Source organism: Pleurodeles waltl, chromosome 4_1, assembly GCF_031143425.1.
Source record: "Pleurodeles waltl isolate 20211129_DDA chromosome 4_1, aPleWal1.hap1.20221129, whole genome shotgun sequence".
NCBI classification, from domain to species: Eukaryota; Metazoa; Chordata; class Amphibia; order Caudata; family Salamandridae; genus Pleurodeles; species Pleurodeles waltl.
In genome coordinates, this window is record NC_090442.1 from 49,731,105 (window position 1) to 50,884,537 (window position 1,153,433).

Sequence of the window (1,153,433 nt, forward strand, 5' to 3'; positions counted from 1 at the left end):
CCCAGAAATATAGTACTTAGGAGAATCAGATCCAGAAAGTACAGATATTGTAGAAACAAATATGCTGTATACCTACTATCCAAGAAGAAGTCCACACCTCGAAAATATGTGTCTTTACGAAATTCTGTAACACTATAGGTACAGAAATAATGTGTCGGAAAACAGTGATCAAGGCAAATATGGTATAGCTGGTTGTGATAGTTGTTTAGTTTAGCATGCAAAAGGTAACTTAATCAACCATAGAAAATGTACTTGTCAAACTACTGAGAAAAAGAATGTTTTTACTTGGCACTTCTCCAGCTATTTAAACTTTGCTGATCTGAATTAGTGTTACTTGGAGAATTTGATTGGAATGAAGCCTCAATGCTTTAAAAGACAATATTCGGTGTGCAACATTTCCTAACTACTTGATAATGTTAAGTGAAGAAATTGAACAAGTAGAAACAATTTCTACTGAGATAACAAAGGATAGCTCTCAAAGCACCTTTGAGTCCAGAACCCCTTGGTCAGCCAATAATCGAGAATGAAGCTGCCTTAGTGATGAATGAAGTGGAGACAGCAATGCAACAAGCAAGTGAAGGAATAGGAAATGTTAACTTGGAACAGTAAGTAGAGCAGCTCAATAATGACTAGAAAGAAATGTACATGGAAGTCAAAGAGAAAATAGAGCATAGATTCCTTCATGAAAACCATAAATGTAAATGTTCAAGTGTTAAACCAATTCTTTTGTTTATCAGTGGACAAGCTGAAACTGGAAAAAACTTTTGAATACAAATGTTGATCACCTATCGACAGAAGACTACAGATTCTATTTTATCGTGTGTAGTAGCAGCACCTACAGGATTAGCTGCACACAACATCAAAGGAATTACCTTACATCTTTTACTTATGCTCCCTGTTAAATACAACAATAAACTGGACTACCAACAAAAGTTATCTGGAGACGATTGTTACGAAGTTTCCAAAGTTTTTAAGAAATTGAAACTCTTTATCATTGATATAGTGAGCATGGTCTCAAACTTAATGCTTGCCTTTGTACATTATAGAATGCAACAGATATTGAAGACAGAGTATGATGTCCTTTTTGGAGGGAAACATGCAGGTGTTTTTGCTGATTTATTGCAACTTACCCCTGTGAAAGGACGGCCTGTCTTTAAGACACTCTTACATGAAGAACTTGCTTAGTGTGTGTCAGGCTACCCCTCAAATCTGGTCTAAAACCAAACAAACAAACCCAATGATAAAAATATATTAACACACCCGAGATTCCTTGTTCTTTGTATCCATTGCACTGATGCACCACCCATCTAGTAATACCGCATCTGTGTGGCATCCTGGACTGGATATGCTGTTTTTAGGTGAAGCGCGCAAGCGCTCTGATGTGTTGTAATCTATGTGTGGACTTTTAAAGACGCCCACCGCCTGCCCATCACTATTGCCCGTTCATGGGCTTGCCTTTAAAAAATCCTTTATCATTGGTAAATGCTTTACGTTTGTCCCTCCTTTGGGCAGTTTTGTTACCGCCTTGGCCATCGACCTTGTTACATGGTTAATTGCACGTTTGCCAATCTGTCTGACTGTGGGCAAACCTCTTTTTCCTTTTGTGTTTCTCCTTCGCGCTCATGCTTATGTCGGCCGTGGCTCTTTGAATCGGCTCGCTTATGTCAACTGTTTTACTTTTCATTTTCAATTTATGTGGCAAGAAAAGTCCAGTTAGGAATTTGCAACTAACAAGTCCAACTCGAGCAAACGCGAGACCCATTGCATTAGAAATGCTTGTTCTGTGTATCTTAAGAAAATCCATGTCTGCAGCTAGTGTTGCCATCTCAGCTGGTTTTAGGAGGAACCCCATCTGTGACATCTAAATACCCAGATAACGGCCCCCAGATGTCGCTCCTCCTCTGCTGATGTAATTGACTGAGCACGGTGTCTGAAAGGGAGGAGGGTTTCCTTTTCCGGGTCACTGGCGGTGTCCGAGTGGACGGTGACGCCACTTCCGGCTTCTCCTGTGTGCTCAAGCAGAGGCGGAAGTGTCTGAGCAGTTGTCACCAGACTCCAACTCCGCCCCCCAGGAGGAGAGAGCCCGGAGATGGCTGCACGGGTTTCCGCTCAGGTAGGAGATTGCTGTGTGTGATATTTTCATAATTTCAGTGTAAATATGAATGACATTTGAACGACTTCGAGTGACATTTTATCGCACGTGAAATACAGCGACGAAGACAAGGGAAACGTATCACCTAAAGTCATAATAGTGGATTGTACTTTATGTGAGAGGAGCGGTCACAGGTTTGTATTTTCTTCCACGTTTCGTGATATCAAACATCTAAATAACACCGGGCTGACTGCTCCCACCGTGTTGCTGTCCGTTTGAAACGAACCGGGCCGAGCCAGGCGGGGCTGCCTCCGGAGGACGGGGCTGAGCTTCCTGCAGGCTGTGGCCCCTGCCGGGAGCGGGACTGGCCTCGGGGCCGAGGGATGCTGTGTACTGTGCAGCTGCCCCTCTGCAGCGTAAGGCGCTCACAGAGACCCTCCGCCTGCTGCCGCATCAGTGTGCATGTTAGTCTTCTTACAAAACCCGATTGGTAGCGAATCCAGTGAAGGGGCCACCATTTACCTTAACCTGTAGTCACATCTTACAGGAAGCAGCCTTCTGCACTGTGGTTTTCTTCCAGTCGTGAGGCAAAAATGCTGTCCTCCTGAAAGAAAGTGGAGACGTGATTATAGCGAAGAGGGTAGCGATAACGACAGACATGTCATTAGCGAATATAAAAAAAATATCATAGCAGAAAAGACCAAATTCTTAACAAATGGAATCGAATCTGCCCTGAACTCCTCAAAGGAACTTTTTAAGGTACAACACTTTCTCTCTTAAATCCAGCCCCTCCTTTCTAATCATCCCTTAAATGAAGGGTTCTGGTATAAACTGGCCGAGTTTTAAACAAAATAAATTGGAAATAATATTCAGGGAATTTGGCTCCACTGGCTTTGCATCTGATCCAAGCCCAACGCCCTTGCCTCCAGACCCTGGAAAATTGGAGTTTCGTCTTCCCCCCCCCCGCCTCATTACTGAGTACTGACCAGACGGTCAAGCTGATTGGCCAAGAGAAATCCGGAGCTCCCTCCGATCCGTGTCCAGCTAAGACAATGCAATCTTCGGTCGATTGTCTTGTGTCAGTTTTGACGACCCTATTGAATGTCATCATCGCTACAGATGTATTTCCGGCCGCTCAGGGGGAAAACGTCTCGATTCTCCCCTTGTTAATTTAAAAAATAAAAAAAAATAGTTGTACCCCGAGGAGAAAAACTTTGATCCAATTTCACGGCTTATCTGCCCTGCCAAACTACTTTAAAAACTTTTCAATAATACTTTACCCAGATATTTAGATGAGAATAACCTGTTGGAAGAGGTTCAATATGGCTTTAAATCAGGTTGTAGCACCGACACAGCCCTCACTGCTGTCTCAGAAGAGATCAGAGATAATAGCGACAGCGCAGCATTGATCCTCTGGGATTTCTGCCGCTTTCGATATGGTTAGTCATGCCGTCTTGTTAAAAAGATAGTCTGATATCAGCATCACTGGGTCGGCTTACGATCTCATCTTCTCCTTAAGAGACAGCAGGGGGTTCCAGTCGAAATCATTTTTCTCTGTGGGGTTACACAAGGATCGCCACTGGATCCCACACTCTTTAACATTTACGTGGCACAACTGGCCAAGCTGACCATCCCCATGGCTTTGCCACTGGGACCTATGCTAATGACCTGCACATTTTTGTACCTACCCCAAGTAATGTTGAGGATGTTGCATACAGATTCGGTAGCTGAATGCAGGATACCGCCAATTGGATGACTTCCAATTGTTTGAAATTAAATTCTGAAAAAAAAGAGGTCATTGTTTTTAGGGTCAGTCCTTAGGCCCACCTCAAAACCCTGCTCCCAAAGTAAAAAATCTTGGGCTAATTTTTGATACCGATCTATCTTTTACAGAGCAATTTAGCAGACTGACATCATCTTGCTTCTTATTGCTCAGATCTCTTCCTAAGGTACTTAAGTTCATCCCGTTTTACCTTCAGAAATCGGTAGCCATTGCTCTTGTCATATCACAAATGAACTATTGTAATGCTCTTTATATGGACATTGGACAATCCGCACTCAGTAAACTCCAGATGCTGCACAACGCAGCAGCCCACCTTCTGAACACTCTCCCCAAATTTGTGTCTGTATCAAAAGTTTTGACTTAACTTCACTGGGTTCCAGTGGAAAAAGGTGGCCTTTAAAGCACTTTTAGTCCACAAGACATTGTTTAGCATCCGACCTAACCCTCTTGCTAACCAACTCAGGTGTTACAATCCTACCAGAAATCTGAGATCTGCAACATACTTTCTTTTTTGTGTCCCCAGGAGAAAAAAGCCTCCTGTGGTGGTCGCAGTTCTGTTTGCACCACCAGTCAGTTGTGGAACAAACTGCCTTTTCACCTGAGAAGCACAGACTCCTAGTGCCAAGACACCCTCACGTACTCGAGCACTTTAGAAATATAACTTAAAAGCCTATCAGATCCATTTTTCTAAGTCCACCAGAAACACTGATTCTTTTTTTACATTTATTTCTTATTACATTGGACTTCCGCCATTTATTGGTCCTCACTGATTACTCCACTCCAACTAGATTCCTGGCTCACCAGCATCCGATCAATAGCCTCATTCTCCCCTTTGGTGGTCTGCATAAACATTTTTCAGACCAGTTACGCACTTAATCCTAAAGTTGCATTTAGCGAACCCTGGTAACGCTCTTCTTGTTGCTTTTGGTGAAAAACTTTCTACTAAGGGTTCATAATCTGTGTAGAGTTCACAATCTATGCCACTTAGATAAGTGTGGAAATGCTGTGCCACCCACTAACGCTAATGCTTCTTTTTGCACTACACTTTTAACTTGCCTCTGCTCCTTTCAGTGTTCTGGACACAAAGACAACTGTTCTTTCTACCCTGAATCAGTACCATTCCTATCTTGTATGTACTCACATCTATCATCACATCGCTCTTATCTCTGGAAGCACACATTTTTCATGCTATAGCATTTAAATGTTGTCCTCTTGAAGTCATCAGAAGTTTTACTGGGCTTTTTCTGCCCTCTCAAAAGCACCCCCTTGTTCAGTGGCTGTGTCCTATGAGAAGAAAATGGCTACTATTTTTAATAATGTTTGCCGTGACCCAGACTCAGTTGTTCTAACTCTTGGAGGCAAGGACTTTCAGAATTGCATCTAACAGTGTAAAGTCAGGTTTCACACCATCAGAACATACACTGTGCCTGAGGTAGTCAACCCCTTCAACAGCAAACACAGCACATAATCAATCATGCTTCCCTTCCTAACCCCAGTACCATCCTCGGGGTGTTGTCATGTTCTGTTTTTTTCCTTACCATAAATCAATATGTTGTCTTGAAAACTCACCCTAAGATCATTCCAGATTCTAACGTTAACCAGTGAGCATCTTTAAAAATGAATATTCCCCTTCTGGTGTAATAAACAAGATTAGTTGTCTTGTCATTGCAAGCATATTTTTATATGTGAGAATGGGTGCCAGTACACCAAATGTAGTTCGGGTGCCTGAGGTTTATGCACATATAAGTTTTGCTATTCTATTTTGCACTGTTAGCACTGGATGTTACCAATCTAAAGTATTGATGCGTTCAGTGAAACCTGCATCACATAATCCTTTCAACTCCTCTCTCAAAATGTGTCCCTTAAATCGGTGGCCCTTTATCTGTCTTCATTTTATTTTCCTTATTGGCTAAAAGAATGTCTTGAGCCAAGTGTAGTTTACCGTAAAAGCTTCTTACATCAAGTGGACGGTGAGCAGTGTTGTGTTTTCTCAAATGCTATGAGCAGCTACTTTTCAGGTGGTGAACCAGCAGACAGAGGGGCACATGCTGATTGCTATCTTCCAGAACATGCTGCTCTCAGATTAGGTAAGGAGAGATTCCAGCTTTGAGGCAGGTGAGGTATCATGCTTGAGGCTGCTCGTGTGTAAGGTCCTTCTTGTGGAGGCACAGCAAGTGTGCAGATGAAGGTCTTTCGATGATGCAGAACAGAAGTAGGGCACAGTCTGAGAGTTTCAACGCAGTGCTATAGTGCTTGCAAGCATAGGTCCAAGGAATTACAAAGTCTGCAGTTTGTTAAAACTGCTGTTTGCTCCTTGCTCTGTGGCTGGATCTTGATTTGTGACTTGCTGAGGTGGTTTTACTCATCACTGTTATAAAGAAGTCCCTAGAGCTAGCAATAGTTAGAAGAGGGAAATACTTTGTTTCAGTCAGGGAACAACATTCGGGAAAATCCTTAAAGCAAGACCATGGCAGGCTAGCTGCTCTGCTTAGAATGTCTACAGATGGATCCTAGCTCCCTTCTACTTCCTTTCTGAGCAACATTCCACATAACCTTCCAATAACTACTCTTTAAATGAGAAATGCAACATGAAGGATGTATAAACCTTAAACAAACACATCCTTGTAGCAAGGGTGACTGATTCTGAATGCAACTGTAGCCTATATCGGACAGTGTGACAACATCTGTAGGTGTAGAGTGATAACAGAATTAGCCCAACCTTTTAAAAATTATTATCCGTCTAGCCTGAAGTCATGGAAATTTCTCCTTTGTTTGTGTGCTCCGAACTTAAAACTGGTAACCTATCCATAGTAACTAAGACCAGGGCATTAGTTCTTCAGTGCAGCATTGTCTGCTTGTTTTTTGTCCTGATCACATGGACAGTGTCAATTGCTGAAGAGCAATGAAGAAGGAAGGTGTCTACTTTATCTCTATGGCCACACCATCCTTCAGAGCCCAGTGTAAAGAAAGAAGTAAGCCTCAGGCTGGTGCGTATGTGAATATTGTTTGTTGCCTATCAGTCAGGATTTATAAAGTGCAGCTAATCACCTGATAGGGTATCCAGGCGCTTGCAGATCCTGGGGGCTCATTCAGACAGCCAAATCTTGAGGGCCATTCAAATATCCAGAGGTGAGGTGATGGTCCGGAGGTGATGGGGAGGCTCTTTCAGGTTTTTGCTGCGATGTGAGAGAAGGAGCATCCTCCACTTCTGCTTCGGTAGATGTGGGAAGTATGGGCAGGTGAAAGGGAAGCAGAACATAGTCTTCTCAATGGCTGGTGGAAGTTCAGGTGGTGGCTTATGTACGTGGGTCCTCAGGTGTGTAGATTAGCAGCTTGAATTGGCATCTCCTATGTACGGGAAGCCAGTTTAGTTACCTAAGGGTGTTATGTGGGTTCGTCAGGGAAGGCAGAGGATGAGTCTGGCTGCGGCGTTCTGTATGGTTTGAAGTCTCTGTAGGAGATGTGCAGCGATTCCTACACAGAGGGCTTTGCTGCAGTCCAGTCGGCTGGTGATGAGGGCCTCTGTCATGGTGCATCTCATGTGTAGAGGTAGCCACTTTCAGATCTTATGTAGCAGGTGCAAAGTAAGGAAGCAGGCAGGGAAGACGGCACTGATCTGTGATTTCATGGTGAGCATGTTGTCATTGATTATTCAGAGGTTTCTGGCATGGTCGGAGGGAGTGGGTGTGGGTCCTAGGTCGGATGGCCACCAGGAGTCATCCATGTGTTGCTGCTATTGCCAAAGATCAGTTCTTCCGTCTTGTCTGTGTTCAACTGCGCGCAGTTGTTCTTCATCCAGTCAGTGACACTTTTCATGCATCTGTGGAAGCTGGTTCTGGTGGTGGAGGGGTCGTTGGTGAGCGAGAGGATGAATTGGGTGTCATTTGCATAGGAAATTATGTTGAGGCTGTGGGATCTGACGATGTTGGCCAGTGGCGTCATATATGCAGTGAGGGTGGGGCTGAGGGATGAACCCTGGGGGAGACACAGGTGATCTCCTTGGGTTCAGAGTCGTAAGATGGGAGGTGGATCCTCTGGGTTCTTCCGGTGAGGAAGGAGGGGATCTATCTGAGCGCGTCCCCTTGGATTCTGATGTGGTGGAGTCTTTCGATCAGCATGTGGTGGGATATGGTGTCAAAGGTTGCTGATTAGTCGAAGAGGATCAAAGCTGCTGTTTCTCCTTGGCCGAGGAGGGTTCAGATGACGTTGGTGGCTGCGATCAGGGCAATTTTACTGCTGTGATTGCTGCAAAAGCCGGATTTGGAGGTGTCAAGTAGCTGGTTCTGCTCCAGGTATGTCATGATTTACTTGTTGATGATGTTTTTCAGTCCCTTCGCTGGGAATGGGGGCAGGGAGATTGGCCAGTAGTTCTGGGTTTGCTGGGGTCGGTGGAAGGTTTCTGAGTAGTAGTCTGACTTAGGCGTGTTACCAGGAGTCAGGAAATGTTGTTGTAGTGATAGGTGTTGAGCAGGGTGGTGAGTTGGGTGGTGAGTTCCTGGCCAATCCTTTGGTTTCCAAGGTTGAAGATGAGGTGCGGGCATAGGTCTGTGGGAGCTCCCAAGTGGATAGATTTCGTGGTGGAGGTGATGTCCTTGGGGGAGAGGAAGTTCCAGGTTGTGTCAGTTATGGTGGTGGCGTATCTGTTGAGGAAGTCTGTAGGTGGGGGTTCAAAGTTTCTGTATATGATTGCATTCTTGTCTTGGAAGAAGTGGGTGAGGTTGTTGCACAACTCTTGTGAGGGTGTGATATTCTTTTTGCTGGCAGCCAGGGTGGAGAATTCCTTAATGATGTTAAAAAGTTCTGCGTTGGTGTTGGTTTTGATGTGTGTGGCTAGGGCTGTCTTCTTTGTTGCTTTCCGCAGGTGGTGGTAGAGGTTGAGGGATGTCTTGAAGGCTGCTCTGCCGGATGCATCTATAGCAGTGGTTCCTAACCTGTGATCCGGGACCCCTGGGGGTATGCAAAGCCTCCTCGCGGGTCCACAACTGCGTAGAAAATGAAATAATATCAAAGATTAATTAAGTGTTTATAAATAAAGTGACTCAATCAATCATGTATTTGAAAAGCGCAACTTGTCACCCACAACGGTATCCGGGCTCTGTGATTGGCATTTTCAAGGTTTCCGTACCTCAAAATCTCACTCTTCTCCTCTTCTTATGGTGTCTTTTGCGTATACAGGTACTTCCTCTTTGTGTCTATGGCCTGCTCTCCCCTTCTTTCTCTTTCTCATACACGCTTTCTGCTCCTGTCTCTGGTTCATTCATCACTTCCTGCACAAACTACCTTTCCCCATTTTATTCTATCTATTCTGTGCAGCTCTCACCCTCATCTAGTCACCATGCCACATAATTATACTACACACATACACTCCACACCACACAATTCCACAACTGATAATTCCAATACAGCCCACATAATTCCACTCCACTCCACACCACATACATCCACTCCACTCCAAACCAAAATACATAGGTAAAAGACATTGTCATTTACAACACCAATAGCTCTAACTCTAGCAAATGCAAGACTGATTGCACTGTGTATTGTTTTGCATTTCAAATCATTGACCGTGTTTAGGGCCAGGTCCCCGGCTTCCAGCAGTGACTGTCGGGGCTCCCCAGAATCCAGCAATTATTCTGTGGGTGTCCCTGGGTTCCAGTAATGATAACGTGGGGGTCCACATAAGTCAAAAGGTTGGTAACCATGGGCCTATAGCTTCCAGCCCTTATAAACGTGTAGTGTTATTGACTTTGAGGAATACAGCTGCTGAAAATCAGGTGCGTTTTATTTGTCTACACCTCACCAGGTTAATGTGGGGTTATTAAATAATATGTAGGGATTGCTCCATTCTAGCTTGTTGCATTTTGTATTAGTTAACATCGACCAGTGGACACTGCCTTTGACTCTCCTCATTCTCTATCCACCATTAGTTTAAGTTAAGTAAGGATACCAGATTAGGTACTCACAGTTCAAGTCCTGAGCATTTCTGTGAAAAATCTGTGATTTCAGACAGGTTAGTACAGTTTGGTAGGGAGGGAAGTTGGGGGCATACTGGATCCTGGTAAATGCAGTTCACAGTTAGCTCTTACTTGAAAATTATGTGTAGTTTTTCACCAAAGTTGGTGCAGACATTGGTGTATACCTCTAGACACGTGCTTCTGGGTTTAGCCCTCCATCAGTAGAGTAGAGAACAAAGAAATTTTATCTGGGTTTGCTGGAAATGATGCCAAAATCCTCTTGGGTCAAGTACCACTCGCAGGCACACAGGTGCATCTCCAAAGCTCATCAGCTCACTGGCTGAAGGGAGCCTTTTAAACAGGAAGGGGGGTTGGGAGCACACTGCCTCACATCCCAGCACAGTTCGCCCCTTTGCATCCTGGCAAATGCAGTTCGCAGTTAGTTCTTACTTGAAAATTATCTGTAGTTTTTCACCAACGTTGGTGCACACATTGCTGCATATCTCTAGACACATGTTTCTAGGTTTAGCCCTTCATCAGTAGAGAGTAGAGAACAAAGAAAATTCATCTGGGGTTGCTGGAAATGGCAGCAAGATAATTAACTTGTTAGTTTGGAAGCAAAAACTGTGACCACATCACACCTTTTCTGTCAAAACTCCAGCTGTTCCTCACTGAAAGTAGAACATAGTTAAAGATAGCTTCTATCACCCAAAAAGCATAACCAAGACTGCACATACTTATTTAGCAGGAAAGTTGAACATGTTTGCTGGCAAACAACTCCTGCGTAGCAGAGAGTATTTCAGGGGAAGAGCTTCAGCCTTCAAAAAAGAGCTTTTAGCCGAGTTGAAGACTCAAGAGAATACCACAGACCTATTCAGTTGTTTCATGAGACACGGCAAGGTACTGGAGTTCACTTTAACCAGCTCTGTTACCACATCCGGAACTGTAACATTTAAAAAAGGAATCCGAACCGCTTCTGTTCCAAAAGCATTGTGAATATGAGCCGAATACTTTCCTATCTTCAAATTTCAGCTTCCAAGATCTCCAGTGCTTCTTCACTGTATGTTTTTAGGTCGACTGTGCAAGCACTTTCCAACCTGTCTATTTGTGGGCTTTAACCACGCTCATCGCTTTCGCTCGTTCGTGGGCTTGCCTTTAAAAAATCTCTTGATGCCATTGGTAAATGCTTTTTGTCCAGCCTTAGGGCGATTTTGTTACCTCCTTGCAGACTGACCCTGTTACATGGATATTTGCACGATTGCCGATATGTTTTACTGTGAACTAACTACTTTTTTCTTTTGTGTCTCTCCTTTGCGCTAATTTTCATGGTGGCCAGCGGGGGACTGTGCTGCATGCTTGGCTGCCATGGCCACCCTTAGCTTCCTGGCCTGCATCCCCCAGTTTTTATGGACATTGGCCCCTACCCCCAGTCTTTGGCCCCTGCCTTCGCTGACTCGTGCCTCGAGAACAGGGAGAGCAATGCTCTAGAGCAGCTGCACGAGGTTGAGCCCCGCGCCTGCGGAAGCAGCCCGGTTAGGTTCAGGTGCGGCTTGCGGGCTGTGTCAGCTCCCGCTCCCTGCCACGTGCTTTGAAACACTTTAGGAATACCTGGTATCTGCGCCTACCTGCCTCTGTTCAGCATTCCGCTCAGTACCAGCCTAAGTCAAGAAGGAACGAAACACAGAGTGCGAGACTTAATAGCGTCCAATCATCCTCTGCCAAAGCGTCCACTCCAGGTGGTGGTGCTTTCAGCCTAATTACCTCCAGGGCCACTATTAGCCACTATCTGCCTTAATAGTTGCTAACATGTAATTTCTAATCAGCACTGGCCCAAATTACCAGCCGTTTTTCTGCAAAATGACTGTGAAAAAAACTGAGATCTGGTTGTTTGCTTCAGGGAAGATCCAGTGCAAAAACAAAATCTAATCATTTTCGGAATAAGGACTCCTCAACCTTGCAGTTGAAAAGGAAAAATCCGATCTTTACTCTTTGGGAAAAGGAGAAACTCCAGCAGGAGAGTCCGATTTCTAATATGAGTCACAATGGGTGGGGTTAGTCAAAGCTATGCAAGGGGAAGGTACGGTGACATCTGTAGGGACCAGGGCACGCTTGAACTCAAAGTTTGTGGTGTCCGCCTCACACAAGGATGTTTCGGAGTCCTGTGAGGCCGTCTTCAGTCCGCTTGCATCTGGGCCCCCCCCCACGTCCTACCTCTTATTCTGCCCTTTATCATCAGCAGTTCTAGAGGCGATGACTCGCTCTCAGTCAACCCATCGAGAGGGGCCATCACAGCAAATAGCTTCAGAGGTTTGAGATGATGACTTCTGTTATGTTTTACGATATTGTGTAGTGTTATGTATAGCAGTGCACCTTTATGGAAGGTTGCCTGCAGTGAATTCTGGCGTGCTCAGCGGCATTCCAGAGGAGACAGTTGACAAATCTTTATCTTTCTCTGGAGGGCTGCTGAGGACGTTGGTGTGGATATTGGAATAAAGTTTGCAATTTAAGAACATTCCGATCTGCTGGTCTTCTTCTCACTACTGGATACAACAACTTCACACTACCAAACCTGGATGTAGAGTTATGTAAGAGATATGGTAATCGAATTGAGGGGGAGGTGGTCCTTGCAGTCGGTAGGGATTTCCCCTCCCCCTTCAGGTCTGCAACTTTTCAATTTCATCCTTCGTTGATTTCTAACTTGTCAGTTACTCCAGACCTGGAAGTAAGCGAAATACAGTTTTGTCAACCCACCGATCAAGAAATAAAAATGTCAAATACCTTACAGTGTCTGGAGAGAGTTTTAACTTCAGTTTTACAGTTATTAGAAAAATTCATTGGAGGGTCTGACTGTATCTTCGAAACGGTGACGGCAATATTTTTTTTTATTTTTTTTATTGATTTTATCATATTAAACATACAAAAACACAAACAGTCCCCTACAGCATCACAACGAAAGAAGAGTAGCCATCATCCACAATATCAGCATACATTTCGTAAGGGAAAAATCAGATAGATACACATTGATCATTACGATCTGAAATTCACTTTTAAATTTTCCCATCCATTATCGGTGACAAAATCCGTACCAAAGTACCTCATGGCATCTCTCTGACAGTGATGTATTGACAATAACGTACAACATAAGAAGGGAACATCAGCAGATACAAAAAAAAAAAAAAAGGCAGCCAGACATCAGCAGCCAGCCACAGTTCCTGACGTAAATCCCAACGGGCAGAGGGGGGTAACACCGCAGTCTGGGCTTCTTCAGTTATATCGCTCGCTCGTTTCGGGCCGCTAAGAATTTATTCAACGGGGCCCAAATATCTTTGGGTCTAGACCCTTCAGGCATCAAGCTCCAGAAAACCATGAGCTGATCATGGCAAAAAGCTGCATCACTTAACCATTCAGAGCAGCGCGGCACTCTCGTCCCACCCCAGCACATGGCAACTCTACGCTTAGCCAGCAGCAAAAGCAGACCTACCAAACGCCTATGCGTTGCCCGGATATCCTCCACGCACCCAAGCAGCGCAGTTCTAGGAGAGGCAGGTATCTCTAGTTCAATCATTTCGGAGATTGCATCAAAAACTGCCACCCAGAAAGCATAGACATCTGCACACTCCCATGCCAAATGCAAAAATCCCGCCGCCGGCGCCCGACAACGAACACAGCACGCATCTTCACGTAACCCCAAAGAGTGCAGCCACGCTGGGGTATAGTATAGTCTGTGCAAAAATTTAAAATGTAACAGTCTGAACCTGTAATTTGGTGTCAACGCTCTCATATGCGCACAGCAGTCACGCCACAAGACCTCCGAGATGGGCTCTCCCAGGTCCGCTTCCCATGCGAGCCTAGACAATTCCCGGAGATCATTCCTCTGCTCTTGCATACAGTTATATAATTTGGTGACCAGCCTATTAGGCGACTGCGCACAGCAGAGAACCTCCAGTGCACGGAACACCACAGGAGCCTCAGCCGAACCATGCAGGCGGTTCCGCAAAAAAGAACGGACTCGGATAACATACATACGCTGTAGCGCCGTGCCCTCGCTACCAGCCAGCACCTCAGAAACATCAAGCAAGCGGCCATCTACCATCCAATCTCTCAACTCAGTCAGGCCAGCCTCTCGGAGAAACCCATGTACCCCACCATCGCGATACAACTGTCCATCGGCTATCGCCATGACTGGTAAAGAAGGAGCATAAGGGACAGTGACCCCAGATCGCTGCATCAACACACCCCACGCCCACATGGTGCATGCCACTGCATCAATCCCCTGCACCCGGGACGGAGCGCGTCTGCCAAATGACCGCGCCAGGTCATCTGGCCACACAGAGTCACTCTCAGGCGCCAAGTGAGGCAGATAACGGATAGGATTCAGCCAGTAATACGCAAAATGCACCTGAGCACAAAGATAGTATAGCTCCATGTCCGGCGCAGCGAGCCCGCCTAATTCGAACGGCAGCGTCAACCTCTCCCAAGAAATACGCGCACGTCGACCCGCCCATGCCAAACAAATCAGCGCTGAGCGCAGACGTTTTAAGTAGCCCCTCGAGAGCGGAAGAGGAAGATTCACAAACAAGTACAAAAACTTCGGAAGGACCACCATCTTTGCAATAGCGATACGCCCTATCAATGATAACGGGAGGGCTCGCCAGGTCTCAACCTTCCTCTCCAGCCACGCCAAAGCAGCACCATAGTTAGCCAGCCACAGCTCCTCCACATCACAACTCAGCTGTATACCCAAGTACCGCACCGGCCCCTCCGCCCACTCCAGGGGGTATCGGGAATCAAACCGCGACGCCTTAGGGGTCAAAGGCAGCACCACAGATTTAGACCAATTAATAGTGATACCTGAAAAGGTTCCAAAGCGTACGATCTCATCTAATAGCGTGTCCAGATTCTCTTCAGGATTCCGTACATATAATGCAATATCATCAGCATACAGAGATATCAAAATAGGGCGCTGCCGGAATTGCAATCCTCTATCGTTGTATTTCTGTCGAAGCCGAGCCGCCAAGGGCTCCATCGCCGCAGCGAAAAGAAGAGGGGACAACGGGCATCCCTGGCGTGTGCCTCGCGCAACCGGAAATGGAGCGGACACGCTTCCATTAAGGTGCAGTCTAGCAGTGGGCAATGTATACAACAGTTTGATCCAGCGTAGGGAGCGCGCGCTAAGTCCCACCCAACCCAACAGAGCGAACATATAGTCCGAGGTCAAGGAATCAAACGCCTTAGCCGCGTCCAGGAAAACAGCTGCTGCATTATCATCCTCCACCAGTGTACCCGCCACCGCGAAAAAGGTGCGCAAGTTATGACTTGTAGACCTTCCCGGGACAAAACCCGACTGATCAGGTAGCACTAATCTGGGGAGGAGAGGCTGCAATCATTTTTGCTAAGATTTTGTTGTCAATATTTATCATGGAGAGCGGACGATACGAATCGCATCGAGTCGGGTCCTTTCCAGGTTTAAGGATCGTCACTATCAAAGCCTCCCGAAGCGAGGCCGGCAGCAACCCAGTCTCCAAGGCTTCTGTATAGACCTCCAGTAGCCGAGGAGCTAAAATATCCACATATTCTTTATAAAACGCTGGGGACAGGCCGTCCACACCAGGAGACTTCTCTCCAGGAAGACCACGTATGGCCGCAGCCACCTCTTCTACCGAGAACGGTTTGTCTAAGTATTTCCTGTGCACCTCATCAAACCATACCAGCGTAATGTCCTCAAAGAGCACCTGTGCATCAGCCGCGCCAAAGCCCGCCGGAGCCGCATAAAGCCTCGTGTAAAATTCCGTAAACACCTGCATAACTCCACCCGATCCCGACACACTCCCGCCCTCATCATCTATGACCTCAGAGACATAGTCACTGGCCCAAGGTTTGTGAAGCAAAGCTGCTAGTGTACGTCCAGCCCTTTTGCCCTCCCCATACTGGCGGGCACGAGCCTCCCTCCCAATAAAGCAAATTTCCCTAAGGGAGGCCTCCTCATACAGCGATACCTCACGATGGATCTCCGCAAGAACATCACTGGACCAATGGGAAGCCAGCCGCCTCTCTAACTCAGCAAGCTGACCCTCAATTTCAGCGATCTCTCGCCTCAGAGCTTTAACTATACCATGCTGTTTCGAAAGACAGACTCCTCTGATAACAACTTTAAATGCCTCCTAGAGAGTGCCTGGGGACCTCACCGACCCCTGATTCTCAGCAAAATACAATCTAATCGCCTCGCGCAGTTCCTCTCGGAAGGCCACATCCCGAAGCGCCCCCCTAGGTAGCCGCCACATACCGGACCGACCCAATTCAGTCGGTATCTCCAATTCCAGACATCCCGGCGAATGATCTGACAACGTACGGGGGAGATGATCAACCGCTCTAGTCCAGACCAACATATCCCTGGTCCCCTGCCAGCGATCAATTCGAGACCAGCTGCCATGCACATAATTCAAACATGTACCCTCCCTCGCCTCTCTGTGCTGCTGCCGCCATAAATCCACCAGCGCACCATCTCGCATCACAGCCTCCAAAGATTTAGCCGCCGCAACATGCTGCATCCTGGCCAAGCTCTCCCTATCCATCTTGGGATCTAGTACGACATTAAAATCTCCCCCCCAGAGCACCGCACCCGGCCCCAGCGACTCCACCAGGCGCCACAACTCCAGGAAGAAACCTGGATCATCAACATTCGGCCTATACACAGCAACTAGGCGACACGCTTTGTCTAGTAACACACCACTCATTAGTACGTATCTACCATTTGGATCTACCAGGACCTCTTTCGTGCGCCACTGCAGACCCTTACGAAGTAGGATTGCAACTCCACAGGAGTAACCCGAGTACGTGGAGCAGTGCATCTCACCTATCCACCCAGTTTCTAGTCTGCATACTGTGGACCTCACCAATTGCGTCTCCTGGAGCATACAGACATCAATTGCATGTCGCTTAACATATGCAGCCACAAGTCGAGCTTTCCTCCTATCATTGAGCCCTCGTACGTTCCAAGTCAAATACCTAACCACAGACACTTCCTCACCCCTCAGTCCCATCAGCAGTCATCCAGTATTGCACGCAAAGACATACCACCACCTGCCAAAAATATAACAAAAGATCAAACAAAACATCCATAGAAAGGAAGAGAAACAATACCCCACAAACATGTAAGATCTCCCCCGCCCCCCACCCACTCAGGCCCCCCAAACGGACCCAACCAGAAGCCCACCCATCTAGGCCCCAAACCCCTCCTCGAAAACAAGAACAGTGTATGTTAGGACTCATCCCAGGGGCTGTAACCAGCCTAGTACCTCTCCGCCCCGCTAACACCGGGGAAGAGGGGCCCATGGGCCAACTACAGGTCACTAAACAGACGGGTCCAGGCAAGAAGCAACCCCAACGCACCCAAGGAGCTCCAACAATGATCACCGGGCCGATCGGAGCCTATTAGTCATTGTCACTCAGGGCGACGTCATCAGCGCCACGGCACCGGTGCCCCGCGGTCTCCCGCACCTTATGCAACTGCCGAGCAAATTTGGTCGCCTGTTTCAGATCCGTGAAGTAGAGCATCTTACCCTCATGACGTACCCTCAGCTTAGCATGGTATAGTAGGGCAAAACGTACCCCGCTTGATTCAACAGTCGTTTGACCGGCAGAAAAGCACGCCTCTGAGACTGCACACCAAGGGTATAATCTGGGAAAAAATGTATTTCCGAGTTCTTATATAGTAGCGGACGTCTCTCCCTTGCCAAACGGAGTACAGTGTCTCGATCACGGTAATTCAGTAGCTGCGCAATAATTGGACGTGGGGGAGTCCCCGGCGGGGGTCGGGCCCCAAGTACCTGTGAGCTCTCTCAACCACTAACATCCGAGAGAGCTCACCAGTAAACAGGTCAGATAACATCCGCTCTACAAAGTCTTCCATTCGACCCATATCGGTCGCCTCCGGCAGCCCCACGATGCGAATGTTATTACGGCGGGACCTTGCCTCCAAGTCCTCGTTCTTATTGCGTATGACTTCAAGGATTCGCTCCATTCGTGCAATCTGGTCCCTGTCACCCTGGCGTGCGTCCTCTATCTCAGAGGTGCGTGACTCCAGGACCTCAAACCTGGAATCGTGTTCGTCCACTCGGGCCCTGATGCGATCGAGCTGTTCAGTTACATGGTCCAGCTTGGCGTCAATACCAGCCAGGCTGGTCTTAAGGTCCAAGAACATGGACTTCACCGACACCTCAGAGCTATCCTCTCCATTCGACTCCTCACGGGGCTGAGGGCCGCAGCAGCGTTCTTTTTTTCCCCCCCCCTCAAAGGTAAGTTTGGCCTGGCGCTGATCAGCTTTGCCCATCGTTCCGCTCCGCACCAACACTTCTAACCGTGCCCAAGTAATCGGAACAGGCCAAGGGGGAGCCCAGAATCCAGTATCACTTCCACTCAGCGCAGATCTCACCGTAGGACCCCGCACCAGCAACAGAGGTCAACAAATAGCAGGGCCCCAGAGCACCAGCCAGTCTTCGCAGGCCCGCGCGGCCCAAATCGACAAGCAGGATAATCTCCTCTCTTTCACCCTCCTCGGGCCACCACGACCACAGCCGACACCGCCATCGACCGGGCACTGCCATGTGTCCTCAACAAGCAGCCCGGGGGCCCTCCTAGGTATTCCGGGCGGCTCCCCCCCGAAAGCCAGGGAGAGCAACGACGAACCTCCAAGGCTCCCAGAGAAGGCCTCACCACGCCAGCTCGTCTCCGTCCGGGCCTCCCCCTCGCCCGTCCAAACCGCCAGGCCCCAGATGAGCCGCAGGGCCCAGCAGTGCCTCCTCCGTAGTGGGGCCACAAAAACCAAGTGCGTCACGGGCCGCGGCCCGATTAAGCCGCCGAGCAGCCCCAAGACGCAGTACCGCACCTCCGGGAGCCGCCGCGGGCCTCCACGTCCGCCCGCCCGGCACACTGCGCACGCGGACAATGCCGTCAGCAGGCCCGCCCGCGCCTCACCGCGTCCGCTTCTGCCGCTCCTGCGCTCCCGAGACGCCAGCAACAGCCCAGGAGTTCTTCTGAAGGAGCGCGCCAGGCTCGCACCCGCCAGCACCGTCAAATAGGGCAATAAAACGGATAAACGGCCCCGGGCCAGGCAGAGCCTCACATAGTGACGGCCATCTTGCCCGGCGGTCAGGCCACGCCCCCCGGTGACGGCAATATTAAAAGAACTGACTATCAATAAGAAGGATATCTTCTCTGGCCCAAGCGAACCTGTTGGCTTGGAAGGATCATCGCTGATGGGTAGAAAGATCCATCATTAAGAAATTTGTTGTCAAAAAGACTTTGGCTCCCAGGCAGGAAAATATAAGAAATGCACCAAAAAAGCCCTCTGTACAATAGTCCAATCTACTTTATTCGATTTGTCTTCAATAATGCCTCTACTGAAAAGAATTTGAAAACCCTCAAGCAGCCGGGCAGGGTGTTGAGCAGGACCTGTTTGCGATTTTTTTTAATCTCACCCCAAACAGGTGGCCAGGCATTGGTGATTACCAAAGCAAGTAAAACCTGGGAAGAGGGAAATATCACATAAAGGAAAGAAAAAAATCTTGACATAGACTTTCGAAGGAAGTTAGGTTTTGGAGAAATCATAGATACTTTACTAAACATTGAGGGCTTAGAGCAAATTGCCTCTTTAGCACAGGCTGAAGCTGATCCTAAAAAAAATTCCTTAAAGTCATTGGTCGAAATAACCCCTGCAGTAAAGGAAGATGCTTATATGCTGCAAGCATCTTTTATGCCATTTTCCTTAAACCGTATGGCTGCTCCTTTTCTAGATTCTGGCTCTAGGAGAAGTCAATTGGTGCTAAAAGAGACAGAGGCGGCAGAGAGTTATGTGGACTCCTGTAGGTTCGACTTCATCTCTCTTTTTGATAGAGATTTAATTTTCTCCACTTAAATGTTTCTCTGAAATTATGAATTTGACTAATTGAACGTAATGACATCAAGCTGGTTTCCATATTGCCCATAGGGCCAGGTTTTATATCTAGAGTAACCTTTCTCTCTAAATTCACAGCAATTAAAATAATTCAGAATGTTTGCAATATAAGAGGATTGATGTTATTCCATTCCTGAGGGGAGGCAGACCTCTGTTACGGCACCCTTTGGGTTTAATGCAATGGGCAGCCCCTCTCGTAGAAAATGGTCCCATCAGATCATAAGGGGCTGAAAGTTCATCTAGGTAATCATGGTAGACGGGTATCCCTTAGAGATTCCTCTAGTTCCTCTCCCCCAGTAGTACGCGAAGATGAATTGCCTAGATGGGCTTGGTTACCGGATGCCCTGTCCAGTGCTTCCCAGAGTGAGCGCTTGCAAGGTTCTTATTACTAGCAATAAGTTAAGCCTTCTCTTGGAACATAGCCGGAGTAAAGAACAGCCGGGAGAAGCTGCAACTTTTGGCATCATCAAATGCAGATGTATTATGTCGCAAGGAGACATGGAGTGTAGGGGGTCTAGCCTTTGATGATTTCTTTACCCTGGAGTGTGAAGCAAATCCCTCAAGAAAGGGGCACGCAAAGGGAGGGATGGCGTGTTTGTTGTCTAACAAGCTTAATTGGAGGTATGAGTGCTATAAAGATCCTAGTAATCTGTTTTTGGCAGTAACTTTGTTTAATTCTTGAAATAAACAAGGGACTTTACCCCTATTGCTGATAAATGCATATACCCCCTCCTCAAGATCATTTATGATGAGCTTCTGTGTAAGGTTTTTTCTTATATTAGAAAAGTTTCTGGAAAAGATGAACCTCCACATATTACTCTGGTAGGCGATTTAAACTGTAAGGCATCAAATTCTACCCTAGATAAGGCATCTAATTCAACCCTAGCTCAATCTCGGAATGCTGAAAAAGAGGAAGCCTTGCGGATCCCTTCAGCTATCTCTCTTTTTAACTGTTTAATTTTTTTTCTTAAAATGTATATTAATGATGTCTGAGTTGAAGTTTGTTATGATCTTTAGGGACGTGTATTTGCTTTAAGTATATTTATTTTAGAAAATCAAATAAGTCTTATGATGCTTCTTATCCCAGATTAATGATATGACAATTATTTTCTTTTTTATTGTGTATGTGCAATAATGTTTATTCTTCGGGTATGTTTCAGATTTTTTATGTGGACCTCATTGAAGTTCCACAGCATAAATAAATAACATTGAATGGGTGCTTATGGGGTTCTATAGACATGTCTTTTGCTGTAGAGGCAAAACACAGATCGATTTATTGACAATATAGAAACCTCAAGGGAATCCATGTCCCTCAGTTTCCTGTTCGTGTTTGCCCATCCCCACTACCCTCCCACATTGTTTTGCAAATCAGTCCTCCTTGACTTAGCTTTGACGTTTCTATATTGGTTTTACATTAATGACATACTTATCATGTCATGAAAAGTTAGCACCTTGAAATGTTTATATCCGAGTTTCTTTGAAGAAGAGACTGCAGGCTGACCTCACCAACCAGTAAGAGCCCTAGAACCTAGTACATGGAAGTGCAGACAAGAATGAGTCTTCTCCTTCTCCTGACGCATGGCCTCAACCACGGGGCAGGGTCTAGCTTACTTCCTGACTGACAGTCTGGACAACACGGGAACAGATCTGTATTCAGACGGGGATTTACTGCATTTCTGAAATGTTTCCCCCAGTGACATCACAAGTAAAAGACACAAGCACTGAGAAAAAGCAGGGGGGAGAATTTACTGCAAATGGTAGTCAACAGATTGTATTTAAGTCTAGATCTAACACTCCCCTGGTTCTTTCCTCTGGCTCTGATTTAGCTCAGTCATGCTTAATGAAGCAGCGCAAGCAGTTCTCTGGTCTGGTCAGGTTTTCAGCAAGATGTATTTGATATCTTTGCAGGCCTATTTGCAGGCAGTGCATAATTTGTAAATAAATAAGTGTGGGAGCCTAAAGTTTAAATAGGAGTTTTTCACTAGCTTGGTTTCTTTTCATTCGCCGTCTTCTCTCTTTCCACTGTTTTACTATCTCACACCCTCCTCCTCCTTTCTCTGTTTACTGCCTTTCTTTTGCACTGGCTCAATTTCTAATGATGGAAAAAAACGTCCCCACAATGAGGACTGCTGCCACCATCAGCAACCAAGAGCACAAATTAAACATGACTGGCAGGATTTATGGCACACTACATGATATACAGAACATGAGGTCCTCCCCGATCAAACACTTTTTAGTTTACATAAACAGGCATGGTTTTATCACATTGTTTATCTGATAACAATTATCATGTGTTGAAAGATTTTGTGTTTTCTATTTAGGTTGCAGGTAAGGCTAAATCAAAATGATTAATGCCTGTGAGGTCCTAGCAGTATAGTCGAGAAATGAGCATGTTCCACTCATCGTACACCCCACAGCTCATGACATCGGCTGGAATACATTTATCAGGTTGTACCACACTGGCACTTTGAGGAGAACTGTCAGTTAATATAATGAGCTCTGCCAGTTCATAGACCATCAGATAAGAAACTGTGTGTCAAATAAGATAGTACAAAGCCAGGCAGTAAAGACTGATCCATTTCTCTTCAGCAAAGCTTCAATACTGAATATGATACTCTATGAATGTCAGTTCACCAAAAAAGCCGGTGGTGGGAGAGGTAACATTAGTCCCTCATTGACTCTAGGTGAAATGCCACTTGTAGGAAAGTACCCTCATTTTGGCATGGTTACCCCCCATTATTTGACAGCTGTCAGTATGTTTTGACTGTTTTCACTGGGATCCTGCTAACCAGGACCCGAGTGATTGTGCTTTCTCCCTCTAAATTTGGTTCCCTAGGACTTTGCACACCCCACAATTAGCATACTGGTGTTCCCATCTTAAGTCCTTAGTATATTGGTCTTGGGTACCAAGGGCATTGGAGCACCAGGGGTTCCCCATGGGCTGCAGCATTTATTGTGCGACCCATGGGAGCCCATGCAGAATGTGTTTGCAGGCCTGCCTGCATGCACCCTTTCACTACAGGTCACTGCACCAAGTCACCCCTATGGTAGACCCTCATAGTCCTGAGGGCAGGGTGCAGGTGCCTGTGTGTGAGGGCACCCTTGCCTGAGCATAGGTGCTTCTACAAACTCCAGCTCCATGCACTGGACTTCGTAAGTGCGGGAAAGCCATTTTACTGGTGTACTGTCTCCAGCTACATAATGTTAACTCCCAACCTAGGCATGTTTGGTATCAAACATGTTAGAATCAGACCCCAATACTGTTGCCATTATTGGTTGTGTGACTCCATGCACTCTGGGGGCTCCTTAGAGGACCCCCCAGTGTTGCCCCTACCAGTCTTTCAGGGTTTTGCGAGCAGCCCACGCTGCTGCCACCCTCCAGGTGGGTTTCTGCCCTCCTGCTTCTTGACAGCTCAAGCAGAGAAAGGCAGAACAAAGGATTTCCTGTGGGGGGGGGGGGGGCAACACCCTCTCCCTTTGGAAATAGGTGTGACATGGCTTGGGAGGTGTAGCCTCCCCAAGCCACCGGAATGCTTTGAAGGGTGCATTTGGTGCCCCCCCGCATAAACTGGTTTGCACCAGTCCAGGGGCCCCCGGTGCCTACTCTGGCACGAATCTGGACAAAGGAAAGGGGAGTGACTACTCCCCTGTCCATCACTAACCCAGTGGTGGTACCCAGAGCTCCTCCAGGTGGGCACTTGATTCTGCCGTCTTGAATCCAAGATGTGCAGGGGCCCCTGGGAGCATCTGAGTGGCCAGATCAGGCAGTTGACGTCACAACCCCTTCCTGATAGGTGGTCACCAAACCCCCTTTTTAGGGCTATTTAGGATCTCCCTCTTGGGTGGGTCCTCAGATTCAACGTGCAAGATTCCAGCAGGACTCCTCAGCATCACTTACTTCATCTTCTGGCCACTGGAACTGCAACTGCAACTGGACCCTCCAAGAACTGATAATCTGCAACTTCAGCGACAACTCCACTCCGCAACATTGTTTCTCCAGCTCGTTCCAGGAACTGCAACATTTCCCCAGCTGTACATCCTCCAATGGTGGCGAGTCTTCAGCCTGCACAAGAAGCAAGAAGGGATCTCCCTTGGACTGAAGGAGTCACACCCCTGCATTAGCAGACACCAACTACAGCGACGACCGGCTGCATGGATCTGCTCTCCTTCAGAACTGTGTGGATCGTGCATCACAGGTGGTGCTCTGGAGTGGTCTCCTTGGTCCTCTCTACCAGCTATCCAACTTGGGAGATGGTAAGCCCTTGCGTCTCCTTGTAGGGCAGTACCCCTGTGCACCATGACTCTTGCAGTTACCAAGGCTTGTTTGCTCCTCTTCCAAAGGATCTTCAGGCTCTGTGTAGACCCGGCCCCCAGCACTCCTTTCTGCAAAGAACAGTCTCCTGCCTGCTGCTCCAGCGACGTGGGACTCCTCTTCAGGTGTGCTGAGTGGATCTCACTGCGACTCCTGTACCTGCTGCTAGAGATTTGCCTGTGGGGGATGCCTCCTCTTCTTGTGACTCCCACCTGCTGAGGGTCACCTCGGACTTCCCTCCTTGGGTCGAGCCCCCTGGACCTTACTAGTCCTCCTCAGCCTTGCAAACCCTCTTCTCCATCTCTTGCATTTGCCAAGGCTTGTTAGTGGTCTGACCAACTGCATCTCAACCGACAGCGTGGGACATCCCTTGCATCGCTCCTAGGACTCCTCTTCATCTCTGGTGCTGCACTCCTGACCTTCTTCGTCCACTGTTGACCTGGTCCTGCATCCACAGAAGTGTGGGTAGGGGCTCCTGCCACAACCATACACTCCATCTCGAACTGGACTTTGTCCCCTTCCTTTGCAGGGCCTCTTCTGTCAGGATTCACCTTTGGGTTCTTCCAGTCTTGGTTGGGTCTTGCACAATCCTTTTCCAAAGTCTTCTTGTTGGGTTTGGGGAAAACCAGGTACTTACCTCTCCTGTTCGCTGGGAGGCACCCTGGTTCTTACCTTTTGGAGTTTCTAGTTCCTTCAGCCCCCTTCTTCTGATTCCACATCCTTAGGTGGGGGACTGACTTTCACATTCCACTTTTAGTATATGGTTTGGGCCTCATTATTTGCTATTGGTTTTACTAATGCCTATTGCTTTCTATGCTATTTACTGATAGCTAATGTGTATATAATAGTATGTTTACTTGCCTCCAGTTGGGGTATTGCCTATTCAGTATTCTAGTATTTTGTTATTAAAATAAAGTACCTTTATTTTTGTAACACTCTGTGGTTCTTTCATGTGTGTAAATGCTGTGTGAATATAGTGGTATTGCAGAAGCTTCGCATGTCTGCTAAATAACTCTTGGCAGCTCATCCACAGCTACCTCACCAACCAATATGGCAGTAAACAACAGATTATTTTTTTCCTCAACATTTTCTGCAAGTATTGTATGTATAAACCTGGCACATTAAGAACTCATATTCGTCTAATACGCTCTTCTATGGGGCATTCTTGGAAACAACACAAAAGGATGATGAACAGAGTGCCGAAATGTTTCAAACATTCACCCCCAGTCACAGATCTGGGTTAAATTCATCGTGCTCTTGCTCACCATGCCACCCCAGTTTGGACCCATCTATATGCAAATAGGTCTTTACACTGCTCACCATAGGAACACTCCAGTCCGAACTGCCAGGCTAGGTTCTTCTCACCAGGCTAGCTTGAATCCAGTGTCACAGCGAGCAAGGGACCTACATCTGGTCCCACCCTGGCTACTTAGGGCAACTTTAGCAACGCAAACTGGGGTTGAGTGTTTGAAAAGTTTCAACACTCCATCCATCATCCTTTTGTGTATCTAAAGTCTCTCTAAGTGTTGTAAGTGTTCTGTGGGCTTTTAACCATGCCTATCACTTTCACTTGTTCGCGAGCTTGCCTTTCAAAAATCCCTTGATGCCATTGGTAAATGCTTTGTTTGTCCCACCTCTGGGCAGTTTTGATACCACCTTGCAGACTGATCCTGTTACATAGATTATTGTATGTTTATACTTCAGCGTGGGCAAATAATTTTTTACTTTTGTCTCTCCCCTTTGTGTTCCGTGATGGCCATGGCGCTCACAGTGCAGAACAACAGCGCAAACTCCATTGAAGCGCTAGTCACATTGTTCACATACTGTAATTTCTTTTGGCTCTCCTCTTCATGCTCCATAGCTTTCCCGAAAACAATTGTAATTAATAAATGCTTTATGTAAAAAACACAAATCTTGAACGCTCTTGGCACAGCAGGAGGGCGAATATTACAATATTCGCTGCACTCAGGAAACTCGCCCCATAATGCTTTGCAGGCATTCCTTTTAGAAAACATTTTTGCTCCTAGCCTGTGGTGATCCTAGGACAATGGGACCACCAAAACGTTCAGCACGATGCACTCTTTCTGTCTAGGTCATCTCTGGGTCCTCACACTAGGTTAGGGGGGACCACAAAATAATAATCCCTCCCACCATTCAGTGTCTATTTAAGCTCTCTCATGGCTGGAACTTTAGTTTTTACAGCTGGGAGTAGTTTGTATTTTAAGGGCCTAATTTGTAATATTGTTGCAGTAGGCCTGCCAGCCATAAAATAGTGTAATGCACTACGCCATCTAGGGGCTGATATATATGGTGGCACTGCATTATTTTCTGCCATTCTGTTTTCATATGGTTATGCCCTCTGTTTCTTAGAAATGCTATTTTTATTGTGGTGTCCTCTAGGGGCTCTTCTGAGCATTAGTCAACATATTACAATATTCACAGCACTCGGAAACTCTCCCCACGATGGTTTGCTAGGCATTCCTTTTAAAAACATGTTTTTGTTCTTAACTCCTAGGACGATTGGACCACCTTGAAAACGTGTTCACCACAACATGCTCTTTCTGTCTATATCATCTCTTGGTCCCCACACTATGTTAGTGGGGACCCCAAAATAGTAACCCATCCCACCATTTAGTAGATTTGTAAGCTCTCTTATGGCTGGAACTTTTGAATTTAACTTAGGAGTAGTTTGTGTTTTAAGGGCCTTGTTTGAAAAAATATTCAAGTTGGCCTAGTAGCCTTTTAGTTATATGCAGGGCCACTGGAATTATGTGACAAATAAGGACCAAAATATGCAGCAGGGTTGACCAATTAATGTGACAAAAGAAGTCCAGTTATAAATTTACATTGGCAATAGCTCCAACTCAAATAAATGTGAGACCTATTACATTGCAAATGCTTGTTAATTCTCATTCCACAGCTGTTCCCTGCTTCCTTATCTGTCTTATACATTTTTGGGTTTTTCTTTTACATTTCTGGCTTATTTTTAATCCCTCCCCTAATTTCCCTCTAGATTGCTTCTCTTAATCACTGTTTTATTTTTACTACTTGTTATCTCTAATGCCTAGTTTCCTACCTCTGGTCCTTTAACCTTGATTTAACAGATTTTTTCCCCAGTAAACCATGTTTATCTGACAATCACCTGGCCGGTCCTCTCCCCTCCGAGGCTTCCACAGCGAGTCAGATTTGGCATGGACGGGAAGGTCTTCTCACAGCCTTGGTCACTGTGTCCGCAGCAGCAGGAGTTTCTTTGAGCAGACTGCACTCCCATGTGGTTTTTCCTAGGGATCGATTCCGGTGTTGTCGGCCCATGCCTATCCACCTCTTGTAGCCTGGATCTCTGTGGTCATAGCAGCAGTGTTGGCGGTTTTACCACCACCATCTGGGTCCGCCCTGGGGTCTCTGTGGGTATTCTCAGCACCTGCCTCTTCTCTGCGAGGAGGTGGGGGGAGGGGACGCAGCCTGGTATGTGGAGGGAGAGAGGGACGACCTCAATCCCCTTGTCCCCAGCCGCCACAGCTGGAGTCCCCATGGGCTGAGTGCTCCACCTCTCGGTCCGCTTAAGAGCTGCTGGCAGTTTTGGAAGCTCTTCTAACTTGTGGGAAGCCCACAGTAGGATGGAGGGATGGGGGCAGTTAGTCCATTACCAGAACGGGCTGATTTGGCTTCAGAGGAGCTGGATGCAGGAGGATATTTGGGATTGGTGCAGAGCCCATTTAGATTGCGGCTGCCATCTTGGGCTGCCATGCCAAACCCACAGAAAAAGAACTTCAGTCTGTGTAGTATATAGACCACTAATTACTTTCCTCTATTTGCCCCATTTGTCCTAGTAGGAGTTAGCAGCAGAGTCTGAGATGATATTTGATTAAATATGGCGGTCTACTGGGCACAGTTGAAATGCTGGGGATTGGGAGAGGTTGACTTTCAAAGGATTTGAAGGCCCCCTCGGAAATGACCTAACAGCTACATGTGGATGACCTGGGGTGTGATGATCTAAACCTCCTCATCCAAAAGTGGCAGTAGCAGAGTAGTCACCCTGGATCACCTATATGGAGACAATCTTGGAGAATAAAGTCTCATGTCTGTGCGTGGGCCGGACTTCACAGCCCCTTCTGTGCTTTAGCTTTTAGTATTGTTCCCTTGTACGTGACCCATTTGAGTTGTTCATTTCCATACCCTTGGAGTGTGAGTCCCCTGGGGGATTGGCAAAACAGGGTTATCTGGCATTGTGCAAGGGCCAGGGATAAATTTGCAAATCTTGCCAGGGATCTGACTGTTACTTCCTTTAGTGGCATTTATGTAAATCATCACAGTTTCCCAATGAGGGGCAAGGGTCACACAAGGGTCACACACCCCCACACTACAGGATAGAAATCTGTCTCAGTCTCTTGCAATAGAGGGCATGTCACCTGTGTCCTTGGCAACATCAGGTTAATGCACTTGGGGTTAAATATGTCTTGTGGAGGTAAAATATCTGTCACTGGGCATTTTGAGATGTGCAGGTGCAGGGCAATTATCTTAGAATGTTTTTCCAGTCCTCATCTGAGAGTGCCTGGGTTACATCATCGGTCTCGTAGCTTCTGCAATGCGTTTTGTCTCGTGTTAGCAGCACTCTATAAATAAGAGTAATAGCATTTACTTGACAAATGATGGTGCAAATGGTTCCTAGGCGTCTGTGTTCTGGGTCTTCTTGCCTATCCCCGCATGTCCGCCTCACGTTTGCAGCGACTGCCCCATTCAGTGAAAATGGTGAGGAGGGTAAAGCATATTACTCTACGAGAGCCTCAAAGTCCTGTATTTTCCATCGACATACTAGTTCCCTAACACTTTCATACCCTTCTGTTCCACTCACTTAAACCAGACCAATTTCCCTCCTACAGGAGTTGTAGTAATGCCAACAGGGGGAGGGCCTTTGCATTGGGAACCACCTCCTGTATTCGCTGCAAGGCCCAGGCCCTTACAAATTGCAGGGTGTCCAGTAGGACGGCAGATTTGTCTATGCCTATTAGGTATAATCAGTGTGGCCAATAGCATGGTAAGGGCAGGGATAGAGCATACACCAGTCACTGTCTCATTCTTCTACTCCTCCCTTCCACACCACTCTCTCCCTCCAATCAAAAAGTCTCCAGAAAGCCACGTATTTCAGTTGTCGCCAGGTAGTAAAGACCACCAACATCCGTGAGGAGCCGCATTTTGGTTAATGACTGTGTACGAGATACCATGCCCCATATGAAGTATATCAGTATGCTGTCCTTTGTCAGAAAGATGGATTTCGGTTGCTGAATTGGTGGAGCTGCAAAGTAATACAAGAGACTGGGAAGCAAAACCATCTTCAACATCGCACTCCTTCCCGCAATGGATAGAGGGAGTGTCAGTGACACATTTGTGGAAGTCCGCAGGGACATCAGTGATTGTCATAGATTCCCCTCAAGGAGATCGGCTTAGGTGTGGTAAATAGGTACAGAAATGTGAACGGTTCCCAGTGGAGATCCTGCCCCACCTCTGCCGGTATAGCACCTCTTGTCTGAACATGTATCTGGTATGCATTAGACTTTCCACAATTCCCGGAAAGTCCCAACAGTTGGCTAAAATCCTCCAAAGCACTAAACGCGACCTCTACCTCTGAGTGTTCTTCTCAGAGGTACACATACAGATCATCCACATACATGGAGATAGATATATATGGAGATTGTCCAAAGAATGTTGAGTTTATTTCCTTCTTCTCCTTTGTCCCTATTGCCATTTCTAATGTCCATCTATCTTCTCCTAACTCTCTTTTTGAATTAGCTTTTTCCGGTAAAGTTTCATTGTTTTGCTCACCTCCATACCGGTCTCATTCCCCATCGATCTCTCTCCAGCTGCCTGGTCCTTCCACATGTGCACGACGGAAGTATGTTTGCATCTCATAAATACTTGCATCAGGTGAAAGGTTAATGGTCCCCATTTAACGTACCTTCCTGTTGGCTCCACTCTCCAAACAAACTGTAACGATTGGCTGAAGTGGGGTACTCTGTGCTCTGTCTCAAAATACTACTGGGCTATAACTGTGTTATTACTGTCTGATCTGTGCCTGAATTAAGACATGTGCTATTACTTACAGGCTTTTCGGTCACAATGTAGTAACAATTCACTGTTCTGCTGTCTCACCTATCACTTGTTGACTTTGTGCCTGCCTTTGACGGGATAGGGAGCACACTACTATTTGGGTGTTTTGTGATATATATACCACATGCATAGCACCTTTTTAAGGAAGAACACTTTGTTGACAGCAAACTGCGCTGCTGTATGAAGCAGCTGAGATAGTAAAGAACCTTGGTAGCTTGCGGCACACTTTGGATTATTTGCAGGTGCATTTCACACTGTGAATTAATTTTATTTTACATTGTTGAGCTGTGCCTATTGGGTTTTGTGTGTATTTGAAAAGCAGTGCTAAGCATGTGGGCCTTTGCAAAAGCTGTGCAGGGACTGCGTACTTGCCGGACATTTGTGAGCTTCTCAGAAGGCAGTTAATCTTTGTGTTATGCGCAGCGTGCATTGTTCTGATGCATTTTCCATCTTGTGGAAATAATGAGCATATTTCCATTAAATGTGACCACAGAGGTTTGTACAGTTGATGTTGCAAATTGTGAGTGGGAAGAGAAACCTATAAAAAGTCATAGGAATTACATGGTTGGAAAACCTTGTTCACAGGCTTTGGGCTGGAAAAGGAATATTGACAGCAGGAATATTGACAGCAGGACTATGCAGGTGGATAAATGTAAGAACAGCTTCTACATTGATGGTTGAAAGCATGGAGGGCAGCAGAGGTGTGGGAAATACAGAACGAGCCATTTGACTTAAGAGATGATTTCAAGAGAGTGTTTCAGGTGATGGGTATGGTCCAGGAGTGAAATGGTGCTAAGAGGCTTGGCTCACCATCCACATGTTCGCTACACAGATGCACCATAACTTTCAACTAGTAGGCCAGCATACTAGTGTGCTTAAAGATGGAGCAACTAAACAACAGACTGTGGGCTAGCTGAGCCTCCTGGTCCAACCAGGGAGCTCCCACCTCCGTGGACAATACTGACAAACTGAAAATAGCAAAAAATATTTGAGAAAAGTAAAACCACAAAGTAAATAAAACTGCTGCTTTATGGCATATTGTGGTAATGAATGAAGCCAGGCACCTATGTGAACAATAATATTTGATGTATGGCACTACACTGTGATGTCCACCCTGCTGTCTTGAGTCTTTCTGATCATCTTTTAATTCAGGAACTGTTCTTGTTTTAACAAAATATTGACTAGGTGTATCTGCCTGAAGCTGTAACTAGTATGAGTTATATGTGGGTGCCTTTTTTCCATTAAGTTGCTCTGTGAACATTGGTAAATTACCACCTTTGCTGATATAAGATGTGGCATGTTCAACAGAACTTTTATTTAAATATCTGTGTATGGCTAAATGTGCCTTCATAGTTCAGAGATGATAATGAAGGGAATGTTTTTACAATCTATTAAAATTTGGGTATGCACATTCCATTATGTTTCCATTTGAGTAATTTAAATCTCTTTACATCCGACAGAAAACAATCCATGAATGTCGAAAATGTTTAAGAATAATGAAGATAATACTGTAAATCTGCAAAAACAGTCTGAAATATTGAGTTCCAGTGTCCAGGAGAACACAAGTGTTGTCAGAGACAGACCAACCAGAGAATAAGCTGACAGATCTTGGAAGAAGTGTCAAGGGCAATTCAGTGATTCAACGAGTCTGAGCTGTGCACCTCAATGCCAAAAAAGACGAAGAAATGACCTCTAGAAAATTAAGACAACACTGATAAACCACCTCTGTCTAAATATGTCCAATACCAGCTTTGATTGTGTGATTCGTAGGATGTGATTACAGCCTGCTTCCCTTTCTAAAGTGATATCAGCCCACTATTCAGTGCTAGAGGTGTATGGTAAACTCTTTCAGACCATTCCACAGCAACCAGAGACAACCACATGGAGTGGGGCCAGACAACGGAAAGTTAAAGTAAAGAGGAGTTCTTCTATATAAAATACAAAGTACTGTCCCAGTTTGCACCAACCAGAAGGAGGATGGATCTTTACCCGCAAGTGTGTAGAACCATTATCTAATCTAGAGACACAATCCCCCACAAAGAAGCCTTACACACATCGAGTGTGGCAAGTAGTTGGTGACCATTGCACTTTGTTGTTAAATCGGAAGGCAAACATGCAAAATACCACCCACATACAGGGAATTTTAGAATAGCACAAGTGCTTTATCAGCCATGTTGACCCTTCAGAAAGCACAGTCATGGGATGTAAGCAAATATATACCTGACTCAGAGACACTAAACAAGAGAGAGGTATCAGGCACATGCAGTAAGAGCTTTAGTTTGTCATCAGAACTAAGGCATCCTCAGCAAATGCACACAGAAGAAAAACAATTTAAATGCACTGAATGTTTAAAGAGCTTTATTAAATTATCTTTCTTACAAAGACATCAGCGAACACACACAGGGGAAAACCCATACCATTGCACTGAATGTTTGAAGAGCTTTAATCAGTTATCAAGTCTCCAAACACATCAGCGAACACACACAGGAGAAAAACCATATGATTGCAGTGAATGTGGAAGTAGTTTTATAGATTCCTCGAAACTCAGGAGACATCAGCGAACACACACAGGGGAAAAACCATACCATTGCACTGAATGTGTGAAGAGCTTTAGTCAGTTATCAAGTCTCCAAAAACATCAGCGAACACACACAGGAGAAAAACCATATGATTGCAGTGAATGTGGAAGTAGTTTTATAGATTCCTCAAAACTCAGGAATCATCAGCGAACACACACAGGGGAAAAGCCATTCAAATGCACTGAATGTGTGAAACGGTTTAGTCGATCTGCACACCTAAAACGGCATCAGGGAACACACACTGGAGAAAAACCATATCATTGCAGTGAATGTGGAAATAGTTTTAGGGATTCATCAACATTAAGGAATCATCAGCGATTACACACAGGGGAAAAACCATTCAAGTGTAGTGAATGCGTGAAGAGCTTTACTCGATTATTAGACCTAAAGCACCATCAGACAACACACACAGGGGAAAGACCATTCAAGTGTGGTGAATGTGTGAAGAGCTTTAGTCAGTTACCACTCCTTATAAAGCATCAGAAAGCACACACCATGGAAAAACCATTCAAATGCAGTGAATGCTGGATGTGCTTTATATTTTTATCAAACCTAAAACGGCATCAGAAAACACACACTGGTGAAAAACCATTTAATTGCAGTGAATGTGGGAAGAGCTTTAGTCAATTAGCACACCTAAAAGAGCATCAGAGAACACACACTGGAGAAAAACCATATCATTGCAATGAATGTGTGAAGAGGTTTAATCGATTAGCACACCTAAAACAGCATCAGAAAACACACACCCAGGCAAAAAACATTCAAGTGCAGTGAATGTGGGAAGAGCTTCATATGTCTATCACACCTAAAACACCATCAGCGAACACATACACACAGGAAAAGCCATACCAAAAACCATACCATTGCAGTGAATCTGGAAGTTGTTTCAGTTTTTCTTCAGTATTAAGTTATTGTTAGAGATTTGGTTTCTGGTTTGCAGAGCGATGCATCCTGTCTAAGCAGGAGCCACAGACCTGGTCAGGGTAAGTCACTCCACAACCTAAATTCTTTGGCTTGACTTGCGAGCCAATGTGTAAAGTATTTGTGCAGCACTTAACCAGTAAAATAGTGAAAACACTACACAAAAAGGACTCACACCAGTTTAGAAAAATAGAACGTAACTTAAACAAAACAAGACCAAAACAACAAAAAAACAATTTGTAGAAGTCAAAGTATGAATTTTTAAAGATTAAATGCAAAAATAGTGCTTAAAAGCAAGAAGCGCCTAAAGAGTTAATTGGTCGTGCTAGACAAAGTCAAGAGTTCAGGCTGAACTCAATGGAGTGCGGGCCAGATACAGGGGACTCACTTAGGCCAGTTGAACAAAAGTACCTTGTTCCTGCGGTTGCGTTGGCAGAGATGTGGGGTGCAGCTGAGCAATGTGTTGGTGAGCCCCACGCAGTTCTTATGTGCCAGGTTTCTCCATGTGGTGATGTGACGGTTTTGTGAGCGATGCACCAGGTCTGAGTTGTGGAGATTATGAATGCAATGTGCCGGGTTGCTGCAGAGGCGATGCGTTGATCTTCTCCACGAGGTGGTGGCAAAGCGTTGGTTCTAAAGCCGTGCGATGCAGCGATCCCGTTCCCGCAACATCGGTGCTGCATTGATTGGTAAAATATACAAACCCAGCACACTCAAACAGATTTAACGAACTCTCATTGGAGAATATTCATAGCTACTTGTGGTGTTTACTCATTTTCTGCAACAATGATGGTTCTCTGACTGCGGCCAGAGAACAGTGTAGAAAATCAGAAATGAAAGTAGGAAAATGTGAGCTGTAGCTCTCAGGGTCAATCCTTGCAGTGCACAACATTTACCTCTGAAGCTCTGATGTGTGAGAAACAATGCTCATTCCTATCATCATTCAATCAAATCCTAGGAGACAGAGCAATTGAAACATAAGTTATTATCGGGTTCCTGGTTATCCGATTTCTTGACGATTAGGTAAAGATTGGATCTTGAACAGTGAAGAATTCTAGCGCTTAGAAGTATTATTGACTGTGCTTTACATTTCTTGACCCTTGGGCTGGAAAAGAAATCCAAATTCAGAAGAAAAAGAACATGAATGATAGTCATTCCTGACACAGATGATATTCTGGTTTAGTGTTACAAGCAAAAAGGAACCTTCATTATATTTTGTATGGAAAGTTTTGTAAACCAATGATATTCAGAAAGACAACTTCCCATCTACAAGGCTACCTGTCCCGCACGAGAACTGACTTCTCAATTTAGGCTTAGGGCTCTGGGGATGTTACAACTAATTTAAAAGGTAGTTTGGTTGATCAAAAAGACAACTGTCCCTAGCTTTCACTACAGTGTACGGAATAAGCAGGTCGTCCATTGCTATGATGCCTAGTTGCAAACACAGAGGAAACTAAACAGATAAAAGGATAACAGATCAGCAGGTTGCCAACAGTTAGGTGTTGAGCTACATTTTCAATGTATTAGGGCTCTTAAAATAGAAATATATATTTTTTTTTAAAGAAAGAGAGAGATTCTAACTTTCTCGTAACCTCAGATGATCGGGGCGTTCTGTAGTAATCAACCAAAAGTAGGAAACAAACTGAAACCAAAGATTTAGGTCAAAAAGTGACTTAATTAGCCTAAGGATTCCTATTAACCGTTGGTTGGCGGCTGATGCTTGTTCATATTTCTGCAGGTTTAATTTAACTGTTGGTGTGATATACTATGGAATATTTTCAATTAACCTCTTTATCTTTGAATGTTTAATCAAACATATAATTGTTTTTCGATGTAGGATGTATCTTATACCAGTTCCTTGTTTCCATTGTTTAGGAATTGATTATTTAATGTTAAAATGTATTTTAGTCACTGACTTATTCTTCTGTACTATTGATGTATCAATTTCATAGTATATTAATTCATTCCAAAATAAATCTTGATTGATTCGTTCACACACGTTCTGTCAGCTCTTCTGTGATTTTATATGGTTGAAGAGAGGATGCTTGAAATTCATGTCTAGGGTCTTCCTCATCTTGGAGGTGTGAGGGACCTGAAGTAACACTGTTGGTTAGTCAAATCTCAAAGGGGCGGGCACAGGGACTCGTAGCTGGAGAATTTCACTGTTGATCCTGTTTATCGACACTTAATCATCATCACTGATTGCAATAAATGACTGGATGAGGTCCCCCTCCTACCTTGTCCAGATGGGCTGCTAGCTGGGTATAGTGAGCACAGGTTTGTAAATCAAGGTTTTGTGATGTATTGGAAGCATTAAAATGGAAGCCTGTTGAGACGCTGTTGGTACGGCTAACAAGAGTGCACACGTTTATCTGTCAACAGTGCCCCTTCATAGAAAAGGTCATGCATACTTTGACTCTCTGTCAGACCTAACCTATTCTACACCCTCTCCAGCAGCACCTGTGGATGCCCGACGAGTAAACACCGAACAGTCTCGAACAAACCCAACCTGTTTTACACCGTCCAGCAGCACCTGTAGACAGCTGGCGAGTGAACACCAAACAGTCTCACAAACTCGACCTCTTCAACGAACCAGACAAGGCCAGACACAACTTCCATGAGTGCATGAAAGCGGTCACCAACTGGATGAGAGATAGCTGCCTTCAACTCAACACACACAAGACCGAGGTACTCATCCTGGGCCCTCAACCCAATCCATGGAGCAACTCATGGTGGCCACTAACCCACCCCTGCCAGCCACGCCCGCAACCTCAGAATCATCCTGAACGCCGACCTCAGCATGAACCATCAGATCAACTCAGTCACCTCCACCTGCTTCCGCACCCGCCGCCTCCTATGAAAGACCTTCAATGGATCTCCCTCGAGCATAGAAAGACCGTCGCATATGCCCTCATCACCAGCAAACTGGACTACGGCAACGCACTCTATGCCGGAATCAACAAAAAACTCACCCGAAAATTGCAAAAATATCCAGAACGCCTCTGCCAGATTGATCCTCGACCTACCCCGACACTGCCACATCTCAAAACACCTACGCACACTTCCCTGGCTCCCCATTGAGAAAAGAATCACTTTCAAAATCCTCACCTACGTACACAAAGCCTTCCACAACACCGGACCTACATACCTTAACCAGCAACTCAACTTCCACGTACCCCACGGGACCCTACACTCAGCCCAGCTCTCCCTCGCAGAAGTACCCCACATCAGGAAAACCAGAACAGGAGGACGCTACTTCTCCTACCTCGCCGCCACCACCAGGAACGCCCTGCCCATCCGCATCAGACAAAACCACCTCCCGTCCCAGCTTCACAAAGGCGCTGAAGACATGACTTTTTTAATCCACCTCCTGTACACACTACAACCCCTCCACCCCCTAGCGCCTTGAGACCCTAACAAGTGAGTAGCTGCACTTTATAAAATCTGATTGATTGATTGATTATTCTGCATCCTCCTCAGTAACACCTGTAGATGTCTGGCGAGTAAACACTGACACTCTCTCACAAACCCAACATATTTTACACTTTCCAGCAGCACCTGTAGACAGTTGGTGAGTGAAAAATAAACATGCTCTTATAAATGCAACCTATTCTAGGTCTTTCCCGAAATTCAGGCAAAGTGCTAAGCCCAAAATCCAGAGAATCATGAACTCAGGAGAGTTCAGAGAGGAAACTGACAGAGATTTGCCTTCTAAGTGCGCCGAAAGGACTCCTAACATCGTAAAATCATACACATTCATCAGATTTTAAACAAGGGTCCATATATTCACGACCTTAGTATATGATTCTCAATAGGAATCGAGCCAAGAGAAACAATTAAAAAAAAATACATTTAAGGACTTTCTTACTATATGTCATAGCGCAAGTGGTTCCTCAGGACCAGTACCCTCCAGATGCCCACCTTCCGGCAACACTGATTCTGTACTATACAAACAGAAGTTCGAAGTGGCCAGATGAGGGGAACGGTTTTGGGGAGGCAGACCTGGAACGAGGTGATATCCTGGTTGGACAGTTCAGCTTGCGAACAGCTCTCCTTGACTATATTCATATGAATAAGACTTACTCTGATACTTACCTCTGAATGATATTAAAAGATGCACACTGCACTGTTCTGATCACAAGTGCAGAGGTAGCTATGACTCATGTAATGCACAGCACTGTTCCAGTCTCACATGCAGGTACAGCCCAATAGCATATCCTGTTCAAGGACTCTACTTTGCAGGGGAAAAAAACAAACTTGTGTTTTGGACCAAACACGCCTTTTGCAATCAGTACTAGTCCAGATATGGAGAACAAACTCAGTCTTTGATTCGTTCCAGTAAACTTGATGCACTCTCTAGTGCAGTAATCAAACATTCAAAATGTGCCAACAATATGATAACACCCAAGTCTCTGTTTTGGTAGCACGATGATTTCCTAGTACTGTATGTACACCCGCCTTTGGTATTTGCCCAGGATGAGTAGTTACCAAACTGCTCACTCGCATCATAGGAGAGGGCTGAAGCACACACAGTACACGAAATAACTGCAGCCAAGAGTACAAACGGACTTGGGGCTCACTGTGGTTCAGTAAGTCTCCACGATGCAATTGCTTAAGTCAGGTCGGGAAGGCCAGCCGGCCCACTGGATCTGCTCAGGCGCCCAATGCTGCTTCAGGAAAATCGGCCATTATAAGCAAAGAGCCTCGGGTGGGGCTGCTTTTTATAGGATCGGCCATGCCCAAGATGGCGACCAAGATTCTCCCTCAAGGTCTCATTCTTTGTGGCACATACCTAGAATGATAACGCGCAGTGAACAGTGTGCTGTATAACGCCTTTAGCATTCATTCTTGTGCATATTCTGCAGTCTATATATGTAATACAACATGTACAATGTCTTATAAGGAATAAAGCATTTATGGACCTCTTGGTTTTAATAATGCACAGTATCATCTATGGTGTCTAAGACATCATTGGTTTCAGCAATGTACAATATTACCTATGGCATTTTACGGCATCATAATGTCTGTGGCTTTAGAAAGGCGCAGTATTGCCCATAGCGTCTTATGGCATCATAATGTCTGTGGCATCTATAGCATCATTGGTTGCAGCAAGGTGCAATACCATCACATATCACAGAAAGCATGTTCACTATTTTACCATACCCCAGTGAACTAGACCAGAGAGGCATAATCCTGACAGTCCCCCTCCCATCCCACCCCAAATATCAAAAGTCCTTGCGATATTTCAAAAGTGGTACTGGATGAGTAACATGAAACTGACATATGAGGGGGGCATGAATAGAGGCCAAGGGCTCCCAAGAGTCCTCATGGCCATACCCTTTCCAAGGCACCAGACACCACAGAACCCCCTTGTGGCGTTTCACATCCTTAATAGCACAAACTTGCTACTCCATGTTGATGTCCACCATGATGCGAGGTGGCGTACTGGAGGCCTGTGAGTTCCATTTTGGAAGCCCCTGACCTGGCCACTTGCAAAAGATGGAAGTGTATTGCTGATGTTCTGAAGCTGGAGAGAGGAGGCATAGACACTGAAGAGAGGAAAGAGCAGACGGGAGTCCCTTTAGAAATGTCATTAGCACCCTTTGCTGTGAGCGTTTGGTAGTTTGTCTTCTTGAGCACTGCCATTTGGTAGATGGTGGGGGTGAAAAGTGGGACTGCAGTCTCCGTTGTACAAAGTGTAAAGGATCCTTTAGGTGAGGCCAGCCTTTTGCCTGTTTCCTGATCCACTGTTCAGTGTGGCTGTTGATAGCTTGGTTAGAGAAAGCTCTTTGAAGCACCAACAGCAGAGCTACAAACTCAAGAAAACGCTGCTGTGAGGAGCATAACTTTGAAAAGGCTGTATCTGTAAGATAGCCTGGAAAGGGCATTTGAAAGGAGAACTACTCCAATCGGTATTTACAGTTGAAGATAGTAGACACTGATCTTATGTTTGATATATAAAAGTAGGACCCTGCTACCCAACTTGTATTTCCAGTTCCAAGTCTTCTGTGGCCAAGGAAGAGTGTGTTCCATGAAGTACTGAGATCCCTGTTGGGCAACCAGGGCTGAGTCCTGTCTCCAGTCTCCCAGGTGTGAGGGGCTGTGCACCTGACCTGTCCTGAAACACCCAGTAGCCAGCTTGCCTACTGACAAGACATGAACCAGTCACCCCTGCCTAAGGAGCGTCTGACCAGGAGGACTGAAGTGCAGCTACTGAAGGTACTGATAGGTGGCGGACAGAACTATTTACAAAACCCACCAATAGGAACAACCGGTTACATTACAAATCATTTGACCCATGTGATGGATAATCATCCATACTCTTAAGAATTAAGAGAATCATGGCTCATGCTTAAAAATCTGAACAAGAAAATTTTGAAATAATCGAAAAAAAGTGAATCCATATCGAAAAAAATGCAAAACTCTTGTTAAATTGCCATGAATTTTCCATTTAAAGAAAAATTGAAAACATTGAAAAAAAACTGACTAGTTCTCATAGCGAATTTTCACAGCAAAGCAATAAAAAAAAATCAAACCACAATTTGTACATTTTGGAAAAATCTTGGAAACTGTTGCAAACTTAATAACCATATGGCTCTCTGCTGCCATGATAGCTGACAGAGGGAGTATTAATATCAAGAAATGTGTATCACAATGAAAAATTCAAAGCAAGCAAACACAGCTAAAGGAAAACCTGTGACAATTGCAGCAGCATTATTAATGGTCCTCCGGTACATCACCCTTCGCAGTTGAAAGGTTAAACTTTAATCCGTCTCAACATGTGATACATGCGGGGTATCCAAAAGGTTGATCGCAACCTACCAGTAGCTTGTAGTTTTCAACTGAGTAGCTTGCAAATAATTCCCTGTCAGCTGGCTTGACAGTACACAGCTTCACAGCTGATAAGGCAGCTACTTAAACCACTTTGAGCCTTGTATCTGAACACATCCATGTGAAATCCCCCAAGATCAAGACAATTATGTCCTTGTTTATGTTGACCTCAGAGTAGATCTATGCACCATTCAGCTGGGGAATCAAGCACTGGATCTTGGAGCCCGAGGATCGCTCCCTTTGAATTGCCTTGTTTGGCTGGTGCATATTCCACACAAAAACACATCAACCCCCCCTTCAATGAAACGGAAGGATTCACATTGCGCTATGAGCTCTTCAGAGCTGTGTTTGTCAAGTTCACAGTCCTTCACAGGCACCTTTATTCTGATGTGGAAGGTATTAATTGATTCTCAAGAGCTTTCGGGATGACAATATTTAATCAGACACCCTTTTAGTTTTCTGAATTTCCTTCAGCTGACTGAGACATGCAAAGGCAATCGCTTGTGTGTTGGACCCAGCGCAGAGAAGCAAGAACTCTTCATATCTCATCATTGACATCGATGGTGCCAATTTCAAAGGTGCCTCTCAGTAAAACCATCTCACTCCATCCTTCATGACTCACTTTAGCTAAATCCATGCGTCGTACCCACTGCAGCAGAATCATCAGAAACATGGACAGTGTTAGTGATATGTCTCACAGAAGGCTTGTAACCACTTCCTGTGAATAACATATGTTTGTGTTTTCGGAGGCAAAAGTTAGTCTTCTTTACTGAGGAAAAGGTCATTGAGCAATCCCCAACTCTAGTGGTAACCAAACTGAACATTTTCATATGGACATACATCTGATGAACTGCTCTGTGAACAACTCTGACACAAAGTGCAGTTATACAGAGAGACACGTTTTCTATATCTTTTTCACAAAGACCACCACTCTCTTCATCTGAATGCTGATAGTATCTTGGTAAGGGTGCGGCTGTGCAGTGTCTAGTGTCCACTGCCTCTTTTTCATCTCTGAGTCAGAGAAGATCATTCTGTAGCCTTTGCTTGTGCTCTGAACACAGTTGTATGCAACAAACCTCTCACTTTTTGAGAATGTTGGAAGTAAAAATTAATTAACACACCGATGACCTCAGAGGAAGTGAAGCCACTTAACATTTGACTTGACAATGTGAAAGAAAGAGACCCTATTGAATTTATAGACATGATCAGAGCGCATGTAAAGTGATAAAATTAACACCTAGGCTCATGGAAATAAGCATTCAAATGAATATTACACTGAATTTATAGTATGTGCAGTCCTCAAGGTTAAATATGGGAAAGGTTTTGCCCACAAAATGTGAAATAGAGGGTCTGCCATGTGCAGAATAGTCGGGTGCTACTCAGCAGACATCTGAGCAGACGTGTGAAGGTCTAGTTCTTCCCCCTAGTTTGTAATAATTAGCCAGGTTTGAGTGAGACTTTAGCACAACCTCTAAATGTGTCACTCGTGATGATTGAGGATTGAGGGCTCTGATGTGTGCCTGTCTGAACTGAGGCACCCTAGGGTACTTGCATAACAAGGTACAAAGGGTTATTGCACTCTCAAGTGTGCGCTAATGAGGAGTGTAATATGATACAGGAGCCCATTGCAGGAGTCCAACATTTTTTAATAGTGAAACGCCTCTCCCTCATTCTTCAGACCAGACACACACATTTTCATGATACCATGCACACTGTGTGACACATTTCTGGATCAAACCTGATGCTCTAGCTTGAGAATTAATTGTTTCAATTATATATTTCTATTTTTTTCTGTAAGTGAATCTTTGAGAGGGAGATGGTCAACAAAGCAACAACAAAGAGGCAGTCCACACTATCTGCCAGGAAGAAAAGCAGGATGCTGTAGGAGGGACTCCACTCTGACAGGTGTGGTTCCTCCGCTAGGGTGGAGGAGCGTCCCTTTCCCCCCCACCACCACCACCACCACACCAGCAGCAGCAGCCAATCTTCTACAGTAAAACGATAATTAACTATATTATCATTTTATTGTAGAAGGGGCGGGGCCACTGGCTGTGACGGGCACAGAGGGGGAGTGCCCAGCGCTCCCTCACTCCCTCTCAGTGCGCATGTATGTTTGGCTGACCTTCTTGGGCCAGCCAAACATACATGTGCACTAAGCTCTGTCCAACCTGGCACTGCGCTGCCGGGTTGGAGAGAGCAGACAGACACTCCCAGTCTGCATGGGAGCGCTCTGGCTGGGCACTCTGACCAATCTCAATGCTTCTGTCATGCTGCCAGCAGCGTTCAGATTGGCTACAGGGCAGGCTGGGAGCCTGTGTCTGCGGCGAAGGAAAGAGGAGCAGTGGTGGCGGCGGCGGCTCAGGTAAGTTTTGGTTTTTTTATTATTCATTTTTCTCCGCCTCGCCACACGACGCGAGCCACTCCTGCACTCTGACTGTTGCTCTGCTGTTCTGGCCTGCTGCTTCTTGGAATGAAAGGACTGGACTTTGCTTTCTACATCCTGGTTCCAAGGGTTCTCCAATGACTTGGACTGAGCTTGCCTCTTGTTAAGATGTTTCAGGGACATCAATGACTGCTTGTGCCAAGCTACCAAGAGGGTGAGCAGGGGTTATGCTAGCTGTGTGACTCCCTTACCCTGACTAGAGTGAGGGTCCCTACTTGGACAGGGTACAAACCACTGCCAACGAGAGACCCCATTTCTAACATTTCCAAAGAAAGCACTTTGCTCAGCCACGCTCAACTTGGTGGCCGTTCCACGGTTTCAAAGGAAAGGGGCTGGTAGCCGCTCCTTTTGAATTTAGCTCCAGCCCTCTGGAACAGTCTGACCCTTGAGCTAAGGAATATCCAGAGCCATCTTGATTTTAGGAAAAAGCTCAAAACCGGACTTTTACCAGAGATTTGATATCCTGTCTCTTAGATAGTTCTACTTGTTTCGGTGGGTAGCGCTGTGAAGCACCATTGTTGGGGTAGTATGCGCTTTATACAGTCTATTAACTACACATATATATATACACATATATACGCACTGTCCAGTTTAATTGCACCACTTTTACTAAGACTGTACGTCTGCAGAAGGGTGTGTATCCATAGGTTGGATGTGTGCATAAAATTGTATTGTATGTTTCTCTGTTTACTTTACTATGTACCACCCTGTGCATTTCAAAACCCGAAAGAAGTGCATGTGTGTTGTCCGGTTTAATTGCATCACTAACCAATATTCTCATATAGTTCAAGAAATACAAACTGTCACAGTTGTCAGCTTTCTGTAAATAGTGTTTAGTCGTCTACCTCAGTATTTAGAAGATGCACAGCTAAAGTGAAACTATAAATACATTTCTACAGCGGCAATCAGGGGTGATACCATGTACTTCGAATGTGTGTATCTTAAAAACATGCATCTCTGTGTCTGTGACTTATAAAAACTCAGGCCTTCCCTGCCACAAAATGGTCTTTATTTGGTATGTATTTACTCCTTGACACTGGAAGTGCAGGTTCTGTCAGCGGTCACCAGAGGGCGCTCCTTGCCCGCTGATGAAATCCACTGACCACATTTTACGAAAGGGAGAAGGGTGGGTTAACGGCAGGAGACCGCACCAGCAGCGGATGCTGACATCACTTCCGGTCTCCTTGTGTTTCCAGCCTGCTGCAGAGGAAAAAGGACCCCCCTGTCTGTGCAGTTATCGTTATCCTCAGACACTCACAGCCCCCGTCAAACCCCAAATCTGCATATGCCCCACCCTCAGGTGGTGTTTGTGCTCATCATTTGTGTTAGAGTGGATATGTGCACACTGACCTCCATCTTAGGGCACCATGAGGAATTTGTGCTACTACACTGCATCTTACTGCAATATGAGAAATATGTGCACGCTGCACTGCTCATTACTGCACAAGCATGGATCTGTGCCACTGCACAGCATTTCACTGCATTATGAGAAATCTATGCACACCCTTTGTTTGGCTCTCCCTATTAATTTGTTGACTTGCCCACTTCTACTCCTATGTCAGAAGACCCCCTCCGTTCCCCCCGCCCCAAGGCAGTTAAGCATGAGGGTTGCCCCATGCCCCGTTTCTCCCTTCGCCCCTGTTTTCATCTCTGTCTAGGTAAAAGCTTGTCATTGCAGTAGTTTACTGTGGCATGAGAGAGAGAGTGAGAGAGAGAGAGATCACAGCTCACCGTGATGTTTATGCATAAATTTACATTGTATGTTTCTCAGTTTGCTATGTACCACCCTGTGCATTTCAAAACCGGAAAAGGGTGCATATGTGTTGTCCAGTTTCACGGAATACAAACTGTCACTTCCAGTTGTCAGCTTTATGTAAATTCTCTTTAGTCCCTTACATCTGTGTTTGGAAGATGTTCATCTGAACTTAAGCTATAAATACATTTCTGCAGCACAGACCCTGTACTGGGAATGTGGGTATGGCTGTATATGCAGGCTGTGTGTCTGCAGTGTGCCCAACTCTTTGAGGGGGTCTGTCTTAGCAGATGTTGGGGGCTGTCAGTCACTCTACTTGGCCTCTCGTGTCTGTACAGAGATCTTTAGGGTCTGCTCTGTGCAGAATAATCAGGTACTCAGCACACAGCAGACGTCTGAGCAAGGTCACTTGAGAAGTTCCAGTTCTTCACCCTTGTTTGGAAGAATTAGCCAGGTTTGAGTGAGACTTCATCATGACCTTCAACTGTGTGAGTGCACCAAAGGCCCTTACAAGATGCCACAAGGGTTGCTGCACTCTCTCATCTAAGGTCTGTTGATGAGGAGTGAACTCCGATATAGGAGCCTGCGTGAAGGAGTCCAAGAGACTCTTAAAGTCATTCTGCTCTGCTTGTCTCTTCAGCAGGAAGGGAGAACAATATGAGCGAGCAGGAAAGGCAAAAAGAGTCCGGAGAAGACAAATAAGAGTGATAAAGAGAGAAAAACGCAACAGATAGAATAAAGTAAATAAAAGATATCGACCAAAATAAGAAAGAAATAGGTCTGTAGGAAAAGGAACTATAGTTTGAAAAGAAGGTCAGTGAAAGGAAAAGAATGAACATTAGTTAGAACTGCATGTTGACTGGTAAAAATGTGATTTAAGTGCCACGAGAATGTGACTCTTCAACAGTTATAGGTGTAAGTTGCTACTGAGTGGCACCAATACTTGAACCAACTTTAGAGCCACGGATCTGGGGTTTAATCCCAGTCATCAAACTATGTAAATGCACCTACTGGAGAGATCCATGTATTTTCCTGTGGGTGGCCAATTTCAGCTCCATTGAGATACTTAAGGGGCTCCAGGTTCCAACCGAACTCCTGTATGAGTGGGGTAATGCACCAACTGCACACATCTGTGTTACCTCTGTATCACAAGTACCAATACTAATAAATTCCTAAAAATAGATAAATTGAAAAGTACTCCTAAATTGCATAGAATTTTTGTACCCAAGACCACCTCAAGCTATCCCATCTCTAGACATGTTTTTGCTATTAAAATAGCCATGACTGTTTCTGTCATGGGCTTTCTAATAGTTAGGTAGTACGTGGATTACTCTAAAGGGAAAGTTGATTCCTGTCTCAATCTGCCCTTGTACGAAGCAGATGATACAATAATAATTACACACCTGTGTAAGGGTTATTTACACATCTGCAAGGTGCACTGATTATCACTCAAAGTAAGGGGGTGTTTAGAGTTTAAGAACTGTATGCTTTGCTCTGCTTTTTGATCACACTACGAGGGGTATTTACTTTCTGTGGAAACTGTCACACACTTTAACCCTTATTACTGACAAAGTGAGTGGTTTTAAATAAATGAGGGACTCCGTGGCCATTGCACTGCGTTTTACTCCCACGGTATGCAGTCTTAAGAGAAGATGAAATCTCTACACTGCACTACTTTTTACTTCATTCCGAGGAGGAATTTATTGAAGACTTGATCTGTGCACCTGGCACTGCTTTTCACCGTGACAGGAGAACAGAAGTTAGCACCTGGATAATGTTATGTTATCGTAAGTGTATTTGTAGAGCCCACTATCACCCGTAGGGAGGGTATCCTGGTGCTGTGCAGGCATGGAAGTCTTGCCACAAGGGCAGAGTCATAAGACAAATCAGGTCTTCAGCTTCTTGGTTAACTCAAGAAGTGAGGAGTAGGTTCTGATGTGTAGAGAAAAGTCGTCCAATGCTTTAGGAGTGATGTATGAGAACATTCTGTGTATGCATGGGATGTGTCCGTGTATGAATCTATCTGAGCGGCGGTGCCTAGGGGTTTGATGGAAGGAAATGCGGTTGTTAATGGAGGCAGGGCATGTGTTGTGTAGTTCCTTAAATGTGTGGGTGAGGAGTTTGAACTTTGGACGCTTATGTATCTGAGTCAGTGGAGATTTCTCATGTGTGGTGTAATATGTGTACTGTGTGAGAGGTTGAGGATGAGTCCGGCTGCTGCGTTTTGGGTGGTTTGTAGCCTTCTGGTGAGCACATAGAGCCATTTGAGGATTTTCTTCAGTCTGTGGAAGCAGAAACAACATTGAACAGGCCGGACATGTCCAGTTTTTTGTTGCTGATGATCCCTACGTTACTTGGTGTGATCTGGGGGTGGGAGTACTTCCTAGGTTGGCTGTCCATCAGGTGGAGTCCCATGGACTGGTATTGTTTCCAAAAATCAACACTTCTGTCGTGTCAGTGTTTGAGTTTGAGACAGTTGGACTTCATCCAGGTGACTACTTCTGTCATTCAGGTGGTGAACTTTTTCCTTGTGTTGTAGGTTTTATCCGAGAGGGACAGTGTTAGTTGGGTGCTGGTATAGGAGAGGATGTTGATGTGGTGGGCATGGATAATGTTGGCCAGTGGGGTTATGTAAGTGTTGAAGAAGGTCTGGTTGAGGGTTGAACCTTGAGGTTCTCTGAAGATGAGATTTCTGGTTTCCAAGGAGTATGACGTCAGGTTGACTGAGCAGATCTATCACAGGCAGATTCTTGAATCCCGACCATGTGAAGGCATCTAATGAGAATGGGGTGTGGTACCATGTGAAACGCTTCCAAGCGGTCTCCAGTAGGATGAACCGCACTCTCTCCTCTGTCCACAGTCATGCAGATGGCATAGGTGTGTGCGATGAGTGCTGTGGTTGGGGCTGAATCTGGACTGCGTGGCCTTTAGGAGCTGGTGGTTAACAAGGTAGTTGGTCAGACGTCTGCTGGTGGTTTTCTTCAGGGTTTGGCTTGGTATGGTAAGAGGGAGAGTGGTCAATGTTTGGAGAGTATTGGGGGGCTCTGCGAAGGGCTTCCTCAGCAGTTCTGTGACAGCTGCTTGTTTCCAGGCTTTCAGAAATATGGCTACATTGATAGTCATTCAGGATTGGAGTGAAGACTTCACCAATGTGGGTATGAATGTATGGGTCTAATGGGGCCCTGATGTGGATGGTATTCATGTCTGTGGCAATCTTGTGTGTGGTGATGGCGTCCACATGGTTAATGTTCATTCTTTGACTGAGATTGGAAGAGTGGATATGAGGTTGATGGGGTCAGGTTAGGGTCAGAGTTGTATATGAATGTAATCTTGTTCCAAAAGAACTCGGAGAGATTGTTGCAGAGGTTTTGTGAGGGGAGGAGGGAGGTGTTTCGGGTGGTCGATTTGGGCACCCTGAATTCTCTGATGATGGAGAAGATTTCTGTGCGGCTTTTGTCACTGGCTTCAATACGGTTGGCGTGAACTGTTTGCTTGACATTTCATACTTGCTGTTGGAAGCCTCTCAGGGTGGATTTGAAAACGTCCTTGTCTGTGGTGTCTTGGCTTGATCACCACTTACTTTTCAGTTGCTCGCCGTGCTGTATCGCCATCCTGAGTTCTTCTATGTACCAGCTGGCTTCTGTTCATGATCTTGATTATTTTAGTTTTTTGTTTTTTGTTTTGCTGTGCTTGAGGGGGCCAGAATGTCAGTGCAGGTGGTGATCCATTCATTGAAGTTCTCAATGTCTTCCTTTAGGTTGCTGGTATGCTTAGGGTGGCGTGTGGAGAGGGCGGAAGCCCAGTCCTTCTATGAGATGTTCTTACAGCAGTGATGTTGAAGCTCACAAAGATGTGATTAGTTCAGGTGATCAGCAATGTTTTGTTGACGTGATTTTACTTAGTGCGGAGAAGATTGGGTCCAGGAGGTATGCGGTGGTGTGGGTGGGTCCAGTGAAGTGCTAAGTAAGGTCAAGGTTCCCATGACGTTTGAGGAAGGCTTTTGAGTTGGACTCATTCTGGTCCTCTAGGTGAAAGTTTAGATCTCCAAGGAGGATGAAAGTGCTGTCGTCAATGATAAGCTCAGTTAGACCTAGATTCATTCCGATTTTCAGTCTTTGAGTTACAAAGACCTATATCTCTATATTACCAAACTAGAGAGAAGCATTTTCCCATCATTCTTCTGCATTTTACTTTGGGACTGCTGCTCACTCTGTCTTTAACCTAAACACTTAAGTAGGCTAGTTCACTATAATCCTACTGAACATTTGTGAGGATACCCTGCATGTTCCAATCTCAGACCCAATGAGAACCTCATTTAGTTTGTGCACATCTAGGGTTAGAGGAATTGGGTTTTCCTGTACGTGAGGTTTGGTCCCTCTGGGGTCACCTGCTTCAGATAGCAACCTAGTGTATCTTCTCTGAGATACTCCTCTGGTTGTTTACTTGATATCTGGCATAACATGTCCAGTGCGCATCCAGCCTCCTATGGTCCATTCCATCTGCCTCCACCTCATAGGGTATAATGTGGTCATTAGATGGTTTTACAAGGTAACTAAGGTTGTTGACTGTTGAGCATTGACAAATCTCAAGGACAGGTACTTACAGTGATGGGAACCTAGAAGGTTGAAAGTTATGAGTCTGGATTGTTCCAGCAAGTTCTTGTAGATGGATTTGTTATCGCTGGATAGTGTGTAGTGGGTCAGTATGCTATCAAGGCTGCCCAGTGGGTGCAAGCAACTGTCAGCTATTTGTAGGGGGCTCTGTGTTGTCTGAGAACCACTCATCTTCATGGATGGAGTTGAGGGTGTGTTCCTGGGCAGGATGAACAAGATTCTGGTGGCAAAATTGAGTACCATGTCCAAAGGGGATAGCAGTTACCAACTGCAGTAATAACTGATAGAGGGCCTCATTGTACCTCAAGATTGTGGAACCTTTCTGCACTGTGCTGGTACAGGCAGGGCATGCTTTAGTTGGCATTTGCCATGGGATGTTCAGATAGTGATCAAATTAAACATTTTGGCCCTATTCCTCTTGATTGATGCAGCAAAAATAGCACAGCTGTTGTAGGAAAGTAGCCTCTTTCTAGCATGGTTACCACCACTTTTGGCCTGTTTCTGAGGGTGTGTCAGTGTGTTTTTACTGTGTCACTGGGATCCTGCTAGCCAGGACCCCAGTGCTCATAGATAAAAACCTATATGTCAGTATGTTGTGCTCATAGTTTGGCCTAATATGTATGCCTGTGTAGTGCCTAACTGTGTCACTGAGGCTCTGCTAACCAGAACCTCAGTGCTTATGCTCTCTCTGCTTTTAAATTTGTCACTGTAGGTCAGTGACTACATTTACCAATTTCAGTTGGCATACTGGACTCCCCTTATAAGTCCCTTGTATATGGTACCTAGGTACCCAGGGCGTTGGGGTTCCAGGAGATCCATATGGGCTGCAGCAGTTCTTTTGCCACCCATAGGGAGCTCAGACAAACCCTTGCACAGGCCTGCCATTGCAGCCTGCGTGAAATAACGCACACGTTATTTCACAGCCATTTTCACTGCACTTGAGTAACTTATAAGTCACCTATATGTCTAACCTTCACTTGCTGAAGGTTAGGTGCAAAGTTACTAAGTGTGAGGGCACCCCTGCACTGGCAAAGGTGCCCGCACATAGTTCAGGGCCATTTCCCCGGACTTTGTGAGTACGGGGACGCCATTACACGCGTGCACTACATATACCTTTATGTAGCTTCACAATGGTAACTCCGAATATGGTAATGTAACATGTCTAGGATCATGGAATTGTCCCCCCATTCCAAATCTGGATTTGGGGAGCCAATTCCATGCATCCTGGGGGCTTCACCATGGACCCCCAGTACTGCCAAACTAGCTCTCTGAGGCTTGCACTGCAGCTACAGCTGCTGCCACCTCACAGACAGGGTTCTGCCCTCCTGGGGTCTGGGCAGCCCAGGAAGGCAGAACAAAGCATTTCCCCTGAGAGCAGGGTGTTACACCCTCTCCCTTTGGAAATAGGTGTTACAGGCTGGGAAGGGGTAGCCTCCCCCTGCCTCTGGAATTGCTTTGAAGGGCACAGATGGTGCCCTGCTTGCATTAAACCAGTCTACACTGGTTCAGGGACCCCTTCTCCCCTGCTCTGACTGGAAACTGGACAAAGGAAATGGGAGTGGCCACTCCCCTGTCCATCACCACCCCAGGGGTGGTGCCCAGAGCTCCTCCAGTGTGTCCCAGACTTCAGCCATCTTGCTTTGCAAGATGTGGGGGCACTCTGGAGGGCTCTGAGTGGCCAGTGCCAGCAGGTGACGTCAGAGACCCCTTCTGATAGGTCCATACCTGATAAGGTAGCCATTCCCCCCTCTCAGGGCTATTTAGGGTCTCTCATGTGGGTTCTCTTCAGATTCTGCTTGCAAGCTTCCTTCAGGAAACCTCTGCAACAACTTCAGACTCTTCTGATCTTGGATCAACCGCAGTCTGCTTCAAGAAACGCTGTAACTGCAACAAAGTGTCTACAAGAGACACTTCTCTTCAACAACTTCAGCTCCAAGTCAGCAACTGCAACTGTTTCCATGGTGTGCATGCTCTGGGGACTCTCTGTCTTCATCCTGCACCAGAAGGACCAAAGAAATCTCCTGTGGAGTGACAGAGTCACTCCCCTGCTCCAAACAGGGACCTTCCAAGACGACGACCGGTACCCTGGGACTCCTCTCACAGCGACGCGCGTACTCCTAAGGACACAGAGGGCGGACATCATCGACATAGACTGTCCTGAGGTCCTGCTGTCGCAATTTGGAGGAGGTAAGACCTTGCCTTCCCCGAGAATGACGGTACCCCTGTGTACTGCGTCTTCTTCGCCTCCTGAGGCCTCTGTGCACTCTTTGCAAAATTCCTTCGTGCACAACCGGTGCCCAGATCGCCAGCACTGCATACTGTGACGCAGAACTTGCTGAGTTTTTCTCCAGTGGCGTAGAACCTTCTTTTGTCGTGCTGCATCAACTGTGTTTTGCACCTCCTTTGAACCCGGATCCTGCGACTCCTGGGGGTGCTGGCTGGTGTCCTGAGGGCTCCCTAAAGTGCTGAGAGCCCCCTCTTCCTCCTCACACAGGGTTGAGACCCCCAGGTCACTCCTGGGTCCATCCAGTGCCATTTTGATGCAAAACGCACTTTTGGCGTAGCCAAGGCTTGTTGGTGACTTCCAACACAAAATCTGGTCTGCAACAATCTTCACGCCGTGGGACATCTTTTACATCACGCAGAAACGCGCTGGCATCTTCCTAGGGTGCAATTCTGCAATCTTCGACTAAACGTGGACTCTTCTTTTGCACCCTCTTCTGGCAGGGGCTCCTGTCCTTCCTGGAACTTCTTTTGACTTCTGGACTTGGTCCTCTTCCTTTGCAGGTCTTCAGGTACAATAATCCAGCAGTTGTTATTTGCAGACCTGGTTGGCTGCTGCAAAATCCCAATTCCTTTAATAGGATTTGTTGGAAACAGGTCATTTTGTAATTCACTGTTTATATATTTTCATGATTGGGGTATGAAGTAAGGCCATTTATTAACATTTACTCTTCTACCTATGGTGGCTTTTTCGATTGGTTACTTTTCTGAGGGTTCCTGCTTTGGAACTACAACTTCAGGATGCCTGGGATGTTTTGTCCGTTTTCTATTTTTTGATGGACAGTCCGTCATTTATGTTGTTTTCACCGTTTGGATTTAGAGCTATCCGACTCGCATGCCACAGCCAGCGTACTCGCTGTATCCATGGCGGTCTCACACTTTGTTTTTTCTAATCGGAGCGATGGAATACTAGCAGGTGAGATTGCATGATTGAGAATTAATGGGACAATAATTTGGCTTCTTATGTTTGTTTTTACTAATTCACTTTAAAGTATTTAATCTTGCACGCCGTAATTAACGGACGTGCTGTGGCTGCGACGGACGGTCACTTTGTTTCTTCTTACCGGAGCATTAGAATATTAACAAGCAATACTGCATGACTGGTTATGGATTGGCCGACATGTGGTTTCAAATATAATTTTCACTAATTTATCTTAAAACATTTCGGTTTGCACGTGTCTCATGATGTTTGTACTTATTTAACCTACAGTGTTCTGACTCGCATGTCAAAGCTATTATTCTTGCTGTGGTAATGACGGTCGGACAGACTGGGGAACTACTTGGATCGATATTTTGGTTTATTATAATCTTGCGACTTGCAACGACATCTATGTCAACTGTCTTTGTGCTTAGTCACTTACGAACTTCGGTATTTCATTTACAGAGGAAAGAACTATACTCACTTGTTTTTTGTGGACATATGAACTGCAGGAGTTATACACTGGATCGTGGATCATAGGTATTGTAGACCGTGTCTTATGCATGCAGGGTGGAGGACACGTTTTACTATGATATTATATGTTCCTTTATAGATTAATAACGAGAGATTCATCAACACTTTTTTTTAATTTTTAGCCACTTGTGGGTTTTTGTTACTTTAACCACGGTGAGGATACATTTGACATTGGGTGAGATCAATCCGGAATATATGTGTTTGCTCCGAAACAAGGTACTGGTGGAATGTTTTGATATTTGACAATTTAATTATGGACACGTTGGTGTTGTGTTAGGCACACAATTTGGTTTTTTCTTGATTTATATTTCTGCATGACTATGGATTTCTTAGTGGAGACCTTTGATATTTCACATTGGGGGATACATTTAGTTGTAATTTTGTGGATTATTTTTGTCTGTGAGTGATTTATCACATTGGATAATTATGTAATGGGTTTGTCCCTTATGCATTATTTGTCTTTCAACTTGGACGTCCAGGGTGCACCGGTTTACTTTCAATTTTTTCTACTTTCTTTTTTTCTTTTTTATACTCACCCGTTTTAAGGGATTTATAGTATTTATAATTTTTGAATCTAGCATTCTGTTTCCCAGCTCAAGTGTTGTATTTGGTAAAATTTCAGTCCAGAAGTTGTCGCTGGGGTAAATCTCCCCTAGACGAAACACGTGTTGGCGTATGTTCGGAATATCATACGCAAGATTTGACTGGCATTTGTTCAGGATAATATGCTCAAGAATTGAATGATCACCTGGGAATTCAGATCTACAGCACATCAGAATTTGTTCAACAATAAAACACAAGACTGTTTAATGTAACTCAAGCACTGATTTGTTTTGGACTTTGCAACTTCCTATTGGAGATATTACAAGTTCATAGTAATTATATATTTGGTTTGAGTGCCTCACGTTAGTTTTAGTTTTATTTTGTTTATTTGTAAACATGTTAGGGGATTGGGTGTTGTCCCCTTTGAAGGCACCTTGTGTTCACTTTGTGCCTTTTATTATCTTAGAGCGCCTTTCTATTCTTACCCTCTAAATTACCCCCGATATTTGGGGTAATTTACTTACCTTTACTGTATTCTTACTCTCCCAGCGATTCTGCACACACTACACTTGTCTAGAGGGGAATTCGTGATTCACATTCCACTTTCTTAATATACGGTTTGTGTTGCCCCTAGGCCCATTTTCTCCCATTGCATTCTATAGCATATCCTATTGTTTGCATTGTTCTAGGACTATTTACTTGTCTAATTTTGGTGTCTAGTGTATATATTGTGTATAATACTTACCTTCAGAAGGAGTATTGCCTCCAAGATATTTTTGGTTCTGTGTCACCCAAATAAATACCTTTATTTTTGGTAACACTGAGTATTGTGTTTACTTGTACTGTGTAACTATAAGTGGTATTGCATGAGCTTTGCATGTCTCCTAGTTCAGCCTAAGTTGCTGTGCTATAGCTACCTCTATCAGCCTAAGCTGCTAGAACACTACTACATTTCACTAATAAGGGATAACTGAACCTGGTATAAGGTGTAAGTACCCAAGGTACCCACTACAAACCATACCAGCCTCCTACAGCTGCCTTTGTACTTGTGCTTCATTGGCTACAGGTCAGCTTCTGATCATGTTTATAGGAGCAAACAATGGGGTAAACTGGTGATTTGGAACATTCAATTGGCCCTGTTGAACTTATTCATACTCCTGCACACGGATATGTGGGTGCAGATCAAGCTGGGCACTGAAACACACCTTCCAGACAAATTACAACAGCCAAAGGCTTGAAACAGGGGTATGTGCTTGCTCCCACCCTGTTTAATCTCTTACTGGCAGATTCGACACCAAAGCTAAACATCAGTAATACCCATGTGTCGAAACTAGGAGACATGGTTCTCTCCAGTCTCTTATATGCTGACGACTTGGTCTTAATAAGCTGCATCTAGGTGATGCTATAGTGCTTGCTTAACATCATGCAGGAATACACAAAAGAAAATAGCCTGGCTGTCAATTTAGTAAAAATAAAACCATGTAAATTACTAACGCAAGGAGAAGATCACTGAGCTGGTACTTGGCCAGAGAGTGACTTGATGCAGTAGATGAATACAAATATTTAGGATTAATCATTGACAAAAATGGCTCATTTGCTCCCCAGAGAGAGAGAAAGAGAAGGAAAGCCAACACACTGGCCATTACCATCAAAAACCTAAAGAGGAAACTATCCAGCCCAACGATGACATAATTTCTTCGAATAGTCCAATCAAAGTTGTTACCTACTACAGTGTATGGGATTAAACCTCTGAGAGGTAGGGATCCGACTAGTCTGGACAGTATCATGATTAGAACTTAGTGAGTGATTTTTAATCTCCCCAGATACACCTCCCCAGCACAGATCAGGCTGGAATTTGGTCTCCGGAAACACAAAACAGGGTGCCTACATAACCTGTTGGAACAAAAGTAGGAAGCCATTGCCCAACACTCTGAATTCCCACCTGTGGAAGAAGCTGCAGAACATTGACACTTTGGCTGCTTGAGAATGCCTCATTGAATCACTCATGATAACTGAGTTAACCCACCTTTGGAAACCCCTACTAGTCATCTATGCTTTAATAAAATTGCTCAGCAAAACCATTAAATCCCCCTCGGTGAAAAGGCGGTCTCAGCAGGTAGAGCTCATGCTTGGTTTGTTCTGAGCAGAACAACTATAGAACAGCGGCTCCCCAACCATACTTTCACACTGGGTACACAAATACTATCAAAGAGAAGTTTCTGAAATATTGCCTAGGCCTGCATCCATCGCTGTTACACCTTCCTCCTTGGCTGCGAAACCCAGGCTTGAGTAGCTGCCGCCTGTGATAAGGCAAAGAAGACATGCCACACCTGATATGTTCCTGTAAGGAGCTAATGGTTGAACGTAGACAACTGCTAAAATCTTCTTTCAACGAAGAGGAATCTGCATGCAAAGGCAGGCCGTGCTGGCTTGCTTTGCCCCAGGAGATCCACAGTTGAACTGTCGCCTAGGGAAGTTCCGCAAAAAGGTGGAATGGAAAATTTCATCACTGGACGTATCACTGGGACCTGCTGAATTCCCCATACACTTTTTCACTCTGTTTGAGGACCATATAGAACATTCTTGTAACCTGTTTACTTCCAACCCGTGTGACTAACTACATATAAAGCAAACAAGCACTGAATGAATGGGCATGGGCTCTCTTCCAAATTAGAAGCTGTGTATTATTGAGTTTATATACATTCCCCTTCCCGTTCGCCCCTGCAGACTTTGCACATTTTTGACAAACAAGTTACTGTGTGGGTCTCACCTTCCATATACCCTTGTAGTCCTGTGTATACCAACGAGGTTATGAAAAGGGAGGGAAAGTCCAAACACCAACCGTGCCTGCTAACCCTTGCACTGTCCCTAGCCCCTCTCCTGCTCATCTGCAGATTTGCGTCTTATTGTGCCCCCTGAATCTTTGCACATTCTCTTTCCTTATTACAGCAGAGGACAGTTATCGCTTGAAGATACGATCTTACATGCACTTTATTTTTTTTAACAAGTAAATTTCCACGAGGTAGGCAGCAATACTTCATTATGTGATCCAGCAGGCTCCCCACCTCTGAATAAAGCCCACAGGGTGGCATCTCAAGCGTACTGTGTCTGCTGTGAAGTTGCATCTTATCGTGAGCCGAGGGTTTACTCTAGTATAGTATAGTTTAAGCTGTTTAACTAACCAGCTGTTGTATAGGGGTAGCCAAGCACTGCTGAGGTGCTTGTATGCACTTTAAGGTTTTATAGGCATTTTTAACTGTTTGTCGTCTTTATTTTACTTTAGTTGTACTTGTTGCTGTTGATATTATAAACTGACGCATAGGGTTGTTGATATTGAATTTGTCTTTTTATTCACTTTTTCTTATAATATTTAATGTTGCAATGGTTTTAATTAACCGAGCAATGACAATAAACTTGAAACTATGGTAAAATAAAGATTGAAGTAAAAAAGTTATTAAGATAATTTTTACTTTATTTATTTTAAATGAACAAAAAATGCTGCAGCACTGTTAATTTAAATTTAAAACGTAATTACCTTGAATATATAAAATTAAACAAATTATTTTTCTGAAGTTTAAATAAAAATAAAATCAATTCCTAGCCAAAGTAAAACAAGTATTTATATTATATATTAACAATTATCAAAAATAATGTAGAGAATTAATTAGAAGTAACACAAAAAAGTTAAACATTTTAAAATAAAAAAGGTTATTGAAATATCTTAAACCAAACCAATGTGTGTTATTTTTATATATTTTTAAAAATTAAATTACATTTGCTTATTTTACATTAATTCCTTTTGTGGTATATTTTAAGTCTCTTGCTTCATCCTTTTCTATGGGAGGGTGTTGCAGTAGTAGTTGTAGGCCATGTATGGCGCTGGATTTATTCTAGCTGCAAGCTAGAGTTCACTTACTACTGTTTTGGGTTGTGTTTGGCTGTTGTTAATTTAGAGGTGCGGTTTGTGAAGAAGTATGGGCTTTATACTTTGTGGGCGGGTGCACATTTCTCCCTCAACCCCACTCTAACCCTTCCTAAACCCATCCCTCCTTTGTCTTCCCTAAACCGCTCTCATTTAGTAGTAACTATGCCCCCTTTTCCAGCCACTCCGCCGGTCTCGCTCACATTCACTACTAAATAGTAGACATACATGTGTGAGGATCTCCCAATAGAAAAGATAGCAGAGGTGGAGACTTACATTCACAGATTTGTGAATTACATTTTGTAGTAAGTAGGAAAGAGTACTGCAGCAATACTTTATGTACTAAAACATGCAGTTTGTGATTTAGGCCTGACGTTTCTCATTTAGAAAATACAAATTGTTGTCCCTAAATTTAGCTAGATGGGGCATTCAAAGAACATATGCATCCAGTCCCCTACAAAATCAGTAGCGCATCTCAGTCAAGCTGAAGAAAGTCTGGAAGAGAATTTATTAAAGTTCTGAGAAGTGTAATGCTGCATCTATTTGTTAAAAATGTCTATACAATAGAAACATGAACTGTGTAGTGCAAAATACGTGTTGATTTTAGACCAGTCAGTCTTGTGGAGAACTATTCCCAATGAATTTAACCATTTCATCAGAATGTTCATAGTTTCGGGAGTGACATCCACATACAGTAACGTATACTACTATCTCAGTCTGAAATTTACATGTTCTATTTCATTAGTTTGTATAATTAGTTTGTATAGTCTCTTATTTCGCCCGCCTTCCAATTTTGCTCTGTTAGTGCAGAGGTAGTTTCGGTAGCTTGTTGTGCCCATGCTCTAGTTAGCTTTTTTAGTACTTTTGTACTTATGGTCTATCTTACCTATCACCTGTTGGTGTGCGTCCTTCCGAGGTTTCCTGGATGTTCCTGCCCAGCAGACATCTTTCTTAAATTATTTTTCTATTTTGGGTTGCATTTGAAGTCTGGTCCACTCATTTAGGATTAAGAACTCTTTATTAATTGAATTTGAGAAATACAACTGATGATTGTGTCAGTAGAGACTGCTAATGGGAAACCCCAGCAGGGGCAAACCAATGGCACCCAAGTGGTGTCTACTGTTCTATTCATGTATGCATTTGGAGTAGCCAAGCGCAATAGGCGTGAATAACTGGGACATGTCAGCTCCCTAAATTTGTCAGAAAGATAAGTAATACAAGGGCCCTATGTCTTGTCAAATAATTGCAGCGATCTTGTAGCCATCGCCATCAGTTCCTCCATTTCTAATATGTCCAAAAGCTTATGTAACCAATCTGTGTGGATAGGGATTATGTCCAATCCCCATCTGGCTAATAGGAGTTGTTAAGCGGCCCCAGTCGCCAACGTGATAGCCGGGCCTTTTGGAGTCCTGAGGGGGTATGTCTGCGGTTTCGTGAGCCCTAATAAGACATAACTGGGGAAGCGTGGGATTGTTGTATCGTACATCTCGTCACTGGTTTGCAAAATTGTGTCCCAGAAGGGGGCTAATTTAGGGCAGTCCCCAAAATATGTGTTAATGTTCCAGGTTGGCCACATTTGTGCCAGCACCGGTCGGTAGCACCTTTCTGCCATCCGACAACCCTCGCTGGCGTGTAGTACCAATAGTGTGCTATTTTTAAAAATAGCTCATTGGTGTTCACATTGCAGGCCCATGACCCATGCACAATGTAGAACGTCTTGCCATTCCCTGCCTGTAAAGGAACAACCACATTCCATCACCCAACCACGTCTCGCCAGTGCCTGTATAAGAAGCGCAATGTGACCTAAGTGTTAATAGCCACGTCTCAAAGGGGAAGATGGGTCTGCTTGCATGTGGGTGAATTGCCGATGTGGACACCCAGTACCGGACTGCCAAATAGTACCAGTGCACTGCCTGTGGGATGCCATAGTCATTCTGGAGCTGAGAGAAATCCATAATGCCATTGGAATCAAAAAAATCTCCAATTCCTTTACAGTTGAAGTCCTGCCATACCTGGAAGGAGGACCACGTGAGTACCGGCAGGAAGTCTGGATTGTCGATAATCGGTGTTTGTGGAGAAATGGGGGAAGACAGGCCCTTACGCGTTTGCACCTCGTCCCAGACATCCATCGTGGCACGCAGAATGGGGGAGATATACACCGCCAGGGCCGGTGGACACATGGGAGCAATGGTATTTCCCAAATATGCTGCCTGGCCACCGCCTGGTCAATAAAGCATCAGTGTTTCTCTGTGCTCATACAAGACTATTTCACCAGGTATCACAATTGGGCAGTCTGGTAGTAGCTGAGCATATGAGGGACTCCCGGCCCCCTCTCCGATTGTGACAAATAAGCCTGTGCCTTCACCATTCTCACCTTTTTCCCTGCCAAAATAAACTCCCAGATAAGCTTCTGGACTTTATTGAGTACTTTAGGTGAGGGCTGCAATGACAGAGTTTGCATAACAGTGCCTTGGGCAAGAGTATCATCTTTATAGCCGCCCTCAGCCTAGCCAAGAGAGGCCATAGCCTTTCCATTTGACCAGGGCAATGCAGGCCTCACTCAACAGGGAAGCATAATTACATTCGGCTGTAGAGGCAGACTTGGTTGTAGACCTAGATATTTCACCTCCTGTTTAGCCCATGTGAATGTCAGGATGGGCTTCAGCTCCTCCACCTCTGTGCCCGGTACTGTTAGATTGAGAATAGAGGATTTAGATAAATTTGATTTAAAGCTGGCTATCTTTCTGAATGTCTGCAAGTTGTCCAGGACCACCGACAGTAATTTGTGTGGTCGAGTCAAGTAAAGCAGAACATCATCTGCATAAAGAGTTATTTTGTGGGCTTGGTCACCCATCTGAATACCACCTTTACTCTGGTTTTGTTCTATGTGCTCGGTAAATGGCTCCATATACAGTGCGAATAGTAATGGCGACAAGGGACAAACCTGTCTTGTCCCACTGGAAATAGGAAGTGGCTCGGATAAGGAGCCATTAACACTCACACTAGATTGAGGGAAGGTGTAGTTGCAATGTACCCATTTACAAAATTTCGGGCCCAGACCACAGCAGGGTAATACCGCAAATAAAAAATCCCAGTGTACCTGGTCAAAAGCTTTCTCCACGTCAGTGAAGCGTAGCAGCAAAGATATTTGGGCAGACTGGGCCTAATCTAAGAGAAGACAAGGTCTCCTAGTATTGATCACAAGTCCGCTCTGGAATAAAACCAGTTTGGTCTGCATCCACCAAACCCTGCATGTAAGGGGCCAGCCTGCTCGCCAAAATGCCTGGAAAGAGTTTAGCATCAACATTCAACAACGTAAGAGGTCGATAAGACGAGGCTTTGGGATAACCACTATCATGCCTAGCTGCATCGTGGGGTGAGAGATCCCATAGCAGCGAATCCATTGTATATCCTCGCCAACACCGGGGCCAAGAGGTCCCAGAAATCCTTGTAGAATTCTGCCGAGTCCATACTGGCGCTTTGCCCATTTGAATAGCCGGGCATAGGCAACAAAACTTCAGTGGGGGTTATATCTTTATCTAATGCCGTAGTTGTCGGCTGGGAAGTCCAGACAGGGAAATCAACCCCAGATATGTTGTTATTGCATCGGACTGCATCTGCTCCGCAGTGTAGAGAGATGCACAGAACAGCTCAAATCCCTTTGCTAGATATGGTGCCATTCGGTGTTTTAACCTCTTTCACCCGTCGTTGCGCTGCTTGAGTGCGAAGGCGGAGTCGTGAGCCAGGAGTCAACCTGCCCTGTTTACCCTCACATAGTACTGTTGTTTGGTACGGAGTAGGGCGTGTTGCGCTCTGTCCGTGTCCAATGCCTTTAATTGTTTACGGGTCACCGTGAGTTGCCGTATCGTCACCATAGAGTCTGTTTTCCTATGTCTCTCCTCGAGTTCTTTTACTTTGGCTTCTAATTGCAGAAGGTTCTGCATTTGCACGCCCCGCAGGGCTATGAACTGGCCTCTTCCCACTGCTTTCAGAGTATCCCACGCCACTGCAACAGAGGTCACCGGCGTATTATTTATATCCAGGTATGACCTGATCGTGTCTCTTACTTCTGTACATACATTGCCATATGTGAGGAGCTTAGTATTAGGATGCCATAACTTGAGTCCCCATCTGGGGGCAGGTGTTGTAAAGTGTAGGGTAATCGGGCATGATTGGAAAGGGCCGCCACCCCAATCTCGGTGTGAGTTACTGCATTAAGGATGCAAATGTGGCAAGGAAGAGGTCGAGGTGCGCATAAGTCTGGTGTGCAGCAGAGAAGAAGGTGTAGTCTCTGACTGCTGGGTTGTTCGCTTGTCATACGTCTGTCAACCCCTCTCCTCCCTTGATATCCATTGGGGCCATAGATACAGGCCACTGTAAACCTATAGCCGTGTATGTCTTTATGTTAGGAGAGAAGCTTCCCACTCATCTCAGCTTGTATACCCGGGAAATGTGTGGCTAACAGCAGCGCTGTCCCTGCCCGCCTTCCCGGTCCTGCGGAGTGCTACTGTCTGTCCATCCAACGAGACCTCAGGCGCTTCCGGTCCGCTCTCACCAGGTGTGATTCTATTATAAGCCATATGTTGCTCTTGGAGTCTCTCAGGAAGGAGATAAGGGCCCACCTCTTCACTGGAGCATTGAGGCGAAGAACGGTAGTCGACATAAATGTAAATTATGAAAGTGTGGGACTGCCATCGTTGTAGACGAGAAGGGGCGAGCTCATCTCCTAATGGCCCTACTGGTGTCACATGTATAGAAAGTGCGGCAGAGAGGCATCATGCAAAGGTATTGGACAGAGAAATAACAATTAACCAAACTAGTCCCCCGCCGAGGAACAACACAGTCTGTCAGGGGGTACGTTTATACCTACCCTCTAACGGCCGGTTGCTAAAGTCTTGACCCAGCTGGGTGACAGGTCAGGTCCATCACGAAGGGGTGGACCCAACATAGGCACATTCCAAGCATGTCCGTCCCAACTGGGCACTAGGAATCTACTTCCTCTTCTGACACACTTTCTTGTTGCTGTAACCGGGGGAGCAGTTCCACCCTCTCCTTTCTGCTCTCCCTCTGAAGGTTTGTGGGTTCGCTTCTTTCTCTGTCTGGTAGTACGTCAACAGTCCTCAGTGTGCAGCGCGAGGCCCGGTTGTGATCCTCTGGTGGAGACTCAGTCTGTCCGAACTTCATGTCTGGGAGGGACTCCGCTTCCTCCAACATGCAGATAGTGTGAGTCTCATTATGCTAGACGAACTGCAGCTGAAAGGGGTGGACCCATCTATATCGAATTCCTTTCTCCTGGAGCATGGCTGTTAACAGCTGCAGTGTGCAGCAGCACTACAATATCAATGAAGAAAGGTCTAGGTAGAGATGTATCTTATGCCCCTCAAAATGGACTGCCTGCAAGTCACATACCGCTGCCAATATCGGTTCTCTCTGTTTGTAATAGTGGAGGCATGTAAGTATGCCCTGCGTTTGACCTGGGGCCTGAGAACAGCGATCAGCCCTATGGGTGCGTTCCAATATTATCTCTTGATATTTAAGCGTTGGGGTGACATGCCAAAACAGGCAGGTCACAAAGTCCTCAAGAGGCCCAGTCATCGCCTGCAACGGCACCCCTCTGATGCAAATATTGGAGCACCATGATCTGTTTTCCAGATCCTCAAGACGGTATTGCACATCTCAATTGCTGTCTCTTAGGGTAAGGATTTTTTGCCTATAGTGGTCCAGCTCTTCCTCCTTGGCATCATGCGTACGCTTTACCCTGTCAATTCGCTGTCCCAGCTCGGTAACATCTCTCTTTAGATCCTTGACTTCAGTGGCGATTTCCTGCCTGAGGGTGGCAAAGTCCTCCCTAAGTACCTCAAACAACTGCTCCAGAAAGGATCTCGTAATCGGGGCAGTGTCCTCCTCCATATGCTCACCACTTCCTGTGCCACTACCTTTGGCAACTTTACCCTGGGGAGACTCCAGTTTCTTTGATGGTCTTTTTGCGAAACGTTCTTTCAGAGTTCCCTCCTTCTTATTGTGGCGTTGCAAGGCCATACCGTCATGAACCCCGGATGTAGCAGGAGACAAGCCCGCCCTCAATAGTTCAGCCCTATGTGATGTCACGGTGTCTTGGTGCTCCACAGGGGCTCTCCCCGCCTTCTATGCTGATCTAGGGTCCCTTGCCGTCAGAGAGGGGGGCACTTACTCAAGTGGGCCGCTACTCACAAGAATCACTCCTTCACTCCGCTCTCTGTCGTCACCCGGATTCCCCTCTGCGCACCGCTGGTGGGGCCTTGTCAGTCTCCACTGTCCTCAAGCACAGGCCACTGCCCCCCAAATCCATGGGCATGCTCAGGCCTGTATTCACTGCGCTGCAGGTGGGGAGCACTCACTCATGAGCACTTAATGGCAATCAATCATACTCAGGGGGATAAAAGGGCTGCACCAAGTGTGCCAGACACACCAGCTAGGTGGCTGCAGCAGGGAAGCTGCTGTGCACTGCCAGTCCTCCTGTGCGCCTCGCAGTCCAAAGCGCCTCCAAAAGGTGAGGTCCCACTGCTGCCAACACCCAAAATAGACTTTTCGCTGCGGTGCCCCGGTTGTGTTTCAGGCCTCAGCAGCCACTGGCCCCAACAACCATCACATATGTCAGGCCCGCTCTGCAGCCTGCCGGGTCCAGGTCTACCCAAGCAGGTCCTCTGAACCTTGATTCGTCCACTTCTGTGGGGGCACGACATCTCACCTTCCTGCCTTCAGCACAGCTCCTCTCGGATGAAGGGCCACTGCGTACTACGCAGGCCCGGTCGCCGGATCAGGTGTGATTTAGCACCAGGTAAGGTCATAGAATGAAAAATTTCCTAGCTACCGTGAAGGAAACTTTCAATTCTATTAAGGACACGGAGGCGAGGATTATGCAGTCCTTTCTTCACTTTTATTAACAACAGCAGGTTCAAAGTTCAACATGTTCAAAATCAAAACTTCAAACCCCATGACGCCCACAAGTATCCATGACAACCCATAACCAATCCACTGTCCATAACGAGGAGTATATATATATAACTGACGGGCACATTCCTTCCTCTTCTTCACCGAAGGAAGTTAAGGAACTTGCGACTTCAATCTCCTTTAGAATCACCTCCTACAAGACAAGAAAGAGATCAGACACAGGAATAGACATACTTCATACACAATGCTCAAGCCAGAGTGTCCAATCATGTAGTAAACAATGAAATACATAAAGGAACATAATGCATAGCAAAAGCAGCCAAAATGAGACATCAAAAAAATGCATAAATAACCAAACATCGCAGATGGAAAATACTATAGACCTGTAAAGAGGATCCCACAGGAACAACTGGCAGCTCAATCTTGGGTGGGTAATACTGTTATAGTATATGGGCGGGATAATCCTCGCCTCTGTGTCCTTAATAGAATTGAAAGTTTCCTTCACGGTAGCTAGGAAATTTTTCATTCTATAGCAGGACCAGAGGCGAGGATTATGCAGGTTCAAAGCTTACTTACCACCAACGAAGCACCTTCATGGAGTAGTTTAAAATAAAACTTCTTAAAAACTGACTCCGAGGACCAATCTGCTGAATTCATGATGTCCTCCAATCTCCCACAGACCATAATGGCCTTGAAAGCCATCACACCTCTAGTGGAATGAGCCCCAAAATGTCTAATGTCAATGCCAGATACTGACATAACCCAACAAACCCACCTAGCAATGGTGGGCGAAGACACAGCCTTAAACGGTTTCTTGACAGCAATCAAAAGCTGCCTCTCCCTGGGAGGCCTAACCTCCTCCGTGACCGCTTCATAAGTCTATAAATTGGGGTGAGAATCAAAACTGGGATACAATACAAACCTGGTACCTGTTTTGGTCCGTCTGTAAACAGTGAAAGTAACCCCTTCCCGGGTGAAGACCCTGACGGACACATCCAAAGCCTGCACGTTGGAAACACGTTTGCAAGAAACAAGGCACAAAAGCATCGCCAATTTAGCAGAAAGCTGTTTTCTGGATAGATAATGAATATCTGGCCAAGAGGAGAGAAAAATGAGAACCTTGTAAACATCCCATAACCCCGAGGATCGAGGTTCAGGAGGTCGGGACAAACGAGACCCTTTCAAGAGCTTACTTACCCAGGGGTGTCCCCCCACAGGGACATCATTGATAGTATTATGTCCCGCCAAAATCGCAGAAGGGAAGGAGTTAATAGTACAGTAACTCAGACCAGATGTAAAAAGTTCTGCCAAAAAATTTACTACTAACTCACTGGCGGCCCCAACGGGATCCACTTCCCTCTCCAGACACCAACGGGCCCATCTGTTCCAAGCCGATCTATATCGCTTGATAGTACTTGGGGCCCACGCCTGTCTGATAAAGGCTGTAGCTTCCCGTGAAAGGCAGATGTTTTCCCAACGTCCCCTGAAATCCTCCAAGCCATGAGATTGAGGTGACCTTGAAGCACCAGAGGATGATGGCGACCCCCGCGGGTCCTGGAGGACTCTCGGTACACATGGAAGTCTGAGGGGAGCCATCCAAGACAACTCCAGAAGAGTGGGAAACCACGGCTGAGCCTTCCAGATCAGAGATATCAGGGACGCCCGCTGGCGACGAACCTGAGCCACCACTCTGGGGATTAACAGAAACGGGGGAAAGCATAGCACTGATCGTTCGACCAATCCTGTAAGAATGCATCCACTGCGCTCGCCCCCGGATCGGGCTTCCAACTGAAATAAGTCGGAAGCTGGGCATTCCACCAGGATGCAAACAGGTCCACAGAACAAGGACCCCAACGGTCCATCAGAGACCAAAAGATCCCCGAATCGAGACGCCAATCGCTGGAATCCGTGAGGTACCGGGAATTCCAATCCGCCACCTGATTCTGGGTCCCCGGAAGATATTCCGCTGTGACCGAAATCTGTCTCTGAAGACAGTAATTCCAGAAATCCTTTGCCAGGTCCGCTAAGACCTTGGACCGAGTGCTCCCCAGTCTGTTGATATACTGAACAGCTGAGATACTGTCCATCCAAAGAAGGACACAACAGGTGATCTTGTCTCGTGTCAAAGATCGAATTGCAAACGACCCCCCAAGAAGCTCCAGGCAGTTGATGTGTAGGTTCAGCTCCTCCGAAGTCCACTGACCTCCCATAGAGATCTGACCACAGCTGGCTCCTCATCCCAGTCTGCTGGCATCAGATTCTATCGCCAGGTCGGGGAGGGAACCAAAAATGGCCTTGCCATTCCATGCATCCATGTGGTTCAACCACCACTGCATCTCTAAGCGAGCCTCTGAAGAGAGCTCCATCAGAGCTGAATAAGTATGCCCTTTCCGGAGATGGGAAGCTTTCAGACGTTGCAGGGCTCTGTAATGGAGGGGTCCCGGAAATACTGCCTAGATAGACGACGACAGAAGCCCCACAATCCTGGTAATCTGCCAGAGGGAGGTCCTGTCTCTGTGGAGCACCTGGGCAATCTCCTTCTTGATCTTGGAGACATTGTGCTCCGGAAGTCGCAGCGTTGCTGACGTATTGTCCCCCACAAACCCCAAAAACGTTGTGGATTGAGATGGGCATAGAGAGGACTTCTCTGAATTGATCACGAAACCCAGGTCCGGCAGTAATGCAATAGTCAGGTTCGCGTAAGACAACAGTTGCAACTTGGACTGGTCCATCAACAGGATGTCGTCCAAGTAAATAATCAGTCTTACACCCTGAGTCCGCAAAAACTCGACCACCGGCTTCAGCAGTTTCGTGAAGCACCAAGGTGCTGACGAAAGGCCGAATGGGAGACATGTGAACTTGTAGACATGACTCCTCCATTGAAACTGTAGAAACCTGCGGTGAGGATGGTAAATGGGGACCGTAAGATACGCATCCTTGAGATCCAAACGGATCATCCAGTCCCCTTGACACAAAAGGTCCCTGAGAAGATGGATTCCCTCCATCTTGAAATGACGATAAACCACCCATTCTTTGAACGCCCTGAGGTTTATCACCAAACGGAACCCTTTGTCCTTCTTCTCGACCAGGAAAATGTTGCTCAGAAACCCCCTCGGATGGAGAAGAGTCGGGACAACGGCTCCTTTGCCTAGAAGAAGTTGGACTTCCGAATCGATCAAATGTGAGTCCTGTGCGCTGAACCGCATGGGAGGAGGGCGAACCAGTTGAACAGGTGTCCCATAGAACTCTATGCAAAACCATCTCCAAAACCCAAGGGTCAGACGTAAGCCGTGCCCAATTGCTTGCGAAGAGAGCAATCCTGCCTCCTAGCTCTTGGGGGGGAAGAAAGGGGGGTGCTCACCTGTACTTCCTCCCTGGGAATTGGAGTTTCCTCGATGGAGACGCGAGGAGCGTCCTCGCCCAGAACCTCTGTTGGGAAAGAAGGTTCCCTGACGGCTATCATTCCAGCCGTTGTTGCGCTTGCCTTGGGCTCTGGAGGGGCCTGACTGCTGAGAGCGGCCGGAGGAGCGACCCCTCCCTCTTCCGGCCCGCCAAAAACCTTTCCGGGAAATATCTTGCGCATAGAAGACTGCGCTTTATCCAAGGCGGAGAAAGTGGATACAAATCTCCCAAGCTCCTTCACAAAGGGACCGCCAAAGAGATTGCCCTGGGCTATCACGCCAGCCGCAGATGTTGCCAGTTCCCCCAACTTAGGGTCGATCTTAATTAAGGAAGAACGCCGTCTCTCCGTAGAGATGGCACAATTGGTGTTGCCCAAGAGAAAAACCACCCGTTGTGCCCATCCAGTCACCAGATCCGCCTGCAAGGGTTCCCAGCAGCCTTGGCAGAATCCGCCAACTCAATAATCTTAGTTAAAGGACCCAACACATCCAAAAGTTTATCTTGGCAAGACCACCAAGAACGATCGATCCCTTTCTTGGGGTCACGCATGTACTTTGAAAAGAAAGTACATAGCTTAGGGTCCAACACGGGTGTTGCTGCCACCTTGTCCCCCAGCGCCGGCCGGGGACATTCCGCCCGCAAGCGGGCCCGAACCTCTTGCTCCAAAGGATGGCGGAGAGTTTTAGCCACATAGGCCGCCACCTTGGGATTGGGGACCCATTCGGAGGACCGAGGGTGATAGATGCCCTCAGGGTCAAACATGTCCGAATCCCAACCTTCTTCCTCAACACTAGAGGTGTGCGCAGATGGGCGCCAAGGTCTACCCACAATGCAACCCTCATCCAATGAGCCCTCATCATCAGAGTCACCCCCCCCCGAATGGGGTGATCCCACGAAGGGATCCAGTGCCAGGGCAGCAGAGCTGCCATGCTCTCCAGGTGATACATCCTCCCGGCAGGGTACAGGATCCAGCGTTCGTGCACTCTTGGAGAAGGCCTCCCTTAACCGGGCGAACCCTTCCAGGTGCCCCGCGTCACGCTTCCTGGAGGAAGAAGGAGCCTTAGATGTACTGGCCCCCGAGGGTCCATATACCCCAAAACACTCGCTCAGTCGGACACTTTATGCATCAGTTTGTCCACCCTATCTTACAGGGGTGTCTAGGCTTTTGCCACCGCCTGTGAAACTAGCTTGTCCATACCCTCAGGAAGATGGCGCTGAGGAGGCCAAACTTCCTCTGACCCCAAGGATGGGGCCTAGGCATGGTCAAGAAAAGAATCCACTTAAGGGGTATATGAAGACATCGCACCGGAAAAAAACACAACTCAGCACTAATAATAATACAGGGGAAGGACCCAAGGTCAACCAGAAGAAAAAGCATCAATTACCCCACCAAGGGGCGTCAAGAAAAAGGGGTGAGAGCACCAAACTGATAACGCCCAACCTAGTTTAACTGGGCAGCCCCCTTGCCGTGCTCCAGAATGAAATGTCAGCACAAATTTATAAGTGCAGGAACATACACCCTTAAGAGGGTCCCCAAATGGAAATTATAAATACAGGAGACCTGCTCTTACCGCCACGCGGTGTTGGCAAGGGTTGGGAGCCTAAAACGGCAAGAAACCCCAAGGGCGGGTGCTAGCCAGGATTAAACGATCGGAAAAACCCCAGCGTGCGAAGCGCTGCCTTTCCTGATCATGTGCGCGATATGCGCTTGGACGAAAGCCTGCCGCGCGGAATACAGAGAACGGAATGCGAGGAATGTGAAGGCGTTCCTCGCGCTAAACACACACAGAGAGCTATGCGAGTAAAGCGAGGAGCGTTCCTCAAACAAGCCAAAGCAACCGAAGCCTTACTACACAATAGCACAAGGCAATCCCCGATCCCCCAAAGAACGAGAAGGAGCGAGGACTTAACTGACGGGCAGCAGTGAAGAAAGAGGAAGGACTGCGCCTGTCAGTTATGGACAGTGGATTGGTTACGGGTTGTCATGGTTACCTGTGGGCATCATGGGGTTTGAAGTTTTGATTTTGAACATGTTGAACTTTGAACCTGCTGTTGTTAATAAAAGTGAAGAAAGGACTGCATAATCCTCGTCTCCGGTCCTGCTATAGAATTCTCCAGCCAAGCGCCGCCGGTGCTCCTTCCAGTTTCTTACATCCGCTCGGTACCTCTCTCGGGCAGGCCGCACCTCGTCCTCCGCTCCTCTGTCAGCTCCGGCTCGCTGACTCACACGGCCGCCATGTTGTCCGTGATCTGATGGCCGTCGGCAGTCCCCCCAGCAGCAGCTCCCCTGCTCTATCTGGCACACCAAGTGGGCGTCTCGTTGTCCTCAGGACTGTCCGTGGCTTAGAGCCGGTAAAGATGCTGATTTATGCCTCTGTAATCGCTCCCAGGAAATGTCTGATGGTGGAGCCCCTTGTCGGAGCTCCTACTCGTGTGCCATGCCCCCCCGGCCCACTCATTTAGAGTTTGGCCGGTGGCCTGCCATGTGCCAGTGGAGCAGAGGTAATCACCATCCGCCACATTCAGAGATCTCCATAACCTGACAATATCTATGCGCTCAGATGAGCTACTGCAGCTCCTCTGAAAGTTTGCTCAATAGCCACTATGTTTCATACGGCCACTCAGCAACCTTTTTTGTGTTTTAAAAAAATAAAACAAATAGTGAATTTAACTCCCTCTAAGGTTCTTTTTTTATTACCACTAGCCAAGACCATGAGATTTCACAAAACGCATACCTAAAGGGGCTTCATGCCAGCTCTCTTTATTCTTTGGTCTGCTGTTTTTTCATTCACAGTTTGCCTCCTCCCACTACATCATACAGCATGAAGCAGGGAGTCAGACTACCTCAGTCACGTGTTAACGTTCCTTTGAGTGACTGCATTTAGCTGTTTCACAAAGGAGCGCAGCCACACACAAGGAAGTGCCATTCAATCCCAGTGTTTTTGTTTTTCCTTTTCCTTTATTATTTAGTTTTTCCGGTGTTAGGAGCCTGATGTGATTGCAGGATGCTGTCCACCATTCCTTCATATTTTTCCTCCATTGCTCCGCCGAGATCCTGCGCTGCCATATTTGCTTCTTCCAGACCCTGCTCTGCTCGTCTCCTGGACAAGCTGTTAGCTGCTTGTATTCATTTCTGTCTATATATAGCGCTGAGTTTCCTCTTGTAAACACAGTAATTATAATGGGAAGAAATTAATTGTAATTCTTCTGGGTGCTTGTTTCTGTTTCCCATTAGCAGCGCATGTATGGAAGTGTTTCTTCTGGCACAGTTGCTTGTGTTTTTAAAGGGCTTTGCACCCCAACAAGGCCGGCTCATGGTTTGTTTGACTTTTGTGAAGGAGATTAACAGTATACAGAAACAGCGCAGATTTACCGTCACACCAGCCTGCGGAGCCCAGACCTATTGTCTTTGCCAGTGCTTGTTTTCCTTCGTTTTATTTGCTTGGGATTACCAGGCTTTTCCTCCTAATTGTGAATAAAGGGAGGAATAAGTTTATATTAATTGCTCTAACAAATTGTTCGGTTTTTCTAACTTTGACATTCTTACATAGAAAAGAACAGCGCTCGGAGCTTAAATATTGTTGTGAGTCACGCTAGAGCAATATATTCCATAATTGGTCATTGAATAGAATTAGCCACATAGTGTTTCTTTGATGGGATTGACTAATTATTTCCTGTTTCTTCGCTTCAGGCAATTAAGACAGGGACTGGCTCAGATGGCTTTTAGTTTGGAATCCATATTTGCACTAAATCTACCACTTTTGAGAGCCACTGGTCAGCAGCTTTATTGGTATCTTTGATATTTTTATGTTGGAAAGCTTGTGTCTAATTTCTTGAATTGATTGCAGTCTCTGCAAAATGGTGTTGGCCAAGTCAAATGTTGACTCCACCTGTGTTCTAGGGAGAGCATGGTCAGGAACAAACACAGTTATGCCAAACAAAAGTTTACAGGCCTACTATTAGTGCTCACTGAACCCCCATAAAGTCTATGAAACCACAGCAATCCTCACTCCGGAACCCTAGCTATAGAGGATTGCTACCATTGGCTCACTCAACCACATTCCATATACGGACCAGGTGCAAGATTAGCAGTAATCTCAAATTAGACAGAACATCTATAAATACATTAGCAGTGAAAGCAAGGCCATCATCTAAATGAAAGATATGAACTGCTTCCATTGCTACGAGTCACCGCAATTCTTTGACTGCTCAAGCAATGGCACTTTTTTGCAACCACACCCCCAGAAATCAACAGCAAGAATCAACCACAACCAATAGTAGTTATTCTAATTGGATGCTGGCAGCAGGCCAACATGGTTTAGGAAACAACAACTGCTTAACTATAACCTGTTTTCATTAGGTGTGTACTTATCCCCCACTCCTGGTATGGCTTACATGGGCACAGTATCTTTGGTGAAAGTATATGTATACATAGAAAGGAAACCATCAGAGGGCTTTTGCCTTTTAATGTTGCCTCTGTCGCCATTATGATGTCTGCATCAATGATCGTTTGCGATCCAGTTTAATTAGCAACTGTCCAGGTTTGATCCACTCTCTCTGCAGCTAAGTCAGCCACACTTTTCCATTTAGCATGAATTCCTTCACTTTTATCATGCTTTTGTCTCTGCACCTCCGGCTTTAAAGGATATAAAACTTGAACCAGTGGTTCACTCTTAGAGCACGTGTGGTCCAGTCTTTATCCCACCCACTTGGTTTCTGTATAAAGCAGGAACTTGTTTTGAAGCCCACTCATGCATATTATACCCTGAGATTCTCAGGCGCTAAGGAGGAAAATGCTTCCATTATTACCTCCTCCCCTCGAGGTGCATTCAGTCATCCTCAGCTGGGCTAATGTCATAAGTGTTTGATAAATGGGACCAGAAAATAGTATTATAGATTATAATATATTCCCTTCAATCTTGTTTTCTACATTATAAACCCTGTCTCGAGAGGTTACATGTCCATCAAGTGTTTCTAATTAAATATATTCTTAAGTCGGAGACGTGTCCAGATACTCTTTGAGAGTCTAGTGAACTATAATAAACTCTTCTGCACTGTCCAGTGCAGTGATGGAGGTATACTTTTTCTTTGTCCAACCTGCTACTTTTTTCTTTTTAAAATGAGCTTTTGTAATTTAACCTTTCTCTCCCATTGTTATGCTTCTTTCAGTATCATTTTTATTGTTCTTTTTTCCCCTTCGTTGGATGTATTTGTCCTTCCTACGATAGTCAGTTCATCCACTCCTTTCTTTCCTTCCACTTTCCCCAGAATCCTGTGATGAACCTGAGATACAGCTATCAGCATACTGTTGCAATCCAGGTTTTTGATTTTTTTTCACTGTACCTCAAATTGTATCCACTCCTACCTGACTCCTGCTGTTGAAGAGTTCCAGTCCTTATTTTCAATTTAGGATTTATTCTTAGCTTCCGGAGCTTTTTCCTTAACAGACATCATGTGTCTGAAGTTCTTCTAGGTAGCGCACATTTTCGATCCTGTGTCGGAGCAGCAAATAAGCACTGGCACACAGCCAGTATTGCCACTACTGTTCCCTATGCAGCACAGTCCTCTATCAGCAGTAACATACCAGGAGGAACACACATAGTTAATATCCTATGCCTGTCTTGAGTGTTGTGTAATGATAAACCACCTCCAATTAGTTTGCACCAGGCCCAGTTATCCCTTATTAGTGTATAGGGTGTCTAGCAGCTTAGGCTGATAGATAATGGTAGCTTAGCAGAGCAGCTTAGGCTGAACTAGGAGACGTGTGAAGCTACTACAGTACCACTTAGTGTCATATGCACAATATCATAAGAAAACACAATACACAGTTATACTAAAAATAAAGGTTCTTTCTTTTTATGACAATATGCCAAAGTATCTTAGAGTGTACCCTCAGTGAGAGGATAGGAAATATACACAAGATATATATACACAATAGCAAAAATATGCAGTATAGTCTTAGAAAACAGTGCAAACAATGTATAGTTACAATAGGATGCAATGGGGAAACATAGGGATAGGGGCAACACAAACCATATACTCCAAAAGTGGAATGCGAACCACGAATGGACCCCAAACCTATGTGACCTTGTAGAGGGTCGCTGGGACTATTAGAAAATAGTGAGAGTTAGAAAAATAACCCTCCCCAAGACCCTGAAAAGTGAGTGCAAAGTGCACTAAAGTTCCCCTAAGGACAAAGAAGTCATATTAGAGGAATAATGCAGGAAAGACACAAACCAGCAATGCAACAACTGTGGATTTCCAATCTAGGGTACCTGTGGAACAAGGGGACCAAGTCCAAAAGTCACAAGCAAGTCGGAGATGGGCAGATGCCCAGGAAATGCCAGCTGCGGGTGCAAAGAAGCTTCTACTGGACAGAAGAAGCTGAGGTTTCTGCAGGAACGAAAAGGGCTAGAGACTTCCCCTTTGGTGGACGGATCCCTCTCGCCGTGGAGAGTCGTGCAGAAGTATTTTCCCGCCGAAAGGACGCCAACAAGCCTTGCTAGGCGCAAATTGTGCGTTTGGCGTTTTTGGACGCTGCTGGGGCCCAGGAGGGACCAGAAGGTCGCAAATTGGACCTGAAGAGAGAGGGGACGTCGAGCAAGACAAAGAGCCCTCACTGAAGCAGGTAGCACCCGGAGAAGTGCCAGAAACAGGCACTACAAGGATGCGTGAAACGGTGCTCGCCGAAGTTGCACAAAGGAGTCCCACGTCGCCGGAGACCAACTTAGAAAGTCGTGCAATGCAGGTTAGAGTGCCATGGACCCAGGCTTGGCTGTGCACAAAGGATTTCCGCCGGAAGTGCACAGGGGCCGGAGTAGCTGCAAAGTCGCGGTTCCCAGCAATGCAGCCCAGCGAGGTGAGGCAAGGACTTACCTCCACCAAACTTGGACTGAAGAGTCACTGGACTGTGGGGGTCACTTGGACAGAGTCGCTGGATTCGAGGGACCCCGCTCGTCGTGCTGAGAGGAGACCCAAGGGACCGGTAATGCAGCTTTTTGGTGCCTGCGGTTGCAGGGGGAAGATTCCGTCGACCCACGGGAGATTTCTTCGGAGCTTCTGGTGCAGAGAGGAGGCAGGCTACCCCCACAGCATGCACAAGCAGGAAAACAGTCGAGAAGGCGGCAGGATCAGCGTTACAGAGTTGCAGTAGTCGTCTTTGCTACTATGTTGCAGGTTTGCAGGCTTCCAGCGCGGTCAGCAGTCGTTTCCTTATCAGAAGGTGAAGAGGGAGATGCAGAGGAACTCGGATGAGCTCTTGCATTCGTTATCTAAAGTTTCCCCAGAGACAGAGACCCTAAATAGCCAGAAAAGAGGGTTTGGCTACCTAGGAGAGAGGATAGGCTACTAACACCTGAAGGAGCCTATCAGCAGGAGTCTCTGACGTCACCTGGTGGCACTGGCCACTCAGAGCAGTCCAGTGTGCCAGCAGCACCTCTGTTTCCAAGATGGCAGAGGTCTGGAGCACACTGGAGGAGCTCTGGACACCTCCCAGGGGAGGTGCAGGTCAGGGGAGTGGTCACTCCCCTTTCCTTTGTCCAGTTTCGCGCCAGAGCAGGGGCTAAGGGGTCCCTGAACCGGTGTAGACTGGCTTATGCAGAATTGGGCACATCTGTGCCCAAGAAAGCATTTCCAGAGGCTGGGGGAGGCTACTCCTCCCCTGCCTTCACACCATTTTCCAAAGGGAGAGGGTGTCACACCCTCTCTCAGAGGAAGTTCTTTGTTCTGCCATCCTGGGCCAGGCCTGGCTGGACCCCAGGAGGGCAGATGCCTGTCTGAGGGGTTGGCAGCAGCAGCAGCTGCAGTGAAACCCCAGGAAGGGCAGTTTGGCAGTACCAGGGTCTGTGCTACAGACCACTGGGATCATGGGATTGTGCCAACTATGCCAGGATGGCATAGAGGGGTCAATTCCATGATCATAGACATGTTACATGGCCATATTCGGAGTTACCATTGTGAAGCTACATATAGGTAGTGACCTATATGTAGTGCACGCGTGTAATGGTGTCCCCGCACTCACAAAGTTCAGGGAATTGGCTCTGAACAATGTGGGGGCACCTTGGCTAGTTCCAGGGTGCCCTCACACTAAGTAACTTTGCACCTAACCTTTACCAGGTAAAGGTTAGACATATAGGTGACTTATAAGTTACTTAAGTGCAGTGTAAAATGGCTGTGAAATAACATGGACGTTATTTCACTCAGGCTGCAGTGGCAGGCCTGTGTAAGAATTGTCAGAGCTCCCTATGGGTGGCAAAAGAAATGCTGCAGCCCATAGGGATCTCCTGGAACCCCAATACCCTGGGTACCTCAGTACCATATACTAGGGAATTATAAGGGTGTTCCAGTAAGCCAATGTAAATTGGTAAAAATGGTCACTAGCCTGTTAGTGACAATTTGGAAAGCAATGAGAGAGCATAACCACTGAGGTTCTGATTAGCAGAGCCTCAGTGAGACAGTTAGTCATCACACAGGGAACACATTCAGGCACACTTATGAGCACTGGGGCCCTGGGTTACCAGGGTCCCAGTGACACATACAACTAAAACAACATATATACAGTGAAAAATGGGGGTAACATGCCAGGCAAGATGGTACTTTCCTACACAACCCCCCCCCAAACGAAGGACAATAAGACTAGCCATGACCTGATGAGTCTTCATTGTCTAAGTGGAAATATCTGGAGAGTCCATCTGCATTGGAGTGGCTACTCCCAGGTCTATGTTCCACTGTATAGTCCATTCCCTGTAGGGATATGGACCACCTCAACAATTTAGGATTTTCACCTTTCATTTGTTTTAGCCAAAGTAGAGGTTTGTGGTCTGTCTGAACAATGAAGTGAGTGCCAAACAGGTATGGCCTCAACTTCTTCAGAGCCCAGACCACAGCAAAGGCCTCCCTCTCAATGGCAGACCAACGCTTTTCTCTAGGGGTCAACCTTCTACTAATAAAAGCAACAGGTTGATCCTGGCCCTCAGAATTAAGTTGTGATAGGACTGCCCCTACTCCTAATTCAGATGCATCAGTTTGGACATAGAATTGTTTAGAGTAACAAGGGCTTTTCAGGACAGGTGCAGAGCACATGGCCTGCTTCAGCTCCTCAAAAGCTTTCTGACAGTTTGCTGTCCATAATACCTTTTTAGGCATTTTTTTTGGATGTGAGGTCATTAAGAGGGGCTGCAATGGAGCCATAGTTCTTAATGAACCTCCTGTAATACCCAGTGAGGCCTAGGAAGGCTCTCACCTGAGTCTGAGTGGTAGGGGGAACCCAATCAATAATAGTTTGGATTTTCCCCTGAAGTGGTGCAATCTGTTCCCCACCAACAAGGTGTCCCAGATAAACCACCTTACCCTGCCCTATCTGGCACTTTGAAGCCTTGATAGTGAGGCCTGCCTTTTGCAGGGCCTCCAAAACTTTCCATAGGTGGACCAGGTGATCATCCCAGCTGGAGCTAAAGACAGCTATATCGTCCAAATATGCTGCACTGAAAGCTTCCAGCCCTTGCAGGACTGTGTTCACCAACCTCTGAAAAGTGGCAGGTGCATTTTTCAAACCAAAAGGCATTACAGTAAACTGGTAATGTCCTCCAATGGTAGAAAATGCAGTCTTAGGTTTAGCATCTTCTGATAATTTGATCTGCCAATACCCTGCAGTCAAATCAAAAGTGCTTAGATACTTGGCAGATGCCAGTGTATCTATAAGCTCATCTGCCCTGGGTATAGGGTGAGCATCAGTTTTGGTTACCAAGTTGAGACCTCTATAGTCTACACAAAACAACATTTCTTTCTTTCCATCTTTAGAATTGGGTTTTGGTACCAGTACCACAGGAGAAGCCCATGGACTGTCAGAGTGCTCAACCACTCCTAGTTCCAACATTTTCTGGACCTCTTGCTTTATGCAGTCCCTGACATGGTCAGGCTGCCTATAGATCTTACTTTTGACAGGTAAACTGTCTCCAGTATCTATAGTGTGCTCACACCAAGAAGTGGTACCTGGCACAGTAGAGAAGAGTTCAGAGAATTGATCTAGGAGATTTATGCAATTATCTTTCTGCTCAGCAGTAAGACAGTCAGCCAAAACTACACCTTCCACAAGAGCATCTTGTTCTGTGGAAGAGAAGAGATCAGGTAGAGGATCACTGTCTTCTTCCTGTCCCTCATCAGTTGCCATGAGCAGGGTGAGATCAGCCCTGTCATAGTAGGGTTTCAGGCGGTTGACATGGAGCACCCTAAGGGGACTCCTGGCAGTGCCTAAGTCAACTAAATAGGTGACTTCTCCCTTCTTTTCAACAATTGTGTGGGGACCACTCCATTTATCTTGGCGTGCTCTTGGGGCCACAGGCTCCAAGATCCACACTTTCTGCCCTGGTTGGTACTGAACCAAAACAGCCTTCTGATCATGCCATTGCTTCTGGAGCTCTTGGCTGGCCTGAAGGTTTTTACTGGCCCTTTTCATGTACTCAGCCATCCTTGATCTGAGGCCAAGTACATAATCCACAATATCCTGCTTAGGAGCTTTTAAAGGTTGTTCCCAACCCTCCTTTACAAGTGTGAGTGGACCCCTAACAGGGTGTCCAAAAAGAAGTTCAAAGGGGCTGAAGCCCACTCCTTTCTGGGGTACCTCCCTGTAGGCAAAAAGGAGGCATGGTAGAAGGATATCCCATCTCCTGCGGAGTTTTTCAGGGAGACCCATAATCATGCCTTTGAGAGTTTTATTAAATCTCTCCACCAGTCCATTTGTTTGTGGATGATAGGGTGTTGTGAACTTGTACGTTACACCACACTCCTTCCACATGGCCTTTAAGTATGCAGACATGAAATTGCTTCCCCTGTCTGATACTACTTCCTTTGGGAAGCCCACCCTGGAAAATATTCCCAGGAGGACCTTTGCCACTGCAGGAGCTGTAGTGGTCCTTAAAGGAATAGCTTCAGGATATCTTGTGGCATGGTCCACTACCACTAAGATAAACCTATTGCCTGAAGCAGTAGGAGGGTCAAGGGGGCCAACTACGTCAACCCCTACCCTTTCAAAGGGAACCCCAACCACAGGCAGTGGGATAAGGGGTGCCTTTGGGGTGCCACCTGTCTTGCCACTGGCTTGACAGGTTTCACAGGACTTACAAAATTCCTTTGTGTCCTCAGACATTCTAGGCCAATGAAACAGGGGAACAAGCCTGTCCCAAGTTTTCATTTGTCCTAGATGCCCAGCTAAGGGAATGTAATGTGCCAGTGTTAGGAGGAACTTTCTGTACTCCTGAGGAATCACTAATCTCCTGGCAGCTCCAGGTTTAGGATCCCTATGCTCAGTGTACAAGAGGTTGTCCTCCCAGTAAACTCTGTGAGAGTCACTGACATCCCCATTAGCCTGTTTGACAGCTTGCTGTCTGAGACCCTCTAATGTGGGACAGGTTTGCTGTGCCACACTCAGCTCCTCTCTGGCAGGCCCCCCTTCACCCAAAAGCTCAGCAGTGTCTGCTTCCAGCTCCTCTGGTGTAGGTTCTGCACAGGGAGGGAATTCTTCTTCCTCAAAAGTAGAATCCACTGTAGAGGGAGGGATAGTAGGAAGTGGTTTGCTTCTACTAGCCCTTACAGAGGGCACCCTAACAGCTTGGCTACCAGTATAATGTGAGAGCACACCATTAGTACTTTCTGTACTCCTGAGGAATCACTAATCTCCTGGCAGCTCCAGGTTTAGGATCCCTATGCTCAGTGTACAAGAGGTTGTCCTCCCAGTAAACTCTGTGAGAGTCACTGACATCCCCATTAGCCTGTTTGACAGCTTGCTGTCTGAGACCCTCTAATGTGGGACAGGTTTGCTGTGCCACACTCAGCTCCTCCCTGGCAGGCCCACCTTCACCCAAAAGCTCAGCAGTGTCTGCTTCCAGCTCCTCTGGTGTAGGTTCTGCACAGGGAGGGAATTCTTCTTCCTCAGAATTAGAATCCACTGTAAAGGGAGGGATAGTAGGAAGTGGTTTGCTTCTACTAGCCCTAGCTTTAGGGAGCACTTGGTCCATTGTTCCAGGATCCAAGCTTCCCTGTCCTTTTTGCTTTTTGGCCTGAGCCCTTGTCAAAGCAAAAATATGCCCTGGGATGCCCAGCATTGCTGCATGGGCCTCCAACTCCACATCTGACCAAGCTGATGTCTCCAAATCATTCCCTAATAGACAGTCTACAGGTAAATCTGAAGCTACCACAACTTTCTTTGGACCAGATACCCCCCCCCAGTTGAGATTTACAACAGCCATGGGGTGGCTTTGTGTTATGTTGTGAGCATCGGTTACTTGGTACTGGTGTCCAAGTATGTGTTGTTCAGGGTGCACCAGTTTCTCAATCACCATTGTGACACTGGCACCTGTGTCCCTGTAGGCCTGGACCTCAACACCATTTATTAGGGTTAGTTGCTTGTACTTCTCCAAGTTATGGGGGCAAGCAACCAAAGTGGCTAAGTCAATAGCCCCTTCAGAGACTAAAGTAGCCTCTGTGGTCTCCCTAATTAGACCAACCCCAACTAAATTACCAAAAGTGAGCCCAGCTACTCCCTTGGATTGGCTGTTAGTAGGTTTGCTCCCACCACCACTGCTATTAGTAGGGACACTAGGTGTAGCAGTAGGGGTTGTAGTGGTAGGAGCTGTGGTGCCTTTCTTTGGACAACTGGGATCTGTTGTCCAATGGCCTTTTATTTTACATAAATAGCACCATGGTTTCTTTTCCTTGTTCTGATTAAAGGAGGATTTGGACCCACCACCCCCACCAGAGTGTTTTTGTGGGCCTGATGAAGACTCATTTTTAGATTTGTCCCCACCCTTGTCAGAAGACTTACCATCCTTCTTTTTGTTGCCATCTTTGTCACCCCCTGTATGAACTTTTCTGTTCACTCTTGTTCTGACCCATTTGTCTGCCTTCTTTCCCAATTCTTGGGGAGAGGTCAGATCAGAGTCCACCAAGTACTGGTGCAACAAATCAGACACACAATTATTAAGAATATGCTCTCTCAGGATTAAGTTATACAGGCTGTCATAATCAGTAACTTTACTGCCATGTAACCACCCCTCCAAGGCCTTCACTGAATGGTCAATGAAATCAACCCAGTCTTGTGAAGACTCCTTTTTGGTCTCTCTGAACTTTATCCTGTACTGTTCAGTGGTTAAGCCATAACCATCCAGGAGTGCATTCTTAAGAACTTGGAAATTATTTGCATCATTTTCTTTCACAGTAAGGAGCCTATCCCTACCTTTTCCACTAAATGATAGCCATAGGATAGCAGCCCACTGCCTTTGAGGGACATCCTGTACAACACAGGCCCTCTCAAGTGCAGCAAACCACTTGTTAATGTCATCCCCTCCTTGTAAGGGGGAACTATCTTGTGCAGATTCCTGGAATCATGCTCTTTTGCAGGATGACTATGGGGAATACTGCTGCTGCCACCATGGGTATCTAAACCCAACTTCTGTCTTTCCTTGTCTAATTCAAAAGACTGTCTATCCAAATCCAGCTGTTGCTTTTTAAGCTTCAGTCTGGTTTGTTCCACCCTCAACTTATTGAGTTCCCTCTCTAACATTCTGTCATCAGGGTTGGTGGGAGGGACATTCCTAGAAACAGAGCTATGATGGGAATGAACAGAAGGAGACCTGTCCCTTACAGAAGCCACCCTAACAGCTTGGTTAACAGAAACATTACTACCAGTATGGTGAGAATAAATGCTTTTGCTATGATGTGAGACAACACTATTTATATGGTGTGGCTCATCATCATTACCAACTATGCTAGACTGTCTAGTAATGGGCAGGCTAGGAAGTTTCTTTACTGAATCTTTTCCTGGGGGAGTCCCTGAATCAGATTGAGAACTATTAGGTACTTTTTCAACAGATGAGGCACCTATGGCCTTATCCTGTTCTTTAAGCATGTTAAGTAACAGTTCCAAGGAAGGATTCTTCCCTACACTCAAACCTCTCTCTATACAGAGACTCCTTGCTCTTTTCCAGCTAAGGTTGTCATATGCAAGTTTGGACAGATCAACATTTTGGCCTGTGCCAGACATTTTTTTGAGAGAGTTAAAGTGATAGAAAAAGAGAAAAAAGTTTTCAGAACTTTTTGGAAAGACAGAAAAAAACTTTTTAAACTTTTAAGAACTTTTTGAAAGTTTAGGAGTACTTTTCAGCACTTAGAAAAGAGTGAAAAGAGGAAATGCAAAACTTTTTGGCTATGTGTATATACACTGACCTTGTTTTGTATATTTTTCTCTTATGAAAAGTACAATGACAAGAGTGGTAAGTAGTCTCAAGCACTTATCCCACCACTGCACAACCAATGTAGGAGGCTGGACTGGCTTGTAGTGAGTACCAAGGGGTACTTGCACCTTGCACCAGGCCCAGTTATCCCTTATTAGTGTATAGGGTGTCTAGCAGCTTAGGCTGATAGATAATGGTAGCTTAGCAGAGCAGCTTAGGCTGAACTAGGAGACGTGTGAAGCTACTACAGTACCACTTAGTGTCATATGCACAATATCATAAGAAAACACAATACACAGTTATACTAAAAATAAAGGTTCTTTATTTTTATGACAATATGCCAAAGTATCTTAGAGTGTACCCTCAGTGAGAGGATAGGAAATATACACAAGATATATATACACAATAGCAAAAATATGCAGTATAGTCTTAGAAAACAGTGCAAACAATGTATAGTTACAATAGGATGCAATGGGGAAACATAGGGATAGGGGCAACACAAACCATATACTCCAAAAGTGGAATGCGAACCACGAATGGACCCCAAACCTATGTGACCTTGTAGAGGGTCGCTGGGACTATTAGAAAATAGTGAGAGTTAGAAAAATAACCCTCCCCAAGACCCTGAAAAGTGAGTGCAAAGTGCACTAAAGTTCCCCTAAGGACAAATAAGTCGTATTAGAGGAATAATGCAGGAAAGACACAAACCAGCAATGCAACAACTGTGGATTTCCAATCTAGGGTACCTGTGGAACAAGGGGACCAAGTCCAAAAGTCACAAGCAAGTCGGAGATGGGCAGATGCCCAGGAAATGCCAGCTGCGGGTGCAAAGAAGCTTCTACTGGACAGAAGAAGCTGAGGTTTCTGCAGGAACAAAAAGGGCTAGAGACTTCCCCTTTGGTGGACGGATCCCTCTCGCCGTGGAGAGTCGTGCAGAAGTGTTTTCCCGCCGAAAGGACGCCAACAAGCCTTGCTAGGCGCAAATCGTGCGTTTGGCGTTTTTGGACGCTGCTGGGGCCCAGGAGGGACCAGAAGGTCGCAAATTGGACCTGAAGAGAGAGGGAACGTCGAGCAAGACAAAGAGCCCTCACTGAAGCAGGTAGCACCCGGAGAAGTGCCAGAAACAGGCACTACGAGGATGCGTGAAACGGTGCTCGCCGAAGTTGCACAAAGGAGTCCCACGTCGCCGGAGACCAACTAAGAAAGTCGTGCAATGCAGGTTAGAGTGCCGTGGACCCAGGCTTGGCTGTGCACAAAGGATTTCCGCCGGAAGTGCACAGGGGCCGAGTAGCTGCAAAGTCGCGGTTCCCAGCAATGCAGCCCAGCGAGGTGAGGCAAGGACTTACCTCCACCAAACTTGGACTGAAGAGTCACTGGACTGTGGGGGTCACTTGGACAGAGTCGCTGGATTCGAGGGACCCCGCTCGTCGTGCTGAGAGGGGACCCAAGGGACCGGTAATGCAGCTTTTTGGTGCCTGCGGTTGCAGGGGGAAGATTCCGTCGACCCACGGGAGATTTCTTCGGAGCTTCTGGTGCAGAGAGGAGGCAGGCTACCCCCACAGCATGCACAAGCAGGAAAACAGTTGAGAAGGCGGCAGGATCAGCGTTACAGAGTTGCAGTAGTCGTCTTTGCTACTATGTTGCAGGTTTGCAGGCTTCCAGCGCGGTCAGCAGTCGTTTCCTTATCAGAAGGTGAAGAGGGAGATGCAGAGGAACTCGGATGAGCTCTTGCATTCGTTATCTAAAGTTTCCCCAGAGACAGAGACCCTAAATAGCCAGAAAAGAGGGTTTGGCTACCTAGGAGAGAGGATAGGCTACTAACACCTGAAGGAGCCTATCAGCAGGAGTCTCTGACGTCACCTGGTGGCACTGGCCACTCAGAGCAGTCCAGTGTGCCAGCAGCACCTCTGTTTCCAAGATGGCAGAGGTCTGGAGCACACTGGAGGAGCTCTGGACACCTCCCAGGGGAGGTGCAGGTCAAGGGAGTGGTCACTCCCCTTTCCTTTGTCCAGTTTCGCGCCAGAGCAGGGGCTAAGGGGTCCCTGAACCGGTGTAGACTGGCTTATGCAGAATTGGGCACATCTGTGCCCAAGAAAGCATTTCCAGAGGCTGGGGGAGGCTACTCCTCCCCTGCCTTCACACCATTTTCCAAAGGGAGAGGGTGTCACACCCTCTCTCAGAGGAAGTTCTTTGTTCTGCCATCCTGGGCCAGGCCTGGCTGGACCCCAGGAGGGCAGATGCCTGTCTGAGGGGTTGGCAGCAGCAGCAGCTGCAGTGAAACCCCAGGAAGGGCAGTTTGGCAGTACCAGGGTCGGTGCTACAGACCACTGGGATCATGGGATTGTGCCAACTATGCCAGGATGGCATAGAGGGGGCAATTCCATGATCATAGACATGTTACATGGCCATATTCGGAGTTACCATTGTGAAGCTACATATAGGTAGTGACCTATATGTAGTGCACGCGTGTAATGGTGTCCCCGCACTCACAAAGTTCAGGGAATTGGCTCTGAACAATGTGGGGGCACCTTGGCTAGTGCCAGGGTGCCCTCACACTAAGTAACTTTGCACCTAACCTTTACCAGGTAAAGGTTAGACATATAGGTGACTTATAAGTTACTTAAGTGCAGTGTAAAAAGGCTGTGAAATAACGTGGACGTTATTTCACTCAGGCTGCAGTGGCAGGCCTGTGTAAGAATTGTCAGAGCTCCCTATGGGTGGCAAAAGAAATGCTGCAGCCCATAGGGATCTCCTGGAACCCCAATACCCTGGGTACCTCAGTACCATATACTAGGGAATTATAAGGGTGTTCCAGTAAGCCAATGTAAATTGGTAAAAATGGTCACTAGCCTGTTAGTGACAATTTGGAAAGCAATGAGAGAGCATAACCACTGAGGTTCTGATTAGCAGAGCCTCAGTGAGACAGTTAGTCACTACACAGGTAACACATTCAGGCACACTTATGAGCACTGGGGCCCTGGGTTACCAGGGTCCCAGTGACACACAACTAAAACAACATATATACAGTGAAAAATGGGGGTAACATGCCAGGCAAGATGGTACTTTCCTACAGTGTTGGCCAAGTCAAATGTTGACTCCACCTGTGTTCTAGGGAGAGCATGGTCAGGAACAAACACAGTTATGCCAAACAAAAGTTTACAGGCCTACTATTAGTGCTCACTGAACCCCCATAAAGTCTATGAAACCACAGCAATCCTCACTCCGGAACCCTAGCTATAGAGGATTGCTACCATTGGCTCACTCAACCACATTCCATATACGGACCAGGTGCAAGATTAGCAGTAATCTCAAATTAGACAGAACATCTATAAATACATTAGCAGTGAAAGCAAGGCCATCATCTAAATGAAAGATATGAACTGCTTCCATTGCTACGAGTCACCGCAATTCTTTGACTGCTCAAGCAATGGCACTTTTTTGCAACCACACCCCCAGAAATCAACAGCAAGAATCAACCACAACCAATAGTAGTTATTCTAATTGGATGCTGGCAGCAGGCCAAAATGGTTTAGGAAACAACAACTGCTTAACTATAACCTGTTTTCATTAGGTGTGTACTTATCCCCCACTCCTGGTATGGCTTACATGGGCACAGTATCTTTGGTGAAAGTATATGTATACATAGAAAGGAAACCATCAGAGGGCTTTTGCCTTTTAATGTTGCCTCTGTCGCCATTATGATGTCTGCATCAATGATCGTTTGCGATCCAGTTTAATTAGCAACTGTCCAGGTTTGATCCACTCTCTCTGCAGCTAAGTCAGCCACACTTTTCCATTTAGCATGAATTCCTTCACTTTTATCATGCTTTTGTCTCTGCACCTCTGGCTTTAAAGGATATAAAACTTGAACCAGTGGTTCACTCTTAGAGCATGTGTGGTCCAGTCTTTATCCCACCCACTTGGTTTCTGTATAAAGCAGGAACTTGTTTTGAAGCCCACTCATGCATATTATACCCTGAGATTCTCAGGCACTAAGGAGGAAAATGCTTCCATTATTACCTCCTCCCCTCGAGGTGCATTCAGTCATCCTCAGCTGGGCTAATGTCATAAGTGTTTGATAAATGGGACCAGAAAATAGTATTATAGATTATAATATATTCCCTTCAATCTTGTTTTCTACATTATAAACCCTGTCTCGAGAGGTTACATGTCCATCAAGTGTTTCTAATTAAATATATTCTTAAGTCGGAGACGTGTCCAGATACTCTTTGAGAGTCTAGTGAACTATAATAAACTCTTCTGCACTGTCCAGTGCAGTGATGGAGGTATACTTTTTCTTTGTCCAACCTGCTACTTTTTTCTTTTTAAAATGAGCTTTTGTAATTTAACCTTTCTCTCCCATTGTTATGCTTCTTTCAGTATCATTTTTATTGTTCTTTTTTCCCCTTCGTTGGATGTATTTGTCCTTCCTACGATAGTCAGTTCATCCACTCCTTTCTTTCCTTCCACTTTCCCCAGAATCCTGTGATGAACCTGAGATACAGCTATCAGCATACTGTTGCAATCCAGGTTTTTGATTTTTTTTCACTGTACCTCAAATTGTATCCACTCCTACCTGACTCCTGCTGTTGAAGAGTTCCAGTCCTTATTTTCAATTTAGGATTTATTCTTAGCTTCCGGAGCTTTTTCCTTAACAGACATCATGTGTCTGAAGTTCTTCTAGGTAGCGCACATTTTCGATCCTGTGTCGGAGCAGCAAATAAGCACTGGCACACAGCCAGTATTGCCACTACTGTTCCCTATGCAGCACAGTCCTCTATCAGCAGTAACATACCAGGAGGAACACACATAGTTAATATCCTATGCCTGTCTTGAGTGTTGTGTAATGATAAACCACCTCCAATTAGTTTGTTTTGTGAGCAATCCAAAATGGAACTTCTTTGTACTTGGGGAGGGGCACTTTGCCCATTATTAAATACATTGAGTGTTCTCTGCATTGGTGCCGGAGTCTGTACACAGCAGCAGGAGCTCACATACCAGTTCCTATTGTCTGTGGTATGGATTGTGTTAGTCGTCTATAGATGGCCACTAATTCTGTTAACAAACATCTTAATTCTGGAGCAGATGCTCGGATGAAGGGTATACCGAGCTAATACTGTCCCAGTGGCACCTGGAAGGCCTAAAGACTCACTGACGCATTTTAATTTGTTTTGCTTTATACTTTAACCATGATTGATGGCCTTGGAAATGTACAGGGATTTCTAATGTTACACATGGTTCATAATTTGCAGGAATAGCAGGAGATCTGAATGTTGTTGAATGTCTATTGGCAGTGCCCACAGGTTAAAAATCTCTTGCAAATAAAATATTTCAAAGGAGTTTGCTACATGTACTGAGACTTAAAGAGTTACTATGCCCCCAGCCTCGGGGTATTCTTGTCCTGTGAAATACTGTGTCGACAAACCCCTAAAACTTGTCCTTGTTTGTCCAGCCTTTTCAGGGCCTTTTCAGAACGTGATTCAGACTGCTAAAATAAAAGTATGGGAATATTTTATGAATTAAACATAGATGTTTACCATATCCTACAGCTACTAGGGAGCTCCTAAGCTGAGAAGGATGTTATCAATGTTACAATGGACGCCTCTCTGTTAGTCATAATAGGTAGGGTCTTGTGTGTGTCCTCAGGAGGTACTCAAGCTCTAACCCTAGTTTGATGCCATGGTGCGATTTGGCACATATAAAACCTAATATGGCCCAGATTAAAAAAAATCCTAATTATCTGAGGATCGGAGGCTTCACCAACCCCAAAGTTATGAGGAAAGAAATCAGGCAGACTGCAAGTCACACACCTCCCACCGCTTCCTCAGAGATAGTTTGTATTGGGCAACAATCAGTCCTGTGAGAGAGACAGGATTAGTTTACACATGATTTCCAGAGCCCCTTCCCCACACGGATGACCACACAGATGAAATCCACATTGTACATTTTAGAATGCTTTAATGAAAACTAATGCTCTATCCAAGTAGATATAATAGAAGGGGTGTGGAATTTAATAAAATATCTACTTGTCCATGGGAAGGGTTGCCTCTTAAATCTACTTGTCCTGTAAAAAAATCTACTAGTCCCTTTGCTACTGTGTAATGTGGGGACAAATTATGGCAGCAATCGAGTTATGTAAGAGCTCTAATATCAGCCTCTTTGATTATGCCAAGGCTGATACTATTGTAGGGCTTGAATTCTAGCAATTTCAAGCCCTACTGTAGCAATTTCCTTATTTTGCCACCTTTCAGCTGATCTACATACTGGGGCTGGAGGAAGCAATAAGCAATTGTTTCAGGGCTGGAATGCCTTTGAATCTTTGCAAACACACTAACTTGCACAAGCTCTTCCCTAATCTTTTCCCATACCGGAAAAGGTTGGTAATTTACTCCTGACAAGGGCAGAAGCAGAAGTTCTTCCAGGGTTGGGAACAAAGTGGTTGGAGGGAAAGTGAACTTGTAAACACTCAATAGATTTTCACATGGGCAAATCTAGACATGCATATTTGCTTGTGCTAAAATACAGCTCACAAATATTTTCTAGGAGTACAATTTCCTGGTCTACTTCTGTAAATTCTTGTGAATTAATGAAAGCCACTAATGCAAAGACATATACCATGGGTGCATTTTTTAAAACTTTCTTTAACAATTGGGCCCCCAGTTAGGTCTGGCGTTAACCAATGCATTTGTTTTTATCAAAATTCTCTTTCCCTGTCTCTATCCGTATATCAGCTGACTTTACTGTGAGTGACAGCATTTTGCTCTTCTACAAGGACCATATTGGCACACAAAGTACTTTTGTTCAGTGCTAATTTGTGCTTTTTGAGACCAAAAAAGTTTTTGCTTTTTGCCAATGTTTTTTACAATGGCGAGGGCCTGGCAGCTCCCACAACAACAAAGTGTTATAAAAGGCATGTCAAAACCAGACTCACAGTAACAAAACCAAATGACTGACAGCCAATGTTGGATCGGTTGGCTTTGCCAGTGCTTGTTTATTTTCGTGTTTCCCATATTCTTCCTGAAAATAGTTACACTGATTTTCCATTATGAATATTTTTGGATGCATCAGCACATATTACTAAATGATGCTTCAGAGCAATAGTACCTAAACTTTCAGGAATTTAGTAAAATCTTTTTTTCCTATTTGCATTTTGTTTCTGAACATTTCATTTTGAAAGCAACGAATCATCATCTTGCTTACAGGCTTTTGCAAATATTCTAGCACAAACCCAACCAATTCTACATGCTCTCCAGCAGCACCTGTAGAAGACTGATGAGTGAACAGCAGACACTATTACAAACTCAACCTATTCTACACCCTCTTCAGCAGCACCTGCAGACGGATGGTGTGTGAGCAGCAGACATCACAAACCCAGCCCATTCCACACCCTCTCTAGCACCACCTGTAGAAGACTGGTATGTACCAAATACAACAAAACTAGGATTTCTGATAGACCCCCACACCCTTGCCTGGAGTGGCTTGTCCTAGAGATCCAACAGGGATAGTTTGGTCCCAGATGTGGGCAGAAACTATGCCAGTTCCTGTCCAGAAATGCTTAGTGTTCACAGGTGACAGGCAAGCTTGTCTTTATGACCAGGGGTGACTAGGCTCCAACAAAGTAATTTATTGATAGACTAGAGATCACTAGAACACCGACTGGTTTCAGACTCTTCAAGGTGGAAGAATAACCTTTCCTAGATCACTACAGTTAGAACTGACCCTAGAAAACCACCCAAGCTTCAAGAAACATGGTTTCCTTTGGTTGTTCTGGGAGGTCATTACCTGGCAGTTCTTTGGTGGGATCGGAAATCCGTTTTCCAATATGAAAGATCTTCCAGCAGAAATATTTATGTCGCTTATCTGAGCAATCAAGGCTTATTTCAGGAGGTAGGCTTGGTTCATTTTTAATTGAGCTAACTGCACCAACACACCTGATAACAATGATATCGCAAAGGAAAGGGCAGGAGTGGGAAAGAGGTATCCAAGTGACATGGAACCATCTTGTCACCCTTATTATGGCAGTAATTTTATACAACATACTTAGAGGCTGGACAGTTTACAACTAGCTAGCCCCAACCAAATAGATACCTGGCCACACTATATACTACTGGTAAACACTTGTGCTGATACTTAGAGGAGTGAGACTCTTAATGAGGTTGGAAAGAAGTCCTTTACCGAACATGGTACCTTTGGTGTTGATAGAGCGTTCCGTATTAACAATTTACCTGTGTTTTGGACGCTCTTTAGGTCGATGAATCTTTTGACCAAGTGGGACTCTCCTTACTCGGGAGAAGATCAATCTTGTCAACTCAATAATCGATAATCATTAATCAATAACGAACATAAGCAACATCACGAACAACATAACACCTCACAATCAATCCAGACATTTTCGGCGAAACCGTGACCTTTCGGCCGCAAATAACCACACCAGTTTTATGCAAAGTTAGTCAATTTATTTCCCTATATTAACAAAGCTAGCACAATGTAAATGTGTCTCAACACCAAATGATAAATGTAAATGAACATTAATATCTGTCCATGTCTACGGAAGAGATGTAATCTATGCAGCATTTGAACAACAATGCCTTCTATAATGGCAACGCAAGCTACTAAAACAATAATCTGTAATGAGCTAATTGCATACATTGATCAGCATAACAAAGTCTCAGAATTGCATCGTGCGACAATGAATCCTCACCTAACCTCAGATTAGCATCAGCATGTGGGACTTCATGCAAAACAATTTAGAAACATCAATTTGGAAAACTTCTAACTAGGGCACTAATCAAAATCAGCAGTTGGTTACCTAAAAAGTAAACACAATGCAACTGTACATTTATATCTTTTCATATTTACCAAATTCAATCAGCATTCAAGGAAGTCTTCGTCTCGCAGGTACCAGATTCGGTCGGCATGGGACGGGGTAATGGGGTAGGGTGGACGGGGCAATTGCCTCACGGCGGCAAGACTAAGGACAAATACTTCATGCAAGGGACGAATCAAAGTTAAAGTCTCTAGGGCAAGAATCTCTTTCTCTCGATTCGAGAAAGCATCAGGGTCTCCGAAAAAAAATGGCGTCGATGGCGATAATGGCATCAAGGGCTTCAGTGGCATCAATAGCGCAATGGGCTATAATGGCTGCAAATGGCTACTTTCTCCTCGTGCACCTGATTTTTATAGACAACAGTTCAAATCCAGTAGGGTCTTCCATTGGAGGGTTCATAGGTTAGCTCCAAATTGACCAATCAAAAACAACAGTTTACAAGCTTTTACTTAAGCATACATTATCCTTGGAGTCGGGTACGTAAGTTGCAACATTTTATGCCAATTAACTCACTCTCAGAGCTTCCATTGTCCGCACCTGCAGATTGACCTTGGAGAGAAAAAGAAGATGCCTTGCTGGCATGGAACCTTAAGATAAGCATGTGAACCGAGCCCACTGGAAAAATACAGCTTCAAGCAAGAATACACGTTTATTCAGCACAGTGGAAAAATACGAGCATTGAAACCGTGAGACAAAGCAACTAGGCCGAAGCCTCTACTAAAGTTATGCTAAGCTAATACATTTTAAACAAGCAAATCATGGCACACGTTTACGATTATGTCGGATTAGTGCATTTCTAATACATCACGTTATATAAAGCACGCTTATAAATGATGGCAAACTACTCTGGGGGCACATTTTGTCCCCGTACAATCTTCATTAGTTCGGTTAGAGTCACACATGATTATTGCAATACTACGTTTATGCGCTAATAAATGTAAAGCCTTCATTCCCGCGTCACCAATCCCTCCTCTGATGACTACTTGTCATCACACAAAACATGCCCACAAATTTTATTCCATTAAAATTCTGTCAGTTCTCTTTGCCTTTTTGTTCCCCTTGTTCTCGCTTTGTATTCTTCTGCCATTCTTTTCATTACTTTCTCTTCTTTCCTTCTCCTTATTCTTTCCATTATCATTATTATTCCCCTTTTTATTCCCCAGATTCCAAAGATGCAAATTAGTACTATTAGTATTCCCTGTATTATTTTCAGCAAAATCCCATTCCAAATTCCACCTAACCAATGTCCCACTGACGCAATCCCTTTTCCAATTTTCTCCCAAACTCCTGGTTCTTTCAGTTCCTTCAAATCTGCACTTTCTTTTGTTAGATTAGCAAGCATTGTTTTAATCTTCACGCTATTATCAGGTATGTAAGTACAGCAATGTCGTACACCAAGCATTTTGCAAACGCCGCCATCCTTTGCTAAAAGAATGTCTAAGGCAAGCCGGTTTTGAAGAGTCATAGCTCTTTCCGCTGCAAGTTCAGCATCCATCAGGATTATAGCACCTGAAAACTTTGTCAACATGTTATCCACTATAGTAGACAACTTTCGTATTTTGATGGAATTCAACACAACTCCCAATGAAGGAATCATGGCTCCAAATATATCTCCTACCACAGCAGCTGCGGTCTCTCTTTTCTGGATATGATGGGATCCAGACTTCTTTGGAATCACCGATAGGTCATCCAGTTGATAAACCTTTGGGAACACTATACCCAAATAACATCTCCCCCACCATCCCTTAGGAAGACGATAATAGGTGTTATGCCCACAAATGTAATATACACCCGGTATGACAGGGTCAAGTCCGTTCAGCATGAATGTCCATTTGGCCTTAAAGATAAACGTGTGTTTACATTCACTCGCACCCACAAAAATGTTATCATAATAAGACTCACCATGATATATACAAAATTTCCCTCCATGCCAAGCATCTAAAGCTATTCTCCCTTGTGTTTTTATTGCAGCAAAAGCATAATTATCTACTGAGGTCCTTTCGTGTAGTTCCTTTTCTAATTTTGCATTCATTTGGGCCCTTCTATCATCTGTGCGATCTAAGAAGCTTATTTCTACTGCAGTAAGTGAGCAGGTAAGGTTTTCCCTATGAGCGTGAGCCGTTTCAAAAGGTTGCATTGGCTCGAAAAATTCCCTCATAATTTTAGCATCCCAATCTTTAGCAGTCTGGCTTAGCTGTGTTATTATAGGTACGTATGCAAAAGTAACATCATAATTTGAATAAAAATACTGTATGTTAGTCAGACCATAAAATCTAGAAGTTACTATACTATATGTAATCCCATACGTAAGAGGCATGTGATGATAAGTCACCCCTTCCGTTACCGATGTCGGTATCTGTGTACATACGTAACAATCTTTCGCATCCATAGTCTCCACATACTCTGTTAGTAAGCGATAGAAAACGTTATATGAAAGTTCCTTCTTCTCATGCAATTGTCTCTCATCTAATTCTAGTCTTTTCAAGGCAGATAGTTCAGTGACAGGAACAGGAGCAATAGTAGAAGCGTCAATTTTCTCACTCTCCCCCTTTCCATGCATTCCAAGCACTATTGCCATTATTATTATTATACATGCAACTACTAAGCCGATACACACATATTTACAATATTTCATTCTACCGTTTTGTGTAGCGTATCTAGACATGATCTGTATAGAATCAGAGAGCTGAAAACACCTATAAAAGAAAACGAGGTAGCAATTTGTTACAAAGCTGAACGAGCACAGTTTTCTTCAGGAGGCCAGTCACTTATCGGTTAGCAGCAAAGTCTCAATTCGGGTTTTAAAGTCAATCAGGTTATCAAAGTCTCATCCGGTTAACAAATGTCTCATCCGATTTAGCAATGTCTCTTTAGCCAGTTCTCAGCTGGTTGTATCACGTTAGGTTATAGCAAGCAATGTCATTTATCAGCTTTTCAATCAACAGCGTCTAGAAAACTTTTCTTTTCTATTGGTATCTCTTCTTCTTCGTTCTCGAGGCTAAGAGATACAAATTCGTCAGCCCAATCGTCATTGACTGCGTATGCCCATTCTGGACCGGAATACCTCCTGTTTGGTATTCTTTTCCTTTTCAATTTTGCCTCTCTCTTTGATTCTGCCTCACTGGTACTTTCCTCTTTGGTCAAGTCTTTTCCTTCACTTGATGTCGGTATCACGACAGACACTTCCTTTCTCTTCTCTTTCACCTTCGGCCCTTCACAGTCTATCGACTTTCTCCTCGTTCTCAGTTTTTCCGGTGATATGCTCGGTCTTTTCCTTGCACTGTGACCATTTGATGGACCTGCACTTTCTTCTGAAGAAGACTGGACACTTTCGCTCTGCTTTTCTTTGTCCCCTTCTTCTTGGGAATCAGTCACGTTTTCCTTTTCTTTTTCGGTACCGCCTGCTTCTGGGAGAGCCCTCCTCTGATCAGGCTCTCCTGCTTTCTCACCTCCTTCGGTATCGTCTGTTTCTGGGAAAGCCCTCCTCTGATCAGGCTCTCCTTCTTTTCCACCTCTTTCGAGTCCGTTATTTTCGTCAGGCTCTTTGTCACTTTCGGCTGCTTCAGGCTCTTTGCTACCCTCAGCTTCTTGGTCGCTGTCTGAGGTTTCTCCTTGGTCTTCCCCAAGTGAGTTGGCTGCTTCGTCCTCAGAGAATGTTTCTCTCTCTTCTGTGGCTGCCTGTTCGCTGTTAGTTCTGGTTTGCTCTGCAACAGCGCTCGGCACTTTATCAGGTATTGGCAGTTTCAGCGCTTCAACTTCCTCTTCTGTGGGACACAAGACTTTCTTTGTGTGACTGGCGTGAATCCAGTTGGGAACTCCCGCACACTTCACAGCAGTAGTTGTTGTCAGGATCACTTGGAAAGGGCCTTTCCAACGGGGTTCCAGACACGACTTCCTGACGTGCTTCTTTATCACGACCCAGTCACCTGCTTTCAGTGTGTGTCCTGGACCTTGGATCGGTGGCAAGGTGGTCGCTTCCACCTGGTGAGAGAAAGAGCGAACCACGTCAGCCAGACCTTTGCAGTAGTCTAACACCATATCATCTGTAATATTCAAAAGCATGTTTGCGGGAACTGCAGGAAGTCTCATAGCCCTGCCCATGAGAATCTCGTGCGGAGACAGTCCAGTCTTCCTGTCAGGGGTGTTTCTCATTGACATTAACACCAAAGGCAACGCGTCAGGCCATTTCAAATTTGTTGATGCACATATTTTCGCCATTCTTGATTTCAGGGTACCATTCATTTGTTCCACCAGTCCTGATGCTTCGGGACGATAGCTACAGTGCAGCTTTTGCTCAATGTTCAGCGCTTCGCAAAGTAACTTTATCACCTCATTATTGAAGTGACTTCCCCTATCTGATTCTAAAGAGATCGGGAATCCGAAACGTGGTATTAACTCCCTCAACAATAGCTTAGCAACTGTCAGGCTGTCATTTCTGCGTGTGGGGTATGCTTCAATCCAGTGACTAAAAATGCACACAATCACCAACACATACTTCAGACCACCATGCACAGGCATCTCAATGAAGTCCATTTGCATTCGGCTAAATGGTCCCGCTGCTCTGCCTATGTGTCCCATGTTCACGACTGTTCCCTTTCCTGGGTTCATCTGCTGGCAAGTGACACATCGGTGGCAGACTGCTTCTGCAACTTGACGAAATCTGGGGTTAAACCAATCTGTTTTAAACAATCTTATCATGGCATCTCTCCCTAGGTGAGCTTGCCCATGATAGAACCGCGCTAGCTGCGATAAGAGACTATTCGGCAAGACAAATTTTCCCTCATTTGAAACCCATAGCTCATCTGGTCTCTGTACACATTGTGATTTAATCCAGGAAGCTTTTTCATCCTCCCTGACACTATTCTGCAATGCCTTCAGTTCATCCATTGTGTCTATGACCTTTAAAGCAAATGCTTCGGCTGGTTCAAGCTCTGGCTCAGTGATCGAGTTCCATTCATCTTTGAGTAATATACAGTTCAAGGCACAAAATCTTGCGACTTGATCCGCATATGCATTCCCCAGGGAAACATAGTCCTGTCCTTTTGTATGCGCACTACACTTTACCACTGCAATCTCGGCTGGCATTTGAATGGCATGTAACAATTCCCTTATCCTTTCCCCGTTTTTCACTGGGGACCCTGAAGAAGTCAGGAAACCTCTCTGTGACCACAGTTGCCCAAAGTCATGTACAATCCCGAACCCGTACTGACTATCAGTGTAGATAGTAACCTTCATTAACGTTGACAGTTGACATGCTCTTGTAAGGGCTACAAGCTCTGCTACTTGTGCAGAATAGACTCCTTGAAGCCAGGACGCTTCCAGGACACCTGCTACAGTACATACAGCATATCCTGCTTTCAATACTCCCATTGCATCTCTTAAACAGGACCCATCAACAAAAACAATTTGATCATTTTCATCAAGCTTAGTATCTCTGATGTCAGGTCGTGGTTTTGTGCAAAATTCAGTCACCTGAAGACAGTCGTGCTCGACATCTTCAGCGTTCTCAATTTCAGCATTTTCACCAGGAAGCAAGGTTGCTGGATTCAGCGTAGTGCACCTTTTCAGCTGCACATTCGGTGAGCCCAGAATTATCGTTTCATACCTTGTGAGCCTTGCTCCAGTCATGTGCTGCGTTCGGGAGCGGGTCAAAAGAATTTTAACTGAGTGAGGGACCATGACTGTTACTGGATGTCCCATCACTATTCCTTCACTTTGAGTGAGGCTGATACCAACTGCTGCTACGGCACGCAAGCACCCTGGCAGTGCTGCTGCGACCGGATCCAGAGTAGCTGAAAAATATGCTACTGGTCTGTTTATGCCACCATGGGCTTGTGTCAAGACAGACAAAGAACATGCATCACGTTCATGACAAAACAATGTGAAAGGCTTTGTGTAATCAGGCATACCTAAAGCTGGAGCCCTGCACATGCATTCCTTCAATTCAATAAAAGCATCCATCTCATCTCCTTTCAGCTCGATTGCATCCAACGCATCCTTCTGGGTCAGATTCAGTAGAGGCTTTGCTAGAGCCGAGAAGTTGGGAATCCACTGGCGACAGTAACTCACCATCCCCAAAAACTTCCTCACCTCCCTTCTCGTCTTTGGTGGACTCATTTGAAGTATACTCGTTATTCTCTCCTTCATTATTCTCCGTGACCCTTTCTCTATTTGGTGACCCAAGTATTTCACTTTCTTCTGACAGAACTGTAATTTCGAAGGAGACACCTTGTGTCCATTCCCTCCCAAATGGTTCAGTAGAACAATGGTGTCAGCTGTGCAGTCGCTTTCCGTCTTGGATGCGATCAGCAAGTCATCAATGTACTGTACGAGGGTTGACTCGAACGGCAATTTTAATGCTTCCAAGTCTTTCTTCAGGATCTGATTGAAAATCGATGGTGACTCAGAAAACCCTTGAGGAATCCTGCACCAACTGTAAACCCTGTCTAGGAATTTGAAACAGAAGAGAAATTGTCTGTCCTCATGAAGAGGCACCGAGAAGAATGCTTGTGACAAGTCGATGACTGAGAACCACTCAGCATCACAAGGAATTTGGAACATTATCACAGCTGGATTCGGTACTACGGGGCAGCATTTAACCACAATGTCATTTATCTTTCTCAAGTCCTGCACGAGTCGGACCTTTCCACTCGGCTTTATCAGTCCCATGATTGGTGAATTACATGGACTGCTCAATACTTCTTTCAGTACTCCCTGTTTCACAAACTCGTCAATTAGTTGGGCAACTTTCATAAGGGTGTCTTGTGCCATGTGGTATTGTGGGGTCTGGGGAAATACTGCATTGGGTTTTACTGTCACTTTCACTGGTTCCACTCCTTTCACCAATCCCACCTCCTTTCCTGTCATATCCCACACTTCTTTTCCCACCGTTTCCCTTAATTCAGCTGGGATATCCTCTTCAGTTATCATTGGGAAAAGGCTAATCAAAGGATATGCTTCATCGACAGTCTCTACGCTGTCCACACGTGATCGAGCATCCCAATCTGCACAATAGGTCTCTCCCTAACAGCGCTACTGGGCTTGAGTCACAGACCACAAAATTGTGTGTCCCTTGGTAGTTACCAATGCTGACTGGTACTGGATCTGTGATTGGGTTCGTCAGGTGCCTGTTCGCTACTCCCACTACTTTAACCGTTTTCCCTGAGAGGGGCAAACCTGGCACTTCAATGCTCCTAACAGTTGAGCGTGTGGCTCCTGTGTCAACCAAGAATGAAACACGATAACCCATCACTCTTCCCTCCACATACGGACCCTTCTGATCAACTTCCAAAGATGCTGCAAGCACACAATTTCCCTCCTCTTCTGAGCTTTCACTCTCCCATGCATCGTTTATTCCATTCTCACTGTGTAACGGGAACTGTTGCACTGCACTATTTGTGTTAATCACCTTACCCGATGCCTGTGGAGGAACCATCGCTTGCTGCTGATTCATTGGTGCTAAGGGTATTTGCATTGGTTGATTAGGTACCATAGGAAACTGCTGTTGCATTGGCTGCATTTGCGTTATCTGCATGCGGGGCATCTGCATCTGCTGCGGCTGCATGGGCTGTAATCCCTGCAGCTGGTTTATGGTTTGAAAATTTGGGTTCGGACCTCTCATTTTTGGTCCTCTCATTGTCTGCAATGCATTGACATCATTGTTCTGCTGACCAATACCTGCACCTTCCTGCACCAACATCGGGCACTCGCGTTTCCAATGTCCGACAATTCCGCACACGTGACACGGCATCACCTTCTTCATCGCCTGTACACCAGTCACGACCGTGTTCAAATCCGGACCATTATTCACAAAACCTCCCCTGCCTCTGCCTCTCGCCTGTGGCTGAAACGCCATGTTTCCCTGTAACTGCGGCTGCGGTTGCGGTACCTGCTGTGGGAACCCCTGCAACCCTTGCAAACCCATCTGAGCTGCCTTAAGTTGCATCACCATCACTTTCTCCTTCAACCTTTTCTGCTTCACTTCAATTTCGTCGCTACAGTATTTCGCATACGTCAACACCTCATCAATCGGTTTCGACTGCCAACAAATCAAATGCGACTTTATCCTTCGCCTCTATTGATTCTGTACCACTGTAGTTCTTGAACGCCTTCAACAACCTCTCATAATAACTGTGAATCGACTCCTTAGCCTCTTGGGCTGTCCGATCGATCTTCTGCCAATCCACATTTTTCGCCGGAACCTTTGTCTTCAAGTGCTCAATCACCTTATAGTACAAACTCATTACCATAGGTGATGGTGCACCTGTATTCCTGTCTCTTTCTGGTTCACTCGTTGGCCAACCTACGGCCCTTTTGCAGTCTTCCCACAAATCTGCCGGAACCACAATCTCAAAGAGGGTGTTCAGATCTTCCCAAAGACATTTTGCCAACTTCACAAACCTATCAGTCTGCTGATACCATTCAATCGGCTTCTCTCTCAGCTTGGGAAAATCGTCCGTAAAGGACTGAATGTCGCTTCTGTGCCACGGTACATGTATCAACTTTCCCCCTGCCGTCTCTCTCATTGGTAACATAGTTACTGCATCACTGCTCTGTCGTCTTTTCTCGTTGTTCTCTGGAACACTGTCCTTTTTCTTTTCCTTTCTCTTTACCCATTTGCTCTCCCATTTGTCTAGACACCTCCACACTTGTGCACTCTGCAGCAATTCTCTAAGGTGCGTTTTCATACCTGCCGACCTCATGTGTTCAAAGTCTGTGGTCTCAAAATCCAATCTATAGCTCCTGCTCAAATGTTTCATCTTGTCTATCTCAACCCCGTTCTTGTCGGCTATTTCCTGCAACCTTCTATGTATCTTATTCACCTCCCTTGTAATCCTGGGACACAGGTACCTTAGCTCTTCTTCTGTGTAGGATTCCAACCTATTCACACCCATGGTCCCTTCCACCAATTCTCCTGCTTCCATGTTCAACCTGACCCTATTCAGGGGGTCCTCTCCCTTTCCACTGACTGGGCTTTGTGTAGAGTTCAGACTGTTGAACCACTGCGTCAGCTGTTGCGCATTCAACCCCATCAGTGTAGCATTCACATCGACTGCCATTGATGGTTGCGGCAACTTCTCAGTTTGTGATGACAGCGGTATCACCAGCGGGGGACTCGACCTTACCACTGTTGACTGAGCGCACATTGGGCTAAACTCCATCAATGATCCTGATCCAGTTGACTGAGCCGCTATCGGAGTTATCCCTGGAGTGTTTTCTATGCACCTCCTATCCATCCCACTCTGCATCAATGATCCCTGACCGCTCATACCTGAGTTAGCAGGCTGGACGTACAAAGGTACCGGTGGACCTACAGTAATGGGTAGTGATATCGCATCTGGGTTCTGTCCATTCCCCATGCTCTGAGGCATATTCATCCCCACACCATGGGTCATCATTGCCGGCATGCCCATTTGACTCCCTGTCATCTGAGCATGTGCAATTCCTCCCTGCATCTGCTTTTGGGGCATCAAAAGCTGGGTTGATTCAGCTTGTGTTAACGTCGGGTTGTGACCATTCTGCATTCCCATTACGGTGGGGTCTAGAACCATTCCCGCACCGAGGTCACTGCTGTAGTGCCTTGGGACCTGAGGCTGATAACTCTCTGCTGGTTTCAACACGGGCACATCTGGGTATATTCTCCTAACCTGCGGTATCTGCGGGGTGAACAGTAGACTCGGGTCCTTAGATCCCGATGTCGTTTCTGAACTCGGGGTTTCATTTCTCTGTACTGGTGCCGGAGGGGCAGAACTGGCACTTGGACCTTGTTCATTCTCTGCGTAAGGTGGTGGACGATCGTTCAGCAACTGCGTGATGAACTCCTCATCCTCTGACTCATCGTCCCTATCTTTGGGACACCTTTTGTCGGTCTTACAGGTAGCTTTCTTGCCTGTCGCCTCTTCCTCCTTGGCAATTGCGGGAAACAACTTTATCCCCTGCAATACATCTGACCTCCACACTTTCTGCGCATTGTCCCACCTAGCATCCGCTAGTGTCTTTTCTACCTTTCTTATCCTGGTCTCGAACTTCTTTTGCTGTTGCTGTCTAGCCATTAGCTCCCAAATCGCTAGAGCCTCAAACTGTGCTGGCCTTGGAGGTACCTTCATGTCATACATCGCGAATCTCAAATTCTCTAGAATCCTTATATTGAATGTCCCATGGATCGGGAATGCTACGCTCCCATGTTTCTCTGTCAACTTGTGCCATTGCTGTAGCCAAAGGCACGGAGCTACTCCCCTTTCCTCCATTACAATGTAAGCTGGTGTACCTTCGGGCGGCGTCTCCTCTCCTACGCTCGCTTTAATGTAAGACTCTCCCTTCATCGCACTCTTGAATGCTTTTAAGAACTTCATTTTCTCGTCTTTAAAAATTTGTAATCAATGGGTGACTTTATTCCCGGAATACTCTTCACCTGCCTTTCCCCTTCCAATCGAGCCCCACAGACTGCGTCCAGTCCGTGCGCGACCCGTCTCTACAACCAACCTATCCCAGCGCGGCTCCTAGTGACGTCACACTCACACACACTGCGGCTGACAAAGCCTCGCGGCTTGTCCTCCTTCACTCAGCTCCTCTCGTAACAACTTAGCATGTATTGCGAGCAACCAAAATAATACGAAAACAGATCTGTCGGTTTACTACAGGAAGGGTGACACAATCGCTTCAGGACCTTAGGGACTTTTCACTAGCCTCGGCCGCTATTCCGTCTTTCTCGGTCCCCACTTTCGCAAGCAAATCTGACCTGCAGACCTACTCTCAACTTGTCAATGATCTATTCTAGTGCACTTAGAATTTTGTCAAAGCCCGAAGTCGAAGTTTCTTTCACTCCCTAACACGCGTACCGACTCGTTGACCACGCCCGATCAACCTATTAAACCGACCAGACCACAACATATAACAAGTGTCCCATGCACTTTTCAACATACTCCGGAGTCTCTTGACCTCGCAGGGCCCGTCTCAACAACAACAACCACGTGGACCTTTTTCCTGCACAAAGCGCCAGACGCACATGAAGTTCGACGACTTCCCTACTCTCACACTCGGAGTCGCACCTCCGCTATCCTCTATGAAGTTCGACGACTTCCCTACTTCTACACTCGGAGTCGCACCTCCGCTATCCCCTAAAAAGAAAAAAATTCCTCGCAACCTTTTCACACAATCTGCGGCAATAAGCTGTGCAAGCGCAAAACCCTAACTTCACTCATACCATCACTAGTACCGCCAACGCTGATCTCACACCTCCATTCTTTCCATTCGCAAGCTCCGAGATCCCGGGAAAGTCGCGGTGGACTTAGCCCATCATCATTCTGTCAATCTGTTTTACCAAAGAAAAATCCAATTTAACCTCTCGAACCGGTCCCAAAGGGCAAAACCGCTAATCTAACACCATGTACTTTTTCGAGTAGGGGTCCCAAAGGGCGTAAACCGTCCTCTGCTACCATCTACTGATAGAGCGTTCCGTATTAACAATTTACCTGTGTTTTGGACGCTCTTTAGGTCGATGAATCTTTTGACCAAGTGGGACTCTCCTTACTCGGGAGAAGATCAATCTTGTCAACTCAATAATCGATAATCATTAATCAATAACGAACATAAGCAACATCACGAACAACATAACACCTCACAATCAATCCAGACATTTTCGGCGAAACCGTGACCTTTCGGCCGCGAATAACCACACCAGTTTTATGCAAAGTTAGTCAATTTATTTCCCTATATTAACAAAGCTAGCACAATGTAAATGTGTCTCAACACCAAATGATAAATGTAAATGAACATTAATATCTGTCCATGTCTACGGAAGAGATGTAATCTATGCAGCATTTGAACAACAATGCCTTCTATAATGGCAACGCAAGCTACTAAAACAATAATCTGTAATGAGCTAATTGCATACATTGATCAGCATAACAAAGTCTCAGAATTGCATCGTGCGACAATGAATCCTCACCTAACCTCAGATTAGCATCAGCATGTGGGACTTCATGCAAAACAATTTAGAAACATCAATTTGGAAAACTTCTAACTAGGGCACTAATCAAAATCAGCAGTTGGTTACCTAAAAAGTAAACACAATGCAACTGTACATTTATATCTTTTCATATTTACCAAATTCAATCAGCATTCAAGGAAGTCTTCGTCTCGCAGGTACCAGATTCGGTCGGCATGGGACGGGGTAATGGGGTAGGGTGGACGGGGCAATTGCCTCTCGGCGGCAAGACTAAGGACAAATACTTCATGCAAGGGTCGAATCAAAGTTAAAGTCTCTAGGGCAAGAATCTCTTTCCCTCGATTCGAGAAAGCATCAGGGTCTCCGAAAAAAAATGGCGTCGATGGCGATAATGGCATCAAGGGCTTCAGTGGCATCAATAGCGCAATGGGCTATAATGGCTGCAAATGGCTACTTTCTCCTCGTGCACCTGATTTTTATAGACAACAGTTCAAATCCAGTAGGGTCTTCCATTGGAGGGTTCATAGGTTAGCTCCAAATTGACCAATCAAAAACAACAGTTTACAAGCTTTTACTTAAGCATGCATTATCCTTGGAGTCGGGTACGTAAGTTGCAACATTTTATGCCAATTAACTCACTCTCAGAGCTTCCATTGTCCGCACCTGCAGATTGACCTTGGAGAGAAAAAGAAGATGCCTTGCTGGCATGGAACCTTAAGATAAGCATGTGAACCGAGCCCACTGGAAAAATACAGCTTCAAGCAAGAATACACGTTTATTCAGCACAGTGGAAAAATACGAGCATTGAAACCGTGAGACAAAGCAACTAGGCCGAAGCCTCTACTAAAGTTATGCTAAGCTAATACATTTTAAACAAGCAAATCATGGCACACGTTTACCATTATGTCGGATTAGTGCATTTCTAATACATCACGTTATATAAAGCACGCTTATAAATGATGGCAAACTACTCTGGGGGCACATTTTGTCCCCGTACAATCTTCATTAGTTCGGTTAGAGTCACACATGATTATTGCAATACTACGTTTATGCGCTAATAAATGTAAAGCCTTCATTCCCGCGTCACCAGTGTCAATCTACAGAAGCGACTGAAAGGCCAAGAAAGCAGATACGCTGAATAGTGGCTACTATTTATCCATGGCAGGAGGAGGAGCATAAGCGCATGAACAAATCCAATGTCCGCAGTAAGATAAACATATATGTAACAATTTTCTAAAAGAGAAAAAAAATCAATTTACATAATTAGTATTCAATAAAATAATTGACTATCAATTAATAAATGTTAGTCACTTATTAAATAATTAGCCCCAACCCTATGCCCATAAACACCTAGCAGCCGACACCTAAAATATAACTTCAAAAATAAGTATTCCTTAATTTACATAATTAAAATCAATTAAATAATGAACAATTAATTGTTAATTATTACTTAATTAATTTCCAGGCCTAGACCCCTAGAAACCTAGCAGCCCACAATTACAATATAATAAAACCAAATAGGTATTCCATAATTTAAATATTTAAAATGTAATTGAATAATTGAATAATTAATTTACAAATACCAATTTATATTTAATTAACTTTCTACCCTATACCCCTACAGACCTAGCATCCTGTAACTAAAATACCAGTAAAATAAATCAGTATTCCAAATTTTACATAATTAAAAATTGATTAAATAATTAATTAAAAATAATTATTAAATTAGTAATTGATTACTATTTAATTAACTTCCCACCTTAGACACCTACAAACCTAGCAGTCCGCAACTAAATCATAAGTAAGCTAAATAAGTATCCCAAAAATTACTTAATTAGAATCAAATAAATCATCGTTAATTAGCTTCCCAATTGTACACCTAGAAAACTAAATGCATCTAACATGTAATGAAAATAAATCAATATTACATAATTTACATAAAAAGTATCAATCATATTAATAAATAAAATGTATTGAATACATAATAATTGTTAACTACTTAACTTCCCACTCCATCCACTTATAAACCCAACAACCTGCTATGACACTATAAATTACTATAAAAAAAAATAATAAAATTTCCAAATCACTTAAAATTATAAACTATATTTTGTGTAAAAAAACAAACTGGAATGGCATGACAAGCAAAAAACGCATGGATTAAACTCAGATCTATGACTGGGTGTGAGTGCTTGATCTATTCGCATTCTGTGGTGGAAATGTTTCTGCCTAATTCAGCCTCCCATCAAAGTTTCTCTTTGGATTTGATTGGCTTCTCCTCTCTTCCCAGGAAGGCATAGAGCTCGGAAATAAGACGTTTGTCATCAGATTTAAGGAAGATCCATTTCTCGAAAGGGGTTGTTGGTCTTCCCTCCCCAGCTAAGCCCTGGAGCTAGACACCAAAAGGCAAAGTTGGAGATAATGTACACGGTCCGAGTCAGTCAAAGAATAGTCAGCTTTTAGTTGGTCAAAGGGGATAATCCCCTGAGTGTCAAAAAAACATCCCACCCGTTTGCAGCCTCCCTCTCTCCATTGTTGGAACAGCTCCAGCTGCATCCCAGGGGCTAAGTCGGGATTAGCAAATATTGGAGTCATGGGGAGTTTGGGACTGCTACAGAGTCCCAAACTTTAAGCGTAGCGCTTGTCACTGGGGAAGAGCACAGGCCCCAAACCCTATGATTACGAGAAAGCCATACTTCCTACCATATATGGAAACCTGCTATGGATTGGTCCATAAGGGAACCAATGCTTCTCCGATAATGGGCAATTCCATTCTATTATAAATCTAAGCTGTGCAGCTGGTAGTAGCAGAGCAGCTGGGGTACTGCTAAACCGCCATCAGTCTTTGGATGATACCTTAAGTGTCTGTGGAGGTGGGGTTTCATGCCATCCCACTCAAATTTATCAATGTTCAGCTGGAGAGAGTGGATCAGATTTGGAGGTGGGGTCAATGGCAAGGTCTGAAATAGAAATAAAATGCGAGGGAAGATGGTCATCTTAACTGCCGTAATTTTACTCATCCAGGAGAGGCGGAGGCAGCCCCACACCGACAAATCCTTTTGAATTTGTGAGGCAAGAGTTGCTTAATTAGCAGCTGTTGTTTTAGTAAGGGTCCAGGCCACTGAGATGCCCAGGTATGGAATGGTGTCCATCACCCATTTGAATGGAAACAGAGATCCCAAGGTGGTTTCATGAATGGGGCTGACAGAGAGATTTAAAATCTGGGACTTTTGCATATTTACTTTAAATCCCAAGACCATTCCAAAGATTTAGAGCCCTTCGACTGATGCAGAGAGCCCGGTCAAGGGTTCTTTAAAAGATAGGATAATAATGTCAGCGTACAAGCTAAGCAAATGCTGATCGTCTCCAAAAGGAATCCCGGCTATATCTGAGTCATCTCTCAGCCGCTGTACTAAGGGCTCCGTGTACAGAGCAAAAAGAAGAGGGGCAAAGGGAGATCCCTGTTGCGTACCCCGTTGGATAGGAAGTAAGGAGGAAAAAACGTCATTGACCCACTTACAGAACCATTCTCCAATCTCAAATCTTCACAACGTTTCGAAGTGGTCAGGCCAGTGAACACTGTCAAGAGTCTTATCTGTGTCAATGGATAAAAGCAGAGCTTGTTTGCGTGACCGATGCGTCTTGTCTATAAAGTATAAGAAACATTTGGTGTTATGACTGCATTGATGCATAGGGATAAATTCCACCTGGTCCGGTTTGATCATGCCTGGCATCAGTGGATTAAGACAGTGCACCAAAATGCTGGTAAATAGTTTTGTGGCTATATTTAGGAAGGAGATGGATCTATATGACCCACAGAGAGCGAGGTCCTTGCCTGGCTTCAGGATCATCGAGATAACAGCATCAAGCATGGAGTCTGTAAGCGAACCCGTTTTAGCAAAGCAGTTATATAGAAGAATGAGCGGGCGAGCCAAGTCCTGACAGAATTTTTTTTTAAATTGTGGGTGAAGTTGTCAGACCCTGGAGATTTCATTGGTTTCAGACGTGCAATCAGCAAAATCACCTCTTCTATGCGAATAGGCTGCTTTAGAGTTTAAGCTTCCATACCAGGCAAAGAGGTAAGGGCAATATGTTGAAGATATCTTGAGGAGTCACATCCTGGTTCATGAACAACAACATAGGGTGATTCATAGAAGACCAGAAAAGCTGATGCTATGCCACAGTCTAAACTGGTCTCCGCAGAGGAGCTGGTACGGATTTTATCCGTGACCCTGATTTTGCTGCATCAGTGATGCACCAGCATGCGCCTGCACTGGTTGCTTCCCAGGTAAAACTTACGCTTGAGGAGGATCATAGCATATTCCACCTTATCTAAGTCAAGTCATGTAAGAAAGAGCAAGGCTTTCTCAAGATCCCTCCAAATTCTATGGGCCCCTGTTCATTTGTAAATTGCTTCCAGTTCAGAGTCAGCTTTCTCAAGACTTTGCTGTTTATCATGGCGGTATTTATTCTCCACCACCGAAACTGCTATAAACTCCCCTGCCCCACCAGTCAGTTTTAAGGCTTCCGAGACAGATGCCAAGGAGATATCCCCAGTATCATTGGTTTGAAGGTAGGACGCGATCGCCTTCTGTATGGAGGTGACCGATGCTTGGGCCTGCAGCAGGGAATCCCGCAAATGCCAGTGGGAGCGTCTGCGCCGGGTGCGGCCCAGGCGGTTGAGGCCAGAACTAGGAATGAGCCACGGAGAGGAGAGTCATCCCATTGGGGAAAAGATGACAGAACGAGATCAAGTCCACAGGACACCCACTGTCCATCCCCGCCTCTTCGCCCCATCTGCCAGAGGGAGAACACATTGGAGCTAAGGTCCCCTTTCTTCAAAGTGCATCTGTCTTGTTGGTGTCTCCAGACAGAGTGTCCAGCACAGACTTCCTTACCAAGGCCATAGTCTCTGGGTCAGCGTTTCCAGTGGCTTGTCTCGAACGCCACCAGCGTGGTCGTCGTTGTGTTGTCTGATCTTGTGGGCTGGTTGAACACCCCCTTAGAGAGGGATCCTCGATGCCCACCAGTCAGCAGGCTTCTTGGAGGGATTGAAGTTGGTGGAGTTTACCTTCAAAGCAGAAGATGATCACCAACGCATGGCCCCAGGAATATGAGATACTGGTGTTCTGCAGGTGGGCACTTCTGAAGCGTTATGGTCACAAGGTCCTTGAATAGTAAGGGGGCATGGCCCATAAAGTAGAGTGGATGAATGCCACAACCCTTGTGCTGGATGGTTTCTCTCACTGGAAAATCATGAACACACACTAAGATGTTTGCAGGAGGGCCCTTCGCAGGTCTTGGCGGCCCCACCCAGGACATGGCAGAAAACGGTTCTAATATATGCCCCCAAGTTAGGTCCTTCAGGATTGGTCAGTTACCTAAGATGCAGATATTATTCCACCTTGAGCAGTTTTTCTAAGTCCTCGGCGTGTGCCTGTAGGTCCAGTTGCTGCTCTTGAAGCCGGAGAACCTCCTGTTGCAGTCATGCAATCTCTTTGATGTGACCCGTGCCCTTGTCTTCCAGTGCGGAGACCCTCACTCCAACTCCGTCCAGGTCACAACGTATTTCCTGTATGTCATAGAAGTCCTTCTTCACCGCCTGCAGGTTGTTGCTCAGAGAGGCGAACAAGGCCTCCAGAAAAGAGCGTGTCACCGCCCTTTCAGCATCATCGTGCTCAGGGGGGTGCTCGGTGCCAGTCACGGATGCTTTGTCTTTCGCTGGCCCCCCCACAGGCCTACTCAGTATGTCCCAAAGAGAGCGGTATTTTTTGGCTCAGGCAGCAGACATGGTAGCACCACCTCTGTTAAGCTGCCGCGGCTGCCGCTCACCAGAGGCTATTTGTGTCCAGGAGGAAAAAATGGGGCACCTCACGCTGAAAGGTCCCACCCAAGACTTCCTCTGTAAGTTAGTACTGGGATTCTGCTACAGTGCTGTCCCCTCAATAGGCAGTAGTAATAGGAAGAAGAGGCAGCACAGGTGATAATGGAGGAATGAGTGAGAGATCACCCACACCAGAGAAGGCCTTCCTCAGTAGCCTTCCACACCGCGCAGCTCCCAGTCCCTGGGTATGGCCTGCTCATTGGGCATGATCGTCACAGGAGGGGAGCCGGTATGATGTGCAATCCCCTGCAATCAGCAGTAATAAAACATAGGCTAGTAGGTCAGGGAGCACGCCACAGGCCAACCAGACTCTGCTCCGATACCCTAGGTCGGACTAGTCACACCTGCTATGCACACTCACCAGCATTGTAGGGAGGAAGAGCCAGGGTCCAAACCAGGCAATGGCCAGCGCTTGATGGAGGATCCGAGCTTGGCCCCAGGGAGCGCAAATGTCCAGTGAAGCCTCCTGCTCCGGAATCTACTCTCTTCTGTGGGTTGTATGTGGCAGGTCCTGGCGTAGAAGGTCTCCTTGTTGGCCCAGGTTGAGCCAGGTGTGCTGCACCCTCAGTTAAGTTTGACTTAAGTCTTTTAAAAGTGCTCATGGGCACCACAGGACTCGGATGGTGCCGCTGGGCAGCTCAACCACCCCAGATGTGAGGCACAAAGTGCTGCATAGCTCAGTCTGCATCCGGGGAGGAGGCCCAATCGGAGGTGTTAATCTCCACCCCGGAGTCCACCACAAAAGTCCCTCATGAGGCGATTCTGGTAGAGGGCAGCCTGAATCCTCGCTCACCTGTCTGGGCCCGTTCGGGCTGTTGGACCCGATCAATGGGGCCTTGCCACTTGCCTGCAACAGCCAGCTCCTGCCATCTTGCACCTCATCAGATGCCTTGCTCTTCAGAAGCCCTGTCTGCAAAGGGCTTGCATTGAGCCGGGTAAAGAACCACAGGACTGAGGTGGCTACAAAGTCACTTCCACCATCTAGTGAAATCTTTGGGGGTCGGCGAGTCTGGCAGACAGGGAGCTATATGTACCATTCAGTGGCTGTGGGACGGAGAGATGGGGAAACATTTCTTAGCTGCCCGCCATCTTGGCCACGCCTCCTTAAAATGTTTTAAAAAAAATAAAACTTTGAGCTTTCATTTCTTAACAGTAGGCAGTTGTCCATGGGTCCTCTGCCTGCTCTTAAAAATATTTTGTTGAACATTCTCAAAGAGGAACAGGTCCCATGGTGACCCCTTCCTATTTGCGAATGTTTAGCAGCTCCTTTAAGTGTCAGTAAAAAATGATTTTTTTGTGACCATAATTTGGTCACAAAACATCCATACACAGCATTGTGATTAGGTACGTGGAAAAGACACCCTAGACGCATCCCTTTCCCTACTGAATCACAAACACAAATTGTGATTTGTGCTTTGTACATATGAAAAAGCATTTATTCCAGTCGGAAACAGCCTGGTCACCCGTTTCCACTGGCAAAAATGCTTTGTACTTATGGCCCTAAATCATTTTCATTGTTGCTTCTCAGTGACTGCAAAGCCTATGATGGTTATGGAGGATTTTGTGCTGTTGGGGGATAAAACCAAGGATGTATTATTAAAACATAATATAAAACTGATCTGTATATTAAAACCTGCCACAACCTTAATTCCTGGTTCAAGCCTGCATGTTTCATTGCCAATAAAAGATTGCAACAGGTCTAAAAAACTGAACCCAGAGGCAGGGCATGGAAAACTGAGTGCAGGTAGGTTTATAAGCAATCTCTTCTAAAAAAAAAAAAAGGATAAGAAGAATTGGAGTCTGAAGCCCGGGAAGATTTGGCGCTTTCCTGCAAATCCAGAGACCCTGGTGAATTTTGGAAACTGATTAACTCTCTCAGACACCAAAAAACACATGTAACGAGCAGAACTATATTTCTCCTCGTTGTTTCCTTTCTCTACTTATCACGTAGAAAGAGGGAAAAGCCTCAGAGGATAGTTTGTGTGCAGGAATGTGCTCCTTCCTGCACAAAAACAATCCTGCCTAAAACGCAGGCGCCCTTGCACCACGGCACATGGGGGCCTGCGTTAGTGCAAGGCAGTACGTTGTACTCCAAGGACAGGACAGGAAAGCACCATATACTGTTAAATATGGCACATTTCTGCCCCTCCCCTTCACGCAGCGCAGCACAGCAAGGTGTCTTGCTGCATTGCATTGCATGAAAGTTCACAAACATCTTCCTCACCCATTTCAGGAAAAAATTCTTCCATGTAGACTGAAACATGCACTTTCAACACCAGCAACAGCCTGCCAGTTAACTCCCTGGTGATCAACTGCAGCTTTACCACAGTGTTCTAATGAGCAACTAGAGTGTTAACATTCAGTATTTATGACAAAAGTGGTTCTTAAAGAGACAGGTGCATGGGAGGGAGTTAGTTTAGTGTTTGGTGTAATTGGGAAAGGGGGTCTCAAACATTGGTGCGTGCTCTGACCAGATAGGAGGAAGCGTTCTTAGCATAATACTAATCCCCATAATAATTGTTTTAATCAGCGTAGTGAGTGCTAGGAGGGTCACAATATGGTTAGGTGAAAAAGCTACACCACAAAATAAAATGATGGGCGGAATGTTGAAACTTTTCAAACACTCACCCCCAGTCTCAGATCTAGGTTTAATCCATTGTTATTTTGCTCGTCATGTCACCTCAGTTTAGACCCAGCCATATGCAAATCAATCTTGACCCCGCTCCCCATGTAAACAGTCCAGCCCAAACTGCCAGGCCAGGTCCTCCCTGGACTGGAAACAAGCATCCTTGGACCCATTTTGGGGTATCACCCCCTCATTAGCCAGGCTAGCTTGAATCCGGTGGCACAGCGAGCAAGGGTCCCATGTCTGGGATACCCTGGCAACTTAAGGCGAACATAGCAATACCACAAAATAAAATGATGGACAGACTGTTGAAACTTTTCAATCACCCCAGGCACAGAGCTAGGTTTAATCCATTGCTATTTTGTTTGCCACGTCACCCCAGTTTGGACCCAGCCATATGCAAATCAGTCTTGGCCCTGCTCCCCATGGGAACTGCCCTGCCCGAAGTGGCAGAAAAAGCTGTCAGCACTGTGCAGAAGAAAAAGAAAATAGCAAGATTGTGAGCTAGATTACATCTTATCCAAAATGTTTGATCGAATGAAGGAGTTGGAAGAAGCCAGAACCAAAAAGTTGAAATCAGTGAAAACTGTTGTGTAACAGAACATAGCGAAATGAAGTGAGAATTATGATGAATTCAAATATCTTAGGGGGGGGGTTGTTGAAGGTATTTTTTGTACAATAGTATTAACACAACAATAATAACGTATGTGAAGGTGAGTGCATTTATTTTAACATTAGCTAAAGTAGGCTTCAATTCCAAACTGCAAATTAGGATATTGAAATAGCATGTTTTGCTGCTCACAAGCAGATTGATATTGGCAAAACGAATCTGATGGAACAATGTATTCATAATAATCATAGGTCATAGTTCACAATGGACCATGGAGGTCAGGAAGGAGGTGGCAGGGACCTGCATATGGACAACGGAGGGCAGGTGGGGGATGGGGGGGCAGGAGCAGCAAGATGACCATGCAGGGCAAGTGGGAGGGGCAGTGGCAGCCCGACAGACAACACAAGGCTGGAATGGGGGAAAAGGCATTTATTTTGTATTTCATAAAGTGGTAATATGGCCCGTTCATATCAGAGCACTTGCAGAGAGAAAACTGTTTCGTAACATAAAATACCATCATGACAAAATAACATAGTGCCTGATTTACACTTTAGTGGAGAGGGTGCTCTGCCACAATTGCCTCGAGTAACCTCTTTGCCAAAGAGAAGCTTCTCCCGCCTCATTTACAGTAGAGTTGTGCAGAACTCCAGTATGTAGATGGCAGAGACTACTCCGTTTCTGCGTCTACATACATCTACTCACATGTTATATGTGAAGTCATAAGCAGTACATGGCACGTTACAAGTGACTCACTAAATTATAACTGGTGAATTTCTTTGTTTTTTTTTATTCTTAAGGGTTAACTTTTGACTCATTTCAACATCTAACTATAACTTTACTTAAACCTTTGTTTTTCCAATGGTGATGGCCTTGAAGCACAATTTTGGTGCTGAATTTGTTCAGGTTGTGACATATGTAGCATCTACCAAACATTTCCTCCATCACCTGGTCAAAAATGGAACGACATTTTCTGGTAAATCAGTCTCATAGTTTCCACAATCCCTTATAACCCTGCTGTGAGTGCTGAGCAAGCTTGCTATAAACCTGAGCGTTTTTAAGTTTGTGGGGGGTCACAAACCCCTTCATTTCAGTATTTTTAGTTTTTCAAGGTCCTGCCACCATTGTGAAACAATAAGTTCAGCAACAATAGGTAAAATTGGGTCATCAGCAATTGCACAAATTATGCCCTTCTCGACCTGAGGTACTGGGCATGTGTAGTAAGTACTCTGCCAGAAAACCAATGAATGAATAATCCAAGCAGTAGAAAATAGAAGAAAGATAATCCACTTTTATTTCTCTTACATGGTAATATGAGCCCACAACCCGTGCGACCGTCGTCTCCAAGAGCCAAGCCTTAACTGACTTAACCAGAGACACGGCCACACGAATAGCAGCAAAGAATCGCACTTGAACAAAAACAAACCACGACACAGAGTTTAAAACGAAACAACAATCTACAAGCATCTGAATTAGAATGCAGCCTCGAGCATACAAGTTTCCGGAGTGCACGATAAAAGTACAAGTTACGTGCATATGATAATAATTCAGACACAAAACACACAGTAAAACACATTCCCATTTAAAAAAAAAAAAAAAAAAAAAAGAAATAATTTTTAAAAATATAGTGTAAAACAACAAAAGAAAAATACAGTCAAGAAATATAATAATCTTTGAACTTGATAGGCATACCCACATTTTGTTTCTCGCCAACAGACGTCGGAAAAACTCCTGCAGTACATGCTGGAACTTGTGCTAGATCACCATTTGCAGAAGGTGATAACACAACACAACTTCACTCTCTGAAACATCAAATAAATCAGACATATATGTATCAGCACTGAAACTATCATTGCTTGTTTGTTGATCCTCAATAAATGCATAACCTGACAATGAATCAGAATCATTGGCAGCTAAAACTTTACTTGCTTGAACAGGTGTGATTTCGATAAGATCTCTTTTACTCCACCACCCTTTATTTCTCAAAAATACTGAACTCTTAGAAACTTTGTCAACTTCTACCGGTGACATGAATTTAGAATGACCTTTCTTTACTCTTGTAAGAATTTTCACCAATACCTTATCTTTAGTCATGAAATTAACATCCTTAATAATGTATTTCCTATTAAATAGTTCCTGTGGTCGAGTCTGATTTCTTAGCACTGTAGTTTCAAGTTCAGAAATATCTTCTAATCTGTCCCTGTTAAACTTCCTCATCCAGTCTGGACAAATGGCACACCTGGGAAATCCTTTACGTAAAAGAACAAATGGACAAGTGGTACTCTTGGGAGTAATTAAGTATGATCAAATTTTCTGTTGTGAGAAGAAGGTTTTAACCTCAACACCACCTGCCAACGCTGTTTGTACCCCTTCCTTAAACCTGTTCATGCGTTCCTGAAATACCTTCAGGACTAATGCTATGCCCCAAATAATCAAAGTTTTGTACATTAAATTTACATTTGTCAGAGTGAAGTGTAGTACCATATTCCCTAATTATGTCAAACACTTGAGCAAGAATTTTGCTATGTTGAGACAGATTGTTTGCAAACAGAAGAATATCATCCTGAAAAGGTTGTACCCACAAAATGCCATCTAACACTGTGTCCATCAACCTCTGAAAAACAATAGCCGCTGAAGCTAACCCAAATGGTGACCTAGTAAATTTAAAAGACCCAAAAGGGGTGATCAATGTGATAAACTTCTGTGAAATATCAAGAGGAATTTAATGGTAAGCGGAGTTAAGATCTAACAACGAAAAATACTTCATGTTCATGTATTTTAGGTAAAGGTTGAGATTCACTAATAATATTTTTGTTAAGACTGCAGAGGTCAGCACAGAGCCTAATAATATTATCCTTTTTACAGACAATAACAATGGGACTCACCCACTCAGATGGACCAGCCTCTTTAATCACACTGTCCTTCAACATTTTCTCTAATAAAGTTTTTAATTTTGCCCTGATACTTAGTGGAACTGGCTGGAGTTTATGCGCAGCTGGAATAGCTTTGCTTTTAAGCTTAACAGAATAAACATATTTCTTAATGCAACCAATGTTATCATTGAATAAATCTGGAAACTCTTTAAGTATAGTTCCCCAGAAATTAAATCTGCAGTTTATACTGAAGAAATATTAACATCAAACACTTGGACAGGAGAATCTGACCCTGGAACTAACATAAAACCCACTGTTGGCAGCTATCTCCAGCCAACGATGTGCCGACTTTTGACAGCTACATAAATTTTAGTTAATGCCTGCTGCCCCAAATGTGCAGTTTGTTGTACAGAATATCCAACCATCACCATACGCCTTATGATGCACATCTGATTGTTTCAACTCTACTGTATCTCTCCAGTGTATCATAAATAATAGCGAATAGCTCCAGAATCACACATCATTAGAATAGTAATAGTATCACCCAAATTCAGGATCTTTGACTTTACAATCGAATTCAGCATTAATATCTAACGTTAATACTAAATTGGAGAAATCACAAGCCACATCTTCAACTGACATTTCAACACCATGAATCTTCATTACCCCTTTGGCCATTCTACACACACCATGGAAAATGCCCTATTTTTTTGCACTTTGTGCAACGTTTACCCGTAGCTGGACAAAGCTGAAAATTTCCCAAATATCACTTTGAACTGCACCTGAAACAAAGAGTTATTTTTCATAGTGCAATTTCTGATATTACTGTTCTGCTTGAGCCTAACTAAATCAACCTGTTCATAATTATTATGAACATTAACAGCAAAGGAAGACATCGAGGAACTATCCATAGACATTGCATGTGTAGATACAATCGAACATTCTATACTTTTTGCTAAATTTAGAACTTCATTTAAAGTAGGATCTCTACAGGTAAGTAATCTTTCTTGCACCTTTTTTTAATAACATTTAAAAACAAATTGGTCATGTAAGGAAATGTCTAAAGATGACCCAAAATTGCATGTGGAAGCCAAATGTCTCAAAGCAGAAATAAAGTCTTCAGTGGATTCATCATCAGCTTGCTTTCTTTTAAACATTTAAAGAAGTTGAATCTTTCTAAAAGGACACTTAGTTCCTCAGAAAACGTTTTTCAAGATGTGCAATAGCTTGTGCAAACTCATCCCAATCACCAGAAGCATCAGGACAATTAGGAACTACAGGCAAATTATCAAATACTTGTTGCCCTTCCTGCCCCAACTTATTGTACAAAATGGCAACTTTTCATTTAGCTTCAAAGTCATTGTGACAGATCGAACAATATACAAACGATGACGAGGTATGCGTTTAGTTTTATGGCGGGATTTATTCTAAGATTAAGGTGGAATAAAGGAAAAACATGAAGTTTATAACCAAGCGGGCGGGGTTTCCTTAGGGTTTTCGGTGTTGTTGTTCAGTTTCCTGTATTGTTGATTTAGTCTCAAAGTCTCTTGGTTCTTTTCCAGGGTGACTTCTGGCGGGTCCCCTCAGGTGGATTCCAGGATACCGGAAAACAAAGGAAAACAACACCCGGGTAAGTATGGGGTTTAACCAAGGCTATCTCACTCTTTCTCTGGAGTCTTGTCTGGGTATGGGCAGGAACGATAAGGAGGGGTGGGTGCCTGTGCGGAGTTGGGGAACAAGTGCTCTCAATCTCTAGTTATAGATTTGTGGGGTGCTCATACGTGCTCGTTATCGTGCCCCTTTCTTTTCCCTCCCTTTCCTCCTTTATATTCCCTCCCCAGTCCCTAGTATGATATGGCCTTTGTTTTGGTCCACAAGGACCGTACCTTGGTGAGCCACGACCCTCCTGGGTCGTGGCTGGCGTTGTGGCGTTCCTCGGCTGCGGTTTCTTCTCCTGTGGACCTTTCTGAGGTCTCCCTCTCCTGGGCTCTCCTCGCCTGCACCTCCGGTCTCCACTCCTGGGCTCTCCTCTCCTGCTCCTTCTCCTGGGCTCTCCTCTCCAGCTCCTCCGGTCTCCTCTCCTGCTCCTCCGTACTCCTCTCCTCGGCTCTCCTCTCCTGCTCCTCCGTTCTCCTCTCCTCGGCTCTCCTCTCCTGCTCCTCCGTTCTCCTCTCCTCGGCTCTCCTCTCCTGCTCCTCGGTTCTCCTCTCCTCGGCTCTCCTCTCCTGCTCCTCCGTCCTTGGTCCGGGGCCGTCCTCTCTTTTGGCTACGCCGCGCCGGGAAACCCATCCGGTTTCCCAGGCAACGGCCCTCCCACTGCCTCGCTCGTATCGCGTCGCCCCGGCAATGGGGAGACGCGGACATGACGTATCGGCCTGGTCCGATACGTCATGTCGAGCCGCGGTTGCCAGGGACACCCGGTCACACACCCCTTCCCAAGAACGGTCCTGATCGAGGACCGAGGTAGAGTCTGGGTATCTGGAGAGATAATCAGCCGGGGCCTGCTGGGGACCAGGGATGTGACGGACCTGAAATGAAAATGGTTGGAGTTCAAGGAACCACCTTAAGATCCGTGAATTCGTATCTTTATGAGCCGACAACCAAGTGAGGGGAGCATGATCTGTATAGAGAATAAAAGGGCAACCCAAAAGGTAATATTGCAGGGTGTCTACAGCCCATTTGATGGCCAAACATTCCTTTTCGATCGTGGGATAGTGGCGCTCCCGAGGAAACAGTTTCCTGCTAATATATACTTTCGGGTGATCCCTACCGTCCCCATCGGGCTGGGTTAGTACCCCTCCTAGCCCGACATCAGAAGCATCTGTATAGAGGTGGAACGGTTTCGAGAAATCTGGGCACCGTAGGATGGGCTCCCTAGTCAGAAAGGATTTTAGCTGTTCAAAACTAGTCTTCTGTTGATCCGAAAAAGGGGCTAATTGATTAGGACGAGATTTAGCCAGAAGATCCGTAATGGGGGCGGCTAGGGTGGAATAATTGGGAATGAATCTTCGATAGTAGCCGACCAACCCTAGGAAGGAACGCAAATCTTTCTTCGTTGCAGGGCTAGGTGCATTGAGAATAGCTTCTACCTTTTTAGATTGTGGTTGGAGGTTCCCTTGACTGATTTTGTATCCTAAATATGATATGTCAGGTTGTCCGATAACGCATTTTTTTGGATTGGCAGTTAACCCTGCCTGTCTCAGAGTATGGAATATCTGTTGCAAATGCAGTAGATGATCATTCCATGTTTCACTGAAAATAACTACGTCATCTAAGTAAGCAGCTGTAAAATGTCGAAAGGGGTTTAGGAGGCCGCCCATTAACCGTTGAAATGTCGCTGGGGCTCCATGCAGTCCGAACGGCAACACTGTGAAGTGGTACAGACCGGACTGCGTGGCAAAGGCCGTTTTCTCTTTATCTTCTGCGGCTAGTGGAATCTGCCAATATCCTTTAGTTAAATCTAGGGTGGACATGTATTTTGCTTTTCCTAGTTTTTCTAATACATCATCCACCCTGGGTATCGGATACGTATCGAACATGGAATGTTCGTTGAGTTTCCTGAAGTCGATGCAGAACCTAATAGTACCATCAGGTTTTGGTACCAGGACAACTGGGGAGCACCAGGGACTAGTAGAAGGCTCTATTACTCCTAATTCTAGCATCTTTTGGATCTCGTCCTCCATAATCTGTTTCCTGGCTTCTGGGATACGATATTGTCGTAACCGGACAATTGTACCTGGTGCAGTCCGTATTTTATGGGCAATCAAAGAGGTTTTGCCTGGCACTGTGGAAAAAAATGATCTGAAATGTTCCAGTAAACTGAATACCTGTTCCCTCTCTAATTTTGTTAAGGAGGCGTTCACTGTGGGCAGACTCTCCTCAATAGTGGTCTCGGTCGGGCAAAATTCAATTTGAACCCTCCCATTGGGACATAGGAACCGGCCCATGGCTTCGGTCGAGTTAGAGCTCTCGGGTTCTTCCCATTTCTTTAAGAGATTTATGTGATAAATCTGGGTTTTCTGCGGCGTGGTCGAGATTTCAATTAGGTAAGTGACCGGGGAAACGGCTCGTAGTACTTTATGTGGACCCTGCCATTTTGCAACCAATTTATGTTCAGACGTGGGGCGCATTATAAGTACCTGATCCCCTGGTAGTAGAACCCTTAATTTACTCCCTCAATCGTAATACTGTTTTTGGTTCTGTTGGGCATGTTCCATATTTACTCGGACTGTGTCCCATAACCCTTGTAACTGAGACCGTAAGTCGTGGGCATATTCTAACAAAGGTTTTCCCCCTTCCTCCGCCTCCTCTTCCCACGCTTCTATGGCCATGTCTAGCATGGATCGGGGCTGTCTTCCGAACACGAGTTCAAAAGGACTGTGTCCGGTGGATGCTTGTTCATGTGTACGTATAGCATACAGTACCAGGGGCAACTTTTGATCCCAGTCTTTACCTGACTCTTCTACTACTTTCCTTAGCAGGGTTTTTATGGTACGGTTGAACCGTTCCACCAGTCCATCGGTCTGGGGATGGTACACCGAGGTGCGAATTTGGGAAATGCCTAACGTTTTACACACCTGCTTCATGAGTGTAGACATGAAAGGAGTTCCCTGGTCAGTGAGTATTTCATGTGGAAATCCTACTCGAGAAAATACATTAATCATTGCTTGGGCTACTGTTTTGGTTGTTATGCTTTTTAAAGGAATGGCCTCTGGGTATCGGGTGGCATAATCTACCATGACTAGGATATATGTGTGTCCTTTCGTGGAGGGTACTATGGGACCTATCAAGTCCATTCCCATCCTACTAAATGGAACCTCTATGATGGGTAATGGCATGAGAGGCGCTTTTCTAGGTCTACCGGGTTCGGTAAGTTGGCACCTGGAACATTGGGAGCAAAATTTTCGTATGTGGGCGAAAACCCCCGGCCAATAAAACCGCCGGAGGAGATACTCCTCTGTTTTTTCCCTTCCGAAATGGCCTCCTCCGGGTTGGCAGTGGGCTAAGGTTAGAACATGTTCTCTATAGTGCTCGGGCACTAACAACTGTTGCTTACGGTCCCCGGAGCGATTAGTGGTTATGCGATATAAAAGGTTTTTTCTAATTAAGAAGTAGGGACCCACCTCTTCGGTTTCTTCGGATTTGGCCGGCTTCCAAGCTTGGGCGAGAGAAGGATCTTCCCTCTGTCTTTGGGGAAACCCGACAGGCACCTCATGAGTCTTGGCAATCAGACCTGAGGGTGTGCCATGTGCCTCTTTCTTCCGGTGGTTTGCTTTTTCTACACGCTTCTCCCTACGTGACAGTTTCCTACGGGTAGAGGGGGGCTCTAGGTCGCTGTCAGAAAAAGGGGCACCCCTCCACCAATCCTGGGTCAGGGTTGGTTGTCGAACGTGGTCCAGGATCTCCTGAAAATGTTCGTAATCCGTCCCAATAATACATTCCTCTATCAGATCTGACATTATACCCATAGGAAGGATGTCCCTGTAATTCCTCCACTCTACTGTCAGGGCCTGTAAGGGGTATCTCTCCTTATCCCCGTGAATGCAGCAAATAGTCACCCAATGTTCGACTTCCTGGTCTGCTAGGGCTAGGAGATCCTTCCTTATCACGGATTGACTGCACCCGGAATGTATAAGGGCCCAAACCATTCGACCATTGACGGTTAAGGACTGTTTAAATTTGGGGTTGCCCCGGCCTGTACACAGCACCCGCCGTCGGGTAACTCCAACCTCCATGGGTTCACTAGTGTCTTGTTTTCTTGGACACATACGGGCAATGTGCCCCCATTCCCCACAGTTATAACACTGAGGACCCGATACTGGTGGATGCTCGTAGGTTCTGCGAGGTATGGGTTCTTCGGGAAGGACTCTGGGAGTGCTTTTCGGGTTGGGGAGCCCCGGTTTTAGGCTGGGGCGGGTTGGCATATTTCGTACATCCACCGAACGATGATAGGCACATGCTAAGTCTATTGCCATCTCCGTGTTCACCTTGGGATGTTGACGGATCCAGTGTTTTGTAGCCGTAGGCAAGGCATCTAAATATTGTTCGAGGACAATTGTTTGGATTACGTCTTCCCGGCTATTCCCTGACGGACCCAACCATTTTAAAGCCAAATCGTTTACCCGATAGTAGAAGGTTCGGGGATCCTCGTTCGGTCCCCATTTGATTTTCCTGAATTTGATTCTATAATATTCCGTGTCGTGCCCCACCCGCTCTAATATACTGCTCTTTATGGGGTTGTTCCCCCGGGGTTCGCTGCTTGATATGCGGCTTGTAGGATTCCTGTAAGTAGGGGGGCGACATACTGGCCCCATCTATCTTCCGGCCATTGTGCGGTTGAGGCCACCCTTTCAAAATTAGTAAAAAAAGATTCGGGATCTTCCCCTTCTTGATATTTTTGCAAGACGGAACTTGGGACATTGGGGTGTACCTTAGTGGTAGCAATAGTCTCCGTCAGTTTCTTCATGGCCGTCTCGTGGACCAGTTGATTATTGGCCAGTATGGTTGCCTGACTTTTCAAAGCCGACTGTAAGGCTTCACGGTCCTCCTTAGCCTCCCTCTGGTGGGCCTCCCACACCAGTTGTAGGTGTCGTTGGCCTTCGGCCAACTGTTTTATCATGTCCTCCAGCAAGGGGGCGTCACTCATTGTGTATACTGTTCGATTGTCGAGGAGGATCTAGAATCACATCCCACTTCTGACACCACTGTGACAGATCGAACAATATACAAACGATGACGAGGTATGCGTTTAGTTTTATGGCGGGATTTATTCTAAGATTAAGGTGGAATAAAGGAAAAACATGAAGTTTATAACCAAGCGGGCGGGGTTTCCTTAGGGTTTTCGGTGTTGTTGTTCAGTTTCCTGTATTGTTGATTTAGTCTCAAAGTCTCTTGGTTCTTTTCCAGGGTGACTTCTGGCGGGTCCCCTCAGGTGGATTCCAGGATACCGGAAAACAAAGGAAAACAACACCCGGGTAAGTATGGGGTTTAACCAAGGCTATCTCACTCTTTCTCTGGAGTCTTGTCTGGGTATGGGCAGGAACGATAAGGAGGGGTGGGTGCCTGTGCGGAGTTGGGGAACAAGTGCTCTCAATCTCTAGTTATAGATTTGTGGGGTGCTCATACGTGCTCGTTATCGTGCCCCTTTCTTTTCCCTCCCTTTCCTCCTTTATATTCCCTCCCCAGTCCCTAGTATGATATGGCCTTTGTTTTGGTCCACAAGGACCGTACCTTGGTGAGCCACGACCCTCCTGGGTCGTGGCTGGCGTTGTGGCGTTCCTCGGCTGCGGTTTCTTCTCCTGTGGACCTTTCTGAGGTCTCCCTCTCCTGGGCTCTCCTCTCCTGCTCCTCCGGTCTCCATTCCTGGGCTCTCCTCTCCTGCTCCTTCTCCTGGGCTCTCCTCTCCTGCTCCTCCGGTCTCCTCTCCTGCTCCTCCGTACTCCTCTCCTCGGCTCTCCTCTCCTGCTCCTCCGTTCTCCTCTCCTCGGCTCTCCTCTCCTGCTCCTCCGTACTCCTCTCCTCGGCTCTCCTCTCCTGCTCCTCGGTTCTCCTCTCCTCGGCTCTCCTCTCCTGCTCCTCCGTCCTTGGTCCGGGGCCGTCCTCTCTTTTGGCTACGCCGCGCCGGGAAACCTATCCGGTTTCCCAGGCAACGGCCCTCCCACTGCCTCGCTCGTATCGCGTCGCCCCGGCAACGGGGAGACGCGGACATGACGTATCGGCCTGGTCCAATACGTCATGTCGAGCCGCGGTTGCCGGGGACACCCGGTCACAGTCATCTACACCAACAGCAATTAAATATTTCCTGAATGAGTGTAATATTCGAACCATCAGATAGCCCAAGATAACTTTAAATCATCAGTATACACAAATATTAATAGCAAGTTCACAAGTCCGTACACTGTCCCATTAAATGTCCATGGACCACTGGTCCCAAAAAGCATGGGCGAAGCCCACACATGACACCTGCTTCAAAACGGAGAGAACACTGCAGGGGCATCAGGTCGAAAAAAACAGGCACCTCAGGGGGAAGGGGAGGGGGCTTGGTGCCCAGAGTGCTTCATCCTGCTAAGGACTGGGTTAGTGGATGCCTTTCTCCACTGGTTCTGTAGGGGGCTTGGTGCCCAGAGTGCTTCATCCTGCTAAGGACTGGGTTAGTGGATACTTTTCTCCACTGATTCTGGAGGGGGCTTGGTGGCTAGTGATGCTGCACCAGGGGTGTGGCAGTTCCCATTCCCTCACCTGGGTGTCTGAGCCGCGAGATTTTCCGGTAACAGGTAGCATGATACTCCATGGAGGCAGAGCCGCACTCCACCTTGCGACGACTTAGGCTGCAAACTGCTGGTAGTGCCAGTGCTGGTGGTGGTGCCTGATGTAGTGCGTGCAGGGACCAGGACGTCTCCTGCAGGCTCAGATGGCTGCCCACTGTGGATGGTGCTGATGTCCGCTGTAGTGGCACTGCCTGTGCACGACGCGGGGCAGGTGGCGGTGGCGGAGATGCTGCCAGTGGTGCCCGTGGTGCAGGTGTCTGCGGTAGTTGAGGGAAACACCAGGCCGTCTCCTGCAGCCTCGGAAGACTGCCCACTGGGGATGATGCTGGTGACTGTAGTTGCGGCAGCTGCCGTGCAGGTGGTGGTCGTTGCGGCGCTGCTCACCTCTGTACAGGTTGCTGGGCTGTCTTGAGAAATGGGGGTCACCAGTCCCTCACCCGGAGGCTTAGTGCCCTGAGGTGACTCTTGTGTCCGTTCCCCATCTTGGAAGTCGCTGCTGGGACCTTGGCACTGTCCTCTTTGGTTCTGGATGAGGCCTTGCTGGGTGGGTGGTGCGGCTCTTCTCTTCTGCATGCTGGCCCCTTCTTTACCTTGGCAGGTGGCGGAATTGGGTGGTCCTTGGCTTCAGTAGGTGGCACACTGGCAGCCCTGATGGGTGCCCCCTTCGATCCTCCCGGCCTTGCAGGGACCACAGTGGACGACGATTTGGTGGCTGAGGTGCTGGTCTGGGCTCCAGACAACCTGGCCCTAGGGGAAGGACGGGGGGATGTAGGGAAGAGGTCAATGGAAGCCAGGAAAAGCTTTTTAGACACACTGGGATGGGAAGATAGAGGGGGTTTGGGAGTGGAGGAAGAGGTAGTGGTTGTAGGAGGTGTACGTCTGCTGAGTTTGGGTGAAGGTGCATGGGTAGGAGGCTGTTGTGAGGTGGAGGGCTGTTGAGTGGGTGTGTGCCGGTGTTTGTGTACTTTGGGAGGAGGGCTCACAGACACACTGGGAGAGGACACAGGGACGTGTGAATGGTAGTGGGGGTGGTGATTGCACGTGAGCGGTGTGTAGTGATGGGCGTGCTGGTGATGGAGGTAGTAGCTGAGGATGTAGTGCATGCAGGTGTGAGTGGAGACGAGACTGGGAGGGAGGTGGAGGAGCGGGGCACAGTGGAGGCAATGGATGTTGGTGTGTCTGCATGGGGATGGTGCTTGTGTGGTGCTTATGTTTGCCTGAGCCACTTTTATGTGTTGATGTGTGTGCATGCTGGTCTGATGGTGTGCTTGGGATAGGCTGAGGTAGAGGGGATTGGGTCTGGTTTGTGGATGTTGGAGGGGGGAGGCTGGACACAGGGACAATGGCTGCCATCAGTGCTGAGGCCAGAGCCTGAAATGCTCTCTGTTGGGCTGCCAAGCCAGAATGAATGCCCTCCAGTTATGCATTTGTTTGCTGCAAATGCCTCTCAACACCCTGGATGGCATTCAAAATGGTTGACTGCCCAACAGTGAGGGATCTCAGGAGGTCAATAGCCTCCTCACTGAGGGCACGGGGCTGACTGGGGCAGGGCCTGAGGTGCCTGGGGCGAAGGAGATGCCCACCCTCTTGGGTGAGCGGACACGGGAAACACGCTGAGGGGCTGCTGGGAGGGCCGTGCTGGTAGGGGGGGTGGTGGCTGTACCTGTTGTTGCGGTGGGCACAGAGGTGCCCGCCACCGCAAGGGAGCTCCCATCAGAGGAGGAGTCGCTGTCGCTGGTGTCCCCTCTTGTCCCCGTCGTGGAGCTCCCCTCGCCCTCCATCCCACTTGTGCCTTCAGACTCTGTACATTCGCCCTCCTGGGCCATGTGGGTTGCAACACCCTCCTGCTTCGGTGCCACTGCTCCTCCGGCAGATGATGTTAATGCACACAAGGACAGGGTGACAAAACAAAAAGGGGGGGAAAGACAGAGGAGACACATGGTCAATGCCAGCAACACCACTACCGGACACAACACACAGGGAGCAGCCCTATGCACTAGGCCATGCACTAACTGTTCGTAGGGAAATCACCTGCCCATGGGGGACTATGCCTAACCCCATTTGCTGCACACCTGGAACCCACAGGAGCCTGACTGGTTGTAGATGGCCACTACCACTATTGGGGTTGGAGGGCCACAGAGCCTGCCTAACAAGGGACCTACCCTACCAAGTTTGCCCTGGCCTACGGGAACCCACAGCCCACATCCCCACCCAGACACCTCATAAAGCGCGCAGAGTCAGCTGAATGAGACTGCACTCACCCCTTGTGGCTGCTGTGAGGCCCTCAAGCACACATCCAACTCCGGATAGTCCACCGCCAGGATCCTGAACATCAGGGGGGTCAAGGTGCGACGGGCACCCCTTCCACGTCGGGAGGCCATCCCCCATCTGGGCCTCCGCCGTCTTCTTGCTCCATCGGCACAGATCCTCCCATCTCTTCCGGCAGTGGGTGCTCCGTCTATGATAGACCCCCAGAGTCCGTACTTCCTTGGCGATGGCACACCAAATACCCTTCTTCTGGTGGGCGCTGACCTAGAGGAAAGGTAAAGTAAGAAAGGAACTTGCTCACCCGTCCGGCTCATCATACTCATTGGCCACCAGTTCCCACCCATGCCCTGACACGCATACACTCACCATCCTCACATGCAGGCCTCAGCCCCCCCCCCCCACACCCAACATGTATCTTCCATCCACACCACTCCATAAATTCATGTCCCACGCATCATGCTCACAGTTTACTCACCTGTTTGTCTGGAGGACCGTAGAGTAGCGTGAACTGGGGGAGGACCCCATCCACTAGCCTCTCCAACTCCTCCACACTGAAGGCAGGGGCCCTTTCCCCAGACACTCGAGCCATTGTCGCTTCCAGACTGAGGTCACAGCAGCACCTGCAGTGTAGGTCCTCTCCTGTTGGGTTTTGCCATCGCCAGTTTATCACTGACCTTTGGTGTGGCGGACTTCTGTGGGTGTCTGTATTGTGGTGGATTTCTAAGTGTGGGTCATAATACCCGTAGCGGATTTCCGCCGCAGACACGGTATGTTGGCGGCCGTCTGCACGGCGGTCAGCAGAATTTACCGCCAGGGTTGTAATGAGGGCCAATGTGTTTCAAAGTATAACACGTCTGAGTAGTTATGAGAAGCGATTCGCAGACAGGGCATGCACGATGTCAAAAAAACTTGCACATGCACTGGAAACAAATCAGAAGCCGTAAGTACTCTGCAGCTCCACACAGTTAAGAAATGCCTCATATCAAAATGGCTAGGCAGCTCTGAAGCAGCGAGAAATGCCTCAGTGAAAAGCCGCTTGATGAGTCCGTGCCTCACAGAAGGACCTCCACACGTCGGAAACGGCACAACCTGTACAAACGGTTCTTCTTGAATTGTGAGTGAAATTTAAAGATCACCTTCAGAATTGGTACCTCCGTGAAAGTTAAAAATCCAAAAATGGGTGCAGGCTTATTTTTCTCCTTGTCGCAAAATATTTAGTAAGTGCTCTGCCAGAAACACAATGAATGAATAATCCAACCGGTAGAAAATAGATGACAGATAATCCACTTTTATTTTTCCTACTTGGTAATATTAGCCCACAACCCGTGCGACCGTCGTCTCCAAGAGCCAAGCCTTAACTGACTTAACCAGAGACACAGCCACACGAATAGCAGTAAAAAAATCACACTTGAACATAAACAAACCACAAGACAGAGTTTTAAAAGAAACAGCAACCTACAAGCATCTGAATTAGAATGTAGCCTTGAGCATACAAGTTACCTGAGTGCACACAATCAAAGTACAAGTTACGTGAATATAATAATAATTCAGACACAAAACACACAGTACAGTAGCAAGTCGGCTGGAATGCACAGCGCACATACTGTTCTGCAATAAACGGCTCTATGGTGAAGCTACACTCGGGGAAACAAACAAGTGATGAGTGGAATACTTGAGGTAATCTCGGCCACTCGAAGCAACATCACAGTCCATCATTGTTTACCCCACCGAATAAGACAGTCCAGTCTGTATGCCAAGCCAGGCCTCATATGAACACACGTACCACAACCTCACATCGGTTTCAGGCTATTTGGGCTTCAACAGTAAGGTACAAAGTAAGTAATATGGCACAGTGAGCACGGGACCCATGTATGGGCATACACTTCACTCTTACGGTGCCACACTGAGGAAAACAAAAAAGTGATGGGTAGAATACTTGAATTCATCTCAGCCACTGGTAATTACTCAAGCTGCATCCTAGCCCCTCACTCCACCCCAGACAGGAACCAGCTATATTGAACTAGGAGCCCTTCTTTACCCCACTGACATGACAGGTGCTCAAACCTACAAAACTAGAGTCTACAACCATTTCACTATGAAAGGGGCAAAGTAGGGCATGCCACTGTTAGAAATGGGGTCTTTGGTTGGCGGTCAGGTTACCCCCTGTCCAAGCAAGGATCCTCACTCTAGTCTGGGTAAAGGAGAATCACCCTCAGCTAACCCTACCTCACCCCCTTGGTAGCTTGGCATAAGCAGGCAGGCTTAACTTCAAAGTGCTAGGTGTAAAGTATTTGTACCAACACACACAGTAATTTAATGAAAACACTACAAAATGACACAACACAGGTTTAGAAAAATAGAAAATATTTATCTAAGCAACAGAAGACCAAAACGACAAAAATCCAACATACACAAGTCAAGTTATTGGATTTTCAGTCTTGGTCTGCAGCTTCACCTTCCAAGGCCCCAGGAACTAGATAGGGCACCACTTGGCAGGGCAGGAGTTCAGCAGAGAGTCCAGGTGCTGGCAGGAGAAGTCTTTGATGGCCCTGAGACTTCAACAACAGGAGACAAGCCCTTGGAGATTTCTTCACAAGCAGGAAGGCACACAAAGTCAAGTCTTTGTCCCCTTGCCCAGGCAGAAGCAGCAACTGCAGGATAGCTCCACAAAGCACAGTCTCAGGCAGGGCAGCACTTCAACTCAGCTCTTCTCCAGGCAGAGCTTCCTCTTGATGTCCAGAAGTGATCTAAAGTCCGTGTTTTTGGGTGCTCTTCTTATACCCATTTTGGCCTTTGAAGTAGGCTTACTTCAAAGGAAAGAAATCAGAATGAGGCACCCCACAATAATTTCAATTTCAACAATCCAAGTGTGTAATAATTTGAGTGAGTAATGTTGTCGAAAGTCAGTTCATTCACAGTTTAACACAGTTCCGTAGCATCCGATCCAATCCAATGATTTATTAAATCAAATCAACCAATAACTCAGTACTTCATCCATGGAAAAACATTTCAAGCCAACATGTGTTTCGTCATGGGAAGTTCTTTCATCCCAAACAACTTCTTCAGGGCTAGAAATTGTTTAGAGTTAAGAACAAAAATGCTCAAACAACAAATTTAAGTGTTATGCAAAAAAATCCCAAATAGACCCCAAAATTTCTAAACACCCAAAACAAGTGAGAGGAAAGAAATTTCATGTATTTTAAACCGATATTAAATATCAACCAGAAGAAATTCAATCATAGTTGGGACTAAACACTCGTCAAATATCAATTAGTTATCCAAATAATCTAAAAAAAACGTATTCTGCCTCAAAATCACCCTTAAGCACATTACTCAAGTTAGTAGTAAGAATCAAAATAGGTGTCCCACGAACACAATATATTATATACAAATGTACATGCACCAAAATCTGTGGATTAGTAATGCTGAACTCATGATTATATTTAGCAAATTCCTAACAACTCCTGACAATACCTTCAATCAAAAAAGGAATCTAGTGTCAACAGTAAACCTTGTCCATCTATTCAATGTTGCCAACACATACCAACAACAAATCAAAATAGTCCAAATCTATTCCAAAAGAAAACAAAAATAGATATATACTTGGGTTACTAGAAAATACAAATAATACAAATGTATGACCAATCTACATTCCAATACGTAGCCACTAAATGATAACCTCCAAGATACGTGATGTTTAAAGCCCAATAGTGGAAAAGTAATAGATAATTCCTATAGTGGTCCACTGCCCGTCTTAATCCACAGACTGTAAAAAAGAAAAACAAGTATTAAATAATGAAAAAAAACCTTGACAACCCAACTTGTTTGATTCATATCTTAACCAAAGGAAACGACTACAGAACGCTCTTTACCCTCAGCCACTCATCCTTATTAATCGGAGAAAACGGCGTCCTTCCATTACAACGCCGAGGTCGCGAGTACACTCATCGCGCTCGTACATCCCGAAAATTATAAAGAGAGCTGCTGGTACTGCCAACATCGAAAAGGGACTAACATCCATTGTCATAGAAATAGGACAACGGATTTCATATAGATTATAGGAAACACCATGTAAATGCCAACAGTCCAGTTCGATTCAGAAACAAATAGGTGCAGGCCTTCCATTGCAACGCCGAGGTCGCGAGTACGCTCATCGCGCTCGTACATCTCGGAAATTATAAAGAGAGCTGCTAGTATCGGCAACACCGAAAATGGAAATAACATCCATTGTCATAGAAATAGGACAAAGGATTTCATATAAAAAATAGGAAACAACGTATAAATGCCAACAGTCCGATTCGACTCAGAGACAAATAGGTGCCGGCCTTCCATAGTCAAGTATAAGGCCTAACTAATTTTGATAGCAACTGTAACAGATTCTTAGTAAACGGTGCAATACCAATAATACAATTGTTCAAATCTGCAAACCGAAGATATCAAAATACTCATCCTCATTATTCAAATTAAGAACCTACAAATTCAATTGACAATTGTAACACATAGATAATCACAATTCACTAACTCCAACATCTCATGTAGCTATAAAGTAATGGCCTTCTCCATATTAAACACCAAATTTTGGAAGTATAAATCCAAAATTTATTGCATGAATGCTCCGTGTATCACATGCCCATAGTCTCATTAGGCAAATGTCAGAAATCACAAATAAAACCACACCCCCAAATAAATTAATATAGATATATCATCATCCCACTGTCAAGGTTGCATTAATTTGTGTTTGAGAATTTTAGTTGGTAACTCCAAAGATTCAAAACATTTCTAAATCAACAAAGTGATGGTCACTAGACATGAAAACAACAACACATCAATACAGTATGAAATGAATCTAATACATCGAAATGTAATTTGTGCAAAATAAAATAACACATTTCAATCTCCCAAAAAGAACTTCAATTCCCTATCAGAGTTGAGACCTGATTCCACAGCCCTCAGTCTCATGATCCATAGTGCCTCTTTCCTACGTAAAGACAATTCCCTACTGCCTCCCCTCGGATCTCTAGGAACATGTTCAAGTCCGTAAAATTCAAAACTTTTGTGAGCTGATTGTGAATCACAAGTTACAATGTGTGCCACTATCGGATATCTTACATCATAGTTTTTATGCACTCTGACATGTTCCCCAATTCTGACCTTAAGTGGGCGTATGGTACTCCCCACATATATTTGAGTACATTTACAATGTATTATGTATATGACATAAGTGGTGTTACAGTCAATTACCAAATTAATTGTAAAAGTTCTCCCATCAATAGAAAATTCTTTAATTTTATGGCATGCCCAGCGACATACTCCACAGCAACCACACTTGAAAAAACCTGTTCCTCGGGAAGATAGCCAGGTGTTCTTGGAAAAAGTAGTAGTAAAACTAGGACTCAAAATATTCTTCAAAGTCCTACCTTTCTGATACGTTGTAAGCACTCTCTCTGATATTAAATTTTTCAATGATTCATCTTGCAATAATACATTCCAGTGTTTATTCATTAATCTTTTTAAAATCAGAGAGGCACCATTGTGTTTTTGGTTTTGGGATTTTTTTGCATAACACTTAAATTTGTTGTTTGAGCATTTTTGTTCTTAACTCTAAATAATGTGTTTACAATTTCTAGCCCTGAAGAAGTCGTTTGGGATGAAAGAGCTTCCCATGACGAAACACGTGTTGGCTTGAAATGTTTTTCCATGGATGAAGTACTGAGTTATTGGTTGATTTGATTTAATAAATCATTGGATTGGATCGGATGCTACGGAACTGTGTTAAACTGTGAATGAACTGACTTTCTACAACATTACTCACTCGAATTATTACACACTTGGATTGTTGAAATTGAAATTTTTGTGGGGTGCCTCATTCTGATTTCTTTATTGTGCTGGGTTTATTTATAAACCTTTAAGGGATTTGTGTTTTCCCTTGTGAGGGTGCCTCATAGGTCAATTAATTCTGGCTAACTTGTATCCAAAGCGCCTCTTTTTTCTTTCCCTCATTAATACACCCTATTAGCTAAACTACTTCAAAGGAAAGTTTCTCTTGTTTGTGAAATCCTGCCTTGCCCAGGCCAGGCCCTGGACACACACCAAGGGGATGGAGACTACATTGTGTGAGGGCAGGCACAGCCCTTTCAGGTGTGAGTGACCACTCTTCCCCTCCCTCCTAGCACAGATGGCTCATCAGTATATGCAGGCTATACCCCAGCTCCCTTTTTGTCACTGTCTAGAGAGATGTGCAAACAGCCCAACTGTCAAACTGACCCAGACAGGGAGTCCACAAACAGGCATAGTCACAGAATGGTTTAAGCAAGAAAATGCACACTTTCTAAAAGTGGCATTTTCAAACACACAATCTTAAAACCAACTTTATTAAACGATGTATTTTTAAATTGTGAGCTCAGAAACCCCAAACTCCACATGTCCATCTGGTTCCAAAGGGAATCTACACTTTAATCATATTTAAAGATAGCCCCCATGTTAACCTATGAGAGAGATAGGCCTTGCAACACTGAAAAACACATTTGGCAGTATTTCATTGTCAGGACATATAAAATACATTAGTATATGTCCTACCTTAAACATACACTGCACCCTGCCCATGGGGCTACCTAGGGCCTAGCTTAGGGGTGTCTTACATGTAAGAAAAGGGAAGGTTTGGGTCTGGCAAGTGGGTACACTTGTCAAGTCGAATTGGCAGTTTAAAACTGCACACACAGACACTGCAGTGGCAGGTCTGAGACATGATTACAGGACTACTAATGTGGGTGGCACAACCAGTGCTGCAGGCCCACTAGTAGCATTTGATTTACAGGCCCTGGGCACCTCTAGTGCACTTTACTAGGGACTTACTAGTAAATCAAATATGCCAATCATGGATAAACCAATCATCAGTACAATTTACACAGAGAGCATATGCACTTTAGCACTGGTTAGCAGTGGTAAAGTGCTCAGAGTTCTAAAGCCAACAAAAATAGGTCAGAAAAAATGGGAGGCAGGAAACAAAAAGTTGGGGATGACCCTGCATAAGGAAAAAGGTCCAATAGTCACTAGCATCAGTAGAGCAGCACTGATTGCATAAACACGGTTCTGGAATTCACTGGACCAGTAAAAACCATCTCTCTTCCTGGCCACATCCCTCAAAGGAACTGCAATTGGAGCAAAACTCCATATATAGCTGATACAGTACCTGCCCATGTTTTGGAAAGGAAGAAGTGAAAAGACAGTGGAAGGTGTCAGAGCAGGATTGAGGGCCTTTAACATTTTCCATATTAGGGCTCTGGGGTAAGTGGGATTTAAGCACAATCCCAGATGCTAATCCATCAGTCTTCCACACTACAGGATCTACATAATCCAGGAAAGGGCACCACTGGTCTGTGTAATTCCCATGGGGGAAAATGAAGGAGGGGGAAAGGGAGAGTGACAAAGCACCAGAATCATATCACCCTGAGAGCCTTTGGTGATGGTGACTCCCAGGAACCACTTCAGTTATTGCATTCAGGGCATTAGGTGTGGCAGGCCGGAAACTACTAGTTCATCAGCATGAGTGATGGCAGTAGCAGTAGTTGTAAGAAGGAGCCTTTTATACACATTAACAACATGAATAGGTGAGATGGCATGTGTAGAGACAAACAGGATTTCAGAATAAATCAAGATAACTTTCAAGCAGTGTCATCTAATACTACACATTTGCATAGCTAGCAAATCTAAAAACGTACCAGGAACCCTACTTCGGGACTGGGAAATATTGATGAAACACACAGGGTCTCACCACCAACAGCTGAACCAGCTCATAGGCAAAGAACATAGGCCCTCATTACAACATTGGCGGTAAATGCCACCTACCGCCGTGCTGACGGTCGCCAACATACCGTGACCGCGACGGTATACCGCTACGGGTATTATGACCCACACAGAGAAATCTGCCACTATACAGACACCCACACAAGTCCACCAGCCCAAAGGTCAGTGATAAACTGGCGGTACTAAAACCCACACTGTTACGGCAACAGAAATACGCCCACAGCATCATGACTCACGAATCACTGCGGCGGTCATTCAACCGCGGTAGACCATTGGCGGTACACACCGCCGCGCTCAAAATACACAACACTAACAAAACTGCACCACATTGGACAACTCAAACTACACACTCCTGACACACATACACACACCACACCCACACACCCAATCCAATATAAAACACACACCCACAATACCCACAACCCCTTACAACTAAAACAAATATTGCCAACTGAGAGAGAGACAAGCCAGGAGCACCCACTGAATCTGAGCCACATAACACCATCACCCATACACCATCCACGCACCTCACAGCACACACCCCAACACATCACCCACACACCCTCACACACACCACTCACACTACACCCATGGCACCACAAAGACACCCCAGGTTCTCTGAGGAGGAGCTAAGGGTCATGGTGGAGGAAATCATCCGGGTAGAGCCACAGCTATTCGGATCACAGGTGCAGCAGACGTCTATTGCTAGGAAGATGGAGCTATGGCGGAGAGTCGTGGACAGGGTCAACGCCGTGGGACAGCACCCCAGAACAAGGGATGACATCAGGAAGAGGTGGAACGACCTACAGGGGAAGGTGCGTTCCGTGGTTGCAAGACACCAGGTAGCTGTACAGAGGACTGGTGGTGGACCTCCACCCCCTCCCCCACAACTAACAACATGGGAGGGGCAAGTCTTGCCGATCATGCATCCTGAGGGTCTCACAGGAGTAGCAGGAGGACTGGACTCTGATAAGTCAAATCTTTTCTTCTATATCCCCCACCCTACCTGCATGCCATCACAAACTCCTACCCCTACCTTCACCCCCATCACTCCACCACCTCACATATACCCCACTATCATAACCCACCCATCCCAATACCAAGCCCTTCATGCAACACCAATGCATGGACACCCATCACAGACCTGCATGGACACCCATCACCACAGCATGCAGACTAGTGACAATCACTTAGCCAAACCAAGCACAACTCACACAAGCCAAAGCTGCCTTGCTAATAACAGCCATAGAGGGAAACATATCCATGCACAAGATGGCATACACAGATACAATAACACTGTATTTACATCCCCACAGGACCCCCAACCAACGTCACCGGAGAGGAGGTGCCACCAACATCCAGCCCCCCCCCCCCAGAAGAGGCCCACACTGATGACAGCAGCTTTGCACGCCTGGATCACAATGACCAACCTGGCCCATCAGAGACCTCTGGACAGTCGGTTACGCTGCCACAGTCCCAACCCACCACAGAGCCTCCCCCCTCAGGAAACACCAGCACAGCACCCACCCAGCGGGCCCATACCTCTGTCCCCAGGACACGTCAATCAGCAGTGTGTCCACCAATACAGGGACCCCAGGCAACCCCACAAACCCAAGACAATCAGAGACCTGGGGTCAGTGGCAGTGGGCACACGGTTCAGGGGACAGAAGCACAGGACAACAGGGAAGCTGGGAGGACTGCTGTGCGATGGGGGAGGACAGGCCCAGGGAACCCACTCTCCACGAGGCACTTGCAGAGGTCCTGGGAGCATACCACCATTCCTAGGAGACCATGGGCCAGATACTGTACAAGTTGCAGGAGACCCAGCGGCTGCAGGAGGGACAGTACCTGGGGATCAGGAAGGACCTGAAAGACATCCACACCACCCTGGTCACCATTGCAAAGGTGCTGGCCAACACCATGAGGGAGGCAGTGGCACACCAAGGGGCGCCTGACACTAGCCACACTGAAGAACAGCCCTCCACCTCCGCCAGCGCTAGTGGACAGGAGGCCCCGCCATAGGACCAACAGGCCACCAGCACCCCACCCCCTGCAGAAAGAGAACCACCCCGCAAGAGGTCCCGGCGATCCAGGCACAAGCCAGAGAACATTGCCAAGACCCCCGCCAGGAAATAAGACTCTCCTGATTGTCACCTTTCTGTCCCACTCTGTCACCCTGTCCAACTTGAACTGCCATTGCTCCACTACCTATTCCCCCTTGGACAATGCACCTGTGAAACAAATAGACTGGACGCTACCCTGGACTTTCCTCCATCAGCAACCCAGCCCATGGCAATACCCACTCCACTTATTAGCACATAAATAAACACCCTTTGAACAAATTCAAGTATGGAGTCTGTGGATTATGTGACATATGTATTAGTTTCACAAACTGTGAACATTGCATTTCTAATCTACTGTAATATTAACATAGGTATAACCTGTAGTGGGCAGCAGCAAACACACCAGGAGCCAGAGTGGGGCACAGAGATCTGAAAATAGAGATGCCAAAGGGTACAGTAAGTGGCCATAGACGTAGTGAAATCAGGCTGCCATGTTCAATGTCAAACACAAAACTGCAATGGAAGGTGAAGTTACAGTGTCTTACCTGTGTGTCACTGGAAGTACTGTTGAATGAGTGTACTTCTGTTGTCCACATCTTCTTCCTCTGCCTCCTCTTCGTCACTGTCCACAGGCTCCACCGCTGCCACAAGATCATCTCCAGGCTCATCCTCCTGCAGAAAAGGCACCTGGCGTCTCAAGGCCAGGTTGTGCAACATGCAACGATGATCTGGCACACCTTCCTGGGTGAGTAGTACTGGGATCCACCTGTCGGATGGAGGCACCGGAAATGGCCTTCATGAGGCCAAACATTCTCTCAATTATCCTCCTTGTTCGCTCATGTTCGCCCATGTGCCTCATTGTAACGTTCCTCTGCCCTTGTCCTGGCATTCCGCACTGGGGTCAGTAGCCATGAGAGGTTGGGGTAACCAGAGTCACCTGTAAATATTGAGGGATACCTGTTAGCCACACACTCACCCTTAGGGCCAAACCCACACCCATATACCTACATCAACTGGATGGGGATCATGGGCTCACCTATTAGCCACACCTGGTGCCTCTGGAGTTGAGACATCACATATGGAATGCTGCTATTCCTCAAGATAAAGGCATCATGCACAGAGCCAGGATACTTGGCATTCACATGGGAGATGTACTGGTCCGCCAAACACACCATCTGCACATTCAGAGAGTGAACGTTTTTTCTATTCCTGAACACTTGTTCATTTCTCGGGGGGGGGGGCAAATGCTATATGTGTACCATCAATAGCACCAATGATGTTGGGGATATGTCCCAGGGCTTAAAAGTCAGCCTTCACTGTGGCCAAATCCTCCACCTGGGGCAATGCGATGTAGCTGTGCATGTGTTTCAGCAGGGCAGACAACACTCTGGTCAGCACGTTGGAGAACATTGACTGAGACATCCGTGATGCCATGGCCACTGTTGCTTGGAAGGAACCACTTGTCAGGAAATGGAGCACTGACAGGACATGCACTAGAGGGGGGGATACCTGTGGGCTGGCGGATAGCTAAAATCAGGTCTGGCTCCAATTGGCCACACAGTTCTTGGATTGTGGCCCTATCAAGTCTGTAGGTCAGGATAATGTGCCTGTCCTCCATTGTCGCCAGGTCCACCAGGGGTCTGTACACGGGGATGTCTCCATCTCCTATTCATCCTCAGCGGTTGAACTCTAGGGTGAAAAACGGAGAGCAGAGGGTCATATTCACGCATATGTGAAAATAAAAATGCATTTCTTCCTTCACAGAAAGAGTATGTGAATTCGAGAGTCAGTTGATGTGCCAATGTCTGCTGTGACACAGTTAGGTGCCATGGCCTGTGCCCCCCCCGAAATGGTGGCTGCCTGACCTGCGAGGAGAGACAAGTGGAAATGAGGTAATTCTGCTGGCGTTGTGCTCTGTTGATGACCGTTGCGCAACTTTGCATTGGTTATCATTGGGCCTTATGGGTTCCAGGAGCCAATGGAGATGTACGCCACTGTTCACTCACTTGCTACCTGACCTTCAACAGGAGAGGACCTACACTGCAAGTGCTGCTGTGACCTGTGTCTGGAAGCGACAATGGCTCAAGTGTCTGGGGAAAGGGCCCCGCCTTCACTTCGGAAGAATTGGAGAGACTGGTGAATGGGGTCCTACCCCAGTACACTTTACTTTATGGTCCTCCAAACAAACAGGTGAGTACACTGTGAGCATGATGCGTGGGCCATGAATGTATGAATTGCTGTGTGTGTAAGCCTTGTGTGGGGGGGGAGGGGCTGAGGGGTCCTGGGCAGAGTGCTGCATGTCTGGTGGTCAATGTCTGTGCGTAAGGTGATGGTAGGGATATTGTGGGCCAAGAGTGTAACAGTCTGGACTGTGCGACTAATCCCTTTTTTCTATGCATATTTTCCTGCAGGTCATCGCCCATCAGAAAAAGGGTATTTGGTGTGCCATCGCCAAGGAGGTGCGGACCCTGGGGGTCTTTGACAGGCAGAGCATCCACTGCCGCAAACGGTGGGAGGACCTGCGCCACTGGGCAAGGAAGACGGCGGAGGCCCAGCTGGGGCTGGCCTCCCAACGAGGAAGGGGTGTCTGTCATATCCTGACCCCCCTGATGTTCCGCATCCTGGCGGTAGCCTATCCGGAGTTGGATGGGCGCTTGAAGGCATTAGAGCAGCCACAAGGGTGTGTGTACAGATTCAGAATCATGACTTTGCATGCGTTAAGGTTTTACCTGGGTGGGGGATGTTGGCTGTGGGTGTCCCTAGGCCAGGGTGAACTGGCAGGGTAGGTCCCTTGTTGGGCAGGCTCTGAAGCACTCCAACCCCAATAGTGTTAGCAGGAATCTACTACTGGGCAGGGTCCTGTTGGTTTCAGGTGTGCAGCTAATGGCGTTAGGCAATGTACCCCATGGGCTGGTGATTAGCTTTGTAACTGGTAGTGCATGGCCTAGTGCATAGGGCTGATCCTTGTGTTTTGCGTACGCCAACGGTAGTGTTGTTGCTGGCATTGACCAAGTGTATCCTCTGTCTCTCCCGCCCCTTTTTGTTTTGTCACCCTGTCATTGTGTGTATTAGCATCATCTGGCGGAGGAGCAAAGGCACAGGTGATGGAGGGAGCTGCATCCGACATGGGCCTGGCCAGCGAATCCACCGATGATGAGGGCACCAGTGGGACGGAGGGCGAGGGGAGCACCACGACGGAGACAGGAGGGGACACTACAGACAGCGACTCCTCCGATGGAAGCTCCTTGGCGATGGCGGACACCTCTGTGCCCACCCCAACAACAGGTACAGCCGCCACCCCGTACCAGCACCACCCTCCCAGCAGCCCCTCAGCGTGTTTCCCGTGCCCGCTCACCCAGGAGGGTGGGCATCTCCTTCGCCCCAGGCACCTCAGGCCCTGCCCCAGTCAGCCCTGATGCCCTTAGTGAGGAACCTATTGACCTCCTGAGATCCCTCACTGTTTGGCAGTCAACCATATTGAATGCCATCCAGGGTGTCGAAAGGCACTTGCAACAAAGAAATGCATACCTGGAGGGCATTCACTCTGGCGTGTCAGCTCAACAGAGAGCATTCCAGGCTCTGGTCTCAGGCACTGATGGCAGCCATTGTCCCTGTCTCCAGCCTCCCACCTCCAACTTCCTCTACCCAGTCCCAATCCCCTCAACCCCAACCTATCCCAAGCACACCTTCAGACCAGCATGCACCCAAATCAACACACAGAAGTGGCTCAGGCAAACACAAGCACCACACTTCATCTCACAGGCACTCACACAAGCACCATCCCCATGCAGACACACCAACATCCACTGCCTCCACTGTGTCCCCCCCCTCATCATCCACCTCCCTCCCAGTAGCATCTCCACTCACACCTGCATGCACTACATCCTCATCCACTACCTCCATCACCAGCACGCCTATCACTGCACGCCCCTCACTGGCAGTCACCACCCCCACATCCATGCACACGTCCCCTGTGTCCTCTCCCACTATGTAGGTGACCCCTCCTCCCAAAGTACACAAACGCAAGCACACACCCACAACAGCCATCCACCTCACAACAGCATCCAGGTCATGCACCTGCACCCAAACACAGCTGACTGACACCTCCTACAACCACTCCCTCTTCCTCCACTCCCAAACTTTCACCCTCTTCCCACCCCAGTGTCCCTAAGAAGCTTTTCCTCGCCAACATTGATCTCTTCCCTACTCCCCATCCCTCCCCGTCCTTCACCTCGGGCCAGGATAGCCAGAACCCAGCCCAGCACTTCATCCACCCAGTCCATGGCTGCTGTGGTTTCTGCAGCATCCAGCAAGGGGAAGGAGGCACAACCAGCCAGCAAGGCCAAGTCAAAGACTCCAGCTGGCAGAAGCAAGGAGGCACCACCATCTGCCAAGGGCAAGAAAGGGCACAGAACACCAGCCATGGCACTTCCGCCGTCCAAGGCTGCAGGTGAAGGCCTGGAGGCTACCACCACAACCGCCAGTATCGCCACCTGCAGCGCTGCAAGCAGCACCACTGCCAGCAGCCCCAGTGGGCAGCGGTCCGAGGCTGCAGGTGAAGGCCTGGAGGCTACCACCACCACTGCCAGCACCGCCACCTGCAGCGCAACTGCGATTCACTGAGCAGCCGTCACCGCCGGAGAGCAGTGTTTAGTGGTGACTACATGGGCTGCAGTGCGTCCTGGCCCCTGCAAAAGCTGTTGTTGTGACATTCAGGTGAAAGACTGTGACCTTACACTCCAAAACATCTGCATCACAGGGCGCAATGCCCCCTCCAGAACCAGTGGAAGAAGGCATCCACTCAGCCCCTCCTTGCCAGGATGAAGCACACTGGGCACAATGCCTCCTCCAGAACCAGTGGAAGAAGGCATCCACTCAGCCCCTCCTTGCCAGGATGAAGCACACTGGGCACAAGGCTCCCTCCAGAACCAGTAGAAGAAGGCATCCACTCAGCCCCTCCTTGCCAGGATGAAGCACACTGGGCGCAATGCCCCCTCCAGAACCAGTGGAAGAAGGCATCCACTAGAGAGACTGTGGCTTTGCACTCCCAGGACAAAGCAGTGGGCAAACCACCCACTTGAGAGACTGTGGCCTTGCACTCCCCAGGACCAAGCAGTGGGCATGGAGTCCCCTCCAGGAGCAGTGGCGTTGTACCATCTTCCGGCTGAGGTGCCCCCCCATTCCCCATCCCCCTGAGGTGCCTGTGTGTTTTCGACCTGATGCCCCTGCAGTGTTCTCTCCGTATTGAGGCAGGAGTCAAGTGTGGGCTTGGCCTATGTGTTTTGGCCCAGTGGGCCACGGACAATTTTTGAGTGGGCATTGTCCTGCCTTTTGTATGTAGTGTATATATTGTACATACTGTTTTTGCTTTATGAACGTATTTCTCAGTATTACTAATATTACACTCATTTGACTCCATTCCTTTTGTCCTTGCGTTATTTCTGAGGGTTACTGGGTGTATATGTAATGTTGTTGCATGTGTTTGTGTGTATGGTGTTGTGAGTGAGGGCGGGGGTGTTGCGTGTGTGTGTCACTCTCTTTTTCCTTCCCCCCTCCCTTGTGTGCTAGGTGCAGTACTCACCGTGGTCGTCGCCGGCGTTCTTGCTCCTAGTGTATGAGAAGATACACCAGCATGAAGAAAACCTGCAGCTCGGGCTCCATGGCGCCCTGGTTCTTCCTTGACTGTCGAGAGGTGAGTTGTTTCCCTTCAGAGTACTGTTTCCGCCGTGCTTTTGATGGCGTTGGTACCGCCCCGGAAAAGATGGCAGATGGGTGGGTTGTAATAGAGTGGGCGGTACATTGTCTTCCGCCTGGCTGTTGGCGGTTCCCGCCGCATTGTTTGTTGCTACAGCTGTGGCAGTTGGAGTGTTAAAGTGGCTGTATGTGTGGCGGTTTCTGGTGTGGTCATGATTCAATTTTTTTTACCGCCGGCCTGTTGGCGGTGTAACCGCCACTTTAACACCGACCGCCAGGGTTGTAATGAGGGCCACAGACTCCAAGAGGCAATGTCATGGAACCGCAAGGTGAATGATGACAAGTGTGCAAGGGGAGAATATAACAAAGTGCAAGTACTAGAAATGGAGAATAAAAACTCTTGATTGTCCCTTCTTGAGTCGTTATGGGTACGACAGAGAGTTCCATGTGTGCCTATCCAAGAGGGGTTGCGATACTCCTACATACAAACTGCCCCCTCGTAGTGACATCCGCGTCTTTAGATCCAATGGGCAGGTATGTGGGACTGGAGGAAACAGTCAAGGGCACCCAATATAATATTTTCAGCATATATGTCCCACCACAGATGGACCTAGATGCCTACAGACAGTGTTTCCTGGCCTTCCCAAACACCCCCCAGGATCATCATTTTAGGAGGGGATTTAAACGCTATTGCAAACCCTTTGATTCCTCTGCCCCTCTACAACTCACTGTAGCAGAATTTGAAGTCCTTAACTAATCTAATGGCCTCCTCGGTCTCTGTGACATATGGAGAGACTGGCATCCTTGAGAATGGGAATTCACACACACTTTTGCTGTGCATAAAACCCTCTCCCAGATTGACCTCTTGCTCTTTTCTGGGACTGATGCACTGCATACTGCGACTGTAGACATCCTACCACAGGGCATTTTGGACCACTCCCTGGTTCTATTACAACTTGGGTTTCCTGCGAGCCCCCTGCAGCCAACCGGGCATCTTAACAGCTGGCACCTGTCTGACCCCCAATGCTATGAGACTCTAGAAATGGAGATTCAGGCTTACTTCACATTTAATCACAGCTCGGTCGCCTTAGCTGGTACCCTCTGAGTGGCAGGCAAAGCCACGATCACACGTGTCTCTAATTCTCTTGTTCATCTTGCAGTCACACAGGAACAGTCCCATATGGCCTAACTGGAGACATTCATTCTCCAAGTTGAACAATATGCACTCAATCCCCGTCCCCACCTCCGGCAACAACTTGATCTCGACAAGTCCTCTCTTGGGCAGCTGGTATTGGAGGAGGATAGGCTGGCTTGGCCAGCCCCCACACAATGTGTCACTGAACATAGCAATAAATCAATCAAACTGCTGTACTGGCTGGCCACCAGAAACCTGCCGCCGAGGGTAGACCCCGAAATCCTGGATCACACTGGTGAACAGCACCAGACAGGCTCGGCAATTTGCTTTGCTGATTACTACCGAACCTTGTCCACTCTCCGTTCTCGAACACTTAGGGCCAGATGTAGCAAAGGGTTTTTCCCATTCTGTGTCAATGGGAAAATGTGTTCGTACATATGGCCCTTAGGGACTTGTTCAATGAGATATTTCCAGAGATCCCTGTCTCTCCTTCTCCCAAAGAGGTGACCTGGTGGCCCTCATGCTCGAAGAGACAGGAGATGCCTTGACCAAGTTAAACGCAGGCAAAATGCCCAGCCAGGACTGGTACCCAATGGAATAATATTGAAATTTCCGAGAACTGCTTGCACCCTGTTTTTTTTTCAATCTGTATCTGGAGGAGGAATCCAGAGGTGCCTTTCCCAAGGGGCTAGACCTAGCAACCATAGCAGTCATTCACAAACCGGGCAGCCTCCCTGATCGCTGTAGATCATACCGACCAATCTCACTAATCAACGCTGTTTTGCCAAAACATTAGCCCAGCGCCTTATTCGAGTACTCACAAATATAATTCTATGTCAGGACCCAGAGGCAAGGATTAGGTTTAAACTTCCTTCACTTTTAATTCCAGCAGCTGTACCATTACAAGATCAACAACTACATTTCCCATGAGAACTTGGGAAAAGAAAAAAAAAACAGTTTGGCCAATTAGAGCAGCACAGCATCCCATATTACCCACCGTGGACCATCTATCTCCTTCTTTCTCTAACAGTCCAAAATAAGGGATTCTGATTTTCTTTGCTTTTCCATGTTTGCCAGTTTGTTGCTTGTTACGGCGGCACCAAGAGCTAGGCTGAATCGCCCGCTACGGTGCTCATTGCTGTTGTGTGTGTCTTTTCAATCCTGCACGGTCACAGGAATGTTTTCATTCCTACGTGGCCACTTTGTTTCCCTGCCCGGCTCTCATGCGCCGTGTGGTCTCCGATCGCTAGAGGGCCCGCGCACCCCTTAGCACTCGCGCTGGGTGCGTCTTGACCTCTTGTCGGTCAGCGTGCCTCTATCACTCATTGGTTGAAGAGGAAGGCATGCATCCGTTCTTCAAACATGGAGGCTGTAATAGTCAATATTTGGGCATATATTTTTCTCCCTGAGAGCCACCGCCTGGAGATATTACACCTGCGATGTGGGTAAGACTATCCTTCATACAGGATTTCCTGGGACACTTTCCAAGTGTCTCATTAACCACAACAAAGAGGGTAGTAGTCCCAGGCCCTGTACAACACCCTACCCGGGGGCCTATACTTAATCAAATCAATCAATCAGTGATTTCTAAAGCGCGGCTAATTACCTTAGAGTCTCAAGGTGGTGTTTGCAGGCGTGCTGCTCAGTCGAAGAGCCAAGTCTTAAGGTCCTTCCTGAACTGCTTCAGTGATGCGGTCTGCCAGAGTTTGAGAGAGAGCATGTTCAATGTCCGGGCTGTGAGGTAGGAGAAGGATCTTCCTCCTGCTGTGCTTTTCTGTATCTTGGGAACTGCTGCGAGGGCGAGCTGGGAAGAACGGAGATGCCCGTTGGGTACATAGAAGGCGAGGCTGTGGTTGAGGTATGCCGGCCCTATGTTGTGTAGTACCTTGTAGATGTGGATCAGGAGTTTGTATGTGATGCACTTGTTGACTGGGAGTAATGTAGGTCTCTGAGGTGGGAGTTGATGTAGCTGTTTTGGGGGATGTCCAGGATGAGTCTGGATGCTGCATTCTGGATTCTTTGTAGTCTTGATGTTAGTTTCTTGGTGATGCTGGCATAGAGTGCGTTGTTGTAGTCCAGTTTGCTAGTGATGAGTGTGTGGGTGACTGTCCTCCTTGTGTCGGAAGGGATCCACTTGAAGATCTTACAAAGGAGTTGATGGGTGTGGAAGCATGACGATAAGACAGCGTTGACTTGGCGGGTCCTGAACAGAAAGGAGTCCAGGATGATGCCCAGATTGCGTACGTGGTCCGTGGGGGCATTTCCCAGTGCGGTGGGCCACCAAGAGTCAATCCAGGCAGAAGGGGTGGAGCCGATTACAAGGAGCTCAGTGTTGTCAGTGTTGAATTTGAGGCAGCTGGCTTCCATCCAGGCAGCGACTGCTCTCATCCCATTGTGAACATTTCTCGTAGCCTTTATTGGGACAGGGAGAGTATCAGTTGGGTATCGTCGGCATAGGAGACTATGTTTAGCCTATGTTATTTGATGACCTTGGCTAGCGGGCCATGTAGATGCGTTGGGCTGAGTGATGATCCTTGGGGCACTCCGCAGCATGTATCTTTGGGTTCTGAAGTGAATGGTGGTAGTCTGACATTCTGTGTTCTTCCTGTGAGGAAGGACCTGATCCATTTCAGTGCTTCATCTCAGATACCGGCGTTGTGGAGTCTGGCGCAGAGGGTGGAGTGGGAGGGGGTGTCCAATGCGGCGGAGAGGTAGAGGAGGATGAGCGCGGCTGTGTCTCTGTGGTCAAGTATGGCATGTATGTCATCGGTGGCTGCTAGGAGTGCTGTTTCGGTGCTGTGGATGCTCCTGAATCTGGATTGGGATGGGTCTAGGATTTGGTGTGTCTCAAGGAATTCAGTGAGTAGCTGGTTGTCGACCTTTTCCATTACTGCAGCTGGGAAAGGGAACAGAGAAGTGGGTCTGTAGTTTTTCAGCTCTCTTGGGACGGCGGTGGGTTTCTTGAATAGCAGGTTGATCTCGGCTTGCTTCCAGTCTGATGAGACTGATATTTGTCTGGGTGCCTCTCATAGTTTGGGCAAACCCTTCATTATTGATTCCTTACTGTCTGGCGCTGCCACTCCTGATACTCTGTGTCCCGTGTACAGTAATCAAAATATTATGGAGGTCTTTGATGAGTCAGAGACCTATATGGAGGAGGAGAGCATTACTTACCTGCCAACTGATGATCAAGTCTGCGGCGTGATACATTCATCTTTCTTATAGTGTCTCAGCTGGTGGCACCCCTGTAGAAGAGAATAGGGCAGCTACAGGTGCAATACCAAACACCCCTTGGTCAAAGGGAAGACAATACCAGACCTTTGACTCCTAAATCTCCAGGGCAGCTGACCACCTCTAACTCAGGCCAAAACACAAGCACTTAGATGAGTCAGGGGTGCTTTTGCACGCCTTCATAAGGCCTTTATGGACTCACAATCGCCCTTGTTGGATGCTCGCCATCCTAGCACTTTCAGAGTCCACCCTCTCCTCCTCCTCTTTGTGGATAGGGAGGACTACCCTAATGCCTCAGATGGTGATGTGGACCCTAGCAGGCCTTGGCACCCGTCCTCCAATACCTCGATACCAGATGATGGTTCTTATGGAACCCTAAGTCAGATGCCTCCATCTCTGACATACTGGACCTGGATGAACTGCTGCATCCGCGTTCTATGGAGTGGTGCCTGGTTCCCAAGGTAGCCTCCTATGTCGCAGCTAGACTGCTGAAACCCCTTAATGAGGAGGTACAACACTGTCTTAAAACCAAATGCCCTAGAACTTCTCTGGAGGGTAAAGTGGCCCATACCTCTGAGATGGATACCAAGATGGCTGTGTTCTTGGCAAAGTTTATGCAGGATCGCAAGAAAGGAATAGATTGCTCCTGCCAGGATAAACATGGACGTGGTGTCGAAGCCAAGTTGTTGAAGCCAAGTCAGAGTATTTCAGATCCAGACAATTCAGGAAACAAACCGAGACCAGCCGCTCTTCATTAGATTACTTTTAATAGGAACTAATAAGACACAATAAGAAATACGTGTACACGGAGACTGAGCGAGCCAAAATCCAGCTTGAACAGTCTGCCCAAGGAAGTAATGCATGATCTTTTATAGCATTAAACCGCAGACACATTAATACATTTAATTGGTTCTTGATAATGTCGTATGATTAAACTTTTTCTATATAGCACACGTGATGCTCCATATAAGGGTTAGAATCATGGACAGGAAGCTTGCACAATGTCCTCTGAATCAAATGTCTTGTGATACATCTATATGTGGAGAAAGAGGAACCATAAGTGCATACGTTAGTACTTTTAGCAGTGAGGATTTCGCAAGCTAGCATGCGGTGGTGTCTTGTGATGGCCGTCAGTTTAGCAAGCCTTGCAACATAATGCGTTTCAAGCACAATAGACATTTCTTCAAGGCCTAGTTAATTCAACATTGTAATGTGTTCAACAGAAACAGGCTTGTATTTTCATTGTGTATCACAGGGTCTACTAGGTCCAAATGGATCCAGGAGAACGTGATTCCACAGTGGAAGGGCCTTTAACAAAGATTCTGGATGGGGCAGAAGATGCCAAGGCGCCTGGTTCCCTAATAGCGCCTGAAGCATTGTCCAATTGGGCTTAAAGAGCTTTCATCTTTTTAGTGCATGCCAATTGTGCAATCTCAAGGGAACGCCGGAGGTCTCTCCTAATAAAAATTGACCCGAAACTGGGTGAACTAGCTACCTCTGAGGCGGGTTCTATTGCCCAATAAATCTCATTGGTGACCCTTTTGTTTGAGAATTGGGCAAATTTGTGAACACATTCACTTCATTAGATAAAGCCCAGTCTTCAATTAAATGAATATTTGCACCCCATGTTTTTGCCCCAGCCGGTCATGGTAGGGGGTGCTCGACCGGCTGTGGGTTTCACCAAGACCAGCTTGAGGTGCAGATTCCTGTCATGAGCAGTGGCAAGACCCATCCAGATTCGGGCATTTCTACCTGATGAGAAGTTAGCCCCGTTGTCAGGGTGCCAGAGGTAGTTCCAGAAGTGGTGGCACCTACAAAACTTCCCATGATAACGGTACGGAACTCAGAGGGGATGAAAGTTGGGAGAAGATTGGCGCAATTTCTGCATGTTTGGGAGTGCCTTTCGTCAGACAGTTGGATCCTTCAGACAGAAAAAAGTTTCCAAATAGAATTCTATGAAGCTCCTTATCAACATCGAAGGTCAACCCCCTTGACATTCCCTTGGGAACAGTTGGAGTTGGTGGAGCATGAGATTGCACATCTCCTAGAGAAGGGTGCGATTATCCATACCACCTTACATCCATCAGGTTTCCGCAGCAAGCTACTCCTAATGGAAAAGAGAGAGGGCGGTCAGTGCACAGTCATCAATTTAAGGAAATTCAATAAGTGGCTTGTTTACCACCACTTCAAGATGGAGGGAATTCACCTTCTCAGGGACCTCCTGCAGGAAAACAATTGGATGGTCTGCCTAGATCTGAGGGACGCTTACCTGACGATTCCCATCTTTCCTCCTCACTGGCATTTTTTAGAGTTCCAGTGGGGATCACAGATATTCAAATTCACATCCCTTCCTTTCGGGCTATCTTCCGTTCCATAGTGCTTCCCCAAGGTGCTAAAACCAGTGGTCGAACACCTAAGAGCCTGGAGCATGCGTATTATCATCTATCTAGACGATTTCCTCCTTATAAACCAATGCCTGTTGGGTTTGACTCACATCTGCAGTCGACTATCCACCTGCTGGAATCTCTCGGATTTCTGATCAACAAGAAGAAGTCTTCTCTTTACCCAACCCAGTCTCTACACTTCCTGGGTTTCATGGTGGACTCAGTTCAGGCTACCCTCAGTCTCCCATCATGCAAATTTACCAAGATACGTCACGAGCTGAGACAGACTCTGTCCAAATCACAAATTTCATTGCGTCATCTAGCACGAATTGTGGGTCTTCTTTCATCCTCTATCCAAGCCATTTTTCCAGGGCCGCTCCATTATCGGGCATTGCAATGCCTCAAGATTTCCCATCTACAACAGGGCCTTACCTATTCCCAGTACATTCCCCTTTCAATGGAAGCAAGAAAAGAATTGCAATGGTGGATTGCACATAGGGAGGCTTGCAAAAGCCGAGCGATTTTTGGCTAACAACCCAATATAGCTATAAAGTCGGATGCCAGTGGCTCAGGTTGGGGAGCTCGCTACGAAGAATATTCCACAGGCGGAAAGTGGTTGTCCGCAGAACAGCCTCTGCACATAAATTGTGTGGAACTCATGGCAGGGTCCTTCACGGTGTGGTGCTGGACCAAAGGGGAAGTGCAATGCTGTGTCCTCCTCTAGATGGACAATGTGGCGGCGGTTTGCTACGTCAACCACTTAGGAGGAACTCAGTCAAAGACCTTGTCGGACTTGGCTCAGACATTCTGCGATTATTGTTTATCCAACCAGATCTTGGTGTCAGCGTAACACCTCCCGGGGGAACCAATCAGGTGGTGGATTGGTAATCCCGTCACTGGAGGGACACCAGTCTCTAGAAACTTCATTCAGGAGTGTTTCACCAGATCCCGGACCGTTGGGGTCCTTTCTCAATAGACCTGTTTGCCTTACAGTTGGCATCCGGATACAGATGCATTTCTCCTGGATTGGAGCAATGAGGGTCTCCATGCAGGTCCAAAGACAGCAGGCGAACCTGGTAGTGATCACCCCGATTTGGAGATCTCAAGTTTGGATTCCAGTTCTGATAGAAATTTCTTGGGATTTTCCAATCCCTCTACCCATATTTACGACTCTTCTCCTGGATCCCGAGGGCAACTCCCATCACCTAGTCCTGAAAGGCTCCCTGTGCCTCATGGCATGGCGGATTACCGGGAACATTGGAAAGTCCCAGGAATTTCACAAGACACTGCCGCGTTACTCGCAAAAGCATCGGTGGATAGCACGAATAAAAGATACCACCTGGTCCCACTGGTTGGGTTGGGGTCTCCAATGCCAAGTGGATCCCATGAAGGTAGATGTTGGCCACATCCTAAACTTCTTGGCAGCTCTAACTTCCAATGGTATGGCATACAGGTCAATTAATACTTTCCGTTTGGCCATTTCTGCTGGACATCTTCCGGTCGATGGTCATCCAGTGGAGGAGCATCCCTTGGTCTGCAAACTCTTGCGGGGTATACAGTTGTCAATTCTGCTGGAGGCCAGATATTCCACCTTGTGGGACGCAAATAAGTTCTCAATCTATTTAAGTCATGGGCATCCAATAGATATTAATCAAGGATGTGATAGCCCTGGATACAACAGGTAGGGTATTCACCCCAGAAGGGCTTATCTTTCATATTACTCATAGAACATGGAGTAGTTAAAAGATTGTCTCTTATCCAACATTTCTGGATGTTCCAAAGTTGTGTGGTTAAAGCAATTAAGCCGTATGAGGCTATGACAGAGGATCTTCGTCCTCCAGGTGAAAAGCAGTTGTTGATTGCACTTACCAAGCCTCACAAGGCGGTTTCTTCCCCAACTGTTGCCAGATGGTTCAGATGGACTAAGTAAGAGGCTGGTATTGATGATTCTCAATTTGGAGCCCATTCGGTGATTGGTGCCATAGCATCTAAGGCCTTTTCTTTAGAAGCCAGACTGGAAGATATCCTCAATTCAGCAGATTGGTCTTCTGGCTCCACCTTCAAAAGGTTCATATTAAACCCTTCACCAATCTGGCAACTCTAGTGGTGAATAAGCTTTAACCTAACTAGCCTGTTCCTCACCTTTGGGTCCTGACACAGAATGAAAAATTACCTAGCTATCATGACGATAAGTTTAATTTCTATTAAGGACACGAAGGCAAAGATTAGCCCACCCTCTGTTCCCTCATACAGTTCTCAGGCCCACCCAACGGCATAAGAGGTTTGTAACATTCACATTGGATGTATATGCTTATGTGACAATTTTGTTATGATGATATATGACTAATGTTTGGGCGTTCCTAGTATAGTGATCTGTTGTGAATTCTCATTTAAGGAACCCATTGGTTTATGCTTGCAATTCTTTTCTCAGAGGCATATTCCAGCAAACAAGAGTGACCCCAAAGAAGGTGGCACTGTTTGCACGAAGAAAGAAGGGGATAGACGGTCCACGGTGGTTATTATTGAATGCTGTGCTGCTCTGATTGGACAAAGTGTTTTTTCTTTTCCCAAGCTCTCATGGGAAATGAAGTTGTTGATCTTGTAATGTTATGGCTGCTGGAATTAAAAGTGAAGGAAGGTTAACCATAATCCTCAGCTCTGTGTCCTTAAAAGAATTTAAACTTTCCATTACGATAACTAGGACATTTTTAATTCACCCTGATCAGTGCAGCTTTATGCCTCGCTGCAGTACCAGACACTGTATTAGGCTACTCTACCTTGCACTCACACACAGGTTGGACATTACAGGCGCCCACACGTTACTCCTCATTGACTTTGAAAAGGCATTTGACTCCATTGAGTGGCCCTTCATAAAGTTTGTACTGGAATGTATGGGCTTCCAGCCTAAATTCCACAGATACACTGGCCATTTGTACTCTCTCCCAGAAGCACAAGTTTACATTAACTGAACACTATCAAAACCCTTCCCAATCTGTTACGGAACCAGGCATAGTTGCTCCTGCTTTTCACATTGGCGAGTGAACCGCTGGCTCGCCTTATTCATTTTGACGCCCAATGACAGGCTTGATGCAGGTCCACAAACAAAGAGAATTGCATCTCCTTATATGCGGACAACGCCCTCCTTTATGTCGGAATCCTACTGTATCAGGGCCTAGAATAATGAGGTTCCCCCCTCTATACAAAGAGGCTATGGGTCTTCCACCCAAATGGGACAATCCCTTTTGGTGCCGTTGGCAGGGGACTTAAACACCAGCACTTGGCAACACCAAACCCCAATCTGACGGCTTAGGTTCAAGTACCTGAGTGTACATATTTCAATACTACCAGAGCTTACTTGGTCCCTCAATATGTCACCCCTGGAGGCTTGCATGAGACATGACTTTCAAATATTGTCCTCACTTCCACTTTATATCTTGGGAAGTGTGGCTCAGGAGCAATACACTTGCCTGGTTTCATGGCTGGAGAGTTTTGCCAAATGGGATAGAATAGGAATTACATTGTTGGGTGATGTCTGGTGGGGTTCTCTCTAAGAAAACATTCCAAGAGCTCGAATCAACAACAGGACCAGATTGGACAAGGGCGAGACCGTCGCCCTCATCCTCCTAGACCTCTCTGCAGCTTTTGACACCGTATGCCACCAAACCCTCCGCACGCGCCTCTTCGGCGCCAGAATTCACCACAAATCCCTGGACTGGCTCACCTCCTTCCTCTCCGAAAGAACCCAAAGAGTTTGCCTCCCTCCTTTCTGGTCTACAGTCACCAAGACCATCTGTGGGGTCCCCCAAGGATCCTCCCTCAGCCCCACCCTTTTCAATATCTACATGGCTCCTCTCACCAACATCATCCGCCCCCACGGCCTCACCATCATTTCATATGCTGACGACACCCAGCTCATCATCTCCCTCACGAGGAACCCATCTACCGCCAAGAATAACCTGCACGCCGGACTCCTCGCCATCGCTAACTGGATGACAGCAAGCCACCTCAAATTGAACTCAGAAAAAAACGAGATCATCATCTTTGGCCCCAAAAAGACAGCATGGAATGACTCTTGGTGGCCCACCACCCTTGGACCACCCCCAACACCCACCACCCACGCATGCAATCTTGGCATCATACTTGACTCATCTCTCTCCATGACTCAGCAAATCAACGCCATATCATCCTTCTGCTTCAACACCCTTTGCATGCTACGCAAGACTTTCAAATGGATTCCTTTAGACACAAGAAGAACGGTCACTCACGCCCTCATAAGCAGCAGACCGGACTACAGCAACGCCCTCTATGCAGGGACCACAGCCAAGCTTCAGAGAATCCAGAACGCAGCTGCACGTCTCATCCTCAACCTCCCCCGCCACAAAAACATCTCCGCCCACCTCAGATCCCTACACTGGCTGCCCATCAACAAAAGGATCATCTTCAAAATCCTTGTCCATGCTCACAAAGCCCTGCACGACACCGGACCAGCCTACCTCAACGAACGAATCAAATTCCACAAACCAACTCGACAGCTCCACTCCGCCGAACTCACCCTCGATACAGTCCCCCACATCCAACGCACCACCTCCGGCAGCAGATCCTTCTCCCACCTCGCCACCAAGACCTGGAACTCCCTCCCCATCAACCTATGCAAGATCCAGGACCTCCTAACCTTCAGAAAGCACCTCAAAACATGGTTTTTCGAGCAGTAACCCCCCCCCCAGCACCTTGAGACCCTACCAGGTGAGTAGTACACTTAAGAAATTTGTTTGATTGATTGATTGAATCGATATTCTCTCGCACACACACAGTTTCACAAATACCTGCAGTCTAGACATGCACTTTTCACTTTCCACAATGACACCTTAGATTTACTGGAATTTAACCCTCTTGAGGCCAGGCTCCTCCAGGGTCCACTGGGAAAAGGAGGAATTTTAAAGATCTATAAAACACAATTCCCCTACTACGTTCGACTCGCTTAAACAAAAATCTAAGCTGTGGGTTGGCAACCTGGAGGAGGCGAATTGGAGGGATGCATGGATGGCCCCAGTGCTATAGCCATTCCAGCACGCCTTATGCTCATTCAAACAAATTATTTACATATAACACACCTTACACCCAGGTGGCTATGGAAAGCTTGCATACACACTTCCCCTAGCTGCCCCTGTATCCTCTCACTTGACACAGATTTCTTTCCTATGGTATGGTCCTGGCCTGTAATTTCGACATCCTGGAATACCACTGAATCAACGATGACAACCATCTTGGAGAGGCCCGTGGAGAAGACTCGATAAGGGTGGCCTTTCTAGGCATACTGGAGAACCTGGGTCTGTCTCAATATGAAAAAAACTCTTGGCAGCGGGAACCATACAAAAGCTGCAAGGAGTCTTACTCTTCCCTCAGCCGCTAATTAAACCACGTTATCCTGTCTCTCAATTGATTGTTGCTTATCCAGTCTGTAATGGCTGTCTGTCTGTCTGTCTGTCAGTATGTGGACATTACACCTCTTCCTATGATGGCTTAGCTGAAGAAGGCCTTTTTTTTTTGCACACCTTCTATCATGGCACTAATGCTCTTGCAAGTGAAGATGTGTCCATTGAACCTGAGTGATACTTATTGAAAACTGCATTTCTGCTGGTTAAATGTGAGGCTAGTGCACATAACAGTTTTACGGGCATTCACAAGACTTCACTATGCTCCAACTGTGATTTAACTGCTGTAGTTAAGACTATTGGGAATTCCACCTGAAAAATCCAAGTTGCAGAAGACACACCAACGTTCAGTCTTGTATTAGAACACATTGAAGTGAGGTTCCCTCAGATTGAGACAATGATGCCCCTTGTTTAAGCCGAGCTTCCAGAAGATCTGTGCACCACTCAGAAGTGAATCATACTATGGATCTTGGAGCCTGAGGGTCGCTCCCTTTGAATTGCGTAGTTTAGCTGTCGCTTATCCACACAGATGCATATCATCCCCCAGACTGTTGTTGTGGGAACCGGGATAATGGGGGACATCTATGGGATGGGTTCTGGAACAGGTTCAATGATGTTATGTTGAAGAAGGCTGTTGACTTAGGCCTCAACTTATTTCTGGATGTTCAAATGTATTAAATGAAGTGTTAGGCCACTGAGAGGAATATCACCCCTCCTGTTTTCAGAATTTGTTTTTGTTGGCCCTAGGACTCTGTGTATTTTACCACCACTTACCAGTGCTAAAGTGCTTGTGCTCACTCCCTAAAACATGGTAACATTTGCATACACCTGGTTGGTATATTTAGTTTACTTATAAGTCCCTAGTAAAGTGGTATACCATCTCCTGCGGGACTATAGATTAAATGCTACTAGTGGGCCTGCAGCACCTATTGTTCCACCCACTTAAGTAGCCCCTTAAAAAATGCCTCAGGTCTGCCATTGTAGCCTGAATGCAGTTTTAACCTGCCAATACTCAAATTTTCATTGATCTTAAAAAATTAAATAATGACTTCAGCCCTGAACGCCTGATCTCTTTGTTCCGTACCTCTAAGTCTCCATATAAGGAGCTTTCTAGAACACTGAGGACCGATTTAAAGTATGATTCTGACAGCGGCATGGTCAGATAGTATACAGGGCAGTATTCTTCTATGGCATGGGCTAGGGGCACCAAGCTACTAAATAGTAACCACATGTTTATACGTGAGTATGTGCCGTGCATGGGTGAGTAAAAGGTGTATTTGCCATTATCCGGGCATAGTAGCCTCTCAACATCCAGCAGTGTAGCCATTTCCATGATATGGTGCAATGCCAAACTGACTCTATGAGGCTTGCGGATGGCCCTTGTGTCCCAACCTACTGTGTCAGAAAGTGCAATGCTGTAATCCCCATCCCAAATCGTAGGCCAGTCACTATACTTATTGCATTTTATTAACAGGTCATCAAATATATTTTGGTTGTCTACATTTGGGCCATATAGATTCACAGGGAGCAGTTTTTCCTCTGTAGATTGCTAGCTACCACCATAGATCGTCCTGTATTATCATTTAAGCATTCTACCAGTTGGAACAGTAATGATCTGTGTATTAAAGTCACCACCTCTCTGGAGTACGTTGAGTATGCTGAGAAGAATCTGTGCAGACCCCCATTCTGCAAAATTTGGGTTGGTAGAGCGGAGGGCAGTGTGGCTCCTGAAGAATGGCAATATCAATGTGCTTAAAACAGACACCATTTAAAGAGGGCAGTGAATTCTTAATAAAGAATAACTTAAGGCAACATCAAGGCGGGAAAGGGCTAGACCCTTTGGTCAGTACATCTTGACAATGCAGTGGGAATCCTGTTCCAGTTTTTAAGATTAGATTCAACTAATAAACATTCAAATTATCAATGATTGTGCAAGTTGCCTTTAGACCTGGTGTACAACACATTTTGAGGCATCTATTTGCTCATCAGTAATGGAGCTAATGCTGTTACCATTTCTTACAAGAGAGGGCTTTTCCATTACAGTCTCACATTTGAAAATGAGGGAATGATCAGAGTTGAAGAAAAAGGTGGAAAAATCAGTGTTGGCCAAAAACACAACATCAATCCACCACTGCAGAAAAGTCTGCAGTTCTTTGACAATGATGGAACTGTAATTGCAGTAATATGAGTTATCAAACTAAAAAGATACACATTTAAAGGCTATTCTTGAAAGCAAGGTGTTTGATTTGATAAATCAATATGTCTAAACCAAATCCCACATCAACTCATTAAACTCCATGGAGAGTAGCACAATGTATGGTGCCTAGAGATGCCAGTAAACTGTAAAGTTGTTGGTCAATGCAAGGGTCAACTTCTCCATACCCAAAATGTGCCAAATCTATGCAGCCACATATGTGTAACAGTGGGCTAGTTGCAGCACATCCCCTCCTGCAGCGTTCAGGACATGTGGAGTTATCCCTGTGTAGACTTTCAAGGGTGAGCTAACAAGATATTGCATTCTTAGTGGCAGTTTCTATACTGGCTGTATTGTGCAGTGTGTTGCGCTCTGTGATAAATGTCTGTCCATTCTTTACTCGTCAGAGTGCGCCACAATTCATGTTCCCTTTTGTTCCAAGCTGGCATTTTCACACTATATCAGAGTGCGCCAAAAGCGTGTACAGGTCGGAGATGATGTGTTTATTACCATCTTTAGTTAGGAGACCATTTTTATATGACATGAGCAGTCCCTGTGCTCTGCTCCGAATAGAAGGATGCATTAGCCAGTAACTGATTTGGAGATATGGAAGGCGTTATATTTTGAGGAGAGCAAAGTTGGTTTTCAGTAGTTTGGATGGTACAGGCCCTGTAGCCTCAAACAAATGCCCTATAGATCTTCAGCATGAGTGCTGCAAGCAGAGAAAGACGCTGTCTGAACGCCAAGGGTGAAATCTGAGTAGCCCAAGATAAGGGTCAGTGGCGATGGAAAGCATGTTGGCCCCCTCCAGGAGGCGACTCTGTTTCAAACCTCCAGGGTATCTCTGGTGCCTGGGAGGAGTACAAACCCCATGCCCTTTATTTCTGGTGGAGCCAGGGCACTTTCTATTGATGATTGTCCACTATCACCAGGTCCATAAAGCACCAATGCTTCTCAGTTTGAGGGCCATTCCATTCTAATAAGAAACTGAGCTGCACAGCTTGGTAATAATGAGTCAGGTTGGGATCTCCCAGACCCCACTTAGCCAGAGATCACTACGCAACATTGAGGTGCAAGCACAGGTTTTTCCCATCCCAGACAAGATGGTTAAATTCATCCTGAAGGGTCTTACGCATGACTACATGAGGCATCAGCGGTAAGGCCTGGAAAACAAGGAGGGCCCTGGGGAGAGAAGTAATCTTTAGGGCAGCTATCCTCCCAAGCCAGGACAGGCAGCAGTGATGCTTGTTAACTGATATTCACTGGGTTGAAAAGCGCCAGAGAAATCTATGTACTAGGATAGAGAATGGAGAAACTGGACCACGTCAGGGGGTGGAAGGCAGCCATCCGCTCCTGAGTGTGAGGCGTAGTGGAAAGGGTAAGTGCATGGGATTTCTGGAGTGATCTGAAAGTCTGGAGCTCCACAGAAGCTCTGCATTTCCTTGTGTAGAGGTGTGGCAGGGAATGTAGGGGATGAGGGTATGCACCAGGGAAATAACCCGTACCCTAGTGATCCTTGAGTCGTTGCGAACCCTTTGCACCAGGGGCTCCATGAATAGAGCATTAACAGGGGAGCCAGCCAACATCCCTGTTGTGTTCCCCTGTGGATCGGGAAGCACGTCGAGTGTGTGCTGTTACACCTACAGCCACCATGGGATCGTTACAGCTGCTTAGGATTCAGCTACGGAACCTGTTCCCTAAACCACAGTGGCTCAGGGATCGCGCTCACGTCTGGCCCATGCACCACAGCAAATGTTTTTTCCATGTCGATTGCAACATCACCTGTAACTGCGACCTCTTGGTCTATGATATGGAGCATGGGTACTCACAACCATTTTCTCGGGGGCCAAAATTGCAGTATGGTTTGCGGCCGAGGGCCGCACTGAAGTGACAGCGGGGGGGGGGGGGGGGCCGGGCTTATAGGGGGCACAACCACCCCCCCCTTTTTCAAAACATTGCTAAACAATGCTGCATTTTGAATCCAGGTATAACTACAAATCTACCCCAGTAAAACACACAGTGCACACACACAGCGCCATCTGCACACACCGCCATCTGCTCTCACCCCTACCCCAGCAACACACGCAGCGCGCACACACAGCACCATCTGCACTCACCCCTACCCCAGTAACACACACAGCACCGTCTGCACACAGCGCCATCTGCTCTCACCCCTACCCCAGTAACACACACAGCGCCATACACACACAGCGCCATCTGCACACAGCGCCATCTGCTCTCACCCCTACCCCAGTAACACACACACAGTGCACACACACTGCGCCATCTGCTCTCACCCCTACCCCAGTATCACACACAGCGCCATCTGCACACAGCATCTTCTGCTCTCACCCCTACCCCAGTAACACACACAGCTCCATACACACACAGCGCCATCTGCACACAGCACCATCTGCTCTCACCCCTACCCCAGTAATACACACAGCGCACACACACAGCGCCATCTGCTCTCACCCCTACCCCAGTAACACACACACAGCGCACACACACTGCGCCATCTGCTCTCACCCCTACCCCAGTATCACACACAGCGCCATCTGCACACAGCGTCTTCTGCTCTCACCCCTACCCCAGTAACACACACAGCGCCATACACACACAGCGCCATCTGCACACAGCGCCATCTGCTCTCACCCCTGCCTCAGTAACACACACAGCGCCATCTGCTCTCACCCCTACCCCAGTAACACACACACAGCGCACACACACAGCGCCATCTGCTCTCACCCCTACCCCAATAACACACACACAGCGCACACACACAGCGCCATCTGCTCTCACCCCTACCCCAGTAACACACACACCACATTAAAAACAAATAAATAAATAACCAAAGAGCCTTACCTGCCTTAATAAAGCACTGTAAAGATGCCACAAATATACAACGGCACGGCAGGCGGGCGGGCGGCAGACGTGGAGACGGTGACAGGAAGCAGACAAAAAAGCCCCGTAAAAGTTAGCTGCAAGCGCTAACTTTTAAGGGGCTTTGGCTTCCCACCACTAGCCAGGATCGTCATGGAAACGCCATAACTAATGGCCGCCTTAGGTAAACATAGAGGAGGGCCGCGGGAGCATGCGCGAAGTAGCCACTATTGCGCATGCTCCCGCGGCCCTCTTCTATGTTTATGTACTGTGGCCATTATCATATGGCGTTTCTCGGACGTCCGCGGGCCGCCAAGATAAGTACGTGGGGCCGCTGGCGGCCCGCGGGCCGTACTTTGAGTAACGTCGATATGGAGGCTTCTTTTGGTGTTGTCTCTGCACTGCCAATGGGGGATAAACCTGGACCGATCAGGATCCGCCAAACCAGACACGAGGGGATTGAGTCAGACTGCTAGAATGCCAGTAAAACGTTTAGCATCTACACTTATATGCTAGATGGGCCAGTAGGAGCCACACTGGTGAGCATCCTGACAGGGCTTGGGGATAGGGGAGATCGAGGCCTCCAGCATAGATCAGGTAAAATACCTGTTTCTACCAAAGGATGAAAAAGACTGTCGAGAATTGAGGCTAGTGTAGTGCAGAAGGTCTTATAAAATAGGGTGATGAAATCATTGGGTCCTGGTGCTTTATGCAGCTACATTCGTGCCACCGCCAAGATAACTTCCACTAGGCGGATGAGATGATTTAGTGTATCAGCTTGTTGTGTAGTCAAATGGATAGTGTGAGGCCTCTGTAGATAGTCCTAGATGTCTGCCTCCTGTAAGGTTTGCGCCTCATATAAGGGCTGATAAAAGTTCCAAAATGTCTTCGTTATCTGGCCATCATCAGAGACCTCAACACCACTGGGGCAACACGCTTCTCAACCCTCTCTGCCTGGCGTTTAGCCTGAAACTTATTTGCCATTAGCCGCTCACATTTCTTCAGGCCCAGGTAGAACGTATGTTTTAGCCAAAGCAAGGCATATTCCATCCCATCAAGGTCTAAGCCACACAGCCAAGCCCACACAGATACAAGATGCCTCCAAACTCTTAGGACCCACATTTGTTTGGGTATAGCCTCTAATTCTTGCATCTGGACCTCCAACTTCTTTCTTGCGCCTGCATGCAACTTGTTGTTGGCCACTAAGAGGGCGATAAATTCCCCTCTCACTACTGCCTTGATAGTCTCCCACAGGGTTGATACAGGGATGTCACTTGTGTCATTGGTCAGCAGAAAGTCAGAGATGTCATGTGTGACCTTGTCAACAGTGTCCGGTCAATGCAATAAGCTGTCTCGGAACCTTCATGAACCAGCCAATTGACGTGGGAGTTAGATCTGTACTATGAAGCTCAGGGGAGCATGGTCAGGCATGACCCTGGATTTGATTGCAATGCTTTTTTTGTTATTGCTTGTATGCTCCATGTAACCAAAACAAAATCTATGTGAGCCTATGTTTTATGTGCAAGGAAGTAGGAGGTGTAATCTCTAGTATGTGGATGGACTAACCTCCGCAAGTCTCCAAATTCAGGATCCCTCAGCCATTCCACCCTCACACTCCACAAAGAGCTATAGCCTGGCTATATTGTTACCTCGATCTGTCGAGGTTGTTGCTCATTACCAGGTTGAGATCCCCCTATTGGCAATGCCTGATGTGGGGTGTCCATGGTGGTCTGCACTGCACACTTCAGGAGTTGCTCCTGATCTTCATTAGGACTGTATACTGAAGCCATTGTAAATGAAAGCCTCCCTACTTGAATGCAAAGTGTCAACAATCTCCCTCGAATCTCAGCTACCTGATTTTTCTCCTAAAGGAGTCTGCAAACAGAATGGCTACCCCTCCCCCCGTCTTGGTTGAGTTAGAGGAAAATTACTGGAGGGGTAAATGCCAGGATTTTAGCATATGCCAGTCGTGAACCAATAGGTGGGTCTCCTGAAGGAGGCAGACCCCCCCTCTACTATGCTCCAGGAAGGAAAGCAGCACCTTCCTCTTAGCTGGATTGTTCAGGTCTTGAACATTGAGGCTGATGATCTTTAAGTCACAATGGGGGGGTGAATACATATGCTGATCCTTGCTCTCTCTGTCGTGATCAGGTGCTATGAACCGGGAAAGGGGGGCGAGGGGTGGAGAGGTGCCCAACGAACATGTATTGCGGTCATAAGCCCAGAGGAATGTATGAAGGTGTGAGTGTATCCCCCTGTAAAAAGGCCCAGCCAGAAAACGAACAATAACATAGCATAAACAATAAAATAACAACATAGTCCAGTATATACTGCAAATTTCCTAGGTGGTTCTGTGAATGGATCCAGGACTAAGGGCAGGACATACGGCAGCCATCGATAGATCACAGGTGCTCCGACTCCACCACCACTCAGGGATCGTACCCTGCAGAGTTTCAGGCCCTCCGTCAGCGTATGTAAGTGCCCATCCAATATCAGTTTGTGGTCAGTCTCTTTGGGTCTCCTGCAAGACTATGCCAGCTTGCTTCTCTAGTGCGATAGTCTTGGGGTGTGGGGGAAAGCCTACAGATGACATCCCGGTTCATTGCCATTGGTGCTTTTGCCTCTTGCTAGTCGTGGGGATCTGTGCGGGGAGATGCACTCTGCCTCATCTCGGAGGCTCAGCAGGCGCTGCGACTCTGTTACAGAGTTCAGCTGGTGCACCGTGCCCTCCCAGTGCAGGGATACCCTATTGCCTACCTGCGCTAGACCGTGCTTCACCTCCCTGCGATCAAGGGGAAGCTTGTGCTTGACCGACTGAATGTCCTCACGCTGAGAGGCTAAGAGCATCTCCATAAAAGACCTTGTTAGCAGGGCCGCTCCCTCACCTCCCTCTGACGTTGTAATGGCTGGTGGGGGCCGATGGTTGTCCTCGATGGCACATGTAGAGCGAGTCAGCATATCTTTTAAAGTGCGGTCTTTCTACCCCCGGGTTGACGCCATACTGGGCTACCACCTTCAGCGCCAGGTCACTCCCACCTGATAGGTGCTAAGAGGAGGGGTCGCAGGCTTCTTCCACTTCCTGCGGGGTTGCTGGGTGAGCATGATGGGATAAGAAGTCAGTCAGGTTTCGGGTGCCTGGTTGATACTCCACGCTAAAGTCGAACTCCTGCAGCTGCAGTATCCACTTCTCGATCCGGGGCGGCGGCTTCGAGGATGACCCCTTGAAGAGTGGTATTAGTGGCTTGTGGTCAGTAATTACGATTAAAGCTTTGCCGTAGATATAGGTGGAAGTGGCGGCACCCCCAGTGAATGGCGATGGCCTCCTGCTCTATCTGGGAGTACTGTTGTTCTGTTGGTGTGAGGGCCCGACTGGCAAACGCGATGGGTGCCCAGTCTCCACAGTCTTGTTTCTGCGCCAGGACGGCGCCTAGTCCATTGGGGCTGGTGTCTACTGCCAGCTGCGACTCCCGTCTGGGGTCAAAGAAGGCAAGTGTGGTTTCTGCAAAAGGGCTTTCTTCATGTCCTCAAAAGCCTTCTCCTGCTCGGCATCCCAGACCCACGGGTGGTCGGCTCGGTTTAGCATCCGTAGGTGACCAGTGAGGTCCGACAGATTCTTTATGAACCGGCCACAATATGTGACCATCCCTAGGAAGCTTCTGACTCCAGAGGCAGATATGGGTGCTGGGGCTTCCTGGATATCATTTACCTTGAGGTGGTCTGGACAGATGCCATGCTCAGAGAAACAATAGCCAAAGAAACTTATGTCCCTCTTGAGAAACTCGCATTTTTCTTTGTGGAGTGTGAGGCCTCACTCTTGCAATCTTACAAACACTGCTCGTACTCTTGCCAGGTGGTCTTCCAGAGTGGGGGCACTCACCAGAATGTCGTCGCTTACATTGAAAACCCTGACAAGTCCTCTCAGGACCTCCTTGATAGTGTGCTGGAACACTTCAGCAGTGCTGGAGATGCCGAAATTTAGGTGGGTGTATCTCCAGAGGCCGGTGTGAGTGGAGAAAGTGGTGATGGGGCGTGAGGCAGGGTGCAGGGTGATCTGGTTGGTACCCCGACCGAAGGTCCATCTCGGAGAACCACTTGGACCCTGAGAGCTCTCCCATGATGTCGTTGATGGTTGTGGTCAGATGTCTCTCCCTTTTGATGGCTCGATTGGGGAGGCGCATGTCCACGCAGATTCTAACAGCGTTTGATTGTTTGGGTTTCTTGGCAACGACTTTGGGAGATACCCACGGACTGGGCCCTGACACCTTTTCGATTATGCCGGCTTGTTCTAGTAGGAGTTCTTTTTCTACTTTGGGCCGTAGATTGAACGCTACCCGCCTGTGTCTGAGGGTAACGGGCTACTGACTCATCTATGTGGAGTTTAAGAGGTCGGCCCTTAAGGCATCCAATGCCCTCGAACAGTGGGCCAGTCTCTCAGTAAGCATTCTAGACTGCTGGCATGAATGCTGAAAGCGAAATGTACCAGGTTAAGGCTTTGAGCGGCCCAGCAGCCAAGCAGGAATCATGTCCCTTCTTGTGAAGACATAGATCTTGGTTGTGATCTTCGTGTTGTCGTGGGCGATGTCTGTTGTGGAAACGCCAGCTATGTCGAGCGGGCATCTGCTCCCAAAAGCATGGACCTGTGCTAAAGTGGGTCTTAGCGGTGGTGGGTCTGTAAGTCTCTAGTATATGTTTTCAGCCATGAGATTAATTGACACTCGGGTGTCGATTATGGCTGAAACGGGTTGGTGGTGTAGCACTGCTTCACAAGTGGGCAGTCGCCGGTTACCAATGGTATGTATGACATGGACTACCTGTTGGTCGTCCATGTCGCTGTCGGATGCATTGGTGGGAGAGGTAGTTACAGCTCGAATGGATTTCTTGGGGGTAGGTGTTTTTGGTGCAGAGCTGCAGACTTTTGCAAAGTGGTTGAGTTTGGCACACGTGCTGCAAGTTTTTCTGCAGGCTGGGCAGCCTACTGGATGCGGTAGAAGGCTCCTGCACCATCTGCAGACCTTGTCTCTTGGTTTTCCTTTAGGGGTTTCAGTCCTACTTTTTGGTGGCTCTGCGGTTACTGCATTGACGGGTTCCGTCTTCACCTGGACACCTGGCGCCTGTTCCATATGCGCGGCTCTTGCTTTTGACAACTCTTGTGAGCGGCGTAGGGTGAGGATGTCTCTCATCCGCATGTGCGGCTCTTGTAGGATGTGATCCGGAAGTTTTGACGAGGAACAAACCTGGATGAATTTAGCTCTTATTTCGTCTTCTTGGTCGGGCAAAGTGCATGTGCTGGCCAGCTCACTTAGGCGTGCATAGAATACGTCTACCGATTCATCTGTGTTTTGGCGTGCCTGGCGTTCATAGTCTGGGTTGGCGTATGGTTCGAAAATGCGCTGTGATTGCCCCTTTTACCATGTTGTACATATGCGGTTTTGCCTTGTGTACAGACTTGGATATTTTGTGGATGTCCACCCCGCCCAAAATGGTGAAGCAGGGGCCTCTTCCGTTCATCCTTTACTTCGAGAGCCTCGAAATAGGTCTTGAGGCGTTCCAGCCATGCTTTCCATCATGCAGCCTGGGTGGGGGGATCGCGATGATAGTGAACGGTTCCCGGGCCGGAATGCCTGCCATGGCACTGGGCGTGAGTGTGCCCGGTAGGTGTGCGAGGTGTGATGAGTGACCCCAGGTTCTGCATGAGGCGGTGATGTCCTAACTTGAGATTGAAAAGGGCCTCACCTTTGGTAAAATGGCTCGGACAGGTTCCGGCAGATTGTTCCCTAGGACGACCTTGCCCTTTGGACACTTGACTGATGCTGAAGGTATGACCGTAACTGGCTGTAGGCCGGGAGGAGCAGAGACGCTGAAGAGCGAGTTGAAGAGCGCTGCAGGCCTGGCAGCGTTGAGGGTGGCTGCTGTAGTCTGCTTGTAGCAGTCGCGGGAGAGGCCGGGGGTAAACTCTCTCCGCGTGGTTGTGCGAGCGGGGCCATTGCTGGTGCGGCGCATGGCTTGGTCTGAGGCCTCGGGCTGGTTCGGGGAGGATGGGCCATGAGTGCCGGACCGCTGTGTGCAGCCAGGAAGGAGTGCGTCTCAGTTGTGCTGGGCCGGAGGCCACGTGCATGTGTAAGCGCTGCCGGCGCAGGCAGCGTTCTGAAGTACACTGGAAGGCGGTGGGGCGGAGGCAGGGTCCGAGGAGGCAGCAGGCTTCGATACCCTCTTCGCCAATTGTAAAGTGGGAGGGCGGCAGCGGAAAGAATGACACTGAGCCGCCAATTAAAGTAACTGCACACTTTATTATCACTCTTGTCTCCGCAAACCAAAGTTGCCTTTCGCGCCTCTCCGCTCACCTTTTAACCCCTCGGATACGTCTTGCCCGGGCACTGTCATTATGCCCACGCACAAGGGGTATGCCAAGGTAACACCCCTGCACAACGGTGTAGGGTGGGCTGGCCCTGCCGAGGGTCGATGCTACAGGGGGCAGCCAGGGGATTCATGGCCCACGAGCACCGGACCAGCCTAAGGTAAAACTGTCTTTATCTCTGTGTTGGGTAGGGTGGGAGTGGGCAGCTGCACAGTTAAGGAAGAAAAGGTTGTGGAGACAAGAATGCAGAAATGTCCACGAAAGAGCAAGGCCACGTGTGACGAGGGAGTGCAGGAAGGGAACAAGAGAAAGTGCAAGAAAGGAGCGAGAGGCAGGTCAGTGACTGAGTTGGTGACATTGCAGGAAGTGAATGAGCGGCCTTGCAAGGAGTGAGTGGCAAGGCAGGAAGGTAGTCAGTATCAGTGTAGGGTTTGAGTGAGAGTCAGTGCAGGAAAGTGAGTGATAGTGCAGGGAGTGAGAGGCAGTGTAGTAATGCAGTGGCAGTGCAGGGAGTGTGTGGCAGTGCACGGGGTGAGAGGCAGTGCAGGGAGTAAGAAACAGTGAAGAAACTGTCAGTGGCAGTGCAGGGAGTCAGTGACAGGGCAGGAAAGGAGTCAGTGGCAGTGCACGGAGAGTCTGTGCAGAGAGTGGGTGACAGTGCAGACAGTGGGTGCATGGCAGTGAAGGGGGTCAGTGGGAGTGCAGGAAAGGAGAGGCAGTGTATGGAGCGAATGGTTGTGCAGAGGACGAGTGGAAGTGCAGGTAGTGAATGGCAGTGAGAGAGTGAGGGAGTGAATGAGAGGTAGTGCGGGGAGTGAGTTAGTGGTAGTTCACAGATTGAGTGAGTGGCAGGGCAGGGATGGAGTGAATGGCAGGACAGGGACTGACTGCAGCAAGGAAGCACTGATTTCCTCTGGGAACGTTCCGGCTCTATTGGATTTTTGTGCTGAACCAGAAGCCTGTCGTTTCGATTCTTTATTTTGTATAAATAATAGGTGAGTTTTACTCGTGGTTTTACTTTGCTTTCTTTCCTTGAGTTTTCTGCCTGTTTTCCTCTTAGGAGACACTGGCTGCATCACCTTCGTAGCCTCCTTCAGTCCTGTCTGCCTGGGTCTGAAACTGTGGAGCGGAGGGGGCTGATGTTTTGTGTTTATGTCTCTCTGACACGAAAGGCAGGATGTAGATTTCTGGTGAGAAATTATTGTTATCTATTATCGTATGTGAGGCCCAGACAGAGACTCGTTTTCATCCTCCGTGACCGGGGCAGTCTGCGCATGTGCGGGGGAGTAGTCTATAGCCACTTCCGGGTGAGGTTAATGCCATGGTTTTCCTTTTCCGGGTCAGTGCGGGCGCAGACAGAACTAGCAGCGGATGCTGACATCGCCTCCAGCCTCTTCTGGTGTGTCCTGTTTGCTGCAGAGGAAGATGAACCCCCCCTGTTTGTTTGTACAGAACCTCACCTGATCCCAAATCAGCCCTGGGAGGACGAGAGTGTCTGGAAATGTCTGCACAGGTTTCTGCTCAGGTAGGAGATTGTCAGCTCCTTCTGCTGTGTTTGTGGAAATAGTCTGAATAATCCTGGAGGAAATCTCTGCCAGGAGCCGGACTCTTCTATCGGGGGACATCTGGGGGGCTTTCCTTCCGGCCCTGGGGGGTGTTTGTGGTCATCAGTTGTATTAAAGAGGAGATGTGCGCACTGCCCTGCACCTTACTGCACTGTAAGGAATATGTGCACACTGCATCTTACTACACTGAGCAATTTGTGCACGCCGCACTACATTTTACTGCACTGTGAGGAATCTGTGCGACTGCAGTGCATCTTACTGCACTATGAGAAATATGCGCACGCTGCACTGCAGGTTGATGCACTATGAGAAATCTGTGCACACTGCACTGTATCTTACTGCACTATGAATAATCTGTGCACTGCATTTAGTACACTATTCAGGGCATATCCAGAGGAGATATGGGCATGCTTCACTGCTTTGTAGTACACAATGAGAAATCTGTGCACAGTGCACTGCCTTTTTATTGCACCATGAACAATTTGTGCACTGTCTTTTACTACACAGTGAGGAATCTGCACTATAAGAAATATGTGCAAACTCCATTGCTTTTTACTATACTAAGAAATATTTAGACACTGCACTTTTTACTGTACTAGGAGAAAGTGTACGCGGCACTGCTGCGTACTGCACTGTGAGAAACCTGTGCACATTGCATTGAGAATAATGAAAGAGAGAGGTTAGGATTTCATCACCCAAAACCTATATTTCTCACTGTTAATCAAGTGACTCACTAGAGCACACGCAGTCCATATGGTGTGTAGTGCAACATGTATTTCGTTCAAATATTCATGTATTCAGAGAGGCACTGTGCCTTGGGACAACAGAAACTCAGAATGCAGGGCCTGCGCCACTTCTGCCAAATCAGTACTGTCATACCAAAATACCTGAGTAGCTCACAGTGCCTTAGTTGCCCTCCTAACCTTACAGAGTGAAAAGTAAGCGTGGCAGTCCAAACGGCACAACACTGTAGTCCCCTTTCAGAGGACATTGGAAAAACAGGTCAGTGCTTTTCGTACATTATCTCAGTCATACATATCCATAGCAACAGTAAGAAAAGACACAATGAAAGTGCACAATATATTTGTTGCAACTAATGTAGTATATTATGAAACAAGTTAGATGTGATTACAATACGGCCAATACTTAGAAAAATCATACTACCAGTTAGAAAACTGTCTAACACAAATAGTGCCGTTGTAATGCAAATCTAGTAGCCTGAGCGTACCTTGTAATTGTATGTGCAGGAAGACTATTATTATTATTTGTGATCTCTGAGAGCAGAGAACCCCATACCTCTGTTTACGTAGTCAAGTGGGCCTGATAGGGAAGTGTAAACCCAGTTTGCACATATTGCATGCCCCAGAGGGCATCTATTTCATGGATGAGTCAGCTTTGCTAGCATCGTCCCCTCTAAAAATAAACACTATGGTACCTAATATATAAGGTTAGCTTGATACAGTGAAAAGCTACTGTGTTACGTATATAGGAGCCTGGGAACGTTTGCTGGACAGAAAACAACACGTGACACTTGTGCCCACTGAGCAGTCGGCGAATGTACAGACATAATCTCAGGCAAGTGGCTGCACAACAATTGACATTACAGTGTGTTTAAAAACAATGGCATAAAAGAAATGTGCAATGTATGACAGTGCTAAGCATAGACATCAGGATTTCTAGAGTACTAAAAAATGAGGCATAACTATAGTGAGTCCATGAAAATACCTCATGACCTAGCCAGGCCCTTCCATTCACATATATCATTAAGTCCATTTGTAGTGCTCATCAGAAGGTTGTGAGAAAATACCTCTTTTTGACATGGTTTGCACCCACTTGTTGCCTGATGCATAATGTAGCCTGTAACCTGTTATCCAGGTTCTCTGGGCCAGAGCTCTTTTCCTAAACTGTTACGATGCATTGGCACAATTTGAGACACCCTTGGCTGCCACCATAAGCCCCTAGTAAATGGTACTTAGGTGCCCAGGGCAGGAGGTAGTAAGGGTAAACGGCTAACTACCTTGGCATGGTTGCTGACTGGTTCTCTTCAGCCTGCCACTTCCAGACATCCAGTCTACAAAACCTTGGGGGAAAGCTCTGTCTCTCTGGTTTGTAGAGCAAAGCCCTTCCTGGGTGGAGGTGCCAACACCCCCTCCCTCATCAATGTGCACTGCCCTGGCGGTGAGCTTCAAAGGGCTAACCTCCTTTGAAACTCGACCCCCAGGCCTGCTGCTAGCAGCAAATGGTAACCCCTGTGCAAACCCCCGCCTTTGGTGGGAGCAACAGCGGGAAACTCAAACAAAGTGTAGGAAGAGTGGCTCCACCTGGCATGGACCACCCCTAAGGTATTGCCTGCGAGGTGGGCACTCCATTTCATTTTCCTCCATCTTGGAATCAGGAATAGGGAAGTGACCCTTCCTACAGGTAGTGGTCACTTTAGTGGGTGTAACCACCCAAAGGTAGGTAACCCATTGATCACTACCAGGTTCCCCCTAATACAGTATTTAGTGGGCATCCCTAGACCAGGAAATCAGATTCATCGGACAAAAGAAGACCAGTACCAAGAAGATCTGAAGCACGAGAACTGTGGACCTGCTGCACCCAAAAGGCACCAAACCCTGCTTGCTGCATCCAGGACCCAACAATCGCCGCTGAGGAGCTGCTGGACAACTGGACACCACTACAAAAACCCCAGAGGACCTCCAGGCTTTGCAAATCGTCCAAGAACTCTCTTCAGAGTGGAGGTACCACTCTACAAATTCAAGAAACCAGCAAGCCAGTGAGGGTCACTTCACTGACCAGCCGCTAACTCCTGAACCAGTTGCCGCAGCTGGACCCAACTTCATCCCGACGACCGCTAGGACCAAACCTGCCAGTGTGCCTGGTTTGGTGGCACTGTGACCCCTAGTGCTCAGCTAACATTGGACACGGAGAAAAACAGCCTGTTGGGGGCTGCAACCAGGAGGAAGGCCCAGTCGAGGGACTTCAGGAACAGCCCGACCTCCCACCAGTGTGCCCCTGTTATCCTGCAAACGACCCTTGAACCAACTTAACTCCTGCTCACGAGGGCATCCTTGTGCACAGCTCGTGGCTCACCAATTCGCTCTGCATCCAGCCGCCCTGTGCCCTGCACCAAAGAACCTGCTGTGCCCTAAGGGTCCCCCACCTCTTGCAACCTCAACACTCCAAGGGGACCCCAAGGAACCATCTCTAAACTTACCTGTGCAGTGCTTTTCCAAGTGGTCCACCGCAGTAGCCTTGCACCAGCCCCAGAGACCTTCTCCCACTGCTCCCGCCGGAACCAGGAGCCGCCCAAACTCCTCCAGCTGTCACAGTGTGCCAACCAACAACCTAGACCAACCTGCAAAAGAAGAACTTGGTAAACCAACTGTACGATTTTATGTGTATTTTTGAAGCTGATCCACCATTGCGTCCTATGGTGCTTAATTACGCACTAAAATACTATTTTCAATTAAGTTCCAAAATTCATATCTCAAAAACGACTTTACCAATTTTGATCATATTGGTCTTAAAAATCATATAAAAATCTGAAGTATTTTTATAAATTGGTCTTGAGTTACTCCTTCGAATGCATGAGTTGCATGATTGATACTGTGAGTATCTTCTCCAAGATTGGCCTAACTGCTCGACCAAACTACCTTAAAAATGAGAGCATTAGGTGATCTAGTTTTTACCCCTGTTAACCAAAGTGTGGTTGCCTGGATCCCCCTGCATAGGTGTGCCTATCTTTGCACACTACATAGAGGGCCAGCCTCCTACAATGGTGCATCCATCTGCATTCATGTAGCATGAGGAGTGTGTTAAGATTCCAGCTTGTGAATTCCTGTTTTATAGCTTCCACAACCAACCCCCATAGGTCATCCTCCATATGTTAAGCTTCCACATAGTCAAGTCAGTTTATTGTACGATTATTTAAAACCTTTACAAACAAGCAAAGCAATTAAGAGTATTCAGTATACAAAGTTAACCCCTTAGCTGCCAGACCTTTTCCCCCTCCTGTGTCGAGCTTTTTTTTGGCTATTTGGGGTTGTTCATGCCTAGGCCCTCATAACTTTTTGTCCACATAAGCTATCCATGCCAAATTTGCGTCCTTTTTTTTCAACATCCTAGGGATTTTAAAGGTACAGAGAGTTTGTGGGTTCCCTTGGAGGAGACCAAGAAATTAACCAAAATACAGCTAAAATTAGTTTTTTTTGGGGGGGAATGGGAAAAAAGTGCTGAGGAAAAAAGCATGTGTGTTTTTGTTCCCTGCAAATGGCATCAACAAAGGGTTTGTGGTGCTACAACCACCATCTTCTCAGCTTTCAGGAACAGGCAGACTTGAATCAGAAAACCACATTTTTCAACATAATTTTGGCATTTTACTGGGACATACCAATTTTTTACTATTTTGGTGCCTTCGGCCTCCTTCCAGTTAGTGACAGAAATGAGTGTGAAACCAATGGTAGAATCCAGACAGCTGAACATTTTTGAAAAGTAGACAACATTCTTAATTCAGCAAGGGTAATTTGTGTAGATCCTTCAAGGTTTTCCTCCAGAAAGTAACAGCTGAAATAAAAAAAATATTGAAGTTGAGTTGAAAAAAACAGCCATTTCCGTCCACATTTTCTTCTGTAACTTTTTCCAGCTATGGCAGATTTTTAAAAGCAAAATACAGTTACGTCTGCTGGACTCTTCTGGTTGTGGGGATATATAGGGCTTGTAGGTTTGTCAAGAACCCTAGGTACCCAGAGCGAATAAATGAGCTGCACCTTGCAATGGGTTTTCATTGTATACAGCAATTCATTTGTTGAAATATAAAGAGTGAAAAATAGGTATCAAGGAAACCTTTGTATTTCCAAAATGGGCACAAGATAAGGTGTTGAGAAGCAGTGGTTATTTGCACAACTCTCTGAATTCGGGGGTCCCCATACTAGCATGTGAATTACAGGACATTTCTCAAAGAGACTTCTTTCTTACACACTGTCTTACTTTTGGAAGGATAAAATGTAGAGAAAGACACTGGGCAATAACACTTGTTTTTCTATTCTGTGTTCCCTCAAGTCTCCCGATAATAAAAATGGTACCTTACTTGTGTGGGTAGGCCTAATTCCCGCGACAGGAAACGCCCCAAAACGCAACATGGACACATCACATTTTTACATTGAAAACTGACGTGTTTTTTGGAAAGTGCCTAGCTGTCGATTTTGGCCTCTAGCTCAGCTGACACCTAGGAAAACCTACCAAACCTGTGCATTTTTTAAAACTAGACACCTAGTGCAACCCAGTATGGGGTAACTTGTGACGCTCTCACCAGGTTCTGTTACCCAGAATCCTTTGCAAACCTCAACATTTGGCCATAAAAACACTTTTTCCTCACACTTGGGTGATGGAAAGTTCTGGAATCTGAGAGTAGCCACAAACTTCCTTCCACCCAGCATTCTCCTAAGTCTCACCATAAAAATGGCACCTCACGTGTGTTGGTAGGCATAGTGCCCGCAACAGGAAATGCCCCAAAACACAACGTGAACACATCACATTTTCCTAATGAAAACTGACCTCTTTTTTGCAAAGTGCCTAGCTGTGGATTTTGGCCTCTAGCTCAGCCGGCACCTACCCAAACGTAGCAAACCTGAGCATTTTTGAAAACTAGACACCTAGGAGAATCCAGGATGAGGTGACTTCTGGGGCTCTCACTGGGTTCTGTTACCCAGAACCCTTTTCAGTCCTCAAAATGTGGCTAAAAAACACTTTTTCCTCACATTAGGGTGCTGCAAAGTTCTGTAATCCTAGGGGAGACACAAACTTCCTTCCACCCAGCATACCCCCACATCTCCCGGTAAAAATGGTACTTCACTTGTGTGGGTAGGCCTAGTGCCTGCGACAGGGAAGGGTCAAAAACACAACATGTACACATCAAAATTATCTAATTCAAAACTACTTGTTTTTGCAAGGGGGCACCTGCAGTTTTGGTCTTGGGCTCAGCAGCCATCTAGGGAAACCTACCAAACCCAGACATTTCTGAAAACTAGACACCGGAAGGGGAGTCCAGGGAGGTGTGACTTGCGTGGATACCCCAGTGTTTTCTTACCCAGAATCCTCAGCAAACCTCAAATTTAGCTACAAAAACAGATTCTCCTCACATTTCTGTGTGGGATCACCACACCGGTGCAAATTTCCTACCACCCAACATTCCCCTCTGTCTCCTGATAAATATGATACCCCACTTGTGTAGGTCAACCACGTGCCTGTGACAGGGAAGGGCAAAAAACATGTCAGAATTGAGAGGGAACCAAAGCGGGTCTAAAAAGACAGTTTGGAAAAAAACGTTTTTAAGCTGACAAGTGGGGCAGAATTTTTATTGGTATATATACGACAGTGCTGGGTGGTAGGAATTTTCTGGATTCCGAAAGGTTCCATCACAAAAATGTAGGGAAAATGCTTGATTTCAAGCAAAGTTGGAGGTTTGCACGGCATTGTGGATAGGAAAATGATGTGGGGTGCATGGTAAGCACACCACCCTGGACTCACCCAGATGTTTAGTTTTCAGATGTGTCTAGGTCTGGTAGATTTTTCTAGGTGGCAGCATCCCAAAGTCCAAAAAGTGCAGCCGCTCACCATTCCAAGTGGGACGATATTGGGAGTTAGCCAAGCTCTCTTGGCCCACATGTAAAATCAAAACGCAAAATAATCAAATGTCGTCTTGCTTACTGTTGGGATAAGATCCTTTAGTTTTCAGGGGGTGCTGAAAGACTGTTACCCCTTTCAGTTGGGGTGGGGGGCATAACCATGCCCGTACTGGGTGGCAGCCCGACCCCTCTATTTTGTTTCTTAATTCCCTGGCATCAAGTAGGCTTTAAACCCCCCCCGGGGGAGTGGATCAGGGGTAATTACCCCATCTGCCCTCTAGTGGGCAGAAAAACCTTGTCCCCATTTATTTATTTATTTATTTTTTAAATCTTCCCTAGTGTCTAGTGGGTTTTCTGCCCCCCTAGGGGCAGATGGACCTACAAAAATAGGCTAATCACACACACACACACACACACACACACACACCCCCCCCCCCCCCCCTGGTGCCTAAGTGGTTTCTGCCCCCCTTGGGGACAGATAGGCCTAATAAAAATAGGCTGATCTGGCCCAAGGGGGGCAGAAATGATCAACAGTAATGTGCCCCCCCCAAACAAAACACACACACACTCCGATCTCTGGTGCCTCACTGGTGTCTGCCTCCCTAGGGGGTAGAAGGGCCTATTCAAAATAGGCCGATCGGCCCCCAAGGGGGGCAGAAATGGCCAACAGTAATGTGCCCCCATGGGGAGTGACCCTTGCCCTAGGGGCCACCCCCCCCCCCAACAAAACACACACACAGAACAATCCCTGCTACCTAAGTGGTTTCTGCCCCCCTTGGGGGCAGATGGGACTAATAGAAATAGGCCGAAAATAATGTGCCTCCATGGGGAACGGCCCTTGCCCAAGGGGCCGCTCCCCTTATGTAAAATAATTTAAAAAAAAGAACCAAGGTGTCTAGTGGTTTCTGCCCCCTGTGGGGGGCAGATGTGCCTTATAAAAGTAGTCTGATCTGCCCCCAAGGAGGGTAGAAATGGCCCAATATGATATGCAACCCCTGGGGAGCGACCCTTGCCCAAGGCTCCGCTCCCCATATTTGTTTACATAAGGTAAACAAAATCCCTGGTGTCTAGTGGGCTATGCGATCATGCTGCAGGAATGCTCAGAGAGACATGGAAAGGAAAAGTCTTTCCTTTCCTTTCATGCCTCTCTGACCTCCCCCTTCTCCCATCCGAGAAGAAACAAAGCAGTTTCTCCTCAGGTTGCGCTGGAAGCCGTGCTTTCAACACGATGTGGGCGACCTCTGATGTCAATGGGGATTCGTAGGTGGCAACAGAAGCCGGTACCAGGATGTAATGGTTACGTCCGTGGCACAGCAGCACCAGAAAGTGGCCAGAAAAATTCAACTGAGCCATTATTTAAAGGATAAAACAAGAAAAAATACAAAGTGCAAAACAGCGCTCCTTTTTCCTTTTTTTTTTTTTTAAATCAATGCCACATAAAACAGGACGGACTTTTGACTCAACTGGAAAAATAATGTGCAAAAGATGCAATGCCTGGTCCTGTTGTAGGGTATCAACAAAAAGAGGGATCGGGAGAATTAAAGGTCCAGTGTACGTACTCCCAATGCGGATAATTGACACAAAAAAGTACACTGTTCCTAACTCTAGGGGGACAGTTAAAGTTTCAGGAGCAAGAGCCCTCACACACTCAAATGAGTGTCATGCTTCATCATCGGGAAGCTCCTCGTCAGACCGGCTGGTGCAATATCTGACGGGCTCCCCTTTCGGGGGCTCTTTGCCGGAGATCTTTTTAAATGTCACAGGTGGCTGCCGTTAAGTTCGCAGAGGTCAGACACTCATTAAGGCAGGAGAGTGAAAAAATTTAAGATTGATTAGAAACCCCTAAACAAATCTTAGTTTACTGGTTATACGAAAAAGGGGTAACGATCAAGATTAAAAATATACAAAAGTGGAAAAAGAGGATAATGCTCAACCACTTTGGAAAAGCCTGGAGTACTGGGAAATATCACCTAACCCCAGAGGTATGGTCAACATGTTTCGCTAATGCTTCATCAGGACCTTCATTAAACTAGACTTCTCCTGGCTATGTACAAAAGAAAAAAGGAAGACACTGTCTCACTTATATGTGTAAATAGGTAGCAGTCACTTACATCAGTGTAAACTGTCTCGTCAAGGATCTGAATCAAAAAAGGTCGCCCTAGAAAATAATAAATACAGTAAAGGCTAAAAAGCACGATTAAATGACCGACACACCCAAGGTGAAAATGTGCTTACAGTGATGTTAAACATATAGAAAACATCTGCTTACCATCCCTCTTCGTGTGGGGGGCCCCTTGGGGAGTAACACGAACCGGCCTATTGCTTCTAATGGAAGTTACAAATCATTAGAAAAAGATATATAGTATGTGCCTTATGTAGGGGTTGAGGTATGTAGAAAGCTACCCCCTACGACAACAGATATACATGCAGGTAGTCATCATAATAGTACAACACTGTTTGTAATTAATAGAACCAACGTTACACTTGTAGTTTAAAATAGTCTGTCCCACATCAAAAGATAAATAAAGGGCAAAAAAGTGTATTTATTCAATATGGGTTACTCATTGTCTCTGTGTAGTGTCTAATCAGAAGGCTAAATCCATAGTATGTGATCCTGGTTCATCGCGTCCAATCGATCGGTATTAGGTAAAGTCAAATCTTAGTGAAAGCGTGTCTCTCGCAGTCAGGACGGGGAAGGAGCCTCCGACCTGCATAGGTATACGATGAAAGGTTTTTATCACTTACTTGTAGCACGGCGTCCTCGTATGGAGTCACCTACCCATCGCGTACTCTCCCCGGAATACGAATGTCGGGGAGGACGCGAGGTATTTAAAAGGCGTCGCGGGAGCTAATTGCTACCGCGTACGCGTCAGGGTTTCATCATAGAAAGTGAAAATGGACTTGGAGGAAGAAAGCAAAGGAGTTTTTGTAGAAGACCGAAACCCCCGATATTTTCGTGGCGGCCATTTTGCAAAGGGTTGGTCTGTGAGTCAATGGTCGGAGTGGCAGGTAAAAACTGGTCTCATTGCTCCAGCAATTTGCGAAGCGGCCATCTTAAAGGAGGTGAATGTGCAAATCGATAATGGAGAAGACAAGTCAGGAATAGACTAATTATAAGATACAATTCCTAAGACTTAGTCAATTTAAGAGATAAGAATATTGTCAGATAATAGAAAATCGATAGACCGACCCGGAAACAAACCAACTTTCGTAATATTACATAGGTTTTTACAGCCAAGAGATATTGGCAGTCGAGAAAAGTCATCACTACTATGTCTATTAGCCTAGAAAGATCAAGGATAGGACTTTGATTAAGGAACCTCAAAAAAGCAAAAAACAGACTCATGGTAAGTGAAATATTATACAAGCAAGGTATGGTAATAATCTCTTGGGAGGAGATTATCGAGATAGAGACACCCAAGGGATGTCATCGTTCAAACCACTAGTATCCGTGTGTAATTTAAACACCCATCGTTGTTCAAGTCTGAATAATGATTGCGAAGAGTCATTGGTAAAGTCTGGGGATTCCAAAATGACCCAACGTAGGTCATCTGGTCTGTGTGGTGTCTCCAAAAAATGGGCACATAGTTTTGTAGTTATACGCCCACATCTTATGTTGCTCCTGTGTTCATTAATTCGTATCTTAACGGCTCTAGATGTCATTCCGATGTAGCGGAGACCGCATGGACATGTGATCATGTAGACACAATTCTTGGTATTACAATTAGTATGTTTTATCAGGTTCCATCGGCCAATGGGAACCAAATCCAGTGTCTTAGTATGGTATGTCAGGGAGCAAACATTACATTGTCCACAAGGATAGTGTCCTGACACTGGGGGGAGATTCCATAATGTTGATTGAGTCTTGGTGATGTTTTTAGGACGGGTGTGTACTATCAAGTCCTTGATGTTCTGGGACCGTTTGAATGCAAAAAGAGGTCTAGGGATTGTACAGCCACTGCTGCCGAGTATTGACCATCTTTTCAGGATCAGACTCTTGATCTTATTGGATAGAGGGGTGAAAGTAGTAACGCATGTCAACAAATTGTTACTATCCCTAGTATTGGATGCGAGTAATGCTTCACGGTTATTATTCCTCGCTCTTTTCCGGGCTCGATTAACAACGTCCGGAGGATAGTTGCGTGCTGTCAATTTGGTTTGGAGATCATCAGCCTGTGTCTTGTATACGTTGGTTGAGCTACAATTTCGTCTTAATCTCAAGAATTGGCCAAAGGGTAGGTTATTGCGTAGCGATTTAGGATGGTGACTGTCATATGTCAAGAGACTATTACGGTCCGTCGGTTTATGGTATGTGCTAGTAGATAGTTTGCCATTCTGGATAGTGATCAGTAAATCCAAAAAACTGATCTCATTAGTTGACATTGTAGATGAAAATTTCAAGAAGGGATTGAGGGTATTCACCCAGTCTGTGAAGGTTGAGGCAGTCTCAAGAGAACCATGCCAAACTACCAGAATATCGTCGATATAACGACGCCATAATTTGATGTTGGCAAAAAATGGATTGGTAGATGGCAGGATGAATTGTTTCTCGAAGTTATACATGTACAGGCATGCTAAACTAGGAGCAAAAGTGCTCCCCATGCAGGTCCCTCTTATCTGATGGTAAAAATCGTTTTCAAACTGGAAGAAGTTCTCAGTCATTGCCAAGTTAGCACATTGCATAATAAAGGAGACAGGTGACGTGAGGTTCTCACTATTTTCTAGGAGTGTAGTTTCCACTACCTGTAGAGTAGCATCCTGTGGTATGTTTGTATATAATGCCTCAACGTCCAACGTAATCAGACCGTGGACATAAACTGTCTCATTGATCAAATCGATCAAATTCAATACGTCCTTAGTATCCTGTAGATAGGTAGAGGATTTTTTGACCAATGGTTGCAAAAAATGATCGCAAAAAACCGACAGGGGTTCTAATAGAGACCCTATGCCTGACACAATCGGTCGCCCTGGCGGTGGTGAGGTATCTTTGTGAATCTTAGGGAGGCAATAAAAGTATGGGACTTTGGGGTGAAGTGTGTCCAAAAAGGCCGCCTCCTTTGGAGAAATCCAAGCATTATTGGTTGCTTCGAGAATCATTGACTTAATCTGGGATTGTAATCTCGGGGTAGGGTCTCGAGTGATCTTGGCGTAGTAGGTATCATCACTTAACAGTCGTAGACACTCATGTCGGTAGTCTACGGTATTCATTATTACAATAGCCCCTCCCTTGTCAGCCTGTTTAATGACAATGGATGTATCTTCATCCAGAGTCCTTAAAGCTTTCCTTTCTATTGTAGGGATATTAATGAAAGGGCGTTTCGGGTGTATCGTGGCTAGATCGGTTAAGACTGCTTTTTCAAAGGCTAATACCTCACAAGGAATAGTTGTAGGTGGTGGAGTGAAAATCGATTTAGGCCTAAGTCCTGAATCCCTCTGAGTACTGTCAGATGGTTTATCTGAAAAGTAAATTTGTAATCTAATCTTACGAAAAAATTGTGAGAGTTCACAGTTAAGCCTGAAAAAGTCTTCAGTCGGTGTGGGGACAAAGCCCAGACCTCGATTGAGTACCCTGGTTTCGATCTCAGAGAGTTGTCTAGTAGAAAGATTCACTACTAGGTTCTCGGGGGTTGGTTCTTGCCCTGGCTTCTGGTGATCATCTGGGGTTCTTCCATGGCCCATTGAACACGTCTGCCTCTGCCTCTTCTTCTGCCTCTCCCTCTGCCCCGGCCTCTGCCTAAAAAAGGCACGTATGGCATGAAGGGGCGTGGTTGATAGAAGGGATAAGGTGGCTGCCAGGGTACATGTTGATTGACAGGGAAAGGGGAGTAATTATAAAATGGTGGAGTGGATGAATTCTCATCCGTACTCCATCCATCCGAGGATGAACTGTTACTAATTTTCCGAGATTTTTTATAGGAGGATTGAGAATCGTCTGATGAACGAGACTGCCCATCTATCTCGAAATCCTCTAGGGTGTAGGGATAGACTTTTTCTCGGCTGAATCTGGTAATGTCTTTTTGGAGTTTGGTAATCTTTTGATTAGTCAAAAAGACTTTAGTCTCGTTTAATTCTGTGTTGATCTCAGCTAGCCGAGTCTTGAATGCAGCCAGAGTCACGGTGGTTCTCAATGTACCTTCTAAGGAGTTAATCTGGATAGTAATGGTGTCTGCCAACCGTCTGGAAGTATTGATAATGAGTACTAGCCAGTCTCTGGTGCATTTCCAAGCTATCTGTGCCCAGTCTTTCCTAAATGCAAGATCTTGTAGGAAGATCCTGGGTATATTGGACACTAAAAGGCCATTGGGAGCGATGTTAGCCCTCAGGTATTCGGTCATTATAGTCCCGTGCATGACGGTTTTGATGAGGTCACGTTTCAAGGTGGACAGTTTGTCCCAATCTTCCTTTAGGCTACCCATTGGAGCTGCCCCATCATTGTTTAAAATTGACGGTGTTTGCAAGATTGCTGCAACCATTTCATCGTCAAAACTCAAACCCTGGAAAGTATCCATGGTGTCGAAGACACTGGGTGAGTAATAAATAGAAGATTAATCCCACAGCGGAGACTGTGCAAAAGTATCAACAAAAAGAGGGATCAGGAGAATTAAAGGTCCAGTGTACGTACTCCCAATGCGGATAATTGACACAAAAAAGTACACTGTTCCTAACTCTAGGGGGACAGTTAAAGTTTCAGGAGCAAGAGCCCTCACACACTCAAATGAGTGTCATGCTTCATCATCGGGAAGCTCCTCGTCAGACCGGCTGGTGCAATATCTGACGGGCTCCCCTTTCGGGGGCTCTTTGCCGGAGATCTTTTTAAATGTCACAGGTGGCTGCCGTTAAGTTCGCAGAGGTCAGACACTCATTAAGGCAGGAGAGTGAAAAAATTTAAGATTGATTAGAAACCCCTAAACAAATCTTAGTTTACTGGTTATACGAAAAAGGGGTAACGATCAAGATTAAAAATATACAAAAGTGGAAAAAGAGGATAATGCTCAACCACTTTGGAAAAGCCTGGAGTACTGGGAAATATCACCTAACCCCAGAGGTATGGTCAACATGTTTCGCTAATGCTTCATCAGGACCTTCATTAAACTAGACTTCTCCTGGCTATGTACAAAAGAAAAAAGGAAGACACTGTCTCACTTATATGTGTAAATAGGTAGCAGTCACTTACATCAGTGTAAACTGTCTCGTCAAGGATCTGAATCAAAAAAGGTCGCCCTAGAAAATAATAAATACAGTAAAGGCTAAAAAGCACGATTAAATGACCGACACACCCAAGGTGAAAATGTGCTTACAGTGATGTTAAACATATAGAAAACATCTGCTTACCATCCCTCTTCGTGTGGGGGGCCCCTTGGGGAGTAACACGAACCGGCCTATTGCTTCTAATGGAAGTTACAAATCATTAGAAAAAGATATATAGTATGTGCCTTATGTAGGGGTTGAGGTATGTAGAAAGCTACCCCCTACGACAACAGATATACATGCAGGTAGTCATCATAATAGTACAACACTGTTTGTAATTAATAGAACCAACGTTACACTTGTAGTTTAAAATAGTCTGTCCCACATCAAAAGATAAATAAAGGGCAAAAAAGTGTATTTATTCAATATGGGTTACTCATTGTCTCTGTGTAGTGTCTAATCAGAAGGCTAAATCCATAGTATGTGATCCTGGTTCATCGCGTCCAATCGATCGGTATTAGGTAAAGTCAAATCTTAGTGAAAGCGTGTCTCTCGCAGTCAGGACGGGGAAGGAGCCTCCGACCTGCATAGGTATACGATGAAAGGTTTTTATCACTTACTTGTAGCACGGCGTCCTCGTATGGAGTCACCTACCCATCGCGTACTCTCCCCGGAATACGAATGTCGGGGAGGACGCGAGGTATTTAAAAGGCGTCGCGGGAGCTAATTGCTACCGCGTACGCGTCAGGGTTTCATCATAGAAAGTGAAAATGGACTTGGAGGAAGAAAGCAAAGGAGTTTTTGTAGAAGACCGAAACCCCCGATATTTTCGTGGCGGCCATTTTGCAAAGGGTTGGTCTGTGAGTCAATGGTCGGAGTGGCAAAACTATGTGCCCATTTTTTGGAGACACCACACAGACCAGATGACCTACGTTGGGTCATTTTGGAATCCCCAGACTTTACCAATGACTCTTCGCAATCATTATTCAGACTTGAACAACGATGGGTGTTTAAATTACACACGGATACTAGTGGTTTGAACGATGACATCCCTTGGGTGTCTCTATCTCGATAATCTCCTCCCAAGAGATTATTACCATACCTTGCTTGTATAATATTTCACTTACCATGAGTCTGTTTTTTGCTTTTTTGAGGTTCCTTAATCAAAGTCCTATCCTTGATCTTTCTAGGCTAATAGACATAGTAGTGATGACTTTTCTCGACTGCCAATATCTCTTGGCTGTAAAAACCTATGTAATATTACGAAAGTTGGTTTGTTTCCGGGTCGGTCTATCGATTTTCTATTATCTGACAATATTCTTATCTCTTAAATTGACTAAGTCTTAGGAATTGTATCTTATAATTAGTCTATTCCTGACTTGTCTTCTCCATTATCGATTTGCACATTCACCTCCTTTAAGATGGCCGCTTCGCAAATTGCTGGAGCAATGAGACCAGTTTTTACCTGCCACTCCGACCATTGACTCACAGACCAACCCTTTGCAAAATGGCCGCCACGAAAATATCGGGGGTTTCGGTCTTCTACAAAAACTCCTTTGCTTTCTTCCTCCAAGTCCATTTTCACTTTCTATGATGAAACCCTGACGCGTACGCGGTAGCAATTAGCTCCCGCGACGCCTTTTAAATACCTCGCGTCCTCCCCGACATTCGTATTCCGGGGAGAGTACGCGATGGGTAGGTGACTCCATACGAGGACGCCGTGCTACAAGTAAGTGATAAAAACCTTTCATCGTATACCTATGCAGGTCGGAGGCTCCTTCCCCGTCCTGACTGCGAGAGACACGCTTTCACTAAGATTTGACTTTACCTAATACCGATCGATTGGACGCGATGAACCAGGATCACATACTATGGATTTAGCCTTCTGATTAGACACTACACAGAGACAATGAGTAACCCATATTGAATAAATACACTTTTTTGCCCTTTATTTATCTTTTGATGTGGGACAGACTATTTTAAACTACAAGTGTAACGTTGGTTCTATTAATTACAAACAGTGTTGTACTATTATGATGACTACCTGCATGTATATCTGTTGTCGTAGGGGGTAGCTTTCTACATACCTCAACCCCTACATAAGGCACATACTATATATCTTTTTCTAATGATTTGTAACTTCCATTAGAAGCAATAGGCCGGTTCGTGTTACTCCCCAAGGGGCCCCCCACACGAAGAGGGATGGTAAGCAGATGTTTTCTATATGTTTAACATCACTGTAAGCACATTTTCACCTTGGGTGTGTCGGTCATTTAATCGTGCTTTTTAGCCTTTACTGTATTTATTATTTTCTAGGGCGACCTTTTTTGATTCAGATCCTTGACGAGACAGTTTACACTGATGTAAGTGACTGCTACCTATTTACACATATAAGTGAGACAGTGTCTTCCTTTTTTCTTTTGTACATAGCCAGGAGAAGTCTAGTTTAATGAAGGTCCTGATGAAGCATTAGCGAAACATGTTGACCATACCTCTGGGGTTAGGTGATATTTCCCAGTACTCCAGGCTTTTCCAAAGTGGTTGAGCATTATCCTCTTTTTCCACTTTTGTATATTTTTAATCTTGATCGTTACCCCTTTTTCGTATAACCAGTAAACTAAGATTTGTTTAGGGGTTTCTAATCAATCTTAAATTTTTTCACTCTCCTGCCTTAATGAGTGTCTGACCTCTGCGAACTTAACGGCAGCCACCTGTGACATTTAAAAAGATCTCCGGCAAAGAGCCCCCGAAAGGGGAGCCCGTCAGATATTGCACCAGCCGGTCTGACGAGGAGCTTCCCGATGATGAAGCATGACACTCATTTGAGTGTGTGAGGGCTCTTGCTCCTGAAACTTTAACTGTCCCCCTAGAGTTAGGAACAGTGTACTTTTTTGTGTCAATTATCCGCATTGGGAGTACGTACACTGGACCTTTAATTCTCCCGATCCCTCTTTTTGTTGATACTTTTGCACAGTCTCCGCTGTGGGATTAATCTTCTATTTATTACTCACCCAGTGTCTTCGACACCATGGATACTTTCCAGGGTTTGAGTTTTGACGATGAAATGGTTGCAGCAATCTTGCAAACACCGTCAATTTTAAACAATGATGGGGCAGCTCCAATGGGTAGCCTAAAGGAAGATTGGGACAAACTGTCCACCTTGAAACGTGACCTCATCAAAACCGTCATGCACGGGACTATAATGACCGAATACCTGAGGGCTAACATCGCTCCCAATGGCCTTTTAGTGTCCAATATACCCAGGATCTTCCTACAAGATCTTGCATTTAGGAAAGACTGGGCACAGATAGCTTGGAAATGCACCAGAGACTGGCTAGTACTCATTATCAATACTTCCAGACGGTTGGCAGACACCATTACTATCCAGATTAACTCCTTAGAAGGTACATTGAGAACCACCGTGACTCTGGCTGCATTCAAGACTCGGCTAGCTGAGATCAACACAGAATTAAACGAGACTAAAGTCTTTTTGACTAATCAAAAGATTACCAAACTCCAAAAAGACATTACCAGATTCAGCCGAGAAAAAGTCTATCCCTACACCCTAGAGGATTTCGAGATAGATGGGCAGTCTCGTTCATCAGACGATTCTCAATCCTCCTATAAAAAATCTCGGAAAATTAGTAACAGTTCATCCTCGGATGGATGGAGTACGGATGAGAATTCATCCACTCCACCATTTTATAATTACTCCCCTTTCCCTGTCAATCAACATGTACCCTGGCAGCCACCTTATCCCTTCTATCAACCACGCCCCTTCATGCCATACGTGCCTTTTTTAGGCAGAGGCCGGGGCAGAGGGAGAGGCAGAAGAAGAGGCAGAGGCAGACGTGTTCAATGGGCCATGGAAGAACCCCAGATGATCACCAGAAGCCAGGGCAAGAACCAACCCCCGAGAACCTAGTAGTGAATCTTTCTACTAGACAACTCTCTGAGATCGAAACCAGGGTACTCAATCGAGGTCTGGGCTTTGTCCCCACACCGACTGAAGACTTTTTCAGGCTTAACTGTGAACTCTCACAATTTTTTCGTAAGATTAGATTACAAATTTACTTTTCAGATAAACCATCTGACAGTACTCAGAGGGATTCAGGACTTAGGCCTAAATCGATTTTCACTCCACCACCTACAACTATTCCTTGTGAGGTATTAGCCTTTGAAAAAGCAGTCTTAACCGATCTAGCCACGATACACCCGAAACGCCCTTTCATTAATATCCCTACAATAGAAAGGAAAGCTTTAAGGACTCTGGATGAAGATACATCCATTGTCATTAAACAGGCTGACAAGGGAGGGGCTATTGTAATAATGAATACCGTAGACTACCGACATGAGTGTCTACGACTGTTAAGTGATGATACCTACTACGCCAAGATCACTCGAGACCCTACCCCGAGATTACAATCCCAGATTAAGTCAATGATTCTCGAAGCAACCAATAATGCTTGGATTTCTCCAAAGGAGGCGGCCTTTTTGGACACACTTCACCCCAAAGTCCCATACTTTTATTGCCTCCCTAAGATTCACAAAGATACCTCACCACCGCCAGGGCGACCGATTGTGTCAGGCATAGGGTCTCTATTAGAACCCCTGTCGGTTTTTTGCGATCATTTTTTGCAACCATTGGTCAAAAAATCCTCTACCTATCTACAGGATACTAAGGACGTATTGAATTTGATCGATTTGATCAATGAGACAGTTTATGTCCACGGTCTGATTACGTTGGACGTTGAGGCATTATATACAAACATACCACAGGATGCTACTCTACAGGTAGTGGAAACTACACTCCTAGAAAATAGTGAGAACCTCACGTCACCTGTCTCCTTTATTATGCAATGTGCTAACTTGGCAATGACTGAGAACTTCTTCCAGTTTGAAAACGATTTTTACCATCAGATAAGAGGGACCTGCATGGGGAGCACTTTTGCTCCTAGTTTAGCATGCCTGTACATGTATAACTTCGAGAAACAATTCATCCTGCCATCTACCAATCCATTTTTTGCCAACATCAAATTATGGCGTCGTTATATCGACGATATTCTGGTAGTTTGGCATGGTTCTCTTGAGACTGCCTCAACCTTCACAGACTGGGTGAATACCCTCAATCCCTTCTTGAAATTTTCATCTACAATGTCAACTAATGAGATCAGTTTTTTGGATTTACTGATCACTATCCAGAATGGCAAACTATCTACTAGCACATACCATAAACCGACGGACCGTAATAGTCTCTTGACATATGACAGTCACCATCCTAAATCGCTACGCAATAACCTACCCTTTGGCCAATTCTTGAGATTAAGACGAAATTGTAGCTCAACCAACGTATACAAGACACAGGCTGATGATCTCCAAACCAAATTGACAGCACGCAACTATCCTCCGGACGTTGTTAATCGAGCCCGGAAAAGAGCGAGGAATAATAACCGTGAAGCATTACTCGCATCCAATACTAGGGATAGTAACAATTTGTTGACATGCGTTACTACTTTCACCCCTCTATCCAATAAGATCAAGAGTCTGATCCTGAAAAGATGGTCAATACTCGGCAGCAGTGGCTGTACAATCCCTAGACCTCTTTTTGCATTCAAACGGTCCCAGAACATCAAGGACTTGATAGTACACACCCGTCCTAAAAACATCACCAAGACTCAATCAACATTATGGAATCTCCCCCCAGTGTCAGGACACTATCCTTGTGGACAATGTAATGTTTGCTCCCTGACATACCATACTAAGACACTGGATTTGGTTCCCATTGGCCGATGGAACCTGATAAAACATACTAATTGTAATACCAAGAATTGTGTCTACATGATCACATGTCCATGCGGTCTCCGCTACATCGGAATGACATCTAGAGCCGTTAAGATACGAATTAATGAACACAGGAGCAACATAAGATGTGGGCGTATAACTACAAAACTATGTGCCCATTTTTTGGAGACACCACACAGACCAGATGACCTACGTTGGGTCATTTTGGAATCCCCAGACTTTACCAATGACTCTTCGCAATCATTATTCAGACTTGAACAACGATGGGTGTTTAAATTACACACGGATACTAGTGGTTTGAACGATGACATCCCTTGGGTGTCTCTATCTCGATAATCTCCTCCCAAGAGATTATTACCATACCTTGCTTGTATAATATTTCACTTACCATGAGTCTGTTTTTTGCTTTTTTGAGGTTCCTTAATCAAAGTCCTATCCTTGATCTTTCTAGGCTAATAGACATAGTAGTGATGACTTTTCTCGACTGCCAATATCTCTTGGCTGTAAAAACCTATGTAATATTACGAAAGTTGGTTTGTTTCCGGGTCGGTCTATCGATTTTCTATTATCTGACAATATTCTTATCTCTTAAATTGACTAAGTCTTAGGAATTGTATCTTATAATTAGTCTATTCCTGACTTGTCTTCTCCATTATCGATTTGCACATTCACCTCCTTTAAGATGGCCGCTTCGCAAATTGCTGGAGCAATGAGACCAGTTTTTACCTGCCACTCCGACCATTGACTCACAGACCAACCCTTTGCAAAATGGCCGCCACGAAAATATCGGGGGTTTCGGTCTTCTACAAAAACTCCTTTGCTTTCTTCCTCCAAGTCCATTTTCACTTTCTATGATGAAACCCTGACGCGTACGCGGTAGCAATTAGCTCCCGCGACGCCTTTTAAATACCTCGCGTCCTCCCCGACATTCGTATTCCGGGGAGAGTACGCGATGGGTAGGTGACTCCATACGAGGACGCCGTGCTACAAGTAAGTGATAAAAACCTTTCATCGTATACCTATGCAGGTCGGAGGCTCCTTCCCCGTCCTGACTGCGAGAGACACGCTTTCACTAAGATTTGACTTTACCTAATACCGATCGATTGGACGCGATGAACCAGGATCACATACTATGGATTTAGCCTTCTGATTAGACACTACACAGAGACAATGAGTAACCCATATTGAATAAATACACTTTTTTGCCCTTTATTTATCTTTTGATGTGGGACAGACTATTTTAAACTACAAGTGTAACGTTGGTTCTATTAATTACAAACAGTGTTGTACTATTATGATGACTACCTGCATGTATATCTGTTGTCGTAGGGGGTAGCTTTCTACATACCTCAACCCCTACATAAGGCACATACTATATATCTTTTTCTAATGATTTGTAACTTCCATTAGAAGCAATAGGCCGGTTCGTGTTACTCCCCAAGGGGCCCCCCACACGAAGAGGGATGGTAAGCAGATGTTTTCTATATGTTTAACATCACTGTAAGCACATTTTCACCTTGGGTGTGTCGGTCATTTAATCGTGCTTTTTAGCCTTTACTGTATTTATTATTTTCTAGGGCGACCTTTTTTGATTCAGATCCTTGACGAGACAGTTTACACTGATGTAAGTGACTGCTACCTATTTACACATATAAGTGAGACAGTGTCTTCCTTTTTTCTTTTGTACATAGCCAGGAGAAGTCTAGTTTAATGAAGGTCCTGATGAAGCATTAGCGAAACATGTTGACCATACCTCTGGGGTTAGGTGATATTTCCCAGTACTCCAGGCTTTTCCAAAGTGGTTGAGCATTATCCTCTTTTTCCACTTTTGTATATTTTTAATCTTGATCGTTACCCCTTTTTCGTATAACCAGTAAACTAAGATTTGTTTAGGGGTTTCTAATCAATCTTAAATTTTTTCACTCTCCTGCCTTAATGAGTGTCTGACCTCTGCGAACTTAACGGCAGCCACCTGTGACATTTAAAAAGATCTCCGGCAAAGAGCCCCCGAAAGGGGAGCCCGTCAGATATTGCACCAGCCGGTCTGACGAGGAGCTTCCCGATGATGAAGCATGACACTCATTTGAGTGTGTGAGGGCTCTTGCTCCTGAAACTTTAACTGTCCCCCTAGAGTTAGGAACAGTGTACTTTTTTGTGCCTGTTGTAGGGTAAACAGATCTACAATCATCACAAAAAAGAGACATGTTACTGGATTATCTTGCTCCTAGATTAACGCAATATAGGAGCAAGCAATGCAAATTAGAGGGTACACGTACATAGAGTGGTTTTGACCAATGACATATTGAAAAAACACTAAATGGCGCCAGGTGCCAAAAATGGAACAGCAGATTTGGCCATTTAAAAGCAGTGTGCAATATGCAGTTAGGGCAGTGGGGAACCAGGCAGCAAACAACTAATATATAGTCACTAAAGTGCAATGTGCAAAATGTGCTGGAAGCATGACTAGACCTAGCCCGTTTGCAACATACTATCCAAGCAGCAATGAAATTAATTTTAGGATTTTAGCGTATAGGGCGTAGCATTTTTTCCAGGCTCCAGCTGGCCTGAATCGAGCAAGCAGTGTTACATAGCACACATGTTAGAAGATGAAGGGTGCTTTATTTAAAAAGCAAATGCAAAAACTACAGATGATCAGTCTTGGCCCTGCTCCCCATGGGAACAGTCCAGCTCAAATTGCCAGGTCCTCCATGGACCAGACACAAGCGTCCTAGGACCGGTTTCCGGGTATCACCCCTCATGAGCTGGGCTAGCTTTAATCTGGTGCCATAGTGAGCACGAGACCCACATCTGGGCATACCCTTCCACTTAGGGCCACAAATGCAAAAACAACAGATGATGGATAGAATGCGGAACAAATCAAACATTCACCTCCAGTTATAGATGTGGGTTTAATCCATCAGTTTTTTTTGCTAGACATCCCTTTCCATTTTGGACCCAGCGATATGCAAATCAGTCTTGACCCTGCAGGGGTGTCTGCATCCTGCTTTTAAAGGGGCAGTTCTTATGCTGTCTCTCTCCCAACCCATGGCTATTTTGATCAGTGGTCTCCATAGTATGGCCAGGTGGGCTTGAGCCATGATAGTTCTTCCGGATAGCTACATAATTGGAGGAAAGGTTTTGGTGCGAGTTAGGGGAAGACTAGGCCTTCTGTTTTGCTTTTGTGTGCCGGTGTTAGTCTCCCTTCGGTTCTCCCCTCATGTTTTCCAGCACGGTGCTTCCAGGCGTCTCGTTGGCGTCTTCTCCGCTCTCGCTCCTCATTCTTCAATTGTTTTGTCTCCTTTCTGCGCTTACTTCCTGGTCCCACATGCTTTACATTGAGAACGGTGCGGTGGCATGGTGATGTAGGTTCTTCTCTCCTCACCAGGCCGTGCCCCCGGGCAATGAGTCAAGGGATGCTGACTCCGCAAAGCCCATATTGCCCGGTTTGTCACAGTACCTCCCAACTGGGCCATGTGAAAGAGGGAACCTTGGACAGGAAATCCACTGTGATCTGGTGCAACCCAGGAGGGTAAAATATCTCAAATGAAAAAGGTTGCAATGCCTGGAACCAGTGTAAAATCTGAGAGTTAGTGGTCTTGTGCCTGGCTAACCAAGTCAAGGGGGCCTGATCTGTGACCAGCGTAAAAGAACGCCGAAGGAGGTAATACTGGCGAGATTCGAGGTCCCACTTGATTGCCAGGCAAAATAGTTCGATCGTCAGGTAGTGTGTTTCTCTGGGAAATAGTTTGCGACTGATATACACCACTGGGTGCAAGTGGCCCAAGGAATCTGGTTGTGATAATACTGCCCCCAGACCCAGTTTCAAGGCATCGGTTTGTAGTTTAAAAGGTTTGGAAAAGTCAGGACACGTTAGCACTGGATCTGCACACAGGGCCGTCTTCAGTTGGTCAAAACTAACATGCTGTTGTAGGGAGAGGGATGTTATCTTATTTGGTTGCTTGTCTGTAAGATCAGACAAGTGTGCAGCTAGTTCAGAGAAGCAGGGAATAAAGTGTCTGTAATAGACCACCAGACCTAAGAAGGATCTAATGTCCTGTTTGGTTTTGGGGTATGGTAATCCCTGAATGGCCTGCACTTTGTCCACTTGGGGTCATATGTGACTGGCTTCTATTTGAAAACCAAAGTATTTAATCGAGGTCATGGCTACACTACATTCTTCTGGGTTGGCTGTGATGCCCCGCTTTCTAAGGGTTGTGAGGACAGATTCCAAATACACCAGATGTTGGTCCCAAGAGTGGCTGTGAATCACTATGTCGTCGAGGTAGGTCGCTGTATAGGATTGATGTGGTTTTAATAGGGAGTCCATCACATCAACCTCTGAAAGCTCGCTGGGGCCCCATATAAAACAAAAGGCAATACTTTGAACTGCCCTGAAGGAGCGGGAAAATGCATATTTTTTCTCATGTCAGTGGTATCTGCCAACATCCTTTTGTTAGATCTAAGGTTGTAAGGTACTCAGCTGCTCCTACTCTTTCAATGAGTTAATCCACTCGGGGCATTGGATAGGTGTTGATTTTGGAAATAGCATTCAATTGACGGAAATCAATACAAAAACGTATGGATCCATTGGGTTTTGGAACCAACACAACCGGAGAATACCAGGAACTTATGGAGGGTTCAATAATGTCTCCTTCTAGCATGTCACTGACTTCCCTTTCTACCGCCTACCGTCGGGCTTCCGGGATACGTTATGGCTGGAGGCGTACTAGTCTTCTGGGTTCTGTTTGGATGTCATGCTGGGTGAGGGCTGGATGCCCTGGTATCAGAGAGCAGACATCCTGATTTCTTTGTATTAATCTGTGAATTTGTCCCTTGTGCTCCCTACTCACTGACATTCCCAGATGAGGGGTCATCTGCTCATCTTTCAACTCCTCTTGTAGAGGGAGGGCGATGTCAAGGTGATGGGCCTCAGTGACTAACAGAGCCGTATGGGCTTTTTCAATATGCTCCTCACTTTCTTCCCACTCTTTTAAGAGGTTTATATGCTAGATTTGTCCTTTCCCATGAGCATGATGTGCAGTTAAGCGATATGTGACAGGGGTGACTTGTGCTAGAACTTCATAGGGACCCTGCAATCTGGCCAAGAGTTTGTTGCCTGATGAGGGAAGTAGAAATAGTATCTTATTTCCTTTCTGTTTCTCCTGAGCTCTTTCCATGTGAACTCAGACATCCTCCCATATTGTAAGTATTTGGGTATAGTCTAGTATCCCCTTCCCTTCATCCTCCTCCTTCTCCCATCATTCTGCTGCCATATCAAGTAAGGTGCTTTCCAGAAACTAGCTCAAAAGGGCTATGTCCGGGGTAAGTCTTGAGTATGGGTACGTACAGCATACAGGACAAGGGGTAGTTTCATGTCCTAGACCGTACCAGCATCGGAGATACTTTTTTTTTAGTTGTGTTTTAATCGTTCTGTTATATTTTTGACCATCCTATCCGTTTTGGGGGTGACAAACCAATGTTCTGATTTGTTTGATACCAAGTAGGTGGCATGTCTGGGACATACGCTTGGACATAAAAGGGGTACCCTGATCAGTCAACAGTTCATTAGGGAAATCCACATGGGAAAAAATATCTATCATAGCCCGAGCTACTTTTTGAGTAGTCATACTGGTATGGTAAGGGGTATTGCTTCCTGATATCGGGTAGCATGGTCAACCAACACTAATATATATTGATATCCTTTAGATGACGCCATGAGAGGGCCCACTAAATCCATACCCACCCTAGTAAATGGTATGTCTATTATAGGCAGGGGTCTGAGAGGGCCTTTGGCTTCCTGGGGTGGATTAATGAGCTGACATCGGGGACAGAACCGGCGTATATCTGAAAATACCACTGGCCAGTAGAATCTTCTTAGCAGGCATTCTTCTGTCTTTACTCTACCATAATGACCCCACCCGTTTGACTGTGGGCTAGGTGGAAAACGTGGTTGTGATAAGGTTGGGAAACAAATTATTCTGTTACTATCTCCTCCTCTCATTTTACATTACGATGCAGTAAGCCTTTCTGTGTACTAAAGTATGTTCCTACCTGATCAGAGTGTGCCTGAACGACTTGAGCCGAAGTGTGTATAAGATAGGATTTTCTCTTTGACTGGCTCGGAAGCTTCCGGGGGGAGTATCTTTGGCAGCCGCTGTCAAAAAGAGGGAAGGACTGCTAGGTGAACCCCTGAAATTGATCTGTCTCTTATTCTCTCGTTTCTTACGCCGGCTCAACTTTACCCGATTCTTACCCTCATCTATACTTTCCGTATGGAAGAGTGCCTCATTCAACCAGCCCTGAATGTTCTCTGTTGGCCTAGTTTTAGAAAAGTAGCATCTTTCTGACATAATGACCCCCACTTTGTGCCTGGTGTCAGTGTTTTTAGACTGTAGTGCACTGGGATCTTGCTAATCAGGACCCCAGTGTCTGCTCTCTCCTTTAAATTTAGTTGCTGGTAAACTTTTACACCCCACAGTTGGCAATATGGTGCACCTATCCAAGTCCCTAGTATTTGGTACCCAGGGCATGGACACACCAGGGAACTCCAGCATGTATTGTGCTACCCCTGGGAGTCCATGCAAACTGTGTCTGCTGGCCTGCCATTGCAGCATGCGTGAAATGGTGCATGCAACTTTTCACTTCAGAAATAAGGCTTGCCTTATCATGGTCACTGCACTTAGACACTGTAAGTCACCCCTCTGGTAGACCCTTCAGCCCAAGGGCACGGAGCATATCCTCAAGTGTGATGGCACCCCTGCATGAGCAGGGCACCCCTACAAACCCCAGACTCCATTCCCTGGGCTTTGTAAGTACAGGGAAGCCATTGAAGGTATGTAGTGGACACTTGTCAACACGAGTGGTCCAACTACGTAATGGCTTCTCCGAACCTAGGCGTGTTTGGTATAAAAAATGTTGGAATCATGCAACTACACCGATTCCAGTGCTAGTTGCATTAGTTGCATTATCCCATGCATTCTGGGGGTTCCTTAGAGGATCCTCCAGTTCGGTCTGTGCAGCCTTACGGGGTCTGGCTGCCAGCCCACCCTACTGCCAATCCCAGACACTGTTCTGTCCTCCTGCTTCTGAGCCTAACTCAAGCAGGGGAAGGCAGAAGAAAGGATTTCCTGCCAGGGAGAGGTGTGACCACCTCTCCCTTTGAAATAGGTGTCTTTGGGCTGGGGTGGGGTGGCCTCTGAGCACCACCAGACTGCTTTGAAGGGCACATTTGGTGCCCTCCTTGCGTAATCCGGTTTGTACCAGTTCAGGAACCCCTGGGTCCCGCTCTGGTGCGAAACCACACAAAGGACAGGGGGGTGACCACCCGCCTGTCCAGTTCCTCCCATAGGAAGGTGCACAGAGCTCTGCCAGGTGGCCAGTTGATTCTGCCATCTTGAAATCGAGGTAGACAGAGGCCTCTGGGGCATCTGACCAGTTAAGCCAGGTAGATGACGTCCCTCACCCCTTCTGATAGGTGGGTCACTACAGGGAGTATCCAACTCCATTTAGGGTTACTTAAGGGCTCGACGAGGGTGGGTCCTCAGATTCGTCGAGCAAGACTCTACAAGGAGCTCTCTGCAAGACATCTTCTGCTCCTGGCCTCCGGAACTGCTGCTGGTCTGCTTTTGAAACTGAAACAAGACTATATCCAGTTGGGAGGGCTCCCACTGCAACATTTTCTCCAGTTCCTGCAAGATTTCTGCAACATCCGTGGCTGTGCATCCTCCAGGATCACAAGGACTCTATTTGCATCCAAGAAGCAAGAAGGAATCTCCCTTGGAGTGAAGGAGTCACTTTCCTGCACCCACAAGCACCTTAAGATGACAATGACCGGCTGGTGGATGCTGCTGCCCCATGGACAACGAAAAGTGTCCAACTTGTCTTCTGACCAACTTGAGAGACAGTGGACACTTGCTGCAGTCACTTGAACGGAACCCCTGTGCACTGCAACTGTTGCTCTTACCAAGGCTTGTTGGCTCTTCTTCCAAGAGATTTTCAGGCTTCAAGAAGCCCCAGCTTCCAGCACACTTCTGTTTTGTTGTGCTACTGAGGCCTCTCTGTGCCTACTGCTAGTGGGTCACTCGTGGGGGCTCCTCCTACTGCAGCCAGCTTTCCATCCTGCTGAAGGCCTGCCCTGACTCTCTTCCAGAGGTTGAGTCATAACGACCTTGCTGGTCCTCAGAAACCTACAATCGTCCTTGCATCAGCTATTTGCATTTGCCAAGACTTGTTGGCGGTCCTGCTGGCCACTGACCCCTGTGCAATCCAGCAATCAACGAGGGACAGGTTGTGGGGGACTCCTTGGATCTCCTGCATCCCCAGGACTCAGCAGCTGAACTTATTCCTTAACCACCTGCAGGAACTTCATCTCCAAGAGGGTGGGCATTGCCTACCTGCACCACCTGGACATCTCGGAGTGGTCTGGACACTGTCACCTTCTTTTTCAGGGTCTTCACCTCCGTAATCCACCCTTCGATACCACTGGCCTGGTTCACAGGCTGCAACAGCAGCTGGGCAATCAAGACTTCCATTGACTCCAGCAAGGGTTTGCGATGCCAGTTCACCCCTATGCACCTGGGCTCCCTGGTGTGTGTACTCCAGTCTTCTGGGTACCCACAGGTGGGAGTACTCTACAACCTTTTTTGTGCAAAATAGTTTCCTGGGGTCCACTGGGAAGGATCCTGAATCCATGAAAATCCAGCCGCAATGGTCCTGTGTTCATCTATGGGACACCCGGTTCAATAACAGCGCTGCCCTAGTAATTACCTTGGGTAATTTCCTGCTCCCCCAGCTCCTGGGATCCTAACACACGTACCTTGGTTGGGCACCTCCATTATTATATCACTTTCTCAGTATATGATTTGCCCCCCCACCCCTTAGGGTCTCATGTATTTCTGTGCTTCTCTTGCTTGTTGCCAAGTGTATATTTTTTGTGTAGATCTCTCCACGTGGAGATTTACCAAAGATAGTATAATTTCAGTGTTGTATTGAAGAATACTTTCTTTTTGCAACACCTGGTGTGGTTCTTTCTTGTGAACAGTTATTGACTGACTATTGTGTTATTGCTTGTGCTTTACACTCCTCCTTGATAAGCTTTAGCTGCTCACCTTAGCGCCCCTAGAGAGCTTTTGCTATCTGGACTCCTAAACACTATCACTAAGGGTTGCCTGGACTCAGGATAAGGTGCCACTCCATAGGTGTGCACCATAAACTGAGCCAGCCTCCTACACTAGTAATGTCTAATAAGTCTGGTAAGTCCTGAAAATCCGTGCCTATAATTAGGTCCTCTGCCAGGTTGGGGGTCCCCCTAACTTTTATTGTCTCTTCTCACCCTCTCGAATTGACCATGACGTCTGCTTCGGGAGACATCCTACTGTCTCCATGGACACACACATGATTATAACTTGTTCCCCTTATCTCCACTGATGGGGCAGCATGTGGGCCACACTTATCACTGAGTGTCTCACCCGTAGTCTACCAACACCTGTACTGCCTTGTTCTTCACCGTCATCTCCTTTATGTATTTGGGAGAAACACCACCTACCCAGAGAACCCTCCCTCGGAAGAACCCAACTTCCATTAGCTGTAGTGATTTGCGTTTATGAGAGCAATGTCAAGTGATTGTGGCCCCATTCAGTGCAATGGAAACACTGAGGCCCTTGTCCGTATTCCTCTATTACAGGACGTGGAGTAATTGTCATGCGTGTGTCATGGAATGGCCTAAGGGGGTTTCAGGGTGGAGTAGGTTTCAAGCTAGGCCCGGCACTGTGGTACTCCTGGGCTGGGATGTCTTAAAATCAGGGGACCTATGGAAGCTATATCTATCGCCATGGGAATCGTGATATCGGAATGTTACTGATCCAGTTTCTTGTAGGCCTGGGAACAGCCTCAAGGAATTGCTCCAGCAAAACTTTGTTAAAAATATCGTCTTTGGAGGACTCTGCAGGTTTTAACCAGCTTAGACCCACATATTGGATACAGCAAAACAATGCCCTAGGGTTATTCTGAGGTTTTCACTTCTCTTTCCGGAATTTGGTTCTATACTACTCACTGTTGAAATGCATCCGTCCCAAAATATCTTTTTTAAAATCTCTGCATAGGGAGTCCAAACCCCAGGATTAACTGCCTGATACACAGTTTCGAGTTCCCAGGTCAGCAGGGGGTGCTATATACTGGCTCCACCGCTCCTGTGGCCATGTGACTGAAATAGCTACGGGTTCAAAGTTGGTAAAGAAGGCATCAGGATCTTTGCCAGCCAGGTTTTTCTGAAGTACCAAGCAAGATCTATTCGGGTGGACTTTTGTAATAGCATTTGTCTGTCAATTTTTGTATGGCTGTTTCATGTACCAGCTGATTATTGGCAAGGATGATGACTTGGGCCTTCAAAGCATTCTGTAGTATTTCTCTGTCCTGTTGAGCCTCTTTTGCCGGACCCTCCATTATCAATTGGATGTGCCTCTGCCCTTCAGCTAGTTGTTTCACCATGTCGCCCAAGGTGACTGCGGCTTCCACCACTGTCTGCCCTGCAGGAAGGCTTATCATCCCACTTCTGACACCACTGTGGCTTTGACAGAGATATACACCTTGGAAGGGGAGGACAACCAGAAAATAAGTTTCTCTTTATACCTATTTTATTGCACTCATAGGGTTATGTAAGACTATGATTTTATGACTTGTTCAGAGTGTTACTCCACATCCTGTCTATCAAGTTTCTAATCATTTTTCCACTTTCTCTTCTTTGTAGGTGTCTTCTCCGGCCGGGAGCATCTGGGTCTGTTTTAGGATCTTACCTGACCTTTGTTAGCCACGTCCCTCCTGGGTTGTGGCCGGCATGTGTGTCCTTGAGCAGATCGTCGGCCGCCGGTATCTGTCTCCCTTCAGCTCTCCCCTTGGGTTTTCCAGGCACGGTCCTTCCTAGCATCCCGTCGGCATCTTCTCCGCTTTCACTTCTCAGTGTCTTGCGCTTCTCTTGCTATGTTCTCTTTTCGTGCTTACTTCCTGGTACCACCTCCTTTACCTTGACAACATGGTGGCGGGACGGTGACGTAGGTTCTTCCTTTCCTCACTATGCTGTGCCCCCGGGGAATGAGTCCAGGGTATGCTGACTCTGCGGAGCCCATACTGCCAGGTTTGTCACACTAATTAACTAGTGACTAGGGCTTGAGTGAGGGTACGCCTGGTGCTCTTGAGGATCCATTTGAAGACTTCTCGGAGTGTGCATAGTATGTGGAAGCAGGAGGAGCTGACTGCATTCACCTGGGAGGCCATGTTGAGGTTATTGTTCAAGATGATTCCAAAAGTTTGTACATGGTTAGTGGGTGATGGTGTTAGGTCATTCTCTGATGGCCACCGGGTGGAGTCCCAGGGGGAGTTCTTGTTCCCAAAGATCAGCAGTTATGTCTTGTCTGATTTGAGTTTCAAGCAGTTGTTTTTTTTTATCCATTCTGCTACGCAGATCATCCATTTGGTGTAGGCGGATCTGGTCGTGGAAGACTTGTCTGACATTGAGAGGATGAGCTGGGTGTCATTGGCATAGGACATGATGGAAATTCTGTGAGATCTGATGACGTTGGTGAGTTATGTCATGTAAATGTTGAACTGGGTGGGGCTGAGGGATGATCCTTGAGGGACTCTGCAGATCAAGTCCTTGGGCTTTGATGTGTAGGGATCGAGTCTGACTCACCATGTTCTTCCTGTGAGGAAGGAGCATATTCATTTGAGGGCTGGACCTTGGATGCCTATTGCACGCAGTCTTCTGATAAGGCTGGAGTGTGACATTGTATTGAATGCAGCTGAGAGGTCCAGCAGTATGAGGGTGTCAGTTTCTTCTCGGCCCAGTAGGGTGCAGGTCGCATCTGTGATGGTGATGAGTGCTGTCTCCGTACTTGGGTTGCTTCAAAAGCCGGATTAGGAGTGGTTGAGAGGATTGTGGGGTTCGAGGTGGTTGGTGAGTTATTGGTTGATTGCCTTCTCTTTCACCTTTGCTTGGTATTGTAGAAGGGAAAAGAGACCGAGTTTGCTAGGTTAGTTGGGGTCTGCTGACTGTTCACTGTGACTGCAGTGTGCTTCCATTCCTTGGGAAAGGTTTCAGACTCGATGGAGGAGTTGAGGATGTGAGTGAGGAATTAGCTGACCACAGGTCCTCTTGGGTTGTAGATATGATATGGAGATAGGTCTGTGGAAGCCCAGGAGTGGACGTTTATCATGATTAAATTGGTTTCTTCCTCAGTAAGAGTTTTCTAGTTGGTTAGGAGTTTGTCAGTGGGAAGTTTGCTGATGATGTCCTCAAGGTTTGGTTGTTTTTTGAAGTTATTGTAGATCTTTTCAGTTTTTTTGTTGAAGTATTTTGAGAGTTTGTCGCATCTTGATTGATCAATCCCTTGATTATATCAAAAGTCTCTTTGCCGCTGTTGGAGCTGGCTCCCATCTGGTCCTTGAGGGATCGTCTCTTGGTGTCTCTCACCAAGAGACACCAAGGTGGTGATGGTGCCCGCGGGTAGCCTTGCAGGTTGATCTGGCATTGACGTCATGGTTGTCTCTCTATTTCTTTTCCAACCTTCTGCAATATTTTTTGCAGTCCAGAAGTTCTTCCTTGCACCAGGAGACCTGTTTGTTGGTTCTGCCGTGTTTGAGTTTTGATGGGTGTCACAATTGGGTATCCACTGGTTGAAGGGTTGTTGCTGTGTTTTGAGTGTGCTACACAAGTCAGTTTCTATTATTCTGTTTCAGTTCTGGCTGGATTGGTTGATGTTGATGTGAGCTTTGGCTTCTGGCATGGAGATTTTGAAATGGGTGATGTGGTTGGTCTATGTGAATGATGAGGCGGAGTGGTAGCTGATGGTGTTGCTGGAGGTAAAGATTGTGTCTAAAGTGTGTCCTGCGTTGTGTGCTTGGTCCATGATGAAAAGGGGCAGATGCTACTAGTTTTTCCATCTTTTTTTATGAGGATCTGTGAGATTGAGCATATAAGATTTTTGGAGGTTTACCTTGAAGTCCCCAGTTCAAAATGCCAAAGACTTTCCTGCAGGGCATCCCTCCGGGGAAGTAACCACCATAAAAATATTATCTGCAAACAGGGAGATTTTGTTTTCCTCCTGGCCAAAGGGAAGGCCAGAGATGGATGCTGCTGCTCGTATATGAGTCGCTAAAGGTTCTGTGCTAAGGGCGAATAGTAATGATGACAAAGGGCAGCCCTGTCTGGTGCCCCCCGTCAGCTCAAAGTATTCCAATGCCATCCCGTTTATCAATACTATTGAATGAGGGCAAGTGTAGTTTGCAGCAATCATGGATATGAGATGCTCACCAAATCCAAAGCGACAAAGAGTAAGAAACAGAAATTTCCAATCTACCCTGTCAAACCCCTTTTTGTCAACAAGTGCTACCAGCAGGGTAGGAATATTCTTCCTCGTTGCTTTTTTCAATAAGGTGTAACGTGCGGCGGACATTGTCTTGGTTTTTTCAGCCCTTAAACCTCGATGGATTTGGATGGATCAGGTCGGGCATACCGTCCTCCAGCCAAGTGGCTAGTATTTTAGTATAAAGCTTAACATCCAAGTTTAAAAAAAGCTACAGTTGATATGAAGAGCAGTTACGATGGTCTTTCCCGGGCTTGGGAAGGACCATGACGAGGGCTTCGCTCATAAAATCTGTGACTGTTTGTGTATCAGCTAAATTATGCAACAGCGACAATAGGTGTGGGATTAAATCAGAACTAAACGTTTTATGGAAAGTTGGTTTCATTCCTTCTGGTGATTTACAAGGTTTAAGTGTTGAAATAGCTGTTGAAAGCTCCTCCCTAATAATCGGTTCCTCCAGAGTCTCCCGGGTCTGCATGTGTTGAAGCGGAGGAGTTTGGGTTGCCTTATGAGTCTTTTCAGCGGTAATGAGTTTGATCTCTAATAATTGCATTTCCCTTCTTTTGTGTAGTGTCAATGTAGATAGTAATGTGATGCATTTCCCCCTCAGAACTACCTTGAAGGCATCCCAGTTTGTAGCATATGACGTGTCTTGTGGCTTATTGAGAGTAAATAATTCCTTTAGAGTTTTACGTATTTCAGTCCTAGCTGATGGGTCTCTCACGAGTACTGCTGGAGAGTACCATCTTTGATGGCCTGTCTTAGGTGTATGGCAATCTAACACTATCTCTACTGTGCATGGTCTGAGAGTGTATTGGGGTGTATGTTAGTGCTTTGGATGGCTGGGCATAGGGCCTGGCTGATAAATGTGTTATCAATCCTAGAATACGTATGATGGGAATGAGAGAAAAAGGTATATTCACATACAGAGGGACTTATTGTCTGCCAGGCATCTGTTAACCCCAATTGACACAATAAAGATTTTGTAGCTTTGGAAAAACTGCCCGCTTGTGTCCGGTGTACATGGGTATAATCCAGAGTAGGGTCCAATATAAGGTTTAAATCCCCCATTATGATAATGTCTCCCTATGTAAACCCCGTTAGCTCTGCAAAGAATATCCTAAGGAAATCGGCATGATTTATGTTAGGTTCATATAGAGTAGTTTCGGTACATCAACGGCCGTGGATAATCCGCCTTGACCATAACATATCAACTGTCTCAATCTTGTTTACTGCTCAGAGCTTAGAAGTGTAGAGATGAATGAAAGAAGAGAGCTACTCCATTGTGTTTTGTGGCTGCATTGGAAGTATATATTGTAGGGGGTAGCTCCTGTGATGTAATCTAAAGTCATCAGACTGTTTCAAATGGGTTTCTTGAAGGGCTAAAATATCTATATGTCGGTCTAAGATGTATTTACAGATTTGTTGGCGTTTATGGGGGGAATTAAGACCCTTAACATTCCATGAAAATGTAGTCAGAACCATGGATCGTTATTTAGATAAAAAGAAAATGGAAGGGAAAAAGGAATCACAATGATGCCTATTTCAGTTAGAGTATTGTCGCATATCCCATCATATTTATAGAATACTGATTTCCCCCAAAGCAGCACCCCTCCCCTATCTGAAGAAATCCTCCGTCTCCACAATCCTACCAATCCCATTTTATAAACATAGAACACAACCAAAACGAAGAACAATACATGAACATTTCTCATGTGGTATGCAATTAGAGATTACCATAGTGTAACTCAGTGCGTGGAACAGGCACCAACTCGCCTTCCCCACCTCCCACCATCGGGGTATCAAGAGTTTGCCTATCGTCCCAGGTTGCGATCCTCCCCGAGCGGGCCAAGAGAAGGGGCCTGAAGCATATATCCGTACAGGCCTCTATTCATCTGTGTCTTTAAGCAGCCATTTCCAGCTCTTCGTAGGTTAAATGGTGTGTTGACGGGGGCAGTTTAGCTTGACCCTCCAAGCCCAGTGTCTCCTTTGACCAGCTGGAATATAGAGAGCGTCTGCGGTGTCCTCATTTCTTTCTGTCTTGCCTGTTTGGCAAGCATCTTCCCTGTGATTGACTGGATGTTCTTGTGAAGAGCCCCATCAGCTCCTTAAAGTCTCTTATCTCTGGTAGTGGTATATTCAGGATGGTGGCCGGGTCTTTTAGCTTTGTACAGTGGCAGGTATTGTTGCATACCTCAAAAGAAATTTCAAATGGATACGTCCATCTATATCTAACCTAGGTCTTACGGAAGGCTTCAGTCATGGGCTTGAATCGCAGTCTGCGCTGTAACGTAGTTGTAGCAATATCTTAATATAAGGTGCATGTCTCTCCCTGGAAGGAGACCTGATCTAGCTTCTGAGCAGCTTGGAGAATCGATTTGTTGGTCTTGAAAGAGTGCAGTTTGGCTAGTATGTCTCTTGCCTTCCCGCGTGCGTGGAGGGCCCACTCGATGCACTTGTTCTATTCTAACGTTGTTGACCCCACAGTATTTCGGAAAAAAGACCTACAACAAAGGCCACCAGGTCTGGACCTTCTGTGCCCTCTGCAACTATAATAAGTGTATATTAATGTGTCTTAAGACTAACTTACTGGTGTAGCTAGTTTATGCCAAAGAATGGACTATGCAACCCGCTATTTCCAAGCCATACCCATGAAACAAATTGCCTCTTCCATGTTTGAGGTCTTCTGTAGGACATGCTTACCAAAAGAGATTTTAAATGATCAGCGTTCGTCTTTTGTTTCCTGGTTAATACCGCAGACTTACAAACTATTTGGGATCAAACAACTAAGGACATCTGCCTACTATCTGCAAACAGATTACCTGGTAGAAAGGTGCAACCCCACACTGAAATTAACTCTAACGAAGAAGAGTTAGTTAGAGGGCACAATAAGATGCTTTCCATCTCTCGGTTACAAGCCAAATTAACCCCACAGTTACAGAAACCTTGCTGACCCCAGCCCTAGCCCTGGCTCCAGCACTGGCTTCAGCCCCAACCTTGTGGCTGGATCCAAACCAGACACCAGTCCTGACCACAATACCGGCACTACCTCCACTCTAACCTGGAGTTTCCATCAATGATCTAGCACAGTTTCTCCATACATTGTTGGTGCTGTCCAGGAATGCAACAGTTCCTTTGGTGCACCTGTAGGTCTCATTTGGGCTCCCAACTGGGATACCTGTCGGATTCTTCAACGGACAGGCTTCTTTTCATGAAAATCTGCGAGTCCAGGTTTTGAATGTCCTTGTCTGCCAAAGGTATGGGGCGACACCTTTTAGTACTAACAATGCCACCGACAATATAACGTCTAAGTATATAGTGCCCCCCTGAACGATCCTCAAAGAGGAAAAACCCTGAAGGGAAAAAACTCTAATGGAGATCGGCTACTCCTGAGAGACTGAAGAGGACCAGTACATATGGTAGAAGACCAAGACTGCAGCAAGACTCCGAAGGCGCAGATAAGACTAATGGAAATTCCAGAACCAGAAGATTAGAAAGGTTCAGAAGGAAAGCAACAGGATCAAGAATCACGAGCACGAGCAATGATACAATAGGAGGAGTGATGATACACCAGTGTGAGCAAGGAGACACCAACAAGAGCGAGACACACCTGTAGGAGTGAAAACACATCAGCAGGAGCGAGGAGTGTTGCAACACAAAGGAGAAAGACAATTCTGCTCCTTTATATACTCCAAAACAGGAATTGACATAGAGGAAGAAGTGAGGCCACCATGATGGATTGGAAAATGCCCTCAGAAGTACACGATAGAGCCTCCAGGATGGATTGGTTAAGTAAAATAAAAAACCCTTCTTCAGGAATTCTGGGAAGAAGAAACTACAGAGAGCAAGGATATGGGCCCCAAGGGGAGGAATGCCTCAAGCCCACCACCCGGCAAGCGAAGCAAAGAATGGCCCTTTGCAGCCCCTTGCAGGACTCCCCAGGGAGCAGGTAAATGTTTAGGGGGTCCTGGTGTATAACGTGGGACACCAGGGAAGCAGTGGAGTGGGCTGCGGGTCGTCCTGTGGCATGACAATACTGCTGGCAGGTATTTACCCACACCTGATGACCCCAAAGACACACCACGGGGCACCCCAATGCATGAACTAGTGCCACACTGGCACTCGCGACCTTGCCAATGGCTCCTTCACCAGTGCCATTGGCATAGGATGTGTATTTTCACATACTGATCGTGCAGTCACACAGGAGGTACCTTCAGATCTTGGTAGGCTACACTCACTACCAGTTTTTGGCCCTCCCGTTTGGACATAACACAAGTTCTTAACCAATGTGGTGGCGACACATCTGCACAGGTGGGAGTTCTCAGGGCCTGATACTCAAAACTGTAAGTTTACCTTTGTGAAAGTTTACACTTTTGCACTAAGCTTATGCTTACTGAAAGTAGTAAACTTACTCAAAAAAGTGAGTTATATGTCTCCACCCTCAGAGTAAAGCAATTGTTTACTCTATTGTGGGTGGATAACGTCCCTCCTTAAACCCCTCCCTGACCATCTTTAAACCTCACTTACTCCTCCCTAATCTTCTCCCATTTTGGAATGTTTGCCCCTTTGTCCACCTACTGAAAAGCGTAAATTTCGGGGGCGTGGCCATGCCAAGGATGGAGTCAGATGCGCATTGCTGCAGCTCCACTTCAATTTGGCAGTAACTCCTCTGCACAGCACCCCATCCTCAACATAAGGTCTGGCCTCTCCGTGCCATGTCTGCCCCAGCTGTGAACGGTTGTCCTGCAGGAGCGGAATTGGCATTCAGGACTTTTTTATACGCCCTGGGAGCTGATTGTTGAGGGAGCTGCTGTCGCAGGCAGCCTATAATGGACAGTGCAGGGGCTGAGGCGACCTGCTCGGAGTCCTGTGATCAGGCCCCCGGGTCTCCCTTGGATACTAAGGAAGAGGTACCGCAGTCAGGGTTTGTGCTGGTGTTTCCCTGTGAGCCGAGTGCAGACATCTGGGTGATCCCAGCCCCTATGTTGCAGCTAGACCCAGATGGCTCCACTGAGGTGGTGCATCGTGGGAGCAGCGAGGATCTATCTAGGGGCCCTGTTGACATCTGGCCCCATGAGAGGAGGTCCAGCTCGGTAGGTGGCACTGGACCCCCCCTCCCACACAGCAAATCAGCTTGTGACCCACGAATGGACAGAGCGCACAAGGTCATCACCAAATTCCCCCTCAAGAGCCTGGCCTCAAACATCCCAACGAGAGTCCACTTTTTTGATGCAAAGGGGGAAATCCTGAAGAAGGCCAGGGGCAAGGCAGACTTGGTCTTTAGCGGCCAAACCATTCAATTTTTCCAAGATTTGTTCACTGCCACCCTCAGGTGCCGTAGGGAATTCCACCCAATCACAGACTTCCTCAACAAAAAACAAATCAGATGCCAATCCCTTCAGTCTGTCTTTCCAATGGGGTGCGGTTTCACAGTCGGAAGAGGACTGGTCCCTGCTGGATCTGCTATCAGATGGGGTGAACAGCACAGCCTCATGGGAACAGTGTCCTAGACAGCAGCATCTGTGAACAGTATGGCTGAAGGTGTAGCGCAGCTTCAGAAGTTATCAACCCCAAGACAGACAGGCAGAGGGGGCCATGGCGGACATTATCTCACACCTCATGAAGCAGAAACAGGAACCCCCTTCGACAGTTCCCTAAAGGGTCAACAGTGACATCCACATTTATTACACAAAGCCCGGATGGTGAGCTCTCCTGAGGATGGGGATTCAACATTGGAACTTTGGGTGAAGAGTTGGCCGATGGCTAAAGCATAACATCTCCCCTCTCTTGTGCACGCACACCCTTTGGTCCTTGTTGATGGGAATTCCAATTCCAAAAGGAATAATGAACAAAGCCACAACCTCCAGGGTGACTCCTCGGTGGACTCTGGTGGAGATACCCACAGAACAGTTGGACTGACCCCATATGATCCCTGTTGGTCTGTCTTACCTTACAAATGTTTACTGCTCACTCCTTTTTCACCCTCTCCCTAGTCACTACCCCTTTGTACTGCACCCGTCACCCAGGTAGGAGTCCTTGCTCATTACGATAACTGGTGCAACCCGTCGCTGCCATGCCAGACGATACGCACACTTGGATAGGCACCACCCATGCTCCTTCCCTCTCCCCCACACAATGAAACTCCTGACCCTCCATGTGAAGGGGCCACCAAACGTAGTCAGATGTGGCACTGTCTCTTGCAACAGAGCACAGATATCATTTTGATGCAGGAAACCCATCTCCTTAAAGCAGAGCAGAAGCACACGTGACGCACTACATACCCTCACCAGTACTGGGCCTCCTCCTCCACAGAGACTGCAGGGGTCACTATTCTGTGTAAACCACATAAAAAATAAAAAAAAACCTCCTCAGTTATTAGACACCCTGGAGGCTGTTTAATCAAAGTCAAGCTTCCTTGTGGAAGGACGACCCTTACGCTTCTTAACATTTATGCCCCGAACTCGGCACAAGACACTTATCTCCGTGGCCTGCTGCGACAACAGCTGACAGTGGTCACTGGGCATATCATAGTCACGGACGATTTCAACAAAATTTGGGATCCGTAGTGGGTCAGGTGAACTCACGTTTACCAGGGAACCGTTGCAATGTCTGCACTCCTCAAGAAAGATCACAGGACTGGGACTGACAGATGTCTGGTACTACGTGCGCCCTGGCGAGGGATTATTCTTTTTATTCACATGTGCATTTATCAAATCTTGGTCACACAATTGTTCAGCCTCTTTGTGTGACATTCATATCTGATCTTGTCACCTTGGTGCCCAAAAAAGGTACACTGTGCTGGCGTTTAGACCCTCAACTTCTCCCAGAGCCTGTCAACAGACATACACTTCACACCGTGATCACTGAATACTTCGAGCATAACACAACCCAGAATGTGTTGTTGCACACACTCTGCAATGCCTTCAAGGCCATTATAAGGAAAGTTCTGATCTCCTAAGGCAAGGTAAGGGAATCACGTCTTGTCAAGGACAAATTCACTGCTGAGATTAAGGACACAGAGGGGGGAGATAAACAGGCTTTCAGACAGGCCCTCCAACACAAACGTGCAATCCTCAGAGGCCATTTGAAAACATACAGAACTGATAGGACAGAAATGGCCTTGGTAACACTGGATTAGAGGTTTTATGATCAGGTGGGGCAAAGTTGACTGATACCACAGATTAAGAAGACGGATGGCTCCTACATGGCAGGGAAGGCTGGAAAGAGATGTTCTTCATATACTATAAGTATCTATAAAAGTTGAGGGTGTACCTACAGGACTGCAACTGGCCTCTGCTACAACATCACCATTGGTTCCCCTGGAGGCCCCAATCTCAGACGATGAGATCAGGCAGTTACTCCCTGCGGATAAATCCCCAGGCTCTGATGGCTTAATACCTGCCTTTTACAAAATAGTCCTGTCAGAGTTAATAACACCACTAAGGATACTGTGTAGCTCCTTTATGCACCAAATTAGTCTTAACCAATTTGGTCCAACCATGCGCGAGGCAGAAATCTAATTCCCAAATCTGGGAAACACCCAGCCCTCTGCCGGTCCTATCCACCCATTGCCTTGTTGAATGCTGACGCATAGCTCTACAATAAAAGTCTAGTATGGCTCCTGGACCGACTCCTGTCTGGGTTGATCAACAAGGTGCGGACAACATCATGAGACTCGCCTATCCCATAGAAAAAGCCCACAGAAGGGATATTTCCGCATTCTTTATCTCACTGGATGCTGAAAAAGCATTCAATTGAGTCAGTTGGACATTCCTAGAGACCGTTCTAACTGAAATGGGTCCCAAAATGAAAGACAAAATCCTGCCAGCCTACTACTACCTAACGGCGGTCATTAGGGTCAACGGTCCCTGCACTACTCCAATCAAACTCCCCACTTATGTTCGTCCTAATGGTAGAAAACCTAGCCCTGACATTGAGACAGCACCACAAAATCATGGGCATCCCCTTCAGGGGCCCAGAACACAAACGTAGGGCCTGATTTCGAAATCAGTGGATGAGTTAATCTGTCACAACTGTGACTGATATTGTAGGAAATTACCATTTTTCTTGGCATGGTTACCCCCATTTTCTGCCTGTTGTCAGTGTGTTTGTCTGTGTTCACTGGGATCCTGCTGTCTCCTCTAAATTTGGTTGCTACTAACCTTTTCTTCCCACAATTGGCATACTGGTCCTCCCATGTAAGTCCCTAGTATATGGTACCTACGTACCCAGGGCATTGGGGTTCCAGGGAATCCATATGGGCTGCAGCAGTTATTCTGCCACCCATAGGAAGCCCATGCAAAGGGTTTTGCAAGTCTGCCATTGCAGCCTGCATGAAACGGGTGCAATCCCTGTTTTCACTACTGGTCACTACACCAGGGTCCAGATGTAGCAAGATATGCTTTTGTGACTCGGAAATTGCGAGTCGGTGCGACTCGCAATTTCTGAGTCGCAAAAGCATATGCAGAATGGTGTCTCAGACACCTTCTGCGAATCGCAAGGGGGTCGCAATTTGCGACCCCCTTGCGATTCCCTGCACTCACAGGGATGGTGGCCTGCTGGAGACAGCAGACCACCATGTCTGTGACTGCTTTTTCAATAAAGCAGTTTTTCTTTTTTTTGTATTGCAGCCCGTTTTCCTTAAAGGAAAACGAGTTGCAATACAAAATAAAAAATGAAACCATTTGGTTTCGTTTTTTCAGAGTAAGCAGTGGTCCATGGGGACCCCTTCCCTTTTGCGAATAAGTTAGCACCCACTTCACGTGGGTGCTAACTGCGAATTGCTTTGCGACCGCTTTCGTGGTCACAAAGCAATTCTGCATCGCGGTGCGAGTCGCAAATAGGAAGGGAACACCCTTCCTAGTTGCGAGTCGCATTCCCATTTTGCGAGTCGGTACCGACTCGCAAAATGGGAATGTGCATCGCGATGCCCGTTTTGCATGGCACTAACTGCGAAAATCACAGTTTGCGCCATGCAAAACTGTTTGCTACATCTGGCCCCCGGTCACTATAAGTCACCCCCATGGTAGGCCCTCTCAGCCCAGAGGGCAGGGTGCAGTTACCTGTGTGTGAGGGCACCCCTGCACTAGCAGAGGTGCCCCCACAAACTCCAGTTCCATTTTCCTGGACTTTGTGAGTGCGGGGATGCCATTTTATGCGTGTATTGGACAAAGGTCACTACCTATGTCCAGCTACATAATGGTAACTCTGAACCTGGGCATGTTTGGTATCAAACATGTCGGAATCATACCCCAATACTGTTGCAAGTATTGGAAGTATGATTCCATGCACTCTGGGGGCTCCTTAGAGGACCCCCAGCATTGCTACCACTAGTCTTACAGGGTTTTCCAGGCAGCCCAGCTGCTGCCACCCGTCAGACAGGTTTCTGCCCTCCTGCTGCTTGATCTGATCAAAGAATTTCCTTTGGGGGAGGGAGGTAGCACCCTCTTCCTTTGGAAATAGGTGTGACTGTCTTGGGAGGGGTAGCCTCCCCAAGCCAGTGGTTTGCTTTGAAGAGCACATTTGGTGCCCTCCATGCATAAACCAGTTTGCACTGGTTCAGGGACCCCCAGTCCCTGCTCTGGCACAAAACTGGACAATGGAAAGGGGAGTGACCACTCCCCTGTCCATCACCACCCCAGGGGTGGTGCCCAGAGCTCCTCCAGAGGGTCCTTGGGTTCTGCCATATTGTTCCCAAGGTTGGCAGGGAACTCTGGGAGCATCTGAGTGGCCAGGCCAGGCAGGTGACGTCAGAGCCCCCTCCTGATAGGTGCTTACCTGGTTAGGTGACCAATCCCCCTTTCAGGGTTATTTAGGGTCTTTCTCTTTGGTGGGTCCTCAGATTCGGCTTGCAAGATTCCAGCAGGACTCCTCTCCAACCTTCACTTCGACTTCTGGCCTCCGGAACTGCGACTGGAACCTCCAGGACCCAACAAGCTGCTTCCAAGAAGAAAGGACTCTTCAGAAACATTATTTCCAGGGCTCCTACCAGCTTTGCAACAATTTCCTTGCTGTGTATCCTCAGAAGACTGAAACTCTCCAACCTGCACAAGAAGAAGGAATCGCCTTTGGAGTGAAGAAGTCACTCCCCTGCAACCGCAGGCACCTATGACAAGCTACAACCAGCTGCATGGATCCCCTCCCCTGCTGAGCTGCAAGGATCCTGCCTCACAGGTGGTGGTCCGAAATAGTCCGCTTGGTCCTTTCTGCCAGCTCTCCAACTTTGGTGAAGGTAAGCCTTTGCCTTCCCACGCAGGACAGTACCTCCGTGCAATGCGTCTCTTGCAGCTGCCAAGGCTTGTTTGCATCTCCTCCAAGGGATCTTCAGGCGACATGTAGCTCCAGCCCCAAGCACTCCTTCCTGCAAAGCATAGCCTCCTGCGTGGTTCAACTAAGCGGCGTGGGATCCCCTTTGTAGTGCTGCGTGGGCTTCTTCTGCTACTCCTGTGTCCCCGTCCTGTGGGTGCTGCCTCTGCTCCTGTGGACTCTCTGCGACGGTGAGGGTTCCCAGTGACCCCCTCTCCAGGGTTGAGTCCTCCTGAGCCTTGTTAGTCCCCGGGGGCACCTCTTTTCCACTAACCGCAAGTTTGCCTTTGCCAAGGTGTGTTGGTGGAAATCCTGCACTGACACCTGTCTGGAATTTTCCTTCCGGTGAGGGGCATCTTCTGCATCCATCAGGAACTATTCTCCGGCTTCAGGGCTGCAGTGCTGACCTGTTCTTCAGTACCGTCGACCAACTCCTGTATCCATAGCTGGGTGGGTACTACCTCCTACTCCTCCTGGACTCCACTGTGACTCTTGGACTTGGTCCCCCTATCCACAGGTCTTCTTTCTTTTGGAATCCACCGCTGGTTTTCCTACAGTCTTCTCTTGGTGTCTTCTTTTTCTTCTTTTCCTCCTGTGGGTGGTTTGGGGAAAATCCAGTGTTTTGCTCCTACATTCCATCTCCCCACTACAAATTTTACTTACCTAGGTGGGGGTACCGTGTTTGCACTCCATGTTTTTTAGTATATGGTTTGTGATCCCCCTAGGGTCACTGTTGGGTATTGCTATTTGCACTGTTTTCCAACATTTTCTATGCCTGTTTCTGATTACTAGTGTATATATTTAGTGAATTACTTACCTCCTAAGGGTGGGTTACCTGTCTAGTATTTTGTGGTGACCTGTGCCAAAAATAAAGTTCCTTTATTTTTTACAACTTAGTGTTTTCTTTCATGTGTGTAAGTGCTGTGTGACTACAGTGGCATTGCAGGAGCTTTGCTTGTCTCCTAGATAAGCCTTGGCTGCTCATCCAATCAATCAATCAATCAATCAGGGAATTGTAAAGTGCGGCTACTCACCCGTGAGGGTCTCAAGGCACTGAGGGAGGTGGGGGGTGCTGAGGATCAGTCGAAGAGCCAGGTCTTGAGGTCCTTCCTGAACTGAGACAGGGTGGGAGATTGCCTGAGGTGGATGGGGAAGGTGTTCCAGGTCTTGGTGGCAATGTGGGAGAAGGATCTTCCTCTGGCTGTGGTTTTCTGGATGAGGGGGACATTGGCGAGAGCCTGGTCGGCAGGGCGGAGTTGTTTGGTGGGAGTGTAGAACGAGAGTCTGTGGTTGAGGTAGGCTGGTCCGGCGTCATGTAGGGCCTTGTAGGCGTAGGTCCGTGGGTTGAAGGTGGATTCTCTTGTCGATAGGCAGCCAGTTTAGGTCTCTTAAAAGGGTGGAGGTGTGGCTGTGTCGTGGGGCGTTCTTGATGAGATGGGCGGAGCTGTTCTGGATGTGTTGTAGTCTTTTCTGCGGCTTGGCGGTGGTTCTGGTGTCAAGGTGGCTGCTGACAAGGGCCTGGGTAACTGTCCTTCTGGCTTCGGTGGGGATACACTTGTAGATTTTTCGAAGCATGCGCAGGGTGTGGAAGCAACCCGATGAGACTGCGCTCACCTGTCCGTCCATTGAGAGTGATGAGTCTAAGATGACGCCGAGGTTGCAGGCGTGGTTGGTGGGGGCATTTACAAGGGCAGTGGACCACCAGGACTCGTTCCAGGCGGAGGGTGTGAAGCCGAGGATGAGGACTTCTGTTTTGTCCGAGGTCAGTTTGAGGCAGCTGTCTTTCATCCAGGCGGCGACTGCTTTCATTTCTTCGTGGAAATTGTTGTTGGTGGTGGTTGTTGGTGAGGGAGACTACCTCTAGAGAGCCTGGCTTCTAGACACTGCCTACACTTCACTAAGACGGAATACCTGGACCTGGCATAAGGTGTCGGTACCATAGGTACCCACCACACACCAAGCCAGCTTCCAACAGATATCCTGTCCACCGAAATCTAAACCCATAGGATAGAATGGGATTTAGATTTCGGCGGATACGTCACTGTTCTGACAGAATAACCCTTCTGCCGAGTTTAAATCAGGCCCACAGTCTGTTCGCAGACGACATCCTCCTCACCCTAACTAATTTGACGGACAACTTGCAAGCACTGCTACTGCAGCTGGACCACTTGGAACTAGTTTTAGGGTTTAGTATGAACAAAGACAAATCCTTAGTGCTAAACCTCACAGTAAAGCCACAGGACTTGCCAACTCTGCAAGCCAAGCCAGTGTTTTATTGGTCCAGAATGTCCTTGCAATATTTAGGCCTCCAGATCATCCCCCCTGGCTCGCAGACTGGTGGTCTACTAATTCAAAGCTTTACTGCAAACACATCTTTGAGGACTTGTGGAGATGACAATCACGTAACCTCTTTTTGCTTAGTAGGATAAACGTGGTCAAAATTAAAGCCTTGCCATGCCTATTTTCTCTCTTCCAATCTCTACCCACATCCATTCCAGAAGCGTATATCACCATCTACAGAAGAGATTTTGCAACTATATCTGGAAAGGGAAGCGGCCACACATAAAGTTTTAATGCTGTGCCAGGAAAGGGGAGGAGGTCTCGTCTGCCCCTTTTATCCTGGAATACTACTGGGCTGCACACTTCTGGTTTATTTCATTAAGGATGGCACAGGAAAATGAGATACACTGGTTATATATGGAATGGGCCGTTGCCTGATGCCCCCTCTGGGAACTTGCATGGCTGCCCCAAGAGCACTTATGCAGCCACACCAATGAGAACAGTCTTGAATGTGAGGGACTAGCTAGCCATCAAAAAAATACTTTACTACCTTCCTCTCCCCTAATAATGCAGTAGCTCATAACTCAAACTTTACTCCAGCCCTAGATCCCATATCCTTCTCTACCTGGATAAATGGTGACTGTGCACCCTAAGAGTTTTATTCCACAACTGCGGCACCAAGTTAATCGAACAATGCTCCCAAAAATTCTATATATCTGTAACAGCAAGACTACAATGTGGCCAGTTACGCTACTTGGCTCCTCACCTAGCTAATGCAACATAGCCGACACATGAGCTGACACAATTTGAGAACCTCACAAGATCTTTTCTGGTACCAAAGGAATGAAATCTCAGACATACAAGATTATCCAATCCTCAAAGGTGAGCTCCATGCACCCCTGCCAATCCTGTTGGGACCAAGCCCTGGGGAAACAGATTGGGAGCAAGGCTTGGGCTCAGTTATGGAGGAACGTTCCCCAAAAACTGTGCAGCATAGTGAAAACCCACTTAAAATCTTATGTACCAGTGATACCATTCCCAGGTTCACCTCCATAGATTGTACCGGAACTTCTCGGCGCTTTGCTGGAAAGGGGCCAAGGGAACCTTCTTACACATATTGTGGGACTGCCTCTCATAGAGACGTACTAGAGGTGGCAAGCAAAATGACCAAATAGACGTTTCTCACGGCACTCACCCTGGTGTATTTTTAATTCTATTCTAATCCTACATAAGATGTCTCCCCGAAAGCCAGCCCAAGATGTGCTGAGGGTGCGGCAGCTGGTTTCGGGGACAGCCGCAGCACAGTACGGAAATACGGGCCAGCACCATTGTCCTGCGAGCGGGCAGCCCCTCAGAGAAGAAAATGTTGTGGCGCTCCCCATTAGGGGGCGAACGGCTGTGCCTACTGGGCTGCCCGACCTCTCTGGTGCCTTCCTGGATGGTGAGATGTTGCTAGAGCGAGGGAGGTAATATCTCTGAGCCTCCCTGTGGAACAGATCCCCTGCTGAGGGCTGCTAACAAGGCATTTTGTTTGTGGGGTGCCTGACCGTTGTCATAAGGGTCCAGTGGCTCCTGGTGAATCAAAGACCCTGCTTTTTACTTCCTACTCATCTTCCTCAGGATCCGCCAGGGCCGGTATTTGGAGCCCACCTCTGGAACATTGTGATTGACTTCTGGGGACCCAATGACAGGCACATTTACGCCCCTTTCATTGAAGTGCCTGAATAATTGGGGGCTTGTTTGTGTGGCACCCCCGCCCAGATTTGTCTGCCTACTGTGGCTCCCACGTGCAGGATGGTGAAGGGTAAAGGGGAAAAATCAACCCAGGGCAACATAGTAATTACACGCAGTCGGTCGGGCCCAGTCTGTGAATAGAACACTGGTGCCCGCCACAGAGAGTCAAGATGGGGCTGCGAAGATGGTGTTCTCTTTGGCAGATCTGATGGCGGCAATCCAGAGCGCCTGCACTGAGCTGGCCCACAAGATTGACTCTGCTCGTTTAATGTTAACCTGCTGCCTGCCGACCTGTGTAAGGTGACAGAATGAGTAACGACTACAGAGCAGAACGTGAGTGCCCTGCAACAGGAGGTCCTTATTCTGGGAGACCGTCGTTAATGGGCAAAAACAAGCAGTCCGTTTGAATGAGCAAATGGAAGATGCAGAGGGAAGATCCTGCAGAAATGATCTTATATTTGTGGGGTTCCCGTAGAAAGCAGAGGGCCAATCTGCTGAACTGTTTCTTGAGGATTGGATCACAACGGTCCTAATGCCTACAAGACTTTAAATTCTTTACGATCAAAAGAGCACACAGGGACTTGGCTCTCCCGCCACGGCCAGGTGCCGCACCCAGGGCGATCATTGCTCGTCTGTTTAATTTCCGCAATGCTATCCTGCAAACCACTCGCATCCGAGGCTCCTTGCTGTTCAATGGCCACCCTATTTAGATTTTCCCAGACTACACGCAGAGGGTCCAGGAGCAGAGATTAACTTTTCTGTCAGTGAAGAGGCGTCTTCGAGGCCTAAACATAAATTATAGTCTTATGTTCTCATCAAAGCTCAGTGTAAAGAATAAAGGAAGAGCCCTCTTCTTTGTTACTGCGGGGGCCGCAAGTGAATGGCTATGCTATCTGGGACGTCATTCCCCACACCATCTGTCCCAGACTGGATGCCATCACAGGACTGACCGGCATGTCCTCAAAGCCACCGGAGACGTTGGAAGAGTCTTGAGAACAATGAGAAGATGGGAAACATAACAGTCCGCTCCAGTGGTGCCTTGAGGGATACTGAGATGGTCCCAGACAATGCTTCTGGGGAGGGCTGGATGCCGTAGGACCCATTGGTCACCGACTTGACCCAGATTTGAGACTGGGGGGCGGCTGCCCCACCCCATGAGGGGGTTCTCCTGTGGAAGTGTACCCTGTTGCACCTGATGGCCTGCGGTGTGCTATGGAGGGTTGCTGCTGAGAGTTACTTCAATATCATCACTTTTTTTGCAATGCAACTGAACCATGTGCCATTGTCTGCCATTTACTATTCAGAGATGTTTAGGTTATTTGCTATTGCTATTTTTTTTACTTGACTCCTTTCAGGTCAACAGGAGCACCTCCTCTCTTTATGAGGTTTTAGCCACAGGGGCCTTGAGTGTTCTGATCTTACACACTTTCTGCTGTAGTACCCTGTAGCGAAGCACAGATTCAATGGAGGAGGCAGGATAAGGATTATTGTTTTTATCTTGTTTCTCTATTGATACCCTACAGTGTGGTATGGGGTAGCATATGCCCTTGTCTATGTTTAGAGGGGTTGGGGGTGACACTGCCTAGCGGGTAGTGGAGTTGGGGAACTGTTTTGATGATCAGGATGAAATTTCACTGGGTATGTTTAGTGTGCTCTGGTATACCTGGAACCTGGGAACAAGTGTTTTCTACACCAGCTTCACTGGACATGACCCTGGGAGTGTGTGGAGTTGGGATAGGAGTGGATATGTGATTTTAATAGTATGGCTGCCACACTGACAACATTGTTGACAATGAATGTTAGAGGATTGGCCAACTCTGAAAAACGGGGGCCGTGTTTGCTTACATGAAACAATATAAGATCTATATAGCATTTCTTCAGGAGACCGGTATCTTGGTGACCTGCAATCCTACTCTGCGGAGGTGCTGGCAAGGGCAGGTATACGCTACCTCCTACTCGGGCTATGCCCAAGGGGTGGCCCCGGGGTCAGTTCGGCTATAAGACACATGTGGCTGACCCTGAAGGAGGTTATGTTATCCTGCATGGGACCCTAGATGGTTGGGAGGTCTGTTTTACCAATGTATACAACCCAAATATTGCTAACCCTGAATTCTTCCCAAAAGACCTGCCAGCGGCATCACCCTATCTGAGTACAGCTGTGGTGTTTGCGGTGATTGCACTTGCATTTTTAGTGGAGTTTTGGTCAGTGAGTCCCCAAGGGAGCACACTAAACCCCAACTAACTGAGTCCGTTCGAGATGTGCTGCATGAACTCATTTTATGTGATGTTTGATGGGAGTGCCACCTTACACAACGCCTGTTCTCGTGATGATAGGATATACGTGCATGGTCTGCAGGTATCTGAAGGTGAGTCAAGGGTTGGAGCTGGCTGAGGATGATCCTCCATAGCAGATTGCCTGTGATCTAACAAGGCACATTTAATCGCTTAGATTACTGTTTTCTTTCACCCAAACTAAAACTCTGGTTTCAGACACTACACACCTGGCCCGATGCCTCTCGGACCATTCTCTGGTCTTGGTCTGCTTTGGGGGTGGACCTGGCTGGTCTGCGATCCCTCTTTGGTGCCTGAGAGCTGAGGCGTACACGGATCCCCCTTTTATGGCAATGGTTGCTGATTCCTTGATGTAGGAAAATGCCTCCCTTGGCATGGTTACCACCTAACTTTTTGCCTTTTGTTGATGCCAGTTATGATTGAAAGTGTGCTGGGACCCTGCTAACCAGGCCCCAGCACCAGTGTTCTTTCCCTAAACTGTACCTTTGTTCCCACAATTGGCACACCCCTGGCACACAGATCAGTCCCTTGTAAATGGTACCCCTGGTACCAAGGGTCCTGTGGCCAGGGAAGGTCTCTAAGGGCTGCAGCATGTATTATGCCACCCTGGGGACCCCTCACTCAGCACATGCACATTGCCTCACAGATTGTGTGTGCTGGTGGGGAGAAAATGACTAAGTCGACATGACACTCCCCCTCAGAGTGCCATGCCCTCAACCCACTGCCTATGGCATAGGTAAGTTGCCCCTCTAGCAGGCCTTTCAGCCCTAAGGCAGGGTGTACTATACCACAGGTGAGGGCATAGTTGCATGAGCACTATGCCCATACAGTGTCTAAGCCAAACCTTAGACATTGTAAATGCAGGGTAGCCATAAAGAATATATGGTCTGGGAGTCTGTCAATTACGAACTCCACAGTTCCATAATGGCTACACTGAAATCTGGAAAGTTTGGTATCAAACTTCTCAGCACAATAAATCCACACTGATGCCAGTGTGGGATTTATTGAAAAATGCACCCAGGGGGCATCTTAGAGATGCCCTCTGAATACCAGCCCAACTCCTAGTGCTAGGCTGACCAGTTTCTGGCAGCCTGCCACATCCAGACTAGTTTCTGGCCACATAGGGGGAGTGCCTGTGTCACTCTGTGGCCAGGAACAAAGCCTGCACTGGGTGGAGGTGCTTCTCACCTTCCCCTGCAGGAACTGTAACACCTGGTGGTGAGCCTCAAAGGCTCATGCCTGTTGTTACAGCACCCCAGGGCATCCCAGGTAGTGGAAATGCCCTCCCCTCCGGATACAGCCCCCACTTTTAACTGCAAGTCCGGAGGAGATAATGAGGAAAACAAAGAGGAGTCACGTACCAATCAGGACAGCCCCTAAGGTGCCCTGACCTGAGGTGACCCCTGCTTTTAGAAATCCTCCATCTTGGTTTTGGATGATTCCCCCAATAGGAATAGGGATGTACCACCCTCCCCTCAGGGAGGAGGCACAAAGAGAGTGTAGCCACCCTCCAGGACAGTAGCCATTGCCTACTGCCCCCAGACCTAAACACACCCCTAAATTTAGTATTTAGGGGTGACCCTGAACCCAGGAAATCAGATTCCTGCAACCTACAAGAAGAAGAAGGACTGCTGACCGGAAAGCCCCGCAGAGATGACAGAGACGACAACTGACTTGGCCCCAGCCCTACCGGCCTGTCTCCAGACTCAAAGAACCTGCACAGCAACGCATCCAACGGGACCAGCGACCTCTGAGGACTCAGATGACTGCCTTGCACCCAAAGGACCAAGAACCTCCTGAGAACAACGGCACTGCTTAGAAACAGCAACAAACTTGCAACATTGAAACAACTTTAATGAGACTCTCACTTCCCGCCAGAAGCGTGAGACTTCACACTCTGTACCCGACGCCCCCAGCCCGAGTCCAGGACAACAAACACCGCAGAGAGGACTTCCAGGCGACCCTCATGACATGGATCCCCTGAGTCGACCTCCCTGCATCCCCACGGCGACGCCTGCATAGAGGATCCAGGGGCTCCCCCTGACCGCAACTGCCTGGTAACAAAGGAACCCGACGCCTGGACCAAGCACTGCACCCTCAGACCCCAGGACCGAGAGGAACCACCTACCAGTGCAGGAGTGACCAGCAGGCGGCCCTCATCCTAGCCCAGTTGGTGGCTGGCCTGAGAAGCCCCCCTGTGCCCAGCCTGCATCGCCAGAGTGACCCCCGGATCCCTCTATTGCTTTCTATAGCAAACCCGATGCCTACTTTGCACACTGCACCCGGCCGCCCCTGTGCCACTGGCGGTGTGTTTTGTGTGCCTGTCTGTGTCCCCCCAGTGCTCTACAAAACTCCCCTGGTCTGCTCCCCGAGGATGCAGGTACTTACCTGCTAGCAGACTGGAACCGGAGCACCCCTGTTCTTAATAGGCGCCTATGTGTTTTGGGCCCTCCTTTGACCTCTGCACCTGACCAGCCCTGTGTTGCTGGTGCGGTGGCTTTGAGTTTGCCTTGAACCTCCAACAGTGGGCTGCCTATGCCCTGGAGACTGACTGTGTAAGTGCTTTACTTACTTGAAAAACTAACCAAAACTTACCTCCCTGAGGAACTGTGGATTTTTGCACTATGTCCACTTTTAAAATAGCTTATTGCCATTTTAACCAAAACTGTGTGTACTACTGTTTTAAATCAAAGTTCTATACTTACCTGTGTGAAGTACCTTGCATTTTATGTACTTACCTCAAATCTTGAATCTTGTGGTTCTAAAATAAATTAAGAAAATATATTTTTCTATATAAAACCTATTGGCCTGGAGTTAAGTCTTTGAGTGCGTGTTCCTCATTTATTGCCTGTGTGTGTACAACAAATGCTTAACACTACCCTGTGATAAGCCTACTGCTCGACCACACTACCACAAAATAGAGCATTAGTATTATCTAATTTTGCCACTATCAACCCCTAAGGGGAACCCTTGGACTCTGTGCACACTACAGCTCACTTTGAGATAGTATATACAGAGCCAACGTCCTACACCTGACAAATTATTTTACAGACAGCTGGGGCTTGGTGAGTACTAGAGCAATGGATTGGAAGGCAATGAAGGTAGTTTTTAGGGGGTTTATGACTGAAGATGTCCTACGGGGTGCGCCAACAGTTGGAGCGTGATATCAAACGCAAGGAAAAAGAACAGGGGAAAATAAAGGAGGTGCTCTATGTTTACCCTAGTTGGCTGCCAGACTGGCGTGCCGTTAGGACAGAACTGCTGGACGCTTGGTGCCTGCTTCAGAAACATACATATACAGCATATAGACAGCGACTCCTTACGGAAGGACACAAGACGGTGTTTTGCTTTACTGAGAAGGAATACACAAATACTGAAAGGAATTTCTCGTGTGTAACCCTCTCATTCTGAGAAATACATTTATCAAGGCATTTTGCAAGGTTTGAATAAAAAGGTCATGTAGGAAAATGCCACTGTTGGCATGGTTACCCCCTAACTTTTTGACTTTTGTTGATGCCAGCTTTGATTGAAAGTGTGCTGGGACCCTGCTAACCAGGCCCCAGCACCAGTGTTCTTTCCCTAAAACTGTACCTTTGCCTCCACAATTGGCACAGCCCTAGCACACAGTTAAGTCCCTTGTAAATGGCACCCCTGGTACCAAGGGCCCTGTGGCCAGGGAAGGTCAATTCTTAGACATTGTAAATGCAGGGTAGCCATACAGAGTATATGTTCTGGGAGATTGTCAAACACAAACTCCACAGTTCCATAATGGCTACACTGAATACTGGGAAGTTTGGTATCAAACTTCTCAGGACAATAAATCAACACTGATGCCAGTGTGGGATGTATTGAGAAATGCACACAGAGGACATCTTAGAGATGCCCCCTGCATACCAGCCCAACTGCTAGTGCTATGCTGACCGGTCTCTGTCAGCCTGCCACTTCCAGACCAGTTTCTGGCCACATGGGGTGACTGCCTTTGTGCACTCTGGGACCAGGTGCTTCACACCTCCCCCTGCAGGAACTGTAACACCTGGCGGTGAGCCTCAAAGGCTCATGCCTGGTGTTACAGTGCCCCAGGGCACTCCAGCTAATGGAGGTGTTCGCCCCCTAGACACAGTCCCCACTTTTGGTGGCAAGTCTGGGGAGATAATGAGAAAAACAAGGAGGAGTCACCCCCTCAGCCAGGTCCACCCCGAAGGTGACCAGAGCTGAAGTGACTCCCTCCTTAGAAAATCCTCCATCTTGTTTTGGAGGATTTAGCCCAATAGGAATAGGGATGTGGCCCCCTCCCCAAAGGGAGGAAGCACAAGGAGGGTGTAGCCACCCACAGGGACAGTAGCCATTGGCTACTGCCCTCCAGCCCTAACACACCCCTACATTTAGTATTTAGGGGTGTCCCTGAACCCAGGAAATCACACTCCTGATGACCTACAAAGAAGAAGGACTGCTAACCTGAAAACCCCGCAGAGAAGAAGAAAGATGACAACTGCTTTGGCCCCAGCCCTACCGGCCTGTCTCCTGATTCAAAGAACTGCACCAGTGATGCATCCTGTGGGCCCAGCTACCTCTGCCGACTCAGGGGGCTGCCTTGCAACTGCAAAGGACCAAGACATTCCCGTGGACGCGGCCCTGTCTAAACAAGCAAGAAGAAACCATCTTTAAAGGGACTCCCACATCACTCCAGAAGCGTTAGTCCCCACCACTCTGCACCCAACGCCCCTGGCCCGTGTCCAGAGAAACCAGCGACCCAGAGAGGACCCCCCACGCGACTCAGATGACGTGCCCCCTGGCCTGACCTCTCTGCACCCTGACGACGCCGCCTGCAGAGGGAATCCCGAGGACCCCCCTGACCGCCACTGACCTGGATGAAGAAATCCGACGCCTGGAAGAAGCACTGCACCCGCAGCCCTCAGGCCTGTGAAGTCCCGACCACCAGTGCAGCAGTGACCAGGTTCCTCTACATACCTGGCCTGCAATGTGGATAGCATGATAGATGGCCTCCAAGCTTCGATCAGGTTTTGGATGGGCACACCCCTGTCCCTTATGGGCAGGATATCCCTGGTAAAAATGATTGTCCTGCCACGATGTCTATATATTCAACAGGGCACCTTATACCCTATTCCCAGACATTACTTTTGCATTCTTGATGGCTTGATTGTGAACCTCCTGTGGGGTAATAGGTGAAAACGTGTCAAGCTTGCTACACTGAGGAGACCGTGGAGACAGGGGGGACTTGAGGTTCCGCATCTGGATTTATGTTATATGCCTGCCCAACTACGACATGCCGTCCACTGGCTGGACCCAGATGATAACTGGGAGAAGCACCTTCTGAACAGTACACATGGGGGAAGGCCGTTGCTGGTTCTCCTCATGTTGGGCTCGAGGGTACCCTTCTCCTTTCCACATATAATATGGCAGGTGGTAGGGGTTTGGGAGAGGACCCGCAGGGTTCTTCAGCGGGTGCCGTATGCCCTGAATATGCCTTTGTTGGCAGTACAACTGTTTTTGCGCATCACCGACTCAATGTGAGTCCGGCAATGGAGAGACGGAGGTTGTGGGGGTTATGGGTGACCTTTACCCTGGTGGGCTGTTCATTACAAGGGAGGAGGCCACCAAGTTATTTTCTCTGAGCTCGGATCAATTCCTCTAGGATATCAAAGTATTGACCACGGTGCAGGAGGTATGGCCATCCTTCCCCGATGAGCCGCCTCAATCTTGTATGTTGGCTGTGCTGTTAGATATGACCCTGGGGTGCAGATTGGTTCCCAACCTATATAGACCTCTTTGGGAGGACCTTTCATTGAAAACGTTCCCTGTCCAGACCGAATGGGAGACCGTGATTGGGGAGCCTCTGTCAGCCAAAGCCTGGCTGAAGATTGATGAAGGGGTTAAGGTGATCAATTCTAATACACGGTTTAAGCTTATAAATTATAATTGTATACATCATATGTGCCTCACCCCCCCACCCTCCCCCAAGGTGTTGAATGGTATATATTATTCTCACTTGGTAAGCTGCCCGTGGTGTGGGGCCTCAGCAGCCGACTTCCCCCAAATGGTTTGTTATTGTCCATCTCCGTCCTACTGGCAGGAGGTAGTCTTAAACCTCAGCGGAGCCACAAAGTGGGATGTGCTGATGGAGTTCAGTCATTTGTTATTGGGCTTGCTCCCCTCCCCTCCGAATAAGAACCTGAGCAAGACATTTGTTCTTCTAGGGCTGGTGCTGTCAAAACGATGCATAGCAATAGCCCGGCTTAGCTCGACGTCCACCACATAGGAGGCTTGGCTGTGGCGCCCGAACATGCAATGAGGCCGTACATTTAGTGTTCAGTATCACACAACTGAAAGAACTGGCAAAATTCTGCAAATACATCAATATTATGAAACAAAGTCTGGAGGATGCAATAATCTAATGTAGGAAAAAGTCCTTCTTTTGACATGGTCACCCCCACACACACACACACTGTTTTGCCTGGTTTCTGGTGCGATTTCAACTGAAAGTGCACTGGGTCCCTGCTAAACAGGTCCCCAGGGCTACATCTTTTACCCCCAAAACTGCACAGTTGTGTTTCCAATTGGCAAACCTTTAGCTACCAGTGTAAGTCCCCAGTAAATGGTACCCCTGGTACCCAGGGCATGGGGTACTAAAGGAAGGTCCCTAAGGGCTGCAGCACGAATTGTGCCTCCCTCAGGGACCCTCTTGCTAAGTGCACACAGTCCTGCTTTCGCAAGTTACGCCTCTTGTTGGAGAACTAAAATGAAAACACTACATGGCACACAGCCTTTGCGCCCTATCCCTTTAACACTGCATGTAATATATGTAAGTCACCCCACTAGCAGGCCTAATGTCAGGGTGCATTATACTACATGTGAGGGCATACCTGCATGAGCAGATATGCCCCTGCTAAGGCTCAAACCCCGCAGACCAAAGATGCCATGCTGCTTTCCCTTTCTCAGGGGCACTGCTCGCTCTTACTTATTAACGCTACTATTTGGCTTCCTCTAACATACTTCAGTCTCTAGCTCTACACTCTAATACCCAACCCTCTGAGTCTGTTCCTAACTTTAATTCTTGGGTTTTAATGATTTTAGGTATTCATGTTTTTTTTAAATCTCAGATTGTAAAGATTTGTATTGTATATTGTATTGCATGAGAGGCAAGTTGAGGAAAAGTGCTACATGAACAGTTTCAGAAAAGGCAGGAGAGATATCCATCTATATTTTGTATTAGTATTACTTGGTAACACAGGCGGAAGCAATCTGCTTTGGGCTTGGCACTCTGACAGCGCTGCTCAATGTATTCAAGCCTTTAGCTGCGTAATAATTTGTATGTTGACAACATGCACTTTACAGTTCTAGGTCTTATTTTGTCTCCTGGTTGCAACAATGTCTGGATGAATTAAGGTACATTTGTTGCCCTTTTCTTCTATTTTAGAATTGCAGTGGTTTTGATGAACTTCGCAACTAAAGATTTGATTGGTTAACAGATTTGTCTGAATGTGCGTTTGCGGAAGAGGTGTGAATGCTGCACGTCCGTCGTGATAAGCTGGAGGAGGATGTACGTGCATGGTGTGCGATGTTGTGTGACCTGAAGGCGAGTCCAGGGCTGGAGCTGGCCGAGGGTGAGCCTCTGTACTGGATTGCCTTGTGCTCTAAACGGGGATGGGCTGGGACCAGTTCAGCCCTGGAGAGCTGATGGCTCTAAGGAGGGCTATGAATAAATGCCTGGGTGGGGGGGCCTTTTCTGCTACATACTCTACAGGGTTTTAGTGCGAGAGCAGGCAGGGGTGGGTGGGGGGATTTATGCCAGTGGTCACTCGTGCACGCTGGCATGAGGAATCTCCAGTGGTCCCTTCGGTGGTTGTGGTTCCAACATGGATGATCTAGGTTTACGGATTTAGGCTGGAAAAGGACTATTGAGTGCAGAACCTTCTTGAATGCAAGCGAGAAGCAGCCAAATAAACGTAAGCCAGGCCCTAATGGTTGAAAACATGGATGGCAGTTGAGACATAGGAGACATGGGCGGAATCATTTGACTTAAGAGATGCAGGGTTTTGGGCACTTTGTGCAGTTTGGGAGTGGAAAGGTGTAAACGGGTCAGGTTTGGTGCACAACATGTGTGCTCAGTAAAGATGCACTGTAGCTTTCAAGTAGTAGGCTGCCATGAGGAGAGAGCACGGTCTAATAGACTGCGAGTGTGCTATCTCAGCAAGCACTAAAGATATAGGTGGGTAACTAAACAACAGACTGTAGCCCAGCCAAGCTTCCTGGTCCAGCTGGGGAGCTCCCACCCCAGTGGGTAATACTGAGATGCTAAAATAATTGTATGACGAAATATTGTGCACAAAAATATCGAGGCACATAAATACCATGTCAAAAATTCTGTTTACCTTAATATCTTCTTCCTATACTTATAATGGGAACGACAAAACTATTGTGTCAAGATTGTTACTGACCGCAGTAGGGCCCAAAGCATGCTAAGAATATTGTTTTTCATAAATGTAGACTAGAAAATTAATATATTTAACATAATATTATACTTGAATGTACCATAAATAAATTAAATCATTTTAATTAATTATTACAGTGTATGTATGTTTAAAAAAAAAATTAAACAGCACTAAATAAACCCTTAATCAAAACATTTAGATTAAAACAGTAGCATCAATTTAAAATGAAAAATATGTACACCCTACAAAGATATATCATTTATTTTAAATAGCAACATAGACATATAAAAATAGTTTAATTAAACACTTTAAATGATATATACAAAATAAACACAAAACTGAAATATAGATGTGTGTATATATATATGTATAGGCCAGGATGGGCGTTCCTGAGATGGTGACGATCTGGGCCTAGGGCACACGTGGACAAATGATTGTGTTCCCGGCGGCTGCCTTCCTGTCCTGCCCCCCTGCCCGCACCGACAACAGCCCTGAAGTGGTGTGTGGCGCCCTAGCGGTACAGCAACAGAGAGGTAATTGCTGCGGACCCCGCAAGAGAGCCTCCAGCGCATCGGAGGGTCTGGGCGCAGTCGGGCCACATGGGTGTTGGCAAAGGTGGTCCCTTTGGCACAAATCAGATGGTGGCATACCGACTGCCCAAAACAAACAAACCAAAGAGAAGAAAAATTAAGAGAAAAATTTAAAGCTGTGCTGGTGAACATGGTGGAAACGAGGGCGGAATTGTGGGCAGTGTTGCCAGATTTTAAAAGCCTTCTATAGCCCAAAGATGTTGAACGACCAGCCCAAAGTAAGCCCAAATGAACCGGTCCCAGCCCAAAAAGTAGCCCAAACTTTTAACACTGAACTAATGCAATTGTAGGCTGAAGCAAACATTTTAAAGCATAAATCAAATTTCTATAGTAAGCAAATATGTGAAACTCACAGTGCCTAGATTATTCATTTAATTACACACGCCGGGGCAAGTGATTTGTTTCAGGGCAGACAATTGACTCTTTGGATTTGTCATGTTTTGAAATGGAGAATGAGCCAAAGGATGGCAACTCCCTCATATTCAAGGTTAAATAAGAGGTATGCTCTAGCTTTCAAACTGGTTTTATAATAAAGCAACAACTCACCGATAACAGCAAAAAGTAAAACATCTTAATTGACTACCCCTCATACTTAACTTTTCATCCCGAACTCAAGTTTGTGGAAAGCAGACCCAATCATGGTTTCCCTTTGCATTTTACAGTTCAAGTCCTGTTAACCCCAATATGTCAGCCCCAACATGCAAAGATAACATTTGCTACATTAGCTCCATCATTAACCTATGATAATCAACACCCCCCCAAATGGATTAAAAGCACAACCTTTGTTCTTTTCACTGCCTTTCAGGAGCTCACGGTAGATAAAGGTGAAATGCAAGTAGCCATCTAGCATTCCCAGTGTGTATCTGCAGTCTGCTCTACTACTGTTCTACTTTCTGGACTTTTCATTAAATGGGCAGCAGACCAACATTTCACTCATTTCCTGGCTCCTTCAGACGTACTCAGGCACTACCCTTACACTTGTTTTAGCAGGCTACCTCTACCCTGGACAGTGGAGGTCAACAGGGCCCTGCAGAAAAATACATCCTTGTGTGAGGTGAAAAAGGCTGTTTGTGTGAGGCGATAGATACCCTTCTGCAAATTGCTACCAGAGGCCAGAACACAGTGACCCAAACTCCATGAACTTGAACTTAAATTATTGGTAAAGGCTAGTGTTTTGTGTCAAATGCAAGCAATGGCTACGCTGAGCAGAGCACGACTACAACTGATGTCAATAATTTAGGCACTAAGATCACGAACAGAACCATGCAGTGAGGCTGTGCACTGACCATGTAGCGTAATTTCGCTTAGCTCAACTAATAAGACCACATTTGTGCTTGCACTGCCTGCAACTGGAGTGAAATAAAGGAATACATCAGCTGAGCACACAGCTCAAAGTGTATTAAAAAAAGTATGGGAACAGTGATGCTGCATGTAATGGGGCAGGGTTAAACGTGTGGCTAAAAAAAAAGAAAAAAAAAAAAAAAAAAACTTTCAGGTAGCCACATACAATCAATCAATGCATTTATAGAGCGCGCTACTCACCCGCGAGGGTCTCAAGGCGCTGGAGAGGAGGGGGGGAGGGTTACTGCTGCTCGAAGAGCCAGGTCTTGAGGCGCTTCCTGAAGGTGAGATGGTCCTGGGTAGTTCCTAGGTGTGCAGGGAGGGAGTTCCATGCTTTGGCTGCCAGGTAGGTGAACGATCTTCCTCCGGCTGTGGTTCTGCGGATGCGTGGTACGGTGGCGAGGGCGAGGCTAGCTGAGCGGAGCTGACGGGTGGGCATGTAGAACGAGAGGCGGCTGTTGAGGTATTTGGGGCCCATGTTGTGGAGTGCTTTGTGTGCGTGGGTGAGGAGCCTGAAGGTGATCCTCTTGTTGACGGGGAGCCAGTGTAGGTGTTTCAGGTGGGCGGATATGTCGCTGTGGTGAGGGATGTCGAGGATGAGGCGTGCGGAGGCGTTCTGTATGCGTTGTAGACGTTTCTGAAGCTTTGTGGTGGTACCTGCGTAAAGGGTGTTTCCATAGTCCAGACGACTTGTGACGAGGGTGTGGGTAACTGTCTTCCTGGTTTCGGTGGGGATCCATCGGAAGATTTTTCGGAGCATGCGTAGGGTGTTGAAGCATGATGACGAGACAGCGTTGACTAGCTTGGTCATTGTGAGGAGGGGGTCCAGGATGAATCCGAGGTTGCGTGCGTGATCCGAGGGGGTTGGTGCGGTGCCCAGAGCCGTGGGCCACCAGGAGTCGTCCCAGGCGGAAGGGGAGTGTCCGAGGATGAGGACCTCCGTCTTGACTGAGTTCAGTTTTAGGCGGCTGAGCTTCATCCATTCTGCGATGTCTTGCATTCCTTCATGTAGGTTGGTTTTGGCGGTGGTTGGGTCTTTGGTGAGGGAGAGTATCAGCTGGGTGTCTTCGGCGTAGGAGATGATGTTGATGTTGTGTTTGTGTGCGATGTCGGCGAGCGGGCTCATGTAGATATTGAAGAGGGTTGGACTGAGCGAGGAACCTTGTGGTACGCCGCAGATGATTTAGGTGGGTTCTGAGCGGAAAGGGGGGAGGTGGACTCTGTGTTCTGCCGGAGAGGAATGAGATGATCCAGTCAAGGGCCTGTCCTAGGATACCAGTGGTGCAGAGGCGGGTTGTTAGGGTGCGATGGCATACGGTGTCGAAGGCATACATAACTCATGCCTTAAAAAAAAAAAAAAAAGTTACGTTAATCACTGTATATTATGAAACCTCTATTAGTTAATGCACTGAAAGGTCTGTGTGTAACCAAAAAGCCAAAAAGAATTGTGTGTTGTGCAAATGTAAGTCATTAGGTTAAACTTGCATTACTGGCAGTATAAGATAGACTGCTACCAAACGTGCAAAAAAGTTTCAGATAAAATGGTTTAAGTAATACCCAAACTGAATGATTTATTTTTATTTAAATGCCCTGCAAAGCACACACTGCACAACTCAGCTGGTAACCCCCTTGCATTACGAGACGAAAACAATAACTCTTTGTCATCACCAACCTTCATGTGATTCCACCCAGTGCTTAATTTGTGCTTGTTGTTTCCGGTGCAGAGCACCAGCACTTATTTTTGAGATACAGCACTCTTTTTTCCTGCCTCAAGCATTTACTGCGAGCAAAAGACACATATGGGAAAGACGGAGGAATGCAAAAATGAAAAAGAGCGCCAGAAAGGGAGAGAGCAGAAAGCTGCAGGAGTGAGGTGAAATGGCTTAAAATGGACTTAAGAGGCCCAACATGGCTTTAGGATTACGCTGCCCTAGTATTCCCTGTTTGCACATTTAATTGCAGCAGCTGCGTGTTTAAGAGGAGAGGTGTGGACACCGGCACATTTTTATTTACAAATTAAGCACTGGCTATGCCACTCATTCTTATTCAATCCTGTCATGCTTTAGATCCTATGCACTCTCAATCCACAATTAGCCCCTGAATATTAAAAATAAGGAATACATCTACTCGCAACAAGTCACAAAGGTACAAATTGAAGGACACTTACCTTGTCTTCCGCAGCTGCGCACCAACCGGCCGCACGTCAGTGTAGGTAGGAGACGTAGGTAGCACCTACACAACAGGAAGGGGCCTGGGGGGTGTCTCCCCTCTACCGGGCCCCAATCACGCACTCTGGGGCTGGGCACTGGCTTTAATTCGTGAAAAAAGAGACTTTTCCGGGGGGGGGGGGGGAGGGGGGCACCACCGCCACACCTGTGCAGGCTGAGGGTCGCGGCAGGGCCCAAAAAGAGAAGAGCCACACACACCAGACGACACCACCACGTGCGCAGCGCAGCCAGTGAGTAAACAGTGTGCCACACACTGACTGACTCGCTTGCACCACGCGGCGCCCACCCACGCAGGCATTTTAAATAATGCCGCGGGGTAGGCCAATACTTCTTGGCAGGGCCGTCAATTGGTAGCGCTTTCGCGCGCTACTAGATTGACGGCCCTCTGCCCCACTTAACAGAGTTGAACACCGTGACCGTACGGCCGCAGTGCGCAGCTGCTGTCTGCTGTGTGCGCCGCGCAGTCGCACAGAGGCAGCAGCAGCCCGCGCTGACGGCCGCACAGGCAGACTCAGGGAGGGTCCAGGGGGTCGGGGGAGGAAACCTATCTCACGGGGCGGGGCCTGGGACAGTGCATCTCCGGCGGCGCCGCCCCGCAAACAATTTTGCGCACACAGGGCTAATAATAGCCTAATAATCAGGCTCCCGCAATTGGGTTTTTTTCCCACACAAATGGGGAAAATATCGCCCATTTGTGCGGGAAATCGCCCAATCTGGCAACACTGATTGTGGGAGCAGTGAGCGGACCAGCCCCACAGGACCCTAGAGAAACATGGCTGCTAGTGCCCTTTTGAAGCTGAATCGTGTGTTCCAGACACGCCCGATATACCGGATTCCCTGGCTTGGAATTGCCCGAATGGATGTTTTATAATGGCAAAACACAAGGACCCCAAACCGCCCAGCCAAGGGAAAATCGACGATATACTAAGACATTGACTCCCCCGCCAGCTCACCCGAGGATAGCGGCAGTTCAAACATCCAGAACTTTTTCGGAGGGCAAAATTAGGGAGGTGCGGTCAGAGGTCTTGCTCCTATGACATGGCCTACTTAACATCACAGACCTTGTTGCAGCAGTGGAAGAGAGAGTTTCCGAACTAGAAGGTACGACTCCTACTCAAAACTCTGAACTGGCAGAGCTCAGAAAAGTTAGTAATGAACTGATATGGGCAGATGATGCAGAAAATCGGGCCAGATGGACCAACATGAGCTTAGTACCATTCCTGAAAAAGGCAGAAGGATCCAACATGGTTGACTTCCCGAGCTCCCCCATACCTTTAGAGTTGCACACAACGTCTCCACTTGATTTGTTATTGAAAGAGCACATGCTTCCTGGTCACCCCTCCCCATCCAATAATAGCCTATTTTTTTAACTATCAAGACAGGGATGTGATCCTCAGAGACGCCCGGAATAAATGGGAGGTCCGATACAACAACTCCATTATCATGCTATTTCCTGACTACTCAAGTGAAGTACAGAAACAGAGGAGGAACTGCAATGCGGTTAAAGTCAAACTGCACGCAATGAAAATACAATACAATACATGTTGCTTTTCCCCGCCATGCTAAAGATTCTGTTTCAAGATAAAGCTAATTTTTCACAATGCCAGAGGACGCCTAGTTTGTGGCAAGACCTTAGACTAGTGTCTTAGTTCTCACAAGTTGTTGGGAGGGTGTGGGTGCGACAGATCTCTCATACAAGAGCAGTTATGGGAGCTATGTTGGGGTTGCATGTTTGGTGGGAGGTGGAGTAAGGGAGGGGGCGTGGTTTTGGTTTGGAAAATGTTAATGCTCAGGTTTCCTTGAAGCAACACTGATGTCCTTTCGATGGGCTTGCAAGCCATGACACGTATTCAGAGGAGCGGGCTTGGGGACTCAAATGGCTGGGAGTAGAAGCATGGGGGACAAGCATTTTTCAGTCTTGTCCTGGAACGTCAATGGGCTGAGCAGCAAAATTAGTAGAGGTCTGGTAACACAATATATTCGTAGACTACGCCCACTGTACATTCCTGGTAGTGGGGCATACACTACTCTGGCACATGCAGGCTTTACATCAGGTTCCAAGGGGGTAGCGATCCTCATATGAAAAAATCCACCATTCCAGATAATACACCTTGATAGACCCTCATGGTACCTATGTTGGGGTTGAGGGCCTGATGGGGTAGATCCACCATTACCATCATAATTGTGTATGCCCCCTCCCTGTTTGCAGGCAGCAACATTAGACAAAGTAGCAACCATTCTCCTAAAATACTCCTTATCAATTCATATTTTGGGGGAGTTTCAATGATGTATTACTTCCATCCATGGATCGTTTAGGAAACACAGTAGTTCCTGAACATGAGACCCTCCCCATTGGCACGCCTTGTAACTACATTAGGACTGACCGAGATTTGGAGATGCTATAACCCTCAGACACTTGGCTACTCTTAATACTCAAGAGTTCATAAGGTCTTTTCTCGAATCAATTATATTTTTTCCCCTGCAGGAGATATACGTTAGATAACAAAGGCAGAATATTTAGCCTGGATCTGTCAGTCCACTCTCCTCTCTGGGTCACTGTGAGTCTAAGAGCAATGAAAGGCACAATGACTTGGAAACTAAATGCCTGGGACCTAAGGGATACAGCTGTTGCTAGAGAAATACAAATTGATGCTGAGAGGTACTTTAAAGAAAATGTGGGATCTGTCGCCTTGGCCCGCACGATCTGTGAGACATCTAAAATGGTCAGATGCAATTGCATTCAAAGCACCGTAGCACAAAAGAAAAAAAGAGAATCAAATCGAGAAGCTAGAGGTGAAAGATTAGCGCACTAGAGTTGGAATATTTAGATGCCTCAATGCTGGAAGTGTTGCAACAACTAGTGTCACTGAGAGAAGAGTACAGAGCCATAGCTCAGGGAGTGGTTTGGAAATCCCAGCCGGCGACTTAACATCGATTATATGATGTAGGGGATAAAGCGGGAAAATTATTGGCATGGCTAAGTAGGAAGGAGATGGAGACCTTTTGGATTTCCACAATAGAAACAGAGATAGGTGTACTCCTCTCAAGTGATACTCAAATCTCAAGAGCATTCGCCAGATACTATGCAGAATTTTACACTTCCCGTGCTCTGGCTGACGACACACATATCAGAGTTCCTAGCGGCTGTCAAGGTCCCAACACTGACAAGTACAGACCGCTCCAGTCTTGAGAAAGAGATAGAGCTTGCAGAGGTTCAGTCAGTGATATCCAGACTAAAAACCGGAAAGATGTCTGGCCCCAACGGTCTCACAGCAGAATTCTTCAAGTGCCATGTTGGAATCCTGGGGCCACATCTCCTGGCAATGTTCCGGGCAGCAAGGGACAATTGCACCAGACCTAGAAGGAACAACTATCATGGTGATCCATAAGGAAGGTAAGCCTACAGCCTGCTGTGAGTCATATTGCCAAATATCGCTTCTTAACGTAGAAGCTAAGATACTGACCACAATCCTTCCAACCAGGATCATTAAGGTAATCACAACTCTGATTCATGGAGATTAATCCGGCTTCATGCCGGGTAGATCCACCGGTTTACTCTCCGGCAGCTCAGTAATGGGCTAGCGGCAACTGAAGAGTGATCGCAGCAGCACTTCATCCTCTTACTTGATGCTGTAAAAGCATTTGATACAGTCTATTGCCTATACCTGCATCACACAATGTCAAGATTTGTATTTGGTCTGAGATTTCGACAATGGGTGGCACTACTGTAGCAGGCCTGCAGGCTTCAGTACAAATAAACGGGGTCCTTTCAGATCCATTTCCTATTGTGAGAGGGACCCGTCAGGGATGTCCCCTGTTGCCCCTTCTTTTTGCACTAAAGTTGGAACCCCTCGCATGCTGGATTAGAGCCCTAACCAACATTAGAGGCTTCCACATTTCAGATTCAGACCCTCACAAGGAAAATATATCCCATTAAGCCAATGACATTCTTCTTTTTGTCACTAAACCAAGTGCTACACTTCCGGCGATCTTTGAGACCTTAGGCAGTTTCTGTTGTTGTGTAGCCATTTTAGTTATAGCTTCATACATGTTATTTTAGCGAACGTGTATGAAGCTATAACTTCATTATAGCTAGGCCTGCAGCTAGGCCTAGCTGTGCACTTTAACCTAGATATATTTTATTCAGCTTTGTTTATTATTTTAACAATAGCCACATTTGCGGTCTTGTTTTATTTCCCTCTATCTAGCTGTTCTTTTCCTAGGTCAGCACCGCGTTCTTAAACAAGACATTTCTTTCACTCTGTGCTTAGCCTAGGTAGGAATTATTTTAACAATTTTAGTGACAATATGGTAGCGTTATTTTTATGCTTCACTCTCCTCGTCACAATTTTAATCCTGTCATGCTTTATCGTCCTGGTTATTGCAGTACATGCTTTATTATCTAAGATGCAGTTGCTTCATTAAAACCTTATTGAAACATATACTGCCTCTGATTGTCCTCGTATATGTGAGACTAATGTAACTGAGAGAAACAGATATGATCTGAGTGACCACGATTTCCTTGAGGAATCAATTGTGTCATGCACTCGACTGCCCAATCATCCCTGCTCTTGTGTGGAGATGAGGCACTGCTAGTTAGCTGGAGCAAAACCCGGATTAGGCCAACTGGTGTCCCCTGTAGTGGGTTAGACTCAGTCCCCCACAGCGCAAGTGATTCTGCCACCCAAATCCAGTAGTCTCATTAGAATAATGCGAGCCTACACAACACTGTTAATATTACAGATATAAAATAAACTGGACTAAGTCTGTTCTATATGACCCTTATGATGGACTAGGTGCCTCCTCCCTTCTGGACTGCCTAAGATAGAGACCTCTGTGTAGCTGCCCACATGGGAACAGTCCTAAGGGCTATAAGGGAAGATGTGACATGGTGGCGTTGTCTACCTCTGACATTCCTGGGTAGAGTGGCATTATTTAAGATGATCACATTACCTAAATTGGTATACTGCATGCAAAATACATATTGTATGATCCCGGAGTTGTTCTTCAATGAAATAGACCTGGAACTCCAACTGCTTTTATGGTATGGGGGTCACAGTAGGATGGCACTACAAACCCTTCAGTGGTGGAATATCCTTGCCAGATGTCCGTGCCTACTACTGGGCCGCCCATTTGAGAATTTTAAATGATTGGCTTTACATAGCACAAGATCACCCAACATCCCAGCTAGAACGGGCATGCTTCCGTACACACCCACACCAACACTTAATTTATGAGGCAACACGTTGGAATGGACTTTTGCCCGCAACACTGGTGACATTGTGTGCCTGGTCTAGCATGACTAGATGATTGGGATAGGACTCCACGGTTACTAAGGAGACGCCCCTATGAGTAGGAGGGATGATGAAGGAGTTGAATAAACTTCCCAGCTTTGATTGATGAGACACCATAGGTATTTCTAAAGTTGGTGACATTTTGGAAGGTGGGGCCTTGATGTCCTTTGAAAAAATGCAGGCTGAATTAGGCCTCTCGCAAACTAAATTCCTTAGGTACGCCCAGCAGCGACTCACACGGCTGATGGAGGAACTAGATGATGCAGAAATCCTAGCATATTTCCCGTTAAAGGGACAACTGTTAATGGAGGAACTCTTCACCAAAGCGGTGCCCTCCACTTATAAAACTATCAACAATAACACTCCTGACAATCTCCATACAATGAGGGGAAGATGGGAAGGGGAGCTGGGGAAGATAGACGATACTGACCAGGAGGTTGCCCTGATGCACTTCAGAGAAATGGCGATTCGCTGTAGGCTCCACCTGATCCAATTCAAGGTGTTCCATTGGGTGTACTATGACCGGGCCAGGCTGCAAATAATGGGGAGAGCGGCAACAGCAGAATGTCTGAGGTGCAGTGACCAGGGGGGGGGACTTCAACCACACGATTTGGAGCTGCCGTAAAATTCAGACATACTGGGCAGAGATCCTAGATGAATTGGGATATATACTAGGCAAAGAGATACCATTTAACACTCAGTACATCCAGCTAGGGATGCCCACTGACAGATCTATCCAGGGTAAAATTACTGTTCTGAAGTTTGGTATTGGTGGTAACTAAACGTGATGTGGCCAAATACTGGGGGCTTTCTGCATCCCCATACTGCGAGATTGGAAGGATAAAATGTATAGATATATGGCAGCAGAAAAAGTGACATATGCAAGTAGGGGATGTACTTGAAAATTCTTCAAGATGTGAGGCTCCTGGAAGAGTTATTATAACCCTGATGAAGATGAGGGAGAAACTGCTGGTTGCCCCATTGATAACCCAGATCAAACAGAGTAGATGTCCCCTCAGTTGCTTGGTGCCCTGCTCCCCCCTCACTGCTTTTGTCCTCCCCTTATATTTCCCACGCCTCCCTTAGCGGACTCCTGTGTCCCTGCCCTCTCTTCTATTCCCTCCCATGATGATATTTTGTGCAATAACTGCTGCAAAGAGACTTAGGGTCTCATTACGAGTTGGATAGTCGGACGAGCCGACCGTCAAACTCGCGGGAATGAGGCAGCCGTCAACCCGGCTACCTCACCCCTATCGGATTGCAATGTTCCCACTGGGCTGACCAGCGGGAACATCGTACTACAACGTTCCTGCTGGTCAGCCCGGTGGGGACAGAGCTACAGTATTGGTCGCGACCCCCCTAAGAGAGCAAAGGCCAATACTGTAGCACAACAGCACCCTCAAAATGCCCCCGTCTGCAAACAGACAATGCACATTCCGAGAGTGCTGGGCAGGGGGGCCCCTTCACTGCCCATGTCATGAAAATGGGCAGTGAAGGACCCCCCTGTGGCCCCCTGCACTGTGTCTCCGCCAGCATTTTCATGGGTCCCCACCATGAAAAGGCTGGTGGAAACTAGACTTGTGATTAGCATATTGGCACTTATCTCAGCGCCACCCTGGCTGACACCGACTGCAGCCACCGTCAGCTCTGGTGGGCACACTGGTCCCCTGGCGGTACGATCGCCGGGGTCTTAATGTGGCAGTTGGACTTCCTGGAGTGCGGCAGTTCAACCACCACAACGGCATTGGCAGTCCTAGGACTGCCAGTGTCAAATTGAGGCCCTTAATGTATGTTTTAAAACTTCATGGCTCGGCACCAGAACTGGAATTGATGTATGTGCTCCAGGTTGTCTTTTCTTTGTTTTCTATGTGTCTATAAAATAAATAAAGATATATTAAAAAATAAAATACATAAACCCCACTCCATCCTAATAAACAGTAGGGCAAGTGTTTGACTTTGGTGGGATTAGATTTACTGTTCGTGTTGGATTCCAGAGGGGTTAAATTTACTATTCCCACTCCAGTCTGAGCAATAGTAGGGAAACTGTTGTACTCCTTAATGGTTACATTTACTGTTCCCACTCCAGTCTGCGCAACAGTAGGGAAAGAGTTGAACTCCGCAGGGGTTACATTCACTAGTCCAACTACAATCCAAACAAAAGTAGGTAAAATGTTGGACTTTGGAGCAGCAACAAATAGCATTATTTTATACAAAACTTGTAAATACCTAATGTCAGTAAAAGTCCTATTCTAAAACAAAATCCATATTATATAGTGATGAAAAATAATCAGGATATACATAATAAACTGAACCTAAAAATAAATTAAATTACAGTGACTTTCCTACTCATAAAAAAAGTAAACCTCCCCAAAAAATAACGTACATAATAAATCAAACAAAATAAATTGTAAAACATGATAAAAACTAAAACAAATTAACTTCCAAATACAATAAATTAAAAGTACATTTTGTAAGATGCATTATTAAATACTTAACAATAAACTAATAAATATCTGTAGAACAAATACTGTACATATGTCTACCATTAACTTAAACAATTATCAATGAATCAATAAAATAGTATTTACAATTAATTAAAACATATTAAAACTGTAATGCCTTTCCACCCTGTTCCCTTACAAAAGCAACAACCCACTATTAGAATATAAACTGCAAACAATATACTGTAAGCATTAAAAAATATATAGAAACCAATTAGAAAATATAGCAATTTATACAATAGTGCATTGCAAAATAATTAACAATTAAAATTGATTAGCGTTAATATGAAATTATTTATAGTTTAGCTTCCCATCCTTTTCGCCCACAAACCTGCTACCACTAAACAACATAATTAAAAAAAAGATAAAAAAACGTAAACATACATAAGTACATTAAAACATACATTAAAATAACACATTTAACTTAAGTAAATAAAATAGCTGCTAAACAATAAACCAATATGCATAATTCTTAATAAATACTAATAAATACAATATTTAATTTACAATACAAAATTTACACTAACGCTAATTTTATTATAATTTAATTTACTTCCCACCGTTTTAACTACAAACCCAACAATTTCCTGCTGCACTCTAAATTACTAAACTAATTAATGAAAAAATTAATTTTCAAATTACAAAGTAAACTTTAAAAAAAGTCATAATTATACTAGCAATACTAATATCTTCAATTAACCCCTTCGCTGCCAGGCCTTTTCCCCATCCGGTGCCTGTCCTTTTTTTGGCTATTTGGGTCAGTTCGCGCTTAGACCCTCATAACGTTTTGCCCACAAAAGCTACCCATACCAAATTTGCGTCCTTTCTCAACAGAGTTTGTGGGTTCCCCTTGAGGAGACCAAGAAATTAGCTAAACATTTTTATTTTATTTTTTTAAATGGGAAAACAGGGCTGCAGAAGAAGGCTTGTATTTTTTTCCCCTTAAAATAGCATCAACAAAGGGTTTGCGGTGCTAAAACCACCATCTTCCCAGCTTTCAGGAACAGGCAGACTTGAATCAGAAAAACAAATTTTTCAACACAATTTTGGCATTTTACTGGGACATACCCCATTTTTATTATTTTTTATGCTTTTAGCCTCCTTCCAGTTAGTGATAGAAATTGGTGTCAAACCAATGCTGGATCCCAACAGCTAAATATTTCTGAAAAGTAGACAAGATTCTGAATTCAGCAAGGGGTCAATTGTGTAGATCCTACAAGGTTTTCCTACAGAAAATAACAGCTGCGATGTCAGATTTTCGAAAGCAATATATTGTTACGTCTGCTGGACTCCTCTGATTGCGGGGATATATAGGGCTTGTAGGTTCATCAAGAACCCTAGGTACCCAAAGCCAATAAAGGAGCTGCTCCTTGCAGTGGGTTTCTATTGTATACTGGGTATACAGCAATTCATTTGGTGGAATATAAAGAGGGCAACATAGGTATCAAGGAAACCTTTGTATTTCCACAATGGGCACAATATAAGGTGTTGAGAAGCAGTGGTTATTTGCACATCTCTGAATTCTGGGGTGCCCATACTAGCATGTGAATTATAGGGCATTTCTCAAACAGACGTCTTTTTTTACACACTGTTTTACATTTGGAAGGAAAAAATGTAGAGAAAGACAAGAGGCAATAACACTTGTTCTGCTATTCTGTTCTCCCAAGTCTCCTGATAAAAATGGTATCTCACTTGCGTGGGTAGGCCTAATGCCCGCTACAGGAAACGCAACATGGACCCATCACATTTTTACATTGAAATCTGACGTGTTTTTTGGAAAGTGCGTAGCTGTGAATTTTGGCCTCTAGCTCAGCCGACACCTAGGGAAACTTACCAAACCTGTGCATTTTAAAAAAATAGACACCTAGGGGAATCCAGGATGGGGTGACTTGTTGGGCTCCCACCAGCTTCTCTTACCCAGAAACCTTTACAAACCTAAAAATGTGCCCCAAAAACACCTTTTCCCTCTCATTTCGGTAATAGAAAGTTCTGGAATCTGAGAGGAGCCACAAATGGTACCTCACTTGTGTGGGTAGGCCTAGTGCCCGCTACAGGAAATGCTCCCCAAACATTATGTGGACGCATCACATTTTCCCAAAGAAACCAGACCTGTTTTTTGCAAAGTGCCTAGCTGTGGATTTTGGCCTCTAGCTCAGCCGGCACCTAGGAAAACCTACCAAACCTGCACATTTTTAAAAACTATACACCAAGGGGAATCCAGGATAGAGTGACTTGTGGGGCTCTCACCAGGTTCTGTTACACAGAATCCTTTGCAAACCTCAAACTTTGGCGAAAAAAAACACTTTTTCCTCACATTTCGGTGATAGAAAATTCTGGAATCTGAGAGGAGCCACAAATTTCCTTCCACCCAGCATTCCCCCAAGTCTCCCGATTAAAATGGTACCTCACTTATGTGGGTAGGCCTAGTGCCTGCGAAAGGAAATGCCCCAGAACACTACGTGGACACATCAAAATGATCAAATACAAAACTACCTGTTTTTGTTGGGGGGGCACCTGCGTTTTTGGTCCTGAGCTCAGCAGCCATATAGGGAAACCTACCAAACCCAAACATTTCTGAAAACTAGACACCCGAGGGAGTCCAGGGAGGTGTGACTTGCGTGGATCACCCAGTGTTTTCTTACTCAGAATCCTCAGCAAACCTCAAATTTAGCTATAAATCCAATTTTTCCAACATTTCTGTGTCGGATCACCGCACCAGTGCAAATTTCCTGCCACCCAACATTCCCCTCAGTCTAACGGTAAAAATTATACCTCACTTGTGTAGGTGAGCCAAGTGCCTGTGACAGGGAACAGCCAAAAACATGTCGAAAATGAGGGGGAACCAAAGCGGGTCCAAAAAGGCAGTTTGGAAAAAAAACATTTTTAGGCTGACAAGTGGAGCAGAATTTTTATCAGTATAAATGCGACAATGCTTGGTGGTAGGAATTTTGTGGGTCCCTGCAGATTCCAGAAGGTTCCATCACAAAAGTATTGGGAAAAAGTGTGATTTCCAGCAAAGTTGAAGGTTTGCAGGGCATTGTGGGTAAGAAAATGGTGCGGGGTGCATGTGAAGCACACCACCCTGTACTCACCCAGATGTTTAGTTTACAGATGTGTCTAGGTCTCGTAGATTTTTCTACATGGCAGCGTCCCAAAGTCCGAAAAGTGCAGCCCTTGCCATTCCAAGTGGAACTGTTTTGAGAGTTAGACAAGCTCTCATGGCCCAAATGTAAAACCAAAACCCAAAATAATCAAATGTCCTCTTGCTTGCCGTGGGATAAGATGTTTTAGTGTGCAGGGGAAGAGCTGAAAGACTGTTACCCCCTTCAGTTGGGGTGGGGGCATAACCATGCCCATACTGGTTGGTAGCCACCACCCCACAATTTTTTTTTTTAATTCCCTGGCATCTAGTAGGCTTTCTGACCCCCCCCACCCGGGAGTGGATCGGGGATAATTGTCCCATCTGCCCACCGGTGGGCAGAACAGCTTTGTCCCCATTTATTTGGGGTGGGGGTATGGACATAACCCCACCCTCTTTTTCTTAAAAAAAAAAATCTTCCCTGGACTCTGGTGGGCTTTTTGCCCCCTTTGGGGGCAGATGGGCCTTACAAAAAATAGGCCGATCTGCCCCAAGGGGGGACAGATATGGCCAACAGTAATGTGCGCCCATAGGGAACGACCCTTGCCCAAGGGGCTGCCCCCCCAAACAAAACACACACACACACACTAATCCCTGATGCCTAAGTGGTTTCTGCCCCCCAGGGGCAGATTGGCCCAATAAAAATAGGTCGATCTGCCCCCAAGAGGGGCAGAAATGGCCTAAAATAAATTTTCGACCCAGGGGAACGACCCTTGCCTAAGGGGTCGCTCCCCTTGCGTGAAATTGACGCAAAAAAATAAAAGTCCCTGGTGTCTAGTGGTTTCTGCCTCCCTTGGGGACAGATTGGTCTAACAAAAATAGGCCCATCTCCCCTCAAGGGGGGCAGAAATGGCCTAAAATAAAATTACCCCACAGAGGAGCGACCCTTGCTTAACGGGTCGCTCCCGATCTGTAAACAAAAACAAAACAAAAAAAATTTAAAAAAATCCCTTGTGCCTAGTGGTTTCTGTCCCCCTTTAGGGACAGATCAACCTAATTAAAATAGGCCGATCTGCCCCCAAGGGGAGAAGAAGTGGACTAAAATAAATGTGCTCCCCCCCCCCCACGGGACAACCCTTGCCTAAGGAGTTGCTCCCCTTACATGAAACGGACCTAAAACAAATCCCTAGTGTCTAGTGATTTCTGCCCCCCGTGGAGGCAGATTGGCGTAATAAATGTACGCCGATCTGCCCCCAAGGGGGGGCTGAAATGGCCTAAAGAAAATTTTTTCCCCAGGGGAGCGACCCTTGCCTAAGGGGTCGCTCCCCATGTGAGAAAAAATTCAACAAAAACAACAACAAAAATTATCCCTGGTGTCTAAATGTTTCTGCCCCCACTGGGAGCAGATTGGCCTAATTAGAATAGGCCAATCTGCCCCTGGGGGGGGGGGGCAGAAATGGCTGTGAAATAATTTGCCCCCCTGGGGAGCGACCCTTTCCCAAGGGCACACTCCCCTTATAAGTATAAACAAAGAAAAAATTAACTCCCTGATGTCTGATGGCATTTCTGCTGCCCGATCGTGAAGCAGTCGGGCAGCAGAAATGCTCAGAGAGACATCAAAGGAAAGGAAAAGTCTTTCCTTTCCTTTGATGACTCTCCCGCCCCTATGACGTGATCGGAAGAGGAATGCTTTTGCATTTCTGGTGGGGGCGGCCTCTGATGATGTCAGCGCGCAATTGCACACTGACGTCATCAGACGTCACGGGGGGATTCGGGGGGTGAAAAGGGAAGCAAAGCTTGGCCCATAGGAGGGCGTAACGGTTACGTCCTGGGCACCCGAGCGATGCAAACTAGAACATCACCATTACGTCCTAGGCACCCAAGGGGTAATATTTTAACTAATATATATTAAATTTTAAAAAAAAAATCTGATATATTTTAAGAAAACCCTATTAAGTAAAACAATATTATATACAATTATATTTTTTACAAAAACAAAATATATTCTTGACATTTCTATTCTTGACACAATATTTAGGTTTGATAATATTAACTCAATCTTTTCTGCAGGCGCCGTAAAAAATATTTAAGAAAACTAAAACCATGTAATAAGTAATATCAACGAACCGCTGCTTTACACCATATTGTGGGGGGAGGCAATGAAGCCAGGTACCTCTGTGAGGAATACATTTTAATGTTTTGTCACAACATTCTGTTGTACACCCTGCTGCCTTGAGTCTTCCTGATCCATTTGTTATTCCTAAAATTTGTATTGTTCTAACAAAATGTTTACTGTTTTCAGATACCTAAAGCTACAATTAATATGTGGGTGCTACGTGAGTGCATTTTCTTTAGTATGCTACTCTATAAACACTGGTAAATCACCACTTTTTTATAAAAGCAATAAGATGTGACATGTCCAACAGAACTTTATGTACATATTTGTGTATGGTGAAATATTCCTTGCTTTCAAAGATGGTAAAGAAGAGATGTATTTTACTACCCCTTAAAGATTGTGTATTCACATTCCATTATATTTCCATTTAGTATTTTTAAATCTTTTTACATCCAACAGAAAACAAGCCTTTAATGTATGAAACGCCTATGAAGAATGAACATAATATAAACAATCTTCAAAAAAGCAGTCCCGAACATAAACTGACAGATCCTGAGAGAAGCAGTTAAGGACATTTCAGTGAAAGTCAAGAATCCAAGCTGTGCACCTCCTTGCCACAAGATGAAGAAATGACTTCTAGAAGATGAAGACGATAACAAACCATCTCCTGTATAAACCGGTATCCAACACCAACTTCAATCATGGTAACATCCTGGGATGGTTACAGCAGTTCTCTACTTTCTAAAATATCAGATCACTGTTCAGTTCTCTCAGTGTATTGTAAACCTTTTCTAGCCAGCCACTTCAACCAGAGCAAAGGACAACAGATTAGAGCCAGACAGCTGAGGAGTAAAGGAAAGAAGGGTTCTACTATCTGCAATACAGTGTATTGTCCTAGTTTGCACCGACCAGAAGGAGGATGAATCTTTACCTGCAAGCGTGCAGAACTGTTATCCAAACTAAAGACACAAACACCCACATATAAGCTTAACACATGTTATAAGAATAGCAAGTGTTTATTGATCATTGTATTTTATTCTAAAATCAGAAGCAAAGACATCCAAAATCTCATACACATATATATAAAGGGAATGTGAGAATAACGCAAGCGCTACATCAACCATGTTGGCCCTTCAGGAAACACAGTCATGGGATGTAGACAAATACATACCTGACCCAAAGACACTAACCAAGAGAGAAAAATCATACGCATGCAGTGAGAGCTTTAGTTTGTCATCTGTACTAAAACGCCATCAGCAAACGCACAGTAGTGAAAAACCTTTCAAGTGCAGTGAATTTGTGAAGCGCTATAATCAATCAGCACTCCTAAAAGAATATCAACGAACACACACAATGGAAAAGCGATTCAGGTGCACTGAATGCTTGAAGTGTTTTAGTTGGTTGTCAGAACTACAGAGGCATCAGCGAATACACACTGGGGAAAAACCATTTAAGTGCAGTGAATGTGTGAAGAGCTTTAGTCGATTATCACACCTACAAACACATCAGCGAACACACACAGGGGAAAAACCATACATCTGCAGTGAATGTGGAAGTAGTTTTCGTCATTCCTCAACATTAAAGAATCATCAGCGAACACACACAGGAGAAAAACCATTTAAGTGCACTGAATGTGCAAAGTGCTTTACACAGTTATCACACCTGCAAAGCCATCAGCAAACACACTCAGGGGAAAAACCATACCATTGCAATGAATGCGGAAGTAGATTTCGTGATTTCTCAAAACTCCGTATTCATCAGCGAACACACACAGGTGACAAACCATACCATTGCAATGATTGTGGACATAGTTATAGTGACTCTTCAACATTAAGGCTTCATCAGCAAACACACACAGGAGAAAAGTTATTCAAGTGTAATGAATGTGGGACGAGCTTTACATATCTATCAGCCCTAAAATATCATCAGCGAATACACACTGGAGAGAAACCATATAATTGCAGTGAATGTGAGAGTAGTTTTAGGGACTGCTCAGCATTAAGGATTCATCATCGAACACACACAGGCGAAAAGCCATTCAAGTGCGCTGAATGTCTGAAGAGTTTTAGTCAGTTAGCACACCTACAGATCCATCAGCGAACACACACAGGTGAGAAACCTTATAATTGCAGTGAATGTAGAAGTAGTTTTAGGGACTCATATGCATTAAGGATTCATCATCGTACACACACAGGGGAAAAGCCATTCAAGTGTGCTGAATGTGTGAAGAGCTTTAGTCAGTTAGCACACCTACAAATCCATCAGCGAACACACACAGGTGAGAAACCTTATAGTTGCAGTAAATGTAGAAGTAGTTTTAGGGACTCATCTACATTAAGGATTCATTATCGAACACACACAGGAGAAAAGCCATTCAAGTGCAGTGAATGTGTGAAGAGCTTTAGAAAATTAGGACACTTACAGAGTCATCAGAGAATACACACAGGGGAAAAGCCATTCATGTGCATCGAATGGAATGTGTGAAAAGTTTTAGTCAATTAGCACATCTAAAAATCCATCAGCGAACACACATAGGAGACAAACCATACCATACCATCGCAATGAATGTGGAAGTAGCTTTCGTGATTCCTCAACACTGCATCAGCGAACACACAGGGAAAACCATTAAAGTGCCATTATGTTGGACATTCAATTACAAGATGATAAAAAGTAGATGACAGAAGACACGACTAGCTGGAAAGAAGAAAAGCAAAGATATTGGTGGAATTATAAAAGTGTCAACTTCCCACTATTGTCCAATTCGCTACACATTCGGAAAAAAAAGAAATATCAGGACACACAGTGGGAGACTAGTACAGCGTGGACTAAAGGAACACAATTATTGTTGGTTTTTATTTGGTGAAAGAAAGTTAGAAAGAAAAACATCAAGCACGCTCGATCATGCTACATGTAAAAGCAACACTATGAACAGTGCTTGGGCTTCAAGTATATTTACAGCTAATTTTGGGGGTTAATGAAAAAACTATAAACCCAGCACTTTCAAGCCAGTTTAAGAAGCGCACGCTGGAGAATAGTCATAGCTGGCTGTTGTGTTTGGTTGTTCATGCTACATTGATGATTTTGTGACAACGTCCAGATTACAGTGTCCAAAAGCACGAGAAGTGAAAATAGGTAGAAGTAAGCTGTAACTCTCTGAGTTAATGCTTGCCATGCATGACATTTACCCCCAATCCATGATGCAGGATAAATTATGCTTATTTCCATCATCACTGCATCTGTAATAACACCCACCATAGTGACACTTCCCCAGAGGTGTCCAACATCGAGCTGGACATTGAGAGATTTGCTGGCTCATCACTCAATGATTCACAGTTAGATTAATTGTAAGTAAATATATTTTATGAGTTTCGTATGTAAAGAGCATAATTCTACTAAACCCTAAGTAGTGCAAGGAGATAATCTGTGCATGATGGTGAAATTATTGAAAGGCTTTTGAAAAGTTTATTTCTTAATAGGTTTTCTAAAGCTTGACGGGGAAAATACGTTGAACGATAACTGCATACATTCTTTGTGCTGCTTACTGTAAGGTAGCCAGGCTGAGTACAAGGAGTCTGTTCAGCATAGTGAGGGTTTAATAATCAACCTCACAGAGCTGCCAGGATGGGCTCATAATTTCTCTTCAGAAGAGTAAGGGATCACTGTTAGGCAGCTCTGACAAGTGCCACACATCAGGTGTTAGGCCCATGTATTTTAAGCATTTTTCACATTGCCCAAAGTACCTTTGAATTTCACACATTCACAACTGTGCAAATTAAGCCGAGACATGTCTTGTAGCGGTACCCAGATTGTACCTTTTACACTGAGCCTGTTGTGACCCAGTAATAAAGAATGTTGTATTTCCAGGGAAAGGGGCTTGAACTTATCCTGCTCCCTGAATTGACTGGTCCTCCTGTGATGTGCCCAGCCAACCTGAAACACCCCCACAGGACCTGATAGTATTTTTTGGAGGAAGTGCTTGGCTGGGAGGCATTGGTGTGAGTCCAAGTCTCATAAAACTGGCTCGTATGTCCTAACTGCTGATGCCTAGCAGGGCACTGTGGTGCAGTGCTATGGCTGGTTCAGGTACCTGTCGGACACCACGATGCTGGTGTGTTCCAAAGTATGGTTTTGTACATGCAGACCTGCTAAGCTGTTTGAGTAATAAGATATGTGGCCACTGAGCTGAGAGAGAAGTTTGCCTCAGAGGCATGATAAAAAAAGCACTCTGCAGTGCTCCCAGGACATAGGCACCAGCAGAGTGTGACACACAACTGTCCAAAGCTGGCAGAAGCTCTTGAGTAGAGACACCTTCTTTGTGCATACGCTTGGCTGCATGTGCGATATGCACTGAAGCGATAGTGCCACACTAATGCGAGGCGCCCTCGTTGCTCATGCAGCTTTGGAATACCAGAAACTAATGGGTGAACAGCCGACACTGTTTGCAGGGTTATTCTAAAGTCCCTGGCACAATGTTTATGTGATAGCCTGTTCTTGATTTGAGCATATTGGCACAGCCGGTAGGTTTGCTTGTGCAGGAGACCCATCTACTGTATCTCCTGACAAGTGTTGTAAGTGACAGTAGTAAGTTGTTATTGAAGCAGTGCTAGATTTCGATAGGTTATAGCCCCCGCCATATACTACTCCTTTAGACATGGTAACTAATGCCCCAGTGAGTAGATCTTGGCACTGCCAGTGCTTGGCGGAAGCTGCTTATATTAGAAGGTGACAGGCCTTTCCTAAATCTGTGCAGTATGTCATGACTGTGATTAGGTTTATTCCAGTTTAAAGCAATGTCCTCTGAGTTGACAAATTCTCCTGCCGCTTTACAGCGCCTGGTGAACCATGTTCTGATAGCGCTATAAAAGGTCTGTGTGGCATACTTGGATGACCTTGCAGGGCTTAGCAATTTATAGGGGGCCTACTGGAACACCTAAAAAGGGTATTGGTCTGAAACCGACAATTAGGGCAACCAAGTCCCAGTTGAGGCAGTCCCCTGTAGTCTACCTTGGGCATTGGGTGGGTTATGGGAAGCTTTGCTCCTTAGATGCCAGTCAGTACTGGGAGGTGCCCACTGCTCGGTTCAGCTGCCAGCCTTTTTAAGACTCACTGGTTACTATAGGAACTTTGTAGCTTACTGTGGAAACAGAATGGTCCTGTTGACAGCTTTTGATGTAATCTTCAATTTTTTTCTCTTTCAGTATTCCCTGTTGCATTTCATATATTAATTTTTTCAAGTGCACTTTCTCAATTATAACAGTCAGTATTGTTTAATATTTGTTTCATTACAGTATGATAATTAAGTATATATTCTTTGATGTTTGATTCAGTATGGCCTGATAGTTGTTCTGCATGCCTTTGTTCTTTAACACAATTATAGTTCCAACATTGCTACCAGCATGTATTTTTTAAATAGTCAAAAATGCTTCATGTTGGATAATATTTGTTTCAGCAATTGTTTGTATATGTAGTTAAGCAAGCAATAATGTTTCACAAAGCATAAGTAGGTGAACAAGCATCAAAGGTCCTATATTGATTGTAGATTTTAAGAACATTCAGTAAGGTCTTTAAGGAGTATTTAAGCTGCATATAGATCATTGTGAGACAGAGAGGAATCTTCGCATTCAAGGAGCAGAAACTTGAGGGATCGACATCGTGCAGACAGGAGGCGTGAACACATTTGTGTGCAGAGAGAGACACAAAAGGTGTCTTCATATAGCAACAGAAGCTCTGCTGTTCTATTGCATTATGTGGATGCAAGGCTACCTAGAAACGCCCACTTACTTCTATTGGTGCTGAGAGTTGGTTGTATTAGTGAATATCAACCCCCACTATATTGTAATACAAGAATATTGAGGACAGAACATCAAGGGACAAAATATTGAAAGGTCGGTGCATATAGGAAAGGGAAGTGTGGGTTTCCTTATTCTGCATCTAAATACCTTGAAAATATGTATATAGGCATGTGTGTATGAAGAAACACTGTCTTCCACAGTGTAAACAGAAAAAATGCTTGCAGTCTGAGATACCAAGCAGAAGTGATTTATTGTAAAGGCTGAGGCGTTTTGAAGGTCTTTGTCAAAGCCAAATCAAACAAACAGTGCCCCATTGCCCTTTAAAACTATTACATCATCACTGACATAGTTAAAAGACTGAAACACCACGTTGTATACTTTAAAAGAAATGCGTCCTAAAACAAACAAAAACACAGTTCAATATCCTGAATGACATCACGTTCCATAATCACAGTAACAAAATTTGAAAAATGTTATTTACATAATTTGGAAAACCTTCGAATCAACATTACATCTTTGAGAATGTGATCCAAGCCACCTTTGGTTTTGCTACTGTTACTTCAATCCAGAAATAAACCAACCCGCAGTTTACACACACTGAAACACATTTGTGCCAGATAGCTTCAGATGCCCTGCGACAAACTACCTGCAACATAACATTTCATGTATTAACACATCCATAAACCCCGAAAAGGAAAGTGTAATATTCAGTGGCGTTTTAGTGAATAACCCCGTCCCACTTCACGGAGAAAGAGAACTGTCCAGTAGTGGTTAGTCTCTGAGTAATGCCATACAGAGGATCATACTCCAAGTGGAATGTTTCTCACCCTGATTGTATCCAAAAAGATGTGAGCAGATGGAAGAAAACTAAAACAGTTCAATCCACCATATCCACCCTCACAATAAAGGTATCAGAACGTAAGTTACAAACTCAAAATAAAGAAAACCAAAAAAGCTCTGTAAGGAATCCCTGGATTAGGCATCCCCCCTATACAACCAGATAAACAAATTGAATTTCAAGTTTGTACCCTCGATTAGCATAAAACGGTGTATTTGCCCCAGGAAGAATGATAAAGATTGAAAACAATACCCCAGCTGTGTTATACACATACTGAAACATCAATACAGGACATAGTCCGCCCTGACCTTTTGACCTGAAACCCGGTACCATTACTGGTTTCACAAAGTAAACAACAAGCAAGAGTCATAATGTGAAAACACTCAGCCAGTATGCACATGTAACTCTTCGTCCAGGTTCAAAACCCGGTGTGTTTGCTGTTGAGCATGATGATATGCTCAGACTCCATTTGCCTCAGACTACCTTCTCTGCCCGCACTCTTGCGTTCAAAATGGCCCTGTCAATTAAAAAAATGGAGAGATGGTCAGTTGCCTGTCCATGTACCTGATGCCAATGATTGGCAATGGGATAGCTAAAGTCTTCATTATGTACGGCTCTTAAATGCTCCAAGACCTGCTTCTTCACTGGGAAAATAGTACGTAAATGATAAAATCGCTATTACAATTTATACATTTCTTAATCCTCATCTTCCTGCCTGTCGGTAAGTTGTATGTCTACCTGTTAAAACTGTGTACACGCCTTGCACCTCCAGCATTTGTTAAACCCCTGCTGTTCCTTGAGACAAAGTCCTGGGTCCCCCTGACCACTCTTTGGACCAACATGTCTTTCAGTGATCTGCCCTTTCTGTATGTTATGCAGGGAAAAGGACTGACCAAACCACCAATGACTTGATCTGATCTGACCAGGTGGCAGTTATTTCAATGCCGTAAGTACACCCCTAGGGTATCCCCAGGACCTGAATCTGGTTACCATCTTAGCCTGCACCTCCCTAAAAGCCTGTTGTTTGCCTGTTGTGTGCCGCTACTGCGTTTTGCCCTTAGCATTTCCCCATTGGGGATGCTGCACTTCAGGTTGGGTGGACGGTGGCTGTGAGCATGCAGAATATTATTGCCCTTCATCTCTTTCCTGGATAAACTGCATTGAATAACCAACTCTTTAACTGAGACCAGGATATCAAAAAATTCAATGGTCATTTTGTGTATTTTATGCGTAAATCTCAAATTAAGATTATTATCATTTATCCACAGAAGAACAATGTACAAGAGATCTTGTGGGCCATCCCAGGTGACGAAAAGATCGTTAATATATCGTGTCCAAAATATCAAATGTTGTATCCATCTTAGATTCTCCTCATTCTAAATGTACTGGTCCTCCACCAGCCCATAAAAATACCAGCAAAGTTGGGAACTAAGCAGCTCTCCATCGCAGTCCCGGTAAGTTGCTTGAACCATTGGTCGCTAAACACAAAAACGTTGGGTGTCTAAGCAAAATCTCAACATATCAAGGAGCATCATAGAATGGTCATACAAATACAAAGGCTTGTCCCTAAAAAAATGCGTACATGCCTGTATCCCCAGACTGTGACTAATGCAGGTGTACAGGCACATGACGTCAATGGTGACCAGAATGTAACTAGGTTGCCAAGGGATATTCTGGATCTTGTTGATGAAATATCCATACTATCCCTACAATACGAAGGAAGGAAGGTTCAGAACATATGGGCACAAATGGAAATCAAGAAAAATTTAAGTATTCTCCAGCAGACTGTTGTTGGCCGAAGTGATAGATCTGCCTCGGGTCTGTACTATGTTTATGGACCTTGGGCAAAAAATATATATATATATATATATATATATATATATATATATATATATATATATATATATATATGCAAAAAGAGTTTCTGCCACTGCATCAAGGGGCGAAAAGAAAAAAAATGCACCCAATATGTCCACTCCTCAAGCATAAAGCTTTATTTAAGCAAAATACTAATCATTCCAAACAACAAACTAATGCAAAAAGAAAAAATATACATGTACTCCTAAGATGGCAACGCGTTTCAACACAAAGGTGTCTTCATCATGGCCAAATTGAAAAAACCTGCACACTTACCCAGCTAGCCTTAAATACCCCTTGTTAATCAACATGGATAAAATATTACTCCACATAAGATAATTACAATTATGTCAAAGGGGGCAACAAAGAAAATACTAAGATACATTTTAAATAAAATATCTGTAGAACTTAACACAATAGCACCCTATTTAATACACAATAATTATTTTCTCGAACCATATAAAATTATCAATGTCACACAATTGGAAATTCCAATGCAAAATCATAATTTAAGGGTGATACCAAAGCAAATTCCAAAATTGATCCTCATAATATGAATATCAGTTATCAAAAAAATAATAATAATATCCTGGTGTTTCAACTTGACAGGTTATAATCAATACGGGAGCGCCTAACTGGAGAGAACAGAGAGGAACAAAATACAATAAAATAAACATTGCCATTATTTAATGTTCACATTTGTCCAACATTCACATGAAGCTCTTCGTCCTCATTGAGGCCCCCCGGTGTCTTAGACCCAAGAAGAATGATATATTCCGATTCCCTGATCCTGAGGAGCCTCTTCCTGTGCCCTCCACGCAAATTCCTCTCTACTCTATCAATGCCAAAGTATTCCAAACAATCAGCGTCCCTATTGTGCATCTTTGACCAATGTCTCGCCACAGGATATGAGTTGTCATAATTCTCAATGGCCCTGTAATGTTCCAGGATCCTCTTTTTAAGCGGGCCAATAGTGCTGACAACATACTGTAAACCACAGGGGCATTGTAATACATAAATGCAGTAATCCGAGACACATGAAATAGCTTTATTAATACTTTTAGTCTCACCAAAGACTGTCTTATACATCTTAACATTTTTACTTTTCCTGCATGCCTTACACCTACCGCACTTGTAAAAACCCCTCTGCTGGTTAAACCAACTAATATTTCTGTTCTCTTGTTGCCGTGGATAGCTGTGAACCAAAATGTCTTGCAGTGATTTTGCCTTCCGATACGTAAATTGAGGACAAGGAGACAGTGTTTTCCCAATTATGGGATCATGCTTCACCAAATGCCAATGTCTCATCACTATCTTCCTAACCATTGGACTGGCCATGTTATAAGTCATAATCATCCTCATTTCAGGGATAGAATTATGTTGCTTTTCGGTCTTAACCACTAAAGCTCCCTGTTAATATTGGTTACCTTCTCAGAAGCCACTCGTAATAACTTTTCAGGATAACCTCTCGCTTTTAATCTCCTAATCACCCTACTCTCCTCCTTATATAATTCCAGAGTACTACAATTCCTTCTAACTCTGAGTAATTCACAATAAGGAATACTGCTCTTCAAACTAGTAGGATGATGCCTGGCTGCATGCAAAATACTGTTACCCGCTGTATCTTTACGATGTAACCTTGTCTGTAATTTATTATCAACAATTTCAAGTAAAACATCCAGAAATCCCATTCTTGTTGGATGTATTTTCCGAGTAAATCTTAGATTAAGGGTATTTTGAGAAATATGATCCAAAAATTCCTCCAAAACCTGACGCGGCCCCTCCTAAATCAAAAAAAGATCATCAATATATCGTGTCCACATTGATATATATCGAGTCCATTTTTCATTCTCCTCCACCCATACCTGTGTGGCCTCCCACCAACCCATAAAAATACCAGCATAACTAGGGGCAAAGCAACTTCCCATCGCAGTCCCGACCAACTGATGGTACCAGGTATCCTTAACTAAAAAGAAATGATTGTTTAAGCAAAAATCCAACATGTCTAATAACATCATGGAATGATCATATTTGCTAAGTGGTCTGTCGCAAAAAAAATATCTACACGCTTGGATCCCCAAGTCATGCTGGATGCAAGTATAAAGGGATTCCACATCCAAAGTGACCAACAGAAAATGTGGTTCCCTGGAAATACCCTCAATCTTAAAAATAAAATCCATGGTATCCCTACAATAGGAGGGTAAGGCCAGCACATATGGTAGAAGGAAGAAATCTAAATAGATAGATGTACGTTCCAAAAGGCTGCCATTGGCAGAAATTATGGGTCGCCTAGGAGGATGATGAAAATCTTTATGAACTTTAGGCAACACCCATGGCGCACAGCTAAGTCCCTTGTAAAAGATACCATTGGTACCATTGGTACCAAGGGCTCTTTAACCAAGGAGGGCCCCTGAGGGCTGCAGCATGTATTTGGCCACCTGAAAGGACCCCTCACCAAACACATGCACACCGCCATTGCAGATATTGTGTTGGGAGAAAAAGGTAAAGTCGACATGGCATCCCTCTCAGGGTGCCATGCCCACAAACCACGTACTGTGGCATAGGTAAGTCACCCCTCTAGCAGGCCTTACAGCCCTAAGGCAGGGTGCACTATACAACAGGTGAGGGCATAGCTGCATGAGTAATATGCCCCTACAGTGTCTAAGTCCATTCTTAGACATTGTACGTGCAGGGTGGCCATATTAATTATATGGTCTGGGAATCTGTTGTTACGAACACCACAGCTCCTTAATGACTTCACTGAAGACTGGGAAGTTTAGTATCAAACTTCTCATCTCACTAAACCCACACTGATGCCATTGTTGGACATATTGTAAAAAGCACACAGAGGGCAGCTTAGAGATGCCCCCTCTATTTTACCCAACCCGCTAGTGTAGGACTGACTGGTGTGTGTCAGCCCGTCCACGTGTGCTTGTTGTCCCCCATTGTTACTGGGTATTCCTAAAAGGTCTGGCTCATTACATACCCATGGCAGGACATTTAGGAGGAGACAAGACCTTTGCCAGGCTTGCTGCCTACTTCTATTGGCCCCGAATGAAGACAGCCTCAGCTACATTCTGCAGGTCCTGTCTCACCTGCAAGTGGTAAATCAGGGAAAAAGTTGAAAGTTCCCCTGATCCCGCTTCCCATCATTGACACCCCCTTTGAAAGGATGGGCATCAACGTCATTGGTCCACTGGACCACAAGACAGCCCTAGGCAACAGGTTCATCCTGGTCTTGGTGGACAATGCCACACGCTACACAGAGACCATCTCTCTGAGGACGGTGACTGCACCTATGGTGACCAGAACTCTGATGGGGATCTTTACCCGTGTGGGGATCCCTCAAAGAAATAGTGTCTGACAGAGGCACTAATTTCATGTCTGTGTAAATGAAGTCCATTTGGGATGCTTGTGGTGTAACCTATAAGTTCACCCCAACCTATCACGTGCAATCCAGACCTAGAAGGGGAGGATTGCAGGCTTACCTGATTCCATGAGGCGTAAGTGGGGCATCCTCTTGCCATGTCTTCTCTTCACCTACAGAAAGGAGTAGGGTTCAGCCCCTTCGAACTCCTCTATAGCTCTCTGTCAGAGGACCTCTAAGTTTTGTCAATAAGGGGTGGGAGAAAGCTCCCAGGAAACCCCCCAGGATGCGGTCAACTACATGCTGGCCTTTAGGAACTAGATTCACCGCTTCAAGAAAAAGGCTAGAATCAACATCAAGGCCAGTCAAGGGGTAATGAAATGCTGGTATGACCAGAAAGCCATCCTGGTGGAGTTTCAATCTGGCAACAAAGTATGTATTATGGAGCCAGTAGAACCGAGAGCTCTCCAGGACCACTGGACTGGTCCATATTTAATCAAGCAGCGTAAGAGGGAGGCCACTTACTTGGTGGACCTCCAGACCCCCTAGGAAACCCTGTATGGGTGCTCCATATCAACCGACTAAAGCCTCACTTTGAGAGGTCTGAAGTGAGCATGCTCCTTGTGACAGATGAGGATGTGGAGGAGGAGGAGAGTGCCCCTCTCCTTGACCTCCTTTCTGCACAAGAACACGATGGATCAGTGGAGGTTGTCAAACTCCCAGCCACCCGGAGCAGCAAGATGACTGTTACCAGTTACTGGGACAGTTTGCCTCATTGTTCTCCCTCACCCCTCGACTCACACACCTGTGTATCTATGATATTAACAAGGGATACAGTCTCTCTGTAAAGAACACAATTTACAGGTTGTCAAACAGGGTGAGGGCCAGCATCCAGGAGCACATGGCTGAGATGTTAGCTTTATGGGTGATTGAGCCCTCTAACAGTCCCTGCTCCAGCCCCGTGATGTTGGTACCAAAGGCTGCCCCAACAGGTACCAAACCAGAACTTCGTTTCAGTGTCAACTACAGAGAAATCAATTCTATCACCAAGACTGATGCACACCCCATTCCCAGAACTGATGAGCTCATTGACAGGCCAGGGGCTGCCAAATTCCTCAGTACTTTTGATTTAACATCAGGGTACTGGCAGATCGCCTTGACTAAGGGAGCAAAAGAGAGGTCAGCATACCTTGAGGGTCATTGCCAATTCTGGGTGATTCCTTTTGGCATGAAGAATGCCCCTGCTACCTTCCAATGGTTGGTTAACAGGGTCCTGGTTGGCAAAGAGGCTTTGTGTGCCACCTGCTTAGATGACATTGCTGTCTACAGTGCCAGCTGGGAGGAACACCTGCATCACCTCCAAGAGGTGCTTCAGGCCCTGCAACTGGCAAGCCTGACAATCGTGGCCAGCAAGTGCCAGATTGGGCAAGGTTCTGCAGTGTATTTGGGACAGCTGGTAGGTGGTGGCAAGGTGCAGCCCTGCCAGGCCAAGATTGAAACAATCATGGCCTGGCAACCACCTAAACCCAAACAGAAGTGAGAGTCTTCCCAGGCCTTACTGGCTATTACAGAAGATCTGTTAAGGGATATGGCACCATTGTTGCCCCCTTAACTGAGCTGACTTCTAAGGAGCAGTCGAGGTTGGTGATCTGGACAGAGGCTTTTGAGAAAACCTTTGATTCTCTCAAGGGAGCCATGGGCACAACACCTGTGTTCAGGGCCCCTGAGTACTCGAAGAAATTAATTGTGCAGATGGATGCTTCAGAGCATGACATAGGGGCAGCCTTAGCACAGCTGAATGATGAGAGCCTAGGCCAACCGGTAGCCTTCATTAGCAGGAGGTTACTTCCACAGGAACAGAAGTGGAGTGCCATTGAATGAGAAGCGTTTGCTGTGGTCTGGGCACTGAAGAAGCAGAGACCATTCAATACAAGGAAGGGACAGGGAGATTACTGGTCCAGTGTACGGTCTCCCAAAGTTACCTGATATATAGAAAGGTACACTGTTCCAAAAAAGAACACTTAATGGATGCAGGGACAGAGAGTGTCAGAGATATCTATGATATCAGGAGAGCCCTGAAGCACCCAAGGGGTGACAAGTATCATCACTGGGCTATCTCCTCGTCAGACCGGTGCTGCAATGTCTGGCGGACCACCCCAGCAATTGGGGGGTGGTGCTAAACTGGAGGCAATTTGCCAGAAGAAGGTCTGAAACGAATACTGACTTAGTGGGAAGACAGGGTGTAAGTGTGTAGGAGAGAGAGAGAAAATTAAAATTAAAATTAGCTCTGTGCCTCTAACATCACTTTAATGAATCAGGGAAAAGGCACAGGCCAAGAATACAAATAATCCAGAGTGTTGGTGGGGATAATGTCCCACTGACCTCTAAGGGGAGGAAAAGGTAGAGTGCCTAATCCTGCTAATTTATGGTCAGAGACCATACCTGTTTGGGATTCACTTCCGGATTCCGATAAACCCCTCAGAGGGCTCGTGCAGATGAGGGATGAAAATCCTAAACTCTTGAGGTGGTCCATCTTCATACATGGATTGGACTTTATGGTGGAGTATCACCGGGGACTGACCAATCCAGTGCTGATGATCTCTCCAGATTCTTCTGCCTTAGTGAAGAGAGCTCCCAAGGGATTGAGTAGCTCTCCCCACTTTTGGTTGGAGGGGACAAGTGTTAGACCTGACAGCCTTAGGGTGGTCTTCCCCCAACTTTTTGTCTGACTCCCTCTATTTTTTCTGATCTTCTTTTTGCTGATTTTAGGACTAGGCATACTTTACCACGCTGACCAGTGCTAAAGTGCTTGTGCTCTTTCCCCTTAACATGGTAATGTTGGCTCATACCCAATTGGCATATTTAATTTACCTGTAAGCCACTAGTAAAGTCCAGTAGGTTTGCTGAGGGTCTGTTTCACTGCCACTTCCACTTGGCCTCTGACACTACTTGCCAAGCCTTAGATACCTCTTTTCTTCAATGTAAATCATCCCTGAGGTAGGCCCTAGGTAACCCATAGGGCAGGATGTTATGTAAGTAAAAGGCAGGACATGCACTTATACGTTCTACATGTCCTGGTAGTGAAAAACTACCAAAGTAGTTTATCACTACTGTGAAGTCTGCTCCTTTTGTAGGCTAGCATTAGAAATTCCCTTATATGCTTTTAAGAGGTAATTTCTGGACAAGGAGCAGCCTTGTCTTATTTGGTATGGTTGGAATGGTAGTAAGGAGTCCTACTTACTGGTGAAGTTGGAGTCTATATTACTATTTCAGAAGTGTCACTGTTAGGAAAGGAGGCATTTCTCTGCAGTTACTGCCATCTGTGCCTTACAGCCTGTCTCCAATCCACATCTGGTCTGTGCTGGTTGACAGCTCCCCTGGTGCATTCCACCCAGACAGCCATAAACACAGGACACTCAGCTGCATCTCCATTCATCTGCATACAGATGGGGTCACTTTTGGGTATATATACTGGGTCTGTGACCCCCCCACCAGTTCAGACACTTCTGGACCTACAACTGGACATTGTCAGAGGGATTGCGTGGCTGTCCAAATGACTCATCTGGACTGCTTTTCTCGAAAGATTGCTGGCCTGCTTGTTGACCTGCTGATCCTTGACTCTGCTGGAAGGACTCTGCCTTCCTCCGCAAGTGCTCTCCAAGGGCTTAGATTGAGCTTGCCAAATGTTATGAGGTCTCAGGGCCATCAAAGATTTCACCAAAGAGAAGTAAATCCAGCACGTCGGAAAATCGATCCAATGCGTGGCAGATTGATGCAGCACCTGCTCTGCAGCTGAAAAAGCACTGCAGCACCTGCCAGACCAATGCAGCGCCTGTTGCCTCTGCTCAACATGTTCTGGGTTTTCCCTGCATCACCCGGAGTGTCAAAATATCCCCGCAACGCAGTGAGGAACCAAGGCTGCGCTCCTGGAAACTGATGTATCGCATTGCAGCGTGGAAAGAAACAATGCGTCGCTTTTGCCGCGCTGCAAAAATCGATGCCTCACTTTACGTTTTGATGCATATCCTCGTCTGCGGCCCCTCTGCGGTGTTATTTTTTACGCATCCCAAGTATTGTATGTTAAAAGGATACAACCACTGACTCTTAAGGATTGAGACTCATTTAAACCTTTAAAAAGTGATATCTTGACCTGGGCATCTTGAATTTTTGTCGTTTTGGTCTTATTTTATTCAGATAAATATTCTCTACTTTCCTAAACTGGTGTGGAATACTTTTTGTGGTGTTGTCACTGTATTTCTGTATGAGTTATTGCCCAGATACTTTACACATTGTCTCCTAAGTTAATCCTGCCTGCTTTACACCAAGCTGCCGGAGCGTGAGCACAGGATAATTTAGGTTGTGTTGTGACTTACTTTGACTAAGATTGTGGTCCCTACTTGGACAGGGTGCATACCTCTGCTAACTAGAGACCCAATTTCTAACAATGCAAAGGTCAGTTCCACTTTCCAGCTTCATTCTCAACCTCCCCATTAACCTGATGAACTTCAGTATTTAAAAAAGATACTCATCGGCCCCCTCTCTGGTTGACACTATCATATTGTGGTCAGACCACTATCTGGTCCCCTTCCAGTTATGGCGTTCCAGTCAGCCCATGGCTCGCAAGGTAAGCATTACGTTTAAGATGAGGAAATAGGCAAGGGTCACCCCAGGGTCTTTTAATGAGGCACTGCAGGGCCACAGATCTTGTGGTTGGCAAGGACAGTGAATCGGCTAACCAGTTTCTGGATAGCTAGATCACTGGGGCCCTAGATAAGGATTGCATCTGTTGAGGATCATGTAGTGCTGAGAGCAAAGCCTTACACTGGATGGTTTAATGCTGAGCTCTTATCTCTATAAAAAAAAAAAAACTTCTGTGGCGCAAAGTCCATAGTGCTAGCAGGAAATTGGACTATCATATGCAGCCTTGAAAATCTAGCACAAAATAATCAGTTCTACTGGTAGGCTCTTTTATGCTGATAAGATTGAATCCTCTTGTAACTCATCCAGAGAATTGTTCTCCATAGTTAAATCCCTGACATCGTTGGAGTGCGTTTCTGCACAGGCCACTCCCTCCCTTGAGAGCTGTAATTCCATCACACGCTTTTTTCACTATAATGTGGTGCAAATCTACCAGATGTTCCCTGAATCAGTGAGGGATCAAGGATAGAAGAGGCTTTGTTCGAAGCCTCAACCTCTTCAGAGGGTCTATCTACTTGCTTCTGTCCCTCACCAGAGGCACTACGGGCTCTGATGACCAGAAAAAAATCAGGATCCCCAGTGGACCCTGCACCCCCCAGAATCTTGAGGGAGGACATGGAATCCATTCTGCCTAGTCTGGGCAATCTTTTGAATATCTCGTTCTGCTCTGACCTGATACCCAAAAAGTTAAAATATGCTATTGTCAAGCAACTTCTCAAGAAACCCACTCTGGTGCCTGCCTCACCAAAAACGTTTAGACCTATCTCGCTGCTCCCTTTCTTTGCCAAAGTTGCTGAGAAACATGTCAATGCCAAATTGACATGTTTTATACAATCTAGTAACTTGCTTCACGAGTCTCAATATGGCTTTCAGGCCCATTACAGGACCAAGTCAGCATCATTGTTGGCCTCGGAGTCCCTTAGATCTGCTGTGGACCAGGGCCACACTGCGCTTTGATTATGTTGGACTTAAGTGCGGCATTTGACACCGTCTCCCACTGACTGTTGCTGCAACGGCTCTGGAATTGCAGTGTGCAGTCTTCTGCATTGAAGTTGCTGGTCTCTTTTTTTCAAGAACGCACCTTCCAAGTAGTACCAACACCGCTTGCTTCAGAAGTGTTGCCCCTGTCCCATGGGGTCCCCCAGGGCTCTACGCTAAACTCCACATTATTTAACATCTATATGCTCTCCCTGGCAGATGTCATTGACAAACCCAATGTCACCATGGTGTCCTATGCCAATGAAACAAAATTGATCGTCACTCTGGCTCAGGGCAAAGGAGGGTAGGCAATGGGTTTGAGGTCCTGCCGGTAGAACTGGCTCAGTGGATGAATGCTAGCTGCCTAAAGCTTAATGCCAGCAAAACTGAGGTTCTCATATTCGGTAAGCAACCCTTTGTGTGGTCCTCAGCATGGCGGCTGAGGGCTCTAGGCCTCACTCCAAGCCCAAAGTAAAAAAAATACCATAGGAATATGTTTCAACGCAAACCTCTCCTTTGATATCCAAATTGTGAGAGTCCTCTTTTTGCATGATTAGCCCCCCACACTTTTTGCCTGGAAACTGATGTGATTTCAAACTGTAAGTGCCCTGGGCCCCTGCTAAACAGTTTCCCAGGGCCAGATCTCTATCCCCAAAACTATACTATGTTTGGCACTTCAGCCACCCATATAAGTCCTTAGTAAATGGTACCCCTGGTACCTAGGGTCTGGGTACTGAAGAATGTCCCCCAGAGCTGCACCACCAATTGTGCCACTCTGAGACACCCCCCAAACTAGCCTCATGGAGACTGCCAACGCAAGTGCATGCCCTGGTGCATTTAAAAGATACAAACTCGACAGGCCACTCAAGAGTGCCCTGTCCACTAACACTGCATGCATTATAGGTAAGTCACCCCTCTGGCAGGCCTTACAGCCCTAAGGTAAGGTGCACTATAATACATCTGAGGGTTGCATGAGCAAAATGTGCTCCTACTGTGCCTCTACAAAACCTTCAGCCATAATAAGTGTACAGGGAACCCATAGCAAGTACATGTGCTGGACACTGATCATTACAAGTTACCCAGCTACATGATGGCTACCCTGAACCCTGGGTTGTTTGGTATCAAACAACTCAGAATAATAAATCTTCACTGGTACCAGTGCTGGATTTATTATATCATGTACCCAGGGGCCACCATAGAGGTGATCCTGCAAAACCCACACCAGCCTGGCATGGTTGCTGGCTAGTCCAAACCAGCCTGCCACCACTAGACATGATTCTGGATACCTGGGGGTGAGAGTTCCTACTCTCTGGGAACAGGAGACAAAGCCTTTCCTGGGTGGAGGTGTCACATCTCCTCCCCCAGGAATGTGCCCTGCCCTGGCAGGAGGCTTCAAGGGCCCTGCTGCCTTTGAAGCTCAGCACCAGCCATTTGGTGCTAGCATCAGATGGCCACCTGCCATCCCACACCCCACTTTTGGCAGGAGGAATGGCTGGAAAACACACAAAGGATCGGCAGAATGGCCATCCCCAGCCTGCAACCCCCACCCCCAGTGTGGCAGACGAGGTGACCACTCCATTTCATTTTACTCCATCTTGGATGGCAAGAAAATAGCCAACCAGGGTTAGGGACCCCTTCCCACAGGAAGTGGTCACATAGTGGGTGTAGCCACCTGAGGGAAAGTGGCCCATTGCCTCTACCAGAGCCTCCCTCTAACACCCACTAAATGCAGTATTTAGTGGGCGTTCTAGACCTGTAGATCAGATTTAATGGACACAAGAAGGCCAGCAACAAAGAAGACCCAAGGTTTCAGAACAGAAGTCTTGCTGCAAGAAGAAAAAGGTGCCAACCCCTGCCAGCTGCACCCAGGACTCAACAGTCTCCTCGGAGGGATTGACTAGACATCGAACGGACTCTAAGAAACCCCAGAGAACCTCCAAATTTCTAAAACTTGCTGAGAACCTCCCTCTAAGTGAAGGCATCACACCCTGCAGGCAAGAAACCGGTGAAGTCCAGTTCACTGATCTCCCACTGACCAACGAACCGTACACAGCAACTGGAGCAAATTTCACCTAACGGACCCGGAGGACAAAACCTGAAAATGAGCAAGTTTGGTGGCACTGTGTCGTCCAGTGGCAGAGACGTGCCATAACCCAGGGTACTGGACCCCCAACATCGGACACCCAGAAGAAATGTCCACACCAGACTCTCCAAGGACCAGAAGCAAGCACCAGATGAGTGACATCAGAGCATCCAGGAACCACCTCCCAGAGTGGCCCTGCCGACATGCAAACCACTCTTAAAGTGACCTGCCCCTGGCTTCAAATGCTCTTTGACACACGACCCTTGGCTGACCTATCTGCTCTGCACCTGCTCTGCATCAGAAAACCAGCTGTGCTTTAGGGGTCCCTAAACCCTTGCGGCCTCGATCCTCCAAGAAGACCCACTAGACTTACTTCTAAGTCCCCTGTGCAGTGTGTTTTCAAGTGGTCTCCTTCCCTGTGGTGCACCAGCTCCAAGACTTTCTGCCGCTGCTCCCGTCCGAACTGAGAGCCACCCAAACTTCTCCGGCTGGGTCACAGGACATCTTCACGAGCTCAACCTAGAAACAAAAGGTGACACTTGTGTGAGCATTGCCTGATTATATATGCAATTTTAAAATTTCCTCCCATTAAATCCCATGGTGCGTAACTACGAACAGAAACAGAACATTTTCTAAACTTTGAAAAATCATAACTTAAAAAGTACTTACTCGATTTTGATGATCGAGGTCTTAAAAGTTTTATAGAAATCTGACGTATTTTGGTAAATTGGTCTTGAGTTATTCTTTCGAGTGTGTCCTCATTTATTGATACTGTGGATACAACAAATGTTTAGCACATCTCCTGAAATGGCCTAACTGCTCGACCAAGCTGCCAGAAAAATAGAGCATTAGGTGATCTATTTTTTGCCTCTGGATACCAAGGTGTGGTTGCTTGGAGACTCTGCACAGTGTACATCATTTTTGTACACTATACAGAGAGCCATCGTCCTACATTTGGTGTATCAGAGGAGAGATACAAGACTTTGCATTTGCTGATACTACTCTATCACTAAGTATTCACACAAATAACTCTAAACATTGTCTATAGCCTAGTTGTATTTTTCAATTGCACTATTTTTGAAATTGTAAAATGAATTGCTAGGGCCCTGGTTAGGTCCTTAAAATATTGATTAGAACTAAAATGACTTTAGTTAGGCCTTAGAAAAACTTTCAAAAAGTTTGAAAGTTTTTAAAAGTTTGCAAACGTTTTTCTAAACTAATAAGGTCCCAACTTTAGTGCCTAAAACATGTCTGACTCAGAGAACCAGACTCAGGAACTAGACTTGGGCCCCTACACGTCCTATAGCCATAAACCCCTAAGGGATCTCTGCTGGACCTATCAAATCTCAACTGGGAAAAGGGCTTCCACAGAAAGGCAAAGCACGACCAAGAACACTCCAGAATAGATGGAGGAGAAGAAAGTATTGAGCAAGAAAATAACTCTGAGGAGAGGGAGGCAGTAACCAAACCCTCTACTTCAATCACAGGTTTCCCCTCAGAGGTGGACCTCCGCCTAGCTAGATTGACCCAAAGGTTGGCTTTAGAGGCCCAACCTTTAGAGATAGAAGTTAAAAGAAGAGAACTGGGCCTAGGACCCATCCCTGGTGGCAGCATACAAATAAATTGGGAGAAAGAGGGATATTTCAGCCTAAAACTCCAAAAGAAGTTGTCCCATTTTACAGTGAAGGTGATGGTATCAAATGGGTTTCTGCATTTGAAAGAGTCTGTGAAGGTAGGAGAGTGGCAAGGGAAAATTGGTTCACTTTACTGTGGGAACTGTTCTCAGGTAAATGTAGGGACAGGCTCCTGACATTGAATAAGGCAGATGCCAAATCTTATGACCTCATGAGGGGTACCCTGATTGAGGGCTTTCGATTCACAATTGAAGAGTATCGCATACAATTCAGGTAGACGTAAAAAACCCAGATTCAATCCTTGGTAGAATATGTGGACTATTTAGTAAAAATGCTGGGTGGCTGGTTAGCAGGTAACAAGGTACAATATTATGATGGGCATTACAATTAATTAAATGAAAGAACATCTGTTGAGTAATTGTTTTAATGAGAAACTACATCAGTTCCTGGTAGTTCTAGGTTCACATTCCTCTCAAGAGTTGGGGAGGAAGGCAGACCTCTAGGTCAAGACAAGGGTGACCAAAACAACCACTGATGGGTGAGACCAAAAGAAAGAGGCCAAAAAGCCCCACCAAAGGTAATATGGAAACCGAAACAAAAAAAATCTTCATCAGGGCCCCAAAAACCTGTTCAGCTAGGTGGGCCCCAAGACTCCTCACAGTTCAGGGGTAGGTACAAAGGAAAACACTTTGATCCTGAGAAGGCTTGGTGCCATGACTACAAAACCAAAGGGCACCAAACTGGAGACCCTAGCTGTAAAAACAAAAATGCCTCTAGTCCACCTGCAGTAATTGCAGTTGCTAACCTGCAGATGGGATCAGAGTTGTGGCCCGACCATGTTAGTGAACCCACTGAAGCAACCCTAGTCACTGAGGAAGGGGGAGATGTATCCTGTGCTGCATGGCCCACTAATATGCACAAATACAGGCAAATGGAACTAGATAAGAGGCTTTTAGGAACACAGGTGTTACCATGTTGGCCCAGCATCTGGTCTACTCAGATCAGTACTTGGTAGGGAAGACTTATCCTTTCACCAATGCTGACAATGTCACAAAGATCCACCTGATGGCTGTGGTAACTTTGTACTGCGGTGGGGTAGTTGGAGAGAAGGAAGTGGCTGTGTCCTCATCCAACCCTGTAGACTCTCTGCTTGGCAATGACTTGGAGAATTCTCCCTGGGCTGAAATAGAACTGAGGACCCATGTGGCCATGCTTGGGGTCCCAGATTGGAGTTGTGTAAAAACCAGATCACAGAGCAAACCCCAAAGGAAACAAAAGGTATTGGATCCTGTAAGAATGGACCATCCTTCAATGTGAAAGGGCAAGAAGATTGGGGGACCAGGTTCTACACAGACTCCAAGTCACAGCCCCTCTTCCAAGGAAGAGGATCTGTGTACCCCAGAGGGAAATGAGCCTGAACAGATTGGGCCTTACACTGCAGAGCTCTTGGGACCAGAGGGACCCTCTATGGAGAATATGTGTCAGGGAAAGCTACCTGTCCCACCCTTGAAGGCCCAAGGCAGCAAGCTGCTCAGGAAGCTAAAGGGAATGTTAGTGGTAAACCACAGGGTTTATTGGGAGGATGGGCTCCTGTATACTGAGGCAAGAGACCTCAAACGTGGTGCAACCAGGAGGGTGTTAGTTTACCGGCAGTACAGGAAGTTCCTCCTTACAGTAGCCCATGACATCCCCTAGCTGGGCACCTAGGCCACAACAAAACCTGGAGCAGGTTAGTGAATCACTTTTACTGGCCAAGGCTGTCCCAAAAAGTGAAGGACTTTTGCCAGTCATGTGTCACTTGTTAAGCCAGTGGCAAGGCAAGAGGTCACCTGAAGGCCCCCTCAATCCTACTACCGGTGGTTGGGTGCCCTTTGAAAGGTTAGGGGTGAACATTGTTCAATGAATAAATCAGTCAAGTCTTCTAGAGCGTGGCTTGTCACCCCAGGGGCTCTCCAGGCGCTGTCAGGGTTCTGTGAGCATTGGCCGGGTGGGGATGTTGGTAGACTAGCCAGGTCTTGAGGTGCTTCCTGAAATCCTGTAGGGAAGGACAGATTCCCAAATGGAGGGGACGGTAGTTCCAGGCTTTGGGTGCGAAGTAGGAGGGAGATTGGCCTCCGGAGCTGTTGCGTTGGATGCAGTGTATGTGGGGCCTGGGCGAAGGTGGAGGAGTAAAGTTCTCTTGTAAGTTGGTGGAAGGAGAGGCAGTTTTTGAGGTAAGCAGGACCTGAGTTGTGGAGGGTTTTGTAGGTGTGGGTGAGGAGTTTAAAGGGGCATCTTTGCTGGATGGAGAGCCAGTGGAGAGCCCTGAGGTGAGGGGTGATGCTGGTTCTTCTGGGAAGGTTGAGGGAGAGTCTGGCGGCTGCGTTCTGGACAGTCTGGAGATGTTTCATGACTTGTTTTGTGGCTCCTGCGTAGAATGTGTTGCTGTAGTCGAGTTGGTTAGTGATGAGGGCTTGAGTGATAGTTTTTCTGGCTGACAGCAGGCTCCAGCAGAAGATCTTTCTGAGCATGCTCAGGAAGTTGAAACAGGCTGAGGAGATGGCGTTGATCTATTGCTTCATGGTCAGTTGGGTGTCCAGGATGATTCCGAGGTTCCGTACGTGGTATGTGTGGGTGGGGTAAAGGGCCGAGGGCAGGGGCCACCACATGTCGTCCCAGGGGGAGGGGGTGTTACCGAAGATGAGGACCTTTGAGGCAGTTGGTCTTCATCCATGTGGTGGTCGGTCATGATGTTTTGGAAGTTGGTTGCATCGTCTGTGAGGGAAAGGACAATCTGGGTGTCGTCAGCGTAGGAGATGATGTTGAGTCCGTGGATATGGGCAATGTCTCTGAGGAGTGTCATGTAGCTGCTGAAGAGGGTGGGGCTGAGGGGGGAGCCCTGTAGGATGCTGCAGATGATGTCTTTGGGCTTGGAGAAGAAGGGCGGTAGGTGGATCCTTTGTGTTTGGCCAGTTAGGAAGGAGGCTATCCAGTTAGGTGTATTGCCTTGAATTCCTATGTGGTGTAGTCTGGCGATTAAGGTGGGGTGGGAGACGGTGCTGAAGGCTGCGGAGAGGTCGAGGAGGATGAGGGTGGCGAATCCTCCCTGGTCGATGAGGCGTCTGATGTTGTCTGTGGCTGCGATGAGAGCGGTTTCTGTGCTGTGATTGGGTCTGAATCCGGATTGTAAAGAGTCTAGCAGGTTGTGGTCCAGACAGACTGTAAGCTGGCAGTTGATGGCTTTTTCCAATACCTTCACAGGGAAGAGCAGGAGTGAGATGACATGGTAATTTTTGAGTTCATACGGATTGGCAGTGGGTTTCTTGAGGAGGGGCTTGACCTCGGTGTGTTTCCAGGTGTCCGGGACAGTGGCAGTAGAGATGGAGGTGTTGATGATTTCTGTGAGGGTGCTTCCGATGGCATTGAGGTTGTAAATGTGGATGGGGCATGGGTACGAGGGGGTTCCAGAGTGGGTGGAGGTCATGAATGAGATGGTGTCCTCGGTGGAGAGTTGTTTCCAGTCAGATAGCAGATGGAGGTTGTGCGCTATGGTACGGAGGTGGTCTGGGATCGTTGGCTGGGGGTAAAAGTTGTTGTAGATGTTGATGATCTTGTGGTGAAAGAAGTCTGATAGTTTATTACAGAGTACTTGGAATGGGTGGATTGAGTTTTCTGTAGCGGAAGGATGGGAGAACTCTGATGATGCTGAAGAGTTCCTTGGCATGGTTTGCACTTGCTTCGATGCTGGTGTTGAATGCTTCTTTTTTGGCATTTTTGAGTCCCTGGTGGTATTTGTTGGCTGTGGCTCTGAAGGCATCGAGTTTGGCGTGTGTCTTGTCAGTGCACCAGTGTCTCTCGAGTTTCTTGCAGTGTCGTTTTAGGGTCAGGAGTTCTGGGGTGAACCAGCTTTTGCAGCCTTGGTGTGTTTGCTGGCGGTTGTATTATTGAGGGGAGCGATGGAGTCGGCAGTGGAGGTGATCCAGTTGGAGAAGTTCTGGACTCAGTATTCAAGGGTTCTGCAGGGCCCAGTTTCCTTGAGAGCAAAGGTCCAGGAGGATGCTGAGAACTTGCTCCAGCTGCATTGGGGGAGAGTGGGGCAGCTCGCCGGGGCGGCAGGTTTCCCTTCAGTAGTGAAGTGGACAATCTGTCCAGATAAGCCCTGTGGTGTGGGAGAAGGATGCTCCAGCGGTGGTGAAGGTAGGATCCAGTGTATGACCTGCATGGTGGGTGGGGCGGTTGACGAATTGGGAAGAGGCTGATAATGCTCATGTTTTCTAGGAGTGAGGAGGAGATGGTGTTGTATTCTAGGTGGAAGTTTAGATTGCCCAGGAGGATGTAGTGGTTGGAGTTGATGGTGATGGTGGCGATGAGATCTGGGATGGCATTGCAAAATTTGTTGCGGGGGTCTTTAGGCGACTGTTCCGCTGATGTTTGTTTTAGCGTCCAGTCTGATCTGAAAATTAAAGTGTTCCATGATGGGGGAGGTGTTGTCGTCTGAGGTTTGCAGTTGATGGAGTCTTTGTGGATTATGGCGGTGCCTCCACCTTTTCTGTGTGTGTGGTTGCGGTGGATCATCTTGTTCCTGGGGGTGTGGCTGTGGCGATGTCGAGGAGGGGAAGAGCCAAGTTTCAGTGATGAACATAATGTTGGGGGCGAGGGAGGTTATGGTGTCCCAGATTTCCACGGTCTGTTTTCCGAGGGATTGGACATTGAGTAGTGCGCAATGGAGCTGAGGTCTGTGGCCGATGGGGTGTCGAAAGATGTGTGCGGTGGGTGTAGATGTGCAGGAGAAGTGACAATGATGCCAGGAGAAAGGGCTTTCAGTGGTTCAGGCGAGGTGGTGCCGCAGTGATCAGAATGAGTCTTCGGTTTCAGGCTGAATAACTCATCGAAGGAATAGCGGTGGTGGTTGGGAGGACCTGGGGTCCAGGCACTGGGCACGGTCCAGACGCAGACGGGCACAGATGGGCTTCCCTTTACTGCGCTGGCAGTGCGTCCGCTGCGCAGTTGTGCAGCGCCCTCCATTATGTAGCCCTGGGAGGAGGCTTAAGCCGAGTCAGAAGGCAGGAAAACTATCGGGAAGCCCAAGGGGCAACGGGCAGCGGTGATGGGGCTGCAAGAGTGAACGGGGTGAACTGAAAAAGAGGCAGCAGGGCAAAATGAAAGAGTTAATAAAAAGGGGAGAAGAGAGGCAACAAAGCAGAAAAGAAATGGAGTGAAATAAAAAGGGGCAAAAAGAGGCAAAAAAGCAAAAATGAAACAGAGTGAAAAGAAAAGAGGAAAAAAGAGGCAACAAAGCAGAAGTGAAGTGAAGAGGAGTAAAAAGACAAAGGAGGCAGGAAAGAGGCAGCAAAGAAATGTGCAAAAGGGCAGAGACAGTGCTCGGAGACAGATGAAGGGAGGATCAGGAGCGAGCAGTAGGCAAGCTGAAGGCATTGGCCGGTCTCGAACTGCGCTGCTCAACTGGAGGGCTGGGAGTAGTTCCTCTATGCTGGGCGTCATCGGGGAAGTGGTGAGAGACCCAGGGAGGTCAAGGGCTACTCATTAAAGCGGTGCAGCGGGTTCGATTATGTAGCCCGGGGAGGTGGAAGGGGCCGAGTCAGAGGGCAGGAAAACTGTTGGGAAGCCTGGGAGGCAGCAGGCTGCGGGGAGCGGGCTGCAAGTGTGAACAGAGTAAACTGAAAAGGTGGCAACAGAGGGGGTGGAGCTTGCTGACAACGAAGATGGCCATGCACTGACAGTGCTCCAGGGCTGCCAGGGGATATAACCCCTTTAAATCTGCCAAAATCTTGCTGACGGCAGGGCTCATGGCATGCCTGGGGCCACGCAACCCTGGGAGAAATGGCCCGGTCCTTGGTGAGGTTGGCTGAGGGCTGCGGGCGGTGAAGTAGTTCCGGCCGTCTCCGAACAAAATGGCAAGCGGAGTGGAACGGCCTTGATCGCGGCAAGGCGCCCGAAGGACAAGGGCACTCGCTGCAGCCACCTGCCTCGCTGCTTGCCCTGTGGGGTGGTGGGATTGCCCTGGTCTACTGCGGCGACTGCAGCGGAAGCGACGGACACAATCAAGGAGGGCGCAAGCTGGCGGGGGCCCAAGGAGTGATCTCCCCCCGCCCAGAACAACTCACAGATTGAGAACACCACCCCCCAGGAGCGAGAGGAGGGGGTACTGGCCCGATTACCCTGGAGCCTCCAAAGGGGGGGGGCAGGAAAACTGGAGCCACTGGACAGAGGCAGCCACACAGTGAGCCCCGGGGTCACAAATAACAACATCATCATAGCTGAGAGAGGGGCCCCAACAGCGGAGGCGGAGTGGTGAGCGATGCCTCACAAGGCCAGAATCCTGTGGACACCCCCAGAAATTGTAAGGGGGGGAGTACCACCAGACTGCATTGGGGCCAAACGACAGATGGGTACATGACACAGGGAGCCTCCGGATAAGCAAAGTACAACAGTGAAGGTCCCAGGGACAGGTGGTGACCTTGAGAGAGATTCTGACACTTCCATAGTGGAGAGTGGAGAAGCACCCAAGGGAAAGTGTAAGCCAGTAGAAATGACATTGCGGGGGTGGCTGGGGCACGCGCAGCACTGAAGTGTGCCCTTGAAAGCGAGATACAGAGGGCAAAAACCACGGTCTAAGGCTGCCTTCTCAAGCAGCTACAAACAAACAGCCTGGATAGGTAGGCAGTACGAATGGAGGCAGCTAGGGGCTCCTCTCAAGGGGGCAATGGAGGACCCCCTGGAGAAGACTTGGGTCTGGGGACGGAGCACTCGATGAGAACCATCATTGCAGTCATACAGGACCTCTGGGGTTCCATTGCCCTCCTGGAAACAAAACTAGATACAGTCCAGATCGACGTTAACCTCCTCAGGGCGGACATGGGCAAGATTTCAGAGAAAGTAGCAGCAGCAGAAACCCACGTAGATGGCCTACAGGCTACAACAAAATGAATGAAAGAGCAGGTCCGGTCACTCACCAAAAAGAGCTAAATAATGGAAGCCAGGCTGGAAGATCAGGAGGGACAATCCCAAAGGAACAACCTAAGGGTGGTGGGGGGTGCCGGAGGGCATGGAAGGCCCAAGCACAGACCTATTCATTGAGGACTTAGTCCTAAACAAGCTTAGCTTCATGGTGGAAAGGGCCCCCCATCCAAACCGGGAGCACCACTGCAGACAATAGTCACCAGGATCCTTAATTTCAGAGGTAGAGGTGCCATATTACAGGCGGCTAGAACCTTCTGGGACCTGTGACAAGACAACTCTGTAATCTGTTTCTTTCTGGACTGTACCCTCCAAGTACAGTGCCAACGGAAAAACTTTGAGGAAGTTAAAAGAGCTCTAAGGGCCAAGAAACTGAGATATATGATGTTTTTCCTGGCAAAACTGAAAGTGGAAGCGGAGGGAAAGACATGGCACTTTGGCATTCCTGAGTAGGTGTGGGACTGGCTGGAGGGCTGGAGGCCAGGACACAAGCTGGGGAGTGGAAGGAGAGCTCTCTCCAGTGGCACAACAGGTGCAAGGGAGCCCGGACTAGACAGGAAGAAAGGAAAGCGCCCAACTCAAGAAGGGGACTGGGAACAATCAGATCAGGCAGACACTGAAGTGACTAAATGCCATCGCGCTAGGAGGGCTGGAGGGGCATCTTGATTCATAGAAAAACAGGGTCATGGTAAACAGCCAACGTGAAGGGGGGAGACATTGGACATGAAGCCCACATTTGATCCGTTGAGCGACACCTCAAGGTGGCGCGCACCCCCGCGAAGCATAGTTTGTTTAGGGTGACAGGCACTCTGCAGGTTGGAGGGGTGCACAATTCAGAGCTCACGGCACAGATTAGCAGGGAGGGTGGAGTTGGGGACGTAAGCGGTTTCAAGTAAGAACTTAAGGATAGTTATGTTCTTAGTGCTACACGTTGGGGGCATCTGGGGTTCACACAACGCGTTTTAACGGGAGAGATCTCCCTGGCAGGGGATAGGAGGAAGCATCGAGAGGCACGAGGGTCAGACTCTACATAGAATCAACGGAGTGAGATGGGTGATCCGGTACGCAACTTGACCATATGGTCCTGGAACATTAATGGGCTGGGGAACAGGATAAAACGCATTCTGGTATGACAGCATATAAAGCATCACTCCCCAGACATGGTCCTACTTCAGGAAACACACCTGAGAGGCAATCACTATAAGGCACTGGATCGATTTGGTTATAACCTCAAAGCACACGCAAGGTACACTACTGACGCTAGGGGAGTGGGCATTCTAGTGAAAAAAACAATACCCCTTATCCATCAGTTGTGGCATGACCACATGGGCCGCTACGTGGCTTTCTCGGGTACCTAGGAGGACACTGCGCTCAACCTGTGCTCAGTGTACCTTCCTCCCTGACTACAGGCAGCGACCCTCGCTGAGGTGGGAGACCTGTTACTACATCTACCCACTGGGATCCTCATTGTGGGTGGCGACTTGAATCAAACCATGAACTCAGAACTGGACAGATCTGGGACCCTGGGAGCACTTTCCCAGTTTGCCGGGGCGCTGGGCCTGGCTGGCCTTTGGAGGGAAGGCAACTCACATGCGAGATAATACACATACTTTTCAGCAGCTCACTGGAGTTTCTCCAGATTGGAATACATCTTCACCCAGTGTGTGAACACTGACCAGTTTCGTGATGTGACTATACATGCGAGTAGGGGGTCTCTGACCATTGCCCAGTTGGGATTAGACTGCTGAGCCCACAACGGGACTATACGCTGCCGGGCAGACTGGACGTTTGGAGTCTGAAGGAGTCGGGGGTTAGAGAGAAACTGTGGGAGGTGGCATCTCTTTACTTTGCAGAGAATCAGGGAACAGTAGTGTCGGCCGGGATATTATGGGAAGCCTTCAAGACAGTCTTGAGGGGACAAGCGCAGGCGGCCATTGGGGTGACAAGGAAGGAGACGAGGTTAGCATGCGCTACCATAGAGGAATACCTAGTCAGCCTGGAAGCGACAGCTCTGGCTTCCAACAATCCAGAAGATCATGAGTAATTGCGACTGCAACAATCGGAGCTGACAGCTCTGGCAGAGAACCAGGCCAAGCAATATGCTATAGCGGTCCAGCATAGGCTGTATGATGTGGGCAAGAAGGCGGGCAGGTTGTTAGCATGGCTCGAGCGGAGGGACAGAGAGCATACATGGGTACTAAGGGTGGAGAAGTAAAAGGCGCCAACCCCTGCCTGCTGCACCCACAACTCAATAATCGCCGCTGATGGGTCGTCTGGACATCGGATGGACTAAAAATCACCAAGGACCTCCCTCTGAGTGAAGGCATCACTTCCTGCACCCTGCAGGCAAGAAACCAGTGAAGACCTGTTCATTGACCGGCCATTGAATAATCAATTGGACACAGCAGCCAGACCAATTTTCACCCAATAGACCCAGAGGACAAGCCCTGCACATGTGTCAGGTTTGGTGGCACTGTCACCTCCAGCGGTGGAGACGTGCCATAGCCAGGGGTACTGCACCCCCAATGTCAGACACCCAGAATAAAGTCCACACCAGAATCTAAAAGGACCAGAAGCAAGTACTAGATGAGAAACGTAGAGACACCCAAGAACCACCCCACAGAGCATCCTCAAAATGACCTTCCCCTAGCTCCAAAGGCTCCTTGACGCACCTCTAATTCTCTATGTGTAGTGTGTTTCCAAGTGGTCCCCTTCCCTGTGGCGCACCAGGTCCAAGAATTTCAGCCTCTGCTCCCGCTGGAACAGGGAGCTTCCCAAACTTCTCTGGCTGACCCACAGGACATCTTGACGACCTTGACCTAGAAACAAAAGGTGACACTTGTCAAAGCATTGACTGATTTTATATGCAATTTAATTTTTTTTTCCCCATTGATTTCTATGGTGCATAACTACGCATAGGAACATAACATTTTCTAACCTTTGAAAAATCATAACTTAAAAGGTACTTACCAGATTTTGATGATCTTGGCCTTACAAATTCTATAAAAATCTGAAGTATTTTTGTAAATTGGTCTAGAGTTATTCTTCTGAGTGTGTGTTCACATTTGTCTTTGATGCTGTGAGTACAACAAATGCTTAGCACATCTCCTGGATTAGCCTAACTGCTCGACCAAGCTACCACAAAAATAGAGCATTAGGTGATTATTTTTTTTGCCTTTGGATACAAAGATGTGGTTTCTTGGACTCTTTGCACAGAGTACATCATTTTTGGAGAGTCAGCTTCCTACACAAATAGCCTTCCTGGCCGGGAGCTGTGTCTCTATTCTTAAATTATTAGCAAAGATCTTTTTTCCTTGGCGGCTAGAAAAGCTGTAGTGGAGGCTCTTGTGATCTCAAGATTAAATTGCTGTAACAGCTTCTACATCGGACCCTCCCAGGGCAGGGTCCGGAAGCTTCAAAGAGTGCAAAATGCAGCCGCCAGACTTCTTTTGAAGTTCCTGAGACGGGCGCATGTGTCCCCTGCCTTAGCTGAACTATACTGGCTCCCCTTGGAAAAAAGTACCATCTTTAAGGTAATGTGTGTCTGTCAAAAAATTCTTAACAGAGGGCCGCACTATCTTTCCAACTTGGTGGAACCCGATGCACCTGGCCACAGCCCCAGATCCTCTGGAAAAGCACTTGCAGCGATTCCTTGTGTTAAGAAGTCCTGGATGGATTGTTGTTCCTTTGAATTCCGAGCCTCCAAGCTTTGGAACACACTTCTCCCCTTTTTAGAGACTAGAACCTGTTGAGGCAACTTTCAGGAAAAAAAAATAAAAACCTGGCTGTTTAAACAGACTTAAATCCCCACAGTCCTCACAGTTGTTTGACTCCAGTCTTATGCCTTGGATGCCTTTTTCTCTCAGGGTCTCTGCCAGCTTCTTGCAGTTTTCTTTTCTTGTTTCTTTAGGGTAGCACACCTAGCGTGGGGATGCTACAGCTGGAGTAATGTGAACGCTTTAAAAACTGCTAACATAACATAACAAACTTCTAACAACGTAACATAATGTTTCTACCTCCTCCCACATCACGTTTTTCTCAGCCACAAGAGCCTGGCATTCCCCAAATGGTATTCCTTGTCACCCTTATTTTGAGACCAGCTTCGTTGCTGAGTCTCAGACTGGAATGGAATGATATCAGTGCCTCTACTAAGGAAATCTGACAGTTTTGCAGTATGAAATTCTCCACCATCTTAAAACTGAACATTACTTTCGACATAATACTTGAGCGGGAATTTAAAGTTTGCACAAATTCTATATCACTCCCTCCAATCATCCTCAGTACCTCAATATCAGCAAAGCAATTCAACAAAAACATCGATTCAGGAAAGTGTCCTGCTCATAAAAATGTGCTATAAAATCTAAAATACAAGACACACTCTGGGAATGTGGATCGAGTAGTACAGGGAGGTTTTTTGCTTTTTTTCACAATATTACTGCTGGAATAGAAAGAGCAAGCCTAAGTGAGTGAATTAAGGGGTCCATTAGAGCCAACACAGGTTGTTGCACCATCTTGTGGGCCATTGTAGATATTAACCTAATCAGCCTGTGAGGTGCTGTCAAGAAATGAACTGACAGTCATAATTAGCTGTGATTTCTGATTTGTTTTTAACTTTTACTTCCTCCACCGCGGACAACTGTATGGAAGCAAATGGCAATTTTCTGTGCCTTTTTTTGTATCCTCCATTGTTTTTTCTTTCTGTTTTTTACCAACGTTTTTTCCAGCTTTTTGCAGAGGACGAGCATCATCAAGGGAAATTGCAGAACACAGACTGCACAGAGATCAGCAAGACCACAAATTGGGGCAAGGACCAGAAGAAGAGTCTCTAAGAGGAACTGAATGACAACTTGTAAAGCCCTTCCCTACAGTAAAATTCATGAATGTTTCTGATTTGACAGTTCAGTGGTTCCACATCACGCAAAGGGACAATATCCAATCAGTTCTTGAGTACAAATCGAATTTGCAATATTGCTAAGTTTTCTCATGTTCAGTCTGAAGTCATCTCCTTCTGTGTGTATCCAACAGTGAATAACAATTTTGTACATCACTTGATCCAATACAAGTTCTTACCAGGGTGTAAGACGATTTCAACAGTTCCCATGTGAATGTTCATGTTAATAGTATCAACTGCTTTAACATTTAGGCCCTCATTACAACATTGGCGGTAAAAGCCGCTTACCGCCGTGCAGAAGACCGCCAACACACCACCGCGGCCGCGGAATCCCGCCACAGCTATTATAACCCACATCTCAGAATCTGCCAAAATTCAGACACCCACACAAGTCCGCCACACCAAAGGTCAGTGATAAACTGGCGAAAACAAAACCGACACCGTCACGCCAACAGAAATACGCCCACACTATCACGACACACGAACCCACACGGCGGTCTTTCAACCGCACTATTCCATTGGCGGTACACACCGCCGCGCTCAAATTACACACACAATTACAAAACACAGCCACATTGGACGATTCAAAATACACACACCTGAGACACATACACACACCACTCCCACACACCCATTACAATATAAAACACACACACACACATCACCCACAAACCCCTACAACAAAAAATACAGAAAGAAGGCCAGAGAGAGACGCCACCAGAAACAACAATAGCATCCACAGGCACATAACACCATCACCCACACAACTTCCACCTACCTCACACAACACACCACTACATATCACCACACTTATCACCACACACTCCACCCCACACATCACCCACAACACCCAATGGCACGGCAAAGACACCCCAGGTTCTTGGAGGAGGAGCTCAGGGTCATGGTGGAGGAAATCATCCGGGTAGAGCCACAGCTATTCGGATCACAGGTGCAGCACCTCCATTGCAAGGAAGATGGAGCTATGGCGAAGAATAGTGGACATGGTCAACGCAGTGGGACAACACCCAAGAAATCGGGAGGACATCAGGAAAAGGTGGAACGACCTACGGGGGAAGGTGCATTCCGTGGTCTCAAAACACTACCTGGCGGTTCAGCGGACTGGCGGCGGACCCCCACCTCCTCCCCCACAACTAACAACATGGGAGGAGCAGGTCTTGGCGATTCTGCATCCTGAGGGCCTCGCAGGAGTAGCAGGAGGAATGGACTCTGGTAAGTCAAAGCTTCACTAATACATCCCCCACCCTACCTGCATGCTATCACATACCCTCACCCTCACCCCCATCACACCAACTCCTCACAAATGTCCCAATATCACAAACCACCCATCCCAACACCAAGCCCTGCATGCAACAACAAAGCATGGACACCCATCACTAAAGCATGCCCACTGCACATACACATACACCCCTCTAAACCATCATCACACAAGGTCCCACACAGGAATGCCAGCACTGGGGTACACGGTCACCCACCCATTTCACACCATGCCACACACAGATGCAATAATCATGCCTTTCCACCCCTGCAGGACCCCTACCCAACGTTACCAGACAGGAGGGTCCAGACATGTCCACTCCACCCACAGAAGAGGCCCACAGTGATGACACCACCTCTGTCCAACTGGATCTAGATGACCAGCCCAGACCATTGGGGACCTCGGACAGTAGGTTCCCCTCACACTGGCACAGGCCACCCCAGACCTTCCCCCCTCTGGAAACACCAGCACAGCACCCACCCAGCGGGCCCATACCTCCGTCCCCAGGACACGTCAATCAGCTGTGTGTCCACCACTACAGGGAACCCAGGATAACCCACCACCCCAACAACAACAGGGACCTAGGGGCAGTGGGCATACGGTCCAGGGGACGGAGGACCAGGAACACAGGGGAACTGGGAGGGCTGCCGTGCGACAGGGGGCGGACAGGCCTGGAGAACCCACTCTCCACGAGGCCCTCTCCTCCATCATTGGAGCATACCACCACTCCCAGGAGATGATGGCAACAGTACTGGCCAAGTTCCAGGAGACCCAGCGCATGCAGGAGGAACAGTATTTGGGCTTCAGGGAGGAACTCAGAACCATTAGCTCCACCCTGGGCACCATCGTAGGGGTGCTGAAGGAACTACTCAACACCAGGAGGGACACTGTGGCACAACAAGGGGCCCCTGACACTCGCATGGATGATGAACTGCCCACCACCTCCGCCAGCGCTAGTGGACAGGACGCCCCGCCACAGGACCACCACACCAGCACCCCACCCCCTGCAGAGGGAGAACCACCCCGCAAACGGTCCCTGAGATCCAGGAACAAGACACAGAACAATGCCAAGACCCCAGCCAAGAAATGAGACCACCCTGATTGTCATCCTACTGTCCCACTTTGTCACCCTGTCCATAATTAAACTGCCCCAGCTCCACTTCCTATGCCCATATGGGCAATGCACCTGTGAGGCTAATAGACTGGACTCTGCCATGGACACTCCTCCGCCATCACCCCTCACCAATCAACTTCCCCCTTCAATATTTTTCAGTGAAATAAACACACCTAAAGCACAAAACGATCTGGAGTCTGTCTGTGATTTTGAAATAGTGTATTAGCAATTACAGTGACAAAATGTGTTTGAAATAGTAATGTCAACATACCTATGTCACACAGCTCTAGTCCATGAAGAATGTAGGCAGATGACACACATTGGGACCCACATCTGTGAAACCGGAAGGGAAAGTGGCAACTCAGTGACCATACACTGGGTGAAAATGACAGACAGGAGAGAGCTAGTAGTGTAAAAGTACATGTAGTAGGCAGGATTGTATTCTCACCTGTGTGTCACTGGAAATATTGCTGGATCACTGAGTCCCTGTCCTGCATGTCTTCATCCTCCGCTTCATCCTCATCACTGTCCACAGGCTCCACAGCTGCAACAACACCGCCATCTGGACCATCCTCCTGCAGAAAAGGCACCTGTTGTCTCAAAGCCAAGTTGTGAAGCATACAGCAGGCCACGATGATCTGGCACACCTTCTTTGGTGAGTAGAATAGGGATCCACCTGTCATGTGGAGGCACCTGAACCTGGCCTTCAGGAGGCCGAAGGTCCGTTCAATCACCCTCCTAGTTCGCCCATGGGCCTCATTGTAGCGATCCTCTGCCCTGGTCCTGGGATTCCTCACTGGGGTCAGTAGCCATGACAGGTTGGGGTACCCAGAGTCACCTGCAAATAGCGAGGGACAACTGTTAGACACACACTAACCTGTAGGGATAACCCCAGACAACCATTCCCACTGTCTTGCTTCCCGGGGCTCACCTAATAGCCACACACGGTGCCTCTGGTGTTCACCCATCGCATAAGGGATGCTGCTATTCCGCAGGATGTAGGCATCATGCACTGAGCCAGGGAACATGGCATTCACATGGGAGATGTACTGGTCTGCCAAACATACCATCTGTACATTCATAGAATGATAACTCTTCTGGTTTCTGTACACCTGTTCACTCCTGTGGGGGGGACCAAAGCCACATGGGTCCCATCAATGGCACCTATGATGTTGGGGATATGCCCCAGGGCATAGAAATCACCTTTCACTGTAGGCAAATCCTCCACCTGAGGGAAAATGATGTAGCTCCGCATTTGTTTCAGAAGGGCAGACAATGCTCTGGACAACACGTTGCAAAACATAGGCTGGGACATCCCTGATGCCATGGCCACAGTTGTTTGAAATGACCCACTTGCAAGGAAATGGAGCACTGACAGCACCTGCACTTGAGGGGGAATTCCTGTGGGATGGCGGATTGCTGACATCAGGTCTGGCTCCAACTGGGTACACAGTTCCTGGATTGTGGCACAGTCAAACCTGTAGGTGATAATCAAATGTCGCTCCTCCATTGTCGACAGGTCCACCAATGGTCGGTACACCGGAGGATGCTGCCATCTCCTCACATGTCCCAGCGGACGGTGCCTATGAAGGACAACAGCGAGCACAGAGTAAAACAACTCAGAGGTACGTACCCACAGTTTACCCAGAACACCAATCATACACCAAAGGTGGCCTGTATGTGTGTTGAGGCTAGGCCTAGGTATGTGTTACGCAGTTGAAAATGAGGCCATGTGGGCCCCTGAAATGGCGGCTGCCTGACCTCTAAGGTGAGACAGTGGGATGTGAGGTAACTGCGCTAGCGTTGTACACCGTCGCGGTAGGCGGTCGGAGACCGCGGCGCAATGCGGCATTGGTTAACATTGGACCCTATGGGTCCCAGGAGCCAATGACGATGTACGCTGGCGGTGATGGTACGTGACCGCCGCGGACGTGACCGCCATTTTCTATCACTTCAATCACTCGATACCTGATCTTCGACAGGAGAGGACCTACACTGCAAGTGCTGCTGTGACCTCAATCTGGAAGAGGCAATGGCTCGTGCGTCTGGGGAAAGGGCCCCTGCCTTCACATTGGAGGAGTTGGAGAAGCTAGTTGATGGGGTCCTCCTCCAGACAAACAGGTAAGTACACAGGGAGCATGTTGTATGGGCTATGCCTGTGTGGAGAAGCCTGGATGTAAGAAGGAAGGGGGCAGAGTGCTGCGTGCATGAAAGACGGTGAGTGCATGTGCCACATGGCAAGGGTAGGGATGGGGGCCACTCACTTTGATGGTGCAGTTGGTCATGACTCCTCTTCTTCCCCTGTACATTTCATGTAGGTCAGCGTCCACCAGAAGAAAGATATTTGGCGTGCCATCGCCAAGGACGTCCGGACCCTGGGGGTCTACCACAGACGGAGCACCCACTGCCGGAAAAGATGGGAGGACATTCGCCGCTGGAGCAAGAAGACGGCGGAGGCTCAGCTGGGGATGGCCTCCCAACGTGGGAGGGGTGCCCGTCGAACCATGACCCCCCTGATGTTCAGGATCCTGGCGGTGGCCTACCCGGAGTTGGATGGGTGCTTGAGGGCATCACAGCAGACACAAGGGGGTGAGTACACTCTCATTCTGCTGACTTTGCGTGCAGTGGAGGTGTCTGGGTGGGGGAGGAGGGCTGTGGGTTTCCCTAGGCCAGGGCGAGTTCCGTAGGCTAGGCCCCTACGTAAGGCAGGCCATGTGGCACCCCACCCCACCTCTGTAGAGTGCCAAGTACAGCTATTCATGCCCCTGTGTAATCTATGTGTGCAGATGTCATCCATAGCCTTGTAGGCCATTTCCCAGGAATTGCACTGTAGAGCCCAAGAGCGCGCGTAGTGCAGGGGGCTTCTGTGTCTGTCTTGTCCGCCAACGGTAGCGGTAATGCATGCACTCAACATGTCTTTATTCTGTTTCCCCCCCACCCTTTTTGTGGTTTCCCTGTTCATGTGTGCATTAGCATCATCAGGCGGAGGTGCAGTGGCACCGGAGCATGAGGGAGCTGCACCCCACATGGCCATGGAGGGCCACACTACGGACTCTGAATTCACCAGTGGGATGGAGGGCGAGGGGAGCTCCACGGCAGGGACAGGAGCTGAGACCAGCGACACGGACTCGTCCTCTGATGGGAGCTCCCTTGTGGTGGCGGCAACATCTGTGCCCCCCGCATCTACAGGTACAGCCGCCACCCCCCCTACCAGCACTGCCCTCCTAGCAGCCCCTCAGCCTTCGCCCCGTGCCCGCTCACCCAGGAGGGTGGGCATCACCTTCGCCCCAGGCACCTCAGTCCCTGCCCCAGTCACCCCTGCTGCCTCAGTGAGGAGGCCATTGACCTCCTCAGGTCACTCACTGTTGGGCAGTCTACCATTTTGAATGCCATCCAGGGTGTAGAAAGGCAGTTGCAACAAACTAATGCATTCCTGGAGGGCATTCATTCTGGTCAGACGGCCCTTCACCGAGCCTTTTAGACTCTGGCCTCAGCACTGATGGCAGCCATTGTCCCTGTGTCTAGCCTCCCCCCTCCAACTTCCTCCACCCAGACCCAATCCCCTGTACCTCTGCCTTTCCCAAGCACACCATCAGACCAGCCTGCACACACCTCACCACACAAGGGAAGCTCAGGCAAACATAAGCACCACACATCCCACAGGCACTCACGCAAGCATCACACACATGCAGACACACCAACATCCACTGCCTCCACTGTGTCCCCCTCCTCCTCGTCTCCCTCCTCCCTCCCAGTCTCGTCTACAAACACACCTGCATGCACTACCTCTTCAGCCACTACGTCCCTCACCAGCACACCCACCAGCACATCCCGTTCACGTGCAGTCACCACCCCCACTACCATTTACACGTCCCCTGCGTCCTCACCCAGTGTGTCTGTGACGCCCCCTCCCAAGATACACATACGCAGGCACACACTCGCCCAACAGCCATCCACCTCATGACAGCCTCCAGCGCATACACCTGCACCCAAAGTCACCAAAAACGTACATTTCCTACTACCACCACCTCTTCCGCCACTCCCAAACCCCCTCCAGCTACCCGTCCCAGTGTGTCCAAAAAACTTTTCCTGTCCACCCTTGACCTCTTTCCCACACCTTCCCCACCCCGTCCATTTCATAGGTCCCGAACTAGCACCTCAGCCACAACATCTCCAGGACCAGTGGTGCCTGTAGTCCCAGGTATGTGGAGTGCACCGGCCACCAGGACAGCCAGTGTGGCACGGAGCCACAGCACAGCCATTCCCCCCCCTATGAAGCATCAGAAGTTGGCCAGTGCCCGGCGGGTGAGGGGGAACACTCCAGCCACCAAAGCCGCTCCCAGGGGTCCTGGTGGGAGTGTGGACTCAGCTGTGACACCTCTCAAGGTGGGGAAGGGCCCCAAGAAACCCGGCAAGTCTGGGAAGAGCAGCACGGCTGAGAAGACCGCCATCATCCCTGCTTCCCAGGAGGGCCCCGCCAGCCCCATCCCAGCTGCCCAGGAGGCCACCGCCAGCCCCATCCCAGCTGCCCAGGAGGCCACCGCCAGCCCCAGCCCAGCTGCCCAGGAGGCCACCGCCAGCCCCATCCCAGCTGCCCAGGAGGGCCCCGCCAGCCCCATCCCAGCTGCCCAGGAGGCCACCGCCAGCCCCATCCCTGCTGCCCAGGAGGGCCCCGCCAGCCCCAGCACAGTTGGGCCATGAGGACCGCCAGCACAAGCCCCGCTAGGCCATGAGGACCGCCAGCACAAGCACCGCTGGGCCATGAGGACCACCAGCACAAGCCCCGCTGGGCCATGAGGACCGCCAGCACAAGCCCCTCTGGGCCATGAGGACCGCCAGCACAAGCCCCGCTTGGCCATGAGGACCGCCAGCACAAGCCCCGCTGGGCCATGAGGACCGCCAGCACAAGCCCCGCTGGGCCATGAGCACCGCCAGCACAAGCACCCCTGAACAGGGCACCTCCAACTCAAGCACCGCTGAGCAGGGCACCGCCAACTCAAGCCCCGCTGAACAGGGCACCGCCAACTCAAGCCCCGCTGAACAGGGCACTGCCAACTCAAGCATCGCTGAACAGGGCACCGCCAACTCAAGCATCGCTGAACAGGGCACCGCCAACTCAAGCACCGCTAGCCCATGAGCGTCAGGGGCACTGACGCAACTGTGTCCGTCACAGGGTGAGTGATGCACTCTGGGCACCAGTCCCCTCCAGAACCAGTGGAGACATGCATCCACTACCTCTGTCCTTCACAGGATGAAGCACTCTGGGCACCAGTCCCCCTCCAGAACCAGTGGAGACGTGCATCCACTACCTCTGTCCTTCACAGGATGAAGCACTCTGGGCACCAGTCCCCCTCCAGAACCAGTGGAGACTGTTATCCACTTGAGAGACTGTGGCTTTGCACTCCCCAGGAGTGGGCAGTGGGCAAACCACCCACTCTATAGACCTGAGAGACTGTGGCTTTGCACTCCCCAGGATTGAACAGTGGGCAAACCACCCACTGTATAGACTTGAGAGACTGTGGCTTTGCACTCCCCAGGATTGGACAGTGGGCAAACCACCCACTGTAGAGACTTGAGAGACTGTGGCTTTGTACTCCCCAGGATTGAACAGTGGGCATGGAGCCCCCTCGTGGATCTGGCGTCGTGCACTCATCCGGCTGAGGTGCCCCCGCTTCCCTTCCCCCTGAGGTGCCTGTTGTATTTCTAACTGATGCCCCTGCAGTGTTCTCTCTGTTTTGATCGGGTATCTTGTGTGGGCCTCGCCCATGCATTTTGGGCCCAGTGGTCCACGAACTATAAATGGTACAATACCTGGACTTGTATAATTGGTGTATATATTTGTTTATAGTGTGTATATATTTTTGAGTACTGGATTTTAATATATTACAATGGTTACATTCATTTCCTTTTGTCTTTGCATTCTTCCAGGGGGGCTTGGGGGGTGTAACTGTGATGTATTGATATGTATTAGTGTGTGTGTTGTAGTGGGTGAGGGTGGGGGTGGGGGTGTTGCGTGTGTGTGTCCCTGTTTTTTCCCTCCCCCCTCCCCTGTGTCGTAGGTGCAGTACTCACTGTGGTCTTCGCCACCGGCGTTCCTGCTCCTGGTAGAGGAGCAGGAAGACTATCGCTGGTAGAATTTGGAGTTCCGGTTCCATGGTGTCCTCGTTCCTCGTGGGGTGTGTAGAGGTGAGCGTTTTCCCTTCTAAATGCCTGTTTCTGCCGTGTTTTTATCTGCGGTGAATCTGCCCCAGAAAAGGTGGCGGATTGGCCTGTCATAATAGTGTGGGCGGTACATTGTCTCCCGCCTGTCTGTTGGCGGTGACCACCGCGCTGTTTATTTGTACCGCAGTGGCGGTCTGAGTGTTAAAGTGGCTGTCTTTGTTGGCGGTTTCCACCACGGTCGTAATTGCAAATTTTTTACCGCCGGCCTGTTGGCGGTCTTACCGCTGCTTTAACACCGTCCGCAAGGGTTGTAATGACCACCTTAGTCTGCAGGCCTAAATGTTCCAGAATCAAGGTAATTGGGAAACAAGACTTGTACGTTGAACAATGGGACCCTTTATTCTTCGTAAAAAACAACCTAATGGAAAAATTCATGTTAGGACAAAAAGAATGCATCACCACTTTTACATGACTGCAGAAACGAAGTCTTCAGGCCTAGTTATGCTAGCACAAAACATTTAATGCATTAATATAGTTAATAAAACATACATAATAAGCAAACGTATAAATTCAGCATTAATAATATATCATCAAATTATGTAAAATGTTTAATTAATAATTGCAATCTTTGTTGAAGCATGACGTTAGATATGACAGAGAAGTGGATTTATTTTTATGCATACGTAACTTTATACTAATAAATCACACAATAAACATTATACATCAATTTTATTTGACTACTAGCAGTTACTCTAATGTTTAAAATATACTTCAACATTATTTTAATCTGGTTAGCGTATTGTCAGTTTTGGTAGGCTCAATGGTGTCCGCCACAAAAATAAAACATGAGCACTTTTAAAATACTTGTCAGTGCAGTTTTTCTCTATGGTAAGCTTTTAACATGAAACCTACTGCTGACGTCTGGGTCACTAAAAGCATTACTAAAATGTACGCTTCAACAGATGGTTGATGAGACTTAGATATCTGCACAATCAGGGAGTCACTTGTGTCTAACTTTTGAGCTTCTAATTCGAGTTCATAGTTGTGACCCTGTCTTCTCCTTCCTAATTAACCAAACATTTAAGAATTACTGTGAGGGAATCCAAAATGTGTTCAGAGTTCTTTGAGTATTTTTCCAAGTGGGATAGAATAGACAAAAGTGTTTCCAAACATTGTAAGGATCCTGAATACTGGACATAGTGGGTCATTATGACTTCAGCGGATGGTATAAAACCCTGACTAAAGTGGATGACGATAGTCTTGAGGCAGCAAAGCAGAGATGAAACGCAGTTCTCCCTACACCTTTGACCTCTGAGGCATGGTCTGTGGCCCTTCAACAGGTGCAAAGAGTATCACGAAACCCTAGGTTTCTCTACACTCAGTTTAACTTTGTACACCAAACGTATTTGTCCCCAATCCGTATTTAGCGCATGTACCCTGCATGTAATCCAGTACGCCCCCGTTGTGGGCTTCAAACAGCACACTTTTATCATATGGTGTGGGATTGTAGGCCCCTGCAGAAAGTTTGGCATGACATAGTGGCGGATATTACCGACATTACGGAGCATGTGTTCCCACTGGAACCAGAATCTTGTCTTTTGGGGATACGAACCAGAGCTAGGCAACATATACACATTCATAAGTTTGCTGACTTGGCATTCATTATGTGCAAACGGTTGATTGCCATGAACTGGAAGGCGCCTAGGGTACCGGAGATGTCTAGCTGGCACGTCATGACACTGCGATGGGCGCGGACGGAGACACAAGTGTTGCGATCCTTGCAGGACAAGGGACAGGTACACACAGGTTATGACACATGGGAGGCACTTGTGACTAAGCTGGAAATTAAAAATGACGAGCGCCTGCCGTGACTCACTGCATTGTGGGAGCGAAGTCCGAAGGGTCTTAAGCTCTAGAGTTTTCCTGTGATAAGGAGGGGGCATTGGGAGGTTGGGGGGGGGGGTTTGTGTTTGTGTTGTTGATGCCTGCACTCTAATGACACCAAAATTGATCTGCTTGATTGTTTAAACCTTCGCTTGTGAGACAGAAAGGAGCTGGACTGGATATACCGGACTCAATGCTTGTAACATGTTATGGAGACCAAGCCAATGGGTGGGAAGTGGAATGGGCAGGACGCACCCAAGGCATTTAGGGGTGACACATGATACTGCAATGAACCATGTAGCTATCTCTTGCCTGTATTGCTTGCTGTCTACTGTTAGACCTGTAGTATGAATCAGTGACCAGATGCTCTGTTAACCTCTAGAATGTGGTACGCATTAACCCAGTTTCTGTATTTGTGATTGACAATGTGTGTTGGAATTAATAAAATAGATCTAAAAAAAAAAAAACTGACTTCAGCGGATGGTTTACAAAGTCCAGACTAGCAGGTTGCCACCAGTGCGGCCACCTTCCCGCGGGCCCTATTACGAGTTTCCTGCTGGGTCGGGGAAACAGCCTACAGCATTGTCGCCGGCTCGTAATCGAGATGGCGGCAATGCTGTAGTGTGCAGGGTGAACCAGCATTCATCGCAAAGTTCACTGTTTGCAAAGCAGACTGTGAACTTTGCGACGGGGCAGGCCAGGGGGGCCCCTGCACTGCCCATGCCAAGTTTAGGACCTGGCAGATTAGGACCACCAGACCCTCCTGTGGAGGAGAACTGGCGGTGCTGCGGTCATAATGTGGTGGTCGGACCACTGCTTTGGCGGCGGTCAGACTGCCACCGCGACCCTGGTGGTCAATAGACCACAAGGGTCGTAATGAGGCTCATAGTCTCCTGGTAAATTACAAGGTGTATGTAGATTAAGATAAAGCATCACCGGTGTTTTGGAGATCAAAGAGGCATTATCACTAGGTGTGCTACTGAAAAGTCCTATCCTACTTTTTTCAGATTAGGAGTGATCCTTGGAACTTGAGAGCGGGGTACCAATTCTGATCTATATTTATAGATTCACAATTGATATATGACTACGTGAAATCTGAATTCAATAAGACCACTGCGCCGCCCCCCTCTCCAACATTTAAATCTACAACCACCACTCTCACAAGACCCTCCTCCTCCCCACCTTCAGATGCAACCCTCCCACCCCCAACACTGCTCAACTCCTTGACCAGCTGGAGGGGGGACCCTCAGAAGGAGGGTTCATCATGGAGGACAAAGACAAGTGTGACAGCAGCGACTAATGACATGGCACAAGCACACCAGATGCTTTCCTTAGTAGAGAGTGAAACTGGAGGATACTGTGTGTACTCTCCAATGGCCTCTGGGGAGTCTCTGATGTCCCCAATATATCAAGGATTAAGTTAGCCTCCCTGAATAGTCCTCAAATAGGTCTTGGTCTCAGTAGAATTCCAGAAGGTAGTCCCAAAGGGCAAAGGCCAATAAGCAATAAGTAGAGCAAAGAGCCAAGCCAGCCAGAGCAAAGAATGGGAAGCAAGCACGGAATAGAGGGAATGGCAGAAGTTGCTGGATCAAATTAAAATGCTTGCCTGACTTGCATTTCACACTAGTCGCTCCAACGACAAGCCAAGCCTCAAGAAGGTTTTGTAGTCTCCATGGCCTTTTATGGCATTTCTCTGACCTCTGGCCCCCTGGACCTGCTGGGGCTGCTTGGGGATCAGTCACTTCTTCTCCGATTGGCTTGACACTCCATCTCCAGTATCATAGGGGTCTATGGGGTGGCAGGATTTTGGAAGCAGACCCGTAATCTGAACCCACCCCAACTGAGACCGAAATATCAAAAATGGGAGAAAAGGTGAGGGGGGGGAGGAACAACACCGAGGGCATCCCACCGTAAACCCTCCCCAGAGTGGCCGCGACAGGTGTAGGGAGTTTGCTCTATGGTTCCTACTAAGATAGTAGAAGTGCATATTAGGATGACAGAACCTCAGAATGATAAAGACTTGCAAATCTTTAATAACAGCTGATCGCTGTGGCCACATCCAGAAGAGTCTGGAGCAAGAATTCACAGCAAGTAGATGTATTTTAAAAGCGCCATCTGCCACAGTGGTCTGGATATATGCATTGGAGTAGTTTGTTTGAAACTAAGAGGGGTGTCTGTGATGGGCAATTGATGGGTGAACTTTCAATTTGTTGACAAATGTCACAACTAAGGACATACTGCTTTAGCTGTCTGACAGGCCATGCCACCAATAACACTTTTGTTCCAGGGAGACTGTTGCCGCCACACCAGCACGGGCAGATGCTAAACTCTTATGTGCTGCTTTAATGAATTCTAACATGCTACCCTGGTTAGGTATCACTCAAACACACATCCATGGAATGGTAGCATAAGGAATGTTTTGGGCACTTAAGTGGTAGGAGTATTTTGCTGGATATGGTTTTAGTAAAGGAGTGCCGTTGCTCGAAACATTAACAGTAGCCATTAATTCTTCATCTACCATTGTATGAGAATGAGTAATCATAGCTACCATTGCAGTCTTACCTCCAGACTGGGCTGCTTCATCGGCCAGTGAATTCAGTACATGCTGATGATTCAGAGTATGAATTACATGAGCCTGTGGCAGACTGTCTTTGAGCTCTGCCACCTTTTTCCAAAGCATTTTATGCTTGATAGTTTTTCCTTTAGAGTCTCTGAATGCATTTAGGCACCAATAGTGTAAGTTTGCATTAAAAGAACTGACACAGTAATGCAAATTACACACTATAAGAGTGGTGAATTCAGAATCCACGTGCTGCTCCAGTGCCAGAATTAAAGCTCTGAGTACATCCATTTGTGTTCTGCAATCCCCTAAGGGCTGTGTGAAAGGTTGGTTGCGGGTGGAAGCTGAGCTGAACCGTCAGTTCATATGATATTTTTGGAAATTGAATTTGGAGCCATGTTCAGCAAATCCCAAAACAATGCGATCTACCCTGGCTAGATGTCTGTTTAATTCATCCTCCTTGAGATATATATCATCAACATAGGACAATGCTTGTGGATAAATAGCATGCAATATTGATGTTAAACAAGCAGCAAACAGTCCAGGAATGTTCTTATACCCCTGTGAGAGCTGACAAAAAAGGTCCTGATGGCCGAGCGTGGTTAAATTCCTGCTTTCAGGCACTATGTTTTGGCAGAAAACCTCTTTGGAAATATCCATGGTTGTTTCGTATTTTTTACAGAAAGTATTGTTCATTAAAGCTGTACTGTGTGAATTTTGTATTGCAAATGTGTGTGTGTGTGGCTGTTTAAGTCTCTATAATCTAAGACTATTCTATAGGAGTGATCCGGTTTGGCTACTGGGAATAAAGGGTTATACGTAGGAAATATATAGGGTTCAGTTACTCCATGTTACTCAAGTTGTGTGAGAATTTCCCTCAATGGAGCTTTTGCTTTATCTTTAAATGGGTATTGCGGTTGTACTTGCGAGCTGGACCTTATGGATATCACATGACAAGGTGAGTCCTTATCCCATTCCACATGGTTGCAGTATAGTGCAAGGGCCTGTGCATGTCCCATTCTGCAGCGTATGCTTGTTCTACTTCTTCAGGAGCGAGAACTGAGAAAGATAGTAATATCACAGCTTCCCCTTGGAGTTCAAACAAACGCCAGAAGTCAGTCCTTTTCAGCCAAGAGAATGTCATAGCTGAGTGTTAAGGTTTCCCAGAATATTACTTTGATTGTGTGCATTATGTCCCCCTCAATCTGTATATTTAATTTGTACAGTGTCAGGAGGGGCAACCCACTGATCTGGGGTTTCGACATGTATGTTGTCGCTAATTGCTTTTGCATCCAGAAACTCTTGAAGATTCTGGTGAACTATCGCAACCTCTGCCATACTGTCTTGCAGAGTCACTGCCCACGTCCTGTTCTGAAGTAACATTCTTTGTAAGCGCAGCATATTTTGCCAAAATTCATGCTACCTTCTTCTTTTTAAATTGCTGTTTTTGTTGATGAAGTTTCTCTTCTTTTTTTATGATGATGTCAGGAGAGAGTTGTGGTCCTTTTTCAATGTACTCTTCTTGTCTGTGCTCTGACTGTCCCGTTCTCTCAGACCGTTTGTCAGATGCATCCTCAAAAAAGGAATGAGAAGGGCATGGATCAGTATATTGATACCTGTCCAATTGTTTTAAAGTATTGCAGTTACGTAAATTATAATGTTTTTCAGAGCTTTCCAGTTGCATACAGCTGTTAATGTAAGCATAACAAAATGTGTTAAACATCTGTATACTCTAACTAAATTATTATATAAAGGGTGCAAATTGCCCACAGTTAAACTCTATATGTTAGGGTATGGTGGGTATACAGCTAGAACTGGCCATGTGGCCCTTTTGTTACTGTTTGACCCATTCTAAAACATTCTAAAACATGTGGTAAAGTACCTTGCAACCACTTTTGAAGTTCCTGAAATGTTAAGGATATTTCTAAGACATGACATGGTCTGTACTGGCCTGTTGCATTGGCCGCTGTATATATATGAAATGTATTTGTATAAGAATGAACAGCAGAAAAAGTGACCCATGAGTAAAATACTTCAGTTTTTTGTATGCATTGTGTGCCTCAACCATGAAGCTAGTAATATCTCCACCCCCAATGGGTAGTCCATGCATGTTTAAATGTGCTGTTAGCAGAAGTATTCATTTGAGTCACCATTTTATTATATGGAGTTCAGAGAGGGAAATGCTAAGATGGGGTATACTTTTAGAGGTTCAAGCTTTAACAACCTACAGACAAATGTAGGTGCTATCTGTAATGCTAAATCGGATGTAATCCCTAACACCATGGACGTGTCTGTATTAAGGTGAATAGGGCATCTTGGGCACACAAGAGAAACCACTCAGGAGACCTGTTAAATAAATACTTGAACTATGTATTTTAATGGCGGCATAAGGCACCTGCTAAGATAATAGGACTGTTTATTATGATGACAGAAGTTCAGAATGAAGGTGACTGTGCCTATCCATACCATCAGACTGTTGTCACAATTCCTGGCTATCTGACAGTGCCTCACCTAAACCCCTAACCCTACTGGGGTGGAAGGTGATTGTGGCAACCTGAACATGACTTTCTGTCTCCCGAGTAAGTTTGCGAAACAGATCTCACCCTTTGATTGTATTACTTATGCATGCCCAGGCAAAACACAAGAGAGATATGAAATACGTTTTCAATACATTTATTGAAAGAATCATAGTCGTGCATAGAGAGAATGAGCTGCAATACTTAGGCAGATGAAACAAAGCAAAGTAACCAGCATTACGAACATGGTAAAGAGGATGGATAAGCCAACCATGGTAATCCATTTCTAGATGTTCCTAATAACCCTAAGACTATACAGAGACCATGGTGGGTGTAGCCTCTCCCTTTGCCCGAACTAAGGGATTAGCCTTAGCCCCATACCTGTGGAACAGTGTCAGGAGTCAGCCTGTAGTGTGGAGGGCAGTCCTTCTGGGAGGCTGGAAAAGTAGGGCCAGCAGAGCTGCATGCCAAACACTGATTTTGTCCCGGGATGGTAATGGCTGGAATGCCCCTCTGCCCCTTCCTGGTCAGTGCACACTTATATAATAAAAGCCATACTGTGTTAGAAGCACACTTCTGATGCAATGCTATGTCTAGATGTAACACAGCACTAGGATATTGTGTACTATGTTCCTAGCCTTGAACAGAATGTACTGATTATATGTCAAGAAAAGGCTGACTAAAACAAGCAACTTGTACAATATATTCCTAGGATTAGATCTTGCAAGCAAAGTGTATAAAATGTTACTGCTAAAAATCAGTGCAGCTAAACAGTGTAAAATATAGATTATAAAACAAAGCTAAAATAGGGAACCAACATGGCTCCAAAAGGGCCTCACTACAAGCTCAGCACTCTTTTCTGTGCATGTCGTCATCCACCCTCCTTCCTAGAACCCCAGCAAGGACCCTGTGATCAAATGACCCACTGACTGTTGGATGGGAATGGTAAGAGGCACTCACTCCTGTGCTCATCCTCCACCGACCTCCATCCTCCTCACAAGCCCTGCCTACTAGCATTCAAATTCTCTGTTGAAACAAAAATCTATTTTTTTTTTTACAATTGACTAGTTTTCATACCACATTTTCACAGCAAGAAAACCCTATCATTTGGAAACATTGGAAAATCTTTCTAACTGTAGCAAACTTAATAACAATATTGCCTTCCTCCCACTCCCAGTGCTAGCTGACAGAGGGAATAACAATATCAAGAAATATGTATCACAAAGAAAAAAACAAAGCACACCAACACAGTCAAAAGAAAACGTCCTTGCCATAATTGCAACAGCATTAATAATGGTCCTCTGGTACATCATCTTTCACAGGTGAAAAGAATAAACTTAGATCCACTTCAACATATGATACATCTGGGGTCTCCAAAAGGTCGATCGCAAGCTAACAGTAGCTTGTAGGCTGCAACTGGATAGCTTGGACAAGATAATTGCCTATTAGATCGCTTAAGAATTAACAGCTGCCTACATGATAAGGCTGCTATTTAAACCACTTTACGCCTTGTATCTGAACACATTTAAGTAAAATTCCCCCAGATTAAGACAATGATGCCTTTTGTTTAAGTGGAGCTTAGAGAAAATGTGTGCCCCATTCAACAGGTGAATCATGCTCTGGATCTTGGAGCCTCAGGATTGCTCTCTTTTGAATTGCTTTGTTTTTGTTGTGGCATATCAACACATATATACATCACCTCCCAAACTGTTGTTGTGGGAACCAGGACAATGGGGGACACCAATGGAGTTGGTCTTTGAACAGGGTCAATTATATCTTGTTCAAGAAGTTTGTTAATTTGGACCTCAACATTATGTCCGGATGTTAAAGTGTATTCCTTTAAAGTGTTCAGCCGCAGGCTTGACATTCATGCATGCGGGCGGGCATATATACTTTCTTTTAAGTTTGCCCAGGCCACCAAATAGTTCAGGATTCAATCTGCTAGCATCTGTGCACTCAGTCATCTCAATTTACACAGTTAATTTACACAGGATCTGCAGCAGGCAGGTTCACAACTGTGGGTGAAACTCAGGAATGCAGACTGTATCAACACTGACCGAGACCAGAAATATTTCATTTACATCTTTTCTGCTGTTATGAGAGAATATTGTCTAAAAATAGCCAATGCAAGGCAATGACGTACATGAGTCATAGGCATCCACCTGAACATTGGTGGGCTTCAGAGAAAACATGGGTATTGTATCAACCAAGAAAAACATGTTATATCATCAGTGATCTCCAGTACCAGTTCGTTGGTGTAGTCCTATTTAGTAATGAAGCTGTTGTGAATGGAAAATATGTGGTCCTGACCCTGCATGGGATCTGGCAGCAGACTTCCTCTCAGTCGTTATTTCTCATGGCAATTATGTGTATTTCATGAAGAGTCTGGTTTCTTTTTTCTTCCAGGTACTTTAGATTATGCTGGGAACCTGCAAACCTTTCATAAATGATCTTTTATGCCATATGCATTTCATGCCCCTGAAGTGCTGGGCATTGGGAAGACCTGGGCATAGGGGAAAGCAAGATGGTGGTTGCGTAGTGTGGCCGAGTGCCTTTCCTTCTGACCAAGCCTGAAAGGTGGAGGAAACATTAGCTCCTGCACACTTGTTCCTATGACTGGAATGAGGATGGAGTTGGTGGACTGCATACCGATAGCAGGCAGCTGGCCGCTTGGAGTCAGGGGAGGTACCCCTCTTGCACTGTGTGTGCAGCTGCAAGCTCAGCTGCTGGGACTCGGACATGAGTGGATGGTGTGTGGGCTGACTGTCCACCTGACGCAGAGTTATGGTTAGCTCCTTTCATGCATTAGTGATGGCCCCAAAAGCACTGAAGGTGTCAAGGGGGTCCTAAGTGCGTACCAGTGGGTCATTGCTGGCTGGAGTGGAGCCAGTATCACAGAGCCTGGAGTTAGCAGCTGGGAAGAAACTTGCAGCCCGCCGGGACCCAGGGTGGGGATCTCTGGCACCACGAATTCAGGGGCATCTGCAGGACGGCTCAGTGAACTCTTCAAGAAACCTAGTCATCATCAGGGCGCGGAGGCAGCGCTGAAGGGGCTGGAGACAGAGACAGATCTGGTTGAGCAGTCTGCTGTCACACGCCCAGATGAAATGGCTACATGTCTTCATAGCCTCTACAGAGACCTGGCTGCTACAATTCTTTCAGCTGCAGCCTCCTCTACAGACACTTCAATGGACATAGCAGCTATGGCTACAGTTGCAAAAGGTACTGAATCTCTTCTTGTTTCGGCTGCCTCAGATGCTTCAGCTGAGGGGGTTATGTTTGAGGATGCTGGAAAGCTTGTAGTTTCCAAGATATGGGTAAGCCTGCTAGGAGTGGCTTAACAACTTTGGCTGAATTAAAGGCCTCTCTAGGGGCCGGTATGAGTGGCCCAATAGTGGATTCTAGACAGGGGTTCAGCAGGGGAGGTCTCCCAACCAGTGATTCTGGGTAGAGATGGCAAACTAGAAGAAAATATGGTCTACCCAAGGATCTCCATAGGTTTGCATGTGAAACCTAGTATGGACTTTAACCAGGGGGAGCATTTTATCTCTTTCAGACCATTTAGAATGGTCAGCTGAAGATGTAGAGGCTTATGGAGGGTGGTCTAGGAAGAATTCAGGGGTATCTCTGAAACTGACCTGAGCAGTCTGGAGGAGGGTCTTGGGCTGCTACCCCCTCACATTCATTCAGCCGCTCCCAGCACAGTGACAGGAGCGGTGTCCCACTCAAAGAGAGTAGAAAGGAGACTGTCAAGTGTCGTGGATTGGTATGGGATAACTATGTACCACCCTGTCTTGATGGGCAAGCTTAACTTCTGGTCGTGAGGATGCAATCTCACTGAATGCAATCTATCAAACCATTGTGACTCATCACAAAGAGACCCGGGCCAATAGTCAGAAAATGCAACCTGCTTACCAGAAACTTTACGGGGCCATATGCCGGGTGGCTAAAACATGCCCGGAATTTTCAGAGAGGATGGAAGCGGCTGAGAGTCGGATTGCAACACTGGAAAGTGAGGCTCTGACTCAAAGGAAAAAGGTAGAATTGAAAGCTCAGATGCAGGATTCTCAGTGAAAGTTGGAGGATTTTGAGAATAGACTTTGCCAAAACAACCTTAGAGTGCTGGTCATACCAGAGGGTTTGGAAGGGGGGGATACCCGCAAGTATATCATTGGTTTCTTTGAAGGGGCTTTTCCGGAGCTGGCTGAGTAAGATTAGGATGCAGAAATCCAACAGGCTCATAGGTTTCCCTTTAAATGGAGCTCCTCGGCTGGGCATGAAGGAGGGAAGCTGAGGGCAGTGCGATGGGTGACCTCTCTGACCTAGCTCACCCAGATCGGAAACGCTTATTTGGGGGCTGTACTTGTCATGCCAGAGTTCTGCCACATTACTGTTGAGAGAAGGTGGCAGCTTAGACAGATGATTCAGCCATTTCAGGCGATGGGGGTACAAGCTTATTTAATCTACAAAGCTAAGTTGAAAGTTATGTCTAAGGACAGAACTTACTTTTTTACATCAGAAATGAAAGCGAAAGAGTGGGCGACAGGTTGGGTGCTGGGCCTGGCTGTGGCATTGGCTAGCTTGTTAATATGGGTTCATAGATGATTTTTCTGATTCTTAATTGATCTTGCTATTATGGCAGGGGTATGGTAGTGGAGAGTGGGGATTGGGAGTGGTCTCCCTGTTCCTGTTCCCGTGTTTTTGGGCTTTGGGCCTTGGAGAGTTGATATGTGAGGGTATTGGTCATTAGGTGAGGTGAATGTGGCAGGCTGCTGGCTCCGGTATGGTTCGGGGAATATGATAAAAAATGTTTTTTCTTCATGGGATTAGTATAATAAGGCAGGGAAGTGGGCATCAGGGCTTATGTATGTATGTGTTTTCTTTTCTTCAGGGTTCTTGTAAGGATAAACTTGGTTTACTGTTTGGCTCTACTTGGGCTTGGGATGGATCACTGGCATATACCATCTATGGACCTGGGTGGTCCAATTGCTTCTAGTAGGTGGTGGGAGGGGGCTGGGGCAGGGTGGGGTTTTCTGGTTGGGTTCTCTGGAGAACGTAGCGGGCATAGCGAGCCGGGGGCTAGGGAGAGGGGGGTATATTGGGGTAAACTCATTGTTTTTTGTCACAGCAGACGTGAACAGCTGTTTAGCTTATGGGGTGAATCAGTGTTTATCTGGGTCATGGCAAAGAGAATGGCGGCGCTTGGAATGGTTGGCTTCTAATCTTTTTGAGTCAAACTGTATCTCCCCCCCCTTTTTTCTCTAACCTCTTTAACTCTACAAAGTGTTGGCTACGACCTTCTGGGGGGGAGGGGATTGGGAGAGGACGGTCTCTCTGGGTCTGGATGGCAGGGTATAAGCTGTGTATTTGTGCAATAAATATCTGCAGTCTCAATGACGGAACAAAGAGGGGAAGGGTTGCCTTGGGACTAAGAGCTATGAGACCGGTCATTGTGTGCATGCAAGAGACTCACATCCCATGGAACAAACAGGAGTATTATACCGACTTAGGATATTCATTATTGGTCTCCACACAGCAAGACTTTACCTCCAGTGGGGTGGCAATTTTTACTAATAAGTCTATATGCTCAACCGGGCGTAGAGAGGCAGATACATTGGGCTACTGCAGAGTGTTTAGTAGGGGAAGTATGGTTTACCCTGTTTTTAGTGTACGGCCCGAACCTGGGTGAGGCTGGCATTTATGATCTGTTAAATGTGGATCTGGCCTTATGGCCCTCCCCTCTCGTTCTATGTGGAGATCTGAATATTCATCTCTTCGTCAAAGGTGATCAAGGTTCTACTCAGGGGTATACAGGGCCCGCGGTATACAAGGCCCTGCAATGTCTAGTTAAAGATCTCCGTCATATAGATGTTTGGGAAAAATGTATGGCCCCTGATCCAGGTTTTACGTTCTACTCTGCTCTGCATGGCAAACTAGCTCAGTTGGATTATTTTTTGTCTCCACTACTTTGGCATCCCAAGTGAAGCTAGATCTACATCCAAGGGCCCTGTTGGATCATAGTCTTCTTGTTCTGGAGGTTGTAGGGATTGGTATGTTGAAGCCAAGCATAACATGGACCTTTGATAGAAAACTGCTACCGGACCCGGTATATGTAGACCACATATGGGACTTCTGTTTCTGGAAATCAATAGAGAGACTTCTTATGTGTATGTGTGGGATGTTTTAAAGGCAGGTATAAGGGACAGAACTTTGAGTTTTAGCCTGCATCAGCAGAAGTTAAGACAGGCAGAGGTGATCAAGCTATATAAAGAGCTAACGGCTGCAGAGCAGAGATTGACCTGAAGGCTGACTAATGGGATGGATCTTCAGGAGGTTCAGCAGGCAATTGCTGTGTTAAAATCAGAGACCATTCAGCATTTCAGTAGAAAGGAGGCCCTAAAATTTCATCAGTATCGATCAGAATGTTATGAATACAGCGAGACCATGGGGAAATTATTAGCTCGACGGATGAGGCAGAAGGAAATGAGGAATGGTATTGAGGCTATTTCTAATCCAGGGGGACTGGTTTATGAATGAGCCTCTGATATCCTGCGTGATTTTTAGGGACTTTTAGCAAGCCCTTTACACTGAAGAATCCAGTAACATATGTGGCGGCTATGGGGACTTCATGAGGGGGTTGGACACAACTAGGCTGGGCACTAGATGATCAAAAGAGGCTAAATTCCCCAATAACAATGGAGGATAATTTGGGGCAATACGTTCTTTGGCCATCTAGAAAGCTTCAGGACTGGACAATCTCCCACTGTAACTTTACAAAACTTTTTTTGTGGAGCTCCAACAGGATATTCTTTGGACATTTTTGCAGATGAGATTAATACCACCTTCCTCGGAAATGACGAACATGGTAATTTCTAAGAAAAAGGGCAAGCCTCCGCTCCTTGCTAGCTCATACATGCTGATCTCCTTAATAAATGCTGATATGAAGATATATGCCAAGGTGTTGGCAAATCGGCTAGGAAGTGTCATGTCTCCACTAGTGGCTTTGTGCCAGCATGTCTTTATTCCTGAACGGGGCACAGTAGACCATATAAAAAGGATGATTTCCCTTTTTGATATGGCTGATGCGTTAAAGGTCCCTTTAGGGCTAGTTTTGCTGGATGGTTGTCCTTGTTTTATATATTGAGCGCTTTATTGTAAAGCTAGAGAGTAACTTGTGCATTAAAACCTGTAATAGTTAGCCAGGTTGAGTATATTTGGGAGTGACAATCACTCCAGTGGTGGACGAGCTGGTAAAATTGAACGTGGCCCCTTCACTCCAGAATATTGAACAAGAACTCAAAAGAATTGACCATCTTCATCTTTCACTAGTTGGGAGAAGTAATGTATTGAAGATATCTATTCTCCCAAAGCTTCGGTATTTCTTTAGGACCGTGCCACTCGAAATTAGCAAATCCTGGTTTACTTAACTTGAAAGTACCCGTCACAGTTTTAAGGGGATATCGCAGACCTATGAGGGCGGCAAAATATGACTCTGCCGCGTCTACGGGGTGGGTGGTCGGTTCCAAACCTTACCTTTTATTACTGGGCATGTGCGCTGCGGCAGATGGGGGGTTGGTTGCGGATTGGTCAGCCTGTTTGAGTCCAGCAGAGTCTCCTTCTATCTATGAGCTGATGTGGGGCCCGGAAGCTAAGGCGTGTCTGGTTACAAATATAGAACCAAATTACTACAAGAAGACCAGATTTAAGATTGTGAGGGCAATGTTTAAGGTTAGAAATCAGATTAGGCGACAAGTTGGCCTTTTGAAATTTAATTTCTATACGTCTTTTTCTGCAACATCAATCTTCCCACCGAATTTTCAGGACACTGTCATGGCAGGTGGGTGCGGAATGGGGTTGTGGTTCTAGGGGATGTCTATGCCAACGACCAACTTCACTCTTTAAGTGTATTACAGGAGGCCTTTGGTTTGGGTAGGGGTGATTTTTTTCAAATTTCTCCAGCTGCAAGATGTTCTTATCAAAAGGAAATTAGATTTCAACTTCGTGGCTAGGATTTCCCTGATCGAGGCGTCGAGCCGTTGGACAGGCTTGGTGTAATCTATCAGTTGTTGCTACAGAGTCAGCGAGATGATGTAGAATCTCAAAATGCTAGATGTGGGGCCAGATTTGGGTCAGAGGGCCTGTATCTGCAGGAATCATTGGAACTGGGTAACAAGCTCTTACTAATCGCAGGCTCGAGAAGTCAACATTGTAAAATGTTTTTTAATCTATAGTGTGCGCCAGCAAGGGTAGCTAAGTGGGGCGGGAGGTTCGGACATATGAGCAGTAAATTTAATAGATGTGGTTTAGAACAAGCAGATATTATTCACGTTTTATTGATGCCCCAGATTGGATGGCTTTAAGCAGGATTTAGAGAGGTTTTTGAGTTAGTTATCGGCTGGCAGATCCAGCTATCATCCCCTATGATGCGTTTGGGTGTGGCTGGTGGTTTGGAGAGCTCAGAGACATTGAGGAGGGGAGCATACTTACTTTCTATAGGTATGTTGGTTGCCCGCTTGCGTATTGCTTCGGAATGGTGAAACCCCTATCCTCTATCTTTCGTAATGTGGAGATCAAAGCTGTTGTCAGTCTATAACATGGATATAAATGTCTATAAGTGTAAGGGGTGAAAGAAACAGAAGTGGGGGGCTCGAAGTTGGGCTCCTGTTACCAAGGGGGTGCAAGGGTTCAGCCCCCAGGATGGTGTGGGGTCTTATAAGTAAGTTTGGCAGTCATGTGCTATGATTGTTTTGGTCGTCTTCTACCCTCTTTCTCATAGCTAGCAAAGCCTGCTCTCCTCAGGATATGGGCTGGGTTGTGCATTTACACCTTCCAACTGATTTCTGTTATGTGCAATGTAAGCAGTATTTTGTATGGATGATAGACGATAATTCTGTTTTTTCTATTGAAGAAATAGTCTGCTGTGTATGAATCTGTAATTTTATACCTGTTGAGCTAAATTATTAAAAAAGGGAAAGACCTGGGTATTGGGACGAATGAGTCCACAGCAGAAGCAATCTCTATCCCCAATTGCGCCTGATGTGCAACAGTCTTTGATGCCTCCCTGAGACTGGAGGATTCATATTGCGCTATGAGATCTCCAGAGCTGTATTTGTCAAGTTAACAGTCCTTCACAGACACCTTTAAACTGGTGGTGAATGCATCAATTGTTTTTCAAGATCTCTGTCTCATTGAGGAGAATATAGTAAATATTTAATCAGATGCCCCTCCAGTCCTCTGTATGTGTCAACTGAAGGAAGTTTAAAGGCAATTTCTTGTGTGCCACACCCAACACAGTGAAGGAACCCTTCATATCTCATCCATGACAGCGATAGTGCCAGTTTCGAAGGTGCCTCTCCGTAAAACCCATCTCACTCCAGTCTTTATACCTCGATTTAGTGAATCCAAGGGGTGTATTCGCTGAAGCAAAATAACCAGAACCATGTGAGTATTCGTGGTATATCTCACCGAAGGCTTGTAACCACTGCCTGTCTGTAGCATGAGTTTAACTTTTGCCTTAAAAAAGACAGTCTCTTCTGACATTATCATTGAGGAACCAGCCACTATGGCAGTAACCAAACTGAACATTTTCATATAGACAAACGTAATTTACCGCTTCGTGGACAAGACTGTCATGAAGTGCAGTTAAATGGAAGGCAAACTTTTCTATATCTTTTTTCACAGATGCCAGCACTCTCCTGGTCTAAATACTGATAGAAGCTAGGCAGTGCAGTGTCTGCTGTGCACTGTCTCTTTTCATCTTCGAGTCAGAGAAGACAATCCCCTATCCCTTTGCTTCTGCCCTTAGCTCAGTTGCTTCCGACAGACCTCTCAGGTTTTTGAGAACTAATTAGCATATTGATGACCTCACAGGGAGTGATGTCACTTAACATTTGACTTCGACAATGTTAAAGGGAGAGGCATTACTTGATTTACAGACAGTATCAGAACACATGTAAAGTGATACAAGTAACACCCAAGTCTCACTAAACTCACATTCTACTGAATGTATAATATGTGCAGTACTCAAGGTAAAATATGAAAAAGGTTTTGCCACCAAAATTTGGGACAGCGGGTCTGCTCTGTGCAGAACAGTTCTCGGGTGCTACCCAGCACAGCAGACCTCTGAGCAACGTCATGTGTAAAGTTCAAGTTCTTTCCCCAAATTTGGAAGAATTAGTCAGGTTTGAGTGAGACTGATAGAGCGAACCGTAGTAACAATTTACCTGTGTTCGGACGCTCTTTAGGCCGATGAATCTTTTGACTAAGTGGGAACTCTCTGTACTCTTAATCGATCAGTCGCATCAAATCAATAATCAATAACGAACATAAGCAATACCTTGATCAACATAACACTTAATGATTAATCCAGAATACATTTCGGCGAACCCTGACCTTTCAGCCAGGAATAACCACACCAGTTTAGTGCAAAGTTAGTGAATTTATTTCCCTATATTAACAAAGCTAGCACAATATAAATGTGTCTCAACACCAAATGATAAACATAAATGAACATTAATAGCTGTCCATAACGTCGAAACAAGTGTAATCTATGTAGCATTTGAATCACTAGGCATTCGATAATGGCAATGCAAAGCACTAATACGATAATCTGTAATGGGCTAATTGCGTACATTTAGTCAGCATAACAAGATCTCAAATTGCATCGTGCGATATAGGGAATCCTCATCTAACCTCAAATTAGCATCGGCATGTGGGACTTCATGCAAAACAATTTAGCAACATAAATTTAGGAAACTCCTAGCTAGGGCTCTTATCAAAATCAGCAGTTGGTTACCTAAAAGAAACACAATGCAATTTTACAATTTCCTTTCATATTTACCAATTACGATCAGCGTACAAGGAAGTCTTCGTCTCACAGGTACCGTTTCTCGATCAACATGGGACGGGACAAAGGGGCAGGGGTGAACGGGGCAATTGCCTCACGGCGGCAAGGTAAGACTACTACTTCATGCAAAGGGCATTTCAAAGTTAAAGTCTCTAGGGCAAGAATCATTAAGGTCTCTTTCTCTCGATTTGAGAAAGCATCAAAGTCTCTCAAAATGGCGTTGCAGCAAAGTGGGCCATAATAGCTACGAAGTCTGCAAAATGGCGGGTATCGAGCTGGTAATGGCTGCAAAAGGCTCAATGGCTACCTTCTTCTCGTGCACCTGGTTTTTATAGACAACAGTTCGAGTCCAGTAGGGTCTCCATTGGAGGGTTCATAGGTTAGCTTCAAATTGTCCAATCAAAAACGACAGTTCTCAAGCTTTTACTTAAGCATACATTATCCTTGGAGATGGGTACGCAAATCGCAACATTGTCTACCAATTAGCTCACTTTCAGAGCCTCCATTGTCCGCACCTGCAAGTCGACCTTGAATTAAAGAGAAAATATGCCAGGCTGGCACGAAACTTTAAGATAAGCATGTGAACAGTTTCTGTGGAAAAGTACAGCTTCAAGCAGAAATACACGTTTAATAGCACATTGGAAAAATACGAACATCTAAACCGTGAGACCAGGCCACTAGGCCAAAGCCTCCGCTAAAGTAATGCTAAGCTAACGCATTTCAAACAAGCAAATCGTAGCACACGTTTATGATTATGTCGGATTAGTGCAATTCTAATACACCACGTTACATAAAGCACGCGTATAAATGTTGGCAAACTACTCTGAGGGCACATTTTGTCCCCGTACAATCTTTATTAGTTCGGTTAATGTCACACATGATTATTTCACACTACGTTTATGCGTTAATAAATCAAAACCTTCATTTTCTGCTTCATCAATCCCTCCTCTGATGACTACTTGTCATCACACAAATTTAGCCCACAAATTTTATTCCATTAAAATTCTGTCAGTTCCCTTTTCCTTTTAGTTCCCCTAGTTTGCGCTTTGTATTCTTCTGCCATTCTCTTCATAATTTTCTCCTCCTTTCTTCTTTTAATTCTTTCCATAATCATTATTATTCCCCTTTTTATTCCCCAAATTCCAAATACACAAATTATTACTATTAAAATTCCCTCTATTATTTTTAACAATATTCCATTCCAAATTCCCCCAATCCAATGTCCCACTGAAGCAAGTCCTTTTCCAACCTTCTCCCACACTCCTGGTTCTTTCAGTTCCTTCAAATCTGCACTTTCTTTTGTTAGATTAGCAAGCATAGTTTTAATTTTCACACTATTGTCAGGTATATAGGTACAACAGTGTCTTGCACCAAGCATTTTGCAAACACCACCATCCTTTGCTAAAAGAATGTCTAAAGCAAGCCTATTTTGAAGAGTCATAGCTCTTTCCGCTGCAAGTTCAGCATCTATCAGGATTATAGCACCTGAAAACTTTGTCAACATGTTATCCACTATAGTAGACAACTTTCTTATTTTGATGGAATTCAGCACAACTCCCAATGAAGGAATCATTGCTCCAAATATATCACCTACCACAGCAGCTGCGGTCTCTCTCTTCTGGATACGATGGGATCCAGATGTCTTTTGAATCATCGATAGGTCATCCAGTTGATAAACCTTTGGGAACACTATACCCAAATAACATCTCCCCCACCATCCCTTTGGAAGACGATAATAGGCATTATACCCACAAATGTAATATACACCTGGAATGACAGGGTCAAGTCCGTCCATCATGAATGTCCATTTGGCCTTAAAGATAAACGTGTGTTTACACTCACTCGCTCCTACAAAAATGTTGTCATAATAAGATTCACCTCGATATATACAAAATTTTCCTACATGCCAAGCATCTAAAGCAATTTTCCCTTGTGTCTTTATTGCAGCAAAATCATAATTATCTACTGAAGTCCTCTTATGTAACTCCTTTTCTAATTTCGCCTTCATTTGTGCCCTTCTATCATCTGTGCGATCTAAAAAGCTTATTTCTACTGCAGAGAGTGAGCAGGTAAGGTTTTCCCTATGAGCGTGAGCCGTTTCAAAAGGTAGCATTGGCTCGAAAAATTCCCTCATAATTTTAGCATCCCAATCCTTTGCAGTCTGGCTTAGCTGCGCTATTATAGGAACATAAGCAAAGGTAACATCATAATTTGAGTAAAAATACTGTATGTTAGTTTGACCATAAAACCTAGACATTACTATACTACATGTAATCCCGTATGTAAGAGGCATGTGGTGATATGTCACCCCTTCCTTCACTGATGTCGGTATCTGGGTACACACATAACAATCTTTCGCATCCATTGTCTCAACATATTCTGTTAGTAAACGATAGAAAACATTATACGAAAGCTCTTTCCTATCATGCAAGAGTCTCTCATCCAGTGCTAGCCTTTTCAATGCGGTTAGTTCAGTGACAGTAACAGGAGCAATAGTAGAAGCAGCAATAGTCTCATTCTCACCCTTTCCATGCATTCCAAGCACAATTGCCATTATTATTAGTACACACGTTACTACCAAGCCTATACACACATATTTACAATATTTCTTTCTATTGTTTTGCGTCATGATCTGTATAGAATCAGAGAGCTAGAAGCACTTATAAATGAAACTATTTAGCAATTCAGTTACAAGGCTGAGCGAGCGCAATGTTCACACCGTCTTCTTCAAGAGGCCAAGTCACTTATCGGTTAGCAGCATTTGTCTCAATTCGGCAATAACTCAGTCTTTATCGGTTTAGCAAATGTCTCATCCGGTTTAGCAATGTCTCAGCTGGTTGTTTATTTCACGTTAGATTGTAGCAACCAATATCATTTATCACCCTTTCAATCAACACTGTCCATAAAACTTTTCTTTTCTATCGGTGTTTCTTCTTCTTCTTTGTTCTCGATGCTTAGAGATACAAACTCGTCAGTCCAATCGTCATTGACTGCATATGCCCATTCAGGACCGGAATACCTTCTGTTCGGTATCCTTTTCCTTTTCAGTTTTGCTTCTCTTTTCGATTCTGCCTCACTGGTACTTTCCTCTTTTGTCAAGTCCTTTTCTTCACTCGAGGTTGGTACCACGACAGACACTTCTTTTCTTTTCTCTTTTACTTTTGGCCTTTCTCCGTCGTTCAAACCTTCTCCAGACCTTTGTTTTACTGGTGATATACTTAGTCTTCTTTTTGCACCATGTCCATTTGATGGACCTGCGACCTTTTCTGTAGAGGTTTGAACTTTTTCGTTTTGCTCTGCCTTGTCCCCTCCTTCAGGGGAATCGATCACGTTCTCTTTTTCTTTTTCTGTATCGTCTGTTTCTGGGAAAGCCCTCCTCTGATCAGGCTCTCCTGCTTTTTCACCTTTTTCGAGCCCTTCGTCACGTTACTTTCGTCAGGCTCTGTATCACTTTCAGCTGCTTCAGGTTCCTTGTCACCTTCAGCTGCTTCAGGCTTTTTGCTACCCTCAGCTGCTTCAGGCTCTTTGTCACCTGCAGCTTCTTCGTCGCTGTCTGAACTTTCTCCTTGGTCTTCCCCAAGTGAGTCGGACTCTTCGCCCTCCAACAATATCTCTTTCTCTCCTGCTTCTGCTTGTTCGCTTTCAGTTCGCTTTTGTTCTGCCTCAGCACTCGGCACTGTTTTATCAGGCACTGGCAATTTCAGCGCTTCAACTTCCTCATCTGTGGGACACAACACCTTCTTTGTGTGACTGGCGTGAATCCAGTTGGGAACCCCCGCACACTTCACAGCGGTAGTTGTCGTCAGGATCACTTGGAAAGGGCCTTTCCAACGGGGTTCCAGACACGACTTCCTCACGTGCTTCTTTACCACGACCCAGTCACCTGCTTTCAGTGCGTGTCCTGGACCTTGGATCGGTGGCAAGGTGGTTGCTTCCACCTGGTGAGAGAAAGAGCGAACCACGTCAGCCAGACCTTTGCAGTAGTCTAACACCATATCATCTGTAATATTCAAAAGCGCGTTTGCGGGAACTGCAGGAAGTCTCATAGCCCTGCCCATGAGAATTTCGTGCGGAGACAATCCAGTCTTTCTATCAGGAGTGTTTCTCATTGACATTAGCACTAAGGGTAATGCGTCAGGCCATTTCAAATTTGTTGATGCACATATTTTCGCCATTCTTGATTTCAGTGTACCATTCATCTGCTCCACCAGTCCTGAGGCTTCAGGGCGATAGCTACAATGCAGCTTTTGCTCAATGTTCAGCGCTTCGCAAAGTAACTTTATCACCTCGTTATTGAAGTGACTTCCCCTATCTGATTCTAAAGAGATCGGGAATCCGAAACGTGGTATTAATTCTCTCAATAATAGCTTGGCAACTGTAAGGCTGTCATTTCTACGTGTGGGGTATGCCTCAATCCAGTGACTAAAAATGCACACAATCACCAACACATATTTCAAACCTCCATGCACAGGCATCTCAATGAAGTCCATCTGCATACGACTAAATGGACCGCTTGCCCTACCAATGTGACTCGCGTTCACAACTGTTCCCTTTCCTGGGTTCATCTGCTGGCAAGTGACACATCGATGGCAAACTGCTTCTGCAGCTTGACGAAATCTGGGGTTAAACCAATCAGTTTTGAACAATCTTATCATGGCATCTCTCCCTAGGTGAGCTTGCCCATGATAGAACCGCGCAAGCTGTGATAAGAGACTATTTGGCAAAACAAATTTTCCCTCATGTGAAACCCATAACTCGTCTTGTCTCTTTATACATTGTGATTTAATCCAGGAATCTCTTTCATCCTCCCTGACATTATTCTGTAGTGCTTTTAGTTCCTCTATTGTATCTACAACCTTCAAGGCAAATGCTTCAGCCGGTTCGAGTTCTGGCTCACTTATTGAGTTCCATTCATCTCTCAGTAATATAAAGTTCAAGGCACAAAATCTTGCGACTTGATCCGCATATGCATTTCCCAGAGAAACATAGTCCTGTCCTTTCGTGTGAGCACTGCACTTTACCACTGCAACTTCAGCTGGCACTTGAATGGCATGTAACAATTCCCTTATTCTTTCCCCGTTTTTCACTGGGGACCCTGAAGAAGTCAGGAAACCTCTCTGTGACCATAGTTGTCCGAAGTCATGCACAATCCCAAACCCGTATTGACTATCAGTGTAAATGGTGACTTTCATCAATGCAGACAGTTGACATGCTCTGGTAAGGGCTACAAGTTCTGCTACTTGTGCAGAATAGACTCCTTGAAGCCATCCTGCTTCCAAGACCCCTGTTACAGTGCATACAGCATATCCTGCTTTCAAAATTCCCATCCCATCTCTTAGACATGAACCATCAACAAAAAGAATTTGGTCATTTTCATCAAGTTTAGTATCCTTGATGTCCGGTCGAGGTTTTGTGCAAAATTCAGTCACCTGAAGGCAGTCATGCTCGACGTCTTCAGCGTTCTCAATTTCAGCATTTTCTCCAGGAAGCAAGGTTGCTGGATTCAACGTAGTGCACCTTTTCAGCTGCACATTCGGTGAGCCCAGAATAATCGTTTCATACCTTGTGAGTCTTGCTCCAGTCATGTGTTGCGTTCGGGAGCAGGTCAAAAGTATCTCAACTGAGTGAGGGACCATGACTGTTACTGGGTGTCCCATCACTATTCCTTCACTCTGAGTGAGGCTGATACCAACTGCTGCTACGGCGCGCAAACACCCTGGGAGTGCTGCTGCGACCGGATCCAAAGTAGCTGAAAAATACGCTACTGGTCTGTTTACGCCACCATGGGCTTGAGTCAAGACAGACAAAGAACATGCATCACGTTCATGGCAAAACAATGTGAAAGGCTTTGTGTAATCAGGCATACCTAAAGCTGGAGCCCTACACATGCATTCTTTCAATTCAACAAAGGCATCCATCTCATCTCCTTTCAGCTCAATTTGATCCAAAGCATCCTTCTGGGTCAGTTTCAGTAAAGGCTTCGCTAGAGTCGAGAAGTTGGGAATCCACTGGCGACAGTAGCTCACCATTCACAAGAACTTCCTCACCTCCTTTCTCGTCTTGGGCGGACTCATCTGAAGTACACTTGTAATTCTTTCCTTCATTATTCTCCGTGACCCTTTCTCTATCTGGTGACCCAAGTATTTCACTTTCTTCTGACAGAACTGTAATTTGGAAGGAGACACCTTGTGTCCATTCCTTCCCAAATGGTTCAACAGAGCAATGGTATCGGCTGTGCAGCCACTTTCTGTCTTTGATGCAACCAGTAAGTCGTCAATGTACTGTACTAGGGTTGACTCGAATGGCAACTCTAACTCTTCCAAGTCTTTCTTTAGAACCTGATTGAATATCGACGGTGATTCAGAAAACCCTTGAGGAATTCGACACCAACTGTACACTCTGTCTAGGAATTTGAAACAAAAGAGAAATTGGCTGTCCTCGTGAAGAGGCACAGAAAAGAATGCTTGTGACAAATCGATGACTGAGAACCACTCAGCATCGCAAGGAATTTGAAACATTATCACAGCTGGATTCGGTACAACAGGGCAGCATTTGACTATGATGTCATTTATTTTCCTCAAGTCTTGCACAAGTCGGACCTTTCCACTTGGCTTTATTAGTCCCATTATTGGTGAATTACATGGACTGCTTAACACTTCTTTCAGTACCCCCTGTTTCACAAATTCGTCAATGAGTTGGGCAACTTTCATGAGGGTATCTTGTGGCATGTGGTATTGTGGGGTCTGGGGAAAGATCGCATTGGGCTTTACCGTCACTTTCACTGGTTCCACTCCTTTCATCAATCCCACCTCTTTCCCTGTCATGTCCCACACTTCCCTTCCGACTGTTTCTCGTAATTCGGCTGGAATATCTTCTTCAGTTATCATCGGGAAAAGGCAAATCAGAGGATACTCTTCATCCACCGTTTCCATTTCATCCCCCTCTACACTATCCTCTTCTTCCCCATCACTGCTCGTCTGGATTGTTATTCCTTCGTTCGAACACATGATCGAACATCCCAGCTTGCACAATAGGTCTCTCCCTAACAGTGCTATTGGGCTTGAATCACATATCACAAACTGATGCACCCCTTGATAGTTACCGATGCTGACTGGTACCGGATCTGTTATTGGGTTCGTCAGGTGCCTGTTTGCTACTCCCACCACTTGAACTGTCCTCCCTGAGAGTGGCAAATTTGGTACTTCACTGCTCTTAACAGTTGAACGTGTGGCTCCCGTGTCCACCAAGAATGAAACACGATGACCCATTACTCTTCCCTCTACGTACGGACCCTTTTGATCAACTTCTAAGGATGCTGCAAGCACACAATCTCCTTCCTCTTCTGAGCTTTCACTCTCCCATACATTGTTTATTCCACTCTCACTGTGTAATGGGAACTGTTGTACGGTGCCATTTGTACTCATTACCTGACCCGAGACCTGTGGAGGAACCATCACTTGCTGCTGACTCATTGGTGCCAAAGGTATTTGCATTTGCTGATTAGGTACCATGGGTAACTGCTGTTGTATCGGCTGCATTTGCGTCATCTGCATACGAGGCATCTGCATCTGCTGCGGCTGCATAGGTTGTAATCCCTGCAATTGATTTATGGTCTGAAAATTTGGGTTTGGACCTCTCATTTTCGGTCCTCTCATTGTCTGAAATGCATTGACATCATTGTTTTGCTGACCAACACCTGCACCTGCACCTTCCTGCACCACCATCGGGCACTCGCGTTTCCAATGACCTACAATTCCGCACGCGTGACACGGCATCACTTTCTTCATTGCCTGCACACCCGTCACAACAGTGTTTAAATCCGGACCATTATTCACAAAACCTCCTCTGCCTCTGCCTCTCGCCTGTGGCTGAAACGCCATGTTTCCCTGCAACTGCGGCTGCGGCTGCGGTACCTGCTGTTGGAACCCTTGCATCCCTTGCAAACCTTGCAGACCTGTCTGAGCTGCTTTAAGTTGCATCATCATCACCTTCTCTTTCAGCTTTTTCTGTTTCACCTCAATTTCGTCGCTACAGTATTTCGCATAAGTCAAGACCTCATCAATCGGTTTAGACTGCCAACAAATCAAATGCGACTTTATCATCTGACTTATCTCTGGTCTCAGCCCTTCCACAAATCTGAACACAAAATGAAGCATATCTTTCGCCTCGATTGTTTCCGTGCCACTGTAATTCTTGAACGCCTTCAACAACCTCTCATAGTAACTATGAATCGATTCTTTAGCCTCTTGGGCAGTTCGATCAATCTTCTGCCAATCCACATTTTTCGCGGCAACCTTCATCTTCAAATGCTCAATCACTTTATAGTACAAGCTCATCACCATAGGTGATGGTGCACCCGTCTCTCTGTCTCTCTCTGGTTCACTTGTCGGCCAATCTACAGCTCTTTTGCAATCCTCCCACAAATCTGCCGGAACCACAATCTCAAAGAGAGTGTTCAGGTCTTCCCAGAGACATTTTGCAAGCTTCACAAACCTATCAGTCTGTTGATACCATTCAATCGGCTTCTCTCTCAGTTTGGGAAAATCATCCGTAAATGACTGAATGTCGCTTCTGTGCCATGGTACATGTATTAATTTTCCCCCTGCTGTCTCCCTCATTGGTAACATGGTTACTGTCTCGCTGCTTTGTGGTCTTTTCTCATTATGCTCTGTAGCACTGTCCCTCCTCTTTTCCTTCCTCTTTACCCATCTGCTTTCCCACTTGTCTAAGCACCTCCACACTTGTGCACTCTGTAGCAATTCTCTGAGGTGTGTCTTCATGCCTGCTGACCTCATGTGTTCAAAATCTGTGGTCCCAAAATCCAACCTGTAGCTTCTGCTCAAGTGTTTCATCTTGTCTATGTCAACCCCGTTTCTGTCAGCTGCTTCCTGCAAGCCCTTATGTACCTTGTTCACTTCCTTCGTAATCCTGGGACATAGATACCTCAGTTCTTCTTCCGTGTAGGACTCTAACCTATTTACACCCATAGTCCCTTCCACCAATTCTTGTGCTTCCATGTTCAACCTGACCCTATTCATATAGTCTTCTCCTTTCCCACTGGCTGAACTTTGTGTGGAATTTAAACTGTTGAACCACTGTGTCAGCTGTTGCGCATTTACCCCCATCAGTGTAGCATTCACATCGACTGCCATTGATGGTTGCGGCAACTTTTCAGTGTTCGATGTTAGAGGTATTATCAGTGGGGGACTCGACCTCACCAGCATAGACTGAGCACATATGGGACTAAACTCCATCAAGGATCCAGATCCATTTGGCTGAGCCGCTATCGGAGTTATCCCTGGAGTGCCCTCTATGCACCTCCTTTCGGTCCCATTCTGCAGCATCGATCCCTGACTGCTCATGCCTAAGTTAGGCTGACTATACAAAGGTACCGGTGGACCTACAGTAATGGGTAGTGATATCGCGTCTGGGTTCTGTCCATTTCCCATGTTCTGAGGCATGTTCATCCCCATACTATGGGTCATCATTGCCGGCATGCCCATCTGACTCCCCGTCATCTGAGCATGTGCGTTTCCTCCCTGCATCTGCTTTTGGGGCATCAAAACTGAGTTGATTCAGCTTGTGTCCATGTTGGATTGGGACCATTCTGTACTCCCCTTGCTGTTTGTTCTAGAACCATTCCTCCACTATTGTCACTGCTGTAGTACCCTGGCATCTGCGGTTGATAATTTTCTGCTGGTTTCATTATGGGCACATCTGGATATATTCTCCTAACCTGCGGTATCTGAGGGGTGAACAGTAAACTCGGGTCCTTAGATCCCGATGGCGCTCCTGAACTCTGGGTTTCACTGTTCTGTACCGATGCCGGAGGGGCAGAACTGGTACTTGGACCTTGTCCATTCTCCGCATAAGGTGGTGGACGGTCGTTCAGCAATTGCATTATTAACTCCTCATCCTCTAACTCCTCTTCTCTTCTCAACTTTTCCTCGTCCTCTCTATCCTTGGAACACTTCCTGTCTGTCTTACAGGTAGCTTTCTTACCTGTCTCCTCTTCTTCCTTAGTAATTGCGGGAAACAATTTTATCCCCTGCAATACATCTGACCTCCACACCTTCTGCGCATTATCCCACCTAGCATCCGCTAGTGTCTTTTCTACCTTCCTCATCCTTGTTTCAAACTTATTCTTCTGTTGCTGTCTAGCCATTAATTCCCAGATTGCTAGAGCCTCAAACTGTGCTGGCCTTGGAGGCACCTTCATGTCATACATCGTGAATCTCAAATTCTCTAGGATCCTTATATTGAATGTCCCATGTATCGGGAACGCTACGCTCCCATGTTTCTCTGGTAGTTTGTGCCATTGCTTTAGCCAAAGACACGGAGCTACCCCTTTTTCCTCCATTACAATGTAAGCTGGTGTACCTTCGGGCGGCGTCTCCTCTCCTACGCTTGCTTTAATGTAAGACTCCCCCTTCATCGCACTCCTAAATGCTTTAAGGAATTTCATTTTCTCGTCTTTTATTTCACAAAGTTTATAATCAATAGGTCACTATTATTCCACAAAATGTGTAATCAATAGGTGACTTTAATTCCCGGAATACTCTTCGCTTGCCTTTCCCCTTCCAAACGAGCCCCACGGACTGCGTCCAATCCGTGCGCGACCCTTCTCTCCAACCAACCTATCCCAGCGCGGCTCCTAGTGACGTCACACTCACACACACTGCGGCTGACAAAGCCTCGCGGCTAGTCTTCCTTCACTCAGCTCCTCCCGTAACAACTTCTTGCATGTATCGCGAGCTACCAAAAACTAAAACAGATCTGTCGGTTTACTACAGGAAGGGTAACACAATCGCTTCAGGACCTTAGGGACCTTTCACTAGCCTCGGCCGCTATTCCGTCTTTCTCGGTCCCCACGTTCGCAAGCAAATCTGACCCGCAGACCTACTCTCAACTTGACAATGATCTATTCTAGTGCACTTAGAATTTTGTCAAAGCCCGAAGTCGAAGTTTCTTTCACTCCCTAACACACGTACCGACTCGTCGACCACGCCCGATCAACCTACTAAACCGCCCAGACCACAACATGGATCAACATACTCCGGAGTCTCTTGACCTCGCAGGGCCCGTCTCAACAACAACAACCACGTGGACCTTTTTATGCACAAAGCGCCACACGCACATGAAGTTCGACGACTTCCCTACTCTCACACTCGGAGCCGCACCTCCGCTGTTTCTATGAAGTTCGACGACTTCTCTACTTCTACACTTGGAGTCGCACCTCCGCTATCCTCAAAAAGAAAAAAAATCCTCGCAACCTTTTCACACACCCTGCGGCAATAAGCTGTGCAAGCGCAAAACCCTAACTTCACTCATACCATCACTAGTACCGCCAACGCTGTTTCCACACCTCCGTTCTCTCCATTCGCAAGCTCCGAGATCCCGGGAAAGTCGCGGTGGACCTAGCCCATCATCATTCTGTCAATCTATTTTATCCAAGAAAAATCTAATTCAACTTCTCGAATGAGACCTCAAAATGCGTAACCGTTAATTCAACACCATGTACTCTAATAGTACAGGGTCCCAAAAGACGTAACCGTCCTCTGCTACCATCTACTGATAGAGCGAACCGTAGTAACAATTTACCTGTGTTCGGACGCTCTTTAGGCCGATGAATCTTTTGACTAAGTGGGAACTCTCTGTACTCTTAATCGATCAGTCGCATCAAATCAATAATCAATAACGAACATAAGCAATACCTTGATCAACATAACACTTAATGATTAATCCAGAATACATTTCGGCGAACCCTGACCTTTCAGCCAGGAATAACCACACCAGTTTAGTGCAAAGTTAGTGAATTTATTTCCCTATATTAACAAAGCTAGCACAATATAAATGTGTCTCAACACCAAATGATAAACATAAATGAACATTAATAGCTGTCCATAACGTCGAAACAAGTGTAATCTATGTAGCATTTGAATCACTAGGCATTCGATAATGGCAATGCAAAGCACTAATACGATAATCTGTAATGGGCTAATTGCGTACATTTAGTCAGCATAACAAGATTTCAAATTGCATCGTGCGATATAGGGAATCCTCATCTAACCTCAAATTAGCATCGGCATGTGGGACTTCATGCAAAACAATTTAGCAACATAAATTTAGGAAACTCCTAGCTAGGGCTCTTATCAAAATCAGCAGTTGGTTACCTAAAAGAAACACAATGCAATTTTACAATTTCCTTTCATATTTACCAATTACGATCAGCGTACAAGGAAGTCTTTGTCTCACAGGTACCGTTTCTCGATCAACATGGGACGGGACAAAGGGGCAGGGCTGAACGGGGCAATTGCCTCACGGCGGCAAGGTAAGACTACTACTTCATGCAAAGGGCATTTCAAAGTTAAAGTCTCTAGGGCAAGAATCATTAAGGTCTCTTTCTCTCGATTTGAGAAAGCATCAAAGTCTCTCAAAATGGCGTTGCAGCAAAGTGGGCCATAATAGCTATGAAGTCTGCAAAATGGCGGGTGTCGAGCTGGTAATGGCTGCAAAAGGCTCAATGGCTACCTTCTTCTCGTGCACCTGGTTTTTATAGACAACAGTTCGAGTCCAGTAGGGTCTCCATTGGAGGGTTCATAGGTTAGCTTCAAATTGTCCAATCAAAAACGACAGTTCTCAAGCTTTTACTTAAGCATACATTATCCTTGGAGATGGGTACGCAAATCGCAACATTGTCTACCAATTAGCTCACTTTCAGAGCCTCCATTGTCCGCACCTGCAAGTCGACCTTGAATTAAAGAGAAAATATGCCAGGCTGGCACGAAACTTTAAGATAAGCATGTGAACAGTTTCTGTGGAAAAGTACAGCTTCAAGCAGAAATACACGTTTAATAGCACATTGGAAAAATACGAACATCTAAACCGTGAGACCAGGCCACTAGGCCAAAGCCTCCGCTAAAGTAATGCTAAGCTAACGCATTTCAAACAAGCAAATCGTAGCACACGTTTATGATTATGTCGGATTAGTGCAATTCTAATACACCACGTTACATAAAGCACGCGTATAAATGTTGGCAAACTACTCTGAGGGCACATTTTGTCCCCGTACAATCTTTATTAGTTCGGTTAATGTCACACATGATTATTTCACACTACGTTTATGCGTTAATAAACCAAAACCTTCATTTTCTGCTTCATCAAGACTTCAGCACAACCTCTGAATGTGTAAGTGCCACTCGTGATGAGCGAGGCTTGGGCTCTGATGTGTGCATGTTCGAACTTATATCGCTGCAGAGGACCCCAAAGCTACTTGCAAAATAATGCTACAAAAGGTTGAGGCACTCAGTCATCAACGGTGTGTTGATGAGGTGTATATTATGAAATAGGAGTTTATATGAAGGAGTTCAACATTTTCGAGTAGTGAAATGCTCCTCTCTGTTCTTCAGACCAGGCACCTTCACTTGTTTTTATGATACCATGCCCACTGTGTGAGAAATTTCTGGATCAAACTTGATTGCTCTATCTCAGGAATTCATTGTTTTAACTATAAAAAAAAAAGGTGTCAGTGAACCTTTATTGAGCGAGGGAAGTGGTCACTGGTAATCAAAACAACAAAGTGACAGTCTGCTATCAAAGCCTAGCCGAGTCCACTATCTTAATATTAACCTAATCAGGGCCCAAATTTCAGTCTTGTTCGACAGTATGAAACCCAATTAAATATAAGGAATAACCCACAAACATAGCAACATTAGAAATAAGCTGTTTAAAAAAAAAAAGTTCTTTGACACATGACCTACGCCACACTGTCTTTGATCTGAGTTATAAAAGTGCATGGTATTTCTCTCTGTTTACTTTGCTATGTACCACCCTTTGCATTTAAACTGCCTAAGTAGTGTTTAAAAAAAAAAAAAAAAAAAAATAAGCTGCCCAGTTTAATTGCACCAGCAACTGATATTCTCTATATTTAATGAAATACAGACTGTCACTACCAGTTGTCAACTTTCTTTGAATACTTTTAGTCCTCTGCATCGGTGTTTGGAAGAGCTCATGTGAAGTGTAGTCATAAATACGTTTCTACCGCAGCAACCAAGTGTGAGACCCTGTACTTAGAATGTGTGTATCTTTAAAACATCCATATATGTGACATCTAAAAACAAAGGTCTTTCCTGAGACAAAATACTCGTTCGTGTGAAATGTTGACTCCTGGAAACTGGAGGAAGAGCTGCTGTCAGTGGCCAGCAGAGGGCGCACCTCGCCTGCCGATTAATTCAACCGGGCACATTGTGTGAAAGATAGACGGGTTTCCTCTTCCGGGTCAGCCGTGGCAGAGACAACCCCAGCAGCGAATGCTGACATCACTTCCTGCCCCTCCCTCTGTGTCCCTCCTGCTGCAGAGGAGGAAGGACCCCCTGTCTGTCTGGGCAATTATCTTCAGCTTCAGACCCCAACTCTGCACCTGCCTCACCCTAGCCCCGGGAGGAGGGAGCCTGGAAATGTCTGCACAGGTAGGAGATTGTCAGCACCTTCTGCTGTGTTTGTAGAAATAGACTGAATAATCCTGAAGCATCCCTGCCAGGAGCCGGGCTGAGCTGGGCTCTTCTATATCTGAGGCCCTTCGTGGTGAAAGGGAGGGGGTGGCCATTTCTTTCTGCATCATTTGTGTTAAAGAGGGTATCTCTGCCACTGCCCTGCTTCTTACTGCAATGAGGAATCTCAATGTTACGCGGAATCTTACTGAACTATGAGAAATCTGCACACCTTGTGCTGCATCTTACTGCACAGTAAAGAATATGCACACGCTACACTGCACATTACTGCACTATCTCAGCACAGTGAGCCACATCTTACTGTACTGTGAGAAAGCTGAGCATTCTACACTGCTACTTTCTGCACTGTGAGGAATGTGTCCCACTGTGCAGCATTTTACTGCACTATGATGAATCTGTGCATACTGATTGCTGTCTACTGCACTATGAGAAATCTGCCTTGCACTACATCTTACTGCACTGGTAGGAATCTGTGCCACTCCACTGTTTACTGCACTATGAAAAATCTGTCATACTGCACTTCATTTTATTGCATTGTGAAAAAAACCTGTTCCCTTTGCAGTGCATTTTAATACATTATAAGAAACCTGGGGACATCCTTTTCTCGGCTCTCGCTCTTCATTTGCTGACTTATCCGTATGTCTGTAGCATTTTCCCCAGGCAGTTGAACATCAAGGCTACCCTGCTGCTCTGTGCCTCTTTGCCCCTGTTTCCACCTCTCAGTCTAGGCAAATACATGTAGGATAGTCCTGGTGTGAATATTAGGAATGTGGAGTGATACATGAAGCTGAGTTTTGTTTCACTGTAAAAAAAACTGTAAACTTTGCACTTGTATAGCGCACTACTCACCCGTTAGGGTCTCAAGGCGCTGTACGCATACCGCTGTGGAACCCCTCCTGGCTTTTCCCTGTGAGGTGCCCACTCCTGGACAGCCCCAGGGTGAAACCAGGCATCCAAGCGCTGTGAGGGCCGTTGTGGAGATTAAGCAAGCTATTGCCCAGAGTTACAGAGTGGGACCCATTAATTAGATTAGGCGAGAATTATCTGGTCCAAGGGAATTGAGCCCAAGGCCCTGCCAAGGCAGGAATTGAACACTGGTCCCGGGCCAGATCTCTGCATCAGGGTCTGCCGGGGTGGTGCATTCTCAGTGAGGACACTCCTCCTACTCTTTGTGTGGTTTCCCACCTTTGCTCCCTCCAGAAGTGGGAGTTTGGAAAGGGGGGGGAGGGGGGGAGCATCTGCTGTTAGCAACAGACCTGGGGATCGAGTTTCAAGGGTGGTAGCCCTTTGAAGCTCACTGCCATGGTAGTACACATTCCTGAGGGAGGGGGTGTTAGCTCCTCCACCCGGGAAGGGCATTGTTTTACAAATTGGAGAGACCGGACTCTCCCCCAGGATTATATGTTGGCTGTCTGGATGTGGCAGGCTTGCTGGAACCAGTCAGCAACCATGCCAGGTAAGTTAGTTTTTGCAGGGGGCACCTCTAAGGTGACCGCTGGGTACGTTTTATAATAAATCCAGTACTGGTACCAGTTTGATTTTATCATTCTGAGTTGTTTGATACCAAACAAGCCAGGGTTCAGAGTAGCCGTTACGTAGCTGGGAAACTCGTATTGACCAGTGTCCAGCACATATATTAAAATGGCTGCTCTGTTCACTCACTATGTCCAAGGTTTGGCAAGGACACAGTGGAGGAATATTGCTCATGCAATTATGTCCTCACATATATTATGGTGCACCCTTCCTTAGGGCTGGAAGGCCTGCTAGAGGGGTGACTTACTCACAAAATATTCAGTGTAGGGTGGACAGGGCACACAGGAAGTGTGCCATGTTGAGTTTCTATTTTAGGTTTGCACCAGGACACTCAGCCTGCTATGGCAGTGGTGGGTGCATCTGGATGCATGGCCCTTGAGGGTGGCACAATCAGTGCTGCTGCTGTCAGTGGCTTACCCTTAGTACTCCCATGCCCTGGTACCTAAGTACCTTTTACTAGGGACTTATAGTGGTAGCTAAAGATGTTTCCAATTACCTTTACAATGTTTTAGGGAAAGAACACTGGCACTGGGAACCTGGTTAGCAGGATCCCATTGCACTCCAGTCCAAGTTGCATTCAGAAACCAGGCAAAAAGTGGTGGTGGGGGGTTGGCAGCAAGGAGCCATTCTCTCACAATTGTCATATAGGTCACTGTTGGTAACCTTCTACATTGGATTGTCCTGGACAAGCTCTCCCTCGTCCTTGGAAAGTCTCATAATTCTCATTGAGATTTTTGTTTTTACAACAGCAGGCATAAAACTTGTACAAAACACCACCAATTTTAGTAAAAACAAAACCCCAATTGTTAAATACCATGGAAAAGTCAAAAGCATTTGAATTATGGAGCTGCAGCTAATTATAGGCAATGTGAGCTTGTTCTTTTTCAAAAATAACCTTTTAACCTTGACCGCATGTGGGACAATATTATAATTGGAACTGGAATCTTCCGGATAATATACCCCTAAATACCTCATGGGGATGGAATTACAGTGACTCTGTAGTAAAGGAAAAAGACTTTCTGTTAAGGTACTAAATAATAGTTATTTGGTTTTTGCCTCATTAATAACTTAGCATATTGCCTTATGTAAATATGATGTAAAAGATCATCATGCTGTTATAATACTCGATTCTCAAATCTTTTTACTTTTGAATTTGTGTGAATTACTCAGAAAAACGTAGGTGTAAATCACCCCTAAGTTAGGAACGATTCACACTTAGTGAAAATGATTGGTAGATTGAGCCTGAAATCATGACAGGTGTGGTACTTAGTGCCCTTGCCTGTCCGTATGTGCATTCTGTCTTCAATAGTGTTCTCTTTTAAATAGGTAAGAACCTGGTGGAGTAGTTAGTGCCACAGTTAGCAGTACTTTTATTTAAAGGAGACAAAACCTAATTTCTCACTTCTCGAAGCTTGCTTCTTAAAATTTTAGGTAGTTGACATTGAGGCAATTACTGTAGTCCATTCCATTAAAGTTAGCTTCAGGCATGGAAGTTTGGACTGCCCTAGTCATGATGCTAGATGGTGAAAGAGAATAGATAGTAAGAGGTCAGAATTTGATCAGATGGACATCATTACCTTACATTTCATTATGTAACGTATATGAACATATGGTGTAGACTATAAGATTTAACTTGAAGAGTTTTAATATTTCGAACTTGATGCCCTTAAGAAGTGAGATTTGGTTCTGAAACACCCACAAAGAGACATGAGTGAGGAAAGTTTAATATGGGAAAGAAAAGTATAATGTTATGCATAGGAACTATAACATTAACAGAATCCATCAAGTAAATTCAAGTGACTATTAATCTAATTTTTTAGGACCTCATTGCCTCTGTTCACATGTGTAGAAAGTGTTATGTCCTGGATTTATTGTGCATTTTAGAACTATGTATGATTTTCAAAGGTAATGATGCATTTCTCTCTTGTCTGCTAGTGTGAACCCTTTTTTCACTGTCTCTCTTCTGCTTATGTTTGTTCCATTGGTTTTGATTACTGCTTCTTTGCTTCATGCTTTGTTGGTGCTGATATACTTTTGATTCCTAGCTGCATGTGTTCTGTTTTTTGCTGTGAGTAGTTTCGTACATATGTTCCATATTCACTCTAATCTGATATTGCTCTTCCTTCTGTTCTGTTTTGCTCTATTAGTGCTGAGGTAGCTTTGGTAGCTGGTTGTGCCCATGCTCTGGTTTGTGTTTTCTGCAGCCTGTTATTGTAGGTCCTTTCAAGGTTTCCTGGATGTTCCAGCCCCTTAGACATCTTTCTTAAATGATTTTTCTATTTTGGGTTACATTTGTACCCCTCTTTTAGAGTTTGGGCGGGGGCCTGCCATCTGCCAGTGGAACAGAGGTAATAACCACCCACCACATTTAGAGTTCTCTTTGAGCTAGCAATATATGAGCCTTCAGTTCAGCCACTGCAGCTCCTTTGAAAATACTTAAAAGTTTGCTCAGTGTCAACCATGTTTGACACGGCTGCTCAGCAAACATTTTTGTAAAACAAAACAAATAGTGACTTTCACGCATGTGTTTTTTTGTACTATGAAGTGGAGGAAGGGAGGTTGCTTTTTCCCCCCATTTTTTGTATCTGCCTGGCTTACTAGGTTTTCCTTGTGGTTCTTAATAAAGGGAGGTGGATGTTTCAATCATTGCACTAACAAGTTGCTGTTTTTAAAAAAAGTTGAATGTCCTAGATAAAAACGAAAAGTGCTTGACGCTTGGATAAAGCTGTGAATGGATCCCAGTGTAATGATTTATCCCATAATGGGTCCCTGAATAGAATTGGCCACACAGTGTTTTTTGATGGGAGCGACCAACGCTATTCTGTTGATCTTTTCTCTAGGCAGTGGAGGCAAGATTATGGTACGAGTGCCTTCTACTCCAAGAACTGGCTCAAGTGGCCTCTATGAAATTCAAAATGTCTATTTGTTTGGAATATGTTCTTGCACTAGATCTGCCACTTTTAAGAGCCACCTGTCAGCAGCTTTGTTTTTTATCTTTGATATCTTTTTACATGGAAAGCTTGTATCTAATTTCTTGAATTTATTGGAGTGATTGGCATCTCTGCAAAATGTTGTCTACCAAATCACATTTTGACTCCACATGTCTTCTGGGGAAGGCAAGGTGAGGAACAAACATAGGTATGCCAAACCAAGGTTTACAGGCCTATTCATCTAGGCAGTTTATTTATTGGTCACTGAAGCCCATAACATCTATGAAACCACACCAATCCTGAATCCAGATCCCTCGCTATTGAGGCTTCCTACCATTGGCTTACTCAGCCACATTCCAGGTGGCCCAGCTGCAAGATTAGTAGATGTGCTCCTAGAGCAGACAGAGCACCCATAAATAACTTAGTGGTGAAAGCAGGGCCACCATCTGAATGAAAGTTATGAACTGCTTCTATTGCTATGAGGCACATTAAGCCTTTTATTACTGCTCTAGCAATGACAGTCTTGCGCAGCCACACCAACAGAAATCTAGAGAAAAAATCAACCATAGCCAAAATATTGTTATTCTAATTAGCTGCTGGCAGCGGACCAAAGTAATTTAGGAAACAATACTCCTGGCAAGACATATGGGATATTGTGAGGGGAGTAGGTGCTGGCCTTACAGCAGAAGAATGCTTCATTATGTGTTGGCATTTCTAAGTAAATATGGCCACCAGTACCACTGCTGTGACACTGACACTGTAGTTCTGATGCCAGAATGTGCAAAAGCTATGTAAACTGCTCTGATTAAATGTAACCTATTTTCCTTATGTGTGCGCTTATCCCCTACTCCTGGTATGGACTACATGAGCACAATATCTTTGGTGTATGTTTATGTATACCTTGAAAGGAAACCATTGCTGTGAGGTTATTTTAGTATGGTTTTATGGGCACGTTATTTTAGCCATAGGCCTGCAGCTTGTGCCCTTTAGCCTAATAACATTTTATTTTATTCATTTTCTTTTCTGAGAAGAAGCTTCATTCTGCGGTGATGTTTTATTTCTATTATCTCATACACTTTTAGCCTAGGAACTGTTTTTATTCTTATTAGTCTGACATTCTTGTTCTGTACTCTGCTCAAGGCTGTACCATTATTGTTGTCAGTACAAAGCAGAACACCACAATCTTTGCCACATCACGAGAAACATATGTGTTCTTACGTTTGAGCAGTTTTCTCAGAACACCAGATGTTTCATTAGAAAACATCCCTTTGCCTCCTATACGTTAGAGGGAGTGTTCCAGCCAGAAAATTGACATTGCATGCTGTTGCTTCATTTTAGCTGTCTGCTGAGACTTATTGTATTTTCTGCCTCCATGGGAGAGGTCTTTCATTAGACCAACCTCCCTCTATGCTACTTCCATATTCAGTTATGGGGGATGGTGTCTTCCTAGGGGTCCCGAAGGGGTGATTAGGGCCAACACCGCTGTGCTTTAGTAGTACCTTAATGGCATAGGTAGGAATCCTGACACTTAGCATTCTGACACTATGGTAGAACCTTTTTTATGTTTCACTTTCTTTGTCACCGCAATGATATTATTATGTTTTATCACCCTAATAATTGCAGTACATGACATTTTATCTAGAACGCAGTTGGTTCAATAAAAGTATATTGAACCAATTCCTGCTTCTGTTTTTCTTTGTATATGTGAGACAAATGTAACTGAGAGAAAAGGATGAGATCTGTTACACCACGATTTCCCTGAAAAATCAGAATGTCATGGCACAGCTGCCACAAATCACCGCCACTTTTAGGTGCTGATGAGGAACTGCAAACTGGCCGGAAGGGGAAGGCTGACAGTTGCCACACAGTGTGGAATTGGACTCAGTGCACCACAGCATAGTGATGCTGCCCCCCAAATCCTAATAGTCTCATCAGCATGATGAAAGGCAACACTACACCATAAAGGGGCTTTCACCTTTTAATTTTGCCTCTGTTGCTATAATGATGCCTTCATCAGTGTTTGTTTGTGATCTATAAGCAACTGTGTGGGTTTGATCCACTCTATTTCCAGCTAAGTGATCCATTTACATTAGCAACTGTGTGGTTTTGACCCACTCTCTTTCCAGCTAAGTCAGTCGCATTATTCCCTCCCTAGTGTGATTGTCTTCACTTTTAGTGTGCTTGTCTTAACTTTTATGGGCCGTGGTATGCTGTCCATGTACCAAAGGAAGCATGTCCTGAAGGGCGGCCACCTTTGTCCAAGGCTGTCTGGCATGTATCAATTTACCTTTTGAGTTTCTGAATATGTTAAGTTGCCAATGCAGTAAATCTACATCAATCCCTCCTACTCAGAATACTAAATCCAACACTGTTTGTGTGGGAACTGACAGATGGCAGAGTTCCAGTTCTTTTTTCCCATTTAGGTGCTGCTTTTTCGTACCGTTCAAAGATTTTTCTTTACCGGAACCCCAAGACGTCTGAATAGCTCTAGATAGTTCACATTTACGATTGTGTGTAAGAACAGCCGGCAAGCACTGGCGAACAGTCAGTAACACCACTTCCCCCTGGATGTTACTAGGAAGTATTAAAGAGACAGTGTCAACAGCTTCTGTTCTCCATGCTGAGTGGTATATTCGCTAGCAGCTTCTGTTCTCCATGCTGAGTGGTATATTCGCTAGCAGCTTCTGTTCTCCATGCTGAGTAGTATATACGCTAGCAGCTTCTGTTCTCCATGATTAGTATGGATTGTCCATGGACTACTTATTGGCACTTGTGTCAGTGTCTGCACAACAGCAGAAGCAGTAATTCACATACCAGTCCCTATCATCTGTGGTATGGATTGTCTAAGTCGGCCACAGAGGGTCACTAATTTTGTTAACAATTTTTTTAATCCAGGAGCAGCTAACTGGCTTACTTTAAGATGAGGGATGTAACCAGCTAATTCTGGCCAAGTAGTGCCTGAAAGGCCCACGGGACCATTCTAACTTGTTTCACTACCTGTGGTAACTCCACCTTAAACAATAAAGCCAGCAAAAACGATGTCTGAAAAATAGGAGGAGGAAGGCAAAAAGTTTGGGGATGACCTTAAAGATAGGCCATTTTCCAACATACCTCATAAGCACCTATCTGTGCAATTCCTCTGTCTATACCTCATACGCACCTACCTGTTTGCCTCCTCTATTTATACCTCGAAAGCACCTGTGTGTTCACCTTTACAGTCTCAGCCTCATAAGCACCTACCTGTGCACCTCCTCCGTTTCTATCTAATAAGTACTTACCTGTGCAACTACTCTTTTTGTTTGTCAGACGCACCTACCGGTGCACCGCCTCCGTTTGTATCTCATAAGCATCTACCTGTGTGTCTCCTCTGTTAATACCTCATAAACACCTGCTTGTGCACCTCCTCTGTTTGTACCTCTCTGACAAGTTTCTGTAATGAAGTTTGCAAGCGCTGCAGTGCCAACTATAGCTACTTGACCATTGGGTCATTAACTGCCTTATGCTGTGTGAATGCAGATAGATGTTCCACTACTATGGCTAACAATGCACCCTGAGTTACATTTGTTATATACTTCCTAAAGATTTAGTTTTTTATATGCTTCCCGAAGAGTTACCTTTGTTATGCATTTCTTGAAACTGAAGAAACAGCAGTACATCCTGAGTCCTCTTTTTCCACAGTTGGTTCTTCTTTGAATTAAATCTACCTAAAACTGTAGCTCTAGCATGTGGGTGCTCCATGCTCACCCTTTCTTTACTAACTTACTTTGTGAATACTAGCAAGTTGCCTCCTTTTCTGAAGTAAATAAGATGATATGTGCTCAACAGAACGTTTAGTTAAATACCTGTGTATGGTGAAATAACCTTTGCTAAGTTTCAAACTTGGTAAAGAAGAGATGTCTTTTACCATCATTTAAACATTGTGTATTCACATTCCATAACATTTGCATTTAATAATTTGACATCTCTTTACATCCCTTAGGAAACAAGCCTTGAATACATGAAATTAATATGGATATTGAAGATACTACTGTAAATGTACAAAAACAACGAAATATTGAGCTCCAGTATTCAGGTAAACACCAGTGCAGTGGAATCAGAGACAGATGAACCTGAACATAAACTGGCAGGTCCTGGAAGAAGCAGTCAAAGGCAATTCAGTGGATGTCTGAGCTGTACACCTCTATTCCAAAGGACTAAGAAAAGAACTCTTGAAAACTGACAAATCACCTCCTGTGTAAACAGGAATCCAACATCAGCTTTGATCATGGGATTCGTATGATGTGCTTACAGCAGTGCTTTACTTCCTAAAATGGTGATCACTATTCAGTGCTCTAGGTGTATTGTAAACTCTTTCTGGCCAAACCACAGGAATCCGAGAAAAGAAGAATGGAGTTGAGCCAGACAGCTGAAGTGTGAAAGAAAGATGAGTTCTGCTATCTAAAATACAAACGTCTGCCTCTATTTGCTCCAACCAGAAGGAAGATTAATCTTTACCCCTAAGTGTGCAACGCCATTACCCATTCTAAATGCGCCATCGCCCACAAAGAAGCCTTACACACTATCATTATGACAGATGTTTGGTGATCTTTGCAGTTTATTGTTAAATCAGAAACCAAATATACAAAATACCGTGCACTTGCAGGTTATTTGGGAATATCACAAGTGCTTTATCAGCCATGTTGGCCCTTCAGGAAGCACAGTCATGTGATGTAGACAACTATATACCCAGCCCAGAAACGCTAATCAAGAAAAACGAATCGTATACATGCAGCGAGAGCTCTAGTTTGTCATCAGTACTAAAGCATCCTCAGCAAACGCACACGGGGGAAAAACCATTCACTTGCACTGAATGTGCGAAGAGTTTTAGTTGGTTATCTAACCTACTATGTCATCAACAAACCCAGAAGGGGATCAAAGCATGCAATTGCAGCGGATGTGGGAGTAATGTTAGTTACTCTTCAGCATTAAGGAATGATCAGCAAATAAACACAGAGGAAAAACCATACCATTGCAGTGAATGTGAAAAGAGCTTTAGTTGGTTTTCACACCTCAAAAGACACCAGCAAACACACACAGGAGAAAAACCATACATCTGCAGTGAATGTGTGAAGAGCTTTGGTTGTTTATCACACCTCCAAAGACATCATCGAACACACACTGGGGAGAAGCCATACCATTGCAGTGAATGTGAAAAGAGATTTAGACGGTTAGCCCACCTCCAAATACATCAGCGAACACACACAGGGGAAAAAACATACAAGTGCAGTGAATGTGTGAAAAGCTTTAGTCAGTTATCAAACCTAAGAAGCCATCAGCGAACACACACGGGGGAAAAACCATTCAAGTGCAGGGAATGTGTGAAAAGCTTTAGTTGGTTATCTAACCTACAACGTCATCAACAAACCCACAAAGGAGAAAAACCATACCATTGCAGCGAATGTGGGAGTAGCTTTAGTTACTATTCGACATTAAGGAATCATCTGCGAACACACACAGGGGAAAAACCATTCAAATGCAGTGAATGTGGGAAGAGCTTTAGTGATTTATCAGTCCTACAAAGACACTTGCGAACACACACTGGGGAAAAACCATACCAATGCAATGATTGTGGAACCAGCTATAGACATTCCTTAACGTTAAGGAATCATCGGCGAATACACACAGGGGAAAAGCCATTCAAGTGCAGTGAGTGTGTGAGGAGCTTTAGTCGGTTTTCATACCTACAAGCACATCAGCGAACACACGCAGGAAAAAACATTCAAGTACAGTGAATGAGGGAAGAGCTTTAGTCAATCATCAGTTCTACACAGACGTCAACTAACACACACAGGGAAAAAAACACACCATTGTAGAGAGTGTGGAAAGAGCTTTTGTCAGTCATCAGTGTTCCCAAGACATCAGCAAACGTACACAAGGGAAAGGTCATTCAAGTGCAGTGAATGTGCGAAGAGCTTTTGTCGATTATCAATCCTGCAAAGTCATCAGCGAACACACACCGGGGAAAAACCATACCATTGCAGTGGAAGTAGTTTTAGTAACTCTTCAAACCTAAGGATGAATCAGACAACCCACACAGGGGAAAAGCCATACAAGTGTACTGAATGTATAAAACCTGTGAGTCGATTACCAGTTTTACGTCATCATAAGCAAAAATACACCTTCACTGAAAACACATGGAAATAATCTTACAGATGCAGTGAATTTGGAAGAACTTAAGTACATCACAAAAAGGTTGACCTACACAGCAGCAAACAAGTGCAGGTATGGGGAGATAAACGAATTACAGAAAATTCTAACATTACAATTATGTGGGACATTCAAATACCAGATAGTAAAAAGTAGATGATAAAAGACTCGACCTGCAGGAAAGAAGACAAGCATACATATTTGTAGAATTATGAAAGTGTCCTTTTCTTAGCGATTGTTCACTTCTCTATACGTAGGAAAAACATTAAATACCACGAAACATAGCATAATCTGCACTAAAAGAAAATAAAAAAAAATTATTGAGTGAAAAAGAGTTGTAAATAAAAATACTTCAAGCACTCTTGTTTAGGCTACTGGTAAAATCAACACTATGAACACTGCTTGGACTAACAAAGGTATTTTCATCTGGATTTAGGGATTAGTGATCAAACCCATAAACCCTTGAACCCAAAACACATGCACTCCCATGGAAAGCTTAACCGAAAGACAAAGGTAGTTCCTAATAGTGAGCAGTGAAAGTATACAAGTCATCCAGTCAGAAGGATGGTAAAGAGGCTATACTCCAGGGGAGTGACAAGCACAAGAAGAGTCAACACAAGCTGACACACAACATGCAAATAGGCAAGCTTTTAATTGGTAATATCCTAGGATAAAAGTTAGATATGAGCATGGTGGTTGTTCTCGACACTAAATACAAACAGCCACTTACTTAGTGCATGCCATTCACTCATGTGTCTCTTTAATGAAGAGTGCTGTTACCGCCAAACTTATTGAACTCTTTTTATCAAACATAAATGGTAGAAAGACTGTCAGTCAAACTGAGCTGTCTCTGATGTACTGCCAGTACATATTTCTATAAAACCTACCTTGCAGAAGGCAGAAATAACACTAATATTCTATACACAATTATATGTTTAAAATCTGATGCAATGGAGATTCATATAAAAGATGAATTCTCTGTAGGCTATATGAAGTGCTGCTTATTATGTCACTGGCAAACATAGGAAAAAATATGACGTACCAGGAAACATACTGGGAGACTAGCAGAATGTGGACTAAAAGAAGAGAAACATTGTTAGTTTTTATTGAGTAAACAAGGGGATTTCTAGATTTAGAGATTACTGATTACACCCATAAACCCAAAATACATGGGCTCCCATGAAATGCTTAACCAAAAGACAAAAGTAGTTCCTAATAGCGAGCAGTGGAAGTATGAAAGTCATCCAATCAAAAGGATGGTAAAGAGGCCGCACTCCAGGGGAGTGACACACACAATAAGTGCCAACAGAAGCTGACACACAACATGCAAAATATGCAACCTCTTAACAACAATTGTTAAAAACTATCTTAGGATAAATGCTAGATATGAGCATAGTTTTTGTGTCAACACTACATGCTATTCACTCATTTGTCTATTTAATGAAGAGTTATTTTACTACCAAATGTAATGACACTCATTTTACCCAACATAAATAGAATAAAAAGTCTGAGTCAGTCAAACCAAGCAGTCTCAGGTGACCCGCCAGTTCATATTTCCATAAATCCTACCTTGGAGAAGCAGAAGGCAGGAATAACACTATTATTCTATATATACACTAAAATTACGAATCACTTTTGGGGGTAAGCAGCAACTTGGGATATTTGCACGTAATAAAAAAAGAACACATTTTATCTATTAAAATGTATATCATAAGACATGTTTAAAATCTGATGCAATGCAGAATAATATAAAAGATATGTGAAATGATGAATACTCTATAGACTGTATGAAGTGCTTCTTTATAATGTCATCACTGGCAGAATTTAAAAGACGCGTGACATTATTAAGAAAGAGTTTTGGTGTAATAGTAGAGGTAGAAGGTGCTTGTCAGATGCTGATAACATATGACAAATCCAAATTGAGCAGGGTGTGGGTGCCATCACTATATGCATAACACTGAAAGGGCACAACCGGATCAGGATGGAAAATGTCTGACATTAGCCATCCAGGAAGAGGCAGAAGCAATCCTGCAGTCCTCATGATGTCCGCCAACACAAAGGCAGATGATCAAAACAACATGTTAAATAGTTGGGACAGTACTACAGAGAATACCATGCAAATGTATTGTGACATCACTTTTTAAATTGTTTTGTAAAATTTCACACATTTACTTTAAGCTTATTCACAGTTTGAGGCAAATGAAGGTAAATTGGTTTGCCCATAACCATGTGATAGTGTGAATTATTAAGACTGGTGTTGGAGTCCTCTAGCTTGCAAGGTCAGCAGGTAAAGTTCTTGATTAGATATTAATGTTGCTACATATCATCCAGAACATTATCCTAGTGTGTTGTCTTACCTAACTCTCCTATAATGTGTTTGTCTTCAGAGAGACAATCAACAAAATAAGGGATTGTTTGGCTCTCACACAGGTGGAATAGTAATTCCTTAAATTCATTAAGCTGCACAATATAAGGTGGCCAGGCTGAGCACAGGGCCTCTCTTCAGAAGAGTGAGTGATCAATAATGAAAGTCACAGAGCTGCAGCTGTGTGAAAACCAGGTAGAGCACTAAGCAAACAAAAGCGTTTACACCTTTCAAAAAGTTTCGTAGAGGGCAGATGAATAACGGGACTCCAATTTTGAGATAATTATTCAACCTAGGAAATGAGAAAAAGAAAATGATCCCATTACATTATTATGATATAGATAGAATCAATTCTGATGCTATAAAATGTACAGAACAATGGCAATATTTTACATCTTAACAAGAAATGTATGTTTTTGGTCTCCGTTTTAGGGTACCCTGTCTAAACATTAATATGGTTGAATAGCATTACTAGAGTAATTTGATAATTTAGTGACCCCAACATTTTTTTTTACCAATATTATGGATCTGAAAATGAGTCTGTTTGCTATGTTTCAATGTATAACTCAAAGCCTCAAAACCTTTTTATTTTTCTGCCAATGGTTTTCATGAAAACGGCTGCTAGCCGATATGTTTATAAAGCGGGTTTGAGATGCAGATCCAGCAGTCACTCAGCTAGGTCTATGCCCGGCAATCTGAAACAAGGTCACTGTCAAAACTGATAATTGACTTATTTCTCTAGGCTGAGGGCACTGCTGTTGTTTGACTAATTTAAAAGGTTGGTTGATTGAGAAGACATCCTTCCCTAGCTTTCTGTGCAGATGTACATAATAAAGAGGTTCACACAGTCGCTGTGATGCCCAGATGCTGTGATGCCAAAATAACAGGAAAAAACATGTTGCAATTTATAATTGGTCATGTGCTGAGCTACGTTTCTCAATGTTTTGGTGCCCTTGAAATAAAAATGTATTTATTTTAAAACGGCAATGTTCGAAGCTATTATTAATATGTAATAACTTTCCTCTCATCATCAGATGATATGGACATTCTATACTAATTGGCCAGAGGGATGAAGCAAACCGAAACAAGAGAGAAATTGTTCTTGGTGTGTCTTAGGTTAAATAATATTATTTTGTTAAGTTTATTATGTTAGTTTTAGGCCTGAGCATTCATGTCACACATAGGATGGAGGATACTGCTGGTTCATATTTCCGCAGGTTTCATTTAACTATTGGTGTGAAAAATTATGGAATTCTTATAGTTAGTCTGTGTATCTTTGAATGTTTAATTAAACATATAATGATTTTTAGACGTGGGATGTACATTATGCCTTTCATGCAGCATTTCCTCTTTTCCATACCAGTGTTTATGAATTGCTTAGTTAATGTTAAAATACATTTTAGGCATTGATTTATTCTTCTCTACAATTGATATATCGATTTAATGGACTGTACATTAGTTATAAAAATAAATCTTAAGTGAGTCATTCACTCAAATTCTTTAAGCTCTTTGTGATTTTCTTATTTATGATCAGAGAATGCTTGAAATGTACGTCTAGGGTCTTTCTCATTGGGCCAGATGTAACACTGTCGGTCAGTCAAAGCTTAAATTGGAGGACACAAACAATCGTGTCCAGAGGATTTCAGTCTGTTGATTGCCACTCACTCATCCTCGCTGATCAAAATAAGTGTACTGGACTGACTTCCCTTCATCTCATGTTCAGATAGCCTGCTAGCTGATTGAGTTTAGCACACATTTGAAAATCAAGATTTCACAGTGTAAAGAATAAAGGCAAGACAATCATGCAAATGAGAGGCAGGGGTAATGCACCAAGTCCTGTGTGACCCCTTCCATTAAGTACTGCAAACAGGAATGCAAACATGTATACACTAAAGCGCCCCTTTATAAAAGATGCAAGCCACTCCTTGACTCTTTCTCTCTCTGTCAAACCCACCCTATTCTATACTCTCTCTAGCAGCACCTGTAGATTGATGGTGTAATCAGCAGACACTGTCACAGACCTGACCTATTCTACACCCTCCCCAACAGGACCTATAGAAGATGGGTAGGTAGCAAATACAACAAAACTAGGGATGCTGATTGACCCCAATCCCTTGCCTGGAGTGGCTTGTTCTAGAGATCCACCAGGGCTAGTTTGGTCCCATTTGGGCAGAAACTATACCTGTTGCTGTCCACAAAGTGCTTAGTGCTCACAGGGGACAGGCAGGCATACCACTGGAAAGAAATACCAATGACTACTAATGACCAGGTGTGACTAGGTTCCCACAAAGTAATTTATTGATAGTCTACAGATCACTAGTACATGGGCTGGTGTCAGACTCTTGAATGTAGAAGAGTAACCTTCCCTGGATCGCTACAGTTGGACCTGACCCTAGGAAACCACCCAAACTTCAATCAACTTGGTTTCCTCTGAGTCTTCTGGTAGGTCATTATGTGGGTGTGCTTAAGAGGGATCAGCAATCATGTTTCCAATATGGTGTGGTGAATCCATATATTAGATTAGCGCCCCCATCACCTAGTGAATTTTAACTTACTTAGCTTGCTCTGTCTTAGCCCATTTATTTTATAATTTATTTTGAGATGGCTGCTAGTGTTTACAGTTAGAGAAATGTTTTGATTTGCGTTATCAGTGCCACTCTGTGAAGGTGTCACTATCAGCATCATAGTCAAGTCATATACCCAGGTATTCACATCATGTCTCTTTCCCAGTTACGTGTGTCAGGAACATAATGTACATTTGGTGGAAATTGTTTACATAATTGCTGCCACAAGCATGCCCCCTTATCTGTCGTTTGGGAACATACCTGTGTCAGGGGTCCTACAAGATCTGTATAAATATTTCTCACACAGATGGGGTCATCAGAGGGAATCAAACCAGATACCTCTGACGCCGTCTATGCTGAACGTCACCTTTCTGCAGAAATCAGCCTTCGTGTTACTACGGAGTCTGACCTGGAGACCTCATTCCAAAGTAACAAGGGTTGGGGGGTGCTTCTCATGTACATGGTACTGGCAGATTATCCAGTTTATCACACCTAGCTCTCGTTAGGTTAGGGATTAGGTTCTCTATGCTAGGGGTTCTACATTTCATGCTTATTGCAAGATTGTGGGGGGACTTATTCATGACTCTCATCTTAACAATTTGGTTTAATTTATTATTCGTTATCCTAATCAATGCAGCTCATGCATTTTAGATTGCAGTCTTTTCAATAAATACATTGAAAACTTTCCTGCATCTCCCTAATTACCTGTGTGTGACTGAGACTTATTGCTAGTGTGAGAAAAGGCTAACTTCCATTCCACCACGACTCCCCTGAGGTGTTACAGTCTAGAGTCCAAGTGTAAGGCTGTCAGAAATTACCTTTTACTTTTTGGGTTTTTGGTGAGGTACTGCTTATGAACCGGGAGGGTTGGGCCCACAGTTGTGACTTGTAGGAGTGTCTCAGTTGCCTACAAACAAAAGTGCTGTCAACCCCAAACCAGCAGTCTCGCCTAGGAGCAAGAGTCCAACTATGACATGGCACCACCAATGATGGTGTTTTGGCACCAATTTACTGATCTCCTGAGTATCTCTGTCTCACACACAGCAGGTACCCTAAGTACCATTAAATGAAGACATCCGTGGTCTTAGGGAAAATCCTCCTCAGCTGAATAGGGAGCACCTAACTAGCCTGTAGGTTGTTCAAGCCTGAGCTCTTTAAAGGCTTTTCTCCCCATTTGGTGTGTCATCTCTGTTCCCATTACTCAATATGGCTAACGCCATAAACATTTAAAAAAATGTCAGACATGATTTAACACAACATCTAGTAGCCCATGGCTTAACAGATGAGGGTGGGAATGTCACATTTATAGTGAAAGCTCATGAAGCTCATGAAGGTTACCAAACAGAAACATTCTATTCCTTGGTTACCTTTCCTGAGGAAGACACTACAACATACACATTTCACACATACCAATTTGTGAACATACCGCAGATGTACCAAGCATATCAGTATCTAGAGATACCCTTTTCCTTTCAAGAACATCAAAATTAGTTCAGTGGCACCCTACCACATGTAATACAACCCGTGAGATTAGGTCCCTTCAGTTATGTGGCATTAAAGTGGCCCATGTTTGCCACATACATACCACATCCTGGCATACAGGCATTGCACATAGCTGACGTACACGCACTTTATAATAAGTTCGTACAACTTTACAGACGATTAGTACAATTTGCTGTGAGAACATTAAAAAACACCCTAGCACGGGCTGCACCAGCTGGTCACCAATTGACCGTTACTGGGATTAACCCACAAACTATACATTCTGTCATGGCCAAAGTACCACAGAATGTGAGAAGATTCCGTTCTGGATAGCACAAAAACCTAACCAGCTGGAAGCAGTGTTTCCCTATACAGGAGCCCAAGATAAACATCGAATTCTCACAAAGTGCTTGCCATTGGGAATGGTTCCCTCAGTGGGCGACTTCACTACATGGGGTACAGTCTTCACTGCAATTTACACTACCATGTATGGTACCCCAACACTTGCCAATTTGCCAGAAGTGTTCAAACAAATTCAAAATGAGCACGAGGCTGCACCAGCCTTGGATTTAGGGATGGAACTGATGCATAACTTCTACAAAGTCTCCTCAATAATACTCAGTAACATTAAAGGTGAAGCAGTAGCGTTGGCCATATGCCAAAGGCTCCAAGAGATTCTACAGTTGGAACAGGAATGCCAACTACTGAAAATTGTTTCTGTTACCTATAATAGTATAGGACGGGATAGATTGGGAGTCAAGCCGAAAAAACCTGACATTCAGAGTGCCACCCCTAAGGACTGTACTAAACAAGCACAAGAGGGTTCTAAAAAACATTGGAATAAACAAAAACAAAATACAGAAGAAGTCCGAGCGCAGACTCTCCACATCTAGAGAGCTCCGAAAGGAGGTATAATCTCAGAAATAGAGAAACTTTGAAAGCTCCTGACAGATATACTGATTCCATCCCTCTTGTTCCTTTCAGGACACACCGGATAGACATAGTGAGAGGGTGGGCCAGTTAGAGCAACATCCTGACTACGTGAAACATACTAAAGACTTACAGTGGTCTTCAAACAAGAAAGAAGTAAAATCCCCACAATAAAAGCCACAATTTAAAAAGAAACAGGTGGCAGCAATTTCAATTAAACATACCAGCAAACTTGAGAATATTGCTGAAGAACGAGACGTGGGCATTGACCCTGCTGGACAGTGGGGCACAAGTCACGATATGTCACCAGAGTCTGAAAGAACATCTGGATGCAACAGTAACTAATAACTTTTTTGCAGTCGAGACGGCAGACAGGCGCATTCTCCCACCGACAGGGTTTATGATTTAAACATCCAAATTGAAGGAGACATAGAGCGCACCATTAGTGTAATATTTTGGGATTAACTTAATTGTGCTATCATTTTGGCAGAAAAAGACTGTCAATCTGAGCACGTCTGTAAGCTCCCACATGGGGAAGATGTAATTTAGCCTTCTTTCTCTGATCTTGTTCCGGAAGTGGTAAAAGAAGATGCTGTCTGCTGGGCTTTTGCGCAGGCACCTGCGCTATACTGCAACCACATAGGGTGGGATAGAGATTCCCCCTAACATGTAATACCTATCAGGTCTACCCTCCAGCCTCACACCCACTTACATGCTAAACATGAAGCTAACGCTCCAGTGAGGGAGATCCTCACTCAACTCGAGTACCAGGGAGTAATAGAGCCATGTGTCTCTGCAATAAATAACCCGTTATTCCCCATTGCAAACCAGACCCTTCATATAGAATAGTCTTAGACTACAGACACTTAAAAATATGCAATACAAAATGCACACAACACCACACTAATTAACAATATAGTCCGGAAAAAATACAAAACAACTTTGGATATTTTCAATGTTTTTTGCTGACAAAACTTAGCGCTTGAAAGTCAGGACCTGAGTGCATTCTCATTTGGCTCACAAAAATGGTTTTGCTGTTTGCCCCAGGAACAGCCCAGGGCTGTTTTTTTCCCTTGTAACATCAATAATTCATGATATTGATCCAGAGGTATTGACCTTGGTAGATGACAACTATCTCTTTAACTTTGGCAGAATTTACATTCCAGATTATGCACAATGCGTCAAACCACTTTATGATTTAATTTGCCGAGATATCTTGAGCAGACACTGGACACTAGAACACTCGCGCATCGTTAGAGGATTGCAGCAAGACATGTTAGAAGCAAAACACTTACACACATGTGGCAACAAAACAAATTTGGTCATCAGAATAATTGCTGGTGCCAATTGGTTCACCTATGTCATGTTAATGAGGACGACACAGTGCCCATTGCATATAAATCACATTTATATTCCAATGCAAAACAACGATTTGCACCCACAGAAAAACTTCTGACTGCTGTACAGATGGCCGTCATTAAAGGGAGGCCACTTGCCCAGGGGAAACTTATTACTGTTGTTACCCGAGTGGCAGCCTTGAAGGCTGTCACCAAAGCAAACATTCTTAACGCTAAAGCATTACCACGTTGGATTCAATGGGCAACCTCCCTGGCGGCCACCGATGTTCATTACATCTTTGATCCAAAACTTCAGACACAAGAATTTCTCCAATACAAACAGGAGTACCCCACACCTCTTAACCCCTTGCCACTTGACAGATTTCATACTGTTATTTACACTGATGGTTCAGCACAACCAGCTGTAGGTAGAAAACATCAATATTCAGCCACTTGCGCAGCAGTGAGCGGAGTGATGAAGGATGGTGTCTTCCACCCTCACAATACCTAAAAAAAGACCCTAGAGGACTGCACAGCACAATTGCCTGAACCCAAAGCCCTCAGTCTGGCACTGGAACATACGGATCCAAGACACCTTACATTTATTGTGTGTGATTTGTACTATTGTGTCCAGTCCTACTATGATTATCCCAACCATTGGCGGTTCAGAGACTCAAAGGGGAATACTATAAAACACAGAACTCTGTGGGGGAGGGTGGCTGATCTCAAGGATAAGCTACCAGAGGCTCATGTTGTACATAAATTGGGCCATCAATGTGTAGGGGTACACATTATTTGTAACACCTTGGCTGACGACGCAGCCAAATCCGCAGTAGCTACAGTTTCTGTGGCTGCAGTGACTCGAGATTGGATAACGAAATTCAGGCTGCCGTGAAAGCTTCTGCTGAGTGCAAGCCTCTTCCAAAAGCATACCTTGTTAAGTATTCCTATCATATTGATGCTCAGAATGTTGCCTTTGTGACAATTTCTGGGGTTGGAACACGTGATCCCCAACCAGGACTAGGGATTAGATCTCATCAAAGCAGCGTATGAGGGTGTTTTATCTGCTCATGCTGGTGTCACGGCCACCATATCACTCTCACAGAAACGCTTCTGGTGTCCGGGTTGTAGGAGGCTGGCCTGGCTTGTAGTGGGTACCAAGGGGTACTTACACTCTGTACCAGGTGCAGTTATCCCTTATTAGTGTAGAAGAGGTGTTTCTAGCAGCTTAGGCTGATAGAAGGTAGCTATAGCTGAGCAGCTTAGGCTGAACTAGGAGACATGCAAAGCTCCTACTATACCACTGGTGTCATATGCACAATATCATAAGAAAACACAATACACAGATATACTAAAAATAAAGGTACTTTATTTTTTATGACAATATGCCAAAAGTATCTCAGTGAGTACCCTCAGTATGAGGATAGCAAATATACACAAGATATATGTACACAATACCAAAAATATGCAGTAATAGCAAAAGGAAGTAATGCAAGCAGTGTATAGTTACAATAGATTGCAATAGGAGCACATAGATATAGGGGCAACACAAACCATATACTATAAAAGTGGAATGCGAATAACGTATGGACCCCAAACCTATGTGAGCTTGTAGAGGGTCGCTGGGACTGTAAGAAAACAGTGAGGTTTAGAAAAATAGCCCACCCCAAGACCCTGAAAAGAAGGTGTAAAGTGCACCTATATTCCCCAGAGAGCACAGAAGTCGTGATAGGGGAATTCTGCAAGGAAGACCAACACCAGCAATGCAACCAAAGTGGATTTCTGGACGAGAGTACCTGTGGAACAAGGGGACCAAGTCCAAGAGTCGCGACAAAGTTGAGATTGGGCAGATGCCCAGGAAATGCCAGCTGAGGGTGCAAAGAAGCTGCCACCGGATGGTAGAAGCTGTGGATTCTGCAAGAACGAAGAGGGCTAGAAACTTCCCCTTTAGAGGATGGATGTCCCACGTCGTGAAGAAGCTTGCAGAGGTGTTCCCACGCAGAAAGACTGCAAACAAGCCTTGCTAGCTGCAAGGGTCGCGGTTAGGGTTTTTGGATGCTGCTGTGGCCCAGGAGGGACCAGGATGTCGCCAATTGCGTGAGGAGACAGAGAGGGAGCCCTCACAGAAGCAGGCAGCACCCGCAGAAGTGCCGGAACAGGCACTACGAAGAAGAGTGAACCGGAGCTCACCCGAAGTCCCAAAAGGAGATCCCACGACGCCGGAGGACAACTCAGGAGGTTGTACACTGCAGGTTAGAGTGTCGGGGACCCAGGCTTGACTGTGCACAAAGGAAATCCTGGAAGAGTGCACAGGAGCCGGAGCAGCTTCAAATCACGCGGTACCCAGCAATGCCGTCTAGCGTGGGGAGGCAAGGACTTACCTCTGCCAAACTTGGACTGAAGAGTCACTGGACTGTGGGAGTCACTTGGACAGAGTTGCTGAGTTCCAGGGACCACGCTCGTCGTGCTGAGAGGGGACCCAGAGGACCGGTGATGCAGTCTTTTGTTGCCTGCGGTTGCAGGGGGAAGATTCCGTCGACCCATGGGAGATTGATTTCTTCGGAGCTTCTAGTGCAGAGAGGAGGCAGACTACCCCCACAGCATGCACCACCAGGAAAACAGTTGAGAAGGCGTCAGGATCAGCGATGCAAGGTTGCAGTAGTCGTCTTTGCTACTTTGTTGCGGTTTTGCATGCGTCCTGAGCAGTCAGCGGTCGATTCCTTGGCAGAACGTGAAGAGAGAGATGCAGAGGAACTCTGATGAGCTCTTGCATTCGTTATCTAAAGAATTCCCCAAAGCAGAGACCCTAAGTAGCCAGAAAAGGAGGTTTGGCTACCTAGGAAGGAGGATAGGCTAGCAACACAGGTAAGAGCCTATCAGGAGGAGTCTCTGACGTCACCTGCTGGCACTGGCCATTCAGAGCAGTCCAGTTTGCCAGCAGCACCTCTGTTTCCAAGATGACAGAGGTCTGAAGCACACTGGAGGAGCTCTGGGCACCTCCCTTGGGAGGTGCAGGTCAGGGGAGTGGTCACTCCCCTTTCCTTTGTCCAGTTTCGCGCCAGAGCAGGGCTGGGGGATCCCTGAACCGGTGTAGACTGGCTTATGCAGAGATGGGCACCATCTGTGCCCATCAAAGCATTTCCAGAGGCTGGGGGAGGCTACTCCTCCCCAGCCCTGACACCTTTTTCCAAAGGGAGAGGGTGTAACACCCTCTCTCTGAGGAAGTCCTTTGTTCTGCCTTTCTGGGCCAGGCCTGGCTGGACCCCAGGAGGGCAGAAACCTGTCTGAAGGGTTGGCAGCAGCAGCAGCTGCAGTGAAACCCTGGGAAAGGTAGTTTGGCAGTACTCGGGTCTCTGCTAGAGACTCGGGGGATCATGGAATTGTCTCCCCAATGCCGGAATTCCATGATCTTAGACATGTTACATGGCCATGTTCGGAGTTACCATTGTGACGCTGTACATAGGTAGTGACCTATGTCCAGTGCACACGTGTAATGGTGTCCCCGCACTCACAAAGTCCGGGGAATTTGCCCTGAACGATGTGGGGGCACCTTGGCTAGTGCCAGGGTGCCCACACACTAAGTAACTTAGCACCCAATCTTTACCAGGTAAAGGTTAGACATATAGGTGACTTATAAGTTACTTAAGTGCAGTGGTAAATGGCTGTGAAATAACGTGGACGTTATTTCACTCAGGCTGCAGTGGCAGGCCTGTGTAAGAATTGTCAGAGCTCCCTATGGGTGGCAAAAGAAATGCTGCAGCCAATAGGGATCTCCTGGAACCCCAATACCCTGGGTACCTCAGTACCATATACTAGGGAATTATAAGGGTGTTCCAGTATGCCAATGTGAATTGGTGAAATTGGTCACTAGGCTGTTAGTGACAATTTGGAAAGCAAAGAGAGAGCATAACCACTGAGGTTCTGGTTAGCAGAGCCTCAGTGAGACAGTTAGTGATCACACAGGGAACACATACAGGGCACACTTATGAGCACTGGGGCCCTGCCTGGCAGGGTCCCAGTGACACATACACTAAAACAACATATATACAGTGAAATATGGGGGTAACATGCCAGGCAAGATGGTACTTTCCTACACGGGTCTATAAAACAGACCAAGCAATATGTTCTTTGCTGTGACATTTGCCAGCGAATAAAGGGCCTAAACATCTAACGCTCACCGCAGACATCCTTCTTGGTGTCCATCAGGCCACTACAGTGTGCATACCTGGACCACTGTGGTCCATTATAACCTGATGGTGCATACAAATACATCTCAGTCGCTGTTGATTCTTGTTTTAGATTCCTGTTGGTATGGCCACAGCGGCTACAAAAGCGGTTATAAAAGACTTGCAGGTCTTTATCTGTACATATGCGTTGCAGCATTCCACTCGGACCAGGGCCCTGCCTTTGCCTCAAGGGCATTCAAGGACACCATGAGGACGATGAGTGTTGAACTCTATTACTCTTCCCCGTATCATCCAGAGGGAAATTCTGTTGTGGAGAGGATTACCTAAAGCAGTCCTTAACAGCTAGTGTATAAGTTTCAGGCCTCAGTTGGCTTCATCACCTATATGCGGTCCAGAGAGCACTGAATAATCTGCCAAGACGATCCTTGGGGGGGGCAGCACTCTTTACAAGGTCCTCTTTGGGATACCTATGTACGACCCAGATCTAGATGGCCTTGATATGGTGGCAGCAGACACACCTTTTGACATAAATTAACGTCTCACTGTCTTACAGAAGCTTCTGCAATTTTGTGATAATTCATCCGCCAGTGCTGCCACCTCAGGAATAAGGGATTTGCCAACAACTTCTACAGGCTGGATTCCTAAAGTTGGTGATCTGGTTCGTGAGAAGATTGCTGTGAAGAAAGAATTCAGCCCATCCTACAGCGCACCGGTCCCAGGCCTGGGAATACAAGGTACCAAAACTGTCCCCCTACCACCGCTGCCAGGCTCTAAAGCAAACAGATTCATCTCCATTGACAACATCAAACTACACCCTGTGGCCGATCCTGCACAGTAGACCCAGAGGTCCCTTGGGTTGTCCCTGTTTCTCACTGCCCAACAGGATATACCTCTCCAAGGAAGAAGCAACAACACTTTTGAATGTATCAGCATGTACAACAATGCTACAAATGCCTCCTTGAGTATGGGGAGGGCGTAAAAAGGACTTCTGCTAATTCCTGTCACCACTTCACCAACAAGAAGTATCCAAGATGTGGCTGTCTTCTACCCCAATTCAACTCAAACTGACGACACCGTCTACTATGAACCTCCATGCAAAGTAGATCCATCCACCAGTAATGCACCTACTCCTGTGTTTGCAGAGACTGCTTCTGGTTACTTCATCGATATTGATGACTTTTCTTCAATTTCATCTATACCTGCTACTGAAACTGTTTCAAAAACATGCAAGCTGTACATACGGCTTAAAAATAAATTTTTTGTCTATTCATGGTATTATCTGTGGTTATTATTGACATTGTTTGTGATAAATTTCCTTTGATATTTACGGGCCTACTGAGGTTATCCAAATTCTATATGTATTCAAAATTTCTGTGACCGATGTAATTACACCTGGTGTTGTTTCTGATTACTGGGATGGTCAAACAGTTTATTCAATGCTTGCTGAGCTGCAAGGTTACACTGTATTTGAAAGTGATGATGTGTACATTAACACAACAAATTATCGGGAAATGTTGTGTTATAATCATTGGGGGCATTACTACCTGCACTGTGCAACTAGACATAGATTAGTATTTAATTACACCCAGTGGAAACACTGTTCAACACCACCTGTGGGGAGCCCCAAAGCTTAGATAGACAAATTTGCATACTTTTCTGGGCATGACACTACAAATGCAGAGTCATATTATTTCAAATTACCACCTTCCAAAACACGAAAGATTTTGCTAACTGACACCAAATTGATCTATTCAGATTCCTTTATTTCCCAACTTGCGGTTGAAGGTTATGAGTACTGGAAAAGTACTATTGATGTAAAAAAAAAAGTGAATGGGGAACACAAGATTGGCAAATTCAGGGTAGGGAAGCTTTGTTTAGAGTCCAAATGATCTTCTTAAATGACACAGTTCAACAAACATCCTGCTTAGGCTTAGCAAAAATAAAAGAACTCAATGCACCCAGTATCCCCACACCAACCAAATTAACTAACTGGCAATTCTTCCTAAATGTCACCAAGGAAGAAATGCTAAGGTTCAGGAGGGTGCCTATAATTCCTCACTTTCTAGTCCCGGCAGGTGGTTATTGTGGCCAATAGACATGGATGGGTGTTTTACGTGTTTTGTAAGTTGCTCAGGGAGTTTTAAGATTAGCCGGCCAGACTCTCGCTTTGTCTTGGGTCAGCACTCTGGTACTGTTACCACATACAGTGTGGGTAAACTGTGCCAACAGTGGTTACAGACTCACACCTTAGCAGCAGTTAAGAAAGATCATCTGGAAACTTTCACAAATGGAAGCAGCTGCACATTTAAGGCAGATAGATAAGGACAATTTGGAAAAGGCTTTAGCTGTTGTCGATAATGGCATGAATATTCTGTCTAACAAAATATACATCCTAAATAACATAGGGCCTCATTATGAGTCTGCCGCCCGCCAAACTCTCACAAGCCTGAATCCCGCCGGCCCAGCGAGGAACTCAAAATAGGGCCGGCACAGTGTTTCCGCCTGCCGGCACAGCGGGTGACAAGGCCTTAACATTGCAACCGGGTGCGTCGAGTGCAGCAGCACCCGTCGAGCATTCCACTGCCCGTAATTTGGGCAGTGGAATGCACAACAGGGTTGTGTTAGGGGGCCCCTGCACTGCCCATGTCAAGTAGATGGGCAGTGGAGGGCCCTCCCCTGAGTCCTCCATTCTGCCAAACTCTGGACAGGCTTGTGAATGGGGACTCGTAATCCCCAGGGCACTGCTGTTGTGGTCGGACGACGACCGTGACCCTGGCGGTCTTGTGACCGGCCAGGGTCATAATGAGTCCCATAGTGTCTTCTGCAAATGACATCATACAGAATAACATGTCCCTTTTACAATATGGATAAAGTCATGTGCATTCCATCATGCAGTTAGGTTGGACATTACAGATTCTGAAAAATGTCCACGCCCCATGGAAATACATAAACAGTAGTGACTTGTTTGCTGCTTTTAATTTATACAGGGAACAACAGATAATTGCTAAAAAGGAAGCAAGTTACACCATGCTCAACATAGAAAAGTTGGGAAAGCTGCCTTTCACTGTAGCAGAAACACCATCAACTGGATGGCTCGTACATGGCATCATAAATCTGCCAATTTCCACCTTCCTTTTCATGAAGTGCTTGAAACATTTTGCTGTGGGCAGAAATGAGCGGTAGGAGATAGCTATATTAAAGAGGAGAGGAGTGGGAGCTGCCTTTTGAATTCAAATGTCTGAACAGCGAAACAGAGGTCTTTCTCAGCGGAAGTGAATGTGAGACTACTGTTAGTCATTCAATGATCTGCAAGCAGGTGTCCCTGCGTGGCTTTTGCAATGCGGGTGTCGCAAACTTGGCCTGTTTTCTGAAAGGTACTCCTGTCCATTCGATTAGTTTGGTATTTCATATACTTTCGAATGGAAGTTATGTGATTCTGAACAAAGTGAGCCGTTGCGAGATGAGACCAGGAACTGCGTGCGCAATTTCAGTCTCTAAAATTGTAACTTGTTGTGGACATGTTTTATTCCCCTCCCTCTCACACACAAGAGTAGCAGAAATGTGTCCTCACATTATTACTTCTAATGTAAATTATGACAAGTTTAGCAGACTAAAGGAGCTACTGTTCCAAAAACAAGTGGCGTTGACATCGGCTAGAGAGACGTATGCTCTCCAGGTAGCAAGATCATTAGCCAAGTTACAATCCCTATTAAATACCAACTTCCCCAAGCTCTATGGAGAGCTGGTTTCCAGACTATTTAACGCTTTGAGCACTACGGGGATTGTGCACTTATTTAAGGCTATTCGGTCTGGATTAATTTCCATCTTCCAGAATGTCTTCAGAGTCATTCCATCAGCTATCCATTCACTCTTTTCAAGTGTGTTTGGTGGCTTCTCTGTGACTTTGGCATTGATTGGCGGAATACTGCTGCTGCTGTTTCTAATACGCAGTGGTTGTCTTTTCTCAGCTAAGCAGAGTGATGGAACTACTACCACCAACCCAGCTGTGCTATGATTGCATGGTAAAGTTCTTTTGGTGCTCCAATGCTGGAGGAACTGAAGCATGATTGGTCACTGTCATTCCAACCAGTCCTGTAGTGTGTGCAACCTGTATTTCATTGCACCTTGTGCTTCTTCGAGTGTCTACCATCAGTGTGCCTTGCTGTTCCACCAGTGCCTCCTGTGGATCAAGAACTGCTAATGTTCCCGATGAGGGTTCATTCACAGTCGTGCCCCATGAGAGCCACCACTGGTTAACTATTTGGATCCACCAGGCACCATGGATGATGCCGCCTTCACGTGTGATCCTGCGCTTGAAGTTTCGGTGCACGTCTGCTCTGTGGATCTGTCTGCCAAGCCAGTCTTCGATCTGACAATGTGGAGTCATTCATGGATGTACTTCCTTTGAATGATTTCAGAGACATTCTCCAAGAACACGACTACTGTTAACTGATTTGACCATCTACTTTATCCCAAAATTTTAAAAGTTATCCCACATTGCCTTACTGATTGGATTAACTTGCTTGTCATGGTCACCATTTTTTCTCTCTGTATGCTTTTAGCTGTTTTTAACTAGTTTTTAATAAGACTTTATCTTGTTTTAAGCTCAGAGCATTTTAGCTTGGACTCATAAACCGTCTCTGGCGTCATCACTATGGCGTCATCCTTGTTCCTGCAATGGGGAGGGTGGAGTGGATCCTATTTAGTTTTAATGGGAATCAGGAGTTAAGCTTAGCCTTCTGGGTTGCAGGCGGCCTGTGCCCCCATCACCTAGTGACTTTTAACCTACTTGGCTTGCCACGTCTTAGCCTATTTATTTAAATATTTATTTAAAAATGGCTGCCATGTTTATAGTTATAGAAATGTTTTGATTTGCGTTATCAGTGCCGCTTTGTGAAGGTGTCACTATCAGCGTCATAATCAAGTGATGTACCCAGGTATTCACATCATGTCTCTTTCCCACTTAATGTGTGTCAGGAACACAATGTACATTTGGTGGGAATTGTTTACATAATTGCTGCCACAAACATGCCCCCTTATCTATTGTTTGGGAACATACCTGTGTCAGGGGTCCTACAAGATCTGTATAAATACATCTCACACAGAAAAGGTTATCAGAGGGATTCCTACCAGATGCTATCAACGTCATCTATGCTGCACGTCACCTTGATGCAGACCCAGCCTTCGTCTCCCCATGGAGTCTGACCTAGAGGACTCATTCCAAGGTAACAAGGGTTAGGGGCGCTTCTCATGGACATGGCACTGGCAGATAAGGTTTATCTCACTAGCTTTCATTAGGTTAGAGATCAGGTTCTCCATGCTAGGGTTGTATGGTTTTTATATTTCATGTTTATTGTAAGCTGGTGGGGGGTCTTTGTATTCATGACTCTCATCTTTACAATCCTGATTCTTGCATTGTTCATTATCCTAATCATTGCAGCTCATGCATTTTACAGTAGATTGCAGTAATTTCAATAAATATATTGAAAACTTTCCTTCATTGCCTGTGTGTGACTGAGACTTATTGTTAATGAGAGAAAAGAGTAATCTCTGTTCCACCACGACTCCCTTGAGATGTTGCATGCTAGGGTCCATGGGTAAAGGCTGCCAGAAATCACCTTTTACTGTTTGGGTTTTTGGTGAGGTACTGCTTGTAAGCAGGGATGGTTGGACCGACAGTTGTGACTTGTTGTAGGACTGGCCTAGTTGCCTACAAACAAAAGTTGCCTAGTCATCCTAAACCAGCCGTCTCGCCTACGAGCGAGAGTCCAACTACGACACGATTCGGCACAGCAACCATGCACATGTGCTCTCCATTTACACATTCACTCCTGCATACTCTAAGAATCTTCATACGCCACTCTTGCTGCCCACGCTTTATATCTGTGCTCAATCCAGCACTTTCCAACTGTAGATGACTTTTACACACTCCCAATGTGATCTCCCCCTGTCCAGTTATTCTTTACTTCCTCCAGATGCACTCTTTACCATCCACATGCTCTCCAATTTCTACGTCCACTCTCCACCAGCCACGTCCACTCTACAAATGTTCTCCATGCCAGCTCACCACCTCTTCAGTGCATGCTTTACACCCACTCTACATATCTTTTTACCCTACACCTCCACTCTCCAAATTCAACATCTACTCTACATTCTGTACATCTACTCTCCACATCCACTCTTCAAGCGTTCTCTCGCCACACACTCTCTATGCTCCATTCTCAACATTTCCTCTCTACCTGCTGTCAGACATCTCCATCCGCTATCTACCCTACCATGCTCTTTTACTCTCAACATGCCACATAGTGTATCCACCCTGCTGTCCCCCATAACATAAAATGCTGACCCTCTCCACCTGCTCTCCATGATCTGTGCCCCATCTTTTGTACTCCCATCATCTGCATCCACTAATGACCTACAACGCAGGCTCTCCCTACCCACGAACATCATCTTGGATCCCCTCCAGCCTTCACAAACATTCCACTTTTCTACTCCTTACACAGCTATCCAATCCCTATCTGCACTCCTTAGATTGTCTCTTCACATAAGCTCTCCGTATCCATTCTGAACATCCAGTTGCATTCTCCACAGTTACTCCACACACCACACTTAATATGCCAAATACACACACTACTGCCTATCGCTGCACTGTTCCACTCTACACAGGCACTACGTGATTCGGCTCTCTGCATTTAGGGGCATATTTACTAGCCCCTTGTGCCGCAGTTGCATTGCTTTTTGTGAAGCACCGGCAGCGCATACTGTAGACCCATATTTACAAGTCCAGGCAATGCCACTTTATGTGGCTTTTCATGGCCTCGTTGATGTGGTGTAAGGCAACGCAGCACAAGTCACTGCGTTGCCTTACACTGTGTCAGGAAGGCATTCCATAGGCTTTGCGGTCGGTGTTCCCACGCAACACCTATGGGTTTTGACACATCCCCAGATTTACAAGGATCTGTAAACCTGGGAATGCATGAAACTCTACGCCTCCCCAGTGAGGTGTAATGAAGAGAAATATATTTTTCTCCTCGTTTCCTCTTTCTATGTAAAACATAAAAAGAGGAAAATGGCTCTCTGGATTGTTTTTGTGCAGGAAGGTACCTCTTCCTGCACAAACTCAGTCCTGCTAACAATGCAGACACTCTTGCATCATGGTGCAAGGGTGCCTGCCTTGTGGCAGCAATTTGTGTGCCAGCACAGGTGGAAATGACATAAATGCACTGTATCTTTTAAATACGGTACATTTCTGCCCTTTCGAATTGGTGTAGGGCAGCACAGCTAAAATACTTGCAGTGCTGCACTATGCCCATTCCTTGTAAATATGCCCCCTAGTATTCACATGCCAATTAACCCACTCTTCTGTTCGGTGCTCTGCTGTTCCATGCTCTTCTGTTCCATTCTCTGCTGTTCCATGCTCTGCCGTTTCATTCTCTGCCATTCCATTCTCTGCTGTTCCATTCTCTGCTGTTATGCTCTGCTGTTCCATACATTGCTGTTCCATGCTCTGCTGTTCCATACACTGCTGATCCATGCTCTGCTGTTCTATGCTCTGCTGATCCATACGCTGCTGTTCTAAGCTCTGCCGTTTCAAGCTCTGCTGTTCCACGCTCAACCGTTCCATACACTGCCTTTCCATCGTCTGCTGTTCCATGCTCTCCCGTTCCATGCTCTGCCGTTCCATGCTCTGCCGTTCCATGCTCTGCTGTTCCATGCTCATCTGTTCTGTGCTCATCTGTTCCATACACTGCTGTTCCATGCTTTGCTGTTCCATCACTGCTGTTCCATGCTCTGCTGCTTCATGCTTTGCTGTTCCGTGGTATTCTGTTCCAGGCTCTGCTGTTCCATGCTCTGCTAGTCCATGCTCTGCTTTTGCGTTCTCTTCTGTTCCATACATTGCTGTTCCAGGATCTGCTGTTTCATATTCTGCTGTTCCGTCTCTTCTGTTCCATAGACTGCTGTTCCATTCTCTGCCATTCCATACACTGCTGCTCCATGCTCTGCTGTTCCATACACTGCTGTTCCATGCTTCCCCGTTCCATGCTCTGCCGTTCCTTGCTCCGCTGTTCCATGCTCTGCTGTTCCATGCTCCGCTGTTCCATGCTCCGCTGTTCCATGCTCTTATGTTTCATACATTGCTGTTCCATGCTCTGCTGTTCCATCACTGCTGTTCTACTGTTCCATGCCCCGCTGTTCCATGATCTGCTGTTTCATATTCTGCTGTTCCGTTCTGTTCTGTTCCATAGACTGCCGTTTCTCACACTGCTGTTCCATGCTCCTCTGTTCCTTGCTCCTCTGTTCCATGCTCTGCCATTCCATGCTCTGCCGTTCCATACATTGCTGTTCCATGCTCCGCTGTTCCATACTCTACTGCTCCATGCTCTGCTGTTTCGTGCTCTGCTGTTCCATGCTCTGCTGCTCCATGCTTTGCTGTTCCGTCCTCTTCTTTTCCATGCTCTTCTGTTCCATACTCTTCTGTTCTGTATTCTGCTGTTTCATCCTCTACTGTTCCATGCTCTACTGTTCCATGCTCAGCTCTTCCATACACTGTGTTCTGTGCTCTTCAGTTCCGTGCTCTGCTTTTCCATGCTCTGCTGTTCCATCACTGGTGCTCCATGCTCTACTGCTCCATGCTGTGCTGTTCCATGCTTTGCTGTTCCATGCTCTGCTGTTCCGTGCTCTTCTGTTCCGTGCTGTTCTGCTCTGTGCTCTTCTGTTCCATACTCTGCTGTTTCATACTCTGCTGTTCCATGCTCTGCTGTTCTATGCAGTGGTGTTCCATGCTCTGCTGTTCCGTGCTCTTCTATTCCATAGCCTTCTGTTCCATAGTCTTCTGTTCCAAGCTCCGTTGTTCCATGCTCTGTTGTTCCATGCTCCACTGTTCCATGCTCTGTCGTTCTATGCTCTGCCGTTCCATACACTGCTGCTCTATGCTCTGCTGTTCCATGCTCCGCTGTTCCATGCTCCTCCTGTCCATGCTCTGCAGGGCCATACATTCTGTTCCATGCTCTCCTGTTCCATGCTCCACTGTTCCATACTCTGCTGTTCCATCACTGCTGTTCCACTGTTCCATGCTCTGCTGTTCCATGATCTCCTGTTTCGTACTCTGCTGTTCCGTGCTGTTCTGTTCCATACACTGCCGTTCCATACACTGCTGTTCCATGGTCCGCTGTTCCATGGTCCGCTGTTCCATGGTCCGCTGTTCCATGCTCTGCCGTTCCATGCTCTGCTGTTCCTTGCTCCGCTGTTCCATGATCTGCTGTTCCATACTCTTCTCTTCCATGCTGTTGTGTTCCATATTCTTCTGTTCCATGCTCTGCTGTTCCATGCTCTGCTGCTCCATGCTCTGCTGTTCCGTGCTCTGCTGTTCCATGCTCTGCTGTTCCGTGCTCTACTGTTCCATGCTCTGCTGTTCCATACTCTGCTGTTCCATCAGTGCTGTTCCATGCTCTGATGCTCCATGCTTTGCTATTCTGTCCAATTGTGTTCTGTCCTCTTCTATTCCGTGCTCTTCTGTTCTGTGCTCTTCTGTTCCATGCTCTGCTCTTCCATACACTGCTGCTCCATGCTCTGCTGTTCCGTGCTCTTCTGTTCCGTGCTCTGCTGTTTCATGGTCTGCTGTTCCATCACTGGTGCTCCATACTCTACTGCTTCATGCTTTGCTGTTCCATGCTCTGCTGTTCCATACCCTGCTGTTCCATGCTTTGCTGTTCTGTGCTCTTCTGTTCCGTGTTCTGCTGTTCCATGCACTGTTTTTCCATGCTTTCCTTTTCCATACATTGCTGTTCCATACACTTCTGATTCATATGCTGCTGTATCATGCTCTGCTGTTCCATTCTCTGCGTTCTGTGTTTTGCTGTTCCGTGCTCAGCTCTTCCATACACTGTGTTCTGTGCTCTTCAGTTCCATGCTCTGCTGTTCCATGCTCTGCTGTTCCATCACTGGTGCTCCATGCTCTACTGCTCCATGCTGTGCTGTTCCATGCTTTGCTGTTCCATGCTTTGCTGTTCCGTGCTCTTCTGTTCCGTGCTGTTCTGCTCTGTGCTCTTCTGTTCCATACTCTGCTGTTTCATACTCTGCTGTTCCATGCTCTGCTGTTCTTTGCAGTGGTGTTCCATGCTCTGCTGTTCCGTGCTCTTCTATTCCATAGCCTTCTGTTCCATAGTCTTCTGTTCAATGCTTTGCTGTTCCATACACTGCTGTTCCAAGCTCCGTTGTTCCATGCTCCGCTGTTCCATGCTCCGCTGTTCCATGCTCTGTCGTTCCATGCTCTGCCGTTCCATACACTGCTGCTCTATGCTCTGCTGTTCCATGCTCCGCTGTTCCATGCTCCTCCTGTCCATGCTCTGCAGGGCCATACATTCTGTTCCATGCTCTGCTGTTCCATGCTCCACTGTTCCATACTCTGCTGTTCCATCACTGCTGTTCCACTGTTCCATGCTCTGCTGTTCCATGATCTCCTGTTTCGTACTCTGCTGTTCCGTGCTGTTCTGTTCCATACACTGCCGTTCCATACACTGCTGTTCCATGGTCCGCTGTTCCATGGTCCGCTGTTCCATGGTCCGCTGTTCCATGCTCCTCTGTTCCATGCTCTGCCGTTCCATGCTCTGCTGTTCCTTGCTCCGCTGTTCCATGATCTGCTGTTCCATACTCTTCTCTTCCATGCTGTTGTGTTCCATATTCTTCTGTTCCATGCTCTGCTGTTCCATGCTCTGCTGTTCCGTGCTCTGCTGTTCCATGCTCTGCTGTTCCGTGCTCTACTGTTCCATGCTCTGCTGTTCCATACTCTGCTGTTCCATCAGTGCTGTTCCATGCTCTGCTGCTCCATGCTTTGCTATTCTGTCCTCTTGTGTTCTGTCCTCTTCTATTCCGTGCTCTTGTGTTCTGTGCTCTTCTGTTCCATGCTCTGCTCTTCCATACACTGCTGCTCCATGCTCTGCTGTTCCGTGCTCTTCTGTTCCGTGCTCTTCTGTTCCGTGCTCTGCTGTTCCATGGTCTGCTGTTTCATGGTCTGCTGTTCCATCACTGGTGCTCCATACTCTACTGCTTCATGCTTTGCTGTTCCATGCTGTGCTGTTCCATGCCCTGCTGTTCCATGCTTTGCTGTTCTGTGCTCTTCTGTTTCGTGTTCTGCTGTTCCGTGCACTGTTTTCCCATGCTTTCCTTTTCTATACATTGCTGTTCCATACACTGCTGATTCATACGCTGCTGTTCCATGCTCTGCTGTTCCATTCTCTGCGTTCTGTGTTTTGCTGTTCCGTGCTCTTCTGTTTCATACTCTGCTATTCCATACTCTGCTGTTCCATGCTCTGCTGTTCTGCGCTCTGTTGTTCCGTGCTGATGCTCCTTTGTTCCGTGCTCTTCTGTTCTGTGTTCTGTTGTTCCATGCTCTTCTGTTCCATGCTCTGCTGTTCCATGCTCTGCTGTTCCATGCTCTGCTGTTCCATATACTGCTGTTCCTTGCACTGCTGATCCATATACTGCAGTTCTATGCTCTGCTGTTCCATACTCTGCTGTTCCATGCACTGCTCTCCCATACTCTGCTGTTCCGTACTCTGCTGTTCCATGCACTGCCGTTCCATGCTCCGATGTTCCATGCTCTGCTGTTTCTGCTCTGCTGTTCCATGATCTGCTGTTCTGTGCTCTTCTGTTCCACACACTTCTGTTCCATGCTCTGCTTTTCCATGCTCTGCTTTTCCATGCCCTGCTGTTCCATGCTCTGCTTTTCCATGCCCTGCTGTTCCATGCTCTGCTTTTCCATGCTCTGCTTTTCCATGCTCTGCTGTTCTATGCTCTGCTTTTCCATACACTGCTGTTCTATGCTCTGCTGTTCCACGCTCTGCTGTTCCACGCTCTGCTGTTTCATGCTCTGCTTTTCCACGCTCTGCTTTTCCACGCTCTGCTGTTCCACGCTCTGCTGTTTCATGCTCTGCTGTTCCACGCTTTGCTGTTTCATGCTCTGCTTTTCCACGCTCTGCTTTTCCACGCTCTGCTGTTCCACGCTCTGCTGTTTCATGCTCTTCTTTTCCACGCTCTGCTGTTCCACGCTCTGCTGTTCCACGCTCTGCTGTTTCATGCTCTGCTTTTCCACGCTCTGCTTTTCCACGCTCTGCTTTTCCACGCACTGCTGTTCCACGCTCTGCTGTTTCATGCTCTGCTTTTCCACGCTCTGCTGTTCCACGCACTGCTGTTCCACAGTCCACCACTTCTGTTAACTGCTGCTCTCCCGCAGCACCTGCTCTCCTCATGCTCTTACACAGTAATATCTGTTTACTATAGATACTCACTCAACATTCACACTCTACTTTGTCCTCTTGAATGTATAAACTGTTCGTACAGTTGTACATTCGTACTGTTCACTTACTGGCGCTTGGAACATTATATGGCGCACCAAAGGCCATTTACATAAGACTCACTGCTGATAGGTGCTCTTTGCATCACTCACAACTGATACCACTTACAATACGCATTGTATTGGATACTTTATCATCCCCGCTCTACACTTTCCCGGATGGTACTCACACACTACAGTCCTCATTCCGCGCCTGTGAGGCGTCACAGCTGAGCACTGCATTGAGTTCAGCGTCAGTACTGTCAGTGCTGTCTGGCTGGCTAAGCTTTGGAGTGACCCAGTACTGTCAGTACTCTCAGGCTGGCTCAGCTGTGGAGGGGACCAGTACTGCCAGTACTCTCAGGCTGACTCTGCTGTGGAGTAAACCAGTACTCTCAGGCTGGCTCAGCTGTGGAGTGGACCAGTACTGTCAGTACTCTCAGGCTGGCTCAGCTGTGGAGGGGACCAGTACTGTCAGTACTCTCAGGCTGACTCTGCTGTGGAGTAAACCAGCACTGTCAGTACTCTCAGGCTGGCTCTGCTGTGGAGTAAACCAGTTACTCATGAACTCAAAAAGTATGGAGGGGACGTGAGACAGGACCAACTTTTGGTTGTGACCTCTTTTATTGTGATCCCATTAATATCGTTTGGGATGGTTTATGAAGACCGTTAATTTGGAACCTATGCTGTGGGTTCCTCCTTGTGGAATTGGTGGTCTCACACACATAATAGTGTCATGCTTCATCATTATCCACCTATACCCACCCAGGTAGGACAGTGCCACTGGGCGGTCTCGACCTCGTGGTTAGATATGCCCAGCGCAAGTTCTTAAATATAGTTTTTCACATCAGACACTCTTCCATTGCGTGACTTCAAATGGCTGTCAGTGGCAGTCCACATCAGACACTCTCCCTTTGCATCAGATCCCTGTTGGTCCCAGTCCATGTCAGACACCCTCCCGTTGCATCTGATCCAAGGGCTGTTGGTCCCAGTCTACATCATACACTCTCCCTTTGCATCAGATTCAAGGGCTGTCCATGCCATGCCAGTCCACATCAGACACTCTCCCTCTGCTTCTGATCCAAGGGCTGTTGGTGCCAGTCCACATCAGACACTCTCCCTTTGCATCTGATCCAAGGGCTGTTGGTGCCAGTCCACATCAGACACTCTCCCTTTGCATCAGATCCCTGTCGGTCACAGTCCATATCAGAAACACTCCTGTTGCATCTGATCCAAGTGATGTCTGTGCCAGGTCACATCAGACACTCTCCCTTTGCATCAGATCCAAGGGCTGTCCATGCCATGCCAGTCCACATCAGACACTCTCCCTCTGCATCAGACTCAAGTGCTGTTGGTGCCAGTCCACATCAGACACTCTCCCTTTGCATCAGATCCCAATCAGTGCCAGTCCACATCAGACACTCTCCCTTTGCATCTGATCCAAGGGCTGTTGGTGCCAGTCCACATCAGACACTCTCCCTTTGCATCAGATCCCTCTCGGTCCCAGTCCATATCAGACACACTCCTGTTGCATCTGATCCAAGTGCTGTCTGTGCCAGGTCACATCAGACACTCTCCCTTTGCATCAGATCCAAGGGCTGTCGGTGCCACTCCACATCAGACACTTTCCCTCTGCATCAGATCCAAGGGCTGTTGGTGCCAGTCCACATCAGACACTCTCCCTTTGCATCAGATTCAAGGGCTGTCCATGCCAGCCGACATCAGACACTCTCCCTTTGCAGCAGATCTCTGTCGGTGCCAGTCCAAATCAGACACTCTCCCTTTGCATAAGATCCCTGTTGGTGCCAGTCCACATCAGACACTCTCCCTTTGCATCAGATCCAAGAGCTGTTGGTGCCAGTTGTAGGAGTCTGGCCTGGCTTGTAGTGGGTACCAGAGGTACTTACACCTTGTGCCAGGTCCAGTTATCCCTTATTAGTGTAGAAGAGGTGTTTCTAGCAGCTTAGGTTGATAGAAGGTAGCTATGGCAAAGCAGCTTAGGCTGAACTATGAGACATGCAAAGCTCCTACTATACCACTTATATCATATGCACAATATCATAAGAAAACACAATACACAGAGTTATTAAAAATAAAGGTACTTTATTTTTATGACAATATGCCAAAAATATCTCAGTGAGTACCCTCAGTAAGAAGGTAAGATATATACACAAGTTATATGTACACAAACCAAAATCAGGTAAGTAAGAGCAAGAAAAGTAATGCAAACAGTGTAGAATCCCAATAGGTTGCAATAGGAACACATAGGTATAGGGGCAACACAAACCATATACTCCAAAAGTAGAATGCGAACCACAAATGGACCCCAGACCTATGTGAGCTTGTAGAGGGTCGCTGGGACTGTAAGAAAACAGTGAGGGTTAGACAAATACCCCACCCCAAGACCCTGAAAAGTTGGAGTAAAGTGCACCTACTACCCCCAGAGAGCACAGAAGTCGTGATAGGGGGATTCTGCAGGAAGAACAGACACCAGCAGTGCACTGACAACGAATTTCCAGACCTGAGTACCTGTAAGACAAGGGGACCAAGTCCAATAGTCGCGACAGTGTCGAGAGGGGGCAGGAGCCCAGGAAATGCCAGCTGAAGGTGCAAGGAAGCTGCCACCTTTTGGAAGAAGCTTGGAGTTCTGCAAGAAAGAAGAGGACTAGGAACTTCTCCTTTGGACAACGGATGTCCCACGTCGCGATGAAGCTTGCAGATGTGTTCCCATGCAGAAAGTCCGCAAACAAGCCTTGCTAGCTGCAAGAGTCGCGGTAGAGGTTTTTGGGTGCTGCAGGGGCCCAGGAGGGACCAGGATATCCTTAGAGGAGGAGACAGTGGGGGCGCTCAGCAGCTTGGAGATCCCTCACAGAAGCAGGCAGCACCCACAGAAGTACCCCAACAAGCACTTAGGAGAAAAGTGAACCGGAGTCCATGCGAAGTCACAAAAGGGAGTCCCACGACGCCGGAGGACAACTCAGAAGGTTGTGCACTGCAGGATGGAGTGCTGGGGACCCAGGCTTGGCTGTGCATGAAGGAAAACCTGGAAGAGTGCACAGGAGCCGGAGCAGCTGCAAATCACGAGGTACACAGGTTTGCAGTCTAGCGTGGGGAGGCAAGGACTTACCTCCACCAAACTTGGACTGAAGAGTCACTGGACTGTGGGAGTCACTTGGACAGAGTTGCTGTGTTCCAGGGACCACGCTCGTCAGGATGAGAGGGGACCCAGAGGACCAGTGATGCAGTCTTTTGGTGCCTGCGTTAGCAGGGGGAAGATTCCGTCAACCCACGGGAGATTTCTTCGGAGCTTCTGGTGCAGGGTGAAGGCAGGATACCCCCAGAGCATGCACCACCTGGAAACAGTCGAGAAAGCCGTCAGTGGCAGGCCTGTGTAAGAATTGTCAGAGCTCCCTATGGGTGGCAAAAGAAATGCTGCAGCCCATAGGGATCTCCTGGAACCCCAATACCCTGGGTACCTCAGTACCATATACAAGGGAATTATATGGGTGTACCATTATGCCAAATGTGAATTGATAAATTTAGTCACTAGCCTGTTAGTGACGAATGTGGAAAGCAGAGAGAGCATAACCACTGAGGTTCTGGTTAGCAGAGCCTCAGTGAGACAGTTAGGCATCACACAGGGAACACATACAGGGCACATACTTATGAGCACTGGGGCCCTGCCTGGCAGGGTCACAGTGACACATAGACTAAAACAACATATATACAGTGAACTATGGGGGTAACATGTCAGGCAAGATGGTACTTTCCTACACAACCCCCTCCAAACGAAGGACAATAAGAGTAGCTATGACCTGATGAGTCTTCATTGTCTAAGTGGAAATATCTGGAGAGTCCATCTGCATTGGAGTGGGTTACTCCCAGGTCTATGTTCCACTGTATAGTCCATTCCCTGTAGAGATATGGACCACCTCAACAATTTAGGGTTTTCACCTTTCATTTGTTTTGGCCAAAGTAGAGGTTTGTGGTCTGTCTGAACAATAAAGTGAGTGCCAAACAGGTATGGCCTCAACTTTTTCAGTGCCCAGACCACAGCAAATGCCTCCCTCTCTATGGCAGACCAACGCTTTTCTCTAGGGGTCAACCTTCTGCTGATAAAAGCAACTGGTTGATCCTGGCCCTCAGAATTCAGTTGTGATAAGACTGCCCCTACCCCTAATTCAGATGCATCAGTTTGAACAATGAATTTCTTGGAGTAACATGGGCTTTTTAGAACAGGTGCAGAGCACATGGCCTGTTTCAGCTCCTCAAAAGCTTTCTGACAGCTAGCTGTCCATAATACCTTTTTAGGCATTTTCTTAATTGTGAGATCATTAAGAGGGGCTGCTATGGAGCCATAGTTTTTAATGAATCTCCTGTAATACCCTGTGAGGCCTAAGAAGGCTCTCACCTGGGTCTGAGTTGTAGGGGGAACCCAATCCATGATTGTCTGGATTTTCCCCTGCAGTGGTGCAATCTGTTCTCCACCTACCAGGTGTCCCAGATAAACCACCTTTCCCTGCCCTATCTGGCACTTTGAGGCCTTGATAGTGAGGCCTGCCTTTTGCAGGGCCTCCAAAACTTTCCAAAGGTGGACCAGGTACTCATCCCAGGTGGAGCTAAAGACAGCAATATCATCTAGATATGCTGCACTAAAAGCCTCCAACCCTTGCAGGACTGTATTCACCAACCTCTGAAAAGTGGCAGGTGAATTCTTCAAACCAAAGGGCATCACTGTAAATTGGTAGTGCCCTCCTATAGTTGAAAATGCAGTTTTGGGCTTAGCATCTTCTGCCAATTTGATCTGCCAATAGCATGCAGTCAAATCAAAGGTGCTAAGATACTTGGCAGATGCCAGTGTATCAATGAGCTCATCTGCCCTGGGTGTAGGGTGAGCATCAGTTTTTGTTACCTGATTGACACGTCTGTAGTCTACATAAAACCTCATCTCCCTCTTCCCATCTTTGGTGTGAGGTTTTGGTACAAACACCACAGGGCTAGCCCATGTGCTTTCAGAAGTCTTAACCACTCCCAGATCCAACATTTTCTGCACCTCTTGTTTAATGCAGTCCCTGACATGGTCAGGCTGCCTATAAATCTTACTTTTGACAGGCAAGCTGTCTCCAGTATCAATTGGGTGTTCACACCAGGATGTTGTACCTGGCACAATTGAAAAGAGGTCAGAAAATTGTCCAAGGAGATTGATGCAGTCGTCTTTTTGTTCTGCAGTCAGACAATCTCCAAAAACTACTCCCTCCACTAAGCCATCAGCTTCAGTGGTGGAGAAGAGATCAGGGAGAGGGTCACTCTCTTCTTCCTGTCCCTCATCTGTTGCCATGAGCAGGGTGAGATCAGCCCTGTCATAGTAGGGTTTTAGGCGGTTGACATGAATCACCCTAATGGCACTCCTGCCTGTGCCCAGGTCTACCAGATAGGTAACCTCACCCTTTTTCTCAACAATTAGATGGGGTCCACTCCATTTGTCCTGGAGAACTCTTGGGGCCACAGGCTCTAATACCCACACCTTCTGTCCGGGTTGGTACTGGATCAGAACAGCCTTCTGGTCATGCCATTGCTTTTGCAGCTCCTGGCTGGCCTGAAGGTTTTTCCTGGCCTTTTTCATGTACTCCGCCATTCTGGATCTTAGGCCAAGTACATAGTCCACTATGTCCTGTTTGGGAGCTTTTAAAGGTTGTTCCCAACCCTCCTTCACAAGAGTGAGTGGACCTCTTACAGGGTGTCCAAAAGGAGTTCAAAGGGGCTGAAGCCCACTCCTTTCTGGGGTACCTCCATGTAAGCAAAAAGGAGGCAAGGTAACAGGACATCCCATTTCCTCCTGAGTTTTTCAGGGAGTCCCATTATCATACCTTTGAGAGTTTTATTAAACCTCTCTACCAGTCCATTAGTCTGTGGATGGTAAGGAGTGGTGAACTTGTAGGTAACACTGCACTCCTTCCACGTTGCTTTCAAGTATGCAGACATGAAGTTGCTACCTCTGTCTGATACTACCTCTTTAGGGAAACCCACCCTGGAAAAGATTCCTAGGAGGGCCTTTGCCACTGCAGGTGCTGTAGTGGTCTTTAGAAGAATTGCTTCAGGATATCTTGTGGCATGGTCCACAACCACCAAAATAAACCTATTGCCTGAAGCAGTAGGAGGGTCAAGGGGGCCAACTATGTCAACCCCTGCCCTTTCAAAGGGCACCCCAACCACAGGTAGTGGAATTAGAGGGGCCTTTGGAGTGCCACCAGTCTTGCCACTGGCTTGGCAGGTCACACAAGACTTGCAAAAATCTTTAGTGTCCTCTGACATTCTAGGCCAGTGAAACAAGGGGACAAGTCTTTCCCATGTTTTGATCTGGCCCAAATGCCCAGCCAAAGGAATGCCATGTGCAAGAGTTAGGAGGAACTCTCTGTACTGCAGGGGAATGACCAATCTCCTGGCTGCTCCAGGTTTTGGGTCCCTTGCCTCGGTGTACAAGAGGTTGTCCTCCCAGTAAACTCTATGGTTGTCACTGACATCCCCATTTTGCTGCTTGACAGCTTGCTGTCTAAGACCTTCTAATGTGGGACAGGTTTGCTGTGCCACACTCAGCTCTTCCCTGGCAGGCCCCCCTCCACCCAAAAGCTCAGCAGTGTCTGCTGCCAGCTCATCTGGTGAAGGTTCTGCACAGGGAGGAAATTCTTCTTCCTCAGAAGGAGAATCATCTGTAGAGGGAGGGATAGTGGGTAGAGATTTACCCTTGCTACCCCTAGCTTTAGGGAGCACTTGGTCCATTGTTCCAGGATCCAAGTTACCCTGTCCTTGATGCTTTTTGGCCTGAGCCCTTGTCAAAGCAAAAATATGCCCAGGAATGCCCAGCATTGCTGCATGAGCCTCCAACTTCACTTCTGCCCAAGCTGATGTCTCTAAATCGTTCCCTAGTAGACAGTCTACAGGTAAATCTGAGGCAACCACAACTTTCTTTGGACCAGTAACCCCCTCCCAGTTGAGATTCACAACAGCCATGGGGTGGCTAAGAGTGTTGTTATGAGCTTCTGTCTCTTGGTACCGCTCACCAAGTAGGTGTTGTTCAGGGTGGACCAGTTTCTCTATCACCATGGTAACACTGGCACCTGTGTCCCTGTAGGCCTGAACCTCAACACCATTTATTAGGGGAAGTTGCTTGTACTTATCCATATTAAGGGGACAAGCAACTAAGGTGGCCAAATCAATGGCACCTTCAGAGACTAAAACAGCCTCTGTGGTCTCCCTAACAAGACCAACCCCAACTACATTGCCAATAATGAGCCCAGCTACACCCTTGGATTGGCTATTTGTAGGTTTCCCACCACCACTGCTATTACTAGGGGCACTAGAATTTGCAGCAGGGGTTGTGGAAGTGGGAGGTTTGGTGTTTTTCTTTGGACAACTGGAATCAATTGCCCAATGGCCTTTGACTTTACACAAATAACACCAAGGCTTTTTAGGTTGATTATTGGAAGAGGATTTGGATCCACCACCCCCACCAGAGGATTTTTGTGGGCCTGATGAAGACTCAGTATTTTTACCTTTGTCCCCACCCTTGTCAGAAGACTTACCATCCTTCTTCTTGCCATCCTTGTCACCCCCTGTATGAACCTTTCTGTTCACCCTTGTTCTGACCCACTTGTCTGCCTTCTTTCTCAATTCTTGGGGAGAGGTCAGATCCAAGTCCACTAGGTATTGGTGCAACAAGTCAGACACACAGTTATTCAGAATATGCTCTCTCAAAATAAGATTATACAGGCTTTCATAGTCAGATACCTTACTGCCGTGTAACCACCCTTCCAAGGCCTTCACTGAACAGTCTACAAAGTCTTTCCAGTCTTGAGAGGACTCTTTTCTGGTGTCTCTGAACTTAATCCTGTATTGTTCAGTGGTTAAGCCAAATCCATCCAAGAGTGCATCCTTCAAAACTGTGAAATTGTTAGCTTCACTTTCTCTAACAGTAAGGAGCCTATCCCTACCCTTTCCAGTGAAAGATAGCCACAAAATAGCAGCCCACTGCCTTTGAGGGACCCCCTGTACCATACAGGCCCTCTCAAGTGCAGCAAACCACTTGTTGATGTCATCCCCCTCCTTGTAAGGGGGACTATCTTGTGAAGATTCCTGGAATCATGCTCTCTAACAGGATTACTATCAGGAATACTGCTGCTGCCACCATGGGGTCCTAACCCCAACCTCTTTCTTTCCTTCTCAATGTCTAGGGATTCCCTATCTAAGCAAAAACAACCGGTCCGAGGATGCTTGTTTCCCGTCCAGTGAGGACCTGGGTTGGCAGTTCGGTCTGGACTGTTCCCATGAGGAACAGGGTCAAGACTGATTTGCATATGGCTGGGTCCAAACTGGGGTGGCATGGTTAGCAAAAGAACAATGGATTAAACCCAGATCTGTGACTGGGGGTGAGTGTTTGACAATGTTCAGCATTCCGTCCATCACTTGTTGTTTTTGCTTTGTCGCCCTAAGTGGGAAGGGTATGCCCAGACGTGGGTCCCGTGCTTCCCATGCCACTGGATTCAAGCTAGCCTGGCTGATGAGGGGTGAAACCCCGAAACCGGTCCCAGGATGCTTGTTTCCGGTCCAGTGAGGACCTGGCTTGGCAGTTCGGGCTGGACTGTTCCCATGAGGAACAGGGTCAAGACTGATTTGCATATGGCTGGGCCCAAACTGGGGTGGCATGGTGAGCAAAAGAACGATGGATTAAACCCAGATCTGTGACTGGGGGTGAGTGTTTGACAATGTTCAGCATTCCGTCCATCACTTGTTGTTTTTGCTTTGTCGCCCTAAGTGGGAAGGGTATGCCCAGACGTGGGTCCCGTGCTTCCCATGCCACTGGATTCAAGCTAGCCTGGCTGATGAGGGGTGAAACCCCGAAACCGGTCCCAGGATGCTTGTTTCCGGTCCAGTGAGGACCTGGCTTGGCAGTTCGGACTGGACTGTTCCCATGAGGAACAGAGTCAAGACTGATTTGCATATGGCTGGGTCCAAACTGGGGTGGCATGGTGAGCAAAAGAACAATGGATTAAACCCAGATCTGTGACTGGGGGTGAGTGTTTGACAATGTTCAGCATTCCGTCCATCACCTGTTGTTTTTGCATTCCCTATCTAAGGCCAGCTGTTGCTGTTTAAGCTTCAGTCTGGTCTCTTCAACCCTCAGCTTTTTGAGTTCCCTTTCTAACAAGTTATCCTCAGGGTGGGTGGGTTGGGAATGCTTTGACACAGATGACAAATTGGAAACTTCAGAGGGGGATCTGTCCCTATCTGTCTGGACCCTGGTAACTTGGCCTCTAGGAATAAAGGATGCCCTACTGTGATGGGACCCTCCATTACTACCAACATTACTAGGTGTCCTGCTAGGGGGCAGACCCTTGACAGAACCCTCCCCAACTTCCTCAGGGGATTCCTCTGAATCAGACTGGGAAGCTTCTATTAACCTCTCATTTGATGGGCCAGCTTGGGACTCATCATTTACAATAAGCATGTATTTTGTAGGGTTCTTTCCTATAACTAAACCTCTATCTAAGCAGAGACTCCTTAAGCTCTTATAATTCAAATTGTCATAAGTTGCATTGACAGTTTTAAGGGCTGAAACTACTACAGACATGATAGCAAAAGGTTTAGAGATAGTGAGAAGAAAGAAAAAGTTTCAGAACTTAGAAAGCACAGAGAAAAAAACGTTTTCTAACTTTTAGAAAACTTTTAGAAGTTTTAAGAAACTTTTCAGAACTTTTGAAAAAGGTTTTAGAGAAGAAAAGCAAACTTTTTGGTTACGTGTACATACACTGAACTGTTTGGTATATGATTCTCTTATGACAAGTACACAATGACAAAGTGGTAAGTAGTTACAAGTACTTATCCCACCGCTGCACAACCAATGTAGGAGGCTGGCCTGGCTTGTAGTGGGTACCAGAGGTACTTACACCTTGTGCCAGGTCCAGTTATCCCTTATTAGTGTAGAAGAGGTGTTTCTAGCAGCTTAGGCTGATAGAAGGTAGCTATGGCAAAGCAGCTTAGGCTGAACTAGGAGACATGCAAAGCTCCTACCATGCCACTTATATCATATGCACAATATCATAAGAAAACACAATACATAGAGTTACTAAAAATAAAGGTACTTTATTTTTATGACAATATGCCAAAAATATCTCAGTGAGTACCCTCAGTAAGAAGGTAAGATATATACACAAGTTATATGTACACAAACCAAAATCAGGTAAGTGAGAGCAAGAAAAGTAATGCAAACAGTGTAGAATCACAATAGGTTGCAATAGGAACACATAGGTATAGGGGCAACACAAACCATATACTCCAAAAGTGGAATGCGAACCACGAATTTACCCCAGACCTATGTGAGCTTGTAGAGGGTTGCTGGGACTGTAAGAAAACAGTGAGGGTTAGAAAAATACCCCAACCCAAGACCCTGAAAAGTAGGAGTAAAATGCACCTGCTACCCCCAGAGAGCACAGAAGTTGTGATAGGGGGATTCTGCAGGAAAACACACACCAGCAGTGCACTGACAACGGATTTCCGGACCTGAGTACCTGTAAGACAAGGGGACCAAGTCCAATATTCGCGACAGTGTCGAGAGGGGGCAGGAGCACAGGAAATGCCAACTGAAGGTGCAAGGAAGCTGCCACCGGTTGGAAGAAGCTTGGAGTTCTGCAAGAAAGTAGAGGACTAGGAACTTCTCCTTTGGAAGACGGATGTCCCACGTCGCGATGAAGCTTGCAGAGGTGTTCCCATGCAGAAAGACCACAAACAAGCCTTGCTAGCTGCTAGAGTCGCGGCAGAGGTTTTTGGGTGCTGCAGGGGCCCAGGAGGGACCAGGATGTCGCCACTTGGAGGAGGAGACAGAGGGGGCGCTCAGCAACTTAGAGAGCCCTCACAGAAGCAGGCAGCACCCACAGAAGTACCCCAACAGGCACTTAGAAGAAAAGTGAACCGGAGTCCACGTGAAGTCACAAAAGGGAGTCCCACGATGCCGGAGGACAACTCAGAAGGTTGTGCACTGCAGGACGGAGTGCTGGGGACCCAGGCGTGGCTGTGCATGAAGGAAATCCTGGAAGAGTGCACAGGAGCCGGAGCAGCTGCAAATCACGAGGTACACAGCTTTGCAGTCTAGCGTGGGGAGGCAAGGACTTACCTCCACGAAACTTGGACTGAAGAGTCACTGGACTGTGGGAGTCACTTGGACAGAGTTGCTGTGTTCCAGGGACCACGCTCGTCAGGATGAGAGGGGACCCAGAGGACCAGTGATGCAGTCTTTTGTTGCCTGCGTTAGCAGGGGGAAGATTCCGTTGACCTACGGGAGATTTCTTCGGAGCTTCTGGTGCAGAGTGAAAGCAGGCTACCCCCAGAGCATGTACCATTGACTATAAGAGGCACTCATCCTTGCAAAATCACCAAATTGTAATGATTTTATGTGTAGTTGTTATAAGGACAATTTCCAAAGTACTTCTAGGTAGGTATTCTAGATGTACATTTATTATATGTAATGACAATAAGAAAATAGAAATAATAGATAACATAAGTATTTGTGTCCCCCAGAGCATGCACCACCTGGAAACAGTTGAGAAAGCCGGCAGGATTAGGCACTACAATGTTGCTGCTAGTCGTCGTGCTACTTTGTTGCGGTTTTGCAGGTGTCCTGAAGCAGTCAGCGGTCAATCCTTTGGTAGAAGGTGAAGAGGGAGATGCAGAGGAACTCTGGTGAGCTCTTGCATTCGTTATCTAAAGAATTCCCCAAAGCAGAGACCCTAAATAGCCAGAAAAGGAGGTTTGGCTACCAAGGAAGGAGGATTGGCTACCAAGAGAGGTAAGAGCCTATCAGAAGGATCCTCTGACTTCACCTGCTGGCACTTGCCACTCAGAGCAGTCCAGTGTGCCCCCAACACCTCTGTTTCCAAGATGTCAGAGGTCTGAGACACACTAGAGGAGCTCTGGGCACCTCCCCTGGGAGGTACTGGTCAGGGGAGTGGTCACTCCCCTTTATTTGTCCAGTTTCGTGCCAGAGCAGGGCTGGGGGATCCCTGAACCGGTGTAGACTGGCTTATGCAGAGATGGGCACCATCTGTGCCCATCAAAGCATTTCCAGAGGCTGGGGGAGGCTACTCCTCCCCAGCCCTTCACACCTATTTCCAAAGGTAGAGGGTGTAACACCCTCTCTCAGAGGAAATCCTTTGTTCTGCCTTCCTGGACCAGGGCTGCCTGGACCCCAGGAGGGCAGAAACCTGTCTGAGGGGTTGGCAGCAGCAGCAGCTGCAGTGGAGACCCCGGAAAGGCAGTTTGGCAGTACCCGGGTTCTGTGCTAGAGACCTGGGGGATCATGGAATTGTCCCCCCAATACCAGAATGGTATTGGGGTGACAATTCCATGATCTTAGACATGTTACATGGCCATGTTCGGAGTTACCATTGTGACGCTATACATAGGTAGTGACCTATGTATAGTGCACGCGTGTAATGGTGTCCCCGCACTCACAAAGTCCGGGGAATTTGCCCTGAACGATGTGGCTAGTGCTAGGGTGCCCACACACTAAGTAACTTTGCACCCAACCTTCACCAGGTGAAGGTTAGACATATAGGTGACTTATAAGTTACTTATGTGCAGTGGTAAATGGCTGTGTATTAACGTGGACGTTATTTCACGCAGGCTGAAGTGGCAGGCCTGTGTAAGAATTGTCAGAGCTCCCTATGAGTGGCAAAAGAAATGCTGCAGCCCATAGGGATCTACTGGAACCCCAATACCCTGGGTACCTCAGTACCATATACAAGGGAATTATATGGGTGTACCAGTATGCCAATGTGAATTGGTAAATTTAGTCACTAGCCTGTTAGAGACAAATTTGGAAAGCAGAGAGAGCATAACCACTGAGGTTCTGGTTAGCAGAGCCTCAGTGAGACAGTTAGGCATCACACAGGGAACACATACAGGGCACATACTTATGAGCACTGGGGCCCTGCCTGGCAGGGTCCCAGTGACACATAAACTAAAACAACATATATACAGTGAAATATGGGGGTAACATGCCAGGCAAGATGGTACTTTCCTACACCAGTCCACATCAGACACTCTCCCTTTGCATCAGATCCCTGTCGGTGCCAGTCCACGTCATATGGTTTCCTTTTACACCAGATCCAAGGGCTGTCAGTGCCAGTCCACCTCAGACACTCTCTTTGCATCAGATCTAAGGGCTCTTGATACCAGCGCACATCAAACACTTCCCCTTTGCCTCAGATCCAAGGGCTGTCGGTACCAGTCTGCATCAGACAGTCTCCCTTTGCATCAGATCCAAGGGCTGTCGGTGCCAGTCCACCTCAGACACACTCTTTGCATCAGATCCAAGGTCAGGACCAGTCCACATCAGATGGTCTCCCTTTACACCAGATCCAAGGGCTGTCGGTGCCAGTCCATGTCAGACGCTTTCTCTTTTCATCAGATCCCTGTTGGTGCCAATCCACGTCATACTCTCGCCCTGTCTTGATATCTTGCTAAATACACACTAATTAGTTCTCTTTCCAGGGCAATAGTGGCGATAATACTGCCAACAGTCTGGCAGTACCCGTCACCTTATTTTGACTGTGGCGGTTCCGCTGCGGTAACACCGCCGGCGCCAGCGGTATACCGCCATGTCGATCCCAGCGGTCGTAATCTGCCGGGGCAGCGCTGCCCTGGGGATTTCAACTCCCCTTACTGCCAGCCTATCTGTGGCGGCAAACACCGCCATGGAAAGGCAGGCGGTAAGGGGACTCAGGGGGCCCCCCAGGCACAGCAGCATTGTGCATTTCGGGCAGTGAAATGCGGGACAGGTGCCACTGCACCCGCTGCACATCAGCATTGCCGCCTGCTCGATTACGAGCCGGCTGCAATTTTAATGTGACTTTTCCGCTGGGCCAGCGGACGGTAACAATGTTACTGTCTGCTGTCCCAGCGGAAAAGTCAAAATAGGGAGCCAGTGATACCGCCAGCACTGGTGGTATACTGGCACCCGCAGGTTGTAATGAGGCCCATTGTGTCTTGACCATTCACTTGTTTTGCTAACAAAAATAAATAAACATTTCAAATACATATTTGTGGTCATCGACATTGGAATCCGTGGCGGTGCCTGGCGGACAGGAAGCAGTTGATCAAGATTGGTCATTTTACTTTGGTGGGGGTGGAGATGTCCTGAAGTATTGGGTCCCTCAGGTCTCATCTCTTAGCCCTTCTTGTCCAGTGTTTATTTGTCCACGTTTGTGTCTCTCATTGAGTCTTTCAGAATAACTACTACATCATATGTGAATGGTACTCAATTGACACTGTTTCTAGATAAGAATTCCTTTAGATCCAAATTAGGGCCTGATTTAGAACTCAGCAGACAGGTTACTCCATCATGCCAAAATATAAATCCCACAGGATAGAATGGGATTTAGATTTTGGCAGATGGGATATTTGTCATTATTGTGACGGAGTAACCCGCTAAGTTATAAATCAGGCCCTACATTTTAAGAACTGTCTTACTCAAGTCATCAGTTGAATGACTGCAATCACCTGAAGTATAACACTGAGAAAACTAAAATTCTCAATTTTGGGTAAAAAAACCTGTTTCTATGCCGCAGACTGCTAACCAGATGGCCTTGCCTGCCCAGTTTCTCTCACTGATGTAGTAAAGATTATAGGGGTTAAATTTGACAGTGATATATCATTTCATCATGAAGTCACAGCAGTGTCGGGGAACTTGCTTTTCTCTCAACAACAGCTTTTATTTTGGTTAACAACTATTAAAAGCATATATATAGTTCTACAAAACACTAGCTGAGATCAATACATGTGAATCATTTTGTACGTGATTCTATCATCAGTAAACATACAGCTTATTTAAAAAAATAAATTAATTAAAATTCATAACAGATTAAAATTTCAACCCCACCTTTTCCTGTACAAAGCCACCTGCGGGTTCCCATTTGACCGCAGAGACTACAGGACCATTTGAGGACTAGGGAATCTGTTCCTTTATTGTTTTGTATCGAACCACATTTTTTATGACGAGGCGGCACTAGTGTTTGGGCTTGCATCCGTGTCCTTTTAAACCTTTCAGTGCTATTGTGTGGCCCATCATACTCAATGTCTTGAAAAAGCCCCAGGCTTCCAAGCCAGGAGGGGGCAAAACACGTGTTGGCTGTCTTCCATTGAGAGTTTGTCTGCTAAACGTGAAGATTTTTTTACACTAAATAAATTCATTTTAACTCCATGCAGAAATTGGTATATTTCTAAATCTAGATTGAGATTATCCCTGGACTTACTTACCAACTTTAACAGTTTTGCCTTGAACAACCTCCAGTCTATATTTGTGAATGGGTTAGGGGTATCCCGTTCTGAAGGAAGAAGTGGCACATCGATTATCCCATCAGGTCAGTGTCAAATCCAGGGTGTTTAACCCCTGCCTTTGGAATATGTCTTCAGGGGGAATAGTTTTGAGAGCACCATCTAGGGTTTCTACAACCTCAGACTCCAAGTTGCTCCTCTTAGGTGTATTAGTTTACCCCTAAGAGCAGGGGCAATCGTATCATTGCTACCCTTGTTGCTGGCTAGCCGTTCTGCTCTCACTATATCCATGCACGCAACCGACAAACAATGCCGCTTGTGTCTAATCCAGTGGATGACTTTATGTCTAAGAGAATCATCATCCTTCCAGCTAGATTGCTTTAACTTTGGCACGTTTGTTAGATACACTCTATGTTCCCTGGTTCTATTTGAGTGCTCGCCAGAGTATCATGCGATGCCCTCCTATACTGGGCTGTGTTATGTGACATGTTAACAGGTTCCATTTGTTGTGTATGGGCGGGGGCCCTCCTCTTTTGAGTCGTAGTATGTGGCATACTTGCCTTCCCCTATTGTATGAGTGGCATTTTATGTTGTCGAGCAATAGCTGGAAGACTTGTAGCACTCTGGCCTTCTGTATCTGATGGTCTCTGCAGTATCATGGTGTCTCTGCCTGTCGAGATGTCATGTACAACATCGGTCCTCCTACGTCAATGGGTCAGTCCGCTGGGGTTGAGGCACACCTGGGTTAGGCCAGGCCATGGTTTACAATGTATACTTGGAGGGCCCGGGTTCTGTGAGTTGAATAAATGAGATGGTACATCACTCACTCCCGGCCACTTCCTACACAGCATTGCCTCTTGGTCCATCAGGTTAATCATTAGGGATTTAACAAGGCCCTTTAGATCCACAATCTCACTTGTTAAAGTGTCAATTTTCCCCATTAGCACCATATCTTCTAGTTCTTTACACCTACAATATAGCATGTTCGGAGATTCAGTTGGCTCCTCCCTCTCTTGGGTCTCTTCTGTAGACTGGGTCCCACAGGTTGCAGACATTTATTATTATTGTCGCAATTGCTTTGGTCACCTCCCTGACTGCCAGAGGTGTGCATCTCTTTGTGCAGGTGACACCAGAGACCATTTTCACCCCCCTCTCCCCCTTGTCTAGATCTAGGATAGTTAGACTCCCTCTGGGGGCATAGTTTGTTGGATTGAATTGGACCACTATAGTTATGTCAGTGACTACTCTTGTCTCAGGTTAGGATCCCTGTTGTACCATACCAGGGGCTAATGACTGTTTATCACTTGTTTCTCTTTTCGTCTGAGCATCCCCCTCCCTTTGTGTAAAATGAGGTTGTTTTAGGCAGCTTGGTGTTATTCCCCAGCATAGACTCAACCTCCTTTATTAGGTTATCTATTTCAGTTACAGAACAATTATCCCCTGTGTTTCTCATTAATTTTGAGGTTTTCCCCTTTACAGGAAGTGCCTCTGATGCTTTACGTTTCCCCACCTGTGCTCAGTCGGTGTTCCCAAGGTCTCCCTTGTTCCCAACTGATTCACCCAGTCGGGGTAACACGCTCCCCCTTGCTCTCTGCTGGGTTACAAGGGTTCTGGTATGCAGCTTCGGTGCTGCCAGGTGTTCCAAATATTCCCCATCAGGCTAAATGTAGATTTTCCAAATAAATTATGATGGAAAGTCTTAATTCTATTAAAGACATGGAGGCGAGTATTATGCTTACTTTTCCTGCTTTAATTTCAATAGCAGCTGCAGTCAAGAATGTTGACATATTTTCCAATCCTCCTAAACCCAAATATTGGCCCTCATTACAACCCTGGCGGTAAATCCCGCTTACCGCCGTGCAGAAGACCGCCAACATACCGCTGTGGCCGCCGAATTTCGCTTCAGGTATTACGACCCACAGCTCGGAATCCGCCACAATACAGACACCCACACAAGTCCGCCACACCAAAGGTCAGTGATAAAATGGCGATAACAAAACCGACACCGTCACGCCAACAGGAAAACGCCCACAGTATCACGACCCACGAATCAACGCAGCAGTCTTTCAACCGCGGTAATCAATTGGCGGCACACACCGGCACGCTCAAAATACACACACATCTACAAAACACCACCACATTGGACAATTCGAAATACACACACCTGATACACACACACCCACATCACCCACAAACCCTTACTATCAGAAACTTAGAGCAGGCCAGAGAGAGACACCACCTTAAACTACAGCAGCATCCACAGACACACAACACCACCACTTATACAACATCCACGCACCTCGAACAACACACACAAACACATCCCCTCACACATCACAACACACACCACCTCACACATCACCCACACCACATCATGGCACCGCAAAGACACCCCAGGTTCTCGGAGGAGGAGCTCAGGGTCATGGTGGAGGAAATCGTCCAGGTAAAGACACAGCTATTCGGATCACAGGTGCAACACACCTCCATTACAAGGAAGATGGAGCTATGGCGGAGAATTGTCGACAGGGTCAACGCAGTGGGACAGCATCCAAGAACACAGGATGACATCAGGTAGAGGTGGAACGACCTACGGGGGGAAGGTGCGTTCCGTGGTTTCAAGACACCAGATTGCAGTATAGAGGACTGGCGGTGGACCCCCACCTCCTCCCCAACAACTAACAACATGGGAGGAGCAAGTCTTGGCAATACTGCATCCTGAGGGTCTCTCAGGAGTAAAGGAGGACTGGACTCTGGTAAGTCATATCTTTACTACCATATCCCCCACCCTACCTGCATGCCATCACATACCCCACCCTTACCCTCACACCCATCACCCCAACAACCCACAGATACCCCACCAACACAACCCACACATCCCAAAAACAAGCCCTGCATGTAACACCAATGCATGGACACCCATCACCAAAGCATGTCCACTACAGAGACTCACCCAGGCCACAAAATCACCAATCACACAAGGGCCAAGGCAATAATGCAAGATCAGGAGTAGAGGGTCACTCACCCATTGCACAAGATGGCACACACAGATACAATAATTATGCTTTTACACCCCTTCAGGACCCCTACCCAACGTCACCGGACAGGAGGTGCCAGACATATCCAGTCCCCCCACAGAAGAGGCCCACAGTGATGACAGCAGCTCTGCACAACTGGATCAAGATGACCAGCCCGGCCCATGTGGGACCTCGGGACAGTCAGTTCCCCTGACACTGTCACAAGCCACCACAGAGCCTTCCCCCTCAGGAAACACCAGCACAGCACCCACCCAGTGGGCCCATCCCTCTGTCCCCAGGACACGTCAATCAGCAGTGTGTCCACCACTACAGGGAACCCAGGCAACCCCACTAACACAGGACGATCAGGGACCTGGGGGCAGTGGGCACAGGGTTCAGGGGACAGAGGCACAGGACAACAGGGAAGCTGGGAGGACTGCTGTGCGACAGGGGGAGGACAGGCCCAGGGAACCCACTCTCCATAAGGCCCTCTCCAACATCATGGGAGCGTACCATCATTCCCAGGAGACGATGGCAACGGTACTGGCCAAGTTTCAGGAGACCCAGCGGCTGCAGGAGGAACACCACCTTGGGATCAGGGAGGACTTGAAGTCCATCAACAACACCCTGGTCACCATTGCAGGGGTGCTGCAAGACCTTGTCAACACTAGGAGGGACACAGTGGCACAACAAGGGGCCTCTGACACTAGCCTGGACGATGAACAGCCCTCCACCTCTGCCGGCGCTAGTGGACAGGAGGCCCTGCCACAGGAACACAACACCAGCACCCCACCCCCTGCAGATGGAGAACCACCCCGCAAACGGTCCCTGAGATCCAGGAACAAGACAGAGAACATTGCCAAGACCCCCACCAGGAAATGAGACCCCCCCTGAATGTCACCCTTCTGTCCCACTTTGTCACCCTGTCCTTCCTTAAACTGCCATTGCTCCACTTCCTATGCCCCTTTGGACAATGCACCTGTGAAACAAATAGACTGGACTCTGCCATGGACATTCCTCCACTATCCCCCAGCCCATTTTACTACCCCCTCCACTTATTTGCACAGAAATAAGCACACTTATATCATAAAACAATCTGGAGTCAGTCTGTGCTTTCACAAATGTGTAATTGCAATAACTATGGAATATAGCAATCTCAATTTACTTTGTTCACATACCAATGTAACACAGCTGTAGGCCAGGAGAGAACAGAGCAGAGGGCACAAAGTGGGACCCAGATCTGTGAAATGGAAAGTCAAAGTGACAAGTCAGGGTCCATACACTGAGTGAAAATGACAGACTTATGCTAGCTCCAACAATAGTATGAGATGTAGGAGGCAGTTCCATCTTCTTACCTGTGTCTCACTGGAAGTATTGCATGATAATGTTGTTTCTGTTGTCGATATCCTCTTCTTCTGCCTCCTCTTCTTCACTGTCCACAGGCTCCACAGCTGCCACAAGAACACCATCTGGCCCATCCTCCTGCAGAAAAGGCACCTGCTGTAGCAAAACCAGGTTGTGCAGCATACAGCAGGCCACGATGATCTGGCACACTTTCTTTGGTGAGTAGTATAGGGAACCACCTGTCATATGGAGGCACCGGAATCTGGCCTTCAGGAGGCCAAAGGTGCGTTCAATCACCCTCCTAGTTCGCCCATGTGCCTCATTGTAGCGTTCCTCTGCCCTTGTCCTGGGATTCCTCACTGGGGTCAGTAGCCATGACAGGTTGGGGTAACCAGAGTCACCTGCAAAGATCGAGGGACAACTGTTAGACACACACTAACCCTTAGGGACAACCCCATACCCAGACACCTATTTACACTGTATTTGGGTCCTTGGCCTCACCTATTATCCACACACGGTGCCTCTGGAGTTGCCCCATCACATAAGGGATGCTGCAATTCCTCAAAATGTAAGCGTCATGCACTGAGCCAGGAAACTTGGCATTCACATGGGAGATGTACTGGTCTGCCAAACACACCATCTGCACATTCATCGAATGGTAGCTCTTCCAGTTTCTGTACACCTGTTCACTCCTGCGGGGGTACTAATGCCACATGTGTCCCATCAATGGCACCAATGATGTTGGGGATATGTCCCAGGGCATAGAAGTCACCTTTCACTGTGGGCAAATCCTCCACCTGAGGGAACACGATGTAGCTGCGCATGTGTTTCAGCAGGGCAGACAACACTCTGGACAACACGTTAGAGAACATTGGCTGGGACATCCCTGATTCAATGGCCACTGTTGTTTGAAAGGAACCATTTGCCAGGAAATGGAGCACTGACAGGACCTGCACTAGAGGGGGTATCCCTGTGGGATGGCAGATAGCTGACATCAGGTCGGGCTCCAACTGGGCACACAGTTCCTGGATTGTAGCACAATCAAGTCTGTATGTGACCAGGATGTGTCTCTCTTTCATTGTCAACAGGTCCACCGGGGGTCTGTACACTGGAGGATTCTGCCATCTCATCACCTGCCCCAGCAGACGTGCCCTATGGAGAACAGTGAGCAGAGAGTCAGCCAACACTGAGGTATCACAATGTGTTATTTGCTGAAAATATATTATTCCCCAATGTGCCTGTAATTGTGTATATTCCAGGCCTAGATAGGTGTGACGCAGTTATTATTAATGCCATGTGGCCCCCTGAAATGGCGGCTGCCTGACCTGTAAGGTGGGACGGACAAGGGGATATCAGGTAACTGCGCTGGTGTTGTACACCGTTGCGGTGGGCGGTCGAAGACCGCAACGCAATTCAGCATTGGTTAACATTGGGCCCTATGGGTCCGAGGAGCCAATGACGATGTACGCCGGCGGTGACGGTACGCACTGCCGTGGACGTGACTGCCATTTTCTGTCTGTTCCCTCACTTAATACCTGACCTTCAACAGGAGAGGACCTACACTGCAAGTGCTGCTGTGACCTGTGTCTGGAAGCGACGATGGCTCGAGTGTCTGGGGAAAGGGCCCCTGCCTTCACTTCGGAGGAGTTGGAGAAACTAGTGGATGGGGTCCTACCCCAGGACACGCAACTGTACGGTCCTCCAGACAAACAGGTGAGTACACTATGAGCATGCTGAATGGGCAATGCCTGCTTTGAGTGGTGTGGCTGGAAGAAACAGGGGGGGGGCTGAGGCCTGCATGTGCGGATGCTGAGTGTATGTGCATCATGTCATGGGTGGGAACTGGTGGGCAATGAGTATGACGGTCCGGCCGGGTGAATAATGTCCTTTTCCCCTGTACCATTCCTCTAGGTCAGCGCCCACCAGAAGAAGGGTATTTGGCGTGCCATCGCCAAGGACGTCCGAGCCCTGTGGGTCTACCACAGAGGGAGCACCCACTGCCATAAAAGATGGGAGGATCTGCGCCGCTGGAGCAAGAAGATGGCGGAGGCCCAGCTGGGGCTGGCCTCCCAACGTGGGAGGGGTGCCCGTTGCACCATGACCCCCCTGATGTTCCAGATCCTGGCGGTGGCCTATCCGGAGTTGGATGGGCGTTTGAGGGCATCACAGCAGCCACAAGGGGGTGAGTACACTCTCATTCAGCTAACTCTGCACGCATTACGAGGTGTCTGGGTGGGGAATGTAGGCAGTGGGTTCCCCTAGGACAGGGCGAACTTGGTAGGCAAGGTCCCTTGTGAGGCAGGCAATGTGGCACCCCAACCTCACTAGTGGTAAGAGCCATCTACACCTAGTCAGGCTCCTGTTACTTCCAGGTGTACAGCAATTGGTCTTAGGCCTCGTACCCCATGGGCATGTGAAAAATCTAGGAACTATAAGTGCATGGCGTAGTGCAGAGGGCTGCTCCATGTGTGTTGTGTCCGCCAATGGTAGTGGCGTTGCATGCACTGAACATGTCTTTCTTCTGTCTCCCCCCCCCTTTTTGTGGTCTCCCTGTTCTTGTGTGCAATAGCATCATCAGGCGGAGGAGCATTGGCACAGGAGCAGGAGGGAGCTGCAACCCACTCGGCCCTGGAGGGTGAAGCAATGGAGTCTGAAGCCACCAGTGGGACGGAGGGCGAGGGGAGCTCCACAGCGGGGACAGGAGCAGAGACCAGCGACAGCGACTCCTCCTCTGATGGGAGCTCCCTTGCGGTGGCGGGCCCCTCTGTGCCCACCGCATCAACAGGTACAGCCGCCACCCCCCCTACCAACATCGCCCTCCCAGCAGCCCCTGAGTGTGTGTCCCATGCCCGCTCACCCAGGAGGGTGGGCATCTCCTTCGCCCCAGGCACCTCAGGCCCTGCCCCAGTCAGCCCTGCTGCCCTCAGTGAGGAGGCTATTGACCTCCTGAGATCCCTCACTGTTGGGCAGTCTACCATTCTGAATGCCATCCAGGGTGTTGAGAGGCATTTGCAACAAACAAATGCATACCTGGAGGGCATTCATTCTGGCCAGGCAGCCCAACAGCGAGCATTTCAGGCTCTGGCCTCAGCACTGATGGCAGCCATTGTCCCTGTGTCCAGCCTCCCCCCTCCAACCTCCTCCACCCAGACCCAATCCCCTGTACCTCAGCCTATCCCAAGCACACCATCAGACCAGCATGCACACACATCAACACACAAGAGTGGGTCAGGCCAACATAAGCACTACACATCCCACAGGCACTCACACAAGCACCATCCCCATGCAGACATACCAACATCCACTTCCTCCACGTCTCCCTCCCCCCTCCCAGTCCTGTCTCCACTCACACCTGCATGCACTACATCCTCAGCCACTACCTCCATCACCAGCACGCCCATCACCACACACTGCTCACGTGCAATCACCACCCCACTACCATTCACACATCCCCTGTGTCCTCTCCAAGTGTGTCTGTGAGCCCTCCTCCCAAAGTACACAAACGCAAGCACACACCCACCCAACAGCCATCCACCTCACAACAGCCTCCAGCTCATGCACCTTCACCTAAATTCAGCAGACGTACACCTCCTACAACCACTACCTCTTCCTCCACTCCCAAACCCCCTCATCCCAGTGTGTCTAAGAAACGTTTCCTGGCTAACATTGACCTCTTCCCTACACCTCCCTCCCCCGTCCTTCCCCTAGGGCCAGGTTTTCCAGGTCCCAGCCCAGCACCTAAGCCACCACATCCCCAGGCACAGTGGTGTCAGCAACTGTGGGGTCATCGAGTGCACCACCCATCAGTGCTGCCTGTGTGCCACGTAGCGAGGGCAAGGACATTCCGCCACCTGCCAAGGTGAAAAAGGTGCCCACATCCCGGAGGGAGAAGCCGAAACCAACATCCACCAAGGGCTATGCGAAAACGAAAGGGGATAGAGGCAAGACAACTGCAGCACCATCAAAGGTGGGGAAAGGGCCAAAAACAGAAGGGCAGGTCAGGAGAGGGCATGGTGGCACCGACTGAGGGACCAGTGTCACACCTTCTGTCCACGTCCACGCCAACCTGTACGGCGGCGAACACCACCACCTGCACCAGCCACATGCACTGCCACATGCACCACCTCCGGCACGTCTACAGCCGCTGCGACTGTCCCCAGCCTCTTCCCCTGTGGGCAGCCGTCCGAGGCTGCAGGAGACATCCTGCTTTCTCCCTCAGCAGGTGCTGACACAGACCCTGCCGCCAGCACCGCCACCACAGACCCCGCCGCAAGCACCGCCGCCACAGACCCTGCCGCAAACACCGCCGCCACAGACCCCGCCGCAAGCACTGCCGCCACAGACCCCGCCGCAAGCACCACCGCCACAGACCCCACCGCAAGCACCGCCGCCACAGACCCCGCCGCAAGCACCGCCAGCGGCCCCACGACGTCCTCAGACAGTGGCACCACCGCTGACATGCCTACCATCCCCAGTGGTCAGTCGTCTGAGGCAGGAGGAGAGTTGCAGGACCCTGGTCAGCTTCCATGAGGCATGACATCCATCACTGTTTGCACCTGCAGGTGGAAGGCGAAGCCGCAGCAGTGTGGGGTATGTCGCTGCCTCCATGGCGTATCATGCTACCTGTACCTCGCCAATGTCGTGGCACGCACACCCAGGTGAGTGAATTGTACCGGCCACACGCATGTGGAGCACTCTGGACACAAAACCCCCTCCAGAACCAGTGGAGATTGACATCCACTACCTCTGTCCTTGGCAGGATGAAGCACTCTGGGCACAAAGCCCCCTCCAGAACCAGTGGAGATTGACATCCACTACCTCTGTCTTTTGCAGGATGAAGCACTCTGGGCACAAAGCCCCCTCCAGAACCAGTGGAGATTGACATCCACTACCTCTATCCTTGGCAGGATGAAGCACTCTGGGCACAAAGCCCCCTCCAGAACTAGTGGAGATTGACATCCACTTGAGAGACTGTGGCATTGCACTCACCAGGATAGAGCAGTGGGCAAGCCACCCACTGGAGTGACTTGAGATACTGTGGCTTTGCACTCCCCAGGATAAAGCAGGGGGCAACCCACCCACTGGAGAGACCTGAGAGACTGTGGCTTTGCACTCCCCAGGATAAAGTAGTGGGCAAACCACCCACTGGAGAGACTTGAGAGACTGTGGCTTTGCACTCCCCAGGATAAAGCAGTGGGCAAACCACCCACTGGAGAGACTTGAGAGACTGTGGCTTTGCACTCCCCAGGATAAAGCAGTGGGCAAACCACCCACTGGAGAGACTTGAGAGACTGTGGCTTTGCACTCCCCAGGATACAGCAATGGGCATGGAGCACCCTTGTGCATCAGTGGCATCGTGCATTTATCTGGCTGAGGTGCCCCCCTTCTCCTTCCCCCTGAGGTGCCTGTGTATTTTCGATCTGATGCACCAACAGTGTTCTCTCCGTTTCCAGTCAGGTATCATGTGTGGGCCTCGCCCATGCATTTTGGGCCCAGTGGTCCACGGACAATGATTGGTGCACTGTCCGGACTTGTGTAGTTGGTGTACATAATTGTATATACTGGTTTTGACTTTTGATAATGATATTTCACATGATTACATTCGTTCAAATCATTTGCTTTTGTCCTTGCGTTCTTCCAGGGGGTGGGGGGAGTGTATATGTAATGTTGCTGCATGTATTTGTGTGTATGGTGTTGTGGGGGAGGGTGTAGGTGCAGTACTCACTGTGGTCGCCGCCGCTGTCTTTGGTGCTCCTGATAGAAGAGTAGGAAGACCTGCATCGGAAGTATCTGCAATTCGGGCTCCATGGCGTCCTGGTTCCTCGTGGGGTGTGGAGTGGTGAGTGTTTTCCCTTCTGTGTACTGTTTCCGCCGTGCTTTTGATCGCGTTGATTCCGCCCCGGAAAAGGTTGCGGATTGGTGTGTCATAATAGTGTGGCCGGTACATTGTCTTCCGCCTGTCTGTTGGTGGTTACCGCCACAGTGTTTGTTTGTACCGCCATGGCGGTCGGAGTGTTAAAGTGGCTGTCTGTGTTGGCGGTTTCCGCCACGGTCGTAACCCAATTTCTTTTTTCGCCGGCCTGTTTGCGGTATTAATGCCGCTTTAACACCGACCGCCAGGGTTGTAATGAGGGCCATAGTGTTTTGTGGGATGTTAACCTTGTTTTACAATGTTTTTATCTTGGCAGGATAATGACCTGTTGTCTCTCAAAATGCTTTCCGCTAAATTGACAATGCTATTGTGTTTAGTTTCTATCAAACGTCTTTCAGATGTCAGAGCTCTTGATATATCTGCTCGCCATTTTACTCCTACAGGTGTTCTTTTTAACATTTCAAGACGTACTATATATCTCTTCTGTGTTCTACCCTTTCTTCCCCAATTATCCAAAATTATGTGTTGGTAACTGTTTAAAGGTTTATGAACAAAAGACTATTGATCTCAGAACGTCTTCGGCCACCCAACTTTAAATTTCCTTTAGGAAACCCCAAAAACCAGTTTCTTCCCCCACCTTAGCTTGCTCGTTGGGTCAAATGGATCATGTCCCTTGCTGGAATTTATACGTCCAAATTTGGAGCCCATTCCTCCCGGGGGTGCAATGGCATCCAGAGCCTTCTGGGCGGGTTCCCGTCTGGAAGACATTCTGAGATCAGCAGATTGGTCAAATGATGTTACCTTTCGTACTTTATATTGTAAACCTATTAATACAGCATCATCAGTGGTCATTGATATGCTTTAAACAAGCATAATAGGAACCTCCGGTCTTGTCGTAAAATGTAGATTTTCCAAATAAATTATGATGGAAAGTCTTAATTTTATTAAAGACACGGAAACAAGTTTTAACTGGGATTGGTTAACATTCTTGACTGCAGCTGCTATTGAAATTAAAGCAGGAAAAGTAAGCATAATAGGAGCCTCCGGTCTTGACATAAAATTAAGGAGCCAGTATTATGATGCAGGGATTAATGAACTCCTGCACTTCCCAATATCAACTTATAACAAAAGGTTCCAATGCACAAAATCTGAGTAGAGTAAAGCAGGCATAGCAGAGAGATTAAAAAGCCGATGTTATACTATAGGATTTACTAAACTCATAGGCTTCTCAGTTTTGAACTATAACAAACATTTTCAGTATGGAAAACAAGAACAAAGCGGAGCAATCATGCAAGAGAAACAAGCATTTTCAATGCAACGGGTCTTGCATTTGCTCGAGTTAGCGCTATTAGCGTTGTAAAGAAAAAAAACGCAGCGCGATCGCTCTATGTAAAATGCAGCGCGATTGCGCTGCGTGGAAAATAAACAGATAAATTAGTCCGGACACCATGCTGAAAACATTGAGCCTCGTATGTTTTTAGTAGTTTACTGGTGCTGTGTAGGTGAGCTAAACACCAGAAAAGGCATGACGTATGCATGCCTTTCACAAATGAAAGCAAGCGGATTTTAAAAGGCAAGCCCACGAACCAATGTAAGTGAATGACGTGACATGGGCGTGGTTGGAAGCCCAAAGAGAGATTACAGAATGGGACAGAGCGCTTTGCACTCGCCCATAAAAAAAGAAAGGGAAATGCTCAAAGGAACTAATTCCAAAACAAGTTCCAGCCAATCACGCTACAATGTTTTCGTTCGTCTCGGCTTGTTTCTCAGTATCCTGCACCACTTGGCCGTCCTTAACCCATTCGCTGCCAGGCCTTTTCCCCCTCCTGTGCCGAGCCTTTTTTTGGCTGTTTGGGGCAGTCGCCCTTAGGCCCTCATAACTTTTTGTCCACATAAGCTACCCACGCCAAATTTGCATCCTTTTTTTCCAGCATCCTAGCGATTCTAGAGGTACCCAGAGTTTGTAGGTTCCCTTTGAGGAGACCAAGAAATTAGCCAAAATACAGCAATATATATATATATTTTTTTTAAATGGGAAAAGGGGCTGCAGGTTAATGCTTGTGTCTTTTTCCCCTGAAAATTGCATCAACAAAGGATTTGCGGTGCTAAAATCACCGTCTTCCTAGCTTTCAGGAACAGGCAGACTTGAATCAGAAATCCACATTTTTTAACACAATTTTGGCATTTTACTGGGACATACCCCATTTTTACTATTTTTTGTGCTCTTAGCCTCCTCCCAGTTAGTGACAGAAATGGGTGTGAAACCAATGATGAATCCTGGACTGCTAAACATTTCTGAAAAGTTTGCAAAATTCTGAATTTTAGCAAAGGGGTCATTTGTTTAGATCCTATAAGGTTTTCCTACAGAAAATAACAGCTGAAATTTAAAAAAAATGAAATTGAGGTAAAAAACCAGCCATTTCTCTCCACGTTTTACTCTCTAACTTTTTCCTGCGATGTCAGACTTTCAAAAGCAATATACCGTTACGTCTGCTGGACTCTTCTGGTTGTGGGGATATATAGGGTTTGTATGTTCATCGAGAACCCTAGGTACCCAGAGCCAATAAAGGAGCTGCACCGTGCAATGGGTTTTCATTGTATACTGGGTATACACCAATTAATTTGGTGAAATATAGAGAGTAAAAAACAGGTATCAAGGAAACCTTTGTATTTCCAAAATGGGCACAAGAAAAGGTGCTGCGAAGAAGTGGTTATTTGCACATCTCTGAATTCCAGGGTCCCCATAGTCGAATGTGAATTACAGGGCATTTCTCAAATAGATGTCTTTTTTACACATTGTCTTACATTTGGAAGGAAAAAATTTAGAGAAAGACAAGGGTCACTAACACTTGTTCTGCTATTCTGCATTCCCCTAAGTCTCCCGATAAAAATGGTACCTCACTTGTGTGGGTAGGCCTAGTGCCCACAACAGGAAACGCAACATGGACACATCACATTTTTACGTTGAACTCTGATGTGTTTTTTGGAAAATGTCTAGCTGTCGATTTTGGCTTCTAGGTCAGCCGGCACCTAGGGAAACCTACCAAACCTGTACATTTTCTAAAACTGGACACCTAGGGGAATTCAGAATAGGGTGATTTGTGGGGCTCTCACCAGGTTCTATTACTCAGAATCCTTTGTAAACCTATAAATGTGGCAAAAACACTTTTTCCTCACATTTGGGTGCTGCAAAGTTCTGGGACCTGAGAGGAGCCACAAATTTCCTTCCACCCAGCATTCTCCCAAGTCTCCCAATAAAAATGATACCTCACTTGTGTAGGTAGCCCAAGTGGCTGTGACAGGGAAGAGCCATAAACATGTCGAAATTGACGGGGAAACCAAAGCGGGTCCAGAAGGGCAGTTTGAGGAAAAAAAAGTTTTTAGGCTGACAAGTGGGGCAGAATTTATATTGGTATAGATGCGATAATACTGGGTGGTAGGGATTTTGTGGATTCCTGCAGATTCTGGAAGATTCCATCACAAAAATGTGGGGAAAATGTGTGATTTCAAGCAAAGTTGGAGGTTTGCAGGGCATTGTGGGTAGGAAAATGGTGCGGGGTGCATGTGAAGCACACCACCCTGGACCCACCCAGATGTTTAGTTTTCAGATGTGTCTAGGTCTCGTAGATTTTTCTGCATGGCAGCATCCCAAAGTCCAAAAAGTGCAGCCCTCACCATTCCAAATGGGGCTGTAAAATCAAAATCCAAAATAATCAAATGTCCTCTTGCTTGCCGTTGGGATAAGATGTTTTAGTGTGCGGGGGAGAGCTGAAAGACTGTTACCCCCATCAGTTGGGGTGGGGGCATGCTCATACTGGTTGGTAACCACCACCCCACCAATTTTTATTTTTTTTAATTCCCTGGCATCTAGTAGGCTTTCTGCCTCCCCCCCGGGGGAGTGGTTTGGGGGTAATTGCTTCATCTGCCCACCAGTGGGCAGAACAACTTTGTCCCCATTTATTTGGGGGTGAGGGGGTATGGTCATACCTCACCCTCTTTTAAAAAAAATATATATACATTGCTGGCTTTCTGCCCAGGCTTCACAAAAATAGGCTGATTAGCCCCCACTTTTACCCAAAGGGCTGCCCCCCCAAACAAAACACACACACACCAATCCCTGGTGCCTAAGTGGTTTCTGCCCTCCCGGGGGCCGATCTGCCTAATAGAAATATGCCGATCAGCCCCCAAGGGGGGCAGAAATGGCCTGAAATAAATTTGACCCCCCAGGGGAGCGACCCTTGCCTAAGGGGTTGCTCCCCATCTGTAAAAAAAAAAAAAAAAAAAATCCTGGTGCCTATTGGTTTTTTACCCCCCTTGGGGGCAGATCGGCCTAATTAAAATAGGGTGATCTGCCCCCAAGGGCGACAAAAATGAAATGTCCTAAAATAAATTTGCCCCCCAGGGGACCCTTGCCTAAGGGGTCGTTCCCCTTGCGTGAAATTGGCACAAAAAAAAAAACCCTGGTGTTGATTGGCCTAAGAAAAATAGGCTGATCTGCCCCCAAGGTGGGTAGAAATGGCCTAAAATAAAATTGCCCCCCAGGGGAGTGAAGCTTGCCTAAGGGGTCTCTCCCCATCTGTAAAAAAAAAAAAAAAAAAAATGTTATCCCTAGTGCATAGTGATTTCTGCCTGCCTTGGGGGCAGATTGGCCTAATTAAAATAGGCCGATCTGTCCCCAAGGGGGGCAGAAATGGCCTAAAATAAATTTGCCCCCCAGGGGAGCTACCCTTGCCTAAGGGGTCGCTCACCTTTTGTGAAATTGTCGTGTGAACTGAAAATACATGGTGTCTAGTGGTTTCTGCCCCCCTTGGGGCCGCTCGGCCTAATAGAAATATGCAGATCTGCCCCCAAGGGGGGCAGAAATAGCCTAAAATAAATTTGCCCCCCCAGGGGAGCGACCCTTGCCTAAGGGGTCGCTCCCCATCTGTAAAAAACAAAAAAAGAATCCTGGTGTCTATTGATTTTTACCCCCACTTGGGGGCAGATCAGCCTAATTAAAATAGGGTGATCTGCCCCCAAGGGGGCCAAAAATGTCCTAAAATAAATTTGCCCCCAGGGGACCCTTCCCTAAGGGGTCGTTCCCCTTGCGTGAAATTGGCGCAAAAAAAAACCTGGTGTCTAGTGGTTTCTGCCCCTCTTGGGGGCTGATCGGCCTAATTAAAATAGGCCCATCTGCCCCCAAGCGGGGCAGAAATGGCCTAAAATAAATTTGCCCCCCAGGGGAGCTACACTTGCCTAAGGGGGTCGCTCCCCTTTCGTGAAATTGTTGTGTGAACAAAAAATCCATGGTGTCTAGTGGTTTCTGCCCCCTTGGAGCCAGATTGGCCTAATAAAAATAGGCCGATCTACCCCCAAGGGGGGCAGTAATGGCCTAAAAACAATTTGCCCCCACCCAGGGAAGTGACCCCTGCCTAAGGGGTTGCTGCCCCCATGTAAAGAATAAAAAAAATAAAAAAACCTCTGGCATTTAGAGGTTTCTGCGCCCCCTGAGGGCAGATCGGCCTAAATACAATAGGCTGATCTACCCACAGGGGGTGCAGAAAAGGCCTTAAAAAAAATGCCCCCCAGGGCAGCGACCCTTGCCAAAGGGGTCGCCTCCCTTTATTGTTTCTAAGAAAAAAAATAAAGCTTCCTGGTGTCTAGTGGGCATTTCTGCAGCCTAATTGCTTCACGACCGGGCTGCAGAAATGCTCAAAGAGACATCAAAGGAAAGGAAAGGAAAAGCCTTTCCTTTCCTTTGATGCCTCTGCCTGCCCCCACCCCCAGGATCAGAAGAGAAATGCAATGCTGAGCTTCCAGCGCCATGGGGGCGCCCTCTGATGACGAAGGCGGTGCTGCCCAGCACGTAACCGTTACGTCCAAGGCACCCAAAGGGTTAAATTGGTGTAGCCTCTGCGTTGGTATGCTGTGTAACCTCTCTTCAGTCACCAAAGGATTGTCAATCAATTCATTCCCCATGTCTCACCAGCCGATGGCAGTTCCAGTAACATCCAGATTTTAAAGGCCAGAGTGTCACCAAGGTATTTAGATGTAAAAGAAAGAAATAGACAACCGCGGTACCTCAGCTGCCGCATGATGGGCGAGCGGCTCCATAGATGTCAACATCCCAGCTCAAAGGCGAAAGAGAGGGGGCTAGCCCAGTCTCCTCCAAGCTCTGATGGGTGTGGATGGGCCTGCCCTTGGCGTTGTCGTAGTTTGGACTCTTGCTCTGAGCAAGACTGCTGGTCTCAGGATGACAGTACTTTCGTTTGTAGGTGACTAAGTCTCTTCCTACAACTATTTGTAACTGTTGTCCAAACCTTACCGGCTTACTAGCAGTACCTCACCAAAAACACAATAGTAAAAGGTGATTTGTAGCAGTCGCTTACGCATGGACTCAAAATACAATATCTCAGGGTTGTCGTGGTTAAACGGAAATTACCCTTTTCTCACAGATTTATTATGTCTCATACAAACACAGGCAATGGCACAGATGCAGTAAAGTTATAATAGTTTTTATTCAACATAACTGCAATTTGTGATAAGTTGCATGAACTGCAATGATTAGGATAATGACTATACCAAGCAACAGTATTGTAAAGAGGAGAGTCATTGTTATAAAGACCCCCACCATTATGCAATATATGAAAGAAATATATGTATATGTAAAAGATGGAATAAGCCCTAATACCCTAAGGAGAGTAGGTCTAACCTCCTACCTAAAAAGGAAGAGCTGGGTTCGTTAAACCTAATCTGCCAAAACTGTGTCCATGAGAGAAGCCCCCAACCCTCGTTACCTTGGAATGAGGTCTCTATCTCAGACTCCGCAGGACACGAAGACTGGGTCAGCGTCAAGATGACTGCAGCATCGGTATCAGCGATGGTGGCGATGCCCTCTGGTCGGAATCCCTCTGATTATCTGTCTAAAAGTGTGTTGTATTTATACAGATCTACAAGGTCCCCTGACATAAGTGTTATTCATAACAATAGATAACAGGCAGGCTTGGGACGGCAATTAATATCAACAATCCCTCGAAAGTATAGAGAGGGAAAATTCCTAAGTGTGAATGCCTACTGTATGTTTGTCTTTCGTGCTTGATCTTGACGCCTTGGCGCAGTGACACTGATAATAGAACCCATAATAAGTGGCCTAACTATAAACAAGGTAGCCATTTTAAAGGAAATAAATAATTAAATGGACTAAGCCAGAGCAAGCTAAGTAGGTTAAAAGTCACTGGGTGAGGGGGGCACGAGTTTACAAGCCTACGGCTAAGCTAACTCCTGTTAACCCGTTAAAACAAACTAGGATTCACTACAGCGTGAGCTTTGCCGGGGTGCGTCCCTCGTGCGTCCTGCGCTGTGGGACTCACTAATGCACTTTATAGCTTTGTGATGTTGGTCAGGTGTGGAGAGTCACAGGTACCGCCTCCTGGGGCATTGAGGATGCTGTTAGACATAGTCCCAGAGATGGCAAGTACTAGATGCAGGCTTTTTATTGTTTTCCTCTTCAAATCTCTCGAAAAATACTTTAAGTTTCTTCCTTTCTTGGCCAGGAAGACTGTAGTAGATGCTTTATTTACTTCTAGGACTGATTGTTGTAACAGTGTCTAGCTTTGTATGTCGTGCAAAATGCTGCTACATGTAAGTGGTTAAGAATACTTTATTAGCTTCCGGTGAAGAAACGGACCTTGTTTAAATCTCTAACTATTATTGTTAGAGCTGTTGGTCAAACTGGCATGAAGTATCTCTCTAACAGTTTCGCACATTATGGGAGCTAAAGAATTTGACGATCCACAAATGCCAAGCTCTTAAGGATTCCCAATTTCGGATTCGCCACAAGAGGCAGAAGAGCCTTCTGTGTCCTAGGAGCTAAAGCATGGAACCAGCTCCCTCTTTCCGTGAGAGAAGTCACAAATGAGACAGTTTGCAGGAAGCGTCTCAAGACCTGGCTTTTCTCCTCACCTTAGAGCTAAGTCTCTGTTTAGTCTTGTTTTTAGGTTGAGCTTGACAGCTCACAGCGCTGTCTGCTAGACATTTTGTATTCAATATGGGCTTTTAACCACGCCTACTTTTGCCATTTGTTCTTTGTTGTGTTTTTCTTAAATGCTTCACTTTTATTGGTGCATTGTGCTAAATGTCCCTCCTTTGTGTGCTAAGTTCCCGCCCAAGGAGCTTTCACTAAGGGACATTTTTTGTTGGCCATCACACTACGTCACACTTCCTCCTGTTCCAGCCTGTGATGGCCCCTCCTCCCGTCCAGTTTCGTTTTTCACTTTAATCCAGGCTGCAATCTTTTCTTCTCGCGGCTCGGCGCCATGCTTCTTGTTTGAAGGTATGTTTTTTAACAGTTGAGCCTTGTGTGCTTCTGTGGTTAACGTGTTTTGAAAGGCTGTATCTATACAGGCTGATGCTTTCTAGTATATGTTCACCTAATAGTGTTTTTTAATGCTAATGCTTCTGGCAGCATATTCAGAAGTTTTATGGAGTTTCTGCCACGCCTGTGGGCTCTCGGCCGCCCCCGCGGAGCTCGCTTCCTGCTTCCCCCTTAATATCTACCCCTACATACTGGGTTGCTGATAATAACGAGAAGGGAGTTCCCTGACATGCTACTAGTCCTTCCACAGTTTCGGCCTGGACCTTTATCATTCCCCACCCACCCCCACTACCTCACCGGCAGTATCACATCTACCCCCACTCCTCTGACGACCCCCCACCCGCTCCGCGCCGTGCTGTGGTTGCACATGTAGTGTGCCGCAATTTGTAATGTGCAGATGCTTGACAGAGTTCTTTGGTCTAACAATCTGCTGCAGTACAGTCCTGGACATGTTTTGTTAGTGGTAAGAGAGTGGTTGGATCCTGCCACATGCGGATTGTCCTTCTGCACGACACTGATTCCGTCCTGCCATTTTTGCATATGTTTACTTATACAAACACGGGGTTCTGGGTAGTTTATAAAAACGTAGCTAGTAAGTTGGCCAGCAAAAGTTAGTACCTCAGGTGTGAACTTTTTTGATAAGGCACTGCTTGGTAAGCATGTGAGGCTTCTCCGGTCCCCAGTAATGAGCGGGATTCACTTGACTCTCTGACTCTCTCCCATGTCCTCATCAAACTGCTGCTCTCTGTCTCTTGAGTCCTCCTGAGAGGGTGTCCAGCGTACTCTGATCTCAATTCCATGGTGAAGTTCAGTTTAGATTCCATACATGGCAACACATCTTACCTAATGATTCTCATTATGTGGCCTGGATCCGGCCTTCCTGGACCTGCTTTGGCCACCCCTGGTGTAACCGAATACAAGTCATTCACGTTGAGCTTCTACAACAGGGTAAAACCAATTGCAGAGAAGTTGGTAAAATGGATATCTAGTACATTATGGTGTTTAGGTTTGGTTTGAAGCCAAAAGCATAACAATGGCATGGCGAAGACTGAAGTGGGTGGTTGCCATCAACCTGCCGATGCAGTATAAATCGCGTTTTAAGGATGTACACATGAGTACAGCCGTAACACAGAATGCACTGGTAAACTTGTATCTAATTGACCATCAATCTCTACTGATAAGCTAACACTCTGCAGGATGGGCCAACCTAGTCATCCTTCGAGAGTCCCCGCTTGGACATTGCCGGTTCTGAAGTCGCCTGTTTATAGCCTTGTAAGCTTATAATCGGTTCATCCACTAGACAAGGCCAGGATAGTTGAATTCTGGACATGAGCATACAGCTTGGCAGAGTTTGGGGTGCCTGCCCTGGGCAGAGCTGTGTAAACAGGAGGTGCTTATCTGTGCCAAGATACTGCTGGTAAAGTGAGCTTTAGTTGAGTGTCTGCTGCTTCTACATTAACCAGTCATAGCTTGGTCAGCTTTCAAATGAACCAACTGGTACTTGGGAATCTCTAAGATACAGTTGTTGTTATTCCATCTAGTTTACGTAGTAATCAAACAGTTATAGCGACGTTACTCAAAGTACGGCCCGCGGGCCGCCAGCGGCCCCATGGACCTACCTTGGCGGCCCGTGAGACGCACAACAAACGCACTGAGCCTTGAAATGAGCAAAGCGCCCACTTGGCTGTAGCGTTTATTTTGCTTAGCATGGAGGATCAGAGGGGAATAATGGATGTTTCCGGAGGGAGGGATGAGTTCAGTGCGCACGGAACTGCAGGGGGTTTCGATGTTCGAGCCCTCAGTCCATCAGGGTGACAGGAGCAAGCAGTCTATCCGCGCTAGATATCACTAATTGCTAAATCTAGCCCCTCTAAGCCCCGGTCCCTCTAAGCCCCCCCCCACCCCCCTGCCCCCTGTCACTTCAGTGCGGCCCTGGGCCGCAAACCATACTGCAATTTTGGCCCCCGAGAAAAAGTTTGTGAGTACCCATGAGTTATAGAGTGCTTATCAGGTGGGTTTGAGGGTAGTTTCTTTCTCCATAAAATCCAAACTCAGTCATGCTAGAAAAGGACCCTGTTTTCTGTAGTTATGTTATCACCTCTTTCAGATGTGCCAGGTTTGGACATGTTTATGTGTCTGTCCTGGACATCCCTGCATGCGTGCACGAGCCAGGAACATTTTACCAATGAGTAATACATTCCATGGTTTTATTTTTCAGATACTTCAATAAATAGGCAAAGTGCTTAATTGGTAAATAATCACTTGCGGGTGCCTTAAGCTTTCCTTTGCAACGCGCGGCTGTTGCAGTTTAATGTGAATACTGAGGCACCATTATGCTAAAGCCATCTCGAGCATTTTTAATATATGCACAGCCACTTTTAACCTCTTTTGCTCACTCAGTGCTTCATTTGTAAAGAATCATGTGCAGATGCCTAAAGCTTTCCTTACCAAAGCATGGCTGTTGCAGTTCGCAGTTCTTAACTTGTAAGTACAGTGTAATACCAAAAGTTTATTTCTGAAAAAGGTTTTTATTGGGTTTATATGATAATTGTATGTTTTATTAATCTTTCAATATTGCAGTTATGACAATGATTCAGGACAACTTAACATCCTTATTACACTATGACTGTTTCAACACCCAATATGTTTGGGTGATCTTTCTAGTTTATTTCTGTTTTTACTCCACCTTGGCTGTTTTGTGTCTTTTTGGGGGGAATTGTGTTAGCCTGCCAGAAACTCTGATGGTGTGGTGGTGAAAGTGGTACTCTATTGGAATTAGCATGGCAGATTTAAATTACAATGCTAAATGGCAACATTTTCATTTTTTGCTGCGGATAGAGGAAGAACATAAATGGAAGTGCTTTAGTTATATGCAGGGCCACTGGAATTATGTGGCAGGAAAAGACTGATGGCCTCATTAGGAGTCTGGCGGGCGGCAGAGGTTGCCCTCCAAACTCTTTAGGATGGAAGATCGCCAGTCCAGTCTTCCGCCCGCTGGCCTTAGTAAGAGTTGCCCTCTGGCCCAGTGGGAAACTCACCACAACATTGGCACTGGCTCGTAATTGAGCCGCAGGCAATGTTGTGGTGCTTCGGGTGCGACAGCACCCGCTGCGCTTTCCACTGCCTGCTTTGCAGGCAGTGAAAAGCGCAACGGGCTGTCCATGTGGGTTCCTGGACTGCCCATGCCAAGTGCATGGGCAGTGCAGGGGCTCCCATTGGACCCCAGCGCCCCATCTCCGCCAGCCATTGCATGGCGGTGGAACTGCCATGCAGAGGCTGGCAGACACAGGGGTTGTAATCTTCAGGGCAGAGATGCCCAGGCGGATTAAGACCACCAGCACTGCCAGGCTGTCGACCAGTGGCAACCTGGCGGTGCCGGCGGTCGGACCGTTGCACTTTCGCCACAGTCAAAATGTGGAGGCTGGACCGCCGCATTGGCGGCTGTCCGACATCCATCGCGGCCCTGGTGGTCTCAAGACCGTTGATCAATTTATGTGGCAAGAAAAGTCCAGTTATGAATTTACAACGCCAATAGTTTTAACTCAAGCAAATGCAAGACCTATTGTATTGCGAATGCTTGTTGTATGTGATATGGGATTCTCTCCTCTTTCCTCTTCTAGTGGTGGGAGGTGAGGTGGTACTTGCATTCTTTGATTAGCGTCATGGTGCCCCATTAGGGTAGCAGTGCGCTTTATAAATATCTCTCATTCATTTGTTCAGTACACATCAGGGAGCTACAAGCAGTGTATGTCCATACCTTACAGGTTTTTAAACAGGCAAACTGATTCTCTAGACCAAAGCAGCTTTCTCCGCTGTTCTGGTTCCCTCTTTTTATCTGGGGCCGCCCATTACACTTCCTACATTGTCCGCGCCGCATCCCACCAAAGAGAAGAACAGTTTACATCAGCTGGACCCTTGTACATCTGTCACTTTTTATATTGACAGCACGTGGAAGGTTTGGATGATCTGCTCTTGTTCAGATATGTTGGCTACAAAAATGGCAAGGGGGTACCAAAGAGGCGTCTGTCCTGATGAATGGTCCTGTGCACTAAGATCTCTTGTGTCCTTGATAAAAAGAAACAGCTAGAAGGAATCCAGGTCTATTCAACCAGAGCAAACACATTTAACTTCACGTTGGCCAGGGTAGATGCCCTCTGCCGAGCTAGATCACATGGGTCGGCTTCCCTTCACACTTTTGCAAAGCATTAATGATTCAATTCGAAGGTAGGACTTTCTGGTCTGACTGATCCTTCAGACTCTCCACCTGGGAGGGGTACTGCTGTGGTACCTATTCAAAAGGGGAGAAATATCCATCAGAAGAAAAAGTTACTTACCTGCAGTGTCAACCTTCCTGGTGGATACTCTGTGTACCTGCAGATTCCACACTGACCGCACCTTCCTCCATGTTCTGAAGGAAGGTCAGGCATCTATTTGATAATAAAGTTCTATGTTAATACTTTTGGACTTCATATTCACTGGCTTTCTAAGCTAACCTCGTCACTGCCTCAAAAAGCTTGTAAAAAATAGACAACAGAGTGATGTCAAGGCACTGGGGTGGCCCTATGTGACTCTTGAGGCATCACATCTGCTCTGTTTAAAGGAAACTGCTGCCACCTGCTGCCACATGATAGCTATTGGAAACATTTTAAATCCACACTGGCAGCTGGAAATCTTGTAAAAAGCAGAGAATCTGCAGGTAGATAGAATGACCACTACTGTATATAGATTGTTTCTGAAAATGTTTGTTTGAACGTTTAGCTCCTGGCTGCACACTGAGGGTGGGTTTAGTGATGGGAATTTCACAGGTAAATATCTCCAGAATCCTCACACATGTCATGGATTCCTTGGTCAATGTGAGTGATGAGCACATTGTCTTCCACACCGACTGTATATAAACTCACCACCATCTCTTCACGAACGCGTGAGCAGTGTGTCTAGAGCGGAACTCTAGGAAATAAGCCCTTGTCTCACATTCCATCATTTGACAAAGACATCCACCCTCAAAGAAGTGCACCCTGTGGGCTGGGACCCACTACCAGTTCATATCAGATCCACTCCCTCCCTGAAAGTGTTAGAGGTAGACCTGAAAAAAACGCCTCAACTACGTTCTACATTTGATCTTTTCTCAAGATGTATTGCTCTGGCCTCCTTCATTGAAGATACTGGACATCTTTTCCTCCTGTTCCCTTTTTCTCTTCTCCAACTCCTTTCCACCTTCTCATTCCTCTATGCTCTTCCCATGATATGTTGTATGCACTTCCCATGATATGTTGTATGCACTTTCCATCATATGTTGTATGCACTTCTCATGATATGTTGTATGCACTTCCCATGATATGTTGTATGCACTTCTCATGATATGTTGTGTGCACTTCTTATGATATGTTGTATGCATGTCTCATATGTTGTATACACTTCCCATGATATGTTGTATGCACTTCCCATATGTTGTATGCACTTCTCATGATATGTTGTATGCACTTCCCATGATATTTTGTATGCACTTCTCATGATATGTTGTATGCACTTTCCATGATATGTTGTATGCACTTCTCATGAGATGTTGATAGGTTGTATACACTTCCCATGATATGTTGTATGTTGAAGATACTAGATATCTTTTCCTCCTGTTCCCTTTTTCTCTTCTCCAACTCCTTTCCACCTTTTCATTCCTCTATGCACTTCCCATGATATGTTGTATGCACTTCTCATACGTTGTATGCACTTCTCATGATATGTTGTATGCTCTTCCTATGATATGTTGTATGCACGTCTCATGATATGTTGTATGCACTTCCCATGATATGTTGTATGCACTTCTTAAGATATGTTGTATGCACATGTCATGATATGTTCCATACATGTTGAGAACTTAGATTTTCCTAGGTGTAAAGTGTCAGAAAGTCTCAGATGTTAAGCATTACTTCCCTGACTCAGGAGCACGTGCTTTACCTATACATTAGTGAAGTTAAAAGTATTTACAAAAATACTGCAGGTCCCAGAACCCATTTGGGCGCATGACTACAGAAGATTCAGCTAGATGCACCCTCATGGCACCGTAGATCACAGAATCCACCCATGCATTCACCTAGTCCTCTTCTCGGATGGTGCACACTGAAAACCAAATAGTTAGGGTTTTCTGTATTCTCCTTCTATTGGGTGTAAATTCTGGTGTTTTTCTTCAGTATTTTCCAACGTTTTAAAAAATTGTTAACTTCTTTTTTCTCAGTAAAAATTCACAAGGTTGGGTTTATCCAGTGCTTATAAAGGATGTTGTATTTATTTCCTTCTTTTTCTCTTTTGTCCCTGTTAGCGTTTCTACTATCCTAACTCCCCTCTTTGAATTTGTTCCTTCAGGTAAAGTTTCATTACTTTCCTCCCCTCTGTGCCCGTCTCGGTCCCCATGGATTTCTTTCCATTACTGAGCTGAGCCTGTGGGTATCTTTGGAAGCCATTATCCTGCCACCTCTCCTGTCCTGCCTTTGACCTGACAGGGAGCTAGGGTTGTGCTATGCAAATACCACATGCATAACACCTTTTTAAAGAAAGAACACACTCTGCAGCTGTATGTAGAAGCAGCTGAAATAGTGAAGAAACTTAGTAGCCTGCAGCACGCTTTGGATCATTTGATGGTGCCTTTCACACCGTGATTTCTTTTTTTTTTGTGGGTTGTTGAGCTGCACCTACGGGGTTTTGTGTGTATTTTGAAGCCAGCGCTAAGTGTGGAGTTTTACTAAGCATGTGGGCCTTTGTTTATTCAAAAACTGTGCGGGGACGCCAGGCATGTGTGAGAGTTGCACAAGGCACTTTGCTGTTGCGTTATGTACAGCACACACTGTCCCGGTGCCTTTTCTTTGTTGGGGAAAGAATGAGCTCACCTCAGTGTGTTTCCGTTTGACTTAAGCGCTGCAGTCTTTTGGGCGCTGGGCGTGGTCCAGGATTGGAAGGGCGCGAGTTATAGATGGGACAATTTAACAACAGATTGTGATCCAGCTCAGCCGCCTGGTCCTGCTGGGTACCCCCCCACACAGTGGATAATACTAAGAAACTAAAAATAGTTCAACAAAATTTGAGAAATGTAAAACCGTGAAATAAATACAATAAGTGAACCGCCGCTCTACATCAGACCGTGGGAGCAGGTGATGACGCTAGGAGCCTCCATGAATAATAATATGTGATGTACGGTACAACATTATGACGTGCTCCCTGCTGCCTGGGGTCTTTCTGCCCAATCTCTCACTCCTCAAGCTGTTCTTTTTCTAACAAATTCTTGACCATATGCAGCTACTTAAAGATGGAGCTAGTATTTGGGTGCTTGGGGAGTGCCCTTTCCTTACAAAGTTGCTGTGTGAACACTGGTAAATCATCAAGTTTTCTGAAATAAATAAGATGTGACATGTTCAACCAAACTTTTTTATGGTGAAATACCCATTGATAGGTTTCAAAGATAGGAAAGGAAAGATGATTTTACAACCCGTTAAATATTGTGCATTCATATTCCGCTATGTTTGCAGTTAGTAATTTTAAGTTTCTTTGCATCCAACAGAAAAGAAGCTTTGAATGCATGTAATGGGATTTCATGGGATCCATAACTTGTAGTTACACAAGTGCCTTGCTTCCTAAAAAGATAAAAGATCACCATTCAGTGCTCTGAGTATATTGTGAACTCTTTCTGACCAAACCACAGCAACCAGAGAAAACCACAATGAAGTGCAGGCAGACTACTGAAGGGTAAAGCAAAGGTGAGTTCTGCTGGCTAAAATACACAGTACTATCCTGATTTGCACCAACCCAAAGTAGGATGAATCTTTACTGCAAGTTTGCAAAATCATTTTCCAATCTAAAGGCGCGATCACCCACAAACAAGAACTACACGTTATGAGTGTGGCACGTATTTAGTGACCTTTGTACTTAACTGTTAAATCGGAAAGCAATCGTGCAAAATACCACACACATACAGGGAATTTGAGAATAACACAAGTGCTCTATCAGCCATGTTGGCCCATCAGGAAACACAGTCATGTGATGAGGACATATATATACCTAACCAAGAGAGAAGTATCAGACAAATGCAACAAGAGCTTTAGTTTGTCATCGCTATCAAAGCACCATCAGCAAATGCAAACAGTTGAAAAACAGTTCAAATACACTGAATGTGTGAACAGGTTTTGTCAATTATCAGACCTACAAAGACATCGGCAAACACACAGAGGAGAAAAACCATACCATTGCAATGATTGTGGAAATAGTTTTTGTGAATCTTCAACATTGAGGATTCATCAGCGAACACACACAAGAAAAAAGTTATTCAAGTGTAATGAATGTGGGACGAGGTTTTCATATTTATCAAGCCTAAGAAAGCATCAGCGAACACACACTGGGGAAAAAACATTCAAATGCAGTGAATGTGTAAAGAGCTTTTAGAAGTTACCAACGCTACAGATACATCAGCAAACACACACTGGGGAAAAACCTTATAATTGCAGTGAATGTGGAAGTAGTTTTAGTCACGTGTCAGCATTAAGGAATCATCAACGAAGACACACAGGAAAAACCATTCAAATGCAGTGAATGTGACAGTAGGTTTAGTGACTCTTCAGCATAAAGGAATCATCAACGGACACACACCATGGAAACACTATTCAGGTGCAGTGAATGTGCAAAGTGCTTTAGTAAATCAGCACTTCTGAAAGAGCATCAGCGAACACACACAGGGGAAAAAACATTCAAGTGCAGTGAATGTGTGAAGGGTTTTCGTGGATTAGCACACATAAAAAGCATCAGCTAACACAAACAGGGGAAAAACCATACAAATGCAGTGAATGTGGGAGGAGGTTTTGCGACTCATCAACCCTACAGAGACATCAGCGTACACACACTGAGGAAAAAACCATATCATTGCAGTGAATGTGGAAGTAGTTTTAGTCACGTGTCAGCATTAAGGAATCATGAGAGAACACAGCCAGGTGAAAAACCATTCAAGTGAAGTGAATCTTTGAGGAGTTTTTGTCAATTATCACACCTAAAACAGCATCAGCGAACACACACAGGGGTAAAACCACACCATTGCACTGAATGTGGAAGTACTTCTACTGAATACTCAGAATTAATTAACCACAAGCGTACACACAGGGAAAAAAAATCAGTCAAATGCAATGAATGTGGGAGAAGTTTTAGTAAATTATCAGTCCTACAACGACATGAGCAAAAACACACCTTTGTGTAACACACATAGAAATAATACTAGAGATGCAGTGACTTTGACAAGAATGTAAGGACATCGACAATAATACTGACCCATCTGTTGACATAGACCGGAGCAAAAAAGTACAATTATTGGAGAAAAATATCTCCAAGGTCCCCATACAGGTCAGGGTGCCTTGCTCAGTGTGAGCGCTGAGCACACTGTCTTCCACAGTGCCCACTGTTCTCATAGCCCAGCCTTGTATAAAGAAAGGAGTTCACCAATAAAATACATGTCAGAAGACAGATAAGAAACCCTCTTTAGTAGCCAAAGACGGTAGAAACAAATGCCTTCCACCGAGTTAGTTTTAACCAAGTGCTGAGTGCAGAAAGTTCCTTCTGCCGCCGACCACCATCACCACCCCCCAGCCAGTGAGGCACAGCAGCAAGTCTGGTCTTCAGCACACCCCTCCCTATGCATAACACACTTCAGGGGTCTGTAGCAGGATCAAACTCGCTTTACTTTCACATTAACAGGAACCAGTTCTAAAGGAATAAGTGGTCATTAGTGGCATTATAAATTTGAAGCCTGACACTTTATACATCTCTACTAATAATAGCACAACCAAACATCTGTGGTTCATTCATGTGCGGAAAGCATATCGTATAACAAGTTAAATTGAGCAGGTCCCTAATATATGCATTGCACTGAATGCAGCACAGTCGGATCACGAGTGAAGATCTCTGCGATCGGCCGTTGAGGAAGAGGCAGGAACAAACCAGGCAGCGCCGTGCAAATGATCAGAAGAGCATGTTCAGTAGTTGTGACATTATAAGAGAACATACTGTGCAGATGTATTCTAACATCATGTTATTTATCCTTTATAAAAGTGTACTCATTTGCTTTAAGTATGCTTACAGTTTGAAACAAAGAAAGAGAATGAATTTGCCCATAATCATTTGATATGGTTAATTATCAAGACCATGGTTCAGCATGTACAAGTTCAGCATTGAAGGTTCTAGAGAACATATCAATTGTGTAACATATTATCAAGAACATTATGCTAGTGCTTCACCTTCTTGTACTCTCATATAATGTAGATTGCCTTCGAACAAACTCAGAAACAAAATTCGGATTTATATGACTCTCACCCAGGCAGAACAGTAACTGCCTAAACTTTTCAAGCTACACACTATAAGATAGCCAGGCCGAGCACAAGGCTTCTCTTCAGCAGAGCGCAGGATTGTTATTGAAAATCACAGAGCTGCACGCTGCGTGATAGCCAGGCCGAGCACAAGGCTTCTCTTCAGCAGAGCGCAGGATTGTTATTGAAAATCACAGAGCTGCACGCTGCGTGATAGCCAGGCCGAGCACAAGGCTTCTCTTCAGCAGAGCGCAGGATTGTTATTGAAAATCACAGAGCTGCACGCTGCGTGATAGCCAGGCCGAGCACAAGGCTTCTCTTCAGCAGAGCGCAGGATTGTTATTGAAAATCACAGAGCTGCACGCTGCGTGATAGCCAGGCCGAGCACAAGGCTTCTCTTCAGCAGAGCGCAGGATTGTTATTGAAAATCACAGAGCTGCACGCTGCGTGATAGCCAGGCCGAGCACAAGGCTTCTCTTCAGCAGAGCGCAGGATTGTTATTGAAAATCACAGAGCTGCACGCTGCGTGATAGCCAGGCCGAGCACAAGGCTTCTCTTCAGCAGAGCGCAGGATTGTTATTGAAAATCACAGAGCTGCACGCTGCGTGATAGCCAGGCCGAGCACAAAGCTTCTCTTCAGCAGAGCGCAGGATTGTTATTGAAAATCACAGCGCTGCACGCTACGTGATAGCCAGGCCGAGCACAAGGCTTCTCTTCAGCAGAGCGCAGGATTGTTATCGAAAATCAGAGCTGCACGATAGCCAGGCCGAGCACAAGGCTTCTCTTCAGCAGAGCGCAGGATTGTTATTGAAAATCACAGAGCTGCACGATAGCCAGGCCGAGCACAAGGCTTCTCTTCAGCAGAGGGCAGGATTGTTATTGAAAATCACAGAGCTGCACGCTTTGTGATGGCCAGGCTGAACAGGACAGATGGCTAACCGAGTCCAATTTTTAAATGATTGTTCAACACAGAAAATGAAAAAAGAGATTGGTTCTATATGTATCATATTTTAGTGCAATCTATTTTTTTAGAAAAAGTACACAATCATGACTAGAGCTTATATGTTAATAAGAAATGTATGTTTTTTGGTATGTAATCGAACAAAACAATGTCTCTGAATTCATGGAATTTGGCTGGTGATTGCATTGAAAGAGATGTTAAATGAGATTGCTCCCCTAAACTATCAAGATAATTTGTGTTCTCAGCAGGGAGCATGGCATAGGTGGCATTACAGGGGTCCAGTCGCGACAGCATGACGGCTCTCAGAAGGGCTCCTCTTTGGGGGTTTCCAGGAATGACAAGAGGTTCTTTGCTTGAGATGATAACAGCTCTCCTTCTATGATAATAGAAACGGTAGTGATACTAGTAATCCCAAGACATGGGCTTCACTCCTGTTTTGGGAAAGTAATGCAGTTGTTTTTAAACAATCCATACCTCATTTATTTAGGAAAGCTGAAAAAGATGCCTATGTCCTGGCACTTCTCTTGTTAATAATCCATATAACGTCAACAAAATGTTGAATACCTGAATGCGTTCTGCCACAAGACGAATTTAAACATACATTAGTCAAATTCAAAAGTGATTTAATTTGTCATATTGTGAGGTTCTTATAAAGCGCAACTTCATTTGCTGTGTGTTAGAGCATGTTAGATCTATAACAACAGTACCAGTGATGGATGTAGAATGAAGGAGCCCAGTTCAAAGAGTTTCTCATAAAGCTAAAAATATGTTCTGGTTCAGGGGGGGCCTGGCACTGCTCCGATTGGAGCAGGGTCAAGACTGATATGCATATGGCTGGTTCCAAACTGAGGTGGCATGTGGTGCAAAATAATGATGGACTAGGATGTGGCCCAAGAAATTACCAGCGGCTGAGATGAATTCAAGCATTTAATCTATCCGTTTTTGTGTGCTTAAAATGAATATAACAATAATAAAAAATAAAAAAAAGCTGGGGTGAGAAGCTATAAATAAGTAATAACTTTCCTTCTGACATCAGATAATCCAGATGTTCTGTAGTAATTTGCCAAAAGTATGATACTAACTGAAACTAGAGAGGAGTTGTCTAAATATGTGAGTTTTTGATAGGGAATTCTAACCACAGATTCCTCACTTTGTGAACTTCCTGGTTAGAGCAGTGTCAGGCAGGATTGGGCACTGCCAGGCAGACTGGGAGCCTGTGCAGGCTCTCTCCAGCCCAGCAACTGTGTTGCTGGGCTGGAGAGATCCCTGTGCGCATGTTCGTTTGGCCGGACTGAGACAGCCGGCCAAACACACATGCACTCTGAGGGGAGTGCTGACCACTCCCCCGGTGCACGTCACCCCCATGGCCTGCCCCCTTTTCCCAAAAAAACGATCATAAAAACAGTTTATGATCGTTCTGTGGGAAAAGGTTTGCAGCTGCCGCTGCAGGCAGGGGGCAACTTCTCCGCCCCTATGAATGAGCCGCCCCTGCCAGGCAGACTCACAGGACGCAGGGCAGCAGCAGCAACAGGTGGTTCTACGTGGGGGAGAGCAATGCAAACGCTGACCAGAGGTCAGTGAAGTTTCCCCTTCACTGCGCAGTGGGCACCATAAAGATGGGAATGGTCGCTAAGCTGGGAGGCGTGAGAGCGGAACACACGGCGATGGGTGGGGGCGGGCAGGACAGGCATGGAGAACGGAGGGAAAAAGGCAAAAAGAAGTTAAAACAATAGAAAGGCAACATAGCAAAGAAGGAAGAAAAAGGGCACAGAGAAGGCAGAAGGCAGCAGCGAGAGAGACTGAAGGCAACCACTAGGCCACCAGGGATGAGGCGCACGTGGGAGCCTGCGGATGGAGGAGGGCCTCAATCACAACGAACCGGGCACGTTCACAGGATGCATGGCAGCAGCAGGTGGAGCTGCGTGGGGGAGCGATGCTAGCAGAGGGAGAAGGGCAGCAGCAGGTGGAGCTGCATGGGGGAGCGATGCTAGCAGAGGGAGAAGGGCAGCAGCAGGTGGAGCTGCATGGGGGAGCGATGCTAGCAGAGGGAGAAGGGCAGCAGCAGGTGGAGCTGCGTGGGGGAGCGATGCTAGCAGAAGGAGAAGGGCAGCAGCAGCAGGTGGAGCTGCGTGGGGGAGCGATGCTAGCAGAGGGAGAAGGGCAGCAGCAGGTGGAGCTGCGTGGGGGAGCGATGCTAGCAGAAGGAGAAGGGCAGCGGCAGCAGGTGGAGCTGCGTGGGGGAGCGATGCTAGCAGAGGGTGAAGGACAGCGGCAGCAGGTGGAGCTGTGTGGGGGAGCGATGCTAGCAGAGGGTGAAGGACAGCGGCAGCAGGTGGAGCTGCGTGGGGGAACGATGCTAGCAGAGGGTGAAGGGCAGCAGCAGGTGGAGCTGTGTGGGGGAGCGATGCTAGCAGAGGGTGAAGGACAGCGGCAGCAGGTGGAGCTGCGTGGGGGAGCGATGCTAGCAGAGGGTGAAGGACAGCGGCAGCAGGTGGAGCTGCGTGGGGGAGCGATGCTAGCAGAGGGTGAAGGGCAGCAGCAGGTGGAGCTGTGTGGGGGAGCGATGCTAGCAGAGGGTGAAGGGCAGCGGCAGCAGGTGGAGCTGCGTGGGGGAGCGATGCTAGCAGAGGGTGAAGGACAGCGGCAGCAGGTGGAGCTGCGTGGGGGAGCGATGCTAGCAGAGGGAGAAGGGCAGCAGCAGGTGGAGCTGCGTGGGGGAGCGATGCTAGCAGAAGGAGAAGGGCAGCAGCAGCAGGTGGAGCTGCGTGGGGGAGCGATGCTAGCAGAGGGAGAAGGGCAGCAGCAGGTGGAGCTGCGTGGGGGAGCGATGCTAGCAGAAGGAGAAGGGCAGCGGCAGCAGGTGGAGCTGCGTGGGGGAGCGATGCTAGCAGAGGGTGAAGGACAGCGGCAGCAGGTTGAGCTGTGTGGGGGAGCGATGCTAGCAGAGGGTGAAGGACAGCGGCAGCAGGTGGAGCTGCGTGGGGGAGCGATGCTAGCAGAGGGTGAAGGGCAGCAGCAGGTGGAGCTGTGTGGGGGAGCGATGCTAGCAGAGGGTGAAGGACAGCGGCAGCAGGTGGAGCTGCGTGGGGGAGCGATGCTAGCAGAGGGTGAAGGGCAGCAGCAGGTGGAGCTGTGTGGGGGAGAGATGCTAGCAGAGGGTGAAGGGCAGCAGGTGGAGCTGTGTGAGGGAGCGATGCTAGCAGAGGGTGAAGGGCAGCAGCAGGTGGAGCTGTGTGGGGGCGAGATGCTAGCAGAGGGTAAAGGGCAGCAGCAGGTGGAGCTGCGTGGGGGAGCGATGCTAGCAGAGGTGAAGGGCAGCAGGAGGAGCTGTGTGGGGGAGCGATGCAAGCAGAGGGTGAAGGGCAGCAGCAGCAGGTGGAGCTGCGTGGGGGAGAGATGCTAGCAGAGGGTGAAGGGCAGCAGGTGGAGCTGTGTGAGGGAGCGATGCTAGCAGAGGGAGGAGGGCAGCAGCAGCAGGTGGAGCTGTGTGTGGGAGAGATGCTAGCAGAGGGTGAAGGGCAGCAGGTGGAGATGTGTGGGGGAGGAATGCTAGCACCGACCAGAGGTCAGTGAAGTTGCTCCTATCGCCGCACAGCAGCTGCAATTAAGGAAGGGAGGGAGATGGGAGGGCTCGCTAAGCTGGGAGGCAGAAGGGTGGGAAACACGCGCCAGGAGGGGGCTGGCCCCTGGGGCAGCAATGCCAGGGGAAAACGCAGGAAAAGGGCAAGAAGAACGATAGAAAGGAGGCAAGAAAGAGGGGGAGTGTGAAAAAGCAAAAAGGAAGAAAAAGGGAATAGAAAGGCAGCAGAGAGAAAAAGATAGAAAGGCCACCCCTGGCCACCTGGGATGAGGCGCAGGCTGGTACCTGCGGGGGGAGGAGGGCCTCCAAAACAGTGAGCCAGGCAGGCTGACAGGACGCAGGGCAGCAGCAGCAACAGGTGGTGCTGCGCGGGGGAGAGTAATGCAAATGCTGACCAGAGGGCACCACCTTGATCTTAAAAGAGCACTTAGCTTGTACATCGAATAAACAAGAGATTGCCAACAGGACAACCAATCTTTCGTCAACTTTTCTGGGGCTAAGAAAGGCAAAGTAGTGCAGAATAGAACTATCATTAGATGGATTATGATCTGTATTAGGATCTGCTGTGGGCTAGCTCAGAAGCAGCCCCCAGAAGGCGGGCACGCTCATTCCACAAGAGTGCAGCCTGCTTCCACTGCGCTGGCGTGCGGTGTGGCAGACATGGACATTCGCCAGGCCACTTCATGGGCGACCCTACATGCACTCACAAAGAATTACTGTCTGGATAGCCAAGGCCTTTGGGTTGGGCATTTTGCCTGATCTGTCCTGCAGGATTTCCTGCTCTGAGCCATTCCACAGACCACCAGAGGTGCACTACTTTGGGATCTGTTCATGCGGTTAGGAGTCTGTAGTTAGAAGTATATCAGAACAAGTTACTTAGCCTCAGTAGTGCCTTTTCTGGTGGAGACTATCTAACCACAGATTTCTCATCAACCCACTACCCCCCTTTTGTGAAATGTGCACAGTCTTTTACTAAGATGGCAAATGTAAAAGATTTGCAAACTGCACTGTGATTTAAATGTCTCCGTTTCAGATGGCACTGATAGCGACCAGAAAGAAACTGATGTCAGCACGTGGGGGATGTCGGATTTTCTCTCCAGAAATAACAGACGACATAGACAAGCACAATGAGATCTGTTGGAATGCAAGGAAATTGCTAATAAATGTCTGCATCCAGTCTGGCACCTGGGGAAATTCACAAGGTGAAGAATCTGGGATTAGATAGAACCTCTACCAGAGAAGGCGTTACCGAAGCTAAGAAATGTGTTCTTTAGGTCAAACAGTGAAGTCATTAGCCTAAGAATTCATGAAACATATAGGTTGGAGGATGCTGCTGGTACATATTTCTGTAGGTTTAATTCAACTATTGGTGTGATGGAATCCTTTTAGTTAGTCTGTGTATCTTTGAATATTTAATCAAACGTTTAATCATTGCGAGACATGGGATGTATGTTATAATTTTGATGCAGCCATTCCTTGTTTCTTTACCAGTGTTTATGAATTAGTTAATAAAAGTTCAAATTAATTTCAGGCATTGATGTATTTGTCTGTGATGCATGACAATATATATATATCCCCAAAAAATGTTCAGGGATTCATTCACTCACATTCTTCGAAGATCTTCCTATTTATCAACAGAAAATGCTTTACATATATGTATGGGGTCTTCTTTACCTGGAAGGTGGGAGAGGCCTGATGCAACACTGTTGATCAGTCAGAGCTTAAAGAGGGTGGCACAGAGACTCACAGCTGAAGGATGTCAGTGCTGAACCTGTTTTTATCTGCATTTAATAATCCTCACTGATCGCAATAAGCGACTAGATCAGGCTCCCTCCTACCTTGTCCTTATGGACCGCCAACAGGGAGAGTTCAGCGATTTGTGATGTAAAACATAAAAGTAATGGAAACATGCAAGCATTACAAAGGAACAGAGGGGGCAATGCCAAGCCCTGTTGGACATGTTAGTGCTAACACAATGGCATACATGTATCTGCTAACACTATTGCCTTCTGGAAAAGATCAGCCATACCTTGACCCTCTCTGTCAAACCCAATCTATTCTACACCCTCTCCAGCAGCACCTGTTAGACGGCTGGCAAATCAACAGCAGACAATCTCTAATAAATCCATCCTATTCCACGTCCTCCTCAGCAGCATCTTTAGAAGACTAGTAGGTGAACAGCAGACACCTGTAGATGGCTGGTGGGGAAACGGCAGACACTCTCCAACCTATTCTACGCGCTCTGCAGCAGTTTTCTACAAAGAAAATCATACAAACGAGTGAAAAAAGACCCCAAGTGGGTATGAACAAACACGAACCGAATGTAATCATAGATTATTATTATGGTTAATATAAAGGTGATCTGTTAAACTCAATCATTTATCATAACATAACCATGGATGACCCTTGATATCTGACGGAATAGCTGAACTATCTTTGGACAAATTACAAGGTAGCATAGAACCTCTTGAAAACATAGAGGACAGGGAAGTAAACAAAGAAGAAAGGAGAGAAGTAAGATGCAGAGGCAGGAGAGAAGTGAAGGATAAGAAAGAATGGGCTGGGGGGGCGGAGAAGCGTCACTGGTGATGGAAACAACCTGGGGCTCGATTCTTCATACAAACGGTAAAGATAGGCTGAAGTGGGTGCTAGGCGCTGTGTAACTGGAAGCTAGTGGCATAAACACCGGTCTTTATCTCAAAATACTAGTGAGCTGTAAATGTATTATTAATGTCTGGCTTGTGCCTGCGGCTGCTCTGCCCGGTTGTAGAGGAGAAAAGGTGCTAAGGGGTTAACACACATGCTGTTAGTTGCAGGCTCTTTGGGCACAATGCTGTAACAAGCCATTCTTCTGCCGGTCCCATCACTCGTTGGCTCTGCGCCTGCCTTTGACCTGATAACGAGCACCACTGCTTTTTCTTTATTTATTTTTTTCGAATCTCCTTATTAAGGTTTGCAAATCGGGGTGTGCATTACAATGATAAAAACCTGGTATCCATGAAAGTTTGTTCTTGGCTTGACAGTATAACATTCCAGTAGTCTCTATCTCCAGCGTCAGGCGCGAGGCAAAGTAAGACGGGTGAACATCAGGTCCAGGATCTTGACGATGAGCCAGGCACATAGAAGAGTAATAAAGGAGGGGAAAGGAGGAGGTAGGAGAATAAAGAGAGAACAGGTAAAACAAACAAGCATTGGCAACATACTATCAGATAGTATAAACACGGTACAGGTCAGAATGTTCATCATCATGTTGTCACACATAGTGGCATTGTTTCGGTGGTCATCTTAGGTGGGAGGCAGGCAAGGTGAGTAAATCACAAATACTCATTAAAGGTCTGGGAAAAGTTGCAAAGCCCCGAGTGGTGAAGGATTAAAGCACGTGAATTGGATGCGTGAATGAGGGGGCGCCACATCACTTGAAATTTCGAGTCCGTCCCAGTCTAGTTGTGACAGAGCTGTTCCATGGCTAACACATCCCACAGTCGGGTAAACCATCGTGCAATGCTGAGTTACCAGCTGTTTGTTTCCAAGCTGATGCAACCAGTTGTCCGGCTGCATGGAGCATATAACTCATGAGCGTCCATTCGGCCTGTGTCATTGCTTTGTGAGTCGAGGGACAAACCCCTAAGACCACTGTGTGATCTGTAGCAGGACAAGGATATCTCACTGTGGCTTTGAAATGACTAAGGACCTTTTCCAGAAGGCGGCAATCAGGGTGCAGGCCCATCACATGTGATAGAGACCTCCAGGGGCGCGGCAGTATCGCCAACACAGATCGGATGACCCCTCATATATGGTGGATAGGTGAGAATAGGTATAGTACCATTGAACCATGAGTTTATAAGCCGTTTCCCTTAAACAAAGAAACCGGTTTGTTCTAGGTATGTTGTGCCATAACTTGTCCCTTTGTTTAGATGTTTTCTCGTTTGGATTGGCTGTGTTGCACTTTGATTGGTATGGGTGAGTAGGAGGGGAGTGTTGTATCATAGTATAACGCAATTGGTCTAACGATGTTAAGTAAACAGATGGGTGTAGAGCCCAGTGTCTTAGCTGAAGGTGTTGCATCTTGGCTTTGTCTGTTAAGTTAAATTCCGTCTTGAACTAATCAAACGTTTTCATTTCCGTCCATATAAAAGGTCTTGGAGAGTTCTGGTATTTATTATCTGCCCAGTCTCTAAAGGCGCTCGGGGTTGGGGCAGGTGTAAATTTGGGGTTGCAAGTAATTGGGGTGTCAGGAGAATGAAAGGTGGTCAGCCCCCTTTTAAGTGCCAATTTGTTCCAAATGTTGAGAACCGTCTTGGTGGGAGTGGCTATGTACGCGCTACAGAGGCGGGCACATCTGGGCATCCAGGCCAGGTCCCATTGTGGGCTACAGACCACTTCCCTTTCCATATGTAACCAGTGGGATTCACTCTCCCGCACTACCCATGCCAAGATATATTTCAGATGTGCTGCCCAGTAATATTCCAGGAGATTAGGACAGACTAATCCCCCTCTATTACGGGATTGCATAAGGAGGGCATTGGATAGTCTGGGGTGTTTCCCATTCCAGATGTATATGCGGATATCCTGTTGCGATTGTGCCATGTCATCTTGATTTATAGGGTTAGGTAACGTCTGGAATAAGTAGAGGGCCCGAAGTAAGATATTCATTTTGACCACATTCACCCTCCCCAGCCAAAAGATGGGCATGTGTTTCCACCTCCGTAGGTCTTCAAGAATACCACGGCATAAGGGGAGGTCCAGTTCACGTTTGAGCATGTGGTGAGTGTGGATGTGAGATACAGTACCAGGTATTTAATCTTGTCAAAGCACCACTGAAAGGGGGCCAGAGCTTGCAGTTGAGGTATGTCCTCCATCGGGACAGATTTATTTTAAAGATGGATACGGCCTCAAATTCGTTGAGGTGAAAAACCACAGCAGGGACGGAAGTGGCGGGTTGACAAAGAGTGAGTAGGAGATCATCGTCATATAGGTTAATATTATGAATTTTCCCCCCCAAAAAATGCCCGATATTTCTTCGGTGTGCCGGATGGAGATGGGCAGAGGTTCCACCACCAGGGCAAATAAGAGGGGGTGACATAGGGCAGCCCTGTCTTGTGCCTCTGCGAGTGGTGATGGGGTCAGCGTACTGTCTGTTTACCTGAATGGTCGCCACTGGGGGGACATAAGATACCATAATTTGGAAAATCATGATTGGGCCCATCCCTATTTTAGTTAGATTTGGTTTCAAGAATTCACAGTTAACTCGGTCAAAGGTCTTCTCCGCATCAAGTGAGAGAAGTCGTGTCGATATCGGAGAGCGCTGTGCCTTCTCTGCTAGATTGCCACTCATTGGATATTATCAGCTCCCTGCCCGTGGCATATATTAATCAGGCTCTATAAGGAGTGTGGGATAGTGTTCGAGTCTGAGGGCCAAAATCTTAGTAAAGAGCTTTGCGTCGGTATTCAACTGGGCTATAGAGCGATACGAGGAGCAAAGTGAGGGGTCTTTGCCCGGTTTGGGGATGAGTGATATCTCTGCTGTGACCATAGAGGGAGTGAGGCCCGTTTCATGTATTAAAGTGTTGTATAGGTTGGCCAAATGATTGCCTAGTTCGGTAAGAACAGCCTATGAAAACTAACTGGTAGGTCATCGGGCCCCGGGGTTCTGCCCCTGGGTAATGTTCGGAGTGCACAGCCAAGTTCATCTAGTGTGATAGGTGCCTGCAAAAGCTCTGCGTGGTGGGACTGTATGGGGTCCCAGGTGCAATTTGCCATGTAAGCCGCTATCCTTGTGGCTGGGGCCTCTTCAGCATTATAAAGGAATTGATAATAGTCAATTCTTTCCCCTTGTTGTGCTCTCTGATTGCCCATTCCCCTTCTGATGTCCTAATTTTGGCTATGTGGGCCTTTGCCTGGGCTTGGTGCAGCCTACGAGCTAATAGCATGCCCACCTTATTACCCCCTTTGTAATATCTTTGTTTAAGTGCCAGGAGGGACAGCTCTGCTCAGCTCTGCAGCTGTCCCCGTAAGACAGCTAGCTGTTTTTTGAGACAGCGAGTAGGCGATGATTTGTCTTGGTTCTCTAGTGTTTTTATCTCAGTAGTCAGTTTATTTTCTACCAGCTGGGCCTTTCTGCTTCTGGCGATAGAGCTATCAATGATATTACCCCACGAATGGTAGCTTTGAAGCCATCCCATAGTGTATGTAGTGGAACATCCTGGTTGGTGTTAAGTGGATAATAATCAACTATACCCTTACATTTCTCCTCCACATCAACTGGGTCACGGAGAAGTTCTGGGGTGGTTTTTGCATGCAGAGGGGAGGACAGCCATGTCAGTTCAATGTGAGGGTGGTCTGAGATAGAGATAGCTGATATCTCAGTAGTGTCAAGCGTTCGTAGAAGGGGATGAGTCAAAAAGAGATGATCTATCTGTGAGTAGGAGGACTGGAAATGGGAGAAAAAGGAGTAATCCCTAGCATCAGGTGTGTTTAGCGCCAGGCATCAATGAGGACCAGGGGGCATATTTATACTCTGTTTGCACCGGATTTGCGTCGTTTTTTTTTACGCAAATCCGACGCAAAGCTAACTCCATATTTATACTTTGGCGTTAGACCCGTCTAGCGCCAAAGATCTTGGAGTTTGCGTCATTTTTTAGCGTGGACACCTACCTTGCGTTAATGATATGCAAGGTAGGCGTTCCCTTCTAAAAAATGACTCTAAGGCATGTGCGCCTTATTTAAACTCCCGTGCAAAAATGACGCACAGGAGTGGGCGAGCCTGAAAAAATGACGTCCAGCCGCTTTTGCGTCATTTTTTAACACCTGGTCAGGGCAGGCGTTAAGGGACCTGTGGGCTCGGATGGAGCCCAGAGGTGCCCTCCCATGCCCCCAGGGGCACCCCCTGCCACCCTTGCCCACCCCAGGAGGATGCCCAAGGATGGAGGGACCCATCCCAAGGAACTTAAGGTAAGTTCAGGTAAGTATATATATATTTTTTTTTTGTGGCATAGGGGGGCCTGATTTGTGCCCCCCTACATGCCACTATGCCCAATGACCATGCCCAGGGGACATAAGTCCCCTGGGCATGGCCATTGGGCAAGGGGGAATGACTCCTGTCTGTGCTAAGACAGGAGTCATTTCAATGGGGGTTGGGAGTAAAAAAAAATGGCGCAAATCGGGTTGAGGCCAATATTTTGCCTCAGACCTGACTTGCCCCATTTTTTGACGCCCAAGCTCCATTTTCCCCTACGCCGGCGCTGCCTGGTGTGGGTCATTTTTTTTGACGCACACCAGTCAGCTGCGCCGGCTAACGTCATTCAATAAATAAGGTGCCCGCATGGTGCTTTGGAATGGCGTTAGCCGGCGTTAAAATTTTTGACGCACAACTGCGTTGGCGCAGTTGTGCATCAAAAAGTATAAATATGGCCCCAGATCTTTTATTTCTCTTTTCAGGTGTGCGGACATGGCTCCGGTACCTTGATATGAGGTAGAATTCCTATCCATCGCAGGGTCCCCTCCCACAATTATATCTCCATCTACCCCATGTAGTTTTTTGCGTAAGACACGTCGGAGGTAGGAGTCCTGTGAGGTGTTAAGGGCATATGTTGAGATACGTGAGGCGTTGCTGCCCATGAGTCATATGTAAAGTCAATTACCTGATGTCCTTGTCTCTTATCACTTTAGTGATGTTAAAGCCAAAGTGTGATTTACATAGGATCCCCACCCCCAACATTTTAGAGTCTGTAGCGGCCCACTGGTGAGTGGGGTGACAAGGGTGTGCCATTCTGTGGGGATCTACATTCTGAGGATGTGTGTCCTGCAGGAAAAACTATGTCAGGGTTGTGAAGTTGGATATAATTCCAGACCTGTTTTAGTTTATTTGGGAGTTGAGGCCACTGATGTTCAAGGAGATTAATTTGAGGCTCTTCTCTATTAGAAGGCGGGGTGAGTGTAACAGGCCAGATCAAAGCTGTCTGTGACTGCTCATAGAGAATATGGGGTCCCACCTGTATACCATGACATATTGCAAAATCCTCGCACCGACCTGTCTGCCATTATCACAGTTTCCACTTATATGCCAAGACCTGAAAAGAAAGAGGGTTAAGAAAAAATAAATAACAGTTACGGACCAACCAGGTCCAACTTGCACGTCCACTTCCCGTGGAGACCGGGACACACGTGTCAGCATCTCGACAGAGTAGTCACCCTCTTGGGGCGTAGGACACATGGGGGGTTTTGTCAAATAGAGAGGTAGGTCAACAAAGGCGATTGGGCCTGCCCTCAGCCACCATCACCTTGTTCTACTGTTGGCCTGTCATAGCTGTTCATTCACAGCCTTAAGAAGTACAACGCATCAGGGGTTAGATGTACACATTTTGTGCTGGTGGTTGCATTGCTGCACTAAAATACACCAGTCACGCATTACTAAGACCCTAGCAGCGTGAGGAGGTGCTGAATGCTGCTCTGATCGTCATGAAAACAAAAGACGTCAGCACACTGTGCCGCTTCTCCCGGCAATGATGAGTTGAGCCGAGAGGTGAACTCGTTGCTGGTGCCTAAGTTCTTGCGATTCATGCGCCATTCAGAAAACAAATGCTAGGCCGGAAGGTGGCAGCACTGGAAAAACAAACAAACGCAGCCTCACTAGATGCGGTGTCTTCTGTGGTTTTCCGATCTTACCCCTGTTGATTGGTCCCACAAAATTATCACACTCTTCTCCGGAGCATTTTCAGTCCCCGGACATAGGGCCATATGTACAAACTTATCAAATACTGATTACCAAGAAGTGAATCTTTGCACATCACAGTTTGGTAATCGCTAATCGGTATGGAAGTGATGAGTCACTAAAAACATAGCAATTTGTTAATTAGTCAGTTTGGTATTTAGGAAATGGCATTTAGAGTATTCCTAACTAGTGAATAGAGCTGTAAATAGCTGGTGTTGCATTTGGCACCAAGTGATGACATCAGAAGCAGGAAGTAGGCCTCTGTTTAAAAGGAGAGAGCATTGCTGCTGGAGCTCCCTAGGAGAATTCATTTCTAATCCAAGAGTGTGTTTGCCATTCAACTTTCTTGAGGCCAAATTCTCACGTAAGGACAGTGACAAGGATGCTGGCAGCAGAAAAAGAAATCTGAAGTTCTCAGAAAAATAACTTGAAATCCTTACAGAGGAATATGTTGGGCTCCATGACCAACTGGTTGGGAAGTCATCCCTGACAGTGCCTGAATACCAGAAGAAGAAGATCTGGAAGATGATGCCATAAAAGATCAATGCCGTAGGAATGACAGAGAGATCCAAAGAGGAGATATGCAATAAATGCTACTCAGATTTTGGATTACGTACCAAGGAGAAGATGGCAAGCCGTCTACATGAGGCAAGAGGAACATCCCACCAATTGCCATTGAAGAACTAGTGCAACACACCCTGGAGCCAGAAGCCCTCAGTGGAGTTGGTTCAGTTCACTTCTCAGACCTACTAGGAGCCTGATAAGGTAAGTCAAATGTAGAACTGTAATACTAAACAATGTATGTTAAAGGTGTAAATCAGACCATTCAACATATTGATAACCCATAGTAATGTAGTGAATTCAAGAACCTAAAGTTTACAACATAGTATATAGAATGGTAGTAGTCTATGGACTTTAAAAGCTCACTATGGGAGATGTAGTGTCAAAAAACATTACTGCTAGAATACGAAAAATCATAGTAAATGTTACACATACAGTCAAGGGACAACCAAGAATAAATCACTATTGTATTCTCAATCCATCTTTAATCAGAAAAACCTCTTCAAGAAATTGAGCATTCAGGAGAAGATTGACAGCAGATTTACACATGCATGTAGGTGACCCCAATGATAGTGCCAGCCAGGATAGTCCAACTCATGCTGCAAATGTAAGTCCTGCAGCTACGGAGAATAGAGTCACAGCTGAAGAGAGTGAGGACATCACACTAACTGTTGCACAGGAACCTGTAGTGAGGCCACGACAACTGCTGGAAGATATCAACTTGACACTTGTCATCCTTCAAACACTCAATCAAAGTCCCCTGTTGCAAAATGGTTCAGAGCAGAAACCCCATGACCCTTTGAAGAGTTAGAAACCTCAAAGGCCAATACTCAGCGTCTGCAACAGAAACAAATACAAATTATAAACCAAAAAGTAGGTATCCTGGATAGAAACATCACTACTGGGTCACAAAGTGTCTCAAATACCTCTCTATGCCAATCAGATGGCGATTGGAGGCAATTTTGCTAATCTAACTGATGCACCCAAGACCTTATGTCAAGAATTACATCAGGAAAGCATGCAGCAAAGACATTGGGAGAGCAATACATCATTCTGCATTGATGGGTTACCACACGTCATCAATCTCCTAAAACAAGCCACAACCAACTTATCACACCACACTGTTAGCTTGCAGATGGAAATGTGTCAAGAGGACGCATACAGGTCACCTATGCTGTAGAGAAAATGCAAACAATACACATTGCAAGTGGCAAACAGGTTGGAGTAGGAAAAACTGAGGACCAATCTAGTGTGAGCAGCATCTAAGCTACAGACAGTTTAAATCTGCGTCGAAGCAGGAGTCTCGGTAGTGCTGGTGAAATTGTTGGACCAAGGCATCTGCTTGCGGCAAATTCAAGCACATGTTGCTACAGTTTTGCAACTTGTCTCAGGAGAATATTGTAGGTAGGGCAATATTGTAGGGCACCACTACCCTAATGCAGACATCTAAAGCAACTTTTTATTAGTCTAAAGTATGTCCAGTGACACCTCTGGCTCTACGTTGAGCCACTTCATCACAATGTTCATTGGGAGTAGTGGCGGATAGAGATGGTGTTATTATCCATGGTCTGAAGGTCTTAATGTGCATTAACATTGCCTCTAGAAATGCGTAAAAAAACACAAGAAAGGGCAAACTGTGACACACCACCAGCTGCTGTCAAATGGCACCTACGTGCATTGGACATACAATATTCTTTCCTATTCGCTACCCCTCTCCGCGTGGTGAGTGACAGATACATGCATTTTTTTGACTCTTCGGAGGAAGACAACTCATATCCCAGGAAAATGACGCTGAGGAAGGCAATCTTCGATTTCTTAAAATTAAACTTATAGTCAATTTCAGCAAACCCCACAACAATGCGCAATACACGCCTTAGATGTTGCAGAATCTCATCGTCTGTCAGATATATATCATCAACGTATGACAATGCTTCAGGGTCCAACTCGTGCAGAATTTCAGTTACACGAGCCGAAAACAGTCCTGGGCTATTTTCATACCCCTGAGGCAAACGACAAAACTTTTTCTGAGAGCCAAACGCACTGAAACTGGTATAGTCCCGACTTTCGGGCGCTATATTTTGGCAGAAAAATCCATTCGAGATATCTAACGTTGTTTTGTATTTTTTACGCACTATATTATTCATAAGCGCTGCGCTATGTGAATTCTGTATTGCATATGTGCGTGTATGACTATTTAAATGTCTGTAATCCACCACAATCCTATAGGAATGGTCCGGTTTAGCAACTGGAAATAAGGGATTATTCATCGGCGAGACACAGGGCTCAACAACACCCTGGTACTCCAATTGTGTAAGAATTTTCCTAACCGATGCCCTTGCTTCAAATTTGATAGGATACTGCGGCTGCAGCTGAGGTTCGCCCTTTATTGGAATTACATGATAAGGTGATTGTCTATCCCACCCCACATTATTTCTATATAGAGCCGGGGCCTGTGCTAGAGCCCATATTTCACTATAGGACTCAGCTAGTTCTCTCGGAACAAGTGGTGAGAAGGAAGGTGTAATAACCTCTTCCCCAACCGGACAGTCGCGAACAAAGTCAGTCGGCCAATCTTGTTCGGCCAGCAGAACGTCATATGATTTTACCACATGATCCCAAAAGATGGCGTGCACAATGCGGTCAATGTCCCCTTCTAATCGCAGAGTCACGTTATATAATCTATCAGGATCAGAGACTCGCATATCCGCCGTTTCGACTCGTATGAAGTCATCAGTTGCTTTCACCTCCAGATGCTCTAGAAGACTCCGGCGAACTATTGTGACCTCTGCCGCGCTGTCTAACAGTGCCAACGCCCATGTCTTGTTCGTCAAGAGAACTCTCTTCTTGAGCGGCATGTCTAACTGAGACTGCTGCCACTTTCTTCTTTTTAAATTGTTGCTTTTGTTGGAGCGGTTTCTCTTCCTGTTTAACAGAAACCTCCGTTGAGCGTTGTGAATCCTGTCTTGGTTTCACGTACTCCGTTCTCCGCTCTGACCGCCCACCTCTCTCACTTCTCTTCTCTGAGGAGTCCTGAAAGGAACGAGATTGGCGTGTATCAGTATATTGATATCTTTCAGGCGTCTTCAAATTATCCCTATTCCTGAGATTATACCTAGTCTGCGGGGTCTCCGGTTGCGGAGACTGTCCCCCATCTTTCTTAGGTGTTTGCTGTTTCTTTTCCCAGCGCTTTTTAGTACCCTCAGATTGCTGTTGTTTAGCATTATCTTTATTAATTTTACCCTGTAATTGGGGTTTTTGTGGTCTAGCCCCTAGGCTATCGCGACCAATACTGGAATATGTTTCCGCTATTATTCTCGGGAGTTCCCGCTCTTGATTAATCTGCGGAACTTCCCGAAGACGCATTCGCACTGCTAGTGCTACTGCCTCTCCCTTGAGATTACTCAATATAATAGAAGAAACTGCGGCAAAATTGCCCATTAACTGCATGCCCAAATCTAAGGCAGGGGCAGCCCCATATTCATCTTGAATTTGTTTAAGCACTTTCGGTAAATTTGCTTATGTCGGTGTACCGTGTGCCGTAGTGTAGAGCGTGGCAAACACCGTGCCCCAGGTATTACAAAGGTCCACCGGAGGAACCATCCCATACGGCAAACACATCGCCAAAATTCTATGTTTATCCTGAGGTCCCGTATGGGGAAATACTGCTTCCAGCGTATTCATTTTTTGCGCCAGCCAAAATGGAGTTTCCTCCTGTTTAGCCGGTACTTTACCCATAACTGAGTGCACAGTGGCTGGATTAATACCCGGAACCACTGCTTGTGGGTGCGCCGGAGCAGCATGCGCTGCGTTTGTATTTAGTGTCTGCATTACAAACTGAACTAATCGTTTATATGTAGCCGTTAAGTCTGTATATAAACGACGAACTTCAACCACTGTCAATTGAGCAGCCGCAGGATGAGGTGTATATGTAGCCAATAAAGGCCAGGTAGGACCATCATTACTTAGTGGACCTAACCTAACTTGTGCTACTGTGTGTGGGAGGGCGCCATCAAGCCAATTATGGTGTTCTTGATAAGATAAAGGTATCTCTAAATATGCATAAGCCCTGTATTGTCCAGGGACATTCGCAACAGTGTATTAGTGAAAAGTGTTTGTACCCCCATCAACTGCCGGAAATACGACCCAAGAATAAAAAAGTTCTGTTCTATAGGCTGCATGGGCGTCCACCACAAAAGTGACCGGACCCCCCTGGACCGTCAGGCCATGTGCTAACAGATGTCCTGTGAGCGGTTGTCGCATATTGAGTGCTATATTCACTACATTAGGATTTGCCATTTGTAAAATAAAAAAACAGCACTAGGTCAGAGAAGGCACACCAATATCGGGGTTTTCCTTTTAAAGTTCAAGCTTGAACAACCAACCGCTATTAATAGGATCTACCTATATTGCGGTGGCGGAAGTCCTCAGTGCCACGGACGTCTCCGTATACGGAACCAAGGAGTCAATATATATATGAGACCGAGAGAGTCAGCCGGACCCGAAAACTAGAGCCAGACCAATCGTTGGCGGCGCCATGTCGCGTGGGCTCTCATTATCTTAAATGAGACTACTGGATTTCTAGGCAGCAGGATCGATAACAGTGTGGGGGACTGAGTCTGACCCACGTGTAAGGAACTCTGTCACCCTAAATCCGGTTTTTGCTCCGGCTAACTAGCAGTGCCTCATTTCTCCCACGGGGAAGAGATGATTGGGCAGCTGAGCGCATGACATCTTTGGAACTTCTCAGGGAAGTCGTGGTCACTCAGATCCAAACCAACTCTCTCATTTACAATATGATCTCATATACAAAGACAGTATAAGTTTTATATAATGTTTTAATAAAACGACTGTATTTTAGATAATAAGGCGTGAGCCGCAATAACCAGAACAATACAACACAGTAGGATTGAAATAGTCACCAGGAGAGTAAAACATAAGAACAAAGCTATCATAGTGCCTAACAGTTTCTACTCTCCCTCTGCTTGTTCTATTTAGAGCACAGCATGTTAAGCTTCTAGCTTGCCTTTCTGAATCACTGGGGAGACATCAGCCCTCATACCTGAGCAAAGGCCTGTGATCTGGTTCAGCATCTGCAACGAGGCAGTCAGCGTCTAGTTGTGGTTCCCTGGTCGGAATCTCCCTCTTGCGTGTATTGGGACAAGGAAGTGATTTTATAACTAACATGTCAGCGTGATCACAAAATGTCCCTACGCAGGAATGCCAAGTCTAAACTCCTACCACGTCTATCGGCAATGTACCAGACTGTATCCTTGACTGAAGCACAGAGTGAGAACTCCAGTGCTGAAGTAGGCTAAACAGTGTGATATGAATAAAAAACAAAACCGTAGAACTGGCTATTTGAAAAATAACAGTACGAAGCCTAATAAAAAGCATTTAGAGCAAAGTGCACAAAGGCTCTAAGCTGCAAGCAAATGAATAAAATACATCCAGGGCAAAGTGCACAAAGGCCCAAAGCCTGAAGCTAACGCGCAAAGGATACGTAAAACTAACCACACTACAGAAGCATGGGACTGGATGGAGTCTATTGGACTTGCATCGTCATGCCCTCCACCTACCGCAGTGCCACAACCGAGGGGCATAGCAGGAGGCTGCCGTCGCAGATGCCATAAGCGAGAATGTCTCCCTTTACAACCCTGCTTCACACTGAGCTTACAACAAGTAATCCTAGAGAGACACCAGGCCCTACAGATAGCATCCACAATACAAGACCATGCTCAGAGTCCATACTCAGATACGCCCTCCATGGTGTCGCTCAGTGTCAATGGAGTCTCTAATATATTGCCTTCTAGACCTGGCTCGCTGGCCCCATGAATCGTAACTCCCCAGACTGCTGATGACCTTATATGGTTCACAGATAGCTATTACTCTTGCAGTCCAGTCTCATACTCTGTTGTCGCTCTCATTCTAGTATTGTATTGTTTGCAATTGTGCTAACTTCCTCTATATTACGTCTGGCACCGGGTCCAACCCAGTGAATACACAATTTATCTATGAGCACAGGAGATGTATGCAACATGATACATTGCTGTTAAACATATGCTCATCACCTTAGTTGGTACTTCTGCATCCTACAAACTGAGCACTGCAGTGCTGGTCTTTACTTTGCCTCCCCGCGCTCTCCTTAGCCAGCCTATAAGGCCGGTAGTTGCTGTTGATAATCTTGCAGTTTGGGTGGACACCTGTTGTCCCTCTGCTCTGATGATGTTAACTGTAATACGTTATATTCCTTCCCCAGTTATGATTGCCACCCTGGGTGGCGTCGGCTCTCCCGGCCTCCCCCATACATCAGTACCACTGTACACTGCAGTGAGCCCCCCCTACCGGACTAATCACACATGGTGACATAACACGTTTCCCACATGACCCACACTAACATCATCACTTGGAATGTGAGAGGCATGCACACACCTTCGCTACGCAATATACTCCTACCTTAAATGCAGATCAGCACATATTGCACTATTGCAAGAGACTGAGCAATGTCCCCTCTGTGCACTACTTTGTGGTCTCTTTGTAGAGACTTTTCATCTGGATAATATGTGTAGCCCAGAACTCTGGATGTCCATCACTGGTAAATCACTTCTTTCCAGTAATATGTCTTTATTCGTAGTGTATAACATGATCATGTTTCCTTGTATTGGTGTTATACTCAAGTACATGAAAACAAATTCAACCATCCCACGCTGTAGCAGGGCAGCTAGTACACTATATCCCTCCCTTTGATCAGAAAGTGATATCCTCGTGCACACAAGCGAGAGACAAGAGGATTACACTGATTAAAGACATACTACACAAGGAATGCATCGTCTACCCACAATATAACTATTGCAAGAGACACACTTGATGTTGGTTGAAGCCCGTAAGCTCCAGAGATGGTGGTAAGGATAATACTTTGCCACTGACTGCACTGCATATGCTAGGGGAGTGGTGGTCTGGGTAAAGCTGATATTCCCTTTCACAGCAGAGGAAGTTGTTATAGACACTGAGGGTCGGTATGTGTTAACACATGGTTGTTTTGATGACAGTCGACTCCTACTCGGGGCAATATATGCCCTTGACCAGCCCTTGTTATTACACACTTTATCTAGCAAATTGTCCTGTTAGAGCAGAATCCCATGGCTCTTAGGAGGTGACTTAAACTCTGTCCACAATACCTCCTTGGACCGTTCTTTCCCTCCCCCACCATGCTGGTTGACCACATCCAATCCAATGCCCTGGTGACTGGCTCATACAGTGGCAACTTAGTGACATATGGCAAGTCTGTAACCCCAACATACATGTATACTCCTTTTATTCCTTGCCACACAATATACATGTCAGACTCAACAGAATTGTGGACTCAGTCAGCCTGCTCCCAACCATCCAGCAAATAGATTATTTAGGGTTCACACACTTGGACCACAACCCCCAATTCTTACACCTAACATGGTGGGACAACATTCCTGCCATTCCCTCATGGCGCATAAAGCCAGCTGCACTAGAAGACAACTCTGCCACTAATAAGCTGATTGAATGGGATGCCTTCAAAGTAATCATCAAGGGGCACTGCCTGGAATTGACCTGGAATGTTTGCAAACAATTAGACAGTGATGTAACATGCATTGAACGCTTGCTCCTGCAACTTGAAACTCGTTCGGTAACTAATCAGTCACACCCAGCAACTAGGAGAGGCAAGGCGCGAACAGACTTCACTGCTGGAGCGGTTCGGATGTCTAAACTACACGGCACACTCCTCTCGCACCCATGTGACATCTTACCGTGCAGGTTGTCTGCTAGCATGGCTGATACACAAAGAACAGCCCAGGCAACCTATTTTTTCACTGACCTCTTCCATGGGACACCACATATACACTCAACATGAAATACATGTGGAGTGACACATCACTACACTTCAATTTACACAACAACAGAGGAGGCTGACCCATACTGTATTGAGGCTCTCCTCGCTCCATTTCACTTACCCACCATTACACCTGAGCAGGTAGTGGAAATAAACAAGCTCATAACACTCTTTGAAATCCGCAAGGCCATTAGAGCTTAAGCGACATGTAGGTCCCCGGAACCAGGCAGCTTACCGGCTGAATACTATAAAGCCTAGGCCCCTGTAATGGCCCCTCACCTACTTACACTTTACAATGCTTCTCTCTCAGCCTCCTCATTACCTGCGTCCTTATGAGAGGACCTACTTATCTCCTTACCTAAACCTGACAGAGATCCAACGGCACTAGTCTCATATCGACCCCTGGCGTTACTTAACACCCACTATAAAATCCTGACTAAGATCCTGGGAGGCTCACTGACACCCTTAGTCCCCCTATTGGTCCACACAGACCAGAACAGGTTTGTTCCAGCCCTCAGCATGTCATTGAATCTGCAACGCTTCTTCCAGTTCTCCAAATACTCCGCACATGGATGGCCTCACTCTGGTGTCTAATACTGGACCTTGAAAAGGCCTTTGATTCACTGGAATGGGGTTTCCTATTGAACACTTTGCTATGTTCTTTGGGACCAATTTCTTCATCTAATTAAATTGCTTTACACTGCACCACTGGCCAGAGTTAAGACAGTTTACTATATATCAGACCCCATCTTGATAGGCAGGGGTGCACATCAGGGATGCCCACTATCCCATCTTTCTCTCTAGCCACAGAACCCCTCACCATGGCTATCCGGGCTCATGGCGCAGAATGGGGTATCCCACTAGGAGACCAAACCCACACAATTTCTTTATACGCCGATGACCTTCTCCTGCCTATTCGAGATATGCGATCGGAACATGATATATTGGCCTGGACGCTCAACAATTTTGCTGCCCTTTCTGGTTTATGGGTTAACTGGGCCGAATCCTACTTATTTCCATTTACTCCTTCGTACCCCGCCCCCAACATTTCCCTCAGTGGTGTCCCACTTATATGGCAGTCTAATACGTTTCAATACCTAGTGGTCAGGGTGTACCATCAACCAGCTGACCTGTTTGACGGCAACTGCAAAAAAGCAACAACTGCAATCTGATCCCATCTGCTGTTCTGGTGCAGTCTTCCTCTGTCTGTCATGGGTCACGTGGCCTTACTTAAAATGGTGGTTCTGCCTCAACTACTTCACTTTTTTACCAATCTGCCCATATATATCACGCCAACCTTGTTTACGCTCCCTTGAGAGAAAGAACCCTGAGAGAGTACATCTGGAACAAATCTTTCTGTAGAGTGACACTATCACAAATGTACTTACCAATGGACCAGGGCAGGCTTGCAGTGCCAAACAGGGAGCAGTACTACCTCGCCTCTCAGGTCCAATGGGTGGCTAGATGGGCAGTGGGCTGCAACTTCCAGATACTGCCACACTCTTCCTGGCTTCGGCCCATTTGGCGATAGACCGACTCTTCCACCCCTGTGTTCATGAAAAACTGCAGGAATCGCTACAACTCGAAATTCTTATCAATGTTACTTTAGAAATGGGGTCTCTAGTTGGCAGTCAGTTTACACCCTGTCCAAGTAGGGACCCTCACTCCAGCCAAGGTAAGGGAGCCACACAGCTAAGATACCCCCTTATTAGCTTAGCAAAAGCATTTAGGCTTATCTCAGAGGCAATGTGTAAATTATTTGTACACACACATAGTGACACAGTGAAAACACCACAGAAGTACTCAACAGTTTAGAAAAATAGCCAATATTTATCTGAGTAAAACAAGACCAAAATGGCAAACATCCAACATACTCAATCAAAGATAACATTTTTAAATGTTTAAAAGAGTCTTAATCCTGAAGAATTAAAGGTTCTATCTTTTTAACACACAGTACTTTAGATGTGTCAAAAGAACATACAGTGCAAGCTGCAAAGGAGGTGATATATCTGAAAAGCAAGTGATGTGTCGATTATTTCCCTCCTGGACGGGTGATGCGTGGATTCTTTTCCCTCTGGGTTTGTGATGTGTTGATTCTTTTCTTGCCGGGCGGGCGATGCATGGATTCTTTTCCCACTGGGCAGATGATGCTTCAATTCCTTACTATGGTGCAACATCGATAAAGAAAAATTACACCCAGGGATGATGTGTGGAAAATTCAGATGCGCTGTGCGAAGGGTCTACGTTGAGAAGAGGTGCTGCGTAGATTCTCCAGCCATTAGGCAGGCACTGCAGCGAATTTTCAGCCTCGGGACAGGTGCTGCATCGATTTTTCTGACGAGCACACATCGGTGCATGGTTTCTCCCCGCAGGTTACCAGCTTCCACTTCTAAGGTCCCAGGGCCTGGATTTGGCACCCCTCAGCAAGTCAGGACTCTCAGCAGAGCAGCCAGGCACTGGCAGATGGAGTCTTTGATGTTCCTGAGACTTCACAACAGAGGGGCAAGCTCAGTTCAAGCCCTTGGAGAAAGTTAACAAGCAGGAAACACAGCAAGTTCAGTCTTTGTCCTCTCCAAAGCATAAGCAGCAACTGCAGGCCAACCCAGCAAAGCAAACACAGCAAACGGCCAGTACTCCTCCTCAAAGCTCTTCAGCTCTACTCTTGGCAGAGGTTCCTCTTGATCCAGAAGTGTTCCGAAGTTGTGGGGTCAATAGGCAAGCTTCAAAGGAAAGTCTTTGTTGTGCACATGACCCTGCTTCTCCCTGTCCTGGCCCCAGACCACCCTAGGGGGCTGGAGACTGCTTTGTGTGAGGATAGGCACAGCCCTATTCAGCTGCAGGTGTCAGCTCCTCTCACCACTCTATCCCAGAAAGACCCATCAGGATATGCAGGACACACCTCACCTCCCTTTGTGTGACTGTCCAGATTGAATTCACAAACGGCCCATTGTATCTGTTCCTAACTTGGTCCACCACCCCATATGCACCAGCTCTGCCTCTATTGTGCACACCCTGGGGTGCCAACCCCGCCTCACCTGTGGAGCTCTCTGCTTGGCTGGAAGCTAGCCTAACTACTTTGGGAGACATCTGCTGCAATGGAGCTCTAACACAGTATGACACATTAATTGAGGCAATGGTGCTCTAACACTGTATGACACATTAATGGAGGATGAGGAACTCCCCCGATGTATATTTCTATTACATGCTTTGCTTCTTGCGGCATTTGGTGGTAAATGGGCGGGCATGTCGCAGGAACCTCCAACACACCTTATGATTCAATATCTGCATGTTATAGGAACGGGTAGACTCCTAACGAGATGGTTTGCATCTTCCCTACGCCAACACATGACAATACCACTCACATCCCTGAGGCGACATTGAGAGGAAGACCTAGACCATCCATGCACAGATAGGGAGTGGGCGTCAATATTTCACAGCCTGATACGAGTCCCCAGGAATACTCACTTCCGACTTAACCAATATGATATGCTCTAAAGGGCCTACCTCACCCCTGCCAAGATCAACAGATACTTCCACCACACTGATGCCCATCGTCCTCAATGTCACCTCCTCAATGCTGACTTCCTTCATATGCTATGGGCTTGTCCACGTCTTGCCACTTACTGGTAATATCTGACAACCCAATTGACTGCCTGCATTGGCCGCAAAGAGTAACACACATGGGAGACGTGCATACTGGGTCTCTTCCGTAGAAGTAAGTGACAGAGGGTCACCTCCCGCTTCCTCTATTTGGTATTTCTGATGGCTAAACACTTGATTACCAGATGTTGGAAGCAGCCCGAGCCCCCCCACTCATAGCCCAGAGACAGACACTTCTAGTATGGGCTCAAACAGAAAACAATGCGCTACATGGTGAGGACACTATGGGGCTACGTAGGATCCCTATATCACCCAATTGGAATATCATACTACATGACTTCCAAAACAAACACCTCTCAGAATCAGATAGCTTAACAGACACAGCGAGGGGAAAGGAACTGGGTGCGAAGACCTAACTAAACAATTTGTCAAAGCTCGGGAGGATGATTGTGCCATGCCTACTCCACACATAAATAAAGATATGATAGGCTCATCAATGGGAAATATATGTACTGTTGTTTCATATGGAGGATTCGGGAGATAGGAACGGATTGGGAGTACCCAAGTTGGGCTGGCTTGTTTTGCTGTTCATTTCCCCTCAATTTTTCCTTTTTTCTTTTATTTGCCTGGATGTTTTCTTCTATGGATGATATTGAGGCAGACACCTGTATGCACCAGCACCATACGTCGTGATCATTGCAGCAGGTAACCCACGAGTACATAGCAATGTTTTCTGTGCATTGAAATGAATACGCCATTGAACAATTGACTGTAACTTTACACCTACTCATTACTGTAAATGATACTATTCTGTACAATACATTTCATGCTCCTCTACTGTCATCATATGTAATATGTGTAATGATGATAAATAATGACAAATATCTCTGAACCTGAAATGTTAAATTCTACCGATGTTCATGTTTCTTAAATCAAAAACAAAAAAACAGATTTCAACAACAAAAAAACAAAATCAAGTTGCTCCCGTATCTATGAGGAATGCATTTCTCTTGTCATTGATAGCTACCCTCACAGTGGGTTCCTCATCTGTGGGTAAGGTTAAAAGAAAGATATTGCGCTACGTCACAACCGCTCTGTGTTGTGATGTAGCGCAGTATCTTTCTTTTGATCTTACCCACAGATTTAGACAGGCTTCTCAAATGCACTCCTATGAAGAACTTTTAATTTTCTTCACAGGCTGTGTGTGGTCCGGAGTAGAGCTTTGACTCCACATGCACCAATTGTAGACCTCTTTTGTATCAATTTGGGGTGCACATGGCATGCAACAGCAGTTTCCAATACCTTTGCAAGCTGTCCAGGAGTGTTGCACCGCGTGGTGCGGCGCGAGCCGAGCATTCGGCTCGCGCCGCGCAGCGCGTTCTCAGGACGCGGCGCGCCCCGAGTCTTCTTTGTACAGCGCGAGGCCCCAGATATTATTTTGGGCCTCGCTCTGCCTTCTGTGGTGTCCCTGTTCTCCCCTGACCCCTCCTTACCTGTTTCTTCTTCTTTTTCTTCTTTACTTTTTCGAGGCATTTTCTGTCCTTTCTTTATGTCTTTCCCCCTTCCCATGTTACCTTTTTCTTCCCAGCATTCCTTGGTCCCTATTTTCTATGGTTCCTGTTCTATTCTATCCTATGTACTTTTTCCCTATCTAAAATGGTGTCTTTTTACTTCCTGTTGGTCACTTCCTGTTTCTTGGTATATAAGGGCTCTGTTTTCTCCCTTTCCTTGCGCTGCATCACTTTCTGCTCAGATTGTGTCTTCGCTCCTGATTCTTAGCCTTCGGTTCTGAATCTTTTCAATTTTGCATTTACCTGCATTTTGTTCCTGTTTGATTCCTGGTTTTGTTTTCGTTTCAGGAATCCATTTTTTGGAAGTTTTTTCCCCTTTATTGGGGTTTTTTCCCTCTGGCACTAATTCTAAAGGTCACGGTCTGTTCTTGGCGTTTCCACTGCCTGCAGCACCGTGGCTACTAGAAAGAGTCGCCCCTTTCTGGGCCAAAGCCGAACCCTCAAGACCTACGCCACTAGATCTGCGGTTTCCAGGCGCCAGCAGCACGTGAGTCGTGACAGAATGCAGCGCCAAACCATTCCGACATCTTCTGATACTATGGATGACACAGTGGCGGCGGCTGCAGATCCTGATTCATCTTTTTTGACTACTATTCAACAACAAGCTCAGGAATTGCAACAATTGCGCAACGAGAATGCGGTCTTACGACAGGCTTTGGCCCTCCGCAGTGGCGATGTTCTGACTATCTCCGCCTCAACGCCTCGCTTCTCTGGTGAACCAACTAAACTGCGTGAATTCCTGGATGCATTAACGGTTTACTTCGCCTTCAGACCTAGCCAATTCTCTCATGACAGGACAAAGGTGGGATATCTTATTAGTGCATTATCCGGTCCTGCCTTGGCCTGGGCAACCCCGATGGTGTCATCCAACGATCCAGTATTGTCGGACTATTCTGCCTTCGTGACCCGCTTCAAACAAATGTTTAGTCGCCCAGGATTGGAAGCCTCGGCAGAGGAAGCATTATGTGATATCCAGCAAGGTTCCCAGGATGTCCTCCGATATATTACACGTTTCCGTCAATTAGCGGCAGAGACCACTTGGGTGGAGCGTACCCTGGTAACTTTGTTTCGCAGAGGACTTAAGGAAGAAATTAAGGATGAATTAGTACATTCCACCAGAGTTGAAGATCTTCGTGGCCTCATGGATCAAGCACTTTCCATCGAGTATCGTCTTCAAGAATGACGAATGGAGAAGAGAAGGAGTAGAGGAGCGTCTCAGCCAAGCTCTTCACGGATGTATCCACCTCATCCTGAGGAATCTCGTCCTCCTGCTAAAGATATAGAAGGGGAACCCATGCAAGTGGATACTGCTCGAGGGCCACTCTCTGCTAGTGAGAAGGAAGACAGACAGAAGAAGGGATTGTGCCTCTACTGTGGTTCTGCTGGTCACCTGCTTCGTACATGTCCTGTACGTCCACCTAGACCCTTGGGAAACGCCACCTCCCGTCCTCTGTAAGAAGGGAGGGGACGGGATCATCGGCTATACCTTCTATCAGCTCATTCAGCGACAATACAACTTACTTGTTCGTGTTACCAGTCATATTACAACTACCTGATGGCCGCCAAGAAAGAACTATGGCATTATTGGATTGTGGTGCTAGTGGTATATACATGGATAAGACATGGGCCACTAATCTGCAAATTCCCACTCAACCCAAAGACATTCCTGAACAAGTACACACCGTGGATGGATCTTTAATATCCTCAGGTCCAGTCGATACTACGACCTTGATGTTAAATTTACAGTTTGGTAATCATCAAGAACACCTCTCTTTTGATCTCATTTCATCTCCCAACCATACCATTATTCTCGGAATTCCATGGTTTACTAGACATAACCCATATGTGAACTGGGTAACCCGGACAATTTCTTTATCCTCACAGTTTTGTCAAGAAAATTGCTTTGCTTCCGATAAATATTGGTCACCAAACAGATTAACACCTATGAAGAGTACTACGGAGTATTCCATCAACACTGTCCAAGGGGTTCCTGAACATTATTTAGAGTTCCAAGACGTGTTTCAAAAACCATCCAGACCTGTATTACCTCCACATCGAGAGTACGATTGTGCTATTCCTTTGGAACCTGGAACAGTCGTTCCCTTTGGGAGGATGTATTCTCTCACGGAACCTGAAAAGGAAGTTCTTAAGGAGTATCTGGAGGAAAATGTACAGGGTGGTCTCATTGTTCCATCATCTTCTCCAGCAGGGGCTCCTCTCTTTTTTGTACCTAAGAAGACCAAAGATCTTCGTCCTTGCATAGACTTTCGAGGCCTAAACAAGATAACTATAAAGGATGGTTATCCTTTGCCCCTCATTAAGGATATTTTAGAGGCAGTCAGAGGGGCTCAACGTTTTACCAAGTTGGATCTTCGGGGAGCTTACCACCTTTTACGTATAAAAAAAGGAGACGAGTGGAAAACAGCATTCAGGACACCGTTCGGTCATTTTGAATATAAAGTCATGCCCTTTGGTCTTACGAACGCTCCTGCTATATTTCAAAGGTTTATGGACTCAATATTTTCCGATCTCTTGAACCAGACACTCGTAATCTACTTGGACGACATCCTTATTTTTTCCAGACACCCCGAACTCCATTCTTCTCATGTGAAACAAGTCCTTCACAGACTCCGAGCACATCAACTATTCTGTAAACCCGAAAAGTGTGAGTTCGATAAGACGGAAGTCAAATATCTGGGTTATCATTTAAGTTCCACCGGCATAGCTATGGACCTAGAAAAGGTACAAGCAATTCTAGAGTGGCCTTCTCCCTCTTCTATCAAAGAAACACAATGTTTCCTAGGATTAGCAAATTTTTACCGACAGTTCATTCAAGACTTTTCTAAACAGACCAGCCATATAACCCATACCTTAAAGAAGGAAAATCTAAAACAGGGGTTTGTCTGGACCAAGGCGGCTGAAACAGCTTTTCAAGAATTAAAGAAGGCATTCACTCAAGCTCCCATCTTGAGACATCCAGATACCAATAAACAGTTTATCGTAGTTACCGATGCTTCCGAAAAAGCTATTGGAGCAGTCTTGCTTCAACTTCAAGAAGATGATGGTCTTGAACATCCTGTTTTCTATTTGTCCCATATTCTCTCTTCAGCTGAACAACATTACTCTGTACTAGAAAGAGAGTTGTTAGCTCTGAAGACAGCCTGCATCGAATGGAGACAGTTTCTGATGGGATCCAAGGAGCCTTTCGAGGCGAGAACAGATCACCGTAATCTGCAATGTCTACGTAATTTTGTATGCCAAAATAGTCGCCAGGCGCGTTGGGCCTTTTTCTTTAGTCAGTATGACTTTTACATCACCTATATTCCTGGATCTCAAAACATTCTGGCTGATGCTCTGTCTCGACGCTATCCAGATTGTACTCCTTCCTCATCTCAGTTTCTACTGGAGCCTAGTAAGATCATTGGAGTTGCTCAATCTTTTCTGGATGAGGTACAACTGGAGTATTCCAGCCTGTCTAATAGCGAAATAGAGAAATTAAGAACCTTTTTATGCAAGAAAGAAGGATTCTTTTTTCATCAGAAGCTGTTATTCCTCCCTACTAACAGAGTGCGAGACAAAGCATTACAGATGTGCCATGATTCACCGGTTGCTGGACATAGAGGTATTAAGGCCACACAAGAACTTCTTTCGCGATCTTTCTGGTGGCCTACCTGGAAATCAGATGTCGAAAGATATGTTCAGGCTTGTCCCATATGTGCCCAAGTCAAGATTCCCCGTAGCAGACCTGCAGGATTACTACAGCCTTTGCCAGTTCCACCAACGCCATGGCATACTATTTCCACTGACTTTATGTGTTCACTTCCGCCATCAGCTGGAAACCAGGTTACCATGGTCACTGTTGATTCTTTCACTAAGATGGCCCACTTTACTGCTCTAAAGAAATTACCAACATCCCAAGAATTGAGCCAGATATTTATCGACCATATTTTCCGTCTCCATGGACTTCCACATACCATTGTGTCTGACAGGGGTCTCCAGTATATTTCCCGGTTTTGGAAACATTTTTGCAAGACACTGAATATCAATATAGCACTATCATCCGGTTTCCATCCTCAGACCAATGGACAAACTGAGCGTTTGAATCAAGGACTAGAACAATACCTTCGTTGTTTTTGTAATTCCACCCAAAGCAACTGGAACACTTATCTTCCTATTGCTGAATATTCCTACAACAATTCTGTCCATAGTGCCTCCAAGGTCACTCCCTTTTTCTGTTCCTATGGCTATCATCCGACCTCTTTTCCTACTACTCCTCAATCTACCTCTCCTCTGCCTGCCATTACATCTTTTTCCAAACGTCTCCTGCAACTCCATAAGCTCATTAGATCTAATTTATTGCACACTAAGAGGTATATGAAGAAGATCGCTGATAAGAAACGTGGACCCACTCCTGATTATCACCCTCAGGATAAAGTCTGGCTTTCTTCCAAATTCTTGCCCTCTCGTCTTTCTCTGAATAAGTTCACGCCTCGCTATTATGGGCCTTTTCGTATTCTTCAGTTGCTCACTCCTGTCACTGTTCGTCTTCGCTTGCCTCATAATTGGAAAATTCATCCGGTCTTTCATGTATCCCAACTCAAACCTTATGTCCCTGATCCTTTCTCTCGTCAGTTTCCTTGTCCTCCTCCTGTGTTGGTGAATGATGTCCCTGAATATGAGGTTCAAGAAATTTGTGACTCTCGCCTTTTTCACCGGCGTCTTCAGTATTTGATTCACTGGAAGGGTTATCCTCTTAGTGAATGCTCTTGGGAAGATGCTTCTTCTGTTCACGCCCCTCTTTTGATTTCTCGTTTTCATCGTTTGTTTCCCTTCAAACCTGGACCTTCGGGGGGGGACCTACTGTTGCGCCGCGCAGCGCGTTCTCAGGACGCGGCGCACCCCGAGTCTTCTTTGTACAGCGCGAGGCCCCAGATATTATTTTGGGCCTCGCTCTGCCTTCTGTGGTGTCCCTGTTCTCCCCTGACCCCTCCTTACCTGTTTCTTCTTCTTTTTCTTCTTTACTTTTTCGAGGCATTTTCTGTCCTTTCTTTATGTCTTTCCCCCTTCCCATGTTACCTTTTTCTTCCCAGCATTCCTTGGTCCCTATTTTCTATGGTTCCTGTTCTATTCTATCCTATGTACTTTTTCCCTATCTAAAATGGTGTCTTTTTACTTCCTGTTGGTCACTTCCTGTTTCTTGGTATATAAGGGCTCTGTTTTCTCCCTTTCCTTGCGCTGCATCACTTTCTGCTCAGATTGTGTCTTCGCTCCTGATTCTTAGCCTTCGGTTCTGAATCTTTTCAATTTTGCATTTACCTGCATTTTGTTCCTGTTTGATTCCTGGTTTTGTTTTCGTTTCAGGAATCCATTTTTTGGAGGTTTTTTCCCCTTTATTGGGGTTTTTTCCCTCTGGCACTAATTCTAAAGGTCACGGTCTGTTCTTGGCGTTTCCACTGCCTGCAGCACCGTGGCTACTAGAAAGAGTCGCCCCTTTCTGGGCCAAAGCCGAACCCTCAAGACCTATGCCACTAGATCTGCGGTTTCCAGGCGCCAGCAGCACGTGAGTCGTGACAAGGAGAGCCTTTCTTTCTTCAGGGCACATATCCCCTACTCATCACCAGTTGTGGCATCTTCCCCAGCCCTGGAGTACGTGACAGAAATACGTCATACACGGAGCTCTCTGATACACATCTTTAACTTCAAAATAGTATTGAGGTCTGCAAGCATTCCTACAAAACGATCAATAACCACACCTATACACCTCCCATTCTACTACATAATTCCTGTCCAAAGCTCACCCGGGACCTCAAGGGTCCGAGTGCGCATGAACATTAAGACACTACAAATATTTCATCTATTTCCCTCACTGAAAAGCAAATCAATGTGCTGAACAAAGGCACTTCCTTCGTCCCTACCTATCAATCAAATCCAGCAGGAACAGATATTTCCATCTTTAAGTTCATGAGGACTTTGAGATTGAAATATTTTTTCTACAAGAGAAAGTGATAATACGTCTATGGATGTCCCCTTGGACAAAGAATTTAAATCCCGTACTAACGTCATACCACCTTTTTCTCAAAAAACCTTAGACACTTTTGAAACGTTCGTAAAAAAGGATTTGGAATCACTAAATTACAAGAAAGAAAGGCACAAAAATGTAACCATAAAGAAAGTGGGGCATCTTAACATCATTAATGAACCACCTGAAAATGTCTTTCCAATTAGTGGAAGAAGGTGGCGCCCTAGTGATCATGAACAAAGACTTTTAAATAAATTAAGTTGCAGCACATTCCCAGATTTCCATACCACTAAATGAATACCACTATTGTGCAGGCCGCTCTTAAATCCATTCTCAATAAAGCAGCAGATTTGAATTGGATTAATAATTAAACAAAAACGTTCTAATGACTCCATTTCCTCACAGACCTTAATTATATGTTACTGAAATTTTATAAGGAACTTTCTAATCCTCCTTTTTGACCCACAGTGTCAACCTGTGGGTCCATCCATGAATTTCTGCAGCCCATGTGAACTCCTACATCAAGGACATGACTGGTTTTCTAAAACAAAAAATTGGAAGCAGTTAATGTTCATCAGGAAATGTGGCTCTATACCACTAATGTTAGTTCATTACATACATAAACCCCTCACTATGAAGGAATTGAGCCTGTAGAGTGAGCACTTTTAAAGCTATAAAGCAAGGTGAAATTGGAGCCAGCAAAATATTTTTTGTTTACATTTATGAGTTTCATAGGAGCCCCCAGCTATGCCGATATAGTCATGGCTAAGTTCAAACCTGATTACGTTTTAAAGAACATTGTATGGGAAGACGGTTTGCTACTGTAGGAAGTTGGCTCTGTATGTGCTATTTCAAAGTAAGGAATAGCATGCACAGAGTCCAAGGGTTCCCCTTAGAGGTAAGATAGTGGCAAAAAGAGATAATACTAATGCTCTATTTTGTGGTAGTGTGGTCGAGCAGTAGGCTTATCAAAGGAGTAGTGTTAAGCATTTGTTGTACATACACACAGGCAATAAATGAGGAACACACACTCAGAGACAAATCCAGCCAATAGGTTTTGTTATAGAAAAATATATTTTCTTAGTTTATTTTAAGAACCACAGGTTCAAATTCTACATGTAATATCTCATTTGAAAGGTATTGCAGGTAAGTACTTTAGAAACTTTGAATAATTACAGTAGCATATATACTTTTTACATAAAACACAAATAGTTGTTTTAAAAGTGGACACAGTGCAATTTTCACAGTTCCTGGGGGAGGTAAAGTATTGTTAGTTTTAGCAGGTAAGTAAATTACCTACAAGGTTCAGTTTTGGGTCCAAGGTAGCCCACCGTTGGGGGTTCAGAGCAACCCCAAAGTTACCACACCAGCAGCTCAGGGCCGGTCAGGTGCAGAGGTCAAAGAGGTGCCCAAAACACATAGGCTTCAATGGAGAGAAGGGGGTGCCCCGGTTCCAGTCTGCCAGCAGGTAAGTACCCGCGTCTTCGGAGGGCAGACCAGGGGGGTTTTGTAGGGCACCGGGGGGGACACAAGTCCACACAGAAAGTACACCCTCAGCAGCGCGGGGGCAGCCGGGTGCAGTGTGCAAACAAGCGTTGGGTTCTCTGTAGGTTTCAATGGGAGACCAAGGGGTCTCTTCAGCGGTGCAAGCAGGCAAGGGGGGGGCTCCTCGGGGTAGCCACCACCTGGGCAAGGGAGAGGGCCTCCTGGGGGTCACTCCTGCACAGAAGTTCCGATCCTTCAGGTGCTGGGGGCTGCGGGTGCAGGGTCTTTTCCAGCCGTCGGGAAATTAGAGTTCAGGCAGTCGCGGTCAGGGGGAGCCTCGGGATTCCCTCTGCAGGCGTCGCTGTGGGGGCTCAGGGGGGACAACTTTGGTTACTCACGGTCTTGGAGTCGCCGGAGGGTCCTCCCTGAGGTGTTGGTTCTCCACCAGTCGAGTCTGGGTCGCCGGGTGCAGTGTTGCAAGTCTCACGCTTCTTGCGGCGATTTGCAGGGGTCTTTAAATCTGCTCCTCTGTAACAAAGTTGCAGTTCTTTTGGAGCAGTGCCGCTGTCCTCGGGAGTTTCTTGTCTTTTCTTGAAGCAGGGCAGTCCTCTGAGGATTCAGAGGTCGCTGGTCCTTTGGAAAGCGTCGCTGGAGCAGGTTTCTTTGGAAGGCAGGAGACAGGCCGGTAAGTCTGGGGCCAAAGCAGTTGGTGTCTTCTGTTCTTCCTCTGCAGGGGTTTTTCAGCTCAGCAGTCCTCTTCTTCTTGTAGTTTCAGGAATCTAAATTCTTAGGTTCAGGGAAGCCCTTAAATACTAAATTTAAGGGCGTGTTTAGGTCTGGGGGGTTAGTAGCCAATGGCTACTAGCCCTGAGGGTGGGTACACCCTCTTTGTGCCTCCTCCCAAGGGGAGGGGGTCACAATCCTATCCCTATTGGGGGAATCCTCCATCTGCAAGATGGAGGATTTCTAAAAGTCAGAGTCACCTCAGCTCAGGACACCTTAGGGGCTGTCCTGACTGGCCAGTGACTCCTCCTTGTTTTTCTCATTATCCCTCCTGGACTTGCCGCCAAAAGTGGGGGCTGTGTCCAGGGGGCGGGCATCTCCACTAACTGGAGTGCCCTGGGGCACTGTAACACGAAGCTTGAGCCTTTGAAGCTCACTGCTAGGTGTTACAGTTCCTGCAGGGGGGAGGTGTGAAGCACCTCCACCCAGAGCAGGCTTTGTTTCTGTCCTCAGAGATCACAAAGGCTCTCACCGCATGGGGTCAGAAACTCGTCTCTCAGCAGCAGGCTGGCACAGACCAGTCAGTCCTGCACTGAACAATTGGGTAAAATACAGGGGGCATCTCTAAGATGCACTCTGTGTGCATTTTTTAATAAATCCAACACTGGCATCAGTGTGGGTTTATTATTCTGAGAAGTTTGATACCAAACTTCCCAGTATTCAGTGTAGCCATTATGGAGCTGTGGAGTTCGTTTTTGACAGACTCCCTGCCCATATACTCTTATGGCTACCCTGCACTTACAATGTCTAAGGTTTTGCTTAGACACTGTAGGGGCATAGTGCTCATGCACCTATGCCCTCACCTGTGGTATAGTGCACCCTGCCTTAGGGCTGTAAGGCCTGCTAGAGGGGTGACTTACCTATGCCACAGGCAGTGTGAGGTTTGCATGGCACCCTGAGGGGAGTGCCATGTCGACTTAGTCATTTTCTCCCCACCAGCACACACAAGCTGGCAAGCAGTGTGTCTGTGCCGAGTGAGAGGTCCCTAGGGTGGCATAAGACATGCTGCAGCCCTTAGAGACCTTCCCTGGCATCAGGGCCCTTGGTACCAGGGGTACCAGTTACAAGGGACTTACCTAGGTGCCAGGGTTGTGCCAATTGTGGAAACAATGGTACATTTTAGGTGAAAGAACACAGGTGCTGGGGCCTGGTTAGCAGGGTCCCAGCACACTTCTCAGTCAAGTCAGCATCAGTATCAGGCAAAAAGTGGGGGGTAACTGCAACAGGGAGCCATTTCTTTACAGCTACTTTATCCATGCTACATTGATGACATTTTCATCTTGTGTAACAATTCTGTTGACAAGTTACACAATGACATCAGGGCCTTCATTGCTGTAGTTTTCATTCATACAAACTCAAGCAGCATTTACCATATTCACAGTTAATGAGATTAAAACGATTTGCTTCAGATAATTAATCTTACTCAATTAATATACAGGATCATAAGGAAAGGTTCAGCATGCAAGTATATCAAGAAAACCTAGTAACAGCAGCAGAATCATATTTGGATAATGTCACCAGACATGAACTTCTGAACAACTCTCTGTGAAAAGTTGCAACTAGGTTGACCTTAGTGTCACGATTAAGCAAAAGAATCCAAAAAAGTTGGGAAATACTTCAAACTAAAAAGGATTTTGGTAAGTTGTTCGCTGAAAAATCATTGTGTGCACACCAACATTCCATTAACATAAACAAAAATGTTGACAAAGAATATAGAAAAGTGAACTACAAAAAGTACCAAGCGATGGAAAAACTGTATTTGTTGCAACAAATTAATAGTTGGAAATGAGGTGTGTGAGAAAGTGGGTTGTTGGTTGACTGGGGTTTGAGCCATGGTTAAGCAACAGCCACAATCCAAAATATTTATGCAGCACACAACCAGTAATAAAGTGAAAACAAAACACAATAAAAATCCTTAACCAATTTAAAGAAACAGAGTAAACTTTTAATACATTTTTGACACCAAAATGAAAAAAAAAACAATTAGTAGAACTGGAGCTATGAATTTTTAAAGTTTAAGGTTCACAAAAGTCCTTAAAAGCAAAATGTGCCAACCACAGACATCTGGTTGCGCTGGAGTGAGGCAAAATCAAAAGTTAAGGCCGCCCGTGATGGAGAGTGGTTCAGATACACAAAGTGGATTGGGCCCGGTCAGCATTTACCTTCGGACTTAGAAATGTTTTAAATAAAAAGTCTCTGAGAAGGTAGCAGTTCAGTGGGCCAAGGCTGCAAGAGTGTCGGACGAGGGAGCCTCATCGTCCGATACCCGTGGAGCAAAGCTATGGTGAAAATGTTTACCTTTGGACTTAGTCGTTGGAATGAAAGGCGAAAATCTCAAGCGGGACAAAGCAGAAGGCTGTAGCCGGAATGCTGTAGCCAAAGACAGTTCCACGATGTTGGATACCTCTTTCGCGAGGGTCTGCTGAAAAGGATTTGCTGCTGTGGAGAAGAATGTAGCGGGAGTAGCTGCAAAGTCAATCTGACCAACAATGCAACTCTGGCGGATAGGCAAGAAGGTTGGTTCCGGTCTCCTGGTTCTCAGAGCACTTTTTTGGTCAACTTTTGTCCTCAGTTTTGGAAATTGGCCATATGGGCACCTTTAGCACCCCAACCAAAGGCCCAAAGAGTGGATGAAGACCCCTTTGGGGTAAATTATTCACCCAGGATGGGTCTACGTGCAGGTTCAAGATGGTGGGAGCTTATTATGTCCCTGTGCCTCTGAACAGGAGGCCAGCTAACTAGCCCTTGGAGTCCCTTCTGGAAGTCCTGGGTACAGGTGAAGGTGCAGGGCTGGCAGCAAATCACTCTTTCCAAGTACAGCAGCAGTCTAGCAGTATGCACAGCAGGTCACAGCAGCAGGCGATCCTTTGGGTCCTTCCGCAGGTCCAGTAGTAAACTGAAGAGTGGGTCTGAGAACCCTATATTTATACCCTGGTGCACTGCTCCTAGAAGGTGGGAGAAGTTTCCAGAAGGGTTCTTTGAAGTTCCAGGAGTTTCCTGCCTCCCCTGCCCTGGCTCCTAGCTTGGTGTACTGACAATATAGGGCAGTTAAGCCTATTGTGTGGTGGCAGAGCACAGCCTATTCAAGTGCAAGTGGGGCCTGTGCTCATCTCTGCCCCCCTCATCTTTCAAGTGGAAAGGCCATTCAGGCTCTTTCAGTCCTATTATTATGTGACTCTCTGCGGTGAATTCACAAACTCTCAACAGTCAGGTATGGGTAGGCCTCGCAGAGGTGCAAAACAAATTAGGGAGTTTTTCACTACTCGGACATGAAAAACTTAAAAGTAAATGTCCTGCCTTTTAATTACACAGCAACCTGCTCAATGGGCTACCTAGTTCCCACCTTATAGGTGACTTATATGTAATAAGAGGGGAGTTTAAGGCTTGGCAAGGACTTTTAACTGCCAAGTCGACATGGCAGTGGAACACTGCATTCAGGCTGCAAAGGCAGGCCAGGGACATGTTTTGAAGTGCTATTTAAGTGGCCGGCACAATAAGTACTGCAGGCTCACTGATGGCATTTAATTTCCGGGCCATTTGTCACTCTACAAGGGGCTTACAAGTAAATTAAATATGCCAATCGGATATGTCAATCAAACCATTTTTAGGGGAGTGAGCACAAGCACTTTAGCACTGGTTAGCAGTGGTAAAGTGCACAGAGTCCTAAGGCCAACAAAGCAAAAATTCAGAGAAGATGGAGGCAAGCAGGCAAAAGGTTTGGGGGGATGCTGTGATGTTTGCTTCTCAGCTCCATGGCCACTGTGAGGAGGAGCTCTTCTCCGTGTGGAAAAGAAGGCTTGTTTCATCAGCACAGTGCCCTCAATAACCTGATGGCTGTCTGCAGTATAGGGAGCTAATGTGAAGAAGGTAAAGGAAATACCCTTAGTCATTGTCACCTGTGATATTGAATAACAGCATAGACGGTGACCGGTACACCTATGTGAAATGCTTGTACAGTGTCTGAAATGTGACTTCAAACCAGTGATAGGCACTGCTTTGTTTACCTTGTGGCTTTCCACTCGGTCCAGTTCTGACACCTGGTGACAGGCACACTATCAGGCTGCGCCACATGCACAGCTGTACTCCAGGTGGTACGTTCACCTCTTCTGATTGTCGCTGTCTGCACTGCGGGGACCCACAGTTACCAGAAGTTCATGGAAGTTGTTGATGTATTAGGGCTTTGTTAGAGGGAAATCTGTTAATAAAATAAGACAGATCAATTTGACACAGTAATATAGGTTTAATGTTTTTTCAGTCTCAACATAGAGGCCATGACTCAACATAGAGGCCATGACTGAAGTTCAAAGTTCTAGTTCACAAGCGGTGGTATTTATACTGTAAAAACCACAAAAAACTACAGTTACAAGTTCACCATTGACGTAAGCAAGAACAAGCAGTACAGATAAGATAATAGGGGAGAGGTACCTCTTGACAAGAGCACATGCACGATTACTGGTCACCTCATGGGTGGGTAAGTAACACTGACGTCATTCTGCATCTCTATCTTTTCTGCACAACAAGTGATTATATGTTACATGATGCTCACGGTAGCCCTGCCTTGTGCTAATGCTTATCTGACCCTTACACAGTTCCCCTCATCAAGATATGAGTGACTTGTGGTTTTTAGGACCCTTGTGCTAAGGCAGGGTACACCCTTTTGTTCCACCCTGTTCGTGCTAAGTGAACATTTTGAAAGCGACAGTTGGTGCAGCTTTAAAGAAAAACTCTCATTCTAATGTGGCTTGGGCCTTTTGTGTGTTTCAGCACAACTAACTTAACAATGCAGCATGTGTATAAGTTTCCTAAGTAATAAGTGTTTGTTTGTCCTAAATATGACCTGTCTTTTCTATTGAACCCACAGTCTTTTTTTAGCATGTCATGTATTAAGCCTTTCACTACTTACATTAGTTTACAGCTATCCCTTGCCTATAATGCTTGTATTGGGATTTGGGAATTTATGTTTGTATGTATGTGATGTATGTGATGTGTTCCTATTCTTCCTACATCAGGTTAACAGGGCTGTTGGATTCCTTTGTATAGACAGCTTTGAGTGGTGTTTACGAGTACTGCTACGCTAGCAATAAACTTAAATACTTAGGGCCAGATGTATCAAGGTTTTTTGCATTCGCAAACAGTGCGAATGCCCGTTTGCGAATGAGAAAAGCCATTTCAGAATGTATGAAAGACATTCTGAATGCAATTTTAAGGAATCGCTAAAATAGCGATTCCTTCAAATTGCGACCCTGTTTAGAGAGTCGCAAATTGCGACTCTCTAAATAAGAAATCGCAAATAAGGATTCCTTATTTGCGATTACTTAGCACATGTATGAAGCAATTCCTAAATGCGATTTGGGCATTTAGGAATCACTATTTACCACTGTGCGAGGATGGCAAATTTATGACGCTGAATAGCAATATCGTGGTTTCAAAGAACTGTCTTTTATTGGTTCTTGAAACAGTTTATACGATGAGTAATATGTACAAAGTTTATGGAATAGTAGTAGGTCCTCTTGGTTCGTCCTTCTTCTTCCTTCCCAGGCCTCGCGGGGAGCATGGAAACAAGAAAATAAATAGATACGGTAAGTGGGGAGGTTTGTTAAGGCTTAACTGTTCTCGTCTTTCCCTTTTCTCTCTCACTCTCTTTGTTCCTGTCTCCGCTGTTTCCTTATTGTCTTACTTCTTTTCGCCTGTGTTGTCCCTCTTCCGACTCTCCTGCCAGACTTCCTTCCTGCCTGTTTCCTTGCGTCCTGCGCTTCTTGCTTATGTACTGTTTTCCGTCTTTCTTCTTCTTTTTCTCTCTCTCTCTTTCTCTCGTTTATTCGTTTAGTGTACTTAATCGTAAATCTCTTCCTGTGTACGCTCTATCTTCTTGGTATCGTATTTCCTATATTTCTCTTCCCTTTCTTTTCTGTATCTGACTGACTGCTATTGTTTTCTTGCCCCGTCCCCTTTTCCCCGCAGTGCTCACCATCACAAGTGCCCGTTCACCCTCTCCTTTTCTCCCTTCTTTCCCCTCCTCTTCCCCGCTCCTCTCACTTCCCGCCTCCCTTCCCCGTTTCCGTCTCCGTACCTGGAGAGGCCACACTTCTCCGGAAGCGTGGCGGCGTATGAGCGGGCTCCCCGGGCCAGCTGTCTCCAAGTCTCCTCTGTGGTACTCCAGCTCCCGTCGGCTCCGTCTTCCGGCCGTCCTCCTCCTCGATGGTGGGTTCCTCGTCCTCTTGTTCCTCCTTTGTCACTCGTATGTCTCCACTCCCTCTCGCCTCTCTCCTCGATCTCTCTGACGCTCCGCTTTTAACCCGCAGTTGGTCCCGCGGTTGCCATAAGCGACCAATCAAATCGCCGGGGTCTACAGTATGCACCAGGTCGTGTGTGGCAGAGTCAGCACAAGTAAGAGAACTGTGTGGGTCGGAATGGAGCGACCCATCACAGACACTCCCCCAAGAGAGCGTCTGTAGACGACGCTCATCCGAAGGACATCTGGAGAGAAAGTCAACATTGGCCATGAGACGTCCCGGAGAATGAAACACCTGAAACGAAAAGGGTTGTAAGGAAAGAAACCACCTCAGGACTCTAGGATTCGTATCCTTATGACGAGACAGCCAAGTGAGTGGGGCATGATCAGTCAGGAGGGTGAAAGGACGGCCACTGAGATAATACCGGAGAGACTCAATGGCCCACTTAATGGCGAGACATTCCTTCTCAATAGTGGGATATGGACGCTCACGGGGAAGAAGCTTTCTACTGATAAACAGAACAGGGTGAACCGACCCATCGGTTTGGGTTTGTGATAACACGGCCCCTAGACCAACATCAGAAGCGTCAGTTTGTAAGATAAAAGGACGACCAAAATCCGGGCAGCACAACACAGGGTTGGTAGCCAAGGCCTCCTTAAGCCTCAAAAAACTGTGCATACCTGCTTCTGGTAAGGAGGAGAATGTTTTAGGAGACCCATTCTTTAGCAGATTCGTAAGAGGCTCAGCTATGGTCGAAAACCCAGGAATAAACCGCCTGTAGTAGCCGACGAGCCCAAGGAACGAGCGTATTTCTTTTTTTGACTTAGGTACTGGAATCTGTTTTATGGCTGCAACTTTTTCAATTTGAGGGTAGACTTTTCCTTGTCCTAAGACATACCCCAGGTATTTGATTGATGTACAGCCTAACATACATTTTTCAGGATTGGCAGTTAAGTGAGCTTCCCTCAATGTCTGTAGCACTGTTGATAAATGTTGGAGGTGGTCAGACCATGAGTCGCTAAATATTACAATGTCATCTAAGTAGGCTGAGGCATAGGAGCGATGGGGCCTTAAAATCATATCCATTAGCCGTTGAAAGGTAGCAGGGGCTCCGTGTAGTCCAAAAGGGAGAACTGTAAACTGATATAACCCAGAGGGTGCTGAAAATGCGGTCTTTTCCCTGTCTGTTTCTTTTAAGGGGATCTGCCAATATCCTTTTGTGAGATCTAAAGTAGACATGAACTTGGCATGCCCTATTCTCTCCAATAGTTCGTCGATGCGAGGCATAGGGTAAGCGTCAAAGTAGGTGAGCTCATTCACCTTCCGATAATCTACACAGAAGCGCGTGGTTCCATCTGGCTTGGGTACTAACACTATAGGGGAACACCAGGGACTACTGGATGGTTCAATAATCCCGGATTGTAACATTTTAGTAACTTCCTGTTCGATTACAGCTTTCTTGGCTTCCGGAATCCTATAGGGTCTTTGTCTTACAACTGCCTCGCTCTTGGTTCTGATACTATGTTCGGTTAAATTAGTGTGGCCAGGGTGTCGGGAGAATATATCTGCATAGGTGGTAAGTATTCGATAGAGAGAGGTTTGATAACTGTCAGCAAGAGAGGTATTGATCCGGGGTTTATCGTCTCCTTCATTGGGGAAAAAGGAAAGAGCGGGATAAGGAATGTCTTCTATCTGCTCTGTCACGATATGTTGGATTTTATGGCTATGCTCAGTCTCTTGCCATTTTTTTAACAAGTTTATATGATAGATTTGTTCTTTTTGGGGTCGATGGGGAAGAGCCAACCGGTATGTTGTTGGGTTGATTTGTTCTAACACTTCATATGGTCCTTGCCATCGGGCTAACAATTTATTCTCACTACTGGGGAGAAGGATTAGAGCCTTATCTCCCACCTTAAGAGTACGAAACACACTTTTAGCATCATAATTCTTCTTTTGCCTGTCTTGGGCTTCTCTTAAATTCTCATGGGCTCTATCCCATACAGCCTGTAGATTCTCTTTTAAGTCTTTAGTATAGGTCAGTAGATCCTTTATGTCCTCATCTCTTTCCTCCCATTGTTCTACCAACATATCAAGGAGGGTTCGAGGAGGTCTACCAAATAACATCTCAAAAGGACTATGTCCAAGGGAAGTCTGGATATGTGTACGTATGGCATATAATACGAGTGGTAGTTTTTTTTCCCAGTCTCTTCCGTCCTCTGCTACGCTCTTCCTAAGTAACGACTTAATGGTCCGATTATATCGTTCCACAAGTCCATCAGTTTGGGGATGGTAAACCGAGGTCCGGATTTGTTTTATCCCCAACATGTCACTGACCTCCCTCATTAATCTAGACATGAAAGGAGTACCCTGATCAGTCAGAATTTCTTTAGGGAACCCGACCCTTGAAAAGAACTCGATCATAGCTTGGGCCACCCTTTGTATGCATACTAGGAAGCGGGATTGCCTCGGGATACCTCGTGGCGTAGTCCACCAGGACTAATATATACTGTCTTCCTTTCGTAGATGGGGTGAGGGGACCAATAAGATCCATTCCTACATGAGAAAAGGGGGTTTCTATAATCGGGAGGGGTTGTAAAGGGGCAGGGGGTTGCATTCCTGGATTATAGAATTGACATTTCTGACAGGTTTGACAATACCGCCGTATATCCCCATATACCCCAGGCCAATAGAATCGCTGGAGGACCGCTGCCTCAGTCTTATCTCTTCCGAGATGCCCTTCCCCTGTCTCCCCATGGGCTAGTTGTAAGACCTGCTCTCGGTACCTCCCAGGGACTAATAATTGTCTCCGGTCCATATTTCCTGACTGGGGCAGTCTATATAACAGTTCATTATGTATGTGAAATGTGGGTCCTACCCCTCCTTCCTCCCGATTAAGGGCCTTTTCCCAGGCATTCTTTAAGGATGGATCCTCTCTCTGTGTTTGTCTAAAATCCCCGGCAACGGTGTATACCTTTCCGGTGTTTTTTTGTGAGTTCTTGTTCCCTGGATTCTCCTCCCAATATTGCTGTCTCTGGACTCTTTTCTGTCTTTTGCTTACGTGGGGTTTTAGAGGGCGAGTCTCAGCTATTTCAATATCATAGGGTATTTCCTCCCACCATTTTCTCATCAGATGTTCTTCTCCGGCTTTGTGCAATAATTGTGGAAAGGCTACATAGTCGGTCCCAATAATAATATCTTCTTCAAGATGTGGCAATACTCCAACCCTGAGGATTTCTTCTTCACCCCTCCACTGAAAGCGAATGCTAGCTACTGGATAATATGACTGATCACCATGGACACATGCTATCAACACCTGGGTATGGGGTATGGTGTGCCTTGCTTCTACTAGGTTTTGTCTAATGACGCTCTGACTGCAGCCAGAGTCAATTAAAGCTATTTTCTCTTGTCCATTTAGACAAATGGGAAGCGTATAGGTAGGCCTAGCCTCCCCAGCCCAGAAAACCCTGCCTTTGGTGACGCCAATTTCCATGGGTTCTTCTATGTCTTTTTTCTGTGGACAAAAGCGGGCGATATGACCCCATTCAGAACAATTATAACATTGAGGTCCGCTAGACATATAAGAGGCTGGAGGTGGATGGGGACTACGAATTCTCTCTGGCTCATGGGAACTTAGTGGTCGTGAAGGTGCTATTTTCCCTATATTGGGCCGTGCAGGAGATGGTCCAGGGTTCCGATAAGGGGTGGTTTTGAAATCTGGGCTCCTGTGGAAGGCACAGGCTAAGTCAATTGCTGTTTCGTTAGTTAATCCGGGGTGTTGCCGAACCCAATTTCTTGTGGTTGAGGGCAGTGCATCCAGGAATTGTTCTAATACAATCACATCGAACATTTCTTCCCGAGTCTTTTCGGTGGGCCTTAACCAACGTCCCGCCGCGTTTTGGACCCGGTAATATAAGGCACGAGGATTTTCTTGTAATCCCCATTTCATATGCCGGAATTTGCTCCGATAACTTTCGTGGTCTAGTCCTATCCTTTCTAGGACAGTCTTTTTGATCTCCTTGTAGGGGAGTGTGCCCATGGGATTGATGGCTTGATATGTGGCCTGTAATTGTCCAGTCAATAATGGGGCTATATATTGGCCCCATTTGTCTTCGGGCCAGTTGGCTGTACTGGCCACCCTTTCAAAATTAAGAAAAAATGAATCCGGATCTTCCTGATCCTGGTATTTTTGTAGAACACTGCTCGGCACATTCGGATGTACTTTGGTATGTGCAATGGTCTCTGTTAATTTACTCATGGCTGTTTCATGGACTAGTTGATTGTTGGCCATAATTGTGGCCTGACTTTTAAGGGCCGTCTGTAACGCTTCTCTCTCCTCTTTGGCGTCTTTCATTTGCTGCTCCCACATCAACTGTAGATGTCTTTGTCCTTCTGCGAGCTGAGCAATTACATCCGCCATGGTGGGTTTTTCTTCCATCGTCTTCTCCGTGTGTGTGGGGTTCAAATCCCACTTCTGACACCACTTGTGCGACGATGGCAAATTTATGACGCTGAATAGCAATATCGTGGTTTCAAAGAACTGTCTTTTATTGGTTCTTGAAACAGTTTATACGATGAGTAATATGTACAAAGTTTATGGAATAGTAGTAGGTCCTCTTGGTTCGTCCTTCTTCTTCCTTCCCAGGCCTCGCGGGGAGCATGGAAACAAGAAAATAAATAGATACGGTAAGTGGGGAGGTTTGTTAAGGCTTAACTGTTCTCGTCTTTCCCTTTTCTCTCTCACTCTCTTTGTCCCTGTCTCCGCTGTTTCCTTATTGTCTTACTTCTTTTCGCCTGTGTTGTCCCTCTTCCGACTCTCCTGCCAGACTTCCTTCCTGCCTGTTTCCTTGCGTCCTGCGCTTCTTGCTTATGTACTGTTTTCCGTCTTTCTTCTTCTTTTTCTCTCTCTCTCTTTCTCTCGTTTATTCGTTTAGTGTACTTAATCGTAAATCTCTTCCTGTGTACGCTCTATCTTCTTGGTATCGTATTTCCTATATTTCTCTTCCCTTTCTTTTCTGTATCTGACTGACTGCTATTGTTTTCTTGCCCCGTCCCCTTTTCCCCGCAGTGCTCACCATCACAAGTGCCCGTTCACCCTCTCCTTTTCTCCCTTCTTTCCCCTCCTCTTCCCCGCTCCTCTCACTTCCCGCCTCCCTTCCCCGTTTCCGTCTCCGTACCTGGAGAGGCCACACTTCTCCGGAAGCGTGGCGGCGTATGAGCGGGCTCCCCGGGCCAGCTGTCTCCAAGTCTCCTCTGTGGTACTCCAGCTCCCGTCGGCTCCGTCTTCCGGCCGTCCTCCTCCTCGATGGTGGGTTCCTCGTCCTCTTGTTCCTCCTTTGTCACTCGTATGTCTCCACTCCCTCTCGCCTCTCTCCTCGATCTCTCTGACGCTCCGCTTTTAACCCGCAGTTGGTCCCGCGGTTGCCATAAGCGACCAATCAAATCGCCGGGGTCTACAGTATGCACCAGGTCGTGTGTGGCAGAGTCAGCACAAGTAAGAGAACTGTGTGGGTCGGAATGGAGCGACCCATCACAACCACCAAGCTGAACTTCGTGGTAAAAATGCATTTAAAATGCATTTTTAAAATTGACATGTAAAGCACACATGCCCTTTTGGCATGTGTGCACCTTACATGGTGTAGAAAATACTTTTGGGGTGCAGCAGAGGGGGCCTTAGGCCCCCAGCACCCTGGGGTTTTGCATTTCCAAAATTGCGATTTCTAGTTAAGAAAATCGCAATTTTGGAAATGCTATAAATTCGCAGATATGGGCCAACAGGTCCATAGGTGCGAATGGGGCCGGTATCGCAATTTTCGATCCGGTAATAGCATTTGCGATTTTTAAGAAATCGCTATTACCGGTTCGCAAATGTGATACATGGCATTTTGCGAGTCGGAAATAGCGATTTCTTTAAAAATCGCAAATTCCGAATCGCAACAGGCCTTCATGATACATCTGGCCCAAAGTGTTTCATCCATGCTAGAGCACTAGCTTGGAGAGATAACTGTGTGGGTTATTTAATGTGCTGTTTTTAGTGTGTATAAAAAATACGGCTTTTTACATTAAAGAACAATATCGGACTGGACACTCATTTTACTGGGGATAATAAGGATATTTTCAGTTACGAGCCCTCGTTAATCCTGCATCTACCTTCCTCTTAAAAGCCTTGAACTGCTCAACCCACACTACCACTGAAAGTCAAGTGCTGAAGGAGTGGTACTTGGCTAAGTTACTTAGGACCCATAGCAGGTCAGGCCACTGGACATCAGGAGTTAAAGGCATCTACTCCCACTGCTGGGCCCAGTTGCTTCTGCTTCTCCTATAGCCCTCCACAAGGGGTTCTGACAGTATCCATATTCCGCTCTCAGAGGCAGAATGTCAAGGAAAATGAAGTTATGTGAAAGAATGCCTGATCACTAATATAAGAATTTTGCATTTCCCTTTGACTCTAAAAGGGATAGGGTCTGAGGTGGATAGTGTTTTGAGGTGGTGCAACTGTCCAGTGCCCAAGGTGGATCTTAATGTGTAGGGTCTCGGGGTGTAAGTGGGTAGAGCCTGGATTAAATGTTAGTGGATACGATATGTGTAGGTGTTAGTCAATAGGGTCTGCAATAGGTGTTAGGTAGGACCTGATGATATTAAAAGGTAGAGCGTTGGTAGAGGTGGTTTCTGGGAGGAATGGTCTGGGTACTAGTGGATAGGGTCTCTGTGAGGGCAGGGTCTGGAGAGGATAGCATCTGGGCCAGGTTGTGTTTTGGGTTGGTGTGGGTAGTTAGGGTCTGGGGATGCCAGTGACTAGATGTGCTGGTAGGGTTTTTGGTTGGTTAGGACTGGGCAGGGTAGGGTCTGTTATGGTAATGACACTTAAAGAGTAATCTGCTGCCCACATTGATATCCTGGTGCTAGATGGACTTTACGGAGAGACTACTCGAGCCTGCATGTATAAAACAAAATAGATATGTTTAAAGCGACTTCCCGAACTCCCGACAACGTAACAGAAAGGCTAAACACAACATGACATGAAGTAATAGAAATCCCCAAAGCTTAATCTACCTTACTATGTATGTTAAGAGGCAATTATGCCCTTAAAACAAAAATGCTAAGCTTAATTTGGGCCAAAAAGGCAGAGTATTGTTTGGGGATACCCAGCCCTATTAAATAGAAATAATAACCCAGAGAAACAGGAGCATTAGTAAAACGCTGTCCAGGTTAGTGGCAGCAGCTGTCTACATTTTCATACTTTAAATTAAATATAAATCGTCATTTCAAATTCACTGCTGGAGTCTGGAGGCGGCGGTTCCGTCAACGGCCACCAGATGGCGCTCCTCGCCTGCGGATGAAATCCTCTGAGCACATTGTAGAAGAAGTGTTTCCTTCTCCGGGTCAGCGCGGCAGAGACAGCACTAGCAACGGATGCTGACATCACTTCCGGCATCTCACTCTGTGTCCATCCTTGTTCAGAGGAGGAAGGATTCCCTGTCTCTCTGTGCAGTTATCTTCATCTTCAGACCCTCACAGACCCCGAATCTGCACCTGCCCCCCCCCCCAACCCAAGGAGGAGGAGGAGGGAGCCTGGACATGTCTGCACAGGTTTCTGCTCAGGTAGGAGATTGTCAGCACCTTCTGCTGTGTTTGTAGAAATAGACTGAATAATCCTGGAGCTTCCCTGCCAAGTCCTCATTGTGTGACATATCTATAGGTGTCAAGTTTACAGTGCATGTATTTGTCACATTTCATGAATTATGTGGGCACTTTGAGTAGCACTTTAGTGCGAGGAGAAAATGCAGCTATTTCCAAGTAGCGAGAAACTTGACGGAAATTACACCCTTTTATGCTGTGGGGAAGGTCTGAAAATAATCAGAAAACAAGTACAATACTCCTGAAAGTGCTTATGCATGAAGGCAATGACTTGTGTTCACTGCTTAGGCTGGGTGCTCTGGTCTAGCTCCCAGGACAGCCTGGAGTGAAGGATGCAAAGGGAGAGGATATTCGGCATCTGCCCTCTTCCAAGAAAAACCTACAATGACCGTTGTAAAAAAAAGTAATGTTTTCGTGAAACATGCTGTTTAACAGTACATTTGATCAATGTAAATCCCATTCCCAGTAACTCAGCGAGTGACTTAGTACTGGGAGGCATCTGATGTTGCATCGTTCAACTATTTAGGACTTTTAGATGTCGATCATCATTTTTGGAGCTAAAATTAGTATGTTTAGAGTGATTTTCATGCTTTCATACAGCCAAAATAGAAGACTTTTAGTATAAGTAAACGTATGAAAATGGACCATGTGGTCAGTATGAGGCCATCAAAAGTATTTACAGAATAAACGGTACCATGCACTGCTTTCTCCTATTCTGTGATGGGCCTTGACAGAACAGGAAAGCTGTGCTTTTTACCAAACAATGGAGGTAAAAAAGAGGTGAAAAAGAGGAAATAGGTACAAAGTGCTCTGATTTTTATTACAATAAAAGGGGAGTTTACATCATGTAGGAAGTCTGCACTGCATTATGCTTTACTACGCTTCACAGGGTGTATAAAAAAGAGAAATTCTGTGCATGCGACACAACTATTTACTGACACTGAGAAATCTGTCCAAACTGCAGTGCTTTTTGCTACACTATGAGGGGCGTTTTCAGATGAGAGAATCTGTATCGCATTGTTCTTTCCTATATTACAAGGGGTGCTTACAGAAAAGGAAATCTGCACAGTACGCTATTTTTTAACTGCACTTGAAACAGTATTTACATCTACAGGCAGCAATCGGTTTTATAACAACTTGTTTTACCTCACTAAGCCAAGAGAAAATCTTCCCATAAGAGTTCAGGGACTAAGGTCTAGGCATCGAATACAACTCCACCACACCTCTCACATGGACCCTCCACTCCATCATCCACTTCCAAAGCAAAATACCCCAAGTCAGCACCCCTACCAGGTTCAGCATTCAAAGCCACAGCTTGGGTAAAAATCACAGAAGCAGACTGGCTCAGCCCCCTGAGCACGAATTAGGCTGGCCCCACAGACCACCTCAAAAAGAATATCAACAACTTCAACTAAAGGATTAAGTACTGCGTGGACTCCATCAAACCCAACAAGCATAGTAGATCAAGCAAGCAGGCCAGCAGTTACACAAAAGACTTTAGACACCCCAAATAACACTGTAAACAACTAGAAAAGAAATGGAGAGCCAGCCACGCCACCACCAACAGAAATACATCAGAGCTGCAATCAGACACTGTCACCAGCAACTTAGAGACTCCTGGAAAAAGTGCTAGTGGACCACATCAAAGGAAGCTCCAACAGCTGCAAGGAGATATTCTCAATCATCAAGGATTTCACCTCGCCCTCAGCTACTGTCAATACATTGCTGCCTCTCAACAAATCTGCAACAACCTATCCAACTTCTTCAACAGCAACATAGCTAACGTCTACATCCACTTCGCACACCAACCCAACCCGGTAGAACTTATTGCTAACCTACTCACCATCAATGAAGACGGCCACCTGTCCTAATGGACTACCCTCACCAGAAACAACACGTGGCAATTATGCAGACCATCCACTCAGGCGTCCCAATGGACTCATGCTCCCACCAAATTTCCAGCCTGAGAACATCACCAATCAACACCACCCTGACCAACATCATCAACACCTCCAACACATCCGCCGCTTTCCCAGATGAATGGAAACTTACAAAAATCAATGCCCTCATCTAGAAGCCCATAGCTGACCCAAATCAACTAAGCAACATCTGACCCATGTCCCTGCTTCCCTATCCTGACAGAGCAATTGAGAATGCCATCAACAAGCAATGCACAACCCAGACAACAATTGGGATTCAGAAATAATCACAGCACTGAAACTGCCCTCATTGCTGCCACAAACAACATTCATATCATCCTGGCCCGAGTAGAAACAATGGCCCTCATTCTCCTCAACCTCTCAGCAGCCTTTGACACTGTCTCCCACAACAACCTCATCAGAAGACTCCATGAAATTGGAGTATAAGGTTCTGCTGTCAAATGGATCTGTTCCTTCCTCACGGGAAAAGCCCAAATCAATCAATCACGTAATTTATAAAGCGCGCTACTCACCAGTCAGGGTCTCAAGGCACTGGGAGGGGGGGAGCTACTGGTCGAATAGCCATGTCTTGAGGCGTTTCCTGAAAGTCAGGAGGTCCTGGGTCTGGCGTACGTGGAGCGGTAGGGAGTTCCAGGTCTTGGCGGCAAGGTGAGAGAAGGATCTTTTCTCTGGCGGTGGTGCAGCAAATGCGGGGACGGAGGCGAGGGCGAGGCTGGCGAAGCGGAGCTGGCAGACGGGGGTGTGGAAGGTGACTCTGTCGTTGAGGTAGGCCGGACCTGTGTTCTGGAGGGCTTTGTGTGCATGGGTGAGTAGTTTAAGGTAATCCTCTTCGATAGGGGTAGCCAGTGTAGGTCTCTGAGGTGGGCTGAGATGTGGTCGTGGCGTGGGATGTCGAGGATGAGTCGGGCGGAGGCGTTTTGGATACATTACATTTTCGTTTGTAGTTTGGCCGTGGTTCCTGCATAGAGTGCGTTGCCAAAGTCCAGTCGGCTGCTGACCAGGGCGTGGATGACTGTCTTTCTGGTTTCGATGGGAATCCACTTCAAAATCTTGCGGAGCATGGAAAGGGTGTTGTAACAGGAAGAGGAGACTGTGTTGACCTGCTGAGTCCAGGATGATTCCCAGGTTCCGTACTTGGGTGGTGAGAGTGGGCGCGGCTCCTAGGGAAGTAGGCCACCAGGACTCGTTCCAGGCAGAGGGGTTGCTGCCGAGGATGAGGATATCTGTTTTGTCTGTGTTTAGCTTGAGGTGGCTTGATTCCATCCAGTTGGCGATGGCGTGAAGTCCATTGTGGAGGTTGTGGGGTCTTTCGTGAGGGAGATGAACAGCTGGGTGTCGTCTGCGTAGGATACTATGTTGATGTGGTGGGATGGTGCGATGTTGGCGAGAGGAGCCATGTAAACATTGAAAAGTGTTGGGCTGAGGGAGGATCCCTGGGGGACGCCTCAGATGGTTTTGGAGGGTTCGGACAAGTAAGGCGGAAGGCGGACTCTCTGGGTTCTGCCTTAGAGGAATAAAGAGATCCAGTCGAGGGCCTTGTCGCGGATCCCGGCGTTGTGGAGGCGTGTTCAAAGGGTGTGGTGACAAACGGTGTTGAAGGCTGCGGAGAGGTCCAGGAGGATGAGCGCTGCGGTTTCGCCTTCGTCGAGCATGGTCCTGATGTCATCTGTGGCGGCAATGAGTGCGGTCTCCGTGCTGTGGTTCTTACGAAATCTGGATTGGGAGGTATTGAGCGCTTTGCTGTCTTCCAGAAAGCGGGATAGTTGGCTGTTCACGATTTTCTCAATGACCTTTGCTGGGAAGGGGAGGAGGGAGATGGGCCGGTAGTTTTTCGGGTCATCTGGGTCCGTTTTGGGTTTCTTCAACAGGGCGTTGACATCGGCGTGTTTCCAGCTCTCCGGGAAGGTGGCTGTCTCGAAGGAGCTGTTGATGATGGCACGGAGGTGGGGGGCGATGATGGCGCTGGCTTTGTTGAAGATCTGGTACGGATAGGGGTTCGAGGGGGGAGCCGGAGTGGATGGAGGCCATGGTGTTGACGGTGTCTTCATTGTTAACGTGGATCCAGGAGCATAGAGGGTTGGTGTTGCTTGGTGCGCTGGGTTTATGGCTGACTGTGGTTGGCTGGTGGGTCTGAGGTTTGAAGCTGTTGTAGATGTCTTCTATCTTTCGACGGAAGTAAGTGGCGAGGGAGTTGCAGAGCTCCTGTGATGGCGAGGGTTCGTAGGAGCAGGGCCTGGGGTTGGAGAGTTCTTTGATGATGCCTAAGAGCTCTTTGTTGTTGTGAGCGTTGGTGTCTATGCGGCTTTTGTAGTAGGTTCTTTTGGTGGTGTGGATCACCTGGTGATGTTTGCGGATGGCAGTCTTGAGGGCGATGTGGTTGGATTCGGTGGGTGCAAGGTGCCAGGTCTTCTCCGTTCATCGGCATTCCTGTTTGGAGGCCTGCAGGTCGGGGGTGAACCAGCTGGCCATGGGTCTGTGGTGGATGTCCGAGGGTTGTTTGAGTGGTGCGAGGGTGTTGGCGCAGTTTTCTATCCATTGATGCAGGTTGATGGTGGCTGTGTTGGGGTCCTGGGAGGAGGTGCCTGGGCGAGGGTGGAGATCAGCTGTTCTGCTGAGATTCTGTTCCAATAGCGGCGGGGGGTTGAGTGGTGAGGTGGTGAGTGACCGGCTTCTGGAAGGAGAAATGGAAGCAGCGATGGTCGGTCCAGTGGAGTTCGGTGGTGTGGCTGAAGGAGACGTGGTTGCTGGCTGAGAAGACGGGGTCGAGTGTGTGTCCTGCGGTGTGGGTGGACGACGTGACGAGTCGCTTGAGGCCGAGGTTGGTGAGTAGGTTGGTGGTGTTGATATCATTGTTGTTTTCCAGGTGGAAGTTCAGGTCGCCGAGGAGGATGTTGTCTGTTGAGGCGAGGGTTCGGGCGCTGACACCCTTTACATCAGGGGCCATGAAACTGATATGCAGAGTCCCCCAGAGATCGTTCCTCAGCACTGCCATTTCTCAAGACATTACAGTCATGTACACTGATAGCACCCAACTCATCCTCTCCCTGACGGGCAAGACAACCACCACCAGAACCAACTTCACCAACTGCACTGCAAACTGGATGCGAACCAGCTGCCTGAAGCTTAACTCTGACAAGACGGAAGTACCAGTCTTTGGCAACAAGGCCTCCAGTAGGACTCCACCTGGTGGCCGTCGGAGTTAGGGCCACCAACCATGCACCACGCAAGAAATATAGGTCAGCTCAACTCTATCTGTGCTGCAAAAGATCTTCAAAAGGTTGCCTCAGAACGCCGGACAGACCATCACACAAGTACACATCACCAGCAGGCTTGAGTATGGTAACACTCTCTATGCTGGAATCTTTAAACAACTCCTACACAGACCATCCAGAACACCTCCACAAGACTCATACTTGATCTCCCAAGCTACACCCACATCGTACCGCACCCCAGGAAGCTTCCCTGATCCCCATTCACAAGTGCAGCCAATTTAAACTTCTCTCAAACACATTCAAAGCCCTACACAACACAGGAGCAGAATACCTAAACAGCCCCATACACTTTCACCAATCCACCAGACACCTATGCTGTGCCTCACACTAACCAGCACACACTCTCTGCATCCACAAAAGCAAAACTATAGGGCACTCATTCACCTTCATCGCACTCAAGACATGGAACGACCTCCCTCAACACAGCAGAGCCTCCTACTCACTTGTTTGGTTCCACAAGAAGGTGAAGACTTGGCTCTTGGTATAAGCACCTCAGGGACCACATACCTGCCCAGGTGCCTTGATACCCTCTTGGGTGATTAGTGTGCTATACAAATCAACATGACATAACAACATGCCCTACTACTATAAACAGCTGTATCCAGCCATCTGTTGTGTCTTGGCATGGTAATGGGGACAGTAGTCACAGGTATTTTTATAGTAGTCACCCTTACTTAATAAGAATATCGCTTGTGTAGACCTACACTACTGCCTATAGGCTCACACTCTTTAGTTGGAAAAACTGCCTAACAGGATACTCATGACTCCGATCATATGCACATGACACTTTCTGTGTCTGCTAAAATAACACGAGGTACAGTCTGTCACATGGCCACAAGTCCAGTGACTTTCGACTTTATACACACCCTACATGTCTGGGCTCATCTCTTACTAAAGGGCCTGATGTTTATGTGCAGGTCTGGATGGTTAAAACACTAGGTGGAACCATTAGTTATTGTTGGGGGGCACCTCTTTACTGTTGCCTGTTGTGCCAAGGGCTGTCTCTCTGCAAGTGATATGGAACTATGGCCCTCCGGGTTCTGTGGGACAGAGGGGTAATAATGAGTGAAAAGGGGCACATATCAAACCTAGTTGCAGGCCGCAATATATCAGACATATCTCACTGTTCTCCTGTGCAGCAGTACAATATTTTTGCACTTTTCCTTGCCAAGTATTCTAACTTCTCACACACTTAAAATATGTTTTTTTTATTATATCAGAGTACCTTGTGGAGTCACCGAGAAAATGTCTTGCTGTTCCTATCTCTGTGCTTGGTAAAGAGCCTGGTCTGTCCGATCTCTCAGTGAATGCAGAGCGGGCCTCCTAAATCTTCTTCTGTCGCACAGATTGTAGAGCCTGCCCTCTCCAGGTCTCTCATTCGTTAAACTCTCTGCAGTGCCTGAAATCAGATCCTGACCTTTCTAGGGCACTCCTACACTGGATGCTGAGCCTGACCTCTCCTAGTCTCTTTACCCTGCCACACTGCATGCAGGTCCTGGCCTTTCTTGACCTCTCGACCGTCAATCAGAGCGCAGAGCTCAGCCTCGCCAGATCTTCCCTCCATTACATTGGGTGTACAGCCTGGCTTTTCTGAAGAGTGGGATCTGGAACAGTAGCATGAGTGGGGTCCAGACTGCAGGAGTCCTCCTTTTAATAACATATGTAATAATTACCAGTAATAATATCTGCTTTTCCTGCATGGCTTTGAAGAGCATGCACCCCGCCCATTAATTCACCATTACAAACAGCAGTGTTTTGACCGCCCTGGTCATCACACACATTAGCAAGTCAAACATGTGTGCACACTGAGGCCTGTCAAGAACAGGAGAGAGACCCAGAGTGGGTCTGTGTGGTCAGAGGGGCCCAATAAGTGTACCCTCCATTTGACATTATTGTATTTTCTGTGGAGTCTTCTTCAGTTATGGTGTACGACCAAGTAGATGAAAGAGAATCGTAGGACACATGTGGCTGCAACCACACTGGGTTTCTTTTTGTATCAGGCACACTTTATTGGTATCTTAAGATGAAGCCTTGGTCCCAGAACATTCCTGGGATCCTTTGTGGTGGGTCAAACTGAGGATTGTTCAGTAAGGAGACTAAAGGCCCCTTTGAAATTAGGGAGAGCCTCTTGCCTCTACTTGGTCTGTTGTCTTGGAGAGGTTACCCTGCCAAAGGTTAACAGATAGGTAAGTGGGATAGCCTCCCTTGCCTTTGTGTTAGTGTTCTTGGTTGCTCCTGAGGGGATCCTTCAAAATCCTTCCAGCCTTCTTACTCACAGTTGTCACAAAGACCCCGGCTGGGCCTAGTCTGTGTGGAAGTAACAATAGCGTAGAACTGCTGTAAACGGTCAACAAACTAAACATCCTGTCCCTTGTCACATGGCTGCAGAGATTTGGTCTCTCCTCTCACATTGGTTGTAGAGCCTGGCATATCCCATCACACTGGGAGCAGAGCCTGACCTCTCCAGGTCTCTCCTCCATCACACTGGGTGCAGAGCCTGGACTCTGAAGGTCTCGCTTTGGTGGCACTGGAAGAACTGCCTTCTCCACTGTCATACTCTGCATAGTACCTGATCTTTCCCTGGGTGCTGAGCTGGTCTCTTTCCTGTCACACTGAGTTCACTGCCTGCTCTCCATGGGGCTCTCCCCTCTAGCAGTGGGTGTAGACATGACATGTCTGTGTTTGTCTTCATTATAATGGGTGCATAGCCTGGTCTCTCCTGTTGGAATATGGATGCAAAGACTGGTCTGTCCGCAGTCACACTTAGTACAGTCTATCCTCTTTGGGTGTTCTAGTCACGCACTAAGTGCAGACTTGCTGTCTTGTCTCTTACACACTTCACGTAGAACTTGGTCTCTCATGTGCCACACATGGTTTAGAGTCTGGCCTCTGACATTTGGTGCAGGGCTTGTCCTCCCTGGGTATCTGCCCTGTCACACTGGTATAAAAGCCTCCCTTCTCTGGGTCTCTGTCCACACTTAATAACCTTTCATGGCTTCCACTTCTGTGTGTGTTGATCTGTCTCCATCACCATGTATGGCCCCCATTACAAGCATGTGCTGCTGGAGAGGGGGAAGTGGAGCTGAAGTGAAAGGAGAAAGTACAAGAGAGCCCAAGCACATACCACTGCAGAGGAGGAAGCAGCAAAGGAGTAGAAGGAGGAAGTACAAGAGCTCCCCAGCACATACCTCTGAAGGAAGCGGAGAGACAGTCTGCTGCCTGGTAGCAAAGAGGAGAGGAGCTTGTTACAAAAAGAAAGGCGAAGACTAGAAACTCAAAGACTGTAAGAGATGTCATTTTACTGAGACTGCTGTGAATGTTAACACCTAACAAATAATAAAGTATTTTCTTTAGGCATCTGATTTTGTTTAAACCCTCTGTATCCGGCCGAACCTGCCCCATAGGGAAACCATAAAGAAAAGTATTCCTGGGTCAATTCTGCTATTCCCCATTGTGAGGCTAAAACTTTGAGTTGGTGTGAATTACTCAGATAAATATCTTTACAAGTCTCACCTCAGTCAGGAATAAGCCACACTTAAGGAAAATAATGTTGAACTTGTGGAGTAGATCACCAGATTAAAATTTCAATACTTTGAGCACAGAGAAGTGAGTGAGGGAAGCATAATGTTGTTGGACAGTAAATAATAAATCAAGTACATTCACATGACTGTTAATCTGATATTTATATACCAGATGTTTTGTGCATATTAGAACTACATATGATTTTCATAGGTAGGATGCATGTCATGTGGGGTTCCCAAATGAAAACTAAAAGGAATGTATTTTTGAGAGCTGCTGTCATGACTCGATTTTGCTAAAAGGTTGGGGGCTAAACCAATGCAGGCATTCACTAAAGTATACCAGGGTAAATGTATGCCAATTGACAGCTATGGTAGTGAGATCTGGGGCTTCGAGAATATGAGGGATATTCAGACTGTGGAAAATAAATTCTTAAATGCTCCCCAAGTAAACAAACACCACAAGGAACTGTAAATTAGGAATGTCACTGTCATTTAACATTCATTGGTGTGATAATATTTGACCATCCAGACAGCTTCCATATAGTCTTATTCACATACCTCCATAGGGAAGTTCATCTGTGGAATGAAGGAAACATAAGGACTGTCTTGTTGGTTGTCGACGACGTTTGGACCCTTGTAAGGAGTATTAGGGTCTCAATTTCTTTAAAAAAAAAAAAAAAACTCAATATGCACTTAAAGCACTCCAAAAATAAGGAGTGCCTGTGGCTCTCTAGTCACCGGTCCTCCTGATATCAGTTACCCCAGTGTGCTTTCATCCACAGTGAATTATGGTCCAAAGTAGCATGTCCTAAATATTCAGTATTTCCCACCCTGTGTACCATTCCCTTCTCTATTAGACACTTATCTAGTCTTGCGTGCAACCCATGGACAGGGAGATAAAATTAGTAAAACAGATCATTCTGATGCTCCAGAGTGTTGCCCTCTTCATATATCTAATAATAAGCAACACAGTCCTACCCAAAGAAGAATTTCTGCAATACTGTCAAGGCAGCAGGTCCCTGCAGTGGTGAAGTGACCTGTCCATGTGTACAACTATTATGGCATTGTTGCCACCTCACCATAAGCTTGGCAGATTTGATTGTTGTAGCACTTTCATGGTCAAAGTGTCATATAACGGTGTCTGATTAGCATTGGGTGCATAGATACTGGCCAGTATACAGTCTTCCCTGATTGGACTTCCCTTCAAGATTTTGTGCCTGCCCTCATCATAGATAATGTCTTGTGTGTATAATGTAAGGCACCCCATGGGCAATCCATATCAATGTGCTCCTGAGGATGAGGAGTATGATGTGCCCCCCCACTTGTCCCCTCCACCTCTTTCTTAGTGCAACTGTCTTTGTCAGATGAGTTGCTTGCAGGCAGGTATCCGTGTGTGCTTCAAATGCTGGTATACTTTGTAGTTTGGCGGATGAACCCAGACGATGTACATTCTTGGCAAGCCAATTGTACTCTACATGCTTTGTGTTGATATAGTAGCCCAGTCTCTGCCGGCAGGATATATTGATGTGGAAGTGGTGGTATGGCTGATGAATTTCCCCCCTCCCTGGCAAAGGCTTAGGCAACTGTTCTGCCAATAAAACAGAACAGTAATGGTAACCAAACATTAAATATGTCTTCTCAGGAGTGGGCAACAACCCCCCTCCTGAGTATCTGCATCCTGAAGGAGGTGACTTCGGGAGGAGCAGCAAAGCATCTTTGGAACAACCAGTCCCTGTGATTGGCAGCTGACAGCTTCAAGGCCAAGCACCCAGAGCCGCCGGAAGTGGTGGCGAAGATCCAGCTGTGGAATCCAGGTCCTGGGACCCCAAAGGCCTCTAATGCAGACATTGGGTGGTAAAAGTATATCAGAAATGTCATTCAGATCATAAGACACACTCCAGTGATGCTCCCCTTCTTAGCACATTTTGTGGATAGAGCGCTTGTTTTCATTCTTGTCTCCAGACGAGTCCCCCCCACCAGCCGGCACCCCCACACAGACAGCCCACCCCGCCCCCCTCAATAGCCCAGCCTGGCATGACCCAAATGTGTCAGCGACTTAGCTCAATTGGTCAGCAGTCATTGGCCCAATACCCAGTATCTCATCATGCAATGCCATTTCTGACCAATAATTATCGTGTCCGGATCAGTGTCCATGGCAGTTGCCTGGATCTCTCTATACTTTACTATATCTTCTACTAGTCATGCCTGTGCTTGTGTGATCTGTTCTTTCTTCGGTCTGCCTGTAGTCTGGACTCGTCTTTGTCTGCTCGGTCAGCATGTGCCAGATGTCAACAACCATGCTTTTTTTTTCAGTGCCGTACTAGGCTTTTTCTGGGGTCAAGAAAAAGTGAGAAGTGCCTTCCATGATAATTCTTAGCCTTCCAGGATACAGTGGCACACTTTGAATATCGTGTTGGAGTAAATGATTTTTAACGGCCCTGACAGACCTTGTCTGCTGCTGTGCAGAGGACATGTAGTCTGGAAAAATATTCATTTGTTTATTGTCTATCGACTGAGAGCCATGTTCCCCTGCAGTTTGAAGTGTTCTGTCCCCATTGCGAAAGTTCAAGAGACATGCCAACATCATTCTGGGTGGAGACCCCGCAGCCGGAGGACACCCCAGATCATGTGTGCCCTTTCTACTTCGATGGGGCATTGTTGTATATCTTCATCATTAAGCAAGCCTCAAGGAATTCAGTTGTGGTTTCACCCTCTGCCCTTTTAGTGCAACCATCCTAATATTGTTAAGTTGTGAGCATTCTTCTGCATCTTCCACCGTCTACAGCAGGAGCGCCACCAAGCTTTCCCGGTTATTAGTTTTCTCTTGTATTACCTTCAGAGTGGGTTTCAGGGCAGCTAGGGTTGATTCAGTGTCAGACACCCTGTCAGAGAGTTTCCTATGAGCGTCCTACACTAAGTTAACCTTCTCTGTCACATATTTTCATTTTGAGAGCACTTTTAGCCTGCAACATAGCATTGAACATTTAAGCATGATCCTCAAGTGTAAATCCAACTGTCTTCAGTAAGTCTTCATAGCCTTTATCACCTGCTGATTGAGGCTTAAGTGTTGTCTTCTCTGGTCCGCTTCTTAGTGACTCCGGGTTTCACGATTTCCCCAAATGCTAAGAGGGGTTAAGGGGCTGCACTCAGTCAGGTGACTGAATCAGCATTATTGCAGATCTCAGCAGTTCTATATCTACATTGATTTCATGGTGTTGCAAAGCTTCTGGTTGGCTGATAGAATGCCTCAGAAAGTACTTTCTGTATGGGAGATCTCAATAAGTACAGCAGTCCTCTCTCTGTTTAGTATCTCCGAAAGCCTGATAATGTAGAAGAGTGGTTTCATTTATGTTTTTTGTTTGTCTTAAAACTTCTTGTGATTGCCTATCTTCCCAATACATCATATAGTCTTTATAAGACGGGGCCTTTTGGAAACTGAAGTAATCATGGCCATCCTCAGTGAGTAAGAGCTATAGTTAATATGGGGATCTCTCTTATTCACAAATTTAGATATTATAATTGATGTTCCCTGCTGTTGCATGGTGTTTGGATGACGTCTGATGTTTTACTCCCGTTTCACGTTAGTCCTGCAAGGGATAGGCCTCACATTAGTGACTAACACGCACTGTAACTCTAACCGCTGACAAGAGAGGTCTTTTTGGTCCCCCAACAACAGTCGGTGGAGGCCGCCACCTCCTGTTCTCTTTTGACAGGACACCCTCTCTGCCACCATAATTCTGTCCAATTCAGTTCTACATTTTATCTGTTTTTAAGGCTGATCCCTTGGAATTTCTTTTTTTCTGCTCTCTAATTATGCTCTCATCCCAGTATGCACTTCCCATGATATGGTGCATGTATGCTCAGAGTTTAGATCTTCCTAAATGTGCAGTGTATGAAAGCCTCAACTTTATTAAATGCAGAGAGGCAATGATTATGTATTACTCTCCTGTGTTTGTCAATACACAAGTCAGATATATGTAGTAAAAAAAGACTGCATTTCTCACAACCCATTGGAATTCATTGCTACAGAGGACTAAATCAGGTGCACTATCATGGCTCTGTAGATCTCATTTAAGCCTCCGTTGCATGCAGCCAGCCCTATTCCTTGATGATGCACATTGGAAACAAAATGGAGAAAAAAAATCAATAACTGTAAACAACCCAGTGAATCAATAAGAAAATCTACTTTGCACAGTTTGTGACCATTCATCACAGGACCTGCAAAAAGAAGAGAAAAACACAGCAAGGGTAGCACCATGACTCCAAGTCACAGAAGTGGTAGGATAATATGGTGTCTTGAAAGAAACCAAGACTTTCTCACACTAAAAAGAGGATGGACACAATGTACACCAAGGGTCTCTTTAGATTTCAGTGGACAGGTTGCTCTATCTCAAGCTTGACAGGTATCCCGTCCGCCTAATTAGAGGTTCATTTTATCCTGTGGCAATTGTAGTAAGGTAACCAGGAGTATCTGTCACATTTGTGATGGAATACCCAGTCTGCCAAACTCCAAATTAAGCCTCAAGCCTGCAAGAGCATTACAGGAAGGGGGCCTAGAAGCAGCTGTAGTCCTAGTGGCGCTGGAAAAGGAATCCAAGTTTGAGAGAGTGGACTGATAGCAAATGAACCTTGGATGTATTGGGGGTGTGCCTGTGAAGCAGAGTGTTTCTTGGGATCCTTTTTTGTCCCTTGCTGAGATTGTCTGACACCTGGACCCTCGCTCCTCCTCAAGACAGGCAACCTCTACGTGTTGTGCTTTCTAAGGCAATGATCCCTTCATGTAAAGGGTCAGAGTGGTAGCACCCATGCAGCAAGTGTCCCATCAGCCGCAGAGAATAAGATAAAGTGTACACCAATACGGGGCCCAGTAAAGGCCTGAACCAGACTCAAAAAGGTTAGCTTACCTACATGATGACCTCCTCTGTTTCCACCTCAAAAATAGCTACCTGTGCACTTCTTCTGTTTGTATGTCCCAGGTGAGCTTCTTTAATGATGCTTGTGATCCTTGTACTGCCAACCATGGCTGTTTGACTATCAGACCCCAATACCTGATTTCTGCTGTGTGCATGCGTCAAGCCACCCCCCTACTTTAGCTAACAATGAACCCTGTAAAGTGAGTACACAGACATAAGGAGTAGGGGAGGTGAGGAACAGGGAATGAGGTAAACTGAATTTAAGAAATACCCTAAGGGGCAAATGCTGCACTCACCTGCAAGCAACAGACATCCCCCCCCCACTCTGGTAGCTCCCCAGCCATCCACAGAGTAGCATGCTGGTGCCAAACGGCCAACATTCAGAATCTATGGTAGGGGATAACAAGCAAAAAATTGATTATTATGCACTTATCTGTGCTGGCTGCTGAAATATGTCAGGTAAATTATTGGTTGTGATCGATTTTTGTATAATAAGGACTTTGGGGGTCATTATGACCCTGGCGGTCACTAGACCGCCAGGGTCACGGTCGCAGTCGGACTGCCGCCAAAGTGGCAGTCCAGCCGCAACATTATGACTGTGGCGGAGCTGCCACGTTAATATCGCCAGGCTGCCACCAGCCTGCAGCCTGGCGGTCCCAGCAGTAAACACTGCCATGGAAAGGCTAGCAGTATGGGAGACTCGGGGGCTCTGGGTGCCCCTGCAGTGCCCATGCACTTGCCATGGGCCGTGCAGGGGCCCCCATGCACAGCCCCATTGCGCATTCCACTTCCCGAATTACGGGCAGTGGAATGCTCGACGGGTGCTGCCGCACCTCAACATTGCCACCGGCTCGATTACGAGCTGGCTTCAATGTTGTGGTGAGTTGGCCAAGGGGAAAACTCATAATAGGGCATCAATCAAACCCCCAGCACTGGCGGTAGGTTGGTACCCGAAGCTTCGGTGGTCTTTGCAAAAGACCGCCAAAGTCGTAATGAGGGCTAAAATGACTGATATAGTTGAATATTAAATTATATGAATCAATATTTATTTCCCTTATTGGTGCACACAATGTAAAGACAAGCCATTACAAAAAAAACTTTATGTTTTATTAAAAAAAGCCCTGGAAGGAGCTGCAGCTTGTAATGCAACAAGGTCTACGTATTATCTACCTTAGTAAGAAGGAAAGAGTTTCTTGTTTAAGTACCATGCCAGGGCCAGACACTGCAAGCTGCACTAGTGTCAGGGATATGGATATTATGGCGAGAGAAAATCCACCACAACTTACAATAATGCTCCAATCTTCCACCAAATGCTTGAGTCAACCCCAGGGAAGTGGTGGAAAGTGGCAAAGATAACTTACCAAACAGCTAGGTAAAGATAGAAGTTGGAAAGTATTGTGAAGAAGAGTGTGAATTAAGTTACATTTGTTATATACTTCCTGAAGAGTTACCTTTGGTATATAGTTTCTGATAAGTTTCCTTTGTTATATACTTCCTAAAGGGTTACCTTTATTGTACACTTCCTGAAGAGTTGCCATTGTTATATACTTCGTGAAAAGTTAGCTTTATTTTATACTTCCTGAATAGTTACTTTTGTTACACGCTTCCTGAAACGAAATAACAGCAGCACATCCTGATCCATCTCTTTTTCCACAATCTGTTTTTGTTTATATGAAATCTTGACCATATGCATCTTCCTAAAGCTGTAACCCAAGCATGTGGGTGTTTCTTTACTACGTTACTATGTAAACACTGGTAAATCATCTCCTTTTCTGCAGTAACTAAGATGTCACATGTTCAATAGAACGTTTAGTTAAATGTCTGTGTATGGTGAAATATCACTTGGTAAATTTCAAATATGGTCAAGAAGAAATGTCTTTTACAACCATTCTGTTACATTTCCATTAGCTGATTTTAAGTCTCTTTACATCCAACAGGAAAGAAGTCTTGAATGCACAAAATGACTCGGAGTAATGGCAATAATACTGTAAATCTGCAAACAATGAGCTTTAATATTCACAAAAACATCAGTAAAATCTGAGACAGAGGAACCTGAACATAAACTGACAGTTCCAGGAAGAAGCAGTGAAGAGCTGTGCACCTTCACGCCAGAAGGCAAAGAAATGGCGTCTATAAAATTAAGGCATCAACACTGACATACAACCTTCTGTGTAAACAAGTGTCCAATACCAGCTTTGATGATGAGATCGGCAGCAGTGCTCTGATTCCTATAATGATAACAACCATCATTCATTGCTCTAGGTGTATTGTAAACTCCTGGCCAAACCATGGAAACTAGAGAAAAGTACTACGGAGTGGAGCCAGACAACTGAAGGGTGAAGGAAAGAGGGGTTCTGCTATCTTATGTACAGAATACTGTCCCAGTTTGCACCAACCAGAAGGAAGACAAATCCTTGCCCGTAAGCATGCACAACTGTTATCCGATCTAAGGACACAATCACCCACAAAGAAGCCTTACTCATATTATGAATGTGGAAACTTTAGCGAGTCTTGTATTTTATTATTAAATCATAAATCAAGCATCCAATACCACATATATACAGAGAATGTGAGAATAACAAAAGTGCTTTATCAGCCATGTTGGCCCATCAGGAAACACATTCATAGGAAGGAGACAGATATTTACCCACCCAGAGACACTAACCAAGAAAGAAAAATCATACACATGCAGCAGCTTAGTTTGTCATCTTCACTAAAGCACCATCAGCAAACACACACAGGGGACAAAATGTGCAATTACACTGAATGCTTGAAGAACTTTAATCAGTTAGCACTCCTAAAAGAGCATCAGCAAACGTTCTCAGGCAGAAAACCATACCATTGCAGTGAATGCATGAAGCTCTTTAATTCGTTATCACACCTCCTAAGACATCAACGAACACACACAGGTGAAAAACCATACCGTTGCAGTGAGTGTGTGAAGAGCTTTAGTGATTTATCAATCCTACAAAAACATCAGCGTACACACACAGGGGAAAAACCATACCATTGCAGTGAATGTGTGAAGAGCTATAGTTCGTTATCACACCTCCAAACACATCAACGAACACACACTGGGGAAAAACCATACCATTGCAGTGAATGTGTAAAGAGCTTTAGTTCGTTATCACACCTCCAAACACATCAACGAACACACACTGGGGAAAAACCATACCATTGCACTGAATGTGCGAAGAGCTTCAGTCAGCTATCACACCTCCAAAGTCATCAGCGAATACACACAGGAGAAAGGCCATTCAAGTGCAGTGAATGTGTGAAGAGTTTTAGTCACTTGGCAGTCCTACAAAAACATAACCGAACACATACTGGAGAAAAACCATACCATTGCACTGAATGTGTAAGGAGCTTTAGTCAGTTATCAACTCTCCAAAGACATCAGCGTACACACACAGGGGAAAAACCATACCACTGCAGTGAATGTGTGAAGAGCTTTAGTCACTTATCAACCCTACAGAAACATCAGCGAACACACACTGGGGAAAAACCGTACCAATGCAATGAATGTGTGAAGAGCTTCATTCGGTTATCGGATCTCCAAAAACATCAGCATTCACACACATGCGAAAAGCCATACCATTGCAGCGACTGTGGAAGTAGTTTTAGTGAACCTTCCAAATTAAGGAATCATCAACAAATACACACAGGGGAAAAGCCATTCAAGTGCACTGAATGTGTGAAGAGCTTTAGTCGGTTATTTAACCTCCAAGTACATCAGAGAACACACACTGGGGAAAAACCGTACCATTGCACTGAATGTGTGAAGAGCTTTAGTCACTTATCTATCCTACAAAAACATCAGCGAACACACACAGGGGAAAAACCATACTATTGCAGTGAATGTGGAAGTAGTTTTAGTCACTCTTTGACATTAAGAAATCATCAGCGAACACACTCAGGGGAAAAGTCTTTCAAGTGCACCGAAGTGTGAAGAGCATTTGTCGATTATCAATCCTACAAAGACATCAGGGAATACATACAGGGGAGAAGCCATTGCAGTACAGGAAATGTGGAAGTAGTTGTGGGAGGGATTTTCAGCTAACTTTAGGGATTTGTGATCAAATATATAAACACAACACGCTTGATTGAACTTAACAAGCTGAGGCTGGAGAATATTCATAGCTGATTTTGGTATTTGGTTGTTTTGTGCAAAATTGATAGTTTAGCCACAGCTGCCTAAGTACAACGCTCAAAGGCACAAGAAGTAAAAGTAGGAAACTCTTACCTGTAACTCTAAGTTAATGCTTGCGGTGCACAACTTCACCTCCAAGCCCTGACACAGGAGAAATTATTCTGTTTTCCATCATCACATGCATCTGTAAATGCACCAACCATAGTTGCACTTCCCCAGAGGTGTCCCACATCGAGCTGGATACTTGGGAGATTTGTTGGCTTACCACTGACTATGTATGTAAATGATTCACGGTTAGATTAGTTGTTATAAATATATTTTATGTTGCAGAGCATCATCCAACCAAATTCTAACTGGTGACAGGACATAATCAGTGCATGATAGCAAACTTTTTGATAGAAGAAAAAGATTTTGAACAGTTTTGTTTTTAATAGGTTTCTTAAAGCTTTTGGGTTAGGTAAAGATTGAAGCTTGAAGAATTTCAGCTCTTAGAATCCACAACTGTTGACTCCCTGCTCTACAGTTCTGGAACCTTGGCACTGGAAAAGAAATCTGGATTCAGAAGAGAAGAAACACAAATAATATTGAGTCTTCACACAAATGATATTCAGGTTTGTGTTTACTAGCAAAAAGAAACTCCCATTTTATGAACTCTGCTGGTGAATGAGTGGACTTATAAAGTATGTGCTGCCTCGTGAGCAAACAGTAAAACTTTTCAATGCAGTTGTGACTTCCTCAGACCACAGATAAGATAGAGCGCAGCATTCTGATCATCTGAAATGTGCTTTTGTGTTGCTGGAGCTGCCAAATACACAGTGTTCTTTCTCATAGCCCAGCCTTGTGTAGAGGAAGGAGTTTGTCAATGTAATGTGCATATCAGAAGAAAGGAAAGCACAAATCTCAAGTCATCAAAGATGGCATAAATTAAAATTCCGAGTCCAGGAAGTTCTTCCTGCCACTGACCACAATCACCACCACCCAGCCAGCGAGGAACAGCAACAAGGCTGCTCTTCAGCACACCCATCCTTGTACATGACACACTACAGGGATCTGTACCAGAATCAAACCCCCTTTACGTTCACGTTCACAGGAACCCATTCTAAACTGGGCAATTCATATTTAGAAATAAGTGGTTTGTACGGCAATTGGTGGCATAATAAATTGGAAACCCAGTACTTTACAAATCTGTATTAATGATACACAACAAAACATCCAGAAATAACCCATGTATGGACACCCAAAAGCCTTTAAAAAACACTCTACAGAGGTTTGTACCAGGATCAAACTCAATTTACGTTAACATTAACATGAACTAAAATATGATACAGCGGGAACCAATCATGATACTTTAAAATGTACACAATGATGACTAGATTTCACAAATTAATAAGAAATGTATGTTTTTTTTCATGTATTAAAATACGCAGCAGCATCCAGTGCCTCAAGACCCACACAGGTGATTTGCCATGCTCTATAAATGTTTGATTGATAGATTGATTGAGAAAAATGTATTTGACTTCATGAAATGTGACTGCTGTGTGTGTCGAAAGAGATGTTAAATGAGATTTCTTCCCTAAACTATAAAGATAATTTGTGATGTCAGCAAACAATCTAGTTTATTTGAAAATAAAGAGGTCAAATCTTGGTAGCGCGACCGCTTTCAGCAGGGAGTCTGACGCAGGTGGTATTCGAGGGGACCATTCTTGCCAATGTGCCTTCTCTCAGAGTGAGAAGAGGTTCTTCGCTTGAGATGGTACTTCCTCTCCTTCTTTGTTAATGAAGAGAGACATGCTACTAGTAATACTGCGATCTGGGCTGAGTCCTGTTTTGGGAATGTAATTTAGTTATTTTTACCCAATCAATACCTGATTTATTTTATTAGGAAAGCTAAAAAAATATGCCTGTGTCCTGGCACTCCTCAGGTAGTAATCCATAAAAATGCCACAAAATGTTGAGTACTTGAAAGCAGTCTGCCATACGAGGGATGTAAACATGCATTTGTCAAATACAAATTATTTTTAAAGGTTTTTTACTGCTGCTTTATCTTGTAATGTCTGATGGCTTTTCTCGGAGAGCCCTTTCTCCTTCGGGAGAAGTTTTCCATCGATAGACCCAATGGGATCTCCAATGGAAAGTTGACAGTCCGTCCAACTCTTAAGAAGGTGGGTGGGTGGACCATTAGTTTGGCTGATAGGGTACTCCGTTGAGTTTTCGATCCCTGAGAGATTTCTACAAGGGAATCTCACTAATTGTTTTCTTATCTTTTTTTGTTTAAGATTGCCAGTCTTTTTATAGTGTTCCTGAACATAGAAAAGTAGATCATAATGCCTATCGTAAGTAGGGCGGCTGTTCTGATGTACTTACACCAGCGGCCACAGGTGTGTCTGGTCATCTTTGTAAGGGTTTCCGAGGTTCTTATCTCTCTTCAAACAAAAGGAAACAGTGACAGCTGTTTCTCACTAATATCCTAAATTCTCACTTTATTTTTATAATAATACGTTTAATACAAATTTGGTAATAGATTATAAATGAGAACCACAGTCATGCTTTTGTCACTTAGCCATGGATTAGGGATCAGGAAGTTGTCTCTGTGATTCTCAGCTTCTTTTCTGCTTGCTTCACAGTCCTTCTGGGATAACCCCTTCCAACAATTTATTCTCCTTGTATTCCTATTGGTTAATAAAAGAGCATTATTTGAACAGTTTCTCCTAATTTCTAAAAACGGTCGAAAGTGGAGATTCTTCATAGAGACCTTGATTGGAGGCTTGCAACATTGTGTCAGGTGTGGTGTAAAACCAGTGCGCCATTCTCCAAGGCTTTTTTGTTGCATCAAATGATGTGTAAAAGCTGTGTGCCACCCTCCGAGGCTGTGCTGTTGCTTCAGATTATATGTAAAGGTAGTGTGCTAGTCTCTTAGGCTGCTCTGTTGCATAAGGTGATATGTAAACGCAGTGTGCTGCTCTCTTAGGCTGCATAAGGATTGTGTAAGTCCATTGTGTCTCCATACACAGACTGCGGCATCATAGAGTCCACCTTCTACCTGGTATCCTATCTGTTTGCCGCCATCAATATGAGATGCAGGTGCTGTAGAAAGAAGTCTGTGAGGACTGCAGTGATGCCTTCTTACAACCAAAGATCTTTCACAAACATCTCATGTGAACACGCATGGCTGAGTATATCAGCTGTCACGCTACCTCAAAGTGAATACTATTTTACACTGGCAAACACTTTCCAATACTTTACCTCAGGTTTGCTCGCTGCCCCTGCTGCTTCTGTCTTGCAACATACAATATTCTGCTATCAGTTTGTACCAGGGCACTGCTTGAAAATATAGTAAACCACTTTATCAACTGCTTAACATCTGTCTTTGACAATGACAAGGGTACATGCAGAAAAGGATTTACATGCAGAATTACACTCTGTGACTTCTGTAGAGATGATTTTTAATTTTGAACTTATTTTCTAAATTCATAATGCTGATCTCTTCAAAATGTAAGCTTTAAAATGACAATATAACTAACAATATAAATAACAATCCGTGGTGTAGTAGTGCGCCTTGTATCCAGTTTCCTTGCTTCCTTTCTTTAAGCCTGTGCATTTCAACACAGCAGACACATTTCACCTTCTGACAAAAGCAGTGTGTTGTCTCATATAGTGACGGCACACATTTGATTGGCTGCTAAGCTGAAGCTTCTAACCATTGCTCGCACTAACTACTCATTTGACTTTCCAAGGTGAAAATGAACAATGTTTGGAGCTTAGAACATGTAAATGAATCGCGGTGTAACAAGATGTATTCCATCATGAGTATTAAAATATAAAACCTGTTTGTGGGATACAGTGTAGCATAAAAGCCTGCCTATATCTCATCAAAGCTAGGAGCAAATTCATATGGCATGATAATGTGTTATGAAAATGTTACAGATCACAATGACCAGTTAGTTACAATTCAGTTCAACTGACAATCTCAGTTAAATACTGTGGCTCTGTCACTATTGTGGCAAATATCTTAAGCTACCTATCCTATACCTCTAAGGCTCACAGAATTGTGAACGCACATAGATCGACCATTGTCCACACCATGCTTTGTTGATGGCAACCGTGTGGGTAAGCATCCATCAATTTGATTAATATAAAAGGAATAAGGATAAGAAATAAGTAAAACTTTACCAAATCAAATTTTATGATAAAGTAATGTAATCTTTATTATGTTAACTCCCTGGCCTGAAAATCCTGAGCTGATGGGTTTATCAGTAAAATTGACCATGCTTTTGTGTTTCAGTCAGCAATGCTTTGGATCTTTCAGCTAGGCAGTGTTCTCCTGGAGTTCTGTTCTCAATTTTCAGCTGTACATAACATTTTTTACACCATTGGATTATCCTGCCTTTCCTAAGTGTCCAGATCTCAGTGTATCTAGATGTCGTCAAAAGTAGGGTCTCTGAACACTTGTTTAGCAAATCCTTATTTATTTTAGGAAACTTCAGTGTCCTGTATCCTCTGTTACTTTTTCCAGATGGGTTACATGGTCCATGTAACAATCTGGAATTGATATAACCTGTCTCATGGGGTCATTCTTCTAAGGGTAGCATGGCTTCCTAGGCTTATCCAATAATTGAAACATTCTGAGAGCAGCTAATTAGTTTCGATTTCCATTGTCAAAACTTTCTATTGCAAACCAATTGTGCATGCTTCTTTTGTTATTAAGCAGCTTTAGAATAGCACAATGGTAGTCTCCAGTCTTGCAATAAAATCAAGTTTCCCAGTTTTTATGATTGAAAGTCCTAAGTTCATTAAAGACACTTAGGCCCTCACTACGACCCTGGCGGTGGGTGATAAAGTGGCAGTAATAAGGCCAACAGGCTGGTGGTAATTACCGCCAAATTATGACCATGGCGGTGATAACTCCCATAGCCACCCAATGTACCACACCGACCGCCAGGGCAGAAACAACATCCACCACGGCAGTAGCCGCCTACAGGGAGGCGGAACACAAAGTACCGTCCACCATATCATGACATAGCAATCCTCCATCGTTTCCGGGGCGGTACCAACGCCAACAAAAGCATGGCGGAAACAGAGCACAAATTTGAAAAGACCCACCTTTGGAGACACACGGAAGAAGAACGCCTCCATGGAGCCCGAGCTGCAAGTCTTCCCAATGACCTTCTACGTATTGCTCCACCTGGAACACCAACGCCAGCGAAGACGATGATGGTGAGTACAGCCGCCTAGCACTCAAGGGAGGGGGGGAGGAAAACGAGAGTGACACACATATGCACAACACACACCTGGCATACACACACCATACACACAACCAGGTGCATTACAAAAACAATTTGACTCTGAAAATTTGCAGAATAATCCAAGGACAACAGGATTTGAGGAAATTGATTGTAATCTGTTCATTATCAAAATCAACAATACAATAACTACACTTCAAAACAAAAGGGACACTGCCCAGTCCATAGTCCGAAGGCCCCACATGGCCACAGGGCCCAGTCCAAGGCCCAGCTTGAATCCTGCACCAATCCGGAGAGGACACTGCAGGGGCATCAGTTGGCAAATAGGCAGGCACCTCAGCCGGATGCGGGAACAAGACCACTGCTTCTGGGGGGGGCTCCATGCCCTGTGCTTTGTCCTGGGGAGTGCAAGGCCACAGTCTCTCAGGTGGGTGACTTCCCCACTGCTTCTGGAGGGGGCTCCATGCCCTGTGCTTTGTCCTGGGGAGCACAAGGCCACAGTCTTTCAGGTGGGTGACTTCCCACTGCTTCTGGAGGGGGCTCCATGCCCTGTGCTTTGTCCTGGGAAGTGCAAGGCCACAGTCTCTCAGGTGGGTGACTTCCCCCACAACCTCTGGAGGGGGCAGGCCGCACAGCAGCCATTGGAGGCACAACTATATGGAGTCCGCCGGCGGTGATGGCTGCACAGTGTTGGTGGTTGTGGGTGGCTCCTGCCCAGTCCCTGCACCCTCTGATGGCTGCACAACCACAACTGGCGGTGTGGACCCTGTGACAGCTGCTGGTGGTGGTGGTGTCTGGCCGGCAGCTGACGTTGATTGCCTCCCCTCCTGCTCATGGGTTTGGGATCCCTTACTCTTCCTGGCACAGGTGGATTGTCCCTTCACCCCTCTGCTGGCTGTTGCAAGCTCCTTCCCTTTCTTGCCAGCTGCTGCAGGCTCCTTCCCTTTCCTGTCAGCTGCTGCAGGCTCCTTCCCTTTCTTGCCAGCTGCTGCAGGCTCCTTCCCCTCCAGTAATCTTGGCCTGGAATCCTTTCTACCTCGAGTAGCTGGTGCTACCACTGTGGCCGTGGCCTGTTTGGCTGAAGTTATGGCCTGGGTCCTTGCCATCCTGACCATACGTGCAGGACAGGGGCGGTGAAGGGATAGGGAAGAGGTCAAGTTGGGCAAGGAAAAACCTTTTAGGGTCGTTAGGGCGGGAGGAGGAGTAATGGGAGTGGAAGATGAGGGAGTGGTTGTTGGAGGTGTATGTATGCTGGTTTTGGATGCAGGTGCATGGGCTGAATGCTGTTGTGAGGTGGATGGCTGTTGGGTGTCTGAGTGCTTGCGTTTGTATCCCTTAGGAGGGGGTGGACAGACACAGTGGGAGAGGACACAGGGGATGCGTGCATGGATGTTGTGGAGGTGTCTGCCAGTGAGGTGTGTGTACTGCTTGGTGTGGTATGATGCTGAGAGTGGATATTGATTTAGTGCATGCAGGTGTGAGTGTAGAAGCAACTGGGTGGGAGGTGGAGGAGAAGGAGGAGGGGGAGACAGTGGAGATAGTGGATGTTGGCATGTCTGCAACTGAATGGTGTATGTGTGAGTACCTGTGAGATGAAATGTGGTGCTTCTGTTTGCCTGTGACACTCTTGGCTGTTGTCCTGTGTGCATGCCCGTCTGGCTGTGTGCTTGGGATGGGTTGGGGTTGAGGAGGATGAGAATGGGACATTGGAAGTTGGAGGGGGAGGGTTGATACAGGGACAATAGCTGCCATCAGAGAGGAGGCCAGAGCCTGTATTGATGATCTCTGTTGGGCAGCCAAACCAATGTTAATGCCCTCCAGGAATGCATTTGATTGTTGCATCTGGGCTGCCAGCCTCTGGATGGCATTCACAATGGTTGTTTGCCCTACAGAGATGGATCTCAGGAGGTCAATAGCCTCCTCTCTCAGGGCAGTGTGGTTCACTGGGGCAGGACCTGAGGTGCCTGGGGCGAAGGAGATGCCTACTCTCCTGGGTGAAGGGCTACTGGGAGGGAGGTGCTGGTACACAGGGGTGGCAGCTGTACCTGCAGATGGGGTGGTCACAGAGGTGGCCGCCAGCATCAGGGAGATCCCATCAGAAGAGGCATCACAGTCTGTGTCGTCCCCTCCAGTCTCCGCCGTGGTGCTCCCCTCGCCCTCCATCCCACTGGTTCCCTCAGCGGGCTTTGCCTCCAGGGTCCTGTGGGATGCAGCTCCCTCTGTCGCCGGTGCCTCTGCTCCTCCGCCAGATGAAGCTAATTGCCAGAAGGACAGGATGACAAAACAAAGGGGGGGAGGGAGAAAAAGGATACACTGGGTCAATGACTGCACCAACACCACCGTTGGCATACCCAGCACCCTCACACACAGGGAACAGGCCTACGCACTATGCATTGCACTACCAGTGTGTGACGGGCCGGACTGGGCCAACCCGCACAATACGCCTGCTTGTGCTGGCGCTTCCCCTACTGACCCGGATGGGCCTCCCCGTTCTGTCAATCCCGGTGTCCGAACAAGCGGGAACCTGGACGTTTAAATGGCCAGCCATTGCTTCCTGGGAGGAGGGCGATCGAGAGAGGAGTTCCCGAGAGGAAGAAGACAGAGGAGACGACCGTGGAGGACGAGGACGACAGCACACCCACAGACGTGTACGGATGATCCAGGGGCCGTACGGAGCCGTCTGCTCCGCTCGAGTGTGAAAAGAAGGAGAAGATCAGGAAGCCGGCGGTCCCGATCGGGGACGAAGAAAGCAGGCTCCGGGGTGCAGGACGCGAGTACCCGCCACGCTTCAGGAGAAGCGTGGCAGAATCAGGTGCGTGGAAGTATCCTGAACAGGGTTAGGGAGGATGGGAGGGGGGGTTATCACAAAGGGCTGGAGGGCACATCTTAGTAAAGAAATCACGAGGGCGGGTGAGAGGACTTAAAAAGAAAACAAAAGGAAAAGATTAAAGAGTACCAAAAAGTATGTCAATGAACCAAAAGGTATAAGTAAGTTACAATTCACGCAGAAACAGTATAACGAAGAACCGAGGGAGAGAAACCCAAAATACAAGGGATAGAGAAGAGACCAGGAAGTTACCCCAAACAGAAAAGGGGAAAGAAAGACAGTAGTTAGCAGACAACGGGGAAAAGAGAGATAAAAAGAGTGAGCCCAAAGACCAGGAAGTAACAAGAAGAGAAAAAGGGAAAGACAGAGGCAGGAAGAGAAAGATAAGAAACATGAATCACTTACAGCAATTATTCTTCTTCTTCCCACATGTGCTTCCCGAGAGTCCTAGAGGTACAAAAAGAAAAGAAGAAGAGACCATGAATCCCTGCCTAGAGTGAAGACACGGAGAGTGAAAGCAACACAAGACAGACATTTATTATCATAGACTACTATATTCAACCAATAAAATGCCACTTACCTGTACATCCAACGAGCACTGTGTGATTACTAGCGCCAATCCTGCAACACAGTGATATGGCTAGTCACTAAGTAATGAGGATGGGCACACACCAACAACTGCTGCACACCTGGGACCCACGAAGCCCTGCCCAGAAGTTGCTACTGACAAGCTAGGGGAGCAGTATTTCCAATTCAAACCCTCAGCCACCAGGGGACCTACGCTGCTATGTCTGGCCTGGCCTAGGGCAACCGAATACACACAACCACCACCCGGATACCACCCCACCAGTCGTGAATTGGAGCAGTGCCCACTGTACTCACCCCCTTGTGGCTGCTCTGATGCCATCAAGCGCCCATCCAGTTCTGGGTAGGCCACCACCAGTATGCGCGCCATCAGGGGGGTCGGTCCGACAGGCACCACTTCCTCGTTGGGAGGCCATCCCCAACTGGGCCTCCGTGGTCTTCAGGGCCCAGCATCTCAGGTCCTCCTACCGTTTGCGGCAGTGGGTACTCCGCCTGCCATAGACCTCCAGGGTCCGTACATCCTTGGCGATGGCACACCATAGCCCCTTCTTTTGATGGGTGCTGACCTGCAGAGGCAATACAGACAGGAGAAAACCATTAGTCAAACAGTCCAGCATGTCACACAAATGGCCCACCATATCCGATCCCATCACCATTGACACACACATGGCCCATTGCATAGGAGGGCATCCTCCCCCTCTTACATGATGCCTCACACACAACTCCATGCATTCATGCTGCTTGCATTGTGTCCACAGTGTACTCACCTGTTGGTCTGGAGGCTCATACAGTAGTCTGTACTGGGGTAGGACCCCATCCACCAGCCGCACCAACTCCTCCGTAGTGAAGGCTGGGGCCCTTTCCCCGGTCACACGGGCCATGGTTGGTTGCAGACACAGGTCACAGCAGCACATGCAGTGTCGGTCCTTTCCTATGGAAGGTCAGGAAACAAGTGAGGATTGAGCTTGGAAACGGCAGTCACGTCTGCACCGGTGCATACAGTCACCACCGACGTACATCCCCATTGACCAATGTACCCCTTAGGGCCCAATAGAAACCAATGAGGAATTGCACGGCGGTTCACGAACGCCTACTGCCACGGCGCACAATGTCGGTGGAGTTACCTCACTTCCACCTGTCCCACCACACAGGACAGGCGGACACCATTTCAGGGGGGGGTGTACATGCCTAACGAGAATTGCTGCGTCTCAGGATACATTGGCACATACATTACTAATCACACTGTTCCAAAACATGTTTGTACGACGTGGACTGCTGTTGTGGTATAGTTGTACAAATTGTGACAGCCTACTCACTCTTGTGTCCCCTAGATTCCTACCGCTGCGGATGAACAAGAGATAGAGACATACCCCGGTGTACAGACCCCTGGTGGACTTGGCTACACTGGAGGACAGGCACATTATACTCACCTATAGACTGGACAGGGCCACAATCACAGAGCTGTGTGCCCAATTGGAGCCTGACCTGGTCTCAGCTATCCGTCATCCCACTGGGATCCCCCCTCTTGTGCAAGTTCTATCAGTGCTCTATTACTCTGCAACTGGTTCTTTCTAAGTCACAGTGGGATTGGCAGCAGGAATGTCACAGCCAATGTTCTCAATAGTGCTGGCAAGAGTCCTGTCTGCCCTGATGAAACACATATGCAGCTACATTGCTTTCCCCCAGGTGGAGGTTTTGACCTCTGAAGGCCGGGTTCTATGCCATGGGACACATCTACAATATAATTGGGGCGATTGATGGAACACATATTACATTTGTACCCCCCCGGTAAAATGAACAGGTGTACAGGAATTGTAAGAGTTTCCACTCCATGAATGTGCAGATGGTGTGCCAGGCAGACCAGTACATCTCCCACGTAAATGCTAAGTATCCTGGTTCAGTGCATGATGCCTTTATCCTGAGAAATAGCAGCATCCCAAATGTGATGTCCCAACTACAGAGGCACAGGGTGTGGCTAATAGGTGAGCCCTGGTTCCCACCCAGTATATGTTGGTTTCTGCCTATGGTGTTGGCCATATGGGATAGTGTGTGGCTAAATGTTGTCCCTCAATATTTGCAGGTGACTCTGGTTACCCAAACCTTTCATGGCTGCTTACCCCTGTGAGGAATGCCAGGACAAGGGCAGAAGAACGTTATAATGAGGCACATGGTGAACAAGAAGAATTATAGAACATACCTTCGGGCTCCTGAAGGCCAGGTTCAGGTGCCTCCATCAGACAGGTGAATCCCTGTGCTACTCACCTGGGAAGGTGTGCCAGATAGTAGTGGCATGCTGCATGTTGCACAACCTGGCCTTCAGACGGCATGTACCATTTCTGCAGGAGGAGGTAACTGGTTATGCCCCTGTGGCAGCAGTGGACCCTGAGGACAGTGAAGATAAGGAGGCAGAAGATAAGGATGTGGACAACAGAACTTTCGTGATCCGTCAGTACTTCCAATGACACACAGCTGAGACACTGCAACTCCACATTTCTATGACAATTCCACTTCTTTCCCTTACTTAATGTTACCTATGGATGTTCATTTTACAGATGTTAGTGATATGACAACATTCTCCTGATGTGCTCACAACAGCCAGCTACAGGTCATTAATTCTATGCTCATACAATTTATAATTCATTTGCAGTGGCTGTAGCTGTTTCAATCACTACAAATTAGCAATTCATGAAATACCAATAGTCGAATTTTGTCCAAGGGTGTTTATTTTTGTGCTAAAATATAGGGGGAAAGTGCGATGGGATGGGGTGATGATGGAGGAAAGTCCAGGTTTTTTTTACAGTCTGTTTGTAGCACAGGTGCAATGTCCATGGGGACATAGGAAGGGGAGCTATGGCAGTTCAAAGTGGACAAGGTGAGAGGGTGGGACACAAGGGTGACAATCAGGAGAGTCTAATTTCCTGGCGGTGGGCTTGGCAAGTGTCTCTGGCTTCTGCCTGGGTCGCAGGGAATGTTTGCGGGGTGGTTCACCTTCTGCAGGGGGAGGCGTGCTGATGGCCTGTAGGACCTGTGGCGGGGCCTCCTGGTCACTAGCGACAGCGGAAGTGGAGGGCTGTTCAGATGGCTGGCTAGTGGCAGGGGCCCGCTGGTGTGCTGTTGCCTCCCTCATGATGTTGGCCATGTCTGCCAGCACCCCTGCTATGGAGATTAGGGTGTTGTTAATGGCCTGCAAGTCCTCCCTAATCCCCTGATACTGTCCATCCTGAGGCCACCTGTTCTCCTGCACGTTGTCCAAAATCTGGCCCATTGTGTCCTGGGAATATTGGTAGGCTCCCAGGATCTCAGAGAGTGCCTCCTGGAGAGTTGGTTCCCTGCTCCTGTCCTCCCCTGGTGCACAGCAGTCCTCACAGTGTCCCTGTTGCCCTGTGCCCCTGAACAGTGTGCCCACTTCCACTGCCCCCAGGTCCCTGATTGTCTTGGGGGTGAGGGGTGGACTGGGGTCCATGTACAGGTGGGTACACTCCTGAATGACGTGTCCTGGGGACAGAGGTGTGGGAACGCTGGGTGGGTGCTATGGTGTTGGATCCTGATGAGGGAGGCTCTGTGGTGGACTGAGTGTGGGCTTGGGTAGCCGACTGTCCAGTGGTCCCTGATGGGCCAGGTAGGTCATCCAGGTCTTGAAGTCCAGAGTTACTGTCATCACTGGGGACATCTTCTGGTGGGGGACTGGATGTTGGTGGCACCTCCTCTCCGCTGACATTGGCTGGGGTACCTGTGGGGATGTAAGTGATGTATTTAGCTTCATATGTATGACATGTTATCATTCCCTATCCTCCCCTCTTTGGTTGGTGCTGCCCTGCCACCTTTTACTTGTGTGTGGTGCTGTATTGTGTGCTCGTGAGTTCTCCATGCTGTGCATGGTTTTGTGATGGGTGTACATGCAGGGCTGTGAGGGGTGTCCATGCATTGGTATTGCATGCAGGGCTTGGCATTGTGGTTGGTCAGATGTGTGGGTGCAGTGTGTGTGATGGGGTGGAGTGATGGGGGTGAGGGTGTCTGATGGCATGCAGTTATGGAGGGTGATTAGTAGTAGGAATTGACTTACCACTGTCCATTCCTCCGGCTACTCCTGTGAGCCCCTCAGGATGCAGTAGGGCCAAGACTTGCTCCTCTGTATGGCGAGCTGGTGCCTTGATGCTATGGAACGCCCCTTCCCCCGTAGGTCGTTTCACCTCTTCCTGATGTCTCCCTTGTTTTTGGGTGCTGTCCCACGGTGTTGACCCTGTTCACGATTCACTGCCATAGCTCCATCTTCCTTGCTATTGATATTTGCTGCACCTGTGCTCCAAAGAGCTGTGGCTCTACCCGGACAATTTCCTCCACCATGACCCTGAACTCTTCCTCAGTGAAACTGGGGTGCCTTTGTGGTGCCATGGATATTATGTGATGGGTGAGTGTGTGTTGGGTTATGTGGTGGGGTGTGTAATGTGAAGTGCGAAAGGGATGTATGAGTGTATGTAATGTGTGTGTCTAGTTCTCTCTGTGTTCTTCTTCTCAGTCTTCTAGTGGCAGTAATTGTTGTTGGCAAAGGGTTGTGGGTAATGTGGGTGTGTGTTTTATAGTGGTGTGGGTGTGGTGTGTGTATGGGTATCAGGTATGTGGCTTTTGAATTGGCCAATGTAGTGTTGCTTTGTATATGGGTGGGTATTTTCCGCCAATGGTTTAGCGCCATTGAATAACTGTCGTTGTGATTCGAGGGTCATAATGTGGTGGGCGTTGTCTTGTTGGCGTAACGGTATGGGATTTGGTACCAACACTTTAGCACTGACGTTTGGTCTGGCGGATTTGTGTATGTGGCGCTGTTCTGTCGGATTGGTGTGTGTGTGTCATAATATGGTGAACGGATTACCGCCACCGCTGCGGTATTTTGGCGGACGTCATCATGGCGCTAAGCGGGATTTACCACCAATGTTGCAATGAGGGCCTTAGTCAACTATCTTTAATTTTGTGGATAGTGGTTTGACTCTGTTTTGTGTGTTTTTGTTTCTTTATTTTTGAGTATTATTTTGAGGTCCAAATCTTAGAAATTGCTTAGTCCAGGGATCACCGGCTTCCAATGACTCCGTATGGGTGTCTGGATTCCAGTAATGATTCATTGGGGGGCCTCAGAAGTGAAAAGATTAGGAACCACTGCCCTAATGTACTGTCTCTTTAACATTTCATAAAAGGGGCTATTTAGGGAAATGAGAGACACTGGCCCTGCATGTACTTCAACCAACCCAGCTGCTAATCTTACAATCTTGTTTCAAACAGTATGAAATCTATGGTTAGAGCCTTAAAAATGTTCTAAGGTATTTCTGGGGGGTACATTTCGTTTTATGTATATACTTCACAATGTAAGGTCCAATTTAGCGAGAAAACTCAATCTATAGTATTCTCAAAGCACATATATTTAATATTAAAACATTGTTCACAAAAACACATATATTACCTAAACATTTTTTACATAATCATATGGTTATCACAGACAATGTTATTTTCCCAAATAAACAACTAGACACACAGCTATTGTAAACTCCCAACACGTTAGTCTCTCTGCGTTTGGTCAATATGCCACATGTCATTATCTTTCTGAGAGCTCATGAAAGTGTCAATTCATCCAAACAACAACTTTGCAAACACACAAGGTGACACGTCTGACACAAGCTCCATGATATCTGCCATGCAAGGTCTGACAGTGAATGTGCAAAATGAACAAGTCCGATTTTACATATTTTTATCATGCTGGTTTATGCCAGTTATGTTTTTGATTAATGTTAAGTCCCCCAATCAGCGGTCAACTCTGTATATACTTCATGAATTAGCCACTTAATGAAAGAGGTGTTTGCCCCAGGTTATTGCAAGAGCTCCTGCCAGATTTTTGGTGTCATCCACGGATTTCTGCTCATTCACAGGCGGAAATCCGACACCGTCTGCCTGACCGATGGAGGGTGAGATGCTGTTCCACTGCCAGCACAGCCACGCCCAAGGACTCCGCCCGCTGTATTACGATACGTAATATGGCACGACTGACCCTGTACGGCGGGGCTGGCGGTGAAACAGCCGATACCCATCCGGGGGGGGTTGGATGCGTGGAGAGGCTGGGGGTGTGTATGAATGCAGAGGGGGAGTGTGCGTATGACTGCAGAGGGGGGTTGTTTGTATGTGTGCGCACAGTTGGATGGGGGGGTGTCTGCAAGTGTGCGGTCAGGAGGGGGATGTTGTGTGCATGTGTGTGGTGTATATGTGCAGTGGTGTGGGTGTGCATGAGTGCGTGTGTGTATGTATGTGTGTGCGGAGGGTGTGTGTATGAGGGAAGGGGATGTGTTTTGGGGTGTGAGTGAGTAGGTGTGTGTATTGGGATGCATGCGAGTGGGGGTGTCTGGATGTGTGTGAGTGAGTGGGGGTGTCTGTGTGGATGCGTGCGAGTGAGTGGGGGTGTCTGTGGATGCGTGCGGTCAGGTGGAGGTGTTTGTATGGAAGTGTGTGGATGAGGGGGGTGTATGCAAGTGTGAGGATGGGGGGTGTGGACGGGTGGGGGGCTGTCTGCATATGTGTGGACATGTGGAAGTGCGTCTGCACATGTGTGGAGGTGCGTGTGCTGGTGATAGGAATGGGAATTCCTGTCACCGAGTGTGTTACCGCCACGTTTTTTGTGGCGGGGTGACTACCAAGAAAAGCCTGGTGGTTCCCTGCCTCCTAATACGGCTGGCGGCCTGAGGTGGTCTGACCAGACCGGCGGGACTCCGCCAAACCGCACAACTCTTAGGGCCATATTTATACTTTTTGACGCAAAACTGCGCTATCGCAGTTTTGCGCCAAAAAGATTAGCGCCGGCTAATGCCATTCTGAAGCGCCATGCGGGCGCCGTATTTATTGAATGGCGTTAGCCGGCGCTAGCAGACCGGCGCTGCCTGGTGTGCGTGGAAAAAAACCACGTACACCAGGCAGCGCCGGCGTTGGGGAAAATGGCGTTAGGGCGTCTTAAAATGGGGCAAGTCAGGTAGAGGCAAAAAAATCGCCTCCACCCGATTTGCGCCATTTTTAACGACGCCCAGACGCCATTTACATGACTCCTGTCTTAGTAAAGACAGGAGTCATGCCCCCTTGCCCAATGGCCATGCCCAGGGGACTTATGTCCCCTGGGCATGGTCATTGGGCATTGTGGCATGTAGGGGGGCACAAATCAGACCCCCCTATGCCAAAAAAAAAAAAAAAATTATACTTACCTGAACATACCTGAATGTCCCTGGGATGGGTCCCTCCATCCTTGGGTGTCCTCCTGGGGTGGGCAAGGGTGGCAGGGGGGGTCCCTGGGGGCATGGGAGGGCAGCTGTGGGCTCATTTTGAGCCCACAGGTCCCTTAACGCCTGCCCTGACCCAGGCGTTAAAAAGAGGCGCAAATGCGGGGTTTTTTGCCCCGCCCACTCCCGGGCGTGATTTTTGCCCGGGAGTATAAATACGACGCATTTGCGTCGCAGTCATTTTTTTAGACGGGAACGCCTACCTTGCATCTCATTAACGCAAGGAAGGCGTTCACGCAAAAAAATGACGCTCATTCCTCATACTTTGGCGCTAGACGCGTCTAACGCCAAAGTATAAATATGGCATTAGTTTTGCGCCAAATTTGCGTCGAAAAAAACGGCGCAAATTCGGCGCAAACGGAGTATAAATATGCCCCTTAATGCGGTGATCTTTACCACCGGGTCCGCAGCAGTTAGACCGCCACCACCAGTTTTGCGGTCTCATGACCGCAAAACCTGTAAAGAGGGCTATAGTGTCTTTTTTTAGTACAGTACTTGTGAGTGCTATTTTAAAGAACAAAATTGGGTTTGAATCACCACTGCCTCCCTGACCCCTTAACAGTATTGTTAGTTACCCCGAAAGCATGGACAGTACACCAGCATGTATACCCAATGAGGGTACAATAACCTGGAATTCTGTTCTAGCGATGTAGCACTGAACTCAGGTCAGGCACAAATGGATTGAAAAGCTAAACCCTATAGAGCGTGGCCAAAGCTCTAGTTTATGCAACACAACAATATTGTTTACATGGTTATTGGGTTATCATAAATAATATCTTTAATCCAAAGACAGACGGCTAGACAAGCAGCCATCTTATGTTTCATCTTGCCTTACATAAGACCGTGTCTTCAAGAGCTTAATAAATACACAAAGAAAACATTTTATAAACAAAACATCAATTATCACCCAAAAAGAACATGGAAACTATTTAAGCGATCAAAACATCTACAAATAAATATCTTATAATTACATCTCAAATATATAGTATAAATTCACAATAAATTTCCACAAGATTATATTGCTCACTTATAAGAGATTCTTTTAAACTGACCTGCAGCTATATAGAAGACAACACTTTTTTATATCTTTTTCACAGAGGCCATTCTCCTGGCCTCAAAGCTGATAGAAGCTTGGTAGGAGCAGGCAGTGCAGTGCCTGCTGTGCGAAGTGTCGTTTTCATCTCTGAGTCAGAGAAGACCATTTCCTGTCTCTTTGCTTCTGCTCTGAGTTCAGTTGAATGTGACAGACCTCTCAAGTTTTTGAGAATGTTGGGAGTGAAGACTAATTACCAAACTGATGACCTCACAGGGCATTTGGCAATGTCAAAGGAAGATACATTAGTGAATTTATAGATATGTTGAGAACGCATGTAAGTGACATAAGTAACACCCAAGTATCTCTAAAAAAGACATTCAAATTAGCATTGTACTGATTGTATAATATGTGCAGTACTCAAGTGAAATATAAGAAAAGTTTTGCCACCAAAATATGGTGCAGATCAGAGGATCTGCTCTTTGCCGAACAGTTGTCAGGTGCCATTTAGCACACAGCAGACCACAGAGCAAAGTAATGTGGGAAGTTCTCGTCCTTCCCCTTAGTTTGTAAGAATTAGCCAGGTGAGAGTGAGACCAGCACAATCTCTAAATGTGTGAGTGCATTGTGGAACCCAAGGCTACTTGCATGACAATGTTACAAACAGTTGATGTACTCGCTCATCAAGGGTGTCTGGGTGAAGTGTGTACTATGATAGGAACCTGTGTGAAGGAGTTTAACCTGTTTGAGTGGTGAAATACGCTTATCTCCTTCATAATTGTCAACAACCACCCCCACTGCATGAGAAATCTTTGGATCAAACCTGATTGCTCTATCTCAGGAATGTATTGTTTCAACAATGTATTGCTTTATTTTTTTGTCAGTAAAATCTTGTGGGAGGTGAACAACAAAGTAACGAACAAAGAGACAGGCCCGGGTACCAAAGCATGGCAGAGGCTGCTATCAAAATATTTTAAGAGGCAATTGTGCTCTTAAACCAGAAATTCAAAACGTGGGAATATAGCGGACCCTTAAAACTTGACACTTTAGTCCAATGGGTCAATTGAACTACTGCTCCCAGAATGCAATGATACAATTACAGGTGAGCACACTCTAAAGTGTTATTAAATGACAAACAATCCAAGTTACCGATTCAAATTCATCTTTATTCATCATCACGTATCAAAATGCATGCCAGTCAACAGCTCCCAGAATGCATCATGTTATGTAAAAACCCACCCCTTGAAACGTAACTCAATTCATAAATGTATGACATAAGAGATCACTATGCATATTTTTATCTGCTGCAGTTAAGCACATTTCGCCAGTAATCCACACATGTTTTAGTGCATAGCGTGCTCTGTTTGTGCAGCTCTCCTCCAGGGGCTGTCACACAAACTTTGTCCCAAGCGGGGTCACTGCTGCAGTTCTCTATGATAGAAATCTCAACCCATGTCTGCCATACAGCTCTGACCACCACAAGCACCAGCCAGGGGGAACTTTGCGAGCCACCTCCACCTGAGCCTACTCCTTTCAGAGCCTGTAGAGGGTTAGGTATTGTAACAACAGGATCTCACCCACCACCAGAGAGAGTGATTAACAGGAAGGGGGAGGGTGCAGCACCCCAGTGTTAAAATGCACGTTAGTGCCCCCCTCTTTGCCATACCCATAGGAGGGTGCAGTATTAAGTACTGGTGTGCAGCGGTCGAAGTGCATTAAAAATATTATGTGAACTGTAATGCTTCAAGCAGTGGGGGGCGGGTCAGTGAGTGTGGTGCGGGGTCAAAGTTATAAAATATTCTGTCAGGTTTATTTTTTGTTTTGGTCTTTCACAGTCATGTAGCTACAAATAAAATACCATCCAGCTTAAATGAAAAATAAATTTCAAAAGTTGTTACTCATTGGGAAATTCACTATAGTTCATTATGAAACCTCTATTAGTTGATGTACTGCAGAGCCATGTGTGTAACCAGAGAGCCACAGAATCAAGTCTTGGTTGGTGCAGTGGAGGAAAGTGACTTGAGTATTTTTAGTGCTGCACGGTCACAACCTGTGACAGAAAGCACTGTGATTATGTAATTCATTATTTTAAACTTACATTGCACACAGTATAAAATAGACTGCTACAGAATGCCTACGTTTTTTCCAATCCGCACCACAGAATACCACATCATGCCACAAACTTAAAGACACACACTACATAATTAAACTCCACAATGTACCATTAGACAACACAAAATACCAATCCGTATCATTACACTGCATGACACACAGGCCCACTCCACATAATTCTAGTACCTTCAAAACCACATAATTACTGCCCACATAATTCCACGGCATACCATGGCCCATAATTCCAAGACGCACATTAACTCCACCCCACACAATTCCACAACTAACAATTCCAAATCAACCCACATAATTCCACTCCAAACCAAAACACAGAAGAAAGACGTCGTCATTTACAATGCCAGTAGCTCTACCTCTCACAAATTCGAGACCGATTGCAATGCGAATACTTGTTTAACCTTTGCATTGATTCATTGCCATGGTGTATTGCTTGGTATTTTTCTCTATTTTATTAGCTATGTACCATTCTGTGCATTTGAAAAACTTGATAAAGTGTTTTAAAAAAATTAAAAATAAATAAGCTATCCAGTTTAATTGCATCACCAACCATTATTTTCATATATTTCATGAAATACAAACTGTCACTTCCAGTTGTCAACTTTCTTTAAATACTCTTTAGCCCTCTGTGTCAGTGTTTGGAAGATGCTCTTCTGAAGTGGAGCTATAAATACTTTTAAATAGCAGCAACCAAGGCTGAGACCCTGTACTTGGAATGTGTGTATCTTAAAAACATTCCTGCCTGTGACAACAAAAACCCAAACCCACATCTTTACGAGCACAAAATGCTTGTTTTTGTGTGAAATGTTAAAATGTGTTCACTGCTTAAGGCAGAGGGTCTATTATTGGCCAACAGAGGATGCTCCCCTCCTCCTGATGAAATCCACTGAGCACATTGTGTGAATGTGAGACGGCTCTTACTGGTCAGAAGCGGCAGAGACAGAACAGGCAGTGCGTCCCACATCACTTCCGGTCTCTCCTTGTGATTCTGCTCACTTCCGTGGAGAAGTGCACTGTGCACTGTTTAACCCTTCGCTGCCAGGCCTTTTCCCCTCCTGTGCCAAGCCTTTTTTTGGCTATCTGGGGCAGTTCGCGCTTAGGCCCTCATAACTTTTTCTCCACATAAGCTACTCTTGCCAAAATTGCGTCGTTTTTTTTCACCATCTTACGGATTCTAGAAGTACCCAGATTTTGTGGGTTCCCCTGAAGGAGACCAAGAAATTAGCCAAAATACAGCAAAAATTTCGTTTTTTTTCCAAAAAATTGGAAAAAGGGCTGCTGAAGAAGGCTTGTGGTTTTTTCCCTGAAAATGGCATCAACAAAGGGTTTGCGGTGCTAATATCACTATCTTCCCAGCTTTCAGGAACAGGCAGACTTGAATCACAAAACCCCATTTTTCAACACAATTATGGCATTTTACTGGGACATACCCCATTTTTACTATTTTTTGTGCTTTCACCCTCCCTCCAGTTAGTGACAGAAATGGGTGTGAAACCAATGCTGGATCCCAGAAACCAAAACACTTCTAAAAAGTAGACACAATTCTGAATTCAGCAAGGGGTCATTTGTGTAGATCCTACAAGGGTTTCCTACAGAAAATAACAGCTGAAATAAAACAATATTGAAATTGGGGTGAAAAAACAGCAATTTTTCTCCACGTTTTACTCTGTAACTTTTTCCTGCAATGTCAGATATTCAAATGCAATATACCGTTACATCTGCTGGACTCTTCTGGCTGCGGGGATATATAGGGCTTGTAGGTTCATCAAGAACTCTAGTTACCCAGAGCCAATAAAGGAGTTGCACCTTGCAACGGGTTTTCATTGTATACTGGGCAAACAGCAATTAATTTGGTGAAATATAAAAAGTGAGAAATAGGTATCAAGAAAACCTTTGTATTTCCAAAATGGGGACAAGATAAGGTGTTGAGAAGCAGTGGTTATTTGCACATCTCTGAATTCCGGGGTGCCCATACTAGCATGTGAATTACAGGGCATTTCTCAAATAGACGTCTTTTTTACACACTGTCTTACATTTGGAAGGAACAAATGTAGAGAAAGACAAGGGGCAATAACACTTGTTTTGCTATTCTGTGTTCCCCCAAGTCTCCCGATAATAATGTTACCTCACTTGCGTGGGTAGGCCTAATGCTCACGACAGGAAACGCAACATGGACAAATCAAATTTTTACACTGAAATCTGATGTGTTTCTTGTAAAGTACCTAGCTGTAGATTTTGGCCTCTAGCTCAGCCGGCACCCAGGGAAACCTACCAAACCTGCGCATTTTTTAAAACTAGACACCTAGGGGAATCCAAGATGGGGTGACTTGTGGGGCTCTCCCCAGGTTCTGTTATCCAGAATCCTTTGCAAACCTCAAAATGTGGCCAAAAAAAACCTTTTCCTCACATTTCGGCGACAGAAAGTTCTGGAATCTGAGAGGAGCCACAAATGTCCTTCCACCCAGCGTTCCCCCAAGTCTCCCGATAAAAATGGTACCTCACTTGTGTGGGTAGGCCTAGCGCCTGTGACAGGATATGCCCCAAAACACAATGTGGACACATCACATTTTCTCAAAGAAATCAGAGCTGTTTTTTACAAAGTGCCTAACTGTGGATTTTGGCCTCTGGCTCAGCCGGCACCCAGGGAAACCTACCAAACCTGTGCATTTTCGAAAACTAGACACCTAGGGGAATCCAAGATGGGGTGACTTGTGGGGCTCTCCCCAGGTTCTGTTACCCAGAATCCTTTGCAAACCTCAAAATCTGGCCAAAAAAGCACTTTTTCCTCACATTTCGGCGACAGAAAGTTCTGGAATCTGAGAGGAGCCACAAATTTCCTTCCACCCAGCATTCCCCCAAGGCTCCCGATAAAAATGGTACCTCACTTGTGTAGGTGGGCCAAGTGCTTGTGACAGGGAATAGCCAAAAACATGTAGAAATTGAGGGGGAACCAAAGCGGGTCCAAAAGGGCAGTTTGAAAAAAATAATTTTTAGGCTGACAAGTGCAGCAGAATGTTTATCATTATAGATGCGACAATGCTGGGTGGTAGGAATTTTGTGGATTGCTGCAGATTCCGGAAGATTCCATCACAAAAATGTGGGAAAAATGTGTGATTTCCAGCAAAGTTGGAGGTTTGCAGGGTATTGTGGGTAAGAAAATGGTGTGGATGCCTGTGAAGCACACCACCCTGGAATCACCCAGATGTTTAGTTTTCATATGTGTCTAGGTCTCGTTGATTTTTCTACATGGCAGAGTCCCAAAGTCCATAAAGTGCAGCCCTCACCATTCCAAGTGGGACGATTTTGAGAGCTAGCCAAGCTCTCATGGCCCAAATGTAAAACGAAAACCCTAAATAATCAAATGTCCTCTTGCTTGATGTGTGATAAGATGTTAGTGCGGGGGAGAGCTGAAAGACTGTTACCCCCTTCAGTTGGGGTGGGGGCATAACCAGGCCCATACTGGTTGGTAGCCACCACCCCACTATTATTTTTTTTTTTTAATTCCCTGGCATCTAGTCGACTTTCTGCCCCCCCAGGGTGTGATCGGGGGTAATTGTCCCATCTGCCCACTGGTGGGCAGAACAACTTTGTCCCCATTTATTTGGGGTGGGGGTATGGCCATATCCCCACCCTTTTATTTTGAAAAAAAAATCTTCCCTGGTCTCTGGTGGGCTTTCTGCCCCCCTTGGGGGCAGATGGGCCTTCCAAAAATAGGTCAGTCTGCCCCCAAGGGGGCAGATATGGGCAACAGTAATGTGCCCCCATGGGGAGCGACCCTTGCCCAAGGGGCTGCCCCCCCCAAACAAAACACACAAATACGCACACACCAATCCCTGGTGCCTAAGTGGTTTCTGCTCCCCCGGGGGCAGATCGGCCTAATCGAAATAGGCCGATCTGCCCCCAAGAGGATCAGAAATGGCCTAAAATAAATTCTCCCCCCCCCCCCCCAGGGAGCGACCCTTGCCTAAGGGGTCGCTCCCCTTGCGTGAAATTGGCGCAAAAACAAAATCCCCGGTGTCTCTAGTGGTTTCTGCCCCCCTTGGGGGCAGATCGGCCTAATAAAAATAGGCTGATCTACCCCCAAGGAGGGCAGAAATGGCCTAAAATAAATTTGCCCCTCCAGGGGAACGACCCTTGCCTAAGGGGTCGCTCCCCTTGTGTGAAATTGACGCAAAAAAATAAAGATCCCTGCTGTCTAGTGGTTTCTGCCCTCCTTGGGGGCAGATTGGCGTAGCAAAAATCAGCCGATCTAATAAAAATAGGCTGATCTACCCCCAAGGGGGCCAGAAATGTCCAAAATACAATTTTCCCCCCACCCCCCAGGGGAGCGACCCTCGCCTAAGGGGTCGCTCCCCATCTGCAAAACAACAACAAAAAATCCCTGGTGCCTAGTGGTTTCTGCCCCCCTTGGGGGCAGATTGGCCTCATAAAAATAGGCTAATCTGCCCCCAAGGGGGGCAGAAAAGGCCTTGAAAAATAATGTCCCCCCGGGGAGCGACCCTTGCCCAAGGGGTCGCTCCCCTGATGCCAATTTCCTAAATTAAAATAATCCCTGGTGCTTTGTGGGCATTTTAGCAGCCGGATCACTTCACGATCCGGCTGCCAAAATGCTCTGAGAGACTTCAAAGGAAAGGAAATTAATTTCCTTCCCTTTGAAACCTCTCAGGCCCCCATCACATGATCGGAGGGGGCCTATGTGAGGTCAGCGCGTAATCGCGTGCTGACGTCAAAGGGGGTTGGGCGGGGTGGAAGGGGAAGGGCTTCCACTTCCATCCCTGCCTTGGGAGGGAAGCCCACAGAGGGAGCGTAATGGTTACATCCTCAGCACATGAGCACTGTGCCGCGGGACGTAACCATTACGTCCGCGGCACAGAACCGGTTAAGTGAGGTGAGACAGCACCAGCAGCAGATGCTGACATCAGTGCCAGCATCTCTGTATTTTTTTTTGTCCAGCCTGCTCTAGGGGAGGAAGGTCCTGCTGTCTGTCTGTGCAGTTATATTCACCTTCATACCGTCACAGACCCCAAATCTGCACCTGCCCCCACCTCAGCCCCAGGAGGAGGAGAGAACATGGAAATGTCTGCACTGCATAGTACTGCACTGTGAAGAGTCTGTGCACTGCGTCTTACTGTACTATGAGAAATATATGCACACTACACTGCATCTTACTGCACTGTGAGGAATCTGTGCACTGCGCTACATCATACTCCAGTATAAGGAATCTGTGCACTGCACTACATCTTAGTGCACTATGAGAAATCTGTACAAAGTGCACTGCATCTTACTGCACAATGAGGAATATGTACACTGCATTGCATCTTACCACATCATGAGAACTATGTGCACATTATCTTACTCCACTATGAGGAATTTGTGCCACTGCAATACATCTTACTGCAGTATGAGAAATCAGTGCACTGCAGTGCATTATACTGCATTATACGAATCTGTACACAATGGGCTGCATCTTCCGGCATTGTGGGAAAGCTGTGCATGCTGCAATGATATGTACTGCACTAAGAGGAATCTGCCCCATTGCACTGCATCTTACTGCATTATAAGGAATCTGGGTGCACTGCAGTGCTATCTGCTGCACTACGAGAATTCTGGGCACTGCTCCGCATCTTACTGTAGTGTGAGGAACCTGTGCCACTGCACTGTAGTTTATTGCACTGTGAAAGATCTGTGCACGTTAACCTACATCTCAGTGCACTAGGACATCATTGCACACTTTTGTTTGACTGCCCCAGTTAATTAATTGACTTGCCCGCCTCTACTACTGTGACCGAAGCATGTCCCCCTGAGAGTTGAACGTCAAGACTACTCTACTGCTCAATGCCCTTTTGCTCCTGTTTTCATATCTCATTCTAGGCAAAAGCTTCAGTCATTGCAATAGTTTCTTGTGGCATAGGCTGACTTATGGCATTGTCTGCTGCAGAGATTGTGTGTGTGTTCGCGCAGACCTTGGATCTGCCAGGTAGGTGGGCTATGAAGCAGTGGTACATATGTGTCTGTGTTTTTTGTTACTACTGGCCAGCCCTCACTTCAAGGGTGAGAAAACAGAAATTAGATTATTTGTGGACTATAGGGGCCTCAATGCAGTAACAAAAACTGATGCACACCCAATCCCTAAGGCAGACAAGTTTATTGACAGATTAGGGGCAGCTAAATATCTGAGCACTTTTGGTCTTACATCTGGGTACTGGCAGATAACCCAAGAACAAAAGAAAGATCTGCATTTTTCACTCCAAGTGAGCACCGCCAGTTTACTGTAATGCCTTTTGGATTAAGTAATACCCCTCACACCTTCCAGAGGTTGGTGAGCCAAGTCCTGGCTAGGTTGGAATCCTTTAGTGCAATTTATCTGGATGAATTTGCAGTCTACAGCTCCACCTGGCAGGATCACCTGATCCACCTTGGGAGGGTCCTTGAGGCTCTGCAAAAACCAGGCTTCACTATCAAGGCAAGTAAGTGCCAGATAGGGCAGGGAAAGGTTGTATACTTGGGCCACCTGGTAGGTGGAGACCAAGCTGAACCACTGCAGCCCAAGATCCAAACAATTCTGGCTTGGGAAGCTCCAACCACCCAGATCCAAGTCAGTGCATTCCTTGGCTTCACTGGGTACTATAGGAGGTCTGAGAAGGATTATGGCACCATAGTGACCCCCATCACAAAACGTACCTCTACAAAAATGCCACAAAAGATTAACTAGACAGTGAGTTGTCAAAAGGCGTTTGGCACTCTGAAGGATGCAATGTGCTCTGCCCCAGTCCTGAAAGTTTCAGATTACTCCGGACCATTTATTTTTCAAACAGATGCCTCTAAACGTGGCATATGAGGAGTCCTAGCCCAGACAAATGATGTGGAACATGACCAGCTGGTTGCTTTTACAAGCAGAAGACTACTCCCCAACGTCAACAGTGGAGTATCATAGAGAGGGAAGCCTTTGCTGTGGTCTGGGCCTTGAAGAAGCTGAGGCCATACATGTTTGGCTCTCAATTCATAATTCAGGCAGACCACAGGCCTCTCAGGTGGCTTCAACAAATGAAAGGTGAAAACCCCAAACTGCGTAGGTGGACCATATCTCTACAGTGATTGGACTTTAAAACAGAACATGGACCTGAGACTGCCCATGCCAATGCAGAAGGCCTTTCCAGGTTCTTCCCCTTAGAAGATGAAGACTCCCCAGGGGAAGGCTAGTTTCATCCCCTTTCATTTGGGGGGGGGCGAGGGGATAATGTGAGCAAGGGCCTCTTTTGACATGGTTAGCCCCCCACTGTTTGCCAGGAACATGATGTGGTTTTGAACTGTAAGTGCACTGGGCCCCTGCTAAACGGGTTCCCAGGGCCAGATCTCTTTTCCCAAAACTGTACTATGTTTGGCACTTCAGCCACCCTTGTAAGTCCCTAGTAAATGGTATCCCTGGTACCTAGGGCATGGGTACTAAAGAGGATCTCCCAGAGCTGCAGCCCAGTTGTACCTCTCTGAGAGGCCCCACACCAACCTCATGCAGACTGCCACTGCGAGTGCCCAAAGTATCCAAAGTTGCAAACTCGACATAGCACTCACCAAGAGTGCCATGTCCAATAACACTGCATGTATTATAGGTAAGTCACCACTCTGGCAGACCTTGCAGCTATAATGTGAGGGCACGTGTGCATGAGCAAATATGCCCCCACAGAGTCTTTGCCAATTCTTAGACCTAGTAAGTGTACAGGGAAGCCATAGCAAAAGCATGTGCTGGACACTGTTGATTACGAGTTCCCCAGCTACATGATGGCCTCTGTGAACCCTGAGTTGTTTGGTAACTCAGAATAATAAACCCAGTGCAGGATTTATTATAAAATGTACCCAGAGGGCACCTTAGAGGTGCCCCCTGCAAAACCTTACAGCCCTAGCATGGTTGCTGACTGGTCTTAACCATCAATCAGTTCAATCAATCAGCATTTATAAAGCACAACTTTATCACTGGGGGAATCTCAAGGCACTAGCTGGGGGACGCGGGTCAGTCGAAGAGCAGGGTCTTGAGGTCCTTTCTGAAATGAGCCAGCAAGGGGACTGACTGAGGTGGAGCGGCATTGTGTTCCAGGCCTGCACTGTGAAGTAGGAGAAGGATCTTCCTCATGCCATGTTCTTCCGTATCCTGGGGATGGTGGCGATGGCCAGTTGAGCAGAGCTGAGTTGCCGGGAGGGTGTGTAGAAGGAGAGGTGGTGGTTGAGGTAGGCAGGTCTGATGTTGTGAAGGGGCTTGTATGCGTGTGTCAGGAGGTTGAAAGTGACGGGGAGTCATTGTAGGTCTCTCAGGTGGGCAGAGATGTGACTGTGGCGAAGGATGTCCAGAATCAGTCTGACCGCTGCGTTGTGTATTCGCTGTAGTCTAGTTTAGAGTTTCTTGTTGATTCCAGCATAGAGTGCATTGCTGTAGTCGAGTTTACTGCTGACAAGTGTGTGAGTGACTTTCCTTCTTGTGTCGATGGGTATCCACATGAAGATTTTCCCGAGTAGGCGGAGAGTGTGGAAGCATGCGGATGAAACAGTGTTGACTTGGCAGGTCATGGAAAGTGACGAGTCGAGGATGATGCAGAGGTTGCGTGCATGGTCGTTAAGAGGAGGCAGTTCCAAGGGCGCTTGGCCATCAGGAGATGTCCCATCCAGTAGTGGTGGGGCCCAGGATGAGGATCTCCCTCTTGTCCGAGTTCAGCTTGAGGCAGCTGTCTCTCCTTCAGTCGGCGGCTGCCTTCATTCTGTTGTGAAAGTTCTCTTTGGCTGTTGATGGTTCGGCATTGAGGGAGAGAATGAGTTGTGTGTCGTCGGCGTATGAGAGAATATTGAGCCCGTGGTGTCTGATGATCTTGGTGAGCGGGGTCATGTAGAGGTTGAAGAGTGTGGCGCTCAGGGAGGATCCCTGGGCGACTCTGCATCTAGTTTCTCTCAGCATCGAGGTGAACTGTGGGAGCCTGACACTCTGGGTTCGTCTGGTGAGGAAGGAGCGGATCCACCCCAGGCCTTTGCCGCAAATGCCAGTGTCGTGTAGTCTGGTGCTCAAGGTGGTGTGGGAGACGGTGTAGAAGGCGGAGGAGAGGTCGGGGAGGATGAGGGCTGCTGTTTTGCCACGGTCCAGTAGAGAGCCAATGTCATCCGTGGCTGCTAGGAGTGCTGTTTCGCTGCTGTGGTTGCTCCTGAATCCGAATTGGGAGAGGTTGAGCATGTGGTTGGTCTCTATGAAGTTGGTGAGCTGTGCGTTGATATCTTTTTCAATAACCTTGGCTGGAAAAGAGAGCAGTGAGATCGGCCTGTAGTTTTTCAGTTCTGTTTGGGTCTCTGGAGGCCTTCTTCAGTAGGGGGTTTATATCTGTGTGCTTCCAGGTGTCTGGGAAGGTGGCGGTCTCAACGGAGCGGTTGATGGTACGGCATAGTTAGGGTGCGATGGTGGTGCCGGCTCAATTAAAGATGTGGTGGGGGCATGGGTCCAAGGGTGCCCCAGAGTGGATGGTGTTCATGAGCTTTAGGGTGTCTTCCGGGGTGAGGAGGGTCCAGTGATTCACGAGTGGTTAGTGGCTGGAGTCTGTGGTGATGCTAGTGGGTAGGGGGGGAGGGGGCTGACCTTTGCTTGTGAATCCCTCGTTGATCTCCTGTATCTTACGATGCCACCACCTGACACCATTCTGGACTGCTGCGATGAAAGTCTCTGCTCTCAGGAACCAGAACACAAAGCCTGTCCTAGGCAGAGGTGTCACAACTCCTCCCCCAGGCAGGCACCCTGCACCAGCAGTCAGCTTTAAAGGCTTTACTGCCTTTGAAATCTGACCTCCGCCTCTGGTGCTAGCAGCAGATGGCTGCCCAATGGTTTTACCCCCACTTTAGGTGGGAAAATTGGCAGGAAATTTAACAAGAAAATGAGTGGCGGCCATCCTCGATTTGCACCACCCCTCAGATGTGTCAGGCGAGATGACCACTCCATTTTATTTTCCTCCATCTTGGATGGTAGGAATGTAGCCAATCAGGGTCAGGGATGTGTCCCCTTCCCATAGGAAGTGGTCACTTAGTGGGTGTAGCCATCCTATGTTAGGTGGCCCAGGTGCTCCAAATACAGTATTTAGAGGGCATCTCTGGACCAAGTCTTCATTTTCGATGGCCACAAGAAGAGCAGGACAAAGAAGACCCAAGGCACAAGAACTGAAGCGCTGCTGCACAAAGAGAAATTCACCAAACTCTGCCTGCTGCTCCAAGGACTCGACCATTGCCGCTGTGGTGTCGCCTGGAAACCTGAAGGACACTACAAAACCCCAGAGCACCTCCAGCCTTCTAAAAATTGCTAAGAAACTCTCTCTGTGTGAAGGTATCAGCCTCCTGCACCCTGCAGGCAAGGAACCCATGAAGTCCGGTTTAGTGACCTGCTGCTGACCAACGACCCGAACCCAGCAACCAAACCAAAAACCATATAACAGCCCCGGGGGACAAGACCTACCACTTTGCCAAGTTTGGTGGCACTAGGAATTTATAATGCTGTGGCATACTATTGCCTGAGGTACTGACCCCCGTACATTGGTCACTCAGAAGAAGAGTCCATTCCAGACTCCCAAAAGCACAGGAGCAAGACCCAGTCAACAGACTTCAGGACTCCCGAGATCTACCCCCTAAGTTGCGTAGCTGACCTGGAATCCCACGAAGGCGCGCTTGCCTCTGAACGTGAGGACCCCAAGACGCCCGATGCCTGACTGACCTATCTGCACTGCACCTGGCCTCCCTGGCCCCTGCACTGGACAGCCAGCTGTGCTCAAGTGGTCCCCAAGCCCTTGTGACCTCCATCCTCCAAGGGGGACCTTTAAGTCCATCAGTGCAGTGTGTTTCCAAGTAGTCCCCTTCTCCTTTGTGCACCAGCTCTAAGACCTTCAGGAGTTGCTCACGCTGGAACTGGGAACCCCCCCCGAACATCTCCAGATGACCCATAGGACATAAAGACAGCCTCGACCTAAAAACAGAAGGTAACACTTGTGAGAATATTGCCTGATTTTATATGGCTTTTGTTACACCTGACAGCCTTAGGGTGATCATCCCCCAACTTTTTGCCTGCCTCCCTCCACTTGTCTGACATTGTTTCTGCTGGGTTTAGGACTGCTAACCAGTGCTAAAGTGCATATGCTCTCTCCCTTAAAACATGGTAACATTGGTTAATTTCCAGTTGAAATATTTGATTTGCTTGTAAGCTCCTAGTAAAGTGCACTACATGTGCCCAGGGCCTGTAAATTGAATGCTACTAGTGGGCCTGCAGCACTGATTGTGCCACCCTCATAAGTAGCCCCTTAACTATGTCTCAGGCCTGCCATTGCAAGGCCTGCGTGTGCAGTTTCAGTGCTACTTCGACTTGGCATTTCAAAGTACTTGCCAAGTCTTAAACTCCCTTTTGTCTAGATATGTCACCCCTAAGGTAGGCCCTAGGTAACCCATAGTGCATGTGCTATGTAGGTAAAAGGCAGGACATGTACATGTGTGTTTTATAGGTCCTGGTAGTAAAAAACTCCTAATTTTTTTTTCCACTACTATGATGCCTGCTCCTTTCATAAGATAGCATTAGGGCTACCCTCATATACTGTTTGAGTGGTAGATTCTTATCAGAAAGGGGCAACAAGGTCATATTTAGTATAGTGAGTTTGGATTTATATTACTATTTTAGAAAAGCCACTTTTAGAAAGTGAATATTTCTCTGCACTTAAAATCCATCTGTGCCTTACAGCCTGTCTCCATTCAACATCTGGGCTGGGCTGGTTGACAGCTTCCTTGTGCATTTCACCCAGACAACCACAAACACAGGACACTAAGGGCCTGATTCTAACTTTGGAGGACGGTGTTAAACCGTCCCAAAAGTGGCGGATATACCACCTACCGTATTACGACTTCCATAGGATATAATGGACTCGTAATACGGTAGGTGGTATATCCGCCACTTTTGGGACGGTTTAACACCGTCCTCCAAAGTTAGAATCAGGCCCTAAGTCACACCTGCACTCATCTGCATACTTATTGGGTCTTTCTGGGCTGGAAGGGTGGAGGGCCTGACACTTACGTTTCAAAGGCTAGTGGCCTGCCCTCACACAGTGGACTGCCAAGCCCCCTACTGGGACCCTGGCAGACAGACCTTTACTGTAGGAAAGTACCATCTTGCCTGGCATGTTACCCCCATTTTTCACTGTATATATGTTGTTTTAGTTGTATGTGTCACTGGGACCCTGGTAACCCAGGGCCCCAGTGCTCATAAGTGTGCCTGAATGTGTTACCTGTGTAGTGACTAACTGTCTCACTGAGGCTCTGCTAACCAGAACCTCAGTGGTTATGCTCTCTCATTTCTTTCCAAATTGTCACTGACAGGCTAGTGACCATTTTTACCAATTTACATTGGCCTACTGGAACACCCTTATAATTCCCTAGTATATGGTACTGAGGTCCCAGGGTATTGGGGTTCCAGGAGATCCCTATGGGCTGCAGCATTTCTTTTGCCACCCATAGGGAGCTCTGACAATTCTTACACAGGCCTGCCACTGCAGCCTGAGTGAAATAACGTCCACGTTATTTCACAGCCATTTTACACTGCACTTAAGTAACTTATAAGTCACCTATATGTCTAACCTTTACCTGGTAAAGGTTAGGTGCAAAGTTACTTAGTGTGAGGGCACCCTAGCACTAGCCAAGGTGCCCCCACATTGTTCAGAGCCAATTCCCTGAACTTTGTGAGTGCGGGGACACCATTACACGCGTGCACTACATATAGGTCACTACCTATATGTAGCTTCACAATGGTAACTCCGAATATGGCCATGTAACATGTCTATGATCATGGAATTGCCCCCTCTATGCCATCCTGGCATAGTTGGCACAATCCCATGATCCCAGTGGTCTGTAGCACAGACCCTGGTACTGCCAAACTGCCCTTCCTGGGGTTTCACTGCAGCTGCTGCTGCTGCCAACCCCTCAGACAGGCAGCTGCCCTCCTGGGGTCCAGCCAGGCCTGGCCCAGGATGGCAGAACAAAGAACTTCCTCTGAGAGAGGGTGTGACACCCTCTCCCTTTGGAAAATGGTGTGAAGGCAGGGGAGGAGTAGCCTCCCCCAGCCTCTGGAAATGCTTTGTTGGGCACAGAGGTGCCCAATTCTGCATAAGCCAGTCTACACCGGTTCAGGGGACCCCTTAGCCCTGCTCTGGCGCGAAACTGGACAAAGGAAAGGGGAGTGACCACTCCCCTGACCTGCACCTCCCCTGGGAGGTGTCCAGAGCTCCTCCAGTGTGCTCCAGACCTCTGCCATCTTGGAAACAGAGGTGCTGCTGGCACACTGGACTGCTCTGAGTGGCCAGTGCCACCAGGTGACGTCAGAGACTCCTTGTGATAGGCTCCTTCAGGTGTTGCTAGCCTATCCTCTCTCCTAGGTAGCCAAACCCTCTTTTCTGGCTATTTAGGGTCTCTGTCTCTGGGGAAACTTCAGATAACGAATGCAAGAGCTCATCTGAGTTCCTCTGCATCTCTCTCTTCACCTTCTGATAAGGAATCGACTGCTGACCGCGCTGGAAGCCTGCAAACCTGCAACATAGTAGCAAAGACGACTACTGCAACTCTGTAACGCTGAGCCTGCCGCCTTCTCGACTGTTTTCCTGCTTGTGCATGCTGTGGGGGTAGTCTGCCTCCTCTCTGCACCAGAAGCTCCGAAGAAATCTCCCGTGGGTCGACGGAATCTTCCCCCTGCAACCGCAGGCACCAAAAAGCTGCATTACCGGTCCCTTGGGTCTCCTCTCAGCACGACGAGCGAGGTCCCTCGAATCCAGCGACTCTGTCTAAGTGACCCCCACAGTCCAGTGACTCTTCAGTCCAAGTTTGGTGGAGGTAAGTCCTTGCCTCACCTCGCTGGGCTGCATTGCTGGGCACCGCGACTTTGCAGCTACTCCGGCCCCTGTGCACTTCCGGTGGAAATCCTTTGTGCACAGCCAAGCCTGGGTCCACGGCACTCTAACCTGCATTGCACGACTTTCTAAGTTGGTCTCCGGCGACGTGGGACTCCTTTGTGCAACTTCGGCGAGCACCGTTTCACGCATCCTCGTAGTGCCTGTTTCTGGCACTTCTCCGGGTGCTACCTGCTTCTGTGAGGGCTCTTTGTCTTGCTCGACGTCCCCTCTCTCTTCAGGTCCAATTTGCGACCTCCTGGTCCCTCCTGGGCCCCAGCAGCGTCCAAAAACGCCAAACGCATGATTTGCAACTAGCAAGGCTTGTTGGAGTCCTTTCGGCGGGAAAACACTTCTGCACGACTCTCCAAGGCGAGAGGGATCCGTCCACCAAAGGGGAAGTCTCTAGCCCTTTTCGTTCCTGCAGAAACCTCAGCTTCTTCTGTCCAGTAGAAGCTTCTTTGCACCCGCAGCTGGCATTTCCTGGGCATCTGCCCATCTCCGACTTGCTTGTGACTTTTGGACTTGGTCCCCTTGTTCCACAGGTACCCTAGATTGGAAATCCACAGTTGTTGCATTGCTGGTTTGTGTCTTTCCTGCATTATTCCTCTAACACGACTTCTTTGTCCTTAGGGGAACTTTAGTGCACTTTGCACTCACTTTTCAGGGTCTTGGGGAGGGTTATTTTTCTAACTCTCACTATTTTCTAATAGTCCCAGCGACCCTCTACAAGGTCACATAGGTTTGGGGTCCATTCGTGGTTCGCATTCCACTTTTGGAGTATATGGTTTGTGTTGCCCCTATCCCTATGTTTCCCCATTGCATCCTATTGTAACTATACATTGCTTGCACTGTTTTCTAAGACTATACTGCATATTTTTGCTATTGTGTATATATATCTTGTGTATATTTCCTATCCTCTCACTGAGGGTACACTCTAAGATACTTTGGCATATTGTCATAAAAATAAAGTACCTTTATTTTTAGTATAACTGTGTATTGTGTTTTCTTATGATATTGTGCATATGACACTAAGTGGTACTGTAGTAGCTTCACACGTCTCCTAGTTCAGCCTAAACTGCTCTGCTAAGCTACCATTATCTATCAGCCTAAGCTGCTAGACACCCTATACACTAATAAGGGATAATTGGGCCTGGTGCAAGGTGCAAGTACCGCTTGGTACTCACTACAAGCCAGTCCAGCCTCCTACATTTACTGAAAGGGGAACTTGAGCACTTCAAAACCACTCTTTGAAGTGTCTCCCACTTCAAAGGCATTTTTGGGTATATAAACTGGGTCTTTGACCCCACTAACTCAGATACTTCTGAACCTGCAACCTGTCAAGAGTAGCTGCCTCATCTGGACCGCTTTGCTGAGAAGGACTGCTGCCCTGCTGTTGCCCTGCTGCCCTCTGACTTTGCTGAGAAGTGCTCTCCAAGGGCTTGGATTGAGGTTGCCTCCTGTTTTCCGAAGTCTCAGGGCCAAAAAGACTTCATCTCTCCAGGAAACTCCTTGTGTGCCAAAAATAGCCACACAGCATGCCAGAAACGACGCACAGCCTGCCTTGCCACGAGAAATCGCCGCACATGCGAACCAGAATGACGCAGCCAGACTACCTGAGTGGGAATTTGATGCAGCGCCTGTCTTGTGACAGAAGATTCAACGCACAGCCCCACTGGATTGGCACACAGCCGAACCGGAATGACACAGCCAATTCCCCGAGTGGAAAATCGACGCAGCACCTGCCGTGCAACAGAAAATTCAACACAGCGCACCCAGGATTTCCTCGCATCGTCCCTGGGCATTAAAAAGGTTCCTGCATCGCAGTGAGGAACCAAGACTGTGCGCCAAAAAACAACGCAAGACCCTTGCAGCGTGGAAAGAAACAACGCATTGTCTGTGCGGCATTGGAAAATCCGACGCACACCATATTTTTTCACGCATCTCCTCCTCTGCGGTCTTTGTGCGTGTTATTTTTTACGCAAGCCAGGTATTTTGTGTAATCAAGAGACACCTGCTGATTTCTAAGATGTAAGACTCTTTTTAAACTTACAAAAATGATATTTCAACTTGTGCTTATTGGATCTTTATCATTTTGACCTTATTTTATTCAGATAAATATCAACTATTTTTCTAAACCAGTGTGGCGTATTTTTGTGGTGTTTTTACTGTTACTGTATGATGTATTGAACAAATACTTTACCTTTGCCTTCTAAGTTAAGGCTGACTGCTCAGTGCCAAGCTACCAGAGGGTGGGCACAGGATAACTTGGATTGTGTGTGACTTACCCTGACTAGAATTGTGGTCTCTACTTGGACAAGGGTGTATACCTCTGCCAACTAGAGACCCCATTTCTACCACCTTTTTAAAGATTTTCCCATTGATTCCTATGGTGTGTAATTACGCACAAAAATAAAACATTTTCTAAACTTTGAAAAATCATAACTAAAGAAGTACTTACTGTATATTGATGATCTTGGTCTTACAAATTCTATAAAAATCTGAAGTATTTTTGTAAATTGGTCTCAAGCTATTCTTCCGAGTCTGTGTCCAAAGTTTATGGTACTGTGAGTACAACAAATGCTTAGCACATATCCTGGATTAGCCTAACTGCTTGCCCACATTACCACAAACACAGAGCATTAAGTGGTCTGCTTTTTACCCCTGGATACCAAAGTGGGGATGCTTAGACTCTCTGCATAGTGCACGTCATTTTTGCACACTATATAGAGAGACAGTCTCCTACAGAGAGCACCTCAAGCTGCCCCATCGCTAGACATGGTTTTGCTACTAAAAAAGAGCTATGACTGTGTCTGTTATGGTCCAGCTAATATTTAGCTAGTTAGTAGGACAAGTAGATTTCTCTAAAGGGCAAGATGATTCCTGTATCAATCTGCCTTATGGAAAACAGATTTTTAAAAATAGTACCACACCCCTCTAAGAGGTGATTTTTGCTCACACTGTGATAGGTATTTACTTTTTCGGAAACATTCACTCACTGTAACACTTATTACTGGCACTCTGAGTGGTTTTAAATAAATTAAGGAATCTGAGATCATTGCACTGCATTGTACTCACACTGTATGCAGTGCTAACAGAAGAGAAAACCTCTACACTGCACTACTTTTTACTTCACTTTGAGGAGGCATTCACTGAAGACAGTCTGTGCACATGGCACTGCTTTTTACTATGACGGGAAATAAAGTTAGGATACAGATAATGTTAGGTAATTGTAAGTGTATTTGTAGAGTGCACTATGTCCAGGGAAGCAAAGTCCTATTCCAGAGGACTCCATAGAGGTCACTGACTCAGCACTGCCTTTATCTCCTATTGAGTACCTTGCACCTACGAGAACAGTCGAGGCCTTAATTAGTTGAGCCCCACATTTGAAACACCAGGCCTTGATAAGCTGGGCACAGAGTGCACAAGTTGCAAAACATAAAGAGTAAAAGCATGTGTAGTGAAAATGTCATGTCACATTTAGTGACATGACATTTTCCCAGTTTCCCTTGGAGAAACCCTTGTACACATCACCAGGTTTGGTAGATGATACATTTGCCTTTCCATCCTAGTAGGAAAGCTACTCCAGTGGTTTGTCGCAGCAAAATCTGACATTTTCCAAGTTGTGAAAGGTTCAAATTGGAATGTATTCACATTCAAACTAACACAGCAAACCATGTGTGTATAATTCTACATACATACATGTGGTTGAAAAATATACAATGTCAAAACATTTACACCTGGCAGGCATTCTTTTGTGGGTCGCTGTCATGCATCAGGGGAACCATCAATGACTTTGACTGGACACTGAGACACTTATTTTGTGCAAGGGGGGATGTTGTACATTTTTTTATAACTTGAAACACAGTATCAAGGACTCAGACGCCATGAGTTGTCCTGTTTCTATTTGGCCCCACTTTACCGTTGACTAGTTTTGCTTACAAACATTGTACGAAGAGCTACTGCGTCCTAAAGACTTCTGAGAACAACCAAGCGCTATCCCTGAGGTTAACATTGGATGTGGGGCTCAATGTTATTTCAGACTCCAACTTGTGCGTCTAAACAGGGTGAACGTTTTTGGCTTTGTATCTGCCCCAAGAGGATCACAGCTCCTTCTGTAAATTTTTAGCTTCTCCTTTTTGTACCTGTTGCTGAAAGTCCAGTTCTTCTTTGACGTTGTCGCTCTGGTTGGACAATGGTTTTATTGAGTCCGTTTTACTATGTTGTGCTGTGCCTAATTTCACACCTCTGCCAGAGCATGCCTTGACTGCTTGACCTCACTAGTTTGAGAGTAATTTACGCAATTGGAATAACTTGGTTATTCAGTTGAAGTGCTGTAGCATTAGTGACCCTGCTAAACACTTTGGGGGTCATTCTGACCTTGGCGGTCTTTTCGCAAGACCGCCGAGTTACCGCCGCGGTGAAGACCGCCGACCGCGGCGGTATGCCGCTGTGCGCATTCCGACCGCTGGGAGCGTTCCGCCGGAAAACCGCCAGCAGCCACACTGGCGGTCGGCGGGAAAGTGGAGACTGGTCAACCTCCACCGCCACGCCAGCAGAACACCGCCCACAGAATTACGACCCACATTTCTGTGTGGCGGTCTTCTGTTGGCGGTCTTCTGTTGGCGGTCACCTCCCCATGGCTCCTGTCGCCTCCCGGAGGACCAACGCACAAGGTAAGTTGATCGTCCGTGAGGGGAGGGGGTGGGGGGGTGTTGTGTGATGTGTGCGTGCATGGGGGTGTGCGTGTGAGTGTGTAGAGGGGGTGTGTGAGTGCGTGCATGCGGGCGGGGAGTGCTGCTGTGCCTATGGGCAATGTGTGTAGTTCGGCGGGTGCGCATGTCGGCATGTATGTGTGCGGGTATGTGTCCCCGTTGTGTATGTGTGTGTGTAGGGGGTGTGTATATGTGCATGTTGGGGGTGTGTGCATGTCGGGGTGCGTGTATGTGCATGTCGGGGTGGGGGTGGGGAGGGGGTTCGTACCACCTCTGTGGGGTGGCAGGGGGGTGGAGGGTGTGGGGGGAGGACTCGGGGGGGCAGTGGGGGGTGGGGGAGACCCCTATCAGTGCCAGGGAAGGAATTCCCTGGCCCCGATAGTGCCTACCGCCATGGTTCGCATGGCGGTTCCCGACCGCCAGAAACCGCGGCGGTAAGCAGGGTCATGATACCGTTGGCGGTCTTGGGTCGACCGCCGGACCGGAGTGCGCAGACTCCAGCCCATCGGTCATGACCGCCGTGGCTGTCGGAGTGGGGAAGTGGCGGTCGATCGCGGCGGTGACCGCCGCGGTCAGAATGCCATTTTTTTGACCGCCGGTCTGTTCGCGGTCCGACCGCCGCCTCTCCGCCGACCGCCAAGGTCAGAATGAGGGCCTTTGTCTGCCTGGAATACTGTAGTTTGTAACTTTTCAAGGATCCAGGATCACTGACTCAGTTGTACTTTTCATGTGGCCAGAGTTCAACTGTTTTACCCACACACTGGCTAACTGATCATCTTCAGAAGTCTCAGTATTTCAATTGACACCAAATGGTCCCAACACCTGAAATTATACAATAATGGAAATGTTTCATAGCTGTCCATTCTTTACACCGGCTATAGATCTGAAGTTACTGATGTACACTTGATAATAGGAAATCCTAACAGCAGTGGTACTTCCCTTACCCACCAGTATTTCCTTACCTTCAGATATGTGGTAATATCAGTTGACACAGTTAATCTTACGGAAAAGATGGAAGAGGGGATTCATACAGGGAGAACATTAGGCGGCCCTTCCAAAAGACACATCTCCTGAAGCACAGTCTTCAGTGGATATTCTCTTGTCTCTTCCCTTCCTCTCTTCCCCATCGGTTCAGGTTGACTTTGACCTTTTGTTGGGTCACCTCAGTAGTCAGGGAGGTTGAGACCTAGCATCGTGACCTCATCTCTCTCCTGTGAAAAATCCAAGTGAGAACCCGACATGCAAACAAGTCCGTACATTGCTGCACGTGCCCTCTATCAGTAATCCAGCTGTTCCGCTTTCTGTCTTGAGCTGTTTCTTTGCTTTTGTCGTTGTTGATTTTGGTCTTGGAGCCAGACTAGTGAGCGGAAGCTTTATCTTTCAGTGCACTTGTGAAAGAATGTAAAAAGTTACAGCGGCAGGACTCTTACTGTCCAAGCAACGGTAGATGTATCCATGAGTATGCTGAAGTCCTGGTACTTAACCATTAATTGAATCATTACACCTTGCTTCTCTCTCAACCCTTCATTGGCCATGGTAGACTAGCCATTAATTTCTACCTCATCTCAGTGCAAACATGCACTCCATGCCATCCCCACTGGATAGCCAGCCTATGCCAACTGGCAATAGGGAGAATCTACTCATTCTTGGGACACTTTGGGGGTGATTCTGACCCTGGCGGTCGGTGATAAAGCGGCGGCCAACCCGCCAACAGGCCGGCGGTCCAAAAAATGGAATTCTGACCCTGGCGGGAACCGCCAACACAGCCCGCCACATTAACACTCCGACCGCCACCGCGGTACAGACAAACAGCGCGGCGGTCACCGCCAACAGGCAGGCGGCAGACAATGTACCGCCCACAGTATCACAACTCACCAATCCGCCACCTTTTCCGGGGCGGAAGGCCCGCCGATAAAAACACGGCGGAAACAGACTACGGACGGGAAAACGCTCACCAAAACACACTCCACGAGTACGGAGGACAGCATGGAACCCGAATTAAACATCCTACCTGCACTCGTCTACCTGCTCATCCACCACGAGTACGAACTCCGGCGCAGACGACAACGGTGAGTACTGCACCTACGACACACGGGAGGGGGGAGGAGGAAAGGTTACGGGCACACACATATGCGACCCCCACCCCCCCAAACTATGTACACACTAATGCAGAGCAACAATGCACAGTGACACCACCCAAACCCCCCTGAAAAATGCAAAGACATTTAAATTGTGAACCAAATTTTTATATAAAAAATAGACTCTGAGACGTATCGGCAACTATGCAAAATATCCATAACAAAATAATACTATACACACTGCCATGGCGAACCGAGGCAATTAGTCCGCTACATCCAAGTCAAATGGAACAGTCCGTGGGCTACAGTGTAGCGACACAAGGGCAAAGCCCACACAGGAGACCTGAGTCCTTTGGAGAGAACACTGCAGGGGCATCTGATGGAAATACTACAGGCACCTCAGGGGGAAGGGAAGGGGGGGCACCACAGCCACATGAGTCCACGACGCAAGATCCACGAAGGGGCCACCATGCCCACTGTGCCATCCTGGGGAGTGCAAAGCCACAGTCTCTCAAGTCTCTACAGTGGGTGGCTTGCCCACTGTACCATCCTGGGGAGTGCAAAGCCACAGTCTCTCAAGTCTCTACAGTGGGTGGGTTGCCCACTGTACCATCCTGGGGAGTGCAAAGCCACAGTCTCTCAAGTGGATAACAGTCTCCACTGGTCAAGGAGGAGGCATGGTGGGCACAGTGAACCATAAACAGTGCTTGAGATGAAGGGGCCCAGCGGAGCGGTGCTTGAGAAGAAGGGGCCCAGCGGAGCGGTGCTTGAGATGAAGGGGCCCAGCGGAGCGGTGCTTGAGACGGCGGGGCCCAGCGGAGCGGTGCTTGAGAAGAAGGGACCCAGCGGAGCGGTGCTTGAGACGGCGGGGCCCAGCGGAGCGGTGCTTGAGACGGCGGGGCCCAGCGGAGCGGTGCTTGAGAAGAAGGGGCCCAGCGGAGCGGTGCTTGAGATGAAGGGGCCCAGCGGAGCGGTGCTTGAGACGGCGGGGCCCAGCGGAGCGGTGCTTGAGACGGCGGGGCCCAGCGGAGCGGTGCTTGAGAAGAAGGGGCCCAGCGGAGCGGTGCTTGAGATGAAGGGGCCCAGCGGAGCGGTGCTTGAGACGGCGGGGCCCAGCGGAGCGGTGCTTGAGACGGCGGGGCCCAGCGGAGCGGTGCTTGAGAAGAAGGGGCCCAGCGGAGCGGTGCTTGAGACGGCGGGGCCCAGCGGAGCGGTGCTTGAGACGGCGGGGCCCAGCGGAGCAGTGCTTGAGAAGAAGGGGCCCAGCGGAGCGGTGCTTGAGATGAAGGGGCCCAGCGGAGCGGTGCTTGAGACGGCGGGGCCCAGCGGAGCGGTGCTTGAGACGGCGGGGCCCAGCGGAGCGGTGCTTGAGAAGAAGGGGCCCAGCGGAGCGGTGCTTGAGATGAAGGGGCCCAGCGGAGCGGTGCTTGAGATGAAGGGGCCCAGCGGAGTTGTGCTTGAGATGAAGGGGCCCAGCGGAGCGGTGCTTGAGACGGCGGGGCCCAGCGGAGCGGTGCTTGAGATGAAGGGGCCCAGCGGAGCGGTGCTTGAGATGAAGGGGCCCAGCGGAGCGGTGCTTGAGACGGCGGGGCCCAGCGGAGCGGTGCTTGAGACGGCGGGGCCCAGCGGAGCGGTGCTTGAGAAGAAGGGGCCCAGCGGAGCGGTGCTTGAGATGAAGGGGCCCAGCGGAGCGGTGCTTGAGACGGCGGGGCCCAGCGGAGCGGTGCTTGAGACGGCGGCGCCCAGCGGAGCGGTGCTTGAGAAGAAGGGGCCCAGCGGAGCGGTGCTTGAGACGGCGGGGCCCAGCGGAGCGGTGCTTGAGACGGCGGGGCCCAGCGGAGCGGTGCTTGAGAAGAAGGGGCCCAGCGGAGCGGTGCTTGAGATGAAGGGGCCCAGCGGAGCGGTGCTTGAGACGGCGGGGCCCAGCGGAGCTTGAGACGGCGGGGCCCAGCGGAGCGGTGCTTGAGACGGCGGGGCCCAGCGGAGCGGTGCTTGAGAAGAAGGGACCCAGCGGAGCGGTGCTTGAGACGGCGGGGCCCAGCGGAGCGGTGCTTGAGACGGCGGGGCCCAGCGGAGCGGTGCTTGAGAAGAAGGGGCCCAGCGGAGCGGTGCTTGAGATGAAGGGGCCCAGCGGAGCGGTGCTTGAGACGGCGGGGCCCAGCGGAGCGGTGCTTGAGACGGCGGGGCCCAGCGGAGCGGTGCTTGAGAAGAAGGGGCCCAGCGGAGCGGTGCTTGAGATGAAGGGGCCCAGCGGAGCGGTGCTTGAGACGGCGGGGCCCAGCGGAGCGGTGCTTGAGACGGCGGGGCCCAGCGGAGCGGTGCTTGAGAAGAAGGGGCCCAGCGGAGCGGTGCTTGAGACGGCGGGGCCCAGCGGAGCGGTGCTTGAGACGGCGGGGCCCAGCGGAGCGGTGCTTGAGAAGAAGGGGCCCAGCGGAGCGGTGCTTGAGATGAAGGGGCCCAGCGGAGCGGTGCTTGAGACGGCGGGGCCCAGCGGAGCGGTGCTTGAGACGGCGGGGCCCAGCGGAGCGGTGCTTGAGAAGAAGGGGCCCAGCGGAGCGGTGCTTGAGATGAAGGGGCCCAGCGGAGCGGTGCTTGAGATGAAGGGGCCCAGCGGAGTTGTGCTTGAGATGAAGGGGCCCAGCGGAGCGGTGCTTGAGACGGCGGGGCCCAGCGGAGCGGTGCTTGAGATGAAGGGGCCCAGCGGAGCGGTGCTTGAGATGAAGGGGCCCAGCGGAGCGGTGCTTGAGACGGCGGGGCCCAGCGGAGCGGTGCTTGAGACGGCGGGGCCCAGCGGAGCGGTGCTTGAGACGGCGGGGCCCAGCGGAGCGGTGCTTGAGAAGAAGGGGCCCAGCGGAGCGGTGCTTGAGATGAAGGGGCCCAGCGGAGCGGTGCTTGAGACGGCGGGCCCAGCGGAGCGGTGCTTGAGACGGCGGGGCCCAGCGGAGCGGTGCTTGAGAAGAAGGGGCCCAGCGGAGCGGTGCTTGAGATGAAGGGGCCCAGCGGAGCGGTGCTTGAGATGAAGGGGCCCAGCGGAGTTGTGCTTGAGATGAAGGGGCCCAGCGGAGCGGTGCTTGAGACGGCGGGGCCCAGCGGAGCGGTGCTTGAGATGAAGGGGCCCAGCGGAGCGGTGCTTGAGACGGCGGGGCCCAGCGGAGCAGTGCTTGAGATGAAGGGGCCCAGCGGAGCGGTGCTTGAGACGGCGGGGCCCAGCGGAGCGGTGCTTGAGACGGCGGGGCCCAGCGGAGCGGTGCTTGAGAAGAAGGGGCCCAGCGGAGCGGTGCTTGAGATGAAGGGGCCCAGCGGAGCGGTGCTTGAGACGGCGGGGCCCAGCGGAGCGGTGCTTGAGACGGCGGGGCCCAGCGGAGCGGTGCTTGAGACGGCGGGGCCCAGCGGAGCGGTGCTTGAGAAGAAGGGGCCCAGCGGAGCGGTGCTTGAGATGAAGGGGCCCAGCGGAGCGGTGCTTGAGATGAAGGGGCCCAGCGGAGCGGTGCTTGAGACGGCGGGGCCCAGCGGAGCGGTGCTTGAGAAGAAGGGGCCCAGCGGAGCGGTGCTTGAGATGAAGGGGCCCAGCGGAGCGGTGCTTGAGATGAAGGGGCCCAGCGGAGCGGTGCTTGAGATGAAGGGGCCCAGCGGAGTGGTGCTTGAGACGGTGGGGCCCAGCGGAGCGGTGCTTGTGATGAAGGGGCCCAGCAGAGCGGTGCTTGAGACGGCGGGGCCCAGCGGAGCGGTGCTTGAGATGAAGGGGCCCGGCGGAGCGGTGCTCTTCTGCACGGCGGGCCCTGTTCAGCGGTGCTCTTCTGCACGGCGGGCCCCTGTTCAGCGGTGCTCTTCTGCACGGCGGGCCCTGTTCAGCGGTGCTCTTCTCCACGGCGGGCCCCTGTTCAGCGGTGCCTATCTTCACGGCGGGCCCTGTTCAGCGGTGCTCTTCTCCACGGCGGGCCCTGTTCAGCGGTGCTCTTCTCCACTGCGGGCCCCTGTTCAGCGGTGCTCTTCTCCACGGCGGGCCCCTGTTCAGCGGTGCTCTTCCGCACGGCGGGCCCTGTTCAGCGGTGCTCTTCTCCACGGCGGGCCCCTGTTCAGCGGTGCTCTTCTCCACGGCGTGCCCCTGTTCAGCGGTGCTCTTCTCCACGGCGGGCCCCTGTTCAGCGGTGCTCTTCTGCACGGCGGGCCCTGTTCAGCGGTGCTCTTCTGCACGGCGGGCCCTGTTCAGCGGTGCTCTTCTGCACGGCGGGCCCTGTTCAGCGGTGCTCTTCTGCACGGCGGGCCCCTGTTCAGCGGTGCTCTTCTGCACGGCGGGCCCTGTTCAGCGGTGCTCTTCTCCACGGCGGGCCCCTGTTCAGCGGTGCCTATCTTCACGGCGGGCCCCGTTCAGCGGTGCTCTTCTCCACGGCGGGCCCCTGTTCAGCGGTGCCTATCTTCACGGCGGGCCCTGTTCAGCGGTGCTCTTCTGCACGGCGGGCCCTGTTCAGTGGTGCTCTTCTGCACGGCGGGCCCCTGTTCAGCGGTGCTCTTCTGCACGGCGGGCCCTGTTCAGCGGTGCTCTTCTCCACGGCGGGCCCCTGTTCAGCGGTGCCTATCTTCGCGGCGGGCCCCGTTCAGCGGTGCTCTTCTCCACGGCGGGCCCCTGTTCAGCGGTGCCTATCTTCACGGCGGGCCCTGTTCAGCGGTGCTCTTCTCCACGGCGGGCCCTGTTCAGGGGTGCTCTTCTCCACGGCGGGCCCCTGTTCAGCGGTGCTCTTCTCCACGGCGGGCCCCTGTTCAGCGGTGCTCTTCTGCACGGCAGGCCCTGTTCAGCGGTGCTCTTCTCCACGGCGGGCCCCTGTTCAGCGGTGCTCTTCTCCACGGCGGGCCCCTGTTCAGCGGTGCTCTTCTGCACGGCGGGCCCCTGTTCAGCGGTGCTCTTCTGCACGGCGGGCCCCTGTTCAGCGGTGCTCTTCTCCACGGCGGGCCCCTGTTCAGCGGTGCTCTTCTGCACGGCGGGCCCCTGTTCAGCGGTGCTCTTCTCCACGGCAGGCCCTGTTCAGCGGTGCACATCCAGTAGGTTCAAGGGAGCCAGACCTGGCCTGGACTCCGTGCTCAGACGCCCTCCGGCCGTGATGTTCCTGGGCCCTTCGGTGACGGGGTCCTGGGCCCTTTGGTGTCCTCCTTTACAGCTGGGATGTGGCATGTGGGGCCCACCTGCTCCGCGCTCCTGCTGGCTGACGTCTCCGCTCTGCTGCCCTTACGCTCCTTAGATGGGGCTCTCGGGCCCTTGCCTCCCCTAGACGTTGTGGCTGGTGAAGTGGGCGAACTCTGCTCCTTGGGGGCAGCCGTGTCAGTCTTCGCACGGCGGCCCTTGTGTTTCCTGGTCCTCTTGCCGGGGGGGGGGGCTCGATGTGTCCTTGCTGCTGATGGAGGTGTCACTGCTGGCAAAGGGTGGGCTCCAGAACCCATGCACAACAGTCACACCCGAAGTTGGGCTGGTGGTGGCTGTGGTGCTCTTGGGACTCTTTGCAGATGGAGGGGGTAGGTCATCGGAGGGGAAGAGGTCAAGATTAGCCAGGAAATGTTTTTTAGGGCCAAGGTAAAAGGTAGGAGAAGTGGAGATGGAAGTGGAGGAAGAGGATGTGGTTGTAGGAGAGTCAGGTGTGCTGTCATTGGGTGAAGGTGCAGGTGCTGTAGGCTGTTGTGAGGTGGATGTCTGTTGGGTGGGTGTCTGCCTGCGTTTGTGTGTCTTGGAAGGGGTGGTGACAGACACAGTGGGAGAGGACACAGGGGACGTGTAAATGGCAGTGGGGGTGGTGACTGCACGCGTGCGGACTGTACAGGAGGGTGTGGTGGTGATGGAAGCACTGGCTGATGTTGGTGTGCATGCAGGTGTGAGTGGAGACGTCACAGGGAGGGAGGAGGGAGACGAGGAGGAGGGGGACACAGGGGTGGTAGTGACTGTTGGGATGTCTGCATCTGTGTGTTGCTTGGGTGAGTGTTGGTGGGATCTGTGGTGCTTGTGTCTGGATGAGCTGCCCTTGGGTGTTGAGGTGTGTGCAGGCTGGTCAGATGGTGTGGATGGGATAGGCTGAGGAACAGGAGACAGAGACAGGGTGGAGGCAGTCAGAAGAGGGAGGCTGGAAACAGGGACAATGGCTGCCGTTAGTGCTGAGGCCAGAGCATTGAACGATCGTTGATGGGCAGCCTGACCCGAATGAATGCCCTCCAGGTAGGCATTGCTCCGATGCACCTCCCTTTCTACCCCCTGGATGGCATTCAAAAGGGTAGTCTGCCCAACAATGAGTGTCCTGAGGAGATCAATGACCTCCTCACTGAGGGCAGCAGGGGTAACAGGGGCAGGGGCTGAGGTGCCTGGGGCGAAGGAGACGCCCGCCTTCCTGGGTGAGCGGGCACGGAGCGTAGGCTGAGGGGCTGCTGGGAGGGCGGAGCTGGTGCGCTGGGTGGCTGTACCTGTAGAGGCGGGGGCCCGGATGTTGCCGCCACTGCTAGGGAGCTCCCATCCGAGGACGTGTCGCTGTCGCTGCTCTCACCAGCGGTCCCCGTCGTGGTGCTCCCCTCGCCCTCCGGCTCACTTGGGCCCTCTGTGTCTGTTCCTGTGCCCACCGGGGCCTTGTGGCTTGCAGCTCCCTCGTGCTCCGATGCCAAATCTCCTCCGCCTGATGATGCTAATGCACACATGCACAAGAAGATGAAGAAGAAGGGTGGGGGGAGAAAGAGAAGACCTGGTTGAGTGCATGCAATGTCAACACCGTTGGCGGAGAGGACAGACACAGGAGCCGCATGCACTAAGCCGCGCATTCGGGGCACACTACTCAGTACTTCTGACTCGGACAACAGGTCAGGAGACGACAAGCGCGCACATGTGTGAGGCTGGACCATCAATAGCTGGACTTGTCACCCTACGGAGGTGGGGGCCGGGAGCACAGGGCCATGCCTAAGGGAGAGGACTACACTACAGAAAGCGCCCTGGCCTAATGTCACCCCCAACCCTCCTCCCCCACCCAGACACCTCCACTGCGCAGAAAGATAGCTGAATGTGCTGATACTCACCCCCTTGTGTCTGCTGTGATGCTCTCATGCGCCCATCCAACTCCGGGTAGGCCACCGCCAGGATCTGGGACATCAGGGGGGTCAGGGTACGACTGGCACCCCTCCTAGGTTGGGAGGCCATCCCCAGCAGTGACTCGGCGGTCTTCCTGGTTCCGCGGCGGATGTCCTCCCACCTCTTGCGGCAGTGGGTGCCCCGTCTGACGTGGACCCCCAGGGCCCGGACTTCCTTGGCGATGGCACGCCAAATCCCGACTTTCTGATGGGCGCTGACCTATGTGACATGTACAGGGTGGGAAGGAAACAATCATCAACTTACTGCATGTTAGATGTGATTGGCCCCCCCTCCCCAACCTTGCAATATAGCACATGCTCTCATCTGTCGTGCGTTGCACTCCTCATTCGCCCCCCACCCCACCAACCTACATCCACCCCACTCCACACAGGCATCGCCCATTCCATGCGCACCCGGTGTACTCACCTGTTGGTCTGGAGGACCGTAGAGTAACGCATACTGGGGGAGGACCCCATCCACGAGCTTCTCCAACTCTTCAGACGTGAAGGCAGGGGCCCTTTCCCCAGTCGCAGCAGCCATTGTCACTTCCAGACCGAGTTCACAGCAGCACTTGCAGTATAGGTCCTCTCCTGTGGATGATCAGGTCTCGAGTGATTAAGCAGATAGAAAATGGCGGTCACGCCCGCGGCGGTGCGTACCGCGGCAGTGCGTACCGCGACCGCCGGCGCACATCGTCATTGGCTCCTGAAACTCATAGGCTTCAATGTTATCCAATGCGGCTCCGTATAGCGGTCTTCGACCGCCTACCGCCACGGTGTGCTCCGCCAGCGCAGTGACCTCACATCCCATTGTCCCACTTCACAGGTCAGGCAGCCGCCATTTAAAGGGCCTAGGCCTGGCATTGCCACACATACACGCCTTTCAATACCTAGATAACCGTGTGCCATGCAAGCAGTGGTGAACGTACCAGTGATTATCTTGACTCTGTGCTCCATGTTGTCCTTCCTAGGCACCGTCCGCTGGGATTTGCGAGGAGAAGGATGAATCCTCGCCTGTACCGACCGCTGGTGGACCTGTCGACAATGGAAGAACGCCACATCATACTACGATACCGACTTGACAGTGCCACCATCCATGAACTGTGTGCCCAGCTGGAGCCAGCCCTGATGTCCCCCATCCGCCAATCCACAGGAATTCCCCCTCTGGTGCAGGTGCTGTCAGTCCTCCATTTTCTTGCAAGTGGCTCATTCCAGACAACAGTGGCAATGTCATCTGGAATGTCTCAGCCAATGTTTTCTAAGGTGTTGTCTAGAGTGTTGTCTGCCCTGACGAAACACATGCGGAGTTACATTATATTCCCAGAGGAGGTTGATTTGCCCACTGTGAAGGGTGATTTTTATGCCCTTGGACATGTTCCCAACATATTGGTGCCATTGGTGGGACCCATGTAGCCTTAGTCCCCCCAAAAGACGATGAGCAGGTGTACAGAAACAGGAAGAGTTACCATTCGATGAACGTCCAGGTGGTCTGTTTGGCTGACCAGTACATCTCCCATGTGAATGCCATGTTCCCTGGGTCAGTGCATGACGCGTATGTGATGCGTAATAGCAGCATCCCTTTTGTGATGGAACAGCTACAGAGACAACGTGTGTGGCTAATAGGTGACTCTGGTTACCCCAACCTGCCTTGGCTATTGACCCCAGTGAGGAATCCCCGGACCAGGGCTGAGGAACGGTACAATGAGGCCCATGGCCGAACTAGGAGGGTCATTGAAAGAACCTTTGGCCTCCTGAAGGCCAGGTTTAGGTGTCTGCATATGACAGGGGGATCCCTGATGTACTCACCAAAGAAGGTGTGCCAGATCATCGTGGCCTGCTGTATGCTTCACAATCTGGCATTGCGACGTCAGGTGCCTTTCCTGCAGGAGGATGGTCCAGATGGTGGTGTTGAAGCAGCTGTAGAGCCTGTGGAGAGTGAAGAGGAGGAAGACTCAGAGGACGACCCAGACAACAGGGACAGAGTTATCCAACAGTATTTTCAGTAGCACACAGGTAAGAATCACACACGCCATTTTAATTTTCCTGACTGCCTCGTTTTTCTCAACTTTGTCTATGACCCCCCAGGTATTTGAAACTGATGTTTGATTCTCCCTTCCCTTTTCAGTGCTGTATGACCCACTGCGTGACTTCTGCTTGGTTAGCCCATGGACTAATGCTTATTGATCTCGGTATGTGTTCAGCACAAAGTTTACAGAACATAATTGATCGGTAATGTGTTTTACATTTGTAAATAATACAGCCTGACTCCAGCATGATTTCAGTGCATTGAGTGATTTATTTTTGGTGCTAGATTATGGTACATGATATAAACACGGTGATGGGTGGGGGTGGAGTAATGGCCATGGCAGAGTCCAGTTCTCAGTCTCACAGGTGCATTGTCCATATGCCTGTGGAAGGATGGAGCAGGGGCAGTTCAAGGTTGGACAGGGTGGCAATGTGGGACAGTGGGATGACTTCAGGGGGTATCTCATGCTGGCGGGGGTCTTGACATCCTACTCTGTTGATTTTTTTGATCTCAGGCTCCTCTTGCGGGGTGGTTGTTCTTCAGCAGGAGGTGGGGTTCTGGTGGCCTGTCGTTGTGGTGGGGCCTCCTGTCCACTAGCGCCGGCGGAGGTGGTAGGCTGTTCCTGGTCCGGGCTAGTGACAGGGGCCCTGTGTGGTGCAACATGGTCCCGCAACGTGTCTTCTATCCGGTGGAGGGCCTGGACTAGGCTCCCCATGGCGGTAGAGATGGTGGTGAGATGATTGTTGAACCCCATGTAGCGTTCCTCCTGCTGTGCCTGGATCTCCTGGAACCTGGCCAGTATCGTCGCCATCGTCTCTTGTGAGCGGTGGTAGGCTGCCATGATGGTGGTGAGGGCCTCTTGGAGAGTCGGTTCCCTGGGCCTGTCCTCCCCCCCCTGTCGCACAGCAGCCCTCCGAGTTGCCCTGTTTCCCCCGGACTCTGTCCCCTGGACGGTGTGCCCACTACCACTGCCCCCAGGTCCCTGTTGTTGTTGGGGTGGTGGGATAGCCTGGGGACCCTGTAGTGGCAGACACACCGCTGATTGACCTGTCCTAGAGACAGAGCCATGGGCCCGCTGGGTGGGAGCTGTGCTGGTGTTCCCAGAGGGGGTTGGGTCTGCTGTGGCCTGTGTGTGGGGAAGCGACTGTCCAGAGGTCCCCGATGGTCCGGGCTGGTCGTCAGGTTCCAGGTGGACAGAGCTGCTGTCATCACTGGGTGCCTCTTCCGGGGGGGGGGAATGGACATTTCTGGACCCTCCTGGCCGGTGTGTTGGCGTTCGGGTCCTGCATGGGGTAAGAGAGTATGGTTATTGTTTCTGTGTGTGCTATTGTGTGCGATTTATGGGTGCCCTTGTCCCCCAGTGCTGTCATTCCCTTGGGGGAGGTGTTGTGGGGGTGTTGGGGGGGGGGTATGTGCAGTGGTCATGCTTAGGTGATGGGTGTCCATAGTTTGTGGTGGCATGCAGGGGTTGGTGTTGGGTGGGTTGTGCTGGGGAGACATTCTCAGGGAGGATGTGTGATGGGGGGTTGGGGGTGAGGGTGGTGGTGGGGGTTGGCATGCTGGGGGGGGGGGGGTGAAGTAGTTGAGATTGTACTTACCAGAGTCCATTCCTCCGTGTACTCCAGCAAGGCCATCAGGATGCAGGATGTTTAGTACCTCTTGCTCCCATGCTGTGAATTCGGGTGGTGTGGGTGGGGGTCCCCCGCCAGTCTTCTGCACTGCGATGTTGTGTCGCGAGACCATCGAGCGCACCTTTCCCCGTAAGTCGTTCCAACGTTTGCGGATGTCCTCTCGATTTCTGGGATGCTGTCCCACCGCGTTGACCCTGTCCACGATCCGCTGCCATAGCTCCGCCTTCCTGGCTATAGTGGTGTGCTGCACCTGTGAGCCGAAGAGCTGGGGTTCGACTCTTATGATCTCCTCCACCATGACCCGGAGTTCTTGGTCCGAAAAGCGTGGGTGCCTTTGGGGTGCCATGGGGTGGTGTGGATGAGGTGTGGGGTGGTGTATATGGTGAAGAGTGTGTTGGTGTGTGGTGCTTTGTGCTTCTATGTGGTGTGTGTGATGGTGTAGTGTGCCTCTGTGTGATGTAGCTCTCTATTCTGTGATGTGTCTCTCTCTCCTTCGTCTATGATCTTCGGTCGTAGGGGTTTGTGGGTGATGTGGGTGTGTGTTTTATAGTTGGTTGGATGTGTGGGAGTGTTGTTTGTATGTGTGTCAGGTGTGTGTATTTCAAATTGTCCAATGTGGCAGTGTTTTGGAGCTCTGTGTGTATTTTGAGCGCGGCGGTGTGTCCCGCCAATGGAATACCGCGGTTGAAAGACCGCCGCGTGGATTCGTGGGTCAGAATGGCATGGGCGTGTTTGTGTTGGCGTGGCGGTGGAGGTTTGGTCATCTCCAGTTTTCCGCGGCCCGCTGATGTGGCGGCCTTCCTTGGATGTCGGGATTTTGGCGGTTCCGCCGTTGTGGGTCAGAATGACCGTGGCGGTTTACCGCGGCGGTAGAATGGCGGACTTCTGACCGGCGGTAAGGGCGTTTTACCGCCGAGGTCAGAATGACCCCCTTTGTCTCTACCATAGTCCTGTAAGCACCTGAGTTATGTCGTATTATGGCTTTGCAAACTGGTCCAAGTACAGACCTCACCACACTTCACTCTCAGGACAGGCTTCTGAGGAGGTAGTGTGAGTGGCAGAAACTCAGACCTCAACAGTTAACCATCAGCCACAATAGCATAATACCCAACTCAGTGCCTTTCTTTTATAGAAAAAGAGAGTACTTTAATCTTGTAGGAAAACGAAATAATACACAACATAATGAGAGCGTAATATGGATTTGTAATCAGTTACATCTAATTGTAAAGAGCTACACCCCCTTCTCTTTAGCTCCCTTCTCCTTCCTGTAGTGGTGATCCTTTTTGTCTCTAGAATTACCAAAGCTATACAAATTATGCAAGAATGAGGCACAGGTGCAGATAACTCAAAGCAGTGTCACTCATTAGTAGAACAACTTGGTTCAGTGTCTTTTACAACCCCTTGTTACAATGTTTTAAGCAGCGTGGAGGCTTTGATCATATGAACCAGTCCAAAGTCATGTTAAAGCCCCATATTTTTTCTGCCCTTGGGTGAATTGTAGTTCAGACTGTACACCGTGCGTAGAGTTAGCAATCTTACGCCACTGGTAATTTATTTGTGGGGACTGCAGCGCTGCTCAGGTCAGGGTTCACGTAGCAGACTTGCTGGGCAGGTCTGCGTGGTAACACCAATCTGTGACAGTAGCATCCGTTTTGGCTGTCTGCTCACCAGTAATCGGAGGTAGCAGTTGCTGCCTCCCAGTTGAGTCTCTTCACAATGATGTAGATGTGGCAGTTGTGGCCTCCAAGGCAATCCTGGCTTCCCTCTTCGGTAGCAATGCAGTTGTCTTTTACTCCATCGGCAGGACCAGTTCCAATATCTGTAGCGTAAGTGAGGCTACCAGGTGAGATAGGAATCTCCGCTCTGGTTCAGTTGTGATACAGTTCACTCGGGAACTGTGCAAAGAGACACTATATATATAGATATGTATAACCTAGTGGCGGGCGCCACTAGGTAGTTATAGTTAGGACCATGTTTCCTTGGAAAAAACGTTTTTTGACATGCCTACATCGTTGCACCGTTTGATGAATCTTGAAGAAATTTTCCATAAAAAAGTGCCCCAGTGATTCTTGTTGCACATGAAAAGTTTCAGGGTGATCCGTCAAGCGGGGACGAGAAAAACGGTGGTTGATGGGTGTCAAAAAAGTTGTGTTTCCCATGTTAATTCCCATAGGACCGGTGAACAAGGCTACACCCCAAACCACTGGATGGAATTACACCATATTTTGCAGAAAGCTAGCTTTAAGTACTCTGATTACGCTTTCGCTTATTTGGTGTAAATCCATTCAGTAGTTTTTGAGATATTAAATGGAAAATACATTTGTATATCTCGGGCCACGGATCCTTCACAGTGATTTGCGAAAAAAGATGAGCTTATGCAGGGAAATGCACAGCTCTGATTGGCTGCCAACACTTCAAACCAGGAAGTGTTGGCAGCCATCGAGACCCATAAGAAAAGTGTAAAAAATAGAAATGGGGCCGGGGTAGCGATACCCTTACCCCTTAGCTCTGGTGCTGGGGTCCCAGAGGGACCCCACCAGAGCATTAAAAAAAACAATCTTTAAAATTTTTGCCACAAAATTGTGGCGTCAACGAGATTTCGCGGAATAACTTAAAAAAAGAAAATACAAGCAAGGGTTCCATTGCTTGTTTTTTAATAAGCCCCCAGGCGGGCCAGGTCCTGGAGCATTGTTTTTTTGTAAATGGGGTGAGGGGGAGTCTCCTGCTCCCCCTCAGTCCGGGGACCACCACCTCCCTGGGGCTATTATTAAAGTAAATGCAGCTGGGCAGTTCTGCCCCTCTGCCACCCCTTCCGCCCTTCTCTTACCACCCTTTTTGGATGGAATTGGAGTGTGACGTCAGATCTTGCACGTTCTGGTCTGGCCGAGATTGGGGGGACACTTTCCAGTAGCCGCTGTGCTGCTGACAAGATAGATGCCAAGGCAGTCTGTGCCCTCCAGAAGTAGTGACAGAGGAAAAACCCAAAAGGGGAAAAAACCTCTTGCGCAGGAACTCCAAGAAGCAGGATAGAGAGAGCGTAAGGAAACTAGGATTTCAAGGACTGAAACAACTAGAAGACCGCAGTAGAAAACAACAGGAAATACTCCACAGCAACAGCCAACCGGATCAAGAACCACCACCAAACAGGAAGTGAAAAACAGGAAAAAGGAAAAACACCATCTTGGATTGGGAACATACCATAGAGAAAACTGGAAAGAATGCCATCTTGGAAAAGGAAAACGAAAAATACCTTTGCATGCTGGGAGGTAAATGGTATTATGGGAAGAAGGAACATGGCCCCAATGCCCAGGAGAAGAAGAAGAAGAAAAAGAAAACAAGGACAGGGCCCCAAGGACTTTACAAGAAGGTAAGTATTATGTGAGCATCGCGGGAGGCACCCGCGACGCAACACCATGCCATGTGTTAACTGGGGCGTGATCTGCAGCCCGATCCTGGGCTACAGGCCAAAATGGAGACACAGCAACTGGGTGAACAGCCTGAGGTGGGTCAGACGGACCGAGAAATGGACTGCAGACCTCACCTCGGGTCAGAAAGTCAACGTCACAGGCTTAGGAACCGCCGGCAGCATGACAATAGGTCCCCCCATGTCCCTGAGCCCCCGCAACTCCCCAGAGCTCCAGGTTTGTCTGGAAAAAGGCAGAAAAACACTGGACAAGAATGGGAGCATGAAAAGAAGAAGCATCTTCCCAGGAACATTCACTGGGAGAAAACCTTTCTAGTGAATGAGGAACTGGAGATGGTTCCGAAAGAACGAGAATCACATATGTCTTGCACCTCATATTCAGGTTCACTACCCACCAAAAGGGGTGGGGGGGCAAGAAAAGCTTCTCTGTAAAGGATCAGAAACAAAAGGTTTCAACTGGGATACATGAAATACCGGATGTATTCTCCATGCCTGAGGTAACTGTAGGCGAAAGGATACAGGATTCACCACTTGTGTGATCCTGATCCTCATCTGTTTAGGGACAGACGATGAGGAAAAGCTTAAAAGAAAGCCAGACTTTGTCTTGTACTTGGTATAATGGGGCTGAATGTCACCTAGAATCAGCAGTTTTCTTCATGTATTGTTTTGAGGCTAGTAGATTGGAGTGTGTCATATGCCTGATTTTACTGAGTTGGCGATTAAATAAGGTAACTGCTAGAATGGTAGATGATTCACAAATAACTGTAGGAAAGGCCTTTGGATGGGAACCATATCAACAAACGAAAGGAGTGACTTTCGATGCACTGTGCACTGTATTATTGTAGGAGAACTCTGCTGTTGGTAAATATGCGGACCATTTACTTTGTATTGCATTACATAAGCAACATAGGTATTGTTCGAGTCCTTGATTAAGGCGCTTTGTCTGAGGATCGAGTCCAGTAGATAAGGCTACTTCAATATTCAAGGAATTACAAAAATGCTTCCAAAAACCTGAAACATACTGGGGGCCTCGATCAGAAATAATGATTTGAGAGAGGCCATGAAGGCGAAAGATTTCCTCCATGAAAATGTGACTCCACTCCTTAGCAGTGGGTCATTTCCTTAGCGCTGTAAAATGAGCAATCTTAGAAAAAGAACCCACAGTTACCATGATTACATGGTTTCCTCCGGAAGGCGGTAATGAACACAGGAAATTGGTAGACACAGTATGCCATGGAGCTGGGGGAACGGGTAAGAGTTGAAGTAGCCCTGCTGGTTTAGTATGTGGTATTTTTGCTTGTGCACACCAAAACAAGTAGAAACACAGGCCTCGGAGTCCTCCTTCATGGCAGGCCATCAGAAAGAATGGAGAATTAATTATTGAGTTGTCTTGACTCCACGATGACCACCAACAGGTGAGTCATGACACATCTGTAGTGCTTCTATTTGGACTTTCTTGGTAGGAAGGAATAACACATTTCTATGATAGTATTATCCTTTGGTCTTTCTCAGTTGAGGGTTTAATTTATTCCATTCTTCCTTAGTAAGGGAGGCATATTACAACAATACTCTGTCAAGGAAGGACTGTACTATACCAATGATCCCGCTATGATATGCTGTGAAGGAAATACAACACTTTCTGGATAGCAACGGGACAGGCCATCCGCCAGGATGTTCTGCGATCCAGGTATATAGGTAATGACAAAGTTGAATTGACTAAAGAAGAAGGCCCACCAGGCTTGTCGACTGTTCAGACATTGAAAATTCCAGAGACATTGCAGATTTAGATGATCAGTCCTAATCTCAAAGGGTTCTTTGGTGCTCATTAGAAACTGTCTCCATTCACTACAGGCTACTTTAAAGGCATGCAGGTATTGTTCCAGTACGGAATAATTTGTTCGGAATCCGTCAAGACATGAAATAAATAGAAGACTGGATGTTCTATTTCACCGTCCTCTTGTCTTTGAAGAAGAACAGCTCCTATTTTTCTATCTGAAGCGTCAGTTTCTACTATGAACTTCTTTGTGGTGTCTATATGCCGTAAGATAGGTGGTTGTGTAAATGCTTGTTTAAAGTTTTGGAAGGCTGTCTAGGCAGTCTTTGTCCAGCAGAATCCACCAAGAAGACTTTCTTTCTTTAGGGTCTGAGTAATATAACTTATCTGCTAAGCGAAGTTCTCTATAAACTGCCAATAAAAAATGGCCAAGCCTAAGAAACATTGATTAACTTTTATAGTTGAAGGAGATGGCCAATCCAGGATAGCTCGGACTTTCTCGGGATCCATAGCAATACCAGTCTTGTTAATACGTAGCCAAGATATTCCACCTTGGTCTTGTCAAATTCACATTTTTCTGGCTTATAAAACAACTGGTGTTGTTGGAGTCTGTCCACAACTTAAGTAACGTGTTGTGTGTTGATTCGGATAAGTGGAGTACACCAGGATATCATCTAAGTATATTACAACAATTAAAAGATCCGAAAACACGTAGTCCATGAATCTTTGGAAAATAAATGGAGCATTCCTTAGGCCAAAGGGCATTACGAAGTACTCAAAATGACCTAAAAGAGTCCGTAAGGCGGTCTTCCATTCGTCTCCCTCCTTGATTCATAGGAGATGATAGACTCCCCTCAGATCCAACTTAGTGAACATCTGTGCTCCTCTAACTGATTCCAGGATATCTTTGATGAGGGGTAAAGGATACCTGTCCCTTTTAGTATTCTTATTATTCAGCCTGCAAAAGTCTATGCAAGGATGTAAATTCTTCATCTTCTTTGATACAAAGAAAAGAGGAGCCCCGGCAGGTAAGGAGGAGTGTGTAATTAGCCCGCTTCGTAAGTTTTCTTCTAGATACTAAGGCCCTCATTCTGACCCTGGCGGTCGGTGATAAAGCGGCGGCCAAGCCGCCAACAGGCCGGCGGTCTAAAATATGCAATTCTGACCCTGGCGGGAACCGCCAACACAGCCCGCCAACTTAACACTCCGACCGCCACAGCGGTACAAACAAACAGCGCGGCGGTTCCCGCCAACAGCCCGGCGGCAGACAAAGTACCGCCCACCCTATTACGACCCACCAATCTGCCACCTTTTCCGGGGCGGGAGCACCGCCGATAAGAACACGGTGGAAACAGACTACGAACGGGAAAACGCTCACCTCTACGCACTCCACGCGAGATTCCGGCAGTATGGAGCCAGAGTTACAGGTCATCCCCGCACTCCTATTCCTCCTCATATACCAGGAGCACGCCCGGCGGCGCGGAAGACATCGGTGAGTACTGCACCTACGACACAGGGGAGGGAAAAGATTACCGGCACACACCCACCCACCCACACCCACTACAACACACACATCAATGCATTCCCACAGATCACTGTCACAACCCACAAACCACCCCCCTCCGAAATAATGCAAAGACCAAAAGAAGAGATCATAAACGGGCAGATATATTGAAATATGTACGCCATTAATCCCAATAAATAAATAAACTATGTACAAAATATATACAGCTACTAAATGTAGTCCAACCACTGTCCGTGGATCACAGGGGTCCTGTGCAAAGGGGCAAGGCCCAGTCCCACGACAAGAACTCCACGGAGAGAACACTGCAGGGGCATCAGAAAGAAAATAGGACAGGCACCTCAGGGGGAAGGGAAGGGGGGGCACCTCAGCCACTTGAGTACACGACGCCAGATCCACGAGGGGACTCCATGACCACTGGGCCATCCTGGGGAGAGCAAAGCCACAGTCCATACAGTCCATACAGTCCATACAGTGGGTGGCCTGCCCACTGGGCCATCCTGGGGAGAGCAAAGCCACAGTCCATACAGTCCATACAGTGGGTGGCCTGCCCACTGGGCCATCCTGGGGAGAGCAAAGCCACAGTCCATACAGTCCATACAGTGGGTGGCCTGCCCACTGGGCCATCCTGGGGAGAGCAAAGCCACAGTCCAAACAGTCCATACAGTGGGTGGCCTGCCCACTGGGCCATCCTGGGGAGAGCAAAGCCACAGTCCATACAGTCCATACAGTGGGTGGCCTGCCCACTGGGCCATCCTGGGGAGAGCAAAGCCACAGTCCAAACAGTCCATACAGTGGGTGGCCTGCCCACTGGGCCATCCTGGGGAGAGCAAAGCCACAGTCCATACAGTCCATACAGTGGGTGGCCTGCCCACTGGGCCATCCTGGGGAGAGCAAAGCCACAGTCCAAACAGTCCATACAGTGGGTGGCCTGCCCACTGGGCCATCCTGGGGAGAGCAAAGCCACAGTCCATACAGTCCATACAGTGGGTGGCCTGCCCACTGGGCCATCCTGGGGAGAGCAAAGCCACAGTCCAAACAGTCCATACAGTGGGTGGCCTGCCCACTGGGCCATCCTGGGGAGAGCAAAGCCACAGTCCATACAGTCCATACAGTGGGTGGCCTGCCCACTGGGCCATCCTGGGGAGAGCAAAGCCACAGTCCATACAGTCCATACAGTGGGTGGCCTGCCCACTGGGCCATCCTGGGGAGAGCAAAGCCACAGTCCAAACAGTCCATACAGTGGGTGGCCTGCCCACTGGGCCATCCTGGGGAGAGCAAAGCCACAGTCCATACAGTCCATAACAGACCCCACTGCCACTGGAGGAGGCAAGTTGGCCAGAGGACATCCTGCAGCCCTGCCCGAGATAGATCCTGCCCTGCCACGTCTGCCAAAGGGCCAGCGGTTCTTGCCCTGAAGGGCCCAGTTCAGCGGTTCATGAGACGGCGGGGCCCAGTTCAGCGGTTCTTGCCTTGAAGGGCCCAGTTCAGCGGTTCTTGCCTTGAAGGGCCCAGTTCAGCGGTTCTTGAGACGGCGGGGCCCAGTTCAGCGGTTCTTGCCTTGAAGGGCCCAGTTCAGCGGTTCTTGCCTTGAAGGGCCCAGTTCAGCGGTTCTTGAGACGGCGGGGCCCAGTTCAGCGCTTCTTGCCTTGAAGGGCCCAGTTCAGCGGTTCTTGCCTTGAAGGGCCCAGTTCAGCGGTTCTTGCCTTGAAGGGCCCAGTTCAGCGGTTCTTGAGACGGCGGGGCCCAGTTCAGCGGTTCTTGAGACGGCGGGGCCCAGTTCAGCGGTTCTTGAGACGGCGGGGCCCAGTTCAGCGGTTCTTGAGACGGCGGGGCCCAGTTCAGCGGTTCTTGAGACGGCGGGGCCCAGTTCAGCGCTTCTTGCCTTGAAGGGCCCAGTTCAGCGGTTCTTGCCTTGAAGGGCCCAGTTCAGCGGTTCTTGAGACGGCGGGGCCCAGTTCAGCGGTTCTTGCCTTGAAGGGCCCAGTTCAGCGGTTCTTGCCTTGAAGGGCCCAGTTCAGCGGTTCATGAGACGGCGGGGCCCAGTTCAGCGGTTCTTGCCTTGAAGGGCCCAGTTCAGCGGTTCTTGCCTTGAAGGGCCCAGTTCAGCGGTTCTTGCCTTGAAGGGCCCAGTTCAGCGGTTCTTGCCTTGAAGGGCCCAGTTCAGCGGTTCATGAGACGGCGGGGCCCAGTTCAGCGGTTCTTGCCTTGAAGGGCCCAGTTCAGCGGTTCTTGCCTTGAAGGGCCCAGTTCAGCGGTTCTTGAGACGGCGGGGCCCAGTTCAGCGGTTCTTGCCTTGAAGGGCCCAGTTCAGCGGTTCTTGAGACGGCGGGGCCCAGTTCAGCGCTTCTTGCCTTGAAGGGCCCAGTTCAGCGCTTCTTGCCTTGAAGGGCCCAGTTCAGCGGTTCTTGCCTTGAAGGGCCCAGTTCAGCGGTTCTTGAGACGGCGGGGCCCAGTTCAGCGGTTCTTGAGACGGCGGGGCCCAGTTCAGCGGTTCTTGAGACGGCGGGGCCCAGTTCAGCGGTTCTTGAGACGGCGGGGCCCAGTTCAGCGGTTCTTGAGACGGCGGGGCCCAGTTCAGCGCTTCTTGCCTTGAAGGGCCCAGTTCAGCGGTTCTTGCCTTGAAGGGCCCAGTTCAGCGGTTCTTGAGACGGCGGACGGTCTATGGCCAACTGCTAAATGCCTGGTGGTGCCCTCCTGGGCAGCGGGGATGGTGCTCCTTCACTGCCCACCTGGGCTGTGGGTGGTGGGGCCCTCCTGGCCAGCTGGGCTGGGTCCTCCCTGGGCAGCGGCTATGGGGCTGGCGGGCTCTCCCGGGGCAGCTGTGCCGGTTCCTCCCGGGGCAGCGGCTATGGGGGTTGTGGGCTCCTCCTGGGCAGCAGGCCTGCTGCCTGACCTCTCCAACTTGCTGCCCTTGCCCTCCTTAGTCGTCGGCCTGTGGCCCTTTCCTCCCTTTGGAGCTGTGGCTGGTGACTGTCTCTGGGTGGTGTCCGGGGGGGATGTAGAAGGCGGGCTCCTGCGGCGCCCCTTCCGCCTTCTGCTCCTCTTCCCAGGGGGTGGGCTGGCTGTCCCCTTGCTGCTGGGCGAAGATCCAGACATGCGTGCTGGCGGGCTCCAATACCCCTGCACCCTTGTCAAGGGGGCTGCAGGGCTGGTGGTGGCTGAGGTGCTCTTCTTACCCCGACGAGAAGGAGGGGGGGGCTCAGGGTCAGGAAAGAAGTTAGTAGTGGCGAGGAAGAGCTTCTTGGGACAATGGAGAGTGGTAGGTACAGTGGGAATGGGAGTGGAGGGAGAGGATGTGGTTGTAGGTGAGTCACGTTTGCTGTCTTTGGGTGCAGGTGCAGGAGGGATAGGCTGTCGTGAGGTGGATGGCTGTTGGGTGGGTGGGTGGCTGCGTTTGTGTGGTGTGGAAGAGGGGGTGACAGACACAGTGGGAGAGGACACAGGGGACGTGTAAATGGCAGTGGGGGTGGTGACTGCACGTGTGCGGACTGGAGTGGAGGGTGTGCTGGTGATGGAAACACTGGCTGATGGTGAGGTGAATGGAGGTGTGAGTGTAGACGTCACAGGGAGGGAGGAGGGAGACGAGGAGGTGGGGGTCACAGAGGTGGTAGTGACTGTTGGCATGTCTGCATCGGAATGTTGCGTGTGTGAATGTCTGCGTGATCTGTGGTGCTTATGTTTGGATGAGCTTCTCTTGGGTGTTGAGGTGTGTGCAGGCTGGTCTGATGGTGTGGGTGGGACAGGCAGAGGAACAGGAGACTGGGAGGAGGGAGTTAGTAGAGGCAGGCAGGAGACAGGGACAATGGCTGCCGTCAGTGCTGAGGCCAGAGCCTGGAACGATCGCTGATGGGCAGCCTGACCCGAATGAATGCCCTCCAGGTACGCATTGCTGCGATGAACCTCCCTCTCCACCCCCTGGATGGCATTCAAAAGGGTAGTCTGCCCAACAATGAGCGTTCGGAGGAGGTCAATGACCTCCTCACTGAGGGCAGCGGGGGTAACAGGGGCAGGGCCTGAGGTGCCTGGGGCGAAGGAGATGCCCGGCTTCCTGGCAGAGCGGGCACGGGGCGAACGCGGAGGGGCTGCTGGGAGGGCGGAGATGGTGCGCTGGGTGGCGGCTGTACCTGTAATGGCGGGGGGCACGGATGGTGCCACCCCCGCAAGGGAGCCCCCTTCCGAGGACGTGTCCGTGTCGCTGCAGGCTCCAGTCGTCCCCGTCGTGGAGCTCCCCTCGCCCTCTGTCTCACTGGTCCAGTCTGACTCTGTGGCATGGCCCTCCTGGGCCATGTGAGATGCAGCTCCCTCCTGCCCCGATGCCACTTCTCCTCCGCCTGATGATGCTGATGCACACAAGCACAGAAAGACAAACAAAAAGGGGGGGGGAGAGAGAAATAAAGGGATATTGAGTACATGGATCTCCGGTACAGTTAGCGGACATGACAGACACAGATGCCCCCTGCACTAAGTTGCGCACTTGGGGTACGCTACGCATTCCGTGGAACATGCCCTACACGCCTAGAGTTGACAACTGCACCCATGGATGACACGGCCCAGGGATGGCTGTACTGACAAACTACTGAGCGTGGTGGCTGGGGACACAGGGGCTTACGGGGGTGCCCAGCCTACAGATATCGCCCTGGCCTAGGGGGACCCCCAGCCCTCCTCCCCCACCCAGACACCTCCACTGCGCGACAACAGAGTAGATAATGCTTGTACTCACCCCCTTGTGTCTGCTGTGCTGCCCTCACGCGCCCATCCAAATCAGGGTAGGCCACCGCCAGGATCCGGAACATCAGGGGGCTCAGTTGACGGCAGGCACCCCGCCTACGTTGGGAGGCCATCCCCAGCAGAGACTCGGCGGTCTTCTTGGTCCCGCGGCGGATGTCCTCCCACCTCTTGCGGCAGTGGGTGCCCCGTCGATGGTGGACCCCCAGGGCCCGGACTTCCTTGGCGATGGCACGCCAAATCCCGATCTTCTCATGGGCGCGGACCTATGTGACACGTACAGGGAGGGAGAAATACCACGTTCAAGTTACTCAGCATTTTCCTTTCCAGTGGCCCAACGCCCCCCATCCCCGCCAGGCCCCCCGCCAGGCCCCCCGCCATGCCCAACATGCCCCCCATCCCCGCCAGGCCCCCCGCCATGCCCCCCGCCATGCCCAACATGCCCCCCATCCCCGCCAGGCCCCCCGCCATGCCCAACATGCCCCCCATCCCCGCCAGGCCCCCCGCCAGGCCCAACATGCCCCCCATCCCCGCCAGGCCCCCCGCCAGGCCCCCTGCCATGCCCAACATGCCCCCCATCCCCGCCAGGCCCCCCGCCAGGCCCAACATGCCCCCCATCCCCGCCAGGCCCCCCGCCAGGCCCCCCGCCAGCCCCAACATGCCCCCCATCCCCGCCAGGCCCCCCGCCATGCCCAACATGCCCCCCATCCCCGCCAGGCCCCCCGCCAGGCCCAACATGCCCCCCATCCCCGCCAGGCCCCCCGCCAGCCCCAACATGCCCCCCATCCCCGCCAGGCCCCCCGCCATGCCCAACATGCCCCCCATCCCCGCCAGGCCCCCCGCCAGGCCCAACATGCCCCCCATCCCCGCCAGGCCCCCTGCCAGCCCCAACATGCCCCCCATCCCCGCCAGGCCCCCCGCCAGGCCCCCCGCCATGCCCAACATGCCCCCCATCCCCGCCAGGCCCCCCGCCAGGCCCAACATGCCCCCCATCCCCGCCAGGCCCCCCGCCAGGCCCCCCGCCAGGCCCAACATGCCCCCCATCCCCGCCAGGCCCCCCGCCAGCCCCAACATGCCCCCCATCCCCGCCAGGCCCCCCGCCAGGCCCCCCGCCATGCCCAACATGCCCCCCATCCCCGCCAGGCCCCCCGCCAGGCCCAACATGCCCCCCATCCCCGCCAGGCCCCCCGCCAGGCCCCCCGCCAGCCCCAACATGCCCCCCATCCCCGCCAGGCCCCCCGCCAGCCCCAACATGCCCCCCATCCCCGCCAGGCCCCCGCCATGCCCAACATGCCCCCCATCCCCGCCAGGCCCCCCGCCAGGCCCAACATGCCCCCCATCCCCGCCAGGCCCCCCGCCAGCCCCAACATGCCCCCCATCCCCGCCAGGCCCCCCGCCAGGCCCCCCGCCATGCCCAACATGCCCCCCATCCCCGCCAGGCCCCCCGCCAGGCCCAACATGCCCCCCATCCCCGCCAGGCCCCCCGCCAGGCCCCCCGCCAGGCCCAACATGCCCCCCATCCCCGCCAGGCCCCCCGCCAGCCCCAACATGCCCCCCATCCCCGCCAGGCCCCCCGCCATGCCCAACATGCCCCCCATCCCCGCCAGGCCCCCCGCCAGGCCCAACATGCCCCCCATCCCCGCCAGGCCCCCCGCCAGGCCCCCCGCCAGCCCCAACATGCCCCCCATCCCCGCCAGGCCCCCCGCCATGCCCAACATGCCCCCCATCCCCGCCAGGCCCCCCGCCAGGCCCAACATGCCCCCCATCCCCGCCAGGCCCCCCGCCAGCCCCAACATGCCCCCCATCCCCGCCAGGCCCCCCGCCATGCCCAACATGCCCCCCATCCCCGCCAGGCCCCCCGCCAGGCCCAACATGCCCCCCATCCCCGCCAGGCCCCCCGCCAGCCCCAACATGCCCCCCATCCCCGCCAGGCCCCCCGCCAGGCCCCCCGCCATGCCCAACATGCCCCCCATCCCCGCCAGGCCCCCCGCCAGGCCCAACATGCCCCCCATCCCCGCCAGGCCCCCCGCCACGCCCCCCGCCAGGCCCAACATGCCCCCCATCCCCGCCAGGCCCCCCGCCACGCCCCCCGCCAGGCCCAACATGCCCCCCATCCCCGCCAGGCCCCCCGCCAGCCCCAACATGCCCCCCATCCCCGCCAGGCCCCCCGCCAGGCCCAACATGCCCCCCATCCCCGCCAGGCCCCCCACCAGCCCCAACATGCCCCCCATCCCCGCCAGGCCCCCCGCCATGCCCAACATGCCCCCCATCCCCGCCAGGCCCCCCGCCAGGCCCAACATGCCCCCCATCCCCGCCAGGCCCCCCGCCAGGCCCCCCGCCAGGCCCAACATGCCCCCCATCCCCGCCAGGCCCCCCGCCAGCCCCAACATGCCCCCCATCCCCGCCAGGCCCCCCGCCAGGCCCCCCGCCATGCCCAACATGCCCCCCATCCCCGCCAGGCCCCCCGCCAGGCCCAACATGCCCCCCATCCCCGCCAGGCCCCCCGCCAGGCCCCCCGCCAGCCCCAACATGCCCCCCATCCCCGCCAGGCCCCCAAGGCAGCCAGTGGCCCCAAATCCATATTGAATTAAACTCACTTGTTGGTCTGGAGGACCGTAGAGTAGCGCATACTGGGGGAGGACCCCATCCACAAGTTTCTCCAACTCCTCTCCAGTGAAGGCAGGGGCCCTTTCCCCAGTCGCAGCAGCCATTGTCCCTTCCAGACCGAGGTCACAGCAACACTTGCAGTATAGGTCCTCTCCTGTGAAAGTTCAAGTCGCAAGTGGATAAGTAGATAGAAAATGGCGGTCACGTCCGCGGCGGTGCGTACCGCGGCGGTGCGTCCCACCACCGCCGGCGCCCTTCGCCATTGGCTCCTGAAACCCATAGGCTTCAATGTTAACCAATGCGGCTTCGCGCCGCGGTCTTCGCCCGCCGCCCGCCGCGGTGTGCCACGCCAGCGCATTGACCTCACATCCCATTGTCACACTTCACAGGTCAGGCAGCCGCCATTTCCAGGGCCCACATGGCTCAATTTCAACTGCGTCACACAGGCCTAGGCCTTGCATAGCCACTCAGACACGCCATTCACTGCATAGAGAATCGTATACTGTGCTAGCTGTGAGTACGTACCTGTGGGTTGCCTGACTGTGTGCTCCATGTTGTCCTTCCTAGGCACCGTCCGCTGGGTTGGGCGAGGAGACGGATGAATCCTCCCGTGTACCGACCGCTGGTGGACCTGTCGACAATGGAAGAACGCCACATTATCCTGACCTACCGTCTTAACCGTGCCACTATCCATGAACTGTGTGCCCAGCTGGAGCCCGACCTGATGTCCCCCATCCGCCAACCCACAGGGATTCCCCCTCTGGTGCAGGTCATGTCAGTACTACATTTCTTGGCAAGTGGGTCATTTCAGACAACCGTGGGAATTGCTTCTGGGATGTCTCAGCCCATGTTTTCGAAGGTGTTATCCAGAGTGTTGTCTGCCCTGATGAAATCCGTGAGGAACTACATCATTTTCCCTGAGGTGGGCGAATTGGCTACAGTGAAGGGTGATTTCTACGCCCTTGGACATATTCCCAACGTAATTGGTGCCATTGATGGGACCCATGTGGCTTTGGTTCCCCCAAGAGACAGGGAGCAGGTGTACAGGAACAGAAAAAGTTACCATTCAATGAACATCCAGGTGGTGTGTTTGGCTGACCAGTACATCTCGCATGTAAATGCCAAATTCCCAGGGTCAGTGCATGACGCCTACATCCTCAGGAATAGCAGCATACCTTACGTGATGGAACAGCTACAGAGACACCGTGTATGGCTAGTGGGGGACTCTGGGTACCCCAACCTGTCGTGGCTACTGACCCCAGTAAGGAATCCCCGGACCAGGGCAGAGGAACGGTACAATGAGGCCCATGGGCGTACTAGGAGGGTGATCGAACGCACCTTTGGCCTCCTAAAGGCCAGGTTTAGGTGCCTGCATATGACCGGTGGATCCCTAATGTACTCACCTAAGAAGGTGTGTCACATCATCGTGGCCTGCTGCATGCTTCACAACCTGGCTTTGCGCCGCCAGGTGCCTTTCCTGCAGGAGGATGGTCGAGACGGTGGTGTTGTGGCAGCGGTGGAACCTGAGGAGAGTGACGAGGAGGAAGACGACGGGGCTGAAACAGACAACAGGGACAGAATCATTGAACAGTACTTCCAATAGGACACAGGTAACATTTCAAAGATAATTTAGTAAATGTTAACTACTCTGCAGCATCTCTGCTGCCTGTCTATTTGCCCCAGTGTATGATGACTGAGTTTTGGCTTTTCCCTCCCTATTTCAGATCTGGGGTCCCCACTACGAGTCCTGTGCTTCGTTTCCCCATGGACTACAGCTTTGTGGCAGCTGTTTGTTGACTTCACCATGTACAAGGACATATTTGCACTGTCATGTCAATTACAATCTATTGAAATCACAGCCAGACTCCTGATATTTTGGTGCAAAATAGGTGTTTATTGAAGTGCTCAAAATGGGATGGGTGGTTTCAAGTGGGTGGGGGCTATGGTGAAGGAATGTCCATGGCAGAGTCCAGAGTAACAGTCACACAGGTGCATTGTCCAGAGGCCTGTGGAGAGATGGAGCATGGGCAGTTCAAGGATGGACAGGGTGACAATGTGGGACAGTGGGATGACATCAGGTGGTATCCTTTGCTGGCGGGGGTCTTGACATCCTACTCTGTCTTCTTGCGAGATCTCAGGGCCCTCTTGCGGGGTGGTTCTTCTCCTGCAGGAGGTGGGGGTCTGGTGGGCTGCTGCTGTGCGGGGGCCTCCTGTCCACTAGCGCCGGCGGAGGTGGATGGCTGTTCTTGGTCCAGGCTAGTGGCAGGGGCCCTTGGGTGTTGTTCAGTGTCCGCCCTGCTGTTTACGAGGTCCTGCAGCAGCCCTACCATGGTAACCAGGGTGGTGTTGATGGATCTGATGTCCTCCCTGTACCCCCGATAGTGTTCCTCCTGCAGCACCTGGATCTCCTGGAACCGGGCCAGTACCGTCGCCATCGTCTCCTGGGAGCGGTTGTATGCTCCCATGATGGTGGTGAGGACCTCGTGGAGAGTGGGTTCCCTGGGCCTCTCCTCCCCCCCCTGTCGCACAGCTGCCCACCGAGTTGCCCTGTTTCCCTGGGCCTCTGCCCCCCGGCCGGTGTGCCCACTACCACTGCCCCCAGGTCCCTGTTGTTGTTGGGGTGGTGGGTTATCCTGGGTGCCCTGTAGTGGTAGACACACCGCAGATTGACGCGCCCTGGAGACAGAGGCATGGGCCTGCTGGGTGGGAGCTGTGCTGGTGTTCCCAGAGGGGTTAGGGTCTATAGTGGCCTGTGCCTGTGTGAGGGGAACCGACTGTCCAGAGGTCCCCGATGGTCCGGGCTGGTCATCGGTGTCCAGATCGACAGAGCTGCTGTCATCGCTGACGGCCTCTTGGGTGGGGGGTGTGGATAATTCTGGCCCCTCCGCCGCGGTGTGTTGACGGTCGGGTCCTGCAGGGGTATAGAGGTATGGTTATAGTTTCAATGTGTGGCATATGGGTGTATCTGTGGGTTCCCGTGTCCCCAAGTGCTGGCATTCGTGTGTGGGGGCTTTGGTGAGGGTGGCTTGTGGGGGGGATGTGTATATGCATTGGGCATGCTTTGGTGATGGGTGTCCATGCTTAGTGGACGCATGCAGGCCTAGGTTTTGGGATGTGTGGGTTGTGATGGTGAGACATTGGCGGGGAATAGGTGTGCTGGGGTGGGGGTGAGGATGGTGGTGGGGGTGAGGGTGGGGGTGAGGATGGGGGTGGGGGTGAGGGTGGGGTTCGAGGATGGGGGTGAGGGTTGGGGTCTGATTTGGCATGCAGGTGGGGGGGAAGCAGTATTGAAGCTTCAACTTACCAGTATCCATTCCTCCGCCGACTCCTGCGAGGCCGTCAGGATGCAGGATGTTCAAGACTTCCTCCTCCCATGATGTGAATTGTGGGGGTTGAGGTGGGGGTCCTCCGCCAGTCTTCTGCACGGCGATGTTGTGCCTGGATACCATGGAACGCACCTTCCCCCGTAGGTCGTTCCATCGCTTCCTGATGTCTTCCCGATTTCTGGGGTGCTGTCCCACTGCGTTCACCCTGTCGACAATCCTCTGCCATAGCTCCGTCCTCCGGGCAATGCTGGTGTATTGTATCTGTGTGCCGAACAGCTGGGGCTCTACCCGAACGATTTCCTCCACCATAACCCTGAGTTCTTCGTCTGTGAAGCGGGGTTGTCTTTGGGGTGCCATGGGGTGGTGTGTATGATGTGTGGGGTGGAGTATGTGTATTTAAGTGAGCTGAGTGTGGTGGTGTGTGTTGTTTTGTGTGTGGATAGTGTGTGGGTGATGGTGTTGAGTGGCTGTGGCTGTTATGTTTTGGATGCTGGTGTCTCGCTCTTGTCTTCTTTACGAATTTTTAAGCGTAGGGGTTTGTGGGTGATGTGGGTGGGTGTTTTATATTGTATTGTGTGTGTGGGAGTGGTGTGTGTATGTGTATCAGGTGTGTGGGATTCAAATCGTCCAATGTGGGTGAGTTTTGTTCGTTTGTGTGTATTCTGACCGCGCCGGTGTGTCCCGCCAATGGAATACCGCGTTTGAATGACCGCCGCGTGGATTCGTGGGTCGTAATGGCATGGGCGTATTTCTGTTGGCGTGGCGGTGGAGGTTTGGTCACCTCCACCTTTCCGCCGACCGCTGGTCTGGCGGTCTGTTGTGGCGGTCGGATTTTCGGAGGTTTGCCTTCTGCGGGTCAGAATGACCGTGGCGGGTTTCCGCGACCGCAGCGGGATTATGGAGGATTTCTGACCGGCGGTAGGCGCCTTTTACCGCCGAGGTCAGAATGACCACCTAAGTGTCTCTTTTTCTGGTTCAGTAAGAGAATACATTATCCCAAAGGGAACCACAGCTCTGAGCTCCAGAGGAATTGCACAGTCATATTCTCTATGCAGTGGCAAGACTGGTCTTTCCGGTTTTTGGAAAATATCCACATATTCTAGGTAATAAATTGGTACCCCTTACACAGCGTTGATGGAACAACCCACTTCCTTATTCACAAAGGGTATACTTCTAGGTGACCAATACGTTTCTAAAGAGTAGCAATTAAGTTGACAAAACTGTGAGGACAAAGAGATGGTTCTGGTCTCCTAATTAATGTAGGGATTATGTTGTGTCAGCCAGGGTATACCCAATATTATCATGTGATTAGATGAGGCTACCAAACCAAAGGTGATATATTCTTGATGTTTCCAAAATCTCAAACACAATGATGGCGTTGTGTCTGTAACAGGTCCTGAAGCAAGAGGAGTACTGTCTACTGTATGGACTTTCTTTGGTGTCTCCTTGGGTATTCAAGGTATTTTCTTTTCCTTTGCCCATTCCTCGTCAAGATATATTCCACTTGCACCACAATCTAAGAAGGCAAATACTTTTTCTTCTCTTCCGGCATGTTAAACGTAACAACATGGGCAAAAGGAAAAGAAACAGTGTGTTTCTTTGGAGGAACATATAGAAGTTATTTCTGATCGTCTCATCCCCTCCTTTCTTATAGTGGACAGGAGTTGGCGTTTCCCTCCAGCTTAGTGGGTCGAATCAGCAAATATGCATGAAGGGAAGACAGATGAAAAAATTGCTCCTGCAAGCAGAGAGATGCTGTTAAAAGCTGGCTCCTCCAGGACACGGGGAGCTGGCTAGGACTGCAGGGGCCTTGAGGCTCCCCCTGCTTTCCTCTCACTCTTTCTCTTCCATCTTCCACCTCCTAGTGATGATCTTCTGGTCCTTACTGACATGGAACCTAAGGACAAGTTTGGAGGAAACTCAACAACTGGGGTTTATAGTTCTAACAAGGGTGGCTCCACCTCAAAGGCAATGACCTGCAGCTTTTAGCCAAAACTATATACAATAGTTTCTTGAAGGACACTGGATCGGTCCTCCACTCCAGCAATGAGGGGCTGATGGGACTGCTGACACCAATGCAACCGGAGGTTATTGCTTACTCCTCTGACGGGGTCCTCTGTCTCCCTGACACTTTGAGTCCACCAGACATCCCGTTACAAGGACTGCGAGAAGGAGCAGCCGCCATCAGTTGCACCCCCACCAGCTATAGAGATCTGAGCAACCAGATAACTCTCCTTTCAAACAAGGATAGAAACTCCAAGGAAAATATGTCAAGAATCACAGAACAAGGCCATGAGAGGTCCCCAAGCATCAGCCCTCTTGCCCAGCAGACATCACTGTTAGCCGCAGGAAGCTCACCTGTCCATACTGATCACACTAACAACTCCATCAGGGGCACAGAGGGCCAAACACCTCTGGATCACAAGGGCTTCCCAGATGAATGCATGGTTCTTGCCCGCGCAACACCAAATTCAACTTATGGGGCACAGTAGACAATAGAAGCAACTAACCAAGGGGCAGTTGAGGGGCTCATCCCACTGCCAATGGCCATTGAGCCCATCCACAGTCTAGTGGCCAATGTGAGTAATGAGCATCTGGGACAGCAAGTTCCGGACAAGCTCCCGGTGACAAGCAACAACATCTCCTACCTCACAACACAACAATGAGAGGAGATGGTTGCTGTACAAGCCTAGGGCTCATCCCACACAGGCAGCATTCAATGGAGCAAAGCGAAACCAGGGCGTGAAGGAGAACCACAGTCGGACAGCGTCTGGACATCCCTTTTAAACGTCATGCAGTTATCAGTGAATGCCTTACCAGTTCAATAATATGGACATCCAGCTATCATTACTTAACACTCTAGTGGTCTTTGTCACCAGCATTGATGGAAAAACTAGGGGATCTAAATAATCTTATTAAGCAAGGCCAGTCTGACTCCCAGTGGCTACAACCAAGCTGCACCTGTGCCCCAGTTCTGGATAAACTACCCTCCCTTCCTACTATGCTCAGCGACCTACTTTCAGATTTAAAACAAGCCACACAGCCTGGAGCAGGAGCGCAGCCATAGCTTCCTGTTTCCAACTTGGAGGCCCCAGGCTCAATACAAATCAACATGTGAAACCTTTGTGGACAAAGAGATGGTTCTGGTCTCCTAATTAATGTAGGGATTATGTTGTGTCAGCCAGGGTATACCCAATATTATCATGTGATTAGATGAGGCTACCAAACCAAAGGTGATATATTCTTGATGTTTCCAAAATCTCAAACACAATGATGGCGTTGTGTCTGTAACAGGTCCTGAAGCAAGAGGAGTACTGTCTACTGTATGGACTTTCTTTGGTGTCTCCTTGGGTATTCAAGGTATTTTCTTTTCCTTTGCCCATTCCTCGTCAAGATATATTCCACTTGCACCACAATCTAAGAAGGCAAATACTTTTTCTTCTCTTCCGGCATGTTAAACGTAACAACATGGGCAAAAGGAAAAGAAACAGTGTGTTTCTTTGGAGGAACATATAGAAGTTATTTCTGATCGTCTCATCCCCTCCTTTCTTATAGTGGACAGGAGTTGGCGTTTCCCTCCAGCTTAGTGGGTCGAATCAGCAAATATGCATGAAGGGAAGACAGATGAAAAAATTGCTCCTGCAAGCAGAGAGATGCTGTTAAAAGCTGGCTCCTCCAGGACACGGGGAGCTGGCTAGGACTGCAGGGGCCTTGAAGCTCCCCCTGCTTTCCTCTCACTCTTTCTCTTCCATCCCATAATGGGATGGAAGAGAGACAGAATGACTTCAAAGAGTTAGACTAGCAAGATGTTTGGTTCGAATGTTATAGTTGCTTTTGGATACAGTGCAGAACAGAGTCACTTCTAGCCTAATGGTCAAGATCTTGGACTGTCACTCAGTAGGCTGAAGGTTCAAATCCTCCTATCCCATGGCAGTGTGTTTGTTTATTTACTAGTGTTTTGACTGTTAAACCTTTCTAATAATGAACATTCATGTATGTGTGCTATCGCAATCCTTGGGTTGAATGTCAAAGGTCTGTCGGGACATACCACAGTGAGGAGTCACCTGTGGCATAACGGTTAGGGTCTTAGACCCTTACTCTGAACGTTGAGGGTTCTACTCCAGGTGTGCCCATGGTCATTTTCCTTGTTTAATTTCTTTTAAACTTCAAACGTTTAAGGTTCATACTGAAAGATGATCTCACTCGTTTTAACTGACAGTGTGTCAGAAATATCTCATTCTAAGTATATCATCCATCAAAGCCTAAAAGAAACACTCTACCACTCTCCCTCTGTTTCTCTCTCTCTCAATGTCTCTCTTTCAATCTTTCTCCCACTCACACATCCACTCAGATCCTTACGCACCCACTCACATACCCACTCAATCACAGCCCACGCAGACCCTAGTGCACTTACTCACAGACCCACTCAGACTTTCACACACCAACTCACAGACCCCGGAAATCCTCAAGCACCCACTCACAGACCCGCGCACACACTGACGCACCCACTAAAATACTGATGTATGCACTCTTATACCCAGACAGGTACTTTCACAGCCACTCTCAACCCCAGATACACCCTCTCACACCGACTCTCACATCCAGAGAGACAGGCTGCGGCCAACTCCCACCATGCACAGCCAGAGGGCTGAGCGCAGAGAGGGGTCGGGTGGTTAGGGGCATTGACCGCAGGGTCAGGCTGCAGGCCAGGCCCTGCTGCCAACCGCGGGCTTGCACTGCGCACGGCACAGCCTTGGGCGCAAGTTCTAGTTACCTTAGGGCACGAGTTATAGTTACTTGAGATAACTCTAACAGGTGAATTTCTATGGTTTTAAACGTTAAAACTTGAGCCTAACTATAATGTCCCAGTAACCTCTGTTTTTAAGTGAATTTCTCTGTTTAAAAAAAAATTCTGTTGCCTTATTATAACGTCCTTGTAACCTTTGTTTTTTTTCAGTGAATTTCTATGTTTTTTTAACGTAAAGTAATTTTCATTACTACATGTTAATCCAACCACCGCCTCGCATCGCCTTTCATGTGTGGCCGCGGTTGGCCACAGGTCTTGGCCTGCTGCCTGGCCCTGCAGCCTTTGGCCGTGTACGGTGGGGTTGGCTACAGGGGCACTTTCTAGAACCAGAGTTGCGCAGCCCCCGCACACATCTAAATTTTTGCCCTGGGGAGGTGGCGGTCCCTGGGGATGTGGGGGGGACAAAACAACAAGCCCCCCCCCCCTCTCAGCCCGCATTCATAAAACTTGGCTGCACCACAGACCCCTTCTGTTGCCTTCTGCCTGCAGGCTTCTGCCACCTCGACCCACCTGAAAAAGTAAGCAGAAAGAGGCAAGGAAGCAGCACTGAGGATGGACGCACCAAGTGTTCTTCTAACAGGCTTTCTGGTCCTGCAGGCACCTAAATGGCACTAAACGCCATTAGGGGCGCTTGGGGGGGCAGGCGGGTGCTACGGAAGTGCCCATGCTAGGTTGCAGTGCGACTTGTGACCCCGCGCCTCCCTAGAAGCTCTGCTCTGAGCTGCCAGTGTTGCTGCTACTTCCACTCCCATCAACGCGGTCAACCCTCTGAGAACCGAAGCCATCCGAGTCCACTTGAAGCCTCCACCTTGTGATGGTCTTTTGAGCGAAAACTTGAGAGAACTAGCTCTCTGGCACCTTTGCATCCATTTAAGACACCGACAACAAAGAAAGGATTGGACAGACATGTCAATTAAGTGCAACTGAGAGAGGGACAGCAGTGCTGAGCAGGTTGCTTGGGCTTAGCACTTGGAGAAAGTGATTGTGACTTGTGCTCTGTGCAGGGAAGTAACTCGTAGCGACGTCGTAGGCTACCATGCACGAGCACAGCAAATCACCATTGAATTACACTGACAGCACTTTGACAGATACTTTGCCATCCTTACAGGGGTATCCCAGCCATGGTGAGTGCGGTGTCACTGCACATAACAGACAAGCGCTTTCAAAACCAGCCCACTCATACCCTAGAGCTCCCTACAGGCTCCTTTAAATAGTTTCAAGGGGGTTAGGGGGCTGACCCCCACAAGGAATGCCAGGAAAAGACATACCTGCTAAACTACCCAAACAACACAACCTATCACTAGTGATGATCTTCTGGTCCTTACTGACATGGAACCTAAGGACAAGTTTGGAGGAAACTCAACAACTGGGGTTTATAGTTCTAACAAGGGTGGCTCCACCTCAAAGGCAATGACCTGCAGCTTTTAGCCAAAACTATATACAATAGTTTCTTGAAGGACACTGGATCGGTCCTCCACTCCAGCAATGAGGGGCTGATGGGACTGCTGACACCAATGCAACCGGAGGTTATTGCTTACTCCTCTGACGGGGTCCTCTGTCTCCCTGACACTTTGAGTCCACCAGACATCCCGTTACAAGGACTGCGAGAAGAAGCAGCCGCCATCAGTTGCACCCCCACCAGCTATAGAGATCTGAGCAACCAGATAACTCTCCTTTCAAACAAGGATAGAAACTCCAAGGAAAATATGTCAAGAATCACAGAACAAGGCCATGAGAGGTCCCCAAGCATCAGCCCTCTTGCCCAGCAGACATCACTGTTAGCAGCAGGAAGCTCACCTGTCCATACTGATCACACTAACAACTCCATCAGGGGCACAGAGGGCCAAACACCTCCGGATCACAAGGGCTTCCCAGATGAATGCATGGTTCTTGCCCGCGCAACACCAAATTCAACTTATGGGGCACAGTAGACAATAGAAGCAACTAACCAAGGGGCAGTTGAGGGGCTCATCCCACTGCCAATGGCCATTGAGCCCATCCACAGTCTAGTGGCCAATGTGAGTAATGAGCATCTGGGACAGCAAGTTCCGGACAAGCTCCCGGTGACAAGCAACAACATCTCCTACCTCACAACACAACAATGAGAGGAGATGGTTGCTGTACAAGCCTAGGGCTCATCCCACACAGGCAGCATTCAATGGAGCAAAGCGAAACCAGGGCGTGAAGGAGAACCACAGTCGGACAGCGTCTGGACATCCCTTTTAAACGTCATGCAGTTATCAGTGAATGCCTTACCAGTTCAATAATATGGACATCCAGCTATCATTACTTAACACTCTAGTGGTCTTTGTCACCAGCATTGATGGAAAAACTAGGGGATCTAAATAATCTTATTAAGCAAGGCCAGTCTGACTCCCAGTGGCTACAACCAAGCTGCACCTGTGCCCCAGTTCTGGATAAACTACCCTCCCTTCCTACTATGCTCAGCGACCTACTTTCAGATTTAAAACAAGCCACACAGCCTGGAGCAGGAGCGCAGCCATAGCTTCCTGTTTCCAACTTGGAGGCCCCAGGCTCAATACAAATCAACATGTGAAACCTTTCTGTCAAGGGTAGTCCAGATAAAAACATCATCAACACATCTATTGAATTCTTCACCAAATGAGCAGGCAAAAATCACTGACAAGCCAGAACCTAAATTGTCAAATACTCCCAAAGCTTCAGGCACCTGAATAACTCTCAAGCTCTTATAGAGAATTAATAGATCGTCTTTTGAGAGATTTTTATCCATCAGTTACGTTTGAGTGGTGTTGACTTTTTTGCAGCAGTCACCTCTTGTCCCATGATATTATTTCCTATGTGACTGACCACTTTGGCATCATGAGATGTCAATTTTCTTGTTTGGTTCATCTACCTACCTAACATTTTATTGTCATTAATCACATGTAGCGCCTCCTTGAGTCTTTGAAATGCACCACCCATTGGAGCCTGATCTCGACTAGGGATTGGTGAGCATATGTTGATATGTGGTGCTCATTGTTTAGTCTTTTATGTAATTTATTCGACAATTCGACAATTGTCTATTGTTCTTTTGTCTCCTAGGTTACCTGTGTCACCCAGTTAACTTTAATAGAAGTTGACGTATATATATTTTTTGTATCCTTGTTTGCGATACTCATTTCTACTAACGAACTGTATAGGTCCTGATGAAGCGTCAATGGATCCTGCTGGACCAATAGACGCGAAACATGTCGACCAGTGAAATTGAGGTTCTTTTAGTTTCAAGGACACTTGATTAGATCATTCACCTTAGAAAGACTTTGAGCATTATCCTAATTTTTCTTTCGATTCTGTACTTTTTAATCTTGGCCTTCATCCATGTTATCTTAGTCTGATTGTTTTATGGATGAGGAACCAATTTTAACCTTTTTTGCACTTTTTTGTTGGTGACTTTGAGCATCACGTTATTTTGGCCGAGAGCACCCACGCACTGGAGTGCCCACTAGGCATTGCAGTGCCAGCCTAGTGAGGAGCAATTCCCAATGATGATGCTAGCCATCCAAAGTGATGCTTGAGGGTTCTAGCTCCTGAGATCACAGGTCTCCTGGCGTTATTGCTTTGCTTGGAACAGTGTACTCTTTTTTTCATAACTACTGTTGGGAGGCTGTACACTGGACCAGAATACTCCCGGTCCCTCTTTTCTTTGTTTGTGCCTTATGTACAGCTGCTTAGCTGTGGGACCTTTTGCATTCCTGGTTTTCTTTTTTATGATTCTCCCACAATAGTGGTATTGACCCGAACAATGGATAATTTTCAGGGTCTGAGTTATGATGACGAAATGGTATCAGCCATTCTACAATCACCTTCTATCCTAGGCAATGATGGCGCTACCCCATCAGGCAGTCTTAAAACTGAATGGGACAAATTATCTACTCTGAAACGTGAACTCATTAAAACAGTCCTACACGGGACAATTATGACCGAGTACTTACGTCCTAACATCGCTCCAAATGGTCTCATCGTGTCCAATATACCACGTATCTTCCTCCAAGACTTAGCCTTCAGAAAAGACTGGGCTCAAATAGCCTGGAAGTGTACCAGAGACTGGCTTGTATTGATCATTAACACTTCCAAACGGCTAGCTGATGACATCATCATCCAGATCAATACTATTGCGAACACTCTGAAGACCACGGTCACTTTGGTTGCATTTAAATGTCGGCTAGCCGAAATCACTACTGAGCTAAATGAGACAAAAGAATTTCTGACACACCAGAAAATTTCTAAACTTCAGAAAGACATTACTAAATTTAGTCGCGAGAAAGTCTACCCCTATATAAAAGACGATTTTGAAGGGGACAATCGCTCCCAATCATCCCAAAAGTCCTCCGCACCTGTAAGAAAATTCCGCAATTATAACGGTGGGTCCTCATCTGATGGCTGGAGTTCAGACGATAATCAACCACAACCTTTTTACAACTACCCTACATACCCTGTACATCAGGCGATGCCGTGGCAACCTCCTTTTCCCTTCTTCCAACCACGACCTATGGTACCTTTTGCTCCTTTTTTAGGCCGAGGCCGGGGCAGAGGCAGAAGGAGAGGAAGAGGAAGACACATCCAGTGGTCCCGAGAAGAACCACAGATGGTGACCAGAAGTCAGACAAAGAACCCACCAATGAGAACTTAGTTGTTAATCTTTCAACCAAGACGCTATCTGACGACGAGACTGCGGTACTTAATAGAGGCTTGGGCTTTGTCCCTACTCCGCAAGACGATTTTTTCCGTTTGCACATCGAACTAGCCCATTTTTTTCGGAAGATCCGCCTACACTTCTTTTTTAAAGACAAAGTAGACGATTCCCAGCCATCTGACTCAGGTCTTAAGAGACCTTCCACTTTTGTTCCCCCTCCCACTACGATGCCAAGCGAAGTTCTCGCTTTTGAGAAAGCAGTGTTAACCGATATAAACCATCTAAATCCTAAACACGCTTACATTAACATCCCTACTAAAGAAAAGTTAGCTCTCACATCACTAGCATCCAATTCTGAGATAACCATCAAACCAGCCGACAAGGGAGGAGCTATTGTCATTTTGAACTCCTCAGACTATAGAAATGAATGCCTACGCCTCTTGAGTGATTCCACTTATTACACCAAGATTCACCGAGACCCCACAGGCAGACTACAGACCCAGATTAGAATACTCATTGAAGAGGCAAAGAACAATGAATGGATTACACCTAAGGAGGCAGAATTTTTGGATACCCCCAATCCCCGCACCCCCTACTTTTATTGTCTGGCTAAAATCCACAAAGGGAAGATACCCCCTCCCGGACGTCCCATAGTTTCAGGCTTGGGATCGATCCTAGAACCACTATCGATCTTCTGTGATCACTTTTTACAACCTTTGGTGAGAACCTCCACCACCTATCTCCAGGACACTAAGGACGTGCTGAACTTGATCGAAACTATTAACGATTCTGATACCACTCAAGCGATCATCACATTAGATGTCGAGGCTCTGTATACAAACATTCCTCAACAAGCAACGCTGGCAGTTATAGAGACTGCGTTACAAGAATCACCAGGTAGTTTATCGTCTCCCGTGGCTTTCATTTTACAGTGTGCCAAGTTGGCTTTGACAGAAAACTTTTTCCTATTTGAGGACCAATTTTACCACCAAATCCAAGGTACATCTATGGGGAGCACGTTCGCTCCCAGCTTAGCGTGCCTCTATATGTATGACTTTGAGAAAAAGTATATCCTGTCCCATACTAACCCTTACAGCAGGTACATTAAGCTATGGCGGCGTTATATAGACGATATACTTATCATTTGGCAAGGATCTTTGATTCAGGCTGAGGAACTCACATCATGGGTCAACACTCTTGATCCATTCCTTAGATTCACAGCCACCATATCTGACTACCAACTACCATTTCTGGATCTAATGATTACCATCAACAATGGCAGATTACAGACCAGTGTGTATCACAAACCTACAGATCGCAACTCTCTTCTACTTTACGAAAGCCATCACCCTAAATCTTTGCGGGACAATCTACCCTTTGGTCAGTTCTTACGTCTGAGACGTAATTGCAGTCTACCCAGTGAATTTGATCAACAAGCAGAATCTCTCCAACGTAAGCTTTCTGATCGGCATTATCCATCGAATATTGTGAATCAGGCACGCAAGAGAGCAAGGAATAACAATAGAGAAGCCTTATTGGCTCCCAGAGACAAAATTCCTCAGTCGAGGCTTACTTGTGTTTCTACATACACCCCTTTGTCGAACTCGATTAAAAAACTAATTAACAAAAGGTGGTCTATTTTAACGAGCGGTGGGCATAATTTTCCAAAACCTCTCTATGCCTTCAAACGGACTTCAAATATAAAAGACCTTGTGGTCCACACACGTCCACGTAATCAACGAGATTACACTAATCAAAAGACACTTTGGGGCCTTCCTCCTGTGGTGGGCCACCATCCCTGTGGTAATTGTAATGTATGTTGTCTTACTAGACATCTGACTAAGCTAGATTTTGATTCCATTGGGCCTTGGTATCTCAAAAAACATACTAACTGCAATACCAAGAATTGTATCTACATGATATCGTGCCCTTGTGATCTACGCTATATTGGGATGACGTCCAGATCGGTCAAGACACGTATCAATGAACACAGGAGTAACATTAGATGTAAAAAGATCACGACCAAACTGAGTGCTCATTTTCTGGAGACTAATCACTCCCCCGACGATCTGTGGTGGGTTGTCATTGAGGCTCCACTAATTCGCCTCGATGATCCGAGGGCATTGTTCAAGATTGAACAAAAATGGGTTTTTAAATTAGGAACACATCTAAGGGGTCTCAATGATGACATCCCTTGGACCGCCCTATCACCATGAATTTTAGGTGACTCATTATTCATTATCCCACCCTCCACATCCACTTTGTCGTCCATCTGATGAGATTACCATTTGCCTTCCCCCTCCTAGTCATCATATTCAGACCAGTATGATATCCATCGTATACTACGTAGTAGCATTTACACCATACACATGGATTTATTCAATTATCCCTTTACAATGATACTTTATCCATTTGGTTCACCGCCAGTCCACCATGCCTATTTTAGCCGACTTGTACAGCACTATTTATATTTTTTTAGTGCTCTCTCAACATGATGTCCCGCCCTATAATGTTACACGCTCCGCTCCCAGCTATTCAGTACCTCTTTTGATCCCCTTATTTAATGCTCTGACTTCATCGTTGTTCGTTTTAGAAACACATTTTATCAGTGCCTCTTGTGGCAGCCCTTTATCTTGGGGGCTATGACACTAGAAGTATTTTCTAGTCACACGTCAACATTGGGATTATTTTTCCCTTTGTATTCTTTCTTGGCACAATTTGGCAACTTTCCAACATGGACGATTAATATCCAGTCCGTTTCAGGTTGAAAGGGACCAGTATTATGCTCCCCTCTGGATTAGTCCGTCGTCCGTCTTTGTGACGGACGCGGACCTCGGGTGTCCTTCGTCTATGTTTACGAAGCAACGTACTCGGGAGCAGGCCTTGCCTCCTCCATTTATAGCCCGGAGATCGGCTGACCCGGTTGTTTTCCGGGTCGCGTGCCGTCAAAGATAGGTTCAATACGATGAACCAGGGACGTACTTGTGAGTAGATTCCTGGCTATTCTTTTAATGAATAGCATTAGCTGGTGAGGTTTGGGATTAATTATTTAATTTCCATCTATGATCTCTTAGGATCACGTTGTGTACACACCCCTCTCATCTTATGAATTTGCCATTCTGGGGGGACGCTCGAGACGCTAACACTCGTCTCTATCTGTATACCTCCTTATTGCATTTTTTGGGCTTCCTTTAGAATATATACTTGTTGGAGGTTTACTTTCTATACTGTACCAAGTAGATCTACACTTGTTTTTTTTCGTAGTTGGCTACTTGTTTAACCGACTTTTTGTAGAATATATGCCACTTGTAGGGTACCAATCATTATAGAGAATTAATAGATCGTCTTTTGAGAGATTTTTATCCATCAGTTACGTTTGAGTGGTGTTGACTTTTTTGCAGCAGTCACCTCTTGTCCAATGATATTATTTCCTATGTGACTGACCACTTTGGCATCATGAGATGTCAATTTTCTTGTTTGGTTCATCTACCTACCTAACATTTTATTGTCATTAATCACATGTAGCGCCTCCTTGAGTCTTTGAAATGCACCACCCATTGGAGCCTGATCTCGACTAGGGATTGGTAAGCATATATTGATATGTGGTGCTCATTGTTTAGTCTTTTATGTAATTTATTCGACAATTCGACAATTGTCTATTGTTCTTTTGTCTCCTAGGTTACCTGTGTCACCCAGTTAACTTTAATAGAAGTTGACGTATATATATTTTTTGTATCCTTGTTTGCGATACTCATTTCTACTAACAAACTGTATAGGTCCTGATGAAGCGTCAATGGATCCTGCTGGACCAATAGACGCGAAACATGTCGACCAGTGAAATTGAGGTCCTTTTAGTTTCAAGGACACTTGATTAGATCATTCACCTTAGAAATACTTTGAGCATTATCCTCATTTTTCTTTCGATTCTGTACTTTTTAATCTTGGCCTTCATCCATGTTATCTTAGTCTGATTAAATGATGGTGTTTTATGGATGAGGAACCAATTTTAACCTTTTTTGCACTTTTTTGTTGGTGACTTTGAGCATCACGTTATTTTGGCCGAGAGCACCCACGCACTGGAGTGCCCACTAGGCATTGCAGTGCCAGCCTAGTGAGGAGCAATTCCCAATGATGATGCTAGCCATCCAAAGTGATGCTTGAGGGTTCTAGCTCCTGAGATCACAGGTCTCCTGGCGTTATTGCTTTGCTTGGAACAGTGTACTCTTTTTTTCATAACTCTCAAGCTTGACAGAAGCAAAAAGGGAAAAGTCGAAATAAGAAAAACAATACCACCTATTGCCTTGGGGAATACCCTATATTTACAACAGGGATAAGGTCCTGGGAGAATAAAGGCCCTGAAATATAATCCCAACCACAAGCCACACCAGCAGTGGGCAAGGAGCCTGGGGAAGAAACTGCAGCTGGCAGCCTTAAACATTGTGACTGAGTCAGAGCCAATGCTTAGAAACATCATGTGCTCGAGAGATGCTTTTCTGAGATCTGAAGATGCAAGCACCTCCCCAACAAGCATAGATGCTCCCAGGACACAAAGATAGGGGCTAACTTCACAATCTGGGCCCTGCCTATCATACCATTAGGAGGAGATCTAGTGGGAAACTCTTTATCAACACTAAGGCTAAACAAAACACAAGAAGGGCCCAATGCGTAGCTGAACCATACTCAGCTAGTTGCTAGCAAAGCCATTGCGCTAACTGAAGATCTCCTCGTCTTAAGAACTACTGCGTCCAACATGCTAGAGACTTCCTTACCTAGCATGCAACATTCCAGCAGGCATCAATGCGATCCTTAGAGAATCCCTGACGATCAACCAGATACAAATATTGTATTATTCTTTCCAGAACACAATTCCAAAGGCAACTGTGACACCCTAAACAGGGGCAATATTTTACAGCTATTAGCCCAGATCTCCATTCTGGAAAATCTAAGGTCAACAGACATTGCTTCAGTTGAATTTGTTCGCACTGGTAATCCACTTGAGAATGAAGCAGCGAAGGCTACCTGGAGGTCACCAGACAAAGCTCGGAAAGTGCTGAATGACTGGCCGACCTTTATGAAATGGAGAATAAGGTTGAGACCCTACCACGAACCAGGGTACCCTCTTCCTCTGTTTGGCTCGGATCAAACTAGAGGTGACTCCCAAACACTAACGACCACACATTCAATCCTTAAAGGCACTCTGGACAACTCGTCACCTACTTGAGAAGCACTTAGGAAACAACCAGGGCAACTCTCACACACTGCAGGATCTCCAGACCCAGACTGAAGACTGTTCTCACAAACAAAAACTTGTGCATTGTGGAGCCTGTGACAAAACTCAGAAAACTGTGTGAATTCTATGGAACGGCTAGGATATCTACATCTGTGTTATTGGAACATTAGCGAACTAACAAACTAAACATTGGATCCCGAATGTTTGTCTTATCTGCAAACATTTGACATCATCCTCTTCCAGGAGACGTGGCATGAAGACCCTTTCCACATACAGGGCTTTACAAACATTTCTGTGCCGGCCTGCTAAGGAGCAACAGACGGCCACTCGAAGGGTGGCCTGCAATTCACATGTCTGTGACAGGTAAAGGTGCTGCCAGAGCACTGCATTCGAAGTCGCTGGCAATAAATACAATTAGGACCTCAATACATTGCCAGAATGCTAAAACTGAGGTAGTAAATGTTAATGTCTACATACACCCCAAAAATAGGTCAAAGGCTTTAAGATCACTGATAGAGGAAATGCTAAGATATCTGGAAGAAGAACAGACCTCTGAATTTGTTGTGTCAGATGATTTTAATTTATACGTTTTAGCATCCTCCTCTGAAGAAGAGTGTATACCCGCATGGCGGGGTGTGGCTTGGCCAGCCAAGATGGCGGGGGCAAGATAGCGGAGCTCCGCAGCGAGGCCCCAATTCCAGTCTCCTGATCTGCACCGGGTGGGAGATGGGTCGTTGCAGTGCGGCGAGCAGGAGTGCGGAATCCGGCAGGAGTCGGCAGCACAGTGCAGGCGGCGAAAGGGACCACCGGGAGCCGCGTTGGAGTCGCCGCGGCCTACGAGGCATGATGCCGTGAGGTGAGCAGAAAGGAGGGGCCCGGCCCCAAGGGACTACATACGGGCAATAAGAACCGAGCGGGCCCAGCTAAGACCTGACAACTGGCAAAGGGAAGGGATGAAACGGCTGGCACAATTTTGACACGTACGGAGGTGAGATGTTGCTGGAGCGCGGGGAGGCGGATTGTGCTTGCTGGCCTGGGTGCACTGGTGACCGCCAGATTTCCCCCGCACTGTTGCCACCGGCGATAAAGGAATACAGAAGGCCACTGGTGCTGAATCTGAGGCAGGAGTGGGGGGCCGTTGCTCCTGTTTGCCCCCTCCTCCTCCCTAATAACTGTCTGGACTAGCTTTGAGACAACCAGAGACTTTGTACACAGGTGGGGCTGCCGCCCTGGGCTGCCAGCCCTGTTATGGAAATTGGCCGCATTGGAGGAGCCGCATTGGAGGTGCACATGAGATAGGCCCTAGTGCAGCCCCTGGAGCAGTGACTGGAACCGAATCGGAACAGCGTAGTGAGCAGCTGCCCTAGTTACGGCCTGTTGTCACCTTGGGGAGGGCTGCTCATGCTGCTGCGCGCTGCGATTCACACACCGCGCATGCAAGTGAAAAAAAATGCAAGTGGGCCCCCCTGCATTCCAGGCTGTTGTAACTTAACGCTACTATGGCCTGAAGCGGCAGAGTCAATGAACCTAAGCCATCAAGACCCTGGGGCTTAAGGGATGGGCCGCCTACACTCTGGAACGGGGCCAAGCACCCAGCGCTGAGGACTGGGAACTTGAGCTCTGATGGCCACAAACAGACGTGGTGCTGGCAGCCATGGAACGCATCGGAACCTCGCAGGACCAGGCTCGAGCCTCGCTGGAGAGCAAAATCGACAAGGTTGCTAGTGTTCTCACTCTGCTTCACGCCAACCATCGTAAACTAGCGGAAAAACCCACTCTCTGGAAGGCCGTCTAGATGAACTCGCTTCCAAAACTAAACAACTAGACACCTCTATGCAAGCGGTATAAGGCAGGCTGGCGAAGTACAGTACGGAGGACACTGAGGGGCACTCCAAAAGAAATAACATCCGTGTCATGGGCCTTCTGGAGGGCGTGGAGGGTACAGATGCAGTTATGTACGCTAAGAATTGGCTTCGAGAACTGGTCCCAGCAGGATCGCTGACACCCTTTTTCTTTGTGGAAAGCACCCACCGGGTCCTGACAAGGCCAGACCGCCAGGTGCGGGCCCACGCCCTTTCCTTATTCGCCTGCTACACTTTTCAGACAGAGACATCATTTTGCGAGAGGTGAGATCGCTCCCGATGCTTCAAGTCAACAATGCACAGGTTCTGATATGCGCAGATTACACCATTGCTGTACAAAAACAACGGGCCTCCTTCCTGGCGGTGAAATTCAAACTTCACTCCCTCCACCTAACATACTCCCTTATCTTTCCCGCTAAGCTGCTACTGGTGGCCCATGAAAAGACTCACTTCTTTAACACCCCGGAAGACGCTTGGGAGTGGCTGGAATCAACCAACTTGAGCAGCCAAAAAGAATCCTGCAGGCAGAGAAACCACAAGCGACGTGAGGCCCTCCCTCTGGATGCATGCCATGCTCCTGACCTGGAACAGATCATACGGGAATGTCGACAGGTGCTGCAGAATGCGGCTATCAGTAAACCACCGGCCACTTCTGACGCTGAGTCGGAACTAGTTGACTCTGATGTTGAGAACAGCTCTTTTGCCGAATCCCCACTCAGATAGTTAGGTCCTACAGTAGACGCTGCACTGCGTGCCCATCTGCCGCCCATGTCTGTAACACATCTGGGGCCTCTGCCCCCAAAGCTCCCTATCCAATACTCAAACACCCCTCCCCCACCCTGTTGTTTGTGGGTCCTTCCTTCCCACAGTGGTAACGCCAGATAGGCAAGTCACATACTTTGGGCGGATACTGATTGTCCTTCTGCTCTGATGGTATTCTACAACATTATTGTTATGGAAGCAGTTAGTTTCAAGCTGCATACGTTTGGCTTTGATTGGAGCCCGAGTTCCTCCTGCCCTCATCGCCTCCCCCTGCGCCCCACCCAGCAGCCTTACAGAGTTAGTCCTGCCCGAGACCGGGATCCCAGGGAACCATCCATCCACTGACAAATATGACCTCAACCAAAATCCTGACATGGAATGTGCACGCCATACACACGCCAGCACGCAGATATTCCATATATTCATATCTTAGGAGACACTTGATTCAAATAGCGCTCTTGCTGGAAACCCACCTCACACAGCCGGAGGATGTAATTCTGTGGCGGCACTGGCGAAGGCAACTGTTTGCAACCAATTTCTCATCCTACGCCAGGGGAGTCCTAATTTGGATAAGGTCAGGCTTCTCTGTTCATGGCTGAAGACTGTGAGATTGATGCTGAGGGGTGGTATGTGCTTGTGCATGGACGCTTGAGTGGCCGGATGCTATTGCTGGAGTCCATTTATGCACCGAATGTGGATCAGGCCTATTTCCTTCGCAGACTTTCTGGTCCCCTCTCTCAATGGAGTGACCTCCCCTGGCTGTTGGGAGTTCATCAGTGTGTTAGATCCCCACCTGGATCACTCCTTTCCTCGCTGCCCACTGTGTCTACAGTGGTTGCTGCGCGCGCACTCCGGGAATGGCTACATCATTGGCAGCTGCTGGAATCATGGCGCCAGCGTAATCCTGAAACCAGGGTTTATTCGTTTTTTTCAGCTTCACACCAGTTACATGTGCCACTTGATAGAATACTATGCACCACTAACCTGAATTGGGGTACTGCGGACCGATTACTTAGGACACACCCACTGTGATCATAACCCACAACTCCTGCAGCTGGGCTGGGACACATCTCCCCCCGTCATCCCCACATGGAGACTACAACCTGAGTTGCTGGAAGATGCCACGTTCAAGGCATCGCTCAATAGAGCGATCCCGGAATACTTTGAACTCAACACTGGTTCTGCTTCGTCAGGCCTTATTGAATGGGAGGCGTTTAAGGTCTTCATACGGGGGCACTGTCTGGGTTCACAATGGAACCTGCGCAAATCCATTGAGCATGACCTAACCCAAGTGGAAAGGTCCCTGCTATCACACAAGCAAAACACCATACACCATACAACATCCCAGAAACACCCGAGGGCTGGGGTCCGCTCGAGCGGAACATGTGTCTCTGCTAGATAGGCTGCAATGTCTTAAATATGCAGCACATTCAGCCCGTACGCACGCTGCAGCCAATCAGTCAGGAAGATTGTTGGCCTGACTGATCCGTCAGGAGCAAGACCGCCCCCCTATAGTGGAACTGTGCTCAGCGGCGGGTGCAACTGTCAGGTGTTAGCCGCGGCGCCTACATTGCCGATCGGGATAATGTAGTCCTTTTGGACTACATATCCCATGACGCCTAGAGGGGAAGAGGTCGCTTAAAAATCAAGCACATACAGGAAGTAATGTGCGTTATTCGTTTCCTAGAACCCAGTCGGATGGACAACGAGGGCTCTTGTTGACGGCGTTTCCGAGGTTGAGTTGTTTGCTTAGGAGGTATAATTCCTCCTCCGGTTTTCCTTGAAGCCTGGGACCTTCCCGATATCAGCGGGAGTGTCGAGTTATTTTCCCTGGGGAACCTGACACGAAGGAGAGGTGGTAAGCGGTGAGACGATTTGGTGCCGGAATCCCTCACCTTTCTTTTTCCCATTATTACAGTTCGACAAGGACACTGGTAACTTCTGAAGCACGGCGGTCTTTTGTTTGAGTTACCAATAAAGCACGAACGATTATCTTTGGGGCCAGAGAACATTATATGTTTGGCTACGACAGAAGGTTCATGTTTATTTTTGCGGGAATTGAACTGCCGGGACGATTTTTCTTTTCAATACGTAAGGAAATAACACAGGGTTATTCCTACAAATTGCGTGACTATGACAGGGGGCTTAGTGGATTAACTGAGTCATAGAAAGGACTACGAGATAGGTTCTTATCGTCGTTAATTTTATTCCCTTTCTTTTCGTTTCTGTTTCCTCATGATTTCGTGACTATCTTGTATAAAAGTGGGTGTTGAGCAACCCATTAGAGATCATCGGTGTTAATTGTTGGCTTGTGGCGTCCGTCTATGATTCAGATGGAGCACAGATAGGCGTTGGACTAGTTCTGCCCTCATGAGTTATGGGCAGGTACGGTCGTTGGTACTTTAGCGAGACATTGCGAGAGTAGACAGGCAATGTGATATTAACACTGTGTATTCCTCTCTTTACAGATATCCCGTCCCTGCTGTTCCTTCCCCTTCCTTCCCTCACCTGATTACTCCAATGCACCGTGGTTTATATAGGTGACTTGGTGGTGTCAGGAGGTGGACCTTTATTTGCATCACACCGAGTCTGAGGAGCATCTACAACGTGACAGAATAACGCACCCACGAATAACGCTCCTCCCGCTCGGTGTGAGGTAAAGATGGCGTCTATGGATGATGTATTACAGGCGTTAGTAGTAGTGCAACAAGAGTTGGCTAATTCTAGGGTGGAGGCAGCAGCGTTAAAGGAAAAGGTAGAAAGGCTTACTAGGAATCCCTTCGATGCTTCAGCATCCACCCCACAGGTAACAGTGAATGTCTCCCCTCCTATCCCTTTGGCCAGCCCGGAACGGTATTCAGGGGACCCCAGGAAAGTTCAGGCCTTTCTAACTCAGTTGTCTCTACAATTCTCTTGTAGACCCGGGTCTTTTCCCTCTAACCTTTCCAGGGTAATGTTCGCTATTTCTTATCTCTCGGGAGACGCAGCCAATTGGGCCGTACCATTAGTCAGGAACGATGACCCCTTGTTATCAGACTGGAATGCCTTTCGGACGGCTTTCGAGAGGGTGTTTGATCATAGAACAACCACTTTTAGTGCTGACAGGGAATTACTGGAGTTGAGACAGGGGAGGTCTGATCTGGTCTCTTATCTCACGACCTTTAATAGATTGGTGGCAGAATCAGGGTGGCCAGAGGAGAAGAGAATGTCTCTCTATTATCAAGGTTTACGAGACGACATGAAGGATATACTCGCTCAAATAGACCCGCAGCCTTCCACTTGTACAGATCTTGTGAACCTTACCCTGAGACTGAACCACAGATTAGCAGAAAGAAGGGGAGAGCGTAGAGCGGGGGATAGGCGACCAGGCATTCCAGAAAGGGAAGTGCGATCTGTTTCTACTCCCAATGATATAGGTGGGGAGCCTATGGACGTGGGAGCCGTTAGGGCACCCTTGTCGAAGTCCGAGAAGGAGAGTAGGAGGGTACAGGGGTTGTGCATGTATTGCGGCAGGAAGGGTCATTATGTAAGAGAGTGTCCCCAAAAACCACGTAAGAGATTCTCCTACTCCCCCACTCAAAAGGCAGCGGTTACGGCAGGAAAAACATCGGAGAAAGAGGATTTGCCCGTTATAGAACCCCAACCGGTGTTACGGTTAACTTCCTTAGCCCTTTTTCCACAGGAGGAAAAGGCGTCCCACCTTTTGTTAGCAGTGGAGCTGGTGTCCAAAGAACAAAAGTTTCCAGTATGGGCGATGATAGACTCCGGAGCCACGGGAAATTTCATAGATGCAGGGGTGGTTAGGAGATTGGGACTTCCTAGCATTCCGAGAAAGGACCCCGAAATAGTGTTGGCGGTTGATGGTACACCGCTGAAATCTGGGCCCCTTACAGAACATACTGAGGACGTTGGGTTGATCTTCAATGGGGTATCTCCGGAACATAAAGAAAGAATTAGACTGGATATAATAGAGGCTCCTCAGTATGAAATTATTTTAGGAATGCCCTGGTTAAGAAAACACAATCCTGTTATAGATTGGCAAACCAAGACGGTTAGTTTTCAGTCCTCGAGGTGTGAGAATATCTGCTTCTTGTATGACGAATCCCCCATGTTAGCATTGGCTCAAGGGTTACAGTTGGCCACAGTGATGGAGAAAACAGTGATATTGCCCTCTGTTTATGCCGAGTTCAAGGATGTGTTCGACGAAGGTCAGGCTGAGACATTGCCACCCCATCGTATATATGATTGCAAGATAGATCTGATTCCTGGAGCTCTCCTTCCTTCCTGTAGGGTATATGCTCTATCAGACCCAGAAACCAAGCATTTGAGAAAATACTTGGATCACTTCCTGGAGATCGGGTTCATTAGACCATCTTGTTCTCCGGCAGCCTCTCCACTCTTTTTCATAGCTAAAGCTAATAAAGAGTTGAGAACCTGCATCGATTATCGAATGCTGAACAAGAATACAGTGAGGAATAGATACCCTCTTCCTCTCATTCCTGTGTTATTGGAACAGGTGAAAGAGGCGGTAATCTATACAAGGTTGGACCTGAAGGGAGCTTACCATCTGGTCAGAATCCGCGAAGGGGACGAGTGGAAAACGGCGTTCAAAACCCGTTATGGTCTGTTTGAGTACTTGGTAATGCCGTTCGGGTTGTGTAACGCCCCGGCGGCATTCCAGTATTTTCTGAACGATGTTCTCAAGGAATACGTAGACCGTTTCGTGATCGTTTATATAGATGACATTCTGGTGTATTCCACATCCCTGGAGCGCCACCTTGACCATGTTTCCTTAGTACTCCTAGCATTGCGACAGCATAGTCTTTTTTGCAAACTGAGCAAATGCGAGTTCCATGTCCGGAAGGTTGAGTTCTTGGGGGTGGATTTAAGCCCTGAAGGGTTTTGCATGTCGACAAGAAAAATACAGGCTGTTCAGGAGTGGCCAGTACCCACTAGTGTGAGAGACGTGCAATGCTTCCTTGGGTTTTCCAATTACTATAGAAGATTCATCTTTCATTTTTCTCACATTGTGTCACCTATAACAAGGTTACTAAGAAAGGGGGTGTCTTTTGTTTGGTCAGAGGAAGCAGAGGAGGCCTTTTGCTTTTTGAAACAGGCCTTCTGCTCCGCTCCTATACTTCAACATCCACAGCCGGATGCCCCTTTTATCGTCGAAGCGGATGCCTCGGATATAGCGATTGGGGCCGTGTTATCACAAAGAAACAAAACCACCGGACAGCTTCATCCTGTTGCGTTTTTATCTAGGAAACTATCGGCTGCGGAACTTAACTATACGGTGGCAGAAAAGGAATTGTTAGCCATCAAAAAGGCATTCCAGGAATGGCGACACTACCTATGGGGAGCTCAACACCCGGTCACGGTATATACTGATCACCGAAATCTGCAGTATATGAAGGAGGCAAGACAACTTACCCAGCGGCAAATGAGGTGGATGCTGTTTTTTTCAGAATACGAGTTTGTGGTGACCTTCCGTCCTGGGGTTGACAATCGCAAGGCAGATTCACTGTCTCGACAAGAGGACGTGAGAACCATCGCTTCAAGACCTGAGGAAGCAATCATCAAACCTGAAAGAGTGCTTTGTGCCCTTCATATCTCCCATTTCTTAGAAAAGGTTTCTAAGCATAAGTCTGCTGCTCAATGGAAGAAATGGGCAGAGTTAAGTCAGGACCGTACCCTTAAGCATGGAATACCGTTGCAAGGTAATCGTTTGTATTTGCCAACACGTGAACTCCGAGTGCAAGCCTTTAATTGGTGTCATGATGCGGTAACGGCTGGTCATCCTGGTTACACCAAAACGGCGCAAATAGTTCAACGACATTTCAGGTGGGAAGGTTGGGCTAAAGACGTTGCGGCCTGGGTGGCTCGGTGTGAGGTATGTGCACGGGCCAAGGGAGAAAACGCGAAGAGCCAGGGCAGACTGATACCTTTGCCCACTCCGGATAAACCATGGCAAACCATTAGCGTGGACTTTGTGGTAGGATTACCAATGGATCAGGGGTACAACGCTATCATGGTGGTAATCGACAGCCTTACCAAGATGGGTCATTTTCTCCCTTGTAGAAATCTGCCTACAGCCAGTCAAACCGCCCATCTAATTTTGTCTCAAGTGGTGCGGTTACATGGTCTACCGAGAACCATTATTTCGGACAGAGGCCCCCAGTTTGTTGCTAGGTTTTGGCGTATGTGGTGCAAGGTGCTGCGCATTGAATCCGCACTGTCCACCAGTTTCCACCCACAAACAGATGGCCAGACGGAGCGCCTCAATCAAACCCTGAAAAAATATCTGAGGTGCTATGCAAAGGACGCTCAAGAATCCTGGGTTTCGTTGCTATGGCTGGCAGAACTATCATACAACAATGCTTGGCATAGCTCGATACGGGAATCTCCTTTTCGTGCTAACACGGGGTTCCACGCGGAAATGTTGCCCATAAACATACCTAGGGAAGTCACGGATCAACCTACGGTTCATGCCATGATTAAGAATCTCCAATCCGTGCAAAAGAAGATACGACTCAATCTGGAGAAGGCCAAAGAACAGTATAAAAAGTGGGGTGATGAACATCGGCGTGAGGGGCCGGCATATCAGCCAGGCGATAGAGTGTGGCTTTCCACCAAGTATATACGCTTCAAGATGCGTAGCGTCTTTCATCCTCGTTACATTGGTCCCTATGAGGTGTTACGCCAGATAAACCCTGTGGCTTACCGTCTCAACTTACCTGCTTCCTTAAGGATCCATCCGGTATTTCATTGCAGCCTTTTGAAACCGGCTCTTTCAGTGACCCGGCAGGCGGTGCCTCCGGTGGTCAGAGATGGGCAGCTGGAGTACGAGGTGCGCAGAGTGTTGGATTCCAAACGACGGGGGGGTAAGCTGTGGTACTTGGTTTCATGGAAGGGGTACAATGCTGAGGATGATTCATGGGAGCCGGAAAGCAATATCCATGCCCCTAGGGCGGTTCGGCTGTTTCATGCCCGTCATCCCTCTAAACCTGGTCCTAGGAGGCGCTTTGGAGGCGGGCGTACTGTCAGGTGTTAGCCGCGGCGCCTACATTGCCGATCGGGATAATGTAGTCCTTTTGGACTACATATCCCATGACGCCTAGAGGGGAAGATGTCGCTTAAAAATCAAGCACATACAGGAAGTAATGTGCGTTATTCGTTTCCTAGAACCCAGTCGGATGGACAACGAGGGCTCTTGTTGACGGCGTTTCCGAGGTTGAGTTGTTTGCTTAGGAGGTATAATTCCTTCTCCGGTTTTCCTTGAAGCCTGGGACCTTCCCGATATCAGCGGGAGTGTCGAGTTATTTTCCCTGGGGAACCTGACACGAAGGAGAGGTGGTAAGCGGTGAGACGATTTGGTGCCGGAATCCCTCGCCTTTCTTTTTCCCATTATTACAGTTCGACAAGGACACTGATAACTTCTGAAGCACGGCGGTCTTTTGTTTGAGTTACCAATAAAGCACGAACGATTATCTTTGGGGCTAGAGAACATTATATGTTTGGCTACGACAGAAGGTTCATGTTTATTTTTGCGGGAATTGAACTGCCGGGACGATTTTTCTTTTCAATACGTAAGGAAATAACACAGGGTTATTCCTACAAATTGCGTGACTATGACAGGGGGCTTAGTGGATTAACTGAGTCATAGAAAGGACTACGAGATAGGTTCTTATCGTCGTTAATTTTATTCCCTTTCTTTTCGTTTCTGTTTCCTCATGATTTCGTGACTATCTTGTATAAAAGTGGGTGTTGAGCAACCCATTAGAGATCATCGGTGTTAATTGTTGGCTTGTGGCGTCCGTCTATGATTCAGATGGAGCACAGATAGGCGTTGGACTAGTTCTGCCCTCATGAGTTATGGGCAGGTACGGTCGTTGGTACTTTAGCGAGACATTGCGAGAGTAGACAGGCAATGTGATATTAACACTGTGTATTCCTCTCTTTACAGATATCCCGTCCCTGCTGTTCCTTCCCCTTCCTTCCCTCACCTGATTACTCCAATGCACCGTGGTTTATATAGGTGACTTGGTGGTGTCAGGAGGTGGACCTTTATTTGCATCACACCGAGTCTGAGGAGCATCTACAACGTGACAGCAACACTCGACACCCCAAGTGAGATACACACAGAGTTCACTCATTATTACACAATTCTGTACCACTCCTTAACAGCGGCGAACTCTGCTGAATATGATAAGAGGTGTTGCTAGTATCCCTTCCCAAACCTGGTAGCGACCCGACGGCACTGGGCTCCTACAGACCTCTTGCGATGCTCAACACAGACTATAAAATCCTGGCCAAAACTTTGGCGGTGCGACTGGCGCCTCTAGTTCCCTGACTGATCCACCCTGACCAGAAGGGATTTGTGCCGGGTCGCAGCACGTCACTGAACATCAGTCGCCTATTCAGGGTCATGAGATACTCGATACAGGACTGACCCAGCTGGAATTGCGGATATATTGCAAAACTTTGCGCACTCTCCGGACTACGGGTCAACTGGACGAAATCATGCCTGTTGGCTTTTAATCCTGATCTGCCAGACCTAGGTCTTTGTCTGTCCGTGGTGCTTATTGCCTGGCGGCCTAGAACGTTCCGCTACCTCGGCATGAACATATTCCACACAGAAGAAGATCTTCATGATGGCAACCTTAAGCGGGCAGTGACCTCCATCCGCACCCAGATGAATTTCTGGCAAATCTTACCTCTCTTAGTGACTGGAAGAATTGCCCTCCTGAAAATGGTGGTTCTCCTTTGACTGCTCTACTATTTCTCCAATCTCCCTTACTATGTTCCGGCCAAATTATTTAGGGAATTAGAAACTAGAATCAGGGAATTTCTTTGGAGCAACGGCTGCTGTAGAGTAGCGTTGAAGAAACTGTACCTGCCTTTGGATCGGGGTGGCCTGGAGGTCCCAAATATCGAGCAGTATTATCTGGCCTCCCAGCTTCAGTGGGAGGCGTGGTGGCTCTGTGGTCGCCAGCTGTCGGACACAGTGACTAAGGCACTGCCCTGGGTAATGCCTGAGATACTGCACCTCTTTCATCCTCTTGCAAAGCCAAGAACACCCGAGGTGCCCATGATGGGTGTGGCGCATCGCTGCTACCACAGAAGCTTGTGCCTCATGCATACAGCCCTCCCCTATGTGCCTGCCCTGGCGCTGATAGGTATGCCACAAGGCCCGTGCCGCACGAGTGGCACTGAGTTGAGACCCTGGCACGTGGCAGAGTTACACACACTGGGGTACCTATACAGCGAGGGCACACTCATCCCATTTGCTACTTCAGCAACAGAGACGGGCCTGCCATCAGGGCACTTCTTATTATACAATTTCCTGATAGCGACACCAACGAGACACTGGGGAGACATAACAGCGGAGCCGCCAACACACTTATTGTTACAATATATGCAAGTCATGGGGCAAGGCAGACACTTGGTACGTTGGTTTACCAACGCCCTTCGAACGCACACGGCTCCCACTTGCACTGTGCTGCGTACCAGCTGGGAGGCAGACCTGGCTAGGCCTTGTCCTGACAAAGAATGGGCTGCAGCGCTGTCTAGCCACACTAACATTCCTCGCAACTCCAGGTTCCGCCTCGTCAAGTTTTACATCCTTCACAGGGCCTATCTCACGCCGGCTAAACTTAACAAATATTATCACCAAATCAGTGCCACCAGTCCTCGCTGTGTGCTGGTGGGAGCAGACTTGCTTCGTATGCTATGGCCTTGCCCGTCTCTAAACACTTACTGGCGCTGTGTTGTGGTACGGCTGTCGAACTGCACATTGCGCCCGGTTCTGTCCACATGGGAAGCCTGCCTCCTGGGCCTATTCCCCAGAGCTAAGAAACACAAAGCCTCATCGAGATTCCTTGATCATTGCCTCTTAACAGCCAAGCGCCTAATTACTAGGTGATGGAAAGCCATGGAGCCACCCACAATAGTGGCAAGGGAGAACTCTTTTGTGGTGTGGCAGAGGCTGTGGGAGTGGCGCTGTGTAGGGAAGACAGTCTGGGCCTACGAAAATACCCCTTGGTCGCTGGTTGGGATGCGATGCTGGATAAACTGCAGGAGGCGGGGCAGCGGGCAGACATAGGCACTACCAAGGCTAATGATGCACTGTTGACAACCGGGTGAATTGCCCGCGCGCAGGAATTGGCTGCTGCACCTTTCAGGATGCGCATGTGCCGCCTTTGTCCCTACTTGCAGGAGATAGCTCCCTGGTGGTCCGGTCGGAAGACAATCCCTGTGGTCCAGTGGGAGAGAGCTCAACAGGTGGGATGTGCGGAAACCGCGGGGCTGGGGAGGGGGGCGGTGGGGTGCTTGAAACGGACTCCAAGTTCTCAACTGTTGTTCTGCGGTTGAATCATTTTCATATACAATTAATGCTGAATCTTCATGTCATGTAACAAGACTGTTTACTTAGGAGGCATCGTGCGATAACTTGTGAATCAGACGCGTCAGCTGTCCACAGCAGTCATGTATGTACTCTCAGCTTAACCTCATGGTACTATAAGTTGCTTTAATATGCAGTTTTCCCTTTTCTTTATACGCGTGTACTGCAACTCTGACTATAGTAAGCAATAAAAAGATTCAAGCAAAAAAAAGAGTGTTTACCCGCACTCCCTTCATTGGGATAAACCAACTCAGGGCGGAAATGGATCTGGCAAACTAAACAAAATCGTCAGGCAACTTTTAGGTGATTTAGAGCATTTATGTTTCGGTGCTCTCAGCGTCCCTGGGAACAACCCGTCCGCAGCCTCTTTCCACTCCCATTGAACCAGCTTCACATTAGACTATCCCTTTGCCACTCTGTCATTTATACATAATATGCACTCATCATCTGGGCGAAAAGGAGGACATCGGCCATCTTCCACAAGAGGAGACCTTTCAGGCAGCTCCCGCTGGGTGGAACCTGGCTTAGCAGATACAAGTAACAACAAAAGGATTAAGTACTCCCCTTTGCCTGTAAATGACCTGACGGAATCAGTGAAGGGCTTGCTACCTCAACACCTGGCAAAGTCTACTAAAGCTATAATCACCTGGGACCTATTTGCCAAAGGGCTTGCAGACGCATTCGCCACCCCAATAAGACCAGGGATCCAAACACATGGAACCTGGTTAAAGGGTGCTGTCCTCTGCCACACAGTAGGCACCGTAAATGGATGTAAGTGAAGCATTGAGAGCCCTCCATCGTAGGCCAGGAGACATCCACCTGCAGTTAATGTTGAGACTTCATAAAACCTCATTAAAAACTGAAATTGATCATTTTTAAAGCAGCAGGCTGATTCATTTTGAGCCAAATTCTGACATAAAGAACAATGACGGTGTGAGGTTCACTAATAATCTATTGATACTGTGACCAGTCCATGGAGGGATCAGCTCACACCTGTTGGAGGAATATCGGGCAAAATATTTTTGACCATTTTAACCATCAGCCTGCTTTGAAGCTATTAGCCGAGCCCTTGATTTAACACTGACAACAACTTTCAATAGCCTGGACTTGAAGTCAGCCTGCCAACCTCTCGCTCCTTTGCAGCTAACAGCAGATCATCTAAATAAAACACCTCTTGTAAATACTGGGGTAATCAGATGGCAAATAGCAATGGGCAGACATGAGGGGGCCCTGGGTCCAAATGGTGTCCCTCAGGCCTGTTTAAGCTCGATGCAGGATACTGAGCGGAGAAACTCAAACCTGTATTCCTTCAAATTGGGATTGAAGGAGTAATACCGGCTTCATGAAGAGGGTCTATAGTTGCCCCTATTTTCAAGAGTGGAGACAGATCTTCTGCAAAATACTATTGCCTTGTTGAGCCAAATACAGCACCGCCCACTTCCTGAGGAATTAACAACTTGGGCCTCTGACAACACCGCAATCCTGCCAAATCAGATGGCTTTTTCCAAACAAGCTGGAACTACAACCAACATTTTGGCCCTATCCCTCCTAAATGACGTAGCAAAAATAGCAAGGCTGCCTTTGTACTTGTGCTACATTAACCACAGGTCAGCTTCTGATCATGTTGATCGAGGCAAACTATGGCACAAACTGGTGAATTGAAACATTCCATCGGCCCTATTGAGCTTACTCATACTACTGCACAAGGATACGTGGGTGCAGGTCAAGCTGGTCACTGGAACACACCTCTCCAGACAAATTACTACAACCAAAGGCTCGCAGCTGGGGTGTGTTCTTGCGCCCACCCAGTTCAATCTCTTCCTGACAAACTTAACACCAAGCCTAACATGTGTAACTGTAGTGAATCCTAGTTCGTTTTAATGGGATAACAGGAGTTAGCTTAGCCTCTGGCTTGCAGACTTGTGCCCCGTCACCTAGTGACTTTTAACCTACTTAGCTTGCTCTGTCTTAGCCCATTTAATTATTTATTTCTTCTAAGATGGCTGCCTTGTTTATAGTTAGGCCACTTGTTATGGGTAACATCAGTGTCACCGCGCCAAGGCGTCAAGATCAAGCACCAAAGACAAACAAATAGTAGGTGTTCACACTTAGGGATTTTCCCTCTCTATACTTTTGAGGGATTATTTATATTAATTGCCGTCCCAAGCATGTCTGTTATCTATTGTTTAGGAACACACCTACGTCAGGGGTCCTTGTAGATCTGTATAAATACATCACACTTGAGACAGATAATCAGAGGGATTCTGACCAGAGGGCTTCACCACCATTGCTGATACCGATGCTGTAGTCATCTTGACGCTGACCCAGTCTTCGTGTCCCTGCGGAGTCTGAGATAGAGACCTCATTCCAAGGTAACAAGGGTTGGGGGCTCCTCTCATGGACATGGCATTGGCCGATTAGGTTTAACAAACCCTGCTCTCCTTTAGGTAGGAGGTTAGGCCTTTCACATTAGGGTATTAGGGCATATTACATCTCGTATGTCTTTTCTACATATTGCAAGATGGTGGGGGTCTTTGTAATAATGACTCTTGTCTTCACAATTCTGTTTCTTGCATTATTCATTATCCTAATCATTGCAGCCCATGCAACTTATCGCAAATTGCAGTTATGTTAAATAAAAACTATTGAAACTCTACTGCATCTTTGTCATTGCCTGTGTTTGTATGAGACATGATATATCTGTGAGAAAAGGGTAATCTTCGTTTAACCACAACACTCCTTGAGATGTCTTATTCTCGAGTCCATGCGTAACGGCTGCCATAAATCACCTTTTACTAGTGTGTTTCTGGTGAGGTGCTGCTAGTGAGCCGGTAAGGTTGGGACAACAGTTGCGACTTATTGTAGGAAAGGCGTAGTCACCTACAAACAAAAGTACTGTCATCCTTAAACCAGCAGTCTTGCTCAGAGCAAGAGTCCAAACTACGACATGGCGCCACCAACGATGGTGTTTAGGCACTAATTTACAGGTACCCTGACTCTCACTCTCTCACAGGCAACAGGTACCCTAAATACCATTATACGGAGACGTCGGTTGTCTTTGGGAGAATCCTCCTCAGCTGAAAAGGTAACACCTGATTAAGCTGTAGGTTGTTCGAGCTCGAACTCATAAAAGGACTTTACTACCCATTTTTGGTTTTCCGTTTTTTCTAAACAAATATGGCTGATGCCATTGACATTCCTGAAAATGCTAGACAAGCACTAACACAACATTTATTAACGCATGGCCTTACAGATGAGGGCGGGGATGTTACTCTGATAATAGAAGCTAATGAAGCATACCAAACAGAAACCTTTTTATGTTGGGTCATCTTTCCTGAGGTTGACCAAAGAACGCACACATTCCACACATATGAAGTTGCAAACGTACCTTTACGGTACCAAACATACCAGTATCATGAAATATCGCTCACATACCAGGAGCATCAGAACTGGTTCGAAGGCGCCCTACCACATGTACTACGAAGAGTGAGGTTAGGTCCCTTAAGTAATGATGGACCTACATGGCCTATGTTTGCCACATACACACCTCACCCAGGCATACAGACTATGCCAATAGCAGATCTACGAGTTTTATATAATGAATTAGTGATATTATATAGACGATTAGTCCAGTTCGTACTGCGAACATTGAACACAACACCAGCGCGTCCAGCACCGCCAGTAGCTGGTGGTTATCAATTGGCTACTGGGATTAATCCACAAACAGTGCATACTATTATGGGTAAAGTGCCCACAGAACGGGAAAAAATACCGTTCTGGATTGCCCAGAAAACTAATCAGCTGGAAGCTGTGTCTCCCCTTACGGGACCACAGGAAAAACATAGATTGCACACTATGTGCTTGCCTGTTGGGATGGTTCCCTCGGTGGATGACTGTGCCACATGGGATACAGTCTTCGCTGCCATGTATACTACCACACATGGTACCCCGACACTTGCCAATTTACCGGAAGTGTTAAAACAAATACAAAATGAGCATGGGCTGCACCAGCCCTGGATTTGGGGATTAAATTAATGCGTAACTTTGATGCCGTATCCTCAATAATACTCAGTAATATTAAAGGGGAAGCAGTAGCACTGGCAATTCGCCACCAGGAACAAGAGAGACAGCTACCGAAAATAATTTCCGATACCTATACTAGTATAGGATGAGATAGTTTGGGAGCCAAACCTAAGAAATTGGAGTTACAAGGTACTGCCCACAAGAGGGCTCTAAGAAGCGCTGGGACAAACAAAAGGATTTCAAAGAAAGAAGAAATAAGAGAGCTGATTCTCCACACCCGTAGAACTCCGAAAGGAGATACAATCTCAGAAATAGGGAGAACATTAAAACTCCAGACAGATATACTGATTCACGTCCCTCTCGTTCCTTTCAGTACGCACCGGATAGACGTAGCGAGAGAGGGGGCCGTCAAGATCGACGTCCGGAATACGTGAAAGAGAAGAAAGACTCACAACAGTCTACCATTAAAAAAGAAGAAAAGACTCCTCAGCAAAAGCCACAGTTTAAAAAGAAGAAGGTGGCAGCACTGATAGTTAAAAATGCCAGTAAAATACAAGACGTGGGCAGTGACTCTGTTAGACAGCGCAGCAGAAGTCACGATATGTCGCCAGAGTCTGAAAGATCATCTGGATGTGACAGCAACTAGCGATTACGTCGCGGTTGAAACAGCAGATGGCTGCGTACTTCCCCCAATAGGGTTTATGATTTAAAAATTCAGATAGAGGGAGACGTGGATCGCACTATTAGTGTAATATTTTGGGATGAACTTACTAGTGATATCCTATTGGCCGAAAGAGAATGGCCACCTGAACACGTCCGCAAGCTCCCGCATGGGGAAGATGTAATTTTGCCTTCTTTCTCCGATCTTGTTCCGGAAGCAGCAAAAGAAGCCTATGCTTCTGAATGGGCTTTAGCGCAGGCACCTGCGCTATACCGCAATCATGTAGGTTGGGACAAGGAGTCTCCTTGTCATCTTATTCCCATTAGGTATACACCTCAACCGCAGCCACAATATCCTGTCAAACATGAAGCAAAAGCTCAGTTGAAGGAAATCCTCACCCAACTTGAGTACCAGGGAGTAATTGAGCCCTGTACATCTGCAATGAATAATCCGTTATTCCCTGTTGCAAAGCCAAACCATTCATATAGAATAGTCGTTGATTATTGACACTTAGTCATACACACACGTATGCTATACAAAATTCACACAGCACAGCACTGATAAACAATATAGTGCGTAAAAAATATAAAACCACATTAGACATATCTAATGGATTCTTCTGCCAGAATTTAGCACATGAAAGTCGGGACCTAAGTGCATTCTCATTTGGCTCTCAGCAACGCTTTTGTCGTTTACCTCAAGGCTATAAAAATAGCCCAGGACTATTTTCAGCCCGTGTAACATCAATATTACATGATATTGATTCCGAGGCATTGTCCTATGCGGATGACATATATCTCACAGACAACGTCCTCGACATTCATCTTGCGAGGGTCGATCGGATCATTATGGGATTTGCAGACCTCGGTTACAAATTCAATTTGAAGAAAAGCAAGATAGCCTTTCTTAGCGTATTATTCCTGGGATATGAGCTATTAAACGAGGGGAAGAGCCTGGCCCCGCACTTTCTAGAGAAATGTGCTCAACTACAGCCTCCAAACACACTTAAGAAGTTACAATCATTACTGGGTTTCTTCAATTTTGGCAGAACATACATTCTAGATTATGCTGAACGCATCAAGCCGCTTTATGACTTAGTTCAGCCCAATTTTTCTAGCAGAGACTGGACAACTGAACAAACACACACATCCTTAGGGACATGCAACAGGACATGCTAGAAGCTAAACACTTACACACATGTGACAATAAAACAAACTTGGTCATCAGAATAATTGCTGGTGCCATTGGATTTACTTATGTCACCTTTAATGAGGATGACACGGTACCCATAGCATATAAATCACATTTATACTCAAATGCTGAACAGAGTTTTGCACCTACAGAAAAGATTCTGACGGCAGTTCAGATGGCCGTCATGAAAGAGAGGCCACTTGCCCAGGGGAAACGTATTATTGTTGTCTCCATGGTGCCTGCCTTAGAGGCTGTCACCAAAGCAAGCATTCCTAACGCTAAAGCATTACATCCAAGTTGGATTCAATGGGCAACGTCTCTGACCGCCACTCGATTATATATTCGATCCAACACTTCAGACACAGGAATTTCTCCAGTATGAACAAGAGTACTGTAGGAAAGTACCATCTTGCCTGGCATGTTACTCCATATTTCACTGTATATGCGTTGTTTTAGTCTATGTGTCACTGGGACCCTGCCAGGCACTAGCCTTCCAAATTCGTCACTAACACGCTAGTGACTAAATTTACCAATTCACATTGGCATAGTGGTACACCCATATAATTCCCTAGTATATGGTACTGAGGTACTCAGCGTATTGGGGTTCCAGGAGATCCCTATGGGCTGCAGCATTTCTTTTGCCACCCATAGGGAGCTCTGACAATTCTTACACAGGCATGCCACTGCAGCCTGCGTGAAATAACGTCCACGTTATTTCACAGCCCTTTACCACTGCACTTAAGTAACTTATAAGTCACCTATATGTCTAACCTTCACCTGGTGAAGGTTGGGTGCAAAGTTACTTAGTGTGTGGGCACCCTGGGTGCCCCCACATCGTTCAGGGCAAATTCCCCGGACTTTGTGAGTGCGGGGACATGATTACACGCGTGCACTGTACATAGGTCACTACCTATGAACAGCGTCACAATGGTAACTCCGAACATGGCCATGTAACATGTCTAAAATCATGGAATTGTCACCCCAATGCCATTCTGGCATTGGGGGGACAATTGCATGATCCCCCGGGTCTCTAGCACAGTACCCGGGTACTGCCAAACTGCCTTTCCAGGGTCTCCACTGCAGCTGCTGCTGCTGCCAACCCCTCAGACAGGTTTCTGCCCTCCTGGGGTCCAGGCAGCCCTGGCCCAGGGAGGCAGAACCTTTGGAAATAGGTGTGAAGGCTGGGGAAGAGTAGCCTCCCCCAGCCTCTGGAAATGCTTTGATGGGCACAGATGGTGCCCATCTCTGCATAAGCCAGTCTACACCGGTTCAGGGATCCCCCAGCCCTGCTCTGGCGCGACACTGGACAAAGGAAAGGGGAGTGACCACTCCCCTGACCAGCACCTCCCAGGGGAGGTGCCCAGAGCTCCTCCAGTGTGTCCCAGACCCCTGCCATCTTGGAAACAGAGGTGTCTGTGGCACACTGTACTACTCTGAGTAGCCAGTGCCAGCAGGTGACGTCAGAGGCTCCTTCTGATAGGCTCTTACCACTCTTGGCAGCCAATCCTCCTTCCTGAGTAGCCAAACCTCCTTTTCTGGCTATTTAGGGTCTCTGCTTTGGGGATCTCACCAGATAACGAACGCAAGAGCTCACCAGAGTTCCTCTGCATCTCCCTCTTCACCTTCTGCCAAAGGATCGATCGCTGACTGCTCAGGACGCTTGCAAAACCGCAACAAGATAGCAAAACGACTACTAGCAACCTTGCATCGCTTCAATCTGCCGGCTTTCTCGACTGTTTCCAGGTGGTGCATGCTCTGGGGGTAGCCTGCCTCCTCTCTGCACCAGGAGCTCTGAAGAAATCTCCAGTGAGTCGACGGAATCTTCCCCCTGCAACCGCAGGCACCAAAAGACTGCATCACTGGTCCTCTGGGTCCCCTCTCAGCACGACAAGCGTGGTCCCTGGAACTCAGCAACTCTGTCCAAGTGCCTCCCACAGTCCAGTGACTCTTCAGTCCAAGTTTGGTGGAGGTAAGTCCTTGCCTCCCCATGCTAGACTGCATTGCTGGGTACCGCGTGATTTGCAGCTATTCCGGCTCCTGTGCACCCTTCCAAGATTTCCTTCATACACAGCCAAGCCTGGGTCCCCGACACTCCTTCCTATAGTGCACAACCTTCTGAGTTGTCCTCCGGTGTTGTGGGACTCCCACTTGTGACTTTGGGTGGACTCTGGTTCACTTTTCTTCCAAGTGCCTATTCAGGTACTTCTGCGGGTGCTGCCTGCTTCTGTGAGGGCTCCCTGAGTTGCTGGGTGCCCCCTCTGTCTCCTCCTCCAAGTGGCGACATCCTGGTCCCTCCTGGGCCACAGCAGCACCCAAAAACCTCTACCGCAACCCTTGCAGCTAGCAAGGCTTGTTTGCGGTCTTTCTGCGTGGGAACACCTCTGCGAGCTCCATCGCGACGTGAGACATCCATCCTCCAAAGGAGAAGTTCCTAGTCCTCTTCTTTCTTGCAGAACGCCAAGCTTCTTCCAACACGTGGTAGCTTCCTTGCACCCTCAGCTAGCATTTCCTGGGCTCCTGCCCACTCTCAACACTGCTGCGACTATTGGACTTGGTCCCCTTGTCTTACAGGTACTCAGGTCTGGAAATCCACTGTTGTTGCATTGTTGGTGTTTGTTCCTCCTGCAGAATCCCCCTATCACGACTTCTGTGCTCTCTGGGGGTAGTAGGTGCACTTTACACCTACCTTTCAGGGTCTTGGGGTGGGCTATTTTTCTAACTCTCACTGTTTTCTTACAGTCCCAGCGACCCTCTACAAGCTCACATAGGTTTGGGGTCCATTCATGGTTTGCATTCCACTTTTGGAGTATATGGTTTGTGTTGCCCCTATACCTATGTGCTCCTATTGCAATCTACTGTAATTTTACACTGCTTGCATTACTTTTCTTGCTATTACCTGCATAATTTTGGTTTGTGTACATATATCCTGTGTATATAACTTATCCTCATACTGAGGGTACTCACTGAGATACTTTTGGCATATTGTCATAAAAATAAAGTACCTTTATTTTTAGTACTTCTGTGTATTGTGTTTTCTTATGATATTGTGCATATGACACCAGTGGTATAGTAGGAGCTTTACATGTCTCCTAGTTCAGCCTAAGCTGCTTTGCCATAGTTAACTTCTATCAGCCTAAGCTGCTAGAAAAACCTCTGCTACACTAATAAGGGTTAACTGGACCTGGCACAAGGCGTAAGTACCTCTGGTACCCACTACAAGCCAGGCCAGCCTCCTATATTGGCTGTGCAGCGGTGGGATAAGTACTTGTAACTACTTACCACTTTGTCATAGTGTAATTTTCATAAGAGAATAAAATGCAAAACAACTTCAGTTGATGTACACCTAACCAAAAAAAATTGCTTTTCTCCTCTTAAACGTTTTACAAAGTTCTAAAAAGTACTCTAAAACTTCTAAAAGTTTCTAAAAGTTAGAAAAAGTTTTTTTCTCTGTTCTTTAAAAAGTTCTGAAACTTTTTCTTCCTTCTCACTATTTCTAAACCTTTTACTATCATGTCTGATGTAGAGTCTGCTCTTAAAATGGTCAATACTACTTATGACAATTTGAATTACAAGAGCCTAAGGAGTCTCTGCTTAGAGAGGTTTAGTGATAGGAAAGAACCCTACCAAAGAATTTCTATTCAACATGCTTATTGTGAATGATGAGTCCCAAGCAGGCACTTCAAATGAGAGGTTAATAGAAGGTTCCCAATCTGACTCAGGGGATCTCCTTGAGGGAGGTAGGGAGGGTTCTGATCAGGATTTGCCCTCTAACAAGACACCGAGTAATGTTGGTAGTAATGGAGGTTCCCATCACAGTAGGGAAGTCTTTATTCCTAGAGGCCAAGTTGCTATGGTTCCTTCAGTTAGGGGCAGATCCCCCTCTGTTCTTTCCAATTTATCTTCTGTGTCCAAGCATTCCCAACCCACCCACCCTGAAGGCAACATGTTAGAAAGGGAACTCAAAAAGTTGAGAGTTGAAGAGACCAGACTGAAGCTTAAACAGCAACAGCTGGCCTTAGATAGGGAATCCCTAGACCTGGAGAAGGAGAGACAGAGATTGGGGTTTGGACACCATGGTGGCAGCAATAACAGTATTCCTGATAGTAATCCTGTTAGAGAGCATGATTCCAGGAATGTGCACAAGATAGTCCCCCCTTACAAGGAGGGGGATGAAATCAACAAGTGGTTTGCTGCACTTGAGAGGGCCTGTATGGTACAGGGGGTCCCTCAAAAGCAGTGGGCTGCTATATTGTGGCTATCTTTCACTGGAAAGGGTAGGGATAGGCTCCTTACTGTTAGAGAAAGTGATGCTAACACTTTTGCAGTTTTGAAGGATGCACTCTTGGATGGATTTGGCTTAACCACTGAACAATACAGGATTAAGTTCAGAGACACCAGAAAAGAGTCCTCACAAGACTGGATAGACTTTGTTGACTGTTCAGTGAAGGCCTTGGAGGGGTGGTTACATGGCAGTAAAGTTTCTGACTATGAAAGCCGGAATAATCTTATTCTGAGAGAGCATATTCTGAATAACTGTGTGTCTGACTTGTTACACCAATATCTAGTTGACTCAGATCTGACCTCTCCCCAAGAATTGGGAAAGAAGGCAGACAAATGGGTCAGAACAAGAGTGAACAGAAAAGTTCATACAGGGGGTGGCAAGGATGGCAAGAAGAAGGATGGTGAGTCTTCTGACAAGGGTGGGGACAAAAGTAAAAATGAGTCTTCATCAGGCCCACAAAAATCCTCTGGTGGGGGTGGTGGGTCCAAATCCTCTTCAAATCAACCTAAAAAGCCTTGATGTTATTTGTGTAAAGTCAAAGGCCATTGGACAACTGATGCCAGTTGTCCAAAGAAAAACACCAAACCTCCCACTACCACAACCCCTACTGCAAATTCTAGTGCCCCTAGTAATAGCAGTGGTGGTGGGAGCAAACCTACTATTAGCCAATCCAAGGGAGTAGCTGGGCTCACATTTGGTAAATTAGTTGGGGTTGGTCTTGTTAGGGAGACCACAGAGGCTGTGTTAGTCTCTGAAGGTGCCATTGATTTGGCCACCTTGGTTGCTTGTCCCCTTAATATTGATGAGTACAAGCAACTTCCCCTAATAAATGGTGTTGAGGTTCAGGCCTACAGGGACACAGGTGCCAGTGTTACCATGGTGATAGAGAAACCGGTGCACCCTGAACAACACCTACTTGGTCAGCAGTACCAAGTGACAGACGCTCATAACAACACTCTTAGCCCCCCCATGGCTGTTGTGAATCTCAACTGGGGGGGGGGGTTACTGGTACAAAGAAAGTTGTGGTTGCCTCAGATTTACCTGTAGACTGTCTACTAGGGAACAATTTAGAGACATCAGCTTGGGCAGAAGCGGAGTTGGAGGATCATGCAGCAATGCTGGGCATTCCTGGGCATATTTTTGCTTTGACAAGGGCTCAGGCCGAAAAGCAAAAAGGACAGGGTGACTTGGATCCTGGAACAATGGTCCAAGTGCTCCCTAAAGCTAGGGGTAGCAAGGGTAAATCCCTACCCACTATCCCTCCCTCTACAGATGATTCTCCTTCTGAGGAAGAAGAATTTCCTCCCTGTGCAGAACCTTCACCAGATGAGCTGGCAGCAGACACTGCTGAGCTTTTGGGTGGAGGGGGGCCTGCCAGGGAAGAGCTGAGTGTGGCACAGCAAACCTGTCCCACATTAGAGGGGCTCAGACAGCAAGCTGTCAAACAGCAAAATGGGGATGTCAGTGACTCACATAGAGTTTACTGGAAGGACAACCTCTTGTACACCGAGGCAAGGGACCCAAAACCTGGAGCAGCCAGGAGATTGGTCATTCCCCTGCAATACAGAGAGTTCCTCCTAACTCTTGCACATGACATTCCTTTGGCTGGGCATTTGGGCCAGATCAAAACATGGGAAAGGCTTGTCCCCCTGTTTCACTGGCCTAGGATGTTAGAGGTCACAAAAGATTTTTGCAAGTCTTGTGTGACCTGCCAAGCCAGTGGCAAGACTGGTGGCACACCAAAGGCTCCCCTTATTCTACTACCTGTGGTTGGGGTCCCCTTTGAAAGGGTAGGGGTTGACATAGTTGGCCCCCTTGACCCTCCTACTGCTTCAGGCAATAGGTTTATCTTGGTGGTTGTGGACCATGCCACAAGATATCCTGAAGCAATTCATCTAAGGACCACTACAGCACCTGCAGTGGCAAAAGCCCCCCTGGGAATCTTTTCCAGAGTGGGTTTTCCAAAAGAGGTTGTATCAAACAGGGGTAGCAACTTTATGTATGCATACTTGAAAGCTATGCGGAAGGAATGTGGTGTAACCTACAAATTCACCACTCCTTATCATCCACAGACTAATGGACTGGTAGAGAGGTTTAATAAAACTCTCAAAGGTATGATAATGGGACTCCGTGAAAAACTGAGGAGGAGATGGGATGTCCTGTTACCTTTCCTCCTTTTTGCTTACAGGGAGGTACCCCAGAAAGGAGTGGGCTTCAGCCCCTTTGAACTCCTCTTTGGACACCCTGTAAGAGGTCCAATTACTCTTGTGAAGGAGGGTTGGGAACAACCTTTAAAAGCTCCCAAACAGAACATAGTGGACTATGTACTTGGCCTAAGATCCAGAATGGCCGAGTACATGAAAAAGGCCAGTAAAAACTTTCAGGCCAGCCAAGAGTTCCAGAAGCAATGGCATGACCAGAAGGCTGTTCTGATCCAGTACCAACCAGGACAGAAGGTGTGGGTATTGGAGACTGTGGCCCCAAGAGCACTCCAAGACAAATGGAGTGGACCCCATCTAATTGTTGAGAAAAAGGGCGAGGTCCCCTATTTGGTAGACCTGGGCACTGCCGGGAGTCTCCTTAGGGTGATTCATTTCAACCTCCTAAAACCCTACTATGACAGGGCTGATCTCACCCTGCTCATGGCAACAGATGAGGGACAGGAAGAAGAGAGTGACCCTCTCCCTGATCTCTTTACCACCACTGAAAATGATGCTTTAGTGGAGGGAGTAGTTTGGGCAGATTGTCTGACTGCAGAACAGAAAGACAACTGCATAAATCTCCTTGGACAATTTTCTGAACTTTTTTCAACTGTGCCCGGCACCACATCTTGGTGTGAACACACAATTAATACTGGAGACAGCATGCCTGTCAAAAGTAAAATCTATAGGCAGCCTGACCATGTCAGGGACTGCATAAAACAAGAGGTTCAGAAAATGCTTGATCTAGGAGTGGTTGAACCTTCTGAAAGCCCATGGGCGAGTCCTGTGGTGCTTGTACCAAAGCCTCACTCAAAAGAATGAAAAAGGGAGATGAGATTTTGTGTAGACTACAGAAGTCCCAATCAGGTAACAAAAACTGATGCTCACCCTATACCCAGGGCAGATGAGCTCATAGATACACTGGCATCTGCCAAGTATCTAAGCACCCTTGATTTGACTGCAGGGTATTGGCAGATCAAATTGGCTGAGGATGCTAAACCTAAAACTGCATTTTCAACTATAGGAGGGCACTACCAATTTACAGTGATGCCCTTTGGTTTGAAAAATGCACCTGCCACTTTTCAGAGGTGGGTGAACACAGTCTTGCAAGGGTTGGAGGCTTTTAGTGCAGCATATCTAGATGATATAGCTGTCTTTGGCTCCACCTGGGATGAGCACCTGGTCCACCTTTGGAAAGTTTTGGAGGCCCTGCAAAAGGCAGGACTCACTATCAAGGCCTCAAAGTGCCAGATAGGGCAGGGAAAGGTGGTTTATCTGGGACACCGGGTAGGTGTTGGAGAACAGATTGCACCACTTCAGGGGGAAAATCCAGACAATCTTGGATTGGGTTCTCCCCCCACTCAGACCCAGGTGAGAGCCTTCCTAGGCCTCACTGGGTATTACAGGAGATTTATTAAAAACTATAGCTCCATAGCAGCCCCTCTTAATGATCTCACTAGTAAGAAGATGCCTAAAAAGATATTGTGGACAGCTAGCTGTCAGAAAGCTTTTGAGGAGCTCAAACAGGCCATGTGCTCTGCACCTGTCCTAAAAAGCCCATGTTACTCCAAGAAATTCATTGTTCAAACTGATGCATCTGAATTAAGGGTAGGGGCAGTCTTATCACAACTGAATTCATAGGGCCAGGATCAACCAGTTGCCTTTATCAGCAGAAGGTTGACCCCCAGAGAAAAGCATTGGTCTGCCATAGAGAGGGAGGCCTTTGCTGTGGTCTGGGCTCTGAAAAAGTCGAGGCCATACCTGTTTGGCACTCACTTTATTGTTCAGACAGACCACAAACCTATACTTTGGCTAAAACAAATGAAAACTGAAAATCCTAAATTGTTGAGGTGGTCCATATCTCTACAGGGAATTAACTATACAGTGGAACATAGACCTGGGAGTACCCACTCCAATGCAGATGGACTCTCCAGATATTTCCACTTAGACAATGAAGACTCATCAGGTCATGGCTAGTCTTATTGTCCTTCGTTTGGGGGCGGGGGGGTTGTGTAGGAAAGTACCATCTTGCCTGGCATGTTACCCCCATATTTCACTGTATATATGTTGTTTTAGTCTATGTGTCACTGGGACCCTGCCAGGCATGGCCTCAGTGCTCATAAGTATTTGCCATGTATGTGTTCCCTGTGTGATGCCTAACTGTCTCACTGAGGCTCTGCTAACCAGAACCTCAGTCGTTATGCTCTCTCTGCTTTCCAAATTTGTCACTAACAGGCTAGTGACTAAATTTACCAATTCACATTGGCATACTGGTACACCCATATAATTCCCTAGTATATGGTACTGAGGTACCCAGGGTATTGGGGTTCCAGGAGATCCCTATGGGCTGCAGCATTTCTTTTGCCACCCATAGGGAGCTCTGACAATTCTTACACAGGCCTGCCACTGCAGCCTGCATGAAATAACGTCCACGTTAATTCACAGCCATTTACCACTGCACTTAAGTAACTTATAAGTCACCTATATGTCTAACCTTCACATGGTGAAGGTTAGGTGCAAAGTTACTTAGTGTGTGGGCACCCTGGCACTAGCCAGGGTGCCCCCACATCGTTCAGGGCAATTTCCCGGACTTTGTGAGTGCGGGGACACCATTACACGTGTGCACTGTACATAGGTCACTACCTATGTACAGCGTCACAATGGTACCTCCGAGCATGGCCATGTAACATGTATAAGATCATGGAATTGTCACCCCAATGCCATTATGGCATTGGGGGGACAATTCCATGATCCCCCGGGTCTCTAGCACAGAACCCGGGTACTGCCAAACTGCCTTTCCGGGGTCTCCACTGCAGCTGCTGCTGCTGCCAACCCCTCAGACATGTTTCTGCCCTCCTGGGGTCCAGGCAGCCCTTGCCCAGGGAGGCAGAACAAAGGATTTCCTCTGAGAGAGGGTGTAACACCCTCTCCCTTTGGAAATAGGTGTGAAGGCTGGGGAGGAGTAGCCTCGCCCAGCCTCTGGAAATGCTTTGATGGGCACAGATGGTGCCCATCTCTGCATAAGCCAGTCTACACCGGTTCAGGGATCCCCCAGCCCTGCTCTGGGGCGAAACTTGACAAAGGAAAGGGGAGTGACCACTCCCCTGCACCTCCCAGGGGAGGTGCCCAGAGCTCCTCCAGTGTGTCCCAGACCTCTGCCATCTTGGAAACAGAGGTGTCTGTGGCACACTGGACTGCTCTGAGTGGCCAGTGCCAGCAGGTGACATCAGAGGCTCCTTCTGATAGGCTCTTACCTCTCTTGGTAGCCAATCCTCCTTCCTGGGTAGCCAAACCTCCTTTTCTGGCTATTTAGGGTCTCTGCTTTGGGGATCTCACCAGATAACGAATGCAAGAGCTCACCAGAGTTCCTCTGCATCTCCCTCTTCATCTTCTGCCAAAGGATCGCCCGCTGACTGCTCAGGACGCCTGCAAAACCGCAACAAAGTAGCAAGACGACTACTAGCAACCTTGTATCGCTTCATCCTGTCGTCTTTCTCGACTGTTTCCAGGTGGTGCATGCTCTGGGGGTAGCCTCCCTCCTCTCTGCACCAGGAGCTCTGAAGAAATCTCCCGTGAGTCGACGGAATCTTCCCCCTGCAACCTCTAGCACCAAAAGACTGCATCACTGGTTCTCTGGGTCCCCTCTCAGCACAATGAGCGTGGTCCCTGGAACTCAGCAACTCTGTCCAAGTGACTCCCACAGTCCAGTGACTCTTCAGTCCAGGTTTGGTGGAGGTAAGTCCTTGCCTCCCCACGCTAGACTGCATTGCTGGGTACCGCGTGATTTGCAGCTACTCCGGCTCCTGTGCACCCTTCCAGGATTTCCTTCGTGCGCAGCCAAGCCTGGGTCCCCGACACTCCTTCCTGTAGTGCACAACCTTCTGAGTTGTCCTCTGGCGTCGTGGGGCTCCCTTTTGTGACTTCGGGTGGACTCTGGTTCACTTTTCTTCCAAGTGCCTGTTCAGGTACTTCTGCGGGTGCTGTCTGCTTCTGTGAGGGCTCCCTGACTTGCTGGGCATCCCCTCTGTCTCCTCCTCCTCCAAGTGGCGACATCCTGGTCCCTCCTGGGCCACAGCAGCACCCAAAAACCTCTACAGCGACCCTTGCAGCTAGCAAGGATTGTTTGCGGTCTTTGTGCGTGGGAACACCTCTGCAAGCTTCATCGCGACGTGGGACATCCATCCTCCAAAGGAGAAGTTCCTAGTCCTCTTCTTTCTTTCAGAACTCCAAGCTTCTTCCAACACGTGGCAGCTTCCTTGCACCCTCAGCTGGCATTTCCTGGGCTCCTGCCCACTCTCAACACTGTCACGACTATTGGACTTGGTCCCCTTGTCTTACAGGTACTCAGGTCCGGAAATCCACTTTTGTTGCATTGCTGGTGTTTGTTCTTCCTGCAGAATCCCCCTATCATGACTTCTGTGCTCTCTGGGGGTTGTAGGTGCACTTTACACCTACCTTTCAGGGTGTTGGGGTGGGCTATTTTTCTAACCCTCACTGTTTTCTTACAGTCCCAGCGACCCTCTACAAGCTCATATAGGTTTGGGTCCATTTGTGGTTCGCATTCCACTTTTGGAGTATATGGTTTGTGTTGCCCCTATACCTATGTGCTCCTATTGCAATCTACTGTAATTTTACACTGCTTGCATTACTTTTCTTGCTATTACCTGCATAATATTTGTTTGTGTACATATATCTTGTGTATATAACTTATCCTCATACTGAGGGTACTCACTGAGATACTTTTGGCATATTGTCATAAAAATAAAGTACCTTTATTTTTAGTACTTCTGTGTATTGTGTTTTCTTATGATATTGTGCATATGACACCACTGGTATAGTAGGAGCTTTACATGTCTCCTAGTTCAGCCTAAGCTGCTTTGCCATAGCTACCTTGTATAAGCCTAAGCTGCTAGAAACACATCTTCTACACTAATAAGGGATAACTGGACCTGCCACAAGGTTTAAATACCTCTGGTACCCACTACAAGCCAGGCCAGCCTCCTACAAGTACCCCGCTCCTATAAATATCTTGCCACTAGACAGCTACCATACTGTCATATACACTGATGGTTCGGCGCAACCGGCTGTAGGTACTAAACATCAATACTCGGCAGCTTGCACAGCCGTGAGCGGAGTGATGGAAGATGGAGTTTTCCACCCTCACAATACCTACACGCAGAGCTTAGGGGACTGCACAGCCCAGTTGGCTTAGCTTAAAGCTCTTATTCTAGCGCTCGAACATACTGAGACAGGATGCCAGACTTTGATAGTCTGTGACTCATATTACTGCTTCCAGTCATACAATGAATATCTCAATCATTGGCAACCGAACGGGTTTAGAGATTCTAAAGGGAACACCATTAAACACAAGACATTGTGGGGGAGGGTGGCTGATCTTAAGGACAAGCTACCGTGTGTCCATGTAGTCCATACATTGGGACACCAACGTATAGGAGTACACGTTACCGGTAATACACTGGCTGATGAAGCGGCCAAAACAGCAATAGCTACGGCTTCTGTGGCTGCAGTGACTCATTCACAAACGAGAATGGATAATGAAATATTGATTGCCGTTAAAGCTTCGGCTGCAGGCAAGCCCCTTCCGAAAGAATACCATACAAACTATACTTACCATATCAGTGCACAGAATGTTGCTTACATAACGATTCCTGGGGTTGGAGATCGAGTGATCCCCAATGAAGACCAGTGATTAGATCTAATTAAAGCAGCGCATGAGGGTGTCGCTTCTGCACATGCTGGTATACAGGCCACGATAACACTCCTACAGCAACGCTTCTGGTGGCCTGGTCTATGCAGACGAACAAAGCAGTATGTCCTTTGCTGTGACATTTGCCAGCAGATAAAGGGCTCTAATATCAAACGCCCACCGCAGACATCCCTCTTAGTGTCCAACAGGCCACTACAGTGTGTGTACCTGGACCATTGTGGTCCCTTACAGCCTGATGGTGCATACAAATACATTCTAGTCGCTGTAGATTCTTGTTCTAGATTCCTGTGGGTATGGCCACAGCGGTCGGCTAACACCCGGACTGTTATAAAAGATTGCTGATCTTTATCGGTACATATGCGGTTGCAGCATTCCATTCGGACCAGGGTCCTTCATTTGCTTCTAAGGCATTCAGGGACACCATGGGGACGATGGGTGTTGAACTCCATTACTCCTCACCATACCATCCCGAGGGAAATTCGGTCGTGGAGAGGCGGAATCGTGATTTAAAGCAGTCCATAACAGCTCGAGTATTAGGTTCAGGCCGCAGTTGGTTACACCACCTATATGGGGTCCAGAGAGCACTGAATAATCTGCTTAGACAGTCCTTGGGGGGACGCTCTCCGTATGAGGTTCTCTTTGGGATACCGATGTATGTCCCAGATCTTGATGCCCCTGGTATGGTGGCAGCAGAAACACCATTTGACATAAAAGAACGTCTCACTGTTTTACAGGAGCTTCAACAATTTTGTGATGATAAATCATCTGCAAGTGCTGCCACCTTAGGAATAAGGGATTTGGCGAAAACTTCAACTGGCTGGATTCCTAAAGTTGGGGATCTGGTTCGTGAGAAGATCGCTGTGAAGAAGGAGTTCGGTCCATCATACAGAGCACCTGTACCAGTCTTGGGAATACAAGGCACCAGGACTGTCATCTTACCACCAATGTCTGGTTCTAAGACGAACAGATTCATCTCCATTGATGACATCAAACTACACCATGTGGCTGATCCTTCACAGTAGACCAGGAGGTCCCTTGGGTGGTTTCCGATCCCCTCTCACCACCCAACAGGACATCCATCTACACAGTAGGATGAACATCACTACTACAGACTATGCAACAATGTCAACTGCTGTTCCAGACACCTCCTCGACCATGGGGGGGGGGGGGGGGCGGAAAATGAACTCTTGTTGGTTCCAGTCACATCTTCAGTGACCACCCCGCTTCAAGATTTAGCTGTATTTTACACAAACACATCACCGACTGATGACGTTGTCTACCAAGAGCCTCCACGTGCAGTGGACCATAGTACACCGGCTCCTGTGTTTGCAGAGACTACCTCTGGCTATTTCATTGACATTGATGATTTTTCTTCAGATTCATCCACTACTGTGATTGACAATGTTTCAAAAAGTAGTAAGCTGTATCGATGGCTTAAAAGAACTATTTGATATACCCATGGAACTACTTGTGGTTCTGTTTGACATTTTTTGCATTATTTTTATGGATTGGTTTTGTGACTGTTTTCTTTTTACTTTGTAAATGGTCACTATATTCCTGATCGCTCCTCTTTGGAGCCTGTTGATGAAGTTTTAACACCACATCATTCTTCACATAATGTCCGAAGAGATTTGTCCGCTGTAAATATTACAGCAATACCGATTTCTGATGGAATTGTGTGGGATAAAGTTCCATTCGATATATACGGGCCTACAGAAATTATTCAAATACCATACGTTTTCAAAATTTCAATGACTGATGTAATTACACCTGATATTGTCTCTGATGATTGGGATGTCCAAACAGTTGATTCCATGCTAACTGAAATGAAGGACTATTCCGCTTTTGAAAGTGATGATGTATATGATTATACAATGAATTATGGGGAAATGTTCTGCTATAACAATTGGGGATAATACTACCTACACCGTGCCACTAGATACAGGCCAGTATTGAACTACACACAGTGGGAACACTGTTCTACAACACTGGTGGGGAGTCCAAAGTATTATAGCGATAAATTTACATACTTTTCTGGGCATGATACAAGAAAAGCAGAGTCGTATTATTTTAAAATAACTCCGGCACAAATTAGGAAAATTTTGCTAACTGATACAAAACTGATTTATTCAGATCCCTTTGTTTCCCGGCTCACAATTGAGGGTTACGAATACTGGAAGAGCACTATTGACTTGACGTGTATGAGGAACACAAGATTGGCAAATACAGGGTAGGGAGGCTTTATTTCGAGCATGCCTGATTCCTGTGCAAATGATTTTCTTAAATGACACTATTCAGCAGACATCCTGTCTGGGGTTAGCGAAAATTAAGGATCTGAACACGCCCAGTATCCCTACTCTGGCAAGGTTTAAAGATTGGCAACACTTCCTTAATATCACAGAGGAAAGTTTTGATGCAGTGGTCAAGGCTGGTACCAATAATTCTTCACTTTCCAGTCCCGGCGGGTGGTTAATATGGCCCACTGACACTAATGAGTGTCAAGTGCGTTATTTTAACTCTTCAGGGTTTTTTTCAATTAACAGGCCAGACCCTCGCTTTATATTGGGTCAACATACAGGTATAGTTACAACACACAGTGTGGGTAAGCTGTGCCAGCAATGGGTACAAACGAACACGTCAGCCGCAGTTAAGAAACACCTGTACACTCTTTCTGAAAACATAGACTTGTAGGATTTTCTGCTGGGTCCTAGGAAACATTGCTCAAAGCGGTTTTTATATGCTATGTACAATGAAATTTGGAAACTTTCCCAGATTGAGGCTGCTGCGCGTTTAAGGCAATTGGATAAAGAAAATTTAGAAAAAACATTAGCTGTTGTCGACAACGGCATGAATACACTTTCCAACAGGATTTATTCACTATCAAATATAGTGTCGTCTGCTATTGATATCACTCAGACAGACTTGTCCTGGTTATATCATGGGCAAACACAGCTACGTTCTATCATGCAGCTAGGTTGGACATTACAGACACTGAAAAGTGGCCGCATTCCATGGAGGTATATTAATGGGAGTGAATTCTTCACTGCTTTTAATTTTTCCAAGGAACAAGCAACAATGGCTAAAAGGGAGGCTAGTTTCACCCTGCTTCAAGTAGAGAAGTTAGATAAGTTGCCCTTCACGGTAGCAGAGAGTCCTTCAACTATCTGGCTCTTACATGGCATCATTAATTTACCGATTTCGACCTTTCGTTTCTCGAGCTGCCTGAAACATCTTGCAGTGGTAAGATATGAGCAACTAGGAGATAGCTTTATTAAGGAAGCGTGGGAGTTGCCCTTTGACTATAGATATCTGAACGGCGAAAAGGAGGTCTTTCTTAGCAGAAGCGAATGTGAGACTGCTGTTCGTCATTCTATGATATGCAAGCAGGTGTCTCTTCACGGTCTTTGCAATGCGGGGGTCGCAAATTTGGCCTGTTTTCTGAAGGGTACTCCCGTCCCCTTGATTTGCCCTGTATTTCATGTACTCTCCAATGGAAGTTATGTGGTACTGAACGATCAAAGTTGTTGCGGCATGCGACCAGGCATTGCCTACGCAATCTCGGTCTCGAAGGTCGTTACGTGTTGTGGACATGTTTTGTTTCCCCCCACACGAGAGATAAAAGTATCTGACATGTGGCCCCACATAGATACTATTAGTGTGAACTATGACAAGCTGAGTAGGCTAAAGGCGCTATTGTTTCAAAAACAGGTCGCCTTGACATCCGCAAAGGAGACGTATGCTCTCCAGATTGCGAGATCATCAGCCGAGATACAATCCCTTTTAAATACCAACTTTCCCAAACACTTTGGAGAACTGGTATCCAGAATATTCAATGCTTCGAGCACCACTGGGATTGTTCATTTCTTTAAGGCTGTCGGGTCTGGTTTCGTGTCCATCTTCCAGACTGTCTTCGGAGTCATCCCATCAGCCATCCATTCTCTCTTTTCAAGTGTGTTTGGTGGCTTTCCGATTATTTTGGCTTTGATTGGCGGACTACTCCTGCTATTTCTTCTGATTCGCAGTGGTTGTTTCTTTCCAGCAATGCAGAGCACTAACTCCACTGTGCCGTGAGCGCAACGTTCGGATCTTCGGTGCACCTTTGCTGGTGGAACTGGAGCATGATTGGTCGTTGTCATTTCAGCCCCTTCTCTGGTGCGTACAACCAGTCTTCTGCTGCATATGGTGTCTCTTTGAACATCTGCCCATGGTCTGTCTTGCTGTTGCAGCGACATCTCCTGTGGACCACGAACTGCTGATGTCCCCAATGAGGGTTCATACACCGTCATGCCCCTTGAGACTGAGGTTGACCCGGGAAGCCACCTATGAGCCTTCCGTTTTGAGATCTATCATGGACGAGGAGACTGCAACGGATAACGATACACTAGGAAATACGGCTCACTACTGCTCTGTGGATCCGTTTGTCCGCCCAGCGCTCGACTTAACATCAGATGATGTTGACTCATTTTTGAGGTCTTTGGTTGGTGACTTCGATGACATTCTTCAAGATCATGCGTACAGCAAATAATTTGATGAATTGACTTGCCATTCCCGATTCCAAATTATGCATTTAGATTGACATTTGCTTTTGCACGCTGTGCTTGTTGTGGTTGACATTAACATCTCTGTATGTGTTTTAGCAGATTTGTTTTAATATGTTTTCAACACATTCTAAAGATTTTTTTTAGCTTGTGTTTTGCTTTTAGCTCAGATCAAGTTTTAGCATTTGGGTTCCTGTACCTTTGTCATACCTGTTACGGAAATGGGGAGGGTGTAGTGAATCCTAGTTCGTTTTAATGGGATAACAGGAGTTAGCTTAGCCTCTGGCTTGCAGAATCGTGCCCCCGCCACCTAGTGACTTTTAACCTACTTAGCTTGCTCTGTCTTAGCCCATTTAACTATTTATTTCTTCTAAGATGGCTGCCTTGTTTATAGTTAGGCCACTTGTTATGGGTAACATTATCAGTGTCACCGCACCAAGGCGTCAAGATCAAGCACCGAAGACAAACAAACAGTAGGTGTTCACACTTAGGGATTTACCTCTCTATACTTTCGAGGGATTGTTTATATTAATTGCCGTCCCAAGCATGTCTGTTATCTATTGTTTAGGAACACACCTACGTCAGGGGTCCTTGTAGATCTGTATAAATACATCACACTTTAGACAGATAATCAAAGGGATTCCGACCAGAGGGTATCGCCACCATCGCTAATACCGATGCTGCAGTCGACCCAGTCTTCGTGTCCTGTGGAGTCTGAGATAGAGACCTCATTCCAAGGTTAAAAGGGTTGGGGGCTCCTCTCATGGACATGGCATTGGCAGATTAGGTTTAACAAACCCAGCTCTCATTTAGGTAGGAGGTTCGGCCTTTCACATTAGGGTATTAGGGCATATTACATCTTGTATGTCTTTTCTACATATTGCAAGATGGTGGGGGTCTTTGTAATAATGACTCTTGTCTTCACAATTCTGTTTCTTGCATTATTCATTATCCTAATCATTGCAGCCCATGCAACTTATCGCAAATTGCAGTTATGTTAAATAAAAACTATTGAAACTCGACTGCATCTTTGTCATTGCCTGTGTTTGTATGAGACATGATATATCTGTGAGAAAAGGGTAATCTCTGTTTAACCACGACACTCCCTGAAATTTCTTATTCTCGAGTCCATGCGTAATGGCTGCCATAAATCACCTTTTACTAGTGTGTTTCTGGTGAGGTGCTGCTGGTGAGCCAGTAAGGTTGGGACAACAGTTGCGACTTATTCTCAAGTCCATGCTTAATGGCTGCCATAAATCACCTTTTACTATTGTGTTTCTGGTGAGGTGCTGCTAGTGAGCCGGTAAGGTTGGGACAACAGTTGCGACTTATTGTAGGAAAGGTGTAGTCGCCTACAAACAAAAGTACTGTCATCCTTAAACCAGCAGTCTTGCTCAGAGCAAGAGTCCAAACTACGACATAACTACCACGCTCCGAAACTAAGAGGCATGTTTTTCTCCAGTCTCTTATATGCTAATAGCTTGGTCTTAATAAGCTGCACCCAGGTGGTGTTGCAGTGCCTGCTTAACATCGCGCAGGAATGCTCAAAAGAAAACAGCCTGCCCATCAATTTAGGAAAAACGAAAACCATGTCAACTAACAACACAAGGAGAAGATCACCAAGCTGGTACTTAGCCAGGAAGCGGCTTGACCCAGTAGATGAAAATAAATTATTGGGAGTCATCATTGAAAGAGACAATGAGAAGAAAAGGCCATAACCTTCAGAAACCTAAAGAGGAAACTATCCAGCTCAGTGCTGACTCCATTTCTTCTAATGGTCCAAGCAAAGTTGTTACCTATTATAGCAGGGAACCCCTGAGAGGCCAGGATGCGACTAACCTGCACGGCATCATGATTAGAACATACTGAATGATTTTTAATCTCCCAAATATACCTCCTCTGTGCAGATCAGGCGGGAATTTGGTCTCGAGAAACAGATTCTGGCCAGATGGGGGACCTTCATAAATTGTTGGAACAAAATTGGGAAGGTGCCCCCGACACTCTGAATTCCCACCTGTGGAAAGAGCTACAGAACAGGGTCACTTCAGCTGCTAGAGAATACCCCAATGAATTGCTAATGGTAACTAGGTTAACCCACCTTTGGGAACCCCCTACTACTAGTCATCCATGCTTTAAAAAATCGGTCAGTAAAACCATTAAATCCCCCTCAGTGATTGAGGATAAGGCTGTCTTAGCAGGAAGAGCTCATGCTTGGTTTGTTCTGAACAACTATAGAACAGTGGCTCTCCAATCATATCCAATCCAACCATACTTTCACACTGGGTACACAAATATCGTCAAAGAGAAGTTTCTGAAATATTGCCTAGGCCTGCATCCACCGCTGTTACACCTACCTTCTTGGTAGCGAAACCCAAGCTTGAGCAGCTGCTGTCTGCGTGATGAAGATATGCCACACCTGACATGTTCTTGCACGGAGCTAATGGTTGAACGTAGATTAAGACTAAAATCATCTTTCAACCAAAGAGGAATCCACACCGGAAGCCAGGCCGTGCTGGCTTGCTTCGTCCCAGGAGATCCGCAGTTGCCCCCTAGTGAAGTTCCTCAAAAAGGTGGAAGGGGAAATGGCAGCAGTGGACAGATCGCTGGGGCCTGCTAAGTTCCCCTGATTTTCCTGTGCACTTTTTCGCTCTATTGAAGGCCCATATTGGACATTTTTGTAACCTGTTTACGTCCAGCCTGTGTGACTACCTACGCATAAAGCACTGAAAGAGTGGGAATGGGCTCTCCTCCAAATTAGAAGCTGTATCTTATTGAGTCTATGCACACCCCCTTTACTGTTCTCCTCTGTGGCAATTGCACATTTTCGACAACCAAGTAACTGCCTGGGTCTCACCTTCCATGTACCCTTGTGGTTCCTGCATGTACCACCGAGGTTCCGCACTCCAACATCGCCTGCTAGACCGTGCACCGGTCCCTAGACCCTCTCATGCTAGTTTGGGAATTCGCATCTTATTGTGCCTCCCCGGCATCTTTGCATATTCTCTTTCCTTATTGCAACAGAGGGCAGTTATCCTTTGAAGATTAGATCTTACATGCACTTTGTTTTAACAAGTACATTCTCACCAGGTAGGCAGCAATACTTCATTATGTGATCCAGCAGGCTCCCCACCTCTGAATAAAGCCCGCGGGGTGGCATCTCAAACATATCACATGTGTTGGCTGTGAAATTGCATCTTATCTTGAGCCCATGGTTTACTCTAGTGGATTTTTAAGCTGTTCAACTAACCATCCATGGTATGGGGTAGTCAACCACTGCTGATCCGCTTGTATGCACTTTAGGGTTTTATAGGCAGTTTTAACTATTTGATTGTCACCTTTATTTAGCGTTACTTATACTTGTTGCTGTTGCTATTGTAAACTGACGCATGGGTTGTTGATATCGTATTTGTCGAATTTACGTGTTTTTATAATATTTCATCTTGCAGTGGTTTTAATTAACCAAGTAATGACAATAAACTTGAAACTTGAACCTATGGTAAAATATAGGCAAAAGTAACAAAGTTTTAAAAAGTTACTAAAAATGTAAATGCTGCAGCACTATTAATATACATTTAAAATGTAATCACTTTGAATATATTAAATTAAATTATTTTTCAGAATTTTAAATAAAATTAAAACAATTCTCAGCCAAAGTAAAACAAGTATTTTTATTATGTATTAACAATCGTCAAAAATAATGTACAGAATTAATTAGAAATAATTAAATTATATGTTAGTACAAATAATTGACAACCATTTTTAAAATGAAAAAAGGTTATATAAATATTTTAAAACAAAACAATAAATGTTTTAAATTTAGATTTTATTAACATTAAATTAAATCTATCTATATTTAACATAATTTATAATTAATTCCTATTGGGTTACATTTTAACCCTCTTGCTTCATCCTTTTCTATGGGAGGGTGTTGTAGCACCAGCTGTTGGTCATGTGTGGTGCCGGACTTTTTTTGTGTATAGATTTTTATTGCCATTTCTACAATACATGGCTCAATAATGGCATACTGTTATAACCCTACAGGATAATGAATTACAAAGACATGTATAATCCCACCTCCCTATCCCATAGTTACGATCTTCCTTCCTCATTAGTTATCAAATATCAGACATTGCATCACATATAGTGCTAAGGCAGAATAAGGATACATTCTATATAACATTTATAGCAAACAATACATGCATTAGTTCCCCTTGCAGTTGATCAGTGCATGTTTGACAGTCTATTTCCACAGTCTGTTACAGGAGGGTAGTGCAGCGGGGGGTGGGGTGGGGCAATAATTTGGAGAGCATCAGCGTCCATGCCTGTAAATCATGTACAAGTTTATTGTCCCTGCATGTTTTGTGCATACGACATTCCTCTGCATTCGCTCATTCAGCCATATCTTGCAACCATTCTTCTGTCGTAGGAGTTATAAGGGACATCCACCTAATGGCAATCCTGCGCTTGGCCAGTATGAGTCCAAGCAAAAGGAATTTTCTGCTCAATTTCTTTTTTTATTCACAGGGATCCAACCAAACAGACACTGTCCTATATCTCTGGGTGTGGACCAACCTGTGGTCCTATTCAGGGATTTGAGCACTGTATTCCAATAAGTATCAAACCTGGGGCAGCCCCACATCATATGTAAAAAGTCTGCATACAACCCAGCACACTGTAGGCAAGAAAGGGGACACACATGTTGTATTGCATGTGGTATGGCAGGAATGAGGTAACCTGGTGAATTATATTAAATTTGACTAGTTTAAATCTTGGCTTGGAGCAGAAGCCATCACCCCCTTGTGGATTCCCTCCCATTTCTTGGCTGTCAGGGGTTCCCCAGCACTTCATGCCATTTGCTATGTATCGGGAGATCTGCCGGTGGTAGTTCCTCACTCAGTGCCCTGTAGATGTGTGAGAATAACTGTCGACCCCCTGCTAGACTAAGCAGAGCCACCAGCATTTGAGACTCCAAGGGGGCCTCGGGAATGTGGACCAAGTTCCATGGGCTGTTGACGCTATTTTCGCATAATAGAGGAATTGACCTGTCTCCAAGGGGAATGTTTCTATGGCATCAGCCATGGTGATAAAGCGGTCGTCTGGGTACAGGTGCCGCAAGGTGTTGCAGCCTCCCTCCCACCAGCTGTCCACCAATATTATTTGTGCTATGTCAATCGGAAACGGGGCACTACATGGAACCGACTGCACCGCTCTTTCCCAGGTTCTGCAGACCTGTCTAACTATGTATGGCATAGAAGTCGGAACTCTCACACCGATCATTAAAAATTCCAGTAACGGATTGCCATCACAGGTGCCCCTCAGTAATCTGGATTCCCAAGTATCATTATCAATACATTGCACCTCATTTTGTAGTTGAGCTGCAAAGTAGTAGAGCTCCAGATTTCTATCAATTCTAGCCCTCCCCGTGCCATGAATATTTAAGAGTAGACATGCTAACCCGCTTCCTACCCGTGGCCCACAGGAGTTCAACAATCATGTGATCTAGCTCTAAGAAGTACTTTCTAGGTATCTCAAATGGGGTCCTCTGGAAAATATAAAGACATTGAAGTAGGATTATCATTTTACCTAATGCCAGCTTCCCCATCATGGACAGATGTAGTGTGTTTTTATTGACAGTTTTAATCCTTTTAGTACTCTCCCTATATTGGCTGCCTCAAACTCCGGCGCTCCGTGTGTTAATCTAATTCCCAGATACCTCAGAGTTCTCGTTTCCCAGGGAAGAACCAGTCTAGGGACAACTGAAGCCTGTCCACTGGCCAATTTTCTCAATGGGAACAGTTTGGATTTAGAGCAGTTGACGGTGGAGCCCGGACACCTCGCCAAACTCGACGAGGAGAGCCAGCATGATGGGGACTGAGTATAATGGCATCATCGGCATACAGGAAGAACACGTTTGTATTATCCCCAATCTGTATCCCCTGGCCCTGAAGTACATACCAGAGCCAGCAAGGCAGAGGCTCCATTGCTAGTGTGAGCAGCAGGGGGACAGAGCACACCCTTGCCTGGTCCCGTGGTGTAGGAGAACCTCCACACCACCATCCCACCAGCTTGCAGCCTCGTAGCGGGTCTCTGTATAACATTTGTACCCATTTAGAGAAGCACTCTCCCATGCCTACCTTCCACAAGAACTCCTGTGATAGGGAATCAAGCGCTTGTTCGATGTCAAGGAGTGCCAATGCATAGGGGCTTTCATCTGGGGTGATTGCATACATGACCAGTGAGAGTCTGCATAAATTGCAAAGGGTGTTCCTGCACGGCATAAATCTGCATTATTCCTCATGGACCAACCAGGGCATGTGTGCCAGAAGTGGGATCATCAAAGGATCTTCACTTCAACATTGAGCATCGACAAGGGGCGATAGGACATTACCTCTGTTGCATCCTTAACTGGTTTTGGCAGCATAACTACTAGTGCCTCCCTCATGGAGGCAGGAAGCAGCCCCTTCCCATATGCTTCCTTGTTCACTTCCAGCAGTCAGTCTGCCATCGTCCCTGCCCTGCATTGATAAAATTCTGCAGGTAAGCCTTCTCCGCCCAGAGCCTTAGCAGTCTTCAAGGCCTGTATTGCTACCACTATCTCTTTCCTAGTTAAGGAGGCGTCTAAGTTATCACTTTCATCCTCATGGCCAGCTAAATATGCCCCCCCTTTTGTGCAGCATCGCTCAGTGGTGTCTCATAAAAACCACACAGGTGTGTGGAAAAGACTTCCGTAATGCCTTGCTGCGTGCTTATTATATGTCCCTGCATATCCTGGACTCCCACCAGAGGAGGACTGCAAGTGTGGCAAGTAGTCTGCTAGCCTTATTGCCCTCTATGTGGAGCTGCTGCCTGTACCTGTACCTAGTGCGCACAAATTTGTCTAAGCGATCCCATGTCTCCATCAATGTCAGCTTACATTTCTTCTATTCAGGCAGTCTCTCAGGCTACTCAGGCATACCCCCTCCAGATCAAAAAAGTCTCTCTTCCAGGACATCCAGGAACCTGCAAAGTTGTTGTTTTACCCTGTAGGATACTTTCAGACATTCCCCACGCAACACCACCTTCATAGCATCCCATTCTACAGGTCTCAGTGTTACACTCCCCCAATTCTCAGTGAAGTAGTGCTCTAGGACCGTTGCCATTAGGTCTGACAGGGCCTCCGCCAGTATTCTCCACAAGGGCACTCTGGAGGCTTCCATAGACATTGTAAAGGATACCAACGAGGAAGGGTGAATGGTCTGATAGGTATTGTGCTAAATGCGTGACCTCTTCTGCAATTTGGGGTAGGACTGTGTGTCCCTGTGGCTGGCATAAAGCAGGAGTACACCCGCCTCTCAGAAATCTTACCCTTCACACATCCTGGAGGTCCATACCAGTCATGATCTGTTTAAGAGCACTCATCATCACTGGTTTGGAGTCCGTCTTAAGAGGAAGACGATCCAGCCCAACATCCAGCACACACTATAAATCCCCCTCCAGGAGGACCTGAGACCCTATATGATCAGTCACAAAACACATTACTGACCCAAAGAAGTCTGCATCCAGTGCTCCTACAATTATAAATCTCCCCTGTGGATCCATTTTGACTCCCTTGGCCACAAAAAGGACTCTGGGTGCCACCAAAGTCAGGGGCCCCCATTAGCGTAACTAGAATAGGAGGTTGCAAAGATCTGTCCCTGCCACGGCCACCTCAAATGTGTGATGAAGTTTCCCCTTGTGTGTGTCTCCTGCAAGAATGCCAACAACATCCCATAACGCCTGAGATAGGAGTACACTCTGCGAAATTTCTCAGGTCAGCCCAATGCCAGAAGGTTCTAGGTCATAAATTTCCAATCAGTAGCCATAAGCACCAAACAGCATGCACATGATATCAGCATTGTACAGCCACGTCCTACACACCAGATGAACAACAACACCCTCTATTAACAACATAGATCTCCCCCCACCTTGACAGTGAGTCTGAACAACTGCGGCCTCAGAAGGCTAGGCCAACCTTACGGTCCCACCTCCCCAAAGCTCACTCAGAGGCTGAGGACTCAACCTCACGTAAGTCTTTGATCTGTGAGCCTTGCATCTCGTCCGGGTGGCAAGGCCGAAAGTACTCCAACCACAACAGGACCATAGCCCACTTAGGTCTCCCGTCTGCAATCAACACATTTCCCATCTGCCCTAATATAAGGAAATGATGCTGAAACCTATAGGGGATGCCCCCCTTCCTTGGGTGCCCACATCATATTAAATTAACAGTCCAGTGGTCTGGTGTGACCAACAACCTATCTGCAAAGGAGGTTGACGCATTCAGTGTGTTACATTACGTGAACAACCACTGCTGCGGAATCCTACCAGACCTTCTTGTTCCACCTTCTGCGTTATTCCAGTTCCTGGTCTCTACCATCACTGCGATAGTCCCCCACTCCTCTGTCTGTCTGAAATGATTCATGAGTGTCTGGCACAACGTTAGAGTCCTCCAAAGTTCTGTCAGGACACACAAGGATTTTCCTGTTTGGTGGATACCAGAACTCTGTCCAGAATCAGCAGAGTGTCTGCGCACTCTAGTGCTCCTCTGGGTGGCACCTCACACGCCAGCTTTATTGCTTGACAACTGCTTACGGGGGGCCCTCCCAGCATATCCAGCCAATCGTTAGCCTCCCCAGGGGTGGTAAAGAAGTGAACTTTCCCTTCATTCTGTACCGTACGTTTTGCAGGAAACATGAGGCTGTAGTGGAGGCCATGCTTCCGCAAACATTTTTTGGTTGGCATGTAATCCTTCCGGAGGTCCTGGACCCTCCAACTATAGTCTGGGAAGATCATAATGTCCCTGTTCTCATATTGGGGGTGGTGCCCTGGTCCTCACATGTTGTAGTATCAGAGCCCTATCTCTGAAGTTGAATCACCGGGCGATTATTGCACAAGGTGGAGCCCCGGTGTAGGTACCGGTGCCAGTGCTCAATGGGCCCTTTCTGTGGTGAAAAATTGAGAGAGACGTCTAGGTTTCAGGGCAGTCGTGATCCAGTCTTCTTGGAATAGCTCTACTGAATGGCCTTCTGACCTCTCGGGAAAGCCTACAAAGCAGAGATTGTTCCTCCTTGAATGCCCCTCTGCTTCTTCAATCCTTTCATCAATGCGTGATATGAGTGTTTGGAGCGAGGACACTAATTTCTTGAGATTCCACTTCTTGCTGTGGCTCTGTGTCATGCCCCTTTGCCTCAGTGACCCTCTCCAAAAATTTTGCAGGTCAGAATGGAATATGGCCCTCCTTCAGCGCCATTGTGCCAATCTTCACAAGCATAACTTCTCTGAACCCCTTTATTTCTGCCTGATATCTGCCATTGTGGGGACTCTGACTCTTCTGCGGAAGCCTGCTTTGTCTGCTCCCCCACTGCACCTTCCTAGGCAGCGGGTGGGCGTAGTTATTGATCTTGCTGGACTGTACAGTCTTATTTGTCTTATCTTTCACTGTGTTGCCACCAAATTAGGTCTTGGTCTAATACTCTAGATTCTCAGCCCCAGCTCAGTATCTGTCAGGAGCCTGCCATGATTCTCTGGGGGTTCCAACTGCAAGGCCCAGGCTTCGCTAGAAGTGCAATCAGCTCCCCCCCTCTGTAGCCCTCCAGTGCCGGTGCTCAAGTCTCCCTTCACCATCTAGCTATGGTGTTGTGCTGCATTCCTGATCAATGTCAGTCTCAGCATTTTTCTCAGTCTCCCAGGGCCCGTTAGTTCCAGCCTCAATTTTTACTGCGTTGGGTTGACCAAACGTATCCTTCTGCCTGGCGCCGGCGCAATAATGCAGACAGTTCATACCCCAATGCCCGGTCTCCTAGGGGCTAATCACCATCTCACCCACATTTGCGTCCCTTCTTGGCTACCAGGGCCACAGGTCCACACCACCTTGGACCCGCTCAGGCACCCTTTGGCAGACTCTACCCACGGAGCTGTTCCAGGCTGCAATAGGGGCCCAAGGGCCCTACAGCTGACAGCAGCCCAACCCAGGCGACTCCTGCACACTCCGGTCACCCTCTGATCGAGGGCCATGGATGCAGCAACAATTCCGGACCCAGTTACTACCATGCAGACCCTGCCTTCTCGATCGGGTCTCTGCTCTTTGGGGAGTTGTGTACTTTGACGCACCATCCATGACAAATGTACTGGGATGGGGGCAGCACTGATCGAATGCTAGCAGTAGTGAGCAAATTAGTGTAGCATTAGTGTTGGGTTGTTTCTTCACTGGCGGGAGCTCGGGGGAAATGGTACAGAGTGGCCTTCTGGCCAAGCCACGTCCCTGTGGTGCTGGACTTAATCCAGCTCTGAGCTAGTGTGCATTTTCTATGGTTTTGGGTTGTTTTTTGGCTCTCGTTACTTTTGAGGTGCAATTTGTGAATAAGAATGGACTTAATCCTTTGTGGGTGGATGCACGTCCCTCCCTCAACCCATCTCTACCCCTTCCCAAAACCTACGCTCTTTACTCCTCCCTAAACCACTCCCATTTAGTAAGTATGCACCCTTTTCCAGCCACTCTCCCGGTTTCTCCCACATCCACTACTAAATAGTAAACATACATATGTGATGATCTCCCAATAGAAAAGAAAAGAGAGGTGGAGATTTACATTTATAGGTTTGTGAACTGCATTTTGTAGTAAGTAAGTAGGGCTACTGTAGTAACACTTTACTTACTACAAACTGCAGTTTGTGAATCAGGCCTCACGTTTCACACTTAGGGAAACAAAAATTGTTGTCCCAGAATTTAGGGAGATGGGGACATATACATACAGTCCCTTATAAAATCAGTAGCACATCCCAGGCAAGCTGCAGAAAGCTGGGAAGAGAATTTAATAAAGTTCTGAGAAGTGTAATGCAGCATCCATTTGTTCAAAAAGTTTATACAACAGAAAACTGAACTGTGTAGTGCAGAATAAGTGTTGATTTTAGACCAGTCAGTCTTGTGGAGAACTATTCCCATTGAATGTAATAATTTCATCAGAATGTGGATAGTTTTCAAATTGAGATCCACAGACAGTATATTATACTAAAATCTCAGTCTGAAATCTCATTTCATTAGTTTGTATAATTAGCTTGTATAGTCTTTTATTGTTCCTCCTTCCATTTTTGCTCTGTCAGTGCTGAGATAGTTTTGGTAGCTCGTGGTGCTCATGCTATGGTTTTCTTTTTGAGTATGGTCTTTGTGGCCTATTGCCTGTTATTGTGTGCCCTTTCAAGGTTTCCAGCCCAGTGGACATCTTTCTTTAATGATTTTTCTGTTTTCGATTACATTCCAAGTCTGAACCACCCATTTAGAGGTTGGCTGGTAGCCTGCCATCTGCCAGTGGATCAGAAGTAATAACCATCCACCACATTTAGAGAGCTCCATAACCTGGCAATAGCTATGCCTTTAGATGACCCACAGCAGCTTCTCTGAAAGCTGGAGGCTGAAAGCTCAATGGCCAACATGTTTCATACGGCGGATCAGCTATTTTTTTTGTGTTAAAAAAAAAAAAAATTGACTTTTACTCAATGGGAATTTTTGTTTTTAACCAGGGAGTAAGGTTGGCTTTTCTTTTTTGAGTTCTAGTGTTAGCCAAGACCTTATGATGTTACAAAAATGATATGTGTAATACACTTATCTACAGGGGCTTTCTGCCAGCTTTTTCATTCATTGCTCTGTTCTTATGTCAGATTGAATCATTATTGGAATCCAGGGACCTCCCGCCACCCAACTCCCCTCCACTGAGTCATTTCTGAAAGCTGGGACATAATCTGTTAATATTATTTAGTTTTCTAAGCAGTTGCGGACCCCTGAGGAGGCTTTGTGGACCCCAGGTTGGGAACCACTGGCCTATAGGATAGTCTAAATAACCTTTTGACTGGAATCCATTTTTGCACTAGGTCTACCACTTTTGAGAGCCACCAGTCAGCACCTTTATTTTTATCGCTGACATTTTTATGTTGGAAAATTTGTGTCTAATTTCTTGAATTTATTGGAGTGATTGAAGTCTCTGCAAAATGGTGTCTGCCAAATTAGATTTTGACTCCACCTGTCTTCTAGGGAGAGCAAGGTCAGGAAGAAACACAGGTGTGGCAAACAAAGGTTTACAGGCCTACTATTCTAATCTAGTTATTTAGTGTTCACTGAACCCCATAAAGTCTATGAAACCACAACAATTCTCACTCCTTAACCCCAGCTATAGAGGCTTGCTTCCGTTAGCTCACTCAACCACATTCCATATGGACCAGGTGCAAGATTAGCAGTACTCCCAACTTAGAACATCCATAAATGCATTAGCAGTGAAAGCAAGGCCATCATCTGAATGAAAGGTATGAACTGCTTCCATTGCTATGAGGCACTGCAAGTCTTTTATGACTACTCAAACAATGGCAATCTTTTGCAACCACACACCCAGAAATCAACAGCAAGAATCAACGCTCCTGGTAGCGGGCCAAAATGGTTTAGAAAACAACACACAAGACATACTGGATATCGTGAGGGGGAGAAATGCTGGTCCTACAACAGAAGAATAATTTTTTACTTTTGTATGTAAACATGGCCACCAGTATCATTGCTGTGGCATTGACACTGTAGTACTGATGCCAGAATGGGCTGAAGAAAACCCTCTGTAAGCCACTTTGCCTAAATATAACCTGTTTTAATTAGGTATGTATTTATCCCCCACTCCTGGTATGACTTAAATGGGCATAGTATATGTAGTGAAAGTATATGTATTCCTAGAAAGGAAACCATCAGGGGGCTTTTGCTTTTTAATGTTGCCTCTGTTGCCATTGTGATGTCTGCATCAATGTTTGTTTGATATCCAGTTAAATTAGAAACTGTCCAGGTTTGATCCACTCACTTTCCAGCTAAGTCCGCCGCACTTTTCCATTAAGCATGAATTCCTTCACTTTTATCGTGCTTTTGTCTCTTAAAGGATATTGAACTTGAACTGGTGGTTCACTCATAGAGCAATCACATGTGAGCCTGGCTTTGGCTCAGCTCGGGATTCGCTTGGATCCTTGGGCCAAAAGAAGCCGAGCCTTCTGTCTGCCACCCATGCCTAAACCTCAGAAATTAAAGACAAAGCTCTAACTTGTGATGTAAAATGAGAAACAGAAAGAGATACCCATCTACTTGCTAATTTGCACAGTCTGGAATTAGAAACCTGGGATAAATCCTGGCTTCACTACTTGTCCAACTTCGGTGATCGTAGGCAATTGTTTGATTTCACTTTGGCTCCCTTTAGTTCATTAGCGTCACTTATGAGAGCACCTTGAAATACATGAGTTCAGGATGAGTGCTGTAGAAAACCTCTTTTATTTGATTTAATATACTAGAATTTGTTCCATGTATAATAATAACCCAGATCTCATAGATGGTGCACTTGACAACTTACTTGCCTCTTGGTTCACTAATGCTGTTTTGTCAGGGTGGGGATATAATGAATGATTCTAAGTTCATATTTGAGAACTATCACTTTTAATAAATTTGTTTCAATGCAGTGATACATTCTGATGCATTAAAGTGAAGGCTTGGGTTATTGAGCAAAAACACAACTCTAGGAAGTGAGTCACTATTTCAAGCCCCCTCATTTGACAGACATCATTCCTCAATAGGCCCTTCTCTGGCAATGCGCTGAATATTTGGTACCCACCACCAGTTCATATCAGACCTCTCTGTGTTGAAATTAGAGAACAAAAAGGGCTCGAAACTAAGTTCTTCATTTATCTTTTTTAAAGCTGACCCCCTTGGATATGCTAGATTCTGTTTCCCTTTTTCTCCCTTCCGCAATTTCTTTTCTCACCTCTTGTTTAAAGTTAAGCCTCCCATGCTTGCAGCTGTTCCTCTTTTCTAACGATGCGCATTCAGCAAAGTAAAGAACATCAATCACTGAAAACATCAGATTGAACCCTGGACAGTTCATGAACATAGGTGACAGGAGCTGGAAAAAGAAACATGGCAGGGGTGGCATGCCTACGACTCATAGCCGTGCTGAGATAATACTGTGTCTTTTATAAAACTGAGACTTTCTGACACAGAAAAAACTCTGGGCAGATTGTGCACCAAGGGCCTGATTTAGAGTTTGGCACATGTGTTACTAGGTCACAAAGCATGACAGACACCTCACCCGCTTTATTACAAGTTCATTATATCCTGTAGCAGTTGAAAAAGGAAGCAGATGGGATATCTATCACATTTATGAAGGAGTTACCTGTCTGAAAAACCCAAATCAGGCCTCAAACCTACAACAATCATTCATAGAATGAGAGAGAACCATGAAGGGTGCTGAGAGGCAGGTGTAGTACAAGAGGCACTGGAAAGGAAATCTGAGTTTGAGAGATTGGACTGACAGCAAATGAACCCTTGGATCTGTTGTGGGAACTCCCCGAGAAACAGTGTTTATTTTGTCAACATCTGGACCCTCTTGAGGCAGGCAGACTCCAGGCCTTAGGTTTTCTGAGTCTTTGCTCCCCACAAGAAAAGGGTCAAAGTGGTAACACCCATGTAGCAAGCACCCATGTGAGGCATCAGGAATAGGATGCAATGTACACCTTATACACACCTACCTATGCACCTCCTGTGTTTGTAACTCATAAGGACCTACCATTGTACCACTTCTGTTTATACCTACCAGACGAGCTTCTGTAATGAAATTTGTGATACCTGTGCTGCCAACCATAATCGCTTGACTATCAGGCCAATACCTTACTTGTGTGCATGCACTGTATTCAAGTTCAAGTTTATTTTATTTGCATAGTTACTGAAAACCATTGCAATAAGGCACAACAAGCAGTAAAACCAAGAATACACATCAAATACAATTATGCACTGGTTCCCTCAAGTAGTTGTAGCAGCTAGACAGGCTAAAACTGGGTCACCGCATAAAAGTGTGTTAAAAGTACAAAGCAAGTCAGTAAAACAAATTGGCTGGAAAGGGAATGACATGACAGCATCTGGCATCAACCTTTCCTTGTGCAATAAATGAAAGTGCAAAATTTGCGAAGTGCAAGATGTCTTGGTACTGAGAATACTAAAGTTCAGCCTCCTTGCACACGTTCAGATGTTTTTTTTAATAACAAATTTTATTGGTATTTTGCTGAAACAGAAGAGTACATAACACAAAAAGGGTCACTTCCCGCTCCCCCAAGCAAATTATCCTACAATATTGTACATGTAAGATAGTTGGCACAGACAGATTTTGAACGATAACTGGTACTTTTGACAACAGGCAGCCCCACGGCAAGTCACCTACCGCCCAGGCTCTGACCCAACACCCCGGGCATCCTCCCACTTCCCCCAGACCCTCCTGTATTTGTTCGGGCACCCTCTTGCTTCATATGCAAGTTTCTCCCATTGGGCACACCAGTCTACCCCACGGCGCCACTCGGCCAACGTCGGAGCCACCTCCGCTTTCCAATCAGCCATAATATCTCTTTTGGCCACCAGACCTGCCACTCCCAGGAAGAGTCGATCAGCCATCCTAGCCCCCACTCCCTCCATGACCCCCAATAAGAGCGGCAGTGGGGCCGCGGTGACCTCCACCTGCAGGACTCTGGAAATCTCACCCACTACCGCCCTCCAGTAAGCGGCAGTGGTCGGGCAGGTCCACACCATATTGTAGAAGTCGGCTTCAGGGCCAGAGCATAGTGGACTGTCAGCGTTGGGTCTAAGACCTGCCTTATGTAGCCTAATGGGTGTGAGGTATGCTATGTGTAAGTAGTATGCCTGTAACGCGTGAAAGCGGGTGGCCATGGACAGGGTCCTAGGGGCCATCAGCGCCTCCCTCGAGTCCTCCTCGTCTAAGGGGCCCAGCCACTCCTCACACCTTCGTCAGATCATATCTAATGATTGAGCAGTGTTGGTAACCAGGGAGCGATAAACTCGCGACACCCCCCCTTATCCAGACCCCCCATTAACACTTACGCCTCCATGGGACTGAACTCAGGGAGGACCTCACCCGCCCAGATATGTACACGCAACGCGTGTCGGATTTGCAAGTATTTGTGAAACTGGGTCTTATTCAGCAAAAAGTGCTGCTGAAGTTCTTCAAAGGACCGCATATGTGACCCCTCCCAAACATCCCCAAGTAGTGAGATTCCTATGAGGTCCCATCTCTAAAACCCCTCCAGGGCCGAAACCTCCACCAACCACCCCCCATGCCACAATGGGGTCTGCTGGGTGAGGTGGGTCCACCAGCCTGACGTCCTCTGAGCCTCAAGCCAGCCCATCAAAACCACCCACGTCACGTCAGGGATAGCGCAGGGGAAAGGGCGGCCGTACAGCGCTCTGAGCACCTTGGAGAAACCCATCATCTGCAGTTCCAGTTGGTACGCCAGGTCTGACCAACACCCCACCATCCATTCGTTTATCACTAGTAGGTGCATTGCTAGGTAGTAGTAGTAGATGTTAGACATCCCCAACCCACCCTCATAAACGTCCCTTTGGCAGATGCTAAGAACCAGCCTGGGTCGGGCGCCACACCACAAAAACTGTCGCGATACAGCATCCATTTCTTTAAACCACCTACAAGGCACTGCATAAGAGAAATTTTGCAACATGTAAATGAACCGGGGGAGTACCATCATATTTTAGAGTGCTGTTCTGCCCAGCAGGTTAGGGGGCAAGGTCCGCCAGCACTGGAGATCATCTTTGACCCGTCGGACGAGTAGGGAGATGTTAAGCGCCCAGGCCAGCTCTGGCAACAAGGCCACCTGCACCCCCAGGTATCTGAGGCTGTTACGTTTAATGGGGATGTATTGCTGCCAATCCACACAGTCCCTGGAAGGGTGTAACGGCACCAATAGGGACTTACCAGGGTTTAGGGTCAACCCAGAGGCCTCTGAGAACAGGCCCAGGATTTGCAGTGCCCGGGGCCCGTTGCAGGCAGGGTTTGTTAGAAAAAGAAGCACGTCATCTGCATAAAGTGCCACGTGGTCTTCCGGCCCCATGGGCCAAGACCATCCATCCATCCATCAGGGGGTCCTCTCTCAGTAATTTCCCCCATGCACCAAAGGCTCTATCGCCAGCACGAAAAGAAGCGGGGACAGGGGACACCCCTGGCGGGTGCCCCGACGAATGGGGAACGGGTCTGAAATCACTCCATTTACCTGCACTCGCGCAGGTGGATTAGAGTAAAGGAGTTTCACTAGGCCACGAAACCTAGGGCCGAACCCATTATTCAATAACATCTATTCCAGGTAAGTCCAGTCAACAGTGACAAAAGCCTTCTCGAAGTCTAGTTGGAGGAGCGCCAATGGAGGGGTCAGAAGGCCCCGGTGGGGCAGCGCTACATGCAGGCGCCTAATGCAGTGCCTAGTGCTTCGCGTGGGCATGAAGCCGCATTGAGCTGGGTGAGTCAACAAGGGCAACACCCCCTTCAATCTGGTTGCAAGGATCGTGGACAACACCTTAATCTCGGTATTGAGAAGGGAGATGGGGCGATAGGCAGAGCAATGCCGCGAGGGGGGGCTAGTCTTGGGAATCACCACGATGGTGGCCTGATCGAGGCCCTGGGGAAAGCTGCCTGTCTCTTTGTCCTCCTCGTACATAGCGAGCAGGTGGGGGCCTACGATATCCCTGCACTTACTGTAGAGCTCCGTCGGAAAGCCAACTGGGCCCGGTGTCTTGCCCAGTGCTAGCTTCACAATCGCCTCCCCGACCTCCTTGAGGCTGCACCTGTCTCCCGGTGAAAGTTGAGGTAGGACAACATCTCCCAACAAGGGGGCCTCCCTCTCCGATTGCGGCCAGGGCCGCTCTTCATAAAGTCTTGCATAATATACGACAAAGCTCTATGCAATTTCGCTAGGCGTTTTGGAAAGAGCCCCCGACTCGTTAACTATCTTGGGGATAACTCTATCTGCCAGCGGCCGGGTCGCTAACCAATGCAGGAGCTTTCCATTTTTATCCCCCCAGCCGTACACACGGGCTGCTGATGCTCGCCAGATGTGCTTTGCTGTTTCAAGAACCAAGTGCTTAATCTCATCTCTAACCAGGGCAAGTTGCCTCGTTGTGGAGGCTTACGTAGAAACAGCGAGCTGCCTCTCGATTCGTAATGCCTTAGCCTCGAGGGCTGATACCTTAAGGTTGCATGCCTGTTCCCGCACCTGCAGGAGGTGTTTAGCCTGTCCCCGGATGGCAGCCTTACACGCCGCCCAGGCCATGCCAGGTTATTGCACCGACCCCACGTTGTGATCAAAGTATTGAGTGAGGTGATCTTTCACCGCCTGGGTATACTCCCTATCTTGGAGATGCCAGGCATTCAGACGCCACACCGGGCACCGAGTGGGGTCTGTATCCCCCAGACGGATTTGTAGCGGTGCATGGTCCTAGACCCCATGCAGCAATATCTCTGCCCCAGTGACGCTGGAAACATCTAGTGCTGGCATGAAAATGAGGTCAATTCTGGCATGCGTATGATGCGCCGCCGACATATGCGTGTACTGCGGCTCTCTGGGATTGCATATTCACCAAACCTCACATAGGCCAAGGCTCTCAGCCCAGTCGTTCAAACCTGATGCCCGATGGGAGCGACCTGTGGACACAGGACCAGAGATCTCCGTCCAGCAGGGTCAGCCCCGGCGGGAGCCCCGACAACACTTCTCGGAGAGCAAGCAAAAAGCATTCAAATGCACCAGGAGAGGCGTATGCACTTAGAATATTAATCGATTGTCCCCGGAGCGTACCGGATACCACAGCATAGCGCCCTTGTGAATCGCACTGGGCAGCAGTTACTACTATAGGCAGGGAACGGTGCAGCAGAACCGCCACCCCCCTGGAGCCCCTATGATACCCCACGTGGTAAACCCTGTCATATCCTCCCTGCACGAGCATGGGGCATTTGGTGCCAAGCAGATGGGTCTCGTGGAGCAAAACCACGGAGGGAGCATACCTGCGAAGCATGTTAAAAACCACAGACCTTTTGATCTTGTCCAGGAGCCCGTTCACGTTCCATGAAAGAACCTGCGTCCGGGGGAAAGGGGACTGCGCGTGAGGCAAGCTAATGAAGGCATGTGTCGCATGTCTGCCAGTGGGCCTGGGTGTGACCACCTAAAGAAAGAAAAATTAAAGTGACAACCACCTAACCCTGGTGAAACATCAAAACTATGCATCATGCATAACTCCCCACCCCTCAACCACCCCCCTCCCCATACTTCCACCCCTGAAGCATCTGTCGCCCAAGAACCCAACCAAAACCTGGGAACCAAACGGTCTGTTCTGTAGTGTGGAGTGGTGGACCCCTCCATTCAGTTGGATGTCTGCAATCTAGCCCCCCTTCCACCCGCACCCAATGCCAAGCAGGCGACAAGCGCCCCCAGGCCAAATCTCCAGGAGGCAGTCTAGTTGTCTCGCCCTTCAAGTGAGCGAGGGAGTCTGTCTGCGCTGGTCCTCCTCCACCACCTGTGTGGGTCCCCTGACCACTGGGGCAGCCAAGGAAGCTTCTCTGGCTGGGCCCCTGCCACGATTCTTCGGCAGACGGGCTGGTTGGACCACTCCTTCCTGCGGCGGGACCTGGTGCGTCTGCGTCCTCCACGTGTGTCTGTAGGAGCCACTGGTCCAGGACCCAGGGAGCCCCCCCCCCAGCCTGGGGGGGGCCCTCTGGGCCAGCCGTCCCTCCTCAGTCAGCCAGTCCCATGCCGCTTCAGGCGAGCAGGGAAAAGGAGCATATAGGTTAACTGCATTGCCCTGAGTTTTTGCTTAACACTTTCATAGGAGCGGCACCTGGACTGGACCTCGCGGGTATAATCCGGGAATATTAGGGTCTTGTGGTTGTTCCAACTGAGGTCTGGGCACAGTCTAGCCTCCCTCAAGATGGTCAAAAAGAAAAAGGGAGCACACTGCCTTGCATTCAAGCGGAAAATAGCCCCAAGGCATCATGGTAAATGCAGTCATTTAAATATAAATAGTGAGAATTTTTCAAAAAATTATTCACCTTCAGTAGGTGAAGCAAGTGCGGTATCGCTGTAGAAAGTCTTTCACCTAAGGTAGGTGCAGCGAGTGCCATATCTCTGGACACGTGTTTCTGGCTTTCAACCGTCATCAGCAGAGAGCGTATGTAACTGAAAGGGTCTCTTGAAATGCCGCCAAACGTCTTCACAGGTTTTTGTACCACTCAGTAGGCGCACAGGTGCATCGCCAGTGCTCGTCAGCAAGAGGCTCACGGGAGCCGTCATTTAGACATCCAAAAAGAAAAAGGGAGCACACTGCCTTGCATTCAAGCGGAAAATAGCCCCAAGGCATCATAATGGTAAATGCAGTCATTTAAATATAAATAGTGAGAATTTTTCAAAAAATTATTCACCCTCAGTAGGTGCAGCAAGTGCTGCATTGCTGTAGAAAGTCTTTCACCTAAGGTAGGTGCAGCGAGTGCTGTATCTCTGGACACATGTTTCTAGCTTTCGGCCGTCATCAGCAGAGAGCGTATGTAACTGAAGGGGTCGATTGAAATGCCGCCAAACGTCTTCACAGGTTTTTGTACCACTCAGTAGGCGCACAGGTGCATCGCCAGTGCTCGTCAGCAAGAGGCTCACGGGAGCCATCATTTAGACATCCAAAAAGAAAAAGGGAGCACACTGCCTTGCATTCAAGCGGAAAATAGCCCCAAGGCATCATGGTAAATGCAGTCATTTAAATATAAATAGTGAGAATTTTTCAAAAAATTATTCACCCTCAGTGGGTGCAGCAAGTGCCGTATCGCTGTAGAAAGTCTTTCACCTAAGGTAGGTGCAGCGAGTGCCGTATCTCTGGACACGTGTTTCTGGCTTTCGGCCGTCATCAGCAGAGAGCGTATGTAACTGAAGGGGTCGCTTGAAATGCCGCCAAACTTCTTCACAGGTTTTTGTACCACTCAGTAGGCGCACAGGTGCATCGCTAGTGCTCGTCAGCAAGAGGCTCACGGGAGCCGTCATTTAGACATCCAAAAAGAAAAAGGGAGCACACTGCCTTGCATTCAAGCGGAAAATAGCCCCAAGGCATCATGGTAAATGCAGTAATTTAAATATAAATAGTGAAATTTTGAAGTTCAGGAAGCGGGCGATCATTGGCCTCCTGGGTCCCCCAGGCGGGGGCCTGGGTGCGAGTGCCCTATCGGCCCGTTCAATTGCAAACCAGGGGGACAGGTGCTGCCCTGGCATCTAGGATCGAATCCAGCTCTCCAAAAACCCAAGCGCCTGGTCCGCCTCTCTCTCCGGGAACCCAACAAAACACAGGTTATTACGCCTGGATCGGTTCTCCGCGTCTTCTGCTCGGCGGTGCAGCTCGCCTGTGCGGGTTAGCAACTGGGCAACCTTGGACTTGAGATCTGTAAGCTCGTCCTCAGCCTGGGATACGCGACCCTCGACCTCTGTGATGCAGCCCACCGCCGTCTGCAGGTCTTGTCGCAACAGGCCCACATCCTCGCGCACCTCGCCAATTTTAGTCTCTACCGCCCGTTGTGAGGACTGGATAGCTTGGAGGATCGCCTCCACCCCGTCCGCTGTAGTCCCCCCCGACACCAGGTCACTCACACACTGGGGAGTCGTTTGCGTGGTGAACTGGTCAATGCGTTGCTGGGACGCCGGGAGCTGACTGCCAGGCCTGCCTTTTCCCATATTGCCTCACCGGATCAAAGCTCCTCAGCGTCCCCCCAGCATTTTATACTCCTCTCCCAGGGGCGCTCCCCGGTAATCATCTATCGCAATGCTACAGAGGCCGCTAATCTGGGGGGGAGCCTCTGCGTCTCAGGCACCCCCCCACCACCCTCCGCTCACCTTGCTCTCCAGCTGGAGGGTCTCCCTCCTGGGCGGGTTACCCGATCTCACCAGTCTTCTCAGTGGTTCTCTACCGGCTGCCCCGGCCTTTTCCACACCGCTCCACCTGGTCAGCCACGGGCTCAGGTCGTACGGCCCCCCATCACCGCCACCACTTCTCACTGTGCTTGAGCCCGCGCAGCCAGACACTCGTCGGACCTGGACCGTCCACTGCGCCCAAGACTCTTCTCTTACAATCCAGGAGAGGGGGCCCACCGGCTTCGTCGGGCCCACACACTGCGCTGCGACAGGTGCCTCCCGTGGGGCCCCAACAGCACCACTGGCCCTGGAACTAAGGCCCACCGGCCGCCGCCGCCTCACTGCTCCTCAGGCCGCGGTTCCTTATGCTGCATCACATAACGGGGCAGGCCGGGGCCTAGCTCGGGCTGCGGGCACCGCTCATCTTCTGGCCCGGCTGCAGGCCAGAGCCTGCCTGCCCCCCTGCCGCGTGGGCTCTCCTCTGCCTACCACGCCTCCAGTCGTCCTCGCCACCCGACCTCCACTCTTCCGCTGCTCCTTCGCGGCCCCCACCGGGTCCGCCTCCACACCGGATCTCACGTCAGTCTGGCAGCCGGGCGGGGGTTAGTTTGGGCGCGGGATGGCGGGGGCTTCCCAGCGGCGGATGACGGAGGGGTCCGGAGCACTCTGAGTGCGACCGCCATCTTGACACCCCCATGTTCAGATGTTAATGTAGTTATATATCAAGGAGGGGCGTTACAGAAAATCATCAAAATATGCTTGAGTAACAGGTTCAAATGACCATCCCTCCCTGGGTCAAAAGTGCACGGGTTCCCTCAAGAAGTTGTAGTAGCTAGACAGTGCATGCACTGAGTCGTTCCACTGCTTTGGCTAACAGTGCACCCTGAGTTACCTCTGTTATATTCTTCCATAAGATTTAGGGCCTGATTTAGATCTTGGCGGATGGGTTACTCTGTCACATCGGTGATAGATATCATGTCCACCAAAATATAAATCCTATTTTATCCTATGGGATTTATATTTAGGTGGACGTGATATCTGTCACTGTTGTGATGGAGTAATCCCTCCGCCGATATCTAAATCGGGCCCTGAGTTTTGTTATGTACTTCCTGAAGACTTCCCATTGTTATACACTTCCTGAATCTTAAGTATCAGCAGCACATCCTGCTCCATCCTTTTTTCCACAATCTGTTCTTGCTTAAATGCCATCTTGACTGTATGCATGTACCTAAAGCTTTACCTCTATCATGTAGGTGCTCCGTGAGTGACCTTTCTTTACTAAGTTACTACGAACACTGGTAAATCAACTCGTTTTCCGAAATAAATAAAGTGTGAAGTGTTCAACAGAACGTTCAGTTAAATATCTGTGTATGGTGAAATATCCTTGCTAAATTTCACATATATTAAAAAAGAGATGTATTCTACATCCAGTAAAACATTTTGTATTCACATTCCATTGTGTTTGCATTTAATAATTTTACATCTCTTTACGACCAACAGAAAATAAGCTTTGACTACATCAAATGATGATGCATATTGAAGATACTACTGTCAATCTGCAAAAACAATGAAAAATTGAGCTCCAGTGTCCAGGAAAACATCCACGCAGTTACAGACAGACAAACCTGAATATAAACTGACCGATCCTGGAAGAAGCAGTCAGGGGCAATTCAGTGAATGTTCATGTCTTAGCTGTGCACCTCCACTCCCCAAGACTTAGCAATTACCTCTAGAAATTGAAGGCAACAACATCAACAAACCACCTCTTTTGTAAACAGGTGTCAATTCCAGCTTTGATCATGCGACCAATATGATGTGTTCACAGCAGTGCTTTATTCCCTAAAATTATGACCATTATTCCATGCTGTAGGTTTATTATAAACTCTTCCAGGCCAAACCACAGTAACTAGGGAAAAGAACAACGAAGTGGACCCAGACAATTGACATGTAAAGGAAAGAAGAGTTCTGCTGTCTAAAATACAAACTTTTGTCCCAATTTGAATCTATACCCGCAACTGTGAAAACTCATCATCCAGTCTAAAGACACTATTGCCCACAAAGAAGTCTTTCACACGTTATGAGTGTGAGAGGTATTTGGTGACCACTGTACTTTATTGTTAAACCAGAAAGCAAACCTGCAAAATATCACACATTTACAGGTTATGTGGGAATAACACAAGTGTTTTATCAGTCATGTTGGCCCTTCAGGGAGCACAGTCATGGGATGTAAACAAATATATACCCAACTCAGAGACACTAACCAAGAGAGAAGTATCAGACACATGCAGCAAGAGCTTTAGTTCATCATCAGAACTAAAGCATCCTCAGCAAACACACACAGGGGAAAAACAATTAAATTGCACTAAATTTGTGAAGAGTTTAAGTTGGTTATCTAACCTACAATGTCATCAACAAACCCACAAAGGGGAAAACCGATACCATTGCAGCGAATGTGGGAGTAATTTTAGTTACTCTTCTGCATTAAGGAATCATCAGCAAGCACACACGGGGGAACAACAATACCACTGGAGTGAATGTGGGAAGAGCTTTAGTTATTTATCACGCCTCCAAAGACATCATCGAACATATACTGGGGAAAAACCATACAATTGCAGTGAATGTGTGAAGAGCTATACTCAGTTATCAAACCTCCAGATACATCAGCAAACTAACATAGGGGAAAAACCATACGATTGCAATGAATGTGTGAAGACCTTCAGTTGTTTATCACACCTCCAAAGACATCGGCAAACACACACAGGAGAAAAAACATACAACTGCAGTGAATGTGAGAAGAGCTTTAGTCGGTTATCAAACCTCCAAAGACATCAGCGAACACACACTGGGGAAAAACCATTCAAGTGCAGTGAATGTGTGAAGAGCTTTAGTTGGTTATCACAGCTACAACAACATCAGCGAACTCACACAGGTGAAAAACTATTCAAGTGCAGTGAATGTGTGAAGAGCTTTAGGTGGTTATCAAATCTTCAAACACATCAGCGAACACACACTGGGGAAAAACCATACAACTGCAGTGAATGTGGAAAGAGCTTTAGCCATTTATCAAACCTACGAAGCCATCAGCGAATACACACAGGGGAAAAACCATACCATTGTAGTGACTGGAAAGAACTTTTGTCAGCCATCAGAACTCCCAAGACATCAGCGAATACACACAGGGGAAAAGCCATTCAAGTGTAGTGAATGTGTGAAGAGCTGTAGTCAGTTATCAACCCTGCAAAGTCATCAGCGAATACACACAGGGGAAAAAACATACCATTGTAGTGACTGGAAAGAACTTTTGTCAGCCATCAGAACTCCCAAGACATCAGCGAATACACACAGGGGAAAAGCCATTCAAGTGTAGTGAATGTGTGAAGAGCTTTAGTCAGTTATCAACCCTGCAAAGTCATCAGCGAAAACACACAGGGGAAAACCTTACCATTGCAGTAAATGTGGAAGTAGTTTTAGTAGCTCCTCAAACCTAAGGATGCATCAGAGAAGGCACACGGGGGAGGGGGGAAGCCATACAAGTGCATTGAATGTATGAAGGCCTTACTTGATTATCATTTATACATCCCATAAGCAAAAACACATCGTCATTGAACACACAGAAATAATCCTAAAGATTCAGCAAATTTTACAAGAATTTAAGTAGATCAACAATAATACTGACCCATCTGTGGACACACACAGGAGCAAACAAGTGCAGTTATTGCGAGATGTACGAATTACAGAAAATTATAACTCTATAGTTATTCATTTGAATACCAGATAGTAAAAAGTATATGATAGAAGACCAGACTAGCAGGAAATAAGAAAAACATAGATATTTGTAGCATTATGAAAGTGTCTATTCTTAGCGAATGTTCACTTCTCTACAGTTAGGAAAAAAACATGAAGTATCAGGGAACTTACTGGGAGACTAGCGTAATGTGGAGTAAAAGAAAAGAAACACGTTGGTTTGTATTGGGTGACACAGAGTTATAAATAAAAACATCCAAGCACACCTGATCATGCTGCTGGTAAAAGCAATACTATGAACAATGCTCGGACTAACAAGGGTATTTCATTTTCAGCTAGACTTAGGGATTTATGATCAAACCTGTAAACCCAAAACACATCCACTCCCATGGAATGCCTAACCAAAAGACAAAAGTAGTTCCTAATAGTGAATAGTGAAAGTATACAAGTCATCCAGTCAGAAAGATAGTAAACAGGCTATGCTCCAGGGCAGTCAGAAGCACAAGAAGAGCCAACACAAGCTGACACATAACATGCAAAATAGGCAAGCTCTTAACATTTGTCAACAATATCCTAGGATAAACTTTAGATATGAGCATAGTTGTTCTCTACACTAAATACAAAAAGCCACTTAATTAGTACATGCCATTCACTCATTTGTGTGTTTAATGAAGAGTGCTATTATCACTGAATTTATTGATACTCATTCTACCAAACATAGTTGGAAGAAAGGCTGCATCAGTCATACCAAGCTGTCTCTGCTGTTCCACCAGTTCATATTTGTATAGAACCTACTTTACAGAAGGCAGAAATTACACTATTACTAATCATGTTAGGGCAGTGGTTCCCAAACTGTGCGCCACAGCGCCCAGGTACGCCATCAAAACAAGACAGGGGTGCCATGAGCTGCATCATTACCGATAGCAGTGACCTAATTCTGCAGCTGCATATTAGAATTTAGATAATCCCCTCCATTAAAAAAAAGTCAGAAGCCGTTTTCCTTGTTTAGAGTGCACAGCACGTGATTGTGGAATTTCTAGTGAGAAATTGAAATACAGCAAGGAAGGGCCTTGAAGTTTAATCCTCAAACACCATCTAGTGGTAGTAATTAGAGTACACACTAGTTCTATTCACAAAAATCTGCAGGCTCAAGTTTACTAAGATTTCACACAATGTGATGAAACTTCAAATTTTGCTGTGCATTGTTGCATTAAAGAGAAAACAGAGTGCAGCACCATATATGCAAAACTTTGCATGCTGCTGGTGTCACTCCCAGATCTAGCACACAAATAGGCTGCTTTGTGCGACGCACAGTCAAACACCAGAGTGCAGAGAAGAGCATATGCTGTCTAGCATAGGATTAGTACTGGAGACATTCCCCTCAGTACAGATTTCTAAGCATAGTTTATATTGTTTCTGACAACCAATTATATATTTTTTTAATTAAACAACTGTTATATTTTTATGTTGTTACATCTATGATTATAATACCTTAATTGGCTTTATCCCAATTATTTTCAGCGTGAAAAATGTAAGTACTCCTGAGGCCAGGCTCACATCCCCCCACCCGCCCCCCCAAAAAAATTGCATAATGGGGAGCCGTGGCCAATAGCCAATAGGTCAAGGGAGGCACAGGTCAAAAAGGTTTGGGAACCACTGTGTTAGGGGGAAAGCAGCAACTCGGGTTACTTGCACGTAATATAAGAAGTACACCTTTATCTATTAAAATGTATATCACGAGACACATGTTTAAAATCTGATGCAATGCAGATGTATTTAAAAGATGTATGAAACGTTGAATTCTCTGTAGATTGTATGAAGTGCTGCTTTATAATGTCAAAACTAGCAAACGTTCATGGACGTGTGACATTGTTACGAAAGAGTGTTGGTGCAATAGTAGAGGTAGAAGGTGGCAAATAGATGCTGATAACATAACATATAGCAAATCAGAATTGAGCAGGATGTGGGTGCTGGGTGCCATCCGTATATGCATTATACTGAAAGTGGGACAACCTGTTCAGGGGTGAAAATGTCTGGGATCGGCTATCCAGGAAAAAGCAGGAGCACATCACGGCAGCCCCAGTGATGACTGCCAAGACAAGGCAGATGATCAAAACGACATGTTCAATAATTGGGACAGTACTAGAGAGCATATCATGCAGATGTATTTTAATATTACTTTTTATATTATGTTTTATGAACGTTCACACATTTACATTAAGCATATCCACAGTTTTAGGCAAAGAGCGGTAAACCGGTTTGCCCATAATCATTTGATATGATTAATTATCAAGGCTGGTGTTAGAGGTCTCTAGTTTGCAAGAACAGCAGCTAAAGTTCTTGATTACATATCAATTGTGTTTCATATCTTCAAGAACATTATCCTAGTGTGTTGCCTTAGCTTTTTCTTGTTTAATGTGTATGCCTTCATAGAGAGCCAAAATACAAAATCAACATTTATTTGGATCTCACCCAGGTAGAACAGTAACTCCTTAAATTCCTGAAGCTGCACACTATAAGGTGGCCAGCCCAAGCACGGGGCCTCACTTCAGAAGAGTGAGGGATCATTAATGAAAGTCACAGAGCTACAGCTGTGTGATAGCCAGGCAGAACCTAAAGCAAACAAAAGCATTTACATCTTTTGGAGAGTTTTGTAGAGGACAGACGGATAATGGACTCAAATTTTAAAATTATTGTTCAACATAGTAAATTAGATAAAAGAAAATTATCTCATTAAAATATAATACTGGTAGAACCAATCCAAATGCTATAAAATGCACAGAACAGTGACTAGATTTTACATCTTAATAGGAAATGTATGTTCTTTAGTCTCCAGTGCTTGTCAAGGTAGAGAACCCTGTCTAAAAAAATGAATATGCCTGAAAAGCTTTACTAGAGTAAGGCTGAGTCATTTGAAAATATAGTCACCCAAAAGTTGTCACCACTAACTGGGATCTAAAAATAAATCTAGTTGTTACAATACCTTTTTTATTTTTGTGCCCCTGGTTATCATGACAATAGCTGCTAGCCGATATGCTTCTAAAACTGGTGTGAGATGCAGAGACAGCAGTCCCTATGCTAGGTCTGCATCTGGTAGTCTGGAGCAAGGTCACTTTCAGAACTTGTAAATTAAACTGTTACTTGCTGTTAAACACCAGGGTGAGCACAGCACATCAATGGAGCCTGTGGTCTGTCCATCTTGGCATCTTTGGTGTTAAAGGGTTTGCGAAACAATGACATTTGAGAGTCTCAGCACATGATTAAGGAAAGACCACCTGTCCAAGCCTGTAGGGAATGGCATGGATTCACTGAGAATTGACTTGTTCCCCAGGACTAGGGGCACTGAGGATGTTCCAGTAATTTAAATGGTTGCTTGACTGAGACATCATCTGTCCCTAGCAGTCAGTACGGATACACAGAATAAAGAGGTTCAAACAGTCTCTGCGATGCCCAGTCGCTGTGATACCGACGCAACAGATAACAGGGAAAAAAATAGTAGCAACTTGTAAGCAGCCATGCGCTCAGCTACGTTTGTCAGTGTATTGGCTCCGTTAAAGAAAAAATTGCATTTATTTTTAAAAAACTAGTGTGAGACTCTACTAGTATGCAATAACTTTCCTCTTAACATCAGATGATCTGGATGTTCTGAACTAATGGGCCAAAAGTATGAAATAAACTGAAAGTGGAGAGGAATTGTCTGTGTTTGTGAGTTTTAGGTAAAAAATGACGTAATTAGCCTAACAATTCATGTCACACATAGGGTGGAGGATACTGCGGGTACATAATCCTACTCGTTTCATTTAACTATTTGTGTGAGAAAGTATTGATCTTCTTAGTTATTGAATGTTGAATGTTTAATCAAACATTTGAATGTTTAAATCAAACATATGATTTTTTTAGAGGTAGGATATACATTTTACTTTTGATACAGCAGTTCCTCGTTTCCCTACCAATGTTTGTGAATTGATTAGTTAATGTTAAAATACATTTTTGACATTGATGCATTCTTCTGTGCTATTATGTACAAATTTCATGGAATATACTAAAATAAATCTTGAGTGAGTCATTCACTCCCATTCTGTAAGCTCTTTTTTATTTTCTTAGTTATGAGTAGGGAATGCTTGAAATGTATGTTTACGGCCTTCCTCATTGGCCTGTGTGAGGGGCCTGACGTAACACTGTTGGTCAGTCAAAACTTAAATTTGAAGGTACAGACACTCAAAGCCAGATGATTCCAGTCTGTGCTCGTTGATCGAAATTAGTGCAATGGATCAGGTTCCCTTCCTCCCATGTCCAGATGGACTGCTAGCTGGCTGCGTTCAGCACAAATTTGAAAATCAAGACTTCAGAGTTTAAAGAATAAAGGTAAGACAATCATGTAAGTATTAAAAATGGTCGGAGGGGGTAATGCCAAGGCTGTGTGACCCCCATCAATTAAATATTGCAAACAGGAGTGCAAACATTTATACTCTAATAGCCCACCTTTATGACAGCGGTGAGCCACTCCCTGACTATCTTTCTCTCTCTCTGTCAAACCCACCCTATTCTACACACTCTCCAGCAGCACCTGTAGAAGACTGATGGGTGAACATCTGACACTCTCTCACAAACCCAGCCTATTCTACACCTACGCTAGAGATAGCTGCACCTGCAGACGGCTGCTGTGTGAACGCGGACACTGTCACAAACCCAACCTATTCTCCACCACCCTTGCAGAACTTGTAGAAAACGAATGTGTGAACAGAAGGCACTATCACATCCCCACCCTATTCTACAGGCTCTCCAGCAGCACCTGTAGAAGACTGGTGAGTGAACAGCAGAGACTTTTACAAACCCACCCTATTCTACACCCTCTTCAGCACCTGCAGACGGATGGCGTGTGAACAGTGACACTATCACAAACCCACCCTATTGTATGCGCTCTCCAGCAGCACCTATAGAAGACTGATGGGTGAATAACAGACACTATGACAAACCCAACCGATTCTTCACCTGCTCTAGCAGCACCTGTAGAAGACTGGTAGATAGTAAATACAACAAAACTAGGATTGCTGATAGACCCTGATCCCTTGCCTGAGGTGGCTTGTTCTAGAGATCCACCAGGGTTAGTTTGGTCCCAGGTGTGGCCAGAAACTAAACCAGTTCCTGTTCAGAAATGCTTACTGTTCACAGGTGACAGGCAAGCCTTGTTCTGGAAGGACATGGCCGTCGAGTGCTAATGACCAGGGGTGACAAGGCTCCCACAAAGTAATTTCTTGATAGTCTACAGATCACTAGTACACCGGCTGGTGTGAGACTCTTCAAGGTGCAAGAGTAACCTTCCCTAAATCGCTACAGTTATAACTGACCCTAGGAAACCACCCAAACTTCAAGCAACTTGGTTTCCTTTGGTTCTTCTGGGAGGTCATTACCTAGCACTCCTTTGGTGGGATGAGAAATAATGTTTCCACTATGAAAGATCTTGCAGCAGAAATATTTGTGTTGCTTATATGAGCAATCAAGGTTTACTTAAGGAGGTAGCCTTGGTTCATTTTAATTGAGCTAACTGGACCAACACACCTGATAGCAATGATATCTAAAAGCAAAGGGCAGGAATGGAAAAGAGGTGTCCCAGTGACATGGAACTATCTCTTTACCCTAAGCATGGCAGTAACTTTACACAACATACTTCATTGGGGCTGGACAGTCTACAAGTAGCGAGCCCCAACCAAATAGACACCTGGCCACACTATATTCCACAGGTAACACTTGTGCTGCTACTTAGAGGAGTTGGACTCTTAATGAGGATGAAAGAAGTCCTTAACCGAACACAGTACCTTTGGTATCAATCTATAGCAGCGACTGAAAGATGCAAGAATAAAAGATATGCCAAATAGTGGTTACTCTTCATCCGTGGCAGGAGGAGGAGCATAAGCACATGAACAAATGCAATGTCCACGGTAGGAAAATGCTATCTATTCCTGCAGATCACTGAACAACTAGAGAGGAAAGAGAGTGAGCTGTGGAGTGCCCCAAGGATTTTCACTCAGCCCGACGCTTTTCGATGTCTATATGGCTCCACTTGCTAAGATCACCAAACAACACGAGCTAAACATAGTCTCCTACGTGGACGACACCCAGCTGATCCTCTTCGTGTCCAAGGACTCTGCGCAAGCCAAGAGGAATTTCCACAACAAGATGAGAGCAGTTGCCACCTAATGGAGGCCAGCTGATGCAAGCTCAACTCTGACAAGACAGAGATCCTCGTGATCGCCTCCACCCCTTCTGCCTGGAATGACTCCTGGTGGCCCACCACTCTGGGTAACTCCCCAGCCTCCACTGGGCATCATCCTGGACTCTTCTCTATCGATGACCCGCCAAGTTAACGCTGTCTCCTCATCAAGCTTCCACACCCTCTGTCTCCTGTGGAAGATTTTCAAATGGATTTCCCCCGGCAGGAGGATGACAGTCACCCACGCACTCATCACCAGCAAACTGGACTACGGCAACGCACTGCTATGCCGGCATCACCAAAAAACTTCAGTCAAGACTACAAAGAGTCCAGAATACAGCACCCAGACTCATCCTGGACATCCCCTGACACAGCTGACTCTCCTCCCACCTCAGAGACCTACACTGGCTCCCAGTCAACAAGCGCATCACTTACAAACTCCTGAACCACACCTTCAAGGTACTGCACAACATAGGACCAGCATACCTCAACCACCACCTCACCTTCTATGTACCCAACAGACATATCTGTCAAGATCCGGAAAAGTACAGCAGGAGGAAGAACCTTCTCCTACCTAGCAGCCCAGACATGGAACACACTTCCCCTCAAGCTCAGGCAGACCGCTTCACTGAAGCAGTTCAGGAAGGACCTCAAGACCTGGCTCTTCGACTGAGCAGCACGCCTACATTCAGCGCATGAGACGCTATGGGTGATTAGTTGTTCTTTACAAATCCATGATTGATTGAGGGAGGAAAGTTTGTTGGACATATTCCCCCATGCTGGCCGATGGGGATGAGGCACAACTGGAGATACAGCTGAAAATGGAGCAGCAGCTGTGGAACCTCTGGCAGCTGGAGGGTAAAGACATAGGCCCTCATTCTGACCCTGGCGGTTCTCTACCGCCAGGGCCAACGGGGGCGGGAGCACCGCCGACAGGCCGGCGGTGCTCCCTTGGTCATTCTGACCACGGCGCTTTGGCCGCGGTCAGAACGGGAAAACCGGCGGTCTCCCGCCGGTTTTCCACTGACCTTAGAATCCTCCAAGGCGGCGCAGCTCGCTGCGCCGCCGAGGGGATTCTGACCCCCCCTACCGCCATCCTGTTCATGGCGGGAAAGCCGCCATGAACAGGATGGCGGTAGGGGGGGTCGCGGGGCCCCTGGGGGCCCCTGCCGTGCCCATGCCAATGGCATGGGCACGGCAGGGGCCCCCGTAAGAGGGCCCCGCAAAGTATTTCAGTGTCTGCCTTGCAGACACTGAAATACGCGACCGGTGCCACTGCACCCGTCGCACCTTCCCACTCCGCCGGCTCGATTACGAGCCGGCATCCTCGTGGGAAGGGAGTTTTTCCCTGGGCTGGCGGGCGGTCTTTTGGAGACCGCCCGCCAGCCCAGGGAAAAACTCATAATACCCTCCGCGGTCTTCTGACCGCGGAGCGGTATAATGGAGGGCGGGATCCTGGCGGGCGGCCTCCGCCGCCCGCCAGGGTCATAATGAGGCCCATAATGTGCAAGCGAGCAATGAGCTTGGTAGGCACTACAGTGACCAGGCTGGAAGCTGATTCTACTACTGTGAACCGGTCTAGAGCAAGTGCGTGTCCTGTCCGAGGTGTAGGGTCTAGTAAGAGTAAGCAGCTTTTAGAAAGTTGACACTTTGTGCCTTGCAAAGGCGTGCACAAGCAGAGTTTTCTACCTGCTTAGAGAGATATTTGAACAAATCCCAGGGTCAGGAACAAAGGCAGTTGCCGCAGAGCAAGGTGATGCCTCTTGTGCCAGGATGGCCACTCTGGAGTTAGCCCAGAAGGTGAGATGCAAAAGGGAAGCTGCTTTTGATGGGCTGCCAACCACAACACCTTGGAGCAGGAGGCCTTTGGTTCCTGTAGCGAGAATGGAAAACTCGCTCCCAAATCAATTTTACCGTGGGTATGTTGCCCTCAGGACATCTATTGTAGGTTACCAAGCTCCTGACGATGAATCTTGAAAGGGGCAAGAATGTTATCACTCATCACAGGAACTTCAGCACTAGTTGGGAGGGGACCCCGTAGCCCATTGGTTAGTGACTACTTGGTTGCCTCAGGGATAAATATGGCACCCTGACCCTCAGATCAGGCTGGATTTGGTGAGAGAGGACCAAAGAAGGACTGCCCAACTGCCTTTGGACAAGCAGAAAGAAAGGCTGCGCCACCTGAAGGACTGCACCGGCTGCACTTTTGGCTAGCAAAGTTTGGACTGTGCCTACAGCTGCTGCCTCAGGGAAAAGTTGATTCCTGACATCCAGCAACAGAAGTGACTCCAACGATCAGTCGGCTGTTCTTCTGGAGACAGCTCCAAGGACACAAGAGCTAAAAGAGCCCAAACCGGCAAGTTGGTAGCCCCCACAGACATTTTGCTGCTACGAGTTACTGGGTACCCAAGAGGACAAATCTGAGATAGCCAAATGTTGCACCTGTGTCTGCTGGACCTGGGAGAGCCATCAGAGTCTGGATTAGTCATACCAAAGGGAAAACTAGCCTCCACCAAAGGATTTTGCCCCAACCGCAGTGCAGACTGACCAGCAGCCCAGCATCAGCTGGCCTGCTACAGCAACGTAGAGGACCTAGAGGGACCCCAATCTTTGTAACCAAGTTTGCCTCACCCCCGTGGAACAAGGAGCACCTACAAAGACAACCCCATCGACTGCACCACAACTGGAGCATCCTGTGAGCATCTTTCTGCCTAAATCCCTTACCATCAGGACCAATCTGTTGATGCCTTTGGCGGTCATCCTGTAAAGTTTGGATCTTGATTTAAAAACGCTCTGGTGGCCAAAGTATCCTTTCTAACCCCCTAGACCTCTGTCCTCCCGGAATTGTCCGCCCCACTTAGGCTGAACTAACTGTTTCAAACATTTCATTAGTTTACAAACTGTTTGTTGAACAATGCTTGTTGTGGTTGATATAAAAATATTTATTTCTTCTAAATTTCTTATCTCCGGGCCCTTCTTGTGGACTTTGATGATTAATGTCTCTAATAATTCATAAAAATATTTTTTTTTTTATAAATCCGTGTCTCATTTCTTTCGTGTTGTGTGTCTTTCTTATTTCATTGTTTGGTGCTGTTAAAAGCTTTACATGTTGTGTCTTTGCTAAGCCTTACTGTTTGCAGCCACAGCTACCCAGCGTTGAGCTTAAGGTTAGGTAAAAATGCCTGACTGGACCCCAAATGGTATTTTAGAGTGTACTGCACGATAAAGCCTCCCAGTCATATCATATACTACACCAAATCCTCACAGAGCGATTTAACAGGACCTTTAAAAGTATAATGGGAACTTTATCAGAGAAACTCAGGCGCAAGTTGGATCTTTTCCTTCTATGTCTCTTATGTCTCTTATTCGCTAACCAGGAGATTTTAGACAAGGCCATGGATTTCAGGGGGGAACACCCACTGCGTGGCCCACTAAGGAATTGTCCGCCCCACTTAGGCTGAACTAACTGTTTCAAACATTTCATTAGTTTACAAACTGTTTGTTGAACAATGCTTGTTGTGGTTGATATAAAAATATTTATTTCTTCTAAATTTCTTATCTCCGGGCCCTTCTTGTGGACTTTGATGATTAATGTCTCTAATAATTCATAAAAATATTTTTTTTTTTATAAATCCGTGTCTCATTTCTTTCGTGTTGTGTGTCTTTCTTATTTCATTGTTTGGTGCTGTTAAAAGCTTTACATGTTGTGTCTTTGCTAAGCCTTACTGTTTGCAGCCACAGCTACCCAGCGTTGAGCTTAAGGTTAGGTAAAAATGCCTGACTGGACCCCAAATGGTATTTTAGAGTGTACTGCACGATAAAGCCTCCCAGTCATATCATATACTACACCAAATCCTCACAGAGCGATTTAACAGGACCTTTAAAAGTATAATGGGAACTTTATCAGAGAAACTCAGGCGCAAGTTGGATCTTTTCCTTCTATGTCTCTTATGTCTCTTATTCGCTAACCAGGAGATTTTAGACAAGGCCATGGATTTCAGGGGGGAACACCCACTGCGTGGCCCACTAAGGTTGATCGGCACAGGGTGGAAGAGACTTCTAAATTCTCACAAAATGATGTTGTGAACTGTGTGATTGGCCTCAGACTTTTGATGGGGTACTACTTGGATCAGGCGATGAGAAACCTTCAGGCTAGCCAGGAGCTAATAACAGTGATATTTCAAGAAAGCAATTTGATTGGGTATTTGGAGGGACTGGCGGTGTTGGTGCGAAAGCCCATATCTCCCAAAACTTCAGAGAATAGGTGGTGCAGACCATACAAAGTACTACAGAAAGTGACTGATGTGAACTTTTTGGTGAATAGGGGTGACACAAGGGAATGATATTAGATGTAGACAAACAACAACAAAACTTAAATCACACTTTGTGACAGCAGTTCACCATGACAGTGACACCACGCGGACAACCATTGAGAAACCTAACACAGATACTAATCCAGTGATCACAATATACGTCAGGTCAAAAAGGAATAATGCTGGATCTTCAAATTAAAGACCAATGTAGTAGGTCTGAATGATAACATACCTTGGATATCTATGCACCTGTAGTGCGTACATCATCCAGATGATCTACTTGACAAATTTCTTGTGATTAACAAACTGACAAACAGTGATTAGATTCTATATCCAGAAAAGTAGACAACAGAGCCATCTGCTTTTTTTTCAGGAGTCTTAAAATATATGTAAGAATCGGTGAGTGTCTTGATTAGTATAATAATAACCAAGCGACTTCCAGACACAGGTCAGTAACTAAAATGTTTCTGTGGAAAAGCGTACCGGGAATATGGAACTACAGCTCCATAAACCCTTTTTTATGACACATTTTACTAATTTTAATCTGGTAAACCACATCATTGCAAATGAATATAGCAGTAGGAAAAAGAAAAATATACTTAAAATACACACTGCGCCCCCTCCCCCACCAGAACCCCTCACACCCATCCCAGAATGATCTGCAATAACCCATAAGCCCTTTGATTTCCTATAGGATGTACTAAATGTCAATATTGCACAATACCATTAGTGAAGTTGTGTATGGACCACATGCACCTAGCTTGTGCATGGAACGGGATTTGGATCCCGTGGCAGCAGATGTAACTTTTGTAGGTAATCTTTGCTTGCAATTCTCATTGTTCAACAGTCTCAGCAGGTCACTTTTATGTGGCTGGGCATCCTGTTGGTATGCACTCTTGAGTTTCCAAACTCCTCTGAGGCATTAGGTTTTCTTCTCCTCCTTTTTCTAAAAATTCAGCTTTATGGAATGTTTCATTGTTTTTAAATTTCTTGAAGGTTGGCTAGCATAGCCTCTTGCAAAAGAGTATCAGATATCTGAGTCATGGATCTTGCAGGTAGGTACAGAGTTAACTTTTATATATCCAGAAGAATTAGATCATGCTTCCAAACAAATATATTTCATGATTCCTGGGAGATAACAAATGGTGTGTGGTTCATTGTTTAAATTCCTATGGACCTGTCAGTACAGAATTCAGGGTATCTTCTTCAGGTCAATTACTGTTTTCTATTGTAAAGCCTTATGCTCCAGTCTCTTGTTCTAGAAGGCATGGGTGTTATCTGAAGCAGGCATTGCAACTTCTGTTTTGGAAGGAGCAATGGCTTCTAAATCTTTTAAAATTGGTGCGCATCTTAAAGACATTATCAGCGTGACTGATTGGTCTTCAGACTCCATGTTCAAGGAATTCTACTATAAACTATTAAGTAATCTTTTTCATCAGTTGTTGAAAAGCTTTAAAATTGCATAATCTGAAGCCTCCATTCCTGATATAGAATTGAAAATGTCATAGAATACATAAAGAAGATCTTTTAATTCTATTAAGGAATCAGAGGCGAAGTTTACCCCACCTAAAGCATATTAAATTATGTAATTTTATGAGCTGCTTACAAGCTGCTGTTGGTGACATTTGCTAGAAGGGACTACAAGACTCAGAGTGCTTAGCGCTGGGAGGTGGAGGGAGACATTATAAATCTCACCACTCTCTCCCGCAGCATGGGACATGCTGCTGTTGCTGGCATTTGCTGCCAGCCTTGCTCACCTACAGGAACTAAGTTCAGACTGCTGTATATACCTTTGTGGTAAACAACATAGCAAAGTGATCTAAAATTGAGCGCTGTCTTGGAATGGATAAGGATATATATCAACATATTACTATTATTCAAATATGGAAGAGATTATCAGACAAGCTTTCACAGTATGAATGCAATGCAATATGTACTGTATCCTTTCTTGCAATATATGTTTTTGATACATTATGTGGGTCATTACGAGTTTGGCTGACTCAGGACCGCCATGTTGGCAGTGGTTGTCATACCACCAACAGGCTGGTGGAGAAGACCGCCAAATTATGACCATGGCAGTATTCCCAACAGAATACACCCAAACCACCACCAGCACTGACAGTGTGGTCAGGCCGCCACAGTAGCCACCTGCAGGCCGGCGGAGACCATGTCCCTGTCAGACATATTACGAGGCTGCAGTATAAAAAGAGACACTCACCTTCAGGAAGCCATACTTGTTCGGAGCCGCCATAGAACCAGAACTACACATTTTCCTGCTGCTCCTGCTCGCCCAACGACTTTGGAACCAGCGACAACGACAGCAACCGTGAGTACACACACTTACCTGACACTGTTGTAAAATGTTGAAGTACCTACGCACACACAACATACCAATCGGGAAAGGGTGGCAAGGGCAACACACACACATAACCCCACACCAACACTCACACACAGCCACATACCCACACGCACATACATAGTACTCACACTACGGCCAACAAACGCACACACACACATGGCTGAAACACACACCAACACCCAGATACACAGCACCGGCACAGTCACCCACAACAACACACAACACCACCAAGAGACACAACTACACCACAACCGCAACACCACCAAAACAATGGCAAGCACCCTCAAAGACACCACCACTTGACAAATCATACATACAGCATGTCAGGATACTTCTATTCGATTTCCTCAGAAGCAGAAGACAACTCCTCAGTCCCGACCCGAGCTACTCACAACGAATATTAATCCTTCGTGCTGAGTACCCCGGAGGGGGAAAGGGGAATGGGATGGTAGAGAGACTGCCACAGAGATGATGAACGCCAGTACTCAGTCTGCCTCTTCACATCTAAGATTGGATACAGCACCTGCAAGAGTCACAGTCGCAATTACTAGGGACATACAACATCAGTTTTTTCACTTTCTACTCTCAACACTTAATTCTCTTTAATTCTATTATTTCTTCACTCACCCTGAGTTCTCTGTAGCCTTGCTTCTCTCTATAAATGATAGCTCTTCTTAAAAAAATGCTTATTACTGATTCTGGAAGAACTTCTCAACCTTTGTTAGAGATTGGTTTTAAGTTGCTATATATATATATATAGTTGGTGATAATGCGTTCTTCAAATCAGCTGATGTTATTTAATTTCTCCTGTCTTATTGTGACTTCTGTCAATACTTGTATTTGTAAATGCTTGTTTATTAAAGTTCGTTTCTCCTTTCTTACTTCGACATTTGTTGATAACTTGTATTTGTAAATGCGTGTTTATTACAGTTAGTTTCTCCTTCCTTACTTCGACATCTGTCGATAACTTGTAGTTGTAAATGCTTGTTTATTTAAGTTTGTTTCTCTTTTAAACTCTGTTTTGGTTTATTACCATTGAATTTGTAAATGCTTATTTGTTAACAGTTCGTTTCGCCTTTAAACTTGGCCTTTGTTTATAACCTTGACATTTGTAGATACTTGCTCTTTTAAAGTTCGTTTTTTCTTTGACTTTAATATCTTAAACAAGAACCTTGTAAACATAAGGTTAATTCATACATTAACTCTGTAGCCTTGCCGACTTCCACGGGAACGGTCTACTATCAAACTCTTTGAATAAACCTTCACTATATTTATCTTTTTTCTGTAATATAATCTTCAAATGTAATTTTACCTCACAGGAGTTTCTGTTCTGAAGCGCGCTCTCCCTCCACACAGCTGATTCCTGTCAGACCTCAGTTGAAGTGCAAGGCTTCCAGCTGGAGAGCTCGTAACCTAGCAACCAACCGATTGCAAGACTAGAACTGTAACTAACCTTCAGGACTCACAGCGGCCATCTTGGATCTTCTCTTCTTGATTCTTCTTTTGAAATAAGCGCAAGATTACTCTGCAAACCTTCTTCCAGTTTGGGCTTTGCTGTCTCCACTGAGGATATCTCTTTGCTTTTCTCATGCACTTCTTTGTTTTGACTTGGCATGTTTGTGTGGTCATGACACAGCACAAAGTACCAACATCAGAGAACGAGCACACACAATCACATATCCAAACAACACAGCATACATCATACCCTGCAAACACGCATAACAACGGATCTGACATACCAATCTCCACACACACTCATGCACACAGTACAACCACACAAAGGCACTCAACACTGCAAATAATGTGTTAACACCACATAATACCAACACAACAACATATCCCCAACATACACCTGCCCATCACACAATACACACCCATCACTGGGGGGGCAAATGCTATGCACACAACCAGACATGCTGCCTAGACACAACTGGTAGCACAACCACCACTCACACAAAACGCAGTCACACACAAACAAAATCAGCCAAGACCAAAACTGCCCTAAGAAAAAAAAAGCAGGACAAAGATGTAACCTTTGAACCAACAACAGGTTGGCACTGATATATCTAAATATATATATATACATATATATACATATATATATAGCTCAAGGCCATAGGTTAGTCAAAAATCAACAAGATCAACATGCACATAATGCACTTGTAGGGGCACTCCACAGGTAGGGGCATCAAGGGGGCAGCAGGCACCTCAGCAATTGGGGATAAGGGGTTTTTGGGCTTAGTGGTTGGAGGGGGGGCTTAGGTCGAGGCTTAGGGGAGGGTTGGGAACTCCTGGGATGGGTAAGCTTCTTGGCGGAGGAAGGGCAAGGCAGGTGGTGGAGGTGGAAGGGCTGCACGTGGGGAGGGACACAGAGCATTTTAGGGTCTCACGGTGGGGGGGGGAGAAGTGGGTGAAAGGTTTAACTCCAAGAGGAATCTTTCTTTGACACACAGGGACAGTCATGGCAAAAGGGTTTGGGTGTGGAGGAACAGGGAGTGGTTGTCTGAGGTGTTTTGGTGGATGTCTTGGGTGCATGTGTGTGCGAGGTATGCTTGTTGGGTACTGGGTGTCTGTTGGGTAGGTGAGTATGGGCGTTTATGTGTCATGCGAGGAGGGGGTGGAGGTACTGGTAGATGCTGTGGTGGATGGGGGTGACTGTTGGGGTTGTGACTGCAGGCATGGTGGATGTGCTGCATGTAGGCGTGTCTGTGGTTGTGTTTGCAGATATGGTGACTGGGGTGGATGTCTGAGTGTCTGCGATTGTGCTGATTGTGGGTGTTGTGGCTGGATCGGTGAATGTTGGTGTGGTGACTGCAGGTGTGTCAGGTTATGTGTCTGTGATGATAGGGGTAGTGGGGGTTTCAGGGCAGGTAGTGACTGTTGATGTGGCTGTAGGTGGATGTTACTTCTGTGCATGCCTGTGGTGGATCTTGTGGAGCTTGTGTTTGTCAGGGATACCCTTGGATGTTGAGGTGGATGCATGCTTGTCTGTTTGTGTACTGGGTCAGGGAATAGGGGTTTGGGATTGGGAAGAGGAAGGTGGAGTGGGGACGGAAGACAAAGGGTGACTGGCTGCCATCAGTGTGGAGGCCAGAGCCTGGAAGGATCTCTATAGGCCAGCCAGTGCACTGTGAATGTCCTCCAGGAACGCTTTACTCTGTTGGACCTGAGTTGCCAGTCCCTGGATGGTATTCACAATGGTCAACTGACCCACAGACATCGAACTCAGGAGGTCAATAGCCTCCTCACTGAGGGCAGCAGGGCTGGCAGGGGCAGAGGTGCTTGTGGCAAAGGAGACGCCCACCCTCTTGGGTGAGTGGGCACGGGTGCTGGGTGGGGAGCTACAGGGTGGTAGAAAGGGGGATGGCGGACAAAGATGGTACTTTGGTGGTCCCAGATGGGTCCGCCACCACCAGGGAGTGCCACTGGAGGACGATTCCGAAGATGTTGTGCTGAATCCAGTCTTCCCCGTCTCACTCCCCTCGCCCACCAGGCCACTGGGTCCCTAGCTGTTGGTGGTATCAACACTCAGGGTCCCGTGGCTGGCAGCATCCCCACTCGCCTGTGCCCCGTTTCCTTCGCCTGCCAATGCTGATGCACACAAAGAGAGAGAGTGAGGAAGAGATAGAGAGGGAGAGAGATGGTTATCACGTTCTTCACATACACACATTACAACATGCACAACTGTAGGTATACATCTCCTGGCAAGGTAATCCCATATTGAAACTCACAGATCCTATATCATGTCAAAACATGTTACTTCTATCTACCCCATTTGTCATCTCTCTCACCGACATCATAATCCATGTAAAGGAGCATAACTGCAGCATTCCATCAAATCACTGTAACTCAGTCAGCATGCTCATCATGCCCTGGCTAAAGCTGATATATCATCCTAATCCAGCTCATAACTTTCCATATTCCTATCACTTAAAGGAAATGCAGTTGACTGATAACACCATATCATGCCTAATCCAAACCTGCACCTGCCCAGTACATGAGCATAAATAATGTTCCATTCAAGCATAGACAACTTTCTTCACAAACGACACAGCACCTGCGATTCCAATCACATGCCTGGCTGATCCCTCTGTACATAAATGACACAATGGCAAAAATCTCTGATGAAGGCACAACATATGGCAGTCCAATACAGTTGCCATCACATCTTTACATTCCATGTCTGGGGAACAGCTATGTCAATACACGTACCCCATCTTCTGTTACAGCCTTCACATACCCCATAGTATGAATATGAAGGGACAATGGGGACACCTCCACAAACCCATTCGAACAGTCCAATACTGGCCATACCAATTGACTGAATGAGATGCCAGCCTCACATGGAGTCAATACTTGTACCAGGACACAGGGTAACTATGCCATGTACCTAATATGTCAGGCCCTATGTAGCACGTACAGCTGATCTTTACAAATGGGAGTGGTCTGACACCTAAGAGCTACATTATTATATAATCTGATTAATGGCCCTGGCAATATTAGATGGATAGGATGATACAGCAGTTTACAGACATATATATGGCTGGGTACAGTCACACTTGTGGCACTGTCAAATGTGCATCTCCACATGCAGTCATAGATGTTCCTTTACACAGGTGATCTAAACGTCCACATGCAGAACCCTAAGGCCAAATCTCCATCTTTAATTCAGGCAACTTGAGTACTATGTATTCCCAGTAGTCAACATACATGTAGCACCTATTACAGTGTCACAGCTGCTAAAGTGTGACAGCAAACACCAAGCAACCAGAGGAAAGTGCATGGAGTCAGTTAGTACTTACCCCCTTGTGGCTGCTGTGCTGCCCTCAAACGCCCATCCACCTCAGGGTAGGCCACTGCAAAAATGCGGGCCATTAGGGGGATCAGGGTCCGACAGGCACTCCTCCCTCGTTGGGAGGACATCCCCAGCCGGGCCTCAGTAGTCTTCCGGGCCCAGCGTCTCAGGTCCTCCCACTGCTTTCTGCAATGGGTGCTCCGCCGGCTGTGGACCCCCAGGGTCCGCACTTGCTTGCTTGCTGATGGCACGCCAAATCCTTTTCTCCTGATGCGGGTTGACCTGCCAGGACGACACAGACAAAAGGAGAAAGTCATGTACACATGCGCCATACCAATAGGAGTAGTCAGTACACCTCAGTCAAAGCAAGTAGGCACATTTACCATAACGTCTCTACACACACGGTTTCACATTATGCTATCTGCATGCATCTACACCTTCACAAGTTCACATGCCCGGTGCAATATCACACAGACCACCTATCACAAATAGCTAGGAAATTGGACTCACATCATCTGCTGGTTCCCCATACAGCTGTCCATGCAGGGGTAGGACCTCCTCCACTAGCCTTTCAAGCTCTTCCGGGATGAAGACGGGGGCCCTATCACCTGCAGGATGTGGCATGATAGCTTCCAGAGGCAGTACACAGGAGCTCACGTCATGGAGGTCTTGCTGGCAACAGTGTCAGGAGTCAAGTGAGCAATAGTGCAGAAGATGGCAGTCACGGCCGCCACATACATGACCATCATCGCCGGCAGACATCGCCATTGACCAAGGGCCGCCAAAAGCAGCAGTGTTTTCCAATGGCAAGTTACACAGCGGATGCGACCGCCTACCGCCATGACGGCTCCCGCCGGCAGCCTTAGATCACTTCTACCTGTCCAGTACAGTAGGTAAGGCGTCTGCCATTTTGAGCACATTTAATGGATGGAAGTGTTTACTAATCTGCGTCATTCACTTACTCCCCTAAAGCGCTGCATATCTGTATGTAGTAAGAACAAGTGATGGACGGAATGCTGAACAATGTCAAACATTCACCCCCTGTACAGAGATCTGGGCCTAAATCCATTGTTTGATTTGCTGCTCATGCCATTTCAGTTTGGACCCGCCATATGCAAATCAGTCTTGACCCTGTTCCCCATGAGAACAGTCCAGCCCGAACTGCCAGGCCAGGTCTTCCCTGGACTGGAAACAAGCATCCTGGGACTCGTTTCGGGGTTTCACCCCTCATCAGACAGGCTAGCTTGAATCCAGTGGAATGGGAAGCACGGGCCCCTCTTAAGTGGGCCTTAAACCCTTCCCACATGATGCCCACCTCTATACCTGAATTTTCTTTAAAAATTCAACAATGGCTTCCTGTACCTCAGTCCTGAACACCTGATCTCTTTGTTCTGTACCTCTAAGTCTCCATGTAAGGAGCTGTCTAGGACATGGAAGCCTGATATTAAGTACCATTCTGATAGGGACATGCTCAGATAGTATACGGCGTTCTATTCTTTTACGGCATGCACTAGGGGGACCAGGCTACTGGATATTAACTGGAAAGTTAGGCTTCTGTGTTTCATACGATATCTTCTCTTCGTTCTGTATTGTTGATGTCCTTGGTGTATTTACAACAGACCTAGGATTATGGGCAGGTTTGTGTATTCAGGTTCCTCCTAATATTGGAATGCACACGTTGTTATAAATTAGTTCACTGGCATTCCCTGTTATTCATTTTCACATCCCATCTAATAGTGCTGATGTGCAGTAATTCAGTGGTTTCAACACTACAAGAAACATCAAAAATACCATGGTGTCTAGTCTGTATTTATCATGTTTTTAATCCACACTTCACATTACTTTTATCAGTAAGCTTCCTTCCTCTTCTTTGTCTTGTTTATTTCTGTGTAGCCAGTAGAGCTCTGACTTTCCAAAAGTCCACATTACTCTTTTTAATATTCTCAGTTGTCATGCATGTGTAAGGCCTAGAATATTTTTTATTTTTCAGATGTTAGCGACTTGTTATACTGTACAGTTTTTAAGTCACGAACAAACCGCATAAGTGATATTATTAGTGGGTTCATTTGTTCACAATGGTTTAATTATAACCGTATCCAAGGCCTCACATAGGGCTCTTCAGTGGATTAAGGGCCTGATTACGACTTCTGCGGAAGGGATTACTCCGTCCCAAATGTGACGTATATCCCGCCCGCCAAATTACGAGCCCATTATATCCTGTGGAACTCATAATACTTTGGGCAAGATATCCGTCACATTTGGGACGGAGTAATCCCCTCTGCTAAAGTTGTAATCAGGACCTAAATGTTTAATAAGTTATAAGTGAGAGATGTTCTCAGATAATCTTACAGGATGATGTTCTCATGCTGAATGCTGTCACCAACACTGTTATATAGTCGTGTGTCATCAGGCTATTTGTGGTTGGAGGTGTCTTGTTTTGTGAGGCGTACCCCAGGTGATTCAATTTATAAGTTGAAGAGTATGGAGCCCGAGGTAAGTAGTAAGCACTAGAAATGTTGTTCTTCCACTAGGATGGTGTTTAGAAGACGGGTGTAGGAAAGTACCATCTTGCCTGGCATGTTACCCCCATTTTTCACTGTATATATGTTGTTTTAGTTGTATGTGTCACTGGGACCCTGGTAACCCAGGGCCCCAGTGCTCATAAGTGTGCCTGAATGTGTTACCTGTGTAGTGACTAACTGTCTCACTGAGGCTCTGCTAATCAGAACCTCAGTGGTTATGCTCTCTCATTTCTTTCCAAATTGTCACTAACAGTCTAGTGACCATTTTTACCAATTTACATTGGCTTACTGGAACACCCTTATAATTCCCTAGTATATGGTACTGAGGTACCCAGGGTATTAGGGTTCCAGGAGATCCCTATGGGCTGCAGCATTTCTTTTGCCACCCATAGGGAGCTCTGACAATTCTTACAAAGGCCTGCCACTGCAGCCTGAGTGAAATAACGTCCACGTTATTTCACAGCCATTTTACACTGCACTTAAGTAACTTATAAGTCACCTATATGTCTAACCTTTACCTGGTAAAGGTTAGGTGCAAAGTTACTTAGTGTGAGGGCACCCTGGCACTAGCCAAGGTGCCCCCACATTGTTCAGAGCCAATTCCCTGAACTTTGTGAGTGCGGGGACACCATTACACGCGTGCACTACATATAGGTCACTACCTATATGTAGCTTCACAATGGTAACTCCGAATATGGCCATGTAACATGTCTATGATCATGGAATTGCCCCCTCTATGCCATCCTGGCATAGTTGGCACAATCCCATGATCCCAGTGGTCTGTAGCACAGACCCTGGTACTGCCAAACTGCCCTTCCTGGAGTTTCACTGCAGCTGCTGCTGCTGCCAACCCCTCAGACAGGCATCTGCCCTCCTGGGGTCCAGCCAGGCCTGGCCCAGGATGGCAGAACAAAGAACTTCCTCTGAGAGAGGGTGTGACACCCTCTCCCTTTGGAAAATGGTGTGAAGGCAGGGGAGGAGTAGCCTCCCCCAGCCTCTGGAAATGCTTTGTTGGGCACAGATGTGCCCAATTCTGCATAAGCCAGTCTACACCGGTTCAGGGACCCCTTAGCCCCTGCTCTGGCGCGAAACTGGACAAAGGAAAGGGGAGTGACCACTCCCCTGACCTGCACCTCCCCTGGGAGGTGTCCAGAGCTCCTCCAGTGTGCTCCAGACCTCTGCCATCTTGGAAACAGAGGTGCTGCTGGCACACTGGACTGCTCTGAGTGGCCAGTGCCACCAGGTGACGTCAGAGACTCCTTCTGACCCAAGGGTAGGTCGCTCCCCCTGCCGCTGCAGCTCCTCCAAGTTCCCGAGTTCCTGTGTTCCTGAGACCCACCTAACTGTAAGTACCCCCCTCCTCCCAGCCCCTCGCCCTGCCCCGCGCCACTCACCTTCTCTCCTGCTCCTGCTTCTTTTCCTCCTCTCTGTCTCTTCCTCCTCGCTCCCCCTCTGCAATCTTCTTCTGTGTTCTTCTGTTCTTCTCTTCTGTTCTTCTGTTCTTCCCTTCTGTTCTTCTGTGTTCTTCCGGTCTTCTGTGTTCTTCTTCTCTGTTCTTCTTGGTGCTTCTGTGTTCTTCTTCTCGGTTCTTCTGTGTTCTTCTGTGTTCTTCTCTGTTCTTCTCTGTTCTTCTCTGTTCTTCTGCTCTTCCGATCTTCTGTGCTTCTGTCTTCTGTTCTTCTGTTCTTCTGTCTTCTGCTCTTCCGGTCTTCTGTTCTTCTGTCTTCTGTTCTTCTGTCTTCTGTTCTCCTGTCTTCGGCTCTTCTACCTCCTCCGTCTTCTTCCCCCGAGCCTGCCCTCCTGCTCCTTCCTCATCCCCCTCCCTCACTCGCCTCCCCCTCTCTCACCCCTAGCTAACCCGTTCGCTAGCTACCTCCCTCACTCCTCCTATCTTCCTATCTCTCTAGCTCCCTATCTCACTATCTAACTCCCCCACTCTCCACCTCCTCCTACCTACCTATCTGTCTATCTATCTATTTCCCTATCTATCGACTTCTCTATCTATTTTCTCTATCTATTTCTCTATCTCTCCCCCCCTCCCGCCACCCCCTCTACTACCTATCTCCCTATCCTCTCACTCTACCTCTCTCCCTCACCCACCTCTACAACCCCCCCTCCCCTATCTTCACAACCCTACTCCTATCTCTCTCCCTAATCTCCAAACCTCCTAACACTCACCCTCCTCCACCCTAAACCCCCTCCCCCAGCTCCTCTCACTCTACCTGTCCCCCCCCTCCCTCGCGCTTTCCCGCCGCGACCTCCTGCACGCCCCCGCCCCCCAGCTCCCATTCGCCCCCAGCTGACCCCTCCCCCCCCCTCCTACCTCTTATGGCGGCCGCTGCGCGACAGTGGTAGCGACCCTTGACCCAAGGGTAGGTCGCTCCCCCTGCCGCTGCAGCTCCTCCAAGTTCCCGAGTTCCTGTGTTCCTGAGACCCACCTAACTGTAAGTACCCCCCTCCTCCCAGCCCCTCGCCCTGCCCCGCGCCACTCACCTTCTCTCCTGCTCCTGCTTCTTTTCCTCCTCTCTGTCTCTTCCTCCTCGCTCCCCCTCTGCAATCTTCTTCTGTGTTCTTCTGTTCTTCTCTTCTGTTCTTCTGTTCTTCCCTTCTGTTCTTCTGTGTTCTTCCGGTCTTCTGTGTTCTTCTTCTCTGTTCTTCTCGGTGCTTCTGTGTTCTTCTTCTCGGTTCTTCTGTGTTCTTCTGTGTTCTTCTGTGTTCTTCTCTGTTCTTCTCTGTTCTTCTCTGTTCTTCTGCTCTTCCGATCTTCTGTGCTTCTGTCTTCTGTTCTTCTGTCTTCTGCTCTTCCGGTCTTCCGTTCTTCTGTTCTTCTGTTCTTCTGTTCTTCTGTCTTCTGTTCTCCTGTCTTCGGCTCTTCTACCTCCTCCGTCTTCTTCCCCCGAGCCTGCCCTCCTGCTCCTTCCTCATCCCCCTCCCTCACTCGCCTCCCCCTCTCTCACCCCTAGCTAACCCGTTCGCTATCTACCTCCCTCACTCCTCCTATCTTCCTATCTCTCTAGCTCCCTATCTCACTATCTAACTCCCCCACTCTCCACCTCCTCCTACCTACCTATCTGTCTATCTATCTATTTCCCTATCTATCGACTTCTCTATCTATTTTCTCTATCTATTTCTCTATCTCTCCCCCCCTCCCGCCACCCCCTCTACTACCTATCTCCCTATCCTCTCACTCTACCTCTCTCCCTCACCCACCTCTACAACCCCCCCTCCCCTATCTTCACAACCCTACTCCTATCTCTCTCCCTAATCTCCAAACCTCCTAACACTCACCCTCCTCCACCCTAAACCCCCTCCCCCAGCTCCTCTCACTCTACCTGTCCCCCCCCTCCCTCGCGCTTTCCCGCCGCGACCTCCTGCACGCCCCCGCCCCCCAGCTCCCATTCGCCCCCAGCTGACCCCTCCCCCCCCCTCCTACCTCTTATGGCGGCCGCTGCGCGACAGTGGTAGCGACCCTTGACCCAAGGGTAGGTCGCTCCCCCTGCCGCTGCAGCTCCTCCAAGTTCCCGAGTTCCTGTGTTCCTGAGACCCACCTAACTGTAAGTACCCCCCTCCTCCCAGCCCCTCGCCCTGCCCCGCGCCACTCACCTTCTCTCCTGCTCCTGCTTCTTTTCCTCCTCTCTGTCTCTTCCTCCTCGCTCCCCCTCTGCAATCTTCTTCTGTGTTCTTCTGTTCTTCTCTTCTGTTCTTCTGTTCTTCCCTTCTGTTCTTCTGTGTTCTTCCGGTCTTCTGTGTTCTTCTTCTCTGTTCTTCTCGGTGCTTCTGTGTTCTTCTTCTCGGTTCTTCTGTGTTCTTCTGTGTTCTTCTGTGTTCTTCTCTGTTCTTCTCTGTTCTTCCGATCTTCTGTGCTTCTGTCTTCTGTTCTTCTGTTCTTCTGTCTTCTGCTCTTCCGGTCTTCTGTTCTTCTGTCTTCTGTTCTTCTGTCTTCTGTTCTCCTGTCTTCGGCTCTTCTACCTCCTCCGTCTTCTTCCCCCGAGCCTGCCCTCCTGCTCCTTCCTCATCCCCCTCCCTCACTCGCCTCCCCCTCTCTCACCCCTAGCTAACCCGTTCGCTATCTACCTCCCTCACTCCTCCTATCTTCCTATCTCTCTAGCTCCCTATCTCACTATCTAACTCCCCCACTCTCCACCTCCTCCTACCTACCTATCTGTCTATCTATCTATTTCCCTATCTATCGACTTCTCTATCTATTTTCTCTATCTATTTCTCTATCTCTCCCCCCCTCCCGCCAACCCCTCTACTACCTATCTCCCTATCCTCTCACTCTACCTCTCTCCCTCACCCACCTCTACAACCCCCCCTCCCCTATCTTCACAACCCTACTCCTATCTCTCTCCCTAATCTCCAAACCTCCTAACACTCACCCTCCTCCACCCTAAACCCCCTCCCCCAGCTCCTCTCACTCTACCTGTCCCCCCCCCTCCCTCGCGCTTTCCCGCCGCGACCTCCTGCACGCCCCCGCCCCCCAGCTCCCATTCGCCCCCAGCTGACCCCTCCCCCCCCCTCCTACCTCTTATGGCGGCTGCTGCGCGACTGCGCAGCGGGCGCGCGCAGCGGGCACGCCGCTGGCGCGCCGGAGGCGCGCCAGAGGCAAGCCCGTCTGCGCCCGTCCGCGCCTGGCCCGCGCCCAGCGCCACGACCCCTGGTCCCCAGCTCCCCCAAGCCCCGCTGATCCGCTACGACCCCACCACCCTCCACGCCCTCAACCCAGGGCGCTCCAAAACCTGCTTCCTAGCTCACCCCAAACGCACCCATGGACCCTTCGCCTGCAACTCCTGCAAACGCATCTTCCACCACGCAACTACCACGACCACAAGCCCACACGCCATCAACCACCTCAAGTGCATCCTGGTCAACGCTCGTTCCGTCCACAAGCACGCCGTTGAACTTTGGGACCTCCTGGACTCCACAGCCCCGGACGTCGCCTTCATCACGGAGACATGGATGAACGCCTCCTCTGCTCCAGACATCGCTACCCGCCATCCCCGAAGGCTACAAGATCTCCAGAAAAGACCGCACCAACCAAGTAGGAGGAGGTGTCGCCATCATCTTCAAAGACTCCATCAGCGTCACCACCTCCACCGAAGACCCCCCCCTCGCCGCTGAACACCTGCATTTTCAGATTCGCACCGACCCAAGGACCACCCTCAGAGGATCCCTCGTCTACCGTCCTCCCGGACCTCGCGCCTCTTTCAGCGACGCCATCGCCGACTTCATCTCCCCGCACGCCCTCGCCTCACCGGACTACATCCTCCTAGGCGACCTCAACTTCCATCTGGAACAAAACAACGACCCCAACACCACCACCCTGCTCGACAACCTCGCCAACCTCGGCCTCAAACAACTGGTGAACACCGCCACCCACATCGCCGGACACACGCTCGACCCTATCTTCTCCGCCAGCAAACACGTCTTCTTCAGCCACACCTCTGCCCTACACTGGACCGACCACAGCTGCGTCCACTTCACATTCCGACGCGAGACCTCCCACCTCCGCACTCAACCCATCCCTCGTCGACAGTGGAACAAGATCCCTGAAGAGCAACTCTTCTCCGCTCTCGCCGCCAACCAACCCACCCTCACCACCGACCCCAACGACGCAGCTCTCAACCTCACAAACTGGATCTCCAACTGCGCTGACAACCTTGCTCCCCTCAAACGCACGCATCGACAGACCAACACCAAAAAACCTCTCTGGTTCTCTGACACCCTCAAAGAATCAAAGAAAACTTGTCGTGCCCTTGAGAAGGCCTGGCGCAAGGACCACACCGCTGACATCATGACCGCCCTCAAGAACGCTACACGCGAACACCACCACCTGATCCGCACTGCCAAAAGGAACTTTTTCACCGACAGACTAGACAAAAACAGCCACAACAGCAGAGAACTCTTCAGCATCGTCAAAGAGTTCTCCAACCCCAGCGCCAGCGCCAACGCCGTCACGCCCTCACAGGATTTGTGCGAATCCCTCGCCACTTTCTTCCATCGCAAGATCAGCGACCTCCACGACAGCTTCGGACACCAGACCCAACCATACACCACTGAACCCGCTTCCCCGGACATCACCCTCAACAACTGGACCCACATCAACACGGAAGAAACCAAATCCATCATGAACTCTATCCACTCCGGCGCCCCTTCGGACCCCTGCCCGCACTTCATCTTTAACAAAGCCGACGACATCATCGCCCCGCACCTCCAGACCGTCATCAACTCTTCTTTTTCTTCTGCTACCTTCCCCGAATGCTGGAAGCACGCTGAAGTCAACGCCCTACTAAAGAAACCTACGGCTGACCCAAGCGACCTGAAAAACTTCCGCCCCATCTCTCTTCTACCTTTCCCAGCCAAGGTAATAGAAAAGACCGTCAACAAACAGCTGACCACCTTCCTGGAAGACAACAACCTGCTCGACCCTTCACAAACCGGATTCCGAACCAACCACAGCACGGAAACCGCCCTCATCTCAGTCACAGACGACATCAGAACCCTGATGGACAACGGTGAAAGAGTCGCCCTCATTCTCCTCGACCTCTCGGCTGCCTTTGACACCGTCTGTCACCGCACCCTAATCACCCGCCTACGCTCCACCGGGATCCAAGGCCAGGCCCTGGACTGGATCGCCTCCTTCCTCGCTAACCGCTCCCAAAGAGTTTACCTCCCTCCGTTTCGCTCAGAACCCACCAAGATCATCTGCGGCGTACCTCAAGGCTCATCGCTCAGCCCGACACTCTTCAATGTCTACATGAGCCCCCTCGCCGACATCGTACGCAAGCACGACATCATCATCACCTCCTACGCCGACGACACCCAACTTGTACTCTCCCTCACCAAGGACCCCGCCAGCGCCAAGACCAACCTACAAGAGGGTATGAAGGACGTCGCAGATTGGATGAGGCTCAGCCGCCTAAAGCTGAACTCTGAAAAAACGGAAGTCCTCATCCTCGGCAACACCCCGTCCGCCTGGGACGACTCCTGGTGGCCCACGGCCCTCGGCACCGCACCGACCCCCGCAGACCACGCCTGCAACCTCGGCTTCATCTTGGACCCTCTTCTCACCATGACCAAGCAAGTCAACGCCGTGTCCTCCGCCTGCTTCCTCACTCTCCGCATGCTCCGCAAGATCTTCCGCTGGATCCCCGCCGACACCAGAAAAACCGTGACCCACGCCCTTGTCACGAGTCGCCTGGACTACGGCAACACCCTCTACGCCGGGACCACCGCCAAACTCCAAAACCGCCTGCAACGCATCCAAAACGCCTCGGCCCGCCTCATCCTCGACGTACCCCGCAACAGCCACATCTCCGCACACCTGAGACACCTGCATTGGCTCCCAGTCAGCAAAAGGATCACCTTCCGTCTTCTCACCCACGCACACAAAGCCCTCCACAACAAGGGACCGGAATACCTCAACAGACGCCTCAGCTTCTACGTCCCCACCCGCCCCCTCCGCTCCGCTGGCCTCGCACTTGCTGCCGTCCCTCGCACCCGCCGCTCCACGGCGGGTGGGAGATCTTTCTCCTTCCTGGCGGCCAAGACCTGGAACTCCCTCCCCACCAGCCTCAGGACCACCCAGGACCACTCCGCTTTCCGGAGACTCCTAAAGACTTGGCTGTTCGAGCAGCGATAACCCCCCCTTTCCCCCCTAGCGCCTTGAGACCCGCACGGGTGAGTAGCGCACTTTATAAATGTTAATGATTTGATTTGATTTGATTTGATTCTGATAGGCTCCTTCAGGTGTTAGTAGCCTATCCTCTCTCCTAAGTAGCCAAACCCTCTTTTCTGGCTATTTAGGGTCTCTGTCTATGGGGAAACTTTAGATAACGAATGCAAGAGCTCAGCCGAGTTCCTCTGCATCTCTCTCTTCACCTTCTGCCAAGGAATCGACTGCTGACCGCGCTGGAAGCCTGCAAAACTGCAACATAGTAGCAAAGACGACTACTGCAACTCTGTAACTCTGATCCTGCCGCCTTCTCGACTGTTTTCCTGGTGGTGCATGCTGTGGGGGTAGTCTGCCTCCTCTTTGCACTAGAAGCTCCGAAGAAATCTCCCGTGGGTCGACGCAATCTTCCCCCTGCAACCGCAGGCACCAAAAAGCTGCATTACCGGTCCCTTGGGTCTCCTCTCAGCACGACGAGCGAGGTCCCTCGAATCCAGCAACTCTGTCCAAGTGACCCCCACAGTCCAGTGACTCTTCAGTCCAAGTTTGATGGAGGTAAGTCCTTGCCTCACCTCGCTAGACTGCATTGCTGGGAACCGCGACTTTTGCAGCTACTCCGGCCCCTGTGCACTTCCGGCAGAAATCCTTTGTGCACAGCGAAGCCTGGGTCCACGGCACTCTAACCTGCATTGCACGACTTTCTAAGTTGGTCTCCGGCGACGTGGGACTCCTTTGTGCGACTTCGGGTGAGCACCGTTTCACGCATCCTTGTAGTGCCTGTTTCTGGCACTTCTCTGGGTGCTACCTGCTGCTAAGAGGGCTCCTTGTCTTGCTCGACTTCCCCTCTACCTCCTGGTCCAATTTGCGACCTTCTGGTCCCTCCTGGGCCACAGCAGCATCCAAAAACGCTAACCGCACGATTTGCAGCTAGCAAGGCTTGTTGGCGTTCTTTCAGCGGGAAAACACTTCTGCACAACTCTCCACGGCGAGAGGGATCCGTCCACCAAAGGGGAAGTCTCTAGCCCTTTTCGTTCTTGCAGAAACCTCAGCTTCTTCTGTCCAGTAGAAGCTTCTTTGCATCCACAGCTGGCATTTCCTGGGCATATGCCCATCTCCGACTTGCTTGTGACTTTTGGACTTGGTCCCCTTGTTCCTCAGGTACCCTAGATTGGAAATCCATCATTGTTGCATTGTTGGTTTGTGTCTTTCCTGCATTATTCCTCTAACACGACTTCTTTGTCCTTAGGGGAACTTTAGTGCACTTTGCACTCACTTTTCAGGGTCTTGGGGTGGGTTATTTTTCTAACTCTCACTATTTTCTAATAGTCCCAGCGACCCTCTACAAGGTCACTTAGGTTTGGGGTCCATTCGTGATTCGCATTCCACTTTTGGAGTATATGGTTTGTGTTGCCCCTATCCCTATGTGTCCCCATTGCATCCTATTGTAACTATACATTGTTTGCACTGTTTTCTAAGACTATACTGCATATTTTTGCTATTGTGTATATATATCTTGTGTATATTTCCTATCCTCTCACTGAGGGTACACTCTAAGATACTTTGGCATATTGTCATAAAAATAAAGTACCTTTATTTTTAGTATAACTGTGTATTGTGTTTTCTTATGATATTGTGCATATGACACTAAGTGGTACTGTAGTAGCTTCACACGTCTCCTAGTTCAGCCTAAGCTGCTCTGCTAAGCTACCATTATCTATCAGCCTAAGCTGCTAGACACCCTATACACTAATAAGGGATAACTGGGCCTGGTGTAAGGTGCAAGTACCCCTTGGTACTCACTACAAGCCAGTCCAGCCTCCTACAACGGGTAGAAGGGTTTTCATTCTGCAAAGATAGGAAATAGCATCAATTCAACAGCATGCTGCAATACTGCTCAACACTCTACAAAGGAGAGCATCAATAAGTTTCACTTTCATTTCTGCAGTACATTGTAGTTATCCAATGGCTTCTTATCTATGGTCTTTAAAGTCCAGATGCTACATTTGAAGTCATGTACTGCTTAGACGAGCTCAACTAGGTCCAGGGCCAGAACTGTTTTTGGGCTGTGGTAGGGTACTTACTGTCAGATACTTGTAAGTGGAAGATTCACCCTCTGAAGCCAATCCTGTAGGAAGGGACAAGAGCTGTGGGATATCTGGGCACCTCCGGGCTTCTTTCTCCAGGGGTGATGCAAGTATCTCAGATGCAGATAGTCACCCAGGCGGACAGCACTGAGACATTTACAAGAACCCAAGAGGAAAGGGATTGGTGTTGGAGATTTAGCGTGAAAGAAAAGGAGTAAGGGGAAACAAAGTAGAGCAGAGACAAGAAGCGGGCAGCGTATAGTAAAGTGGAGAACAGGCGGCAGAGAATTTAGAAGATGAGAGATAACACAGTAGATGTGAAGCAGTAGACCACAGAAGAGAGAACAGGTAAGAGTCAGAGGAGTGGAGCAGGATGGAGGAGAATGAAAGGGAGAGACAGGCCATCTGATGCAATACTGGCAGCAAATACTTACAACCCAGACCACACAACCCCACAGAACCTAGTATGAGTCCCCGTCTGCACAGTTCCAGAGGGTTAAGTATCATACATAGAAGTGTGCAGAGCACTAAGAACCTAGGGTCTGATTTAGAGCTTGGCAGTGGGGGTTAGTTTGTCACAAATGTGATGGATATGCCATCCACTGTACTATGATCTGTTTATAGCCTACGGAGATCCTAAAACAGCAGACAGGACATCCGTCACAGTTGTGAGGGAGTAACCCATCCGCCAAACTCTAAATCAGACCCCTAGTCTTGACATCACAGTGAAACACTGGGAAAAAATAATCACGAGTATTAAGGAACACAGCGACGAAAGGGCACTGGGTGATAAGTGTAGAAGGCAGTGTTAAGCTCTTGCTTTTTTTGTTGCATAAGGTAAGAAACAGATGGTGAAATCTGTGCAGAACTGAGGGAGAATAGGAGCATACTTTATATTATCCAACATCATATGTGATAGTAGCCTCATTCTTTCTTTCAAGCAGTGAAGATCCCAGAAGGAGGCTCCAGCTGAGGTTGACAATATTGCACATCCAATCCCTGCGGACAGGGAGACACAAACATAGATTCTATGATCATCATCGTAAATAGCTTGACAATTTTTGAAACAATTACTTGACATGTCCAAAGCATACCTTTAATTCTCCCATGTTGATTCAGATTAATTTTTATACCTGACGTTTGCCTACCATTCAAAGCAACAATATTTTCCCTAGCATGAGTTCTCTCGTGCAGTGTGATGAATTTTGAAACTGAAGCTTTTCTGACACTCTGACCATTGATAAGGTGTTTCTCAATTGTGGGAGGCTCTCATGTTGAGTAAGATTATTGTTGTATCTGGAGCTTTTTTAACATTAGGAGCAAAAAAGGTTTTATGATGTCAAATAAGACTGCATTTGTGCTCAGAGGTATTGTGGCATTCAGAGCGGTGATAAGGGTTTTCCTGTTTGGGTTCTCAAATGTGACATGAGATCATATTTATTAAGGACAGTTTTCATTTCGCATTCAGTGAACTGATAAGGTTTTTCGCCTTTGTGGGTTCTCTAATGCAGTTTGAGAAAGCCTTTCTGGCTAAAGCTTTTCTGAAATTCCGTGCACTGATAAGGATTTTCCCCAATGTGGGTTCTCTCATGCAGTGAGATTACTCTTGCAACTCAAGTTGTTTGGCACTCAGAACTTTGATAAGGCTTTTCTCCAGTGTGGGTTTGCTCATGTTGAGTAAGACTACTTTTGCATCTCAAGCATTTATGACATTCAAAGGTTTTTGTCCAGTGTGTATTTTGTAATGTTGAATAAGACTGTTTTTGTGCCGGAGTGATTTGTGGCATTCAAAGTACTGATAAGGTTTTTCCCCATTGTGGGCTCTCTCATGTAGCTTGAGATTGCCGTTTTGACTAAAGTTTTTCTAGCATTCAGGAGGCGTGGCCAAGCAAGATGGGCGGCGGGACATGATCCTAGTGAGCTCCCACCATCCAGGCTAAATCCTTTCCTGATCCTGGGATGCCTGTGACGTTTGGCACCCCCAGCTTCGCAGGACGGCGCCCCAAGTGTGTCGCCTTGACAAGGCCCCATTTTTGAGGATTCACCTCGGAGCTCAGGGGCGTTTCCCTGTGCCGCTTGCGGATCGGAGCAGGCCAGAGGCACTGAGGTACGGTGACAGCCTGTCTCCTGCTCTTTGCTCCCTGTAGGGGGTTCTCTCCTCCCTGCCCCCCGTGGGGCCCTGGGTCGGCCGGCAGCCAGTGGAAGGCTCGATGCGGCCTGTGAAGGTCTCCAGGTGAGGGGACGGAACAACGTGGGCCCGGTCGGGCTTGTGGCATACCTGGGGGCGTGAGGAATTGTGTGGCCCCTGCACTGGACGGCGGGGGTCCTGAGGGCCTGCTGCAGAGATCAGCTGATTGTTGCTGAGCTATTGGAGACACTGCTGGGTGGGGGCCGGCCTCTGGGCCCCGTGGGGAGGAAAAGGTCTCCTGATGATCGCCTGGGCCTGGGCTTGGGCTTAACGAGACGGATGGTGGACTGAATGACCTGGGCCTATGCTGTCGATGGGACCCGGTTGGGCTGGTGTTCACCCTGGTGGCGCAGGGTATTAATTGGCTCTTGCTGGGCAGCGGATGTGCTGAGAGGACGCTGGAGGGCACGGCTGGGTGCGGTTGACCAATTTGAGACACGGCTTGGTGAGTGGGCACCTCGAAGCCACACGAGGAGGAAGAGATTTCCAGGCACTGCCTGGGGCCTCGTTGTGGGCCCCCTGGGACTGAGGGTGTTGGGCTTGTGGGGGTGCCCGATTGGGTACTTGGCCCTCTCTAGTTTGGGGCTACCTACCGGGAGGTGGTGTGTTGCAGCATCCTGAGGCTGCGGAGGTGGATCCCGAGCCTCTGACTCTGCGAACTGTGGGTGCTCTTCTCGCCCCGCTGGGCTAGTCAAAAGGAAGATATAGGCCCTCATTATGAACATGGCGGTCCGTTCCGCACCGCCGGCAGTGGCGGTAGAAACCGCCAAAAGAGGAGCGGTCTGGACCGCCAAATAATGAACCAAACGTAACTCACGCATCAGTTGCACCACCCACCGCCAGGAAAGGAGTCCCTCTGACGACGGCAGAGTCCGCCCACAGGCTGTCGGAAAGGCCCAACCCGCCCATCAAATTATGAACCACCATACCGCAGACAGTTCCGGGGCGGGAACCACTGCCACACAAAGCCAGGTGGAAATGAAACAAATAGAAGGAAACACTCACCGGAGGTCCACAAAACGTGCAGCGGCAGCCATGAACAGAGAGCTGCAGATCATGCCAGCCTTGCTCCTTGCCATATATCTACACGACTGAGACCGTCGACGACGGTAAGTACCGCAACCTACGACACAAGGGAGGAAAGGGCAAAGGTACATACCCAACCACTACACCCACCCGCAAAGCGCGCCCAATCATTCCCAGCAGCATTAGTTAGACACCCCACACCAAGAGGGACGTACCCGACCGGAGGCCACTGCAACTTAGCCATAGGACATACAATAGCCCCATACACATAAATCATTTAAACAAACTCCAGGGTGGAACTGCGTGCAGCCCGAACACAGGCCACACAGAAACTTTATTAACTCGCTCAGTGAGCTATATGATGCAAACAGGGCCAATGGCCAGTCCATAAAAAGTAAACTGTCCTTTGCCACAACTGGCCACACCTGACTCCAACAAGTGCTGGGTACTCCACAAAACGGGGCACCATAGGGGGATCCAGGCACCTCACGGAATGGGGGTGGGGCTTTACTATTGGGTTGGGACTTTGACTTGCGGGAGGAGGTTGGAGGGGGGCTGGGCTTCTCCTTTGAAGATGGTGGGGGCTTTTTGGCTCGGGTGGAGATGGATGCCTTAGGCTCCGAACGGGCCTTCTTCTTCACAGGAGAAGGGGCACGGGAATGGGAAGGCTGGACCGGGGTGGGCTGTGAGGTGGAAGGTGCGGAAAGGGCTAGGAGGTGGGCACGTTTCGGGACAAGACGGGGTGGGCCAGTGGGTTGGAACAGGTCTGCACGGGAGAGGAAATGTTTTTGGGGAGCAATTGGGGTGGACGTGGGAGTGGAGGCAAAGGGAGTTGATGTATGGGGTGTAGGTGTGCATGTAGTGGGTGCCGGTGACTGCTTATTATGCTGTGGTGTGGTGGATATCTGATGGGTGGGTGTCTTGCTGCGTGTGTGTGTTTTGGGAGGTGGGGGGTGGACACAGTGGGAGAAGACAGATAGCTAGTGTGGATGTATTTTGGGTGGGTGTCAGCAAGTCGGTGAGTGTGCCGCATGTGTCAACTACAGTGGAGGTGGGGAGTGCAGGTGTGGTGTATGGGGTGCATGTATGGCTGTCTGCTATTGTGGTGAGTGCAGAAAGAGGAGCAGTGACAGTGAGTGAAGGTGCAGTGCATGAGGGTGTGCATGTAGAGGGGACAGACAGGGAGGCAGAAGAGGCAGGAACACTGGGGGTAGTAGACGTTGTTGTGTGTGCAGGTGTCTGTTGGCTGTGTGAATGCTTATGGTGGGATGTGTGGTGCTTGTGTTTGGAAGTGTGCTTCTTGTGTGCTGACGTGCTTGACTGCGTGTCTGAATGTGTGCCTTGGACGGGTGAAGGGAGTGGGGTGCTGGAAGGGGTAGAGGAGGTTGGAGGGGGGATGGACCGGCCAGGGAAACTGGCTGCCGTCAAAGAGGAGGCCAGAGCCTGAAAAGATCTCTGTAGGCCAGACACAGCACCGTGAATGCCATCCAGATAGGCATTTGTCCGCTGCACCTCTGATGCTAGCCCCTGGTTGGCATTGACGATGGTTGTCTGCCCTACAGAGATGGTTCTCAGGAGGTCAATAGCCTCCTCTGTGAGGGCAGCACGGCTGACTGGGGCAGGGGAGGAGGTGCCTGGGGCGAAGGAGACGCCCACCTTCTGGGGTGGGCGGGCACAGGCAACTCGGTGGGGAGCAGAAGGGAGGGTGCTGATGGTATGGGGGGTGGCGGAAGATCCCACGGTAGTGGTTTGTCCACTAGGGTCCGCCACTTCCCCCCACCCACTGGTCCCCTGGGCGTCCGTTGTTTCTGCCTTGGAGGCTCCTTGGACCGCTGCCTCCCCACTTGCCGGTGCCTCAGCTCTCTCGCCTGATGTTGATGCTGTACCAGGCAAACACAAGAGAACAGGGATGGGGAGACAAAACAGGAGAGACACTTGTAAATAGCTGAATGCTGATACACAATGGCCAGACATACACCTACCCAGCAGACACACACACCAGGCAGCACCCTGCACTAGTCCCATGACCATGGCCCTGACTACTGAGCAGTATACTGACCCACACCCATATCAAGGACTTGTATTTGAGCTGTGGTAGGTGAAACCTTACAGGGACACCCCTACACCCTTTGGGGAGCAGACAGTAGCTGGACACCAGTCAAAAACCCTGCTCTAAGCACCATGAGCTCTATCGCACACACACTCATCCTTCCAGGCTGAAGTATGGGCTGTGAGTACTCACCCCTGTGAGAAAGTAGCCTCTTTCTAACCTTGTTACCCCCACTTTTGGCCTGTTTGTGAGTATATGTCTGAGTGTTTTTACTGTCTCACTGGGATCCTGCTAGCCAGGGCCCAGTGCTCATAGTGACAAACCCTATGTTGTCAGTGTGTTTGTTATGTGTCACTGGGAGCCTGCTAGCCAGGACCCCAGTGCTCATAAGTTTGTGGCCTATATGTGTTCCCTGTGTGGTGCCTAACTGTCTCACTGAGGCTCTGCTAACCAGAACCTCAGTGGTTATGCTCTCTCTGCTTTCCAAATTTGTCACTAACAGGCTAGTGACTAAATTTACCAATCCACATTGGCATACTGGTACACCCATATAATTCCCTTGTATATGGTACTGAGGCACCCAGGGTATTGGGGTTCCAGGAGATCCCTATGGGCTGCAGCATTCTTTTGCCACCCATAGGGAGCTCTGACAATTCTTGCACAGGCCTGCCACTGCAGTCTGAGTGAAATAATGCCCACATTATTTCACAGCCATTTTACACTGCACATAAGTAACTTATAAGTCACATATATGTCTAATCTTCACCTGGTGAAGGTTGGGTGCAAAGTTACTTAGTGTGTGGGCACCCTGGCACTAGCCAAGGTGCCCCCACATTGTTCAGGGCAATTTCCCCGGACTTTGTGAGTGCGGGGACACCATTACACTCGTGCCCTACACATAGGTCACTACCTATGTGTAGCGTCACAATGGTAACTCCGAACATGGCCATGTAACATTTCGAAGATCATGGAATTGTCACCCCAATACCATTCTGGTATTGGGGAGACAATTCCATGATCCCCCGGGCCTCTAGCACAGAACCCGGGTACTGCCAAACTGCCTTTCTGGGGTTTCACTGCAGCTGCTGCCAACCCCTCAGACTGGTTTCTGCCCCCCTGGGGCCCAGGCAGCCCTGGCCCAGGAAGGCAGAACAAAGGACTTCCTCAGAGAGAAGGTGTTAAACTCTCTCTCTTTGGAAAAGGTGAGAAAGGCTGGGGAGGAGTAGCCTCCCCCAGCCTTTGGAAATGCTTTGATGTTCACAGATGCTGCCCATCTTTGCATAAGCCAGTCTACACCGGTTCAGGGATCCCCCAGCCCTGCTCTGGTGCGAAACTGGACAAAGGAAAGGGGAGTGACCACTCCCCTGACCTGCACCTCCCAGGGGAGGTGCCCAGAGCTCCTCCAGTGTGCCCCAAACCTCTGCCATCTTGGATTCAGAGGTGTTGCTGGCACACTGGACTGCTCTGAGTGGCCAGTGCCAGCAGGTGACGTCAGAGGCTCCTTCTGATAGGATCTTACCTCTCTTAGTAGCCAATCCTCCTTCCTAGGTAGCCAAACCTCCTTTTCTGGCTATTTAGGGTCTCTGCTGTGGGGATCTCACCTGATAACGAATGCAAGAGCTCATCAGAGTTCCTCTGCATCTCCCTCTTCACCTTCTGCCAAAGGATCGACCGCTGACTGCTCAGGACGCCCGCAAATCCGCAACAAAGTAGCAAGATGACTACTAGCAAGCTTGTATCGCTTCATCCTGCTGGCTTTCTCGACTGTTTCCAGGTGGTGCATGCTCTGGGGGTAGCCTGCCTCCTCTCTGCACCAGGAGCTCTGAAGAAATCTCCTGTGGGTCGACGGAATCTTCCCCCTGCAACTGCAGGCACCAAAAAGACTGCATCACCAGTCCTCTGGGTCCCCTCTCAGCACGACGAGCGTGGTCCCTGGAACTCAGAAACTCTGTCTAAGTGACTCCCACAGTCCAGTGACTCTTCAGTCCAAGTCTGGTGGAGGTAAGTCCTTGCCTCCCCACGCTAGACTGCATTGCTGGGTACCGTGTGATTTGCAGCTGCTCCGGCTCCTGTGCCCTCCTACAGGATTTCCTTTGTGCACAGCCAAGCCTGGGTCCCCGACACTCCGTCCTGCAGTGCACAACCTTCTGAATTGTCCTCCGGCGTTGTGGGACTCCCTTTTGTGACTTTGGGTGGACTCCGGTTCACTCCTCTTCCAAGTGCCTGTTCAGGTACTTGTGCGGGTGCTGCCTGCTTCTGTGAGGACTCCCTACGTTGCTGGGCACCCCCTCTGTCTCCTCTTCCAAGTGGCGACATCCTGGTCTCTCCTGGGCCACAGCAGCACCCAAAAACCCTAACTGCGACCCTTGCAGCTAGCAAGGCTTGTTTGCGGTCTTTCTGCGTGGGAACACCTCTGCAAGCTTCTTCACGAAGTGGGATATCCATCCTCCAAAGGGGAAGTTCCTAGTCCTCTTCGTTCTTGCAGAACTCCAAGCTTCTTCCAACAGGTGGCAGCTTCCTTGCACCCTCAGCTGGCATTTCCTGGGCTCCTGCCCACTCTCAACACTGTCACGACTCTTGGACTTCGTCCCCTTCTCTTACAGGTACTCAGGTCCAGAAATCCACTGTTGTTGCATTGCTGGTGTTGTTCCTCCTGCAGAAAATCCCTATCACGACTTCTGTGCTCTCGGGAGGTAGTAGGTGCACTTTACACTTACCTTTCAGGGTCTTGGGGTGGGCTATTTTTCTAACCCTCACTGTTTTCTTACAGTCCCAGCGACCCTCTACAAGCTCACATAGGTTTGGGGTCCATTCGTGGTTCGCATTCCACTTTGGGAGTATATGGTTTGTGTTGCTCCTATACCTATGTGCTCCTATTGCAATCTACTGTAACTTTACGTTGCTTGCATTACTTCCTTTTGCTATTATCTGCATAATTTTGGTTTGTGTACATATATCTTGTGTATATAACTTATCCTCAAACTGAGGGTACTCACTGAGATACTTTTGGCATATTGTCATAAAAATAAAGTACCTTTATTTTTAGTACTTCTGTGTATTGTGCTTTCTTATGATATTGTGCATATGACACCAGTGGTATAGTAGGAGCTTTACATGTCTCCTAGTTCAGCCTAAGCTGCTTTGCCATAGCTACCTTCTATCAGACTAAGCTGCTAGAAACACCTCTTCTACACTAATAAGGGATAACTGGACCTGGCACAGAGTGTAAGTACCCTTGGTACCCACTATAAGCCAGGCCAGCCTCCTACAACTCCCTTGTGACTGCTGTGCATCCTTCAAGCGCCCATCCAGGTCTGGGTACACCATCGCCAGGATCCTTCTGATGAGGGGGGTCAGTGCCCGACGGGCACCCCTTCCACGTTGGGAGGACTTCCCCAGCTGGGCCTCACTGATCTTCCGCGCTCAGCGCTGCAGGTCCTCTCACCTCTTACGACAGTGGGTGCTCCGCCAGTTGTAGACCCCCAGGGTCCGTACCTACTTGGCGATGGCATGCCAATGTGCCCTCTTCTAGTGGGGGCTGACCTAGTAGGGAAACACAGAAATGAAACACAGAGGTCAGGCACTTGCACGATGGCAACAGCTGGCAGATTGTCAGACATAGGACAGACAGTACTCCCAGATAGGCTAGACAGTGGCACGCAGCATTCCATGCACCAAGGCCCATCCTGGCTCACAGGGACACACATCTGAGCAATCCACTCCATCCATTACACACACAGTGCCCCCCAAACCCGGACTCACCTGTACCTCTGGCCGGCCGTAGAGTCTGCTGTACAGCGGCAGGACCCCTTCCACCAGTTTCTCCAGTTCTTCCCGGGTGAAGGCCGGGGCCCTTTCCCCTGCACCACGTGGAACATCCATAGCCAGAGGCAGGCCACAGCAGTACACAGAGTGGAGTACTTGTCTGCACAGGATCAGGGAGTCAAGTGATCAAACGATGACGAACGCGCGTACGTTCCGCGGCGGTATGCACCGTCACCGCCAGCGGCGATCATGATACGCCAGAATTTCCCATTGGCATCCATGTTATCCAATGAGGGTGCGAACAGCGGTCAACACTGCCGTACGCTGTGACGTCAACCGCTAGCGGTCTTAGGTCACTTCCACAACAAAGGGGCAAAACTACATTGGGCAGACATTTTGCCATCACCTACGCATCTTGAAATTCAATTTACTCACAATGCTGGGCCTACTAGCCATATGAATCACCTATGTCTCTATCCATAGAGTATATAAGCACACATGATTGACTCCGTTCCCTCTTAGTGATGTCAATGTACATCTGTCAGGTTGCAGTTATTGTACAGACACTACTATGAAGAATGCAGTGAATGTGTTTAGCAAATATACCACTGTATGTGTGCACATGACTCCTTGTTCTTAACCCTCACAGGTACCGACCCTTGTGGCGAGGAAGGGCACCATCTGTGTACAGACCACTTGTGGATATGGTGACCATGGTGGAGCATCAGATCATTATCACTTAGACTCACACGTGCAACTATTCAGGACCTATGTGCATTACTGGATCCTGCAATGACTCCCGGAAATCGTATTCAGCATGCCATTCCAACTGAGGTGCAGGTGCTCGCCGCAGTCCATTTCCTGGCCACAGGCTCATTTCAAGTGACAGTGGTCATGGGTGCTGATTTCTCACAGCCAATGTTCAGCCTGGTACTGACCAGATTTCTGAATGTATTTGTACAACATCTGCAATCCTATGTGCGATTCCCCCAAAGTGCTGACCTCCCTGCCATCAAGTATGACTTCTATGCCTTTGCAAACATTCCCCATGTTATTTGTGCTATCAATGGAACCCACATTCCCATCATCCCCCAAAGAGTGAGTGAACAGGTGTACAGAAACAAGAAGAACTTTCACTCCATGAACATCCAATTGGTATGTACTGCAGACCAGTACATATCCCATGTGAATGCCATGTTTCCGGGTTCTGTCCATGATTCATTTGTTTTGAGGAACAGTAGTGTGCCACAAAAGATGGAACAACTACAAGAGGACAGAGGGTGGATCATAGGTAAGTGTGCCTGTCACTGACACATTGCAGAAAACCAGCCTGTCTGACTAAGGACATTCCAATGACTACTCTGTATTGACCATTTCACTAGGTGATTCTGGCTATCCAAACTTGCGTTGGCTCCTGACATCATGGAGGAATCCCAGGACGGATGCAGAGAGGAAATACAATGAGGCCCATGGACGTACTAGGAGGGTGATAGAGCGTACTATAGGTCTCCTGAAGGCTAGATTCCGATGCCTACATATCTCTGGGGGTTCCCTGGTCTATGGCCCTGATAAGGTGTGTAGAATTGTGGTGGCCTGCTGCATGCTGCACAACGTGGCAGTGAGACATTCAACCCCCGTTTTGGAGGTGGAGGGTGCTATAGGTCCTGATCAGTTACCTCAGAGAGGTGAGGAGAGTGATGGTGAGGATGAGGAAGGGGAAAATGTAAATTCCAGAAACCATCTGATACAACTCTACTTCCAATAACTGTGTGGGACTTCAGTCTGTCTATGTGGTTAGTGAATGATACTGTGAGTGTGCCATCTCATCTAAGAGGAATTGGACATGATATGCGAGATATGGACCCCTTCAGCATGGTACAGACATCCAATAAATGCTTTGCCTTCTTGACTATTTTGGAATACACTTTACCACCACCATGCACAATTTGCTAATAAAGTTGATCCCTGCCTGTTGCATCCTTACTCTGTGGAATGTGCTATGTACAGTGATGGAAGTCGTAATGGTTGGGTGTCATCAAAACCGACTTGGTGGCAGGCCTGTTTGTTGTAGTTTACTACTTTATTTAGCCCTCAGCTAAGTGCAGTTGGTGAATGGGTGTGATGGTTGCTTGGCAGTAATAGCAGTGTCAGTTGTTGGAGGGGGGCTTGTTCTTTGCTGGGTTTCCTGTGCCATATCTTGGCCTGAGACTCCATTTGGGCTCCTGCTGTGCAGCTTCTTGGGGTGGCATGGTTGAGCCCTGTGATTCCCGGGAGGGTATTTCCTGTGCAGTTTCTGCTGCTTGGGTCATCTGTTGCTGGTTGTCCAGGGCTGTTGTGGGGGCCTCTTGTCCGGTGTGGGTGTCTGAGGGTTTGTTTACCAACTGCAGCAGTGCTCCAGCAATGGTGGCCATTGTGGCATCGTGTTCTTTCCACTGCTCCATGGCCCGTTGGTGTTGTTCCAGCTGCATCCTCTGACTTTGCTCCAGGGTGGTTAGAATCTGTGCCAACCTTTCTTGGGTATGTTGGTAGGCCCCCAATACCTCTGCATAATGTCCTGGGCTGCTGCACCTATCCGGTGCCCTGACCCACTGGGGCACTTGACCTTGCCCTGGCCCCCTGTGCCTGTGTCCCCTGCGCAGGTCTGGAAATGCCACTAGTACTGGGGCCCTCGTCTTCCTGCATGTTGGGGGTGGGAGACTGTGGCCTCTGTTGCTGTGTTACACCTGTTTGTGCCCTGGGTCCACTGGTGTGGGTACGCTTCCCCTGGCCTGCTGTTCTTGACTGGGTGTGAGGGGTGACAGTGTTTTCCTGGGTGGGACTGCTGCTTGGTGTGCATCCAGGGCTGTGTGAGGGGCCTGCCTGCTCATCAGTGTCCAGGTATATTTCACCAGTGTCCTGTGATGTGCCTCTGTCTCCCTGGAGTGCTGTGGCACTCCGTGTCCCCTCCATTAGGGTTGCATGGGTGGCAGTGCCTGTTGGGGGACATAGAAATGTATGTTACATAGGCATGAGGGTTTGAGGTGTACAGAACTGTGCTATTTTGTGCTGGTGTGCCTTTCAGTGGCCTTCCAGGGTGCCTTTGTGAGTTGGGCATTGCATTTAGTGTCAGTGGTGGGGTTACATTGTTGTGGTGGTTATTATTCCATTGTGGGTACGTGAAGGTGTGGGTGGTTGTGCACAGCGGGAGTGATTTGGGCCTGGTAGTGAGTTGTGGGGGATGCAGGGTGGTGGATGTGGTGGGTAATGGCTGGGTGGGGTGTGGGTCTAGGTGGGTGTGGGTATGGTGGGGTGGTGCATGCATTACAGGTATGGTGTATATGGGGCAGATGTAAACGACTTCCCCGAGTCCATTCCTCCTGTGAGTCCAGTGAGTCCCTCTGGGTGTAGGATGGCGAGTACCTTCTCCTCCCAGTCTGTGTAGTCGGGTGGTGTGGGTGGCGGTCCTCCCCCAGTCTTCTGCACGGCGATGTGGTGCCTGGATGCCATGGCCCGGACCTTCCCCTGCAGGTCGTTCCATCTCTTCCGGATGTCGTCCCTGGTGCGTGGATGGTGTCCCACTGCATTCACCCTGTTGACAATGGTCTGCCACAGCTCCATTTTCCAGGCGATGGGTGTGTGCTGCACCTCGGAGACGAATATTTGTGGCTCCACTTTTAGGATCTCGTCCACCATGGTCCTTATCTCCCTTTCGGTGAAGCGTGGATATTTTGGGGGGGACATGGTGAGGGTGGTGGATGGCATGCGGACTGGGTACGGGGTTTGGGTGCTCCTGTGTGGTTCGCGATGCGTATCCTGTCTGCTGGCGTTCTCTGTCTGGCTCTGGTGCTCTCCGTCTTCTGGTTGTGGTTTCCTTGCAAGGGATTGTGAGGTGTGTCTGGTGGTGTTTTATGGTGTTCTGGATGTGTGTCAGGTGTGTAGGTGCTAAGCCTAGCCAATGTGTGCACTGGTTGCTGTTGGGCCCACTTGCCGCCGTGGCAGTCGCAGCACCGATGGTATTTGTGCATCATTATTTGGAGGGCGGGTTGTGGGTGTGCTTGGCGGTGGCGGGGTGGGGTGGGACTGGATTCCCTCGACAGAGTCCTGGCGGGAGTGGTGGTGTGGGAATGTTTGGCAGGCTTGGGTTTTTTGTTCATTATATGGCGGGTTTCCATTCGCCGCCGGGATTCTGTTCACCACCGCCACGGCGGTCGGTGGTCTTTACCGCCATGTTCATAATGACCGCCATAGTCTGCTTCTGGGACTGCTCTGGAATGGGGCGACATTGGCGAACCAAAACATCGCCGGGGGACACCATGGAACAATATACCACCCCGGTGCCCCTGCCGCAGTGCCAGGCCCGATTGGGGGGGGGGGTCCGAAGATGGCCTGAGTGTGGCCACGAACACTGAGGAGCCATCGTGAGCTGAGATTCTTGAAGCTATACAGGGTTTGAGGGTGGCCCTTGAAGGCAAGATAGAAATGATGGCAGTTGAGGTAAACCTCCTTCGGGCGGATCTCAGGAAGGTCTCCGACAAGTTCAAGGTGGCAGAGGGCTCTATTGTGGAGCTGCAGACGGAGGTGGGGGCCTTGCGTAAGCAGCTGGTGCAAGCTACCTCCACAGCTGGAAGGCTGGAGGCAAGATTGGAGGATGCAGAGGGCAGGTCCTGGTGGAATAACATCAGATTGCTGGGATTCCCGGAGTGCGCGGAGGGGTCTGCGGCTGAAACCTTTGTGGAAAATTGGATTAAGGACATTCTACAACCAGCGGGCCTCTCCAGAGTGTTTGTGGTGGAGCGTGCTCATAGGGCCCTCGTTGCACCTCCACGGCCCAGTGCTCCTCCAAGGGCTATCAGTGCCCGCCTTCTAAATTATAAAGACAGGGTCTGTGTTCTGAGGGCGGCCCGCGACTCTGACAGGGCGGTATTTGAGAACGACAAAATTTCCATCTATCCAGATTACACGAACAAGGTGCAGAGTTCCCGAAAGGGTTTCCTTGAGGTGAAAGCGAAGCTCCGGGCCATGAATATCAGATATATGCTTCTGTATCCTGCATGCTTAAAGGTGTTAGGTCTCACTTCTTCGAACATCTGGAGGAGGTGTGGAGATGGCTGGAGATGTGGGACAAGGTCACTCCGGGCAGTTCGGTGAGGACAGGTGGGGTGGCTCATCGGGCTTCTGGAGCAGATGGCCCAGACTGGAGAACTCGTGGGGGAAGCCTACTGGAGGGCACTGTAGCTCAGGTGTTGGCTATGGACTCTGCTCACAGGATAGAGATACAACAGGATAGGACAATGGCAGTGGTGACTGCTGGATTGGCGGATGGGTGTGGTGGAGAGCTGGAACGGGGAGTGGAGAGGGTCCCCACGCAGGTCTGACTTTGTCACTGACATCTGGAGCTGACTGTCGTGCCCTCTATCGGGGGGGGCTGTGTCTGAGTGAGAGCAATTGGTCTGCGAGAAGGGGTGCTCCGAGACAATGATCAGGGTTTTGAAGGGGCGCTATCTAAACCAGGGTTGTATTGAACATTGGGGGGCAACACTAATAACATTGAGCTATGATGGTTTGGTTTGCGGGCAATAGTATGTTGTAGCCGGGGTGGGTGGTGATTACTCCACGATTGGGGTAGGTCTTCATAACTGGGTAGTTTGGATTAGGCTGTTGTCCTGGCAGCATTTACGGCATGGATCTACAGTATGGTGGTTTGTTTTGGTTGTTTTAGTGTATATCCGGGGTGGGAGATCGAGGGGTTCGATTGGCAAAGTTTGCGAACATTTGAAGTTATTCCAACAGTGCAGGTATAATGGCGAGATATGCAATGTGTACCTTCCTTGTCTTCCCATGGTGCGGTGGGAGTCAAGGGGTGGGGATAAAGTGGGAGGGATAGAAACTCAGTACCAATCTGGGTCGTCAGATTAATATGTTGACGTGGAATGTCAGGGGGTTGAAGAGATTCACCAAGCGCTATAGGGTACACTCCTTTCTAAAGAGGCATAGGGTTCATAGTGCCTGTCTTCAGAAAACGCACATGATGGAGGAGGAAGCACAAAAACCATCCAAGAAGTGTCGGGGTCAAATGTTCTCATCCTCCTTTTCCTCTTACGCGAGGGGTATGACCGTATGGGTGGCTCCAGGGGCTCCATTCACCCACATATATAGTGAGGTAGATGTTGAGGGGAGATATGTTCTGGTCGAGGGTATGTTGGATGGATCACTCATCATTATCCTTAACACTTATGCGCTTAATACTGATGATCACTCATTTTATACCAAAATACCAGAGATCTTAGGGGATAGTGTGGATAGGCCTATTGTTTGGGCGGGGAATTACAACTGTATATTGAATGGTGAACTCGATCGCCTCCCGCCGAAGCTGGGGACCAAGCCCTTGATGGCGAAATCTCTTGTGGAAGTGATGAGTCAGTTAGGGTTATGGGACAGTTGAAGGGAGTGGCACCCAGAGGGCAGGGAATTCACCTGTCACTCTAGAACACATAATACACATACTCGGTTGGATCGGTTTCTCCTGGCCGGTCTTAACAGCTCTCAGGTTCTGGAGGTTATACATATGGGTCGGTTCCTGTCCGATCACGTACCTGTTCTGATGCAATTACAATGGGGGCAGCGGCCACCAGTATGGCACGTAGTTGGCGTTTACCTGTGAACTTCCTCATGGATGTGGGGTGTCGGGATGGGGTGGGTGAGGCCATTAATGGTTACATGGACTTGAATTGGAACATGACAACGTCTAGGGGTCTGGAGTGGGAGGCTATGAAGGCCGTAGTGCGAGGGGTTTGCATAGGTACGGCATGCGGGGTATGCAGACGAATGGAGCAGGAACTTACAGATCTGGAGGCGAAGTTAGGGGATCTGCAGCAGCAGTTACCAGAAACAAGAATGGCTGAAAGTGAGGAACTCAGGTTATACAAGGAGGTTAACAGTTGTTGGGATACCCTGAGTCGGGTCACACTCAAACCATACAGGCAGCGCCTACATCGGGATGGGGATAAATCTGGCAAACTTTTGGCATGGATTCTGAAACAGGAGTTGGAGTCTCCTCCCATTGTGCATATTCGGAATACTAGTGGTGAAATGTTCACAAAGCACACGGTTATTCTGCAGGTTTTGGCAGAACATTTGCATAGGGTATCAAGGGCTGGTGCGGTACCCCCAGAGGAAGGCGTGGGGGGGTTTCTGAAGCGGATGCGGCTTCCGCGATTGGAACTAGAAAGTAGGGAGGCCTTGGAGATGGCGATTACTGTGGAGGAGGTGAGTGAGGCAGTTGCTGCAATGTCTAAGGGGGTCATTCTGACCCCAGCGGTCATGGACCGCCGAGGCCAGGGTTGGAGGGAGCACCGCCAACAGGCTGGCGGTGCTCCACAGGGTATTCTGACCGTGGCGGTTCAGCCGCGGCCAGAAAGGGAAAACCGGCGGTCTCCCGCCGGTTTTCCGCTGCCCTGTAGAATCCTCCATGGCGGCGCAGCTCGCTGCGCCGCCATGGGGATTCTGACACCCCATACCGCCATCCTGTTCCTGGCGGCAGAGCCGCCAGGAACAGGATGGCGGTATGGGGTGTCGTGGGGACCCTGGGGGCCCCTGCAGTGCCCATGCCAATGGCATGGGCACTGCAGGGGCCCCCGTAAGAGGGCCCCACTTTGTATTTCAGTGTCTGCTTTGCAGACACTGAAATACGCGACGGGTGCCACTGCACCCGTCGCACCTTCCCACTCCGCCGGCTCAATTCTGAGCCGGCGTCCTCGTGGGAAGGCTGTTTTGCACTGGGCTGGCGGGCGGCCTTTTGGCGGTCGCCCGCCAGCCCAGTGCAAAACCCAAAATACCCTCAGCGGTCTTTCGACCGCGGAGCGGTATTTTGGAGGGGGAACTCTGGCGGGCGGCCTCCGCCGCCCGCCAGGGTGAGAATCACCCCCTAAGTCTAGATCTCCGGGTGGTGATGGTTTTCCTGTTGTATCAGATGTTCTCTCTGTCTCTGAGGGAGAGGCTTCTGGAGGTGTTTCGAGGATGCCCATGTGCGTTGCATGTTGCCAGAATCTATGTGTCAGGGCATTGTGTGCTTGATGCTCAAGCCTGGAGGAGATCCTAGTGACCCTTCATCATATCGCCCCCTTACCATGTTAAATAGCGATGTCAAGATACTTTGTAAGATTTTGGCCACTCGACTACGTGGGGTGATTCGGGGTTTGGTACAGGAGGATCAATGTTGGGTTATCCCTGGTCGCAGTGTGTCCTATAATTTGCGTCGCTTGGCACATGTTTTTCATGAGACTGAGGGCGAGGAAACTGAATTGGCGCTAGTGTCCTTGGATCTGGAGAAGGCCTTTGATACGGTTGAGTGGGGCTATCTCCTAGAGGTTTTGCATGGCATGTGGTTCGGTCCCAGTTTCTGCGCTTGGGTGCGGTTGCTGTATACTGCCCCCACTGTACACGTTCAGGTGGAGGGAGAGCTCTCGGACTCCTGGGAGATTGGTAGGGGTACGAGACAGGGATGCCCGCTTTTGCCTCTCCTCTTTGCTCTTGCAGTGGAGCCACTAGTGATTTGGCTTCAAGAGGAGATGGGGCCGTGGGGTATCCGGTTGGGGCAGACCACTCATGTGGTTTCCCTGTATGCAGATGATGCATTGGTTTATCTCCGGGAACCTCGTGTCTCGGTTCTGGTGTTGCTACAGAAGATGGATTTTTTCGGGGTTGTTTCTGGTCTCAAGGTAAATAGGAAAAAATTGCTCCTGTTCCCCTGGAGGTCCCTTTGTGGTGTCCCCCAGGTTGATCTACCCAGGGCAGGACTCAGGTGGGAAGTTGAGAGTTTCCGGTATCTGGGCATCTGGGTTACCCATACTGTGCATAACAAGCACAATGTCGAGCGAGTAGTTGTTGGCCTGGAGCGTTCAGTCTCATTCTGGAACAGATTACCTCTTTCTGTAATGGGCAGGGCTGCTGTGGCAAAGATGGTGTTCTTGCCGCGGTGTCTGTACTTGGTCCAGAACCCTCTATACCCGTTGGCCGCTCGGCTTTTCCGTCGTCTGGATAGCCTGTTGATCTCCTTGGTATGGGCCGGGTGACGTAGCAGGGTGGCTCTGCCGGTGCTGCAGAGGGATCTTGAGGGTGGAGGGTGGCGATTCCCAATATTAGATATTATTATTACGCAGCACACCTGCAATATACTGCCAAGTGGATGATGGATGCCGATAATTCGGAGAAGAGATTGTTTGCAGGAATGTTGGATGGGCGGACATTGGTGCATCTATTGATGTTGGGGGGTCGATCTGATCCCGCTGCTCCCTACTTGGTCAGGACCGCTGCAGGTATCTGGGAACAGGCAGTTAAACATGTGCTCCGACGAGCACCTTTCGACAGAGAGCTGAGAATATGGGATTTAGCGCCCTTTCGGGATATGGAAAAGTGGATGTCCATGGAGGCTTGGAGACTGGGTGTGTGTGAGGTGGCCGGGGATCTTTACCCCAATGGGGAGTTCATTTCTTTTACTGAAGCTAAGGATTTGTTTGGTTTGGGCTCTGGTCAATTCCTGCAATAAGCTAAAATCAAAAGTGTGGCACGTGAGATTTGGAGTGGTTTTCCAGTAGCCCCTAAGGCCTCTGCGGTGCTGAATGGATTGATTAACTGGGGTGAGGGGACGCACTTGATTACCCGGTTTTATAAAGCCCTTCAGGAGGATCAACCAGGTGTGATAAGTGTGGGGCGCAGGGTGTGGGAGAATGACCTAGAGGTACCCATAGCAGATGCTGATTGGGATTTGGCTTTGTCTCTGGTGTGTATGGTGTCATGTATTAATAGGTTTAAGTTATTGCATTTTAACTCTGTACACAGAATGTACCTCACACCCAGTCGACTAAACAAGATTGACCCGAGACGAAGAGCGGGGTGTCCTAGATGTAGCACATTGGGTGCTTCCTTCCTGCATCTGGCTTGGACCTGCAGGATGGTAAATAACTTCTGGCAGGAAGTGGTAGCGAAGGCTGAGGAGGTTACAGGACTGGGGTTGGAGGCAACGCCGATGACTTGTCTCTTAGGAGTGGTGCAGAGACCGCGGGCTGGAGTATTCCATGTAAACTAGCACAGCTAGCGCTGGTGTTGGCTAGGCGCAGGGTGGCAGTTGGTTGGATGAGTACCCGGAATCCCTTGATCCCTGATTGGATACGGGACTTAATGGAATGGGGTGCGGCCGAGGAACAACATATGCGCCTGACACGCAGGGATGAGAGGGCACTTACTGATCTGGCAGCTTGGGGAACCTTACTGGAACGATTCACTGGTGTGGAGGATTCAAGCTATGCAGGCAGTACGGACGATGAGGGGAAGAAGCATACACATTGAACCTCTCGAGCAGGTGACGGTCAACTATGGTCTCGACATCTTCTGTTTTCCACAAGCTATACAATGTCTGGCCTCATATGGATCTTGTGTGGGATGGGAGGGTTGGAGGGCAATTCTACTGCAATGGATGCAACTGACTCCTGGCTTGGACCTCGGTCAATAACACTCTTTGGTACTGTGATACAATGATACTGTCATATCTTGCAATAACCTGTGCTGCACTGTATGTTTATAGTTTATTAAACGCAATAAAAACAGTTTTAAAAAAAAAGAAGTTTTTCCAGCACTGATAAGGGTTTTTCCCAGTGTGCGTTCTCTCTTGTTGAGTGAGACTGTCTTTCTGACTGGAGCTTTTTTGCCATTCTGAGCACTGATAAGGTTTATGCCCAGTATGGGTTCTTTCGAGTAGAGTGAGACTGGAATTATGACTGAAGCTTTTCTGGCATTCATATCACTGATAAGATTTTTTTCAGTGTGTGTTCTCTCTGGTTGAGTGAGATACGAATATTAACTAAACTTTCCCTCACACAGAGTGCACTTATAATATGTCTTGCTGGATTTGATGTCTACAAATTGAGGGTTTGTCTTCGACACATCCCATGGTATGGCTGAACTAGTTTTCACAGTCAGGGCATGTATGTTTACATAAAGTTCATCACTAACTTCACTAAGGCTCTGCAAGTACTCTTAACACTGGCATTGAGCCATGATCTCTTTTGTCTAGAGTTCATATGTTGTCACATCTATACCCAGCTTTTGAAATTCATACTAGTAAACCTTTTCCAACATTACTTTGCACTTATGAGGATGTTTGTCGTGGGGTTACTGTCTCCATGTTAGGCAGAGTTTGGTTTTGTGACTGAAGATTTTATATATATGAGTTTATACAGCACTGATAAGATCTTTGACCTGGGGTTAATGATTACAAGTTAGATACCTTTTTACATTCAAGGATTGGCAGGAAGGTAGGCCATATTAGGATAATACTGTGCACCGCTAGTAATAGACCATGGGTTCCTTTTATTTCTCATTTTCACACTGCGCAAAGCAGCGACGTAATTGATTTTGAAGGTTTTGCCCAGTTGCAAATAACCTGGATAATCCTCAGTGATAGTGTTGGTGATGAGGATCAATTCACACTGTATATGATGCTCTAGTATCCTTGCTTTCCATAAATCAAGAAAAGATCTTTAACCATTAGTTTCTTTCATAATGTGTATGTTCTCTGATCTGCTTGAGCCCGACTCTCGTCAACCCATACATAATTCCTCTAGCTAACAATATCTGCTCTCACACATCTAAGTCCTCTCCTACAGCGTTGACACACAAGTCACTCTCTCCTTCATGGACAACTTTAACGCCTGCATGACTGAAAACACCCACTGGGTGCAGACCAAATTTCTCCGCTTTCCGGAGACTCCTAAAGACTTGGCTGTTCGAGCAGCGATAACCCCACCTTTCCCCCCTAGCGCCTTGAGACCCGCACGGGTGAGTAGCGCGCTTTATAAATGTTAATGATTTGATTTGATTATAGCTGAACAACCAAAATTGTGATTGCCGGGAACAGCGCTTCACTCTGTAATCCACCTAGTGGCCATTAGAGCTAGACTGACATTCACCCCCCACGCGCACGCCAAGAACTTCAGGATCATCACTGACTGCAAACTCGACATGACCACCCAAGTCAATGCCATCACTGTCTCATGCTTCTATACCCTGAAGATGCTGAGAAATATTGTTAAATGGCTCCCAATCAGCACCCGGTCAAACAGTCACGCATGCTATAATGACAAGCAGGACTGTATGAGTGTGGGGGTGCTGGGTGTGGGTATGTGCATGAAAATTTGCAAGAGCAGACAAACACTCTGTGTTGTGTGGTGTAGCAAGGCAGGAGTTTGTGGAGAAGTGGCTGGGCTTGCTTGTGACCAGGGTGTGCGTGGCAGTTTTCTGAGTCTAACTTGGAGCAATTTGAAAATCTGTTTGCTGTTGATGACGATCCCGAAGTTCATGGCCAAGCTTTTGCCCGTGCACAGCATGGTGTTAGTCACAGGGCCTGCGGGAAGCCAACCCCGTATGTGGGTGTCCAACCCTCCACAAACCCTCCACCCCACACTTATTTATTTTTTAGAGATTTTTTTGGGGTTCCACAGTACACTTGTGCTACTGCGACAAAGGAACCACCGAACTATGCAAGCTTCATCCCGTGGAGATTGCACAGTCACGCTGTACAATTCCTATCGGAGTAATGCCATACCCCATGCGAAGGGCAGCTAGGCACAGGGACACAAAACGTTTTTTTTTTTAGTTTTTGGCCCTAGGAGTGGGGGTTCCCTCAAGGTCCTCCTCAGTTGTGCCGAGGGAGTCAGAATATCCCTAACATGCACCCTGATATTTGTTTTTACTAACCTTCAGTAAAAAAACATGTCCTATAATGGTACCGATTTACTGGACCACAATGGCCAGTGGGGGAAAAAATGCTCCTTCAGCCAGATTGCTCTATTTTTATTTTTTACGGTACGGTACTGTGCATTTCAAGCCCAATGCAAGCACTTCTTTAACCACTTCTGTGCGGGCGCCAACCAATGGCCGATGTGTTCTGTTCGCCATCTGGTGGGGTTTTTCCTAGCATGATGCCTCCCTGAAACAGTTACCTGGAAACCCACTAGGCCACCAGGGATATCTTTATTTTGGAGGGTCAGCCATTCTGGTAAACGAGAGGACCCCCCTGGATGTCTTTATTTTTTTATAAAACTGTTTTTCCCTCGGGGGAACGATCAAGTCCCGCAGTGCAAAACACAAAAAATATGTTTGGGGGCGAAGGGTTGGCCCTCCTGGCACACAGGTCGACCCCCTTTAGGCCCATATACTTGTTTTTTTAAATGTGTGTTTTCCACTCATGGGGGGGCAAGCCACGCAGGGTAAAACACACTGTTGGGATATAAAGGTCCTCTGTATGGTAATGGACGTGTACCACTCCTCGCAGTGCTCATATGTACTGATGTCCTGATCCCTAATGCCGATTATTTTTTATTGCCATAGTCACCTTGCTGACCTGCTGTGACAAAGACTCTTATCGGGTGTATGTTACCCCTCCATACTCTACCGTTAAACACGAGACAATCACATGTGCTATTATCTTCACTGCCCGGAACCCCAGATTTTGATATGTTTATTGTGCCAGATATGTGCTTCTGAGGTGCCTAAATATGTTTAATGAATAAGGCCTAACTGTTGACACCTGTCATGAGCATATAATGTTTTTTAGGTTTCGTCTGCAGCGCCCATTTGCAGCCAGCGAAAGCTATTGTCCCCTAAAAAAAACTCTAAAGGAGGCTTAGAGACTGCCCATTACATACCTTTGGTTGGTTCCCGCATCACTCGTTTCCTTGCTTCCCATTGGACAACAGCTTTTTTAGGTTTTGCCTATAGCACACATGCTCTGTCAGCGAAATCTATTGTCCTTAAAAAATAAATTATCACAGGGGGCTTAGAGCCCGCTCATTACTTACCCTTACTTACCCGTGGTTGGCTCCCACGGCACTCTTATTTCCTTGCTTCCCAATTGTCACCTGTTCCTCATAGCATCTGGCTTCGTCCTGACCAGCGTCCTTCCACTAGCAGGCAAGTGCTTTTTTATTTTTATTTACCAGCATGCACCACTTCAAAAGTAACATTCCCCCACCACCCTGCTCCCTATTGATTTTCACCCACCCCTGCCCTTCTCCCGGTCTCTGATGTGTCTCCCCCACCAACACCCCATCTATGTTTTTTTAGATGGTACACAGAAGCACAGGCTGCAGTGCTGGGTGTATATGTGCCTGGGAAGGGTACAATACAAGGACAATGCAGTACTGTGCAATGCGTTTAGGTGGAATGCATGTGCTGGGTGTATATGTACCCGCAAGTGGTACAATACATGAAGAATACACTGCTGTGCAGGGCGAGCAAGGTAAATGTATGAACTGGTTGTATGTCTGCCTATACGTGGTACAGTACAGGGAAGACACAGTGCTGTGCAGTGTGTGTGTAGGTTGTATACATGCACTGGGTATATGTGTGCCTGTGAATGGTACAAAGCATGGAGGGCCCTGGGTGCCATTTTGGGAGACCCAGGCTTGCGTGCAGAAACATGAAGACAGGGAGCAGAGAAATCCCCCAGATAGATTTGTGTATTGCTGCATTCCTGTACCCTGGATGGGACACACACTGGAGAGGGAAGAACCAGACTTCCCTCATGCATTTCAAAGGATGCTTTTTGTGACATCCTAATTTCTTGTTCAGAGTATGACGTGTTCTGGTTCACAGTGTTACTTTTCACATTGGTTTGGGTTAGTGTATTTTGTTTTCTCACTAGGTGGATTGTGGGAAAGCGATGCACATATTGTGTTTGACGTATTGTTATTAGTGTATATTTATCCTTTTTGATCTGGGGCGTATGAATATGTTTTGCGGCTTATACCAGTGTTGTAGGGTTGCTTCCTTCCTGATGATGGTCTTGTGGACTGTGTGGCCAATTGAGACCGAAACGTTGACTATGATTCCTCTCTAACTACAGTTATTACTGTACATGGTGTTCTAGTCCAATGTTGGCAAGTTGGAAGATAAGGGCGAAAGTCACCCTAGACTGTTGATTCTTATTCCTGATGGATAGGAGGACTTCCCCAGATCCCTGGATTATTTATATAGGGATTGTAGGGTGTTATAAGTGAGGAAGTGCCAGTGCTATACTCCTTTAAATTCATACTATTGTACATGTTGAAAAGATGGTGAAGTGATGACTCATCTATAAAAACGTGAAATTATTTAATATATTTTTTGTATATAAATAGAAATTTGTGTGGATTCAAAACAGTACACTGCCTATTCATTTTTGTTCAGTTTTTCTTGTGAATTTCTCTGTTTACACATTATTCTGATGTTTTCAGGTGGATCAATATGTTTACCAATATTGAATGCTATGAGTCTTGCGTGAATAATTCCTCCTGGAACACCTGTTGTTCTATAAATTAAACTACCCCGTTCAATTGGGAAAATTGAGTTGCCCTCTTCGTTGCAATAGGAAGTGAATGAGAAGCAGTGCAGAGAGTGGGTGGCAGTGTATGGAGTGAGAGGCAGTGCAGGGAGTGAGTAACAGTGCGAGAACAGAGCCAGTGGCAGTGCAGGAAGGGAGTCAGTGGCAGTGCAGGGAGTAAATGGTAGTGCAGAGAGTGAGGGGCAGCTCTGGGAGTGAATGAGAAGCAATGTTGGGAGTGAGTCCGTGGCAGTGCAGGGAATGAGTGAGAGGCAGTGCCGGAAGGAAGTGAATGACTGTGCTGAGTGACAAGCAGTAGAGGGAGTGAATGAGAGGCTGTGCAGGTAGTCAGTATCAGTGCCGTGAGTGAGAGGCAGTGCAGGGAGTGACTACAGCAAAGGAGGCACTGATTTCCCCTAGGAATGTTCCAGCTCCCTTGGATTCTTGTGCTGAACCCGAATCCTGTCGTCCAGATTCTTTATTTTGTATAAATAAAAGATGTATTATACTCGTGGTTTTACTGCGTTTCCTCTCTCTGGGTTTTCTGCAGGGGGGCAGAGGCTGCATCACTCCCAGATGCCCTCTTCAGTCCTGTCTGTCGTTCGGGGTGTTTGGGGGCGGGAGGACGATGTCTGGTACAGGATGTAGATTTGTAGTGAGAATTTTTTTTTACGTTTTCAGTTTCCTGCGAGTTTCTGCCTCGTTTATGTGAGGCCCAAAGGGGCGTTTTCGTCCTCTTGTGAATGGTGCAGTCTGCGCATGTGCCGGGGAGTAGTGAAAGACCATTTCCGGGTGAGGTGAGTGCGTGGGAAGTGAAAGGAAACGTTTCCTCTTCCCGGTCAGCGGGGGCGGAGACAGCCTCAGCAGCGACTTCTTCTAGTGTGTCCAGCCTGCTGCAGAGGAGGAAGGGCCCCATGTCCGTCTGTGCAGTTACCGTAGTTTAATCTTCAGACACCGCCCCCCTGAAGCCCAAAATCTGCACCTCCAGCCCCAGGAGGAGGAGAGAGCCTGGAAATGTCTGCACAGGTTTCTGCTCAGGTGGGAGACTGTCGGCACCTTCTGCTGTGTTTGTAAAAATGGACTTACTTCACTATGATAAATCTGTGCACATTGGACTGCTTTTTGCTGCACCGGGAGGTAAATTTACAGCTTAAAGAAGACGTCTGTGCAGGAAGAGCAGCAGTGCTCTTATCTCTCCACACTCTGGCAGTAGAAGCGCGTGTGTAGCTATAGGTTACTGGCCGCCATGATGGAAGGAGCTCTGCAATCTCCCTCATCTAAACCTGGGATCACGATGACAGGATTCCCTAAATCATTGATCTTGCAGAAAGCCTGACTCTCATGTGAAATTTAATTCGTATGTAAGGGTATAGACCAGGGGCAACCCCTCTGTTATGGCAGAGGAGCGTTGCTCCACTGATGAAAAGCAGAAAAATAAAGGATAATAAAAGTGTTTTATTATCCTTTTATTTTTCTGCCTTGGTAGGCGGGGCTGGCCAGCCTCCTCCACATCAAGTGGAGGAGGACTGGTATGTGCGCTTCTAAGTGCACATGTCAGTTTGGCCGGACGTCTGAGGCCGGCCAAACTGACATGCACACCTAGAAATGCTCCATCTGGCTGTATTTTACAGCTGGGTGGATACGAAGCTTAGTGTCCCACTCTCCCCCTGAAAGGCATTTCTGCCCACTCTGGCCAATCACTGCACTTCTTTCATGCTTTGTAACAGCATGGACGAAGCATCGTGATTGATTGGGTAGAGAAGATGAGGCAGCTGGAGCGGAGCGGCGCATCACGGAGGGGCAGGTACCTTTTTTTTATTTTTAGGGTCGAGCCTACGTGGCATGCGCTTGCGCATGCGTTTCACTAGCGAGACGCTTTAGGGATTAATAAGGGCTCGGAGCCCCATCCATGTGACGTCAGTGTCTTTCATTGGTTCGTGGGCTTGCCTGTTAGAATCTGCTTGATTTCATTAGTGGAAGGCATGCATACGTAATGCCTTTTCCGGTGGTTAGCCCTCCTCGAGCGCATCGACCAAGTACAGAAAACATGCGAGACTCGCTGTTTTCCATTCGGTTTGTGGACTACTTTTTCTCTATTTTCACAACGCGATCTCGCTTGGCAGAAATCGAGCGCTTTGCATAATATCGACCCTGTTACACAGTTAATTGCACTTTTTCCGGTTATGTACATGGTTTATGTCGCAAGAAAAGTCCGGTTAGGAGTTTACAACGCTATTAGCTCTAATACGAGCAAACGCGAGGCCCGTTGCATTGCCAATGCTTGTTTATTTAGCGGCCCCTTGCTCCGCGCGCCGCCCACTTACTTCCCTTCCCCACCCCTTCCTGGTAGCAGCAGCGACTGGTATAGATGTCAACTCTATCCAAGACATCAACTATCAAGTATAACGGAGACCTTTCCTTTCACAAATACACCCTTTAGTATGCTCATTGCCCTGTCCTGTATGACAGTGACTAATTGACGTCGCATTAAAAATATTGATTATAATGAAAGAGCGATATCAAGATTCTGTAACCCAATGCCCATATTTCTCACTGTTAATCAAGTGACTCACTGGAGCACGTGCAGTCCATATCTAACAAGATGTGTAGTGTCCACATGTATTTTGTTCAAATGTTCATGTATTCAGAGGCAGCCAGGGCCGTCTGTTCACATATGTCATTAAGTCTATTTGTAGTGCTCATCAGCCTGTGCATCCATCTGTAGTGCTCATCAGCCTGTGCATCCATCTATATGGAGTGTGTTAAGATTACGTTGCTGGATTCCTGTTTCACAGCTTCAACAACCGACCAGCATAGGTCATCCTCCATATGTTGGGCTTCCACATAGTGAATGATCCGCATGTACCCCCTCAGGCTTACAGTAAATGTGGCTGTGATGCTGACACTTGCGCTGTTTGACTAGTTGTGTTGTCTCTTCTACATATATCAAATCTCAAGGAAATCGTGTGGGCGCTGCAGACAAAACCTAAAAAACATTATATGCTCATGACAGGTGTCAACAGTTAGGCTTTATTCATTGAACATATTTAGGCACCTCAGAAGCACATATCTGGCACAAGAAACATATGAAAATCTGGGGTTCCGGGCAGTGAAGATAATAGCACATGTGATTGTCTTGTGTTTAACTTTAGAGTATGGAGGGGTAACATACACCCGATAAGAGTCTTTGTCACAGCAGGTCAGCAAGGTGACTATGAGATAGTAGTTGTATTCCTTGTGAACCCACTTCTTACTACTTAATGTTGCTAGTAAAGTCACATGCCACACATTTGCCACGTTTGTAATGTCCCACCACCAGTGGGAGTCCCCGGCCCATGGTAATGGTTTGTGATCTAAGTGGTTCTGTATATGCTCACACTGCATGATCCTTGATATTTCTGTTTCTTCGTTATGCGAACACGAGGGGTTCCCTGCTTACTTTTGCTAATAAGGACCAATGTTTTCCGGTAATCTTTGGAATTTTACTGCTCACAAGACTAAACATGGAAACTAATTTCTATAAGAGAATAAGGGACTTATTTAGAGTTTGGCGGATTGGTCACTCTTTCACAGACATGGGGGATATCCCAACAGCCTTATTACAAGTTGTTCTGCTTTCCTTCTTATCTCGTATCAGAGCTTACAGAACATATCAAGAATGCACTTCTGAGTTCAAAGAAGACCTTTATTGTTGTTAATTCTTCCCCACCCACAAGTTCATGAGAGACGAATTAATAGATTTCAAGCACACATTCAAATGAGTAAAAGTATCGCAGCAATGAAAACAAAATATATCACAGTACTTCTCAGTTGCAATGTACATAGCAGGTTATATATATAATGCAGAGCAAAACAAATACTTCACCGTGTGAGAAACTATTTACAGCTTCATCTTTCTGGGGTCTGCAAGTTGATGACTCCGGTCAACTGCGAGAAAGAGATTATCTACCCACACGGGAGACGGGCAACTGGCACCAAGTTCCAGCCCGAAGTCAAGCAGATTCGAATCTAAATCTCTGAAGCCCCGAGCCATCCTTACCAAAGCGTGCCCCCTCCTCTCAGACTCGGGAAAACTACGCAAGCCTTTGGAGACTGGCCAGATCTCCTAGACTTCTCCTCTTCCCAAGCCTGAGCAGAAAGGAAAACACCAAATGTACTCTCTCTTATCATGTCTAGTCTGCTGTGCGAAGAAAACAGCTTGGTTCATCTTGTGGAAAAATACAGCTTGGATTCTCAACTGCAATGTCTAACTCCACGTTAAAGGCAATAGGCAGCTAGCCTAAATATCAAATGTAATGTCTGTCAGGTAAAAGCCAATAGGCAGCTGAGCTGAATACAAAATGTAATGTCTAATATCATGTCAAAGCCAATAGACAGCTGAACTGAATACAAAATACAATGTCTAATATCATGTCAAAGCCAATAGGCAGCTGAGCTGAATACAAAATGTAATATATAATATCATGTCAAAGCCAATAGGCGGCTAAACTGACAACAAATATAATGTGCTACTGGTGAACATTGAGCAACTAATATGCGCAGTGGTGAAACACAAAGTCATTGGTCAAACTAAATTAATAGCATCACACAAGTGCATTGTAGCCGATGACCCAGATGGGGCCATATCTCTGCCTGAGGAGGTGGTGCCAGGGCTTTCTATGGTTTGGGGAGGAGGAGGTACACATAAAATATTTTAAGCTGCCCTTTATAATTGCCAGTTTCTGATTTGCAACCTCTGCACTGACTCAACATTCAACATTATTTGTCTTACACTGTTTAGATGCATCTAACTCCTGCCACCTCCTGGAGTAAGCCTTTACTGTTCAACCTAACTACTCTGGCCCAGAGACAGTAAGTTGGTTATCCAACTGGAATGCATAGTAGTGATGGACTGTGGATACCAGTGGTACATGACAGTACTCACCCAACTCTTTTGTCCAGTAACCACTGACTGCTGAGTACTCCAGTTAAAAGCATCACATGCTCCACTAAGCTTACTGTTTTCTACTGGCCTGTGGAAAGGCATCACTGGTCCTCTTTACTCCCCACATCCCCAGTCATTTTGTTGGAGGGGCATTTGTCTCACCCTGGGTCACGTTCATGTCAATTGCCCAGGACAATGCCTAAACAAATTATGATGAACATCTTTCTTTGACTACCACCCAATTTCTAACTAGGCACCCAGTTTCATATTTCTATTTGGAATAGATCTATCAACAGTCAGCTCAAGTCTGTCATATTTTTTTTTGTTTTTTTCTTGTAGACAATAAGGTGAGTTCTACTGTGGTTCAAGTGACCTTGTTTCTTTAATGTCGTATCCCTGCATTTGTTCATGGCACGCTACTTGCAAGGTAGAGTTGAGGATTATGAGGTCCAGTGGAGCCTTTTTCTGTCATATGCAGCAGAGATATTTTTGATGCTTGTAACACCGCTTGGCTTTTGGAATAGAGGAGAGGTTGTGGAACCCACAGACTCATGTCTGCACCCTGCTTTTAAAGAAGCAGTTCTGATTGTTCTGCTTCAGACTGAGAGGGAACACAGTGAAAGGAATGCAAAGAGTGCAGCACTCTTAGTCTGAGTAATACATTTATTAAGGCACCTCCCAAGTTTCATACACGGAAATAATAACATGAGCGTTATTTCAAGTGCAGCAACACAATAATAATGATCACAGAAACAGAGAAAATGCAATACTTCAACAATGGATATATATATATATATATATATATATATTTATACAGACTACGTATTCATGCATGCCCAAGGCAAAGCTAAAAATAAGAATTAAAAATGCATCAATGGGGCTTGACACCAACATCATCCCTTTGTCTGCCAACTTCAGTTCGTGGAACCTGAATAACCGAAAAGAGGGAGAATACCAGCAATGGGAATATTTTCTGAGCAAAGCGTCCCTTCTCAGATGAGTTCCTTCTTCCCAACCGTCAAGCTTCCACTATCTTATATACTTTAAACAAACTTAAGTGGAAGGTTCTAGCAACCCTCCTCCCATCAGATAAGTTGTTGTTCAAACGTTGGCCGTACTAGAGACTGGCCAAATCCCAAGCTGCGCTTCAAAGACCAAGCTGTACCCTGCTTAACCATAAACATTCTCAGCCTGGTACATCCTAATCTCCTGTACTCCTACATGTTATGTTCCCGTCCTTGGTGAAAAAGAGCGAAAACACGTTCACAAGCTGTGCATGCAAAATACCTGCGCCACTAATGTGACGGCGTTGCAGCTAATCTAAGTACAAAATGGAGTCAGTGGTCAAGATGGAGCCAGTGGTTAAATACAAATAGCATTAAACTGATGCTGTTTTCTTCCAACCCAGTGCTATTTTGATCAGTGGTCTCCATAGTAGGGCCAGGTGGGCTTGAGCCATGGTAGTTTTTCTTGATAGCCACATAATTGGAGGATATTCACACAAGTCATAGTCAGTGGTTATTATGAAAATCTCACTTTGATCTAGCCCTCCTTCAGCCAGGCTGGACCCAACTGATTTAGACCTACGAGTTAGTTGCCGGAGTATAGAATACCTACTACATTTCGATTGGACGCCCTCTGGCTAAGGCCCTATGAAGTTCATACTCTACCCGTTCTTTGTTTGTGATGCTGCCTTCTCCGACAGCTTCTTTTACCATGTTTACTCCGTTGTCACACAATTTCTTTCTCATTTTCTGTGTTTTCTCTGTTCATTCTCCACCTCCAATCAGCATCATCCCAGAGTATAGTATACCCAGATCTACTGAAACTTTATCTTTCTTGCTCTCTAATATCTCGCAGGACAAATCCATTGTGTTGAGAATCAAGTCTAGTTTGTCAGCAAGTTGGAAATTACAGCTGTTGATATCTCCTATGTCAAACCAGTGTCTTCAGGTCATGAGTTACCACACGGCAACCAGCACTCTCCCCCTTCTCAGTGTGCAACATTTCAGCTTTTTGTGGTGTCCAGGCTGGGGACAGTGCCTGTATCCCCTCCTTCCCAGTCTAGAACCAGCAAGGATTCCTTGGGGTGGACGGGTAGTTGGGAGTTAGTGTGGTCAGCTACAAAACTGTTGATGCCCGGCAGTGAAGGTCTTGTGAATCCGGTTAAACAACAAAATGTACTTTCTCATTTGTCTCGACTCAATACAAAAATTGCCTTCTTGCAAGACGTGCATTGCAGTGAATCTGCATCTATGTTATGTTATTTGGATTTGTAAAGCACAACCTCTCACCTGAAGGGTATCCAGGCGCTAGAGCAGGTGTGTAGGTATTCTGCTGGGTTTTAGTAGAAGACCCAGGTCTTTAGCTTCTTGCGGAACTCCAGAAGTGAGTAGGAGGCCCCTATTTGTAAAGGGAGTTTGTTTCAAGTTTTGGGTGCGAGGTAGGGGAAGGCTGGGCCTCTTGTTCTGCTTTTGCATATGCAGTGGGTGTGTGCAAGAGTTAGTGAGGCAGAGCGCAGGAGTCTGGTGGGATGGTGGAAGTGGAGGTAGCAGCTGAGGTAAGATGGACTAATCTTATGCTGTGCCTTGTATGCATGTGTGAGAAATTTAACGTGGCAGCTCTTGTGGATTAGTAGTCAGTGGAGTTCTCTGAAGTGTGGAGTGATGTGGGTGCGCCATGGGTGGTCCAGGATGAGTTTAGCTATGGCGTTCTGGATGGTCTAGCTGCAGCGGTCTGGATTAAGTCAGTGGAAGAGGTATTTGAGGATGCCAGCATAGAGTTTATTGCCGTAGACTAGTCTACTGGTGACTAGGGCTTGAGTGATGGTATGCCTGGTGCTCTTGGGGATCCATTTGAAGTCTTCTCTGAGGATGCATAGTACGTGTAAGCAGGAGGAGCTGACTGCATTTTCCTGTGAGGCCATGTTGAGTTTATTGTCTAAGATGGTTCCCAGGTTCGTACGTGGTTAGTGGGTGATGGTTTTTGACCAAGCTCTGATGGCCCCCAGGTGGAGTCCCAAGGGGAGTTCTTGTTCCCAAAGATCAGCATTTCTGTCTTGTCCATGTTGAGTTTCAAGCAGTTGGTTTTCATTCATCCTACTGCACGGATCATGCGTGTGGTGTAGTCAGGTGTGGTCGTGGGTATGTCTGATATTGAGAGGATGAGCTGTTTGTCATCGGTGTAAGACATGATGGAAATGTTGTGAGATTTGATGATGTCAGCAAGTGGTGTCATGTAAATGTTGAACATTGTGGAGCGGAGGGATGATCCTTGAGGGACTCGGCAGATCATGTCCTTGGGCTCTGATGTGCAGGGATGGAGTCTGACTCGCTGTGTTTTTCCTGCGAGGAAGGAGCATATCCAATCAAAGGCCGGACCTTGGATGCCTTTTGCGCGTAGTCTTTTGATGAGGCTGGAGTCTGGCATAGTGTAGAATGTAGCTGAGAGGTCCAGCATTATGCGGTTGATGGTTTCCCCTCGACCCAGTATGGTATAGATCTCATTTTTGACGGTGATGAATGCTGTCTCTGTACTGTGGTTGCTTCAAAAGCTGGATTGGGAGTGGCCAAGAGGGCTGTGGAGTCACAGATGGTTGGTGAGTAATTCGTTGATTGCTTTCTCCTCTTAACTTTGCTGGGTATGGTAGAAGGGAAAAGGGACAGAGGTTGCTCAGCTCATTGGGGTCTGCTGACAGTTTATTGAAGAGAACTGTGACTGCAGCATGCTTCCAGTCCTCTGGGAAGGTTTCAGACTTGATGGAGGAGTTGATGATGTGAGAAAGGAATTAACTGTATCACAGGGCCATAGATATTATATGGACATTGGTCTGTGGGAGCCCTGGAGTAGACGGTTTTCATGATTGAAGTGGTCTCTTCTTCGGTGAGTGTTCTCCAGTTGGTTAGGTGTCTGTCCCAGTGGTAGTTGAGCAGCTTGCTGATGATGTCCTCAAGGTTTGGTTGTTTCTCAAAGTTATTGTAGATCTTTTCATTTTTGCTATTGTCACAGAGTTCCTGGAAAGGGGTGATGAGTTGGCTGTGGCTTCTGGGTTGGTCAATTCCTTGATGATATAAAAAATCTCTTTGCCGTTGTTGGAGCTGGCTTCCATCCAGTCCTTGGGGGATCTTCTCTTGGTGTCTCTCAGGACGTGGTGCTAGTGCCTGGGGGTGGACTTGTGGGTTGATATGGCATTGGCATCATAGTTGGCTCTCCATTTTTTTTCCAGCTATCTGCAATATCTTTTGGAGTCTCACAGTTCTTTTATGTACCAGGAGACCTGTTTGTTGGTTCTGTGGTGTTTGAGTTTTGATGGGGGCTAGAGCGTCAGCAGGATTAGATATTTACTGGCTGAAGTTTGTGATGTCCTTGTCTAGATTGTTGGTGGTGTTGTGTTGGTGTGTTTAGAGTGTACTGTGCAAGTCAGTTTCTGTTATTCTGTTCCAGTTCTGACTGGGTTGGTTAATGTTGAGGTGAGCTTTGGCGTATGGTGTGGAGATTTTGAAAAGGGTGATGTAGTGGTTGGTCTTGTGAGTGGACAGGGAGACTGATAGCTGATTGTGTTGCCAGGAGCAAAGATTGTGTCTAAAGTGTGTCCTGCGTTATGTGCGGGCCCATGATAAGCTGGAAAAGTCCTATGTCATGTAAAATTTTGAGGCGGTCAGTGTAACAGTTGCCAGAGGGGTCTTCAAGGTGGAAATTGAAAGCTATGGATGTGGTAACCTCCTATAAGTATTTGGGGGATGACGTTTAATAAAAACTAAATTGAGCCTTGCATAGCGAAATTATGGATGCTTGGGCAGTGTCCACAATTGGAGGGCTAGTAAAATGTAAAAACGTGTTTGGAGGATCTTTTTTGACCCTGGTATTTCCTGCTTATGAAGCTATGGTGCCTATACAATGCTCATATGGGGCAAAATTACTGTGCCTTAGCTCCAATGCATAGTGGGATAAGTACAAAGGTAAATGCTTCTATCAATCAATCAAACATTTATAGGGCACAGTAAATCACCTGTGAGGGTCTCAAGGCACTGGAGCTGTATGTTGCTGCATGGACATATGATCATTCAAACATCCAGATCTTTAGTTCCTCTCTGAATTGCAGTAGCAACGGTGTTGTCCTGAGGTGCAGGGGGAGGTTGTTCCAAACCTTAGTTGCCAGGTGTGAGATGTAGCGTCCCCCGGTGTTGGCTTTGTGGTGTGTCTGTGAGGGAGAGGGAAGCTGATCGGAGGTGTTTGAGTCAATGGAAGGTCAGGCATGTGCCGGTCCTTCGTTGTGCAGGGCCTTGTAGGCGTGGGTCAGCATCTTGAATTGGCGTCTCTTCTGGATGGGGAGCCAGTGTAGTTTCTTGAGATGGGCTGTGATGTGGGTCCTTCTGGGAAGGTAGAGTATGAGTCTTGCCGCTGTGTTCTGTAATGTCTGGAGTCTCTTCAGGAGGCGTACAGTGATTCCTGCATAGAGTATGTTTCCGTAGTCCAGTCTGCTGGTGAAAAGGTCCTCCGTGAAGGTCCAGCTGTGTTTTTTGGGAGCCACCCAAAGATCTTGCGAAACATGCAAGGGGTACGGGAGCAGCAGGATGCAACTGTGTCAACTTGTTTCTTCATGGATAGCTTGCTATCCAGCATGATGCTGAGGTTGCAGCTGTGGTCTTTTGGGGTTAAGGAGCGGTGCCAAGGTCTGTGGGTCACCATGTTTAAGTCAAAGGCCAGGTGTTGTTTCCAAAGATGAGGAATTCCGTTTTTGTATTGAGCTTGAGACAGTTTTCCTTCATCCAGTCTGCAACATTCATTGTGCATCTGTGGAAGTAGGCTTTTGTGTTGGAGGAATCTTCAGACCGTGAGAGGATGAGCTGTGTGTCGTCGGCATAGGAATTGATGTTGTCTGTGTGATCTGACGATGATGACCAGGGGGTTCATGTAGGTGTTCAAGAGGGTTGGTCTGAGGGACGATCCTTGTGGCCTCCACAAATAATCGTCTTGGGCTCTGAAGTGAACTGTGGGAGACGGATCCTTTGGGTTCTGCCGCTGAGGTATGAGGTGATCCATTTGAGTGTGTTTCCTTGAATCCCAATGTGATGGAGTCTGTTGATCTCGATGTTGTGGGAGATTGTGTCAAACGCAGCTGTTTTCCTGTGGTCCAGGATTGCTCTGATGACGTCTGTGGCTGCAATTAGGGTTGTCTCTGTGCTGTGGTTAGCTCGAAATCTGGATTGGGAGAGGTGTAGGAGGTTGTGGTCTTCTGGTGTTCGGTGAATTGCAGGTTGATCGCATTTTGGTGAAAGGGGAGCAGAGAGATGGTCTGGTAGTTCTTCACTTCACCTGGGTCGGCAGATATTTTTTTTTTTTTTAGGAGGAGCCTCATTTCAGCGTGTTTCCAGTCCTCAGAAAAGGAGGCTGCGGTGATGGTGGTGTTCAGGACCTCTCTGAGCTTGTTGCCGATTGTCTTGCTTCTGAGGTTGAAAACGTGGTGGGGGCAAGGCTCCGTGGGTGCTCACAAGTGCATGGAATTCATGATGGAGATAGTGTTTTGTGTGTTGAGGAGTTCCCAGTGGGTGAGAAGGTATTTGGGGTTTGTGTTCATGGGTGTGAGCTGGATGATGCTGTCTGTGTCAGAGGTTTGGCGTTCAAAGTTATCAAAGATGGCAGAGATCTTGTTGTGAAAGAAGTCCATGAGGTTGTCTCACAGTTCCTCGGAGAAAGTGATGTCGTTCTCGGTAGCTGCGGGATTGGTGAACTCCATGTAAGAAGGACTTTCAAAGGAAGGATTGAGAGAGAGCATTTTATGTTGACCTTTTATTCTTGCTATATTGTTCTTCCACATTCACAGAAATAAGTTAAAGGAAGGAAGTCAATCAACTGTTGGCAACGATAAGCGGTAAACTATCTGAAACTTCCCTTTTACAGCTGCACTCGTTCAAGGACCTTCACACTCTTTGATAATTTTCTGCTGAAATAATTGTTTTTCTTTATTTTCTATGTTGTTACAAAAGTGTATATGCTGAGAAGTCTGTAAGTTAAACTAGATCCTGTGGCAAATGCTATGAGATCCTGCTGCAGCAGAGCTCAGTGAAGTATACTGGAGACCCCTGATGGCTGACCTTATTTTGAAGACCTTTTAAATTTAACCTTCAACACTAATGTTTCCCCACAAATATTACTTAGCATTAGAAAGGCCCCCATACCAAAATTTCCATTTATTTCCTTCCCAGATTCAGAGCTGGTGCGCCTTGGTGTTTGTTTTGTACTTGTTAAATCAGCTCTGGGAGTATTGCTAATCAGGGTTTACCATGTGTGGTAGTATAAGCACACCAAATACTGCATACTGCGGTGTTACACTCTTCTACAGGTGGCACCATTCCTAAGGGTAGGCACATGGTGAGGATTCTATGCTTATCTTGTGGTGTTGTATGAGGGTAAACCGCTGCATCCAACTAGTTGGGCTTGTGAGCAATCCAGAAGGCTATTTAGTTGCACTTCATGGGCACCTTTCCCGTGTGTTTTGCTTTTCTGCTGACCGAGTGAAAATATACACACACTGAAAAGAGTCAAAACGAATCTCTGGTATGTACCTCTTAATGTTAAGAAGACATTTATTAAATCACTTTGCAAGGTTCGTAAAGGAAGGTCAGTAGAATTGAAAGTGCACGTTTAAAATGTGCTCAACAATAAAGTGAGAACATGTACAAAGATTCTTCAATCTATAAAGAGCAAATATATACATGCAAAGATACAGATACCTATATTTATTTATATATATAAATATATGTATATTCATACACAATGCAAAGCAAATAATTAGTAAAAGTTCATCATCATGGGGCATATCAAGTGCTTTATCTTTCTCTCGGTAACTTCAAGGTGTAGACTCCAAAGATCGGTTGCGAGAGAGATAGAGAGATCTCTACCCTCATGGGGTGTCAGGAATTTGATTTGATGTCAAAATCCTGACCGAAGTCTCTGAATTTCCCACTGTCAATCCTGGGTCTTCTATATACTTTAAACAAGCCAGAGTGGAGGATTCTAGAAAACCTCCCCCCCGCTCCCTCCTTGTTATTCAGAAATACTGGCTACTTCAGGTTAGTTTGAAAGGAACATGTCAGAATTGGCCAAGATCCCAAGGTGCCCTCTCTAAAAACAAAACCGTTCCCTGCCGTACCATAAACCTCATCCTAGTACATTCTTATCAGCCTAACCCCTTGGTGAGAAAGAACACTCAGACATGCAGAATAAAAACATAAATGAGAAAACACATTGTATAATGTGGGCATGGAAAAATACTTGCAGCTTTTAACGTGGCAGTGATTGGATGTGGCGTTGCTACCTCCCGGTTGAGTTTATTCACAATGATGTGGCTACGGTAATTGTGGCCTCCAGGCCGATTCTGGCTTTTCCCTTTCATCAGTAGGGGCAGAATCAATATCTCAAGCACGTCAGGCTGCCAACTGAGACAGGAATCTTCGTTCTCGTTTAATTGTGATACAGTTCTGTCAGGAACTGCGCAGAGAACTTAAACATATGTGTGTATGTGTTAAGTTTTTCTGTAGCGCCAACATAGCCAAAAGGCAGTGGAGCAGAAACTGGGGGATCCCTTGCCAGCAAAGATCATTCCTGGCTCGCTCTCTTTGCCAGCGTCCCCTTGCTGTTCTAAGAACAAGCTGGGCCTTTCCTCCTGCAGGGCAAGGTGGAGATCTCCCTGTGGTAAAGAACAGGGAAAAGTAAAAAAAAAATTTAAAACGTAGTAAAAATATTTTTATGTAAATACTAAGGTAAATTAATTTGTATACTTATTTTAAATGAACAAAAATGCTGCAGTACTATTAATTTGAATGTAAAATGTAATTGCTTTGAATGTGTTGAATTAAACAAATATTATTCTGAAGTTTATTCAGAGAAAAACAATACCTAGCCAAAGTAAAATAAGTATATTATATATTAATTATTGGTATAAGTGATATAGAGAATTAATAAACATAATGTAATTACATGTTAATACAAATAAATGTTAGAATTTTTAAAATAAAAAAGGTTATTAAAATATGTTAAACTAAAATAATAAATGTTTAATTTTTAGATTTTTTAACACTAAATTAAATTGATCTATATTTAATTTAATTTTACATTATTAATGTCTCTTGCTTAATCTTTTTCTATGGTAGGATGTTGCAGTACCAGTTGATGGCCATGTGTGGTGCTGTACTTATATCCGCTCTGATCTACAGTACAATGTATTTCTGTTTTCGGTCTTTTTTGGTTGCAGTAATTTTAGAAGTGTAGTTTGTGACTAAGAACGGCCCTAATCTTTTGAGGGTGGGTGCCCGTCCTTCCCCCAACCTCTCTCTAACCTTTCCTAAACCCTTCCTTCCTTACTCGTCCCTAAACCCCTCCCATTTAGTAGTAAGTATGTTTCCTTTTCCAGCCCCTCCCCTGTCTCTCCCACATTCACTATTAAGGATTAAACATACATGTGTGAGGATCTCCCAATAGGAAAGATAGCAGAGGTGGAGATTCATATGTGTGTGTGAACTGCATTTTGTAGTAAGTAGGACTACTGTAGTAATACTGTATTTACTACAAAATGCAGTTTGTAAATCAGGCCTGACGTTTCACACTTATTGTTAGAAATGGGGTTTCTAGTTAGCAGAGGTATACAACCTTATCCAAATAGGGACCTCAGTCCTAGTCAGGGTAAGTCATATACAATCCAAATTATCCTGTGCCCATCCTATGGTTGCTTGACACTGAACAGTCAGGCTTAACTTAGAAGGCAATGTGTAAAGTATTTGTGCAATAAATCATACAGTAACACAGTGAAAACACCACAAAAATGCATCACACAGGTTTAGAAAAATATATGATATCTATCTGGTTAAATTAAGGTCAAAACGATAAAGATCCAATAAGCACAAGTTGAGATATCACTTTTGCAAGTTTAAAAAGAGTCTTAAATCTTAAAAATCAACAGTTGTCTCTTGATTACACAAAGTACCTGGTTTGCGTAAAAAATAACCCACACGGAGACCCCAGAGGAAGAGATGCGTAGAAAAATAGGGTGTGCGTTGGATTTTCTGACGTGGTACAGATGATGCGTCGTTTCTTTCCACACTGCAAGGGGCATTGCGTCGTTTGTCGGCACGCAGTCGTGGTTCCTCACTGCGATGCAGGGATCTTTTTGATGCCCGGGGATGATGCAAGGAAATCCTGGGCGTGCGAGAAGAAGTCACAGGCGTTGCGTCGATTCAGTATTACGCGTCAAATTTTCTGTCGCATGGCAGACGCGTTGATTTTCCACTTGGGGAATCAGCAGTGTTGTTCGGGTTCGGCTGTGCATCGATCCAGTCGGGCTGTGTGTCGAATTTCCGGTTGCAAGGCAGACACTCCATCGAATCTTCACTTGGGAAGTTGGGATGTGTTGTTCTGGCTTGGCTGTGCGGCGATTTCTCGGTCGCAAAATGGCTGTGCTTCGTTGTGCGGCGATTTTCAGCGCACATGGAGTTTCCTGAAGAGATTAATTCTTTTTGGCCCGGAAAACAGGAGGCAACCTCAATCCAAGCCCTTGGAGAGCACTTCTCAGCAAAGTCATAGGGCAACAGGACAGCAGTCCTTCTCAGCAGAGCAGTCCAGATGAGTCCTTTGGGCAGCCAGGCAGTTCCTCTTGGCAGGTTCAGGTCCAGAGGTGTCTGAGTTGGTGGGGTCAGGGACCCAGTTTATATACCCAAAAGTGCCTTTGAAGTAGGGGAGACTTCAAAGACTGGTTTTGAAGTGCACAAGTTCCCCTTTCCGTACAGGTCTGTCTGCCAGGGTCCCAGTAGGGGGTTTGGCAATCCATTGTGTGAGGGCAGGCCACTAGCCTTTGAAATGTAAGTGTCAGGCCCTCCACCATTTCAGCCCAGGAAGACCCATTCAGTATGCCGATGAGTGCAGGTGTGACTGAGTGTCCTGTGTTTGTGGTTGTCTGGGTGAAATGCACAAGGGAGCTGTCAACCAGCCTAGCCCAGACGTTGATTGGAGACAGGCTGTAAGGCACAGAAGGATTTTAAGTGAAGAGAAATGCTCACTTTCTAAAAATGGCATTTCTAAAATAGTAATATAAAATCCAACCTCACCAATAAGCAGGATTTTCTATTACCATTCTGGCCATACTAAACATGACCTGGTCACCTCTTTCTAATCAGAATCTACCACTCAAATAGTATATGAGGGTAGTTCTAATGCTATCCTATGAAAGGAGCAGGCCTCACCGTAGTGGAAAACGAATTTAGGAGTTTTCCAATACCAGGACATATAAAACACACATGTACATGTCCTGCCTTTTACCTAGATAGCACCCTGCCCTATGTGTTACCTAGGGCCCACCTTAGGGGTGACATATATGTGGAAGAGGGGAGTTTAGGCTTTAAATGCCAAGTCGAAGTGGCAGTGAAACTGCACACACAGGCCTTGCAATGGCAGACCTCAGATATGGTTAAGGGGTTACTTATGTGGGTGGCACAACCAGTGCTGCAGGCCCACTAGTAGCATTCAATTTACAGGCCCTGGGCACATGTAGTGCACTTTACTAGTAAATCAAATATGCCAATTGGAAATTAGCCAATGCTACCATGTTTAAGGGAGAGAGCATATGCACGTTGGCACTGGTTAGAAGTGGTAAAGTGTGCAGAGTCCTAAAACCAGCAAAAACAGTGTCTATGTCAGAAAGGTGGAGTGAGGCAGGCAAAAAGTTGGGGGATGACCACCCTAAATTTGTCAGGTCTAACACTTAGGAAACAAAAATTGTTGCCCCAGAATTTAGAGGCATTGGGACATTCAAACAACATATGCCGCTATAGAATCAGTAGAGCATCTCAGGCAAGCTTCAGAAAGTCAGGAAGTGTAATGCAGCATCAGTTTCTTCAAAGTTTAGTTTTGTATTGTATTGACATTTTTGAGTGCAGAATAAATGTTGATTTTAGACCAGACAGTCTTGTGTAGAACTATTCCCTTTGTCTGCATTAGTGCAGGGGTATGTACACAGCAGCAGGAGCTCACATAGCAGTTTCTAATGTCTGTGGTATGGATTGTCTAAGTCGCCTATATTTGGCCACTAATTCAGTTATTGAACGTCCTAATTCTGGAGCAGCGAAATGATCCTTGTTACGATAAAGGGTATAACAAGCTAATAGTGTCCATGTTAGGATGAAGAGTACTATGAGCTAATACTGTCCTAGCCTGGAAGGTCTGTGGACCCTCTGACCCATTCTAATGGGTTCCTCTTTATGTAGTAACTCACCCTTTAACCATGCTTATTGGTCTTGGAAATGTACAGGGATTTCTAATGTTGCATATGGTTCATACTTTGCATAAATAGCAGGACATCTGAACGTTGTGAAATGTCTATTGGCAGTATCCACCCACAGGTTCAAACTCTCCTGTGAATAAAATATGTCAAAGGTTCTTGCTGCATGAACTGAGACATACAGTTACTATGCCCCCAGCCACGGGGTACTCTAGTCCTATGAGATACTATGTCAATGAACCCCTACAGTCCTTATTTGTACAGCCTTTTCTGGACATATTCAGAATGTGATTCAGACTGCTAATATTGAAATGTGAAAATCTGTTATTAATTAATCATTTAACAAATCCTACAGCCACTAGGGATTTCCTAAGCTGAGAGGGATGTAACCAGTATTACAATCGATGCCTCCCTGTTAGTCATAATAGGTAGGGTCTGGTGTGTTTCCTCAGAGGGCACTCAAACTCTAGCCCAAGTTCGATGGCATGGTGTGATTTGGCATGTCTTAGAGCCAATATGGCCCAAATTTAGAAATCTTAATTCTCTGAGGAGCTCAGACTTCGCCACCCCAAATGTTTATAGGGAAAGATATCAGGCAGACTGCAACCCACTCACCTTCCACCTCCTCCTTGGAGATAATGTGTATTGGGCAACAACCATTCCTGTGAGACTGACCAGATTAGTTTCAAGTGATTTCCAGATCCCCTCCCCCACACTGTACGTTTTAGAAAGCTTTAACCCCTTCGCTGCCAGGACTTTTTCCCCTCTTGTGCCAAACCTTTTTTTTCGCAATTTGGGGTAGTTTGCGCTTAGGTCCTCATAACTTTTTGTCCACATAAGCTATCCACCACAAATTTGTGTCCTTTTTTTCTCAATGTTCTGGGGATTCTAAAGGTACCCGGAGTTTGTGGGTTCCCCTGGAGGAGACCAAGAAATTTGCCAAAATACAGCTAAAATTAGTTTTTTTGGGGAAAAATTGGAAAAAAGTGCAGAAGAAGAAAGCATCAGTTTTTTTCCCTGCAAATTGCATCAACAAAGCGTTTGCAGTGCTAAAATCACAGTCTTGCCAGCTTTTAGAAACAGGCATACTTGAATCAGAAAACCACATTTTTCAACACAGTTTTAGCATTTCACTGGGACCTACCCCGTTTTGACTATTTTTTGTGCTTTCAGCTTCCTTCCAGTTACTGACAGAAATGGGTGTGAAACCAATGGTGGATCCTGGACAGCTAAACATTTCTGAAAAGTAGACAAACTTCTGAACTCAGCAAGGGGTCATTGTGTAGATCCTTCAAGGTTTTCCTATAGAAAGTAACAGTTGAAATAAAAAAAAATATTGAAATTGAGTTGGGAAAAAACAGCTATTTCTGTCTGTTTTCTTCTGTGACTTTTTCCAACTTTGACAGATTTTTGAAAGCAATATACCGTTACGTCTGCTGGACCCTTCTGGTTGCTGGGATATAGACGGCTTGTAGGTTGATCAAGAACCCAGGGTACCCAGAGCCAATAAACGAGCTGCACATTGCAATGGGTTTTCATTGTATACCAGGTATTCAGCAATTCATTTGGTAAAATATAAAGAGTGAAGAATAGGTATCAAGGAAACCTGTGTATTTCTGAAAAGGGCACAAGATATGGAGTTTAGAAGCAGTGGTTATTTGCTCATCTCTGAATTCAGGCGTCCCCATGCTAGCATGTGAATGAAAGGGTATTTCTCAAAATTACTTCTTTCTTTCACACTGTCTTTCGTTTGGAAGGCAAAAATGTAGAGAAAGACAATTGGCAATAACACTTGTTCTTCTATTCTGTGTTCCCCCAAGTCTGCCGATAAACATGGTACCTCACTGGTGTGGGTAGGCCTAGTGCCCGCTTCAGGAAATGCCCCAAAACGCAACATGGACACATCACATTTTTCCACTGATAACTGACGTGTTTTTTGCAAAGTGCCTAGCTGTGGATTTCGGTCTGTAGCTCAGCGGGTACCTAGGGAAACCTAGCAAGCCTGTACATTTTTGAAAACTAGATACCTAGGGGAATCCGGGATGGGGTGACGTGGAGCTCTCACTGGCTACTGTCAGCCAGATTCCTTTGCAAACTTCAAACTTTGGCTAAAAAAAACACTTTTTCCTCACATTTCGGCGCCTCAAAGTTCTGGAATCAGGGGAGAGCCACAGACTTCCTTTCACCCAGCAGTCATCCAAGTCTCCCAATAAAAATGGTACGTGACTTGTGTGGGTAGGCCTAGTGCCCGCTACAGGAAATGCCCCAAAACACACTGTGGACACATCACATTTTTCCAATGAAAACTGATGTGTTTTTGCAAAGTGCCTAGCTGTGGATTTTGGCCTCTAGCTCACCCGGCACCTAGGGAAACCTAGCAAACCTGAACATTTTTGGGAAGTAGACACCTAGGGGAATCCAGGATGGGGTGACTTGTAGTGCTGTCACTGAGGTCTGTCACACAGAATCCTTTGCAAACCTCAAAATGTGTCTCAACCACTTTTTTATCCACATTTCGGTGCTGCTAAGTTCTGGATTCTGAGGGTAGCCACAAACTTCCTTCCACCCAGCATTGCCCCAAGTCTCCTGATACAAATGGTACCTCGCTTGTGTGGGTAGGTGTAGTGCCTGCAACAGGAAATGTCCCAAAACGCAACGTGGACATGTCAAAATTATCCATTACAAATCTACCTTTTTTGCAAAGGGGGGGGGGGGGCACCTGCGTGTTTGGTCCCAGGTGCGCTGGTCATCTAGGAAAACCTACCAAACCTAGACATTTATTTAAACTAGACACCCGGTGCAGCCCATGGAGGTATGGCTTGCGTGGATCACACAAAGCTTTCTTACCCTGAATCCCCTGCAAACCTTAACTTTAGCTAAAAATTCACATTTTCCTCACATTTCTGTGTAGGATCACCACACCAGCACAAGTTTCCTACCACCCTGCGTTCCCCTTGGTTTCCTGATAAAAATTATACCTCACTTTTACGGTAGTTCCTAATAATTCTTCTGGGTGTGGTAACGTATGAAAAAGCTGGCCACACACAGCCCAGGCTTAGAAGGACAATCGGGGCAGTACATATGACTCTCCCTCTGAATACCTCTTCGGACACTACATTTCGTACAGGGAAAGTATTTTTTGGGTGTGGGAAGAATGTGATCAGGAAAGTGGCGATCTTTCAATCTAGCCACATCCTCCACCACTGCTTCTCTAGGAACTCTTGCATGTTCCACTACAAAAAGGCTCTCTATCACAGACTCCTGAAACTTAACAAATGTCATCTTTGACTCAGGAGAACAACCCTTGAACACAACAAAAACATTAAAAGTTGCTAAATGGAAGAGATGTATAGCCAACTTCTTATACCAAACGCAAGCCTTACGAACAGCAGTGTAAGGTTTCAACCTCAGATCTATTCTATCTACATCACCCATGTGCTTATTGTAGTCTAAAATGTGCACAGGTTTGCGCATTTCAGCAACCTGACGCCAAACAGTCCCAGGGGAAGTACGTTCATCATGGATGGAAGCCAGCATGTTGACATCTCTCCTGTCTGCTAATTTCACAGCTAGCAGCTCATCATAACACAAGTCACTGCACTGTCCCCTCTCAAGTTTTTAACACACAAGCTCCATTGGATAGCCTTAACTGTTAGAGCGGACTGTGCAACAAGCAATAGTGTCCACTTTGAAAAATTCCCTGAACAATTGCACATCAGTGTAGACCTTTATCCGGGTACCAATGGTGACCTTTGTTAAATAGTCGTCTACCAAGTTCCCACGCAATATTCTCATTGACTCCAAGAGTGGACGGACTACCAGGGGGGTCAATACTGGAATCCCTAACAATGTAGACCCGGAATTTATAGACATATCCTATACTGCTCTCAGACAGCATATACATCTTAATTCCATAACGTGCCCTCTTACTAGGAATGTACTGCCTAAAAACCAAATGGCCCTTGAACAGGACCAGACACTCGTTCACAGCTATTTCTTTCCCTGGAATATAGATCTCTGAAAAACGATCTACAAAGTGAGCAATGAAAGGCCGAATCTTAAAAAGAGGGCTCACAATCAGGGTGATCTAATGGCAATGTTAAAGCATTATCAATAAAATAAAATGCAGCATCCGAAGAAGAAGAAGAAGCAAATACCAAATATAGCCGTTGCCATAAAGAGACTAGTAGACCAGTATGAAGACAGTGACGGCTTCCTTATCAGCCCCATCAAAAAAGTTAAACCCAAGAACTTTGAAGACTCTTCCAGATTTGAGGGAATCCACCGGGTAGCTCTAGAGTGTGGCCTACGTCTGGCACTGTTGTCCTTCAAATACTGTTCAGCATACAAATTAGTCTGCTGAACAATATCTTACAAAAATACATTGTCCATAAACAACTGAAAATAATTGATAGGCTAAAAGTTTTCCGAATTCACTCTACACCCTGGAAGAGCAGTAAAGGCAGGCAACGCTGGCTGCTTCATGTTTAGGGCAACCCAGAATTCAGGTCTTTCAATGGGAAGCCTTTCAACCCCAGGCTGCTGCACTATTGGCACATCAGAGTCCTCCTCTAAAACAGGCACTTCATCCACACTGAGAGTGGCTTCATCATCAGATGATTCCTCTCGAACAGAAAATTCACTGCCAGAATCTTGCACATCAGCCTCTCAGATGCAGAGTCCGTCTCATAATCATAGTTGGAAGACTAAAAAAACATACCAATAACCTGCTGAGCAGTCATCCTGCGGCTAGCCATGATCCTTCCTAATAAAAGTAACTAGATAAATACATCAACCACTAACTGTACAAAGTAAGTAATAAACAAAGTGTGGCTTTATCACAAAGACCTCTGTACTCAAAAACTATACCACTCACTTGCCTGAGACACCTAGACTCACCTGCACCTACTCTGCACAGACACAGCAAGCACCAATGATATCCCACTAAAAAGGAAAAACAAAATAAAATTACACATATGACAACACAAATATAATTTTGCACAAATCTAAGGGCAACTCCACACACAATGAAACATAAGCTAAATATCCTGCATTTTGTACACCATTAAAAAAAAAAAAAATCATTCATGCATGGCAACAATACTCATTTGGAGTAAATAGTCCAAAAAATGTTTTTCTTACCAAATACATGCAACTACTCAAACTGCAGGTCTACCACTACCAAAACCACAAGGAGTCACAGCAAAGAAATCCAAAGCTATGACCAAAAACAAAAAGGAGAAATAAAACATGATGATCACAAATAAAAATACTTTGCCAGTTGACAAACACCCTGCCACCAAACATTTACAATTTGTCCTTGGCGTCTAGTGGTTTCTGCCCCCCTTTCTGCAGAAATGCCCAAAAAGAATCCCCCCAGGCCCCCTCAATACGGATTGATCCTTGCCCAATAGGCCACCCCCCTCCACCCCAAGCTAAAAACATGCACACTCACAATAATCCCTGGTGCCTAATGCTTTTTGCCCCCGTTTGGAGCAGATGGGCCTAATATAAATAGGCCCATCTGCCCTAAAAGGAGCCAGGAGCAGCCAAAATGAATGCCCCCCAAAGGAGAGCAACCCTTGCCTAAATGGCTGCTCCCCACAAACAAAAGGAAGACACACAACATAATTCCCGGTGCCTAGTGGTTTCTGCCCCCTTTGAGGGCAAATTGGCCTCACAAAAATAGGCTGATCTGTCCCCAAGGGGGTCAGAAATGGCCAAAAGTGATGTGCCCCTATGGGGGAGCGACCCTTACCTTGGGGCAGATGGGCCTAAAACAAATAGGCCTCCAAGGGAGGCAGAAATGGCCATCAAAGCTATGTCCTCAGGGGGGGGGGGCTTGTTATCGTTCTGGTTTATTTTCATACGCATCTCTTCTGCTATGGCCCACTCCAAGATATCTGTTCTCCAGCAAACAGAGCCCGGGCCCTCCAGACCCATCCACGTTATGGTAAAAATGGTAATGTAGTTGATGAGTTTTGATATGATATATTCAATGTATGATGCACACCTCCCCTTCTCAGGTCCAGCCTGAGTTAAACTATTCAGCATGAAAACGGTTGAAGTGTTTTTCTCAGTAGTCCCTGACTCATATCCTTTGCAAGATATTTTCCCGATCTATTACTGTGCCTGATTTCAAAGACAAGGTCACTTTGTGGTTCTTTTTGGCATTACCTACTCCAAGAGTACAGAGATAGACTCGAGAGGACCAACAAGTCCATGGCCTTCAAGGGTCAGATGAGTGGATCACTAGTTTTATTGTGCCTGGAAATCTGAAGATGTCCTCTTTGAATAAATGTTTGTACAGTGAGGTTAAATACATGTTGCACATTATCTTGGAAAGAGTCTGAACTCCTGATTTAAAATGTACAAATTAGCATATGAATTCTATTGTGAAAAAAACATTTTTATAACGAATGAATAAAATGTGGAGCACAAAAACTAAAATAATTCAGAGCACACACCAGCATCCTCGGTTTCTTGCTTGTAATCTAACAGGTTATCTTCTCCAACCAAGATCCTTGCACTGGTCATGGATGTCTTGTTCAGTGTGAGTCATCAGCACATTGCCTCCCCCAGTGACTCACTAAATCATTGGTATTTGCAAACATTTTCCCAGGGACCAAACACTATGGTCTGTGGTGTGGCAGGATGTTGCTTTGAAGACAGCAGTGCGGGGATGGGACTGTGTGGAAGGAGGGCATAGAAGAAGCAGTGCATGTGTATGGTGTACACAATGTGTCTTGAAGTCATTTTGAGGGTTTCATTCCATATTGCCCTTAGTCTGTGCAATAGAGTCATGTATTTGACAATACAGTGTTATGCTGCATCTGACAGTGCTATCCCTCTACCGCACCTTGGAGTAAGCATTCTCTCCCTTCTGTTGATATCTTTAGCAAGCCAAGTGCACAAAGGAAGTAACTTGGTTATTGAATTGAAGTAAAAGAGAACCGCAGGCCTCACAATTCCTATCTGTCTCTTATCTGTTAACATTAGGAGGTCTTAGAAGCAGGCTTGGATACAGTAGCAAGTACTATAAGACAAGGTGAGGCGCGCAGACAAAAACACCCAACCTCCACCGCTTGGCAATGGGCAGTGGGAAGGTTTTAACCATTCAATGATGAGGCTTGGCATTTAATCCTCATTTTACCAAAATATGCTGGTTATGAAATCTGTATTAAAAGTCTGGAGAGGTTCCACAGCACCGTGGCTTATCTTTTGGTGAGAGTAGTCCCTGAGTGTAACCGTTGGAACCAATCACACCCACTTGCTGTCTAATGACCAAGATGAAAACTATGAAACCAGATGGTTAATCTCTGCCACCCTTTGTGACAAATTGTGTGCTCTTGGATAATCACTTTTAAACATATTTCACCTCTACTACTTTTTCTTTAACAGAGATTGGAAAAAGTTAAATAAACTAAACACTGGTAGTAAGTGTGTGATGGTAGAACAGGGCTGTAACTCAACAATCATTTTTTTTCTACCCACGGGGAGAGAACACTTAGGGGCATATTTAAAAGCCCCTACCGCCACCTTAGTACCGCCATAGTGTAATTTTTTCACGCTAAGGTGGCTTTTTTCACACACCATATTTACAAAGTGGCGTCATGCATGCATTGCGCCACTTTGTAAACCCTTGCGCCACATTATGCCTGTGCCAGGCATAATGTATGCAAGGGGGGCATTCAGCATTAGGAGGCCCGCAAAAATGGCACACTGAAATTTAACAAATTTCACTGCGCCATATTTGGCATCCTTTTTAACGCCTGCTTAGAGCAGGTATTAAAATGACGACCCATTAGGAACCTATGGGCCTCCTTGCACTTTGCTACACCAGCATCAACATTTTTTACGCTTGTGTAGCAAAGCGCCACAATAGTGCCCAAAAGTTTGACGATATTGTGCTAACGACCGCCATGGTGCACTGTATTATATATACGGCGCAACCATGGTGTCGATAGGTGCCAGTATGAAGGCGCAGAAAAAGTTGAGCTGATGCACCACTTTTTCTTGAATATGGGCCTTAGTCTGTAGTCCCCTCATTAGTAATGATATAGAGAGAAAGTTATGAATCATGAAACAATGCCTTTCCTTAAATGCCAGCATGTGCTAGAGGTGTGTTTGGATCCTCAGCCTAAAATTAGCTGAGCCTTCAGTCTGCCAGCCACGCTCAAACCGCATGTACCAAGAATCAAAAGCAAAGCAGTAACTTTTGATGTAAAACTAAAGAGGGAAAATTATACCATCTACTGGCTGAATTGCACTGCCTGAAACCAGATTCCTGGGTTCAGTCCCGGCTTCCCCATGTGACTTAATTATGTGACCCGTGGCAATGCTTTTATTTCACTTTGCCTCCTTTTTTTCTTAATTATCATGACATTTGAGAGCTCCTTAAAATACATGAGTTCAGGATGTGCACTGTATAAAACCTCTTTTGTTTGATTTAATGAACTGTAATTTGTGCCATGTATAATAATAATAACTCGGGCCTCATAGATGGTTGATGCACATGACAACTGACTTGCCTCTTGGTTCACTAATGGTACTGTTATCAGGGTGGTGGAGGCATTAATGTTTCCAATGCTCATGCTTGAGAACTATCACTTTCAATAAATGCATTTCAATGTAGTGATACAATTTGATGCATTAAAGTTAAAGCCTGGGCTATGGAGTAAGAACAGAACTCTAGGATATTGGTCTTTATCTCAAATCCCCTCTTTTGACAGACATCTGCCCTTCAATAGGCCCTTCTTTGGCAATTCCATGAATATTTGGTAGCCACTACCACTTCATATCGGACCCGCTACCCTCACTGCAAGTGTTGAAATTAGAGCTCAAAAAGGTTCTAAGCTAAGTTCTTCATTTTGTCTTTTTTTTTAATGTTGACCCCATGGATATGCTGGGTTCTTTTCCCATTTACCTACTGTCTCATTTTATCTTCTTACTTCTTTCTTTTCTGGCTTATGATTATGTTGTCGTCCCAGCATGCACTTCCCATGACACGTCTTGAATGCATGATCTGAGTTTATATTTTCCAAAGTGTGAAGTGTCAGAAAGTCTCCACCTTATTAAATGCAGAGAGGAAAGCATTATACATTACTTTCCTTCCTTTGTCTGTACAGCAGCCAAGTTAAATGCTGTAACAATAAGACTATAATTCCCAGAACCCATTGGAATTCGTGACTACAGAAAACTAAACCCAGTGTGCTATCTTTGCTCTCTGTATCACAGCTAAGATTTTGTTTTGTTATATACTCCTGAAGACTTATCTTTGTTATATGTTTGTTATATGTACGAAGAAACAGCAGTACATACTGATCCCTCTTTTACAGGCCTCGGAAAATCATAAAAATGTTACTAGACCTGCAGGTCAAGTAACTTGAATAATCTACTCTACCTAACTGTAATGTACTTGACTCCGAAACTGGTCTCATTATATGATCCTAGGCAAATATTGTATTTTACAGTCGCCTTTTTCTTCATTCTCACATATGAGTGCATCTGCAAATATGTGAGTTCAGCATTTCTCCGGTAAAAAAAACTCCCCTTTTGCTTGATTAAATACACTAAAAGTTTGCTCCATGTATAATAAATCTAGCCCACATATGGGGTACACACGATCCATGCATGACTTGCCTCTTAGTTTATTAATAGCTTTGCCATCGGGGCAGGAGTGTTTCTCAGTTTATGTTTAAACACTCACTTTTAATAAATATATTACTAAAGTATGATGTGGTAGCGCAGTGTCATTTGCTAAATTTTAAAGAAATGTCCAGAAACCTTCCCACTAATTTGCAGCTTTGCTGATAAAACTATATAGTGTATTAACAATAATCTGTGAAAACTGGGTTTCAGAAAACATTTATCATTTGCACATCACAAAGTAAAGTGTTCTGACTTTTTTTTCATCCTATTAAAAAAAATGTATATCACACAAAAGTAAAAAAAAATGGTCTTTCACAGCTACTGAAATATATGTTGAAATGTTTGTAAAGTTGACTTAGTTATATAAATGTTGTGTGTTAGGAAAAACCTGATACCAAAAGCCTTTCATTTCACACAGGTCAGACAGTTCACCTTACAAAATCCTGGAACTCTGCAGTCACAAGGAAAAGTATTTGCATTGCAAGAAGACAAGTGACTGACTTTTGACCTCCGTCTCTGAACACAGAGCAAATGTGACAAGAATAAGATTTAAAGGCATCTTAATTGCTAATTCAGTTTCTGACTGAACAGAAAACCTGTTCTTTGTCCACTCACCAAAAGAGTTGAGTTGAATCTAAAAATAGCTCGACCTTGCCATAGTAACTGGTCAAGTAGATTTTTTTAGCCCTGTTTTATCTCAACTAGTTCTTATTTAAATGGAATCTTGACCATATGCATCTACTTAAGGCTGTAGCATGTTGGTGCTCTGTGACCACCATTCATTTATTAAGTTGCTTTGTTACTGGCAAATCATCTCCTTCTCTTAAGTAAATGAATGTGATGTGTTCAACAGAACTTTTAGTTAACTATCTGTGCATGATGAAATATCCCTTGGTAATTTTCAATGATGTTAAAGAAAAAATGTCTTTTACAACTAGCAGCAAATTGTGTATTCACATTTAGTAATTCTACATCTATTTACATCTAACAGGAAAGAAGCTTTGAATACATGAAATGATTATGGATATTGAAGATACTATTGTAAATCTGCAAAACAATGAAAAATTTAGTTCCGGTATTTAGGAAAACATCAGTGCAGTCGGAGACAGATTGACTTGAATGTAAACGGACAAATCCTGGAAGAGACAGTCAGTGGCAATTTAGTGAACGGGAGAGTCGGAGCTGTGTACCTCCATGCCAGAAGACTAAGAAATTACCTAAAAAAGAATTAAGGCAACAGCCCACCACAACCACCCCCTGTGTAAACAGACCAACCCCCAGGAACCATAGAAAAGAACAACGGCGTGGAGACAGACAACTGATGTGTAAAGGCAAAACAAGTTTTGCTATTTAAAATACAAACTTATGTTCCAATTTGCACCATAGAGAAGGAAGATGAATCTTCACCCGTAACTGTGAAAAATCATTATCCATTCTAAATGCCCTATTGCCCACAAAGAAGCCCCACGCTTATTATGAGTGTGACAGGTATTTGCTGACCTTTCCACTTTATTGTTACATCTGAAACCAAATATACATAAAACCCTACACTTGCAGGGAATGTGAGAGTAACAAGTGCTTTCTCAGCCATGTTGGCCCATCAGGAAACACAGTCATGTGATGTAGGCAAATATATACTCAACCCAAAGACACTAACCAAGAGAGCAGTATCAGACGCATGCAGCAAGAGCTTTAGTTTATCATCAGAACTAAAATACAGTCAGCAAACGCAGGCAGGTGAAAAACAATTCAATTCCACTGAATGTCCAAAGAGCTTTAGTTGGTTACCTAACCTACAATGTCATCAACAAACCCACAAAGAGGGAAAACTATACCATTGCAGTGAATGTGAGCGTAGTTTTAGTTACTCATCAGCATTAAGGAATCATCAGCGAGCACACACAGGGGAAAAACCATTCAAATGTAGTGAATGTGGGAAGAGCTTTAGTGATTTATCAGTCCTACAAAGACACCAGCGAACACACACTGGGGAAAAACCATATCATTGTAATGATTGTGGACGCAGCTTTAGACATTCCTTAACATTAAGGAATCATCAGCGAATACACACAGGGGAAAAGCCATTCAAGTGCAGTGAGTGTCTGAAGAGCTTTAGTCGGGTATCATACCTACAAGTACATCAGCGTACACACACAGGTGAGAAACCATTCAAGTGCAGTGAATGTGGGAAGAACTTTAGTCAATCATCAGTTCTACACAGACACCAGCGAACACACACAGGGGAAAGACCATACCATTGTAGTGAGTGTGGAAAGAGCTTTATTCTGTTATCACATCTTCAAAGCCATCAGCGAACACACACAGGGGAAAAACCATACCATTGCAGTAAATGTGTGAAGAGCTTTGGTCAATTATCATACCTGCAAAGCCATCAAAAAACACACACTGGGGAAAAACCTTACCATTGCAGTGAATGTGGAATTAGTTTTCATGACTCTTCAGCATTAAAGGTTCATCAGCGAACTCACACAGGGGAAAAGCCTTTTAAGTGCAGTGAATGTATGAAGAGTTTTAGTCAATTATCAATCCTGCAAAGCCATCAGCGAACACACACAGGGGAAAAACCATACCATTGCAGTGAATGTAAGAGTAGTTTTAGTAACTCCTCAAACCTAAGGATGCATCAGAGAACGCACACAGGGGAAAAGCCATACAAGTGCACTGAATGTACAAAAGCCTTTAGTCGATTATCAATTCTGCACCGCCATAAGCAAAAACATACCATTAAACACACCTGGAATTAATCCTAGAGATGCAGCTAATTTGGTAAGAACTTAAGTACATCACAATATCAGTGAACTATTTTTGGACACACACAGGAGCATATCAGTACAGTTATTGGGAGATAAACGAATTACAGAAAATTATAACATTAAAATTGTGGGACGTTTAAATACTGGATCATAACAAGTAGATGATAGAAGACCTGACTTGCAGGAAAGAAGAAAAACCTAGATATTTATAGAATTGTGAAAGTGTCTTTTCTTAATGATAATTCATTTTGCTCACATAGGAAAAAACATGAAATACCAGGAAACCTATTGGAAGACTAACATAATATGGACTCAAAGAAAAGGAGGATTGTTGGGTTTTTTTCAGTGAAACTGAGTTACAAAAGAAAAACATCCAAGCACACCTGATCATGCTAGTGGTAAAATCAATTTTATCAACAATGCTTGGACTCATAAGGGCATTATCAGCTAGATTTAGGGATTAGTGAACAAACCTGTGAACCCATGAACCCAAAATGCATGCACTCCCATGGAATACTTAACCAGAAGACAAAAGTAGTTCCTGTTACTGAGCAGTGAAAGTTTACAAGTCAAAAGAGTGGCAAAGAGTCTATACCCCGGGGAAGTGAGAAACACAAAAAAGCCAACACAAGCTGACATACAACAAGCAAAATGGGCAAGCTTTTAACATTTGGCTAAAAAATATCCTAGGATAAAATCTAGATACGAGCATAGTTGTTCTGTTCACTAAATAATACAGTCACTTTCTTAGTACATGACATTCACTCATTTGTCTCTTTAATAAAGAGTTCTATTACAACCAAATGTATTGTTACTCATTTTAACAAACACAAATGCAAGAAAGGCTAAGTCAGTCATACTGAGCTGCCTCTTGTGTTCTGCCAGTTTGTATTTCTGTAAAACCACTTTGGAGAAGCAGGGTTAGGAATAACACTTTGATGTTGAAGGGTTTGTGTCAGTCTAGAGTCTCTGCATGTGTAACTAAAGACAGACCTCTTTATGGCCACATGGCTTCCTGTCCTGTATAACATTGTGGGGGGGGGGGTCACTGACAACTGCCCTCTCAACATAGGCTGAGGTCAACAGGGATGTTCGACTAATGTAAATGGTTGGTTGATTGAGAAGACATCTGTCCATAGCTTTTACTGCAGATGTGCAGAATAAAGAGGTTCACACAGTTGCTGTGATGCTCAGTTTCTGTGATGCTGAGGCAACAGGTAACAGCAAAAACAATTAGCAGTTTTTTAGCAGCCATGCACTGAGCTATGTTTGTCAATGTATTGGTGCCCTTAAAATAATAATGGCATTTCTTTTAAAACTCTAGTGTGAGAACCTATAAATATGTAATTACTTTACTCTTAACATCAGATGATCTGGGCATTCTGTATTAGTTGGTCAAACATATGTAGCTAAATGAAACTAGAGAGGGATAGTATAAAGTTATAAGAGTTAGGTCAAAAAATGTCACTAGCCTAACAGTTCATGTCACACAAAGGGTGGAGGATGCTGTTGATATATATTTTTGCAGGTTTTGGTTAACTATTGGAATCTTTTTGGTTAGTATGTGTATCTTTGAATGTTTAATCAAACATGTTTTTTAGACGTGTGAGGTATAATTTGCTTTTGATGCAGCCGTTCCTTGTTTCTTTACCAGTGTTTAAGAATTGATTAATGTTAAAATAAATTTTTGACATTGATGTATTCATCTGTACTATTTATGTATCGATTTCATGGGCCAGACATTAATTCTAAAATAAATCTTGAATGAGTCATTCACTCACATTCTGTAAGTTTATTTGTGATTTTCTTATTTAAGACCAGAGAATCTTTGAAATGTATATCTATGGTCTTCCTCATCAGGAGGTGTGAGGGACCTGACGGAACACTGTAGATCAAAACTCAAATTGGAAGCCACAGACAGTCAAAGCAGGAGGATTTCATTCTGTTGATCGCCACTTATTCATCCTCGCTAATCGAAATAAGTGCACTGGATCAGGTTCCCTTACTCCCATGTCCAGATGGACTGCTAGCTGGCTGCATTTAGCACACATTTGAAAATCAAGATTTCATGGTGTAAAGAAAAAAGGCAAGACAATCATGTAAGTAGTAAAAATAGGGGAATATTGTATTCTATTGTAATAGTATTTATATAGCTCTTACTACCCCTGACAAGGCGTTGAAGTGCTTTTCGGTGAGATTGACTAGAGTAATGGAGGGATAGAGGAGGGAAGAATCCAGAAGTGTTAAGTAATAGGATGAGGCTTGGGATGAGTAAAGGAAAGATGGAGGAGGGAAGAGTCTGTGGAAAGGGTTAGGGAGATCATAGTAGCAGGAGGGGTTTTGGATGAGTCAAAGGTGAGATAAATAAGGGAGAATTTAGTAGGGTTGTTTGAGGGATCATGGCAGTAAAGGGGGGTTTGGGTGAGCTAGATGTGGAAGAGGCGGAAAGAGCTTAGGCAGGGTTATTTTGGAGATGAAAGTAGTAGAATGGGTTTAGGATGAGTCAGAGGGGGGCTGGAGGATAGATTGATAGAAACATGGTGATGGGTAGACAAAGTAAAGCTTACAAGAGAGTAAATGTATATTTTTATTTATAATTTTATTTATATATATATATATATATATATACTTTTTAAATCATTATTTTTATTTAATTTATTTATTCATTATTATTATTATTTTTAATTTAATTTACTTTATAATTAGAATTTTATTTATAGATTTTGTTATTTATTTATACACACACACACATATATATATATTCATATTCATATACATATTTAATCTTGAGTAAATATACATTTGTTAAACAGGTTTAAAGAGTATGTGTGTAATGTATTCTTATGACATAGTAGCAATACTTATTTCCTAAAGAACTATACATATCTAGAATATACACATAATCAGATTACAAATATTTATCAACACAGGCATATGCAGCCCATTGCTGTTTGAATATGGTGGTTATGAATGAAAGAGCCAACTCTTAAGTAGTTTTCTGAAGAAGAGATAGTTATCCATGGATCTTATATTTGGGGGTAATGAATTCCATAGTTTGGCTGCTTGAACGGAGAAGGATGTACCACCTATAGTCTTTTTCTTGTATGGTGGTGTTCTAAGGAAGGGCGGTCTATCTTGAGCGGAGGTTTCTTTGTTGAATGTATTTGGTTATTTTGTTTCTGATAAAAAGCGGTCCTGTTCCATGTATAACTTTGTGGGTTATACAAAGCAGCTTGAACGTGGATCTTCTGGCAATGGGTAACCAATGTAGTGCTCTTAAGGCAGGGGAGCTGTGGGCTTGTGGCTTTACATCTTATAGTAGTCTGGCAAAGGAGTTTTGAATACGTTGTAGTTTTTTTCATAATAGATAGAATGATGGTAGAGGCCACTGGCATAATCCAGTTTGGATAGTACAAGAGAGATAGTAGCCTGCACCTTGTGTGGAAATCCGAGGGGGGGGGGGGAGATGCGTTGCAGAGGCTTCAATGTGATGAAGCTTGTTCGTGCTAATTTGTCCACTTGGGCATTCATTGTTAACTTGGAGTCCATGGTAATTCCAAGGTTTTTAACTTCCTTGGATAATTGAGGAGGTGGTCCGAGATAGTCAGGCCAATCGCACAGTGTTTCATCATTTTTCCGGTCACCACATATGAGTATTTCCGTTTTGAAGACATTTAGTTTGAGATGGCTCCAAGTCATCCACTGATCAACTGCTCTGAGGCAACTGAAGATTTGTGAGTTTTCAAAGTCTTTGGGGCATTCCAAATTAAGTATTATTTTTTTGTCATCTGCATAGTTGTAGCATGTGAGTTGAAAATCATTGATCAGTTCTGGTAATGATATCATGTAGATGTTGAAAAGCAAAGGTGAGACGATTGATCCTTGGGGGGACCCCTGCTTTTGTGAGGTAGGGTTTGGACGAGAAGTGGGGAGAATAGATAATATTAGTTCTGTTTTGAAGGCAGGATGTAATCCAGTCGAGAGCAGTCCCTTATATGCCGGCTTCGTGGATTCTTTGAATTAGGCTGTCATGGTCAACCGTATCAAGGGCAGCCGAGAGGTCCAAGAGAAGTAGTGCAGCAACTCCATTGCGGTCAGCTGTGTTTCTAAGATCATCCCAGATTGCTATGAGTGCCGATTCAGTGTCTCTTTCTGGGTGGAATCCAGTTTGGTAGTCTGAAAGTATGGAATTGTCTTCAATGAACTGTGACATCTGGGCGAATCCTGCTCTTACTATCAGTTTGCCCAGGAAAGGTCCATTTGTGATTGGTCTGTAGTTGTTGGGGTCCTGTGGGTCTAGGTTTGTTTTCTTTAATAACGGACGTATGTATGCGTCTTTCAGGTCTTCAGGAAAAGTTCCTGTAGTTAAAGAGTTGTTGATAATTCTTCTTACAGGTGTGGCAGCAAACATAGATAAAAGAATGTTCTTGAAGATGTGTGGTGGACAAGGGTCAGAAGGGCAACCGGAAGCAATGGCAAGTCCTGCGTGACCCCGCCAATTAAGTACTGCATGCACAAGTGCAATAATTTATACACTAACAGTGCCCCTTTGTTAAAGAGACGACCCTCTCCTTGACTGTCTCTCTCTTTCTCCCCCGTCAAACCCACCCTGTTCTACACACTCTCCAGCAGCGCAAGTAGAAGACTGATAGGTAAACAGCAGACACTCTCACAAACCCAAACTATTCTACACCCTCTTTAGCAGCACCTCCAGACATCTGGTGCGTGAATAACAGACACTCTTTCACAAACCTAACCTATTCTACACTCTCTGCCCTGCAGACGGCTGGCGTGTGAATAGCAGAAACTACCACAAACCCACCCTATTCTACATGCTCTCCAGCAGCACCTTCAGACGGCTGGTGTGTAAACAATACCCACTCTCTCACAAACCTAACATATTCTACACCCTCTGTAGCAGTAGCAGCAAAAGATGGGTAGGTAGCAAATATAACAAAACTAGGACTGCTGATAGGCCCTGATCCCTTGCCTGAATTGGCTTGTCTTAGAGATCCACCAGGGCTAGTTTGGTCCCATGTATAGACAGAGACAATACCAGTAACTGTCCAGAAATGCATACTGTTCACAAGTGACAGACAGGCCTTGTTCTGGAAGGACATGACTGCTGAGTGCTAATGGCCAGGGGTGACTAGGCTTCCACAAGTAATCTATTGATAGACTACAGATCACTAGTACACCAGCTGGTGTCAGACTCTTCAAGGTCGAAGAGTAACCTTCCCTAGATTGCTACAGTTAGAACTGACCCTAGGAAACCAACCAGACTTCAAGCAACCTGTTTTCCACTGTTTTGTCTGGTAGGTCATTACCTTGTTGTCCTTTAGAGGGATCAGCAATCATTTATACAATATGGAAGATGTTCCAGCAGAAATATATTTGTTGCTTATCTGAGCCGTCAAGGCTTACTTCAGGAGGTAATAGGCTTGGATTAGGTATAATTAGGATGACCAGATGAGTCCCTATCTCTGGGAGATAACTTTTCTAATTCTGGGTTTTTATTTAACAGTGCATAATAGGAGTTGTAGTCTAGGTTCATTTTGATGGAGATCATTGGATCAACACACTTGATAACAATGATATCTAGCAGCAAAGCACAGGAATGGAAAAGAGGTGTTCCAGTGATATGGAACCATCTCATCTCCCTAAGTATGACAGTAATTGTAACAACATACTTCATGGAGGCTATACAGTCTACATGTAGTGAGCCCCAACCAAAATAGATACCTGGCCACACTATATACCAATAATCTAGTAAACACTTATGCCGATACTCATAGGAGTGGGACTCCTAATGAGGGTGGAAAGAAGTCCTTTACGGAGCATGATGTCTTTGGTATCAATCTACAGAAGGGACTGAAAGACCCAAGAATTAAAACACACGCCGAATAGTGGCTACTCTTCAACCATGACAGGAGGAGGAGCATAAGCACATGAACAAATCAAATGTCCTGAGTATGAAAAATACTCAGGAAAAGATGGAATATCAAATTAGCCACTTTAGGGACACGGTTAGGACTTCCACTCCAACTGGTCCACCTCCTCCCTATATATTCCAACTCCACAATTTGGCCCTCCTAACCACCACACACCGCATGAAGTCTCCAAATGGCTCACCATCATCCCCACTCTCAATGGGCAACCATGCTTGGTTCTCCCATTTCCATGAGAGTGGTGACAGCTTATACCTTTCAAATACAGGGCATGGGGGAATTGTTTCTTCCTTTTGTTTTTGCCTCACCAAGACTCGCTACATAGGACAGGGGCACAACATCCAAGACCAGAGCATCTGTAGTTTACATTCTGTTGTTTATCTTAAATTAATCTCTGTGGATGCAGGGCATATATTTGTTGAATGCTGACGGCCACCATGGAAGTCAATGGAAAAACATCCTCATTGCTTCCCCGCTGCATGGGCCATGAATTTTGTTAAACTGCTGCTTTGGCTAAGTCACATGCTAGACTGCTTGACATGGGTAGGTTTCACCCAACTGCAACAAACATTATTCCCTCTCATTTCTCTGTTTGATTGAAACCTGCAAGTGAACTTGGCTTCATAAACAATACTAGAGGGGAAATGGAAGAATTTTAAGGAGCAGCACAGGTGAAGGAGGGATGATAGGAGGGATGAAGCTAATGCTTCAATGATCATCAGATCCTATTGGGAGGACATGGAGCACACAGGGCTACTGGGCTTCAGCTACTGGGACTGCAGTGATTTGCTTCCGATATCCCTGGGTCCATCGTACTATGGGTCCGCATACTGGGTCAAGTAGGACATCATCAGCATTCAACTCTCGGTGGCAGCATAGGCAAGGAGTCACAGGCTTCTTAGGAAGTTAGTATGGGGTGCTAAAAAGCTTTGAACCTAACAATTACCCAGCAGCAATTGATTGTTCAACCCTGTTCTTGCCTTTTAGTAAAAAGAAAGATCTTTAATACACTAAGAAAACATCACGCTACAAATTACAATTTTCAGGTATAGATCTCTCATTGGCTTGGGGCCACTGTATCCTGGGATCAGTGAGCCCTTCTACCCACTCCCCACTCTCACCCCTAATTTCAGATTAGAGTCTGGTATGGACAGATTAAGGTATCAGGCACTTGTGCAGTGCTACTCCCTCACTAAAATGTGTGTGATCAGCTACTTTTCTCAGTCTCAAATGCCCATATAACTCACTGATGCAAAGCGCCATAGTGGTGCCATTCCTGGGCTCGGTCAGACATGCAATAAGTCTTGCATTTGACAGCCAGACATTCTCCTGTGCCAATCTCATGAACAAAGACTGTTCGCAATATTGGAGTCATTGAGAACAAGTTGGAAAATAGTCCCATTTATCTTCCCACATTCGCTTTGCTGCACAGGCGTGCACTCAGGGGGATGCTGAACCCATTTCACAGATTCGTCCTTTATGCTAATACTCAGCAAGAGGATCAGGAAGAGGCTTGCTGTCTTCATATTACCGTAGCATAATGTTCACAGTGCTATTTCTCCGGAAGTAAGGCTTCATACAGTTCACATGGAACACCCTTCAACATTCCCATGTGTCACCTGTGTCCAGCAAATAATTCACATCAGACACTTTCTGTATTACCTTGTATATTCCACACCATTTATCCTCTAAAGTTTTGGGAGACATGGGCTTTCGCACCAGCACCGCCAGGATCTCCTAATACCCAATCAACATTGCTTTCTTGTAATATCACTGCTTATTAGCTCCTGACAAGCCTGAAGGTTTTTCATCACCTGATCCAAGTAGTGCCCCATCAAACGACTGAGGCCAATCGCATAGTCCACCACATCATTTTGTGAGAACGAGTTCCTTCTACCCTTCACTGATCAACCTGAGTGGGCTGCGCAGTGGGTGCTCACACAGAAGTTCAAAGTGACTGAAATCCATGCCCTTGTCTGTATCTCCTAGTTAGCGAAGACTTGGCAGGAGAAAATCCCATTTACTATTGAGTTTCTATGATAAAATTCCCAGTATACTGTTAAGGGCCTTGTTAAACCTCTCTGTGAGGATATGGGTGCACTATACATATGGCTGGGAGGCTCTGTCGTGCAGTACGCTCTCAAATACCATCTTGGGTACAGTTAGGCACTTTTACTTAATTTTAAGCTCATCCCTGGGTAGCTGTGGCTGAAAACAGTAAGGCTTAGCAAAGGAACAATGTGTAAAGCATTAATAGAACCAAACAATGAAATAAAAACACACAACACAAAAGAAATGTGACCCCAATTTATAAAAACAGATTATATTTTTATGAATTTTGAGGGACCTTAATCATCAAAGTCCACCAGAGGGTTCCGGAGTTACAAATATTAGAAGAAATAAATATTTTTACATCAACCGCAAACAAGCATTGGCCATCAAGGAGTTTGTAAACTTTTGAAAAGTTTGAAAGAGTTACTTCAGCAACTCAGGCCTGAGTTGGGTGACCAAGTCCGGCAGGACAGAGGTCTGGGGGACCAGAAAGTATACTTTGGACAGTTACCTGGCTACCAGAGTGTTTTAAAATCAAGATCCAAACTTTAATGAACGACCCCCATAGACATCAACGGAGTGGTCCTGATGCTAAGGGATGCAGGCAAAAAGATCCTCAAAGAATGCTTTGGTCATGGGGTGGTTAAAGGGGGGGGGGTGCCTTGGTGGGTGCTACTTGGTCCATGGGTGACGTCAGGCAAACTTGACATATGAGAATTCCCAGCCGCCAACGTGGCTGAGACCCAGTGTGCACAGCAGAGATTAAATATACACAATTTTTACCAAATGGCTTAAAAAAAGAATCAACGTGTTAATGACCAATTAAATTGATTTAATGTTCAATCAATAATTTGAAATGTTCAGGAAAATATACAAATATTGCTTCATCAACATCAAATCAAACAAGTGTGCTTGAATGTCTAATATCTGTTGTGGACGTTTCTTCAATTGTGCTAAATTCAAAGATGTAGTATGCTACCCGATGCATTTCAGGTCATTATGTCCCTTTTTCAGGAGTAATGTTGCTTGCTGCAAGCGTATTTGCCAACAATGAAGAAAACGGTGATTCAAGACTTCAACGTGCTGAGTAAACTAATAGCTTATGGGTCAGCTAGACGCTTGTTCATGCCAAGCGCCACACCAGATCAAACCAGCACAGGATGGACAGGAACCGCTGTGTTAATCGACACGAAATTTAAAACAACCATGTAAGCTTGCAGATTCATTAATGTGTGCAACCCTACTCTAACCGGGACCAGAAAGCAGCCATGCATATGTTTTTGAAGCCATTGGGTAACAATTGTGAATACAAACCTAGAAACAAATGGCTAGTAAAGCGCTAACAACAACCTAAGCAGTTGTGCTCCTCAAAGGTACTGCGTCTTGATACCTGCTGCTATGATCCACCGCAACCAAAAAGTACTGATGCTGAGAGGAGGCCATATGGAGCCTATAATCCCAGCTGCTGGGCAGTCCCTTAGAGGGCAGAGAGCTGAAGGGGAATGGCCTGTGTCATCAGTGTTACTTGAGTGGCGTGAAATGGGAAGCTGTCTAGACAGTACCCTGAGTTTTGTCTTAAGCTTTTGAGAGTGATCATGGGACTTTGCTTTTACTGGACCCTACACCTGGGAGTAGAACACAAACGTGCTCTAGACCGATCCACAGTAGTAGAATAAGCTTCCAGCCAGGCCATTGTAATACTTACCAAGCACATTACTCACTTGCACGTTATGCCTTTTTCCTCCAGCCGCCGGTGGTTCCACAGGTGCTGCTCCATATCCTGATGCAATTTCAGTTGGGCCCCGTTCCCATCAGCCAGCATGAAGGGATATCTAACAAATCTTCATCCCTCCTATCATTGCTCTCTTTCCATTCTAGCAATTCAGTGTTCTACTGAGCATGGTTGCCCATTGTGTGGTGATGATGGTGAGCCATCCGGAGGCTTCCTATGGTGTGTGGTGGTTAGGAAGGCCATATTGTGGATCCACAACTTATGGGGAGTGCAGCTACAAACCACAACTCGGGAAGATCTGTGAGCCACATTGTGAATACAGGAAATGGCTCATGGCACTTGGTCCAGCAAAGAGTGTTAAAAACATAGGAAGGCAAGCTGATGGGAAAGTCCAGTGTCTTTTCCCCGTGGCTGCTGTGTACAGTACATTGTGTGGTTCCAAAGGTGGTGCAAAGGTGTCAACAGAGGGTTCCCATGTAAGAGGGAGATAGCCTCTAGTAGGCTCTCTTATGGAACAAAGTGCTGCGGAAGAGCTACACTCGCCAGACTCCACTGGAGAACATTCTGTAGTCCAGTTAACTCGTGACCAGCATTTGGATGACAGTACTGTGGGTGCTGTTGGGGAACTATTTGAAGCTCTTCTACAGCATCTTCAGGGTATGTAAGCATGAGGCAGTCATGGTGAGTTGATGGTCAATAACTACAATGACTTTCTCGGTATGAGTGGGTCGACCAGCAGGTGGAGTACCATGGTGAGGAATCTTACTCGTCTCCAAGCCGGCACTTTCCTCGGCATGTACTCTGAGATTTGAGACTTATCATGGTCTCACATAACTGCCACTTTTTTTTCCTTGTGACTACCATGAAAGAGTTACTCATAACCATATTTCTGACGCATATTCTATCTTCTTTCTACATACATTTGGTGCTTTCCAGACCGCACCTTTGCTTTGAGCCTTGAAAAAGTCACTTGTTGTGACAAAACACGTTTTGGCTTGCTTATGCAAAGGTGTTCATCCAACTGAGTATGATGGCTGTGGTTAGGGAACATTGATCACTCGATGGACCTATGCTGATGCCTTCTAATGAAGGATCATTTTGCAACTGTTTTCAACTGAAAGACTGATTTATATATGGACTTTCTGAGTGCGGCGGTGTCTGTTATTTACCTTGGTGAGGAGTGTCTGCCACAAACTACTACAAACTATCACTGTAAGATAAGAAGTTGATTTCATAGGAGCGGATGATACTGGTGAGCGTGTTCATGTCAGTGTTGAAGATAGTCAGGGTAAGTGATGAATGTCGAGGTACTCAACAGATACAGATGCGGGCGTCTGAGCAGAAGAGGCCAGCCTGACTGACTGGGTTCAGGAAGGAGCATATCCATTGGGGTGCTAGTCCATTGAAGTGGGTAGCCAGGTGCTTCTTGATCCGCTTCTCTAGGACTTTGGTCAGGTAGGATAGCTTTGAGATGGGTCTGTAGATGACTGTTGTCGTCAGGTCTGTGTAGGGCTTCTTGAAGAGGGGGAATACTACAGTGACATGTTTCCAGGCACCTGGATAGGTGGATGTTGTGATGAGGACATTCAGGTCCTTGGATAGGTGGATGTTGTGATGAGGACATTCAGGTGAGCACTGGGTTTGTGGATTCTAGTCCATTGAGGAAATCACTTTAGTTTCTGTACACCAAATGTCTTGTATGCGACAAGCCCGCCGCAGTATGACATCTTTGTCTGTGTAGTTGAGCACACGGATGCTGATGGAGTGACGCCCCTGCAGGCGGTATTGGGACAGTGCCTTGTTATCCTCCTTTAGAATAAAGCATGAGGATAACGCTCCATCTGTAATCCATGTTTTAAGCCAGTCCGTTAGTAATATCTCCAGTTGTTGTCCTTCTGTGCCCTCCTGAAGTCCCACCAGTTACAGATTATTTCTACATGATTGGCCTTCTTCAGCTTCAATGCGGTGTTCAACGGGTGTTGTGAAGCCCCTGGTGATAAATAAGGAGCAGCTTCCAGGGGAAAGTAAATACACTGCAACAAGCCTGCCTCCTGGGGTGTGGTAGTAGCATTCCGTTGTGCCTATTGCCACCTGGTCTCCTCAGAGCTCCCCACCATGCCTGCAAGTCCTGCTGCTCACCCACTCCTCACCTCCATATTTCCCAGTAAGTAGTAGGCGATCATTATCTAGCATCGTCACCTGGCCGGTCCTCTCCCCTCTGAGCATTTTACAGCCTTACATATCTTGCGGCCTCGGCTACTGTGTCAGCAGCAGCAGGAGTCTCTTTGGGCAGACCGCACTCCCATGAGGTCCACCTAGGGATCGATTCTGGTATTGTCGGGCCACACCTGTTCACCTCTAGCAGCCTGGGTCTCCGTGGCCCAAGCAGAAGTGTTGGTGGGCTGCCCACACGGTCCACCCTGGGGTCTCTGCTGGTATTCTCTGCTCCTGTCTTCTCTCTCAGAGGAGTCAGTAGCCTGGGTAGTGGAGGGAGAGAGAGCCGACCTCGATCCCCATGTCCCCAGCTGCTACACAGGAGTCCCCACGGGCTGAGCGCTCCTCCTCTCGGTCCGCTCGAGAGCTGCTGCCTGTTTTCGGCCCTCTTCTGACTTGTGGGGAGTTAACAGCAGAACCGAGGGATTAGAGACAGGTAGTCAACTACCTGCACAGGCTGAGTCCGCTTCAGTGGGGGCGGATGCTGAAGAATATTTGGGATTAGTATGGAGCCCATTTAGATTGCGGCTGCCATCTTAGGCTGCCAAGCAACGCCTACAGAAAAAGATCTTCAGTCAGTATAGAGTATAGACCAATAATTACTTTCCTATATTTGCCCCATTTGGCCAAGTAAGTATTAGTAGTAGAGTTTGAGATGATATTTTATTGATTATGGCGGCCTTCCGGGCACAGTTCAAATAGTGGTAATGCTGGGAGTGGGAGAGGTCGAATTTCTCCTGGTGAGTTTCAAAGGATGTGCTCAGGAACATATCAGTCCCCAACCCATCAATGAGTTCACTAGCTCCAGGTATGTGGTGAGCATCAGTCTTAATGACTGCATTTAAACCTCTGCAGTCTACACAGAATCTCAACTCCTTCTTCCCACGTTGGGGGTTAGGTTTGAGTGCCAGCATCCCTGGAATAGCCCAAGGACTATCAGAGGGCCCAATTACCCTTAGCTCCAACATCTTAGCTACCTCAGCCTTGATGTTGGCTCCAACCTGGTCTGACAACCTCTACAACCTGTTTTTGACAGGTAAGCTGTCACCAGTATCAATGTCATGGACACACAGCTCATCAAACTGCTCCAACACTTGTTTGCAGTCATTTTGCTGCTGGGCTGTCAGCTTGGGTGAGAGTACCACTCCCTCCACAGACCTATCTTGCACGTTGGTAGGGAGGTCTGGTAGAGGTTCACTCTCCTCCTCCTTACCCTCATCTGTGACCATAAGCATGGTCATGTCTGCCCTGTCCTGGTGAGGTTTGAGTTTGTTGACATGCAGGATCCGGTGGAGAGTCCTGGGGTGCCAAGGTCCACCAGGTAGGTGACCTCACCCTTTTTGTCTAGAATGGTGAAGGGCCCAGTCCCCTTGGTCTGGAGGATTCTTGGAGCCAGAGGCTCCAAAACCCAAACCAACTAATCTGGGAGGCAACATCCACCCCTCCCACGGACACAAAGGTGACCTCTGTATATCCTGACCCCATCTCTGGGCCAACCTCCACCCCTACACCTACACTAGCAATGCCATGGGACTGCCCAACAGTGGGGGGCTTCTTGGAGCAGACAGCATCTCCTCTTTTATGTCCTGGCATGTGACAGTTAAAATACTTCGCAGCCTTTGCAAGTTCCTGGAACTTCCCTGCCTTAACAGGGTCAAACGTCTTCCACTGATACCCCCTCCCCGTGGAAGTGGCATGGCCCGGGGCTCCCCCTCCCTGTGTATAGCATCTTTTGAAAGGAAAGATACTTTGGTGACAGCAAACTGTGCTGCTGTTGAAAAACACTAAGGGGGTCATTCTGACCCTGCCGGTAATTACCGCCATGGCGGAGGTCGGCGGTAGCACCGCCAACAGGCTGGCGGTGCACCGCTGGGCATTCTGACCGCGGCGGTTCAGCCGCGGCCAGAAACGGAAAGTCGGCGGTGTACCGCCGACTTTCCGCTGCCCTTGAGAATCCTCCATGGCGGCGGAGCGCGCTCCGCCGCCATGGGGATTCTGACACCCCCTACCGCCATCCTGTTCATGGCGGCTCTCCCGCCATGAACGGGATGGCGGTAGGGGGTGCCGCGGGGCCCCTGGGGGCCCCAAAAAGTATTTCAGTGTCTGCCCAGCAGACACTGAAATACGCGACGGGTGCAACTGCACCCGTCGCACCTTCCCACTCCGCCGGCTCAATTCTGAGCCGGCATCCTAGTGGGAAGGTTGATTTGCCCTGGGCTGGCGGGCGGCCTTTTGGCGGGCGCCCGCCAGCCCAGGGCAAATGTCAGAATTACCGCCGCGGTCTTTCGACCGCGGTGCGGTGTTCTGACGGCGGTACCTTGGCGGACGGCCTCCGCCGTCCGCCAAGGTCAGAATGACCGCCTAAGTCAGTAAAGATTGACATTGACAGAGACATTGGTGAGCTGTGCCTACAGGGTTTTGTGTTTATGTGAAAAGCAGTGCTAAGCACGTGGGCCTTTGTTTATTCAAATGCTCGGTAGAGACTGCGCACTTGCCGGACATGTACGAGTGTTGCAGAAGGCACTTTGTATTATGTGCAGTGCGCATTGTTCTGGTTAATTTTTCATCTTGTGGAAAGTATGAGCACACCTCAGTATGTTTCCATTAAAAGAAGCCACACTGGTTTCTACAGGTGATGTTGCAAAGCGTGAGTAGGAGGAGAGACCTGTGAAAAGTCATTGAAATTACGTAGTTGGGAAACCGTGTCCACAGGCTTTTGGGCTGGAAAAGGAATATTGACAGCAAGGCTGTGCAGGTGAATAAATGTAACAGCAGGTCCTACCTTGATGGTTGAAAGCATGGAGGGCAGCCAAGGTGTAGGAAATAGAGACAGAGCCATTTGACTTAAGAGATGTTTTTAAGAGAGTGTTTCGGGTGCTGGGCATGGTCCAGGAGTGAAAGGGGGCTAACAGGCTTGACTTTGGTGCACCATCGGTGTGCTCACTACACAGACGCACCACAGCTTTTAACTAGTAGGCCGACAGGCTAGTGTGCTACCTCATCAAGCACTAAAGGTAGGGTGTGACAACTAAACACACAATAGCCCAGCTCAGCCTCCTGGTCCAGCTGGGGAGCTACCTTCCCAGTGGATAATACTGAGAAACTGGAAATAGCTAAAAAAAAAAAATTAAGAAAAGTAAAACCACAAAGTAAATAGAATCAATAACCTTTGGCTCTACAGCATATTGTGGGAGCAGTGAATGGAGCCAGACACCTCCATGAACAATAATATTTGATGTATGGTCCAAAATTCTCATGTCCCTCCTGCTGTCTTGGAGTAAGAGATGGATCAGGAAGACCCAAGAGCTGTTCTTCTTTTAACAAAATCTTGACCATATGCATCTACCTAAAGTTGTAACTAGCATATTTGTGCACTTTTTTTTTTTTTTTTTTTTGTTTCCGAAGTTGCTCTATGAAAATGATAAATTACCACCTTTGCTGAAATAAATATGAGGTGACATTCAACAGAACTAGTATTTAAATATCTCTGTATGGTTAAATGTTCATAAGTTTCAAAGATGGTAATAAAGAGATGTTTTTAGAATCAATTAAACATTGTGTATGCACATTCCATTATGTTTTTATGTAAGTAATGTGAAATGTCTTTACATCCAACGGAAAATAATCCTTGAATGTACAAAATGTTAAAGGCTAATGAAGATAATACTGCAAATCTACATAAACACTGTCCGAAATATTGAGTTCTAGTGTTGAGGAAAACCTAAGTGCAGTCAGAGACAGACGAACCAGAACATAAATGGAGAGGTCCTGGAAGAAGAGTCAAGGGCAACTCCGTGATTCTCTCAGTCTGAGCTGTGCAACTCCATGCCTCAAGACGAAGATGTCACCGCTAGAAAATTGAGGCAACACTGATAACCCACCTTCCGTGTAAATGTGTCCAATGCCAGCTTTGATTGTGCGATTGGTAGGATGTGATTACAGCACTGCTTTCCTTTCAGAAGTGATATCAGGCCACCTTTCAGTGCTACAGGTGTATTTTAAACCCTTTCAGGCTATTCCAAAGCAACCAGGAAAAAAAGCAAAATGGAGTGGCCCCAGACACCTGAAGAGTAAAGGAGGAGTTCTGCTATCCAAAATACAGAGTACTGTTCCAATTTGCTTGGACCAGAAAAAGGATAGATCTTTACCCGCAAGCGTGCAGGACCATTATCCAGTCTAAAGACACAGTCACCCACAAAGAACCCTTACCCACATTGAGTGTGGCAAGTATTTGGTAACCTTGCACTTTATTGTAAAATTGGAAGGCAAACATGCAAAGTATAACACACATGCATGGAATGTGAGAATAACACCACAAGAGATTTATCAGCCATGTTGGCCCATCAGGAAGCACAGTCATGGGATGTAAACAAATATATACCTAACGCGAAAGTACTAGACCAAAGCAATGCATCAGACATATGCAGTGAAAGCTTAAGTTTGTTATCAGAAATAATGCACACTCGGCAAAAGCACAGAGGGTCAAAACAATTTAAATGCACTGAATGTGTAAATAGCTTTACTCAATTATCGGCCTACGGATACATCAGTGAACACACACAGGGGAAAAACCATACCATTGCATTGAATGTGTGAAGAGCTTTAGTCAATTATCAAGTCTCCAAAAACATCAAGTGAACACACACAGAGGAAAAACCATATGGTTGCAGTGAATGTGGAAGTAGCTTTAAGGATTCCTCAAAACTTGGGAAAAAATAAAATTAGAATTAAATGTTTCTTTTCCCTGCTGTTGATCATTTCTCTACATTTAGGGGAAAACGTGAAATACCAGGAAACTTGATGGGAGACTAGCACAATGTGGACTATAAGGGAAGAAACAATGTTGGTTTTTATTTTCTGACATGGAGTTATAATGAAAAAACCCAGGCACAGCTGATCACGCTACCTGTAAAAGCAACATTATGAGCAATGCTTGGACTAAAAAGGGTATTTTCAGCTACTTTTCGAAATGAGTGTTAAAACATATACACCCAACACACTCAAAACCAATTTAACAGACTTTCACTGGAGAATAGTCACAGCTTGTTGTGGTGTTTGCTCATTTTATGAAACATTGATGAATCTGTGATAGCGGCCGGAGACCAGTTCCTTGCAGTGCACGACATTTACCTCTGAAGCCCTGGTGTGGGTGAAATGAGGCTCATTTCCATCATCATTCAATCACATCCTAGGAGACAGAGCAGTCAATACATTTAGGGCCTGATTCTAACTTTGGAGGACGGTGTTAAACTGTCCCAAAAGTGGCGGATATACCACCTACCGTATTACGAGTTCCATAGGATATAATGGACTCGTAATACGGTAGGTGGTATATCCGCCACTTTTGGGACGGTTTAACACCGTCCTCCAAAGTTAGAATCAGGCCCTTAGTTATTAACAGGTTTCTGAAAGCTTAACGGTTAGATAAAGATTGAATATTGAACAGTTCTATTCACTCTCTGCTTTATAGTTTGTGACCCTTGGCCTGAAAAAGACATCTGGATTCAGAAGAAAAGAAACATGAATGATTAATTTCTGACATAAATGATATTCTGGTTTTGTGTTTACAAGCAAAAAGGAACCCTCATTTCATATAAAACCTGCTCGTGAATGCTGCCCTCTGAGCAAACAGAGCTGCAGATGTGTGATAGGCAGGTCGAGCACAAGGCTTCACTTCAGAAGTGTGCTGGATCAATAATGAAAGTCACAGAGCTGCAGCGGTGTGGTAGCCAGGCAGAACACAAAGAGCCTCACATTCTGTGATAGCCAGGCAGAGAACTAAGTGAACAAAATCACTGTTTTACCTTCTTAGCCAGCAGTTGTAGATGGCAGGTGACTAATGGAGCCAAATTTTGAAATGATTATTCCACAAAGGACACAAAAATATTTCACTAAAATATTATATAGCACAATAATTACTAGATTTTACATGTTAAAAATAAATGTATTTTTTTTTATATGTAATAAAACAAACAAATATATTTAGAGTTATGGTAGTTGACTGCTGATTGCTTAGGAATTCGAAATTCGATTGATCCCTTAAACTAACAAGATAATTTGTGCTATAAGCAGGGGATCTGGCCCAGTTGGCATTAAAGGGGGAGGAGGGTCTCGACAGTGAGACTTATCTCAGCTTTCGGTGTTTACAGGACTGACAAGGTTTCTTTGCTTGAGATGGTACTAGCTCTCCTGTGTTGATTGAGAGAGACGTGCTACTTATAATACAGAGATGTGGGCTTCACTCCTGTTAATTCAGTCATTTTGTATCCACCAATACTTCATTTATTTAGGAAAGGCACCCCCCTTGTTAATAATCCATACAAATGCCACAAAAATGTTTCATATTTTCATATTCAAAATAAATTTTTTTTTCAGGTTCTTATTTATTGCTACTTTACCGACTTTGTATTATACCATGGGAACAGTTATAAAGCTAAGGCCATTTATGGGTTGAATTTGTCAAAGTGTTTTAGCAGCAATCATATCTAGAATGTTGGTCTAACTAGTTCCTTGAGTAACTGAGCATCTAAACCCCTTCGCTGCCAGGCCTTTTCCCCCTCCTGTGCCGAGCCTTTTTTTTGGCTATTTGGGGCAGTTCGCGCTTAGGCCCTCATAACTTTTTCTTCGTATAAGCTACCCACGCCAAATGTGCGTCCTTTTTTTCCAACATCCTAAGGATTCTAGAGGTACCCAGACTTTGTGGGTTCCCCTGAAGGAGACCAAGAAATTAGCCAAAATACAGTGAAAATTTTGTTTTTTGCAAAAAAATGAGATAAAAGGGCTGCAGAAGGCAGCTCGTGTTTTTTCCCCTGAAAATGGCACCAACAAACGGTTTGTGGTGGCAAGATCACCATCTTCCCAGCTTTTAGGAACAGGCAGACTTGAATTAGAAAACCCAGTTTTTCAATACAATTTTGACATTTTACTGGGACATACCCCCTTTTTTTTACTATTTTTTGTGCTTTCAGCCTCCTTCCAGTTAGTGACCAAAATGGATGAGAAACCAATGATGGATCCCAGCAAGCTAAACATATCTGAATAGTAGACAAAATTCTGAATTCTGCAAGGGGTCATTTGTGTATATCCTACAAGTGTTTCCTACAGAAAATAACAGCTGAAATAAAAAAATATTGAAATTGAGGTAAAAAAACTGCAATTTTTCTCCACGTTTTACTCTGTAACTTTTTCCTGCGATGTCAGATTCTTTTAAGCAATACACCGTTACGTCAGCTGGTCTCTTCCGGTTGCGGGGATATATAGGGCTTGTAGGTTCATCAAGAACTCTAGGTACAGAGAGCCAATAAATGAGCTGCACCTTGCAATGGGTTTTTATTCTATACCGGGTATACAGCAATTCATTTGCTGAAATATAAAACGCGAAAAATAGGTATCAACAAGATAAGGTGTTGAGAAGCAGTGGTTATTTGCACATCTCTGAATTCCGGGGTGCCCATACTAGCATGTGAATTACAGGGCATTTCTCAAATAGACGTCTTTTTTACATACTGCCTTACATTTGGAAGGAAGAAATGTAGAGAAAGACAAGGGGCAATAACACTTGTTTTGCTATTCTGTGTTCCCCCAAGTCTCCCGATAAAAATGGTACCTCACTTGTGTGGGTAGGCCTAGCGCCCACAAAAGGAAATGGCTCAAAACACAACGTGGACACATCACATTTTTTCACAGAAAACAGAGGTGTTTTTTGCAAAGGGCCTACCTGTGGATTTTGGCCTCTAGATCAGCCGGCCCCAGGGGAAGCAGAAATGGCCTAAAATAAATTTGCCCCCCCCCAATCCCCCCAGGGAGTGACCCTTGCCTACGGGGTCGCTCCCTCTGCGTGACATTGGCGCAAAAAAAAAATCCCCGGTGCCAGTTGTTTCTGCCCCCCTTGGGGGCAGATTGACCTAAAATCGGCTGATCTGCCCCCAAGGGGGGCAGAAATGGTCTAAATACAATTTGCCCCCCAGGGGAGCGACCCTTGCCTAATGGGTCGCTCCCCATCTCTAAAAAAAAAACAAGCAAACAAAAAAAAAAACACAAAAAAAGTTTTAGCTCTGGCGCCTAGAGGTTTGGCAGATCGGCCTAATAACAATAGGCCGATCTGCCCCCGGGGGGGGCAGATATGTCCTAAAATAAATTTTCTCCCCCCCGGGGAGCGACCCTTGCCTACGGGATCGCTCCCCTTGCGTGACGGAGCAAAAAAAAAGATCCCTGGTGCCTAGTGGTTTCTGCCCCCCCTGGGGGCAGATTGATCTAAAATCAGCCGATCTGCCCCCAAAGCGGGCAGAAATGGCCTAAATACAATTTGCCCCTCCAGGGGAGTGACCCTTGCCTAAGGGGTCGCTCCCCATCTGTAAAAAAAAAAATAAAAGAAAAAAAATCCCCGGTGCCTAGTGGATTCGGCCTAATTAAAATAGGCTGATCTGCCCCCCAAGGGGGGCAGAAATGGCTTAAAATAAATTTGCCCCCAAGGGGAACGACCCTTGCCTAAGGGGTCGCTCCCCTTACGTGAAATTCACGGGGGAAAAAAAAAAACTCCCTGGTGTCTAGTGGTTTCTGTCCCCCTTGGGGGCAGATTGGCCTCATAAAAATACGCCAATCTGCCCCCAAGGGGGTCAGAAATGGCTTAAATATAATTTGCACCCTATGGGAGCGACCCTTGCCTAAGGGGTCGCTCCCCACCTCTAAAATCAAAAACAAAACAAAAACAAAACAAACAAATTTTTTTTATCCCTGGTGCCTAGAGGGGGGCAGAAAAGGCCTTAAAAAAATATGCCCCCCCTGGGAGCGACCCTTGCCCAAGGGGTCGCTCCCTCATGCCAGTTTATTTTACAAAAATAAATCCCTGGTGTCTAGTGGGCGTTTCAAAAGCCGGATTGCTTTACAATCCGGCTTTTGAAACTCTGAGAGAGACTTCAAAGGGAAGGAAATTCCTTCCCTTCCCTTTGAAGCCTCTCTGGCCTCCTCCACGTGATCGGAAGAGAAATAGCGCTCCCACTGGGCTCTGTGCGCAGGAGGTAATGGTTACGTCCTGGGCACACGAGCACTGTGCCTCAGGACGTAACCATTACGTCCTGGGCACAGAAGGGGTTAAGCTTTTTTTCATAGTGTGGAAGGCTGTTCTCCCAAAGGCCTCGTAAGAATATACTATGCTAAAATTTGCAAAGGCAATCTATGCAGCCACTTCACTGGCGTACTGAGTAGGACCTGTTTGAGCTGTTTTATGTAACTTGTAAAAGAAAATTCTGTAGGTTCCTCTGGGAGATAATAAGTCCATAGTTCTATGGGAGCTTAACTTAAAATGTATAATTGACTATAATGTAACTAAACGCCCTCCTGCACTGGGCCAAGAAATGGGTAAGTAAGTAGTCTATATTGATGTATGTCTTTGTTACCTGATGAACCCTGCTGAGATTCTGAGGAGAATGGCCACTGAATTATTTTGAGAATATCCACACCTCTGAACTACAGTGGACTGACCACCACTTAGTCCACTTCTCGTACACCAAACCCACCGAACACCACCGCGCCCACAGCTACCTGCGCAAAAGCTGGAACAAGGTCTCCGAAGGCCAACTGGCCACCGCCCTCTGCAAAACACCACTGCAGACCTCCGCGGACACCAACAGATCAACACGCAACCTCCACCTATGGATCTTTGACTACCCCAACACACTGGCTCCCCTCAGGAAACCTTCTGGCAAACAGCCCTTCAAGAAAGTCAGCTGGTTCTCCCCTGCGCTCCAAGAGTCCAAGTGCACCTGTAGACAGCTATGAAAAGATGGAGGAGCAGGAAGACCCCAGCTGACCATGCAGCCTTCAAAACCGTCATCACCATGCACTACCACCTCATCAGAGCCACAAAGAAAGCTGCCATACAGGAACGTATCAAAGCCAACACACACAACAGCAAAGAACTCCTCACCATGATCAAAGAATTTGCCAGACCTAGAGAGGATACCACAGACACCCCTCCCGCCCAAGACTTCTGCGACAACCTTGCCACCTTCTTCCACCGCAAGATCATAGATATCTACGACAGCTTCACAACCCAGAACCCACCCGCAACTGATGCACCCAAATGCTCCAGTCCTCGGCCGACCCTCCTCAACCTGACCACCCTCACCACTGACGACACCTAAGGATCATAAAAACCATCCACTCTAGACCCACTCTGGAGCCCCCTCGGCCAATGTCCACACCATGTCTTCAACTGAGCCGGAACCACCATCGCCCCAGAACTCTGCCACACCATCAACTGCTCCATCAAATTCACCACCTTCCCTGAAGACTGGAAACACGCAGAAGCCTACCCCCTGCTGAAAAAACACTCCGCGGACCCAACGGACCTAAAAAATTACAGACCCATCACACTGCTCCCCTTCCCAGCCAAAGTCATCAAGAAAGCCATCAACGTCCAACTCACCAAACTCATCGAAATTAACCACTCCCTGGACCCTTCCCAATCAGGATTCAGAAGCAATCCCAATCAGGATTCAGAAGCAACCACAGCACCGAGACTGCACTTCTCGCAGCAATAGACGATATCCGCACTCTCCTCAACCGAGGCAAAACCACAGCCCTCATCCTCCTGGACCTCTGCCACCTTTGACACCATCTCCCACCACACCCTCTGCGTAAGACTCCACGACGCTGGCATCTGCGGCAAAGCCTTAGAACTCCCACCGTTCTCCTCAGAACCTATAGAAATCAGCTCAGGAGTTCCTCAGGGCTCATGTCTGAGCCACCACCCTCTATATGGCCCCGCTTGCAGACATCGTCAGAAACCACAAACTCAACATCGTCTCTGTTGGAAATAGCCGTTTTTGCAGGGTTATCCTCAAACATTTTGTCTTCTTCTTCCTATTTTTTTAGCTATGTTTTCTAAAGTGCTCCCTGTGTAAAATGTATTGGTGATTGTGGTTTAGCCATTATTGGTCTATTTGATTTACTAGTAAGTCCCTAGTAGAGTGCATTGTGTGTGCCCCAGGCCTGTAAATCATATGCTTCTAGTGGGCCTGCAGCACTGATTGTGCTACCCACATGAGTAGCCCTGTAAACGTCTGCAGTGCCTGTGTGTGCAGTTGTGCACTGCTAATTCGACCTGGCAAGTGTGCCCACTTGCCAGGCCCAAACCTTCCCTTTTACTACATGTAAGGCACCCCTAAGGCAGGACCTGGGTAGCCCCAAGGGCAGGGTGCAGTGTAGGTTAAAGGTGGGACATGTACTGATGTGTTTTACATGTCCTGACAGTAAAATACTGCTAAATTCGTTTTTTACAGTTGCAAGGCCTATCTCTCTCATAGGTTAACATGGGGACTGCCTTTAAATATCTTTTAAATGTAGTTTCCCATTGCGAGCGGATAGAGATTTGGAGTTTGGGGTCTTTGAACTCACAATTTAAAAATACATCTTTTGGTAGAGTTGTTTTTTAGATTGTCTGTTTGAAAATGCCACTTTTAAAAAGTGGGCATTTTCTGGCTTAAACCATTCTGTGCCTCTGCCTGCTTGTGTATTCCCTGTCTGGGTCAGACTGACAGTTGGGCTGTTGTGAATTACCCCTAGACAGTGACACAAAGGGAGCTGGAGTGTACCCTGCATATCCTGTTGAGTCTCCTGGGATAGAGTGGGGAGGGAGAAGCTGACACACCTGAAAGGGCTGTGCCTGTCCTCACACAATGCAGTCTCCAACCCCCGGCAGTGTGTCTGGGGCCAAGCCTGGGCAAGGCAGGATCATGTGAACAACAGAGACTTTCCTTTGATGTTTGCCTACTTCAAAGGGAGAGATGAATATCAGTAGTGGACCCAAAACCCAAGGCTTTTAGAACACTTCTGGATTAAAAGGAGCCTCTGCCAAGGAGAAGAGCTGGAGGAGGAGTACTGTCCCTTTGCTGGGTTGGCCTGCAGTTGCTGCTTCTGTCTTAAAGAGGGCAAGGACTGGACTTTGCTGAGTATCCTGCTTTCGAAGTTTCTCCAAGGGCTTGGAGTAGAGCTTGCCTCCTGTTGGAAGTCTCAGGGATAATAAAGACTTAAGCTTCATATGCCTACAGCACTGGGAACTGTGTGTTTTGTGCTGCAACAGAAGAAAAACCACCGCAATTATGTCAATGACACCACTGACTGCACTGTGACCTGACGATGACGCACAGAGCCATGCCCCAGGTCGCACCGCAACCCTGGTCTCACCCGACGCCGCCACCTGCTGCCGTCACAGAGCCACTCTTTTTACAGTGACCTGTGGGCCCGCACTCCGCATTGCCTTGTTCACATCCCAGCCTTGGCATCCCCGATGCTCCACACTGACACCAACGCTGCTGCCTGCACCTTGGCCTAAGGACACCGCTCGTGAGGTACACAACATCCTGTCCCGCACTGCAACCTCGGTCTACCGATGCCAACGCCATCGACTACAGTGTCGTCAACAGACGTCCCTGTCTGCACCGTCACCCGTGGTCATCGCACAGCGCCCGCCCTGTGCCGCACCGCCGCCATGGGCTTACCGATGATAGCGCTTCAGCAACAGCGACAACGCTGCCTGCACTGTGACCTGGAGACACTGCACGTCACACTGTCCCGCTTCAAACCGCAACCCGGGTTTCACCGACGCCGCAGGACACAGTCACCGAGCCGCTACTTGCAACGTGACCTGTGGGCACCGCACGTCACATCGTCCCGCTTCGCACCGCAGTCCCAACGCCAACGATCCTGACTTCGTCATCAGCCCAGAGTTTAATCTGCAATGTGTGTGACTTCAAGGGCCTGATGTCCCCCGCACTGACCACTAGAACCGACGCCTGCAATGCCGCACTCTGGATCTCATCGCAAGGATCACGACGCCCTGCATTACCAAGGTACTCTTTGCGGGTCTTCCCGACACCGTAGCTGCCCCATGGCACCGCGGCCTGCCTGAACTGTTGGATTTGTTGTTCACGATACCGTGATAGCTCCAGACGGAGCTATCGACTTCAAGGAACTGTATTTTTAAGTTCATTCTTGCAAAATTAATATCTTTTACTGTATGTTTGATATTTCTTGTTTTGGTCTTGTTTTACACAGCTAAATATTGGCTATTTTTCTAAAACTGGTGTGGTGTTCTTTTCTAGTGTTTCGCTGTATTACTGTGTTATTTGCAAATGCTTTACACATTGCTTCTGAGATAAGCCTGGCTGCTTGTGCCAAGCTACCAAGGGGGTGAGCAGGGGTTATCTGAGCTAGGTATCTCCCTTATCCTGACTAGAGTGAGGGTCCCTTCTTGTAGAGAGTGCAAACCTACTTCCAACTAGAGACACCATTTCTAACAGTCTCCTACACTGATGACACCCAACTGATTCTCTCCCTCACCGACGAACCTACATCCTCTAAGAGCAACATTCACAACGGGATGAAGGCAGTCCTCGCTTGGATGAAGGACAGCTGCCTCAAACGCAACTCTGATAAAACCGAAGTCCTCGTCCTGGGCACCACCCCCTCTGCCTGGGATGACTCCTGGTGGCCTGCAGCACTCGGAACCCCCCCACACCCATGACCACGCCCATAACCTCGGCATCGTCCCTGACTCCTCACTCTCAATGAACTGCAAAATCAACACCGTCTCATCCTCCTGCTTCCACACGCTCTTCCTGCTTTGGAGGATTTTTAAGTGGATCCCCACCGAGTCCAGGTGAATGGTCACCCAGGCGCTCTTCAGTAGCAAGCTTGACTATGGCAACGCACTCTAAGCCGGCACCACCCAAAAACTCCAAAACCAATTGCAGAGAATCCAGTCAGCCTCTGCCAGACTTATCCTGAACATTCCCTGCTGCAGTCACATCTCCAATCACATGAGAGACCTTAACTGACTTCCGATCAACAAAATAATCACCTTCAAGCTCCTCACGCACATCTACAAGGCCCTCCACAACATCGGACCTGCATACCTCAACCACCGCCTCTCCTTCTACACACCCACCAGACATCTCCACTCCACGCAACCGGCCCTGGCCACTGTCCCTACAGATCTGAAAGACCTCGACCGGAGGAAGATCCTTCTACCTCGCTGCGAAGACCTGGAACTCTCTACTGCTACATCTCAGACAGTCATCCTCACTGCCTCAGTTCAGGAAAGACCTCAAAACCTGGCTCTTGGACTGATCTGCATAAGCGCCTTGAGATCCTAACGGGTGATTAGCCACACTCTACAAGAACCCTGTGTGATTGATTGAGAACCTTTGTTGTCACTGAGTGTAAGTGATTGGCACAAGGATTGTGATCATCTCACAGTTTATTGTACTCAAATATTTGTACTGGATTGAGTTAAAATGTCCTCATTTCCTGTACATATTCACTCTGCTACTTCCAAACACCACGGCACCATATCTAAAAATGTATTCAACTGATTACAATTACTAGAGTGAGGTTGAGTAATTTGGTAATTTTATTGAACCAACATATTTGACACACAAATTGCGATATGAGAATAATTGTATTCGTTTTTTTCAATGGGTAAACATTTTTATGCCCCCTGGGTATTTTTAAAACAGAAGCTAGCTGAAATGTTTATAAAGCTGGTATGAGATACAAGCTAGTACACTATGTCTACATCCAGTAGACTGGGATGAGGTCACTTTCAGTTGCTGTTAAATGCCAGAAAGAGCCTAGCACATCTATTGAGCCAAAGTTTTATCTATTGGCAAATTTTGTGCGGAAAGATTTGTGAACAAATGACATTCAAGAAAAGAAAGACAACTTCCTACCAACTGGTTACCTGTCCTGCATGACATGGAAGGTGTTCACCGAGAACAGACTTCTCAACCTAGGCTGAGGGCACTCAGGATGTTCGACTAATGTAAAAGGTAGTTTGGTTGATCAACAAGACAACTGCCCCTTTCACTGCAAAATACTGAATTAGTAGGCTGTCAATTACTGTAACTCCTAGTTGCTGACACCGAGGCAACAGATAAAACAATAACAGAGCAGCAATCTGCCAACAGTTATGTGCTGAGCTACATTTTCAATGTATTAGGGTACTTAAAATGAAAATACCATTTTTTCGGAAAGCTAGTGTGAGAATCTAACTTTACTCCTAACCTCAGATGAGCCGAACTTTCTGTAGTAATTGGCCAAAAGTATGAAAAAAATGAAATTTGAGAGTTTTAGGTCAAAAGTTAATTTAATAGCCTATGAATTCCTGTCACCCATAGGTTGGAGGATGCTGCTCGTACATATTTCCACAGGTTTCATTTAAATATCTTTAAATGTTTCTGCAAATGTATAATTTTTTTTAGATGTAGGATGCATTTTACACACCAGTTCCTTGTTTCCAATGTTTATGAATTGATTAGTTGAGATCACTCTAACTATAACAGGTGAATTTCTGTGGTTTTGTACGTTTAAAATGTGAGCCTAACTAAAATGTCCCTGTGAACTTTGTTTTTTTAAGTGAATTTCTATGTTTTTTATAAATTATATTTCCTATCTGTAATGTCCTTGTAACCTTTAATTTTTTTCAGTAAATTTCTATGGTTTTTGTAATGTAAAGTAATTTTCATTACTATACATTAATCCAACCACCGCTGCGCACGGACTTTGGCCGTGTGCGGTGGCAGTTGGCTGCAGGGCTATCCCCCAATAACTACTCAACCTTGCAGTGGTAGTTGGCCGCAGGTCCGTGTGGTCCCCCTCGCCAGGCCGATCTTGACCCCGGAGAACGCAGCCTTCTAAAAAAAAATTGGGGGGGGGAGAGGAGGCCACACTACCCACCCCCCTATGGCCTATTTTGGCCCTGGGGCCCAGCATTAATATAGATTTTGTTGGGGGAGAAGGGGGCTGTGTGGACTCCCTACCTGGCCCACATCCCCCGGGCCCAGCCTTAAAAAAAAATTTTTTTGGGGGGGAGGAGGTCACATGGCTCCCCTCCCCAGGCCGATCTCGGCCCGGGGCCTGGCCATGTCACTTGGGTGCCCCCCAGGACACCCAGTGTGCAATGAGACTGCGGGGGGAGACTGAACGTCCCCGTGGTCCCAGTGATTGCTGTCACAGAGTGGGAGATGCTAAAGATGCAGCTCCCTCTTTGTGAGAGCATTTGTTTCCTCTGTTTCCCTGCCCGTATCTACGAAGGCAGGGAAACAGAAGAAACCTCTGCTTCCAGCAAGTGAGAAAAGTTTGACAGCTCTCACTTGCTTGAACCGGAGCATTTGCTCTGCCTTGGGAGCTGTCAAAGCTCCTGCCATGTCAGCGCATGCAGCTATGTCCTGGGGTGCAGGACATAACAAGAGCCAGCCCTGGGGGATGGTGGTCCCCAGGGCCATTATTGGCTCCATGAGGGGGGTTGAGCGGCCCCCTCCAAAATTATATTTTTCCCCAAGGAGGTTGTGGTTTCTGGGGCATGGGGTCCACAACGGACCACCTATCTTGTTTCAATTCAGCCCCAGGGAGGTGGCGTTCCTTTAGGGTGTGGGGTGGCGGGGTGTAATTCCGTCCAGTGGTTCGGGCGCTACTCCTGTTCAAAATCCCTATGGAAAAACGCATTGGGAAAAGTGTTTTGGGACCCCCCTTTTTGGCCCCACTTGACTTTCCAGACAGATGCTGAAGTGAGTGTTGTATTTTTTTGTAAAATTTTGTGAAGATTCATCAAACGGCACCAAATGTTACTGACACTAGGTAATATATATATTTTTTTGTGTGTGTATATATATATATTTTTTTTCACTTCAAAAAACAAAGGTTACATGGATGTTATAGTTAGGTTCTGAATTTAAATGCGCAAAAACCAGAGAAATTCAGCAGTTATATTTAGAGTTAATTCAAGTAACTATAACTCATGGCCTAAGGTAACTATAATTCAGACCCCGCCATTCACAGTTTTTTCTTCAATAATTTGACTGCTAATGTTTCATTGATATTTTTATTGATGTTTAAAAAGTTGTCATGAGTACTCTAATTTCTTGGGTAATTAGCAGTGCATGGCGAGGGTGCGAGATATAGTTACCTTAGGCCTCCAACTATACCTGCTGAATTTCTCTGGCTTCGTGTGAGTAAATTCAGAACCTAACTGTAACGTCTCTGTAACCCGTTGTTTTTTCAGAAAATGTCAATGTTTTTTTAACATAAGTAATTTTCATTACTAATCGTTAATCTAACCACCGCTGCGCATGGCCTGTGGCCAACACCCATATAACCACCCAACCCTGTGCCTGCGGCCAACCCCCATATCCACCCAACCCCACACTTTGTCCTTTGGCTATGCGCACTAGGAGTTGGCCGCAGGGCCTGTCTCTCTGGGTGTGAGAATAGGTGTGAGAGAGTGTCTCTGGGTGTGCAAGTAGCTGTGAGAGTGACTGGGTGTGAGAGGGTCTATGTGGGTGTGAGAGTGTCCACTCGACCTCCAACACATGAAAGATGAATTCACCCCCGCAAAGGATTTCAGATGTTTTTCGACATGGAATCGCAGCATAAACCCCATTACTTTCCCTTTGCCAAACTCAGGATTTAGGATCATTTGTCCTTTCCAGAAGTGGAGCTTCACCTGGACACCTGCTACGTTCATATTTGTAAGTGCTTCCTGTTGAGGTTTAGTTTCCGTGAGATGAGAATCATGGCCAGAACTGAAGGACTGGAAGGCAGCAGACATGCACACAACAGGGCTGAGAGCCTGGGGAAAGCAGTGAGGAGGAGGGATAGCAGGCAGGCACAGAACGGGGCTGAGGACCTGGGGAAAATAGTGAGAAGGAAGGACAGGCAGGCAGCAGGCATGCATATGATGGGGTTGAGAGCCCTGGTAAAGCAGTGAGAAGAATGGGCAGGCAGTAGGCATGCACACAACATGGTTGAGGCGAGGACAAAGCAGCGAGAAGGAGGGGGAGGCAGGCAGCAGGCATGCACACAACAGGGCAGAGAGCATGGGGAAAGCAGTAAGAAGGAGGGACAGCCACACAGCAGGCATGCCTACGACGGGGCTGAGACCCCTGGAAATGCACTGAGGAGGGGTGACAGGCAGGCAGCAGGCAAGCACACAAAGGTACTGAGAGCCTGAGGAAAGCAGTAAGCAGGAAGGACAGGTCAGCAGCAGCAGATACACAGCAGGGCTGAGAGTCCGGAGAAAGCATTCATCATGTGCACCGGGGAGGTGGCAGCCCACGGAGCTGTGTGGGAGGGGGAGTGCATAAGTACCCCCCACATTGATTTCATCATGTGCCGTGGGGAGGTGGCAGTCCCCAGGGGTGCAAGGGAGGTCTACGAGGGGGTTGTCTACCCCCCCCTGCATTTATTTCATCAGGTGCACTGGGGAGGTGGCAGTCCCCGGGGCATATATAAGCCCAGGAGGGTGCCCTCCAGTTCCTCCATTCTCTACATGCACCTGGGACCTCGACCATCCGAGGGCTTTAGTAAATCAAGCGTGGAAGACCATGCTTTTTCTTTTTTTTAAATTGCTGCAAATTCAGCATGAATTTGCAGGAAATATTTTTTTTAAAAGGTGCTTTTTGCCTTGGCGGGCAGCACCGGCCAATTACCCTGGCAACATGTCAACTCCTGGGAAATATTTTCGCTATTAATTTGACATAGAAACAACAGATATGGCTAAGAAAGAAGCAACTTAAATCATGCTTAATATCGAAAAGTTGGCTTTTACTGTGGTGGAAATTCCATGTGCAGTATGGTTAATGCATGGAGTGATTAATCTGCCCATTTCAACATTTTAATTCACATCATGCTTAAAACACATTCCAGTAGACAGATTTGAGCAGCTAATACACAGTTATATCCATGAGGTGTGGGAGCTACCCTTTATGTACAGATGTTTCAGTGGTGTGAAAGAAGTCTTTCTTAGCTGCAGAAAATGTGAGACTTCTGTGTGCCATTCATAGATTTGTAAACAGCTATCCTTGCACGGAGCATGTAATGCTTCAGTAGCAAATTTAGCTTGTTATCTGAAGGGTGTCCCTTTGATTCGCTCCACGTTCCAGGTGATCTTTAATGGGAGTTATGTGATGCTGAAAGATGAAAGCTGTTGTGGTATGCAGGCCGGAATCGCCTACATGATTTCGGTCTCTCAAAGTGTGACTTGTTGCGGTAGTGTGCTTTCCCCCAATGCAAGAGATGAAAGTAGTAGACATATGGCCTCATATTGCTATTTCTAATGTACATTTTGACAGACTGAGCAGGCTGAAGGCTCTTTTGTTTCAAAAACACTTGGTGCTCACATCTGCCCGCTAGACCTATGATCGCCAAGCTGAAAGGACGACCGTGGAAATACAGTCACTTTTAAATACAAACTTTTCAAAACATTTTGGTGAATTAATTTGTTGCATCTTTAATGCGTCTAACCCCGCTGGGATTATACACTTTTTTAAGGCTGCTGGTCCTGGTTTGTCAGCACTTTTCAAACTGCATTTGAAGTAATACCCTCAGCCATCTACTCACTGTTTGCAAGTGTCTTTGGGGGATTCCCAATAACTTTGGCATTAATTGGTATTCTGCTGTTGCTGTTTTTCATTCACAATTGCTGCCCCATCACAACAAAAAGGAATGATGGTGCGTCCATCAGCCCAACTGTGTGGTGAACTCATGATGCATTACTTTGGAGCACCACTCCTGGAAGAACTGGAGTTGAACTGGTCACTGTCATTCAGACTGGTCCTGAATTGTGTGCAGCTTGTATTTCAATGCTTGTGCTACCCATTTGAACGTGCACCAGAAGTCTGTCTTGCTCTGCAGTGCATACCTTCTTTGAATGCGTCTTTGCTGGTGTTCTCAATGTGTGTAACACCTGGCACTGCATGGGATGCTGTTTCCTCGGCTGGACCTATGCCTGAGGCACTGGAACATGAGTGCTTCCTCACCTTCCTCGCTAATGAGCTGGTTAATCGTCCTCCTTCTGAAGTGGGATCTTTCCTGGATCCTATTACCATTAATGATATTGGTGACTTTTTGCAGGATCACAACTATTGCTGAATATTGACAATTGGTCTTCACTTTGTATTTCCTTTGTTCAAATTCTACATTGATGGTTTTAATTTGGCCTGACTTTGGCCTGTCCTGCTTGCCAACAGGGACATTTTATCTCTTTTTGTGTACATTTTAGCATAAGGCTTTTAGAATAAGACCTCTGCACTCTTGCACTGACAATGGAGAGGGTGTCGTGTTTTTTTTTTTTTAGCACTTTGCATGGGCACTTTTATTCTAGCGCTAGGCCTGTGGCCTGTGGCCTGTGCCCTGTCATCTAGATTCATTTAATTTGTTCCTTTTATTATTTTAGCAAAGGCTTCATTTTAGTGATGATGTTTTACTATTTTTATCCGCGGCCCTTCCATGCAGAATTTGTTATTATTTCTTTTTCACAACATTTCATTTTGTGCTCAGTCCAAGGCTGTATAAACCTCTACATGATTGTTTACCGAGTATTGCCAGTCCATAGAGTACAATGTCTGCCCTACACAGAAAATAATAAATTTCAGGGCAGTACTCAGAACAACATGTTTTATCATAAAACAACAGACTGCCTTATTCCAGGTTACAGGGGAACATTCCAGCCAGTCAGCCACCTTATGCTGTATACTGCCAGCTCTGCCACAGTTGGCCTTGTCACTCCAACCACCTGGAAGGGCTTCCAGCAGACCAACAGGCAACCCCCTGCTTATTATCCAGGTATGAGAATGGGTCTTCCTTTGAGAGAGTAAGTACAGGCAAATCAGGGCTCACACTGCCATTGCTCTCATGTAGATTTTTAGTAGTGCAGGCAGGGACTTTAGTTCCACTAGTGTGACAGAATGTTGGGACTCTTTTTCTGTTTCTCATTTTTTGTCACAATAATAATAGTGTTGAGTTTTATCATCCCAATAATCGCGATTCTTGCCTCTTTATGTAGAACGCAGTTGCTTCAATAAATGTATTGCACCAAATCCTGCTCCAGTTTGTCTTTGCATGTCTGAGACTCATGTAACTGAAGGAAAGGGTTAAGATCTGTTCCACCATGATTTCCCTGAAGAAGTCTTAGAGAGTCATGTGTCAGGTTGCCACAAATCACCTTTACTCTTGGGTCTTGTTGAGGTGCTGCTAGCTAGCCGAAAGTGTTAGGACAACAGCTAACAGACGGGAAGTGAGAAGTCCCCAACAGGCTGTGGTGCTGCTGCCCGAATCCAGCAGTCTTGTCCCCAAGATAAGAGTCCTACGGCAATTATTTTGAGTTTCCTGTTCAATCTGGTGGTATAAATATTCTCATGTAGCCCACTATGTGAGTTTTTTTTTTTTTTGGCTATCGCACATCACTTGCTTGAGTATGGTATGTAAAACCTAACACAAGAGTGGAAACCAAGTACGGGTGCCATGGCCTCATCTGTGAGCAATCTAACAATAGTGATTCTACCTGGTCGTGACCTCTGTACCTAATCAGTAGCTCCTGGCAAATCTCAGGAAAAAATACTTAGCCCTCCAAGAGGAGAGAGACCCCAAATGTCCCAGAAACAGCATGTTCAAAAATATAGCAACTTCCTGACCCCTGTCCTGCTCTGGGCGCTGATGAGTTATGGATCACAGATGTTCCTCTTCCTGACACCTGATTGAACGACACAGTAACCTTATGATTGTAGCTTGGCAAAAACGGAAGAGATGGGTTTTTACTGCCCCATCTCATCACTAAATGCAGACAAGATTGTAGCCAAAGTTGCATGGGAAACACTGGATAGATATTTGCCAGATTGATTCACTCTGGCCAGGAAGTTTTCTTTGAAGGTTAAATGGGAAAGGATGGCACAGAGGACAGTTGACATTTCAGCTGAGATTAAGGAAGAGGTGGCGTGACACTCAGGAGACTCTGAGAAGAACTGTCTGATATTACTCCTGCCAAGGTGAGTCAGTGGGGCTGTTTTTGGCCCTAATGAGCCATTTAGTTTAGCTGCTGTGGTCGGTAATGACACACACTAACAAGTTTGCATCCTGAGCCATGCTGTGAGATGGCATGGTGATGTCTTACATTAATAAGAGAACAAGGGAGATGGGACAGTGTCTGACCGACACACATACGCATGCACATACACATCCCACACATGCGCTGTTTGCTGATTGTGATGATGCTGCACTTGCTGCGCGTGTCCCTGCCCTGATGGCAATGCTATTAGTGAACTAAAAGGCAAGTCCGGGGTCATGGATACCCTTTTTGTTGTCTACATTCCTATCATACATGGAGCTACATTATAGGCTAGTAAATAAAGCATAAAAGAGGTTTTCATACAGTTCACATACTGAACTCACGTATTTGAAGGTGCTCTCATAAGTGATAATGAACAAAAATAGGTTTGAGAGGATCTCAAGCTCAGCCAGAGCCAGACATCTGGATCGAGCCTTGCACAACTTTTCAAGGGCTCACACAGCACTATACTTCCTCTTTAAAAATCAGCTCACCTTCCATGAGAAAAAAGCGGTCAGCTTTGTAGATGTAAGAATATTATTCTGAGTGTTAAATAGAAGAACAACTTCAACAGGGTAAAAACTGGAGCCATTAGGATAGCACCACCTCACACTCTACCAACCACATCACTGTCCAACAAAATCATTCTGTATCCACATCTGCTAATTCTGTCCCCTTTCCACAAACTGCCTACAAACCTTGCATCACAGACTTATCACTTCAGACACCATTCTACCTCACAAACACAGCCTCACCATCCAGAAACACTCTCCAAACAATTGAACACATCAGACATAAACCTACCTGTTTTCCACAAACACATTCATACTACCACAGCACTACAATATGCCTGGAATAACCACCTTACCATCCACAGCCACATGAATTCTGAATAATCCTGTACCTAAGGATGTGTCATATGGTTACCAAATCTCACCATGAACAAAGAGCCTACCATACTTACAGCACCACCACAGCCTGCATTCTGCTGCTGACTATCCACAAACTTTCACACTGTCTGACTGCCCTTGCAGCCCTCCCCCTACCCATGTGTTTGCATGCACATCCTTACCACCCACAAATACAACTCACCCTTCTGCGATAGCTTCCACCTCAATGTCACTGCCATGTGTAGGCATTCACCACCTCACAACCCACAAACATAGCCTCACCCTCCCATAATACCTTCCAATCCTGGAGCACTGCCGTAGAATGCATTCACTATTTCACTCTCACTCTGTCAAAAATTCCATGTAGCTATCAAGACCAAAACACATATTTTGCTAAAACATAGGTTCAAAAATAGAGGCCGCCAATGTATCAACTCTAAGTAAATATTTCCTACAAATTTATATGACATACATTTCTTAAATCTAGCACATTCACAACCACAACACACACAAACACACTGTAAGCAGTCACATCCACATCAATGACCATAATAACCACAGCAGACACAGCTAAAACCAACCACACACAATCACACCCATGCCACATACAAACACACCACACAGTCACTACCAGACCCCACAAAACGACAACTATACAAAGCTAATCACAAAATACACACAACTCCACCACATGCAGTCCTCACCATACCACACATAATCACAACCATGTAACACATAAACACCATAGTATACACAACAAACCACAACCACACCATGCACTAGTACAACCAAACTATATGCATTTATTGCCACATGACACAGTTAAAACCTTACCACACACATTCAGGGCCGCGTCAAGGGCCCCTTTCAGAGAAAGCAAACTCAAGTTTCACTTGCAGGGGGTTGATGGGTCTTTTTCAAGGGATAAAGTAAAGAAAAGCATGTGCCCCTCTTTATTTTCCAGCCACCTCCAGCCTGGTGAAGTGAATGAGATTTTCACTCCGAACCTTCCTCTTTGTTTGTTATGCTTATTTCCATGTCACTCAATTGTTCTTTCTCCCCCTCCAGCCGTGTGTATTTGTCCTACAATACTCAGTTCCTCTTACTATCCCCACAATCCTGTAATGAATGGGAGGTACAGCTATCAATATAGTGATATAAATCCAGCTTTTTAGTTTTTTTATGCCCCTCATGTTGTGTTGTATCCACTCCTACTGCACTCTTTATGTGAAAAGTCCCAGTCCTTGTGTTCTATTTAGATCCTGCTTTTTCTGAGCCTCTGGAGTTTTTTCCTTGGTGGAATCCTAAAACTAATGTTTAGCTTTGAGGAGTGGTTTAAAGGGTGAGTGTCCAGTATATACCAAACTACAGAGGTTTATATGTCTGAAATAATTCCAGTTAGGTTAGTTCACTATCCTGTGTGAAAAAGGCAGACAGACCTGGTGCACCACCCGTAATGCGACCTCCCCATAGATGTCACTAAGAAGTGTTGGAGAAACGGTGTCAACATTTCCAGTTATCTTCATGCTCCAATCATCGTCCGGAGCACCTCCACGTCCATCTTGTATTAATTGAATACCTTCGATAGGCCCAGTGTAGAGGGTGCTAGCAATGTTCCCCATGTAGGACAGTCCTCTGCAGGTGGTACCGTACCGTACAAAGAGGAACCCACATAGTTAATATCCTATGCTTGTCTTGGGTGCTGTATGAGGAAAACCATCTCCGGTTGGTTTTGCGAATGAACCAAAATGGAACGTCACTGTTTTTCAGGGGCGCTTTGGTCATTGCTGCATGAATTGTCTGTGAGTTGTCACTGATGCAGTTGTCTGCGCAATTGCAACATGGTTAATGTTTTTCAATATATAATCAATGTATATCAGAATACCCCCCCCCCCCCCTCCTCCTCTAACCCTCCCCAGGTCATAGGTGAGTTAATTCAGCATAACAAGTGCCTACACAAGTTTCTCAGAAGTCCCTGAAACGCATACTTTACAAGATGTTTTCTCAGTCTGCTACAGTGGGCTGCTTCAGAGACATGGTCACATTGAGGCTCTTTTTGGCATTCCATACTCCAAGAGTACAGAGATCGACTCGAGCTGAGCTCCACATCCATGGTCTTCAGGGCCTAGATGTTTGCATCACAAGGTTTATTCTTCCTGGAAATTACAAGCTGTCCTGTTTGATGAAATGTCTGTGAATTGTGGTCAAATATACTTTGCATATTGTCTTGGAAATAGACCGCCCTCATGATTTATGATGTAAAATGCAGAAATTACAATATGAATACTATTTCACATGTGCTTACATTTAATATATATCTAAATCAAGGCACAGACATATAATATATGAACTATTTGTTGAACCCTCCAAATAATATAATACATGTACTTGTACATGACAAATAAACACATATCTATAATGAATGATTCTATGAATTAATACATACGTGAATAAAATGGGGTGTATAACAGCATCCTGAAAATGCTTTCCTGGTTTGAAAGTTTGACATTCCGCTGCTCACTGAGGGTGTTGATTGGAATCTCATGAGTAACCTTTTCCAACCAAGATCCTCTTGCAGGTAATGGATGTCTTTTTCAATACGAGTGATCAGCACATTGTCTTCCCCAATGATTCTGAATAAACGATTTGTCATTTCTTTTTGAATGTTTGAGCTATCCACCAAGAACAGAACTGAGTTCTTACGTCAAGCCCCCTCATCTGACAAATACATGTACCCTTAATGGTCCTTCGCTGGCAATGCCCTCAGAATTTGAGACCAGGTCCAGTTCATTTCAGACCCACTCCCTCCCTGCAAGCCTTTAAATCAACTAAAAAAGTGTCTCTTTTTTCAACGACTTATTATTAACATTTCTATGACAAAACAGGCACAGTACATTCAATTATTAAATTTGTGCTGTTCAATAGTAACTGTGTAAACCACAAAATGATAAAGGAATCACATATGATCAGTCCGTCAGTCAACATCATATCATGTACGTTGTTCAGAAAGAGCAATCCATGAATGAGCTGGTCACAAAGGAAAAATAAAGAAACATTCACCAGTTTACTAAATAAAACTCCCTTAGTTCCCCACTCTCAAATATTTCCAGGATCTGCTTATCGACCCAGGCAACCAGGGAACGAGTACATATGTCATCTTAGTGAACATGGACATAATATCACCCTAATGTTCGTGGTGCATATACATCTGATTTAGCCTTTTACAGACCTGCCACCTCACACTTCCACTGTGTGGCACAAATATTGGCTCCCATCACAGGTCACCCAGTGAGGAATCAATATCACACACTGGCAAGAAAAACGAGCTGAAAACCACTGTAAATAGTGGATTTCCAGCTCATCTTCAGGGCCTTCGAACGGTTGACATCCAATATGGGCTGTGAAAAAACCCCAAGGCATTGCCACCAGTATCAGCAAGCTTTTTGGTTTTGAGGAGGCGGGGGCTTGGTGACGGGGTTAGGCCCTGCCGCATCCTTACAAGGTGAGATTTTTCTTCAAGGTGGCAGGTCTGCTTCTATGCTAAGAATATTGTATCCCAGTTGTCCGAGGTTGTGGAACTAGGCACCTGTCAGCATTGCTTCTGTATAAACATCAGTTCTGCTGTAGTCCATTTCTGTACATTGTTTCACCATGTGGTGATACTGTGAAAGCTGAACTAATCAATAATACATTTCCATTTATAAGTAATTAAGAATTCTACATGTCTTAGGTTAATATAGAGAAAACGAGTGTCTTTGAAAAAGTGCCCACCTAAGTGGCCATCATAATGTGTGCGACATTAATACAGAAACTGTTAAAATAATGTGCATAAGTGAATACAATGTATTAGTAGACCATATTAACGTATAATTGATATGTATTTGCTTAAACTTTTTATGCATAGACGAATTGAGAAATTTTAGGCCTACTCGACTAAGACTAATGCTAAGTTTCATGGCAAAATAAATGTTCGTAAAGGTTTTCTGGCACAAGAAGAGAATCTTTGTTTTTCTTTGCCCTTTGTACACACACATAGTTTGTAATGTTGCAACGTTTACTAGATGATGTCTTCATTTTCTCATGAGAACTGTCTGTTGTAATGTAGTGTACCTTTAATGATACTTTTGTAGCATTGATGTGTGAGAAGGAAATGTTTTCAGGATCTAACAATGGCCTTACTGACAGAAGTATGAATTGCAACTAAAAGTTACCTAACGGAAACTGGTGACAGGAATAGGAGATGAGGAGCCAACCAACGACGTGTGAAAGGCTGTCTAACTATATCACAGATTTGAGAATTAATAATTATTGGTTCAACTGTGAACTGCCGACATTCTGACCAATGACAACGTGAGAAAATACTTTGTGGACTTCTGATGTACCCCGAATACACTTGGCAAGGGGGAGCAGTTTTTCAGTCCCAGTAGTTAGTTCTAATGTGAGTTCCAGAGAGACAAGTTCCAGTTTGAGATGCAGAAACCAAAGCAGAATTAGATTACTTAGTCCCTTTGATTTGGTTCGGCCAACATAAAGCCCATTGTGGTTGAGCCATTCCCCTTCATTTCCCCACTGCGAATGCTGACCAGACGAATGTCCAGCTGACGAAGAAGCCTCTGCTATAGTGAGATGTAATAGTATTCTTGTTGCAGGTTTTGACTTTCCTTTCCAGGTACCAACTGCTATATTTTGCTATATTTTGCTAAGAGCCATAGCTACACGTTTTTCCAAATTAAGTTTTGCCTGAATTTTCCTTTTTGCTTGAAGCCTAACATGCCCATCGAATTAGAAGATTAGTTATCATGTTCATGTTCAATAATCAAATTAACCAAGGATTAATTTTGTTCAACAGCCAATGACTAAATGTATGCTATATCGTTAGTCCAGTTATTATGATAGTAATTTGTGTAGTAGTTATTGAATGTTTGATGTTAAATGCTTTAGTGAACTTAAGATTCCTTCGCCTTTTTGGTCAACCTATGTTATTCATATATGTCTATCAGCTGATATTGAGATTTCTTTATGTGACTTTAGCATTGTTAATATAGAGAAATAAATATTCTAACTTTTACTAAAGGTGTGGTTATTCCTGGTCACATGGGCCATTGTGTGTGAAGTTTACTGACTCAAATCTTTATTAAATGTTATATGATTTTGGTGAGTTATTTGAAAATGCAGTAATGAATAAGGTGTATGTCAATGGTAAATCTCTCTGAACTGAGTCAAAAGGTCCATCAAACCTCTAATGCGTCCCCCTATCAATAAACTATAAAAGACAAATATGGTCAGATGCGCTCACAATACTCAATGCTTTACTTGCATCACATTGCATAGCAATGTTCCATTTTGCAAGCAAAAAAGGCCAGGATTTTAAATCTACAGAGGTATCTGGTGGTTTTGTCCAAAAGGCAAATAATAAGGTCTAGTATCAACAACCAGAACTGTTAAATCATTTATCATATAGTAGCAAGCATTGGTAAATGCATTAGGTTTCACCTATGTGATTAATAATAAGCTGTACTGTACAGAAACTCAGTGAAAGTGTTATGACTTGTTTGTTGAGAAAGGCAATATTTGTGTTGTTACTGGAGGTACTGTGAACTGGGGAAATTATGTAAAGGGCGGAGGACAAAGAAAAAAAAAACATTCCCCCAAACAAGAATGCTTGAAATGCCCGATTTTGGGGAGGTTAGGTAAAGGATGGAGGAAAAAACAAACAAGCACAGCGCAGGCGCTGTGCAGGCAAAACCTAAAATGTGTATAGACACAAGGGCATTAAATAAAAGACATGGGACAAACCAAAAGCATCCAGCCACAGCAGGTGGTCTTCTAAACATGCCACCGGCAGAAGGGCAGGCTAGGCCCTTGCAGCCTCTGCGGTGTGGAGTGCCCTCTCCCCCACAAGCACACTACAGCCCAGGGCTGTGGTGCACTTTTATTGTGTGTTTCACCATCAACTTCCACTCCATTTACTAAACACCTTGAACACCTATTAAAGTGAAAACAATAAACGTTTTCACCTCGATCTTTGTGAGAAGGATTCGTTTTTTGATAGGTTACTGGTGTCATACCAATGTTACATGCACACACCACATGAGCACCTTAAAATGACCTCACCCCTCAGAGAGAACAGTATCATGGTTGCGGTTACAATATCAACAACATTATTCATTTATAATGTTAGGACTGAAACATCATAAAGAATTGGTTGGTAGTGCTGTTCTCTGGTTTTAATATTTAAAGTGAGCCTTATGTGGCAGATCGTATCTAGTACTTAAGTACCAACTTATGGTGAAAAACTTTCAAAACTCTATTCAAATTCGTGCTAATGACTGCATTTACCCCATGATGCCTTGGGGTCACAAATGCTGGAATAGAAGACAGGGTGCTCCCCGTTTTGACTGTTGCAATTAAGGCTCCCGTGTGCCTCTGAGCTGACGAGCTTGGGTGAAGCACCTGTGCGCCTTTTTGAGTGGTACTTAAACCTGTGAATACTTTCAAGGCAGCATTTCAAGCAACCCCGCCAGCTACACGTTGCTCTTCGCTGATGACGGCCAAATAGCCAGAAACACGTGTCCGAAGATACGGCACTCGCCGCACCAACTTATGGTGAAAAACTTTCAAAACTCTATTCAAATTCGTGCTAATGACTGCATTTACCATGATGCCTTAGGGTCACAAATGCTGGAATGGAAGACAGGGTGCTCCCCGTTTTGACTGTTGTACTTAAGGAAATGTGATTTAGTGACAAATGTCGAAGAAAACCATATTGCCATAGATTTGAGAAGTAACTGCCACCATACATGCTGTTTTTCAGTTTTATAGTATATCTTTAGAAACATGTTTATTAATGTGAGTTTTATCGCCAATGCATTAAGACTGCCTTTGGATAACCTTTAGATTAAGTATCCTTCCGCTCAGCTGCATTACAGTACCTTTGAGATCAGCTGTCTTACAGTACCCTTGAGATAAGTATTGTAGACTTCAAGCATCTCTTTCATAATGGCACGCAAAGGTACGGCATCCCACAGTGGACACATTTACTATAAAGACAACCTTTGTAGGCCTCACGCTAGGTCTGCCCTGTCATCCGTCATTTCCTGGATTTCAATGCCTTGTTTATAATAACACACTTACCAATAGAAAATTAACAAAACCTGGATGTTATATAGGGATGACACTTAAAGGGTACACATTTAAGTTTGTACTGTATCCTGTGCCAACACAAAGGCCACCTAACACTAATTTATGTGTGAGGCATGACACTGTGATTAGTCTAGAAGTGGCTCCTCTTAAGATTGTTTATTTTGTGGGCTTGGGTAAATTTAAACTGTCACATGACATATTTGGATAGCCCATTTCCTGTCACATCTATGGAGAAAAGCATATGTTACATATGTCGGCCCATTTATGTTCATGTTTGAAAACAGCAAATATCACACATCTTAGGATCAGAGATGATGTCCACTGAAATGTTGTCAATGATGTAGCTGGTTTTGTCTATGAAGCAGTATGTGTACAACTTCAAGGATAACACATGGCATATTTCCCAACTCATTGGTGCGGTGTGATGCTGTCAAAGTCTTCCAAAAGGGGAGAGATCACCAATTATAAGAACCAGGAAAGCGTGTAGTATTTTTAACCGTATGTTGTAGTTGGTATGGCAAAAGTGGGTGATACTGTTTCCTTGCATTAAAGGCATTGGCCAAAGGAACAAGTGCCAGCCTCTGCAACAAAGGGCGTTCTAGAGTGGGTGCCTGCTTCAGCGCTGGGGGAACTAATGGATGTGCATTGCCTCGGGTGGACTGCTGAGTGCCGTTGTGATCAGAGTTCAAGTCTTGGTGGGAGGCACAACATCCAGTGTTTCCTGTGCAAATCACTTAATCTCTCCATGCCTTTGAAGCGCTCCAATACCTTCTTTGGGTTCGAGCTATGAATAATGTAGCAAATCAAATAAGAAAAGAAGTTAAAACTAAAGCGGATGAACACAGCACTTGGGCATCGGGCCACTGATAAGAGCAACACACGAGGAACAGGCATTGGTAAATGCAAGAAATAGTGCTATAGCCAGTAGAAACGGAGACAAAGTAGGGCCAAGCACAGGAACTAATGAAAAGCAAGGAAAACAAGTAGGCGGGATGTAAGTCCCTTTTAAGATTTATATTAAATACAAGAGTCTTCACAAGCACAGCACAAGTGCTGTGCAGGTGAAACCTAAAAGTCAGCTAGTGACCCCAACACCTTAGGCAGGCATTGAATGCACCTTGGTACATTGGTTACATTTGTGCTGCTCTGTTGGGAGAGAGGTACGTCTCATGCAAGTAGTTTAATTGCATATTTTGAAATCAAGGGTTCCTGCTCACTGCCTTAGTATATCCTAGGATTTCCTCCCACTCCTCATCAATGAACTCTGCCTACCATTTCCTCCTGTTGCTTTGTAGTCACTGAGATTTTAGTATACACAGTGGGGGTCAGTTTTCTGTAAAGTATTGTGACTGGGAGCCTGCACGCCCCCATGTTAATAGGACCATAAGACGCTCACAGTGTGTTAGGTGGTGTGGGGTCGGAATGTCTTTCTGATGACAACTTGTCACTTTTACCAACACATGTAACAGGAAGTGTCCTATTGGGAACCCATACTGCTCTCTAAGGGGTTTCAATGTGTGTTGAGTTACATATAGATCTCAAAAGTTATCTATGCCCATGTCTGCACAAGAGGTTTTGTCATATGTTTTAGGCATGAGTTTAAAATTAGACAGGTGCCATAATGATAGTTCCAGGGCACACAATGCGGTGTCACCCAGTCTCTGTAAGTATCTGGTCAAGCAGTGTCTTGCTGCTCTAAGAGTTTTAGGTTGCACGACTATCGTTCCTGAAAAGGGCCTTCTTTAACGAGAGTCTTTCAAGTGTGGCTTATAGTTCTGCCCCTTTGTAATCTGATTTAGTTTCCATTCAGCAAATGGCCCACACCAGTTAAGCAGCTACATAATATTCCTCATAGTTATTTACCCGTAGGCCACCCTCTTCTAGAGGGCACACCGCTTTCAAGAGTGTGAGGCGTTTTATGCCGGTCCTTCAAAGCAGCCAAGCTTAGAGATTCCGAAATTCTGTCAAAATTGACCTCTTAGTATTAACAGGATAGCTGTGAAAAGGTAAAGTAAGTAAGACAGGATCAACATCTTCATGATTGCTGCCCGACCTATTGGGGCCGGGGAGAGTTTCCACCAAAACGTGAAGGACAGCCTTGTAGCGTCACCACCCTATCAACATTGCCAGCTAAAAGTTGGGCCTCGGACTGATAAATCTGAAATCCCAGGTACCTGTACGTCACTGGCTCCCAGCCTAACAGAGATCTGAGTTGTTCTAGGTCAGCACTGTCGGTCTCTGGGTGAATTGGAAAGAGACGTGATTTATCACTATTTATCCTCAGATACTATCAAAGACTTTCAATGTCTCCATTATTTCGAGTTAGGGGAGTCCTTCAGGTAGAGAAGGACATTGTCTGCATATAATGAAGTAGGTGTTGTGTGCAAGTCTTTTTCCCAAATTTGGAGCCTTGCTTCTCAGGACACTCATCAGTGGTTCCATGGCCAGGCTGATTATGAGAGGCGAGGGGATAATGTTGGACACTGTTCTGAGACTGTTGTGCTAGTGCATATGGTGGCCATGCAGTAGCCGGATCCAGGCTAATAAGGTTCCAGTGCTGCACCGCTGTCTAAGTATTGCTCCAACAAAGTGCTCGGCACTCCTCTTGTTAATAATCCATAAAAATGCCTCAGAATGTTGAGTACTTGAAAGCAGTCTCCGATACGAGGGATTTCAACATGCATTTGTCAAATAAAAAATTTACTAGAATTTTTTTAAGGTTCTTATATAGTGCTGCTTTCTTTATCTACTAATGACTGATGGCTTTCCTCTGAGAGCCCTTTCTCTGTCGGAAGATGTTTTCCATCAACACACCCATTGGGATCTCCAATGGAAAGCTGACATTCTGCCCAACTCTAAACAGGGCGGGTGGGTAGACCATGGTTTTACCTGATATGGTCTCCACACCGTTGTGCCATACTCTGAATCCAGCCTGTCGTTCTTTATTGAATTTTCTATTTTGAGTGACATTTGAAAACTGCCTCCCTCATTTATAGTTTGGCAGGTGGTCTGTGGTCTGCCAGAGGAGAGGGTGTAAAAACCTCCCCTTCCCTGTTGGGAGACCGTCCACCACAGTGCTGCGCTGTTGTGTAAGGTGATATGTAAAATAAGTGTGTTGATCTCTTAGGTTGCATAAGGAATAGTGTAAAACCATTGTGTCCCAATACACATGCTGCAGACAATGGCGTCATAGTGTCCACCTTCTACCTGGGATCCCATCTGTTTGCTGCCATCATTATAAGATGCAGGTGCTGCAGAGAGAACGGCATAAGGACTGCAGTGATGCCTTCCTGCACCCAAAGATGTTTCACAAACATCTCACACGTGAACACGCAGGGCTGAGTATATCCGCTGCCATGCTACCTCAAAGTGAATATTATATAACACTGCCAAACATCTCCATGCAAAATTACACTCCATGACTTCTGTAGAGATGATTTTTAATTTTGAAATTATTTTCTAAATTCATAAACCTGATCTCTTCAAAATGGGTGCTCTAAAATGACGTCATGATATTGCAAATATTCCAAACACCGTCCCGCCCATACTCTTCATATTTTAGAAAAACAACCAGTGGTGTAGTAGTGCTCATTGTATCCAGTTTACTTCCTTCCTTTCTTTAAGCCTAGGCATTGCAACACAGCAGACACATCTCACCTTCTCACAAAAGCAGTACATTGCCTTGTATAGTGAGCGAGCACATTTCATGGCAGCTTAGTGGAAGCTTATAACCACTGCTTGCAAAGATTACTCCGTTGACCTCCCTAGGTGAAAATGAACAAAGTTTGGAGCTTGGACCATGTTGTGAATAACTCACTGTGTAACACGTTCCATCATGTCTATTGATATATCAAACATGTTTGTGGGATACAGTGTAGCATAAAAGCCAGCCTATCTCATTGAAGCTAGGAGCGAATTCACTTAATACCATAAAGTGTTGTTATTAAAATGTTACAGAGCTCAATGGCTAGCTACAATTCAGTCAAACTGACCGTTTCAGTTGAGTGCTGTGGCTCGGTCGCTGTTGTCATAAATATCCTAAGCTTCGTAGCGGATCCAAGTAAGGAGTGCAACTGAAAAGTCCTATCCAATTTGTTTCAGATTAGCGAGCAGCAGAATTTGAGAGCAGACTACCAATTTTGATATGTTTGTAGTTTTAGATTCAATATTGATATCTGGCAATTAGAAATCTTCATCCAATAAGCCTAGTGCCCCTCCACCTCCAGAATCTTCCACTACCCCTCGAGGGCTCTCTGGGAACATAATCAAAGATGTACCCGGCACAGGGGGTTTATTGGGAACACTTGCACAGCCCATAGTTACTTTGGCCTCCAACAATTGGTCATCAGTCACTGATATTCAAGGACTGCTGCCTTCCTCCTCAATTTTTTGAAAGAAAGCAGGACTTGAGTTGAGGCCCTTCAGGGTATTCATGTGAAGAGACTTATTTCTGAGAGGACTGGACTTTGGTTTCTTGCAGGTCCCAGGGGAAATTGTTGTTCCAGATCGAAGCTTACTTGTGCCAAACCGATACCTTCAGTTTTAGTTTCCAAAGAACTTTAAGTTTTTTAGCAATGTGTTCTGACCACAAGCTACACTGGTGCTGCTCGGGATACAAACCACTTACACCCACCACTTTCACAAGATCCTTTGCCTTACCCACCACCAGATGCACCCCCCCCCCCCAACCGCTCAAATCCTCAACTGGCTGAGTAGAGAACCTCAGGAGGAGGGCTCATCTTGAAGGACAATGATTATTGGGGCAGTGGCGATGCAAAGCCAGGGACATGCACACCAGCTGCTTTCCTTAGTAGAGAGTGAAACAAAGAACCAGCTCTCAGTAAACCTGAAAAATGTAAAGGGGGCAAAGCACTACCCCTTTTGAGGAGCCCCTAACAGCAAAAATACACTTCAAGAAGACTCCTGAAACCTTATCACCTGGAGGATTCTGTGTGCAGGATCTTGTAGCCTCTGGGGAACTCTGGAGGGTGTCTGCTATCCCCAGCGTACCAAAGATCAAGTGAGCCTTGTAGGAGGCTGGCTCTCTACATGGTGTATGAAAATGACGTGCACGTGCAGAGAGTCCAAGCAACCCCAGCTTGGTATCCAGAGGTAACAATAGATCACCTAATGCTCTATTTTTGTGGTAGTGTGAGTGAGCAGTTAGGCTTATCCAGGAGTCATGCTAAGCATTTGTTGTACTCACAGTATCAAATAATGAAGACACACACACTGAAGAACAACTCAAGACCAATTTTCAAAAATAATGCAAATGTTTATGAATTTTTTAAGATCAAGATCTTTGTTACACAGTAAGTACTTTTTTAGTTATGAATTGTTAAAGTTCAGAACATGTACTGTTTTTGTGCGTAATTGCACACCATAGGAATCAATGGAAGAAAATAGAAAAATGCTAATAAGATCAGGCAATGCTCTCACAAGTGTCACCTGTTTTTAGATTGAGGTTGTGGAGAGGTCCAATGGTCCAGCTGGAGAAATTCGGAGAAATTCGGATGGTTCCCAGTTCAAGCGGGAGCAGTGGCTGAAGAGCCTGGAGCTGGTGCACAAAGGAGAATGGGGCCACTTGGAACCACACTGCACAGAGGGACTTAAAGGTACGTCCGAAGGGTATCCTTGGAGGGAGGAGGTTGCAAGGGCTTTGGGACTATAGCTGGTTAGTCGTGCTGGGGTTAGGGAGGCCGGGTACATAGGTCAGCCAGGAGTTGTGCATCTTGGAGTCCTCATGGTCATTGGCAGGCAGGTTTGAGGGCGGATTGCAGGTCAGCTGGGCCACTCAGGAGGTGGATCTCGGGTGTTATGAAGTCCCTCTAATGGTGCTTGCTCCTGGGCTTTTAGGAGTCCAGAATAGACTCCTTCTGGGTGTCCAACTGGACATCATGGGTTCCTTGCCTACAGGTTGCAGGAGAGTGATACTTTCACTCTGGGGGAGGTTCTTGGCAATTTTCAGAAGGCTGGAGGTGCTCTGGGGTTTTGTAGAGTCTTTCAGATTTCCAGGCAACACCGCAGCAATAATTGTCGAGTCCTTGGAGCAGCAGACAAGGTTTGGTGCCTTTTTCTTGAGCAGCAGGATTCAGTTCTTGTGCCTTGGGTCTTCTTTGTCCTGATCTTCTTGTGTCCATTGAATCTGAGATCTTGGTCAGGGGATGCTCTCTAGATACTGTATTTAAGGGGCGTTAGGAGGAATACCTCGTAGTGGCCAATGGGCCACCTACCTTAGGATGGCTGAACCCATTGCATGACCAGTTCCTGTAGGAATGGGGCACATCCCTGACCTGGTTTGGCTATTTTTCCCACCATCCAAGATTGAGGAAAATGAAATGGAGTGGTCACCTCGCCTGCCACACCTGAGGGGTGGTGCAGGCTGAGGGTGGCCACTCCTCTTATTCTTGCTAAGTTTCCTCACCTGAAGTGGGGGTAGCACTGTTGGGCTGCCTTCTGCTGCTAGCAGCAGAGGCAAGGTCAGATTTAAAAAATTGCAAAGCCTTTGAAGCTGACCACTGTAGCAGGCTGTCTGCCTGGGGAAGGAGGTGTGACACCTCTGCCCAGGAAAGCCTTTGTCTTCTGGCTTCTGAGACTAAAGGCTGTCACGCCAGGAGTCCCGAATTGTGTCTGGTGGTGGTGGGCTGGTTGGGACCAGTCAGCAACCATGCCAGGGTTGTTAGGTTTTGCAGGGGGCATCTCATTGATAAATCCAAACTGATCCCAGTATTACATTTAATACCAAATGTACCCAGGGGTCACCTTAGAGTTGCCACCTGCAAAAGCTAACTACCCTGGCATGGTTGCTGGCCGATCCTAACCAGCCTGCCACCACCAGACGCACATCTGCATCCGTGGGTTGGGAGATCCTACTGTCTGGGATTCAGAGCCAGGAGCCGCCCGACCTTCTGCAGCAGACCAATAGTGGCCATCGATGACCTCAAGTTACCTGCAAAATGAGAACTTGGTAACTGCACTGCATAATTTTATATGTATTTTTTAAGGTGATCCACCATTACTTCCTATGGTGCATAATTACACAGACAAAGATTATTTTAATGAAACTTAAAAAAATTATATCTCAAAATGTACTGACCCAAACTTGATGATCTTGGTCTTAAAATGTTCATAGAAATGTGAAGTATTTTAATAAATTGTGTTATTCATTGGAGTGTTTGCCATGCTTTATTGATACTGTGAGTACAACAACTGCTTTGCACTTCTCCATGATTAGCCGAACTGCTCAACCAAGATACCATAAAAATTAGAGCTTGAGATGGTGTCGTTTTTACCTCTGTAAATCAACGTGTTGTGGTTGCCTGGACTCCCAGCACAGTGTGCCTAGTTTTGCACACTACATAGAGGGCCAGCCTCCTACAGTAAACAGGGCTGCGCATCTGCAATTCGACACAGCACTGTATAGCATGGAAAGAAATGATGCATCGCCTTTCAGTGTGGAGATAAATGAAGCATCGTCTGTGCTGCACCAGAACATGCGACACAACACCCTATCTTTTAATGCATCTCCTCCTCTGCGATCCCCGTGTGTCATTATTTTTTACGTATCTCAAGTACTGTGTGTTACAAGTATACAACCACTGTTCCCTAAGAACTGAGACTCTTTGAAACCTTTAAAAAGTGATATCTCAACTTGTCCTTATTGGATCTTAATTGTTTCGAACTTATTTTATTCAGATAAAGATTATCTATTTTTCTAAACTTGTGTGGTGCACCTTTGTTGTGTTTTGACTGTGTTACTGTATGAATTATTGCACAAATACTTTACACATTGCCTTCTAAGTTAAGCATGCCTGCTCTTTGCCAAGCTACCAGAGGAGGGTGAGCACAGGTTAATTTAGTTAGTGTTGTGCCTGACCCTGACCCTGACTATGATTGTGGTCCCTACTTGGACAGGGTGCATACCTCTGACAACTAGAGAGTCCATTTCTATCATGTATCAATCGAGAAAACCACTATGTTAATGATTACCTCAAGTACCAGTTCTTTGGTGTAGTCATCTTTAGTAGCAAAGCTGTTGTTAATGGAAATCATGTGGTCCGGACCCTACATGGGATCTGGTGGTGGGCCCCTTCTTAGCTGTTATTTCTCTCATCATGGTGTGCATTTCATGAACAGTCTAGTTTCTTTTCTCTTTCAGGTGTTTTGGAATGTACTGAGAACCTGCAGACCTTTCATAAATTGTCTCTTTTGCAACATGCATTTCATTGCCCCTGAAGAGCTGTGCATTGGGAAGACTGAGTCCCCAGCAGGAGTAAGTGCTCTCCCCAATGATGTATGATGTGCAACAGTCTTTGGTGCCTCCCTGAACTGGAGGGTTCACATCACACTATGAGCTCTTCAGAGCTGTGCTTTTCAAGTTCACAATCCTTCAAGGGGGACCTTTATTCTGATGGTGATGGCATCAATTGATTCTCAAGATCTCATTGAGGAAAATATGTATTATTCTTTGGTAGGAGCATGGAGGTGCAGCGTCTCCTGTACACCATTTCTTTTTCATCTCTGAGTCAGAGAAGACCATTCCGTATTTCTTTGCTACTGCCCTGAGCTCAGTTGTATGCCAAACCTCTCAAGTTTTTGAGAACTAAGTAGCACACTGATGAGCTCACAGCGAATGATATTAGTTAACATTTGAATATGGCAATGTTAGAGGAAGAGATATTACTGAATTTATAGACATAACTAGAACAGGTGTGAATTGATACAAGTAACACTCAAGTGTCACTAAAATAGACATTGAAATTAACATTTTACTGAATATATGATAATATATCATCTGTGCAGTACTCAAGGTAAAATATGACAAATGTTTTGCCACCAATATTTGGGACAGAATACTTAGTCAGGTGCCATTTAGCACACAGCAGATGTCTCAGCAAAGTCATGTGTAAAGTTCTAGTTCTTCCCCCTAGTCAGGTTTGAGTGAGTGTGTAAGTGTCACTTGTGATGAGTGAGGTTTGAGGGCTCTGATGTGTGCATGTCCGAATTAATGTAGCTGCTGAGGCACCCAAGGCTACTGCAAAGGACTGAGCTGAGGCACTCATCAACGGTGTGTTGATGAGGTGTATACTATGATATAGGAGTTTATGTGACGGAGTCCAACATTTTCGGGTAGTGAAATGCCCCATCCCGTTCTTCAGACCAGAGACCTCCACTTGTTTTTTATGATACCACGCACATAGCCTCTCATTACAACATTGGCAGTAAGTGCCGCTTACCGCCATGCTGACTGCCGCCAACATACCGCGACCGCGGCGGTATACCGCTAGCCGTATTATGACCCACACACAGAAATCCACCACTATAAAGACACACACACAAGTCCGCCAGTCCAAAGGTCAGTGATAAACTGGTGGTACCAAAACCCACACCGTTACGCCAACAGAAATACGCCCACAGCATCATGACCCACGAATCACTGCAGCGGTCATTCAACTGCGGTAAACCATTGGCGGTACACACCGCCGTGCTCAAAATACACACACACTAACAAAACAACACCACATTGGACAATTCAAACTACACACACCTGACACATACACACACCACACACCCACACCAATATAAAAGACACACACACTACCCACAACCCTTTACGACCCAAAGATTTTGGCAAGTGAGAGAGAGACAAGCCAGGAGCACCCACTGAATCTGAGCCACAAAACACCATTATCCATACACCATCCACGAACCTCACAGCACACACCCCAACACATCACCCCACACACCCTCACACATACCACTCACACTACACCCATGGCACCACAAAGACACCCCAGGTTTTCAGAGGAGGAGCTAAGGGTCATGGTGGAGGAAATCATCCGGTAGAGTGACAACTATTTGGATCACAGGTGCAGAAGACATCCATTGCAAGAAAGATGGAGCTATGGCGGAGAGTTGTAGACAGGGTCAACGCCGTGGGACAGCACCCAAGAACAAGGTATGACATCAGGAAGAGGTGGAACGACCTACGGGGGAAGGTGCTTTCCGTGTTTGCAAGACACCAGATAGCTGTACAGAGGACTGGCGGTGGACCCCCACCTCCTCCCCCACAACTAACAACATGGGAGGAGCAGGTCTTGGCGATCATGCATCCTGAAGGCCTGGCAGGAGTAGAAGGAGGACTGGACTCTGGTAAGTCAACTCTTTAATACTTTATCCCCCACCCTACCTGCATGCCATCACAAACAACAACCCCTATCCACACCCCCATCACCCCACCACCTCACATATACCCCACCATCACAACCCACCCATCCTAATACCCAGCCCTGCATGCAACAACAATGCATGGACACCACTCACAGACCTGCATGAACACCCATCACCACAGCATGCACACTAGTGACAATCACTTAGCCAAACCAATCACAACTCAAACAAGCCAAAGCTGCCTTGCTAATAACAACCATAGAGGGAAACATATCCATGCACAAGATGGCACACGCAGAAACAATAACACTGCATTTACATCCCCACAGGACCCCCACTCAACGTCACCGGAGAGGAGGTGCCAGTCACATCCAGTCCCCCCACAGAAGAGGCCCACAGTGATGAGAGCAGCTCTGCACGCCTGGATCACGATGACCAACCTGGCCCATCAGGTACCTCTGGACAGTCAGTTACCCAGGCACAGTCCCAACACACCACAGAGCCTCCCCCTCAGGAAACACCACCACAGCACCCATCCAGCGGGCCCATCCTTCTGTCCCCAGGACACGTCAATCAGCAGGGAACAGGGAACCCAGGCAACCCCACAAACACAGGACGATCAGGGACCTGGGGTCAGTGGCAGTGGGCACACAGTTCAGGGGACAGAGGCACAGGACAACAGGGAAGCTGGGAGGACTGCTGTACGACAGGGGGAGGACAGGCCCAGGGAACCGACCACAAGGCACTCACTAACATCTTGGGAGCTTACCACCATTCCCAGGAGACGATGGGCCAGATACTGGCACAGTTGCAGGAGACCCAGCGGCTGCAGGAGGGACAGTACCTGGGGATCAGGGAGGACCTGAGGGACATCCACACCACCCTGGTCACCATTGCAGGGGTGCTGGCAGACATGGCCAACACCATGAGGGAGACAGTGGCACACCAACGGGCACCTGACACTAGCCACACCGAAGAACAGCCCTCCATCTCCGTTGACGCTAGTGGGCAGGAGGCCCCGCCACTGGAACAAAAGGCCACCAGCACCCGACCCCATGCAGAAGGAGAACCACCATGCAAAAGGTCCCTGCGATGCAGGCAGGAGTCAGAGAACATTGCCAAGACCCCGCCAGGAAATAGGACTCACCTGATTGACACCCTTGTTTCCCACTATGTCACCCTGTCCACCTTGAACTACCATTGCTCCACTTCCTATGCCCCCTGTAATACAAATAGACTGGACTCTGTCCTGGACTTTCCTCCATCAGCAACCCAGCCCATTGCAATACCCCCTCAACTTATTAGCACCTAAATAAACACCCTTGGAACAAAATCAAATATGGAGTCTGTCAATTGTTTGACAAAGGTATTCGTTTCACAAACTGTAAACATTACAATTCAAATGAACTGTAATATTTAGATAGGTATGACCTGTAGTGGGCAGCAGCAAACACACCAGGAGCCAGAGTGGGGCACAGAGATCTGAAAATAGAGATGCCAAAGAGTACAGTAAGTGGCTATAGAAATAGGGAAATCAGGCTGCCATGTTCAATGTCCAACACAAAACTGCAATGGAAGGTGAAGTTACAGTGTCTTACATGTGTGTCACTGGAAGTACTGTTGAATTAGTGTAGTTCGGTTGTCCACATCTTCTTCCTCTGCCTCCTCTTTGTCACTGTTCACAGGCTCCACCACTGCCACACGACCATCCCCAGGCTCATCCTCCTGCAGAAAAGGCACCTGGCGTCTCAAGGCCAGGTTGTCCAAAATGCAACATGCAACAATGATCTGGCACACCTTCTTGGGTGAGTAGTACAGGGATCCACCTGTCAGATGGAGGCACCGGAATCTGGCCTTCAGGAGGCCTACGGTTTGCTCAATGATCCTCCTTGTTCGCCCATGTGCCTCATTGTAACGTTCCTCTGCCCTTGTCCTGGCTTTCCTCACTGGGGTCAGTAGCCATGAGAGGTTGGGGTAACCAGAGTCACCTGAAAATATCGAGGGATACCTGTTAGCCACACACTTACCCTTGGGGCCAAACCCACACCCATATACATACATCAACTAGGTGGGGACCATGGACTCACCTATTAGCCACACCCGGTGCCTCTGGTGTTGAGACATCACATATGGGATGCTGCTATTCCTCAAGATAAAGGCATCATGCACAGAGCCAGGATACTTGGCATTGACATGGTAGATGTACTGGTCTGCCAAACACACCATCTGCACATTCAGAGAGTGAAAGCTTTTTCTATTTCTGAACACTTGTTCATTTCTCCGGGTGGGGACAAATGCAATACGTGTACCATCAATGGCACCAATGATGTTGGGGATATGTCCCACTGCATAGAAGTCAGCCTTCACTGTGGCCAAATCATTCACCTGGGGGAATACGATGTAGCTACACATGTGTTTCAGCAGGGCAGACAACACTCTGACCAGCACTTTTGAGAACATATGCTGTGACATCCCTGATGCCATGGCCTCTGTCACTTGGAAGGAACCACTTGCCAGGAAATGGAGCACTGAAAGGACCTGCACTAGAGGGGGGATACCTGTGGGGTGGCGGATAGCTGAGATCAGGTCTGGCTCCAATTGGGCACACAGTTCTTGGATTGTGGCCCTATCAAGTCTGTAGGTGAGGATAATGTGCCTGTCCTCCATTGTCGCCAGGTCCACCAGGGGTCTGTACACGGGGGATGTCTCCATCTCCTATTCATCCTCAGTGGTTGAACTCTAGGGTGAAAAACGGTGAGCAGAAGGTGATATTCACACATATTTCAACATTAATATGAATTTTTGCTTTACGGAAACAGTATGTGAACTCATAAGTCAGTTGATGTGCCAATGTCTGCTGTGTCGCAGTTAGGTGCCATGGCCTGTGCCCCCCTGAAATGGCAGCTGCCTGACCTGTGTGGAGGGACAAGTGGAAATGAGGTAATTCCGCTGGCGTTGTGCGATGTTGTGGTCGGCGGTGGAGGCCGAATCCACCGACAGTGAGGGCACCAGTGGGACGGAGGGCGAGGGGAGCACCAGGACGGAGACAGCAGGGGACAGTACCGACAGTGATACCTCCTCCGATGGAAGCTCCCTGGCGGTGGCAGACACCTTTGTGCCCACCCCAACTACAGGTACAGCCACCACCCTCTGTACCACCACCCCCCTCCCAGCAGCCCCTCAGCGTGCTTCCCGTGCCCGCTCACCCAAAAGGGTGGGAATCTCCTTCACCCCAGGCACCTCAGGCCTTGACCCAGTCAGCCCTGCTGCCCTCATTGAGGATGCTATTGACCTCCTGAGATCCCTCTCTGTTGGGCAGTCAACCATACTGAATGCCATCCTGGGTGTAGCAGGTCATTTGCAACAAAAAATGCATACCTGGAGGGCATTTACTCTGGTGTGGTGGCCCAACAGAGAGCATTCCAGGCTCTGGCCAACTCACTGATGGCAGCCGTTGTCCCTGTCTCCAGCCTCCCCCTCCAACTTCCTCTACCCAGTCCTAATCCCCTCAACCACACCCTATCCCAAGCACACCTTCAGACCAGCAATCACCCAAATCAACACACAGAAGTGGCTCAGGCAAACACAAGCACCACACTTCATCTCACAGGCACTCACACAAGCACCATCCACATGCAGACACACCAACATCCACTGCGTCCACTGCGTCCCCCTCCTCCTCGTCGTCCACCTCCCTCCGAGTAGCGTCTCCACTCACACCTGCATGCACTACATCATCATCCACTACCTCCATCACCATCACGCCTATCACTACATGCCCCTCACTGGCAGTCACCACCCCCATATCAATGCACACGTACCCTGAACCTCTCCCACTGTGTCGGTGCCCCCTCCTCCCAAAGTACACAAACGCAAGCACTCAGACACCCAACAGCCATCCACCTCACAACAGCATCCAGCCCATGCACCTGCACCCAAACACAACAGACTGACACCTCCTACAACCACTTCCTCTTCCTCCACACCCAAACCTTCACCCTCTTCCCGCCCCAGTGTCCCTAAGAAGTTTTTCCTCGCCAACATTGACCTAATCCCTACCCCTTCTCCCCCCCCATCCTTCACCATGGGCCAGGGTAGCCAGAACCCAGCCCAGCACCTCAGCCACCGAGTCCACGGCCACTGTGGTTTCTGCAGCAACTGCAGGTGTGAGAGGCTCCAAGGAGGCACCCGTCAGCCCAGCCAGTGTGCCAGCACCACCTGCCAAGGCCAAGAAGGGTCCGCCACCTAGCAAGGGCAAGAAGAGGACACCAGCCAACAAGGGGAAGGATGCACCACCAGCTAGCAAGAAAAAGACACCAGCTGGCAGAAGCAAGGAGGCACCACCATCTGCCAAGGGCAGGAAGGGGCAAACAACACCAGCCATGGCACTTCAGCCGTCCGAGGCTGCAGGTGAAGGCCTGGAGGCTACCACCACACTGCCGCCAGCACCGCCATCTGCACTGCAGCCAGCACCGCCACCTGCATCGAGACCAGCACCGCCACCTGCACTGCAGCCAGCACTGCCACATGCACCTCCGCCAGCAGCACCACTGCCAGCAGCAGCAGCCCCATTGGGCAGCCATCCGAGGCTGCAGGTGAAGGCCTGGAGGCTACCACCACCACTGCCAGCACCGCCACCTGCTCCGCGACCAGCACCGCCACATGCACCGCCACCAGCAGCACCAGTGCCAGCAGCAGCAGCCCCAGTGGGCAGCCGTCCAAGGCTGCAGGTGAAGGCCTGGAGGCTACCACCACCACTGCCAGCACCGCCACCTGCACCGCGGCCAGCACCGCCAACTGCACCACGGCTAGCGCCGCCAACTGCACCGCGGCCAGCACCGCCACATGCACCGCCGCCTGCAGCACCACTGCCAGCAGCAGCAGCCCCAGTGGGAAGCCGTTCGAGGCTGCAGGTGAAGGCATGGAGGCTACTACCACCACTGCCAGCATCGCCACCTGCAGCGCGATTGGCATCCACTGAGCAGCCATTACCGCCGGCGAGCAGTGTGCAGTTGTGACTACATGGGCTGCACTGCGTCCTGGCCCCTGCAATACCTGTCAGTGTGACACACAGGTAAGAGACTGTGACCTTGCCCCATCCAGGATGAAGCAGACTGGGGACAAGGCCCCCTCCAGAACCAGTGGAAGGAGGCATCCACTCAGCTCTTCCTCGCCAGGATGAAGCACACTGGCACGAGGCCCCCTCAAGAACCAGCGGAAAAAGGCAGCCACTCAGCCCCTCCTTGCCAGGATGAAGCACACTGGCACGAGGCCCCCTCAAGAACAAGTGGAAGAAGCCATCCACTCAGCCCCTCCTTGCCAGGACGAAGCACACTGGGCACACGGCCCCCTCCAGAACCAGTGGAAGAAAACATCCACTAGAGAGACTGTGGCTTTGCACTCCCCAGGACCAAGCAGTGGGCAAACCACCCACTAGAGAGACTGTGGCCTTGCACTCCCCAGGACCAAGCAGTGGGCAAACCACCACTAGAGAGACTGTGGCCTTGCATTCCCCAGGACCAAGCAGTGCACAGACCACCCACTAGAGATACTGTAGCTTTGCACTCCCCAGGACCAAGCAGTGGGCAAACCACCCACTTGAGAGACTGTGGCTTTGCACTCCTCATGAGCAAGCAGTGGGCATAGAGCCCCCTCCGGGCCAGTGGCGTTGTACCATCTTCCGGCTGAGGTACCCCCACCATTCCCCGTCCCCCTGAAGTGCCTGTGTGTTTTTGACCTGATGCCCCTTGATAGAGCGTTCCGACCTAATAAATTACCTGTATTTGGACGCTCTTGGGTCGATGAATCTTTTGACCAAGTGGGGCTCTCTTCACCCGAGATTAGTCAGTTTAATCAATAATCAATAACGAACATAAGCAATGCCCTGATCAACATAACACTTCACAATTAATCCAGAAAACATTTTGGCGAACCATGACCTTCCGGCCATGAATAACCACACCAGTTTATTCAAAGTTAATGAATTTATTTCCCTATATTAACAAAGCTAGCACGATATAAATGTGTCTCAACACCAAATGATATATGTAAATGAACATTAATAGCTGTCCATAACGGCGAAAAAGATGCAATCTATGCAGCATTTGAATAACAATGCATTCGATGATAGCAATGCAAACCACTAAAACTATAATCTGTAATGAGCTAATTGCATACATTAGTCAGCATAACAAGGTCTCAAATTGCATCGTGCAACAAATGAATCCTCATCTAACCTCAAATTAGCATCTGCATGTGGGATTTCATGCAAAAACAATTTAGAAACATTGATTTGGAAAAACTCCTAACTAGGGCTCTTATCAAAAATCAGCAGTTGGTTACCTAAAAAGAAACACAATGCAATTGTACATTTTCCTTTCATATTTACCAAATTCAATCAGCATTCAAGGAAGTCTTCGTCTCACAGGTACCGGTTTCGATCAGCATGGGACGGGGCAAAGGGGCAGGGTGGACGGGGCAATTGCCTCACAGCGGCAAGATAAAAGGACAAAACTACTACTTCATGCAAAGGGGCAAATCGAAGTTAAAGTCTCTAGGGCGAGAATTACTTAAAGTCTCTTTCTCTCGATTAGAGAAAGCATCAAAGTCTCATTCAAAATGGCGTCGAACATCAATTGTCATCGTAGAAGATGGCAAAATGACGAAGTCGGCAAGATGGGCCATAATGGCTGCAATGGGCAATAATGTCCTCGATGGGTGCAATGGGTAATGGCTGCAATGTCCTGCAAATGGCGGGTAATGGCTGCTTTCTTCTTGTGCACCAGGTTTTAAATAAACAACAGTTCAAATCCAGTAGGGTCTTCCATTGGAGGGTTCATAGGTTGGCTTCAAATTGTCCAATCAAAAACAACAATTCTCAAGCTTCTACCTAGGCATACATTATCCTTGGAGTCGGGAACGTAAGTTGCAACATATTTTACCAATTAACTCACTTTCAGAGCTTCCATTGTCTGCACCTGCAGATTGACCTTGGAGCAAAGAAGAAGATGCCAGGCTGGCACGAAACCTTAAAGATAAGCATGTGAACCGATCTCACTGGAAAAGTACAGCTTCAAGCAAGAATACACGTTTTATTAGCACATTAGAAAAACACGAGCATCTAAACAGTGAGACAAGGCAACTAGGCCGAAGCCTCCACTAAAGTTATGCTAAGTTAAAACATTTCAAACAAGCAAATCATGGCACACGTTTACGGTTATGTCAGATTAGTACAATTCTAATACATCACGTTATATAAAGCACGCTTATAAATATTGGCGAACTACTCTGAGGGCACATTTGTCCCCGTACAATCTTTATTAGTTCGGTTAAAGTTACACTTGATTATTGCGGTACTACGTTTATGCGCTAATAAATGTAAAACCTTCATTTCTGCGTCATCAATCCCTCCTCTGATGACTATTTGTCATCACACAAAACCATTCCCACAAATTTTATTCCATTAAAATTCTGTCAGTTCTCTTTGCCTTTTAGTTCCCCTTGTTCTTGCCTTGTATTCTTCTGCCATTCTTTTCATAATTTTCTCTTCCTTCCTTCTTTTAATTCTTGCCATGATCATTAATATTCCCCTCTTTATTCCCCAAATCCCAAAAATGCAAATTAGTACTATTAGTATTCCCTGTATTATTTTTAGTAATATTCCATTCCAAATGCCACCAAGCCAATTTCCCACTGAAGCAATTCCCTTTCCAACCTTCTCCCAAACTCCTGGTTCTTTCAATTCCTTCAAGTCTGCACTCTCTTTTGTTAGATTTGCAAGGATTGTTTTAATTTTCACACTGTTGTCTGGTATATACGTGCAACAGTGACGCGCACCAAGCATTTTGCAAACGCCGCCATCCTTTGCTAAAAGAATGTCTAGGGCAAGCCTGTTTTGAAGAGTCATAGCTCTTTCCGCTGCAAGTTCAGCATCCATCAGGATTATAGCACCTGAAAACTTTGTCAACATGTTATCCACTATAGTAGACAACTTTCTTATTTTGATGGAATTCAACACAACTCCCAATGAAGGAATCATGGCTCCAAATATATCTCCTACCACAGCAGCTGCGGTCTCTCTTTTCTGGATACGATGAGTTCCAGGCGTCTTTGGAATCACCGATAGGTCATCCAGTTGATAAACCTTTGGGAACACTATACCCAAATAACATCTCCCCCACCATCCCTTTGGAAGACGATAATAGGCATTATGCCCGCAAATGTAATATACACCAGGTATGACAGGGTCAAGTCCGTTCAGCATGAATGTCCATTTGGCCTTAAAGATAAACGTATGTTTACATTCACTCGCTCCCACGAAAATGTTATCATAATAAGATTCACCACGATATATACAAAATTTCCCTACATGCCAAGCATCTAAAGCTATTCTCCCTTGTGTTTTTATTGCGGCAAAAGCATAATTATCTACTGAAGTCCTCTTACTTAGCTCTTTTTCTAATTTCGCATTCATTTGTGCCCTTCTATCATCTGTGCGATCTAAAAAGGCTTATTTCTACTGCAGAGAGCGAGCAGGTAAGGTTTTCCCTATGAGCGTGAGCTGTTTCAAAAGGTTGCATTGGCTCGAAAAATTCCCTCATTATTTTAGCATCCCAATCTTTAGCAATCTGGCTTAGTTGCGTTATTATAGGAACATATGCAAAGGTAACATCATAATTTGAGTAAAAATACTGTATGTTAGTTTGACCATAAAATCTAGAAGTTACTAAACTACATGTAATCCCATATGTAAGAGGCATGTGGTGATAAGTCACCCCTTCCTTTACCGATGTCGGTATCTGTGTACACACATAACAATCTTTCGCATCCATAGTCTCAACATATTCTGTTAGTAGAAAACATTATACGAAAGTTCCTTCTTATCATGCAAGTGTCTCTCATCTAATTCTAGTCTTTTCAATGCGGTTAGTTCAGTGACAGTAACAGGAGCAGAAGTAGAAGCATCAATTTTCTCATTCTCACCCTTACCACGCGTTGCAAGCACTATTGCCATTATTATTAGTACACATGCAGTTATCAAGCCTATACACGCATATTTACAATATTTCACTCTACTGTTTTGTGTAGCGTACTTAGTCATGATCTGTATAGAATCAGAGAGCTAGAAGCACTTATAAAGAAACGATTTAGCAATTAGTTACAAAGCTGAACGAGCGCAATGTTCACACAGTTTTCTTCAGGAGCCCAGTCACTTATCGGTTAGCAGCATTTGTCTCAATTCGGCAATAACTCAGTCTTTTATCAGTTAGCAACGTTGTCTCAAATCGGGTTTAAGAGTCAATCAGGTTATCAAAGTCTTATCAAGTTAGCAAATGTCTCATCCGGTTTAGCAATGTCTCAGCTGGTTGTATCACGTTAGATTATAGCAAGCAATGTCATTTATCAGTCTTTTTCTTTTTTTTTTTCAGTCAATAGTGTCCATAAAACTTTTCTTTTCTATTGGTATCTCTTCTTCTTCGTTCTCGAGGCTAAGAGATACAAATTCGTCGGTCCAATCGTCATTGACTACATATGCCCATTCTGGACCGGAATATCTCCTGTTTGGTATCCTTTTCCTTTTCAATTTTGCATCTCTCTTTGATTCTGCCTCACTGGTACTTTCCTCTTTGGCCAAGTCTTTTTCTTCACTTGATGTTGGTATCACGACAGACACTTCCTTTCTTTTCTCTTTCACTCTTGGCCCTTCACCGTCGTTCAACGTTTCTCTAGTCCTTACTTTTACTGGTGATATACTTGGTCTTCTCTTTGCACTGTGTCCACTTGATGGACCTATGATCTCTTCTGAAGAAGTTTGAACAGTTTCGTTCTGTTCTGCCTTGTCCCCTCCTTCTGGGGAGTCAATCAGGTTTTCCTTTTCTTTTTCTGTACCGTCTGCTTCTGGGAAAGCCCTCCTCTGATCAGGCTCTCCTGCTTCTTCACCTCTTTCGAGCCCTTTGTCACCGTTACTTTCTTCAGGCTCTTTATCACTTTCAGCTGCTTCAGGCTCTTTGTTACCTTCAGCTGCTTCGTCGCTGTCTGAGGCTTCTCCTTGGTCTTCCCCAAGTGAATCGGTTGTTTCGTCCTCAGAGAATATTTCTCTCTCCTCTATTTCTGCCTGTTCGCTTCTAGTTCTGTTTTGCTCTGTCTCAGCGCTCGGCACTCTGTTATCAGGTACTGGCAGTTTCAGCGCTTCAACTTCCTCATCTGTGGGACACAACACTTTCTTTGTATGACTGGCGTGGATCCAGTTGGGAACTCCCGCACACTTCACAGCGGTAGTGGTCGTCAGGATCACTTGGAAAGGGCCTTTCCAACGGGGTTCCAGACACGACTTCCTCACGTGCTTCTTTATCACGACCCAGTCACCTGCTTTCAGTGTGTGTCCTGGACCTTGGATCGGTGACAAGGTGGTTGCTTCCACCTGGTGAGAGAAAGAGCGAACCACGTCAGCCAGACCTTTGCAGTAGTCTAACACCATATCATCTATAATATTCAAAAGCGCGTTTGCGGGAACTGCAGGAAGTCTCATGGCCCTGCCCATGAGAATTTCGTGCGGGGACAATCCAGTCTTTCTGTCAGGGGTGTTTTTCATTGACATTAACACCAAAGGCAATGCGTCAGGCCATTTCAAATTTGTCGATGCACATATTTTCGCCATTCTTGATTTCAGTGTACCATTCATTTGTTCCACCAGTCCTGAGGCTTCAGGGCGATAGCTACAATGCAGTTTTTGCTCAATGTTCAGCGCTGCGCAAAGTAACTTTATCACCTGGTTATTGAAGTGACTTCCTCTATCTGATTCTAAAGAGATCGGGAATCCGAAACGTGGTATCAACTCCCTCAACAATAGTTTTGCAACTGTAAGGCTGTCATTTCTACGTGTGGGGTATGCTTCAATCCAGCGACTAAAAATGCACACAATCACCAACACATACTTCAGACCTCCATGCACAGGCATCTCAATAAAGTCCATCTGCATTCTGCTGAACGGGCCACCCGCCCTGCCAATGTGGCTCACGTTCACAACCGTTCCCTTTCCTGGGTTCATCTGTTGACAAATGACACAACGATGGCAAACTGCTTCTGCAACTTGACGGAATCTGGGGTTAAACCAATCAGTTTTGAACAATCTTATCATGGCATCTCTCCCTAGGTGAGCCTGCCCATGATAGAACCGCGCTAGCTGCGATAAGAGACCATTTGGTAAAACAAATTTTCCTTCATTTGAAACCCATAACTCATCTGGTCTCCTTGTACATTGTGACTTAATCCAGGAAACTCTTTCATCCTCCCTGACGCTATTCTGTAATGCTTTTAGTTCATCCATTGTATCCACGACCTTCAAGGCAAATGCTTCAGCTGGTTCGAGCTCTGGCTCATTTATCAAATTCCATTCATCCCTGAGCAATATACAGTTCAAGGCACAAAATCTTGCGACCTGATCCGCATATGCATTTCCCAGGGAAACATAGTCCTGTCCCTTTGTATGAGCACTACACTTTACCACTGCAATTTCGGCTGGCATCTGAATGGCGTGTAACAATTCCCTTATTCTCTCCCCGTTTTTCACTGGGGACCCTGAAGAGGTCAGGAAACCTCTCTGTGACCATAGTTGCCCAAAGTCGTGCACAATTCCAAACCCGTACTGACTATCAGTGTAAATGGTAACCTTCATCAATGTAGACAGTTGGCATGCTCTTGTAAGGGCTACAAGCTCTGCTACTTGTGCGGAATAGACTCCTTGAAGCCAGGACGCTTCCAAGACACCTGTTACAGTACATACAGCATATCCTGCTTTCAATATTCCCAATGCATCTCTTAAACATGACCCATCAACAAAAACAATTTGGTCATTTTCATCAAGCTTAGTATCCTTAATGTCAGGTCGGGGTTTTGTGCAAAATTCAGTCACCTGAAGGCAGTCGTGCTCGACGTCTTCAGCGTTCTCAATTTCAGCATTTTCACCGGGAAGCAAGGTTGCTGGATTCAACGTAGTGCACCTTTTCAGCTGCACATTCGGTGAGCCCAGAATTATTGTTTCATACCTTGTGAGTCTTGCTCCAGTCATGTGTTGCGTTCGGGAGCGGGTCAAAAGTATCCCAACTGAGTGAGGGACCATGACTGTTAATGGGTGTCCCATCACTATTCCTTCACTCTGAGTGAGGCTGATACCAACTGCTGCTACGGCGCGCAAACACCCTGGCAGTGCTGCTGCGACCGGATCCAAAGTAGCTGAAAAATACGCTACTGGTCTGTTTATGCCACCATGGGCTTGGGTCAAGACAGACAAAGAACATGCATCACGTTCATGACAAAACAATGTGAAAGGCTTTGTGTAATCAGGCATACCTAAAGCTGGAGCCCTGCACATGCATTCTTTCAATTCAATAAAAGCATCCATCTCATCTCCTTTCAGCTCAATTTCATCCAAGGCATCCTTCTGGGTCAGTTTCAGTAAAGGCTTTGCTAGAGTTGAGAAGATGGGAATCCACTGGCGACAGTAGCTCACCATTCCCAAAAACTTCCTCACCTCCCTCCTCGTCTTTGGTGGACTCATTTGAAGTACACTTGTTATTCTTTCCTTCATTATTCTCCGTGACCCTTTCTCTATTTGATGACCCAAGTATTTCACTTTCTTCTGACAGAACTGCAACTTTGAAGGAGACACCTTGTGTCCATTCCTTCCCAAATGGTTCAGCAGAGCAATGGTGTCGGCTGTGCAGCCACTTTCTGTCTTAGATGCAATCAGTAAGTCATCAATGTACTGTACTAGGGTTGACTCGAATGGCAATTCTAACGCTTCCAAGTCTTTCTTTAGAATCTGATTGAAAATTTACGGTGACTCAGAAAACCCTTGAGGAATTCGACACCAACTGTAAACTCTGTCTAAGAATTTGAAACAAAAGAGAAATTGGCTGTCCTCATGAAGAGGCACCGAAAAGAATGCTTGTGACAAGTCGATGACTGAGAACCATTCGGCATCGCAAGGGACTTGAAACATTATCACAGCTGGATTCGGTACTACAGGGCAGCATTTAATTACGATGTCATTTATTTTCCTCAAGTCCTGCACAATTCGGACCTTTCCACTCGGCTTTATTAGTCCCATGATTGGTGAATTACATGGACTGCTTAACACTTCTTTCAATACTCCCTGTTTTACAAACTCATCAATGAGTTGGGCGACTTTCATGAGGGTGTCTTGTGCCATGTGGTATTGTGGGGTCTGGGGAAAGGTTACATTGGGTTTTACGGTCACTTTCACTGGTTCCACTCCTTTCACCAATCCCACCTCTTTTCCTGTCATATCCCACACTTCCTTTCCGACTGTTTCCCGTAATTCAGCTGGAATATCTGCTTCAGTTATCATCGGAAAAAGGTTAATCAGAGGATATTCTTCATCGACAGTTTCCATCTCATCCCCTTCTACACTGTCCTCTTCTTCCCCATCACTGCTCGTCTGAATTCTAATTCCATAGTTCGAACACATAATCGAACATCCCAATTTGCACAATAGGTCTCTCCCTAACAGTGCTATCGGGCTTGAGTCACATACCACAAAATTATGTAACCCTTGATACTTACCAATTCTGACTTGTACTGGATCTGTGATTGGGTTCGTCAGGTGCCTGTTTGCTACTCCCACTACTTGAACTGTTCTCCCTGAGAGTGGCAAATTTGGTACTTCAATGCTCCTAACAGTTGAACGTGTGGCTTCTGTGTCAACCAAGAATGAAACACGATGACCCATAACTCTTCCCTCCACATATGGACCCTTTTGATCAACTTCCAAGGAAGCTGCAAGCACACAATTTCCCTCCTCATCTGAACTTTCACTCTCCCATACATTGTTTATTCCATTCTCACTGTGTAGTGGGAACTGTTGTACTGTGCCATTTGTACTCATCACCTGACTCGAGACCTGTGGAGGAACCATCACTTGCTGCTGACTCACTGGTGCCAAAGGTATTTGCATTTGCTGATTAGGTACCATGGGAAACTGCTGTTGCATTGGCTGCATTTGCGTCATCTGCATACGGGGCATCTGCATCTGCTGCGGCTGCATGGGCTGTAATCCCTGCAGCTGATTTATGGTCTGAAAATTTGGGTTTGGACCTCTCATTTTCGGTCCCCTCATTGTCTGGAATGCATTGACATCATTGTTTTGCTGACCAACACCTGCACCTTCCTGCACACCATCGGGCACTCGCGTTTCCAATGTCCGACGATTCCGCACACGTGACACGGCATCACCCTTTTCATTGCCTGCACACCATTCGGAATCACAACAGTGTTCAAATCCGGACCATTACTCCCAAAGCCTCCTCTGCCTCTGCCTCTCGCCTGTGGCTGAAACACCATATTTCCCTGCGGCTGCGGCTGCGGTATCTGCTGTTGGAACCCTTGCAACCCTTGCAAACCTGTCTGAGCTGCTTTAAGTTGCATCATCATCACTTTCTCTTTCAACCTTTTCTGTTTCACTTCAATTTCGTCGCTACAGTATTTCGCATAATTCAACACCTCATCAATCGGTTTCGACTGCCAACAAATCAAATGCGTCTTTATCATCTGACTTATCTCTGGTCTCAGCCCTTCCACAAATCTAAACACAAAATGAAGCATGTCCCTCGCCTCTATTGTTTCCGTGCCACTGTAGTTCTTGAACGCCTTCAACAACCTCTCATAGTAACCATGAATCGACTCTTTAGCCTCTTGGGCAGTTCGATCAATCTTCTGCCAATCCACATTTTTTGCGGCAACCTTCGTCTTCAAGTGCTCAATCACCTTATAGTACAAGCTCATTACCATAGGTGATGGTGCACCCGTATCCCTGTCTCTCTCTGGTTCACTTGTCGGCCAACCTACAGCCCTTTTGCAGTCTTCCCACAAATCCGCCGGAACCACAATCTCAAAGAGGGCGTTCAGGTCTTCCCAAAGACATTTTGCAAGCTTCACAAACCTATCAGTCTGTTGATACCATTCAATCGGTTTCTCTCTCAGTTTGGGAAAATCATCCGTAAAAGACTGAATGTCGCTTCTGTGCCACGGTACATGTATTAATTTTCCCCCTGCTGTCTCCCTCATTGGTAACATGGTTATTGCATCACCACTCTGTGGTCTTTTCTCCTTGTGCTCTGGCACACTGTCTTTCCTCTTTTCCTTTTTCTTTGCCCATCTGCTTTCCCATTTGTCTAAGCACCTCCACACTTGTGCACTCTGCAGCAATTCTCTAAGGTGCGTCTTCATGCCTGCTGACCTCATGTGTTCAAAGTCTGTGGTCCCGAAATCCAATCTATAGCTCCTGCTCAAGTGTTTTGTCTTGTCTATCTCAACCCTGTTTTTGTCAGCTATTTCTTGCAACCTTCTATGTACCTTGTTCACTTCTCTCGTAATCCTGGGACATAGATACCTCAGCTCTTCTTCCGAGTAGGACTCTAACCTATTCAAACCCATAGTCCCTTCCACCAATTCTTCTGCTTCCATGTTCAACCTTACCCTATTCAGATAGTCTTCTCCCTTCCCACTGGCTGAGATTTGTGTGGAATTCAGACTGTTGAACCACTGTGTTAGCTGTTGCGCATTCAACCCCATCAGTGTAGCATTCACATCGACTGCCATTGATGGTTGCGGCAATTTTTCAGTGTTCGATGATAGCGGTATCATCAGTGGGGGACTCGACCTCACCACTGTTGACTGAGCACATATGGGACTAAACTCCATCAAGGACCCAGATCCAGTTGGCTGAGCCGCTATCGGAGTTGTCTCTGGAGTGTTTTCTATACACCTCCTTTCCGTCCCATTCTGCACCATTGATCCTTGACCGCTCATACCTGAATTAGGCTGAATGTACAAAGGTACCGGTGGACCTACAGTAATGGGTAGGGATATCGCATCTGGGTTCTGTCCATTCCCCAGGTTCTGAGGCATGTTCATTCCCACACTATGGGTCATCATTGCCGGCATGCCCGTCTGACTCCCCGTCATCTGAGCATGTGCGGTTCCCCCCTGCATCTGCTTTTGAGGCATCAAAAACTGGGTTGATTCAGCTTGTGCCAATGTTGGGTTGCGACCATTCTGTACTCCCATTACGGTTGGATCTAGACTCATTCCCGTATTGTTGTTACTGCTGTAGTACCTTGGGACCTGCGGCTGATAATTTTCTGCTGTTTTCAATATAGGCACATCTGGATATATTCTCCTAACCTGCGGTATCTGCGGGGTGAACAGTAAACTCGGGTCCTTAGATCCCGATGGCGTTCCTGAATTCGGAGTTTCATTATTCTGTACCGGTGCCGGAGGGGCAGAACTGGTACTTGGACCTTGTTCACTCTCTACATAAGGTGGTGGACGGTCGTTCAGCAATTGCATGATGAACTCCTCATCCTCTGACTCGTCTTCCTCTCTATCTTTGGAACACCTCCTGTTTGTCTTACAGGTAGCTTTCTTGCCTGTCGCCTCTTCTTCCTTAGCAATTGCGGGAAACAGTTTTATCCCCTGCAATATATCTGACCTCCACACCTTCTGTGCATTATCCCACCTAGCGTCCGCTAGTGTCTTTTCTGCCTTTCTTATCCTGGTCTTGAACTTCTTTTGCTGTTGCTGTCTAGCCATTAGTTCCCAAATCGCTAGAGCCTCAAACTGTGCTGGCCTTGGAGGTACCTTCATGTCGTACATCGCGAATCTCAAATTCTCTAGGATCCTTATATTGAATGTCCCATGGATCGGGAAAGCTACGCTCCCATGTTTCTCTGTCAGCTTGTGCCATTGCTTTAGCCAAAGGCACGGAGCTACCCCCCTTTCCTCCATTACAATGTAAGCTGGTGTACCTTCGGGTGGCGTCTCCTCTCCTACGGTCGCTTTAATGTAAGACTCCCCCTTCATCGCATTCTTTAATGCTTTAAAAAATTTAATTTTCTCGTCTTTTATTTCACAAAATTTGTAATCAATAAGTGACTTTAATTCCCGGAATACTCTTCGCTTGCCTTTCCCCTTCCAATCGAGCCCCACGGACTGCGTCCAATCCGTGCGCGACCCTTCTCCGCAACCAACCTATCCCAGCGCGGCTCCTAGTGACGTCACACTCACACACACTGCGGCTGACAAAGCCTCGCGGCTAGTCCTCCTTCACTCAGCTCCTCTCGTAACAACTTCTAGCATGTATCGCGAGCAACCAAATAATAATAAAACAGATCTGTCGGTTTACTACAGGAAGGGTAACACAATCGCTTCAGGACCTTAGGGATTTTTCACTAGCCTCAGCAGTTATTCCATCTTTCTCGGTCCCCACTATCGCAAGCAAATCTGACCCGCAGATTCTGCTCTCAACTTGTCAGTGATCTATTCTAGTGCACTTAGAATTTGTCAAAGCCCGAAGCCGAAGTTTTCTTTCACTCCCTTAACATACGTACCGACTCGTTGACCACGCCCGGTCAACCTATTAAACCGACCAGACCACAACATAAAACAAATGTCTCATACACTTTTCAACATACTCCGGAGTCTCTTGACCTCGCAGGGCCCGTCTCAACAACAACAACCACGTGGACCTTTTTCTGCACAAAGCGCCACATGCACATGAAGTTCGACGACTTCCCTACTCTCACACTCGGAGTCGCACCTCCGCTATTCTCTAAAATCCTCGCAACCTTTTCAAACAATCTGCGGCAATAAGCTGTGCAAGCGCAAAATCCTAACTTCACTCATACCGTCACTAGTACCGCCAACGCCGATTCCACACCTCCATTCTCTCCATTCGCAAGCTCCGAGATCCTGGGAAAGTCGCGGGGGACTTAGGGCATCATCATTCTCTCAATCTGTTTTACCCAAGAAAAATCTAATTCAACACCATATACTTCTCGAGTGGGGTCCCAAAATGCCAAACCGTCCTCTGCTACCATCTACTGATAGAGCGTTCCGACCTAATAAATTACCTGTATTTGGACGCTCTTGGGTCGATGAATCTTTTGACCAAGTGGGGCTCTCTTCACCCGAGATTAGTCAGTTTAATCAATAATCAATAACGAACATAAGCAATGCCCTGATCAACATAACACTTCACAATTAATCCAGAAAACATTTCGGCGAACCATGACCTTCCGGCCATGAATAACCACACCAGTTTATTCAAAGTTAATGAATTTATTTCCCTATATTAACAAAGCTAGCACGATATAAATGTGTCTCAACACCAAATGATATATGTAAATGAACATTAATAGCTGTCCATAACGGCGAAAAAGATGCAATCTATGCAGCATTTGAATAACAATGCATTCGATGATAGCAACGCAAACCACTAAAACTATAATCTGTAATGAGCTAAGTGCATACATTAGTCAGCATAACAAGGTCTCAAATTGCATCGTGCAACAAATGAATCCTCATCTAACCTCAAATTAGCATCTGCATGTGGGATTTCATGCAAAAACAATTTAGCAACATTGATTTGGAAAAACTCCTAACTAGGGCTCTTATCAAAAATCAGCAGTTGGTTACCTAAAAAGAAACACAATGCAATTGTACATTTTCCTTTCATATTTACCAAATTCAATCAGCATTCAAGGAAGTCTTCGTCTCACAGGTACCGGTTTCGATCAGCATGGGACGGGGCAAAGGGGCAGGGTGGACGGGGCAATTGCCTCACAGCGGCAAGATAAAAGGACAAAACTACTACTTCATGCAAAGGGGCAAATCGAAGTTAAAGTCTCTAGGGCGAGAATTACTTAAAGTCTCTTTCTCTCGATTAGAGAAAGCATCAAAGTCTCATTCAAAATGGCGTCGAACATCAATTGGCATCGTAGAAGATGGCAAAATGACGAAGTCGGCAAGATGGGCCATAATGGCTGCAATGGGCAATAATGTCCTCGATGGGTGCAATGGGTAATGGCTGCAATGTCCTGCAAATGGCGGGTAATGGCTGCTTTCTTCTTGTGCACCAGGTTTTAAATAAACAACAGTTCAAATCCAGTAGGGTCTTCCATTGGAGGGTTCATAGGTTGGCTTCAAATTGTCCAATCAAAAACAACAATTCTCAAGCTTCTACCTAGGCATACATTATCCTTGGAGTCGGGAACGTAAGTTGCAACATATTTTACCAATTAACTCACTTTCAGAGCTTCCATTGTCTGCACCTGCAGATTGACCTTGGAGCAAAGAAGAAGATGCCAGGCTGGCACGAAACCTTAAAGATAAGCATGTGAACCGATCTCACTGGAAAAGTACAGCTTCAAGCAAGAATACACGTTTTATTAGCACATTAGAAAAACACGAGCATCTAAACCGTGAGACAAGGCAACTAGGCCGAAGCCTCCACTAAAGTTATGCTAAGTTAAAACATTTCAAACAAGCAAATCATGGCACACGTTTACGGTTATGTCAGATTAGTACAATTCTAATACATCACGTTATATAAAGCACGCTAATAAATGTTGGCGAACTACTCTGAGGGCACATTTGTCCCTGTACAATCTTTATTAGTTCGGTTAAAGTTACACTTGATTATTGCGGTACTACGTTTATGCGCTAATAAATGTAAAACCTTCATTTCTGCGTCATCACCCTGCAGTGTTCTCTTCGTATTGAGGCAGGAGTCAAGTGTGGCCTTGGCCTATGTGTTATGGCCCAGTGGGCCACGGACATTTTGGAGTGGGCACTGTCCCTCCTTTTGTATATATTGTATATATTATACATACTGTTTATTGATTTAAGTACGTATTTTTCTAAAACTGTACTATTACACTCATTTTAATCCATTCCTTTTGTCCTGTGTTATTCCTGAGGGTTATGGGGTGTATATGTAATGTTGTTGCATCTGTTTTTGTCTATGGTTTTGGGGGTGGGGATGTTGTGTGTGTGTGTGTGTCACTCTCTTTTTCCTCCCCCTCTCCCTTGTGTGCCAGGTGCAATACTCACTGTGGTTGTCTTCGCCGGTGTTCGTGTTCCTGGTGTATGAGAAGGTACACCAGCATTGGGAAAAAGTGCAGCTCGGGCCCCATGGCATCGTGGTTCTTCCTTGAGTGTTGAGAGGTGAGTCGTTTCCCTTCAGTGTTCTGTTTCCGCCGTGCTTTTGATGGCGTTGGTACTGCCCCGGAAAATCTGGCGGATAGGCGTGTTGTAATGCTGTTGGCAGTACATTGTCTTCCGCCTTTTTGTTGGCGGTTACCGCCGCAATGTTTGTTGCTACCGCCTTGGCAGTCGGTGTGTTAAAGTGGCTGTTTGTGTCGGCCGTTCCCGCCGTGGTCATGATTCCAATTTTTGTACCGCCGCTTTATCACCGACCGCCAGGGTTGTAATGAGGGCCAAAGTATCTAAAATGTATGGATCAAACTTGATTGCTGTATGATAGAATTTCATTGTTTTAACTATACATATCTCTTTTTTTGTCAGTGAATCTTTATTGAAAGGGGGAAGTGGTTACTGGTAATCAAAACAACAAAGAAACAGTCTGTGGTATGAAAGTCTTGCAGAGGCCACTATCTTAATGTTTAAGAGGCAAGTGTGCTCTTAACCCAGACACTCAACCTAATTAGTCCCTACATTTCAGCCTTGTTTGACAATATAAATTGTATTAAATATAAAGAAATAACCCATTAACATAGGGAAATTAGAAATAAGCTGTTCTTTAAATTTTTTCTTTGACACGTGACCTATGATGTCACACTGTATTTGATCTGGGGTATAAAACTGCATGGTGTTTCTCTCTGTTTACTGTGCTATGTATGACACTGCGCGTTTGATCAGACCGATAAATAACGTGTTAAAAAATATAAGGGAAAAAAAGAAATAAGCTGTCCAGTGTAATTGCATCGCCACCCGATATTCTCATATATTTAATGAAATACAGAATGTCTTTTGAAGCTGTCAAGTTTCTTTAAATACTCTTTAGTTCTCTATACCAGTGTTTGGGAGATGCACATCTGAAGTTAGGCTATAAATACTTTTATACAGCAGCAACCAAGCTTGAGACCCTGTACTTGGAATGCGTGTATCTTAAAAACATCCATATTTGTGACATCTGAATACCCAGGTCTTTCATGGAACAAAAATGCTCGTTTGTGTGAATCGTAATCACTCCTGGAAACCGGAAGCAGAGCGTCTATTAGTGACCACTAGAGGATGAACCTCGCCGGCTGATGAAATCGATTGAGCACCCTGTAGAAAAAAAGACGACGGATTTCCTGTTCCGGGTCAGCGACGGCAGAAACAGCACCAATAGCGGATGCTGACATCACTTCCCGCCTCTCCTCGTTTATCCAGCCTGAGGTATCGGAGGAAACAAAGGGGGTCTGTGCTGTTATCTTCATCTTCAGACCTTCACAGACCCCCAAATCTGCACCTGCCCCACCCCAGCCCCGGGGGGAGGAGGGAGCCTGGAAATGTCTGCACAGGTTCCTGCTCAGGTAGGAGATTGTCAGCACCTTCTGCTGTGTTTGTAGAAATGGACTGAATAATCCTGGAGGAAATCTCTGCCAGGAGCCGGGCTGAGCTGGGCTCTTCTATCCGGGGACCTCTGGGGGGGTTTCCTTACTGCACTGTGAACAATGTGTACACACTGCGCTACATCTTACTGCACTGTGAGAAATCTGAGCATTCTGCATTATGAGGAATCTGTGCCACTTCACTGCATTTTACTGCACTGTGATGAATCTATGCTTACTGGATTTCTGTCTGCTGTACTATTAGAAATCTGCATTGAACTGCATCTTATTTCACTATGAGAATTCTGTGCACTGCATTGCATCTTACTGAACTGTGAGACATCTTTGCCACTGCAGTTCATCTTACTGCACTGTGAAAAATCTGTTCACATTGCACTGCATCTTAGTACACTGTGACAAATCTGGGCACACCCCTTACTCAGCTTTCGCACTTAATATGTTGATTTGCCCACCTCTACCCCTGTGTCAGAAGCATGCCCCCAGACAGTTGAACATCAAGTCTACCCGGCTGCTGCGTGCCCCTTTTCTCCCTTTGCCCTGTTTCCATCTCTCAGTCTAGGCACAAATGTCAGTCCTTGCAATAGTTTTCTGTGGGGTAGATTGGCTTATGGCACTGTCTGCTGTAGAAGTTGTGTGTCTGCTGCAGAGATTGTGTGTGTGTGTGTGTGTGTGCACTGGTCTTAGGTCTGAAAGGTAGGAGGCCTGTGAAGCAGTGGAACATATGTCTGTATTTGTAATGTACATCTGCAGGACGGTGTGTGTCTGCTGGTTGGATGTGTGTGCATGTGAACATGGTGAGGTTGTCTTTGCAGGCTGTGTGTGTGTCTGTATGAGGAGTGAATGCAGGCTGTCAATCTCTTTGCTGCGTGTCTGTTTTAGCAGATATTGGCAGGGCTGTCAGTCTCTCTTCTTGGCCTCTCCTCTCTGTACATAGATCTTTAGGGTCATTGGCTGAAAAGAGGATCTGCTCTGTGCAGATTAGTTGGGTACTGCTCAGCACACAGAAGATGTCTGAGCAAAGTCACGTGTGAAGTTCTAGTTCTTCGCCATAGTTTGGAAGAATTAGCCAGGTTTGAGTGAGACTTAAGCATGACCTATAAATGTTTGAGTGCACCCATGGTCACTTGTATGATGCCAAAAGAGTAACTGCACTGACTCATCAATGGTGTGTTGATGAGGAGTGTACTTTGATATAAGGAGCTTATGTGAAGGAGTCCAAGAGACACTTGAAATCATTGTGCTCTGCTTGTCACTTCAACAGGAAGGGGAGAACAAGATGAGCGAGCAGGAAAAGCAAGAAGTCACCAGAGAAGAGAAATAGGAGCAATACAGAGTGAAAAAAGGAGGAGTAACGTCAATAATAGATATCAGCCATAATATCAAAGAAATAGGTCTGTAGGGAAGGTAACCAGAGTTCGAAAAGAAAAGCAGGAACACCATCTATAAACTGCAAAACGTTCAATGGTATGTTGTGTGCTAAAAACGTTATTTAGCCATGTGAGTGTGACTCTTAAAGCATTAATTTGCTGTTGAGTGGCACCAATACTTGAGCCAACTTTAGGGCTACGGATCTAATCCTGTCACCTTAAGGTGTAATGCATAAGCTGGAGTGATCCATGTATTTTCCTGCGGGTTACCAATTTCTACTCTAGTGAAGTAGTTGAGGGGGTCCCAGGATCCAGCTGTACTCCTTTTCTAAATTGGTGGATGCACATACTGCACAGATCTATATCAATACATTCCCACTTTTTTTTGCGCCCAAGACCACCTCAAGCTGTCCCAACACTAGAAATGTTTTTGCTATTAAAAAGACCTATGAATATGTCTGTTATGGTCCATCTAATATTTAGATAGTAAGTAGAAGAAGTGGATTTCTCAATGGAGCAACTTGATTCCTGTATCAGTCTTCCCTTTGGACAAGCAGATTTTGTAAATAATCCCAGACCCCTAGAAGGGGTATTTACAAAATTGTAAGATGCACTAATTATCACTCACAGTGACAGGGTGTTTAATGTTTAGGAAATCAATGCACTTTGTGCTGCATTTTGCTGTCACTATGAGGGGCAATTATTTTTTTGTGGAAACCTTCAGACACTGTACCAGTTATTACTGATAATCTGAGTGGTTTTGAATAAATGAGAGAGTCTGTGACTATTGCTCTGCATTCTATTTACACTGTGTGCAGTGCTAACAGATGATGACATCTGTACACTGCACTACGTTTTACTTCACTCTGAGAAGGCATTCACTGAAGACTCAGGCTCTCATTACAACCCCGACGGGCGGCGGTAAAATGGAGAAAAGTACTGCCAACAGGCTGCTGTTACTTTTCCCCATAATATGACATTTGCTGTTTGGCTCAAGCCAAACTGCCAATGTACCACTCCGTCCACAACGGCAGTAACAGCCGCTGGGCTAGAGACTTCCGTCTCCAGCCAGACGGCCGTCACTAGCCCACCCGTGGGATTATGACCCCGCCTACTGCCATGGTTTTCGTGGCTTCCTTACCGCCACGAAAACCATGGCGGTAGGCACTATCAGTGACAGGGAATTCCTTCCTTGTCACTGATAGGGGTCTTCCCCGCCCCCCATCCAACTCCAGACCCACCCCTCAACATACACGCACCATCGTACACACTCATATACACACTCATACCCACATCCTACCACGCATGCATAACTCCATTCACACACACATCCACACATACTGACATACATACAAGCACATACGCATTCACACAACACAACATACAAGCACTCACACACACATACAACACACACCCGCATTCACGCACACAAACACATTCACACACACCCCCCCCCCCCACACACACACACACACACAATACCCCCACCCCCCTACCCTGTCAGAGCACCTGACTTAACTGATTTTATGGGGTCCTCCAGCAGGAGATGTGACTGGGCACTGCTGCCAGCAACAGCGTCCTCCGGCAGAACACCGCCAGGCCGTATCATGTGTCATGATACGGTCTGCGGCAGTCTACTGGCATGGCGCTGCTGCTGGCAGCAGCGCCACCTTACCGTCATCCGCCGCTATGGCCACAGCCGGATTCTGCCATCCTTCTGGCAGAATTTCAGCTACGGTCATAATTTGGCAGACAGCTGGTAGCCGGGGCGATGGTCTTTTAGCAGCCGTCGCCGCGGCGATAGGCGGTTTTTACCGCCAATGTTATAATGAGGGCCTTAATCTGTGCACCTGGCAATGGTTTTTACCATGACAGGGAAGCAGAAGTTAGCACTTGGATTATGTTATGTTAAATGTATTTGTAGAGTGCACATCATCCGGGATGGTATCCTGGTGCTGTGCAGGTGTGGAAGTCTAGCCTTGAGGGCAGAGTCATTCGAAGAGCCACGTCTTCAGCTTCTTGTTTAGCTTAAGAAGTGAGGAGGAGGCTTATGCGTTGAAGGAAGTCATTACACTTTTTAGGAGAAATGTATGAGAAGGGTTGGAATCTGTTTCTGTGTATGCTTGAGATGTGTCTAAGCAAGTGCTCTTACATGTTGAAAATATTTTAAGGGCACAACAAATGCTGCTATGGAGAAGGGTCTTGATGAATGAGGCCCTCTCCATAAATAGAATGCTAATTGAGGAATGTCTGTCCCTGTCTCGAATCTTAGAGATTCCTTGCCTGAGGGACATTAGAGATATGGCCAGGATTCTGGGCTGGCGCGACTTCTTTGAAGACACCTTACGATCTTTGCCTATGATAGATTTTAAAAAACCCCACTAAGGAGTAAATGCTATACCCACTGGGAGGATGAGAGATGGGCAAAGGTGTCTGTACTCTCCTCTGTTGCCTCTATATATGCAGCTTAAACCACCTAGGCACATTCAACCATTCTTGTTGTACGAGGCGCAGCACTACTAGCTCTTATTACACTTAGTTTTCGATTTAATAGATTAGTTACTTTCCCTCGGTGCAATGATTGCTCGCCAATTCTTCCGCTTTGCCCATGTGATTAGTAGTCATCACAGAGAACCTTAAATATAATGTTTCTTGTACTTATTAATTCTCACTATAGGGCTTCCATTTTAAATCATTTTTTTAAGTACGTACTCCCTGCGTCATTGCACAGACGCATTGCACTTTCTATAATCTCTGGGTTCAGAGAAGATTGTATTGACTGTGTATACCTTTTTGAAGCTGGTGGTTAAGGCAAGAAAATTGCTTCGGTAGCCCTCTATATAGTTATGTGCCTTTGGCTTTTAGATGCATTCTAGCCTTTCTCTTCTTGTAGCCCAGACACTTCTATATTATTGTTGTAATGCACAGTATTAATTGCAATTTTAGGATAAATATAGAACACCACGTATGTTCTGATCAGAGTTTCACCAAAAGCTGTTACAAGCTACTTATGACTACTTCTTTTGACCACTTCTTTTGTGGTTCGCTGTTCTGCTCAGAAGTCATAGTCGGGCTTTAAAATTGATGTTATCATATGCACTGTACTTGGTGTTTGTGTTTTATTTGTATGTTGATTGTACCCCTCGTTTAAGGATTTTATATGAATTTGCAATTTTTGTTGTATACGCTTGTATCTTACTTTTGTGCTCTATGTCAATATGACTGAATACATTTGATTTGATTGTTTAATTGACTTCAGAGAACACCCAAGCGTTGTATGTCGGAACAACGCATTCAGTTGAAACGTACACCGTTACCACACGTGCATTACAACAAGAATGCCATTACCATGCACGCCTTTACAACGAATTACATCCAACACCCCCAACTCTAAACCAGTACCCCCTACAACTCGTCCTAAGCCCTAAAATTTCCCCCCCACACTAAGCCCGAAAACAGTATTCCCTCCGCTTCAAGCTCTAAACTTGCCTCCTCCCTCACTCTGAGCCCTAAACCAGTACCCCCTTCCCCTTGCCCTGAGCCCTAAAATTGTCCCCCTGCCCCAAAACAGTATTCCCCCCACTCCAAGCCCTAAAACAGTATCCCCCTTACTTCACTCACGAAACGAAGAGTCGGCTCCTTTGAGGCACGGCATAGGTCATTTTGAGGAAAACAGAAGGATTTCTCTGTTTTCTCTAACAATCCAGCTAGCTATTACCATGATTACCATGCATAGCCCTTACCATGCATACCATTACACGATAATTCATTGTAATGGTATGCATGATAAAGGCTATTTAGGCTAGTTAGGGAAACGGCCACATTGAAATGGCTGTTTTTCCACACACGCTATCGCCGAGTTTATCGGAAATGGGACTCAATGTTATTTCAGACCCCAACCTGTGCGCCTAAACACAATAAATGTACTTGGCTTTGTATCTCTCCCCAAGAGGGTCACAGCACCATCTGTATATTTTAAGCTTCTCCTTTTTGTACCTCTTGCTAAAAGTCCAATTCTTCTTTGACGTTGTAGCTCTAGTTGGACATGGGTTTTGTTGTGCGTGTCTTACTACGTTTTGCCGTATCTGATTTCTAGCCCCCGCCAGCGCATGCCTTGACCGCTTGACCATACTACTTTGAGAGTCATTTACTCAAAGGAATAATTTGGATATTGTAGGAAGTTGGCTCTGTATGCACTATTTCAAAGTAAGGAATAGTATGCACAGAGTCCAAGGGTTCCCCTGAGAGGTAAGATAGTGGCAAAAAGAGATAATTCTAATGCACTATTTTGTGGTAGTGTGGTCGAGCAGTAGGCTTATCAAAGGAGTAGTGTTAAGCATTTGTTGTACACACACAGGCAATAAATGAGGAACACACACTCAAAGACAATTCCAGGCCAATAGGTTTTTGTATAGAAAAATATATTTTCTTAGTTTATTTTAAGAACCACAGGTTCAAGGTTTACATGTAATACTTCAAACGAAAGGTATTGCAGGTAGGTACATTAGGAACTTTGAATTAGCAAAATAGCATATACAGTTTTCACATAAATCACATATAGCTATTTTAAAACTAGACACAGTGCAATTTTCAACAGTTCCTGGGGGAGGTAAGTGTTTCTTAGTTTTTGCAGGTAAGTAAACCACCTACGGGGTTCAAGTTTGGGTCCAAGGTAGCCCACCGTTGGGGGTTCAGAGCAACCCCAAAGTTACCACACCAGCAGCTCAGGGCCGGTCAGGTGCAGAGGTCAAAGTGGTGCCCAAAACGCATAAGCTTCAATGGAGAAGGGGGTGCCCCGGTTCCAGTCTGCCAGCAGGTAAGTACCCGCGTCTTCGGAGGGCAGACCAGGGGGGTTTTGTAGGGCACCGGGGGACACACAAGTCAGCACAGAAAGTACACCCTCAGCGGCACGGGGGCGGCCGGGTGCAGTGGGCAAACAAGCGTCAGGTTTGTAATAGAAATCAATGGGAGACCAAGGGGTCTCTTCAGCGATGCAGGCAGGCAAGGGGGGGGGCTCCTCAGGGTAGCCACCACCTGGGCAAGGGAGAGGGCCACCTGGTGGTCGCTCCTACACTGGAGGTCGGATCCTTCAGGTCCTGGGGGCTTCGGATGCAGTGCCTTTAGCAGGTGTCGGGTCTTTGAAGCAGGCAGTCGCGGTCAGGGGGAGCCTCGGGATTCCCTCTGCAGGCGTCGCTGTGGGGGGTCAACTCTGGCTACTCACGGTCTTGCAGTCGCCGGGGAGTCCTCCCTGAAGTGATTGGTCTCCACAAGTCGAGCCGGGGGCATCGGGTGCAGAATGCCAAGTCTCACGCTTCCGCGGGAAACGCAAGTTGTTTCAAAGTTGCTTCTTTGTTGCAAAGTTGCAGTCTTTGGTGAACAGAGCCACTGTCCTCGGGAGTTCTTGGTCCTTCTAAATGCAGGGCAGTCCTCTGAGGCTTCAGAGGTCGCTGGTCCCTGGGGAAAGCGTCGCTGGAGCAGTGTCTTTAGAAGTGGGGAGACAGGCCGGTAGAGCTGGGTCCAAAGCAGTTGGTGTCTCCGTCTTCTCTGCAGGGTTTTTCAGCTTAGCACTCCTCGTCTTCTTAGGTTGCAGGAATCTCAGTTCCTATGTTCTGGGGAGCCCCTAAATACTAAATTTAGGGGTTGGTTTAGGTCTGGGGGGTTAGTAGCCAATGGCTACTAGCCCTGAGGGTGGCTACACCCTCTTTGTGCCTCCTCCCGAGGGGAGGGGGGGCACATTCCTATCCCTATTGGGGGAATCCTCCATCTGCAAGATGGAGGATTTCTAAAAGTCAGAGTCAGCTCAGGTTGCCTTAGGGGCTGTCTTGACTGGCCAGTGACTCCTCCTTGTTTTTCTCCTTATCTCCTCCGGCCTTGCCGCCAAAAGTGGGGCCGTGGCCGGAGGGGGCGGGCAACTCCACTACCTGGAATGCCCTGGGGTGCTGTAACAAAGGGGGTGAGCCTTTGAGGCTCACCGCCAGGTGTTACAGTTCCTGCAGGGGGAGGTGATAAGCATCTCCACCCAGGACAGGCTTTGTTACTAGCCACAGAGTGACAAAGGCACTCTCCCCATGTGGCCAGCAACATGTCTGGAGTGTGGCAGGCTACTAAAACCAGTCAGCCTACCCGGGTAGTCTGTTAAGGTTTCAGGGGGCACCTCTAAGGTGCCCTCTGGGGTGTATGTTACAATAAAATGTACACTGGCATCAGTGTGCATTTATTGTGCTGAGAAGTTTGATACCAAACTTCACAGTTTTCAGTGTAGCCATTATGGTGCTGTGGAGTTCGTGCATGACAGACTCCCAGACCATATACTCTTATGGCTACCCTGCACTTACAATGTCTAAGGTTTTGCTTAGACACTGTAGGGGCATAGTGCTCATGCACTTATGCCCTCACCTATGATATAGAGCACCCTGCCTTAGGGCTGTAAGGCCTGCTAGAGGGGTGACTTATCTATACCTGTAGGCAGTGTGAGGTTGGCATGGAACCCTGAGGGGAGTGCTATGTCGACTTAGTCTTTTTATCTCCACTAGCACATACAAGCTGACAAGCAGTGTGTCGGTGCTGAGTGAGGGGTCCCCAGGGTGGCATAAGATATGCTGCAGCCCTTAGAGACCTTCCCTGGCATCAGGGCCCTTGGTACCAGGGGTACCAGTTACAAGGGACTTACCTGGGTGCCAGGGTGTGCCAATTGTGGAAACAAAAGTACAGGTTAGGGAAAGAACACTGGTGCTGGGGCCTGGTTAGCAGGCCTCAGCACACTTTCAAATCAAAACTTAGCATCAGCAAAGGCAAAAAGTCAGGGGGTAACCATGCCAAGGAGGCATTTCCTTACACAACCCCCCCCCCCCCCCCCAAACTAAAGAGGATGAGACTAACCTTTCCCAAGAGAGTCTTAATTTTCTAAGTGGAAGAACCTGGAAAGGCCATCTGCATTGGCATGGGCAGTCCCAGGTCTGTGTTCCACTATAAAGTCCGTTCCCTGTAGGGAGATGGACCACCTCAACAGTTTTGGATTTTCACCTTTCATTTGCATCAGCCATCTGAGATGTCTGTGGTCAGTTTGAACTACAAAGCGAATACCAAAGAGGTATGGTCTCAGCTTCTTCAGGGACTAAACCACAGCAAAGGCCTCCCTCTCAATGGCACTCCAACGCTGCTCCCTGGGGAGTAACCTCCTGCTAATGAAAGCAACAGGCTGGTCAAGGCCATCATCATTTGTTTGGGACAAAACTGCCCCTATCCCATGTTCAGAGGCATCTGTCTGCACAATGAACTGCTTGGAGTAATCTGGAGCTTTTAGAACTGGTGCTGTGCACATTGCTTGTTTCAGGGTGTCAAAGGCCTGTTTGCATTCTACAGTCCAGTTTACCTTCTCAGGCATTTTCTTGGAGGTAAGTTTTGTGAGGGCTGTCACTATGGATCCATATCCCTTCACAAACCTCCTGTAATACCCAGTCAAGCCAATGAATGCCCTGACTTGAGTCTGGGTTTTTGGAGCTGCCCAGTCCACAATAGTCTGGATCTTAGGCTGGAATGGCTGAACTTGGCCTCCACCTACAAGGTGACCGAAGTAAACCACAGTTCCCTGCCCTATCTGGCATTTGGATGCCTTGATAGAGAGGCCTGCTGATTGCAGAGCCTTCAAAACCTTCTTCAGGTGGACCAGGTAATCCTGCCAACTGGAGCTAAAGACAGCAATACCGTCAAGATAAGCTGCACTAAAGGACTCCAAGCCAGCAAGGACTTGATTCACCAACCTTTGGAAGGTGGCAGGGGCATTCTTTAAACCAAAGGGCATAACAGTAAACTGATAATGCCCATCAGGTGTGGAGAATGCTGTCTTTTCTTTTGCTCCTGGTGCCATTTTTATTTGCCAGTACCCTGCTGTTAAGTCAAAGGTACTTAAGAATTTGGCAGCACCTAATTTGTCAATCAATTCATCAGCCCTTGGAATGGGATGGGCATCTGTCTTGGTGACAGAATTAAGTCCTCTGTAGTCCAAACAAAACCTCATCTCTCTCTTTCCATCTTTGGTGTGAGGTTTGGGGACTAAGACCACTGGGCTAGCCCAGGGGCTGTCAGAGTGCTCAATGACTCCCAATTCCAGCATCTTGTGGACTTCCACCTTGATGCTTTCCTTAACTTGGTCAGACTGTCTGAATATTTTGTTTTTGACAGGCATGCTGTCTCCTGTGTCCACATCATGGGTACACAGGTGTGTCTGACCAGGGGTTAGGGAAAAGAGCTCAGCAACCTTTTGCAGGACCTTCCTACAGTCAGATTGCTGTTGGCCAGAGAGGGTGTCTCAGTAGATCACTCCATCAACTGAGCCATCTTTAGGGTCTGTGGAGAGGAGATCAGGGAGAGGTTCACTCTCAGCTTCCTGGTCCTCATCTGTTACCATCAACAGATTCACATCTGCCCTGTCATGGAAGAGCTTAAGGCGGTTCACATGGATCCCCCTCTTGGGGGTCCTGCTAGTGCCTAGGTCCACCAGGTAGGTGGCCTGACTCTTCTTTTCTAGTACTGGGTAAGGGCCACTCCATCTGTCCTGAAGTGCCCTGGGAGCCACAGGTTCCAAAACCCAGACTTTCTGTCTGGTTGAAATTCAACCATTGCAGCCTTTTGGTCATACCAAAACTTCTGGAGGTGTTGGCTGGCCTCAAGGTTTTTGCTTGCCTTTTCCATGTACTCTGCCATCCTTGAATGTAGGCCTAGTACATAGTCCACTATATCTTGCTTAGGCTCATGAAGAGGTCTCTCCCAGCCTTCTTTCACAAGAGCTAGTGGTCCCCTTACAGGGTGGTCAAACAGAAGTTCAAAGGGTGAAAACCCTACTCCCTTCTGAGGCACCTCTCTGTAAGCGAAATGCAGACATGGCAAGATGACATCCCATCTCCTTTTGAATTTTTCAGGGAGCCCCATGATCATGCCTTTTAATGTCTTGTTGAATCTCTCAACAAGGCCATTGGTTTGTGGATGGTATGGTGTAGTGAATTTGTAAGTCACCCCACACTCATTCCACATGTGTTTCAGGTATGCTGACATAAAGTTGGTACCTCTGTCAGACACCACCTCCTTAGGAAAACCCACTCTGGTAAAAATACCAATGAGTGCCTTGGCTACTGCAGGGGAAGTAGTCGACCTAAGGGGAATTGCTTCAGGGTATCTAGTAGCATGATCCACTACTACTAGTATGTACAGGTTCCCTGAGGCTGTGGGAGGTTCAAGTGGAACCCACTCTTTCAAAGGGGACCCCCACCACTGGAAGTGGAATGAGGGGGGCCTTTGGGTGCCCACCTGTCTTACCACTGGCTTGACAGGTGGCACAGGAGACACAAAACTCCTTGACCTTCTGGGACATGTTGGGCCAATAGAAGTGGTTGACTAGTCTCTCCCACGTCTTGGTCTGTCCCAAATGCGCAGCAAGAGGAATATCATGGGCTAAGGTCAGAATGAACTCCCTAAACTCCTGAGGCACTACCACTCTCCTAGTGGCACCAGGTTTGGGATCTCTTGCCTCAGTGTAAAGGAGTCCATCTTCCCAATAGACCCTATGTGTTCCTTTTTTCTTTCCATTGGACTCTTCAGCAGCTTGCTGCCTAAGTCCTTCAAGAGAGGGACAGGTTTCTTGCCCCTTACACAACTGCTCCCTTGAGGGTCCCCCTGGGCCTAGGAGCTCAACCTGATAAGGTCCTAACTCCATAGGCTCAGTTCCCTCAGAGGGCAGAACTTCTTCCTGAGAAGAGAGGTTTTCTTTTTCTTGTTGTGTTGCAACTGGTTCCCCAGTTGTCTTTCCTTTCCTCTTGGAGGGTTGGGCCCTTTTTCCAGGCTCCAACACCACTTTTGGGTTTTCAGTTCTACCTCAGCCCATGCTGAGGACTCCAGGTCATTTCCAAGCAAACAGTCTACAGGGATATTTGAGGAGACCACCACCTGTTTCAGGCCATTGACCCCTCCCCACTCTAAAGTTACCATAGCCATGGGATGTACTTTAGTCTGATTGTCAGTGTTGGTGACTGGATACGTTTGTCCAGCCAGGTATTGACCAGGGGAAACCAGTTTCTCTGTCACCATGGTGACACTGGCACCTGTATCCCTCAGGCCTTCTACACTTGTCCCATTAATTAAGAGCTGCTGCCTGTATTTTTGCATGTTAGGGGGCCAGTGTGCCTAAATCTACCCCACCCTCAGAGACTAATGTAGCTTCAGTGTGACACCTGATTTGCTCTGGGCACACTGTTGATCCCACTTGCAGACTGGCCATTCCAGTGTTAGCTGGAGTAGAGTTTGAAGTGAAACCTTTCTTGGGACAGGCCTTGTCTCCAGTTTGGTGTCCAGGCCGATTACAGCTACGACACCAGGCCTTTTTGGGATCAAAGTTTTTACCCTTGTACCCAAAATTGGATTGTGAAGAGGCTCTGGGCCCACCCTCCTGAGCATGTTTTTGGGGGCCTGTAGAAGATTCTTTACTATTTTTCCCTTTGGATGTCTCAACACTCTTCCCCTGGGGAGACTTTGTGACCCCTTTCTTTTGGTTACCCCCTGTGGAAGTCTTGGTCACCCTAGTCTTGACCCAATGGTCCGCCTTTCCTTCCCAATTCTTGGGGAGAAATTGGTCCTAGGTCTACCAGATGCTGATGCAGTTTATCATTTGAACAATTACTCAATAGGTGTTCTTTCACAAATAAATTGTACAGCCCATCATAATCATTTACACCACTGCCTTGAATCCAACCATCCAGTGTTTTCACTGAGTAGTCAACAAAATCAACCCAGGTCTGGCTCGAAGATTTTTGAGCCCCCTGAACCTAATTCTATACTCCTCAGTGGAGAATCCAAAGCCCTCAATCAAGGTAGCCTTCATGAGGTCATAGGATTCTGCATCTTTTCCAGAGAGTGTGAGGAGTCTATCCCTACACTTTCCAGTGAACATTTCCCAAAGGAGAGCACCCCAGTGAGATTTGTTTACTTTTCTGATTGCACAAGCCCTCTCAAAAGCTGTGAACCATTTGGTGATGTCATCACCATCTTCATATTTAGTTACAATCCCTTTAGGGATTTTCAACATGTCAGGAGAATCTCTGACCCTATTTATGTTGCTGCCACCATGGATGGGACCAAAACCCATCTCTTGTCTTTCCCTTTCTATGGCTAGGAGATGTCTCTCTAAAGCCAATCTTTTGGCCATCCTGGCTAGCAGGAGGTCCTCTTCATTGAGGCTGTCCTCAATGATTCCAGAGTTACTGGACTCTCCTGTGAGAGAACCAGTATTTCTGACTATCACAGTTGGAGTCAGGGTTTGAGGGACCCTGTTCTCCCTAACTAGGACTGGAGGGGGGGAATTCACCTCCTCATCACTAGTTTCCCCCTCTGGGAGGTCATCCTCAGAGGGGTTGTCTTTGGCAAACTCTGCCAAGAGCTCCTGGAGCTGTAATTTCGTAGGGTTTAAACCAGCTTTAATATTTTTTAATTTGCAGAGAGACCTTAACTCCCTCATCCTAAGATGGAGGTAAGGGGTGAGGTCGAGTTCCATCACATTCTCTTCTGCATTAGACATTATGTTTCTAAAAGTTGGAATACTTTTTAAGAATCTAAAACTATCTCTAGAACTTAATTCAAACCTTTACAAAACTTTTAAACTCTAAAAGAAATGCTAACAGGGACTAACACAAGGCCCCAGCAGGACTTTTACAGTTTTAGAAATATAGCTCAAATTTCAAAAATCAGTTTCTAATGACAATTTTTGGAATTTAGTCGTGTGATCAGGTATTGGCTGATTGTACCCCACCGCTGATCCACCAATGTAGGAAGTTGGCTCTGTATGCACTATTTCAAAGTAAGGAATAGTATGCACAGAGTCCAAGGGTTCCCCTTAGAGGTAAGATAGTGGCAAAAAGAGATCATTCTAATGCTCTATTTTGTGGTAGTGAGGTCAAGTAGTAGGCTTATCAAAGGAGTAGTGTTAAGCATTTGTTGTACACACACACAGGCAATAAATGAGGAACACACACTCACAGACAATTCCAGGCCAATAGGTTTTTGTATAGAAAAATATATTTTCTTAGTTTATTTTAAGAACCACAGGTTCAAGATTTACATGTAATACTTCAAATGAAAGGTGTTGTAGGTAGGTACTTTAGGAACTTAGAATTAGCAAAATAGTGTAGGAAAGTACCATCTTGCCTGGCATGTTACCCCCATATTTCACTGTATATATGTTTTAGTTGTATGTGTCACTGGGACCCTGCCAGCCAGGGCCCCAGTGCTCATAAGTGTGCCCTGTATGTGTTACCTGTGTTATGACTAACTGTCTCACTGAGGCTCTGCTAATCAGAACCTCAGTGGTTATGCTCTCTCATTTCTTTCCAAATTGTCACTAACAGGCTAGTGACCAATTTAACCAATTTACATTGGCATACTGGAACACCCTTATAATTCCCTAGTATATGGTACTGAGGTACCCAGGGTATTGGGGTTCCAGGAGACCCCTATGGGCTGCAGCATTTCTTTTGCCACCCATAGGGAGCTCTGACAATTCTTACACAGGCCTGCCACTGCAGCCTGAGTGAAATAACGTCCACGTTATTTCACAGCCATTTTACACTGCACTTAAGTAACTTATAAGTCACCTATGTGTCTAACCTTTACCTAGTAAAGGTTGGGTGCTAAGTTACTTAGTGTGTGGGCACCCTGGCACTAGCCAAGGTGCCCCCACATTGTTCAGGGCCAATTCCCCGGACTTTGTGAGATCGGGGACACCATTACACGCGTGCACTATACATAGGTCACTACCTATGTATACCTTCACAATGGTAACTCCGGATATGGCCATGTAACATGTCTAAGATCATGGAATTGCCCCACCAATGCCATCCTGGTATTGGGGAGACAATCCCATGATTCCCCGGGTCTCTAGCACAGACCCGGGAACTGCCAAACTGCCTTTCCTGGGGTTTCACTGCAGCTGCTGCTGCTGCCAACCCCTCAGACAGGTTTCTGCCCTCCTGGGGTCCAGCCAGGCTTGGCCCAGGAAGGCAGAACAAAGGACTTCCTCAGAGAGAGGGTGTTACACCCTCTCCCTTTGGAATAAGGTGTCAGGGCTGGGGAGGAGCAGCCTCCACCAGCCTCTGGAAATGCTTTGATGGGCACAGATGGTGCCCATCTCTGCATAAGCCAGTCTACACCGGTTCAGGGATCCCTCAGCCCTGCTCTGGCACGAAACAGGACAAAGGAAAGGGGAGTGACCACTCCCCTGACCTGCACCTCCCCTGGGAGGTGCCCAGAGCTCCTCCAGTGTGCTCCAGACCTCTGCCATCTTGGAAACAGAGGTGCTGCTGGCACACTGGACTGCTCTGAGTGGCCAGGGCCAGCAGGTGACGTCAGAGACTCCTTCTGATAGACTCCTTCAGGTGTTGCTAGCCTATCCTCTCTCCTAAGTAGCCAAACCTCCTTTTCTGGCTATTTAGGGTCTCTGCTTTGGGGAATTCCTTAAATAACAAATGCAAGAGCTCATCAGAGTTCCTCTACATCTCTCTCTTCACCTTCTGCCAAGGAATCGACTGCTGACCGCACTGGACGCCTGCAAAACTGTAACAAAGTAGCAAAGACGACTACTGCGACCTTATAACGCTGATCCTGCCACCTTCTCGACTGTTTTCCTGGTGGTGCATGCTGTGGGGGTAGTCGGCCTCCTCTCTGCACTAGATGCTCCGAAGAAATCTCCCGTGGGTCGACGGAATCTTCCCCCTGCAACCGCAGGCACCAAAGAACTGCATCACCGGTCCTCTGGGTCTCCTCTCAGCACGACGAGCGAGGTCCCTTGAACTCAGCAACTCTGTCCAAGTGACTCCAACAGTCCAGTGACTCTTCAGTCCAAGTTTGGTGGAGGTAAGTCCTTGCCTCCCCACGCTAGACTGCATTGCTGGGAACCATGTGTTTTGCAGCTACTCCGGCTCCTGTGCACTCACTGAGGATTTCCTTTGTGCACAGCCAAGCCTGGGTCCCCGGCACTCTAACCTGCATTGCACGACCTCCTGAGTTGTCCTCCGGCTTCGTGGGACCCTCTTGTGCAACTTCGGGTGATCTCCGGTTCACTCCACTTCGTAGTGCCTGTTCCGGCACTTCTGCGGGTGCTGCTTGCTTCTGAGTGGGCTCCTTCTCTTTCTGGGCGCCCCCTCTGTCTCCTCACGCAGTTGGTGACATCCTGGGCCACAGCAGCATCCAAAAACCCTAACCGTGACCTTTGCAGCTAGCAAGGCTTGTTGGCGGTCTTTCTGCACGGAAACACTTCTGCACGACTCTTCACGACGTGGGACATCCATCCTCCAAAGGGGACGTTTCTAGCCCTTGTCGTTCTTGCAAAATCCACAGCTTCTACCATCCGGTGGCAGCTTCTTTGCACCCACAGCTGGCATTTCCTGGGTATCTGCCCACTCCCGACTTGATCGTGACTCTTGGACTTGGTCCCCTTGTTCCACAGGTACTCTCGTCAGGAAATCCATCGTTGTTGCATTGCTGGTGTTGTTGTTTCTGGCAGAATTCCCCTATCACGACTTCTGTGCTCTTTGGGGAACTTAGGTGCACTTTGCACCCACTTTCCAGGGTCTTGGGGTGTGCTATTTTTCTAACCCTCACTGTTTTCTTACAGTCCCAGCGACCCTCCACAAGGTCACATAGGTTTGGGGTCCATTCGTGGTTCGCATTCCACTTCTAGAGTCTATGGTTTGTGTTGCCCCTATCCCTATGTGCCCCCATTGCATTCTATTGTGACTATACATTGTTTGCACTGTTTTCTGTTGCTATTACTGCATATTTTGGTATTGTGTACATATATCTTGTGTATATTTGCTATCCTCATACTGAGGGTACTCACTGAGATACTTTTGGCATATTGTCATAAAAATAAAGTACCTTTATTTTTAGTATATCTGTGTATTGTGTTTTCTTATGATATTGTGCATATGACACTAGTGGTACTGTAGGAGCTTCACTCGTCTCCTAGTTCAGCCTAAGCTGCTCTGCTAAGCTACCTTTTCTATCAGCCTAAGCTGCTAGACACCCCTCTACACTAATAAGGGATACCTGGGCCTGGTGCAAGGTGTAAGTACCCCTTGGTACTCACTACAAGCCAGTCCAGCCTCCTACATTGGTTGTGCAGCGGTGGGATAAGTACTTTGCAACTACTTACCACTTTTGTCATTGTACTTTTCATAAGAGAAAAATATACAAAACAAGTTCAGTGTATGTACACCTAACCAAAAAGTTTTGTTTTTTTCCTATCACTTCTTTGCTAAGTGCAGAAAAGTACCTCTAAAACGTTCAAAAAAGTTCTTAAAAAGTTTTACAAAGTTTGTTTCTGTTCTTTAAAAAGTTCTATAACTTTTTATTTCTTTTTCTGTCCCTTTAAACCTTTTCTATTATGTTTGGGACAGGTCAAACTCTGAATCTGTCCAAGACTGCTTATGACCACCTTAGCTGGAAGGCAGCAAGGAGTCTCTGTGTAGAAAGAGGTTTAGGGGTAGGGAAGAAACCTTCTAGAGAACTATTAGTTAACATGCTAGTTGAACAAGATAAGACCTTTGTTGGCACTTCTGGTGAGAAATTAGCTGATGGTTCCCAGTCTGATTCTGGGGCACCCCTAGTAAGAGAGTTAGAAGGAAACTTTCCCAACCTGCCACTTAGCAGGCCACCTAGCATAGCTGGTACTAATGTGACTTCTCATCACAGTAAGAGTGTTACCTCTCATCATAGTAGGAGTGTGACTTCTATAAGCCAGAATGTTAGAGTGCCATCTGTTAGGGACAGGTCTCCCTCTGTTCATTCTTCTGTGTCTAGGCATGCCCAACCCACCCTCCCTGAAGACAGAATGTTAAAAAGGGAACTCAATAGATTGAGAGTGGAAGAGTCCAGGCTGAAGCTTAAAAAGCAACAGCTGGATCTAGACAGGGAAGCATTTGACTTAGAAAAAGAAAGACAGAGGTTGGGGTTTGGACCCCATGGTGGCACCAGCAGTATTCCCAATAGTCATCCTGTAAAAGAGCATGATTCTAGGAATCTGCACAAGATAGTTCCCCCTTACAAGGAGGGGGATGACATTAACAAGTGGTTTGCTGCACTTGAGAGGGCCTGTGTTGTACAGGAGGTCCCTCAAAGGCAGTGGGCTGCTATCCTATGGCTATCTTTCAGTGGAAATGGTAGGGATAGGCTCCTTACTGTAAAGGAAAGTGATGCCAATAATTGTACAGTTCTTAAGAATGCACTCCTAGATGGTTATGGCTTAACCACTGAACAGTACAGGAGAAGTTCAGAGAAACCAAAAAGGAGTCTTCACAAGACTGGGTAGACTTTGTTGACCATTCAGTGAAGGCCTTGGAGGGGTGGTTACATGGCAGTAAAGTTTCTGACTATGAAAGCCTGTATAACTTAATCCTGAGAGAGCATATTCTTAATAATTGTGTGTCTGATTTGTTGCACCAGTACCTGGTAGACTCTGATCTGACCTCTCCCCAAGAATTGGGAAAGAAGGCAGACAAATGGGTCAGAACAAGGGTGAACAGAAAGGTTCATACAGGGGGTGACAAGGATGGCAAGAAGAAGGATGGTAAGTCTTCTGACAAGGGTGGGGACAAATCTAAAAATGAGTCTTCATCAGGCCCACAAACACTCTGGTGGGGGTGGTGGGCCCAAATCCTCTTCAAAACAAAGAAAAGAAACCATGGTGCTATTTATGTAAAATAAAAGGCCATTGGACAACAGATCCCAGTTGTCCAAAGAAAAGCACCAAGCCTCCTACCACTACAACCCCTGCTGCTACACCTAGTGCCCCTAGTAATAGCAGTGGTGGTGGGAGCAAACCTACTAATAGCCAATCCAAGGGAGTAGCTGGGCTAACTTTTGGTAACTTAGTTGGGGTTGGTCTTGTTAGGGAGACCACAGAGGCTGTGTTAGTCTCTGAGGGTGCCATTGATTTGGCCACCTTGGTTGCTTGTCCCCTTAATATGGATAAGTACAAGCAAATGCCCCTAATAAATGGTGTTGAGGTTCAGGCCTACAGGGACACAGGTGCCAGTGTTACAATGGTAATAGAGAAACTGGTCCACCCTGAACAACACCTACTTGGTCACTAGTACCAAGTGACTGATGCTCATAACAACACACTTAGCCACCCCATGGCTGTTGTAAATCTCAACTGGAGGGGGGGGGGTTACTGGTCCAAAGAAAGTTGTGGTTGCCTCAGATTTACCTGTAGACTGTCTACTAGGGAACGATTTAGAGACATCAGCTTGGTCAGATGTGGAGTTGGAGGCTCATGCTGCAATGCTGGGCATTCCAGGGCATATTTTTGCTTTAACCAGGGCTCAGGCCAAAAAGCAAAAAGGACAGGGTGGCTTGGATCCTAGAAGAATGGACCAAGTGCTCCCTAAAGCTAGGGTTAGTAAAGGTAAATCACTACCTACTATCCCTCCCTCTACAGTGAACTCAACTTCTGAGGAAGAAGAATTTCCACCCTGTGCAGAACCTACCGCAGAGGAGCTGGAAGCAGACACCGCTGAGCTTTTGGGTGAAGGGGGGCCTGCCAGGGAGGAGCTGAATGTGGCACAGCATACCTGTCCCACACTAGAGGGTCTAAGGCAGCAAGCTGTCAAACAAGCAAATGGGGATGTCAGTGACTCTCACAAAGTTTACTGGGAGGATAACCTTTTGTACACTGAAGCAAGGGATCCAAAACCTGGAGCTGCCAGGAGATTGGTGATTCCTCAGGAGTACAGAAAGTTCCTCCTAACTCTAGGCCACGACATTCCCTTAGCTGGACATTTGGGGCAAATGAAAACTTGGGACAGGCTTGTCCCCTTGTTTCATTGGCCTAGAATGTCAGAGGACACAAAGGAATTTTGTAAGTCCTGTGAAACCTGTCAAGCCAGTGGCAAGACAGGTGGCACTCCAAAGGCACCCCTTATTCCACTGCCTGTGGTTGGGGTTCCCTTTGAAAGGGTAGGGGTTGACATAGTTGGCCCCCTTGACCCTCCTACTGCTTCAGGCAATAGGTTTATCTTGGTGGTAGTGGACCATGCCACCAGATATCCTGAAGCAATTCCTCTAAGGACCACTACAGCTCCTGCAGTGGCAAAGGCCCTCCTAGGAATCTTTTCCAGGGTGGGCTTCCCAAAAGAGGTGGTATCAGACAGGGGAAGCAATTTCATGTCTGCTTACTTAAAGGCCATGTGGAAGGAATGTGGTGTGACATACAAGTTCACCACACCCTATCATCCACAAACAAATGGACTGGTGGAGAGATTTAACAAAACTCTCAAAGGTATGATAATGGGACTCCCTGAAAAACTCCGCAGGAGATGGGATATCCTATTACCTTGCCTCCTTTTTGCTTACAGGGAGGTACCCCAAAAAGGAGTGGGCTTCAGCCCCTTTGAACTCCTATTTGGACACCCTGTAAGAGGTCCTCTAACACTTGTTAAGGAGGGTTGGGAACAACCCTTAAAAGCTCCAAAGCAAGACATAGTGGGCTATGTACTTGGCCTAAGATCTAGGATGGCTGAGTACATGAAAAAGGCCAGTAAAAACCTTCAGGCCAGCCAAGAGCTCCAAAAGCAATGGCATGACCAGAAGGCTGTTTTGGTTCAGTACCAACCAGGGCAGAAAGTGTGGGTCTTGGAGCCTGTGGCCCCAAGAGCACTCCAAGACAAATGGAGTGGACCCCACATAATTGTTGAAAAGAAGGGAGAAGTCACCTACTTAGTTAACTTAGGCACTGCCAGGAGTCCCCTTAGGGTGCTACATGTCAATCGCCTGAAACCCTACTATGACAGGGCTGATCTCACCCTGCTCATGGCAACAGATGAGGGACAGGAAGAAGAGAGAGACCCTCTCCCTGATCTCTTCTCTTCCACAGAACAAGATGCTCTAGTGGAAGGTGTAGTTTTGGCAGATTGTCTTACTGCTGAGCAGAAAGAGCACTGCATAAATCTCCTGGGTCAGTTTTCTGAACTCTTCTCTACTGTGCCAGGCACCACTTCTTGGTGTTAGCACACTATAGATACTGGAGACAGCTTGCCTGTCAAAAGTAAGATCTATAGGCAGCCTGACCATGTCAGAGAATGCATAAAGCAAGAAGTGCAGAAAATGCTTGAACTGGGAGTGGTTGAGCACTCCGAAAGTCCATGGGCCTCTCCTGTGGTACTTGTACCAAAACCTCATTCCAAGGATGGAAAGAAGGAAATGCGGTTTTGTGTAGACTATAGAGGTCTCAACCAGGTAACCAAAACTGATGCTCACCCTATACCCAGGGCAGATGAGCTAATAGATACACTGGCATCTGCCAAGTATCCAAGCACCTTTGATTTGACTGCAGGGTATTGGCAGATCAAGTTATCAGAGGATGCAAAAGCACAAATTTTATTTTCAACCATTGGAGGCCATTACCAATTCACAGTAATGCCATTTGGATTGAAAAATGCACCTGCCACTTTTCAAAGGTTGGTGAACACAGTCCTGCAAGGGCTGGAGGCTTTTAGTGCAGCATATCTAGATGATATAGCTGTCTTTAGCTCCAGCTGGGATGATCACCTGGTCCACCTATGGAAAGTTTTAGAGGCCCTGCAAAAGGCAGGCCTCACTATCAAGGCTTCAAAGTGCCAGATAGGGCAGGGGAAAGTGGTTTATCTGGGACACCTGGTAGGTGGAGAACAGATTGCACCACTGCAGGGGAAAATCCAAACTATTATAGATTGGGTTCCCCCTACAACTCAGACCCAGGTGAGAGCCTTCTTAGGCCTCACTGGGTATTACAGGAGGTTCATAAAGAACTATGGCTCTATTGCAGCCCCTCTTAATGACCTCACATCTAAGAAAATGCCTAAAAAGGTATTGTGGACAGCTAGCTGTCAGAAAGCTTTTGAGGAGCTGAAGCAGGCCATGTGCTCTGCACCTGTCCTGAAAAGCCCCTGTTACTCCAAAAAATTCATTGTCCAAACTGATGCATCTGAATTAGGGGTAGGGGCAGTCTTATCACAACTTAATTCTGAGGGCCAGGATCAACCTGTTGCTTTTATCAGCAGGAGGTTGACCCCTAGAGAAAAGCGTTGGTCTGCCATAGAGAGGGAGGCCTTTGCTGTGGTCTGGGCACTGAAGAAGTTGAGGCCATACCTGTTTGGCACTCACTTCATTGTTCAGACAGACCACAAACCTCTACTTTGGTTAAAACAAATGAAAGGTGAAAACCCTAAATTGTTGAGGTGGTCCATATCTCTACAGGGAATGGATTATACAGTGGAACATAGACCTGGGAGTACCCACTCCAATGCAGATGGACTCTCCAGATATTTCCACTTAGACAATGAAGACTCATCAGGTCATGGCTAGTCTTATTGTCCTTCGTTTGGGGGGGGTTGTGTAGGAAAGTACCATCTTGCCTGGCATGTTACCCCCATATTTCACTGTATATATGTTGATTTAGTTGTATGTGTCACTGGGACCCTGCCAGCCAGGGCCCCAGTGCTCATAAGTGTGCCCTGTATGTGTTACCTGTGTTATGACTAACTGTCACACTGAGGCTCTGCTAATCAGAACCTCAGTGGTTATGCTCTCTCATTTCTTTCCAAATTGTCACTAACAGGCTAGTGACCAATTTACATTGGCATACTGGAACACCCATATAATTGCCTAGTATATGGTACTGAGGTACCCAGGGTATTGGGGTTCCAGGAGACCCCTATGGGCTGCAGCATTTCTTTTGCCACCCATAGGGAGCTCTGACAATTCTTACACAGGCCTGCCACTGCAGCCTGAGTGAAATAACGTCCACGTTATTTCACAGCCATTTTACACTGCACTTAAGTAACTTATAAGTCACCTATGTGTCTAACCTTTACCTAGTAAAGGTTGGGTGCTAAGTTACTTAGTGTGTGGGCACCCTGGCACTAGCCAAGGTGCCCCCACATTGTTCAGGGCCAATTCCCCGGACTTTGTGAGTGCGGGGACACCATTACACGCGTGCACTATACATAGGTCACTACCTATGTATAGCTTCACAATGGTAACTCCGAATATGGCCATGTAACATGTCTAAGATCATGGAATTGCCCCACCAGTGCCATCCTGGTATTGGGGAGACAATCCCATGATTCCCCGGGTCTCTAGCACAGACCCGGGTACTGCCAAACTGCCTTTCCCGGGGTTTCACTGCAGCTGCTGCTGCTGCCAACCCCTCAGACAGGTTTCTGCCCTCCTGGGGTCCAGCCAGGCTTGGCCCAGGAAGGCAGAACAAAGGCCTTCCTCAGAGAGAGGGTGTTACACCCTCTCCCTTTGGAATAAGGTGTCAGGGCTGGGGAGGAGTAGCCTCCCCCAGCCTCTGGAAATGCTTTGATGGGCACAGATGGTGCCCATCTCTGCATAAGCCAGTCTACACCGGTTCAGGGATCCCTCAGCACTGCTCTGGCGCGAAACAGGACAAAGGAAAGGGGAGTGACCACTCCCCTGACCTGCACCTCCCCTGGGAGGTGCCCAGAGCTCCTCCAGTGTGCTCCAGACCTCTGCCATCTTGGAAACAGAGGTGCTGCTGGCACACTGGACTGCTCTGAGTGGCCAGGGCCAGCAGGTGACGTCAGAGACTCCTTCTGATAGGCTCCTTCAGGTGTTGTTAGCCTATCCTCTCTCCTAAGTAGCCAAACCTCCTTTTCTGGCTATTTAGGGTCTCTGCTTTGGGGAATTCCTTAGATAACGAATGCAAGAGCTCATCAGAGTTCCTCTGCATCTCTCTCTTCACCTTCTGCCAAGGAATCGACTGCTGACCGCGCTGGAAGCCTGCAACACTGCAACAAAGTAGCAAAGACGACTACTGCAACCTTGTAACGCTGATCCTGCCGCCTTCTCAACTGTTTTCCTGGTGGTGCATGCTGTGGGGGTAGTCTGCCTCCTCTCTGCACTAGAAGCTCCGAAGAAATCTCCTGTGGGTCGACGGAATCTTCCCCCTGCAACCGCAGGCACCAAAGAACTGCATCACCGGTGCTATGGGTCTCCTCTCAGCACGACGAGCGAGGTCCCTTGAACTCAGCAACTCTGTCCAAGTGACTCCCACAGTCCAGTGACTCTTCAGTCCAAGTTTGGTGGAGGTAAGTCCTTGCCTCCCCACGCTAGACTGCATTGCTGGGAACCGCGTGTTTTGCAGCTACTCCGGCTCCTGTGCACTCACCGAGGATTTCCTTTGTGCACAGCCAAGCCTGGGTCCCCGGCACTCTAACCTGCATTGCACGACCTTCTGAGTTGTCCTCCGGCTTCTTGGGACCCTCTTGTGCAACTTCGGGTGAGCTCTGGTTCACTCCACTTCATAGTGCCTGTTCCGGCACTTCTGCGGGTGCTGCTTGCTTCTGAGTGGGCTCCTTCTCTTGCTGGGCGCCCCCTCTGTCTCCTCACGCAGTTTGCGACATCCTGGTCCCTCCTGGGCCACAGCAGCATCCAAAAACCCTAACCGCGACCTTTGCAGCTAGCAAGGCTTGTTGGCGGTCTTTCTGCACGGAAACACATCTGCACGACTTTTCACGACGTGGGACATCCATCCTCCAAAGGGGAAGTTTCTAGCCCTTGTCGTTCTTGCAGAATCCTCAGCTTCTACCATCCGATGGCAGCTTCTTTGCACCCACAGCTGGCATTTCCTGGGCATCTGCCCACTCCCGACTTGATCGTGACTCTTGGACTTGGTCCCCTTGTTCCACAGGTACTCTCGTCAGGAAATCCATTGTTGTTGCATTGCTGGTGTTGTTGTTTCTGGCAGAATTCCCCTATCATGACTTCTGTGCTCTTTGGGGAACTTAGGTGCATTTTGCACCCACTTTCCAGGGTCTTGGGGTGGGCTATTTTTCTAACCCTCACTGTTTTCTTACAGTCCCAGCGACCCTCCACAAGGTCACATAGGTTTGGGGTCCATTTGTGGTTCACATTCCACTTCTAGAGTGTATGGTTTGTGTTGCCCCTATCCCTATGTGCCCCCATTGCATTCTATTGTGACTATACATTGTTTGCACTGTTTTCTATTGCTATTACTGCATATTTTGGTATTGTGTACATATATCTTGTGTATATTTGCTATCCTCATACTGAGGGTACTCACTGAGATACTTTTGGCATATTGTCATAAAAATAAAGTACCTTTATTTTTAGTATATCTGTGTATTGTGTTTTCTTATGATATTGTGCATATGACACTAGTGGTACTGTAGGAGCTTCACTCGTCTCCTAGTTCAGCCTAAGCTGCTCTGCTAAGCTACCTTTTCTATCAGCCTAAGCTGCTAGACACCCCTCTACACTAATAAGGGATACCTGGGCCTGGTGCAAGGTCTAAGTACCCCTTGGTACTCACTTCAAGCCAGTCCAGCCTCCTACATAGCATATACAGTTTTCACATAAATCACATATAGCTATTTTGAAACTAGACACAGTGCAATTTTCAACAGTTCCTGGGGGAGGTAAGTGTTTGTTAGTTTTTGCAGGTAAGTAAACCACCTACGGGGTTCAAGTTTGGGTCCAAGGTAGCCCACCGTTGGGGGTTCAGAGCAACCCCAAAGTTACCACACCAGCAGCTCAGGGCCGGTCAGGTGCAGAGGTCAAAGTGGTGTCCAAAACGCATAGGCTTCAATGGAGAAGGGGGTGCCCCGGTTCCAGTCTGCCAGCAGGTAAGTACCCGCGTCTTCGGAGGGCAGACCAGGGGGGTTTGGTAGGGCACCGGGGGGGACACAAGTCAGCACAGAAAGTACACCCTCAGCGGCACGTGGGCGGCCGGGTGCAGTGTGCAAACAAGCGTCATAGAAATCAATGGGAGACCAAGGGGTCTCTTCACCGGTGCAGGCAAGGGGGGGGCTCCTCGGGGTAGCCACCACCTGGGCAAGGGAGAGGGCCGCCTGGGGGTCGCTCCTGCACTGGAGGTCGGATCCTTCAGGTCCTGGGGGCTGCGGATGCAGTGCCTTTAGAAGGTGTCGGGTCTTTGAAGCAGGCAGTCGCGTTCAGGGGGAGCCTCGGGATTCCCTCTGCAGGCGTCGCTGTGGGGGCTCAGGGCGGGTCAACTCTGGCTACTCACGGTCTCGCAGTCGCCGGGGAGTCCTCCCTGAAGTGATTGTTCTCCACAAGTCGAGCCGGGGGCGTCGGGTGCAGAATGCCAAGTCTCACGCTTCCGGCGGGAAACGCAAGTTGTTTCAAAGTTGCTTCTTTGTTGCAAAGTTGCAGTCTTTGGTGAACAGAGCCGCTGTCCTCGGGAGTTCTTGGTCCTTCTAGATGCAGGGCAGTCCTCTGAGGCTTCAGAGGTCGCTGGTCCCTGGGGAAAGCGTCGCTGGAGCAGTGTCTTTAGAAGTGGGGAGACAGGCCGGTAGAGCTAGGGCCAAAGCAGTTGGTGTCTCCGTCTTCTCTGCAGGGTTTTTCAGCTTAGCAGTCCTCTTCTTCTTAGGTTGCAGGAATCTCAGTTCCTAGGTTCTGGGGAGCCCCTAAATACTAAATTTAGGGGTGTGTTTAGGTCTGGGGGGTTAGTAGCCAATGGCTACTAGCCCTGAGAGTGGCTACACCCTCTTTGTGCCTCCTCCCTGAGGGGAGGGGGGCACATTCCTATCCCTATTGGGGGAATCCTCCATCTGCAAGATGGAGGATTTCTAAAAATCAGAGTCACCTCAGCTCAGGTTGCCTTAGGGGCTGTCCTGACTGGCCAGTGACTCCTCCTTGTTATTCTCATTATCTCCTCCGGCCTTGCCGCCAAAAGTGGGGCTGTGGCCGGAGGGGGCGGGCAACTCCACTAGCTGGAATGCCCTGGGGTGCTGTAACAAAGGGGGTGAGCCTTTGAGGCTCACTGCCAGGTGTTACAGTTCCTGCAGGGGGAGGTGATAAGCATCTCCACCCAGGACAGGCTTTGTTACTAGCCACAGAGTGACAAAGGCACTCTCCCCATGTGGCCAGCAACATGTCTGGAGTGTGGCAGGCTGCTAAAACCAGTCAGCCTACCCGGGTAGTCGGTTAAGGTTTCAGGGGGCACCTCTAAGGTGCCCTCTGGGGTGTATGTTACAACAAAATGTACACTGGCATCAGTGTGCATTTATTGTGCTGAGAAGTTTGATACCAAACTTCACAGTTTTCAGTGTAGCCATTATGGTGCTGTGGAGTTCGTGCATGACCAACTCCCAGACCATATACTCTTATGGCTACCCTGCACTTACAATGTCTAAGGTTTTGCTTCGACACTGTAGGGGCATAGTGCTCATGCACTTATGCCCTCACCTATGGTATAGTGTACCCTGCTTTAGGGCTGTAAGGCCTGCTAGAGGGGTGACTTATCTATACCTGTAGGCAGTGTGAGGTTGGCATGGCACCCTGAGGGGAGTGCCATGTCGACTTAGTCTTTTTATCTCCACTAGCACATACAAGCTGACAAGCAGTTTGTCAGTGCTGATTGAGGGGTCCCCAGGGTGGTATAAGATATGCTGCAGCCCTTGGAGACCTTCCCTGGCATCAGGGCCCTTGGTACCAGGGGTACCAGTTACAAGGGACTTACCTGGGTGCCAGGGTGTGCCAATTGTGGAAACAAAAGTACAGGTTAGGGAAAGAACACTGGTGCTGGGGCCTGGTTAGCAGGCTTCAGCACACTTTCAAATCAAAACTTAGCATCAGCAAAGGCAAAAAGTCAGGGGGTAACCATGCCAAGGAGGCATTTCCTTACAGATATTCAGTTGATGTGCTGTTGCACTGGTACCCTGGTAAACACTGTGCCAGCATGTAATACTGCCACGGCACCACTGACTGATCACAAGACCCCTAAAAATTTCTCAAAGGTCTTGAACCTGACGGCTGCTGGCTGAGCCTAGGTGGAGTGTCCAGAAGAGTGTTCTCAGTTGTTCTGGTCAGGACCTCTTCCTGCTCCTGTTCATTGCACTACATTTGTATCCCTTACAGATTTATTTTCAAAAGATGATCTCTACTTACTCTACCATGTCACAGGACCGGCCTTTCTTACCATGCTGTAGCCTCTTGTCTCTTCACGCCTCTTCTGCCGTACTTATGAAAGCATTAATGTGGTTTGTTGCTGCTTAAGTCTCCAGGCTCACTTGCTCAGTTATACTTTTCATGCGGCAAATGGTGTTCAGATTTCAACTGTATTACACATGCACTGGTTTCTTGATCATTTCCAGAAGTTTCAATATGTCAAGTCTCAGCAAATGCCCCAACAACTCAAATGCTACAATAATGCTCCCCATTATTTACACCGGCTCTGGATCCAAAGCCACTACACGGACATTATTCCAACTCAAGAACTCAAGAAAAGGATTCAGCGTCTGCAGACTTAACTACTTGAACTGAACTCTACAAAACTGTGTATTGTAAAGTCATATTCAAGCTTACCTTGACTTTTAATTTTTACCTCATCTGTGGGCAACAGTTCTCCATGTAATCCCCCCTGGATAACTGGCACCAGGAAGTATCTCCTCATTCTCAGGATACTTTGTCTTTGGACTTTTTCCCATTAGAGTCAGTCTCCGTCCCCAAATTCATGTAAAAGCCCAGTGCTTTTCTGCCATTGGGTGGTTTGTAGTCTACACCCTGCGCAGGGTCAGCAATCTTACATCACTAGTGTTTTCTTTGCGGGTGTGCAGCTGTGCTCAGGTCAGGGTTCGTAGAGCTGACTGTGCAGGTCTGTGCAGTCACTCCCGTCTGTGACAGTAGCTGCCCTTATTGCTGTCTGCACACCAGTAATCGTGAGTAGCAGTTGCTGCCTCCCAGCTGAGTTTCTTCACAATGATGTTGCCATGGAAGTTGTGGCCTCCAAGGCCATCTTGGCTTCCCCCTTCAGTGGCAATGGAGTTTTCTTTATTTAAATGATAAGGGCAGTACAAATATCTCTAGCATACATCAGGCTCCCAAGCGAGACAGTAATCTTTGCTCTGGTTCAGTTGTGATACAGTTCACTTGGGAAATGTGAAAGAGACACTATGTATGTATATATTTGTTATTTCTATAGTGCCAACATAGGCAAAGGCAGTGGTTTGGTGACTGGGATCCCTTTACAGCCCAAGTCATTCCTGGCTTGCTCTGTTTATTTGTCTGCTTCCTCTGGGTGTACCACATGCTAGGAACATGCTGGCCCTCTTCTCCTAGACTGTCTGTCTTCCTGCCGGGCAAGAAATATGGTGGCAGAGATCGCCCTAGGGTAAAATATAGGAAAAAGTAAAAAATAAAATTGAAAACATTACTAAAATAAAATGTAATCCCTTTGAATATATCAAATCAAACATAATATTTTACTGAAGTTTAAATTAAGAAATTCTGCCAATGTAAAAAAAAATCATTTTTAATTACATAAACAGTTATTACAAATAATGTATATAATAATTATAAGTAATTATATGTTAATACAAATTTTTACAAAAATTATATTTAATGTAATTTAACATTAATTCCTGTTTGGTTATATTTTAAGTCTTTTACTTCATCATTTTCTATGGGAGGTTGCTGCAGTACCAGTTGTTGGCTATGTGTGGTGCTGGACTTAATCCAGCTCTGAGCTAGAGTGCATATATTACTGTTTTGGGTCTTTTTGGCTGTATTAACTTTAGAAGTGCAGTATGTGAATAAGAATAGGCTTAAACCTTTTGGCCAGCATCCGTCGCTCCCTCCTGCATGGCCACTGTTGCTGCTGCTATGGTCTCTTCACAGAGCCTGTCGAGGCCCGCCTCCACCAGAAGGCACCCGCCTGCGCCTTATCCCTGGTGGCCTAGTGGACATCTGCATCTGTCAGGTCTGTCTGCCTTTTTCTCCTTCATTCTTTTTTCTGTACTGCTGACCAATCCCCCCCTCTCCTTCTTAAAGGCAGCCGCTGCACGGCTGCACTGAAGGCACGCCGAAGGTACACCAATGGTAAGCCATCTGCGCCCATCTGTGCCAGGACCGCTCTCAGCACCATGGACCCTGGATCTCGCACCACCCACCGATACGACGCAGGGACCCTTCACGCACTGAACCCTGGATGTCGGAGCACCTGTCACCCTGCTTCCACTACCACTCACTTTCTCCGCATGCCAAATGCGAGACCTCACAGCGCCAGAACCAACTCCAGACCACCTCAAGTGCATCCTCCTCAACGTCCGCTCCCTGCACAAACACGCCGTGGAGATTTGGGACCTGATAGATACCACCCACCCGGTTATCGCTTTCTTCACTGAGACATGGACTAACACAACATCCAGACTGGACATCACCATTCCCAGTGACTACAAGCTGCTCCACAAGGACTGCCCATCCAGACGAAGAGGCAGCATAGCCATCACCCACAAGACCAGCCTCCGTCTGACGACCAACACACACAAATTCACCCCATCACGGAGCACCTTCACTTCCAAGTGCACACCACCCGATGCACCCTCATCTACAGACCACCCTGACCACAGCCAGCATTCAGCTTTGCAATCGTCAGCTGCATAGCACCCCATGCACTATCTTCCAGCAACTCCATTCTCCTTGGTGACCTCAACTTCCATTTCAACGATTTCAGCAACCACAACACCTCAACATTACTTGAGAACCTGGACACAATCGGGCTCACAGCAGCAACATAACTATCATCAACTCGATCCTGCTACATTGGACCGACTACCAATGCGTCCACCTTTCCATCTCCATGCCTACATCGCACACTCACTCAACGCACCCCTCCTACAGGAAATGAACCAGATTGTCAGGAATCCCCAAGGTGCCTCCTGCGTTATCTGTCAGCATCCCCAGGGATTAGGGTTAAATCATATCTCTGTTCTTGGTTAAACCTTCATGTTTCTAAGTAAGCATAATGTGGTGTGTTACACAATTGGTTTTATAAATGTTTGTTTTACCAATGCTTGTTTGCTTATGTGAGCAGGTGTAGACATGTGCTTCTAATTGGGTGTGGTGTAGACACGTGCTTCTAATTGGGTGTGATGACTCATCCACATGTGGAAACTTAACTGCTTTCCTGATTGACTATAAATAGCAGAGTGAAGCATGCCTCCCTGCTTGGCTTTGTTTTGCTTCCTGATCTCAGCATCTGATTTGGCAGTCTAGCCCCTGCTGTCATCCTCGTATTCAGAACTTTTGAGGCAATTCTTTTCTTCGTTCCTGTACCAGTTGACACCAGGCATTCCTCCAGCACTCCGGAAAAGACTGCAGCTAAGTGACTAGTATTCTCTAGGGAGTTTGTTCTTTGAGCGCCGCGCTTTCCTACAACAGCTGGTGTTATCTTAAAGAGACAAATACATTTCTGAACATTCTACATTATTATTGTAGTTACTTGCCTAAATGTGCTTCAGGAAATCTGCTTGAGCTCAAGAACTACTAAAAGTGACAGTGCAATTTTAAAAGAGCATTTACATGACTTTTCTCTCTCTATTAGCATAACTCTTGGATTTAAATGTGTCATTCATGCCTGTGTTTCAGGTTTGAGGAATTTGCTTTTGAAGGGTTTTTCACACACACAGTGAAACCAAACCAAACTGTGCCACCCTAACTGTTTAAACCCAGAGTGGACATTTGTATTTCTTGGATTGTTTTTGTCTTTCTTGTGCATGATAAGTGCAACCACAGTTCTAATTGTAGTGCGCAAAAGTGAATCTCTGTGAAGCCAGCCCTAGTGTCGCAGTACCTATTGTTATGGTACTCAGCTTGGGTTTTTGGTAATGCAGTGTTGGTAATTGTGCCAACAGTTATTATTATCCAAGAAACGTGCTGGAACATCCCAGTGTTCTTCTACCGCTCCTGTGCCCATATCAGAAAGAGAGATTCAGTTTCAAGGAAGTTGAGTGCACTAACTCTACTATCACTCTGTCAACAACAACCTGCCCCCCAAAGATACAGGGTGCCTGGCTGGACCAGCAAGCCGTGACAGTGTTTTTGTTTCTTTCTCTTCCACTGTCCCTTTCCTTTTGGGACACCTGCCGGGGTTTCTGTGTCCACCAGGAAGTGCTGAGAGGTGTTCCAGGAGGTAAGGGGGTATACCATCGCCCCTGCAGACATCCTGCTTTTCAGGTGAGTGGGCCCATCTTGACACAGACTACAGAGGAGCAACTCATCAGCACTCTTAACAACTCACCACCCCATGACACAACAGATGCCAACACATCAGCTCGCAACCTCCACAAATGGATCACCGACTGTGGCAACATCCTAGCTCCTATCCGGACGACCACAGGAAAACACTCCTCCAAGAAAGCCAGTTGATTCACCCCACACTCCAAGAATCAAAGCATTCATGAAGGAGGCTGGAGAAGAAGTGGAGGAACAGCAAATCCCCAGAAGACCTTGCAGCCTTCAAATCCGCCACAAGATCCCACCACAGCCTCATCTGGTCCACCAGGAAATCTGCCCTGCAGGACCGTATCAACTCCACCACATACAACACTAAAGAACTCTTTAACGTCATCAAGGAATTCGTCAAACCACAAGCCGAGACCACTAACATAACATCCCTCCATCTCAGGATGTCTGGGTCCGACTGGCCACCTTCTTCTGTCGGAAGATCAAAGACATCTGTGACAGTTTCGGACCCCAAGACTCTCTGAACTCACCAATAACACCCCTGTCAGGATCCTCTGAACTGCACGCCTGGAACCCCCTTACGACAGACTAGACCCACTCCCATCATGAGCAGCATCCACTCTGGAGCTCTGATTGACCCCTGCCTCCACTACATCTTCAACAAGGCCAGCGCCTCGATCATACCTGAACTCTGCAAGACCATCAACTGCTCCCTAGAGTCAGCAACCTAACCCAAAGACTGGAACCATGCAGAGATCCACCCACTTCCGAAGAAACCCACAACCGACCCAATGGACCTCAAGAACTACGGCCCCATCTCGCTGCTGCCCTTCCCAGCTAAGGTCTACAGTCAGCTATGCCAGCACATCAAGGACAACAACATCCTGGAAATCTCCCAGTCAGAATTCAGAACTAACCACATCAACGAAACCGCCCTGCTGGCCGCCACAGATGACATCCACGTCCTCCTTGACCTCAGACAAACAGCAACCCTCATCCTACTTGATCTTTCAGCCGGCTTCAATACAGTGTCTACCTGCCCACTATGAGCCAGACTCCATGCAGCAGACATACGCGGGAAGGACGTGCAATGGATACACTCCTTCCTGACAGGCAGAAAATAGAAAGTCAGGCTCCCGCCACACCTGTCCAAACCTGACTATCAACTGTGAAGTCCCCCAAAGATCATCGCAAGAATCAACAGCTGCATGATCCCACTCGCCCCCCATCTTCAGGAACTATGGTATGAATATCGTCTCCTAAGCTGATGACACCCAGCTGATCATCTCCCTGACCGAGAACCCTTCAAAAGCCAAGGAGAACTTCAGGGACAGGTTGAAAGCAGTCGCCACCTGGATGAGGGAGAGCTGCCTTAAGCTGAACTCCAGCAAAACCAAGATCCTCATCCTGGGACACTCCTCCTCAGCCTGTGTGCTTAAACTCAATACTCGGCAGGCCGCTCCACCGTACAGGCAGTTCAGACCACGCATGAAACCTCAGCGTCCTCCTCAACTGAACGCTGACCATGATCAGACAGGTCAACCTCGTCGCATCCACCGGCTTCCACAGCCTCTGACTCCTACAGAGGATCTCCAGTTGGAAACCAACCGACTGCTGGAAAACCATGATACACACCCTAATCCTGAGCAGACTTGACTACAGACTTGACTGCAGCAACACCCTCTATGCCGGAACCTCCAAGAAGAACCTGAACAAGCTACAACAAATTCAGAATGCCACCGCCAGACTCGTCTTAAACATACCCCGCTGAGAACACATTACAGAACACCTGAAAAAACTCCACTGGCTCACTGTTGAGAAGAGAATCAATTTCAGACTCCTCGTACATGCCTACAGAGCCATCCACGACAGCGGGCCCAGCTACCTCAACCACTGCATCACCTGATACTCCCCTTCCAGACCTCTCCTCTCCTCCCAGCAGTCACTCGCCAACGTAGCTCACACAAAGAAGTCCTCAGCTGGAGGAAGATCTTTCTCATACCTGGCAGCAAAAGGTTGGAACACTTTGAGGTAAGGAGGTAGACAGTCGCCATCGCTACCTCAGTTCAGGAAGGACCTCAAGACCTGGCTCTTCAACTGATCTCTGAGAACTCTATGGGTGAGTAGTGCTCTCTAAAAATATGATTGATTGATTGGATGGGTGCATGTCCCTCACTCAACCCCTCTGTAACTCTTTCCTCCGTAATCCTCCCTAAATCCCTGCCATTTAGTAGTAACTATTCCCCCTTTCTGAGCTACTCCTCCTGGTCCCTACCACATTTACAACTAAGTAGTAAACTTACATGTATGAGGATGTCTGAGTAGAAGAGATAGCAGAGGTGGAGATTTACAGTGATAGGTTTGTGAATTGCATTTTGTAGTTAAGTAAGTGGGACTACCGTCAGGCCCACGTTTTACACTAAGGAATCAAAACATGTTGTCCTAGAATTTAGCAAGGTGGGTACATTCAAAGAATGTACGTTTCAGTCCCCTGTTCCATTAGGAAACCAATGTGTGATCTGCAGACAGTATCTTCTAATATCTCAGTCTGAAATTCACATGTTCTATTTCATTAGTTTGTATAATGTGGGTGACCTAAAATTGTTTACATTATTTCATCAGACACATGTAAATTGAGCCATCCATCCTCCACTGTCTAGAATTGTTGGAAAATAGGAATAGCTGTGAAAAAACAAATTCTGTATTTTCAGAAAGCCTTATTGGACACAGTGTTTAAACCACTTTGGAGCTGCACTAGGAAACAAATCAGATAATAGCTGAAGGAGAGTCCTGGCACGAATGTTAGGTATGTGGAGTGATAGATGAAGTTGAATTTTATTTTTACTAAGAATGTTACCATAAATACGTTTTGATGCTTTCCCAAATTGGATGAACAAAGGAAAGTTAACTATATAGAGTTTTTATGAACATATGTTATACAAGGACATTGTCATAGAGGGCACTGTTGGTCCAGAACCTTCTCATTTGGATTGTCCTGGACAAGTCCTCCCTGGTCCTTAGAAAGTCCAACAATTCTCATTGAGATTCTAGTTTTTGTGTTGGCAAATGTAACACTTGTAAAAAGCACTGCCATTTTTAGTAAAAACAAAACCACCATAGTTAAATAACATGGAAAAGTCAAAAGCAATTTAGTTGGGGAGATGTGACCAATTATAGACAATGGGAGCTTTTTTTTTTTTTTGCTTTTTTCTTTTAATTAAAAAAAAACCTTTTGACCTTAACCACATGTGGGACAATATTGAAATGTTCTGGATAATATGCTCCCAGATATCTCTTGGAGCTGGAATAATAGTTATTCTATAGCAAATGGAAAAGACGTTCTGTTAAGGTATTCAATTAAAGTTATTAGTTTTTTTTGTCTTGTTGATACCTTAGTGTATTGTTTTATATAAATGTGATGTAAAAGATTATGCTGTGATAATGCTCGAATCTCAAATGTTTTTACTGTGAATTGGTGTGTATTACATAGGTACAAGTCACATCTATATCAGGAATGATTCACACTTAGTGAAAATGATCAGAATGTTATGGGTTAGATGGACATCATTACCTTACATTTCATAATGTAACATATGAACATATGGTGTAAATTATAAGATTGAACATGAAGAGTTTTAATATTGTGAATTTGATGCCCAGAAGAAGTGAGAGTTGGTTGCAAAGCACGTCCGCGAATAGAAGTGAGTAGGGAAAGTGTAATGTTGGAAAGAAAAGTATAAAGTTGTGCATAGGAACTATAACATTAATGGAATCAATCAAGTGTAGGAGGCAGGCCCTCTATGTAGTGTGCAAAGCTAGGCACACTGTACAGTGGGTCCAGGCAGCCACATGTTGGTTTATAGAGGTAAAAAGTAGCTCACCTAATGCTCTGACTTTTAAGGTAGTTTGGTCGAGCAGTTAGGCCAATCTTGGAGAAGTGCAAAGCATTTGTTGTACTCACAGTATCAATCATGCATCTCACACATTCGAAGGAATAACTTGAGACCAATTTATAAACATACTTCAGATTTCTGTATAATTTTTAAGACCAAGATTATCAAAATTGGATAAGTACTTTTTGAGATATGGATTTTTTTAAGTTTAATAAAAAATAGTCTTTTGTGTGTAATTACGCAGCATAGAAATCAATAGAAAGTCACCTTTAAAAATGCATATAAAATCACACAGTTGCTTTACCAAGTTCTTCTTTTGCAGGTTGGTCGAGGTCATTGGTGGGCACATTGTGCCACCTGGAGAAGTTTGAGTCGCTCCTGGTTCCAGCGGGAGCAAAGGTGGAAAGTCTCAGGAACTGGTGCAGAGCCACTGCTGGGGACCACTTGGAAAAGGTCTGTGCAGGTAGAGGTGTTTCTGTGGGGTCTCCTTGGAGGGTTGAGATCACCAGGGCTGAGGGACTCCTAGGGCACAGCAAGTTCTTTGTTGCAGAGCCCAGAGCGGCCGGGTGCAGAGCAAATTGGTGAGCCAGGAACTGTGCGTAAAGATGCCCTTTGGATCTGGAGGTAAGTCACTCAAGGGTTGTTTGCAGGACAACGAAGGCACTTTGGCAGGAGTTCTGGGGTGTTCCTGAAGTCCCTCGACTGGAGTATCCTCCTGGTCCTTTTTCAGCCCAGAGCAGGCTGGTTTTTCGTGTGTTCAACGTCAGCTGACCAGTACCAATGGTATTGGTATGGTTCAACCACTGGAGGACGCAGTATCACCAACCTTGGCACACTTGCAGGGTTTGTCCTGGTGGGTGATGTTGTATCATGGGGTCTGGCTGTGACTTCTGGTTCGGGAGTTAGCGGCCGGTCAGTGAAGTGACCCTCCCTGGGTTGCTGGCTTTTCTTTGTTGCAGAGGGGTACCTCCACTCTGGAGGGTGTTCTTGGGCGATTGGCGAAGCCTGGAGGTCCTCTGGGGTTCTTGAGGTCAGTCCAGTGCCCAGCAGCTCTGCAGAGGCGATTGTCATGTCCTGGGTGACACAGGCAGGGTTTAGCACCTTTTCTTTGTGCAGCAGGTCCACAGTTCTCGTGCCTTGAATCTTCTTGGTGCTAGTCTTCTTTGTGTCCTTCGAAACTGATTATCTGGTCTAGCAGTGCCCACTAAATACTGAATTTAGTGTGCATTTTAGGGGGAACATGGTAGTGTCCAATGGGACAGTTACCTTTTGGGTGGCTACACTCACTACAGTGACTACTTCCGGTGGGAAGGGTCATGTCCGTATTCCTGATTGGCTATTTTCCTTCCATCTAAGATGGAGGAAAATAAAATGGAGTGCCCACCTCACAGTCACCACCTTAGGGGTGGTGCATGCCGGGTGGGGCCACTTCCCCTTATTTTTTGTGTAGTTTCCCGCCTTTGCTGCAGCCAAAAGTGGGTGTTTCCAAAGGGGGTGACCATCTGCTGCTAGCAGCAGGCCTGGGGGTCGAATTTCTGAGACAGTTAGCCCTTTGATGCTCACTGCCAGTGCAGTGCAAGTTCCTGATGGAGGGGGTGTTAGCTCCTCCACCTAGGAAGGACATTGTTCTGCAAACAGGGCTCTCCCTCCAAGGTTTATAGATTGGGTATCTGGAGGTGGCAGGCTGGATAGAACCAGTCAGCAACCATGCCAGGGTACTTAGCTTTTGCAGGGCGCACCTTTAAGGTGACCCCTGGGTACTTTTTATAATCTAACACTGGCACCAGTGTGGATTTATCATTCTAACTTTGATATCAAACAACCCAGGGTTCAGAGTGGCCATCATGTAGCTGGGGAACTCGTGTTAACCAGTGTCCAGCACGTGTATTTTAAAATGGCTGCTCTGTTCACTCACTATGTCCCAGGTTTGGCAAAGACACAGTGGGGGCATATTGCTCATGCAGCTATGCCCTCATATGTACTATAGGCACCCTGCCTTAGGGTTGGAAAGCCTGCCAGAGGGGTGTCTTGCCCATAGTGCATGCAGTGTATGATGGACAGAGCACACAAGCAATGTGCCATGTCGAGTTTGTGTTTTACTTTTGCACCAGTACACTCAGCTTGGAATGGCAGTGCTGGGTGCATCTGGACCTATGGCCCTAGAGGGTGGCACAATCAGTGCTGCTTCTCTCAGGGGCCTACCTTTAGTACCCCATGCCCTGGGTACCTAAGTACCTTTTACAAGGGGCTTATAGTGGTAGCTAGAGGTGTATCCAATTGTTCCAATGCATCACAACAGTTTTAGGGAAAGAGCTCTCGCCCAAGGAACCTAGTTAGCAGGGGCCGGGGCACTACAGTTTCTAGGCTACATCAAATATCAGGCCAAAAGGAGGGGGGGGCTAACCATGTCAAAAAGAAGCCTTATCTCACATAAAGTAAATTCAAGTTACTATTAATCTAATTTTTTAGGATCACATTGCCTCTGTTCTCGTGTAGAGAGTGTTATGCCCTGAGTTTATTGTGCATTTGAAAACTATGGATGATTTACAAAGCTAATGATGCATTTCTCTCATGTCTGCTAGTCTGAGTCCTTTTTTCACTGTCTCTTCTGTTTATGTTTGTTCCATTGGTTTTGATTGCTGCTTCTTTCCTGCATGCTCTGTTGGGGATGAGGTATTTTTGTTTGCTAGTTGCATATGCCAGAATAATCCTACTGTGAGTAGTTTTCTACATATGGCCCCTATTCACGCCGGTCTCTTATTGCACCTCCTTCTGTTTTTGCTCTGTTAGTCCTGAAATCGTTTTGATAGGTGGTTGTGCCCAAGCTCTGGTCTGTTTTTTGAGTACTTTTGTACAAATGGTCTTTCTTACGTGCAGCCTGTTATTGTGTGTCCTTTCAAGGTTTCCTGGATGTTCCAGCCAAGCAGACATCTTTAATGTTTTTTCGACTTTGGGTTACATTTGAAGCCTGTCTCCCTCATTTAGAGTTTGGCTGGTGGCCTGCCATCTGCCAGTGGAGCAGAGGCAATAACATCCACCACATTTAGAGATCTCTATAACCTGACAATATCTATGCCTTCAGATAAGCTACAGCAGCTCCTTTGAAAGTACTGAAAGTTTGCTCAGTGGCCACCATGTTTCACACGACTGCTCAACAATCTTTTTTTGTTTTGTTTTTGTAAAACAAATAGAGAATTTCACACCTTGGGTGTTTTTTTTACTTTGAAGTGGGGTTGCTTCTCTTTTTTCTTTTTTGTATCGGCCTAACCCACCAGGCCAAATTGCTGGGGATTCTTTTTACAGTTGTCTTTCCTAGATAAAAATGAACAGTGCTTGGAGCTTAGATAAAGTTGTGAATGGATCACGATGTAGTGGTTTATTCCACAATGGGTTGCTGAATAGAATTGGCCACACAGTGTTTCTTTGAAGGGATGGATCAACACCTTCTGGTTCGTCGTTGCTTCAGGCAATGGGGGCGGGATTATGGTACAAGTGCCTTCTACTCCACGAACTGACTTAGGTGGCCTCTAAGATAGTCAAAATGTCTCTCTGTTTGGAATCTGTTCTTGCACTAGGTCTACCACTTTTAAAAAAGCCACCAGTCAGCAGTTTTGGTTTATCTTTAATATTTTTTATGTTAGAAAGCTTGTATCTAATTCTGAATCTATTGGAGTGATTGGCGTTTCTGCAAAATGTTGTGTATCAAATCACATTTTGACCACCTCTGTCTTCTGGGGCGAGCCAAACAAAGGTTTACGTACTTATTCCTCTAGGCAAATTATTTAGTGCTCACTGAAGCCCATAACTACACCATCACAAATCCAGAACCCTAGCTGTTGAGGCTTCCTACCATTGGCTCACTCAACTGCATTCTAATGGACCAGGTGCAAAATTAGCAGATGTACTCCCAAAGCAGACAGGGTATCCATAAATACCTTAGTTGTGAAAGCAAGGCCATCATCTGAATGAAAGATATGTACTGCTTCTATTGCTATGAGGCACTGTAATTCTTTTATTACTGCTCGAGCAATGGCGGTCTTTTGCAGACACACCTACAGAAATCAAGACCAAGAATCAACCACAGCCAATATATAGTTATTCTAAATGGTGGCTGGCAGTGGGCCGAAGTAGGTTAGGAAACAACACTCAAGGCAAGGCATATCAGATATCATGAGGGGAGTAGGTGCTGGCCTTACAGCAGAGGAATGGTTCTTTTGTTGACTAATGTTACATTTGTGCACATAATGCGTTAGCATTCATAAGTAAACATGGGACCAATATTGTTGCTGTGACATTGAGACTGTAGTACTGATGCCAGACTACACAGACGCTAACCCTTTGTAAGCTCCTCTGATGAAATTTAAACTGTCTATTTTCATCAGGTGTGTAGTTATCCCACACTCTTGGCGTTGATTACACAGGCACTGTATCTCTGCTGAAAGTATATGTTTACTTCGAAAGGAAACCACCAGAAGGCTTTCGCCTTTTAATGCTGCCTCTAATGCCATCATGACGTCCTCATCAATGTTTGTTTCTGATCCAGTTACATTTGCAACTGTTCAGGTTTGATCCACTCTCTTTGAAGCTAACTCAGCAGCACAGTTACCTTTAGCATGAGTTACTTCGCTTTTTTTTGTATGTGGTGCCCCTGGACCAATTGGAAGCTTGTCCTGAAGGTCAGCCACCTTCCTCCAAAGCTGTTTGCCATTTATCAATTTACTTTTTGAGTTTCTGAATTTGTTAAGGTGCCAGTTCAGCAAATCCCAGTCATACTCTTGTTCTCAGAATGCTGAATCCAGCACTCTTAGTGTGGGAACTGACAAATTAGGTTCCCGAAGGGCAGGTAAAATGGCATTAATTTCATTTATTTGTGCAGTGAAATCCCCCAAAACCGCAAAGGCTGTGTTGAGCTGTTTGAGTAGATCACACTTTTACATTAAAACATGGGAACATATGTTGAATTTGTCGAATTGTGGTTAGAAAGTGTGGCCTATATTTTGACTAAACGATCCATTTGCACTATATAAAGTAATGTTATATTTTTCCTAATTAAATTAATCAGTCCAGTAACTACTGTGAACTTTTCTGGTTGAGTGGCATGGCACTATTATATTCTGATGATGTAATTGATCCAGGATTGTGTTTAAATTACACTTCATGGATATTGAATTTGAACCTGTGGTTCATTCTGTAGAGAAATTGCACGTGGTACAATCTTTATCCAGCCCCACCTGGTATCTATATAAAGCAAGAGCTTGTTTTGAAGCCCACTCATACATCCTGTACCATGGGATTCTCAGACACTAATTAGGAAAATGCTTCCACTATTACTTCCTCTCCACAAGATGCATTGCTTACAAAGGATGGAGGCCAACAATTCTCATCTTAAATAATGTCATGGGCATCTGATAAATTGGACCAAAAGACATTCTTTATGGAGCATAATATATTCTTCTCTATCTGGTTTTCTACATTATAAACCCTGTCCGGAGAGTTTACCTGTCCATCCTGTATTTGCACCTAAATGTATTCTTCAGTTGGTGTTGAGTCCAGATACTCTTTGAGAGTCTGGTGACCTAACGTTAATTCCTCTGCTCTCTCCAGAAGTGCTGCTGCCAAAGTCCTGTTCCACTGAAGTACTTGCAGTGACATAGACATGCTTTTTCTTTGTCAGACCTGCTGCAATCTTCTTTTCAAAATGAGACTTTGTTACTGAACCGTTCTCTTCCTTCGTTATGCTTATTTCAATATCATTTTATTGTTCATTCTCCCTCTTCTTTGAATGTATTTGTCCTTCCTACAATACTGAGTTTGTCCGCTCCTTTTTTCCTTTCCAGTTTCCCAAGATTCCTGTCATGCATGTAAGATACAAGTATCCGTGTACTGTTACAATCCAGTTTTTATTTTTTTTCAATAGTCCCGTAAATTTTATTCACTCCTACCAGTCTTTTGCTGTGGAAGAGTCCCAGTCCTTATTTTCCATTTGGGTCCTGGTTTTCTGTAGCTTTCCATGCTTTTTCTTTATTGGGCCATGAGACGTCTGAATAATTCGTAACAACAGCAGACAAGCACTGGCGCAAATCCAAAACTAAGAAGTATTGAAGAAACAGCGGCAAAATTACCAATTAACATCTGGTCTAAATCATCTGCTGGAGAAGCTATGTGTTCTTCTTGTATTTCTTTTCATAGCTTCAGTAATGGCGCTAAAGAGGATGTGCTAGGCATAGTTGTATATATGCTAGCAGCTCCTGTTTCCCATGCATAGTTCCCCACACCCAAGGACATAACCTGCGGCGTACCCCAAGAATCTTCCCTTAGCCCCACCCTATTCAACAATTACATGAACCCCCTCACAAACATCGTCAGATCATACAGGCTTAACATAATCTCCTATGCTGATGACACTCAACTCATCATCTCCCTCAGTGAGGACTTAACCAACTACAAAACCAGCTTCCGCAGCGCCATGATAGACGTAACCAAATTGATGAGAAACAGCTGCCTCAAGTTTAACTCTGACAAAACAGAAGTACTGATCTTCAATAAAAAACCCTCTATATGGGACCACAGCTGGTGGCCAGCAGAACTCTGACCCACAACCCAGACGCACAGCCTCTGCATCATCATTGACAGCCAACTGACAATGAAACAACAAATCAACACAGTCGCCTACTCATGCTTGCACACCCTCCGCAAGTTCTTCAGATGGATCCCAATCGACACCAGAAAAAAACATCACTCAGGCCCTCATCTCCAGCTGCTTTGACTATTGCAACACTTTCTACACAGGACTACCCACCCAACTCTTCAGAAGAGTTCAAACCATACAGAACACTGCAGCCAGACTCATCTTAGACCTACCCAAATATACTCGCACCACCCCTCACCTCAGACACCCCCACTGGCTCCCTTTGCAGAAGAGATGCCGGATCCTTACACATGCCTAAAAGACACTTCACCATCAAGGATCATCTTCTCTCAACCACCAGCTGAACATCAACCAGCCCCAAAGACACCAGTGCTGTGCCTCACTTACACTCGCACACACACCCCGCATCGGCTGCAACCGTACAGGAGGCCGTTCGTTCTCCTATACAGCTGCCAAGACCTGTATCTCCCTACTGATGCACCTCTGAACAGCTCCCTCCCTGGCAGAGTAAAAAAAAGAAAGGTCAAGACCTGGCTGTTTGACGGAGATAGGGCATCAAAGCGTCCAGAGACCCTCAGGGGTGACTGTGCATTCTCTACAAATGAACTGATTGATTAATTAATAGTAGTATACATGCTAGCAGATACTTTCCTCATGCTTAGTCGTATATACTCTAGCAACTACTGTTCCCCATGCTTAGTAATATATACGCTAGCAGCTCCTGTTCCCCATGCTTAGTAGTATATGCACTAGCAATACTGTTCCCCATGCATAGTAGTATATACGCTAGCAGCTCCTGTTCCCCATGCTTAGTAGTATATGCAATAGCAGCTCCTGTTCTCCATGCTTAGTAGTATATGCACTAGCAGCACCTGTTCTCCATGCTTAGTAGTATATGCACTAGCAGCACCTGTTCTCCATGCTTAGTAGTATATGCACTAGCAGCACCTGTTCTCAATGCTTAGTAGTATGTATCCTAGCAGCTCCTGTTTCCCATGCTTAGTAGTTTATACGCTAGCAATACTGTTCCCCATGCATAGTAGTATATACACTAGCAGCTCCTGTTTCCCATGCTTAGTAGTATATACGCTAGCAGCTCCTGTTCCCCATGCTTAGTAGTATATACGCTAGCAGCTCCTGTTCCCATGCATAGTAGTACACATGCTAGCAGCTCCAGCTCCCCATGCTTAGTAGTATATACGCTAGCAACTACTGTTCCCCATACTTAGTAGTATATATGTTAGCAGCTACTGTTCCCCATCCTTTGTAGTATATATGCTAGCAACCACTGCTCTCCACGCTTAGTAGCGGATACAATAACAGCTCCTGTTCTTCATGATCAGTAGTATACATAAGCCGCTTTTGTTCTCCAAGATTAGTAGTGTATATATGCTAGCAGCTACTGTGCCCATGTATGGTACTATATATGCTAGCCGCTACCGTTCCCCATGCTTAGTAGTATATAAGCTAGCAGCTACTGTTCCCCATGCTTAGTAGTATATACACTAGCAACTACTGTTCCCCAGGCATAGTAGTATATATGCTAGCAACTACTGGTCCTCATGCTTAGTTGTGTATATACACTAACAGCTCCTGTTCCCCATGATTAGTAGTATGTATGCTAGCAACTACGGTTCCCCGTGTAGTACAGTCCTCTCGGCAGTACCATACCAAGAGGAACACACATAGTTAATATCCTGTGCCCGACTTGAGGGTTATATGTGGATAAACAGCCTCAGATTGGTTTGTTTTGCAAATGATCCAAAATGGAATTTCCTTGTGCTTGGTGGGCGCTTTTCCCATTCCTGCATGGATTGTCAATGGACTACTTATTGGCATTGGTGCCGGTGTCTGCACAACAGCAGCTGCAGGAATTCTCATTCCAGTCCCTTTCTTCTGCTGTAACTTACCCTTTAACATATAAAGTAGGACCCCTTGCTACTTATCCAGTTCCTGGGGCAGGGCTAAAACTATAATTTAAAACAGAGTCCCCCAGCAATCTATACTTTCTCTATGCTCACAAGTCTCACAACAGCATCCTGGGTTGGTTGCTTGAAATCTCATGGGTAACCTTCTCCAACCAGGACCCTCGCACAGGTCATCGATGCCTTGTTCAGTGAGTGATCAACGCATTGTCTCCATTGAATCTCGAAATCATGGGGACTCACAAACATTTTCACAGGGGCCCCAAAGTATTGTCTGTGGGTTGCAGAGGGCTGCTTGAAGGCAGCATTGCGGGATGGAACTGTGTAGGAGTTGGGCCTAGGAGGAGCGATGCATGTGCATGGTGTGCCCAGTGAGCCTTGGAGTTATTTTGAAGGTTTCATTGCGTACTGACCACTAAATTAAGCCATTATTCTCTAAAATAGAGTCCTATATTTGACTAAAGGTTGTTGCACTGGTTTCGAGGGGGCAATCCCTCTACCGCAGCCTGGGGTAGGCCTTCTCTTCTTGCTATTGCTATCTTTAGCAAGTCAAGTGCATAAAGGAATTCACTTGATTATTTAATTAGAACGAAAGAGAATCTGAGGCCTCAGAGTCTCCATCTGCCTTTTGTCTCTTATCTGATAACATTAGGAGACGCTTAGAATCGGGTAGCAAGTGCTGTAAGAGTACATGACAAAGACTCCCTAACCAGATGCACAATTCTCTGAGGTGGGCAGACACAACACCCAACCTCCACTGCCAGACAGGGGGAAATGGGAATGTTCTGGCCATCTCATGATGAGGCTTGGCATTTAATCCTCGCTTTACCAAAATATTCTGCTTGTGAAAGCTGTCTTTAAAGTCTGGGCAGGTTCCAAAACCCAGTTGTGGCATAATGACCCAGACGGAAACTATGAAACCCGAAAGTTTTTTTTTTTTTTTTTTTATTATTTTTTTTTTTTTATCTCTGCCTCCCTTTATGACAAATTGTGTGCTCTTGGCTACTCACTTTCAAACATATTTCTCTGCTCCTTTTTCTTCAGCGGAGATAACAAAAAACGTACATCGAACTAAGCACTAGTAGTAAGTATGTAATGATAAAACTCAGCTATTTTACTTGACTCTTGGGGAGAGAACACCAGACGTGCACTGTGGTGTCAGTACTCCTGCTTCAGCAAATTTTTTGGTGATAGTTAAATCATATCCTTACTATGGCGTTGTCCCCTTAATTGCCATTCTTTTTAGGAGGTGGCTGAGCCAGTGAAGGCTCCATCCAGATGCCAGGCTTTGGCTCAGCTCTGTATTCGCTTAGATCCTTGGGCCAAAACAAACCGAGCCTTCTGTCTGCCACCCAGGCCTAAACCCAATGCCCAAGAATTAAAGACAACATTAACTTGTGATGTAAAATGAGATAGCAAAAGAGATACTTATCTGCTTGCTGAATTGCAGAGTCTGAATCAGAAAACCTGGGATCAATCCCACTTTCCCTGCTTGATGAAATGGTGTGACCCTATGCAATGGTTTGATTTCACTTTGGCTGTATTTACTTCGTTATCACCACATATGAGAGCCCCATCAAATGCATGAGTTCAGGATGTGCGCTGTACAAAACCTCTTTTGTTTGATTTAATAATCTATAATTTGTTCCAGGTCACATAGATGGTTGGTGCACATGACAACTGACTTGCCTCTTGGCTCACTAATGGTATTGTTGCATTGTGGGGAAGGCATGAATGTCTTCTAAGTTCATGTTTGAGAACTGTCACTTTTTATAAATGCCTTTCAATGCGGTGATACAATATGATGCATTAAAGGGAAGGATTGTGCTATTGAGGAAGAACCAAACTAAAGGAAGTGGGTTTTCATCTCAAGTACCCTCATTTGACAGAAATCTACTCTCAATAGGCTCTTGTCCAGCAATGCCATGAATATTTGGTACCCATTACCAGTTCATATCAGACTCGCTTTTGCCCTGAAAGTGTTCAAATTAGAGCTCAAAAAAGGGCTCCAAACTAAGTTTTCATTATCTCTTTTTTTAAGGCTGGCCCCTGGGATATGCTTCGTTCTTTTCCCCTTTTCCTCCATTCCTCTTTTTCTCTTCTCACTTCCTTTCTTTTCTGGTTCTGTTCTCATGCCAATATACACTTCCCATGATATACATTGTAAGCATGCTCAGAGTTTAGAGTTAGAATGTAAAGTGTTGGAAAGTTTCAACCTTATGAAATGCAGATATGCATTACTTTTTCTTGTCTTATCCATAAGTCAGCCAAGTTAAATGCAGTCACAAAAAGACAGCATTTTCCAGAACTAATTGTAATTCATGAATACAAAAGACTTCTCCCATGGGTCTGTTGATTACAGCTAGGTTTCCCGCTCTTGATGCTAGTCTCTTCTCTGATGATGCACATTCAGCAAAGTGCAGGACATCCATCACTGGAAACATCAGAGTGAACCAATAGTAAACAAGACTGTGGACAGTTCATGAGCATAGGTTACAGAAGCTGGGCGAAGAAGAAAAAGAAACATAGGCGGGGTGTGTAGGAAGCTGGCCTGGTGTGTGGTGAGCACCTATGGTGTTATCACCTTATACCAGGTATCCCATATTAGTGAGATGTAGTCAGTGTCTAGGAAGCCAGGCTCTCTAGAGGTAGCTGTGGATGAGCAGCCAAGTCTTATCCAGGAGACATGCAAAGCTTATGCAATACCACTGTAGGCACACAGCACTTGCACATGAAAGAACCACACAGTGTTACAAAAATAAAGGTACTTTATTAGGGTAACACTATTACCAAAATACAATATAGCAATACCCCCAACTGGAGGTAAGTAAACACTATTATATGTACATATACTAAGAAAGTCGGTCCCTCTCCCAAGGAAGTGGAATCAGTAGAGGGGAGCTGAGGAACTAGGAACCCCAACAGGTAAGTACCAGAGTGCCCTTCAGCGACCAGGGAAAGAGAGGTAAGTACCTGGTTCTCCCCAAACCCACCAAAAGGACTTCAAAACAGGATAATGCAAGACCGCAAGAAACCAAAGGTGGATCCTAGAAGATGAAGACCTGGAAAAGAAGGGAACCAAGTCCAGTTCACATTGGAGTGTCCGGTGGTGGCAGAAGCCACTACCCACCCATCTGTGGATGCAGGACCAGGTGGACGAAGACAGTCAGCAGTACAGCAGTGGAGCAGCTGAAGAGTTTCTGTCATGATGCAGTAGACATTCCATACCGGAAGAAGGATTGCAGTCGGTCAGTGGTGTGGAAAACCCACCAACAAGCTTTGGCAAAGGCAAATGCCTTGGAAGAAGAAATGAGGAGCTGCAGGGGACCAGCAAGTTCCAGGAGGACTCAACCCACGGAGGGGAGTCCCGGGTGACCCTCAGCAGTGAGGAGAGTCACAGGAAGAGGAGGCAGCCCCCCAGGCAGCAAGCACAGGAGTCACAGTGAGCCCCAACCAGCACACCTTGGAAGGAGTTCCACATCGCAGGAGAAGCATGTAGGGGGCTGTGCATCGCAAAGAAGAGTGCCGAGGGCTGGGGCTACATGGAGCCAGAAGATCCCTTGGAGGAGATGCCAACAAGCCTTGGTAGCCTTGGTAGCTTTGGTAGCTGCAAGAGATGCGGTGCACGGGGGTACTGTCCTGCGGGGAGAGGCAGGGGCTTACTGTCTCCCAAGTTAGAGAGCAGGTAGAGGGAACCAAGAGAACCTCCTCGATCCCACCTGTGATGCAGGATTCACGCAGCTCTGGAAGAGAGGAGATCCACGCAGCCGGTTGTCATTGCAGTTGGGTGCCTGCGGGATGCAGGGGACTGAATCCTTTACTCCATGGGAGATTCCTTCTTGTGCAGGCTGAAGTCTCGTCACCCTCAGAGGATGCACAGCCGGGGAAATGTTGCAGTTGCTGGAAGGAGCCAGAGAAACAATGTTGCAGAGCAGAGTTGTCGCTGTAGTTGCAGATTGTCGGTTCCTGGACAGTCCATTTGCAGTTCTAGTGGCCAGAAGGTGAAATAAACGATGCAGAGGAGTCCTGCTGGAATCTTGCACGTTCAATCTGAGGACCCACCCATGAGGGAAACCCTAGAAAGGGGGATTGGTCACATAGCAGGGTGACCACCTATCAGGAGGGGCTGGTGATGTCACCTGCCTGTCCTGACCACTCAGATGCTCCCAAAGGTCTCTGCCAACCTTGGATTCAAGATGGCAGAATCAAGTAGCCACCTGGAGAAGCTTTGGGCACCACCCTGGGGTGGTGATGGACAGAGGAGTGGTTACTCCCCTTTCCATTGTCCAGTTTCACGCCAGAGCAGGGACTGGAGGTCCCTTGACTGGTGCAACCCGGTTTATACAAGGAGGTCACCAAATGTGCCCTTCAAAGCATACCAGTGGCTTGGGAAGGCTACCCCTCCCAAGCCATGTAACACCTATTTCCAAGGGAGAGGGAGTTACCTTCCTCTCCTACAGGAAATCCTTTGTTCTGCCTTCCTCTGCTTGAGCTGGTCTAGCAGCAGGAGGGCAGAAACCCGTCTGAGGGGTGGCAGCAGCGTGGGATGCCCGGAAAACCTGAGAAAGCTGATAGGAGCAGTGCTGGGGGGTCCTCTAAAAAGCCCCCAGAGTGCATGGAATCATACAACCAATACTGGCAACAGTATTGGGTATGATTCTGACATGTTTGATACCAAACATGCCCAGGTTCGGAGTTACTATTATGTAGTTAGACACAAGTAGTGACCTGTGTCCAGTAGATGCGTACAATGGCGTCTCCTCACTTACAAAGTCCAGAAAAATGGAGCTGGAGCTCATGGGGGCACCTCTGCTCATGCAGGGGTGCCCTCATACACAGGTACCTGCACCCTGCCCTCTGGGCTAGTAGGGCCTGCCATAGGGGTGACTTGCAGTGACCTGAAGTGAAAGGGTGCATGCACCTTTTCACGCAGGCTGCAATGGCAGACCTGCAGGCACATTTTACATGGGCTCCCATGGGTGGCAACATACATGCTGCAGCCCATGGGGAACCCATGGTGCTCCAATGCCCTGGGTACCTAGGTACCAAATCCTAGGGACTTATATGGGAGCACCAGTATGCCAAATGTGGAGTGTGTGAAGTCCAAGCAACCAAATTTAGAGGGAGAAAGAGCACAGCCACTGGGGTCCTGATTAGCAGGATCTCAGTGAACAAAATCAAAACATACTGACATCAGATAAAAAGTGAGGGTAACCATGCCAAAAAGAGGCTACTTTCCTACAAGGTTGCATTATGACTATAACTCGCAGCCACAGTGAGGTAATACTATGTCATTTATAAAAGTGAGACTTTCTGACACTGAAAAGACACCTGGCACAATGTCCACCATAGGCCTGATTTACGTTTGCCAAACTAGGTAATAGGTCACAAAACATGACAGATATCCTATCTGCCTTATTGCACGTTCATTATATCTTGTGGCAGTTGTAATAAGGTGGGCAGATGTAATATCAGTCACATTTATGAAGGTGTTACCTGTCCAACAAACTCTAAATCAGGTCTCAAATCTCCAACCAACATTCATAGAAGGAGGGAGAACCAGTATTACTGGAAGGGTGCCTAGAGGCAGGTGTAGTACAAGAGGCACTGGAAAAGGAATCTGAGTTTGAGGAAATGGACTGATAGCAAAGGAACCCTTAGATCTGCTGTCGGAAAGCCATGAGAAACAGAATGTTTCTTAGGATTTGTTTGTCTCCCAAGCTTATGTTGTCTGACACCTGGATCGCCCCCTCAAGGCAGGCAGCCTCTAGGTTTTGTGTTTTATGAATCTTTTGCTCCCTTCCTGAAAAGAGTCAGAGGTAACACCCATGCAGCAAGTGCCCTAGTGAGGCAGCAGGAGTAGGATACAATGTACACCAATACCCAGCCCAGTACAGCTGGAACAGACCCAGAAAGGAACACACACCTATCTGTGCACCTCCTATGTTTGTACCTATTAGGTGAGCTTCTGTAGCAAAGCTTGTGATACCCGCGCTGTCAACCATGTCAACCATAGCTGCTTGCCTATCAGGCCATTACCTGACGTCTGCTTTGTGCATGTATTGAATCACTCCACTGCTTGTCTAACAGTCTCTGAGTTATCTTTATTATATACTTCCTGAAGATTTAGGGCCTGATTTAGATCTTGGCGGGACTGGTCGCGCTGTTAATTTTTCAGTGGTCTTTCCATCCCACCTCTCAGGTGGTCCTCCCACTCGATTTAGATGTTGGCTGGTCACTAAAGAGAATCCTGCTGCAGTCTCACCAGCTATGTCAGATTCCTGCTCCTGCTTCGACGTCGTGAGAGGCTGAGGCTGCTGTTGAAGGGAGTCTTGCCATGATTCCCGCTGTCCAAATTAAAATGTGCCTTTCCGTTGAGGCAACTGTGGTGTGGAAACTTCCAAGTGTGAGTTGACGGAACTGAAGAAAACGAGGTGATAACTCTTTTTTGGGGGGGGGGAGTCCCAACACCAACTACACTGTGAATACCATTGACCTCGTCCTTCTTATGCTGCTGCTACTTGACCACAATGCTTAGCCACCTCGTTGTCGGAGGAATCCTACAGAGCCTTTTGTGGTGTGTGTGTGGGTGTACATTCAACAGTTTGTGTATGCTGTTGGTGGGCAATGCAATATGTAAAAAAATAAAAATAATAACGTTCCCTACATATACATATTGACAGCTACACAACAAATGTGTATTGAGATGAAAATAAGTAGCAATTACCTGTCCCCACACCTTCATGGCCTCACTCTGTCAGGATTCCACCGCCAGGACACCTCCGGCAGAACGGGAACATCTAAATTGGCTTGGCGCAATCCCGCCGGCTTGACGGCAACGGAGTACTGTCATCCAGCAGAGAAGCCTGCCACTGCAGCGGTCTTCTGTCTCTAGCCGCAACATTGAACTACAGTGGGTGGACCGCCATCAGCTTGGGGGGATGGCAGTAGTACCACCAAGATCTAAATCATGCCCTTAGTTTTGTTATGTACTTCCTGAAGAGTTACATTTGTTATTCATTTTCTGAAACATAATTATCAGCAGCAAATCCTGCTCCATCCCTTTTTTTTCACAATCTGTTATTAAATGAAATCTCCCTAAAGCTGTACCTGTAGCATGTGAGTGTTCTGTGAGCGCCCATTCTTTACTAAGTTTTCTGCGAACACTGCTAAATCACCTCCTTTTCTGAAGTAAAGGAGATGTGGCATATTCAACAGAGCTTTTAGTTAAATATCTTTGTATGGTGAAATATCTCTTTCTAAGTTTCAAATATGGTACAGAAGAGATGTCTATTACAACCAGTACAACCTTGTGTATTCACAATCCATTGTATGTGCATTTAGTAATTTTACATCTCTTTACATCCAACAGAAAATAAGCCTTGGATACATGAAATGATTATGGATATTGAACATGCTACTGTAAATCTACAAAATCAATGAAAAATTGAGGTCCTGTATTCAGGACAATATCAGCGCAGTCAGAGAGAGAAGAACATAAAATCCTGGAAGAAGCAGTCAAGGGCAATTCAGTGAGTGTAAGAGTTAAAGCTGTGCACATCCTTTCCACAAGACTAAGAATTTCCTCTGAAAATGAAGGCAACAATATTGACAAACCACCTCCTGCGTAAACAGATGTACAATGTCAGCTTTGATCATGGAATCCATGTGATGTGATTACATCAGTGTTTTACTTCCTAAAATGATGACCACTTTTCAATGTTCTAAGTGCATTGTAAACCCTTTGAGGCCAAACCACAGGAACCAGATGGAACAACAACATAGTGGAGTCAGACAGCTGAATTGCAGAGGAAAGCTGAGTTCTGCTATCTACAATACAAACTACGTCCCAGTTTGCGCTGACCAAAAGGAAGATGAATCTGTAACTGTGAAAACTCATTATCCTGTCTAAAGATGTTATCGGCCACAAAGAAGCCTAAACACATTATGATTGTGACACGTATTTGGTGACCACTGTACTTTGTTAAATCGGGAAGCAAACCTGCAAAATTTCACACACATACAGGTTATGTGGGAATAACACTAGTCCTTTATCGGCCATGTTGGCCCATCAGGAAGCACAGTCATGGGATGTAGACAAATATAAACCCGACCCAGAGACACTACCCAAGAGAGAAGTAGCAGACTCGTGCAGCGAGAGCTTTAGTTTGTCATCAGAACTAAAGCACCATCAGCAAACACCCATAGGTGAAAAACCATTCAAGTGCACTGAATGTGCAAAGAGCTTTCGTTGGTTATCTAAACTACGATTTCATCAAAAAACCCACAAAGGGGATAAACCATACCATTGCAGCAAATGTGGGAGTAGTTTTAGTTACTCTTCAACATTAAGGAATCATCAGCAAGTACACACAGGAGAAAAACCATTCAAATGCAGTGAATGTGGGAAGAGCTTTAGTCGGTTATCACAACTCCAAATACATCAGCGAACACACACTGGGGAAAAACCATACCATTGCAATATATGTGTTAAGAGCTTTAGTCAGTTATCATACCTCCAGAGACATCAGCAAACACACATCGGGGAAAAACCATTCAAATGCAGTGAATGTGTGAAGAGCTTTAGTTGGTTATCACAGCTACTAATGCATCAGCGAACACACACCGGGGAAACACTGTTCAAGTGCAGTGAATGTGAGAAGAGCTTTACTTGGTTATCACAGCTACAAAGCCATCAGCGAACACACACAGGAGAAAAGTCATTCAAGTGTAGTGAATGTGTGAAGAGCTTTAGTCAATTATCAATCCTACAGAGACACCAGCAAACACACACCGGGGAAAAACCATACCATTGTAATGAATGTATGAAGAGCTTTAGTCGGTTATCACACCTCCAAATACATCAGCGAACACACACAGGGGAAAAACCATACCATTGCAATGAATGTATGAAGAGCTTTAGACAGTCATCACACCTCCAAAGACATCAGCAAATACACACAGGGGAAAAACCATTCAAGTGCACCGGGGAAAAAACATTCAAGTGCAGTGAATGTGTGAAGAGCTTCAGTTGGTTATCACAGCTACAAATGCATCAGCGAACACACACAGGGGAAAAACCATTCAAGTGCAGTGAATGTGTGAAGAGCTTTAGTTGGTTATCACTGCTACAAAGTCACCAGCGAACACACACAGGGGAAAAACCATTCAAGTGCACTGAATGTGAGAAGAGCTTTAGTCAATCATCAAACCTAAAAAGCCATCAGCGAATTCACACAGGGGAAAGACCATACAATTGTAGTGAGTGTGGAAAGAGCTTTAGTCAGTCATCAGAGCTCCAAATACATCAGCGAACACACACAGGGGAAAAGCCATTTAAGTGCAGTGAATGTAGGATTAGTTTTAGTAACTTCTCAAACCTAAGGAAGCATCAGAAAACGCACTTGCGGAAAAGCCATACAAGTGCACTGAATGTTTGAAAGCCTTTAGTTGATTATCAATTCTACACCGCCATAAGCAAAAATGCACCTTCATTGAACATACATGGAAATGCTCCTAGAGATGCAGCACATTTTGGCAAGAACGTAAGTACATCAACAATAATTCTGACCCATCTGTAGACAAACACTGTTGAACAAATTACAGAAAATAACACTGTAATTTTGTGAAACATTCTATACCAGATAGTAAAATGTAGATGATAAAAGACCTGACTAGCAGAAAAGAAAAGAAGAAAAACAGATATTTGTAGAATTATGAAAATTTATATTCTCAGCAACTGTTAATTTCTTATCAGGTAGGAGAAAACATGAAGTACCAGGAAAGATATTGGGAAACTAGCATAATGTGGACTAAACAAAAAGGGACATTGTTGGTTTTTATTGGCTGAAACAGCGTTATAAAGAAAAAAAATACAAGCACACCTGATCACGCTACTGGTAAAAGCAACACTACGAACAGTGCTTGGACTAACAAGGGTATTTTTTACCTAGATGTAGTGATCAAACCCAAAGCACATGCACTCCCAATTTCCTAACCAAATGACAAAAGTAGTTCCTAATAATAGGCAGTGAAAGTATACAAGTCATCCAATCAAAAGGATTGTAAAGAAGTTATACTCCAGGGGAGTGACGAACACAAGAAGAACTAACACAAGCTGACACACAACATGCAAAATATGCAACCTCTTAACAACATTTGTCAAAAAATATCTTAGGATAAAAGCTGGATATGAGCAAAGTTTTTGTTGTCTGTACTACATGCAATTCACTCATTTGTCTCTTTGACGAAGAGTTCTTGTACTACCAAATGTGATGACACTCATTTTTGTTCTCTACACTAAATAAAACAAACAGCCACTTACTTAGTACAAGCCAACATATATGGAAGAAAGGCTGAGTCAGTCATACTGAGCTGTCTCTGGTGTACTGCCAGTTAATATTTCTATAAAACCTACCTTATGGAAGGCAGGAATAACACTATTATTCTATAACTGCTAAAATAACAAATCTCTTTAAGTGGGGAGCAGAAACTTGGGTAACTTGCACATACTAAAAGAAGCACACATTGTATCTATTAATATGTATATCACAAGAGACATGTTTAAAATCTGATGCTCTGCAGATAAATATAAAAGATGTGTGAAATGTTGAATGCTCTGTAGACTGTATGAAGTGCTGCTTTAGAATGTCATCAGTAGAAGACGTTCATGGACGTGACTTGTCCTGCATGAAATAGCAAGATTCACCAAGAATTGACTTGTTTCTCTGAGCTGTGGGCCCTGGGGAGGTTCGACTAAATTAAATGATTGACGGATTGAGACAACATCTGTCCCTAGCTTTCAGTGCAGATGTACAGAACAAAAAGGTTCACACAGACTCTGTGATGGTCAGTTGCTGTTATGCCGAGGCAACAGATAACAGGAAAAAAGAGAAGCAACTTGTAAGCAGCTGTTGGCTCAGTATGTTTGCCAATGTATTGGTGCCCTTAAAATAACAATGACATTTATTTTAAAAGGCTAGTGTGAGAAGCTGTTAATATATAATAACTTTCCTCTTAACATCAGATGATCCAGATGTTCTGTATTGGCAAAAGGAATGAAGCAAACTGGAACCAGAGAGGAGTTGTCTTAAGTTTGTGAGTTTCGGGTCACAAAATGACTTCATTAGCTTAACGATTCATGTAACACATAGGGTGGAGGATGCTCCTGATACATATTTCTATAAGTTTTGTTCGAAATCTTTAAATGTTTACTTAAAAATATAATGTTTTTTTAGACATGGGATGTACATTCTGCTTTTGATGCAGCAATCCTTTGTTTCCCTATAAGTGTTTTTGAATTGATTAGTTAATATCAAAATACATTGTTACATTGATGTATTCTTCTGTACTATCGATGTATCAATTTCTTGGAATATACATTAGTTCTAAAATAAATCCTGAGTGAAGTATTCACTCACATTTTGTAAGCTTCTTTCTTACATATGAGTAGAGAATGCTTGAAATGTATGTCTAGGGTCTTCCTCATTGGGAGGTGTGAGGGGCCTGAAGTAGCACTGTGGGTCAGTCAAAACTTCAATTGGACGCCACAGACACTCAAAGCCAGAGGATTTCAGTCTGCTGATCACCACATACTTATACTCGATAATTGAAATAAGTGTACTAGACCAGGGCTCTTCCTCCCTCGTCCAGAAGGACTGCTGTCTAGCTGAGTTCAGCACTGTTAGAAATTGGGTCTTTGGTTGGCAGTCAGGTTACCCCCTGTCCAAGCAAAGACCCTCACTCTACGCAGGGTAAAGGAGAATCACACTCATAAGCAACACCAAATACGATATAAATCCACAATATACAGTTAAAAATATGAATTTAGCACTTAAAAGCAAGAAAACAGTGATCTGAGGTGAAAACACAGCAAGTTGGTAAAACACGGTGTCATAACAGCATCGTTCACGGAGTCGGTCGACCTCCAGGTACAGTACCTTTAGTACAGGTAGAAAACAGGCCGGTGCACGGAGTCGGGGAGAGCGGCTTCGCTGGATCCGATGCGGCGTCGGTTCCGGTGCCACAGGGCAGGAAGACTGCGGCGTCGTGCAGCGGCGTCGCGTCCTCTCCACAGGGCGGTGGAGGTAAGGCAGCATCGGATGCGAAGTCGGTCCCTTGGTTCCAGCAGATGCGAAGTCCGGCGGAGTTACGATGCTTCTGGGTGACCTCACGGGGTCACGATGACGTCACAGGGCCGTAGGCATTGCAATGGTGTTGGATCGTCACGGATATTAGACTTACGACACTCTGGTGTCAGCGAAGTCGGGCAGGATCAGCAATTGCAGCGACGGGAGGCCTACAGGGTCATCGGACTTCTACAAGGTCCACGGCCTCAGGGCAGGTGGCATTGCGGTTCTGGGGTAACGGCGACCTTTATGAAGTTGCATGGCGTCATCCGGCGTCGGTAGACTTTTTTTTCTCCAGGAATTCACTTTCAGGGGTCACGGAACTGGAATGGCACACTCTGACAAGCTAGAGTCCACAGCAGGTAGACTCAGGTCTGGATGGTGAAGCCTTTGCTGTCCCTGAGGCTTCAAAACAGGAGGCAAGCTCTACTCCAAGCCCTTGGAATCACTTCTCAAGCAGGAATGCAACAAAGTCCAGTCTCTGTCCCTTTGCACAGGCAGAAGCAGCAACTGCAGGATAGCAACACAAAGCACAGTCACAGGGAGAGCAGCACTTCTCCTAAGCTCTTCTCCAGGCAGAGGTTCCTCTTGAATCCTTGAAGTAATCTAAAGTCTGGGGTTTGGGGTGCTCTTCTTATACCCCTTTCTGCCTCTGACGTAGGCCTACTTCAAAGTAAAGACTCAAGTGTCTGTGAGATCCTTTCTTGTCCAAGCCAGGCCCCAGCCACACACCAGGTGGTCGGAGACTTCATTGTGAGAGGGCAGGCATAGCCCAGCTAGGTGTGAGTGACCACTTCTCCCTTCCCCTCCAGCACAGATGGCTCATCATGATATGCGGGCTACACCCCAGCCCCCTTTGTGTCACTGTCTAGAGAGAGGTGCAAGCAGCCCATCTGTCAAACTGACCCAGTCACAGAATGGTTTAAGCAAGATAATGCCTACTTTCTAAAAGTGGCATTTTCAAACACACAATCTAAAAACCAACTTTACTAAAAGATGTGTTTTTAAATTGTGAGCTCAGAGACCCTAAACTCCACATGTCTATCTGCTCCCAAAGGGAATCTACGTTTTACTCATATTTAAAGGCAGCCCCAATGTTAACCTATGAGAGACACAGGCCATGCAACAGTGAAAAACGAATTTGGCAGTATTTCACTGTCAGGACATGTAAAACACATGAGTACATGTCCTACCTTTAACATACACTGCACCCTGCCCATGGGGCTACCCAGGGCCTACCTTGGGGGTTCCTTACATGTATAGAAATGGAAGGTTTAGGCCTGGCTAGTGGGTACACTTGCCAAGTCGAATTGGCAGTTTAAATTTGCACTCACAGACACTGCAGTGGCAGGTCTGAGACATGTTTTGAGGGCTACTAATGTGGGGGGCACAACCAGTGATGCAGGGACACTAGTAGCATTTGATTTACAGGCCGTTGGGCACCTCTAGTGCACTATACTAGGGACTTACTAGTAAATCAAATATGCCAATCATGGAAAGCTAATTACATATACATTTTATATAGGAGCACTTGCACTTTAGCACTGGATAGCAGCGGTAAAGTGCCCAGAGTAGCAAAAACAGTCCAGCACACATCAACAACCTGGGGAACAGAGGCAAAAAGTTAGAGGAGACCACGCCAAGGATGCCAAGTCTAACAAGCACACCTTTGAAAATCAAGATTTCACTGTGTAAAGAATACAGGCAAGTCAATCATTAAAATGTTAAATATGGGGGGCAAGAGGGTAATGCCAAGTCTTGTGTGACGCCACCAATCAAGTACTGCAAAGAGCAGTGCAAACATTGATAAGCTGAAAGCATCCTTTATGAAAGAGAAAAGAGCCTTGACTCTTACTCGCCCTATTTAAAAAACTACCCTATCCTACATGCTCTCCAGCAGCACCTGTAGAAGCCTGATGTGCAAACAGCAGACACTTTCACAAGCCCACCCTATTCTACACCATTTCTATCAGCACCTGTAGAAGACTGGTTGGTAGCAAATACAACAAAACTAGGACTGCTGATAGACCCCTATCCCTTGCCAAATGTGACTTGTTCTAGAGATCAATCAGGGCTACTTTGTTCCCACATGTGGGCAAAAACTATGCCAGTTCCTGTCCAGAAGTACTTAGTGTTCACAGGTGATAGTCTGCCCTTGTTCTGGAAGGACAGGACCCCTGAGTGCTTATGACAGGGGGGTGACTAGGCCCCACAAAGTGATTTATTGATAGTCTACTGATCACTAGTACACCGGCTGGTGTCAGATTCTTTAAGGTGGAAGAGTAACCTTCCCTAGATCGCTACAGTTAGAGCTGACCCTAGGAAACCGCCCAAACTTCAAGCAACTTGGTTTCTATTGGTTCTTCTGGTAGGTCATTACCTGGCTGTCCTTTAGAGCAGTGGTTCCCAACCTGTGGTCCGGGAACCCCTGGAGGTCCGCGAAGCCTCTTTAGGGGATCCCGCTGCTGCATAGAAAATTAAATAATATTAGCAGATTAGGTCCCCAGCTTTCAGTAATGACATCGTGGGGGTCAGTCCTCGGGCTGCAATAATGATTCAGTGGGGGTCCCTGAGTTCCAGTAGTGATAAAGTGGGGGTCCACAGAAGTCAAAAAGGTTGGTAACCACTGCTTTAGAGGGATCAGCAGTAATTTTTCCAGTATGGAACCTTTTTCAGCAGAAATATCTGTGTTGCTTATCTGAGCAGTCAAGGCTTACTTCAGGAGGTAATAGGCTTGGACTAGATAGGACTACGTTGACCAGATGAGTCCCTATCACGTGGAGGCAACATTTCTATTTCTGGGTCTTTATTATTTTATTTAACGTATCAGTGCATAAAGGACAAACACATATCATACAGCTCACCAACACAGGGGGCGAGGACTGCTTTGACACTACCTCGGTCCTCACTGAGTTCACAAACTCTTACACCGACTGCCACACTGCTACAGCAGAGGTGTTGAGAAGCTACCTTGGTGATGTGGCACTCGCCTGACTGTCTGCGGGTCAGAGGGAAAACTTGTCACAACCTACATTTCCAGACGAGATTAAAGATGCTATATGACCACACCGCAGTTGCAAGGTCCCTGGCCTGGACGGCCTAACTGTGGAGTTCTATAAGGAATTCGCAGACATACTGGTCTCAAAGTTACATGCCACATACGAGGAGGCATACTTCATGCAAATAATGCCCCCTTCTCTCTGAGAATCCTTAACAGTCCCATTATAGAAATCGGTCAAGCCACCTGCTCATTGTGAAGCATACCGCTTACTGTCTCTAATAAATATCCACACCAAGATACTGGCAAAAGTGATAGCGACTAGTCTGCAGCCACTACTCCCCAATATAGTACTATCAGATCAGTCGGGCTTTATACCAGCTCTCTCCACCACACTTAACTTACAGACTCCATTTGCATTACTCCTTCAGGTCGATCCCTCAATAAAGGTGCTGCAGTGTCATTAGATGCAGGCAAAGCATTTGATTCCATTGCATGGGACTGTATGTTCCAGATCATGGCCCGCCTGGGCCTGCCAGCACTCTTTATCAGCTGGGTTTGGGTATTATATACCAAGCTGGTGGCCCACGTCCATCTAAATGGTAACACATCTGACGAGTTCCCTGTATATAGATGCACATGCCAAGGTTGCCCCTTATCCCACCCACTGTTTGCCATTGCCCTGGAACCCTTAGCTCATTTGGTCAGTCAGGGGTATGCAGTATCAGCTCTCCATTTTTGCTTGAGCCTGCCAAGTATATCCCTCAACACGGATGACAGTGCCAGACATCTGGCGCTAGTCCTATGTGAAAATATATGTTTTGGCCTGTGAATCAACCGGTCGAAATCGATGGTGTTCCACCTGACACCATTCAGCCAGGAATACCCACAGGATTTCCCTTTGCAGTGGAGTACAGACCTGTCAAATACCTGGCTGTATAGATCCACAGGGATCCTAAACTCATAATACTCTATAATTATGACAAAGCCATCTAGCAGTTGGCAGACCAAATTCATAGATGGATCAAACTACACTTTTTGCTGGCAGATAGAATAGCAATCTTGATGATGGTGTTACCCAAAATTCTATACTTATTTACCAACATTGGTGGGGAAACAGCTGCACATACGTTAGAAGGTCCTATACCTTGCCGCTCACATTAGGGGAGGTTTAAGGGCACGAGGTCTCCAATTATACTACCTCTGTGCTCAGGCCCATTATTGGTATTCACCACTCGACTGTATCCCACTTCTAGCAGTGGAGCACTATGATGCACACCCCATTCCATTCCAAGCCATTCTCCCCCATAGACGAGCTGGGCAGCCACGTGTAGAAATAAATACGATCCAATCCACCATAAGCACCTGGATACAGCTGGGTCAGAGGGCAGGAAAGAACATCCTCTATGCTCCGGAACTACAGCTAAAACTTCACCCTGCTTTCTTGGTCACACATGAAGATAAGGCACTGACCTTACTCATTCAGACTGGGCTGCGGATGATGGGGGATAATTATCCAAATGGTAGGTTTATAACCATGGCCGATATCTCACGGGCCCAGCATCACACCTCAGGGTGGACATGAGTGAATACTCGCTTGAATTTCCTGAAGTCCCCTCCCACCCCCACCCTGAGTGCAATACATTGCAGACGTTGCTGAATAGTGACACGGGTAGACATCTAATCACCAAATTGTATAATGCAGCACAAGCAGATAGACCAGCAATGCCAGAAAATGCACTAGAGAGGTGGGACGCGACACTCGCTGGTCCACTAGAGGGAGGTCACTCATCCTTTTGCTGTGCACAAATGAGCAAGTTTACTTCTAATTGTAACTTAGGTTTCATACACTTTAAATTCTTACATCAAATGTTTTATACACCATCACAATTGTATAAATGTAGACAGAGAGCAGATGCTAAGTGCGTACGATGTGGTGGGATGGATGCAGACTTTTTAAATCTAGCCTGGCTCTGTCCTAAGACTCCTAGATTTTAAATGAATAGAATTAAAGCCCTGTCAGAGATGGTACTAGAGGCAATTGATTGCATCTCAAACTCTGGTTTTGTTGGACCTGGTAAAACCCCTGCAGCCGGCCAGTAGACGCTGTGTGGCAGTGGCTCTTCTGTTAGCAAAGAGGAGACTGGCTGTACATTGGGGTGTGCGTGCAGTACCTACCAAGGAGCAATGGTTGCGCAATCTAGCATACTGCAAGGACCAACTGGAACTTTATGTGGAGAAGCTATTGGGCTCTTCATGACCTAAGGACATTTGGGCCCCCCTTACAACCTGTCTTCTTTCAACTCAGCTGGACGCTGGTGTCAATGAACCAGGAGCCAGTTGGCCTGTAACTGTGTACTCAACTTTTAAACAGTGCTCAAGTATTGTTTTTGCTTGGTGGAAAACTGATGATGTAAATTATATCAACTCTGTCTACATTGACTGGTGGGAGTAGCAGTCGCTGAACTGTTGTTGTTCTGTACATTTTGGAAATATCGTGTTGTGACATCACAAATAAAATAATTTAAAAAAATGTATCAGTACATAATGGGAGTTGTAGTCTTGGTTCGTTTTAATTGAGCTAATTGGACCAACACATCAGATAACAACGATATGTAAAGGCAAAGTGCAGGAATGGACAAGAGGTGTCCCAGTGACATGGAACCATCTGGTCACCCTAGGTACAACAGTAATTTTAAAGTACATACTTTATGGTACATGTAGTGAGTCCTAACCAAAATAGGCATCGGGCCACACTATATACCAAAAACCTGGTAAACACTTGCGTCGATACTTAGAGAAGTGGTACTCCTAATGAGAACGGAAAGAAGTCCTTTACGGAGCATGATACCTTTAGTATCTCGTCACCCCAAGTATGACAGTTACTTTACACAACATACTTCATAGGGGCTGGAAAGTCTACATGTAGTGAGCACCAACCAAAATAGCCTCATGGCCACACTATATACCAATAATCTGGTAAACACTTGTGCCTTTACTTAAAGGAGTGGGACTTCTAATGAGGACAGAAAGAAGTCCCTCATGGAGCATGGTACCTTTGGTATCAATCTACAGAAGCGGCTGAAAGACCCAAGAATAAAATAGACACCAAATAGTGGCTACTCTTTATCTATGGAAGGAGGAGGAGCATGAACAAATCCAATGTCCGAAGTAAGAAAAATACTCAGGAACAGTTGGAATATCAAATTAGCCACATTAGGGACAAAGTTAGTACTTGCACTCCAGCTGTTCTGCCTCCTCCCTTTCTATTCCTGCAGATCACTGAACCGCAATAGGGGAAAGAAAGCAAGGAGAGGAAGGATGAAACTGTCCAGATTCTATTGGAGGTTTCCTTCTAATATAAGACACCACCCCGGATCACTTGCCAAAGATACTTCACCTTTGGGTGTATGGAGGGGGGATTATGAGGGCTCTGACCCAGTAAGGGTAGTCTAGCTATGAATCCCGGACGTCAACAGGAGGAAGCTACACAAGTGACATACTATGGAATAGAGAATGTCAGGCAATAATAAATCAAAAGAGAAAGTACGTAAAGGCAAAGAGTTTCTAGCTATGACACTAACTAAAGGACAAAGAAAAAAAACATACTCTGACACATGAACGGGGTATTGTGCAAACTAGGGACAAGATCAAGAGCAATTTTCTCCAGGGATCGTACTTCAGAAGATTACAAAAGTGAACGAGGAAGTGGTGGGTTTACAGAAAGAAGGGGGTGGCCAGCAGGCCTCATTTGTGGACCAGTGTGGCGAGGAATGAGGCAGGGCTTCACAATAAGGCAGGAGTTGATGATCTGGACCAGATAATAGAAGATGCCCTGCACCAGGATGCCTCATGTAATTAGTTTTTTCTTTAGCTCTTGAAATCAAAAGCACAATAATAAGATGCCATAAAAAGAATGAGGAGGAAGAATCTATAGATATTTTGTTATGTTGTGTTAATTTTTGTGAAACACTCTATCCCCCGGGAGAGGATTCTGTTGTTGATGCACGATGCACTGTGCGGAGCGAGGGCTAGCCTAGCTGAAGAGCCAAATCTTCGGTTGTGTTCGGAATTCAGAAATTTAAGAGGCTGCTCTGATCTCAGTGGCAGGTTGTTCCAGACTTTAGATGGAACTTAGAAGACATGACTGTAGGAGGCTGGCCTGTCTTGTAGTGGGTACCAGAGGTACTTACACCTTGTGCTAGGTCCAGTTATCCCTTATTAGTGTAGAAGAGGTGTTTCTAGCAGCTTAGGCTGATAGAAAGTAGCTATAGCAGAGCAGCTTAGGCTGAACTAGGAGACATGCAAAGCTCCTACTATACCACTGGTACCATATGCACAATATCATAAGAAAACACAATACACAGAAGTACTAAAAATAATGGCACTTTATTTTTATGACAATATGCCAAAAGTATCTCAGGGAGTACCCTCAGTATGAGGATAAGTTATATACACAAGATATGCCAAGATATGTGTACACAAACCAAAATTATGCAGGTAATAGCAAGAAAAGTAATGCAAGCAATGTAAAGTTACAGTAGATTGCAATAGGAGCACATAGGTATAGGGGCAACACAAACCATATACTCCAGAAGTGGAATGCGAACCACGACTGGACCCAAACCTACATGAGCTTGTTGAGGGTCGCTGGGACTGTACGAAAACAGTGAGGGTTAGAAAAATAGCCCACCCCAAGACCCTGAAAGGTAGGTGTAAAGTGCACCTACTATCCCCAGAGAGCACAGAAGTCGTGATAGGGGGTTTCTGCAGGAAGAACAAACACCAGCAATGCAACAACAGTAGATTTCCGGACCTGAGTACCTGTAAGACAAGTGGACCAAGTCCAATAGTCGCAACAGTGTCGAGAGTGGGCAGGAGCCCAGTAAATGCCAGCTGAGGGTGCAAGGAAGCTGCCACCGGATGGAAGAAGCTTGGAGTTCTGCAAGAAAGAAGAGAGCTAGGGACTTCTCCTTTAGAAGACGGATGTCCCACGTCACCATGAAGCTTGCAGAGGTGCTGCCACGCAGAAAGACCACAAACAAGCCTTGCTCGCTGCAAGGGTCGTGGTAAGGGTTTTTGGGTGCTGCTGTGGCCCAGGAGGGACCAGGATGTCGCCACTTGGAGGAGGAGACAGAGGGGGCGCCCACCAAGTCAGGGAGCCCTCACAGAAGCATGCAGCACCCGTAGAAGAACCTGAACAGGCACTTAGAAGAGAAGTGAACCGGAGTCCACCCGAAGTCACAAAAGGGAGTCCCACGACGCCGGAGGACAACTCAGAAGGTTGTGCACTGCAGGTTAGAGTGTCGGGGACCCAGGCTTGGCTGTGCACAAAGGAAATCCTGGAAGAGTACACAGGAGCCGGAGCAGCTGCAAATCACGCGGTACCCAGCAATGCAGGCTAGCTTGGGGAGGCAAGGACTTACCTCCACCAAACTTGGACTGAAGAGTCACTGGTCTGTGGGAGTCACTTGGACAGAGTTGCTGAGTTCCAGGGACCATGCTTGTCGTGCTGAGAGGGGACCCAGAGGACCAGTGATGCAGTCTTTTGGTGCCTGTGGTTGCAGGGGGGAGATTCCGTCGACCCACTGGAGATTTCTTCAGAGCTCATGGTGCAGAGAGGAGGCAGGCTACCCCAGAGCATGCACCACCTGGAAACAGTAGAGAAAGTTGGCAGGATGAAGCGATACAAGGTTGCTAGTAGTCGTCTTGGTACTTTGTTGCGGTTTTGCAGGCGTCCTGAGCAGTCAGCGGTCGATCCTTTGGCAGAAGGTGAAGAGGGAGATGCAGAGGAACTCTGGTGAGCTCTTGCATTTGTTATCTGGTGAGATCCCCAAAGCAGAGACCCTAAATAGCCAGAAAAGGAAGTTTGGCTACCTAGGAAGGAGGATTGGCTACCAAGAGAGGTAAGATCCTATCAGAAGGAGCCTCTGACGTCAGCTGCTGGCACTGGCCACTCAGAGCAGTCCAGTGTGCCACAGACACCTCTGTTTCCAAGATGGCAGAGGTCTGGGACACACTGGAGGAGCTCTGGGCACCTTCCCTGGGAGGTGCAGGTCAGGGGAGTGGTCACTCCCCTTTCCTTTGTCCAGTTTCGCGCCAGAGCAGGGCTGGGGGATCCCTGAACCGGTGTAGACTGGCTTATGCAGAGATGGGCACCATCTGTGCCCATCAAAGCATTTCCAGAGGCTGGGGGAGGCTACTCCTCCCCAGCCTTCACACCTATTTCCAAAGGGAGAGGGTGTTACACCCTCTCTCAGAGGAAATCCTTTGTTCTGCCTTCCTGGGCCAGGGCTGCCTGAACCTCAGGAGGGCAGAAACCTGCCTGAGGGGTTGGCAGCAGCAGCAGCTGCAGTGGAGACCCCGGAAAGGCAGTTTGGCAGTATCCGGGTTCTGTGCTAGAGACCCAGGGGATCATGGAATTGTCCCCCCCAATGCCAGAATGGCCATGTTCGGAGTTACCATTGTGACGCTGTACATAGGTACCTATGTACAGTGCATGCGTGTAATGGTGTCCCCACACTCACAAAGTCCGGGGAATTTGCCCTGAACGATGTGGGGGCACCTTGGCTAGTGCCAGGGTGCCCACACTCTAAGTAACTTTGCACCTAACCTTCACCAGGTGAAGGTTAGACATATAGGTGACTTATAAGTTACTTAAGTGCAGTGGTAAATGGCTGTGAAATAACGTGGACGTTGTGATGCTATTAATTGTGTTTGACCAATGACTTTGTGTTTCACCACTGCACATATTAGTTGCTCAATGTTCCCCAGTAGCACATTATATGTTTTGTTCAGTTTAGCTGCCTATTGGCTTTGACATGGCATTAGCCATTACATTTTGTATTCAGCTCACCTGCCTATTGGCTTTGACATGGCATTAGCCATTACATTCTGTATTCAGTTTAGCTGCCTATTGGCTTTGACATGACATTAGACATTACTTTTGATATTCAGTTTAGCTGCTTATTGGCTTTGACATGACATTAGACATTACATTTGATATTCAGTTTAGCTGCCTATTGGCTTTAACGTAGGGTTAGACATTGCAGTTGAGACATTACAGATGTCTATGTTTTTCCAAGCTGTGTTTCTCCACAAGATGGACCAAGCTGTTTTCTTCACACCAGACCTTTGCTGATAAGAGCACGTAGATTTTGTGTTTACCTCGCAATCCAGTCTGAGTGGATTTGCTCAGGAGAACTGGCCACTCTCCAAGGTTGTTCGGATCTCACACTGAGTTTGCTTTTAAGGATGACTCTGGGCTACAGTGAGTTAGATTTGAATCTGCTTGACTTCAGGCTGGAGCTAGACGTCAGTTGCCAGTCTCCCGTTTGGGTAGAGAATCTCTTTCTCGCAGTTGACCGGAGTCATTAACTTGCAGACCCCAGAAAGATGAAGAGTTTAGGCCCTACCGCCTTGCCCATACGGTGATGAATTTGACTTTTATGCTTTGCTTTGCAGTTATGTTATTTATTTGCTGTGTACATTGCAACTGAGAAGTACTGTGATATATTTTGCTTTCATTGCTGCGACTACTTTTAAACGTGTGCTTGAAATCTACTAATTTCGTCTCTCAGGAACTTGTGGGTGGGGGAGAATTAACAACAATAAAGATCTTCTTTAAACTCAGAAGTGCATTCCAGAGAGGTTCTGTAAGCTCCGATAGGAGATAAGTGGGAAAGCAGAACATTATGGCTTAGTCGTCAGTTTTGGGAGTCAAATTGGTAGATTTCTTAGTGCACGGTTCAAAAGTGTAATTGTTTTTTTTTTTGTTTAGAGAATTACAGAAGCACGGCAGACTATGTTTGAAAATGCATGTGAAGTTAAACTGCCTGATGGTGCTGTGAGAAACATGTTTTCTTGCTGTGATAAAGCATATTTAGAAAATGTGCCTTTTGAAAGCAATGATGTTCCTTTTGTTCTTGACAGAAGGGTTTGGATACTTTTATCTGCTTACAGAAAAATGCAGGAGAGATGTAGGCAGTTAGAACGTGAAAATAGGAATTTACGTGAGCAAGTTAGCCAGAACACATTAATGCAAGATAATGCTGAAATCTATAAAATTGCTGTTTTAGAAGAAACTGTCTTTTCCCATTCCAGTAATGAGGGGGTTAAGACAGTGTCGTAGTTTGGACTCTTGCTCTGAGCAAGACTGCTGGTTTAAGGATGACAGTACTTTTGTTTGTAGGCAACTGAGTCTTTCCTACAACAAGTCGCAACTGTTGTCCCAACCTTATCGGCTCACTAGCAGCACCTCACCAGAGACACTATAGTAAAAGGTGATTTATGGCAGTTGTTTATGCATGGACTCAAAATAAGATATCTCAGGGAATGTCGTGGTTAAACGGAGATTACCCTTTTCTCACAGATATATTATGTCTCATACAAACGAAGGCAATAACACAGATGCAGTGAAGTTATAATAGTTTTTATTTAACATAACTGCAATTTGCAATAAGTTGCATGAACTGCAATGATTAGGATAATGAATATAGCAAGTAACAGAATTGTGAAGAAGAGAGTCATTGTTATGAAGACCCCACCATTTTGCAATACATGGAAGAGATATATAAGATGGAATATGCCCTAATACCCTAATGTGAATAGGCCTAATCTCCTACCTAAAGGAGAGCTGGGTTTGCTAAACCTAATCTGCCAATGCTGTGTCCATGAGAGGAGCCTCCAACCCTTGTTACCTTGGAATGAGGTCTCTATCTCAGACTCCGCAGGGACACGAAGACTGGGTCAGCGTCAAGATGACTGCAGCATCGGTATCAGCGATGGTGGCGATGCCCTCTGGTCGGAATCCCTCTGATTATCTGTCTAAAGTGTGATGTATTTATACAGATCTACAAGGTCCCCTGACGTAGGTGTATTTCAAAACAATAGATAACAGGCATGCTTGGGACGGCAATTAATATCAACAATCCCTCGAAAGTATAGAGAGGGAAAATCCCTAAGTGTGAACCCCTACTGTTTGTTTGTCTTTGGTGCTTGATCTTGACGCCTTAGCGCGGTGACACTGATAATGGAACTTATAACAAGTGGCCTAACTATAAACAAGGCAGCCATCTTAGAAGAAATAAATAATTAAATGGGCTAAGACAGAGCAAGCTAAGTAGGTTAAAAGTCACTAGGTGACGGGGGCACGAGTCTACAAGCCAGCGGCTGAGCTAACTCCTGCTATCCCATTAAAACGAACCAGGATTCGCTACACCCTCCCCATTGCCGTAACAGGCATGATGAAGGTACAGGAACCCAAAAAGCTAAAAAAGTGCTCCTGAACTAACAGCTAAATGCTAAAACAAGGCAAAAAAAAGCATTTGCATGTGTTAAAAATATGTTAAAACAAATCTGTCTAAAAATACATACAGAGATGTTAATATCAACTATGACAAGTACAGCGTGCAACAGCAAATGTCTAATTAATTGCATAATTTGGAATCGGGAATGGCAAGTCAATTCATCAAATTATGTGTTATACGCATGATCTTGAAGAATGTCATCGAAGTCACCAGTCAAGGACCTCAAAAATGTGTCAACATCGTCCGAAGTTAAGTCTAGTGCTGGGAGGACAAACGGATCCACAGAGCAGAAGTGAGCCGTATTTCCCGGTGCATCGATACTTGCTGCAGTGTCCTCATCCATGGTAGATCTCATAACGGATCTCATAACGGAAGGCTCATAGGTGGCCTCGCGGAGCAACCTCAGTCTCAAGGGGCATGACTGTGTATGAACCCTCATCGGGGACATCAGCAGTTTGTGGTCCACAGGAGATGTTGGTGCAACAGCAAGACAGACCATAGGCAGATGTTCAAAGAGACACCATATGCAGCGGAAGACTGGTTGTACACACCAGAGAAGTGGCCGAAATGACAACGACCAGTCAAGCTCCAGTTCCACGAAGCAAAGGTGCACCGAAGATCCGAACCATGCGCTCACGGCACAGTGGAGTTGCCGGGAGCGGCTCCATTGCTCTGTGTTGCTGGAAAGAAACAACCACTGCGAATCAGAAGAAATAGCAGTCGTAGTCCGCAAATCAAAGCCAAAATAATTGGAAAGCCACCAAATACACTCGAAAAGAGTGAATGGATGGCTGACGGGATGACTCCGAAGACAGTCTGGAAGATGGACACGAAACCAGACCGACAGCCTTCAAGAAATGGACAAACCCAGTGGTGCTTGAAGCATTGAATATTCTGGATACCAGCTCTCCAAAGTGTTTGGGGAAATTGGTATTTAAAAGGGATTGTATCTCGGCTGATGATCTCGCAATCTGGAGAGCATACGTCTCTTTTGCGGATGTCAAGGCGACCTGTTTCTGAAACAATAGCGCCTTTAGCCTACTCAGCTTGTCATAGTTCACATTAATAGTATCTATGTGGGGCCACATGTCAGATACTTTTATCTCTCGTGTGGGGGGAAACAAAACATGTCCACAACACGTAATGACCTTCGTGACCGAGATTGCGTAGGCAATTCCAGGTCGCATGCCGCAACAGCTTTGATCGCTCAGTACCACATAACTTCCATTGGAAAGTACATGAAACACTGGACGAATCAAGGGAATGGGAGTACCCTTCAGAAAACAGGCCAAATTCGCGACCCCCGCATTGCAAAGACCGTGAAGAGACACCTGTTTGCATATCATAGAATGACGAACAGCAGTCTCACATTCACTTCCGCTAAGAAAGACCTCCTTTTCACCGTTCAGACATCTATCGTCAAAGTGCAACTCCCACTCTTCCTTAATAAAGCTATCTCCTAGTTGCTCATATCGTCCAACTGAAAGATGTTTCAGGCAGCTCGGGAAACGAAAGGTTGAAATCGGTAAATTAATAATGCTGTGTAAGAGCCAGATAGTTGAAGGACTCTCTGCTACCGTGAAGGGCAACTTATCTAATTTCTCTACTTGAAGCAGGGTGAAACTAGCCTCCCTTTTAGCCATTGTCTCTTGTTCCCTGGAAAAATTTAAAGCAGTGAAGAATTCACTCCCATTAATATATCTCCATGGAATGTGGCCACTTTTCAGTGTCTGTAATGTCCAACCCAGCTGTATGATGGAACGTAGCTGTGTTTGCCCATGATATAACCGGGACAAGTCTGACTGAGTGATATCAATAGCAGACGACACTATATTTGATAGTGAATAAATCCTGTTGGACTGTGTTTTCATGCCATTGTCGACAACAGCTAATGTTTTTTCCAAATTTTCCTTATCCAGTTGCCTTAAACGTGCATCAGCCTCAATCTGGGAAAGTTTCCAAATTTCATTGTACATAGCATACAAAAACCGTTTCGAGCGCTGTTTTCTAGGACCTAGCAGAAAATCCTGTAAGTCTATACTGTCAGAAAGAGTGTTCAGGTGTTTCTTAACCGCTGTTAACGTGTTTGTTTGCACCCATTGCTGGCACAGCTTACCCACACTGTATGTTGTAACTATACCTGTATGTTGACCTGATATAAAGTGAGGGTCAGGCCTGTTAATTGAAAAACCCCCTGAAGAGTTCAAGAAGCGCCTTTGACACTCATTAGTGTCGGTGGGCCATACCAACCACCCGCCGGGACTGGAAAGTGAAGAATTATAGGAACCAGCCTTAACCATTGCATCTAGCCTGTCCTCTGTGACATTAAGAAAGTGTTGCAACTCTCTAAACTTTGCCGGAGTAGGGAAACTGGGCGTGTTCAGGTTTGCTCAAAAGTGTCATTTAAGAAAATCATTAGCTTTAAATACTTGGGTGTGCATGTCTCCTTGCTCCCTGAGCTAGCATGGGAACTTAACATCACACCATTAACCAAGAGAATAAAAAATGACCTCCAACGATGGAGAGACCTCCCCCTTAATCTGCACGGGAGAATCGCACTTTACAAGATGATGGTTCTCCCCAGACTTCTTTACCTCCTCCAGAACTTCCCTCACCCTATCCCCATGAGATGGTTCAGAGAGATGGACTCACAGGCACGCCAATTTTTATGGAATGGCACCCGTCCTCGGCTGGCGCTTAAAACCTGCCAGAGAGATATATATGAAGGGGGACTGGGAATGTCCAACATCCATTACTACTATCTAGCAATGCAACTACTAGTGATCAATGATTGGGTGGGGGGTGGATGGACAGATCCGGCGTATCGGCTAGAACTCCAGACCATGAGTTATTCAAAGATCTTTGATGCCCTGTACGGGTGCCCGATCTCGCGCGGGACCCCTGAGGTGACCGGGGTGGTGCTGCGGGGTTGGCGGACGGCCCAAAAGGTGACAGGGTGGTGGGGACACCCCACCCATCAGACCCCACTATGTCAGGGAACACATTTAAGAGAAGTGGCGGGTTTGGAAGGATTTCAGAAGTGGGACAACATAGGTATTTCTACACTGGGCGACGTATGGGATGGCACACATATGCGCTCTTTTGAAGACCTCCAGAAAATGTTTTCACTAAACAAGACGCAATTCCATAAGTACCTCCAGATCCGCCACGCCCTGCTGACAGATCCGGACAGGTGACAACATACCTGAGTATAGCCCTATGGAGGCGAAAGCTCTGATGGGAAACCTGGGTAGAGGAGGTGTCTCCCAGATATATCGTTCATTAATCACCATCACTGCCGGTTCCCTGGAGATGCTCCGACGGAGCTGGGAGGGGTGGGTGGGTCCTGTGGAAGAGGAGGACTGGAACGAAGCATTAGCAGCTCCGCACACTTTAACGATGACGACTCGTCTCCGACTAATACAGACTTACTATCTCCACACGGCATACCTAACACCCATCAGGTTGTACAGAGCAGGTCTCCGTAACACAGCCGACTGTCCACGTTGTATGGACCCAGACGCAGATTTTTTCCACATGGTATGGTCTTGCCCAATTATCAAAGCTTATTGGGAGGCTGTTACAAAGGAGATCTCAACGGCCTTACAGACGGACATGGGGTTGACACCAATGCCGCTCCTGCTGGGGATCATGGGTGATACTGGACTGAGGAGGGCGGAACGGACCTTTCTGGGGGTGGCATGCCTAGTGGCCAAGAGAGACATAATGACGGACTGGAAAACCAAAAGCGCACCAGCTTTGACTAAATGGAGGCGAGGAGTGGATTGGTGTGCTCAACGTGAAAAACTTGTTTATGAGGCCAGAGGGTGCCCGAATAAATATAATAAGGTGTGGGGGAAGTGGGAGGCCACAACAATCAACCTCCCTGCACTGTCGACGGGCTCAACACCCAAAAGAGCCTAAACAGTCCCTTCCTCCTCCCCCCTCTAATGGGTGGAAACATTCATGGGACACCTTGCAGAGATATACATATTCTTCCCACCAGGGTGTTGTCTGGGACTTGGGATTGACCATTGTTTGGTGCCCGTTGGCGCCTAGTTACATGTATGTATCACTGTTTTACCTTTTGCAAAATCAATAAAAATGTCTTTATAAAAATAAAAAATAAAATAAAATCATTTGCACAGGAATCAGGCATGCTCGAAACAAAGCCTCCCTACCCTGTATCTGCCAATCTTGTGTTCCCCATACACTTTTCAAGTCAATAGTGCTTTTCCAATATTCGTAACCCTCAATCGAGAGCCGGGAAACAAAGGGATCTGAATAAATCAGTTTCGTATCTGTTAGCAAAATTTTACCAATTTGTGCCGGAGGTATTTTAAAATAATACGACTCTGCTTTTTTTTAATCATGCCCGGAAAAGTATGTAAATTTATCGCTCTAATACTTTGGACTCCCCACCTGTGGTGTCGAACAGTGTTCCCACTGTGTGTAGTTCAAGAGAGGCCTATATCTAGTGGCACGGTGTAGGTAGTGATGTCCCCAATTGTTGTAGCAGAGCATTTCCCCATAATTCATTGTATAATCATATACATCATCACTTTCAAAAGCGGAATAGTCCTTCATTTCAGTTAGCATGAAATCAACTGTTTGGACATCCCACTCATCAGAGACAACATTAGGTGTAATAACATCAGACATTGAAATTTTGAACACGTATGGTATTTGAATAATCTCTGTAGGCCCATATATATCGAATGGAACTTTGTCCCACACAATCCCATCAGTAATGGGTATTGCTGTAATATTTACAAATCTCTTCGGACCTTATGTGAAGAATGATGTGGTGTTAAAATTTCATCAACAGGCTCCACTGAGGAGCGATCAGGAATATAGTGACCATTTATAAGCAAAAACAGTCACAAAACCAATCCATAAAAATAATGCAATACATGTCAAACAGAACCATAAATAGCTCCATGGGAAGATCAAATAGTTAATTTCAAGCCATCGATACAGCTTACTACTTCTTGAAATGTTGTCAATCACTGTAGAGGATGAATCCGAAGAAAAATCATCTATGTCAACGAAATAGCCAGAGGTAGTCTCTGCAAACACCGGAGCCGCTGTATTCTGATCCACCGTTCGAGGGGGTTCTTGATAGACAACGTCATTAGTCGTGGAAGTGTTTGTGTAAAATACAGCCAAATCTTGAAGCGGGGTGGTCACCGAAGATGTGACTGGAACCAACAAAAATTCCTTTTCCGCCCTCCCCATGGTCGAGGAGGTGTCTGGAACAGCAGTTGACATAGTTGCATAGTCAGTAGTAGTGATGTTCATCCTACTATGTAGATGGATGTCCTGTTGGGTAGTGAGAGGGGAATCAGGAACCACCCAAGGGACCTCCTGGTCTACTGTGAAGGATTGGCCACATGGTGTAATTTGATGTCATCAATGGAGAATAATCTGTTCGATTTAGAACCAGACAGTGGTGGTAATATGACAGTCTTGGTGCCTTTTATTCCCAAGACTGGTACAAGTGCTCTGTACGATGGACCGAACTCCTTTTTCACAGCAATCTTCTCACGAACCATATCCCCAATGTTAGTAATCCAGCCAGTCGAAGTTTTCGCCAATTCCCTTATTCCCAAGATGGTAGCACTTTCAGATGATTTATCATCACAAAATTGTTGAAGCTCCTGTAAAACACCGAGACGTTCTTTTATGTCAAATGGTGTTTCTGCTGCCACCATACCAGGGGCATCAGGATCAGGGACAAACATAGGTATCCCAAAGAGAATCTCATATGGAGATCTTCCCCCCAAGGACCATCTTGGCAGATTATTCAGTGCTCTCTCGACCCCATATAGATGGTGTAACCAACTGCGGCCTGAACCTAATACTCGAGCTGTTAAGGACTGCTTTAGATCACGATTCCGCCTCTCCACGACCAAATTTCCCTCGGGATGGTATGGTGAGGAGTAATGGAGTTCAACACCCATCGTCCCCATGGTGTCCCTAAATGACTTAGAGGCAAATGCAGGGCCCTGGTCCGAATGGAATGCTGCAACCGCCTATGTACTGATAAAGATCAGCAAATCTTTTATAACAGTCCGGGCGTCAGCCGACCGCTGTGGCCATACCCACAGGAATCTAGAACAGGAATCCACAGCCACTAGAATGTATTTGTATGCACCATCAGGCTGTAAGGGACCACGATGGTCTAGGTACACACACTGAATTGGCTTGTCTGACACTAAGAGGGATGTCTGCGGAGGGCGTTTGATATTAGAGCCCTTAATCTGCTGGCAAATGTCACAGCAAAGGACATATTGCTTAGTTCGTCTGCATAGACCAGGCCACCAGTATCGTTGCTGTAGAATTGTTATCGTGGCCTGTATACCAGCATGTGCAGAAGCGACACCCTCATGTGCGGCTGTAATTAGCTCTAATCTCTGGTCTTATTGGGGATCACACGATCTCCAACCCCAGGAATTGTTGTATAAGCAACATTCTGTGCACTGATATGGTAAGTATAGTTTGTAGGGTATCCTTTCGGAAGGGGCTTGCCTGCAGCCGAAGCTTTAACGGCAATCAGTATTTCATTATCCAATGTCGTCCGAGAACGAGTCACTGCAGCCACAGAAGCCGTAGCTACTGATGCTTTGGCCGCTTCATCAGCCAATGTATTACCGGCAACGTGTGTTCCTACACGTTGGTGTCCTAATGTAGGAACTACATGGACACATGGTAGCTTATCCTTAAGATCAGCCACCCTTCCCCACAATATTTTGTGTTTAATGGTGTTCCCTTTAGAATCCCTAAACCCGTTCAGTTTCCAATGATTGAGATATTCATTGTATGACTGGACGCAGTAATATGAATCACAGACTATCAAAGTCTGGCTTCCTGCCTCAGTATGTTCGAGCGCTAGAAGAAGAGCTTTAAGCTCAGCCAACTGGGCTGTGCAGTCCCCTAAGGTCTGCGTGTAGGTATTATGAGGGTGGAAAACTCCATCTTCCATAACTCCGCACACGGCAGTATTGATGTTTAGTACCTACAGCTGGTTGTGCTGTCCGTCAGTATAAATGATAGTATTATAACTGTCTAGTGGCAAAATATTTAGAGGAGCAGGGTACTCCTGTTCATACTGGAGAAATTCTTGTGTTTGAAGTCTTGGATCAAATATATAATTAACATTAGTTGCGGTCAGAGACGTTGCCCATTGAATCCAGTGTGGATGTAATGCTTTAGCGTTCGGAACGCTCGCTTTAGTGACAGCCTCTAAGGCCGACACCGGGGAGACAACAATAATGCTTTTCCCCTGGGCAAGTGGCCTCTCTTTTCTGACGGCCATCTGAACTGCTGTCAGAATTTTTTCTGTAGGTGCAAAACGTTGTTCAGCATTTGAGTACAAATGTGATTTATATGCTAATGGCACCGTGTCACCCTCGTTAAAGGTGACATAAGTAAATCCAAGGGCACCAGCAATTATTCTGATGACCAAGTTTGTTTTATTGTCACGTGTGTTGTAAGTGTTTAGCTTCTAGCATATCCCGTTGTATGTCTCTAAGGATGTGTGTGTGTTCAATCGTCCATCGTCTGCTAGAAAAATTGGGCTGAACTAAGTCATATAGTGGCTTTATGCGTTCTGCATAATCTGGAATGTATGTTCTGCCAAAATTGAGGAAACCCAGTAATGACTGTAATTTCTTAAGTGTATTTGGAGGCTGTAGTTGAGCACACTTTTCTAGAAAGTGCAGGGCCAGGCTCTTCCCTTCATTTGATAGCTCGTATCCCAGGAACAATACACTAAGAAAGGCTATCTTGCTTATCTTAAAATTAAATTTATAACTGAGGTCTGCAAATCCCAAAATGATCCGATTGACCCTCGCAAGATGAATGTCGAGGGTGTCGTCAGTGAGATAGATATCATCCACATATGACAATGCATCGGAATCAATGTCGTTCAAAATTGACGTTACACGGGCTGAAAACAGGCCTGGGCAATTTATAGCCTTGAGGTAAATGACAAAAGCGTTTCTGAGAGCTAAATGAAAATGCACTTAGGTCCCTACTTTCATGTGCTAAATTCTGGCAGAAAAATCCATTAGATATATCCAATGTAGTTTTATATTTTTTACGCACTATATTGTTTATTAGTGCTGTGCTGTTTGAGTTTTGTATAGCATATGTGCGTGTATGTCTATTTAAGTGTCTGTAATCAACAACTATTCTATATGAATGATCAGGCTTTGCAACGGGGAATAATGGATTATTCATTGCAGATGTACAGGGCTCAAGCACTCCCTGGTACTCAAGTTGTGATAATATCTCCTTTACCGGAGCTTTCGCTTCATGTTTAACAGGATATTGTGGTTGCGGTTGGGGTGTAGACCTAACGGGAATAACATGACAAGGAGACTCCTTGTCCCAACCTACATGATTAGGGTATAGTGCAGGTGCCTGCGCTAAAGGCCATTCAGCAGCATAGGCTTTTTTTAGCTGCTTCAGGAACAAGATCGGAGAAAGAAGGCAAAATGACATCTTCCCCATGCGGGAGCTTGCGGACGTGTTCAGGTGGCCAGTCTCTGTCGGCCAATAGGATATCACTAGTAAGTTCATCTCAAAATATTACACTAATTGGGTGTTCCACGTCTCCCTCTATCTGAATTGTTAAATCATAAACCCTATCGGGGGGGAGAACGCGGCCATCCGCTGTCTCAACCGCGATCTAATCGCTAGTTGCTGTCGCATCCAGATGATCTTTCAGACTCTGGCGACAGATCGTGACCTCTGCCGCGCTGTCCAACAGAGTCACGGCCCACTTCTTGTTCCTCAACAGTGTTCTCAATACTACTGGCATTCTTAACTGTCAGTGCTGCCACCTTCTTCTTTTTAAACTGTGGCTTTTGCTGAAGACTCTTTTCTTCTTTTTTAATGGTAGACTGTGGTGAGTCTTTCTTTTCTTTCACGTATTCCGGACGTCGATCTTGACGGCCCCCTCTCTCGCTACGTTTATCCGGTGCGTCCTGAAAGGAACGAGAGGGACGTGAATGAGTATATCTGTCTGGAGGTCTAATGTGCTCCCTATTTCTGAGATTATACCTCCTTTCGGAGTACTCCGGATGTGGAGAATCTGCTCTCTTATTTCTTTTCTCTTTGAAATCCTTTGGTTTGTCCCAGCGCTTTTTAGAGCCCTCTTGTGCCTGCTTCGTACCCTCCTTATGGGCGGTACATTGTATCTCCAATTTTTTAGGTTTGGCTCCCAAACTATCCCGCCCTATACTAGTATAGGTATCGGAAATTATTTTCGGTAGCTGTCTCTCTTGTTCCAGATTTGGAGTTTCCCGGAGATGCTGGCGTATTGCCAGTGCCACCGCTTCCCCTTTAATATTACTCAGTATTATGGAGGAGACGGCGTCAAAGTTACACATTAATTTCATCCCCAGATCCAGGGCCGGTGCAGCCACATGTTCATTTTGTATTTGTTTTAACACTTCCGGTAAATTGGCAAGTGTTGGGGTACCATGTGTGGTAGTATATATGGCAGCGAAGACTGTACCCCATGTGGCACAGTCATCCACCGAGGGAACCATCCCAAACGGCAAGCACATAGTGAGCAATCTATGTTTTTCCTGTGGTCCTGTATGGGGAAATACAGCTTCCAGCTGATTAGTTTTCTGTGCTATCCAGAACGGTATTTTTTCCCGTTCCCTGGGCACTTTACCCATAATAGTATGCACTGTTTGTGGATTAATCCCAGTAGCCAATTGATAACCACCAGCTACTGGCGGTGCTGGACGCACTGGTGATGTGTTCAATGTTCGCATTATGAACTGAACCAATCGTATATATAATGCTACTAATTCATTATATAAAACTCGTAAATCTGCGATCAGCATATTCTGTATGCTTGGGTGAGGTGTATATGTGGCAAACATAGGCCATGTAGGTCCCTCATTACTTAAGGGATCTAGCCTCACCCTTCGTAGTACATGCGGTATGGCGCCTTCAAACCAGTTCTGATGCTCTTGATATGTGAGCGATATTTCATGATACTGGTATGCTTCGTACCGTACAGGCACGTTTGCAACTTCATATGTGTGAAATGTGTGCGTTCTTTGGTCAACCTCAGGAAAGGTGACCCAACAGTAAAACTTTTCTGTTTGGTATGCTTCAGTAGCCTCTATTATCAGAGTAATATCCCCGCCCTCTTCTGTAAGGCCATGCGCTAATAAATGTTGTGTCAGTGCATGTCTAGCATTTGCAGGAATATCTATGGTATTAGCCATAATTGTTTAGGGAAACGGAACACCAGATGGGGGGAGTATTTTCCTTTTTATGAGTTCGAGCTCTAACAACCAACAGCTTAATTAGGTGTTACCTTTTCAGCCGAGGAGGATTCTCCCAAAGACCACGAACGTCTCCGTATAATGGTACTTAGGGTACCTGTTGTCTGTGAGACAGTGATAGTCAGGGTATCCGTAAATTAGTGCCTAAACACCATCGTTGGTGGCGCCATGTCATAGTTTGGACTCTTGCTCTGAGCAAGACTGCTGGTTTAAGGATGACAGTACTTTTGTTTGTAGGCAACTGAGTCTTTCCTACAACAAGTTGCAACTGTTGTCCCAACCTTATCAGCTCACTAGCAGCACCTCACCAGAAACACTATAGTAAAAGGTGATTTATGGCAGTCGTTTACGCATGGACTCAAAATAAGATATCTCAGGGAATGTCGTGGTTAAACTGAGATTACCCTTTTCTCACAGATATATTATCTCTCATACAAACAAAGGCAATAACACAGATGCAGTGAAGTTATAATAGTTTTTATTTAACATAACTGCAATTTGCGATAAGTTGCATGAACTGCAATGATTAGGATAATGAATATAGCAAGTAACAGTATTGTGAAGAAGAGAGTCATTGTTATGAAGACCCCCACCATTTTGCAATACATGGAAGAGATATATAAGATGGAATATGCCCTAATACCCTAATGTGACTAGGCCTAACCTCCTACCTAAAGGAGAGCTGGGTTTGCTAAACCTAATCTGCCAAAGCTGTGTCCATGAGAGGAGGCCCCAACTCTCGTTACCTTGGAATGAGGTCTCTATCTCAGACTCCGCAGGGACACGAAGACTGGGTCAGCGTCAAGATGACTGCAGCTTGATATCAGCGATGGTGGCGATGCCCTCTGGTCAGGATCCCTCTGATTATCTGTCTAAAGTGTGATGTATTTATACAGATCTACAAGGTCCCCTGACATAGGTGTATTCCAAAACAATAGATAACAGGCATGCTTGGGACGGCAATTAATATCAACAATCCCTCGAAAGTATAGAGAGGGAAAATCCCTAAGTGTGAACCCCTACTGTTTGTTTGTCTTTGGTGCTTGATCTTGACGCCTTAGCACGGTGACACTGATAAAGGAACTCATAACAAGTGGCCTAACTATAAACAAGGCAGCCATCTTAGAAGAAATAAATAATTAAATGGGATAAGACAGAGCAAGCTAAGTAGGTTAAAAGTCACTAGGTGACGGGGGCACAAGTCTACAAGCCAGCGGCTAAGCTAACTCCTGCTATCCCATTAAAATGAACCAGGATTCACTACAACAGCTGTGAGCCAGTCTGAGCCTCCGTGTGTGCCTGGTTTTTTGGCCATTGAAGCGCATTCCTTAAATGATAACACGGAGAACAGAGCTCAGAATGTTATTGACGGACCGCTTCTGCAAAGAAAAATTTATTACATGGCAGATGCACAAGTAAAACAAACGATTTTAGAGTTTCTTACTGTTTGCACTAAGCAAGAGAAACCGAGTTTCATTAGCTAGTTTGATTTTTGGAAACAGTATAGCCCTCATCTGAGTGAAATCCTAACACTTTGGTATAAAGTCACTAGGGAAAAATATAAGCAGCTGCGCGCTTTTGATTTGGCAAATGAAGTAATTCAGACTTTAGGTTTCTGCGCAGTGCAAGAGGGAAACACTGATTTACACGTAAATCAGGAACAGGGGAAGAAAAGAGTGCCCCTGCAAGACAGGGCTAGAGTTACTGCAGCCCTACATGAACAGGTGCCACAAGCCTCTTTTCAGGATGTGGAGAGGGTGCAGGGAGTACCACAGGTAAAAGAGTCACCAGTGAAATTGAGTGTACCATTTGAATTTGTGTCCCCTGAGGATAAAAAACATGTTTGTTTGACTAATGATTCATTGACTGAAATGTTGTTTTCTAGCACAGGAGAAGGAACAGTGTTGTACAATGTGGGTCAGACTTTAAAGCAAGAGCTGCTTGAGATGTGTCATTTTACACTGATTCTTGGTTCACTGCCAATGGTTTAGCAGTTTGGTTTTATACATGGCTTGTACATAACTGGTTCAATTCCCTTGCAGATGTTAAAGAGAAAAATTCAGAGTCTTGTCGCGTTGGATCTCATTATATACTATAGACTACTGGATTTTTGGGTAGCAGGGTTGTTCTCAGTGTGGGGGACTAAGTCTAACCCACGGAGAAGGACCCTTGTCGCCCTCAATCCGGTTTTGCTCCGGCTAACTAGCAGTGCCTCATCTCTCCCAAAGGGAAGGGATGATTGGGCAGCCGAGCGCATGACATCTTAGAGCTTCTCAGGGAAGTCGTGGTCACTCAGATCCCAACCAGTTCTTTCATACCAAGTGTGGTCTCATATACAAATGACAGAGGCAGTTTAAGTTTTACAGATTGATTTAATAAAACCGACTACATTTTAGATAACAAGGTGTGAGCCGCAATAACCCGAACCATACAATACAGTAGGATTGAAATAGTAACGAGGAGAGTAAAACATAGGAATAACGCTATCATAGTGCTACCAGATTACGTTCTCTCTTCTAAGTTCTATTTTGAGCTCTAAGCTTGCCTTTCAGGTTCCCCGGGAGGACATCAACCCTCATACCTGAGCAAAGGCCTGTGACCTGGATCAGCATCTGCAACAGGGCAGTCAGCGTCTAGTTGTGGTTCCCTGGTCGGAATCTCTCTCGTGTTTTTATAATCAACACGCCGGTGTTCTAAGAAACGACCCTACGTAAGAATGTGTACTTTCTACGAACCTTAAAGCCTAAACTCCTACCACGTCTATCGGCAATGTACCACACTGTATCCTTGACTGAAGCACAGAGCGAACAAGGATGTATTGTTTGAGAACTCCGGTGCTGAAGTAAGCTAAACAGTGTGATAGAAGAAAATAAAACAAGACCGTGAAACTGGTTATTGAAAAATAACATTACGTGGCTGAATAAAATGCATCTAGAACAAAGTGCACAGAGGCCTAATGCTTTAAGCAAACGCGCAAAGGCTATATTAAAAATGGCTACACTACAGTCTGAAGTGTACACCCAGAATTCTGACTTAGTGGGGATGGCTAAGTGGGTGCACCAGAAATGTGGACAGCTGGGAGAAAAAGCCACTTACAGGTGGGCAGAGATTAGAGAGATGCACATTCCACTAGGTTTGATAAAAACTGTGCAGCACGCACAAGAGCAATCTGTCCCATAAACAGTCAAAGAGCAGTTGGAGGGAGGAAAGTTACCAGGACAGATATGGCAAATTGATCAGGTTTTAGGGGGAGTGATTGCTGCAGATTACCAAGGAGAAATCAAAATTATGCTGATACCTAGAAAATAATCTGATTCATTCATACAAATTGGAGACAGGATGGCCCAACTTGTCAAAAGTGCAGTGAATGGAGGTTTGGTAAAGAAGGAGTCTGACCCAGCCCTTCTGACAGTGCAAGAAAAGGGAAGCCGTGGTGCAGCAGATAAAAACCTCAGTGCTGAGGTGTGGGTTGAATCCCCAAATGACCCTCCAGAACCTGCAGAAATCATAACAGAGGGCCCTAAAAACGTCTTGCAGATTATAAAACAGGGAAAGGAAGAGGAAGGGCACATTTCAGATGACAAATGTTATTTGCAAGAAAAGTCATACTTTTTTCTTTTGCAGATCCTACCACGTTTCGCCACTGACCATGAGTGTGCTGTGTGGTCTCCCTTCGGGTGTGTGCGTGTGGGGTCGGGGAAGGGACCGAACCCCCAACCTGAACCTGACTAAGTAAAGTACAAACACCATGGATTCATTTTGCGCAACTGGCGCCTTCAGTTCAAGTTCAACTTGTTTGATTACATTCTTCCACTGGAACTAAGCAACCTTAACAGTTAACTGTCTGTGTTTTTTCGTGTGAAACTCTGACTTTCACGTACCTTCCAGCAAACCTTTCAGGTGGATCGTGCACCTTTACAAGAGTAGAACTCATGCTACATCAAATTGCTATTTTAGAGACACTTTTCTGTGTAGATGTATCTGATGTGAAAGGTTATGAGATCAATATGTTAATCCACTTCCATTGCTTTACAGTGATTGCTTTTATCATTCAAATCTGATTTGCTGATAATGTTTTTTTGTGTTGATGTTTTTGTTTTTTTCTTGTTTGAAATAAGAGGTATGTGAAACAAAAATTCATTGGTCATAGGGTGGAATGTGATGCTATTAATTGTGTTTGACCAATGACTGTGGGCCTGATTAGAACTTTGGAGGACGGAGGTAATACGTCCCAAATGTGACCGATATACCGTCTACCGTATTACAAGTCCATTATATCCTATGGAACTCGTAATACGGTAGGTGGTATATCCGTCACATTTGGGACGGATTTACACCGTCCTCCAAAGTTGTAATACGGCCCTTTGTGTTTCACCACTGCGCATATTAGTTGCTCAATGTTCACCAGTAGCACATTATGGGGGTCATTACAACCCTGGCGGACGGTGGTAAAGCTGCGGTAATACCGCAAACAGGCTGGCGGAAAAAAAAAGGGAATTATGACCCTGGCGCAAACCGCCAACAAAGACAGCCACTTTAACACACCGCCTGCCACGGCGGTACAGACAAGCAGCGCGGCGGTCACCGCCAACAGACAGGCGGAAGACAATGTACCGCCCATAGTATCACAACCCGCCAATCCGCCACCTTTTCCGGGGCGGATTCACCGTGGATAAAAACACGGCGGAAACAGTTGCTGCAATGGGAAAACGCTCACCTGAACACATCCCACGAGGAACGAGGACTCCATGGAGCTGGAACTCCAAATACTCCCTGCGCTTGTCTTTCTGCTCCTCTACGACCACCATCTACGTAGGCGCCGAAGACAATGGTGAGTACTGCACCTACGACATGGGTAAGGGGGGAGGCAAAAGTTACGGGGACACCCACAAAACACCTCCACCCCCACCCTCGCATATTACAACATACACACCAATGCATCCACAAAAATCACAGTAACAACCCACAACCCCCCCGGAAGAATGCAAAGACAAAGCGAAATCCGTTCAAACAATGTAATGTTGCAATATTCATGTCATGCAAAAATATACAGATATATACGAAAATCAGGCAGAAATATATACATTACGAGAAGTAGTGCAGATATGTACATATCAATGTCCGTGCACCACTAGTCCAAAAATGCATGGGCGAGGCCCACAAAAGATACCTGACCACAATCTGAGAGAACACTGCTGTGGCATCAGATAGAAATACTACAGGCACCTCAGGGGGAATAGAAGGGGGGCACCTCAGCCGGATGACTGCAAAGCCAGATCCACGACGGGGCTCCATGCCCGCTGTGCCATCCTGGGGAGTGCAAAGCCACAGTCTCTCAAGTCTCTACAGTGGGTGGCTTGCCCACTGATCTCAAGTCTCTACAGTGGGTGGCTTGCCCACTGTGCCATCCTGGGGAGTGCAAAGCCACAGTCTCTCAAGTCTATACAGTGGGTGGCTTGCCCACTGTGCCATCCTGGGGAGTGCAAAGCCTCAATTTCGCAAGTAGATAACATCCGCCAGTGGCTCGTGATGGGGACTGGTGCCCAGACTGGATTAGTCTCCCCGTGAAAGTTCCTGTCCCGTCACTGTCCCAGCTGCACATGGGATAAGGATGCTTGATGTGGCGGTCTATTCATTCTTACCCGGTGCATGCCCTGTTCAGCGGTGCTTTGCCATGGCGGTTTTGGACTGTTCAGCGGTGCTTTGCCATGGCGGTTTTGGACTGTTCAGCGGTGCTTTGCCATGGTGGTTCTGGACTGTTCAGCGGTGCTTTGCCATGGCGGTGCTTGCCCTGTTCAGTGGTCTTCACCATGGCGGTCTTTGGCCTGTTCAGCAGTGCTTTGCCATAGTGGTTCTGGACTGTTCAGCGGTGCTTTGCCATGGTGGTTCTGGTACGGACATTGGTGTGTGGCATGACGTTCCCTAGACTGGGCATTGGTGTGTGGCATGACGTTCCCTCATAGCCCACCTGGGCTGTGGCAGCCGGGGCCCTCCTGGGCACTGACTCCGGCGGTGGCAGTGGTCTCCTGACCAGTGACGATACTTGGGCCCTCCTGGGCACTGACTCTGGCGGTGGTCTCCTGACCAGTGATGATACTTGGGCCCTCCTGGGCTATGACTCCGGCAGTGGTCTCCTGACCAGTGACGATACTTGGGCCCTCCTGGGCACTGACTCCGGCGGTGGTCTCCTGACCAGTGACGATATTTGGGCCCTCCTGGGCACTGACTCCGGCTGTGGTCTCCTGACCAGTGACGATACTTGGGCCCTCCTGGGCACTGACTCCGGCGGTGGTCTCCAGGCCAGTGACGATAATCGGGCCCTCCTGGGCACTGACTCTGGTGGTGGTCTCCTGACCAGTGATGGCGGTTGGGTCTCGACCGCCGGGAATGATGCCGCTCTTCTCCGCCGTGATACTCACAACAGGCTGGGCAGACTTCCTCTGGCCCTTCCCCACCTTTGGTGGAGTCACAGCTGACTCTCCAATCTCCTTTAAACCCATGTGAGTTGTTTTCCCACCAGGAGTCTTCACACGGTCCCGTCGTCCACTCTCCAATTTCAGAGCCTTTACAGGGGGTGGGCTGCCAGTGCCTTGGCTCTGGGTCACACTGCCTGCCCTGGTGGCCGGTGCACTCCACATACCTTGAACAGGCACCACTGGTATTGGAGGCTTTTTGGCTGAGGCACTACGACGGTACTGATGAATTGGAGGGGGGGGTCAAAAAGGTCAACTTTACAGAGGGACAGTTTCTGACGAACACTGGGATGGGTAGTTGGAGGGGGTCTGGGAGTGGAGGAAGAGGAGGTGTTTGTAGGAGGTGTCACTTTAGGTGTTTTGGGTGCAGGTGCAGGTACTGGAGGCTGTCGTGAGGTGGATGGATGTTGGGTGTGTGGTTGCCTGCGTTTGTGTACTTTGGGAGGGGGCGTCACAGACACACTGGGAGAGGACACAGGGGACGTGTAAATGGGAGTGGAGGTGGTGAGTGCAGGTGAGTGGCTTGGGGTGCTGGGTGTCCTTGTGCGATTCATGGTGCCTGTAGATGTGGTGCATGCAGGTGTGTGTGTAGACGAGACTGGGAGGGAGGAGGGAGAAGAGGAGGAGGGGGACACAGTGAAGGCAGTGGATGTTGCTGTGTCTGTATGTGGGTGAGGCTTGCGTGAGTGCCTGTGGGTTGTGTGGTGCCTATGTTTGCTTGAGCTACTTGTGTGTGCTGACTTGTGTGCATGCTGGTCTGTAGGTGTGCTTGGGATGGGCTGGGGAACAGGGGAGTGGGTGTGGGTGGAGGAGGTTGGAGGGGGGAGGCTAGACACAGGGACAATGGCTGCCATCAGTGCTGAGGCCAGAGATTGCAGGGTTCGCTGAAGGACTGCCTGACCAGAATGAATGCCCTCCAGGAATGCATTACCGTGTTGCAACTCTCGTTCTACACCCTGGATGGCATTCATAATGTAGACTGCCCAACAGTGAGTGACCTGAGGAGGTCAATGGCCTCCTCACTGAGGGCAGCAGGGGTGACTGGGGCAGGGCCTGAGGTGCCTGCGGCGAAGGTGATGCCCACCCTCCTGGTTGAGCGGGCACGGGGCGAACGCTGAGGGGCTGCTTGGAGGGCGGTGCTGGTAGAGGAGGTGGCGGCTGTACCTGTAGAAGTGGGGCACACAGATGGTGCCGCCACCACAAGGGAACCCCCATCGATGGACGAGTCTGTGTCTCTGGTTGGTGATCCGGTGGCCGACGTGAAGCTCCCCTCGCCCTCCGTCCCACTGGTGCATTCTGAGTCTGTGGTGTGGCCCTCCATGGCCATGTGGGATGCAGCTCCCTCGTGCTCCGGTGCCACTGTACCTCCGCCTGATGATGCTGATGTACAAAAGAACAGGGAGAGCAGAAAAAGGGGGGGGGACAGAAGAAAGACAGGTTGAGTGCATGGCATACCGCTACCGTTGGCGGACAAGACAGACACAGCAGCCCCCTGCATTACGCCGTGCTCCTGCACTCTGCATATTCAATTTCTGGGATATGGCCTACATGGCAGTGGTGGACATCTGCACACATGGATGCCACAGGGGCAACTATACCTCGACTTGGCACTCTACTGAGGTGTGGTAGAGTGCCACATGGGCTGCATTACAGAGGGGCCTAGTCTTCGTGTTTCTGGCTGGCCTAGGTATACCCACAGGCCTCCTCCCCCACCCAGACCCCTCTACTGCGCGCAAAGTCTGCAGAATGAGGTTGTACTCACCCCCTTGTGTCTGCTGTGATGCCCTCAAGCGCCCATCCAACTCCAGGTAGGCCACCGCCAGGATCCGGAACATCAGGGGGGTCATGGTGCGATGGGCACCCCTCCCACGTTGGGAGGCCATCCCCAGCTGAGCCTCCGCCGTCTTCTTGCTGCAGCGGCGAATGTCCTCCCATCTTTTCCGGCAGTGGGTGCCCCGTCTCTGGTGGCCCCCCAGGCTCCGGACCTCCTTGGCGATGGCACGCCAAATGTCCCTCTTCTGGTGGGCGCTGACCTACATGACATGCACAAGGGAAGAGGAACAGTCATAACCAACTGCACCGTCGAAGTGAGTTTCCCCCTCCCTACTCTGGCCATGTGGCCCATTCATTCCCATGCATTAATGTTCTATGAACTCTGCCCCCTTCCCTCTTCCAACCAGCCCTCTCCACCCAGGCCTAGCCCATACAACGTGCTCCCTGTGTACTAACCTGTTGGTCTGGAGGACCGTAGAGTAGCGTGTACTGGGGGAGGGCCCCGTCTACCAGTTTCTCCAACTCCTGAGCAGTGAAGGCAGGGGCCCTTTCCCCAGACGCAGCAGCCATCGTCGCTTCCAGACCGAGGTCACAGCAGCACTTGCAGTGTAGGTCCTCTCCTGTCGAAGGTCAGGTATCTAGTGATTGAACAGATAGAAAATGGCGGTGACGTCTGCGGCGGTGCGCATCATCACCGCCGGCGCACCTGTTCATTGGCTCCTGGGACCCATAGGGTCCAATGTTAACCAATGCAGCATTGCGCCGTGGTCTACGACCTCCTACCGCGACGGTGTGCAACACCAGCGCTGTTACCCCACAATCCCATTGTCCCAGTTTAGAGGTCAGGCAGCCGCCATTTCAGGGGCCCACATGGCTTCATTTACCTCTGCGTCACACATAGCTAGGCCTACACTCAACCCACATACAAGAAGGGTTTTGTGATTGGTGTAGTCTTGTGTGTAACTGTGGGTACATACCTGGAGGAAAAATGACTGATTTGTTGCTGTTGTCCTTCGTAGGCACCGTCAGCTGGGACATGTGAGAAGATGGTGGAATCCTCCAGTGTACCGACCGCTGGTGGACCTGTTTACAATGGAAGAGCGACATGTCATCGTCACCTACCGGTTTGACCGTGCCACAATCCAGGAACTATGTACCCAGTTGGAGCCAGACCTGATGTCACCAATCCGCCATCCCACTGGAATCCCCCCTGCCGTGCAGGTGCTGTCAGTGCTCCATTTCCTTGCAAGTGGGTCATTCCAGACAACAGTGGCCATGGCATCAGGGATGTCCCAGCCTGTTTTCCAACGTTTTGTCCAGAGTGTTGTCGGCCCTGCTGAAACACGTAAGGAGATACATAATTTTTCCTGAGGTGGAACATTTGGCTACAGTGCAAGGTGACTTCTATGCCATTGGACATATCCCCAACGTCATAGGTGCCATTGATGGGACCCATGTAGCTCTGGTCCCCCCCCACAGGAGTGAACAGGTGTACAGAAACAGGAAGAGTTATCATTCCATGAATGTTCAGATGGTCTGTTTGGCAGACCAGTACATCTCACAGGTAAATGCTATGTTCCCTGGCTCAGTGCATGACGCCTACATCCTGCGGAATAGCAGCATCCCTGATATGATGGGTCAACTCCAGAGGCACCGTGTATGGCTATTGGGGGACTCTGGTTACCCCAACCTTTCCTGGCTATTGACCCCAGTGAGGAATCCCAGGACCAGGGCAGAGGAACGGTACAGTGAGGCCCATGGGCCGACTAGGAGGGTGATCGAACGCACATTCGGCCTCCTGAAGGCCAGGTTCAGGTGCCTCCATATGACAGGTGGTTCCCTATTCTACTCACCGAAGAAGGTGTGCGAGATCATCATCGCCTGCTCGATGCTTCATAATTTTGCTTTACGACGCCAGGTGCCTTTTCTGCAGGAGGATGGTCCAGATGACGGTGTTGTGGCAGCTGTGGAGCCTGTGGAGCCTGTGGACAGTGATGAGGAGGAAGCTGAGGAAGAAGACAACGACAACAGGGAGTCAGTCATACAGCAATATTTCCAGTGAGACACAGGTGAGAACATTTTCATTTTTACCATTACATTAACTTTCACACGTCTACCTCTATTCTGTCTGTCGATTTCAACCAGTAACTGAGTTGTACCTTTCCATTACGGTTTCACAGGTGCGGTTACCAACGTGTCATCTGCTTGCATCCTTCAAGGACTTGTGATGTGTGACATAGGTATGTTGGCTTTACAATGGGAAACGCATTATGACTCTGTCATTGATAATACATATTTACAATATCACAGACTGACTCAAGATTGTTTTGTGTTTCAAGGGTGTTTATTGAAGTGCTCAGAAATGGGAGGGGATTGTAAAATGAGGATGGGTGATGGCAGAGGAATGTCCATGGCAGAGTCCAGTCTATTAGACAGGTGCACTGCCCATCTGGGCATAGGAAGTGGAGCTGGGGCAGTTCAAGTATGGACAGGGTAACACAGTGGGTCAGTGGGAGGACAATCAGGGTGGTCTCATTTCCTAGCGGGGGTCTTGCCATCTTGCTCTGTCCTGTTCCCGGCTCTCAGGGACCACTTGCGTGGTGGTTGTCCGTCTGCAGGGGGTGGGGTGCTGGTGTGGTGGTCCTGTGGCGGGGCGTCCTGTCCACTAGCGCCGGCGGAGGTGCTGGGCAGTTCATTGTCCTGGCTAGTGTCAGGGGCCCCTTGGAGTGCCACGGTATCCCTCAAGGTCTGCTGTATGTCCTTCAGCACCCCTACGATGGTGCCCAGGGCGGAGCTGATGGTCCTGAGCTCCTCCCTGAACCCCAAATACTGGTCCTCTTGCAGGCGCTGGGTCTCCTGAAACTTTAGCAGGACCGTCGCCATCGTCTCCTGGGAGTGGTGGTATGCTCCCATGATGGAGGTGAGGGCCTCGTGGAGAGTGGGTTCCCTTGGCCTGTCTGCCCCCTGTCGCACAGCAGCCCTCCCAGTTCCCCTGTGTTCCTGGGCCTCCGTCCCCTGGCCCGTGTGCCCACTACCACTGCCCCCAGGTCCCTGTTGTTGTTGGGGTGGTGGGTTATCCTGGGTGCCCTGTAGTGGTGGACACACCGCTGATTGACCTGTCCTGGGTAGGGAGGTTTGGGCCCGCTGGGTGGGTGCTGTGCTGGTGTTACCAGAGGGTGGAAGGTCAGTGTTGGGCTTTGCCTGTGCAAGGGGAACCGACTGTCCCGAGGCCCACGATGGTCCGGGCTGGTCATCAGGATCCAGTAGGGCAGAGCTGCTATCGTCACTGTGGGCCTCTTCTGGTGGTGGAGTGGTGTTGTCTGGACCCTCTGGTGTGGTGACGGTCCTTCGGGTTCCTGCAGGGGCATAAGAGCATGATTAATGCATTTGTGTGTGTGATGGTGTGCAATGGGCGGGTGTCTGTGTACCCCAGTGCAGGCATTCCTGTGTGGGGGCTTGTGTGATGATGGTTAGGGGGTTGTTCTGGGTATGTGCAGTGGGCATGCTTTAGTGAGGGGTGTCCATGCTTAGTTGTGTCATGCAGGCCTTGGTGTTGGGATGGGTGGTTTGTGTTATTAGTAAATTAGTGAGGATTTTGGGTGATACGGGAGGGGATGAGGGTGGGGGTGTGTGAAAGCATGCATGGTAGGGTGGGGGATCTGATAGTTAAGATTTGACTTACCAGTGTCCCATCCTCCACCGACCCCTCCTCCGAGGCCCTCTGGATGCATGATGGTCAAGACTTGCTCCGCCCATGTTGTTAGTTGTGGGGGAGGAGGTGGGGGTCCGGCGCCAGTCCGCTGAACCGCGATGTTGTGCCTGGAGACCGTTGAACGCACCTTCCCCTGTAGGTCGTTCCACCTCTTCCTGATGTCCTCCCTATTTCTTAGGTGCTGTCCCACAGCGTTGACCCTGTCCACGATTCTTCGCCATAGCTCCATCTTCCTGGCTATGGAGGTGTGCTGTACCTGTGAGCCAAATAGCTGTGGCTCTACCTGGATGATTTCCTCCACCATGACCCTGAGCTCCTCCTCGGAGAAGCGGTGGTGTCTTTGGCGTGACATGGGGTGGTGTGTGTGATGTGTGTGGCGGTGTGAGTGTTGATGTGTGTGGTGATGTGTAGTGGTGTGTGGTGTTTTGTGCATGGATGTGGTGTGGGTGATGGTGTTGTGTGGCTCTGTATGGTGGTGTTGTCTTGGCTGTGCTGTCTCTCTGGCCTTCGTCCGTGAATTGTGGTCATAGGGGTTTGTGGGTGATGTGGGTGGGTGTTTTTTTACATTGAGTTGGGTGTGTGGGAGTGGTGTGTATATGTGTATCAGGTGTGTGTATTTTTAATTGTCCAATGTGGGGGTGTTTTGGAGATGTGTGTGTATTTTGAGCGCAGCGGTGTGTACCGCCAATGGAATACCGCGTTTGAAAGACCGCCGCGTGGATTCGTGGGTCATAAAAGCATGGGCGTGTTTCTGTTGCCGTGGAGGTGGAGGTTTTGTTTTCGCCACTTTTACTCTGACCTTTGGTGTGGCGGAGTTGTGTGGGTGTCTGAATTTCGGCGGATTCCGAGATGTGTGTCATAATAGCTGTGGCGGACTACCGCCGCCACAGCGGTGTATTGGCGGTCTTCTGCACGGCGGTAAGCGCCTTTTACCGCCAATGTTGTAATGACCCCCTATATGTTTTGTTCAGTTTAGCTGCCTATTGGCTTTGACATGGCATTAGCCATTACATTTTGTATTCAGCTCAGCTGCCTATTGGCTTTGACATGGCATTAGCCATTACATTCTGTATTCAGTTTAGCTGCCTATTGGCTTTGACATGACATTAGACATTACTTTTGATATTCAGTTTAGCTGCCTATTGGCTTTGACATGACATTAGACATTACAATTGATATTCAGTTTAGCTGCCTATTGGCTTTAACGTAGGGTTAGACATTGCAGTTGAGACATTACAGATGTCTGTGTTTTTCGAAGCTGTGTTTTTCCACAAGATGGACCAAGCTGTTTTCTTTACACCAGACCTTAGCTGATAAGAGCACGTAAATTTTGTGTTTACCTCGCAATCCAGTCTGAGAGCGGATTTGCTCAGGAGAACTGGCCACTCTCCAAGGTTGTTCGGATCTCACACTGAGTTTGCTTTTAAGGATGACTCTGGGCTACAGTGAATTAGATTTGAATCTGCTTGACTTCAGGCTGGAGCTAGATGTCAGTTGCCAGTCTCCCGTTTGGGTAGAGAATCTCATTCTTGCAGTTGACCGGAGTCATCAACTTGCATACCCCAGAAAGATGAAGAGTTTAGGCCCTACCACCTTGCCCATACGGTGATGAATTTGATTTTTATGCTTTGCTTTGCAATGTTATATATTTCCTGTGTACATTGCAACTGAGAAGTACTGTGATATATTTTGCTTTCATTGCTGCGACTACTTTTAAACGTGTGCTTGAAATCTACTAATTTCGTCTCTCAAGAACTTGTGGATGGGGGAGAATTAACAACAATAAAGGTCTTCTTTAAACTCAGAATTGCATTCCAGAGAGGTTCTGTAAGCTCCGATAGGAGATAAGTGGGAAAGCAGAACAGACGTTATTTCACTCAGGCTGCAGTGGCAGGCCTGTGTAAGAATTGTCAGAGCTCCCTATGGGGGGCAAAAGAAATGCTGCAGCCCATACGGATCTCCTGGTACCCCAATACCCTGGGTACCTCAGTACCATATACTAGGGAATTATATGGGTGTACCAGTATGCCAATGTGAATTGGTAAATGTAGTCACTAGCCTGTTAGTGACAAATTTGGAAAGCAGCGAGAGCATAACCACTGAGGTTCTGGTTAGCAGAGCCTCAGTGAGACAGTTAGGCATCACACAGGGAACACATACAGGGCACATACTTATGAGCACTAGGGCCCTGCCTGGCAGGGTCCCAGTGACACATAGACTAAAACAACATATATACAGTGAAATATGGGGGTAACATGCCAGGCAAGATGGTACTTACCTACAATGACCACTGGTCCTGGTTCTGTATATGCGTGGGATGTGTGCAAATGGGTCCGGCTGAGTGCAGTTCTCTGGTAAATTTGTGAAACTGATACAGCTGTTGAGGTAAGCTGGGGCCATATTGTGTGGAGCTTTGAATGTGTGTGTGAGAAGTCTGATTAGAGCTCATTTGTGGATGTGAATCCAGTGGAGTTCCCTGGGGTGCAGAGTGATGTGCCTGCAGGGTAGCAGGCCAAGAACGACCCTGCCTGCTGAGTTTGTATGGTTTTGAGTAATTTAGTCAGTTGAGTAGAGGACATTCTGTAGTCTAGTTGGCTCATGATAAGGGCTTCAGTGACGGTTCTGCAGTTGCTGGTGGAGAACTATTTAAAGCTCTACTGCAGCATCTTCAGGGTGTGAAAGCAGCAGGCGGTCATGGTGAGTTGATTGATAATATAAGGAGGTTCTTAGCGTGGGTGGTGGGAGTGGGCCAGCCAGCAGGTGGAGTCCCACGCTGAGGAACGTCTGCCGCAAATTACAACTTCTGTCTTGTCAGTGTTCAGTTTGAGACAGTTTGTTCTCATCTAAATGTAGACTTTGGTCATGCAGGCAGGGAATTTGGTCCAAGTGTTTGATATTTTTCCAGAATTGGAGAGTATCAGCTTTGTGTCATCAGCATAGGAAAGATGTTGATTTCTCAGGTGCAGATGATACTGGGTGAGTGAGGTCATGCAGCTGTTGAGGATAGTTTGGCTGAGTGATGAACCTTGAGGTACTCCACAGATGAGGATGCAGGTGTCCAAGCAGAAGGGGGCCAGCCTAACTGGCTGGGTTCAGCAAGTCAGGAATGAGCATATCCATTGGAGTGCAGGTCTTTGGAAGCCAGCTTTGTGCTATTACTGGATGAATAAATTAATTATGTTATTTTTCCAGTAGGAACAGCTATTCAAGAAGAGTGTCCTGGCGCTGTGACCAGAGTAACATGGGGGTGGGGGAGAAGGTTTTACAGAATAAAGAGATAGGTCTTCAGAGATTCACAAAAGGCAGATTCATTTTCTATGCTTCTAAGCTGCAACGGAAGATGATTCCATATTTTGCCTGTTTGTACTAAGAAGCAAGTGCCACCATGTCTGGATCTTTTGAAATAGGGGGTAGAAATCAAGTGAACTTTACAGGACTGAAGGTTTCTGCTAGGGCGGTATTCTTCAATTTGTTTATGAAAGTACATCCTGCCTGAATTGTACAGGGCACATCAAGCTTTAAAAAGGATTTGTTTGCCTTCTGAAAGCTACTGCAGTTTAGCAAGGAACAGTGACATTGAAGTACCTCTTTAAAGATTATAAAGCAGGTGGGCTGCAGTATTTTGGACAACCTGAAGGTGGCTATTTAGATAGGCAGGTAAAACGAGGTATAGGGTATTTGTTCAGTCTAGCCTAGAGAGAATCGTGGCTCGAACTACTGTTTTATGTGCCTCCCAGGGAAGCAGTGGTAGGAATTATCTCAGAGCCTTCAGAATCCATATGAAGTTTCTGGCGACTGAATGTATCTCAGCATTAAAGGATAGGTTCTTGTCAAAAAATACTCCCAGATTCCTTGCTGACTGAGATGGAGGAGGAGTCAGTCCATCTCTAGGCCAAGCAACAGGCCAACTCTGGATCGGGTTAGGCCCTTACAGAAGAATTTCCATCTTATCTGGATTACATTGCAGTTGGCTTTCCATGAGCCAACCCAGGACTGCCCTCATGCAGTTACTGAAGGTTCCTTTGCTGGTATCTAAGGTGTCTTCATAAGAGAACACCAACTGCATATCATCGGCATAAGAGATAGTAATGATACCAAAATACTCCACCAAAGTGGAAAGAGGAGACACATAGGCATTAATTAGAGTTGCACTTAATGAGGAACCCTTGGGAACTCCACATTTGAGAGGTTTGGCCTTCAAGAAGTATGGTTTTGTCCAGACCGATTGTTCTTTCTCTGTTAAGAAGAAGGTCTTCCATTGCCAGGCCTATGCCCTGATACCACAGTTGAATAGACGTTATAAGAGGGTGTCATGGACAGCAGTATTGAAGGCCGCCGACAGATCTAACAAAATGAGGGTGGCATTCTGTCCTTTATCCAATTATGTTTTTAATGGCTTGAAAACTTCAAGTAGTGCTCTTTTGGTACTGTGCCATGTGTGAAAGCCAGATTGGACTCGAAGAAATCCGAGAGTTGTTTGTTCACAAATGATTCTAAGATCTGGGTAGCTTCAGGAAGAAGGGATATAGGTCTAAAATTGGATAAGATCTTACTGTCTGCAGTTGCTTTCTTTAATAGCAGAACAACACTGGCTTTTTTCCATTTTACAGGAACCGAACTTGCCTGAAGGGAGGTGTTAAATACCTTGGCATGTACAGGACATAGACTATCTGTTAATTGTCTCATTATATGGGGAAAGCAAGGATTTAGAGGTGAGCCCGATTTGCAGGCTAGAAAATGATTTTTCAGTTCTTCCTCATTTCGTGCAGAAAATGACACCAGTTGCTTGGTTGGGATGGAATCATTAGGCGTGAGAGACAAGTCAAAAGGAGATGGACCGGTGGTGCACCAAGGTTTTTATTTTAATAATTTTGGATTAAAAAAAGTAGCTGAATTCCGTGCTTTTTGTGGGTTTAAGATTGACCAGGGGAGTGCGTGCTTTGGCATCCATAAAGTAGGAGACAATATTAAAGATTTCTTTTGGCCTGTTGTTGGCCTCAGCACTCTTTGAGGCATAGAAATTAGAGCAGGCATATTTTTATATTGTTATGGTAGCTTCAAAGGGCCTGTTTAACGGGTTATTTTGTCTGCATATAATTATTTTCTCCTCCAAGCTCTCTCAGTGAGGTCCAAGAGAGTGAGGGCTGCGGTGTCATGCCGATATCGTTTGTACAGTGATGTAGGGTGTTTATGTGTTGTGGTTCAGTCTGAAGCCAGATTGAGTTGCGTCGAGCAGATGCTTACCATTGAGGTTGGTAGAAAGGTTCTTCTGGATCAGCTTCTCTAGGACTTTAGTCAGGTAGGATAGCATAGAGATGGGTCTGTAGATGACTATTGTCGTCAGGTCTTTAGAGGGCTTCTTGAAGAGAGGGAGCAATACTGTAGTATGTTTCCAATGCCTGGATAGGTGGCTGTTGTAATGAGGGCATTCAGGTGAGCACTTAGCTTGTGGGTTCTAGTCCTTTGACGAAGAATTATAGGGGGCAAGGGTCCAACAGGGCTCTGGAGTGGACTGCATGGTGCTAGTGGTTTGTTCCATGGTGTCAGTGTGGTTTCTTGGGTGTTGGTCAAGATGGGAAGACTTGCTACAAGGATGGAGTGGTCTGATTGGGGATAGATGCTGGTTATCTTATAGCAGAAGAAAAGAGACAGCTTAGTGCAGTGGGGAGATAAAATCCTTCACAACGGCAAAGATCTTCTTAGCCTTGTTGGTGCTAGCATCAATGCAGTCTGCAAGCGTGGAGCATTTGGTTGCCCAGATCAGCTGGGAGTAGAGTCTGAGTGCTGATTCTAGTCGCTTGCTTTGGAGCTTAGTCATCCTGCGCTCTTATGTATACCAGCTGCTTTGCAGCCTGATCCTTTTGGTTTTGTTGGGTTGGAGGCACATTGTCAGCGCAGGTGGTAGTTGTCATTGAAGTTGGAGTTTGGATGTCCACGATTCTACTGAGACCTTATTCTAGTCTTGTTATATGGATTTGGTGGTGGTTTTTGTATGGGGAGGCTGGATAGGAATGGTGAAGTTGACAAGGGCATGCTTGAACCAGGTGGTCATAGTAGGCTTGTTTACTGTGATGTCACTGAAGGGGTGAATGCAGGCTCCACTAAGTGTCCAGCGGCCTAACAGGTGCTTTCAACATGTTGTGTGAGGTCGTATTTGGCCAGATCCTCGAGTAAATAGGTTGTGTTCCGGTCGGTGTTGTCTTTCAGGTGGAAATGTAGGTCTCCAAGGAGGTTGGTTTTTGAGTTGAGGATGAGTGGTGCAATGACGTCTGCTTGTGTGTTGGCAAAGTTCTGGTGGGCAGTAGATAAGGGTGTTGCTCAGGCTAAAGTTGGCGGTGAAGTTGAGCTTGAAGGTCAGGTAATCCATGTTTCTAGGGTTCGCATCGGAGGTGCTGGTGGAATAATTGAAGATGATGGCAATTCACCTCTTGGCATTTGTTGTCTCTCTTGTTTGGCAATCATGTAGCCAGAGGGAATAGCCAGGGAAATGTCTGGGGCATGCAGGTTTCCTTGAGGAAGAGCAGATCTGGTGAGTGGTCATGAAGCTGGGTACAGAGTTCAGTTGCACATTTGGTGAGAAGCCGGCTGTTTGGGAATATGCATGATGGGGTGGAGTGCTGTGTGGTAGGTGTCTGGTGTGTGTGGGTGTGAGTGAGTTGGGTGCTTTCAGTCCAGGGGTGGTGAGAGGTGGGCGGGGAGAGTACATGAGAAGTTGCAGGCAGCACAGGAGAATGCCTATGTTCTGCTGGAGCAGGATTGAGAGTTGAATGCATGGTGGGTCACAATAGGATATTGGGGGAGAGTGGAGGACCAGGGTTCCTAGCACTGTAGCAGTCATTAGGTAGGTTCAGGAGGGGAAGGACGGCAGGGCTGGAGCTGGGAGAGTGTGCAGGCAGCATAGTTCAGCAAGCAGAAGGCAGGAAAAATTTAAAGAGTGTGAAAGAGGCTGAAATAGGGCAAAAGAGATCTAAAGGGTAAGAGAAATTGTGACAAAAAGAGAGCAGAAAAGTAGAAAGTAAGGAATGGAAAACGAGCGAGATGAGCAAAAAAGAATTTCAGAAAAAGAGCAAGAGGCACAGCAAAACAAGTGAAAGAAGAGCGGAAAGGGCACAGACAGGCTGGGAACCGAGCAATAGAGGCATAAAAGATAAAGGCAAACAAGCAAGATAAAAAAATTAGTTAGGTAGAAGCGCCAAAACAGGCAGACAGAACAGAGTTAAAGAAAAAACAAAGCAAAACAGAAGCAAGATGCTAACAGAGAAACAGTGGCTAGAAACCAGTACCAGACAATGAAGCAGAAGAAACAGCAGGAGAAGAGACAGGGAGACTCACATTGCACAGGAGCAAGGTCTGCAAGGTCAGGCATGGTTGGAAAACCAGGCACAGGTAAGTCCCAAAGATATGGGGCAAGAATCTCCTGCTCAATGTCCTTGAGGCTGCAGACAAAGGTCAACTAATGAAGCACTTCATGGAATCTCTGATCACAGTATTCGCTATTCTACTCTAGGCCACTCCACTCTGTTAGTCCACTGTATGGCACTCCACTATACGCTACTCCACTCTAGTGTACGGAATTCCACTCCCTGACACTCCATTCTACACTAGTCCATTGGATGCCATTTCACTCTATGTCACTCCACTGTATGTTATTCCACTCTACCCCACTCCATAGTATGGCACTTCAGTCTACACCACTCCACTGTACACACTTCACTGTATGCTACAACACTCTGCGCTATTATACTCTATGCAACTTCACTGTACAACATTACACTCTTCCACTCCACTGTATGCCACTCCAGCCTATGCCACTCCACTATATGCCACTCTACTCGACGATATATGCTATGCCACTCTACGATACCCCAGTGTGCGCTATTCCACTGTATGGCACTCCATTGTATGGTACTCCACTCTACGCCAGTCCAATGTCTTCTCCTCCACTCTATATAACTCCACTTTGCAAAACTCTACCACACTTTATTCCATTCTTCTAGACTCTACTCCACTCTTTTCCTGTATACTCCACTATCCAAATTTGTAATCAATTCTATGCCTGAACATTCTATTGTACAACATTCTACTACACTCTTCAACAGTTTCCAACACAGCACCCCACACTACTGTAAGAGACACCACTCTAATTTATTTCAGTTTCCTCAACTGTACACTACCAATCAAATTATATTTGTGTAGCGCAACTATTCACCCGTGAAAGTATCCAGATGCTTGCGGTGGGTCTAATTTAGAGATCTAAGTCTTTAACTGCTTTCTGAAGTCTGTCAGCGTGGGTGAGGTGTGGAGAGTGTTACAGGCTTTGGCGGCGAGATGGGAGAGGGTGCGTTACCTGATGCGGCAACGGCGAGCACACAGGATCTGTGCGAGGGCATGGTGTGCGATGTGGAGGTTCCTGGCGGGGCTGTGGAAATGTAACTGATGGTTTAGGTAGGCGGGTCCTTGGTCGTGGAGGGCTTTGTAGGCGTGAGTCAGGAGTTTGAATAGGCATCTCTTCTGGACCGGGAGCCAGTAAAGGTCTTTCAGGTGCTGGGTGATGTGGGCTTTTTTGGGTAAGTTGAGGATCAGTTTGGCGGTTGAGTTTGGATCGACTGGATTCTTTGCATGAGTCGGCTGGTGATGAGGTCATGAATCACTATCTTCCTGAGATTTCTGTAGAAGCAGGCTGAGGATATGGTGTTGACCTGTTGTTTCATAGAGAGCTTGCTGTCTAGGATAATGCCAAGGTTGCAGGTGTGGTCTTTCGGTGTGGGTCTGAGGTTCGACAGCCACCAGGAGTCATTCCAGAAGTGGTGTGTTTGCCAAAGATAAGGACTTCCGGCTTGTCGGTGTTGAGTTTTAGGTAGTTGTCCCTTATTCATGCTAAGACATCCTTCATGCAGTTGTGGAATTTCACTTTCACTGCAGTGGGGACAGAGGAGGGTGATAGGACTAACTCAGTGTCGTTGGCGTAGGAGATGATGTTGATGTTTGGAGTTCTGACAGTGCTTCCGAATGGAGTCATGTAGATGTTGGAGAGTGTGGGGCTGATGGATGAGCCTTGAGGGATGCCGCAAATGATGTGCTTGGCTTGCGATGTGAAGGGGAGAGGCGGACTTTTGGTGTGCTTTCTGTGAAGAAGGATGCCATCCATACGAGTGCGTCATCTGTTATTCTGATCTGGTATAGGCCATTGATGAGGGTGTGGTGTGACAGTGTGTCGGAGGCGGTGGAGAGGTTGAGCGGGATCAGTGCAGCTGATTCTCCTCTGTCCAGTAGGGTGCTAATATCGTCGGTTGCAGCAATCAGAGCAGAGAGATAGGACGGTAGTTCTGGAGTTGGATGGGGTCTGCCGAGGGTTTCTTGGGGAGGGGTCTGACCTCCGTGTGTTTCCAGGCATCAGGGAACATGGCGGTGGTCAGCAAAGCATTGATGATGGCAGTGAGATGGGGGCTGATTTCGTTTTTAGCTATGTTGAAGAGCTGGTGTGGGCAGGGGTCTGTGGGTGCTCCAGAGTGGATGGAGAGGGTGGCTGTGTCTTGTGTGTTGAGCTGTCTCCATGTGTTGAGTGTGAGGTCGGCTGTGGTGGTCAGTTGGAGGTTGCGGGGTTGGGGATTGGGCATCGAAGTTCTTGTAGATGGTTGCTATCTTGTTCTAAAAATGGTCAGCAAGGGTGTCACAAGGGGGGATTTGTGTTTTCCGTGGCTGCTGGGCAGGCGAACTCTCTGACGATTGTGAAGAGTTCCTTGGATTGAATGGAGCTGGTGTTGATGCAAAGGGTCAGGGCCTCCCTCTTTGTTGCTTTGATCTGTTGATGGTATTCGTTGAGGGCTGATTTGAAGGTAGCTCTGTCTGTGAGGTTCTTGCTCATGCACTATCTTCTCTCAAGCTGTTTGCATTTGCTTGTGGATGTGCTGAGTTATGGGGTGTACCATTTGGTTTGTTTGGTGGGTCTGTGTTTTGGCTGATTTGGTGGGGGCGACCTGGTCGGCGGCGTTAGTGACCCAATCGTTGAAGTGCTTGACAGCGAGGTCCAGGTTGGTGGTTCCTATGGGCGGTGTGATGTTGAGGGCGTGAACCCACTGTTGATGTGTAACTTTGGACCAGCTATGTCGGGTGGTGCTTGGGGAGGTGCGGGTGTGTCCAGCGATGGCAAAGTGTACGACGGAGTGGTCTGACCAGGTGAGTTCTGAGGTGTGGCTGTATCAAGTTCTAATGCTAGAAGTGAAAATGGGGTTCAGCATGTGTCCTGCTTTGTGTGTGGGGTTGGTGACTAAGTCCGATGTTTAAGGCCGATGTTGGCCAGTCTGTCCAGGAGGTCAGTTGAGTTGGTGTCTGTGGGGTCTTCTAAGTGGAAGTTTAGGACTCCCAGGATGACTTAGTGTTCGGAATTGATGGCAAGCGGGGTGATGAATTTGGAGATGGCGTTGCTTTGTCCGGAGCGTGGCCCTGCTGGTCTGTATACGAGGGTGCCTTTGATGGTGGAGTTGTTGTACGCTATACCACCTCAGTGTACAATAATCCTCTATACCCTACTCTACTGTACTCCAGTCCACTCTACACCACTCCACTCAGCTTTTCCACACTCTTCTACACCCCACTCTTCTACACCCCACTCTTCTACACCCCACTGTTCGGTAATCCACTGTTTGCTAATCCACTCTACACTGCTCCACTGTATTAGATTGTATGCCACTCTACTGAGTCTACAACACTTTCCACTACTGTATAACACATAACTAATCTGTACTGTACAACATGGTACTCCAAATTATGACACTCTACTTGATTATATGCTACGCCACTCCACTCCACACCACTATAGTCTACAAGACGCCACTCCAGTCTGACACTTTACTCCACTCTACGCTATTCCCCTCCAGTGTAATCCTCTCCACTATACTCTACTCTGTCCCACTCTATGCCACTGTACCATACTACACTGTGTGCTGCTACACTATCTGACACTCTACAGCATCTAATCTGCTCCACTCTGTCATTCCAGTTTACACCATGCACCCTACCCTACTCCACCCTACACTACTCCATTCTGCACTATTGTACTGTACACAACTTCACCTATGCCACTCCACTCTATGCTATTCCACTCTACGCCACTCCACTGTCAGCTATTGTTCAGTATACAACTATAGTGTACCTCACTCCACTGTACACTGCTCCACTCTATGGCACTTAACTCTATGCTACTTCACTGTCTGCTATGCCACTCAACCAAACTACACTCTATGCCACTACACTCTTCACCTTTCTACTGTATGCTATTCTACTGTACGCCACTACACTCTATGCCACTACACTCTTCACCTTTCTACTGTATGCTATTCTACTGTACGCCACTCCACTCTATGCTGTTCCACTTCACATCACTCCACTGTATGGTACTTCACTGTACACCATTCCACTGTATACCATTCCACTCTACACCACTCCACTATATTCGGTTCCCTTTTATGCAACTACACTATACACCATTCAACTCTATGCTATTCGACCATATGCCACTCCACTCTACCACACTCCAGTGTACGGCATTCCACTGTACACTATTCCACTGTACACTACTCCTCTACATTCCAGTACACTATACGCCATTCCATTCTATGCCACTTCACTACACGGCACTCCACTCTACGCTATTCCAATCCATGCCACTCAAGTCTACGGCACTCTACTGTACATCCCTCCACTCTAGGCTATTCCACTGTATGCTATTTCAGTGAATGCTACTGTACTATAGGCTGTTTCACTTCATGCTACTCCACACTATGCCACTCTCCTCTATACCATTCCATTTTAAACCACTTCACTTTACCCCACTCCATGCTATACCACTCTGCTGTACAACACCTTACTTTTCGCAACTACACTCTATGCCACTCAATTGAACTCTATTCAGCTTTATCCCACTCTACTCTACCACACTCCACTGTAAGTCACTCCACTATACACTATTCCACAGTATGCTATTCAACTCGATGCCTCTGCAGTCCACCGAATGCCACAACATTCTGACACTGTACTCCACGCTATTCAATTGTACATAACTCCACGCCACTCCACAACACTCCTCTGTTCGCTATTCCACTGTACAGCACTCCACTGTATCCCACTCCACTGTACACACCAATGTATGCAACTACACTCTCAACTCAACTTTACACTTTTCCACTTTGTCCAACTCCACTGTACACACTCCACTGTACGTTATTCCTCTTTATACTACTCCACTATATCTGATTCCCCTGCATGCCACCCCATTGTACACCACTCCTTTCTATGCCACTGCACTGTATGAGACTCCACATGTACACCACTCCACTCTAAGGCACTCTACTGTATGCCACTCCACTGTACGCCACTCCACTCCACTACTCGACTGTACGCTATTTCAGTGTATGCCTTTCCACTGAATGCCTCTACACTCAATGCCACTCTCCTCTACATCACTCCAGTGTACACTATTCTACTGTACCCGATTCCACTCTAAAACACTCTTCTTTGTGCCACTCTATACTATTCCACTGTATGCCACCCCACTTTACGCCACTGCAGTTATGGCTACTCCACTGTATGCCACTACACTTTATAACACTATAACCTATGCTATTCCACCATACAAACTCCACTCTACCCCATTCCACTCTATGCTATTCTACTCTATGCCACTCCACTCCACTCCACTCTACTCCACTGCACTGTACACCACTCCAGTCTACCCCACTCCACTCTACTCTACTAGTCTCAACTCAATTCAACTCTACTTAAGTCAACGCCACTCCACTGTACACCTCTACACTCTACTACACTATACTCTACAATATTCCAGTGTTAATAACTCCACTCTAATATAGTCCATTCTGCCACTCCATTCTATGCCGCTCCACTGTACGCTATTGTACTGTATGCCACTCCACTCTACAACACTCCTCTGCACGCTTTTCTACTGTAAACCACTCAACTGTGTCCCACTCCACTGTATTCCACTCCACTATATTCTATTCTACTGTGTGCAATTACACTCTATGCCACTCAGTTCTATGGCATTCAACTTTATCCCACTCCACTCTACCACATTCCACTGAACACTATTCTCTGTTCGCTACTATACTATTCTCCACTCCACTGCCACCACTCCACTCCAGGCTACTCCACTGTGTACTGTTTTAAATCTATACCTAATCACTCTAAGGCACTCCAGTGCACGCTGCTCCACTGTACGCCACTCCACTCTATGTTACTCCACTGTACACTCTTCAATATATGCTACTATAATGGAAGCTATTACACAGTATGCCACTCTACTCTGCCACTTCCCTCTATACCACGCCACTGTACACTCTTTCAGTAATCAAATCTAACATAAACAATCATAACTCTTGTCCATCCCCTCTTACGCACAACATACACTTTTCTGCACAACACATCACCACCCCCTACACTTTCCAAACACCACTCACCAGCAGTAACTTACATACAAATCCTTCACAAAAAAACACTACATCCATATCTCCCCTCACTACTCCACAAAAACAAAACAACACTCACACACAAGCACATCGGAATCACAAACACTTTCAAAATACTTTCCATCACACCCACTACCACCTCTCTGACTACACAAATAATGCAAATTAAAAACAAACTCTACTCCAACATTCATATTCTTCACCAACATCTACCACAAACACCCCAATACAGCAACATTCATTCACCCGCCTCTCAAAATATACAACATGCCACAATTTCGCATCCCCATGTCTATTACACAACAAGCCTACTCTACAAAAACAACACAACTCTCCATCTCACTCACAACCACCATCTCCACCACCACCATACGCAGACCCAAACAAATGCCTTCTAAGCCTGCTGGATGAGGAACACTATATAGAAAAACAACACTATTGTAACCCTCATACAGTTAATATCAACACCAATGACACACCTGCTACAGGTTCAAAATATACTGATAACTCCTCTACAAAACAAAGTCACACCACCACCAATACAGTCTCTAAATTGCCTACTCATAAATGCTTGATCACTCTCTAAAAACAAGTACCACATCTACGACCTCCTCACTGACACACAACCTAACTTACTCTTCATAACTGAATCATGGTTGGGGGATGACATAGCCCCAGTGTTGCATGAAGCTGTTCCACCAGGCTATCAAACCATCACACAAAACGGTATAGGCAAATGAGGGGGTCAACTAGCTGTTATATTCAAACAAGCAATACATCTCAGCAAAACAGGAGTCATTTCCATACAAGGTTGTGAGGCCCCCCTTACCAGATGCAAACCTACACCAACTTCTGTAACTTCCTCCTCCTTTACAGACCACCACCTAGCAAATCTACATTCCCAGACACATTTTAAGACACAGTTTCAAATCTTCTAACACTATACGCCAACCTATGCATTCTTGGGGACCTAAACATTTGGTTTCACAAACCCAAATGCTCCAACCAAAAGCTATAATCACTGGCCTAGTCACATGGAACCTACATCAGACTGTACACAATCCCACAGACATCTCTGGTCACATCCTAGATGTAGTTTTTGCAAACCCAGAACTAGCTACCGTTCAAAGCATAACACCAGTCACATGGTAAGACCACTGCTTTGTTAATGTCCAACATAAAACACCACACATCAACACACCCAAGACCACCTTACATACATCCACCTATCAACCATGAAACAAACTAAATTTTTAACACTCAGAAACTCAACTAACAGCCAACACAGACCTAGAAACAATAAATGCTGTTCAAAAACTTTACAAGTGGCTAAGGAAAGCTTTCGATATTCTAGTACCACTAAGAAAAACTAAACAGGACGAAAAGAAAACAAGCACCTTGGAGAAATACAAACCTAAAAAAGATAAAACAACAAATCAGAAGGGTGCAAGAAACCTGGCTCAAATCGAACAACATTTAAGACAAACCTCAGCTATGCAAATTTAACAGAATATAAAAATCCACAATCAAAAAATCTAAAAAATAAAATAAAATAAGTACTACTCAGAGTGAATTCAAAGTCCTATAGCTGCAAATAAAGAATTAAAAAAAATTCTCAACAAATTTTGCAAACCTAAATGCTTGGAAAGAACTCATCCCATAAATCAAAATTTCACAGATAAACTGACAAATCATTATGCAACCAAGGCAGACATGTTGGACTCCTATTTAAAACAAAGGAATACCACCAGCACCAACCCATTTCTAAAAATTCCCTCCAAGAACAAGCCAAACCAGCCTCTGCACTCCTTCAAACAAATATCACAAAGTGAATTTATGGATCTGGTTAAAGCCAGCAGGCATTCCGGCTGCCCTTCTGACCCTTGTCCATCACACATCTTCAGGAATATTCTTCTATCTACCTCTGCTGCCACAGCAGTAATAAGAATCATCAGTACTTCTTTAACTATGGGAATCTTTCCTGAAGATCTTAAAAAAGCATACACATGCCTGTTATTAAAGAAAACAAACCTGGACATGCAGGACCCCAACAACTACAGACCAATTACAAATGGTCCTTTCCTGGGCAAATTGATAGAAAGAGCAGCTTTCACCCAGATGTCACAATTCATTGAAGATAACTCCATACTTTCAGACTACCAAACTAGATTCTTTCCAGGAAAATGCACTCAATCTGCCCTCGTCGCCATCTGGAATGATCTTAAAAACAAATTGGAGTTTCTGCACTAACTCTCTTGGACTTCTTAGCTGCCTTTCACACAGTTGACCATGACATCCTAATACAAAGACTCCACGAACCTGGCATAGAGGGGACTACTCTTGACTGGATCCCATCCTGCCTTCAAAACAGAACTAATGTCATCCATACCCCCCCTTTTTCATCCAAACCCTACTTCACAAAAGCAGGAGTGCATCAAGGCTCAATCATCTAACCCATGGGTTTCAACATCTACATGATGTCATTACCAACAAATATCAATGAATTTCAACTCTCGTGCTACAACTATGCAGGTGGCACACAAGTACTCCTTAAACTGAACTTCCCCAAGGACAACGCAAACTCACAAATCTTAGTTGCCTCAGAGCTGTTGATCAGTCAATGACATGGAGCAAACCTCAGACTGAACACTTCCAAAACAGAAAAACTCACATATGGCCATTGGGAAAATATGAACCACTCAGCTGCTGGCCTGATGATCTGGGGCCACCTACTAGACTATCTAAGGAAGTAAGAAACCTTGGAATTAGCATGTACTCCAAGTTAACAATGAGTGCTCAAGTAGACAAATTAGCAAGCTTAAGCTTCATCACCATGAAAACTCTGCAGTGCATTTCCCCCACCTCGGATTTCCACACAAGGTGCAGACTACTATCTCTTTTGTTCCATCTAAACTGGATTACGTTAATGGCTCTAACTTGGATCATCTCTAATTACTATGAAAAAACTGCTATGCATTCAGAACTCTGCTGCCAGAATACTCCTACATGTAAAGCCACTAGCCCACATCTCTCCTGCCCTGAGGGCCCTACATTAGTTAGTTGCCAGAAGATCCACCTTCAAGCTGCTCTGTAATACCCACAAAGCAATACATGGAACATGTCTGCTTTTCATCAGGAACAAAATCACCAAATACATTCAACAAAGAAACCTCAGCTCAGGATTCGCACCCTGCCTCAAAACACCACCATACAAGAAAAAGACAATAGGTGGTACATCTTTTTCTGTTCAAGCAGCCAAACTATGGAATTCATTATCACCAAACATCAGATCTACAGCTAACTTTCCTATCTGCAGAAGACTACTCAAGAGTTGACTCTTTCCTACATAACCACCATACTCAAACAGCTATGGACTGCATATCCTTGTGTACGTAAACATGTTATAATTTGATTATGTGTATATATCTAAATATGTGTATTTCTTTGTACAAATACGTATAATTATTTCATCTTAAAGTATATACATACTCCTTAAGCCTCTTTTAACAAATGTATATTCTACTTCACTTAAATTGTATAAATGTATGTGTTTGTACGTCTAGGTGTATGTATGTGTATATATATTATGGATATATGTATGTTTCTGTGTGTGTGTGTGTGTATATATATATATATATACACACACATGTATATTATTCTACACTTGACATCTTGACATGTTCCTAGGTCATTGCATCATTTCTATATAAGTTGCTTGATTAGATGCTTATGTTTTTATTTTATCTATCACAATAGGTAAATATTATCTTAACTGTTTATCTATAAGCATTTCACTATTGAAATATTGAGGAAAGATAAAATACTGTTATAAAAATACACAAATACAACTTCAAATACTGTAACTCCTGAAAGCCTGTGTTTATACGATACAACTTTATATCTCAATATATTATATTCCTTACACATTTATTCCCTTGATTATGTAATCATCTACCTATATTTTTACTACTCTAATCTTACTTTACAAGAGAAAAACAAAGAAAATTTTACTCTCTTGAAAGCTTCACTCTGTTTGACCATCACCTTCTACCTCTATCTATCCTGTATCTCCGCTCTCTGACTCATCTCCAACCCATTCTACTACTATGATCTCCAGATAACCCATCACAGACTCTTCCTCCTCCCCACTCACCCCAAACCTGAGTTTACGACAATGAACTCCCAAACAACCCTACTAAAGTCTCCTTCATATATCTCTCCTTTGACTCATCCCAAACCCCATTTAACTACTGTGATCTCCCTAATACCTTTCTACAGACTCTTACACCCTCCACCTCTCCTTTACTCATCCCAAACCTCATCCTACTACTATGATGTCCCAATTAACACTTCTGGATTCTTCCCTCCTGTATCCCTCCATAATTCTATTCAAATCAACTAACAGTCTCACATGTCCTCTGCTCAAATTAACTAATACCTCCCTATACTAATACTAACACCATACTCATATTTCCCTATACTAATCCACCACTCATCCTTTTGGGTTCTGGAGTAGCATGCTACTCGCTGAAAAGCGATTCAACTCCGCATCAGGGGTAGTAAGTGCTATATAAATACAATTACAATTCCACTGTACTCCACTCAAAACTACTGTACTCCACTCTACGCCACTCCTTTCTATGCCTTTCCACTCTGTGTCACTCCCCTGTACATTGCTCGACTGTACACTATTCTACTCTATGCAACTTCGCTCTATGACTCTATGCTTTTCCCCTCAGTGCCACTCAAGTCTATGCTTCTTCAGTGTACAACACTGTACTGTATGCTATTCCAATGTATGCCACTGTACTCTACTCCACTATATGCCACTCCACCATACACCACTCCACTATATGACAAGCCATCATACGCTATTACATTGTACATCACTTCATTCTTTTCGACTCCTTTCTGAGCCAATCCACTCTACATGCTTTGATACTCTACTCTATGCTATTCCAATGAACGCTAGTAACACTCAGTTGTTATTCCACTCTACTCCACTTAAGTGTACAATACTGGACTATATGCCATTTCACTGTATGCCACTCCACACTGTGCCACTTTCGTCTTGACCACTCCACAGTACGCTATTCCACTGTATGCCACTCCATAACACTCCATTATACACTACTCCATAGTATGCCATTACTCTGTACACCACTATAGTCTATCTCACTCCACTGTATAATATGCCACTCTGCGGTATTCCACTCTATGCCAATACACTGTGCACCACACCACTCTACGCCACTCCAGTCTATATTATTCCACTGTACATCACTGTACTGTACCTCACTCTACCACACTCCAGTGTACACTATTCCACTATATGCCACTCTATGCTACTCCACTCTAAGCTATTCCTCTCTACCCCACTTAATCCTACACCACTCCCCTCTACTCCATTCCAGTGTACACAATCCCACTGTTTGACACTCCGTGGTACACCACTCCACTCTAAGGCACTCCAGTGTACGTCACTCCACTCTATATTACTACATTGTATGCTGTTTCAGTGCATGGTACTATACTGTATGCCATTCCACTCTACGCCACTCCCCTCTACAGCACTCCACTTTACAATATTACACTGTACCACATTCCACTCTACCCCACTGTATGCCACTCCACTGTACACCACTCCCCTGTACGCCAGTCTTCTTTATGGTATTGTACTGTACGTCACTCCCCTCTACCCACCTCAACTCTCCACCACTCCACTATACACTATTCCACTGTATGCACCCCACTCTATGCCATTGCAGTTAACGCCGCTCAACTGTACGCCACTACACTCTACAACACTGTACTCTGTTATTCCACTGTACATATTTCCACTTTACTCCACTCTATGCTATTTGCCATTATGCTCCACTGTACCCCACTCCACTGTGTGCTATTGCAGTGCATACCAAGTTAGATTCCACTGTATAGCGCTACACAATTTACTCCTCTCAATGCCACTGTAAAGCACTCTAATTTACGCTATAGCACTTTATGACACTACTCCACTCTGACACTCTACACAACTTCTTCTAAGCTGCTCCACCTCAGTTAATATACTCTATTCTATGAGGCACTACAACACTGTACTCCACTGTACTCCACTACTGCACTCTCGGCCACTCCACTGTACGCTACTCTATGCCACTCAACTCTACGGCAGTCTATCCCACTCCACTTACCAAACTGTACTACACTATACAACACTTTAATCCACTCAGTTACACTCTACTCCAAGTTACAACACTTTCAGACACACTGGTCCACTCCACTGTACCAGCACTACTCCACTTTACAACATTTTACTCCATCTTATACTACACCACTAACTCATCTTGACTTTATGCCACTGTGTTCTAGAACATGGTACTCCACTCTTTGCTACACCACTCCACTGGACTCTATTGTACTCTGCTCCATTGTACAACACTTTACCCCACTCCATGGCTATGATCTGACTACACTCTATGTAGCTTCACTCTACAAGATTTAACTACTCTCTGTGCCACTATACAACACTCCACTGCACTGTATGCCCCTACACTACCCTGTACAACCCTTTATTCCACTGTATACCCCTACACTCCATTGTAAAATACTACTCCATTCTACAACACTGTCCAACAATATAAGACACACTACTCCAGTATACTTTACAAAACACCATTCCACTATATAACAATTTACTCAACTCTACACTACACCTGTCACCTCTAGTGCACTTTGCGCCACTATACTCTATACCATAACACTATACTATGTAACAATTTAGACCACTCTATGCTGTGCCAGCCCACCCTACTCTGCAATACTCCACTCTTCTCCACCCCATGCCAATGTATACCACTCCATCTACGCTATTATACTGTAAGCCACTCCACTGAACTACATTCCTGTCTACTCCACTCTGACACTATACTCTGACAGTACACTGTACAACACTCTCCTCTACCACAATCCACTTACTAACACTCCCCTTAATGACAGAAAACTGAATGATTTGAAACACATTTTTTTATGAAAAATAAAACACCATTGGAATTCACTGAAAAACCCAAAGGCTAAACCTTTTTCATAGTTAGGAAAACTTTGTTTTATTCTTACTATACAAACCAAACTTAAGATACACAAGCATTACAAACTCTTAAGTGATAGTTATACCTTAAATTTACACTTTACGCACTACCATTAAATGAATATGAATTTATTTAGTCTTTATCTACAAACGAAATTAAAACTACACAAATTTTTTAATTTATAATCTTATACTTTTAATTTATAATTTACACACACCTTCAAATTATTAAAACTCATGCACCTCCATACACAGTGTATTCGACTTAATAGACACACTACAATAACTATAACTCATGCCTTCTCCATGCACTACTTCTGCTGTTTTATATTACCTCACTTAAACTAACTAAAATAAAAGTACTTACAAAAACAATTATGACATTGCAAATCAAATCTGTTGTGAGAACAGAAGGCATGGTCTAATGGCAAGTTATACCTAGTGTTGTGTGGCTATCGAATACACTCTGTATGGAGGTTCACAAGTTATAATTTATTATATATGTTGTTTATAATTAGGGCTCCCGGTTTTATGGTATTTATTTTTTAACATTTCCGTCTGTATTTATCCATATTAATTTTTTACCCATCTTTTTGGCATGTATCCATATTTATTTTGAATTTTGAGAATACAAGGAGTTGTAAAATGGTACATTTCCACATGTATTTAACTGATAAACATGCACTCGTAATTTGATTCCAGTCGTGTTTTAACAAATTAATTGTAACAAAACACTACAACCAGGAGTAAATATTAGCATTATATAATAATAAGGGGTAACACATGTTTATATTTAAGGAAATCTCTTCCTATTTTTTAACTCCCCATGTTGTCTAGCTGTTGGCCTGGAATTAATCAAGAACAGCATTCAGAGTCGCTCACAAGAAGCACACTTTTCTGTATTTTTCTGCTTTTAAAAATAAATACAGAAATTAAATACATTGTTTTCTTCTGTATTTATCTGTACAAATCAGTAGAAACTGAAAACTGAGAGCCTTATTTACAGTAACTGTTAGAAATGGGGTCTTTGGTTGGCAGTCAGGTTACCCCCTGTCCAAGCAAGACCCTCACTCTGGTCAGGGTAAAGGAGAATCACACTCAGTTAACCACCGCTCACCCCCTTGGTAGCTTGGCACGAGCAGGCAGGCTTAACTTCAGAAGCAATGTGTAAAGTATTTGTACCAACACACACAGTAATACAGTGAAAACACTACAAAATGGACACCACACCAGTTTAGAAAAATAGGTCATATTTATCTAAATCAAACAAGACCAAAACAACAAAAATCCAACATACACAAGTCAAGATATTAATTTTTAAAAGGATAAGAGTGTTACTCCATAGAAATCAATGTAAATGTTGATTTTGCACAAAATACCTGGTTAGCGTCAAAAATAAAGCCGCACAGGCGAGCGTTCGTCGTAAAAGGGTAGCGATATGTCGATTTCTTCCTCGCAAGGGAGGCTGTGCGCCGTTTCTTCTCCGGTCGGGTCAGTGATGCATTGCTTTTCTCCCTTGCCCAGGGAGGATGCGTGGAAAATCTGGTTGCAGGGTGTTAGAAAACCGCTCTGCGTGGGGTTTGCATCATTATCAGCATCTGCAAGCGGGTGTTGCGCGTCTTTTCTCCAGCCGCGGTGCACGATCTCCCAGCCGCGATGCAGGTGGAGCGTCGATTTCAGCCGCGAAGCCAGCGCCGTGTCGTTTATCAGCCATGTTGCAGATGGTGTGTCGAAAAATTCTCTGCATGGCGTTCTGTGCATGGATTTTCAGTTCTTGTCTGCCAACCTCACCTTTCAAGAGCCCAGGAACTGGATAGGGCACCACTTGGCAGGGTGGGAGTCTCAGCAGAGAGTCCAGGTGCTGGCAGAGGAAGTCTTTGATGGCCCTGAGGATTCAAAACAGGAGGCAAGGTCAGTTCAAGCCCTTAGAGATTCTTCACAAGCAGGAATGCACAGCAAAGTCCAGTCTTTGTTCCCTTTTACAGGCAGAAGCAGCAACTGCAGAATAGCCAAACAAAGCACAGTCCCAGGCATGGGCAGCACTTCTCCTCAGCTCTTCAGCTCTTCTCCTTGGCAGAGGTTCCTCTTGGTTCCAGAAGTGATCTAATTTTCAGGTGTTTTGCGTCCAATACCTATACCCCTTTTTGCCTTTGAAGTAAGCCTACTTCAAAGGAACTTCTCTGTTCACAAGATCCTGCCTTGCCCAAGCCAGGCCCCAGACACACACCAGGGGGTTGGAAACTGCATTGTGAGAAGGCAGACACAGCCCATTCAGGTGTAAGTGAGCACTCCTCCCTCCAGTTTAGCACAGATGGCTCATCAGGATATGCAGGCTACACCCCAGCTCCCTCTGTCTCACTGTCTAGAGGGGATTCACAAACAGCCCAACTGTCAAACTGACCTAGACGGGCAATCCACAAACAGGCAGAGTCACAGAATGGTTTAAGCAAGAAAATGCCTAGTGGTATTTTCAAACTATCAATCTAAAAACCAACTTCACTAAAAGAAGTATTTTTAAATTGTGAGTTCAGAGATCCCAAACTCCATATTTCTCTCTGCCCTCAAACGGAATCTGCACTTTAATAATATTTAAAGGCAGCCCCTATGTTAACCTATGAGAGCGATAGGCCTTGAATAGTGACACTGTTAGGACATGTAACACACATCGGTACATGTCCCACCTTTAACATACACTGCACCCTGCCCATGGTGCTACCTAGGGCCTACCTTACAGGTGCCTTACATGTATAAAAAGGGAAGGTTTAGGCCTGGCAAGTGGGTACACTTGCCAAGTTGAATTGGCAGTTTACAACTGCACACACAGACAATTCAGTGGCAGGTCTGAGCCATGTTTACAAGGCTACTAATGTGGGTGGCACAACCAGAGCTGCAGGCCCACCAGTAGTATTTGATTTACAGGCCCTGGGCACCTCTAGTGCACTTTACTAGGGACTTACCAGTAAATCAAATATGTCAATCATGGATAAGCCAATTACACATACATTTTACATAGGAGCACTTGCACTTTAGTACTGGTTAGTAGTGGTAAAGTGCCCAGAGTATCAAAATCCACAACCTAGGAAGCAGAGGCAAAAAGTTAGGGGAGACCACGCCAAGGATGCCAAGTCTAACAGTAGCATTCCTCAGTTAGGGTTCATTTTCCTCAGACATAACTCCCCTGAACAATTAACCATGGTTCCAAAGGCTTTTTAGGTCTTTCTTGATGGTGCTGCTGTTTGCACACCTGTTGTTATCATGTTGTGAACTTGGAGAATTACCCTCTCACCTCATATTATTAGCTCTTTTGAGTTATTATTCCACCTGCTATGGAATATTTGCTTTGCCATGCATGATGCACTATTTCACATCTGAAATGTATACTGAATGATCATGTTAAGTTTTTATCTCATAGATGCTTTGTGTACAAAAAGCAATCATTGTTATTTTGTTTTTTTCACTCCAGGAGATTTTTCTTTAATGTGTTAGCCATGATAGAAAATACATGCATGACCTATTGGCTTTGCCAAAGCTTGTTGACATTTGGTGCAAATGTGTTAGGTAATTTTTGAGAAATTAAAATTCAGAAGTTAATAGCATCTGGATGGTTGGCCTGTGGGAGTACTGCAGTACTGGGAAGTAACAAAAAGCATTCCAGTTAGCCGAGAGATTTTCCTTTTGGTCAACATAAGGCCGGTCCTGCGGGATTGAGCCCTGTGACTGGCTGGTCTCAACATCAAGAGAAATGTTGTGTCTGCCCTTACAGGACATGGAGACCGGGACCCTGTGTCCTGCATTTCACCAAAACAATAGCCTAACCATAATGTCAATATTAAAAACAATAATAGAGTAACCATAACCAAAAACAATCAAATCATCTTTATTGTTTGGTTAATTAAAACCGTAACAATGTTACTCATACACTTACAAATAAGAATCATTAAAATACGTGGTATCAATATATTATTTCAATAAAACCATCAACTATGTTCTTCTATACAATAGTTAATACTTTCAGGTGTGATAAAACAGTGTAGAGGCACTGCAATCTTGTCGTCATTTCACTTCCGGTCACGTTTTAATAAGTTGCCGCCCTGTGTTATAAAATATTTTCAAGGGAGCAATATCACAAGGTAAAATCAACATAATTACAGGCTAAAAAACGCAATGTGTTCTTTACCATCAATTATAATGCACCAGGCTCGCTGTGGCTTTTCCTCCCTGACTGAGCTTACTTATTGCTTGTTCACCTAACAATAAATATTTTATCAGTTTTGTGTTCAGTTGGGGATCAGACGGGCCAAGAATGTTTATTATTGCTGCCCTACATGTGTGGATGCCACCATCAACAAATCCTTTTTTTAACAGGCTACACGGGCCGCATATAGATACGAACATATACACATCAGGTGTGTAAAGTTCTCTTTGTTGTAGCTGCAGAGTCTGCGTGTTGTTACACCACTATATTTCCTCGATGGTTGGTCCCCTAAAGTTGGAAGTTGACCAAAACGAAGTGCCATGAATTTCCTTTTCATATGCACTGGGAAAGTGAGACTCAGGTAAGGGGCCAGCTTCAGACTTTCATAATATTTAAGCACCATCCATGCATGAGATCGCCTGCTAAAACTGTTCTTGGCGACTAAGAATGATTGCTGTTTTGCAACTTTATTTATTATTTGCCGGAATGATGCAAAAGGTAAGTTATTATTCAAAAGCTCTGTTGTGCTAGTCTGATTAAATGGTGCTCGCCTGGCTGAGTGCTTTTGAGAGGAACGTATTATGTCAATAGGGGGTCACTTTCTAGCGCCATCCGTAATGCACTATTTAGTGTGCCTTGGTCTCCAAACACAGTCCATGGTACATCCATGTCCATCTCCAGGAGTATTTATCGGTTGATTTACAGTTATTACATTCAAAAGCAACTACAAGGTGTGCCTATGTGTTCACTAGTCGGGTAACCGAAACATAATTAGAATATTGGAATGTTGGGAGCTCCATTGAAAACAGTTGAGTTCTCCGAGCTTCTAATGGCCAGTAGAAGCCCGGAGCTCCATCATTCCGATGTTGGTCACAGCTGCACTTGTGCACGAAGCCTCACGAAAGCAGAGGGGATTTTAATCACCTCGAGCTCCATGAGTTCTTTGTTTTATTTGTTACAACATTCTGCCCTTTAGTGGCAGAATGTTTTAATAGCTTTATAGGCCTCCGTAGCTGGGCTATACTGGAATTAAAGTCCTGCTCCCTCATTAATGCAAGATTGGTCCTTTAATGGCCGGTATAGCCTGATACAGCGGGCTACGAGGCTGTAGTGGAAACAAAAACGACCCGAAATATGTCACAACTTTCTCATCAAGAACTCTGATGCATCAAGAACAAAAAAGACACCCCAAAAAGTGTATAACACCTAGAGCCCATGAGCATGGAGAACACCACAAGATATACAGTGTACCTTTGGAAAACTACCTGCCAATGAAACACCCAAGGGGTTCAGTCCTCATCAGTTCTATCCAAAATCCAATCAGTATATCAGTCAGAAATGTTAAACTGTTTAAAACAAATGTTTCACACCATGAAATATACAATCGCACTTAACACTCCACTCCTGAATTGATGTAAGCACTCTTGGAATCACGCTATATATACATAATAATACATTAATTTCATCTGAGATACTCACCCAAAACAAACATATATTATGTAACTGTGTTTAAATATTAGCTTGAGCACACATCAGGATACCCCTCAAACCTCTCTAAAGCAGAACAAACTAACCCAATTGTGAAAATACATCAACACAACCGAGATTCCTTAACATTAATAATTCCTTAAATTAAAACAAACTGCACATCCATTGCACTGACGCACCATCTGCCTATTAGAACGTTGGAATATTGGGAGCACTATTGAAGACAATAGAGTGTTCTGGGCTTTTACTGGCTGGTAAAAGCCCAGCATCAACATTCCAATGTTGTTTGTTCACAGCAACAGGTGTGAACAAAGGTCTCACGGAATCCCCTCGGGCTCCATGAAGATTTTGTTTTATTTATTAGAACATTCTGCCTTCTAGTAGCAGAATGTTATATGTTATAATAGCCTTATAGCCCTTCGGAGCTGGGATATATTGGCAGTTAAAGTCCTGCTCCCTTGTTAAGAGCCCTTGCCTTCTGCTCGGGCCTTTAATGTGTGAGCGGGCCTTTAATGGCCAGTAAAGCCCACTACGGCGGGCTCTAACCCTAAAGTAATACCGCTTTTGTGAGGCATCCTGGACTGGATATGCAGTTTTTTGTGTATTGTGTGTCCTAAGACCATCAATGTCTGCAGCCAGTGCTGCCAGCTCAGGTGGTTTTAGGTGGAGCCCTATCTGTGACATCTAAACACCCAGTTTAGTGGCCACCAGAGGGCGCTTCTCGTCTGCTGATGAAATCCACTGTGCACATTGTATGAGGGAAAAGGATTTCTTCTTCCAAGTCAGCAGAGACAGCACCAGCAGCGGATGCCTACATCACTTTGGACTTCTCCTTCTGTGTCTAGCCTGCTACAGAGGAGGAAGGGTCTTTCGTCTGTCTGTGCAGTTATCTTCATTTCCAGACCCCTCCTGAGACACCAAACCTGCAGCTGCCCCACCCCACCCTCAGGAGGAGAGAGCCTGGAAATGTCTGCATAGGTTTCTGCTCAGGTAGGAGATTGTCAGCACCTTCTGCTGTGTTTATAGAAATAGACTGAATAATCCTGGAGGAAATCTCTGCCAGGAGCCGGGCTGAGTTGGGCTCTTCTATCCCGGGACCTCTAGGGGGTGGAGGCTTCCTTCCTGCCCTGGGGGTGTTTGTGATCATCATTTGTGTTAAAGAGGGGATCTCTGCATGCAGCACCGCATCGTATTGCACTGTGAGGAAGCTGTGCTCTTTGCAATGCATCTTACTGCACTGTGAGAAATCTGTGCATACTGCACTGCATATTAATGCGTTCTAAGGGCTCTGCACACAGCACTGCGTTATACTGCACAATACACAATCTGTTCGTTCTGCACTGCATTGTGCTGCACTATGTGAAATCTGTGCACTGCACTGCTTCTTACTGCCCTTGAGAAATCTGTGCCCGTTGCACTGCTTTATCCATGCTCACTATAGAGCATTCTAACGCACTATGAGAAGCCTGTGCACACTGCACTGCTTTTTACTGCGCTGTAAGAAATCTGTGCATGCTGCACTGCATTGTACTACAATATGAGCAATCTGTGCACACTGCACTACATCTTACTACTTTGCTGGTAAAGCATTGCATGCTGCTGTTTACTTCACTATGAGCAATATGTGAATACTGCACTACTGTTTACTACCCCTTGAAACATAAGGGCACACTGCACACTGCTTTTTACTGCACTATGTGAAATCTGTGCACTACATCTTACTACATTGAGAAAGCTGTACATACTACACTTCTTTTTACAGCATTTTGAGAAGCCTGCACACTATACTGCACTATATAAACTCTGTACACACTGCATCTTACACCACTATGAGTAATCTTGTAATCTTCACACTGCGCTTTTTTTTTTTGTATGTGGAAATATATGGAATGCACTGCTTTTTACTGCATTGACAAATCTGTGCGCGGTGCACTGCTGCTTAGTGCGCTCTGTGCACACACTGGATTACTTTTATTGCACTATGGTAAAGTATTGCACGCTGCTGTTTACTGCACTATGAGCAATCTGTGCATACTGCACCTCTGTTTACTACACCTTGAAAAATGAGGGCACTGCGCTGCTTACTGCCATGTTATGAGAAATCTGTGCACACTGCACTGCTTTTAACTGGACTATGAGAAATCTGTGTATACTGCACTGCTTTTTGCTGCACTGCGAGGAATCTGTGCACTCTGATTGCTTTTACCCACACCATGAGGGGAATTTACATTGCATTTACCTTTACAACACAATAAGCGAGGATTTCCAGAAGAAGAAATGTGTGCATGATGTATACGTTTTTACTGCACTGTGGGAGATGTTTACAGAGAAGGTCATCTGCATACAGTGCACAGATTTCTACTGACTTTATAAGTAGCTTACAGAAGAGGAAGCATGTGTGCACCACTCTACTGAGGAAATCTGTGCACATGGGACTGCTTTGTATTCACTCTGTGGGGGCATTTAAGGAGCACATCTGTGCACGCAGTCCTGCCTTTTACTCCACTATTAAATGAAAGTAATGTTTGTAGAGCACTCCAAAACCCCAGGGGGGCCTTGGGGGCAAAATAAGGATAAATCCTGAGCAGAGCAAACACATTAAGTGAAGAAAAGGTGGGTTATAAGCTTTTTATGAAAATACACATGGGAGGAGGATTTCAACTCTACTGACAGTTCATTCCACAGTTAAGGGGCCAGAACTGAAAGTGACCTATATCCAGAAGAGGCTTAGCAGACAAGGACTAGAGAGAAGGTTAGAGACAAAAGAATGCAGCAAAAAGGAGTGTACTTAGCTTATTCTTAAGAAATATAGAAGAGGATTCCAGCATTATGTACTACGCAAAGAACTTTGAAGGAAATCCTCTTAGTAACCGGAAGCCAGTAAGGGTTGTGTAATGCAGACACAAGGCCTGGTTTAGATTTTGGCGGAGTGGCATACTCTGTCACAAATGTGACGGTTATCCCATCCTTTCTATTACGATCCCATCATATCCTATGGGAATCGCAATGTGACAGACAGGAAATCCATCATGTTGGTGAGAGTATTCCCTCCGTCTATTCTAAATCAGGCCCAAAGACTCCATATGATATTTCAGAAAAGGGGATCTACTGATCCTTATTCATTTTATAATAGTCAAATTAATGTATGCTTCCCCAAAGGTCTGCATCAATAACGCTTGATGTAGACAGTGGCCGATCTATGTGTGTTCACCATTCTGTAAGACTTAGATGAAGATGCTAGGTAGCTTAAGATATTTGCCACAATAGTGGTGCAGTTGCAGGTACTGATAAAACTGGCTATGGCGAAGGGTGTAGTATTGTTGTGGTGTTTGATATGTTTTCAGTGTGGTACCCTTCGTCAGGTCCCCCAGCACTGAGATGACAATGAGGTTCTGTTAGAAATTGGGTTTCTGGTTGGCTAGGGTGTGCACCTCAGCAAGGCAGAACCCACCACTCTAGTCAGGGCAAGTAAGTTACATACTAAAGATAACGTGTGCTCACCCCGTTGTAGCCTGGCACAGAGCAGTCAGGCTTATCTCCAAAGGTAATGTCTAAAGCGTTTGCGCAACACACTCACACCAGTGATACAATAAATACACCACAAAAGAAAGACCCCACACAGATGTATATAAAAAAGAATTATTATATTATAAATCCATACTTCGTAGACCAAACATGTCCTAAATCAGTAGTTACTTTGCCAAATAGGTAACTGTCTAGCAGTACAAGGTGTGCAGAGGAAACACATCATGAACCTTATTATGATGCCTGCCATGTAACCATGTGAAGCAGCTATTAGGTTAGTGGGGGAACAATTAGTATCCAAACATCACTCCGGTACATAATCCCCCAAACTTCACCGTAAACCCATCGGGCCCGCTGCACTTCTATTTGCAGGGTCATGATAAGCTTCTGAGATTAGTTAGCATGCAAGTATCAGGCATGAAATGGGAGCCCAAGACCATAACCATGGTGCGTTGAATGCAGATTATCCTGTATAATGCACCTTTCCTTTTCACCAGAGGATAGAAAAAGACTCTTGCTGCCCCTGGGTGCTGTAGGTTAGTGCAGCTGCCCGCAGATGTGCAGGACCACTGCTGTCAGTCCAAATCAGTCTTTGAAGTGCGGGAAGTGGTGGGGGAGGCCAGGCGGTACAGGATTCAGCAGTAATGCCCCCTCAAGTGAGAACTGGGAGAGGGCAGCCATCTAGGGATGCATGGCACAACAGTAGTGCTGCTGAACACGGCCAGGGTAAACTTCCTCTGGCTTATCCTGCCGTCATCTTTGTAACTGCAGGCTCCACCGCACAGGGACCACTGGGTACAGCCCTGCGGTAGTTTGATACAGCACAACACCTTCCAGGCACCGTAGCGATCACTCTTGCCTTAGGCAATGGCGTCTCTGTAGAGATTTCCTCTGACCTCTAGGGGTGGATGGTGGGCCATGTAAGCAGGGTCCGCATTGTCAGTGTAGTACATGCTCTATGTCAGAGAGCCCAGACAAAGCGTCCTCTACACGCAGGATTTGCAGAGAAAAGCAGTTCCCCCACTCTGTGTTAAGGGGACTGACTCAGTGGTCTACAGCCCATTCGGTGGCAGCCCGACCCAGGAGAATACTTGAGGGCACAAGGTGAGCGGACAGGCCAGCACACCAGTGGCCGTCCCTCCTGCAGCCCAGCAGTAAACAGGCAGCAGGCCAACACAGCTTAGGCGGTCAGCAATAATGGGGGTTTCTCCTGGTAGTCCAGCAGTACCTGGGAACCCCCTAGTCAAGGAGCAGCTGGCAGCAGGGCAACAAGCAGAAAATCCAGACAATTCTTTGTGACATCCAGCAGACACCAGGCAGTTGGGCGAACAACAGAAGAGCAGTTCAAAAGAGTCCTTTTGAGCTCAGGAGTCCTTCTGGCAGAGGTCCAGTCCCAGTTCCAAAAGTGCTCTAAAAATCATGGCACAAGAGACCCTGTACTCCAGGTGCCCAGCTTCTAGAAGGTGGGAGAAGGCTTCAGCCAGATCTGACCAGTTCCAAGAATTTTCCCTTCTTCCTTACTCTGGCTCCTGACATCAGTAGGGGGTAAACGAGGCTTTTGTGTGAGGGCAGTCACACCCTATTCGCAAAAAAGATGTGAACAACCTTCCCTCTCACCAGCCCAGGAAGACCATCAGTATGTAGATGAATGCAGTTGTAGCCTGTAGCCCTGTTATACCTACCCCCGATGGATGGCTGTCTGGGACATATGTACAAAGTGGAGCTGTGACCGTGCCCTAGACGTGGATTGTAGCCAGACTGCAAAGCACCAGAGTTATAAACATAGAGAAATGTCCACTTTATAAAAGTGGAATTTCCAAAACACTAATGAAAAATCCACCTACATTAGTAAGCAGGATTTCTCATGACCATTCCAAACATGCACACGCTACTCCCCACAGATGACAAATTACCACTTAGACATACATAAGGGAATTCCGAATGCAACCCTATGAGAGGAGCAGCACTCGCAGTAGTGAAAAACGACATAGGCTATTTGTCATTTCTAGGACATGTAACACATAAGAATATATGTCCTACCTTTTTTATACACAGCACCCTGTCCACGGGGCTATTTAGGGCCTACCTTGAGGGTGACTTAGGTGTAGTACAAAGGGAGTTCAGACCTTGGCAAGTAGTTTGACTTGCCAAGTCAGTGTGGCAGTAAACTGTGCATGCAGGCCCTGCAGTGGCGGGACTGAGACAAGTTTGAAAGGCTACCTTCTGTGGGCAGTTCAATCAGTGCTGTAGGCCCACTAGTAGCATTTAATTTACAGGACCTGTGTATATGGCATACCACTTTCCAAGGGACTTACAGGTAAATCAAATAAGCCAAACAGTTGTAAACCAATTTATGCCAAGTTTTAGGTGAGAGACACATGCACCTAAGCACTGATTAGCAGTGGCAAAGTGCTAGGAGTCCTAAATCCACAAAAAAGAGAAAAACAGGAGGAGAAAGGCAAAAACTTTGGGGATAACCCTGCAGAAAGGGCCACTCCCAACAGGTCCCATTGGCGAAAGCCTTCCAGTGTTGCCACTTGGCCAGCTGCAGTCCCCTCCCACAGTGGTATCTGACCCATAAGTTTCCTTTGCCTTCTTGTGGTTTTCAAAGCGCTTTTCTATATCTGGATATCTACTAATGTGGTGGGTGGGATAGTTTGTGGAATAGTCTTCCCATATAGCAGTTGATGTACGGTTGTCCGACTTCTCAAGCATGTAGGCTAGGCAGCCTTGGTGTCATATAGCCATTTGTTAATGACCATTAACTGGGGTGCTGCATAATATGCCTGCATGTCCTCTGTTTTGATGCCACCATCTTGGTAGATTTAAAACATTTATTGAGTGCTATCCACGGGCAGCCGTGCTTCTATAGGAAACTGCGCAGCATGGAATGAACTTTCAGGAAGAAGGATGCAGGGAGCTTGTAGGGGTAGTTCTGGAAGTGGTATAGGAAGCGTGGGGAGTGAAAATGGCCAAGCACCCCATGAGGATTATTGGGAGTATGGCCATGGTTTAAAGTTTGTCGTTAGTGCATCCAGTAGAGATTGGATCTTCACGCAAGCATTGGCCGTGTCTGTAATGATGTGTACCCTCAAGTATTTAACGTTATGTGAGGCTGATGGGATACCCCTTGTTCATTGCATGTCTGCTACCAGGGAAATTGGGAATATTGCTGATTGGTCTCAGATTATGGTGAGGCCTGACATGCCTTCAAATATCCGAAGGATTTGGAGCACTCTCTGGCCGGAGGTGTCAGGATCATTAAGAAAGATAAGCATGTCGTCTGGTAACAAGGCAGTTCTGTCTGAGAGTCTCAGTCCCCATGCAAAGCTTGTCATTTGGGCATCGATTCAAGCCAGAGGGCTATAGCAATAACGAGTACCAGTTTTTCACATCTTCCACTTCACCCACGCTGATTCCACCAACTTATCAGTGCAGCAGTACCCTTGTAGTGTAAGCAAAAGGACCACCATGAATCCCTGTTAAGCGTTAGCATTGGGGTGAAGCAACCGCTAGCCACCCATTTTTCCATTTCTCAAAAGTGTGGGCCAACTTAGAGCAGAATGGCCGCTTAGATAATCAGTGCATGTGTGCATTATTTGTTTTATAAAGTTCAAAATGAAATAGTTCACCCCATACAGAAACTCGCTCAAATTAGTGTTTCATTCTGCACACCACACAGTGGCAATGCAGAAAGCAACTGGTTTGTTACAGCTGCATTTTCTTAGTTCCCATATTTGTAGGTCTGGCGTTAGCCAAGATCTTTGGATTTTACTAAACTTGTATGGCTAATATACTTAAAAGGGCTTTCAGGCAGTTTTCTTCATCCTTTGGTCTGTTGTTGTGTCATTCCCATTTTGCTTCTGCATAGAACAGTGGGTCAGCCCACTCCAGCCACTGGCTAACTTCACTTTGATTCACTGCATTTTTCTCTTTCGCAGGCAGCACATCTGCATAAAAGGTAGTGGCAGTGTTTTTTTTGTTTTTTACTTTATAATTACTTTAGTGTTGCCTTAGTGTTTAGAGCCTGATGTGATAGCACGGCACATTCTAGCTTCATCAGTTCCTCTCTCCAGCCAATGCAATTGTAAATTCCTTTTGCAGCGGCCTTTGTTTATATGACTGCTACTGTTTCACTGAAAACCTGTATGTGTCCAGTCGAAACTGTCCTTCATAAATCTATCTTCTTTTTAGTACGCATGCAATGAAGTGCGCTTATAACTTCACTTTTGTATGTCATGCTAGGATGACAGTTATACTTGTAAACCAACTTAGAACCTGATTGAGATCTTGGTGGTATTACGACCAATCCACTGCCACGGCAGTCTCTAAAGCACTGTCAAGTCGACTGTATTCCGTCCGCCGTATTTAGGTGTACTGCGGCTAAGCCACAGATCACCACAGTGGAGTGATCTACCTAGCCATCAGGCTTGCAGGTTCCCGCCAACCCTTTTTAGATTTTACAATCCTGCAGACGGTGTACTGGAAGCAGATTGCTGATGGAGGAAGACAGTTGCTGGACCCAATGGAAATTGTACAATGGTAGTGGCTATGGAATAGAGGTAACATACACACACAGATACATACAGTACCTTAGCCATACGTGTCTGCCTGCACAACACACTACATACACACTATTACCATTCCAACTCCACACAACACTTAGATGTTGAAAACACACATTGCCATACATCTAAGACACAACACACACACATTGATGACACTACACCCACACATAACACAATCACAACTGCTGACCGAACTACACACTCACATACACACTCACACACAAGCACAACTACACACGTCATGACAACAATCACCAAACAACACTCACCTGAATGTTGCAGACACTAACACAACACAACCCAAACATACACAACAAACAGCAGACCCATATGCAAGTGGCACACATACAGACACAACCACATCACCAACTATAGCCCCCTCTGCCTCAACCAGCCAATAGAATAGCACACACACATACATGTGCTGACTCACATACACAACTAGAAGCACAACATCACATGTCTATCTTGCAATGTGCACAGATAGACATAGTTGACGGGTGTGAATGTAATGTCACTCTGGAGCCATCATTCATTGGGCAACGAAGACTGACTCCAAAATGACAGTTGTGTATGTGTCATGTACCAGTGTGTCCCCATGCATGTCCCACACAAATGTGCTCCTGACATAGCACAGCACAGTAATTAAAATAAATTACTGACATGCATATGACTACAGTTGTCCTGAGCTGATATGCGATGACCACACAAAGTACACAGGCAATGTGAGTTCCCTACCTTTAAGTCTGGCGACCTGGGAGGGCCATGTGTTGTCTGTGGTCCAGTGGCAGCATCGACAGCAGTTGATGTCCAAAACCGAAGTGGAAATGTGGAAAAAGGTAGATTTTGTGCCCCTTCCCTCCAATCCTCCAAATCACACATTGGAGGTCGCACCGCCACACTTGGCTTGGCGGTAGGGCACATCCAAATCTGCTTGGTGGTAAAGGTGGCTGTAGTCTCGCTGTCATCCCCTATTCTCAATTCTTCCATTGCAATGGCTGGAGATTCTTGGGGGGGGAGGGGGAGGGTGGACCTATGGTCACACCAAAATCTAAATCGGTCTGCCAAGGTGGTGGATGGGATTTCCGACAGAAAACCAGCAGTTGGACCATTACCACCAAATTCTAAATCAGGCACTTAGGGCCAGATGTAGTTACAAAACAATTTGCGACTTGCAAATTGCGAGTCCTTCCGACTCGCAAACTGGTATGCCGAAAGGTGTCTCAGACACCTTCTGTGACTAGCTATGGGGTCGCAAAGACCCACCTCATGAATATTTATGAGGTGGGTCGCAGTTTGCGACCCCATAGCGAGTCTGAGCACTCACGGGGATGGTGGCCTGCTGGAGACAGCAGACCACCATGTCTGTGACTGCTTTTAAATAAAGCAGGTTTTTTTTCTCTTTGCAGCCCGTTTTCCTTAAAGGAGTTGCAAAAAGAAAAAATACCGAGACCTTTTTGCTTCGTTTTTTTCAGAGTAGGCAGTGGTCCATAGGACCACTGCCTGCTCTGAAAAAATATTTTTGTGAGCATTCACAAAGGGGAAGGGGTCCCATGAGGACCCCTTCCCTTTTGCGAATGAGTTACCATCCACTTCAAGTGGATGGTAACTGCAAGTTGGTTTGCGACCGCTTTCACGGTCACAAAGCAACTCTACATCGTGATGCGGTCGCAAATAGGAAGGGAACACCCCTTCCTATTTGCGAGTCGGAATCACTTTTTGCGAGTCAGTACCGACTCGCAAAATGTGATTCTGCATCTCGTTCAGCCTTTTGCGCCTTGCAAACTGCGTTTTTAGCAGTTTGTGAGGCGCAAAAGGCTTCCTACATCTGGCCCTTAGTCTCTATGTCCTGCTTGTCCGACTTTCTAATGTGCTTTCTTTTTTCTGATAAACAACATTTATTGATTTTTCCATAAACAGATACATTGAAGGCATTGTAAAATGGAGCGGATAAATGATAAAAGAAACATTTTGTCCGAACAACTCACAATATTTGTCACAACTGGCATCTTACAGTCAAACATCCAGTCCACAGTATTCCCAACATGTGCCCCAAATTTCTATGAACTTCTTAGGGCACCCCCGGGCTGTATATATTGGTTCTTCTTGTTTGCCGCACCAGTCCATCCTAGCATACCATTGTGCATCCGCAGTGAAACTGGGATCCTCCATGTCCTGGTGATGTCTCTCTTGGCCTCCAGAGTTCTAGTGTGCATGTTTATACAGACATGTACATGTTATGGTTACTAATTGAAGGTGTAGCTGTCTGTCTATCTATCTATCTATCTATCTATCTATCTATCTATCTATCTATCTATCTATCTATCTATCTATCTATCTATCTGTCTATCTATCCTTCTATCTGTCTGTCTGTCTGTCTTTTTATGAGTCTTGGGATTTAGTACATGTCTGCGAGGGTCATGTTTATACAGACATGTACATGTTATGTTACTAATTGAAGGTGTGCCATTTAATACAATCTCCTAGCTGTCTGTCTGTCTGTCTGTCTATCTGTCTGTCTGTCTGTCTATCTATCTATCTATCTATCTATCTATCTATCTATCTATCTATCTATCTATCTATCCATCTATCTGTCTATCCATCCTTCTATATATCTGTCTGTCTGTCTTTTTACGAGTCTTGGGATTTAGTACATGTCTGCGAGGGTCCAATTCCTAATCCACGTGTGCAGGGGCTGAGTTCAGAGCACCGTCACTAAGTCCCACTAATTGGTATTAGTATGGGTAGATCATTTCTAGGGTACTAACAACGTTCTGGGACACCCTGGTAATCCAAACCCAGTTTCATTATTAGAATAACACACTCCAGCACAACACAAAGAATAACACAGACTGCTTCAAACTGTTTACTTTAAAAGTTTTATTCTGTTACTTAGTATATAAGTCATAACAACCGGCATATGGATACAAGAACAACTAAGCATTGCTAGCAGTGAGAATTATATCAACAGTTCTAACATATCTTTAGAATGTTCCTAGCATCCTAGAGCCATTATGCTACTTCTGTGCATTACACTATGAGACCATAACATAGCTAGTTTGCATCTAAGAGTTTCTTAAGGGTTTTCACACTGCATACCCGTTCTCAGAAAGCAGCTTTGTTTATCAGACTTCAGCTGGGAGAAAATGTGCTTTTCAAGGATGAAGCATGTAGGAGGCTGGCCTGGATTGTAGTGGGTACCAATGGTACTTACACCTTATACCAGGTCCAGTTATCCCTTAATAGTGAAATGTAGTCAGTGTCTAGAAGCCAGGCTGTCTAGGGGTAGCTGTAGCTGAGCAGCCAAGACTTATCTAGGAGTCCAACGAAGGACAATAAGGCTAAGATACTACTCAGACCGAATTCTAAATGCTCAATCTACAACCAAGGAATTTTATAAAATTCTCAATGAATTTCGAAAACCCACATGCATGGAAGGAAGTCATCCCACCACTCAAGATTTCACAAACAAATTGGCAACTCACTACACAACCAAGGCAGACACATTGGACTCCTATTTAAAACAGAAGAAAACCATCAGCACCAACCCCTTTACTAAAATACCCTTTAAGAATAAACCATCCCAACCTCTACAGTCTTTCAAACAAATATCCCAGGATGAATTTATGGATTTGGTCAAAGCAAGCAGACCTTCTGGTTGCCCTTCTGACCCTTGCCCACCACAAATCTTCAAGAACATCCTGCTATCTACTTCTGCTGCCACACCTGTAAGAAGAATCATCAACAACTCTTTAACTTCAGGAACTTTTCCTACAGACCTGAAAAAGGCATACATACGACCATTATTAAAGAAAACAAACCTAGATCCGCAAGACCCCAACAACTACAGACCTATCACAAATGGACCTTTCCTGGGCAAATTGATAGAAAGAGCAGCATTCGCCCCGATGTCACAATTCATTGAAGACAATTCTATACTTTCAGACTTCCAAACTGGATTCCGCCCAGGAAGAAGCACTGAATCGGCACTCATGGCAATCTGGGGCGATCTTAAAAACACAGTCGACCGAAATGGAGTTGCTGCACTACTTCTCTTGGACCTCTCAGCTGCCTTTGATACGGTTGACCATGACACCCTAACTCAAAGACTCCACAAAGCCGGCATACAAGGGATTGCTCTCGACTGGATTACTTCCTATCTCCAAAAAAGAGCGAATATCATCCACTCGCCCCCCTTCTCGTCCGAACCCTACCTCACAAAAACAGGGGTCCCCCAAGGGTCAATCATCTCACCTTTGCTTTTTAACATCTACATGATATCTTTACCAGAACTGATCAATGATTTCCATCTCACATGCTACAACTATGCAGATGACACACAAATACTATTTCAATTAGAAGACCCCAAAAACATTGAAAACTCACAAATCTTCAGTTGCCTCAGAGCCGTTGATCAGTGGATGACCTGGAGCCATCTCAAACTAAATACCTCCAAAACAGAAATACTCATATGTGGTGACTGGAAAAATTATGACCCTCTGTGCATCTGGCCTGAAGATCTCGGACCACCTCCTCAATTATCCAAGGAAGTGAAAAACCTAGGAATCACCATGGATTCCAAGCTAACTATGAATGCCCAAGTAGACAAATAGGACGCACAAGCTTCATCACCTTAAAGACTTTACGACGCATCTTCCCCCACCTCGGATTTCCACACAAGGTGCAAGCTACTATCTCACTTGTATTATCTAAACTGGATTATGCCAATAGCCTCTACCATGGATCATCTCTATCTGTTATGAAAAAACTACAACGTATCCAGAATTCCGCAGCCAGGCTACTACTACATATAAAGCCGCAAGCCCACATCTCCCCTGCTTTGAGAGCACTACACTGGTTACCCGTTGCCAGAAGATGCACTTTCAAACTGCTTTGTATCACCCACAAAGCTATACATGGAACAGGACCGCTTTTTATCAGAAAGAAAATTACCAAATACATCCAACAAAGAACCCTCCGCTCAAGACTGGCACCCCGCCTTAGAACACCACCATACAAGAAAAAGACTGTAGGTGGTACATCCTTCTCCGTCCAAGCAGCCAAACTATGGAATTCCTTACCCCCCAACTATAAGAGCCACAGATAACTTTCTCGTTTTCAGAAAACTACTCAAGAGTTGGCTCTTTCCTTCATAACCACCTTTTTCAAACAACTATGAACTGCATATGCCTATGTGGATAAATATTTTTTCAGATTATATGTATATTTCTATTTATTTATAGTTTCTTTGGAAAATATGTATTGCTACTGTCATAACAATAAAATACACACACACTCTTTTTAAACCTGTCTGACTAAGTATTTTTTACCCATGATTCTAATTATGTATTGTATGTGCATATGTGTGTGAATTCATGTGTGTGTGTATAAATATATATATATATATATGTATGTATGTGTATATATTGTTTCTGTGCTTGGCATGTTTGTGGATCATTGCATGGCTCCTGGTTTTTGGGTTGTTATACTAGATATCTATGAATTTCTGCTCTCATTTTTCATCACTCTTATGTCATGTCTCTATCAAACTATCCTCTATTCTCACTCTGACTCATCCCAAATCCCTTCGACCACTTTCATCTCCTAAATATCTCTGCCTTAGCTCTTCCCTCCACCTCCACATCTAACTCACCAAACCTCACTCTACCTCTGTGACCTCCCACACAACCCTACTAAATTCTCCTGCATTCATCTCACCCTGCTACTATGCTCTCCCTAACCCTTCCACATACTCTTCCCCCCTCCGCCCCCCTTTATTCATCCCAAACCTTTGGATTGAGTAAAGGAAGGATATACTCCCAATTAACACTTCTGGATTTCTTTCCTCCTCCACCCCTCCATTACTCCAGTCAATCTAACTAACAAACTTTCATATCCGCGGCTCAAATTAACTCATAATAATACTAAAACTGTACTAATTATTAAATGATACTAATCCATCACTAATTCTTGTTGGGTTCCGGAGTAGTGTGCTACTCATCGAAAAGCGCTTCGACGCCTCGTCAGGGGTAGTAAGCGCTATATAAATACGATTACAATACAATACAATACAACCTTGGCCAGTTAAGTCTTTATTGTCTAAGTGGTGATAAGTTGAGAGTAAATCTGCTATAGAGTGTGGTTACTCCCTTTATCATCCACTGTATGGTCCCTTCCCTGTAGGGAGGTGAACCGCCCTGTTTGGAGATTTTTAGCTAGAGAACAGTGCAAGTGCATATTCTGAGATTCCCAATTTGTAAGGTTATTAAAAAGTTTTAAAGTGGGGTGGTGTGACTGTCCCTGGGATCCTATGTCAAGACAGGGCTGCTGTCTTAAGTATTGCAATGCTAGACAGGGATGCTGTCTCAGCAAGGCTAAAGCAGGGCAAAATGTTTGTCCCCATGGCTCTAAGAGAGGACAGGGTTCCTCTCCCTCTTGGGTTGGAGCAGAACAGGGATGCTGTCCTAAAGGCTCCACATAAGGACAGGGCTGCTGCCCTATGTTTTCAGAGGTAGTGCAGGGGTGCTGTACTAACGTTTCTCTGGGAGGGCTGCTCCAAATTTACCAAAACAGTGCAGTTATACTTGTCTGTTTTAGTGTTTTCACAGAGAGGGACTTTTACCTCTGGGAGTATAGCTGTGGTAGCTGTGGCCTCCCTTGGTACAGATTCCACCCTGGGAGAGGTATCTCCCACCACAGGAATGGTATTCTTAGTGGTAGGGTGGAGAAGGGATACTTTGATACCCTTTTTACCTGTGGGGCGAAGAGGATCCTGAGGCTTTAGGGGTCCGTCTCTTCTTTGCTTTTTCATTTCACTTTAAATGAGAGGAAGCAATTCCTCAGGGACACCCAGCATGGATGCATGGGCCCTAAACTCTACCTCAGCCCAACCTGAGGCCTCTAGGTTATTACCTAAGAGACAGTGTACGGGCAAGCTAGGTGACACCACCACTTGCATATGGCTAGTAACTCCACCCCAACTAAATTGCACTACAGCTAAGGGGAGAGACTGAGTGGAGTTGTTGACATCAGTAACCTGGTACTTCTGTCCAAGAAGGTGTTGTGCAGGTGACACCAAGCTTTCAGTCACCAGAGTGATACTGGCACCTGTGTCCCTGTAGGTCTGGGCTTCAACACCATTAATTTCAATTGACTGTTTGTACTTATCCATGTTAAGGGACCAAGCAGCCAAGGTGGAAAGGTCAGTGCCACCAGGTGAGACAGAAACTGTCTTGGGGGTTTCTACACCTATCCCAGTTTCTATGATAGACCCAAAGGTGAACCCAACCACACCTTTTTTTTTACTATTGCCAGTAGTCACACCACTATTACTACTACTACTAGGGGCACTAGAAGTTGAAGTGGATGTAGTAGTGGTGGTAGGCTCAGGGGTTTTACCTGGACAGGACTTATCCCCTGGCCTATGGCCTTTACCTCTGCACAGATAGCACCAAGGCTTTTTATTGTGTGTAGAAGAGGAGGAAGGAGAAGTTTTATCCCCACCCTCAGAAGAGTGTTGTGAACCTGAAGAGGAATCTTTATGTTTATGTTTGTCCCCATGCTTGTCCTGAGAATTTTCATCATCTTTCTTCTTTTCTTTGTCACCCCCTGTATGAGTGTTTCTGCTCACCCTTGTTCTGACCCGTTTATCTGCCTTCTTTCCCTATTCTTGGGGAGAGGTCAGTTCTGATACTACCAAGTATTGGTGTAACAAATAAGACACATAGGGGGTGATTCTCACCCTGGCGGGCGGCAGAGGCCGCCCGCCAGAGTACCCCCCTCCAAAATACCGCTCCGCGGTCGCAATACCGCTGAGGGTATTTTGGGTTTTGCACTGGGCTGGCGGGCGACCGCCAAAAGGCCGCCCGCCAGCCCAGTGCAAAACGGCCTTCCCACTAGGACGCCGGCTCAGAATTGAGCCGGCGGAGTGGGAAGGTGCTACGGGTGCAGTGGCACCCGTCGCGTATTTCAGTGTCTGCATAGCAGACACTGAAATACAAAGTGGGGCCCTCTTACGGGGGCCCCGCGGCACCCCCTACCGCCATCCTGTTCCTGGCGGGAGACCCGCCAGGAACAGGATGGCGGTAGGGGGTGTCAGAATCCCCATGGCGGCGGAGCGCGCTCCGCCGCCATGGAGGATTCACAAGGGCAGCGGAAAACCGGTGGGAGACCGCCGGTTTTCCGCATCTGACCGCAGCCGAACCGCCGCGGTCAGAATGCCCTGCGGGGCACCGCCGGCCTGTCGGCGGTGCTCCCGCCGACCCTGGCCCCGGCGGTCTCTGACCGCCGGGGTCAGAATGACCCCCATAATTGTTAAGAGTATGCTCTCTCAAAATCAGATTATAAAGACACTCATAATCAGACACTTTGCTGCCATGTAACCAACCTTCCACAGCCTTCACTGAACAGTCCACAAAGTCTATCCAATCTTGTGAATACTCTTTTCTGGTCTCTCTGAACCTAATTCTGTATTGTTCAGTGGTTAGGCCAAATCCATCCAAAAGTGCTGTCTTCAAAACATTGTAATTATCTGAAACTTCCTCCCTGACAGTGAGAAGTTTATCTCTCCCTTTACCAGAAAAGGACAACCACAGAATAGCAGCCCACTACATCTGAGGGACCCTCTGTACTTTACAGGCCCTCTCAAGTGCAGCAAACCACTTGTAGATGTCATCGCCCTCCTTGTAAGGGGGAACTATTTTGTGAAAGTTCCTGGAATCTAAGGTATTCTCCCTAACACCATAACTCCTGAAACAGCTGCTGCTGCCACTACGGGGAACTTACCCCAACCCCTGCTTTTCTCCCTCCACAACTAAGGCCTCCCTATCTAGGGCCAGCTGTTGCTGCTGCAGACTCAACCTGGCCTCCTCCAACCCCAGCATTCTGAGCTCCCTGTCTATGGAGTCATCACCTGGGGTGGATCGGTGGGACCTCTCAGAAACTGAGGTGGCATGAGAATTGGCAGAGGCAGATCTTTCCCTAGTCTTACTAACTCTAGTGACCTGACCTCTAGGTGTGAAGGGAGCACTGCTTGTGTGTGAACCCCTCCCACTGCCAGCTACACTAGGTGGTTTGCTAGAGGGATGATTTTGTGAAGAGCCCTCCCCTGAAGCTTCAGGCTGATCCCCTGAGTCTATAGAGTTAGAATCTCCCTCCCTCTCCGCCTCCTGGCTACCAGACTGCTCCTGGTCATCCTGGAGAAGGAGACGTAAAAGGAAATTCTTGTTAGGGTTCTTCCCTACCTCTAAGCTTCTCTGAGCAAAGCCCTCTTAGTACTTTGAAAGTCATGTTCTCATAAGGAGTTCCCATGACTCCTGGGGTGGCCTCAGAGGAAGACATAGTGCAGAGTGAAAGGAAAGTAAAATACCTTATCTAGGAGAACATGCAAAGCTCATGCAATACCACTGTAGTCACACAGTACTCACACACATGAAAGAAAATACTCAGTGCTACAAAAATAAAGGTACTTTATTTTTAGTGATACAATGCCAACAATAGCTTAGAGGCTATACTCCCTTAGGAGGTAAGTAATATATACAGTATATACACTAGAATGCAGAAATAGCTGTAAAAACAGTTAGAAAACAGTGAAAACCACAATAGGTTGCAATGGGCCTAGGGGAACACAAACCATATACTAAAATAGTGGAATGCGAAAATCAGTTTCCCACCTAAGCAAGTGTAGTGTGTAGAGGGGCGCTGGGAGTGTAAGAAAACAGCAAAAGTAAGAAATAGAACCCAACCTAGAGCCCAGGAAAACAGGAGTAAATCATAGTAAGTTTCCTAGAACACACATAAGTCGTGATAGAAGATAATGCAAGAACCAGAAGAGACTGCAAGACACCAACAATGGACTCCTGGACCTGAAGACCTGTGGAAGAAGGGGACCAAGTCCAAGAAGCACTGAAGAGTCCAGGGAGAACAGGAGCCCCTGCTAACCCGGATGAAGGTGCAAAAGAAAAACAACCAGTGGAGAAAAACAGTCAGTACTGCACCCAAGAAGACGGATGCGGGTTTCTGGTTGGTGCAGATGATGTCCCACGCCGGATGGATGATTGCAGTCTGGTTTGTGTCGCTGATTTCCGCCAACAAGCCTTGACACACGCAAAGCTCACGGTTAGCGGAAAATGGCACTGCCCAGGTCCAGGAGGGTCCTGGTGGCCTCTACCCAGGAGGGGGAGACAGAAGGAGCTCTCAGCACCTCAGAGAGCCCTCAGAAGATCAGGCAGCATGCACAGGAATCTCAGAGCACGGGGACAAATAAGGTGCACATGGAGGCCCATGCAGCATGACACAAAGGGATCCCACGCCGCCGGAGAACCACTCAGGAAGATGTGCATCACAGAATGGAGTGCTGGGGGCCTAAGCTGTGCTGAGCACAAAGAACTTCATGGAAGGTCACACACAAGCCTTGGCAACTGCAAATCACAAGGTGCATGGGGATACTGTCTTGCGTGGGGAGGAAAGCTCTTACCTCCACCAAAGTTGGACAGCTGGACTTTGGGACTGTCGGGGGTCACTTTATTCCATCACCTGTGTTGCTGGATCCACTCTTGTCATCAGGAGAGGGGACCCACGGCCCTGGTCAGCGCTCCAGAGGGGTGCTTGCTGTAGCAGGAAAGTGACTCCTTCACTTAAAGGGAGATTCCTTCGCTTCTTCTGGTGCAGGCTGAAGACAGGCAGTCCTCGGAGGATGCACGATCTAGAAACAGTTGCAGTTGCTGGCAGGAGCTGAAGATACATTGTTGCAGAAGTCATCTTTGCTTGTTTGTTGCAGTTTGTAGAGTTCCTGAAGGGTCCAGATGCAGTTCCGTCGGTAGAAGATGAAGTAAAGGATGCAGAGGATTCTTGCTGGAGTCTTGCAATCCAAATCTGAGGAAGCACCCAGGAGAGAGACCATAAATAGCCCTGAAAGGGGGATTGGCTAGCTACACAGGTAAGCACCTATCAGGGGAGGGCTCTGACGTCACCTGCTGGCACTGGCCACTTGGATGCTCCCAGAGTACCTCACCACCTTGGAATCCAAGCCCTCTCTCTGGCATAGGTTTTCCTGATCTCCTCAGGTTCTGTGGAGGAAAGGGTTACTTTCCATCTCCTCAGGGTGCTTATCTGATAAAGACTAACATCCAGTCCTCCTCTGCCAATATTATATCATAGGTATGCGACCAGAAGACTTTTTTCATTGTGCAGGGGATGTCTCATATGTGTATTTCTTCATTATAAACTTCATCAGTAGGGCTTATCTGTCTGTCCAGGATTTCAAGCTGTATGAATTCTTCAGTCTGATTCGCCACCAGAAGCTCTTGTAGGGTTTGATGTAATATTGTTACTTCTGCTGCACTAACAGTGTGCATGCCCAAGACCTGTTGCAGAAGTGTTAGTCAGGACCCTTTTCTTCTTTTTTTACACTGACCTCAGTACTTCATTCTGATTCTCCCTTCTGTTTTGTATAGTCGTTTCTGATTGGTTTGACCCTCTCTGTCCTCCTTTCATCAAAATCATGGAAGGAGCAGGAAAAACAGCTATCTGAATATTGATACCGATCTGGCTTCTTAATTATGTCCCACTCCCTCAAGTTATAACCCTCCCTTTTGCTTTTTCTTTGCTTCATGTGCGGGTTTGTCTTTATCGGTGCCCTCAATTTTGTTCTTGCTTTTATTATGTGGTTTGAGCATCTGTGTCCCTAACACTGCCCATGGAGGTGTGGGTTCCAGCTTTGATTTTAGGTAGCTCCCATTCCTGATCCTGTATCAGAACAGGTGCCAGTCTCTGACAAATAGCCAGTATTGATTGAGAGAGAGAGCATTTTATGTTGACCTTTTATTCTTGCTATATTGTTATATCAAAACTCATGCAGCCTGCACTCTGTTTCTGTGTGTCATGAAAGCTGTCACTGTTGCTACATGTGCTGAGCATAGGTGAATCACTGAAGCTTCCACTTCTCCTACCTATGTGCTCAAATGTTCCAAAGCACTTTCAAGCAAAGGTTGTGCATTTGCCCCAGATACACCTTGGAAGAGGTACTTCCTTGCAAAGTTAACATTTGAATTTTCTATGAGTGAGAGTCCACAGAATTGTGTGTGAATGATATGGTGATTTAGTAAGTTTGACAATTGTGGTGCCATATGCACCCTTTCTCCCTATTGGTCCTAAATCATTTTGTCCGGGTGAGATACGTATCAACTTCTCTTATAAAATTTTGGCTTGTTTTATAGGCTTGCTCAGAAGGTGTGTAATTTACAAAGTTCACCAGCCACTACTGGCTTTAAACAAAGACTCTTCGACCCCAAAAGAGAGCCCATGTCATTGGCATCTATACAAGGAAATTGCACTTCCTTCTGCATGGATCTAAAGTATTGTATTACAGCCAAGTTCTGAATCAACTTGTAGCCTAGAGATCAATTTCTTATAGCAGGTGAGGTACGGGTAATTACAATAGTCTGATCTCAACATTAATGGGGCTTGGAAGATAAGTTTGTGTTTGAGCCAAAAGGCAGCAGAGAGTATATTTTAGGAAAAAGAAGCAGGGGATGTAACCTGATTGACATGCAGATTGAACATGAGGGAATTGTCTAAATAGACCCAAGAATATTGACCCAGCTTATTTGGCCTCCAGCTGTGTGACCGTACTTCAATTTTTAGACAGCAGAAGATGAGAACTTGTACCTTGTCACTATTTAATTTAAGACATTGTGTCCATCCAAGATGATACATCAGAACCAGATTTTTTATCAGTTCAGGCGTCTGTCTGGGACATTCACAAACCTAACTTACTCTTGCAAGTAATTTGCATGTGTAATTTACTCCTGCACTTTTGAGTAACTTATGAGTAACTTTTGAGAATGGTGGCATGGCCTCATATTATAACATCGTAGGAAGTAATGTTAAATTAAAATATTTACAATAGTCAAATATATATATATGTGTATAATTTAGTATTACAAAAATATATCTCTTATTTAATTATAATATATTTTAACAACCTTTTTTTCAATGTGTAACTTAATGTAACATAATTTTTCTTAAAATATAATTACATTACTTGAATTCTATACATCACTTTTAATAATTATTAATGCATAATATTTTTTTACTTTAGATGGGACTATATTTTTAGATTAATCTTACGAAAAAAAGAATTATTTAACGTTTACATTGTTTAAAATTTTCATTGAAAAGTAAGAAAGTAAGTTAATAGTGCAATAGCACTTTTCATTTTGTTCGACATTTAAAATGAATACATAAAATTAATTTCCAATAGTATTTACACATATTTTTGCCTATTTATTATAAAGTTTAATAAACATTTTTGATTTTTACGTAAGCTTTACCGAAGTGAGATCTCCACCCTGACTGAGGTACTGAGTGTCAAGTCAATGCAGATCAAAACGGAGTGCTCTGTTGACTGAATAAATTGTGACAGCAGCATATTTTTTGTGAACAAGCCTGTTTTTTTGGAAGACGGGTCTGGCTCCGGTATAAAAGCCTGACAGACAAAGGGCCTCCTAACTTAATACTTTGATCTTAACCATGACCTCAATTCACCCAAATGCCAGGGGTAGCGAAATTGACATCACACGCCCTTTGACTTCCACTTCCACTCACACACACATACTTACACATACAAAGAAACTTACACACACTCTTGCATAACCACACTCAACCATAAGAATGCTCACAACATACATTTAAAAGCATTTTTTCTTACCTCAGCTGCTATGGAATGGTTTATTCCAGTTAATTATACTCCATTTTTGTTACACTAATGGTGAATAATCTATTATTCACCATTGGTGTAATAAACCCTTGACAGAAAACAAAGGGAGTGGAGCTCCAACTGACGTCCATAAGGACGTGCTGCCCCTGTGCTCCTGGCACTGAATTTGCCACCTCTGGGGTCGCAAAGGCAGTGCCAGGGGTAGCAAAGTGCAAGACCCTAAGGGCCAGATGTAGCAAAGGGTTTTTCCCATTCTGTGTCAATGGGAAAATGTGTTCGTACATATGGCCCCAAGTGACGTCCACGGATCTTAAACCAGAAATACAAAACTTAATTTACGCCAAATCTTCAGAATATTGTTTGAGGTTAAATACCAGTATTAACGACAAAGAATATCTCACAGAAACAGGAAATCAGAACGAAATCTCTCCAGATAATTGTAACCGTTGCCTACATTTTCCTATATTTATTTGAATAGAAAACGTTCACTTCCAGCTGTCACCTTTCTGTAAATACTTTTCCGTCCTCTAGAACAGTGTATGGAAGTTGGTCAAGTGAAGTGAAGCTGTTAATACTTTTCTGCAGCAGTAACCGGACACCAGGGAGGGTGGGACAAACACAACATGGAGGAATGGAGATCTCCAAAGCTGCATTTTCTAAGACGTGCCCTTTGGGTTGCTTAGTCTGCCTTAATATTTTAAGAGGCAATTATGGCCTGAAACCAAAAATGAAAAACGTAATTTGGGCCAAAGTGGCAGAGTGCTGTTTAGGGATACACAGACGTATTCAATATAAAGAATATCCCAGAAACAGGAACATTTATTAATTGGAGCATCTGTCTACACTTCCATACATACAAGTCTTTCCAGTTCACGCCTGGAGGCGGAGGTTCTGTCGGCGGCCACCAGAGGGCGCTCCTCGCCTGCTCATGAAATCCTCTGAGCCCATTGTGCGAGAAGCGTTTCCTTTTCCTGGTCACGGGCGGCATAGACAGCACTGGTCAGATGCTGACATCACTTCCGGCCTCTCGCGTGTCCCCCTTGCGGCAGAGGAGGGAGGACCCGCTGTCTGTCTGTGCAGACCCTCACAGACCCCATCTCTGCAGCTGCCCCCCATCAGCCCCGGGGGGAGGAGGGAGCCTGGAAATGTCTGCACCGGTTTCTGCTCAGGTAAGAGATTGTCAGCACCTTCTGCCGTGTTTGTAGAAATAGACTGAATAATCCTGGAGCTTCCCTGCCAAGTCCTCATTGTGTGACGTTTCCGTGTTTTCATTGTCATTGTGTGTGACATTTCACTGACTTAGATGTGACACTTGATCACGAGTGGTGCAGGTGTGTCCTGTGCCCGTACCTCTGCTGTTTCCACTGGAGTGAGCTGTGCCCCCCCCCCCCCCAGGGATGGCCCCTCCCTAACACCCACATTCATTCTCCAGTACCCAGTGACTCCTCTCCTCTCGGGCCTGCATTGTACTGCTCCACCCTGAGACTGGCCGAGAGCTCTCCTGGCCTGAACTGACGCTTCTTTTCCATGTCCAGTCTGTGACCTGTTGCTGCCCGGGGATCTCCAGGTGTCTGAGATTCTAGGCGCTTGATAAGAATGTACACAGCTGAGCCAAGTATCACAAATGTGCAGGTTGAGTCTGGGGCTCTGGAAGACGAGCCTATTTCACAAAGCTGCTGCTTCAAAATTGTCATGAAATGTCAAGGATGCTACGCTGACACCAAGTGCCTTGAGGGAGATTCTGGGCCCTAACTGTGTGTGTTTAAATTTACAAAATACTTCATATTCCCGGGGAGCTCTGAGGGGCTTTGCTTCTTGCCAAGGGGGTGTTTGTTGTCATAATTTGTGTGAAAAAATGGCCTGTGCATGCTGCACCACATCTTACTGCACAATGAGAAATATGTCTACACTGCACTGCGTCTTACTGCACCATGAGGAATCTGTGCACACTGCACCTTACTGCACCATGAGTAACCTGTCCTCACTGCACTGCGTCTTACTGCACTATGAGGAATCTGCGCATGTTGCTCAGCGTCTTAATGCACTATGATGTATTTTTGCCACTGCACTACTGGTTACTACCCTGTGTGGAGCGTTTACAGAGTAATCTGTCCCCCACACTGCTTCCTCCTATATTGTGATGGGCATTGTCAGAAGAAGAAATCTGTGTCCACTACACTGCTTTTTTACTACAATAAAAGGATTATTTAAATCACATAGTAAGGCTGCACTCCATTGCTTTTTAATACATTACGAGAGAAAATCTGTGCATGCCACACTACTTTTTACCAGCACTGAAAAATCTGTCCATACTGCACTGGTTTTTGCTACACCATGAAGGGCATTTTCAGAAAAGATATTCTTGTTCTTTACTACATTATGAGGAGTGTTTTCAAAAAAGGAAATCCGTACAATGTCCTATTTTTTAACTGCACCATAAGCAGGGTTTACGTCTACAGGAGTTAATCTGTTGTACCGCAGACTTCTATTTTACTCCACAGGCCTTGAAAAAATCTACTCGCTCACTCACGATGGCGAGTTAGATTTTATCTGGTTGAGCTACTTTTAGCACCTACATGTCTCTTCTGGCAAGTAAACTTAAGCTGGAAGGAACAGGAGTTCTGTTCATTCAGAAGGCGAAGGAGCAATAAAGACCCCTTTAAATCTTGATTTTATGGTGACACATTTGCTGTCTGTTCAAGGATAGAGGCCAAATGTTACTTTGTCTTTTTGCTAATTATCTCTAATCCTGGAAAAGTGTGTTTACTGTTCTTTCTCTTATAACAGTTAGAGAGGTTTTTGTCAAGTGAACTGTCTGACAATCATTGTGAAACAAAAGGCTGTAAGATGTCAGGTTTTTCTACCACACAACATTTAAACAGCTTGCCAATGAATAGTACAAGTATTTCAAAATATATCAGAAATTACGAAATAATATTTTTTGTGTGTTTCAGAAGTGTGATGCAAACAAAGATTTAAATAGGAGCAAAACAAATCAGAACACTTTACTTGGTGATGTGCAAATGACAACATTTGCATAAACTCGATTTCCATACATTATACGCTATATATATAGGCTTATCAGTAAAACCACATCAGTGAGAAATAATGTGCCCATTTCAATGGAAAATCTGCTGATTGCAAATAAGTGTGTTACCACTTCATACGTCAGGTATGTATTTATTAAAATTGACACATTTTAAACATAATTTGAGAAACATTCTTGCCCCCGCCCTGATGAGAATCCGATTAATGAACTGAGGCAAGCCAGCATCATGTGTATCGTATTGTGCCTCGAAATTTATTATATATGGAGCAAAAGTTTAGTCAATAATCAAACAAAAGTGTTTTTTTGTACTATAGACATACTGAACTCGCATATTTGATGGTGCTCTCATATGTGATAAAGAAGAAAATGGTGTCTCAGTGAATTAAAATATTTGCCCAGGAACATATAATTTGAAAGCAGTTTATGGGTCAAGAGCATTACAATTAGGTTGAGTAGATTATTTAAGTCAGTAGACATGCAGGTCTAGTAACATTTTTATGATTTTTCGAGGCCTACTCCATCAAGCCGAGAGGAAATCTACTCGCTGGGGTTCAGGTACAATGGTCTGTACCCCACTACTATAATCAGTTGCCACCAACCATCCGTTTTGTATTGCCAGGTCATGAACACAGTAGTCACCATTGCTTCATGTTAGTCACCAATTTTTAATAGGAGTACTGCTTTGGGTGGACCTAAGATACTGTCCAGAAATTCTGCTGGTGAACAACAGGCTACCGCCAGATAGGGCACTTGTCAGGATATCCGTGACTGGGGTCACATGCACAAAATAACTTCTGTGTCTACCAGAATGATCACACAAGGTACAGGCTGTCACACGGCCACAGGTCCAGTGACTTTTGAAAGTATTCACACCCTACATGTCTGTACTCATCTCTTAATAACAAGTCTGATTTTTTATGTGCAGGTCTGGGTGGTTAAAACACCAGGTGGAATTGTTAGTTATTGTTGGGGTGCACCTCACTTGGAGCATTGCACACTATTCAGATCTTGGAATCTCTTTACTACCTCGGATTGTCCTGAGTGCTGTCTCTGCTGCTGACCTGGAACTGTGCCCCTCCACACTCCATGGGATGGAGGGGTAATAATGGCTGATAAGGTCCACATATTGAATCTAGTCGCAGGATGTAATATAACAGACGTATCTCATCGCTCTCTTGCGAAGAGGCACAGTGTTTCTGTACATTTCCTTGCCAAGTTTTATAACTTCTTACACACTTTCAAAAAGTATGTTTTAGATATCAGAGTACCCTGTGCAGTCACAGAGAATACGTCTCTCTGATCCTATTTCTGTGCTTGGTGAAGAGCCTGGTCTTTCTGCGCTCTTAGTGAATGCAGAGCTGGGCCTCTTTCAGTCCCTCTTCTGTTGCACTAGGTGCAGAGCCTGAACTCTTATCCTCTCCACTGTCACACAGAGGGTAGAGCTTGCCCTCTCCTGGTCTCTCCTCTGTTAAACTTGGTGAGGATCCTGGCCTTTCTATTGCCCTCTGTCACACTGGATACAGTCCCTGTCCAGGTCTCTTCACCCTGTCACACTGAGTGCAGGGCCTGGCCTCTCTACCGTCACACGAAGTGGAGACCCTGCCCTCTCCAGGTCTCTCCTCCGTTACATTCGGTGCAGAGCCTGACTTCTCCAGGTCTCCTCCCTTTTTCACACTGAGTGCAGGATCTGGCCTCTCCGGGCTATCCTCCTTTATATTGGGTGCAGCGCCTTCCCTCTCCAGGTCTCTCCTCTGTTTAATTCACTGCAGAACCCGGCCTTTCTAGGGCACTGTGTCATACTGGGTGCAGAGCCTGGCCTCTTCTCCTGTCACACTGAGTGAGGGCCTGGCCTCTCTACCGTCACACGGAGTGCAGAACTTGGCCTCACCAGGTCTTTCCTCCTTTACATTGGGTGTCGAGTCTGGCCTTTCTGAAGTGTGGGATCTGGAGCAGTAACGAGAGCGGGGTCGTGACTGCAGAGTCCACATTTTAATTACTTTCAACAACATATGTAGTCATTTCCAGTAATGGTATCTGTTATTCCAGCCTGACTTTGAAGAACATGCACCCCTCCCTCTAATTTACCATAGCAAACAGCATGCCCTTGACTGCCCTCGTCAAACATCAAGCATGTGTGCAAACTAAGGCCTCTCAAGAACAAGCCGTGAGACCTAGAGTGGGTCTGTGTGGTCAGAGGGACACACCAAGTGCACCCACCTTTTGATGGTTGTGATAACTGTTGCCTCACCAGGCTGTAGAAGACTGATAGTGGCGGTATCTGCTGTGTTTTTACATGTTATGCCAGCTCCCTGCACCTTGACCCTTCACGCCTCAATGTGGGACGCAGATGTCATGTGATTGTTACCTGTGTGTGTAGGAGATGCATCTTTAGAGCATCTTTGTTTAGTTTCAGCTTTATTTGGCACACACAAGGTCAATGAAGAGTTCAAATATCAAAACGCTTTACTACAGATATGTTGGATATGATCAATATTTACCCTAAAGGGTATAAGTTCTGAATTGTCAAACTTGAGGAGGGAGTTGGGTTTGTCCATTATAAGGAACACTACAGTTGAGTAGATGGGTGAAAGAATCATCCTCAACTCGAACATGGCAGAGGCAAACAGGCTGCCAGCTACTAAGAGGCATTATTGTACTCTCAGTTGAGTCTTCAACCAAGTAGGTGAAGGTGAATCGTAGGGCACATGCAGCTGCGATCACACTGGGTTTCATTTTGTATCAGGCACTCTTTAATGGTATCTACGGAGGCTTCGTCCCAGAACATTTTTAGGAACCCTATGTAGTGGGTCAAACTGAGGAGTGTTAAGGAAGGAAACAGAGGGCCCCTTTAAAGCCAGGGACTCCCCCCTAATCCTTCCTGTTCCATTGTTGTTTGGGAGAGGTTACCCTGCCAAAGGTTAACCGGTAGCTAAGTGGAGCAGCCTCACTTGCCTTTTGTGCTCATGTTCTGGGTTGCTTCTGAGGGGAGTCTCCAAACTCCTCCCTGCCATCTTACTCACACTTGTTATAAAGACCCTGACTGTACCAGTCTGTGTGGAAATAAGAGAAGTGTAGAACTAAACAGGCACCTCCCCTGTCACATGGCTGCAGAGATTTGGTCTGTCACACTGGGTGCAGTGCCTGGTATTTCTCATTACACTAGATGTAGGGACTGGTGTCTCTTTTTAGAAGTAGGGACTGCACTATTTTGACTTTTTATTTTGTTTGTTTGTTCGTTTTTTTTTTACCAAGAAAGCTCTGGGCGATATAAATTTGTACCTTTGCAGAGGGCAAGGAGCCCTTACATTGGCTATGATTTTATGTAGTCATTACAACCTTCCAACAGACAAAATGTCTAAGCACTGGTTGTTATCATTCAGTTTTATGCTACCCATTCTGTCAACCTTTGATGCATTACAAAATGCGCTGATACCACTTCGGATTTGAACTCGCAGATGCAGCTTTCGTTCACTGGGGCATCTCCCCACTTGATGCCGTGACCTCCCTTGGCGTGACTCTGGGGGAGAAAATGTTAATAATAAATAAAATAAGCGAAAGCGTTTCTGCTCTCCCACCGGCATGGAGGAAAGACAAAGGAAACGATGTGACGTAACTGGTGCTCATGCAAAGCGCTGCAATACTGCCGATCTAGTGCGCATTGTATAAAACTTTAAAGCGCCATGGAGCACAAAGGGGAGAGTAGTTCGCCCAAACTAAAGCATTTTGGCAGTGGCTCAATTATCCATGTGACAGGGTCAGTCTGCCAAGCATAACAAAACAGGCTCCAGGCGGGGCAAACGTAAAGCATTTACCAATTACATCAAGGGTTTATTGCAAGGCAAGCCCAGGAACGAATTAAAGTGATGGGCATGGTTAAACCCCACAAATAGATTACAACAGGTCAGAAAAGCAGCGCTTGCGTGCTGCTGTGCTCAACCTAAAAAGAAGGGAGGTTGTTAAAAAAAAAAAAAAGAAAAAAAGGAAAAGACTAGAAACTCAAAGACTACGAGGGATGTCATTTTATTGAGACCGCTGTGAATGTTAATATCTAACAAATAATAATAACACTCAACCAGGCGGAAACTGCCATGGGGGAAAGCATAAAAAAAGTATTCCTGAGTCCATTCTGCTATTCCTCGTTGTGGGGCTAAAACTGTGAGTTGGTGTAAATATACATCCAAGTCTCACCTCAGTCAGGAGCAAGTCACACTCAGGGAAAATAATGTATAAATATCAAGCATAATCCATACAGTTGTGGTACCTATTGTCCTGACTATCTTTATGTGCTTTCTGTCGCTATTAATTTAGTGCCTGGTGGAGTAGTTAGTGTCACCTTTATTCTGGGGGAGGCAAAGCATGTTTTTACATTTCTGGAAACATGCATCTTAAAATGATAGCTGTCAGACATTGAGGACATTTCCACAGTCCAAGCCACCTTAGGTAAAATCACCCGTGGAGATTTGGACTGCTTTAATCATTATGTGAGATGGTGAAACAGAATGGATTATAAGAGATGAGAATTTCAAGTACAATGTGACATAATCACCTTAACTTCGATGATGCAGTTGTGGAGTAAATCATGAGATTTAAGTTTAAATACTTTAAGCAAAGAGAAGTGAATGAGGAAAGTGTACAGGGAGTGCAGAATTATTAGGCAAGTTGTATTTTTGAGGATTAATTTTATTATTGAACAACAACCATGTTCTCAATGAACCCAAAAAACTCATTAATATCAAAGCTGAATATTTTTGGAAGTAGTTTTTAGTTTGTTTTTAGTTTTAGCTATGTTAGGGGGATATCTGTGTGTGCAGGTGACTATCACTGTGCATAATTATTAGGCAACTTAACAAAAAAAAATATATACCCATTTCAATTATTTATTATTACCAGTGAAACCAATATAACATCTCAACATTCACAAATATACATTTCTGACATTCAAAAACAAAACAAAAACAAATCAGTGACCAATATAGCCACCTTTCTTTGCAAGGACACTCAAAAGCCTGCCATCCATGGATTCTGTCAGTGTTTTGATCTGTTCACCATCAACATTGCGTGCAGCAGCAACCACAGCCTCCCAGACACTGTTCAGAGAGGTGTACTGTTTTCCCTCCTTGTAAATCTCACATTTGATGATGGACCACAGGTTCTCAATGGGGTTCAGATCAGGTGAACAAGGAGGCCATGTCATTAGATTTCCTTCTTTTATACCCTTTCTTGCCAGCCACGCTGTGGAGTACTTGGACGCGTGTGATGGAGCATTGTCCTGCATGAAAATCATGTTTTTCTTGAAGGATGCAGACTTCTTCCTGTACCACTGCTTGAAGAAGGTGTCTTCCAGGAACTGGCAGTAGGACTGGGAGTTGAGCTTGACTCCATCCTCAACCCGAAAAGGCCCCACAAGCTCATCTTTGATGATACCAGCCCAAACCAGTACTCCACCTCCACCTTGCTGGCGTCTGAGTCGGACTGGAGCTCTCTGCCCTTTACCAATCCAGCCACGGGCCCATCCATCTGGCCCATCAAGACTCACTCTCATTTCATCAGTCCATAAAACCTTAGAAAAATCAGTCTTGAGATATTTCTTGGCCCAGTCTTGACGTTTCAGCTTGTGTGTCTTGTTCAGTGGTGGTCGTCTTTCAGCCTTTCTTACCTTGGCCATGTCTCTGAGTATTGCACACCTTGTGCTTTTGGGCACTCCAGTGATGTTGCAGCTCTGAAATATGGCCAAACTGGTGGCAAGTGGCATCGTGGCAGCTGCACGCTTGACTTTTCTCAGTTCATGGGCAGTTATTTTGCGCCTTGGTTTTTCCACACGCTTCTTGCGACCCTGTTGACTATTTTGAATGAAACGCTTGATTGTTCGATGATCACGCTTCAGAAGCTTTGCAATTTTAAGAGTGCTGCATCCCTCTGCAAGATATCTCACTATTTTTGACTTTTCTGAGCCTGTCAAGTCCTTCTTTTGACCCATTTTGCCAAAGGAAAGGAAGTTGCCTAATAATTATGCACACCTGATATAGGGTGTTGATGTCATTAGACCACACCCCTTCTCATTACAGAGATGCACATCACCTAATATGCTTAATTGGTAGTAGGCTTTCGAGCCTATACAGCTTGGAGTAAGACAACATGCATAAAGAGGATGATGTGGTCAAAATACTCATTTGCCTAATAATTCTGCACTCCCTGTATTGTTGAAAAGAAAGTATAAAGAATAAATCAAATAAATTCACATGGCTCTTAATCCCATGTTTGTATACCAGATTCTTTGTGCATATGAGAACTACGAATGATTTTCATAGATAGGATCTATTTCGCTCGTGTCTGTTAGCCTGAGTCCTTTTTCGCTCTGTCTCTTCTGTTTATTTTTGATTGCTGTTTCATTCGCACATGCTCTGTTGGTGCTGAGGTAGCTTTCATTGCAAGTTGCATGTGTTCTCTGTTTTTTTTTTTCTGGGAGTAGTTTTAGATAAATGCTCCTTCTTTCCACCAGTCTCTTTTTGCCACTCCTTCCGTTGGTGCTTGGTTATTAGTAAGGTGTTTTTTGTTGCTAGTTGTACCCATTCCCTTGTTTTTCTTGTGACTACTTTTGTACATACTTTTGTATGGTGCTTCTTGCCTGTTGAGGTTAAAACATACCTCCTTATGGAAGTTCTGCATCATGGCCCTGCTTCCCCTGAACCCTTTTCCCATTCAACAAAGCCATAACTGATGCTGTAATTAGCACCTGGTCTAAGCCTGGCTCTTACCCACTGGTGAACAGACAGGTGGCCAGACGCAATAGATTACGACCCTGAATTTCCGGTGGTCCAGGCTTCCACCTGCAAGATGAACCCCAGTTCATTCCCTACAACCCATAGGAAAGGGAGTCAAAGAAAATTGAGGCATTCAGGAAATAAATGTACTCTTCATCCATCCTAGCCTTGAGGTCAGTCAGTGCTGTTTGCCTGCTAGGCTAATATGTACGCCTGCCCTTTGGGACATGGCCAGCGAGATACTGCTAGCAGTTCCTGAAGAATTCAGGGCCTCCCCGGCTCAAACCATTTGGAATGGTCAGGATGCTGCCAGATACTTGATTTGTGCTGATCTGGACACTACTGATTGCTTGGGGTGAGCAGTCAACATCAGTATGTTGCTCCATCACCAAGCATAGATGCGGTCCACACGTTTTTCTAGAAATATGCAGGCATCCCTTATAAATATGGCTTTCGATGATCCGACCTGTTTGGTGACAAATCTGACTCTGTCTTAGAATGTTTTGGTTCAAGCCAGGACACTGCATGTTTTTTAGGACTCTCAAACTCTGCAATCAGTTTCATCACCAGTTTCGGCCTTTCCTTGGCTACTCAAGAGAGTTGGCATTCAAGAAGCACCTGGTCCCTCTGACTTCACCCCAGTCCTTTTATGGCTGAAGAAGGGAATCAGGCTGGCACAGTGCAGGTCCCCAAGGGCACTGATCTTCTAGCCCCTCTCACCTGCCGCATCATCTGCCAATCTGCTTTAGTTTGTCCTTAGTGGCGCATATCCATTCTGTGGGAGGCAGGACCCAACACTTTCTCCCAGGGTGGCAATTCTTCACATCCGACAGATGGGTCCTCCAGATCGTTCAGGAGGGCTATGCCCTTCCAGTCTTGTTGGACCCATTGCAGCTTCCTCCTACATCAGAGCGGCTCTCAGGGGAGGATCTTTCCATCTTGCTGAAGGAGAGCCGAGCTCTAGTTTCCAAAAGGGCCATAGAGAGGGTTCCAGAGATTTGCGTTGTTACTTCTGCCATTTCCTCGTGTCAAAAATGAATGGAACCTTGATCCTATTTTAGATCTTTGCCCTCGGATGCCTTCCTGTGGAAGGAGAGTATCAAAATGCTCAGAGACCCAGGTTCTGCCTGTCTGGGTAACTGTAAGGTGGCCTGGGACCTTCAGGATTTGGATTTTTTATACTTGTTTTTCAGTCCCACAGACAGTACCTGAGATGTAAAGTACTCGAGGAGCATTTTATTTTTTATTTATCATCTTTAGTTATATTTCCAGCAGTCGAACATGACATTAACACAGTAACCCAACAATGAGCTCATGCTTTTATGACGATCACATTTCCAGATCATTTTCACACATTCAGCATCTGCAGCTCCATGTTCATTGCTGTATTTACAGACGTTTCCACTTAGGTTAAATGAGGCTCCCATTCTGGTGTCTAATCATCTCCTCTGTTGTCATATTACAGTGGCGGGGAAGAAGGCCCGCACCTTTGTCCCTCTCCCCACCGTATAGACACCATCTGCATTACTTTATGCCTCTCTCATCATTGTTGATGTGATTATCTGTCAACAAATAATCTGTTCTGATAATTTTTAACATAATTCTGCCATGGTCCACTCCTTCATATCTTTGCCCCATTTTAACATGGTAGGCCAAGGGCCAGGTTCCCATGCAGTTTGAAGTATCCTGTTCCCATCGTGAAATTCAAGAGGCATGCCACCATGGGTAAGGTGTGGAGATCCTAGGGTCTGAGGATGCCCCAGTACCATGTGTGCCCTTTCTACTGCAGAACTTTGATGGGGCATTGTTATTTATTCTGTCAATAACTAAGCCTCAAGGAATCCAGTTATGTTTTAACTCTCTGCCAATCAGATAGTGCAACCAACCTAATATTAATACAATATGAGCGTAATTGGCATCTTCCACCCTCTGCTGCAGGAGCGAAACCAAGCCTTCAGGTTATTACTTTTTCCTTGTATTAACTTCAGAGTAGGGTTCCGGGCAGCTGGGGCTGATTCAGTGTCAACCACCCTATCATAGAATTTCCTATGAGCCTCCCGCACCAAGCTAACCTCCTCTGTCACAGAGCCTATTTTCGTCTTGAGAGCACTTTTAGTCTGCAATATGGCACTGAACTTTTAAGCATGACCCTCAAGTGCAGGCCCAACAGTTTTTAGTAAGCGTACATTGCCTTTATCACCGGCTAATTGTGCTCTCTTTTCTGGTCGGCATCTTAATGTCTCCGGGTTTAACCATTGTCCCTGATTGCTGGGGGGCTTTAAGGGACCATCTTCAGTCAGCTGATTGAGTCGGCATTACCATAGGTCTTGGCAGTCCTATATCTACATTGATTTCATGGTGTTACTCCGTCACAACCCGCCTGCCGAAATCTAAATCCCATTATTTCCTACGGAATTTAGATTTCGGCGGATGGGGTATCCGTCACCATTTTGACAGAGTAACCCATTCGCCAATATCTAATTCAGGCCCATGGTCTTTATAAGACAGGACATTTTGCAAACAGCCAGTGAGCAGGAGCCAAAGTTAATATGGGGATCTCTCATGTTCACACATTTAGATATTATAATTGATGTTCTTTGCTGTTGCACTGCGTTTGGGTGACATCCCATGTTTTAATTCCCATTTCACATTAGTCCTAAGTGCGAGGGATAGGCCTCATCTAGTTGACTAACATGCACTGTATTTCTCGCTGCCAACAAGTTAGGGCTCTATGGTCCCGCAACAGCAGTCAATAGAGGCTGCAACCTCTTGTTCTCCTTCGGTGGGGACAACCTCTCTGCTGCCACAATTCTGCCCAATTCAGTTCTAGATTTTATCTGTTTTTTAAGGCTGATCCCTTGGAATTTCAGCATTCTTTCCCACTTTTCCTCCCTTTTCCCTTCTCCACCTCCTTTCTTTTCTGCGGTCTGATTATGTTCTCATCCCAGTATGCACTTCCCATGACATCTGTCAAGTGTGTGAAAGTCTCAACTGTATTAGCAAGAATTATGCATTAGACTGCATTTGTCGCAACCCACTGGAATTCATCAGTACAGAAGACTAAACCAGGTGCACTAACTATCTTAGCTTTCTTGATCTCATTTGAGCCTCCCATGCATGTAGTCAGCCCTATTTGCTGACGATGCACATTGGAAACAAAATGGAGAAAAATCACTAAAGTATCAATAACCAGAAACATCCCAGTAAACCAATAAGAAAATCGACTTTGAATGTTTGTGACCATTCGTCCCAGGACCTGGAAAAAGAAGAGTACAGCAAGGGTGGCATTATGATTGCAAGTCACAGCAGTGGTAGGATTGTAATGTGTCTTGATAGAAAATGACACTTTCAGACACTAAAAAGACGTTGGACGCAATATGCACCAAGGGTCTCATTAGATTTCAGCAGACTGTTTACTCCATCACAAGCTTGAGGGGTATCCAATCTGCCTTATTAGAAGTTCATTTTATCCTGTGGCAATTGTAGTAAGGTAGCCAAGGATGTCTGTCACATTTGTGATGCAGTACCCAGTTTGCCAAATTCAGAATCAAGGTTCAGGTTTGCAGTCAGTGTTACAGGAAGGGGGCCTAGAAGCAGCTGTGGCCCAAGAGGCTCTGGAAAAGGACACCTGAACGTTCACCTTTATTTCTTCCTCAAGGCATGCAGCAGGTGTTGTGCTTTCTAAGGCTCTGTTCCCATCCTGTAGAGTCAAAGTGGTAACATGCATGCAGTAAATGGCCATGCCAGCCGAAGAGAATAAGATACAGTTCACACTAGCCCAGTCAAAGCCTGAACCAGACCCAGAAAGATTAGCGTACCTACATGTTCACCTCTTCTGTTTGTACCTCATAAGTAGCTACCTGTGCACTTCTTCTGTTCATATGCCCCAGGCGAGATTCTTTAATTACGCTTGCGATCCTTGTACTGCCAACCATGGCAGTTTAACTATCACACCATTACCTGATTTCTGATGTGTGCATGCATCAAGTCAGTCCCCTGCTTTAGCCAATAATGAACAATCTAAAGCGAGTACGCAGACATGAGGGAGTAGCTTTTATGTATATTTCTTGAGGAGTTACCTTTGTTATATACTTCCTGGAGAGTTACCTTTATTGTATACTTCCTGAGAAGGTACATTTGTTATATACTTCCTGGTGAGTTACCTCTGTTTTATAGACTTCCTGAAGGGTTATCTTTGTTATATACTTTCTGAAGGGTTACCTTTGTTATATACTTCCTGAAGGGTTACCTTTGTTATATACTTCCTGAAACGAAAGTTACAGCGGCACATTCTGATTCATCTCTTTTTCCACAATCTGTTCTTGTTCAGATGAAATCTTGACCATATGCAGCTTCCTAAAGCTGTACCTCTAGCATGTGGGTGCTCCATGAGCGCCCTTTCTTTACTAAGTTACTCAATGAGCACTGGTAAATCACCTCCTTTTCTGAAGTAACTAAGGTGTGAGGTGTTCAACAGAACGTTTAGTTAAATATCTGTGTATGGAGAAATATCACTTAGTAACTTTCCAAGACGGTAAAGAAGAAATGTCTTTTAGTGCCAGTTAAATATTGTGTATTCACATTCTGTTACAGTTCCATTAAGTGATTTTAAATCTCTTTACATCCAACAGGAAAGAAGCCTCGAATACACAAAATGATTATGAATAATGACAGTGATACTGTAAATCTGCAAAATACGGTCAGAAATAGAGGTCTCCAATATTCAGGAAAACATCAGTGCAGTCTGAGACAGAGGAACCTGAACATAAACTGACAGATTCTGGAAGAAGCAGTCAAAACAATTCAGTGAATGTAAGAGTCTAAGCTGTGCACCTCCATAGAACATGACGAAGAAATGACCTCTAGAACAACAGGCAACAACATCGACAAACCACCTCCAGTGTCAACATGTGTTCAGCACCAGCTTTGATCATGAGATCGTTATGCTGCAGCTAGAGTAGCATTCTGCTTCCCAAAATGATAACAACCAACCAGTTAGTGCTTTTCTAGTCAAACCACTGGAACCAGAGAAAAGTACAATGGAGTGGAGCCAGACAACTGAAGGGTGAAGGAAAGAACGGTTCTGCTGTCTAAAATACAGAGTACTGTCCTAATTTGCACCGACCAGAAGGAAGATGAATCTTTACTCGCAAGCAGGAAACAACTATTATCCAATCTAAGGATACAGTCACCTACAAAGAAACCTTACTCATATTATGAATGTGACACATATTTAGTGAATCGTGTAGTTTATTATTAAATCAGAAATCAAACGTCCAATACCACACACATACAGATAATGTGAGAATAACACAAGTGCTTTATCAACCATGTTTGCCCATCAGGAAATGCAGTCACAGGATGTAGATAAATATATACCCAACCCAGAGACACTAAGCAAGAAAGAAAAATCATACACGTGCAACAAGAGCTTTAGTTTGTCATCTCTACTAAAGCACCATCAGCAAACGCACACAGGGATAAAAATGTGCAATGGCAGGGAATGCTTGAAGAACTTTAATCAGTTAGCACGCCTAAAAGAGCATCAGCGAACACACACAGAGAAAAAACCATACCACTGCAGTGATTGTGTGAAGAGCTTTAGTAGGTTATCAGAACTCCAAGTACATCAGCGAACACACACTGGGGAAAAACCATACCATTGCATTGAATGTGTGAAGAGCTTCAGCCAACTATCACATCTCCAAAGACATCAGCAAACACACACTGGGGAAAAACCATACCATTGCAATGAATGTGTGAAGAGCTTCAGTCAATTATCAAACCTCCAAAGTCATCAGCGAACACACACAGGGGAGAAGCCGTTCAAGTGCAGTGAATGTGAGAAGAGTTTTAGTCACTTATCAGTCCTACAAAAACATCAGCGAACACACACTGGAGAAAAACCATACCATTGCACTGAATGTGTGAAGAGCTTTAGTCAGTTATCAGCTCTCCAAATACATCAGCGTACACACACAGGGGAAAAACCATACCAATGCAGCGAATGTGGAAGTAGTTTTAGTGACCCTTCAAAATTAAGGAATCATCAGCGAATACACACAGGGGAAAAGCCATTCAAGTGCAGTGAATGTGTGAAGAGCTTCAGTCGGTTGTTTAACCTCCAAGTACATCAGCGAACACACACTGGAGAAAAACCATACCATTGCAGTGAATGTGTGAAGAGCTTTAGTCACTTATCAATCCTACAGAAACATCAGCGAACACACACAGGGGAAAAACCATACTATTGCAGTGAATGTGGAAGCAATTTTAGCGAATCTTCGACATTAAGGAATCATCGGCGAACACACTCAGGGGAAAAGCCATTCAAGTGCACTGAATGTGTGAAGAGCTTTTGTCGATTATCAATCCTACGAAGACATCAGCAAACCCATACAGGGGAGAAACCATTGCAGTGAATGTGGGAGTAGTTCTGGGAGGGAATTTAGCTAAATTTAGGGATTCGTAATAAAACCTATAAACACAACACACTTGAATCAACTTAACAAGCACAAACTGGATAATATCTATAGATGATTTTTATGTTTGGTCGTTTTGTGCAACTGTGATAGTTTAGCGACAGCTGCCAAAGAACAGCATTCGAAGGCACAAGAAGTAAAACTAGGAAAATCTTACTTGTTACTCTGAGTTAATGCTTGCAGTACACAACTTGACCTCTGAAGCCCTGACATGAGAAATTATGCTCTTTTCCATCATCACGTGCATCTGTAAATGCACCAACCATAGTCATACTTCCCCAGAGGTGACCAACATCGAGCTGGATCCTTGAGAGTTTTGTTGTCGTACCTCGGACTATGTAAATGATTCACGTTAGATTAGTTCTTTATAAATATATTTTATCAGTTTCTTATTGCAGAGCATCATTCAACAAAATTCTAACTGGTGACACAACAGAATCAGTGCGTGATAGCAGCATTTTTACTAGGAGAAAAAGGTGTTGAAACGTTTGTTTTTTAATCGGTTTATTAAAGCTTGATGGTTAGTTAAAGATTGAATCTTGAACAGTAAAGAGGTCCAGCTCCTAAAATACAGAACTATTGACTCCCTGCTCTACATTTCTGGAACCTGGGCACTGGAAAAGAAATCTGGATTCAGAAGAGAAGGAACATAAACAACATTAAGGGCTTCATTACGACTTCGGTGGTCCTTCCACAGGACCGCCAAAGCCGCTGCAGGCAATAGACCGCCAGTGATGGAGGTCTTCTGCCTGCCCTATTAGGAGTTTTCCGCTGGGCTAGTGGGTGAAAAGACCGCCACACTCATTATGAGGGCTCAAGTTTTGACACAAGTAAAATTGAACCTTCATTTTCTAAACTCTGCCCATGCTGCCTCGTGAGCAAACAGTGAAACTTTGTGATGCAGTTGAGACTTCCTCAGACCACAAGTACGATAAACCGCAGCATTCTGATCATCTGAAATGTTCTTTTGTGTTGCTGGAGCCACCATGTACACAGTATTCTTATAGCCCAGCCTTGCGTAGAGGAAGAAATTTCACCAATATAATATGCATATCAGAAGAAAGGAAAGGACACATCTTCAGTTGCTGAAGATGGCAGAAACTAATGCTATGCACCAAGTTCATTTTAAAGAAGTGCTGAGTCTGGAAAGTTCTTCCTGCCACCGACCACCATCATCCCCACCACCCAGCCAGCTAGAAACAGCAATCGAGGTGGTCTTCAGCACACCCATCTTTATACATGACATGCTATAGAGGTCTGTACCAGGATCAAACACCATTTACATTTATGTTCACGTTAACAGGAACCAGTTCAAAACTGGACAATTCATATTTAGGAATAAGTGGTTTGTACAACCATTAGTCACATAATAAATGTAAAACCCAATACTTTATAAATCTGTATTAATGATACACAACCAAACATCCAAACACCACCCGTGTATGAACAACCAGAGCCTTTAAAAAACGCACTATAGAGGTGTGTACCAGGATCAAACTCAATTTATGTTAACATTAACATGAACTAAAATATGATACAGCGAGAACCAATCATGATGCTATAAAATGTACACCATGATGACTAGATTTCACACATTAATTTATGTTTTTATATGTTATTAAAACAAAATGTATTTGAATTCATGGTATTTGACTGCTGATTGTGAAAAAGAGATGTTGAGTGAGATTTCTTCCCTAAACTATAAAGATAATTTGTGATGTCCACAAGAGACCTAGTTTATTTGACAATAAAGGGGGTCACATCTCGATAGCACGACTGCTTTCAGCAGGGAGTCTGACGTAGGTGGTATTGAAGGGGACCATTCTCACCAGTGTGCCTTCCCTCTGAGTGAGAAGAGGTTCTTTGCTTGAGATGGTACTACCTCTCCTTCTGTGTTAATGAAGAAAGAAGTGCTACTAGTAATACTGAGATCTGGGCTTCACTCCTGTTTTGGGAACTTAATTCAGTTGTTTTTACCAAATCAATACCAGATTTATTTTCAAAAGCTAAAAATATGCCTGTGTCCTGGCACTCCTCAGGTAATAATCCATAAAATGCCACAGGATGTTGAGTGCTTGAAAGCATTCTGCTATATGAAGGATTTAAACATGCATTTGAATTTTTTTTGTAGGTTTCTTATATAGTGCTGCTTTATCTACTAATGTCTGATGGGTTTTCTTCAAGAGCCCTTTTTCCGTCGGAAGAAGTTGTACATCGACAGACCCAGTGGGATCTCTGATGGAAAGCGGACAGTTCGTTTAACTCTAAACAGAGCGGGTGGGTGGACGACCATCGGTTTGGCTGATAAGGGTACTAAGTTGCGTTTTCAATGGTGTGCCTTGTCTGCCATACTCTGAATCCTGCCCTTCTTTCCTTATTGATTTTTCTATTTTGAGTTAAATTTGAAGACTGTTCCCCTCATTTATAGTTTGGCAGGTGGCCCGCGGTCTGCCAGAGGATCAGGCGTGTTGGACGGCGTCCACCATATTTAGCAATCTCCACCATCCTGACTATCTCTATATCTTCAGAGGCATTATAGGAGCACCTACATTTTGCTGAGTGGCTGCCATGTTTCACACAAGCTCGCAACAGACTTTTTTCTTTTACTCCTAAAATGAGAGTTTGCATTTTGTAAAACAGAAACTAATAAACATGATACCCTGAGAGTTTTCTACAAGGGAGTATGGGTAAATTTTTCCTTTTTTTGTTTGAGACTGACAGTCTTTCCATAGTGTTCCTCAACAGAAAATAGTAGATTAGAACGTCTACCATAAGTAGGGTGGATGATCTGATGTACTTACACTGATGGCCCCAGGTGTGTCGAGTCATCTTTGTGAGGGTTCCAGAGATTCGGACCTCTCTTCAAACAGAAGGGAACAGTGATAGCTTCTTCTCACCAGCCTCCAAAGTTCGCCAATCTATTTGTATAATCTGTTTAACACAATCTGCTGATGGATTATAATTGAGAACTACAGCCATGCTTTCTTCACATACCCATGCATTAGGGATCAGGAGGTTGTCTGTGATTCTCGGCCTCTTTTTTGCTTGCTTCACAGTCCTTCTAGGATAGTCTCTTTCAACAATTTATTCTCCAAGGATTCCTTTTGTTTCATAAAAGAGCCTTATTCATACAGTTTCTCATAATTTCTAAAAGCAGTCGAAAGTGGGGATTCTCCCTGGGAGACCCTGGTTGAAGGTTTGCAACATTGTGTCAGGTGTTGTGTGAAACCAGTGTGCAGCTCTCCAAGGCTGTTTTGTTGCATCAAATGTTGTGTAGAAGCAGTGTGCCACCGTCCGAGGCTGTGCTGTTGAATCAGATGATGAGTTAACGTAGTGTGCTGCTCCCCTTGGCTGCGCTGTTGCAGAAGGTGATATGTAAAAGTAGCATGCTGCACTCTTTGGCTGAATTAGGAATTGTGTAAAACCATTGTGTCCTTATGCACATGCTGCCTACTATCTTGGTTCCTATCTGTTTGCCGCCATCGGTATGAGATGCTGGTGCTGCTTAAAGAAGGGCATGAGGACTGTAGTGATGGCTTCTTGCAGCCAAAGAGCTTTCACAAACATGTCACACAAGAACACGCAGGGCTGCGTATATCAGCTGTCATGCTACCTCAAAGTGAATATTATTTTACACTCGCAAACTGTGGTATTAAATAACAGACTATTGGCAGCAAATGATGCATTCTTCCAGTTTATTCTAATACACAGACTTCATCCACAGTTTCCATCTAGCTTCCTAAGTGTCTCTCCTCCAACTGCCCTCCCAACATTCCATCCTTCAACCATCAAGACACTAAGAATTCTCTATTATCAACATTGTACACACACCCCTGTCAACCCAAGATACCACACAAACATTTTCCAACACCTTGGGTTTGCTTGCTGCCCCTGCTGCTTCTGTCTTGTAACACACACAGTTGTGCTATCCGTCTGTACGAGCAAGCAAACACAAATGATGGACGGAATGCTGAACAAATCAAATATTCACCCTCTGTCACAGATCTGGGTTTAATCCATCAATTGTTTTGCTCCTCACGCCACCCCAGTTGAACCCAACCATATGCAAATCAGTCTTGACCCTGTTACCATGGGAACAGTCCAGCCCGAACCGCCAGGCCAGGTCCTCCCTGGACCGGAAAGGAACATCCTGGGACCCTTCCAGGCTAGCTTGAATCCAGTGGCATAGTGAGCCCGGGACCCACGTCTGGGCATACCTGGCGCACTAAGGGCAACAAAAGTAAACAAACACAAATTATGGACTGCATGCAGAACAAATCAAACATTCATCTTTACCAGGGCGCTGCTTGAAAATATAGTAAATCACCTTGTTAGCTGCTTAATATTTGTCTTTGACAATTACAAAGGTACATGCAAATAGAATTTTCCATGCACAATTACACTCTATGACTTCTTTAGAGATGATTTGTAGTTTCAAAAGTATTTTCTAAATTCATAATGATGATCTCTTCAAAATGTGTCCTCAAGCACTGTCTCGCCCATACTCTACATATTTTAGAAAAACAACGAACTGCGTAGTATTTCTCATTGTATGCAGTTTACTTCAGTCTTTTCTTTGAGCCTGCACAGCAGAGCACACTTCACCTTTTGACAATAGCAATGTGTTGTCTTATATAGTGACTGAGAACATTTCATAACAGCTAAGTGGAAGCTTATAACCACCTCTTGCACATATTACACAGGTGACTTCCCTAGGTGAAAAATAACAATATTTGGAGCATGGAACATGTTGTAAATTAACGTTACGGTGCAACAAGTTTTATTCCATCATGATTATTAGAATATAAAACTTGTTTAAGGGATACAGTGTAGCCTAAAAGTCACCCTATATCTCATCGAAGATAAAATTTACTTAACATCATAATGTGTTGTTATTAAAATGTTAAATGACCAGTTACAATTCAGTCATACTGACAAGCTCAATCAAATGCTGTGGCTCGGTGACTAGCGTCTTCCTCTAACCCTTACAGAATGGTGAACACACATAGATTGACCATTGTCTACACCACGCGTTATTCATGTCAAACCTGTGGGGAAGCATCCATTAATTGGACTATTTTAAAGGAATATGGGTAACTAGACATCCTTTATCGAAATATCAAATGTTGTGAGACGGTAATGTTGTCTTTATTATGTTAACTGCCCTGCCTGAGAATCATAATCTCTCTCTCCGAGAGGTCTGTTAGCACAATTAACCATCAGACACCAAGGCTTTGGAGTTCTGGTCTCAATTTCCAGCTGTACAAAACATTTTAATACTAGTGGATTATCCTGCGTTTACTAAGCGTTCAAATCTCTGTGTACCTAGACGTCTTAAAGAATATGAAGCTTGAACATCAGGTCTAAGAACGCTTGGTTCTCAAATCCTTATTTACTTTAGGAAACTTCATTGTCCTGTATCTTCTGCTACTCTTTCCAGTTGGGTTACATAGTACATGCAACAATATGGAATTGATATAACCTGTTTCAGGAGGTAATTCCTCTAGGAGTGCCATGGCTTCCTAAGCTTTCTCAATAAGAGAACATTCTGAGAGCAGCTAATTGGTTGTTTTCTTATACTTTCAAAACCTTCTATTGCAAACCAATCGTGCATCATTCTGTTACCAAGCAGCTTTAAAATTGCATGGTGGGAGTCTCTAAGCTTGCAATAACAGCCAGATTTTCCAAGATTTAATGACAGAAGGTCTGGATTTCATTCAAAGATACTGAGTTGAATTTCTTTGATTTTGTGGTATTGTCCCTCCCTATATATTTCTCTAATGCAGTGATTCCTAACCTGTTGTCTGAGGATTCCCTAGGGGCCCGCAAGACCTCCTCAGGAGTTCCGCAACTGTTTCAACAAAGTTAAATAATATTAAAATGAATGAAGCAAAACTGAATTTTTTAAAAACTTTGTCAATAAATGATTGTGAAATGAAATATTTCAATATTTGAGAATTTGTTTCAAGTTTTCTTGTTTCTAATTTTTGAGTACTATTTTGAGGTCCAACTCATAGAAATTTCTTAGGCCCAGGTGTCTCCTCTTCCCAATAATGACTCAGTGGGAGGGCCTGGATTCCAGTAATGGTTCAGTGAGGGTGCCTCAAAAGTGAAAAGGTTAAGAACCACTGCTCTATTGTATTGTGTCTTTAACATTTCACTCATAAAAAAGGGCTATTTAAGGAAATTAAAGACACAGTCTGGGAAAGCCTGAGTCAGTGTCTCTGCATGTACTTCAACTTCAACCAACCCAGCCAGTATAACCCTACCATCTTGTTTCAAACAGTACTACATCCACTGTTAGAGACTTAAAAAGATGCCTAGTTATCTTTGGGGAGAATATTTTGTTCTCTTGATATACCTGACAAGGTAAAGTCCAATTTAGAGAGAAAACGCAATACATAGCATTCTAAAAGCACATATGTCATCAGAACAATGGTCAGGCTGCTGACATAATTGTATTATTTTGTTAACTTACCCATCTTTTTTCTGGGTGCTTCTATTTTCCATTCCTGCAGCCTCTATGCCAATTGCAATGGTTCTCACGCTGGCTGTCAGGGCTCAGTTTGCAAGAAATGTGTTGCACCCAATCGATGATACAGCCCAGCCAATTACACAAACTCCTGTTGCCTGAAGTCAGGCACCCTCCCCAGCTCCCTTTACTCCTACGAAATGCTATCACATATTGAAAACAGTCACTTTGTCAACCACAAGACACAACCCCCATGCCCCGAATATTCCACTATGCGGTATGCCTACCCCCCTCTATACAGTTACTTCCTCAAAGCTGGCACCATTAAAAGAAGAAGGGGGTCACCATCATTGATGACTTTTTTGATAGTGGTCAACTATTGCCACATTACAACTTCATGCACACGCATGGTCTCCATGGAGTTTACTTCCTGACACATGCCAACGTATTACACTATGTCTGCAGACACTGGGCGCCAATAGGAAAGGACCCATCACACACAAGTTTATTCAAGCAACGTACGAGATAGGAGCTTGGAGACACTTGATCAAATGGTTATACAAAGACCTGCAGACCCACCTACATATTTCACTCATCCCCTTATGGACACAATGGGGAACTGATGCGGGCTGAGCTCTACATGATAAAGAATTCGATGGTCGAATACCCCAGTATGATACCTCGAAACACACATTTTAAGTTTATTCGGTTCATGCTTCTTCATAAAGCATATTTGACACAGCTCAAAGTACACAGAATGTTCCCCATAGCTTCAGTAGCATGTACACGCTGCTGGACTGTAGAAGCTTCCTTAATACACATGCTATGTTCCTGCCCTGCATTGGGCATTCACTGGGCACAGGTCAGCGATTGGCTCAGATCCCTGACAGACACAGTGCACTGGGATACAATGGAACATTGTTTTTTGGGTCTCTACCTGTGGCCTAGAACTATGAGGTTGATGATACAATTTGTGGATCTGGCGTCGCTGTTGGTGCAGTGATAAGAAGACACTGGAAATCACACACTGCACCCCTATTCCTAACTTGGAGAGATGAGGTCTGCAATGGAGAGTGAGGCGCTCTGAAGAGAAGCATACGGGGGCTCTGTAAGCGCCCCACAGCACTGACATGGGATACATTGCTGGAACGATTCAAAGCACAAAGATCTGACGCAGACTGACCCCTCCATGTCTGGACACAGTGGCTTCGGGTGACTTGAACCCCGAATACAACTTGGGGAAACCCATTTCTAGTACACGATAGCCCACCACAGCAACTTTCCCACTTACCCTCTGGGAGGGAAACAAAGAGTGGCTTCAGAAACGGAGCAGCAGGAGGTTAAGTAAAAGGAGGGGTACACAGTAATTTTATTTTTGTTGTTGTTGTAACATGTTATTTTCTTGCAGAATTGTATTTATTATTGCACTGCAGCTGCATCTAATATGGTCTAGTGACTTTATCACACTGGTGACCTTCCTTGGGCCTCTTTGTTTACAATTCCAATGTTCTAGTAACTAAGGGCCAGATGTAGCAATCTTCCAAATTGCAACTCGCAATTTGGAATGCAGAAAGGTGTCTCAGACACCTTCTGCGAGTCGCTATGGGGTCGCAAAGACCCACCTCATTAATATTAATGAGGTGGGTCGCAATTTGCGACCCCATAGCGATTCAGGGCACTCACGGGGATGGTGGCCTGCTGGGAACAGCAGACCACTATGTCCGTGACTGCTTTTAAATAAAGCAGTTTTTTTTGTTCAAAGTGCAACCCGTTTTCCTTAAAGGAAAACGAGCTGCACTTTGAAAAAAAAAAACGAAACCTTTAGTTTCGGTATTTTTCAGGGCAGGAAGTGGTCCATTGGACCACTGCCTGCCCTGAAAAATTATTTTTTGTGCCAGACACAAAGGGAAAGGGGTCCCATGGGGACCCCTTCCCGTTTGCGCCTGGGTTACCATCCACTTCAAGTGGATGGTAACTGCGCTTTCATTTGCGACCGCAATCGCGGTCGCAAATGAAAATGCATACCATTGCGACTCGCAAATAGGAAGGGAACACCCCTTCCTATTTGCGACTCGGAAATGCATTTTGTGAGTCGGTTCTGACTCGCAAAATGAATTTCTACATATCAAAGTGGCTTTAGCAACTCGCAAACGGCGATTTTTGCCGTTTGCGACTCGCTAAAGCTTTGCTACATCTGGCCCTAAGTTATTTACCCTGTGCAGCATCCCTCCAGTACCTTACCGCGTAGATAAGAGTTGGCACTCATGAAGGTCCTGAATGTAATGGTATTGTATAGTCATCACTTTCTCAGAATGCAATAAAAAAATGTCATCAGAACAATCTTCAGTCACAAAAATAGAAATACATTTATTACCTAAAAATGGGTTATATGGTTATCTCATACAATATTATTTTCCCAAATAGACAACTAGACTCAACTGTCGTAAAATTCACAACACGTTAGCCTGTCTACCTTTGGCTGATATGTAGCATGTCAGTATCGTTCTGAAAACTTGTGAAAGTGTCAATTCATCTAAATATTAACTTTGCTAACACACAAAGTGACATAAGTCTTCTCCAATCGCCATGAAATTCTCCTTTCCAGGTCTGACAGTGAATGTGAAAGATATACATGTAGTCCGATTTGACATATTTTCATCATGCTGGCTCATACCAGTTATGCCTCGAATTAATGAGCTAGGTTCAGCTCAAAATGCCCAACAAAATCTTCCTTCATTCGCTCATAATCCATTTGAATAGCTACAGGCATTTCCCAATGACTGCTGTACCTGTGCTCTACAAGCAATCTCAAAGCTTACAAACCATTCCGACATATCTTGTCCTCCCACAAACATATGCATAAGCTCTTTAGGAACCTTTGCACATACTTCTGGTGAGTTTGATTTGGAATTGCTTTTCCCAGAAGTAGCTGTCTCTGCTGCCTTTTTTAAGGCTATTATTTTTCTCTCTGCTATACTTTTTCCTGGCTTTTCTTTTCCCTATCTCTACTTCACATCCCTTATTACTTTTCTTGAGTCCATTCCTCCTGTTTCTCCTGCCCTCCTTCTCCCTTCCCCTTGTTCCTGGCAAGCGAATCTCACCTTTTCCTATTTAACTACCTGGGCTTCTAATCTTCATTCTTAGCTTTGTGGAGAGCCAATAGTAAGTTCACAGTCTCACTCAGACTTAAATCACCCCTGGGAATAACTCTTGGAGTTGGCAACAATGGTAAACTTGACATTGGAGAGGGAGGCAAATGTCTTCAGAAATAATGAAAATGAGGTGTGGGGATACATTTGGGGTACTTTAGGGGCAGACCTGTTTTAAGAACTAAAGTAGCCTGACAACTCAACACTGCCTTCGTGAGTTCCTTCATGTAGCTCCCTACTGGTACATATCTTAGGGCTATAACCTAAGTATTTGAGTTTAGTCCTCTAAACTCACTGACGTAATAACTGAGTTCAGTACATCATGTATGAGGAACCTCAGGCGTGCACCCTGCCCCATTTCACAGGGGAAGTTGTGCATTCGGGTAAACAAAACAGTCCCTCTCTCAGGGACGCAGTGGTATTCAGAAGACACCCCTTTCATACTTCGAATGTCACACTCAAGCATCTGTACTAATTAGGACAACAGGTATGTTTAGAAACATTTATTGCATTACTCTGTGAATTAGTACATGGTTTGTGACAGCAAAACATGTGAAAGTATACAAAAAGTGATGGATGGAATGCTTTAATTAATCTGAGCTACTGGTAATCACTCTGGGCTTGAAACCCTGTCCATTGAGGTAGCATGGTGTGCAAAATAACGATGGGATGTGCCCTAAAGGATTACCAGTGGCTGAGATTAATTCAACATTTCATCCATTACTTTTTGTATACTTCAACAAAACATTTGAAGCAGATTGCTAAGGTTAGTGTTAAAATAATTGCAAACACAACAAATATTTCTTACATTTTCCCCGTTAGATTTCCTATTCCTTTGTCCATTCTTATCACTTGCTAAACTGAGAGCATGAAAATAGCTTAAAGATTGCCTTCAGGGGATGTGCTACAATTGTCGCCCTGCATACCTGCTACATGTTATCAGACCTTCAACCAGCAAGGCACAGCAGAGAGTGCCCTTTGTTAGCAGAGTTCAGCTGAATTCAGGTTCAGCTCTCTGCGCCTAACACAGGTCCAAGAAGGACAATAGTTGGTGGTCAAGAATATGACTTATGCTTGGACAGCTCGAGGACGAAGACCTCTTCCTTGACTGGTCAATTCCACATTTTCATATAACAAATTGTCCCTCACATAACCTAAGTGATTGTAAGTGACAAGAGAGAGAGAGAAGTAGTGGGAAAATTAAGCCAGACCCTTTATCTATTGCATGCATCACCTCTGCACACATCAAGTTGCTATATATCACATATGTATCAGACAACTCTGGGATGTAGATAGTTACGGCATCAAAGCCAGGCTCGTGTCATTACTTGTCACCAGGCAGGTCGCTCCCCCCATCTGCCACGCAGCCCCCTGTGGGTTGAACCTCCTTTGCCGATTTTGCCGCCTGACTATTCGCTCCCTTTTTTCTGTACCCCTGCGCTTGGCTTCTGTGCCACTTCGTTTTTTCATTCTGTGCCCCTGTGTTTTGCTTTCTGTACCCCTGTGCTCTGTTGTCCCTCTCCCGCCGTCTTTTCCCCGGGTTTTTCCCTTGCACCTGAGCCCCTGCTGCCCCGCCCCCTTCACTCCCATTGGCCGCCCCGCTCCCACCTCCCAGCTGCTCCTCCCTCCCTCTGCCCTCATATGGAGTCTGCGAAGCGGTGGTAGAGAGCGACCTTTGACCCTGTCACCAGGCAGGTCGCTCCCCCCATCTGCCACGCAGCCCCCTGTGGGTTGAACCTCCGTTGCCGCTTTTGCCGCCTGACTACTCGCTCCCTTTTTTCTGTACCCCTGCGCTTGGCTTCTGTGCCACTTTGTTTTTTCATTCTGTGCCCCTGTGTTTTGCTTTCTGTACCCCTGTGCTCTGTTGTCCCTCTCCCGCCGTCTTTTCCCGCCGTTTTTTCCCCGGGTTTTTCCCTCGCCGCTGAGCCCCTGCTGCCCCGCACCCTTCACTCCCATTGGCCGCCCCGCTCCCACCTCCCAGCTACTCCTCCCTCCCTCTGCCCTCATATGGAGGCCGCGAAGCGGGCGCGCCGCTGGCAAGCCCGTCTGCGCCTGTCCGTGCCTGGACCGCACCCAGCACCAGAACCCCTGGAACCCGCACCCCCCGCAACGCCAGACTGCACTACGACGCAAGCACCCTCCACGCACTCAACACCAGACAAGACCACCCCTGCTACCGGGCCACCCCGAAACGCACACAGGGGCCGTTCACCTTCCGGAACTGCAGATTCACCAGCTTCCAACCGTCCACACCACCAGCCAGAGAACCGAACCACCTCCGCTGCATCCTCCTCAACACCTGCTCCGCTCGCAAGCACGCCATCGAACTTTGGGACCTCCTAGACTCCACCGCCCCCGACGTCGCCTTCCTGATGGAGACCTGGCTGAACGCCACCTCAGCACCAGACATCGCCATAGCCATCCCACAGGGCTACAAGATCTCCCGCAGAGACCGCACCAATGGAGTGGGAGGAGGAATCGCCATCATCCACAAAGACTCCATCAACATCTCAACGAACACCGATGACACCCTCACCACCGCCGAGCACATGCACTTCCAGATCCACACCGACCCCAACACCACCCTCCGAGGAACTCTCATCTACATACCTCCCGGACCCCGCCCACAGTTCAGTGACACCATCGCCGACCTCATCAGCACCCACGCCTTCGCTTCCATGGACTACATCTTCCTCGGGGACCTGAACTTCCACCTCGAGAACAACAACGACGCCAACTCCACCGCCCTGATCGACAACCTCGCCAACCTCGGACTCAAACAGCTCGTAATGACACCCACTCACGCCGCTGGACACACGCTCGACCCCATCTTCTCCGCAAGTCCCCACGTCTCCTTCAACCACACCACCGAACCACACTGGACCGACCACAGATGCGTCCACTTCACCTTCAGAAAACCCACCACACACCACCGCACCCAACAGCTACCACGCCGCTGCTGGGGCAAGGTCACCGAGGACCAACTGACTACCGCCCTCGCCCTGAGACCACCCACCGACCCCGACACCGCTGCGACCAACCTCACACAGTGGATCAACGACTGCGCCAACACCCTCGCCCCTCTCAAGACCTCTACAACCAACCACACCAGCAAGAAAGCCGCCTGGTTCACCGAGGACCTCCGGATCTCCAAGCACACCTGTCGGAAGCTGGAGAAGAAATGGCTCCACGACCGAACACCAGTCAACCACACAGCCCTCAAGAGCGCCACCCGCAGACATCACCAACTCATCAGGACCGCCAAGAAGACCGCCTTCAAGGACCGCCTAGACAACAACGCACACAACACCAAAGAGCTCTTCAGCATCGTGAAAGAACTCTCCAACCCCAGCTCCATCACCAACGACATCCCGCCATCTCAAGACCTGTGCGACTCCCTGGCCACCTTCTTCCACCGCAAGATCACCGACATCCACGACAGCTTCAACCCCGACCCCCCGCACCCACCACCGAGTCCACCACCCCTGCGACTACCACTCGCACCAGTCGCCTGACCGTCTGGTCCAGCGTCAGCGACGAAGACACCATCAAAACCATGAACTCCATCCACTCCGAATCCCCATCGGACCCCTGCCCTCACCACACCTTCAACAAAGCAAGCGCAGCCATTGCGCCCCACCTCCGGAAAACAATCAACTGTTCCTTCGAGACAGCAACCTTCCCAGAAAGCTGGAAGCACGCTAAGATCAACGCCCTTCTGAAGAAGCCCAAGGCGGACCCCAAGGACCTCAAGAACTTCCGGCCCATCTCCCTGCTCCCTTTCCCGGCAAAAGTGACTGAGAAGATTGTCAACAAACAGCTGACCCGCTACCTCGAAGTCAACAACATCCTGGACCCTTCCCAATCCGGTTTTCACAGTAACCACAGCACTGAGACCGCCCTCATCGCCGCCACTGACGACATCTGGACCCTGATGGACAAAGGAGAAACAGCCTCCCTCATCCTCCTGGACCTATCAGCAGCCTTTGACACGGTCTGCCACCGCACCCTATCAGCACGCCTCCATGACGCCGGTATCCAAGAGAAGGCCCTGGCCTGGACCACATCCTTCCTCTCCGGCAGAACCCAGAGCGTCCGCCTCCCACCCTTCCGCTCCAAAACCACTGAGATCATCTGCGGCGTCCCACAGGGATCCTCCCTCAGCCCGACACTGTTCAATATCTACATGGCCCCCCTCGCCCACGTCGCACGACAACACAACCTCAACATCATCTCCTACGCCGACGACACCCAGCTGATCATATCCCTCACCGAAGATCCCCACACCGCCAAAGCTAACCTCCACCGAGGAATGAAGGCCGTAGCCGACTGGATGAAGGACAGCAGACTGAAGCTGAACTCAGACAAGACAGAGGTCCTCATTCTCGGACCCACCCCATCAGCCTGGGATGACTCTTGGTGGCCCACGTCACTAGGCACAGTCCCGGAACCCACGGACCACGCACGCAACCTGGGGGTCATCCTCGACTCCACTCTCTTCATGACCAGGCAAGTCAACGGCGTCTCTGCGTCCTGCTTCAACACCCTCCGTATGCTCCGCAGGATCTTCAAATGGATCCCCCTCGACACGAGAAAAACCGTTACCCAGGCCCTCATCACCAACAGACTCGACTACGGAAATGCCCTCTACTCAGGAACTACAAACAAGCTCCTGAGACGACTCCAACGCATCCAGAACGCCTCGGCCCGACTCATCCTCGATGTCCCCCGCCGCAGCCAAATCACACTCCACCTGAGAGGCCTGCACTGGCTCCCCGTCAACAAAAGGATCACCTTCAAGCTCCTGATCCACGCATACAAAGCACTGCACAACACCGGACCCACCTACCTCAACAACCGACTCAGCTTCCACACCCCCACCCGAAGCCTCCGCTCAGCCAACCTCGCCCTCGCCACATTCCCCCGCATCCGAAAAGCCACCGCCGCCGGCAGATCCTTCTCCTACCTCGCCGCCAAGACCTGGAACACTCTCCCCACCATCCTACGACAGACCCAGGACCTGCTGGCCTTCAGAAGACTCCTCAAGACCTGGCTCTTCGACCAGTAGCCCCCCCCCCCCCTCCCCAGCGCCTTGAGACCCTCGCGGGTGTGTAGCGCGCTTTACAAATGCAGTGATTGATTGATTGATTGATTGATTACTCTACTGATAGAATAACGTGAAAACTGTTGTTGAAGCTAAATGTGCCTTGGCGTTGTACAAGGGTGTAAACAAGTAAAATGGCTCACTTAAAGCTGACAAAAGTGAAATACTTTAGTTAGGTAAAAACTAAGTACTTCCGAAAAATGGAGTCTGGTGCTGGGATCTTTATCATTCCCTCCTTGTGTGTCAGTTGTGACATCATACTTAAAAAGTAACCTTGTCAATAATTTGAAGAAAAATTACATCATAAAGGAACAACCTTATTATCCAAGGTCACGTAAAAATACATATTTTAAAAGTATAATAAAACTATGTATAGCATTCAGTACATCTCATCTTTATTTAAGAGTTTTGCATATACATTTCAACTAAACTGCATAGCATTTGCATCATAGGAACATGATTACTGACGCCATGCATGTTTTCAGCTACTGTAGTAAAAAATATTTCATTTGTAAAAAAAAAATGGTCACAATTAGACTTAATAAAACATATATTTGTCAAAATAAGCCAACTAAGCATTATATTTTCAAAAGACAAATAAAATATAAAAGCGGCTTGGAAGCGATAAAAAAATGGGCCCAGGACCAAAGTATGGAGGAAATGAAATTGAAATGTTTAACAGAATCTCTATGTATGTGGATGTCAAGACAACAAAAGACAACTCCTTTATCTTCAATCTTTACAAAACTGTAATATCATTGTTTCAAAGTTCATCATCTGAGATTGTTACATCATGGTTATGTTTTGGGGAGTCACATGCCACCAGTGGTTAATTTGTAAATAAAAACGTGCCAGTGCCCAAAGCTCTCCTAGTAAAACACGCGGCTGCTGCATTTAAATGTGCAAGCACAGAATGCTGAGGCAGCAAATCCTGAAGCCATCTGGAACATCTTTAATCCATTTACAGCCACTCCCTGCCCCTTCAGCTCACTCTTGCAGCTTTCTCCCTTTATGATGCTTTCCTGTCTTCCTTTGCTCCATTTTTCCCATATCTGTCTTTTACTTGTAGTAATTGCCTGATGCAGAAAATAAGCACCGCCCTTCATCGGCAACCACCAGCTCAAATGAAGCACTGCCTGCCATGCTACTGCTTTGTAATGCCCAGGTTCTGCGGCATATTCACTTGGTGATTCAGCTCGTTGTTCAAGCTGTTCGTTTGAAGGACCTTCTATTTCCATACACACAGGGCACACCACAGATGGCGGTGGTGCTATCATTAATGACCGCTCTTGTTCAAGCCAAAAGTTGGGGAGAGTGACTCATATGGTGATGTAGGGCCATCACAGTGGGCGTTCTGTACAATCAGGAGCACGGTTGCTTGGCACAACCCCTGATGAGACCCCAGCGGCCGCACAAGACATTCCACATGGACGCAAGGTTGCTCAACATGTAGTTCCACATGTACGTCAAAGAAACAGTTTCTGCACCAAAGCATTGGTTTTGTTCCAAGATGACCCACTTTTTTAAGAGACAACAGCAGACCTTGCTAATTTCAGCAAGGTACCCGTCCCCAAAGTGGCTTGTCAGCCTGTCTCAGAGCGGCTGCTAGTGCAGGGATGTTGCCTCCATTTCTTACTCCAGCATGGCATCCATTTTGAACAACAAAGATGATGACGATTCCACTGCTAATTACCAGCTGTTGTGGATGAAAGATGTATTTGTCGCTAAAGATTATATTAAGTTAATTTATTTGTAAGTCCAAATACAATAATGATCATCATGACCTTGCTCTTCGCTTTCTTCTCTGCTTCCCCCCATCACATTTTATTCCCTCATCCTTTATTTTCCCTTAACATTCTACAATGTAACCTACAACATCGCCCTTCTTTTACCCAAATAAAAAGAACATTACTATTATACAATATTTAACAAAATATCAAATTGTCATACATTTTTCAAAACCTACAACTTCAAAACCTACAAACAAGATTACTTATATACAATATTTATTAAAATATCAACTCATTACAAAATTTCAAACTAATACATTACAAATTCAGAATATTTCTTTGGCATATGCACCTTTCTTTTAGCTCTTATAACACAGTCATTATTATCATTATAATGACCATTTAACTTTTCTATAGCTCATTGAACTTCACTTACACTTTCACTCTCATCTTCAATACATTGTGTTTCTTTTTCTTTTTCCGTAGTTTGTGAACAAGTCTCATTGCTTACTTCATCAAGATTGCTATTTTCATCAATTCTTTGATTACATTCTTTTTCTCTATCACTTCCACTACAACCCTCCAAATCAAAATAATCTTGGGATTCCATAGTTACATCCATTCTATTATTTTTAACGTTACAAAAGTTTTCTTGATTCGGTTTAAGTAAAACGACAGCATTTTTATTCTTCCACCCTTTATCTTTCAGGTATAAAGCACTTTTGGTGACCTTTAAAATTTGTACTGGTGAAGTATATGCTATGTCACGACTTATGTGCTGCTTTAACCTGGAGTCCGCAGAACGAGTGGCGTGGATCTTGTTCTTGAATGTTCGGCCTTGGCCCAGGTAGGGGTGACTCTTTCTGGTAGCCACGGTGCTGCAGGCAATGGGTACGCCAAGAGCAGGCCGTGTACCTCAGAAGTAGTGCCAGAGGGAAGAAAAAAAACCTCCAAAAAGATAGGTTCCTGCAACAGGAACAAAATGAACAGGTAACAGCAGGAGCAAAATACACTGGAACTGACGAGAACCAGCACAGGAAGACAAGGAAGTAGGAGCGAAGACACCATCCAAACAGAAAGTGTTGCAGCGCAAGGAGAGAAAGAATCACAGCCCTTAAGTACCAACAAACATGAAGCGGCCAACAGGAAGTACAAGGACACCATCTTAGATAGGGAAAAACACATAGAACAGAATGGACTAGGAGCCATAGAGAGTAGGGCACAAGGAATGCTGGGAAGAGAAGGGTAATATGGGAAAGGGAGAAAAACATAAAGGAAGGCACAACCAGATGACCAGAAAAAGAAGAAGAAGAAAAGAACAGGTGAGTGGGGGGGGTCAGGCCTGCCTTTGAGCGCGGTGTGCTAAAGAAGAACAAGGCCCCATGCCCAATTTGGGGCCTCGGAAGGTGCAGAGCAGGCTGGGGACGCGGCGCATTTTGGGACCGCGTGCCGCGGCCCGAGCCGAATGTTCGGCTCGTGCCGCGTGCAGCGGCGCGACAGACTATCCTTTTTGTACTTTGTCAGGTTGTTTAATAAGGACCCAATTTCCTACATTAAACATTTTAGGTTTGACTTTATTCATTAAATCATAATATGTTCTAGTTTTAACTTGCTTCCGAATAATGTTTTGTATTACCTGTAGTTTGTTGTCATCAATCTTTTTGACCTCATTTTTGTATATTTATGACATTTTCAAAATTTGGAGTAAGTAAAGTATTTCTTTCCTACCTCTTAACAAATAGAATGGTGAATACCCATTAGTTGTTAAAACTATAAACCTTTTCATGTATAAAATCATAAGTCTTCAAATTTGATGCAATAACTAGTTGAATTCTTTCGTTCATAAACCTATTCATGCGTTCAACCTGACCATTGGAAGAGGGATTATAAAGAGGTGTTTTTTTCTTGTCTTATTCCATGAAGAAATTAACTGTGTGCCGTTATCTGATACCAAAATTCTTGGTAAACCTTCTGTAGCAAATGTTTTTTTTTAAAGTTCTATAACAACATCTGTGGTTATGTTTGATATGAGCTCCCAATTAATCCATTCAGAATAATAATCTGTAAGAACAACTAAATAACGCATTTCTGAGTCAAGAAAATGATATGGGCCTGAAATATCTATGGCTAATTTTGACCAAGGTGCATTAGCTATATCAACTAGTTGCATTTCTTTCTTACTTACTTTCCAGTGATTATCAGATTTTACACATTCCACACATTTATCCATAAACATGTCTACATCATTATCTAATCTTGGCCACCAATAATAATTCCTCAATAATTTCTTTGTGGCTGTGGATCCTAGATTCCCCTTTATGTGCTAAATAAATTAATCTTTTTTTAATGTCTGCAGGGGAATATATAAGTTGTGTATACCACCTTCAATAGTTAAATCATTACCCACTTGTGAAAAATTTCTAATAGGGTTAATCAAATTTTTGTTGGGAGTCCACCCTTTAGTGACATATTCCATAACTTTCTGAATGCCCTCTAAATCCTTAAACAAAATATCCATTAATTTCTGGAAAACACTTGCACCTGATGCAAGTCTAACATATCAGTAAGCACCAAAAGGTGTCACAAATGTAGTATAATCTTTGGAAGAATCAGATAGTTTGACCTGATGATATACTGATTTAAGATCTATTAATGAAAAATACTTCAACCCATTAGTAGCTGCCAAAATTCCAGAATTTTAGGCAACGGGTGACAATCCACTACAATATTTTTGTTTAAATATCTCAAATCAGCACACAATCTTATATCTCCAGTTTTGTTTTTGTAATAACAATAGCTGAAACCCACTCTAAGGAATCAGTAGGTTCAATTATGCCTTCCTCACATAACTTACATAATAGATCTTTCAATTCCTTTCTAACTGAAAGAGGCACATGCCGAACCTTACGTGCAAATGCCAAAGCTTTTTCTTTGATAACATGTTCAAAACCTTTTACACATCCTACACGATTTGAAAATACATTTTGATTATTTTTTAAAACATGTTCTGTTAGATTGGTATTATTATCTTAATCACCAATACCATTAATTTCTTAACTAGGTAATTCTCCTAAGGCAATTGGATCAGATGAACCCGGTTTCAAAATTATACCCAGTTTACCTAAGTCTTGCCATCCAACAATACTTCTGCCATTTTCAGCTACATACATTTTAGTACTGATGATGTGATCTTTAAATTCAAGACTACTATAAAAATACCCTATCATTTTAATGTTGAATTCTCCAAATGCCTTTGGATTTACATCACTCTTTACTAACTTTACATGGTTCCAAAGATTGTAAAATATGCCATCAACTAAAATAGTAATAGGAGATCCTGAGTCTGCCATAATGTCTAGTTCTTTGCCATCTATACAGACTACCCCAAGTGGCGCTTTAAACCTGCCTGTTGTATTTTTACTGAAATTATCATCAATTGTCAAGACTATGGCCCTCATTATGACTTTGGCGGTCTTTTCGTAAGACCGCCGAAGCCACAGGCGTGAAAGACTGCCAGTGCTGGCAGTCTTTAGACCACCCTATTATGATTGAGTTTGGAATTCCAGCCGAAATCGAGTGGAATTCCGACACCAGTCATGCTGGCGGTCAGCGGTGAAGAGGCGGTTCCACTGCTGCCACCGCCACACCAAAAGGACTCCGCACTCCATATTACGACCCATAATACAGCGTGGCGGTGTCCTGATGGCGACCCGTTGTGGGCGGTGGAAGCACTGAGACCCGTCCCATCCTAGACAACCTCCTTGACGGATGAGGTAAGTGGACCATCTGAAAGGGGAGGGTGGTGTGTGCGTGCCTGCGTGTGTGATTGTCATGAATGCAGAGAGACGGGGGTGTTTGTGGGTGCATCTGCATGTGTGAGTGATTGTGGACGGGGTGAGGAGGGTTGTGAGTGTTTGTGGATGGGGTGAGGGAGGTGTGTGAGTGTGGATGGGGTGGGGGTGAGTGAGTGTGTGTGTGGGTGTGAGCAACTGAGTGTGTGAGTGCAATTGAGCAGATGGAAGAGGTGAGTGTGTGTGCATGTGCATGTACGTGGATGGGAAGGGGGTGAGTGTGTGAGTGGACGGGGAGGGGGTGCGTGTTTGTGTGAGTGAATGGGGAGAGCGGGTGAGTGCGTGTATGCGGTGCAGAGGGACGGGGGTGGTAATGTATGTATGCACTGGGAAGGTCAGAGGTGGGTGTGAATGTATGTATGCGCTAGGGGAGGGGGAGTGAATGCATGCGTGAGTGCATTGTTTGTGTATGAATGGGGGTGTATGACGCAAGTACGTGGATGAGTGGGGATGTGTTTGTGTGTGGGTGCATGTTTGCGGGTATGTGGACATGTGTGCAAGTGTATCCTGGCGACAGGAATGCTTATTCCTGTCACCAGGATGCAAGACCGCCAGAAAAATGCTGGCGGTCTCCAGTGTCGTAATACCGCTAGTGGTATTACAGTGTCCGCCGTGCTGGATGTGCTCACTCTAGCCTGGAGGACTGCAGAAAACAGGCGGGGGCAAAGTATCAGCGGTTTGGCTTCGGTCAAACTCGTAATTTGGCAGTTTTCACCGCCGATCCATCATTGGTGAGACCGCCACCGCGGCCCTGTCGGTCTTTGGACCGCCAGGGTAGTAATGAGGGCCTATGTTTGCACACATTTCTTCATCAAAATCTCCCACTGAATTAATTTTTATGTTAATATCTCCCTTAACACTTCTACAAACCTCAGCAAAATGACCTACTTTTTTACACTTAAAACACCTTTTTCTACTGCGGGGCACTTCACATAGTTACCTAAGTGTGATTTGGACCCACACCTATAATTGTACTACCTTTTTGTTATTAGATCTGTTCCTCTCCACAAACTTATAATTACCATAACCTTTTTTGTCTTGAATCATGCATACACTTGTCTTTGTTAGACTATCACATATTAAAGCTTTAGTAGAAATCATTGATCTCTCAATTCCTTTAGCAATATCAGTAACTTCTTTTAATGTAGGATTTCTACATGCAAATAGTCTTCCTTACAATACAAATTGATCGCAAGTGTAAGTATCTGTCATCTCATTTAATTCACAAGATGCTGCTAAAACCCTTAAAGTAGCTATTTACTCTTCTGTATTTTCGTGTTCTAGCTGTTTTCTTTTTTTTTTTTAAATATGTCTTTCTATCATAACATTAGGTTCTTCTGTATATTGTTTTTCCATTCTTTTCACTGCCTCTTCATATTCGTCATATGGAACAAACTGGCCCGGAGGTGCTTCATACTCTGGTAAATTATAGAAAAGCTCTTGTCCAGCATTCCCTAAAAGACCAAACATCAAGGCTTTTTTCCTCTCAGGTTCAAATTTTTTCCCATCTATGGCCACCAAATAATTTCCAAATGCTCTATGCAAGATTTTCGATTTTGTAATGGGCTTTCCAGGATTTTTAAAAAATAACGCTGGCTGATTTATAATATTACTTTGAACCATATTTAAAGTGGTATCTCCGTTATAAATTATGTAAAATGGTGTGCGTATCACCGTTATAAAGGATGCATATGTAACAATATTTCTTTTTCAATGTAGTACAATTTACAATGGTTTGCATAGTATTCTTTACACGACGTTCAAAAACAGCACTTAAGATGGCCGCCGTAAATAGGTTTAAGTGCTTGTTTCTAAGGAAAATTGGCCTTGTTAGCCAAGCATGAAGTAACCTCCACGTACGTGTGACGTGCCCACCATGTAAGTTTTTTCTATAGAAAATACTTCACGTTGAAGAGTGCGCGACAGTGTTGCCAGATTGGGCGATTTCCCGCACAAATGGGCGATATTTTTCCCATTTGTGCAGGAAAAAAAAAACAATTGCGGGAGGCTAATTGTTGGGCTATTATTAGCCCACTGTGCGGAAAAAAAATTGCGGGGCGTTGCCGCCGCCACAGCAGCAGCGGACATGCACTGCCCCAGGCCCGCCCCACCCCAGTGACATCATCACTGAGGCTGAGCCTGCCTGCCTGTGCGGCAGCGCGGGCTGCTGCCTCTAGTCTGCGACTGAGCGCCATGCACACAGAGCCTCTGAGCCACACAGACCTTCCAGTCAGTGGTGTAACACAACATGATGCTCCCCCGCCACAGAATATGAAGAGGGATCCCCTTAGTTGCCTATTTTCACATATATTTATTGATCCTGTGCTAAATGGTGAACCCTCGAAGGGTTGAGGGGCCCCTGAAGGGTTAAGGGTTGCTCCTCGCTGGGCTACAGGGGCTTGTGTTATGCCCCTTCTTCGTGTGCGACTATATGAAGATTGTTGTAAGTATCCTGTTGTGTTTATATGTATGTGTTTATGAGAACATGCCTAGAATGTAGATTCAGCAGGGTTCAGGAATTTTTCGGGTGGTGAAGGCGAGAGACAGACGACAGTTGGGGTAGGAATGAGTGTGGCTGATGCTTAACGGTTTGTTGCGGGAATAAAGCACAGTTGAAGCTGATATTGTGTGCTGAGCATTACTTAACAAGCGACGAGCGGCTCAAACCCTGAGAACCCACTGGATTTCTTCGGCCATTTCAAGGAACAGTAAGATTTTAACTCATTAGAATCACGTTGGCTTCGGCACAATCTACCGTTTACCTGAGCTATGTATGGCAACAGCGGAGCTTGTAAATTGAGTAAAAGGAGAATTATTTTTACCGGGCAAGCTTTTTGAAGTACCATTGAAAAGTCGCTCTGCGGTTCCATTGTCTCGAGAGTAACAGCATGAAGGAGCAACAAGACGTTTAAAACAGAGGGATGATGAGTGGCAGAAGGAGCTATAAGAGGTTGCCGTTGAGCGAGGTAGAGAAAGGAGGTAAAGGGAAAGGTAGAGATTTAGCCGAATGAGAAGCTGCAAGAAGACAGAATTAAAATAGAGAAAGATGAGGTAGCTAAGAGGAGAGATGGGAAGAGAGGCAAGTTAAATGGAAGTGAAGTGAAGATTAAGTTAGACGGGGTAGATAAAGAAGTTGATAGAGAAGTAAAGATCGGAGACAGAAGGTGGGGGAGTAATAAGGGTGAGAGGTAGGTAAGGCAGAGAAAGCAGTAGACAGAAAGGTAGAGGTAGGGAGAAAGACAGAGTCAGTGGCAGAGGTAGAATGAAAGCGCAGTTGAAAAGAGAAACCAACAAAAGTGAGAAAGAGAATGAGGAGAAAGGAGAGAGAGAAGAAAGAAACTAAATATGAAACAAAAGTGATAGGTAGGAGGATAAGGCACAAAGATGGGATAGCGAGATGTGAAGCATCAAAAGGTGAAGAAGCAAAAAAGAGGTCAGGTTGCGAGAGAGGAAAATAGGAAGCAAAGAACCAGAGTGCTGAAACAATGCGACAGCCTGCGCAGGTGTGATGGTGGTGCCCCCCCCCCAAAAAAAAGTCACTCCTGTGGTGCTCTTGGAGTGGACCCCGAATTAAAGCCAGCTCCAGAGTGCGAGATTGGGGCCCGGGAGAGGGGAGACACCCCACTAGCCCCTTCCTGTTGTGTAGGTGCTACCTACTACACTCACGTGCGGCTGGTGGGTGCACAGCTGCGGAAGACAAGGTAAGGGTCCTTCAATTTCTGCCTTTGTGACTTGTTGTGAGTAGATGTATTCCTTATTTTTAATATTCAGGGGCTAATTGTGGATTGAGAGTGCATAGGATCTAAAGCATGGCAGGATTGAATAAGAATGAGTGGCATAGCCAGTGCTTAATTTGTAAATAAAAACGTGCCGGTGTCCACAGCTCTCCTCTTAAACACGCAGCTGCTGCAATTAAATGTGCAAACACGGAATACTAGGGCAGCGTAATCCTGAAGCCATGTTGGGCCTTTTTAGTCCATTTTAAGCCATTTCACCTCACTCCTGCAGCTTTCTGCTCTCTCCCTTTCTGGCGCTCTTTTTCATTTTTGCATTCCTCCGTCTTTCCCATATGTGTCTTTTGCTCGCAGTAAATGCTTGAGGCAGGAAAAAAGAGTGCTGTCCCTTAAAAATAAGTGCCAGTGCTCTGCACCGGAAACAACAAGCACAAATTAAGCACGGGATGGAATCACATGAAGGTTGGTGATGACAAAGGTATTGTTTTCAACTCGTAATGCAAGGGGGTTACCAGCTTCACAGTGCGTGCTTTGCATCTTATAATGCCAGTAATGCAAGTTTAACCTAATGACTTACATTTGCACAACACAAAATTCTCCATTGCAGCAGTGAAGATTTCATTCTGTGGCTTTTTGGTTATACACAGACCTTTCAGTGCATTAACTAATAGAGGTTTCATAATATACAGTGGTTAACTTAACTTTATTTTTTATTTTAAGGCATGAGTTATGTATGTGGCTACCTGAAAGAGAATATCTTGTTTTTTTTATAGCCACACGTTTAACCCCGCCCCATTGCATGCAGCATTACTGTTCCCATACTTTTTTTTAATGCATCTTGAGCTGTGTGCTCAGCTGATTTATTCATTTATTTCACTCCAGTTGCAGGCAGTGCAAGCACAAATCTGGTCTCATTGGCTGAGCTAAGCGAAATGAGGGTACATGGTCAGTGCTCAGCCTCACTGCATGGTTCTGTTCGTGATCTTAGTGCCTAAATTATTGACATCACTTATAGTCATGCTCTGCTCAGTGTAGCCATTGCTTGCATTTGACACAAAACACTAGCCTTTACCAATAATTTAAGTTCAAGTTCACGGAGTTTGGGTCACTGTTCTGGCCTCTGGTAGCAATTTGCAGAAGGGTGTCTATCGCCTCACACAAACAGCCTTTTTCACCTCACACAAGGATGTATTTTTCTGCAGGGCCCTGTTGACCTCCACTGTCCAGGGTAGAGGTAGCCCACTAAAACAAGTGTAAGGGTAGTGTCTGAGTACGTCTGAAGGAGGCAGGAAATGAGTTAAATGTTGGTTTTCTGCCCATTTAATGAAAAGTCCAGAAAGTAGAACAGTAGTAGAGCACACTGCAGATACACAATGGGAATGCTAGATGGCTACTTGCATTTCACCTTTATCTACCGTGTGCATCTGAAAGGCAGTGAAAAGAACAAAGGTTGTGCTTTGAATCCATTTGGTGGGGTGTTGATTATCATAGGTTAATGACGGAGCTAATGTCTACAACCAAAGGAAAATGATCTGCCTGCTACAAAGGGCTCCAATGCCAAAACTGGTGTCAAAAGGACTGCTGTGAAGTTGATGAAAGCGATGTTCAGCCAAAAGCTGTGAATCCTAGAAGGGATCAAACCGTATGTGAGTGAATGAACCATTCGCAGTTTCACTTTACCAGCCATGTTTACTTACCGGTGCATGCCTCACACTCTGAAACAAGCATCTTGCGGCCTAGGAAGTGGCTACTGCCCTTGCTTTCTGTCCGCAACCAAAGGAAAATGATCTGCCTGCTACAAAGGGCTCCAATGCCAAAACTGGTGTCAAAAGGACTGCTGTGAACTTGATCAAAGCGATGTTCATCTTTCTGTCTCCAAACAAAAGAAAATAAAGTAGCTGCTTCAGGCTTCAATGTCAAAAGGTTTGTCAAAGAAGGACTGCTGTGCACATAATCAAAGATTTACAACTCTCACCAAGTCCAGATTTACTACTTGTTCCAATTTGCTGCTCATCATAAGAAGTGAATGACCATTTTTCCATGTTTATTTCCATTTTTAGTGTGTAATGCAATGAATAATCTAGGCACTGTGAGTTTCACATATTTGCTTACAATAGAAATTTGATTTATGCTTTAAAATGTTTGCTCCAGCCTACGATTGCATTAGTTCAGTGTTAAAAGTTTGGGCTACTTTTTGGGCTGGGACCGGTTCATTTGGACTTACTTTGGGCTGGTCGTTCAACAGCTTTGGGCTATAGAAGGCTTTTAAAATCTGGCAACACTGGTGTGCGAGCAAGATGCATAGGGATTCTGAAGAATGCAAGGGTGAGACATGACAGGATTCGAATTCCGTTACCAAGCGCGTGATCAAAACTACGCAACAGTAAGTCAAAAGAGTCTCTTTTTAAAAAAAAGATCATGCTAATAAATGATAGTAAGTAAAAGTACTTGCAACTGTAGTTGAATTTCACAAAGATGTCTCCTTCAATTCTGCCATCGCACCACAAAACATCTGTCAATAAATAAAGTTATCAGAATATATTGATGAGCCATATAAAGGTTTTACCGCTCGTCGCCAACTTGTTGTGGATGAAAGATGTATCGGTTGACAAAGATTATATTAAGTTAATTTAATTGTAAGTCCAAATACAATCATCACGACCTCGCTTTTCACTTTCTTCTTCGCTTCTCCTCGTCACATTCTATTCCCTCATCCTTTATTTTCCCTTAACATTCTACATTCTAACCTACAACACCAGCCATATTATAATATTAAAATATGTGAGAACGGCTGAACAAATGAGCGTACTATTCCCAACACAGTTTTAAATGCAATCAGAAATCCAGAGTCAGTGCCGTTAAAGAAACACACAGCTCCAGCTGTACTAGAGGCGTTAAAAAGTGGATTCACCAGTTCAGCAAAGTGTGTTGCATTTTGTCCTGGCCAACCTCTGTATTTCCAATGAGGTGCGGGCAGTCTGTAAATCAAAAGTCGCTGACATAAAAACTACATCTTTTTATATGAGTGCTGCAACTAAGTTGCTGATCCTGACAAAATGTATGTTTCAGTTTAAATTCTAGGGCAAGGGGCACCTTCAGTGATGCGGCTTGGTGGGGCTAGAAGGCACTTCCTTATGTTATCCAATTAACAAATATTGTATTCTGCTAATCATCCTACTACATGTGCAATTTACCAAAAGCTGATAACTTCCATTTGCTCTAAATGCCTGTTGTGTTGTTGTAGGAGTTACTGGTGTAAAACATTCTAAACCTGGCAGGTAGCTTTTACACATCCATGAAGTGGTAGTCACACAACAGCGAGTGTCCAAGTGGATCTTAGCACCTATGCACACCGTTAAACATCTCTTTGTCTTCATTAAGACACCTGCATTCAACAGGAAGTTTCCATTTCTGATCCAAGAAATTATCATACATTTTTTCCCCATTACAAGGACTGGTATTTTTGACATTCATGGAAATAAGGAGTGAACTTATACCGTGTAACAGCCATGTTATGGATGCTGTGCCTGACACTGAAAATGATATTTTCTACAATTGCTCAATTTTTAATAAGGTATACGCAACTCTTCTTTTGTTATCATCCTTCTCTGTGTTAGAGTTGGATTGTATGGCTCGGAAATTTCTGAAATACTCAAATATTGCCAAGGAGCACATCCAGAACGCAGTATTTGTAGTGACCAATTGGATTATAGCTCTTAACTGAGCCTGGCCGTGTTGTAACATACCCAAAATCTTTTCTATTAAATGCAGATGGCTTTTTTATTCAGGGAATATACACGTCTACCATGTTGAAGGCCTTGTCTAAGTTTTCTTAGCAATCTGCCATTTTCGTTCAGCTTCTGTGATACTACTGTGAAACTTTCCATGATTGATTATAAACAGCATAAATCATGCATTGTATTTAGTAGCATACAGTTCCAAAGAAAAGACAGGAGTAGCTAGGTTCTCCCTGATCTGTGACAAATGTTGTTTCACAGCCTGCAGACTGCAGTGTTGCAACCAACGTTGACATCCAATTGCCTTGTTTTGTCTCTCCTTCTGCAGGTCCCCCAACGAACTGCGTCCGCCTCGAGGCAGAAGTACCACTGCTAAGGATCTCTGCACCCGACCATCCCCGCACAGTGTCCCCCTGCTCTCCAGACATGCACTGACTGAGCCCCCCTGTTGGGAGCTCCCAGACTTGTCCCAAAGTCCCTACTTGCATGGTTTTCCAGGTGGGCCTGCTTGTCGACAAGTGTTCAATGTGCAGGAACCCGACTCGACCAACATCACTGCATCTGGTCACTCCAGGGCAGGTAAACCTGAAGTGCTGGTTTTGTCACTAAGTTTGTATCCGTAGCACCTCACTACCTTCAGAGAACTGAGGCCCTAATTACGAGTCTGGCAGTCTTGAGACCACCCGACTCACCGTGGCGGTCTCACCGTCGCTTAGCTGGCGGTGAAGACTGCTGTATTACGAATTGTGGGGTTTGCTTGAAGCCAAACTTCCACAACTCTGCCTGGCCTGCCGGTGTGGTTGCATAGCCGCGGCCGGCGGTGACGACCTCACATGCACACATCCCCCACCCATCCATACATTTGCAGCCCCCACCCCTTCACACATGCATGCATTCACATACACACCCAATCAGCATACGCATACATGCACTCAGACACCCACTCACTCACATTCATCCATACAGACACCCCATACACGTGCACATACACGCACACACACATATAAATACACTTGCAGACACACACGCATTCAGCACCCCCTCCGAAAAACACACACGCACCCAAACACACCACAGACGTCGGGGAGGAGGTGGGCCATGGTGGTCTTCCCTCTCTGCCACCACCACACCAGCAGGACACCGCCAATCCATATCACTGCTCGTAATATGGTGGACGGAGTCCTGCTGGCGTGGTGGTGCCGGCGAGGGAACAGCCTCTGCAACGCCGACCGCCAGAACGAATGATGGCTGCTCTCCACCTCAAAAATGGCAGTGAGCAGCCATCACTCGTAATATGGGGGTCTGCTGACCGCCAGCACTGGTGGTTGAATGGCGGGTTCTGCTTTGGCGGTCAATGGAATCATCCACAAAAAGTGTTTCTTGCAAATCGTTCTGAGAACTGCTGCAATATTTATTCCTCTACAAATGTTCTGGTGTTTATAAATAACACAACAAAATAACTGTTTTTTCTAACCAATTGGTCTTGAGCTGATTCTTGAGTGTGTGTCTCATTTATTGGCACTGCGTGGTTAACAAATGCTTAGCACTACCCTCTGATAAGCCTAATTGCTCAACCATACCACTACACAAGAGAGCTTTTGGGATTGTCATTTTTACCTCTGTAAACCAATAAGGTTCAACCTGGACTATCTGCATTGTGATCCCCCTACATTGGGTCACTGCATAGATATCCAGCTTCCTACTGTATAGTACAGAGCTTATCTTACCCCGGGGAGGTAGGTGCTGCATTTATCCACATTTTGGAATTAACTGGTTATTGGGGAGGCATCATGGGAATATTGGTTGAGGTTACTGAGCAGGACATACCATGCTCTCCGGGACATTGCCTGTTACGTTTGTTCCCGCAAACTACTAAAAATAAAATAACAAGCCAGTTCCAGGATCTGGCAATCCTCGTAGCAAAGAGAGAAATTACTAGAAATTCGAAGGATCCAAGGGCACGCATTGAGGAGCCCAGACTCACACCCCCTCGGTGAGGTGCTGTTACTCCCTAGATACAGTGCGTACACCATGGGCTAGAACTCCATCACGAGGGTCGCAACTAAGGGGACTGGAGAAGTGGATATCCACAAGGGATGGGACAGGTACCCGGGGACAACTGGGACTGCTTCCCCATACTGATGCATATATTACTTATGAGGTTCAGACTGCTCAATGCACGTGGGTGGGAGGGAGGGAGGGAAGCAGTGAAGAGGGAGATATATTATCATGTTCTTGTATTACATTACTGAAGGGATAGACTGACTGACCTCGCAGTGGGTAGGATGACTTACCAATGTTGCCCAATACATTCAAGCCGTTTCTGCACAGACTTATACGTGTTATTCATTTTGTAGCGCTGTGATGGCAATGTTTACTGCATGAATGTCATGGGGCGTGACCCCACTTACTGAGGTATATGTAAGCTGAATCTGTTTAAAAAACAGTAAAACCTTTATTACTGAGCTGAGCTTGGCAAACCCTGCCTTGCCTGGTCACAAATATGGAGTTTTAGGGTCTGAGAATGATAGTGCTCTGAGTAGGTGCACCTGTGCACTGCCCATTGTGGATCTTAGTGTGATGGATCTGGGGGTTTAAGTGAGTAGCCTCAGGTGTAAGTGTTAATGTGTATGGTCTGTGTAAGTGTTAGTCAATAGGGTCTGCAATAGGTGTTGGGTAGGGTCTGGAGATGTTAGCAGGTAGGGCCTAGGGTGGTTGCCGAGAGGTATGGTCTGGGGTGGGTAATAGTGACTAGGGTCTCTGTGGGGGTAGGGTCTGGACAGGAATGCATCTGGGCCAGGTCGTGTTTAGGGTTGGTGTGGGTGGCTAGGGTCTGGGGAGTGCTAATGAATAGATGTGCTGGTAAGGTCTGAACAGAGTAGGGTCTGTTATGTTAATGACACTTAAAGTGCAGTCCACCACCCATATTAAAATCCTGGTGCTAAATGGACTTTCATCGGGAGTCTGTTAGAGCCTGCACGTATAAAAATAGATATGTTTAAAGTGACTTCCTGAACCTGAGGTGGTCAGGATTTTGTTTCAAGTGAAGAGCCAGTACAATGCAGTGCTTGATTGCTAGAACCCTAAATGAGAGCCCCCAAACATGTTCACTCGTACAAAGTTGAATAAAGAGCCTACAGTAGATGCAGAGCAAGGCATTCTTTTGGGTAGATATTTAGAACATTTGATTTGGAGGCATCTAGGTCCCATGTGGTAAAACATGCAGTGGGTCAGGCAAAGAGCATTAAACAAAACTCTTCGTCCAAGAGAGAGCCTCTGCCGTTGATATCTATATGGGGGACATGTGTTTCCTTCTGCATGGATCCAAAGCACTGTGTTGCAGCCAAGTTCTGAGTCAGCGGTAGCCTAGAGATCAATTCCTTATGGCAGCCAAAGAACTGGCAATTGCAATAGTCTGATATCAGCATTAATGGGGCTTGGAAGATAAGTTTGCAAGAGGCAAAAGGCAGCAAGGAGGATATTTTAGGAAAAAGAAGCAAGGTGATATAAACTGATTGACCTGCAAATTGAACATGAGGGAATTGTCCAAATAGATGCCAAGAGTTTTAACCCATCTTATTTGACCACCAGCTGTGTGATCAGACCTCTTTCAGACAGCAGAAGACGAGAACTTCTACTGTGTCAGTATTTAATTTAAGACATTGTGTTCATCCAAGATGCTACTTCAGAACCAGATTTTTTTAAATCAGTTTAGAAGTCTGTCTGGGATATTCACAAAGCAAACTTACACTTGCAAGTAATTTACATGTGTAGTTTACTCCTGCACTTTTCAGTAACTTTACTACTTTTGGCTTGTCACAAAATCCGAGTGTAAACATACTCAAAAGTGTAAACTTACATGTGTCCAGCCCCACTGAAAGGAGTGGAGCCAGATTCACAAGTGTAACTACTGTGAAAAAAGAAACCGTAGTAAGCCCAGTGCCACATATCGCCAGCCACTGATACTGCAACACTCGCACACAGAAAATAATGGAGGCATGAACTGAAAATAAAGCAGTACAGAAAATAATGTTAAATTAAATTATTTACAATTGTTACAAATATAAAGAAATATAATTTAATATTAAAAAATATAACACTTATTTATATAAAATATATTTTAACTACTTTTTTAAATGTGTAAATATTTTTATTGAGATATAATTACTTTACGTTTAATTCTATACATCAATTTTTATTAACCTTTTAGTTTATTATTTTCAACAAGTACATACAGCCGTTTCTTACACAAGGCCAGAATAATCAAAGGGTAGGTAATACGCGTCATTCAACAAAAGAGACAGAGGTCAAGTACAAGTGATTGTCCATACTATGGCCATCATTATGACATTGGCAGTAACGGTCCCGCCATTCCGGGGATGGCGGTCGGAGCACTGCCAAGCTGGCGGTGCAGGCTGCCATATTACAACCACAGTGGGCAACCCACTGAAACGAAGCCAGTTTGCCGATAGTACCGCCAGTGCGGCCAGCCCACCAACGACTGTGGTTGCCATCCCCAGGCTGGTGGTAGCCACAGCCCCTCCCACCCTCTTACGACACTGCATACCACCACGATTTCCGGGGTGGGACGCTTGCCACCCAAAGCCTGGTGGAAACAGCAAGTAGAAAAGGACCCACTCACCTCCAGGGACAAAGATGACTCTGCAGAAGCCATGGAACGCCAATTTGAAATCTTCCCAGCGCTCTTCCTTGCCTCCCTCCTCTATAAATGCTGATGCCATCGGTGAGTACACCTGCAGAGCACGCAGGGAGGAAAGGGGAGAGTGACACACCCACACACAACATAGACACCATGCACGGACTTCAACGCGCATACACGCTCACACATGCAACACAACACCCGTACCGAGACACACACACAAAACACAGCCACGCCAAACACACACGTCACATACACACACCCAGTATCACAACTACACAACCACACCAATAGTACCAACAAGCAGTCACACAAACCAATATAACGACACAGCACTACATACAATGCCCAAATACACTAAAGAACAGTTCATCAGAATGAAAAAATACCTAGAAATGCACATTGTACAGCACATGATAGATGGATGGAAACTCACCAGAAAACAAAAAGACTCGACAACTGTATGGTAATCATACCAACAGGAATCCTGTTGTGTAAATATATTAATAACAAATGCAATGTAAATGTGGAACATAAAGCACCAAGGCTCGTAGGCCAGTCCAATGTCCAATTGGCACAACTATGCCTGTCAAAGGTCCCAACTTGATTCCTGACAGCCTAATGGCCTCCAAAGGTATGGAGATCAATGGGGCAGGCAGGCACCTCAAGGGTTTGTGGGTGGGGGGTTTAGGTTTGGGAGGGGGTCCTTGGTGTTTGGCTTGGGAGAGAGCTCCTTTGGCTTTGGTCAGGGGGGTGGGGGTTTCAGCTTTGCTCTGGACAGAGGGACAGGGATGTTGGATCCATGTTTTGGGGACGGTTTTTCTTTGGGGACAGGGGAAGGCTTTTTTGCAGGTGGAGGGGCAGCAGAGGTAAAAGGGGGGGTCATGGGAGGACTTTGAGGGACTTGGCTTGGGGAGGTTACAATGAGGGCGAGAGGCAACACGGGGTGGGACAGGCTCAGAGAACAGGCCAAGGCGGGCAAGGAAAAGCTTCTTAGGAACAAGGGGATTGATTGGGAAACTGGTTTGGGAGTGGAGATAGAGGGAGTGATGTGTAGAACTTGTAGGTGTGCTGGATATGGGTACAGATGTATGCAGAGTATGTATGTGTGAGGTGGAGGAATGTTGAGTGTCTGAGTGCGGGCGTTTACGTGTCTTGGGAGGAGAGGGAAAGAAAGGCTGGGAGTGGACAGACAGGTCATGTGGATGAATGTTTGGGTGGTGTCTGCATGTAAGGTGGGTGTGCTGCATGTATGAGTGGTTGTGGTGAGTTGGAGGTGGTGCATGTATAAGTGTCTGCTGTTGTGGTGACTGAGGGCAAAGTGGTAACAGGAACTGGGAGGGAGGATGCAGTGCAGGCAGGTGTGAGTGGTGATGTGACTGCAAGGGAGGAGGTGCTTTGGAGACGGGAGGTAGTGGCTGATGTTGTGTCTGCTTTTGTGTGTTGAGTGTGAGCATGCTTGTGGTGTGCTTTTTGGTACCTGTATTTGTCTTTGTGTACCTTGTCCATTGATTTGGGTGAGTGCTTGTCTGTATGTGTGGCGTGGCTGGGAGAGGGCTTTGGGATGGGGCACAGGTAGCAGGAGGGAGGACGGAAGTACTAGGGACACTGGCTGCCATCAATGAAGAGGCCAGAGTCTGAAATGATCTCTGAAGGCCAGTCAAGGCACTGTGAATGCCCTCCAGGTAGACATTAGTCTGCTGCATCTGGGATGCCAGGCCCTGGATGGCTTTCACGATGGTTGACTGCCCTACTGAGATGGACCTCAGAAGGTCAATAGCCTCAGCACTGACGGAAGCAGGGCTGACTGGGGCAGGGGCAGAGGTGCCTACGGCGAATGAGATGCTCACCTTCCTGGGTGAGCGGGCACAGGCAACTGGGTGGGGAGCTACTGGGAGGGCGGTGGTGGTAAGGAGGGTGGCAGATGAGGATGGTGCTGGAATGGTCCCAGTAGGTACCACCAGTGCCAGGGAGCTCCATCAGAGGAGGAATCAGAATCAGTGGTATCTGCTCCAGTCTTCACCGTGGCGCTCCCCTTGCCCTCCAACCCACTGGTCCCCTCGGCTTTGGTGATCTCTGCCTCTTGGGTCCCATGGGCTGCAGCCTCCCCACTCACCGGTACCCCTACTCCTTTACTTGCTGATGCTAATACACACAAGGATAGGTTGATACAAATAGGAGGAGAGGGGGTGAAAAAGATGGGAGCATAGGGTCAATACCAATCCCCATTGCGCATCTGTACATTCCAACAACATGACTCATTGAACATTCCGGAATGCACTCTCCACAACGTCAAAAGACATTTCCCCACACCCACTGTGCATACACTCTGATGTGCATACACAATCATGGAACCACTACAATTATACTCAGATACTACTCTACACTGTAAGGGCTCTTGTATACGGGCTCATTATTGTGAGGAGTCAGCCCATGAGTAACATCTGTGAATTGTCATACCTACCTGTGTCACCCACAATGGACATGAATATACAAGTATTGGAACTGACTTAAGGTCATGTATGTCCATGTCATATCCTACAATTGGTACTGAACACATACCATGGCAACGTGTTGCACAGATGCTCACCTATCACAGCTACCAATGTTAACAGCACAACAGTATCCTACCTACATTAACTGTCATAGCTACAGTAAACATCCTGAATCCCATGGCTAACACACCCGTTCCAGTCTAAAGCAAACTGTGCCTAAAATTTACTCTGTGACTCACCCACAGGGGGGTCAGGGTTCGACGGGCACCCCTTCCTCTATGAGTTTACTGGTCCAGCGTCTCAGGTCCTCCCTCCGCTTCCTGCAGTGTGTCCTCCACCTGATATGGACCCCTAGGGTCCGCACTTCCTCGGCGATGGCTTTCCACAAGGATTTTTTATGATGGACGCTGACCTGCATGGGAGACACAGATGGAAAGGCACATTATTGTAGACCCAACAACCTACGACATTCATAGGCCTACTAACACTACACACATCAGCATCGTACATGACTTCACACTTCCACAACATTCACAGCAGTCAAATCCATAGGAACACCCTCGACTGGAACATCCTGCATACTCATACTGACACACTTAGCAACTAAAAAAAACATAATGCAACCTACCTGCTGTTCTGGAGCCCCATACTGCATTGTGTATAGGGGTAGGACCCCATCCACAAGTTTCTCCAGTTCTTCCAGTGTGAAGGCGGGGGCCCTATCCCCTATAAGATGCGCCATCAGGGCTCCCAGGAACATGACACAGCAGCACACTCAGTGGAGTTCTTGATGGCTTAGGAGTCAAGTGAGATACACTGTAGAAAATGGTGGTCACAGCGATAGTCGTCATTGGTCCCTGTATGCCATAGACATCAAGGGTAACCAATGAGGAGTTGCACAGCGGTTCTGGCTGCCTACCGCCATGACAGCGTATGCTGGCTGAAATAGCTCACTGACATTCGTCCCCTGCATGCAGGACAGGCAGCAGCCATTTTTTACTGCAACTGTTACGAATACATAGCTTCAAAGCGTCACTATTACTTATATCACGGACATTGTATTGTATAGTATTTATAGAGTGCATTCCAGCCGTAGCATCAAAGCGCTATGGAGTGAGTTAAGCCGGGGGAGCCCTAGTGTGAACAGAGAAGATCACTGTGACTACCCGAAACAAAATCCTCCCTAATTAGAAAAAAGCCAAGTTTTAAGCTGCTTCCAAAAACTGAGGTACGTCTCCTCCTGCCTAATGGACAGCGAGAGAGAGTTCCAGGGTCTCGCCGCCACCACCAGGAAGGCTTTATCCCCCCATATAGCCCTTTGACAGCGGAGCACCGAGATTAGATTAAGAGCAGAAGATCTGAGATGACGACAAGGCGAATATTGCTGCAAGGAAGAGCCGAGATATTTACAGCCTTCCAAGTGGAAAGCTTTATGTGTGAGGCAGAGTGTCTTAAAATTAATACGCTTTTTCACCGGTAACCTTTGCCGCTGCCTCAGGCTGCTACTGGCAGATGCTGAGTGCGGGAGATCCAAACCGAGGCAAGCCGCAGCATTCTGAATCAGCTGTAATCTATAAAGGGAGCCCTTACTGATGTTTAATATCAGAGCATTGCAATAGTCAAGTTTAGAGATGACTAAGGCTAAAATCACTGTGATTCTGAGTTCCTCCTGAAGAAAAGGAAAGATTTTCTTTAGCATTTTCAGAGGCCATTAACAACATTTGACAGTATGGTTCACTTGTTGCTCAAAAGAAAGAGTCTTATTGAATAAAATTCCGAGGTTTCTGGCCGTTGAGCTGCAGTAGCATTCATGAATTGTAATCGTTGACATACTTCTGTTGTATGCCATGTGCAGATGCTGATCACTGTGGAGGGTGAGACATGCACCTGTGTACCAGCCCCTGGTTGACTTGGCAATGATGGATGAACGCCACATCATCTCCCACTATCGACTGAACTGTGCTAGAATTCGAGAGCTGTGTACCCAGTTGGAGTCTGATCTGCTGCCAACCATTCAACAACCTACAGCCATTCCGCCAACTGTGCAGGTGGTATCCGTCCTCCACTTCTTAGCCACTGGCTCATTCCAGGGGATAGTGGGAATGGCAACAGGCATGTCTCAACCTATGTTTAGCAATGTGTTGAGGAAAGTCTTGTCCGCCTTGGTCAAACATAGGGACAGCTACATTCAATTTCCCAATCCTGTAAATTTAGCCAGTGTGAAGGCTGATTTCTGTGCAATGGGACATATCCCTCATGTGATTGGGGCCTTAGATGGCACCCACATTGCATTCATTCCACCCAGGGCTGGTGAGCAAGTGTACAGGTCGCGTAAGGGCTTTCACTCCATCAATGTGCAGATGGTCTGCTTAGCTGACCAGTACATCTCCCAGGTGACTACAAGGTTTCCAGGGTCTGTCCATAATTCGTACATCTTTAGGAATAGTGGTGTCCCATGGTTGATGGCGCCTCTACAAAGAGTGAGGGCCTACCTCATCGGTGAGTATGATTAGTGTATATGTAATTACTGCTACCCCAGCCTTCCTACTCGGTCTGTATGTGACATAGTGGATTGTAAATGTTAGTTTACCCGAGCCACAGGTGATTCAGGTTATCCCAATCTCTCTTGGCTACTGACACTGGTGAGGAATTCAGTGAAAATAATATGCGATGTACATTCTGGGGGTCATTCTGACCTCGGCGGTAAAAGGCTCTTACCGCCGGTCAGAAGACCGCCACTCTACCGCCGCGGCCGCGGAAAGCCGCCACGGTCATTCTGACCAACAACTGCCAAGCCGCCAAAAACCCGACATCCACGGAAGGCCGCCTCATCAGCGGGCAGCGATAAACTGGAGATGACCAAACCTCCCCCGCCACGCCAACACAAACACGCCCATGCCATTACGACCCACCAATCCACGCGGCGGTCTTTCAGCCGCGGTATTCCATTGGCGGTACACACTGCTGCGGTCAAAATACACACCCAGGCTCCAAAACCCAGCCACATTGGACAATTTGAAATACACACACCTGATACACATACAAACACCACCCCCACACATCCAAGCAACTATAAAACACACACCCACATCACCCACAAACCCCCACTAGTTGGAAATCGGAGAGAAGGCGAGAGAGAGAGAGAGAGAGAGAGAGAACATCAATCGAAAACCCCAACACACACAGGAACCCAACATCATCAACCACACCACATCTACGCACACATCACCACACACCACCACTCACATCACCGCAAACACCACCCCACACCTCATCCACACCACCCCATGGCACCCCAAAGACACCCCCGGTTTTCTGACCAAGAACTCCGGGTCATGGTGGAGGAAATCATAAGGGTAGAGCCCCAGCTCTTCGGCACACAGGTGCAACACACCACAATAGCCAGGAAGGCGGAGCTATGGCAGAGGATTGTCGACAGGGTCAACGCTGTGGGACAGCATCCCAGAAACCGGGAAGACATCAGAAAGCGCTGGAACGACCTACGGGGGAAGGTACGGTCGATGGTCTCCAGACACAACATCGCTGTGCAGAGGACTGGCGGCGGACCACCACCCACCCCTCCCGAATTCACAGCATGGGAGCAAGAGGTCTTCAACATCCTGCATCCTGCGGGCCTCGCTGGAATAGGCGGAGGAATGGACTCTGGTAAGTCTAGTCTCAACTACTCCCCCCCCCCAACCACCAGCATGCCAACCCACACCCCCACCCTCACCCCCAACCCCCCAGCACACAGCCTCCCTGCCAATGTCTCACCAGCACAACCCACCCAACCCAAAACCAAACCCTGAATGCCAACACAAACCATGGACACCCATCACCTATGCATGACCACTGCACATACCCATCCCCCCCACAAACCACCCTCACAACTCCTGCCACAAGGGGATGCCAGCACTGGGGGACAAGGGCACCCACAAATCGCACACCATGGAACACACAGAAGCAATAACCATACTCTTTCACCCCTGCAGGGCCCAAACGCCAACACACCGGCCAGGAGGGTCCAGATATGTCCATCCCACCCCCAGAACAGGCCCGCAGTGAGGACAGCAGCTCTGTCGACCTGGAACCTGATGACCAGCCCGGACCATCGGGGACCTCTGGACAGTCGGTTCCCCACACACAGACACAGGCCACAGCAGACCTAACCCCCTCTGGGAATATCAGCACCGCTCCCACCCAGCGGGCCCATGCCTCTGTCTCCAGGACAGGTCAATCAGCGGTGTGTCCGCCACTACAGGGCACCCAGGCTGACCCAACACCCCAACAACAACAGGGACCTGGGGGCAGTGGTAGCGGGCACACCGTCCAGGGGACAGAGGCCCGGGGAAACAGGGCAACTGGGAGGGCTGCAGTGCGACAGCGGGGGGAGGACAGGCCCAGGGAACCGACTCTCCAAGAGGCCCTCACCACCATCATGGGAGCATACCACCGCTCCCAGGAGACGATGGCGACGGTAATTGTAGGAAAGTACCATCTTGCCTGGCATGTTACCCCCATTTTTCACTGTATATATGTTGTTTTAGTTGTATGTGTCACTGGGACCCTGGTAACCCAGGGCCCCAGTGCTCATAAGTGTGCCTGAATGTGTTACCTGTGTAGTGACTAACTGTCTCACTGAGGCTCTGCTAATCAGAACCTCAGTGGTTATGCTCTCTCATTTCTTTCCAAATTGTCACTGACAGGCTAGTGACCATTTTTACCAATTTACATTGGCTTACTGGAACACCCTTATAATTCCCTAGTATATGGTACTGAGGTACCCAGGGTATTGGGGTTCCAGGAGATCCCTATGGGCTGCAGCATTTCTTTTGCCACCCATAGGGAGCTCTGACAAATCTTACACAGGCCTGCCACTGCAGCCTGAGTGAAATAACGTCCACGTTATTTCACAGCCATTTTACACTGCACTTAAGTAACTTATAAGTCACCTATATGTCTAACCTTTACCTGGTAAAGGTTAGGTGCAAAGTTACTTAGTGTGAGGGCACCCTGGCACTAGCCAAGGTGCCCCCACATTGTTCAGAGCCAATTTACTGAACTTTGTGAGTGCGGGGACACCATTACACGCGTGCACTACATATAGGTCACTACCTATATGTAGCTTCACCATGGTAACTCCGAATATGGCCATGTAACATGTCTATGATCATGGAATTGCCCCCTCTATGCCATCCTGGCATTGTTGGTACAATTCCATGATCCCAGTGGTCTGTAGCACAGACCCTGGTACTGCCATACTGCCCTTCCTGGGGTTTCTGTGCAGCTGCTGCTGCTGCCAACCCCTCAGACAGGCAGCTGCCCTCCTGGGGTCCAGCCAGGCCTGGCCCAGGATGGCAGAACAAAGAACTTCCTCTGAGAGAGGGTGTGACACCCTCTCCCTTTGGAAAATGGTGTGAAGGCAGGGGAGGAGTAGCCTCCCCCAGCCTCTGGAAATGCTTTGTTGGGCACAGATGTGCCCAATTCTGCATAAGCCAGTCTACACCGGTTCAGGGACCCCTTAGCCCCTGCTCTGGCGCGAAACTGGACAAAGGAAAGGGGAGTGACCACTCCCCTGACCTGCACCTCCCCTGGGAGGTGTCCAGAGCTCCTCCAGTGTGCTCCAGACCTCTGCCATCTTGGAAACAGAGGTGCTGCTGGCACACTGGACTGCTCTGAGTGGCCAGTGCCACCAGGTGACGTCAGAGACTCCTTGTGATAGGCTCCTTCAGGTGTTAGTAGCCTTTCCTCTCTCCTAGGTAGCCAAACCCTCTTTTCTGGCTATTTAGGGTCTCTGTCTCTGGGGAAACTTTAGATAACGAATGCATGAGCTCAGCCGAGTTCCTCTGCATCTCCCTCTTCACCTTCTGATAAGGAATCGACCGCTGACCGCGCTGGAAGCCTGCAAACCTGCAACATAGTAGCAAAGACGACTACTGCAACTCTGTAACGCTGATCCTGCCGCCTTCTCGACTGTTTTCCTGCTTGTGCATGCTGTGGGGGTAGTCTGCCTCCTCTCTGCACCAGAAGCTCCGAAGAAATCTCCCGTGGGTCGACGGAATCTTCCCCCTGCAACCGCAGGCACCAAAAAGCTGCATCTCCGGTCCCTTGGGTCTCCTCTCAGCACGACGAGCGAGGTCCCTCGAATCCAGCGACACCGTCCAAGTGACTCCCACAGTCCAGTGACTCTTCAGCCCGAGTTTGGTGGAGGTAAGTCCTTGCCTCACCTCGCTGGGCTGCATTGCTGGGAACCGCGACTTTGCAAGCTTCTCCGGCCCCTGTGCACTTCCGGCGGAAATCCTGTGTGCACAGCCAAGCCTGGGTCCACGGCACTCTAACCTGCATTGCACGACTTTCTAAGTTGGTCTCCGGCGACGTGGGACTCCTTTGTGCAACTTCGGCAAGCACCGTTTCACGCATCCTCGTAGTGCCTGTTTCTGGCACTTCTCCGGGTGCTACCTGCTTCAGTGAGGGCTCTTTGTCTTGCTCGACGTCCCCTCTCTCTGCAGGTCCAATTTGCGACCTTCTGGTCCCTCCTGGGCCCCAGCAGCGTCCAAAAACGCCAAACGCACGATTTGCGTGTAGCAAGGCTTGTTGGCGTCCATCCGGCGGGAAAACACTTCTGCACGACTCTCCAAGGCGTGGGGGATCCATCCTCCAAAGGGGAAGTCTCTAGCCCTTGTCGTTCCTGCAGTATTCACAGTTCTTCAGCCTAGTAAGAGCTTCTTTGCACCAACCGCTGGCATTTCTTGGGCATCTGCCCATCTCCGAGCTGCTTGTGACTTTTGGACTTGGTCCCCTTGTTCCACAGGTACCCTCAGTCAGGAATCCATCGTTGTTGCATTGCTGATTTGTGTTTTCCTTGCATTTTCCCTCTAACACGACTATTTTGTCCTTAGGGGAACTTTGGTGCACTTTGCACTCACTTTTCAGGGTCTTGGGGAGGGTTATTTTTCTAACTCTCACTATTTTCTAATAGTCCCAGCGACCCTCTACAAGGTCACATAGGTTTGGGGTCCATTCGTGGTTCGCATTCCACTTTTGGAGTATATGGTTTGTGTTGCCCCTATCCCTATGTTTCCCCATTGCATCCTATTGTAACTATACATTGTTTGCACTGTTTTCTAAGACTATACTGCATATTTTTGCTATTGTGTATATATATCTTGTGTATATTTCCTATCCTCTCACTGAGGGTACACTCTAAGATACTTTGGCATATTGTCATAAAAATAAAGTACCTTTATTTTTAGTATAACTGTGTATTGTGTTTTCTTATGATATTGTGCATATGACACTAAGTGGTACTGTAGTAGCTTCACACGTCTCCTAGTTCAGCCTGAGCTGCTTTGCTAAGCTACCATTATCTATCAGCCTAAGCTGCTAGACACCCTATACACTAATAAGGGATAACTGGGCCTGGTGCAAGGTGCAAGTACCCCTTGGTACTCACTACAAGCCAGTCCAGCCTCCTACATTGGTTGTGCAGCGGTGGGATAAGTGCTTTGAGACTACTTACCACTCTTGTCATTGTACTTTTCATAAGAGAAAAATATACAAAACAAGGTCAGTGTATATACACATAGCCAAAAAGTTTTGCATTTCCTCTTTTCACTCTTTTCTAAGTGCTGAAAAGTACTTCTAAACTTTCAAAAAGTTCTTAAAAGTTTAAAAAGTTTTTTCTGTCTTTCCAAAAAAAATTCTGAAAACTTTTTTCTCTTTGTCTATCACTTTAACTCTCTCTAAAAAATGTCTGGCACAGGCCAAAAAGTTGAACTGTCCAAACTTGCATATGATCACCTTAGCTGGAAAGGAGCAAGGAGTCTCTGCATAGAGAGAGGTTTGAGTGTAGGGAAGAATCCTTCCTTAGAACTGTTAATTAATATGCTTAGAGTACAGGATAAGGCCATAAGTGCCCAATCTGTAGAAAAAGTAGCTAATGGTTCTCAATCTGATCCAGGGACTCCCCCAGGAAAAGGTTCAGGAAAGAAACTTCTCAGCCTGCCCATTTCTAGACAGTCTAGCATAGTTGGTACAGAGGTTGAATCACACCATACTGATGGTGTGCTCTCACATTATACTGGTAGCCAAGCTGTTAGGGTGCCCTCTGTAAGGGACAGGTCTCCTTCTGTTCATTCCCATCATACCTCTGTATCTAGAAATGTCCCTCCCACCCACCCTGATGACAGATTGTTAGAAAGGGAGCTCAATAGATTGAGAGTGGAGCAAACCAGACTGAAGCTCAAGAAGCAACAGCTGGATTTGGATAGACAGTCTTTAGAAATAGAGAGGGAAAGACAGAAGATGGGTTTAGATACCCATGGTGGCAGCAGCAGTATTCCCCATAGTCATCCTGCAAAAGAGCATGATTCCAGGAATCTGCATAAGATAGTTCCCCCTTACAAGGAGGGGGATGACATTAACAAGTGGTTTGCTGCACTTGAGAGGGCCTGTGCTGTACAGGATGTCCCTCAAAAGCAGTGGGCTGCTATCTTATGGCTATCATTTACTGGAAAAGGTAGGGATAGGCTCCTTACTGTAAAAGAAAATGATGCTAACAATTTCCAAGTTCTTAAGAATGCACTCCTGGATGGTTATGGCTTAACCACTGAACAGTACAGGATAAAGTTCAGAGATACCAAAAAGGAGTCTTCACAAGACTGGGTTGATTTCATTGACCAGGCAGTGAAGGCCTTGGAGGGGTGGTTACATGGCAGTAAAGTTACTGATTATGACAGCCTGTATAACTTGATCCTGAGAGAGCATATTCTTAATAATTGTGTGTCTGATTTGTTGCACCAGTACTTGGTGGACTCTGATCTGACCTCTCCCCAAGAATTGGGAAAGAAGGCAGACAAATGGGTCAGAACAAGAGTGAACAGAAAAGTTCATACAGGGGGTGACAAAGATGGCAACAAAAAGAAGGATGGTAAGTCTTCTGACAAGGGTGGGGACAAATCTAAAAATGAGTCTTCATCAGGCCCACAAAAACACTCTGGTGGGGGTGGTGGGCCCAAATCCTCCTTTAATCAGAACAAGGAAAAGAAACCATGGTGCTATTTATGTAAAATAAAAGGCCATTGGACAACAGATCCCAGTTGTCCAAAGAAAGGCACCACAGCTCCTACCACTATAACCCCTACTGCTAAACCTAGTGTCCCTACTAATAGCAGTGGTGGTGGGAGCAAACCTACTAATAGCCAATCCAAGGGAGTAGCTGGGCTCACTTTTGGTAATTTAGTTGGGGTTGGTCTGATTAGGGAGACCACAGAGGCTACTTTAGTCTCTGAAGGGGCTATTGATTTAGCCACTTTGGTTGCTTGCCCCCATAACTTGGAGAAGTACAAGCAACTAACCCTAATAAATGGTGTTGAGGTCCAGGCCTACAGGGACACAGGTGCCAGTGTCACAATGGTGATTGAGAAACTGGTGCACCCTGAACAACACATACTTGGACACCAGTACCAAGTAACCGATGCTCACAACATAACACAAAGCCACCCCATGGCTGTTGTAAATCTCAACTGGGGGGGGGTATCTGGTCCAAAGAAAGTTGTGGTAGCTTCAGATTTACCTGTAGACTGTCTATTAGGGAACGATTTGGAGACATCAGCTTGGTCAGATGTGGAATTGGAGGCCCATGCAGCAATGCTGGGCATCCCAGGGCATATTTTTGCTTTGACAAGGGCTCAGGCCAAAAAGCAAAAAGGACAGGGAAGCTTGGATCCTGGAACAATGGACCAAGTGCTCCCTAAAGCTAGGGCTAGTAGAAGCAAACCACTTCCTACTATCCCTCCCTCTACAGTGGATTCTACTTCTGAGGAAGAAGAATTCCCTCCCTGTGCAGAACCTACACCAGAGGAGCTGGAAGCAGACACTGCTGAGCTTTTGGGTGAAGGGGGGCCTGCCAGAGAGGAGCTGAGTGTGGCACAGCAAACCTGTCCCACATTAGAGGGTCTCAGACAGCAAGCTGTCAAACAGGCTAATGGGGATGTCAGTGACTCACACAGAGTTTACTGGGAGGACAACCTCTTGTACACTGAGCATAGGGATCCTAAACCTGGAGCTGCCAGGAGATTAGTGATCCCACAGGAGTACAGAAAGTTCCTCCTAACACTGGCACATGACATTCCCTTAGCTGGGCACCTGGGTCAAATGAAAACTTGGGACAGATTGGTACCACTGTTTCATTGGCCTAGGATGTCTGAGGACACAAAAGAATTTTGTAAGTCCTGTGAAACCTGTCAAGCCAGTGGCAAGACAGGTGGCACTCCAAAGGCACCCCTTATCCCACTGCCTGTGGTTGGGGTTCCCTTTGAAAGGGTAGGGGTTGACATAGTTGCCCCCCTTGACCCTCCTACTGCTTCAGGCAATAGGTTTATCTTGGTGGTAGTGGACCATGCCACAAGATATCCTGAAGCTATTCCTTTAAGGACCATTACAGCTCCTGCAGTGGCAAAGGCCCTCCTGGGAATATTTTCCAGGGTGGGCTTCCCAAAGGAAGTAGTATCAGACAGAGAAAGCAATTTCATGTCTGCATACTTAAAGGCCATGTGGAAGGAGTGTGGTGTAACTTACAAGTTCACAACACCCTATCATCCACAAACAAATGGACTGGTGGAGAGATTTAATAAAACTCTCAAAGGCATGATTATGGGACTCCCTGAAAAACTCCGCAGGAGATGGGATATCCTTCTACCATGCCTCCTTTTTGCCTACAGGGAGGTACCCCAGAAAGGAGTGGGCTTCAGCCCCTTTGAACTTCTTTTTGGACACCCTGTTAGGGGTCCACTCACACTTGTAAAGGAGGGTTGGGAACAACCTTTAAAAGCTCCTAAGCAGGATATTGTGGATTATGTACTTGGCCTCAGATCAAGGATGGCTGAGTACATGAAAAAGGCCAGTAAAAACCTTCAGGCCAGCCAAGAGCTCCAGAAGCAATGGCATGATCAGAAGGCTGTTTTGGTTCAGTACCAACCAGGGCAGAAAGTGTGGGTCTTGGAGCCTGTGGCCCCAAGAGCACTCCAAGATAAATGGAGTGGACCACACACAATTGTTGAAAAGAAGGGTGAAGTCACCTACTTGGTTGACTTAGGCACTGCCAGGAGTCCCCTTAGGGTGCTCCATGTCAACCGCCTGAAACCCTACTATGACAGGGCTGATCTCACCCTGCTCATGGCAACAGATGAGGGACAGGAAGAAGACAGTGATCCTCTACCTGATCTCTTCTCTTCCACAGAACAAGATGCTCTTGTGGAAGGTGTAGTTTTGGCTGATTGTCTTACTGCTGAGCAGAAAGATAATTGCATAAATCTCCTAGGACAATTTTCAGAACTCTTCTCCATTGTGCCAGGCACCACTTCTTGGTGTGAGCACACTATAGATACTGGAGACAGTTTACCTGTCAAAAGTAAGATCTATAGGCAGCCTGACCATGTCAGGGACTGCATAAAGCAAGAGGTGCAGAAAATGTTGGAACTAGGAGTGGTTGAGCACTCTGACAGTCCATGGGCTTCTCCTGTGGTACTGGTACCAAAACCCAATTCTAAAGATGGAAAGAAGGAAATGAGGTTTTGTGTAGACTATAGAGGTCTCAACTTGGTAACCAAAACAGATGCTCACCCTATACCCAGGGCAGATGAGCTAATAGATACACTGGCATCTGCCAAGTATCTAAGCACTTTTGATTTGACTGCAGGGTATTGGCAGATCAAAATGTCAGAAGATGCTAAACCTAAGACTGCATTTTCTACCATTGGAGGACATTACCAGTTTACTGTAATGCCTTTTGGTTTGAAAAATGCACCTGCCACTTTTCAGAGGTTGGTGAACACAGTCCTGCAAGGGCTGGAAGCTTTCAGTGCAGCATATTTGGACGATATAGCTGTCTTTAGCTCCAGCTGGGATGATCACCTGGTCCACCTTTGGAAAGTTTTGGAGGCCCTGCAAAAGGCAGGCCTCACTATCAAGGCTTCAAAGTGCCAGATAGGGCAGGGTAAGGTGGTTTATCTGGGACACCTTGTTGGTGGGGAACAGATTGCACCACTTCAGGGGAAAATCCAAACTATTATTGATTGGGTTCCCCCTACCACTCAGACTCAGGTGAGAGCCTTCCTAGGCCTCACTGGGTATTACAGGAGGTTCATTAAGAACTATGGCTCCATTGCAGCCCCTCTTAATGACCTCACATCCAAGAAAATGCCTAAAAAGGTATTATGGACAGCAAACTGTCAGAAAGCTTTTGAGGAGCTGAAGCAGGCCATGTGCTCTGCACCTGTCCTGAAAAGCCCTTGTTACTCTAAAAAATTCTATGTCCAAACTGATGCATCTGAATTAGGAGTAGGGGCAGTCCTATCACAACTTAATTCTGAGGGCCAGGATCAACCTGTTGCTTTTATTAGTAGAAGGTTGACCCCTAGAGAAAAGCGTTGGTCTGCCATTGAGAGGGAGGCCTTTGCTGTGGTCTGGGCTCTGAAGAAGTTGAGGCCATACCTGTTTGGCACTCACTTCATTGTTCAGACAGACCACAAACCTCTACTTTGGCTAAAACAAATGAAAGGTGAAAATCCTAAATTGTTGAGGTGGTCCATATCCCTACAGGGAATGGACTATACAGTGGAACATAGACCTGGGAGTAGCCACTCCAATGCAGATGGACTCTCCAGATATTTCCACTTAGACAATGAAGACTCATCAGGTAATGGCTAGTCTTATTGTCCTTCGTTTGGGGGGGGGTTGTGTAGGAAAGTACCATCTTGCCTGCCATGTTACCCCCATTTTTCACTGTATATATGTTGTTTTAGTTGTATGTGTCACTGGGACCCTGGTAACCCAGGGCCCCAGTGCTCATAAGTGTGCCTGAATGTGTTACCTGTGTAGTGACTAACTGTCTCACTGAGGCTCTGCTAATCAGAACCTCAGTGGTTATGCTCTCTCATTTCTTTCCAAATTGTCACTGACAGGCTAGTGACCATTTTTATCAATTTACATTGGCTTACTGGAACACCCTTATAATTCCCTAGTATATGGTACTGAGGTACCCAGGGTATTGGGGTTCCAGGAGATCCCTATGGGCTGCAGCATTTCTTTTGCCACCCATAGGGAGCTCTGACAAATCTTACACAGGCCTGCCACTGCAGCCTGAGTGAAATAACGTCCACGTTATTTCACAGCCATTTTACACTGCACTTAAGTAACTTATAAGTCACCTATATGTCTAACCTTTACCTGGTAAAGGTTAGGTGCAAAGTTACTTAGTGTGAGGGCACCCTGGCACTAGCCAAGGTGCCCCCACATTGTTCAGAGCCAATTTACTGAACTTTGTGAGTGCGGGGACACCATTACACGCGTGCACTACATATAGGTCACTACCTATATGTAGCTTCACCATGGTAACTCCGAATATGGCCATGTAACATGTCTATGATCATGGAATTGCCCCCTCTATGCCATCCTGGCATTGTTGGTACAATTCCATGATCCCAGTGGTCTGTAGCACAGACCCTGGTACTGCCATACTGCCCTTCCTGGGGTTTCTCTGCAGCTGCTGCTGCTGCCAACCCCTCAGACAGGCAGCTGCCCTCCTGGGGTCCAGCCAGGCCTGGCCCAGGATGGCAGAACAAAGAACTTCCTCTGAGAGAGGGTGTGACACCCTCTCCCTTTGGAAAATGGTGTGAAGGCAGGGGAGGAGTAGCCTCCCCCAGCCTCTGGAAATGCTTTGTTGGGCACAGATGTGCCCAATTCTGCATAAGCCAGTCTACACCGGTTCAGGGACCCCTTAGCCCCTGCTCTGGCGCGAAACTGGACAAAGGAAAGGGGAGTGACCACTCCCCTGACCTGCACCTCCCCTGGGAGGTGTCCAGAGCTCCTCCAGTGTGCTCCAGACCTCTGCCATCTTGGAAACAGAGGTGCTGCTGGCACACTGGACTGCTCTGAGTGGCCAGTGCCACCAGGTGACGTCAGAGACTCCTTGTGATAGGCTCCTTCAGGTGTTAGTAGCCTTTCCTCTCTCCTAGGTAGCCAAACCCTCTTTTCTGGCTATTTAGGGTCTCTGTCTCTGGGGAAACTTTAGATAACGAATGCATGAGCTCAGCCGAGTTCCTCTGCATCTCCCTCTTCACCTTCTGATAAGGAATCGACCGCTGACCGCGCTGGAAGCCTGCAAACCTGCAACATAGTAGCAAAGACGACTACTGCAACTCTGTAACGCTGATCCTGCCGCCTTCTCGACTGTTTTCCTGCTTGTGCATGCTGTGGGGGTAGTCTGCCTCCTCTCTGCACCAGAAGCTCCGAAGAAATCTCCCGTGGGTCGACGGAATCTTCCCCCTGCAACCGCAGGCACCAAAAAGCTGCATCTCCGGTCCCTTGGGTCTCCTCTCAGCACGACGAGCGAGGTCCCTCGAATCCAGCGACACCGTCCAAGTGACTCCCACAGTCCAGTGACTCTTCAGCCCGAGTTTGGTGGAGGTAAGTCCTTGCCTCACCTCGCTGGGCTGCATTGCTGGGAACCGCGACTTTGCAAGCTTCTCCGGCCCCTGTGCACTTCCGGCGGAAATCCTGTGTGCACAGCCAAGCCTGGGTCCACGGCACTCTAACCTGCATTGCACGACTTTCTAAGTTGGTCTCCGGCGACGTGGGACTCCTTTGTGCAACTTCGGCGAGCACCGTTTCACGCATCCTCGTAGTGCCTGTTTCTGGCCCTTCTCCGGGTGCTACCTGCTTCAGTGAGGGCTCTTTGTCTTGCTCGACGTCCCCTCTCTCTGCAGGTCCAATTTGCGACCTTCTGGTCCCTCCTGGGCCCCAGCAGCGTCCAAAAACGCCAAACGCACGATTTGCGTGTAGCAAGGCTTGTTGGCGTCCATCCGGCGGGAAAACACTTCTGCACGACTCTCCAAGGCGTGGGGGATCCATCCTCCAAAGGGGAAGTCTCTAGCCCTTGTCGTTCCTGCAGTATTCACAGTTCTTCAGCCTAGTAAGAGCTTCTTTGCACCAACCGCTGGCATTTCTTGGGCATCTGCCCATCTCCGAGCTGCTTGTGACTTTTGGCCTTGGTCCCCTTGTTCCACAGGTACCCTCAGTCAGGAATCCATCGTTGTTGCATTGCTGATTTGTGTTTTCCTTGCATTTTCCCTCTAACACGACTATTTTGTCCTTAGGGGAACTTTGGTGCACTTTGCACTCACTTTTCAGGGTCTTGGGGAGGGTTATTTTTCTAACTCTCACTATTTTCTAATAGTCCCAGCGACCCTCTACAAGGTCACATAGGTTTGGGGTCCATTCGTGGTTCGCATTCCACTTTTGGAGTATATGGTTTGTGTTGCCCCTATCCCTATGTTTCCCCATTGCATCCTATTGTAACTATACATTGTTTGCACTGTTTTCTAAGACTATACTGCATATTTTTGCTATTGTGTATATATATCTTGTGTATATTTCCTATCCTCTCACTGAGGGTACACTCTAAGATACTTTGGCATATTGTCATAAAAATAAAGTACCTTTATTTTTAGTATAACTGTGTATTGTGTTTTCTTATGATATTGTGCATATGACACTAAGTGGTACTGTAGTAGCTTCACACGTCTCCTAGTTCAGCCTGAGCTGCTTTGCTAAGCTACCATTATCTATCAGCCTAAGCTGCTAGACACCCTATACACTAATAAGGGATAACTGGGCCTGGTGCAAGGTGCAAGTACCCCTTGGTACTCACTACAAGCCAGTCCAGCCTCCTACAGTAATGGCCAGGTTCCAGGAGATCCAGGCACAGCAGGAGGAACGGTACATGGGGTACAGAGAGGAGCTCAGGAACATCGTCCAGGCCCTGAACCTAATAGTCACCACATTGAGTGACCATGTGGCACCCCAAAGGGCCCCTGTCACCAGCCCGGACCAGGAACAGCCTACCACCTACGCCGGCGCTAGTGGACAGGAGGCCCCCACACAACGCCGGGCCACCAGAACCCCACCTCCTGCTGAAGATCAACCACCCCGCAAGAGGAGCCTGAGATCACAAAGGAAGACAGAGTAGGATGCCAAGACCCCCGCCAGCCTAAGATCCCCCCGGATGTCATACCACTGTCCCACATCGTCACCCTGTCCAACCTTGAACTGCCCCTGCTCCATCCTTCCACAGGCATATGGACAATGCACCTGTGCGACCGAGAACTGGACTCTGCCATGGACATCACTCCACCCCCACCCATCACCGTTTTACTATCATGGACCTATATGTAGCACTTTAAATAAATCACTTATTGCACATAAAACACTCAGGAGTCTGCTTGTATTCTTAACAAATGTATTATGCATAACGTGTCAAAAATGTGCAGTTACTTTGTGATGACAACATACCAATGTCAAATAGCTTTACTCCATTGCCGAACGAACCAGAAGTCACGCAGTGGGTCATACAGCTCTGAAAAGCCAAGGGAAAGTCACAATTCAGTTGAAAGGAACTGGGGGGAAACACAGAAAGTAGAGATGCAGGAGGCCAGAAGGAAATGTAAAATGACGTGGGGGATTCTTACCTGGGTGCTACTGAAAATACTGTTGTATGACCGTGTCCCTGTTGTCCGTGTCGTCCCCGTCGTCTTCCTCCTCTTCACTCTCCACAGGCTCCACAGCTGCTACGACACCACCATCTGGACCATCCTCCTGCAGAAAAGGCACCTGGCGTCGCAATGCAAGATTGTGAAGCATACAGCAGGCCACGATGATCTGGCACACCTTCTTTGGTGAGTACATGAGGGATCCCCCTGTCATATGCAGGCACCTAAACCTGGCCTTCAGGAGGCCGAAGGTCCTTTCTATGATCCTCCTAGTTCGCCCATGGGCCTCATTGTAGCGTTCCTCTGCCCTGGTCCGGGGATTCCTCACTGGGGTCAGTAGCCACGGCAGGTTGGGGTAACCAGAGTCACCAATTAGCCACACACGGTGTCTCTGTAGCTGTTCCATCACATAGGGGATGCTTCTATTTCGCATAACATACGCGTCATGCACTGACCCAGGGAACTTGGCATTTACATGGGAGATGTACTGGTCAGCCAAACAGACCACCTGGACATTCATAGAATGGTAACTTTTCCTGTTTCTGTACACCTGCTCATCGTCTTTTGGGGGTACTAAGGCCACATGGGTCCCATCAATGGCACCAATGATGTTGGGGATATGTCCAAGGGCATAGAAGTCAGCCTTCACAGTGGCCAAATCACCCTCCTCAGGGAAAATTATGTATCTCCGCATGTATTTCATCAGGGCAGACAACACTCTGGACAAAATCTTAGAAAACATAGGCTGAGACATCCCTGATGACATGGCCACTGTTGTCTGAAAAGACCCACTTGCCAAGAAATGGAGGACTGACAGAACCTGCACCAGAGGGGGAATTCTTGTGGGTTGGCGGATGGGGGAAATCAGTGCTGGCTCCAGCTGGGCACACAGTTCATGTATAGTGGCTCGGTCAAGTCGGTAACGAAGTATTATATGACGTTCCTCCATTGTCGACAGGTCCACCAGCGGTCGGTACACGGGAGGATTCACCCTTCTCCTCGCAAGTCCCAGCGGACGGTGCCTAGGAAGGACAACATGGAGCACAGAGTCAAACAACCCACAGGTACGTAACTACAGCTTGCACAGTACACGATTGTCAATGCATTGAATGGCTTGTATGAGTGGCAATGCAAGGCCTAGGCCTGTGTGACGCAGTAGTAATTAAGCCCTGTGGTCCCTTGTAATGGCGGCTGCCTGACCTGAGAAGTGTGACAATGGGATGTGAGGTCAATGCGCTGGTGTGACACACCGTGGCGGTAGGCGGTCGAAGACCGCGGCGCAAAGCCGCATTGGTTAACATCGAACCCTATGGGTTTCACGGGCCAATGACTAGCTGCGCCGGCGGTCGCGGAACGCACCGCGGCGGTACGCGCCGCCGCGGGCGTGACCGCCATTTTCTATCTGATTAATCACTCGAGACCTGATCATCCACAGGAGAGGACCTATACTGCAAGTGCTGCTGTGACCTCGGTCTGGGAGATACAATGGCTGCTGCGACTGGGGAAAGGGCCCCTGCCTTCACGACAGAAGAGTTGGAGAAACTTGTGGATGGGGTCCTGCCCCAGTATGCGCGTCTCTACGGTCCTCCAGACCAACAGGTAAGTACACTGTGTGCACGTTGCATGGGCTATGCCTGGGTTGTGTATGGTGGATGTAAGATGGTGGGGTGGGGAGCGAATGAGGAGTGCAAGGCACGACAGATGAGAGCATGTGCCACATGGAAAGGTTGGGGAGGGGGGCCAATCGCATCTATCATGCGGAAAATGGATGATATTTCATTTTCCACCCTGTACATGTCAAATAGGTCAGCGCCCATCAGAAGATCGACATTTGGCGTGCCATCGCCAAGGAAGTCCGGAACCTGGGGGTCCACAACAGACGGGGCACCCACTGCCGCAAGAGGTGGGAGGACATCCGCCGCGGGACCAGGAAGACCACTGAGTCACTGCTGGGGATGGCCTCCCAACCTAGGAGGGGTGCCAGTCGTACCCTGACCCCCCTGATGTCCCGGATCCTGGCGGTGGCCTACCCCGATTTGGATGGGCGCGTGACGACATCACAGCAGACACAAGGGGGTGAGTACCAGCACATTCAGCTATCTTTACACGCAGTGGAGGCGTCTGGGTGGGGGAGGAGGGCTGTGGGTGACATTAGGCCAGGGCGCTTTCTGTAGTGTAGTCCCCTCCTTTAGGCATGGCCCTGTGCCCCCGCCCCCAACCTCTGTACGGTGCCAGGTACAGCTAGCCATGGTCCTGCATCACCCATGTGCGCGTTTGTTGTCCCTAGACCTGTTGGCCCAGTCACAAGTACTCAGTAGTGTACCCCGATTGCACGGCTTAGTGCATGAGGCTCCTGTGTCTGTCCTCTCTGCCAACGGTGTTGACAATGCATGTACTCAACCTTTTATTATGTCTCCCCCCACCCTTTTTCTTTATCTTCTTGTGCATGTGTGCTTCAGCATCATCAGGCGGAGGAGACTTGGCACCGGAGCACGAGGGAGCTGCGACTCACAAGGCCCCGGTGGGCCATGGCACAGACACCGAGGCCACCAGTGATACGGAGGGCGAGGGGAGCTTCACAACGGGGAGCCGTGGTGAAACCAGCGACACCGACACGTCCTCGGAAGGGAGCTCCCTAGCGGTGGTGGCAACATCCGTGCCCCCCGCCTCTACAGGTACAGCCGCCACCCAGCGCACCAGCTCCGCCCTCCCAGCAGCCCCTCAGCCTACGCTCTGTGCCCGCTCGCCCAAGAAGGCGGGCGTCTCCTTCGCCCCAGGCACCTCAGGCCCTGCCACTGTTACCCCTGCTGCCCTCCGTGAGGAGGTCATTGACCTCCTGAGGACCATCATTGTTGGGCAGACTACCCTTTTGAATGCCATCCAGGGGGTAGAGAGGGAGGTGCATCGTAGCAATGCATACCTGGAGGGCATTCATTCGGGTCAGTCTGCCCATCAACGATCGTTCAATTCTCTGGCCTCAGCACTGACGGCAGCCATTGTCCCTGTTTCCAGCCTCCCTCTTCTAACTGCCTCCACCCTGTCTCTGTCTCCTGTTCCTCTGCCTATCCCATCCACACCATCAGACCAGCCTGCACACACCTCAACACCCAAGGGCAGCTCTTCCAGACATAAGCACCACAGATCACACAAACATTCACCCAAGCAAACCCAGATGCAGACATGCCAACAGCCACTACCACCTCTGTGTCCCCCACCTCCTCGTCTCCCTCCTCCCTCCCTGTGACGTCGCCACTCACACCTGCATGCACACCACCAACAGCCAGTACACCCATCACCAGCACACCCTCCATTACAGTCCGCACACGTGCAGTCACCACCCCCACTGCCGTTTACACGTCCCCTGTGTCCTCTCCCACTGTGTCTGTCACCCCCTCTTCCAAGACACACAAACGCAGGCAGCCACTCACCCAACAGCCAAGCACCTCACGACAGCCTCCAGTCCATGCACCTTCACCCAAGGACAGCACACCTGACTCTCCTACAACCACCTCCTCTTCCTCCACTCCCATAACCACTGCACCTACCTTTTACCTTGGTCCTAAAAAGTGTTACCTCTCCAATCTTGACCTCTTTCCCTCACCTGACCCACCCCCTCCATCTGCTAAGAGTCCCAAGAGCACCTCAGCCACCACCAGCCCGGGTTCACGTGTCAGCATAGTCCATGGATTTTGGAGTCCCCCCTTTGCCAGCAGTGAGACATCGGTCAGCAGCAAGGGGACAGCCAGCCCCCCCCTGGAAAGAGGACCCAGAAAGTGAGGGGCCGCCGCGGGAGGAGTGCCACGGCTGCCCCCAAGGACCAAAGTTCGGACACTTCACCTGCCACAACATCCAGGGGAGGCAAGGCCCAGAGAGCCACAGCGAAGGAGGGCAAGGGCAGCAGGGCGGAGAAGTCAGGCAGCAGGAGCGCGGACCAGGAGGGCCCCACAAGCCCCATCCCGGGTGTGAGGGAGGACACCCAAGGGCTCAGGACACCGTCACCGAAGGGTCCAGCAACTGCACAGTCGGAGGGCGACTGAGCAGGGAGTCCTGCCCAGGTCAGACTCCCTGGAATTACAGGACAAACACCGCTGAAGAGGGCCCCGCCGTCCAGGAAGGCACCGCTGAAGAGGGCCCCGCCGTCCAGAAAGGCACCGCTGAAGAGGGCCCCGCCGTCCAGAAAGGCACCGCTGAAGAGGGCCCCGCCGTGCAGGAAGACACCGCTGAAGAGGGCCCCGCCGTGCAGGAAGACACCGCTGAAGAGGGCCCCGCCGTGCAGGAAGGCACCGCTGAAGAGGGCCCCGCCGTCCAGAAAGGCACCGCTGAAGAGGGCCCCGCCGTCCAGAAAGGCACCGCTGAAGAGGGCCCCGCCGTCCAGAAAGGCACCGCTGAAGAGGGCCCCGCCATCCAGAAAGGCACCGCTGAAGAGGGCCCCGCCATCCAGAAAGGCACCGCTGAAGAGGGCCCCGCCGTGCAGGAAGGCACCGCTGAAGAGGGCCCCGCCAAGACAGGCCCCGCTCCGCTGGGCCCCGCCGTCTCAAGCACCGCTCCGCTGGGCCCTTCATCTCAGGCACCGCTGCGCTGGGCCCCGCCGTCTCAAGCACCGCTCCGCTGGGCCCTTCCTGTCAAGCACCGCTCCGCTGGGCCCTTCATCTCAGGCACCGCTCCGCTGGGCCCCGCCGTCTCAAGCACCGCTCCGCTGGGCCCTTCCTGTCAAGCACCGCTCTGCTGGGCCCTTCATCTCAGGCACCGCTCCGCTGGGCCCCGCCGTCTCAAGCACCGCTCCGCTGGGCCCTTCATCTCAGGCACCGCTCCGCTGGGCCCCGCCGTCTCAAGCACCGCTCCGCTGGGCCCTTCCTGTCAAGCACCGCTCCGCTGGGCCCTTCATCTCAGGCACCGCTCCGCTGGGCCCTTCCTGTCAAGCACCGCTCCGCTGGGCCCTTCATCTCAGGCACCGCTCCGCTGGGCCCCGCCGTCTCAAGCACCGCTCCGCTGGGCCCTTCCTGTCAAGCACCGCTCCGCTGGGCCCTTCATCTCAGGCACCGCTCCGCTGGGCCCCGCCGTCTCAAGCACCGCTCCGCTGGGCCCTTCCTGTCAAGCACCGCTCCGCTGGGCCCCGCCGTCTCAAGCACCGCTCCGCTGGGCCCTTCCTGTCAAGCACCGCTCCGCTGGGCCCTTCATCTCAGGCACCGCTCTGCTGGGCCCCGCCGTCTCAAGCACCGCTCCGCTGGGCCCTTCCTGTCAAGCACCGCTCCGCTGGGCCCTTCATCTCAGGCACCGCTCCGCTGGGCCCCGCCGTCTCAAGCACCGCTCCGCTGGGCCCTTCCTGTCAAGCACCGCTCCGCCCCGCCGTCTCAAGCACCGCTCCGCTGGGCCCTTCCTGTCAAGCACCGATCCGCTGGGCCCCGCCGTCTCATGCACCGCTGGGCCAATGACTGTGCCGGTTCTGTGTCGTGCTAATGTTCACGCTGCACTCGGACCACCCTGCCTCCTCCATTGCCTGTGGAGACTGTTATCCACTTGATGGACTGTGACTTTGCACTCCCCAGGATATGACAGTGGGCAAGCCACCCACTGTAGAGACTTGAGAGACTGTGGCTTTGCACTAGCCAGGATTGGACGGTGGGCATGGTGGCCCCTTCTTGGATCTGGTGTCGTGGACTCATGTGGCTGTGGTGCCCCCCCTTCCCTTCCCCCTGAGGTGCCTGTAGTTTTGTCATGTGATGCCCCTGCAGTGTTCTCTCCAACGGACTCAGGTCTCCTTTGTGGGCTTTGCCCATGTGTTGATACACTTCGGCCCACGGACATTTGCTATTTCTGTGACTGTGCGGGACTTTCTGCCTCTATTTCTCGGTCACGCAATGTTTACATTAGATAATATTTCCATCATTTTCCTATTTTGCCATGTCTTCAATGAACCTATTTTGTACATAAATGTTGTTTCTCACTTGAATCATATCTGTTCGTTATTCCGGGGGGTTTGGGTGGGGTAACTTTGACTTGGTGCTCTGCATTGGTGTGTAGATGGTTGGGGGGGGTTTGTGATGCGTATGTGTGTGCCCGTAACCCTTCCTCCTCCTCCCCTCCCCTGTGTCGTAGGTGCGGTACTCACCGTTGTCGTCTGCGCCGGAGTTCGTACTCGTGGTAGATGAGCAGGTAGACGAGAGCGGGTAGGATGTGTAATTCGGGCTCCATGCTGTCCTACGTCCTCGTGGAGTGTATAGAGGTGAGCGTTTTCCCGTTCGTAGTCTGTTTCCGCCGTGTTTTTATCGGCGGGGCTCCTGACCCGGATGAGGTGGCGGATTGGTGAGTTGTGATAGGGTGGGCGGTACTTTGTCTGCCGCCTGCCTGTTGGCGGTGACCGCCGCGCTGTTTGTCTGTCCCGCCGTGGCGGTCGGAGTGGTAAAGTGGCGGGCTGTGTTGGCGGTTCCCGCCAGGGTCAGAATTCCATTTTTTGTACCGCCAGCCTGTTGGCGGGTTGGCCGCCGCTTTATCACCGACCGCCAGGGTCAGAATGACCCCCTCTGTGTTATCAATTGCAGATGTACTATGGATGATGTTTCACCACTCTTCACAGTCTGCTATCTGAGGACCCAGGGATTTGTGGACGCTGACTTTGCTGCAGGAAACCGGATGACAGCATGATACATACACATATTCACTGTGTTTTATGAATCAGTTTCTGTGACATATTACACATTTGTTGCTCTATTACAATGAGTAAACACATAACACCAAAACTTCAGCTTGGTCGTGCAATGTATGTCAGTTGTTTGTCGTAGCAAGGAGTTGTGGGTTGTGTGTGTGTTTTATAGGGGGGAGGTGTGGTGTGTGTATTTGTTTCAGGTGTGGGGTATTTCAAATTGGCCTATGTGGTGTTGTGTTGTAGTGGAGGTTCCATTTTGGGGGCCGCGGTCCCAACCACCAATGGATTACTGCTGCGCTATGACCGCTGTGCTGATTTCTGGGTCATTTTGGGGGACGTGGTCTTTTTCTTCCGTGGCGGTGTGGGCGATGGGACCTCATATCGGCCGCCATCGTTCGGCCTGATGGTGTCCGTTTTGTGGCTGTGTTCTGGCGGTTTTGTTCTTGTATGTCGTAATTGGGCAGGTGGATTACCGCCGCCACTGCGGTCTTTTGACGGCTACCAGCACGGCGATCTTCGGGAAATACCCCCAATGTCATAATGAGGGCCATTATCACTGTGGAGGTGATGCATCGATAAGGTTCACAGATAAGATGGGCAGCAGAATCAAGGGGTAGAACATCCTTTACTGGCATCAGGAATACTGTTTGTCTTCCTTAGTAATTTCTAGTTCAACTCATATTTAATTATAGTCATAGTATGGAGCTGCAGCAGTAATAAACACTTGACCTATCAGTAAGTGTCCCCATACCTTTTGGCCTATTACTGTATCTCGTTCCCACACACATGGTCCATTCTGTCATTATAAGGGTCTGTCTCAGTATGACTGTGAAGATAGGATCTATATGGTATGTCTCATGGTGCACTGCCCTGGGGAGCAGTTCTCTATAGGTGTCGGAGCAGGTGTTACATTAGGTCATGTCTGCATGCCATTCCTTCAGTAGTGGGATGGGCCTACTTGCCTATCGAATCGCAGCCCTCTGCTTCACTAAAAGCAGACCAATGGCCACTAGCCAACGCGCCGACTATGGAACATCCTCGTCATACCCCAGCAGGGCCAACAGTGGTTCTCTTGGAAGGGAAATCCCCATCATGTCCTCCAAGACTGAAAACACTTCCCCCCAAGAAACTGTAAACCCCTGGGCAATCCTAAATGCACAAACACTGCTTCGTCAGCCCTACAGCGTGCGCATCTTGCATGGTCTCTCAAACCATATTGAGCCAATCTAACTGGGGTATACTACACTATTTATGTACTTGAAGTGAATGAGTCTATGACTACCATTAAGAGAGATCGATTGTGTGACTGAGCAGCAGTATTGCTATTGAGCGTCTGTAATGATGAGCTGTAAATCTCTTTGCCAGTCTAACCTGGCTTTGGTGAGGCTGGGCCTACAGATTTCTTGGGTAAAAGCATAGATTCTGCATAGTATGGATGTGGGAGTGGGTATCTGTAGGACGGAGTCCAACAGTGGCTGTTCTGAGGGCTCCACCAAGGAACTCTCTCATTGCATGTCTAGCTTTATAATAGTAAAAGCCCATTAAGACGGTAGGGGCTGCTGTATACATCTGCACTTGATCTCAACTACGCATTGTCCCACCTTCAAAGAAGTCTCCTATAGTATGATTTCTAAGGAAGCGAGAGCACCCACAGCGCTCCTTTCTTGTCCCAGTAAAAACCATAAACACCACTTTAAGGGGATAAGGAGGGAGTATAGGAGCGCTCCATCTTGCTGGTCGAGTAGGCAGCACTAAGACTTATCCATAACAGTCAGGGAATCATAAACACGGAACCTACACCGAGGTCTACGGAAACAAATTTGAAGCAGGGAGAGTGGGGCTGTCGCAAAACACTCCAATTGCAAGTGTGGCTGGTCATGTGGCCCGTGTATCCAATAGTTTGCCGGGCTGCATTGTCCCACATGATAATAGGTCTTGAGGTCAGGCGCACCCAACCCCCCTATATCATATGGCAGTGTGAGGGTATCCCAGCTAACCCGTGTTTGCTTCCTGGCCCAGGCCATTCGGATTATCAAGGCATGAAGTGTGGACTACATTGTCTGTGATAGCATCAGTGGGATTTTCATAAAGAGGAATAAGAAACTGGGGGCACCACCATTTTCATAATTGTGACTCGACCAAAAAGGGAGAGGGGCAATTTTATCTAGCAGTTAACAGCCTCAGACAGTTTGTTTAGGGCTGTGCCATAGTTTTCTAGTAATACTGTTAGCGGGTCAGTGTGTACACAGATCCCTAAACAATGGACAGCGTCTGTGGTCCATTGTAATGGAAAATCCATGCGCACCGGCAACATCCTTGGGGTGAGTGAAAACACAAGGGACTTTTCCCAGTTAATCCAGAGGCTGGAGTAGCCTCCAAACAACTTCACCTCCCACAGGATCGGGGAGAGATCACGATCTGGGTTTCGGATATACAGCAAGGTGTCATCAGCATAGGCTGAGATAATAAGCCTGTGCCTAGGGTACATAAGCCCCTGGTGAGAATGGGATTCCCTCAATGCACACGCAAGCAGCTCAGCTCCAAAGCATACAATAGAGGGGAAAGTAGGCATCCATGGCCGGTGGCTCTGCCAATGTCAGAGATATTTCTGTTAGTGCACACTCGAGCCGTAAAAATTATTGTATTTTGTAAGTGTGCGCCGCTTTTGCATCAAAAAATGACGCAAATGCGGCAAATAAAAAGTATAAATATGGGCCATAGTTTTGTGTCCACGTTTAGTAGGAGGGACAGTAGGAGGTAGGATGAACACTCATCTGACGGTTTACCTGGTTTCAGAATCGACTAGTAGCGCTTCCCTGACAGAGGAGGTATTATGCCATCCACGGCCATCGCCGTGAACAAAGTCACTAGATGTGGTATTAGGCTATCTTAGTAAGCTTTATAAAATGCCACTGTAAGGCCATCCGTTCCTGACGCCCTTCTCGCAGGCATGACCTTCCCGGGGTCTAGTGGTGCCATTAGCCTTTCCCTTCGCTCATTGGTTAGCCATTTCATGGCGATATGAGCCAGATATTCCGCAGTGGCATCGTCACCCTTTGTAAACTGAGCCTCGTATAGTGAAGCGGGCTATTACTGCCTTAGTGGTGTGATCTGGATTACCTCGTTCATCTTTCACCTCTAGGATCCTATTGTTGTCTCCCTGGGGACATAGGGCCGTTGCTAGGGCAGCGCCTGGGTGCTTTCCCTCTCCGTAAACTTGCGCGGTCACATAATTTAAGAGATGGTTGACTGCGCATTGAGCCAGCTCATGATATTCATCAATCTTGGCCTTGATGGAGGCCAGAAGGTCCCCTCGCCCGTCTCTCGTGTCGCTTCTCTAGGGCTGCCAGCTCTTGCTCTAGGGCAGTGAGTCGTGTGTGAATAGAACAGAGCACCCCCGAGTGTTTGGAAAGGGTGATACCTCAAAAGTAAACCTTAAAGGCTTCCCATATGATCGCAAATTTGTTGACCGGTCCCAAACTGGTACTGACAAATTCTGCTATGGCTTTGCGCAGATCCTCTCTGAAAGCCACGTTTAGAAATGAGTGCAGTGGAAACGCAACTTGAAGGGGCCAGACGAGAAGGACCCATTGTTAATTCCAACAGTACTGGGGTGTCTTTTGAATACGCCCGCTGTAGCTTGCATTGCTACATCAGTAATGGCGCACTCCGCAGCTGACGGTCTCTGGCTTGCGCCCCTGGATCTGTCCAATTCCAGGTATAATACACAATTAGTCACCACGCCATATCTACTGCATCCCTGACCACTGGGATAGGTGTGCTTGCAGATAGCAGTAGAACTGAGGGTGATTGTAATTAGGACCATGTATTCCCACCACTCAGAAGTATAAATCTGCAGGACGCAATAGCATGCCGTCCACCTATGTCAACGGCTACCTCACAGAGGTAATACCTGAGCTGCAGCTGGTCCATATTAACACCCCTCTCGCATGCAGGTAAAACCGGCCATGCTGAATTGCCCCTGCCAAGTACGTGGTGTTAACATTTTGCTCCCCGGCGGTAGGTGGGTCCCCTAAAGTATGGCTTTAACAATTTTGTGCCATTAAAAGTATGCCACAACTTTCATTAGTTTCCTAACGTTGTTTAATCCCCTCACATTCCTTGTTAAAAGTCGAATCCACACCGTCCCTGGAGAGCACAGCAACGCTTTATATACTGGTATCTCTGCCATCTCCCCAGCACCATGCCCATATTAATGTGCCACCCTTGATCGGCCTCTTGCAAAAATCCAACAAATTAAGAACAACTGTATAATCTTAGTAGTCCTGCCTCCCGCCCACGCCATTTTGCACCCTAACTGACACAGTGGTAATACGCCCACCCACACCCTCCCCAGATCCCAACACTTTCCCTTAAGGTGATGCGAATGGGGAACACACTCCGGGGGGGGTGCTCTTCTGCCATACTCCAGTTACATTGTCTCGTGTGCACTGGCTAGCCTGCAATCCGTTAGGGTTCTGCCAAATTTGATGTCTACCAGAAAGCCTTAAGAACACATATGGTAGTTGTTTGTAAATACTCCACCCTGTCACCCCACGAATAATCCCACAGCATTTCATCAGTATAAAGCCTGCATCCTTTAGAGGGTCATACCTCCCAGTATACTGGGTCATGTAATGCCAACGTGATAGCAATAGAGAGAATTACAGTGCATACAATTAACAGTTATGATAAAGCAAAGCAGTTTGAGTGACTATGATTATCGAGTTTGAGACAAGAAAAACAACAAGCAAGAGACGAAGTGCATCAGCATTGTGAATGGAGGCTAGGCCTCAGTTCTTGGTGAAGGAGTGTCCCATCACTCCCCTGTACGGAGACTAGACTCAACATCTTTGTCATCTGATTTTGGAGATTGACTCTGGCGAGTGGCTTTTTCTTCGCTTTAGGAATTGATTAAGCACTTTCGGGTCAGAAAAAGTAGTCGCTTTGCTGTCTATCATGAACCGGAAATGTGCTGGGTGTAACGTTATATTCCATATTGAGTTCCCTTAGCTTACATTTGGCTGGGAAATTTTGTTTTGTGGCTTCTTGTACTTGTTGTGTAAAGCTGGGGTATAGTGACACTGTGGTACCTTCGTATTGTAGCTCCTTCAGGTCCCGAGCTTTGTGCAGCACGTCGTCTATGTCCCTGTAATTTAGGAGTCAGGTTATAATTCGCTTGGGGGAGAGCCCCAGGGATCACTGTGTCGCCAATGAGCAATGTGCTCTCTCCACAACAAAGGTATCTGAAAAGGATTCTTGCCCCAGGAAATTTTGAAGCAAACGCTACACAAAGATGTTCATGTTTTCTATATTCGTGCATTCCCCTATGCCCATGATTCTTAGGTTATTATGCCTAGATCTTGCCTCCAAGTCTTCTGTTTTAGCCTGCAGGGAGAGGAGTAATTTGTCCAGTCATTTCTGCATATTAGTCAAAGAGACTTGCTCATCTTCCATGTCTTAGACCCTTCGCTCCGCCAGGTCCAGACGCTCAGCTTCTTTATCGAAGTGTTCCACCATGCAGTCCATGCGGAATGTCAAGGCATGAATTTTCCTGTTAATTTTTGTGAGGCTTTGTTGCACAGCTGATAAAATCTTTTTAAGGTCTGTTTCACTCCCTGTACTCCGTGTGCCTGTTTCTTCACTTGGAGACACACCCTCTGACTCTCTGGGGTTTGTTACTCTATGGCCATCAAAGTGTATTTTTTGCTGCGATATGTGTGTTTTACCAATCATGTCAACAGGGATGCCGCAGACTTCTCTGTACATCCGGGAAGGAAGAATGGAAGGATTACACAATAATACAAGATAGAGCCTTGGGGTGTCGGTGAACAAAGGGGGAGGTAGTAATCTCTGTTGCGCCATTTGAAGAAGAATCCCTCCTTTCTCTCAGCAGCCCCCTCTCAATGTGGACGTACAGTGCTCCATTCTGTGGCAGGGAAGTGAGGATGCGTTGCACCATCCGTCAGGGCCGTAATCTGTGTCAGAGCAACTGGTGCATTGGGAGGTGGTGTGTGCACACAACTAGTCACAGGAAAAATACAGCGCCAAGCACAGCAGGTAAGTTACAGGGCCCTCAGTAATCAGCTGCGCAGAGAGTCAATTAATTAAGTACCACTGCAGCCTTTGGGAACCACAGGTGCCGATCCCAGGTCATAGCGAACAATCGGAGGAAACAAGCAAATTGGAACCAGTGTAAGGACACTGCCAATTAATTGCTCGGCCTGTGGTGAATCTCAGGCCTGTTCAGGCCTGTCCCATAACCCTTTCAACCGCAGGGTAATAAGGTTCAACACCAGCTCACATATAGCGGGCCTCAGAGTTCAGACCACAGCTGTAGCACCTCCCCCTTCTCTTCTCACCTCCGCGGCCCAGGTTCCATGGAATGCACTCTGCCTGGTGCTGCAGTGGTCCGTAGTCCAAATTTCTCGGCTGCCAGGACAGTTCGCCAAAGGCCGCACACCATCTCCGTGTGAAGCCCCTTCACCTCCAGCGGTCCCCGGCTGAGGCAGGTCAGCACGCCCAGTCCACACTGCCTCACGGCAGCGGCATCAAGCCCAGATCCACACTCTACCCGTGTCTCACAACTCAGCAGGGAGCCACGCTGAAGTGGTCTCCACAGGCCCAGGTCGTCCACCCAGTGCGGATCTCGTAGATTTGTCGTAGGAGGGGGTTGCACTGCAGCTCAATGTGTAAGGGAGGCCCCGGGGGAAGCACTCAGGCAGACTCATGTTGAATTAGGCAATAGAATCCTTGAGGATTGTAAGGCAGACCACAGAGCGATGTTACTGTGTGGCCATCTTAGAGCACAGCTAACTCTGCCAGCTGTACATCACTTTTATTAATAATTATTTTTTTTAACCAATTTTTATAGCGTTTAAAGCATATAAAATGATTGATTCATTCGGATCTGTGAGTTGCATAAGCAATGTGATCAAAACATTTGAATTATATTCATGTATGCATCATATATATAAGGCTGTGGCTGGTAAGTATATGTATGGGGGGGGGGAACAATAGTGACTGCCCCAGCAAACTGCCATACCAACGAGTCAGCAAAATGAAAATGGCCCTCTCTGAAGGATCACCCCAGACATTTTGCCTTCCTCCTCCTCTTTTTCTGACCTCGTTTTTATTAGCTTTAGGACTCTGAACACTTTACCACTGCTAACCAGTGCTAAAGTGCTTGCGCTGTCTCCCTAAAAACATGGTCAAATTGGCTCATACCCAAGTGGCATATTCAATTTACTTGTAAATCCCTAGTAAAGTGCACTACATGTGTCCAGAGCCTTTAAATTAAATGCTACTAGTGGGCCTGCAGCACTGATTGTGCCACCCACATAAGTAGCCCCTTAACCATGTCTCAGGTCTGCCATTGTTAGGCCTGTGTGCAGTTTCACTACCATTTCAACTTGGCATTTAAAACTACTTGCCAAGCCTTAAACTCCCCTTTTTCTAAATACAAGTCACCCCTAAGGTAGGACCTAGGTAACCCATAGAGCAGGGTGCTATGTAACTAAAAGGCAGGACATGTACTCATGTGTTTTACATGTCCTGGTAGTGAAAAACTCACAGTCGTTTTTCACCACTGCAAGGCCTACTCCTCTTATAAGCCAGCATTGGAAATGCCCTTATACACTTTTAAGTGGGAGATTCTGGTATGAAAGGAGTGGCTGTGTCATGTTTGTATGGCCAGAATGGTAATCAAAAATCCTACTTACTGGTGAAGTTGGATTTAACATTACTATTTTAGAAATGCCAATTTTAGAAAGTGGGCATTTCTCTGCACTTACTGCCTTTTGTGCTTGATAGCCTGCCTCCAATCAACATCTGGGCTGGTTGACAGATCCCCTTGTGCATTCCACCTAGACAGCCATAAACAAAGGACACTCAGCCACATCTGCATTCATCTGCATACTGAATGGGTCTCCCTGGGCAGGAAGGGTGGAGGGGATCTCTCTTACACTTCAAAGGTCATTGGCCTGCCCTCACACAAGGGACTGATAACCCCCACAGGGGTCCTGGCAGACAGGACTGGCTGAAGGGGGAACTTGTGCATGTCAAACCACTCTTTCAGGTTTCCCCTACTTCAAAGGCATTTTTGGGTATATAAACTGGGTCTCTTACCCCACCAAATCAGACATTTCTGGATCTACACCTCACCTCTGTCAGAGGAGCTGCCTGGCTGCCCAAAGGAGTCATCTGGACTGCTTTGTTAAGAAAGACTGCTGCCTTGCTGTTGCCCTTTTGCCTGCTAGCCTCTGACTGTGATGGAAGGACTCTGCCTTCCCCAAAAGTGCTCTTGCAAGGCTTGGATTGAGCTTGCTTCCTGTTCTGAAGTCCCAGGGACAGCAAAGCCTTCATCTACTAGCTTCTAGCTAGTTTTCTGACTTCAGCGATGCAAGGAACTACTCAGCGATGCCAGCACCGGCGCCGCAGCCTGCTCCCGCTCTATGGACATCACTTCACGCAACAACTGCGGCCTGAAATGCAAGTCCGATGTTGCATCGACGCCTCTGACATCCCGCAGTGTTATCGCGACACTGTGAAGTCGACACATCATGTCTTGACAGACTGGATCCATAGACACCGCCGGGTCTTCAGGAAGCGATGCCTCGCCAGTGGCGCCGCACCAGCTCTTCCTGCAACTGGAAGGAACTGAGGTCTTGCATCCCCTGCCTCACAGTACAGAACCAACACCTCATCTCCACGGACGTCGTAAGAGATTGACGGCGCAACGGCTCCAGCGACGCCTCACCTCCGTGACTCCGTGAGACACCTTTGTTTCTTTGTTTTCAAAGGTACGGTACCTGGCAGTCCGAGTGACTCGGTGACCGGTGCCTGTTGGGTTGGATTATTGGGAACGACTCCATCAACAACGCCGTGATAGCCCCAGTTGGAGCTATTATATTTCTAAGTGCTTTAGTGGGACTTAATCCATAACTTTACTTGTGAACATTGGAATTTCATCATTCCAAAAGATTCAGATAAATGTTATCTATTGTCCTAAACCTGTGTGGTGTATTTTACTGGTGTTTTCACTGTGTTATTGTATGAGTTAGTGCACAAATACTTTACATATTGCCTTCTAAGTTAAGCATGCCTGCTCTGTGCCAACCTACCAGATGGTGAGCACAGGATACTTTATGTTGTGTTGTGACTTACCCTGATTAGGTGTATACCTCTGCCAACTAGAGACCCCATTTCTAACACATTTGGTAAGATCTCCAATGGGCAGCGCTATCAGTTGTGTCCAATTTGGGGTCTGAGGACTGATCAGCGTGGCTAGGGTGGGCGGAGAGCATCTGTCTATCCACAATGTGGATGTGGCTGACAGTGCATGCATCTGCTCCTTTTTTGCTTGAGCTGGGGGTGGGAGCTCCAACTATCTTGGTAGTTTTTGTGCCCCGATTATTGCTTCTTCCCCGACCTTTCTTCTTGTCTGGTGGGGTGGGAAGAGGCTTCGTACCTGCTTTGCTCCAGCCAAGTCCCAGGTGTCTGCTGGCTCGGTGCAGAAATAGCTAGTTTCGTAGACCATGCCCTTAAGCTTCGCCGGAAATAGCAGCTAGTATTTAAAGCCTGCCTGTCGCAGGAGCTTCTTAACCACCAAAAAGGATGTTCTGCGGCGCTGTACTGCAAGGGTATAGCCCAGGAATAGAAAAACTCAAGCATTTTAATACATGAGTGGCTCTCCCGTGTATGTTGCTCGAAGTATGGCCTCATTGACCCTATACCTAAGGAGCAGGACTACTACTGGCTGGAGTATTCTGGCAGGGAGTGTTGGCACTCGGTGCGCCCGTTCCATAGATAATGGAGCAATAGATTGTTTGAGCCCACCACCTGTGCCAGCCATATTTTAATAAAGCGGACTGGATCTGCTCCCTCCAGAAGTCCTACAATACGGAGATTATTACGTATGGCGCAACCTTCTGAATCATCCACCCTATTCTCCAGCTCCCTAACATTTGAAGTGAGGGTCTTGACTTGCCCTTATAGATCAGATAGTACCAGGCAAATGTCCTTGAGTTCGCTTTTGGTTTGTGTAAACCGAGCAGATAGTTTCTTTTGATCATCCCTCAGCTACGGCATTGATGTGGTTGCGTATGTTCTGCTGGGTATCGGCAATGGCATGGAAGATCCTGTCCAGCTCTGCGTCAGGGAGGGAGGCCATTGAGCGGCTCTGGCGCTGGCAACTTTGTGCTATCAGTAGTAGGTTGCTCCGGTGGTGGAGGGCCTGGGGCCCCCTTTCCTACCCATGCTGGAGTTTCTTGTGAGCAGTAGCTTGTTGGGCAGCATCGGGATGAACTATGTCCAGGGTTGCACAATCCTTTAGTGCACCCTACCGACCTGCGAGACCCCTTTGTTACCTCTGGGAAGTGGGCGATGGGGTGCCACAAGCAGTCACTGCTGGAGTTGGGACTCAGGTGGGCACATTTCTCTTGATGAATGCAGGGAGTTTTGTTGTGTAAAGTCTAGGTGGTCTTGAACTTGGGCCCACCTCTCCCCTCAGTCAGTGTAATCTAGGACCAAGGGGGGTATGAGCAGCCCAGGGTCTTGTTCAGCAGAGCCAGTGTCTCTAGAGGGTAGGGCGAGGCTAAGGAGTAACAGTCGCTTCAGGCCAGATGAGGGCAGTTGGCTACCCTGGGGGGCGGGGAGGGGTTGGGGCACCACCCACTTGTTTAGTTCTGGTCAGGTGGTCAGGTCCCCACAGTAATAGTATGCCTGGGGGTTGAGCTGGGGTTCTTAGAGGGTGAGGGAGGGTGTGTATTTTGTGTGCACTCTGATGGGCAGACCCCCCCCCCCCACAGGACAGGCTGCTAAATCGGAGTGATGGTGGTTATTGGGAGATTAATGGAGGAGCCTGCATTCACTGCTCACTCTGCGAGCCTCAAGTGTGCTGGGAGTCAGTCAGGTATAATAGCATAAGAAGCGTCATGAGCCACTACAAGACATCAAGAAAAAGCACCACCAGCCGTGGGCCAGGCGCCACTCACCATTGTCTGCCACTGCGTGATCCGCCGTCAGGGCGGTTCCTCGTGGCCTTGGCCCAAGTGATGCAGTGCATCTATGCGTGGTCCAGCAGGAGGAGCAGCTCTCACACTGCTCAGTTTAGGGTGGGGGCGGCCACTTGCATTTCTTTATGCCTCGTCTCCAGCTTTGCCCCAACATAAGCGGGGCACATGGGCCACTTATCCCAGCAACAGCCTGTGGGCCTTGAGGCGGGCTGCGCAGGGCCCGCTGGGTCCCCGGCAGAAGTTTGGCACAGCGAGATCAATGAGGCCGGCGGACAGTTCCTCGGGAGCCTCCCAATGCCTGCAATGTTGTTCCGCCGATGACATGGCCCACAAAGCCTGGGTGGCGGTGACAGCCTCCGGATCCTGGGTCTCGCAGCAAGGCCGTTCTCAAGTGCCATTTTGAGGCTCCAGGGCAATGTCCCACTTTTAATAATTATTATTGCATAATACTTTTTTAATGTTAGGTGGGAATATATTTTTTAATTAATCTTAAAATCATTTTTAAGTTAGTTTAACATATTTAAATTGTTTAAAGATTTAATTGAAAACTATCATAATTGTGTTGCAGCACTTCCTATTTCGTTTTACATTGAAAATAAATATATATAATACGAATTTACATTCATATTTAACATACAAATATTTTTTTCCTATTTATTAAAACGTTTAATATCTTTTTTATTTTTTCTGTATGTATTACTATAGTGAGATCGCCACCCTGAATGAGGTACTGACTGTCAAGTCTACGGGGATTTAAACAGATTTTTCTGTTCTATTAATACATTTCACCAGCAATATACTTCTTGTTTGTAAACAATCTTTTTCCTGGGAAAGAGGTGTGGTCGACGGAACAGCCAACAAAGATCGAAGTCCGCAGTATAAAGGCCTGACAGACAGAGGCCTCTAGCTTAATAATTTAAGAGGCAACAATGATTTTCGACCAGAAATTCAAAACTTGATTTAGGCCTATCCTTCAGAGTATTGTTTGAGGATAAACAGCAGTATTAATGATAAAGAATATCTCGCATATAAAAGAAAATTAGAAAAAAAATCTCTCCCGTTTAAATGTGACGGTTGCCTAAATTTTTATATATTTAACGGACTACAAATCGTTCACTTCCAGTTGTCACCTTTCTGTAAGATGCTCAGTGGAGTGAAGCTGTGAATTCACTCCTGGCGGCTGGAGACGTTGATCCTGCCAGCGGCCGCTAGAGGGTGCCCCTCGCTTGATGATAAAAATAGAAGGATTTCCTTTTCCGGGTTAATGACGGCAGAGACAGCACCAGCACCGGATGCTGACATCACTTCCGGCCTCTTCGCGTGTGTCCAGCCTGCTTTAAAGGTGAACTACCCCCGTCTGAACAGTTATCTTCATCTCCAAACTCTCAAAGAACCCCCGACTCCAGGGGGAGGGAGCCTGGAAATGTCTGCACAGGTTTCTGCTCAGGTAAGAGATTGTCAACACCTTCTGCTGTTTCTAGAAATAGAATCAATAATCCTGGAGCATCCCTGCCAAGTCCTCGTTGTGTGACGTTTCCGTGTTTTCATTGTCATTGTGTGTGACATTTCACTGACTTAGATGTGACACTTTATCACTAGTAGTGCAGTTTTGTCTTGTGGCCATACATCTGCTGTTTCCACTGGGGTGAGCTGTGCCTCCCCTCTCCCCCCCTCCCCCCCCAGGGATGGCCCCTCCCTAACACCCACATTCTTACTCCAGTACAAAGGGGGTTTCACAGTGACTCCTCTACCCGTGGGCCTGCATTGTACTGTCTGAGACTGGCCGAGACTTCTCCTAGGTTGAACTGACGCTTCTTTACTATGTCCAGTCTGTGTCCTGTTGCTGCCCTGGGATTTCCAGGTGTCTGAGATTCTAGGCGCTTGATAAGAATTTGCACGGCTGAGCCAAGTATCACATATGTGATGGCTAAGTCTGGGGCCCTGGGAGATGAGCCTATTTACAAAAAAAAGCTGCTGCTTCAAAATTGTCATGAAATGTCCGGGATCCTACGCTGACACAAAGTGCTCTGAGTGAGGTTCCGGGCCCTAACTGTGTGTGTTTAAATTAAAAAAAAAAAAACCCAAAAAAAAACACTTCACATTGGACCCACTAGGACTAAGGAGCCAGGGTGACAAAAAAGAATGTAGTAAAGACATGGTGAAATGTTTGTGTTTTTGCAACTATCGAACTGTTGGTGAACCGTTACATTTTTTGATCATTCAAACACTGCAGTGTTTGTTTCATGGGGCAGGCGCTGTGCTCGTTTCACACTTTTACTTGACGCTTATCTTTATTACTGAAGTCTGTTGAGGGGAAGGTGCAGCACAAGGGGGCAGTCGCATGGCATTAAAGTACATAGAGAAGGTGCCGCGGCCAGCTCAAGCACTGACAAAAGCAACTGAAGGAATTAAGGCTGGGAGTGAGATCATCATGCTACAAGTTCATGTATTACCAGGGCCCCAGCACAGTTTTTATACATCTATCAAAACCAGAGCAGGACATGTGCTCTGATGAGATTAATTAATTCATCTAGTTTAGCGCTGCCAAGTGCAACATTGCATGACAATCTTGAGTCCATGCGGGGATGCAAGAAAATTGCTAACATTATTTGGTATAACCCAAGAAGCGAGGCAATTGGCAGGGCTGAATAATCCTTGAGGAAATCTCTTCAAGGGTGCAGGGTGAGCTGAGCTCTTCTATCCGAGGACTTTTGGGGGTCTTTCCTTTATGCCAAGGTCGTGTTTTTTGGCATCATTTGTATGGAAGAGGGGATGTGTGCATACTGCACTGCATCTTACTACGCGTTAAGAAGTATGTCTGCACTGCACTGCTTTAATGCACCAAAAAGAAATCTGTCCGCACTGCAATGCGTCTTAGTGCACTATGAGGAATCTGTGTGTACTTCAGTGCATCTTACTGCAGTGTGAGAAATCTGTGGGCGCAGCACTACGTCTTACTGCACTATGAGGTATCTGTGTCACTGCACTGCTGTTTACTACACTGTGTGATGCGTTTACAGAGTAATCTGCACCCTGCACTGCTTTCTCCTACTCTGTGATGGCCATTGTCAGAAGAAGAAATATGTGTCCTCTACACTGCTTTTATACTACAATAAAAGGAGTGTTTACATCACATAGGAAGTCTGTACTGCTTTTCTTTTTACTACTTTACAAGAGTAAATCTGTACATGCTGCACTACTTTTTACAAACATTGAGAAATCTTTCTATCGGGCACTGCTTTTTACTGCACTATGATGGATGTTTTCAGAAGAGATAATCTTTCTTTACTTTTACTACGTTGTGATGGGAGTTTACAGAAAGGGAAATCTGCACAATGTGCTATTTTTTAACTGCACTAAAAGCAGTGTTTACATCTTCAGGAGAAAATCTGTTTTTACAACAAACTTCTTTTTTATACAACCAAGCCGATAGTTAATCTGCCCACTGGGGTTCAGGTACAAAGGTCAGTACCGCACTACTATAAACCAATAAACCAACCATCCACTGCGTCTTGGCCTGGTCATGGGAACGGTAGTCACCATTGTTTCATAGTAGTCACCAATGTTTAATAGGAGTACTGCCTTGGGTGGACCCAAACTACTGCACAGACTCTAAACTCTGCTAACAAAAACAACAGGCTAGCATCAAATAGGTCACTTGCCAGGATATCTGTGACTCGGATCACATGCACAAGATAACTTTCTGTGTCTGCTAGAACAGTAACTAAAGGTACAGTCTATCACATGCCCATAGGTCCAATGACTTTCTACCCTATACACACCCTATGTGTCTGTGCTCATCTCGCAATAAAAGGCCTGTTTTTTTTTTTTTTGTGCGCAGGCCTGGTAAAGCACCAGGTGGAACCTTTAATTATTGTTCGGGTGCACCTCTCTTGGAGCACTGCATACTATTCACACCTTGGAATCTCGTTACTTTTGCAGGTTGTACCGAGGGCTGTCTCCCTGCTAGTGACCTGGACCTAATGTCCTCCACAATCTGTGGGACAGAGGGGTAATAATGGATGATAAGGTGCATGTTTCAAGACGTGATATATCAGACATATCTCACTGCTCTCTTGTGAAGAGACACATTGTTTCCTTGCCGAGTCTTCTCACACTGTTTCAGAATGTATGTTTTTGATATCTGAGTATCCTGTGCAATGACAGAGAAAACATCTCTTTTCCTGTTTCTCTGTTTGCTGAAGAGCATGGTGTTTCTACGCTCTTCGTGAATGCAGAGCTGGGCTTCTTTCATTCCCTCTTTTGTCGCACTGGGTGCGGAGCCTGAGCTCTCTCATCCTGTCTGCTCTCTCCAGGTCTCACGTCTGTTAAACTTGCTGCAGTGCCTGATCTGTCTAGTGCACTCCGTCACATTGGGTACAGAGCATGACCTCTCCAAGTCTCTTCACCCTGTCACACTGCGTGCAGGGCCTGACCCCCCCTTGGCCTCTCTACTGTCACACAGTGCAGAGCTCAGCCTCGCCAGGTCTTTCTTCACTTATATTGGATGTAGAGCCTAGCCTCTCTGAAGAGTGGGATCTAGAACAGTAGCATGAGCGGGGTCCTGACTGCAGGAGTCTTCATTTAAAAAAAAAAATAACATTCAACAACATATGTAATAATATTTCTGCTATTCCTGCATGGCTTCGAAGGCATCCCTCCCTCAAATTCACAATAGCAAACAGCAGTGTTTTGACCACCCTGGTCAGCGCACACACATCAAATGTGTGTGCACTGAGGTCTGTCAAAAACAGGAGTGAGACCCAGAGTGAGTCTGTGTGGTCAGAGGGACACACCAGGTGCATCCTCCATTTGATGGGTGTGATTACTGCCACCTCACCAGGCTGTAGAAGACTGGCAGTGGAGGCTTCTCCTGTTTTTTAAAAGTTCTGCCAGCTTCCTGCACCTGGATCCTTCGCGCCTCTATGTGGGACACAGATCTAGTCTGATCGTTAATTGTGTGTGTCGGGGATGCACCTGATTTATTTAGAACTTTATATAACATGAACTAGGTTGATGAGGATTTCAAGTATCAAAGTGCTTTATAATAAATATGTTAAATATGATCAATATTTATCCTAAAGGGTATATGGTCTGAAGTGTCAACAAACTGAACAGTCCACCCCCTGTCACGTGGCTGTAGAGATTTGATCTCTCCTCTTTTGCGCTTGGTGCAGTACTTCGTATTTCTTATTATACTAGATGCAAAGACTGGTCTTTATAGGCCTTTCTTTAGAGAGCAGAGCCTGGCCACTCCAGGTCTCTTTCATATGGTGCGAAACATCAAAAGTGAGGTCAGAGTTTGGTTTCTCCGTTGTAAGAAAGACTATAGTTGAATAGATGGGCAAAATGTAGGCTGAACAGTCATCGTCATTTGTAATATAGCCAAAGTAAAAAGACTGTCAACTAGTAAGATACATTATTTTATTTTTCCAGTATCCTTCTTTCCTTTGCTCCTAATGAGACTCTCCAAACTCCCCCCTGTCTACTTAATCGCATTTGTCAGAAGGACCCCGGCTGGACCAGTCTGTGGAAATAACAGTAGTGAAGCACTGCTGTGAACTGGCCAATTAACTAACCACCTCCTCCCCTGTCACATGGCTGCAGAGATTTGGTTTCTTCTCTGTCACACTGGGTGTAGTGCCTGGAATCTCTCATCGCCCTGGATTAAAAGACTGGTCTTTCAAGGCTTCTCTTAATTGACACTGGGTGCAGAGCCTGACCTTTCCATTGTCACACTCTGCATGGACCCTGTTCTTTTCACCAGATGTAGAGCGAGTCTCCTTCCTCTGACACTACGTGCACTGTCTGCTCTCTTGGGGGCCTTTCCCCTCTAATAGTGGGTGTAGAGCATGGCATGTCTGTGTCTGTCTTTATTATACTGGGTGCATAGCCTGGTCTATCCCTTGTAATATGGGCACAAAGCCTGGTCTGTCCTCGGTCCCACTTACTAAAGAGTCTCTCCTCATTGGGTGTCCTAATCATGCACTAAGTGCAGAGTTTCTGTCCTGTCTCTGACATACTTCATGGCCTCTCATTTGTTACACAGGGTTTAGAAACTGGCCTTTCCCATATGCCATTGAGTGAAAAACCCAGACTCTCCACTGTCACATTTGGTGCAGGACTTGTTGTCCCTGGGTGTCTGCCCTGTCGCACTGAGTTCAAAGCTTGGCATCTCCCCTGTCACACTGGGTTCAAAGTCTCATATCTCTGGGTCTATTGTCACATTTAATGTCTGTTTATGGCTTCAACTTCTCCTTGTGCTGATTTGTCTCCATAATCATGTATGGCCCCCAATATGAGTGACAGAATTCCACCCGGAGCAGCAACTCTGGGTGGAATCCTGCAACTTTTGCCATTTTCAGTTCTGTGTGTTCCATTGTCTTCATGTCTAGAATCACAGCATCTGCAAATTCTGACCCACTAATTACAAGTTCAAAAACTCCAGACTCGGGCATTCCAGGCCAAGAGAGGATGGGTCCAGTTTCACTGAGTGCAGTTGCATTTGGCAAGGGTTGAGAGCAGAAACACAACCAGTCCCCTGCCCATCCTTTGAAATACTATGAAGGGCATACAGTGCTGTCTCAGCTAGGACCCTGACCCATGGCCCAGCAGCAAGACTATATATAAGGACGCACCAGGACAAAGGAAGATTCAGAGCCACTGGCAGTGCCTGGGGCTGAGTGACAGCCACACCCTCCCACCATTGGCACAAACATAATCATGCACCAATAACAGTGTCCTGGGCCGGGGACACCTCGGTCCTGACACTATGATGCAGTGCTGAGGCCTAAACCCACGCACATCCCCTAGCCCTTTCCTCTCTTGCAACCACCTAAGGATAGCACAGTCACAAGCAGAATCAAGGGGGAGGATGAGAGGAGCAGGCTGTCTGAAGGGCACCCTCCCTTAAGAATTCTGTAGTAATGAAGACAGCCCTGCAGACTTTAAATGGCCTGTAGTCTGAGAAAATGTTGTGAAGGTGAATCATTCTGAACTACCCTAAGTATGACTATTTAAAAGGACGCAAAGCCTCATCCACCTGGATAGCATTCTTCATCATGGGGTTGATTCTCAACTCCATTACTCCATTGATTATCATCTGTGTCCTAGCATTTTTGTTTTGAACTTAACCACATGAAACCCAAAACAAGTTATTCTGGAGTTACCTCTAGGCAATTTTAATTCCTTCCTTGTGGATCCCATTATCCACATATAGTAAACTACGTGCTCACGTAAATCCCACAAAGATTTCCATCAAGAGCTCATAGTCAAGTATGCCCATCCTCACTACAAGTAATGAAATCTGGATGAAAACAGGTTCTTGAAATTACTTTCCACTCTTTCCCTTGCCACTAACGCAAGGGAAAGAGTGTCCTCTGAGTTGGAGTATTCCATTTGGACCTCTTACTTTTCAGATAAGGAAGATCCAGCTGCCATCTACTCCCATTCCAAACTGACTCAGCATGTGAAAAAAAAAAAAGAGGGCATGAGTGGAAGAGGAGAGATGAGATGGACAAGAACAAACAGGAAGAGGATGGGAGAGGGAGATTAAAAATAGGAGATGGACTATTTTCCCTGCCCACCAGGAAACCAAAGAAAGCAAGAGAGTTGAAGACATGAGCAGGACTCTGCATACAAGTACCATGGACAGGAGGAGAACGAGATTGAAATCCATGGCGCTGCCAGTCGCCACGTCAACCGTAGTGAGGGACAGGACAGACAGATAAAAGTGTAACTGATGGAATTCTCGAGGGTAGAGTGGCAGAGACTGAGAGCACTGTTGCCCAGGTTCGACCTGTGGTGGCGGAAGCCTGCGCCCACTTCTGGGCACTGGAGTGAGAGGTGGCCGGGCTTGCAGATAAACTGAATTACTTTGAAGATCATGCCTGATGCAATAATGTCAGTGTGGTGGGGTTGCCAGAGAATCCGGAGTGGCCCAGTGCTTAACTTTTACCTGGAGGATTGGCTGGCTAAAGTGGTTTTGCAAGGTAAAACCTCACAGTGGTTTGTGGTGGAGAGGTCTAATAGGGTCCCAGGTTGGCGGCTTCCTCCCAAGGTCCCAATGCGAGCCATGGTGGTCAGGTTGTTGAACGGTTGATACAGAGACAGCATACTGTATGCTGCGTGGACGCATTGACTGTGGAAGGTGCACAGGTGAATATTTACTCTGATTACATGGCGGCTGCTCAACTTCAAAGATCATCCTTTTGGGCCATCAAACAATACCTCTGCAAGCTGGACATTAAGTACTTCCTCCTCTTCCTGCAAAGCTTAGAGTGATGGATCTGGATGAGACTTTTTTACAGAGGCCGTTTGGTTCCGGTTGTAAAGGCTTGTGTACCAACCGCTGCAGGAGGAGGAGTGCCTTCAGGTCCTGAGATGGCAGGAGTGAAAACAAAGACGAAAGACAAAACAGAGGGGGGCGTTGGCCAATCTAACTAAGCGCCCAAAAGGACAGGGCATGGGTTGTGCTATACTTGCAGCAGCAGACCTCTCTGAAAACCACTTACAAGTGGGATGCCTTGGTGGTAGAGTGGGTTGGATCAGCATTCTCATAGAACCTGGTCTGGTCCCAGATGATGCAGTTGCACCCCTCTCCCCTACAAATGCCCCCAGCCCTCCCCTGCCCACTCCCCTGGGGTCACACCAGTGACAATGGACGAGATTGTGTGACTGGTTTGTTAAAGTCTGTGGGATCCTGGAAGGGGTTATGATGAGGGCTCAAGGAGAAAATGGGGATTTCATGGCGCGGTGGCTACAGGTGGAGGACAGTGATTGATGCTTTATAAGACTGGGTTTCTTGTGGGGCCTGGCTGCTCACTCTTCTGCCTGCACTGTAGTATGGGGACTAGTGTTGCTTATGTTGTTGCTCCATATTTCAGAGTGTGTTAGGCGACAGATGTACCATGTGTTGGGGTGGCGGCCAGTTTTATGACCACAGCATGGTAAGGTAAGAAGGGCTGTGAGTTGAGTTTTTATTGTCATTTACATGTTTCTATGTTTGCAGCCAAAGGGGAGCAGTGAGTCTTGGGATTGTATGCCCTCCTACCTGGTATTCAGGTCCTCCCGGGAGGCAGACTTATCCATGAAGTTGCATGTCCTTAGGTAACTATCATGGAGTGTGAACAGTAGGGTAGCAAGATTAAAAGGGGGCTAGTGGCGAAGGCACTTACCCCCACGGCGCAGATGTGCTATTCCTCCAAGAAACACATCTAAAGAAGTCTAATTGTGTCCCCCTGGAACGGGGTTGTTACATAATGGCACGTCACTCGAGTTTTACTACAGGATTAAGAAGGATAGCCATATTGGTGGGAAAGTCCCTCCTCCCAGGTGACAGACGAGACTGAATGACAGTGGATGCTATATGATGGTCATGGGCACTTGAGAGGGGGAACCCCAGAGCACTGAATAATATGTATGCCCCACCCCCAGACTGCAAGCAGACTCCCTGCAGCTTTGGGCCAACTACTTTGGGACCTCCAACAGATGCTGACTATCATTGGAGGGGACTTCAATATGGTGATGGATCCACAATTGGATAGTTCCCACCCTTCAAAGTCCTATAACCCTCAAGCGGGAAAGCTGAGGGATTCTGTGGAGTTGGGAGACATTTGGCGGTCTTGCATGGAGTGGACAGGGGTCATTCTTATTACTCAGGGGTTCATAATACTTATTTGCACCTGGACTACTTCTTCACTCCTTTGCTGACCCTACCTAGGTTTATGGAAGTGGAGTTTCAAGCACATGCAATTAAGGATCACTCCACATTGAATCTTACCATGGTGACAACTAAATCAAAAGGTAGGATGGAATGGTGGTGTGGCACATGGTGAACGAGGAAGTAGTAGACCACCTAGGCAAAGCCACAGAGCTTTATTTCAAGGAAAATCCGGCATCTGAGACAGTCGTGCTGGTCATTTGGGAGGCTTATAAGGCCACTCTTCGGGTAGTCATCATCACAGACGAGGTAGGAGGAAAGAGAGAGCGGGCTTGTCGCAGATTAGATTTGAAACAGGAAATTATATGCCTGGAGGCAGATTACCATTTGGCATCATCTGGTAGTAAATGGGTGGGCATCCTGACCAAAATGGAGGATACCATACCTTGGTCACAGACAAGGTTAAATGGATGCACATTGTCCAGCAGAAACGCACCTATCAGATGGGTGATAAGGTGGGGAAACGTTTGGCTTTGCTAAGTGAGGGTGACTGAGAGCGGACTCACATTGGGGGCACTCTCGCATCGGATGGGGTGCTGGTGACTGGCATTGAGGACAGTGCGGACACAAGGGCCAATTTAATTGGGGATTTCTGTGAGGGAAATTGTGAGGTCTCTTGGTCAGAAGTGGTACAATTTGCACAGGAATGACCTTGTAGGATGCTGGGTAAGGCTGCGGCTATAGAATTACAGCCTGACCTTACTCAGGAGGAACCTCTCCTTGCACTAATGCAGCTACAAGCCGAACTGCCTTCCAGCGGAGTTAAATGTATTGCAGGGAGTGTTGCCTTTACACAAGATGTATCTCGCAGTGTACAGAGTTGGGGAACTGCCAAGACACCTCTGCACAGCTACTATAGTTCTGATCCTCAAAGCAGGTAAGCCCCAGGAGTGGTGGGACTCATATGAACCCATCTCACTACTGAACGCAGATGGCAAGTTGTTGGCTAAAGCACCAGCAAACAGACTGAGTGGACAGATTTCAGACTTGATTCACCCATACCAAAATGGGTTCATCCCTCATTGGTCAAACAAATTGAATTTATGCCACTTGTATAATGGGGGTGGATTCTTCCAGGACGTGGATGCCATGCTTCAGTCATTCCTCTGGAGGGGCAATCTGGCACAGATTGTGGTATCTACATTGTGCAGGTCAGTTTTAGAGGGGGGGTGGGGTTTATGCTTGCTGATATTGGAATAACTACAAGGCTACACAGGTGCAGGTCATCAGTGAATGGGCATACACCACACTGGCCGACTCAGCATTCTGAAGCGACCATAAGAGATGCACTTACACATTGCTGCATGCTCCATTTGGAGCCGGCATCGATGTTCAGGCCCTGCATCCAGCTCGGCCGGCTGGCTGAAACACTGTTTCTACCCGCTGGCCCAGCTGGAAGTTTGTAATGTGGCTGGTGTGGGGTTCTGTGCGCTAGCGTCTTCTGTTGACCATCAGCGCTGACCTCTGTGGGTTTCCCCGCCGAGATCGTAATGAGGGCCCAAATGACTGATATTGTTCGGTTTGCCTTTTCTGTGCACACAATGTAAAGTTGGTTCCTTACAATGAATCCCTCATTCGGATTTACAAAAAAGCCCTGTAAGGAGCTTCAACTTAAAATGCAACAGGATCCAAACTTTATCTACTTTAGGAAGAGCTAAAGAGTCTCTTGTTTAGGAAACTTGTCAGGTCCAGAACAAGATCCTGTAAGCTGCACTAATTTTAGGAATACGGATATTATGGCGAGAGAAAACCAAGCTCAACTTGCGATAATGCTCCAATCTCCAGGTTAGAAGAAACCATCAGTGCTTGAACCAACCCCACGAATATTGTGGAAAGTGGCAAAGATAACTCAAACAGCAAGGTAAAGTCAGGAGTTGGAATTGCAGCTGATCCAGTGTGAATAGGACAGTATTGTCAAGAAGAGTGTGAATGGAGTTACCTTTTTGTGCTTCCTGGAGAGTTACCCTTGTTATACCTGGTGAGTTACCCATGTTATGTACTTTCTGAAGAGTTAATTATGTTGTACACTTCCTGAAACTGATGTAACAGCTGCACACCCTGATCCATCTCTTTTTCCACAACCTGTTCTTGTTTAGATGACAATCTTGACCATATGCATCTTCCTAAAGCTTTCACTGTAGTAAATAGGTGCTGTGTGAGCACCCTTTGTTTTTTTTTTTTCACTAAGTTACTCTATGAACACTGGTAAATTACCTGTTTTTTCTTAAGTAAGATGTGACACGTGCAACAGACTTTTTAGTTAAATATGTTTATATGATGAAATATATCCCTTGGTAACTTTCATAGATGGTAAAGAAGAGATATCTTTTACAACCAGTTAAATATTGTGTATTCACATTCTCTTACATTTCCGTTTAGTGATTTTTTAAAATCTCTTTACATCCAACAGGAAACAAGTTTTGAATGCACAAAATGATTATGAATAATGACAATAAATCTGCAAAGAATGGTGAGGAAAAAATGAGCTCCAGTCGCCAGGATAACATCGGTGCAGTCTGAGACAGAGGAACCTGAACACAAACTGACAGATTCAGGACGAAGCAGTTAAGAGCAATTCAGTGAATGTAAGAGTCCGAGCTGCGCACCTCCACACCACAAGATGAAGAAATGACCTCTATAAAATTGAGGGGACAACACTGACAAAACACCTCCTGTATAAACATTTCCAATACCAGCTTCCATCATGACGTCAGTATGATACTCCTAGAGCAGTGCTCTAATTTGTAAAATGAAAACGACCCACCATTCAGTGCTGTAGGTGTATTGTAAAAGGTGTATTGTAAACTTTTTGGTGAAACCACCTGAACCAGAGAAAGGTACAACGGAGTGAAGCTTGATAACTGAAAGAAAGAGGAGTGATGCTGTCTAAAATACAGAGTACTGTCCTAATTTGCCATAACCAGTAGGAAGACAAATCTTTACCCACAAGCATGCAGACCACTAGCCAAGCAAAAGACAAACTCAGCCACAAAGAAGCCTTACTCAAATTAAGAATGTGGCAGTTATTTAGTCAGTTTTATATTTTATTGTGAAATCAGAAATCAAGCGTCCAAAATAACATACACATACAGGGAATTTGAGAATAAACCACTTGTGTTATCAACCATGTTGTCCCTTCAGGAAACACAGCCATGGGATGTAGACAAATATATACCAGACCCAGAGACACTAATCAAGAAAGAAAAATCATATACATACAGCAACAGCTTTAGTTTGTCATCACTCTTTAGGCACCATCATCAAACACACACAGGCGAGATAACATCCAGTTGCCAAGAATGTGTGAAGAACTTTAATCAGTTAGAACTCCTAAAAGAACATCAGCGAACACAAACACACATAGAGGAAAAAACGTACCATTGCAATGAATGTGTGAAGAGCTTCAGTCAGTTATCAAACCTCCAAAGACATCAGCGAACACACACAAAGGAAAAACCATACCATTGTAATGAATGTGTGAAGAGCTTCAGTCAGTTATCAAACCTCCAAAGACATCAGAGAACACACACAGAGGAAAAACCATACCATTGCAATGAATGTGTGAAGAGCTTCAGTCAATTATCAAACCTCCAAAGACATCAGAGAACACACACAGAGGAAAAACCATACCATTGCAATGAATGTGTGAAGAGCTTCAGTCAATTATCAAACCTCCAAAGACATCAGCAAACACACACAGGGGAAAGGCCATACCATTGCAGTGAATGCGTGAAGAGCTTCTGTCAATTATCAGACCTCCAAGTACATCAGCGAACACACACTGGGGAAAAACCATACCATTGTAATGAATGTGTGAAGAGCTTCAGCCAATTATCACACCTCAAAACACATCAGCGAACACATACTGGGGAAAAACCATACCATTGTAATGAATGTGTGAAGAGCTTCAGTCAATTATCACACCTCCAAGGACATCAGATAACACACACGGAGGAAAAACCATACCATTGCAGTGAATGTGTGAAAAGCTTCAGTCGGTTATCAGGCCTCAAAGTACATCAGCGAACCCACACTGGGGAAAAACCATACCACTGCAACAAATGTGTGAAGCGCTTCAGTCAGTTACCACAACTCCAAATACATCAGCGAACACACACAGGGGAACGACCATACTATTGCAGTGAATGTGTGAAAAGCTTCAGTCTTTTATCAACCCTACGAAGACATCAACGAACACACACAGGGGAGAAACCCTACCATTGTAGTGGATGTGTGAAGAGCTTCACTCGGTTAGCACACCTCCAAAGACATCAGCGATCACATACTGGGTAAAAACCATACCATTGCCATGAATGTAGACGTACCTTTAGTGACCCTTCAACATTAAGTAATCATCAGCAGACACACTTGTAGAGAAGCCATTCAAGTGCACTGAATGTGTGAAGAGCTTTTGTTGATTATCAATCCTACGAAGACACACACAGCTATACAGGGAGAAATGTGGATGTAGTTGTGGAAGGGATTTTCAGCTAATTTTAGGGATTAGTGATACAACCTACAAACACAACACACTTGAATAATCTCAAGAAGCACAGACTGGAGAATATTTATAGCTGATTGTGGTGTTTGGTCATTTTGTTCAACATGGATAGTTCAGTGACCGCTGCCAAAGAACAAAGTTCAAAGGCAGGGAGTCCGGCACAGGTGGCCTTAGAGGGTCCAGCCTCGATTGCATAGCTGCTGTACAAAGGTAGCCTGGAACAGATGGCATTAGAAGGTCTAGCCTTGACAGCGCGACTGCTATCAGCAGGGAGTTTGGCATAGGTGGCATTGAGGGATCCAACCTCAAAAGTGTAACTGCTGCTGTAGGGAGTCGGGCACAGGTGGCATTAGTAGGGCCCAGTCTCCATAGATGACTCACTGCTGTCAGCATTGTGTCTGGCACAGGTGGCATTAGAGGGTTCCAGTCTCCATACGGGACTCACTGCTGTCAGCAGAGAGTCCGGCACGGATGTCAGTACAGGGTCTAGCCTCGATAGTGCGACTGCTACCAGCAGGGAATCTGGCACAGTTTGCATTGGAGGGGTCCAATCTCGATAGTGTGAGTGTTGTCAGCAGGGAGTCTGGCACAGGTGTCATTAGAGGGTCCAGCCTCAGTTACATAATTGCCGTCAGCAGGTAGTCTGGCACAGGTGTACTTAGAGGGTCTAACCTCAATAGCGTGACTGCTGTCCGCAGGCAGTCTGGCACAGGTGGCATTAGAGGCATCCAGCCTTGAAAGTGTGCCTGCTATCATCAGGAAGTCGGGCAGAAGTGTAATGAGAGGGTCCAGCCTAGATAGCTTAACTGCTGTCAGCAGGGAGTCGGGCAGAGGTGACATTAGAGGGCTCCATGTGCGACTCCCTGCTGTCAGCAGGTAATCTGGCCCAGGTGACATTCGAGGCTCTAGTCTGTCAGCAGAGAGCCTGGCACAGCTAGCATTAGAGGAGAGGGTCCAGCCTCAATAGCGTGACTGCTGTCAACAGGGTGTGTGGTGCAGAGAGCATTAGAGGGTCCAGCCTCAATAGCGTGATTGCTCTCAGAAGAGCTTCCCTTTGCATGTCTCCAGGAATGAAAAGAGGCTCTGTGATTGAGATGGTTCTCACTCTCCTACTGTGATGATGGAGGCAGAAGTGCCTCTAGTAATGCTCAGATCTGGGCTTTACTCCTGTTTGTGGAATTCTGTTCAGTCACTTTTACCCAATCCATATTTTATTTATTTAAGTAAGCTAAAAATGAATCTGGGCCTGGCACTCCTCTTTTTAATAATCCATAAAAAATGCCATAGAATTTTGAGTACTTGAAATCATTGTGTTACACAAGGAATTTAAACATATATATTTGTAAAGTGATTTTATCATTTAATTTTGTATTGGTTCTTACATAGCACTACTTTTTCTATTGTGTATTAGAGTGTGTTGCATCTATAATACAGAGAATCTGTAGTGGATATTGAATTAGAGAGCCCAGTACAAAGAGTTTCTCATAAATGTACATGCACCATGGAAGGCTGAAGAGTGAACAGTTATAATGTTATGTTTATTCATGGGTTGGATTTTTGTCTAAACACTCCTGGAAATATATCCAGAGTGTTAGTCTACATATGTCTCGAACTAACAGTGTTCTAAGCTATTTTTCATAATATGAGATGCAGCCCCCCAATAATCCCCTGTAAGAATACACAACAATAAAATTATAGCAAAAGCAATCCATGGATCCTTTCCACTTGATTACAGCGTATGACCTGCTTGAGCTCTTGTCATATATAACTTGTAAAAGATAACTCTAAGGGTTCCTCTGGGGGCTAAAAAATCCATAGCTCTATGGAAGCTTAACTTTAAATTGATAAGTAACTATCTTGGAATTGAAAGTCCTCCTGTATTGTGGCATGGTATAGGCAAGTAAGTAATGTTTACTGGTGTTTACTTTTGTTACATGACGGATCCTGCTGATATTCCAGCCCAAGTATTCAGCAAATGTGTTTGAAAAACATTGTTGACACTGAGTGTAAGTGATTGGTAGAGCGATACACATATTTCACAGTTTATTCGGCTGAAGGAATTGTGTTAAAGTGCCCGTCTTTCATGTGCATATTCAATCCAGTACCTCCTAAGGTAGGGAACTGCGTGTTAACATTACTGTGATTGAATATGATTATTAGAGTGAGGCTGAGTCATTTGATAATTTTAGTTAACCAAAATATTGACATAAAAATTTTGATATAAAAATAAACGAATTCGTTTTTGTGTATCAGGAAACCAAAGAACCTCAAAATCTATGTATTTTTGTGGCACTGATTCTCTGGGAAACAGCTGCTTGACTATGTGTTTATTAATCTGCTGTGAGATACAGATGCATCAGTCACTACGTTAGGACTTCATCCTAAAGTCTGGAACAAGGCCATTTTCAGAACTTGGAAATGAAACTGTTACTTGCTGTTAAGTGCTAGAATGAGCACAGCACATCTAGGGAGTGGGGGAAGGGCCTGTGCATCTTGGCATGTTTGTTGTTGAAGGACTAGGCTGAGAGCACTGGGAATGCTTGACTAATTCAAATAGTTGGTTGAGTGAGACATCTGTCCCTAGTGTTCACTTCAGATGTGCAGAATAAGAAGATACACACAGATGCTGTGACACCTAGTTGCTCTGACACCAAGATGATAGATAAGGTGAGAACAGAGTTCAAATTTGCCACCAGTCATATGCTTAGCTGCAGTTGTCAATGTATTGGTGTGCCTAAAATGAAAATAACAGTAATGGTTAAACAATAGTTTGTATAAAAAAAGCTAATGTGAGAAGCTATAAATATGAAATAACGTTTCTCCTGACACCAGATGACCCAAATGTTCTGTTGTAATTGGCCAAAAGTATGGAAAAAAACTGAAACTAGAGGGTAATTGTCTAACTTTGTGACTTTTAGATCAAAAAGTGACTTTATTTAACAATTCATGTCACAAATAAAGTGGAGAATGCTTCTGTTACATATGCCTGATGTGTGTATCTTTGAATATTAAATCAAGTATATAATCATTTTTAGACGTGATATCTCTTATAGTTTTTGATTCAGCAGTTGCTTGGTGTATTCTTCTGTACTATTGCTGTATTAGTTTAAAGACATACATTAATTCTAAAATAAATCGCTATTGACTCTTTAACTCACATTCTGTCAGCTCATCTGTGATGTTCTTATTTATGAGTGGATTGGATGTGTTACTGTTAGAAATGTGGTCTCCAGTTGGCAGAGGTATGCCCCCTGTTCAAGTAGGGACCACAATCCTAGTCAGGGTAAGTCGCACACAAACTTAATTATCCTGTGCTCACCTTCTGGTAGCTTGGCACAGAGCAGGTAGGTTTAACTTAAAAGGCAATGTGTAAAGTATCTGTGCAATAACTCATACAGGAACACCAATTTAGAAAAATAGATAATCTTTATCTGAATAAAATAAGATCTAAGCGGTTAAGATGCAATAAGCACAAGTTGAGATATCACTTTTTAAAGTTTTTAAAGAATCTCAGTTTTTAAGGGACAGTGGTTGTATCCTTGTACCACACAGTACCTGGGATGCGTCGAAAATAAGGATGGACTGGGACTGCAGAGGAGGAGATGCATTGAAAAATAGGGTGTTGCGTCTGACTTTCCGGCACAGCACAGACAAGATGCAAGGTCATGCGTTGTTTCTTTCCACGCTAAATGGTGTTGCGTTGAGTTTCAGGAGCACAGCCTTCGTTCCTCACCGTGTTGCAGGGATATTTTGATGCCCAGGGATGATGCATGAAAATCCTTGACGTGCTGGTAGTAAAGATCAGGTGCTGCCTCGATCTGGTTGGCGATGCAGTGATTTTTCAGCTGCGAGGCAGGGGCTGTAGCAGATTTCCAGCCACAAGGCCAGTGCTGCATCATTCCGGTCGGTGGTGCTGTGATTTTTCCAGCTGCAATGTAGGTGCTATGTTGATTTCTGCAGGTGTTGTGCTGGTTTTCTGATGCTCAAGGATTTTCTGGAAGAGGTGAAGTTTTTGTTGGCCCTGAGACTTTAGAAACAGGAGGCAAGCTCAAATCAAGCCTTTGGAGAGCACTTTAGGAGGAAGGCAGAGTCCTTCCAGCAGAGTCAGGTGCAGCCAGGCAACAAGCAGGAAAGCGGTCCTTCAGCAAAGCAGTCCAGATGAGTGCTTTGGGCAGCCAGGCAGTCCCTCTGACAGAGTCCAGGTGTAGGTCCAGAAGTGTTTGATTTGGTAGGGTCAGAGATCCAGTAAATATACCCAAAAATACCTTTGAAGTGGGGGAAACTTCAAATAGTGGATTTGAAGTGCACAAGGTCCCCTTTCAACTCAGCCCTTACTGCCAGGATCCATGGGGGGTTATCAGTCCTTTGTGTGGGGTCAGGCCACTGACCTTTGAATTGTAAGTGAGAATCCTTCCACCCTTCCTACCCAGGAAGACACATTCAGTATACAAATGAATGCAGATGTGGCTGAGTGTCCTGTGTTTATGGCTGTCTGGGTGGAATGCATAAGGGGAGCTGTCAACCAGCCCAGATGTGGATTGGAGACAGGCTATCAGGCACAAAAGGCAGTAAGTGCAGAGAAATGCCCACTTTCTAAAAGTGGCATTTCTAAAATAGTAAAGTTAAATCCAACGTCAAAAGTAAGTAGGATTTTTGATTACCATTCTGACCATACAAACATGACACAGCCACTCCTTTCAGATCAGAATTTACCACTTAAAAGTATAAAAGGGCATTTTCAATGCTGGCTCATAAGAAGAGTAGGCCTTGCAGTAGTGAAAAACGACTTTTTGAGCTTTTCACTACCAGGACATGTAAAACACATGAGTACATGTCCTGTGGTTTAGGTACATAGCACTCTGCTCTATGGGTTACCTGGGCCTACCTCAAGGGGTGACGTGTATGTAGAAAAAGGGGAGTTTAAGGCTTGGCAAGTAGTTTTAAATGCCAAATCGAAGTGGCAGTGAAACTGCACTTATAAGCCTTGCACATTGTAGGCCTGAGTCATGGTTAAGGGGCTACTTATGTGCGTGGCACAATCAGTGCTGCAGGCCCACTTGTAGCATTTTATTTAAAGGCCATGGGCACATCTAGTGCACTTTACTATGGACTTATAGGTAAATTAAATATGACAATTGGGTATAAGCCAATGTTACCATGTTTTAGGGAGAAAGGACGTGCACTTATTAGCACTGGTTAGCAGTGGTAAAGTGCCCAGAACCCTGAAGCCAACAAAAATGAGGTCAGAAAAAGAGGAGGAGGAAGGCAAAAAGTTTAGGGTGACCCTTCAGAAAAGGCCATTTTCCAGCAGTTACGAATAGGTTCCTCCCATTAAGAAGGGGCAGCTCTGTGCCCTCTAGCACATGGTTGTACTGGTGAGACAGGGGCCCTACTCCATTTATCATGATACAGGGCCAATCTCTTGGGAGCCAACCAGCACTTTTCCTGAACTTGTGAACTTTGGCTTCTCAATTCCTGCTGAAGGGACCCTTGAGGTGCTCTGTGACCCAGAGAGGCACTTTTGTTGTCCCACGGCTGCATGGGTTTCAGTATGGCGGCAGGCAGATCTTAGAGATAGTCTTCCATTCAGAACATGCTAATGCCCAGGGTGGTCAGGAACAGTCCTCCCTGCCGGCAACAAAACTCCCAGATACTGACTAACATCTGACCAGTAATGCGCCTGATGCTACGGAATAATTTTTCCACCACTTGCTTCCCAAAATCAAGGGGAATGTCGCCACAATACGTGAAGATATCAAGGAAAACCTCCATGACTTCTAGAGGGACACAACAGGTATTGGATACCACCTTCTTGACCTAGAATCCACAATAGATGACCACTCGGGCAAGCTCCATAAAGTAGAGCAATGCTTTCTTGCCTGGGAAGAACAATGTGTGAAGCCCTGGCTTTCAAGCAAGACCTCAAAAATACATTCAGAACAAACATCTGCATCAGAGTTATACCCTGTGGCACAAAAGGTAGCAACATTGTTGGCTACATCTAGAAACCGCTCCATCATGTCCATGGCTTCCAAGAGGACCTCTCGGTTCCACTGGACCATACAAAATGGCCCAACCCAGGAGGCCAATGCATGGAGGGTCCACTGGACATTCTCGCCAGGCTACACTATTTTGAGGAAAAGGAGTGTTGCATGCTTCCTCTTTTGGAATAAGACTGTGTGTTTAGTGCGGCAGGACCACTGAGTGTTGGTTACTGAGTTGCCCCTACACCATCTGGAAGCTGTCGGCCTAACTCCTGGCTAACATGCAGTGCCTCACCCAACTCTAGGAAGGAAAGGTGGTTTATTGTAACCTAAACCGGACACTCTGACGCCTCAGGGAATTCATAGTAAACAGATCATATCCCTTTTGCTCAGTTTTTAAAGACTCACACATGTCAAGGCAGAATAAGAGATGCAAAATGGATTTCAGTGCATTTTTTTTAAGCATTTGCATCCTAGTATAAAACAAATGCCTGGGCTGCGATAATAGGGCAGATCAAACATAATTCAGTGATCATTGTTACAGTCCATGTGAAGAAGATAAACAACCCCACCACCTTTCTATAATCCTACAAGCCTAAAGAGTCCAACCTACACCCTATGTGTAAAATCTGAGAGCATAGCAGTGGTAACCATTCTGCCTGTTCTGATCTAAGAAGGAGACCCTAACCACATACCTGAAAAGGTTGGCACGGGTCTGTCTGTTGTCTGTATTGCAATCCTCTCGAATAGCTGAAGAGACAGCGCCAGGATCAGCAAAGCTATCAATGGAATGATGTGCATCGCCAGGACGGCCATGACTGGAATGCCCTCTGCCCCTCTAAGGCCTATGTTAGGTCCCAGAAATCTTGTAAGTCAGTGTCTTCAGAAAGGAGAGAAAGGTGTTCTTTTCAAGCTGTTAGTGAGAAGGATTGCAACCGTTGTTGACATAATTTACCCACGCTGTACATGGTGACAATACCAGAGTGCTGTGTGATGATGTAGCAAGGGTCAGGTCTGCTTGCTCTAAAACACTATGGAGAGTTGATAAAACATGCATGACCACCATTTGTGTCCACTGGCCACAATAGTTGCCTATTGGGACATAAAAGTGATAAATTAAAGGTATCATTCTGAACCCAACCATTGAGCTGTTGCTCCGTGATGTTCATAATATTTTGCTAATTTTAAATTTAGCAATAGAGGGAATACTGGGCATATTCATTTCCTTTACTTTTGCTAACCCAAGGCAAGTTATTTGCTGGATAGTATTGTTTGGAAAAATCTATTTTTATGGTATTAAACATGCTCTAAATAAAGCCTCCATGCCTTGTATCTGCCAATCTTTTGTTCCCCAAACACTTTTTAAGTCAATCGACTTCTTCTCATATTTATAGCAATATTGTTCTTTGTATGACTAACTGGGAGACAAAGTAATCTGAATACATTAATTTAGCGTCGGTTAGCAGTATTTTCCGTGCTTTTAAATTTGAAATAACAGTACTTTGCGTTTGTAACATCATGGCCAGAAAAATATGTGATTTATTCAACATATGTTTTGAACCTCCCCTGTGGTGGAGTCTGACCATGTTCCCATTGTTTGTAATTAACAACTACTCTTGGAGTACTATCTCGATATAAATAATGGTGTCCACAATGATGATAACAGACAACTTCCCCATAATTTGCAGTGTTCATATATACATCTTCATTTTCAAGGACCGTATAAATGTTCAAGCTCAGAAAGCATAGAATAAACTGTTTTTACATCCCAGTCATTAGAAACAACCCAGGTGTAATAATGTAATTCATAGAAATTTTGAAGACATATGGAATTTAAATCATTTCAGTAGGACCAGATATATCAAAAGGTCCGTTATCCCAAACAATCCCATCAGGAACTGAAACATCAGAAATATTCACAAGGGACAAGTCTCTTCAAACTTTGTATGAAACCAGTGAGGCTTTAAGACCACAATCGGCAGTTCAACATCAAGAGTGTTTAGTAAGGTAGTGACCATTTATAAGCAGAAAAAAGACGATAATGAACCCAATCCACAGAAGGAAAGCAAGCAGTGTCAATATGATTTACAGGTAGTAGCATGGGTGAAAAAATAATTTAGCTTAAGCCAGTTAAAAAACGTATGTATACCATGCACGGCTGCAATAGCTGATACTGAAGAATCTGAAGAAAATTCATCAGTGTCAGCAAAGTAACCAGAAGCAGTCTGTGCAAAAACTGGAGTAGCGATACCATCCAATTGAGTTGCATTGGAAAACTGCAGATTAATATTTTGAACATTTCTTGTCAATGAAGTGGTGACAGGAATCAATAAACGTTTAATCTCCACCCTCGGCGAAACAATTTCAGCATTGGTTAGTACTTGAAGAGGTATATCCTGTATGGTAGTGAGAGAAACCAGGAAAGTACCTTGGAATCCACTTGGTTAACTGTGCAGGATTGGCCACATGGTGCAATGTGACAGGGTCAATGGAGACAAAATGGTTGTCTTTGGAACCAGGCAGCAATGGTAGGAGGACAGTTCTGGTATTGTTTATTCCAATAACTGGATCCGGTGCCCGGTAGGATGGGCCAGACTCCTTCATCACAGGTATCTTATCTCAAACTAGATCTCCCAACTTTTGGATTCCAGCCTGTGGGTGTTGGTAAACCCCTCATTCCCAAGGTGGGGGCATGGGCTGATGAATGCTTGTTGCGGAACTGCTGTAATTCCTGCAAGACAGTGACTTCTTTTTTGTCAAAAAGTGTTTCTGCCACCACCGTGCCAGCAACATCAAGATTTAGGACAGTCATAGGAATGCTGAACAGGACCTTCATAGGGCGTCTGACCTCTCAAAGACCATCTGGACATATTATTTAATGCTCTGCTCTCCATACATGTGAATGATCCAACTACCACCTGAACCTAGTACCCTAGCTGTTAAAGAGTGCATTTAAGTCTCAGATTTTCCTTTCCACTACCGAATTTTCCTCAGGATGGTAGGAAGAGAAATGCACCATAAAACCCATTGTTTCCATTGCATCCCTGTATGCCCTGGAATCAAAAGCAGGGCCATGGTTTGAGTAGAATGCTGCAACTACATATTTCCCGATAAAGACTTGCAAAACTTTAATAACAGTTTGAGCGTCGGCCGATCATTGTGGCCACACCCATAGAAATCTGACGCAACAATCTACAGCAAGTAAATAGTATTTGCATGCACCATGAGAATTTAAGGGGCCACAATAGTCCAGGTACACACACTGCATAGGCTTGTTTGCTATTAGAGGGGGTATCAGCGATGGGTGATTGATGGTGGAACTTTTAATTTGCTGGCAAATGTCAAAACTAGGGGCATACTGCTTTGTCTGTTTCCATAGACTGGGCCACCAGTAGCGTTTTTGTAATCAGGAGATTATAGCCTGAGCAGATATAACACCATCATGAGCTACTTTAATCAGTTCTAGCATATGATCTTGGTTGGGTATCACACGATCACTCACCCCTGGTATTGGAACATAAGGAATATTTTGAGCACTTAAGTGGTAGGAACGTTTGTTAGGGTATGCTTTTAGTAAAAGCTTACCATCAGCTGAAGCATTCACAGCAGCCAAAATGTCATCATCCACCCTCGTATGAGAATGGGTTATCGCAGCAACAGAAGCTGTAGCAGCTGCAGATTTGGCACATTCATCCGACAATGAATTTCCGACAACATATATTCCAACACATTGGTGGCCCAATGTATGTATTACATGAGTTCGTGGCAGATAGCCAAAATCCAAAATTTTGGAATTTTTTGGCTAAAGACTGCTGTGAAAACCCAGAGGAGACCGGGACCAACTTGCTTGTCTATCCAACCAAGGTGCTTTGCTGGTCAGCCTGACTTAGCAGCAGCTCCCACTACATTCTTATCTGCAGCAGCAAATCCTGTTCAGCAATCTATCACAAATGGGGTATCCAGCCTCGTGGAGCCCTCGTCGGCTACAGCCTCCAGCCTTGTCCAGCTGAAGATTTTCAACTTCCAAAAAAGAGACTTTGTCCAAACATGGAAATCTTCACCACAGTTTTGTCCAGTGGGTGCCAGACGCCACCACCTCCTCCTCAGATACTACCTGCAGCGTTGCCCCACTGAATTTCTACCTTCTCAAGATACTTTTTGCTGAAATGTCTGTTAAATACCACAGATGAGCGCCAACCAGGTCCAACCCACTTGTATCCAACTTGCTCGCCATCACGATCAGCCATATATATTTTTTTTTTTTTTACTTTGACCCGGCCTAGTGGGGCTAGGTGTCCATGGTTGGCACTTTGATCTAAAAGCATGTGCCAACTATAATTTTCTGGGGAAAAAAGTTCTCCCAGGGACACATGTTAGGAACAGCTTTGTGAGCATTTTAAACTTCAACAATGCTGACATGATGTCCAGCTATACAGAAAACACACAATTGTATATCTTTTTGCAGAGATCAGCACTCTTCTGGTCTGAATGTTGATAGCATGGGTTGGCAGGAACATGTCAGGGCAGTGTCAGCCCTGATATTTTATTATCTGAGCAAAGACTACGCAATGCACCAAACCTGCACCTGGAATTTCACAGCTAAGGGATACATTTGTGTGCTATCCTAATGCCCAGGAAGACCTGGGACGTGGGATTTCACGATGGATGGTTACCGCTGTTCAAACCGGAGACACACTAGGACATGCACAAACGTTTTACCATTTATCTAAGGTTTTGGCAGATTTCTGTGATTTAAATGAAGAGAACACAACTTTTAGTAACATGAAAAAGCCATCCCACAAAGAGTAACATCACCCTTGCCAGCTTATGAGACACTTAAATTGTAATACGAATTGGGCCATAGTGAGGTTGGGTTGGCCAATAAGTGTGACACAGGCCTGCATTGTAAAGATATAAGAGTTTTCCTTCTTTTAAATATAAATCACAAAAAGTGGGGTAATTCCTTAAAGACTGTTCAGAAAGATTCACTTGAGGCTTGAGCCCTCACTGTGTATGTGGAAGTTAATTTATATATATATAGGCCCTCATTATGACATTGGCGGTAAGTCCTGCTTACCGCCATGCTGACTGCCGCCAGCACCGCGGATTACCGCTACCCATACTATGACACACACATAGCAATCCGTCACTAAACAGCCACACGCACAGAAGTCCGTGATAAACTGGCGGTAGCAAAACCCACACTGTTACGCCAACAGAACTGCCCCCACAGCATTATGACCCACGAATCACCGCGGTGGACATTCACCCATGGTAAACCATTGGGTGGTACATACCGCTGCGCTCAAAATACACAAAACAATACTACATTGGACAATTCAAACTACACACATACACACACACACCACTATAAAACACACACTACCCACAACCCTTTATGACTTACAAAAATTGCCAACTGAGAGAGATAGACCAAGAGCACCCTCAGAACCAGAGCCACGTAACACCATAACCCATACACCATACACGCACCTTACAGCACACATCCCAACAGAGCACCCCTCACAGCCTCACACCCACCACTCACACTACACCCATGGCACCACAAAGACACCCCAGGTTCTCAGAGGAGAAGCTAAGGGTCATGGTGGAGGAAATCATCCGGGTAGAGAGACAGCTATTCAGATCACAGGTGCAGCAGACATCCATTGCTAGGAAGATGGAGCTATGGCAGAGAATCGTGGACAGGGTCAACGCCGTGGGACAGCACCCCAGAACAAGGGATGACATCAGGAAGAGGTGGAACGACCTACAGGGGAAGGTGCGTTCCATGGTAGCAAGACACCAAATAGCAGTACAGAGGACTGGCGGTGGGCCCCCACCTCCTGCCCCACAACTAACAACATGGGAGGAGCAAGTCTTGGCAATCATGCATCCTGAGGGCCTGGCAGGAGTAGCAGAAGGACTGGACTCTGGTAAGTCAAATCTTTATTGCTAACACCACCCCACCTGCATGCCATCACAAACCCCCACCTGTACCCTCAGCCCCATCACTCTAACACCTCACATACACCCCACCCATCCCAATACCAAGCCGTGCACGTAACACCAATGCACGAACCCCCATCACAGACCTGCTTGGACACCCATCACTAAAGCATGCACACTAGAAACAATCACCTAGCCCACCAAATGACTACTCACACAAGTCAAAGATGCCAGGGCAATCAAAACCATAGAGGGCAACACACCCAGACCACACAAGATGCCACATGCAAAAACAATAACACTGCATTTACATCCCCACAGGTCCCCCACCCAACATCACCGGAGAGGAGGTGTCAGCAACATCCAGTCCCCACACAGAAGTACCCACAGTGATTATAACAGCTCTGGACACTAGGATCTGAATGACCAACCTGGCTCATCAGGGACCTCCGGAGAGTCGGTTACCCAAGCACAGTCCCATACCACCACAGAGCCTCCCTGTGGAGATCCTACTATTCATTGTAGCATCTCCTTTATGGAACCTGGAATGTGATGATGTAGTAAGCTGAGGTTAGGAATAGAATGATTGGGGGAGAAAGGATCTGAGGGGAGAGAAGAAAGACTGTGTTTGATAACTGCTGAAGGTGTTATGACTTCTTAACTATAATAAAGGAAACCTGGAAAAAGAAGAACAATTCTGTGGAGTAAACGTTACATTGGCGACGAGGGCCTGTGCAGGAGACAGGCTAAGGAACACCTTCACTCCTGGATTATATGAACAGTTATACATTCTGGCCTTCGAGGAAACGTACAAGGGAAGGTACTTAAAATTATAATAATTATAATATTATTCAGCTGCCTTAAAATTGCCTTTGAACCAGCAACTTTTGTGCCAGAATCGCATCAACACGCGATACTTTAAATCCTTTTGGAAACTGTGCCGTTTGAAAAGACTGTGCGCGCGCTGCCACGCGCTGATTATTTTTAAAGAAGCACACGTCTTCCAACATGCGCTGGATGCAACGCGTTTAGGAATGAATCGGCGTGCGCTGCCTCATGCTGATTATTTTTAAAAGCACACTGTCGTGCCTTGAATGCGTCTTTCAACACGCACAGAGAAGAGCGTGTTTAACTCGCGCTTAAATATGTTTGTCAAACGCGCGCTAACTTAAAAGAAGAAAGCACACAATTTTAGGATTACAAAACTTACCTAAGCCTTTAAACAAGGTCGGAGGAGAAGACTATTTCATTCCTGGAACGGAAAATAAATATATAATTTATACAGATGAAAATACATATTCTACTGGAAAAGTGACAGGTATTTAGTGCACAGAAAAAATAAAAAAATAATAAAATGGGTGATCAAAGCATATCAGCGCCACCACTGTTTCTAGCAACTCCAGGTGATCCACCCATACCCTGGAAACAGTGGAAGAAAACTTTTAACACCTATATGTTGGCTATTGGCAGTGATCGATATGCTCCTCCTAGACACCAAGCTATATTTTTGCATCACCTCGGTATTGAAGGCAGAAGGATATATGAGAATTTACCGGAGGTATCGCTAGGAATGGGAGACGGCCAGCCTTCTAACGTCTTTGACATGTCTATACAGATGTTAGATATACAATTCATTTCAAAGACGAATCTCGTATTACAACGTCATAAGTTTTTTTCAAGAATACAGCAAAAAGACAAAGACATTGCATCCTATGTGGCGAGTCTAAGGGGCCTGGGACTATCTTGCGAATTCGATCAATTACTAGATTCCCTAATAAGGGACCAGCTTGTGAGGTGTGCGAGTGACAAAAGAATACGCGAAAAATTATTAATGAAGGATCCGAACTTGTAAGAGGCAATACTGATTGCTAAAAAAATGGAGCATGCAGCTGTATGGCTGCAAGAAATGGATGTAAAATCTATACAAGTCGAACAAGGAATTGTGGCAGAAGTTAAGAAGAAAGAAGAACCTCGCGGTGCAGTATGATGGAATAGGTGTGATAAGAATGGTGACGATGTGAGAGTGAATAAAGAGGAGAAACGTAAAACGCAGGAATGGAGAGTTATAAAATGTTATCGATGTGACGCTCCAGGGCATATAGCTTCCAGTAAAACATGTGCTGCCAGGAATGCTATTTGTCGTAATTGTGGAAAAAAAGGGCATTTTGCCAAAGTTTGCAGATTCAAATTTGGTATCAATAACAACATGGTTCAGGAAGTAGAAGACATATGCAAGACCATGGAAGATATAATCTTGACGGTCCATGGAGAATTGGTCTCCCACAACTGTGAAGAAATTTCACTTCAAGGAGTCAAATGGAGAGCACTGGAGCACTAGATAAACCGCATATCCAAGCTATGTTAGATGGTTTTCCGGTTAAGTTATTGGTGGATTCAGGAAGCTTATTCACCCTCATTTCAAAAGAAGTATTCGATTCTGGATGGGCAAATCCTTCGCGCAAAAACCTGACAATTCCTGATATAAGAGCTGTGGGATACGCAGAGAGAAAAATAGAGATTATAGGAATGTGCTGCATGACTGTTTCCTTCAAAGAAAGGATCATTCAGGGGAAAGTGTACATCACAGACTTTGGTACAAATCTCCTTGGTTGGCGCCATCAGAAGGATCTTGGAATAATTTTGAATCCTAACGCGAAGGAACCTGTGTCACTCACTGAGGAGATAAGTATTAGTGTTGTGACAGAACCTATAGAACATGGTTTAGTTGCAAAGTATCCTGAAGTTTTCTCCTCTAAATTGGGTCTTTTAAAGGGGTTTGTGCATAAGATTATGCCATGAACAGGATGGCGGTAGGGGGTGCCGCGGGGCCCCTGGGGGCCCCTGCCGTACCCATGCCAATGGCATGGGCACGGCAGGGGCCCCCGTAAGAGGGCCCCAAAAAGTATTTCAGTGTCTGCCCAGCAGACACTGAAATATGCGACGGGTGCAACTGCACCTGTCGCACCTTCCCACTCCGCCGGCTCAATTCTGAGCTGGCATCCTAGTGGGAAGGTTGATTTGCCCTGGGCTGGCGGGCGGCCTTTTGGCGGCCGCACGCCAGCCCAGGGCAAATGTCAGAATCACCACCGCGGTCTTTCGACCGCGGTGCGGTGTTCTGACGGCGGTACCTTGGCGGACGGCCTCCGCCGTCCGCCAAGGTCAGAATGACCGCCTCAGTGTTTTGGACATGTCTTCTGCGTATCACCAAATAAATCTGCATGTTGATTTGCGGCATTTGACATCCTTTGTAACTCCGCTAGGAGCTTTTAGATATAAGAGGATGCCTTTTGGGCTTGCCTCTGCGTCTGCGGTGTTCCAAAGGATAATGAAGCGAGTTTTTGGGGACATGAGTCGTGTATTATGTTTCCAAGATGACATATTGATCGTAGGGGAAGATGAATCTGATCATGATCTTTTATTTCATGAAGTGATGCACAGGTTAAAGAGGAATGGCCTAACGATTAAGAGGGAGAAGTGTCAAATTCGTAAACCGGAAGTAACATATTTGGGACACACAATAAATGAGCATGGGATTAGGCCAAAGAAAAGTATTGTCTCTGCAATTAAGCATGCTCCAGAACCCGGTTCGAAAGAAGAATTGAGGTCATTTCTGGGACTTGCAGAGTATTGTTCCAAGTTTGTTAAGAACTTTACTGAGATTGTTGAACCATTAAGGAAACTTATGAAGAAGGGAGTAGCGTATGAATGGGATGAAAATTGTAAGTACTCCTTTCAAGAACTAAAGGACCATATCTCAAGGGTTCCTACTTTAGCAATATTTGATTCATGTGCCAAAACCTTTTTAACGACTGATGCTAGTAATGTAGGTGTTGGAGCTGTGTTAACTCAAGTTAAGGAAGGTGAGGAACGCATCATTGGTTTTGCGTCCAGGAGATTACAAGGTGTCGAAGTCTCATACTCTGTAATAGAGAGAGAGACCCTAGCTTGTTGTTGGGGAATAAATCATTTAAAATTTTATTTGTGGGGTTTACCCTTTAAGTTGAAGACCGACCACAAGCCACTTACCTACATTTTTAAAGGGGGACGCGGTCTAGAGTGTGGTATTACCCCGCGAATTTCCAAATGGTTTTTGTCAGTATTGAACTACAACTTTACGGTGGAATTTGTGAAAGGTAGTAAGAATGTTATGGCGGACTATTTGTCTAGAGCCCCCGTGGACGAAGGTGAGTTTCAGGAAGAGGAGTCTAAAGATGTTGTGAGCACTATTTTAGGAGAGATGGCTATAATGGCACAAGAATGGGGACAGGCAGAAGTCAGTGACCCCACTATGCAAGTTGTAAAGGAAAGAGTAGTTAATGGTTGGACGAATGGTGATGAGCGGGATTGTGATTTGGTAAGATATTTTAGAGTTAGAGATCAACTAAGTATTATTAATGGGAGATTATTAAGAAGGGACCAACTTGTTCCACCTGTTAGTATACGTAAACACATTATAGAGATTACCCATCAAGGACATCTGGGCAGGGGAACAATGAAAAGGAAGGTGAGGCAGACATTTTGGTGGCCTGAGATGGACAGAAAACGGGAAGAAGCAGTAAAAAATTGTGTGGCGTGTGCCAACAGCGATAAGACCAAGGTGTTAAGGCACGTACCTCTGGCTCCTGTGAAATTCCCTAATGGTCCATGGGAAAAATTGGCTGTAGATTTCATTGGACCTATATCTAGTCTGGGAGTGGGGTGTAAATATATACTGGTGTTAGTAGATTATCACTCCAAATGGTTCATTACAAAGGTGGTTGAGCATGTGAAAACTTCAGTAGTGATAGAGTTATTTGAGGAGGTATTCATGGAAGAGGGCATACCAAAATATATTGTGTCTGATAATGGGGTGCAATTTATATCATCAGAGATGACTGATTATTTACGAAAAGTTGGAATTAGACACGAGAGGGTAGCACTTTTCCATCCGCAAGCCAATGGTCTGGTGGAGAGGGTAAACCGATTAATAATGGAAAACATACAGTTATCCTTGGCGAATCAACTTCCGTGGAAAAAAGAGTTGAGTAAGATGATATGGACCTATCGAACGACTCCCCATTCTATAACGGGAGTGTCACCTTTTGTATCGTTAAAGTGGAGGGAACCTGGTGTGTTGGAGTGTCCGTTGTGGTTGAAGACCAATAAGAAAGTGATGGTTAACAGAGAGTCAATAAGGGCAAAGTTTGAGAAAATGCAGGAAAAGTGTGCCACGCACTACAACAGGAGGATGAGTGTGAAATTTCGCACTATACAAAGAGGAGATTGGGTGTCAGTAAGGAAGAAAGGTATTGTTCTTAAAGGAGAAAGCAAATATTTTCCTCCTCAACGAGTCTTGCATGTAAAAAAAAATGTGGTGGTTTTAGAAAATGGTTCTACATGGGACATGGGGAATGTTTGCAAACTTAATTGTTGAAATTTTCATAATGCTCTACATTATTGTACATAGTTGATCATATTGTATTCATTGTTCTTTTTATTTTGTTTTGTTTTTATAATGAAAGGGGAGAGGTGTGTGGAGATCCTACTATTCATTGTAGTATCTCCTTTATGGAACCTGGAATGTGATGATGTAGTAAGCTGAGGTTAGGAATAGAATGATTGGGGGAGAAAGGATCTGAGGGGAGAGAAGAAAGGCTGTGTTTGATAACTGCTGAAGGTGTTATGACTTCTTAACTATAATAAAGGGAACCTGGAAAAAGAAGAAGAATTCTGTGGAGTAAACTTTACACTCCCCCCTTCAGGAAACACCAGCACAGCACCCACCCAGTGGGCCCATACCTCTGTCCCTAGGACACGTCAATCAGCACTGTGTCCACCACTACAGGGAACCCAGGACACCCCACAAACACAGGACAATCAGGGACCTGGGGTCAGTGGCAAAGGGCAACACGGTTCAAGGGACAGAGGCACAGGGAAGCTGGGAGGACTGCTGTGCAACAGGGGGAGGATAGGCCCAGGGAACTGACTCTGAACCAACCCTCCAGGAGGCACTTGCAGGGATCCTGGGAGCATACCACCATTCCCAGGAAACAATGGGCCAGATACTGGACAAGTTGCAGGAGACCCAGCGGCTGCAGGAGGGACAGTACCTGGGGATCAGGGAGGACCTGAAGGACATCAACACCACCCTGGTCACCAAATGCAATATGTGTACCATCAATAGCCCCACTAATGTTGGGGATATGTCCCATTGCATAGAAGTCAGCTTTCACTGTGGCCAAATCCTCCACCTGGGGGAATACGATGTAGCTGCGCATGTGTGTTATCAGAGCAGACAACACTCTGGTCAGCACTATTGAGAACATTGGCTGTGACATTCCTGCTGCAAAGCCCACTGTCACTTGGAAGGAGCCAGTTGCCAAGAAATGGAGCACAGATAGGACTTTCACAAGAGGGGGGATCCCAGTGGGATGATGGATAGCAGATATCAGGTCAGGCTCCAATTGGGCACACAGCTCTGTGATTGTGCCCTGTCAAGTCTATAGGTGAGGATGATGTGCCTGTCCTCCATAGTTGCCAAGTCCACCAGCGGTCTGTACACGGGGAATGTCTCCATCTCCTATTCATCCGCAGCGGTTGTAATCTATGGGGCAAAACGGTGAGCAGCTGGTCAGTATTCCACATTTCCAAACACTACACTACACTGCATGTTGTGACTGTAACAGTATATTGTTGTATAGGCCCACATGGTGCATATGTGTACTGTGACGCAGTTAGGTGCCATGCCCCCCCGAAATGGCGTCCGCCTGTCCTGTGTGGATGGGCATGTGGAAATGAGGTAATTCCGCTGACGTTGTGCGCCGTTGTGGGAGGCGGTCGAGTACCGACGTGCAACTCCTCATTGGTTGTTATTGGGCCCTATGGGTTACAGTGGCCAATGGTGATGTATGCCAGCGGTGACGGTACGCACCACAGTGGACGTGACCGCCATTTTCTAACTGTTCACTCACTTGTCACCTGACCTTCAACCGGAGAGGACCTACACTGCAAGTGCTGCTGTGACCTGTGTCTGGACCCGACCATGGCTCGTGTCACTGGGGAAAGGGCCCCTGCCTTCACTGCTGCGAAGTTGGAGAGACTGATGGATGGGGTCCTACCCCAGTACCGAATGCTGTATGGGCCTCCAGACCAACAGGTGAGTACACTGTGAGCACAATGCATGGGGCATGAATGCATGGAGTCCTGGGTGTGAGGGCCTTATGTAAGGGGGGGTTGGTCGAAGGGTCCTGGGCAGCGTGCAGCATGTATGGTGGGCAATGTCTGTGCGTAAGGGGATGTGAGGGCTATGTTGGGACATGAGTGTAACAGGCCAGACGGTCTGACTGATACCTTTTTCTATGTGTATTTTTCTGCAGGTCAGCACCCATCAGAAAAAGGGTATATGGCGTGCCATCACCAAGGAGGTGCGGACCCTGGGGGTCTATGGCAGGCGGAGCACCCACTGTCGCAAACGGCGGAAGGACCTGAGACGCTGGGCAGGGAAGACTGTGGAGGCCCAGCTGGGGATGGCCTCCCAACGAGGAAGGGGTGCCCGTCGAAACCTGACCCCCCTGATGGCCAGTATACTGGCGGTGGCTGGATGGGCGCTTGAGGACATCACAGCAGCCACAAGGGGGTGAGTACAGTGCCCCAATAGACTACTTGCACGTGGTGGGGTGGTCTCCGGGTGGGGGATGTGGGTGCCCCTAGGCCAGGCCGGACATTGCAGGGTAGGTAGCATTGTGACTGTTAGTGCATTTCCTAGTGCGTAGGGCTGTACCGTATGTGTGTGTGTGTGTGTGTGTGTGTGTGTGTGTGTGTGTGTGTTGTGTACGCCAGTGGTGGTGTTGGAGCAGCCATTGACCAAGTGTATTGTAGGAGGCTGGACTGGCTTGTAGTGAGTACCAAGGGGTACTTGCACCTTGCACCAGGCCCAGGTATCCCTTATTAGTGTATAGGGTGTCTAGCAGCTTAGGCTGATAGATAATGGTAGCTTAGCAAAGCAGCTCAGGCTGAACTAGGAGACGTGTGAAGCTACTACAGTACCACTTAGTGTCATATGCACAATATCATAAGAAAACACAATACACAGTTATACTAAAAATAAAGGTACTTTATTTTTATGACAATATGCCAAAGTATCTTAGAGTGTACCCTCAGTGAGAGGATAGGAAATATACACAAGATATATATACACAATAGCAAAAATATGCAGTATAGTCTTAGAAAACAGTGCAAACAATGTATAGTTACAATAGGATGCAATGGGGAAACATAGGGATAGGGGCAACACAAACCATATACTCCAGAAGTGGAATGCGAACCACGAATGGACCCCAAACCTATGTGACCTTGTAGAGGGTCGCTGGGACTATTAGAAAATAGTGAGAGTTAGAAAAATAACCCTCCCCAAGACCCTGAAAAGTGAGTGCAAAGTGCACCAAAGTTCCCCTAAGGACAAAATAGTCGTGTTAGAGGGAGAATGCAAGGAAAACACAAATCAGCAATGCAACAACGATGGATTCCTGTCTGAAGGTACCTGTGGAGCAAGGGGACCAAGTCCAAAAGTCACAAGCAGCTCGGAGGTGGGCAGATGCCCAAGAAATGCCAGCGGTTGGTGCAAAGAAGCTCTTACTAGGCTGAAGAACTGTGAATACTGCAGGAACGACAAGGGCTAGAGACTTCCCCTTTGGAGGATGGATCCCCCACGCCTTGGATAGTCGTGCAGAAGTGTTTTCCCGCCGGATGGACGCCAACAAGCCTTGCTACACGCAAATCGTGCGTTTGGCGTTTTTGGACGCTGCTGGGGCCCAGGAGGGACCAGGAGGTCGCAAATTGGACCTGCAGAGAGAGGGGACGTCGAGCAAGACAAGGAGCCCTCACTGAAGCAGGTAGCACCCGGAGAAGTGCCAGAAACAGGCACTACGAGGATGCGTGAAACGGTGCTCGCCGAAGTTGCACAAAGGAGTCCCACGTCGCCGGAGACCAACTTAGACAGTCGTGCAATGCAGGTTAGAGTGCCGTGGACCCAGGCTTGGCTGTGCACACAGGATTTCCGCCGGAAGTGCACAGGGGCCGGAGAAGCTTGCAAAGTCGCGGTTCCCAGCAATGCAGCCCAGCGAGGTGAGGCAAGGACTTACCTCCACCAAACTTGGGCTGGAGAGTCACTGGACTGTCGGAGTCACTTGGACGGTGTCGCTGGATTCGAGGGACCTCGCTCGTCGTGCTGAGAGGAGACCCAAGGGACCGGAGATGCAGCTTTTTGGTGCCTGCGGTTGCAGGGGGAAGATTCCGTCGACCCACGGGAGATTTCTTCGGAGCTTCTGGTGCAGAGAGGAGGCAGACTACCCCCACAGCATGCACAAGCAGGAAAACAGTCGAGAAGGCGGCAGGATCAGCGTTACAGAGTTGCAGTAGTCGTCTTTGCTACTATGTTGCAGGTTTGCAGGCTTCCAGCGCGGTCAGCGGTCGATTCCTTATCAGAAGGTGAAGAGGGAGATGCAGAGGAACTCGGCTGAGCTCATGCATTCGTTATCTAAAGTTTCCCCAGAGACAGAGACCCTAAATAGCCAGAAAAGAGGGTTTGGCTACCTAGGAGAGAGGAAAGGCTACTAACACCTGAAGGAGCCTATCACAAGGAGTCTCTGACGTCACCTGGTGGCACTGGCCACTCAGAGCAGTCCAGTGTGCCAGCAGCACCTCTGTTTCCAAGATGGCAGAGGTCTGGAGCACACTGGAGGAGCTCTGGACACCTCCCAGGGGAGGTGCAGGTCAGGGGAGTGGTCACTCCCCTTTCCTTTGTCCAGTTTCGCGCCAGAGCAGGGGCTAAGGGGTCCCTGAACCGGTGTAGACTGGCTTATGCAGAATTGGGCACATCTGTGCCCAACAAAGCATTTCCAGAGGCTGGGGGAGGCTACTCCTCCCCTGCCTTCACACCATTTTCCAAAGGGAGAGGGTGTCACACCCTCTCTCAGAGGAAGTTCTTTGTTCTGCCATCCTGGGCCAGGCCTGGCTGGACCCCAGGAGGGCAGCTGCCTGTCTGAGGGGTTGGCAGCAGCAGCAGCTGCAGAGAAACCCCAGGAAGGGCAGTATGGCAGTACCAGGGTCTGTGCTACAGACCACTGGGATCATGGAATTGTACCAACAATGCCAGGATGGCATAGAGGGGGCAATTCCATGATCATAGACATGTTACATGGCCATATTCGGAGTTACCATGGTGAAGCTACATATAGGTAGTGACCTATATGTAGTGCACGCGTGTAATGGTGTCCCCGCACTCACAAAGTTCAGTGAATTGGCTCTGAACAATGTGGGGGCACCTTGGCTAGTGCCAGGGTGCCCTCACACTAAGTAACTTTGCACCTAACCTTTACCAGGTAAAGGTTAGACATATAGGTGACTTATAAGTTACTTAAGTGCAGTGAAAAATGGCTGTGAAATAACGTGGACGTTATTTCACTCAGGCTGCAGTGGCAGGCCTGTGTAAGATTTGTCAGAGCTCCCTATGGGTGGCAAAAGAAATGCTGCAGCCCATAGGGATCTCCTGGAACCCCAATACCCTGGGTACCTCAGTACCATATACTAGGGAATTATAAGGGTGTTCCAGTAAGCCAATGTAAATTGGTAAAAATGGTCACTAGCCTGTCAGTGACAATTTGGAAAGAAATGAGAGAGCATAACCACTGAGGTTCTGATTAGCAGAGCCTCAGTGAGACAGTTAGTCACTACACAGGTAACACATTCAGGCACACTTATGAGCACTGGGGCCCTGAGTTACCAGGGTCCCAGTGACACATACAACTAAAACAACATATATACAGTGAAAAATGGGGGTAACATGCCAGGCAAGATGGTACTTTCCTACACAACCCCCCCCCAAACGAAGGACAATAAGACTAGCCATTACCTGATGAGTCTTCATTGTCTAAGTGGAAATATCTGGAGAGTCCATCTGCATTGGAGTGGCTACTCCCAGGTCTATGTTCCACTGTATAGTCCATTCCCTGTAGGGATATGGACCACCTCAACAATTTAGGATTTTCACCTTTCATTTGTTTTAGCCAAAGTAGAGGTTTGTGGTCTGTCTGAACAATGAAGTGAGTGCCAAACAGGTATGGCCTCAACTTCTTCAGAGCCCAGACCACAGCAAAGGCCTCCCTCTCAATGGCAGACCAACGCTTTTCTCTAGGGGTCAACCTTCTACTAATAAAAGCAACAGGTTGATCCTGGCCCTCAGAATTAAGTTGTGATAGGACTGCCCCTACTCCTAATTCAGATGCATCAGTTTGGACATAGAATTTTTTTAGAGTAACAAGGGCTTTTCAGGACAGGTGCAGAGCACATGGCCTGCTTCAGCTCCTCAAAAGCTTTCTGACAGTTTGCTGTCCATAATACCTTTTTAGGCATTTTCTTGGATGTGAGGTCATTAAGAGGGGCTGCAATGGAGCCATAGTTCTTAATGAACCTCCTGTAATACCCAGTGAGGCCTAGGAAGGCTCTCACCTGAGTCTGTGTGGTAGGGGGAACCCAATCAATAATAGTTTGGATTTTCCCCTGAAGTGGTGCAATCTGTTCCCCACCAACAAGGTGTCCCAGATAAACCACCTTACCCTGCCCTATCTGGCACTTTGAAGCCTTGATAGTGAGGCCTGCCTTTTGCAGGGCCTCCAAAACTTTCCAAAGGTGGACCAGGTGATCATCCCAGCTGGAGCTAAAGACAGCTATATCGTCCAAATATGCTGCACTGAAAGCTTCCAGCCCTTGCAGGACTGTGTTCACCAACCTCTGAAAAGTGGCAGGTGCATTTTTCAAACCAAAAGGCATTACAGTAAACTGGTAATGTCCTCCAATGGTAGAAAATGCAGTCTTAGGTTTGCATCTTCTGACATTTTGATTTGCCAATACCATGCAGTCAAATCAAAAGCGCTTAGATACTTGGCAGATGCCAGTGTATCTATTAGCTCATCTGCCCTGGGTATAGGGTGAGCATCTGTTTTGGTTACCAAGTTGAGACCTCTATAGTCTACACAAAACCTCATTTCCTTCTTTCCATCTTTAGAATTGGGTTTTGGTACCAGTACCACAGGAGAAGCCCATGGACTGTCAGAGTGCTCAACCACTCCTAGTTCCAACATCTTCTGAACTTCTTGCTTTATGCAGTCCCTGACATGGTCAGGCTGCCTATAGATCTTACTTTTGACAGGTAAACTGTCTCCAGTATCTATAGTGTGCTCACACCAAGAAGTGGTGCCTGGCACAATGGAGAAGAGTTCTGAAAATTGTCCTAGGAGATTTATGCAATTATCTTTCTGCTCAGCAGTAAGACAATCAGCCAAAACTACACCTTCCACAAGAGCATCTTGTTCTGTGGAAGAGAAGAGATCAGGTAGAGGATCACTGTCTTCTTCCTGTCCCTCATCTGTTGCCATGAGCAGGGTGAGATCAGCCCTGTCATAGTAGGGTTTCAGGCGGTTGACATGGAGCACCGTAAGGGGACTCCTGGCAGTGCCTAAGTCAACCAAGTAGGTGACTTCACCCTTCTTTTCAACAATTGTGTGGGGTCCACTCCATTTATCTTGGAGTGCTCTTGGGGCCACAGGCTCCAAGACCCACACTTTCTGCCCTGGTTGGTACTGAACCAAAACAGCCTTCTGATCATGCCATTGCTTCTGGAGCTCTTGGCTGGCCTGAAGGTTTTTACTGGCCTTTTTCATGTACTCAGCCATCCTTGATCTGAGGCCAAGTACATAGTCCACAATATCCTGCTTAGGAGCTTTTAAAGGTTGTTCCCAACCCTCCTTTACAAGTGTGAGTGGACCCCTAACAGGGTGTCCAAAAAGAAGTTCAAAGGGGCTGAAGCCCACTCCTTTCTGGGGTACCTCCCTGTAGGCAAAAAGGAGGCATGGTAGAAGGATATCCCATCTCCTGCGGAGTTTTTCAGGGAGTCCCATAATCATGCCTTTGAGAGTTTTATTAAATCTCTCCACCAGTCCATTTGTTTGTGGATGATAGGGTGTTGTGAACTTGTAAGTTACACCACACTCCTTCCACATGGCCTTTAAGTATGCAGACATGAAATTGCTTCCTCTGTCTGATACTACTTCCTTTGGGAAGCCCACCCTGGAAAATATTCCCAGGAGGGCCTTTGCCACTGCAGGAGCTGTAGTGGTCCTTAAAGGAATAGCTTCAGGATATCTTGTGGCATGGTCCACTACCACCAAGATAAACCTATTGCCTGAAGCAGTAGGAGGGTCAAGGGGGCCAACTATGTCAACCCCTACCCTTTCAAAGGGAACCCCAACCACAGGCAGTGGGATAAGGGGTGCCTTTGGAGTGCCACCTGTCTTGCCACTGGCTTGACAGGTTTCACAGGACTTACAAAATTCTTTTGTGTCCTCAGACATCCTAGGCCAATGAAACAGTGGTACCAATCTGTCCCAAGTTTTCATTTGACCTAGGTGCCCAGCTAAGGGAATGTCATGTGCCAGTGTTAGGAGGAACTTTCTGTACTCCTGAGGGATCACTAATCTTCTGGCCGCTCCAGGTTTAGGATCCCTATTCTCAGTGTACAAGAGGTTGTCCTCCCAGTAAACTCTGTGTGAGTCACTGACATCCCCATTAGCCTGTTTGACAGCTTGCTGTCTGAGACCCTCTAATGTGGGACAGGTTTGCTGTGCCACACTCAGCTCCTCTCTGGCAGGCCCCCCTTCACCCAAAAGCTCAGCAGTGTCTGCTTCCAGCTCCTCTGGTGTAGGTTCTGCACAGGGAGGGAATTCTTCTTCCTCAGAAGTAGAATCCACTGTAGAGGGAGGGATAGTAGGAAGTGGTTTGCTTCTACTAGCCCTAGCTTTAGGGAGCACTTGGTCCATTGTTCCAGGATCCAAGCTTCCCTGTCCTTTTTGCTTTTTGGCCTGAGCCCTTGTCAAAGCAAAAATATGCCCTGGGATGCCCAGCATTGCTGCATGGGCCTCCAACTCCACATCTGACCAAGCTGATGTCTCCAAATCGTTCCCTAATAGACAGTCTACAGGTAAATCTGAAGCTACCACAACTTTCTTTGGACCAGATACCCCCCCCCCAGTTGAGATTTACAACAGCCATGGGGTGGCTTTGTGTTATGTTGTGAGCATCGGTTACTTGGTACTGGTGTCCAAGTATGTGTTGTTCAGGGGGCACCAGTTTCTCAATCACCATTGTGACACTGGCACCTGTGTCCCTGTAGGCCTGGACCTCAACACCATTTATTAGGGTTAGTTGCTTGTACTTCTCCAAGTTATGGGGGCAAGCAACCAAAGTGGCTAAGTCAATAGCCCCTTCAGAGACTAAAGTAGCCTCTGTGGTCTCCCTAATCAGACCAACCCCAACTAAATTACCAAAAGTGAGCCCAGCTACTCCCTTGGATTGGCTATTAGTAGGTTTGCTCCCACCACCACTGCTATTAGTAGGGACACTAGGTTTAGCAGTAGGGGTTGTAGTGGTAGGAGCTGTGGTGCCTTTCTTTGGACAACTGGGATCTGTTGTCCAATGGCCTTTTATTTTACATAAATAGCACCATGGTTTCTTTTCCTTGTTCTGATTAAAGGAGGATTTGGGCCCACCACCCCCACCAGAGTGTTTTTGTGGGCCTGATGAAGACTCATTTTTAGATTTGTCCCCACCCTTGTCAGAAGACTTACCATCCTTCTTTTTGTTGCCATCTTTGTCACCCCCTGTATGAACTTTTCTGTTCACTCTTGTTCTGACCCATTTGTCTGCCTTCTTTCCCAATTCTTGGGGAGAGGTCAGATCAGAGTCCACCAAGTACTGGTGCAACAAATCTGACACACAATTATTAAGAATATGCTCTCTCAGGATCAAGTTATACAGGCTGTCATAATCAGTAACTTTACTGCCATGTAACCACCCCTCCAAGGCCTTCACTGCCTGGTCAATGAAATCAACCCAGTCTTGTGAAGACTCCTTTTTGGTATCTCTGAACTTTATCCTGTACTGTTCAGTGGTTAAGCCATAACCATCCAGGAGTGCATTCTTAAGAACTTGGAAATTGTTAGCATCATTTTCTTTTACAGTAAGGAGCCTATCCCTACCTTTTCCAGTAAATGATAGCCATAAGATAGCAGCCCACTGCTTTTGAGGGACATCCTGTACAGCACAGGCCCTCTCAAGTGCAGCAAACCACTTGTTAATGTCATCCCCCTCCTTGTAAGGGGGAACTATCTTATGCAGATTCCTGGAATCATGCTCTTTTGCAGGATGACTATGGGGAATACTGCTGCTGCCACCATGGGTATCTAAACCCATCTTCTGTCTTTCCCTCTCTATTTCTAAAGACTGTCTATCCAAATCCAGCTGTTGCTTCTTGAGCTTCAGTCTGGTTTGCTCCACTCTCAATCTATTGAGCTCCCTTTCTAACAATCTGTCATCAGGGTGGGTGGGAGGGACATTTCTAGATACAGAGGTGTGATGGGAATGAACAGAAGGAGACCTGTCCCTTACCAAGGGCACCCTAACAGCTTGGCTACCAGTATAATGTGAGAGCACACCATCAGTATGGTGTGATTCAACCTCTGTACCAACTATGCTAGACTGTCTAGTAATGGGCAGGCTGAGAAGTTTCTTTCCTGAACCTTTTCCTGGGGGAGTCCCTGGATCAGATTGAGAACCATTAGCTACTTTTTCTACAGATTGGGCACTTATGGCCTTATCCTGTACTCTAAGCATATTAATTAACAGTTCTAAAGAAGGATTCTTCCCTACACTCAAACCTCTCTCTATGCAGAGACTCCTTGCTCCTTTCCAGCTAAGGTGATCATATGCAAGTTTGGACAGTTCAACTTTTTGGCCTGTGCCAGACATTTTTTAGAGAGAGTTAAAGTGATAGACAAAGAGAAAAAAGTTTTCAGAACTTTTTGGAAAGACAGAAAAAACTTTTTAAACTTTTAAGAACTTTTTGAAAGTTTAGAAGTACTTTTCAGCACTTAGAAAAGAGTGAAAAGAGGAAATGCAAAACTTTTTGGCTATGTGTATATACACTGACCTTGTTTTGTATATTTTTCTCTTATGAAAAGTACAATGACAAGAGTGGTAAGTAGTCTCAGAGCACTTATCCCACCGCTGCACAACCAATGTAGGAGGCTGGACTGGCTTGTAGTGAGTACCAAGGGGTACTTGCACCTTGCACCAGGCCCAGGTATCCCTTATTAGTGTATAGGGTGTCTAGCAGCTTAGGCTGATAGATAATGGTAGCTTAGCAAAGCAGCTCAGGCTGAACTAGGAGATGTGTGAAGCTACTACAGTACCACTTAGTGTCATATGCACAATATCATAAGAAAACACAATACACAGTTATACTAAAAATAAAGGTACTTTATTTTTATGACAATATGCCAAAGTATCTTAGAGTGTACCCTCAGTGAGAGGATAGGAAATATACACAAGATATATATACACAATAGCAAAAATATGCAGTATAGTCTTAGAAAACAGTGCAAACAATGTATAGTTACAATAGGATGCAATGGGGAAACATAGGGATAGGGGCAACACAAACCATATACTCCAGAAGTGGAATGCGAACCACGAATGGACCCCAAACCTATGTGACCTTGTAGAGGGTCGCTGGGACTATTAGAAAATAGTGAGAGTTAGAAAAATAACCCTCCCCAAGACCCTGAAAAGTGAGTGCAAAGTGCACCAAAGTTCCCCTAAGGACAAAATAGTCGTGTTAGAGGGAGAATGCAAGGAAAACACAAATCAGCAATGCAACAACGATGGATTCCTGTCTGAAGGTACCTGTGGAGCAAGGGGACCAAGTCCAAAAGTCACAAGCAGCTCGGAGGTGGGCAGATGCCCAAGAAATGCCAGCGGTTGGTGCAAAGAAGCTCTTACTAGGCTGAAGAACTGTGAATACTGCAGGAACGACAAGGGCTAGAGACTTCCCCTTTGGAGGATGGATCCCCCACGCCTTGGAGAGTCGTGCAGAAGTGTTTTCCCGCCGGATGGACGCCAACAAGCCTTGCTACACGCAAATCGTGCTTTTGGCGTTTTTGGACGCTGCTGGGGCCCAGGAGGGACCAGGAGGTCGCAAATTGGACCTGCAGAGAGAGGGGACGTCGAGCAAGACAAGGAGCCCTCACTGAAGCAGGTAGCACCCGGAGAAGTGCCAGAAACAGGCACTACGAGGATGCGTGAAACGGTGCTCGCCGAAGTTGCACAAAGGAGTCCCACGTCGCCGGAGACCAACTTAGACAGTCGTGCAATGCAGGTTAGAGTGCCGTGGACCCAGGCTTGGCTGTGCACACAGGATTTCCGCCGGAAGTGCACAGGGGCCGGAGAATCTTGCAAAGTCGCGGTTCCCAGCAATGCAGCCCAGCGAGGTGAGGCAAGGACTTACCTCCACCAAACTTGGGCTGGAGAGTCACTGGACTGTCGGAGTCACTTGGACGGTGTCGCTGGATTCGAGGGACCTCGCTCGTCGTGCTGAGAGGAGACCCAAGGGACCGGAGATGCAGCTTTTTGGTGCCTGCGGTTGCAGGGGGAAGATTCCGTCGACCCACGGGAGATTTCTTCGGAGCTTCTGGTGCAGAGAGGAGGCAGACTACCCCCACAGCATGCACAAGCAGGAAAACAGTCGAGAAGGCGGCAGGATCAGCGTTACAGAGTTGCAGTAGTCGTCTTTGCTACTATGTTGCAGGTTTGCAGGCTTCCAGCGCGGTCAGCGGTCGATTCCTTATCAGAAGGTGAAGAGGGAGATGCAGAGGAACTCGGCTGAGCTCATGCATTCGTTATCTAAAGTTTCCCCAGAGACAGAGACCCTAAATAGCCAGAAAAGAGGGTTTGGCTACCTAGGAGAGAGGAAAGGCTACTAACACCTGAAGGAGCCTATCACAAGGAGTCTCTGACGTCACCTGGTGGCACTGGCCACTCAGAGCAGTCCAGTGTGCCAGCAGCACCTCTGTTTCCAAGATGGCAGAGGTCTGGAGCACACTGGAGGAGCTCTGGACACCTCCCAGGGGAGGTGCAGGTCAGGGGAGTGGTCACTCCCCTTTCCTTTGTCCAGTTTCGCGCCAGAGCAGGGGCTAAGGGGTCCCTGAACCGGTGTAGACTGGCTTATGCAGAATTGGGCACATCTGTGCCCAACAAAGCATTTCCAGAGGCTGGGGGAGGCTACTCCTCCCCTGCCTTCACACCATTTTCCAAAGGGAGAGGGTGTCACACCCTCTCTCAGAGGAAGTTCTTTGTTCTGCCATCCTGGGCCAGGCCTGGCTGGACCCCAGGAGGGCAGCTGCCTGTCTGAGGGGTTGGCAGCAGCAGCAGCTGCAGAGAAACCCCAGGAAGGGCAGTATGGCAGTACCAGGGTCTGTGCTACAGACCACTGGGATCATGGAATTGTACCAACAATGCCAGGATGGCATAGAGGGGGCAATTCCATGATCATAGACATGTTACATGGCCATATTCGGAGTTACCATGGTGAAGCTACATATAGGTAGTGACCTATATGTAGTGCACGCGTGTAATGGTGTCCCCGCACTCACAAAGTTCAGTGAATTGGCTCTGAACAATGTGGGGGCACCTTGGCTAGTGCCAGGGTGCCCTCACACTAAGTAACTTTGCACCTAACCTTTACTAGGTAAAGGTTAGACATATAGGTGACTTATAAGTTACTTAAGTGCAGTGAAAAATGGCTGTGAAATAACGTGGACGTTATTTCACTCAGGCTGCAGTGGCAGGCCTGTGTAAGATTTGTCAGAGCTCCCTATGGGTGGCAAAAGAAATGCTGCAGCCCATAGGGATCTCCTGGAACCCCAATACCCTGGGTACCTCAGTACCATATACTAGGGAATTATAAGGGTGTTCCAGTAAGCCAATGTAAATTGGTAAAAATGGTCACTAGCCTGTCAGTGACAATTTGGAAAGAAATGAGAGAGCATAACCACTGAGGTTCTGATTAGCAGAGCCTCAGTGAGACAGTTAGTCACTACACAGGTAACACATTCAGGCACACTTATGAGCACTGGGGCCCTGGGTTACCAGGGTCCCAGTGACACATACAACTAAAACAACATATATACAGTGAAAAATGGGGGTAACATGCCAGGCAAGATGGTACTTTCCTACATGTATCCTTTGTCTCTTCTCCCCCCCCCCCTTTGTGTTTTGTCACCCTGTCCTGTGCATTAGCATCATCTGGCGGAGGAGCTGAATCACCGGCGAGGGAGGGAGCTGCATCCCACATGGCCCAGGAGGCCGAATCCACCAACGGTGAGGGCACCAGTGGGATGGAGTGCGAGGGGAGCACCACAGCGGAGACAGGAGGGGACAGTTCGGACTGCGATACCTCCTCCGATGGAAGCTCCCTGGTGCTGGCGAACACCTCTCTGGCCACCCCAACTACAGGTACAACTGCCACCCCTGCACCAGCACCGTCCTCCCAGCAGTCCCTCAGCATGTTTCCTGTGCCCGCTCACCCAGGCGGGTGGACATCTCCTTCGCCCCAGGCACCTCAGGCCCTGCCCCAGTTAGCCCTGCTGCCTTGAGTGAGGAGGCTATTGGCCTCCTGCGATCCATCTCTGTTGAGCAGTCAACCACTGTGAATGCCATCCAGGGGCTGGCAGCCCATTTGCAACAAACAAATGCATTCCTGGAGAGTATTCATGCATGGCGGCCCAACAGAGATCAATCCAGGCTCTGGCCTCCTCTCTGATGGCAGCAATTGTCCCTGTTTCTAGCCTCCCTCCTCCAACTTCCTCTACCCAGTCCTATTCCCCTCAACCCCAACCTATCCCAAGCACACAGGTATACGAGCATGCACCCAGGAGTGGCTCAGGCAAACATAAGCACCACACATCTCCCACATGCACACACACAAACACCATCCAGATGCAGATATACCAACATCCACTGCGTCCCCCTCCTTCTTGTCATCCACCTCCCTCCCAGTAGCGTCTCCACTCACCTGCATGCACTACACCGTCATCCACTACCACCATCACCACCTCACCCAGCAGAACACACACCTCACTTGTAATTACCACTACAACTGCCATGCACACGTCCCCTGTGTCCTTTCCCACTGTGTATGTCCCTCTCTCCCAAGGTACACAAACGCAAGCACTCAGGCACCCAACAGCCATCCACCTCACAGCAGCATCCAGCCCATGCACCCAAACACAGCAGACTGACACCTCCTACAACCACTCCCTCTTCCTCCACTCCCAAACCTTCACCCTCTTACTGCCCCAATGTCCCTGAGAGACTTTTCCTCTGCACCGTTGACCTCTTCTTTACCCCTCCTCCCCCCGTCCTTCACGTCGGGCCAGGGTGGTCAGAACCCAGACGAGCACCTCAGCCACCCAGTCCATGGCCACAGTAGTGTTGGCAGCTACTGCAGGTGGGAGAGGATCCCGGGAAGCAGTCAGCAGCACCACCACCAGCTGCGAAAGGGAAGGGCAACGAGGCACCACCAGCTGCGAAAGGGAAGGGCAAGGGGCATGCACCTGCAGGCAGGAAGGACAGGAGGCCTGGTGCTGGGACTCATTCTGAGCCCCCACCACCAACCATGGCGGTTCAGCCGTCCGAGGCTGCAGGGGATGGGCTAGAGCCTCCCCCCACCACTGCCAGCACCGCCACCAGCTCTACCACCAGCATCGCCACCAGCACCACTGCCAGCAGCAGCAGCCCCAGTGTGCAGCCATCCAAGGCTGCAGGGGATGGCCTGGAGCCTCCCCCAACAACTGCCAGCACCACTACCAGCACCGCCACCAGCACCACTGCCAGCAGCAGTTGCCCCAGTGGGCAGCCGTCCGAGGCTGCAGGGGAAGGGCTAGAGCCTCCCCTCACCACTGCCAGCACCGCTACCAGCACCATGACCAGTAGCAGCAGCCCCAGTGGGCAGCTGTCCGAGACTGCAGAGGATGGGCTGGAGCCTCCCCCCACCACTGCCAGCACCGCCACCAGCTCTACCACCAGCATCGCCACCAGCACCACTGCCAGCAGCAGCAGCCCCAGTGTGCAGCCGTCCAAGGCTGCAGGGGATGGCCTGGAGCCTCCCCCCACCCCTGCCAGCACCGCCACCAGCCCCGCCACTGCCACCACTGAGCAGCCGTCACCGCCAACGGGCAGTGTGTAGTCCTGCCTCCATGGGCTGTAGTGCGTCCTGGACCCTGCAAATCCTGTAGGTGTGACACCCAGGTGAGAGACTGTGACCTTGCACTCCCCAAGATCTGCATCACAGGGCACAATGCCCCCTCCAGAACCAGTGGAAGAATCCATCCACTCACCCCATCCTTCCGAGGATGAAGCACACTGGGCACAATGCCCCCTCCAAAACCAGTGGAAGAAGCCATCCACTCACCCCATCCTTCCCAGGATGAAGCACACTGGGCACACGGCCCCCTCCAGAACCAGTGGAGAAGCCATCCAACCTTGTTCCAGGTCCTGTTATCCCTTATTAGTAGAATAGAGGTGTTTTTAGCAGCTTAGACTCATAGAAGGTAGCTATGGCAAAGCAGCTTAGGCTTAACTAGGAGACATGCAAAGCTCCTACTATACCACTTATATCATATAGCACAATATCATAAGAAAACACAATACTCAGAGTTACTAAAAATAAAGGTACTTTATTTTAGTGACAATATGCCAAAAGTATATCAGAGGATACCCTCACTGAGGAGATAAGTAATATACACAAATGATATGTACACAAACCAAAAACAGGTAAGTAACAGTAAGAAAAGTAGTACAAACAATGTAGAATCACAATAGGATGCAATAGGTAGACATAGGTCTCGGGGCAACACAAACCATATACTCCAAAAGTGGAATGCGAATCACGAATGGACCCCAGACCTATGGGAGATTGTAGAGGGTCGCTGGGTCTGTGAGAAAACAGTAAGGGTGTCCAAAATACCCCACCCCAAGACCCTGAAAAGTAGGAGTAAAGTTACCCTACTACCCAAGAAAGACACAATAGTCGTGATAGGGGATTCTGCAAGAACCACAAACACCAGCAAAACACTGAAGACGGATTCCTGGACCTGAGGACCTGTAAAGGAAGGGGACCAAGTCCAAGAGTCATGCAAGTGTCCAGGGGGGGCAGGAGCCCACTAAACCCCGGATGAAGGTGCAAAAGGGCTGCCTCCGGTGGAAGAAGCCAAAGATTCTGCAACAACGAAAGGAGCCAGGAACTTCCCCTTTGGTGAGAAGATGTCCCACGGTGTGCTGGAGGTTGCAGAAGTGTTTCCACGCAGAAATACCGCAAACAAGGGTTGCTAGCTGCATGAGTTGCGGTTGAGGATTTTGGGTGCTGCTGGGGCCCAGGAAGGGCCAGGATGTCGCCCCTTGGAGGAGGAGACAGAGGGGGCGCTCAGCAACTCAGAGAGCCCCCACAGAAGCAGGCAGCACCCGCAGAAGTACCAGAACAGGCACCTAGAAGATCTGAGGGCAGCGGTCGACTCAGAGTCACAAAGGAGGGTCCCATGACATCGGAGTCCAACTCAGCAGTTGGGCAACGCAGGACGGAGTGCTGGGGAACCAGGTTAGGCTATGCACAAAGGAATCCCTGGTGAAGTACACAGAAGGCGGAGCAGCTGCAAATCACGCAGTACACAGGTTTGCTGTCTGGAGTGTGGAGGCAAGGACTTACCTCCACCAACTTTGGACAGAAGGGCCACTGGACTGTGGGAGACACTTGGACCCAGCTCCTGTGTTCCAGGGACCACGCTCGTCAGGATGAGAGGGGACCCAGAGGACCGGTGATGCAGAAGTTTGGTGCCTGCGTTGTCAGGGGGAACATTCCGTCAACCCACTGGAGATTTCTTCTTGGCTTCCAGTTTTGCAGGTGTCCTGGAGCAGTCAGCGGTCGATCCTTGGCAGAAGTCGAAGAGGGAAGTGCAGAGGAACTCTGGTGAGCTCTTGCATTCGTTATCTGAGGAATAGCCCAGAGGGGAGACCCTAAATAGCCAAAAAAAGGAGGTTTGGCTACTAAGAAAGGAGGCTTGGCTACTGAAAGAGGTAAGCACCTATCAGGAGGGGTCTCTGACGTCACCTGCTGGCACTGGCCACTCAGAGATGTCCATTGTGCCCCAACACCTCTGAATCCAAGATGGCAGAGGTCTGGGACACACTGGAGGAGCTTTGGGCACCTCCCCTGGGAGGTACTGGTCAGGGGAGTGGTCACTCCCCTTCCCTTTGTCCAGTTTCACGCCACAGCAGAGCTCGAGGATCCCTGAACCGGTGTAGACTGGCTTATGCAGAGATGGGCACCATCTGTGCCCATCAAAGCATTTCCAGAGGCTGGGGTGGCTACTCCTCCCCAGCCCTTCACACCTATTTCCAAAGGGAGAGGGTGTAACACCCTCTCTCGGAGGAAATCCTTTGTTCTGCCTTCCTGGGCCAGGGCTGCCTGGAACCCAGGAGGGCAGAAACCTGTCTGAGGGGTTGGCGGCAGCAGCAGCAGCAGCTGCAGTGGAAACCCCAGAAAGGCAGTTTGGCAGGACCCGGGTTCTGTGCTAGAGACCCGGGGGATCATGGAATTGTCCCCCCAATACCAGAATGGTATTGGGGTGACAATTCCATGATCTTAGACATGTTACATGGCCATGTTCAGAGGTACCATTGTGACGCTATACATAGGTAGTGACCTATGTATAGTGCACGCGTGTAATGGTGTCCCCGCACTCACTAAGTCCGGGGAATTGGCCCTGAACGATGTGGGGGCACCTTGGCTAGTGCTAGGGTGCCCACACACTAAGTAACTTGGCACCCAACCTTCACCAGGTGAAGGTTAGACATATAGGTGGCTTATAAGTTACTTATGTGCAGTGAAAAGGGCTGTGAAATAACGTGGACGTTATTTCACGCAGGCTGCAGTGGCAGTCCTGTGTAAGAATTGTCTGAGCTCCCTATGGGTGGCAAAAGAAATGCTGCAGCCTGTAGGAATCTCCTGGAACCCCAATACCCTGGGTACCTAGGTACCATATACAAGGGAATTATATGGGTGTACCAGTGTACCAATGAGGATTGGTAAATGTAGTCACTAGCCTGCAGTGACAAATTTAGAAGGCAGAGAGAGCATAAACACTGAGGTTCTGGTTAGCAGAGCCTCAGTGATACAGTTAGGCACCACACAGGGAACACATACAGGGCACATACTATGAGCACTGGGGTCCTGCCTGGCAGGATCCCAGTGACACAAGGACTAAAACAACATACATACAGTGAAATATGGGGGTAACATGTCAGGCAAGATGGTACTTTCCTACACTGGGAGTAAGTATGTGATGTTAAAACAGGGCTGTGACTCAACCATCATTTTATTTTCCCCACGGAGAGAGAACACCCAGTCTCATAGTCCACTCATTAATAATGGTTTAGGTTTAGAGAGAAAGCTATGAATCTCAAAACAATACCTTTGTCTCCTTAAATGCCAGCATGTGATATAGGTGGGCTTGGATCCTCAGACTGAAAGGTGCTGAGCCTTAAGTCTGCCACCCACGCTCACCACCCCCCCCTCCCCCAAACGAAGGACAATAAGACTAGCCTCCGTGTCAAAACTCCTTTGTAAATGCATTGTAAGTATCAGCAAATATGTGCATTTGGCGCCCGAACAGGGACCTTCCAGTGGATATCTTCAGTAGCTCTGTCATGAGACGTGCTGCCAGTGGGGGGACGCCGTTCCGGAGGTGTAGATTCCAGGGGCCCCTGCACAAAGACTTAGTTTCAAAAGCAGCTGCATCTTATCCACCGGGCAGGCCTCTCCCCGCTTTTTCATGATGTCCCAGCGAAGTCCCTGAAACATCGGTTTTTATCTTGACTGATTAGTCTGACACGGGTGGCCGGAGAGAAATCCAGGAAAAAGCAGATAGTCAGGTAAGACTGTTACTCGCTGGCTATTTGTCTGCTTTAACTTGCATTTGAGAGAATAATTGTTTTTGGATAACTTATCACTTTTGGGAATGATTAGTTCTTGGTAAATTTGCATTTGTACAAAGTACCATTTGACAATTTGTATTACACGTGTTTTTGTTTGAATAGTTTGCCCAGGCCTGGAGCAATTTGTAAGTTGGTAGACATTTGAAAAAGGGTTTCTTTGGTGCAAGTTGCATTTTGAAATTTAAAAAGGTTAGATATGGGAAATAAAAAATGTTGGCAAGGGCTATGTCTTTGTTTTCGCTGAAATCATGTTCCACGTTTAGATAAAAAACAACCGATCCCAAAAGAGGGAACACCAGGGTGGGACATGTTAAAGGATTATGGTTTAGAGAATAATTTGTATAATAGTATATGGCGCAGATATACTAGACATTGTCCTGACCTCCAGTGGCCGGAGGATGGGTCTTTTGATTTAAAGAAACTAACCTACCTACAGGAATGTTTGTTTCATAAAAAGGCTAGACAACATATGTTTGAGGTATACAGAAAGTGGGAAACGGAGGCCACCAAAAGAAAAATTAAAACAGATAAACTGGTAGAAAAAGAACAACGGAGAACCATCATGCAGAAAGCAGCGCTGTACCACCATTGCCAAACCCAGAAAAGAATTGAGTCTAAAGATAGAGTCCATAGAGCCCAGGTGGAGGGAAGTTATGTATCAAAGCCAACAGAACCCAAACATGCATTAGAGGAAGATGAGGTATTGCTACAGCTATTAGATAATAGCCCTACTGCACCTCCACCTTACACACCCCCTGCAGTAGCCTAACCTATCATGGGGGCACAGCAACAGCAGTAAGGGCAAGGGCACAATTTGGGAAATCCAGGTGCACCACCACAGCAGCATGTGACACAGCAACCACAGCCTCTAGCCCAAGCCACCCCAATAGCCCAAGTCCTAATCCCTCCGCCACCTGCCCCACCACTACCAGCCAGCACTGCAAGGTTACCAATAATGTCCTCTGCCCCTAATACCCCAAATGGATAACGCCGACGGTGTACAGCCACTCACCCACTTTCACCCATATGGAGCACACCTATGAAGTCGACTTCGCTCCCTAGTACCCGCTCCACTATTGGGGAGGGGGAAAAACAGGTTATCAAAAATCAGTCAGAGAACTGGATGGCACATCCTATTTACACCCACACCGATATTATGGACACAATACAACAGATGTCACATTTTGGACAGCAATTAGCAATACAGTACATGGTTGAAAAATTGGAGAGGGATTGGAATTCTTGTATTACAGATTCTACCCCTCTCCCTTATGAACAAGAATTACACCAATTATGGTGGGACAGTGTGGCTTGTATGCTTGATAGTAACGGCATAACTGAGGGAGTACGCATTTGTGTTATAGCCAGAGAAGATGTTCTCAATACATATGACAAGGGGTACCCAATGAGGGGAGTACACCCTGATATTCCCACTGCAGCTGCAGTTGCAGCAGCAGCTGCCGCCGGACAACTAGCTCCCATACCGGTGGCCCAATTTGTCCATATCCCATGGAAAAGGGAGGAGGTAATGGCTATAAAAAAAGACTTGCCAGACCCTCGAAAGAATCCAGCTGGATTCTATCGGGACCTTAGAATCGCTATTTCCACCACCACCATGACACTCAAAGACATTGACTATTTTTTTGGTGTTTTATTGGGCCCTGAAGTTTGGCATAAAATTAGAAGAGTAGATGATGCGCCTACTTTGGGAGATACATGGGGGGGGTTTAGAAGCACGGGAAGCACGAAGGGCACCAGGATCCCTGCCGCATCAGGATATTTTAAATTTACCTAACCGGATATTGACTAAGTTAGAAACTGTTATACCTCTTCAGACTGTGGATTGGGGAAAACTTGCCACTTATAAACAGAAAATAGGTGAAGATGTCCCAGATTATTTTACTAGAATTGAACAAGCTTTCATAGATTTTAGCGGTCAAGACCTCGCCACCGTAACAGGTGTCACGCTATTTGTAGAACGCTTTGTTAATGGCCTTCTACCTGAAATATCACAAAAATTAAAAGCAACAGAGAGTTCGTGGATGACGAAGGGACAGGCAGAGATTTTACAGATGGCACAATACTATGAGAGCAGGTACAAGGAAGAATTAGAAAAGAATGAGAAGTCAGTAAAAGAATTGAAGAAAAAGGTACTATTACAGCAGGCATAGCCCCAGCGGGATACAACCCCTCAGCCAAGGGGTGGCCCACCAAGGGGACGGGGAAGGGGTCGAGGCCGAGGTGCATCTGCACCACCCCAAGACCGCCGATAGAATATCAACCAATGCGCCTACTGTAAACAAGATGGACATTGGCGTGATACTTGGCCATTACTGGAAGAAAGACAAAGTATGTCACTTAATAGAGGGAACGCGGCAGGTAATGCACGAGGATGAGGAAGAGGTAGAACTGATCAGAATTTGCAGAATGAGAACCAGGTCCCGCGTAATACTAATATTTTTGACAATGCATTTGAACGACTATTATGCTGATGATTCCTTTTCTGAATCCTACAATTATTAGGACAGCCACAGACAGGGCCAGGGGCGAGTAAATATTCCTGTAGATCAGAATGGTCCCTACATTGATGTAAAAATCGAAGGAGAGGGCCATTATTTTCTCCTAGATACTGGTGCCACCAGAACATCTATTGCACATTCTGCAGTCCCCGGGGCTCCCCTGTCTGGGCTTCATACCACATCAATTGGGATTTCTGGGATCCCCGTGGTGAGCCCCATCTCAACACCTATGAGAGTAACTGTAGGACCATTTACAGTACACACGCCACTCTCTTTAACATCAGGTTGCAATGAAAACTTGTTTGCATTAGATTTGTTAAAGAAATTAAATGCAGTGATTCACTGTTCAATGGATGGTGTCTATGTAACTATGGATAGTGTTTCCCCTACTCGGTGCATGTTCTCACAGGAATACGACTTACCCCCAGAGCTAAAGGAAATAGACCCTCGCTTATGGGCCAAAGGCAAAAATGATGTAGGAATTATGGATATCGACCCTATTGTAATAAAAATCAAACCAGGTGCCCGGTTACCTCGTGTTTCTCAATACAAATTACCTAAAGCAAGCGAAAAAGGGCTCAAGGCAGTCATATCTGATCTTGTGCATGCAGGTGTCATAAAGGAAATAGTGAGCAGCCCATGTAACAGTCTAATTCTTCCTGTTGTAAAGAAACAAAATGATGCTAATAGATTAGATGGTGAGCAATCAGTTACTGATAACACTGTATATCGATTAGTTATTGATCTCCGAGAAATAAATAAAATAGTAATTCCCCAGTTTCCCGTGGTCCCAGACATGAATAGTCTTTTCACCATGATCCCACCCTCTGCGTGTTTTTTCACCGTAATCGATCTGAAGAACGCTTTTTTCAGCATTCCAATTGCCGAAGAATCTCAATATTTGTTTAGCTTCGCGATTTTTGGTAGATCATTCGCGATGACAAGAATTCCTCAAGGGTTTGTGGAGTCCCCGAGTGTATATAGTCAATGTCTTAATCGTCAACTAGACCAATTCAATCCACCTTCAGGCTCTGCACTGCTGCAGTACATTGACAATATTTTAATTGCCTCAGATTCCATGACACAATGTAAGACTGATACTGTTGCATTATTACATCATTTAGCATCCCTGGGCCATAAGGTGTCCCTCCCAAAATTGCAGTATTGTAGAGAGGAAGTCACCTATCTAGGACACCTCCGCTCTAAGGAGGGAAGGAGATTACATCCAGACAGAATTAAACTGGTTCATACAATGACTGTACCACGCACCCCTTCTGAAGTCCGAGCATTTTTGGGATTTACATGCTTTTGCAGACAGTGGATTCCAAATTTTTCACTTATAGCAAAACCATTGACTGCTTTGACACTTTCAGATGTGCCCTCTCCTGTACCTTGGACTGACAGATGTGAGGAGGCTTTTCAGGAATTAAAAAAGGCGATGTGATCTGCTCCTGTATTGGGTAATCCGGATTACAGTAAACCATTTGTTTTATTTGTGCATGAAAAACATAGCTGTACATTGTCTGTTTTGACACAGGATCAAGGTGGGAGACAACACCCTTGTGCATACTTCTCTTCCACCTTGGACACTGTGGCGCAAGCTTTGCCTACTTGTCTTAGAGGAGTGGCTTCTGCAGCTGCTGCGGTGAAACAAAGTGAAGGGTTTGTTGGTGGCAACCCACTCACTGTGATGGTTCCTCATGCAGTTGATATTTTGTTAAACAAGACCCAGACGCAGCACCTCACCAGTGCTCGTCTAATGGGTTACGAATTAACATTGTTCAGTCCAAATATTACTTTGAAGCAGTGCAATGTCTTGAACCCAGCTACGTTACTACCCCTCCCTCAGGACAATGTGGAATTTGATCATAATTGCATTTTTGCCACTGAGGAAGAAACCAAGGGACGGGTAGACTTAACAAATACTCCCCTATCTGACCCACAGGGAGAGCTGTTTGTAGATGGGTCTTGCTTCAAGTTACCAGACGGTACAACCACTGCAGCCTATGCCGTCACCACATTAAAAACAGTGGTTGAATCTCATAGAATCACACAAAATTCGGCACAGGCTGCAGAATTAATTGCCCTCACCAGAGCTTGTGAAATAAGTGAACATATTAGTGTTAATATCTACACTGATAGCCAATATGCGTTTGGAGTAGCTCATAATTTTGGGCGACTCTGGGCGAATAGAGGCTTTATCACGTCACATGGCACTACCATTCAGCATGGCAACTAGATTGTGACACTTTTGAATGCTCTCAGCCTGCCCCATCAGGTCGCAATCATTAAGTGTAGTGCCCACAAAAAAATTACTGATGATATAGGACGAGGAAATGCTTTTGCAGATTCTATAGCGAAAGCAACAGCACGAGCACCATTTGACAATGCATACGTTGAGAGTAGCATCAGGGGAGAGCCCCAGAATGAATTATTAGAAAATACCATGCAGTGTGTGAGAGATATTCAAGCAGAAGCAACAGCAGAGGAAAGGGAACAGTGGGAGAAGAACGGTAGACTAGACAGTGAGGGTTGTTACACAGATGACACAGACAGAAGATGGATGTTACCTAATTGTTATGTACACGCTATGGTTACTATGGCCCACAGTCCTGCACACATCAGTGCCCAAGGCATCAAGACAACTTTGGACCACGTTTGGAGTAATCCTCCGATATCCAAAGCTGCTAATAACCTAGTCAAGAGTTGTATGGTGTGTGCAGTACACTATTCAGGAAAAGGGACCCCTACGCCCCCTGGCCATTTTGCCCCTCCTGACCTCCCCTTTGAAGCTATACAGATGGATTTTATCCACATGGAACGTCTGCCCTCACTTTACTGAGACACTGAACGAAACTGACGAACTATACTGAAGACAAACTTTGAAGTATCGCGACTTACTCACTGGGAGTTGAGTCTCACCAGGAGTTAAAACTCGACAAGGAGAAGTCAAGGGACCTAGGATCAAGCCAACATCTATTGTCCAGTATTTGAAAAACTTGTTCATGGACCAACTAGTGCAGCCTAACTGCTAGAGTGGGAAGCACGGCGGTGCTGAACCCTAGTGGATTGTGAACATTGAAGGAAAACTCACTTATTTGCATATATACATATATGATTATTAGTATAGTGATATCAATATTCTGCATTTGCATATTTGGTAATTGTGTGGGTATATTTTTGAACACACATAGGTGGTTGAGACGAGTAAAACGGCACCATAGAAAGGTTGTAGGAACAAGGAGGAGAGCAGAATAAAATTATGAAAATATATCCATTTGGCAGGACAAATATCCCTCGAGAGAATAGAGAAGAGTGGCCTTATAACTATTTTATCAAAACAACAATGAAGTACTTAGTGACCCTCATGTTAATATGTATAATGTCCAGTGGTGTTGCATCATTGTTGCAAAATCCTACCTTACATCCACTGATTAAGGTTCATGGAAAGTTAGCTGAGACATTAAGTCTCACTGACTGCTGGATTTGCCGGCACTTGTCTAGACACCCTGAGGACCCTATAGGCCTTTATGAAGTACCAGTATCACCAAGCGAATATGAAAGAGGGGAAGTGTGTCTTGTACCAAATACCACTTGGAGATGTGACCAACAAGAATATCAATGGTACCCTAGGTGTGTGGTGCTCCCTAATACCCAGGCAGAGTACAAGCTCTCCCCGATGCCTGGAGAGAATGCCACACTTAAAATGTTTCCCATATGTTTTGGTACCTATTTTTACGGACAAAACCCAGAGGCAAAATACATGGGGAAGATCCCACCTGAACAATGTGTTTGCACTTTGTTATTTGATATCAAAACAGGGAATTGGGATCTTGAAGGAGAGGAGAAAATAGACAGAAATTGGACTGCGTTAATTAATGGGACTCAGAAAAATTACACTGTAAATTATTGGAACCTGACGGTGGGAGAAAATGAGGTTCTGGTAGATCCAGAAGGATTGTTATATGATCCCTCCAGGGAACAAGACAGAAATGGGAAAAATTCACCTGTAATATTATCCCGGGTTTTCCTTGGCCCCCTCTGGACGGCTAGATGATCTTATGTTGCACCCTGGGCAAATGTATCATTGCTAAATACAATTTGGGAGGATTACAAGTATTGCAATAGTTCTGAGCATGACACCCCAGAGGGTGTGGGTTTGCCCCGAATAAAATACAGTATTATAAATTCACAAATTCAGGGAGGCATGTATTTCGTATGTGGAAGAACTGCATAGAAAGTACTCCCTCTAAACTGGGAAGGGATATGTTCACTGGCATATTTGGCACCCAACATTACTGTGATATCAAATATATCATCTTCCCAGCCCCTTAACATGGGGAGTTTTGCACATAGGTACAAACGAGGGACACCCATATTGGAGGAGCGAAAGAACTGGGTATTTCAAGTACTACATGTTCTTATTCCAGGATTTGGAATTTTCAACTTACAACTGGCAATGATGAACATGTCTGCTGAATTAGCCATTGCATTTAATGCCACCAGGGAGGCCATAGGAAGTGTACAGCTAGAGATAAACTCTGCAGCCCAATTGGCGATACAAAATCGGCTTGCCCTAGACTTGATTACGGTACAACAAGGAGGAGTATGTGTTTTAATCCAACATCAGTACCAGCAAAAGTGCTGCTATTTTGTCAACAAGTCATCAGAGATAGAATTGGATATTGGGAAAATAAAAGAAGCAGTACAGGTATTTGAAAAGGGGGGCCAATATGAAGGAGGCAATTTGAGTTTATCATGGTTATGGTCTTGGTTTGGGGGGTGGGGCTGGTTGTTTAAAGACATACTTTTTATAATAATAGCTATTATATTAAGCTGTTTGTTAGTACAGTGCTTACCTGCTTTCTGTTCCTGTTTGAAATTGTGTAAACTTCCTCCAGTGAAAATACTAGAAACCAATCGAACTATGATGCAGAGAGAAGAGATAAATTCCCTAATGGCTATTGATCCCACTATTCTCACTACAGATACTGGTTGCTCATACCCATCGGTTGTTTATGTTCCCATGAATGTCAATTTCAAGGAAGTAGGAGTAAAATTCAACATATATGAGGAAATTTAGAAATTTTCAAACGTTGATTATGTTCAGGGAGAAAAAAACTCAAAAAGGGTCGATTGTAAGAATCCATTTCTAATTGATCCTTTTCCTTTAACAGGTGTAAGTTTGAGCTCTTTCCTCTCTGAACGCACTGTCTATCACATATGTTATCTTATGTATATTTGTTTAAGTAAAATAAGCCTGGCTCCACACCACAGGCTTGCAGCTGGTTTCTTTCCCTAACTGGGGCACGTTACTCATTATAATCATGTGGTCAAAATAACTAACCGACCTCGGCTGTTGTATTTTGGGGAGGGAAAGGCTGATATCTATACCTTTGAACCACGCAATCCTTTGAAGGGTCTCAAGAATGTGGGGAGTCAGGCAGCTGCAGAAGGGAGTCGAGGACAAAGCAGGGAATGGAACCGGTGTGTGGAAACTGATTACCTCCTTAAAATATCTGTATGACGTATGTCATTATTTACATACTTTATGTATCCTTTGATGTATGAGTATAAATATCACTGTTAAACGCTTCATGCTAGCACACTTTACTTCGGGCCAGGGATGCCAGTGGTAAACCTGTCCTCTTTTGCTGCAGCAAAAATAAACAGACCTTTGGTCATTGATTTTTCACTCCGGCTCTCCGTGTCAAAACTCCTTTGTAAATGCATTTGTAAGTATCAGCAAATATGTGCATTTGACACACCTCAACAATTTAGGATTTTCACCTTTCATTTGTTTTAGCCAAAGTAGAGGTTTGTGGTCTGTCTGAACAATAAAGTGAGTGCCAAACAGGTATGGCCTCAACTTTTTCAGTGCCCAACCACAGCAAAGACCTCCCTCTCTATGGCAGACCAATGATTTTCTCTAGGGGTCAACCTTCTGCTGATAAAAGCAACTGGTTGATCCTGGCCCTCAGAATTCAGTTGTGATAAGACTGCCCCTACCCCTAATTCAGATGTATAATTTTGAACAATGAATTTATTGTAGTAACATGGGCTTTTTAGGACAGGTGCAGAGCACGTGGCCTGTTTGAGCTCCTCAAAAGCTTTCTGACAGCTAGCTGTCCATAATACCTTTTTAGGCATTTTCTTGCTTGTGAGATCATTAAGAGGGGCTGCTATGGAGCCATCATTTTTTAATGAATCTCCTGTAGTACCATGTGAGGCCTAAAAAGGCTCTCACCTGGATCTGAGTTGTAGGGGGAACCCAATCCATGATTGTCTGGAGTTTCCCCTGTAGTGGTGCAATCTGTTTTCCACCTACCAGGTGGCCCAGATAAACCACTTTCCCCTGCCCTATCTTGCACTTTGAGGCCTTGATAGTGAGGCCTGCCTTTTGCAGGGCCTCCAAAACTTTCCAAAGGTGGTCATCCCAGGTTGAGCTAAAGACAGCAATATCATAAAGATATGCTGCACTGAAAGCCTCCAACCCTTGCAGGACTCTGTTCACCAACCTCTGAAAAGTGTCAGGTGCATTTTTCAAACCAAAGGACATCACTGTAAATTGGTAGTGCCCTCCTATAGTTGAAAATGCAGTCTTTGGTTTAGCATCTTCTGCCAATCATGACCTGACTGCAGGGTATTGGCAGATCAAAGTGCTAAGATACTTGGCAGAAACCATGTATCAATGAGCTCATCTGCCCTGGGTATAGGGTGAGCATCAGTTTTTGTTACCTGATTGAGACCTCTGTAGTCTACACAAAACCTCATCTCCCTCTTTCCATCTTTGGTGTGAGGTTTTGGTACAAGCACCACTGGGCTAGCCCATGGGCTTTCAGAAGGTTCAATAACCCCCAAGTCCAACATTTTCTGCACCTCTTGTTTAATGCAGTCTCTGACATGGTCAGGCTGTCTATAAATTTTACTTTTGACAGGCAGGCTGTCTCCAGTGTCAATTGTGTGTTCACACCAGGATGTTGTACCTGGTACAATTGAAAAGAGGTTTGAAAATTGGCCTAGGAGATTGATGCAGTTGTCTTTCTTTTCTGCAGTCAGACAATCTGCTAAAACTACTCCCTCCACTAAGGCATCTGCTTCAGTGGTGGAGAAGAGATCAGGGAGAGGGTCACTCTCTTCTTCCTGTCCCTCATCTGTTGCCATGAGCAGGGTGAGATCAGCCCTGTCATAGTAGGGTTTTAGGCGGTTGACATGGAGCACCCTAAGGGGACTCCTGGCAGTGCCCAGGTCTACCAAATAGGTAACCTCACCCTTTGTCTCAGCAGTTAGATGGGGTCCACTCCATTTGTCTTGGAGTGCTCTTGGGGCCACAGGCTCCAATACCCACACCTTCTGTCCTGGTTGGTACTGGATCAGAACAGCCTTCTGGTCATGCCATTGCTTTTGCAGCTCCTGGCTGGCCTGAAGGGTTTTACTGGCCTTTTTCATGTACTCAGCCATTCTGGATCTTAGGCCAAGTACATAATCCACTATGTCCTGTTTAGGAGCTTTTAAAGGTTGTTCCCAACCCTCCTTCACAAGAGTGAGTGTACCTCTTACAGGGTGCCCAAAGAGGAGTTCAAAGGGGCAGAAGCCCACTCCTTTCTGGGGTACCTCCCTTTAAGCAAAGAGGAGGCAAGGTAACAGGACATCCCATCTCCTTCTGAGTTTTTCAGGGAGTCCCATTATCATACCTTTGAGAGTTTTATTAAACCTCTCTACCAGTCCACTACTCTGTGGATGGTAAGGGGTGGTGAACTTGTAGGTAATACCACACTCCTTCCACATTACTTTCAAGTATGCAGACATGAAGTTGCTACCCCTGTCTGATACTACCTCTTTATGAAAACCCACCCTGGAAAAGATTCCCAGGAGGGCCTTTGCCACTGCAGGAGCTGTAGTGGCCCTTAAAGGTATGGCTTCAGGATATCTTGTGACATGGTCCACAACCACCAAGATAAATCTATTGCCTGAAGCAGTAGGAGGGTCAAGGGGGCGAACTATGTCAACCCCTACCTTTTCAAAGGGCACCCCAACCACTGGAAGTGGAATTAGAGGGGCCTTTGGAGTGCCACCAGTCTTGCCACTGGCTTGGCAGGTCACACAAGACTTGCAAAAATCTTTGGTGTCCTCTGACATACGAGGCCAGTAAAACAAGGGGACAAGTCTTTCCCAAGTTTTTATCTGGCCCAAATGCCCAGCCAAAGGAATGTCATGTGCTAGAGTGAGAAGAAACTCTCTGTACTGCAGGGGAATGACCAATCTCCTGCTGCTCCAGGTTTTGGGTCACTTGCCTCTGTGTACAAGAGGTTATCTTCCAAGTATACTCTATGGCTGTCACTGACATCCCCCCTCTAATGTGGGACAGGTTTGCTGTGCCACACTCAGCTCTTCCCTGGCAGGCCCCCCTCCACCTAAAAGCTCAGCAGTGTCTGCTGCCAGCTCCTCTGGTGTAGGTTCTGCACAAGGAGGAAATTCCTCTTCCTCAGAAGGCAAATCATCTGTAGAGGGAGGGATAGTGGTATGGATTTACCCTTGTTACCCCTAGCTTTAGGGAGCACTTGGTCCATTGTTCCAGGATCCACGTTACCCTGTCCTTTTTTGCTTTTTGGCCTGAGCCCTGGTTAAAGCAAAAATATGCCCAGGAATGCCCAGCATTGCTGCATGAGCCTCCAACTCCACTTCTGCCCAAGCTGATGTCTCTAAATCATTCCCTAGTAGACAGTCTACAGGTAAATCTGAGGCAACCGCAACTTTCTTTGGACCAATAACCCCCGACCCCCCAAGTTGAGATTCACAACAGCCATGGGGTGGCTAAGAGTGTTGTTATGAGCGTCTGTCACTTGGTACCGGTGACCAAGTAGGTGTTGTTCAGGGTGGACCAGTTTTTCTATCACCATAGTTACACTGGCTCCTGTGTCCCTGTAGGCCTGAACTTCAACACCATTTATTAGGGGAAGTTGCTTGTACTTATCCATATTAAGGGGACAAGCAACCAAGGTGGCCAAATCAGTGGCACCTTCAGAGACTAAAATAGCCTCTGTGGTCTCCCTACCAAGACCAACCCCAACTACATTGCCAAAAGTGAGCCCAGCTACACCCTTGGATTGGCTATTAGTAGTAGTAGATTTCCCAACACCACTGCTATTACTAGGGGCACTAGAATGTGCAGCAGGGGTTGTGGTGATAGGAGGTTTGCTGTTTTTCTTTGGACAACTGGAATCAGTTGCCCAATGGCCTTTGACTTTACACAAATAACACCAAGGCTTTTTAGGTTGATTATTGGAAGAGGATTTGGACCCACCACCCCCAGAGGATTTTTGTTGTCCTGATGAAGACTCAGAATGTTTACTTTTGTCCCCACCCTTGTCAGAAGACTTACCATCCTTCTTCTTGCCATCCTTGTCACCCCCTGTATGAACTTTTCTGTTCACCCTTGTTTTGACCCACTTGTCTGCCTTCTTTCCCAATTCTTGGGGAGAGGTCAGATTCAAGTCCACTTGGTATTGGTGCAACAAGTCAGACACACAGTTGTTCAGAATATGCTCTCTCAGAATAAGATTATACAGGCATTCATAGTCAGATACCTTACTGCCATGTAACCACCCCTGCAAGGCCTTCACTGAACAGTCCACAAAATCTGTCCAGTCTTGAGAAGACTCTTTTCTGGGGTCTCTGAACTTAATCCTGTATTGTTCAGTGGTTAAGCCAGATCCATCCAAGAGTGCATCTTTCAAAACTTTGTAGTTGTTGGTTTCACTTTCTCTAACAGTAAGGAGCCTATCCCTACCCTTTCCAGTGGAAGATAGCCACAAAATAGCAGCCCACTGCCTTTGAGGGACCAACTGTACAATACAGGCCCTCTCAAGTGCAGCAAACCACTTGTTGATGTCATACCACTCCCTGTAAGAAGGGACTATCTTGTGCAGATTCCTGGAATCTTGCCCTCTAACAGGATTACTATCAGGAATACTGCTGCTGCTGCCACCATGGGGTACTAACCCCAACCTCTGTCTTTCCTTCTCAATGTCTAGGGATTCCCTATCTAAGGCCAGCTGTTGCTGTTTGAGCTTCAGTCTGGTCTCTTCAACCCTCAACTTTTTGAGTTCCCTTTCTAACAAGTTATCCTCAGGGTGGGTGGGTTGGGAATGCTTTGACACAGATGACAAATTGGAAACTTCAGAGGGGGACCTGTCCCTAACTGTCTGGACCCTGGTAACCTGGCCTCTAGGGATAAAGGATGCCCTACTGTTATGGGAACCCTTATCACTACCAGCATCACTAGGTGCCTTGCTAGGGGGCAGGCCCTCACATGAACCCTCCCTACCCTTCTCAGGGAACTCTCCTGAGTCAGACTGGGAAGCTTCCACATTTTCTAACCTCTCATTTGATGGGCCAGACTGGTTCTGGTCATCCACAACAAGCATGTTAAAAATAAACTCTTTTGTAGGGTTCTTTCCTATAACTAAACCTCTATCTAGGCAGAGACTCCTTAAACTTTTGCAGTTCAAAATGTCAAGTAGCATTGACAGTTTTGAGAGTGGAATCTACAACAGACATGATAGTAAAAGGTTTAGGGATAGGGAGAAGAGAGAACAAGTTTTAGAACTTTTGAAAACACAGAGAAAAAAATGTTTTCTAACTTTTAGAAAACTTTTAGAAACTTTTCAGAACTTTGTAAAAAGTTTTAGGAAAGAAAAGCAAACTTTTTGGATTAAGTGTACATACACTGAATTGTTTGGTATATGATTCTCTTATGAAAAGTACAAAATGGCAAAGTGGTAAAGCAGTTACAAGTACTTATCCCACCGCTACCGCCAATGTAGGAGGCGGCCCTGGCTTGTAGTGGGTACCAAAGGTACTTACACCTTGTGCCAGGTCCAGTTATCCCTTATTAGTAGAATAGAGGTGTTTCTAGCAGCTTAGGCTGATAGAAGGTAGCTATGGCAAAACAGCTTGGGCTGAATTAGGAGACATGCAAATCTCCTACTATACCACTTATATCATATGCACAATATCATAAGAAAACACAATACACAGAGTTTCTAAAAATAAAGGTACTTTATTTTATGACAATATGCCACAAGTATCTCAGTGAGTACCCTCAGTAAGAAGGTAAGTAATATACACAAGTTATATGTACACAAACAGGTAAGTAAGAGTCAGAAAAGTAATGCAGTGTAGAATTACAATAGGTTGCAATAGACAAGCATAGGTCTAGGGGCAACACAAACTATATACTCCAAAAGTGGAATGCGAATCACAAATGGACCCCAGACCTATGGGAGCTGGTAGAGGGTCACTGGGACTGTAAGAAGACAGACAGGGTGTCCAAGATACCCCTCCCCAAGACCCTGAAAAGTAGGAGTAAAGTACACCCACTACCCCAAAAGACAATAGTCGTGATAGGGGGAATTCTGCAAAAACAACAAACACCAGCAGTGCACTGAAAACGGATTCCTGGACCTGAGGACCTGCAAAGCAAGGGGACCAAGTCCAATAGTCGCAACAATGTCCAGGGGGGGCAGGAGCCCAGAAAACCCCAGATGAAGGTGCAAGGAAGCTGCCTCCGGATGGAAGAAGCTTGGAATTCTGCAAAAACGAAGATGACTAGGAACTTCTCCTTTGGATGGAAGATGTCCCACATCACGATAAAGGTTGCAGAAATGTTCCCATGCAGAAATACCGCAAACAAGTGTTGCTAGCTGCAAGGGTCGCGGTAGAGGTTTTTGGGTGCTGCTGAGGACCAGGATGTCACCCCTTGGAGGAGGAGACAGAGGGGGCACTCAGCAACTCAGAGAGCCCTCACAGAAGCAGGCAGCACCCGCAGATGTACCTGAACAGGCACTTGGAAGATTTGTGAACTGGAGTCCATGCAGAGTTACAAAAGAGGGTCCTACGACGTCGGAGGCCAAATCAGCGGGTTGAGCACTGCATGACGGAGTGCTGGGGACCCAGGCTAGGCTGTGCATGAAGGAAATCCTGCAAGAGTGCACAGAAGCCGGAGCAGCTGCAAATCACGCAGTACACAGGTTTGCAGTCTAGCGTGGGGAGGCAAGGACTTACCTCCACCAAACTTGGACTGAAGAGTCACTGGACTGTGGGAATCACTTGGATAGAGTTCCTGTGTTCCAGGGACCACGCTGGTCAGGATGAGAGGGGACCCAGAGGACTCGTGATGCAGTCTTTTGGTGCCTGCGTTAGCAGGGGGAAGATTCCGTCGACCCACAGGAGATTTCTTCTTGGCTTCTGGTGCAGGGTGATGGCAGGCGACCCCCAGAGCATGCACCACCAGGAAACAGTTGAGAAAGATGGCAGGATGAGGCGCTACAATGTTGCTGGTAGTCGTCTTGCTACTTTGTTGCGGTTTTGCAGGCGTCCTGGAGCAGTCAGCGGTCGATCCTTGGTAGAAGTCGAAGAGGGAGATGCAGAGGAACTCTGGTGAACTCTTGCATTCGTTATCTGAAGAATTCCCAAAAGCAGAGACCCTAAATAGCCAGAAAAGAAGGTTTGGCTACCAAGAAAGGAGGATTGGCTACCAAGGAAGGTAAGAGCCTATCAGAGGGGGTCTCTGACGTCACCTGCTGGCACTGGCCACTCAGAGCAGTCCAGTGTGCCCCCAGCACCTCTTTTTCCAAGATGGCAGAGGTCTGGGACACACTGGAGGAGCTCTGGGCACCTCCCCTGGGAAGTACTGGTCAAGGGAGTGGTCACTCCCCTTTCCTTTGTCCAGTTTCACGCCAGAGCAGGGCTAGGGGATCCCTGAACCGGTGTAGACCGGCTTATGCAGAGATGGGCACCATCTGTGCCCATCAAAGCATTTCCAGAGGCTGGGGGAGGCTACTTCTCCCCAGCCCTTCACACCTATTTCCAAAGGGAGAGGGTGTAACACCCTCTCTCAGAGGAAATCCTTTGACCCCAGGCGGGCAGAAACCTGTCTGAGCGGTTGGCAGCAGCAGCAGCTGCAGTGGAAACCTCGGAAAGGCAGTTTGGCAGTACCCGAGTTCTGTGCTAGAGACCCGGGGGATGATGGAATTGTCCCCCCAATACCAGAATGGTATTGGGGTGACAATTCTATGATCTTAGATATGTTACATGGCCATGTTCGGAGTTACCATTGTGACGCTATACATAGGTAGTGACCTATGTATAGTGCACGCGTGTAATGGTGTCCCCGCACTCACAAAGTCCGGGGAATTGGCCCTGAACGATGTTGGGGCACATTGGCTAGTGCTAGGGTGCCCACACACCAAGTTACTTGGCACCCAACCTTCACCAGGTGAATGTTTAGACATATAGGTGACTTATAAGTTACTTATGTGCAGTGAAAATGGCTGTGAAATAACGTGGACGTTATTTCACGCAGGCTGCAGTGGCAGGCCTGTGTAAGAATTGTCTGAGCTCCCTATGAGTGGCAAAAGAAATGCTGCAGCCCATGGGGATCTCCTGGAACCCCAATACCCTGGGTACCTAAGTACCATATACAAGGGAATTATATGGGTGTACCAGTGTACCAATAAGAATTGGTAAATTTAGTCACTAGCCTGCAGTGACAAATTTGGAAAGCAGAGAGAGCATAAATACAGAGGTTCTGGTTAGCAGAGCCTCAGTGATACAGTTAGGGACCACACAGGGAACCCCATACAGGGCACATAGTATGAGCACTGGGGTCCTGCCTGGCAGGATCCCAGTGACACAAGGACTAAAACAACATACATACAGTGAAATATGGGGGTAACATGCCAGGCAAGATGGTACTTTCCTACACTGGTAGTAAGTATGTGATGTTAAAACAGGGCTGTGACTCAACAATCATTTTATTTTCCCCACGGAGAGAGAACATCCAGTCTCATAGTCCACTCATTAATAATGGTTTAGGTTTAAAGAGAAAGCTATGAATCTCGAAACAATACCTTTGTCTCCTTAAATGCCAGCATGTGATAGAGGTGGGCTTGGATCCTCAGACTGAAAGGAGCTGAGCCTTAAGTCTGCCACCCACGCTCAAACCTCATGTGCCAAGAATTAAAGACAAAGCAGTAACTTTTGATGTAAAACAAGAGAGGGAAAGATACCCATCTACTGGCTGAACTGCACAGCCTAAAACCAGATTCCTGGAACCAGCGCCGGCTTCCCCAAGTGACCGAATTATGTGACTCTAGGCATTGCATTTTATTTAACTTTGCCTTCCTTTTTCCTTCCTTATCATTACATATGAGAGCTCCTTGAAATACATGAGTTCAGGATGTGCGCTGAACAAAATCTATTATGCTTGATTTAACAAATATAATGTTGTTCCAGGTATAATAATAACCCAGGTCACAAAGGTGGCGCACATGACAACTGACTTGCCTCTTGGTTCACTAATGGTATTGTTATCACTGTGGGGAAGGCATTGATGTTTTCCAAGTTTATGTTTGTGAACTATCACTTTTATTAGAACATTGGAATGGTGGGAGCTCCTTTGGAGACAATGGAGTGCTTAGGGCTTTTACTAGCTGGTAACAGCTGTGAACAAAGGCCTCACAAAGCCCCAGGGGATTTCAATCACCTCTGGCTCTGTGAGGACTTTGTTTTATTTAGTAGAACATTCTGCCTGCTAGTGGCGGAATTTTCTAATAGCTTTACAGCCCTTAATAGTTGGGCTATGCCGACAATTAAAGTCCTGCTCCCTTGGTATAGGCCCTCGCTTTCGACTCAGGCCTTTAACGCTGGAACGGGCCTTTAATGGCCAGTATAAATGGCCAATATAGCGTGCTACGGCGGACTCTAAGGCTAAAATAAATGCCTTTAATTCTGTGATACAATCTGATGCATTAAAGTGAAAGCTCAGGCTATCGAGCAAGAACAGAACTCTAGGAAGTGGATTTTTATCTCAAGTCTTCTCATTTGACAGACATCTACCCCTCAATACCCTCTTCTCTGGCAATGCCATAAATATTTGGTACTCTCTACCAGTTCATATCAGACCCGCTCCCTCAATTCAAGTGTTGAAATTGAGGCTCAAAAAGGGCTCTACGCTAAGTTCTTCATTTTGTCTGTTAAGGTTGACCCCTTCGATATGCCGGGTTCTTTTCCACGTTTCCTACCTTCCTCATTTTATCTTCTCATTTCTTTCTTTTCTGGCTTATGATTATGTTGTCGTCCCAGTATGCACTTCCCATGACCCACCACAACCCCATAAACTTCCTCCTGAACATCCGCTCCCTCCATAAGCATGGCATGAACTCTGGGATTTAATAGACACCGCCCGACCGGACATCACCTTCCTTACTGAGACCTGGACCAACCCCACCTCGGGAACAGACATCGCAATCCCGAACAGATACAGCATCCTAAGGAGTGACTGGCCCTCACACCCATTGTGAGGACTCGCCATAGTACACAAGTCCTCAGAACGTATCAAGGCCAACTAAGAAGAACAGTGCTCTGCCGTGGAACACCTTCACTTCCTGGTCCACACGATCACAACTCCTCCATCCGTGGCACCCTGATCTACAGACCTCCCGCCCCCGCCTAGCATTCATTGATGACATTGTAGACATCACCACCCCCTAGCGTCCAACGACTATTTACTCGGCAACTTGAATTTCCACATCGAGGACCGCAGCGATCCAAACATCACTGCTCTATTCGACAACCTCGCCACCCTCGGTCTCATACAGCTGATCACCGCACCCACGCACATCGCAGGACACACAGTGGACCCCATCTTCACCTCCAGCAACAGGCTTACCATTGAGACATCTCCACCCCAGACTGTACCTGTTAGGGTTTGTGCACAGCAAAGAGCATGTCCCCTCTCACTGCACTAGTGGGTTCTGTAATAGCTCCCTTTTAAACTTACTATTGAAAGCCTTTCTTGTTATTTCACCTCCCCCCCCGCCTAGGCTTCTGTGTATGTTGTTTAATGTGCTGTTTTGTTTACACATTGGGCCTTGCTTTTACCAAGGCTTCTTTAAAACACTCCTCTCTAGGCCATGTGTTAATTTAACTCATTTGCATAATAACTGAAACTCTGCACACCTTTCAAGAACATGTGCAGCATGTGAGGACCACACCCAGCTCTTCAAACCACACCCAGCTCTGCACACCTTTCAAGAACATGTGCAGCATGTGAGGACCACACCCAGCCCTGTCTTTAAAAGGCAGCCCCGAGCCTCACCCAGTGCTTGTGCTCGTCTACCTCCCGCTTACCTGAGGACAGATCCCTCGGCGCTGGCACTCCTGCTCTCTACAGACTTTCATTGGCTTCAATGGGCGCAGCTGCTGGCTCTTCCTTCTTCCGGTTTCCGGTTCCTCCTTGCCTCAGCCTCTCTCCTACAAGCAACCTGCAAAAGAGAAAGAACACAAGGTTAGACTGATCAGTATCTCTTGCCAGCAACAAGTAAGTGCAAAACTTTTATTACCTGAAAGAACTTTGACAACAATTTCTGGATTCGTGTATAGACAATTTGAAACAAGATACCTTCCACGAACATTGTGATTCAAACTCTTTGTTACAAGAATACTTTGCGGAACTTTGCGAAGCAAACATATATTTTTTTTATGGAACTTTTAAGAATCGAACCGTGGAAACCATTAACAGCAAGGCAAACAGTAAATCAAGGACTTGCACAAATTACATGCTGTATTTTGACGTAAAAGTACAGTATTTGTTTTATAAAAGATTCTGGAAATATGGGAAAAGTGAGTCTGCTATTGGGAATTTAGACTTTAGTTATATTAAGATGAATGTTTGATATTGGTAATTCTGATAACAGTATTTGTTTAATGTTTTAGAAGCTTTAGAGTAATAGAAAGCACATCCCAGAGCAGTAACACATTCCAAACCTGGAAACTAGAGACCAGGATCCAAGAGGTATTTTTAGAAGAAAATGTTTAATAAATAAAGGGATAAGTCAGGAACCCAGTTAGGAATAGGTTGTACTTATCTGTTCTTTGTTTATGTTTCATTAGGCACTAGTTTCTACAGAAGTCAGAGAGGGCCGCAGATTTGTGCAGCACTTCAACAGTGGAAACGCAAGAACGGTGTTGTCTCTTTATTTTATTTTATCCACTTCCCCCCTTCCCTTGAGCTTCTGTTCTTAGTGCACTGTTTTAAAAACTAGTGTGCTGGAACAAGCAGTTTCAGGGTGGGGTCGGATTGTCTTCAACCTCCATCAGAACTGAACAAGGACTCAGGTGAGCTGGGCTTTGACAGAAGCACAAGCCTTAAAAAAAAAAAATGTAGTTCTGGTGGACGATGAATATCGGGGAAGAAATAGAGGGCATTGAGGTCACGGATATGGCGCAGGCCCTAAATGAGGACTTGGCTCATAATGAATCAGTGTCTGGCATCTTGCAACATATGCAAGAGGAAATAGAGAGATTAAAGATGGAGAATACCTCTTTAAAACAGGATTTAAGCAGGTATAAATTTAGGGTATCTCAGTGGAACACAGCTTTTACGCCTTTGTTTAAAACCTCCTCAGAGACAGGGGCGCCATCAAAACATACAACTTTGCCTCCCCCAGTTGAGGTCGCTGTTAATGTTCCTAATGCTGTGCCCTTAGCAGCACCTGAACGTTTTCATGGAGATAGTAACAAATTCCTTGTTTTTATCAATCAATGTCAATTACACTTCGTTTGTAAGCCACAACAGTTCCCTACTGATGCTACGAAAGTGGCATTTGTCTTGTCTTATTTGGGTGACACAGCATCCAATTGGTCAATTCCTTTCGTGGAGAGAGATGATCCCATCCTCCATAATTGGAATCAATTTAAACGTACCATGACCAGCCTTTTTGCAAAACACACTTTCATGCAGGCAAGTGATAATGAGCTTTTAAATCTTAAACAAGGTAACAAGGATTTATTGACCTATCTCACTAGTTTTAATCGTTTACTCACCGAGACACAGTGGCCAGAAGAAAAGCGTGTCTCCCTTTTCTATAAAGGTTTGAGAGACGAGTTAAAAGACGCGCTGGCTCATATCGTTGATTTGCCAGAAAACTATTCGGACTTTGTAGATTTAGTTGTGAAATTAGAACATAGACTAGGAGAAAGAAAGGGAGATAAATACAAACTGAAATCACGGTTAACTTTTATTAGACACGAGAAGAAAGACCCAGATAATAAACTCCCTGAACCTGAGCCTATGCAAATAGGGACACTCAGAGGTCCACTCACATCAGAGGAAAAAGAAAGAAGGAGAAAACTTCAATTATGTTTATATTGTGGAAGGGCAGGTCACTTTGCCAGAGAATGTCCAGTAAAGCCTAAAAATCCACGAAAGGGTGCTGTTTCCTCCACCTCCTTAACTGAATCGGGAAACGATTAAGCTCGACAAGGGGAGAGGTTACTTGTTCGAGAAAACATCTTAATCAAACCTCTAATGCTGCAGCCTTCATGGTACCGCACATACCTAGACATTTCATAATTCAGGTCGTTTTAATTGTTACTACCCAAGTGAGGCATTCTCTCCCTGTCCTACTGGACTCAGGCGCGACAGGAAATTTTGTGGATAATAAGTTAGCTGAAAACTTAGGACTTCCTATGTGCCTAAAGCCTTGTCCAGAAGCAGTATGTGCAGTGGATGGGTCAGAATTGACCTCTGGATTAATCACAAAACAAACAAGTCCACTTGTTATGGTCTGTCAGAACGGGCACACAGAGGTGATTAGCTTTGATCTGATAGATACTCCTAATTTTGATTTGATTCTCGGGGTACCCTGGTTAACAACTCATAACCCAAAAATTGATTGGGTGAATAGAACTGTTACTTTGGATTCCTCTTTCTGTAGAACCAATTGCTATCAAGAAGCAGGTACAGAACAGAGCACAGTATTACACTGTGCTAGTGTTACACAAGATGAACCAAGTCTCCCTCCTGAATATTCTGACTTTAAAGACGTCTTTGATCCAGTAAAGGCTAGTGTGCTGCCCCCACATAGGTCTTATGACTGTCGTATAGATCTTATCCCAGGGGCCCCTTTACCTAATAACAGAGTATATGCTTTGACTGACGAAGAAACCAAATACTTAAGAACCTACCTAGATGACCTACTACAGTCTGGGTTCATCCGTCATTCCACATCTCCGGTGTCATCTCCACTCTTTTTTATCCCGAAGCCGGATAAATCCCTGCGCGCGTGTATCGATTATAGAGGACTAAATAAGGCTACAATAAAGAATAAATATCCTCTTCCTCTAATACCTGTGTTGTTGGATCAATTAAGACATTCTACTGTATACACTAAACTAGATCTGCGGGGAGCTTACCACCTGGTCCGAGTAAAAGAGGGGGATGAGTGGAAGACAGCTTTCAAGACAAAGTTTAGTTTATTTGAGTACACAGTAATGCCCTTTGGGTTATGTAATGCCCCTGCGGCCTTTCAGTTCTTTATAAATGAGGTCCTACACGAATTCCTGGACGTTTGTGTCATAGTATACATAGACGACATCCTCATTTACTCTAAGAACTCAGAAGAACATACCCAACATGTTCGTGCAGTATTATCAAAGTTAAAAGAAAATCATCTTTTTGCTAAGTTAGAAAAGTGTACTTTTAATGTCAGCAAGGTGGACTTTTTAGGATACTGCCTGTCACCTCAAGGAATAACTATGGATGTAAAGAAAATCAGTGCTATTGCTGATTGGCCAGAACCATCCTCTGTAAAAGATATTCAGAAATTTCTGGGCTTCGCCAATTTTTATAGGAGGTTTATTGCACATTTTGCAGACATTGCGGCCCCAATAACTACCTTGTTGCGGAAAGGGCAACGATTTCTTTGGACTGATGAGGCGGCACACGCCTTTCAACTCCTAAAACAAAAGTTCACTTCAGCCCCAATTCTGAAACATCCTGATCCTGACTTGCCTTTTTTTGTTGAAGCGGATGCTTCACAAGTAGCTTTAGGAGGAGTTCTCTCTCAACGAGATGCAGTAGATGGCCAGTTACATCCTATAGCCTTCTATTCCAAAAAGTTATTACCAGCTGAACAAAATTACACTGTGGCTGAAAGGGAACTACTAGCTATCAAAGTAGCCTTTTCAGAATGGAGGCACCATTTAATGGGAGCCAAGTACCCAGTTACAATCTTTTCTGACCATAGGAACCTACAGTTTTTTGGATCACTTAAAGCACTAACACCACGTCAGATGCGCTGGTTAAATTTTTTTAGCACATTTGACTTTGTAATAACCTATAGACCAGGTGCACAACAAATTCAATCTGATGTGTTATCTAGATGCCGACATACCTCAGACATGAAACAAGATAAAATTTGAGAACCCATTATTCCTCCCCAAAAGTTTTTGGCACCAGTACAACAGAAGGATTTCATCACAGATCTATATAATGCACACATGCAAATAGCACCTCAGGATTGGTTAAAGGATTCCCATAACACAATACAACGAGGTTTATTGTATCACGACAACATGCTGTTAGTGCCCACCTCTGAATTACAAACACAGGTGATAATTTGGCATCACGCCTCACCGTTGGCAGGTCATCCTGGTTGGGTAAAAACCCTGGAAAATGTGCAAAAACACTTTTGGTGGGACACTATAAGAAAGGACATTAAGCAATTTGTCACTACCTGTCCAATTTGTGCAAGACATAAATCTTCTCATAAGGCCCCTGACGGCTTGTTAATACCAATGCCAACACCCAAACAACCTTGGCACACTGTGAGCGTAGACTTTATTGTAGGTTTACCACCTGTAAAATCTTTCACAACAGTGTTGGTTATAGTGGATTTTTTATCTAAAATGGCACATTTTGTACCATTACGGAAATTACCCACGGCGGCAGAATTTGCTGATATTTTTATAAGGGAAATTGTGCGTTTACATGGTTTGCCAAGCAAAGTGGTGTCAGATCGAGGGAGCCAGTTCAACTCTAAATTTTGGAAAAAATTATGTAAAAAACTGAAAATAGATGTGGCATTATCCACTGCTTTCCACCCAGAGACAGATGGACAGACTGAACGACTGAACCAAACCTTACTTCAAACGCTACGTTGTTTATTGGCTGATTATTCTAGTGAATGGTTGGAAGCTCTCCCTGTAGCGGAGTTTGTTTATGATAATACTGAGCATTCAGCTCTACTTTGCTCACCATTCTATTTCTTGCAGGGGTATCATCCAAGAGCTATACCCATTTTGTTAGAAGATTCTCTGTTACCTACAGTAACGGATAGACTAACGAGGTTAGGTGACATACAAGACAAAGCCAGGAAACATTTATTAAAGTACAAGGAAAGCATGAAAAGACAAGCAGACAAACACAGATCTGAGGCCCCAATGTATAAAATCGGTGACAAGGTATGGCTCTCCACAAAGAACCTAAACATAGAGGGATCCCGAAAGCTGCAACCACGTTTCATTGGACCCTTTAGTATAACTGCCATAGTAAACCCGGTAACAGTAAAATTAGATTTACCAAAAGAATATCCAGTACATACTACATTCCATGTGTCCTTGCTTAAGCCGTACAATCCAGAAACCCGACCTGAACCACCACCTCCACCCATACCAATTAAGGGAAATCTAGAATATGAAGTGAAAAGCATAAAAGACTCAAAAAGAATTAGTGGACGTCTGTTTTATTTAGTAGAATGGAAAGGATATGATGAATCTGAGAATTCATGGGAACCAGCATCATATGTACATGCCCCACAGTTGATTAGACGGTTTTATTGAAAAAATCCAGGAAAACCCCGTCCTGTAGGAGGGCCTTTGAGGGGGGCAACTGTTAGGGTTTGTGCACAGCAAAGAGCATGTCCCCTCTCACTGCACTAGTGGGTTCTGTAATAGCTCCCTTTTAAACTTATTATTGAAAGCCTTTCTTGTTATTTCACCTTCCCCCCTCCCCCCAGGCTTCTGTGTATGTTGTTTAATGTGCTGTTTTGTTTACACATTGGGCCTTGCTTTTACCAAGGCTTCTTTAAAACACTCCTCTCTAGGCCATGTGTTAATTTAACTCATTTGCATAATAACTGAAACTCTGCACACCTTTCAAGAACATGTGCAGCATGTGAGGACCACACCCAGCTCTTCAAACCACACCCAGCTCTGCACACCTTTCAAGAACATGTGCAGCATGTGAGGACCACACCCAGCCCTGTCTATAAAAGGCAGCCCCCGAGCCTCACCCAGTGCTTGTGCTCGTCTACCTCCCGCTTACCTGAGGACAGATCCCTCGGCGCTGGCACTCCTGCTCTCTACAGACTTTCATTGGCTTCAATGGGCGCAGCTGCTGGCTCTTCCTTCTTCCGGTTTCCGGTTCCTCCTTGCCTCAGCCTCTCTCCTACAAGCAACCTGCAAAAGAGAAAGAACACAAGGTTAGACTGATCAGTATCTCTTGCCAGCAACAAGTAAGTGCAAAACTTTTATTACCTGAAAGAACTTTGACAACAATTTCTGGATTCGTGTATAGACAATTTGAAACAAGATACCTTCCACGAACATTGTGATTCAAACTCTTTGTTACAAGAATACTTTGCGGAACTTTGCGAAGCAAACATATTTTTTTTTAATGGAACTTTTAAGAATCGAACCGTGGAAACCATTAACTGCAAGGCAAACAGTAAATCAAGGACTTGCACAAATTACATGCTGTATTTTGACGTAAAAGTACAGTATTTGTTTTATAAAAGATTCTGGAAATATGGGAAAAGTGAGTCTGCTATTGGGAATTTAGACTTTAGTTATATTAAGATGAATGTTTGATATTGGTAATTCTGATAACGGTATTTGTTTAATGTTTTAGAAGCTTTAGAGTAATAGAAAGCACATCCCAGAGCAGTAACACATTCCAAACCTGGAAACTAGAGACCAGGATCCAAGAGGTATTTTTAGAAGAAATTTTTTAATAAATAAAGGGATAAGTCAGGAACCCAGTTAGGAATAGGTTGTACTTATCTGTTCTTTGTTTATGTTTCATTAGGCACTAGTTTCTACAGAAGTCAGAGAGGGCCGCAGATTTGTGCAGCACTTCAACAGTGGAAACGCAAGAACGGTGTTGTCTCTTTATTTTATTTTATCCACTTCCCCCCTTCCCTTGAGCTTCTGTTCTTAGTGCACTGTTTTAAAAACTAGTGTGCTGGAACAAGCAGTTTCAGGGTGGGGTCGGATTGTCTTCAACCTCCATCAGAACTGAACAAGGACTCAGGTGAGCTGGGCTTTGACAGTACCTACCACCGCTGCCTACACTTCACCATCTCTGCACCCAGTAGCCTCATCCACGTCCACAAGACCCCCCACAGGAAATGGAATGGAGTAACCGACGAGCAACTCACCACCACTCTTGCCAAATCCCTCCCAGCTCCCTCCGATGATGCCAACACCGCAGTGGCATTCTCAACGCATGGATCACCGAATGCGCCGACACTCTAGCCACCTCCGTCTGACATTGGCCAAACACATACCAAAGAAAGCCAGCTGGTTCACCACCGAACTCCAAGAATCCAAATGCACCGCAGGTGCCTAGAGAAAAAATAGAGGAATAGCCAAACCAGCTAAGACCTCACTTCCTTCAGAGCCGCAACCGCCATCCACCACAGACACATCAAGAAGGCAAGAAAGAATGCAGTCTGGGAATGCATCAACTCCTCCACACATAGCACAAAGGAACTTTTCTCAGTCATCAACGAATTCACAAATTCCCCCTCCGAAGGCACCAGCACCCCCTGTTGCAAGACCTCTGCGACAAACTCACCACCTTCTTCCACCTCAAGATCCAAGACATCTACGACAGCTTCCTCCCAGAAAACCAACCCAGCACCAGAACCTACAACCAACCCTTCTCCCAGAACCCATCCAGACCATCCACAGCTGGTCCACGCTCACCATGGAGGAAACAGAAAGCATCACGAACATCACCCACTCTGGAGCCCCCACGGACCCTTTCCCGCACCACATCTACGTCAGAGCCAGCACATCCATCGCCCCAAGCTCCGGAACATGATAAACCGCTCCATCAACACCTGCACCTTCCCCGAGGACTGGGACAGCCCTGAAATGGATCCACTCCTTCCTCTCCAGAAGGACTCAGAGGGCCAGGCTTCCTCCCTACACATATAAACCTACAGGAGTCAGCCTCGGAGTCCCCCAAGGATCCTTCCTGAGTCCAACTCTTTTCAACATATACATGACCCCACTCGCAGCCATTGCCAGAAGCCACAGAATGAACATTATGTCATACGCTGATGACACACAACTCATCATTTCCCTCACAGAAGACCCAGACACAGCCAAAAGGAACTTCCACTCAGGAATGGAAGCTGTCGCCACCTGTATGAGAGAAAGCTGCCTCAAGCTCAACTCTGAAAAGACAGAGCTCATCATTTTCAGAAACACCACCTCAGCATGGGACGACTTCTGGTGGCCCACATCTCTCAGCACCCAGCTTTCACCGACTGAGCATGCTCACAACCTAGGCATCGTCCTTAACTCCTCCATATCTATGATGAGACAGGTAAACTCAGTCACACCACCCTGCTGGCACACCCTCCGCAAACTCCGGAAAATATTCAGATGGATCCCAGCAGACTGTCGCAGGACAGTCACCCACGCCTTAGTCACAAGCAAGCTTGACTACGGCAATGCTCACTACGCCAGCAGCACGACAAAAAACATCAAAAAGCTGCAACAGACTTGTCCTTAACCTCCCACGCCAAGAACATATCTCCCAGCACCAGTTGGTTATCTAACCTACAATGTCAGCAACAAACCCACAAAGTATAAAAACTATACCCTTGCAGCGAATGTGAGAGTAGTTTTAGTTACAGTTCAGCATTAAGGAATCATCAGCGAGCACACACGGGAAAAACTATTCAAATGCAGTGAATGTGGGAAGAGCTTTAGTTATATATCAGTCCTACAAAGACACCAGCGAACACACACTGGGGAAAAATATACCATTGTAATGATTGTGGACGCAGCTTTAGACATTCCTTAACATTAAGGAATCATCAGTGAATACACACAGAGGAAAAAACATCCATTCAAATGCTGCAAGTGTGTGAAGAACTTGTTGAGTATCATACCTACAAACACATCTGCAAACACACACGGGAAACACCATTCAAGTGCAGTGAATGTGGGAAGAACTTTAGTCAATCATCAGTTTTACACAGACACCAGTGAACACATGCATGGGAAAGACCATTTAATTGTAATGAGTGTGGAAAGAGCTTTAGTCTGTTATCACATCTCCAAAGTCATCAGCGGACATAAACAGGGGCAAAACCATATCATTGCAGTGAATGTGTGAAGCGCTTTAGTCAATTATCATACCTGCAAAACCATCAGAGAACACACACTGGCGAAAAAACTTACCATTGCACTGAATGTGGAAGTCGTTTTCATGACTCTTCAGAATTAAGGATTCATCTGCAAACTCACACGGGGAAAAGCCTTTCAAGTGCAGTGAATGTGTTAAGAGTTTCAGTCAATTATCAATCCTGCAAAGTCCTCAGCGAACACACACAGGTGAAAAACCATAACATTGCAGAGAATGTGGGAACAATTTTAGTAACTCCTTGAACCTATTGATGCATCAGAGAACACACACAGGGGAAAAGCCATACAAATGAACTAAATATATAAAAGCCTTTAGTCAATTGCTATTTGTGCACCGCCATGAGCAAAAACACACCACTGAACACATGTGGAAATAATCCTAGAGATGACGCAAATGTGGTAAGAACATAAGTACATCACAATAATAGTGACCCATCTGTGGACACACAGGCGCAACGCAAACAAGTACAGTTATTGGGAGGTGAAAAAATTACAGAAAATTATAACATTACAGTTATGTGGGACATTCAAATACCAAATAATAAAAAGTAGATGATAGAAGACCCGACTAGCAGGAAAGAAGAAAGACATAGATATTTGTAGAATTATGAAAGTGCTTTTTTCAGCAATAGTTCATTTTGCTACGCATAGGAAAAAGCATGAAATACCAGGAAACCTATTGGAAGACTACCATAATATGAACTAAAAGAAAAGGACGGTTGGTTTTTATTCAGTGAAACAAAGTTAGAAAGAAAAACATTTAAGCACACCTGATCATGCAAGTGGGAAAAGCAACACTATCAACAATGTCTAACAAGCATATTTTCAGCTAGATTTAGGGCTTAGTGAACAAACCCATTAACCCAAAATACATTCACTCCCATGGAATGCTTAACCAGAAGACAAAAGTAGTTCCTGTTAGTGATTGTGAAAGTTTACAAGTCAAAAGGGTGGTAAAGAGGCTATACTCCAGGGGAGTGAGAAACAAGAAAAGCCAAAACAAGCTGACAGTACAAATTAGTTCATGGCATTAACTAATTTGCCTCTTTAATAAAGACTTATATTACCACCAAATTTATTGTTACTCATTTTAACAAACACAAATGCCAGAAAGGCTAAGTCAGTAATACTGGGCTGTCTGTGGTGAAGCAGAGTTAGGAATAACACTATTATTCTGTAAACTAACAAATAACTGTTTGGGGGAAGGAGCAACTTGCTAATGAAACTGCTACTTGCTGTTAAACACCCGGATGAGCATAGTACATCGATGGAGCCAGAGGTCTATCCATTTTGGCATGTTTGGTGTTGAAGGGGTTGTGAAACAAGGCAGTCTAGAGTCTCAGCGCGTGCAACTAAAGAAAGACTGCTTCATGGACACATGGCCTCCTGTCCTTTATGAGATTGTGGGGGTTGTTCACTGACAATTGCCTTCTCAACATGGACTGGGGATTTTTGACTAATGTAAATGGTTGATTGAGTAGACATCTGTCCCTAGCTTTCACTGCAGATGCACAGGATAAAGAGGTTCATTCAGTTGCTGTGATGCTGAGGGAAAAGATAACTGGAAAGAAGAAATAAACAGCTGAGCTACGTTTGTCAATGTATTGGTACCCTTAAAATAAAAATGACATTTATTTTAAAAAGATAGTTTAAGAATCTATAAATATGTAACTACTTTCCTCTTAACATCAGATGATCTGGACGTTCTGTAGTAGTTGGCCAAAAGTATGAAGCAAACTGAAACTAGAGAGGAATAGTCTACGTTTATGAGTTTTAGGTCAAAAAATGATGTCATTAACATAACAGATCATGTCACACACAGGTTAGAGGATGCTTCTGGTACATATTTTTGCAGGATTTGGTTAACTATTGGAATCTTTTTGGTTAGTATGAGCATCTTTGAATGTTTAATCAAACATGATCTTTAGACGTGGGGTGTTCATTATGCTTTTGATGCAGCAGTTCCTCACTTCCCTACCAGTGTTTAAGAATTGATTAGTTAATGTTAACATACATTTTATGTATTCATGTATTCTTCTGAACTATTTATGTATCGATTTCAGTGTCCAGATGGACTGCTAGCTTGCCAAGTTCAGCACACATTTGAAAATCAAGATTTCACAGTGTAAATAATAAAGGCAAGACAATCATTTGAGTGTAAAACATGGGGGAATATGGTAATGCCAAGTCCTGTCCTGATCCTGCCAGTTAAGTACAGCACACAGAAGTACAAACATTTATACACTGACCGTGCCCCTTTATGAAAGAGGCGAGCCAGTCTCTCTCTCTCTCTCTCTCTCTCTCTCTCTCTCTCTCTCTCTCTCTCTCACACCCACCCTGTTCTACACCCTCTCTAGCAGCACCTGCAGACGTCTGGTGTGGAACAGCAGGCACTATCACAAACCCATCCCATTCTACCTGCTCTCCAGCAACACCTGCAGATGGCTGGTGTGTGAACGATACACACTGTCTCACAAACCCAACCTATTCTACATCCTCTCTAGCAGTACCTATAGAAAATGGGTAGGTACCAAATATAGCAAAACTAGAACTGCTGATAGACCCTGATCCCTTGCCTAGGGTGGCTTGTCATAGAGATCGACCAGAGATAGTTTGGTCCAATGTGTGGGCAGAAACTATACCAGTTCCTGTCCAGAAATGCTTAGTGTTCAAAGCGCCAGACAGAACTTGTTCTGGAAGGACATGACTGCTGAGTGCTAACCAGGGGTGACCAGGCTCCCACAAAGTAATTTATATAAAGTCTACAGATCACTAGTAAACCGGCTAGTGTCAGACTCTTCAAGGTGGGAGAGTAACGGTCCCTAGATCTCTATAGTTAGAACTGACCCTAGGAAACCACCCACACTTCAAGCAACTTGGTTTCCTCTTCTTCTTCTAGTAGGTCATTACCCAGCTGTCCTTTATAGGGATCAGCAACCATTGTTCTAGTATGCAAGATCTTTCAGCAGAAATATTCGTGTTGTTTATCGGAGCAGTCAAGGCTTACTACAGAAGGTAATAAGCTTGGACTAGGTATGACTAGGATGACCAGATGCGTACCTATCTCCGAAAGACAACCATTCTAGTTCTGGGTTTTTATTGAACATATCAGTGCATAACGGGAGTTGTAGTCTTGGTTCATTTTAATTGAGCTAATTGGACCAACACACCTGACAACAATGATATCTAATATCAAAGCAGAGGAATGGAAACGAGGTGTCCCAATGACATGGAACCATCTCATCACCCTAAGTATGACAGTAATTGCACACAACATACTTCATCAGGACTGGACAGGTTACATGTAGTGAGCCCCAACCAAGAAAGACACCTGGCCACACTATGGGGGTCATTCTGACCCCCGCCGCCGGCAGAAGCTGGCGGGAACCGCCAGAAGACCGTACCGCGGTCAAAAGACCGCGGCAGTCATTCTGACTTTCCCGCTGGGCTGGCGGGCGACCGCCAAAAGGCCGCCCGCCCAGCGGGAAAGCACCATCAACGAGGAAGCCGGCTCCGAATGGAGCCGGCGGAGTTGCTGGTGTGCGACGGGTGCAGTTGCACCCGTCGCGATTTTCAGTGTCTGCCAAGCAGACACTGAAAATCTCAATGGGGCCCTGTTAGGGGGCCCCTGCAGTGCCCATGCCAGTGGCATGGGCACTGCAGGGGCCACCAGGGGCCCCACGACACCAGGATGGCGGGAAGGGGGTCGGAATCCCCATGGCGGCGCTGCTTGCAGCACCGCCGCGGAGGATTCCCTGGGGCAGCGGGAAACCGGTGGGAAACCGCCGGTTTCCCTTTTCTGACCGCGGCCTTACCGCCGCGGTCAGAATTGCCCCAGAAGCACCGCCAGCCTGTTGGCGGTGCTTCCGCGGCACTCTGCCCTGGCGGTTTTCAACCGCCAGGGTCAGAATGACCGCTTATATGCCAGTAGTCTGGTAATTATTTAGAGGAGTGGGACTCTTAATGAGGATGGAACGAAGTCCTTTACGGAGCATGGTACCTTTGGTATCAATCCACAGAAGCGACTGAAAAACTCAAGAATAAAACAGACGCTGAATAGCGGCTACTCTTCAACCAGGAGGAGGAGCATAACCACATGAAAAAACCAATGTCCAGAGCATGAGAAATACTCCGGAAAAGTTGGAATAACAAATTAGCCACCTTAGGGACCCGGGAAGGAGTTGCGATCCAACTGTTCCATTGCCTACCTATCTATTCCCACAGATCACTTAACTTTTCATCATACATATTAAAAGGTACTATCAAAAAGATTGTTAATGCATCAATAAATAACATGTAGGTAATGCTTTACTCATTGTTAATAATTTTCAAAAAAATACAAAAATTACACCTCAAAATTAATTGTTTATTAAATTGGAATAAAGAATTGTTTTTCATATTTTTCAAATACATTACTACCAATGCATGTTTACAATACGTCAGACTGTATTTACATGTACAGTTCCACACATTTGCATTACACATTACAAATAAAAATAAAATTACATTTGATAAAATACAGAAAATGCACTATACCAGTGGAAATGTAACATGAATAAATACAATTATGATTTAAGTTTAGAAGTAACACAAAAACATAAATACAGATGTTTCTCGTTAAATTTCTTAACCAACAACATTGCATACATGTCCATTACACATTAGTAAAAAATTGCTTGTAGGATATTTTTGGAAATGGGCGGGTCCAAAACAAATGTATATAGACATTTCAAATGACAAGAAGTGAAAAAAAAAGCTTACCTTCGACTCCAGCGATGACAGGGTTGATTCGCTTCGTGGTCAAGTAGCAGCAGTAAAGGAAGAACTTGGACGAAATGAAAAAATGGAAAAGGTACGTTTCTACCTTATATAACTTTGAAACTGCCAACTCCGGTGTGAAAGTTTTCCTGCCACAGTTACGTTGACAGGAATGTACATTGTGATTCAGCCGGCAGAAATATTGGGTGTACTTCTTCTGGCAGCCGCTTTTGCCATGTTACGCTGTTGACGTGGGTGGGAAATTGTGGCGGAGGCCCCGGGACGTAGACGGACTATCCGTCGTAGACCCTCCGGCATCTAAATGGAGTGGGCAGACGCCTTGTAGGTGGATGGATTTATCAATGAAAAAGTGATGGCGGGACCAAATCTGCCAAGATCTAAATCCGTCCCTAAGTGTGTTTATTTATTTACCCCGCACTGGCAGACCATGTGGTATGATGGCCGAGGCTGCCAGGCTTGACTTAATTGCATTCCTGGCAGTGTGGGGACAATAATGTGATTAGTTGTTACTTTGTGTAGTTGCGTAGTGTCTTCCACCATGAACCCCTGGTAGGGGGTTAACCAGTAATACCTTTATTACAGAGCAGAGCTTAACAAGCCCTGCCTCGCCCCGCTTTCTCATATTCTCTTCAAACTATGCACCCCTGGCTACGACCTCGGCCCTCAAGGTCCTTCCATTTTTCAGGGGCTCAACCACTTCCAGTCAGGGTCCTAATGGCCAATCCTACATCTCGCCCTTTTTAAGCAACATCTTAGTCTCTGCTCCAGTATTTTACATCTCTTCAATCACCTGCTGACCCAACCGAGTGGTAAGATCCACAACTTGGAATTTCCTTCTACCCTGATTGCGTCATTAAGAGACTCTGGTCTGGTGTGTGACTCCCTCAGTCCGCTCAACCTTCAAGACGGAGTCATACTCTGCTTGAAATGAGACACGTTCCGGGTGATGGATTTCCCACTAAAAGTTGCTGTGACCATGTTTCCATTTAGTTGAGACACTTGAAATAGCTCAGGGTCAAATGGAGTGTCCGCCTTGCATTGTTGTTGTTTGCTAACCACCACCTATTCTCCCTTGTTGGGTATGGCCTTCTGACCATTGGTCTCTGCATATCTCTCCATCTTTTCTGTTTTCACCTTGTCAGTGGCCTGAAGCCGGAGGGCATCCACTTCTCGCATGGCAGTCCATTTGGGAAGTTTGGTCCTGAGGACACTTCCAAACTTGAGAGTTGCGAGGCTTTTTCCTGTGGTCGAGTGGGGTATGGTGCTAAAGGCACTCCGGACCTGGCACAGTGTCTGGCTGATCGTTATTTCTTCAGCTTTGGCCCTCTGTTCAGTTCATTTCAGGGTGCTCATGAATCGTTCAACAGTTCCATTGGCTTGGGGCCACAGTGATGTGATTCAATCGTGTTCAATGTCTAAGTGCTTTAGAAAATCTTTGAACTCTTTGCTGGTGAACGGTTGGTTGTTGTCCGATTTTAGTGTTTTTGCTACACCCCATGTTGCAACTATGTGGGAAGTATGTTGACCAATGGAAGACAAGAGTATTCATCCATCAATACTAAGAGACATTTGCCAGTGGCAAGGGGACCAAATAAGAGAACAGATATGAGCTCCCACATGTTCTCAGGTAGGTCAGACATTGTTAGGTGATGTTGTTTAGTTGTTGAGGATAGCTACATGCAGATGTGACATGACTCTACTTCTACTCTGTAATCAAGTTTAGGAAGCAGAGTCTTTCAAGTAGTGCATCTTGGTGGCTACAATTCCTCGATGCCCCTCATGTGCCAGCACAACTACCTGTTTTTGTAGACTCTTGGGTATTACTATGTGTGATCTCAGTATGACTCCTTGTGCCTTGTGTGCTCGATCTTCGGGTATGTTGCAGAATGCTATTATTTTCTCTGTCTCATGTCCTCCTTTGTTGTGTTTCCACTTTTGCATATAAATGAGGCATTTGACTTGTGCCAGGTCCTTATCCTCATGTGTGGTCGCCACAATTTGTGTCATTAACAGCGCAGAGGCAAGAATAGCACCTACGATGAAGTGGAGGTATTTCTCAGCCATTGAGGGGTGGGTTCAGGTTGATTGCAGAGGGTGTTGTGAGAAGTTATCAGCTGGGTTTTGTTCTTTCCGAGGGTTTGTGAACAATGCAGTATTATCCCCCACCATTCAATCCGTGGTGGCAATTTTGCTTTGGAGTTGCCGAATGTTGTTAGTAGGGCCTGTTGGTCTGTGACTATAGTGAATCGTTTTCCATAGAGGAAGAGGTGGATTTGTTCACTGGCCTAGAAAACCACTAAGCTTTCCTATTTCACCTGGTAGTATGCCCTCTTCGTGTCTGACAGGCTTCTACTAGCATATGCCACAATGTGCCACTGAGCATCTGGGTGTCCTTTGTGCTGTGCCTGTATGGCCCCCAATCCTACCAGGTTAGCATCTACAGTCACTTCCATGTATAGTTTGGGGTCAATTCGTTTTCTACGGCTGATTTGATTCTCTGAAATCTCTGCTTACATTCAGACCATAAAAAGTCTAAGTTCTGTTTTGTGAGATTGTGCAATGGTGCACTAATGGTGGCATAGTCTCCTATATACCCAGCACAGTAGCTTGCCCAAGAAGGAATGTTGTAGGCTTACATCTTGTGGAGCATTGGTGGTGGTGAGAGCTTTCACCTTTTATGGGTCTGGGATCATGTCTGCCTCTGAAAATGTGTCCAAAAAACTTCAGTTTGATTTCACATCTCTGCTTTGAGCTTTAGTCTTGCTTTTTCCAGTAGATGACACACTTTGTGAAGGGCTTCGTCATGGGCATCTTGGTGGTTCAGAATGTTAGTATGTCATCGCTATAGTTGAAGGCATTGGACACCGAGTGGATGACTCTTCGAATTACATTTGAAATATCTCAGCTGCTGATGATATGCTGAAACGTAGCCAGTTGTACCGCACAAGTCCTACATGTGTGGAGAATGTTGTGACGTACAGGCAGCCTTCCTCTAGTTCTATCTGATGGTAGCACTTGTTGAGATCACGTTTGGAGAAGACTTTGATGCCATTCAGCTAGGTGATCATGTCTGCTATGTGTTGTTCAGGGTGTCTGTTTCACTCAACAGGTTTGTTTGGAAACCGCATGGCAATGCATATTCAGACTTCTCCCTTTTTATCATTTTTTGTCACTACTACTGTTGTGAGATTATCTTTGGAACTTTTTTACGGGCACATTATTTTAGCCATAAGCCTGCAGCTTGTGCCCTTTAGCCTAGTCACATTTTCATTTTATTTTCTGAGCAGAAGCTCTCATCTGCGGTGATGTTTTAGTTTTATTTTCCTTTATCACGTACACTTTTAGCACAGAAACTGTTTTCTTTACTGCTTTTTTACTTGTACTGTGACATTCTCGTTCTTTGCTTTTCCCTAGGCTATCTCCAATATGTTGTTGGCATAAAGTGCAACACCACAATCTTTGCCACTTCACAGAAACATACGTATTTTTTAAGTGAGGGCATTTTTCCTAGAGCACTAGCTGTTTTAACATAAAACATCCTTTTGCTCCCTATATGTTAAAGCAGTGGTTCCCAATCTGTGGTTCGGGTACCCATGGGGTTCTGCGAAGCCTCCTAAGAGGGTCAGTGACTGTTTAGAAAATAAAATTATATTAACAGTTTAATAAAATGTACATAAATAAAGTGGCTAAATGTAGAACTGAAATTTTTAAAACATGCTGTAAATGTCAAGGAATTTGAAATTGGAGGCTAACAATTAAATTTGTATCCCCAGATTGATTCATAGGAGAAGTGCAGGCGCATCAAACAAAATATAGTATGGCAATGTGTGGCTTCAGTTGAATTTGGAAAAGCCCCAACCTTCTTATTAAAATGATATATTTTTTTTATTATGGGGGTCATTACAACATTGGCGGTAAAAGGCACTTACCGCCGTGCAGAAGACCGCCAATACACCGCGGCGGCGGCAGCATTCCGCCACAGCCATTATGACACTCATCTTGGAATCCGCCGAAATTCAGACACCCACACAACACCGCCACACCAAAGGTCAGTGATAAACTAGCGGAAACAAATCCTCCACCTCCACGCCAACAGAAACACGCCCATGCTATTACGACCCACGAATCCACGCAGCGGTCTTTCAACCGCGGTATTCCATTGGCGGTACACACCGCCGCGCTCAAAATACACACACATCTCCAAAACACCGCCACATTGGACAATTCAAAATACACACACCTGATACACATACAAACAACACTCCCACACACCAAACACAATATAAAACACACACCCACATCACCCACAAACCCCTACGACCAAAAAGTAGACACAAAGGCGACAGAGAGAAAGCACAGAATAGACAACCCCACTACACAGAGGCACACAACACCATCACCCACACAACATCCACGCACAAAACACCACACACCACTACACTCACCACACTCATCACCACATACACCACCCCACGCATCACCCACACCACCCCATGGCACGCCAAAGACACCCCCGCTTCTCCGAGGAGGAGCTCAGGGTCATGGTGGAGGAAATCGTCCGGGTAGAGCCACAGCTATTTGGCTCACAGGTACAGCACACATCAATGGCCAGGAAGATGGAGTTATGGCGCAGAATAGTGGACAGGGTGAACGCCGTGGGACAGCACCCAAGAAATCGGGAGGACATCAGGAAGAGGTGGAACGACCTACGGGGGAAGGTGCGTTCAACGGTCTCCAGGCACAACATCGCGGTACAGCGGACTGGCGGCGGGCCCCCACCTCCTCCCCCACAACTAACAACATGGGAGGAGCAAGTCTTGACCATCTTGCATCCTGAGGGCCTCGCAGGAGTCGGTGGAGGATGGGACACTGGTAAGTCAAATCTTAACAATCATATCCCCCACCCTACCTGCATGCTATCACACACCCCATCCCTCTCCCCCTCCCCTATCACTACAACTCCTCACTAATCTACCCATGACACAAACCACCCATCCCAACACCAAGCCCTGCATGACACAACTAAGCATGGACACCCCTCACTAAAGCATGCCCACTGCACATACCCAGTACACCCCCCCAACCATCATCACACAAACTCACACACAGGAATGCATGCACTGGGGTGCACAAACACCCACCCATTGCACACCATTGCACACACACATGCAATAATCATGCTCTTATGCCCCTGCAGGAACCCGAAGGACCATCACCACACCAGAGGGTCCAGACAACACCACTCCACCCCCAGAAGAGGCCCACAGTGACGAGAGCAGCTCTGCCCTACTGGATCCTGATGACCAGCCCGGACCATTGTGGGCCTCGGGACAGTCGGTTCCCCTTGCACAGGCACAGCCCAACACCGACCTTCCACCCTCTGGTAACACCAGCACAGCACCCACCCAGCGGGCCCAAACCTCCCTACCCAGGACAGGTCATTCAGCGGTGTGTCCACCACTACAGGGCACCCAGGCTAACCCACCACCCCAACAACAACAGGGACCTGGGGGCAGTGGTAGTGGGCACACGGTCCAGGGGACGGAGGCACAGGAACACAGGGGAACTGGGAGGGCTGCTGTGCGACAGGGGGCGGACAGGCCAAGGGAACCCACTCTCCACGAGGCCCTATCCTCCATCATGGGAGCCTACCACCACTCCCAGGAGACGATGGCGACGGTTCTGGACAAGTTCCAGGAGACCCTGCACCTGCAGGACCAACTGTATTTGGGGTTCAGGGAGGAGCTCAGGACCATCAGCGCCGCCCTGGGCACCATCGTTGGGGTGCTGAAGGACATACAGCAGACCTTGAGGGACACCGTGGCACTCCAAGGGGCCCCTGACACTAGCCAGGACGATGAAATGCCCAGCACCTCCGCCGGCGCTAGTGGACAGGATGCCCCGCCACAGGACCAACACACCAGCACCCCACCCCCTGCAGATGGACAACCACCACGCAAGCGGTCCCTGAGATCCAGGAACAGGACAGAGCAAGATGGCAAGACCCCGCCAGGAAATTACATCATCCTGATTGACCTCCCACTGTCCCACTTTGTGACCCTGTCCATACTTTAACTGCCCCAGCCTCTCTTCCTATGCCCAGATGGGCAGCGCACATGTGAGACTAATAGACTGGACTCTGCCATGGACATTCCTCCACCATCACCCATCCTCATTTTACAACCCCCTCCCATATCTGAGCACTTCAATAAACACCCTTGAAACACAAAACAATCTGGAATCAGTCTGTGATTTAGTAAAATGTATTATCAATGACAGTGTCATAATGGGTGTACCATTCTAAAGCTTACTACCTATGTCACACATCACAAGCCCTTGAAGGATGCAAGCAGTTGACACGTAGGTAACCACACCTGTGAAACCGTAATGGAAGGGTACAACTCAGTTACCAAATGTTGACTTAAATCGAAAAACAGGATAGAGGTAGACGTGTGAAAGTTAATATAATGCTAAAAATGAAAATGTTCTCACCTGTGTCTCACTGAAAATATTGCTGTATGACTGACTCCCTGTTGTCGTTGTCTTCTTCATCAGCTTCATCCTCATCACTGTCCACAGGCTCCACAGCTGCTACAACACCTCATCTGGATCATCCTCCTGCAGAAAAGGCACCTTGCGTCGCAATGCCAAATTATGGAGCATGGAGCAGGCGATGATGATGTCGCACACCTTCTTTGGTGAGTAGAATAGGGATCCACCTGTCATATGGAGGCACCTGAACCTGGCCTTCAGGAGGCCGAAGGTGTGTTCGATCACCCTCCTAGTCCGCCCATGGGCCTCATTGTACCGTTCCTCTGCCCTGGTCCTGGGATTCCTCACTGGGGTCAATAGCCAGAAAAGGTTGGGGTAACCAGAGTCCCCCAATAGCCATACACGGTGCCTCTGGAGTTGACCCATCATATCAGGGATGCTGCTATTCCACAGGATGTAGGCGTCATGCACTGAGCCAGGGAACATAGCATTTACCTGCGAGATGTACTGGTCTGCCAAACATACCATCTGTACATTCATAGAATGATAACTCTTCCTGTTCCTGTTCACCTGTTCACTCCTGTGGGGGGGGGACCAGAGCTACAAGGGTCCCATCAATAGCACCTATGACGTTGGGGATATGTCCAAGGGCATAGAAGTCACCTTTCACTGTAGGCAAATCCTCCACCTCAGGGAAAATGATGTATCTCCTTACGTGTTTCAGCAGGGCAGCCAACACTCTGGACAAGACGTTGGAAAACATAGGCTGGGACATCCCTGATGCCATGACCACTGTTGTCTGAAAAGACCCACTTGCAAGGAAATGGAGCACTGACAGCACCTGCACGTCAGGGGGATTCCTGTGGGATGGCGGATTGGTGACATCAGGTCTGGCTCCAACTGGGTTCATAGTTCCTGGATTGTGGCACGGTCAAACCGGTAGGTTACAATGACATGTCGTTCTTCCATTGTCAACAGGCCCACCAGCGGTCGGTACACCGGAGGATTCCGCCATCTTCTCATATGTCCCAGCAGATGGTGCCTACGAAGGACAACAGCGAAGAACCAGTCATTAGTCCTCCACGTATGTACCCACAGTCACACACAAGACTACAGCACTTGCATAACCCTTCCTGCATGTGTGTTGAGTGTAGGCCTAGCTATGTGTGACGCAGTATGAAATGAAGCCATGTGGGCCCCTGAAATGGCGGCTGCCTGACCTCTAAACTGGGACAATGGGATTGTGGGGTAACTGCGCTGGCGAACACACCGTCACGGTAGGCGGTCGTAGACCGCGGCGCAATGCTGCATTGGTTAACATAGGACCCTATGGGTCCAAGGAGCCAATGAACAGGTGCGCCGGCGGTGATGATGCGCACCGCCGCGGAAGTCACCGCCGCGGACGTCACCGCCATTTTCTATCTGTTCAATCACTGCATACCTGACCTTCGACAGGAGAGGACCTACACTGCAAGTGCTGCTGTGACCTCGGTCTGGAAGCGACGATGGCTGCTGCGTCTGGGGAAAGGGCCCCTGCCTTCACTGCACAGGAGTTGGAGCAACTGGTAGACGGGGTCCTCCCCCAGTACACGCTACTCTACGGTCCTTCAGACCAACAGGTTAGTACACAGGGAGCACGTTGTATGGGCTAGGCCTGGGTGGAGAGGGCTGGTTGGAAGAGGGAAGGGGGCAGAGTCCATAGAACATTAATGCATGGGAATGAATGGGCCACAACGGCAGAGTAGGGAGGGGGCCACTTACAACGACGGTGCAGTTGGTAATGACTGTTCCTCTTTCCTTGTGCATGTCATGTAGGTCAGCGCCCACCAGAAGAGGCACATTTGGCGTGCCATCGCCAAGCAGGTCCGGACCCTGGGGGCCCACCAGAGACGGGGCACCCACTGCCGTAAGAGATGGGAGGACATTCGCCGCTACAGCAAGAAGATGGCGGAGGCTCAGCTGGGGATGGCCTCCCAACGTGGGAGGGGTGCACGTCGCACCATGACTCCCCTGATGTTCCGGATCCTGGCGGTGGCCTACCCGGAGTTGGATGGGCGCTTGAGAGCATCACAGCAGACACAAGGGGGTGAGTACAACCTCATTCTGCAGACTTTGCGTGCAGTGGAGGTGTCTGGGTGGGGGAGGAGGGCTGTGGGTGTCCCTAGGCCAGGGCGAGTTAGGTAGGCAAGGCCCCTCCATAATGTAGCCCATGTGGCACTCTACCCCACCTCAGCAGAGTGCCAAGTCAAGGTATAGTTGCCCCTGTGGCATCCATGTGCGCCGATGTCCACCATTGCCATATAGGCCATATCCCAGAAATTGCATGTGCAGAGGGCAGGGGCACGGCGTAATGCAGGGGGCTGCTGTGTCTGTCTTGTCCGCCAACGGTAGCGGTATGCCATGCACTAAAACCCTCTTTCTTCTGTCTCCCCCCCTTTGTCTGCTCTCCCTGTCCTTTTGTACATCAGCATCAACAGTGTCACCGGAGCACGAGGGAGCTGCATCCCACATGGCCATGGAGGGCCACACCACAGACTCTGAATGCACCAGTGGGACGGAGGGCAAGGGGAGCTTCACGTCGGCCACCGGATCACCAAGCAGCGACACAGACTCGTTCGACGATGGGAGCTCCCTTGCACCATCTGTGCCCCCCACCTCTACAGGTCCAGCCGCCACCTCCCCTACCAGCACCGCCCTCCCAGCAGCCCCTCAGCGTTCGCCCCGTGCCCTCTCACCCAGGAGGGTGGGCATCACCTTCGCCCCAGGCACCTCAGGCCCTGCCCCAGTCACCCCTGCTGCCCTCAGTGAGGAGGCCATTGACCTCCTCAGGTCACTCACTGTTGGGCAGTCTACCATTGTGAATGCCATCCAGGGTGTAGAACGAGAGTTGCAACACGGTAATGCATTCCTGGAGGGCATTCATTCTGGTCAGGCTGTCCTTCTGCGAACCCTGCAATCTTTGGCCTCAGCACTGATGGCAGCAATTGTCCCTGTGTCTAGCCTCCCCCCTCCAACTTCCCCAGCCCATCCCAAGCACACCTACAGACCAGCATGCACACAAGTCAACACACCCAAGTAGCTCAAGCAAACATAGGCACTACACACACCACAAGCACTCACGCAAGCCTCACCCACATACGGACACAACAACATCCACTGCCTCCACTGTGTCCCCCTCCTCCTCTTCTCCCTCCTCCCTCCCAGTGTCGTCTACACTCTCACCTGCATGCACTACATCTACAGCCACTAGGACTCGCACCAATACACCCAGCACCACACCCCGCTCACCTGCACTCACCACCTCCACTGCCATTTACACGTCCCCTGTGTCCTCTCCCAGTGTGTCTGTGACGCCCCCTCCCAAAGTACACAAACGCCGGCAATCACTCACCCAACATCCATCCACCTCACGACAGCCTCCATTACCTGCACCTGCACCCAAAACACCTAAGTGACACCTCCGACAACCACCTCCTCTTCCTCCACTCCCAGACCCCCTCCAGCTATCCATCCCAGTGTTCATCAGAAACTGTCCCTCTGTAAAGTTGACCTTTTTGCCCCCACCCCACCTCCTCCAATTCATCAGTCCCGTCGTAGCGCCTCAGCCAAAAAGCCTCCAATACCAGTGGTGCCTGTTCAAGGTTTTTGGAGTGCACCGGCCACCAGGGCAGGCAGTAGGACCCGGAGCCAAGGCACTGGCAGCCCACCCCCTGTAAAGGCAATAAAATTGGAGAGTGGACGACGGGACCGTGTTAAGACTCCAGGTGGGAAAACAACTGACATGGGTTCCAAGGGGATTGGAGAGTCAGCTGTGACTCCACCAAAGGTGGGGAAGGGCCAGAGGAAGTCTGCCCAGCCTGTTGTGAGTGTCACGGCAGAGAAGTGCGCCATCATTTCCGGCGGTCAAGACACAACAGCCAGCACCGTCGTTACTGGTCCAGAGACCACCGCCAGAGTCACAGCCCAGAAGGGCCCAGGTATCGTCACTGGTCCAGAAACCACCGCCAGAGTCACAGCCCAGGAGGGCCCCACTATCGTCACTGGGTCAGAGACCACCGCCAGAGTCACAGCCCAGGAGGGCCCAGGTATCGTCACTGGTCAGGAGACCACCGCCAGAGTCACAGCCCAGGAGGGCCCAAGTATCGTCACTGGTCAGGAGACCACCACCAGAGTCACAGCCCAGAAGGGCCCCACTATCGTCACTGGTCCAGAGACCACCGCCAGAGTCACAGCCCAGGAGGGTCCAAGTATCGTCACTGGTCAGGAGACCACCACCAGAGTCACAGCCCAGGAGGGCCCAAGTATCGTCACTGGTCAGGAGACCACCGCCAGAGTCACAGCCCAGGAGGGCCCAAGTATCGTCACTGGTCAGGAGACCACCGCCAGAGTCACAGCCCAGGAGGGCCCAAGTATCGTCACTGGTCAGGAGACCACTGCCACCACCGGAGTCAGTGCCCTGGAGGGCTCCGGCTGCCACAGCCCGGCTGGGCAATGATGAAACGTCATGCCACACACCAATGTCCTTATCAGGACCGCCATGGCAAAGCACTGCTGAATTGTCCTGAACCGCCATGTCAAAGCACCGCTGAACTGTCCTGAACCGCCATGGCAAAGCACCGCTGAACAGGGCAAAGACCGCCATGTCAATGCACCGCTGAACAGGGCACAGACCGCCATGGCAAAGCACTGCTCAACAGTCCTGAACCACCATGGCACAGCACCGCTGAACAAGGCACAGACCGCCATGGCAAAGCACCGCTGAACTGTCCTGAACCGCCATGGCAAAACACTGCTGAACAGGGCAAAGACCGCCATGTCAATGCACCGCTGAACAGGGCACAGACCGCCATGTCAAAGCACCGCTGAACAGGGCAAAGACCGCCATGTCAATGCACTGCTGAACAGGGCACAGACCACCATGTCAAAGCACTGCTGAACAGGGCAAAGACCGCCATGTCAATGCACCGCTGAACAGGGCACAGACCGCCATGGCAAAGCACCGCTGAACAGTCCTGAACCGCCATGGCAATGCACCGCTGAACAGGGCAAAGACCGCCATGTCAATGCACCGCTGAACAGGGCACAGACCGCCATGTCAATGCAATGCTGAACAGGGCACAGACCGCCATGTCAATGCACCGCTGAACAGGGCACAGACCGCCATGTCAATGCACCGCTGAACAGGGCACAGACTGCCATGTCAAAGCACCGCTGAACTGTCCTGAACCACCATGGCAAAGCACCGCTGAACAGGGCAAAGACCGCCATGTCAATGCACCGCTGAACAGGGCACAGACCGCCATGGCAAAGCACCGCTGAACAGGGCAATGCACCGGGTAGGAATGAATGGCCCGCCACATCAGGCATCCTTATCCCATGTGCAGCTGGGACAGTGACAGGACACAACCTTTCACGGGGAGACTCATCCAGTCTGGGCACCAGTCCCCCCCAGTACCAGTAGAGACCTGCATCAACTTGAGAGACTGTGGCTTTGCACTCCCCAGGATGGCACAGTGGGCAAACCACCCACTGTATAGACTTGAGAGACTGTGGCTTTGCACTCCCCAGGATGGCACAGTGGGCAAACCACCCACTGTATAGACTTGAGAGACTGTGGCTTTGCACTCCCCAGGATGGCACAGTGGGCAAACCACCCACTGTAGAGACTTGAGAGACTGTGGCTTTGCACTCCCCTGGAGGGCATGAATGGGCACGGAGCCCCGTCGTGGATCTGGCTTTGCAGTCATCCGGCTGAGGTGCCCCCCCCTTGCCTTCCCCCTGAGGTGCCTGTAGAATTTCTATCTGATGCCCCGGCAGTGTTCTCTCCGATTGTGGTCAGGTATCGTTTGTGGGCCTCGCCCATGTATTTTTGGACTGTTGGTGCACGGACATTGTTATGTACATATCTGCACTACTTCTCGTCTTGTATATAATTATGACTGATTTTCAAATATATATCTGTATATTTTTGTATGACATGTATATTGGCACATTACATTGTTTGACCGATTTTTGCTTTGTGTATTCATTCTTCCGGGGGGATTGTGGGTTGTTACTGTGATTTTTGTGAATGCATTGGTGTGTATGTTGTAATATGCGAGGGTGGGGGTGTTTGGTGTGTGTCCCCCTAACTTTTGCCTCCCTCCTCCCCCATGTCGTAGGTGCAGTACTCACCGTTGTCTGCGGCGCCTACATAGCTGTTGGTCGTAGAAGAGCAGAAACACAAGGGCAGGGAGTATTTGGAGTTCCGGCTCCATCGCTTCCTCGTGGGATATGTTCAGGTGAGCGTTTTCCCATAGCAAAAGCTGTTTCCGCCGTGTTTTTATCCACGGTGAATCCGCCCCGGAAAAGGTGGCGGATTGGCGGGTTGTAATAGTGTGGGCGGTACATTGTCTTCCGCCTGTCTGTTGGCGGTGACCACCGCGCTGCTTGTCTGTACCGCCGTGGCGGGCGAAGTGTTAAAGTGGCTGTCTTTGTTGGCAGTTTCCGCCAGGGTCATAATTCCCTTTTTTTGTCCTCCGGACTGTTTGCGGTATTTCCGCTGCTTTAACACCGTCCGCCAGGGTTGTAATGACCACCTATATGTGTTAGCAAATTAAATAAAATGTGTTATCATTTGTGTATGTGTTTGATGGAATGCTTGTTTCTGTTTGTTTGTGTATTGTTTTGCGTTTCAAATCATCGACCATGTATAGGCCTGGGTCCCTGGCTTCCAGTAATGACTCAGTGAGGGTCCCCGGATTACAAGAATGATTCAGTGGGGGGTCCCTCTATTCGTAATGTTAAAGTGGGGGTCCACTGAAGTCAAAATGTTGGAAACCACTGCGTTAGAGGGATAGTTCCAGCCAGAAGAATTGCCACTGCATGCTGTTGCTTCTGTGCAGCTATCAGCTGAGTCCTAACGTCTTTCCCGCTCGCATTGGAGAGGACTGTCAGTAGACCGACAGCCCTTTTCACTACTACCATTTTCAGGTATGGGGGATGGTGTCTTCCTAGGGATCCTGAAGAGCGGATCAGGGCTACCATTGCTGTGCTCTAATATTACTTTAGTGGCATAGGTAGGAATTCCAACACCTAACATTTTGCCACCATGGTGGAACTCTTTCTATGTTTCACTTCTTTGTCACTGCATTCTTATTATTATCATGTTATCATCCTAATCATTGCAGTACATGCCATTTTATCTGGAACGCAATTGATTAAATAAAAAACATTGAACCAATTTCTGCTTCTGTTTGTCTTTGCATTTGTGAGACGAATGTAACTGAGAGAGAAGGATGAGATCGTTTCCACCACGATTTCCCCTGAGAAATCAGAATGTCATGCGCACTGCTGCCACAAATCACTGCCACTTCTAGGTGCCAGTGAGGTATTGCTAGCTGGCTGAAAGGGTTATGCTGACAGTTGTCACAAGGTGTGGAACTGGACTCAGTTCCCCACATCCTGGTGGTGCTGCCACCTGAATACACCAGTCTTATTGGTACAATGAGAACCAACGCGTCACTATAATGGACGATACTGGGGTCGTGCATTTGGAAGTTTAAATGACATGATTTCTTTCTCTACTGCATCCTGGAGGTGAAAAGCAACCCTTCCATGCATCTGTGCAACTAGTGATGTCTTCATTATATGTAGCTGGACCTTGACAAGTTTCAATTTACTGAAGCCACAAAACAGTGTGGAAAACCTCTGAACTATCCCTTGGGTTGCCTTGTATATGATAGTTAATAGAGATTAGTCCCAGTTCTGCTGCTTTTGCAAAAGTGAGGAGATAAGCCTCCGAGGCCTTCCCTTGCAGCACGTGTATAGTTTTTTCAATGGTTGTTGTTTTGTGGTGCACCATCAACTTGAAGAACCTTCAGCTGTGTAGTGGCTTAGCCGCTGCCCAGGTGTACATTTGGACGTCTGAAGGGGGAAGGTTCGGGGTTGGCTAGAGTTCTCAGAATATTGGTGGATGCTCCACTATCAATAATAAATTGTATTGGATGCTTGTTAAGTCTTAGAGGAACTATCGGACTCTTGCCTCCTGTCTTTGCTGCTTTCACGTGCAGTACCTCTTCACTCGCTGTGTAAATCTCGGCTCTACCCAGTTTTACTGCAGTGTTGAGGCACTGGATGTTGGGAGCAGGCCTTTCCTAGACCCACAAAGATTCTTGTGAGTGTCCCTCAAGTTGTAAGGCAGTCCTGAATTTACCTGCACACTACAGAGGTTCATCTTCTGTGCAGGTGTACACTTTCCATTGGGATTTCTTTAATGGTACCTGGTGTGGCATGCGGGCTACTTCTAGCTTCCCCACAACATTTACCAATGCTCCACTGTCTACCTTGAATGGAACTAATCAGTCCTCCAACACTGGAATCTCAGGTATGTCCACCTCCATCATCATGAGGTATCTAGATGCTGATAACAATGACCGGCTAGACGGAGATGGCTCCAACTTATGGGTGGACTCAATCTTTTTCACATGATGTCTTCTTTTGTCTTGTGACTGGAGGCAGTGTCGACTGGTGTCTGGAGGGTCGGCTTCTCCCACATGGAGGTTGCGCTTTCCTCTCATGCCTTTCATTCGGCAAAATGATTCTCTTTCCTGCACCCGTTGAATGTTTGCCCCAGTGCTTGGCAGTTTCATTCATGGGGAATGACATCCCACATCTTTTTCACATTTTTGTTGGTTGGAAGAGAGAGGACTTGTGATGGTTATGGCTGGCTTGTGGCTGCTATTCAATGCCAGTACTGACTCCTTGTGAATGGGAGCCAGCTTCCATTGCTGTTGGTTGTGTCCGTGTGCTGCTCCGCTCTTGCCTCTGCCAACATCTTGTCTAGGGAGTGTGTTTTTTGAAGCATTCTTCTGAGAAACGAGTCACATGGCTTCTTCAGCAGGGAAGTCACTCAAGTTGCAGTACTTGAGAAGCATTTCCAGCCATTCCACAGAGTTGTCCATGGTTTCTCCTGGTTGTTGATGTGCCTTGTGAAGGATGTATCTCTCATAGTCAATCTTGTGAGCTGTGTCGAATTTCTTGGCGAGTGCTTCCTTGATTTTCTGATATGTGGCTGTGTCATCGCCTGGTAGTTTCTTTATGGCTTCTTTGACTCCATCTCCTGTGAGATTCTTGAGGTACTTCATTATAATTGTGTTGTCTGTTTCTTCTACTGCATCAATTAAATTGTCAAATCTTTTGATCCACTCGCCCCATCTTTCGACGATGTTTGGCTTTGTTGTAGTGTCTAAAGGTGGGGGTGGCTTCAAGAAGACTGCTCTATCATATTTAGCTCTGTTGTGACCTGATCTGTCCAGCGACATGGTGCACATATACGCAGCTTTTTGTTCACAGGGTTCTCTCTTGAATGAAGCACGGGATTTGCTGCTGTTGTGGCCTTTGAAAACTGCAGTTCCCTATGGCCTGGTGCAACTGTTTATCACTGTGAATCTCCGTGCCCAATTCACAATGGCTGCTGGGTTACTTTGCTGGATCAGCAGCTTCCCAAACTAACACTTTTGAGCTGTGTGTAGTGCAGGTACTAGCCCTGGACAGCAGGCACATGCTGTCTTACTGGTGAGGTATCTGTAGGCCATGGAGACTACTGTCTGCCTTCCTGAATGGCCTGAGGCAGCAGTGCACCGTGGCAAGCTTTTGGGGACACTCCTGCGTGGTCTGGCTTTCCTGCGCAGGCCACTGGAGAGAGCAGTGACTTCTGATGCACTTCCCACTCGGTACCTGAATGGCAGACCTCTTCACCCTCATGCGCAAGCAGGAACGGGTGAGGAGGCAGGGCCATGCTGCTTTGAGGGGCTCCAAACTGCCAGCCACCGCCGATTCCTCCAGTACAAGGTGCTGCTGGTATTGCATGCCTGGAACCCGTGGTCCATGGTACCTTCTCGTCACCGGCTGTGGTGTGTTCCACCAAGATCCCAAAAGGAAATAGACAGCTGGTAGCGGGCTCACCATAAAACCTTTATTACTGAGCTGAGCTCGGCAAACCCTGCCTTGCCTGGTCACAAATATGGGAGTTTTGAATTCACCAATTTAGTCCGAATAGGATAGGATCTGAGGTGGATAGTGCTTTGAGTGGGTGCAACTGTGCAGTGACCAAGGTGAATGTTAGTGTGTAGGGTCTGGGGGTGTAAGTGGGTGGCCTCAGGAGTAAGTGTTAGTCAGTATGGTCTGCAATAGTTGTTGGGTAGGGTCTGGGGATGTTAGGAGGAAGACCTTAGGGTGGTTTCTGGGAGGTATGGTCTGGGGTGGGGACTAATTAGTAGGTTTTCTGTGAGGGTAGGTTCTGGGCAGGGTTGCATTTGGGCCAGGTTGTGTTTTGGGATGGTGTGGGTGGTTAGGGTCTGATGGGGGCTAGTGAACAGATATGCTGAACAGGTTAATAGTTGGTAAGGTCTGAGCAGGGTAGGGTTTGTTATGTTGTTAGCACTTAAATCAATCTGCCACCCATATTGATATCCTGGTGCTAGATGAACTTTGACTAGGAGACTGTTAACGGCTGCATGTATAACAAGCATTGGTAATGCCAATTGGTCTTGTCAATCCAAGAGCTATTGGTATTGTCAATGACAATGTCTTTTAGCTATGTGTTATGGAGTGGAGTGGATGTATGTGGTGTGGAGTGGAATTATGTGGGTTAGATTGGAATTTGTTGTGCAATTGTGCGGTATGGAATTGTATGATGTTGAGTGGAGTTGTGTGTGGTGGAATTACGTGGCATGGTGTGCGTTGAAAAAATGCGGTTACCAATTAAGTGATATTGAGTGTACCGGGATTATGCGGAGTGGGATTGTCCGTCATGGAGTATTATTATGTGGATTGGTATTTTGTGTTGTGGAGTGGTATGTAGTGGTTTAATTATGTGGTCTTCTGTTGAATTTTCTGGCATGGTATGGAATTCCGCGGTGTGGATTGGATGTATGTGGTGTGTTGTGTAATTGTGCTATTGAGTTGAATTATGTGGCTTGTTGTCAAAATACATGCCCCCTTAACGGATGAGTGACTTATCGGTGTGGATAGAAGCCGTGTTATCAGAGCCAGAGGCTGCCCAAAAAAAAAAATAAGAACTATTTTTACACTGACTTAATCTGACTCCTGCTATTAAATGCTCCTGTGAGCTGTAGCGATTTGTGTCTGAATAAGCATGCGTGGCCACGTACTGTAAATCTAAGTACTGCAGTCATGCACTAGCTGAAATGACATTCTCTGATCATGTTATTTGTGTTGCATTCATCAAATAGAGATAAAGTCCTGCTTTGCAGGATTAACAGACAAATAAGGATCGAGCAATAGACACCCCAGCTGCTTTAGAGTTTATGGTCTCAAAACCTGAAAGGAACATTTGGGCAGGGTTGAAATTAGTCACTGAAGAAAGGACTTGTCACGTTTTAGTACAGAGTTCCCAGGAATTTGAGAAATGAAAAGTTAATAGTCTTTTAAGAATCGGCAAGTCTACTCCTCAGCGCAGTCAAAAGGACAGTGCTTATCTGAGAACGTTCTACTATGTGGTGCACCATAGTGGAATTGCTCAATGTTATTGTCATACACTGCTTAGCACAAAATGTTATTCCAGGGAACTAACGAGAAGTGCAATACGGAAATATATCAACGTAACCCCAATAGTGGAACTATCAATTAACTTAATATGTATATATCTACCAGTATATCTCTGGCGTGTGCTATTCTGAACATTGATATCCCACCCATGGAGTAAAAACTGTACCAATGAACCATTGACTCAGAAAACGAGAAACATATTGTACTGACATTCATGTGCAGAAGAAGGACAATGACTAAAATATTTAGAAGAGCCTTCCAATATATTGATCCCGTGTGTGGCCACAGTCCTGATGGCTACCCAAAATGCAGTGTGATCCCAACGGAAGGGGACAGTTGGACTAGGCTGAAGTGTGAGCTGTTGAAGTGGCGTCATGCGAAAAAAGAAACTGTAGTAAAGAAATACCGTAACGTACATAAAATGAAGAGATGTGAAAATAAACAATGTATTTTTGGTCATAATGAAGACTAAAATAAAATATTAAAATAAAGTAATTTTTTGATATCTTAAAAAGTGCCATTAATTAAAACAAGTTAAAATTCTGGTTATCCTAAGACTTGTACTAAATAGGGATCCAAGTAGATTCAGTTAGTGCAAGGGCAATTTTAGGGCTGAGGTAATTGTTTCGTCATTACGGCAAACTAAAGTGAAACAAAAAAAAAACTAAATTATGAGTTAGGTTATTATTTCTTTAATATAGCATTCTTCTTTTATGTAGATTTGTTGAAAAAACAGGCCAAAATATCGGATTGACACTATGGTCAAATGTTGTAATGCTTGGGACAATCTCAAGCAAATCTCTTAACCAGCATGACTCTGTGGTGGGATTAGTCGCAGCCTGCACAGCAGAGGCAGTGTGCGGTGGCCATAGCAAGGACAAACTGCTTTTTGGCTCCACTGCAACTGCCTCACACCCCTGAAGTGCCCCCACAGGCTACCTCGGCTGCCAGGCAATATTGTTCAATTTTTTTGATTAAATAAGTGTAACAAGTTAAATCATGGAAATCAATATCCGTTGTACAGAAGATTACTATAAACCTCAGTAATGCTGGAGTCATCCAAAGATAGGTGTAAATCACCTCTTCACTCATTGTGGTCCTAGGATTGTAGTTTATTCTAATGCCCTCCACATTTAACAAACGTAACAAGAGGGTGTCCCAGGTAAGGGGAGAACGAGAAGCGTGGTAGTGGGGAAGATCGATATGATGCAAGGTGAAGTGAAGGGTTTAGGGAAAAGGTGCACCGTAACTCGTGAAGAGCATCGATATGATGCAAGGTGAAGTGAAGGGCTTAGGGAAAAGGTGCACCGTAACTTGTGAACAGCATTTTCAAAGAAAAACATAGGGAAAAAGCGCACCGTAATTGGCATTCGTAAAAAGTACTCTCACAGAAAGAAGTAGTGCAGAAACAATGCACTAATATGATCTTGCATATTGGTACAACTACTTTAGGCAGTGCGCACGGGAGGGTTAGATTCCAAAAAAGGCATGAAGTAAGCATGCCCTTAACAAATCCTGAGAAAGACAAATGGAGCAACGATGGTGCTAGCCACTGGGTAGCCTGTGGGCAGGCTGAAGCCCACAACAGTAGATACAACAGTCTTGGTTCAAGACAGCACATGCGCGCCATCTAGAGCCAAGACCTAAAAATGGATATGCTTAAAGTGACTTCCTGAATGTGAGGTGGTCAGGATCTTGTCTCAGTTGAAGAGGGAATACATTTCAGTGCTTGACTGCTAGAACCCTAAATGAGAGCCCCTAAACTTGTTCACTCTTATAGAGTTGAATAAAGAGTCTAGAGTTGATGCAGACTGTGGAATTCTGTTGGGTAGATATTTAGTACATTTGATTTGGAGGCATCTAGGTCCCATGTGATAAAACGTCCAGTGGGTCAGGCAAAGAATATTAAACAAGAATCTTCTCCCAAGAGAGAGCCTCTGTCATTGATATCTATATATGGGAAATATGTTTCCTTCTGCATTGATCCAAAGCATTGTGTTGCAGCCAAGTTCTGAATCAGCGGTAGCCTAGAGATCAATTCCTTATGGCAGCCGAGGTACTGGCAGTTGCAATAGTATGATCTCTACACTAATGGGGGTTGGAAGATCAGTTTGCGAGAGGCTAAAGGCAGCAGCGAGGATATTTTAGGTATAAGAAACAGAGGGGTTTAACCTGACTGACCTGTAGATTGCACACGAGGGAATTGTCCAGATAGATGCCAAGACTGTTGACTCAGCTTATTTGGCCACCAGCTGTGTGACCAGACCTCTTTCAGACAGCAGAAAACAAGAACTTCTACTGTGCCAGTATGTAATGGCCAACCACTGATACTGTACAACTTGCACATAGAAAATAATAGAGGACAAAAACTGAAATTAAAGCACTATAGAAAATAATGTTCAATTATTTAAAATAGTTACAAATATAAAGGAATATAATATTAAAAACTATAACACTTATTATTTAATTAAAATGTTTGAATTTTTTTAATGTGTAACTTAACATAACAATATTTCATTAAAATATCATTACACTACTCTTAATTCTATACAGCACTTTGAATAATTATTATTGCATAATATTTTTTATTTTAGGGGGCTATATGTTTTCAATTAATCTCAAGAAAAATATGTTTTACTTAATTTAATATATTTACAAAGTTTCGAGATTTCATTGAAAATTAGGTAAATAGTGCATTAGCACTTTTTTACTTTGTTCTAGATTTTAAATGAATATATAAAACTAATTTACATTCATATTTAACAAACAAATATTTTTGCCAATTTACTATAAAGGTTAATAAACTTTTTACATTTTTCTGTGTGTAATATTTAAATGAGATCTCCACTCTGACTGAGGTACTTACTATCATGTCTATGCAGATCAAAACTGAGTGTTCTGTTGCATGAATACATTGCGCCTGCAACATATTTCTTTTTTTGCAAACAATCTTTTTCTTGGGAGAAGAGTGTGGTCAACACAGTAGCAATCAAAGACATAAAGCCCCCCCCCCCTATCAAAGCCTGACAGAAAGAGGCCTCTAGATTAATACTTTAAGAGGCAACAATGATCTTCAAACCCGAAATTCAAAACTTAATCTAGGCCAAAGCTTCAAAGTATTATGTGAGGATAAAGGTAAACAGCAGTATTAATGATAAAGAATATCCCACAGAAATAGGAAGGAAACAAGAAAATTAGAAGAAATCTCTCCAATATAAGTGTAGCGGTTATTTAATGGGCTACAAATCGTTTACTTCAGTTGTCACCTTTCTGTAAATACTCTTACGACCTCTATAACAGTGTTTGGAAGATGCTCAGTGAAGTGAAGCTGTGAATTCACTGCTGGAGACTGGAGGCGGAGGTTCTGTCAGCGGCCACCAGAGGGCGCCCCTCACTTGCTGGCAGAATCCACTGAGCACATTGTATGAAAGGGAGAAGAGTTTCCTCTTCCGGGTCAGCGGCGAGAGAGACAGCACCAGCGGCGGATACTGACATCACTTCAAGCCTCTCCTAGTGTGTCCAACCTGCTGTAAAGAAGAAGGTCTCTCTGTCTGTCTGTGCAGTTATCTTCGTCTTCAGGCCCTCACAGACCTCCCGCTCCCCAGATCCCAAACCTGCAGCTGCCCCCCAACCCTCCTCACAGGCCCAGGAGGAGGAGGGAGCCTGGAAATGTCTGCACAGGTTTCTGCTCAGGTAGGAGATTGTCAGCACCATCGGCTGTGTTTATAGAAATAGACTGCATAATCTAGGTGCATCCCTGCCAAGTACTTATTGTGTGACATTCTGTGTTTTCATTGTCATTATGTGTGACATTTCACTTAGATGTGACACTTTCTCACGAGTAGCACAGTTTTGTCTTGTGCCCATACATCTTCTGTTTCCACTAGGGGTGGCCCCTGAGCAATGACAGAAAAATAGTTTACTATTGTTTTATTTTTCATCTGCTAGCTGAAACAGCATATGAAGGGAGGGGTGGGGCTGGGTCAGGGGAGGGTGGGAAGGAGGAGGAGAGAGCGCCCCTAAGTGCGCATGTGTGTTTGGCCCGCCAAACAAGGTTTCTCCAGCCCAGCTATGTTGAACAGCAGTCCAAGTCACTCAGATCAATCCTGACGCTGCTTTCATGCTAGGTGTAGTAAGTTGGCTCTGTATATACTATTTCAAAGTAAGAAATAGTGTGCACAGAGTCCAAGGGTTCCCCTTAGAGGTAAGATAGTGGCAAAAAGAGATAATTCTAATGCTCTATTTTGTGGTAGTGTGGTCGAGCAGTAGGCTTATCAGAGGGTAGTGTTAAGCATTTGTTGTACACACACAGGCAATAAATGAGGAACACACACTCAAAGGCTGATTCCAGGCCAATAGGTTTTTATATAGAAACATATATTTTCTTAGTTTATTTTAAGAACCCCAGGTTCAAGATTTACAAATAATACTTCAAATGAAAGGTATTTCACTCAGGTATTCTAGGAACTTTGAATAATCACAATAGCATGTACAGTTTTGACAAAAATGGCAATAAGCTATTGTAAAAGTGGACACAGTGCAAAAATCAACAGTTCCTCTGGAGGTAAGTAAATGTTAAGTTCACAGGTAAGTAAAACACTTACAGGGTTCAAAGTTGGGTCCAAGGTAGCCCACCGTTGGGGGTTCAAGGCAACCCCAAAGTTACCACACCAGCAGCTCAGTGCCGGTCAGGTGCAGAGGTCAAAGAGGTGCCCAAAACACATAGGCTTCAATAGAAACAGGGGTGCCCCGGTTCCAGTCTGCCAGCAGGTAAGTACCCGCGTCCCGGAGGGCAGACCAGGGGGTTTTTGTAGGGCACTGGGGGGGACACAAGTACGCACAGAAAGTACACCCTCAGCGGCACAGTGGCGGCTGGGTGCAGAGTGCAAACAGGCATCGGGTTTCAGATAGGAATCAATGGGGAGACCCGGGGGTCTCTTCAACGATGCGGGCAGGCACAGGGGGGGGCTCCTCTGGGTAGCCACCACCTGGGCTAGGCAGAGGCTCACCTGGGGGTCGCTCCTGCACTGGAGTTCGGTTCCTTCAGGTCCTGGGGGCTGCAGGTGCAGTGCTGGTTCCAGGTGTCGGGTTCCTTGAAGCAGGCAGTCGCGGTCAGGGGGAGCCTCTGGATTTCCTCTGCAGGCGTCGCTGTGGGGACTTAGGGGGGTCAACTCTGGCTACTCACGGGCTCGCAGTCATCGGGGAGACCTCCCTGTAGTGTTCGTTTTCCGCAGGTCGAGCCGGGGGTGTTGGGTGCAGAGTGGAAAGTCTCACGCTTCCGGCGGAAAACGTGTGGTCTTTAAAAGTTGCTTCTTTGTTGCAGAAAGTTGCAGTTTCTTGAACGGGGCCGCTGTTCTCAGGAGCTTCTTGGTCCTTTAGATGCAGGGTAGTCCTCTGAGGCTTCAGAGGTTGCTGGACCCTGGTGGATGCGTTGCCGTTGCAGTTTTCTTCCAAGTAGGGAGACAGGCCTGTGGGGCTGGGGCCAAATCAGTTGTCATCTCTGTCTTCACTGCAGGGCTTCAGGTCGGAAGTCCTTCTTCTTTAGGTTGCAGGAATCCAGTTTCCTAGGTTCTGGGGGCCCCTAAATACTGAATTTAGGGGTGTGTTTAGGTCTGGGAGGGCAGTAGCCAATGGATACTGTCCTTGAGGGTGGCTACACCCTCTTAGTGCCTCCTCCCTGAGGGGAGGGGGGCACATGCCTATCCCTATTGGGGGAATCCTCCAAAACAAAGATGGAGGATTTCTAAAGGCAGGGGTCACCTCAGCTCAGGACACCTTAGGGGCTGTCCTGACTGGTGGGTGACTCCTCCTTGTGTGTCTCATTATCTCCCCTGGACTTGTCGCAACTAGCTGGAGTGCCCTGGGGCATTGTAACACGAAGCCTGAGCCTTTGAGGCTCACTGCTAGGTGTTACAGTTCCTGCAGGGGGGAGGTGTGAAGCACCTCCACCCAGAGCAGGCTTTGTTTCTGGCCTCAGAGGGCACAAAGGCTCTCACCACATGGGGTCAGAAACTCATCTCTCAGCAGCAGGCTGGCACAGACCAGTCAGTCCTGCACTGAACAATTGGGTAAAATACAGGGGACATCTCTAAGATGCACTCTGTGTGCATTTTTTAATAAATCCAACACTGGCATCAGTGTGGGTTTATTATTCTGAGAAGTTTGATACCAAACTTCCCAGTATTCAGTGTAGCCATTATGGAGCTGTGGAGTTCGTTTTTGACAAACTCCCAGACCATATACTTAATATGGCCACACTGTACTTACAATGTCTAAGAATAGACTTAGACACTGTAGGGGCATATTGCTCATGCAGCTATGCCCTCACCTGTGGTATAGTGCACCCTGCCTTAGGGCTGTAAGGCCTGCTAGAGGGGTGACTTACCTATGCCACAGGCAGTATTTTGTGTGCATGGCACCCTGAGGGGGATGCCATGTCGACTTTGCCTTTTTCTCCCCACCAACACACACAATCTGCAATGGCAGTGTGCATGTGTTAGGTGAGGGATCCCTAAGGGTGGCACAACACATGCTGCAGCCCTTAGAGACCTTCCCTGGTCACAGGGCCCTTGGTACCACTGGTACCTTTTACAAGGGACTTATCTGTGTGCCAGGGGTGTGCCAATTGTGGAAACAATGGTACATTTTAGGTGAAAGAACACTGGTGCTGGGGCCTGGTAAGCAGGGTCCCAGCACACTTCTCAGTCAAGTCAGCATCAGTATCAGGCAAAAAGTGGGGGGTAACTGCAACAGGGAGCCATTTCCTTACACTAGGTTTAGCATGAAAGCATCTCCAGGTTTGCTTGGGAGCCTGTGCTGGCGTCCCCATGAATGCTGGGTCACCAGAAGAAGAGGAGCGACAAGCGAGGTGGCAGGAAAGGTACGTTTTTTTTGTTTTTGTCAGGTTATTTGTATTTTTTTTTATTGTTTTCCCCCGTCTCTGTCCCTCCACTCCCCACCTCCTTGACATTTGCGTGGCCGCCGCTGGTTTCTATGAGGGTGAGCAGTGCCTCTCCTCCTCCAGGGATGGCCCCTTCCTAATTCACATTCATTCTCCAGTACAAAGGGGGTGACTCCTCTACTCTTGGGACTGCTTTGCACTGTTCCACTCTGAGACTGGCCGAGAGTGCTCTCCTTTTGCTGCCCAGGGATCACCAGGTGTCTGAGATTCTAGGCGCCTGATAAGAATTTAAACGGGTGATCCAAGTATCACAAATGTGTAGGTTGAGTCTGGGGCTCTGTGGGAGATGAGCCTATTTCACAAAGCTGCTGTTTCAAAATTGTCATGAAATGTCCAGGATCCTATGCAGACACCAAGGGCATATGTAAGAGCCCCTAGCTCTAATGTAACTTTAGATGGCCAAAAACACCATGCCATAGCTACAAAGTGGCGCAATTCATGCATTGCGCCACATTGTAACTGCTTGCACCACATTATGCCCGCACCAGACATAATTTATGCAAGGGGGGCATTCCCCAGTTAGGGGGGATGAAAAAATGGTGCAAACAAATCTAAAAGATTTCTTTGTACCATTTGTTTCGCCATTTTTGAAGCCTGCACAGAGCAGGCATTAAATGGAGGCTTCCATTGTTTTCAATTCGCCTCTAGGTGCTTTGCAGGATTAGCATACATTGTTTTGATGCTAATCCGGCAAAGTGCCAAACTAGCATCGACAATTTACAAGCTAGTTCCCTAAATGTTAAATACGGCGCACACATAGTGGTGTTAGGGAGTGCTAAGGGGCGCAAGGAAGCGCCACTTTTCTTAAATAAATATGTCCCCAAGGGCTTTGTGTGAGCTCCAGAGCCCTAACTGTGTGTTTAATTTTTTTTTTTAAACCTCACATTGGACAAACTAGGACTAAGGAGCCAGGTTGACAAAAAATAATTTAGTAAAAGAAAAGTTAAATGTTTGTGTTTTTACAACCCTAGAACTGTTGGTGAAACCTTACGTTTTTTGATCATTCAAACAATGCAGTGTTGGTTTCATGCTACTGATGCTGTGCTTGGTTCTACAATTTTACACTAAGCTTAGCTTTGATTCTGAATTCTTTTTGAGGGGTAGGTGGGCTGTGCAGCACAAGGTGGCAGTAATATGGCATTAAAGTGCATAATTAAGGTACTGTGGGCTGGCAGCGCAACCACTGACAAAAGCAACTGCAGGAGTTAAGGGCTGGGAGCGAGGTCACCATGCTACAGTTTATGTATGACCAGGGCACCGGCATACTTTTACACATCTGTCAAATCCAGAACAAGACGTGCTCGGATTAAATTAATTTCTTTATCTAGTTCAGCAGGGAAGCAAGAAAATGACTAACGTGTTGGTCTAACCCAAGAAGTGTGGTACTTGGCAGGGCTGAATAATCCTTGGGGAAATCTCTTCCAGGGACCTCTGGCCCCATTCCTGCAGAGTGGGTGTTTGTTGTCATCGTTTGTGTGAAAGAGGGGATCTGCGCATGCTGCACTACATCTTAGTGCACTATGAAGAATCTGTGCACACTGTACTGCACCATGACAAATCTCTCCACACTGCATTGCGCCTTAGTGCACTATGAGGAATATGTGCATGTTTCTCTGCATCTTCATACACTATGAGGAATCTGTGCACATTTCCCTGCAGTGTGAGAAATCTGTGGGCGCTGCACTGCATCTTACTTCACTACGAGGTGTCTGTGCCACTGCACTGCTGTTTACTACACTGTGCGAAGCATTTGCAGAGTAATCTGTGCCCTGCACTGCTTTCTCCTGCTCTGTGATGTGCATTGTCAGAAGAAGAAATCTGTGTCCATGTATTGTTTTTTTTTTTTACTATAATGAAAGGGGTGTTTACATCACATAGGAAGTCTGCACTGTGTCACCTTTTACTACACTGAAAGAGAAAATCTGTGCATGCACCTTTTACTGACACTGAGAAATCTGTCCATATTGAACTGCTTTTTACTACACTATGAAGGGCAGGGAAACCTCCTGAACAACTAGGTCTAAATCACTACTTGCCCGAACCACTGCTGCTAAACAACTAAAAAGTCTCTACAACTAAGTACTGAACAACTACTGTCTAAACAACAATTGTGCCTGAATAACAATTGCCTGAACAACTAATTTTAAGGTAAGGTTTTCTTTTCGTTTTTTATGGTTTATTAGTTGTTTAGAATATATATATATATATATTAGTTGTTCAGGCAATTGTTATTCAGGCACAATTGTTGTTTAGACAGTAGTTCTTCAGTACTTAGTTGTAGTGACTTTTTAGTTGTTTGGCAGTAGTGGTTTAGGCTATAGGTGTTTAGGACCTAGTTGTTCCCGTCACATATTCTGAAGGGCGTTTTCAGAAGAGATATTCTTGTTCTTTACTACATTATGAGGGGAGTTTACAAAAAAGGAAACTTGCACACTGTGCTATTTGTAACTGCACTAGAAGCAGTGTTTACATCTACAGTAGGAAATCTATTTTACTACAGACTTATGTTTTACCCCACCAAGCTGCGAAAACAAAGGTCTGTACCCCACTGATGTAAACAGCTTCCACCAACCATCCATGGTGGCTTGGCCTGGTCATGTAACAGTAGTCACCATTGTTTCATAGTAGTAACCAATGTTTTTTAGGAGTACCGGTTAGGGTGGACCCAAATTACTGGCAAGAGTTTAATCTCTGCTGATGAACAACAGACTAACATCAGATAGGGCACTTCTCAGGATATCCGTGACTTGGGTCACATGCACAAGATAACTTTCTGTGTCTGCTAAAATGATAACATGAGGTACAGGCTGTCACATGGCCATAGGTCCAGTGAATTTCGACCCTATACACACCCTATGTATCTGTGCTCATCTCACAATAAAAGACCTGAGTTTTGTGTGTAGATCTGGATAGTTAAAACATCAAGTGGAACCATTAGTTATTGTTGGGGTGCACCTCGCTTGGAGCATTGCACACTATCACACCTTGGAATCACTTTACTATTTTAGGTTGTGTCAAGTGCTGTCTCTCTGCTGGTGGTATGGAACTATGCCCCTGCACACTCTGTGGGACAGAAGGGTAATAATGTGTGATAAGATGCAAATATCAAACCTAGATTCAGGAGGTAATATGTCAGACCTATCTCACTGTTCTTTAGTAAAGAGGCACAATGTTTCTACACATTCTCTTTCTAAGTCTTCTAACGTCTCACACATTTTCAGAAAGTATGTTTTTGATATCTGAGTACCCACTGCAGTCAAAGACAAAACGTCTCTCTGTTTCTATTTCTCTGCTTGGTGAAGAGCCTGGTCTTTCTCTGATGTTAGTGAGTGCAGAGGGGGGCCTCTCTCAGTCCCTCTTCCTTTGTCCTCTCTAATGTCACATTGAGTGCAGCACTTGGCCTCTCCCAGGTCTCTGCTCCATCACATTAGGTACAGAACCTGTTCTCTCCTCCGTTAAACTCACTACAGTGCTTGGTCTCAGATCCTGGCCTTTATAGGGCATTCTGTCATACTGGGTGCCAAGGTTGGCCTCCCCAGCCTCTTCCCCCTATGAATTTGGGTGTAGAGACTGAGCTCTCCTGTCCTCTCTACCGTCACACAGAGTGCAGAGCTTGGACTCAGCAGGTCTTTCCGTCTTTACATTAGGTATAAAGCCTGGCCTCTCTGAAGAGTGGGATCTGGAAAAGTAGCATGAGTGGGGTCCTGACTGCAGGAGTCCTCATTTTAGTAACTTTCAACAACATATGTAAAAATTACCAGTAATATTATATCTGCTGGAGAAAAAGAGAGTTCCCCTGCATGACTTTGAAGAGCATGCACCCTCCCTTGAATTCACCATAGCAGACAGTAGTGTTTTGACCGCCCTGGTCAGAACACATGTCAAATGTGTGCACTGAGGCCTGTCAAAAGCGGAGTGAGACCCAGAGTGGGTCTGTGTGGTCAGAGGAAAACAGCAAGTGCACCCTTCTTTTGATCAGTGTGATTACTGCCGCCTCACCAGGCTGTAAAAGACAGTGGCTGCTTCTCCTGTGTTTTTAAATGTTCTGCCAGCTCCCTGCACCTGGATCCTTTGCACCTCATTGTGGGACAGGGATGTCATGTGATTGTTAATTGTGTGTGTTTGTAGGGGATGCATCTGGAGAGCATATTTATAAATTTGCAGCTTTATATAGTGCAAACAAGGTCCATGAGGAGTTCAAGTATCGAAGTGTCAAACTTAATGAGGGAGTTTGTCTATTATAAGGAAGATTACAGTTAAATAGATAGGCGAAACGTAGGTCGAAGTATCATCTTCAACTGGAGCATGTCAGTAGCGAACAGCCTGCCAACCTCTCAGGGAAATTATTGTATTTTCCGTTGAGTCTTCTTCGGTGATAAGGTACAACTAAGTAGGTGGAGGTGAATCATATTACATGCGGCTGCGATCACACGGCTTCATTTTGAATCAGTCACTCTTTAATGGTACCTATGATGGAGGCACCGTCCCACAGCATTTCAGGAACTCTTTGCAGTGAGTCAGTGTTTAGTAAGGAGACAGTGGGACGCTTTAAAGCTAGGTGGTCCCCTACGACCTTGTTCATTGTTCTCTGCGAGAGGTTACCCCCCCAAAGGTTGACAGGTAGATTCAAACTCTCCCTTACCTTCTTGCTCACACTTGTTACAAAGCCCCTGGCTGGAGCAGTCTGTGTGGAAATGCAAGACGTGTAGAACTACAGAGAACAGGTCAACCAACTTAACAGTCCCTCCTCTGTCGTAGGGCTATCTGTTAACGTTGGGCGCAGCAACTGGTATTTCACATTACACTGGATGCAGAGACTGTTTTTTCTAGGCTTCTCTCTAGAGAGCGAAGCCTGGCCTCTCCAGGTCTCTCTTATATGGGGTGAAGCATCAAAAGTGAGGAGGGAGTTCGGTTTCTCCATTGTAAGAGAGACTATAGTTAAATAGATTGGCAAAATCTATGTCGAACAGTCATCGTCAGTTGTAACATGGCTGAAGTAAACAGACTGTTGACTAATAAGATACATTATTTTATTTCCCCCTGGAGTCTTCTTTCCAGTGCTGCTGGTGGGAGTCTGCAAACTCCTCCCTGCCGTCTTAGTCCAGTCTATGTGGAAATAACAATAGTGAATGTTAGACCTGACAGCCTTAGGGTGGTTATCCCACAACTTTTTGCCTGCCTTGCTCCACTTTTCTGACACTGTTTTTGCTGGTTTTAGGATTCTGCACACTTTACCACTGCTAACCAGGGCTAAAGTGCATATGCCCGCTTCCTTAAACATGGTAACATTCGTTCATCCCCAATTGGCATATTTGATTTACTTATAAGTCCCTAATAAATTGCACTACATGTGCCCAGGGCCTGTAAATTAAATGCTAGTAGTGGGCCTGCAGCACTGAGTGTGCCACCTGCATAAGTAACCCCTTAAACATGTCCTAGGCCTGCCTTTGCAAGGCCTGTGTGTGCAGTTTCACTGTCACTTCAACTTGGCATTTAAAAGTACTTGCCAAGCCTTAAACTCCCCCTTTTCTACATATGTCACCTCTAAGGTAGGCCCTAGGTAACCCACAGGGCAGGGTGCTATGTAGGTAAAAGGCAGGACATGTACATATGTGTTTTATATGTCCTGCTGGTGGAAAACTACTAAATTCGTTTTCCACTACAGTGAGGCCTGCTCCTTTCATAGACTACCATTAGGACTGCCCTACTTTTTGGGTGGTAGATGCTGATCCGAAAGGGGTAATCAGTCATATTTAGTATGGCCAGAATGGTAATAGAAAATCCTGCTTATTGGTGAGGTTGGATTTAATATTACTATTTTAGAAATGCCACTTCTAGAAAGTGAGCATTTCTCTGCACTTAAAAACCATCTTTGCCTTACAGCCTGTCTCCAGTCAACGTCTGGTCTGTGCTGGTTGACAGCTCCCTTGTGCATTTCACCCAGACAACCACAAACACAGGACACTCAGTCACATCTGCATTCATCTCCATACTGAATCTGTCTTACTGGGCTGGAAGGGTGGAAGGCCTGACACGTTTCAAAGGCCAGTGGCCTGCCCTCACACAAGGGACTGATAACCCCCCACTGGGACCCTGGTAGACAGGAATGGTCTGAAAGGGGACCTTGTGCAGTTCCAAACCACTCTTTGAAGTCTCCCTCACTTCAAAGGCATTTTTGGGTATATAAACTGGGTCTCTGACCCCACCAATTCGGACACTTCTGGACCTGCACCAGAACTCAATCAGAAGACCTGCTTGGCTGCTCAAAGGACTCTCTGGACTGCTTTGCTGCAAAGGACTGCTGCCCTGCTGGCCTCTGACTGCGCTGGAAGGATTCTCCCTTCCCCCAAAGTCCTCTCAATGGGCTTGGATCAAGCTTGCCTCCTGTTCTGAAGTCTCAGAGACAGCAAAGACTTCAACTACTAGCTTTTTGCTAGTATCTAACTCCAGCAACTCTGGAACTTCAGCGATGCCGCAGCCTGCTCCCGTTCCATGGACTTCGCAGCACGCAATGACCACAGCCTGCAACACAAGTCCGACGTTGCTGCAACTTCACTGACATCATTCAGAGTCATCGCGACACTGCGAAGTCAACACATCACGTCCTGACGGACCGGAACCAGTGACCCCGCTGGGTCACAAGGAATCAACGCATTGCAGACAACGCTGCAACATCACTCCCTGCATCCAGACAGAACCGACGCCTCACCTCCACCTTCTACGCAGCACGGAACCGACGCCTCTTTCCTCAGAAGCCGTAAGGGATAGACGCCGCTTTAACTCCATCGCCTCTTTCTGACTCCGTGCAACATCCTTGTTCTTCGTTTTCAAAAGGTACTGTACCTGGGGGTCGGTGTGACTCCGTGACTGGCACCAGTGGTGTCGAATTGTTGGGAACAACTCCGTCAATGAAGACGTGATGGTCCCAGTTGGAGCTATTGTGTTTTTTAGATGCTTTAACTGGATTTAATCTTTAAAAATTCATAACTTTGCTTGTGTACATTGGATTTTCATTGTTTCAGCAGTATTTTATTCAGATAAATATTCTTTATTTGTCTAAACCGGTGTAGTGTCTTTTTGTGGCGTTTTCACTGTGTTATTGCATATAGTTCTGCACAAATACTTTACACATTGCCTTCTATGTTAAGCCTGACTGCTCAGTGCCAAGGTACCGGAGGATGGGCACAGAATAATTTGGATTGTGTTGTGACTTACCCTGACTAGGATTGTGGTCCCTACTTGGACAAAGGTGTATACCTCTGGCAATTAGAGACCCCATTTCTAACAGAACTGCTGTGAACTGTTCAATGAACTAAAAACCCCCTCCCCTGTCGCATCGCTGCAGAGATTTGGTCTCTTCTCTGTCACATTGGGTGTAGTGCCTGGAAGCTCTTATCACCCTGGATTCAGAGACTGGTCTTTTAAGCCCTTTCATGAGGGATACTGGGAGCGGTACGTGACCTCTCCAGGTCTCTCCATCACAATGGGTACAGAGCCTGCCCTCTCCACTGTCCCTCTCTGTATAGAGCCTGATATTTTCCCTGGATGCAGAGCGAGTCTCTTTCTTGTCACACTGGGTACAGCGCCTAGTCTCCTTGGGTCTCTCCCCTCTAGCAGTGGGTGTAAAGCATGAAAAATCTGTGTCTGTCTTCATTATACTTGGTGCAGTGCCTGGTATATCCATTATACTGGGAGCAGCGACTGCTTTCTCCAGGTCTCTCTTCCATCACACTGAGAGCACAGCCTGGTATATCCCGTCTCGCTCTGAGCAGAGCCTGACCTCTCCAGGTCTCTCCTTCATCACACTGAGTGCAGAGGCTGGTATATTCCATCTCACTCTGAGCAGAGCCTGACCTCTCCAGGTCTGTCCTCCATCATGCTGGGTGCAGAGGTTGGTATATTCCATCTCACTCTGAGCGGAGCCCGACCTCTCCAGGTCTGTCCTCCGTCACGCTGGGAGCAGAGCCTGGTATAACCCATCACCTGACCTCTCCAGGTCTGTCCTCCATCACACTGAGAGCATAGCCTGGTATAACCCATCACACTGGGAGCAGGGCCTGACCTAACCAGGACTCCACATCATCACGCTGGAAGCAGAGCCTGGTATATCCCATCACACTGAGAGCAGTTCCTGACCTCTACAGGTCTCTCCTCCATCACACTGGGAGCAAAGCCTGACCTCCCCAGAGCTCTCCTCCATCACACTGGGTGCAGAGCCTGGACTTTCAAGGTCTCTCTTTGGTGACACTAGAAGAACTGTCTTCTCCACTGTCATACTCTGCATAGTGTCTGATCTTTCCCTGGGTGGTGTGCTGGTCTCTTTCATGTCACACTGGGTGCACTGTCTGCTCTCTTTGGGTCTCTCCCCTCTAGCAGTGGGTGAAGACATAGCACGTCTATGTCTGTCTTCGTTATACTGGGTGTTGGAATATGGGTGCAAAGCCTGGTCTGTCCGCAGTCACACTTAGTGCAGAGTCTGTCCTCTTTGGGTGTTCTAGTGACGCACTAAGAGCAGACTTGCTGTCTTGTCTCTGACACACTTCATGTAGAGCCTGGCCTCTCTTGTGCCACACACAGTTTAGAGCCTGGCCTCTCCCCTGTGTCACTGAGTGAAAAACCCAGACACTCTACTGTCACATTTGGTGCGAGGCTTGTTCTCCCTGGATGTCACACTGCTATAAAAGCCTCAGTTCTCTGGGTCTCTTGCCACACGTAATGGCCTTTCATGGCTTCCACTTCTGTGTGTGTTGATCTGTCTCCATAACCATGAATGGCCCCTATTACAAACATGTGCTGCTAGTGAGGAGAAAGTGGAGCTGAAGTAAAAGGAGGAAGTACAAGAGAGCCCAAACATGCCACTTGAGGGGAGGAAGCAGAGCTGGGGAGTAGAAGGAAGAAGTACAAGAGATCCCAAGCATGTGCCCTGTACATATGGTCCTTCTTGCCTGTTCAGGTTAAAACATACCTCCTTCTGGAAGTTCTGCATCCCAGCCCTCCTTCCCTGGAGCTCTTACTCCCATTCAACAAACCCCTAACTGCTAATGTGCATTTGGTCTAAGCCTTGCTTTTGCCCATTGGTGAACAAACAGGTGACCAGACACCATAGACTCGTGACCCTCATTTTCTGGTATAGGCTTCATCCAGTAAGGTGAACCCCAGTTCATTCCCTAGAACTCCTCAGACAGGGAGTCAAAGAAAATTGAGGCATTCAGGAAATAAATGTACTCTTCATCCAGCCTAGCATTGAGGTTAATCAGTGAGGTTTACCTACTTTTCTAATATACTCATGCCCTTTGGGACATGGCCAGCAAGATATTGCTAGCAGTTTCTGGAAGAATGCAGGACCTCCCGGCTCAGGCCATTTGGGATGGTCAGGCTGCTGCCAGATACTTGATTTGTGCTGATCTGGACACTACCAATTGCCTGGGTGGAGCAGTCAACATCAGTCTGGTGCTTCATCACCATGTGTAGATACAGTCAACAAGTTTTTCAGTAGGTGTGCAGGCATCCCTTATAAATATGGCCTTTGATGGATCTCACCTATTTGGTGAAAAATCTGACTCCATCTTAGAACGTTTTAAGTCGAACCAGGCCACAGCCTGTTATTTAGGACTTTCAAATCCTGCCGGACAGTTTCCCCACCAGTTTCGGTTTTTCCTAGGCTACTCAAGGGACTTGGTGTACTAAAAGCACCTGCACCCTCTGACTTCACCCCAGTCCTTTCATGGCCGAAGAATGGAATCGGGCAGGCACAGTGTAGGTCCCCAAAGCACTGATCTTCCAGCCACTCTCACCTGCTGTATCATCGACCAAGCCATTTTAGTTTGTCCTTAGTGTCGCATACCCCCCGTGGGAGGCAGGATTCAACACTTTCTCCCACACTGGCATTCCTTCAAATACGGCCGATGTGTCCTCCAGATCGCTCAGCAGGGCCAAATTTAGTGCCACCTAAAAAACAGTTTCTAAACAATACGGTTGAAGGACGTTAAACAAGTGACCTATAGTACCTACATATAATACGTCTTCACAAGAGTTCTATAGTAATCAAGACATTTATTGAAAGTAGCGATATTGATTCATCAGCATACACCAGCATTGGCATAATTACTTATCCTATTGAAACAAGCACAATTTATTATAGTAGCAAAAGTGGACATGTACATTTTTATATGAAGCCACACCCCTCAACTTTGTGAAGGACAATTTAGTAACAATGTGAGTTCATTTCAGCTTTGTGACAGAATTATTAAGCAGTTGCTTCTGACTTGAGTGGGACATCTAGTAAAGTTTTGAAGGTCTGCAGTCTTGTTAAATACTTCACTCTGTTTCTTTTGACTCGAGAAGGACATCTAGTAAATACTTAAGACGCTGCAGCTATGTAAAAGGCTAGACTGATTGGCTTTGCCAATGCTTGTTAATATTGCCTCTATTGCCATCATGACGTCTGCATCTAATTTTGTTTACAGTCCAGTTACAGCAGCAACCTTGAAGCTGAATCAACCTCATAGTTCCCTTTAATGTGAATTTCTTCACTCTTAGGGGCCATGCTATGCAGTACAAGCAAGAAAGGAAGCGTGTCCTGGAGGAAAGCCACCTTTCCTCACATATGTTTATCCTTTATCGATTTACCTTTTGAATCTTTCACTCTGTTAATTTGGCAGTGCAGAAAATCCAAATTGTAACCTAGTACTCAGAATGCTGAATCCAACACTTTTAGTGTGTGAACCTACAGATCAGCTTTCTGAAGGGGACGTAAAAGGGCATTAACTTGGATATCTGTCCAGTAGACTCTACCAAATCTTTGTTGTGAGTACACAGGGCTTTCGAGTCACCATCCTCAAAAAATCCCTGCACTGCAACGCAAGACGCGACATGTTTTTGTTCGGTGCCAGTTGCAGGTTGCACCAGTTCTAGAACACGCTTTTACTTTCATTCATAGGTAATATCTGTGAAGTTTGTAGAAATGTGGTTAGATACAGTAACACAAGTGCTATATTTTTTCTAAAAAATGTATATGAAATATGTAAAGCCAAGTTATATTTGTTCTTTAAGTTCTTTTGCACCAGATGCGCAAATGTGTGTGTTTGTGCCCGCATGTGCATTTACATTTCTATATTCTAAAACAATCCTATATATATGATCTGAGTTTAACACCAGAGAGGGGGCTGTTCATGGCTGAGTGGTATGGCACTATCACAACCTGATACTGTGATTGATCCAGGATTGTCCTTAAATTATGCTTAGCCTCTGCCCCTACCACTTTATTGGATACTGACCTTGTACCCATGGTTGCGCCACAAAGGAAGTGTGCTGCAGAGTTTTTATCCCACCCGCTTGGTTTCTGTATAAAGCAGCAGTTTGCTTTCAAGCACACCCTTGCTAATTTTTTCTTGAGATTCTCAGACACTGAGGAGACAAATGCTTCCATTATTACGTCCTCCCTGTGAGGTGCATTTCTTGCAAAGGATGGAGGCCAATCATCCTCAGATGGGAAATGTCACATGCATCTGATAAATGGGGCCAGCAACCTTTTTTCTAGTGTCATTTATCTGCCTCTGTCTGTATTTCTACATCATAAACCCTGTCTGGAGAATCTATGCTTCCATCCGGTGTTTCTAACTTAATGTCTTCGTAGAAATAAAAAAAATGTAATCTTCAGTTCCAGGATCTGGCGAACTACAGGCAATTCCACTGTACTGTCTAGAAGTGATGCTGCTGAAGCCCTGTTCCACAGGAGTACTTGCAGTGAAGGAGACATGTTTTTTCTTTGCCACATCTGCCACTTTTTTCTTTTAAATGAGCTTTTCAATGTGAACCTTTCTCTTCGTTTCTGATGTTAATTTCTATGTCACTCAATTCTTCTTTCTCCCTCTTCAGTCGGATGTATTTGTCCTTTCTTCGATACTCCGTTTGTCCGCTCAATTCTGTTCTCCTACTTTCCCCAGAATCCTGTAATGACCGGGAGGTACGGCTATCAATGTTCTGATATCAATCCAGCTTTTTAATTTTTTCATGGACCCTCAAAGTGTATCCACTCCTACCGGAATCTTGCTATGAAAAAGTTCCTGTCTTTGTTTTCTATTTAGCTCTTACTTTTTCTGAGTTTCTGTAGATTTTTCCTTACTTTAATCCTTATACTATTTTTTAGATTTGAGGAGCATTTTTTAAGGGCGGGAATCCAGTATACATGAGCCCCCTCGCTGAAATCGTATGCAAACACAGCATCATCATCACCTCCTACGCCGACGACACTCAGCTGATACTTTCCCTCACCAAGGACCCCACCAGCGCCAAGACCAACCTGCAAGATGGAATGAAAGACGTCGCAGACTGGATGAAACTCAGCCGTCTGAAACTGAACTCAGACAAAACGGAAGTACTCATCCTCGGAAACACTCCGTCCGCCTGGGATGACTCCTGGTGGCCCACGGCCCTTGGCACCGCACCAACCCCCTCAGACCACGCATGCAACCTCGGATTCATCCTGGACCCACTTCTCACCATGACCAAACAAGTCAACGCCGTATCATCCTCCTGCTTCCTCACCCTCCGCATGCTCCGAAAGATCTTCCGTTGGATCCCCGCCGACACCAGAAAGACCGCGACCCACGCCCTCGTCACGAGCCGACTGGACTACGGTAACACCTTATACGCAGGAACCACCGCTACACTCCAGAAACGGCTGCAGCGATTTCAAAACGCCTCCGCCCGCCTCATCTGCGACATACCCCGCAACAGCCACATCTCCGCCCACCTGAGACACCTGCACTGGCTTCCCGTCAACAAAAGGATCACCTTCCGTCTCCTCACCCACGCACACAAATCCCTCCACAACAAGGGACCCGAATACCTCAACCGCCGCCTCAGTTTCTACACACCCACCCGTCATCTTCGCTCCGCCAACCTCGCACTCGCCGCCGTCCCCCGCATCCGCCGCACCACGGCGGGTGGGAGGTCCTTCTCCTACCTGGTGGCCAAGACATGGAACTCCCTCCCCACCAACCTCAGAACCACCCAGGACCACTCCGCATTCCGGAGACAACTCAAGACCTGGCTCTTCGAGCAGCAGTAACCCCTTCTCCCTAGCGCCTTGAGACCCGCACAGGTGAGTAGCACGCTTTATAAATGTTTATGATTTGATTTGATTTGAGTATATCTCAAACTTCAGAGGTATATTCATCTGAAACAATTCCAGGTAGTTTTCGTTCACTATTCTGCGTGAAAACAGCAGACAGGCACTGATGCACCACCGGTACTGCCACTTTTCACTGGATGTTATTATGAAGTGGTGAAGAGATGGTGTCAACATTTCCAATTAACTTCATGCTCAAATCACCATCAGGATAAGTTCCATGTCCAGCTTGTGTTTTTATGAATACCTTCAATAGTACCAGTAAAGAGGGTGCTAGCAATGTTCCCCACGTAGGACAGTCATCTGCAGGTAGTACCGTACCATACCAAGAGGAATGCATATAGTTAATGTCCTATGCTTGTCTTTGGTGTTGTATGAGGATAAACCACGTCTGGTTGGTTTGTTTCACGAATGATCCAAAATGGAATTTCACAGATTTAGGTGGGCACGTTGCTCATTGCTGCATGAAGTGTCTGGACTAATCATCAGCATTGGTTTAGGTGTCTGCACAACAGCTACTAGTGTCTATTATCTGTAGTATGTATATTCTAATTCGCCTATACATGGCCACTAATTCTGGTAACAAACTTCTTAATTCTGGAGCAGCTAAGCGCCCTATGTTACGATGAGGGGCCTTATAAGCTTGTACTCGTCAAGTACTGCCTGGAAAAGCCTAAGGACCTGTTCTAACAGGTTCCACTACATCCGGTAACTCCCCCTTAAACCATGTGTTATGTTCTTGGAAAATTACAGGGATTTCTAAGGTTGAGCTTGGTTCATAATTTGCAGGAATAGGAATAGCACAAACTGTATGCTGTGAAATATCTAGTTGTAGGATCTAGAGGTTCACAATCCAGCCATGGATAAATATTTAAAAGGGATTTTCTGCATCTGCCGAGAAGACTAGAGTCACTATCTGTAGGAGGCTGGCCTGGCTGAGGTACTTACACCCTTATAGTGTAGAAGAGGTGTTTCTAGCAGCTTAGACTGATAGAAGGTAGCTATAGCAGAGCAGCTTAGGCTGAACTAGGAGACATGTAAAGCTCCTACTATACCACTGGTGTCATATGCACAAAACCATAAGAAAACACAATACTTATTATTTTTATGACAATATGCCAAAAGTATCTCATTGAGTACCCTCAGTAAGAAGGTAAGTACTATACACAAGTTATATGTACACAAACCAACATTAGGTAAGTAAGAGCAAGAAAAGGAATGCAAACAGTGTAGAATTACAATAGGTCGCAATAAGAGCACATAGGGATAGGGGCAACAAAACCATATACTCCAAAAGTGGAATGCAAACCACGAATGGACACCAGACCTATGTGAGTTTGTAGATGGTCGCTGGGACTGTAAGAAAACAGTGAGGGTTAGAAAAATACCCCACCCTAAGACCCTGAAAAGTAGGAGTAAAGTGCACCTACTACCCCCAGAGAGCACAGAAGTCATGATAGGGGGATTCTGCAGGAACAACAAACACCAGCAGTGCACTAACAACGGATTTCCGGACCTGAGTACCTGTAAGACAAGGGGACCAAGTCCAATAGTCGCGACAGTGTCCAGGGGGGGCAGGAGCCCAGAAAACCCCAGCTGAAGGTGCAAGGAAGTTGCCACCGGTTGGAAGAAGCTTGGAGTTCTACAAGAAAGAAGGGGACTAGGAACTTCTCCTTTGTAAGACAGATGTCCCACGTCGCGATAAAGCTTGCAGAGGTGTTCCCACGCAGAAAGACCGCAAAAAAGCCTTGCTAGCTGCAAGGGTCGCGGTAGAGGTTTTTGGGTGGTGCTGAGGACCAGGAAGGACCAGGATGTCGCCTTTTGGAGGAGAAGACAGAGGGGGCACTCAGCAACTCAGAGAGCCCTCACAGAAGCAGGCAGCACCCGCAGAAGTACCCCAACAGGCACTTGGAAGAAGAGTGAACCGGAGTCCACGCAAAGTTACAAAAGGGGGTCCCACGACGCGGGATGACAACTCAGAAGGTTGTGCACTGCAGGACAGAGTGCTGGGGACCCAGGCTTGGCTGTGCACGAAGGAAATCCTGGAAGAGTGCACAGGAGCTGGAGCAGCTGCAAATCACACAGTACACAGCTTTGCAGTCTAGCGTGGGGAGGCAAGGACTTACCTCCACCAAACTTGGACTGAAGAGTCACTGGACTGTGGGAGTCACTTGGATAGAGTTGCTGTGTTCCAGGGACCACGCTCGTCGTGATGATAGGGGACCCAGAGGACCAGTGATGCAGTCTTTTGGTGCCTGTGTTAGCAGGGGAAGATTCCGTCGACCCACAGGAGATTTCTTCGGAGCTTCTGGTGCAGGGTGAAGGCAGGCTACCCCCAGAGCATGCACCACCACGAAAGAGTCGAGAAAGCGGGCAGGATTAGGCGCTACAATGTTGCTGGTAGTCGTCTTGCTACTTTGTTGCGGTTTTTCAGGCATCCTGGAGCAGTCAGCGGTCGATCCTTGGTAGAAGGTGAAGAGGGAGATGCAGAGGAACTCTGGTGAGCTCTTGCATTCGTTATCTGAAGAAGTCCCCAAAGCAGAGACCCTAAATAGCGAGAAAAGGTGGTTTGGCTACTAACTTAGGAGGATTGGCTACCAAGAGAGTTAACAGCCTATCAGAAGGCATCCCTGACGTCACCTGCTGGCACTGGCCACTCAGAGCAGTCCAGTGTGCCCCCAACACCTCTGTTTCCAAGATGGCAGAGGTCTGGGACACACTGGAGGAGCTCTTGGCACCTCCCCTGGGAGGTACTGGTCAGGGGAGTGGTCACTCCCCTTTCCTTTGTCCAGTTTCGTGCCAGAGCAGGGCTGGGGGATCCCTGAAGCAGTGTAGACTGGCTTATGCGGAGATGGGCCCCATCTGTGCCCATCAAAGTATTTGCAGAGGCTGGGGGAGGCTACTCCTCACCAGCCCTTCACACCTATTTCCAAAGGGAGAGGGTGTAACACCCTCTCTCAGAGGAAATCCTTTGTTCTGCCTTCCTGGGCCAGGGCTGCCTGGACCCCAGGAGGGCAGAAACCTGTCTGAGGGGTTGGCAGCAGCAGCAGCTGCAGTGGAAACCCCAGAAAGGCAGTTTGGCAGTACCCGGGTTCTGTGCTAGAGACCCGGGGGAATCATGGAATTGTCCCTCCAGTACCAGAATGGTGTTGGGGTGACAATTCCATGATCTTAGACATGTTACATGGCCATGTTCGGAGTTACCATTGTGAAGCTATACATAGGTAGTGACCTATATATAGTGCATGTGTGTAATGGTGTCCCCGCACTCACAAAGTCTGGGGAATTTGCCCTGAACGATGTGGGGGCACCTTGGCTAGTGCCAGGGTGCCCACACACTAAGTAACTTGGCACCCAACCTTCACCAGGTGAAGGTTAGACATATAGGTGACATATAAGTTACTTATGTGCAGTGGTAAATGGCTGTGAAATAACGTGGACGTTATTTCACTCAGGCAGCAGTGGCAGGCCTGTGTAAGAATTGTCAGAGCTCCCTATGGGTGGCAAAATAAATGCTGCAGCCCATAGGGATCTCCTGGAACCCCAATACCCTGGGTACCTCAGTACCATATATAAGGGAATTATATGGGTGTACCAGTGTGCCAACGTGAATTGGTAAATTTAGTCACTAGCCTGTAGTGACAAATTTGGAAAGCAGCAAGAGCATAACCACTGAGGTTCTGGTTAGCAGAGCCTCAGTGAGACAGTTAGGCACCACACAGGGAACACATATAGGCCACAAGCTTATGAGCACTGGGCCCTGGCTAGCAGGATCCCAGTGAGACAGTGAAAACACCCTGACAATATACTCACAAACAGGCCACAAGTGGGGGTAACAAGGCTAGAAAGAGGCTACCTCCCTACACTATCCCCCCAGTCTTGGTAACCTCTTCCTGTGAGGTACTATGTCAATGGACTCACAAAATCTCCCCTTGTTTGTCCATTTCAGGACAGAGTCAGAATGTGTCTCAAACTGATAAAATTGAAATAGTTTTTTTCATTAGTTAAGAATTGAATAAATCCACCTGCTGCAAGCTAGTTCCGTAGTTGAGGAATGTATGTAATCAATATTACAATGGACGTTTCCCTGTTACTTGTAATTGGTAAGGTCTTTTGTGTCTCCCCCCAGGGGTAATCAAACTCTGTCCCAAGTTGGATGATATGGTGCATTTTTTCACATCTAAGAACCAATATGTTCAGATTTAGAAATCCTAACTCTCTGAAGAGTGCAGGCTTCACCAAACCCAAACTTATGAGGAAGTAAATCAGGCGGATTGCAACCCACACACCTCCCGCCTCTTCCTCAGAGATAGCATGTATCGGGCAACAATCAGTCCTGTGAGACTCACAGGATTATTTACAAGTGAGTTCCAGAGCCTCTTACCCAGACAAGGGACCGTACAGAAGAAACCCACACTGTACATTGAGAAGGCTTCCATGAAAACGAATGCCCTATCCACGTAGAGATATTAGGCATACGTGTTGTAACCAACGTAAACACGAAACATGAGGATATCTGCAAAAAACAAAGTACATTAGAAAAATTGCAACATGGTTGATGGTTTTCAGTATACAATAAGTGTATGAACCCCCCATATCCAGAGGCCGTAGCTGAGTTAATTCAACATGAAAAGTGCCTACACAGGTTTCTCAGAAAGCCCTGTCATGCATACTTTACAAGATGTTTTCTCAATCTACTACTGTGTGGTGCTTCAAAGACAAGTTTGCGTTGTGGCTCTTTTTGGCATTGCATACTCCAAGATCAGTGTGATTGACTCGAGCTAAGCTACAAGTCCATGGTCTTAAGTGCAGAGATGTCTGCATTGCGAGCTTTATTCTTCCTGGAAAACACAAGTTGTCCTATTTGATTAAATGTATGTGCATTGAGGTTAAATATAGTTGACACATCATCTTGGAAATAGACCACCCTCATGTAAAATACATATGAATACTGTTCACACTTGCTTACATTTAATATATATATAATTAAAATCAGCAATATGTAATATATGAACTATTTGTTGTACCCCCAAAATAATATACTTGTACTTGAACAGCACTCTAAGAAGTGTCAAGCAACTCTTCAAAAAGAACTCAAAAGTGTCACTTTAAAACAAAAAAAACGTATTAATAAACATATCTATAAAAAACAGCAATAATACTGTTAGTCGTCGTATTTGTGTTGTTTGGTAGTGGCTGTGTAGACAACAAAATGATAAACGAAACACATATGATCAGTCCATCAGTCAGCATCATATTGTGTACCTTGTTAAGAATGAACAATCCATGAAGGAGCTGGTCACAAAGGAAAAAGAAACATTTACCAGTTTACCAACTGGAACTTCCTTATTTCCCAATCTCATATATACCCAGGATCAGCTTGGCGACCCGGAAAACCAGGGAACGAATAGATATGTCATATGGCAGGTATTATTCTATATCAAAAATATTGTATCTCATTCATCGAACTAGACCTCTGTTGGTGTTGTTTCTGTAAAACCATCAGTTCCGCTGTAGCCCCTTTTTCTATGTCATTTAACCATTTGATGATACTCAATGCTTTGTTTGCCTTCCATTGTGTAGCAATGTTCCATTTTGCAAGAAAAAAAGCCAGGTTTATAAATCTACAGTTATCTAGTGGATTTGAACCTGGGAATGTGGCCCAAAATTAAAATAATGAGGGCTAGGATCAATACCCAGAACCGTTCAATCACTCCCCACCATATAATAAAAATCAGCCGATAACCTCCGACACCTTGGGCAGGTGTCTAATGCACCCTGGTACATTTGTGCTGTTCTGCTGGGAGGCAGGTACGTCTGGTGCAAAGAGGTAATTTGCACATTTTGGAATCAAAGGTTCCTGCTTACTGCCTTTATATAGCCTAGGATTTTGTCCTACTCCCCATCAGTAAACTCTGCCTATCATTTCCTCCCATCGCTCTGTGGTGGCTGAGCTATTTGTGTACATAATGGGTGTCAGTTTTTAGTATAGGTATTCTGACTGCGTGCCTGCATGCCCCCTATGTAATAGGACAGTAAGCAGCTCACAGTAGTGGGAGTCATTATGTTCTTCTCCTGATGACACATTTGTCGCCGTTACCAACACGTATAACCGGATTGCCCTATTGGGACCTATACTTCTCTGTAAGGGATTCTAATGTATGTTGAGTTACATATAGATCTCAAACAGTGACCATGCCCATTTGTGCCCTCAGGGTTTTGTCATATGGCTTAGACATAAGTTTGAAAGTAGACAGATGCCATGATGATAGTTCCAGAGCACACAGTGGTGTGTCACCCAGTCTTTGTAAGTGTCTGGTCAAGCAGGGTCATGCTGCTCTAAGAGCTTTAGATTACAAGACTATTGTTCCCGGAAAGGGCATCCTGGAAGGAGATTCTTTCTAGTGTGGCTTAAAGTTCTGCCCATTCATAATTGGGTTTGTTTTCCATTGATCAGATGAGCCATAGTAGTTGGGCAGCTAAGTAATATCCCTCATAGTTGGGTACCCGTAGGCCATCTCCCATCTAAAGGGTACGTTGGTTTCACAAGCCTGAGGCCTTTTCTGCTAGTCACTCAAAGCAGCCAAGTTTAGAGATTCCGAAATTCTTTAAAAATGTACCTCTTATTATTACCGGGATAGCTGTGAAAAGTTAAAGTAAGCTACAGGATCAACCATCATGGTTGCTGCCCAGCCTATCAGGGGAAGAGGGGAGTTAACACCAAATCGTGAAGGATTGTCTTGTGGTGTCACCACCCTATCAATATTGACAACTAAAAGTTGGGCCTGTGATGTGTTAATCTGAACTTCCAAGTACCAATATGTCGCTGGCTCCCAGCATAACAGAGATCTGAGTTGTTCTAGGTCAGCATGGTCGGTCTCATGAGACATGATGTATCCCTACAGGGGTGTGGATTTCCTAAAGCCCAACCTTCAGGACATATTGTTTGGGGTCAAGGACAATAAGTTTTCAGGTTTACTTTGTCCTTAGGACAAGTAGGCCCAAACCCCTGCAGCACAAACCCTTTGGCTGCCAGCTTAAGTACCACATCATGGAAGGGCCTTGTCTGCAGTTGAGGTAATATTTGTGTCCATTTGTTAATGCTGTTTGAACTTGTATTTATGGCTCATTAATGCAAAGCATTTATAATTAGGGTGAGGAATCTAAAGAAATGTAAGCGCGGACTGCACTGCTGAAAGTGGTCCAAGTATAAGAATGTGTACACACGTTTGCAATGTTTAACAATATTAGGCTAAGTATAGTACTCCAGAATGCTCTCTGAATAGACGCAAATATTTGCAGAAGCTTGAAAGGACAATTGATGAGTCTTTGCTTTCAGATTAAATGTTCGTAAAAATACAATTTAGGAAAAAAATGGTTTTGCTAAACTACTGTGAAATTTCAGGTAGCATTTCTTTGAAGCATCATCTACTGAAATATGCATGCTAGTATTCCCAAAAAAACTCTGAATAAAGAATGAGTGCAACTAGTTTCAACAAGATTATGGGAAACGTTAAAATAGATAATCACTAATGAAGGCAGTATGTCTGACATTGGTGATCAGTCTTTTGGTTTTGTCAATGCATGTCTTGTTTTGACATTTTTGTAAAACTTTAATGTTGTGGGAGCTTCCAGGCCCTCTCCATTATAACAAGCATTGGGAAAAAGCAAGGAAAGAGCAGTCCAACCTTGAAACTATTGCTTAACGCCATCTCCAGCCCCAGTATGTATATCTGTGGAAAGATGTCAAAATGTGGGAATTACTACAATTCAAACCCTACTGTAGTATGAGCCCTGGCATAGTCAGAGAGGCTGCTATCAGAGCTATCATATAAAAAGATTGCTGACATAATTTATCCCTGAACTACTTGGCGCCAAAGGGACAAGTGGATTTTTTTGCAGGACAAGTAGACTTATGTAGCAATCTGTCCCTTGGACAAGTAGATATTTTATTTAATTCCACATCCCTGTCCCTATTTATCCGCAGTCCTGAGATAAAACCAAATACCTTTAGTATCTCCATTATTTCGGGTTGGCTACTGGGGAGTCCTTATTGTATAGAAGGGCATTGTCTGCATATAATGAATTGAAATGGGTGTTGTGGGCAAGTCCTTTCCTGAATTTGGAGCCCTCCTTCTTAGGAAAGTCATCATTTGTTCCATAGCCAGGGCGAACATGAGAGGTGAGGGGACAGCGTAGGCCACAGTTCTGAAACTGTTGTGCTAGCGGCCATACAGCAGCCAGATCCATCCAATAGGTTTCCAGTGCTGCGCAATACCTCACAGAGGTACTGCCACAACAAAGTGTTGAAGGGCTTTTCTGTGTTCTACGAAGCCACTGTCACATTTTGAAAAGCCTACAGAGTCCTGTCTAGTGCACAGAAAAGGTGACATATGTTGTTGTGGGTATTACGACCATGAATTAATCCACTCTGGGCAGGGTGTTTGAGTGGCCTCATTAACGGCAACCTTCTGTTGGCTATAACCGTCCCCAGTATTTTATAGTTGGAATTGAGCATTGATAGAAATCTGTAAGACTTAACATCCAAGGGCCTGATTACGAGTATAGGTATGTTATTTATTGAGTGCGAAAGTTAGCACCTATTACGAGTTTCTGGAGAGTAACATGGGGATTTTGGTGTTTAAAGCTCCAAAATCAGCATGATACGGTAAATAATGTATGTTTTTCCCCTGTTACATTGTGCCAGGTTTAACCTCTCGAAGTTTAACAAAGTTTGAGGTATTTAATGCAGTTTCTAATTATCGGATGCGTTAAATAACACTCAACTTGTGATTCGGACTCCTATGCAAACAGGGGTTTATGGAGGGGTGGGAAATGAATGACTCACTCGTAATGGGCCCCAGGAGATACTTCCTGGGTTTAGGAAGATCCACTCTCACTGTCTCTCTGGCAGAATGAGGGCACAAGCCCCTCTCAAGTGCTTTTGAGTACATGAGTAGTAATTTAGAGGCCAATTTTGGTTATAGGTAGCATAGAATTTGGTCAGCTGGCCATCTGTGCCCAACATCCTGCCAGTTGATCTATGACCTGTCTAGTTTCGCATCTGTGAGGGGGGTCTCCAGCGATGTCACCTCCTCATGAGTCTACTGCGGTAGAGGCACTCCCTGCAAATATTGTATTTTTTCTCAAGTCAGGGGAAATGGGCAGGGAATATGGTTTAGAATAATATGTTGCAAATACACTGTTGATGGCACTGTGTGAAAAGCAAATGTCTTCCAGGACGGAGCAGATAAAGCAGATGAGCTTCTGATAAAGATTTAGATGCAGTAACAATGCCAATGCTTTCCCAGAACAGGTGCCCTTGCTGTGTTGCCTAGGTACGTATTCCTCATGGTCTATTCCCAGGGCCACTGGAATTAAGCAATATTGTTCCTCAATAACCACATAAACTTTCACATACCTATCAGATGCCTCCACTGAGCGGGACTCCTGCATATGCAAAACCAGACCCCATAATCGTCTCTTCTCCTACCTCGCTCCAAAAGCCTGGACCAAGATGCCCCTCTACATCAGAGCCACCTCCTCAGTTCTTGAAAACTGAAGTCCTGGCTCTTTACCCAGCCCCGGCCCTCGCTCAGCCAGCCAGCTCCTGCTCTACGCCAAGATCTCTCTCTCTCTCTCTTTCTCTCTTTCTCTCTTTCTCTCGTTCTCTCTTTCTCTCTCTCTCTCTCTCTCTCGGTATATTGCAGTGGGAGTGGTGGCATGGTTGATAAGATGTCCCTCTCCCTGGTAAAGGCTTATGCAACTGCACTGCTAATACAATAATAGTAACCAAACATTTATTATGTCTATCCTGACATTGGGCGGTGTGTATATACCTGAAATTTCATTCAGGTCATAAGACAGGCCGCAGTGAGGCTCCCCTTCTCAGCACATTTTGTTCACAGTGCCCCTGTTTTAATTCTTGTTATCGGACGGGTTGCTCCACCAGCCTGCACCCCACACACAGGCCCCCTCCATAGCCCAGTCTGTCATGACACAAATGTGTCAGCAACTTGGCTCAACTCGTCAACAGTCATTGGAGCCTCCAAAGTGCCAATACCTAGTATCTCATCATGCAACACCATTTCTGACCAATTGTTATTGGTGATCATGCTGGGATCAGTGTCCCTGGCAATTGCCTGGGCTTCTCTCCATGCTTTGTTATATCTTCTACCAGCCATGCTTGTGTGATCTGTTCTTTATTCGATCTGCCCGGAGTCTGGGCTCTTCTCAGCCTACCGCATCAGCATCTGCCATTTGTCAACAACCTAGGCTGCAACATGCCTTTATTTTCCATCCAGTACCAGGCTTCTTCTAGGGTCCAGAAGAAGGGAGATTTGCCTTCCATGATAATTTGCAACCTTGCAGGATAAAGTAGCTCACTTTGAATATTGTGTTGGAGTAAATGATGTTTAACGACCATTAAGGACCTTGTCTGCTGCTTCGTTTCTGAAGTAACTAAGATGTGACATGGTTACCAGAACCTTTAGTTAAATATCTGTGTACTGTGAGATATTACTTGGTAACTTTCAAAGATGGTAACGAAGAAATGCCTTTTACAACCAGTTAACTATTGTTTATTCACATTCTGTTACATTTCCATTAGGTGATTTTAAATCTCTTTACATTCAACAGGAAACAAGCCTTGAATACACCACATTATCATGAATAGTAACAATAATACTGTAAATCTGCAAAACACAGTTGGAAATAATGAGCTTCAATATTCAGGAAAACATCAATGCAGTCTGAAACAGAGGACTCTGAACATGAACCGACAGAAGCAGGAAAAAGAAGCCAAGAGCAATTCAGTGAATGTAAGAGTCGAAGCTGTGCACCTCCATGCCACAAGATGAAGAAATGACCTCTAGAAAATTAAGACAACACTGGCAAACCACCTCCAGTGTAAGCAGGTGTACAACACCAGGTTTGATTATGAGTTCGGTATGATATGGCTAGTGCTGTGCTCTGCTTCCCAAAATGATAACAAACCACTATTCAGTGCTCTACGTGTATCGTAAACTCTTTCTGGCCGAACCACAGGAACCAGAGAAAAGTACAACGGAGTGGAGCTAGATAACTGAAGGGTGAAGTAAAGACGGGTTCTGCTGTCTAAAATACAGACTAGTGTCCCAAATTGCACCGACCAGAAAGAAAGCAAATCTTTGCCCGCAAGCATACAAAACTATTATCCGATCATACAGGCCTCTACAAAGAGGCTTACTCATATTATGAATTGTTACAGGTAGTTAGTGACTGTTGTATTTTATTTTTAAATTGTAAATCAAGCGTCCAGTACCACACACATACAGAGAATGTGAGAATAACAAAAGTGTTTTTTCAACCACGTTGGCCCATCAGGAAACACAGTCATGGGATGTAGACAAATATATACCCACCCCAGAGACACTAACCAAGAAAGAAGAATCATATACATGCAGTGAGAGCTTTAGTTTGTTGTCTTTACTAAAGCACCATCAGCAAATACACACAGGGGAAAAAATGTGCAATTGTATTGAATGCGTGAAGAACTTAAATCAATTAGCACTCCTGAAAGTGCATCAGCGAACATTCACTGGTGGAAAGTCATACCATTGCACTGAATGTGTGAAGTGCTTTAGTTGGTTATCACACCTCCAAGCACATCAACGAACACACACTGGGGAAAAACCATACCATTGCACTGAATGTGTGAAGAGCTTCAGTCAATTATCTAACCTCCAAAGTCATCAGCGAACACACACAGGGGAAAAGCCATTTAAGTGCAATGAATGTATGAAAAGCTTTAGTCAGTTATCATGCCTACAAAAACATCACCGAACACACACTGGGGAAACACCATACCATTGCACTGAATGTGTGAAGAGCTTTAGCCAGTTGTCAGCTCTCCAAAGACATCAACGTACACACACAGGGGAAAAACCATACCATTGCAGTGAATGTATGAAGAGCTTTAGTCACTTATCATCCCTGCAAAAACATCAGCGTACACACACTGGGGAAAAACCATACTATTGTAATGAATGTGTGAAGAGCTTTAGTCGGTTATCACAGCTCCAAAAACATCAGCGTTCACACACAGGCGAACAAACATACCAGTGCAGCGAATGTGGAAGTAGTTTTTGTGACCTTTCCAAATTAAGGAATCATCAGCGAATGCACTCAGGGGAAAAGCCATTCAAGTGCACTGAATGCGTGAAGAGCTTCAGTCGGTTATTTAATCTCCAAGTACATCAGAGAACACACACTGGGGAAAAACCATACCATTGTAGAGAATGTGTGAAGAGCTTTGGTCACTTATCAATCCTACAAAAACATCAGCGAACACACACAGGGGAAAAACCATACTATTGCAGTGAATGTGTGAAGAGTTTTAGTCAGTTATCAGCTCTCCAAAGACATCAGCGCACACACACACAGGAACAACCGTACCATTGTAATGAATGTGTGAAGACCTTCAGTCAATTATCAAGCCTCCAAAGACATCAGCGAACACACACAGGGGAAAAACCATACCACTGCACTGAATGTGTGAAGAGCTTCAGACAGTTGTCAGACCTCCAAAAACATCAGCGATCGCACACAGGTGAAAAACCATACCATTGCAGCGAATGTGAAAGTAGTTTTAGTGACTCTTCAACATTAAGGAATCATCAGCGGATACACACAGGGGAAAAGCCATTCAAGTGCACTGAATGTGTGAAGAGCTTTAGTCAATTATCAGTTCTCCAAAGACATCATCGTACCCACACAGGGGAAAAACCATACCAATGCAGTGAATGTGAAAGTAGTTTTATTGACTCTTCGACATTAAGGGATCATCAGCGAACACACTCAGGGGAAAAGCCATTTAAGTGCACTGAATGTGTGAAGAGCTTTTGTCGATTATCAATCCTACGAAGACATCAGCAAACACATACAGGGGAGGTACCATACAATTGCAGTACATGTGGAAGTAGTTGTGGAAGGGATTTTCAGCTTGCTTTAGGTATTAGTGATAAAACCTGTAAACACAACACACTTGAATCAGTTTAAGAAGCACATTCTGGGGAATATTTATAGCTGATTTCAGTGTTTGGTCATTTTGCGCAACATTGATAGTTGAGTGAGAGCTGCCAAATAACAGCATTCGAAGGCACAAGAAGTAAAAGTATAAAAATCTTACCTGTAACTCTGCATTTATGCTTGCAGTGCACGACGTTGACCTCTGAATCCCTGACACAGGCGAAATGATGCTGTTTTCCATCATCACCTGCATCTGAAAATGCACCAACCATAGTCACACTTCCCCAGAGGTGTCCAACGTCAAGCTGGATGCTTTGGAGATTTGTTGGCTTACCACTGACTATGTAAATGATTCACAGTTAGATTAGTTATTTATAAATATATTTTATGAGTTTCTTATTTGCAGAGCATCATTCGAACAAATTCTAACTGGTGAAAGGACAGAATCAGTGCATGATTGCAACATTTTTGATAGGAGAAAAATATGTTGAAAAGTTGAGTTTTTAATAGGTTTCTTAAAGCTTGACAGTTAGGTAAAGATTAAATCTTGAGCAGTAAAGAACTCCAGCTCTTAGAATCCAGAACTGTCAACTCCCTGCTCTATATTTCTGGAACCTTGGCACTGGAAAAGATATCTGGATTCAGACAAAAAGGAACACACATAATATTGAGTCTTGACACAAACGATATTTAGGTTTGTGTTGACAAGCAAATAAGAACCCTCATTTTATAAACTCTGCCTGGGAATGAATGATCTAGAAAGTATGTGCTGCCTCGTGAGCAAACAGTAAAACTTTGTGATGCAGTTGGGACTTCCTCAGACCACAAATAAGATCAACCACAGCATTCTGATCATCTGAAATGTGCTTTTGTGTTGCTGGTGCTGCCAAATACAGTGTTCTCATCGCCCAGCATTGCATGGAGGAAGGAGTTTACCAATACATTATGCATATCAGAAGAAAGGAAAGGACACATCTTCAGCCGCCAAAGATGGCAGAAACTAATGCCATGCACTGAGTTCATTTTAATAAAGTGCTGAGTCCGGGACATTTTTCCTGCCACTGACCACAATCACCACGACCCAGCCAGTGAAGAACGACAACGAGACTGCTCTTCAGCACACCCGTCCTTATACATGACAAACTGTACCACGATCAAACACCTTTAATGTTCACGTTAGCAGGAACCAGTTCTAACCTGGACAATTCATATCTAGGAATAAGTGGTTTGAACGGCCCTTAGTCACATAATACATTTGAAACCTGATACTTTACAAATCTGTATTAATGATACACATATAAACATCCAAACACCATCCTAGTATGGACAAACAAGAGCTTCTGGAAAAACACACTACAGAGAGGTGTACCAGGATCAAACTCCATTAAAGTAAACATTAACATTAACTAAAATATGATACAGTGAGAACCAATCATCGTGATATAAAATGTACACAATGATGACTAGATTTTACATATTAATGAGAAATTTTTGTTTTTTGATATGTAATAAAACAAAAAATGTATTTGAATTCATGGTATTTGAATGCTGATTGTGTAGAAAGATGTTAAATGAGATTTCTTTCTTAAACTATAAAGATAATTTTTGGTGTCCGCAATAAAGCTAGTTTATTTGGTAATAAAGGGGTCAAATCTCGATAACGTGACTGCTTTCCGCAGGACGTCCAACACAGCTGTTATTGGAGGGGACAATTCTCACCAGTGTTCCTTCTCTCAGAGTGAGAAGAGGTTCTACGCTTGAGATGGTACTAACTCTCCCTTCCTGTGTTAATGAAAAGAGATGTGCTACTAGTAATACTGAGATCAGGGCTTCACTCCTGTTTTGGGAACTTAATCCAATCGTTTTTACCCAGTCAATACCAGATTTATTTAGGAAAGCTAAAATATGCCTGTGTCCTGGCACTCCTGAGGTAATAATCCATAAAAATGCCACAGAATGTTGAGTACTGTAAAGCAGTCTGCCATACGAGGAACTTAAACATGCATTTGTCAAATATAAAGTTGACTTGAATTTTTATTTGTAAGGTTGTTATATACTCTATGTCAGGACTGGAGGCTTTGGATTATGCTTCTCCTTCTTTGTTGTTTGTTATAGCTCAAACAACAGCAGCCAATCAGATTTAAACTTTTTATAAAACTACATTACCCACAGTCCTACATGTGACATCATAACAGTAGAGCCAATCATGGCACACATAATCATATATAAACATCAAGGCACCAAAAACTGTCTTCTTTTTTTGCTGCTTCTCATAAAGACAACTGCCTTTTTATATCCTTGCAAATGTTCTATAATTATTGGTATTCACTTTAACTAATTACGCTTATTTTCCGATAACAAAATTTACCATAACATGCTTTATTGCATCTAATGGGGTGCCGGAAGGTCGGGAGACGGAGCGCTTCAGCGTGAGGACCGAAAGTCCTCTTTGTGGCTCGCTGGCCCTGCTCACGCGTTCTTCTTGCTGTGGGCTCATTTGCCGGCCAGCATCGGACCAGCAACACCCACACTTGACTCGGCAGGAAAGAGTCGGTTCCCGCTGATCTCCGTAGCAGTCGAGCTCACAATCTCAGCTACACCAGTCGCCAGGGCTGTATAATTGGCTACAACAGGCTTGGCCAGAGGGGCAGGAAATATTTAAGGCTCGACTAGTCTTTCTGACTCTGTAGCTTTTTTCATTTTCTAACCTCCCTAGCCAGCCCTGTCTCCCTGAGTTACCCCCCTCCTAACAAGTATTTTTGGCATCTCAAAACAAACTTTGAGACCTTTTGGAGTGCTGCAGAGCTTCTTCCCTTAATCACCATGACAATGGACACGCAGCTGAGGAGTCCTATTACCAGAACCAAGAAGACTTAATCCTGGCAGAGGACATAGTACATGTCCTTGATGCCTCTGTCAACTAGTTAGTAAATAAAGCCCTTGCGGTGGCACTCCAACCGTTCGCCAGACAGCTTAAGCGCTACGCCCTGATGCCCCCCCCCCCCCCCCAACCATGGCCCAGCCACTGCCATGCCATTGTCTTCTAAAGAGGCTAATCCTTCTCCAGCTTCAGAATGGCCCCTCGCTGCTACCACGGGCTGTCTATCCCAAGCCCTCTCCACAGAACTAGGTTACACTACACAACCTTCCACCAGTTCACAAACCAACGTCCCTCCCCAGATTCCTTTTCAGATCATTCACGTTCTTCCCCTTCCGATTCTGAAGATGATTCCCCGCGCCCCCAGAAAAAGCACTGCCTACTCTACAACAGCCAACAACCCTCCATTTCTCCAAGAGAGGCCTCCAACCCCTCTACTCTCTCGTTTGACCCTGACGCAACCATACACCCAAGGTACTATGCGCACAAGTCATACTCAGGAAAAACGTTGAAAAATACATACTAAACCATCTTCGCTCAGAATGTCCCTGCCCCAACATACCATACAAAATGGCCCTGACCCCCGAACTAGACCCAAATCTCACTACCTTTCTCAAACCATCGGCCAAAGACCTCAAAAAAGGGATTGACAGATCTTGGAAATCCTGCCAGGATAAAGTACTCAACCTCTCTGGCTATTGATGCAAGATATTGGATATTGCAGTTTCAGCAAAAGAAACTGGCACCGTCATTGACCCTGACCCCCTTTCTGGGTAGACACAATGCGCCCTATGCGTAGTGGGAAAAGCAAATTTGCGCCATCTCTATTGAAAGGAGACGTTCCATACAATTGAGGATAGACTCAAAATTGGTACAGCTAGCCAACGCAGAACCAGATCCTCTGCTAATGGGCTGTTCAGCGACAAGTTTGTAAAAAAAACTTGGATAAATTTGTTTATACTTTCACAACACTGTATAAAGTGCAGACCTTCCTAAACAAAGTATTTAACCGGTGCCTTTTTACCAGGGCTGGCAGGTTTCGAGGGCGTCCGTCCGAACCCTCTCCAGAAGCTCTCATTCAAACTACAATGCCTTGCATAGAGAATACGTCCCACACCAGAGAGACACTCTTATTCCAGCCAGGGCTTTAGGAGGTCGTACTAGATTCCAAAGAGGGAACTTCTGCTCCAATGATCCTACACCTCAGGCTCCAACACTCAAGGTAAGCCTAATTCAATTTTCCTCAGTGTTTTTAAAGGGCAGAACCAGACATTTCTGGAACAATTGCTCATGATTGAGGCCATATTTGTGGGTGCTAGAAATTATAATGGGGTTCAAGATGGAATTTTTCGGGACTCCCTTCCAGTCCTCTCCCCATGCCATCCATTTTTCCTTCCTAGATCAATCCTTTATTCAACAAGAGATAGACCAACTCCTGTCCTAGGATGCAATCTCTCCTTGCCTAATTGGACCCTTTGGGGTTTTGCAGCAACATTTTTATAATCACCAAGAAAGGGGGGTGGTTCCTGCTTAATGATCAGTCTGAAGGATTTCAACAGTTGGATCCTATATTGACATTTCAAAATGGAGGGGATCCATCTCCTCAGGGATATTCTCAGAGAGGGAGACTGGATGGTTCTATTTGACCTAAAAGATGCTTATCCCTTGATCCCAATATTTTCCCCTCACCGCAAATTTCTTCAGTTCATGTGGCACAACCAATGTTTTCAATTCAAAATCTTTCCCTTTTGCCTGTCCTCCGCCCCTTGGTGCTTTTCCTAGGTCATACGACCAGTAGTGGAGAACCCTCGTTCCAGGGGAGTCCTAATGATAATCTACCTGGAAGACATTCTCATCATGGCCCAAGACATTCAGTCCCTCATTCAATACCTAGAGTGGACCATTCAGCTCCTGGGTTTTCTCATCAACGCACAGAAGTCAGTGTTGATTCCTTCTCGTCGTATGGAATTTCTAGGATTCCAGATCGATTCTTCTTCTTCCCTTCTATCCCTTCCGGTCCAGAAGTTACACTTAATTCAGAAGGAGATCCGCTCCACTCGCCACAAAGACAAGATCTCTCTGAGGATTTTGGCTGGGATTGTAAGTTGCCTGGCCTCGTCCATTCAAGCAATAGTTCTGGCTCCACTACACTATGGAGCCTTACAACGCTTAAACATTCATCACCTACAGATGGACCTCTCAGATTCAGAGCTCATAGCGCTCACTCCGGAGACGAAGAACTAACTCCAGTGGTGGCTAGACCATATGTCATTTTCGGCTCACACCCAGACGTGTTCCTGGAGTACGACAGCAGCAGGTGGGGTGCCAGGTGCGGCACAGTCTCCACTGGCAGCCGTTGGTCATGAGACGAGGTTCATCTCCACATAAACTGCTTGGTGCTTTTAGCCAGCTTCTTTGTGATCAGGACACTAGCTTCCCAGTCCAATTGTTGTGTGCTCCTCAGGATGGACACCATATCAGCAGTCCGGTATGTGAACAAGTTAGGGGGTACGAAGTCCTGTATCCTATATTTGGCATTATTGCCTCCAGTACCGCATATCAGTGGCAATGGTATCCCTCCCAGGGCAACTCAACACAATAGCCAATTGGAACTCAAGATATCTCAGGGATCCCAGCGAGTGAATGGAAACTACACCGTTTGATTTTCCAGTTGGGGCCAGTGTCGCATAGACGTGTTTGCTTCCCATCTGTCTCATCAAATGACTCCGTTCTCATGGTGGCCAGACTCCATGGCCTTGGCCAAAGATGCCTTCCTTCAATAATGGTGGAGTCCTCTTCATTATGCCTTTCCTCCATTCCTGATGATCCCGAGAATAGAGGCGCAGGTTTTGTGCCAGGGAGCAGACTTGATCCTGTTCACTCCCTTGTGGGGAGCACAGCCCTGGTTTCCAATCCTCTTAGAAGTGTTTTGAGATATTCCAGTCCAGATTCCATTGATTGCCAATCTCTTGAATCAAGATTCTCTAGGAGCCCCTGTTACTTATGTGACTAACTTCCTAGCAGAGATGGCATCTGGAGGCTTAAGCTATTTCTCCGTCAATAATTATAGATCTGCAATAACTGCAGGTCACGCGTTCATTGACTGGAAACCGGTAGGGAAGCATCCTCTGTTAAGTAGGGGCATTTGTTTGTCCAAACCACCTTTATCCAAATATTTCTATTTGTGGGATGTTAACGTTATCCTAAAGTTTCTACAGAGATGGCCCACTGATTCTGATCTGTCCAGAAAACAATTGTCTGCAAAATTGACTGTACTTCTGTGTTTAGTCTCTTGCAGAGGAGGTTCCGACGTTCATGCCTCAGATATCTTAAGTAGATTATATTCTCCTGAGGACGTTACTTTCTTGAATTGCCCAAATGACAAAGACACCTTCCAGATAAATGACCTATCTTAGTTTTCCTGCAGACCCTAAGTAATGCATGGTTCAGTGTTTGAGAGAGTTTGAAGACCATACAAGGGAACTTCGTCAATCTAATGGGGGTCAACCTCTCATAGCTCTTCAGAAACCTGTTCAACCTGTGTCATCGGCCACCTTGGGTCACTAGGTGAAGTGGATTCTGAGAGAAGCAGGTATAGACACCTCTAAGTTTGGCACTCACTCAATCCTCTGAGGGGCGATGGCATTTAAATCCTTCAGCTTGGGGTCTCAGCTCCAAGACATAATGAAAGCTGCAGACTGGTCTGTAGATTCTACTTTTAAGGCCCATTATAAACCCTTTTTAGATGTTGCTTCCATTGTTATACAACAGCTTTAAACAAGCATAATCTGACCCTGACATAGAATAAAACATGTTCTAGCTTCCCTGTCAAAACTTTTCAATTATGTTAAGGACACGGAGGCGAGGATTATCCCACCCAGTTATGTTTTATCTGATGATTCTTATGTAGTGTTGTTGTTACAATGTATTCATGAAAAAGTGAATGCATGTCATGTTCTCGATTCCCACCTGATGTCATATTCAGATTGTTTTACATTACTTTTACCTATCACATCAAGATTTTACCTTTCTATACACTATTTTTTTACAGATTCTGATCCGAAGAACGGGTGAATGACACAAGTTCCATTCCTTCTAATACTGGACCCAGTTGCTCCTCAGTGATGTTTTGACAGAGTAATAGCCTGGTCAAGGATGATGTTGCTGAAGTGTTCTAGTTTGGTGACTAGTTGAGATATAAGTTGCTCAGACCGGGCAAAGAAAGAGAACAGTTTTTGGCACCCTGATGTTTATATATGATGATGTGTGCCATGATTGGTGCTACTGTTATGATGTCACATGTGGAACTATGGGTAATGTAGTTTTATGGAAAGTTTAAATCTGATTGGCTGCTGTATTTTTAGCAATAATAAACAGCATGAAAGGAGAAGCATAGGGGGGCGTGGCCAAGGCGTCAAGATGGCGGACGCACTTTTGTAGTGCTCCGGACCCCTCCATCATCCGCCTTAATTTTCCCCCAAATCCGCCTTTATCCAGGGCATCCTCTGGTTTGAGAGGCTTTGTTGCCCCTCTCCAGACGGGGCAGATGTTTTACCGGGGCCCTTTGCCCGGTTTGGAAGGAGAAAGGCCCGGAGGTGGCGCGTGAGGAGATCGGGCGACGGGAACGGCTGCGGCGCCGGGAGCGCTGAAGGGCCGGGCCGTGGGACTCCAAATCCCCGAGAGGGGCGGCCCGGGGTGGGGAACGACGGTGGCGGAGCCTTCTCCGACCCCCCCCCCCCCCCGACGAGTGAAGAGGCCCGACCGCGCTGAAGGTGCAGGCGAGCAGGAGGGACCCCTACCCAAGATGGCGGTCGGAACAAGCAGCTGACGGGCGGAGCTCTCCTGCGGGCGGGCTCGGCTCCTGCGGCAGAGAAACGGAAACCGAAAGGCGGGAACAGCCGCAGAGGAAACCTGATGTGGCCCAACGCCGGCAACAGAGGCGGCTGACAGGTACTGGAACTGCGGGGTGGGGGGAGTGCGGGGCGGTACGGAGAGGGGGTTGGAGTGACGAACGGGGGTACCGGTCCCCCCATCCCCCCTCTTTTCGCTTGCTCCAGTCTCCCTTCCTCCCCATCCCTTCCTGGTGAAACCGGGGGTGAGTCACGCCGTGGGACGATCCTTCGCTGGGGCTGGACACTGATGGGCCTTGCTCCCCCAGACCCACAATGACTGTTCGTCCGAAATAGAGGAGAGGGGACCCAGGTCTAACCCGCGATCCCACCAGGGCGTGAGACGCCCCAAAACACCACGGACAGCCGCAGAGGCGACACCCCAGATGGACCTAGACCTTGGCCAGCACAGGTGTATGCTGGTGGGACCCCAACGAACCAAACATGGGCAAGGACAAGGCGGTGAAGCAGTTGGCTGCGCAAACGCGCATAGAACAATTTGCCACAAGCGCGGGCGGACAGCGGGTAGAAGCCCATACCCCGAACAACAAAGGAGACCTACATGCGACATCTGGTGACTTGCCGACTATCCTCCAGGCCATTCAGTCATCCCAGACCGCAGTGGAAACTAAGATTGGGGAGGTCAGAGAGGAGGTGTCCCTGGTCCGTCAGGATCTTCGCAATGCTACTGCCCGGTTCACCAAAGCGGAAACCAGAATCTCTGTGGTAGAAGATGAAGTAAGCACCCTTAAGACACAGATCACTGTACTCACGTCTCACACATCAGAGCTATACCGGAGGGCAGAGGACGCTGAGAACAGATCAAGACGGAACAATCTTAGGGTGATTGGCCTGCCTGAGGCTACAACCACGGCGTCTCTCGCCACATTCCTTGAAGACTGTATCCGCTCCTGGATTCCGGTGGAACATCTCACCCCATGGTTCGCCATTGAACGAGCACATGGAGCCTTGCAGATGAGGCCCCCGCCGGGGTCTCCGCACCGGCCGGTGATTCTCCGCCTCTTTAATTTCAATGACAGGGATGTGGTTCTACAAGAGGCTCGCTCCAAAGGAGACCTCTTCTACAACGGAGCTAAAGTCCTCCTCTTCCCCGATTATACAAGGGACGTACAACAGCAGCGGCGCGCGTTTCTCGAGGTCGAGCTAAAATTGAGAGCGATGGACATTCAATACCGCCTGTTGTTCCCCGCGAAACTGCGAGTGGTCTATGGCAATAAAACAAATTTTTTTTAACAGCCAAATTCGGCATGGACTTGGTTGACTGAGGAAGTGCCTCTCGGATCAAACAGAGATCCTCCTGGGCTGAGACAGACTGGAAACCAAATTAGCATCCAACCGAGGCAGCCAAATACCAAGCGGCATCGTACACGTTCAAGGAAACGCAGGGAGCGCAGTAGCTCCCCCTCAAACTCTCCAATGATGGCCGCATCGGTTAATCCGGAACGTCGGCAATGGCTAAAATCACAAGGAGAAATACCCAAAGCCCAAAAGCCCTCCGAGAGCAGGCTCTGATTCACCCAGGAGCATTGATCTCTCCTGCAGCCTGACACTGTAACTTGACAATAAAGGAAATCTCTCTGGAGAGGGAACCAGCTGCCCTGTTGAAATACTACTGCTATCAACAATTAACTATTATAACTCTTTCTTTTCTTCTAAATGATCCGACGATATGGAGGGGTCCACCACCACTGCTCACTCAGTTACCGTCCTTACCCTCTAGGTTAGGGGTTAGGACGCTTATGGGTAGGGGCGACAGATGCGTCGGGGGGAAGCATGGGGAGGGGTGGGAGTTGGGGGGGCAGGGAGTGCGAGTCCTACGTTGGGACATCCAAAGTTGTTTAATGTTATGTTGACATTTGTATCTATCTTAACTGTTATACAAGACAGAGTGCAGAATAGTTTCAGAGGCAGAATAGGACCCTCACCTAGACACACAGGAGGGGGAACGGGGAGCTCCCTGAATCCAAAACAACCACACCCCAGGGGTAACGCTGCGACACATCCCTACAGATATCCCAATGAACCCAATTCAGGCTATCTCATGGAACGTTAATGGTCTCTTAGACAAAATTAAACGCACCGCAGTTTTCACCTTCATACATAGATATCCACCAAGTATGCTCCTATTACAGGAGACACACCTTGTAGGAGAACAATGCCCCATCCTGCTACGGAAGGGTTTTGATAGGGTGTATCATGTAGGGTTTACAAGAGGATCGCGCGGTGTCGCCATTCTGCTTCATCGCTCCTTTCCTCTGATGGTGATGCAGGTTTGGAGGGATAGCCAAGGCCGTTTTGTGGCCATCACTGGAAGGGTTGAAGAGGTGACAATTAACGTAATCAGCGTGTACGTCCCTCCAGCGTTAGTGCGTTGGGCTCTCAGGGAGCTGACTCAGCTTCTCTTGGGTCTACCCCCGGGACATACCGTTCTAGGAGGGGACTTTAATGCAGTTCCAAACCCAGCCGCGGATGTAGAGGGCTCAATATTGACACATCAACGCACTGTGGCAACGAGTCTTGCGAACTGGTTGGCGGCTGCGAGACTCTGCGATGCGTGGCGGCTGTGGCACCAGAGGAAAAGACAATTTACTCATACCTCGGCGGCCCGCGGCTCACAGGCCCGAATTGATTTGTTATTATTGCCCAGCACTGATTGTGGTGCCCTATCCCACATCGAGATCCTGCCGTGAGGCATCTCCGATCATGCAGCACTCCGCTTCATGATAGGCCACACCGACAGACGAACCGCCCCATGTGGAGGCTAAATGCCTGGTACTTGCAAGATGAGAGGTTTGTTGAGCGACTGCAGAAGGTGCAGACTGAATACTTTACCCTCAATGACAGCTCAGTGCCTTCCCCCGGAAACCTGTGGGCCGCGGGAAAGGCTGTGCTGAGGGGAGCGGCTAAGGGCTTCATACAAGAGAAAGAGAGTTCAAACACCCAAAATATTGAGGTATTGGAAAAGCGGACGGCAGGTCTTGAATCCACAAAAGAGACGGAACCCACTGAGATGATAGCGCGACAGCTTTCCCTAATACATGAGGAAAGCAGAGACCTATCTCTAGAAGCAGCGAAAGCACTATGGAGAACAAGCACCGTGAGGATTTATGGATGGGGAGTCAAAACTGGCAAACTTCTACATTGGCTGATCTCCCATCACAGGGCCTCTGGCATCATTCCCGAAATATGGGATGGGGAACACGGTAGAGTTGAGGGCCACCAAGAAATAGCAGAAGCATTTGCCCGCTATTACATAGCGCTCTATAGCGCATCAGAGTCGGTCAACCTTGCTCACGCTCGCAGGCTGTTAAAGGGTGCATCCCTGCCACGACTACCCCTGTCCGAAAGGCAGATATTAGACAAACCCCTCAGCGAAGAGGAGATAGGCAAAGCGATCTCTGATTTAAAAACAGGGAAAACAATAGGCCCTGATGGTTTCCCATCAGAATACTACAAAACATATAAGAAGGATTTAATGCCACGTCTGACCACCCTCTTTGAAGAGGTGGAACAACGGGGGTCCTTCCCGAAAGGGATGGACGCCGCCACCATTGTGGTGCTCCCCAAGACTCAGCCCACATCACTATACTGTGCGGACTATAGGCCGATATCCCTGATTAATTGTGAGGTTAAAATCCTCGCTAACATTCTTGCGACACACCTCGGGCGGGTCTTACCGCAGCTGATCCATCCTGACCAATGTGGATTTATGGCAACTCGGAGTACCCGCCATTGCATCTGTCGTCTGCATGTGGCTCTCGCTGAGCGTCACCGGCTGCCCCGAGACTTAGCCCTCTTATTTATCGATTTTGAAAAGGCATTTGACTCGGTGGATTGGGGCTTTCTCTTCTTGGTACTCCACAGGGCGGGCATCGGACTGAGATTTTGCCGCCTGGTCCAGGCGTTATATGCTGAACCCTCAGCCCAGGTGCAGGTTAATGGAACCATGTCGTCGGCCTTTGCGATCAGACGAGGCACGAGGCAGGGCTGCCCGTTATCTCCCCTCCTCTTTACCCTGGTTATTGAACCTCTGGCCCAAATGGTCTGGACTGATCCGGAATACTGTGGATGGAGGTGGGGGCATGCCCGAGAAGACAGAATAGCGCTATATGTGGATGATGTCCTGCTATATATGGGCTCACCGAGTGTGTCAGGCCCGCGCAGTCTCCTTCTCTTAAACAGCTATTGTAGGAGGCTGGCCTGGCTTGTAGTGGGTACCTGAGGTACTTACATCTTGTGCCAGGTCCAGTTATCCCTTATTAGTGTAGAAGAGGTGTTTCTAGCAGCTTAGGCTGATAGAAGGTAGCTATGGCAAAGCAGCTTAGGCTGAACTAGGAGACATGTAAAGCTCCTACTATACCACTGGTGTCATATGCACAATATCATAAGAAAACACAATACACAGAAGTACTAAAAATAAAGGTACTTTATTTTTATGACAATATGCCAAAAGTATCTCAGTGAGTACCCTTAGTATGAGGATAAGATATATACACAAGATATACGTACACAAACCAAAATTATGCAGGCAATAGCAAAAGGAAGTAATGCAAACAATGTAAAATTACAGTAGATTGCAATAGGAGCACATAGATATAGGGGCAACACAAACCATACACTCCAAAAGTGGAATGCGAACCACGAATGGACCCCAAACCTATGTGAGCTTGTAGAGGGTCGCTGGGACTGTAAGAAAACAGTGAGGGTTAGAAAAATAGCCCACCCCAAAACCCTGAAAGTTAGGTGTAAAGTGCACCTACTACCCCCAGAGAGCACAGAAGTCGTGATAGGGGGATTCTGCAGGAAGAACAACACCAGCAATGCAACAACAGTGGATTTCCAGACCTGAGTACCTGTAAGACAAGGGGACCAAGTCCAATAGTCGCGACAGTGTCGAGAGTGGGCAGGAGCCCAGGAAATGCCAGCTGAGGGTGCAAGGAAGCTGCAACCTGTTGGAAGAAGCTTGGAGTTCTGCAAGAAAGAAGAGGACTAGGAACTTCCCCTTTGGACTTGGATGTCCCACGTCGTGCTGAAGCTTGCAGAGGTGTTCCCACGCAGAAAGGCCGCAAACAAGCCTTGGTAGCTGCAAGGGTCGCGGTTAGGGTTTTTGGATGCTGCTGTGGCCCAGGAGGGACCAGGATGTCGCCACTTGGATGAGGAGACAGAGGGGGCGCCCAGCAACGTAGGGAGCCCTCACAGAAGCAAGCAGCACCCGCCGAAGTACCTGAACAGGCACTTAGAAGAAAAGTGAACCTGAGTCCACCCGAAGTCACAAAAGGGAGTCCCACGACGCCGGAGGACAACTCAGAAGGTTGTGCACTGCAGGTTAGAGTGTCGGGGACCCAGGCTTGGCTGTGCACGAAGGAATTCCTGGAAAAGTGCACAGGAGCCGGAGCAGCTGCAAATCAGGCGGTACCCAGCAATGCAGTCTAGTGTGGGGAGGCAAGGACTTACCTCCACCAAACTTGGACTGAAGAGTCACTGGACTGTGGGAGTCACTTGGATAGAGTTGCTGAATTCCAGGGACCACGCTCGTCGTGCTGAGAGGGGACCCAGAGGACCGGTGATGCAGTCTTTTGTTGCCTGCAGTTGCAGGGGGAAGATTCCGTCGACCCACGGGAGATTTCTTCAGAGCTCCTGGTGCAGAGAGGAGGCAGGCTACCCCCAGAGCATGCACCACCTGGAAACAATCGAGAAAGCCGGCATGATGAAGCGATACACAGTTGCTAGTAGTCATCTTGCTACTTTGTTATGGTTTTGCAGGCGCTTTGAGCAGTCAGCGGTCGATCCTTTGGCAGAAGGTGAAGAGGGAGATGCAGAGGAACTCTGATGAGCTCTTGCATTCGTTATCTGGTGAGATCCCCAAAGCAGAGACCCTAAATAGCCAGAAAAGGAGGATTGGCTACCAAGAGAGGTAAGAGCCTCTGACTTCAGCTTCTGGCACTGGCCACTCAGAGCAGTCCAGTGTGCCACAAACACCTCTGTTTCCAAGATGGCAGAGGTCTGGGACACACTGGAGGAGCTCTGGGCACCTCCCCTGGGAGGTGCAGGTCAGGGGAGTGGTCACTCCCCTTTCCTTTGTCCAGTTTCACACCAGAGCAGGGCTGGAGGATCCCTGAACCGGTGTAGACTGACTTATGCAGAGATGGGCACCATCTGTGCCCATCAAAGCATTTCCAGAGGCTGGGGGAGGCTACTCCTCCCCAGCCTTCACACCTATTTCCAGAGGGAGAGGGTGTTACACCCTCTCTCAGAGGAAATCCTTTGTTCTGCCTTCCTGGGCCAGGGCTGCCTGGACCTCAGGAGGGCAGAAACCTGTCTGAGCGGTTGGCAGCAGCTGTAGTGGATACCCCGGAAAGGCAGTTTGGCAGTACCCGGGTTCTGTGCTAGAGACCCGGGGGATCATGGAATTGTCCCCCCAATGCCAGAATGACATAGGGGTGACAATTCCATGATCTTAGACATGTTACATGGCCATGTTCGGAGTTACCATGTGACGCTGTACATAGGTAGTGACCTATGTACAGTGCCGGGGAATTTGCCCTGAACGATGTGGTGGCACCTTGGCTAGTGCCCGGGTGCCCACACACTAAGTAACTTTGCACCCAACCTTCACTAGGTGAAGGTTAGACATATAGGTGACTTTTAAGTTACTTAAGTGCAGTGGTAAATGGCTGTGAAATAATATGGATGTTATTTCACTCAGGCTGCACTGGCAGGCCTGTGTAAGAATTGTCAGAGCTCCCTATGGGTGGCAAAAGTAATGCTGCAGCCCATAGGGATCTCCTGCAACCCCAATACCCTGGGTACCTCAGTACCATATACTAGGGAATTATATGGGTGTACCAGTATGGCAATGTGAATTGGTAAATGTAGTCACTAGCCTGTTAGTGACAAATTTGGAAAGCAGAGAGAGCATAACCACTGAGGTTCTGGTTAGCAGAGCCTCAGTGAGACAGTTAGGCATCACACAGGGAACACATACCGGGCACATACTTATGCCTGTAGGCATCACACACGGAACACATACAGGGCACACTTATGAGCACTGGGGCCCTGCCTGGCAGGGTCCCAGTGACACATAGACTAAAACAACATATATACAGTGAAATATGGGGGTAACATGCCAGGCAAGATGGTACTTTCCTACAGCTATGCACTGGCATCGGGCTTAAAATTGAACTCTACCAAGTCAATGCTGGTCCCCCTGGCGAATACCCGAGACTGCTTCGATTGGCAAGATACGATACCCCTTCGGAGATTAAGCTTCAGATACCTCGGCGTTTGGGTGACTCTCCTACCGGAACTGGCATGGGCCAAGAACCTAGACTCACTCATCCCGCACGTTAAGACAGATCTACAGAGATGGCAGACCCTGCCATTGAACCTCATAGGCCGCGTTGCCCTGTATAAGATGATGGTTCTGCCAAGGTTACTATACGCGTTTCCAAACTTTCCCTTTCCAGTGCCTCGTTTGTGGTTCCGTGCTCTAGAAGCCACCATGGCTCTATTTCTTTGGAAGGGAGCTAGACACCGAGTGGCAACACGGTACTGTCGGAAAGGAACTTATGAAGGAGGCCTGGGAGCTTCGGACCCTTACTTGTACTACCTGGCAACCCAACTGCTAGTGATTCACGATTGGTTTGCTGGAGGCTGGACAGATCCGGCTTACCAGGTAGAATTGGAACTCCTAGGATTCTCACGCATCCTCGATCTATTATATGGCACACCCCTCCCCCAGAGTATGGAAGGGGTCACCATGGCGGTCTTCCTGGCATGACGGGTGGCACTGCGACACACCCGCTGGAGCGTAGTGGTCACTCTACAGACTCCATTGTGGAGAGGGAGATGGTTGAGCGCTATGGCAGCACTGGAGGGCTTTGCCGAATGGGACCTGTTGGGTATCTCTCTAGTGGGAGATGTGTGGAGGGGCGAGACACTGAAGACCTTCCAGGAACTACAAACAGACTTCCAACTAGCACGAACACAATTTTTCAGGTACCTTCAGCTTAGACACGCTTTAGGGACACACATCCCAAGAATAGTTCCACTGCCAGAATTTAGCCCGCTAGAAGCTAAGTTACTTATGGGGAGCTTAGACGGGAAAGGAGTCTCACAGATCTACAAAATGCTGATCAATAACACACCGAAGACCTGAACTCAACCAGGGCAAAATGGGAGGCATGGGTAGGCACACTGGATGACAGAGTGGCTGGAGGCGCTTGGGGCCCCCAGGACTTTAGCCATATCGGTGAGATTCCGCTTAGTGCAGTTCTACTACCTACATAGGGCATATTTAACGCCTGTCAGAATGAGCCCAGCCGGTCTACGTCCTAACGGTCAGTGCCCACTCTGTGCTGGGGAGCCCGCAGATTTTTTCCATATGGCTTGGTCTTGTTCGGATCTGCAGATACTGGGGGAGAGTTCTAGCTGAGTTGAACATGGTACTGGAGATGGAGATACAGCTCTCAGCCAAATCTGTGCTGCTGGCGGTGATGGAGGGCGTGGTGAGTTCCCGGGCACACCGCGCCTTTATTGGCACAGCTTTATTGATAGCCAAAAGAGATATTGCTGCGGCTTGGGGCTCAACATCGGGTCTGTCCCTACAGAAATGGAGAAGAGGGGTGGATTGGTGCACTAATCAGGAGAAGAGATTGTATGAGTCGAGGGGATGCCCCCGCAAACACGATAAGATATGGGGCGCCTGGTTGGGGATGTTGTCTTAAGATAAGATGGGTGGGGAGGGCCCCTTGCTGTCGAAACTTGTTGAAAGAAGTGCATATACCCTCCAAAATGTCACATGGTCTAAAGTTAATATTGCATGGAATTGAATTCTGCAATACTGCCTGTACTAAATGTTTGAAAATCTGTCTTTCCAAAAATAATAAAAACTTGTTCATTAAAAAAAAAGGAGAAGCATAATCCTCGCCTCTGTGTCCTTAATAGAATTGAAAATTCTTGACGTGTTAGTAATTTTAGTGCTGCTCTGTCTGCTAATATCTGATGGCTTTTCTCCGAGAGCCATTTCTCTATCAGAAGAAGTTTTCCATCTGCAGACCCAAAGGGATCTCAAATGGAAAACTGACAGTCCTACAGGTCTCAACAGGATGGGTGGGTGGTCCGTCAGTTTTGCTGATAGGTTGCATTTTCGATAGTGCCATGTCCACCATACTCCAAATACAGGCAGTTTTTCATTATTGATTTCTTTATTTGGAGTTACATTTGAAGACTGTTCCCCCTTATTTATAGTTTGGCAGGTGGCCCTCAACATACCAGAGGTGCAAACATAATCACCTCCACTGCCCTGTTGAACGGTCGTCCAACATAATTAGCACTGATTGTGCCACCCTCTAGGGCCATGCATCCAGATGCACCCAGCACTACCATTGCAGGCTGAGTGTCCTGGTGTAAGCTCAAAACACAAACGTGACATGGCACACTACCTGTGTGCCCTGTCTCCCATATACTATGGATAAGCCACCCCTCTGGCAGGCCTTCCAGCCCTAAGGCAGAGTACACCATATTATATGTGAGGGCATAGCTGCATGAGCAATATGCCCCCACTGAGTCCTTGCCAAACCTGGGACATTGTGAGTGAAAAGAGCAGCCATTTTAATACATGTGCTGGGCACTGGTCAGTATGAGTTTTCTAGCTACATGATGGCCATTGTTTGGAATCAAACAACTCAGAATTAAAAATCCAAATTGGTACCAGTATTGGCCTTAATACGAAATGTACCCAGGGGTCACATTAGTGGTGCCTCCTGAAAAAAGCTAACTACCCTGGCATGGTTGCTGACTGGTCCTATCCAGCCTGCTTCTGCCAGACGTTCAATCTACAACTTTGGTGGAGAGATCAGTCTCTGGATTGTAGAACACCATCTCCTTCAGGAATGTGCACTGCCCTGGCGGCGAGCTTCAAAGGGTTTACCGCCTTTGAATCTCAACTCCCAAGCCTGCTGCTAGCAGCAGATGGTCACCCCTGCAAGAGCAGGAAATGACACAAAGGGTAGGAGGAGTGGCCCCACCTGGCATGCACCACCCCTAAGGTGCTGCCCGCGAGGTGGGCACTCCATTTCACTTTGCTCCATCTTGGATGGAGGAAAAATAGCCAACCAGATTTAGGGAAGTGACCCTGCCCCACAGGAAGTGGTCACTTAGTGGGTGTAGCTACCCTAAGATAGATGACCCATTGGTTCCCCCTAAAAACACCCACTAAGTACAGTATTTAGTGGTCATCCCTAGACCAGGAAATTAGATTCAACAGATAGAACAAGACTGGCACCAAGAACATCCAAGGCACAAGAACTGTGGACCTGCTGCAACAAAGAAAAGGTACCAAAGCCTGCCTGCTCGTCCAGGACCTGACAATAGCCGCTGAGGAGCTGCTGGAGAACTGGAAAAACTCTAAAGAACCCCAGAGGACCTCCAGTCTTTGAAAGTCACCATAGATCTCCCTCCAGAGTAGAGGTACCATTTGACAACAGCAAGAAACCAGCAAGCCAATGTAGGTCACTTCACTGACCAGCCACTAACTCCCGTACCAGACGCTGCAGCTAGACCAAACTATACTCCGATGACCGTGAGGACAAATCCTGCTAGTGTACCACGTTTTGTGACACTGCGCCCTCCAGTGGTCAAACCGTGCCAATATCCTGGGTATTGGTCAGCTAACATCGGACATCGAGAAAACCAGCCTGCACCAGAGGGCCCCCATTGTCCTGCAAACAACCCTTGAACCAACTTACCTCCAGCTCCAGAGGGCATCCTTGCGCACAGCTCCTGGCTCATCGATTCACTCTGCACCTTGCTGCCCTATGCCCTGCACCCTGCACCGAACAACCTGCTATGCTCTAAAGGTCCCCCACCCCTTGTGACCCACGACATTCCAAAGGGACCCCAGGGCACCATCTTTAAATTTACCTGTGCAGTGCTTTTCCAAGTGGTCCCCGCAGTGGCACCGCACCAACTCCAGAGACCTTTCATCGCTGCTCCAGCCAGAACCGAGAGCTGCCTAAACTTCTCCAGCTGGCACAGTGTGCTCACCGTCGACCTCGACCAATCTGCAAAAGAAGAACTTGGTAAACCAACTATATGATTTTATATGTATTTTTAAAGGTGACTTTCCATTAATTGCTATGGTGCGTAATTACGCACAAAAGACTATTTTTATGAAACTTCAAAAATCCATATCTCGAAAAGTACTTAACCAATTTTGATAATCTTGGTCTTAAAAAGTATATACAACTCTGGAGTATTTTTATAAACTGGTCTCGAGTTATTCCTTTGAGTGTGTGAGTTGCAAGATTGATGCTGTGAGTACAACAAATGTTTTGCACTTCTCCAAGATTGGTCTAACTGCTCGACCAATCTACCTTAAAAATTAGAGCATTAGGTGATCTAGATTTTACTCTGTAAACCAACGCATCGTTCCCTGGACCCCCTGCACAGTGTGCCTAGTTTTGCACACTACAAAGAGGGCCAGTCTCCTACACAAACCTCTGGGGAAGCATTTATTAATTTGGCTATTATTAAAGAAATAAAGATAAGTAGACCCCAAATATCAAATGTTATGATATGATAATGTAGTCTTTATTATGTAGAATGCCTCCCTGGGAATCCTGATCTCTCTCTGGTAGGTCTGTCAGCAAAACTGACCATGCTTTTGCGTTTCAGACAGCAATGCTTTGGATCTTTCGACTAGGCAAGTGTTCTCCTGGAGTTCTGTTCTCAGTTTCCAGCTGTACAACACATTTTTAACACCAGTGGATTATGCTGCCTTTCCTAAGCGACTAAATCTCTGTGTAGCTAGCTGTCTTAATGAATAGGAAGCTTGAACATCAGAGCAGGCTTCAATCTCAAAAATGCAAATACAGGTATTTCCTAAACATTGTTTACATGATTATATGGTTATCACAGAAATATTATCTTCCCAAATAGACAGCTCGACACACAACTGATGTAAACTCCCAACACAGCATGTCTGCGTTTGTACGATATGCATCATGTCATTATCTTTCAGAGAACTTGTGAAAATGTCAATTCATCCAAACAATAACTTTACTACCACACAAGGCGACACAAGTCTGATACAAGCTCCATGATATCTGCCTTTCAATTTCTGAAAGTGAATGTGAAAAATAAACATGCAGTCTGATTTTACATATGTTCTTCATGCTGGTTCATACCAGCCATGTCTTGGATTAATGGAAAGTCCCTCAAGGTAGGGTAAAAGTCAGTGCTCAATCCTATGCATACCTCATGAAATGGCCACTGAATTAGAGAGGTCTTCACCCCAGGTTATCACAAGAGATTCTGCCAGACTGCCACAGCATCCATTCCTATCCTGAGAGCCAATACAGAGAAGAGCTGAGCCCTGAGCCCAGGCAATGTGTATTTTATTTCCAAGGGAACACTCTTTCTCAACCAAGTCTGATAATCACAGCTTCTCCAATGTGAACAAGTATGCAATGCGCTGAGTCCCAAGAATCTCTAGAGACAAGTTTGCTACTCAATACTCTCTTAGTGTAGCACATAGAAGTTGGCTTCCGGGTGGTAAGCTCCTAGAAACATTCCAAACTTGTTACAAATGCTCATATTATTCTTGCTGCTAGTAACATTAGTGCCATTCTAATTATATTCTGTGTGGTTATTACTCATGTACTAAGCAACAGGAAAAGACGGTTGAAATAAAAACTTTCAAAAAGTCTCTTTTCTTAGTACAGTACTTGTGAGTGCTGTTGTGCAGAACAAAATTGGATGTGAATTCCCACTGAGTCCCTGACCCTTTTACAGAACTGTTAGTACACCCAGAAAGCACAGACATCACACCAGAAGGTGTGCCCAGTGGGGTTTTGTTGGGGTACAATTGCCTGGAATTCTGTTAAAGCGATGGAGCACTGAACTCTGTCCAGGCACCCGTGGGTAGGAAACCAAACCCTATAGAGCTAGGCCAGAGCCCAGGTTTATGCAACGCAACAATATTGTTTACATGATTTTTTCATTATCATAAACAATATCTGTAATTGAAGAACAGGCCGCTAGGCAACCAGCCATCATATCTTTCACGTTGCTTTACATTAGACCGCAACTTCAAGACCATAATAAATACACAAAGAAAATATGTCATAAACAAAAAGTCAATTATCACCTAGTAAGAATACAAAAATAATTTGAGATAACAAAACAATTATAAATAAGTATCTTATGTGACATCTCAAATATATAGTATAAATTCACATTCAATTTCCGCAAGGTTGTTTTCCTCACTTAAGAGATTCTTTAAAACTGTCCACATTTCATTAGTTTCTTAGTTAAATATGACACTAAAAGTTATGTCACAGTATTTGTCTATTTGTCTTCATTAAATATATAGCCATTCATATTTAATATTACAGCATAAAGCAATTGATTTAACCCCTTTGCTTCTACGCTTTTCAGATACACCCCTCACCCCCTCTAAGGTACCAGGGTTTGTGGATTCCCCTAGAGGGGGCTGAGAAATCAGCCAAAATACAGCTAAATTTTGTGGGTTTTGGGAAAAAGTGCTGCACAAGAAAACGTATGTTTTTTCCCTGCAAATGGCACCAACGAAGGGTTTGTGGTGCTAAAATCACCATCTTCCCAGCTTTTAGGAACAGGCAAACTTGAATCAGAAAACCAAAGATTTCATCACATTTTTGTCATTTTACTGGCACATAGTACATTTTTACTATCTCTTGTGCTTTCAACCTCCTACCAGGTAGTGGTGGAAATGGGTGTGAAACCAGTGGTGGATCCCGGAAAGCTATATGGGTCATCCCATCTGCCAAACTCTTTATCAGGCCCAATGTGTATAAAAAAAACACAATTTCCTCATATTTCTGTGATGGAAAGTTCCAGAATCTGAGGGGAGCCACGAACGTCCTTCCACCAAGCATTTTCCCAAGTCTCTCAATAAAAATGGTACCTCACTTGTATGGGTGTACGTATTACCCACAATAGGATATGGCCCAAAATGCAACACGGACACATCACATTTTTTCACTGAAAACTACCCTTTTTTTTTTTTTTGCAAAGTACCTAGCTGTGGAATTTGGGCTCTAGTTCAGCCGGTACTTAGGGAAACTTTGCAAACATGTACATATTTTAATTCTAAATACCTAGGGGAATCCAGGATGGGGTGACTTCTGTGGCTCTCACTAGGTTCTGTCACCCAGAATCTCTTACAAACCTCAAACTTTGTCTAAAAAAACACATTGTCTTCACGTTTCTGTGATGGAAAGTTCTGGAACCTCAGTGGAGCCACAAATTTCCTACCGCTCGGAGTTGCCCTGTCTCACGATTTTCCCTAGCCAAGAAGTGAGCATTCTACCAAGTCTCTTACTTCTGTGATATCCCAAACACTCAAATTGTGAAAAAGCACCCATAGGTTTTGTTAAACAGACCCCTCACCCACTAACCTAGTTGGTGGCATGCTTCATCATTGGGGTCCCACCTGAGACATCTAGTGTGTCAGGGACGTGCTATGAGGCCTGATTAAAGTGGAGTGTTTTTTTCATGAGTTGAATTTCCAACTGAGAGAAGTGCATTAGAATTTTCTTGTGGTTACCCACTAATATGGCGTGTTTTCTTAATCGTGGTGATCTTGGACAAAGGTTAGAAACAGTGATTTTTCATAATTTGATTGTTTGGGAAATCACAGAAGTGAGAGACTTGGTAGCGTTCTCACTTCTTATGGTTGTTGTAAGTTGGGAAGGTGAGCGAGCTCTCTCTTCTCTCTCTCTCTTTATTAGTACACACACATCGTGGTTGTAAAACTGTAAACTTCGTACTTGTATAGCGCACTACTCACCCGTTAGGGTCTCAAGGCGCTGTACGCATACCGCTGTGGAACCCCTCCTGGCTTTTCCCTGTGAGGTGCCCACTCCTGGGCAGCCTCCAAGGTGAAGCCAGGCATCTCAGCGCTGTTGGGGCGATTAAGCAAGCTATTGCCCAGAGTTACAGAGTGGGACCCATGAATTTGATTAGGCACCGATGCGAGAATTATCAGGTCTGAGGAAATTGAGCCCAAGACCCGCCGAGGCAAGAATTGAACCCTGGTCCCAGGCCAGATTTCTGCATCAGGGTCTGCCGCTCTAACCATTGAGCCACACTTCTCCACTGAGCCACACTTCTCCACTTCTCTGTAGTTGGTGTGAGGGTAAGTGAAGGTTCAGAACGTAACATTTTATTACCAAGAGATTTCACAAAAATGAAATAGATTGTTAATAATTGAAAGGTCAGAAAACTGAACCAGTGAGCTGTAAAGCCACACCAAGGCACCAACCGATTTACAGGCCATTCACACACCTTTCATCCATGACGCAAACAAGACCATTCTCACCGCCAGCCATGGGTCCAGCACATTACAAACACTCACATCAAGAGACAATGTACAGACACCATGGCAGAGAAAGACAAAAAAGACAATTATCAGCTGCACAACTATTATTCATAAAGTATGCACACATACTGGTTGAATTTGGCATTAGGGTGACTGATTGTTCAGTATATAAAATTTTATTAACAAGAGATTTCACAAAAATGAAATACACTGTTAATAATTGAAAGGTTCAAAAACTGAACTATTGACTCACAGCTTGTGAGTTGTTAAACCTCGTCAAGGCACCGCTTTACAGTCCATTCACACACCTTTTATACGTGACACACACAAGACCATTCACAACGGCAACCACAGGCCCAGCACATTACAACACTCACATCAACAAACAAAGCCATTCAAGGGCTCTTCAGTGCTTGACACAGCAATCACACCAGCTGACGGGGTGTGTGGTTTAGTGTTTGGCTAGCAGTGTGTGTAGTGACCAGCAGCAAATCACCACTCACACACTGCCTGCCAAATGCCAGATCACACACACCACCAATAAAGCGCAAGTCCTGGCACATCACCAATCAAGTGCCAGTCCACGCACACCGCCATAACATTTTTCTGACAAAAAAGAAAAAACAAACCAGTTGTAAGTAAATGAAAATACTACAAACACAACAGCTCTAACTAAATTGAGCACACTAATGCCAACCGTGAACAAAAAGTACAAAACAATACAGACCAGGCAGTCGGGGATATGGAATTCCTATAGCCAAACACCCAGGACATATTGTTTGGGGTCAAGGACTACATATTTTCATTTTTATTTTGCCCTTAGGACAAGTAGGCCGACCTCCCTGCAGCACAAACCCTTTGGCGGCCAGTGTACAGTACCACATAATGAATCAGGGAAAGGCGTTGTCTGCACTTAGAGTAATATTTGTATCCATGATGCTGTTCGAACTTGTATTTATGGTTCATTTATGCACACCTTTTACTATTCGGATGACTGCTTTAAGGAAATGTTGTAAGCTCGGACTGCACTAATGAGATTGGTTCCATTATAAAAATGTGTACAGACGTTTGCAAAGTTTAACAATATGAAACTACGTATAATGCTCCCAGAATGCTCTCTAATCAGATGCAAATGCTTGAAGAAGCTTGAAAGCAAGTCTGATTCTTAGCTTTCAAAATAAAATGTTCACAAAAAATGCTACTAGGAAAAAAGGGTTTTGGTAATCAACTGTGAAATTCTAGGTACTATTTCTTTGAAGTGTCCTTTAGTAAAATGTGTTGATGCATGCTAAAAAAATCATAATGGAAAATCAGTGTAATCATATTTAAAAGATTACGGGTAGCATGAAAATAACCAAATTGGCAAAGCCAATAGGTCTGACATTGGTGGTCAGCCTATTGGTTTTGCCAATGCGGCTCTTGTTTTGACATGGTTTTTGTAAAACTTTATTGTTGTGGGTCCTGCTGGTCTTGCACCTTTATAATAACCATTGGCAAAAAGAAAAAATATTTTTTGGGCTCAAAAAGTATACATTGCTCAGAAGTCCCTGACACCAAACAAAACTACTTTGTGTGCAGATATGCTCCTTATGAAAGAGCAGAATGCTGTCATTCACAGTGAAGCCAGAGATAGATAAAGAAACAGAATTTTAATAAAACAAAAAGCGTTGGTACATGTCAGACCTAATTAAAGGCCCAATTTCTAAAAAACACAGTCACAAAAGTGCACCCATAGTATATGTCCTTTCATTAGTGCAGATTTATGATTTTTATGAATTCACAAGAATTTACATAAGTAGTCCAGGAAATCGTATTTCTAGAAAATATTTGTAAACTACATTTTAGCACAAGCAACTATGCATGTGCAGATTTGCTCATGCAGATATCTGTTGTGCATTTACAAGTTCACTTTCCTCTAACCATTTTTTCCTAACCCTATGAGAAGTTTTACTTCTGCCCTTGTCAGGAGTAAATTCCAAGCCTTCCTCAGTATGGAAAAAGGGCAAAGAAGATCTGGTGATAATCCCTAAAACATGCAAGTTAGTAGGTTTGCACAGATTCATATGGGCATTCCATTCTTGGAACTTTTTCTCACTGCTACGTCCAGCCCCAGTATGTGATCTGTTGAAAGGTGGCAAAAGGAAATTGGTAGTATTCAAACTGTACTATTGTATGAGCCCTGGCATAATCAGAGAGGCTATTATCAAAGCTATTATATAATGCAATTGCTGCTATAATTTGTTGCTGCACTAATTGGCACCAAAGGGACAAGTGGATTGTTTTACAGGTCAAGTAGATTTAGGACGCATCCTGTCCCATGGACAAGTAGATATTTTGTTAAATTCCACACTCCTGGAAGACCTCATTCAACACACACTAGGAAAAAAACATATCATTGCAAAGAATGTGTGAAGAGCTTTTGCAATTTATCAGTCCTACAAAGACATCAGCGAACACACACTGGGGAAAAACCATACCATTGCAATGGATGTGTGGAGACCTTGAGTCAGTTATCAAAACTCAAATTACATCAATGAACATGCACAGAGGAAAAACTATACCATTGCAATGAATGTGCAAAGAGCTATAGGGCCTGATTACGACTTCTGAGGATGGGATTACTTCATCCCAAATGTGACAGATATCCCACCCGCCGTATTACGAGTTCCATAGGATATAATGGACTCGTAATTCGGGGGACGGGTTATCCGTCACACTTGGGACGGCGTAATCCCCTCCGCTGAAGTCGTACTCAGGCCCTTAGTGCTTTATCATTCCTCCAAAGACATTAGCGGAGACACAGAAGGGAAAAACCATTCAAGTGTAGTGAATGCGTGAAGAGCTACAGTCCGTTATCACACCTTCAAAAACATCAACAAACACACAGGAAAAAACATTAAACTGCAGCGTGAAGAGCTTAAATCTTTAATCAACCCTGCAAAAACATCAGCGAATACACACTGAGGAAAACCATACCATTGCAATGACTGTGTAAAGAGCTTTAGTTGGTTATCACACCTCCAAATAAATCTGCCAATACACACTGGGGAAATGTCTTGCCATTGCAATGAATGTGTGAAGAGCTTTAGATGGGTATCACATCAGCAGACATATACAAGAGAAAACCTATATCATTGCAGTGAATGTAGAAGTAGGTTTAGTCAATCTTCAACATTAAGGAATCATCATATGACTATAAAACCTATCTTCTAGAAGACAGGAAAACACTGTTATTCTGTAAACGCTAAAATAACAAATCACTTTTGGGTGGGAATCAGCAACTTGGATTACTTGCACATAATAAGGGAGCACCCCTTTTATCTAATAAAATGTATATCACAAGACACACATATGTGTTTAAAATCTGGTGCAATGCAGATGACTATAAGAGATGTATGAAAAGATGACTTCTCTGCAGACTGTATGAAGTGCTGCTTTAGAATGTCATTAGTAGACATTCAGTGACATGTAACATTAAGAAAGGGTTTTAGTGCAATAGTAGAGGTAGAAGGTACTTGACAGATGCTGATAACATATAACAAATCCAAATTGAGCAGGGTGTGGGTAGTCCCAGTATATGCATACCACTGAAAGCGGGACTACTGGATCAGGTGGGAAAATGTTTGAGATCGGCCATGCAGGAAGAAGCAGAAGCAATCTAGGGCAGCCCTTGTGATTACTGCCAAGACAAGGCAGATAATCAAAATGCCATGTTCAATAGTTGGGACAGTATTATAGAGCATACTGTGCAGATGTATTTTAACATCACTTTTTAAATTGTTTTATAAAATTTCACACACTTACGTTAGTTTGAGGCAAAGAGAGGTAAATCAGTTTGCCCATATTCATTTGATATGCTTAAATATCAAGACTGGTGTTAGGGGTCTGTAGTTTGCAAGGTCAGCAGCTAAAGTTCTTGATTAGATATTAATTTTGTTACATATCATTAAGAACATTATCCTAGTGGGTTGTCTTACCTTACTCTTGTATAATGTGGTTGCCTTCACAGAGACCAAAAAACCAAATCAATGTTTATTTGGATCTCACACAGTTAGGACAGTAATTCCTTCAATTCATGAAGCTGCATACTGTAAGATGGCCAAGCACAGGGCATCTCTTCAGAAGAGGGAGGGGTCAATAATGAAAGTCACAGAGCTGCAGCTGTCTGATAACCAGGCAGAACACAAAGCAAACAAAAGGATTTACCTCTTTTGGAAAGTTTTGTAGAGGGCAGATGGATAAACAAACTCGTATTTTAAATTGATTGTTCAACATAAGGTATGAAAAAAAAGAAAATGATCCCATTGAACTATGATACAGGTGGAACCAATCCAGATGCTAGAAAATGTATAAAAAATGATTAGATTTTACATCTTAACAAGAAATGTATTGTTTTTGTCTCCAATACTTGTCAAGGTAGGGAACAATGTCTAAAAATTTATAAAATTGAATAGCATCACTAGAGTAAGGCTGAGAAATTTGATAATTTAGTAAACCAAAAAATGGCATCATTAATAAGGATGTAAAAATAAATCTGTTTGTTTTATAAAAGGTAAACTAAAATACCTCAAAACCTTTTTATTTTTCTGCCCCTGGTTATCATGAAAATAGCTGCAAGCCGATATGTTTATAAATCTGGTGTGAGATGCAGATTCACCTTTCACTACACTAGGTCTAGGTCCAGTAGTCTGCAACAAGGTCACTTTCAAAACTTGTAAGTTAAACTGGTACTTGCTGCTAAATGCTGGGATGAGCACGGCACATCTATGGAGCCACAGGTCTGTCCGTCTTGGCATGTTTGGTGCTGAAGGGTTTGCGAAATAATGACAGTCAGGAGTCTCAGCTTGTGACTAAGGAAAGACCACCTGTCTAGTCCTGCATGAAGTGGCAAAGACCCGTTCCCCTAGGCTGAGGGCAGTGGGTATGTTCCACTAATTTAAATGTTTGGTTCATTGAGAAGACCCCTTTCCCTAGCTTTCCCTGCAGATGTACAGAATAAAGACGTTCATACAGTCCCTGTGATGCTCAGTTGTTGTGATGCTCAGGCAACAGAGAACAGGAAAAAAAGAGTAGCAACTTGTAAACATCCATGCCCTGAGCTACATTTGTCAATGTATTGGTGCCACTAAAATAGAAATGACATTTATTTTAAAAAGATAATGTGAGAAGCTCTTAATATGTAATAACTTTTGTCTTAACATCAGATGATTCAGAGGTTCTGTACTAATTGGCCAAAAGTATGAAGCAAACTGAAACCAGAGAGGAATTGTCTAGGTTTGTGAGTTTTAGGTCAAAATGACTTCATTAGCGTTACAATTCCAGTCACACATAGGGTGGAGGATACTGATGGTACATATTTCTTCAGGTTTTGTTTAACTACTGGTGTGAAAAACTATAGAATCCGTTTAGTTAGCCTGTGTATCTTTGAAAGTTAGGTGGGATGTACATTATGCTTTTGATGCAGCAGTTCCTTGTTTCCCTACCAGTGTTTATGAATTGATTAGTTAATGTTAAAATAAAGTTTTGACATTGATGTATTCTTCTGTACTATTTATGTATCGATTTAATTGAATAAACATTCATTCTAAAATAAATCATGGGTGATTCATTCACTCACATTTTGTAAGCGCTTTGTGATTTTCTTATTTATGAATAGAGGATGCTTGAAATGTTTATATAGAGTCTTCCTCATTGGGAGGTGTGAATGCCCTGACGTAACACTGTTGGTCAGTCAAAAGTTAAATTGAAATCCAGAGGATTTCAGTCTGTTGATCACCACTTACTCATCCTCAATTATCAAAATAAGTGTACTGGACCAGGTTCCTTTCCTCCCCAGGCTACACACATTTGGAACTCAAGATTCCACGCTGTAAAGAATAAAGGTAAGACAATCATGTAGGGGGTAACGCCAAGTCCTGTGGCTTGTCCTAGAGGTCCACCAGGGCTAGTTTGGTCCCATATGTTGGCAGAAACTTTACCAGTTCCTGTCTGGAAATGCTTAGTGTTCACAGGTGACAGGCAAGCCTTGTTCTGGAAGGACATGCTCCCTGAGTGTTTATGACCAAGGGTGACTAGGCTCCCACAAAGTAATGTATTGATAGTCTACAGATCACTAGTACACCGGCTGGTGTCAGACTCTTCAAGGTGGAAGAGTAACCTTCCCTAGTTTGCTACAGTTAGAACTGACCCTAGGAAACCGCCCAAACTTCAAACAACTTGATTTCCACTGGTTCTTTTGGTATGTTATTACTTGGTTGCCTTTTAGAGGAGTCAGCAATAATTTTTCCATAATGGAAGATCTTCCAGAAGAAATATCTGTGTCGTTTATTTGAGCAGTCAAGGCTTACTTAAGGAGGTAGTAGGCTTGGATGAGGTATGAGTAGGATGGCCAGATGAGTCCTTCTCTCTGAGACAACTTTTCTAGTTCTGGGCTTGTAGGTAACATATTAGTGCATAATGGGAGTTGTGGCCCTAGTTCATTTTAATTGAGCTTGGACCAACATTCCTGATAACAATGACATCTAAAAGGAAAGTGCAGGAATGGAAATGTTGTCCCAGTGACATGGAATCATCTCTTCACCCTAAATATGACAGTAATTTTACACAACATACTTCATAGGGGGTGGACAGTCTACATGTAACGAGCCCCAACCAAAATGGACCCTTGGCCACTCAATATACCAATAATCTGGTAAACACTTGTGCCTTTACTTAGAGGACTGGGACTCCTAATGAGGACAGAAAGAAGTCCTTTATGGAGCATGGTACCTTTGGTATCAACCTACAGAAGCAACTGAAAAACCCAAGAATAAAATAGACATTGAATAGTGGCTACTCTTCATCAATGGCAGGATGAGGAGCATGAGTGCATTAACAAATCCAATGTCCAAAGTATGAAAAATACTCGGGAAAACTTGTAATATCAAATTATCTACCTTACCGTCAGGACTTGCACTGAAGCTGTTCCACCTCCTCCCTATCTGTTCCCATGGACCACTGAACTGCAAGAGAGGAAAGACAGCGAGGATAGAAGGAATGAAGATTGGTTGGACATATCCCCCGTGCTGGCCAATGGGGACAGGACACAACTGGAGTTTCATCTGAAAATTGAGCAGCACCTTCAGAACCACCGGTGGCTGGAGAACAAAGATATAACGTGAAAGTGAGCAATGTGCTTGGTAGGCCCTGCAAAGACCAGACTGGAAGCTGATTCTACTACTGTGGAGCGGTCTTGGGCATGTGCGTGTTCTGCCCCAAGGTTTAGGTTCCAGTAAGCGAAGTCCTATGATCAGTCTCAAAAGCTTAAGACAAACCTCAGGGTGACTGTCTAGATGTCTTCCCACTTCATTCCACTTAAGTAATGCTGCACTCTTCCCTCTAAAGGACCACACAGCAGCTGGGAGTATAATCAATCAATCAATCAATCATAGCATTTGTAAAGCGCACTACTCACCCGTGAGGGTCTTAAGGCGCTGATGGGGCGGGGTTGCTACTGCTCGAACAGCCAGGTCTTGTGGAGTCTCCTGAAGGTTAGCAGGTCCACGTCTTGGTGGCGAGGTGGGAGAACGATCTGCCACCAGCAGTCGTTCTATGGTTGCGTGGGACGGTGGCTAGGGCAAGGTCAGCAGAGCGAAGCTGGCGGGTTGGGGTGTAGAAGGTGAGTCGTCTGTTGAGGTATTGTGGTCTGGTGTTGTGCAGTGCTTTGTGAGCGTGGGTGAGGAGCTTGAACGTGATTCTCTTGTTGACGGGGCGCCTGTGCAAGTCTCTTAGGTGGGATGTGATATGGCTGTGGCAGGGGATGTCCAGGATGAGGTGTGCAGAGGCATTCTGTATGCGTTGCAGTCTTTTCTGGAGCTTGGCTGTGGTTCCTGTGTAGAGGGCGTTGCCGTATTCCGGTCTGCTGCTTACGAGGGCTTGGGTGACCGTCTTTCTGGTTTTGGGGGGATCCATCGGTAGATCGTCCGAAGCATGTGGAGGGTGTTGAAGCAGGAGGAAGAGACTGCGTTGACCTTCTGGGTCATTGATAGCGATGAGTCCAGGATGAACCCCAGGTTGCATGCGTGG

General features: G+C 46.6%; 3 protein-coding genes and 1 pseudogene across 3 annotated transcripts; all 4 read left to right on the forward strand.

Annotated features, from left to right (window-relative positions):
- Positions 1-2,004: 2,004 nt before the first annotated feature.
- Positions 2,005-251,490, forward strand: LOC138286975 (zinc finger protein 91-like). The gene is made up of 8 exons (XM_069227342.1): positions 2,005-2,113; positions 31,659-33,550; positions 164,761-164,904; positions 182,964-183,619; positions 184,030-185,433; positions 187,328-187,374; positions 212,924-213,156; positions 242,404-251,490. The coding sequence occupies exons 2-8, from the start codon at positions 32,370-32,372 to the stop codon at positions 243,797-243,799; spliced, it is 5,061 nt and encodes a 1,686-aa protein (XP_069083443.1). The 5' UTR covers positions 2,005-2,113; positions 31,659-32,369; the 3' UTR covers positions 243,800-251,490.
- Positions 251,491-315,120: 63,630 nt separating this feature from the next.
- LOC138287379 (zinc finger protein 782-like) lies at positions 315,121-328,317 on the forward strand. The gene is made up of 2 exons (XM_069227765.1): positions 315,121-315,236; positions 323,721-328,317. The coding sequence occupies exon 2, from the start codon at positions 324,418-324,420 to the stop codon at positions 325,510-325,512; it is 1,095 nt and encodes a 364-aa protein (XP_069083866.1). The 5' UTR covers positions 315,121-315,236; positions 323,721-324,417; the 3' UTR covers positions 325,513-328,317.
- Positions 328,318-444,159: 115,842 nt separating this feature from the next.
- On the forward strand, positions 444,160-919,918 carry LOC138286976 (zinc finger protein 208-like; annotated as a pseudogene).
- A 68,771-nt stretch (positions 919,919-988,689) lies between these two features.
- On the forward strand, positions 988,690-1,004,621 carry LOC138287380 (zinc finger protein 436-like). Its single transcript, XM_069227766.1, has 2 exons — positions 988,690-988,863; positions 999,548-1,004,621. Exon 2 carries the CDS (start codon positions 1,000,264-1,000,266, stop codon positions 1,001,428-1,001,430), a length of 1,167 nt encoding a protein of 388 aa, XP_069083867.1. The 5' UTR covers positions 988,690-988,863; positions 999,548-1,000,263; the 3' UTR covers positions 1,001,431-1,004,621.
- Positions 1,004,622-1,153,433: the final 148,812 nt, after the last annotated feature.

What these genes read in the sequence shown, in the direction of transcription:
- LOC138286975 (XM_069227342.1), top strand. Translation starts at nt 32,370, where the DNA reads ATGTTGACCCTTCAGAAAGCACAGTCATGGGATGTAAGCAAATATATA. An exon ending in AAAAACATTCAAGTGCAGTG is followed by an intron (nt 33,551 to 164,760) that starts AATGTGGGAAGA and finishes TGTGTTGGGTAG; the next exon opens with GGTGGGAGTGGGCAGCTGCA. An exon ending in ATGTTGCTAGAGCGAGGGAG is followed by an intron (nt 213,157 to 242,403) that starts GTAATATCTCTG and finishes ATATATATAAAG; the next exon opens with GGAATGTGAGAATAACGCAA.
- LOC138287379 (XM_069227765.1), top strand. Translation starts at nt 324,418, where the DNA reads ATGTTGGCCCTTCAGGAAGCACAGTCATGTGATGTAGACAACTATATA.
- LOC138287380 (XM_069227766.1), top strand. Translation starts at nt 1,000,264, where the DNA reads ATGTTGTCCCTTCAGGAAACACAGCCATGGGATGTAGACAAATATATA.